This window comes from Heptranchias perlo, chromosome 24 (genome assembly GCF_035084215.1).
Source record: "Heptranchias perlo isolate sHepPer1 chromosome 24, sHepPer1.hap1, whole genome shotgun sequence".
In the NCBI taxonomy this organism is placed as follows: Eukaryota; Metazoa; Chordata; class Chondrichthyes; order Hexanchiformes; family Hexanchidae; genus Heptranchias; species Heptranchias perlo.
Window position 1 is genome coordinate 45,139,453 of NC_090348.1, and position 1,153,433 is coordinate 46,292,885.

The following is a 1,153,433-nucleotide window of genomic DNA, read 5'->3' on the forward strand; positions in this document are numbered from 1 at the left end:
TGAACATAACAAGAACCATTTAATGTGTTAACCAAGAAAAAATATTCAACGCACGACAAAAACAATTTGCAACCATCATCTCCACAGAATGTTCTAGGACTGTCCGACCATTAACTTATCAAAGTTAAAACAGAAATACACTGCAAGGATTACTGCACGGTGTAATTACAGCTCAAACTGCACTGGAATTTCAATCCAACTCTCATTCAGAGCTGGCTACCCGATATTATAAAGACAAATTCAAAAGATGGGAGCTCAGCCCAAGCTGGGGGGGAGGTGGGGTTTGCAGAAGAACGTCTAACCTCATCCCTAGCCACTGTCCCAGCCCCTCCGAGCACTCTGCCTGTGAAATCAATTGTTTGCAAGCCCATCTTTCAATAGGACAACCCAAGGCCATTGCTGTTATCTGAAGAAACACATTAAGCTCCCCCCATGCACTTGTATTTTGATGCTGTGTGTGCAAGCTGCCATAATCTGGATCACTCTCTCTCTCTCTCTGATACAGACAAGCAAAGACCCCCCCCTCTCTCTCTCTCTCTCACTCTCGCTCTTACTCGTACACACTCACACAGAGACGTGCAACGCCAAAAGGTTCCTATTACCTTATTACTGCGACCCCTCTGCCGCCCCCCCTCCTCTTGCAAAAGGCGATTTCTTCACCGGTACAGATTCTCTCGCCAAACTCGCAGAGCAGGAAGCGAAAAAAAAACCAAAACAGCACAAAGGTACGGGCTAGCTGAGCAGATTATCCAACAGCATCACACAGCTGTCAAAGCCGGCTGGCAGGATCCTGGGAAAAAGGAGGCAGGGGAAAAGGGAAAGGGTGGATGAAATACTCCAGCCCTTTTCATTGTGTGCGCACAAGGCAGGAGAGGGAGCACAGTGGAGAGGGTGGGGGGAGGTGGTCAGTTTGCATAATGGTCAGAGGGGAGGAAGTGTTACTGCAGGGGGACTCTGGCACCAGCTCTGCTGTCAACACCGGGTGTGTGCAGGAGGAAGAAAAAGAAAAGGGAACTGTCGGAGCGGGCAGAGGGCCGGGAGCTCGTCCACTGTTAGCAAGTCACCAATTCAGAGTGCACTGAACACATCCAATATTTATTTTGCTGCAGTCTCAGAATCAGTTTTAATGAACCGTGATTAAGTGGAGAGAAAGAACAGATTGTCTTTCATGCAGCGCCTTGTCACGTCATCGAAACCTGTCGAAGAATGTCACGCTCAACGGGTTCCTTTGGGAGTGCAGTGACTCTTGTTATGTAGGCGAATGTGGCAGCCATTTTGCGCACAGCAAGATCTCGCAAACAGCGATGAGATGAGCAGAGGCTCGTATTCATTTTTTTTTCGAATGGAATTTTTATTTTCCAATCAAGAAAGAAGCCACCTGCATTTATATAGTGCCTTTCACAATTCTGGACATCCCAAAGTACTTTTGAAGTGTAGTCACTGTTGTATTGTAGGAAATGATGTGCTGTGGATCATTGGGTCAATGTGTCAGATAGGAGCTGAACCACACAGGCCACAGAGGTCCCAGGGCTGAGCTCTCAGCTGGTCTCAGGCCTGCAGCAATAATACTGTTACAATTGGCCTTGGTGTCGCTGGGTGAGGGAGGGACAGAGTTCCCGCTCCTGATCATTGTCCAGTAACTGAGAGATGATCAGATTGGGGTTGGGGAGAGGGGAGAGGACGGGGTTTGTGATAGTCTGGGTGAGTCCGGGAGAGACTGGCACTAAAACATCTCACGCTTTGAAATACACTGACCGTTGTTATGGAGGCAACGGCAGCAGCCATTTTGCACACAGCAAGATCCCGCAAGTGGGTGTGCAGTGGTGCGAGTGTTTGCGAGTGTGCGATGGTGTGAGACTTTGTTAGTGTGCGACGATGTGAGTGTTTGTGAGTTTGCGATGGTGTGAGTGTTTGTAAATATGCGCTGGTGAGTGTGCGATGGTGTGAGTGTGCGATGGTGTGAGTGAGTGCGCGATGGTGTGAGTGTGCGATGGTGTGAGTGCGATGGTGTGAGTGTGCGATGGTGTGAGTGTGCGATGGTGTGAGTGCGATGGTGTGAGTGAGTGTGCGATGGTGTGAGTGCGATGGTGTGAGTGAGTGCGCGATGGTGTGAGTGTGCGATGGTGTGAGTGTGCGATGGTGTGAGTGCGATGGTGTGAGTGTGCGATGGTGTGAGTGCGATGGTGTGAGTGTGCGATGGTGTGAGTGCGATGGTGTGAGTGAGTGTGCGATGGTGTGAGTGCGATGGTGTGAGTGCGATGGTGTGAGTGTGCGATGGTGTGAGTGCGTGGTGTGAGTGAGTGTGCGATGGTGTGAGTGCGATGGTGTGAGTGAGTGCGCGATGGTGTGAGTGTGCGATGGTGTGAGTGTGCGATGGTGTGAGTGCGATGGTGTGAGTGTGCGATGGTGTGAGTGCGATGGTGTGAGTGCGATGGTGTGAGTGTGCGATGGTGTGAGTGTGCGATGGTGTGAGTGAGTGCGCGATGGTGTGAGTGCGATGGTGTGAGTGTCTGAATGTTTGAGTGTGTGTTTGTGAGTGTGTGTTAGGTAATTCTATGAAGCTCCACCCTCAGTCTGGATGGGAGTGCCGGATGGAGATAGGACAATAACACTATAGGGCTGATTCTGTGACTCGTGCGATCGGAGGTGTGTACATTAGCCAATTTCCCCCTCTCCCCTCCCCCCTCCCCCCCCACTCTAGCCCAGGGGTACTGAGCCTAAATGAAGCGCTGTTGCCCCCATCCCCCACCCCTGACCATTGTCCTGGCTGAGATCAACAAACTCACTGTGGGACCTCTGTGATCCGTACAGCTCAGTACCACCCTAGGTCGCACCAATGATTTTTAATGTGTTGCGATGGGTCGCACTGTGCCACCCACCGAGTTACCCACTCCGTCTCACCCGCTGAAGTGCTTTGGTGCATCGCGAGGAGGCACTATATAAACGCAAGCTCTTTCTCATCTGTATCTTTGTCGGGAGACATCTTCACACAAAGGGGAGTGGAAATCTGGAACTCTCTCTTCCCCCAAAAAGCTGTTGAGGCCAGGGGTTCAATTGAAAATGTCACAACCGAGGTTGATAGTTTTTTGTTAGGTGAGGACTTGGGAACCAAGGGGGGTGAATGGGAGCTAAGATACAGATCAGCCATGATCTAATTGAAGAGGCTCGAGGTACTGACACCCATGTTCCTACGTTCCTTCCAATGAGACACCAAATGAATCCCGGACACTGGGAGACAGAACCAGAGGCAGAATCAACCTACAGCCATGCTGCACATATCAATGAGACCAGTGGGGGGACCAAATCGGTGTTACCGGGGAAGCAAGCTGGCGGTGTCCTCAGAATGGAGCGTGAGGAGGAAGAACAAAAGATTATTTTATTAATGTAAATAAGGACCATTGTCAGGGGTTGTAAATCCATCCAGACATTAATCGGCGCGCTTATTTGATTTGTCGACTTTCTTTCTCTGTGGCTCTTGCCCAGTCCGATAGCGGCTCGGGGGTGAAACGTTTGATTGCGCTGCAGGCCTCCGTGTGGTGGTGTTCTGCGGACCTGCCTGTCTTCCCCCCCCGGGCGGTGAATACGAGGCGAGCTGCAGTCTATTGATTTACTGTTCCTTCTTGTTTAAATGTGTCCATGCAACCATGGCCACTGGGGAAAGAACTCAGGATATCAGAGGCTCCAGCTCCCGGACTGGAATTTCAATATTGATAAGTGAGGTGGTGTATTAAGGAGGCAGCATGCTGCTTGGATAATAAGTCTAAATGGGGCAGAGGAGCAAATGGATCTGGGGATACAGATACACGAGTCACCAAAAGTAGCAAAGCAGGTTAATAAGACCATAAAAAAAAAGCAAATCAAGCACTGCGGTTCATTTTTAGAAGGATAGAATTGAAAAGCAGAGAAGTTGCATTAAACTTGCATTGAAACCTGGTTAGACCGCACTTGGAGTATTGTGCACAGGGTCTCCATATTACAAAACGGATATACAGGCACTGGAGAAGGTGCAAAAAAAAAATTACTAGGATGATACCAGAACTGAGAGATTATAATTATCAGGAAAGGCTGAACAGGCTGGGGCTCTTTTCTCTAGAAAACTGTTGGACTATAACCTGGTGTTGTAAGATTCCTTACTCTAGAAATGAGAAGGCTGAAGGGTGAGCTGATAGAGGTCTTTAAGATAATGAAAGGGTTTGATAGGGTAGACGTAGAGAAGATGTTTCCACTTGTGGGGGAGACAAAAACTTAGGGGCCATAATATGAGATAGTCGCTAATAAATCCAATAGGGAATTCGGGAGAAACTTCTTTACCCAGAGAGTGGTGAGAATGTGGAACTCGCTCCCACAAGGAGTAGTTGAGGCGAATAGCATCGATGCATTTAAGGGGAAGCTAGATAAACACATGTGGGAGAAAGGAATAGAAGGGTATGCTGATTGGGTTAGATAAAGAGGGGAGGGAAGAGGCTCGTGTGGAGCATAAACACCAGAATGGACCAGATGGGCCGAGTGACCTGTTTCTGTGCTGTAGATGCCATGTAATTCTAGAGACATTGCCCTGCTCCAATGTAGATTAATGTGTTCGGAACGTTAGTGTCGGAACAGGGAACGCGGGCGTGCCGTGAAAGGGTTTGATTTTACACAGGCCAGTTAATTGGGAAACAAAGAAACACAGAAGATGCTGGAAATGGTCAGCGGGTCAGCCGGAGTCTGGGGAGAGGATGGAGGTGTTAAATTTTCAGGTTTGGACCCTTGGTCAAAATTGGAAGAAGTTACAGACGAACAGCATTTAAACAAAACAAAGAATAAAGGAGGGAAAAAGCACACATTGTAGGGCGGGTTCTGGGACCCCCTCTCCTGTCCAGTATGGACCCACACTGGGAGTGGCGATGGGACTATAACACTGCAGGGCCTATTCCGTGATGTATGTTGAGTTAGCTGCTCTCAACCAGGACAGTGATGGGACCACTGCCTTTTGGCCTCAGTGCCCCTGAGCTAGAGTTGGGTGGGGGTGGAATTGGCCACGGTGCACCCCCCCCAATCACTAATCACTAGTCAACCACTACTGCTGGAAGGTGTGTACAGACATTGGGTGTGGATAGGATCAGGGTCGTCTAAGAACATAGGAACAGGAGGAGGCCATTCAGCCCCTCGAGCCTTTTCCGCCATTCAATTAGATCATGGCTGCTCTGTATCTCAACTCCATTTACCCGCCTCAGTTCCATATCCCTTAATACCCCGTCTCCAACAAAAATCTATCAATCTCAGTTTTGAAATTTTCAATTGACCCCCAGCCTCAACAGCTTTTTGGGGGAGAGAGTTCCAGATTTCCACTCCCCTTTGTGTGAAGAAGTGTTTCCTGACATCACCCCTGAACGGCCCGGCTCTAATTTGAAGGTCCTTGTTCTGGACTCTCCCAACAGAGGGAATAGTTTCTCTCTATCAACCCTATTGAATCCTTTAATCATCTTAAACACCTCAATTAGATCACCCATTGATCTCCTATACTCGAGGGAGTACAAGTCTGGTCCATGTAACCTGGTCTCATGATTTAACCCTTTTAGCCCTGGTATCATTCTGGTGAATCAGCTGTGACGGTCAATCCTTTGCTGAAACTCACCGTCCAGGTGTGCCCTTGAAGCAAGATTTCCTCAGGTGAGGTACTGCAGGGCAGTCCATGGGACTCTACCCCAACACAGGTCAACAACAACAACCTGCATTTATATAGCGCCTTTAACGTAGTAAAACGTCCCAAGGCGCTTCACAGGAGCGATTATCCAACAAAATTTGACACCGAGCCACATTAGGAGATATTAGGACAGGTAGAGGCAGGGTTTTAAGGAGCTTCTTAAAGGATGAGAGAGAGGTAGAGAGGCGGAGAGGTTTAGGGAGGGAATTCCAGAGCTTAGGGCCCAGGCAGCTGAAGGCACGGCCGCCAATGGTGGAGCGATGGGAATCTGGGATGCGCAAGAGGCCGGAATTAGAGGAGCGCGGAGATCTCGGAGGGTTGTAGGTCTGGAGGAGGTTACAGAGAGAGGGAGGGGGCGAGGCCATGGAGGGATTTGAAAACAAGGTTGGAAATTTTCTGAGAACAACGTCAGAAGGAAGGGAAGGAATTTGGCAGAAACACGGCGAAGGAAAAGGGAATGAGGTACCGGGTGAAGTCTCAGCTGAGGCGTGAGGCGAATTAAACTGGAGGGTTACTTAAACCAAAGGGAGCAAATTCTTGCCCGAGGGCAGTGATTATTCTTTTTCACTCTGCTGCAGAACAATCTCTGCTGACATCGGAGTTTAAACATCAAACTCATCTACATATTAATGAGCTTCCTCACCAAAAACCTGCAGGGAGCTTCCCATCCCCCCACCCCCCTCACCCCCCCCACCCCCCCCCCTCACCCCCTCCCCTCTGCCCCATTACAACAGTTGTAAACAATTATACAACACCAAGTTATAGTCCAGGAAGGAGGAAGCCTCCGAAAGCTTGTGAATTTAAAATAAAATTGCTGGACTATAACTTGGTGTTGTAAAATTGTTTACAATTGTCAACCCCAGTCCATCACCGGCATCTCCACACCATTACAACAGGGTGAGACCCTGCATGAAAGAATCACATTGGATTAATCCCCCTGTGAACTGATGACAGGAAGCAGGTGAGAAACAAAACACAACACAATGGAAAGACTAAGGCCGGAGGAAAGATCTGACATCAGCCTACAGCCACTGGGAATATATTGTGTGTGTGTGTGGGCGTGTGCGCACCTGTGTGTGTGTGTGGCTGTGTGTGTGTGTTGGGCGCATGCACCTATGTGTGTGTGTGAATGCGAGCGACTGTGTGTGTGTGTGTGTGCGTGCATGTATCAACTGTGCATATGGGTGCGAGTGCGTATATGTTTCTGCACGTGTGCCAGCATTTTTATGGGGACATGTATGTGCACATGCGGTAGATTTTTGTCTTAACCATCTGGACTGTATAGAACTCGCCGGAGTTATTGGGGTGCGGGGTCGGTGGAGTTCGGGGTCGTTGGGGTGCGGGGTCGTTGGGGCGCGGGGTCGTTGGGGTGCGGGGTTGTTGGAGTGCGGGGTCCTTGGGGTTCAGGGTCGTTGGCTGCGGGGTCGCTGAGGTGCGGGGTCGTTGGGGTGTGGAGTCTTTGGGGTGTGGAGTCTTTGGGGTGCGGGGTCTTTGGGGTGCGGGGTCTTTGGGGTGCGGGGTCTTTGGGGTGTGGAGTCTTTGGGGTGCGGGGTCTTTGGGGTGCGGGGTCTTTGGGGTGTGGAGTCTTTGGGGTGCGGGGTCTTTGGGGTGCGGGGTCTTTGGGGTGCGGGGTCTTTGGGGTGCGGGGTCTTTGGGGTGCATGCTCAAAAAGAAGTTGAATTCCACCAATACATTGGCAGAGAAAGGGACAGTTGGGGCAGAGGGGTGCGGGGGGAGGGGTGCGGGGGGAGGGGTGCGGGGGGAGGGGTGCGGAGTTGTTGGGGTGCGGGGTTTTTGGGGTGCGGTGGGAGGGGGTGCTGGGATGCGAGAGGCAGGGTAGACCCTTGGGGGCAATGGTGCATCTTTGCTGGGGGAGGAATGGAGGAGCCGCTCGACGGTGTAATGTTTGAGGGAACATGCTGTCAACTGCAGGACCGTGACTGCAGTGTGAGTCAGCCTTCCCAGGAGAGCAGGGGAGAGAATTGGAGCTGGAGAATTATATTTTAAAATGCCATCTCCGCTTTATCACAAACTATCAGCTGAGGGTCAATTAATATTTGAGTGGTTGAGGTTCCATTGAGTCTTTACAGGCGGCTGTTTCTTAGCTCAGAGCCTGTGGGACACTTGCAATTCTGCGTAAATCACACAGCTCAGTGCGTCTCTTTTAACATCCGTGTCCTGACTTGTCGCTTGGGGCAAATCCTGCTAATTGTAATTTAAATAACAAATGACAGTCGGGGCTGGGCTCACTGACAGTGCACTCTCTAACCATCCAACATGGAGAGCGTGACCACAGAACTCGGGTTTCAAGTGCTCAGGCCTCTGGTGTAAACAGAGAGATCAGAGGAATGTTATGGAAGAAGCAATTCCTCACACACCCAGCTTGCTCCGTCACAAGTGTGTGTTTTGCCTTTGGCCCTCCAGACTTTGCTCCCAGCCCTCATCACCATCACAAAACCCCCAGAGCTCATCCCTCAGTCAGCTGCCAAATCAATCACTGGGAGACGTGGACTGGTTACTTAAATAACTGATGCTCCAACACAGACACACGCACACGCACACAGACAGACAGATACACGCACACAGACACAGACACACGTGCACAGACATAATCACAGACACGCACACAGATAGATACACACACACACACACACACACACACAGATACATGCGCACAGACATATTCACAGACACACACACAGACAGACAGATACACGCACACAGACACAGATACATGCGCACAGACATATTCACAGACACGCACATACACAGACAGTCACACACACAGACACACACACACACATACACACAGATCCATACACACACACAGACATGTACACAGACACACACACGCACACAGACAGACACATGCACACAAACACACACAGCACACAAACAGAAGCACACAGACACGCACAGAGACACACACACACAGACACACACACAGACACACAGGCACATGCACAGACACACATGTAGGCACACACACACACACACAGGCACACACACACACACACAGGCACACACACAGGCACACACACACACACACAGGCACACACACAGGCACACACACACAAACTGCAGACCCAGAGACAGTGTTACACTTTCACACACAGAGTTAAAACGTGGGTTTTTTTCCAGACTGCGATGGACACCCCCTCCAGTGACCAAGGGCAGTGCACAGACTGGGATGGATGTTCCCGGTCTATGATTTTTCTGAGATGGTTTTGAGTTTCAGTTTGGCTCAGTTGGTTTTATTTTTCCTTTGAGGCAGGAGGTCGTGGGTTTAAGCCCCAGTACAGAGCTAAGACCCTAACCTAGGTTGAAACACCAGTACAGAGGGAGCAATGCATTGTCCAGGGCATCATCTTTTGGATGAGCTTTTAAACCGGGGGCTTGTCTGCCCTCTCAGGTGGGTGTAAAGGACCCCGGGGCACGATCTGAAGGTGGATGTGGAAGAGCAGGAAGTTGTTCTGGGATCCCGGCCAACATTCTTCCCTCAATCAGCACCATTTCCCTCGAGGTTAGGAGATCGAGGGGTGATCTCATCGAGTTGTTTATAACGATAAAGGGATTTGATAGGGTAGATACGGAGAAACTATTTCCTCTGATGGAGGAATCAAGAACAAGGGGGCATAATCTTAAAATTAGAGCCGGGCTATTGAGGAGTGAGATCAGGAAGCATTTCTTCACACAAAAGGGAGTGGAAATCTGGAACTCTCTCCCCCAAAAGGCTGTGGATGCTGGGGGTCAATTGGAGCTTTCAAGACTGAGATCGATAGATTTTTGTTCGGTAAGGGATATGGAACAAAGGCGGGTAAATGGAGTTGAGGTGCAGATAGGCCAAGATCTAATTCAATGGCGCAACAGGCCCGAGGGGCTGAATGGCCTCCTCCTATTTTTAATGTTCCGAAGAACAGATTAACTTGTCATTCAGGTATTCACGGACTGCAGCGGTTCAAGGCGGCGGCTCACCACCACCTTCTCAAAGGGCAATTAGGGATGGGCAATAAATGCTGACGCCCGCATCCCATGAACGAATAAAAAAAAAAATCATTTATTTTCTCTTTGTGGTATCTTACTGCGTGCAAACTGGGTGCCGACATAACAACAGTGGCTGCTCTTCAAAAGTAATCCATTGGCTGTGAAATGCCTCGGGCTATCCTGCAGATGTGACAAGGTCCCGTTCGAAGGCGAGTTCCAATTCTTTGCAATTTTGCACGTGGAGCAGGTGAAACAACACTGATAAACTCTGCTTGGCATCCTCGCTGGGCGGGGACAGAGAGTCTGAGTTTTAAAGGTTATATTTTACAAGCGGTGCTCCCTGGAGGATTTGCAGCCTGGAACGACCGAAAAACCTGTCTCAATCTGCAAATTCCGGACATTTTCTCTTTCAGGCTCTTTGGGCTGGAGCCCATGACTCACCCTCTCCCCAACCCCTGAGTGGGGGCTCAGTGCTGGGTGGAGATTATTGTGAAACTGCTAAGACTTTGTATTGTCTCTTTTTTATGTCCCCTGTCTCAAAGGCACTGACCCATTGCCGTGGCATCTCTCACAGGTACAGATACCTACTTGCCCAAAATGACCATTAGTTATTGTCCAGAGGTTGTGAGTTCAAATCCCACTGTAGCAAAGCGTTGAGTTCAGTTCAATAGATCTGGTCATTTGTGGGTTGTTGGATTGTCAACAAAACCTAACTGGTTCATTAATGTGCTTCAGGCAAGGGAACCTGCCGTCCAACAAGGTTGAGTCTTAATATCCTCCGGGCATAAGAACATAAGAACATAATTGTAAACAATTTTACAACACCAAGTTATAGTCCAACAATTTTATTTTAAAATCCACAAGCTTTCGGAGGCTTCCTCCTTCCTCAGGTGAAGGAGAGGTTGAGTAGATTGGGACTCTACTCATTGGAGTTCAGAAGAATGAGAGGCGATCTTATTGAAACATATCAGATTGTGAAGGGGCTTGATCGGGTGGATGCGGTAAGGATGTTCCCAAGGATGGGTGAAACTAGAACTAGGGGGCATAATAAGAACATAAGAAATAGGAGCAGGAGTAGGCCAATCGGCCCCTCGAGCCTGCTCTGCCATTCAATAAGATCATGGCTGATCTGATCCTAACCTCAAATTTAAATTCATGTCCAATTTCCTGCCCGCTCCCCATAACCCCTAATTCCCTTTACTTCTAGGAAACTGTCTATTTCTGTTTTAAATTTATTTAATGATGTAGCTTCCACAGCTTCCTGGGGCAGCAAATTCCACAGACCTACTACCCTCTGAGTGAAGAAGTTTCTCCTCATCTTAGTTTTGAAAGAGCAGCCCCTTATTCTAAGATTATGCCCCCTAGTTCTAGTTTCACCCATCCTTGGGAACATCCTTACCGCATCCACCCGATCAAGCCCCTTCACAATTTTATATGATTCAATAAGATCGCCTCTCATTCTTCTGAACTCCAATGAGTAGAGTCCCAATCTACTCAACCTCTCCTCATATGTCCACCCCCTCATCCCCGGGATTAGCCGAGTGAACCTTCTTTGTACTGCCTCGAGAGCAAGTATGTCTTTTCTTAAGTATGGAGACCAAAACTGTATGCAGTATTCCAGGTGCGGTTTCACCAATACCTTATATAACTGCAGCAATACCTCCCTGTTTTTATATTCTATCCCCCTAGCAATAAAAGCCAACGTTCCGTTGGCCTTCTTGATCACCTGCTGCACCTGCATACTAACTTTTTGATTTTCTTGCACTAGGACCCCCAGATCCCTTTGTACTGCAGTACTTTCCAGTTTCTCGCCATTAAGATAACAACTTGCTCTCTGATTTTTCCTGCCAAAGTGCATAACCTCACATTTCCAATATTGTATTGCATCTGCCAAATCTCCGCCCACTCACCCAGCCTGTCTATATCCCCTTGTAGGTTTTTTATGTCCTCCTCACTCTCTACTTTCCCTCCCATCTTTGTATCATCTGCAAACTTTGATATGTTACACTCGGTCCCCTCCTCCAAATCATTAATATAGATTGTAAAGAGTTGGGGACCCAGCACCGACCCCTGTGGAACACCACTGGTTACTGGTTGCCAGTCCAAGAATGAACCATTTATCCCAACTCTCTGCTTCCTGTTAGATAACCAATCCTCCACCCATGCCAGAATATTACCCCCAATCCAGTGATTCTTTATCTTGAGCAATAATCTTTTATGTGGCACCTTGTCGAATGCCTTCTGGAAGTCTAAATACACTACGTCCACTGGTTCCCCTTTATCCACCCTGTACATTATGTCCTGAAAGAACTCAAGCAAATTTGTCAGACATGACTTCCCCTTCATAAAGTCATGCTGACTTTGTCCTATCAAATTATGTTTATCTAAATGTTCCGTTACTGTCTCCTTAATAACAGACTCCAAAATTTTACCCACCACAGATGTTAGGCTAACTGGTCTATAATTTCCAGCCTTCTGCCTACGACCCTTTTTAAATAACGGTGTTACATTAGCAGTTTTCCAATCTGCCGGGACCTTTGCTGAGTCCAGAGAATTTTGGAAAATTATTACCAAAGCATCCACAATCCCTACTGCCACTTCCCTCAAGACCCTAGGATGTAAGCCATCAGGTCCAGGGGATTTACCCGCCTTGAGTCCCATTAATTTACTGAGTACCAATTCCTTTGTGATTTTAATCGTATTTAGCTCCTCCCCCCCTAGAGCCCCCTATTTGTCCAGTGTTGGGATATTCTTAGTGTCCTCTACCGTAAAGACTGAAACAAAATATTTGTTCAGCATTTTTGCCATTCCATGTTTCCCACCATTAATTTCCCAGTCTCATCCTCTAAGGGACCTACGTTTGCCTTAGCCACCCTTTTTCTTTTTATATAACTGTAGAAACTCTTGCTATCTGTTTTTATATTTTTTGCTAATTTATTTTCATAATCTATCTTCCCTTTCTTAATCAATCCTTTCGTTAATATATATTTTTTGAAAGTTGTGAAATAACTCCTTAAATGAACACCACTGCTCATGTACCGTCTTACCCTTTAATCTATTTTCCCAGTCCACTTTAATCAATTCCGCTCTCATACCATCATAGTCTCCTTTATTCAAGCTCAGTACACTTGTTTGAGAACCAACCTTCTCACCCTCTAATTGGATATGGAATGCAACCATGTTATGGTCACTCATTCCAAGGGGATCCTTAACTAGGACATTATTAATTAATCCTGGCTCATTACACAGGACCAGTTCCGAGGTTGCTTGCCCCCTTGTAGGATCAGTTACATACTGCTCAAGAAATCCATCCCTAATACACTCAATAAACTCTTCCTCAAGGCTGCCCTGCCCAATTTGATTTGTCCAGTTAATATGATAGTTAAAATCCCCCATAATTATAGCTGTTCCCTTATTACATACCCTGACTATTTCCTGATTAATACTTCTTCCAGCAGAGTTGCAACTATTAGGAGGCCTATATACTACACCCACTAGTGTTTTTTTCCCCTTATTATTCCTTATCTCTATCCAAACTGTTTCATTATCCTGATCCTTTGTCCCAATATCATTTCTTTGTATTACAGTGATTCCTTCATTTATTAACATAGCCACCCCACCTCCCCTTCCTTCCTGCCTGTCCTTCCTGATTGTTAAATACCCTGGCATATGTAATTCCCAGTCGTTGTCACCCTGCAGCCATGTTCTGTAATGGCCACAAGATCATACCCATACGTAGTTATTTGTGCCGTTAACTCGTCCATTTTGTTACGAATGATACATGCATTCAGATAAAGAACTTTCAAATATGTTTTGTGACACTTAGTTCCTGCTTTTTCCTTTTTTAACACTTTGCCTTTTACTCCATACCTTCTGTCCCTTCCTGACACGCTTTCCTCTGTCACGCTTTCCTCTGTCTCCCTGCTCAGGTTCCCAACCCCCTGCCACTTTAGTTTAAACCCTCCCCAACAGCACTAGCAAACACTCCCCCGAGGACAGCGGTCCCGGCCCTGCCCACGTGCAGACATTCTGGTTTGTCCTGGTCCCACCTCCCCCAGAACCGGTTCCAATGCCCCAGGAATTTGAATCCCTCCCCCTTGCACCACTCCTCTTGCCATGTCGTCATTTGAAATATCCTCCTATTTCTACTCTGACTCGCACGTGGCACTGGCAGCAATCCTGAGATTACTACCTTTGAGGTCCTATTTTTTAATTTACCTCCTAACTCCCTATATTCTGCTTTTAGGACCTCATCCCCTTTTTTACCTATATCGTTGGTGCCTATGTGCACCATGACAGCTGGCTGTTCGCCCTCCCCCTCCAAAATGTTCTGTAGCCGCTCTGAGACGTCCTTGACCCTTGCACCAGGGAGGCAACACACCATCCTGGAGTCTCGGTTGCGGCCGCAGAAACGCCTGTCTATTCCCCTTACAATTGAGTCCCCTATCACTATAGCTCTTCCACTCTTTTTCCTCCCAGCCTGTGCAGCAGAGCCACCCCTGGTGCCAGGAAGTTGGCTGCTGCTGCCTTCCCCTGATAAGTCATCCCCCCCCCAACAGTATCCAAAGTGGTATATTTGTTTGAGAGGGGGACGGCCACAGGGGACCCCTGCACTGCCTGCCTGCTCCTCTTACTCTGCCTGGTGGTCACCCATTCACTTCCTGCCTGTACAACCTTTACCTGCGGTGTGACCAACTCGCTAAACGTGCTATCCACGTGGTTCTCAGCATCGTGAATGCACCAGTATGAATCCATCCGCAGCTCCAGTGCCGCAATGCGGTCTGTCAGTAGCTGCAGCTGGACACACTTCCCGCACACATGGTCGTCAGGGACACAGAAAGTGTCCCTGATTTCCCACGTAGACCAGGAGGAGCATGCCACGGGGCCGAGCTGTCCTGCCATGACTTACCCTTTAATTGATTTAAATTAAATTAAAATTAATTGGATCCCACCAATCAGACTGGAATTAAGTGATAAACTCAAGGGCCCCTGTTTAACAGTCGTCCCCACTACACAAAGAGACCGGAGTAACCACAAAATATATTCGATTAACTTAAACCAAGCAAAAAACAAATTAAGCCTCAAATACAGTTTAAGCTTTAATTTTAATTTCAATAAGATACCAGTAGTTTTATGCTTCTAGTTTTTAATTCAATTTTATCCAATTCCCTAACTGAGAGAAAACAAACTAATACTCACCGGCCAATCACCGACCTGCTGTCCTGTAACGTCACTCGTTGTTTTTTTTCACCGATTGCCTCTCTGCCGCTCCGAGTGCGGGTAGGCCCTCGAGCCTGGGCCTTTGGTAGTCTCCGAGTCCCGCGCTCTCTCCTAGGTCCGCTCCCGCCTGTAGCTCCGCTCCGAGTGCGGGTAGGCCCTCGAGCCTGGGCCTTTGGTAGTCTCCGAGTCCCGCGCTCTCTCCTAGGTCCGCTTCCGCCTGTAGTTCCGCTCCGAGTGCGGGTAGGCCCTCGAGCCTGGGCCTTTAGTAGTCTCCGAGTCCCGCGCTCTCTCCTAGGTCCGCTCCCGCCTGTAGCTCCGCTCCGAGGGCAACTAGGGCTTGGCGATGAATACTGCCGTAGCAGTGTCACTGGCATCCCCAGATCAAATAAAAAACGAGACAGTAACTGTCACAAGATATTCAATGGAGCGAAGCCCAATCCTGTCTGGCCTGACTGTGCCCACAGCTCTCCCCCAGTAATAAGTATCAGCCTTGGCTCAGTGGTAGCACTCTTGTTCCAGAGACTTGAGCACATAATCCAGGCTGACACTCCAGTGCAGTACTGAGGGAGTGCTGCACTGTTGGAGGCGCCATCTTTCGGATGAGACGTTAAGCAGAGTCTGCCCTCTCAGGTGGCTGTAAAAGATTCCATGGCACTATTTTGAAGAAGAGCAGGGGAGTTCTCCCCGGTGTCCTGGCCAATATTTATCCCTCAACCAACATCAGTAAAATAGATTACCTGGTCATCTCCTTATTGCTTTTTGTGGGATCTTGCTGTGCACAAATTGTCTGCCACGTTGCCTACATTACAACAGTAGTTGTAACAGGGCAGTGTCCTAGGTGCAACCAGCTGCTTCATCAATGACCTTCCCTCCATCATAAGGTCAGAAATGGGGATGTTCACTGATGATTGCAGAGTATTCAGTTCCATTCGTAACCCCTCAAATAATGAAGCAGTCCGTGCCCGCATGCAGCAAGACCTGGACAACATCCAGGCTTGGGCTCATAAGTGGCAAGTGACATTCGTGCCAGACAAGTGCCAGGCAATGACCATCTCCAACAACAGAGAGTCTAACCACCTCCCATTGACATTCAACAGCATTACCATCGCCGAATCCCCCACCATCAACATCCTGGGGGTCACCACTGACCAGAAACTTAACTGGACCAGCCATATAAATACTGTGGCTACAAGTGCAGGTCAGAGGCTGGGTATTCTGCGGCGAGTGACTCACCTCCTGACTCCCCAAAGCCTTTCCACCATCTACAAGGCACAAGTCAGGAGTGTGATGGAATACTCTCCACTTGCCTGAATGAGTGCAGCTCCAACAACACTCAAGAAGCTCCTCACCATCCAGAACAAAGCAGCCTACTTGATTGGCACTCCATCCACCACCCTAAACATTCACTCCCTTCACCACCGGCGCACCGTGGCTGCAGTGTGTACCATCCAAAGGATGCACTGCAGCAACTCGCCAAGGCTTCTTCAACAGCACCTCCCAAACCTGCGACCTCTACCACCAAGAAGGACAAGAGCAGCAGGCACATGGGAACACCGCCACCTGCACGTTCCCCTCCAAGTCACACACCATCCCGACTTGGAAATATATCGCCGTTCCTTCATTGTCGCTGGGTCAAAATCCTGGAACTCCCTTCCTAACAGCACTGTGGGAGAACCGTCACCACACGGACTGCAGCGGTTCAAGAAGGCGGCTCACCACCACCTTCTCAAGGGCAATTAGGGATGGGCAAAAAATGCTGGCCTTGCCAGCGACGCCCACATCCCGTGAACGAATATAAAAAAAAAAGTGACTGCACTTCAAAAGTACTCCATTGGCTGTGAATTGCTTTGAGATGTCCTGAGGTCGTGAAAGGCACGATATAAATCCAAGTTCTTTCTTTCTAGGAGGCCAATGGAAGGGAAACAGGAGTGGGAATGCTGGCCGACTCTCCCTTCCTGACCAGGGGTACTGAGACCAGTTATAGAATCCCTAATCGTCCCCCGGCCTGACATCTCAATGCAACCAGAACACTGGCTGCTGGCAGAAGCAGAAATCCCTCATTTTTGTTTTGTGTTTCAGACTCAGCAACTCAGATCCCCTCACACAGGCCTGCAAAGTGGTTTTGCGCTTCCCCCATATATTTTTAAAATTGATTTTTTTTTTGGATGCTGGCAAGTCTGGCATTTATTGCCCATCCCTCATTGCCCTTTGAGAAGGTGGTGGTGGGCCTGGAACTCCCTCCCTAACAGCACTGTGGGAGAACCTTCACCACACAGAACGCAGCAGTTCAAGAAGGCCCACCTTCAAAAAAAGTACTTCATTGTCTGTGAAATGCTTTTGGACGTCCTGAGGTCGTGAAAGGCACGATATAAATCCAAGCCTTTCTTTCTTCTTTCGTTCAAGGGCGACTAGGAATGGCCAATAAACGCTGGCCTTGCTAGCAACGCCCATAACCCCCACATTGATTAAAAAGAAAATCTCTTCTTGTGAACTCCAAAACTGGACGTGAAATGGAGGTTTAAATTCCAAAGTTCGCTTTGCGACTGTTAAAAGTTCATTGAACTGAGGAAAATTGACTCCTAATTTTCGAAAACCCAGACATTATCGTGTACATTTAAGACATTTCTGGACCGCCTATTTTAAAATCAGGGAGTGGGCAGCCCTGCCTGAGGCTGGTACCAGGGGCCTTGAAACACGTCTGCAAGATAAAAAAGCAGCGTCGGACAATTCCTTCCATCAAGGGTTCAACGAGTTTAATCCAATAAGTACCCGCATCAAAAAAAAACCAGCATAGGTTGAAGGGATTTCCAAAATTTCACATGTTCCCCCCCGCCCCACCCCCCGAAGATTTATTGGAGTTATTAAAGAAACCCTGGTGTGACTGTGTTTTAAAAAATCCAGGGTCTTTCAAAATGGCTGCGGTCAGACACATGGCCTAAAAGCCTGCAGCATTTCTCTAACAGCTCGGCAGGCTTCGTGTTTCAGACAGGTTTCTTTGAACAATGCAGTTGCATTCAAGCCCTGAGGCAAGCCATCAACATGGCCGGCCTACACGTCAAAATTCGAGCAGGAGAAATCCCAGGACAAAAGGTGAACCATCAAGGAACATTCGGAACAATGGAAAACAGTTATGGAACCGATCAGTACAGGAACCGGCCATTTATGTAAATGGGCCAGAGATCGGGACCCCTTTTGTCTTACGTTTTCAGCCCAAATCGGACAATGGAGCAAACTGATGAGGCACGAAAATAACCTGTTACCGGGAGGGTATAACTGGGGCTTCCCAGTATCTCTCTCTCTCTCTTCTCTTCGCCTCTTGGCCCGGTGTCCTGTCTGCTTGCTCGCAACTAAGAAGGAAGGCCATTCAGTAAACCTCGCAACCACATGTCGACGGCAGCAGCAGGTTAAAACAGGGGCCAGGCCTTTTCATCTGTTTCACCGGTGAGCATTAATTCTCTGGCCGCCACAAGACAATCTAGCTCGGTGTAAGGGTGGGAGTTAAAGGGGTATTGCTAAAATTGTGATTTTAGAATTTTCCCTCGATGTGTCCGTTTCTTCCACCCCGTTAAGTGTAAGACTGTATTGCATCCATAGCGATTTCTTTTCTTTTATCTTCTGTATAATACTGTTTACCTTGTAGTTTTTAGTTTTCTTATTAATAAACATTGGTTTTCCTTGTACCAATCCACTGGTCTGTTAGTCTGTCTTTGTTACCGCCCGATAAGTCCTCAGCTCAGAATCAGGAAGGGGAAAGCGATTCGCAACCGCACTGCGGGCAGGGCAGCTCAGGAAAAACATAACTGGCTGACCTATAATAAGCCCGAGAAACAGTAAAAACCCCTTACAAGGTCAATCCCTAATCTGGGTTGTACTGATCTCAGACAGGATAGCAGCAGAGTTGCAACAGTAAACCTGGGCTAGGCAGAAAAAAGAATCATAGAATTACAAGAAATGTACAGCACAGACCAGGCCATTCGGCCCAACTAGTCCATGCCAGTGTTTATGCTCCACACAAGCCTCCTCCCTCCATACTTCATATCTCACCCTATCAGCATGTCCTTCTATTCCTTTCTCCCTCATGTGTTTATCTAGATTCCCCTTAAATGCATCTACACTATTTGCCTCAACTACTGCCTGTGGGAACGAGTTCCACATTCTAGCCACTCTCTGGGTAAAGAAGTTTCTCCTGAATTCCTTCTTGGATTTATTAGTGACTATATTATATTTATGGCCCCTTGTTCTGGTCTCCCCCACAAGTGGAAACATCTTCTCAATGTCTATCCTATCAAACCCTTTCATAATCTTAAAGACCTCTATAAGGTCACCCCTTAGCCTTCTTTTTTTTAATGAGAAAAGAGTCCCAGCCTATTCAATCTTTCCTGATAGTTGTAAACTTCCAGATCTGGCTTCCAGCCACTCGTTGTTCTTCAGTGCTTTTCAGTGTAATGTACAACTGTGTGTGTGTGGTTTTATGTGGTGAGGTCAAGACTGGTCTAAATTGTCAAATATCCCGCCTGCCTCTCACTAGCAAGCTTCAGAACGATATAGCAAGTTCAGAGGGGAAGCGAAAAAGGAAACAAGAGGGGCAAAGAGAGAGTATGAGAATAGACTGGCAGCCAACATAAAAGAGAATCCAAAAATCTTCTATAGGCACGTAAACAGTAAATGGGTAGTAAGAGGAGGGGTGGGACCGATTAGGGACCAAAAAGGAGATCTGCACATGGAGGCAGAGGGCATGGCCGAGGTACTAAATGAGTACTTTGCATCTGTCTTTACCAAGGAAGAAGATGCTACCAAAATCACAGTAAGTGAAGAGGTAGTTGAGATACTGGATGGGCTAAAAATTGAGAAAAAGGAGGTACTAGAAAGTTTAGCTGTACTTAAACTAGATAAGTCACCAGGTCCGGATGGGATGCATCCTAGGTTGCTGAGGGAAGTAAAGGCAGAAATTGCAGAGGTACTGGCCATAATCTTCACTCAGAGGGTAGTAGGTCTGTGGAATTTGCTGCCCCAGGAAGCTGTGGAAGCTACATCATTAAATAAATTTAAAACAGAAATAGACAGTTTCCTAGAAGTAAAGGGAATTAGGGGTTACGGGGAGCGGGCAGGAAATTGGACATGAATTTAGATTTGAGGTTAGGATCAGATCAGCCATGATATTATTGAATGGTGGAGCAGGCTCGAGGGGCCGATTGGCCTACTCCTGCTCCTATTTCTTATGTTCTTATGTTCCAAACATCCTTAGATACGGGGGGTGGTGCCAGAGGACTGGAGAATTGCAAATGTTACACCCTTGTTCAAAAAAGGATAAACCCGGCAACTACAGGCCAATCAGTTTAACCTCGGTAGTGGGGAAACTTTTGGAAACAATAATCCGGGTCAGAATTAACAGTCACTTGGACAAGTATGGATTCCTAAAGGAAAGCCAGCATGGATTTGTTAAAGGCAAATTGTGTTTAACCAACTTGATTGAGTTTTTTGATGACGTAATAGAGAGGGTTGATGAGGGCAATGCGGTTGATGTGGTGTATATGGACTTCCAAAAGACGTTTGATAAGGTGCCGCATAATAGGCTTGTCATCAAAATTGAAGCCCATGGAATAAAGGAGGCAATGGCAGCATGGATACGAAATTGGCTAAGTGACTGGAAACAGGGAGTAGTGGTGAACGGTTGTTTTACAGACTGGAGGGAGGTGTACAGTGGTGTTCCCCAGGGGTCGGTGCTGGGACCATTGCTTTTTCTGATATATATTAATGATTTGGACTTGGGTGTACAGGGCACAATTTCAAAATTTGCATATAACACAAAACTTTGAAGTGTAGTGAACAGTGAGGAGGATAGTGATAGACTTCAAGAGGATTATAGACAGGCTGGTGGAATGGGCGGACACGTGGCAGATGAAATTCAATGCAAAAAAGTGTGAAGTGATACATTTCGGCAGGAAGAATGAGGAGAGGCAATATAAACCAAAGGATACAATTCTAAAAGGGGTACAGGAACAAAGAAATCTGGGGGTATATGTGCACAAATCGTTGAAGGTGACAGGGCAGTTTGAGAAAGCAATTAAGAAAGCATACAGGATCCTGGGCTTTATAAATAAAAGCAGAGAGTGCAAAAGCAAGGAAGTTATGTTGAATCTTTATAAAACACTGCTTCGGCCACAACTGGAGTATTGTGTCCAGTTCTGGGCACCGCACATTAGGAAAGATGTGAAGGCCTTAGAGAGGGTGCAGAAGAGATTTACTGGAATGATTCCATGGATGAGGGACTTCAGTTATGTGGATAGACTGGAGAAGCTGGGGTTGTTCTCCTTGGAACAGAGAAGGTTAAGAGGAGATTTGATAGAGGTATTCAAAATCATGAAGGGTCTAGACAGAGTAGATAGAGAGAAACTGTTGCCATTGGCGGAGGGATCAAGAACCGGAGGACATAGATTTAAGGTGATTGGCAAAAGAACCAAAGGTGGCATGAGGAAACATTTTTTTACACAGCGAGTGGTTAGGATCTGGAATGCACTGCCCGAGGGGGTGGTGGAGGCAGATTCAAACATGGCCTTCAAAAGAGAATTGGATAAGTACTTGAAAGGAAAAAATTTGCAGGGCTACGGGGATAGGGCGGGGGAGTGGGACTAGCTGGATTGCTCTTGCGTAGAGCCGGCACGGACTCGACGGGCCGAATGGCCTCCTTCCGCACTAACAATTCAATGATTCTAGGGCTTAAAAGGTTAAATTATGAGGACAGGTTGCATTAAATTGGTTGTATTCCATTGAGTTTAGGAGGTTGAGGGGTGATCTAATCGAGAGGTGTGTGTGTGTGTGTGTCCTTGCCTACTGTACCTGTATGTATGAGTGTGTCTCTCCCTGCTTGCTTTATCTGTGTATATGTGTGTGTGTCTCTCCCCGCTTGGGGTTTGTATGTGTGTGTGTCTCTCTCTCTCTCTCTCCCTCCCTCCCTGCTGGCTGTATCTGTGTGTCTCTCTCTCTCCCTGCTGGTTGTATCTGTGTACGTGTGTGTGTGTCTCTCTCTCTCTCCGTCCCTCCCTGCTGGCTGTATTTGTGTATGTGTGTGTGTCTCTCTCTCTCTCCCCCTCCCTGCTGGCTGTATCTGTGTGTGTGTGTGTCTCTCTCTCTCTCTCTCTCCCTCCCTGCTGGCTGTATCTGTGTGTGTCTCTCTCCCTGCTGGTTGTATCTGTGTACGTGTGTGTGTGTGTCTCTCTCTCTCTCTCCCTCCCTGCTGGCTGTATTTGTGTATGTGTGTGTGTCTCTCTCTCTCTCCCCCTCCCTGCTGGCTGTATCTGTGTGTGTGTGTGTGTCTCTCTCTCTCCCTCCCTGCTGGCTGTATTTGTGTATGTGTGTCTCTCTCTCTCTTCCTGCTGGCTGCATCTGTGTGTGTGTCTCTCTCTCTCCCTGCTGGCTGTATCTGTGTGTGTGTCTCTCTCTCTCTCTCTCTCTGCCAGCTGTATCTGTGTGTGTGTCTCTCTCTCTCTCTCTCTCTGCCAGCTGTATCTGTGTGTGTGTGTCTCTCTCTCTCTCTCCCTCCCTGCTGGCTGTATTTGTGTATGTGTATGTGTGTGTGTGTGTCTCTCTCTCTCTCTGCCAGCTGTATCTGTGTGTCTCTCTCTCCCTCCCTGCTGGCTGTATTTGTGTATGTGTGTGTGCGTGTCTCTCTCTCTCTCTCCCTCCCTGCTGGCTGTATTTGTGTATGTGTGTGTGTGTCTCTCTCTCTCTCTCTCCCTGCTGGTTGTATCTGTGTATGTGTGTGTGTGTGTGTGTCTCTCTCTGCCAGCTGTATCTGTGTGTGTCTCTCTCTCTCTCTCCCTCCCTGCTGGCTGTATTTGTGTATGTGTGTGTGTGTCTCTCTCTCTCTCTCTCTCCCTGCTGGTTGTATCTGTGTATGTGTGTGTGTGTGTCTCTCTCTCTCTGCCAGCTGTATCTGTGTGTGTCTCTCTCTCTCCCTCCCTGCTGGCTGTATTTGTGTATGTGTGTGTGTCTCTCTCTTCCTGCTGGCTGCATCTGTGTGTGTGTGTGTGTCTCTCTCTCTCCCTGCTGGTTGTATCTGTGTGTGTGTATGTGTGTCTCTCTCTCTCTCCCTGCTGGTTGTATCTGTGTGTGTGTGTCTCTCTCTCTCTCTCTCTCTCTCCCTGCTGGCTGTATCTGTGTGTGTGTGTGTGTGTGTGTCTCTCTCTCTCTGTCTGCTGGCTGTATCTGTGTGTGTGTATCTGTGTGTATGTGTGTGTGTGTGTATATGTGTGTGTGTGTGTATGTGTGTCTCCCTGCTTGCTGTCTCTTTCTTTCTCTAATGTTCACATTTTTGTTTCTATCCTTTAAAACAGCAGTGCCATCGAGATTGCCAGAATTGATGCTCTTCAGATAAGATCTAAAGATGAGTTAATGGACACAGGAGATGAGTCATGGGCTGATACCATCTGGTTGTGATTGTCCAGTTAGCCATGAAGTGTAGTTCTAGTGACGCATTTAGGTCAGAAAAGCTATTTTAACAGGGACCCTTTTTGCTTTTGGATGAGACATTAAACTGAGGTGGACGTAAAAGATTCCATGGCCACTATTCGAAGAAGAGCCAATATTTATCTCTCGACCAACATCACTAAAACAGATTATCTGGTCATTTATCTCATTGCTGTTTGTGGGATCTTGCTGTGCACAAATTGGCTGCTGCGTTTCCTACATCACAACAGTGACTACACTTAAAAAGTACTTCATTGGCTATAAAGTGTTTTGAGAAGTCCTGAGGTCATGAAAGGCGCTATATAAATGCAAGTCTTTCTTTATTAATCTAAAGCCCTAAATACACCCTATCTGGAGATCCTGCACATCCTGGAATTAGGGAACGACTGATCGAGCCAAGATCAGGGGCAGATGAACCAGTCCTCAGGCCAGCCTGTCGCCTGTATGTTCTCAGTTGCTTTCAAAGCATAATAATTCCAGTTGTTTTTTCTTCATCATTCGATTCTGGGTTATTAGGAATCTAAAAACAATTTAACATAAGACTCAAACACTCCAGATGAGTAAGTTGTAGATTTTGTAGACGCTCCCTAAGCTGCCTGCTTCAGCCTCCACCCTTATTACGTTTAACCCAATCAAAGTCATCGTGCTCTTCTTTCCAGTTCTGCTCTGTTTGCTGCCAAGTTCAGAGTGAGTGGCTACCTTTTCAATTCTCCTTATTACCTGTTGAACTTTTCTGTCCATCCTCACTCAGCCCCTCATCTCCCAGCATCAAGGTAACTCCTTCTCCAATTACTGCCTCATCTTATGGAGATGCCGGTGATGGACTGGGGTGGACAAATGTAAGGTGAGTGAAGGGGCTTTCCTCCTTCACTTCACCTGACGAAGGAGCAAAGCTCCGAAAGCTTGTGATTTTCAAATAAAGCTGGTGTTGTAAGACTCCTTACATTTGCCTCATCTTAGCTATCAGTGAATGGACTCTCTCTCTGCCTTTTCCTGGCTCTGTGTGACACTTACGTGTGTGTGTGCTTGTGTCACTGTCTGCGCACCTCTCTTTATCTCTGTATGTAACTCTTCCTATTTCTGTGTCCGTGCTTTGTCGTGCCTGCAGGCACAAGGGACCATTTCAATTGGTGAGGTTATTCCCTATGATTCATGGCTGTTGCAGGAACACTCATTGTTCTCAGTATTTGGGTGAAGTCAACGCATCTCGTTGATCTTCATTTTTATCCCCTGACTCATGCTGAGGTTCAGTTTTCTCCTTCCTAGCCCAGGAGCTTGGAGGCCTTCACCGTCATTGGTTGGCTGACTCAACACGGACCACAGATTAAAGCCGGGAGCAACTGGAATTGGCAGTTCCCCTTTTTTTTGGCTGAAACAAACCGCCCTGGCAATATTGGGAAACTGTGCGATTCTGGGCTGTGGCTGAGATCACTTACTTTCAGACGGTGATCCAGACTGTGCAGAAGCAGTGGTTCAACAAACAAAGCCAAACGTGGAATTGAGCTGTGGGAACAGAACCAGAAAACAGCCACTGGGTTTCAGGTAAACCTGGCATAAAGCAGGATTTGGGTGAGTATGAGCAAAGGAGGGTGCGCAATCAAGATATTGGAAGGACTATATACCTCTTAGGGAAAAGAGAGAGGTGCAAATGTGACTTAAAGGTCCGCCTACAGGTTGGAGGTGCTTCAAGATGCTGCGTGTTATGGAGCGTACTGAGATCAAGGAAGGAGACTAAGGTTTCGAATGATTGGTTTATCTTAAATCAAGGATGAAAGACTGACTTGCAGGAACTGCCCATGGTAGGTTGGAGGATTCACTCTTTTACAAGGACAGGGATGTTTGAACAACCAACACACAATGTACTACTGTTCTATCAAGATAGAGGTACATGCGTGCAGGCCTGTCCCTTTAAGGCCACAAGGGTTAATTGCTATTAACAGAGACATCCTCAGGGTCAATTGCTGCCTTTCTTTCTCTTTTTGTATACCTTGGGTTATGATTGGTCAATTGTAGTATTTTATACAGAGTGTGACGCCTGAAGTGTGACATCTGGAATGTGACGGACGTGACGTAAAATATTTATGTACTAGTGGATCTCCCAGGGTGTTGCTCACAATGAGGCAGAGGTTACAGAGTTTTATAACAACAGGAGTACCAGGCCATGTAGCACAATATATTACCATTGGTTTACAGTGACTGAATAAGGGCAATTCCATCTTACTCGGTATTCTGGGACTTTTACTGCTGTTTCGGGGGGACCAAATTCTGAAACTCTGTCCATTATTTTTCTTATGTGAGAAACGTTATTTGAGGACCCCTAATGCCAGACATCTCCCTCGCTCCCTCCAGTTCACCACTAGCAGATGCTTGTTCCTCCTCCTCTCCTCAAAACTTCCAACCCAGTTCCCTTCCCGTTTACAGCCTCAGTCCTTGTTTACATCAATCCCCACCAAAAAGAAAAACCCTTCTCTCCAACTGCTCTCCATCCCAGCTTTTCTTCTTTCCCTCCTTTCCCCATGCCCGAGTCCACCATATCCCTTTCTCGTTGACAGCCACGGCTCAGTGGGTAGCACTCTCACCTCTGAATCAGAAGGTTGTGGTTCACGTCCCACTCCAGAGACTTGAGCACAAAATCCAGGCCAACACCACCAAAAACAGATTATCTGGTCATTTATCTCATTGCTGTTAGTGGGATCTTGCTGTGTGCAAATTGCCTGCCGTGTTTCCTACATTACAACAGTGACAGTACTTCAACCAGGGAACAGGCTATTTTAGATCTTGTACTATGTAATGAGACAGGGTTAATTAGTAATCTCATAGTAAAGGATCCTCTGAGGAAGAGTGATCATAATATGATGAATTTCACATTGAGTTTGAGTGACGTACTTAAGTCCAAAACTAGAGTCTTAAATTTTAATAAAGCCAATTACATAGGTATGAAGGGCGAGTTAACTGAGGTAGATTGGGAAATTAAATTAAAGGATATGACGGTAGATAAGCAATGGCAAACATTTAAAGAAATATTTCAACATTCTCAACGAATATACATTCCATTGAGAAATAAAAACTCCACGGGAAAAGTGACCACCCGTGGCTAACTAAAGAATTTGAGGATTGTATTAGATTAAAAGAAGAGGCCTATAATGTTACAAAGAGGAGTAGTAAACCTGATGATACAAAGCTAGGTGGGAAAGTAAGCTGTGAGGAGGACACAGTTGGCAAAGGGATATTGACAGATTAAGTGAGTGGGCAAGAAGATGGCAGATGGAGTATAATGTGGGGAAATGTGAGGTCATTCACTTTGGTAGGAAGAATAGAAAAACAGAATATTTTTTAAATGGTGAAAAACTATTAAATGTTGGTGTCCAGAAAGAATTGGGTATCCTCATACAAGAAACAAAGTTAACATGCAGGTACAGCAAGCAATTAGGAAGGCAAATGGCATGTTGGCCTTTATTGCAAGGGGGTTAGAGTACAAGAGTAAGGAAGTCTTACTACAATTCTACAGGGCTTTGGTGAAACCACACCTGGAGTACTGCGAAAGTTTTGGTCTCCTTATCTAAGGAAGGATATACTTGTTTTAGAGGCAGTGCAATGGTTCACTAGATTGATTCCTGGGATGAGGGTTGTCCTATGAGGAGAAATTGAGTAGACTGGGCCTATACTCTCTCGAGTTTAGAAGAATGAGAGGTGATCTCATTGAAACATTTAAGATTCTGAGGGGGCTTGACAGGGTAGACGCTGAGAGGTTGTTTTCCCCTGGCTGGAGAGTCTAGAACTAGGGGGCACAGTCTCAGGATAAGGGGGTCGGCCATTTAAGACTGGAACGAGGAGGAATTTCTTCACTCAGAGGGTTGTGAATCTTTGGAATTCTCTACCCCAGAGGGCTGTGGATGCTGAGTCGTTGAATATGTTCACAGCTGAGATTGATGGATTTTTGGACTTTAGGGGAATCAAGGGTTTGGGGATCGGGCAGGAAAATGGAGTTGAGGTCGAAGATCAGCCATGATCTTATTAAATGGCGGAGCAGGCTCGAGGGGCCGAATGGCCTACTCCTGCTCCTATTTCTTATGTTCTCATGTTCATTGGCTGTAAAGTGCTTTGGGTCATGAAAGGCACTATAAAAATGTAAGTCTTTCTTTTCTCCTTATTGTAAAGTGCCGTGAGACATCTTCCTGCACGTGAGGAGTGTTGTAAAAATACAACGGTGTAGTTAACTTGAAGGCTTTCAGTTCATTTTCATCACCAGGAGAGACACCATCAGAAGATGAGCAATGATCTCTCTCGTCACTCTTCACCGTGCCCCTCCCCTGGGTTCAGCGGAAGGTGACAACCCTCCTCCCAGCTGGTATTTTTAATTTGGGAGAATGCCAGCCTCCAGAAACCCCTGTGGCAAATCCCTTAAGGGAACGCAGCTATGCTCTAAATTGGGAGACAATTTCAATAAAGTAATAAAGGGAATGTGTTTAAAATGTAGGGAGTCTTACAACACCAGGTTATAGTCCAACAGCTTTATTTGAAATCACAAGCTTTCGGAGCTTTGCTCCTTCGTCAGGTGAAGTGAAGAGATGCATATAGGCACAGCGTATATAGTCAGACAACAATGCCTGGTGATTACAGATAATCTTTCTAACTGCCCTTTATCACACCTCAGCAGAGAGATAATCACAGCAATCAAAGGAGTGGATGGTGTTCAGACAGGTTAGTCAGGGAAACATTACATCCAAGAATACCGAGGTGGGGTTACAAGGGGTCAAATGTAGCAGATGCTGGGGTTTGTATTAAAAACAGATAACTTTTTTTTTGCTGGAAATCGCAGCAGGTCCGGCCGCATCTGTGTATGGAGAACAAGCCAACTACGACTAGAGTCTGGATGACTCTACGTCAGGTGGGGTTACATGTAGCGTGACATGAACCCAAGATCCCGGTTGAGGCCGTCCTCATGGGTGCGGAACTTGGCTATCAATTTCTGCTCGACAATTTTGCGTTGTCGTGTGTCTCGAAGGCCGCCTTGGAGGACGCTTACCCGAAGATCGGTGGCTGAATGTCCTTGACTGCTAAAGTGTTCCCCGACTGGGAGGGAACCCTCCTGTCTGGCGATTGTTGCGCGGTGTCCGTTCATCCGTTGTCGCAGTGTCTGCATGGTCTCGCCAATGTACCATGCTCTGGGGCATCCTTTCCTGCAATGTATGAGGTAGACAACGTTGGCCGAGTCACAGGAGTATGAACCATGTACCTGGTGGGTGGTGTCCTCTCGTGTGATGGTGGTATTTGTGTCAATGATCTGGCATGTCTTGCAGAGGTTGCCGTGGCAGGGTTGTGTGGTGTCGTGGACGCTGTTCTCCTGAAAGCTGGGTAATTTGCTGCGAACGATGGTCTGTTTGAGGTTGGGTGGCTGTTTGAAGGCGAGTAGTGGAGGCGTGGGGATGGCCATAGCGAGGTGTTCGTCGTCATCGATGACATGTTGAAGGCTGCGGAGAACATGGTGTAGTTTCTCTGCTCCGGGGAAGTACTGGACCACGAGTATGGCTTGATCCCAAAATCAACCTATTTTATTCACTGAATGGAGTGTAATTTAATCACAGTTCCTTTCGGTTCTGAGACGACTGGTCGAATTGCACATCAGTAAGAGACATATTTGAAATTTGCCAAATCATTAGTTGGTTGCTAAATCTAGGGACCGTGGTTAAATCACTAGTTGGTTGCTAAATCTAGGGACTGTGGTCGAATCATTAGTTGGTTGCTAAATCTAGGGACCGTGGTCAAATCACTAGTTGATTGCTAAATCTAGGGACTGTGGTCGAATCACTAGTTGGTTGCTAAATCTCGGGACTGTGGTCGAATCATTAGTTGGTTGCTAAAACTAGGGACAGTGGTCAAATCACTAGGTGGTTGCTAAATCTAGGGACTGTGGTCGAATCATTAGTTGGTGAATTCACAATGGTGCTGTGTATGGCATCACAGGTACTGAGGGCTGTAGCACAGGTGTCAGCGAATGCCTCGCTTGACAGAAGTAACTAAATGAACAGAGCCGAGGATGATGAGTGAACCCCACTGAGCAGTTCTACAGTTAAGTGTCAGCTTGGCTCAGTGGGTAGCACTCTCACTTACTGTGTCAGAAGGTCGTGGGTTCCAGTCCCACTCCAGAGACTTGAGCTCAAAATCTAGGCTGACACTCCACTGCCAATACTGAGGGAGTGCTGCACTGTTGGAGGTGCCATCTTTCGGATGGGATGTTAAACCGAGGCTCCATCTGCTCTCTCAGGTTGTTGCTAAAGGATCCCACGGCCACTATTGGAAGAAGAGCAGGGGGAGTTCTCCCTGGTGTCCTGGCCAATATTTATCCCTCAACCAACATCACTTAAAGCAGATTTTCTCGTCATTATCACTTTGCTGTTTGTGGGATCTTGCTGTGTGCAAATTGGTTGCCATGTTTCCTGCATTACAACAGTGACCACACTTCCAAAGTACTTCCATTGGCTGTGACATCCTGAGGTCAAGAAAGGTGCTATATAATTGCAAGTTCTTTCTAGAATCAGAAGAGCCTAGGGTGGGAATTGGGATATTGACTGGAGCGGGTTACAGAGGCCTGGAGTGGATTACAGAGGCGGAGGTGGGAATGGGGATATTGGAGTGGAGCGGATTACAGAGGCGGGGGAGGGAATGGAGATATTGGAGTGGAGCGGATTACAGAGGCGGGGGAGGGAATGGAGATATTGGAGTGGAGCGGATTACAGAGGCGGGGGAGGGAATGGAGATATTGGAGTGGAGCGGATTACAGAGGCGGGGGTGGGAATGGAGATATTGGAGTGGAGCGGATTACAGAGGCGGGGGAGGGAATGGAGATATTGGAGTGGAGCGGATTACAGAGGCGGGGGTGGGAATGGAGATATTGGAGTGGAGCGGATTACAGAGGCGGGGGAGGGAATGGAGATATTGGAGTGGAGCGGATTACAGAGGCGGGGGTGGGAATGGAGATATTGGAGTGGAGTGGGTTACAGAGGCGGGGGAGGGAATGGAGATATTGGAGTGGAGCGGATTACAGAGGCGGGGGTGGGAATGGGAAATGCGGATTTCAGAGAGCTTAATTCACATGAATGCAACCCTGGGATTTTTAGATAGCGAATCCTGGGATTCCTGGGATCGCGGGACCTGAAATCCTTGGCAATACAAACCGGACTGAGTACCCTGCCGTCTGTTACTCAATGTGTTGGTGCAGGTGTAAAGAATGGCCACGTGGGTGATGGAGCAGAGGGGTGGGTTGCTGGTATCGTTGGAATTGCACTGCAGCGAGGCAGAGCATCCAGCAGAGGCTCGGGGGGAGCAATATGTGTGTGTGCGACTAACTTAGTCTTTTTTCTTTCTCCCCCTGCCCCCCCCCCCCCCCCCCCCCATCCATCCCGCCTCCAGCTGGCTGATTTGATCCCAATGTCTGAATCTGCTCCCCAGGACATTACGATGAACAGGCTCTCCAGCACCATCACGTTCTACCAAAACAGCACCAAAACCCTCGTTCCAAGACCACTCCTCCTACTCCTACCCTGGTTTGGAGCCAAGCCCCAGGCCGTGGAGCGGTACCGCCAGATTTACTACCCGTACGGCTTCGACATCCTGACGGTGGAAAGCAGCATCCTGCACTTCCTCTGGCCCCGGTACGGTATGTCCTACGCCACAAAGGTGCTGGACCTGCTCCACAGCGACCCCTTCGCCTCCCGCCCGCTCGTCATTCACGCATCCTCCATCGGCGGCTTCCTGTTTGCCCAAATGATCGTGAGGACACTGAGGGAAACGCCACGGTACGTGGACATCCAGGCGAGGATTACCGGCCAGGTCTTCGACAGTCTGGTGATAGGAAACATAGACCTGATGGCAAAAGGTGAGGCCCCCCCCCCCTTGCTTCGTCATTTCAAACGAAACCAATAACATAACGAGGTCCGAGCTTCTCGCTGGTTAAATCAGCGCAAATCCGGGTGCAATCGGCTGAACCAGCAGATTTTAAAAAAAGATAGTGGGAAATTTTAAGCGTAAGCAAGTTACGTCCAAAACCACTTCTGTTCACAGTGAGGGTTCACCAGATTGATTCCTGGGATGAGAGGGTTGTCCCATGAGGAGAGATTAACATAGAAACATAGAAAATAGGAGCCCTTCAAGCCTGCTCCGCCATTCAATATGATCATGGCTGATCCTCTATCTCAATACCATATTCCCGCTCTCTCTCCATACCCCTTGATGCCTTTTGTGTCTAGAAATCTATCTAGCTCCATCTTAAATATATTCATGATGTGGAGATGCCGGTGATGGACTGGGGTTGACAAATGCAAGAAATCTTACAACACCAGGTTATAGTCCAACTGTCACAAGCTTTCGGAGGCTTTCTCCTTCGTCAGGTGAGTGTGGGACACACTCATTGAATGTAAATACATAAAGGGCAAAAGAGTAACTAGGGAGAGAGTAGGGCCTCTTAAGGATCAACAAGGTCATCTATGTGCGGAACCACAAGAGATGGGTGAGATCCTGAATGAATATTTCACATCGGTATTTACGGTTGAGAAAGGCATGGATGTTAGGGAACTTGGGGAAATAAATAGTGATGTCTTGAGGAGTGTACATATTACAGAGAGGGAAGTGCTGGACGTCTTAACCCGCATCAAGGTAGATAAATCTCCGGGACCTGATGAAATGTATCCCAGGACGTTATGGGAGGTTAGGGAGGAAATTGCGGGTCCCCGAGCAGAGATATTTGAATCATCGACAGCTACAGAAGATTGGAGGGTAGCAAATGTTGTGCTTTTGTTTAAGAAGGGCGGCAGGGAAAAGCCTGGGAACTACAGACCGGTGAGCCTGACATCTGTAGTGGGTAAGTTGTTAGACGGTATTCTGAGAGACAGGATCTACAGGCATTTGGAGAGGCAGGGACTGATTAGGAACAGTCAGCATGGTTTTGTGAGAGGAAAATCATGTCTCACAAATTTGATTGAGTTTTTTGAAGGGGTAACCAAGAAGATAGATGAGGGCTGTGCAGTAGACGTGGTCTACATGGACTTTAGCAAAGCCTTGGACAAGGTACCGCATGGTAGGTTGTTATATAAGGTTAAATCTCATGGGATCCAAGGTGAGGTAACCAATTGGATACAAAATTGGATTGATGACAGAAGACAGAGGGTGGTTGTAGAGGGTTGTTTTTCAAACTCGAAGCCTGTGACCAGCGGTGTGCCTCAGGGATCGGTGCTGGGTCCGCTGTTATTTGTTATTTATATTAATGATTTGGATGAGAATTTAGGAGGCATGGTTAGTAAGTTTGCAGATGACACCAAGATTGGTGGCATTGTGGACAGTGAAGAAGGTTATCTAGGATTGCAACGGGATCTTGATCAATTGGGCCAGTGGGCCGATGAATGGCAGATGGAGTTTAATTTAGATAAATGTGAGGTGATGCATTTTGGTAGATTGAATCGGGCCAGGACCTACTCCGTTAATGGTAGGGCGTTGGGGAGAGTTAAAGAACAAAGAGATCTAGGTGTACAGGTTCATAGCTCCTTGAAAGTGGAGTCACAGGTGGATAGGGTGGTGAAGAAGGCATTCAGCATGCTTGGTTTCATTGGTCAGAACATTGAATACAGGAGTTGGGATGTCTTGTTGAAGTTGTACAAGACATTAGTAAGGCCACACTTGGAATACTGTGTACAGTTCTGGTCACCCTATTATAGAAAGGATATTATTAAACTAGAAAGAGTGCAGAAAAGATTTACTAGGATGCTACCGGGACTTGATGGTTTGACTTATAGGGAGAGGTTGGATAGACTGAGACTTTCTTCCCTGGAGAATAGGAGGTTTAGGGGTGATCTTATAGAAGTCTATAAAATAATGAGGGGCATAGATAAGGTAGATAGTCAAAATCTTTTCCCAAAGGTAGGGGAGTCTATAACGAGGGGGCATAGATTTAAGGTGAGAGGGGAGAGATACAAAAGGGTCCAGAGGGGCAATTTTTTCACTCAAAGGGTGGTGAGTGTCTGGAACGAGCTGCCAGAGGCAGTAGTAGAGGCGGGTACAATTTTGTCTTTTAAAAAGCATCTGGACAGTTACATGGGTAAGATGGGTATAGAGGGATATGGGCCAAGTGCAGGCAATTGGGACTAGCTTAGTGGTATAAACTGGGCGACATGGACATGTTGGGCCGAAGGGCCTGTTTCCATGTTGTGAACTTCTATGATTCTATGATTCTATGAATTTCTTAACTCAGAGGGTTGTGAATCTTTGGAATTCTCTACCCCAGGGGGCTGTGGATGCTCAGTCGTTGAGTATATTCAAAACTGAGAGCGATAGATTTTTGGACTCTAGGGGAATCAAGGGATGTGGGGATCGGGCTGGAAAGTGGAGTTGAGGCCGAAGATCAGCCATGACCTTACTGAATGGCGGAGCAGGGTCGAGGGGCCGTGTGGCCTACTCCTGTTTCTTATGTTCTTAACTTTAACGCTGGTTCAAGATTCAATCCACCCGGATCAGGCCCCGCCCATAAAACTGGCCACGCTCCCAGGTCGAAATTGAGAGATTCTGCTGATTCAGGAAGGCTCTTCAAATTACGCTCATTTTCTTAGGTACAGAGGCGCTTGTGGGCACCTTTTAAATGATTTTCCATATCAAAAAAAAAATTTACTAAGAAATTGACTAGTGTACACCAACAAAACGATTGAAAGGTTCAGTAAAGTTTTTTTTAAAAAGGAATGATTTTTCAGTGATTTTAAATCAGGTTTCTCACAGGTGGAGAACTGGACACTTATTAAAAAAAGCTTTATTTTTTGCTGATAAACCCATTTTCAGTTGTATTAATCAAATTGCACCAGCTTACCACCCTTAAATATATCAAGGAATACTCTTTAAATGAAAAGAAACAGTTACGTTGCCCGATTGCACTGGTTCGTAGAAGATTTTGCTTTTATGATTATGCAAATGAATTTTAGCAGAAACGTGAACTATGACCTAACCAGCCCGATTTCCCAATCGCGCCCAAAGCGGAAACTCTTTCCAAACATTTCCTTCCTCTCCTGAAGGCATCGACTCTCAGGGCTGCGAAGTTCCACAGGCGCTGATTATCCTCCGGTGCCTTCCCCCACCCGCCCGTTCTTCATGGGAGGAAGAGGGCATCACAGCCAAGCCCGATACTCTCCTCACCCCACTTCCACACATTCGCCTCAGGCCACTGGACAGTGATTAAGAACAGGGAGAGAAAGAAATACTTGCATTTATATCGCCTTTCACAACCTCAGGACCTCCTGATATATTATAACACTCACTGTACATTACTGGATATAACACGCACTGTACATTACTGGATATAACACTCACTGTACATTACTGGATATAACACTCACTGTACATTACTGGATATAACACTCACTGTACATTACTGGATATAACACGCACTGTACATTACTGGATATAACACTCACTGTACATTACTGGATATAACACTCACTGTACATTACTGGATATAACACTCACTATACATTACTGGATATAACACTCACTGTACATTACTGGATATAACACACTGTACATTACTGGATATAACACTCACTGTACATTACTGGATATAACACTCACTGTACATTACTGGATATAACACTCACTGTACATTACTGGATATAACACTCACTATACATTACTGGATATAACACTCACTGTACATTACTGGATATAACACTCACTGTACATTACTGGATATAACACTCACTATACATTACTGGATATAACACTCACTGTACATTACTGGATATAACACTCACTGTACATTACTGGATATAACACTCACTATACATTACTGGATATAACACTCACTGTACATTACTGGATATAACACTCACTGTACATTACTGGATATAACACTCACTGTACATTACTGGATATAACACTCACTGTACATTACTGGATATAACACTCACTGTACATTACTGGATATAACACTCACTGTATATTACTGGATATAACACTCACTGTATATTACTGGATATAACACTCACTATACATTACTGGATATAACACTCACTGTACATTACTGGATATAACACTCTGTACATTACTGGATATAACACTCACTGTACTTTACTGGATATAACACTCACTGTACATTACTGGATATAACACTCACTATACATTACTGGATATAACACTCACTATACATTACTGGATATAACACTCACTATACATTACTGGATATAACACGCACTGTACATTACTGGATATAACACTCACTATACATTACTGGATATAACACTCACTATACATTACTGGATATAACACTCACTGTACATTACTGGATATAACACTCACTGTATATTACTGGATATAACACTCACTATACATTACTGGATATAACACTCACTGTACATTACTGGATATAACACTCACTGTATATTACTGGATATAACACACTGTACATTTCTGGATATAACACACACTGTGCATTATTGGGTATAACACGCACTGTACATTTCTGGATATAACACACACTGTACATTATTGGGTATAGCATTCATTTGAACATTATATAGCACACCATGCATTACAGGATATATCTCTTCTGTGTACATTATATAGCACACTGCGCACTACTGGATATACCAGTTGTGTACATTATATAGCACACTGCACACTACTGGATATACCAGTCGTGTACATTATATAGCACACTGTGCACTACTGGATATACCACTCATCTATACAATAATATAGCACACTGGCAGGGGAGAAAACTAAAGAGGAAAAAAATTTCCACATTGAGGAATCTACCTTACATAGAATTATATAGAATGTAGCAAGAAACAGCCATTCGGCCCAACTGGTCTGTGCCAGTGTTTATGCTCCACACGAGCCTCCTCCCTCCCTACTTCATCTCACCCTATCAGCGTATCCTTCTATCCCTTTCTCCCTCGTGTGTTTATCTAGCTTCCCCTTAAATGCATCTATCCAATCGCCTCAACTACGAGTTCCACATTCTAACCACTCTCTGGGTAAAGAAATTTCTCCTGAATTTCTTATTGGATTTATTAGTGACTATCTTACATTTATGGCCCTTAGTCTTGGTCTCCCCCACATGTGAAAACCTCTGTTAGTTACTCACATACGGTGAGTGTAATTCTAATTTACTTGTTTTATATTCCAGGTGTTTCACAGATGCTGGCTCCTTCCTTCCTTCAGTCATTTCTCACAAGGGCCACACTCTTCTATTTCTGGCTTTTAAGTGGTTACACCGTCATTCACTACGAAACCGCCATCAAGACATTCTGGGAAATGCCGTGCCGTGCCCCCATTCTGATGTTCTACAGCGAGAACGACCCGCTGAGCGACTACGCGGAGGTGGAGGCCCTGCTGCGGGGCTGGCGGAGGAAGGGCATCCACGTACACGGGAAAAGCTGGGAGATATCCCGTCACGCCGGTCACCTGAGGCAGCACCCCCAGGAATACCAAGGCGCTCTACACAACTTCCTGCACTCCCTCGGCATGATGCCTTTACCGTCCAAATTATGAAGGACAAGAAAAGGGGCCCGTCCCTCAGGGAGAAAAGGGGAACCAGCCTGTCCGGGTGTTACAGATCTCGGCAGCCCAGCCCGTCCTGTTTTAGATCCTTCACACACCCCCCCCCCGTCGGACTTCCCAATCGGAAACTTCTGGGAGCCTGTTGGAGAAATTAATAAAAGAGAGCACATTGTTTACACACAGGTGGGCGTTTTTTGGGGGGGGAAATTTTATTTAAATTCCATATCAGACACAGCAAAAGTGTGTATTGCTGGTTTCGTTTACATACAGTACCAAAGTGGTTACCTTCATGATTGAATTAATGGCAGTCGTTCCTTTGATGTGAAAGAACTGGATTGATTCCAGTGAGTAGATTCTTATGTGATCGACACAGACCTGCAAGGTGGAGATACTTTCCAGGGTATATTTGGCGTTTATTTTCTATTGTTATGATGTACGTATGGGGTTTTTATTTTTGAGGGTGTCTGTACATCTCTACCTCAAAAGCATTTGACTGTGTTGTGTTTGGCACAGAAAGGGTTAAAAGCAGGAAGTTGAAGCTCTCCGCGAGGCTTTTCAAAAATGATTAGTTGAATCGGAAGAAAGAAAAGGTCATTTAAAGGTAAACCAAAATTTGAGCCGAGGAGGGTGAAAACAGTCTAAATTTGCTGTTAACTTTGTTCACTGAAAGTTAGAGGTTTCTGAACCAATACTGAAACTGTTCTTTTGAAGAGTAATTGAGCCATTTCTGACCTTTTTATATATCAGTGACTCTCCGACGGCCCTGCCCACAGTCAGTTGGGGAAATGACATGGCCTTTTTTGCTGCTTTTGTCCTAAGAGAGGTCACAGTGCCACATCCGGAGAACACAATTCTTGTCACTTATTTTAAAGAAGTAACAGCACCCCCACAGAGGAAGGAAGGATAGCAGCCATTACTGTCACCATTACTGCCTAACCTATTGATTTCAATGCACCAAGTGTTACAATCAAAGAGAGAACTTGCATTTATATAGCAATTTTCACAACCTCAGGACATCCCAAAATGCTTTACAGCCATTGAAGCACTTTTGTAGTGTGGTCACTGTTGTAATGTAGGAAATACAGCAGCCAATTTGCGCACAGCAAGATCCCACAAACAGCAATGTGAGAAATGACCAGTTAATCTGTTTTTTTTTAGTGATGTTGGTTGAGGGATAAATATTGGCCCCAGGACGCCGGGGAGAACTCCCCCGCTCTTTTTCAAATAGTGGCCGTTGGATCTTTTCCGTCCACCTGAGAGGGCAGTCGGGGCTTCGGTCGAATGTCTCACCTGAAAGACGGCACCTCTGACAGTGCAGCACTCCCTCAGTACTGCACTGAAGTGTCAGCCTGGATTATGTGATTAGGTCTTGGAGTGGGGCTCAGACCCACGACTGTCTGACTCAGAGATGAGAGTGTCACCACTGAGCCAAGTCAAGAGAAATTCAAAGATGCTGAATGATTTTAATATATTATACCTGTGTACTTTTGTAATTTTTGTCAATTACTGTGCTTCATATTTTTATTGCAAATAAAGATATTAGTTGCTTAAGTCTGTAAAACTCTGGCCTTTGTGGCAGTCTCTACCACAGAGAGTTTGATAATGTAAGATGAGACCATAGGACCAAGAATGTGCTCCAGGTTGAGTCGCTGACCTGGCAACATAATGCACAATCACCTCATTAATATATCATTGTGAAGAGCACAGGGCACAACACGCAAGGAGTCAAGGGTTGGGTCAGCTAGGTGCCAGCAGCTTTTAAAGGGCTGCTGGTCATCTTAAAACTGCTCATCTACTTCCCGACTGTGCAGGGATGGCCATGTTTTTTGCTGCCTACTCTATTCCTGCCATGCCATTGCGTTTGCCCTGCGGCTCAGGATGTGTGACAACATGCAAAGCACAAACATGTTGCTGCGCGTTCAAGGACCTGCTTACGGTAGAGGATGGGCTGCACACTTGTGTGACACACATTTCACCGTTTCAACACAAGTCCCCTTTATACCTACTTGTAGCAGCAGGTCATGCGTGTCCAGCAACATATGTACGCACGCCAAGCATAGGGCCCTTAACCCCTAACAGGATAGGACCCTGCAGATTGTGGATCTAATCAACAACAACAATTTGCATTTATATAGCGCCTTTAACGTATTAAGACATCCCAAGGTGCTTCACAGGAGTGATTTTCAAACAAAATTTGATACTGAGCCACGTAAGGAGATATTAGGACAGGTGACCAAAAGCTTGGTCAAAGAGATAAGTTTTAAGGAGCGTCTTAAAGGAGGAGAGAGAGGTAGAGAGGTTTAGGGAGGGAATTCCAGAGCTCAGGGCCCAGGCAGCTGAAGGCACGGCCGCCAATGGTGGAGCGATTAAAATCGGGGATGCGCAAGAGGCCAGAATTGGAGGAGCGCAGAGATCTCGGAGGGTTGTAGGGCTGGAGGAGGTTACGGAGATAGGGAGGGGGCGAGGCCATGGAGGGATTTGAAAACAAGGATGAGAATTTTAAAAGTGAGCTGTTCCCGGACCGGGAGCCAATGTAGGTCAGCGAACACAGGGGGTGATGGGAGAACGGGACTTGGTGCGAGTTAGGATACGGGCAGCAGAGCTTTGGATGAGCTCAAGTTTATGGAGAGTGGAAGGTGGGAGGCCGGCCAGAAGAGCATTGGAATTGTCAAGTCTAGAGGTAACAAAGGCATGGATGAGGGATTTAGAGAGGGTGATGTTGAAGGCCTTCCTCCTGTTCAAGACTAGTGCCATGCTGTGTTTTTTATTGTTTCTTCCCCTACTCACTCACTCCTCTCACTCGCTCACTCCTCTCACTCGCTCACTCCTCTCACTCGCTCACTCCTCTCACTCGCTCACTCCTCTCACTCCTCTCACTCACTCACTCCTCTCACTCGCTCACTCCGCTCACTCCTCTCACTCGCTCACTCCTCTCACTCGCTCACTCCTCTCACTCGCTCACTCCTCTCACTCGCTCACTCCTCTCACTCCTCTCACTCATCTCACTCGCTCACTCCTCTCACTCGCTCACTCCTCTCACTCGCTCACTCCTCTCACTCCTCTCACTCACTCACTCCTCTCACTCGCTCACTCCTCTCACTCGCTCACTCCTCTCACTCGCTCACTCCTCTCACTCCTCTCACTCACTCACTCACTCACTCCTCTCACTCGCTCACTCCTCTCACTCACTCACTCCTCTCACTCGCTCACTCCTCTCACTCGCTCACTCCTCTCACTCCTCTCACTCGCTCACTCCTCTCACTCGCTCACTCCTCTCACTCGCTCACTCCTCTCACTCGCTCACTCCTCTCACTCCTCTCGCGCGCTCTCTCCTTTCGCTCACTCATTCCTCTCGCTCACTCATCTTGCTCGCTCATCCCTCTCGTTCACTCGCTTCCCTCATTCCTCTTGCTGGTTCACTCGCTCCTCTCGCTCACTCACTTCTCTCACTCGCCTCACTCAATCACTCACTCACTCGCCTCGCTCACTCACTCATTCTCTCACAGGTATAGAGCGGCCTAAAGCAGCATAACTCACACTGGGGTAGATTTTCAACGTGCCCCACCCCCCCCCCCGGGCATTAAACTTGGCGTTGCAGATCGGCCGCTGAGGGGTGACCTGAGAGAGGTCTTTAAAATTACGAAGGGGTTCAATAGGGTAGATGTAGAGAAGATGTTTCCACTGGTGGAGATGTCCAGAACTAAATATAAGAGAGTCACTAATAAATCCAATAGGGAATTCAGGAGAAACTTCTTTACTCAGAGAGTGGTGAGAATGTGGAACTCGCTAACACAATGAGTAGTTGAGGCAAATAGTGTAGATGCATTTAAGGGGAAGCTAGATAAACACATGAAAGAAAGGAATATGCTGATAGGGTTAGATGAGGTAAGGTGAGAGGAGGCTCATTTGAAGCATAAACACTGGCACAGACCTGTTGGGCCGAATGGCCTGTTTTTTGCGCTGTAATGACTGTGTAATTCTATGTACTATGTATGTAAAGTGAAAATTGGGCAGTTTCTATAATGTGCAGCTGAAAACCTACCGCAATCTCTTGCCATGTAGATTGTGTTTGAAGTGGTACCTCAGTGACAAACATTATAAAATACCTTCTTCTGATCCTGCAGGTTCCCATGACAAGCAGACCAGAGGCCTCAGCCCCAGCACTTCACAGCACCCTGCATCACTAACACCGACAGATACATGAGCCCTAGGGTTCAACTAGTAAGTTGCAGGAGCTGGCACTTGAAGAATCATCGAGCAGGAGTGAAGACGAGCCAGTGCTGGTTGAATTGGAATACCTGCAACTTGCTGGCCAGAGGGGGAGGCTTGTGTGCAGATCAGCCATGATCTAATTGAAAGGTGGAACAGGCTCGAGGGGCTGAATGGCCTCCTCCTGTTTCTATGTTCCGTGACTCCTTACTTTAGCCAGTAATGGCCAATATAGGGACCTTGTCCAAAGCTTCTTGAGAATCCAAGTATATAATATATTAGCTGCACTTTCTCTGTCCACCGTAACAGTATGATCTGCATAAAATCCCAGCAGGTTAGTTAAACACAACCTCTTAGAGAATCATAGAATTATACAACACAAGGAGGCCATTCGGCCCATCGTGCCTGTGCCAGCACTTTGAAAGAGCTATCCAATTAGTCCCACTCCTCTTGGTCTTTCCCCATAGCCCTGCAAATGTCTCCTTTTCATGTATTTATCCAATTCCCTTTTGAAAGTTACTATTGAAACTGCTTCCATCACCCCTTTTCAGGCAGCGCGTTCCAGATCAGAACAACTCCTATCCCTGAGTGCATGCTGACTGTCTGTTAACAAATTGTACACTGCGAGGCTCAATACCACACCAGGCAGTCACTTACCAGCTGAGCCATCCCGGATCCGGCCTGTTGTGTGATTTTATACACCACCACACACCATGTTACCAAAACCCCTCCCTCCCTCCTTCTCCTTCCATCCCCTCCCCCAGCATACAGCCGCCGCCCATGACTGAATCACCATGGCATCACCTCCCCCCGCCCATTTATAACATCACCTCCCTCCCCTACCCATTTATAACATCACCTCCCTCCCCTACCTGTTTATGACATCACCTCCCTCCCCCTACCCATTTATGACATCACCTCCCCTGCCCATTTATGACATCACCTCCCTCCCCTACCTGTTTATGACATCACCTCCCTCCCCCTACCCATTTATGACATCACCTCCCTCCCCCTACCCATTTATGACATCACCTCCCTCCCCCTACCCGTTTATGACATCACCTCCCTCCCCCTACCCGTTTATGACATCACCTCCCTCCCCTACCCATTTATGACATCACCTCCCTCCCCTACCCATTTATGACATCACCTCCCTCCCCCTACCCGTTTATGACATCACCTCCCTCCCTCTACCCGTTTATGACATCACCTCCCTCCCCCCTACCCGTTTATGACATCACCTCCCTCCCTCTACCCGTTTATGACATCACCTCCCTCCCCCCTACCCGTTTATGACATCACCTCCCTCCCCTACCCATTTATGACATCACCTCCCTCCCCTACCCGTTTATGACATCACCTCCCTCCCCCTACCCGTTTATGACATCACCTCCCTCCCCCTACCCGTTTATGACATCACCTCCCTCCCCCTACCCGTTTATGACATCATGAAGGCAGCCTCAATCAAACTCAGCTGACTGCATCGCAGGATCCACACCAGGTGGTGGTGAGGGAGTCTCTGAGAGATGAACGGTTTCTTGTGGGGAGACTTTGCGGGCCCGTTATTTACGCGCAGAAAGTGTTTAGTGTTTTTTTGTGGTTCGCACCGCTGCTTGGCAACAGAGTGCAGTTAGCCGTTGCCATGGCAAACACTGACGTGGTTAAAGTCGGACTGATAACCAGTTGTGGCAAATACTTGACAGCAGAGCAATTTGGGAATATTGTATCACTGGTGACGACATCACTTGGTCCAAAACAGGTAGCTATTCAACACTGTTGGAGATATATGTACGCTGACCTAAGTATGCTCCACCTCACCACCACCTCACTCAACCCCTCCACTGTCTCTCATTTGTCACACTCCTTGTCCGGGGATGATCAAAAATTCCCTCAACTAAATATTGGGAAGACCGAAGCCATTGTGTTTGGTCCCTGCACAAACTCCGTTCCCTAGACACCGACTCCATCCCTCTCCCTGGCCACTGTCTGAGGATGAACCAGACCGTTCACAACCGTGGCGTCCTATTTGACCCAGAGATGAGCTTCCGACCCCATATCCGCTCTATCACCAAAACCGCCTACTTCCACCCCCGTAACATCGCCCGTCTCGGCCCCTGCCTCAGCTCATCTGCTGCTGAAACCCTCATCCTTACCTTTGTTACCTCCAGACTGGACTATTCCAATGCTCTCCTGGCCGGCCTCCCACCTTCCACCCTCAATAAACTTGAGCTCATCCAAAACTCTGCTGTCCGTATCCTAACTCGCACCAAGTCCCGTTCACCCATCACCCCTGTGCTCGCTGACCTACACTGGCTTCCGGTCCTTGATTTAAAAATTCTCATCCTTGTTTTCAAATCCCTCCACAGCCTCACCCCTCCCTATCCCTGTAGCCTCCTCCTCCAGCCCTACAACCCTCTGAGATCTCTGCGCTTCTCCAATTCTTGCCTCAGTGCATCCCCGATTTTAATCGCTCCACCATTGGCGGCCGTGCCTTTAGCTGCCTGGGCCCTAAGCTCTGGAATTCCCTCCCTAAACCTCTCCGTCTCTCTACCTCTCTCTCCTCCTTTAAGATGCTCCTTAAAACCTACCTCTTTGACCAAACTTTTGGTCACCTGTCCTAATATCTCCTTATATGGCTTGGTGTCAAATTTTCTTTGCTCCTGTGAAGCGCCTTGGGACGTTTTACTACATTAAAGGCGCTATATAAATGCAAATTGTTGTTGTTGTGCAGTCACTCATGTGTACTTCAATACAACTTACTTTAGAGCAGTTTACAGAGATCCCTCACTTGGCTCAGTTTGGTCATTGGAGTGTCTGGGGTGTCACCGAGCTGGATACATTGAGAAGGTCCTCAGCTTGACTTGTGTTGAGTTGGCTGATCTCAACCTTAACTCACCTTCAGTCCCTCTAAACTAGAGAGGGAAAGAGGGGAAATTAGCCCGAGACCCCCACCCCTCACCATTATCCAATGGCCCTCTAGTTGTGTTTGAGTAGGCAGGGGACGAAAGACATGACCATGCTCAGCTGTGATGTCCTCCACAGTTGAATAGCCTGCTCACACTCACTCCCTGGATGCAGATATGAAGAGTGACTTGGAACTGAAACCCAGAAACATGAGTCAGCACCTTCAGGAAAGGAGGGGAGGATAATGGAAAATCAGATCTGAGAGGTTATAAATGATCAGGAATGATTAAACAGGCTGGGGCTCTTTTCTCTAGAAAGGAGAAGGCTGAGGGGTGACCTGATAGAGGTCATTAAAATTATGAAGAGGTTTGATAGGGTAGACGTAGGGAAGATGTTTCTACTTGTTGGGGAGTCCAAAACTAGGGGCCATAAATATAAGATAGTCAGTAATAAATCCAATAGGGAATTCAGGTGAACCTTCTTTACCCAGAGAGTGGTGAGAATATGGAACTCGCTCCCACAAGGAGCAGTCGAGGCGAATAGTGTAGATGCATTTATGGGGCAGCTAGATAAACATATGAGGGAGAAAGGAATAGAAGGATATGTTGATAGGGTGAAATTAAGTAAGGTGGGAGGAGGCTCGTGTGGAGCATAAACACTGGCGCGGACCTGTTGGGCCGAATGGCCTGTTATGTGCTGTAAAATTCTATGTAATACCATGAAAAATAAAAACAAGTAAAACGATTTCCTGTCCGGGGCTATCCTGATGGCTCAGTGGATACCAAGCCAGGGAGATCTCAAGCTCGATTCCTGGTTTGTGCTGTGTTGGCTGATCTCAGTTGGGTTGGGGGACAATTGTGTCAGTGTCACCATGCTGAGAAGGCTGGTTCCGGGCCCGAGTGACCCCCTTTTTGCAAAACGCCCAGGTCTGGGCTGTTGGGTGAGAAGAGGATCGGGCTCAACTGTGATGGCTCCCAAAGCCAAATAGTATTTGGCCACTCTTTCTCCAGGCTGACATGATGAATAATGGCCACTTGGGCAAGTACTGAGGCACTTTCACTGCCTGGATGGGAGAGGAGGGGAAAACATTTATTTTGGGGTCGGTGGGGCTGGGGTGGGGGGGGGGGGATGGTAATTGGGTTGTAGCTGACTGTTGTACTTCTATTGGCAATGGTGGCCTCCAAAGGTGAAATCTGTCTCTCATTCTCTCTTGTGCAGATCTGGGAAGTGAGATTCAAGTCCAGTAAAGGGCTTCAGGTCCTCGTGGAACTGATAGGATCGAACGGGATGGCTCTGCAGACTAATGAAGATGGTTTAGTTAAATGTGCTCCCCCCAACGAGTCCAGTTTGTTTCTCTTAGAATACCAGTCTAACGGATCCTGGGTCTTCAGGTCCTTAATATTTGGAACTTACCTTGAGAAAAATACAGATAAGGTCCGTTGTGCACTGAAGGAGGCAACAAAATTCCAGCAATGGATCCCTCATCTCGCCATCCACCCCCAAATTGTATTATACCACCCCCAATCCAAGAACTATGTACGTGTGGACTGCAACCAGGGCAAAAGCTGGGCAGAAGCTCCAGCTCCCTTTTCCGAGGAATGCATCTTCTTAATTCACTTTGACAGTGGGAAGTACCATCTCCAAACAAGTGACCGTCGCTACCTGTCCGTTGAGAATCAGCTGCTGAGCACACGCTCGAAGCAGACAGGGTTCGTTCTTCACCTGAAGGCTGGCTACATGGTTTCCTTTTCCGCTGGAAGGCGGGGGGTCTTGTACCCTCACTCGAGAACCGGTCTTCTGTCCATTGGGACGCACCCATCAGACATGCAGGATATCTTCATCATCAAGAGAAGCAAGCCTTGGATCTCACTGAAGACCAAGTCAAAGAAATATGTGACAATTAATTATGGTGAGGAAACTGGAAGGTCCAACCTTCACTTCTGTGTGGAGTCGACTTTTTCTCTTTATCGTTCCAATTGCCAAACGTTGGCCCAGATTTTGCTGTAGCAGGCCAACTAATGGCGTTTGCCGTTAGTTAGACGTACCCTTGCATATTTAGGTTTTAAAAAATTTTTGGGTGGCAATTTGCAGACAGTGTGAGCTGATAAGGTCGCAGCGAGGGGAATAGGGTATCTAGGACCTGAGTGAACAGGGAAAGCAACTGGGTATCTCCTTAACCAATCATTGAAGAATTGTGAAATTAATAGCTCAAGGACTGAGAGGGAAGTGTAAATGAGAGTGGATGAATTCAATGTCAAATCAGGTACAGTAAGAAATAAAGAGAGGGAAAGAAAGATTGGATTGAGAGAGAGAGAAAGAGAAAATAAAGAGACAGAAAGGAAAAGTTAAAAACAAAGTTTTATTTAAAGTTTGACATTTTTTAAATCTCCAACAATTAAAACCTGAAGGAATGAGACTCTGCGCTTGTAATAGTTAATTTGCGGTGCCAGTAATTAACGCTTATCGTGTTGTTAAAGGGTTACTTAGACTGAAATGGAAAAGACTTAACTTCCTGTGGTGAGTTTAGTCCGTATCCACCGTGCAAATACGGCAACTTCACGCCGTTCGATGCATTTCAGCTGCGAGGCAGACGGCGAGATGCCACTTTCATGAAGCTAGCGGCAGAGCGATGCATCTCGGACAGCAAGCTCTGGATTTTTGAGCTTAACCCGCGCATCCTCTCCTCGCCTAAAGTTGCTGTAGAATTTGCGAATAAATAACGGTGAGCGCCACTAACCTCGCCGTTATTTTGACAGCAAAATCTGGGCCATTAGCTCGTCAGGATGCTTCCCTCCGAGCCAAAGGGTTATATGTTCAAGCCCCGCTCACAAGTGCACAATCCAGGTTCACACTCCAGTGTTGTATTGAGGGAGTGCTGCACTGTCAGAGATGATTACATAGAACGAATAGCACAGAAACGGGCCATTCGGCCCAACTGGTCCTTTCCAGTGTTTGCTCCACACGAGCCTCCTCCCACCCCCTTTTCATCTAACCCCATCTGCTGTTATTGATGTTAAACCAAAACCAATTCAGGTAGATGAAGTCCCCACTGCACTATTTGAAGAAGAACAAGGAGCTCCGCAGTGCCCTGGTCAACATTTCACCCTCAACTAATTCCAGTTTGGCTTTTTGTGTGTGCTTGCTGTGCACAAAATGGCGACCACATTTGCCGACATAACTAGTCACTGCACTTTGAGATGTCTCGGACTGCCCAACGCTGCGAAGCTGCTGGGGATAGTTCCCCAGAGATACCCATCGAACCAGATTCTAGCATGAGAGGGAAGCCCCAGAAGAGAACAGGGGTAGAAAATTGCACAGGTCAAGAGAAGGATACAGAAGGAGATTTGGTTTGAGGGAGAGGAATGAGCGACATGAATGGGTGAAAGGAATGAGGGAGAGTAACGAGGGGGAAGGATGAGGAAGAGGAAGAGTAAACTTGAGAACGATCTTTACAACAACAATGTCGTAAACAGCAGTCAACACAGATTCAGAAGGGGAGCATCCTACCTGGTTAACCTCCTCGACTTCTTTGAGGAAGTTACAAGTCAGGTGAACCCTATGTCATGGTGTATCCTGACCCTTCAATGGGCTGATGACAAACTTCCACATGAAAGGCTATTAGTTAAACTGAAAGCTATGGGGATCCAGACTAAACCCTGGGATTGGATAAGATAACCAATTGAAGGATAGGAAACAACGAGTACTCATTAGAGGAGATATGCAGGAATGGGAGTGGGGGGGGGGAAGGGGAGAGTAGCGAGTGGGGAGCCTCAGGGCTCACTGCTGGGACCACGACTGTTCCTAATTGTCATAAACAACCTGGATTCAGAAGCTCGACACAAAGTGGTCAAATTTACAGATGACAGCTAACAAGGAGGGGAAGAGGAATTGGAAGAGGGAGCTAAGGAATTACAGCATGAGTTGGACAAGATAAGCAAGTGGGCCGAACTACAGCAGAAGGAATTTAATGCAGACAAATGTAAAGTGCAACACCTTGGGAGGAATAGATGAAACACGTACTCCATGAATGGTGTTGAAACAGATAAGGATGTCTGCGAAAAAAATCCAGGAGTCTTAATGGACTCGACACTAAACGTGTCCAATCAATGGAGAGCACCAATTAACAAAGCCAATAGGATGTTGAACTACACAGGTAAAAATAATGGAATATAAGCCGGGGTGATAACAGTCAAACTGTACATGGCTCTGGTCAGACTGCACCTTGAACACCACGTCCCAGTTCTGGGAATGAGATATCAGAGCACTGGAGGCAGAGCAGAGAGAAGCCACGAGGCTTTTCTCCAGTGTCGGGAGTCTGAGTTACGAGAAAAGACTGGCGAAAATTGGCCTTTTCAGCCTTTGAAAGGAGGCACCTGAGAGGTGATCTTACAGAGGTGTACAAGATTGTTAAGGATATAGAAAAAGTTAACCCCCTCGGAATATTACTTCAAGTTAAACTGCAGCAGTAGAACTAAGGGGGCACAGGTTCAAACTAGTAAACGGTAATTTTAGGACTGATACCAAGAAATTCTTCTTCAAAGAAAGCCAGATCAACATGTGGAATGAACGTCCAGATAGAGGAGCGGAGACAAAAACCCTGGAATCATTTAAGAAATAGTTGGATGAGGCAATGAGGGGAATGTTTGGTACTCTCTGGATGGGTTTCTCCAGAACCACTCAGCTCCAGGCCTGGTCATAGCCTTCACCTAGACATGGCCGACAAGAGTCGCATACCAGAGGAGAGGAGAGAATAGACATCGTCGACATCAAAGGCAGCATTTGAGTGTTGGCACCAAGGAGCCCGAGCGAAAACAATGGAGGTCATTGGTGGGGTGGCGGGGGGGGGGGGTCACCAGACACAAAAGATGGTCGTGGTTGTCGGAGGTCAGTCATCGTAACCATGGTTGAAATGGTTCCCAAGCAACCCGCCCGATACTTTGCTCTGGCTGAACAATGCAGGTATATTTGATTGTTGTAGAAGAATACATAGAATTACGTAGAATGTACAGCACAGAAACAGGCCATTCGGCCCAACAGGTCTATGCCAGTGTTTGTGCTCCACAAGAGCCTCCTCCCTCCCTACTTCATCTCACCCTATCAGCATGTCCTTCTAGTCCTTTCTCCCTCGCGTGTTTATCCAGCTTCCCCTTAAATGCATCCACACTATTCGCCTCAACTGCTCCTTGTGGGAGCGAGTTCCACATTCTCACCACTCTCTGGGTAAAGAAGCTTCTCCTGAAATTCCTATTGGATTTGTTAGTGGCTATCTTATATTTATGGCCCCTAGTTCTGGTCTCCCCCAACAGGTGGAAATATCTTCTCCATGCCATCTGCCATAACATCATGGCAGTTTCCAGGGTTGCACGCATCCACATTCGTGGTGAGGTGGCTGACAACACCCACAAGCTGCACAATTCACAGAATGAAATCTCTTCCTGTTGATGAAATCTAGGGTGTTTTCAGTCCGGACCCTTAATGACACCCTATAGTTGGGGAAATCCCACCACTGAGTAAAACTCCCTTGCTCGCTACCTATGCTTTGGTGGGTTAATGGGGGAAGGAAATTAAACCTGTGGCCTGCCTGAACAGGGCATCGGTCACCTGTTTACTGCAGAGGTGCATTGCTGATTGACTAATGCCACCCGAGGCTGCCTGGAAAGATCCGATGGCATAAAAATTTAGAGCTTTTGTTATTTTTTTACACCCATTTGGCAAGGCTGTGTCCCTGGTAGAAAGTGGCAGCGGGACTCGTGCCAAGAGCTGGCATAACACAGAATTCTATATATAATCTCCATGGCCTGTAAACCCTCTAGCGTGGGCACTGACATGACAGGTTGTGCCTACGTACACTGACGCCAGATTCACTGAACTTCCTTCCTCACCGGGTTGAAGTGCCGAGTGGATGATCCTTCTCGGCCTCCTCCTGAGGTCCCCACCATCACAGATGCCAGTCTTCAGCCAATTCGATTCACTCCAAGTGCTACCAAGGAATGGCTGAGTGACACTGGACAGAGCAAAGGTTGCCGGTCCCAATAATAAAAAAACAACAACTTGCATTTATACAATGCCTTTAATAGAATCATAGAATCATAGAAAGGTTACAGCATGGAAGGAGGCCATTTGGCCCATCGAGCCCGTACCGGCTCTATGCAAGAGCAATCCAGCTAGTCCCACTCACCCACCCTATCCTTGTAGCCCTGCAAATTTTTTCCTTTCAAGTACTTATCCAGTTCCCTTTTGAAGGCCATGATTGAATCTGCCTCCACCACCCCCTCGGGCAGTGCATTCCAGATCCTAACCACTCGCTGTGTAAAAACGTTTTTCCTCATGTCACCTTTGGTTCTTTTGCCGAGAAGTAAAACGTCTCAAGGTGCTTCACAGGAGCGATTATCAAACAAAATTTGACACCGAGCCACATAAGGAGATATCAGGACAGGTTGATGAGAAAGGTAAGTTTTGAGGAGTGCCTTAAAAGAGGAGGAGAGAGGCAGAGAGGTTTAGGGAGGTAATTCCAGAGCTTTAGGGCCTAGGCAGCTGAAGGCACGGCCGCCAATAGTGGAGCGATTAAAATCGGGGAAGAGCAAGAGGTAAGAACTGGAGGAGCGCAGAGATCTCGGAGGGTTGTAGGGCTGGAGGAGGTTACAGAAATAGGGAGGGGCGAGGCCATGGAGGGATTTGAAAACAAGGAAGAGAATTTTCAAATCAAGGTGTTCCCAGACCGGGAGCCAATGCAGGTCAGTGAGCACAGGGGGTGATGGGTGAAGGGGACTTGGTGTGAGTTAGGATCCAGGCAGCAGAGTTCCCGACTAGTGCTGAAGTGCTCCAAAATTAGCCTTGTCCCTTTGCTAAGCTGTTCCAGTACATCACTGGCATCTACCCAACAATGTGGAAAATTGCCCAGTTATGTTCTGTCCACAAAAAGCAGAACAAATCTAACCTGGCTAATTACCGCCCATCAGCCTATTCCCAATCATCAGTAGAGTGATGGAAGGAGTCATCGACAGTGCTATCAAGCAGCATTTACTCACTAATAACCTGCTCACCGATGCTCAGTTTGAGTTCCGTCAGAACCATTCGGCTCCAGACCTCGTTACAGCCTTGATTCAAATGTGGACACTAGAGCTGAATTCCAGAGGTAAGTTGAGAGTAACTGCCCTTGACATCTGACCGAATGTAGCACAAAGGAGCCCTAGTAAAAGGGAAAACTCTCCAGTGGCTGGAGTCATACCTAGCACAAAGGAAGATGGTTGTGGTTGTTGGAGGCCAATCATCTCAGCCCCAGGACATCGCTGCAATAGTTCTTCAGGGTATCATCCTAGGTCCAACCATCTTCAGTATAATCACCTCCCCTTGACATTCAATTGCATCACCCTCGCCGAGACCTGCATCATCAACATCCTGGGGGTCACCAGTGACCAGAAACTGAACTGGAGCAGCCACATAAATGCTGTGGCTACAAGAGCAGGTCAGAGGCTGGGTATTCTGCGGTGAGTGGTTCATCTCCAACTACAAAGGCACAAGTCAGGTGTGTGATGGAATACTCTCCACTTTCTGGGATGGGGGAAGTTCCAACAACACTCAAGAATCTTGGCACTATCCAGGATAAAGCAGCCCGCTTGATTGGCACCCCATCCACCACCCTAAACATTCACTCCCTTCACCACCGGCGCACCGTGGCTGCAGTGTGTACCATCCACAGGATGCACTGCAGCAACTCGCCAAGGCTTCTTCGACAGCACCTCCCAAACCGGTAACTTCCACCATCTAGAAGGACAAGAGCAGCAGGTGCATAGGAACACCACCACCTCCAAGTGACACACCATCCCAATTTGGACATATCTTGCCGATCCTTCATCATCACTGGGTCAAAATCCTGGAATTCCCTACCTAACAGCACTGTGGGAGAACCTTCACCACACGGACTGCAGCGGTTCATGAAGAAGGCGGCTCACCACCACCTTCTCAAGGGTAACTAGGGATGGGCAATAAATGCCGACCTCGCCAGCGACGCCCACATCCCATGAATGGATAAAACCTCCTCCCTGTCCTCATCATCCTCTTCCTCAAAGCATGAAAAGAATGGAATTTCAAGAGGAAAACCCATTATTTATTTACAACACTATTCTCACTTTACATTCATTGGAAATAGCAGCAATTGCCGTTAGAGCCTAATCAGTCAGTTCTGAGGTCTAAGAGCAGTCACTCCCAATCTTCACAATCCTGATTGACCTCATTGACCTTTGGCCTTCACCCTGCTTTCACGCCTCTAGGACACTGTCCTGCCCTCCCCCCACCCCCCACCCCCTCACATTATCTTTACAGTGGAGGTGTTTCCAGGGGGACCCAGAAACTCACTGGAAAGAAGGGGAAAGATTGTCTTTATCTACATGTGGCGGGGCAGGCTCGGGGGGAGGGGGGACCGCAGGATACACATGGGCCATCCCAGGAAAATCATAATGGCCAATTTTTTGGGGCTGGGTGTCCTTTGCCAGACCCTGTCTACACCAGCGGAATTCTCGCGGGTTTGTCCAGGAAAATCTAGGAGAAGATTTCCTGGTAAATTCAAGCAGACATCTTTACACAACTTTATCGTTTAAGGAAATTGGCAATAAACTCAAGCCTATAATTTATATTCATTGTGCCTCCTAGTCTCAGGCCTTCTGCCCTTTAACCCTGAGTATCCGATTCCAGGTACCTGAGTTCTGAACTCCACATAAGTTGTCGCTTGTTTTTTTATAAGATTGAAAGTGAAAAAAAAAGTTCAAAAATCACCATTTTTAATAGAAAATTCCAAAAGGGAATGTTCCAGAACCCTTCCACGCTCCAAAGTGGGGGAGGGGGGACTTATAATGGGAAGAAGTGTGTGCAGTAGCTTCCTATATCTTTCTTTAGCAGGCCTGTTATCGTTCTGCTCAGCAAATTTGTCTCGCACGCACACCTCATAAAAAGACTTACATTTCTATAGCGCCTTTCATGACCTCAGGACGTCTCAAAGCGCTTTACAGCCAATGAAGTACTTTTTTTGAAGTGTAGTCACTGTTGTAATGTAGGAAAGGCAGCAGTAAATTTGCGCACAGCAAGATCCCACAAACAGCAATGTGATAATGACCAAATAATCTGTTTTTTAGTGATGTTGGTTGAGGGATAAATATTGGCCAGGACACCGGGGAGAACTCTCCTGCTCTTCTTCGAAATAGTGGCCATGAGATTTGAGAGGGAAGATGGGGCCTCGATTTAACGTCTCATTATCGCTGTACAATCATTAAAGTTCTCCTGTCCCATTCTGTGATTTACCTTTAATGGAATAAAACGTAAGAGTATCATGAGCTGACGATTATCGAACTCTCCTATGTGTTTTTTCTTTCTCCTAGGGGTGGAAGTTTATGCCCGTTTTGAGACTCTCAGTCAGCTCTCGCTGTTTCAGTTTGAAGTCAATCTGAATTCTGACCGTGTGAGGCTGAGAACGATCGATGGGCAGCTTCTGGCGCAGGTACGTCATGTGGTGTTGTCACACGGTGTTGTCACGCGGTCTAGTCATGTGGTGTTGTCACACGGTGTTGTCACGCGGCGTGTCATGTGGTGTTGTCACACGGTGTTGTCACGCAGTGTTGTCATGTGGTGTTGTCATGTGGTGTTGTCACGCAGTGTTGTCATGTGGTGTTGTCATGTGGTGGTGTCACGCAGTGTTGTCATGTGGTGTTGTCACGCAGTGTTGTCATGTGGTGGTGTCACGCGGTGTTGTCACGCAGTGTGTCATGTGGTGGTGTCACGCGGTGTTGTCACGCAGTGTGTCATGTGGTGGTGTCACGCGGTGTTGTCACGCAGTGTGTCATGTGGTGGTGTCACGCGGTGTTGTCACGCAGTGTTGTCATTTGGTGGTGTCACACATTGTTGTCACGCAGTGTTGTCATGTGGTGTTGTCACGCGGTGTTGTCACGCAGTGTGTCATGTGGTGGTGTCACACGGTGTTGTCACGCGGTGTGTCATGTGGTGGTGTCACGCGGTGTTGTCACGCAGTGTTGTCATGTGGTGTTGTCACGCGGTGTTGTCACGCGGTGTGTCATGTGGTGTTGTCACGCGGTGTGTCATGTGGTGTTGTCACGCGGTGTTGTCACACAATGAAAGCTCCAGGAATATGTCCAACCAGAGTTGGTAACCCCAGCCACAAACTACTGTGAAAAAAAAGGTCAATAACTTCTTGAGAAAGTGGTTAAAAAAGCATAGGGGATTCTGGGCTTTATAAATAGAGGCAGAGAGTACAAAAGCAAGGAGGTTATGATGAAACTTTATAAAACACTGGTTTGGCCACAACTGGAGTATTGTGTCCAGTTCTGGGCACCGCACTTTAGGAAAGATGTGAAGGCCTTAGAGAGGGTGCAGAGGAGATTTACTAGAATGATTCCAGGGATGAGGGACTTCAGTTACGTGGATAGACTGGAGAAGCTGGGGTTGTTCTCCTTGGAACAGAGAAGGTTGAGAGGAGACTTGATCGAGGTATTGAAAATCATGAAGGGTCTTGACAGAGTAGATAGAGAGAAACTGTTCCCATTGGTAGAAGGGTCAAGGACCAGAGGACATAGATTTAAGGCGATTGGCAAAAGAACCAAAGGTCACATGAGGAAAAACATTTTTATACACAGCGAGTGGTTAGGATCTGGAATGCACTGCCCGAGGGGGTGGTGGAGGCAGATTCAATTGTGGCCTTCAAAAGGGAACTGGATAAGTACTTGAAAGGAAAAAAATTGCAGGACTACGGGGAAAGGGCGGGGGAGTGGGACTAGCTGGATTGCCCTTGCATAGAGCCTGCGCTGACTCGATGGGCCAAATGGCCTCCTTCCGTGCTGTAACCTTTCTATGATTCTATGATTCTATGATTTTAAGAGGGAATTAGATAGTTTCTTGAAAAAGAGGAATACTGGGGAGCACGCAGCAGGGTGGGATTAGACTGTTACTCGTGTGGAGAAATCATAGAATCATAGAATCATAGAAGTTTACAACATGGAAACAGGCCCTTCGGCCCAACATGTCCATGTCGCCCAGTTTATACCACTAAGCTAGTCCCAATTGCCTGCACTTGGCCCATATCCCTCTATACCCATCTTACCCATGTAACTGTCCAAATGCTTTTTAAAAGACAAAATTGTACCCCCCTCCACTACTGCCTCTGGCAGCTCGTTCCAGACACTCACCACCCTTTGAGTGAAAAAATTGCCCCTCTGGACCCTTTTGTATCTCTCCCCTCTCACCTTAAATCTCTGTCCCCTCGTTATAGACTCCCCTACCTTTGGGAAAAGATTTTGACTATCTACCTTATCTATGTCCTCATTATTTTATAGACTTCTATAAGATCACCCCTAAACCTCCAGTGCAGGCTCGATAGGACAAGTGACCTGTTTCTGTGCTGTAACATTCTCTGATTCTGTTGATGTCTCGATAGATTCGGCATTAGGTCAAAGTCATTTAAAACTTCAATTTGCCATAAAATAAAATTATCCGAATTTAGTTGGGGAAGTCTGATTGATTGAATGGCCTCCCGGAGTCCATCAGATAGGTGAAAAAAAAAGTACAGTTAAAGAGAAACAAGGTTAAAGGGTCAGAGTGGAGATACCCTGATCAAGGTTAAAGAAAGGAAATCACAATCGAGAAACAAGCATTCAGCTCCTGCTGTGAAAACTCCCAGAAACAAAACTACAACAACAATTCATACAGTGTCTTGACTGTAACAAGAAATGTCCCAAAATGCTTTCCGGATGGAGGCTGACAAAGGAAAGAGAACTTGCATTTATGTAGCAACTGAGACAACTTTAGGACATCCCAAAGAGCTTTACAGCCAATGAAGTACTTTTGAAGTGTAGTCACTTGTTGTAATGTAGGAAACGCAGCAGCCAATTTGCGCACAGCAAGATCCCACAAACAGCAATGTGATAATGACCAGGTCATCTGTTTTATTGATGTTGGTTGAGGGATAAATATTGTGCAGGGCTCCAGGGAGAACTCCCCTGCTCTGCTTCGAAATAGTGGCCGTGGGATCTTATGCGTCCACCTGAGAGGACAGACGGGGCCTCAGTTTAACACCGCATCTGAAAGACGGCAGCTCCGACAGTGCAGCACTCCCTCAGTACTGCACTGGAGTGTCAGCCTGGATTTAGACCTTCTGACTCAGAGGCGAGACTCAGTTGGAGGGATTTGGAAAGGTTGTAAAGTTCAAAAATTTATAAAAAACGTCCGTTCAAGGTGATCAACTTTCTTTTAATCACATGCCTGGTAATCCTCTTTACTGGCACTATCTGTACTTAGCTGCAGAGCCAATCAGCTTTGCCTCATGCCATTTTGGTTCATGTTGATTTAATTTGTGCGCCTCTGTGTTAAGGCCGTCGCACCAAGTAATGGTGAGGTGAGTGAGGCACCGTCCCCCAGGGGAAGTGTACCCCAGCGAGAGAGAAGGGGAAAGGGAGAAAATGAGGGAGAATCAATCCATAAAATCTGGATGTTCCTGCTTTATGTGCCCCTGAATTCTCTCAGTGTTTCAGCTGGAGAGAATGGGCAGCAGAGTTTTGGCTGAGCTCAAGTTTACGGAGGGGGAGGAAGTTCGGCAGGAGCCTGGTTTAGGTGCCTAGACGGAGGTCTCCGTCAAACCCCAGGAGCAGCGGGAGGAACCCTGAGGGAGTTCAGCCCGGCCCTTGCCCATCCAATTGTTTTTTTAAATTGGCAATAAAAACTGACTTTACTGATCCTTAAATAACAAAAAGTTGCCTGACTTCTCTGATCTGACTTTCTGCGTAGCGGAGACAGGCCGCCATCCTGGCTGACGGGAAGGACACTGAGGAGGCCACTTACTTCACCGTGAGATGGTGCCAAGGCAAAGTAATGTTACAAGCCGCTAACAAACAGTACCTGACAATGAAACCCATTGGACAGATCGTAGCCAGTGCTCAGCAGGCAGGTAAGGGAGAGCTTAACGACACCTCACCTTAAAATCAGCACTAGGCCATTTAGGAGGGAAATCAGGAATAATCTTTTCACACGGAGGGTAGTGGAGACCTAGAACCCTCTCCCCCCAAAAGGCTGTGGACACGGGGGCGGGGGTGGACAACTGGGGCTTTCAAGACTAAGGTCGATAGATTTTTGTTGGGTGAGGGTATCACGGTGGAGCGAAGGCGGGAAAATGGAGCTGAGGTACAGATCAGCCATGATCTAATTGAATAACGGGAGGTGGGAGGGGCTGAATGGCAGACTCCTTTTCCTGACTGGTCTTTGTGCCAGTGAGCATAAAGGGCACGACAGAAGATATTTTACAGCACGGTGATTTAGACACTGGCTTCCCATCATCAAGTCTTGGAATGGGGATTAAACACATCCTGACTCAGAGGCAAGGGTGGTACCAACTGTGTCATGTAGGCCCAGTTTGTATAAGAACTAACAGCCCCTGTTCACATTATGGGAATAGCAGCCCCTGTGTATATTATAGAGACTAGCAGCCCCTGTGTATTTTTTTTATTCATTCATGGGATGTGGGCGTCGCTGGCGAGGTCGGCATTTATTGTCCATCCCGAATTGCCCTTGAGAAGGTGGTGGTGAGCCGCCTTCTTGAACCGCTGCAGTCCGTGTGGTGAAGGTTCTCCCACAGTGCTGTTAGGAAGGGAGTTCCAGGATTTTGACCCAGCGACGATGAAGGAACGGCGATATATTTCCAAGTCGGGATGGTGTGTGACTTGGAGGGGAACGTGCAGGTGGTGTTGTTCCCATGTGTCTGCTGCTCTTGTCCTTTTAGGTGGTAGAGGTCGCGGGTTTGGGAGGTGCTGTCGAAGAAGCCTTGGTGAGTTGCTGCAGTGCATCCTGTGGATGGTACACACTGCAGCCACAGTGCGCCGGTGGTGAAGGGAGTGAATGTTTAGGGTGGTGGATGGGGTGCCAATCAAGCGGGCTGCTTTGTCCTGGATGGTGTCGAGCTTCTTGAGTGTTGTTGGAGCTGCACTCATCCAGGCAAGTGGAGAGTATTCCATCACACTCCTGATTTGTGCCTTGTAGATGGTGGAAAGGCTTTGGGGAGTCAGGAGGTGAGTCACTCGCCGCAGAATACCCAGCCTCTGACCTGCTCTTGTAGCCACAGTATTTATATGGCTGGTCCAGTTAAGTTTCTGGTCAATGGTGACCCCCAGGATGTTGATGGTGGGGGATTCGGCGATGGTAATGCCGTTGAATGTCATGGGGAGGTGGTTGGACTCTCTCTTGTTGGAGATGGTCATTGCCTGGCATTTGTCTGGCACAAATGTTACTTGCCACTTATGAGCCCAAGCCTGGATGTTGTCCAGGTCTTGCTGCATGCGGGCTCGGACTGCTTCATTATCTGAGGGGTTGCGAACGGAACTGAACACTGTGCAATCATCAGCGAACATCCCCATTTCTGACCTTATGATGGAGGGAAGGTCATTGATGAAGCAGCTGAAGATGGTTGGGCCGAGGACACTGTTTATTATGGGGAATAGCAGCCCCTGTGTATATTATGGGGAATAGCAGCTCCTGTGTATATTATGGGGAATAGCAGTCCCTGTGTATATTATGGGGAATAGCAGCTCCTGTGTATATTATGGGGAATAGCAGCTCCTGTGTATATTATGGGGAATAGCAGCTCCTGTGTATATTACAAATAGCAGCCCCTGTGTATCTTATAGAGAATAGCAGTCCCTGTGTATATTACAGAGAATAGCAGTCCCTGTGTATATTATGGGGAATAGCAGCTCCTGTGTATATTATGGGGAATATCAGCCCCTGTGTATATTGTAGAGTTATAGAGAATAGCAGCTGCTGTGTATATTGTGCATGAAAATAGATCAATATACTTATGAAGAGAATGTAGACTGAGGTGAAGGAATTAAATCACCATGAGCCAAAATGGCATGAAGGCCTTATATTAAGTACAGAGAGGTCAGCGCAGAGTGACTATTGATTTACGGATTACCCAGAGTGTGATTAAAAAAAACTAATCACCTTAGCCTGGCTAAAAGTGATGTAATCCATTTTAATATTCATTTATACAGATTGCAAATGTTTTTAATTTACTAATGAAGTTGTACCACCTGACCCATGCTGACCAATTGGTTTTGTGCAAGATCAGGGCTCTCACCTGCATTGTTTTGTTGCACACAAGGTGTCCATTTATTGGATAGTACCTCTTTCTATTCATGTAAGGGGCACTGCTCTCTACAGGAGTGTGAAGCCCCCGCATAGGGCTCATGTATTACTCCCTGACCACTGGACGACCCGGGGAGTCATTAAAAGCCAAGGGCACATGTTTGCTGCTCCCCAGCATCCACAGGAAACACAGGAACATAGGAACAGGAGTAGGCCATTCAGCCCCTCGAGCCTGTACTGCCATTCAATGAGATCATGGCTGATCTGTGACCTAACTCCATGTACCCGCTTTAGCCCCATATCCCCCAAACACAATGGGGATACATTTCACCTTCACCCCCGGGCAGTAATCTGGCAGAGCGGATCGCCTGCCCATTGTAGAAACCGCCCGATTGTCATCCCATTGAAATCAACGGTGATGGTGAAAATTACCCCCAATGAATTGTCTCACACCGGTAAACACAACAGATCTGTTGTCTGCCGTATGGACTGATGGACACAACTCTCTGGCAGCCTCGCTACTGAACTGGAGCTTCCATAGGCACTTCGGTTCAAGAAAGCCCCTTTAGGATCACACACCCACACACCTCCCAGTTGGAGCTCTCCTCCTCTGGTGCTGACTGTTTGCTCGGGCATATTCTGCAGAGCTTCCTACTCACCCTCCTGCTCCAGAGAGCACGTGTACAGGCAGATCGGAAAAGGTCCACCTAATATACAACCCAGTAGGATCTCCTCACAGCTGCCCAAACACTCAGAGCACACGTCCAATATGGACTTGCACCCAAAGACCGTAAAGTTAGAGAAGGAATTGGATCTCTCAGCATCCAGGAACTGACCTGCAATCAGGAAAGGCTGAACAGGCTGGGGCTCTTATATCTGGAATAGAGAAGGCTGAGAGGTGACCTGATAGAGGTCTTTAAGATAATGATAGGGTTTGATAGGGTAGATGTAGACTTGTGGGGGAGTCCAAAACTAGAGGTCATAAATATAAGACAGTCGCTAATAAATCCAATAGGGAATTCAGGAGAAACTTCTTTACCCAGAGAGCGGTGAGAATGTGGAACTCGCTCCCACAAGGAGTAGTTGAGGCGAATAGTATAGATGCATTTAAGGGGAAGCTAGATAAACACGCGAGGGAGAAAGGAATAGAAGGATATGCTGATAGGGTGAGATGAAGTAGGGAGGGAGGAGGCTCGTGCAGAGCATAAACACCAGCATAGACCAGTTGGGCCGAATGGCCTGTTTCTGTGCTGTAGTTTCGATGTAACTTTTCAAATCTCTCTTTATAACAGTTATCCCATAACCATCCCAGGTAACATCCAGGTGAATCTACACTGCACTTTTTCCATTGCTTTTCCATTCCTCCTATAATGAGACGCCCATAACTGTGCACCGCACTCCAACTGTGACCTAAGGTTTTGTACGATTTCATTACCTCCTCGCTTTCGTATTCTATGTCTAGGATTCTCCTCTTCTAGGAGTAGTAATTCCCCACCTCCCACCTCTAAATGTGCCACAATTCATGGGGGACTCCCAGCGAGATTCCCACTGCCAAGAGGGAGCCCACCAATGTGAAGAGTGGTGACGCCATGATAGCACCAGAGCAGCCGGCCATGGATCCACCAGAACCAATGTTGGCCTCTTCCTCCCCACCTGCCGTATGTAAATGGCGATGGGGGTCCCGGGTACCGGGTAGACTTCCCTGCGGTACCTGCCACTTCCTGGGGAAGGTGGCAAAAGGCCCCTGGGAAGCAGTGGTAACGGCCCTGAGTTCACCATGTGGAGGGAGTGGTCCTTGCAACCACCTCCTGTCCCTCCTGTCTGGCCCCAACACTTACCGAGGCCTTCGATGGGACATGGTGAAACCTGGCCAGAGCTCTGTACAGTATCAGCATGATGGCCTGAGACTCAAGGTCTACTGGTTTAGAATCAGAGAATGATACAGCGCAGAGGGCGGCCATTCGGCCCATCGTGTCTGTGCTGGTTCTTTGGTAGAGTTATCCAATTAGCCCCACTCCCCCTGCTCTTCCCCCATAGCCCTGCAAATTTTTCTCCTTCAAGTGTTTTCCAATTCCCTTTTGAAAGTTACTATTGAATCTGCTTCCACCGCCCTTTCAGGCAGCGCGTTCCAGATCATCACAACTCACTGCGTAAAAAAATTCTCCTTATCTCCCCTCTGGTTCTTTTGCCAATCACCTTAAATCTGTGTCCTCTGGTTACCGACCCTCCTGCCACTGGAAACAGTTTCTCCTTATTTACTCTATCAAAACCGTTCATGATTTTGAACACCTCGATCAAATCTCCCCGTAACTTTCTCTGCTCTAAGGAGAACGTAGCTCAGCATTCAGTTTGTTAATGTTTGCTTTGCAATGACTGGACATGATCTCTGTTAAGTCTACTGCCACTCCCACATCACTTTCAGCCTCTCCCCCAGCCACTTCAATTAAAAGTACGTTTCCCCCATTTTCTTTCCCCAACATGTAAGACCTTGCACTTATTGCTACTGAATCCCATCCACTATAGTTTTGCCCACACGCAGATATTGTCCAGGTCCTTCTGTAATTCCTCATTTGCTTCGCCAGGTTCGACTGCCCCTCCTCCTCCAGCTTAGTGTCACCTGTCAATTTGACCACCTTACATTGCGTTTCCGAATCCAGGTCATTAACGTAGATCAGAAAAAGTCGTCTCTCCAGCACCGATCCCTGGGAGACTCCACTCTGTGCATCTCTCCAGCCCTGCGTCACTCCTTGTCCTGATGGTTTGACAGACAAGGTTCATTAAGCACAACCCAGTGTGCTGCACACAACGGAGCTACGTCTTGTAAACCTTTTCTCAAAGACTATCTCTGGGAGCTGTGTGGTTTTTTTTTTTCAGGGCCGAATGAGGAGTTTGTTATGAGGCTGGTGAACCGCCCGTTCCTGATCCTGCGTGGCAGGCACGGCTACATTGGCACCGACTGCCACTCAGACCAGCTACTGTGCAACAGAATCAACTATGAAATCATCCTGCTGACGCCCTGCAAACGAGGCTTCTATCACTTCCAAGGCAAGTGACTGGCTGTAACAACGTTGTAACGAAGGCTTTAAAGCAGTGACTTCGGTCCCCGCCACAAACTCCGTTACCCAGGCCACCCATTCCATCCCCCCCCCCACCTGTTAGGATACGGGCAGCAGGGTTTTGGATGAGCTGAAATTTATTGAGGGTGGGAAGGAGGCCGACCAGGAGAGCATTGGAATAGTCGAGTCTGGAGGTAACAAAGGCACTGATGAGGGTTTCAGCAGCAGATGAACTGAGGCAGGGGTGGAGGCGGGCGATGTTACGGAGGTGGAAGTAGGCGGTCTTGGTGATGGGAGAGGACGCAGGGGCAGAAGCTCAGCTTAGGGTCAAGTCAGACGCCTGAGGTTGAGAACAGTCTGGTTCAGCCCTGTGGCCAGGGAGGGGGATGGAGTCCATGGCGAGGGCCGGAGTCAATGGCATTGTCCAGCGTCCCCATCTGAACTTTCTCTGCCCCGCTGAGAATGCCATTCCTCCTTCACTGACTTGTTCTGCTGCCCGTATCCTAACTCACGCCAAGTCCCGTTCACCCATCACCCCTGTGCTCGCTGACCTACATTGGCTCCCGGGCCGGGAACACCTCGATTTTAAAATTCTCATCCTTGTTTTCAAATCCCTCCATGGCCCTCAACCCTCCCTATCCCTGTAACCTCCTCCAGCCCTACAACCGCCCGAGATCTCTGCGCTCCTCCGATTCTTGCCTCCTGGGCATCCCCGATTTTAATCGCTCCACCATTGGCGAACGAGCCTTCAGCTGCCTAGGCCCTAGGGAATTCCCTCCCGAAATCTCTCCACCTCTCTCTCCTCCTTTAAGACACTCCTTAAAACCTACCTCTCACCTGTCCTAATATCTCCTTATGTGGCTCGGTGTCAAATTTTGTTTGATAATCACTCCTGTGAAGCGCCTAGGGACGTTTTACTACGTTAAAGGCGCTATATAAATGCAAGTCGTAGTAGTAGTAGGTGTTGTTGTTGTTGTAGACCGTGCTCAGTCAATGTGTTTGAGTGACTGTGACCTTGCTACAAATCTCTGGCGTACTGCATTGTTTTTTTTTTTAACCTCTTGCTCTGTTTTATTATTTCTCTCACAAGGTAAAGACAAAGGGAAGACAGCCAGGCGGTGAGATGATCCTGTTCCGTTTGGCAGCACACGTCACGAGAACCCTCTTTCTGTTTCATTCCACAGGGAACAATAGGAAATTCTGGTGCACGGGAGCGAACGGTACTTTCTCCGTCTCGGGAGACGTGCCCCTGGATTTCTGCATCGAGATCCACGCAGACAACCTACTGGCAGTCCTGGCTCCCAACGGTTGCTACCTGTGCAGTGACCACAACGGTGTGCTGAGCGCATCCAGCACAGACATCAATAACAACAGCCTGTGGGAATTCTAGACCTCAGTCCCCACAGAGGTGAGCTTTGCCCCGCAACGAGGAGGGGGGTTGGGGGGGGGGGGCATTTCCCGGTCTTCTACCGATCAGCTTTTCGCAAAACCTTCCCAAAGATTTTTTTTGCTGCGTTTTATTAAATCTAGGGCAAAATCAGTTGAAAGACTGAGTGTGACATTGCTCTGGGGAAATATTCGCAGGAGTACGGCAGTGGGGGACGGAGGGCGGTTGATTTTTGTCCCCGTTTTCGGGCGGGAATGGGATGACATTGGAAGTGCGTCACTTACCATCCCGTTCCCGCCAACCTCTGACCTGCAGCCATTTTGGCGCAGGCCAGAAAACAGGTGAGCGGCGTCCTGTCCGAAACCCGTGGGAGTCCATTTATACATGCGACCGTGCGACTATACGATCACTGAGCCCACTCCCTATAATAAGGACCAGGGGTAGAATCATAGAATGAAACAGCACAGAAGGAGGCCATTCAGCCCATTGTGCCTGTGCTGGCTCTTTGAAAGAGCTGTCCAATTAGTCCCACTCCCCTGCTCTTACCCCATAGCCCTGCAAATTTTCCCTTTCCAAGTATTTATCCAATTCCTTTTTGAAACTTACTATTGAATCTGCTTCCACCACCATTTCAGGCAGTACATTCCAGATCATAACCACTTGCTGAGCACAAAAATTTCTCCTCATCTTCCCCCTGGCTTTTTTGCCAATTATCTTAAATCTGTGTCCTTTAGTTAATGACCCTCCTGTCGGTGGAAATAATTTCTCCACATTTATTCTATCAGAATCCCTCGTAATTTCGAACACCTCTATTAAATCTCCTCTTGATCTTCTCTGCTGTAAGGGGAACAGCCCCAGCTTCTCTAATCTCTCCACATAACTGAATTCCCTCATCCCTGGTACCCATTCTGGTAAATCGGGTAACCGTCAGCAAGGAAAAGTGGACGGAATCACGGGATACAATCCCTAAAAAACACCAGTGAAAACCCACAATTCCATCTAATAAAAACAGGATGTGACTTATTCAATCAGTGGGCCAGATTATCAACAGTTGGAAATGCCGAATGGGACGCCAAAGCCCAGGGTAAAAGTCCTGGGAAACTTTGTAATCCCATCTCGTAATAACTGAATTCGCCTCAGTCAGCCGGCGTGAAACAGAATCCCTGCTCACCAGAACTTTCTACTCAGCACCTCCCTTTTATTAAAATTCCAGTCTGTGGCAGGGCGGAGGTCGCAGATTATTCTAACTCAATTCTGCTTCGTTTATTCAGGTGAGACGGAGAGATTCAGAGCACTCGGTGACCAAAGGTCGGGGGTGCAGCTCGACAGACTGTGCCCCCTCTCGATGACGAAGAAGAAGGTTGAGGAAGTTGTGCTGTCTTATCTGAGAATTTCTGATCAATGTTAAGCCTGTATCTAAAGTGATTCCTATATCTCTTGGATAATGTGGGCTGAGCTTTCCCTTATTTTTAGTGAGTGAAATGTTGAGGGGAATGTATTTTCTTTTTTTAAGTTCTTTTTTTGCCTAATTTGGTCTTCATGAGTAACTGGTACAGCACCTTAGGGTGGAGGAGGAGATGGGGGTGGGGACAGGTGACCGGGGGGTGCTCCCAGACAACTGCCAATCCCACTCCAACACCAGCACAATCCGGGATGATACTTGCCTTGATTTCCCTCTCCTTCCCTGTGTTGGGAGAGCTGGACCCCCGCCCAGGATCTTACCTTTATTTTAATTTCAAGAGTGCGTGCACCAAGGTTGTCAGATGATGCACTAGAGGCCTTGGTGCAAGAGGTGGACAGAAGGAGGGACATCCTATATCCGCCGGGGGGGATGCTGGGCGAGAGGCCCTCCAGACATATGCCCAAAAGGCAGTGGAAGGCAGCAGGGCATGAAGTCAATGCCAGGTGCACAGCATCACGATGCAGTGCAGGAAGTAGTTCAGTGCTTTGACACGAGTGGTCAAGGTGAATGAGGTCAACTGTCAAGTGGAGTCTCCTACCAACTGCACCACTAGCCGCATCCACTGCTCCACGCACTGCACCCCCATCACCCACCTACCAACAAACTCTTTCCATCAGTACTCAACTCTTCCAATCAGATGCTTCCTCTCACCCTTACACATTACCACTGTTGCAAGCCGCCCACCCACAACTCACAGGCCACACACATTGGCAGCTGTTCAACCATGACAGGCACATTACCCAGACACATGACCCGCTTGCTTGCAGGAGAAAGTGGCGCATATCAGGAGGCAGCAAGTGGCAGTGGCCTTTAGCCCCACGAGCCTGTTCCACCATTCAATGAGATCATGGTGGACCTGTGAGCTAACTGCATATACCCGCCTTAGCCCCATATCCCTTAATACCCTTGGTTCACAGAAATATATCAATCTCAGATTTAGAATTCACAATTGAGCTAGCATCAACTGCCGTTTGCAGAAGAGCTTCCCAAACTTCTCCCAACCTTTTCATGTAGAAGCATTTCCTAACTTCACTCCTGCACGTCCTGCCTCTAACTGTTAGACTATGTCCCCGCGTCCTAGTATTCAAGTATAGGAGACCTCCAAAAACAGTTACAAATGTCTCGGCAGTCAGAAGCAATAATCCAGCCACTAACCTGTAAATCCTGCATGGTCCCTTTAAATAGCGCTGGTGGGGGGTCCTCCAGGCACTCTTAAGACACGTTCAGATGGTCATGGTTAAGACTGTGCGTTGAGTTGAGCATTAAGTTCCAAAATGGTGTCACTTTAAATCAGCGTTGCACACTGATTGTATCCATTTTCTCCTTACTTTACATGCTGCCAGCGTTCGGTATTTCCGCCTGCGCTAACTCCTTTACCAAGATGGTATCCGGCACACGTCACACTGGAAACGTGCGTGCGCATCCAAGATGCCATCTTGGCACTTTGGGAGGCCGCACAGCGTCAAAACAACGGACGCTAAGTGGCCGAATTTCTAGACAAGGTCCTTTGGTAAGTATATGCACCCGTTGTCAGCCATGGCTCAGTTGGTAGCACTCTTGCCTCTGAGTCAGAAGATTCAAGTCCCACTCCAAAGACTTGAGCACAAAATCTAGGCTGACACCTCAGCACAGTACTGAGAGAGTGCTGCACTGTCGGAGGGTCAGTACTGAGGGAGCGCTGCACTGTCGGAGGGTCAGTACTGAGGGAGCGCTGCACTGTCGGAGGGTCAGTACTGAGGGAGCGCTGCACTGTCGGAGGGTCAGTACTGAGGGAGCGCTGCACTGTCGGAGGGTCAGTACTGAGGGAGCGCTGCACTGTCGGAGGGTCAGTACTGAGGGAGCGCTGCACTGTCGGAGGGTCAGTACTGAGGGAGTGCTGCACTGTCGGAGGGTCAGTACTGAGGGAGTGCTGCACTGTCGGAGGGTCAGTACTGAGGGAGTGTTGCACTGTCGGAGGGTCAGTACTGAGGGAGTGCTGCACTGTCGGAGGGTCAGTACTGAGGGAGTGCTGCACTGTCGGAGGGTCAGTACTGAGGGAGTGCTGCACTGTCGGAGGGTCAGTACTGAGGGAATGCTGCACTGTCGGAGGGTCAGTACTGAGGGAGTGCTGCACTGTCGGAGGGTCAGTACTGAGGGAGTGCTGCACTGTCGGAGGGTCAGTACTGAGGAAGTGCTGCACTGTCGGAGGGTCAGTACTGAGGGAATGCTGCACTGTCGGAGGGTCAGTACTGAGGGAGCGCTGCACTGTCGGAGGGTCAGTACTGAGGGAGCGCTGCACTGTCGGAGGGTCAGTACTGAGGGAGCGCTGCACTGTCGGAGGGTCAGTACTGAGGGAGTGCTGCACTGTCGGAGGGTCAGTACTGAGGGAGTGCTGCACTGTCGGAGGGTCAGTACTGAGGGAGTGCTGCACTGTCGGAGGGTCAGTACTGAGGGAGTGTTGCACTGTCGGAGGGTCAGTACTGAGGGAGTGCTGCACTGTCGGAGGGTCAGTACTGAGGGAGTGCTGCACTGTCGGAGGGTCAGTACTGAGGGAGTGCTGCACTGTCGGAGGGTCAGTACTGAGGGAGTGCTGCACTGTCGGAGGGTCAGTACTGAGGGAGTGCTGCACTGTCGGAGGGTCAGTACTGAGGGAGTGCTGCACTGTCGGAGGGTCAGTACTGAGGAAGTGCTGCACTGTCGGAGGGTCAGTACTGAGGGAATGCTGCACTGTCGGAGGGTCAGTACTGAGGGAGTGCTGCACTGTCGGAGGGTCAGTACTGAGGGAATGCTGCACTGTCGGAGGGTCAGTACTGAGGGAATGCTGCACTGTCGGAGGGTCAGTACTGAGGAAGTGCTGCACTGTCGGAGGGTCAGTACTGAGGGAATGCTGCACTGTCTGAGGGTCATTACTGAGGGAGTGCTGCACTGTCGGAGGGTCAGTACTGAGGGAATGCTGCACTGTCTGAGGGTCAGTACTGAGGGAGTGCTGCACTGTCGGAGGTGCCCTCTTCCGGATGAGACGTTGAACCGAGGCCCCGTTTGCCTCTTAGGTGAACGTAAAAGATCCCACAGCCACTATTTTGAAGAAGAGCAGGGGAGTTCTCCCCGGTGTCCTGGGCCAATATTTATCCCTCAACCAACATCACTAAAACAGATTATCTGGTCATTATCACATTGCTGTTTGTGGGATCTTGCTGTGCGCAAATTGGCTGCCGCGTTTCCTACATTACAACAGTGACTACACTTCAAAAGTACTTCATTGGCTGTGGAGCACTTTGGGACATTCTGAGCTTGTGAAAGGCGCTATATAAATGCAGGTTCTTTCTTTCTTTCTTTAGTGTGGTACTGAGCCATGATGATCAGGAAGGTGCCAGGTTCAATGCCGGGTTAAATTAGCCCACCTCAGCACCATAACTGGCCTCTGTGTCACCGGGACAAGAAGGAGAAAATCAGCCAGCTTTCCCGCACCTGATTGTTATCCAGTGACTCCCCGCGTGTGTGAGTGGAAGGGGTCATGCTTGCCTGTGATGCCCTTCCCAGTGCAATAGCCTGCTGAACGTGCCCAGGCTCAAACATGAAACATGGCCACTCGGGGTGAGGTACCAGCGGGTGTCAGCACCTGCGGAAAGGTAACGAGTCACCGCCTTCGAGTGAGAAAACCGGGACGAGGAGCTGTCTTTGTAATCTTCCATTTCAGGGTAGAGCCTACCCTGCTGAGAAGGCAAATGGAGAACTTAATTTCACTTTCTGTGCTGCTGCCACAGCTGAATACCCAGTCAGGGTGAAGCACATGGAAGTAATCCTTCACCTCTTGGGCTGTCCCTATTCTGATGTGAAACATCCCACCTTGACTGTGCACCTCCCCCATTCACTCGATGCAGAATCATGGGTATGATTCCCATGGTCCATGGGAATATGGCGCGTGATGCAAGTATAGGTGCACCCGGTAGAATAGCCATAGTAAGCTTTTAAAATATATATCCACATATTAAAGACTCATTCTGCAATGACCATACAGGGTCAGGCCTGGAGAACAGAAGATATTACCTCATTAACCGTCCATGAAGAGAGATAAGAAATATAGCCAGAGAGTCAGGAGGCAGTAAAGGCGTAGCCTGGTATAAATAGGCTTGTGTTATGAATGTACCGGGAAGAGATAAGACTTTGAAGGTTACAGAGAACTAATGAGCACTCATGTGTGGACTGTCCGGAGTATAATAAACAACCTAAAACATTAATGGACATGCGCAACAAATAATCACAAGTAACCTTACCACTAAACGAGCTTATGTGTCAGCAGCATACACACAGGGCGTGATGACGTATTGTAGCCAAATTTGTCCTACGTCATTAAACCTATAAAAGATACAACATGCTGGAGCTCCTTGGGGACTTTGGCCTAGTCCTGCTGAGGCTAGTATTAGCAGTCAAGTTGACATGCTTGCGACCTCCTGAGGAGTCCTTGGTATGTGAGAATAATCTCACGTACACTGCATTTAAGGGATTGTGTTTTATTATCTCATTGACTTGATTAAATAAAGAGTATTAATCAGATGTTCCAATGTTTCCTAGTTCTCAAACTTATATCAGAGGTAAAAGATGTATGACAATATCCTATAATGCCTCCGCATACGTGCAATAGGGATATATGACAATATCCTGTATAAGCCCAATACGTGAGGCGAACTCCGTGTGGTGGTAATTTTGTTTTTCCTCACTGGGCCCGTTATAGAGACCTGACGATTTTCATTTCCATTGGATCTACCCTGCCAGTTCACCGCCCAAGCAGTAAAAATTAAAATTACCCCCCCCACCTCCGTGAGTCACAGCTTCACCTTCCCAATGGGCATTTTTAGCATGAGTGATATGTTATCACTGGAAAACAGTCTATGGCTCTGGGTATATCAGCGAATGGGTGCCATGATGCTCAGTGCTAAAAAGAATTAAAATATAGGTATGAATTGCATGAAAGAAATATGAATTATGTGAAATTATACATGCACTCAGAAATATTTACCCTCTGAAGATTGCACTAAAATGATAAACATAATATCAAAGTTTGGAAGTTTAATGCCAGAGAATTTAAGAACATAAGAAAGCATTTGGATGAAGAGAGGACATGGAGTCCACCAGATTGCACTGAGAATTGTACTTCCTCGGTACAATCTGCTCGCCATCCAACCTCACTCAGCTTCTCCAAAGTTTCTCCATCTTCCCAGAGGTCAATCAAGCGACACTCCAGGGTATTCTATCTCACCGTACACCCTTGGCCAGTCGCCTTCCTTGTCGTGTCATTTCCGTGGGAGGGGGGATGGGGTTCCCGGCCTCACAGGAACCCCCGCTTAAAAATTGTGAGTTAGAGGCACCATCAGCCCTGAGAGTGAAGCCGCGGGCGTTACTGTCTGAGGTGATCTTGATACAATCCCCACCATATTGTCTTCTTCAAAGATGTTCCTTGTGTGGCGGGGGACTCTGATCTGGTTATTGTGAGATTGAGGATATTCTGTCGTCGACCTTCACACTTACACCGGGTGGAGATTCAGACAAATAAACCAATAAACTTTGATATTATGTTTATCATTTTAGTGCAATCTTCAGAGGGTAAATATTTCTGAGTGCATGTATAATTTCACATAATTCATATTTCTTTCATGCAATTCATACCTAGATTTTAAAACAAAACCCCAACAGACCCCAGTGATGGCTCAGTGTGTAAGTGCACTGCCTAAACCATACAGACCAGCAAGGTTTGATTGCAGGTTTGTGCCGAGTTAATTGTCTTCAGTCAGTGTAACAGGATGGTTCATACAATTGCCATCAGTTACCAATTGCCCTGGGAAATTACCCGGGGTTCCCACTCTTGGCCGCTATCCAGTTATAGGAAAAATGAAGTACGAGAGCAATATTACCACAGCGTAACCCCAATGATTCCCGATTTGTACCACCGCTAGTTAGTAATACCATAGATTAATATTACCATAGGTTAGTATTACCATGGATTACAATTACACAGGTCAGCATCAATGGTTACTGGTCAATGGCATCATTTTCATTTTTTGCCTTTGTATGAGACCCTTGTTTACTGTCACTTCCTCTCCTCCATCATCCAACCAGCTAATGGATAATTTACACCAAATACCAAGGCCGTTCATACATGAAAAGTTTAATGAGGATTTGTGCTCTACATTCTGCATTGAACAATGCCTCTTAAACACACCTGGACTTTGTTTTGTGTCTGCATTCTACGTTTAACTTAAATTGCTACTAATGGACTTAGAAACGACTATTTGTGGAACTAGTGTTTGAACGCATTGTGTTGTGCATAATGTTCCTTCACTATTTTAACAGCGACATTAACTAGCAGACAGAGGAAAGTGACATGAACACGTTAAGTGCTGGCAGTAATTTCTAAGCTCCAATCTATTTATAAAAGCACAAGAGAGTCTCACTGTGCCACCTTTGGATTCTAAATCACCACTTTGGTTTTTACCACGATTGGTAATGGAGGTGTTTGGATGCTGGATGAGGGCCTCGATTGCGGTGAATAATCCTCCAACACTCACAGTCTGGACGTGCACAGGAAGAATGGCCGATTTGGACAAAGTGAAGGAGTTCTGCTGATGTCCTCAGAATCGCAGCACAGGGTCAGCGTCTTCCAGAGAGGGAGGGAGAAAAGGGAGGGGAGTACAATACGGTCCCAGGACAGTGCCTGTTATCACCAATCGGTGACAATCTCACTCATCTCACAGTCGGAAATTCCAGCGAATTATGTTGTCCGTTTGCAGGTACAGAATTACAAAAAGGGATCGATAGCGGGAGAGGAGGGATTGCTACAGTAAAGGATTGTAACTCGACGTATTAAAATACTGCTGCGGGTTATCCAACAAATATCCAGCAGTAGAGGCTGGGACGTTGTCCGTAACAGCCTGGGACAGTGACACGTGCGTCCCAACGGAAACAGGAAAGGATGTGCACTCTCTGGCAGGAAGATAAAGTGAAGTATAATCTGTGCCAGGGGCAGGAAGTGATATCGAAGTGCCAGAAGGAATAGCCACTGATGTATGATCCGGAAGTGGAATCCCAGTGTGAATCTGTCCTGGAAAAGCATTTTTAAAAAAAATATTGATAATTCCGAATGTTCCACCTGACTGATTGTGGAAATATGATGCAATAGACTCAAAATAACATCCAATATAAGAGCATTACAATGGGCCAAACCCCTTCCCACTCACACAGTGGTTATACTTACTTGGAGTCACATGGCTGTAGCCAGGGTTTAATTTTTAAGTTGACCAAGCCCACTCTTCCCCAATACCCTTGTCCCAGAAAAAAACAGCATGCACTGTTAATACCCGTATTTCCTAACCTGTAAAATCATAGCAACATAATGAGAAAAGGCCATTTGGTTTATCCAGCCTGTTCCCTCTATATAATTCTGCCCTTTCAAACTTCTGATGAGGGACAGTAACTATGGTTTCGTAAAACTCTGCAATAACTCCCTGCTTCCCAAGGTGATGGAGGGACACCTCAAGGTATCAATCGAACCTCCTGATCTGTCACTCAGTAACCATGTAAGAATAGGGATAGACCGGGTGTTAGGAATTTTCTTTTCCCAGAGAGTAGTGAGCCTCTGGAATATATTGCCGGCTAGTGTGGTGAGTGCTGACTCTCTGCCTTCAACAGGGAGCTGGACCGGTTACTGACTGAGGCAGAGATCGCATCATATTAGAAGGCAGATTAACACTTGGTCCGTGTGATCTCCTGGACTGGTTTCGATTGCCTGAGGGGGTCGGAGAGGAATTTTCCAGTGCATTTCTTTCCTTATTGCCCTGGTTTTTTGCCTCTCAGGAGATTACATTGCTGCGGAGGGCGAGGTGGGGGGGGGGGGGGGGGGAGGGAGATGTTGGTGGTGGGGGGTGGGATTAAGTGTTTAGTCATGATGCTCTGGCGCATAGCTAAACCGCCTAACATCCAGTCTGTTCCTACTCTTACATAGTTAACTGAGCGCTGTTTATGGGAGATAGCAAGTCTCGGAAGTGCTGCGACAGATCAGAACATAGGAACATAGGAACAGGAGTAGGCCATTCAGCCCCTCGTGCCTGCTCCGCCATTTGATAAGATCATGGCTGATCTGTGATCTAACTCCATATACCTGCCTTTGGCCCATATCCCTTAATACCTTTGGTTGCCAAAAAGCTATCTATCTCACATTTAAATTTAGCAATTGAGCTAGTATCAATTGTCGTTTGCAGAAGAGAGTTTCAAACTTCTACCACCCTTTGTGTGTAGAAATGTTTTCTAATCTCGCTCCTGAAAGGTCTGGCTCTAATTTTTAGAGTGTTCCCCCTACTCCTAGAATCCCCAACCCGGGGAAATAGTTTCTCTCTATCCACCTTATCTGTTCCCCTTAATATCTTATAAACTTCGATCAGATCACCCCTTAACCTTCGAAACTCCAGAGAATACAACCCCAATTTGTGTAATCTCTCCTCATGACTTAACCCTTGAAGTCCGGGTATCATTCTAGTAAACCTACGTTGCATTCCCTCCAAGGCCAATATGTCCTTCCGAAGGTTCGATTGATACCTTGTGGTGTCTCTCCATCCCCTTGGGGCAGGTTTGATGGACCAGCTGGTCTTTTCCTGCCCATCAATTTTGTATGTTCGTAGTTGGAGTAATATGAACTGGTCCATTTCTGATTAAGCACCAAGTCTCAACAGGCAGGATGCATCTACCTCAGTCAATTGGCCACTTATCAGATGTAAAGCTGGATGGTGGGTCTTGGCAGGCTATTTGACCAAGGGGACCATCACATTCTGCCCCGATCCTGCCCTCCGCTAAGGCCCAGACGGGCAAAGCTTCTACAATGAGCCAACGGTTAGGAACAGGAACCATGACAATTTTTCCTACCCTGGGCAAATTGAAGCCGATGATCCTGGTCTCTCACTTCCTCAGCTGCGATCAGAAACATAGCAGGGACCCAGGGATCAAATCTGGGATCTTCCCGGTCTGTATGTTTAAGCACTGTGCTGGGCAGTGCGTTTAGACATTGAGCCATTGAGGTCGCCTCCTGGGTCCATTGATCATGCCTGTCCTGGCCGTGCAGGATAGTCTTAACATTACACTGGACGCAGGGAAAGGTGTGCTGAACTAGCAGACCGTGCGAGCACATAAACCTTGGAGCAGGCTTAAAGCAGAGGAGAGACTGGAGAAACTGGGATTATTCTCCTTACAGCAGAGAAGGTTAAGGGGAGATTTGATAGAGGGGTTCAAAATCATGAGGGGTTTTGATAGAGTAAATAAGGAGAATCTGTTTCCGGTGGCAGAAGGGGCAGTAACCAGAGGACACAGATTTAAGGTCATTGGCAAAAGAACAAGAGGGGAGATGAGGAGAATTTTTTTTACGCAGTGAGTTGTGATGATCTGGAATGCACTGCCTGAAAGGGCGGTGGAAGCAGATTCAATAGTAACTTTCAAAAGGGAATTGGATAAATACTTGAAGGGGAAACATTTGCAGGGCTGTGGGGGAAGAGAAAGAGGAGTGGGACTAATTGGATGGCTCTTTCAAAGTGCTGGCACAGGCAGGATGGGCCAAATGGCCTCCTCCTGTGCTGTACGATTCTTTGATTCTAAGATTCATTCTACCTGACAGTGTCTCGGTTCCGACAGTATGCTTAATGAGCGAAGAGGGTACCCTGGATAAACATATACGTTTTAATTAAGAAGAAACTATCCATGGCAAACTATCACTGGCAACTTAGCAGCTGTGGCTGGCAAAGGCAAAATGTTAGGATTCAAAATTAAAACTGCTTTGCTTTTCAGAACTGCGATTTCTTCCATTAAATGCCACACCTGCCACCTGCTGGCACAAGCCATGCACAGCAATTGTACGGCATAGTGCACCCTTTCCAAAGCTCTGATGCCATCTGGTGCAAGGAATTACAGGCAGCAAATGTATAACAAGCAACACTTCGTCCAGAGCTGAACTCATTCCATTGAATGCCAATGGGTCAAGCCCCTTCCCATTCACTGCTGTGTATAGAGTCCCGATAGGACACGGAGGTCTAGGGAGGGAATTCCAGAGCTTAGGGCTCAGGCAGCTGAAGGCACGGCCGCCAATGGTGGAGCCCATCGCCCCTGTGCTCGCTCACCTACATTGGCTCCTGGCCCAGGAACGCCTCGATTTTAAAATTCTCATCCTTGTTTTTAAATCCCTCCATGGCCCTCAACCCCTCCCTATCCCTGTAACCTCCTCCAGCCCTACAACCCTCCGAGATCTTTGCGCTCCTCCAATTCTTGTCTTTTGCGCATCCCCGATTTTAATCGCTCCTCCATTGGCGGCCGTGCTTTCAGATGCCTGGGCCCCAAGCTCTGGAATTCCCTCTCTAAACCTCTCAGCCTCTCTCTCCTCCTTTAAGATGCTCCTTAAAACCTACCTTTTTGACCCAACTTTTGGCCACCTGTCTTAATACCTCCTTATGTAGCTTGGTGTCAAATTTTGTTTGATAATGCACCTGTGAAGCGCCTTGGGACGTTTTACTATGTTAATGGTGCTATATAAATGCAACTTCTTCTTGTTGTTGTTGTTGTTGAGGGGGTGGTGCATCCTTGAGAAGTTGAGTCGTCTGCCCTCTCAGGTGGGCGTAAAAGATCCCACGGCACTATTTGAAGAAGAGCGGGGGAGTTCTCAACTGTGTCCTGGCCAGTATTTATCCCTCATCCAACATCACTAAAATAGTATATCTGGCTATTTATCCCATTGCTGTTTGTGGGACCTTGCTGTGCGCAAATTAGCTGCCGCATTTGCCTACATTACAACGGTGACTACACTTCAAAAGTACTTCATTGGCTCTAAAGCGGTTTGGGACGTCCTGAGGTTGTGAAAGGTGCTAAAGAAATGCAAGTCTTTCCCTTGTTTCCATTTACCCCCTTTTTCCCCCTATGTAGATCTCACTGGGTGATGCACCTCCTGTGATGCTTCCAGGCTTCCCCCAGTGTCGATGTTCAGCTGACCCTCCCTCTGATTTTCCCGTCTCCTGTTGGGAAACGCCTGCACTCCACTTGGTGAAGGGAATGAAACCTCCATTCCTCCATTCTAAATGCCATCCACCAGCGCCATCCTGTGAAACTCAATCGTTAAAAGGGTCCCATTAAGGTTTTCTGTGCTTCAGTTTTGGATTGGAGATTCTGCATTACCTCCCCACTTGACTATAGAACAATGGCCCTCGTAATCCACTGGTGGTCCCATTCCCCTTCATCTGTGGCCCCGGCAGCCCGGCTGCTCTGGATGTCTCTAGGCTTCCATTGACAGCCCACCTGACCTGCGCTGAGATTATCGTGGTTCATCTGCCTTTCACTGTCCAGGGAGTGGAAGTGATGTGATTAGGAGACAGGGATGTCCCAGCACTTAAAGAACAAGGGAAAACTCACAGAACCTAAGTTGCAATAAAGAAGAAATAATCGAACTTGCATTTCTGTAGCACCTTTCATGACCTCAGAACATCCAATTTTACAGCCAATGAAGTACTTTTGAAGTAGAGTCACTGTTGGAATATGGGTAACGTGGCAGACAATTTACACACAGCAAGATCCCACAAAAAGCAATAAGATAATGACCAATTAATCTGTTTTTAGGGATAAATATTGGCCAGGACACCAGGAGAACTCTCCTGCTCATCTTCGAATAGTGGCCATGGGATCTTTTACATCCACCCGAGAGGGCAGACGGGGCCACAGTTTAACATCGCATCTGAAAGACGGCACCTCCAACAGTGCAGCACTCCCTCAGTATTGCACTGGAGTGTCAGCCGAGATCACGTGCTCAATTCTCTGGGGTGGGAATTAAACCCACAACCTCCTGACTCAGAGGTGAGAATGCTACCCGCTGAGCCACGGCCGACACTATTGCGCAAATAGTATTTTTCTTTTCTGTGTGGAGGTGCCTAACTCTAGCATCATGTCTAGAAATACAGGCACAGACCCATATCCCATGACTCTGTGTTTCAGTATCTTGGATCATTTGTGAGTGGCCTCTGAGTAAGAAACATTGTCATTTAATGAAGAATCGGTGAGTAACAGATAACATCCTTGACACGGCATAAACCCTTTCTGTGTGGAACCTGGCTTACCGCTAGAGACATCCGAAGCATATGTTGGCCCAGGGCCGAGGTATGGCGGTGACTCCAATGTCCTGTATAGATCAACGCCGTGTACCTTCCAAGCCTCTGCAGCGGTGTTCAGGCGTAGTCGCGATTCTGCCGCCCGGTACAGGCCATATCCATGTGGCTTCAGGGTCTCGGGCATCAGAAGGGCACGAGGTGAATGTGAAGGTTGATGAGGCTGCAATACACAGAAAAACCGACTCTGTCATCCACCCAATGGTGCAGTGAGTTGGCCAAATCTGCCAGAGTGTAGAGGATTGAGGGGAATCCCGGCCAACATTCTTCCCTCAATCAACACCGCTTCCCTCGAGTACAGGAGATTGAGGGGTGACCTGATCGAGGTCTTTCAAATGTTAAAATGATTTGATAGGTTAGATATGGAGAAACTATTTCCTCTGGTGGGGGAAATCAAGAACAAGGGGTCATAATCTTAAAATTAGAGTTAGGCCGCTCAGGATGAAATCAGGAAGCACCTTTTCACACAAAGGGTAGTGGAAATCTGGAACTCTCTCCCCCAAAAGGTTATAGGTGCTGGGGGTCAATTGGATCTTTCAGGCTGAGATCGATAGATTTACATTAGGTAAGGGATCAAGGAATATGGAGCAAAGGCTAAAAAATGGTTGAGATACAGATCAGCCGTGATCGAGTTGAATGGCAGAGGGCTTGAAGAGCTGAATGGCCTCCTCCTGTTCCTAATGTTTCCATGATCTTAAATTTGTCGGCAACTCTCTTTCCATAAAATTATATTTTTTCAATGAAGTTCTAGAACCAACAAGGTGAGAGACATGACATTGGGGAATGCAAAACTTTCTGCTTTGGACACCAAGAGTCAGAATTTAGCACTTCCAGCACTGTCTCATCAAAGACTCCCAGGACAGGTACAGCACGGGTTAGATACAGAGTAAAGCTCCCTCTACACTGTCCCATCAAACACTCCCAGGGCAGGTACAGCACGGGTTAGATACAGAGTAAAGCTCCCTCCACACTGTCCCAACAAACACTCCCAGGGCAGGTACAGCACGGGTTAGATACAGAGTAAAGCTCCCTCTACACTGTCCCATCAAACACTCCCGGGGCAGGTACAGCACGGGTTAGATACAGAGTAAAGCTCCCTCTACACTGTCCCATCAAACACTCCCAGGGCAGGTACAGCACGGGTTAGATACAGAGTAAAGCTCCCTCTACACTGTCCCATCAAACACTCCCAGGGCAGGTACAGCACACGTTAGATACAGAGTAAAGCTCCCTCTACACTGCGCCATTAAACACTCCCAGGAGAGGAGGGGAGAGAAATTTGGAGGAAAAAAATTTAGAACTTCACCTGCAAAGACAGACTGTCAGTCATTGTTGATGGGTGAAAAGTTGGAAAACCATGAGATGAGGCTTGTAATGGGTTCAACATCAAACCGCATGTGGTACCTATGTGAGACATGAAGAACATGTTCAACATTCTAAGACAAGCCAAACAAAGAATCGTCAAAAGGTAAGGGTAAGAGATGTTTACAGTTAGTAATTTATGGATCCCCTGTGTTCAATGAGACATCTAATTCATTAAGCAACTTAATTAGTCCTGCTGTGTCATTGTTGTTTTGCTATCTTCACATCTTCCCCTGGAGAATAGTGGAAGGATTTACAGACTGATTAACATGAACACTCCATCCTTAACTGTAACCATCTTTATACCAACCAATAGGGTGGTTAGTCCTATACAGGGGGGGGAGGAGTTTTTTCTGGGCTCCCACAGCCCATATGATGAGGAGGGGGTCCACCCACACCCACAGGGGACAAGTATCCCACTGGAAATCAACCCAGAATTCAGAGCCAGAGCTCTGGTCTCCACCCACCGGGACTGTGTGGAGTGGGGTTTGAACCCTGTACCTTCTGACTCAGAGGCAGGAATGCTACCGCTAAGCCAAAGGCTTGCTCCATGTGCTGCTGAATGGAGTGGTGAAAAATAACAACAGGCCTTGAGCTAAGGTTTAGGTAAAGCGGTAGAAAGGTGTGCAATGATACCAAACCCTGTCTAATCTCAGTTTATGACCGGTTCATTACACTCTCAGTTGTCTGTTTGTCCAAACGTGGGATTTTCCCTCTAATCTTGCTCCCCATCATGTCCTAAAGGCACTGGCGCTGGCTGGAATACAGTTCCACAGGTGTCAGCAGCCCTGTAGCACCTCGTCAAGTTACTATTTGTCATGTGTAAGCCTGGACAGCGAGTGTCTGATGGCTATTCTGTCATGAGGACACACACACATTCGAATAGCCTCAGACATGAAGGGCAGACACCTTAGCGAAGCACCAGAGATCTGCCAGCACCCAATGAATCACCACTTTCAGGAGTATCGGGAAGAATATCTGAGCGAGAACAGATCCTTGATAATAACCCTCACTCTTAAAGAGATTGCAGATAGTTATAGGGTGATGTTAAAAGGGTGAAACTGTAGGTGAGGTGGACTTACCATTTAAAAAGCCGGATCTGGTTTTCACCTTCTCCTCTCGTCTCCATTTTGCCCGTCGATTGGAAAACCAGACCTAGGTGAAGATGAAGTAATTGTGAATCAGTATCAGAGGCCTCAGTTTCACTTCACCCACCCCTAGACGTTTACATATCGCACACCATGGGGAGTAATATTGACTTTGGGCGAAAGTTTTCCAGATATCGGATCAGCCACCCCTTAAACCGTTCACTTGACCTTGGGCACACCTCTTTCCCAATGGCCCCTCACGTAAGGATCTGCATTAAGCAGTTGGTAGTGAGTAAACCTGGTACGTGACATTCAACGTGGGCATTTGGGAACAGAGGAACAGAAGGAGGCCATTCAGTCCCTCGAGCCCGTTCCACCATTTTATCTCATTATGGCTGATCTGTACCTCAACTCCAATTACCCACCTTTGCTCCGTATCACTTGATACTCTTAGCCAACAAAAATCTATTGATTTCAGTCTTGAAAATTTCCAATGACCCCCAGCATCTGTATTATCCCAATCCCCCTTCTCAATAGATATCAATCCAACTCCTTTTAACGGTACCAATTGACCCTCAATCTACTCCCTTCTCTGGTAGTCTCTTCTACATCCACTATCCTGTGGGAATTGTTCTTTCCTCATCTCTAACCTCGCTCGAGGCTTATGACTTGTTGCACTTGAGTCCTCTAGTCCTGTGTTCCACATATAACTTAAAATAGTTTGTTTATTTCAATTTTACCAGTACTTTGTCAGTATGCTACCAATAATTTACATTATGTTTCAGACCTGGACCACATCTCTCCTCAGTTTTCTTTCCTTCAATGAAAACAAGTTTAGTTGCTTAAGCCTTTTTTTTCCCAAAACTTAATCGCCATAGGGCTGAATTTATCCTGGTTTCTCCTCTCTGAACCCGTTCTAATGAATGTACATCCTTGTTAAGGTAGGATGACCAAAACTGTGTGTCATACTCCAGAATCGGCCCCATCATTGATTGGTACAGTGTAAGTAGAATTTGTTCTGATTTATAATCCGATGGCCATCATGTACATCCCACCTTGATTTCCCTTATTGATAAGTCTGTTGCACTGACCAGACACTATCAGGATATAATCAATGACTACTCTCAAATCCTTTTCCTTTTGAGGCTTTGTCAGTAGGGATCCTGTCATGTTGTTCACACATTTATTGTTACCTATATTTATTATCCTAGATTACCCTACACTTGTCCACATTAAAATCCATCTGCCAAATCTCGGCCCATCTATACAATTGCTCCAAGTCCCTCTGAAAACAATCAAACTCCTTTTTACTCATTATCTGCCCACATAGCTCTGTGCAATCAGCAACTTTATCATCAACAAAGGGTCCCAGAATGGATCCCTCTGGAACCATTGTTCTCCAATTATCAACTCCTCCTATGCCTCCCAGAGTCAAATAGCCTACTGACAAATGCTGTTTAGCCTCATAGAAAAGAAGTGGTCACTTGAGTGAGGGACCAGGTGGTCAGCCCACTCCTGTTGAACTGGACTCTAGTATCAATTACACGTCAATTGGAAGACAATTGGAAGATTGCTCGCTGGAAATAGAGATGAAACACTTACCTGGATTCTGGCCTCTGGAAGGGATATTTTTGAAGCCAATTTCTCACGCGCAAACACATCTGGATATTGTGCTCTACTAAATTCTGAAACCACAACAGAAACATCACACAAAAGCAACAAAAGCATTTTTAAAGTGTTTTATTAAACAGGGTTTCTCCATAACACGGCACCAGGGAGCAACAGGACCTGGGTTGAAATATTGAGTCCAATAATCTCGGACTAGTCACACTGGGAGGTGCCAGATAGAGTTCCACCACTGCCCACAGGAAAAATGGGGAGATAAATCTACAGAAGTCACATCCCCAGGAGGTTTCTACCATCTACAAGGCACAAGTCAGGAGTGTGATGGAATACTTTCCACTTGCCTGGATGAGTGCAGCTCCAACAACACTCAAGAAGCTCGACACCATCCAGGACAAAGCAGCCCACTTGATTGGCACCCCATCCACCACCCTAAACATTCACTCCCTTTACCACCGGCACACTGTGGCTGCAGTGTGTACCATTCATAGGATGCATTGCAGCAACTCGCCAAGGTTTCTTCGACAGTACCTCCCAAACCCACAACCTCAATCACCTAGAAGGACAAGAGCAGCAGCCACATGGGAACAACACCACTTGCACGTTCCCCTCCAAGTCACACACCATCTCGACTTGGAAATATATCGCCGTTCCTTCAATGTCGCTGGGTCAAAATCCTGGAACTCCCTTCCTAACAGCACTGTGGGAAAACCGTCACCACACGGACTGCAGCGGTTCAAGAAGGCGGCTCACCACCACCTTCTCAAGGGCAATTAGGGATGGGCAATAAATGCCGGCCTCGCCAGCGACACCCACATCCCATGAACGAATAATAAAAAAAGGTTCTCACCAACCTCCTGACTGCTAGCTCCAGAGTGAGATTGGTAGAGGTTTGGCACCAGCTACAATGGCCCACTCTCTTGGTCTGGGTCAGAATGTGGCACAGAGAAATGCATGACGTGGGAAGGGGGAAATTGAGTAAGAAAGGGAGAGTCTCTATAAAAAAAAGTACTGAAGTGCAGAGAACACATTTTGTATTCAATGCTGGAATCAAAAACTCCCAGGGCAGGTACAGCACAGAGTAAAGCTCCTTCTATAGTGTGGAGCACAATACTGTGCACAATACTCCAACTGAGGTCACATTAAGGTTTTACACAGGCTCATCGTTAACTCTTGGCTTTTATATTTTATACCTCTTGTGATAAAACCTAGAATTCCATTAGCTTTTCTCACAGCCTTATCAACCCGAGGTTTTGCCTTTAATGTCCTGTGAACTTGTCCCCTAAATTCCTCTGCCATTCCACTGTACCAATCCTACTTTCATTCAGTGCATAATTACTGCTATTATTTTTTAACAAATTGCATCACCTCACACTTACTGAGATTGAATTCCATCTGCCACTTTTTAGCCCGTTCCCCCATCTGATCAATTGCCCTTTGTAGCTTACTTTGGTCTTCTAGAACTAATTATACCTCCTAATTTGGTATCATCTGCAAATTTTAACACCACACCCTCTAGGAATATATCCAAAAATCAATGATATAGACACACTGAACAGAAACGGCCCCTTGAATGTGGGACACAACTTCCAACCACTCTGAAAAACTGCCCTTCACTCCTACTCTCTGTTATTTCCCTTCTAACCAATTCTTAATCCAGTTTGCTATCCTCTCCCTAATTCTAATCTTCACTAGTAATCTCCCATGTGCTGTACCTGCCCATGTGGTACCTTGTCAAAGGCTTTCCTAAACTACATCTACTGCATTCCCCCATCTACCTTTTGCTTTCCATGTGCTCATAAAATAATTTCCTGTTACTCTCTTTGTTGACTGCCTGTTTACTTTCAGACTCTCTTGATTCTTCTAATCTCCCTTTTTGCTTCTCTTCTCTGTTATTGGTCTATCCCCTAGTTTTCTCCAGTATCACTGGCCTTAATTTTATGATATGCCTCCTAGTTAGAATCTTAGAGGGTTAACATCCTTCAGGTTTCTCCTGCTCCCCTACGGTAATTTTAACATAAGTTCCATCAAAGTGGTAGCACTCTCACCTCTGAGTCAAAAGGTCATGGGTTCAAGCCCCACTCCAGAGACTTGAGCACATAATCTCGGCTGATACCTCAGTGCTGCACTGCCGGAGGTGCCGTCTTTCGTCTGAGATGTTAAACTGAGGCCCCGTCTGCCCTCTCAGGTGGACATGAAAGATCCCATGGAACGATTGGAAGGAGAGCAGGGAAGTTATCCTGGTGCCCTGGCCAATAGCTTTCCCCCAACCAACACCACCAAAGACAGATTATTCGGTCATTAATCTCATTGTTGATTGTGGGATCTCACTGTGCACACATTGGCTGCTGTATTTGCAAACATAACAACAGTACTTCATTGGCTGTGAAGGGCTTTGGGCTGTACTGAGGATGTGAAAGAGGTTATATAACACTTTCCTGTACAATCTGTGGGACTTTGGCTAACAGCTTGCTATTACTGCCCAGTCCTTTTTGGTCCCAGCCCATACCTTTCTCTAACTCCTCAGCCTGTTCGTGTGTGAAAACTGTTCGGTTCCTTTGCTGATAGTTTGGTTGAACCTCCTCGGCAAAGTCAGATACCAAGATGTTCGGAGTTTCACTTGTTTCCTGCTCTCCAAAATCTGAGAGGGGGACACACAAAGGGTAAGTAGAGGTCAGTGCTCGGAACAGAACACTTGATCTGGTATCAAGCAATCTCAGGGATGGTCCAGCACAGGTTTGATTCAGAGTAAAGCTCTTTCTACACTGTCGCAATAATCTTCCTCAATTCTAATCTCAAAAAACTTCTGTACCTCCATCTGCAGCAGCACAATTGTTTTCATTTGTCACACCAGCCGTCTTTATGACGAGTTAGAAGGTCATGGGTTCAAGTCCCACTCCAGAGACTTGAACACATAATCTAGGCTGACACTCCAGTGCAGTACTGGGGGAGTGCTGCACTGTTGGAAGTGCCATCTTTCGAATAAGCCATTGAACCAAGGCCTCTTGGGTGGATCTAAAAGGTCCCATGGCACTATTTCGAAGAAGAGCAGGGGAGTTCTCCCCGGTGTCCTCTCCAATACTTATCCCTCAACCAACATCACTAAAACAGATTACCTGGTCATTATCACATTGTTGTTTGTGGGATCTTGCTGTGTGCAAATTGACTGCTGCATTCCCTAAATTACAACAGTGACTACACTTCAAAAGTACTTCACTGGTTGTAAAGCCCTTTGGGACGTCCTGAGGTCGTAAAAGGGGCTAAATAAACACAAGTTTTTGTTTCTTTCTTAGTTCCAGTTTTGAATGGCCTACTCCTGTTCCTATGTTCACAATTAAAGCTGCTAACATGCAGAATAGACTACCAGCCCATACAGTGATTTTTTTTTTTAATATATGTTTGTTCTTGGGATGTGGGGAATGCTGGAAAAGCCATATTGATTGCCCATCCCTCGATGCCCTGAGAAGGTGACGGTGAGCCTTCTCCTCCAACCATTGCATCCGACTGCTGGTGGTGCTCCCATGATGGTGTTAGGTAGGAAGAAGAATTGGACCCATTACTGATTCAACAAGGAGCAGAGGGATCCAGATCCAGGTAGCAGGGAGATGACAATTGTCTGAACAACTCCTCGACATGGATATAAATAAACTGGGCGAGCTTAATGGACTGAATTGTCTAATCTTGTTCCTATGTCCTTATAATCTCAGCTTCTTAAAATATAAGTAAGGAGATAGCGGTCAGGCTGTAATTTAGGGTCTTACAGTCTTGTCCTTCGATCAAGCTGCTTGACCTCAGTTGCAATTTAGCATTCTACCTCGCTGATTACTAATTGCTTCCACATAAGAAGCAGCCTCACCTCCTGTCCATTGCTCTCTTGTGTTCTCAGATGCAGAGATTTGCAGGTCAGAATGTAGGTTCCGCAGGACTCGATTAATAGATGAAACCTAGAAAAGGTGCAAAGAATGTTTACAATTATCTGCATGGTTGACTCTTGCCAATGAATGTACTTTTTGTAGAGCCTATTGCCATTCATAACTGTGCGATCTGTCAATGTGAAACAGTATAAATGTAATGATTTGCTGATATACGTTTCAAAGCATGTTGATGCAACAACAACAAAACAACAACTTGCATTTATATAGCACCTTGAACTTAGAAAAATGTCCCAAAGTGCCTCACAGAAGGACAATCTAGCCTTGGTCAGATCCCAACTGGATTACTGTGCTCAGCTTTGGGCACCGAATCTCAAGAAGGATAGATTGTCTATGGAGATGGTGCAGTGCAGATTTACCAGAACAATACCGGAACTTAGAGGGTTAAATTATGAGGACAGGTTGCGGAAACTTGGTTTGTTTTGGAAGGTTGAGGGGTTGATCTGATCGAGGTGTTCCAAATGATAACGGCATTCGATTGGGAGATACCGAGAAATTATTTCCTCTGCTGGGGGAATCCAGTACAAAAGGGCATAATCTTAAAATTTGAGCGAGTCCATTTAGAAGGGAAATCAGGAAGCACGTTTTCACACAAAGGGTAGTAGAAATCTGGAATTCTCTCCTCCAAAAGGCTGTGGACGTTGGGTCAATTGAAAATTTCAATGATAGATTCAACTGACTGATAGATTTTTGTTAGGTAAACGTATCAAGGAATTTGGAGCCAGGACGGATAAATGGAGTTGAGGTACTGATCAGCTATGATCTAATAAGGATGGTGGGACAAGCTCGAGGGGCTGAATGGCCCACTCCTGTTCCCAATACAACTTTACCTTCAAAAATAAAAGTAAGAAAATCCTACCTTGGTGCAGTTAGGACTGACACAAGTACCTGTAAATCTAAAAAAAGCTGGCAGAGGATGCTAACATTTTAACTTGGGAAACAAAACACTTTTTCTTTTACTTTGTCTATCCCGGGCTGTGTCTGACCTTAAAGCACTCTACGGTCAGGTATAGCTCAGGTTAGACTAAGTAAAGTTCATTCTACTCTGCCCTAACAGTGTGTCTCAACCCAACCCAGAGACGGCCTTTTACTGTACCAATGACGGTTAAACTTACCACCCGAGTGAGATTGCCTTCTTAATGATAGGGGAAAAAATGCTTCTAATTTGGCACTGTGACCTCCTCGCCTTCTGTGAACCAGGCTGAAACTGCCCCGTTACATTGAGCCCTTACAACCGACAGACAGAGGAGACTTTCATCCGATCAATGTGGGTTACATTTCAACCAATTTAGAGGTGAAAATACACTGTGATAGCCATCTACCAGTCACGGGACCTTTTCTGAAGCTGGAGTTTATACGTATAAAAGAAGAATTAAACCAAAAACTCACACTAGGAATTTTGTCCCTGGTGCAGATTCCATCCGACAGTAGCTTCCCACGGATTTCCCAGGCAAACATCGATGGGTTGTTCCATTTAAACTGAGCGATCTTAGCCACCACCTCTGGAGTCGACAGCCGTGGTTTACTCCCACCAATAGCTTTTGGACCAACAGAGCCCGTCTGGTAGAATCGGCCCAGAATCTTACTCACACAACCATTGGAGACCTGCAGTGAAGAGATGAAGCAGTAAGGTGTCGTATGGTGAAATAAGGTACAGTCATCTCTGCTCAGGGGGCAATGATGATGGCTAAGTCATCAACCTGAATTTATATAGCACCTTTAAAGTAGTAAATGACCCAGGACACTACGTGGGGGCCAAACCAACGGCAAGTTGATAGCTGAAGAGATGGGAGAGCTAGCTGAAAGCATGGTCAAAGATACAGGTTTTGAGGAGGCTTTTAAAAGTGGGGAGGAAAGACAATAAAGGTTTAGGAAGGAAGTTCCAGAAAGTAGAGCCGAGACGGCTGAAGGCTCTGCCACTGATGGTGGAGCAAAGCGAGGGAGGAGACATGCTGGGAGGTAGGACTGGAGCACATTGTGGAGGCAGGGTGGGGGGTGGTGATGGAGGGATTTGCAAACTAGATTGAGGGTTTCAAATTTAATGTGGTGAATATGAGGAGTCAACAGTAGATTGAGGGGTGAGCAGGATAGGGTGTGGGCGCAGAGTTTTGGACAAGTTAGAGTTTGTGTTGGGTGGAGTTCAACAAACTGATGGGGAGGGCCAGGAGAAGTCGAGAGTGAAGTTAATGAAAACATGAACAAGGGTTTCAGCGGTGGGGAAGAGGTAATGGTGGGGGGAGCTGCACAGTGTTGTGGAGGTGGAAGTAAGTGGTCTTAGTAATGGACAGGATATGAGATTTAAAGCTTAGCTCAGGGTCGAACACAACATCAACGATGTGCACCTTCTGGTTCAGCTTGAGTGAAGTGTCAGGGATGGAGTCAGAGGAAGGCTATAGAATTTTTGGCAGGAGTCAAATAGGGTGGCTTTGGTCTTGCCAATGTTCAATTGAAGAAGATTCTGGCTTATCCATAACTTAAGGCAGTCGTCTGTAGCGTTCACTATGTAGGAGTCAGCCATGGCTCAGTAGGTAGCATGTTTGCCTGAGTCATGAAGGTTGTGGGTTCAAGTCCCACTCCAGAGACTTGAGCCCATAATCTGGGTATTAACTAACCAACATCACTAAAAAACACTATCTGGTCATTATCACATTGCTGTTTGTGGGACCTTGCTGTGAGCAAATTGGCTCCTACATTACAACAGTGATTACACTTCAAAAAGTACTTCATTGGCTTTAAAGTGCCTGGGGTCATGAAAGGCACTATATAAATGCAAGTCTTTCTTTAGGACTGCCTTCATTCCTCTCTGAGTATGATTACCAATTTGTCTTGAATTGTGGGCAGTTTTTTTTGAGATGGACTTGGCCTTAGCAATTCAGTTGTGAATAACCCAATTCATTTCACTTAGGACCTTTATATCCAGCAGACAGGGAAGGCTTTCATCACATTATTCTGGGCTGGATTAATACCTGGGCCCAGAAGCGAAAGAACAGGTCCTCCTGCTGTGTGTTTTGATAAACCCGAAGGAGCTCAGGCAAGATTTAAACCTTGTTTACCTGTAAAATCCTGGAGATGTCACATGCTCTGATGCCACCTGCTGCCATCTCGATGATCCTCTTTCGCTTACAGGTCGGCAAGGGGCGTCCGTTCACAAAGACCCCTCCCAGTTGGTTGACACAGCCCACACCTGCAAATACAGAAGCAGAGTAATCAATATAAGAAAAAGCAATTCTGTCCACCCAAGTTGTCAATTTTCATGCCTGAGGCCAGACAGTGAATACCCAGCAGCCCAATGACTATGGGGGGGGGGCACCCAATCCTGTTCTCACCCACTATTCACACTCACTTACAAGAAAAAAATCGTTGCCTAGTAGTCAGGAGCAGGAACCCTGGTCCCATCCTCAGCCCAATGGCACTGAGGACAACTGTACTGTCCCTGCCGCGGCCCCAGTTAAGACTGGCTAACTCGAACCTAGGACCTGGGCTCAGTCCCGCTCCACACTGCGCATTCACCCAGAGTATTACTGTACAGAACTATGGACAGCGCTCTCGGTGTAGAGCTTCGCACATCGAGATAGCGTATCGGAATTTCAGTTATGGTGGGGGGCGCAGCACGCCCAATTCACGGCCCAAATTATTGTAAAATCAACAGACGGAAAATTGCGTGCGTCCGCAATCGGCAGCGATAGCGGATTGATACAGGCTCTTTATACCATTTAATGCATTTCACGTGCCACTATATTATTTAGGGATTCAGTTCCTCCTGTGTTGAAATAATGCACACTGGAACTGAACTCGAAATGTAGTAACTGGTGCAGCTCACAGTCTCGTGTGCTGCAGTAATATTATTTGAGAATTTTCTCAACCTGATTGGTGGAGATGAAAAGTCCCATCCCAAACATTAACCTATCCTCCCTTTCAGATGCTGATCAACCTGACATGTATTTTTCCATCACTGTCTGCGTTAACTACAGGAAAAGGCAATTAATTAAGAAATACATTTGAACCATTGCACTTTTCCTGTCGCATGGAAGAATGAAATGGTTTCATAGAATCATAGAAGTTTACAACATGGAAACAGGCCCTTCGGCCCAACATGTCCATGTAGCCCAGTTTATACCACTAAGCTAGTCCCAATTGCCTGCACTTGGCCCATATCCCTCTATACCCATCTTACCCATGTAACTGTCCAAATGCTTTTTAAAAGACAAAATACCTTTATGTGACATTATTTCAGGTTCATGGACTCCAGCTTTTCACCGTTGTCATCACTGATCCCGGTTCTGTAAGAAAGTCAACAATCATGACAACTTCTTGTTAATATTTTTGTGTTGAATTTTTGAGTTCCTTCGGATGAGGAATGTCTGTGCTGGGGGAGTGGAGCTCTTTTCACAGAGGGACCACCTGCTCCCGGTTGAGGAATGACATGGGTGACTGGAAGGAGTGCATATAGGAAGAAATATACATTAAACTAAGCACTTCTTCAAAACGTACCAGGAAAGTAAAAGAGGTCACGGGTTCAAATTCGTGAAAGGCAAATTTAGGACCAAAGTCAGGAAGTTCTTCTCCATGCAAAAAGTAATTAACACCTGGGATAGGTGTATCGCCAATGCCACGTCCCATAGATGATGGGGGTGAATTCCGCAGGGTTTCTCCGGATCATCTACCGTAACTTCAGTGGAAGAGCCGCCGAATCCCCGGGAAACAGTGTAAACGGCATTCTGGGCTTCCGTGGTTCTTCCGCCGAAATTACGATAAACAATCTGGAGATCCCCCACGGAATTCATCCTCCATGTTTCTATGGATTTTGACGCTACTGTTCATCCAATGGACTCTTGTTTTCTGTCGATTCCCGTGTTCACAATGATAAGGAAGGTCACTTGGCCTGATTTAGGTCATTCATCTAGAAAGACACACCTCAAGAATTACTTTTTTTCCTCTGTTAAATTCATCACTATGACTGGGGATCAAGTATTCCCAATTTCCCGGTGCTAATAAATAATCTAATCAGACCTGAATGGTACTGGCGACTCTCTGTTAGAAGGAATTCTGGTCTGTCTAATTGCTAGTAAATGCCTACAGTCACTCTGCTAAAGTGCAAGAATGGCAGTGTAACTTCAGTCTTAGTTGATCCACGACAAATAGATTTCCAATAAGAGGGAAGGTCCTTCAAATAAGATTTCATAAACAGCGATTTCTGGGTTTCATTCCATTGGTTTATTTGGTGATTTCAAACATTGTAATGATTGGTCTTTACACAATCCAGCCATCAGTGTATGTGGCTAGTTTAATTGTTTCCAAAGCAAAGAGGTCGAATAATTACGTGCCTCGTGATTAAATAATATCGAGCAATGATAAAAAAAAAGTTGGTACTTGGCTCCTGCACAATTTTTATTTTGTCCTGGATAGGCGATAATTGGATAATACCAACTTTTACCTTCTTTCTCAGCCCCACTCCCAGTTTGTATTCCTCAAGGTTTCAAAGTCGCTCTTGTCTTTCCCTTTCTTCCCTCGATCACTTTGGAGATGATATTATTCAGCTCTTTCTGAGCCAATTCATTCTCCCCCCCCCCGGTTTGTCCTGTTAACTTTCGGTCCCACTTAGAGGCCTTTCTTAACCAACCCATCTCTGTTCCCACCTCTAGTATTTTTCCTGCCTGACTATAAACTTTTCGTGCCCAGTTTTTAGTTAATTCCGTCCGGCTTTCGGATATTTCTTGAGACCTGCCTCCATGTTCACTATCTTTCCGTCTCTTCTTTCAGGGTGCCCCTCGTCTCTTCCGTCACCTCTGCTTGGTTGGTCCTTCAGTCTGCACCTGGCTGGCCCTCAGATGCTTCTCCAGCTCCTTATTGGCTGATTCCCAAAAGGTTCAGTAAGCTATGTAGCATCGCAAGGTTCATCTCTCCCTTCTCCATTTCATCCTCTTCAAACAGCCAATTTCTGACAGCAGACATTATGGCTAAAACCAGCAAGAAGACAACTACTTTTCACCAAATTCCCTGCTAAAGATCCCCCAGCCTTTCTCCTGATGTGATTACAATGGATCTTTTACTAAATAATTCAAATTAAAGTACTAAGTATAACAATATTTAAAATGGTAAACTCCCGACTGTGGAAGAATCATGGCATTGTTGATATTGTAATGTTACCTCAGATCTTTGCAATGTAAGAAATAGGCAGAACGATGCAAAATGGCTCAGTTCTTTAAAGCAATGTCCTAATGCCAGTAGATATCCACAGTCACTCTGCTACAGTCTCAGTCACATGGCTTATCAACAAATCACTGAATAAACGACTAAGCACAATTCTGCTGATTGCAGGTGGGAATCTACTGGGCAAAGAGCTGACCTAGAACCTTCAGGATATGGAAACAAAGGAAGATACAAAAAACACAAACAGAAAAATCCGATTGATCCATCAAGCCTGTCCCATACTGTCATATTGGAACTTAACTTTATTAACACCGCCCCCCCCCATTGCTCCCCCAACTGCCTCGCCATCCCCTGGGAGAGGGGAAAAAGAGAAAAACGCTAGGCCCATTTAAGGGTAAAATCTTGGAAATTCCTCTCCAATCACCAAAGGCAAGTTCCCGCAGATCACTGTAACCGGGAGATACGTTATCTCGACTTTGTGGGACAGTCTAAAACAGGTGAAGATTATGGAAATAAAAATGAGGAGAGATGTAAAAGGGGCTGCCGACTGGCGGTTTTACACAATCGCACAAAGTCCAGATCTGCCCCACTGCTTTAAAGGATGGAGTCAAATCCGTCCATTAAAGTTTGAGACGGATGTGATCGTGGATTATCATTGTTAGTCCCCCGCGCGGGACGGACCCATCGTCTCTTCGAAAATGTTCCTTTTATACTAAATTCTGATTTGAGTTCACTCTAGAATTTCTGTCACTTTCCCCCGAATTTCGCGTGTTTTTATACAAAGAATCTAAATCTCAACGGTAATTCTAATCGATTTATAAAGTGTGTGGGACCCCCGTGTTTATGTTAGCGCGAAAACCGGGTCCTCCACCAAACTCCTAAATCGAGCTTATTCAAAGGAAGACGATCCGAAGCAAAATATCCAGCCGGACAAGGAAATAAAAGAGTGCGTCTCGGCATCCTGGGTGCAGCAGAACGGACCTTAGAAGATTTACATCCAATGAACTTTTATAAGAATGGACTCAATTCTAATCTTTCGTTAATAAAAAAAAACTTTTTTTTTCCTTTGACTTTAAATCATTTACGATGACTTTCCAAGTTAATTCTCTCACAACCCCAGGATCCTCCACTGAGGAACTTCAGGCCGATTTAAGGGTTCTCACTGTCACTGTCTCCTCTCCTCTCTCATGTATTTAACTACAAAGATAAAGAGAATTAGTTGTACCGCGAGTTCAGGATTGTTACCTTGTGTGGGATGAATTCAGCGCGTTATTCTCTCTCTCTCTCTCTCTCTCGGTGTAATCCTCCTGCGGGCTGGTCCTGAGTGTTAACACAGTCTTTTGTCCCTGCCTCCTGTTGTGTTTAACACTCAGCCAAGGAGACACTGATAGGAGAACGCAGGTTGGGAGGGAGGAGACTCCGGTCGGGGATTATTGACCAAGATTAAAGAGCTCGCCTGCCCCAGGGTTAAACCTCATCTCCCCAAACCTCCCCCCCCCCCCACTTCCAGCTAGTGCAGGGTCTGGAACCTGGGACCTCTCCCCCACCCTGAGAATAGGGGGTGCCCACTTGCAAGGACTGACTGCACCGGAGGGAGAGAAGGAAAATCATTATTGTAGAAAGAAAATTACTCTCACACTGTAACCGAAATCATGCAGAATTTGAAAACAAAATCAATAAGAATTCAAAGTGTTGCTCCCATCCTTTCACAGCTGGTCGGGATCATTTATCACAAACAATTTAACCAGATTGATCCCCGAGATCACACGATCGGAACGGTCGTTTTACAATTAGACTGGGAGAGGCCGGAATCCACCCCCAGTGAGCGGAGTGTGTACGGGGCAGTAACAGGAGGAACCCACTCCGGGTCCAGCAATCCCCAAATAGGCCCGGGATCGGATTGTCCTCGGGACTAAAATTTGGGGTGAATGTGATTGGACTGTATCAGGATCTAGGATCGTTACATTTTATGATGTGGAGATGCCGGTGATGGACTGGGGTTGAGCAACATTTACCTGAGGAAGGAGGAAGCCTCCGAAAGCTTGTGAATTTAAAATAAAATTGCTGGACTATAACTTGGTGTTGTAAATTCGTTACATTTTAGACTTTGATCTGGATCCAATGCGCAATTCTAGAAATGTTGCAAGCTTGTATATTATTAATGTAATTTATGAATTTCACACAGATTAAAATCTAATACACATAGTTATGTTTGAAAAAGCAAAACGTTTAATATTTAAACTGATAAATGATTTATAAATGTGTAGTTTCAATATTCATTTTCCCTGTTTAAAAGTAACCTTACTTTTTTGCTTTTGCATTTAGCCGATTTGGAGTTTCTTGCCTGATATAAAAAGTACATCATGGACTTAAACTTAAACCAGAAAAGTGCATTCTTCATCTCATCCCTGTTTCAAATGGACAGCACGCTTAGCCGAGCTCTTTCATTGCGGGACAGACTGAGAGAAGTCTTGCGTTTATTTTGCGCTTTGCCGGGTCCCTGGGAGCGCGTCACCTACAATGAATGAACAGGAATATCAGGAGGATCAGTGTGTGCGGCGCTTTCACCCACAGTAAAAACACCTAAATAAATCAGAATTGAACCAGATTAACGAAATAACCCGCACCCCTCTCCAAAGCAAAAAGTTTTCGTCTCAGTTAACTTTTTAAAACGAGAGGGGCGAACTTTGAATCGAAGTTTTATTCACAGTCGGTGCGTACTGTTCAAATACTATTATCCTCTATTAATAAATATACACTTCATTAATAGCAACACTACCGCCTTGAATTAAATGAGGAAGGAGGAAGCCTCCGAAAGCTTGTGAAATTTAAAATAAATTTGTTGGACTATAACTTGGTGTTGTAAAATTGTTTACAATTGTCAACCCCAGTCCATCACCGGCATCTCCACATCTTGAATTAAATGAGTGATCGGGGTCCATTTAGAAACCCAGACGGAGTGGGTTTAAAGAAGTGAAGCCGCTGGGAGTTCCCCAGATACCCCGGTCACCCTCTGCCGCCGGGAGATGCGCCGTTCAGACACTGCGTTTCTCCTGCGGTCTCTTTCTGTGCACAGATCCAGAAGTAAGGCGCGAGGAATGGATTGGCACTCGCCAAGATATTTGGCGCACGGTGAATTCGGGACACTTGCGCGTGTGGCAGATATCTCCAAGTGGGCAATAATAATGTTGCGCAGAATACTCAACACGTGGGGCTGGTTTGAGAGCGAGTTACTGCGGCGTCTTAATGGTCCGAATCCTGGCGGGGGGAGAGCGCACCGAACTAAAGAAGTGAGGTTAAAATTGGCCCTTCAAAGGGTGCCCAGCAACTCCGGCGTGTAACTTTCCCCCGTTCTGATCTGGGATTCAGGGAGCCGGAGGCGGCTTTCCAGGGGGGAGGGAAGCGCATCTGTCACTGGAGAAATTTGCTGCGTGTGCGTGGCGTTTCATTAGTGGCGCGCTCCCCTTATCCGCCGATGGAGAGGAGTGACTATAATCTGTATGATGTGTGAAATATTTCCCTACAATAGTTTGATATTTTTTCTAGATGATCACAGACAGAAGGGACAGTGAGCTGTTGTTCCAGAACCAATAAGGAATATTGGGTTTGTTATAAAATCATTCAAGAAATATCCAGCTCTTAGTTTGTATCCAAACGCGATGGAAGCGTTACCAGGATTTCACCTCAGGCAGTTTAACTTAGACTGAGGACAATATACTGTATCAGAAAGTGATACATTAAAGGAGAATAATTGTGCAAGAAATCTATGTTATTGCACAGGCCTGGACAGTACTGATACAACACAAGTATCCCAACAAATTGACTCGTTTTTTAAAAAAATTATCTATTAAGAGGCAGAACTTAGTATACCCGATGATGAATTGGATTTGTCGATGAACAGGAGTCGTTAGGACACAACTGACAGATTCCCCGGGAGGTGGTGTCCCAATAAAGAAGCCAGTTTAAATCAATAGAGAAACACAGGCTCCTTTTCAATTGTCTAGATGTCACAGCGACAACAAGCAGCTCGGTGCAAACCTCTCCAGTGGATAAGGTGCATGGAATCACATCTCCAGACAAATCGCACACAAAAACAAAACTGCCTCGATCACAAATCAAAAAAAAAAAGTTCACATGAGGAATAAGTGGGACCGAGTATTGAAGGGGCCTCTTTTAACGTGAAGAGTCCGGGGAGTTATTACCTCAACATCTCTGGTCCCAGTTTACAATTTGTCCCCATCATCCTGAAGTTGCACAGAAACCAGAGATGTTCAATTTCAGCCTGGGGTTGGGGGGATAGATATCTGTGCTGGCACGTGTTTGGGGGGCGTCTGTGGTGGGAATGAGAACACGGGTGGGGATTTTATACTTTGTGTTTTAAAGGGAATGATTCAGTTCGCATCACTTTATGCTCCTGCACGGACCTTGTCACGTGACTGATGTAGCCTTGCTGCAGAAGCTGATGTTGAGTGTTCTGACTCTCAGATCTGTTCCCCTCTCAAGTGAGCAGAGAACTTTCTCAAACAACGCCTGCCATATGTTCACGTGAACTTGCTCGGGATAAATCATAAATCTCTCCTATTATTCCGTTTTATTACGGGTTTTTTTTGTGTGTGTATGAGCAAATAGAGGCAAATATGGGCAATGGTGGATGGGCCATTCAGCTCTCTGTTAATAAAATGTTGCTGTGAAAACGATCACAGATGTTCTCGGCCGAGTCTGTAGATAAAATATGTTGTAAACGTTTCACAAAATATTTGAAGAGCAAATATTAGCAAATGAAAATCCATAGAGATCTGGTCTTGGAGACTGTTAATGAATAATTGGAGATCATTAGCGAGTCGTACACCGAGTTATCCTCTTCACAAAAGCATGGGTTGGATTTTAAAATACCATATGTTGCAAATTATACATTAACCAGGAGGATCTGGGTTTCATTTGCATCTTCAGAACTTCAGCATATCCATCTGCGTCCAATCTGCCAGTCTCACCAAGAAAAAATACAGCATCCTGTCATTATAACATCTAATTGTTTGGGGACTATTTCATTTATATTTCAACACCCATTTCATTAGATGTGTGCATGCCTATTTAGCACTTTCAACCATTTCCATTTCTAAAACATGCAATAGAATGTATAAAATTTCGATCTATTCTGATCCAGACAATTAACGAGCTGAGTGCGCAAATTTTAAACATTCTCCACATCACTTTTGTTTTTCCAAAATCGCAATGAAATCTGAGTTGATTTAAAAAATATATATATTTTGTCTTCTCCGAGTGTGTGATTGTTAGTTAAACTGTTGCTTTAACAAGTTTCTGCTGGTTAGATGTTCCATTATTGCGCGTCTGCTTCGCACTGATGTCGGTGTGCGGCCTGTGTGCAATGTGCAGGAGATGATTGCCCGGGTCTGTAGGACCGCGCGGAATTAGAAGAAACATACAGCCTCCTTTGGTACTCTGCTTGGGTACCAGAACCAGCATCGCGCTGCGGCTCCTTAAAGTGAGGCTGCACCCTCTCGCCCCTCCTCCGGAAAAAAAATACATTTGTTTCTTATATAAACCTTTGTATCAAGTTAAGACCATTTTTTCATTGCTTCCAATATGATTTAACAATTTGCAGGTTATTTGCATCAACTATTGCAAATACATGTTGGGAAAATCATTGTCCGAACATCTTTAAGGGCATGCGGCAGGAACAGCCAGTGATTCAAATACATTAAAGCGTTTTAAATTTATCTAAATATCAATAAAAATCTAACTAAATGATTCTGCTATGGGTGTTTCTCAAACCAGCCGCTGCTCACGGTGCAAACGTCAGTCCAGGGTTGCTGAGTGCTGGTGTGACAGTCACTGACAGGAGCGGAGTAGTGATATTCCTCATATTATTTAATGGTTTGTTATTATGGTAGTAAGAATACAGTTATCTCATGGTCACTGGTTTTTGTGGGATTCACCCTACCTTACAACAATCTTTCCCTGTGATTTGAATTTTCACATACCAAACTTCTAATGCTGTGACACACTCGGATAGATGTCACTCTGATCGTGTTGGGATTTAGTTTTCATGGGGTGATACCTGGTTTCGTGGATGTCATTTGATTTGACAATACGGTGCACTACCAACAAACCACCGTCAATGAAAATGCAACCCTTCATCTCCCCTCTCATTATCTCCTCTCCTCTCTGTGTCTCTCTTGTCTATTCGAACATCTCTCTTTTACACAATCTCTTTCAATGTCTGTCTCTCTGTTACATGGCCACTTAGTTATATGCTGTCATATACCCGTGATTTGGTTTTCTATCAAAAATACCTATTTCACACTTTACTACATCAGTATTCCACTCATTCCCACTTTTATGCATGTTCATAAACCCATGCTTCTCTCATTCTCTATTCCCCTTTCTCTTATTATCACTTCTATCCCTCTCGCACTTGTTCTTTTCCGACTCTCCCTCGCATTTTCTCTCTGTTGCCTCTTTGCCCATTCTCTCTCTCCATTCCCGTCTTGTTCACTCCATTCCCCTATTCTTTCACTCATTTACTCACCATTCCCCTTTGTCTCATTCACTCCCTCCTCTCTCTTTCATTCTCTTCCTCCTATTTACTTTCAGTTCCCCTTCCACTCGTTGACTTCCTATTTGCTCTCTCATTATTTCCATTTCCCCACGCTATCATTCATTCCCAATTCCCCTCTCACTCCCTGTGTCTTTTTCATTCACTCTCCTTTCCCCTCACTCAGGCACTGTCCATTCCCTCTCGCTCTTTCTCTCACACCTTAGTATTTATATGATCTTGCCTGCACCGCAAATGGAAATTTGAATTTTTGCCTACAGCCCAGAAAACAAAATATTCAGTGTTAGTGAATGTTGAATCAGGAGAATTAAGTTATTCTGTTGTAGTACAGATAATCACTCTTCTTCATCACCATTCTGCTCATAATTTGACTCTTTATAGGTAGGGACACTACAAATGAGTGAGTATTCAGAAAACCAGACACTGAATCGATAATTAGTACTTTTAATAAATAAATATGGCTGTTTAAAATAATTAATCACAGTTCCACTCGCATTCCTCTGACCAAAATCAACATAATATGTATTTTGGAACAGAAAAAAGTCAGTGAGACCATCAAGCTGATCCTTTTTTTGGGATAAATTTCAATTCCATTTACCCAACCTCTCACCATATCCCCGAATGCCTTCTCCAACAATACACCCAATTGCCTCTTCCATCCACTCATATTGTTCACTTCAATGGTTTAATCTGGTAATTTAATCCATGCATTATTACCCTTTGTGTAAAAGAAGAAATGCACTTTTGTTTTGCTCCAAACTCCCTAATTTTTAATGTGTGTCCTGTCCCCTCGGATTTAACCCTTCACCATAGTGAACAATTTGCCGAGATTAGCTTTGACTATCCTCTTTATCGTCCTGGAAAGCATTCAACCAGAACAAACTCAATTTCTTTCAACTTCTCCTCAAAACATAAATTCCTGATAGTTGGAATCATTCGTGCTGCTTACCCCCTGTACCTTTTCAAGGGCAGCAATATGCAGGAGGGTATAAGCAAATAATATGACGACATTTACTGATTACTTAATTTCTGTGGTCAGGTGATTACTGTAAGAAAGACAGATAATATTCAAAAAGATATGGACAAATTAAATGGATGATCAAGAAATAATAGATGGAAGTTAATCTTGAAAAATGTACGGTAATGCATATTGGTGACTGGAACATGTACATCATGGGATGGCTGCCCGTTTGCAAAGCCAGGAAAGGAAAGATGTGATTCTTGACCATTCACTGAATGCCTTTCAATAGACTACTGAATAATGTGAAAGCATCCTGAGGGTACATCATTCTAGCCACAATAGAGCATTGTAATGTCGTAAAATTCATTGATAGCCCATTTAAAGTAATGGATGCTTTACCTCCAAAGTCACAACAACAACTTGAAAGAGAGAGCAGGGTAATTCTGGAATTTAAAACAAAGTCATCAGAGGGGACATAATCCAGGTCTTTAAGGTGTTAAAAGGGGCACACAGTGCAGGTGTAAGCGAATTATTTAATTTACATTGTGATCACAGGACGAGAAGAAATGAACAGAAACATTAGGCTACAGGGTACAGTAGCAGTGGTTATATTACTGGACGAGCAGAGGCCTGGACTAATCAATCGGTGAGTCATGAGTTCAAATCCCACCATGGCAGCTAGGAATTCACTTAATTAAATTAAACCTGGAATTAAAAAAAACTAGTATCAATAATGATGGCCATGAAATTAGCAGATTGTCGTAAAAACCCATCTGGTTCACTAATGCCCTTTAGGGAAGGAAACCTGCCGTCCTTACCCGGTCTGGCCTAAATGTGACTCCAGCCCCACAGCAATGTGGTTGATTCTTAATTGCCCTCTGAAATGGCCTAGCATGTCACTCAGTTATACAATCTCACTTTAAAAAAAAGTCTTAATTATACTAAAACCAGACAGATCACTGGACATGACAAAGACAAACCAAGGCCAGTTGACCCTGCAAAGTCCTCCTCACTAACATCTGGGGACTTGTGCCAAAATTGGGAGATCTGTCCCACAGACTAGTCAAGCAATAGCCATACTCACAGAATCATACCTTTCAGCCAACATCCCAGACTCTTCCATCACCATCCCCAGGTACGTCCTGTCCCACCCGCAGGACAGACCCACCAGAGGTGGCGGTACAATGATATACAGTCAGGAAGGAGTGGCCCTCGGAGTCCTCAACATTGCCTCTGGACCCCATGACATCTCATGGCATCAGGTCAAACATGGGCAAGGAAACCTCCTGCTGATTACCACCGCCCTCCTTTAGCTGATGAATCAGTCCTCCTCCATGTTGAGAAGCACTGAGGGTAGCAAGGCCACAGAATGTACTCTGGTTGGGGGACTTCAATGTCCTTCACCAAGAGTGGCTCGGTAGCACCACTGCTGGCCGAGTCGTGAAGGACATAGCTGCCAGACTGAGCCTGCGGTAGGTGGTGAGGGAAAAACCAACTTGACCTTGTCCTCACCAATCTACCTGTGCGCACTTGCATCTGTCCATGACAGTATTGGTAGGAGTGGCTACCGCACAGTCCTCGTGGAGATGAAGTCCCGTCATCACACTGAGGACGCCTTCCAATGTGTTGTGTGACACCATCACCGTGCTAAATGGGATCGATTCAGAGCAGATCAAGCAACTCAAAACTGGGCAACCATGAGGCGCAGCAGAATTGTATTCCAGCACAATCTGTAACCTCATGGTCTGGCATATTCCTCACTCTACCATTACCAGCAAGTCAGGGGATCAACCCTGGCTCAATGAGGAGTGTAGAAGAGCATGCCAGGAGCAGCATTAGGCGTACCTAAAAATGAGGTGCCAACATGGTGAAGCTACAACTCAGGGCTACATGCATGCTAAACAGCGGAAGCAATATGCTAAGTGATTCCACAACCAACGGATCAGATCAAAACTCTGCAGTCCTGCCACATCCAGTCGTGAATGGTGGTGGACAATTAAACAACTAACAGGAGGAGGAGGCTCTGTAAACATCCCCATCCTCAATGATGGCGGAGTCCAGCACGTGAGTGCAAAAGACAAGGCTGAAGCATTTGCAACCATCTTCAGCCAGAAGTCCCGAGTGGATGATCCATCTCAGCCTCCTCCCGATATCCCCACCATCACAGAAGCCAGTCTTCAGCCAATTCGATTCACTCCACATGATATCAAGAAACGGCTGAGTGCACTGGGTACTGGGTACAGCAAAGGCTATGGGTCCCGACAACATCCCGACTGTAGTGCTGAAGACTTGTGCTCCAGAACTAGCTGCGCCTCTAGCCAAACTGTTCCAGTACAGCTACAACACTGGCATCTACCCGACAATGTGGAAAATTGCCCAGGTATGTCCTGTCCACAAAAAGCAGGACAAATCCAATCCGGCCAATTACCGCCCCATCAGTCTACTCTCAATCATCAGTCCAGTGATGGAAGGTGTCGTCGACAGTGCTATCAAGTGGCACTGACTCTCCAATAACCTGCTCAGCAATGCTCAGTTTAGGTTCCGCCAGGACCACTCGGCTCCAGACCTCATTACAACCTTGGTCCAAACATGGACAAAAGTGCTGAATTCCAGAGGTGAGGTGAGAGTGACTGCCCTTTACATCAAGGCAGCATTTGACCAAGTGTGGCACCAAGGAGCCCTAGTAAAATTGAAGTCAATGGGAATCAGGGGGAAAACTCTCCAGTGGCTGGAGTCATACCTAGCACAAAGGAAGATGATAGTGGTTGTTGGAGGCCAGTCATTTCAGCTCCAGGACATTGCTGCAGGAGTTCCTCAGGGCAATGTCCTAGTCCCAACCATCTTCAGCTGCTTCATCAATAACCTTCCCTCTATCATAAGGTCAGAAATGGGGATGTTCGCTGATGATTGCACAGTGCTCAGTTCCATTCGCAACCCCTCAGATAATGAAGCAGTCCGTGCCCGCATGCAGCAAGACCTGGACAACATCCAGGCTTGGGCTCATAAGTGGCAAGTAACATTCGCACCAGACAAGTGCCAGCAATGACCATCTCCAACAAGAGAGAGTCTAACCACCTCCCCTTGACATTTAACAGCATTACCATCGCCCAATCCCCCACCATCAACATCCTGGGGGTCACCATTGACCAGAAACTTAACTGGACCAGCCACATAAAAACTGTGGCTACAAGAGCAGGTCAGAGGCTGGGTATTTTGCGGCGAGAGACTCACCTCCTGACTCCCCAAAGCCTTTCCACCATCTACAAGGCACAAGTCAGGAGTGTGATGAAATACTCTCCACTTGCCTGGCTGAGTGCAGCTCCAACAACACTCAAGACACTTGACACCATCCAGGACAAAGCAGCCCGCTTGATTGGCACCCCATCCACCACCCTGAACATTCACTCCCTTCACCACTGGCGCACTGTGACTGCAGTGTGTACCATCCACAGGATGCATTGCAGCAACTCGCCAAGGCTTCTTCAACAGCACCTCCCAAACCTGAGACCTCAACCACCTAGAAGGACAAGAGCAGCAGGCACATGGGAACAACATCACCTGCACGTTCCCCTTCAAGTCACACACCATTCCGACTTGGAAATATATCACCGTTCTTTCATCGTTGCTGGGTCAAAATCCTGGAACTAACAGCACTGTGGAAGAACCTTCACCAAACAGACTGCAGCGGTTCAAGAAGGCGGTTCACCACCACCTCCTCAAGGGCAATTAGGGATGCGCAATAAATGCCGGCCTCGCCAGCGGCGCCCACATCCCATGAACAAACAAAAAAAAAGTGAGATTTGAAACAATTAAAATATGTCCGTAAGTCTGGCAGTCTGTCTATATGTCCATCTTCTATCTATTGGATTATATGTACATAACTATACATTGTGCTTTCTTTTCCCCATATAAACATGTTTCCATCTATACGTCTAGCCAACTACATTATATTATAAATAGATCTGTCTGCCAATATGCCCACTGGATCTATATGCATAGATAGCAACAATGTACGAATCCATTTTTTTCATAGGAGTTTCTTTGTATATCTTTTATGTCTATCCATAACATAAGAGTGGTGGGAGTGCGGAACGCGCTACCATAAGGAATAGTTGGGGTAAATAGCGCAGATGAATTTAAGGGGAAGCTAGATAAACATATGAGGCAGAAAGGAATAGAAGGGTATGTTGATAGAGCTAGATGGCGGGGTGGGAGGAGGCTCATATGGAGAATAAACCACGGCCAGTAGGGCCGAATGGCCTGTTTCTGTGCTGTACATTCTATTTAATTCTATGCAATATGTTTCTATATACTGCTAATTATCAAATTGTAATACCAAATGTCATATTTATGTTTTTACCTACTGATCTAACTGTGCCTGTCTATTGATCTAAATGGTTACCTGATTTTATCTATAGCCTATCTACTCATCCAGCTGTATAGGTTGATACAGCCAAATATAAAGAGTTACAGGTACATCATGGCCCAATCCGGCAGTGACAGGTTTCTGTAAGTGGGTGCCCAAGTGTCAATCCTGATAGTCATAGCATTTGAAAGAGAAACAGTATCTGTGCCACTTGCTCTGTGGTGTTCTGCATTTGAATAAATTCCTTACCCTTGACTGCAGTGATGTCAATGGTGCAATGGTTCATATTCTCCACCAGCCACTGTTGGCCGCTCATGGTGGAATCAAAAGGATGTAATGAAGCCCTTTTGTTTCTCCATTAATTCCCATCTGATGGCAGCCCAGTAGAATACCAATCTCTTGCCCATACAGCACAAAAATGCCTTGGGTTCTCAGTCTGGCTAGCTTTTCTCTATCTCTCCTGCTATCTCCACCTGCTCCTCCTTCCTTGTGCGTGATGCATCACATGGTGTTCCTTCCTCAACCTCACTACCTAAATTCCACGGGTTTCTAAAATCTATATTGGTTCTTGGGATAGGTGGAGTGTTTACATAGATTCATAGAATCATGCAGCAAAGAAGGAGGCCATTTGGCCCATCATGCCTGTACCAGCTCTCTGAAAGAACTATCTAATTAGTCCTACTCCCTTAGCCCTGCAAATGTTTCTTTTTTAAGTATATATCCGATTCCCTTTCGAAAATTACTATTGAATCTGCTTCCATCGCCCATTCAGGTAATGCATTCCAGAACTTATTTTATGCAAGTTTTTGTGACGGGCATGTTTCCATACTCACTTTGTCTTCTTTCAACATCTTGGGAAGAACCCATTGGAAGAGAAAAGGAATTAGAAAGGATCAAATGTTCTCAAAGGGAGTTAAGAGTACAAGACCTATAATGTGCATCATCTTCCAGCTGTGGTTATAATTGAGAAAGTGTTAGGCGACCATCTTGCTCTGAGCTACATCCTTTACAGATTCACACCCAAAAACAGACAGAGCCATTTCCTCAAATTGGGAAAGCTGTTTCAAGATAGCTGTCCCACCCGTCTGTCCTGGTCTCTCCCCATGGTTGTGGGCAGCCTTGGCCTGGAAGTGCACACAATGTATTAAGATGTTAGAGGCCACCTGAGCACTCCAAACACCACCCCTGTGTGCAGTAAAACATCACCCAGTGTGTGCAATAAAACACCACCCCAGTGTGCAATAAAACACCACCCTTGTGTGCAATAAAACACCACCCGTGTGCAATAAAACACCACCACTGTGTGCAATAAAACACCACCCCAGTGTGCAATAAAACACCACCCTTGTGTGCAATAAAACACCACCCGTGTGCAATAAAACACCACCACTGTGTGCAATAAAACACCACCCGTGTGCAATAAAACACCACCCTGTGTGCAATAAAACACCTTGTGTGCAATAAAATACCTCCCTGTGCGCAGTAAAACACCACCCTGTGTGCAATAAAACACCTTGTGTGCAATAAAATACCTCCCTGTGCGCAGTAAAACACCACCCCTGTTTGCAATAAAACACCACCCCTGTGTGCAATAAAACACCTTGTGTGCAATAAAATACCTCCCTGTTTGCAATAAAACACCACCCCTGTTTGCAATAAAACACCACCCCTGTGTGCAATAAAACACCTCCCAGAGTGCAATAAAACACCACCCCTGTGTGCAATAAAACACCTCCCAGAGTGCAATAAAACACCTCCCCTGTGTGCAATAAAACACCACCCACAGTGCAATAAAACACCACCCCTGTGTGCAATAAAACATCTCCCACAGTGCAATAAAACACCACCCCTTTTGCAATACATCTCCCTCCTTGTGCAAGGACATTGTAAAATGGCATGAATGCTGATTGCGATTGGTGGGCTCCTTCTCTTCCTTTACATACAAGGTTTTAGTGTGTTCAACAGAATTGTGTGTCCTACAGCTTTAGTACATTAATAGAATGGGCAGAAATGGCAAAATAAAGTAATCTTCATGCTATCTCCCTGTGGGGGCAGCAGCTGAACATTTACACTCCATGTCACAATAATGCAAGCAAATCTGGGTACACTCACCTTGGCATGATTCCTGATGTCAGTGAACTTTGTTTTGCATTCGCTCCCAAGTCCCACAGCCTGGTATACAGCGTTAACTTGCTGTGCTTCTCTCACCCATGCAGGGAGGTGGCCTCTGCTCCAAAGAGAGCCATTGTTCTTTGCTGAACCTCCTGTAGCAGGACATACAAACGATTCCTCTGAAAGTGAGGGAATTCTTCCCAATGGCTCCATTGCACACATTAAGCAAATCTGCGCACTCCCTGTCCTGACACTGCCTGTGCTTCTGCCGCCACATATTGCTAATAAAAAGTCTCCTTGTCTTTGCTGTATGGTAGCTCTTTAAGGGCTGGTACCTAGGTGGATTTTTTGACCGGCTCCCCCCACCTCACCCCCCCCTCCCCTCCCTCCCCAGTCAATCATGCTGCTTGCCAGCTCCTCTGAGCAGGGAGTGTGTGGCAATTAGAGAGAGGGACTAGCTTCACAAAAATTAGCACGGCCAGCCCTCCCTGTTGAGGGTCAGGGTGTGTCTATGCCACAAACAAGCACAGCCTAGATTTTGCTGGGCTCACAAAATCATAGATTATATCCATATCAATTCCAAAACTACAGGCCATAAATATGATAGTCACTGATAAATCCAATAGGGAATTCAGAGAAACTTTTTCACCCAGAGAGTGGTTAGAATGTGAAACATGGTGTAGTTGAGGCAAATAGCATAGATGCTTTGAAGGGGAAGCTACATAAGTACATGAGGGAGAAAGGAATAGAAGATATGCAGAGAGGGCGAGATCATACTTACTCCATTTGATATTATTCACTAACTGGAAGGCACTAGGAATAGCGGCCATCTCCTCCACTGGTTTCCCATCCAAATTAAGATTAACCAAAGTCTTTTTGGTTGAATTGAAGTTTTGTTAACTTGTTCAGATTGCTCATCACTGAAGTTAGACAAAGTTATCTCCTTATCCTTAATGTGGAGATGCCGGTGATGGACTGGGGTGGACAAATGTAAGGAATCTTACAACACCAGGTTATAGTCCAACAATTTTATTTTAAAATCACAAGCTTTCGGAGATTATCCCCTTCGTCAGGTGAGTGAGTGAATAAGAGGTTCTCAAATCGCATATCTTATATTAGGCTGGGACACCATCACACCAATCAAAAGGTGTCGTTGGTGTTCAGACAGGTTAGCCACGGAAAACAGTAGGTCCCAGTATACTGAATACACATTGTGTCAAATTACACAGACAGAGAGAAAGAGACCCAAAAGGCAGAGAGAGAGAGAGAGAGAAAATATTAAAAACAGATAACTTTTTTTCCCCCCTTGCTGGTGGGGTTACGTGTAGCGTGACATGAACCCAAGATCCCGGTTGAGGCTGTCCTCATGGGTGCGGAACTTGGCTATTAATTTCTGCTCGACGATTTTGCGTTGTCGTGTGCCTCAAAGGCCGCCTTGGAGAACGCTTACCCGAAGATCGGTGGCTGAATGTCCTTGACTGCTGAAGTGTTCCCCGACTGGGAGGGAACACTTTAGCAGTCAAGGACATTCAGCCACCAATCTTCGGGTAAGCGTTCTCCAATGTGGCCTTCGAGACACACGACAACGCAAAATCGTCGAGCAGAAATTGATAGCCAAGTTCCGCACCCATGAGGATGGCCTCAACCGGGATCTTGGGTTCATGTCACGCTACACGTAACCCCACCAGCAAGGGGAAAAAAAGGTTATCTGTTTTTAATATTCTCTCTCTCTCCCTCTCTGCCTTTTGGGTCTCTTTCTCTCTGTCTGTGTAATTTGACACAATGTGTATTCAGCATACTGGGACCTACTGTTTTCCGTGGCTAACCTGTCTGAACACCAACGACACCTTTTGATTGGTGTGATGGTGTCCCAGCCTAATATAAGATATGCGATTTGAGAACCTCTTATTCACTCACTCACCTGACGAAGGGGATAATCTCCGAAAGCTTGTGATTTTAAAATAAAATTGTTGGACTATAACCTGGTGTTGTAAGATTCCTTATCCTTATGCAGGGAGTTTTCAGGCAATTATAATTAACAGTCCATTATATTTATGAAATGAAACACTGAATGCTTGGCTTTCCAATTCAGCTGATTGCTGGGAATCCATTTTCAGCGAGAAATCTCCAACTAAAGACTCAACAATTTCAGTGCCTGTTGTGATGCTCACCAAATGAGGGAGGAGGGACGGTACCATCTCCATTAAGGTTGTGTCCAGACTAAGCTCCAGTTTTCTGCCTGGTGGAAATTCTGCTGAGAATTTACAAACATCTGGAAAACGACCCTAATGACTCACTCTACCCAACACTGAGTTTGCCAGCACAAGACTTCTCAGTTTGAAATGTGTTTTACCCTTTCATATTTTCAGCTAGAAACCATCATGAAACACAAATGGAGTTACTGCGGAGTCTGAGGTCAGCCATGGACCTCAACTTGCAGGAATTTTTTTTCATTATGCTACTGGTCCATGGCTCAGTACGTTGAAGCCCTGAGTTGCTCTGTCCTCTAATAGTTATATCAAATTGCTCTCATTGCTAACATTGACACAGTTGCTCACAGTTATTTTGAAGATGACTCTTGTTTACCCAGAACAAAAGTAACTGCACAGTGTAATTCATTGTATGAGAAGCACTGGGACATTTCTGAGAGATATAATAAACAAGCTCTTTATTTAATTTCTTCCCCAACCAGCTCGAACTCTCTATGCTACTGGAGGCTTTCAGGTGCCACCAGAGACATTACAAGTATCGGCCAGTCAGATGTCCATTGGTGCATGCAGCAGACAATAGATGTGTTGTTTGCCAAGGTGAACCAATACGAACATACGTGCGAACATATGAATTAAGAGCAGGAGTAGGCCATTCGGCCCCTCGAGCCTGCTCTGCCATTTGATAAGGCCATGGCTGATCTGATTGTGACCTCAACCCTAATTTCCCGTCTACCTACTATAACCTCCCTTGTTAATCAGGAATCTATCTAACTCAGCCTTAAAAATATTCAATCACCTCCACCGCTCTCTGGGGAAGGGAGTTCCACAGACTCACGACCCTCTCAGAGAAAAAATTTCTCCTCATCTCCTTACTTTTAAACTGTGTCCCCTAGTTCCAGTCTCTCCCGCAAGGGGAAACATCCTCTCAGTATCTACCCCTTCAAGTCCCCTCAGGATCTTATATGTTTCAATAAAATCACCTCTCATTCTTCCAAACTCCAGAGGAGACAGGCCCAACTTGTCCAACCTTTCCTCATAAGATAACCCCCCTCATCCCAGGAATCAGTCGAGTGAACCTTCTCTGAACCGCCTCTAAAGCAATTATGCCCTTTCTTAAATAAGGAGACCAAAACTGCACACAGTATTCTAGATGTGGTCTCACCAATGCCCTGTACAACTGTAGCAAAACATCTCTACTTTTATATTCCATTCCCCTTGTAATAAACAACAACATTCCATTCCATACATAGTAGGGTGGAAATTAGTCTCGGCCCATATTCGGGCACAGATTGAGATAGCGCCCGAACAGAGAAGCCTGAGGCCAGCCCGATATTGGGTCTCAGGCCTCATCTGAATAATTGGGGCAAGCTGCCAGCACTGGATCATGCTTCCACAGGCAGCTCGCTCAAAGGAAGTCTTCAATTTCGGCCTGCCTGCCTCACCAGCAGCGACCCGCAGCTGTCCTCGGAGAAGGGCTGGTTTGCGGGGATTTGAGCGGGGGGGGGGGGAGTTGTGATTCCTGTCGAGCACTCCTGCTCCTCCTGACTCCATAGGAAGGTGTTTTCTTTTCAATTTAAAGACTTACCTTTGGTTTGTGGCTGTGGGGGCCACTGAAGAATCCTACAGGTCCTATGCCGGCTCTGCTCATGAGGTGAACAATTTGTCAAAGGGGTCCTTTAACAGGCATTAGGCTGCTAATTTACATATTGAAGGGGCCTAATGCTTATTTTTGACTGTCTGCCAGGGATACAACACATACAAATTTCTACCCCAGTGTTTCCTATGGATGTTAGGGAGCAGCATACAAATGCCCTCGGCTTTTACTGACTTGCTGGGTTGCCCAGGGTTCAAGAAATGATAGATGGAACCCATGTGGGCCTTTGTGCTCCCACAGAAAGGAGTGCTCCTTACATGAATAGAAAGAGGTACAGCTCCATAAATGTGCACCTTGTGCTCAACCATCAGCAATAAAATAATGCAGGTAAAAAAAAGGTTCCCTGGCAGCTTGCCCAATTCCCAGCATTTAACCATTGCTGGAAGAAGGTCAACGATTGAAGGGTTGGCTGCTAGGGAGCCTTGGCTACCCACTGTTACCACGACTGATGACAGCACTGAAGTCATTTTCCAATTCAATTGAGCAACATTATGATGAAGCCCATGCACCCATGAGAGTAACCATTGAGAAAACCATTGGGACGCTTAGCAGAGGTTCTGATCCTTGGACCTTTCCAGGGGTGTCCCACAATATAATCTGGGGAAGTTTTCCCAAATAATTGTAGCATGTTGTGTGCTGCGTAATGTAGAAATTGATATCCAGCTGCATGATCAGGAGGTGGATGATCTGAAAAGGACGACTTACTGGAGGAGGAAATTAAGCTCTATAAAGACTCCAAGACAGTCAGGCACCAATTGGCAGAACTATCTGCAGAAACCTCATTCTGGGAACTTTCTCCTAAACCTGTGATACTGCCTTACACCATTGTTCTATCCCTCCTTCTACTGCAATAACAACATCCTGGAAACATTCAAAAAGGATCCTTCCACACTCGCTGGCACCACCATTCCTCCAAACCCAAAACCCTAACTTTGCTCAGGCTATAGCAATTCTTCCACAGGCCATCCCAAAGAAGCTATAAGCTGCCAAAGGCCTGCAGCTAACACTCTAATTTCCTGTTTGTCCATTTCAGAGGCCAATCATAACAAGTGGCACCTGCCCAAGGTATGCCAGCAATATTAACATTAGTCCCAACAGGAAATCGGGGTGATAGGCAAAGTGCATTTCTGGTGCTCCCCAGATCAGGCTACACGACAGATTGCTGCACTTCAATGCTGAATGGACGGAGTATTGACTGACATGGTGATTGGAGTCAAAATCTCAGTGATACATAGATGCAGCAATATAGGGAAATATTTCAGACTGCTCTGACTGTAACATTGTCTGACATGGGGTCAAATCTACAAGGGTAGGGCTTGCACGTAACGGACAAGGATTACAGCCATCTATAAAGGAACGTTTCTTTGAAGGCTTGGACTGTCATTTCAGTCTGGCATCTTAGTTGGGTGGATGAGGAACTTGAAATATGAAGCTTGGTATATCACAGATGTTGGTTTTCAGGTCACCTATTTGTCTATGCTGATAGTACTAGCAACATATCATTGGAAGTCCCAAAGGGACACTTTGAGCTTACTGTGGAGATGGCTCATCACATTCCTCACTCAATGCACAAGCATCTGACAGTGCTGCTGAACACTCTATCATTTTCATGCCATTACTTAATTGAAAATTCTTTCTCTTCTCTGGCTGCAGGAAAATAACTTCACAAAACAACACTTCAGAAAAGAATTTTGGAGATAAAGAGGAGACAGCTCCAGAAAATTAAGAGTGTGGATTATTACAATTTGTGAAGTCAGAGAGCTATTGAACTTCAATGCTTCTAAAGCAGCAAACTTTGAACTCCACTCGTGGAGTCAAGTAAAAGCAAAGAGCAGGGGATGGTATTGGAACTGAGAGGGAGGAAGCAGCAGAAATCAGCAGTGCAATCAGGAGCAGTTGGAACTAGCATTGGATTCAGGAAGGAGCAGCAGGAGCTGGCACTGGACTTGGGAGAGAGGGATCATGGACTTAGGGGGAGCAGTGAGAGTTGGCATTTGATTCGGAAGGAAAGGATGGAGTCGTGGTAGCCAGCAGTGAACTTTAGCTTCTGCTGATAGATCTGACTAAGGATAGGCTTCCGAGGGTAAAACGTACTGGCAATTTCCCAACAAAAGATGGGCAACGTTGTGGGTAAGTTGAAGGATATCTTCAGTGAATTATTTTGTTTTTTATCTGTTTCTTATGTCATAAGTTATATTTTTTAAAGCTTATATATCAGGTGACTAAGGAAGAAACATGGACACCAAAATAATTTGGAAAAATCTGTTTGAGCAATCTGGTTTTGTGGTATCTGCTGGTTCGTGAATGATTGCTTTGAAAAGAAAAGTATTGAGGAGTTTGATTACTGCTGGTTTCTTGTTCCTTGTTGGTACTTTTTGCTACTTTTGATTTGTTCATATTTAGTCAATCGGACATTTGATTGTAACTAAAAATCATTCCTATGCCATTCCAGCGCACGTGCCAAAAACAGGAGGGAAATTCACCCTCATTGTGAATTGAAATCACTGGCAATAGAGATTCTGTCAATTGATGAATTTTCCCTCTAATTTTCTCCCCATCAAGTTGTGAGCTGTGACCCGGCACCAACTTACCCCAAGTTATTTGTAACATGGGAACTTCTGAGTGTCAGCAGGCTATTCAACTGCGGGAATAAAAGCTGAACCCAATCCTGTCCTCACATGTCCTCCACATAACAACCCTTTCCAGCGCTAGCCACTGGATACCAATCAAGATCAGGAGCCCCAGTTTATTTGTCAGCTCCCTAGTCTGGAGCTCTGGGACCAATCATAGAGCGAAAACTGCCGTCCCATCTGAAATCAGCACAGACTTGGGATTGAACTGGTCATCTTCCAAGTCTGCATGGTTCAGTTCAACCCAGGCAACACACTTACTCGTTGGGTCAGGACATGGAGTCATGTCACCAACTTCTCTTTGTCAGTTTGGCACGATTGCCAGCACTCTTGCCTTTGAGTCAGAAGGTTGTGGGTTTAAATGCCGCTCCAAGGCTTGAGTCCGTAATCACGGCAGAGCTTCTGAGCGATACTAAGGAGGGCTGCGTCGTCAGACCGCTAAACTGAGGCCCGGTCTACTTGTTCAGGTGGATGTTAAAGACACTATTTGAAGAACAGGGAGTTCTCCTGGTGTCCTAGCCAATGTTCCCCCCTCAAGCAACACCACCCAAAAAAAACCAGATTAACTATTGATTCACCTCATTTACTGTTTGTGGGATCTTGATCTATGCAAACTGGCAGCCACATTGCCTATGTAACAAAATTGACTCCTCTTCAAAAAGTGATTAATTGCTTGTGAAGTGCTTTAAGATGTCCTGAAGGCATGATAAGGTGCTATATAAATGCAAGGTTTTTTTCTTTCTTTGTCTCTCTTTCTTTCATCAATGCTAAGGCATTAGTTCCTGGTACAGGCTGGTGTAGCCAGACGCTTATCTATTTTCCATTCTTGTCAATGTGAATACCCCTCTGAAGAATTAAGTTTTGCAGCATATAATTACCAACTAAGAAATGATGAACCACATATGACAAAGGACCACCAAGGATATGGGTTGCCAACCCTCCAGGACTGTCCTGGAGTCTCCAGGAATTAAAGATCAATCTTTCTGACAAGGCTGCAAATAAACATAGGGACATTAAAAAACCGTGCATTCATTTTTCATTTTCTTTGAACACTTTTGTTTGTTAGTTATCAAAATATTGCCAGTTAATAAAATAAGCACCAGTTTTATGCCTGGGTAGCAAATTGAAAACTCACTCCAGAATGTCTGAAGACTATAACACTCACAGTACTGTAAGCAATCCGACCCATTACCACCCTCAACCTGACAGCTCTCCTCCAACTATTCCCATCGCCCAATGCCTTGTGTTTTCCAAAGGATTGTAGAGCAGCCTCCTCACATTTACTCAGGTCCCGTGCTGTGCCGTTCCTCCACCCGTGGCATTCTTTTACCTTTGGTTGTGGATCCTTCTCCTTTGCAAAGAACACATCGATTTAGACAAGCTGCTAAATTAATTGCCAATTTCGTTGTAACCCTTGTTACAATGCTATCAGGTGTGAACAATGCACTTTTCACTCAAATACTGCAGGAAAAGAAAAAAAAGATACTTGCATTTATGTAGCGCCATTCATGATCTCAGGACGACCCAAAGCACTTTACAGCCGATGAACTACTTTTGAAGCATAGTCCCTGTTGTAATATAGGATACGCGGCAGCCAATTTGCACACAGCAAGATCCAACAAACAGCAATGAGATAATAACCAGATAATCTGTTTTAGTGATGTTAGTGGAAATGTGATACGGAAGGCTGGACTGGAATGGTAGGACAGGAGGTGTGGCCATCAGAGGTATGTGAGGGTATTTTGAGCTTAATAACTGTCTTACTCACCACTTCTGTGGTGAGTGAGATCATTGTGTGGTCCTGGATTGTGTGGAGGTGAGTCATGCTCCTGGCATTATTCCTGTGTCTGCATGGGCACTTGTGTCTTCATTTTACTCGACCAACCAGATCATTAAAACATTGCCATTCATGGGATGGTTGAGTTGGCACTGACCATCAGACTGCCTGAACCTTCTCTTTCTGGGGTTTCATTCCCTGGGTACCAAAGAGCCTTTGTCTTCTTGCCCTTATCTTGGCCAACGTGACTTCTGACTTGGGGCTTTGGCCATTGCAGAGCCTCCCAAATGTTGCTTCTCCTTCTGCCATTGCAATTATAACATAAGGTCCAGCTCTAGCTCTCTTTCTCTCCTTCTCATCCAACTCCTATGCTTCTGGCCCTTTAAGTTGCAGCAGCCTTTTAACTGCTGCAGCTAGACCAGACTTCACTCTCATCCTCCCAATGGCAGACAATCAGTCAGGAGTGTAATTCCTGCTGTAATTCTCCCCTGCATACTAAAGGCCTCCCAAGGAAAATGCTGCCAAGCATTAAGATGATGTGGGTGGGCGGAATTTCTGCCCAAACATTTCTCTGATGGGCTCGGGGAAATCTAGTCTTTTCTGTTTGCTTTCAAATTCAACACTGTGTGTGTGTGTGTGTGTGCGTGTGAGTGTGTCTCTGTCTCAATTTAATATGCGTTTTGAAGTTTATTGAGTATAATTTGAACACGAATGAAAGCTACAACAGAGGTGTAATCAGGACAGTCACATAGAATCATAGAAGGTTACGGCACAGAAGGAGGCCACTCGGCCCATCATGTCCGTGCCTGTCGAGAAAGAGCTATCCAGCTTCCTCCCACTCTCCAGCACTTGGTCTGTAGCCCTGTAGGTTACGGCACTTCGAGTGCACATCCAAATACCTTTTAAATTAGTTGAGGGTTTCTGCCTCGATCACCTTTTAAGGCAGTGAGTTCCAGACCCCCACCACCCTCTGGGTGAAAAAGATTCTCCTCAGCTCCCCTCTAATCCTTCTACCAATTACTTTAACTCTATGCCCCCCTGGTCATAGACCCCTCTGCTAATGGAAATAGGTCCTCCCTATCCACTCTATCTAGTCCCGTCATAATTTTGTATACCTCAATTAAATCTCCCCTCAGCCTCCTTTGTTCCAAAGAATACATCTCCAGCCTATCCAATCTTTTCTCATAGCTAAAATTCTCCAGCCCTGGCAACATCCTCATAAATCTCCTCTTTACCCTCTCTAGTGCAATCACATCTTTCCTGTAAAGTGGTGACCAGAACTGTACGCAGTACTCAAACTGTGGCCGAACCAATTTTTTATACAGTTCTAGCATAACCTCCCTGCTCTTATATTCTGTGCCTTGGCTAATAAAGGAAAGTATCCCGTATGCCTTTTTAACCACCTTATCTACCTTTATTCCACTTTATTCTTGTACTCTGCATCCTTATTTATAGAATCCAAAATGCTATCAGCCTTCTTTTTAATGGTATTATCTACCTGCACTCACACTTCCAGGAAATTATATTATTAGATATAACGTTTTCTCTCTGTCTCTCTCTCTCTTTCTCTCTCTCTCTCTCTCACACACACACACAGTCTGTCTGTTTTAAAAATAATATATGAATTTTAGCTGAGTAAAGATTTTGAAATTTGTCCTCTAACCTTTCCTCAAATAATTTTGAAAATTAACCAAATAGATTTTGTTACAGACTCAGAGAAGAGCATTGTATCATTTGGCTAGCTCAAATGCCACTGATGCATCCTGTGAAATGATGTACACTATACATGTTCAAACTGCAGGAACTGCTTTCAGGTAACAGAGTCTCTGCTCTGGTCAAAAATACCATGTCCAAGACGAGGCTTTTGAGAGAGGCTAAAGCCTTCAAGAGAAAACTTTAATGAAGGTATTTATTACCAGACACAAAAACAACTCAATAGTAAATGTAATCATGTTACTGTTTTTTAACAAAAATATTTTGTTTATAACTTAAAATAACAGGGTGCACCTAAGACTTTTCTAGCTATAAACAAAGCAGTGGGAGCAACTTAAGCATTCTCCAAATTAGGTGGCATTGTTTGGCATATCCCTGTCATTCCCTTCCTGGCTAACTGAACCTTTTTACATGCTATTCCTTATCCTTCATCTATACATCCTTTCACATGGTCATAGTCTCTCCCAAACTCCCTCCTCTGTGTGCTTATATTCTCTGTTCTTCCCGTTCCTCCTCAGATAGTACAATGGCTGCAACTACAGGAAAGAATTTTTTTCCCCAAATGGATGGAAAGATTTAAGGTGATTGGCAAAAGAACCAAAGGTCACACGAGGAAAAACCTTTTTACGCAGCGAGTGGTTAGGATCTGGAATGCACTGCCCGAGGGGGTGGTGGAGGCAGATTCAATCACGGCCTTCAAAAGGGATTCTATGATTACATTTGGTCCAACATTGGGAATAAAATGCACTTTAAGTGTTGGTTAAAATGTATATTCATTAAACCTTTAAGATACTAACTATGGTCAACTAACTAAAGTTAACAGTGCCTCCTCATAATTGGTTACGGTAGTGTATTTAGTTCAACAGCAGTAATTGTTTCAATGCTGTTAAACATGTATTGGGCAACCCAGAGGTCTCAGATCCACAGTCCGTGTTGAGTTAGCTCATTATGGCCAAGGTAGCAGTAGGGGCATTACAACTGGCCTCGGCATCCCTGAGGCAAGGAGGGAAAAAAAAATCAGTGAGGGCTTGTCCTCCTCAGTCACTATCCAGTGACACCTGCTGGAAAGCGCAGATGTTTGTATGCCTCGTGAGCACATAATTGGGCTATTAGTGGGTATATCACAGTGAGGCAGGAGAGAAGAGCCTGAGAGTGCAGAGCGCATAGGAGGTAACAACTTGTAGCAGGACTACATGTACTGCAACACAGTCAATGTATAGGCATGGTGGAGGAACTGAACACGAGGAGGTTAAGAGAGGCTGTGAATCAGGTGTGCCATTGTAGGGACAGCCATCCCAATGCATTGTTAATGGCACTGAAAGTCACCTCAGCTTCAATGTTACAGGGCTCATTTTCCCTAGGACAGATGTTAAGCTAACTGGCCTGTAGGTTCCTGCTTTCTGTCTCCCTCCTTTCTTGAATAGAGGAGTTACATTCATCATTTTCGAATTTGATGGGACCCTCTTGCAGAATCTAGGGAATTTTGGAAAATTAATACCAATGCATCTACTATCTCTGCAGCCACTTCTTTTAAGATCCTAGGATGAAGTCCGTCAGGACCTGGGGACTTGTCAGCTTTCAGTTCTAATATTTTTTTCAGAACCCTTTCCCTGGTGATTGTAAATGTTTTAAGCTCCTCCCTCCCTTTCACCTCTTGATTCACAATTATTTCTGGCATGTTATTTGTATCCTCCACAGTGAAGAAGGACTCAAAATATCTGTTCAATTCATCCGCCATTTCCTTATTCTCCATTATTAATTCCCCAGACTCACTCTCTAGAGGACCAACACTCACTTTACTTACTCTTTTCCTTTTTAAATACCTGTAGAAACTCTTACTATGTTTTTATATTTCTAGCTAGCTTTCTCTCATACTCTAATTTCTCCCTCCTTATTATTCTTTTAGTCATTCTTTCCTCTTTTTTTAAATTTTCTGTCCAATCTTCTGACCTGCCACTAATCTTCATGGAATTGTAGGCTTTTTCTTTCAATTTGATACTATCTTTAACTTCCTTAGTTAGCCCTGGATCGTACGTCCTTCCCCTAGAGTCTTTCTGTCTCACTGGAATGTATGTATGAAATAGTATTCTTGTTGCTCTAATGACTTTTGAATTGTCGTCTCAAGTCACTGACAGTCATGTTGTTCACAAAACAATCCACGCTTCTGTGAAATGGTCATACAATGGCTCAACTTCCAATGAAATAAACCACCTTCCATTCACTCTTCTTTTCCACAATTCCAATGGACGAGACCACTTTTGATTAATTTCTCATGAATAGAATTGTGATATAGTAATCCTTTTCCCAGTCATTTGTACATGTCACAAAGCTTGAATTACTAGTTTGATTTACAGAATGATCAGACTGTGCGTTTGTGATCAAAAGGTCAAATTGGTGCTTCCTTCAGTGAATTAGTATACTGCTTTTGATAGGAAGAAAATAAATAGTTTATTCTATCATCTAGATTTGTATATGGTGCAATGATGAAAATTGATCATGTCTATTAAGATACACTGTATTTAGCGACATTGGTTCATTTATTCTCAGTTGTAAACATGTACGAAATGTGATGAAAGTTGACTGAAAACTATAATTAAAAATATTTGCCGAGTGTGGAGGATTGACACCCAGTAGGTCAAATGCTGGAGTTGGAAACTGGACTGCAAATTTTGAATTTGGAGGCATTATCAGATGTACATCAGTTCCCGGTCCGGCAAAGCCTCGATTTTAAAATTCTCATCCTTTTTTTCAAATCCCTCCATGGCCTCAGCCTCCCTATCTCTGTAACCTCCTCCAGCCCTACAACTCTCTGAGATCTCTGCACTCCTCCAATTCTGGCCTCTTACGCATCCCCGATTTTAATTGCTCCACCATTGGAGGCCACGCCTTCAACTGCCTCGGCCCTAAGCTCAGGAATTCCCTCCCTAATCCTCTCCGCCTCTCCAGCACTCCTCCTTTAAGATGCTCCTTAAAATCTACCTCTTCGACCAAGCTTTTGGTCACACCCTAATATCTCCTCATGTGTCAAACTTTGTTTGATTACGCTCCTGTGAAGCACCTTTGGACGTTTTACTATGTTAAAGGCGTTATTTAAATGCAAGCTGTTGTTGTAAGGCTCCATTTCAATCTCTGCTTCAAATAATAAGTTACTTTGCAAAATAATACACTGTTACAGGGAGTTTAACCAAAAGACAAAATCTACTGAATTCACCAGCTTTGAAATGACAACTGTCTTCAGTGAATCCACACAAACTTTTATATTTGATCCAAAGAAGTTCTTAAAGGGGCAATTTACCCATTGTGGACTTTCTCATCTTGAGCTTCATATTTTTATTTAGTTGTAAATAAATACTTCAGTTACTTGAGTCTATACACTCTGGTCTGTGTGAGTAATATTCGCCGTTTTGAAAAGAATTTGGTAGCATGATGCCACATAACATTAAATCCAAGCAGACTGCAAGTGAGGTAACTTTTAATTGCTCTGTGAAGTCAGAATATAGAAAAGAAACACCATGAAGGACAAAGTATACTTAGGAGAAATGCTGTTAAACCATTGAGAGACAATGCAGTGCTACAAAAAAAAAAATCAAAATTGTAGCAGTATGTACAGAATTTTCTTTTATTCGTTCATGGGATGTGGGCGTCACTGGTGAGGCCAGCATTTATTGCCCATCCCTAATTGCCCTTGAGAAGGTGGTGGTGAGCCGCCTTCTTGAACCGCCTCAGTCCGTGTGGTGAAGGTTCTCCCACAGTGCCGTTAGGAAGGGAGTTCCAGGATTTTGACCCAGTGACAATGAAGGAACGGTCGATATATGTCCAAGTCGGGATGGTGTGTGACTTGCAGGGGAACGTGCAGGTGGTGTTGTTCCCATGTGCCTGTTGCTCTTGTCCTTCCAGGTGGTAGAGGTCGCGGGTTTGGGAGGAGCTGTCGAAGAAGCCTTGGCGAGTTGCTGCAGTGCATCCTGTTTCAACGCAACAATCCATATTCCAATTCACTCCCATTGGCCAGAATTCTAGTGAAGCAAACCTCATCTGTTCACTCCCATTGCACATAACTTTAGTGTACTAATCCATCTCCCATTGTACAGAATCCCAGTAAACCAAACCCAACCCATTCACTGTCACTGCGCAGAATCCCATTGGAGCATCCCCATCACTCCCATTATAAAGAATATCAGTGGACCAAACCCCATCCCATTTATATTCCCATTAAATTCAGATGACTTAAACCACCCATTTTCCATGCAACCCTACTGAATAGATATCCTGCCAATCCAATCTTGAAAATTACAGCATGCTTTAGAATTACAATCCCTTCTACCTAAAATATCTTTCTGTTCGGTGCTCTGTGCTACTTTTCTTTCGATTGAGTCCCTGCATTATTAATTAAATTGAATGCACTGCAAAAATATGCAAAATGGTATCTACAGTTATGGAAATTTTGATCACAGCTGAACAATTTTAAAACTAATCTTTGGTTGGAAAACCTAGACAAATGTATTTGCTTCATAACAATGAATCTTTTTGAAAAAAGACAGCTTAATCTGACAATAAGGAGCCAACCTTTAGATTCAAAAGATTCAACTTAATTGACTGCCCTGGATTATTTTATAATGTGGGTAGTGGGATATCTTCGAGTTCACCACAGGTGACTGCAATAGCCAAAGTAATAATGAATCACTTCTTCACATAATTTGTGGTAATCGTGGAGCTTCATTCTGCCTAGGCCAACATTTTGAGCCAGAAATATTAAGATACTGAAGATAAGCAACATCTTTAGAATCAGTAAGACTTGTACTATTCCACTGAGATCATAGTCTGACGGCATGGTAGAGTACTTCAATTGCATTGTTGAAACATAGCTTTCCATGTTTATTCACATAGCTCTCCTGCTTATATCCGCATGACTATTATGAACTAGGCTGCATTTACACTACAATTGTAATGCTAATGCAAAGTCTGACCTCACTCCAGAGTGATGTGGGGACTCCTTCCTCCAGCGATCTAAAGTTGCAGCCAAGGGCACTAAATAAATCCCAAGCCTCATCAGGTTTGGGTGTGAACTGCAGACCTCAGTCATTTACCTTCTGTCGACCCAAAGAGGAACGAATGGACTTGATCTATGAGGACAACATGGGAACCCTGTAGGCAAGGATGGAGGTGATGCATTAACTGGAGGTAGCAGTGACAGTCAGGTCCCACTTTCAAAGCAGAGAATGTTGCATTTTGAATGGGGGCAACCCGCTCCAAGAGGAATTCAACAGTAAGAGTTTTCACCCAATTATGAGCTTTATTGCTGGACCCTTTGACTGACATTCCGCTAGCTTGTTTGTTAACCAGCACTGATTAACTTTTGTGGATGTGCCCATGGTGGACACAGACATGTGTCTGTGGAAATAGAGGGGTAACAAGCAGCATGAGAAGGGAGCAATACGCTGTACAGATGCAACAATTGAAGATGCACAGACTTATTAGAACTTTCAAATACAAGGATAAGCAGCGAAGGGACAATGCATTGTTGACTCCATGGAAGAATTAAACATTATAGAGATAATCCCCAAAAAGACTTCGTTGAAATTGAAATATTATGAATTGAATTGTTCCATGGAACTTAGAACATTTTCTCAAAAAAGACTATTTGAAAATATGCTGTTGGTATTTTTGTCTTTTGTTCTCTAGTAGTTGTGATTTTGTCTATAATGTATCATGGTTAAAAACCAGGTTTCCTCACAGGAAATGGCCTGGCTTATTTTGATACAACTGCCCCAGAATATGGGCATTGTGTCTGGCCCAGATGTTAGAGGGAGGGACCAATTCAAATGCAAGCATCTTGTGGATTTTATTTGTATATATTTTGATTGGGAGCTCTTTTTGGGCTTAAGAAACACAGATCTAAACTTTTCTTGTAACTTTCCAGTAACTCTTGAAAGATATTTCTCAGCCTGTCTTGTGAAATTGAGCAACACCATAGTAAATCGACTAGTACATATTTTGTAACTAGAGCATTACAGACTCCCCACTGCATTGCTCTTGTGAAAATTAGGACATTAATAAATGGTCCCTCAGATAGGATAGACTATTTTTTTTGTTTAAACCACTAATGAGTTCCAAAAGTTTGCTTTCAGTTTAGGCTACGCAAGGAGCATGTTAGGTATCAGCTGGAAGAACAGAGTGACCAGCACTGAACTCATGAGCAGCCTGATTTACAGCCAGGAGATTGCAATGAGTGGAGCACATTTCAAGGATGAATGGAACTCACTGCATGATTTCTTGAAGCTAACTTTGACACATTTATCAGGCTTGACAAGGTCAGCTCTCATCCTATTTCTCTTGACCGTCCATGGATTCTTCATCATGGAGGACACTCTTTCCACTGGAGAGTTGCTTGTAGGCACAGTTAGCACATGCTCCACTAACTTTTGAAGAATTGGATACTTGCAGTAGGAGAAGAAATTTGGCCTACATGATGTACATGTTTCCAGAGAAGTTTTGTTAAACTTGTGTAGAACCTTGGTTAGACCACACTTGGAGTACTGGGCAGTGTTCTTGTCTCCGTATTATAAAAAGGATATAGAGGCATTGCAGGAGGTGCTAAAAAAATTTACAAGGATAATACTAGAATTGAGAGGTTATAACTCTCAGGAAAGATTGAACAGACTGGGGCTATTTTCTCTAGAAAAGAGAAGGCTGAGGGGTGACCTGATAAAGGTTTTTAAGATAATGAAAGGGTTGATAGGGTAAATGTAGAGATGTTTCCACTTGTGGGGGAAACAAAACTAGGGGCCATAAATATACGATAGTCATTAATAAATCCAATATGAAATTCAGGAGAAACTTCTTTACCCAGAGTGGTTAAAATATGGAACTTGCTACCACAAGTAGTTGAAGCGAATAGCATAGATGCATTTAAGGGGAAGCTAGATAAACATGTGAGGGAGGAAGGAAATGAAGGACATGTTGATAGGCTTAGATGAAGTAGTGAGGGAGGATGCTTGTGTGGAACATAAACACTGGCATGAACCAGTTGGGCCGAATGGCCTGTTTCCATGCTGTACATTCTTTGTAATTCTATGTCCTGGAGCTTTGGCATTACTTCACGGAGATCACAAAATTCATTGTACAGTGCTTCTCCATCTAGGTCTACAACGATTGCAGCCTTGGCGCAGTCTATCAGGTCCTCAAATGTGAATTGAGTGCAAAGACCAAGCACTGCAAAGTGTGTGAAAGGACTTCAAAGAAAGGATAGAATAGGTACCGTAATTTGGTTACTTGCAAGAATTAAATCCAAACATGGTGTTCCACACTTCCACAATTGTCTATTGATACCAGATATTTGCCAGAGAACATTCTAGTACCGGTGACACAGACAAATGACAAATGAATTGATATTGTTCCCTAGCAGCGCCTCTAGCGGCAAGAATGTGCGTGACTGGGTAGTGTTCGTGCGCCATCTTCAATCTTGTAAGAAGTGTCAAAAATACCACACTTTGGCCTGGAATTTCCTCCATGGGCACAGCCCGAAAGTTAGACCCAAAAATGCACCCATTCCCATGCCCATTCTGCCAATGTCAAGCTACACTCAGATTTCCTGCGAATCTCATTAGAATATGCCTGAATGTAAAATAGGCGAAAATCAACATAAACAATCTGGGCCCAAGGAAAGCGCAGATCTCACACCCCGTATATCTTCTTTAAGTAGAAAATTAAAGTTTCACTCGTTTAACTATCATTCATGCACATTAGGGACGGCATGTTCAAGAACCTGCAATTGGGGATGCTTTTCAAATTTCTAGTCTGACTTATACTGATGCCATAAAATGCATTCATAGAAACAGAACATACAGTGCAGATCTCTGTGAGGATAAAATTTTAAGAAGCGCTCAAAAATTGCAAGAAAATACCAGAAAAATGACTTTGCTGTCTGCTGCGCCATAAAATCTGGCTGCCCTTTGAAGGAAACTCACATTTGAAACTTGGGGGCATGGCCAGTTTTATGGGTGGAGATGCGTTTGGACAGAGGGATCAATAGACGGCCGTAAAAGTTTAGGAGACTTGGGAGTATTGTACTTATACTTAAAATTCCGCGATCTTTTAGGCTGAATATTTGATTTGCGTCCTGATTGTATGTGTCTCTGGGCGCAAATACGCATGAAATTCCAGGCTGTTATGTCGCCAAATCCATCAATTTCATCCAGGAAACCCCAAATGAAACTGAAAATCAGGACAAGGTTCAATCAGGACACAGGACTAAAGGGCCAAAATCAGGACTGTCCAAATGAAATCGGGTTGGGTGGCAAGCTTGCACATGGAAGAGGATCAGTACTGACAGAAAGTAACTGAATGGGTTCCAGGGTGGGAACAAAAACATGTGGAAGGTCAAAGTATGAGATAATTGCCCAATTCTCGCTGGTAAAATATCACGACGCACGCCGTTATTAATACGCAAATTGGCCAGCCAGTTCAGGCGAAGAGCAGATACGCTGTGAGTTGTGAATCGCCATAAATTGCTGGTCGATTTACGCTGCTCCACCTTTTGCCTCGCGCAAATGGCAATTTGCCCTCAACCTCCCCGTTATTTTTAAGAACTTGTAGCAGTTGCACATTAATTGCCCATTAAACTCACCGCAGAAAGTTAGAGCTGGTACTTAGCAGCGTAAATACCCTTTTTAATGTGATAATTGTTAATGCAATGCCAATCAACTACTCTGGCCCAGAAAGCGAACTATTTAAATTGTTGAATCTCATTCCTGCATGTAGTAAATTCTACTTCAATTTTTTTCTCACTTTTCCTTTCTTTTTTTCTCTCTTAATCCAATCTTTCTTTCTCTTTCTTTATTCCTCTTTCTGTACCTGATTTGATTCTAATTCACCCAATATAATTCACCCTCCTTCTCCGTTGTTCCTCTGTTACTTTCTCAATCCTTAAATCTTATCGGTTAAGGAGATAGGCTGTTGGTCCCGTAGTTCACTAAGGTCCCAGCACGCACTTCCAGCAAGTTTTGGTGTGAAAATTTTTCGAGCTGAAGGGTGCGGGGAAAAGTCCAACTAATGGCGCACCCCATGAGATGCCCCGCTCCAGCAAGATTTGCACCAGTGTAAGTGAAAGGCTGGAAATGGCCACCGAGCTACAAGTGAGGGAACACAATCATGGCAGAGCTTTGAGGGCACATACATTGAGGCTACAAAACAGAAACAGGCTCCACATGAGCCCCCTCCCTCCCTACTTCATCTAACCCTATCAGCATGCCGCTCCATTCCTTTCTCCTTCAAGTGCCTATCTAGCTTCCCTTTCACTGTATCTAAGCTATTTGCCTCATCTACTACTTGTGGTAGCGCCTTCCAGATTCTGACCACTCTTTGGGTAAAGAAGTTTCCATGGTTTCAACCCACTGAGTAGTGACTCTGATTTGGAACAAATTATGTTTTTTTTATTCATTCATGGGATGTGGGCGTCGCTGGCGAGGCCGGCATTTATTGTCCATCCCTAATTGCCCATGAGAAGGTGGTGATGAGCCGCCTTCTTGAACCGCTGCAGTCCGTGTGATGAAGGTTATCCCACAATGCTGTTAGGTAGGGAGTTCCATGATTTTGGCCCAGCGACGGCGATATATTTCCAAGTCGGGATGGTGTGTGACTTGGAGGGGAACGTGCAGGTGGTGGTGTTCCCTTGCGCCTGCTGCCCTTGTCCTTCTAGGTAGTCACGGGTTTGGGAGGTGCTGTCGAAGAAGCCTTGGCGAGTTGCTACAGTGCAACTTGTAGATGGTACACAGTGGGCCGGTGAAGGGAGTGAGCGTGGTGGATGGGGTGCCAAGCAAGTGGGCTGCTTTGTCCTGGATGGTGTCTAGCTTCTTGAGTGTGGTTGGAGCTGCACTCATCCAGGCAAGTGGAGAGTATTCCATCACAATCCTGACTTGTGCCTTGTAGATGGTGGAGAGGCTTTGGGGAGTCAGGAGGTGAGTCACTCGCCGCAGAATACCCAGCCTCTGACCTGCTCTTGCAGCCACAGTATTTATGTGGCTAGTCCAGTTAATTTTCTGGTCAACGGTGACCCCCAGGATGTTGATGGTGGGGGATTCGGTGGTAGTAATGCCCAAGTGTCAAGGGAAGTGGTTAGACTCTCTCTTGTTGGAGATGGTCATTGCTGGCACTTGTCTGGCGCGAAAGTTACTTGCCATTTATCAGCCCAAGCCTGGATGTTGTCCAGGTCTTGCTGCATGCAGGCTCGGACTGCTTCATTATCTGAGGGGTCGCAAAAGGAACTGAGCACTGTGCGATCATCAGCGAACATCCCCATTTCTGATGGAGGGAAGGTCATTGATGAAGCAGCTGAAGATGGTTGGGCCTAGGACACTGCCCTGAGGAACTCCTGCAGCAATGTCCTGGGGCTGAGATGATTGTCCTCCAACAACCACTACCATCTTCCTTTGTTGTGGAGATGCCGGTGATGGACTGGGGTGGACAAATGTAAGGAATCTTACAACACCAGGTTATAGTCCAACAGTTTTATTTGAAAATCACAAGCTTTCGGAGCTTAACTCCTTCGTCAGGTGTGTGAAGGTTTCCATCAAAGCACCGCATATATAGCCACAGAACAATGCCTGGTGATTACAGATAATCTTTCCAGCTGCCTGTTATCACACCTCTGCATGGATGGTGTTCAGACAAGGGAACATTACACCTAAGACCACTGAATACGCAAGCGGTCAGATTACAAAGACAGAAAGAGAGACAAAGAATGGCCAGTTATATTAAAAAGATAATTTATTTCCCCCCCCCCTGGTGGGGTTACATGTAGCGTGACATGAGCCCAAGATCCCGGTTGAGGCCGTCCTCTTGGCTATCAATTTCTGCTCGACGATTTTGCATTGTCGTGTGTCTCGAAGGCCTCCGATCTTCGGGTAAGCGTTCTCCAAGGCGGCCATCGAGACACACGACAACGCAAAATCATCGAGCAGAAATTGATAGCCAAGTTCCGCACCCATGAGGATGGCCTCAACCGGGATCTTGGGTTCATGTCACGCTACATGTAACCCCACCAGGGGGGAGGAAAAATAAGTTATCTGTTTTTAATACAACTGGCCATTCTTTGTCTCTCCCTCTCTGTCTTTGTAATCTGACCGCTTGCGTATTCAATGGCCTTAGGTGTAATGTTCCCCTGTCTGAACACCATCCATGCCGAGGTGTGATAACGGGCAGTTGGAAAGATCATCTGTAATCACCAGGCATTGTTCTGTGGCTATATATGCGGTGCTTCGATGGAAACCTTCACACACCTGACCAAGGAGGAAAGCTCCGAAAGCTTGTGATTTTCAAATAAAACTGTTGGGACTATAACCTTGAATGTGGAGATGCCGGTGATGGACTGTAACCTGGTGTTGTAAGATTCCTTACATCTTCCTCTGTGCCTTAGGTATGACTCCAGCCACCGGGAGAGTTTTTCCCCCTCCCGATTCCCACTGACTTCAATTTTACTCGGGGCTCCTTGGTGCCACACTCGGTCAAATGTCGAGGGGCAGTCGCTCTCACCTCACCTCAGGGATTCAGCTCTTTCGTCCATGAGCGGTTCCTGGTGGGAACCAGCCTGATGCGTCGACCCGCAGTCCGTGAAAGGAAAGCGGGGCCCTTATTCCCGCTCTTTCACACACAGACTGACAGCTCTCTCTCTCTCTCTCTCTTTGAGCTGACGTGTCCTACACCTCCCAACCCGTCAATCCAGAAACGGTTTCCTCGGTAACCATGACGTGTCCCTCCCCCCCCCCCCACCCACCACCTTCGCACTGGCTCCCGCCCCGGAAGCAGTCACTCGAGGAGGCGCGCGTTTTTGTATATATACAGCGCGCGGGGCCCCCGTTGGGTTTTCTCTTTCCGGTTCACGCACGGTTACGATCAGGCAACGATGGCGACGGCAGCAGCAGCAGCGGCTCCTTCTCAAAGCCAGGCAGCGGCTCCGGCCCTACCGCTCCAGCGAGGCATTGTCAAGCTGGTGAGACGCTGTCATTATGAGGGAGGGAGGGGGGAAAAAAATAAACGTGGTGCCATTGACTCGGGGGGGGGGGGTGACGAAGAGTGTTGAGGGAGAGGAGGAGGAGGGGGGGGGAAGAGGGAGACTTTAACCGCGCCTGAGCCCCGAGTGCTTAGTGAGCCCGAAAGTGATTTTTAAAGGAAAACACGGGGAAATTCGCTGACAAACCCGTCACCGGGAAAGTTCGGGGTTTGAATCTGAGGGATCGGAGGGCTGACAAGGAGTGTGGGGGGGGTGGGGAGAGGAGGGGGGGGGGCAAGAGAAGCCCTATAGAAGTAACTCTCTTTATCCTCCAAGCTCCGGAGGAGGTTAAGGGTGGTCATCAGTGGAGCTGGAGCACACCCCCGGGGGAGAGGAGGAAATCGTAGTGTGTTTGGATGTAGCAGGCTTTTTGTTTTGGTTGGGGGGGGGGGCGGTGGGGGGGTGTTAAACTCTGTTGTTTTCTAGTCTGTCAGGAGGGAAAGCGAGTAACAGGATGAGCCACGTAAGCTGTAGTGGGTGAGCGAAAGGTACAAGGAGCTGGGTCCATAACGATCAGATACAAAGTAGGGACTTGGAGACCGTCTGTTACGAAAACTACTGAGCAATTTGTTGCTGTATCTGTTCAAGTAACCCGTTACTTTTAAACCGGGTGGGAAAAGCTTCAATCACACATCACTCATTTTCAGCGATTTCGTCCCTCTTGGAAGAGGGCTCAGATTGATTTGTTTTTATAATCTTTTCTTAGTTAAAGCCAGCAGAGGTACAGTGCATTTGGTTTCACTTTACAAGCGCTGACCTTGGATTGTGCTTTTAGAAGTGTTTTTTTTAAATGTGAACCCTTTCCTTTCTCCCCCCCCCCTCCCCACTCCGAGGAATTTAATAGTAATTTTACTGCTTTTTTATGATGTGGAGATGCTGGTGATGGACTGGGGTTGACAATTGTAAACCATTTTACAACACCAAGTTATAGTCCAACAATTTTATTTTAAAATCCACAAGCTTTGGGAGGCTTCCTCCTTCCTCAGGTGAATGTGAACATTCACCTGAGGAAGGAGGAAGCCTCCAAAAGCTTGTTGCTTTTTTATGGGGGGGGGGGGGGTTGCAGAATGAACTAAAATATTCTGCATGAATGTGTAAAATGGTGTGGGTTAGCATCACCTTGTGATACAATGCAGTGAAGCTGGTTACAGAATGAGCTTTGTTGAAGTCTTTAGTACCATACACAGTAAACAATTCCCTGTGTATGTATTTTTGGGGAAAAAAAGTTGTATTTACATGGTTGCTCTGACTTTTTTTTTCTCCTGCAGTTTTCTTACCCCAAGGTTTTGACTCCTGTGGGGATATTGGTCCTACGTGTGATATGGTGCTACATATGTCAGCCGATACCTCGCCTAATTGCTTATTTGTCATATGTTACTCTAGACATCAAATATCAGCAGGCAATGCAGCTCAACTCAATGCTACCTTGCCCAACATTCACAAGTGCATTTTCTACAGGAGTCACGAGATATTGATTGAGGAAGAATGTTGGCTGATTTTCCTCCTTAGCTCAGGGGCTCTGATGCCAATTGTAAGAAAGACTGACTTGCATCATGTAGTGCCCCAACTGCAGATGTGACTCCGATGGACTCAGACTGGTGATTGAACCTGGAACACCCTGGTCTGTATGGCTTAGGAACTGCAGCGGACCAGTGCTCTGGGTTGTAATGTGAGGTCGTCAGCTGTTTGTTAAAAAGAAATTAGCAGATGTTTGTGCAAAATGGTTAGGAAAGATAACTCATGATTGTTTTTGGAAACTGTGATTCTGCTGATACTAATGTTGAACATATGCACTCCATGGGGATCCTGCTAAACTTTGGCATGCAAATGTGTGCTGAGTTCTTTGCCAAATGCGATGGAGGTTAGACATAAATCTAGAGAAGTCTAATTTTTGTTAAATAAAGTATCAGTGATCGATGAGTAGTAATGTGTGTAGTACTTGTTTGTTTAGCACAATAGGTGGTGTATTGAACCTTTGATAATGATTCAACACAGTCTCACCTGAGAGCAAAGTGTTCTTCCACTTCCACACAACTGTCCCAACATTTGGGATGGGTAGTATTGTGTAAATGTCTTTGACACTTAAAGAATGATTTTAAAGATAATTGAAGAGGTATTCTTGATAGCTTTATGAACCCACAGCCCGGCATCCCAGTCATTTCTGGAAGACTGTGACTTGAGCTAGGGTATGATTCAGTAGCTTTGTGGGATATTGCTGAAGGAATTTAAAAGTATTAACCTGGACACTGGGCTGTTTGATCACACTGACACCACAGTGAGCTCAAACGGGAGGAGAAGGCTCTGCAAACATCCCCATCCTCAATGATGGCGGAGTCCAGCACGTGAGTGCAAAAGACAAGGCTGAAGCGTTTGCAACCATCTTCAGCCGGAAGTGCTGAGTGGATGATCCATCTCTCCCTCTTCACAATATCTCTACCGTCACAGAAGCCAGTCTCAAGCCAATTCGATACACTCCACGTGATATCAAGAAATGGCTGAGTGCACTGGATACAGCAAAGGCTATGGGCCCCGACAACATCCCAGATGTAGTGCTGAAGACCTGCGACCTCTACCAGCTAGAAGGACAAGAGCAGCAGGCACATGGGAACACCACCACCTGCATGTTCCGCTCCAAGTCTCACACCATCCCGACTTGGAAATATATTGTTGCTTCATCGTTGCTGGGTCAAAATCCTTTAACTCCCTTCCCAACAGCACTGTGGGAGCACCTTCGCCACACTGACTGCAGCGGTTCAAGAAGGCGGCTCACCACCACCTTCTCAACGGCAATTAGGGATGGGCAATAAATGCCGGACTCGGCAGCGACACTCGCATCCCATGAACGAACAAAAAAAAATCGTGCCCTAGACTTGATGACGGTCTCTGCCCTAGACTTGATGACGGTCTCTGCCCTAGACTTGATGACGGTCTCTGCCCTAGACTTGATGACGGTCTCTGCCCTAGACTTGATGACGGTCTCTGCCCTAGACTTGATGACGGTCTCTGCCCTAGACTTGATGACGGTCTCTGCCCTAGACTTGATGACGGTCTCTGCCCTAGACTTGATGACGGTCTCTGCCCTAGACTTGATGACGGTCTCTGCCCTAGACTTGATGACGGTCTCTGCCCTAGACTTGATGACGGTCTCTGCCCTAGACTTGATGACGGTCTCTGCCCTAGACTTGATGACGGTCTCTGCCCTAGACTTGATGACGGTCTCTGCCCTAGACTTGATGACGGTCTCTGCCCTAGACTTGATGACGGTCTCTGCCCTAGACTTGATGACGGTCTCTGCCCTAGACTTGATGACGGTCTCTGCCCTAGACTTGATGACGGTCTCTGCCCTAGACTTGATGACGGTCTCTGCCCTAGACTTGATGACGGTCTCTGCCCTAGACTTGATGACGGTCTCTGCCCTAGACTTGATGACGGTCTCTGCCCTAGACTTGATGACGGTCTCTGCCCTAGACTTGATGACGGTCTCTGCCCTAGACTTGATGACGGTCTCTGCCCTAGACTTGATGACGGTCTCTGCCCTAGACTTGATGACGGTCTCTGCCCTAGACTTGATGACGGTCTCTGCCCTAGACTTGATGACGGTCTCTGCCCTAGACTTGATGACGGTCTCTGCCCTAGACTTGATGACGGTCTCTGCCCTAGACTTGATGACGGTCTCTGCCCTAGACTTGATGACGGTCTCTGCCCTAGACTTGATGACGGTCTCTGCCCTAGACTTGATGACGGTCTCTGCCCTAGACTTGATGACGGTCTCTGCCCTAGACTTGATGACGGTCTCTGCCCTAGACTTGATGACGGTCTCTGCCCTAGACTTGATGACGGTCTCTGCCCTAGACTTGATGACGGTCTCTGCCCTAGACTTGATGACGGTCTCTGCCCTAGACTTGATGACGGTCTCTGCCCTAGACTTGATGACGGTCTCTGCCCTAGACTTGATGACGGTCTCTGCCCTAGACTTGATGACGGTCTCTGCCCTAGACTTGATGACGGTCTCTGCCCTAGACTTGATGACGGTCTCTGCCCTAGACTTGATGACGGTCTCTGCCCTAGACTTGATGACGGTCTCTGCCCTAGACTTGATGACGGTCTCTGCCCTAGACTTGATGACGGTCTCTGCCCTAGACTTGATGACGGTCTCTGCCCTAGACTTGATGACGGTCTCTGCCCTAGACTTGATGACGGTCTCTGCCCTAGACTTGATGACGGTCTCTGCCCTAGACTTGATGACGGTCTCTGCCCTAGACTTGATGACGGTCTCTGCCCTAGACTTGATGACGGTCTCTGCCCTAGACTTGATGACGGTCTCTGCCCTAGACTTGATGACGGTCTCTGCCCTAGACTTGATGACGGTCTCTGCCCTAGACTTGATGACGGTCTCTGCCCTAGACTTGATGACGGTCTCTGCCCTAGACTTGATGACGGTCTCTGCCCTAGACTTGATGACGGTCTCTGCCCTAGACTTGATGACGGTCTCTGCCCTAGACTTGATGACGGTCTCTGCCCTAGACTTGATGACGGTCTCTGCCCTAGACTTGATGACGGTCTCTGCCCTAGACTTGATGACGGTCTCTGCCCTAGACTTGATGACGGTCTCTGCCCTAGACTTGATGACGGTCTCTGCCCTAGACTTGATGACGGTCTCTGCCCTAGACTTGATGACGGTCTCTGCCCTAGACTTGATGACGGTCTCTGCCCTAGACTTGATGACGGTCTCTGCCCTAGACTTGATGACGGTCTCTGCCCTAGACTTGATGACGGTCTCTGCCCTAGACTTGATGACGGTCTCTGCCCTAGACTTGATGACGGTCTCTGCCCTAGACTTGATGACGGTCTCTGCCCTAGACTTGATGACGGTCTCTGCCCTAGACTTGATGACGGTCTCTGCCCTAGACTTGATGACGGTCTCTGCCCTAGACTTGATGACGGTCTCTGCCCTAGACTTGATGACGGTCTCTGCCCTAGACTTGATGACGGTCTCTGCCCTAGACTTGATGACGGTCTCTGCCCTAGACTTGATGACGGTCTCTGCCCTAGACTTGATGACGGTCTCTGCCCTAGACTTGATGACGGTCTCTGCCCTAGACTTGATGACGGTCTCTGCCCTAGACTTGATGACGGTCTCTGCCCTAGACTTGATGACGGTCTCTGCCCTAGACTTGATGACGGTCTCTGCCCTAGACTTGATGACGGTCTCTGCCCTAGACTTGATGACGGTCTCTGCCCTAGACTTGATGACGGTCTCTGCCCTAGACTTGATGACGGTCTCTGCCCTAGACTTGATGACGGTCTCTGCCCTAGACTTGATGACGGTCTCTGCCCTAGACTTGATGACGGTCTCTGCCCTAGACTACCTTGCATTGGTATGGAATGCAGATCTGATTTTTAGTGTGTACAAGATCCAGCACTCCCACATTTAATTGAGATAATTCGTTAAGTTTGCCACACAAGACTTATTTTTTGGCAGCCACTGTCTTGCTGGTTCTGGTGCTTTGATGTCAGCCTTGGCACTCAGCACTCTTGTTGTTCATTGCTTTGTGACAGTGTGGGATTCAGGGAGCTGTCATTTTAATGTTCCAATCTCAAATGATAAAACAGTTCCCTTGAAGGCTTAGGTTCATGTACACTGATGTGGTACTGGTGCACATCGGCTAATGTCCCAGGTTCACTGTGGTCTTTGCTGAACCAGTCACGGTGAGCATGATAATTGATCTCTGGAGGGGAGTAACATAACTCTGGGTTTCTGCTTCTGATTGGACAATGGTTAAGGTCAGGATTGGGCTTCTCTGCATGATCCAATAGCTTAGTGACATCTGTTCAGGATCACAAGTGAAGACTGGCTGCCTGGGTGAAGTACCAAAGTGTTGCTGGTAACCATGGATTGAGGATGGGTGAAAACTGGAGTGAAAATGCTACCATTTTAAGTATGGGAGGTGTTTATTGTTTTTTTTTCCTTGTCAAGTTATAGAATGTTAGTGCAGAATGGAAAGCCTCCCATTTCAGGCATCCAGTGTCGATAGCAAGCACTGCTGGGCTGGTTAAAGCTCCCTCTACATGGGCTTAACCTCATAAGGGCAGCTGTCCTGCAGCAGTGAGACATTTTTTTCCATTTCTTATGTCCTGTGGCCTTTCTGAATGTGATTGCCAATTAGTGCTGAATGAGCATGAAGTCATTTCGAATAGAAGCTCTAAAGCTAGCAGATAAGACACTCCTTCTATCTGGACAGGATTTGAACCCAGCTCTGAGGTGAAAGGCCAGTCCCTAACTCTCTGTACTACTCAATTTTCCCCCAAACGATTGTATGTGGAATGATGCCGCACAGGTGGTCATTTGGCCCATTGTGCCTGTGACGGAATCTTTGTAGTAGTCTTTGAGGAGATCATTTCTTGATGTGTTCCTTTAAAGCAAAATTATCTTGGTTAGTAAATCTAAATTTGTGAGGTCAGAGTTAGGGGAAATGAGCATTTTTCCATTTGACACTTGGTTTGAGCGATTAGCAGTCCCAGGCCAAACATAGCATTGGGTTAAAAGCGAGTGAATGAAGTGCCCTTTATTGTGCCCCAATAATATGCAGGCTCCAGAGAATGTAACCTGATTACATCACTCAGCCTCTGAGTTGGTGCACTACATATGTAATTTGTGATCATTGTTTATAAGATGCCAAATCCCAAGTGTTCCTTCCCAGATTCCTGGAGATTTTTCCTTCTGTGAATTCTAACCTTGTTCAATTTAATAATTCATTAAAATGAAACTGCTAATTATCCCTAATGTGCAAACTAATGAAGAGGCACATAATATGGGGTATGTAGCTGTCAAATCACTTGTAAAATGTGTAATGGATCTTTTAAGGAATGTTTACGTTTGCATGATTGGTGCTGTAATTACCTAAAATCAGTATTTTATTTGACGAGGCTAGTATTTTTAATTACTGATACCTGAGGCTGAAAAGAGAAGGGGGTAAAATTGGATAGTTGGATAAATTGGAGGGATTAAACTTGTTTTTATTTTAATGCAATACAAGAGAATGACACAGAACAAGAGAGCTGATGCTGTGCTGGGTTTCAGGGTCTGAGGAAAGGCAGAGAAACTGAATATGGGAAGTGAAGTGTCTGCATGTAGTAAGTGTATAGGTTTGACATGATGCAGACAGGTGGTGGTTTGAGGGTGTGGATGAACTCCAGAAGATTGTAGATGGTCCCTTCCTATTGGGTCCTATTCTCTTACTGTTATGTTGTGCACCGGGGAAGATGGTGCAAGCCTACTGGTGAGAGTTGAGATCGGCCCATGTTGACTTTCTATTGTTTCTGTAGTCTCTAGGGAGAAGGGAGTTATTTAACACCACTTCTGTGATGAGACATGTGTCACTATGCTGTACCACTGCACTGGTAGACAGTAATTTTCCGGCTCAAATTATCGATTTGAGCAACTTGCAATTCAGTGTGGCATGTTTATGTGGGTGGTTGAGGCGCATAATTATAAAACTATTGTGACTCTTGCAAATAAATTTCAATGTCTTGCATGTAGATGCAAAGGGAGGGAGAACAAAATGATTTGATTTTCATCTAAAGAATATCCATACTGATATCCAGACCTGCACTATCATAAGTAACTAGTGGCACACTGTTGCTCCAACTTATCTAGCCATACCATAGGGCAGTGGAATGTAGACTGACACTTGATCACAGTTCTGTGTGGCTTGTGGGCAAGGGTAGGTTCCTTGTCTTGAGATGTGTGGTCAAAAATTCTGAGTGGTGTCCTGGCATTCCCTGGCCTATAAGGAGGAACAAGGAACCTGGGGACAGTGGTAGGAGTGGAGTGTTTCCTCGAGCTATATTTCTTGTGTCAAGATAGTGCTATTATCACAGACTGTGTACCTGCAATCTTGACCAGAGAATGGCATAGAGAAAATTATTGGGGTGTTGGGAATCTCCCCCTCCCTCCCAGCAGCTTTTTTTAGTAGGTTACTTTTCTATTGTCCTATGCCATGCACTGGCTTTGGTGTTGATATACGAACCTGCTCCGACTTCAGCTGACACTTTTTTATCGGCAGCTTCCAGGAGGCGTGCGAGGGTGGCCTGGATTGTGCGATGCACTTAAAAAAAAAAAAAAAAAAAAAAAATTATATTTATTTATTCCATCTTTTCCTGCAGGCATAGCTGCGACTGTGTCCTTGCTATGTGGGGAAATTGTGAGCTTGAAACCACGTCCTAGCAACAGTATCATAGTACACCAGCCTGATGCAACAAACTTAAGCCAAAGCAGGATTAGAACTGAGATCTTTCAGAGGAATGACTAAGTAAAATTATTCATTGGATCTGGTCAAGGAGTAGAACAACTTGACCTTCAGTGTTCTGAAGAACAGCAAGCTGCAAGTATGGCAAGAATGCAGACTTGCTTGAACAAATTGTTACTGAACATCTTAAAGCTTGGTTAGCCCTTTCTTTGGGGTGTTGTATTTCCTTGAGGTGTGCACAAGGTCTGAATTTGCTTTTGATATGCCACAGGAGCACTTAAAAGTAAAATCCCTTGGGGCACAATCAAGGGTGGGGAAGATAGTGCTATAATTGACTGGGGTAATTCCATTTTGAGCTTGGAGAAGATATTGGAAGCTACTTATTTTCCCCTCTCTGTATTCTGTGTGGCCTTTTGTGCTAATCAAGACAAAGATTGTCTAATAGAGAACTGAACAATTTCCCATTTATTGGTGACCAATGTTGGCATCAACTTCAAGATCAGATGCAGCATTGGAAGATGCAGAGTAAAACTTCCTTTCCCAGCAATATGCCTGAACACTCCTACAACCTGTCCCTTTTCCCCTAGCAGCTGTCCATATGGCTTCTTGAAGCGAGATTACCAGTTATTGTTGAATTGGGGCATCTTTGTGCTGCCTCCATTTCCAGGAGGAACTGGAATGGAACTGGGCTGAGACTGCCCAAACTCTTTCTGTAGGGCCTTCCAGTCATCAGAGTAAAGAAACTTTCATTCCACCAGTCAGTAATGGTTTTGAACCCAAGTCTGGGAGGTGAAAGGATTGTGTGCCAGACAAACTCTCAATCACTTGCTTAATTCTGGATGCTGCTGTTAGCTGATTGGACTGCTCAGTTTCCTCAATTTGCACTACTTTCTGCTCTAGGACTACTGGATTCTCCACTTTTATATAGTAGACATCTGGGTCTTGGTTGTATAATTTAGTAAGAAAATGTACTTTCTATACTCCTGTTTAATCTGTCTTCAAGTAATTATTCTGATTAGAGAATAAGATGACCTGCCAGGTTGTGCTGATGTTGCTCTGTAACTGGCCTCCAATAGGTATGCAGAGAATTGGTGTACTCATGTACTCCTTTCATACATTGGGGGTGGGGGGTTGGGTGTGAGGAGGAGAGAAAAAGTCTAATTGTATTAGTAGAACTGTGGGGTCTGCAGCCCCCACCTTTATGCTACCACCAAGAATGGGAAATATGAATTCCGTGGTCAACCTTAATACAAACTGCTTACAGCTCTTTGATTGCTTCAGCTGTTTGAGCAGTCTTCAGTTCCACATCCCCTTCAGCTCCAGCAAGTGAGTGCATGCAAATTGAGCAGTTTACTTACTGCTTACTTGATGGGGTTTGAATCCCAGAAGACTCCTAAACCATATTAGAACAGTTTTCTTCTCTAAAATGACAGGCAGTAAAATTGTCTCTAGATTTACTCCAGTCTGCAACTACAAATTCACAGCTGCTGGTTGTGGCAGATTTCAAAGCCTTTTTAAAAAAAAAACCCACTTGTTCCTTCTCCTCCCCTCGAAAGATGCTGTGCAGTCTGTCTTTTAACCAGACATTTAGGTCATACACTTGTGTTGCTTTTCATGAAGTCACTTAGAAATGTGATTCAAGTGATGTGTGACTGTTGCTTTTACTCTTCGCCCACCCCCACCTTTCTCTCATCCCATCCCCATTAAACACTAGATGTATTACTTCCACGTGTTTCATGAGATCGCTTGGCTGGAAAATTATAAATTTAAAGACGATGGGGCCAGCATGTTTGATGAATAGAAAGCAGCCATGATCTGCTTGAAGTTTCAACCTGCTTGAACTATTAGATTGTCGGTGTTTTCTTTCCATTTCTTCCCTCTCCCATGCGATTTATCTTTGTGCACATTTTCAGAATTGATGGGGCACCAGGAACCTGTTGGGAAGCCTCTGCAAATGTTGCCCAAGTCAACATACTACGAGGCATGTGAGAAGAGATGCCACTAAATTGCCCTTGTTTTTTCCCTCTTCTCCCTCAGGGGAAGTACCTCCCAATGATACCTGTTTGAAGTCTGGAACTTGCCTTATGGGGTATTGAGGCCATATGTGCAAACTGTAGTATAAATTTTGGTGCACCTGAATTGAGTTCATGTAGCAGTGGGTTCAGTTCATTTAGGTAGCATTTTTGTAGCATGTACCCTTGCAACAGTACTGCAACTCTGGTTTCCAATTAAAGCCACAGGACCCCAAACAAATCATTCTTGTAGCTACTGATCCTGCATGTACAATGTGGATCAATGTATTTTATTCCATTTCATGAATGTAAAAGATCTGATATGTCATTTGAATAAAGATTCTTCCAATTTTGCAAATGTGGTTTGAAGATGGGAACCTATGAGACTGATACAGGTTCGAAGTAGATTTACTGGTGACTTGATAACTGCCCTTATCTGCTGCATCCAGCTGCTATGAGTTTGATCTATCTAACATTATCTTTCTTTTTTCCCCCTTTTGGGTGTTCAGTGCAACTTATGTCTGAGGTATTTGGGTTGTGGTTTATCCTTGAGTGCTGTCAATGTCATGTTGTAAATTGCAGTGCGGATAGGGTGGGTCATATAATTGGGACTCAAAGGGAATGTTGTTAAGACGCTCATTGGTTTCATTGTGGAAGCAATAGCTTTTTTAACCTTTCCTTCTGGAGCTAATTTACATTCAACTCTTGATTTCTGTCTCAACCCCTTTTTTAAAAACAACTGTTAGAATGAAATGAGTCTACAGTAATTAAACTAAGACTTTGCAATGTACTGTACTAGTAAAACCACATAGCACTACTGTTTTGATCCACATCACACAAAAAACGTGTGTATTAGAAAGTGTACAAGATAGTTCATTCCTATTAAATTTGGGAACCATGAAGAAAGATTAGAGAAGGTTAAGTATTACAGCCTGGAAAGAATGTGGTTTGGGTATATAAATAAGGTGAACGCAGATTACTTCAAGGCAAGCAAAGAAAGTAGAACCAGAGGACGGGCAGGCAGGTTTTATAGGCAAAACACATTTGCGAAGGTTGGTGACCTGCATCTAGAACTCTACAGGTACTATGTGGAGAGCCATTAGGAGCTGGCCAAGAGCATGATTCTCTCTTCCCCTCCCCATTGAGTGTAGGGGAACAACTAGCTTCCATGTGGTTCCAATAATGATGCAGCTGAGGTTGGGAACTCTGCAAAGGCACGTTTCATGCTCCCTGGTGCTGCATGTTCCATTGATGAGATTTTAAAAATGGCATGCAGAGATTCTGACCTGGACCAATAAACTTAAACTACTGCAACCCATCTATTCTTAAAGATGTCTTCATAATGAGATAATTCTTGGATTTGTTCTGTTTCCTAGGCGCTTTCAGGTGGTGCAATCATTGTTCGCGGCCAGCCACGAGGAGGACCCCCGCCTGAACGGCAGATTAACCTCAGTAACATTCGCCCTGGGGCCTTGGCACGACGTGTTGCTCCGAATCAGCCTGAAGCCAAGGAAACTCCTGACGAGGTGAATTGTTTTTTTTAATGTGTGCCTGTTCAGGACAACGTTTACATTGTGGGGTTACTTTAAATGATAAGCAGAGCTGCACTAACAAAATGTCAGCGTGACTGATTTGACAGAACAAGGTCAAAGAAGTGGTTTTGGGGGTTGGGAAAGAAGGTGAAAGTTGGATCACCTCTGGTCCATTTAAAGGCCGTGTGTACATGCAATACCTTCCATAACTGGGAAATTAGCAAGCCTTTGATATGCTGAAGTGTTGGGCAGTTTGCAGGTGGGAGTTGGCCACTGCCAATTTACAGTAAGTAAAATCACTAAGATAGAAACTTTCTGGTTCATAAGTTGACCAGAATCATTGTGTTTTAATTGTAGTTTTGTTTTTATTGATTTTTTTGTATTTTAAAAAAAACTGGTAAAAGTTGGAAGGGATTAAAAAGTTGCCTATCTGGGGTAAAATTGGAGATTTTCAACATTAAAAATTTGTGTTTATTGGTTATGTTTTAAAGACTTGAATAATCCATCAAAAGGCAAGTGGGGAGGATCAAAGGAAAATATAGGAAACTGAATGCTGTGTCTGAAAGAGATTGTAGGAAATGTCTTGAGCTGTCATGTCTGCACTTTGTCATGAGAAGATGTAGAAACCGATTAGAATAATTTTAGCATCTGAGCATTTAAATGAAACTCACTGTTCTAACTTAAAACATCAAAATATCACAGCTTTGATTTTAGTGGTATTCATCAGGATCCAGTGCATTGAAACTGCCCTAATGCACTTATAAACAATTTTACAACACCAAGTTATAGTCCAGCAATTTTATTTTAAATTCACAAGCTTTCGGAGGCTTCCCCCTTCGTCAGGTGAACGATGTGAAATCTGACGAAGGGGGAAGCCTCCGAAAGCTTGTGAATTTAAAATAAAATTGCTGGACTATAACTTGGTGTTGTAAAATTGTTTACAATTGTCAACCCCAGTCCATCACCGGCATCTCCACATCCTAATGCACTTAAACACAGGTTAAAATGAGTTGCTGGTCCTGGCCAAGTGTGCATAGAAAAACACTTAGAGGTATCTAAGGTGCTAATCCAGATACTGTATTCAAGTGAAAACCTTACTTTGTTTTATGTTTTACTTTGTGGTTCCCCCCCCACCTCTATTCCCACTTCATAGATGCTGTTTCACACTCTTTCGCATCCTAAAAGCCTTTTCTCTTTTTAATCCCTTGCAAATGCTTCCATGACGGCATTGTCTGTGCTGTGGTACAAATATTAGGACAGCACAGGCCACCTGGTATTTTACTGAAGTCCATTGTTATGAGCGTCTGAATAATAAGTGCCAGCATGCTATTTGACCATAGATGCATAACAGCTGGATTCAATCCTGTCTGATCCATGACCAATTCCAGCAAGGGCCAGTGAATAGTGATCAGATACAAGAATTCTGTGGGATGTGAATATTTTGCCTCCTCTCCACCGTCTCTACCTCCTTAGGCCTGATGATGAAGCCAATTCTTTACATTGCCTGGATTTGGCTATCCCAATGCAAACTAGGGATTTTACTGGTACATATCACTGATATGTTGCCCACTCAGCCTTTGGGATGATTGGATCACTTTTAACTTACTATTCACTTGTTCTTGACCCTTTTCAAACGAGGATTGGAAGAAAATATCACTTCACAATTGGCTGGGGAGGGAGGGAGGAGGGCGAGGCAGGGGGGGAGAAAGAGGGAAGAAAGGGATGGGGGGGAAAGGGAGGTGCCGGCCTACTCATAACCTCTGCTAATACTGCTTGGTGCACAGACATGTGACCTTCTTACTTTTCCCTCTTTGTGTGGAGTTGCTTGACCCACCCACTTTGTGGCTGCCCACAGCATTGTAGCTGAAACTAGGACATGAGATGCTGTGTTGGTTTGCTGCACTATGCCACTGTTGCATCAGAAACTCTTGATAGGGTCAATGATGGAAGAGGAGGTTTTCAAAGCATGGTGTGGGTGTACAATGTTCTGACATGCCAATTGTTCTTTGTTCCTGTGACATTAGTGGAGGTTTATTTACCAGCTTCTGCCATGCCTGCATGATCCAGTTATCTTGACAATTCTGCCCGTCCTTCCAGTCAAAGTAGAAATCGGGTGGAGAGAAAAATCATGTATATATGAAGACCAATTAATGATGAATTGTGGGTGTTATGGCTCCCTGGTTGGTTTTAGGCTTGTAGCTGTGTTTCTGGTCTTGCATTAACTAGCTTAAATGCCACTCGGGAATATATCGATGTTTTAATTCACTCTGACCCTGTGCTTAAAGACTGCTGTGATTTGGTCAAAATTATAATTGCCTGTTTGAGGTTGACTTAGTTTTCCAGTGCAGTAGTAAATTAGTGTTTTGATTTTAATAGGAGGAGGAGAATAGAAAAGAACTAAAGAAGGAGTGGCATAGATTGATTTGTTCATGTTTGTTCTTAAAGCCCTGTAAAGATCATCCTGTGTTGATTAATTTACCATTTGGAAATGTTTAGGTGTTAAAATGTCAGTGATAGTTTATTGAAAAGGAGGAATCTTTTTCCACTGTTACAATGTTTTGCTGTTTGGATTATAGCCCTTGCTACTACTTCCTACCTGGTTTTCCCAAAGCTCCTTCCTGATTGGTCATTGCCGTCTTTATTTACACCAGTTTATTAGCAAGTTGGGAAGGTGTCTCCTGGTCATGAAACAGAAAATGCTGGCATTGCACTGCAGACTAGTTAGCATCTGAAAGAGAAAGACAGGTTAGTGTTTTGGGTGTGGGTCTTAATTACAACCACAGAAGCAATAGAGTTCTGCTGAGGGGTCCCATCTGAAACAATATATCATCTTTCCCTTTCAAATGCTGATTGACCTGTGTATTTCCAGCATTTTCTTTTTATCTGAATGTAGTTTATCCTTTTTTGCTAGACTGCTGCTGTTTTTGAGAAGTCATGCAGGAAGTGATGTGATGATTAGAAATAGTGGCATAAATCTATTCTAAAATTTGATCTGAGCAGCTGTCTAGAAATGCTATTAGACATTTCAATTTTTTTGCTGATGTATCTTTGGGAAGAGCCATTTTGTTCAGTTATATTTCATCGAGGTGGGCATGTTATAGCATCATGACTGACACATCAGTAGCTAAAAGGATGGTACCTAAAGGCTTTACCAGCTTTTCTGAGCCTCATTTGAAATGTTATGGTTAGAATTTTTGAGTAACCCTTCTTCATTGACCCTTATGTTGTAAGAGAGCCTTAATTTATTGTTTATATGGCAATGTAACTGATGCTTACACCTGAGGCTGTTAATGCTCAAGTGTTGGATCTTGCAGTCAAATGAAACTCATTGGGTTTGGGCAATGCATAACATAGGACCACTGTGATCATCGTTTTCCAAATTTCTTTTGCGGTTTCCTCTCCTTTTTCTCGTCTTTTCCACTCTTCCCTTGAGAAAACCTATGCTATCTAATATCCTCCGTGGTTAGAAGTGTAACATGGTGCCCTCAGTACCTCTTGTTTGAAGTACATTTGGTCACTGTAGGAAGGGTTTTCCTTGCTCGTTAATTTTTGTCCTGGCACCCAGAAGTTTTTTTGACACAGAAGTTGAAGTGCTAATGTTAGTTATGATTGGGATTTGGACTCAGTTTCTTAATTGAGAACAAGTACTTTTTTTATATTCGATCATGGGATGTGGGCATCGCTGGCGAGGCCGGCATTTATTGCCCATCCCTAATTGCCCTTGAAGGTGGTGGTGCTGAGCCGCCGCCTTGCACCACTGCAGTCCGTGTGGTGACTGTTCTCCCACTGTGCTGTTAGGAAGGGAGTTCTAGGATTTTGACCCAGCGACGATGAAGGAACGGCGATATATTTCCAAGTTGGGATGGTGTGTGACTTGGAGGGGAACGTGCAGGTGGTGGTGTTTCCATGTGCCTGCTGCTCTTGTCCTTCTAGGTGGTAGAGGCTGTGGGTTTGGGAGGTGCTGTCAAAGAAGCCTTGGTGAGTTGCTGCAGTGCATCCTGTGGATGGTACACACTGCAGCCACAGTGCGCCGGTGGTGAAGGGAGTGAATGTTTAGGGTGGTGGATGGGGTGCCAATCAAGTGGGCTGCTTTATCTTGGATGGTGTCGAGCTTTGAGTGTTGTTGGAGCTGCACTCATCCAAGCAAGTGGAGAGTATTCCATCACACTCCTGACTTGTGCCTTGTAGATGGTGGAAGATATTAATCTAGTTAGTCTACCTGTCTGGGTCATACTGTGAACGGGCCCCAGATAGTATCATAGTAAATACAGCATAGGAGGAGGCCATTTGGCCCATCATACCTGTGCCTGCTCTTTGAAAGAGCTATCCATTTAGTCCCATTCTCTTGCTTTTTACCCATAGCCCTGTAATTTTTTTCCCTTCCAGTATTTATCCAATTCCCTTTTGAAAATTACTATTGAATCTGCTTCCATCACCCTTTCAGGCAGTGCATTCCAGATCAATACAACTCGCTGTATATATTTTAAAAAAAATTACATGTCACCTCTGGCTCTTTTGTCAATCACCTTAAATCTCTGTCCTCTGGTTACTGACTCCACTGGAAACAGTTTCTCCTTATTTACTATCAAAACCATTCATTGTTTTGAATACCTCTATCAAATCTCCCCTTAACCTTCTCTGCTCTAAGGAGAACAAACCCAGTTTCTCCAATCTCCACACAACTGAAGTCCCTCACCCCTGGTACCATTCTAGTAAATCTCTTCTGCACGCTGAGGCCTTTCCATCCTTCCTAAAGTGTGGTGCCCAGAATTGAACACAATACTCCAGCTGAGGACTAACCAGTGTTTTATAAAGGGTTGGCATAACTTCCTTGCTTTTGTACTCTGCCTCTATTAATAAAGCCCAGAAACCCATATGCTTTTTTAAGTCTTCTCAACTTGTCTTGCCACCTTCAAGTATTTGTGTTTGCACACCCTCAGGTCTGTTCCTGCACCCCCTTTAAGATTGTTCCATTTAGTTTATATTGTCTCTCCTCATCCTACCAAAATGCATCACTTCACATGTTAAATTTTATCTGCCATGTCTGCCCATTTCACCAGTCGTTTTTTATTCATTCATGGTATGTGGGTGTCGCTGGCAAGGCCAGTGTTTATTGCCCATCCCTAATTGCCCTTGAGAAGGTGGTGGTGTGCTGCTGCCTTGAACCGCTGTAGTACATGGGGTGAAGGTTCTCCCACAGTGCTGTTAGGTAGGGAGTTCCTGGATTTTGACCCAATGACTATGAAGGAATGGCAATATATTTCCAAGTCGGGATGGTGTGTGACATGGGGAGTGTGCAGGCAGTGTTCCCATGTGCCTGCTGCCCTTGTCCTTCTAGGTAGTAGAGGTCGTGGGTTTGGGAGGTGCTGTTGAAGAAGCCTTGGTGCATTCCTGCAGTGCATCCTGTGGATGGTACACACTGTAGCCATGGTGTGCCGGTGGTGAAGGGAGTGAATGTTTAGGGTGGTGGATGGGGTGCCAATTAAGCGGGCTGCTTTGTTCTGGGTGGTGTCGAGCTTCTGGAGTGGTGTTGGAGCTGCACTTATCCAAACAAGTGGAGAGTATTCCATCACAGTCCTGATTTGTGCCTTGTAGACGGTGGAAAGGCTTTGTGGCGTCAGGAGGTTAGTCACTTGCGGCAGAATACCCAGCCTCTAACCTCTTGTAACCACATTATCTATGTGGCTATGTCCCTCTTAAAGTTTACTATCCTCCTTCATTTCTGCATTTCATGTCATCTGCAAACTTTGAAATGCCTTGCATTAATTTAAGGGGATACAACAAGAGTTTGTGCACTCTTTTGAAAAGTTACTGTTTTTGGGGGGGTGAGGGTAAGGGGGGTGGTGTTTAGTAATTCCAAGAATGCTATTAGCTAAGAGGCCAGTAATCTTCAGTCTTGGGGTGAGCCATTAAGGATGGAACATTGATTGCTAAATCACCCCAGTTAGTATTGGCATTGGAGTAGATCTTCACGCTGGGGGATTTCATGACCTAGCAAGGAAAAATACTTTTCAAATTTGCCATTGTGCTGACAGCACAATATGTAGTGTATTCCGATTGAATGCAGTGAGTTAGCATTATTTGGGTACTTGTTAAAGATCCCACGGCATGCTTTGAAGAGCAGGGGGTTCTTGCACTGCCCTAACAGCTCTCCCTCAACTGGTTATTCATCTCATTGCTGTTTGTGGGATTTACAATGTATAAAATGGCTGTTGTGATTACTACATAGCAGTCATTGCACTTTTGAAATAGTTCATTGTGCGTGCTGTCCTTTTGAATGAAAGCAGATGGCTTGGCTAGCAGGTAACAAAGGGCTGTGCTATCAGTACATTGGGACTTGCTGAATGCTATTGAGGAGGTACAGTGGAACCTGCTTATTGTGACCGTGTGGATATAATGCTCATGTTTATCAAGACCCATATATATTAAACTTCCTGCTAAAGTTCTAAAATACTGCAGGTAAATGAGAGAAACACAGCAATGCATCGGGGCTGTCTAGTTTACCAGTCAGTTTAAATTAGTGGTCAGTGCAGCATAGCAGCATTTTAAAGAGCTGCCCAAAGGAAGGGGTCATCGGATTATGACTTTTTGGATTTAGTTATCATTTTGTTGAGGCCGTTCAATTCCAAATCGATCACTGCAACTGGATTCTCAGTCTTTGTGTAGACTGTAAGTACTGGTATGTGTTTTGATTTCTTTACAATTGTCACTCAAAGTTGCACATGATTTGCTGTGGTAGAATAAAGTCTTGACATTCTCATCAAATGCATGTTGCAGTGGAGCCCTCCAACACTCAGTGCCACAGTAATAGAGGTGGGTTTTCGCTTGCAGTGCTTGACTTGCTGGATTACTGATCTCTGGTGTTGATTTGAGGACGTGCTGAGAAGAGGTCAGGTATTTCCTTCTGGAGAGGAAAATGGGATTGAGTCTGGCATTCTTTTGGTCTACTTCAGAGCAGCTTTGGCAGATGTTGAGTAATTTGCCCTTTTGGCTGGGAATGGCATCAGATGAGTGTAAAGGGGGTCAAAATGATGGTATTGGTGAGGAGATGTAAAATAAAATGTGCAGTAAGATGATGTGTGCTTTTGTTAAGTATTGGGTAATTCTTTTAGATGTTAACAAGTCACTGCTATATAATAGTCATGTGGCTTTTTCAATTTGTGGTCTGAGCAGATTATTTCTTTTGTGAGGAAGTATGGTTGTTACCTGAAGCCACATCAGTGACTTTTGAGACATGAAAGTATTGAATACGGTTTTAAAAACAAACCTTGCACTTATGTAGTGGTTTTTTAAAAAATCATGTTTCAAAGTGCTTTGCATGCAACCATGAAGTTTATGGAGGCAAAAGCAGCAGCCATTTTGCAAAAGTTCTCATGCAGCTGTGAGCTGATTGATGGTGCTGATCGGGTGAACGCCTGCCTCTGTTTTGAATAGCACCGGGGATCTTTAACATTCAGACGAACCACTGGAGTGGGCAACTGGGGCCCTGGTTAACATCTTTAACAATTGAATACTCCCTTAGTACTGAAATGTGTGCCAGCCAAGATTGTGCTCTGGTCCTGAACTTGAGCCCACCATCTTCTGATTTGAGGGGAAAGTGTGACTAAGTGAACCAAGTTGATGCTGATTGGCACTTTTGTTGTCTTTCAAGTCCAGAGATAGCTGCCGTGTCCTTTAATAGGTTACAGCACAGGAGGCCATTCGGCTTATCTAGTCCATGCCGGCTCTATGCAAGAGCAATCGAGCTAGACCCACTCCCCTGCCCTATCCCTGTAGCCCTGCAAATTTTTTCCTTTCAAGTACTTATCCAGTTCCCTTTTGAAAGCCACAATTGAATCTGCCTCTACCACCCCCCCCACCCCCCCACCGGCAGTGCATCATTCCAGATCCTAACCACTCGCAGTGTTTTTTAAAAAAAAAAAAAATTTTCCCTCCTGTTATCTTTGGTTCTTTTGCCAATCACCTTAAATTTATGTCCTCTGGTTCTTGACCCTTCTGCCAATAGGAACAATTTCTCTTGATCTATTCTGTCGAAACCCTTCATGATTTTGAATACCTCTATCAAATCTCTCAACCTTCTCTGTTCCAAGGAGAACAACCCCAGCTTCTCCAGTCTATCTGTAACTAAAGTCCCTATCCCTGGAATCATTCTAGTAAATCTCTTCTACACCCTCTCTAAGGACTTCACATCCTTCCTAAAGTTTCTAGTTGTCAATTGGACCTATTTATGCTATTTACCGTCCTTCATTGTTCCACAAGTCTGTTACTCATGTACAATATTTGTTGTGCTCTTCTACAGCCTTGGGCCTGGCCAGCTCGAGAGTATCTCAGGAAGAAACTGATTGGAAAAGAGGTGTGTTTCACTGTGGAGTACAAGACTCCCCAGGGTCGTGAATATGGAATGGTTTACCTGGGCAAAGGTTAGTGAAGTATTCTTCATACAAGCTGCAGGTGTCGAATGAACATCTAATTGTCTAGTCTCTCCATCTCAGCCACTGTATATTGTAAGGGAAGAAATTATTATCTGATGAATATATCTTCAAACTTTGTGTGGTCATAAAAATGGCATCTCCTTTTTCCTATTGAATAGGAATATCTCCATATCCAAAGAATTGATTGCCTCAATAAAAATATAAATATTAAACTTTGTCTTGTGTATCAGGAGTTCACCTTCACAAGTAACTTGTTGGTAACCTTGTCTTCATTAGATGATATTTTATTTATTTGTTATCCTCTAATTCTTGGGCCAGTTCCAGCAATTCTTTGATAAATGTAAATGATGAGTTGAGGTCCATAGGACAGGGTGTCATTAGGATTAAAGAGAGTAGTGATTGGCTGTATTTGTGTCTGAACAGTATTTGCACAGATTAACAGATGTTAGGCCATTTCTTCAGCTGGATTCTCACTGCCATACGTTCCACTGCTGCCAAATTATGGGCAGGCTGGGCTGTTTTGTGCTCCTTGTTCTTAATTACCCCTTTCAAAATGGACTAGTGGTCCCCACCTACTGCTGACTTGTGAAGTTAACGCTACTGAATAGATCACAAAATTACACTACTGAATAGATCACAAAAACGAGGAAGACACATCTTTTTGTCTATTCAAAAAGACCTGAAAATTCTCTTTTCTCCCCTGCTTTCCCCAAACACCAAAAAAAATGGAATCCAATTATTTTAGATTATTCTAAGGTTTTTGCCTCCACTCCTAGGCTGGAAATTCATTCCATGACTTTTCAGTCAAAAAGACAGACAAAATGAGTGGGGGGAGGTGCAGGGGGTAGCCCTGATAAAGGATGAGATAAAGGCAGCAGTGAGAGGGGATCTTGGCTCAGAAGATCAGGAAGTAGAATCAGTATGGGTGGAGATGAGAAATAACAAGGGGCAGAAAGCACTGGTGGGAGTAGTTTATAGGCCCCCTAATAGTAGTTACACTTGGACAGAGTATTAATCAAGAAATGAGAAGCTTGTAACAAAGGTAATGTAATCGTGGGGGACTTTAATCTTCATATAGACTGGGCAAATCAAATTGGCCAAAGTAGTTTGGAGGACGAGTTCATGGAATGCATTTGACAGTTTCCTAGAACAGTACATTGTGGAACTATCCAGTAAACAGGCTATTTTGATCTTGTATGTGTAATGAGACAGTTAATTAGTAATCTCATAGTAAGGGATCCTCTGTGGAAAAGTGATCATAATGATAGAATTTCACATTGAGTTTGAGTGATATACTTTAGTCCAAAACTGGAGTATTAAACTTAAACAAAACCAATTTCATAGATATGAAGGGCAAGTTGGATAAGGTTGATTGGGAAATTAGATTAAAAGATATTTCAGTAGATAAGCAATGGTGAATATTTAAAGAAATATTTCATAATTCTCAACGAATATGCATTCGATTGAGGACTTAAACTCCACGGGAAAAGTGATCTATCCACTGCCAGCTCACGAAGCCAAGGATAGTATTAGATTAAAAGAGGCTTATAATGTTGCCAAGAACAGTAGTAAGCCTGAGGATTGGGAAAGTTTTAGAAACCAGCAAAGGATGAGTTAAAAATTGATAGAGGGAGAAAATAGAATGAGTAAACTACCAAGAAATATAAAAACAGATTGCAAGAGCCTCAAAGTATATAAAAAGGAAGAGAGTAGTGAAAGTAAATGTGGATCCCTTAGAGGCTGAGACAGGAGACATTATAGAGAATAAGAACATTAAATTAATATTTTGTACCTGTCTTCACAGTAGAAATAGTGGGGATGCAAGAGTCTAATGAGTGAGGAACGTAAAGTAATTGATATTAGTAAAGAAAAAGTAGTGAAGTTAACAGGACTACAAACTGACATCTCCTGGACCTGATCGCCTACATCCAAGGGTTCTAAAAGAGGTGGCTGCAGAGATAGTGGATGCATTGGTTATGATCTTCCAAAATTCACTACATTCTAGAATGGTCCAGTGGATTGGAAGGTAGTAAATGTTACACTGCTATTCAAGAAAGGAGAGAGAAAACAGGCCAGTTAGCCTGACATCACTTGTTGGGAAAATGCTGGAATATATTAAGGACATAGTAATGGGCTACTTAGAAAATTGTATGACTAGGCAGAGTAAAGATGGTTTTATGAAAGGGAAATCGTGTTTGACCAATCTGCTGGAGGCTTTTGAGGATGTAACTAGCAGGAAAAAGGGGAACCAGTGGATGTATATTTGGATTTTCAAAAGGCATTCGATAAGGTGCCACACAAGGTTGTTACACAAGATAAGGGCTCATGGGGTTGGAGGTAATATATTTGCATGGATAGAGGATTGGATAACAGACAGAAAACAGAGTAGCAATGAACAGGTCATTTTCAGGTTGACAGGCTGTAACTGGTGGGGTGCCGCAAGGATCAGTGCTTGGGCCTCAGCTATTCACAATCTATATTAATGACTTAGATGATGGGACCAAGTGTAATATATCCAAATTTGCTGATACAAAGCTAGGTGGGAAAGTAAGCTGAGAGGACGCAAGGAGTCTGCAAAGGGATATACAGGTTAAGTGAGTGGGCAAGAAGGTGGCAGATGGAGTATAATGTGAGGTTATTCACTTTGATAGGAAGAATAGAAAAACAGAATTTTTTAAATGGTGAGACACTATTAAATGTTCAGAGATTTGGGTGCCCTTGTACATGAAACAAAGTTAACATGCAGGTACAGAAGCAATTGGGAAGACAAATGGAATGTTGGCCTTTATTACAAAAGGGATGGAGTACAAGAGTAAGGAAGTCTTGCTGCAATTGTGCAGTGTTTTGCTGAGACCACACCTGGAGTACTGTGTACAGTACTTCCTTACCTAAGGAAGGATATACTTACTTTAGAGGTGGTGCAACGAAGGTTCACTAGATTGATCCCTGGGATGAGGGGGCTCTCCTATTAGAGATTGAGTAGAATGGGCCTATACTCTCAAGCTTAGAAGGTGGTGAGAGGTGATCTCATTGAAACATACAAGATTGTGAGGGGGCTTGACAGGGTAGATGCTGAGAGGCTGTTTCCCCTGGCTGGACAGCAGAGAACTAGGGGGCATAGTCTTAGGATAAGGTGTCAACCATTTTTTTATTCGTTCATGGGATATGGGCATCGCTGGCAAGGCCAGCATTTGTTGCCCTTGAGAAGGTGGTGGAGAGCCGTGGCCTTTGAGCCACCGCAGCCCGTGTGGTGAAGGTGCTCCCACAGTGCTGTTAGGTAGGGAGTTCCAGGATTTTGACCCAGTGACAAAGGAACAGCGATATATTTCCAAGTCGGGATGGTGTGTGACTTGGAAGGGAATGTGCAGATAGTGTTGTTCCCATGTGCCTGCTGCCCTTGTCCTTCTAGGTGGTAGAGATGGTGAGTTAGGGAGGTGCTGTCGAAGAAGCCTTGGCGAGTTGCTGCAGTACGTCCTGTAGATGGTACACACTGTAGCCACTGTGCGCCGGTGGTGAAGGGAGTGAATGTTTAGAGTGGTGTGTGGGGTGCCAATCAAGTGGGCTGCTGTGTCCTGGATGGTGTCGATCTTCGTGTGTTGGAGCTGCACTGATCCAGGCAAGTAGAGAGTATTCATCACACTCCTGACTTGTGCCTTTATAGATGGTGGAAAGGCTTTGGGGAGTAAGGTGAGCCACTTGCAGAATATCCAGCCTCTGACCTGCTCTTGTAACCACAGTATTTGTGTGGTTGGTCCAGTTAAGTTTCTGGTCAATGGTGACCCCCAGGATGTTGATGGTGGGGGATTCAGCGATGGTAATGCCGTTGAATGTCAATGGGAGGTGGTTAGACTCTTGGAGATGGTGATTGCCTGACAGTTGTCTGGCACGAATGTTACTTGCCACTTATCAGCACAAGCCTGGACGTTGTCCACATCTTACTGATGTGGGCACAGACTGTGTCATTATCTGATAGGTTGCAAATGGAACTGAATGATGTGCAATCATCAGTGACCATCCCCATTTCTGACCTAATGATGGAGGGAAGGTCACTGATGAAGCAGCTGAAGATGGTTGGGCGTAGGACACTGCCCAGAGGAGCTCTTGCAGCAATGCCCTGGGGCTGAGATGATTGGCCTCCAACACCATTACCATCTTCCTTTGTGCTCTATGACTCCTGCTACTGGAGAGTTTTCCCCCTGATTCTCATTGACTTCAATTTTACTAGGGCTCCTTGGTGCTACACTGTCAAATGTTGCCTTGATGTCAAGGGCAGTCACTCTCACCTCACCTCTGAAATTCAGCTCTTGTCTATGTTTGGACCAAGGCTGTAATGAGGTCTGGAGCAGTGGTCCTGTCTGAACCCAAACTGAGCGTTGGTGAGTAAGTGCCGCTTGATAGCACTGTTGATGACACCTTCTGTCACTTGCTGATGATTGAGAGTAGACTGATGGGACAATAACTGGCTGGATTGGATTTGTCCTGCTTTTTATGGACAGGACATGCCTGGGCAATTTTCCACATTGTCTGGTAGATGCCAGTGTTGTAGCTGTACTGGAACAGCTTGGCTAGAAATGCGGCTAGTACTGAGATGGAAATTCTTCAGCGGGTTGTGAATCTTTGGAATTCTGTACCTCAAAGGGCTGTTGGTGCTGAGTTGTTGAGTATATGCAAGGCTGAGAGAGATTTTTGGACTCTAGGGGAATCATGGGGATCGGGCGGGAAAGTGGCGTTGAGGTAGATCAGCCATGATTTTATTGAATGGCGGAGCAGGCTCGAGGGGCCGAATGGCCTACTCCTATTTCTTATTTTATCAGGTTGGGAAGATATTGCTGATCACCATTTTGAAAGGAGCAGAACAAGAGAAAGCGCACTTTACTGGTCACTGTGCACATGTGTGTATTTGGAGGAAGTCATTCTGCCTCTTGAGCCTGTTACAAAGGAACAGGGGAAGGCCATTCAGCCCCCTTGAGCCTATTGCATAGGAACAGGAGGCCATTCAGCCCCCTTGAGCCTGTTACATCGGAACAGCAGGAGGCCAGTCAGTGCCTCGAGTGTTAATAGGAACAGAAGGAGGCTCTTCAGCCCCTCGAGCCTGTTATGCAGCAACTTGAGCAGGACGTTCTACCCCAGGAGCCTGTTACACAAGAACAGGAGGAGGCCACATTTTTGTGGTTTAAACCATGGTTTGGGAAAAGGCTGCTTGGTCCATTAATCCCAGTCCCTCCCACACACCATAACATCTATGCTGTTGTGGCCTTCAACTAATCCCACCCAATCCAGAAATTTCTAATCTTGACTACTTTATAAAACATATCTAGTTGCTGCTGGATGAATCTTCATACAAGGTTTCTAAATTGCTGTTTTATGTGGCATTGTTTTCTAAATCAATGGACTGTGAAATGTTTTTTTTAATGTTATGCTTCTGGTAATTCAGATACAACAGGGGAGAACATTGCAGAATCGTTGTTAACCGAGGGATTGGTTGCAGTTCGGAGAGAAGGAATTCGAGGAACAAAGTGAGTATATTTTTTTTTAAAAAAGGCCTTGAATTGGAAAACTGAAAGGACTTCCATAATCCATATGGTATAATTACACTTGCTAACTCAGCAGGGGCAAGGTAAAAGGGAAAGGTGTGTTGGCTTGAAATACCAACTGGTTTTTCCCCATTGATAGATTTTTTTTTTCTCTCTCCAGCAAATGTAAACTGGTTTTGGGATTGAGTATCTTGAATAAGATTTGATTGGAGAGTTTGGGATACGGGGGTAATGAAGAGGAACAGATTGTAGCATTGTTCCCTTTTTCATTGCTCCCCTCCCCATCCCAGTTGACGTCAATAATATATGATCCATTCCATGTGTCTGGACGAGGAGTCCAGCAGCAATGCACCCTCTCTGTCCCTGATGAGGCAGCCCTATAACTCCTGAACAACAGGGTTCAACTCTAAGATTTTTACCTTGAAGCTTGCTGAGATTCTTTCAAAGTGTGGGACAGAAGTAATAGAATCTGCATGCATTTATATGGGTGAAGATTGTTGTTTTGTGCCATTTTGCTGCTTTTCTACATTGAGGGGGTGAATTAAGGAAAACTCATTAGCTTTTTAAATTAAACACCTTGATGAAAGAACTGAAGTACTGCTGCAATTTGTCCCTCATTTTAGTTCTGTCCCCTCTAGCCTGCCACCCCCAATCTCCATCTGAGAACATAGTGATGTGCTATCATATGGTTGCATTGACCCAGTTTGACAGTCTGTGTTCAGATGGAGAGGTGACTGACTGACTTTCTCTCCCTGCTCCTGTGGGGATGTGCCATCTCCAGTGATTTGATTGAAATTGGAAACCTCATTGTGTGGGGAATTGGAGGATTGGGGTGGGAACCTGTTTATCATCCATCACAGGAGTGCACAGTATTAATTGACATTTTTCTTTCTTCCTTTTTCTCTGCCAATTTTCTCCCCTCCTGCTGAAGGCATCAACTGCTTATCGGGATATAGTTCTACAGATAGAGTGCCCTCTGGCCTTTTGTTGTGTGAGCCTAGGTAGTGGGTGTTGACAGGCTATTTGGCTACCAGGGTAACTTAGCCAAGGCAGAAGAATATATTTTTTCCAGCAGGGCTTTGAGTAGCATTTTGAAGTGGGCAGCCCTGGCATTTTGTCTTCTCTTCTCCCCCCTCCCCCCCTTCCCTCCCTGATCACCCCAGAGGTGTTGAGATCAATTGTTACACTCCTACTGTTTTGCTGGTTGAGATCAGCTAACTTCACTCAGACAGAAGCTTGAAACTGGGACCTGCCTACTGCATGTGCCTCTGTTGCTAACTGCTTGAGCCATTGATAGCCTAATCAGTAATTTCCAATGACCAAGTTTAAGACCATTGGAGAGGAGCAGGAGTAGGCTATTCAGCCTCTCGAGCCTGCTCTGCCATTTAGCGAAATTGTGGCTGATCTGATTTTTACCTCAACTCTACTTTCCTGCCCTTTCCTCATATCCTTTGACTCCCTTGCTGATCAAAAATTTGTCTAACTCAGCCTTGAATGTATTCAATGACTCAGCCGCCACAGCTTTTTGGGGTGAAGTCCAAAGATTCATGACCCTCCGGGAGAAATAAATTCCTCCTCATTTCAGTCTTAAATGGGCGACCCCTTATTCTGAGACTGTCCCCTAGTTTTAGATTCCCCCATGAGGGGTAACATCCTCTCAGCATCTACCCTATCGAGTCCCCTCAGAATCTTGTATGTTTCAATAAGGTCTCCTCTCATTCTTCTAAACTCCAATGAGTATAGACCCAACCTGTTCAATCTTTCCTCATAAGACAACCCTTCCATACACTGAATCAACCCAGTGAACCTTCTCTGAACTGCCTCCAATGCAAGTATGTCTTTCCTTAAATAAGGGCACCAGAACTGTACGCAGTACTCCAGGTGTGGTCTCACCAGCACCCTGTACAGTTGTAGCATGACTTCCCTACTTTTATACTCCATCCCCTTAGAAATAAAGGCCAATATTCCATTTGCCTTCCGGATTACCTGCTGCACCTGTATGTTGACTGTGTTTCATGTACGACGACACCCAGATCCCTCTGTACCGCAGCATTTTGTAGTATTTCTCAATTGAAATAATATTTTGCTTTTTTATTTTTTCCTCCCAAAGTGGATGACTTCACATTTTCCCACATTATATTCCATCTGCCAAATTTTTGCCCATTCACTTAACCTGTCAATATCCCTTTGCAGAAACTGTGTCCTCATCACAACTTGCTTTTCCACCTATCTTTATGAGCAAATTTGGCCACAAAATGCTCTGTTCCTTCATCCAAATCATTGATATATATTGTAAATAGTTGAGGCCCCAGCACTGAGCCCTGCGGCACCCCACTAGTTACAGATTGCCATTTTGAAAATGACCCTTTTATCCTGACTCTTTGTTTTCTGTTAGTTAGCCAATCCTCTCTCCATGCCACTATATTACCTCCAACACCATGAGCTCTTGTGCAGTAATCTTTTATGTGGCACCTTATCGAATGCCTTTTGGAAATCCAAATATACTGCATCCATTGGTTCCCCTTTATCCACCCTGCCTGTTACTTCCTCAAAGAACTCTAATAAATTTGTGAAACACGATTTCCCTTTCATAAAACCATGTTGACTCTCCTTGATTGTATTGAGTCTCCAAATGTTCTGCTGCTACTTCCTTAACAGATTCTAGCATTTTCCCAATGAGATGTTAGGCTAACTGGTCTATGGTTACCTGCTTTCTGTCTCGCTCCCTTCTTGAATAGGGGTGTTACATTTGGGGTTTTCCAATCCGCTGGGACCTTTCCAGAATCTATTGAATTCTGGAAGATTACAACCAATGCATCCATTATGTCTAGCCACTTCCTTTTAAGACCCTTGGATGCAAGCCATCAGGTCCAGGGGACTTGTCAGCCTTTAGATCTATTAGTTTACCTAGTAGTTTTTCTTTAGTGATAGTGATTGTTTTTAGTTCCTCCCTCCCCTTTGCCCCTTGATTTTCTACTATTATTGGTATATTAGTGTTTTCTACTGTGAAGACAGATACAAAATATCTGTTCAATTCCTCTGCCATTTCCTTGTTTTCCATTATTTCCCCAGTCTCATCTAAGGGACCAATGTTTACTTTAGCTACCCTCTTCCATTTTATATACTTGTAGAAGCTTTTACTCAGTTTTTATATTTCTTGCTAGTTTACTCTCCTAATTTATTTTCTCCCTCTTTATTATTCTTTCTATCATCCTTTGCTGGTTTTTAAAGTTTTCCCAATTTTCGGGCTTACCAGTAATCTCTACCATGTTGTATGCTTTTTCTTTTAACCTGATGCCATCCTTGACTTCCTTAGTGTTAGCCCTGGTCAGTTCACCCTGACTAACACAAGTTTAACTTGTAGTGACTACAACTTGGGGGAGGAAATGTGCTAAGCATTTAGGAAACAAGAACAGTTTGCTACTTTTATGCTGTGCACTGTTTGACACGATGAGAGTATGGTTAGTGATATTTAGTAGAATTTTGGTGCAACTGACTTGGAAAATCCTTGTGAAGAGAGTTTGAGGTAGGTGGTATAAAGCATCAGGGAACTATTTTGTGCCCTAGAATGGTGGGGTATGTGTTTGTGCCAGAGATTTCTCATAATGAAATCCCAATATCAGCCCATTATGTAGTGAAGACCAAGAGGTGTCAGAAAACCTCGGTCATGCAGATACTTCCTAGGCTCATATGGCAGGGGGAGCATGTTACCCACTTGGCTGAGGAATGGTGCACAGGATTTTGCCTGAAGTTCCATTCTTAAGCCCCCATTTGCTAATTGTGTTTTTTTCTTTTAGCCCTGAGCAAGCCAGACTTTGTGAACTTGAGGATCAAGCAAGAGCTGCTAAGAAAGGAATGTGGGGTGATGGAGGTGGTTTGCACACTATTCGAGATCTGAAATACACCATAGAGAATCCTCGCCATTTTGTGGACTCTAATCATCAAAAACCAGTTAACGGTTAGTGAGCCAGCTTAACCCTTCCTATCTACTATAACCTTTGATGCTTCATCTTTGAGTCCTCGATGTATTCAATTCTTGCTGTCTCTATTCTGTAAGTCATGGCTAACTGTGTCTCAAATACTGCCAATTCACCAATGTTTACAAAAGATGCCCCTCACAATGTCATAGGTGTGGTTAAATGACATGGACATCCCAAATGCTCACTACTTCACCGTTTTGGCTACAAGTGATGAGTGGTGCCAGGATACTGAGAGTTTTACTTTCTACAAGTACTTATATTGTGAAGCTTTGACTTTGGACTGTTTAGACTGTCACCCTCTTGTTAAAAGTGCCAAAGACTGAGCTTGGATAAAGTCTTACTGTTGCAGTGCACTCCCAATAAATTGCTAAGAATTGTGGTTGGTGTTAGCCATCCATTTATTCCATCTGACTGTAGTTTTATAGTGGCATGGGACTATTGGGCAACTAACATGACGTTACTGTGTTATAGGGATGAATTAAGAGATTTATGGAGCATTTACTCTGCACACAGCAACTGACCAATTAGTTCTCCAGCTTGGAGAATTTACATTGCAGTCAGCTATCTACATATGGGGTTTGAAACCAAACTGCTGAGATCACTTTCCATTTCTCTCAATGTATTGAATTTAAAATTCTCCATTTTCAAATCTCTCCATGACTTTGCCCACCCTACCTCTTCAACCTTCTGTAGGCTTATGTCCCTTTCATGTCCTCTGGCTATGCAATTCTGTCTGATGTTCAAGCCACTCTCCCTCTCCCTATTGATGGTAGAACCATCAACTCCCTTGGGATGCACACTCTGGAACTCACTCCTTGAATCCATCTGTTGCTTCAATTCTCACTTTTTAAAAAAAAACACCTAACTCTTGACTCAGGCCCTGTCAGTTGATTTTTTTTCTTTCCCCATTCTATAAAATATCTTTGTTTTCTACATTAAAGGTGCCACATTAATGCAAGTTTCTGCTATGCTATGTTCTATGGTTGTAGCCTGAATGTTTTTTTTTTACAGCTGTCATTGAGCATGTACGAGATGGAAGTGTGGTGAGAGCTTTGTTGCTGCCTGACTACTATTTGGTGACAGTTATGCTTTCTGGCATCAAGGTACATCTGTTGTACAAGATTTCTGTTGCATTTCATGTGTAATTGAAATTACCTGCCTTGTGAGCAAATTCAGACTGATTTCCATTCTGGACATGACTGAGGTTGTAAGCTTGTTGTTCTCACTGATTTTTTCCAACTGTGCCACACTTCTTAAAAGAAAAACCATAACAAAAATTCACCACACCCATGGTAATTGCCCAATCAGAACCCAAGTGTCCTTGAAGCCTAATATTCAAGGATAAGGGGACATTCTGTGGGCATTTAATTTTCTCCTTCATCCCCTCTTCTATTTCCAAAATCGGGACATCCCTATTAGTTATTTTGGTACTTTATTCATTGTTTTCTACTATGTTGAGTGGCCTTTTGTTGCTTTGAAAGGCCTAGATGGTAAATCAGTATTTCCCTTTCCAGAATTAGACTTTGCTGCTGCTGAAGTTTATGCTTTAAAGAGTGTCAGAGTGCATCTGTGCTCCTGTAACACTGCCATGACGAATGCATGTGAGCATCTGTAATCCTTTGAGTTTAAATTTTTGAGCAGTCTTGTTACCAGGGGTTGATGCCAACCAGAGGCTTTATGCTCCCCCTTCTCCCCTGCTGCCACCTGTGAGAGAGAATGTAACTTAATAAATCACCCCTCAACACATATGCTTTTAATCATTGGGGAGTTTTTTTGTTCTTTAAAATAAAATGCTCATGGGCAAATGCTCATCTGGTATTGCCAAAGATGCTGTGAAACCAGCTGGTGTGAGGTTAGCTTAGTAACCTGTCCTCCTTCTGGGAGAGTGCCTGACCTCTCCTTGGTATCTTCCCCCATGCACTTCATCTCTCCCCACCATTACTCTTTTCCCCACCCCCCCCCCCCCCCCTTTTTCCAGTGACATGCAGGCAGATCTGTTCAAAATACCATCTGAAAAATGGCACCTCCTGACAATACAACACTCCATCGTTTCTATACTGGAGTGCCTGCCTTGATAATATGCTCAAATAGCTTCTGACCCAGAAGCAAGAGTACTATCAACTGAGGCAAACTGACCATATCCAGTGGCTGTACTGTAGTCCACTTTTTCCACAGAATTTCTTTCTGGATCACTGAAGTTAAATCTTTTAGTCAAATCATTGTAGAATTTTTATTGCTACAGCTGCAGGTCTGCAAAGTCTTAAGAATGCAAGCACTAAGAACGGCTATGTATTGCTCTTTCTGCTGTGGGTAGTAATCCACTAGTATAAGTTCAGTTTCTTAATCTTGCCTCCTTTACCTGCGCAGTGCCCGTCATTTAAACGTGAAGCTGATGGGGCAGAAACACCAGAACCATTTGCCGCTGAAGCAAAGTTTTTCACAGAATCACGCCTTCTGCAAAGGGATGTCCAGATCATCTTGGAGAGTGTGCAGAATCAGGTCATTCTGGGCACCATCCTTCACCCGGTGAGTTTTTGAGATGGTCCGAATGATACCACATGATGCTCTTGCCGTGCCATTTGGAAACTATTGTGTGCGCACAGGTAGTAGAGAAATTTCTTCAAAGGAGGAACAATTCTGTATTCGTGCCAAGTGTTCTAAAGTCAGGGATAATATAGATTAGATAGTCAATCTCCCTTTGCGCTGCCCAACAAATTCTTCCAGGTCGGGAGCAGCATGGATTAGATGCAAGGTAAATTTTTCTACCCTGTCCCATTGACCATTCTCAGGTTTGTTATAATATGGATGACATGCATTTTCAAGAACCCTCGTGTGCCTGAACTTCTCTTGCATCTTATGACCTCTTCCTGAGATAATTAGATAGTTAATTGGGTGATGACAACTGATACCTCGTCACACTGGCCATTCGTGAGTGTGTGCCCCATGAGTTTAGCCGATGCTCAATAATCAGACTTTCCCAAAACTCTTCCCTGGACTATTTTTATGCTGTGTATACTGCCCAGTTCCTCTGGTACTGCAGATTTAATCATCCCAACAGATGAATGTGTGGATGCTAAATATTGGCATTTGTGCATCTGATGGAAGTAGTTTAGACTATGGTAGCCTGTAGATTTCACTATGCTCCCTTATTTCTGCCAACATCTGTGACAGGTGACCGTTGGGGCGATTTATCCTTTGTACCTTTATCTCTCTCCCACTTCCATCTTTTGAAAAACTTAAACTGCACTCGGTGGGTACCCTTGCCAGCCTCTAAGATTTGGGACCCTTCTGCGTGAAGAATTGTGGGAATTCCTTGGTGCACCATGTTAATGTGTAGGTGTGCTGTTAGACTGGCTGAGAAGCTGTTGCGTAGTATGCAGCAAGATTGGAACCAGCTGAAGCTACTCAATTCTGCCATCTGCTGGGAAAAGCTGCTGGCTGCAGCAAGAAAATATTCTGCTTCCACATGCTGGTGGTGCAGAAGAAAATAGGGGCTCGAAGAGACTCAAACACGACTCGCACAGCTTTATGGCACCGGCCTCACTAGAGGGCTAAACAAAATGTAAAAAGGAGCGTGCCTTGTACCCCGACTATTCCACTGGTTTGTGCTAGGAGTATGGACGGCATTGGGGTGTGCTGTTAAAAGGAGATGCACGGCAGTCTTCAACATTTACAGGCACAAGAAGGCACTGCCTGCCTTAAGCAATCTATCCAGTGATATGAAGTTTTATTATTTTTGACCTTTTTTCCCTCTTTGAATTTTGTTTCCATTGCTTTTCAATTTAAACTAACTTTCTCTTCCCCGCCCCCCCCCCACCCTCCCAAATCCCTCCCACTTTTTTTTAAATCAACTATCGGTCAGGAGAGTTTCACTTTGGTATGTAACTGCTCCTGCTCTTGGGATAGCCACTTTTGAAATTCCTCATCATTGGAGCTTGAGGGCGATTATCATTTCCAGAGGATTCATCAGAGGAAAGTCTGTGTCTGAGATGGGTTGCCCAGACCCACCACTACCCAGGGAGGCAGTTCTGCAGATTCTGTGGGAGCTCCTTGGGCATGTCAGATGTTCCTTTGGCACCCACCCTTGGCCAGGAAGAACTTTCTACAGTTTGAGCACTCAAGTGGCATCTGTTTGCACCAGCTGACAAGTTGTCTTCAAAGGTTGGCAGTTGACTGGGTATCAATAAGTGACTGTGGATCAGGCAGCTAGGTTATTTTAAAATTACTTGGTGTTGTGGCTGTGAAAAATGAGTGCAGGAAGGTCTTCAGTTCTGTAATACATCTTGAAGGTGTGCCCTCCTGAGGCTTTGATATGATCATAAAGAATTGTCTTTAGTTGTGATGGCTTGGCATGGTTGAGTATGTGTGGAATGGACAACACGTTGCTAGAAGCAATCTTTGGACTGTCGTAAGGTTCATGGTACTGCTGGGTACTATTTCCTTGCCAGAATCCATTTAAGTGTGTTGCCATCTTCTACCTCATTTGCAGATCCTGCAGGTATTGTATACAGTGAGCCTGTTTACCACCAGTTGCCAGAAATGTTGCACTGTTTTCCTCTGAGGAGGGTGCCCTGTATTGCCAAATTCTGCAACCCTCCCTGTACCCACCACTTGCAGCTGCATGTCTGTAAAGCCATCTATCAAACGGAGTTGGATGCTGTACCACTTGTACCACTCCGTCACAAGTCGACCATTCTGTTTCAGGTCTCCTTCATTGGGTTTCCTTTCACTTTGTTCATGCTTGGCATCATTCCCCTACCCCCTCCAAACCACTTCTGCCACCCCGCCCTTAGACCAGAGCTGACCTATCTGAAAATAATTTTGAAGCTTGATAAAGGCTGAAATGTTTGTCCGTACATGCAGGCACTTGCCTTTTAGGTGTGCACATCTCTTAATTTCAGCCTGCTGCTCAGAATTTCTGGTTTCTCAGGTGGGCTTGCTGCCTGCACAAGGGCAAAATGTTGCTGGCAAATAATTTGGGGCAGCCAGTTCACTGTTCTATTGGTGTGCGTTGCTCCAGCAGTGCGACATGCAAAAACCTCAATTGCGCAGATCATGGCAGTTTCAGGCCCATGGTGCTTTGTTGAGTCCCTACAATGTTATTACACAATGGAATGCTTTGAAGTGCAGCCGCTGGTATTTAGGTGAACATGCTGGCCATTTTGCAGACAGCAATATTCCCCAAACTTCAATGAAGTCAGTGACCTGTTAATCCGTCATTGGTTGCAGTTCTGTTCCTGTTCCTGTGAATAGTGCCACAGGATCTTTAATGTCCACTGGAGCAGGTAAAGTGGGATTGGTTAAACATCTCATCTGAAGCGCTCCTCACATGGAAGTGGCAGCCTAGATTGTGTTCAAATATTGGAAAGGGACTTGAACCCAAAACCTCGGAATTAATCTGGTCTGGCAAGTAACTGGAAATCAGGAGGCTTAATTGTGATATCTGTTCGCTAACAAATCCAGAAGAATTGTTTTGGTTTATTTGCATTTTAACAAAGTGCACACACTAGATTCCTCTTATTTCATCCACAGAATGGTAATATCACTGAGCTACTACTTCGTGAAGGATTTGCTCGCTGTGTTGACTGGTCAATGGCAGTTTACACCCAGGGCCCAGAAAAACTTCGAGCTGGTGAAAGGTAAATGGTATGACTGTGAATCGGGAAATAGAGAATATTTCTTGGAACTCAAAAGGTAGCCAGAAATATAATGCAGAATTTATTTGAGTATTTAATTCATTTGGGTAGACAGTAGCATATTTGATTGCTTTTCTCGCCTCACACGTTTTAATAGAGCAATTGCTTATACAGTGTGATCAGGTAAAATTAAGAGTAGAAGGAGGTGCCAAAATATCTTTGTGGGCTACTTGAGAAATTCTGCTCTGGATAAGGAAGCAATGTAACGGCAATAAGTGTTATGCCAGGGAGCATAAATATTACACTCCCAAACTACAAGTACACCAGGTTAAATGTGCCTTTCATTGTGTCTGGAGTGGTCGTATGGGTATCACAGGTGTTCCCTGCAATCCTAGGCTAGGGAGGGAATAATCCGCTGTGGTTGTTGCATGTGATAGTGGTATGAATGTACATTGGGTGAAGATTAGATCAAGCTCAGCTGTTTCTCTCTTTCTTCCCCCCCCCCCCCCCCCCCCACCACCACCAAATGAGCCTGCTGTGCCTCTCGGGTCAGATATGAATCAATTGGATGAGATGTTGGATGATGAGCAGTACCCATGGGACTCCTGCCAAAGGAGTTAATGCCCAGAGGGAAAAATGGGGAACCTCCCTTCTAATCTCCTCCCCTGCCAATCAGTGCTTTACTGATGGTGTTCATATACGTGCCGTAAAAGGGTTTTGTTTGCATTTCTCTTTATTCCCCCCCCCACCACCCCCAAATCCTCTGATTTTTCACTTTTGGAATGAATCATGAGTGTAAAATCTCCCCTGAATGTCAATATTGGGAGGAGGTGTTTGCTCAGTAAGTGGGAGGCATTGATGCTCTCTCGTGTGGTTAGGATGGGCAAACACCAGTGGATTATCTTCTGAAATCAGTGCCTGACTCTCATTTCATTACGACTAGAGTATGTTTTAAATTTTATGGTGCTGCTTTCAGGTGAACTTGGTGAGACTGTGGTGTGTTCTCAGGGCCAGGTCAAAAACTCATGTTTGGGAAGTGAACTTGCAGGACCAGGAAATATCTGATATGCAGTATTAAAATGTTCATATACATATGAAATATTCCTTTGAACTGTGCTCTGGTTTGTTCTGAACTAAATCTTCATTCTGGAGGTCACATAGTGGTTTTATGATGTGCAATCCAATAACTATGAATCACCAAGTAAAATACAGTGGAGTGGTGAACAAGCTGTGAGTGCTCGCCACCTAGTGGCAGTAGGCAGAGGTTTGGAGTGCTGCATTGTATGAATGGAATTAAAAGGTAGATGAAAAAGGAAACAACCTTGTAGTTGAATTGTTGCTCTGTTCAATCTACCTCTATGGGGCTGGTGTATGATCTTCATATAATAGTGTAGCCCACTTTAGAATCACCAAGCTCCTGAAATTTGATAGGAATAACTCAGCAACCTCTCCCAACCTCCCCTTCTCTTCCCACTTCACATTTCCGATTTAAAGCAGCTGCTTTTGGAGCAAGTTTGATAGATTATGCACTTTTGTTCTTTACTCCTTTGAACTTTCTCCACTGATTGCTCTTTGAAGATATTGACTTGAGGTGGACTAGAAAGAAATAACTTGCATTTATATAGAGCCTTTCATGACAGCGACATTCCAAAATGCTTTAAACCAAATTAAGTACTTTTGAAGTATAGTCACTGTTCAAGTCGAGTAGATGGCCCTCAGGTACTTGTCCAATTACCCGTTTCATTACTTTATTGGAGCTGAGAGTATTGGTGGGCCATTGTGGCTGAGCTTGGTCCTGTCCAAACAGCCTACTTCTGGAGCAGGAAGCTCATCCCCTCTCCCTAGCGTAGATTCTGTGGGCAACTGTTTCTCCCACTACTGTTCTGGCTGTTTGGGTCTGGAATCATCCTGTCCTGTATCCATGCTGTCTCGTTCAATGCATTAACCCACTGAGGAGCTACACAGCTTGTTAAAAACAAAATACAAAGTTATAGTTATAGCTATAGCTGTTTCTCATTCAGACATGCTGTCCCAGTGCCATTGCATTTGTGATTGATCAGCTCTCTTGTAACGAGCCTGTGTATGAGTTTTATTTTCCTGAGGTGCTACATCAACTTGTCACATATGACAAGGCCTCAGGAGTTTAAAATACACTTGCAATAAAGATGTGTGCGTTACACTCTGCTGTTTGCAGTGACTTGTTACATTGTCAGATTCCCAAACTCTTTGCTGAGCTGCCCTTTGGAGATTTGTCACATTCATCCCCCTCCTCTTCTAAGATGCAGTATTTTATGGTCCTCAAGAAGATGGCAGAGTTCAATCCTATTGGTTTTAAAAACTGAAATTGAAATGCTCACCCTGCTTTCAGTCATGTAAGGATTGTGTGCCTCAAATACTTCAAGGATCTCTACTTTTATGCAGCAATCGGATGCCACAGAAATGTATTTCTCTAACTGATGCAGCCTTGCATAGCCAGAGGTTGTACATTATGGGCTGCCCCAGCTGATTACTAGACGCGGACATTGGACTGATCGGAGTTGCATCTGGTGCCACAGTCATCGGTTACTATGCACCGGGAGTGGATCGGATAGGTCCAATGTCCGCCTCTAGAAATTGGCAGGGATTCAAATATCCCTGTGCTCCACTGAGATCATCCCATAATACCCCTCCCCTAGCTGTGCGGGGCTGCATTGAGGAGGATAGCCAGCCCATCCTCCTCAGGCCTCCCGATAACCTCGGTGTGTGCCCCCCCCCCCCCCACAAATTAGGGAGTCTGCATTCTTTGAAACAGCAATGCAGTTTTGCTGCACCGTACTTCCAGGTGAATACGTTGAGGTTGAGTAAGCTGGGAGCTGTCTTTTTTAAAACTGCTACCCCTGTACCTTTTTTAGGTTCGGGAGGTGTGGTTTCTGGTCTGGTGCTGCTGAGCGATCACCCCCTCGGCTGAGTTGGCAGGCCTGCTCTGTAGCTGAAGGTAAACCCTCGTACACTTAAAATACTCTCTTGTGTTGACAGATCTGCCAAAGAACGCAAAGTCCGGATATGGAAAGATTATGTGGCTCCAACAGCTAACATGGACCAAAAGGACAAGCATTTTGTGGCTAAGGTTGGTGTCCAGTACTGCAAATTAGTAGTCGGGAGTAGTTAGATGTACATTTTTTTTTAAAGTGTATATTCTCCTTGTTTTGAATTTCCTATATCATGTGCCATAGCCAGGTGGGTATCCTGCTCCCAAGCTTCACTGGTGCTGATTATAGATAATGAAATGTAGGTGTATGGCTTTGCAGAGTAGATGCATTCTGATATTTTCACCTTTACTCCATGTTTTGGGTGGTTGGGGTAGTACCTTCTGGTGACATGTGGCTGAGTACAGGAGCTTGGCGGTTGAGACTTGTAGCTTCAAACCCCTGCTGTGATGCGCTTCCTGTATGTAAACTTTATATTGGCCTAATTTTTGCCCTGTCACTCAAGTGCAGGGCTACCATTCTGTACTTTCTCTAAATGGGAATCCTTCATGAGCCTGAACAGTAAATTTTACCATGGAGGGCATCAGAAGCTGAACTCAATCTGGTTCTTGCCTATCAAGAATTTCCAACAAAAATCATTGATCAGCAATTGTGGACAGGAACAATGGCTGTTTTTAATCTCTCCATTCTGACCCAAAGGGGCTTCACAGGAGCATTGTCAAGCAAAATTTGACACCAAGCCACATAAGTAGATATTAGAACAGGTGAGGTAGGTTTTAAGGAGTGTCTTAAAGGCAGAAAGTGAGGCGGAGTGGTTTAGGGAGGGAATTCCAGAGCTTGGGGCCATGGCTGCCAATGGCGGAGTGATGAAAATTGGGATGTGCAAGAGGCCAGAATTGAAGGAGCGCAGAGATCTTGGAAGGTTAGAGATAGGAAGGAGCAAGGCCACGCATGGATTTGAAAGCAAGGATGAGAATTTTTAAATCGAGGCATTGCCAGTGTATATTTCAGTCACCTGGAAAGGTGGTCAGCTGTCGCTTGCGTAAGAAATTACTGTTCTTGCTCTTGTGAAGTGTTTTTTTAACCCTAAATCATGCAAGATTTTCAATGGGTCTTACTAGTTTGCTTGTTTAACCCTTTGAGAACTGGCCCTGGATGCCTGCTTTTGGGCTTGCTTGCTTCTGTAAAAACATTTGTGGAGTAAGCTGTTTAGTAGTTTGTTTAACTTGTTACATCTTGTGAAGTGAGGCACGGTGGAATTCCTACACCATTAGCAACAAAAAGGTTCACTGCTCATCCAACAAGAGTGTATCTAGTCCTGTGCTGCTAGGTGCTCACCACTTCACAGCTGCTGATGTGAGTTGGCAGGCCTGCTGTATAGCTCATGATATGCTCTTATACACTCTGCACTTGCAGTTCATGGGGAGCAAGGACTTGCCCTTACCAGTGAGCTTGTGATCTAAGTCATGCAATGCCATATCACTTCACCCATCCATGAGCAACCGGAAATAATTGGCACTGAGGGCTGATTCTGCACATTACTATTTTTTTATTTAACCAAACCATTTTTTTATAAATACATTAATTTCCAATCTAAGTCTTGATAGCTGCTTTTAACCAGTCTATTTTTCTTTAATTGTTGTAATGTATACAGCAAGTTTTCCTTTGACTATGTGGATTTGTATGGTTTTGGTGTAAGACCTGCTTATAATGTAGCTGGGAATCTGTGTATTTAAGATATACAGGCTGGCCCCTGTGAGCTGGCCATCAACAGAACTTGGTAGCTACGGAAGTTTGAATCTTGTGACCCAGTTATTTCTATCAGGATCCACTGCCTGTGGATTGAGAAATAGGTCTTGGAATCTTACCTGTTTTATAACTGAGACAGATGACCCCTGAATTCATGTCTGGGTAGATGTGCGTTCATACCCATCTTTCAAAAAGAAAGAAATGTGTTTACAGGAAACAAATGTACAATTTCAGGACAGAGGCGTCTGCTTGTTTGGGATTTCAAACTGCGCTGAGCTTGACCATAACTGAAAACTGTTGTGGTTAGCTGTCTTCATCCCCTAAACTCAGCATAGTGGAATTAGTGGATGCTGATCACCTAATAGGTGATGAGATGGATTAATTACTTTGGAGGAAGTGCTAAGCTTTTCTTGTGGAGCAGACTCTACAAATATTGACTCAGTTCTCTTCTCCCACCCCCCCCCCCCCCAAAATCACCACCACCATCCCAGTTTAAATTTAAAAAACACATGCAAATTGACTTAAGATGTATTCTCAATCCATGGACATTGAATCCTGACAGAAATTACAGGGTTGCAAGATTCAAACTTCGGTAGTTTGTGTTTTGATGGCCAACATACAGGAATCAGCCTGTATACTTTTAGTTTAGGTATGCAGATTCCCAATCCTATTATAAGCAGGTCCTGATCACCCCCTCTTCAAACATTGGCAGCCCTATTTCCAGAAGAGGCAGTGTCAGCTATTCAAAGGAAAGATGCTTGTCATTGCAGATGTTTGTAAAACACCAGAAGTAATGTTCTGTTAAGTCAACAAATACAGAAAATATGTAGAATATCGAATTCAAGACTCTGCTCATGATGCATGTTAGTCCACCCCAGGCAGATACCTTCATGGACCCTTGTTTAAAAGTTTGTGATACAAGGTAGCAGAGATATATCCTTGTGTGTTGGTGGCTTTGGTGCACTACATACTGTGAGCGGCCTGAGCAGGGAGCATGCAGCTGCTCACACTGCAGTTGGTGCGGAGGTGTTTATGGTACTCTGCGTTTAGATTTGTGCATGGATTGCAGATTTGGCTGTTTTGCTTTCTCTTGATTGAATGGAACTGACAGGAGAGATGACTTCGTTCAGAAAAAAATAATGGCAGCACAAGGCAGTGTGTGCATTTTGAGAACACTGGGTATATTTTGCTGGTATAAAGAAAATCAGCAAGACAATCTCTTGATACGCTTGGGTAGTATGAGTGCCATGCGGCATTTAGGGGGGCAAGCTCGAAAGAAATTCACTGCACAGACCCAAAAGTGCAATATTGCTGGGTTATTAACTTGTGTACTGAATCCATCTATGAAATTATATGGAACACACTTTTTAAAAAAAAGAATCACTTGTACTGATTGAGATGTTTAAAATGGTCAGCTTGGCTCAGTTGCTCGCACACTTGCATCAGAAGGATGTTGCTTCTAACCTCACACCAGAATGTGAACACATAATCTAGGCCAAATGCTGAGTAATGGGAGATGCCATTCTTTGCATAAGATGTTAAATCATTCTACTGCCTGTTCTACTGATTCAAGTGGATGTTAACCATCCTATGGCACTCTTTACAGAAGAACAGGGAGTTCTCCTGATGTCCTGACCAACATATCTTCCTCCTGCAACTCTACCAAATAAAAGATTAACTGGTTATTTGTCTCACTGTTGATGGGATCCTGGTGTATGCAAAATGGCTGTCAAGTTTGCCTACATAAGTTACTGTTCAAAACAATCAGTTGTATATAGAATGATACAGCACACAAGGAGGCCATTCAGCCCATCGTGCCTGTGCCAGCTCTTTGAAGGAGCTATCCAATTAGTCTCATCCCCTGCTCTTTCTCCATAGCCCTGTACATGCTTCAAGTATTTATCCAATTCCCTTAAAGTTATATACTTTTTTGATACTTTTGATGCCAGATGTTTTTCTTTTCCTTTCGGCTTCCATTCTTTGCAGAAGTGGCTACTTCCAGGTGCTTCACTGGTACTCTTGGTTCATTATAATATTTGGAGAATTATCTCAATTTAACAAATGGGGGGGGGGGGGAATCCTTTAAAGAAGGAAAAAAAAATTCCCCATATGTCAATGTGGTATCCTGGGGTGAATAGCAGATGGGTGACCTGCTGTGACACTGGCCGTTTACAATGCATGCATGTCGCTGGGGGGTGACTTTCTTTTCCTGGCCTGGTCCTGGGACGTTGCAGGCAGGAGCTGCTTTCCTAATGGCTGCGGCACTTTTGGTGGGACACCGTTGGCGGTGAAACACTTACGAGAATTTGTCTTACGTGCTGGTTTAGCTGTTTTGAGTGTGTTGGACCGAATCGGCAATGTCATAGCCTGAGATCAAGGGAAACAAAATAAAACACTACAATCTATGTAGCGAGGTTTAGATCAGGGGCTGCACCAGCAGACCTCAATACTGCAATTTTAGCGCAAGTAACTTTGGAATAAAGTAAAATAGATAGTATGACTCAGTGCTATCACTAGAGGGTGCTGTTGATTTAAATGTCAGCTGAAGGTAACTGCAAGATTTCCTCATTTTCCTGAATTGTTCTGCAGAGCTCCATTGTACAGTTATACCTCCTTTAAAGATGGTAAGTGCCGGAAATAGTACTGTCAAATATGACCCTACCATTTTTCCACTTCCAGTGGCACAGGCACGATGGGCCGAATGGCCGCCTTCTGTGCTGTATGATTCTATGTGGATGGTTGAAGGATTTGTCTGTCTAGCCCAGAATATGTCCATTTAATACAACTCACTGGTATTTATGCTCCTGCTCACTCTGCAAACAGTCCACCCACAGATTAATGTCTGGAATTGGGATGTACTCCAGAGGTAACCTTAGCTGATATGCGGGTGTAACAGGTCAGCTTAAATATCCCTCAGTGTGTTCAATGATGCAAGAACAGCTCGAGAGTGTTTTTCTCACCAGTTGTCTCCTTTATTTCTTCCCTCTTAAGGCACTGGCTAATATTTCACTCAAGTTGCCATTCTTTGTGTGAGCCTGGATGACCTGTTGGCATGGCTGTTTCACCGTAGAGGACCATGTATTTGAACTCGATCCTGTCCTCCTTGCCTGTTGTCCACAGGCATGCATTTTCCAGCAGGGGTCACTGGAGAGCATTTGGAAATGGGAATCCTGGCTGACTTGTGCTGAGGCTAATTGTAGTTCCTTGGGCTGAAATTGGGTAACTGCACAGACTAAGGAGCAAACTGTGGTCTGTGTGGTTTAATACCTCATCTGTGTGGAGGCACACTGAGCCACTGGAGGGAGTTGCAGCAAGTTTGTTGAAGCTGTTTTCTTAGAGATACAGCAGCTAGCACTTGTGCCTGGTGGTGGTGGCGGGGGATGAAAATCAGCCAGGGTTTTCACTCATTACTATCCAGCAAATGTTCTGTATGTCAACACTGGGCAAGGATAGGATCAAGCTTAGATCACTGGCCAAACAGCCTGCTGAAACTTGGGTGAATAATTGCTATTTGAGCCCCAGCAAGTAGGTGCAGGACTCTAGGGGAAGGGCAGTGGTAATTTAAGCAGCTTTTCCTTTGTTGGAGAGAGGGGGCAGCTGCTGGGGCCAGATAGATGTAGGTAGAGGGTATTGATTGTAGATTGAATGAGTGTCTGTGACCTGGTAGTGGATGGACTTGTGTGTGCACACAATAAAGATTTGGAGCTTCACTGATAACTTTTTAATCAATTAAAGGTTTTAATCAAGAAAATTAAAGCCATTCGTCAAGATTTTGAGTTAGGAAGTGAATGCAGGCTGTGATCTATTTCGTTGGCTGGACAACTGACATGGTTGGGTTCAGTGTGGTCGTATCTTGGCAGCCTTTTAAGGAGGAATGTTAGGAGGTGGAGGAGGCAATACTTTGCATTTTATATAGCACCTTGTACATGGAAAGCATCTCAAAATACATTGCGTTTTTAAATGCAGTGACATGTTGGCAGATGCTGTAGCCATTCTGTCCATAGCAAGACTCCACAAACATTAAATGAATGACCGTTTCATTTTTTGATGGTGATGGTTGAGGGAAGAATGTTGGCCAGGAAGAACTCCCCGCTCCTCTTCGTGCCATGGAATTTTTAACATCTGCAGACATGCCTTGGTTTAACAACTCATCTGAAGAGTGGCTGCTCTGACAGTGTGGCACACTGCCAGTTCTGTGCTGGAATGCCAGCTTTGGTTATGAGATGAAGTTCGGGAATGCATCTTGAAACCACAACCATCTTACTTCATCAAGAGGCTACCAACTGAGCCAAGCTGATCTGTTAAAAGCAATATTTCACCCCCCTTCCTCAAATGCTACATATTTTGCAAAGTTAAAACTGAGGTGGTGACAATATTTATTTCCTTTCCTAGCCAACGGTATTAGTGATGAAGCCCTTCAGTAGGTTTTCTGTGGGAGTCATGATCAATTAAATTCCTCAAGCGAATCAGATCAAACAATTGCTAGGGCAGCAGGAAGGAGTAGTCATCAGACCTCTGGTCACTTCCAGCCTTGAGATTTTCTATATTTCCATATTGGAGTCCGGGCTGCTCCTGGATGCTGACTGGCAAGTCGGACAGCAAAGTTCAGCAGTGGCAAGTACTGAACTTTTGTCATTGCTGCCTTCCAAGAGGTGCTGGTCACTGACCTAAGCAGAGTGGTTGTCTGCTTTATATATGGAGACACTCCACTGGGTAGGAAAGCTGGTTTTACAAGAATACACCACATATTGGCTAGCTGTTACTTTACTTGTTTCAGAATACCTAAGTTAGGGAGTACTTTATTCATGGCGGTGATACTATCTTTGCCCTATCTGTGGATAGCTGGTAAGTGCTCCACCTTGGGTAGATCTGATCCATTCTCACCCACTAAGCTCCTGTGTTCAATCTTTGGCCTGTGCGTTGTTATCTGATCTTAAGTAGGGTGGTCCGGACATTACAGTTGGCCTGGAATGTAGTCTGCCATCGCTCACTGCCGAGGCTCACTTGTAAAGGTGTTCTTGGATGAAGTAATGAAGTGGGGAACTATATTCCAGCACAAATCAGTGCCATAAGATGAGTAAAAAGCTCCCAGAATGCTGTATAACTTTATGGTACTTTTCTGTAATCCAGTGTTCAATAATTCTCGTCAATTGTGTTCTATTCATTTCCAGCAATAACAGGCACTGCTGTTGAGTAGGGCTAGGATGTGAGATTGTTAATTGTGGTTTTCTTTCTTGTTATCAATCATGTCTCGGCCCACAAGTTGTGAAATGGCAGCTGAGGGCAGTGGGTGTAAATGTGTAAATATTTAATCAGGCTGTTTTAATTTCCCCCTGCAATTTCACTTCAGAACTGTAAAATAATACCCTTGATGTACTTTCTGTGAAAGCAAGTGCAGCAGGATTCTGCACTTAATACTGTTGAGACTGGCTGTTGCAAAGTTATAGCATTGTTTTTGGACTATATAACCACCATTTTGCACCATAATGACTTGTGTAGCCGATCCATCAAAAGTAGTGAGTGCTATGTTATCATTCTTAAAAGGGGAGCTGGGTGAGTGTCTGGTTACAAAGCAACTGAAGGTTTATAGAGATGAGTAGCGACCTGCCAAATACTCCACTGGACAGTGTGGTTAATAACTTGGCTGTAATGTGAAACTGATACTACCTCCCTCTGGAAATTAAGTTGGTGTCAGTAGCTTTGAGTAAAGCAGGGGATAAATCAATCAGGGTATCTGTTCCTAATTGCCTTTCATTGATCTGTGGTGGAACATGGCCATGTGGATGTCTGGAGTACAAGATTGGGTTTGCCTGTGTGTGCTTCTGCCTCTTCGGTAAATAGTGTGCTGATACTCATTGTCTATATTCACACATTAAGAATGGCCACTTGGAAGACATACCAGAGGGTTGCTGGCACCTGTGGAGCTGCAATGAAGTTACCAGGAGAGGCAAAGAAAAAACCCTAGGCCAATTCAGGGAGAAAACAATCTAAGAAATTCCTTTCCAATCCCTGAAGTCAATCAAGCAATACCTAGGAGACCACACTTTCCTTTTGTGCGCTGTGATGTCTGCCACAGTTAGAATCTCGTCCGGCTTCCTTTTTGAACACTTCAAGAATCCACGCTCACTACATGAACCAGCAACTTGTTTCAGAGGTTGACCTCTGAACAGAAAAACCACCTGATATTTAACCTAGTTCTATGCTTGCATAACTTACATGTCCCCGGTCCTCCCTAACTTGCCTAAATAAAATAGCCTATCTGATAGATCTAATCGTTTCGTTATTTTAAAGACCTCAATCAAACCTCAAGTCTGTGCTTTGTTAGAGTAAAAAGACCCAGCGCTGTCATCCAATCATGGCAACTAAGGGCCTTTAAACTGGATATCAATCTTTTGGCCCATCTCTTGACCTTTTCCAGGGCCTTTATTACCTCCCATGTGAGGGGACCAAATCTGGATACAGTATTTTAGATGAGACCTAATCAAGATCTTACACAAGGACAGTTCAATGTCTTTTGTTTTGGATTGTCCTAGCAATGCATCCTAATACTCTATTTGCTTTTGCTTTAGCCTCGGGGCACTATATGAGCCTTAAGTGATTTATGTACTATAAACCTAGGTTTTTCTCCCTCAACAGTCTAAGTTGTGGAATACTGTACAATTTACACATGTTTGACATTATCCCTAGCCACATGCATAACACTACATTTATCTATATTAAATGATATCTGCCAGACTCTGGACCCTTTTCCCCCATTGCATCTAGATCTACTTGAAATCTATTTTTCTTTTTTTTGTATAATGTGCAAAATTGCTGATAGTTCCCCCAACACCTCCATCCAGTTCATTAATAAAGATTGTGAAGAACAGTGGCCCTAATACTGATGTCTGTGGGCCTCCACTAGTAACAGCGCAGAACCATGACCGTCGATAGCAACTGTCTGCCTATGAGAATGCAGCTAATTCCTTATCCAGCCCAAGATCTGCTCACCAGGGCTCTATCTTTATTAAGTAGTGTATTGTGTAGCGCCTTGTCAAAGCTTTTTCAAAATCCAGGTATATGATGTCAAACTTCCTTGAAAAATTCAATCAGGTTGGCAAGAGATAACCACCTTTTTCCAAAAGGCATGTTGAGTGTTGCTGATGTGCCCTTCTGTCAAGGTGGCCCTATAGTGCTCCTGATGCCCTCCAGTAACTTGCCTATAATCAAAGTTAAGTTAATGGGCTTATAATTTCTTGGTTCTGACTTGTGATGCCAGTATTCAAAGAGGGTAACGTGTTCCTGTGTTTGGTTGTCATACTGATCCAACATTGTGTCTTGTTAAATGCTTTTCAAAAACCCTAATCTGAACACAATGGCTGTTGGCAGCACTGAAGAGATGCTATCTCTATCTCCTTTCTACCTGGCTGCTGCAGCTTTCTGCTTGCTTGAGCAGCAGTATTTATCTTTTGCTGACATGAACCTGTCCGAACGTTTGGTCAGAGCATGCCCCGCAAGGCACCATAAACCTATATTTAGGTTTACTCTGCTGTCCTCTCTTCAGTTAATAAAATGTCACATTTCTGTGGAATTCTATAAATAAAGCAGTTTGCCCCCCACACCCCAAGAATTCTAGCTGATTTAATGCACAGCCCCAGCAGTTTCCTTGTAAAATGTACATTGCAGTTTCTTGCACCAAACTGCAGTCTGCACCACTTCAAATGTGTACTGTATGCCCCTGCACAGTTTTAAGCAGTGTGACTTCCTGGTTGGCGACTTGGAGAGAAGTGAGCTGAAAGCTGTGACTTCAGTAGCCTAGGTCCCATGCTCTGGAATACCCTTTCTTAATTCTGTCTGCTTGTCACCTCCCTCATCTCCTATCACGCTCCTTTAAACCCATTCTGTCATCTTTTCTTTAGCTCTTCCCATTTTTCCTTGTGCCTTTAGGATGTTTTATGTTAAAGGCACTATATAAATATGAAATGTAGTTTCTCAATCAACTGATCAGGAAAAGTCAGTGTTACCATTGGATTTATTTAGCTGCTTGTTGCAAATACTCCATGGGGGGAGGAGGGGAGAAATATCAGAATACTTGAATGTTGTGTGCTTCTATCCTTGTGATCTTTCTCTTACTGCCACTACTGATAGACCTGTAACCACCAGTTTTTCACCCTAGTATGATACAGCTCAAAAAGCTCTCCAGGCACAGTCCAAGTTTTGGAAGGACAAAGTTTGTAATTGTATTGCTCAGTGTTTCTCACAGTTGTGCTTCAGAGATCCTGGTGAATGCACTGCATAGTATTGACATTACCCATGGAGCAGGCTTCATGCAGATACACTCAAGCAAGCAAAGCAAAAGCCAAGCTGCTTAAAGGGCCGGTATCTATGCCCTCTGGACAGCAGCGACTGTTTTAATAAACTGTCAGTAACATGTTCCAGCACTCATCTGGTCCCCACGTGTTCTGTCTTTTTTTCTGTAGAGCCCCCTCCCCTGCATACTGGCAGCTTACATATACCATTTTGCCTTTCAAGTTCCTGGTCTCTATACTGAATTCCAGCCATTTCCAGCTTGAATGATTCAGAGGAAGGAGTTGTTCATCCCAACCAAACAACATCCTCCTGGCTTAATTAACACACTGCTGACACCTTCTGGAAGTCAGAAGTACCGAAGGCAGATGGTTATTTATGAGCTATCCTCAGCTGCCTTTACATTTATAGAGAGCATATTTATGTTCATACAGCTGATTTCTGCATCTCTGTATACAACAACAATACCACAGAAATTGTTACACATGCAGATATGGTCATTGCATGTAATGCTACTGTCAAGTCTTTTCATAGGAATATTTCAAGGAGCACCATGTTTTACTTGAGTTTGAAACCTATGCATTTTCAGTTGTTGGGTATTTTTTATTCGGTTGATTGCACGCTCACTTCTGTTGACGGCGACTGAAGACTAATTTCAAGAGCATCCCATGGCAGTGTGTACCGGTGCTAATCTAATGCTGTCAGTGGGAGTTAGTGCAGAACCAATTGCATAAAATACTTGTTTTTTTGAATTACTTCAAGTATACAGGGTGTTGTGTGCAGTAGGTTAGAACGAGCTAAAAGAGTATGAAGAGTGATTGCAGAGGTAATGCAAGTGGTAGGGCAGTTTCAGGGCACAATGCAGTCGAGGAGTTGTCCTTTTATTTAGACCAACATTTTCTCACCAACTTAATTAGCATATATAAATTTAACACTACTTGAATGCCATCTACTAAACACCCATCCGTCATTGTTTGGACGCAGAATGCACTGTTATGTATATTAAAACACTGATTCTGGAAAGATGATTTCACAAATTTGTTAGACCCTATTTGCAGTCTTTTTTTTGATCCAGTGACTTCAATTAGTCTATTCCTCAGCCTTTTCTTTAAAGTGAAAAATCAGAACCTACTTCATCAGTTAGATTTTTTTTGTTCCCTTGGACGTTTTTAGGCTTTTAAAGCAGGATTTTGGTGGGAAAATACTTAAATGCAAATAAGTCCCAAGTTTATATATAGGGGCATTGAATGCAACAGCAAGGGGAGGTAATGAACCTATACAAGGCATTGGTAAGGTTGCATGCAGTTTGAGTATTGTCTGTGGTTTTGGGTACCCCATTATAGAGAGAATATTAGAACCAGGTCAGAAATGGGGCTGTTTGCGCAATGATCAACTCCATTCGCAATTCCTCAGATAATGAAGCAGGTCATGCCTGCATGCAGTACGACCGGGACAACATCCAGCCTTGGGCTGATTAATAGCAAGTAACATTCATGCCACACAAGTCAGGCAATGATCCTCCCCAACAAAGAGCATTTCCCCATGATATTCAATGGCACTACCATTGCCGAATTCCCCCATCAACATCTTGGGGGTCACCATTGACCAGAACCTAAACTGAACCAGCCACATAAATGTCGTGGTTATAGTGCAGGTCAGAGGCTGGGTATTCTGCAGCGAGTGGCTCAGCCCCATAACTCCCCAAAGCCACACCATGTACAAGGCACAAGTCAGGCGCGTAATGGAATACTCTCCACTTGTCTGGATGGGCGTAGCTGCAAAATCATTCAAGCAGCTTGACACCGTCCAGGACAAAGCAGTCCACTTGATCGGCATCCCATCCACTCTGTCCACCGTTGGCGTACCGTGGCTGCAGTGTGTGCTATCTACAGGATGCATTGCAGCAACTCACCAAGGCTTTTTCGACAGCACCTCCCAAACCCACAACCTCTACCACCTAGAAAATGAGGGCAGCAGGTGCACGGTAACACCAACAAATTCCCATCCCAAGTCTCATACCATCCCGACTTGAACACGTGTTGGCCATTCCTTCAGTGTCACTGGGTCAAAATCCTGGAACTCCCTACCTAACAGCACTTTCACCACACAGACTGCAACGGTTCAAGAAGGCTCACCACCAACGCCAATTAGGCTAGGGCAATAAATGCCGGCCTTGCTTGGACACCCTTGGCCTGAATACATTTTTTAAAAAAATCATGGAAAGGATGTAACACAGATTTAATAGGCTGATGGTAGGGAGGAAAGATCACAGCTGAGAAAGCAAGTTTGAAAGGGAGCCTGGATAATTCTGTCTGGATTCTAGAACATTTTTTTTACTCCTGGAGTTATGATCTGGAATGCCTGAGGGTGGTGGAAGGAGATTTAATAACTTTTGAAAGGGAATTGAATAAATACTTGAAAAAGAAAATATTGCGGTGCTACGGGGAAAGAGCAGGGGCGTGGGACTAATTGGATAGCTGTTTCAAAGAGCCGGTACAGGTACGATGTGTTGAATGGCCACCTTTGGTGCTGTATGATTCTATGATGTGGCAAATTGAATCTCAAGTTCTGGTTAAGCATGTCCATCATGTTTGTATACTGTTCTCCTCCATAAACTGCTAGAATGGGATCCAGAAGCACTCACTCCTGTGATTGCGATTATGAGCTTTCCGGACAGCTGGCACTTGTTTGGGTTTCTAACTTTCTTCTGTTCAGTTGGCGTGAGCTTAATCTGTTGGTAGCCTGCATGGTGTAAGTTGTGTTGATCCAGTTTTCTAGTTTAAGCAAAAGCACTGCAGACAGCTGCTAAACTAGGGCAGGCAGTAGAATCTGAAGCAGCAATGTGACTCCAGAAGGACCTAGACAACTCTTGGGTAAAACTATGGTAGATGAAATTCAATACAGATAAGTGCACTGTTTAACACATTGGAAGGAGAAAAAAATGGGGCACATACTTAAGGAAATGGTTTTGAACTAGCTTGAAGAGCCTGAGCGAGATTGGGGAGTGATGGTGCCTGATAGTTAGATTCAACAATGTTCAGTCATTCAAGAATAGAATGCTGAACTATATTGGCAAATCAGAGTATGTCTGAGGTAGTCAGGCTGAAGCTGTTTAGTATACTTTGAAAGCTGAGGCCAGTTTTAACACTAAGGCACAAAGGAAATAAGCCCGAGAAGCAGTGTAGAGTAGGACCATGAGGCTGATCCCTAGTGAGGCTTGAGGAAAGGTTAGAACCGGCGGGGAGCGGACCTGGGAGGAGCACCAGAGCGTTGCCAAGTTTAAAAGTGGAGAGGCCCACGCGGAGGCCCACGCGGAGACCCAGAGGTGACATCACCAGTGAAAAAGTGATGCGGCGCAGGGGAGGCAGCTGATTGGTAAGTAGGTTCAGGTGAGTATTTCTACTATTCTACAGTGCAGCAACTAAAGTAAAAAGAAAAGTAAGTTCTGCAGGTCTTATAGCAAGTAGTGCCTTTTAGTGAATCAAGGTTAACACTCTCTAAATTAAGAGTAATTTTAAGGAGTAAACTCCTTAAAGGGAGTTTCTAAGGGGAATCTAAGGCGTATCATGGCAGCAGAGCTCACACCCGTGATATGCTCCTCCTGCGCATTGTGGGAAGCCATGGACACTACTGGTGTCCCTGGTGACCATGCGTGCAGGAAGTGTGTCCAACTAGAGCTACTAGCTAACTGCATTTCGGAGCTGGAGCTGCGGGTGGATTCACTGTGGAGCATCTGCGATGCTGAGATCGTGGATAGCACGTTCAGTGAGGTGGTCACACCGCAGTTAAAGATTACGCAGGCAGAAAGGAAATGGGTGACCGCCAGGCAGAGTAAAAGGACTAGGCAGGTACAGCAAGAGTCCCCTGGGGCCATCTCCCTCTCTGATATACCGCTTTGGATATTGGGGGAGATGGATTATCAGGGGAATGCAGCAAGAGCCAAGACCGTGGCACCACGAGTGACTCAGCTGTACAGGAGGGGAGGAAAAAGAATGGGAGAGTAATAGTGATAGGGGATTCCATCGTAAGGGGAACAGATGGGCGTTTCTGCTGCCGCAGACGTGACTCCAGGATGGTATGTTGCCTCCCTGGTGCTAGGGTCAAGGACGTCACGGAGCAGCTACAGGACATTCTGAAGGGGGAGGGTGAACAGCGAGAGGTCGTGGTCCATAGCGGTACCAACGACATTGGTTTAAAAAAAGGGATGAGGTCCTGCAAGCAGAATATTGGGAGTTAAGAAATAAATTAAAAAGCAGGACCTCTAAGGTAGTAATCTCAGGATTACTCCCAGTGCCACCTGCTAGCGAGAGCAGAAATAGGAGAATAGGAGATGAGTGCGTGGCTGGAGAGATGGTGTAGGAGGGATGGGTTTAATTTCCTGAGGCATTGGGACCGATTCTGGGAAGGCGGGACCTGTACAAGCTGGACAGGTTGCACCCAAGCAGAACCAGGACCAATATCATCGTGGAGGCATTTGCTAATTCTGTTGGGGAGGGTTTAAACTAGTATGGCAGGGGGATGGGAACCAAAGGGCAGGTACAGATAGGACAAATTCAGACCAGGAAACGGGAAGTAGAAAAGCAGTTAGTGACTTAGTTAGCGACTCAAAGGCAAAAGAAGCAAAAGTTAAATAGTGTTCAGCACAGGAATTTGATGGAGTTAAAGGGTATATACTTCAATGCAAGGAATATTACAAACAAAGCAGATGAGCTAAGGGCACAGATAGACACATGGCAGCATGATATCATTGCAATAACGGAAACCTGGCTTAAAGAGGGGGATAATTGGCAGCTCAATATCCCTGGATATAGTGTTTTCAGGCAGGATGGAGTGGGTGATTTAAAAAGGAGGGGGGGTAGCATTATTAGTTAAAGAATCAATTACAGTTGTGAGAAGGGATGATATGCTAAATGGATCATCAATCGAGGCCATATGGGTTGAGCTAAGAAATAAAAAAAGGGGCAGTCACACTACTGGGAGTGTACTATAGACCCCTGAATAGTGAAAGGGAGATTGAAGAACAAATATGTAGGCAAATTTCTGAATGCAAAAATAAGAGGGCAATAATAGGGGACTTCAACTACCCTAACATCAGTTGGGATTCAAACAGTGTGAGGGGCAGAGGGTGCAAAATTCTTGAACGGTGTCCAGAGAACTTTTTTAGCCAGTACGTGACAAGCCCAACGAGAGGGGATGCAATTCTGGATTTAGTCCTGGGAGATGAAGATGGGCTAGTGGGTGACCATATTGGGGATAGTGACCACAATTCAGTTAGTTTTAGCATTATTATGGAAAAGAGCAGAGTTAAATCAGGAGTAAATGTTTCAAATTGGGGGAAGGCAAATTTTACAGAACTAAGAGGTGATTTGGCAGAAGTGGACTGGACACAACTACTTGAGAAATCAGTGGCAAGCCAGTGGGAGGCACTAAAAAGTGAAATTCTATGGGTACAATGCAGACACGTCCCGTCAAAGAAAAAGGGTGGCACTGCCAAATTTAGAGCCCCCTGGTTGTCTAGAAGTATACGGGGCAAGATAAAGCAGAAAAAGAAAGCTTATGACTGTCACAGAAAACTAAATACTGCAGAAAGCTTAGAGGAGTATAGAAAGTACAGGGATGACGTAAATAAGGAAAGCAAAGAGAGGGCATGAAAAAATATTAGCTGGTAAGATTAAAGAAAACCCAAAGATGTTTTATCAGTACATTAAGAACAAGAGGATAGCTAAGGAAAAGGTGGGACCTACCAGGGACGATAAGGGTAACTTGTGTATAGAATCAGAGGATGTGGGTAGGGTTTTAAATTAATATTTTGTCTCCGTATTCACAGAGGAAAGGGATTGATCCAGATGTAGTAGTTAGAGGAGGTGTGTGATATGGATAAGGTAAACATAACGAGAGGAAGTACTAGAGGGACTGGAATCCTTGAAGGCTGATGAGTCACCAGGGCCGGATGGATTGTTTCCTAGGCTATTGAAGGAAGCCAGGGAGGAAATAGCAGATGCTCTGAGGATCATTTTCCAATCCTCAGTAGATACAGGGGAGGTACCGGAGGACTGGAAGATTGCAAACGTTAGTAACATTGTTTAAAGTAACGAGGGAAAGGCCGAATGATATAGGCTGGTCAGTCTTACCTCTGTGGTGGGCAAACTATTAGAATCAATACTGAGAGATAGGATAAACTGTCACTTGGAAAGGCATGGTTTAATCAGGGATAGTCAGCATGGATTTGTTCAGGGAAGGTCATGCTGTACAAATCTGATTAATTCTTTGAGGAAGTGACGAGGAGGATTGATGAGGGTAGTGCAGTGGATGTTGTCTACATGGATTTTAGTAAGGCATTTGACAAGGTCCCACGTGGCAAACTGGTCAGAAAGGTAAAAGCCCATGGGATACAGGGAAATGTGGTGAATTGGATCCAAAATTGGCTCAGTAACATGAAACAAAGGGTAAAAGTCGATGGATGTCTTTGCGAATGGAAATCCGTTTCCAGTGGTGTGCCACAGGGCTCAGCGTTGGGTCCCTTGCTGTTTGTGGTATATATTAATGATTTGGACTTGAATGTCGGGGGCATGATTGGCAAATTTGCAGACGACACAAAAATTGGCTGAGTAGTTGACAGTGAAGAGGATAGCTGTAGACTCCAAGAAGATATCAATGGGTTGGTGGAGTGGATGGAAAAGTGGCAAATGGAGTTCAACCCGGAGAAGTGTGAGGTAATTCACTTAGGGAAGGCAAACAGTAAAAGGGAATACGCAGTAAACGGGAATATATTGAGGGGTAGAGGAAATGAGACCTTGGAGTGCATGTGCACAGGTTCCTGAAGGTGGCAGTACAGGTAGATAAGGTTGTGAAGAAGGCATACGGAATGCTCTCCGTTATTAGCCGAGGTATAGAATACAAAAGCAGGGATGTAATGATGGAACTGTATAAAAAGCTGGTAAGGCCACAGCTGGAGTATTGTGCACAGTTCTGGTCACCACATTACAGGAAGGAAGTAATTGCTCTGGAGAGAGTGCAGAGAAGAATGTTGCCAGGGCATGAAAATTGCAGCTACGAGGAGAGATTGGATCGGCCGGCGTTGTTTTCATTGGAGCAGAGGAGGCTGAGGGGTGACTTGATTGAAGTGTATAAAATTATGAGGGGCGCAGAGAGTAGACAGAAAGTACCTGTTACCCCTAGTGGAGAGTTCAAGAACTCGAGGACATAGATTTAATCTGATTGGCGGAAGGATTAGAGGGGACATGAGGAAAAACCTTTTTACCCAGAGGGTGGTGGGTGAATGGGATTCGCTGCCTGAATTGGTGGTAGAGGCAGGGACCCTGAACTCTTTTTTTAAAAAAAAAAGTACCTGGACCTCCACCTAAAGTGCTGTAAGCTGCAGGGCTATGGACTGGATGCTGGAAGGTGGGATTAGAATGGGCACCTGGTTCTTCGAGCCGGTGCGGACATGATGGGCCGAATGGCCCCCTTCTGTGCTGTATCTTTTCTATGGTTCTATGGTAAAAACTTGGACTTCCAGCTTTGAAAGGTGATGAATGAAAGACCTTTAAAGTAGGATGTAAGATACTAAATGCAATAGCAAAGTTAATCTTAGGCATGATTTCAGATCAAATCATGACTTCGGAGGGGGTATAGTAGAAGATGGTAAAAAGCAAGTTGTGGGCTGATAGGAAGCACTTTACACAAAATTTAATACCTGGAATGGTCTTCTAGTTAGGCTAGTGGAAGTAAAAACACTTAGCAGTTGTCATTGGAGAAGAGAAGTTGGGGGGTCTCTGCTTTCAATGGAAGGAAGAACTACGTGTACTTGTCTTTGTAAAACTCCATTTAAAGGGCCATAGTGGGTTATGTCTTTAAGGTGCCCCTTGTTAACTACTGGGATTTTCAGATAGCCCGCTGTGATTACTGAGATCGTGGTTCATGTGGAGCAGTGGGGTGTTATCTTCCTTGCTTCTCCATTGATGTAATCATGAGAATTACAAGTGAAAATCTCGCACTTTGCCACTTGAAAGATTTTTTTAAAAAATCCAACGATACAATATAATTGTAGATTTTGTACTTCCAAATTTATATCTAGGGAGAACATTTTGAGTTGGGGTGAAGTACTGGTGGTTGCAGGTCTGTCACTGGCGCTGGGTGTAATTTGAGGTGATGAATTAAGAGCATTGGACAAGAGGTTTCTTAACACAACATTAAGGTTTATTGGCTTAAGTGTGACTAATTGGTGCCATTATGCTAAATAAGGCTAGGGACAATACTAGTAATATTTTGGGATATATTAAATATTACATTTTAAAAAGCTTTAATATACCACCTAATTTCCCTTTTTATATCATGAAAAGCTCTATTTAGTGCAGATTAGTTATAGCAGTGACTATGGAAATTCCTTCCTTGATTTATCACCATGTTTCAACTGCTGACATTGACAAAATCAGGAGGAGTTTTTTTTTGCATTTTAAGAGAATTACATGATTTTTCTGATGAGTCTTGACACCTCGAGTGTTTTTTGTTTTACTTTGCTTTGAAACATTCTGCATAGGGCAGAAATAAATCGCTGTCTGTCCAGATTACAATCAAAGAATGCATTAATTTCAGACCAATCTGTGAATTTTCCATGTTAAAAGCATTTCCTGTCGTTTCAACTGGAGTTGTTCCTGGCTTACATGCTTTGTAATGTCATTTTTGCTGAGTTGGGCTGTTCTGCACCTGCTGTTCAGAGAATGTTGAATCTTTCTAAGAAAAAATAGTTAGCCTTCAGAGAAGAAGAAAAACTGGTGAACTACTCAGGCAATGTTCGAGAAGTCAACTTGCCATCGTCAAACTTGTCATTCTTTACAGTGACTTTGGGAGGGATGGTCAGGGGATTTAGTAGCCAGTGGCACTGGTCTGCAACAGTGAAATTGTCTTTTCTATAGTTGGGGTGGTCTATTCCCAATAACTGGTGCAATGCATAGATAAAACTATAATCCTATGCAGTGTTGTCGCCATGGTATTTTCGGTACTGATATATGTTGGGAAAATTGCACTTGCGCATATGGATTTTAGTGCCTGTTAGGATTCTCGTGTGGTGCTTTTAATTGATTGCCTTAATTTGTTTTCATTTGCTACACCACCAGTGACAGACTGTAACCACCATTACTTCCCCCTAGTGTTCTATAAGCTCAAAATACCGTCACCAGCCACAATCCAAGTTTGGAAGTACATGGTCAGTAATTGTATTGGGTACTTTTTACATTGCAAGTGGACATGGTATGATATAACATGACTGCCACTATGCTTTACCGAAGTCCGAGTCAAAGTAACATTAAGAGCTGGATGTAGTTGCTCTTGAGAATTGTGGGCACCAGACCCTTGTGGCTCTCAAATAGGAAGCAGCAGTATGTATTGCTGTCTATCCATTTGGATGTTGTTTCTCTTGACCGTGTTGGTAGGCCTCCAATATGTAGTGGTGGAAAGGTAACATTGCTCAAGCACACTTGGGCTAATAAACAAATAGAATCAGCCATTTGCTTCCCAACAGGTGATGGCAGCATTGATTATTTACAGTGTAAAATTGGGTTTTGATATTTAATTGATTTTCTTCAACTGGAAAAAAGGGGTATTTGTGCTGCCATTAAATATCTCATTTGCTCCTATTTGTGTTAAATATATATTGTAAAAGTACTGCATACATCCTGACTACTGCAGTAAATGGTCAGTCCTGCTGAATTAATCCCACTGTTTAAAATCCTTTTGTTTCAGGTTATGCAAATTGTGAATGCAGACGCCATGGTGGCAAAGTTAAATTCAGGTGAACAGAAGACAATTCATCTGTCCAGCATCCGGCCTCCGAGGCTCGAAGGAGAGGTCAACCAGGTAAGCTGGCTGCAAAGGTTTGCAATGAAGGAGGTACTGGGTTTTGGAATGAGAGAGAACAACAAAACAACCATTTTTTTAAAAAAAAGCCAAAAGTAAACATGTTGGAAAGTTGTGGGTTGTTGGCTTGTCAACTCTGACTATTGGATTTGAACCAAACTTGCAATAATTGTGCTTAAGACCCCATGCTTTGCAGGTTAATGCAATGATCATTAATTCATTTTTGTCACATTTATATATAGCTATTATCTCTTCTCCAGCACAGTGAAATGGACAAATTGTATAATGCTGAATTTACCCTCTGTTTCTTATGCATGACATAGTATACAGAGTACACATTACTTCATGGAATCTTCTGTGGGGTTATTGTTACAAAGCACTGGTTGGCTGTGCTCTTGGGCTCTTTCTGTGCCACTAGCAATAGGGAACTAGTGTATCCGTAGAGAGAAGTAATTTCCTGACTACTCCATGTTTAAAAATAATTATATTATCTGTTGTAGCAGCCAATTGACATTTGGTTGTTGGATTGCAAAAGCTGATGGCACCTTATGTTGTGGCTTCAATGCTCTTCAAACCTATCTTTAATTAAAACTGAAAATGCTGGAAACGCTAAGTCAGGCAGCATCTGTGGTGAGAGGATGGTAGGGTTAACACTTTTTAGGTCGACCTTTCATTCTAAAGCATTTTCTGTTAATTTCAGATTTCCAGCATCTGCAGTATTTTGGGTTTTTTTCCTGCCTTTAAGGGTGCTTTAAACACTCTGCACTTCACTGTTAAAAGAAATTCATGTTTTTAACGTGCCTTTTTTTTCCAAATTTTCACCTGGTCCTAGTTGCACTATGCATTGATATCTAACTTGCAGTTGTGTCCTCTGCTGGTTTGGAGCATTGTGAAGAAATGACTAGATGAATGGATGAAATAAAAACACACAATGCTGGAAATACACAGCTGGTAAGTTAATACCTGTGAAGAGAAAAGACAAGTTGGTGTTATGGGTGTGTACCCTTTCATCAGAACTAAAGACTGGGAGATAAACAAGCACTTTAGGTTGGAAACAGAGTGCAAAAGGGGGGAGTGGGAGGAAAACCTACAGATTGCTCACTGAGAAGGGAGTTGATGTTAAATGACCTGCAGACTGCTTAATAGAAAACAGGGTACACATCCAAAACGACAATAACCTGTCATCTTTTTACAGATGCTGACTGTTTGTTTATTTCCAGCATCTTCTATTTTAGACTGCCAAAAATTTTCCCTGTTTTATTTGTATTCCATAAACAGAAGGAGTTTTACTAGTTATTTAATGTTCAATTTTTGTTTTTAAGGCATTTTTCACTTCTACTTCCATGGGTCTCCCTGTAATATGCTTGGCAAGAGAGGTTGGCTACTCTTGAGGTGCCTTTATACCTATTAAAACTCAACTCTTTTCCCCCCCCCCCCCTTATTACTTCATTGTTGTGTTGGGCTCCACTGAGGAAATCCGACTAATTAAAATTTAAGTGTAGGTGGCGTGACTCCCTGCATTTACTTCACAGGGACTAACCATTTACCTCAACAGATTCATAGACCCACACAGTCGTGGGTCAATAAGGCCGACAGTTCGATGTGTTGAGTTATTTATACTGACTTGCAGTCAAGGGGGAGAGCAGGGCATCGCTAATTGTCTGCACTTCCATAGCCAAAAAAGCCTTTACTGCTGCTCTGAAACCTGCCATTGGGTGAGTTGCTACTTTTTGCTTACGCTCTGGATCGGGAGCTCCTCAGATGGTGGATGGTTGATATCCTGGTGCTCTGCTGCAGTGTGTTGGAGTTTGATATGCTTATGCCACTATTTTACTAAGGCAATGGTGGCTAAGTGTATAATTTTTAGATTTCACAGCTATTTCCTCATTGAATTGATTTGCCCCTATTTAGAGAAAGCAGGGCAGGGTTTATCATAGTCCTATCTGACCACTGACTTACCATCATAACTTGGGTCAAACTCCAGGGATTTTTTAAAACCTGGCAAGTACTATTATTTACATTAAGAGCTGGTTCTTCCTCTTAAATGGTGTTCTCAGAATAGTTTGTTCTATTCTCACACTTTTTTTTAAAAAGTGGTGGAGAAATTGAAGTGACAAACCTTCCTTGAATTTGCACCAGACTGCAGAAAATTTCTCCCAAAATTGGTGTTTTTAAAAAAAAAAATACTTGAAAATACTGCATGGGACCATGGTATGATTTTAATAGTTAAGTTTCGGTTGCCTGTCTTTCCAACCTTGACTAAATTTATTGAGGAAGCAGCGAAACCCAGACTTGATGTTGAAGTGGATTCCGACGGTTAGTGCAATTCGTGTCTAAAATGTCAATTGCAAGAAGTTGATTGAGTGACTCTAATGCTCTGTTTGAAATATGGTATTTTTAACTTGTTCTATCTCTTTTAAAATATGCCAGCTTCCTGTTGCCAAAAACTCATGTATTGCAAATGAAGAAAAATCGCAATATAAAAATACATTTAACAGCAACCATTACGCTGTCAGCTTGTTAGTTAACATTTTAGACACCACTTGCTCCATATGTCAATCTGCTTCACTTATTACTTTGTTCTGGTTTTATTGTGGCTGTATCCTGGACCTCCCATTTTATTCCCAATGGCATTTTTCTGTCCCAGATTTGTAAACCAAGCAGTGCTCAGAAATATGCTTGCTACCATCCATTCTTCCCCAAAAACTTTGAAAAATTATTACAATTAATGTCTGGCTTGTTCTGTTTAATTTTGGGTGTTGTATTAAAATTCTGAGTAATGATATTGAGGCACTGGGCTGAAGAAGTTGCTGAGCCCTGTGATGCAAGAGCTGAATTAACACCAGTGGCAATGGTCATTAATCTAACTGCTTCTGCATTGACTAGACATGTTAATTCAGCTTCCTCATACTGTTGGGTTCAGTAAATTTTCCAAGTCAGTGGCCCTGATGGTGTAATTGTCACTTGCTGGTTTAAAGGAAAACAATGTTTCAACAAACTGAACAAAATAGAAGAATTTTAGAGTCAACGTCTCATTGTAACAAATTTGTATGTGAGTGTGAAGGGGAAGGTGGTGAGGGCACTGCAGAAACGTATACTAGTACAGGTTCTGTGGTATGCGCCATAGTGAGATCCATGCAGAAACCATCTGGTAATCAGCATGCCTAGTTTGAGCACTGTTTGCTGTGCAGGCTGCTGCAGGAGTTGAGCCTTCCTAAAATAGTTGAGTAATTTGGAACACTTTGCACTGTACTTCACACTTGCTGTTGCAGTAACGAGTTTAATTTCACTCAGTATTTCCCTGAAATAATTATTTCTAGATTGTTCTGCTGTTGAGCTTATGTTAATTCATTGGCTAAAGAGAGCTGGGCTGGGTATGCTCTGTTGAGCTGGCTACTGTAATAAGTCTTTGGAATAGCCACAACAGACCACCTTCTTATAAAGTGAAGGGCTCGGCTGGTAGAAGTAGGGAACCTTGGATGACTCGGGAGATTGAGGCACTAGTCAAAAAGAAGAAGGAGGCATATGACATGCATAGGCAGCTGGGATCAAGTGGATCCCTTGAAGAGTATAGAGATTGCCGGAGTAGAGTTAAGAGAGAAATCAGGAGGGCAAAAAGGGGATATGAGATTGCTTTGGCAGATAAGGCAAAGGAGAATCCAAAGAGCTTCTACAAATACATAAAGGGCAAAAGAGTAACTAGGGAGAGAGTAGGGCCTCTTAAGGATCAACAAGGTCATCTATGTGCGGAACCACAAGAGATGGGTGAGATCCTAAATGAATATTTCACATCGGTATTTACGGTTGAGAAAGGCATGGATGTTAGGGAACTTGGGGAAATAAATAGTGATGTCTTGAGGAGTGTACATATTACAGAGAGGGAGGTGCTGGAAGTCTTAACGCGCATCAAGGTAGATAAATCTCCGGGACCTGATGAAATGTATCCCAGGACGTTATGGGAGGTTAGGGAGGAAATTGCGGGTCCCCTAGCAGAGATATTTGAATCATCGACAGCTACAGGTGAGGTGCCTGAAGATTGGAGGGTAGCAAATGTTGTGCCTTTGTTTAAGAAGGGCGGCAGGGAAAAGCCTGGGAACTACAGACCAGTGAGCCTGACATCTGTAGTGGGTAAGTTGTTAGAGGGTATTCTGAGGGACAGGATCTACAGGCATTTGGAGAGGCAGGGACTGATTAGGAACAGTCAGCATGGTTTTGTGAGAGGAAAATCATGTCTCACGAATTTGATTGAGTTTTTTGAAGGGGTAACCAAGAAGATAGATGAGGGCTGTGCAGTAGACGTGGTCTACATGGACTTCAGCAAAGCATTTGACAAGGTACCGCATGGTAGGTTGTTACATAAGGTTAAATCTCACGGGATCCAAGGTGAGGTAGCCAATTGGATACAAAATTGGCTTGACGACTGAAGACAGAGGGTGGTTGTAGAGGGTTGTTTGTCAAACTGGAGGCCTGTGACCAGCGGTGTGCCTCAGGGATCGGTGCTGGGTCCGCTGTTATTTGTTATTTATATTAATGATTTGGATGAGAATTTAGGAGGCATGGTTAGTAAGTTTGCAGATGACACCAAGATTGGTGGCATTGTGGACAGTGAAGAAGGTTATCTAGGATTGCAACGGGATCTTGATAAATTGGGCCAGTGGGCCGATGAATGGCAGATGGAGTTTAATTTAGATAAATGTGAGGTGATGCATTTTGGTAGATCGAATCGGGCCAGGACCTACTCCGTTAATGGTAGGGTGTTGGGGAGAGTTATAGAACAAAGAGATCTGGGAGTGCAGATTCATAGCTCCTTGAAAGTGGAGTCACAGGTGGATAGAGTGGTGAAGGCGTTCAGCATGCTTGGTTTCATTGGTCAGAACATTGAATGCAGGAGTTGGGATGTCTTGTTGAAGTTGTACAGGGCATTGGTGAGGCCACACTTGGAGTACTGTGTACAGTTCTGGTCACCCTATTATAGAAAGGATATTATTAAACTAGAAAGAGTGCAGAAAAGATTTACTAGGATGCTACCGGGACTTGATGGTTTGACTTACAGGGAGAGGTTAGACAGACTGGGACTTTTTTCCCTGGAGAGTAGGAGGTTAAGGGGTGATCTTATAGAAGTCTATAAAATAATGAGGGGCATAGATAAGGTCGATAGTCAAAATCTTTTCCCAAAGGTAGGAGAGTCTATAACGAGGGGGCATAGATTTAAGGTGAGGGGAGAGATACAAAAGGGTCCAGAGGGGCAATTTTTTCACTCAAAGGGTGGTGAGTGTCTGGAACGAGCTGCCAGAGGCAGTAGTAGAGGCGGGTACAATTTTGTCTTTTAAAAAGCATTTGGACAGTTACATGGGTAAGATGGGTATAGAGGGATATGGGCCAAGTGCAGGCAATTGGGACTAGCTTAGTGGTATAAACTGGGCGACATGGACATGTTGGGCCGAAGGGCCTGTTTCCATGTTGTAACTTCTATGATTCTATGATACCTACTCAGTTGAGTTGGTATTAGAGGTCAGATTAACTACAAATAACACTTTTTATGTCCCAAGACTAACATTGGAAAATAAGATGTAGATCGCATTTAATTAGAAGCTAAATTTGAGTCCTTTATGGAGTCTCATTGGAGCTCCCATCAGGACCCCCTTTTAAGAAATGGTTGTAAAAGATTAACCACCTTGTTTTCTTCTGTTCATTGTCTTTTTAATTGCAAGTGCTGATAACATCAGTTGGGGGTAGTACCTTTGAAAAGTTAGAGCGTTACTGAGAGCTGAGCTGAATTAACAAGTTTTGCTCCATTATTGCTGGTTTCTGTGACCGTCTCTGTCACAACCCTATAACTTGTTCAAATACAGTCTACACCTCTTAATTCGTCATTTTTTGTGCTAAAGTTTAAATTGTCCAGCATTTGAAATGAAGGGACTAGGAATTAGCAGTAGATTTGTACCAATGTTGTTGGAAATACTTGGTACTGAAATAAAAATTACCAGATAACCCCAAAGTGTTAACTAGTATAAACTAGTATAGATTTGATTTTAAAATGGATGCTGATGAGTTTTAGAAATTATTTACATGAGTTTTAAGGGACTTTTACTCCATAAAGAATTAACTGCTGTAAGTTATTAAAATATTGAACTTAAATTGAGGCTGCAATGGGAAGTGCTGGAAGTGGAACAATTATGTTGACTTAGTAATGATGCTTTTTAGTTTTGGTGAGATGTTAACAAAACCATGTTTATTTCCCATCACTAGTTGCCCTGGAAAGGTGATGGTGGGCTGCCATCTTGAACTGCAATGATCCTTATGATGGTACTCCCACAATGGAGTAGAGCAGAGAAGGTGAAAGGGAGAGTTAACAGGTGTTCAAAATTGAGTTTTGATAGTTTCTCCATATTCACTCTATTTCCACTGGCAGGAGGGCTGGTAATCAGGACACAAATTTAAGGTAATTGGCAGAAAGGCTGGTGGGGGGCGATGAGAATTTTAAAAAAAAAACAGTTGTAATGATCTGGAATGAATTGCCTGAAAGGGTGGTGGAAGCAGATTCAACAGTAACTTTCAAAAGGGAATTGGATTGAATACTTGAAGGGGAAAAAATTGCAGGGCTACAGGGAAGAGCAGGGGAGTGGGAGTAATTGGATAGCTTTCAAAGTGCCAGTGCAGGCACAATGTGCCGAATGGCCGCCTTCTGTGCTGTATGATTCTATAATGGTGTTAGGTTGGAAATTCCAGGATTTTGATGAAGGAACAGTGATATATATGCCTCTTTGTTCTGTGACACCTGGATGATGGGGCAAAGGGATTAGCTCAGGACTTTTCCCTTCCACTTCCCCTTCTCCCCTAAAGCACCAAAGCATGCTCATAACCATTTGTAGATAACTGTTTCAGAAATGTGGGCATTTGCTGCACATTAGTGCCCTGTTAGTTTGGACAATTGCTTTTGCTTCCATTTATAATGAAGTACTTCCAGAGAACATTTTTAGGACTGACCAGGTAGCAGCTCTCAATGCAGTTTGAGTTTGAATTATGCCATTGTCATTGAGGGGAAAGAGGTGTTTAGGAAACAGACTGCTCTGTGCCCAACCTGGAGTATTTTTTCTCTCCATTGCAGTTTGAGTTGAGATTTTGGTGTTTATGAATAAGGGGTTTTGGAGTTCAATCTTTTTAAAAACAAAACAGCCTCCACAAGGCGCATTCTTGCTCATTCATTCAAATGAGTGCAGCTCCAACAACTCAAGAAGCTCGACACCATCCAGGAACAAGCAGTCCGCTTTATTGACACCCCATCCACCACCCTAAACATTCCACTCCCTTCACTGTGGTTGCAGTGTGTACCATCCACAGGATACACTGCAGCGACTCACCAAGGCTTCTTCGACAGGACCTTCCAAACCCACGACCTCTACCATCTAGAAGGACAAGGGCAGCTGGCACATGGGAACAGCACCACCTGCACGTTCCACTCCAAGTCACAAGCCATTCAGACTTGGAAATATATCGCTGTTTCTTCATCGTTGCTGGGTCAAAATCCTGGAACTCCCTACCTAACAATACTGTGGGAGAAACTTCACCATACGGACTGCAGTGGTTCAAGATGGCAGCTCACCACCACCTTCTCAAGGGCAATCAGGGATGGGCAATAAATGCTGGCCTTGCCAGCAACACCTACATCCCATGAATGAATTTAAAAAAATGCCGCGTGCAGATTGATATAGCCTGCAGTTTAATATAGGGGGAGGGAGAAGCAGCATTGGCTCATACTTCGAACCTTTTTTAATGCCACAAAGGTTGTATGACAGTAGGACTTTGTTCTGAATTGTACATCCTTTTGGACAGGATGTGGCAAAAGGAAGACTGAGTGAATGCAAAGAACTTTTAAATATACAAAGGCTCAGGTGTATGCTGGGTCTGATGGTTTTGGGAGGTAGTTTTGTATGTAGAGCTTGAACTGCATTCAAATGAGGAAGCTTAGAACTATGAAGGTAATGTCGAACAGTCTTGTGCTGTAATACTGAAGCCTGCAGTATTACATGCACTAGTGAGTATAGAAATAGAAGGATAGAGCAGATGAATGTGTGGCTGGAGAGATGGTGCAGGAGGGAGGGCTGGATTGATAGAGGTACTTGAAAAGCTAGCTGTACTTAAAGTAGATAAGTCACCTGGTCCGGATGGATGCATCCTAGGTTGCTGAGGGAAGTAAGGGGGTAGTGCCAGAGGACTGGAGAATTGCAAATGTTACACCCTTTTTTGAATAAGGATGTAACGATAAACCCAACAACTATAGGCCAGTCAGTTTAACCTCAGTGGTGGGGAACATTTTAGAAACGATAACCTGGGACAGAATTAAGTCACTTGGACAAGTGTGGATTGACTAGGAAAAGCCAGCATGGATTTATTAAAGGCAAATCATGTTTAACTAACCTGAGTTTTTTGATGAGGTAACAGAGAGGGTAGATGAGGGCAATGCAGTTGTTGTGGTTTATGTGGACTTTCAAAAGGCATTTGATAAAGTGCCACATGGTAGGCTTATCAAGATTGTGGTCCATGGAATTAAGGGGGCAGTAGAAACATGGATACAGAATTGGCTAAGGGACAGGAAACAGTAGTGGTGAATGGTTGTTTTTCGGACTGGAGGGAGGTGTACAGTGGTGGTCCCCAGGGGTCGGCGCTGGGACCACTGCTTTTCTTGTCATATTAATGACTTGGACTTGGGTGTACAGAGCACAATTTCAAAATTTGCAGATGACAAACTTGGAAGGCTAGTAAACAGTGAGGAGAATAGTGATAGACTTCAAGAGGCCATAGACAGGCTGGTGGCATGGGTGGACATGTGGTGGATGAAATTTAACGCAGAAAAATGCGAAGTGATAACATTTTGGTAGGAAGAACGAGTAGAGGCAATATAAACTAGAGCGCACAATTCTAAAAGGGGAACAGGAACAGAGATCTGGGGGTATATGTGCACAAATTGTTGAAGGTGGCAGGGCAGTTTGAGAAAGCTGTTTTTTAAAAAAAAAAGCACGCGGGATCCTGGGCTTTATAAATAGAGGCAGAGTACAAAAGTATGGAAGTCATGATGCACCTTTATAAAACACTGGGTCAGCCACAATTGGAGTATTATGTCTAGTTCTGGGCACTGCACTTCAGGAAAGATGTCAAGGCCTTAGAGAGGATGCAGAAGAGATTTACTAGAATGATTCTAGGGATGAGGGACTTTAGTTACGTGGATAGACTGGAGAAGCTGGGGCTGTTCTCCTTGAATCAGACAGTTGTGAGGAGATTTGATAGGTATTCAAAATCATAAGGGTCCAGATAGTAGGTAGAGAAACTGTTCCCATTGATGGGGTCAAGAACCAGAGGATGTACATTTAAGATGATTGGCAAAAGAACCAAAGGTGACATGAGGAAAAGCTTTTTTACAGTGGTTAGGATCTAGAATGCACTGCCTGAATGGGTGGTGGAGGTCAATCGTGGCCTTCAAAAGGACACTGAATATGTGCTTGAAAGGAAAAAATTTGCAGGGCGATGTGGATAGGGTGGGGGAGTGGGACTAGCTGGATTGCTCTTGCATAGAGCCAGCATGGATTCGATGGGTGGAATGGCCTCCTTTGGTGCTGTAACCTTTCTTTGATTCTAGGAGGAGGCAATTAAAATGTGCAAGTAGAGCATGGCCTTTAGTGTCAGTTAAGGCTCATTATGTTTAGACAGTTCAGAGAATTCTGATTCTTGGAAACCCTCTGTAATCATTGAAGTGTCTCCCCACTTAACGTGTTCAAAATAGATGGATGGGAGTTTAATGGACTTCAAATAATATCAATGCTTGATGGAACAAATCTGCTGCTTGCTCTTGGCCTAATCCATAATTTATAGGAATATGCTTTTGCATTCCATAATTTGCTTTGTTTTTTTTAGCAGAGCTCTGGCTGACCCTTTAACCCCTGAGTGTGCAAAGTCCTGCAGTTTAATTGGAAGTTGGTAGCATAGTCATAATGTCTTAACTGCACAAGCAAAATCCAGTGACGTAAAGCTATTGCAGAAGCATGAACTCTTAGCCTCCCTGAGGAAGGTGGAAGTTTAAAATTAATATAGATCTGCTGATAGTTGCTGCACAATGGAATAGATGGCAAGCATGTACATTAGCCACTCACGACCCATGTTTTACCCACTGTATGTAAAACTGACTTTTCTGTGCATCAGTGGTAGTCCGACTGCTTCCTTTAATGGATTTTTTTTAATGCTCTATGCAACTGTCAAGTTTTGGAATAGTGGTAAATTAAGCGAAGATATACTTGCAATATAAAGTTACGTTTAGAATTCTGAGCTTTAATTGTTTTAACTTGAAAAATAGTGGAACCACTGAAGCAATGAGGGACTGGGGTCTGAATGAGCTGACCCGAAAGTTAATGGACCAGCCGTCAAAGCTGTTATCCTTATTGGTTTAGGGCAACAGGTGAATCTTTATTGCACCAGCAGCTAAGATAAAGTGGTGATATGGAAGCCGTTGGAGCCTATTTGGTATAGTGATGGCATCTCCAAAGGAAGCTCAATTCCATTTGAAGGGACCACTCAGTGAAGAGTTCAACAATTCAATTAGATCTTTTATGGTGTTGATGTAGCCTGGTGCTGCATTATATTCTTTGTTTACCCCGACCCTTAATTGTGGTTGCTTACTCATGGTTAAGATATGAATTTGCATCTCCAGAGAGGATTGCCATTGTCGCAGTTAAGTAACACTGACTTCCGTCAGTTGTCTGAGAGCTTAATGGCTTTTAGCATACTATATCTCCAGTAAAGTAAAGAATGGAATTATAAGAGATGTAATGGAGGTAGAACAGTGAATTAAAAGGCAGTGATCCATTTGAGGGGTTCAAATATGTCCTTGAACAGCAGATGAATGTAATCTGAACCCAGAGATTGGATTAGTGCTCTAAATTTACATTTAATGCACTGGTTGAATTTTCACTCAAATTTTCTACCCAACCCCCCAAAGTGCGGTTTGTTTGGATACTTTCCAATAACTGAATTTGAAAGCAGTGAAACCTGACCCAGGTAGGGTTCCGTTTAATGCTGCAGGACCAGTAGCTGACATTATTCCATTTTGAAAAAAGAACGTGGGGTTACCAGCTTAATAGTGTGCTGGCTGTTTTCAGCTCATCTGCTGAAACCCTATCTATGTCTTTGGTACCTCTAGACTTGACTATTCTGGTGCTCTCCTGGCTGGCCACCCACCATGCACCCTTCCTAAACTTGAGGTCATCTAAAACTTTGCCCATCTCGTTCACACATCACCCCTGTGCTTGCTGACTTACATTGGCTTCCGGTCAGGCAATGCCTTGATTTTTAAAATTCTCATCCTTGTTTTCATGGTCTTGCCCTTGCCTATCTCTGTAACCTCCTACAACCCTCAGAACTCTGCGTTCCTCCAGTTTTGGCCTCTTGCACTTCCCCGATTTTCTTCACTCCACCTTCAGCTGCCTGGGCCCTAAGCTCTAGAATACCCTCCCTAAACCTCTCCGCCTCTCTACCTCTCCTCCTTCATAATGCTCCTTAAAACCTAATGCTTCGACCAAGCTTTTGATCACCTGTCCTCATCTCATGTGGCTTGGTGTCAAATTTTATTTGCCTTGGGACTTTTACTGAGTTAAAGGTGCTATGTAAATGCAAGTTGTTTGTTTAGTGCTGTTAGGACTGTCCACTATTTTAAAATCACTTATTTTGTCAAATTTTAGTCTTGACACATTTTGCACAACCCATTAACATAGAAGTGCATCTAGTGAACTTTCTGATCGGTTTTAATGGCAAACTTCTGTTACTTAAAAAAAAATTTGAAATGAAGTTTGCAAAGAATCCATGCAATTTGCACAGGCTGTGAGAATCATACAGCCTTTGCAATAATGTAGCAATTGAGGATTACTGGATGGTGTGATTGTTATACTGTCACTGGTTGGTTTATTTTATGAAAACTGGTGATGGTGTGATAATGATAGCTGCAGATTATGTATGCCACTTTTTGTGGAACACCAATCTATTTGTTTTCTGAAAGTGAAAAGGTGAAGGCCTAGAGAGCAAGCTTGGATGAATGGAAACATACAAGAATGGGTGGTCACTGTTGAGTCTGGCACTTTAAGATATGAGCAGAGACTTGCAGGGTTAATTCATAAGATTGCCTGTCTGCATGGAATACCAATAGTTGAATGTCATTCAGTGCTCCTGTTGTCTGTAACCTCTCCCTCGAACACTCTGCCTTGTATGTAGAAATCCAGGTGCAGCGTTTTAACCGTTGCATATTGAGCAATGGTTGCTGAAGTCCACATTATGCTGTAGGAAATTGTTGATTTGCCTGTTTGTACTCCAGTACAATTTTTCAACTCTCAAACAATCCATGAGTCACTACGGCCCACCCTAACAGTCATATCTTGTTTGACTGCACCGCTCTACAGCACCTAGAATGCAAAACATATTGGCCCACCTTTTGAAAATGCTGAAAGATTTAATTAGGTCAACCTAAACTGTTTTACAGAATTAGAGGACACCAATACTTAAAGTACCTAGCAGACCTTAGTGAGATTAGAAGGCATTTCTACTCTTTCTCTTCGCCCCCACCCCAACTGTATGGATGAATGCAGACAAAGCAGTTAATGCTATGTCCATTAACCAGTGAGACACCAGTTACAAAAGTGTATGATTCTCACACTCCAAGGAATGGTGGAAAACCAAATTATGGCCAACCTTACTGTCTGGAGAATAACAGTCATGTGCAATCAGCTCTGGATAAAATATGTTGAGCACCATATTTGCTAAAGTCATTTGAAGTTCAAGGACAGATACGAACAGAAGTGGAGAGGTTTAGGGAGGGAATTCGAGCTTAGGGCCTAGACAGCTGAAGGCACGGCCGCCAATGGTAGAGTGTTGAAAATCGGATGAGCAAGAGGCCAGAATGAGAGGAGCAGAGTGATCTGAGGGCTGTAGGGCTTAGGGAGAGGCAAGGCCATGGAGTGATTTGAAGACAAGGATGAGAATTTTAAAATTGAAACATTGCCGGCCGGGAGCCAATGTAGGTCAGCAAGCACAGGGTACAAGATAGCTGACCATCTCCATCAAAAAGTTTTTTCTAGAAAAGCTATGGAATAGTACATGATTTCTTGGATATGGCAGAGAACCCAATTGTACTTCAACATTTTATTACAGTTCAAAAGATTTGCACAGGATAGCAGTGGTGAAGCTTTACACATGTGCTCTGTTTGGAGCAGCCTCTGATGGTTTAATTGCCTTGAAATTTGTCCCTTGCATGCATTGGTTTGGATCCAGAGTTAATCAAAGGTTGTTAAATCAGGGTTGTTGCATCTTATGTTCACCTATGGGAAGTACTACTTGCCTGTTGGTGCCCCAGTACAATTTCACCAAGTTTTTTGTTGCAGACATTAGGGTCAAATTTGTGAAGCTTGCCTCCATATAGTTCTCGTTGCATCCTGCTGTGCTGTTACAACAAATATATAGCTTGTTTTTAAGGTTTTTTTTATTTATCTTTATAAAGGATGGGGTTGAAAGATAAGTGTAGACATAATTGATCAAATGTTCCATGGTCCTAATCCTGTTGAGATTCTGGAAATATCATTTGCTGAATATAATCTGTCCAGGTTGAATAAATGTAGACTCTAATATCAGATTGATGAAGTGTGTTTTTTTGCTCAATTACCTTTTGGAGGGGATCAGGTGGAAGTTTTGCTTGAGGTTATTCAACCTTCCAAGGAGAGCAAATTGAGGAGTTTGACTTAATTGTATTTTCAAGCATTTATGCTTTGTGCTCCTCCTAAGCCAACAATAGTGGCTCAACTCCATTGTTTGGGTAATATAACATGTTATTTATTAAGTTACCTGCCGCATTAGCCAGCTTGTCATTTCATATTGCTGTAGGATTGCAGTGACATGTTGAAAACAATGGCCCCTAATGGTGGTGTGGGTGTACTTAGCTTGCTGTGGGTGCTGCTCCATTTAAAAATTGGAAAATGGCTCCCATCTGCCCCCCCTGGAAACTCATTTGTGTAGAAATCAGCAACTGTTTTGTAGATTCTGAATTATACTATTAGGAATTCATCATTTAAAATATAACAAACTGATAAGCCCAGTTACACATTTATATTGAAAAATAAACATGAAAGTGTTGTTAATGTTAGATTAGCCATCCCAATATGCATGCTAGTAGAGTTGAGACTATCTGGATGTCAGTGAGGTGAGCTTTGGCACTTTAGGTTGCTGTCTTCATGAAAATTTCTGATCCATGGATCCTTTCACCTCATTTCCCTTTCCTGTATTTAAGTGGGGTATGCTTTTTGAGGCCAATTGAAAGTGTAAAATGTTTGATTTTAAAAACTTTAAGCTTTACAGATGCTGATAGCTTCAATGCATACCATTATAACTATCTGGCATTGGTCCAATTAAGCTTGCACTAAGCTTTGGGGTGCCTCTTTTTTTTGAATACGGTATGATTTGCAAGATGTGTGCGATGGCCCAAAGTAACACATCAAGTGGCAGCTAACCAGATTTGTTGGTGGGACTCTGACCCACGTTTGTCTCCAGCTGTTGTGCTACAACATTACAACAATACATGCTGTTCTCAGACTAGCTTGATATGAGAAGAGTTGGCTCAAGTGCCTCCAGTAATTTTCTCTCCTTCCAAAAAGGGCAAGGAAAGGGGGGAGAAGACTGCTTAGTGCTTAAGCCTTTGGGAGGTTGAGATGGATGTGAAAATTTGACTTGCAACTAATGGCTATTCTTTGAATAGTTCGAGGCTGATAGACTGATGGATGATATACACACAAGTGCTGTGGTGCATAATCAAATGTCAATTGAACTCTTCGAGAATCTTAGGCCAACAACCATTCTGCATTGCAAAGTCCAGTCTGAATAGATGAAAGACTTGAACACAGTGCCATGATCTGTTGAATAGCCGTATGCCTTTATGTTGATGCCTAGTGCCTAAGCAAACGGAAAGTGTGAAATTAAACCTATTGAAGGTTTGGTAGCAAGGGAAAGAAGTACTGAAGATCTGGATTTTGAACCCATTAGCTTGGACCTCTGCCAGCAGATGAAAGCAACACCAATAGAGGTGAATATAAATAGATTAGCTCTTGTCTTGCTGAATAAATAGAAATTCTGATTACACTGAGATACCCTTGCCCTGTGATTATGCCACAAATCAGTACTTTAAAATTTTGATGAGGCTTGTTGTGATTCTGTAGAATGTCAAATACTGAAATTAATGTTGGTCTGTCAGCACGTTTCAGTGGCATTTTCAACCAGATTTATTTTGTACGTAAATAACTACTTCAAATGTGTATGGTATTCTATCATGACTTGATAAGGTGGTTTTCAGGTTAATGCTTTTTATCTGTAGGTAAAATTATCAAGATTCGTAATTATTTATTCTGGATAGGCTTCTTGCAGTGTGTAAGTGGAATCTTCAGTTCTAACATTTCAAGGCACATGAATTTTTGAATTAATGTCCAATATCTCTTCAGTCTCTCTTTAAAATTAGTATACTTATAAAGCGCACCATGACTTCTTTAATAGTGGATTTCTTGATGCACAGAATTCTTAGCCTGCCCTCCCCTGTCGTGCAACCATACCAGAAAATGCCCAGATTTCAATGAAGGCGGTTACAATTTCAGTGTTTGAGCTTTATGAAGGAAAGTTCCGCTCTTACGACTTAGAAAGGCATAGTAAATGAATACAAAGCATGAAAGAGGGAAAACAAAGGGTTGAGCCAACTAGTTTATTCTGCTGTATTTGATTGCATGATTTTGGCAGAGTCTTGGGAGTCAGTTTCTTGCGGTAAGGGAAGATGATGGAAAGAGAGGTGGAAAGATATCTTGTCCTCCATTATTTTTCAGAATTTGGTCTCCACCCTCTTAACCCAAAAGCCTCAGCCAAGATTGACAAGGGGAGAACACCTTTGAGCTGCTGTTTAATGTACCCTTGAACATCAGGGGATGTTATGGTTTGGACAGCAAGGGCTATGATGAGCAGTAAGGTATAACTGGACACTTGAATTGTGAACTGCTAACCCCTTTAAGAAGGTATTGCACAAAAAGTTCCGACTTCCACAAAAATTGGAGACTTGGAAACATTTTGCCTTAGGGAGAGATATTAACTGGACAAAGTTACTGTGACTTGCATTGGAGTCCTTGAAACCAGTTTTTGTCAAATTGAAATGTACTGAACATCCATGTGTCAAAACCTTCTGAATATATTTAGCATTTACCTTGAAGGACCAATGGGATTTGGGATGTTGACCCAATTAAACCATATGAAAATGCTCAAGTCAAGGCTAATGTATTTTTAAAAAAAAATGTTGTCCAGTCCCATTATTGTGTTTGTAGCTGGGGTGGGGGGGAAATATGCTGGTCATGTACCCTTATACTAAAGCTAATTTCTTTCCTGTTCTGAATGCTTCAGTCTGTAGAGCGGAAGATTCTGCCTTTGGGTAAGTTACAGCTACTGGTTAACCGCCTGGAGGTCAGTGCAGCTGAAGTTAAATTCTCCCTCCTGTGATGAACAGTGAAATTGGCCTTAATCCAAAATTCCTTGCCCACTGAGCCGAAAGCTTGTATTGTACATGTTTACTTTTAATTGAATTGCTGGAAGTTTGAGGCTCCTACTGTTAGAATGAACTATTGACTTACCAGACTGCCTGGCATCTGTAGTCAAGCGTACAAGTAAACACTTGTATTAAAGTTGAAGTATTTCTTCTGTAACCTATTTTCTTCTGTGCTCGTCCATGGCTATATACCTTTCCCAGATGAGAAGACCCAGTGGAGGCTTGCTCTCAGGCCAGTGCTGTCTAGCAGGCTCTTGGGAAGTAAGAATGACCTGATGATTAGAGCTCTTTTTTATTCTTTCTCTACAAGCCCTAGCTGGTGCCCTGCCAAGGAAATTTGGGAAGTGCCTGGGAATGGCGGATTGAGTATAGAACTCCCTCTAAGAATTTATTGTAATGTTAATAGGGTTTAGCAAAAAAATGTTTGGTCTGAGCCCCACACTAATACTGAAAACACACTTTGATTGCTTCACTTTCTGAGCTGGAGGAGATTGAAACCAAAAAAACATAATTTTACGACCAGCACTAAATTGTTGATGCATTTGGTACTCATTTTCTTAGATTGATGTACTGTGCAGTGCATTGAGACCTACCTGAAGTTCCTTAAATGCTGTACAGCACAATAATGCTTTTATAATGCACCTTGACGGTTGGTGCTAATACTGTGGTTCAACATGCTGGAACTGGATGTAAGAAAAAAATAATCTGAGGCTTGATCTTAATAGCAATCTTAAGCTCTTTATTTTTATATTTTATGAATCAATATGCTATTTCAAGCCTATTGAACACATTTCAGAATCCACTTGATCTAATGGTCCTCAAATTACGGTTCTTTAAACTTGTAGATTTTTCTAAGGTCTGGTTTATATTCAGTTGGAATTGAAAATTAAAATGCATTTTTGCTTGTTTGGTCTTAATGTTAAACTTGTGTTCTAATTTTCATTGTGCATTTTAAGTTGAGTCTAAAGTTTTTGTGCTTGCTGTTAATTTTTTTGCAGCTCTTTTTCAGGACATTGTCTAAAGTTGCCCTTCTTGTCCCATCTTGTGTCGTGTTGTAATTTTTGTGCTGGTATTTCAGCTAATTAGAGTAGGTGGGCTGGGATTGGTGATCATGATGGACTTCTAGGTTTTGGCTGTAGGCCTATGACAAACAATGGAGCAAGTGGGAATGGAGTCTAACCAATGGATCAATGTTATGTAAAAGAATGAGGTGCACACCACATTCAGTATGTTGCTGCATCTGAAGTATTTTGCGTTGCTGTTTGATTTCTGTAACCAGTTGGAAGTTGAGGCCAAGGTTTTGAGGGGGTGGGGGGAAGAAATTGATTTACAGTTAATATATTTTAGTTTGGAAATGTTTTGAATACTATCTGCATAAGTGGTGTACTGTGGAGTAAATTGAAGTTAGTATGTTTGACGTGCAGTAGATAAACCTTTTGTACATGTTATATAGGATTTGATATTTGATCTCAAGGGTTCTGAGTGCTACTGAGTCCTTCAGTCCAAAACTAATTTAGTTTCAAGTGTTGATATGGCTTGTGTTCCTATTGCTGGTATCTGGAGTGCTTTCACATGGTTTGAACTGTATAGATTTAATTGTGAAGTTATGTTTATCACTCGTCATTAGCGACAAGCTTTTGGAGAAGAGTATTGCATTTTTCAGTAGAAGAGGTTTTGAATATAGCACCCAAAAGTTTGACAAGTGACTTTTGCTATCCTGAACCCTTTGAGTAACCTGAACAGATTATCTTTTGCTTTGTCCATTTCAGTAGCTACTTTTGACTACATTTAGAGAAGTGTAGACTTTGAACATACGTTTGGAAGTGTTATTGAACGATGGTACGAGGATGCTGAATTAATGCAGTTGCTGTCAAGTCATCCCTGGGTCACTGAGTTCTACTTTTAAACCAAGACGTTAATTTTCTTTGTGTATGTACACAGCTTCAATTCGCCTTTTTCTTACTTTGACCTTGTCCTAAGCCTAAAGTATTTTGAGCAAGCTCCACACACACTTCAGGAACAATGTTTCCTCTTCCTGGGTACTCTTAAACCCGCTGGTCTGAACATTAACCAGTACCTTCAAATGTTGATTCTCTTTTTTTGTTACTGCTGGATTTCTCTCATTCTTCTTTTCCTTCCACTTGGAGCCTTGTGTGTCTCACCTTTTTGTCTTTCTGATTTTTTTTTCATGTTATAAACACCACTTTGTACGTTCTTGCATTTTAAAATTTATTTTGCATGTTCTTGAGGTCTTCTTGTTTTTGGTCATCTGTTATCATAGAATCATACAGTGCAGTAGGAAGCTATTCAGCCCATCGAGCCTGTGCTGGTTCTTTGAAAGAGCTTTCCGATTAGTCCCACTCTCCATAGCCCTGCAAATTTTTCCTTTTCAAGTATATATCCAATTCCTTTTTAAAGTTACTATTGAATCTGTTTCCACCACTCTTTCAGGCAGTGCATTCCAGATCATCATAACTCACTGCAAAAAGATTTCTCCTAATCTCCCCTCTGGTTCTTTTGCCAATTACCGTAAATCTGTGTCCTCTGGTTATCAACCATCCTGCCAGTGAAAACAGTTTTTCCTTATTTACTCTATCAAAAACCTTCATAATTTTGAACACCTATTAAATCTCCCCAATTATAATCTGCCTCTCCGGCCTGACAATGCCAGTTCTGACAGAGGGTCTCACTTGAAATATTAACATTTTTCTCAGATGTTGCATGGCTTGCTCTGTATGTCCCGAATATTCTGCTTTTAACTCTAACTGAGGATTTCTGCAAGTCCCTTGTTTTAAGATGGGAATAAATAGGAGTCTGACATAAACTTAAAGTACATAAGGAATAGGAGTAGGCTATATGTCCCCCTGAGTCTGCTCCGCCATTCAATAAGATCATGGCTGATCTTCTACCTCAACTCCACTTTGCTGCCCGATCCCCATATCCCTTGATTTCCCCATGAGTCCAAAAATCTATCTCAGCCTTGAACATACTCAATGACTCAGCATCCACAGCCCTCTGGGGTAGAGCATTGCAAAGATTCACAGCCCTCGAGTGAAGAAATTCTTCCCATCTCAGTCTTAAATGGCAGACCCCTTATCCTGCGACCATGCCCCCTAGCTCTAGACACTCCAGCCAGGGGAAATAGCCTCTCAGCATCTTCCCTGTCAAGCCCCCTCAGAATCTTGTTGCAATGAGATCACCCCTCATTCTTCTAAACTCGAGAGTGTCGGCCCATTTTCCTCATAGGACAATGCTCTCATCCTAGGAATCAATTTAGTGAACCTTCGTTGCACTGCCTCTAAGGCAAGTATATCCTTGGATAAGGAGACCAAAACTGTACACAGTACTCCAGGTGGGGTCTCACCAAAGCCCTATACAATTGCAGCAAAACTTCTGTTCTGTTGTACTGCAACCCCCTTGCAATAAAGGCCAACATGCCATTTGCCGCCCTAATTGCTTGCTGTACCTTCATGCTAACTTTGTTTCTTGTACAAGGACATCCAATCTCTCTGGACACCAACATTTAATAGTTACTCACCATTTTTAAAAAAAATACTGTTTCTATTCTTCCTACCAAAGTGAATAACCTCACATTTCCCCACATTATACTCCATCTGCTGCCTTCTTGCCCACTCACTTAACCTGTTTATGTCCCTTTGCCATCTGTGTCCTCTTCACAGCTTACTTTCCCACCTAGCTTTGTATTATCAGATTTGGATACATTACACTCAGTCCCTTCATCTAAGTCACTAATATAGATTGTAAATAGCTGAGGCCCAAGCACTGATCCTTGCGGCACCCCACTACAGCTTGCCAACTTGAAGATGACCTGTTTATCGCTAATTTCTGTTTTCTATCTGTTAACCAATCCTCTATCCATGCTAATATATTACCCCCAACCCCATGAGCCCTTGTGTAGCAACCTTTCATACGGCACCTTATTGAATACCTTTTGAAAATCCAAATATACATCCACTCTGGACACTAACATTTAATAGTTTCTCACCATTTAAAAAAAAATTATCCCCTTTATCTACCCTGCTAGTTAATCCTCAAAAAACTCTAAATTTGTCAAACACGATTTCCCTTTCATAAACCATGTTGATTGATTCTGCCTAATCATGTTATGATTTTCTAAGTGCCCTGTTACCACTTCCTTAACAATGGATTCCAGCATTTTTTCGACAACTGATGTCAGGCTAACTGGCCTGTAGTTCACTTTGTAATCTCTTTGCCCCATCTGTGTCTAACTTGGATAATCCTCTAATTGGAACAGCTGCACTTGGGTTGCCATTGCATTAAATAAGCAGTGGTTGCAACATTTTGGAGGTTTTTTACTGCATGAGAACTGCAGGCTGGTCGTATACAATGAGTTTTTTCCATTTGAATGCTGCCTGTGTAAGCTGCAGAGTGTTCATATTAGTATTCTGGGCAGTAGAGATATGTCCACAGGAAACCTTGTTAAAATGGCATTTCAAATTTTAAAAAATTGGTTCTTGACCAGTGACGAATGGTGAAAATTTTTCATTCCTTGAATTTGATCAGCGAAAAGGCATCGAAAGTCTCACTTTGGTTTGCTGCAACTTAATCTGAAATTCAGTTTGTGCTCTCCAAGGAGCTAAAATAAATAACTTCCTATTTCTGCATTGGAAGGAGTTGGGTGGAGATATCTGGCTCAGTACTCGGTTGTCGCTGAATAAACTAACCAAGTAGCGGAATATGCGTTTCATAAATACAAACCTACGAGGATGACAGGAGAAAACCAGTTGGTACATCGAGCCTGATGCAACTGAGCCTCATGATCCCCAAAAGCCCCCTCACTCACGAGCAGCCACATAATCTCCAGGGAGAAGTAAGAAACCTTAGGCCAATTCAGGAAAGAAAATCTAGGAAAATACCTCTCCGACTCCCCTGGCGGCAATCAAGGAGAGTTCCAGCCTGCCACAGTGACTATGAAGTACATCACCCAATACCCCACCTTTCTTTTTGTATGTTGTGATATCAGCCCCAGCCAGAAACTGGTCCAGATCTTAAGATTCATGTAGTTAACCTTCTTTTCCTTTTAATGGTCTTTAGTTCGGAACCCTGCATGGGGTATACATGCTTGGCAGTAGCCCCATCCAAGTGCATTACACTACATTTATCTATTAAATAACATCTGCCAGATACGGGCCCATTGTACCTCAGTTTGCTTGTTTTTTCTCACCTAAGGCCCTAACACACACCTTTGTATCATGTGCTAACTGGCGGATAGATGTGCCAACACCTTCATCCAGATGATTAATAGGTTGTGAAGAACATCGATCCTGGTGACCTAGAGACTCCACTAGTGACCAGTCTCCATGCTGTTACTAACAAAGGTCTGCCTACAAGAAACAACCAATTCCTTAGCCAACCCAAGATCTGCCCACCAATCCCACAGGATTGTATTTTAAGTAGTCTATTGAGTGGCACCTTGTCGAAAGCTTTTGAAAATTCAACCAGGCTACTGTCATCCACCAACTTAGTAACTTCCTCAAAAAATTCAACTAAGTTATCACTCTTTCAAGTAGGCATGTTGAGAGTCTCTAATAATCCCTTCTCAACCAAAGTTAAGCTACTGGGTCTATATTTTCCCAGTTCTGACTTCTTGTCCTTTTTGAATAGTACAGTGACATGGCCTGTTTCTGTGCTGTACATTCTATTTGGCCCAATCCGTCCATACTGGTGTTTATGCTCCACACAAGCCTCCTCCCTCTCAACTTTGTTTAACCCGATCAGCATATCTTATTCCTTTCTCCCTCATGTGCTTATATAGCTTAACCTTAAATGCATCTATGCTAGTCACCTCAACTACTCCTTGTGGTAGCAAGTTCCACATTTTAATCACTCTCTGGGTAAAGAAGTTTCTCCTGAATTCCCTATTGGATTTATTAATGCCTATCTTATATTTATGGCCCCTAGTTCTGGTCTCCCCTGCAAGTGCAAACATCTTCTCTACATCAACCCTATCAAACCCTTTCATAATCCTAAAGACCTCTATCGGGTCACCCCTCAGTCGCCTTTTTCCTGGAGCAAAGATCCCCAGCCTGCTCAATTTTTCCTGATAAAGTATAACCGCTCAGTTCTGATATCATCGTAGTAAATCTTTTTTGCATCTTCTCCAGTGTCTCTATATCCTTTTTATAATATGGAGGCCAGAACTGTGCACAGTAATCCAAATGTGGTCTAACCAAGGTTCTATACAAGTTTAACATAACTTCTCTGCTTTTCAATTCTATCCCTCTAGAAATGAACCACAGTTCTTGGTTTTTTTTTATTGCCTTACTAACCTGCATTGTTACTTTGTGATTTGTGAATCTGTACCCCCAGATTCCTCTGCTCCTCTATCCCATTTAGACTTATTATCCAAGCAGTATGTAACCCTCTTATTCTGCCTACCAAAATGTAATACCTCACACTTATCTATATTGAAATTCATTTGCCAATTACATGTCCATTCTGCAAGTTTATTAATGTTTTCCTGTATTTTGTTGCAGTCCTCCTCAGTATTAACTATACCCCCAATTTGGTGTCATCCGCAAATTTTAAAATTGTACTTCTGATTCCCGAGTCCAAATCATTTATGTAAATGATGAACAACAGTAGTCCCAGCACCGATCCTTGTGGAACACCACTTCCCACCTTTTGCCAGTCTAAATAACTACCTTTAACTGCTACTGTTTTCTGTTTTGTAGTCAGCTTGCTATCCATTCTGCTACTTGTCCCCTGACTCCACATGCTCTGACATTAGTCGTGAGTCTATTATACGGTACCTTACCGAAGGCCTTTTGAAAATCCAAATATATTACATCTACTGCATTACCCTTGTCTACCCTTTCTGTAACTTCAAAGAATTCAATAAGGTTGCTCAAGCATGACCTCCCCTTTTTGAAATCCGTACTGACTTTTTCATTATATTTCCGGTTTCTAGATGTTTTTCTATTGCGTCTGAGTAGGGATTCCATTATCTTCCCTACCACCAACATTAAGATAATTGGTCTATAGTTCTCAGGACTGCATTAAGCTAATTGGTCTATAGTTCACGGAACTAGTTCCATCTCCCTTTTTAAATATAGGAATCACATTGGCTGTCCACCAGTTCTCTGGCACGATTTTCTTTTCTAATGAATTTTTGTATATATAATAGTGCCTCTGTTATCTCCAACTTTTAGCATGTGTGGATGCAATCCATCCAGACCATTGGTTTTATCCTTTCTAAGTTTGATAAGTTTATAAATTATCTCCCCCTTTCTATCTTAAATGTCTATCTTTTTTGATTTCTTCTAATGTCATGCCTGCCATGTTAGTCTCCCTGGTAAATACGGAGGCAAAGTATTTAATATTTATGCCATTTCGATTTCATTACCTATAAGTTTATCGTGTGTATCCCTTAGTGGCCCTATCCCTATCCTGATTTTTCTTTTATTTGTGTCTGTAGAATGCTTTTATCTTTTTTATATTCCTTGATTTAATTTCGTAGTTTCTCTTTGCCTTCCTAAGGCACATGGGCTTCCCTTCAGTCCGTGGGAACAATTCCAGATCCTAGCAAGGTGTTCTATTTATGAGCAAGTAGCTCGTTGAGCACGGTTCTCATTTCCTTGAGCCCCCTTGGGTGAATGCAGTCAAGACCAGCAGCCCGATCTGTTTTGAGACCCTTTATTCTATTCAGGACTATATGTGCATCCACTTTGACACTTAACAACTTTAGAGTCAACAGCCTGATGGAAAGTAACCATTTAAAACCTCTGCCATAAGCTGGGAGTCCAGGTGAACCTGCCCTGAGGAACTCTTCAATGGCCCTGTGCAGTCCTTAAGGACCTTCTGATTTCTAACATAGCTAAAAAGGATTTTACTTTTGCTGGTGCATGACTGCAATATCATCTTCAGTAACCTTTTGGCTACTCTGATAGCAGCTTCTGTTGCCTTTAGCTGAGCTCGATGCCTATGGGAATTGAGAGTTTACTGTATATGCTCTTGCATAAGCTGACCCAAATATAAGGTGATACCCCTCCTGCTCACTTTGCTGCCCAAAAATCTGACTTGTGCATTGGACCTTCCATCAGTCATGACTGCTCCCCAGAGCAATTTTTAACGTGTGCGACTGTTTCATGAACTGTCATTCCTGCGTGGAAGGAGGGGTAGGAGAGACGGGAAGCTTGGCAGTGGGGATAGGAGCAGGTGAGTGTGTGCCCCACTATGAGCTACAGTATTGGCCTCCACAATGACTTGTGTACAAGATGATCTCTAATTTCAGCAACAAAAATGGTCTACATTTCTAGTGAGTATATACAGTGGGTACTGTAATCATTTGATTATTGGAATGTGGGTGCTACAGTGACCCAAGGAAATTTGTTAGTAATTCAGACCATTTCTGACTGTACATTAGTTGGAATGGTGAACTTGGAACCATGATGGTGCTGGTAGGGTTGGAGAATTCGCAACTGAGAAACTTTTTTTTTTTCTTCCCCCCCCCCCCCCCCCCCCCCCCCCACCCCTCCCCTTTCCTTTCTTACAAATACTTATGCTTGATGCTAAAGTGACTGAATAAATGGGATGTAGCGAGTCAGAGACTTGACCAACTGGATGCATTAGTCATTTTAGGAACCAGGCAATTGAGCTTGTTCCACTATCTTGGCAGTAGCAGCTGCCCCTTGATCTCACTTCCTCATATCCCTTAATTCTCTTATTTTTCCACAAGTGCTTGTCACCCATTTAATCTTGCTTATCAGTGTTTCACTCAAAAAATATCTGTCCCCTATTTAATTCTTATCCATTCATAGCCAGAGAATCTCTAGCAATGGTATCTCTTCCACCCCTCCACTGTCACCTCTGGAATCCCCCAAGGATCTATCCTTGACCACCTCTTCCTCATCTACAAGCTTGTCCCTTGGTCACATCATCTTAGACATGGGGTCAGCTTACAAATGTACGGGGATGATGTACCTAATCACCATTTCTTGACCTGTGTGCTGTCAGACTATATATCCCATAGAGTCATAGTTATACAGCACGGATAGAGGCCCTTCGGCCCATCGTGTCCGCGCCGGCCATCAAGTCCTGTCTAATCTAATCCCATATTCCAGCATTTGGTCCATAGCCTTGTATGCTATGGCCTTTCAAGTGCTCATCCAAATGTTTCTTGAATGTTGAGGGTTCCTGCCTCCAGTGTCTTGGGTGGGCCCTAACCTCCTTCTCAAACATTGGAAAGACCGAAGCTTTTGTCTTTGACCCTTGCCACTGACTCCATGTCCATCCCTGGAACAGTCTCCTAAACCAGGCTGTTCGAACCTGAGCTAAGCTTGCAATCCTATATCCTCTCCATCACAAATACCACCTACCTTCACATCAGTAATGTCTGTCCCAATCTCAGTCCATCTGTTGCTGTAACAGTCATCCATGTGTATGTCAGCTCCAGACTTTATTTCATCTGGCTGGCCAACTTCCTATCCTCCATAAACTTCAGCTCATCAAAAACGCTTCTGTCCATATCTGATCATGCACCAAGTCCCACTAACCCATCACCCCTTTCCTTGCTAACCTGTATCTGTTTCCACTCCCCCAGTGTCTTCTCATCCTTGTATTGGACTCTCTTTTTAGGCCTCACCCCTCCCCTCCCCTCCCTAACACACTCCTCCTTTTCTTCAAACCCCTCTACCCGAAGTTTCTTCCTGACTCCAGACTTTTGTGCACCTCCATTTTCCATTTCTCCGCCCCCCCCCACCCATGCTTTCACCTACCTAAGCTGTATGCTCTAGAATTCCCTCTCCTGCCCCCACTTCCTTTAAGACTTCCCATAAACTCATCTTTTACCGAGCTTTTGCTCCCCCATCCTAATCTCTCCTCCTTTTGGTGCCTTTTCTTCCCCTATCTCACCCCTGAAGTACCTTGGGATGCTTTGCTACATTTAAGGCTTGATATAAATGCTAGCTGTTGCTGCTACTGCCTGAATTGATTCTATTTTTGAGGCAGTGCATTATATTGCCTTTTTCAGGGTGATTTAAAAAAAAATTTCAGTTGAAGAATTCCAATTGTTTGACAATATAGTCATGTCAAATGGTTAGAGGGAAGGTGTCCATTGCACTATGGCACTGAGGGCTGCTCGCTGGTGGACCTGCTGCATGCATTAACTGAACAGCGTTCTAATACTTTGCAGACTTGGGGAAGAAAGTAGGAATCTTGTTTGTAGAACCAGTTGGTGTCTTTTCCCTTAGCTGGTAAAGACACTGCCCAGTAAGGCATTCGAAGTTTGATTCCTAGTGTATGCTGGTGGAAGCAATTGGCATAATTCTAATCTGTTTGATCAGATTGTGCACCATTGATTTTTTGGCATTGAAAAGGTGAATCATTGAAAATTGTAGGCACAGTGGGTTGAGTATGGAACGTGAGATGCAAAAAAAAGTGTGAATTAAACAGTTCAGTGGGATTTTGCTATGAGCTGGCGCCAGTCCATCTTGTTCATATGGATGGTAGAATTCAGCTCGCAGAAGCAAATAAGCTACAGAAAGCAATCATGTCTATTGCCTCAACCTTTTTTAAAAAAAACTAAGTTGCCTATTTAGAGTGAGTGTTCTTTTCTCCCCTTCCTGACTCAAATTTACATCTGTGCAGAATCTTCATATTGTTTTAATCTGTAGTGTTACAATTTAAGGAATGAGAGAACAAGTTAACACTGACACATCAGTAGCTGTATGGTGGTCTGAATATAATGATTATGTGGAAATTGAGCTAAATGTGAATTCTAAAATATAACACTCTCTCCTTTCCCTTCCCCCTCTCCCTCTCTTTCCCCCCCCCCCCCCCTCCCAGCCAAAATCCCAGCTCAAATTGATTTCAGCAAAAGTACTGGAGCTGAGGATGTAGATCTGGGTTTCACCTTTTGTCATGTTTTCTGTATGAAGTCTCCCACCACCCCACCCCTGCCTCTAGTTTTGATCCCTGTATTTGAGGCAGGTAAAAGTGGGGGGTTGAGGGGGGGTGGTGCTTGCTCTCCAGCAGACATCTCTCACAGCAGCACAGCTAAGGTCAGAAGCTCAGCAGAGTTGGTTAATTGGACTGGTCCTTCACCATTGTGCATGGGCTCCCTCTAGTACCAGAACAGAGTTGAATTTACAAATTTAACCTTTTTGTTTTGTGGTGAATTTAACCTTCTTAAAATTAAGATTTGTGCTATTTACTGAATAATTGCTACTATTGCATTGTCTTTGATATCTAATGTGTGTACATGGAATATATCACTCTATGAAAATAATTATTTTAGTAATGTTTGCAAGATGAAATGTAGTGTTGTCATTCCTCATTACACAGCATTATATGCAGGAAAATGCTGTAACACATCTCTATCAATTTGAGCTTCTTCACTAATGCGGTAAAGCCTTATGAATTTTGGATCGCCCAGGTATAATTTACACTCCCCCTTGGAAGCTTTCTGTTTTACAATTTAGAAAGATTTATTTTTTTTAAACACTGTAATGAGATTTGATGTGAAGCGTGGGGAATATGCTGGAATGTGTACTCAGCCCCAGTTGGAACGCAGCTCCAGGGCATTGGGAGCAGTTTGTGCCAGCCTGTTAAAGTGGTAATAGCCGCTTTGTGCGCTCGATAAAAAAGATCATTCCATTTAACAGCTGTAAATCCGTTTAGCCGCCTTTGTAGTTGACCATATAACACAAAGCCTAAATGCTAAGCTTTTTACTGTACTGAGACCATCAGGAGGTACTTAAAGTGATTTCCTAAAAGTATCTTCTCAAAAAATTAGTGAAAAAGTTCAGACTTGTTTTCTCATTTAAATATGTTAATACTACAAGATGTTGGATGTAACAATGGACTTTTCTGGTACTGCAATAAATTGCTTTACTGCTGAAAATTTTTAATTATTTATATATTTTTAAAAAAAGTTTGTAAAGGATCATCCAACCAGTGATTGGAAGGTATTATGATTACCCCTCCCCCGGGCCTTTTTTAAATCAAGGTGAGGCTATCAGTGCTGAGGTAATGCTTTTGTCCTTTTGGTGCCCAGTGTCTACATTGGTCTCAGATCAAGTGTAGCCCCAAGATGATGGCAGAGTACCCACATGGCGCCTGTTTGCATAAACTGCAATGAAAAGTGGGAAAATGCAAAGTTGTGGACCGTTTTATGCAATGGGTCTTGTGTCCACTGGGAACTTTGGAGAGCTGTTCAAATTTCATTTCTCGGCCCTTTGCAGTCAGGCGAATTTCAGTCCCTGCTGAACTGTCCATCTCGTCTGGCTTTTAATTTCAACTTGAATTAACTTGAACTTCAGATTTGTATTAAATTCAATCAGATACACATCACTGTAACCATATCAGAAAGAGCCAGAGAGGACAAAAGGAAAATGAATTCAGTGCGTTGTTAGTTATTCAAAGTATTCGTACCATGGATATCAAAATTCTGATGTACTACATATAGAAGAATGTTATGGTTAATTAAAAAAAATCAGTTGAAGCTTTCCTTTACTGTTTGAGAGTTCAAGCTCGAGCTTCTGATTCCTTATCAGTATCTAAATGTTCTGCATTTCAGCCCATACGTATATATATTGTGCCTGTAATAAACTACAAAGAATGTTGCTGCACTGAAAGTCAGCTTACGCAAGTGAGTGTTTTATCTGAGGGCATGCTCCTGAATTTGATCTCTAATTTTCGGAGCTTTTGATTTAGTTGACATGAGAACTAAACTGTCTCAGAGGGTTGTTAACTCGTGGAATAAATTGCCATCTAGTAGATGAATGTTGAATCAGTTATTTAAATATTGTGGTTTAATACTGAAGAACCCAACTGGGCTTTCTGTTGTTGCTTGTTCTGAGAGATTAACTTTATCCTATGTTTAAAGCCATGTTCCAGAATAAAGCCCGATACCAAGCTTGGGTGTCGGTGATAGAACCCTGAGTCAGAAGGTCGTGGGTTCATCTCCCACTCCGGAAAACTTGAGCACATAACCTGGGCTGGCACTTCAGTGCAGGACTGAAGGAGGTGCTTTCAGCTGAGATGTGAAACTGAGGCCTTGTCTGCCTCCTCAGTAAAAGATCCCACCACACTATTCGAAGAGGAGCAGGGAGATCCTGGGTTTCCTGGATCAAAATTTATTCCTCAACCAACATCAAAATCAGATTGATCTGGTCATTTATTACATTGCTGTTTGTGGGACCTTGCTGAAATTTCACATGAAACTTTTTAGCTCCGCCAAGTACAGTCAGTGATAATGACAGAATCTGTTTTTAATGATGTTGGTTGAGGGATAAATATTGGCCAGGACACCAGGAAGAACTCCCCTGATCTTCGCGAAATAGATAGAAACATAGAAAATAGGAGCAGGAGTAGGCCATTCGGCCCTTTGAGCCTGCCCCGTCATTTAATATGATCATGGCTGATCCTCTATCTCAATACCGTATTCCAGCTCTCTTCCCCATACCCCTTGATGCCTTCTGCGTCTAGAAATCTTTGTCTCCTTCTTAAATATATTCAGTGACTTGGCCTCCACAGTGGTAGAGAATTCCACAGGTTCACCACCCTCCGAGTGAAGATCTTTTATGTCCACCCGAAAGTTTAGTGCCTAATCCAAAAGGCGGCACTTCTGGCAGTGCAGCGCTCCCTCAGTACTGTGATGGACTGTCCGCCTAGTTGGGGAGAGAACATATACGGTCCTGTCTTGTTACCACATACTAAATTGTAACATTCTCCCAGTTGTGAAACTTTGAATCCCCTTAGTAACATTTGAAGTATGGCTAACCAAAGGTTAAGTGAAGGACAATAATGGCTTTATTTGTAGATTCCTATCAGTGTCATAGAATGAGTTTACAGATGTTACAGCTAATGGCACCCCATTTTTAAAAAAAAAGGTGGCCAGGTGCACGTTGGCATTAGTAATTCCTGGCACATGCAGGTTCTGAGGGTCAGTGCTCATTTAAGATGGTTTGTGAGCATCTCCTGCCATTTGAGGTGGGCGAAGCTGTCTGGACCATGTTTATTTACTGCAGCCTTTCGCCATATTTTCAAGTGTTTATGCACATCAGTGAACATAGAACAACATAAAAATCTGCACAGGCAAAGTATGACTTTTCAGAATGAATGTTTACATCAATTGAATGGCATTTGGTTATTGGAGTACTTGTCAATTGCTGCCATTTTTACTGAGTCCTAATCTCAGCTGGTGACAAATACTGCTGCAAATGTTCTTTTGTTATGAAACTCCCAGTTTTTCTTGCTTCTTGTGGCAGAAAGGAAATCTCTCCTGTTTCTAGCCAGTGCTGCAGCACATGATGTCCGCGATCCCTACACATCAGCCCTCAGCAGTCCAGATTTTAGTTGGACAAAACACTGCAAACTGCACAATCATGGAGGGCTAGCAATTTCTGCATCTGTCAGAATTCGGCTCTATTTGAAGGAAAAGTCGGCTGTAAAATGATTTGCAGTATTCATAATTGGAGTTGTTCAAACAATTTGCTGTGCTTTTGTGCATAGTGAAGTCTGTCTTGTGCCTATTTATTTTTGGCCCTCAGGACAACAGACTCTGTTCTCTCAGATCATAAGCAGTGTCAATTAGCTTTGCCAATACAGACTGCGCCAATGCAAATCCTGTTAAAATGGTAAAATTCCAATTAAATGGAGGCAGCAGGGAGTAGAGTTCGATAATGAAGGTGATTAAGCGGGTTTTTGTATGAATGCTTGAGTGAGGCAGCTTGATTTTCTTTTTCTAATTGTACCTTACTAATGAGGTTCTAATAACTCCTGGGCTCTAATAATGTTGCTAATAAATAAGTCTATTAACGTTGTAATGTATATACAATCAGTGGTGCAAAGCCAAGCTGCTCCACTGCCTGCTAGGTGGTTGATTTCATCAACATAAAATTAAACCGGAACCAGATTCCCTATTTTTTTAAAACAGGAAGTCATTTGCAGCTTGATGTTTATTTGAAAACTTAAACTGCTTTTATATTGATGCTGTTTTAATTCAGATTCTGGGAGACCAACCTCTATGATCTTGGTTCTGCCATTTGTGCTACTAAACCTGGTTTCCTTATCCCAGTGGTAGACTCCACTTTTATGGGTTCACAAGAATTTGGGAGCTGGATTTAGTAACGTAAATGCTAGGAACCAGCTCACAGATGCAAGTTGTCCGGAATCTGAATTCAGGTGCAAGTTGATGCAAAAACAGATTTAATGTAACGTCTTGCTGGAGAGGGTAAACTTCTGTTAGAGAGGAAGCGTCACTTCGGCATATGAGTGTGCTTCTGTAGGCCCTTCTCGTGCATAATTTATCCCCAACTTAAAATTCCCTGGACTCTTGCATCTGTTCCGGAGGGGCTGGTGACCTGCTCTGACCTCTGCTGGTGGCAGTCTCTTGAGCTGGTTGTTCCGGAGTGCATCAGAGCTGCTAGGGATAAAACCTCAATTTGTTGTTTTTGAAGGGAAAAATGTTCCTTCTGATCCTGTACACAGCCTCTACATGGCATCCTACTGATGGCATGGCTGTTACCATGAATTTGTTTGCAGTGCAAAGTCTGCATCTTTCCATTTTTCTGACAGCACTAATACCAGGCGTTTTGGGAAAAGAAATAGTGCCAGTAGGGCTTGCAATGCCTGGGTACAGGTGCAGACTGTTTTAATTATTTCTGCTGCTGTATTTTTCTTCCAAGTTGCTTATCAGACATTTTTAAGTGAATGAGGCAGGCTGTGCCGCTGACTGTTATAGCTGCTGTTGGAAATTTTCTGAAAGGGGCAGAGGGATTGGAAGTGGGGTAGGAAAAGAGGGGAATTACTAATGCTGCCCAGCCTATCTCCTGCAGCACTCATCTGCCCTGTGCAACAATTCATCTGTGTTTTCCCTTCCATTGTAAGGAATCTTACAACACCAGGTTATAGTCCAACAATTTTATTTTAAAATCACAAGCTTTTGGAGATTACCTCCTTCGTCAGGTGAGTGAGGAAGGAGATAAGCTCCGAAAGCTTGTGATTTTAAAATAAAAATTGTTGGACTATAACCTGGTGTTGTAAGATTCCTTACATTTGTCCACCCCAGTCCATCATCGGCATCTCCACATCATCCTTCCCTTCCATTGGCAAAGGTAATTTTATGCAAATTATTTTTCCCAACAGTAGAGAAGGCACATTCTGCAGTCCACAGGGCAGTATATCTTTATGTATCTGCTGCTTTAAAAAAGACGTAAATTCTTATTGCTGCCTCTCTTTGCACCCCCCCCCCCCCCCCCGAAACTATATCACAAGGCCCCTGCTGTATTGCACGTTAAAACTATATTGTAAAGAGAAATTGCTGGCATTAATTTGGCCTCCAGGTCTGTTTTATTCCAAATTCGCTGACCATTTCTGATGTCATGTGGAGCACCTAATTGAAATATTGCTTCATAACTCAGCCCTCTATAATATATACTTCTCCTTGAAGAGTTCCTTCACATTTTACGTGGGAGCATCCCATAAGCATTACTGAACAATCAAATTCCTCCTCTTAGTGAAAATTATAACATAATAAAATTGTTGAGTGTTCTGAAGTCTTCAAAGGGTTATTGAAATTTTAGTTGGTGTGCAGTTACAGAATGAAGTATCAACATGGGAGCCCACATAAGGAGGAGGGCAAAAAAAACCGTCTCTTTGAATGAGGGTTATTTGATGTAACAAAACTGGGGAACCTTGGAGCCAGAGATGCTGCCTGTTACTGAAATCTCTTCTGACAGACAAAGTCAACCTCTGCAGCCTCTCTCTTTCTCCCCATCATCCTGCAGTCCCTTTCAGTGCACTAAAACATTAGATATGAGCACAGTTATGTTAGCTGCTGGGGACAGGAGCTTGAGATTGACGTTGCACGCATGGCCCATTGGTATGTTGCACTGTGTGACATCATTGGTACCTTGATGGTGTTGCCGATCTTTTTTTCTTTGGCTGGTGAAGAATGTGCTAAGGAGGTGCCGAGATTTACGTGATGCTAGGTCACCTGTGCATTCCGGCAAGAACTTCAGTACGGATTACTCACAACTGGGCTTTTGTTCTTTCAGTAAGGTCAAGGGAAGGTGACTTACACAACTGATTTTGCCATTTTCTTTCACCATCTGTTGTCTGTTGACTACCTGCTGTCAGTGGTGCTTGTGTGTTGATCTGACACATTTCTCCTCCCCCTATTATGAACCACCATTATCTTTTTGTGCGGTCCTCTTGGAGGACGTGAGGGTGGAGGAATGTCCTAGCTGAATCTGTGCTGCGAATAGGCGGCTTCCAGTGAAAAATCGCTCCATCATGGATGTCACATTCACCATGTAATCATTAATCATCCAGCAAGTAAGGAGACAAGCAGCTTTCTCTGAGCTGCTGGAAACAGTCGTACTCTAATGTTAGACTGTTATGTTCTTGGGGTAGGGTGAGGAAGAGAAGATGTAAGGAAAAGGATTGCAAGCTGCTTCAGGCTTTGTACACAAATGACTTGTCATTATTTCTCTCTTTACCCATTTACACCTTTTATCAAAATGTCAGGCAGAATTGCTGTAAATTATTTGAGCAAATATTTGGCACTCAATAAATAATGCAATTCATAGTTATCTTTGAACTTGCTTTTATGTGCCAACTACGATAAACATTCTGTGGCCCAAAAAATTAACAATTTCTTGCCATTTTTCATCCGTTCCCATGTTAAATACATATATAACATGGCTCATTAACTTTTTGTGGGGGATATTAGTGGTTTGGGAATGGAACTTTGTATTTCAGGCACCCAGTGTTAACATGAAGCACTCCCAGGTCATGTATGGCACAGCCAGAGTTAGAATAGAGCTCCCTCTACTTTGCCCCCGCAACATGCCTCAGCCCCAAACTCACAAGCACCCTGCTGTGCGTGTGACGTTTTTTCCACCCTTGGCCTCTGAGTGAGTGCGCCAATTATTGCCACATTGGTTAGTTTTATGCTGGAGGCCCATATCCACCAGGAATGCTATTGAGAATGGCCAAGCTTGTTTCACAGTTTCTTTTGTTGGTTGTAAGGGTCCTTTCAGTCTGGGCTGGATTTGAACATGGGGTCCCAGAGGTGAAAAACCAGTATACAATCCAGTGTGTCACGAGTTCTCTCTTACCCCTCAACATGCTCTTTTCCTGGGCACCTATGTTGAAATTAAAAGCATATGGGAAAAAAATTGGATAAGGGCTGTTTTTGGGCGTGGGTAGAGTGATGTGCCAACACTCTGCGCAGGCAGGACGCAAGTTTCGTCCGACAGGAGGACTCTCCTGCATTCAGCGTTCCATTCCGGGCCTTGAATGTGGAATCAATGCAATTTGCACCACCAGGGGGAGCTCAGTCTATTAAAGGGAGGATGCTTCTTAGAAATCTCTTAAAGGTAGCTGGTACCTGTTATTTGCTGAAAATAACAGTCTGCTGTCTGAACGGCGATCAGACATCGCACACGTAAAACACAGATGCAGGTCCTATCCTTGATCAATGCTAAAACATTGAATAAAGGTCGCACACTACTAAATCCCACATCCTCCAATCTGCACGCCAGACCTCGGCAATCTGCCGATCTGAGTTGGTACCAGGCCTGCGAGAGTGCGTGCACCAAATTTCTCTGCTGATGCACTAGAGACCTTGGTGCAAGAGGTAGACAGAAGGAAGGACATCCCGTATCTGTAGAGGTTGGGGGGGGGGGCGGAGAGTAATAAGAGGCCCACCAGACTTATTCAAAAGGCAGCAGGAGTCGGCGGGGGACAAAGTCAATGCCAGGCGCACAGCATCATGAACATGGAAGTAGTGCAGCAAGAAGTTCAATGCTTTGACATGAGTGGTCAAGTGGCGTCTCCTACCAACTGCACCACGCAATACACCCACCCCCCATCACCCAATGACCAACAAACTCTTTCCATCAATACTCAGCTCTTACAACCAGATGCTTCCTCTCATCCTTACACATTACCACTGTTTCAAGCCGCCCACTCACAGGCCACACACACTGGTTATTCAACCATGACAGGTATGTCACCCAGATACACGTCCTGCTTTCTTGCAGGAGAAGGAGGCGCATATCAGGAGGAAGCAAGTGGCATTTAGCCCCTCGAGCCTGTTCCACCATTCAGTGAGATCATGGTGGACCTGTGACCTAACTCCATATACCTGACTTAGCCACATATCCCTTAATACTCTTGGTTCACAGAAATCTATCAATCTCAGATTTAACGTTCACAAGTGATCTAGCATTAACTGCCATCTGCAGAAGTGTTCCAAACGTCTCCCACCCTTTGCGTGTAGAAGCAGTTCCTAACTTCACTCCTGCACATCCTGGCTCTAAATGTTAGGCTATGTCCCCGCATCCTGGTATTCAAGTTTAGGAGACCTCCAAAAGCATTACAAATGTCTCTGCAACCAGACGCAATAATCCAGCCATTAACCTGTAAATCCTGCATGGTCCCTTTTTAAATAGCGCAGGTTGGGGTCCTCCAGGTACTCTTAAGACACGTTCAGATGGTCGGCGTTAAGTCCCAAAATAGTTTCTCTCTCTTTAAATCAGCATTGTGCACTGAAGCCATTTTCTCCCTACTTTACATGATTCCAGCGTTTGTTATCTGCGCCTGTGCTAACTCCTGTACCAAGATGGCGTCAAGCTGGAAACGTGCGTACGCATCCAAGACACCATCTTGGATGTCAGAGCGGCTGTATAGCACCAAAACAACGGGCGCTACATGGCCCAATTTAGCGCCCGAAAACTTATTCACTAACCATTGGAGTTTCATGTCTGTGGTATAATGTATCCAAGGATTGAAGTTATTTCATTGTTTTTTTCCCTAGTGCTTCTGCAGAGACGCTACTCAATGGGAGTTTGGTGATTCACCAAAAAATACACTATTGAGCACCATCCGTTATATATGTATTGGAATAATTTGTTTACCAATGAATCTGTCTTGTTTATGCGAAGTGCTGACTGATTTCACAAGTAACTATTCAAAAATTGAGCGAATGTAACTGCTTTATTCTGTAGGTCTTAACATGGTGGGAATTATAGAATCATAGAATGGTTAAAGCACAGAAGGAGGCCATTTGGCCCATCGAGCCCGTGCCGGCTCTCCAAGAGCAATCCAGCTAGTCCCACTCCCCTGCCCTTTCCCTGTAGCCATGCAAATTCTTCCCCTTCAAGTACTTATCGAATTCCCTTTTGAAAGCCACTATTGAGTCTGCCTCCACCACCCTTTCAGGCAGTGCGTTCCAGATCATAACCACTTGCTGCGTTTAAAAAAATTTTTTTTTTTCTCATGTCGCCTTTGGTTCTTTTGCCAACCACCTTAAGTCTGTGTACTCTGGTTCTTGAGTACACCGAAGATGGGAACAGTTTCTTTCCATCTACTCTGCCGAGACCCCCTCATGATTTTGAACACCAAGCAAATCTCCTTGCAACCTTCTCCAAGAACAACTCCAGCTTATCCAGTCTATCCACGTAACTGAAGTCCTTCATCACAGGAACCATTGTAGTAAATCTTTTCTGCACCCTCTAAGGCCTTCACGTCCTTCCTAAAGTGCAGTGCCCAGAATTAGACGCAATACTCCAGTTTTGGCCGCACCAGTGTTTTATAAAGGTTCTTTATAACCACCTTGCTTTTGTACTCTATGCCTCTACGTATAAAGCCCAGGATCCTGTAAGCTTTTTTAACTGCTTTCTCAACCTGCCCTGCTACCTTCACTTTGTTCTTGCACCCCCTTCAGAATTAATTGTATCTTTCAGTTCGTATTGCCTCTCCTCGTTCATCCTACCAAAATGTATCACTTTGTACTTCTCTGCGTTTTGTTTCATTTGCCACATGACTGCCCATTCCACCAGCCTGTCCATGTCCTCTTGAAGTCTACCACTGTCCTCCTCACTGTTCACTACCCTTCCAAGTTTTGTCATCTGCAAATTTAGAGAAGGAAACCTGTCCTTACCCGGTCTGGCCTATATGTGACTCCAGATCCACAGCAATGTGGTTGATTCTTAATTGCCCTCTGAAATGGCCTAGCAAGCCACTCAGTTGTAAAATCTCGTTTTTAAAAAAAAAGTCATAAGAATAAAACCGGACGGACCACCTGGCATCGGACCACTAGGCACCGGACACGACAAAGGCAAACCAAGCCCAGTCGACCCTGCAAAGTCCTCCTCACTAACATCTGGGGACTTGTGTCAAAATTGGGAGAGTTGTCCCACAGACTAGTCAAGCAACAGCCTGACAGCCATACTCACAGAATCATACCTTTCAGCCAACATCCCAGACTCTTCCATTACCATCCCTGGGTATGTCCTGTCCCACTGGCAGGACAGACCGACCAGAGGTGGCGGTACAGTGATATGCAGTCAGGAGGGAGTGGCCCTGCAAGTCCTCAACATTGACTCTGGACCCCATGAAATCTCATGGCATCAGGTCAAACATGGGCAAGGAACCCTACTGCCCTCCCTCAGCTGATGAATCAGTCCTCCTCCATGTTGAGCACCACTTGGAGGAAGCACTGAGGGGAGCAAGGGCACAGAATGTACTCTGGGTGGGGGACTTCAATGTCCATCACCAACAGTGGCTCGGTAGCACCACCACTGGCTGAGTCTTGAAGGACATAGCTGCCAGACTAGGCCTGCAGCAGGTGGTGAGCAAACCAACACGAGGGAAAAACTTACTTGACCTCGTCCTCATCAATCTACCTGTCGCAAATGCATCTGCCCATGACCGTTTTGGTAGGAGTGACCACTGCACAGTCCTTGTGGAGACGAAGTCCCGTCTTCACACTGAGGATACCATCCAATGTGTTGTGTGGCACTACCACCGTGCTAAATGGGATAGATTCAGAACAGATCTAGCAGCTCAAAACTGGGCATCCATGAGGCGCTGTGGGCCATCAGCAGCAGCAGAATTGTATTCTAGCTCAATCTGTAACCTCATGGCCCGGCATATTCCTCACTCTACCATTACCAACAAGCCAGGGGGATCAACCCTGGTTCAATGAGGAGTGTAGAAGAGCATGCCAGGAGCAGCACCGGGCGTACCTAAAAATGAGGTGCCAACCTGGTGAAGCTACAACTCAGGACTAAATGCATGCTAAACAGCGGAAGCAATATGTTATAGACAGAGCTAAGCGATTCCATAACCAACGGATCAGATCAAAGCTCTGCAGTCCTGCCACATCCAGTCATGAATGGTGGTGGATAATTAAACAATTAACAGGAAGAAGAGGCTCCGTAAACATCCCCATCCTCAATGATGGCGGAGTCCAGCATGTGAGTGCAAAAGACGAGGCTGAAGTGTTTGCAACCATCTTCAGCCAGAAGGGCCGAGTGGATGATCCATCTCTGCCTCCTCCTGATGTCCCCACCATCTCAGAAGCCAGTCTTCAGCCAATTCGATTCACTCCACGTGATATCAAGAAACGGCTGAGTGCACTGGATATAGCAAAGGCTAAGGGCCCCGACAACATCCGGGCTGTGGTGCTAGCCACGCCTCGAGCCAAGCTGTTCCAATACAGCTACAACACTAGCATCTACTCGACAATGTGGAAAATTGCCCAAGTATGTCCTGTCTACAAAAAGCAGGACAAATCCAATCCGGCCAATTACCGCCCCATCAGCCTACTCTCAATCATCAGTCAAGCGATGGAAGGTGTCGTTGACCGTGCTATCAAGCGGCACTTACTTATCAATAACCTGCTCACCGATTCTCAGTTTGGGTTTCGCCAGGACCACTCTGCTCCAGACCTCATTACAGCTTTGGTCCAAACATGGACAAAAGAGTTGAATTCCAGCGGTGAGGTGAGAGTGACTGCCCTTGATATCAAGGCAGCATTTGACCGTGTGTGGCACCAAGGAGCCCCAGTAAAATTGAAGTCAATGGGAATCAGGGGGAAAACTCTCCAGTGGCTGGAGTCATACGTAGCACAAAGGAAGATGGTAGTGGTTGTTGCAGGCCAATCATCTCAGCCCCAGGGCTTTGCCCTGAGGAACTCCTGCAGCAATGTCCTAGGCCCAACCATCTTCAGCTGCTTCATCAATGACCTTCCCTCCATCATAAGGTCAGAAATGGGGATGTTCGCTGATGATTGCAGTATTCAGTTCCATTCGCAACCCCTCAGATAATGAAGCCGTTTGAGCCCACGTGCAGCAAGAACTGGACAACATCCAGGCTTGGGCTGATATGTGGCAAGTAACATTCGCACCAGACAAGTGCCAGGCAATGGCCATCTCCAACAAGAGTGAGTCTAACCATCTCCCCATGACATTCAATAGCATTACCGTCGCCGAATCCCTCACAATCAACATCCTGGGGGTCACCATTGACCAGAAACTTAACTGGACCAGCCATATAAATACTGTGGCTACGAGAGCAGGTCAGAGGCTGGGTATTCTGCTGCGAGTGACTCATCTCCTGACTCCCCAAAGCCTTTCCACCATCTACAAGGCACAAGTCAGGAGTGTGATGGGATACTCTCCACTTGCCTGGATGAGTGCAGCTCCAACAACACTCGAAGCTCGACACCATCCAGGACAAAGCAGCCCGCTTGATTGGCACCCCATCCACCACCCTAAACATTCACTCCCTTCACCACAGGGTGCACTGTGGCTGCAGTGTGCACCATCCATAGGGTGCACTGTGGCCGCAGTGTGTACCATCCTCAGGATGCACTGCAGCAACTCGCCAAGGCTTCTTCAATAGCACCTCCCAAACCCACTACCTCTACCATCTAGAAGGACAAGGGCAGCAGGTACATGGGAACAACACCACCTGCACGTTCCCCTCCAAGTCACACACCATCCCGACTTGGAAATATATCGCCGTTCCTTCATCGTCACTGGGTCAAAATCCTGGAACTCTCAACAGCACTGTGGGAGAACCTTCACCACACGAACTGCAGCGGTTCAAGAAGGTGGCTCATCACCACTTGAGGGCAATTAGGGATGGGCAATAAATGCTGGCCTCGTCAGCGACTCCCACATCCCGTGAACGAATTTAAAAAAAACACACCGAAGACCAAGTTATTAATATATATCAAGAAAAGCAGTGGTCCTAGTGGTGTGCATTGCTGGTCAGAATAATGTGTTTCCTGCACAGAGCGCACTATGAACACAAGTGTCAGCTTGACTCAGTGGATCTCACTCTGCTGAATCAGATGGTTGTGATTTAAGATTGGAACAGGATCCTGACCGGCCTCCCAGCTTGCACCCACGATAAATTTGAGCTCATCTAAAACTCGACTGCCCGTATCCTAACTCTCACCAAGTCCTGCTCATCCATCACCCCTGTGCTCGCTAATCTACATTGGCTCCTGGTCCGGTAATGCCTCGATTTTAAAATTCTCATCCTTGTTTTCAAATCGCTCCATGGCCTCGCCCCTCCCTATTTTTAACTACTTCCAGTCCGACAACCCTCCACGATCTCTGCGCTCCTTCAATTCTGGCCTCTTGTGCATCCCAGATTTTCATTGGTCCACCATTGGCTGCCGTGCCTTCAGCTGCCTCGGCTGTAAGCTCTGGAATTATCTCCCTAAACCTCTCCGCATCTCTACCTCTCCTCCTTTAAGACGCTCCTTAAAACCTACCTCTTTGACCAAGTTTTTTGTCACCTGTTCCAATATGTGGCTCGTGGGGTTGTGGATTTTTTTTAGACTTGCCTAATAAACAACTGGGGGAAGGAGAAAGAACAATGTGGTGGAATACAATAAGCAAACATGCTCCAACTACAAGTGAAGACGAGGGGGGTAGTGGAATCAGACTACAAAAATGAAAACTGCTAGTTGTTCAGCCAGAAAGACAATTATAGGATAATCTGCTAAGCAGTCACTGAGGACACTGTAATTGGTAGGCGATCCTTCCTACAACACAACCCCCCCACCAAAGGGTACAACTTCATCAAAAAATCTAATTGCCTGGATATAAACACTTTTTTTGTTTTATGTGATAGTTTAAACTCCTAATTGCAGGCCCTTTAATAAAATGTGGAGCTTTTGAAAGGACTTGTTACTAAGCAGCATGTTTTTGATTGGTCTGTATCACTGTGTCTGTTTGTATTAAATAACAATCTGGTTTTCACTGACTCCAATGAAATTCTGTGGCATGTTAGATTAAAACAAAGTGGAATTTGAACTTCAAGTAATTCTGAAGCTGGGAGTGTTTGTTGTGCATTTAACATTGATTTTTGCTCACTTCATTAGTGTAGCAAACTGTTAAACTTCCTAATTGTGCTGTTAAGACTCCTTTTATTTATAGTCTATAATTCCCTATGCTTTAAGGTTAGTGTACTTGGTGTCCCATGTAAATTTTTAATGCTGGACTTTCCCACTTCCTTGTACTAGCAGTTGGATGGCAGGGCTGGGACAGGTTAGATGCAAGTTAGAGCTCCTTCCATTCTGGCTAGCATTGCAACTCCAGCTTGATCGCAATCTCCAGAAGTGCAGTCCTTATTACACCAGTGCGACATCTCTGTTTCCTTGTACTGCCTTGGAGGTTGCCAATTTGTGCCAAATTCTGGACATTTTTTAGCTGTGAATTCTTGCCTGCCAATTTGAGGCTGCTCAAGTGCATTTTACATGAGCCTTTTAGTGAAACAGAGACTTTTATCATGTCAGTTTTGGGCAGGATTTGATCCCAAGTCCTCAGAAGCAAATGGTGGCACTCTAATCTGCTGAGGTATCCAGTGCATTAATTTAAATCTTTGTCCCCTTTTAAGGCATCCCCAATGGTATTGAACCAGTCATAGCTGTAATGGTTGTCTCGTTATCTGCAGCAGTTGTGCGCCCAGGCAGCTTGGAATTTTTTTAAGCCAGAGTTTTTTTTATTCGTTCATGGGATGTAGGCGCCGCTGGCGAGGCCGGCATATATTGCCCATCCCTATTTGCCCTTGAGGAGGTGGTGGTGAGCCGCCGCCTTGAACCGCTGCAGTCCATGTGGTGAAGGTTCTCCCACAGTGCTGTTAAGAAGGGAGTTCCAGGATTTTGACCCAGCGGCGATGAAGGAACGGCAATATATTTCCAAGTCGGGATGGTGTGTGACTTGGAGGGGAACGTGCAGATGGTGTTGTTCCCATGTGCCTGCTGCTCTTGTCCTTCTAGGTGGTAGAGGTCGCGGGTTTGGGAGGTGCTGTCGAAGAAGCCTTGGCGAGTTGCTGCAGTGTATCCTGTGGATTATACACACTGCAGCCACAGTGCACCGGTGGTGAAGGGAGTGAATGTTTAGGGTGGCGGATGGGGTGCCAATCAAGCGGGCTGCTTTGTCCTGGATGGTGTCGAGCTTCTTGAGTGTTGTTGGAGCTGCACTCATCCAGGCAAGTGGAGAGTATTCAATCACACTCCTGACTTGTGCCTTGCAGATGGTGGAAAGGCTTTGGGGAGTCAGGAGGTGAGTCACTCGCAGCAGAATACCCAGCCTCTGACCTGCTCTCGTAGCCACAGTATTTATATGGCTGGTCCAGTTTAGTTTCTGGTCAATGGTGACCCCCAGGATGTTGATTGTGGGGGATTTGGCGATGGTAATGCTGTTGAATGTCATGGGGAGAAGGTTAGACCCCCTCTCGTTGGAGATGGTCACTGTCTGGCGCGAATGTTACTTGCCACTCATGAGCCCAAGCCTTGATGTTGTCCAGGTCTTGCTGCATGCGGGCTCGGACTGCTTCATTATCTGAGGGGTTGCGAATGGAACTGAACACTGTGCAATAATCAGCGAACATCTCCATTTCTGACCTTATGATGGAGGGAAGGTCATTGATGAAGCAGCTGAAGATGGTTGGGCCTAGGACACTGCCCTGAGGAACTCCTGCAGCAAAGCCCTGGGGCTGAGATGATTGGCCTCCAACAACCACTACCATCTTCCTTTGTGCGAGCTATGACTCCAGCCACTGGAGAGTTTTCCCCCTGATTCCCATTGACTTCAATTTTACTCGGGCTCCTTGGTGCCACACTCGGTCAAATGCTGCCTTGATGTCAAGGGCAGTCACTCTCACCTTTGGAATTCAGCTCTTTTTTTGTCCATGATTGGACCAAGGCTGTTATGAGGTCTGGAGCTGAATGGTCCTGGCGGAACCCAAACTGAGCATCGGTGAGCAGGTTGGTGCCGCTTGATAGCACTGTCGACGACACCTTCCGTCACTTTGCTAATGATTGAGAGTAAACTGATGAGGCGGTAATTGGCTGGTTTGGATTTGTCGTGCATTTTGTGGAGAGGATATACCTGGGCAATTTTCCACATTGTCGGGTAGATGCCAGTGTTGTAGCTGTATGGAACAGCTTTGCTAGAGGCGCAGCTAGTTCTGGAGGACAAGTCTTCAGCACTACAGCCGGGATGTTGTCGGGGCCCATAGCCTTTGCTGTATCCAGTGCTGTAAGCCAGAGTATTTGAGCACCTGAACTGGTTTGCTGTAGGTGTGTGCCAGCTTTGTAAATGCCCCACCAGAAACGTTGCAAATTTCACTGAGGAATTTCTTTCTAATGGATTTGAGTTTTATTTTTTTAATTAAGTTTTGCATTGGGTCATCTACAGACAACAATCTAAAACCACTACCCATACACAACCCAATATGGCAGCGCAGTGGGGGTCCTTCACTTCTGTCGAGCATTGTAAAATGTGAACAAAAGTGCCGTGCAGCTAACTCTGTTGGAATGTTTTTAAAGGAGCACTCCAGACACCAAGCAATAGATGTATTTAATAAATGAAAGGCACTTTTAATGAGTGCTGGGAATTGGGTATTCATTTTTATAGTTTAATATTTTACAGAAGAAATATATCAAAGGGAATTTAGTTTCCACTCCATTTCCACCCTACTGTAGGAAGTCTGTAAATAGCCAAATCCCTTAAGAATGAGATTGTGTTGCTAGTTGATTAGGGCGAAGCAGTAAGGCAGTGATATCTCAGTCGGTGGTTTCTGAGAAGAAAAGGTTGATTGTGATCCTTGGAATTGGTGGCAGTCAAGCTGGACAAGTTGTTAATTTTTTCCTGTAGGTCACTACATGCTACTCTTTAATTGAAAAAAACGATTGATCTACTATCCCCAAACCTCTTGATGTTGTTCATGAAACTAGTCCCAGGGTATAGCATGGGGGTAACCTCTCCTTGATTTCATCTTGGGACACTCCTAACAACATGGTTCATCATGCCTTTTAAATGTTTCAAAGCACTTCACATTCAATGAATTAAGGTACAGTGCTTGTTATTGTGTAGGCAAACGCTGCAACCATTTTGTACACAGTGAGATGAGTTAAGACCAAAGCTATCGTCTTTGCCCCCCTCACCACTGATTCATTTCTCTTCCTGGCCACTGCCGTGCACTGAAGCAGACTGTTGACAATCTTGATGTCCTATTTGCCCTAAACTAAGCTTCCGACCACACAACTCTCCACCGCAAAGACTGCCTACTTCCACTTCTGTAACATTGCCCGTCTCCATCCCTAGTTCACCTGTCTGCCACTCAAGCCCCCATCTGTGCCTTCATAATGTCCAGACTCTAGTATTCCAATGCTCTCCTGGATGGCCATCCACCATCCAAAACTCTGCTGCCCGTATCCTATACTGCACCAAGTCACCCTTTCCCATTAGCCCTGTTCTTACTGATCTACATTGCCTCAAAAATAAAGTTCCTGTCCTAATCTTAAATTCCTCTATGCCCCCTCCCCCCACTTTGTTGAACTCTCCATTCCTCTGACTCTGGGCTCTTGTGCAAGTGGGTTAAGAATGGATCCTTGGGGAATTCTGGAGGTTTAGGTGCAGTTTCAACTGACTGGGGAGTTCCCTCCATGGGTGGATGCTGAATGAAGGTTGAAGGAGGGCTATAATAAGGCCATGGATGGTAAGGGTCTTGACCTTGAGTGAGCAATTATTCTGGAGGGGAAATAGGGAGAGGGATTGTTATTGTTGATTCACCAGCAGAAGCTAGGGAACAGTGGGGAAAGAGGGATGGGAAGGGTGACTGAGGTTATTTCCCAATGACCATGCTGGACAGGGAAGGTCATTGTGACTAGAGGATGGGGCAGTTGGGATTGCTGTCCTTGAGGCAACGATTGGTGTTTTGTTAAGAGTACCACGTTCTCCAGTTGCAATCTTTGGTTTATACTCTCAAGACAAGTCCCTATCTTAACGTTCATACTATGAATTTTCCTTCTTGTACGCAAGTATATACTGCAGTCTTTGATTTTTAAAGGCCGATGGGAGTCGTACTTTGAACAGTAAGTACTCTCCCAGACCATTGGTCTCAACTGTGGTTCCTGAACCCTGTCAATCTGGCCCTCAAAGCCCAGGCAACTAGTAGCTTATTTCTTTCTTGTCTGAATTTTGTGGACCTGGGGGTTTGGAAAGGCCTGCACTTGGGGTAGTTGTCTCGTTCTCAAATAAAGCCTAAAATAAAACCAAGTTGGAAGTTTGTGAAAATTAATGGGAACAGAAATTTAAACTTCATATGTGGCCCATGAGGACAGAGGTTGTTGCCCCGCCGTCAGATGGTCCTTCAAATGCTTTTATTAAAAATGCATTCTTTAAAAGAAATGGAGAGTAATAAAAAGATATTGTAACTAATTGAAATTCTTTTGCAACTGTTTGTTTTGAAATGGGATTTTGATGGTGAAAGTTCGCTTTCCATTACAGTCTGGATAAAAACTTGTTGGTTTCCAGAAACATGTCAATTGTGGCCTGTTGTTTCTCTGAATTGCCACACCAAAATCTGGCTCTGTAGAAATCAGCAGTGACATTTTTTTAGTGAGTTAAGTTTGATTTAGCTGCAAATAGAATTATAAATCAGTAATGTATACTAGCAGCCTTGAAAACGGAATGAGAACTCGTGGCATTTTTGGAAAATTAGTTAGTTGTCTTTTGTTTTGCAAGGATTGTTAGAGAATAAGTGTAGAAGTTTTTCAAATTTTTGGACTTCCAATTTTTTGCTGAGCTAGTCTCAATTCCCTCTTGATTAATGAGGTTGGCCGGGAAGAATTTCGCTGGGTTTCTGTGCAGGGAATTGTCTCAAGATTGCCACATATCTTCTAGAACTTTGTTGGGAAACTTGTTTAAACAATGATGGAATTGAAGCACTAGGTGCTCACATTGGAGCTTAAATAAAGCTCTTTAACATTGTTTTGGCACTAACTGCCAATATGAGGTTTGGTCTACCAAAGATAAATGTACCTGGTTTTGCAAATCAGGTGGCAGAGGAGAGCAGAATTTATCCAAATCTTGTGATTTGCTGTTGGTTCCCAGAGCTGCTGAATCCGCCCTGTAAACTCTGAGTCTGATTCAGAAAGCTGATGCTGTAATATCTTGCATTAAAGGTGTCACAATGTTAATAGTTAGCAGTGCGCGGTCTTCAAAATGACACACCCCACACGTGCGAGCAAGTGGTTTTCTGGCTTATCTACACAGGTGTCTGCTTCACTAAAGCACGAGAACAGAATGGTGCGCATAGGCCATTACGTCTGACCTAGAATGCAAGGAAAGGTAAAACACCTACATTTTGGTCCATTAAACTGGATCAGATCTTGCCCTTCCAAAATGTCTTCCACCTCATCCCACTTTGTTTCCTTTCACCTGTTCCAAAACTCAACTGTTGTCATGGTGTTCGGTTTTAAAAAGTTACAGCTTTCAAACTATTGTGTAGCACTTGGACAGGAGTCTTGTGGTTGAATCTAACTGGAGTTCAATAGATCTCAATGACCTCTCCTATGAAAGATTTTGTCTTTCCAGCCTTGCATATGGTGCTTTGTGAATCGAGCTTTTCTTTCCTGTCATGGTCGTCTCAATGATTCATTAATTGCACCAGTGGAGGGAAAGAAAAAGCCCCAAGGCCAAGCCCCACTCTGGCGAAGCAAAGCAAGCTCCACAGGGCCTCAAACAAGCTATGACATTCAGCACCTACATTAACCACAGTGGAACAAGAGGTACCTGTTAGTCTCTTAAGGACCTTTGGACCTAGACTTCAAGATAAGAAAGTTATTGATTGTGGCCCCATTTGCTGATGCACTTCAATCCATTGAAGATTCTCTTTCCTCCTTGGCTTTCAACATATCTAGATCTTTCTGTCTTTGAAATCTGTACATTGATCGTGCTGCCTATGCTTCCTCCATTTGGGTTAGTTTATCCAGTGAATAGCTGACCCATTAGACAACAAGGTCTTGGGTTCGTTCTCTGGACTGTTAGCTGACCGCAGCAAGATCAGTCTTAAGAGCACTCCAATTGGCTTCAACGCTTGATTAGAACATAAGAACATAAGAAATAGGAGCAGGAGTAGGCCTTATGACCCCTCGAGCCTGCTCCGCCATTCAATCAGATCATGGCTGATCTTCAACCTCAGCTCCACTTTCCTGCTTGATCCCCATGTCTCTTCCCCCAGAGTCCAAAAATCTACCTATCTCGGCCTCGAATATACTCAACGACTCAGCATCCACAGCCCTCTGGGGTAGAGAATTCCAAAGATTCACAATCCTGAGTGAAGAAATTCCTCCTCATCTCAGTCTTAAATGGCCGACTCCTTATCCTGCGACTACGGCCTCTAGTTCTAGACTCTCCAGCCAGGGAAACAACCCCTCAGCCTCGACCCTGTCAAGCCCCCTCAATCTTCTGTTTCAATGAGATCACCTCTCATTCTTCTAAACTCCATTCTACTCAACCTTTCCTCACAGGACAACCCTCTCACCCAAGGAATCAATCTGGTGAACCTTCGTTGCACTGCCTCTAAGGCAAGTATATCCTTCCTTTAGATAAGGAGACCAAAACTCTGCAGTACTCCAGGTGCGGTTTCACTAAAGCCTGTATAATTGTAGTAAGACTTCCTTACTCTTGTATGCCAACCTCCTTGCCATAAAGGCCAACATGTCCTTTGCCTTCCTAATCGCTTCCTACACCTGCATGCTAACTGAGTTTCTTGTACGAGGACTCTCTGGACACCAACATTTAATAGTTTCTCACCATTTTTTAAAAAAAATTGTTTTTCTGTTCTTCCTACCAAAGTGAATGACCTTACATTTCCCCACATTATACTTCATCTGCCACCTTCTTGCCCACTCACTTAACTTGTCGATATCCCTTTGCATTCTCCTTGCATCGTCCTCACAGCTTACTTTCCCACCTAGCTTTGTACAGTCAGCAAATTTGGATACATTACACTCTGTCCCTTCATCCACGTCATTAATATAGATTGTAAATAGCTGAGACCCAAGCACTGATCCTTGTGGTACCCCACGAGTTACAGCCTGCCAACCTGAAAATGACGTGTTTATCCCTACTGTTTGTTTTCTGTCTGTTATCCAATCCTCTCTCCATGCTAACATATTACCCCCAACCCCATGAGCCCGTACCTTGTGTAACAACCTTTTATGTGGCACCTTACCTAATGCCTTTTGAAAATCCAAATATACTACATTGACTGGTTTCCCTTTATCTACCCTGCTAGTTACATTCTCAAAAAAAACCTCTAAATTTGTCAAATGTGATTTCCCTTTCATAAAACCATGTTGACTCTGCCTAATCATATATTTTTTTTTTATTTGTTCACGGGATGTGGGCGTCGCTGGCGAGGCCAGCATTTATTGCCCATCCCGAATTGCCCTTGAGAAGGTGGTGGTGAGCCGCCTTCTTGAACCGCTGCAGTCCGTGTGGTGACGGTTCTCCCACAGTGCTGTTAGGAAGGGAGTTCCAGGATTTTGACCCAGCGACAATGAAGGAACGGCGATATATTTCCAAGTCGGGATGGTGTGTGACTTGGAGGGGAACGTGCAGGTGGTGTTGTTCCCATGTGCCTGCTGCTCTTGTCCTTCTAGGTGGTAGAGGTCGCGGGTTTGGGAGGTGCTGTCGGAGAAGCCTTGGCGAGTTGCTGCAGTGCATCCTGTGGATAGTGCACACTGCAGCCACGGTGCGCCAGTGGTGAAGGGAGTGAATGTTCAGGGTGGTGGATGGGGTGCCAATCAAGCGGGCTGCTTTATCTTGGATGGTGTCGAGCTTCTTGAGTGTTGTTGGAGCTGCACTCATCCAGGCAAGTGGGGAGTATTCCATCACACTCCTGACTTGTGCCTTGTAGATGGTGGAAAGGCTTTGTGGAGTCAGGAGGTGAGTCACTCTCCGCAGAATACCCAGCCTCTGACCTGCTCTTGCAGCCACAGTATTTATATGGCTGGTCCAGTTAAGTTTCTGGTCAATGGTGACCCCCAGGATGTTGATGGTGGGGGATTCGGCGATGGTAATGCTGTTGAATGTCAAGGGGAGGTGGTTAGACTCTCTCTTGTTGGAGATGGTCATTGCCTGGCACTTATCTGGCGCGAATGTTACTTGCCACTTGTGAGCCCAAGCCTGGATGTTGTCCAGGTCTTGCTGCATGCGGGCTCGGACTGCTTCATTATTTGAGGGGTTGCGAATGGAACTGAACGCTGTGCAGTCATCAGCAAACATCCCCATTTCTGACCTTATGATGGAGGGAAGGTCATTGATGAAGCAGCTGAAGATGGTTGGGCCTAGGACACTGCCCTGAGGAACTCCTGCAGCAATGTCCTGGGGCTGAGATGATTGGCCTCCAACAACCACTACCATCTTCCTTTGTGCTACGTATGACTCCAGCTACTGGAGAGTTTTTCCCCTGATTCCCATTGACTTCAATTTTACTAGGGCTCCTTGGTGCCACACTCGGTCAAATGCTGCCTTGATGTCAAGGGCAGTCACTCTCACCTCACCTCTGGAATTCAGCTCTTTTGTCCATGTTTGGACCAACGCTGTAATGAGGTCTGGAGCCGAGTGGTCCTGGCGGAACCCAAACTGAGCATCGGTGAGCAGGTTATTGGTGAGTAAGTGTCGCTTGATAGCACTGTCGACGACACCTTCCATCACTTTGCTGATGATTGAGAGTAGACTGATGGGGCGGTAGTTGGCCGGATTGGATTTGTCCTGCTTTTTGTGGACAGGACATACCTGGGCAATTTTCCACATTGTCGGGTAGATGCCAGTGTTGTAGCTGTACTGGAACAGCTTGGCGAGAGGCGCAGCTAGTTCTGGAGCACAAGTCTTCAGCATTACAGCTGGGATGTTGTCGGGGCCCATAGCCTTTGCTGTATCCAGTGCACTCAGCCGTTTCTTGATATCACGTGGAGTGAATCGAATTGGCTGAAGACTGGCTTCTGTGATGGTGGGGATATCGGGAGGAGGCTGAGATGGATCATCCACTCGGCACTTCTGGCTGAAGATGGTTGCAAACGCTTCAGCCTTGTCTTTTGCACTCACGTGCTGGACTCCGCCATCGTTGAGGATGATCTAAGTGCCCTGCTACCACATCCTTAATAATGGATTCCAGCATTTTTCCGACAACTGTCAAGCTAACTGGCCTGTAGTTCTCTGCTTTCTCTCTCCTTCCTTTCTTGAATAGCTGGGCTACATTTGCTGCCTTCCAATCTGCTGGGGCTGTTCTAGAATCTAGGGAATTTTGGAAGATCGCAACCAATGCATCCACTATCTCTGCAGCCACCTCTTTTAGTACCCTTGTATGTCGGCCATCAGGTCCAGGGGGTTTATCGGCTTTTAGTCCCATTCGTTTCTCAAGTACTTTTTCTCTACTGATATTAATTGTTTTAAGTTCCTCACTCTCATTAGCCCCTTGGTTCCCCACTATTTCTGGTATGCTTTTTGTGTCTCCTACTGTGAAGACAGATACAAAATATTTGTTTAATGCATCTGCCATTTCCTGATTTCCCATTATAATTTCTTCCGTCTCAGCCTCGAGGGGACCAATGTTTACTTTTGCTACGCTCCCTTTTTACATTCTTGTAGAAGCTCTTACAATCCATTTTTATATTTCTTGCTAGTTTACTTTCATATTCTATTTTCTCCCTTTTTTTTTTTTTGGTTGTCCTTTGGTTTCTAAAACTCTTCCAGTCCTCAGGCTTACTTCTTGGCAACATTATAGGCCTAGTCTTTTAATCTAATACTATCCTTAACTTAGAGTCATAGAGTTATACAGCACGGATAGAGGCCCTTCGGCCCATCGCGTCCGCGCCGGCCATCAAGCCCTGTCTAATCTAATCCCATATTCCAGCATTTGGTCCGTAGCCTTGTATGCTATGGCATTTCAAGTGCTCATCCAAATGCTTCTTGAATGTTGTGAGGGTTCCTGCCTCCACAACCCTTTCAGGCAGTGAGTTCCAGACTCCAACCACCCTCTGGGTGAAAAAGTTCTTTCTCAAATTCCCTCTAAACCTCCCGCCTTTTACCTTGAATCTATGCCCCCTTGTTATAGAACCCTCAACGAAGGGAAAAAGCTCCTTAGTATCCATCCTATCTGTGCCCCTCATAATTTTGTACACCTCAATCATGTCCCCCCTCAGCCTCCTCTGCTCCAAGGAAAACAAACCCAATCTTCCCAGTCTCTCTTCATAGCTGAAGCGCTCCAGCCCTGGTAACATCCTGGTGAATCTCCTCTGCACCCTCTCCAAAGCGATCACATCCTTCCTGTAGTGCGGCGACCAGAACTGCACACAGTACTCCAGCTGTGGCCTAACCAGTGTTTTATACAGCTCCATCATAACCTCCTTGCTCTTATATTCTATGCCTCGGCTAATGAAGGCAAGTATCCCATATGCCTTCTTTACCACCTTATCTACCTGTTCCGCCGCCTTCAGGGATCTGTGAACTTGCACACCAAGATCCCTCTGACCCTCTGTCTTGCCTAGGGTCCTCCCATTCATTGTGTATTCCCTTGCCTTGTTAGTCCCTCCAAAGTGCATCACCTCACACTTTTCCGGGTTAAATTCCATTTGCCACTGTTCCGCCCATCTGACCAAACCATCTATATCGTCCTGCAGACTGAGGCTATCCTCCTCGCTATTTACCACCCTACCAATTTTTGTATCATCAGCGAACTTACTGATCATACCTTTTACATTCATATCCAAGTCGTTAATGTAGACCACAAACAGCAAGGGACCCAGCACCGATCCCTGTGGTACCCCACTGGCCACAGGCTTCCAGTCACAAAAACAACCTTCGACCATCACCCTCTGCCTTCTGCCACTAAGCCAGTTTTGTATCCAAAGTGCCAAGGCACCCTGGAATCCATGGGCTCGTACCTTCTTGACCAGTCTCCTGTGCAGGACTTTATCGAAGGCCTTACTGAAATCCATGTATACCACATCCACTGCGTTACCCTCATCCACACGCCTAGTCACCCCCTCAAAAAATTCAATCAAATTAGTCAGACATGATCTTCCCTTGACAAAGCCATGTTGACTATCCCTGATTAATCCTTGCTTCTCCAAGTGGAGACTAATTTTGTCCTTCAGAATTTTTTCCAATAATTTTCCTACCACTGATGTTAGGCTCACTGGCCTGTAGTTCCCCGGTTTTTCCCTACTCCCCTTCTTGAATAATGGTACTACATTAGCGGTTCTCCAGTCCTCTGGCACATCCCCTGTGGCCAGAGAGGTTCTGAATATATGTGTTAGAGCCCCCGCAATCTCCTCCTCCTTTGCCTCACACAGTAGCCTGGGACACATTTCGTCCGGGCCTGGGGATTTATCCATTTTTAGGCCTGCTAAAACCGCCAATGCCTCCTCCCGCTCGATGTTAATATGTTCGAGTATATCACAGTCCCCCTGCCGTATTTCTATGTCTACATCGTCCTTCTCCATAGTGAAAACAGATGCAAAAAATTCATTTAGAACCCCTCCTACATCTGCCGGCTCCACACACACATTGCCATTTTTGTCCCTAATGGGCCCTATTTTTTCCCTAGTCATCCTCTTACCCTTAATATACTTATAAAACATCTTAGGATTTTCCTTTATTTTGCTCGCCAGTGTTATTTCATGGCCCCTCCTTGATCTCCTAATTTCTTTTTTAAGTATCCCCCTGCACTTTTTGTACTCCTCTAGGGCTTCCTCCGTCTTTAGCCTTTTGTATCTGCCAAAAGCCCTCCTTTTTTTCCTAATCCATTCTCGTATATCCCCTGACATCCAAGGTTCCCTGGAGTTCTTGGAACCACCCTTGACCTTTACGGGAACATGTTGCCATTGTATGGCCTCAATCTCCCTTCTGAAAGACTCCCATTGCTCCGATGCGGATTTTCCTACAAGCAGCTGATCCCAGTCCATTTTGGCCAGATCCTGCCGTATCCTATTAAAATCGGCCTTCCCCCAATTTAGAACCTTTATTTCCGGCCCCTCCCTATCCTTTTCCATGACCACCTTAAATCTCACCGAATTATGGTCACTGTCACCAAAGTGCTCACCTACTAGCACTTCTTCCACTTGGCCGGCCACATTCCCTAGAATTAGGTCCAGTACCGCCCCCTCTCTTGTAGGACTTTCTACATGCTGGCTCAAAAAGCTCTCCTGGATGCACGTTAAGAATTTTGTACCCTCTAAGCCTTTTACACTCTGAGTATCGCAGTTAATATTGGGGAAGTTGAAATCCCCCACTATTATTACCATATTATTTGCACAATTTTCTGAGATTTGCCTACATATCTGTTCCTCTATCTCCCCTTGACTGTTTGGGGGCCTATAGTACACTCCCATCAAAGTGCTTGCCCCCTTTTTGTTTTTAAGCTCCACCCATATGGCCTCATTAGAGGAACCTGCTAACATATCATCCCTCCTTAATGCAGTAATTGATTCTTTAATTAATATTGCGACCCCCCCCCTCCTCTTATACCTCCCCCTCTGTCTCGCCTGAAGATTCTGTACCCCGGAATATTGAGCTGCCAGTCTTGCCCCTCCCTCAACCATGTTTCTGTGACAGCAACAATATCATACTCCCATGTGTTTATCAACACCTTCAGTTCATCCACCTTATTTGCAAGACTCCTTGCATTAAAATAGATGCCATCCAGCCTTGCCCTTGTTTTATTTGCCCTGTCTTCCAAGCTGACTTTTTTTCTCTATATTTGGCTGCACATCACCCCCTATTGTAGCTCCACTCTGTATCCCATCCCCCTGCCAAGTTAGTTTAAACCCCCCCAAACAGTGCTAGCAAACCTCCCCGCAAGGATATTTGTCCCGCTCTGGTTCAGGTGCAACCTGTCCGACTTGTACAAGTCCCACCTTCCCCAGAAGCAGGCCCAGTGATCCAGGAAACTGAAACCCTCCCTCCTGCACCAACTCTTTAGCCACGCATTCATCTGTTCTATCCTCCTATTTCTATACTCACTAGCCCGTGGCACTGGGAGTAATCCAGAGATTACAACCTTTGAGGTCCTGCTCTTTAATCTGCTACCTAGCTCCCTAAATTCTTGATGCAGGACCTCATCTCCCTTCCTACCTATGTCGTTGGTCCCAATGTGGACCACGACCTCTGCCTGCTCACCCTCCCCCTTGAGAATGCCCTGAAGCCGCTCAGTGACATCCATGACCCTGGCACCAGGGAGGCAACAAACCCTCCTGGAGTCACGTTTACGGCCACAGAAACGCCTGTCTGTTCCCCTTACGATAGAATCCCCTACCACTATAGCTCTTCCACTCTTTTTCCTCCCAGCCTGTGCAGCAGAGCTACCCCTGGTGCCAGGAAGTTGGCTGTTGCTGCCTTCCCCTGATAAGTCATCCCCCTCAACAATATCCAAAGCGGTATATTTGTTTGAGAGGGGGACGGCCACAGGGGACCCCTGCACTGCCTGCCTGCTCCTCTTACTCTGCCTGGTGGTCACCCAATTACTTCCTGCCTGTACAACCTTTACCTGCGGTGTGACCACCTCACTAAACGTGCTATCCACGACGTTCTCAGCATCGCGAATGCTGCATAATGAATCCATCCGCAGCTCCAGTGCCGCAATGCGGTTTGTCAGTAGCTGCAGCTGGATACATTTCCCGCACACATGGTCGTCAGGGACACCGGAAGGGTCCCTGATTTCCCACACAGAGCAGGAAGAGCATAACACGGGGCTGGGCTGTCCTGACATGACTTACCCTTTAACTAATTAATTCAAATTAAATGAATCCCACCAATTTCACTTCAATTAAAAGGTATACTCAAGGGCCCTTGCTGAACAGCAGTCCCCCACTGCACAACAGAGACCCGAGAATCCACAAACTCTAACCTTAGACAAATTCAGCAGGAAAATACTCACCAGCCAATCACTTACCTCTTCCTTGGTGACGTCCCACTTGGATTACTTTTTGCTTCTTATTTATCTTAGGTCCAGGAGTTAAGGCCCTGAAAACAAAATATAAAATCGAACCTACCCTTTAAATTCCCTCTACCCCCCCCAAAAAGGTTAGAGGAGGTGGGAGGGTGGGAGTCACTCCTAGTGTAGTGTCTCGGGTTTAGCAACCGCTCCACCTATATACGGGTACCAATGAATTGGCCCCGCCCCCTGCCTTTGAAAAAGCCCGCAAAGCTCTTTCCCCGCTGGGGAAAAAGACTCACGTAGGTGAGTTTAATTACTCACCTCAGGCCTCCGCTGCTCCCTTTATCGACTCGCCGCCGCTCCAACCAGGTCCGCTCCTCCTTCCCCGCTGCCGACCGCTCTGTGGGGGAGAGAGAAAGAAAGGCTCCTCCTCCGCCGCTGTCGACGCTGGTCTGAGGCCTACCTGAGCCTCGGGGCTCCCTTTTATCGACTCCTTAGTATCCATCCTATCTGTGCCCCTCATAATTTTGTACACCTCAATCATGTCCCCCCTCAGCCTCCTCTGCTCCAAGGAAAACAAACCCAATCTTCCCAGTCTCTCTTCATAGCTGAAGCGCTCCAGCCCTGGTAACATCCAAACTTCTTTAGTTAGCCATGGGTGGATCACTTGTCCTGTGGAGTTATTATTTCTCAATGGAATGTATATTTGTTGAGAATATTGAAATATTTCTTTAAATGTTTGCCATTGCTTTTCAACCGTTATATCCTTTAATTTTCCAATCTACTGTAGCCAACTTGCCCCTCATACCTATGTGATTGGCTTTATTTAAGTTTAAAACTCTAGTTTCAGACTTAAGTATGTCACACTCAAACTCAAGGGGAGGGGAAAATTGACCAGAGTTGTTTTTGCTGATTTTCTGTCCAGCGTACTCTGCTGTAAGTGCTCTTGTATGGACATCAAATGAGGACAGGCTTGGGCGCTGCTCAAATAGCCCGCCCATACTTGCTGTCAAAGCTCAAGGGTGAAGAATGATCACGTGAGTGAAGTAGCAGAGGGTGCCCTGTGCCTGTATGACCACAACCCAACAAGGAGCTGAAAACTTGAGATGAAAGAAGGGGAGGCATCATATGAGGGATTAGTTTTGTACCCAGTGTTGAGGGCTTGCTGACAGATCAATAGAAAGGAGTGTCATTGAAATTCATCTTGGAACATAGTGATTGAGATTGTCCTTTTTTAAAAGGAGTGGCAGTTTCTTCGGTTTTTTTTTGCTTAAACCCACCCTAATGTCCTATACCATGCTGTTTTTTGACCAACAGAACAGCATGCGGCCTTTTCTTAGGCTTTTGGGCTTCTGAACTGACCATAAGTCTAGCATTGGTTGATTTCTCTTTGAAGTTATTAACTGGTCAAGCTAGTAGCCCTTAAATTGCTCTGAGTGGCAAATGAACGGCACTCGCCACTCCATAGATATATGCTCACCCACCAACTTACCGCGGTCTTTACTGTGGGAACTTCCTCCAGTAGGAAGCTGAGAAAAGCCCAGCGTTGACTCCAACTAAGCTAAGACCCACGGAAGAAGCGAGAGGAGGGATCTCTCCCCTCGACCAATCAGATTGCAGCATTCTTAAAGTCGCAATGTCAAAAGATTGAGCTAGAAGCTGCAATGTAAAAACCAGGAAGTGAAAGCCATAATATCATTTGTAAAATTATATACAGTGTAAAAGAGGGTAAGAAATATCAAATTAAATAAAAGACTGAAGGAAAAAGTAAAATAAACTTTTTGGTTATTAAAATAAGGAGTAATAAGACTCCACATTTTTAAAAGTTAACTTTTATTTGTTTGACAGCCATTAAGACTTACCGTGCTGTTAAAACTTAGTTGAGACCTGGTATATTTAAGTGTATCTGTTTTGTGGTTGTTGGTAGAAGAGCAAGTTAGCGCTGGTCTGTTGTTTGTAGCCTGCAATATCTCTTTAATGTGAACCTGTTAGGTTGCTGGCAAACCAGGAAGAGTAAGTTCCGGGTTTACGCATATACAGATGCTGGAATTTGCTCTTTCATGTGGTCATTAACAACGATGAGTACTGCTGAGCTCACTGTTCTTTTTTAAAACAATTTCCATCCCCATGTGTTGTACAGATATGATTACACCTGTTTGGTAGTTTATCTGTGATATCCAAGTAATTTGCATTAAAATTGCAAACATTGCTGTTGACCAAGGGTGTCCAAGCTTTTTGTTCTGTTTTGGGCTGCATCGGTATACTCTGAAAGTGTACCTGGTGCTCCTTTTGAAGCATCTTTTTGGGACTGTTGAAGATTTACCCTGCATCTGACCTGGACATGCCGATTGGGGCAGTATAAAGTGAACTTTATTTGTTACAGCTGACTTGGGAATGCATGATCAACTGCATAGCACCAACATCCCATTAATCATGGGAGAAAATACATCAAAACTCTTAACATTTTAAATGCATTGTAGGAAAGTATATTTTCCAAGCAATACACAGGACTGTATTAAAAGCTTATGTTGGGAACAGTTGGGTAGTGATGTTTTTTTAAAAGCAGAAATTTCTCACTCAGTAGCGAGACAGCAGTGTGAAATCTCCATGTTGTGCAAAGCTACGTCGCTGGCTAGAAACAGGGTCCAGCTGCAATTTGCCTTGCCTAGCCCACCCACCTAGAAAATAACAGCCCTTGTTGGGTAACAGGAATACGACACTGCTTGGAACTTCAATTCCAGATTGTTGGTGGAATTGTGATGCTGACTGATGCCAAATTAAAATATATGCCTGCTTTTTATATTTTTATTCTAAATGGGTTTGTGACTTTGTTAAAATAAATTTAGAAATGCTTTTTAAGGCTGGTGCTATGTTTGGAGGGAGGGATGGCAGCATGGTGCTGGGTCTTAAAATCAATTAGACTATTTCTATAACAGATTACTAAGTGCACAGCAGGCCAGGTTGCCATCTGAAAGAGAAAGATAACTATGCTGTTGCAAACACCCAAAATGTTGATTGATGTAGGCATTAATTTTGTTGAAAGGTTAACATATTAGCTGTGTCGACCAGCCTGTTCATTTTCTATTTTAATTGAAGATTTCCAGTTTTTGGGATCTAAATCTGTACTTGTTAATTTGAAGAAAGTCTTAAGTTATTGGGTTCAAGAACCTTTAGCCTTTTAAAGCCTCTCCTTAAATGGCTTATGGAAGTTCTGGTTACTTTACCCGTTTCTTATTAAATACATTCAAAGTCCACGTGTACAACATTTGCATTCCATTTAACTATACACAGAGTCTCTCAAAATAAAATTCAAATGTTAGTTGAGTGCTGTTTGCCGTTTACAAGTCTGTCAACCATCCCTGATTTAGCACATCTTAATTTCAAGTGTCAGTCTTCGCTGAATGATAGCACTGTTGCTTCCAAGTCAAAAGGCTGTGGGTCCAAGCCCCACATCAGAAGAGTAAAAGCATCGTTTAGGCAGATACTTCAGTGCAGTACTGAGGGAATGCTGCACTGTCTTGGGTGTTGTCTTTTTGCTGAGTTTAAACCGTCTGTCTGCAGTTTCCTTCATAAGATCCCATGGCACTATTTGGAGGAGGGGAGGGAGTTCCCTTGGTGTCCTTGACAACATATTTTCTCTCATCCACCATCACTAAAATAGACTATTTGGATAAATGTGATTAGGACTATTTGCTCACATGGAGAGTATATGCTGAGTCAGACTTGTTGGGCCAAATGGCCTGTTTTTGTGTTGTAACTCCGATGTATGGTCATCTATCTCATTGCTATTTGTGAGACTTTGTACGCAAATTGGATGCTGTGTTTGCCGACATTACAGCAGGAACTCCATTTCAGAAGTGCTTCATTGGTTATGAAGTGCTTTGGGATGTCCTGAGGACATGAAAGGTGCTGTACCAATCCATGCCTTCCCTCCACCCCAGAAGTTTACTCTTGGCCTACATAAGGCTTAACTGGCCTACAGTTTCCTGGCTTAATCCTTTTTTTAAAAAAAGATGGGTGTAATATTTTGCCACCTTCCAACCCTTTAGCACTACTCCCCTTTCAAAGTATTTTTGTAAAATTATAGTTAGTGTCTCTGGTATTTCCTCCCTAACTTCCTCCAGTGTTCTGGGATGGATACCATCTGAGACTGATGGTTTTTCTACTTCTGGTACCAATAACTTTGGAAGAGACCCTGTCTGTATTTATCTCCAGCAGTGACTGTTCCACATCCTGCTTAACTACTCCCACAGTCCCACTTAAACCTTCCCTAACATTGAAGTGAAATACTGATTCAGCATTTCTGCAGTTCCCACTCTCTCAAATACAAGATGGCTCTCCACCAGTTAAGTGGACTATTCCTTTTTTTTTCAGCTATCCATTGATGTGTTTATGAAAGCATTTGCTATTTGCCCTCATGTTGATCTTCTTTCATAGTCCTTAATATTCCCAATCTCCCTTTTTGCTTCCTTTCTTTCTAGTTTGTATATTTTTCATGTGCTATGCCATGATCTCCTTCCCAAAAGAATGCAGCTCATAAAGGTTTTGTACTTGTGCTGGGGGAAGAGCAGGGAAAACAAAGGTATCATTTGGACTTTGACATAGCATATCAATATAATTTTATTTTGTGATGTCTGACTCGAATAATCGTCAATAACAGCACTCAGTAGTCACAGTGCAAAGCAAATAATCACTGCTTGCTGTATGTGTTGAATAGCAATGGTTTTAATGCATGATGTTTTAACTAGATTTTTCTTTGCTTTTACTTTATCCTTAGGACCGAAGGAAACTACGACCACTCTACGACATTCCTTACATGTTCGAAGCCCGAGAATTTCTAAGGAAGAAGTTGATTGGCAAAAAGGTACGCTCAGATAAGACATGTCACAATCGATAACTAACTGTTGAAGTGCATATTGCTGTAGGTATTTATGGTTTGGCATTTTAGTCCAACCACACGAATGAAAACAGTGGGCTCTGGCCACTGATTCTCTCTTTTCCCCCTCCCCACAGTTTTAATTAACTTATCAATTGGACAGTGGCCAATAGAGTGAAGTATGAGTTCTACATAAACTGCTTGTGTTCTTTTACTTCCCCCTTACCTTGCATCTCTTGTATATGACTGTTGATTAGTTCCACAGGTATCGGGGATGGTTCTCTGATACTTACATATCTAAGTCTGGGTTAGGGATTCCTGGAAAGGGATAGGCTCTATCGTATGATGCATAGAACTTCATTGTTTCTCAAAATGTGAACTGTATAGTGTTACACAGAAACTCAGTTTGTATTTTTCATGTCCTAGTTGCAATAGGTGACACCACTGTGGCCAGGTCATGCTACATAATCTACTTGATCTTGACTTTTTAAAATGCAAGTCAAAGTTCTGTGCAATACTGCAACAAGAACTTTCATTTTTATAGCGTCTTCAATGTGGAAAAAGCGTCCCAAGGTGCTTCAGAGGCATAAGGAAAAAATGATTGCTGAACCAAGGGAGATTTTAGGAGGGGTGATCAAAAGCTTGGTCAAACAGGATCTTAAAGGAGCCGAGAGAGGCAGAGGGATTTAGGGAAGGATTTCTAGAGCATGGGGCCTAAGTGGCTGAAGGTGGGGGGTGGACTGGATGCACAAGAAGCTAGAGTCAGGAACAGAGAACGCTACGGATTGTAGGGCTGCAGGAAACTACAAAGATAAGGAGGGGAAAGAACATAGGAACAGGAGTAAGCCATTCAGCCCTTCAAGCCTTTTTTGCCATGAAGGGATTTAAACATGAAAATGCATGGCAGCTGAATGTCACTAAGGTTTTGACCATCCAGAGGTCCAGGCAGAGGAGAATAGCTCAGAACATAAGCTTGCCTATGGGATTGTAATCCAACTCCCTCTGTCTTGTTGGTTGGACAATCAGTCACCCCTGCAGGTGAAGGAATATAGTATCTTATGACATCCCTGTGGCTAGAAGTCCGTTATGTTCTGCGTTGGCAAACCCTTTTCCTGCAGGTGGCCTGCTTGAATGTACACCATGGATCCGTCTGGGCCATGTAAAAAGTTCAAAATGTTGTTCCCAGTTTCTTAATGTTGTGGATACTAACAAATCTTGTTTAGATTTAGCATTTATTCACCAGTGAGGCAACATCCAAAACCCCAGGTCCATAAAATTCAATCAGGACAAACCAGGAGTTAGAAATTTAAACTTGATTAGAATGGAATTACCTGGGCTTTTTGGGTTTCATTGCCAGAGTTCAGGAGCTCTGTGTGGCACATGGAGTGCAGTTTAAATGTCCCTGCCTGGATAATGAAGCATTAGACTTCTTCATAGTGTGATATTGTAGCGGCTTCAATTTCTCCACAGCAACAAGCGCATGTGTTTCAGGAAATTTGGCCAAAGGTGGTTTTGGATAAGCATTGAAATGGAATGCATTAAGCATTTAAATTAAATTACTGCCTCTAACGAGTGGCTAGGAAAACCTATTACTGGAATACAGGCACAAGCTTTTTATTCGAGCAGGATCCAAACAATAATGCTAAATGTGTACAACAGGGTTTGCCACCAATTGTAGTGGGTCTAGGCTCTTGTGGTGAAAATAAGCTGTTAGACCATAGCTTCCAGATCTGTATGTCAAGTTAGTCATTTACATTTTTGTTAGCACCTCCGTTTTGCTTCATATTGGAACATAAGCAACTTATGGGCTATCGAAATGGGCTACTTAATTCTTATAGGTTAAGTTTGCATAAGAGATGTGGGAGAAGGACATGATATCAGATGTGCTGCAGACAGTTCAGCTCAAATCGTGGTGCAGCCATCTTGGTAAGAGTTAAGTAGGTCTTAATGGCAGATAGTCTGGGAATGATTACATTTCTATAATTTTTGAGTGGGATGCAAAGTGTCAAAGAAAAGTAACTTGGAGTGCGCGCTCATACCTTTTTCTGTTCTTGAATAGGTGCAGAGTGGGCTGTTTTTTCTTTGTTTTCCACCCTTGGTTTAAATTTCTAGATCAGTTGTGTTTTGTGTTTTAAGTGTGTTCCCATAAATTATTTATCCTTGCTGGCGGTACATTTTCCAGTGAGGAGATGGACTCTATGACTCCGGAGAGATTGCATCTACCTTGATGACTGATCCTTTACTTGCTGCTGTTCTAGTGTCAATGTTGCAGTAACTCCTCAAAGCCATTTGCCTTGATGAGATCATCAACACCTACTGTTTAAACAAAAATATTCAGTGTCATCAGCTGCTTCAGTCTTGGCGAGGGAGCTATTTTATCCATTGAAGCAGCTGATGACACTGAATATTTTTGTTTAAACAGTAGGCGTTGATGATTTCATCATGGAAAATGGCTTGGAGCTACTAGGCTCGATCATGAGAGCTGAATTAACCTGTGAGATGGTGCTTCAGCAATCTGGTCCTTTCCAACTGCATGAATAAAATTACCCAATGCCCCCTCCCCAAGACACTGGTTCAGTAACTCACCCTGGGGTTGACTCTTCCCTTTTTTAAAAAAAACCACAAACTTGTTTAATTTTTTTACTGATTTTTAAAAAATAGTTTATTGTTTCTTGAAGCCATCATTATCAGCCCAAAGAAGAAAACAAACAAACATTTATCAGCTTTCACAGGCAGGCTGGTGCCAGATGGAAAACGGGCACAAGAAAATTAACCTACCCCAACAATGCCTCCTTAAAAAAAAAAACAGGATGGCCCTTGTCTGCCAGTGTGAGACTACCCCCTTCTGTGGCAGCCTGAAGCATGTAGAACTACTGTATAAATATGTACAGCTATGATGTGAATATGCTCTCCTGTAAATGCATTACATCTACTGAGTTTTTCAAATAAAAATCTGATTTGCCTTACAATTGGATGCTCAAAACCAATATTTTTTAGGAAACTGCCCTAATGTTCATTGGTGTTTAAGACCATGTGAAGTAAAACCAATTGAAGAAAAAATGGTGAGTTTAAATCTTAGTTTTTTTTTGTTCCTTAGACTCTAATGAAACCTTTTGCAGAAGTTGCAACCAGCTTAATGTTTAGATGGGAATAGGGAGTTATGAAGGGACATGCAGTCTAAGTGAGTGGGCAAAACTATGGCAGATGGAGTTCAATGTGGGGATGTATGAGGTCATCCACTTTGGATCCAAGAAAGATGAATTGAAATATTTTCTTAATGGAGAGACACTAGGAGCTGTGGAGGAGCAAAGATTTGGGTATCCACAAGCACAGATCACTAAAAGCTAGTGCACAGGTACAAAAAGTAAGCAAAAAGGCTAATGGAATGTTAGCCTTTATCTCATGGGGGCTGAAAGTGAGCAATGCATTGTTTTTGCACGTTGCCTTATGAGGAGGCGCACTAATTTGAAGTTTAATGCCCTATATCAAAAAGTCTTAGTAATAATGTCCAACTTTATAACCTTGTGATTGACCACCTGTGGTTGGCACAAGCTGATTATTGTGCTTGAAGTAAAGGGTAGGTTGCATCTTACTGTAATTCATTAACTGACACCCATTATGAAGTGTTGATTTGTGATGTTGATTTCAGTGATAAAAGTGAGACTTGGAATGATGGTGACGCACTTCTTTGAGCAAAAATTTAAGGATGTGTTTTCTATGTTGAAGTTCATTAGAAACTTGAATTGAACGTAAATGGTGAGACTGTGACTTTTCAGCTGCGGAGGAGTTATTCCTGAAAGCATGTCCTATTTGAGTGATGTCACGAGAATGTGAAATGGCTATCCTTTTGGTATCATTCACAGTGTAGAGGTATAGCAGAAATTGATGGTTCTGGGGAAATCACTCAGCATGGTGATGTTGATGGACTGTTGCAATGGGAGGTGTCATAGTGCTACTTTCCTACTTCTGCATTATATAAAAGTCCCAGGGCCTGTGCCACTGTCAGTTAATTTTGTCCCTCAGACAAAAGTTCTTTGCTTCTCACATTGGAACCGCTTGTTGCCAAAAGTTTGAGCTAAAGCCTCTGCAGGGGTAGGTTAGATTGATCAGACATTAATTTATCTGGCCCTTACGAGCTTTTGATTTTTTTTAGGATTCCCGGGAAACTGAAGTGTCTGCACTGGATGTGCAGAAAATAATATACCAGGTTGTCTTTTCAGGACAAGAATACAAAAGTAAAGTTGTGCTTTTTATATGGTGGCACCAATCCTTGTGTTCCTTAATGTCTGTATAAAGAGCAAACAAAGCTGGCAAAAACAAACCTCTATAAATGGAGAAGGGGATAAATCACAAATTAGAAGTTATACTCAGCACAATGTGTGCTCCCTAGTACATTGCCTGATGCAAATGAAGTGCCTCTACAGTTTGCCAAGCATTTGTTACAGCGTCTTCTAAAAAGTTTAAATATTGTGCAAAATGCACTGGTCTGTTCACAATCATTGTGTAAAATGTCTTTTACCTAAATGTCACACCACAACTTACTAAGTTGGCTCTGGTTGATGAAAGCCAACTGAAAGGAACATCTCCCCTCCATTATTCAGAACAAGATAAATAGGCATATGATAAGAAATGCAGTCATGCTCAATTGGGTATCACTCAACACAATGGCATCAGATGGTGCTGAGGACTCACAATTTCATTGGGTGCTGGAATTCATTGGCATCCTGTGGTGGTGCGATGGTGTTGACCAACACCCATAACCTTTTACTATCCTCATATCATTGGAACCAACTGGCCCTAAATGCTACGTGAACCTAGAGCAGCACTTGATCCCTCCAAAGAGGTATCTGTTGGTCCAATAATGCGGTGCTCCCTCAGAAAGGAACCCTTCAATTCAGAAGTCATGGTACCATAGCTGAAGTAAACCGTAGAACCAGTTAGCACATGGTGCCCTTAGGACTGTTCCTCAGGAATTGACGAAACAAGGTATAAATATCCTCCTTGGCAATGTTGGCTAGCCTTGTAGTCCATAACCCAAGAAAATATCTTGAAATGTGGGCAGCTTTGTACTGATGACCCATCATTGTGAGGTTAGGTAACTACTTTTACCTGTGCGCGCATTGACTAACGAGAATTTTTAAAAATGCTAATCTGTTCTCATAGCAGAAGATCTTCACCTCCTTTCCCACATTCTTAACTAACTTTTTTTGTGTTTCTTTATCTTTTTCTTGTGCTCTTTCCTTCATCCCCTGTTTGCGTGCTCTTCACCCTCCCTCTGTCTCGCTCCCTTTCTCTCTGACTGAGATCAGAAAAGCTCCTTCTCAGGCAAGAGCAGCATTGGTATTCCATCCACCTTCATGATGTTTGGCTTGGACTGTTGGAGCAGTGCAATGATGAAGCTAGAATTTAATAATTAGTACCTCCTTTTTCCTTGACGACTCGGGCATTTGCATCTGGTTTAGATGCAAATGCTTTCTAATTTTTCTTCCCTGCAATCTCCCAAAATGGAAGTATTTGAGCATATGTTTGATATTGAATTGCTAAAGGGGTTACTGTATCAAGAATGTAAAACAAATTGTGTGGCTATTAATTGTGGAATATTTAAATTCATCTCCACTTTTCATTGTCATCTAAATGCCACAAGATGGCAGAAACAGCTTTGTCTGTGTTTGCTGAACATGATGTTGAGGTGCCCGTGAATCAGAACATGAAGACCGTAGAGGTTTGCATACTTTTGCATTGACAAATTGGAATTTTTTTTAAATGGCCGTATGATTTCCATCTAGAGTATTAAAAGAAATGTGAGGAAATTGCAAATGTTAGTTATAATGCTCCAAAGTAGGGATACAGGAAATGCTCTCTGATTGGTGGGATGTGACAAGTGATAGTTTCCAGTGATTTGTACTGGTCTCTGCTTTTCACCATGTATATTGGTGAATTGATTGAAGGAATCCAAGTTTGCAGAGGCATAGTAGGTTAGAATCATAGAAAGATAGAAATTTATGGCACAGAAGGAGGCCATTCAGCTCACTCTGTCTGTTCCGGCCGAAAAAGAGCTATCCAGCCTAATCCCGCTATCCAGCCTAATCCCACTTTCTGGCTCTTAGCCTGTAGCCCTGTAGTTTACGGCACTTCAGGTGCACATCCAAGTACTTGATAAATGTGATGAGGGTTTCTACCTCTACCATCCTATCAGGCAGTGAGTGCCAGACTCCCCACACTCTGGGTGAAAAAAATTCTCCTCAGCTCCCCTCTAATCCTTCTACCAATTACTTTAAATTTATGCCCCCTGGTTATTGACCTCTCTAAGGGAAATAGGTCCTTCCTATCCACTCTATCGAGGCCCCTCATAATTTTATTCACCTCCAATTAAATCTCCCCTCAGCCTTCTCTGTTCCAAAGAAAACAACCCAAGCCTATCCTATCTTTCCTCATAGCTAAAGTTCTCCAGTCCTGGCAACATCTTCGTAAATCTCCTCTATACCCTCTAGTGCAAACACATCTTTCCTGTAATGTGGTGACCAGAACTGTATGCAGTACTCAAGCTGTGGTCTAATGTATAAAACTAGTGTTTTATACAGTTCTAGCACAACCTCCCTGCTCTTATTTTCAATGCCTCAGCTAATGAAAACTTATCCCATATGCCGCCTTAATCACCTTATCTACCCGTCCTGCTACCTTCAGGGTTCTGTGGACATGCACTCCAAGGTGCCTCTGTTCCTCTACACCTCTCAGTATCCTCTCATTTATTGTGTATTCCCTTGCCTTGTTTGCCCTCCCCAAATGCATTACCTCACACTTCTCCAGATTGAATTCCATTTGCCATTTTTCTGCCCACCTGACCAGTCCATTGATATCTTCCTGCAGTCTACAGCTTTCCTCCTCACTATCAACCACACGGCCCATTTTTGTATCATCTGCAAGCGGTCTTAATCATGTCCCCTACATTTAGGTCTAAATCTCTCACTCTCACACTCACACACCTGGAACCAGCCTTCCAGTGACGAACCCTTTGCTTCCTGCCACTGAGCCAATGTTGGATCCAGCGTGCCACTTTCCCTTGGATCCCATGGGCTTTTACGTCCCTGACCAGTCTGCCATGTGCGACTTTGCTAAAATCCACGTAGACTACATCAAATGCACTACCTCATCAACCCTCCTTGTCACCTCCTCAAATTCAAAGGGAATACTCAAATTCAATCAAGTTAGTCAGACACGACCTTCCCGTAACAAATCCATGCTGACTGTCCGTGATTAATCCGTGCCTTTCTAAATGACTATTAATACTGTCCCTCAGAATTGTTTCCAATAATTTGCCCACCACTGAGGTTAGGCTGACTGGTCTGTAATTACTCAGTCTATCTCTTTCTTCCTTTTTAAACAGTAGAATGTTAGCAGTCCTCTGGCCCCACAGCTCTGCTATTTCCTCCCTTGCTTCTGTGAACAGCCTGGGATACATTTCATCCAGGCCTGGCAATTTATCTACTTTCTAGATGCTAATTGCCTTAATACTGTTTATCCCATCCAATATTTCACACTCCTCCTTAACTATAATGTCTGCATCGTCTCCCTCTTTTGTGAAAACTGATGCGAAGTATTCATTAAGAACCATACTCACATCTTCCGCTTCCACACATAGGTTATCTTTTTGGTTTTGAATAGACCCTAATCTTTCCTTAGTTATCCTCTTGCTCTTTATGTATTTATAAAACATCTTTGGGTTTTCCTTAATTTTACTTGCCAATAGTTTTTCATGCCCTCTCTTTACTTTCCTAATTTCCTTTTTAATTTCACCCCTGCACTTTCTTTACTCCAGATTGTGTGGATGGGAGCAGGAATTAGAAAGGGACATAGTTTAGAAGAGTGAGGGGTGATCTAATTGAGGTGTTTAAAACAATAAAGGGAATAAATAAGGTAGATACAGAGAAACTATTTCCTCTAGTTGGAAAATCCAGCACAAGAGGGCATAATAAAATTACAGCTTGGCCATTCGGGTGAATCGGGAAGCAATTTTTGTGCACAACTGGTGGTGGAAATGTGGAATTCTCTTCCCTACAAGGCTGTGGATGCTGTGTTTGAAATTTTCAAGACTGCAATTGATCGATTTTTGTTGGGTAAGGTTTCAAGGGATATGGAGCAAAGGTGGGTAAATGGAGTCGAGGTACAGATCAGCCACAATATGACTGCATGACAGAACAGACTCGAGTGGCAGAATGGCCTCCTCCTGTTCCTTTGTAATGTTTTATTTAGTGCAGTCCAGGTGGGATGCTCTGACACACCATCTGTGCTGGTCTGTAATTGCGATGCATAAATGATTGCAAGAAGTTGGCAGGTGAATGTACCAAAAAAATTTTTTTCGAGCTCCTCATGTCAGCTAGGCTGTGGCAGCATGTTGGTACTATCTCAGAGGCAGAAGGAAACCAATAGAGCAGAGGGCACCCTTGGCAGAAGTTGAGTGGGCTATGAACCCCCAAATTAAAGAATTGGGTTGGGGTGGTGGGGAGGGAGCAAAATGAGCACTGCGTCATTACTTTGATAAGAGTGGACAAATACACAAAAGCTTTGCCTCTCGTTCCCAAACAAATTTTGTTCTGTGCATGAAAAGCTATTTAAACCAGTTGCTATAAATGTTGAGTTTGCTCTACTGCAGGGTGGCACAGCAGCTGCTATTGCAGACTTTGTTTTTAAAATAAGTGCTGTGCCAGGGTCAGGGTTTACAGTACAGTTTTGAGAATCTACATTCAGATCATGAAAATATCAACACTTCAGTTTTTCTTTCTGGAGTCTGGCAGCTATAAGAGTAATTGGTTTAAAATTCTGCACTGATGGAGTTTTTTTTGGAGCAGTTGTGTCCATTGACATACTGAACACTGCCTCGTGGATTACTGCGGTGACTTTTTTTTATTTGGCACCTTGTTTCCAAAACTATGATGCCACCGTATTGCAGGGAAGCTTCAGGATCCACATGAAAACACTACATATTAGAATTAATTTTCTGCTGAGTTTAAAACCTAGCTATTACTGAATGCATAAGTCACTGTTCCTTCTAAAAGCAGTTGCTGGCCAATTAAAGGTGTTGGAAGTTCTTTTTAAGTACGCAAAAGCAAATGCGAGCTAAGGCAAGTGGCCTGGCAGTACGCAGTGAAAAAGTTTATATACCAGGGTTGTGGGGGAGGGTGCAGTATTTGTATTTTGACCTATTCTTGAATCCAGCCTCAGTTGACACTTTGGTTACCTGCCACACCTGGTAACGTAATCCGACGCAGGCAAAATAGTTTAACATTGTCAGTGGTTCTTTCTGTTGAATTTGAATTCAATATGCAACTACTGACTTACCATATCAGATTGTTACACCTCATTCTCCAGGTTAAACATGTAAAGTCTAGAAGGTAAATTTCACCAGGCTCTGGTGCCCTCAGAGGAGGGAGAGGTCTTTTATGCTGCCTTTTGGTAGGCAATGATGAGCCACTCCAGAACAAGGCCTAAATTGACATGAAAGTTGGCATAATACCTCTTGAGATGATTTAGGGAACAGACTGGAGTTGCCTGATTCAGCAATTAGAAAAAAACATGCATTTTTATAGTGCCTTATGTCTCAAATATCTCAATGCTTCATATACTTTAAAGTGCAGTGTAATTAACCTTGTATATAATGCATGACTATAAATGTGGCTTTGCTGAATCAGAAAGTTGATGCACATTAGCCACCCCATTTGGTTTTGTGTGTTTTGAGGGAAAATGTTCAGATATGCCAGCTTATAGAATGTATGTGTGCCCTCCTCTTCCTGAGAGTCTAGCCTTACTCAGTTGCTATTACACATGTAACAGATGCCTCCAGCACCTCCAAATGGCCATTTGTCAGCCAAGACAGTGAATGTTAGAAGGCTATCCATAAGGTGGGCCAGATTGTCCTCAACCTATTTTTTTTTATACATGCAGAGGTCATTCCTATTAGCTATATGGGGAGACTGATTTGGCAGACCAAATGCTATAGTTGGTCTCTAACACCAGAGTGATGATTGTAGAGATTTCACTTTGAAAAATGGTTGAGCTGGAGTTTCTGAATAGGGGGTTTGTGAGTAATTTGAATATGCTGTCATATGTCCATATATAAATGAATGAACGAGTCTTGCAGTGGTAAAGTTCTCTGTCTGCAAGTACAAAATTTATCTTCAGCTTACACTAGTCGGTCATTGTTCCTATAATAGTTTATTTTAGTGCACATTGTTTATAGCTCTCTCAATAGTAGAAAACTCAGCCCAATAGCCTTCTAATAAACCCATTAAGGTTAATGCTCACTATCCAGTGGTATTGGTACATAGTATGTTGTCCAAGTCAAGAGTGCGATGGAATACATGCCCCTTTCCTGGATCAATGCAGTTGCAATAACACCTGGGAAGCTTGGTATCATGCAGGACAGAACAGTTCATTTGAGCTGCACCTTTGTCACTGGACTCGCTAACCAGTTGCTGCACCACCAGCACACTGGCTGCAGCATGTTTTATCTGCAGGATGCACTGCAGCAGCTCACCAAGCTTACTTGGACAGCACCTCCCTCTCCTATGACCTCTACCAACGAAAAGGACAACAGCAATGTAGTGGGAACACAATCACCTCAAGCCTTCCCTGCAAGTCATACACTATGCTGACTTGGACATGTGTGCTGTTCCTTAATAGTCAGTGGGTCAGTGTCCTGGAATTCCCTACCTAACACCATTTTGAGAGCTCCATCAACCCAAGGACTGCAACGGTTCAAGGGAGCAGGCTCACTGCTGACGTCTCAGGGCAACCATGGATGGGTAATAAATGTGTCCTTGCCAGTGTCTCCCACATCCTGAGAATTTTTTTTAAATTTTCTTTTTTGTATCTTTTAATGCCTTCATTGAAGGTTTTTAAACTTGAAGGCCCCAGCCTCTCCCAAAAGCCTGGGTTTGAAATTGATATTTTTGCCTAGAAAAGTCACCCTGCTATCTGAGACACAGATGCAGTATGTCGTCTCCATCTAATTTGAATGCTTTTTTTTGCAAAAAGTTGAATTTTGAAACCAGTCTCTGAGGGAAACATTAGGAGGGAAGGAGCCTCTTGCCACCCAACTTTGGGAACTGGGAGTTTAGGGGGGGTTGGATGGAAGGTTATAGGTGAGGTGAGTGACAGCGGAGCGAGGGGAAGATAAGGATATAGTGAGTGAATAATTCAAAGGAGAAGAGGTAAGAATAGTGGGAATGGGTGGGCCAGATGAAAGGTGATAGGAGGGGAAAGTATGTGTGATCAGTGGGAAAGAAGTTACTGAAGGCTGCTGGCTATAATTTTTGTGGAATCCCCACTGGAAATGCAGCACTTGGTGGCTCCTTTCAACACCATGCTTTGCCATCCACCAACTGAAAGGAAGCAAAGGGAGAAGCAAAAAGAGTTACGGAGAGAATCAGAAGAGAACAGAAAGAGAGCAAAACAGCAGCATGCAAACCACGAGACGATATTCTCTGATTTACCATGTGCAAAGCCATGAGAGATCCATTTGTAATGTATAAATATAGGAAAGAGTGACTGGTCCAACTATTTGGGCCAGAGGAAGTAGAAATTTGGCTATGTCTTACACCATTATATATAGTACCGGCTTCTGATGGTTTTTGGCTGATGCCAGTTTAAAATCCTTTCTTCACGGAAAGAAGTAGGCAATGCCTAGTGACCTTTTTGTTTGAGTTTGCTTTTAAGATGTTCAGCTGTCTTTGGTTAATAAACAAGTCCGCTTTGTGCTCCAGGACAGTTTTACCAACACTAGAAATGTGACCTGTGCTGGGATCCATTTACTACCGTGCCAGTATTACCAAGGTTTGGCGCTCACTATGTAGGTGTGGACATGAACCCCTGTTCATCACTTTAGGCGATGCAGTGGTGATCAGACGTTTCCAGTGGGAAAGATAGACCGGAGGTCCACTTGCAGGCTTTCGATCAGTGCTGTCGTATACTCCAGTCAGTCGGGTGGGGTGATTAATGCTAATTTTATTCTTCCTGCACGTTGGGGAGGTTCCTGGCCTCTGCATGCGACTACCGTGGTTGATCTCTAACTTAGCAGTGTTGGGAATATACCTCCTTCCTTGTTGATACTTTCACCACAATGATGTACTGTAGAAGCTGCACCAAGTTGAGCTGCAAAAGCAGGCTGTAAACACATCTGATGTGCAGCTCCAAAAGCTACCGCCCAGTGTTTGCAGGTCACTTAAAGCATTAATGTACAAGTTGTGCACTACATTTTATAGTTAGGGCGAGTGGTTTGTCATGGAGCTCCATCCCCTGCCACAGGTCCCCGGGCTTTCTACGCTTACTGGGTGCCGCAGGACTTGCTGTGAGTGCCATGGCGCTGCATATCTGATGGAGGCAGTGAAAATACTAGAGTCTGAACGATTGACAAATTACTTGCCCTATTTGTATTAATGCAGAAACAGAATCCTTCACCTCAGCGGCTGACTACTTCAGTTTAGTGTCAAGCTTAAAACACCTGCAGCCTAGTGACATCTCATTTAAAGAAAAAATAACTTTTATTTAAATAGCTTTGCTCGCCTCGCCATACAATAATGTATTACTTTGAAGTGCAGTTGCTGTTTTGTAAGTGAGCATAGAAGCCATTTTGTGCACAGTAAGGTATTTTCTACTGATTGTCATGGTGTTTGCCCATACTGTACAGGATTTGATGGTACATTGAAATGGTATGAAATAACTTAATTAGTTCATTTGTCAACTGGGGATTGGTCCATTTATTTTTAAATCCATTCTGTATTCAAACTGAAACTGAGTAAACAGCATTAACAAAAATTCCATTAGATTGCACAATCATCCATTTTGACATGGGACTGGTGTGCTATCAATTTTCAAATGCTTTTCAATTGCTCTCAATCCCTTTCCAACTTAATTTTTGAATTAGGTCACTCAATGACTGAGATGCCTGAAGGGACACTGCTGACTTTGGTCTTTTTGGAGACCTTGTTGTGGTTTAATTGAGGTGGAGGGGCCAGGATGACGAAGGTCATCGTCTTGTCATAAAGACAGAGTCAGAATTGCAATGAGTTCTGATTGTCTTAGTAAAGCCCCGGGCATCAAGCTTAATCTGCAGTGTCGGAAAGGGGAGTTTTGTATAGAATTATTTGAATTGTCCTCGACACAGACCAGCCAAAGAAGGATGATTACTGTAGAGTTAATAATGAACACAAGATTTTTTGGGAATGGGAAAAGTCTGCTAAAAACAAACTTTGTTTTCATAGATCACCCCTGCCTTCTAACCATATACATCTATCCCGCTTCTCCCTAGAAAGCATCTGATTACCTCTTGAGACCATTTTATGTTATCCATAATTTTATGTGCTATACTGGTCCACAGTTCATATGCCTTAATTGCTCTCTTCAACCCACTTTTTATTTATATTTTCTTCTGGGTCTCGTAAGACCATACTGAATATCAATGTTTGAGCAGGTTCCCTCGAGTTGCAAGGATGTGGCCTTGCAGCAGAATGTTCTCCCCGTCTTTACTCCACCCTCCCACCCACCCGGGAAATGTCTGGCTTTGGTAGTTCCTTTAGTACAGCAGAAATCAAACTCACTATGGAGAATCCTAAGTGGATTCTGTGTCTTAGTATTTTATGGTACAGTATTTTGGAGTGCCAATGCCCTACAGTAAAGCTTACCGCCAGCTGTAGTCCTGTGTAATCAAGTTGTAGTTTGGAGAAATTCCTTCAGCCTCTTAATGTGAACTTGAAATCCACCAATGGCTGCTATAAATGCCTGAAATGACAAAGGTACTTTTGACTGGCAATTCAAAGCTTTTCCCTAGCTGCATTAATTTTCAATACATGTGGTACTGATAAACTCTCCTACAGTTCTGAAACCTAAGCAACACAACATTCCCCTGTTCCTTCTCCAATCCAATGAAGTGGAGATGCCGGTGATGGACTGGGGTTGACAATTGTAAACAATTTTACAACACCAAGTTATAGTCCAACAATTTTATTTTTAATCCCACAAGCTTTCGGAGGCTTCTTCCTTCCTCACACCACCTGAGGAAGGAGGAAGCCTCCGAAAGCTTGTGGGATTAAAAATAAAATTGTTGGACTATAACTTGGTGTTGTAAAATTGTTTACAATCCATTGAAGGAAGCATTAACTACATTGTTGTCAGACCTGTAGAGCTGTGACCTCCATCACCATAATGTTAACCAAACTTGTGCAGATCCTTTAGTCTATGATGAAACCGAGGCAGTAGTGGTTGAGTGAACTAGAGGGCAAGACTGGTAACTACCCCAGAATACTGGAACATCCTTGAGGTTAAGTGCTAGAGAGGTGGAAGTGGTAACACCCAGGTGATCTAACTGCAAACTTCAATCCCACCTCACAAAACTCTTCTAACATGATGTGGGAAATAATTTGCATGATTTGTCTTCCTTCCTTTCACTAAGTTACAGATGCTTGTGAAACTTGAGTATTTTGCTTTGATATCAGTCTTTTCATGGATCATTCCTGTGCCATTAACCGCTTATATTTTATGTATAATTTAACGAGTTTTATTGAACTTTCTTTAGTGTGCTGTGGGATCCTACAGTTAACTGCATTAGACTTGTAATCGAGTATTTAGTGTGAGGCAGAGGTGCTGACATTGTAACACTGATGTATCTGGGGTAGGAGGTGTCCAGCTGTGATAATAAATGACTGCACTCTGCTACTTAAATCTCTAATGTCTTTCCAAAGTTATGCACTTCAACCAGACTGGCGCTCATAGAAATTAATTGGAACCAGTTGGGGCTTTGTAGAAAGCTGTACCCAAGCGATCTACACCAAAACACAGACACTATATAATCTATTGTGGGAGATGGTTTGGAAGATCCCAGCAGTTCGTTTTTTTCCCCTTCTTTCCCAGTTTCGGCTAATATTTTTAACCGTGTAATCTGCAAACTTTACGTGGTTGTCTTTGAAGGAATTCAGTGGTGGCTTTACTGTGTTTTGGAAGAAATTTTTTCAAAACTTTAAAAAAAAATGGCCTGGTTTCTGTTGACATTGGGTTTAAAGTTTAGTTCTTCATCTGTGTTGATGGACAGATTTGATATTTCCAACTAAGCAGTTTTGCCTTTAATGTTAGTATGTCTGAATATTAAGCTTCATAGTACTTTGAAAAGTTTTAAACTGATTAAATTTACCCTTGCAAGCAGATACAAGGTTCGCACAAAATAAGCCCCTTCCATCCCCGATGGTTTTTCTCTTTGTTCCTGTTCTTGTTGCGTTGAGGCAGCTGGTGTTGAAATGTGAGGTAACTGAAATAAGAGATCTGGTTAAACCAGGATATAGTCTGGGAAATCAGAGTACCAAAATATGTCTACAGAAGGTCCAGGTGCGATAAACCAGGTGGGAGGTGCTTGAATAAGGTGTGATGCAGCATATACAGAAATAAATCATGTACAACGCAATGTGTGGGTTGAAGCCAAGGAGAAAAACTTCTTAAATGGAAGAATGTTTTTGCAGGGGGAGGTGGCGAAAGAGAGAAGGGACCGAGAAGACTACATTAATATCGGCTTTAAATTGCCCATATATTGATTGTGAAAGTAGCAGAAGAAAAAATAAGCAGTGCCTTTTTCTGGAGGTGGTGCAATATTGCATTCTTCAGTTAGTTAAATAGTGGGAGGTCATTCTGGGTCTAATCTATTTTGACTCTGGTAATGACCAGGAAATAATGAGTAAGAGACTAAGATTCAGTAATCTTATTAGAATTGTGAAAAATAGCTGACACAAAATTACTGGACTTTTAAGAGCAGACTTCAATGAATTTTTGATGAGTTTAAAAAAATAAAGTACATTATCAGTTTGGAGATCCATAATAGAAAAGTGGGGTATGTTTAAGGAACTATTGGGTTACAAGCAAAATTCATTCCAGTAAAGAGCAACAGAGGCTAATGTGGGTAGGTAGGAATGTGAGTAGTAGTATTGGGAATAGGCAAAGGTTTCTTAAGAGTTTAAGGAATCTGGCTGGCAGGACGATTGGGTAAATTAAAGACCATCCGAAGTATTTTTTTAATTACAGAAACCAATGTTGAATGCAAGATTGCTGAGAACATCTCAAATAACATCAGGGTACCAAATATAGGCACAATAAACAGGGTGAAGGTATTGGCCCACTTAAAATTATAGCGGGAAGCTAGAATTCAGGGACCAATAGTTATTAAATCATTGCTTGAATCACTTAAGCCTTGATATGGCATTAAAGCTGGTGAATTCCAGCTTAAATTTCAATGGTTTTGGTTCTTGTATTGGTTGGTTACCAAGCTACAAGCTCATTGTAACAATGGGACACTTCAGACTGCAACATGTATAGCACTGTTACATCCCACTCCTCAGAAGCCCAACATGCTAGAGAGACCAAAGTTGTGCTGTATTCTCAGGTACAACTTTTGTGTATTTGTGCATAATATTGCTAGCAATTCTAATGTTCAGCTTTATTCACAATGCTCTGATAATGAAACAGCCACTCGAGTCTACAGCAGGATTTAGACAAATTCCAGGCTTGGCTGACATGGCAGGTAACAATCTTACTGCATTAAATGCCAGGCAGTCACCATCAACAAGAGAAGGGCCAAGCACTTCCCTCTGACCTTCAATGACTCTATCATTGCTGAGTCCCCCACCATCAACATCCTGGGGATCGCCATTAACCAGAAACGTAACTGTGCCAGCCATTGACTGGGCTCACTTCCTGACCCCCTCAATGCCTTTCAATCGTCTACAAAGCTCATCAGGAGTGTGTAGGAAAATTCATCACTCATCTGGATGAGCATAGCCGCAACAACACTCTTACGGTGGACACCATCTGGGACACAGTAATCCGCTTAACTAGTGCCCCTTCCATTGAACTGTCTGCTATCTCTACCACTGGTGCATCAGTATGCACCACCTACAGGATGCACTGCAGCGACTCAACCAAGCTTACTTCGACAGCACATCCTAGCTCTATGACCACTAACAAAGAAGAGCAAGAACTGCAGAGTTATCACCTCCAAGTGACAAAATCCCGACTTGGACATATACTGTCATTTCTTCACCGCTAGGCTGGAATTCCCTACATGATCGTTGGAGTACCATCTCAACAAGGACTGCAGTGGTTTAGGGAGAAGGCCCACAGCCATCTTGGGACACCTAGGGTAGGCAATTGATGCATCCATGCCAGCATTGTCCACATCCCTAGAACAAATGAGAAGTTATAATTGTTAGAGGTAGCTTAATGGTCATGGTAGAGGTCATGAGTTCAGATCCCACCATGGCGGTTTGTAAAATTGAAATTAAATGTAGTAATTTGTGGGCTAGCACCAGAAAAATAACCAATTAAGTATTTGGATTGTTGCAAAAACCCAGCAGGTTCACTAATATCCTTCAGGGAAGTATGCCTGTTGCCCCAACCTGGTCTGGCTTACACGTGACTCCATGGTTGATACAATTAGCAAGCCACACAGTTGTAAACAATCACGACCAAGTTCAACTACCGCAGTCCTTGTGATTAGAAGATGATGGCCCACCACCACCACCTCAGGGCAATTTGGACAATAAAAGCTGCCTTGCCAGTGTCGCTCATGTCCTGAGAACAAATATATTTGAAAAAAAAGAAATGCACGAGTCTCTTTCAGAGGTCCAGTGCAACACTAACTCGCAAGGTGCTCCAGTATTACTGGTCAGTATTCCAATCACGAGCTGTAATTTTGCCAGCACGGTTCCCTGCTTAATAACTGTGTACCAACCTTCCTTTTGTCATCTTGGTCGTAAGTGTCACTTTAATTCTGATTACTTTTGCTAATGGAACAGAGAACTTGCTATAGACTGACACAGCCTCTGGCAAGGTTTGTAGTAGAAATTTCAGTAGAGAGTAAATTGTGCTCTTTGGAGGGGAAAAGGAACTTTAATAGATTTAAGAAGGAACTTCAAGATTTTGTATGGAGCAACATGGCTTATACATGGTGGAGGAAGTATTGTTTTGGTTGAGAATATCATTTATAAAGAGAAATGGCAGAATCTTGCACACTTGAAGAGCAGATTCCAAGGAAGCTAATGAAGATACTTAGTGTTCATTAGTACAAGAGGTCATTTACACTTAGAATGATCTTTCAAAATTAATGTTCCATTTATTGTGCAATGTAACAAGTGCAGCATGCTAAAGTAAATGTCGAGTTTCTGAACAGAATGAGTAATGTTACTCTTGATGATGATGTTCCTACATACAGAAGAATGAGTAATGTTACTCTTGATGATTATGTTCCTACATACAGAAGAAGAAGCATATTACTTCTTTTAATACTGCCTAGCATGGAGCAACACAATACTTCATGTTACCTTGTGGTAGCAAAATATTGGTACCTGTTTAATTTAAAAAAAACACTTGAGCCCAACACTTGAAGCTGAAATTACCTTTAGCTTTCTGCTTTATAAGCTGTACATCTCAGTTGCTAAATTGATTTTTTTATAGTGTGTTAGTTGCTCTGCGAGCAGGGTTGCCACTGGTAAGTTGGGATGAGCTGTGTAACTGTCTTTCACACAGTGTGCACAAATATTTAAAGGCTTTACAGAATCTGACACATCCTGCAGTGTAGTTCTTTGTCTTCCAGTTGCGGTCAATGCAATTACATGTGACATGTCCTTGTCGTGCTGTGACCCAGATGACAGCATGTTGTAGATTTGAGTGTGTAGGGTACACGAACAAACAAGCATTCCAAATATTTAACCGGTGGAATGGAATGTATTGTAAATTCTAGTTGCAGACTGTGACAAAGTAACTGATAGTGTACTACATTGTGACATAGCAGCAAGGGAATCCTTGTGCTAACTACTGTCAGCTGCTTTGTGACTATCTTTATTGCTCTTTCACCCATCTTACCTCTCTTGTATATAACATTAAATTAAATGTTAAATTAGTTCTGACAAGGGGTCATTGACCTGAAACATTAACTCTGTTTCTTTCTCCACAGATGTTGCCTGACTTGCTGAATATTTCCAGCATTTTCTGTTTTTATTTGTTAAATTAGTGTTGGAGCAAAGAAGGAGTTTGAGTGTCAATTGTACCCATATCAATATTATTTCAATAAGTAAAATTCCCTACTTAGAGTATGTAGCTTTTGTTTTCCTTCTGTTAGATGCATAGTTCCTCAGGGCATGTCCTAGGCCCAACCACCTTCAGCTGCTTCAACAATGACATTCCCTCCATCATTAGGTCATAAATGGGGATGTTTGCTGCTGATTGCAGAGTGTTCAGTTCCATTCGCAACCCCTCATTCACTCCCTTCATCACTGGCGCACTGTGGCTGCAGTTTGTACCATCTACAGGATGCACTGCAGCAACTTGCCAAGGCTTCTTTGACAGCACCTCCCAAACCAGAGACCTCTACCACCTAGAAGGACAAGGGCAGCAGGCACATGGGAACACCACCACCTGCACGTTCCCCTCCAAGTCACACACCATCCCGACTTGGAAATATATCGCCGGTCATTCACCGTCGCTGGGTCAAAATCCTGGAACTCCCTTCCTAACAGCACTGTGGGAGAACCTTCACCACACGGACTGCAGCGGTTCAAGAAGGTGGCTCACCACCACCTTCTCGAGGGCTATTAGGGATGGGCAATAAATGCTGGCCTTGCCAGTGATGCCCACATCCCATGAACGAATTTAAAAAAACAGTTCAGCTCTTCTTCCGTGAGGGAGTGGCTCTGATCACGCACATTGTGGGTGAATCTGGCAGTGGCTCCAAAAAGTGTTTGAAGTATTACGTAGAATTGTTAATTACAACGTGAAACAGGCCATTCGGCCGAACCAGTCACTTTGGGTTTTATCCTCCACATGAGCAGTCGTCCTAAACCTATGTGCTTGTCCTGTTCCTGTATCCCTTTACCCCCCTTTCCTTCAACCACTTATCTAACCTGTTCTTAAATGTTGACATTGTCTCTGCTTCATCACTGAGTAACTCCAGTAGTGCATTCCAAAGCCTCAAAATCATGCTTAATTTAAAAAAAACTTTCTCTTGCTCGCTTACCTGTAAACTACTGGAAATGGTCTATTTCTAACTACTCTGCCTCTCCCTTCATAATTTTAAACACCTCTATCACATCACCTTGTAATCCCTGTTCTGATGAAAAGTAGCCTGGATGGTGATTCAGAAGGTATCTGAGAGGTGTATATACCTGCAAAGTCACTTACAATATATGGGTTCACTATGTCTTCTGTTGTGGTAGTTCAAGATGGAAATGTTTGTGGTAATGATTTATTGTTTCACAATTTGTGTGTATATTCAAATGTTTTGGGCAGTGAGTGGAGTGACGTAGAATCTGGTGTTGCAGCCTGCGATCTCAACACAGGTGGCTTGTAGGAAGGTGCTAGACATTTCTCTACAGAGAGAAAATGAACCCGCCAGTCACAACGGGAATACTTTTTGTTCAGGTCTTAGTGGCTGCTTTTAGAGTGATGTTGGCAGAGGTCATAGAGCAGATTCTGTGCTGGGGAAGTTATTGGGGAGGCTAGGAGACTTGAGAGGTGATAAAATAGCATGTTCTGGGGAGAAAATGTAATAAAGAAGTACTTGCATTTATATAGTACATTATCATTTCTCTCAAATGTCCCAAAACACATCACAAACAACGAATAGCTGAGGATGAAATTGAGAGACTTGAGTCTTAATAGACCAATGGTCAGCATGCCCAGCCAATGTAAAGCACCGATCAACAAAGTCAATAGAATGTTGAACTATGCAACCACAACAGTAGAATACAAGTCAGAGGCAGTTGTGAACAAACTGCTTCGTACTGTGGTCATACTGCACCTTGAGCACCATGTCCAGGCTATTAAGATATGAGATACATTCTAGTGATGGAGGCAGCACAGGGAGGAGCCACCAGGCTGATCCCTAGTGCCAGGGGTCTAAGCTATGAGGAAAGACTGGAGAAATTTGGGCTTCTTAGCCATGAAAGGCACCTGAGGTAATTGTAGAGATATACATGATAGAAAACAGTGGTAATCTGGAAAATTACAAACTAAACTTCAAGACTAGGACAAGACGACATGCGTTTAGACTAATAAAATGCAAATTTAGGAGTACTGTCAGGAAGTTCTTCAGACACACTGATCAATGCGTGGAATTGACTTCTGGATTGAGGTGAGGTGAAAACCATAGAATCACTTAAACAATTAGATACTACACTGGGGAACTCCAGGGACTTTCTGTGGATAAACTTAAGTTGGGCCAAGTGGTCTTCCACATCCATAATCTTGTGTGAATTACTATGAGATGTAGTGAGGTTTACATAGGCAGATGTGACAGCTAATTTTCAGACACCAAGTTCCCACTAATAGCAATTGGAGGAATGACCTGTTTTTGGTGGTGGTTAATGGAGAGGAGTGTTAGCTAGGTCACTGGGGAACTTCCTGCCCTTTGACGAGTGCTACTGTACAGTCATGACAGATTATGTGCTCAAATTCTGGAGTGGGGTTTAAGCTTCTAATCACTGAACTTAGTGGTGATACTGCTACCAACTGGACTTAGGTGTGGTACTGCTATCAACTAAGCCAACCTGGTGCTTGAAGTAGTGAAATTGCATGAAATCATTGCAATCTGGTGCAACACACATTTGACAATGAAAGATGCTGATTTTTTTTTCAGAAGCAATTATATAGACTGTTTTCTGGTTCAAAGATCACAAAAGACTTTTAAAAAATTTACTTTAAAATCCATCGTAGATTAATGGTGAAATTGGAGCAATACTTGGCGTGGTCCTTGGGGCATATTTTCTAAAATGAAGTATTTTTAAAAATGCTCATTAGCCTAATTGAATGTTGGTAAATTAGAGCTTCTTTAGTGCGTTTTAGTAGGGGCGTGGACAACAGATGGCTGTAATGGAAAGCAGAGAATAGGAGGGATGCTATTAAATGAAAATGAATTCTTGCACTGAACGAACAAATTAAGTTTCTGATTGTTCATCTATAACACACACTTCATTGAAGCCAGTGTTTTTGAGAAGTATCGAGGCTATTGTACCATTGAAGAGAATAAACTGATCAATATCTGATACTGTGGGATTTGATTCAGATTGCACTGAGTTAATGGGAGCATGTTACAATTAAATAGAATCATAGAATCATAGAATCTTAGAAGTTTATAACATGGAAACAGGCCCTTCGGCCCAACATGTCCATGTCGCCCAGTTTATACCACTAAGCTAGTCCCAATTGCCTGCACTTGGCCCATATCCCTCTATACCCATCTTACCCATGTAACTGTCCAAATGCTTTTTAAAAGACAAAATTGTACCCGCCTCTACTACTGCCTCTGGCAGCTCGTTCCAGACACTCACCACCCTTTGAGTGAAAAAATTGCCCCTCTGGACCCTTTTGTATCTCTCCCCTCTCACCTTAAATCTATGTCCCCTCGTTATAGACTCCCCTACCTTTGGGAAAAGATTTTGACTATCAACCTTATCTATGCCCCTCATTATTTTATAGACTTCTATAAGATCACCCCTTAACCTCCTACTCTCCAGGGAAAAAAGTCCCAGTCTATCTAATCTCTCCCTATAAGTCAAACGATCAAATCCCGGTAGCATCCTAGTAAATCTTTTCTGCACTCTTTCTAGTTTAATAATATCCTTTCTATAATAGGGTGACCAGAACTGTACACAGTATTCCAAGTGTGGCCGTACTAATGTCTTGTACAACTTCAACAAGACATCCCAACTCCTGTATTCAATGTTCTGACCAATGAAACCAAGCATGCCGAATGCCTTCTTCACCACCCTATCCACCTGTGACTCCACTTTCAAGGAGCTATGAACGTGTACTCCTAGATCACTTTGTTCTATAACTCTCCCCAACGTCCTACCATTAACGGAGTAGGTCCTGGCCCGATTCGATCTACCAAAATGCATCACCTCACATTTATCTAAATTAAACTCCATCTGCCATTCATCGGCCCACTGGCCCAATTTATCAAGATCCCGTTGCAATCCTAGATAACCTTCTTCACTGTCCACAATGCCACCAATCTTGGTGTCATCTGCAAACTTACTAACCATGCCTCCTAAATTCTCATCCAAATCATTAATATAAATAACAAATAACAGCAGACCCAGCACCGATCCCTGAGGCACACCGCTGGTCACAGGCCTCCAGTTTGACAAACAACCCTCTACAACCACCCTCTCTCTTCTGTCGTCAATCCAATTTTGTATCCAATTGGCTACCTCACCTTGGATCCCGTGAGATTTAACCTTATGTAACAACCTACCATGTGGTACCTTGTCCAAGGCTTTGCTAAAGTCCATGTAGATCACGTCGACTGCACAGCCCTCATCTATCTTCTTGGTTACCCCTTCAAAAAACTCAATCAAATTCGTGAGACATGATTTTCCTCTCACAAAACCATGCTGACTGTTCCTAATCAGTCCCTGCCTCTCCAAATGCCTGTAGATCCTGTCCCTCAGAATACCCTCCAACAACTTACCCACTACAGATGTCAGGCTCACCGGTCTGTAGTTCCCAGGCTTTTCCCTGCCGCCCTTTTTAAACAAAGGCACAACATTTGCTACCCTCCAATCTTCAGGCACCTCACCTGTAGCCGTCGATGATTCAAATATCTCTGCTAGGGGACCTGCAATTTCCTCCCTAACCTCCCATAATGTCCTGGGATACATTTCATCAGGTCCCGGAGATTTATCTACCTTGATGCGCGTTAAGACGTCCAGCACCTCCCTCTCTGTAATATGTACACTCCTCAAGACATCACTATTTATTTCCCCAAGTTCCCTAACATCCATGCCTTTCTCAACCGTAAATACCGATGTGAAATATTCATTCAGGATCTCACCCATCTCTTGTGGTTCCGCACATAGATGACCTTGTTGATCCTTAAGCGGCCCTACTCTCTCCCTAGTTACTCTTTTGCCCTTTATGTATTTGTAGAAGCTCTTTGGATTCTCCTTTGCCTTATCTGCCAAAGCAATCTCATATCCCCTTTTTGCCCTCCTGATTTCTCTCTTAACTCTATTCCGGCAATCTCTATACTCTTCGAGGGATCCACTTGATCCCAGCTGTCTATGCATGTCATATGCCGCCTCCTTTTTGACTAGGGCCTCAATCTCCCGAGTCATCCAAGGTTCCCTACTTCTACCAGCCTTGCCCTTCACTTTATAAGGAATGTGCTTACCCTGAACCCTGGTTAACACACTTTTGAAAGCCTCCCACTTACCAGACGTCCCTTTGCCTGCCAACAGACTCTCCCAATCAACTTCTGAAAGTTCCTGTCTAAACCATCAAGCAGTGAAAAGTGTGATGAGTGCTTTAATTGTATTCAGTAGATTTAATTTCTTATATAGATATGTTTGCCTTCAGCAGAATTACCATTACCACGATTTGTTCTAGACCACATTTATTGCAGCGTGATCGAGATTCAAATTTAGCACCAATTTGCTGTGTGGGTTTTAGGGATGATTGCCAAAAGTACTGTTTCACTTGGCTGTGATTCACAGTAACCTTATGGTTTGGGTTCAGATTTTAAGAGTTGGATGCTCCTAGTTTAAATACTCTATGTATGAGGAATGTACTGAGTGAATTGTATTAAACTAGCTAGGAGAGAGCCAGAGAGAGATCTGGAAGTGATGGCAGGTTCGACATCTGGCATGCCCAGTCATTGTAGAATAGCAATTAAAGCAGGCAGAATGCTGAGCAATATTGGTCTTATTGAAAGAAAACATAAACCGTTGCTCGTTTGTCTGTAGTCTATTATAGTTAACATTTATGTAGTTATTTTCTTATGGTCTTACCAACTGCATGAGCCACCTGGCCTAATCCAAGACTTTGACAGTTCCAAACTGACTGCATAATTTGAACAGTCCCCAATCTTAAATACTTTACTGCAGTTATGGATTTGAATAGCGGTTAATTAAATTCAAAATAAACATCAGTCATACATATAACTGAGCAATAACACAGCATGTGCTTGTTTGCATGTGGCTTGGCTCCTCCCTCTGACTTGTTGCCTTGACAGCTTGAAACAAAATCTTGCCACATTTGTATTAAAATGGAGACCTGTTTTTTTTTGAATGCCACTGGTCTTGAAACTTTTCTCAGCATTGTAATGAACTAAAGGGACCATACCAATTTAAAACTGGACTAAAATACTTTGTGTGGGTCTTTGTAAATGTGCTTCTGTTCACACTATTCGTAACTGATGTGGAGCTAGGGACCTCTTATAAACCGAAATTTGCTATTCGCACCAAGCTATGTAGGCAGGTGACTATTGGTATTGGCACCATCTTGCTGGATGGGATTGGAATATTAATTGATTTTAATTCAGAGGTGGGAATACTACTATTGAGCCACACTTCACTCCACCTTGTGTAGATTCATTGGTAAATTTTACAATTGTGAATAGAAATTTCAGCATGGGGGAGGGTGTTAATTGTGCCTGTGCTGGTTGTAGCTCTGAGCTTCCCATCTACTGTAATCCTGTTTACCTGCTTTTTCTCTGTGCCCTTTAATATTTTTCTTTAAGTCTTTACCTAATTCCCTCTTGAATCTCATGGTTGACTCTGCTTCAATGCTACTTGTGATAAATAATTTCATATTCTAATAATTCTTTGTGAAATCTCTTCTAACCTCACTATTCTGCTTCTGGTACTAATCTTAATACTAATTCACTGACCAGTTGAAATCTTATTTATCACCTCAAACCAGTTCAAAATTTTGAATACTTCTATTAGATTCCTTCACCTTGATCTTCTGTGCTCCAATGAGTACAGCCCTAGATTTTCCAACACTCTTATCATAACAATACTCTTTCTTCCCTGATATCCTGGCGCATCTACATTGTACTTTTTACATGGGAATGCCCAAAATTGCGGAGTACTCTAATGTCTTGTATAGATTCATCACCACCTCCTTGCAGGCCCCTATATATAAATGCAGAATCCATTTTGTGCTCTTAATGGCATTGATAAAGTCACATTTGGCATCTAGTATTAGATTTTTGGCAATAATTCAGTATACTGATTGGGGATGTGGGAGAGGCTAGAGGCCTGCATTCTTCATGGAAGAGAGTTAATGAATCGTTAGCTATGGCTGAATAACTTGAGTATTTTTCCTGTAACTTTAGAAATGTCAATATAGATTTTTTTTTCATGTAGTGGTAGTAGAAGCAATTAGTGAGACATCTGGTGACAAGAAAGATGACTAATGATCTCTTCAGTCATCAACTGCTTTCCTCTCAGTAAAGTGGGAAATGTTTTCTTTGAAACTACATTACAATGTGTGCATGAAATGATATAGAACAAGTTTATGCTAACTGCTAGGTATTTGAGAAGTATCCTATTAAATAGTGTGGCAGCTGAAGTTTATTAGTGGATTTTATTTTATATATTAAGTGGCATAATGGGGTGCAGTTGGTGCCAACTGTAATGAGGCTAGACACAACGTGAAATCAATCCTAGTGGCTGCTGAGAGCACAGGGACTCTGAGAAATTGCCAGAGATTTCCTGTGGCCCAAAGCATGCCCCAGTAACCTTGGATCAGCAAGTGACTGTTAACTGTGTACAAGCTGGGACAGAATTCACAGGCAGAAAAGGTGTGCAAAGCTTTGCCACTGTCACTTTTTTTTAGATTGTTGTAGTGGTGAAGTTTAGCTGCAGCAGCTCTTGTGTTCCTGGTGCAAACAAGAGGGTCTTGGGTTAAGCAGAAACAGGTGTCGTGGTGGTCCTGTTGTCGTCTGAGGAGTGTCAGCCAATTGCATAGCTCCAGTGTTTTATTGGGTGTACTTTGAAATGGAAAGTGCCATGCTCACAGAGTCCACTGGTTTGCATGCCGTAGATTGAGTACATAGAATTAACAACACAGAAACAGACCATTCGCCCCAACTGGTCCATGCCAGTGTTTATGGTCCACACAAGCTTTCTCCCAGTTCTTGTCTTCATCTAACCCTATCTGCATATCCTTTTATTCCTGTCTCACTTGTGTTTATCTAGTATCTTAAATGCAGCTATGCAATTCACCTCAACTATCCTTTGTGGTAGCAAGTTCCACATTCTAGTCACTCTGTAAAGAAGTGCAGGACCAAAGAATGAGTTTTCCCTGCAGCCTGGCCTGAAAGCTCCAGTGTTCAAACGCAGCACGTACTGGATCTGTAGAGTAGCGGAGTTGCTGATTATAATAGGTGCAGCTCAACATTCCTGAGCATACACATAATATCATCTTGACTTTGCGACCTGTTTGCCCCTACATGGCTCAGATAACTGAATGTTTGCAACTGAAGATGGCTTGATCATCTTTTAGTAAATCTATAGAAATGAGGTGACAGACCTGGCAGATAGGATTTGGAATATCTACCAGAGGTTAATTTGGAATATTTGTGTAGGGGTGTGTATATATAAAGTGGAGTCTCTCTCCAATCAAACGGGCAATCTGGTTGTTTGCCCTCAAGTTGTGATCTTGACTATGGACTGAAAACAGCCAGCAGAATGAACTATTCCCTTATTCATATGGAATTATTCATTTGTGCACAGTTACCGATCAGGCTGTTTAAACAAGTCTGCATGAAATGCCAGTGACAATACTTCACACACTGGTTATCCTGCTTGTGGAAAACTCTCCCAAACTTTACCATTACCTGAAACATTTACTTGTATGCAGCAGACCAAATGTACAGTTAACTCTTGCTGAACCGAGGTTGTTGTAGCGCTGCTTTAGCTTTTTTTTGTATTCGTTCATGGGTTGTGGGTGTTGCTGGCAAGGCCAGCATTTAGTGCCCTTGAGAAGGTGGTGGTGAGCTGCCGCCTTGAACCGCTGCAGTCTGTGTGGTGAAGGTTCTCCCACAGTGCTGTTAGGAAGGGAGTTCCAGGATTTTGATCCAGCGACGATGAAGGAACGGCGATATATTTCCAAGTCGGGATGGTGTGCAGGTGGCGTTGTTCCCATGTGCCTGCTGCTCTTGTCCTTCTAAGTGGTAAAGGTTGCGGGTTTGGGAGGTGCTGTCGAAGAAGCCTTGGCGAGTTGCTGCAGTGCATCCTGTCGATGGTACACACTGCAGCCACAGTGCGTTGGTGGTTAAGGGAGTGAATGTTTAGGGTGGTGGATGGGGTGCCAATCAAGCAGGCTGCTTTGTCCTGGATGGTGTCGAGCTTCTTGAGTGTTGTTGGAGCTGCACTCATCCAGGCAAGTGGAGAGTATTCCACCACTCTCCTGACTTTTGCCTTGTAGATGGTGGAAAGGCTTTGGGGAGTCAGGAGGTGAGTCACTCGCTGCAGAATACCCATCCTCTGACCTGCTCTTGTAGCCACAGTATTTGTGGCTGGTTCAGGTAAGTTTCTGGTCAATGGTGACCCCCAGGATGTTGATGGTGGGGGATTCGGCGATGGTAATGCCATTGAATGTCAAGAGGAGGTGGTTAGACTCTCTTGTTGGAGATGGTCATTGCCTGGCACTTGTCTGGTGCGAATGTTACTTGCCACTTGCCACTTGCCCAAGCCTGGATGTTGTCTAGGTCTTTCTGCATGCGGGCATGGACTGGTTCATTATCTGAGGGGTTGCGAATGGAACTGAACACTGTGCAATCATCAGCGAACATCCCCATTTCTGACCTTATGATGGAGGGAAGGACATTGATGAAGCAGCTGAAGATGGTTGTGTCTAGGACACTGCCCTGAGGAACTCCTGCAGCTCATGGCAAAATGTCTGGCTTTTTGTTTTAGCTCCCCAGTACAATTTCTCTCGTATTCCTGGGAAGTTCATCCAAATTTCAGGAATCCAGTGTTGGATTTGGAGAACAAATTGTTGCAGTAATGTACCCCGAGATGTCTTTAGCATGCTTTTTTGGAGTACCAAAAAAAATTAAGTTGTGTGGTGCAACAGTTTTTCACTGGCATATCTGGCTGTTTCAGATTGAAGTGGCGTAATGTAAATGCAGCATTAAATCTTCAAATCGCTGAACAAAAAGGTTAGATTTGGTAGACATGGCTATCTACGTTTTACTCCAATTATCATGTTTGGGCTGTGAAAATAATAGTACTGCATAGCAATTTTTTTACCCCACTGACAAATGGAGAGAATATTCAAATAGCATTAACATACAAAGTATTTTTAAAAAAAAAATTGCATGTTTTAATAAATTGTACAGCAAATTGCCAGGGAGTGTGGTTGGGTGAAAACCTGTATGAATGATTTGATCCTTGAAATTCAGCTGTTCAAGGTAAGTTAGTTGGCACTGAGGATATTTTTGATGCCTGTGTGGAATACGATAGTTCCTGAATTGCTGGGACCTTGGAAATGTTGCATGTTGCTTTGCGGATTAATGCTACCATCTGGTTATGTTGTCCTCTGTTGCCCTGACTCCCGTCTTTGGTCTTCAAATTGTACCATTTTCATAATGCTTTCCATGTGATTTGTTCTTAGAACTTGCATCTTGGGTGTCAGCTGTGGCTCAGTGGGTAGCACTCTCACCTCTGCGTCAGAAGGTTGTAGGTTCAAGTCCCATTCCAGAGACTTGAGCACAGACACGCCAGTGCAGTACTGAGGGAGTGCTGCACTGTCTGAGGTGCCAACTTTCAGACAAGGTGTTAAAACCGAGGCCCCATCTGCCCCCTCAAGTGGACGTAAAAGATCCCATGGCACTATTTCGAAGAAGAGCAGGGGAGTTCTTCCTGGTGTCCTGGCCAAAATTTATCCCTCAACCAACATCACTAGAACAGATTATCTGGTCATTTATCTCATTGCTGATTGGGACCTGGTTACAACAGTAACTGCAGTTCAAAAGTACTTTATTGGCTGTAAGGTGCTTTGGGACATCCTGAGGTCGTGAAAGATGCTATATAAATGCCAGTTCGTTCTTTTTTAGGCATTTTCCCTGTATTTGGTAAATCATTGCTCTTTATTTTCAGGGTCAAATTTAGCTTGAAGGTTTTGAAGCTGTTACCTGGGTAGATGGCTGCTGTATGTTTGGCCTCTTGCACTTCTCCCAGTTAAGGCTGAATCTGTGTACTCTAAATTATTCCCGATTTGAAGTGTCCAGGACTTTGTGTGGGCGCTTCCTTCAAGTGTTTGGTCTAGGTTGCCCAGTAAACTGGTGCTTTGTGTACATGTGGTCCCGGCTCAGTCCTGAACCTGCCAATTCTTTTTCATCTACTACCACCTGAATAGTTTCTAGAGGGCTCCGATGAAGTGATTTCCCAGTTGCTGGCCTGTGTGGACCTTCCCCAGCTATCCGGGATTGATGTCAACAGAGTGGTATTACATTCAGCTGCAGATATTACAGGACTACTAATGCAAGTGCAATACTAGGAAAACTGATTTGCTGTATTCAGCATCTCAAAGAACTGGTGTCAAGTTTCTTCAGTGTGCTTGGAACAAACAGAAATAAGATTGTATATGAAGTTGATGTCTGAATTAATGCACATTAATTACGACGGGCAGCAATCCTAGCAGTGTTAGTCAATAGTATGAAGGATATCTGCTGTAGACCTAGTCCATAAACCACTGCCAGCTTTTGATATAATTGACACAGAAAATAATACAAGTGCTTGTGTTTTTTTGGGGGGGGTGGGGAATGCCGTGTCTGGATTAATGAAGGTCAGCATGGTGAGTTGTCCTTGAAGTTCAGGTGAAGTGTAATGCAGATGGATGGATATAACCTCTTACTCAACACCTGGTATTTACTCTTTCTTTTTAAATAAAAATACATGTATGTGTATATAATCAATAACCTTTAAATGGGTCTAGAGTGTGGTGAGCTGGCTGTGTGGGTGACATTGAATTTCTAAGCTGTAAAAAGTCATAAACAATTTCCATGTTTTGTCATTCTTCCCTTGCCTGGTCTCCTGGGGCTGAGTTTCTGTTGCAGTGATTTAATTTAGAGTGACTATGACTGACCTTGTAAACTTGCCTGTAGATATTATAGCAGTCGTGCTGTACAAGATGAATGAAGCTGTTTTTTTTTCTTATTTTGAAGGAGGGGGAAAGGAAGAGTTTGAGGGAAGGAGGGGGAAAGGAAGAGTTTGAGGGAGGGAAAGGTTGCATTTAACCCCTCACCCTTCAATTCTTCAAGTTCAAAGTGCCTTTTCCTCCCTTGCTCACAAAGTAATGAGGATGAAGGAAGGCCATTCGGCCCCTCAAAGCTCACCTCCCTAGTACTCTAACTGTCCCAAAATAACCTCCAACTGAATAGCCTCAGTGTTTTTGGATAGTCAAAGTATTTGGTGCTTGTATGCATCCATTCATCACTGGAACCAGGTAGGTGGTGATTGAGAGCATTCGAGCAGGCATTATGAACTGTTAAATCTCTAACTAGTTCTGATGAAAGGTCATAAACCTGAAACGTTAACTCTTTCTTTCGCCACAGACGCTGCTTGACCTGCATATTATTGTACTTGTGTTTGTATAATGGCTCGTGCTAATGTTGAAGTGCTTCACATAATTTGCTGTTTCAAGTGCAGTGACTATTGTGTAAGCAAATGGTAGCATCAGTGACCTTCAGTATATCACTTGATACTTGTCTGTTGGTCTTTCCTGATCCTTAATCCTAGCAGTAATCCATGTTAAACTATCCAATCTGTTTTGGAAAGGGCTGGGTGTTGAATAACATTTTTTGACATGTCTGAATTTGTCCAGTTTTTCTCCTGACCTGGGCCTTTTAAACTTAAGGTTGGTTTGTATCAAGTCTGTCAATTGAATATATGCCCAATGGTGTATATGTGAATGCTGTCCTTGGGCTATCATGTTGTACTGGGGCAAGGTTAGTTAAGACAGCCTTTTGTGTTTAGTGCTGTAAATGGCAAAGATATTTTGAAGTATGGCCATCTGCTGCTATGAGCATAAGTGAGTAGGAACAAGGAAAGGCCATTCAGTCCATCTAACTTGCCCAGTGGTTTAAAATGCATGCCTGTGTTAAGCATTCACTTTGTCTGTTTCAGCTCTTGCTTCTATAGTGAGCTTATGATGCTTTTGTCCCAGGTGAATGAAGGCTCTTTCAATGTGGAATTATAACTCCGAAACGTAGTTGATATTTGTGCTGGCAGTGGGGAACCTCCTGTTTAGAAATCTGAATGCTGTTGTGAAAAAGGTATTTGGATATTTGTGCAAACTGTTTAAATTTGGTAACTTACCAATGAATACAGATTTACCAGGATAAATTTATCTTATTGCACAGTTGTTGTATAAATATTTTGGTTCCATTTACCCATGTTTTTTATCTACGTGATCTTTAATTGGCAGGCCAGGCAGTTGTGCTGAGTGAACCTTTTTATGGAGGGCATCATTGATGCAGGCATTGCTAGGGTAATATTGTGATGCTATGGGACTTAGAAAATCTTAAATTTGAAGTTCAGGTAAAGGCTTGGTTTTTAATGATCTCCAGAGTGACTTCAAGTTGCGTGTTGTTTTTTAATAGTATTTGTCTGGATAAGAGTTGCCATAAGTTTTATTTTGTTTATTTCCAAACCAACTTCAGTGACCGTTTTGTTTTGAGCTTTTATGTAGCTGCTTTTCCAAGAGAGCAACAAACTTGGCATAAGTCAGTCATGCCAAAACCTTTGCACGATACATCCTGAACGTTTTTGGGTGGACAAATGTAAGGAATCTTACAACACCAGGTTATAGTCCAACAGTTTAAAGATTCCTTACATTTGTCCACCCCAGTCCATCCCCGGCATCTCCACATCATGGTTTTTGGGTTGGGCATTGAACTATGATTTAATTTGGACTTGCGCAATGTCTAGCCACTTGCAGTGAATGGTGGAAAAACTAAGCAAAGATATTTCCCTGAAGAATTCCTGTATTTTGAGCTTTTATGGACATCCATTTTAAAGTATATAAAAGCTGCGAGTCATCGTACAATGTTTTGATGCCTCATGGCTCTTGGGGACTGCCATAGAATGTCATCAAATTAAAGGCCAAATGACTATTGGACAAATACCAGATAGTTACATTGGCTCAGGAGCCTGATGAGTATGTTATGAAGACATGTCTAAGACACCTGGACTAGATGGGGTGCCTTTTAGAATTTTGGGGAAATAAATGAGGAATTCAAGGCTCTGGCCAGTAATTTTAGGAGCTGCATTAATGAGAATTGTACCTGAGAACTGGAAGGTAGAGAATGTTACCCAGTATTCAAAACAAGATTGGCACTCTGAACCAGCAAACTTTTGCCTGGTTAAGCTTGCACTAGTACTAGGGAAAATTCTTGCGACATCTGCCACTGTGCTGTCTGTCTGTTTGATATCAATGAGCCAGATCGTATAACAGCTCGGCATTGGCAAGACTAAAGCCAGGAACTTTGTACCTAAGCTCGGATCATTTTCCCCTTCCTGGATGCCTGCTTAGTCTAAATCCAATGATTTGCAACCACCGTGTCCTGCAAGACCCAGAGCTGAGCTATAAACACCACATCCAGCCCACCATCACTGCCGAGTTCCACCTCTAATATTGCTCGTCTCCATCCTGCTTCACTACTGAAACTTTCATTCATGCCTGTATCCTCCAGATTAGACTTTTCCAACAACCTTCTCACTGACTTCCCAAGCCGTACCCTACATGAACTCTAGCTCATCCATATCTCTGCTATGTGTTATCCTAACCTACTTACAATCACAGTCACCTATCACGTCTGTTCTTCCTGACCTCCTTTGGCTCCTCACCCCTCATTACATCAAGTTCAATTTCATTGCCCTTGTCAACAAATCCTTTCATAGCCTCACCTCTCTTGCAACCTCTTCTAATCCTCTGGCTCTGCTTCCCATCTTTGCTCTTAGAATTCTGGTATACTGGACATTCCCATCCCATTCTCCTCCTCTTCCTCCTTATCATACCATTGATGCTACAGCTGTCTTGCCCCCACACTCTGGAACTTTCTCAGAAACCCTCTGCCTTAGTACATTTATTCTGCACCTTAAGGAGCGTCCTTTTAAAACCTACATCTTTGGGCTTTTGAGCACCTCACTTTTTAATCTCTTTCCCCCCCCCCCCAATTCCTATTGATTCCCAGTGTGGAGTGCTTTGATGTTTTTCTATGTATTAAAGATGCTACATAAATGTATGCTATTGATGAATACTGGAGTTTTTTACCCCCTGCCCACAAATGCTCTTCAGAAGCTACGTGGAAGAGATTATCGCTTATTACAAACCTTGCTAAGCACTTGTGTCTAAGTGACTAGCATAAGGAAAGTTGGCATTCAAAGGGATCTGGATCAATTAAGAATGTAGAATGGAATTAATAACGGACGAATGGATAGGCTTCAGTAATAGGTGGAGGAGGTCATTGATGAGCAGAAACAGTGTGAACGAGAGAGAAAATACAGCCCGAGCCAACAGTTTTTTTTTGCGACTGGTAAAAGGCTGGTCTCATTTATAGGCGACTGCCAAGTCTTCCTGTTATGTGGATATATTGAATTCTTTCAGATGTATTGGAAAATTGGAGGTAGTGGTTCAGTTCACCAATCAGAGGCTATCATATTGTGCTGACCTTTGGTACGCTAATTGGAGTAACATCTTCAGAAATGAAGATCCTTACAGTTAATCCCAGCTTCAACCCATTGCCTCTTCTGTTCAGCACAAGTCTGAAGATGCAGATTCTCTCTCCAAATTTCTCCTGTCTTCACCAGATGGTGCTGACTAATGCTGGAGTATGGTTCCACAGGCACTGGTTTCCATATGATATCTTTGAAGTGGCGGTTCATGTATGATCCCAGGCGGTGAATATTGACAGGTTGTTCATCTGTGGGGAGCTTCACGGCCAAGCCTAATCTAGCGTCCACAATGTCCTAATCTAATGTCCACACGCACACTAACTTATTAGGACGGTCATTAGGTAATCGGGAAAGGGATACCTGGATGACTTCCTTAGGGGTGCTTAATCCAATTGTAGTGCTCTCAGATCAGATAACAGGATAAACTGGGGGTTCACAGCTGGGATCTTTCTGTCTATGTTCCATTAGCAATTGGGCCACTAAATGAGGCCAGTGCTGATCTTTTAAATGAGTCCTTGTTTAAGCAAAAGTTGTCTTTGTGTTCTTGCACTTGTGGTTCTGTGGTAGCTATATTGATGGAGTGGAGAAAGCCAGCAGGATGAGCAGTGAAAACTCAAGTGAATAATAATTAGCAGTTCTGAACTATCTACAGATGCTCATTCTATATGCATGTGTGTCCATTGAAATACATTGTTAGCCTGAGCATACAGCACTTGGTTCCAGTGCACTCCTGAGCTTAAGAGGATTGGGAAACCTTTGACCCTAAGTGTGTCTTTTAAAATATTTATGTATTAGCTGTATCCCAAAGTAAAGCAGCAATTTGAAAACCATCTGGACTGAGCAAACAGAAAGAGGCCACATGTTGGTGGTATCTACCAAAATGTGATTCGGTCTGGATTCCTAATTGTATACTGAAAAGAAAATATAAAACTGCTACTTCCTCTTGTTTTCCCTTTTCACAACCCTATGAAAGATATTCTTTTAAATTTGAATCTCTAAGATTTATGGGATTAGTAAGCATGCTGTCCTGTGGCTTAGTGTCTTGTGTTGACTCTATAGTAGTACAATAGTAGGATGGTCCTGGAAAGTAGAGTTAACATTAGCCAAAGCTTTGAGCCAACTCTGCATTGATGCAAAAGGTCAAATTTTTAAAAACTCCAAAGGATCAGTCAAAGTTATCTGCCATGTCAACTGTTAAGTCCGTTGTGATGTGGATCCAAAAGTTTACAGTTTAGAAAATTATCAAAACAATTTATGAATAATGCAGCAGACTTGACCAGAATTCACTGGACTGAAGTTCACAAGTAACGATAACTTAAATTTTCTGATATTGGCATGTGTCCATTGGTCTCCAACGATCTGATCAGACTGTAATGTGCATTGACCAGCTAGTCATTCTGGCAGTCCATGCTCTGAAATTGTCTAATCCCCTCTACCGAACCCCTGCCTTTCCTCTAAGACTCTCCTTAAAACCCACCTCTTCGTCCAAGCTTTTGGTCACCCGTCATTATTTGGCTTGGTGTCCATTTATTATTCTCTGTTAAGCGCCTTCGGATGTTTTTCTACCTTTTTTTTAAAGGTGCTACATAAATGCAAGTTGTTTTATTGACTCTGCCACAATGCAGTATATCTTAGTGTATTTATTGTGTTCATTTTATCTGCTTTTAGTGACCTAGTTCCTTGTCATATCTTTGACTCAATGGAAAGTGTGCATTGTAACCTTCCCTTGGCATAATGTACAGTATGTCGTGAAGGTACTTGAATCCTGATAGTTTTGCAGAGGTTTTGTGTCTGACAATTTCCAAATGTTTTATCACAATGCCACAATGCATGTAAGAGTTGTCAGTGAGAATAACTTTCAAAACACTCTTGAATTGAATTTTCTACTAGTTTGGTTGACAATTCTAATGCACTTTTTTATGCGGGAGAATAAGCTGTATCCCTTTGAACACGTTAACCAGTTTTTTTTTCCCCCACCCCACAAAAAAGTACATATTCTGCGCTGAGTTTGCACATTAATTGGTTTGCCTTGTTACATATGAAGGAGACGTGTGTCCCATTTAAGATCCCCTTGAGATTGTTTCTTCTAACAGTTTTGTACACTCAATCTGCTTAAACTACTAATTGGTCAGACAGTTATTATCAGCAACTGCTTTTTAAAAAAAATTCTTTAAAGAGTATCATGATTTTTATTGAGATTCTTTCATTTAAACATTTTTTAATCATGGCATTTTGGCCGTAATCATGTGCACTTTGTCCTTGCTCGTTGTAGACCAGTTAATCGTTGACCTACTTAAAAGTTGGAAAATTTTAATTGGAAGTCGTTAGTCATGACTTGAAAAAGGATAGTTCTAATTTGGTTCCCTGTTGGATCCTGCCATTTACTGAGCTACAGTTTGACAGAATGGTGTTCATTTGTACGCATCGAGTTCCGTTGTGCAGGAAGGGGCACATCCACCTCCTCACTTCAAGGTGGAAGCCATAATATCTCTAATAAACCAACTCCCTGCTCAATAATTTAATATATTGTGGCAATCCAACACCATCAGAATCCCAATGGTTTGAAAATTTTGGCTCGGCCACATTTTTCCTCTTCAAAATAAAATGTGTAGTCCCCACCACTTGCAATGTCCATGCTTATCACGGGCAGCTGCCTGTATCTGGCAAATAGTGCTGACCATTTGCCATTGAGTCAATTAGAGGTGCCACTTATAATTTATTAAGTGCACCGGCTATTCCGGGCTCCTCGCACCTTGTTTATCCCAATTTACACACCGCTTCACAACACACCTCTGTGCGATGTTCACTTTTAATGCACTGGGAATTTCTGTGACAAACTGTTCAAAGTTAAACTGGAGTTGTATGGTCTCTGAAACGAAGATAATGGGGATTAAAATATCAAAGAATCACTAGAACTTTGCGCATTACAAAAGCTGGACCATATTTGTAGATGGGAGCACATATCCTGATGTTACTTGATCAGGCCATTATAGGATGCATGAAGATGAATAATACATTAATGTTTTAAGTTTTCTTGGTTTAAACTGGACATCACACTGGTAATCAATTGTTATATATTGAGATTGGTTTTACTGTCCACTGCTTACATGTATCACTTTTGCTAACTGAAGTGGGGGTGTGTGCATCTTTTAGGAAATTGAGTTTGAAGCTATTTAAAATTTAAATAAATCAGATTGGTGATGCTAGTACTGCATGTAAAAATGTCTGGGAGTGATTGAGAGGTTTAGATGTCCTAATAGACTCAACCCTCACTCACTTGTTTTTCCCAGGATCTTAAAACTGGAACTCCTTACCCTCATCCATTTTTTCTTCTACAAACTTTATGCTTTTAAAATGCAAGTTTTTTGTCATCTTATGTATCTTGTCGTTTATCCTAAATGTTTGAACCTTGTTGGTGTCCTGTACAATGGGTCTTCAGCCTAAGTTGCTCCGTTTCTATTTTTTAGAAAAAAAACAAGACTCAATCTGCGACTTTAGCTGGTGGTGGCAGAGGGTTGCCAGCTTTGGTCGGATGTGTTCCTGGAGGTTTGATCACATGACACTCTATCATGTGACATTAAAAAACACCACTGAAATTTCCAAATTTTGTTCACTTTGTCCAACAAAATGCACTTAACAGGGGATGAGTTTCCACCACATACCACTCAGGCTGGTTAGACAGGAGATGAGAGTTTCTCCATTGGAATTCGCAGAAAGCAATGATTGTAGGCATTGGGAATTTCCGCATGGCTGGTCCCGCAGGATGCTTTTTAGACACGCTTACTTCTGAATCATTCTCATTGCTGAGGCTGAACTGAGGTGATCGCTTTCAGCAGGTGCCCGCCCCCCCCCGGGCCTCCTTCGCTTTCTTATTTTTTAAGCCACCTTTTGTTCTGATCAGCGTGCAACAGGGGCCATTCGTTTGCATTACTAGACCGACAAGATGAACCCATTTTATATCCATTAATTTGTTTACCATTATGTGTGTGGCTTTTGATGTTTTCAAAAAATACCAAAAAAAAGCATGCTATTCCTGTCCAAGTGAAATTGTGGAAGGCAGAGGACGTATTACCCTCTGGCTATATGCAGTTTATGACCATATTTTTCCCTACCTTCCATGCACTCCTGAATATTCAGATAAAAGTCACCAGCTTTCCTTTTAAACCTTTTTGGATCCGAGAAATAGAAATCGAAATATTTTCTTTATGTAGAGAGAATAGGAACTGTGGAGGAGCAAAGGGTGTCCACGTACACACATCACTAAAAGCTAATGCACGGGTACAAAAAGTAATCAAAGGCTAATGGAACATTGACCTTTATCTCAAGGGGGTTGTAATATAAAGGGGAAGAAGTGATGCTTCAGTTGCACAGGTAGAGCCTTGGTCAGACCCCATCTGGAGTACTGTATTCAGTTTTGGGCACCAAAGGTGAAGTGAGTGGGCAAAAAGCTGGCAGATGGAGTATAATGTGGGGAAATGTGAGGTTATTCACTTTGGTAGGAAGACTAGAAAAACAGAATTTTTTTTAAATGGTGAGAAACTATTAAATGTTGGTGTTCAGAGAGACTTGGGTGTCCTCGTACAAGAAACGCAAAAGGTTAGTATGCAGGTACAGCAAGCAATTAGGATTTTTTTTTATTCGTTCATGGGATGTGGGCGCGCTGGCGAGGCCGGCATTTATTGCCCATCCCTAATTGCCCTTGAGAAGGTGGTGGTGAGCTGCCGCCTTGAACCGCTGCAGTCCGTGTGGTGACGGTTCTCCCACAGTGCTGTTAGGAAGGGAATTCCAGGATTTTGACCCAGCGAAGATGAAGGAACGGCGATATATTTCAAGTCGGGATGGTGTGTGACTTGGAGGGGAACATGCAGGTGGTGTTCTCATGTGCCTGCTGCTCTTCTAGGTGGTAGAGGTCGTGGGTTTGGCCCTTATTGCAAGGGGGTTGGAGTACAAGAGTAAGGGAGTCTTGCTACAGTTGTACAGGGCATTGGTGAGACCTCAACGGGAGTACTGTGTACAGTTTTGGTCTCCTTATCGAAGGAAGGATATACTCTCCTTAGAGGCGGTGCAACGAAGGTTCACTAGATTAATTCCAGGGATGAGAGGATTGTCCTATGAAGAGAGGTTGAGTAGAATGGGCCTATGCTCTCTGGAGTTTAGAAGAATGAGAGGTGATCTAATTGAAATATAAGATTCTGAGGGGGCTTGACAGAGTAGATGCTGAGAAGTTGTTTCCCATGGCTGGAGAGTCTAGAACTAGGGGGCATAGTCGCAGGATAAGGGGTCGGCCATTTAAGACAAATGAGAGAGAATTTCTTCACTCAGGGTTGTGAATCTTTGGAATTCTCTACCCCAGAGGGTTATGGATGCTGAGTCATTGAGTATATTCAAGGCTGAGATGGATAGATTTTTGGACTCTAGGGGAATGAAGGGATATGGGGATTGGGCGGGAAAGTGGAATTGAGGTTGAAGATCAGCCATGATCTTATTGAATGGCAGAGCAGGCTCAAGGGGCTGTATGGCCTACTCCTGCTCCTATTTCTTATGTTCTTATGTAAATATCAGAAATGATATATTGGCCTTGGAGGGGGTTCAACAAAGTCACCAGAATGATACTGGGGCTCAAAGGATTACATTATGAAGATTGGTTGCATAAACCTGGTTTGTATTCCCTTAAGTTTAGAAGGTTGAGGGATGATCTAATCCAGATGTTTAAAATGATAAAGCGATTTAATAAGGCAGATAGAGAAACTATTTCCTCTGTTCGCAGAGCAAGGGGGTATAAGAAAATTAGAGCTAGGCCATTTAGGAATGAAATCAAGAAATACTTTTCCACACAATGGGTAGTAGAAATCTGGAACTCTTCCCCGCCCCAAGACAGAATGCTGGGTCAGTTGGAATTTTCAAGGTCGAGATTGATAGACATTTGTTTGGTAAGGGTATTGAGATAAATGGAGTTTAGGTACAGTTCAACCATGACCTGATTGAATGATGGAACAGTCTCGAGGGGCTGAATGGCTGACCCCTGGTGCTGAGTTCCTATCTTGTCTTTCCTTCAGCAGCATCCCTTGGCCGTTGGTGCTAAATAGGTTTTTTTTTTTACATAGAATGGTAGAATTTTACAGATTGCTAACATCAATGAAATGATGGCAGTGAGGTTGATCAAAAAGAATGAGACTTATTGCAAACCCATTTAAATATATGCTTCTTAGAGGTACATCAATTAAAATGGGTAAAGTTTTTTAAGCCAAAATAATATCGCTCAAAGTGAAAGACCGTTTGCTCAGCTCAGAATCCTACACTGCTGGCAAAACTGTAGGCGTCCTCCTGACATTCACATCCTTCCCAGCTCAGGCTCATCTTGACTCCCTGATTCTTCGGAGTCCACCCAGAGCCCTCTCCCCAGCAGGCAACATGGGTTGTTACAAAGGAAGGTGTTTGCGATTATATTTTTTTTTTAAAAAGTGAAAATGAAATCTGCTAATTTAAAAAAAAAATCAGTGATCAACATAAACATTGCTACGGGGAAACATAAGCATAGCTACGGGGAAAGAGCAGGGTGTGGGACTAATTGGATAGCTCTTTCAAAGAGCCAGCACTGGTATGATGGGCCGAATGGCCTCCTTCTGTGCTGTATGATTCTATAATTTAAACAGAGCAAACAGGAAGGCAATGAGGTGATAAAAACAGGCAGAATACGAGGATGCCTATTAGTCAAATGCACGAGGACACAGAACTGCATAGGAACGGGCCGGTTGCCTTTGGTTACGGTCGATTGTGTTGCGATGTGCTGTGTTCCTCCCACTGTTTGAACCATGCGACATTCTCGTTAATAAGAGGAAGTGCACAGGGCAGGCATTGGTGCTGTGTCGAATATACTCTGCTACATTGGTGAATGGCACCTGCCAATGTTGGGGAAAATACCAGGAATGCCATTGCATGAAATGCTATTTTAATAGCAGGAGCTGTGGTTGTTTTAAAATTTTCCTCCAGTATTGCCAGTAGCAGCTCCTGCAAGATCAATCAATTCCCGGAGACTGCTGGGCAATCTGGGAGGCCTGGCAACTCTGGTGGCAGTGCCCTCGAGCTTTGATTTAAAACATTGAAGTCACTACTGGATAAATCAGTTTTTTGCAAACCTATGATTTTATGCTGCTTTGGTTTTCTCTCCTATTTTTGGTCTCTTCAAATCACTGGGAGAAGTTGGTATCACTCTATACTCATAAAAGACACTCAAACCTGATTATAACATGAATCAGGATAATTTCCATGGATGAAACATTGCACAAATGGAACATGGGGCGCACTTTACAGCAGCTGTTGCAGTACAGCTTGGGCTCAACACTGGCATCTACCCGACAATGTGGAAAATTGCCCAGGTATGTCCTGTCCACAAAAGCAGGACAAATCCAATCCTGCCAATTACCGCCGCATCAGTCTACTCTCAATCATCAGCAAAGTGATGGAAGGTGTCGTCGACAGTGCTATCAAGTGGCACTTACTCACCAATAACTGCTCACCGATGCTCAGTTTGGATTCCGCCAGGACCACTCAGCTCCAGGCCTCATTACAGCCTTGGTCCAAACATGGACAAAAGAGCTGAATTCCAGAGGTGAGGTGAGTGACTGCCATTGACATCAAGGCAGCATTTGACCGAGTGTGGCACCAAAGAGCCCGAGTAAAATTGAAGTCAGTGAGAATCAGGAGGAAAACTCTCCAGTGGCTGGAGTCATACTTAGCACAAAGGAAGATGGTAGTGGTTGTTGGAGGCCAATCATCCCAGCCCCAGGACATTGCTGCAGGAGTTCCTCAAGGCAGTGTCCTAGGCCCAACCATCTTCAACTGCTTTATCAATGACCTTCCCTCCATCATAAGGTCAGAAATGGGGATGTTCGCTGATGATTGCACATTGAGGAGTTGCGAATGGAACTGAACAAATAATGAAGCAGTCCGAGCCCACATGCCCCAAGACCTGGACAACATCCAGGCTTGGGCTCATAAGTGGCAAGTAACATTCGTGCCAGGCAATGACCATCTCCAACAAGAGTGAGTCTAACCACCTCCCCATGACATTCAATGGCATTACCATCGCCGAATCCCCCACCGTCAACATCCTGGAGGTCACCATTGACCAGAAACTTAACTGGACCAGCCATATAAATAACGTGGCTACAAGAGCAGGTCAGAGGTTGGGTATTCTGCGGAGAGTGACTCACCTCCTGACTTCCCAAAGCCTTTCCACCATCTGCAAGGCACAAGTCAGGAGTGTGATGAAATAATCTCCACTTGCCTGGATGAGTGCAGCTCCAACAACACTCAAGAAGCTCGACACCATCCAGGACAAAGCAGCCCGCTTGATTGGCACCCCATCCACCACCCTAAACATTCACTCCCTTCACCACCGACGCACAGTGGCTGCAGTGTGTACCATCGACAGGATGCGCTGCAGCAACTCACCAAGGCTTCTTCGACAGCACCTCCCAAACCCGCGACCTCTACCACCAAGAAGGACAAGAGCAGCAGGCACATGGGAACACCACCACCTGCACGTTCCCCTTCAAGTCACACACCATGCCGACTTGGAAATATATCGCTGTTCCTTCATCGTCGCTGGGTCAAAATCCTGGAACTCCCTTCCTAACAACGGGATCTTGATAAATTGGTCCAGTGGGCCGATGAATGGCAGATGGAGTTTAATTTAGATAAATGTGAGGTGATGCATTTTGGTAGATCGAATCGGGCCAGGACCTATTCCGTTAATGGTAGGGCGTTGGGGAGAGTTATAGAACAAAGAGATCTAGGAGTACAGGTTCATAGCTCCTTGAAAGTGGAGTCACAGGTGGATAGGGTGGTGAAGAAGGCATTCGGCATGCTTGGTTTCATTGGTCAGAACATTGAATGCAGGAGTTGGGATGTCTTGTTGAAGTTGTACAGGGCATTGGTGAGGCCACACTTGGGAGTACTGTGTACAGTTCTGGTCACCCTATTATAGAAAGGATATTATTAAACTAGAAAGAGTGCAGAAAAGATTTACTAGGATGCTACCGGGACTTGATCGTTTGACTTATCGGGAGAGGTTAGGGAGAGATTAGATAGACTGGGACTTTTTTCCCTGGAGAGTAGGAGGTTTAGGGGTGATCTTATAGAAGTCTATAAAATAATGAGGACATAGATAAGGTAGATAGTCAAAATCTTTTCCCAAAGGTAGGGGAGTCTATAACGAGGGGACATAGATTTAAGGTGAGAGGGGAGAGATACAAAAGGGTCCAGATGGGCAATTTTTTCACTCAAAGGGTGGTGAGTGTCTGGAACGAGCTGCCAGAGTCCGTAGTAGAGGCGGGTACAATTTTGTCTTTTAAAAAGCATTTGGACAGTTACATGGGTAAGATGGGTATAGAGGAATATGGGCCAAGTGCAGGCAATTGGGACTAGCTTCGTGGTATAAACTGGGCAACATGGACATGTTGGGCCTGTTTCCATGATGTAACTTCTATGATTCTATGATTCTAACAGCACTGAGAGAACCTTCACCACACGGACTGCAGCGGTTCAAGAAGACTGCTCGCCACTACCTTCTCGAGGGCAATTAGGGATGGGCAATAAATGCCGGCCTCGCCAGCGACGCCCACATCCCATGAACAAATTTTTTTTAAAAGCTGGCGATGAGGGAGACCATCTGAAAGGCAGTTCATGTCCATGGTTTTATTGAAAAGATTTGCGGTTGTTTCCAGTAAAGGGAAAATAAGGACCAAATCCTGTGTCTGCAACACAATGAAGTGTTGGCAGTTAAATTTCAGGTTGGCTATTTTGTGCAGCTGGTATTGTAGATTAAGAATTTTTTGATGTCTTTCTGCAGGACTATAGCTTTCTCAGTTAATATTTGTTGTGGACGAAATTGAATCCGATTTAATATTCTTCCCTACCTTTCTTGATTGTACCACTACCACTAGATAGCGTCCCTGCATACCAGAGTCTGCAAAGGTACAAGAACATAGATTTCTGAGTGGATTTTTCAACTCATCTCATAGTTTCACATTTGCTATAAGAGTAAAAGATTGGAGAAATTACTTTAAAAAAAAAAAAAATCTCAAGAATCATGCAAACGTGATTTGCCTGCTATATGCAATGGCTGGTATAACATGGCCAGGGTAGTCCCAGGTTACGATAAACCATGTCAAAGCAGTGATTGGATAATTAATCATAGAATCATAGAAAGATTACAGCAAGGAAGGAACCATTCGGCCCTTCGAGTCCGCACCAGTTCTATGCAAGAGCAATTCAACTAGTCCCATTCCCCCACACTATCCCTGTAGCCCTGCAAATTTTTTTCCTTTCAAGTACTTATCCAGTTTTCTTTTTTTGAAGGCGAGAATTGAATCTGCCTCCACCACCCCCTCGGCAGTGCATTCCAGATCCTAACCACTCGTAACCATTAGTTTGTTTTGCCTTAACTGAAAGTCACTTCAAGCTGGCTGTTTAACAGGAGCACTCTGCTTTACTTCACGACTTAACGGGCCAGATCTTGCTGGGAAAATACTGGGGCGTTAATTATGCAGAGTTATTAATAAGCAAATCGGCCAGCAATTTCAGGGGATTAAGAGCTATGCCATAAGTTGCGAATCTCCAGAACTTTCTGGTTGATTTATGCTACTCCGTCTTTTGCTTTGCACAAATGGCATCTCGTCATTAGTCTCCCCCTTATTTTTAAGAACTTGCTGGATTTGTACATTAATTGCCCCTTAAACTAGCCATAGAAAGTTAGGTCTGGTAATTAAGAGGGTAAGTACCCTTTTAAGTACGTGATAACTGTTAATGCAATGCCACTCAACCACTCTGGCCCAGAAAGGGAACAATTTAAATGGTTCAATATCACTCCTGCATGTAGTCGATTATTAGATTTTAAAAATGTCACATTTAAAATTTTAGAGCATTTTCTTACTATTCCTTTGTCTCTTTTTTTTCTCAATTCACTCTTTCTTTCCCTCTCTCTTTCTTTCTGTACCTGATTTGACTCTAATTCGCCCACTCTAATTCACCCTCCTTCTCTGTTGTTTCTTTCCCAATCCTTAAATCTCATTGGTTAAGGAGATACTGTTGGTCCACCATTCACTTTAGAAATTTTTTTTTATTTGTTCATGGGATGTCGGCGTCGCTGGTGGTGCCAGCATTTAATGGTCATCCCTAATTGCCCTTGAGAAGGTAGTGGTGAGCCGCCTTCTTGAACCGCTGCAGTCTGTGTGGTGAAGGTTCTCCCACAGTGCTATTAGGAAGGGAGTTCCAGGATTTTGACCCAGCGACGATGAAGGAACGGCGATATATTTCCAAGTCGGGATGGTGTGTGACTTGGAGGGGAACGTGCAGGTGGTGTTGTTCCCATGTGCCTGCTGCTCTTGTCCTTCTTGGTGGTAGAGGTCGCGGGTTTGGGAGGTGCTGTCGAAGAAGCCTTGACGAGTTGCTGCAGTGCATCCTGTGGATTATACACACTGCAGCCACAGTGTGCCAGTGGTGAAGGGAGTGAATGTTTAGGGTGGTGGATGGGGTGCCAATCAAGCAGGCTGCTTTGTCCTGGATGGTGTCGAGCTTCTTGAGTGTTGCCAGGATGAGTGCAGCTCCAACAAGTGGAGAGTATTCCATCACACTCCTGACTTGTGCCTTGCAGATGGTGGAAAGGCTTTGGGGAGTCAGGAGGTGAGTCATTCGCCGCAGAATACCCAGCCTCTGACCTGCTCTTGTGGCTGGTCCAGTTAAGTTTCTGGTCAATGGTGACCCCCAGGATGTTGATGGTGGGGTATTCGGCAATGGTAATGCCGTTGAATGTCAAGGGGAGGTGGTTAGACACTCTTGTTGGAGATGGTCATTGTCTGGCGCGAATGTTACTTGCCACTTATGAGCCCAAGCCTGGATGTTGTCCAGATCTTGCTGCACGCGGGCTTGAACTGCTTCATTATCTGAGGGGTTGCGAATGGAACTGAACAATGTGCAATCATCAGCGAACATCCCCATTTCTGACCTTATGATGGAGGGAAGGTTATTGATGAAGCAGCTGAAGATGGCTGGGCCTAGGACACTGCCCTGATGAACTTCTGGAGCTGAGATGATTGGCCTCCAACAACCACGACCATCTTCCTTTGTGCTACGTATGACTCCAGCCACTGGATAGTTTTCCCCTGATTCCCATTGACCTCAATTTTACTAGGGCTCCTTGGTGCCACACTCGGTCAAATGCTGCCTTGATGTCAAGGGCATTCACTCTCGCCTCACCTCTGGAATTCAGCTCTTTTGTCCATGTTTGGACCAAGGCTGTAATGAGGTCTGGAGCCGAGTGGTCCTGGCAGAACCCAAACTGAGCGTTGGTGAGTAAGTGCCCCTTAATAGCACTGTCGACGACACCCTCCATCACTTTGCTGATTGAGAGTGGACTGATGGGGTGGTAATTGGCCGGATTGGATTTGTCCTTTTTGTGGACAGGACATATCTGGGCAATTTTCCACATTGTCGGGTAGATGCCAGTGTTGTAGCTGTACAGGAATAGTTTGGCTAGAGGCGCCGCTAGTTCTGGAGCACAAGTCTTCAGCACTACAGCCGGGATGTTGTCGGGGCCCATAACCTTAGCTGTACCCAGTGCACTCAACTGTTTCTTGATATCATGTGGAGTGAATCGAATTGGCTGAAGACTGGCTTCTGTGATGGTGGGGATATCGGGAGGAGGCAGAGATGGATCATCCACTTGGCACTTCTGGTTGAAGATGGTTGCAAACGCTTCAGCCTTGCCTTTTGCACTCACGTGCTGGACTCTGCCATCATTGAGGAGGGAATGTTTACAGAGCAGCCTCCTCTTCCCGTTAGTTGTTTAATTGTCCACCACCATTCACGACTTGATGTGGCAGGACTGCAGAGCTTTGATCTGATCTGTTGGTTGTGGAATCGCTTAGCTCTGTCTATAGCATGTTGCTTCTGCTGTTTAGCATGCATGTAGTCCTGAGTTGTAGCTTCACCAGGTTGGCACCTCATTTTTAGGTACGCCTGGTGCTGCTCCTGGCATGATCTTCTACACTCCTCATTGAACCAGGGTTGATTCCCTGGCTTGTTGGTAATGGTAGAGTGAGTAATATGCCGGGCCATGTGGTTACAGATTGTGCTGGAATACAATTCTGCTGCAGCTGATGGCCCACAGCGCCTCATGGATGCCCAGTTTTGAGCTGCTGGATCTGTTCTGAATCTTTTCCATTTAGCATGGTGAAAGTGCCACACAACACGTTGGATGATGTCCTCAGTGTGACGACGGGACTTCGTCTCCACAAGGACTGTGCGGTGGTCACTCCTACCAATCACTAAGATCCCAGATGTCCTGTTGACTTCGCGCCATTATCAGTTCACAGTTCCAGCAAGTTATGGTGCGTAAGACTTTTGAGCTGAAGGGTGCAGCGAAAATCTAACAGCGTATGATGCGAGATCCTCTGCTCCAGCAAGATCCATTCTTGATAGAAATACATCTTTTCAAGACAAGTGCAGACGTAGAAGTATAACTAAGCAAAATTCTGAGTGAAAAGTCAACTGTTTAAGATATTCTTGCTTCTCTTCGCATGGTTAATTCTTAAAAATAAAAAAATTGTTCTTCCCCTTCAACAAGCACCAGACCCATAGAGACTGTCCGATTAAAGAACCACTACCAGAACAACAGCAACTGAGCTGAAGAAACTTAGCATCCTCCCAGGGTATCATTTTTTACCAAAGGCTGTCAGAACTTTACAGTTCAGACACTGTCCATCCGTTACAGCTTGGCATACCCAGTTCGTGCAGTGTAATGAGTAATTGTTAGACTCCAGAATTTGAAACAGTGCATGGGATGATAAGTTAGCTATATCTCAATTTAAAAAAAATAGATTGAAGACCTGGATCTGTGGAAGAGGTGGTCAGACTGTCATGTTAAAATTAACATGGAGCTGGAAGGAATCCAGCTCAGCAAGCCGGCAAGAAGGTCTCAGCAGTGGCAGGCGTTCTAGAGGCAACGGGGTTAGGACTTAATGACAGGTAATCGCACTCTAACAAAGTGCAAACAGCTGTTTGAACGTCCAAAATAGTCGCCATGCTTAATACGGTTTAAGCGGCACCTTTGTAATTGGCGCCTATGGCGCACTGACACCTGGTTAACACCATTTGCCTGATATAGGCGGCTGTCTAGTGTGAATGGTGGGGACTGTATGTGAAATGAGTTTGGGGCGTTATTGCTGCAGTTTCAATGGATGAGAGCCCATATACAACTCATAATGTGGAACAATTTGATGCTGGTTTAGTGATTTAATTCAATTGCAAGATGGCTGGTGTGGGAAATCTCCTACCAGTATAGTAGGAGATACTCTTTAGAATTGAGACATTGTATTAAAGGGAAAATGCTCAACTTAATTTCAGTCAACACTGCCTACCTTCACCTTGATGTTCAAATACTTCTAAAGATTAACTTTTAGGTGATACTACTATTAATTGCTGTAAGCATAAGTGTGCTATTGACACATCGATTTTAATGTAGTCATTAATTTATTTTGAAGTATGTGTTTGGTCTTAAGTTGCTGAGTTAGTGTATGTGCTGGCTTATAATGCATTCTAAAGCCTGTGTCGTCCCACACCACATTTAATTTGCAATCTCTGGGAGTCAACCTAACTTATTCACCTCCCTTCAGGGGGACCAAGTGACCATAGGGGTTACATTGCTGGAGAATGGTAGGTGCAACTCTACATCCTATCACTTGTCAGTGTATCCAGTTTCCAGTACACTGCACCATTCAGTGACTCCTAGCATGCTCACTAATGTTAAATTGGCTGGCAGTCTTGAATTTTATGTTTTTGAGGGTTATGTTGCAGAGCACATTCATCTGTAACATCTTATGATTTATTGGTGCTTCAGCAATCTGGAATTTACAGGATTAAAATAAGTTGCTCCTCATCACTTTAAAAAAAATCACCAGTGATGTTCACAAAATTGTAGGATCATGGAGTTTCACTGAATTACTATAAGTTTCAACTCATGAACAGACATTTGCTGTTGGAGTTGGTCCTGTAAAGCGTAACGGTCAATTGACCATGAAATGATTGTCGTTTCTATACTTCATTGAGTCGCTTGCTGATGCAGTCGCAATGACAAAGGACCAAATATAATTCTGCCCATGCCTTGCTAGTGGAGCAATGATCCAATCATGCATCGTCTGATAGTTAATCCAATATAAGCACATGGTGCAAGCTCCCTTTTTTTAGGAGCATTAATGGTTATAAATTTCTTCAATAAATTATTTTGAAAAGGGTCCCTAATGGTTTAGTAAACCTGTCCTTTTTTTAAGGCGGGGCTGCTTTGAGTTATACTGTTACCTCACTGATGAGCATGACTGCCATTTCACTTAACCACTGCAGTTAAACAAAGTGTGAAGCTGGCTGTCAGCTATCTAATGTAGAAGAAACTCAAATGTTTCAATTATGTTAAGTATGTGCCCTTTTCTATCTTTGTGTGTATAGTGTGTTATAGTAGTGGGACTAAGCAACTTTGTAAAGGAAGGCCCAATGGCAACCCTGCCCTCGAGTATTGTGCAAAATACACTTCCTACTTTTGCCCTCCATATTTTAAGAATTAATTTGTTTTTAGAGAAAATGTAACTATTCAGTGGTTGAGTATAGTGGCTGCCTTTGTGCTCTTTTGAAGACTGAGCATGAAACATGATGCATTACTTGTTCTTGATGCCCACTGCCACTCTGCTGTTCCTTTTTTTGTGACAGTAACTTTTTAAAAAAATGCATTGGGATGACACCATTATGTGGAGCATTAATTTTAAAATGAACTATTTGAAATGCATTCCCAAACTAAAATGATTCTGGAGATTAAAACGCAGGTTATTTGGTTAATGGAAAATCGGCTGCACAATTCACTCGTTACTGCAAGGATCCTTAACTTTTGGCTGAGAGCCACGGGTCTGTACAGTAATCTACTGGAGCCATTCTCTAATGCACACCGCAAATCTTATTTTTAATGGCGCAGTTGCAGGTACGCATCCATAAAGTACTAGCAGAAGCTGAAAATCAAATTGCATTTGTTTAACACGTCTACATCTATTTAAAAACAGTGCAACAAGTCACACTTATCTTCTCCTACTCCCCACCCCCCTCCCCAAAAGGAGGCCATTTGACTCTTAACTCTGCTTCCTTCCTTAAACACCCAGAAATATACTTGCTGTGACAAATGTGGACCATCAGTCAGGCCCACAGCAAGTTCTTGAATTGCCTCAGTTTTCTTACTAAACACACCGTTGATTTATAGTTCCGAACAATTGTGTGGATGCAGATGTGTCATGTATTGTAGGAACTAGATTTCTGTTTTTACCAAAGCTTCATATTCTTCCTGTATTTTTTTTCAGCGGTCTTTATTATTACCATTGAAACAAATCTGAATTTTGATGTCACATTGATAACAATCATTCATGTCTCTTTTGGATGTGAAAGATCACATGGCACTATTTCGAAGAACAGGGGGATTCTCCCCGGTGTCTTGGCCAATATTTATCCCTCAACCAACATCTCTATTTAAATAAATACAGATTATCTGGTTGTTATCTCATTGGTGTTTGCGGGACCTTGCTCTGCAAAAATTGTCTGCATTACATTACAACAGTGACTATACTTCAAAAGTACTTCATTGGCTGTAAAGCGCTTTGGGACGTCCAGAGGTTGTGAAAGGTGCTACATAAATGTACCAAGAAAGCTCAACTTCATGTTGGGAATCTGTAGTTCATCGTTCAATGCAAGTACTTTCCCCTTAAAGGGGAAAGAGTGTGTAGGGTTGCTTCTTTTTTCTCATTGTACTCCCCTTTTTATATGAATACCAGTTGCAGCCCTCAGTCGCACCTGCCACAGTTTAGTGATGCTACTCTAACATGTACAGGAATGCGCTCTCTAATGGATGTTACTGGAACAGCCTGCTAGGTGGGGGGTAGGGGTGGGGCAGAGAGCCTGTACCTACTTGAGGACATCCATGGTGATGTGATGAGAATTTCTCTTTTTTTAAATATTAGAAGGGTGAATGCTTTGAACAAGAAGTGCTCTTCCCCACCACACTTATACTTGCCATGTAAAGTTTGCCATGCTTATTTTTGACTAGCGCTGGAGTAAATAAGAGTGCAAGCTAGGGTGGCTAAGCTTTTTATTTTTGAGTCACCTAGATGTAGGCCACCTATTGTCTCTGGCAGAGGAGATTAGGAACCCTGATGGGGTGTGGCCACTGATCAGGATTCTGGTGTGTCTCTACTTGTCCCCTCTCTTGCTGAGTGTGCTGTGATTTTTGCCCTTTGAAATATTGGCCAAAATCATAAGTTGAAGGAAACAGAAATTATAAGTGCTGCAGTTGACTCATGCATTGTGTGATAAGTAGCCCTTGGTTAGTGGAATGAAAAAACAGAAAATGCTGCAAATGCATAGTGGATCAGCCAGAAAGAGAAAGACAGCTTGATGCTTTGTGTGGCAACTTGAAGTTTTTAATCCAGATACTAGCTCATGGGTAATCTGGAGCACAGTTGTGATCTTTAGCTAGTAACCTGGCCTGTTCTGCACCTTAAATTTGCTGCGCAGGTACTGCCTGTGGAGAAATAGTCCAAATAGGTCCTGAGGTCAATTAGAAGCTAATTGAGTTTCCATGGATTGGCATCAACTTGCTACCGTGAGATTAGAAAAATCTATCCAGAAATGCCTGGCATTCTTTGTTAAACTTTTTTTTAATATTACAAAGATTGTTTGCTTCTGATCTCAGTATTTTTTACGGTTTGTGTTGGCTGAAATATGATTAATTACTCTCAAAATATTTGGATGAAGTGTCCCGTTTCAGCATTAATCCATCTTTCTCTTTACCAGATGCTGACTGACCAGCGGATAGCCAACATTTTCTGTTCCAATTTCCAGCATTTGTGGTTTTCTTTTTCATCTTTACCGGCTATGTGTTCTTCAAATCTGGCCCTTTGTTTGCTGACAGAAATAAGATTAATTTGATATGCCCGAAGCTGATCTGAGTCTTCTCTCTTGTTCATTAGGTTAATGTAACAGTGGACTACATCAGACAAGCCACCCCATCTACGAACGTGACTCCGGCATTCCCTGAACGCACCTGTTCCACAGTTACTATTGGCGGAATGTGAGTAGATCAGAGCTGGGGCAGATCTTTTGGAGAAGCTGTTAGTGCTTTTTTTTGAAGAGAAGATAATTGGATCACAGGAGACTTAGCTGTGGGAAGTTGGGGGTGTAGAATTTGGCACATCTACGAGCATTCTGGCATCCACCTAATTGGTGCAATAATAGTAGTATTTTCTGGTTATTTAATTTGTTTTAACACAATGTAGTCTGGACAATTGCAAAAGAGGGTCTTTTGGGGCTTGAACGCATGCAATTTCCAAAATGTCAATTGCTGAAAATGTCAAAGCACTGAACGATTGTTCCTTACTCATTAGATTAGATGCCTGAAAGTGATATCTGTGGGGATTACAGGTGCCGCAGTGCTCATTTCTACGATGCAGTAAAGATTGCAAAAATTGGTTCCAATAATTCTGCTATTTTCCCAGCAAACGTAATGTTATAGAGCATCTGCGGGCAACGATGTACCGTGGATAGTAATCTTGTAAGTATGGATGTTGAATTTATTCCCCATATATGATTTAACAATCCATCCAGAGCTGCTATTCCATGAGCTTACTGGCAGTTTGATGGGGCTGGGGAAGAGCTGTGTGTTTGATGTCTGCACCAGTGACTGCCGGTTCCTATAACAAAACTGTTGCAGTCCAGGTCTCCTGTCCCAAGATAAGTGAATGGACATCACCTGTTCTTTACAGTGAATTCAATAAATAAAACAGAATACAAAGGTCCCTTTCCATGTTGTGACTACCCAGTGTATTTGCACTCCTCAGCTGTGTACATTTCCACGAGCATCAGTGTTGTACCATTATACATTTTCAAATGATGCTTCGGATTACTGTGCATTTAAAAAAAGACACCTGCTGGACTAAAACTACGCTGTTGAAACACACAGTTTAAGTTTAAAATCTGAAACTCAAGCACTCCTGTCCTATCAATACCACACACAGATCGAGTACGGTGTTGCTTTGTTGATATATTTCTCAATGCTAAAGGGATATGGGGAAAAAGCAGGAACAGGGTACTGAGTTAGATGATCAGCCATGATAATTTTGAATGGCGGAGCAGGCCCGAAGGGCCGAATGGCCTGCTCTTGATCCTATTTTCTATGTTTCTATGCTTCTGCTTACAGAGGAGATGGCGGGAGGAGAAAATTGGGAAGGGAGCATCTTCTAATCCCTACTATCACCTTGGAGCTTGTTTAAAATTTAAACCGTACACACTTTCTGCGCCCGTAATCTAAATATCCTGCTCGTATCTCCATAATCCCTTGGCATTTTGGATTGAATTTCGCATTGGTCTTTCAATGCAAACTAGTTTTGCTCATCTCAATGCAACTCCCTTTGCTCCTGTAAGAGTCAGTGCTTTAGACATGCTTGGAAGCCAATCTGAAGGCACCTCAGTAGAGAAAGTTCATTACTAACTGGGTACAGTTCTATACCCAGCCAGCACAAGCTTTTTCTGGCTCCGATTGTCCTTCAGGCAGGTCCGAAGCACCTTTACAAATAAATGGAGCAACTCTTGGGTGCATCCAGATCTTTCCATAAACCACATCACTGAAGTGATGAACAGGAAAATGCTGTGCTTTATTTTCTCCCAACAGCCAGGAAATATGTTGCTGGTTGGGAAAAATAATCAATAGAATAATTTTGTGTGGAAAGTACTTCCCCTTTTAACTAACTGATTGCAGAATTCAAGGGCAAGGGTGTTTCAAGTCAGACTAATGATACAGAAACTTTTCCTCAATACCATAGCAGAAACTTGAACAGAGTCCTATTAAAAGTAGTTGAAGGTAGGTTAATACCATTTTAAAAGTGAGCTGAATAAATGAGGTGGTTTGAACATAGTTATAGATGGTTAAGTGTCTTGTGGAGCACAATGGAACAAACAGAATTGTTCTCTGATAAATGCATTCAGACAATATTAGATGTTTGACACCATGGAGGTTTTCCTCGAGGATACCACCGTTTGTTGAGTCGGAGAAAAGTTTAACAAGTCTTGGAAGTTTCACCTTTTTATGTACCTCCTGAGGGTAGAATCTGTAATGGTGCAAATTGATCATTTTGTGGGTATAGTAAGCAATATAATTAGATGCAATTTGAGGCAAATTCAAGCAGGACTAAATTTCGAATGCATTTAACGTTGGTTAGAAGCTGAAACACTTGGAGAAATTGTGTTGGGGCGTAAAAAGGTTCATCTGGTCAAATTTTCTATAGTCTGAGATATGATGCAACAGCTCTGGTTCTGTAAGTGATGGGTAATTTGTTATTTGCATTAGTTACAGTTCCAAGGGGAAGACTTCCACAGAGAGGACAAGAGTTGTGAGGAGCGAACCGTCGCTCATTCCAAGATTACTGAACCCTTGCAAACCATCCCCATGTGTATAGAACCTTTCTAAAAGCAATCTTGTGTATCGAAGTTCTTTGTTACTGATGTCCGTTTTGGAATTTGACTTTCACAAACCATTTTAAAAAGGCAGACAACCATCAAGGCCTTTTTTGCTTCTTACCATCCTCAGAGTGCCTTACTCTACATAGGTTTCAAATATTGAATTGAACCAGCACAATAACTGTAAGCTGCTGAATAAAACTTACACAATTGGTAGAATTCAAGGATACCATCTGAAGATATGTAGGTGTTGCATGTAATTTCTCTGCTTAAGTATGTTCTAGCTATAATCCAATAGTACAGTTACATATACTATAGTATATTCCTTTTTGGAGAGGAAAATCTATTTCCTTTCGATGGGACGTTTGGGCTCACTGAACAACTTTTAGAATACATTTACAATTACCAAACTGTCAAATAACAAATGAACGGATTCTCAATTACAGGGCGACGCTAGTTATTGCTTTAGCTAGTGAGACCAGATAAATTAGACTTCTTTTCAGTAGACCAGTGAAGGCTAAGAGGAGATCTGATGGTTGTATTCAAAATTGAGAGGTTTAGATGAAGTAAATTAGGAAAACCATTTCCACAGATTGACAAGTGGGTGACTAGAAATGAAGCAAGGAGGTTAGGCAAAATATTTTTGCGCAGAGGGTTGTTAAGATATGGAATGCCCTACCTGAAACAATTACTGCAGTAGAAACCATAATACCTTTTCAAAAGGGAAGTGGATAAATATTTGAAAAAGAAAAATTTAAAGGATATGGAAAAAGGGCAGGGGAATGTGACTAAGTGGGTAGCTCTTTTAAAGAGCAATTGTGATGGGCTGAGTGAGCCTCTTGCAATGTTCAAATTTCCATTGTATGCTTAAAATAAGCTTGAGCAGAAGTGGGGCAAATACAGGCTTTATGGTGGGAGGGGAAATTCCATTGCATGCATCCCAAGGGGGTGCAGTAAGTTTTCCTTTTTCCTACTTAAAATTTTCCTTTGCCATTGATTTAGCATTTTGTCTCGAGGGTTGCTATGACTAGTGAAAGAACATTTTATATGATCTTGCTCTGGTGATCAGTGATAATTATCTAAGCAGCTGGAGAGTGCATTGTGCCAGCACCATGTTCTTTCTTCTCTGGGACCTAGGATCAGAGATGTGACTGTAAAGATCCAAAGTGAAGTGAGTTTGGGCAGTCTGAATACAGTTTTTTGTGCCTATAGGCTGGTAACACAAACTGCCCCTGATCAGGAATTAATTGACACTAACTTACCAATGTAACTCAGAGGCCACTGATTTCTGGTTTTGGAAATGAAAAATATCTCGCTGGTGCATTAATGGAGTGCTCTGATGTTGGGAATATGGCACTGTGTTGGATTTAAGTAGAAGAATCTTTATTTGGGATCTAACATACCATATATGACGTGGGAGTACTTGTTGCTGACACTGGATGCCTGCACTGCTCACTTCAAACACAAACATAATAACAGTAGAAAATCCAGGAGAAAAGGACGATTTGGCTCATTGAACTTGCCCCATCAAGAGCCCAAGTATGATTATTATCTTGGAATTCCCACCCATAGCCAATTGATGCACAATTTTAGGAAGAATCCCCAGGCATTTTGTGGTGGGGGGGAAATGAAGCTGTGGTAATATTTCTGTAAGGCTCAATGCCATTTTTCCATAGATACTGATCCAGCTCCTTTTATAGGCACCAATTGTTCCCAAGTCAATTACCTTCTCTGTTTATTCCATTTTTTTCCCCTAACCTTTCAGGTTGTGAGATTTTGTATTACATAGAATGAATGTACAGCACAGAAACAGGCTATTTGGCCCAACTGGTTCATGCCGGTGTTTATATGCTCCACACGAGCCTCCAACCACCCCTCTTCATCTAACCATATCAGCATAACCTTCTATTCCTTTTTCCATGTGTTCATCTAGCTTCTCAAATGTATCTGTGCTATTCGCCTCAACTATTCCCTGTGGTAGCAAGTTCCACATTCTAATTTGTGTCCTCTTGTCTCATGTTCAATGCCCAATATCCACCCACATGTTTTTATTTAATTGTCTAGACCAATGGGCCTGAGCCCTGATAGTCTGGTCTTCAAGGCCCAGGCAACTCTGATCTGCTTGCGCTTGTTTTTCTTAGTCACTGGTCTGTTCTATTTGAATTTTGGCCTGGGAGTTTGGAAAGGGTCACCATGGGTGGATAAATTCTAAATTGGAATGCTTGGATCTATCCTTAGCAGCTTGAGATAAAGGCAAATTAATCAAAACGTGGATTTTAATCTTGTGATCCAGAGGCTCATGGTACATTCTTAAGCAGCCCATGAAATGGCACTTCTGGTTGAGGCAGCGATTTTCTTTGCTCAGCTGTAGTGTTACTGTATGAAGCTCTGCCTGATATGTGGAAGAGACTGTAGATTAGTGTGAGGTGGTGCATTTTGGTAAGAGGATTAAGGAGGCCACATATTCATTGGAAAAAGTCTAAATGGGTTAGAGGAGCAAAGGGATCTAGGGGTACAGGTACACAAATCATTAAAAGTAACCGCAGGTTAATGAGGCGATTTTTAAAGAAAAGCACTGGGGTTCATTTCTAGAGGGATAGAATTGAAAAGCAGAAGTTATGTTAAACTTGTATCAACCTTGGTTGGACCACATTTGGCATACTGTGCACAGTTCTGGTCTCCATTATTACAAAAAGGATATAGAGGCACTGGAGAAGGTGCAAAAAAGATTTACTGGGATGATACCAGAACTGAGGGGTTATAACTATTAGGGAAGACTGAACAAACTGGGGGCTCTTCTCTAGAACAGAGAAGGCTGAAGGGTGTCCTGATAGAGGCCCTTAAAATTATGAAGGGGATTGATAGGGTAGACTTGAAGATGTTTCCACTTTTTAGTATCAATCAGTATGACTATGAATAGCAAGTATGAAAACTGCAAATTGGAATAAGTAAAACAAGAGGTTGGAACCTAATCTCTGGTTTGTTTATAAACCAAGTCCTTCAGATTTTTTGCTGGCAACATTGGATGCAATCTGAATGCCTTCATTTGGCTGCAACTGTACAAAAGGGGCCCCTGGGTACCATTATTATCTGTGGTATAATGTTAGGTTGCTGCATAGTAGTGTTTGATAGAAGCTAGATTGCAGGCTTTGGATCGAGTGTGTACGGAGTGCGGTGCAATCTTGCAGACAGGAGTAACAGAAATCAATTTTAAACTCTTGACAGGCAAATGTAAAATATGTGTCCTCCAGTAGTGAGGTATTGATTTCTACCATTCGAACCTATTAAAACAGGACCTGTCAGAGTCCCTGGTATTTCTTTGCAGGGACGGAGTGTCTGGGCCTGAGCACCTCTTCAGAGGTACAGAGGCCATCCAAAGAGGTGGGTTTTTGAGAGTGCTTTTGGAGTCTGTTCTAGCCATTTGTGTTGGCAAATAAAAATATCACCAGCAGAAAGAAAGGCACCAGCTTTTCTGGCTGAGCAATCAACCAATGGCAGAGGGACTTAGGTGCACGTCTCCAAACTGTCGCCTTGACTGGGGAAACATAGCTTGCCGAAAACCCAGGAAAGGGAGAAAATATCTCACGAGGGAGATTCGTCCTCAGCAGAAAGTAATGTTTCAAAGTTTTTCAACAATTTAAAAATAACTGTCATTCCCAATGTCTGTTTCCCAGCATTGCTGCATGAAGGCAGCTGTATTGTTGTACTAACAAATGTGAGTTCATCAGTTGTTTCTGTATTAATGCAGCAGTTTGAGACTGCCTTGTTTTAATGGCACAGGATTGAAGGGGAAAATGCTGCCCCTGTGCTTTTCATTGCAATTTATATTTCATAATTATCAAACCGTTTTTGTGTAAACTAATTCATCTTGTTAAAATTCCTGTGTTTATTTTAAATACCGTTGTAACTGGTGTTCTTTCACTGTTAAGGCACACTCTGTCTTTAGTTGTAGCTTGTTAAACTGACAAGCTCATTCTCTTTTACAAATTATTCCTTCATGCTCTGAATATGAAATGGGAGCATCACTGAATTCATCAGCATAGTAGAACTGGTAAATCAACATCCTGGGGATCACCACTGACCAGAAACTTAACTGGACCAGCCATATAAATACTGTGGCTACAAGTGACTCACCTCCTGACTCCCCAAAGCCTTTCCACCATCTACAAGGCACAAGTCAGGATTGTGATGGAATACTCTCCACTTGCCTGGATGAGTTGCAGCTCCAACAACGCAAGAAGCTTGACACCATCCAGGACAAAGCAGCCCACTTGATTGGCACCCCATCCACCACCTTAAACATTCACTCCCTCCAACACTGGTGCACCGTGATTGCAGTGTGTACCATCTACAAGATGCACTGCAGCAACTCGCCAAGGCTTCTTTGACAGCACCTCCCAAACCCGCGACCTCTACCACCTAGAAGGACAAGGGCAGCAGGCGTGTGGTAACAACACCTGCATGTTCCCCTCCAGGTCTCACACCATCCTGACTTGGAAATATATCGCCGTTCCTTCATCGTTGCTGGGTCAAAATCCTGGAACTCCCTTCCTAACAGCACTGTGGGAGTACCTTCACCACACGGACTGCAGCGGTTCAAGAAGACTGCTCATCACCACCTTCTCAAGGGCAATTAGGGATGGGCAATAAATGCTGGCCTTGCCAGCGACGCCCACGTCCCCATGAATGGAAAAAAAATGCTCATCTTTAAGCTGTTAATTGATATTGAAAAGGGGTGTGGTTTAAGGTTGCACAGCTGCTTTTGGTAACTGCTGATTTAACAAGTAGTGAGCCCACATGAGATTTTCCTGTAATTTTAATGTTTCCATTTTTTAATTAAATGGAGCTGTTTGACAAATTTGAGCAATACATTAACATTTTTTAAAAAAAGAAAGTGAGCGACTAGTGGTGTGGGACTATGTGGTTGGAGGGATATGGGTTTGAATCCTACTCCCACTATGTTGCTGTGGGGAGTGCTGGGTAGAGGCTGGGAAGAGTGTGGTAGTGTTGTCTTGGAGCCACATTTGTGCAGCTCCAAGTGGCTGGGTCAAAGCAGCACCTGCTGAGGTCTGAGGTATGTTGGCTGCAGGAGGGGGTGTGGATATTTCTCAGTGCTGCCATAAATGGAAGTTCTGCCTTTGCCAACTGTGCTGTAAACCAAATGAGACAACTGCCTGGAAAGGTATGGAGATCTACCCAAGGGTCACCTTTTTGAATTCAGCTGGGCTCAGCACTCACTCCGTATTTGGTTTCCTTTCTCCCTCTTGCTCCTCAAATTGTTGGTCTGTGTGGGCCTTCTCTGTGTTGGTCTGGGAGATGTGGGGCCAGATATGAAGGTGTCAACTGCGACTTTCAAACAATTGCAGTCTCAGTTTGCAGAATATGCTCGATGATATAAATATGATGGATTCCAAAGCTCCCAGTATAGGGCCATACAAAACCACTTCTCGGAAGTGATTTTCTAAGAAGAGACTAATGTCTGTTAGTAAAATAAAGGCCATGTGGCATGCTCCACATCAATGAAAGCACCTGGTTCAAATCCCACCTTGAAAACTTTTTTTTTCCCGGTTAGATATGGTTTCCTCTTTCACTAAGCATTTGTTGCAAGTTTGCTGGGCTGAGCACGTCAATCATAGTGACAGTCACCAGCACTTGATTGTAAGTGTGCTTGACATTACTTCTTCCTTGTCATCCTTAAACAGACAGCGATGTGTTTCTGCTGGGTTTTTTTCCATACTAACTGGGATTCATTTTTTTTTGGTAAACTCTTATCAGTTAGGTTTGGCTGTCACCAGCTGGAGTTCATGAAAAACTGAGGGGGCCTTCAGTTAACTGTTTGTTTGTGTAATACAAAAATCACAAAATAGTTTCCAAAATAAAATGCATCCAGTGTATTCAACTGTACAAACAGAAAATGCTTGAATATCACTTTTTTTGGCTCTGAATCACTGTGGTTCGTTTTCCTACATCGAAAGTGCTATATAAATACATGGAGCTACTGCTTGTCAACAATGACAACATCAGCATTTGAAAGAGAAAGATGGATTCATGTTTTGAGTGTACGATCATTCTGATGACTGGTCACACTTTGAAACATTAACCCATCTTTCTATTTCAGATGCTGATCAACCTGTTATAATTTGAAGCATCACGTGGAGAGGTGCATCATTTTACCATATGGGCAAAATGGTATTGGAACAACCTTCGATCATGGAGTGCCAGAATGCAAAAGGAAGACTTTTGCAAGATGCTACATCAGATTTTTGAGATTGATGGTGCAAGATGTGGAGTTCTCAGTGAAAGCCTGTTATAAATCTGTAATGAGGAACTCTCAGGCCTTGTGATAGTGAGAGGCTGCAGATGTTTACCACTGCAATGAGGGGTGTGGTAATTAGAGCATTACATCTGATTAGAAGTTCAGTTCCTACACCCATTGAGAATGGGAGCATTTCCTTGGTTTTGTCTGATCCATGTTTTCTTTGTGCTACCAGTGAAGTTTGCATTACCCAGATAATTGTTTTTCTCTATCTTAAAATGGGTACTGTTTTAGGGGACATCATCTCTATTTTTACGTAAATTGAAATAAGCATGGGGTGATGATGCTGTTGTATCTCGACCATGCTTGACATTAAGACTTTTAGCTTAGTTCAAACTTTTAACAGGTTATAACAGGTTGATCAGCATCTGAAATAGAAAGATGGGTTAATGTTTCAAAGTGTGACCAGTCATCAGAATGATCGTACACTCAAAACAAGAATCCATCTTTCTCTTTCAAATGCATTTCTCCCCTCCTTCTCCCCCTTCCCCTCCTATTTTCTATTCATCTCTCAGGCCTGGGGTACAGTTCCAGGCTTAGTCAAGTACCTCAATGAAGTGGCCATTCTTCTAGTATAATCATAGATAATGATGTCAATAGGGCATTCGACTAGTTGACATCACAGCTGAGCCTGACCTTGATCTATGTTCTAAAACAGAAAATGCTGGAAACACTCCAGTCAGGCACCATTTGTGGAGAAAGAAACAATTAACGTTTCAGGTTGATGACCCTTTGCAGGACTGGAAGAAGTTGAAGATTAAACAGTTTTTAAGCAAGTACAGAGCCAGGGAAAAGGGGGGGGGGAAGGAAAACAAAAGGGAAGGTCTGATAGGGTGGAGGGCAGGAATGATTAAATGACAAAAGGGATGATGCAAGGCAAGGAGGGTGGTAATGAGACAAGTAAAGAAACAAAAGGTGGGTCCAGAGGGGCTGAAATGGCAACATCAGAACCATTATCAGCACTTGTCTGTAAAAATGGGAGCAGTGGTTATGATCTGAAATTATTGAAATCAATGAGTCCAGAAAGTTGTAAATTGCCTAATCGAAAGATGAGGTGCTGTTTCTCAAGATTCTGTTGAGCTTCATTGGAACAGTGTAAGAGGCCGAGGTCAGAATGGGAGTGGGACGGGGATTAAAATGGCAAGCGACCGGCAGGTCAGGGTCATGCTTGCGGACTGAGCGGAGGTGTTCAGCAAAGCGATCACCCAATCTGCGTTTGGTCTCCCCAATGCAGAGGGGACCTCAATGTGAGCAGCGAATACAGTATACTAAATTGAAAGAAGTACAAGTAAATCGCAGTTTTACCTGGAAGGACTGTTTGGGGCCCTGGAAGATGGGAAGGAAGGAGGTGAAAGGGCAGGTGTTGCATCTTCTGCACTCGCACAGGAAGGTGCTGTGGGGAGGAGAGCGTGTGTTCAGGGTGATGGGTGTCGCGGAGGGAGCGGTCCCTTTGGAATACTGTGTTTGATAGCTGAGGATGATAGGTTGAATTTGAAGGCTGGTGGGGTGGAAGGTGAGGACAAGGGGGACCCTCATGGTTCTGGGAGGGCGGGGAAGGGGTGAGGGCAGAAGTGCACAAATAGGACTGACATGATCGAGGGCCCTGTCAACCACAGTGGAGGGGAATCCTTGGTTAAGGAAAAAGGAAGACATATCAGAAGCACTGGTGTGGAAGCTGGCATTGTCAGAACAGATGCGATGGAGAAACTGGGAGAAGGGAATAGAGTCCTCGCAGGAAGCGGGGTGGGAGGAAGTGTAATCAAGGTAGCTATGGGAGTCGGTGGGCTTTATAATAGATATTGGTTAATATTTTGTTCTCTATCTATGTTCACCTGAAGTCCACTTGAGAGTCTGGCTGGATGATAGATGATAACCCAGGCAGAGTTTTCTCTTGGCCATGGATGCTAAGATCAACTGTAGAGCCCTAATTAAATGGCTGAGATCAGCTAGCTAAGAACAGACCAGGATCCTTGCTAACTTCTGGTCTGTAAGCCATGCCACGGGCTACATTTTATCTCCAAAGGCGGTGGTGCCCAGAACACAGTCTACAAACTCCTTTCAACCAACCTGCAGTTCTGTTCTTTGCAAGCTGGTGCACCATGATGACTGTCTGTTTGAGTTGCTCTGAATCTTCCTGAACCTCGAGGATTAAAGGAATCAACTTCTTGACCTGTGCATTTAGACTAACTAAGTACAGCCTTTTGCACCAATTGGAAGTAGCAATTACCAGTCTTCAAGCTTGGGGCGTTTCAAGAGGCTGAAACTGCCACATTATACATCAAACAGGATGTGAGGAGTGGGTTACTGTTAGAACTAGTAAAGAGCAGAAGTTCCTGGATGTCACTTTCCAGAAGGATACGACTTTGATATGGCCAACACTGACATCTCTGACAGGGCATTAGCCATGCTGGGCCAGTTGTGAAACCTCTGTGGAAAGCCGCATGGAGTCAACCCCAGAGCTTTCCTCAGAGTGTAAAAAGCCTACATCTGTCCAATCCTGGGTGGTGACCATTCAGCTCGGTGCACTCTGAGTCAGTTTTAAGAGGCTACAAACAGTCAAGAACCAAGCATCAAGGGCAGCATATTGCCTCCCAGAGTTTCTGTGCAGCCTATCTGCAAAACATCTTTGGAGTCCAAACAATGGAAGCAAGGCGAGGCTAATCCATCATTGTCACTGTTGATAGAGAAAAAGGAGAGAGTGCATCACTGTTACATTTCAAGACAACAATGTCCTGTGAGGCTGCAGTAGGTGGCAGATCTTGACAACATTCAGTCAGGGAGGTTTCTGTTCCAGGGTCAGCTGAAATCCACGCACCTGTTACAAATCCCAGACTATCTGATATAAAATGGATGTGAAAAGGATAATAGCCTGGGCCATCTTTAATGGGCTTCCAGTGATGCTAATATAATGTTTGGGCACCTTGTGACTCCCCTCCCACATAGCGAAGGAAGGACACGCTGGTGGCGGATGCAACAGCAAAAGATGATATATAATTGGTAACTGCAGCAGGAACATCAATGGTGGTAAATACATTAAGGGTGAAGATGGCTGCATTGATGAGAGAAATGTCAAGGAAAGGCAACAAAGTTAACAGTAGGGGACAGGCCGTGGATAACAAGGCAGTTGTGGGGGGAGGGGGGAGAAACGGGGCCAGGCCAGGAAGCTGAGTAATAAGGTTAGTAAGGAGCAATGCCTTTATGTATGGAAGGGTGTTGAATTTTACTGCTTCAGGCATTAGATTCTCACTGTATGGTGGTATGGGATTTGTAGCATATTGGGGAGTCGATTGTTTGCAAATAGGAGGTTCAGGTTTTTGTGCAAGGTTGGGGGGGGGGGTGGTGGTGGGGGACTTGGATTTTTAATGTATGGGCATGGATTTTGCAGATGTTTAATAAATGTGCAAATGTTTTAGTCGAAAAGATGGAGATTGTGTGGGACATGGTACCTAATTGTGATTCTGCCCGGCACAAAAGTGTTTTAATTGTACTGGCCCACTCAGTGTGCTATGTGGATCCGGTTTACTGCTGTTAAAGGTTGGACACCACCTCACTGAAGTTTCAGAGCAGTCTACTTCATTCAAACTTAACACAAAAACCAGAGATCAGTAACAAATATTGTCTACAGCAGAAGAAATGTTTTTGGGCAGCCAATAATGAGGCCCCAAAATAGACTTTTCAGATCAGGTTATTCCAAGAACAGATCTAATCTGAAAACTACCTTTAGCATAGAGAAGGTAGCTGCTCCTAATTGAGCAATTGATTGGATTTTCCTACTTTAAATTAACAAGTATGTGATGGTGTCCATCACAGTGTGTGGCATCAGTTGGGGGTGGAATACTTTCTCTCATTTCACGTACTTATTGTTGGCTGCATATAGTCACACTATTGTACCCAACCAGAATGGTGCTGATTGGGTAATTCTCCCATCAATCACGCCTGGAGACGCACTGCTGTAAGTAACTGGGATTGATTTTACACACATAATTTGTATTATGTATCTATCCTCCACTCACTGCCTTTTGCTGGAGAAATCCCCCTGTTTTTATCGGGAGAAGCTGCTGCAGTTTTGGTTGAGTTCTATTTGCTGCAGTTCATAGAGACTCTCTTTAAATAGACTCTATAGACTGTTTGTTTGCTGTAATGTGCAGTTTAAACAGACTCTTTGAGTAAGTAGACTTCCATTTGTTTTAGAATACATTGTTTGCTGTGAATCCGGCCCAGCCTCCAACTCATTGGCTGACAGTGGTGTCAATAGACACTATGCTCATTGTCTGCATCAGGTACAGTGAAATGGAGAGTAAAACAACATATACTCTGCACCAACAAAATGCCTTAATTCCAATTTCTAGAGCAGCCCATGTGGCACCAGCGACCCTCATAGCTTCTCTGTGGAATTGAGTTTCTGCCTGATTATAACCGTTTTGTGATGTCAGCCTATGCCCATAAAACCTGAATTGAGCATTCCCCAGAATCAGTTCGTGCAACACCCTTACAGCAGAGAGACGGAATTCAGTCTATCTGTCCACGCCACCCAGTTCTCTGAACTGATTTGACTCCTAGTAAAGGAGCCAACAACACACTAATGTAGCTCAGCTGAATTCGGTGTAACCTCTCTGATGATGGATTTTAAAAATAATTATTGAAAATGGCTGAGGGCAATATTGAAAGTCACTTGCATGGAGGCATTTTTAATCATGGATCAGCTTGAGTTGTTGATTTGAATTTGTGCAGAAGCTTTGCAAAAAAGAGTGAACAGTAAAGCAGGCCTCACTGCTATTGCAGTGTGCCAGCTTTTGAATAAATTATCTTGTACATCCCATATTTTGCTGGTTTCAGAGTTTACTATTTACCTCAGATGATCCCTGATGTTCTCTTGAAGTAAAAACATCCAGTGGGCATGTTCCTCGAATTGGAGAGCAGGGAGGTTCTGTTGCATTTGTGTAGGACCTAAAAATACTGAAGGAACGGTGTGTGCTTTCAATTTTGTATGAATATTAACTTGAACTCTACTTGTTGTATTGTGAAAGTACCATTTTAAAACACTTGAGAATAAATTGGGTGTATGTATGATTGCATATAAGTGATAACCATGACGAGCAAAGCCTGAGTGCTTTACAGTGTTTGTGCCCTTGGAGTCTAAGTGCATTGGACATTTTCCTAAACAGTTCATTTTTATGCAGCATGTTAAGTTTTTGGTAATTTCCTGCAGGAGCTTCATCTTGTTGCTGCTATGATGAATGTCAAGTTTTCTTTAGTGGCTGGAAGGGGGCATGTTCTGGAAATTCTGACAGTAAACCATAGTGATATCTGGTGGAGGAAGACATGTCAGCTGACAGGCAGAGAAAGTCAACTAAGAAATTTACTGAGGCAAATTGCTCCTGTATATTTTGAAAAACTTGTTTGACTATTTGCAGTATAAATATTAATGATTATACTGCTAACAATGTCAAGCTATCACATACTGTTCTTTTAAAAGGGAGATGCTCAGCTGACTGTAACTGAAATGAACAAGAGCTTGTCTGAAGTGCACTCTTATTAAATTCAAGCTGGTTTCTTCACTATGTGTCTCTGCTACCTGCATAGATCATCAGTTGTGTTTTGCCTGTCTTCCTGTAGTTAAGTCTACATATTGATGGGTAAGTACTTGTGCAATTGAGACCTTCTGTTAGTGCACTTTCTCCTCTCTGCTCAGTACCGGCATTATTCCAGGCAGCAGGTTTATTGATTCGATGTGAAATTCTGCATATATTACATGGGATTCTGGGATTTTTGCTAGTGTTTTGGGAGTTGCTTTCTGCATTTCTGTTTATCTTTGAAAACCAAAAACCAGCAGCCTGTTGTTTTTAGCTTTTCTTGTTTTGCTAATGTTTTTGGTTGATCACTACTTAAAATAATAGTGAAGAGTGGGGAGGAGAGGAGGGTGAGGGATGCCCATGAGTGGTGTTAGTACCTTGAAACGGTATCCTTGATCAATTTCGAACACTGTACAACCAACTTATCCATCTTTAAAAGGATAGTCATTATTACAAAGATGGATCTTTGATCTCCCTAATGTTCATGAGTATAACTTTGTGTAGCTTACGGATGAAAGAAAACTTGCCGAATAAGTTTGGATGAAAGCGGCTTTTTGGTCCATGTGATGTATTCTAGAATATTAAGCCAACCATCTTCCAATTACAGCACCGAGGGAACTCATGTGTCCACTGTCCAAGACTCAGCCACCCTTACTGGCAATCTATTGAAGCTGTTAACCAGTTTCTGTGCATATTTTTTTTAAAAATCTGATTTTGTCCTAACCTTGCCGTTCACAACTTTTGTCCTGCTGCCCTGCTGTATCTCAAAGTAGTATTCCAGGATTGTATTATCTCATGTAGGTGTCAGTTGTGCCTTTTTGAGGATGAGGGTCCCCAGTTTATTTACTTGTTCCTTGTAACTCATTCCTCTAACATCAGAGATTAGTCTTGTAGCTTTGCTCTTTACGACCCTAGGGCTTGGATGTTGTGACCAGTACTGTGTGTAGTACTTAAGGTGTAACTTGACTGAATTGAGATTTATGGGGATATTCTTTGAATAGGATTCCCTTATCAAATGTCACTGTGTTCTCGTTCTATACCAGCTGTCTAATGTCACTCTGGCAAGCTCACTCAATACTAGCTATGCCAGGTATCCAAAATAAATGTTCATTTAATGCATGGATTATTGATTTAAGTGCAGTGGACATAGTTGATGAACAAGGTCCATAGTACAGGACACTAAGGTTGAGAAAAATAGAGAGGTTACAAATTGAGAAGTAATGATTTAGCTACCACTTGGATTTTAAAAACTTGAAGAAACATTGGCCCTGAATTTGTTGGAGTGGGGCATCTAACATGCCCGGTTAGACTTTTACCTATTTGGGTGTCCCCGTACAAGAAACACAAAAAGTTACCATGCAGGTACAGCAAGCAATTAGAAAGGCAAATGGCGTATTGGCCTTTATTGCAAGGGGCTTGGAGTACAAGGGTAAGGAGATCTTACTACGGTTGTACAGGGCTTTGATGAGACCTGACTCTGGAGTACTGTGTACAGTTTTGTCGTCTCATCTAAGGGCGGATATACTTGCCTTAGATGGTACTACCTTGGGTGCAACGAAGGTTCACCAGATTGCTTCCTGGGATGAGGGTTGTCCTATGAGGAGAGATTGAGTAGAATGGGCCTATACTCTCCAGAGTTTAGAAGAACATATAAGGTTATGAGGGGGCTTGACAGGGTAGATGTTGAGAGGTTGTTTCCCCTGGCTGGAGAGTCTAGAACTAGGGGGCAGAGCCTCAGGATAGGGGGTCGGCCATTTAAGACAGAGATGAGGTGAAATTTCTTAACTCAGGATTGTGATTCTTTGGAATTCTCTGCCCAGAGGGCTATGGATGCTGAGTCATTGAGTATATTCAAGGCTGAGATAGATATAGATTTTTGGACTCTCTGGGAATCAAGGGATATGGGGATCGGGCGGGAAAGTGGATTTGAGGTCGAAGATCAGCCATGATCTTATTGAACGGCAGAGCAGGCTCGAGGGGCTATATGGCCTACTCCTCCTATTTATGTTCACCCTTCAGCTCAAATTTTTTGCGCTGCAAATTGCTGGAAGTGCGAGCTGATAACGGCATGGTGAAGGCAACATGGCATCTTGGACCTTGGTGAACGATGGAATCCCCTTAACCAATGTGATTTAAAGATTGATGAATCCTTCAGAGGAACAACAAAGTAAATAGGGTGAATTAGAGTCAAATCATCGAATCATTATAGCACAGAAGGAGGCCATTCGGCCTAACGAGCCGGTGCTGGCTCTTTGTAAGACCAATCCAGTTAGTCCCATTCCCTTGCTTTTTCCCCGTAGCCCTGCAAATTTTTTCTCTTATATATTTATCCAATTTCATTTTGAAAGCCACGATTGAATCTGCTTCCACCACCCTTTCAGGCAGTGTATTTCAGATCATAACTACTCGCTACATTTAAAAAAAAAAGTTTTTCCTCACATTGTCTTTGGTTCTTTTGCCAATCATAAATCTATGTCCTCTGGTTCTTGACCCTTCCGCCAATAGGAAAGTTTTTCTTTATTTACTTTTATCTAAAGCAGTCATGATTTTGAACACTTCTATCAAATCGCCTCTCAACCTTCTCTGCTCTAAGAAGAACAACCCCAGCTTCTCCAGTCTATCCACGTAAGTGAAGTCCCTCATCCCTGGAACCTTTCTAGTAAATCTTTTCTGCACCCTCTCTAGACTTCAAATCCTTCCCTAAAGTGCAGTGCCCCAGAATTGAACACAATACTCCAGTTGTGGCCGAACCAGTGTTTTATAAAAGTTCAACATAACTTCCTTGCTTTTGCACTCTATGATTCTATGTATAAAACCCAGGATCCCATATGCTTTAACAGCTTTCTCAACCTGTCCTGCCACCTTCAAAGATTTGTGCACATATACTGCCCCCCCCCCCCCGCCCCCCGGTCTCTCTGTTCTTGCACCCCTTTAGAATTGTACCATTAGTTTCTATTGCCTCTCCTCATTCTTCCTGCCAAAATGTATCACTTCGCACTTCTCTGCGTTGATTTTCGTCTACCATGTGTCCGCCCATTCCATCAGCCTGTCTATGTTCTCTTGAAGTCTATTACTATCTTCCTCACTGTTTACTACCCTTCCAAGTATTGTCATATGCAAATTTTGAAATTGTGCCCTTTTGGACCCAAGTCTAAGTCATTAATACATATCAAGAAAAGCAGTGGTCTTAGTACCGACCCCTGGGGAACACCACTGCACACCTTCCTGCAGTCTGAAAAATAAACGTTCACCACTACTCTCTGTTTCCTGTCACTTAGCCAATTTTGTATCCATGCTGCCACTGCCCCTTTTATTCCATAGGCTTCAATTTTGCTGACAAGCCTATTAGGTGGTAATTTATCAAATGCCTTTTCAAAGTCTATATGCACATGAACCGTATTGCCCTCATCAACCCTCTCTGTTACCTTATCAAAAAACTCTCTCAAGTTAGTTAAACACGATTTGCCTTTAACAAATCTGTGCTGGCTTTCCTTTATTAATCCACACTTGTCCAAGTGACTCTTAATTTTGTCCCGGATTATCATTTCTAAAAGCTTCCCCACCACCGAGGTTAAACTGACTGGCTGACAATTGCTGGGTTTATCCTCTCACCCATTTTTGAACAAGGGTGTAACATTTGCAATTCTCCAGTCCTCTGGCACCACCCCTTTATCTAAGGATGATTGGAAGATTATGGCCAGCACCCCTGCAATTTCTGCCCATACTTCCCTCAGCAACCTAGGATGCATCACATCTGGACTGGGTGACTTACCTACTTTAAGTGCAGCCAGCCTTTCTAGTACTTCCTCTTTATCAATTTTCACCCCATCCAGTATCTTAACTTCCACTCCTTTTACTGTGACTTTGGCAGCATCTTCTTCCTTGGTAAAGACAGATGCAAAGTACTCATTTAGTACCTCAGCCAGGCCCACTGCCTCTATGCATAGATCTTTTTGGTCCCTAATTGGCCCTACTCCTCCTCTTGCTACCTGTTTACTATTTATATGCCTATAGAAGAATTTTGGATTCCCTTTTATGTTGGCCGCCGGTCTATTTTCATACTCCCTCTTTGTCCCTCTTATTTCCTTTTTCACTTGTGTTTTCTATATTCAGCCTGGTTCTCACTTGTATTATCAACCTGACATCTGTCAAAAGCCCCTCTTTCTGCTTCATCTTAAACTGTTTCAACATCCAGGGAGCTCTGACTTTGGTTGCCCTATCTTTATCCCTCGTGGGAATGTACCTAGACTGTACCCGAATCATCTCCTCTTTAAAGGCCGCCCATTGTTCGATTACAGTTTTGCCTGCCACCTTTTGATTCCAATTTACCTGGGTCAGATCTGTTCTCAACCCACTGAAATTGGCCCTCCTCCAATTAAGTATTTTTTTCTCTAGATTGTTCTTTGTCTTTTTCCATAACTAATCTAAACCTTATACTATGATCACTGTTCCTTAAATGTTCCCCCACTGACACTTGCTGCACCCGATCCCCCAGAACCAGATCTAGCAATGCCTCCTGGGCTGGAAACATACTGATCAAGAAGGTTCTCCTGAACGCACTTCAGAAATTCCTCCCCCTATTTGCCCCTTATATTATTACTATCCCAGTCTATATTAGGATAGTTTAAATCCCCTGTAACTCTAGCTTTTGCACCGCTCTGTGTAATTTCCCTGCAAGTTTGCTCCTCTATATCCTTTCCATTAGTTGGTGGCCTATTGAATACACCCAGTAGTGTAATGGTATCTCTATTGTTTCTTCACTCTAACCAAAAAGATTCTGTCCATGACCCCTCAAGGGCATCCACTCTCTCCAGCACTGCAATATTCTCCTTAATACTGCCTCTCCCCCCCCCCCCCCCCCCCTGCTTCACTATCTTCCTGAACACCTTGTATCTTGGAATATTTAGTACCCAATCCTTCCCCTTTTTGAGCCAGGTCTCTGCTATCGCCCCTACATCATAGTCCCTTGTGGCTATTTGCACCTGCAGTTCACCAACCTTTATTTACCATGGTTTGTGCATTTACACACATGCAATCTAAACCTATCTCCAACCTCCTCGTATTGTCTTAGTCTGATCCCACCTAAAACTGTTCTATTCCTTACTCCAGTGCTATCTGTCTCACTCAATCCTTTGTGCACCATGTTTCTCCTTTCCAATGCTGCATCCCGTGGCCACCCCCCTGCCAAATTCGTTTTTAAACCCCGCCCCCCCCTCCCCCACAGGGTACAGGTACAGAGAGGGAAAGAAAGATTGGATTGAGAGAGAGGAAAAAGACAAAGTAAAAGTAAGAAAAAAATCTCTAACAGTTTAGTACCTGTAGGAATGAGACTTCAGTTTCAATTATTCCCTTTTCTGGGCAGGGGAGGTTGAGTGGCATTGCAGGAACATAAATCTCATTTCAAAAAGGTACTTGCGCTGTTAAGTTCCAGCCCTAACTTTCTGCGGCGAGTTTAATTGGTAATTAATGTGCAAATGCAACAATTTCTTGAAACTCACGAGGAGGTTCAGGGTGAGCTGAGTTTTCGAGAAGCCAACGATGCAGCGGCTGAAATCCCCTAGCAACTTGTGATTCACAATTCACGGGGTATCTCTTCCTTGCCACAAGTCGCTGGACGATTTACATGTTAATAACAGCATATGCCATTAAACTCACTGTTATTTTGCCAGCATTATCTGGCCCAAAGACTCATTGTCTTAAGAGGAGGAGACAACTCTAATGGATAATAACTTCAGCTAGCTCCTTAAACTGAAGTTGCACAAATAGATCAAATAAAACCACAATAGCCATTCTCTGATTGTGGATCCTGGGCTGTGGTATCACAGGGTGTAGTGTCTTGGTTTGTGTCAGCTGCTGTCATGTTAGATGCTTCTGTTCGCTCAGTATGCTCTGCTCAGCTTGTCATGTAAATACTCCTATGTTGAAGGATTGTTCAGAGCATAATCATTGCTAGTTTAGCAAGTGGTCACTAGGTTGATTGCTGAGAAATAATAACTTTTTATATATATTACAGGATGTTAAATAATCATTCTGCTAATCTGTTTAATTTTTAAAAATGTGCGTACTGATGGATGAGATCTTTAATGGAATGAGGGTGAGGCCTGGTGCACTGTGATATTGATAGGTTGCTGCAAGAGCTTTAAGTGGTACAAGATTTACAGTTTGAAAGGCTTTTTAAACTCTCCCGCTTGTTCTGCATTTAAGATGTTTCCTCTGGAAAGCAATATGACATTTTGACAGCCATGTAGTTCTGTAAATAAGATGGAAGAAAAAAGTGAATGGGAATGCAGAGCTGAATGTTTTGCAACATTGGCTGTTGTGTACTGTTTCATCTTTGCACAGCAACCGTGGGCAATTGCATAGCAGATGTACAATTACAGTAATTTTGTTGCAGTAGTGATGACAACCTGCTGAGATTCAGGCCCCTGTTCATTCTTTCCTGAATTCCCCTTTCTCTTTATTTTCTTTGAAGTAGTTATCTTACCCGAGCACTGCCAAGAATCATTGTTCAGATAATATCTGAAGGAAAAGCATCCAAGATAAGGCATCAGCTTCAGTGTGACTGTGTGCAACAAAGAACCAGGCCCTGTGTGGCGAAATGCTGAGAATGAGAGTTTCCATATATCGTCTCAAATATTTTTACTCTAATGCTAATACTTAAAATACCACAGTTTTTGAGGTGTTGTAACACAGATAAGGCAGTACAGAAGCCATTGAAGCAGTTTTTGGCATGTGTTACAGGTCACGTATCTTATACTAATTTCAAGGTAACCTCATCATGGAAATGACAAAGATGATCCCCGAGAGCTCAGTAAATCCATTGCTTGCTGTGGTGCTGAGATGTACCACAACTTGCACTTATTTAGCACACTTAATGTAGATAGAACCCCGGTAAAGATGGGTTTTAAGAAGGCTTTTACAGGTGAGGCATAAAGTAGGTGTTCAGGGAGGGAGTTTCCTTTCTATTTATTCTCCCCCTCCATATGGAATAGTTAGCAACCGTTTTTATTTTGAGAGATTTCTACTGTAAAATCTGTTTTATGTCCATTAGTTTGCTTTTGTAAAATGCATATTAATTTAAACGTTTAAAACAAGGTCTTTAGTGCACGATAGATCACACCTTAAGACTAGAGGCAGATCCTGTGGACGCACGTATAATTTCACTAGTTAAATATAACAAAAGCGTTTGTTATCCTGGGTGCATTGCTGAAGGCTTACCTAGATATCAAGGTTAGTGACAATGCATACAAAGGCATAAGGAGTTAGGAGTCACTATGAGAAAGATACAAGGTATAACTGCTGAGAAGTCTAGTGTAAGGAGGGTATAAAAGTCCCCAAGTATAATGGTGGGTTTTGAAACTTAACTCAGTTGAACAGGACACCACAGTTTAGCATGGCCTGATTCAGCCTGAGTGGTTGGTGAGAGGGGTGGAATCACTGGCTGAAAATGATGGCTCAAGTCGTCATGGTGTCCAGTTGAAGGAAATTTTAACTCATCCACAAGCTAGTCAGTCAGGCAGTCTGACTGTACAGAGGTGGTCAAGGGAGATTTATAGTTGGGTGTTGCCAGTGTACATAAGGAAGGTTGACCCTGTGCCTTTGGATGATGACATCGAGGGGCTGAATGTAGATGAGGAAGAGAAAGGGAGTCCAGGATAGATATTTGGTGAGCTCCAGAGGTGACAGTGGGGGAGGGGTGGGAAGAGGAGGCACTGTTGAATTTGTATTGGGATTGGAAGAGTGAGATCTTGCAAGGGTAGTTTTGCAGAATTGAACATGTAGGAAAGGTGATGGAGGAAGATGGTGTCACTGACTATATCAAATGCAACAGATGTCAAGAAGGACATGGAAGGATAACTTACCATGAATGTAATTTGTGACTTGGTTAAGGCAGACTGAGGGAAATTGAACATGGAATTTTGGGCGAGGTGGGTCTGAAGTTGGCAGGTAATAGAATGTTCAAGGATCTTCAGGTGGAGGAGGAGGTAAGAGATGGGGTGGTTGTCAAAGATGGGTGAGTTAAAGCTGGATTTTTTAAGGAGGTCGGTGATTGTTTTAGAAGTGAAACGGGTGGTGCCTTTGCAGAAGGAGCTTTCTTTTTTATTTGGATGAGTGACACTGGCAAGGCTGCATTTATTGCACACCCCTAGTTGCTCTGAGAAGGTGGTGGCTTGCTTGGCTACTGCAGAGATCAATGAGGCAACCACAGTGTGGACTAGATTCACATGTAGACCTGCCTGGGTAGGGGTAGTAAGTTTCTTTCCCTGAAGGACATTAGTGTGCCAGTTGAACATTTAATGACAATCAGAAAACTTTCACGGCTATTTTACCTGCTGCTAACCCACAATTACCAAATTCATTGATTCAATTTTACATGGTGAGATTTGAACTCTGTCTCTGGGTTACTTGTCCAGTACCATAACTACTATACTGTACCCATAATGGTGGCAAGCATGGTGGTCAGAAGTTGGATAATCGTACAAAGAGCCAGGACTGAAGCTAGGACCTTACAGATCAAAGAATGTCCCAGCTTTAATCTGTTGGTGCTGTTACCTGATCCCAGGTATTGTGGTTGGGGGTGTCCTTAGACTGGAGAGGGTAAACAATTGTCAGGTTTCTTGCTGTTAGAAAGTGTGTGGATGGCTAGTGACAAAAGGATTGAACTTGCCTGTGATGTCTTTTCTCTTGGTGTCACACTCTCTCCTGCCACCCCCACCAGCATTTAATTTCCTTGTTTACACAAGAGGAATGGTAGCTTGGGTAGGATACTGGAAGACTGGTTCATTGGCACTGACATAGTTCATGATCAAGCCCCACCTTCCCTTTTGGTACACATCATACGCAGTGAGACGGAAGACAACCTACCATCAGGCGAGGGTGATTGCAATTGTCTTGCTGTTATTTTACCGTTTTCTGTGGGAGCAGCTTGAAGTGCGTATTCTTCCCCATAATGGCAGAGCTGTGTTGGGATTTGCAGTGCAAACCCATGTTAGTACAGTGCTTTACCACATGTACACTGATATGCTTATAAGTGATGTCTTGCAGAATGATTTACTAGAGTAGTAAACAGAGCATGATGATATGGTTGGCAGCACACTGATGCAAGTGTGCCACAAACTGTTAAGATTTTATATTTGGGATTTTAAGAGTTATTACCTTGTCAGCTTGGCTCAGTTGGCAGCAGTCTAGATTCTGAGTTATATTTGGGCTAAACTTATTTTTTTCCCTGACAAAAGCCTTGTTACCTCCCTATGAGGAACAGCCTAGCATTTTGGCACCTGTCCCCACTGATCAGGAACATGGAATTGTGCAGATTGAACCTGCAACCCTGCGCTCGTGCAGACTGAGCCAGTACCTTGCTTCAGTTTAATCTCCCATTTGAAAAACGGCACCTCAGACAGTGTAGGACTCCCTCAGTACTGAAGTGGAATGTCTGCCTAGATTATGTACACTCAAGTGCTGGAGTGGGGCTTGAACCCACAACTGTCTGAGTTGAGTGTTACCACTGAGTCAAAGTGACGTAAGATACTAAATCTTGAGATCCGTAGTCAAGCTATTTTTGGCTGCAGTATAAAATTGTCGATGTTGCAACCCCATATTGAAGAAAAATGGAGAGGAGGCTCTTGTTTCAGTAGGACTCAATGTATAACTTTCAATTTGTATATTTGTACAGAAAACCAGGCTTTATTTTTAAGCTTTGCAATGGAAGTGACTAGCAACATTACTTTCTCCATTTTCTCCTCCCCATCCCACCTCTCCAAACAAACAATAACTTGCATTTATACAGCGCCTTTAACGTAGTAAAACGTCCCATGGTGCTTGACAGGAGCATTATCAAACAAAATTTGACACCGAACCACAGATATTAGGATAGGTGACCAAAAGCTTGGTCAAAGAAGTTTTAAGGAGCGTCGTATAGGAGGAGAAAGAGGTTTAGAATGGGAATTCATGCACAATTCTGCAAAGGTCTGAAGGTCAGTGCGTAGTGTTCCCTCATTCTCCAGATTTTACTCCGGGAACTGAGCACGTGCATCATGGAAAATAATTTAAGGAACAAGCATGTGATTTTGAGAGCAAACACCAATGTGGTGTGTTCTGTAATGCAACAAATATTGTGTGTGAGAGAATCACTACATGGAAGGGAGCAAAAGAATTATTCTGTTCCTGAAAGATGATATTTGACAAGTGATTACGCTCATCAGATTATAAAACACGGAATGAGAAAAGGTAATTTAGTAGCTCATCCTTTACGGACAGTTTTCTCTGTTGTGCCCAACTTCATTTTATCTCCTATGGGGTGTTTCTGTATGGTTTCATGCTGCTTATCCCCGCCTCCTTTCCCCACAATTTTATTGAGAAAAACTTTAGGATCTCCATCTTGCACAGCAACCTTCATTATTCAATTTTGGTTGTTTTTCTATGACCTGACATTACTCTCCAATAAAATTGTCAGCACATCATTACAGTTCATTCACTGCTTATTAATGTACGTCGGTGTGGTCACCTGTTAATCACTTTCTTCCCTGAGCAAAGGGATTGACTTTTATTGATTGGGAGACAAACCTAATGGGGATGCCACAATGTATTTGTGAATGTGTTTTAACTTGAGAACAGAATGTAATTTGCTTTTGACTGTCACTTGCGGGGTTAGTGTCTTGGTTAACATGTAGAAAAGTTTTCATGTAGCACACGTTTTCTGTTCGCTGTATAGGTAACACCTCATATGCTTGAACATACAGAATCCCTGGGCCTGAACAGTTAAACTAACCTAGCAATAATTCGGTCCCTGGACACATTATCTTGATTTGTACTTAAAACGGTTTCCCTCAGAAATGTAAGTATTGTGAGTAACTCTTTCCCTGTTTTTTGCAGTAATATCGCAGAAGCTCTAGTGAGTAAAGGTCTCGCCACAGTGATCCGTTATCGGCAAGATGATGATCAGCGATCTTCTCACTACGATGAACTACTTGCTGCAGAGGCCAGGTAAGATGGCTATTGCAATTTTTAAAGTTATAAAATATGCTTTGATGGGAAGTGATAATGATGTTGGACGTGACATGAAAATTCAAATGTCATTTAAAATGTGTAATTGGAATTGAAGTACAAGTATTGACTTAATGAAGCAGTAATAGGAATGTAGGAGTGCAGTGGGCTAGAACAAGCTGCAGGTTTTTTATCTTAATCTGCTAGCTCAATATTGTGATTCATTTACAGTATTTATATTTTTTTAAATTCTAAAGATTTTAGTGATGTTTTCTTTCATGACTGAGATCCCATGAGATCGGAGCAGTTGTCAATAAGAGCAAAGTAATTTCTACTGAGTTTGTTACTTTGATTTCACACCACTGCCTCTTTGATCACTAAAGTTGTGGGTCACAAGCAGCAACAACAACTTGCATTTATATAGCGCCTTTAATGTAGTATAATGTCCCTAGGCGCTTCACAGGAAAATAAGCAAGACAAAAATTGACATTGAGCCAAAGGAGGAGATATTGGGACAGGTGAACAAAAGTTTGGACAAAGGTAAATTTTAAGCATTGTCTTAAAGGAGGAGAGGTGTAGAGAGGCAAAGAGGTTTGGGGAGGGAATTCCGAAGCTGGGGCCTAGATAGCTGAAGGCATGGCCACCAACAATGGGGCGAAGGTAGTGGAGACGCCAGAGTTGGAGGAATACAGAGTTCTCGGAGGTTTGTACAGCTGGAGGAAGTTAGAGATAGGAAGGGGCGAGGCCAGGGAGGGATTTTAACACTAGGATAAGAATTTTAAAATTGAGGTGTTGATAGACCGGGAGCCAGTGTAGGTCGGCGCGCACAGGGGTGATGGGTGAACTGGACTTGGTGCAAGTTAGAAAAGGGGCAGCAGAATTTTGGATGATCTCAAGCTTATGGAGGTTGCTTCTGTTTCCGACGGTGCTTCTGGTGGGGGGGGGGGGGGGAAGAAAACAATTTGAATGCTTAATATGTATAGGTACAACCTATTGGAGGTAGGTTTGAACCCACAGTTACTTCCCTTCCCACCTTGCCCCATGTACTGAGGCGTTTGCCTTAAAAAAAAAACGGCATGAGAGAAGGCTATACAACCAGTTGACATTCATCCCTTAGTGAGTTAACTGTCCCATCACATCATCTTGATTATCTGACGTAATGGTGGTGCCGTTATCCCTGTGCATGATGGGAATTTGAAATGACACGAACAAGGCAAGAGCTCTTCAGGATGAGTGAAAGAATATACAGATCACTTTCATTCTGTTTCTTCTCACATCTTTTGTTGACCTATTAAGCTGACAAGCGATTTAATAAGAGAACCTAAGGAGAGCCCTGGGCAACAGGGATTGGAGGGCGTGCCGTCAGTTGGGAGTGAATACTGGAAGAAAAGGACTTGAGCACCAGCAAAGGTACATGGGAAGCAGTTAGGATAAAGCTCTTGCATATAATGACACTACTGCTTCCAACACTGTACTCTGCTGGTCTTCTAACCCCTGCAAACATTTTTGCAGATAAGATGTCAAACCAATAATGAGAGTAAGGATAATTGAGGCTTCGTGGTGTTTGTATTTTGAATAACTTCAATGTTTCTTTTACTTGATAAATTATTCTAATATTCATCACTTTCTGATACCTGTCCTAAATTAATATTTAACTGGTTCCTCTTGATGTCCCCTCGTTCTGCTTGGTTTGAAGTAGGAATCTAGCTTTACCTTATCACAATATGTTGAATGCTTCAATGACCTCAGCTGTGGGGAGGTGCCAAATGGTGTGCCATAGGAAAGAATGAAAAATTGGAGGGAAATTTGTCTGGTTACTTATGCTCTTCACAACTAGTTAAGCATTGTTCCTGGTTTTGGGGTGGGGGGTGGGTGGTGGTGGGACTAGGAGCAGATTAGCAAGGTAAATGCATAGAATGGCTGTGGATGGTGACTTCTGTATGTATTTTCACAAGTTACTATCACTTTAATGGTTCCGTTGTCCCACTCGTCTGCTTCTATATGCTACTTGGTAGAGAGAATCTGGCTTTAATCGATGGCCTGCTTTCCCTCCCTTTGACATTTAGGTCAAAGTTGCAGGAGAAACGATCAACTAACATCAAACACAGGCTCAGCCAGCCGGTGAGTGACTCCACTGAATCGACAAGAGATTGACATCCTTTTATTGCGCCAAGTTGCTGATTCTAAAGTTGTCACTCATTTTGCAACTGTGCTGGCTGAGAACTCTGGTCACGTCCTGTTCTCAGTGAAAATCCAAGTGAAATTTTTCTGTTTGTTCCACTCGAGTCTTGCAATATTGACCCAAAGGCAGGATTTCAGCAAAAAGGCGCCAGCAGCGTATTGGGAAGGAGAGGATAGAGAAGTAAATGTGCCACAGGCAGGCACTTTATCAATAGGAAATTTTATTGAACATGGCACTAAAATTTCATCTTTAAACCAGCCCCAAGGGTGGCTAAAATTTAGTACCTAATTAAAGTTTTGCATTCTTGAGGTTAAGATAATGCACTGCTGTATGTTATTTGAAACCTTTTTTTGTATTTGTCCAGGGGATCCCTTACATTGGGAGTCTCGACATCAGCAAGATTGCCTTGTGCCCAATTAAGGTGCAAAATAATGGATGTTTGGTGTGAGTCTAATTGAGGGATTCCAATAGTTTATAGATGTAATAATAGATACCTGGCAGAAACTACAAGACTCCGTTCTCACCAGATGTGCCATAAACCAGCCCAGAAAGACTTTGATGGCTAATTATTTGTGCCCTAGCTTTATATATAAAAATATATACCTGCACTTCTAATTTAATGAGCATGGTTTTGTTCATTTGTTGTTTTTGCTGATCAGCAAATGTTGCTGTATCAATTCTACACAGAAGGATGATCATGCAAAGTTTGGGTATTTAATCAACAATTTACAACTAGGGAATGTGACTTGTGTATTTAACAAAACTCAAATTATAACAGCATTAGAAATGGGGGTTTTCTCCCCTGTCCTCTACTCTGAAGGTACTGATACTTGCTTTGTTCCATCAGTGTCAATAGCTCCCCAGCACTTTGCCAAATGGCCATTCTTCATATGGTGTCTTAAGTAGGTGTGCACTTGTTTTTTTTTGGCGGGGTGGTGGGTGTTTGGGTAGGGGTGCATTGCAGCTGAGCTTGTTTCCTTATGTATCCTTTTTAGCAGGTGTTACTGGATAGCCATTTAGGAATAGGAGCCCTGGCTGCCACTTTCTTTCTTCTCCCCTTCCCTATCCATAGCAGAATTCAAGTTAACTAGGGGGTCATTGTAACCCTTGTCCTACAAAGTCCTAATGTAACTCATGTCCTACAAAGCTAATGTGTTCGGAATACTCAGCAATCCAGGAGGCTATTGTTTGCTGAGCATCCCCTCCTAGCCCTTATACTGGGCAGAATGATGTCCCTAAAATGAATATACTATGTGGGGAGAACTGGTCAGTGGGATTAATTTTATATTGCTCTAACAGCATAGATATGATGGGCTGATTGGTCTTCTTTGCTATAGGCTTATATTTTATGTTTGCTTCCAATCGGCATTCCTCAGATGGTTTTTGCTGACTAGTGGGCATATTCGGTTATCTGGAAGGGCAGAATAAGCTACCCATCACAGGAGGGCTCACATTCCCAAACTGCTCTCACTACTGGTGGCACAAGCCCAGGCAAGAGTAGTATGGACAGAGGCCTCACCAGATCATCTGGGTGCTATGGGGCAAGAGAGCTGCTACCCCCCTCCCCATTGTGTTCTGAAATCCTCAGCAATGGGGGTCTCTGCATTCAAAATCTTGTGCAGTAGTGCACTGATGCCTTGTTAACTGGGTATTACCTTCACCAATGACACTTTGGCGGAAAATAAGTTGCGGGAAATTACTGGTTTTTCACTGAAGGAAGGGAATAGATTTCTAATTGCAGTTGAGGTGAACATCGTTGGAATAAAGTCTTGAGTGAAAAGGATCCTTCTCCCATTACAGGTTGTTGTGTATTCATTATCTTGCTTGTTGGAGTTGGAAACAAGGGTTATATCTAAGTCTAGCGATTACGACAATTATATTTGCACAACTCGTTACCGCTGTCTGTTTAACCCTATTATGGTAGGAAATGTCCCAAAAAAGAAATTGTTGGTTGCACTTAATTACCAGAGTGTTAAAATCAAACCTTTAATGTGCAGTTGATTCCAAAAAGTGTATAACTGGTATGAGTGAAATTCTTCCTGAAACTGTCTGTTGAAAATTTGACTGTACAGTCATGTACAGGATGAACATTTGGAATGACCTTACCGGGGAAGACAGTGAAATTAAAGGCATTAGGGTTGTTAGAGATGCATTTGTATGCTGAGCTGGGAGAGTTGGAATAAGAGAGTGAATGGCTTTTTGACTTTTATGTTCTTAATAACTGAGCACCTATCTGATCCAGGTTTAATTTGATGTGCTGAGCCATATTTCACTCATAGAATTCCTGTTCCTGAGGAATAACATCCCCCACACCCCTCTGAATTTTAGGTTAATAGTTCACGTGATCAGTTATTTGCCAAATCTGACAGGTTGGAAATCTAATTGCTTTTGAGCAATATTTTGATAGAATTTCAAGAACTAAAATTACTAAATTCTTGATTTTCTGATGTTTTTGGGTATATTGACTTGTTGAATGATTTGAGATCTATGGCTGAGGCTTGTAGACTTACAGAAAAAGCAAAATTTAAAAATTGGATTTGAAGAAATGATCTGGATTCATGACTGAAGATGCTCCAATCACTTGGTGAGTTAACCACCTCTAACATGAAGTCCAAAAGATGGCAGCTTCGACAGTGCAGTGCTCCCTCAGTACTGCACTGTAGTGTCAGCTGAGATTATGTGCTCAGGTCCTAGAGTGGGGATTTGAACCCACAAATGTCTGACTCAAAGGTTAGAATGCTATCCAGCGAGCCACAGCTAACAGCTGGAGAATTGGAGTTGAAATGCAGACTTTGGAGGAGCAGCAGCAATAACAGATATTGGGAATAAGTATACATGCCTAACAGTTGAAGTGCTACCAGGTACTACCTGTGCTTGACATCAAGAGGTGACGAAATTGTGATGTAAAGTATGTGACTCAAACAGGAGATGCAACACTGGAAGAAAATTTTTTAATAGATTACTAGCCAGTCTCCTATGGTGCTGCTCATGGTAAGTCACAATATACTGTCTTGTAACAGTAGGGGTTTATCAACAAAATGTGACAGGGAATTTGTTACAGGAAATATGTGCAACACAGAAAATTGCAGGCTGTACAAGGGACTTCAAAGGGTAGATTTTCCTGGTCCTGTACCTGGGGCTAATGGGCTGCCGATGAATGAGACGTTAAACTGAGGCCCCGTCTGCCCCCACGGGTGCACGTTAAAGATCCCATGGCACCATTTGAAGGAGGGCTGGGGAGTTCTCCCTGTGTCCTGGCCAATATTTATCATGTGATGAAATCTCCCAAAATATACCCAATCAGAGTTGGCAACCCTGGTCAGGTCTCTTCTCCGATCACGTGAAATTCAACAAGGCCCTAGCCAGATCCCTCCCTGCATCTACCACCTGGGCCAACCACACCAAAGTGGATCCACCCTGCAGTTAAAGACTGGGAACCAGTTGCAAAAACACTGAATTGAATGTTTACAGAGATCTTTCAGAAAGCTACAAACCAGTGTTGCCAGATCCACCCCTTCTCCCTCTCCACAGGCTATATCAGGCCCATGTCCTCCTGTTCTTCTCACTGAACAGTCCAAGAACCCAGCAGTGAGCCAATGCCTAAATTCCAGCTCCCAGTTCTACCAAATCTCAGGATGCCCCTCCAAAGTTGTCCCATATCACAAATTCCAGAACTCATCCACAGCCCACATGTTAGTAAAGCTCAGGGTGCTTCCAACCCTTCCCAAATGCAGCTAAACCCCTTCCCCTCACCAGAAATGCTAATTACCAGATACCCACCTCCAACTGGTATATCTTGCATACTATCTTGTGTATCCTCGGCTTTAAAATGGTAAGGAATAAAAATTAAATGCACACAAAGGAATATATATAGTATAAAGAACATTTTAACAGAATAATGGGCAGAGCAGTGGAATTCAATCTTCGCAGCACTGGCAAAAATCACAAAATATCATGCAACAAAAATGGAATTTCCGATATTCAATCACTACGTAAGTGGCCCTGATGTTATGCATAATACCCCTAATGTTATAGGCCCATCGCCACCTTCTCAAGGCAACTAGGGATGGGCAGCAAATGCTGGCCTTGCCAGCAACGCCCACATCCAGAGAACGAATTTTAAAAGTACAACAGCAAATCAGCAGACTCACCATGTGCATTGCCACATTGGTCTGCTAATTATTCCCCCCCTCTATGGCCTCTTACACCTTAACAGGCATCAATACTAAAAACAATAAAAAGCTTCTTGAAAGGTTCTGTTTGGTTCAGAACCATTCAAGCTGTGGTATGTAAGCAACTTTGAACCTTTTATTTACACATTGCCCGTAGAACTTCACAGAAAATAAAGCATCAGGAAAAGCTCAAGGGTGGAACTGGACATGTAGATCATAAGCATTTGACTTTGCAGCAAATTAACAGTTTTACTTTTTCATGAGAATTCATCTTATAAAACAAAAATCAAAACACTTAAGATGCTGAAACTGAAACCGAAAGCACTGAAGATGCTCAGCAGGCCAGGCAGCATTTGTCAAGAGAACACATCAGTCAATGTTTCGGGTGTAGAACCCTTCCTCACGACTGGAAGATATTACAGATGAACGCATTTAAAAAGGAACAGAACTGGTGGGGGTGGGGGGGGGGGGGGGTGAAAAAACACAATGACTGCACACACTGGAAAAGAAATAGACTGACCTGTAAAATGGCAAAACTGATCTGCGCAGGAGACTAAAGGAGACATGATGAAAGAAATCAAATAAAAAGACATTTGCAAGGCAAGGAGTGTGAGAACTGCTATGGGGGATAGGTATGTAGAATGGGAAGCATGAAGAACTGGCCAAGCAGAGCAGACTCCAATGATCCAGGAGTTTGGTGGAAGAAAAAAAGTTGATGCCGAGGGTACAGATTACCCCACCAACAGAGTGTTGGTACCTAGCCAAGCTCCAATCCATTCCCATCCCACATCCCCAGAGACACCGGCACACCAATGCTAACTGGTCTAATGAGGATTGGTCAGAGAAACATTCTCCTGATAATTTTTGTTAGTGCAAAGAATTTTAAATTTAAAATAATTTGAAGCAATGTAAATCACAGAGCAAAGAGAATTTGGAGTTAGAAACAATGAATTATTAGATAATATAAATTAAGCAACATTGAATTGGGAGTGGACTGTGGAGGACTTTCTGCTCAATGGAATCAGAATTATAAATCTCCACATCTCAAACGGCAAAACCCTGCCCATGTAGAGTTGAAGAGAATGTACACCACAATGTTAGTGACACGGGAGGTATTTCAGCTCTATTTCATGGGCACTCGCCTGAAATAATTTAACAATCACCCACTGATTTTTGTACCATTGAGACCAGTTCACTAACTCACTCCACATCTGTTAAATGAATACCCCTGCTAACTGCATAACTCGCTTTGTTAAATGAGGTATGAAAATGATATTAGTAAGGATACACAAGAATTAAATAATCCATCTAGTCTCTGTAAGGGGCATCTCAGTAGTGCAGTCCTGCTGAAGCTTTTGTTTTGTAAATATAAAGCACAGGCAGGAGGGGCACAATACATCTCCATCTATGATTAAGGATTGTTGGTTCTTTGCTAAGGATGGATTTTTGATTTAAGCTACACGTTTTAATATGAAGTCTCACTCATATTTTACAGGTTAATTTGCAAAGGTACATTTCTCATGCGCCCCCCCCCCCCCCCAAACCAAAAAAAATTATTTGAGAGTTTAAGCAATAGGGGGACCAGGTGTCTCAATGGGGCCTCATTAAAATAAACCATTGAAATTACTATCCATAACAGTCAGGGTCAATAGAAGAATCGTTACCACATTTTAGACACTTCCAATAAGTGTTAGTCAGTTGACTGGCAGCTCACCTGGGCTGTCTTAAGGACCCAGAAAGCTAGGAAGGATCAGAGGTTGAGCCCTTGACTTCCAATACAGAAAGGGAACAAAACAACAGAAACACTGGTTCAGGGTCAGTTGGTGATGTCTCAAGAGGGACAGGTAAAGGACTATCTTGAGAGCTGACCAGATCCATGATCTACATCCCAGGGTTTTGAAAGAGGTGGCATGGGGGTGGTGGGGTGGGGGGCTATAGAGATAGTGGATGCATTGGTTGTCATCTTCCAAAATTCTATAGATTCTGTAATGGTTCCTGCAGAGTCAACATGGATTTATGAAAGGGAAATCATGTTTGACAAACCTATTCGAGTTCTTTGAGGATGTAACTAGTAGAATAGATAAGGGGGAACCAGTGGACGTGGTGTATTTGGATAAGGTCCCACACAGGAGGTTGGTGAACAAAGTTAGAGCACATGGAATTGGGGGTAATATCCTGGCATGGATTGAGAATTGGTTAACAGACAGAAAACAGAGTAGGAATAAGCAGGTCTTTTTCAGGTTGGCAGACTGTGACTAGTGGGGTACCACAGGGATGGGTACTTGGGCCCCAATCTATATCAGCAATTTGGATGAGGGTACCAAATGTAATATTTCCAAGTTTGCTGATGACACAAAACTAGGTGGGGATGAGAGTTGTGAGGAGGATGCAAAGAGGCTTCAAGGGGATATAGACAGGCTCAGTGAGTGGGCAAGAACATGGCAGATGGAATATAATGTGGAAAAATGTGAAGTTATCCACTTTGGTAGGAAAAACAGAAATGCAGAGTATTTTTTAAATGATAAGATATTGGGAAATGTGGATGTACAAAGGGACCTGGATGTCCTCGTACATGAGTCACTGAAAGCTAACATGCAGGTGCAGCAAGCAATTAGGAAGGCACATGGTATGTTGGCCTTTATTACAAGAGGATTTGAGTACAGGAGTAAAGATGTCTTACTGCAATTTATATAGGGTCTTGGTGAGACCGCACCTGGAGTATTGTGTACAATTTTGGTCTCCTTACCTAAGAGAGGATATACTTGCCATAGTGGGAGTGCAACGACTGTTCACCAGAATGATTCCTGGGATGGCGGGATTGTCGTATAAGGAGAGATTGAGTAGACTAGGCCTGTAGGCCTGAGTTTAGAAGAATGAGAGATGATCTCATTTGAAACAAGGATCTCATTGGATCAACAAGGTCATCTATGTGCGGAACCACAAGAGATGGGTGAGATTCTGAATGAATATTTCACATCGGTATTTACGGTTGAGAAAGGCATGGATGTTAGGGAACTTGGGGGAAATAAATAGTGATGTCTTGAGGAGTGTACATATTACAGAGAGGGAGGTGCTGGAAGTCTTAACGCGCATCAAGGTAGATAAGTCTCCGGGACCTGATGAAATGTATCCCAGGACGTTATGGGAGGTTAGGGAGGAAATTGCGGGTCCCCGAGCAGAGATATTTGAATCATCGACAGCTACAGGTAAGGTGCCTGAAGATTCGAGGGTAGCAAATGTTGTGCCTTTGTTTAAGAAGGTCGGCAGGGAAAAGCCTGGGAACTACAGACCGGTGAGCCTGACATCTGTAGTGGGTAAGTTGTTAGAGGGTATTCTGAGGGACAGGATCTACAGGCATTTGGAGAGGCAGGGTCTGATTAGGAACAGTCAGCATGGTTTTGTGAGAGGAAAATCATGTCTCACGAATTTGATTGAGTTTTTTGAAGGGGTAACCAAGAAGATAGATGAGGGCTGTGCAGTAGACGTGGTCTACATGGACTTTAGCAAAGCCTTTGACAAGGTACCGCATGGTAGGTTGTTACATAAGGTTAAATCTCACGGGATCCAAGGTGAGGTAGCCAATTGGATACAAAATTGGATTGACGACAGAAGACAGAGGGTGGTTGTAGAGGGTTGTTTTTCAGACTGGAGGCCTGTGACCAGCGGTGTGCCTCAGGGATTTGTGCTGGGTCCGCTGTTATTTGTTATTTATATTAATGATTTGGATGAGAATTTAGGAGGAATGGTTCGTAAGTTTGCAGATGACACCAAGATTGGTGGCATTGTGGACAGTGAAGAAGGTTATCTAGGATTGCAACGGGATCTTGATAAATTGGGCCAGTGGAGTTTAATTTAATAAATGTGAGGTGATGCATTTTAGGTAGATCGAATCGGGCCAGGACCTACTCCATTAATGGTAGGGCTTTGGGGAGAGTTATAGAACAAAGAGATCTAGGAGTACAGGTTCATAGCTCCTTGAAAGTGGAGTCACAGGTGGATAGGGTGGTGAAGAAGGCATTCGGCATGCTTGGTTTCATTGGTCAGAACATTGAATACAGGAGTTGGGATGTCTTGTTGAAGTTGTACAAGACATTAGTAAGGCCACACTTGGAATACTGTGTACAGTTCTGGTCACCCTACTATAGAAAGGATATTATTAAACTAGAAAGAGTGCAGAAAAGATTTACTAGGATGCTACCGGGACTTGATGGTTTGACTTATAGGGAGAGGTTGGATAGGCTGAGACTTTTTTCCCTGGAGAGTAGGAGGTTAAGGGGTGATCTTATAGAAGTCTATAAAATAATGAGGGGCATAGATAAGGTAGATAGTCAAAATCTTTTCCCAAAGGTAGGGGAGTCTATAACGAGGGGGCATAGATTTAAGGTGAGAGGGGAGAGATACAAAAGGGTCCAGAGGGGCAATTTTTTCACTCAAAGGGTGGTGAGTGTCTGGAACGAGCTGCCAGAGTCCGTAGTAGAGGCGGGTACAATTTTGTCTTTTAAAAAGCATTTGGACAGTTACATGGGTAAGATGGGTATAGAGGGATATGGGCCAAGTGCAGGCAATTGGGACTAGCTTAGTGGTATAAACTGGGCGACATGGACATGTTGGGCCGAAGGGCCTGTTTCCATGTTGTAAACTTCTATGATTCTATGAAACATACAGAATTCTTACAGGGTAGATGCAGGGAGGATGTTTCCCCTGGCTGGAGAGTCTAGAACCAGGGATCACAGTCTCAGAATAAACGGTAGACCATTTAGGACCGAGATGAAGAGAAATTTCTTCTGAGGGTGGTGATCTTTAGAATTCACTACCCCAGAGGGCTGTGGAGGCTCAGTCATTGAGTACATTCAAAACAGAGATCGATAGATTTGTAGATATTAAAGGCATCAAGGGGTATGGGGATGGTGCAGGAAAATGGCATTGAGGTGGAAGATCAGCCATGATCTTGAATGGCGGAGCAGGCTCAAGGGGCCGGATGGCCTACTCCTGCTCCTCTCCTTGTATTCAGACTTGGAGCAAGCCTACGATCTGAGTCAGTGACAGTGTTCACTAAAAGAAAAAGTTTTACTTAGCCCACTAACAGGGATAGTGTAGCATATTTTCTTGAAATTAAGTTACAATGAGGTGCAATTTGTTGAAATGGTTACTCTATGTTCACCTAGCAGACAGTAAAATAAAGCCACTTAACAATACATATCTGGCCTCATAGAATCAGAGAGAGGTTACAGCTCAGAAGGAGGCCATTCGGCCCACCGAGTCTGTGCCGGCTCTATGCAAGAGCAATTCAGCTAGTCCCACTCCCCTGCCCTATCCCTGTCGCCCTGCAAATTTTTTCCTTTCAGGTACTTACCCACTTCCCTCTTGAAGGCCATGTTTGAATCTGTCTCCACCACCTCCTCGGGCAGTGCATTCCAGATCCTAACCACTTGCTGTGTTTAAAAAAATGTTTTTCCTCATGTCACCTTTGGTTCTTTTGCCAGTCATCTTAAATCTATGTCCTCTGGTTCTTGACCCTTCTGCCAATGGAAACAGGTTCTCTACCTACTCTGCCTAGACACTTCATTGATTTTGAATACCTCTATCAAATCTCCTCGCAACCGTCTGTTCCAAGGAGAACAACCCCAGTTTCTCCAGTCTATCCATGTAACTAAAGTCCCTCATCCCTGGAATCATTCTAGTAAATCTCTTCTGCACCCTTCACATCTTTCCTAAAGTGTGGTGCCCACAACGGGACACAATACTCCAGTTATGGCCGAACCAGTGTTTTATAAAGGTGGTTCATGATTTCCATACTTTTGTACTCTGTGCCTTTATTTATAAAGCCCAGGATCCTGAATGCTTTTTTAACTGCTTTCTCAACCTGTCCTGCCACCTTCAACGATTTGTGCACATATGCCCCCAGATCTCTGTTCCTGTACCCCTTTTCGAGTTGTGCTGTCTAGTTTATATTGCCTCTCCTTGTTCTTCCTACGGAAATGTATAACTTTGCATTTTTCTGCGTTAAATTTCATCTGCCATGTGTCCGCCCATGCCACCAGCCTGTCTATCCTCCTGAAGTCTATCACTATCCTGCTCACTGTTTACTACCCTTCCAAGTTTTGTATCATTTGCAAATTTTGAAATTGTGCCCTGTACACCCAAGTCCAAGTCATTAATATATATCAAGAAAAGCAGTGGTCCCAGCACCGACCCCTGGGGAGCACCACTGTACATTCTGGTGAATCTATGCTGCACTCCTTCCAAGGCCAATATATTGTTTAAGTACTCGATCCATCCTTTTTTTGGTCCACAATGTGTGATCTCACTTACCTACATTGAAATCTGTCTGCTACTGTTTTGCCCACTCACTTAATCTATCAATGTCTCTTTGTAATTTTATGCACCTGTCTAATTGCTTGCTATGCCACCAGTCTTTGTGTCATTGGCAAACTTGGACATATGGCTCTCTATTATGTTATCTAAGTCATGAATAAATATTGTGAATAGTTGAGGCTCCAGCACAGATCCTCGTGGGACACCACCAGTCACTGCCTTCCAATTTGAATACATATCCATTATCCCTGCTCTCTGGCTTCTACCACCTAACCAATCTCCTAACCATGTCAATAACTTGCTTTCAATTCCATGAGCTTTTGACTTTAGCTCTTATATGGAATTATATTAAATGCCTTCTGGAAGTACATACAAACTACATCCATAGCCATCCCCATGTCAACTACTTTAGTTACTTCCTCAAAAAATTCAATTATGTTTGTTAGACATGACCTACCCTTTACAAATCCATGTTGGCTGTCTCTAATCAGCTCAAATTTCTCTAAGTGCTCAGTCACTCTGTCCTTAATTATAGATTCTAATAACTGCCCCACAACAGATGTTCTAGATGAACAGGCCTAGAATTTCCTTCTCTCTCTTTCTCTCATAATGGAATTACATTTGCAATTTTCCAATCTAAAGGGACAGTGGCTGAATTGGAAGGTTATGGATAAAGCATCTTGGTAAGACCAGGAAAATCTACCGCCTTATATAATATTGCATATCTATATCTTATACTGTTTTCCAGGACCATGTGTTAGATGCATGTTCTCTGGCGCAGGCTTCCCAGCGATGCATATTCTGTTATGCATCCTTTTCACAAGATCTATGCTTTCTGTGTTGTCCTATTACTCCCCAGGTGTGAGAATTTTACTGGTGTTATCCCTTTGTTCCCCACATCATGATCAGCATCTGTACCAGCTAAATCAGTGTCTGTGGTCATGTTCAAGATTATGCCAAAAAAATTGGACTTGTTTTCTTTTGAGTTGGTGTGTTCCATCCTGTGAATTTACCTTTTTAATTTGGATATTTTCATAAACTTGTAAAATATATCCCGGCAGCTACTTCTAAATAATGTTGTCTGGTCTGCCTCCAGGTTTAATTGTGGTCTCAATTGCACAGGATTGCTATTTTCAGTGCAGGTGAATGAATGGATACTGACGTGCTTCATCGTATTTAATGAACAGACATGGAGAATGGTGCAGAAGATGTACTAGCGCACTGAGCCAGAGGGTGGCAGGATAAGGACTGGCACCTGCGAAACTAGATCTCTGAAATGCCGCTTCTTTTCTTTCTCATTCCTCCCCATTCCCCTTTCTTTTCTTCTCCTACCTTCCTTCCCCTCCACCCTTGCAAAATAGGAGTGTGTTTTACACAGTCTCACTGAAGTACACTTCCTAGCAGGAGGTTTGAAAGTGGCTTTAGCGGAGGCTGTTTCCCACCCTCTTGGTTGGACAGTTTGTAAAGAAAATGAAGTGGCGGAGAGAGACTATTTTTTTCGTGCTCATCAAGTGTGAGACATTAGTGCTGGGGACCTAAACACTTTACAGTTTGGAGACCAAATGTTAGCATTGAGCATTCCTAGGTCAGGTATAGATAGTACAGTTAGATGCAGACTAAAGCTGCCTCTGTACTACCCATCTAGCACTAAATATAGCACTGAGTACCTCTAATCTACTCCAACCATTCCCCATCCCAGAAAAGTGACTCCTGAAGGCGGGCTGTACTTAAAGTAGATAAGTCAGCCGGTACGGATGGGATGCATCCAAGGTTGCTGAGGAAAGTAAGGGTGGAAATTGTGGAGGTACTGGCCATAATCTTAGCATCCTAGATACAAGGATGGTGCCAGGGGACTGGAGAATTGCAAATGTTACACCCTTGTTCAAAAAAGGTGTAAGGATAAACTCAGTAATTACAGGCTAGTCAGTTTAACCTCGGTGGTGGGGAAACTTTTAGAAATGATAATCCGGGACAAAATTAAGTCATTTGGACAAGTGTGGGTTAATTAAGGAAAGCCAGCACGGATTTGTTAAAGGCAAACTGTGTTTAACTAACTTGATTGATTGATTTTTTTTGAAGAGGTAACAGAGGGTTGATGTGGTGTAAATGGACTTCCAAAAGGCATTTGATAAAGTGCCACATAAAAGGCTTGTCAGCAAAGTTGAAGCCCATGGAATAAAAAGGGCAGTGGCAGCATGGATATGAAATTAGTTAAATAGCAGGAAACAATAGTAGTGAACGGTTGTTTTTCGGACTGGAGGAATGTATGCAGTGGTGTTCCCCAGGGGTCAGTACTAGGAGCACTGCTTGATATGTATTAATGACTTGGACTTAGGTGTACAGGGCACAATTTCCAAATTTACAGATGACACAAAACTTGGAAGGGTAGTAAACAGTGAGGAGGATAGTGATAGACTTCAAGAGGACATAGACAGGCTGGTGAAATGGGCAGACAAGTGGCAGATGAAATTCAACGCAGAGAAGTGCAAAGTGATACATTTTGGTAGGAAGAATGAGGAGAGACAACATAAACCAAAGGATACAATTCTAAAGTGGGTGTAGGAACAGAGACCTGGAGGTATATGTGCACAAATCTTTGAAGGTGGTGGGATAGGTTGAGAAATCAGTTTAAAAAAGCATTCAGGATCCTGGACTTTATAAATAGAGGTGTAGAGTATAAAAGCCAAGGTAGTTATGATTAACCTTTTAGAAAACACTGGTTCGGCCACAACTGGAGTATTGTGCCCAATTCTGGGCACCACACTTTAGGAAGGATGTGAAGGCCTTAGAGAGGCTGCAGAAAAGATTTACTAGAATGGTTCCATGGATGAAGGACTTCAGTTACAGGGATAGACTGGAGAAGCTGGGGTTGTTCTCCTTGGAACAGAGACGGTTGAGAGGACATTTGTTCGAGGTATTCAAAATCATGAAGGGTGTCAGTAGAGAGAAATTGTTCCTATTGGCGGAAGGGTCAAGAACCAGAGGCCATAGATTTAAGGTGATTGGCAAAAGAACCAAAGGTAAAATGAGGAAAAACTTTTTTATGCAGTGAGTGGTTATGATCTGGAATGCACTGCCTGAAAGGGTGGTGGAGGTGGATTCAATCGTGGCTTTCAAAAGGGAATTGGATAAGTATTTGAAGGAAAAAAATTTGCAGGGCTACGGGGAAAGAGCAGCGGAATGGGACTAGCTGGATTGCTCTTGCAGAGGGAGCTGGCATGGGCTCGATGGGCCGAATTTCAGCCTCCTATGCTGTAACCATTCTATGGTTCTATTGTACCGATGTATGTCTCCATTTTTTCATACCAGCCATCTTGTGGTCTGACTTGTTTTCTTTCTGGTGCTTAATTCATCCTGAAGGTGAGTGAATAGTAACTTACAATAACTGAATCGCCAGGTTGCATATTCTTCTGTGTAGCTGAGGAGTTTAAACTATGTTGATGTGTGGAGTCTAGTGTCCATCTTATTACACAGAATAAAAGTGCCCGCATGAAGTAAACAAACAAATTGAAATATTTTAAAACACTCAGGAGGCTGGCTTTGAAATCTCAAAGATGCATCTCAGTGGGAAAAGGCAGTTATAAAAGTGATCCTTTTCATTAACCCCTTGAGTGCTAGCAGCATTTCTGCACCAGAATGAAAAATGAGGTTATAAATTTAGTCTGTGAAAGGTGGATTTAAAACGTTGCCTGAGTTTATTAATCGCACTGCTTCCTGTTCTGTTTTAGTGGTTATTGATATATATATACCACTCTCCCTGTCGGATAGGACAGGAGCAGAATGCGGTTTACGTGAACTGAAAGCCACAAGATAGCAGATTTGCACGGTTCTTTGTTGCAGATATCCTTGCATTTCTGTTCCCCAGTTGAGTCATTTGCAACTTTTATGGCTGAATCTTTTTGCGAAGGCAAGGTGCCTGATTGTACCCCTGTCTAACATTTCATTACTTACAGTGCAGTCAACTTGTGTTTGTGTCCAATGTTTTCACATTGCCACAGAATTGCATGTCCTCATTAATGAGGACTTAAAGCTCCAATTTAAATATTGCAAGAAGCTTGTTAAAGCCCCACCCTGTTCTCCCTCTGGTGATTGGTGAGAACAACTATTGAACATGGTCACCAGGTGACAATCTAAGCACTTCAGTTAAAACTGCGGAGTAAAGAGTCGAAGATTGATAGCTCATCAATGCGGTGGTTGTAGTAATGGTGCTGAATTTGGAATTGGGCGGATTGGTCAAAACTGTTTCGGCATGAATGCCATGGGTAAGAATTTACTTGCAGTGTATTGCTGTCTCTATTTAAAGGGCTTTTTTTAAAGTTTAAGGGGTGTATTCGGTTGAAGTAATGTCAGCTAATCAGAATCCACATGCAGTTTTTATACTCCATAAGTGGTCAATGGATTTTTTTTTTGTCAACTGTACTTTTTATGTGTTGATGCACAGGACCCATGCTCTGTTTTCAGTCCAGTGCACGGGGATTACACTGAAGAATGTTATTCATCACTGTCGCTGCTCTGAAGATTGTTTGGAGTATTATTGTTATAATGGACCCAGGTTTACCATGGGGAGGCAGCACTACCAACAGGAGGGGTCTGGCAGGAACAGGTAGCATGTAACAACAGCAACAACAATCGGGACTCCAAGGAGACACAACTGGAAATCTATCAAAAACTCTGAATATTGATGCTCATTTTAGATAGCACTAACGACATACTCCAAACAATCTTCAGAGTAGTGACTGTGATGAACATTCTGCACTGAAATCAAAGAACGCGGCTCCTGTGCATCAACACATAACAAAAGTACAGTTGATCTGTTGCCAACAGAAACTAAATGTTTTGTTTAAGCCATTGATGACAAATGGAACAAATTTAGAAATAATGGAATATTGTGCAGTTACCAGTAACTGAAATTTACCCTTATGCATGCTCTGCACTGCCTAAATTAGCCTCCAAGACATGCATATTTCATTATTCCATTAAACTGAACTACTGTAAAAGATGCCAATAACAATGCTAATATACTGTAATTTAGGTCTCTACCAATCGCTCAGATTCATCCAGTGAGACCAGGAGGATGACTGTTTGATCCCGGGGGGTGGGGGGGTGGGGACTTGTACAGAGTTAGCTGAACTCAGTCAGGTTGGGGTAGGACTACAATTGGCTTCAGTGCCCCGGGGCTGGGGAGTGGAAAATAGCCTGGATACTGAGAGGATCATTATATGGTAAAGAAACTGATGATTTGAATGTTTTGTTTTAACTCTTGCAGTGAAGCATCACTGATTGCAACCACTTAACACAATGAAAAGTGCTGGCCGTAAAGGTGCCTTCCACTGTGCAGGTGCAGTGGCTGTCATCAGACATACAAGGTTCTGGATAAGAACAGTAAGATTCGGAACTTCAAAGATCAATATCTTGATGAGATTTAGCAAACAAACTTGTTCTTCCTACCAACAGGGTCCTATTAGTAGGACTCTAATGAACCTAGGTTTACCATGGGGAGGCAGCAGCAGCAACAGGAAGGACTCTGGCAGGAACAGGTAGCATGTAACGTCAGCAACCAGAAGTTGTTTGCCTGCTCTGTTTTAAACTTTTTTTTAAAACTTTGTTCAGCAGTAATTAGCTGCTCTTCTGTTGCTGAGGGAACTTTTTTGGGGAAAAAAAAAGTAATCCTGGTGTTTTACATAATGTCAATTGTTAGTGCTTTGGTCCAAGTCAGAAAGTTGTGAATTGAAGTCCCACTCCTGGGTTTTGAATTCGTAATCTAAGATGATACTGCGTTGCTGTTTGGAAACCACCTATGTGAATTAGTCATTGCATCCTTTTAGTGATGGCACTGCAGTGTCTCCACTGGGGAAGAGGTGTAATTACACTGACTCGTTTACATAGGTAGTCTCCATTTTAAATGTGGATACAGGATTTATTAATGGAAGTTGGTTGGAAGCATGTGCAGATGTAAGTTTTTCATATACTATGGACAGTAAATAGATATAACTGCCTTGTTTTGACCTGATGTAGTTGGAGAGTTTTGCATGGGTGCATTGTTGAGGTTTTCTGTAGAATAGGTGTCTGTTTAAAAACTGCTCTACTGGCTTGGTTGAGGGTCAGTCAGGGAACCTGTTCCATTGCAGCTGATTGACGTGGTTGATGGTGACATGACTCTACCTCTACTCAGACAGCTGTTGGTTAAGAGGCAAGCTGTCTCTAGCTTTTGTATTGAAAATATACCTCCTATGTTTTTGTGATTTGTAGGCAAGCTGATTGAACTGGAAAGATGGTTCAGTAAAGCAATGATCTGAGTCATGGCTATTTTGGCTCTTAACACTGCAATGCTGTAGGGGGACTAGGTAACAAAGATGGCATTCATTCATTTTCGTTTTATACTAATGTTGGTCAAACCTTTGAGTGCATGCCTCCAGCAAAAGAAATGATAGTTGCTTTCATCTTCTCTTCTTGAGCAATAGCTTCTTTCAGGTAGATTTGTAAGTGCTGCACGATCAGCTGGGGATGGGGGACAGAAGAGAGAACACCCACTACTTAATAATCATTGGGATATGAAGGATGGCCGAAAACCACTTTAGTCTATCTGACTCGTCTCCGAATTTTAAAAAAATTACCATACTCGTCTGTACTCGCTCGCTTTTTTAAGCAAAGAACCTCTCTCCTCCCTCTTGCATTTGCTGACACTATCGGAAGTAGTTAAATCTGAACTGTTAGTTCACTATCGCTCTTCTAAGTTTGAGTACATGCCCTGGGTTAAAGGGTTTGTGGTTATGTCGCACAAAATTTATTCGGATTCAGTTTAGAATTTCGAAAACTTTAAAGGTCATATTTTTAAAGTTGGAGGCCACTCAGATCACCTGTTCAAGAGTCATATGTTTTTATTCTCATTGTCACTTCTGGAATTTTTGATCATTTTTACTGAAAAGATCTAGATATGAGTTACTTAGAAATGTGCTATTTAAGTTTAAACTTGCTTTACAATAGGTCAAGTTCACAGGACAGCAGGGCTGGCAGGTGTGTATTAGGTTTAGATTACACGCCTTCCCCCACCCCCAAGGCTGAAAACTAACATCCTAGAGACAATGAAAGAGAAATCTACAGTTGTGGCAACTTTGGCAGCACTCTTTCCTCTGAGTGAGAAGATCTTTGGTTCAAGTTGCACTGCGGGACTTGAGCACATAATCTAGGCTGTTGTATTTCGGATGAGGCGGTGAGTCGAGGTTCTGTGTGCCTGCTTAGGTGGATGTCAAAGATCCCATGGCGCTATTCGAAGACCTCGGAATGTCCCAAAGCTCTTCAGTCAAAAAAGAGCGGTGGTGGTCAAAATCCTGGAACTCCCTTCCTAACAGCACTGTGGGAGAACCTTCACACTGACTGCAGCGGTTCAAGAAGGCGGCTCACCACCACCGTCTCCAGGGCAATGAGGGATGGACAATAAATGCTCGCCTTGCCAGTGACGCCTACATCCCATGAACGAATAATAATAAAAAAAATCACGTGTTCTATATTTTGTATTAGTATGCAAATATATATAATCATTCTCTGGATGTGGACATTGCTGGCAAGGCCGACATTTGTTGCCCACCCCTAGTTGCCCTCAGTTTGACACGGCTGAGTGGCTTACTAGGCTGTTTCAGAGGGCAGTCAAGAGTCAACCATGTTGGTGTGGGACTGGAGTCACATATAACCAGACCAGGTAAGGATGGCAGCTTTCCTTTGCTAAAGGACATTAATGAACCAGTTGGGTTTTTACAACACTTTTTATCTATATAGCTTTTTGAACCAAGCATTTTTGATACTTATTTGGTTGTACATTTCACATTACTGTGGAATAAAGCGGCTTAATCATTCGCACCAAGCTTCGCTTTACTTTCTTTAACTTGGTCCACCTTCAGAGAGATTGAAGAAGTACAGACCACACAGACTGCAGCGGTTCAAGAAGGCAGCTCACCACCACCTTCTCAAGGGCAATTAGGGATGGGCAATAAATGCTGGCCTTGCCAAATATGCCCACATCCCATGAACGAATAATTAAAAAATGCAAAAGACATGGATATCTGGTCCATATTACAAGGAGGGACCCTGTTGTTGCTCTAGGTCTCCCTTTAGGGCATTGCGAGTAAACTCCCATAAAAGTAAGAAGCTGAGACCAGTTAGAGGAGTGGACTGTTGCCACTGAACACTAGAAAATATCTACGGCAAACCAGAATTTGTAACACTTGTTGCACCCACTGGAAAAATCGGCTTTACATGTTGCTGCACCATTGTACATAGGGTGTGCCTTTCTGATCTTCCCCTGTCCCCTACAGAGTTCCAGAGAGTTCATCAATCAGTTTAGCAGCTCAAAGGAGCTGGAGGGGAAATAGTATTTTCAGTTTACAGGAACATAAAAATGTGTTTTTCAAAAAAAAAGACAGGAAGAGTCATTAGGCCCAATAAACCTGTCAATGTTAATGGATTTAAACCCACTTGCTGACCATATCCTTCAATTCCATCTTGATCCAGCAGCTCACCTAATTCTCTCAATCTTATTTGTGATTTGCTTCATGTGGCCTTCCCTGTCAACTTAAGTCCTTTGTAGCTTTACCTGCTTTTTGTTCTTAAATTATAAGTTTAATTGTGTTACATAGGCCATAGGAGTAGGCCATTCAGTCCCACGAGCCTGTTCAGTCATTGTTAGATCATGGCTGATCTGTATCTTAACTCCATCTACCTGTCTTGGTTCTGAAACTCCATCTACCCACTTTGGTTCCAAAATCCTTAATACCCATGCCTAACAAAAATAGGCCTGTTATTTGAACCTTTCCTTATAATGGACACTTTGCTTGGTTCAACATTTTGTTGCAGATAATTAGTTTGCGCCTTGGGTGTTTCCTGCACAGCAATTAGCTTCATTCAAAGACAAACACTGCAGCATCAGCCTCAAAGCATTAAAATGATGTGCTGGAACACCATTCTTTTTGTTTCTGGGACCTATGTTTTAATTCAATCCAGATTGAGACCAGTTGCATGAATATTTTCTTTGCTAGCTGCTGGGTTCCTGGGTTTGCTAGCTGCTTGGGGCAATCTCAATCTAATTCCTGGAGGATGGAGTTCGTAGATTGGCACTAAAATGCCAGGCATAAACAGACAACAAGGAGAGCTGATATGGGCAAATGGAAATGTTGCTTTGGTGGTCAGGGCTCATTGATGGGGAAGAGTACAGGACCTTTTAAACTGTGACTTGATTGTGTTTAAGCTGTAGTGCATGATCGCTACACAGTGCTAAAGGTTGCAATCCTCTGCAAAAACATCCCCCACCCCACCCCACCCCACCCCACCCCACCCCACCCCACCCCACCCCGGGCCCGGATGGGACACCAGCTCCTCAGTACATGAGCGAGAGGAGAGAGTACGAGCTGAGTAGACCCGATTAGTAAATCCAACACTTAGATGGTTGCCTAGTGAATTGAGGGTATCTGATATTCACCAGAGGAAGCAGCAGATAAATTTAACATGTTTGGCTGTTCCCAAATGAATATAATATCTACAAGGTCAATCAATAAAAATCGAGGGGTTTTAATCTCATAGATGGATACAATGGAACATTCTTCTCCTTCGAAATTCCTTATCTTTGTTTTTCGTACTCGAGAAAGCCCCTCTGCATTCTGATTGATTCTTAATTGAGTCCTCTGTTGTAGTGCATCTGAACTCCCTTAAAAATAACTGCACTGAGTTTCTATTCATAATGTACATGTATGGATGTTGGCACTGCAATGTACTTCAATATATTGTCATGTTGAGGTGTGCTGGAACTTTATTGCTCCCCCTTGGCTTCAAGCATATTGAGAATGCAAGGTTAGATATTTTTGTGTATAGGAGCTTACAGTGCTTATTGTATTCCATTAGTTATCTCTTTGGTTAGGTTACACAGTGCTAAGGATTAAATTGGTGACAAGGGGGCAATAAGGGAAATATTAGCAATCATGAATAGTATTGTAGTTAAGTGAACAAGTATGCATCTTTTGAGTCCATTGTTGAAAATGTGAGCGTATTATATCAAGTTAATGTGGCAGAAAGTTCAGTTTTTGGGAATCATGTTAAAGGGAGATGCTACATTTCATTCTGATATTATGAGTGCACTACTAAGAGTAATAAAATTGACACTACTCGTGGCCCTAGGCCTTGTAAAATTGCGGTTTTCAAACTTTTCTGTGTGGGAAATCGGCAAATATTGACCTACTTCTGGGGATCTGCTGTCCTAACTTTCAAAAGATTGCTGTATACCTAGAGGAAAAATGGTGCTAGATTGCACAAAACATGTTGGCTTACAGCAACAAATATATAAGCTAGTATGTAAACAAATACAAAAAAATTCAGAAACCGGATGACTGGACAGAAATTTGATCTTTTGAACTCCTGAGATAACTTCATGGATCTTCTGGGGTCCAGGGAGTTTAATATGAAAACTGTTGCCATATGATGAAGCACAGTGAATAGTTGTAGAATACACGACACTCCTTCAACCCCTTGAATGCAAAGTCATTTTTGTAATCCAGCTACTAGCACCTGGATGAATTTGTTTGAAGTTGTCAGGTGTGCTACCATATGCCCTGCAAGAGGACAAGGCGGCAGCTGTTTTCGAGACTTGTCAACACTGCGCTATATGTATTTTATAGCAGGTTGCTGGGGAGTTATGTTTGAGTGACTTGAGTATTATACCTTTCCCTCCCTCCTCTTTCCCCCCCCACCCCCCCATTTTTCTTTTGTACTAAGAGCTTGACTGTAATGAAGGTACAAATGCAAGAGACTAGATTCTTTTTGATGTGCTTTGAGAGACAGATGCTGGCTATCAGCCAGGAGGAATGAGTGACTAATGCTGATGTAATGAGGGTGAACAGCGTGATCAGAATAACCTGCATTATGGTAAGAAGGTTGTGATGAGTAGGGCATCTTGTATATCTGAGGACTGATGCTCAGAGGAGAATGGAGTAGAAGGAAAGACTATGTTTACAGTATCAGCCTTGGCTTAATGGTAGCACTTGCCTGTGACTCAGATGGTAGTAGTTTCAAGGCCCATTCTAGAAACATGAGCATATAATGTCTGCTGACATTTCAGTGTAGTACTGAGGGACTGCTATACTATAGGCAAAGCAGTCTTTTGGCTAAGATGTTAAACCAAGGCTCCCATCTATCTTCTTGGGTAGACATAAAATATTCCATGCCACTATTCAAAGAGGAGCAAGGGAGTTCTGTGTGCCCTGGCCAACATTAATCCCTCAAGCAAAACCAATTATCTGATTGATTATCTAATTGTTTGTGACTAGTACAAAGATTATAGTTGTATTATGCAGTATTACTGATCAGCTTCTCCATTGTGGTATTTGACTATATTAATTGCTAGTTTTATGTAGGAGTAGATTGGTCAGAAGAGGGATTAGTAAATGGGGCAGTCACTAAATTGAGGAAGAATTATGCTTTGGGCTACATGAAGTTATTGTTTTAGGACTGCATTATTTGGTGGGGCTTAGCCATATGGTTCTTTTTTAGGGGGGGGAGGGGCGAGAGGGTGCAAGAAAGTATGGTGTGAAGTAGAGAAAATGTCATCAAGAAGTGGAGGAAGTTGCTGGTTTGACTCAGCTCATCTGTTGTCTTCCCTAGTTCATCGTTGGATGCTTCTAGCTTCAAACCCCTTTATACTAGCATCATTTCCTGTCAGGTTTTTCTGAACTCTTATCTTCTACATTCGTACTAATCACGTGTAGACATTTTGGAAGAAAGGATATTCAGAGACAGGAAATAAAAGCATCTTCACCTCCCAACCTCAAGTATTTCTGTGCCATTATTAAGCATTCTGTTATTCAGAAAATAGATAAGATAATCAGGCAGAATTAATGAATTTCCAGCAGGTACAAATAATACAACCACAACTGAAAAGAACACAACAGCAAACTTCCTCTATCAGTTTGTTGCAGCAAGGGGGGAAATCAGGGTTCAGGAGAAGAAGTCAAAACGTCAATGCCAAAATCCTCATAATGACGACTGCAATTGTTCCAGAATGCCATGTAAGATATTGTATTCATTGTATGGCATAAGGAGTCAGTTACTCTGTAGAAATATCAATTCTGACATTTTTGTGATTTAAAAAAAAATGTAGTGTTATTGTAGGGTCCCAATATAAATTCTGAGTAATGTGGAGGAAGATATTCTTGTAATCCAATTAGGATCAGCTGTTCTTTCTAATTTCAGTTTGGCAAGAGTAAGGAGCAACACATTACCACTCTTCCTATAAAAGAAGGTGCATTTAAATTATCTTTAACTCTTGGGTCAACAACTCAGTTGAGAGTAAATGCATTTTTCAGACCTATTTCCTCCATCTAGTGACTAAGCTAGGCAAGAGGGGTTGGGAGAGAAAAAATATTTTCCATGTCTCCAATGAGCAAGGTTTGATGCTAGGGTGCAGTTATATGTTGAAAGAGCTTATACAACTTGTATAAGTGACAAATGACTGGATATGTAGCAATGTAATCAGTAAATGCAATCATTGGAATGATTCCTGGTGGTTATCGAATCTTTAGCAAGTATTTTTTCAGCTAAAGTGAAGACTTTGGGTAATTTAGTTGGTTAGATCCTGTACCCACAAAGCGGAGTTGAGCTGTGTAAGATGTGAGGAAGAAATATTCTGATTCTGACCTGGATTGGGCAGTCCGAGGCAGCAAAGGTGTTCTGATGTAGAATGCAGAAATATACTTAAAGTAAAACAGAAAAAAGACTTGCTGAGGTATTCCTAAATTAGGTGAGAACTAGAAAAATGTCAGTGTGCTGTTACTTGTCTCAATCTAGTTTGGTTTACAAAGTTTAGTGTTAAATGTCTTGGCTAGTTTTATTATTGATTGGATTTACCTTTCCTTAGGGCTGAATGGACACTGGATTGTGTTTGAACTTAGCTCAGACTGATGGGATGAAAGTTCCTTTTTTGACACCCATATGGACCCATGGTGGAAATAAGCTAGGGCAGTTGCTACCCAATTTCAGGTGGTAGGGGTGCATGCCCATTGTACAAATTTACAATTTTTTTTGTCTGTCTTGCCGCAAGGATGGATTGGGCAAGAAATGGATGTAACATTTGAGCTACACTGGGGTACTTTTCTGAGTCAGGGGTGGCAAGCTTTCTTTGTAGCTAAACTGGGGGTGCTTGATTAGTTGATGCAGAGGGAAATTTACTTTGAACCAAACCCCTGCATGTTTTACTTGCCCTGTGCTGAGCTTAAAGCCAGGTGGAGAAAAGAGAGACTTTTGTTCTCCAGCATTGAGTCGCCTCACCGTGAACCTGGAATTTAGAGACTGTGTTTTTCTATAGAATGTTTTGTATTGTAGTTTTCATTGAACTTTGGAAATGAGCACCATGAAGAAAATTTGCTGAATGCAGTTTAAATTCCTGATAAATTTGAGTTTACTGAGACCATCCCTACCCCCTCAAGTGGAATTTGAGTGTTTCTTGATTCTGGGAGGTATCTGTAAAAGTCAAATCTGCCAGATTATTCAGATACCCAGTGGTGTGAATGAACAACAGAAGAGCCAAGGAGTTCTAGATATTACAAACCAAAATTATCCAGTGTTTCTAATTTAACAGTACAGAATTTAAAGTAATTGGTAGAAAGATTAAAGGGGAGTTGAGGAGAATCTTTTTCATCCAGAGGGTGGTGGGGGTCTGGAACTCGCTGCCTGATAGGGTGGTAGAGGCAGAAACCCTTATTGCATTTAAAAAGTACTTGGATGTACACTTGAAGCGCTGTAACCTACAGGGCTACGGACCAAGAGCTGGAAAGTGGGATTCGACTTGAAGCTCTTTTTCGGTTGGCACAGACACGATGGGCCGAATGGCGGCCTCCTGTGCCGTAAATGTCTGATTTCTATTTCCTACCTAACCCCAGTGACTCTTTGAGTAATACATTTAATATTCCATTAAATATAACAAGCAGCTTTGACACACATTCTGCAAATTTGCTGTCCAGAATTTTTTTTATATTCCTACTTTTTACATTTTATTTCTCCCTTTAGTCTCATGTTCCATTCACTGCTTCCTGCCAAAAATGGAGAGGCTTTGGGTAATGGTGCTCTTGAGCCAATAGCTGTGGAAGGCGAGGATGGGGTGGGGAGAGAGAAGAGAGGGGGGGTGTCTGAGTGACCTTCATTGAGGTGCTCTCATTCTTTACTAACTGGTGTGATTGGGGGAGGGGCGAGCAGGGGAAAAGCACATGAGCTCTGTTCACCATCACCTGATGAAACCAATTTTTAAAACTGCCAGCTGTTACAGGTTGCATTTTCAGACTGTTCTTAAAGCTGTTATTTTTGGTAAATTAGGTGCTAAGATTGTCATTGATTTCATTTTCCAAAATTCATTGGGGTTAGATAGGAAATACTGCACTGTTAAATGAGAAACACTGAATCATTTTGATTTGTAATACCTAGAACTCCTTGGCTCCTATGTTATTTGTAGCAGTTCACTTTGAATAATTAAAGGTTCATTCACACCACTGGAGAGAAAACAAACTTCCCCAAAATTTTCATCAATCTCTTCCAATGCTTTTTGCTTTTCACAGCCTAATCTTGGCAGACACTGTTCTTTCCTTGGTATTATAGGTAGTGTTATTGAATCATAGAATGATACAGCACAGAAAGAAACTATTTGGCCCATCGTGCCTCTGTCGGCTCTTTGAAAGAGCTATCTAAATAGACCCATTCCCCTGACCTTTCCTCATAGCCCTGCAACTTTTTCCCCTTCAAGTATTTATCCAATTCCCTTTTGAAAGTTATTATTGAATCTGTTTCCACCACCCTTTCAGGCAGTGCATTCCAGATCATCATAACTTGCTGCGTAAAAAATTTCTCCTCAACTTGCCTCTGGTTCTTTTGCCAATCACCTTAAATCTGTGTCCTCTGGGTACTGACCCTTCTGCCACTGGAAACAGATTCTCCTTATTTACTCTATCAAATCTCCCCTTAACCTTCTCTGCTCTAAGGGGAACAATCCTAGCTTTTCTAGTCTCTCCGTGTACCTGAAGTCCTGCATCCCTGGTACCGTTCGAGTGAATCTGCTCTGCACCCTCTCTAAGGCCGTGACATCTTTCCTAAGGTGTGGTGCCCAGTATTAGACATAATATTCCAGCTGGGGCCTAACCAGTGATTTATAAAGGTTTAGCATAACTTCCTTGCTTTTGTACTCTTTGCCTCTGTTTATAAAGCCAAGCATCCCATATGCTTTAACAGCCTTTTCAACTTGTCCTGTCACCTTCAAAGAGTTGTGTATGTGAACCGCCAGGCCTCTGTCCCTGCACCCCCTTTAATATTGTACCATTTAGTTTATATTGCCTCTCCTCATTCTTCCTATCAAAATGCATCACCTTCTCTGCGTTAAATTGCATCTGTCATCTTATGGTGAAGGAGCGCATTAAAGTAGTCATGCAGTCAGGCACTTGTAGATCCACTGCTGTTTGTCGGATGCTGATCATTTTTTAAAACAGGTGGCCAATTGGTAGAACAGTTTAGTACATAGGGAGGCCGTCTGCTCCTGAATTGCCCCCTCCTGTCTTTTCTCTTCTCCCTCTGAGCCACACTTGTAACTGGGACAAGTAATTCCAAGCTGTTCCAAGTGTGCATGGGTTGGAAGAGGTTTTGAAATGGGCTGCCTTTGTAGCCTCTCATTGGGGATTTGTATGTGGTGCCAAAGTACTTCATGGCAGGTGTGTGAAGAGCAGGCGAAGAATGGAATGGGAGAGCAGTATAAATATGGATCAGATACTCTTTGCAAAATGGTGCTTCTGTAATCAGGGGAATGGCATCATGAAATTTTGACCTAGAGATTTTCATGAATGACTTTAAGGTGGAGAAATTTTAGTGTTCTTTTGTAAATTTTACTTGTTCCAGAGATTGAATCTGGAAGAGTTCACAGTGGTGCAGATCATTCTTAGTGTGTTACACTGAGTGAACTTTGCTTCTATAAAGATTGACAGCCCTGCCTATAATAGAGTTGATTAAGATGCCTTTGGGTTAGACAGGGTACCTTGTGTTTCCAACATCTGTGGTTTTCTTTTTACCATCAGCTTATGTTTCTACGTGCATTATTTATTTTCATCGAACGCATTGCATCTGTGTGACATTCTGTGATTAAAATGGATGTAGTTCAATAGAGATTTTATTTGATGATTTGAGTAAATCCGTCAAATAAGGGAATGAAGACTGCAGCTATCACATTGCATCACTCAGAACTGAGTGCCTGAGAGCTTTTCAGTAAATACGATGTGCCACTGACGGGGTTAGGTCAGACTGAAGTACAAAATTCATTGTAGAAAGCAATTTCTTAATCCTAATATGTTTCATGTAGTTAGAATCTTGTGGAGCCTTTTCGTATTGAAACTGCTGACACAATCAGAAACTTCCTGCGGCTGCAGTCAACTACAAGTGCCTAGAGTTGAGAGTGAGGCCTACTTGGTGGTAGGCTGCGGTGGATGCCCAGAGCTGGTAGGATCAGTTCTGGATGAAGCACTCCAGGCCCACGTGTAGTGTCTCAGTTCTGGCGGAGGGGGTGGGGTCAGACTCCTATGCTTGCCTAGCAGTGGTAGACTTAGTTCTGGGGTAAGGCTGTGGGTGCGCACAGTTCTTGGGATAAGGCTCACTGGCTTCAGGCTATTATAGCAAATGTAGTGTTAAAGTGAAGTGTTTTGCTCTGTGATTCTGCAATTGTCACGCTTCCTAAAGAATACAGATTGCACTTCACTCTAACTGTAGTTAGAGGAGATGCATAGACGTCAATTCTGGCAACAGTGGTCTGCAGCGAAGTGTAGTCTCAAACCATTGTTTTGAGCAATTGGGGGGAACTTACTGCATTTTCACTCCCCCCCCCCCCCCCCCCCCCAGAATTTTTGTGGTGGGGAATTTTGTGCACTAAAAGGCACTATATAAATGCAAGTTGTTGGTTAGCAACCTGCTGTAGACCCTGTCAGAGCCACATTAACGAGCTGCTAAAATGTGTGAGAAAAGTGCAAGTTGGCTACATTCTGAATGTTTGTTTGTTTTTTATTTACAATCTCTCTGCCTCCCCAACAAACCAGACAAAACTAGGAATTCAACAACAACTTGCATTCACAGTGGTTCGGGATCTGGGAAAGTGGGAACGTGAACAGGATTTGTCATACTCCTTTGTTTAGCAAAAGGAGACTGCCTGAAACAATGTCTTGCAATTCGAGCTTTCGCCCAACGTTTTTAATTTGTTTTCATTGCAAAAGGCATTTTTGATGAGTAGGTGGAGCCTCCTGTTAACTGAAATTTATAGACTTTCGGATTGGGTGCCCAGGATTAACAATTGCCCACTATTCTGCTCAACACACCAGAGATCAGGTGGGCTGCATACCATGCCCTCCTGTCTATCAGGTGGTAAAGGAAAGCACAGCAAGTTACTGATGGTACAAGTTATTAGAAAACAATAGACTGGATCAGACATCAAGGATTTAAAATATCAGCTTCAGACATATTTCTTCCATGGTCCTTAACCTGCAAGACTGTTGGAGATTCAGTTTTCTGTAGACTTCACACAAGAGATGATTGTGCATGGATGAGGTGATATTTCTGCTCCTCTCCATTACTTTAGACTCAATGAAAACTGAACTAAAGATAATAGGGAAAACGTTCAGCTCTTGTACAATTTTCTGGAGCTTGGCAGACATCAAAGACACTATACAAAGGATGTGCATGGTATACTAATGGACAATTTATCACGTGTTGTCTGGGCCTCAATGATGAGGCCCAATACAATGCACTATTGAATTGCCAGCAGAAATTCTCTCTCTCTCTCCCCTCTTCCCTTTCTCTTCTCCCCCCCCCCCCCCCCCCCCCCAAATCTGTCCTTTTGATGTTTAGAATGAAACTGGACAGAAGGCGGCCAATCGGCCCATCGTGCCTGTGCCGGCTCTTTGGAAGAGCAACCCAATTAGTCCCACTCCCCCTGCTCTTTCCCCATAGCCCTGCAAATTTTTCCTTTTCAAATAAGAAAAGATAGATCCATCTTAACTCTTAGTTATTTCTAATACACATTTGCCCTATACATCTGAAGTCATAGGAAAACTTCTGTTTTTTTAAAAATATAATTTGAGGCAGAATGAAAGCCCACCCCATATGATACCCTGGCACTGTAGCTCAAGTGTTCCTTGCTGTGGCCTGAAACACCAGGTCTTGCAAACTGTTTTTGTACTTTCACTGGTTTTAGAATGGCCGTATTGTAATGTCTGGTAGACACTGTGCCAGAAGGCAAGTTATGGTCCTATATTAAGGCGATGTATTAAATTCCACATTACATAAGTAACTCACATTCACTTGGAAAGATTGGAATTCTTTTTTCACCTCAATTTTATACTTCTTATGGTCTGTTTTACTCCAAGCTGTTGTAAAAATTAGCCAGGGAAAGAGGGGCTTTCACTACTACTCCCACTCTTTAAATTTTCTTTCTCTTCCGCCCCCCTCCCCACAACCTCATTTAATTCTTCTGTAGACACTGACTGTCCCTGAGTTACATTCCACAGGTATGATGCATATGCCCAAATGTATGAGCGTTGACAGGTTATTTGACAGTGGGGGTTGTTGCGGCTAAGCCTGACCGTTCGTTCGTTCGTTCGTTCATGCACATATTCCAGCTGGGGTCTTTTTGATGGCATTTAGGCGTGCAAAATCTGTCGATCTTGCCCCCCCCCCCCCCCCCAAATAAAAGCTAACTGTAGCTGCTGCCTATGCTAAGATTTGCTAAGCCAGAACAGACCAATGGAACAGACCGGCTCCAGACCTCGTTACAGCCTTGGTCCAAACATGGACAAAAGAGCCGAATTCCAGAGGTGAGGTGAGAGTGACTGCCCTTGACATCAAGGCAGCATTTGACCGAGTGTGGCACCAAGGAGCCCGAGTAAAATTGAAGTCAATGGGAATCGGGGGGGGGGGGGAAACTCTCCAGTGGCTGGAGTTATACCTAGCACAAAGGAAGATGGTAGTGGTTGTTGGAGACCAATCATCTCAGCCCCAGGACATTGCTGCAGGAGTTCCTCAGGGCAGTGTCTTAGGCCCAACCATCTTCTGCTGCTTCATCAATGACCTTCCCTCCATCATAAGGTCAGAAATGGGGATGTTTGCTGATGATTGCACAGTGTTCAGTTCCATTCGCAACCCCTCAGATAATGAAGCAGTCCGAGCCCACATGCAGCACGACCTGGACAACATCCAGGCTTGGGCTGATAAGTGGCAAGTAACATTCGTGCCAGACAAGTGCCAGGCTATGACCATCTCCAACGAGAGAGAGAGTCTAACCACCATCCCTTGACATTCAACGGCATTACCATTGCTGAATCCCCCACCATCAACATCCTGGGGGTCACCATTGACCAGAAATTTAACTGGACCAGCCATATAAACACTGTGGCTGCAAGAGCAGGTCAGAGGCTGGGCATTCTGTGGCAAGTGACTCACCTCCTGACTCCCCAAAGCCTTTCCACCATCTACAAGGCACAAGTCAGGAGGGAGATGGAATACTCTCCTCTTGCCTGGATGAGTGCAGCTCCAACAACACTCAAGAAGCTCGACACCATCCAGGACAAAGCAGCCCGCTTGATTGGCACCCCATTTTCCACCCTAAACATTCACTCCCTTCACCACCGGCGCACTGTGGCTGCAGTGTGTATCATCCACAGGATGCACTGCAGCAACTCGCCAAGGCTTCTTCGACAGCACCTCCCCAACCCACGACCTCCACCACCTAGTAGGACAAGAGCAGCAGGCACATGGGAACAACACCATTTGCATGTTCCCCTCCACGTCACACACCATCCCGACTTGGAAATATATCGCTGTTCCTTCATCGTTGCTGGGTCAAAATCCTGGAACTCCCTTCCTAACAGCACTGTGGGAGAACCTTTACTACACGGACTGCAGCGGTTCAAGAAGACGGCTCACCACCACCTTCTCTAGGGCAATTGGGGATGGGCAATAAATGCTGGTCTCGCCAGCGACGCCCACATCCCATGAACGAATAAAAAAAAACAATCAAATTTGGGATGATCTTGGTCTCTGAGGCTGTAACTTTACCTCTTCCATTGCTGGGCCCTAAATGGTGTTCTGTATTGAAATGGAACAACCCTCTAACAAGGCAGCTTCCTGTTTCTATTGCATTGGGTTTCTCGAGAGTGGGAAGTTTTCTTATTTCAAGGACAGCATTTCTTCAATCTTGGGTGTGGATCAGCTGATCATGCTATTGGTTCCTTTTTAGAAGGCTGTATATACCATCTGTATGCATATTCAAACATGCACGCATCTTATGCTGGAACTGTTTTAACAAAAAGAATTAGAGGGGAGATGATTTTTTTACGCAGCAAGTTATGATCTGGAATGCATAGCCTGAAAGGGTGCCGATCGCAGATTCAATCGTAACTTTCAAAAGGGAATTGGATTTATACTTGAAAAGGAAAAATTTCCTGTATGATTCCACGAAAAAGCTGCGTGTGGGCTTCATTGAATACTTTGGGTGGCACTTAAAACTCCAGTTTCTATTTGAAAGGTTCAGATGAGAGGAGAGAAAGTTTTACATTTTGCTGCAACACATTCTTCAGCTTTAATGATTGCACTTTGGTTTTGTTGAAATCCAGCACTCTTGATGCCTTCGGCTGCCTAGGCCCTAAGCCCTGGGATCCCATCCCTAAACCTCTCTATCTCTCTCTCTCTCATCCTTTAAGATGCAACTTAAAACCTACCTCTTTGACTGAGCTTTTGGTCACCTGTCCTAATATCTCCTTATGTGGCTTGGTGTCAAATCTTGTTTGATAATGCTCCTGTGAAGCGCCTTGGGACGTTTTACTACAATAAAAGTGCTATTTAAATGCAAGTAGGAGTAGGATCCCGAGAATGATAGAGGTACGGACAACCAAATGCTTCTATCCTATTGGCTAACCAGGGGCCAACAGTATACTCAAAAGGGGAGATGGTAATTGGAGGTTGAGTCTCCCCTTGAATACCTTGCTCCTGAAGCCTAGCACTTAAACTCCTGCAGACGTTAGTTTTTGATGATTACTCCAAAGGATTAATTAACCACTAACTTCCAAAAGGCTTCCAGGCTGCAGAGCATCATAGCTGAACTGATTTTGTCCCACACTTGGACATTTAGCAGTGGTTGTTGGATAATGGTGTTGAGGTTTGCACTGAATTTATCTTCTCCCCCTACCGCTCCCCCAAAAGCCTGTGTAGTTATAGTGTCCCTAGTGTTATTCTGACCAAGATTCACTAATAATGACTGACAATTCATAATATCCATTTCCAGGAGAGAAAAAAATCATAAACTGGCTACGATCAAGGGATTGGATTGTGAAAAGCTTAATTATCTACGTAGTGACAACTGTACATCTGTATGCGAGATGAAGCTGCATAGATGAACCAAAATTAAATGTGACCACTAATAAGAGGGCATTATGGGTGAAATTGTCAAAGAAATGAGTGGAGATGTGATAGGGATTTGGCCTGTTTAATATAACATTTCTGCTATGTTTTCATATGAAATTTTAGCTTGGCCAAGTATGACAAATTTAAACTGGTTTCTGTCAACTGCTTTCTGGAATGGGCTTACTTTGTGTGAGTGGAGGATGGGGGACACTGAGCAAATATAAGATTCTGCTGGAGTTCTCTACCGGTGAAATTGCAAAACATTTTTTTTTATCCTGGTTATGGAACTTTGGATGCCCCTACAAGTTTTCAACTGTAGCTAACCAAATTCAGGAGATCCATTGAAGAATAATCAAGCTTGAAGATGTAGGAACTTTTAATGGCTGGGCCATCCAAAATAACCTTTGCTTTATAAAAGCTGACCAGTTGTACATTGTTAGTTCCCAGATAATGCAGATGCTAGGTGTTGGTGCGCATCACTGAATGCGAGCACCTTCTTCCATTATCTCTTGATCTGTCTCAAACAACTGTTCTGTATCCAAGGGCTTCTCAGACTGAGGTGTACATAGTACAGCTGTTTGCAATATTTTTAGTTCATATGCTTTAACTGGTTCACTCTCTATGTTGCAGCAGGGAGATGGGACTCCATAATGCTTGATGCCCAATCTGTGTGTGTCTCCAAACTTCAGTTAAAGGACATGCAGAAAACAGTTTTAAGTACCAGTGAATGTGTTTGTTCTTGTTGCTCCTCGCTATTACATGCCAGTGAATGCCTGAATTATCTGGTTTGTCATTGTGGTGTTTTTCTACTTATTGGAGGGGTAAGGAGTGCATATTCCAGCAGTAAGAGGGTAGATTGCTAATCCTAATTCACACTATTCTAGTCACTTCATATGTAAAACTAAGTTTTGTTCATGGAAAGACATGCAGGATGCCTCAAAGCACTGCATATCCAGTGAATTACTTTTTGAAGTGTAGTCACTTATATAGGCAAATGTAGTAGCCAATTTGCACATGGCAAAATCCCACAAACTGAATGAGATCAATGACTGTTTGAACTATTTTTGATGGTGCTTGGAAGGGGAGGAATGTTGGGCCAGAATACCAGGAGAACACTGCTCTTCTTTTGATAGTGCCTTGGGATCTTTTATACCCACATAATAAAGACAAACCAGCAAGTCACAGCAAGGAACTGATTTATAAGTGAGCTCAGTGAAAAGATTACTAGATTGGAACGACTGAAGGAGGATGGAAAATAAGGTTGTGGAAAAGATTGTCACCTTTCAAGTGTTTTGAATATGGAGATGGAGTTGAGACTATGGTTCCCATTAGGGAGAGAAAAGTGGAGTTAACCATACCACTGGCTCAGTTAACAAGACTGGGGAATAAGTGACATTGGAGATGGAACAAGCATAAAGCTTGAGGAAAGAGGAAACTTTTTGGGCACATATATAGGAATTACTTGCTGGAGTACTTGGAACAGCGTAACATGAGATGATAGAACTTCAGAATGTCATTCAAACAGTCTGTAGAACAGCAAATGTACCTAGGGTTTGGAAAGTAGCAGCAGTAATTCAATTGGAGGAGGAGAATGAATGAGCGCTTCAGAGGCATTAATCTAGAGTCCCTGGGAAGGCATTTGCTGGCGTTCTTAAGATAGGATTGAAGGATACCTATGTGGAAGGGCGTATGTATATCCTTGAATCCTATTTAAGACAATTCCAGTTGCTTTCAGAGAGTTGGTCAGGTTGAAGAAAAATATGTTGGACAATTTTGATGCTGAGCCTGGAATGAGAGAGCACTGGGGGAATGTCCTATTTTATGCCTCAGTCTCTTAAATGTAGACACATAGGGCCCTAATCAGAAGGCTAGCCTTTTTTTGAAGTTTTAAATGTATATTAAAGCTAAAATCTTGAGAGCCTGGATTTGTCGAACTTTATTCTTGACAAGTAATTGTTTCTTTCTCACCATCCTTCTGAGAATATAATACTCAAGCACCAGAGGTTGGGTTTCCATACTGCACCCTGACTGAATTATCCGTGTTAGTAGTTGATTTTAAGGCTGCTGGTTTTGTATTGGAGTTTAATGCTAGCTCTGTACTCTCTTGTATTTAAACCTAGCCTTTCTTTTGTTTTTGTTACTCAAATGATATTTTTGTTGTCTTAGGGCTATAAAGAATGCCAAAGGGTTGCACAGTAAGAAGGAGGTGCCAATCCACCGTGTTGCTGATATCTCTGGGGTAAGTTGTGTGCCAGTGTTGCACAATTGCATCTTTATAAAGTGGGTAAAGCTTCATTTTATTGTTTGACTGCTGAATTCCCAAAATGTTTAAAGTCTGATAAATTCTTATAATACAAGTGAGCACAGTCTCCCTGCTATTGTGTTGAAAATATGCAGACCCGGTGTTAAACTTTGGTAGTTCAGTGCTTGTTTTAAGTTAGATATTTGTTCTGTTGTGAATTAAAAACCACTGATGCACAATTGTAGATATATTTTCTACATCTTTTCTAAATGCAAGTACATCTTTGTGCTTGGTGATCTAAACTGATTTTGGTGCAACCAGTACATTTTAAAGTCTGAATATAACTTCTGCCTATGTAGTGAAATCATCAGCAGAAGTGTGACTAGGTAACGAGGGGGAGAGTTCACTGATACGGAGAAGGAAGACTGGAAAAGATAACAACTTTAGAGAGCTCCTTAAGTTAATAGAAAAATTGAGAGGATGATCCTACTACAGCACAAGTAGAGCAATGGGAGAGAACCGAGCTTTGGTGAAATATCAAATGATGGCTTATTTGGAAATGCATGGTACTAGTCCCTGTTAAAGGCTTTGGAGCTATCTAAGGCAGAGACAATTCAATTTCTCAGGAAATAAGTAGCCCTAATGAAGGCAACAAGAGTCCCAGTGTAATGGCCATTTTGAAATCCATACTAATCATGAATTGCAGAGTGATCTGCCCCATTTACAACTCCACCAATAATGAAGCAGGGTATGCCAGCCTACAGCAGGACCTAGACTGGCATTCATGTTTGGGCTGACAAGTGGCAGGTTACATTCATGTCAAAAGTACTTGGTAATAACCATCTCGAACAAGTGCAAGTCCAACCATCTCCCTGACCTTCAGTTTTCCCCCCCCAAAATCAACATCCTGGACCACCATTGATCAGAAGCTTTACATGAACCAGCATGGTAACACCATGGTAACAAGAACACATCAGAAGTTGAATGTGATGGGATAATTACCACTTGCCTGGATGGGTGCAGCCGCAACAACACTCCAGTAACTTGACGCCATGCAGGACAGAACAGTTACTTGATCCGCACCCCTACCTTTTGGATTTATTATCCCATCCCTCAATCACTGGCAAATTGTGCCTGTAGTATTTAATATCAACAGATTCATTGCAGCAACTCACCAAAGTTATTTCAACAGCATCTCCCTCCTCTACCACTGAGAAGGACAAAAGGCCTATGTTATGGGAACGCTTTTACCTCCTAGTCAGACACCAGCTTGACTTGTACATGTATCACTGTTTCTTTACCGTTGCTGGGTTAACCCTCACCTAACTCCATTGTGGGAGTACCAACACCACAATCATTGCAGTGGTTCAAGGAGAAGGCCCACCACTGTTGGGAATGTGAATTTTCTAATAATATAGACAAGACTGCAGTCCTGTGCCTATATGCCAAAGATGAATTCAACACAGTCACACACTAGAAGGTTTATTAAAAGTTAAATGAACCTGAACATACCCATGATCAACACCTGAAGTTACAAAGGTGTTCTTCTCCGGATAACTAGGGATGGGCAATAAATGTGGCCTTGCCAGCATCTCCCAGATCCGGAGAATGCATTTATTTTTTTAAAAAGCAGAGAAAATGGAGCAGCTGGAAGGGTAGGAGGGAATAGTATGACCATGAACAAATTTCCAAGATGATAAAAAGGTAGACTGGGAATAAGATATTGAAGAAATGGCGTAGCACGGGGATAAGTAAGATGGACGAGAGGAATGTGTCGGAATCAGATCTTTTCGGAGTCCAGCGATTGGGGACGTGTCAGAAATAAAATGTAGTCATTGAGATGAGTAGTGGAAAAGGCAACCACAAAGGACAACTTTATCTTATTGAAGACTGGCATTTTTCCAACGTTGAGGCTGAAATTTGGTATTGAAAAGCCATCCACCTCTTTCGTTAAAGCCAACAAAATAGGGTTGGTGCACAACATCATTTCAAATACAATTTATTTTTAAGTAAATATTGAACAGAATTACAGTTTGTGCTGACATGACTCTCCTTGCCTTTAATTCTTCCCTCCCTTTCTTCTCCTCTTTCTCCTCTCTTCTGCCCCTCCATAAATTTAATTAGCAATTACATAGATGGGCATTGCTGCTTAATGTTGAGTCTGCTTGAGGGTATTGACTTAGTTGGGCTCTGTGTGCACTGATCAAAATCTATTTGTAGCTCAATAATTGAGGTATGTGGTGTAAATTTGTGCACCTGAGGTTTTATCCAACAGTGAGTATTGACACCACTGTCAGCCACTGAGCTGGGGGCAGAACTTAGGATGGGACTTACAGCAAACCGAGTCTATTTTACAGCAGAGTCTATTTACTCAGTCTCTACAAACTACAGTAAACAGAACATATGACTGAAACTGCAGCAGAGTCTCGAGTCTCCCGATTAAAAGCAGGATTATTTCTCCAGCAAAAAGTAGTGATTGGAGGATAGTTACACGCTACAAATTATGTGCGTAAAATTAATCTGTCAATCACAGCAGTGCAGTCTCCAGGTGTGATTGATGGGGGAAATTCCCCAGTCATCTCCATTCTGGCTGGGACTTGAGTCACTATGCAGCCTTTTCCCTCCTTTCCTCAGGTGGCTCACAGCAGTGGCAGGGAAAGATCAAACTTGTATCCTTCCACTCTACTGCATAGTGCATTGGTGCTCAAACACATTGCGCCATCTTCAATACAGTACTGTTAAAATTTCAAACTTCCATCTCTGACCAGATAGGGTGGAAGGATAAAGTTTGATTCTTTTTTTTCCCCCCTGCCATTGCCGTGAGCCGCCCGAGGAAAGGAAGGAAAATTGGAGATTAGCTGCCACCAGGCTGAAGTAGCATTTGGTTGCAGTAGTATTGGTGAGATTGCAGAGAAAGTTGGATGCAGCTGTTGTGCGGCTTGAGACGCGTTTGTTTCGGTCTTCATTTATACAACCCTTTAGCCGTCCTTATAAATTGTAAATTGTAGCCTTCCCTTCAAGACTAGAAGTTATTGGCCACACTGCTGAATGTTCTTTGTTTGTCTGCCTAGCAGCTGTGCAACTGTTCAGTGTTTGCTGTTTGTAAGTGGGAGTCAATCCACTTTTCATTTAGGCTGGCTGCTCAGGGAATATGGGGGTGGGGGAATGAAGAAGAGGAAGGCTGTCTTGTACCTGAAAGCTCAGGAAAAAGACAATCTGACACTATCTACCTCGCCTTAGTGCTACACAGATTAAACGTGACACTCCTGTGGCCTGATGCTGCTGCACTCTTAAGTAATGGAATTTAAAGAATGCCTTTGAAATAATTGGAATTTTGGTGGGTTTGGGGTAGATTCAAAATGCAGTTTAAACAGATTGGACAGAGTTCAATTGGTTGAAGTGGAAGAGTTATGGTGTATGATTCATTAGCATGTAGTTTTGGATTGCTATGTGGCCCTAGCTGCAAGTGCGATTACGTGAACTTCGGATAAGGGCAAGATTGGGATGGCTGACATGTCCTCTGCAGTCAAATACCCAGCTTGCACTCCAGTGAAGCTTATATATGACTAATCACAACTTGGAGGTGCTGAAGGAAAAATGCTGCCTGTGAAACTATACGCTGCACGGAAATGAGAGAGTAGAGGGAATAACAAATGTGGTACCGACATTTAAAATTGTACTTTGAGTAGCACAGTGTACCAGTGCATGTGGCATTGGTGTCGGACTTGGCTTAGTGGTAATGCATTCTCCTGAGTCAGAAGGTTGTGGGTTCAAGTGCTACGACATAGACTTGGGCATCTAATCTAGCCTGTCATCTCAGTGCAGTACTGAGGGAGTGTTGCACTGTCGGAGGTTCCATCTTCTGGATAAATCGTGACCCTGTTTGCCCCCTCAGGTGGATGTAAAAGATCCCATGACACCATTTGAAGTGTGGTGTCCTGGCTAATAATTATCCTTCAACCAATGCCAAGAACAGATTATCTGGTCAGTTATCTCATTGCTGTTTGTAGGACCTTGCTGTGTGCACGTCTGTTAGCGTTTCCCTACATTACGTTTTGGGACATCCCGAAGCGAAAGGCGCTTCATCGATCCAAATTCGTTGTTCTTTGCACTCATGATCTCTACCATGAAGTGGAGTTCGTTCAAAGGAAAGTCAACCTGGTTACACTTGTGCATCTCCTGGCTGCTGGTTTCAGAGCAGTTTTGACAGAAGTCCTGGTAACAGATTCTTTGCCCGTCTTCATTTCCTCCCCAGCCCCTTAAAAATGGCGGGAATTGCCCAAGAAATGGGTTGGAGAAATTTCCTTAAAAAGAGGGACCTGCCTTTTTGTTTTCCTAAAAAAAAAAATAAGTCCTCCCTGCAGTGATTTTAAAATTGAGGGGAAAAGATGCCCCATAATGCTTCAGCTTTGTTAAAACCTGATGAGAACTAGATATTGAGGTTATTGATAAAGTCTCCATCCAGAGAGAGGGGAGAGGAAAAGATGAAAGACTTATTGAGATGTGTGTGCAAAGTAACATTGCCACCTGCACTAGGCCATTTTGGGGAGGGGGAATATCTGAATTGTTGCTACCCCTTTTCAGAGCACTGAATGTATGTCTCGAGCCTCGTTTGCTGTCTGTAGAATTTATGCACTACTCGGCTACAAGATAGGAAAAACAATCCATTACATATAAACTTGATTATGCAAGTGAAAAGGGAATGGGTTCAAGAAGAGGAAGTAGCTACCTACCATTTGTTGCAAGACCTGCTTATTGGCCACATAAGATTTCAAAGCAATGCTCTTTGAGCTTCACTGGGATCTGTTTTGCAAGAAAATGGAAGAATACAAGACATTAAATAGTAGACTTATTGCAAAATCTGCATGCACATTTAGTATATACATATTTTCACCTGCTTGAGCTTGTAATATTGAACGTGTATATTGATTAGTATCCTGAAAGGTTAGGGAGGTTTTACTAATCTAGCGATTTGTATCCCGGCCGTCAGCAGATGCGTCAGTGTAGAATGTGCGCTGGTGACTGGTCTTTACACAGAGTGGTGAGAATATGGAACTCGCTGCCACACGGAGTGGTTGAAGCAGATAGCACTGACTCATTTAAGAGGAGGCTTGGTGCATACATGAGGGAGAAAGGAATAGACTGATATGGGGGCAGGGTGGGAAGAGGTAATTAGAGTGGGAGGAGGCCCATGTGGAATGTAAAGAACAGCTTGGACCATTTGGGCCGAATGGCCTGTTTCTGTACTGTAGATCCTATGTGATTCTGTCTCCAGCAAGCTGCATTCAGGCCAACAAAATTATCGACATTGCCACAGCTCTGATAAAATGCTTAGCACTGCCCAGGATAGAGCTCCTGATTTACAGCCCCTCTGCTCATGGCTCAGGTTGAATTTAATCCTAGTCTCTGTTCTCCGCCCCCCTGTCCTTTCAAACCAGGCTATAATTGTCCTTTTAAGGACAATTGAACCTATGTGCCTCTGGTACTAGAATTTTGTAATTACCATAAAAATAATTCTTCCCTCACAGCCAAATATGAGCCTGTTATTATCACACTCGACCTTGGAACATCCATTTATCTTTTTTATTTAATAAGGTTACTTGCTGCTGTTGTTTACCCCTCCTTGGATTGTCTGGCTGTTTAAACCAGTCAGCAGAATTTGATGATTTATGTGTCTGATGGAGATAATAAATGTATGTATATGCATGTTGGTAAACTTCTATGGCATGGAAATTGCTGAGCACAGTTCTTGCATTAAACTAACATTCTCTGCACTGTGGCTAATGGAAGGATATCAGCACAACAGCATGTTCAGTCCATTTATTAACCAATTTTCTCTCTGCATTCATGCATCGTGTTTGAGCTTTCCAGGAAGCTACTCGTCCGATCTGGGCAACAAAATTGAACCTGTGTGAGTGGATTTGAGTTGCAACTGCTCTTATGCTGTGTGTGTGTGTGTGTGTGTGTGTGTGTGTGTGAGAAAATGAACATGCTTGCATTGCAAATATTACAGCTTCTGATCTGACCCGGACTTATAAACAATTGCATTGACGTCCCTGTTATGGCCAAGAGCAGCATACCTTGGTAAAAATGTTTGAGTGACTGTGCTGCCTTCTCTTTCACTTCTTCTCCCCTCCCAACTGTGCAAAAGGAAATCTGTCTTGCTTATGTACATTGCTGTCACTGAGTGATTAAGTGGTTTATATTGAGAAATGTAGGTGAAGGGAAATTTACCTGAAAATCATTGCATATTTGGGAAAAATTGTGCCGAGTGAAAGAATAGCTGATGGCTGTTAAATTGCTCCCCAGCTCCAGCAGAAAGCTAGCATAACTATTCTAATGGGAATTGAAAACCTGCTGCTATCAACAAATTTGGTTTTTAAATTGTGCCTTTTGAGACAAAAGTTAAACTTGTGCAGTAACAGTGGCTAGAAGATCAGTAATACTGTACTATACTGTGTGAGCTGGAATGTGGCTGTGCACCAAGCTACAGCTGAAACTAATCCTGACACTCAGTTTTTAACTTTCCAGTATCAAAAGCACAATTTAACTAACATTTCTAGTAGCAATTTCTTTTTTTAAAAGAAAAATACTAGTTGAAAGTTTTTAAGCTGGTGGTACTTGGGCAAAATTACCCTCGTCATGGTTTTAAAAAAAACACACCAAGATTTGTCTATCACTCTCTAGTAAATCACTACCAGCACAGCAAACAGTAGAATTGAAGGTGCATACCCAACAAACCAGGAAATGCGCAACTTCATTTTCTAAAATTTTGGGGTACAGGTAGGATACATGATTCCCAACTGTGTAAAATCCACAAAATATTCCACACTGACCCTATCGTGTGTTTATCGGAATGGGATTCTGTTGCGGCCCATTAATTCAGGGATATTTTAGGTGCTCCACTGTTTCCAATTGCACATCATGGTTCATTTTTAGCGTCATTTGATTTTAGGAATTTTTTTTTAGATGCCCTCAGTCAATATTTAAGTAGTAGTATCTGGTTTATGCAGATGCTAAATGTATGATGAATTTAGAAGTACTGTTACATTCGAACTAAATGGATGTGGGAGATCATGTATTCTATTTATGATGACATAAATGAGATGTGTGTAGAAAGGCCTGCTTGAAAAATTTACTGCAACTCTAGGAAGAATTTTATGTTGTAACCTTTTTGATCAACCATTTTTTTTTGGAAGTATATACTACTTTCCCCCTCTCCTCTTGAAGTTGACTGCCTGGTAGGGTATGGCGTTACAGGCACCTGCTATCCTACGATACCTTGGCATATGTCGTCCTTGCTCTGTTGCTCTACCTCTGAAAATAGTGTTTCATAATCATTTAAATTGCTGTGACTTTTCAGAGTTACCAAGATCTTAGGCTGTGACATTGAATTGGAATGTGTTTAACACAGACCAGAGTTTTAAACCGGTTAAAGCAACAAAAAATATTTACAATTAAATGGAAATATGAAGCTCAAAGGAATTCAAAAGAAAACAGTGGGCAAATGTTTAATGAGTTAACTGTCCTTTTTAGTTGCTGCTGAAGTTTAATTCTCTCTTGCTTTGAGAAACAAAATCCTTGATGCACTGCAACTGCAGCATCCTTCCTTGCCTGCCCCTGCTTTGTGATTAAGAAGTTTACGAACTGACCCAAATTTTAGAACTCTTTGTTCTTAGTTTTGTGGTTTCAACCTGTTTGGCGCTGATGTCGTCTGTCCTGGTAATTGGCATATGCGACACAAGCAAATAATTGGTTATCCGAATAATCCAATTGCTTTTGGCAGGGGAGTTCTCCCCAGTCTCCTGGCCAGGAGCGTTCTCCCCAGTGTCCTTCAACAATCATCACGAAAATCAGTAATTCTAATCACATTGCTGTTTGTGGAACCTCGCTGTGCACAAATTGGCTGCTGCCTTTCCTAAATTACATCAATGACTACACTTCAAAAGTACTTCATTGGCTGTTTCTTTTGTTTTTTCCTTCCTTTCTACAAGTGACTTGGGACATTTTCTATATTAAAGGCTCTATATAAATGTAAGTTTAAAAAAAAATTCTCAGAATCTGGCTGACACTGGCAAACTACATTTATTGTTCATCCCTGAATGCATTGAGTCAACCACATAGTTTTGGCTGGGTAGCAGCTTCACTTTCCAGGAAGGAATGAGTGAATCATTGGGTTTTTACAACAATCCGATAGCTTTCATGGTCACTTATTCTGTTGTTAGCCCACAAATTACCAGATTTGTTGGTGGGATTTGAACTCTGTTTGGGTCTTCAGTGCAGTACCATATCCACTACACTACTGAACCATAATTATTGCAATAAAAATGGAATTTGACTTATTCAGTCACCACATATCAGTGGCTTTGAGAGTGGCTTACTCATTATCCATGGCTGCGTAGATGTAAATAGCATTGGTGTCCTGAATGGGATAATCAAGACCACAGAAACTGTTTGTGAACCTCACTTATAAACTGCAGCGAGCAAATCCATGCTGGTTGAGTGAGATGAGTTCATTTCAGACTGTCAACTTCATTCAGAGACGATTGGCAGTTAATTGGATAATACATTATGAACGCCTCAACTGCTGCTTTACTCGTGTTTTTAAATATGAAAATAGATTTTGGTGCCATAATCAGTGAAACTCTTCTGAAACTGTTATATTTATTTCTGGGACAAAACCATACATGAATAGACTGAGAAAAATTGGTTACAATCTCTGATCTTGTTGCAGGGAGAGAACATGTCAAGAACATATCACTTGCTTCAGTCTCCACCCAAAGGTGCTATGTTTGAATTATGCAGTTTGAGAGTAGTGTCTCAAAAGTTGATTTCTTGTTACTATTCAGTTGTGCCAAAGCAGTACATGCAACAGGGATACTGCCCTCAGTTCATCACTGACAGATTTCTTGATGGGGTCCTTCAACAGGCATTGGGTTCCTAATTTACATACTAAGGGGTCGAACGCCTGTTTTAGGTGTCTGCCCAGGATGCTTTAAAAAAGCCCCATGAATTGAGCAGATTGAGCACAGGCTGACACGTTGCTAAATTGGTTTGCTTTGTGTCTATTTTACGCCCTGAGTGGTTAGAATGTGGAACTTGCTACCACATGGAGTAGTTGTGGCAAATAGCAATAATGCAGTTAAGGGGAAAACAAGATTAGTACACGAGGGAGAAAGGAATAGAAGGATATACTAATGGGGTTGGATGATGTAGGGTGGGAGGAGCATAGACCTGCTGGGCCGAATGGCCTGTTTCTGTGCTGTATGTAACACAATGGGCCTGATATTAGGAGGGCGGCGGGTTTGCAGTGGGGGGTCGACTGGGCTCGTGGGTAACGCGCCAAGTGAAATCGGGGTGCTCTGCACGCAATCGCAGGCTAATTGGAGCCACTTACCTGTGCTTCCGGGTTTTGCGCTGGTGAGCTGCGCAGCGGGCGGATTGCGCATGCGCAGCATTGGCTGTCAGCTGGAGGAGCCCTATTTAAAGGGGTAGTCCTCCACTGACATGCTGCAGAAAATAGGAAAAATTACAGCATGGAGCAGCCCAGGGAAAAGGCTGCTCCCAGGTTTAATGGTGCCTCACTCCAGGTATTATTTGATGGGGTGAGAAGGAGGGGGAGGACAGAGATCTTCTCCCCGTTGGGCGGGAGGAAGCGGCCTGGCTCGAGGTGGCAGAGGAGGTCACTTGCACCACCAACATATCGCGCACCTGCATACAATGCAGGAGGCGCTTCAATGACCTAAGTAGGTCAGCCGAAGTGAGTACACTTACTCATTCCCCTACACTCCGCCTGCCACATTACTGCCCCCACCCCACATTTCCTTCTGCGCTGCCAACGCTATCACATCACTCCTCACACCCACTCAAAGCTCATCCTCATCTTACCTGCACTTACTCACCTCGCCAGTACTCATCCCACCACTACCACTTAACCCAATCCTCTTACAATCTCATGGCTCTATCTCATACTCACCCTCTCATGCATCTCTTTCACGGTCAGCCTCACTCAACCTGTTACTACCTGTGCTGCAGCCACAGGGCATGCATCATATATGTGCAGTAGGCAGCGTAAGGCAAACGTGTCATGAGCATGAATCATAGAATCATAGAAGTTACAACATGGAAACAGGCCCTTCGGCCCAACATGTCCATGTTGCCCAGTTTATACCACTAAGCTAGTCCCAATTTCCTGCACTTGGCCCATATCCCTTTATACCCATCTTACCCATGTAACTGTCCAAATGCTTTTTAAAAGACAAAATTGTACCCGCCTCTACTACGGACTCTATGGCAGCTCGTTCCAGACACTCACCACCCTTTGAGTGAAAAAATTGCCCCTCTGGACCCTTTTGTATCCTCCCCTCTCACCTTAAATCTATGCCCCCTTGTTATAGACTTCCCGACCTTTGGGAAAAGATTTTGACTATCTACCTTATCTATGCCCCTCATTATTTTATAGACTTCTATAAGATCACCCCTTAACCTCCTACTCTCCAGGGAAAAAAGTCCCAGTCTGTCTAACCTCTCCCGATAAGTCAAACGATCAAGTCCCGGTAGCATCCTAGTAAATCTTTTCTGCACTCTTTCTAGTTTAATAATATCCTTTCTATAGTAGGGTGACCAGAACTGTACACAGTATTCCAAGTGTGGCCTCACCAATGCCCTGTACAACTTCAACAAGACATCCCAACTCCTGCATTCAATGTTCTGACCAATGAAACCAAGCATGCTGAATGCCTTCTTCACCACCCTATCCACCTGTGACTCCACTTTCAAGGAGCTATGAACCTGTACTCCTAGATCTCTTTGTTCTATAACTCTCCCCAACGCCCTACCATTAACGGAGTAGGTCCTGGCCCGACTCGATCTACCAAAATGCATCACCTCACATTTATCTAAATTAAACTCCGTCTGCCATTCATCGGCCCACTGGCCCAATTTATCAAGATCCCTTTGCAATCCTAGATAACCTTCTTCACTGTCCACAATGCCACCAATCTTGGTGTCATCTGCAAACTTACTAACCATGCCTCCTAAATTCTCATCCAAATCATTAATATAAATAACAAATAACAGCGGACCCAGCACCGATCCCTGAGGCACACCGCTGGACACAGGCCTCCAGTTTGAAAAACAACCCTCTACAACCACCCTCTGTCTTCTGTCGTCAAGCCAATTTTGTATCCTATTGGCTACCTCACCTTGGATCCCGTGAGATTTAACCTTATGTAACAACCTACCATGCGGTACCTTGTCAAAGGCTTTGCTGAAGTCCATGTAGACCACGTCTACTGCACAGCCCTCATCTATCTTCTTGGTTACCCCTTCAAAAAACTCAATCAAATTCGTGAGACATGATTTTCCTCTCACAAAACCATGCTGACTGTTCCTAATCAGTCCCTGCCTCTCCAAATGCCTGTAGATCCTGTCCCTCAGAATACCCTCTAACAACTTACCCACTACAGATGTCAGGCTCACCGGTCTGTAGTTCCCAGGCTTTTCCCTGCCGCCCTTCTTAAACAAAGGCACAACATTTGCTACCCTCGAATCTTCAGGCACCTCACCTGTAGCGGTGGATGATTCAAATATCTCTGCTAGGGGACCAGCAATTTCCTCCCTAACCTCCCATAACGTCCTGGAATACATTTCATCAGGTCCCGGAGATTTATCTACCTTGATGCGCGTTAAGACTTCCAGCACCTCCCTCTCTGTAATATGTACACTCCTCAAGACATCACTATTTATTTCCCCAAGTTCCCTAACATCCATGCCTTTCTCAACCGTAAATACCGATGTGAAATATTCATTCAGGATCTCACCCATCTCTTGTGGTTCCGCACATAGATGACCTTGATGAAGGAGATGCACAAGGGTGTTTGAGGGTTTGTCATGGTTTTTACTTATTTAATTTCTGATCAACTCACATAACATATTGTCACCACTACTGCCACATCTTTGCGAATCTTGTCTGGTTTGTGCAATAATGCCTTTTCCTGAGGATCACTATGAAGACCCACAACTGATGCCACCCACTGTGTCACTGCCGAGTGGGTGTAGGTGTATTTGCAGGGCTCTTTTGTGCAGACGACTGAGACACGTCGGCGATGTCCCTGGTGGCACCCTGGAAGGATGCAGAGGAGAAGTTGTTGAGGGCAGTGGTGACTTTGACAGCGACAGGTAAGAAGATGGTGCTCGGGCCAGCCGGGAGCAGCTCGGCATCAAGGAGGCTGCAGATGTCTATGACTACATGTCTAGTGACTCTGAGCCTCCGTGCGCACTGCTGCTCAGAGAGGTCCAGGCAGCTGAGCCTCTGTCTGTCGACCCTGTGGCGAGGGTAGTGCCTTCTGCGACGCCTCTCTCTCTGCAGTTGCCCTCCCTCCTGCTGTGCAGGTGGATGTGTCACAGCACTGTGTTGTGGGGCTCCATGCGTCAGAGGTGGACGGGGTGGCCGGTGAGGCTGGTGATGTTGTTTGTCCTCTGAGGAGGTCGTGACTGCAGCCACGGCGGCCCCCATCCGGAAGATGTACATTTGAGGAGGTCCACAAGGTAGGTACATGAGTCTGGACACCGGGGTAAGTGTGCAAGTTGGTGAATTTTATTGTTAGGAGGAGGGTGGTGGAGGCCAAACTTTGTCCAAAGTAACAGAGTGGCCTCCTGCAATGAGTGAGAGTCTCTCTCTTTTCCCCCCACTCCAAACCTGTCAAATGGACCTTTGCAGCTGCCACAGGCTGATGGCTGCAACACGTCCATTTGAACTGGGAGTGTTTCCCCCAGTACGGGAAACAGTCCCAGTTTGCAAAATCCCACCCCTCCTAAAATATCATGTTAATCAGGTCTCTAAATGACCTGAAATACCTAAATAATTACTTTAAGTGGCACCCCGCCGGCTTTAATTGCCAGCGGGAGTCCCACATGCGGGGGCTGCACGCGCATGTCAGCCCGTCACTGGGGAACCCGGAAGTGGGCGGGTTGGAGCCAGGCTCTGGATCCGCCCCGGGAATCCCCGATTTTCGCAGCCCCCCCCCCTCCCGCCACGAACGCACCCGCTCGGGTGCGAAAATCGAGCCCTATGTAACACTTCCATACAGTTACCTCAATTGTTATAAAAACATTCAGGTTTACAATACAGAAGGCGGCCATTCAACACATCGAATCTGTACCTGCTCTTCGCTTGAATAATTCAGAACCAATGCCACACGGCCCTGCTGTCGACCCATATCCCTGTAGTTTCCTCTTCTTCAAATATTTATCTGCTTTTTCCTTAAAAGATGCAATGATCTCTGCCGTAACTACTCACTGAAGCAAAGCATTGCATGCTCTTAAAAACTCTGTATAAGTAAATTTCTTTCTCTTCAATCTTCTAGTGACCATTTTAAATTAGTGACCCCTCATAACTGATTCCTCAACCAGAGGAAATAATGTTTTCCTTTCACCTTATTGAAACCCATCATAATTTTAAAAGCTCTATTAAATTTCCTCACGGCCCTCTCTGTTCCATTGGAAATAATTGCAGTATCTCAAGCCGCTTTTTATAATCAAAGTTTCAGACCTCTGTTATCATCTTGGTGAATCTATGCTCCATGGTTTTATGGCTTTAATAATCTTTGCTATAATGGGGCACCTGAAACTGCGCACAATACTCCTGTGGCCTAACCATTTTCTTGTACAAATTGATTACCTCGTACTCTTAAATTCTATGCACCTATTTATAAAATATAAAATAATTGACTGTTTTGGCTTTATTCCTTGAACTTTTAAGGAATTATGTATATGAACCCCAAAGTGTCTCAGTTTAACCATACCCTTCATCTTTCCATTGAATATATACTCCTATTCTTAGTTTTGCCTTCTGTAGTGCATTACTTCACACTTGTCTGCATTAAATTCAATCTGCCACCTACCTGTCTGCCCATTTTTGGTAGCTTGTTCATGTCCTTGTGAAATCTTCAACAGTCCTTGCTGTTTGCTAAACTGCTTCCTTTTGTGTTGTCAGCAACTTTTGATATCGTGCTCCCCTATATCCAAAGCATGCAAAGCCATTTCCAAGAGTTCCAATTAGTTTTATATCTCATCTTTGAGCATCAATCTGTGTGATTATTGGTTATCTCAGGTGTTCACATGCTGATGAAGTAGTGGAGCTAAATGTTTACTGTATTCCTGACTATACTTTTGATCAGTGGAGGTTTAAGGGTTTTAAGAGTGATGAAAAAATGAACCAAAAAAAAAGCTGCAATTGTTAGATATCTGAAATAAAAACAGCAAATGCACATAAGCTTGATCAGCATCTGAAAGATAGATTGATGTTTGAGGTGTAACCTTTCATTTGAGCTGCTATGCTTTTCCAACTTTTTTGAGTATGTTGATGGGTTGAGACATACTTTCTATTAATTCATATTAAAATCTAATAGATAACAGTAAACTCGTGTAATATGAAGGGGTTGCGACTAGTGAAAAATAAGAATTGGGAGTAATCATACCTTGAACTAAGGGGCTGTTATCAGCAATGTAAATCATGCACTGGGGCATTGGACTAGTAATCAAAACAGGTTATATTGAAATACACATTAAAGGTGAAGTCAGTTCTGAATATGATGTGCCGGTTTAGTCACAGTACCTTAGAAAGAATTAAGATGCATTTGAAGAGTTCAGATGAGTAATTAGGATGACTGCAGGCGGTAGGGAACTCGGTTAAGAAGAAAGGCTTGACTAAGTATTTTTCTGGAGAAAAGACTGAGTGGAGATATAAGACCGGTATTTAAAGTAATGAAGAGTATAGATAAGGTTGAAGAAAGCAAGCTATTTAACTTGGACATTGAGCATTAACTTGCAAAATGAGCATTGCATGAGAAAAAGAAAAAGGCTTGCATTTATAATGTCTTGTGTGTCAAACATTCCAAAGTGCTTCACTGTGAACTACTTTGAAGTGCAGTGACTAATGTAGACTAACATGGCAATTGTTTTGCACTCAACGAAGTCCCACAAACAGCAATGTAACAAATGACCAATTTAATCTTTTTTGTGATGGTTGAAGGAGAAATACTGCCTGAACCCCAAGAAATTTCCCTCCTTCTCTTAGAATAGTGCCACAGGACCTTGACTATCCAGCGGAACAGGCAGGAAGAGCTCAGTGTAACGTCCCATCCAAAGTACAGATTGGAGGACAAAATTATACTCAACAGCTTTTGAGCAAGATTTAAAAAAAATATTTGCCCATAGGGGGATGCAGCGGTTCAAGAAGGCAGCTCGCCACCACCTTCTCAAGGGCAATTAGGGATGGGCAATAAATGCCGGCCTCGCCAGCGACGCCCACGTCCCATGAACGAATAAAAATGTTAAAAAATGAAGGAACAGGCTTTGTGAAGGTGGCTTTTTTCGTGGTCAATTAACATCTTTGAAAAGAGTTGGAATGATATAGGAACAGGAGCAGGCCATTCAGCCCCTTGAGCCTGTTCTACCATTCAGTTAGATCATGGCTGATCTGTATCTTAGCTCCATCTACCTGTCTTGGTTCCGCAACCCTTGATACTCTAATATCTGTTGAGATATTTTGTTTTCATTCTAAGGGGAGATAGGGAAGGGATGTGGTGTTCCTTAAATCCAGAGAATCAGCAAGTATCTGCTTTGGGGAAGGGAGGCCCATGATGGATGGCATTGGCTTGATGGGCTGAATGGCCTTTTCTTGCTTAAGACTTTTCTATGTGTTTTACAGGATAAAAATAACCTGAGTGGCACAGTGGAGGCAGACAATGAGGAGATGGGGGAAACCTGTGAACAAATGCTTGTTTTATGATAGCTTCATGTGTACAGAAAGACGATTGACGGAGCTCTGTTCACCTGTTAGCAGGCTGTTAATCCTTGTCATATACAGACTAGAACATGATCTTCACTAAATCCTAATGCACTGTCGAGAACTGCCAGCAAAATCTATCTTCATAGCTTTTAGGAAATGAATGCAATTTCCATCACAGATGTGTATAAAACAATACTTGCAAATGGGATAAGGAGCAGACTGGAGCTATATATTAGATCATAAATATCACTTTTCATTTTCAGTGAATAAAATGGATTCTGACCAAGCTTTTATAAAAGTAGTGCAAAAATTGTTGATGCCTTTTTATTTAACATCACTCTTTGCAAAACAGAATTAAGATTTTGAGGTAATCTAGTATTCTCAGGAGCTGTAAACTTGATCAGTTGTATGGAACATGGAGCATAGAAGCATGAAAGGATAGTTTGTTGTAATTACAAAAATGCTAACTTCAATTCAGTAGGAAGGTATATACATTAAATATTATTTAAAAAATAGTCTGTTGCTAAATAAATACTTTTCAATGTGGAGAGTGAATTGACAACTCCCGTTGTGTGTACATTGGTATCGTTGCTGTTTGCAGCTATCTGATTATGGGGATGGGCCTGCCAGTAATTAATCAGTTGGCGACAGGCTCAATACTGGGCAAAACATTCAAGATGTAGCCTGGCTAATTTTTTTTGGGGGGTGTGGTGAGGACGTGTATTTTAGAGCATTAGATTTTTAAAATGATAACTTTGCTTCAACATTTTAGGTGATTTTTAAAATAATTTTTAGGGTAAGGTTAGAGCACCCGCCATTGAGATGTTCAAACGTCCGTGTTTTGGCTGTAGGCCAACTGGAGTAATGGTCACTATGGTGAGTTTATGCCATGCCTTTCCCCCGCTCCTGTAGATAATTACCTCGTGTCAACTGTCCAGCATGTCTGTGTGTATTAGTTATTGAACCAACTGCTTTAAGTGAATTATGTGATCCTATGGCTATAGCGAACGAGTATAAAAATCGAGCCTTGCTTTTGGGTGCCTTTCCCTTCCCTTACTACACAAAGAAGTCAGGAACACAGGGACAGTAATGCTATATATAAGGTAGCAGCTATATTTGAGATGTTGCAGTAGTACTGATTTACATAAAAGCCTAATATGGGCTCCAAATGGCTGTTGGTACATAGAAACTAGGAGTAGGCCATTCGGCCCTTCGAGCCTGCTCTGCCATTCAATATGATCGTGGCTGATCCTCTATCTCAATACCATATTCTTGCTCTCTCTCCATACCCCTTGATGCCTTGTGTGTCTAGAAATCTATATAGCTCCTTCTTAAATATATTCAGTGACTTGGCCTCCACAGCCTTCTGTGGTAGAGAATTCCACAGGTTCACCACCCTCTGAGTGAAGACATTTCTCCTTATCTCAGTCCTAAATGTCCTACCCTGTATCCTGAGACTGTGACCCCTCAATCTGGACCCCCCCCCCCACCCCAAGCCAGAGGAAACATCTCCCTGCATCCAGTCTGTCTAGCCCTGTCAGAATTTATATGTTTCAATGAGGTCCCCTCTCATTTTTCTAAATTCGAGTGAATACAGGCCGAGTCGAGCCAATCTCTCCTCATACAACAGTCCTGCCATCCCAGGAATCAGTCTGGTGAACCTTTGCTGCACTCCCTCTATGGCAAGTATATCCTTTCTTAGATAAGGAGACCAAAACTGCATACAATACTCCAGCTGTGGTCTCACCAAGGCCCTGTATAACTGCAGTAAGATATCCGTGCTCCTGTACTCAAATCCTCATGCAATGAAGGTCAACATACCATTTGCCTTCCTAACTGCTTGCTGCACCTGCATGTTTGCTTTCAGTGACCTGGTGTACAAGGACACCCAGGTCCCTTTGTACATCAACATTTCCCAATCTATCACCATTTAAATAATACTCTGCCTTTCTGTTTTTCCTTCTGAAGTGGATAACTTCACATTTATCCACATTATACTGCATCTGCCATGTACTTGCCCACTCACTCAATTTGTCTAAATTGCCTTGAAGCCCCTTTGCATCCTCCTCACAACTCACGATCCCACCTAGTTTTGTGTTGTCAGCAAACTTGGAAATATTACATTTGGTTCCCTCATTCAAATCATTGATATATATTGATAGCTGGGGCCGAAGCACTGATCCCTGCAATACCCCACTAGTCACTGCCTGCCACCCTGAAAAGGACCCATTTATTCCTACTGTTGTCTGTCAACCAATTTTCAATCCATGTCAGTATATTACCACCAATCCCACGTGCTTTAGTTTTGCACACTAACCTCTTATGTGGGACCTTATCAGTGGCCTTCTGAAAATTCAAATAAACCACCTCCACTGGATCTCCCTCATCCATTCTACCAGTTACATCCTCAAAAATCTCCAGTAGGTTTCTCAAACACTATTTCCCTTTCATAAATCCATGTTGACTTTGTCTAATCCTGTTGATATTTTCTAAGTGTCCTGTTATCACATCCTTTATAATAGACTAGCATTTTCCCTACTACTGATGTTGGGCTTACCGGACTGTAGCTCCCTGTTTTCTCTCTCCCATTTTTAAATAGTGGGGGTTACATTTGCCACCCTCCAATCTGCAGGAACTGTTCCATAATCTGTAGAATTTTGGAAGATGACAACTAATGCATCCACTATTTCCATGGCTCCTCTTTTAGTGCTCTGGGATGCAGATTATCAGACCCTGGGGATTTATCAGCTTTCAGTCCCATTAATTTCTCCAGCACTTTTTTTTACTAATACTAATTTCCTTTAATTCCTCCTTCTCACTGGTCCCTTGGTTCCCTAGCATTTCTGGGAAGTTATTTGTGTCCTCTTCCGTGAAGACAGAACCAAAGTATTTGTTTAATTGCTCTCCAATTTCCTTGTTCCCCATTATAAATTCTCCTGTTCTGACTAAGGGACCTACATTTGTCTTCACTAATCCTTTTTCTTTTTACATACTTGTAGAAGCTTTTACAGTCTACTTTTATGTTCCTTGCAAGTTTACACTCATACTCCCCCCCCCCCCCCCCCCCCCTCTTAATCAATCTCTTGATCCTTTTTTGCTGAATCCTAAACTGCCCCAATCCTCAGGCTTGCTACTTTTTCTGGCAACTTTATATGACTCTTTGGATCGAATGCTATCCTTAATTTCTTTTGTTAGCCAAGGTTGGGCCACTTTTCCATTTGTGTTTTTGCGCCAGAAAGAAATGTATAATTGTTGTAATTCATGCATTTATTCCTTAAATGTTAGCCATTGCCTATCCATCGTCATGCCTTTTAATGAAGCTTCCCAATCTATCATAGCCCACTCACTCCTCATACCTTCATAGTTTCCTTGTTTAGATTTAGGACCCTAATTTCGGATTGGATGACTTCACTTTCCATCTTAATGAAGAATTCTATCATGTTATGGTCACTCTTCCCTAAAGGACCCCGCACAAGATTATTAATGAACCCCTTCTCATTGCACAATACCCAATCTAGGATAGCCTGTTCCCTGGTTGGCTCCTTAACGTACTGGTCTAAAAAAAACATTTCTTACATGCTCCAGGAATTCATCCTCCACAGTTTTCTGGTACAGACCATAAGTTCTGGATTTGATCTGATTTTTGCTGAATTAGCTGGTTTAAACTGGGCTGTTGTTAGCAGTCCTGCAGTCAGCCTCTGTGGCTCTGTTAGGGAAGTGGAAAATCAACCAGGGTTTCCACTTTGGAATGCCATGTAAGGGCTGCCAGCTTGCGTGTGTGCGTGGGCTTGGCTATAACGCTTCCACAGTTGAATAGCCAGAATTTGAAACATGGGTACTTGGGTGATGTACTGGAGGACGCCTGGCAGCTGGAGAGATGGAGGGAAGGAAAATGGGCACAAAAGTTAATATTGGCAGCTGTTCTTGAAAACTATTGGGATACAGTCATGACATAGTTAATTTACCCAGTGAGTAGCTTAGCCATAGAGCAGGAAGCTTCCCTATTCTTTCCCATTCTGAGTTAGCTGATTTTTAGCTTGGGTATGCAATATCACCTCTGGCATCCACCAACAACTACTTGCATTTATATTGTGCCTATTAACGTAGTAAAGTCCCAAGGCACTTCACAGGAGCTTTATCAAACAAAATTTGACACTGAGCCACAAGGAGATATTAGGGCAGGTGTCCAACTGTTTGGACAAAGAGGTAGGTTTTAAGGAGCATCTTACAGGAGGAGAGAGGGGTTTAGGGAGGGAATTCCAGAGCTTGGGGCCTAAGTGGCTGAAGGCATGGCCGCCAGTGGTGGAGTGATTTTAAAATTGGGGATGCCCAAGAGGCAAGAATTGGAGGAGTGCAGAGATCGGAGGGTTGTAGGCTGGAGAAGGTTACAAAGATAGGGAGGGGTGAGGCCATTGAGGGATTTGAAAACAAGTATGAGAATCTTAAAATTGAGGCATTCCCTGACCGGGCACCAATGTAGGTCAGCAAGCACAGGGGTGATGGGTGAATGGGACTAGGTGCGAGTTGGGATTCGGCAGCAGAATTTTGAACGAACTCAAGTTTATGGAGGGTGGAAGATGGGAGCCCGGCCAGGAGAGCATTGGAACAGTCAAGTACAGAGGTATCAATAGCATGAATGAGGGAAAAAGTTTTGCCAATATGAATCAACTAGCAGTTGAGTTGGGACGGGTGGCTTCAGACCCAAATGTCTTTCTGTACACAGGTGTCTGTTGCTGCCAGAGGTGCTACTTGGGTACACTGCTTCCAGCTTCCTTCATACCATAAGGGTTGGGGGTACAAAGTGACCTATGTGTTCTGTTGACTGGCGCTGTATTTTGATGCAAGGAGTGCTCAGTGATGGAACATATCCTTGGGTTAAAGGAAGTTCTGCTCGAGAATCAGTATTGTAGGCCAATAAGGAAATAAAGGTGCATCTGGCTACATTACAACATGTCTGAATGCAATCATTTGTCATTTTCCTGAGTAAATGGAAAGACTGAGGCAATGTGTTGTTGCGGCAAGCAGAATCGTTTGAAAGTTGATTAGGTAATGTAATGGAGTTTGGATCAAAGCAGACCCTGACCCCGAGCATCAGATCCAAATATGCCACCTTGTTCACGCCTATTTGATATAAATCCTCATCTTACAAACAGTCCTGATTGTCAAATTAGTTGTGCGTTTATTTAGATCTGATTGGTCCGATCTAGCCCTGATTTTATTATTTTATGTGCATTTATAATTCTGCAGTAAATCTGTGGAACTAATCAGGGAGGTGGCGCATATAAAATGTTTTTTGAAGCGAATTGGATTAGACCAGTTTCTTATCGAGGCAATGCAATTTTCTCTCTGTCAAGAGTGCTTGCTTGGTTTTATTTTTATATAATATACAAAAATAGAAAAACAATATTTTCTCTGGTTCAGGTAACCAATGCGGCTTCCATTGGAACAAGCCAAGATTGAAAGGAGTTACTGAATAATTTTAGAATAAAGAAATTTATTGAGAAGGGTTGATGAAAGATCAAGACAAGTCTCTTCTATTCACCCCCCCCCCCCCCCCCAACTCTAGAACACACAGCTGGTCAACAAAATACCTGGCATATATTTTTCTTTGTCGTTTCCATTTTCTTCCCTCCGAAAAACACTTGTATTTTAGAATCTCAATTGAGGAATGTGAGACAAAATGAGAATATATTACAAAGCAACTGAAAACTGGATTAATAAATCTGCCTTTAAAGAACTCCTCCACTCCCAGCTCTGCATTGAGCTGTTACAGTGGCTACATTTTAGGATGTGACTGTCCCGCTTGCTTTCTGATTGGAATTCTGGAGGTCAGAGATGCCCCAGGTGCTCCAGATTGCATGTAATGATCACAAATAACATGGATTTACTGCTGCACCAGAAATATGGGGGACTATGGATAAAACCTTAAAACCCTCGCATGCTGGAAATCTGGTCTAGCAGTAGTTTCATCCTTTAAGGCGTTTATCTCTGCAGCGGTGCTGGTAAACATTCAGATAAAGGCTATGAACACTGTTGCATATCTGCAAGTGAATCATCTTTGAGTACCATAGCTCAGCATGAAATAATGGGAATTCCCGTGTGCCTGGAAACACTTAGTTTTAATTGGGTGACATCAATTTTTGTTTTGCTTAATTCCTCCATGTCTGTGCCAACAATACTTGGATCATAATTTTTGGAAGATGTAAATATTAAAAAACGCCAATTCCTTTTAGTTTGCAGTATCAGTGGTTTCTGATCGTTAGAGAGGCCTTTATCCATACATGCTTCACGTTAGTAGTACTTCTTGTTTTGTATTCAAACAGAAAATGATTATCGTGAATTCTTCATAATGTTGAGGATAGAGCGTTTTTGCACCCATCTCATGTACAGAATGGTTATATATAGTCTTCCAATTAACCTGAACTAATGCTGCCTGTTACACTATTTGAGACATTTCCATATCTTGCACCAACATCTTTGTGGCTTCTTGTGAGTGCGATTGCTATGTTCTAGGGTGTTTAGTGGTGTGGAGTTGCATTGGGAGCTGGATTGAGACAGTTCATTTCTGTTTGGGTCTGCTTTATGGCTAAGAGTCTTGTCCAATCCTGGGTTGGATTTGACCTGAGTCCCAAAGGTGAACAATTAGTGTTCTTATTATGCCATGCAGTCCAATTAAAAAGATTCAGTTCGCAAGCAAAATAATTTTAAATTTTCTTCAGCAATAAGAGGTTGAAGGTGAAAGTATTGATGGTCTACATTATAAGGTTCCAAATAAAGGGGTTGTGAGGTCTTCCCATAAGGGAGCCATTATTTAAAAAGTCAAATTGTTGGAAAGAATTCCTGTAATGTGCGCTTAGTTTGTCCAGTTTCACCATATCTGTATCCCCCAGGAATGCATCCCAAAAAATGAAAAATAAGCTTGTAACTGCTAATTAATCCTCATAAATATGCAAATTAATGTTTCAAGTGTCAAACCCGGGCTTGCAGTGCTGAAGTTGAAATATGTAGTCCCTGAAGTATCTGGTAACAGATGTTGCTTTTTGGAGACTTTATAAAATTTCAGTATGAATGACTTTGAAGGCAGATAATGCCACAATTTGTGTGCTAGAAATTACTAGTGAATTTGTGGAGGAGAAAGCGTGCCTGAAGTCAACACTGAGTACTCCAACATAGAACTGTTGAAGTTTACAGCACAGAAATCAGCTATTCAGCCCATCGTGCCTGTGCTGGCCCTTGGCAAAAGCAATCCAAATCTAATTCCACTGTCATAGCTTCAAATATTTATCCGATTTTCCTTAAAGTGCAGTGGTTTCTGCTTCAACCATTCCCAATGTCAAAGCATTCCATGTTCTAACAACCCTCTCTGTAAAGACATTTCTCCTAATCCCTCTCTCCTTACTCTCAAAAGAGTAGGTAAGTAGAGTCTGCTTGTGCCAGTCTGCGACTATGGCACCAGGAGATGTGTGGCTCCAGCATGACCCTTCTAGGTTACCTTCCTTCCCCTTTGAGGTGAATCGAAGAAGCCTTTTTGAGAATCATGTAGTTTGAGTTGATTTTGTATCTCTGCTGAACTAATGACCAGGGTGTTTTAATACTGGGAAATGAAGTAGAGATTGACTGAAAAGGAAGCAAGGCTCATTGCCCCTTAAAACAAATAAGGCAACAGTATCTTGCAGGTGATGGCTGTTGAGATTTCAGATTTCAAATCTTTTAGAAATCACCAATAAAAATGGTATTTAGGCTTTTTTAATGGTGGGAATTTTGTGTCTACTGATGGATCTGCCCTGGCACTGCTCTTAGTGAATTGAAAGTTATGTTGGTGTTTCTCAAGTTTTTTCCCTCTGTCATCTACTTGCTTGTATTTTTTTTGTTCTCATTTCAGGTTGGTGGGGTGTAAAGTGCTTACAATGCTACCTCTGGCACTCTTCAGACCATCACTGCCGCTGCCCCGCTGCCCCATTCCACAAATTTGCCTTTTCTAACTCTGCATACAGGCCAGTGACACTGGGACAAGCTGGAGTATGAGAAACACAGAAATAAAAATTGATTGCATCCAATTAAGTTCAATAAATGTTTTCCATGTTAAAGGCAGACTCACAATCAAACGCTTATTCCTGTTGTAAATTCACCTTGGATTGAATGAATTTTTCCTCTTTTTTTAAAAAACGTCCAGTTTTATCATTGACTCTGTTCTTAACCACCATTGTCCTTTATTGCGATTCTCGAAACTGCACTCAAAATAACTTTTTTTGCCCCTTCCTGTAACTTCACACAGCTTTACTACCATTTTTAAAAAATGGTAGTAATGAGGAGAAAGAGAGGTGTACTGTAGTTCATCCGATTCTGTCTTTGCACAATGTGTATATACATAATGCACGCATACTGCCAGCTTAGCACAGACTGGGAATCAAATCTAGGACTATAGCACTATAACCTAGCAGTGACTTTGCCCACTAGGTCATTGAGAGAGCTGGGAATATTATTGTAATCTGTTGTTTGAAGAATTAACTGGGGATCCATTTCACATTCATAGCTGAACTTGGATTTTTAAAACTTTTTTTGCATTTTAAACATATACAAATTGGTACAAATGTGAACAATCAAAGAAACAGGATTACAAGTAACTGACCAATTCATCAGTATTCAAGATGTGTAATTGAAAAACAAAGGTCATGCATTGTGGACAGATGCAGTGTAATTCACCTATGGTTCAAGACATTCTGAAGCAGAATAAACAGCTCAATAAATCAATATGCTGAGATTTTTAGATTACCATTGGCCTATGAAGAAGATGGAGAAAATACAACACGTGCCCTCCAGAACATCATTGAGCCAGTGTTTCATGAGACTTTTGGTTATTATGTGCTGTGCCACACGACCAGGTTTCAAACAGCTGTTGTCACGTGGTTCAGTTGGTAGCATTCTTGCCTCTTTGAGTGAGAAGTTTGAATTTGAGCCTTACTCCAGTCCTCGAGCATATAGTCTAGTCTGAACTTCAATGTATCACGGAGGGAGAGATACATTGTTGGAAGTGCTGTCCTTCAGATGGGATGTTAAAACAAAGCTCCATCTGCTTCTTCCACTAGTTGCATGTTAAAGATCCCATACATAGTATTATGATAAGAGGACCAGGGAGTTTCTGTGTCCTGGACAACATTCTCCCTCAGCTGATAACTGACATTATCATTGCTGTTTGTGGGATCCTGTAGTGTGCAAAATGGCTGCAATCCAAAGTAATTTATTATGTATGAATTGATAGATGTTTGAGACACACAAGATGCTATAGGAAGCAAATCTGTTTTTCTTTCTTCCATCACCCTCGAGTCAAATTTCAATTTACCCAAAAAAAACACACATTCCAGTACGAGCTTAAATTTAACACGTGTTTAAATTTATCCTTGCAGTAACAGACTGCAGTTTCAGAAATATCCCTGCACAAGGACATGACACCTAATACTGACTAGATCATTGCCTGCTACGATAACCCTTTTGTGAATCAGTACCTAACAGTAAGGGATACAATAGTTATAGAATCATGCAGCACAGAAGGAGGCCATTTGGCCCATTATGCCTGTGCTGGCTCTTTGAAAGACCAATCCAATTATGCCCATTCCCCTGCTCTTCCCACAGCCCTGCAAATCTATCTTTTTCAAGTAGATAGCCAATTCCCTTTTGAAAGTCACTATTGAATCTGCTTCCACCACCCTTTCAAGCCGTGCAGATCATAGAAAATTTATGGCACAGAAGGAGGCCATTTGGCCTATCGTGTCCGCGTCGGCTGAAAATAACTCTCTGCATAAAAAAAATTTCTTCCCTTCTCTTTCTTCCCCTGCCAAAACCCCAGTTCTTTTGCCAATTATTTTAAATCTGTGCCCTCTGGCTACTGACTTCCCCCACCAGTGGGGGAAGTCAGTAGCCACCAGTGGGGGAAGAGAGGGATTCTAGGGCAATGTGGGTTAGGGATGTAGGCTTGGAGGAGAAAGGCAGACTATGGAATGGGGGATTGGAGATTGGGGCTTGGACAAGGGGGGAGCGGGTTGGTGTGGAGCCCAGCATTTTCTGCAGAACTGGGAGAAGCAGCAGCAACGTGGTGAATGGGAGTGGTGTTGAGAGAGGAACAGCTAGGAAAGGGGTGAATGAAACCTTGGACGCCTTACTGTGGGTAAAACAGAAAGATTGTTTCCACTGGTGAGCAAATGGGGAACAAGCGGACGGAGATGGAGGATTCTCGCTGTGAGGGGGCATCACAAGCTCCAGTACATGGAGACGTAGAAGAGCTGAGTACAGCTGGCAGTGACCCATAGCAGTGTTGTGGAGTTGGGAGGAGCTCTCCTGCTCCTATACACTCAATGGAAGTGGAAGTAAAAAAAAAAAAATTCCCTATGATTTCTTTAGTAGCTTCCAGCTGTCTCATTAAGGACTTATGTTTAGGCCGCTGTAGAACTGGGAAAACTAGTTGGGGCTTGCACGATCCCCCCTGTTTAGAATAACTTCCTTTTGTACTCTAACTGTAGTGTAGCAGTTATATTACTGGACTATCAACCCAGTGGTTGTGTTCAAATCCCACCATGGCAAGTTGTTGAAACTCACGCCAGACAAGTGCCAGGCAATGACCATCTCCAACAGGAGAGCATTCAACGGCATTACCATCGCCGAATCCCCCACCATCAGCATCCTGGGGGTCACCATTGACCAGAAACTTAACTGGACCATCCACATAAATACTGTGGCTAAGAGCAGGTCAGAGGCTGGTTATTCTGCAGCGAGTGACTCACCTCCTGACTCCCCAAAGCCTTTCCTCCATCTACAAGGCACAAGTCAGGAGTGTGCATCAGGTGGCAAATAATCCTTTTACATATTTGAAAAGTGTCTAATTCAAATGGATTTTTGTTCTGAGATGGGATTGCCTCAATAGAATGCATGTCTGCACTGCTATATTGTTTTTTAACGCAAGTTCTCTAATGTAACACAAGTTTAGCCTCAAGTTTGATCTATGTAATTTAAAAAGCAAAATTGTGCATGAGATTAGCCTGCTGCGCTTCAGGACTTTCTCCCTGGAGGCTTTTTCTTCTTTTCCTCTTTATTGGCAGATTGTTAACCACACTGCATGAAAGATCACTATATTGAACCCTGTTGTTTTTTTTGTGCAGGTCTATTTTGCAGGTTAAGAAAGAAGGCAGTTACATATTTTTAATTAAATGCTACCCAAAGCATGTCTTTTTAAACAAAATAAAATTCTCTCCTCCTTCCTCTCCCCCTCCACCAAATAAATAGACCTGTTCCCGTGATGTCTGTGTGTCTATTTATTCATTTAATCGATGTGGATGGATGAGAGTGGGGCTGATGTGATTTGGCAGGCTTGGGAACATTCTGTTTTCGCTGCCACTGCAGTGCCAGCTTCAGTAGTTGCAGATAAAGTGTGATTTTTTTTTATCCGATTACCACAAATGTTTTACTGAGCAACATATTGACTTTTTGCTTACAGTTCATTAATAAAATGCTCCACCTGCAGCTGCAGATAATGAGCCCTGAGGAGTTGCTCTCATTTTTCACCATATCCTGCTTTTCATCTTAAGTGTAGCCAACTTCAGAGATGTGCTGTTTTGTACCATGAAAGTAACCCAATTCCCCAGGGTGCACGGATGATGTAATGCGGTTGTTTGAGGCCATAATGATTCTTGGTGGGGCGGGGGGGGGGTCCCATGTTGCACTCAGATACTTGGATACTGTTCCCCTCTATACTGTCAAATTAGCTAGCAGTAATGTTAAATACCATGGACGCCATTTCCCTTGATGGTTCAGGGCAGGAATCTCCAAGGGTTTTTGTCTTGTCGGCCACACCAATTTCAGTGTTGACGTTGATTTGTGTACACCTCAAGCAATCCATGCCAACAGCTCTTGATGTTTTGATTAGGATTTACCCACCAATGAGGCAACAGTGCTGAGAACAAGCCATTTATGAACCTTCAAGCTCACAAAATTTAAATGGGACAAACCATTCAGTAATACAGTGTAAATACAACAGAGTTGCCAGGGTTTTGTAGGCCAGACCAGAGTGGAATTTGTCGGTCACATTGTCTGCGGGCTCTAGTTTGGACACCCCTGCCTTAGTGGGTAAATCCATGGTTTGGTGTGATACCCTCTACTGATACGAGTCAGTGCTTAGAGGGTAAGAAAATTGGAGGTGGGGGGGGGGGGTGGGAAAGAGAATAAAAGTTGTTCTCACTTCCAGCCTACTGCTACATTGCAAACAGAAGAAAGCAATCATTGGGCTGTTTCAACAGTTTTCCAATAATGATCTTGCTGCTCTCACATTATTTTAGTGAAACCAGTGTACTAAAATGTTCTGCTAATTCTGTGATCCAGAAGTCTCCCAGGTGATGAGGGAGAGGATGGAAAATAGTTTCAATCCCATGTACCTCCTCGCTTGCTTTCTTCCTTGGTCTTTCTCCTCTTTCCCTTCTCTCCCACCCCCCCCATTCCTAATTTAAAAAGAAATTATTCCTACATTTTAGGATTAATTTGAAAGGTAAATTGTTATGGAGCAATCTGCTGTGTTAGTGCTCTCACCTGGAAGAGAGCTGCTTTATTGATGTGTGTGTTGGGCCTCTAGATTGGCTATCATGAGTAAGAAATTGCATCCTTACCAGTTCTAATGCTGTTCCAGGAACTGAAGCAGCATTAAAAGATCCAATACAGTTTGATCTTGATGATTGGGAAGGATGCCAACTGTCTGATCAGCAAAGAGCAAATGTGCTAAAGGGGATCTCCTGGCTGATGTCATCTCTGTGCCTCCACGCCACATAACCTGCCCGAGATGGGGTTGAAGATGAATACATTGACATGCCCGAATTGATGTATTGTGGATCAGCTCCATTTGCTCAATCTCTCATCATATTTACCTAAGGAGAATTGCTGTCATTAATTGAAAGGAGTTGCAGAATAACAGATAACTGCGAGTGAGTCGCTGCCTACCTTTTCAGTCAGTGTTTGGCTGACTTTGTAGATGAAGAGAGTAATGTTTGAATGGAATTCATATGCTACCTGAGCCCCTTGATTCAGTTGAGAAATTCAGGTGACCTGAGCCTTGGGATGATAGCGTTCTGTCTGATCATGGACAGAAAGACAAGACAATCATTTACTATATAGGTATGGCATCTTTACCCCAGGTGTGAATGTTAAAGAGGCATAAGTGTTATTTCTACCTATAGTAGCATGCTTGTTCTTTGGTATTACCAGGTAACTTTTAGCAGGAGGTAACCAGCTTATTTTAATACATATTCATATTACTTGCTGGAATAAATGTCGTTTAATATGTATAGTACATACAAAATAACTTCACTTGTGCAAATGAATCTCTATTCAACATTGATGAGGCACCACCACTTGACAGAATATTATCTTGAAATAGCAATCAGCTACTCCAAAATATCTGTCCAGTTGCCTCAGAAAAGCAGCTGCGTTCAGTTTACCTGGATGCCACTGAAATGTCCACAGTGTAACAAAATTCTGAATTCAGCTGATTTGTGATTTATAAATGGGAAGCTATTCCCGGTATTTGGTCATGTTCAGTACAATATGTCTAAGCATTCCAAAAAGCATTTAAAATACTTTTGCATTTTTTTTGTAGTTATCAGGTATTTTTTTGTGTTTTGGGACTTGCCGACATAGAACTGGAGTGGTAGCTGCTGAGTTTGTCATTTATGGCCATTTACTAGTTTTTTTTAACGTACCAATTTTCTTCATTTCCCTCCTGAAGGTGTTGACTCTTTGCTGGAGTATGGTTTTGGCAAATCACAACAAGCTTTTAGGCTGTCGGAGCACAATTCAGTCCATGTATAATTCAAGTGGGATTGCCGGATAACCTTTAGGAGCAGGAATTCTTTTCCCTCCCACTCCATGGCTCAGCTATTCACTGAATAGACTTGAGGCATCAGGGGAGCATCATTTGATTGTTTAAAACAAAACAAAAAAATCAGCGGTCCATTTAAATCTATGTCTGAGATGAAAGCCGAGTGTTGTAATGGATTGTGCCATACACAATTTAAGAAATTGAAATGTTGCAAGCTGCATCCAGCTATTGATGTGTGGTAATTTAGACTTGTGGTTTTTTTGTATACTTGTCTCACTGTTTCAGATATCAATTGCTTTAATTTTATGCTACATGATTCTGGCAGCAGCTTTGTAAGGTAAATGAAGTTCTACTGCCAGGGGAGTCTCTAAGACCCACCAATAAGGTGGTTTCCACTGGAACCTCTAGGGGTAGCAGTGCCCATTACTGCAATATACTGTAAATACTGCACTACAATCTTTCTGTCCATAAGTGTGCTGAGCAGCTCACCAGTGTGATTGCACTGGCCAATGGTAAAGCTTTATTTTGCTTACTGACCTGCAAGGATGTTTCCCAATCACTAGAATCATAGAACCATAGAAGTTTACAACATGGAAACAGGCCCTTCGGCCCAACATGTCCATGTCGCCCAGTTTATACCACTAAGCTAGTCCCAATTGCCTGCACTTGGCCCATATCCCTCTATACCCATCTTACCCATGTAACTGTCCAAATGCTTTTTAAAAGACAAAATTGTACCCGCCTCTACTACAGACTCTGGCAGCTCGTTCCAGACACTCACCACCCTTTGAGTGAAAAAATTGCCCCTCTGGACCCTTTTGTATCTCTCCCCTCTCACCTTAAATCTATGCCCCCTCGTTATAGACTCCCCTACCTTTGGGAAAAGATTTTGACTATCTACCTTATCTATGCCCCTCATTATTTTATAGACTTCTATAAGATCACCCCTAAACCTCCTACTCTCAGTCTATCCAACCTCTCCCTATAAGTCAAACGATCAAGTCCCGGTAGCATCCTAGTAAATCTTTTCTGCACTCTTTCTAGTTTAATAATATCCTTTCTATAATAGGGTGACCAGAACTGCACACAGTATTCCAAGTGTGGCCTTACTAATGTCTTGTACAACTTCAACAAGACATCCCAACTCCTGCATTCAATGTTCTGACCAATGAAACCAAGCATGCTGAATGCCTTCTTCACCACCCTATCCACCTGTGACTCCACTTTCAAGGAGCTATGAACCTGTACTCCCAGATCTCTTTGTTCTATAACTCTCCCCAAAGCCCTACCATTAATGGAGTAGGTCCTGGCCCGACTCGATCTACCAAAATGCATCACCTCACATTTATCTAAATTAAACTCCATCTGCCATTCATCGGCCCACTGGCCCAATTTATCAAGATCCCGTTGCAATCCTAGATAACCTTCTTCACTGTCCACAATGCCACCAATCTTGGTGTCATCTGCAAACTTACTAACCATGCCTCCTAAATTCTCATCCAAATCATTAATATAAATAACAAATAACAGCGGACCCAGCACCGATCCCTGAGGCACACCGCTGGTCACAGGCCTCCAGTTTGAAAAACAACCCTCTACAACCACCCTCTGTCTTCTGTCGTCAATCCAATTTTGTATCCAATTGGCTACCTCACCTTGGATCCCGTGAGATTTAACCTTATGTAACAACCTACAATGCGGTACCTTGTCAAAGGCTTTGCTAAAGTCCATGTAGACCACGTCTACTGCACAGCCCTCATCTATCTTCTTTGTTACCCCTTCAAAAAACTCAATCAAATTCGTGAGACATGTTTTTCCTCTCACAAAACCATGCTGACTGTTCCTAATCAGTCCCTGCCTCTCCAAATGCCTGTAGATCCTGTCTCTCAGAATACCCTCTAACAACTTACCCACTACAGATGTCAGGCTCACCGGTCTGCAGTTCCCAGGCTTTTCCCTGCTGCCCTTCTTAAACAAAGGCACAACATTTGCTACCCTCGAATCTTCAGGCACCTTACCTGTAGCGGTGGATGATTCAAATATCTCTGCTAGGGGACCCGCAATTTCCTCCCTAAACTCCCATAACGTCCTGGGATACATTTCATCAGGTCCCGGAGATTTATCTACCTTGATGCGCGTTAAGACTTCCAGCACCTCCCTCTCTGTAATATGTACACTCCTCAAGACATCACTATTTATTTCCCCAAGTTCCCTAACATCCATGCCTTTCTCAACCGTAAATACCGATGTGAAATATTCATATAGGATCTCACCCATCTCTTGTGGTTCCGCACATAGATGACCTTGTTGATCCTTAAGAGGCCCTACTCTCTCCCTAGTTACTCTTTTGCCCTTTATGTATTTGTAGAAGCTCTTTGGATTCTCCTTTGCCTTATCTGCCAAAGCAATCTCATGTCCCCTTTTTGCTCTCCTGATTTCTCTCTTAACCCTACTCCGGCAATCTCTATACTCTTCAAGGGATCCACTTGATCCCAGCTGTCTATGCATGTCATATGCCGCCTCCTTCTTTTTGACTAGGGCCTCAATCTCCCGAGTCATCCAAGGTTCCCTACTTCTACCAGCCTTGCCCTTCACTTTATAACGAATGTGCTTACCCTGAACCCTGGTTAACACACTTTTGAAAGCCTCCCACTTACCAGACGTCCCTTTGCCTGCCAACAGACTCTCCCAGTCAACTTCTGAAAGTTCCTGTCTAATACCATCAAAATTGGCCTTTCCCCAATTTAGAATTTTAACTTTTGGGCCAGACCTATCATTCTCCATAGCTATCTTAAAACTAATGGAATTATGATCACTGGTCCCAACGTGATCCCTCACTAACACATCTGTCACCTGCCCTTCCTTATTTCCCAAGAGGAGGTCAAGTTTTGCCCCCTCTCTAGTCGGGCCATCCACATACTGAATGAGAAATTCCTCCTGAATACACTCAACAAATTTCTCTCCATCCAAGCCCCTAATGCTATGGCTGTCCCAGTCAATGTTGGGAAAGTTAAAGTCCCCTACTATTACCACCCTATTTTTCTTGCAGCTGTCTGTAATCTTCTTACATATTTGCTCCTCAATTTCCCGTTTACTATTTGGAGGTCTGTAGTACAATCCTATCAAAGTGATCTCTCCCTTATTTTTCAGTTCTACCCATATAGACTCCGTGGGCGAACCCTCGGATATATCCCCTCTCACTGCTGCCGTGATGTTCTCCCTAATCAAGAACGCAACTCCCCCTCCTCTCTTACCTCCTGCTCTATCTTTCCTATAGCATCTGTACCCTGGAACATTGAGCTGCCAGTCCTGCCCCTCCCTTAGCCATGTTTCAGTAATAGCTATAACATCCCAGGTATGAAGTCTGGAAAATAAAGTTACGAATCATAACTTAAAAACAACTGCACACGTAGAAGCTTATTAACATGGAGTTTCTGTGCGATGGTTGTATGGAGATAGTCTCCCAGTTTCAAGGGGATGGATTCCGCAGTATCGGGCACTTCTGACTGCTGCATCAAATGAACTGCCTTGAAATTGTTCTGGGATTGCTGACATTGGCTGCCTGAATGCTCCATGTCACTGATGCATAATAATGCTGTTGTTCACACTCCAGGACTATCAGCTGTTATTACTGCAGGTTCATTGGGAAATTTGCAGTCGGTTACTGGAATTTTGATACCAGCGTGTTATGTTACAAAAGAATTATCGCAATTAATTTTGTTCAAGCTGTATTGGCGAAACCGGTTTTAATAGGAAGTCGATGTAAATTTTATTCAAACATTATTGTAGGTATATGTCTGTCCTAAGTAAAGATGGGACAAATTTTTAATCCACTCTGGATTCATATACCTATGCTCCAGTGACTTTATTTTGGGGCATTGGGAGAGAAGAGAATGTATAATTTTTTTCACTTGCTCACTGACTCATGCTAAAAAAGTGCAGTGAAATTGAGGTTGTAAAGCATAGGAGAGTGACAGTAATGAACCCAAAGGTGTGAGATAATTGGTAATAAATGAAGCTGAGGATTGGTCCAGCTTGATGGCCAGGCACATCCTGCCATGCATAATTGATAATTAATGTGCTTTCTTTTTATTGCTTTCTGCTCAATTATAAAGCCATGGGTAGGAGTGGGTGGAAGAGGAAAGGGGAATGGCTCTGTGGCCATACTAAAATTCTATTCATGCTAAAGATGTATTAGTGATCATGTGGCAGAGTGATAGGATATGTCTCAAAGCAATCCTGTGGTCACCTTCGCCTTTGTGAGTGAGTTACTGGGGAGGAGGGAGGGAAGAAATTAGAGTGACTGAACCAGATCATTGGCAGAGGTATTTTTTATTGCCTGATATGCTCCAAACCATGCTACTGAGAAATCCACAGTAAGAATTTTTTGTTTGTCCAATATGGAATATGCGCCATATCCCTGTAGAGATGCATCATGTTTGGTCAAATTCAGAGCTTTGGTGGAGGTTAGCTTTGGAATTCCCCCCAGGAATGCACAATACAGGTGTATCACTAGAGTTCAACTGAACTAATGAGCTTCCCATTGCTCGTCCAGCCAGGGTCACCCTACCCGTTCAGATATTGGCTTGCAGGGTTATCTGAACTGAATTGGGGGGGGGGGGGGTTCCTGCAGAGGATTTTCTCTAACTATGAATCAACAATCGGAGTTGATACCCTTTGTATTTTCCAATCAGTACCTTTAGGGATCCCTCCTTGATCTGTGTAATGCCATTATACTGCATTTAGGAGCAGCCGCCTTCATATTCCACGACTAGTTAATTGTTTAATATGGCAAGTAGCGTGTGCTAGATCCTTGGATGAGTCTGTCAGCAAACCATATCATTTGCCGTGATTCTTTCAGAAAAGAACTGGAACTGTGAGGCCATTCTTTATGATTCCATCCAACACAACACTGATAAAGATGTTGAATAGGATGGTGACTGAGTGTGTTCCCTCACTCCTCTTTTGAGGTAGAGCTGTTCAGTAAGTTGCCCATCTACCTGTACACTGATCTTGGAGCTGGAGTCCATTTTCTGGATAAAATCCAATATTCAGCCGTGTACTTTCGTACTTTTAGCTTCTTTGAGGGTCAAGTGAAGCAATAGGTCGGCTGGCCTCCCATCCTCCACCCACCATTAACTTGAGCTCATCCAAAACTCTGCTGCTCTTATCCTAACCTGTACCAAATCCCATTCACCTATCACCCCTGTGCTCGCTGACCTACATTAGCTCCCGGTCCACTGATACCTCAAATTTAAAATTCTCATCCGTGTGTTCAAATCCCTTCGTGGCCTTACCCCTCCTTATCTCTGTAACCTCCTCTAGCCGTACAACCCTCCGAGATCCCTGTTCCTCGTACACATCCCCCACTTTCTTTACCCAAACACTGGCGGCCACCTCTTCAGCCGTCTAGACTGAAGCTCTGGCATTACCTCCATAAACTTCTCCGCCTCATTTGCCTTCTTTTAAGAACCTCCTTAATGCCTACCTCTTCGACCAAGCTTTTAGTCACCCTCCTAATATCTCCTTATTTGGCTCAGTGTCAATTTCTGTGAAGTGCCTTGGGACCTTTTCCTACATTAAAGGCACTATATGAAAGCAAATTGTTGGTCAAAAACATTGAAAATTAGTGAAAGCAGTGGTTTCCCCTTGAGTCTTGAAGTTTTGCAATCTTCTATGAAGCTATAAACCTTGCATATCCCTGTTGACAAAGGTGCAGTCTGTCCCTTTCTGATAACTGCATGCCTTTTAAAGCATTCAATCTTCATGCAGCAGCAACTCGAAAAAACACCTCAAGAGTCCGTGATAACCGCCAAGGAATCTTGCTGCTATCGGTTACACAAGGAAAATGACACCTTGTGGCTAGAAACCACAACTATGCCATGGAAAGCCATGGGTAGGCATGCGTCAGAAGGGCACCAGTCACCAAGACCATTGTTCATCCATATCGAATTGAATGGTGGTACAGGCTTGAGGGGCCTGCTGCTGTTCCTATGTTCCATTATGACCAGCTTTTAGAAATTCACTATGAATACTGTCAATATCTGCTGATGGCTATGTGGGGCCGTGTGAAGTCCACTTTCTCCCAACCTTCTAACTGCAGAGCATTCCACCGATTTAACCTAAGGTTGCCTGCTTTCTGAGCCCTATGAATCAGCATTTGAAAATTTTTTCTTTTCCTTTCTGTTAGAGCCATTCTTTAAGCTGTCAAATTTATCCAGGAGAGTTGCATGCAGTGTTGCCTATTTGATAGATGCTAATCTTTTTTATTATTTTTATGGGATGTGGGCATCTCTGGCAAGGCCAGCATTTATTGCCCATCCCTAATTGCCCTTGGTGGTGAGCTGCCACCTTGAACCGCTGCAGTCTGTGTGGTGAAGGTTCTCCCATAGTGCTATTAGGTAGGGACTTCCAGGATTTTGACCCAGCAATGAAGGAACGGTGATATATTTCCAAGTCGGGATGGTGTGTGACTTGGAGGGGAACGTGCAGGTGGTGTTGTTCCCACGTGCCTGCTGCCCTTGTCCTTCTAGGTGACAGATGTCGCGGTTTGGGAGGTGCTGTCTAAGAAGCCTTGGCGAGTTGCTGCAGTGCATCCTGTGGATGGTACACACTGCAGCCACAATGCGCCGGTGGTGAAGGGAGTGAATGTTTAGGGTGGTGGATGGGATGCCTATCAAGCGGGCTGCTTTGTCCTGGATGGTGTTGAGCTTCTTGCGTGTTGTTGGAGCTGCACTCATCCAGGCAAGTGGAGAGTATTCCATCACACTCCTGACTTGTGCCTTGTAGATGGTGGAAAGGCTTTGGGGAGTCAGGAGGTGAGTCACTCGCCACAGAATACCCAGCCTCTCGCCTTCTCTTGTGGCAACAGTATTTGTGGCTGGTCCAGTTTAGTTTCTGGTTAGTGGTGACCCCCAGGATGTTGATAGTGGGGGATTCGGCGATGGTAATGTTGTTGAACGTCAAGGGGAGGTGGTTAGACTCTCTCGTTGGAGATGGTCATTGCCTGGCGTGAATGTTACTTGCCACTTAGCAGCCTGAGCCTGGATGTAAAAAGTTTTATTCTATAACCAATTTACTTGTGCATTTGTATAGCAAGTTAACGCAACTCAAAGGGACAGTGGCAGCGTGGATGCAAAATTGGCTAAGGGACAGAAAGCAGAGAGCAGTGGTGAAGGGTTGTTTTTCAGACTGGAGGGAAGTATATAGTGGTGTTCCCCAGGGTTCGGTATTAGAACTACTGCTCTTTTTGATATATATCTCTCTCGCACACTATAATTTCAAAGTGTGCAGATGACCCTAAACTTGAGAATGTAGTAAACAATGCAAAGGATAGTAACAGACTTCAGCAGGACATAGACAGTTTGGTGAAATGGGCAGACACACGGCAGAGGACATTTATTGCTGAGAAGTATGAAGTGATACATTTTGGTAGCAAGAATGAGGAGAGGCAATGTAAACTAAATGGTACAATTTTATAGGGAGTGCAGGAACAGGGAGACCTGGGGGTGAATGCACACAAATTTTTGAAGGTGGCAGGACTAGTTGAGAAGGCTGTTTTTTTTTTTAAAAAAAGCATATGGGATCCTTGGCTTTATTAATAGGCATAAATTACAAAAGCAAGCAAGTTATGCTAAACCTGTTATATAACACTGGTTAGGCCTCAGCTGGAATATTGTGTTCAATTCTGGGCATCATACATTGGGAAGGATGTCACGGCTTTAGAGAGGGTGCAGAAGAGATTTGCTAGAATGGGACCAGGGATGAGGGATTTCAGTTAATGTGGAGAGACTGGAGAAACTGTGGCCCTCTAGAGCAGAGAAGGTCAAGAGGCGATTTTGATAGAGATGTTCAAATTAGGAATGGTTTTGATAGAATAAATAAGGAAGAACTGTTTCCAGTGGCAGAAGGGTCGGTAACCAGAGGACACAGGTTTAAGGTGATTGGCAAAAGAACCAGAGGTGACATGAGGAAACTTTTTTTTACGTAGCGAGTTGTAATGATCTGAATGCAATGTCTGAAAGGGTGGTGGAAACAGGTTCAGTTGTAACTTTCAAAAGGGAATTGGATAAATGTTTGGGAAAACATTTACAGGGCTATGAGGAAAGAGCAGGGGAGTGGGGCTAATAGGGCAGCTCTTTCAAACAGCTGGCACAGGCACGATGGGCTGAATGGCCTCCCCCAGTGCTGTACCATACTATGATAATATTAACTGTGCATTTCTCCCAGTGAAATTTGTCTGTTTTTGACTTACAAGATTCCCAGAACAACTGATGGTTGTTCTGGGAAAACTAGTATTTTCCTTGCAGCTAAGTATTGTTAGCTGAATGTAGCTTCTATGTTGCAGATGTTTATATGGCTATTGCAAAACCCTTAATTTAAGGTTTTATAAGCCTTATGTAGTCAATTTAGGGGGCAGATGGCCAGTAACTGGGAGTCTTGAAGCTGAAATCACTGGATATGATCTGGCAGTTGTAAAATAGTCAAGTTTTTTAAAGCTCTGTAGTGTGGACCTTGTGACCAGATCCACAACATTACCGTACAAAAAAAACAAATGAAAAGTACACTAGTTCTTTAGTTTGAATCTATGGTTCTGCTGCCAAAAGGGAGCTTTTATTAGCCAAATAATTGTGAGGATGCTACATGCTTCAGATCTGAACTGAATGAACTATTTAAAAATATCTTTAAAGCTGGCTGCACAATGTGAACAACCTTGGTGGCAAATCAAAGGTGCTCCATATTAGCTGATGGCTACTTGCTGTAAGGTGAGCTCATGTTTCCTTGTTATGTTTGGAGAGCTATTCAACTCAAAATATCAATGCTATTGCTCTTCAAGGTTAAGACCTCTCAGTAGGTTGGCTCCTCTGGTTACTAAATGGCTCGCATTGATATATTAGTATCTTAAACATCTCAGAGCTTCATTGAGATTGAACTACTTTTGAAGTGTGGTGAGTATAGGAATATTCAGTGGCTAAATGCGCAGTGTGGTCTAGTACTAAACTGCACTGGTGGAGAAACTCTCTGGTTTGATCTCAGTCTGGTTGTCTCCACCAGGGCTCGAGTTGCCTCAGTGCCCCTGGACTAGGGAGAGAAACTCAGCCAGGGTTCTGAACCCTGATTGACAACCAGTGCTCCCTCCCCATATGTTTTGCTGGCGGTGCTCAGTCTACACACAGATTCCCAAGTAAGTTCGTGTCTTATTGTTTACAGGACACCCAGAAAGCCAAGCAGTTCCTGCCGTTCCTGCAGAGAGCCGGACGTTCAGAGGCTGTGGTTGAATATGTCTTCAGTGGTTCCCGCCTGAAGCTGTACATGCCAAAAGAGACTTGTCTGATTACCTTCCTACTGGCCGGTAAGTGGTTAAATATTGACTTGAACTTGGTACCAACTATACCACATTGACAGTATTGGAGGAAAACTATGTGGGAGGTTGTTTTGATTTTTCTTAAAGCAAACTGTTGAAACAGCTGCATGTTCTGAAGGTAAACTATGGGCCTTAACTACTGAACATTACTGCACTACATAGTGACCAGAAGTTGGAGACACTGGTAGCAAAGTAAGTAACTTTTATCTTATGGCCTGGCATTGAATGTGTTGCCGTATTTTGTTTGAATGGAAATAGTCCTTCACACACAGACCAACATTTGGAATGAACTGCCGGGTAGGGTGATAGAGGAAGAAACCGAGGAATCATTTAATGAACAGACCATTGAATTGGAATAAGTGGTCATCTAGAAATGATAGAGAGCAGATTGTGGGGATTTTGTAACATGAGAGGCAAGAAGCAAATCCCAGTATTAATAATCCTAACATTTCTGAATAATTTGAGGTGGTTTCAGCCACTGCCTTCAGACAATGTGACTTGTGTGTCTATTATAATCTTCCACTGATCAGTGTCGCACCAGTTACGCAGTGCTCTGACCTTGCTTCCGAGCATTATGACTTGGTGCATCTTTTCTATAACCCTTCTTTCTGGTCGTTATTACCTTTTTAGAAGCTACCAATATTTGACTACAGACTAAAAGATAACTCCACTCTGATCTTACTCAGGGGTTGATTCACTTTGGTCCCCAGAGTGGTACTCCTTTGGAAAGATACTTGGAATTGAAAGAACAGTGTCACACATCAGATTCAGAATCTCAAATAGTTTGTGTTTATTTAGGATTTTGTCTTGAGTTGCAGGCAAGAGTAGTCATGTTTGCAGATGGATTTGAAAAATGAATGTCTGTTTGTTGTTTTGATGCACTCATTCTAAAAGGTATTTGTCTTTTTATAGCAGAAGTGTTGGGGGGTACATTTTAATCTCATCATTCTCTTTCTGAATGGTATCTTCACAGTTCCAGTAAATTATTTTCTTAATCTCTTTCAAGTCCATCCAAATCAAATGTTTTATTATCTGTGTTAATATGTGGTTTTACATATTGTGAATCTGTCAGTTCGCTCATTTGTTTTAAGACTAAATATGAATTTTACATTAAAAATACATCCAATTGCTCATTAAGAAATTCGTGGATCAAAAATTTGGTGTATAAATGGCTTTTGGATGGAGGAGCAGTTGTTAAAGGCAGAGCCTTATCATTCAGACCTTGTTTCATACTGGGGGGGAAAAGAAAAGGTATCTCATTATAACACCCGGTGGTTTTTTTTGACTCTTCTGTTTTTTTGGGAAAGCTAAAATCACCATTATTAGACCAGCTTGGTTACTGAGTCTGTTGACTCAAGGGAGCTGAATTAAGCGTCCTTCAACTGATGCCTTGCTGCCTCTCTGATTCAAAGTGTACACAATCAGTGTAAAATTGGCACCAAATGAATAGTGTAACGGCATAATTGGTATTTCATATTTGGGAAACGTGCCCCTTGATGTGATCCCTGTCCGACCCTCATGGCGTGAGATGCAGTGCATACTTGCATCGCCAGTTACAGCTGGCACAGTCTCCCCAAAACTGATGCCTGTGGAAAGCCAACGTTCTTACATGAAGAATGGCCAGGAGTCCGATCATGAGCTGAATTAGCATTAGTAAATATCATTATTTCATGGGGCTTCTTTCAACTCTTGTGAATTCAGCTTGCCTTGTTGGGCTGAATACTGTTAACGAGATGGTTCTACAAATGAGGTTTTCGGTATTTCGTACATTTTTGAAAGCACCCGCTGAAAATCTGATACCATTAATTCGTAAGATTTTAAACTGTGTTTGTAATACTGGTGCTGTTCCCACCCCAGTCAGCAGAATCAGTATTTTCTAAGTGGAGACACAGTTTATATGGAAGGATGGGGAGTTACAAGCTAAGGAAGCCATAATGTGTACGTTACTTAAGGAGCAATGGTATCATATACACTTATCTTGGTGAATGCTAATTCTGCAGAAGCATTCAAAAAGGAAATGGACAGAATGTTTGGGTTTCTCTTTTGTTGTCTAAAATTATTTAATTGTAAATTTTAAGACTTGATATTTCACACATTTATACTTTTGGCTCCTAGAAATTACATTCATTATGGAGTACAATATTGTAATGGTTATATTACTGGACTAGTAATCCGGAGAACCCGAGTTCATATCTGACCATGGCAGTTTGAGAATTTGAATTCAGTTTAAAAACGAAATCTGGAAATAAAAAGGTGATGTGATATTTTGTCATAAAAACACAACTGGGAAAGAAACCTGCCATCCTTCCCCTATATGTGACACCAGTCCCACACCAACATGGTTGACTCTTAACTTCCCTCTGAAGTGGGCCAACAAGCCACTCAATTGTTTCAAACTGCTACAAAGAATATCACACTGACTACAGAGGTTCATGGAGGCCCACCACCACTACCATCGACTTCTCAGGGCAACTAGGAATGGGCAATAAATGCCAGTGATGCCCATATCCAGAGAACGAATTACGTAAAATAATCCAGGACAAATTTAGCTGGATGTGATTGCCTCTTTTCTATCCATTCACCTTGGCTCGGAGTCTGTTTTGGTGCCTGGGTGGGTTAAAATTATCTGCTAGGATTAGGAGATTTATGTTATACTAGTTTGACACTGATCTCTGACCTTTTGTGGATCACATCTACACCCCAAGGGGCAAGAACGTGTCTGGGTTTTATAAATAATTCAAGCTGTATTTACTGGGCTCCTGTGCATTGGCTGCAAAGTTGCTGCTTATGCGACAGCAGTTAGTGTATGAGCATAATCTTAATATGTCCCTTTTCTCCTGGTCATTCTCAATGGAATGCTGAAAATGCATGAATTTCAGAGTATGTTGCAAGTGTAGATGGTGGGGTGGTATTGAGCCATGCTTTGAGTTCTCCTTTTCTCTATCTCTCTTCTCTTCCCCACCCACCTTTTTATATAAAAGAAAAAAAAATCTCCATCTCCTGCTTGATGCCATCTACATCCCCTATGTAAACCGCTGAGACATTCTTTCAGATATAGGTAAATGCGGGTGGTTGCTGCATTGCCTTCAACATATAACTAATGTGGATTTTTGTAGAATTGGCAGAGTAGCGGCAACTAATTGGAGCACCAAATAGTTGTTGGGACATGTGGTTGTGTGTGCGATGCCTCACATAGTGAGATCCCAATCTTTGCCATGTAGCCCTAGGGGAGGCATTTCCCCACAGAATGGAGGAAAGGTTAGAATTATGCACAGGTTGCTGTTGTTCACCGTTTTCCCCCCCCCCCCCCCCCCCAAATCTGTCTTTTTTTAGAATAGTGCTGGAGCAGACCTGGGAGCAGGTAGCCCTATCAACCAGGGATTGTGGGCAATGTAAAGCGGTACAAGAAGAAAATAATTGAAGTCTCACACTTGACAAAACAGAAGCGGGAAAAGATGCTCGAGTGTCGTTGCACTGTGACAGATGTGTATAGCCAGCTGACACATTTAGTGATTCAAGCGCTCATGTGTAGTCTTATCGATGAAGAGAACACTCCAACTGTGAACAGTGAGACTCAGAGAAGGAGGAGGTATGCACCTGATGGTGACAGTGCTGATCTTATCATGTGAGTGATCGGCCGTGCTGTCGAAACAAACTTGACACATCAGCCTGTTCAAGGGATTTTTAGAGAATAAGCTATTCGTACATTCTCTGAGGCTTTTTGTTGTTAAGTCTGGGTCATTAATTGGTGATTAATGGGATGGCCCACAGGATTGCAAGGTCACCTTAGATCAGTGGAGTGCACTGCAGCTCAGTGGTGTTGGAAATCAGCCTGCTTGCAACTCACATAAAGGTACAGTGCAAGAGATCCAAGCTGTCATGATTTATTCAATTTAACTGGTATCCACTAAATCTAGGAATAGTGACTGTCAGTGGACAACCCCCCCCCCCCATAACTACTATTCTGTATCTTTTTTATATAAAAATGATTTTACAATCGAAGAATGGCATCGCTGACAATGCAGCACTGTCAGTGCTGAGTGTCTGTTTGAATTATGAGCTCAAACTACTAGAAGGTGCTCCAACTCACCATCTAACCCAGTGGTAGAGAGCTATCAACTGAAATCATGAGGTCTGAGTAAATTTACAGCAACATTTTCTGCTATTGATTTGCTATCTAATAATATACACAAATTCTAGTGTATAATTTGCTTCTCATAACTGTCTTATGCCCTGTGAATGTTCTAATTGGAGAGCGGTAGGTTAACATTGCAAGGAAAAAATGAAATTGCAGAGAGGCAGGAAGGAGTTGATTCCAGTTAAGGCTTTGTTCCATTTTATTTTTCCTTGAAGTTCAAGTAATTTTGGGAAGTGCTCACAAATCTGTTTTGGGACCTACAGTTTGAATTTGATTAAAAGTTCAAGGTAGTGTGTAAATCTGCAAGTACTGCAATGGGTGAAATATAGCTACATGTAGTATGTGCATATTTACACACCAACATATAAATGTTCTAGAAGCAAATGTAAGATTATATAATGTGTGTATCAGTATGTATATTCCTATGTATATTAGGTGGGCAGGACTGTGTGTGTGTGTCATTGTGTAAATACACAAGTACACTAGGTGGGTAGGGAGTGTTTCTGGCCAGCCATTTCGACTACAACTAGTTACATGGGTTTCTCTTTTTAGGAGCAGCTGATCCAGAATTATTTCCTGTTTGTTTATCTCATATGACACAACTTTTTTTTTCTGTGAATCTTTGTGCTTCTAAAAGTGAAGGATCTTACTCAGAGAATGGAACAATTTCTGTTTTGGGCACCCAGTTCATTGAACACTCCCGGGTCATATATTGCATGAGTAAAGCTTCACCCTACCCTGAGAACGTGCCTCAGCCCCAATCTCCAGGGCACCACCTATTTGTACCAATGTGACATTTCTTAAATTTCCCATATCAATTATCCTGTGGCTCTCTTTTGAATGTGATTGCTAAGTTAGTGCCCAGTTAGTGGTGGTTATGTGCATACAACCACTAGAAACTGGATTAAGGCTGCCCCCAAACTCATTTCCTACACAACCTTAGTAGCCAGTGTACAGTGGAGACTTTCATCCATCAGTCTGTGTGTAATCAGTGTGTAAATCTGCAGGTAAAGTAGATGGTTAGAGTATAGCCCTTCTGTCCTTTTGTAACCCAGGGTTAGAGGTGAAGGGCTGTAAGCCACCATGCCACCCAATGCACTTTTGTTTCCTTTTGTTTCTGGAGCTATAAGTGTGTAGTAGCACGTTCACTTGCTGCCTAAAAACATCATCTTGGACGAAGGCAGCCTTTGAATTTAATGCTTAATCCCTACTGATTTTTTTTTTTAAGACGTTGTCCAGTCATCCTAAGTGGTTTATTGAGCTACATTAAATGGCCTGCCTCCTTGTGCTAATCCTCATTGAAATTAAAATGCAGCTGAATTTAAATTTTTCTTTTTCTTTCTTTCCACATAGCTGGCGTGGGACTACTGCTGCTGCACAGTGAGCACAGATAATCCTCGCGTTTACACAAAACACACATTTTGGAATGGTAGAATACTTGATCTCACTTACAAAGAAGCCCTTTTGTAATTTGACTTGTTCCCTGTCTTGTATCCACTCTGTATCCTGTACAAATGAAGAATGGTGCTGCCCTTTTTCTTGGACATCTTGTCTCGGGGGCCCTTGTGTGCAGTTTGTGAAAGTTTAGGATTGACACGGTTCTGAGAATATTATGTTCTTGAAACCAATGGTTTTAATACCTGAAGGTTCAGACTTTTCTGGTAGCTTTGCAGTGCTGACAGACACCAATGGTTGAAAGTTGTTATATGCTGTAACAGACCTTAATATTGAGCAAATAGAGTGAGGTGCTTCTGTGATTAATATAAATCTGCTTTTGCCTGTTGACTTTTTCTTTGCAGAGCTCCTGTTGCGATGAAATCCAATCACTATTAATAGTAACTCAAAAGATCACTTTCCAACTTCCACTTACTGTCCTGTTCAAGGAAAAAAATGTGGCAATGCAACCCAAGACAGGTTTCACTGAAAGTATTTAAAATGCTTACAATGTTCCTGGAAATGTTGATTTTTTTTTTTCCTCTGACTTCTCCCTCTCTCCCTACACCTTGATTTAAAATGAGTGATTAAAGTCTTTTGTCAAATTTGTCAAAACTTGTCCCCTTTTGTCTTTTTGGTTTTCTCACTTCATCTGTGGCTGAGAAGGTCTTTGGTACTTCAGGGAAAACAACTTCCTTCCTTGCAATTTTATTGGCACCAGTCTACAGGTGAAATAAAACAAGTGACAAGTTACAATATACTGTAATATATCGAGTAATGTCTATCTAAGTGAGCTGCAGGCAGACTCCGAGGTCTTTGCAAAGAACTTTCATTTATATAGCATATTATCACAGTTCCCAAAGCACTTTACTTCTAACATAACTTTTTTGATGTGAATCACCTTGTGTGCACAAATGCAGCTGAAAGACGGCACCTCCCACAGTGCAGCACGCCCTTGAGTACTGCACTGAAGTTTTAACCTAGATTTTGTGCTCAAGTCTCTGGAGTGGGACTTGAACACAGAACCTTCTGACTCCGAGGTGAGCACGCTAGCCACTAAGCCATGGCTGATATCTAATATCTAATTATGTGCTACGTAATGAGTGGGGTGCATTTATACCCGTTCCTAATGAGTGTAAAGGGACTGCCTTGGGGAAAGCTGTCTGCTGCTTATGTTATGTTCTGCCTCAGCAGAACATCTCGCCTGTCCCTTTAAGGCAACAAAGTCTAACTGGGCCAGAGCAGAAATCTGATTTACCTGATCAACTGCCCCCTGTAGAAGCCCAGGTCCAGTGAGGGCGGTCTCTGGGACCAGGGGCATTGGGGGTGGTCTTGGGAATGGGAGCTCTGGGAGTGCAGTCGATGGGTTTTGAGCAATGCAAGAATGTCCTGGGTGCGGGGGTAGGGTGGAGAGGCGATTGTGGCTGGGGTCTCCTGGGATCTAGCATAACGCGATGGGGGCTTTGACGAGGGATGGAACCTTGGCATTTTTTGGAGTTGCTGGAATCTGCCAGTATTGTAGGAGAGCAGGTTCTAGCAGTCTTGTGGGGGGAGGGCAAATCGCCAAGATAATGGGACCCAATCTGCCCTCCTTCCATTTTGGACCATCAGGCACCAACCTCCTCCCAACCACATTCTGCACATTGGCCTCTTTCCCTGACCTTTGTGCAGCCCATTGGTTCGCCTCTCTTTCTCTTTCCCCCCCCCCCCGGCCCATTGTTTTCCCTATCATTGGCCAGTTCCTGTCTTTACATTCCTGCTGTAAACCATTTAGGGGTAGATTTTCAGCTTCTGTGCTCCAGGTGCACATTGAAGTGAAAAAAGTTACCCTTTATTGCACTGAGTTTGCCGGCTTGGACAGTCTTTAATAAACAAATGTTCATGAACAACAATAATCTCAAGACACTCAAATTCATTTATACAGTTTGTTTTTAATAAAAATAAAAATATTCAGAAATTATTCAGAAGAAAGATTTTTTAAACTGAATTTTCAGCTGCAATAGAGGGAGATGGCTTAAAATTGAATCCATCCTCGATAAATATTTTTGTTTTCTGTCAACAAGGAAACCAAAGCCACACTAATTATAGGTGTTTCCTGGCTTTGCGCAGTTAATAATAGAAAGCAGTATGCCATAATTTAAATATCAGTTACCTGAAATAAAGCTTTGAAAATTCAATCTCCAGTTTCTTTCAAAAGTTTTTTTTGTAAAAAGCAAGCAAACTTAAATCCTTTAAGGATAAAGGACACACCCTTCAACAGCGTCTCATGAGTCGCAAATTGCTGGGAATTTCTGCAAACTGCATGCAGTGAGCACTCAGTAGTGGTTGGAAGCTCTCACCAACTGTTGAGGTATAAATGTCTAGTTGAAGCCCAGGCTTTTGAGACAGGCTGAGGCCTTGAAGCAAAAAGGAAGGCCTTTAAAAGAGACAAAAGATAATTCAGTAGGCAAATTTAATCATATCTTTGTGAAGTATGTAAACTTTTGAATTTTCATTTTGCTTAAAACCTTCGTTTGGGCATGAGAAATTTCAGTTACTGAGGGAGAAAGAATGGTGGATACAATTTTTTCTAAAAACACTGATTCAGTTGGTTCATCAACACACTGATGGCAATGTTTATATTTAAATAGTATTGTCCCAATATAAATATTTACATGGGTTTTTCCTTTGACCTATTTATGGATTTTCTAATTTGTATAAAAATGCATGCGCAGGAAGGTTAGCATGTACATAAAACACATACCATACACTAGACTTAACAGATATAAAGATAAGTTATTTTTTTTCTCTGCAGAAAACAGTACACTTTTACACGGGGTTGTAGAATGGTATGCTGATACTTAACTGACGTTCATTCAAATATGTATCTCTGGTACAATGATCACTCCAGATTGGTCAGGATAGATGTAATAATTCGGAATAAAACTTCAGTTTTACAGTTCAAATCAGTCAATCTTTCACCTCTGATGCCAAATGTGAGTCATTATAATCGGGTAAATACTAGATGGCAGTTTGTTAAAATCCATCATTTTGTAATGTCGGCAGAAATCCAGTATATATGATGTGGAGCACTGAGCTATAGCCTTAATCTCTTGTGTTGAATGAGCAGTTACCCTGTAGTTTTGCATCAGTAACCCTTACCCTGCTGAATAAACAAAATTGTGGTTGCACAATGCTGGCATTAGTCTTTAAACGACCAGTTAATTTCAGATTTTCACTCTGATTTGACCATTCCCAATAAGTGCAAAAACCCCGTCCGTAGACTGGATTGTGACATCATACTTCTTTATAGAAACTGGAATTGGTCAAAGTTTATTCAGTAATCCTGTGATGGGTTGTCATTTTGTTCATGCTGCATGTTATGTGATACTGTGATATATTTGACAAGTTAGTGCGCATTAGTATGTGCTGGGAAGTTTAGGTTGCTGATGTTTGGGCATATTGCAAACCTGCAGAACGGCAGTGATTGAGGCGAGAAAGAAAAGACCAAGTACGTTAGGGAGAGCTGTAGTCTGAAGTGAGATAGCTGACCAATGGCTAACGGGTACACGCACTGCATTGGGCTAAGCCATACAGGCCCCGAGTTCCCTCCAGGTTCCATATCTGGGCTCTGCTTAGTTAGCTGATCTCACTGGGACAGCAGTTGTGTGCTGCACGTTGGTTCAATGTATTTTAAAACTTGTTCTCTGGATACGAGTGATGCCAGCAAGGCCACATTTATTGCTCATCCCCAGCTCCCTGGAGAAGGTGGGGGATTTTTCTTGAGCCACTGCAATCCTGTTGGTGATCCTGCTAGGTTAGGAATTCCTGGATTATATGGCCAAGTCAGGATGTGTGTGACTTAAAAGGGAACTTGGATGGATGGGGGGGGGGGGTGGGGGTGGGGGTGGAGAAGTAAAGGATGCCAGCTACTGTTGCCATCCAGTAACCCCAGCTGGAAGGTGCATGTGCCTGAACTTCAGGCAAGGGCAGGATCAGGATTGGGCTTGGCTGTGATGCCCTCCATGGATAAATAGCTGTACTTAATTCACATATGTATGAGAAGTACACCAACGCTACATGTTCACCAGAATTATAGCATAGTTGAGAAGTCGTTCCTTTTTGCACCAAGTGAAACTTTACCCCCTGGTAGTCTCATTTCAGAGTCAAGTTGGTCCTTGAGTCAGCATTTGTACTGTAACTTCAGCCTTGGTACAAACCAAAACCGCTTCTCATTAATGTTGAGTTGTAGTGCAAACGCAGCCCAAAATCTACCTTGTCTAATGAATAGTGACAGTTAGCCACCTTGCCCTCCACCCCCCCCCCCCCCCCCCCAACTTCAAAAAGGAATTCCTGTGGGCTGAGAGTAATTGCATGTTGGGAAGTAAAAACTTAATCTAGCGCTGCATTTGCATCCTGATAATCATGAGAAGGATGTAGCAATTTAGACCACAGTTATACAATCGGAGATCAGTATTTGCCAGGTGCGAGATCCTTTCAAGATGTAGACCCGAGCCTGACTGGCAACAAGCTGGAGCTCTGCATAAGTATTTCACAAATTTCCCCAGCCACTAATTTTAAATGTTTGGAGAGTGTGGGCAGAAGTATCCACTTTCTCCTCATATAAGGTTTCTATTTAACCTTTGGTGGTGGGGGGTTCAGCGTATGCTGAGTGCTTTTGGAATGCAGTTTTGCGACTGGATTGGAGTTGTATTGCTGCTGGTGCAAACTTGAGTGATGAGCTGTGATATCTGGGAGGTGATCTTATACTGCTTGTCCTTCATGTCTGCGGGTATCAGATCAGGACCTGGCACTCAAACCCACTTCTCATTGGCACAAAAGTGACTGCACCCTTGTAAAACTGGATAAGGTGAGAAGTGTTTAATTTTGACCTTTGATGAAAGAAAGAACTTGCATTCACAACGCTTTTCACGACCTCAGGATGTCCCAAAGTGCTTTGCAGCCAATGTAGTACTTTTGAAGTGTAGTCATTGTTGTAATGTAGGAAATTGCAATGTCGATACTAAGGAAGCAAATTGCTGCAGGGGTTTCCCCTCAGTACCTTATAGGAAAGGGTTTCTCTGGCACTTCGGTAGAAGTTATGGTAGACGACCGGGAGAACCCCTGTGGAAATCCACCTCCTAAATCTCTTAGACCTGGAGATAGCTGTGAATGTACTACGAATAGTCCCTAATACCTGATTCCCAACAAAAAGCTTGATTTTGCTGTCTCTAATTAGGGCGGACTTTCTTCTGTTAACTCCCCATGATACGCTCTTCAATAGTTTAATATCCAGCCACCCCGCCCCCACCGCAGAGTGTTGTTCTTTAGTTATGAAACAAATAGATGAAATTTTGCTGTTTCTCCAACCTCTGGCTTTTTTATTTAGAGAATTTCAATAATGACCTTGACTGGAAAAGGGGAAAGAGAAGAGCTGTCAGATTGTATGATAACCTTATTTCGGTATGCTAGCTGTGTGTGGTGGCGACAGCATTTTAAATGATTAACAAGGCTTCAAATATGTTTGGACATGACAATGCTGTTTTAATAAGAGAATGAGCGTGGCTCCAATGTATCCGAATGTTGCATTTTGAGTTACATATTTAAATTGGTTCTGTTTCATGAATTAATTTAATGTGCTCTGTTGGCTGACATGAAAGAATTTGCTTGCTAGCCACTGCTGACTTTTGTTTTTAACTCTTAGTTTTTCTGTTGCAAAATGCTGCCAAATTGTTTTGGGTTTGCAGTTGTAAAATTTTGGAGTCTATTATTAAGGAGACAGTAGCAGAACATTTGGACAAACATAATTTAATAGGACAAAGTCAGTACAGCTTTACGAAGGGGAAGTCACGTCTGACAAATTTGCTTGAGTTCTTTGAGGACATAACGTACAGGGTGGATAAAGGGGAACCAGTGGACGTAGTGTATTTAGACTTCCAGAAGGCATTCGACAAGGTGCCACATAAAAGATTATTGCTCAAGATAAAGAATCACTGGATTGGGGGTAATATTCTGGCATGGGTGGAGGATTGGTTATCTAACAGGAAGCAGAGCGTTGGGATAAATGGTTCATTCTCGGACTGGCAACCAGTAGCCAGTGGTGTTCCGCAGGGGTCAGTGCTGGGTCCCCAACTCTTACGATTTGGAGGAGGGGACCGAGTGCAACATATCGAAGTTTGCAGATGATACAAAGATGGGAGGGAAAGTAGAGAGTGAGGAGGACATAAAAAACCTGCAGGGGGATATAGACAGGCTGGGTGAGTGGGCGGAGATTTGGCAGATGAAATACAATGTTGGAAAATGTGAGGTTATGTACTTTGGCAGGAAAAACCAGAGAGCAGGTTATTTTCTTGATGGCAAGAGACTGGAAAGTACTGCAGTACAAAGGGATCTGGGGGTCCTAGTGCAAGAAAATCAAAAAGTTGGTATTCAGGTGCAGCAGGTGATCAAGAAGGCCAACGGAATGTTGGCGTTTATCGCTAGGGGGATAGAATATAAAAACAGGGAGGTATTGCTGCAGTTATATAAGGTATTGGTGAGATCGCACCTGGAATACTGCATACAGTTTTGGTGTCCATACTTAAGAAAAGACATACTTGCTCTCGAGGCAGTACAAAGAAGGTTCACTCGGTTAATCCCGGGGATGAGGGGGTGGACATATGAGGAGAGGTTGAGTAGATTGGGACTCTACTCATTGGAGTTCAGAAGAATGAGAGGCGATCATATTGAAACATATAAGATTGTGAAGGGGCTTGATTAGGTGGATGCGGTGAGGATGTTCCCAAGGTTGGGTGAAACTAGAACGAGGGGGCATAATCTTAGAATAAGGGGCTGCTCCTTCAAAACTGAGATGAGGGGAAACTTCTTCACTCAGAGGGTAGTAGGTCTGTGGAATTTGCTGCCCCAGGAAGCTGTGGAAGCTACATCATTGAATAAATTCAAAGCAGAAATAGACAGTTTCCTAGAAGTAAAGGGAATCAGGGGTTACGGGGAGCGGGCAGGAAATTGGACATGAATTTAGATTTGAGGTTAGGATCAGATCAGCCATGATCTTATTAAATGGCGGAGCAGGCTCGAAGGGCCGATTGGCCTACTCCTGCTCCTATTTCTTATGTTCCTTCAGTTGATGTACCTTGAGAAAAATCACTTGTTAAAGGCCGGTGGATTCATTTTATATTTAAAAAAAACATAATCCTCGGTCTGCTCCTTACAAAGGCTTCTGGATTCTTTGCATTTCCAGATTGCCAAAGAAAATTACTACATTAATGGGAAGATTCACTCTTAACAGAGACATCTAATGAGCCAGCATCTTGCTAAGCGAGAGAAGAATTGTGCAGAGGTTGCAGGCTGTCTTATTAACTGTGCGCTTTAAAGTAAAATGATTTTAAAACTGTGGAGCTGTTTGTGTATTCAACTATAATGTAGACTGAGCTAATGTCAGTGGTGAATCAGAAGTGTTATTTTGACTCTGGGCAGGAGGCTGGTAGTTAATAGTATTTAATTCAGTTGATATGAAATTGTAACCTCGTTCTCCTCACCTTGAAAAACACATTCCTACTTCACTGCAGAATGTTTTTTATATTGCTGAGAATATGCATTTCATGTAACTACTGTGGTTTCACAGAAACATTGAAGTAAATAGATATATTGAAATGCAGACAGGTTACATAGTTGCAGCATGTTTACCACAGTGACGGTCAAACACAAGGGAATACAAGAGATACGCAATCTCTTGTAAAACCTCAGCACTATACATTGATTCTGATGAGAAAAAGAACTAGTGACATCACCTTAGCTTCAGAATATAGAGTAGCTGACCATAAAAGTAATGGCAGATATGGACCACCAATTCATTTTTGCACTCTGCAGTCTTCCCTTGCATAGCCCTCGCGCTTGGACATTGGTTTGCATTGCGGCGCCACAATAACACTATTGTAAAGAACCACGCAACTTTTGGTGTGTTTCAAGGCTGTAATGTGCCTTGGGTTCAGATGATGAAATACAACCCCAGTGTTGCTCTTGCCATCTGAACCTCTCATGTGCTGGCTTTTATTTGTTTACTGGAATAATCTGAGGTTTTGCACAATGAGAGGGGGAGGGAGTTCTGATGCATCCATGTAGGCAGTAATACTACTTTGTTGTCCATGATGGCTGGATTTATAAAAAGTGGGTTATATGTGACCAATTCATAGTCTGCATGAAGTCTGGTAAAGTTCTGAAGCAGCAACTGAACTACACGCATAATTTAATTACTGGGCTTGCTTCTGTGTTGCAAAAGTATGAGAGCAAGTCTTTTAACGGAAAAGTACAGAAGAGCGGGCAAACAAAAAGATATTGTGGAGACACTGAGAAGCTGGGATTGTTAAAATCATAGAATTGTAGAAAATTTATGGCACAGAAGGCGGCCACTCAGCCCATCGTGTCCACGCCGGCTGAGAAACGAGCCATCCAGTCTAATCCCACTTTCCCGCATTTGGTCCGTAGCCCTGCAGGTTGCGGCTCTTCAGGTGCACATCCAGGTATTTTTTAAATGAGTTGAGGGTTTCTGCCTCTACCGCCCTCTCAGGCAATGAGTTCCAGACCCCCACCAACCTCTGGATGAAAAGATTTTTCCTCTTTTCCACTCGTAACACTTCAACCAATCATTTTAAATCTATGCCCCCTGGTTATTGACTCCTCCACTAAGGGAAATAGGACCCTCCTATCCACTCTATCTCGGCCCCTCATAATTTTGTACACCTCAGTCAAATCACCCCTCAGCCTCCTCTGTTCCAAGGAAAATAACCCCAGCCTATCCAATCTGTCATCATAGCTAAAATTCTCCAGTCCTGGCAACATCCTCGTAAATCTCCTTCGCACCCTCTCTAGTGCAATTACGTCCTTCCTGTAATGTGGTGACCAGAACTATGTGCAGTACTCAAGCTGTGGCCTAACTAGTGTTCTATACAGTTCCGGCGTAACATCCCTGCTTTTATATTCTATGCCTCGGCTAATAAAGGAAAGCATTCCATATGCCTTCTTAACCACCTTATTTACCTGTCCTGCTTCCATCAGGGATCTGTGGACATGCACACCAAGGTCCCTCATTTCCTCTACACCTCTCAGTATCTTCCCATTTATTGTGTATTCCCTTTCCTTGTTTGCTCTCCCCAAATGCATTACCTCACACTTCTCTGGATTGAACTCCATCTGCCACTTTTTTGCTCAACTGACCAGTCTATTGATATCTTCCTGCAGTCTACAGCTTTCCTCCTCACTATCAACCACACGACCTATCTTTGTGTCATCCGCAAATTTCTTAATCATGCCCCCTGCGTTTAAGTCCAAATTGTTAATGTACACCACAAAAAGCAAAGGACCTAGTACCGAGCCTTGTGGCACCCCACTGGAAAGAGCCTTCCAGTCGCAAAAGCACCCGTCGACCATTACCCTTTACTTCCTGCCACTGAGCCAATTTTGGATCCAATTTGCCACATTCCCTTGGATCCCATGGGCCTTTACTTTTTTGACCAATTTGCCATGTGGGACCTTGTCAAAAGCCTTGTTAAAATCCATGTAGACTACATCAGTTGTACTACCCTCATTGATCCTCCTTGTCACCTCCAAAAATTTAATCAAGTTAGTCAGACGCTACCTCCCCTTGACAAATCCGTGCTGACTGTCCTTGATTAGTCTGTGCCTTTCTAAATGACAGTTTAACCTGTCCCTCAGAATTGATTCCAATAATTTTCCCACCACAGAGGTTAGGCTGACTGGCTTGTAATTACTCGGTCTATCCTTCGCTCCCTTTTTAAACAACGGTACAATGTTAGCAGTCCTCCACTCCTCCAGCACTACGCCTGTATCCAGTGAAGTTTGGAAAATGATAGTTAAAGCCTCTACTATTTCCTCCCTGGTTTCTTTTAACAGCCTGGGATACATTTCATCCGGCCCTGGTGATATATCCACTTTCAAAGATGCTCATCCCCATAATACTTCCTCTCTCACTATGTTTATCCCATCCAATATTTCACACTCCTCCTCCTTAACTTCAATCCCTGCATCATCCCTCTCCTTTTGTGAAGACAGATGCAAAGTATTCATTAAGAACCATACCCACATCTTCTGCCTCCACACATAGTTTACCTTTTTGGTCTCTAATAGGCCCTACTCTTTCTTCAGTTATCCTCTTGCTCTTAATGTATTTATAAAACATCTTTGGGTTTTCTTTCATTTTACCTGCTAATATCTTTGCTTTCCTAATTTCCTTTTTAATTCACCCCTGCACTTTGTATACTCCTCTAAGCATTCCGTAGTATTGAGTTCCTGGTGTCTATCATAGGCTTTCTTTTCCTGCCTTATCTTACCCTGAATGCTTCTTGACATCTAGATTTGGCAGTCCCTCCCTCTTTCTTTGTGGAAACATGTTTACCCTGAACCCCTTGAATCACCCCTTTGAATGTCTCCCACTGCTCTGACACTGATTTACTTTCAAGTAGCTGTTTCCAGTTTACTTCTGCTAAATTGCTTCTCAGTTTAGTAAAATTGGCCTTTCCCCAATTGAAAACTTTAACTCCTGCTCTGACTTTGTCCTTTTCCATCACTATGCTAAAACTAATTATATTATGATCTCTACCACCAAAATGCTCTCCCACTGCTACTTCTTCCACCTGCCCCTCTTCATTTCCTAGAACTAAATCCAGAACTGCAGCCCCCCCCCACCCCCCCAAATTGGGCTTGCTGTATACTGGCTAAAAAAATTCTCCTGTATGCAATTTAAGAATTCTGTGCCCTCTATACCATTCACATTGTTTGTATCCCAGTTAATATTAGGGTAGTTGAACTCCCCTACTATTACTGCCCTATTGTTTTTGCACTTCTCAGAAATTTGCCTACATACTTGCTCCTCTATCTCTCTCTGACTGGGGGTCTATAGTACAATCCCAGTAGTGTGACTGCCCCTTTTTGTTCTGTAGCTCAACCCATAAGGCCTCATTTGATGCTCCTTCTAAAATATCATCCCTCCTCACAACTGTAATTGTTTCCTTAACCAAAATTGCAACCCCCCTCCTTTTTATCCCCCTCTATCGCGCCTGAAAACCCTGTAACCAGGGACATTGAGCTGCCAGTCCTGCCCCTCTAAGCCATATTTCTGTAATAGGTAAGATATCATACTGCCATGTGTCTATCTGTGCCCTCAGATCATCCGCCTTATTTCCGATACTCCTTGCATTGAGGTCAATGCATTTAAAGACTGCCAAACTCCTCTGTTTAGTTTCTAACCTTCGTTCCCTCTGTCTTCCAGACTTGCTCACTAATTTTCTGCCTTCCATTTCCAGTTCCGACTTTATCCCATCTGAATCCACACTCTGGTTCCCATCCCCCTGCCAAGCTAGTTTAAACCTTCCCCGACAGCACTAGCAAACCTCCCCGCAAGGATATTGGCCCTGGCCCTGTTGAGGTGCAATCCATCCGGCTTGTACAGGTCTCACCTTTCCCAGAACTGGTCCCATTGCCCCAGGAATCTAAAGCTCTCCCTCTTGCACCACCTTTGCAGCCACTCATTCATCTGCTCGATCCTCCTATTTCTATTCTCACTAGCGCCTGGCATGAGTAATCCGGAGATTACTACCTTTTGAGGTCCTGCTTTTTAATCTTTTTCCTAACTCCTTAAAACTCTGCCTGCAGGATCTCATCCCTCTTCCTACCCATGTTGTTGGTTCCGATATGGACCGCGACCTCTGGCTGTTCACCACCCCCCCAGAATGTTCTCAGAGCAGAGATGGTTGAGGGGAGATTTAATAGAGGTGTTGAAAATCATGAACGGTTTTGATAGAGTAAATAGGGAGAAACTGTTTTCGAGGGTGGGTTGGGAACCAGAGGACACAGATTTAAGAAAATTGGCAAAAGAGCCAGAGGGGAGATGAGAATTTTTTTTAACGCAGCGCATCTGGAATGTGCTGCCAGAATGGGTGGTGGGAGAAGATTCAATAATAACTTTCAAGAGAATTGGATGTATACTTAAAAAGGAAAAAATGTGCAGGGCTCTGGGGAAAGATCAGGGGAGTGGGACTAATTGGATTGCTCTTACAAAGAGCCGGCACAGGCACAAAGGGCTGAATGGCAGCCTGCTGTGCTGTAAGATTCTATGTTGTAATTCAGCAGCACATCTGCAACGAATACTAAGTAGAGCAGAGTGGTGGAGTGTGTTGATATACCAATATGCCACAGGGCATAGGATAGCAATTTGAGTCTGTGATTCCCCTTGTGATATGTTTACAGTTTAAGGTGAAGTGGGAAAGGGGTTGACTGCCTGCTTTCTAGGTATAGGCAGTGATTGATACCTTGAGGAAAGGAAAACGTGCAGATAGAGTTAAGATATTGTGTTACCTCATCTATTCCAATGCTCTTCTGGCTGGCCTCCCATCTTCCACCCTCCATAAACTGCAGCTCATTCAAAACTCTGCTGCCCGTATCCTAACCCATGCAAGTCCCATTCACCCGTTGCCCATATACTCACTGACCTACATTGGCTCTCGGTCCGGCAAAGCATTAATTTTAAAATGTGTCCTCATGTTCAAATCCCTCCCTATCTCTGTAACCATCTCTAGCCCCTCAAACTCCTTCGTCCCACCATTGACGGCCGTATCTTCAGCCGTATAGGCCTTAAGCTGTGTAATTTTCTCCCTAAACCCCTCCACCTCTCCTTTTAAGACCCTCCTTAATGCCTAGCTCTTTAATCAATCTTTTTAGTCACCCATCTCAATATCTCATTCTTTGGTTCGTGTCAAGTTTTGTCTGATTACTCTCCTGTGAAGGGCTTTGGGATGTTTTCCTATGTTAAAGGCACTATATAAATGTAAGTTGTTGTGGGGGAGGTGAGTCAGTGGTGTATGTGGCCACATCATTTCTCGATGGTGTGGGCTTGATGAAACGGATGATCTTTCCTCTCTATGTAAGTTTTGTACATATTTTAAATTTTTACAAAATTGCGACCAGTTATTGAGACTCCATCTGATTTGGTTTGTAACCAGCTGTCTCACTATTGTGTTCATGATTAGCAGGGATTAACTGTGCAACTATATTATGAATCTGGAAAATGCTTACACTTTTGTGCTTTTATTCTTGGATTGGCAATTGTGTGTATTATAATAGAGCCAGGACCAATAAGAGTGCAGGGTTTTTGTGCTATTGTGTTTGAAACGCCAATTTAACATTCTTTTTGTAAGTGGGTGGGCTCTGTGTTTACTGATAGACTCTGATATCCTAAAGCAACGGATTTCAAGAAAATAACGCATTCCTATGGGGAGGGAGTTGACGAAAAATTGGAATGCTGATTTGTGCAGTTGATTTCCTGGGTCCCCTGATGGGAGAGTGAAGAGGTGCTGTAGAGAATAGCAGCCGCACATTCTGTTCAGCTGGTGTATTGAGATAATAGCATTAATGTAATCACAGAATCAAGCTCTGACTTGTGTTATAAATCACTGTAGCTAAACAGTGCCCTTCTCAAGTAGCATTGAAGCTGCATTGTGAGAGCAGTTTTGCCTATGCTTATCAATGCTTGTGGTCGGCATGGAAACTGCAAATCTATTGCTTCTGACGCTAAAACTTGAATACTAAATTTCAAAAATTTTGAACTTGAGCAATCAGCGGTTGATATTACTTCAGTTTGCAGCTTCTGGTATGAAATGTGCAGATCAAAATGTATGTCCCGTTTGGTGTGGCACAAAGCTATGCAGACCAGAACTTCTCCAATCTAATTCCACTCTAAGGCTTAACTGATCTTAGACGGGGCAGTGGTATGGGTGCTGCAACTTGCCTCGGTGTCGCTGGGGCTAGAAAGGAGGAAAATCAGCCACTGTTCCCACTCCTGATAGCAATCCCTGGCCCTTCCAGGCTGGAGGTCGTGCATGGATATGGATAGGACTGAATTCAGCTTTGCTGCTTCATTAGCTTGCTGAACTTCACTGAGGCTTCTATATGAAAAATGTCCACTTGGCAGAGATGCTGCCAAAGACCCATGGAACTGTACCTCCAAGAGTTGAAAATTAGCAACAAAAAAAAAATTTGTCAAGTGACTTAACCAAAATGGTCGAGCTGATTGGATAAAACCGTTCTTCTTGCACCAGAGAATTAATGTTTAACTTTGTGTTTCCAGGCCTCCTGAAAATGTGCCATTTTGTGCTGCTCATCTGATGGCAGTAAGGCCAGTCAGAGCACAGCTTCATAGAGTCCACTGTGACAGTGATTGGAATGTGTTTGTCCCCCTCTAATATACCTAGTTTGAGAGTTGTACGAGCATGACTTACCCATTAGACTCTGGAACGGTGCACGATGTGAAGAGTCTAAACAAGTGGGAATTAAATAAGGGAGCGTGATCTTGTTCAGTGTTGCATGTATCCTCTGGTTAACTGTCTATTGGATGGTTGAAGTTGTAATTTGATAGGAAAAGTCCAATTCATCTCAGTTTAATAAAATATTTTGTATTGCAAACAAATTGTGTGTGAGGGGAAAAACTGGATGTTAAAAGCTTTAAGTAGCACGCTGCTTTGATGAATTCCCCCTGAACGTGTTCTCAGTAAAGTAGTAAGGCAAGTCATTGGATCCAAGGACGATGCTGATTATGAAGTGAATCCATTTATAGAAGTTATGGACCTGTCACAGATTTGAAAGAATGGTGCTTGTGAACAGGCTAAAGACCAAAGGGTTGAGTGAGATGGCAGTGGATGGATGATGTGAGCAGGTGGACTGGGAAGTTGCTTAATGACAAGCAGTCAATCTGTGGCAATTAACTATCAAGAGGCGTAGCAGAGGTGGAGCCCCTTATGACCAGGCAATAGCTAAAGGACAACATATATAATTGTAATTTGGTGCAGTACTTCTGCGCTAGTATTTAACGATTATTACCAAATGGAAAGGTATCTAGGACTGGATGTTCGTTCATGAAATATGGCCTATTTTTGATTCTGGATTGCATCTTCGACTCATCACTATTTATAACAGGGCAGGCTGTGTGCACTTTCCTATTTTAACAGATCCTGGATCAATGTGTTTTCACCCCACAATTGTATTTATTTCTACCCTTTAGGAATTGCACGATCCCTTGCTGATGATGGTTGATGAATCCCCCAAGTTAAATTTAGTGTAGATAGCGAATGAGAATCTACGAAGAAAAATGGCCCGCAAATATGGAGCTTCGTAACAATGAGGGGGTTCATTCTTCTAGTAGGCATCCAGAAAATAATTTACATTTTTAAAAATAGCTGTTTTTAAAAAAAAAAAATTCTTCTTGGCCTTTCTGCACTGTTTGTTAAAGGGGTAGTGTCAATTTGCTTGAACACTCTGTCCAGTTCAGAGCAGCAGGGGCAGTGGGAACTGTGTTAACGTCACCTAGGATTGCCTCTCCTAGCCACTTGCCTACAGTGGTATCAGTTGAGAATTGTAGCTTCGCATGGTAGGGGTTGTTGGGGGGTGGGTTCAGATTGAAGCTTAATGAAATTGTAGGCTGGGGCCCACTCTGGCGTTCAATTGTCCTTCTACCCACTATGCCAGTTCTGTTCAAATTGGTTGGAGAGTGAACCTTAAACAAATCGATACCTTTGTCCAGGCCATATGGATACTTAGCATTAGAATAGAAATGGCGCACTGATCCAGCAGTGGGGCATTTGACTGAGATAAGTAATGCAAGTGCAGCTTTACATCCCATCAGACAACAAGATGGTTGAGTTGTTATCAAAAAACATGGGTGCTGAGCCAAAGGAAGGAATATTAGGAGGGGTAACCAAATGTTTGGTCTGGGAGGTGGGTTTTAAAGAGGATCTTAATGAAGGAGAGCGAAGTGAAGAAGCATAGCAGTTTAGGTAGGAAATTCTAGAATGTGGGGCTTGGGCAGCTGAAGGCATGGCCACCAGTTTGGTGGGGGGGTGGGGGGGGTGCAGGGGGATACACAAGAAGCTTGAGTTAGAGGAATGGAGAGTTCCGGGGTTGGGGGTGGGGGAGGGAGGAATTGTAGAGCTTCAGTGGGGTTACAGAGATGGGGAAGGACGAGGCTGAGAATTTTAAATTTGAGGTGTTGGGGACTGGGAACCAATGCAAGTCAGCAAAGACAGGGGTGAATGAGGCTTGGTGCAAGTTAGAATACTGTCAGCAGAATTTTGGATGAAGTTTATGGTAGGTGGAGAATGGGAGGCTGGCCAGGAAAGCATTGGAATAGTAGATTCTGAGGATGGCAAAGGCTTGGATGAGAGATTCAATAGCAGATGGGCTGAAGTAGGGGTGGATGCAGGCGATATAGCAAAAGTGGAAGTAGGCGGTCTTTGAGATGGAGAAAATATAGGAGCAGAAGCTCACATTGGATTTGAATATGAAATAGAGCTTGTGAATAGTCTAGTTCAGCCTGAGATGGTGGCGGGGAGGGGGATGGAATTGGTGGCAAGGGAATGGAGATTATGGCGGGGGGCGCGAAGACTATGGCTTTTGTTTTCACAATGTTTAACTGGAGGAAATTATCGTTCATCCAAGAGTGGATGTCAGACAAGCAGTGGTGGGGTCGAGGGAGGTGGAGCTGGATGTCATTTGTGTGCATGTGGAAGCTGACCCTATACCTGCGGATGATGTTGCCAAGAGGTAGCATGCAGATGAGGAAAAGGGGGGAATCAAAGTTCAGTGAGGTAACCATACGGGAAGAGAAGCCAGTGCTGGACATGCGCTGTAATGACTGGATAGGTAAGATTGGAATCAATAGAGGGCAGTCCCACTGAACTGGACAACGCACGAGATGTGTTGGAAGAATATGGTGTTGGAGATGGGATGGTAAGTTTGCACGGTTAGAGAGGTTGGATGAATTTTTTGAGGAGGAGGATGATAGTTTTGGAAGGTAGGGGGACAGTTAAGTAACCCATGAGTTCATTGGTGCTTTTGCTGGGTACAGAGTTCAAACCAAGCTGACGTTACTTTAATCTGTGCACTAGTTAATACCCCTTCTCTCTTCGCCCCCCCCCCCCCCCACCCACCCCAAATTAAAAGTAAAAAACTTGATTACAGCTTTATTCATACATTCTTTGGTTTTAAAATCCTTGTAATTATTTACAATCTCTTCATGGCTGCGTCCCACCATACCTCTGCCCTCTATCTCCTCTGGTCCCCTTGCTCTTGCCTTCTGTGCACCCTTCAATCCACTATTTGTGGCAGAGCCTTCAGCTGTGTCTGCATATTGTCTAACTTGCTAATTCTCTCCCTCAAAATCCATCTCTTTGACTAAGCCATCATTTACCTTTCAAGTCTTCTGCAAAAAGCTTGACATTCATTCCTTTCTTCGTTCATGAAGCACCCTGAAGTATTTTTCTACATTGCATGCACTATATAAGTGAAAATTGTTACTGGTAATATCCTGTTCTCCTCCTTACTGTTTCCAAAAAGACCCACTTTTGATGAAATTAATTAGTGATGTGCACATTTTTTGCAGTGGTTGCTTTACAAGTCTGGTCATTTTGCTCTTTGAAGCGTGCATACATTATTGCTGGGACATTGTTTTATTAAGTTTTTATGCAGAGCCAGCATGTGCCTATTTCTTATAAGAAAACAACAATAAATAAAATAGGTTCTGCATTATTCATTTAAGGTGGAATTTAGGACTTAAATTGACTGAGTGTAGAAGGTGGGGGGTAGTTCTTGAGTTCATTTGTGGGGTAGTGTTTTAAATTCCATGCCCTCAATTCAGTGTTCGCAAGCGTTGGACATCAGTACTTCAATTTGTGGCCCAGTAATTCACTGTTGAATTAATATTTTCATGTGTTTTCTCTCCATCTCTTCTGGAGTTGACTCCTTGCTAAGTTATAGTTCTAAATGTGCCTGTCACCCGCTGGTGCCTTGTGCAAATGTGAGCCTAGATGGCGAGTAGAAGGGCTGGGATAGTATATTATGCCGTCCGGCGGCATGCACACATATACATGCACGCACACTTGGCTCAGCGGTTGCTTAATTGTGATCAAGAACACGGACCCAGGACAGTTATGGCACTCTTACCATTTAACTGGCTGAGATCAGCTAACGCAGCACAGGACTAGAGATCAAATCTGAGAGATTTGTTTTTGTCTTTGTCTCAGCTACTTCTCTGCCATAACCAGCCGAATCATTGTGGGAGCCAGTTTCATATAGTTTGAGTTGAAAAGTGTTATTATGGAATTCTGACTTTGTCTCAGCAGAACAGATGAGGGGTTGGCGGGTGGGTGGGAAATGTTAGCAATTCAGGAAAATGAATACAATTGTCAGCATGTTTGTAATTCATTGTCACTTTTTCGCCAGGAAACAGTCAATAAAAAAAGTAATGCAGAGCTGAAAAGCCTGTGGAGTCGCAAGACTAGCAGAGTCTCCAGCAGAGCAGGATTTTAAATCCACTTGATGACTGTAGTCATATCAAACCACTCAGACTTGACCCAATTTCAATATTGGGGAATTAATTGATTGGCACCCCATCCACCACCCTAAACATTCACTCCCTTCACCACCGGCGCACTGTGGCTGCAGTGTGTACCATCCATAGGATGCACTGCAGCAACTCGCCAAGGCTTCTTCGACAGCACCTCCCAAACCCGCGACCTCTACCACCTAGAAGGACAAGGGCAGCAGGCACATGGGAACAACACCACCTGCACGTTCCCCTCCAAGTCACACACCATCCCGACTTGGAAATATATCGCCGTTCCTTCATTGTCGCTGGGTCAAAATCCTGGAACTCCCTTCCTAACAGCACTGTGGGAGAACCGTCACCACACGGACTGCAGCGGTTCAAGAAGGCGGCTCACCACCACCTCTAGGGCAATTAGGGATGGGCAATAAATGCCGGCCTCGCCAGCGACACCCACACCCCGTGAACGAATAAAAAAAAAATCTGTGAAGAATACTGGTAATGCTTTGTTTTACTTCATTTGTATTCTTGGGTGAATTTCTGTGCTTGGACAATGGACAGTGCTGGAATGTATTAAATTTTCAATATTTTGTCCCCGTTTCGGCGTCAAGTTTGGTCGGGCCGACCATAAGCATCAGCTAGATGCTGAGTGAAGCTTCCTCTGTGCTGGTCTGACTGCAGAGCACGTTTCCCTAGTGCACAACTATGACGTGTTGATTTTCCGCATCAGCCACTCCCTGTAGCCTGAGTGAGATTTGGCACTAAATTTGCAATGTTGTCTGAGCGCTCTGGATTGATGGCTGTTTGGAATTGGGTTGTCACAAACAAACTTGCTGCATTTCAGCCACTATGTTGAGGGATATTTGGCGCCAAAATGTGTACGCGTATTCTTGGAGGTGAAAGTACTTATGATTATGATTGTAAGTGATTATGCTGCCCATGATATTTGAAGAGTATCTGACTTTTTTTAAATAGAAGCTAGCATTCAATTACACTACATCCACACTATTGAAAAATAAAAGCTGCACGTTTGAGGTGGGACGATGCAGGCCCACACTGCTGAGTTACCCCATTGTGGGAAGCTGACAAGGCTCTGCTCCTATTTTGGGAGGGAGGCCAACAGGAGAGAGAAGCAGCTTTGTGACGCCAGCTGGTGCAAATCGTTTGACCGTTTGCTTTCAGAGCTGTGTGGCCTGGCAATACGTGTGTGCTGGGCGTAGAAGTATGATTCCCTTTTTTTAAAAAATAACTGTTAATATTGCACCTGTTTAAGGTGGATGAAGGCGTTAAGCTTGCTGTTAAATGCTGTGCAGTTGTCATGCCATGCTAACATACTAATGAATCTATAACACTGCTTGCTATAATGCTTTCTTTTGTACCATTTTCCCTGTTTGATGACCACAGATAGCTGCTAAATTAGTGGAGGTCCTGTTGTATTCAACTCTCAATAGACCCATCATTGTATGCTTTTTGCAAGATTTACCCAAGATCAAGTGTTGCAGAAAGTTACTTTAAAAGGTTTCTTAAAGAGCTTACATTTGCAGCTTATGATTTTGAGGATTGCTGTGCCTTCTAAGCATCTTATAGTCTAGTTTTTTTTGCTGTGTTTGGATTCTCAATCAACTTGGCTGTCAGTTGTTCAATCGGACTAATATTTTAAACTGATGGCAAGGCTGAGCGAGTTCCTGGAAAGACTCGTGTCTTCCTTGTAATGGTAATTGAAACTCGACTATTGATTTACCTTAAAACGGAGAACTGTTTGTGGTAGAGCTCCATATTTAGTTTATAAATTATTGATGTAATTTTCCTGGTTTTCTGATTCACACTATTGTGTATGTGGAATTGCCTGCTTTAAGAAATCAAAATCATCTGTTGCACATCTCTGACCATTGGGGCAGGAAATGAATCTACCCGAGGACCCCACAGTAAGGGGATGTTGTTCCTTAGATATAGCAGTGATAAATAAGTAGCTTTTCACTGTCTATTTCCCTCTTCTTTCTCCCCCCCCCCCCCCCCCCCCCCCCCCCCAAAAAAATGTCTGTATGCAAATGTGAGATGACCATCAATTTTCTGAATCTTCCCTCATTACTCAGTAGTGATTCTGTTGCAAAATACACACTTAACATCTTGGTCACTTGTACTGGTGTTCTGAGCAATAATTGCAAACACAGATCCAATAGTTGAATAAGATGGACAGTAAAATGTCACCATCCATTCATGTCGGTAGTACCCAGCTTTGTGCACGTCTGCTACTTTGCTATACAGCAGGTGCACGGGAATACAGTCAACGCCAAGTTCCCCTCCAAGTCACACACCATCCTGACTTGAACCTATCTCGCCGATCCTGCATTGCCACTGAGTCAAAATCCTGGAACTCCCTCCCGACAGCACTGCGGGAGCAGCGTCACCACTTGGACTGCAGCGGTTCAAGAGGAAGCCTCACTACCACCTTTTCAAGTGTAACTAGGGATGGGCAATAAATGCTGGCCTTGCCAGCGACGCCCATATCCCAAGAACGAATTTTTAAAAAAATCTCTTGTCTCTGCATGTACTGTGTACGCATGTTTTGTTTCCCGATCCCGACACACGCGTAACCCAAATGAGTTGTAAGCCCACCATAATGTAGGACTTGCTGAGGGAGCAGCGCATGCTATGCTAAGTCCAGCAATTTGACGAATGTTTCTAAGTGCTGTACAAAGGGCAACGTCTCCAGTATAGACAGTGTGCATCTCCTATAAAAATAGCTCTCATAAGTGAAAGGTGCAGCTTTATTAAGAGGCCCCACTTGGACTGATGATTATCTGGCTTGGATCCCTAATTTAGGATTCTGGTTTCCCTGCTTAAGATTGTAATTTATTGTGGTTTATGTTTACACTCTTGCGATGTGCTTCCTCTGGATGCCGCAAGTAAACTTGTTCCAGAAATATGCTAGTGACTTAAACTCTAAGTGCTTAGCCTGGCAGGATTCACTATCACGATAATTGGAATTTTCTTTTCTGTGCTCGCTGTCTGATTGAAGGGGCATTGGCACCTCGTGTTTTGTATAATTTACTATGTGGCAATACTGGTTTCATTAAGCATGGCCTGCACTAACCTCTTAGCCTTCATTGTTTCATTGCTGAAGGATGATATTTATGTAATTTTTTTTTAAAAAAGCAAAAACCAAAAGGTGAGGGGTGGGGCGAGAGTAACAATTGGAGTTGAGTGATTATTCGTATTTGCTGGAGTGCAAGATTTCCTGGGCAGAGTATGTGGCGTAAGCAGGAATTTAAATGTACATGTAAGCTCCCCAATGAGATGCTAATCCTTTAAACTGTAAAGCATGTAGTGAAAGGAAATGGTTCTTCTCCCAGGTGGTCTAGGGCTTCAGTAGTCATGGGTGTAATTATTTATATATTTTGCACCTCTTTGCTCATACCTTCATTGACTTATTAAAAAAAAAACTTCATACAACTCTGCACAGGCACGTGGAACAGAGTCTGCTTGGATAAGGTGTCAAAATGCTACTGCAGACCTTAAAGGTTAATTGCATCTCTGTTTGCTTCATTTCACTCAGCAAATTCTACAGCGATGCGCGAGGCTTTCAGTTTGTAACGGAGTGCAACAGGATTGCATCACAGGCAATTAGCCTATTTCATTTTTTTGAAAAAATGCTGCCTAACCATCTTGACGAGTGCATAATTTTTTTTGATGCATCTACTTCTGTTCCAAACCTCTCTGATACTTGAGGTTGTTGCTCTCTTGTTATGAATTATTATTTTATTCATAACTTCTGTCCTATATGGATTGGATTTGCTGACTATTTCAAGGATGTGGCTGGAAATTCTCTTCTCCCTCTCCATTCACCACTCCCCCCAAACTAGGACGCTGACTGCCACTAGGGAATGATTCTAGGAGCACTGGCAGCCCTCTGGTGCCTTGTCCAAGTGGCAGTTCTTCATGTGTAAGCCTGGGCAGTATGAGTGTGCCAGATATTTGACTGTGGTACCATCCACAGTCAAGCAAGACCTTGTCCTCGCCTGACATCCATAGACTGACACTTTCCAGCATGAGTCATTGGATAGTGATCAGGAGCAGGAACCTTGATGTCTTTCTCACCAGTCCAGGTGTGCTGCGGCTAACTGTGGCATCTCAACAAAATGAGCATCAAACCTTGACCGTCAAGTTTTAAAATTCAATCCTGGCTGGACTGGGTTCTTTTTCCCTCTTTTCTGGGTGAGCAGCAATGCCCAGTTTATTTCCCCATCTCTGTTCTTTGACCAAGATGCTGGAAATCATCATGGCATTTTCATATCCACAAGAGTTCCTGTTAAGAAAAAAACATTTCCAGATTATATAGCACCATCCAAATCCTCAGGATGTTCCAAAGCGCTTCATAGCCAATTAGTTACTTTTTGAAGTGTAGCCACTTATGTGGGCAAAATGCAGCAGGCAATTTTGCATACAAAGTTCCATAAACAGCATTGAGGTAAATGACTGATTTATTTTTGGCGCTGTTGATTCAGGGATGAATGTTGGCCAGAACACCAGGGGAACTCTCTGCCTTTTCGGGTAGACATAAAGCCAGGTGGGGCCTCGGTTTAACGTCTCATCTGAAAGACAGCACCTTCGACAATATAGCACTCCTTCAAAACCTTACATTGATATAGCGCCTTTAATGTAGCTTCACAGGAGAGTAATCAGACAAAATTTGACACCGAGCCTCAAGGAGATATTAGGACAGGTGACCAGAAGCTTGGCTAAATAGGTAGGTTTTAAGGAGGGTCTTAAAGGAGGAGAGCGAGGTAGAGATATTTATGAAGGGAATTTCAGAACTTGGGGCCTAGGCAGCTGAAGGTACGGCCACAAATGGTAGGGTGATGGAAATCGGGGATGCGCAAGAGACCAGAATTGGAGGAGCGCAGAGATCTCTGAAGGTTGTAGGGCTGGAGGAAGTATAGTAGATACAGCACAGGAGGAGGCCATTCGGCCCATCGTGCCTGTGCCGGCTCTGACAGGAGCTGTCCAATTAGTCCAATTCTCCTGCTCTTTCCTCACAGCCCTGTAAATTTTTTCCCTTCAAGTATTTATCCAGTTCAGTTTTGAAAGTTACTATTGAATCTGCTTCCACCGCCCTTTCAGACAGTGCATTCCAGACCATTACAACCCACTGTGTTTTTAAAAAAAAAAGTTTCCTGGTGTCGCCTCTGGCTCTTTTGCTGATCATCTTAAATCCGTGTCCTCTGGTTACCGACCCGTCTACCAATGGAGACAGATTAGAGATAGTTCAGTACTGCACTGCAGCGTCATCTTAGATTGTGCTCAAGTTCTAGATTGGGGTTTGACGCTACAGCCTCCTTGCTCAGGAGAGTGCAACCAACCGAACTAAAGTGACAGTTTAAAAAGAGTAAAATGCTAACCCACTCTGCCACCAGTCACCATTTTCTTTTAAAAATTCAATTTCAATTTTTAAAACTAGCTGCATTTTAGCAAAACTAATCCAAAAGTAACATGAAGACTGTTTTGTAATTGAGCTTTGGACATGGTAGCTCATATGTTATCAAGGGAAAAATGGTACTCACTTAACAGGAATTTATGGCCAAAATGATTCAGTTTGCAGGACTGAATGGAAGGGCTGCAGACTGAAAATGGTTTTGATTTTTCAATTTCCATTCAAGGATTAGATCCACACTGAAGCGTAACAAGTGTGTTTCAGGTTATTGTATACAGAAACTAAATGACACTGCAGACGTGTGCTGCGCACGGTGCCAACCCACTCACTTTACCGACAAATCAATTTCTTTAAATTGTCAGGTTGGCTCACTGGTGGCGCACTCGCCTCTAAAGGTCTTGGGTTCGTGCCCCACGGCACCATTTGCAGATGAGCAGAGAAGTTCTTCCAGTGTTCTGAGCAGCAACACCACCAAAAATAGAACTACTGGCTGTTTATCTCATTGCTATTTGTGGGACCTTGCTCCGTGCAAAATTGGCTGCTGCATTTGCCTACATAAGTGGCTCCACTTCAAAAAGTAATTTATTGGCTGTGAAGTGCTTTGGAACATCCTGAGGATGGTGCTATATAAATGGAAATTCTTGCGTTCTTTTGTTCAGTTTTGGGATCTGGGATTAAATCCAATTTAGGTATGGAATTAGTGGCCTTCCTTTGCCGGTGTGAAATTTGTTTGAAAGATCGCAATCTATTCCTAATTGGTGCAGTACCCTACCATCAGTCTGCCCACATTTGTTATGTTGGCAATCTTGGGAAAGCCAAGGATGGTTAATATAGGAGATGGGGAAAAGTCACATTGGGTTGTGCTCATGAGGCTTAATTGTACAATTTCTGCCAAGTACCTCATAAAACCATTCATGTTGCCAGTTACTTAGATTTGTGCTTTGCACAAGTTAACTTCCATTAACTGAGGTCATAATAGTTAAGCTGATTTTAAAATTGCTTCCGTTCAAGAATATGATGGTAGTGTTCAAATTTGATGTAAAAAAAATTGTATATTAAATACATGACTGAGCTCAAAACATTCGGGCACTTTTCTGTTCTTGTTTGCCAGGTTATATGAACCCCTTCACTATTATTACATTTGTCTTGCTAACTATAAAGATAATTAGTTTGTGAACAATTGGAACACTTCCATTTCTTGCATCTATATTATTTTGGCACTGTTAAATTACAGAGTTCTGATCCCTGATTTCCTTCGCCCCACCATTGGTGGCCGTGTCTACAGCTGTCCAGGCCCCAAGCTCTGGAATTCCCTCCCTAAACCTGCTACTTTTAAGACCCCCCTTAAAACCTACCTCTGACCGAGCTTTTGGCCAGCCGTCCTTGTATCTCCTTGTGGCTTGGTGTCAAATTTTGTCTGATAGCGCTCCTGTGAAGTGCCTTGGGACTTTACTATGTTCAAGATGCTATATAAATGCAAGTTGTTGTTTATGATTCTGGAAACAAACTCGGGAACTGCAAATCCCTGTTTTTGATAGATCAGCTCCATTTACCTGCCTTCTCAATGTATTCCTTCTCTCTCCAGAAACTCTGTCTAATTGTTTCACGATGCCACGCTCCATTATTCTTTGCTGGTAACTTATTCCACAGGTCACGTTTGGTCTCCCAAGTTTGGCATTCAATTATTTTTCTTTTCCCCTTGAGCTGTGTTTTTATACACAAGGTTTCCTTGACAGCACTAGAAACTCAAAACAAAAGCAACTGCCTGGCAGTTTTACACGACTTTTAAGTCTCCTTGTTACTGTTATGGTAGAGCACTTGCACTGGGCTTACGACTGTTACATCATTTGAGAATTCTGCTTTGCTAGACCAAGTGCTTAGAGAACATTATGGAACCCCCAATTTATTTCTTGGTTCTCATCAAGGTGAGTATTGTTGGTGTTTGAGAATAGAGCTTTTTCTATTTCGGGCAACTAGTGTCAGCATAAAGGACTCCTGGATCAAGTAATAAATGCCGAATGAAACACCTTCTGTTTTGTTGCTCCATAACCATTTGAACCTGCATTGAGACTGCCCCCAACTCATTCCATGATCTTATCAAATGGCGGAGCAGGCTCAAGGGGCTAAATGGACTACTCCTGTTCCTATATTCCTATGATCCTTACAGCCAGCAGAAAACTGCATTTCCTCCCATCAGTCTAGGTTGGGTTTGAGCCTAGGCTCCAGAGGTGGTGTCCTTTTTTAAAAAAAAAATTAACAAAAAACACTTATGGGTAGATTGAATGGCTCAATAGGTTAGTACATTGTCCTTTCAGCTCTGACACCCCTAGTTTGGATCAAGCACAGAATGGTAAGAGGAAAGTCTCCCCTCACTCTAAGGGTCTGACCTACTGCAAAGGTAGAATTATGATCCAGTTGTTGCTTAGTTGCAAGCCCACAGCATAGACTTGTCTGAAAATTGGTAATGTTACTCCAATGACAGATGCTTGGGATAATTAATGGAACTCCTGTTCTATCGAGAGAGAAAATTAGTGTTTCACATAGGGAGCCTGCTCCACATTTAATTTTTCTTCTGCAGAAAGTAGAGCATTATATTTTATTAGTGTGGTAGATATTGATTTTACTGCTATCTGAACTTGTAAATCTGATACGGTTTGCCTGGAAGTGGGACAATGTATGCTGAAGTAGATACAGGAACTTGCACTTTTAAAGTAGAAAATATTCCAAGATGCTTCACCAAGGACTAATGGAAGGATTAGGAGAAGTGACCAAAAGATTGGTTTGAGGCTGTTAAAACTGGGGAGAGAGGTAGCAAGGCAAAGGGGATTTAGAGAGGGTGTCCCAGAGAACCAGGCTGTTGAAGGCTGTGTATCCAATTGTTGTGTGGAGTGAGAGGGTGGGGGATGCACAGAGCCAGAGCCCTGAAGAGTATGGGGTTTGGACAGATGGCTGGAGACAGGGTTGGATGAGGCCATGGAGGGATTTGTAGATGAGAATTTTGAATTTGTGTTGAATTTGAGGATATTAGAGTGCAAAACTTCTCATTACATTTTGGCACCTGACAAATTAACTTCCTGTTTTTTTGAAAAAAGATGTACATACATGGAGCTTCACAAAAGGGGGAAAAAAACACATTTTGCAAAATAGAGGGTTTATTCCTGCCCAATTATGTGTGCCTTGTTTAGGGACTAAAGGTGTAATTGCAAGCAAGAGATCATAAATTGCTTCCGTTGTGCAGCTGAAGATATTATTTTCTTAAATTCATTCTGTAAATTAAACCCAACTCTCTCTAGGCAACACCTGCAACAATTACAGGAATGTTTCCTTTGAATGGAGTTTGGGGAAGCATTTGTCATGAAGCCATACCTGCTGATTATTTGGAAATGTTTTTGCTTGTACGTGATGTTTGAACTCCCTCTTTGATTGCGTTTCTATCGCGCCTAACAATTCAGAATGGACTTTAAATTTGTGAATTTTTTTTGTTTAGGTTGTTTTTGAATGTGCCTCGTTTCCATGGATAAAGTTGCTTTGTGGGGTATCACTTAAGTCATACAGACCTCACATTGGATCCCTAATAAGTGCAGCATTGATTAATATTGACTGCTGTTCTTCAGTGCCCCTGTGCTAGGGAGGGGAAATTAACCAGGATTCCTGCTCCTGATTGCTATCTAATGCCTCAACCCTGCCATCTTTCCCCCCGCCCCCCCAATAGAAAATGCATGAGCAGACATCTTGAAAATAATATGGTCAGGCTTACTCGCAGCCTACAAGAATGAGGTACTGTACAGCTGCTGGTGCCTGTGGATCTGTACCCCAGGTGAAAAGGAGGCAAGGTTTGGGATGGAGAGAGAAGTTCTTCAATAGAAGAGTGACCCGAGTATATGGGCATCTACTTTCGAAAGCATTTCAAGTGTGAGTGGATCGTATGTAAGTTAGGTAGGAACTGATACTTTCTTCACTTATATGTGACTATCTACTGCCACTTGATCTGATGGCACCACAGAAGTGGAGCTGAGGTATGTCCATGTTGTGGAATGGAATATTGTTACATTTTGGGTACCCCTTGTAAGCAGTAAGCGCTCTTGCATCAGGTATAACCTGGGTTAGATCTAAAGTATGATTCTGCTCATACTGTCCAAAAATGAGGCTACCCAAGTTCATTTCTGTAGTTCGTACAGAGAGAAGATACATTATCTGTAATTTGAGAAATCGGTTTCCTTTCCTTTTTGAGTGATGGTAATGTTTTTGATGTTGATGTTTTTCTATTCTACACAACAGTTGAATATTTATACTTGGATGGAATCCATTGAAGAATGTGCCAGATTGCTAATTTTGGTTGCAGGGCAGTGGGGGTGGAGGAAGGAAAGAAAAAAGTCTACTAATTGCTAGAAATCCAGTTTGTAATTGTATGGTCACTGCTGAGTTTGTTTATGGGAATAGTGTCAGGAATCTGAAAGCACTCGAGGGAATTTTTATGAGGATAATGTGCTGGTTAGTGTCCTGTTGCAACCACAGCAATGTTATGAAAGAACTGGGGTGGGAGATGGGGTGGTGGAAAGAAACGTGTGTACTGGAAAGTGTACAACTGCCATGTTAATGGCAGGCGTACTGCTAATAGTGACACTGACTCAGCCACATGAATGGAAATAAGTCTTTGGTGCCAGCCACTGGTGAAGTGAAACACAGAAGAAATTTACAACAGTTTAAAAAAAAACTCCAAGGGAATATTGTTGTAGATATTTCTGCTCTTTTGTGTTGCTCCAAGTAACAGTGGGTAGTCTTGAGCTCCAAAAAAAAAAACCTATTGTCATGAGCAGTAAGCACCGAAAATGGAAAAGAAAAAGCTCAATTCTTATGTTCTGGTCAGTAACCGTGACTCAGTTGGTAAATGGACTGTAACGTGCTATTGAGCCATATGGAACGGATAAATTCCAGGTGCTGTCCCTCTTGGTCCCAGGGAAGAGAAAAATCGGTCAGGTTTCTGCTCCTGATTACTGTACAGTGACCATTACTGGTAAGGACAGAGTTAGGCTTGGCTGTGTCTTCTCTCCTCTTAATCCCCCCCCCCCCCCCGCAATAGTCTTCAAGCTCAATGATATCAAGAATGGTCACTTGGGTAAGGTACTGTTGAGTTACTGTTTTTCAGAAGAGGAGGTGCCAGACTGGAGACTGGGAAATTGTAACAAAAGCTTTGCTGGTAATTGAGATCCTAATGCTCATTTGATAAAACAGACTTGCATTTATATAATGCCTCTCATGTCCTCGGGACTTGCTAAAGTAATTCACAGCCAATAAGTTACTTTTGAAGTATAGTCACTGTCGGTTGGTAGGCAAACACAGCAGCTAATTTTAGCAAGCAAGCAATGAGATTTGAATGACTAGTTGATCAGATGTTGACGATGTTTGGTTTAATGTCTTATCCAAAAGGTGGCACCGACAATGCAGCACTCACTCAGTACTGCACTGAAGTATTGGCCTAGTTTGTATTACATGTATCCATGTGATTTATATCAATTAGTGTTAATTGTATTCAGGTGGTGCATATCAATTGGGAGCTCTCTTGTATCATAGGAAATAGGAACATAGGAACAGGAGTAGGCCATTCAGCCCCTCATGCCTGCTCCACCATTTGATAAGATCATGGCTGATCTGTGATCTAACTCCATATACCTGCCTTTGGCCCATATCCCTTAATACCTTTGATTGCCAAAAAGCTATCTATCTCACATTTAAATTTAGCAATTGAGCTGGCATCAATTGCCGTTTGCGGAAGAGAGTTCCAAACTTCTACCACCCTTTGTGTGTAGAAATGTTTTCTAATCTCACTCCTGAAAGGTCTGGCTCTAATTTTTAGACTGTGCCCCCTACTCCTAGAATCCCCAACCAGCAGAAAGAGTTTCTCTCTATCCACCCTATCTGTTTCCCTTAATATCTTATAAACTTCGATCAGATCACCCCATAACCTTCGAAACTCCAGAGAATACAACCCCAATTTGTGTAATCTCTCGTAACTTAACCCTTGAAGTCCGGGTATCATTCTAGTAAAATAAGCTGCACTCCCTCCAAGGCCAATTTGTCCTTCCGAAGGTGCGGTGCCCAGAACTGCTCACAGTCCTCCAGGTGCGGACTAACCAGGGTTTTGTATCGCTGCAGCATAACTTCTGCCCCCTTGTACTCTAGTCCTCCAGATATAAAGGCCAGCATTCCATTAGCCGCCTTGATTATTTTCTGCACCTGTTCATGACACTTCAATGATCTATGTACCTGAACCCCTAAGTCCCTTTGAACATCCACTGTTTTTAACTTTTTACCATTTAGAAAGTACCCTGATCTATCCTTTTTTGATCCAAAGTGGATGACCTCACATTTGTGAATTCCATTTGCCACAGTTTTGCCCATTCACCTAATCTTATCAATATCGCTTTGTAATTTTATGTTTTCATCTGCACTGCTTACAATGCCACCAATCTTTGTGTCATCGGCAAACTTAGATATGAGACTTTCTGTGTCTTCATCTAAGTCGTTAATAAATATTGTGAATAATTGAGGCCCTAAGGTAGATCCCTGTGGGACTCCATTAGTCACATCCTGCCAATGTGAGTACCTACCCATTATTCCTACTCTCTGTCGCCTTTCGCTCAGCCAACTTCCTAACCAAGTCTGTAATTTTCCCTCTATTCCATGGGCTTCTATCTTAGCTAATAGTCTCTTATGTGGGACCTTATCAAATGCCTTCTGGAAGGCCATATAAATAACATCCATTGACATTCCCCTGTCAACTATTTTAGTCACCTCTTCAAAAAATTCAGTCAGGTTTGTCAGGCACAACCTACCTTTCACACATCCATGCTGGCTCTCTCTGATTAACTGAAAATTTTCGAGTTGTTCAGTCACCCTATCCTTAATTATAGACTCCAGCATTTTCCCCACAACAGATGTTAGGCTAACTGGTCTATAATTCCCTGGTTTCCCTCTCTCTCCTTTCTTAAAAAGCGGAGTGACATGTGCAATTTTCCAATCCAGAGGGACAGTTCCTGAATCTAGAGAACTTTAAAAGATTATACTTAGGGCATCTGCAATGTGCTCACCTACTTCCTTTAAAATCCTGGGATGGAAGCCATCTGGTCCTGGGGATTTGTCACTCTTTAGTGCTATTATTTTCTTCATTACTGTTGCTTTACTTATGTTAATTTTATCGAGTCCCTGTCCCCGATTAAATATAAGTTTTCTTGGGATTTCCGGCATGCTGTCCTCTCTTTCGACTGTAAATACTGACGCAAAGTAATTGTTTCCCCATTGTCAATGACAATATCCCCACTTTCAGTTTTTAAGGGGCCAACACTGCTCCTGACCACCCTCTTTTTCCTAATGTAACTATAAAAGTTATTCGTATTGGTTTTGATATCCCTTGCAAATTTCTTTTCATACACTCTTTTTGTAGCTCTTACTATCTGTTTTGTGACCCTTTGTTGATCTTTGTATCTTTCCCATTCGCCAGGATCTGTGCCATTTTTTGCCTTTTTGTATGCCCTTTCGTTATGTCTTATACTGTCCCTTACCTCTTCAGTTGTCCATGGCTGTTTTTTGGCAAGTAGAGTTCTTGCCCCTCAGGGGTATAAACCGATTCTGTATCACGTTAATTGTTTCTTTAAACATTTCCCACTGATCATCAGTCGTTTCACCCATTAACAGATTTGCCCAGTTTACTGTGGACAGTCTCTGTCTCATCCCTTTGAAGTCGGCCTTACCCAAGTCTAGAGTCTTAACAGCTGACTCACTTTTTTCCCTTTCAAACACTGCATTGAACTCGATCATGTTATGATCGCTATTGGATAGATGTTTGCATACAGTTAAGCCGTTAACTAAATCTGGTTCATTACTCATTACTAAATCTAGTATGGCTTGCCCCCTTGTTGCCTCCAGGGCATACTGCCATAGAAAACTATCCCGAACACACTCAAGAAATTCACTACCTTTCTGACGGTTGCTCGTCTGCTTTTCCCAATCTATGTGAAGGTTAAAGTCCCCATTAAGACCACTATGCCTTTCTTACACACTTGTCTAATCTCTGCATTTATACAATCTAGCAACTCCCACTATAGTCTTAGATCCTTTCCTATTTCTCATTTATAAGAGAGCTGATCTAGGGTGTGGTGTGGATGTAATGTTGGTCTGTGAATAAAGGTTTGGAAACAACTGAAGACCATGCTCTAGTATTCTATCCTTCACCATCTGGCTATCCAGTTTATAACAGTTTGTGCTCAAGTCCTAGAGTGGAGCTTCAACCCACAATCTTCTGGTTCAGTTGAGTGTTACCACTGAGCTTAGATGACATTTTAGCTCGATACAAGGCAAGTTTTGCATTCGACTGTTGCTAAAACCTGCTTATAGCAAGTTTTAAAGCTTAGGTACTTTGGGCACCCATTATAAGCAAGTCACTGGGATCAGTTGCTCCCTGTGCTCTGCCCTAATAATGTCTTCACCCCATTCTTAGCAGAGCAAAATGAAAACATAAAATGCGGAAATACTCAGCAAATCAGGCAGCATCTGTGGAGGAAGAAACAGAGTTAATGTTTCAGGTTGATGATCTGTGGTCAGAACTGGAAGAAGTTGAAGATTTAACAGTTTTTAAGCAAGTGCTGAGCCAGGCAAAGGTGGGGTGGGGGGGGGGGGGGGTGTCGCAGAGGGAGGGGAAGAAAGAACAACAATTTCTGACAGCAGCCATCCCAGTGTCCTGTGATTTCATATTAAGAGATATCAGACTTTTATCAATCTGGGCTGTTTTTTAGTCTGCTTATTCTAGAATGTAAGTTAGAAGAGAGGTTATAACGGTTTGTGGAATTAACGTGCCAATCTGATGGATCTAAAGCCACAAGGTAACTCTAGTGATTGTGTAGGGGGAGAATTTTTGAATTGGTGAGAATCATGATTAATCATTTGACTTTTGGCCTTATAATAAGGTGGTATTATGTGTAAGTACCGACAAAAATGAAGCATTATTTATTGCATTCTTGCTTGTCACAGCACGCACAGGGTTAAATTGTTTACCTTTAGCTGAATCCAAGGAGAAGATCTAGTGTAAAAAATTAACTCTCATAGTGGTTTGGTGTGATTGAGTGCCACTCAGATCTAAGATATAAATGTTTTAAAAGTTGAAGAAAATTGTACAATAGCAATCGTTTTTAAATGTCTACAAGGTCTCACAAAGACTTAGACAGAAAACTAGAATTAGTTACAGAGGAAAGAGATGAAGAGCAGGTGTACCAATTGAAAGTGCTGAAACGAGGCAGAGAAGGAACAAGAATGCTTTTTTTTAAAAAAAAGTCGAGACTGACTAGAATCAGCAGTCCAGATTTGAGGCAGAAACGATTGAAATGCAAACAAAAGGCATATTGGGTAAGTTTGGGTATCATTGATCGAGCTCATAGCTGTGTGTCAGATAACTTCGTTAAATTCAGTCTGTTATCAAATTTTAAAAAGAAAGGTGCCGTGATTGATTTTCATGAGCTTTTGAATTATTAGTGCAACCAGTAAAATTAGAATACAAGTTTGAATAGGATAGCTTATATTGTGTGGGCTACGAAATTGTAATGCATACTATTATTGAAATGCCATTTTGACTCAGTTGGTAGCACTCTTGACTTAGTCAGAAAGCCCACTCGAGGACTTGAATGCACAATCGAAACTGATCCTTCAGTGCAGTACTATCAGTGCTGCATTGTCAGAACTGCAGCCTTTTTAATGCAGAGCAGTGTTATATAGATACTAGATATTAGACAGGGATATATCTGGTTATAAGGGATTAAGTCAATTGATGATGGGATCAGTTTCTGGGAGCAGTTTGATAATCTGAGAGGTGTTGCTTGATCAGGAGTCACTCGAGCAGTTGGGTAAATGTGCTGATCCTTCCCATGGCCTTTAGTGCCGGGGAAATATTTGCCCAGGTGGGCGGTCAGATGCTCCATGCCATCTATCTACCAGGTGGGCTTGCACATGTTCTTAAATTTTGCGACCTGGAACGTTCGGCAGCTCATTGTGACTGGCCAATCACAGTGCATACGTTCCTCACAAGTGAGGCATTGAACTCTTACACGATGGACCTTTTCGAAAGGAGAATGAGTGATTTGACAAAGATGAAACTTTAGTGTCTGATAAATTATTTATTGGATTTTGTTTTGCTGGTAACCACACGCATAGTGTTATTATTTACCAGTAAGTATTTCTCAGGCTGCAGAGAATACATGTCCCAGACTGGCTGATACACATGCCTCAATGAGTCAAGTGGTTCCATTCAATTGCAAACATTCTGCTGGGCTGTTTACAGTACATGTTTGGCAACTGTATTTACCCTGTTTGGAATCCTGTGACTGCCTGTCATAACTACTTTAAGTGGCCAAACACCTGTTTTTTGAATTCCCTTTGGCTTGGATATCTTCAAAGGCATTAGAGCTATATTTTGCCAAATTGCACAAAGATATCGGTCAGTCTAAGGCTGCCGGGTACAAGCCTATTGTATAGAAAGTAGCAGCCATGTTTCAAGGGTCAAATTTAAGTTGGTGGTTAGTGCAGGAGATGTTTGTTTTGGCATTTTTAGGCAAATTGTAAAGTTTGTAATTACTGTACCTATACTATTTGTATTGAGTACTGTTCATTCACCTGTTTAATGTTCAATAAATGTGTCTTGTTTGTTTGATGCCTGAACTATAGTTTGATGGAATGTATGTTTAAAAAGTGTCAGCTTGGCTCAGTGGGTAGCACACTCACCTGAGTCAGGAAGTTGTGCGTTCAAGCTCCACTCCAGAGACTTCACACAATCTAGACTGACACTTCAGTCCAGTACTAAAGGAATGATGCACTATCTAAGGCACTCGAGTGTCTGTTCAAGTGGATATAAAAGATTCCATAACACTATTCGAGCAAGAGATGGGGAGTTCTCCCGATGTCCTGGCCAACAAGTAGATTAACTGGTCATTCAGCTCATCGCTGATTGTGGGGAAATGATTATAAAGTGTTACCGGCACAGGCACGATGGGCCGAATGGCCGCCTCCTGTGCTGTATCCTTCTATGATTCTAAAATTTCACCTTCTGAAACAGAGGAGTATATTCTAGTAAGCCATAGCATAATGAGAAGAGTTGTCTGTTCCACCCTGGCTCTTGCTGCATTTACTTAGACTTTGTGCAGGAAGAGGTTTGTAGGGTATGTGAGGTCCACTTAAGAGTCTTTGGTGGCAGGTCAAGTTAGTAAGGGTGTTTAAAAAAGCATATGGGATCCTTGGCTTTATGAAGAGAGGCATTAGAGTACAAAACCAAGGAAGTTATGCTAAACCTTTATAAATCATTGAATAGGCTTCAGCTGAAGTGTTGTGTCCAATTCTGGGCACCACACTTTAGGAAGGATGTCAAGGCCTTGGAGAGGATGCAGGGGAAATCTACCAGAATGGCACCAGGGATTTCAGTTACGTGGAAAGACTGGAGAAGCTGGGATTGTTCTCATTAATGCAGCGAAGGTTAAGGGGTGATTTTAATAGAGGTGTTCAAAATTGAGGGGTTATCATAAAGTAAATAAGGAGAAACTATTCCCATTGACGGGTGGGTTGGTAACTAGAGGAGACAGATTTAAGGTAATTGGCAAAGGAACCAGAGGACAGATGAGAAGTTTTTTTTTAACAGTGAGTTGTTATGATCTGGAATGCACTGCCTGAAATGATGGTGGAAACAGATTCAGTAGTAATTTTCAAAAGGGAATTAGATAAATACTGGAAAAGGAGAAATTTACAGGGTGATGGGCAAAGGGACTAATTGGATAGCTCTTTCAAAGAGCCGGCACAGGCACAATGAACTGAATGGCCTCCTTCTGTGCTGTATGATTCTATAGAGTGGGTTCAGCGTCACTGACCAGGGAGAATATTTAGCATAAAAACCCAAAATGATAACGAGGACACATTTATTGTACTGGTCAGTCGCCTGTGGCATTGCACATGGAGAACCAAGGAAATTAGGTGAAGCATGGCTAGAGGCCGAAGGTAATTGGACCAGGCCGTGCAGATGCAATTCAGCCCCCATCTAAAAATTTTATTATTTTTATATTACCATTATAAATTCCTATATCCGCATTTCTAATAGAAACTGCCGAGGTAAATGTGTTGCACCGTAATTACATCCTCCTGCCAGTGGTGGTGCTGCAGTACCTCCAGTGGAGGGTATTAATTACAGGATGATTGCTTTACGTAGGCAGCTGCCATTATAAGTGCTGACATAAGAATTTATAATAGGAAAAGTTGTCAGGCAGTTAATGCAGATGTAAGATTTTCAATACATGGATTATGGTATATGTGAGGGGAAGAAAATACATTGATATTTTTATTCCATTCGATTAAACTTATCCCCATGAAGAACGATATAGAAATGTGGACTTCAAATTATTTTAAAGGTTCTCAAGTTATTCCATCACCCATCGGAGGGATGGATTCTCTTTTTATTAAAGCAAAGGGCTGTCTATTTTCCAGATAAGTAACTTCTTTAAACAGGTATTTTCTGTTGGCTATGTTAAGAGGTATTATGTAATCTTGAATCTTTTTGGAGTTGAGTATTTCACCTAATTCTGCCCGAAACATTTTTGAAGTGCTCCATACTATGATAACAGGATCCTGTGTAACCACCAACTCAACATACTGAGAACGTGTTTATTTTTTTATGTACGTGAAAAGATTTTTAAACTCGACGTATTGGTTCCTTTGAACTCCATTCCATCCTCCTCGTATTTCATTCATTGCTGTATTTCCATTCTGCTTTCTTTTCCCCATACTAATTAATTCGTATGCCCATTTAAGTGTACCTGCTACCTAATAACAGTTATCTGAAGAGTCTGAACCCTTCTCAGGAACACCCCAGCCACCACACCAACCTTTGGTTCTTTTTCCATTGGATCTTTTGTGTGGGTGTCGTTTTTTTTCCCTCCTATGCTGGCCACCAACTCCCTATCTAGACCAACAATAATGACCCAGATTTTGCTGTAGCAGGGCCTCTAACGACATCTGCTGTTAATTAGACTTGCCCTTGCACATTTAGATTTTTTAATTTTTTGCATGGCAAGTTGCTGAAAGTGCAAGCTGATAACGTCGCAGCAGGGGAAACCAGGCTAGCAATTGTGTATCTCCTTAACCAATGAGATTGAAGGATTGTGAAATAAACAGTTCAAAGACTGAGAAGGAAGTGTAAATTTAGAGTGGGTAAATTCAATGTCAAATCAGGTACGGAAAGAGAAATAGAGAGAGAACGAAAGATTGGATTGAGAGAGAGAAAAGACACATGGGAAAAGTTTTTTAAAAATTTAAATTAAAATTTTACATTTTTAAAATCTCCAGCAACAATTAATATCTGAAGGAATGAGACTCCACATTTGTAATAGTTAATTTTCAGTGCCAGAGAGGTTGACTGTCAATAATTAGCACTTGTGTCACTAAAAAGGTACGTTGGCTTAATGCCAAGACTTAACTTGTTTAGTTCAGGTCTACCATGCAAATTCAGCAAGTTAGCTTCGCGAAAATAGTATCTCGCTGTCTGCCTCGCCATTTCAATGGTGAGGCAGACAGCGAGATACTATTTTTGCGAAGCTAATGGCGGAGCGGTGCAACTCAGACAGCAACTTTTGGATTTTTGAGCTTAACCCACGCGTTTGTCCTTCACTTGAAGATGCTGTCGCATTTGCGCAAAAATAATGGCGACGCCATCAGCTTCACCGTTACTTTGACAGCAAAATCTGTCCCATTCTCGTGAAGATTAATTTTCTCTGGTAAACATTCTCCCAGCTCTAATAATCTTTTGATTGGCAGGAAAAGTATTGAAACCAAAGAAGTTTTTTGGGGTGGGGATAAAACTGTTTATAGCTGCAATTTTTATTGGTTTTCAGAAAACCATGCCAGAATTTATTCGAAACTCATTCCCATCTACCCTAGGAGAGAACTTAGCTCAATCCTTCAAACTGCAGAGTGCAGATGGAATTCTTAAATCTCAAGTGAATTCAGGCAGCAGGGGACCTAATCTTAGTTGCAAGTCTGTTTGAATGGAAGATTGTATTTTTCTCTGGTAAATAGAATGGCAGATGGATAAGTTTGTGGCCTTAGCTATCAAGCTTATTCTGCACAGGACTTGACAATACAATTAACTTATCGAGATGTTAGTGTTTTCTTCATTGGTCTGTTACACATGCCTTTATCTTTCTACTATTGCTGGTTTTTTTTTGCAAAGAAAACAATGCATCTGCTCCACTTTCAGACATAAGTACTGTTTTCTCACTTCATGGTCTAGCAGCAGTGTGCAATTTTGGGGGTCTTGCCTTAGATATTCGCTCAGGTACAGCAGTGCTAGTCGCTCGTATAAGTGGTCTGAGCACCTTACGCTTAGGGGTGTGTCCATATCTAACTATACGATAACATTAGCCAGAGGTGTAACCTTTTGATTGGAAACGGATATTTATGTCTTTTGCGCGGGTGTTTCTTCAGTCTTTTCGTCAGCAGACTGAGAAAACATTTGGTATGGCAAGCTTAATGAATCATTTAAGCTGCTTTATTTCTCAGTGAATGAACATATGGAGCACAAGATATGATGAGATTCACTTAGTTTAATCAACACAATGGCCTTCGGACAATACAAAATAATTGACACGTTATGCTTACCCGCATCAGTGGGTCGTCTTGCTTGACTTAAATATTGCAACTTCCAATTACTGTCCTGCATTCTAACCTTCTCATAATCTTTGCTGGACTGATTGTCTTTCCAGCATTCAATTTTTAAAAAAACAACTGATTTCCTGTACCTCTGCCTTTTTATTTCTCTGTCTGTTCACAGCTAAAGGGATCAGAGACTTCCCAATAGAATGGATGCGAGGTATTTATCAATGGCCAAGGCAGGCTAACATCAAGCTCATTAGCTTTTTAACTACCCCTATCATTGCAAAGCCGCCTTTTTAAACTTGTATGAATTACTATGCTTTTTAAACACATTTATAGTCCTTTCTGTGGGGAAAATAGCTAAATGACCTGAAAGGTGGTGAGCAGTGCCTATAAAACATGAATCCCTGCATTCCAGTTTGGCTTAGTTGGTGCCACTTTCACAGAGTTGTACTGATGTCCTGCCAACATTCTTCCCTCAATTACACCACCAAAAACAGAGATATCAGTGGCCATTCATTTACATGCTGTTTATGGGACCATGCTGGGTCTAATGTGGTTGCAGCATTTACCTACATAACAGTGACTACACTTTGAAATAATTAATTGATTGTAAATTGCTTTGAGACCTCCTGAGGACAGGAAAGGTGCTATATAAATGCAAGTTCTTTCATTGTACCACTTGCGTAAATTGTTCATTGGATTTAATGATGATTTGCATACACTACCTAATTCTCTTTAAATGGCAAATGTTACCACAGACTAGAGATTTACAGACTGAAGCATTTACTCAAAAATATATAGTAATATGAAGGACAGCAGTCATCAAATACAATTCCATGTAAGCACAAGTACAATACAAAATACACAATATTGTTTTTATATAGTGTACTATCATGTCAACTCCTGAAAGTGCTACACACACTTACTTTTGAAGTGCATATTGTGTATTCAGATGCTATAGTTACTTGGCATAAGAAAAATCCTACAAATGGCAACAAGATGACTGACTGACTAATTTGTTTTTTGGTGTTGGTTGAAGGAGGAATGTTGGTCAGAACATTGAGAGAACTCTCTTCTCCTCTAGAATAGTGCCATGTGATCTTTAATGTTCACTTAGATTAACAGAACAAGCAGCTGGGAAATCGGTTCAACGTCTCATCCGAAGAACAATGTAGCACTCCGTCAGTACTGCACTGGAAGGTCCTCAAATTCTGATAGAGCTCAAACCAAAAATCTTTTGATCTAGCAGTGCATGTGCTACTAACTGAGCCAACCTTATACACAAGAAGTTTGTAATGAGCTACTTGCCCTTTATAAGACCATCTGTTTGAGTTTGACTCTTGTCAATTTGATGAATAAAGTTCCTGCTTCTGGACAACAACATTCATCGCACTTCTTACACAACTTTTAGCTTGTCCATGAAGCAGGGAAACTCCTGGTATGCAAACTCCTGTTCTGATCAAACACCAACTTTTTGAAAGAACTTGTTATTTCAAGCTCCCTGGTTTTAGCCCTTTGGGTAACAAAACCAGAATTCAAACTCCTTGATGTAGGGATTGTCACATAACTCAAGAATTTGTATATCATTTCAACAATAGGAAACGGATGACATGAATGCTGCGGTGTATGTCCAGGATGTTCGCTGGGATGTGTGAACACTGCATCTATGCGTGGAACATATACACATCTTCACAAATTATGGTAGCAGAAACGAGCATCGCTGCTATTTAAGCAAACAATCCAATTTGTTCTTTTAATCAAAGACACAACCTAATCTTTGTGAAAATTAAACCAACTTATAGTGGCATTTATAACTCTTGTGACTCTTGGAAATAATGTTTAAAGTTGGCGAAAAGGGGTCTTGTTTAATTTTTCTTAATTTTGAAGTGGCATTGATAGGAATAATATAGGACTAAAGAATCTGACGTTCTGCAGCTTAGAATTTCCTGAGTTTCCCTCCTTCCGGTTTGTTCCCTTGCTTTTCCAAAGATGCTGACTGATGCTGGGTTATGATTTAATGGGTGCTGGGCACACTCCACACATTGGCCCCGATATTACCAGGGAGGCGGGTTGGCAGCGGGGGGGGGGGGGCAGCGACTGGACGCTTGGGTAACCCGCCCAGTAAAATCGGTGGGTTCCCCACGCGATCGCGGGTAAATTGAAGCCACTTACCTTGGCTTCTGGGTTTCCCATTGGAAACCTGCGCAGCAGGCGGACTGTGCACCCGCATCACAGGCTGTCAGCTGGAGGAGCCCTATTTAAAGGGGCAGTCCTCCAATGCTGCTCCTGCAGCAAACAACCAAAAGAGCAGCATGGAGCAGCCCAGGGGAAAGACTGCTCTCAGGTTTAATGATACCTCACTCCAGGTGTTACTGGATGGGGTGAGGAGGAGGAGAAGAGAGATATTCTACCTGGCAGACGGGAGGAAGTGGCCTGCCTCTGCCACCAAGGAGGCGTGACTCGAGGTGGCAGAGGAGGTCACCAGCAGCAGCAACGTATCCCGCAGCGGGATCCAGCACAGGAAGCGCTTCAATGACCTAACTAGGTCAGCCAAAGTGCGTACACTTACTCATTCTCCTACACTCCGTCTTCCACGTCACCGCCCCCACCCCACAACTCAATCACATCACTCCTCACACCCACTCAAACCTCATCCTCAACTTACCTGCACTTCCTCACCTCCCCACTACTCATCCCACCACTACCACTCAACCCAATCCTCATACAATGTCATGGCTCTGTCTCATACTCACCCTCTGATGCATCTCTTTCACGGTCAGCCTCACCCAAACCAATGCATTCAGCGGTTGGCCACGTCACCATCCCTCACTCACACCTCTCTACTTTATCCCCTTATAGGAGAAGCATGGGAGAGGGCGAAGACCGGAGGGGGGCCGCAACATCAGTTCGTCCTCGTGGACGAGGCGCAGGAGGCCCTCGAATTGAGCTGCACCCCCCGAGTGCCTGTCCGTGGGGGACACTGAGACTGCCACCCAACAAACAGCTGGTGACAGAACTTTAACATTCAGCGCTCACAATTGCAAATTATGTTAACATGCCGTGCCATCTTCAGCACCTCAACATCTGTCATCATGCTTAATATTGCCTTCTGTTCTCTTAGAGTCTTCAGCGACTGCCATGACGGCGGAGGGCGGTTCCCCAGAGGACCTGTTGGCCTCTAAGGGGGCACTGTCACATCTGAGCGAGCCATCCACCAGCGCAGATACACACACCTCGGTGCGTCCCCGTTGTCACTTAGTTGGGGTTCCACATGGTGAGACACCACACACGTGCGCACGAGCAGACACTGGTGGAAGTGGCAGCTGTGGAGAGTCTGCGTCGGTGGGAGCATTATTCTCCAGGCTTCGCTCAGCTGGACACAGATGCTGAACCCTGGGGGCCATCCATGAAAAGGAGAATGATCGAGGGGCAGCAGCACATTTGCGAGGTGCTGAAACAGGTGCCACGAGCACACTCCCAGTCGCGCAGAGGATGGAGGAGTTCAACTCCTGCATGAGTGGAATACCGTCACAGGGACATGAGGGCATCTCTGAGATAGTGTCATGGGTGAGTGCGGGAATGTCTGCGATGGAGGGAAGGCTAGCCTCCATCGAGCTTCAAGCACGGTTCAACATTGAGGCCCTGACGACGGCCGTTTGGACTCGGTGAGCAACTTTCTGCCGCCTTAGGCAGGCAGATACACTAACACTGGCCTTACAAGGCTTCACACATGTCCTCCAAACTGTCGTCCAGCAGAGTGGTGGGAGTGATGTGGGCCTGGCCTAGTAGAGGGATGATGGCGAAAGGGGACATGGAAGTGGGGACGCCACTCAAAGTGCTTCCACGTCTCACCCGTTGCCCCCCTCTCAACCAGTACTCGCAATGCTACCTCCTCTCCAGGTGGTCGAGTCTGCCCCTGCACAGGTGCAGGTGGAGCAGTCTTTGGAGGGGCCCTCATGGGCACCGAACCCAGAGGGCGTTGGCCCAAAGCATCTAATTGGTCAGGGCATGAACAAGAGCAACCTACCACTACCTCTGCTGCAGCCACAGGAGAAGCACCACGTAGGAGTAGTCGGAAGCGTCAGGCAATGGTTTTGTGAGCACAAAGGGATGCACAAGTGTGTTTGATGCTTTGTCGTGTTTTTCTTATTTATATTTGATTTTTTTCCACTCACAAATCTTATTATCACCACCACTACTGCCACATCTTGCCCATTCTTGACTGGCTTGTGCAATAAGTCCCTTTCATGAGGCTCACCATGAACACCCACACTTGATGCCACCCATTGGGTCACTCTACAGTGGGTGTAGGTGTAGTTGCACGACTATTTTGTGCAGGGGGAGGGGGCTGGTGTGGCCACTTCTCTGTCCAGGCGGTGAGGACTGGACCCTTCACACTGTCTGACGTTAGGAGAACTGTTCACATATCAGTGACTCCCTGGCCTCACGAGCAGCCAGGTGAGCCGCTGTTCTGCTCATGGGTTGCTCCTCCTCGGCCGCCTCCTCCTCCTCAATCTGGGTGGCAGATGTGGATGGGGCCTCCTCCAGCAGCACCCCTCTCTTGTGCCATGTTGTGCAGGGCACAATAGACGACTATAATGCGTTCCACTCTGGCGTGTATTGAACTGCTCCCCCAGAACGATCAAGGCACCTGAAGCGCATCTTGAGCAGCCCCATAGCATGTTCAATTGTAGACCTGGTAGCAATGTAGCTGTCATTATATCGATGCTGTTGCTCAGTGGTGGGGTTCCTCAGGTGCCATGAGCCACTTGTGCAGGGGGTATCCCTTGTCCCCGAGGAGCCAGCCCTTGCAGGTGTTGGGCGCGTGGAAGAGGGGCGGGACGTTGGACTCCCTGAGGATGAAGGAATCGTGGCAGTTGCCAGGGTATCTGGCGCACGAGTGAAGGAATCTGTTGCGGTGGTCACAGGTGAGCTGAGTGTTGATGGAGTGATAGCCCTTCTTGTTGATGAACAGTCCTGGCTCGTGTGGAGGTGCTCTTATTGCTAGATGGGTGCAATCGATTACACCCTGCACCCGTGGGAAGCCAGCCACAGCATGGAATCCGACTGCCCTCTCCGTCTGGCTGAGGTCATCCATGGGGAAGTTGATATAGTGCGAGGCTCTGCAAAACAAGCCGTCGGTGACCTGCCTTATGCACTTGTGTGCAGATGACTGAGACCCCGGTGGCACCCTGGAAGGATCCGGAGGCAAAGAAGCTGAGGGCATTGGTGACTTTGACAGCGATAGGTAAGAAGATGCGAGCAGCTCGGCATGAAGGAGGCTGCAGATGTCCACGACTACCTGACGACTGAGTCTGAGCCTCTGTATGAACGGCTGCAGAGAGAGGCCCAGGAAGCTGAGCCTCGATCTGTAGACCCTGTGGTAAGGGTAGTGCCTCCTGCGACGCCGCTCTCTGTTGTTGCCCTCCGTGCTGTTGTGCAGGTGCGTGTGGCACCGCACCGTGTTATGGAGCTCCACGTGGCAGAGGTGGACGGCGTGTCTGGCGAGGCTGGGGATGTTGCTCGTCCTCGGATGAAGTGATGAAAGCAGCTATGGCGCCCCCCCCCCCCCCCCACCCCCATCCGGACGGTGAGAGTTTGAGGGAGTCTGCGAAGTAGGTAAATGTGTTTGCACAGCAGAGTTTAGGTTATAAATTAATGATTTTGAGTGGAAAGACAAAAGTGTTGCAGCCAAAACTTTGTCTGAAGTGACTGAGTGCCCTGCTGCAATAAATGAGGTTTTCCCCCCACCTGTCAAAGAATCCTTTGCACCTCCCACTGGCTGCTGGCTGAAACACGTCAATTCCAACAGGGAGTGTTTCCCACAGCACGGGAAACACGCTGAGGATACTTGAAAATTGCACCCCTGCCAAAATCTCCTGTCAATGAGGTCTGTTGAGGATCTCAACTATCTAAATAAGTATGTGAATTGTCATCCCACGGGCTTTAATTGCCGGTGGGAGTCCCGCATGCGGGAGCTGCGCACGCAGCCAAACACGTCATTGGGGAATCCGGAAGTGGGCGGGTTAGAGCCGGGCTCCGGACCCGCTCCGGGATTCCCCCATTCTACGAGCCCCAACGCACCAGCTCGGCCATCCAAAACTCGGCCCCATTGTGTTTAACTTTAGACATTGAGTATTGGGATTCTATTTTTCCACGAGGGATATTACAGCTGAGCCCGATTGTGCATGTGCATGTTACTAGATAGTAATTGAGAGTAGGAACTTTTTTTTTCCCCTTGCCTCCCCAAGTACTAGGGGACAATGAGGCAAACTGTAGACTACCTAACCCTACTGCTGCTCAAGCAGAGACCAGCTACCACAGCACAGACTGGGGATAAAATATAGTCTGTGTGGTTTGGTTTTACGCCAGACAGTACTTTGTCAACTGAACAATTGTGCGCTTTTTTATATACTCAAGTATTCTTCATACGTTAACTTACATGTTAGGTTTAAAATATTAAAAGGTGGGTTCTGATCAGGAGCAGTTTCTTGGGAAAAAAATACATGCTGTCCCAGAATAAGCTGCATCATGGTTACAAGAGGAAGTAGATAAGAACAAGCCTATGATCTAATAGCAGTAAACTAATCAGCACATTTTATCTAAGTTACAATAACTTGATCCAGGGAAAAAGAATTCCAACAAGCTGATCTGGCCAACCGATGCTGTCTAAATCCTGGGTTAGTATCATAGAATACTGCTGCACGTATCCTTGGAATGGAACTCTGTCATTCTGCTCATAGAATTTCTGCTGTTCCCATCTTAACTTGTAATAAATTTATACCTCTTTTGTCCTCATTGTTTTGAGCTGAGAAAATACGCACTGCCAATCAGACACTGGCCTATTTCAATCTGAATTCGCTGACTTACATCATAAAGTCAAAAGTAATATAAATAGTTAAATAGGAATGTAGGAAATTTTATAAGATCAGAAAAAAGGAAGTTTGGTTCACAACCCTACTCCTTTTTTGTGCTCAGTCCCACCATCGTGCCTTCTCACCAAATCCCTTTCTCCAGAAATGTACCTAGTTTCCTTTTTGATCCTATCTATAGTGTTTGCTTTGATGGCCTGTTCCATCTGACAATTATCATTTGTGTTGCAGAAAGAAGAATTCCCTCTTCTCACTTTTAAAGTTGTCACTCCTGGTTTTCAAACTTTTTTTGAACAATTGGTCCAAATTAACATCTATCAACCCTCTTCATAATCTTAAAAAGTATATTGGGTCACTTTGAAGTCTCCTGCTTTCCAATGAGACGTTACATTTAAAAAAAAATACTATCTACTCCCTTTCTCTGGTATTGTTGCTTAGTCAAAAGGCAACTTGGACACAGGCCTATGGCAGTGCCATTCAGTGACTGGCCTCTGTGACTTAACCCACCCCCCCCCCACTCATGCACACCATTCCCCACCCCTCCATCTTGGGGAGGGCACGAGTTATCCTTTTGGTTTGTCTTTTTCTTTTCTGGCAGCTCTTTGTCCTTTGCTTACTGCTGCACACTTGGCAAGGCAAGAATTGAAAACCTGCATATAATTGATTCTTGGCACAAATTGCTGCAATAATGCAGCACACCACCACCCACCAATTGGCTTGTTTTTGGAGGGTTTTTTGTTTCTTTGGTCTGAATATTTCTCCTTCGCGTTGCTGTAACACCTATGAACCATTTGTGTTTGGTCGGAAGGTTGAGCGAGCGATGTCCTGATCTCTCACTTTGCCACTGGCTGTGAGAAGGTGAGTCTAATGGTGACTCTTGCTCCAAATTTTCCGCTTCTTGGGCAGGGCTTTATTTGCCTTTGCATGTTTACTTTGATCTTTCCAGGATACTCTGACTAGATTCCCACTTCCTATATTTGCTTGGATTACTTTTCTCTTGCATATTGTATAACTAAACTAGAAAGTATGAAATGGAGTAAGACAATGGAATAGATCTGAGGTAATGAAGGAAATGGGAAAAGAGGGAGTAGAAAAAGAAAGGCACATCCTTATGACTGCAATCTTGTTTTGGAAACTGATGCCAGTAGAAAATTGGGGAAAGGACTGATATTTAGGATGTGGCAGGAGGACAGCCGTGGGAACTTCAGACCCAATAGCTTGACATCAGTCGCTGGAAAAAGTGGACTCTGTTACAAATGAAGTAATTCGGCACCATTTATTGACTGTGGGTGACGACAAAAGCTAACATGGATTCATGAAAAGAAAGTTGAAAAAGAAATACACTTAAATGTTTTTTTTTTAAGATATAACTGAGCTGATGATTCTGAAAAATCAGCAGATACTAAATAACTTGACTTTCAAAAAGCATTTGACAAGGTCCCTTACAAAAGGCAACTGAAGTGAAAGCTCGGGGGATTCTGGCAGAGGTTGTAAGTTGGATAGAAAATTGGTCTGACAATAGGAAGCAGAATGTGGTTATAAATGATAATTATTCGAGTTGAGTAACAGTGACTAGTGAGATCCCATAGGGAAATATGCAAGGCCCTCTGCCGTTCAGAGTATTTATTAATAACCTTGACAAAGAGACTAAGCAGAATGAATACATTTGCTGATGGTACAAAATAGCTTGGGATGGCAAATTGTGCAAAGGAATTTGGATATATAGGGACGGTGCCTGGGCAAGATGGTAAATATAAAGCAAAATATGTAAGTGCTTTTTATACCTATCTAATGTAGGATGTAATCTTGTAATGTGCAGCTGGAGAAAGATATGGGTCAAGTTGACCAATTAGTTGCCAGTCTTGCTGCCATGCAACCCTGTGATTGGCAAGGTCTACAGAATGTGTAGATCAATAGGGACCAGTCTTAGGAAGTGATATTGACATTCTATTAGTGCATTAGTGAGATACTTTTGGAGTATTATGTAGTTCTGATCACTGTACTTCAAGAAGATGGAGTTTGGAGCCAGGTTTGGCCAGGCTATCTATGGGACAAGCCCTTTCTTTCCAAGAGGGAGGAAAGAGGTAGGTTGCTTTGATGTGGATGAACTCCACTGTGGGGAGGGTGCTTATTGACTGCTTTTCTAAGTACGGATTTTTTGATGTTTTATTTCCTTCCTTCCTTTCTCCCCCCTCCCTCCCCTGTGGTCTCCATGTACCATGTAACTTTTTCTGGCCCAATGGAAGGTTTGAAGACCTTCTTCACTCTGGCAATTTTGCCTCTAAGAAGTGTGCAAGGCCAGACTGGGATGATTGACCCCCTGCTTTCTTCTTGCCTCTGCCGTTGAGAAGTCCCTATTCTCCGTTCTGTCGTGTCCCACAGTAACACAGTTGAAATTAATTTATTCCCGGAATTCCCTATTGCTCACCCGTGTTTAACTTTTACTGCAGTACTTTGCAGCGCCAAGGCCCTGTGCCACAAAGGTGTGCTGAAACCTCTCTGGAAGGAGCAGAGGAATTGCCAACATTGCAAGCTGCCTATTTCAGTATGGTTTTGTTGAGGGCCACACTGAAGCAATGTCTTACTTGAGGTTTGTTTTTGGGAATACTTGATCATGTTGGACCATGGACTAATGGGATGCATCCTAATTTCAATGGTGTTGCAGTGAGAGGTCGATCTATGGATGCTGGATCATCCCACCCCTTTTTGGAAAAGGAAAGGAACAGCACTAAATCCCAGTTCCAGCCAAGTAGGCCACGACTGGAGATGCGTGGAGTAGCAAGTCAGCCAAGGGCTACAGATAATAAGATGGGCTGCAACTTGCGTGGACAATATTTAAGAATCCCCTTCTGTAGCATGAGACTAAACTGGCTTCTTGTAGCAGGAGAAAGAAGTGCCATTGCTCTAAACTTCTGTGATGTAACTCAACTCTTAGCAAACTTGGAGTTCTTAATGTTATTAGGACCAACCTATTAATGAACTATGATGAACAGACCTGATTTAGTATGTGTGCAAATTGGGTTAATTAGGAAATATTCATTTCCCCAAGAACTGAGACAGGAGGAGCATCGTTACAAGTCTGCGGAGTATAATCATACTGTTGGGAATAACCTATTAATGAAATATGCTAATAAGACCTAATTTGCATATCCAAGTTGGGTTCATTAAGAAAAATGTTTTGTCTTTATGTTGGAAATTCTAAGCATGCTGTCTTTCTGCTTTGTCTGTCTTGGGTGTGGGGGTTAGGGGAGGGTAGTATTGGAATAGTCTAGGCTTAAGTTTTCACATTCTGGTTAGCTCCAGCTCCAATCTCGTTAACTTTGAATTGGAGTTAAACATATCCGTAAAGATGTCAATGGTCTGTAAGAAAATAGCTCTTGTATAATTTTTTTGTAAAAAAATAACATTGACGCAACATGTTGGGAGAGCAACACTTATCGATTTTTTTTTTGGCATGGTCCTTTTATAAGCTGAGGTATTGCAGCAATTTGAATGATGCGGTGCTGGATAGCTATCTGGTGTCACCAACCCCTTCTCTGCACACATGGGGAACAATACTGGCAGGAAAGCCATGCCAGTCAGCCTCTTCAGCACCTTAGGGGTTTTGCCCTCAAAAAAAATAAAACTCTTGCATATGTCAAACAAGAATAATGCTGGGCCAAAATGACATTTATACTGAGTGTTGTACTGTAATAAATAATTGATGGGATATAGTGTACGCTTCCCTGGTGTTAGAGGGCTCTGTTGAAAGTTGAACATTCAGTACTCTGACGTGCCCAAAGGTGCCCCTCAATTCAATAGGATAAGTTGGGTTTTAGAAATGATGCTATTCCTTTGTGAAAACACGACTTAGAACAAGGTTCAGGACTTAATAAAAGCAAATATCCGGGAAATCATCTGCACACACACTCAAACCCAGATCTCACTTTTCTGCTCAAATGCTAACACCACACAGGTTATATACAAGGCATTTTCTAAGCTTTGTTGTTGTATTCCAATATTGACTTACCTATGGGAGATAGTATTCAACCATTAACCCTCCCAGGAATATTGCAGCATTTCTGCACCAAGGTTATAATATTTTTAAGTTCATTATTGTTCTAATATAACACAGAATAGGTTTTGAATTGGTGCAATATGATGGTGCATTAAGGATTCTTGACTCAGTTTCACTCTTGCTCTGAACATTTTAATTTTGCCTACTGTCGCCTACTTCTGACCCTTTACTAAGTTTGCTTTCCTGATGGTTAAGGTTTGAAATTGCCTCTGAAAATAATTGCCACTGTTTCAGTGGACTGTGTACATCTGTATAGTTTAGCTATTGCACTGGGAGCTAAATGATTCTGCCAATGAAAATAACAGATATATATTGCAATGTAACTAATGCTCAATACTTTGCCAAGCACTAGTATTCCTACCATGAGGTTCAGGTGCATCCTTAAGTGCAAAAATAAAGCTAGAGTGATCTACGAAAGTAATGTGAGATTGGATTAATGCTTTAGATTTATTGAGAACAATTGATACGACTATTTTCTGAGCAAGTTTGGTACATTTGTTTGTGGAGCTTTTATTCGAAGATGAAGGAAATAATTGAGCATTGGCTTTGACACAATGCTGTGTGATGTAAGAGAAAAGATATTGTAGATTTTAAAATGCGGGAGGACTTTGAAGGTGCATTTAATGTTGGATTTTGCATTGGGTTTTTCCTTCTCTGTACAGCTTTTACTGAATTACGTATTTCCCTGGCCTGTACCAATGTTGTTTAGCCAGAGACTAGAAGGCTTAAAACAGTAGCTCCCTGGTGACTAGTCCTTGGATTCTTCCCCCCCTCGCAGAAGCACGGCTGAGATTTGGAACTCTGTAGGATGGAGGGGGAACGGGATAAGTCTAGACTTTGCGGTGCTCTGGGACCATGCAGCTAATGTGGATTGGCTTTGTACTTCAAGTAATCTTTTTTTAAAACGTTGAAGCATGTTTTCGGCCATCTGTAATTCTCTATATTCATCCTTTAGTGATTACATAATCTCTCCATCCTCAACTTAATTGCAGCAGTAACGTTAAATGTTATGTTGCTTGCACTTTACTGAGTCCACTATTTAGACAGCCAAATATTGCAATGTTATTGTGGGCTAATCTGAAGCCTATAAACCATTTATTGCACACAGGTTATGATTGTTGGTTATAAGTTGGGAGTGTCAGTTTAATTAAGTTGGCTAGCACTTTTGCCTCTGAGTCCAAAGGTTCTGGGTTCACTCCAATTCGTGAGTGCACAATCTAGTAGGCTCACACTTCAGTGCAGTAAAGAAGGGAGTGCTTCACTGGCAAAGGAGCTGTCCTTCAGATGAAATGTCAAACCTGTGAAAGTGTGCTTGTTCTGAAGGTTCATAATTCCATTGAACTCTGACTGAAGGACACTGGGAGAACTGTTCTTCAATCAGCATATCCCCCAAAAAATACTAATTCATCTCATTTGTCAGATCTTGCTGTGCGCAGAATGGATGCTGCATTAATTAGTTCATTAAATGTGATGAGCTTAGAGATGAGTGGATAGTTATTTCAAATAGCCGGCAGAGGCATGGTGGGCCAAATGTGCTGTATGATTCCCTGAGTGATGAAGTGCTAAGTAAATAGAAGTCTTTCTTTCAGATTGAACCCCTCGATTTCACTTACTCAGTCCCAACTGTTTAATTCCATGCAGTGTTCAAAATATTTTGTATATACAGTCTGTGCCCGCATGCAGTAAGACCTGGACAACATCCAGGCTTTGGCTGATAAGTGGCAAGTAACATTCGTGCCAACAATGACCATCTCCAACAAGAGAGAGTCTAACCATCTCCCATTGACATTCAATGGCATTGACCAGAAACTTAACTGGACCAACCACATAAATACTGTGGCTACAAGAGCAGATCAGAGGCTGGGTATTCTGCGGCGAGTGACTCACCACCTGACTCCCCAAATCCTTTCCACCATCTAGAAGGCACAAGTCAGGAGTGTGATGGAATACGGTCCACTTGCCTGGATGAGTGCAGCTCCAACAACACTCAAGAAGCTCAACACCAATTAGGACAAAGCAGCCTGCTTGATTGGCACCCCATCCACCACCCTAAACATTCACTCCCTTCACCGGCGCACTGTGGTTGCAGTGTGTACCATCTACAGGATGCACTGCAGCAACTCGCCAAGGCTTCTTCGACAGCACCTCCCAAACCCGCAACCTCCACCACCCAGAAGGACAAGAGCAGCAGGCGCATGGTAACAACACCACCTGCACGTTCCCCTCCAAGTCACACACCATCCCGACTTGGAAATATATCGCTGTTCCTTCATCGTCGCTGGGTCAAAATCCTGGAAGTCCCTACCTAAAAGCGCTGTGGGATAACCTTCGCCACACGGACTGCAGCAGTTCAAGAAGGTGGCTCACCACCACCTTCTCAAGGGCAATTAGGAATGGGCAATAAATGCTGGCCCTGCCAATGATGCCCACATCCCATGAATGAATGAATTAAAAAAAAAAAAATCCTGCAGCATTACTTATCCTGAGCTTGAATCTGTCAAGTACTTGATTATTGTGTAAATGATAGAAAATAACAACTCCAGGCAGGATTTGATAAGCATGTGTGACTTTGGTGGAAGTTAAATATCTCTGCCATTTTTTGGTCATCTGCACATTGACAATCCTTTCCTCTTAAGGATCCTACCTCGCTTTTAACAATTTTCTTTTTAAACTGATACACTTGTAAATTACTTTACTGTTCCTTTTGATTTTAATTTTTTTCATCAGAATCCCTCTTAGTTTTCCTTATCTCGCCCTTAACCCCTGTCCTTATTTTCTCACATTCTTCGTCAGTTTTTTTCATTATTATTCTCATGAGCCTACTTTAATTTTAATTGGTTTCTAATATTTATTTAACCATGGTATCCTAAAACTACTAGTAGTTTCCTTTTTTAATGGCATATACTAATTCTTTACTGTTGCAATCTCTTTTTTTAAAAAAAACCTCAGACTGTTCTCCTGTGTGCCAAAATCTCCAGCTAGCTCACTCCCCATCTTTCCTAAATCTGTGTTCTGGCCGTTTGTGTATTCGGTGGTCTTGTAGGTAACATCACTCTGTCTTAACGCTTTGATTGCCTAGACAACGGGCAGTTGGAAAGATTATCTGTTATCACCAGGTATTGTTCTCTGAATATAAATGCGATAAGCTTCCATGGAATCCCACACTCGCTCACCTGACGAAGGAGAAAGCCTCCGAAAGCTTGTGATTTTCAAATAAAACAGTTGGACTATAACCTGGTGTTGTAAGATTCCTTACATTCCTAAATCTGGTGTTAGAGTTCTTGTACTGACTTTTCTAGTTGGATCTTAAACCGTATCATATTGCGGTTACCTCTTCCAAGGTGCTCGTCCAGGGTGCTAAGTTAGCTCACCTACCTAATCTATTTCGTTACTCGTAACCGGATGCAGAAACACCTCTGCCTTTAGATCCCAGTAACATACTACTTGAGGGAGGAGTCCTGCACACATTTTAAGAATTCAATTCTTTTCTCCGTTCACTCTCTTTGTCTCAATCTATAAGTGGATAATTAAAATCTCCCAGAACAATATTTTTTTATTCCCACTCCTTTCTCTAATCTGACCTCTTCCATTTCCGTCCCACAGTTTGGAGACCTGCAGTGCACCTCTACAAATGTAATGAGCCTTTTTTTAATCTTTGAGCCCCAACCATATTGAACCTGCCTGTACCCCTTCCTTGTCGACATCAATCCTTCACAGTATGCATTCCCTCTTTCACCTCTTAAACTGGGCCTGCGGAAGGTGGTGAGTGAACCAACACGAGGGAAAAACCTACTTGACCTCGTCCTCACCAATCTACCTGTCGTAGATGCATTTGTCCATGACAGTATTGGTAGGAGTGACCACCGCCCCATCCTCGTGGAGTTAAAATCCCGTCTTCACACTGAGGACACCATCCAACGTGTTGTGTGGCACTATCACCGTGCTAAATGGGATAGATTCAGAACAGATCTAGCAGCTCAAAACTGGGCATCCATGAAGCGCTGTGGGCCATCAGCAGCAGCAGAATTGTATTCCAGCACAATCTGTAACCTCATGGCCTGGCATATTCCTCACTCTACCATTACCAACAAGCCAGGGGGATCAACCCTGGTTCAATGAGGAGTGTAGAAGAGCATGCCAGGAGCAGCACCAGGTGTACCTAAAAATGAGTTGCCAACCTGATTAAGCTACATCTCCGGACTATATGCATGCTATAGACAGAGCTCAGCGATTCCACAACCAACGGATCAGATCAAAGCTCTGCAGTCCTGCCACATCCATGGTGGTGGACAATTAAACAACTAATGGGAGGAGGAGGCTCTGCAAACATCCCCATCCTCAATGATGGTGGAGTCCAGCACGTGAGTGCAAAAGACAAGGCTGAAGCGTTTGCAACCATCCTCAGCCAGAAGTGCCGAGTGGGTGATCCATCTCGATCTCCAACAGATATCCCCACCATCACAGAAGCCAGTCTTCAGCCAACTCGATTCACTCCACGTGATATCAAGAAACGGCTGAATGCACTGGATACAGCAAAGGCAATGGGCCCCGACAACATCCCGGCTGTCGTGCCGAAGACTTGTGCTCCAGAACTAGCCGAACCTCTGGCCAAACTGTTCCAGTACAGCTACAACACTGGCATCTACCTGACGATGTGGAAAATTGCCCAGGTATGTCCTGTCCACAAAAAGCAGGACAAATCCAATCCGGCCAATTACCGCCCCATCAGTCTAGTCTCGATCATCAGCAAAGTGATGGAAGGTGTCGTCGGCAGTGCTATCAAGTGGCATTTACTCACCAATAACCTGCTCACTGATGCTCAGTTTGGGTTCCGCCAGGACCACTCTGCTCCAGATCTCATTACAGCCTTGGTCCAAACATGGACAAAAGAGCTGAATTCCAGAGGTGAGAGTGACTGTCCTTGACATCAAGGCAGCATTTGACAGAGTGTGGCACCAAGGAGCCCTTGTATAATTAAAGTCAATGGGAATCGGGGTGAAAACTCTCCTGTGGCTGGAGTCATACCTGGCACAAAGGAAGATGGTAGTGGTTGTTGGAGGCCAATCATCTCAGCCCCAGGACATTGCTGCAGGAGTTCCTCAGGGCAGTGTCCGAGGTCCAACCCATCTTCAGCTGCTTCATCAATGACCTTCCCTCCATCATAAGGTCAGAAATGGGGATGTTCGATGATGATTGCAGAGTGTTCAGTTGCATTCGCAACCCCTTAGATAATGAAACAGTCCAAGCCCGCATGCAGCAAGACCTGGACAACATCCAGGCTTGGGCTGATAAGTGGCAAGTAACATTCACACCAGACAAGTGCCAGACAATAACCATCTCCAACAAGAGAGAGTCTAACCACCTCCCCTTAACCTTCAACGGCATTACCATCACTGAATCCCCCACGATCAACATCCTGGGGGTCACCATTGACCAGAAACATAACTGGACCAGCCACATAAATACTGTGGCTACAAGAGCAGGTCAGAGGCTGGGTATTCTGCAGCGAGTGACTCACCTCCTGACTCCCCAAAGCCTTTCCACCATCTACAAGGCACAAGTCAGGAGTGTGATGGAATACGGTCCACTTGCCTGGATGAGTGCAGCTCCAACAACACTCAAGAAGCTCGACACCATTCAGGACAAAGCAGCCTGCTTGATTGGCACCCCATCCACCACCCTAAACATTCACTCCCTTCACCACTGGCGCACTGTGGCTACAGTGTGTACCATCCACAGGATGCACTGCAGCAACTCACCAAGGCTTCTTCGACAGCACCTCCCAAACCCGCGACCTCTACCACCTCGAAGGACAAGGGCAGCAGGCACATGGGAACAACACCACCTGCACGTTCCCCTCCAAGTCACACACCATCCCAACTTGGAAATAATCACCATTCCTTCATCGTCACTGGGTCAAAATCCTGGAACTCCCTTCCTAACAGTACTGTGGAGAACCTTCACCACATGGACTGCAGTGGTTCAAGAAGGCGGCTCACCACCACCTTCTCAAGGACAATTAGGAATGGGCAATAAATGCTGGCCTTGCCAGCGACGCCCACATCCCATGAACAAATTTTTAAAAAATATTGCCACTCTGCCTCCTTTCTTATATTTTCTGTCCCTCCTAAATTTATTACATCCCGATATATTTATTTTGCATTCTTGTTAAGTGGTAGCTGGATTTCTGTTAATGATATTAAGTCTATATCTTTGTCATAATTGCTTCAAGGTCCCTGGTCTATTTTCCACACTTGTGCTTTGCAATACATGCGGTTGAACCTTTTTTGCTTCTTTTAAACACTGCTTCTTTCCCTGATTTTTTTTGCCTAAGCTACCACCATCTTTACATAAGTCTTTTTCCCCATTTAACTTTATTGCTTTACTCCCTATTCCTCTTGCTAAATGACTTTGAGCATGAATATTATCCTCATCTATTTGTCCCTTTGCTATTAGTTGATCCTACCTCACTTCCCCATTTAACAGTTTTACAGTATATTAGCACCCTTCCTGTCAGATGTAGCCCATCCTTGCATAGTAGCTCCCATCTGGCCTGGAGTTGATGGAAAGTCCAACAAAGTGGAATTCTCCCTGTTACCACATATTTAGCCATGCACTGATTTCCCTAATCGTCCTGTCATTCGCTATTCCAGCATTTGGCTGGGGAAGTTATTCTGAGATTACCACCTGTGAATTCCTGCTTGTAAATTTATTTCCTAATCTCCTAAATTAACTTTGCAGGACTTCAGACTTTCTTTACTACATTGGCTCTCACATAACTGGTTGCTCTCTCTCCTCTTGCAAAATCTTTTTCAATCCATGATTTATGTACTTTACCCTTGGATCTGGGAGGCAGTTGAGTATCCAGGACTGTCAGTCTGGACTGCAAAAGATAGCCCCTCTGACTATTGAATCCCCTATGACTGCTACATTTCTAGCTGTTTTGTTAATCTCTTCCCCCCCCCCTCCCCCAGCCCCAAAGCCATTTCTTTTGTTGGTACCATTGATATTTGATGACTCTGCCCAGAGTCCTCATTTTCCCCATAGGAAGCTAGAGCTTCAAATCAGTTTGAGAGTATAAGTTGCGCTGGATATTTCTGTTCTAACGTTTCCTTCCTGCCTCTACCCACCTCTCAGTTGGTCACCCATCTTTCCTCCTCCACTGTCTGCTTCTTATCTCATCGGAGTGACTACCTCCTCCAAACCCTCGCTCGAAAAGCTACTGTCCCTCCTTGATGTTTTGGATTGTTCCCATCTCCGTCTCAAGTTCTGAGATTTTGAGTTTGGGCAATGTGAGGTGGTGACACCTCCCAAAGACCTGTTCATCCCAAGTCAACACCTGGTGCACAAAACCCCTACATCTTCAGGAATGACATATCACTGTTCCTTCCTGTGCTGACATTTATTGATGAATTGTTGGATTATAAAATTAACACTGCTTTGAATTTATAAAGTGCTTATCATGAATTATGCAGCACTCTCAGCAACTGGCCCTTTTACAAATGTGTTAATTGTGTTTAAAAACCAGAAAATACAAGAGTGTTTACACTATCAGATGTGCAGTAATATAAAATGTCTCCAGTATTATAAGCCCTTTCATAAAAATCAACTGCAGACATTGCATTGGCCAAAGAATGTATAACTTGGAATATCTTCCAAGTTGGAAACTTTTAAAGGTTACAGAACATTGCCCAGGGGTTGCACATAGTTGGAGTTACTATTTTCCTTTGGGGATGGTGTCTCTACATACTGCAATATATCTCTGCATTGTTAAGTTGGGACCAATGTGGCATCAGTTTCCTGATGTGATTGACCGTGCTGTCACGTATAAGAATATACGTATACAGATTAACACCACCAACAGCTGTATTTTTGAAATTAGGATTTCTGTTTTGAAACTGGTTTAGTGTTAATGTTGTTTTGGATTTGGAAAGTAGCTCCAGGTGCATTTCATTCTGCAACACCAGTTGCCTTTAATTTGAGAGCAGGAAAGTGGTGGTGTTTGTTACCAATTAAAGGGAACTGTCTTGAATTTCCACATAATCCTAAATATTACAATGGGACAGATCTGTGCATTTACTGGAGGGCTTGGCGCTCCCTATTCCCATGCTGTCTGCTTTAATTGTGGTGATCAGAGATATCTTGGTAAATAGATGTCTTTGTGAAGAATTCTCTTTGTAGTGGTGTCCTATGCAGTTCCAGTGACTGACATGGATAGCACCACCCAAAGCATATGGTCTCTTGATGAATTCTGCAAGAGGACTGCTGCACAAAATGTCCTGAATATTGAAAGCATTTGTTTTTTAACGTAGCAAGGCGTCCTCCAATTGTGTAGCTAGTTAAGGCCGTCAGTAGTTAGGCTTAACAGACCAAGGATGTCACTGGTTTGATCCCAGGGATGTGCTGGATTAGCTGATCTTAGCTGCGGTGGTGACAGAGATGTTGCAGTTGGCCTCGGCATCCCCGAGTTAGGTAGGGTTTCACTCTTGATTACATTTCAGAGACCCCACAGAATATGCAGGGACATTAGGAAAGGAAAGTATGGGACTCTGCTACAAACTCTGTTCCCTAGCCACTGACTCCACCCCTCTCCCTGGCCACTGTTTGAAGCTGAACCAGACCGTTTGCAACCTTGGCGTCCTATTTGGCCTTGAGATGAGCTTCCGACCACATATCCGCTCCATCACCAAAACGGCCGACTTCCACCTCTGTAACATCGCCTGTCTCCGCCCCTGCTTCAGCTCATCTGAAGCTGAAACTCTCATCCATGCCTTTGTTACCTCTAGGCTTGACCATTCCAATGCTCTCCTGGCCGGCCTCCCATCTTCCACCCTGTATAAACTTGAGCTCATCCAAAACACTGCTGCCCGTATCCTAACTCGCACTGAGTCCCGTTCACCCATCACCCCTGTGCTTGCTGACCTATGTGGCTCTTGGTCCAGGAACACCTTGATTTTTAAAATTCTCATCCTTGTTTTCAAATCCCTCCATGGCCCCACCCCTCCCTATCTCTGTAACCTCCTCCAGTCCGACAACCCTCCGAGATTTCTACACTCCTCCAATTCTTGCCTCTTGCGCATCCCCGGTGTAAACGCTCCACCATTGGCGGCCATACCTTCAGCTGCCTGGGCCCTAAGCTCTGGAATTCCCTCCGTAAACCTCTCTGCCTCTTTCTCTTCCTTTGATACGCTCCTTAAAACCTACCTCTTTGACCAAGCTTTTGGTCACCTGTCCTAATATCTCCCCTTTGTGGCTGAGTGTCAGATTTTGCTTGATAACACTCCTGGAAAGCGCCTAGACGTTTTACTACGTTAAAGGCACTATATAAATGCAAGTTATTGTTCATGGCTCCCACCCCCAGTGAGTGGCAAATTTACCTATTTATCTGTGGGCTAAACCATATAATCTGATCAAGGAATGGTTTGGACATTGTGCAGCAGCTTCCTGCCCTAAACAGCTCCCTTGTATATAATTTGTGGATTAATTACAGTCTCCTATCTGTACATTTGCTGTTACTAAAAGAAAATGTGGCTTTATTAAGAAACCTAATTATATGACGACAAGCATTATTCTAAGATGTAAGTAAGCTCCTTCTATACTTAAAAGGGGTTGGTGGACGATAATAGAAGTTTGTTTTCTGTGATTTAGATACTTGACAGTTTCATGCGACGAAAGGCAATCAGTGGCCTTAATTTTTTAAAGAACATAAAAAGACTTGCATTCGTACAGCACCTTTCGTGACCCCCAATGTCTCAGAGCTCTGCAGCCAATGAAGTACTTTTGAAATATATTTGCTGTTGTAATGTAGGAAACGCGGCAGCCAATTTTCCCACGAACAGCAATGTGACGATGACCACATAATCTGTTTTTAGTGATATTGGTTGAGGGATAAATATTAACCAGGACACTGGGAGAACTCCCCTACTCTTCGGAATAGTGCTATGGGATTTTTTATGTCCACTGAAGAGGGCAGACGGGTCCTTGGTTTAACAAATCCTCCGAAAGACGCCATCTCCGACAATGCAGCACTCTGTGTTACCCCCTCCTATAGTGCAGCACTCCCTCAGTACTGCACTGGAGTGTCAGCCGCGATTTTGTTGTTAGAGGTTTTTTTGCCATTTTATGTTTCTTTTGGTAAAAGGTGTGCTCATTCATACTGTGTATTCTAGGTAAATTACATCAGTGTGAATCTCATTCCTTTTTCTGCTCATTTTCTTTCCCCCTCGAAGGCACTGATTTCCTGGGGTACAGTGCCATATGTGCCAGTTTCCGTCTTGCTAGCGTGGCAATTATGGGTCTTGATTATCCGCTGGGAACCCCAGGAAAGGTTGCAGCAGATCCTAGTCTTACCTGACATCCACATGGCACTTCCAGCAAGGGTCACTGAATAGTAATCGAGAGCGGGATTTTTCTTGTCCTTAACCCAGAGGCACGGTGATGCCTTACTGGCTTATTCAGCACAGACCTGAGATTGAAATCCCGGGACCATCTTACTGTATGGTCTAGATGCTTGCAATGAAATTGCTGAGCTATTGTTGACCTTTCATTGTCTATTTTAAGGCTTTTGTGTGATGAGTTTTGGCCAACTTTGTTTATGTTCCAACTTGACAGCTCAAAATGGCCCAGATTTCAGGACACTGGGGACATAAGGATGACAGATGCAAAATAAAATGTCACCCTGGTGCAATCGGAGTGCTCTTTGGCTGTGATTTGTGCCTGTTGCTAGGGTAGAGTGGAGTGGAGGAAGCTTTATCCTGCTGCTTGCACATGCTGTACGCGACTTGGAAGTGCTTGATGCCGAGACTGCAGCTGTAAGACATTTCAATTTTCCAGCTCAAAATGGTTGGGGGGTGGGTGGTGAAAGATAAGAGAATGACCTTCACACAGGAACTGCAAATCCTGAATTTATTATTTACCCATAGTTTTACCTTTGCTTTACAAAAGCCCACTAAATAAATGAGCTTAGTTTGTTCTGTCTCAGGAATTCCTTCTCAGCAGTTTTCTAACAACTTAATCTTAATGGTAAGGGTAGGCATGATGAAGTCCTCGACAGGGTCCAATGTTTCTAGTCCTGTAGTAACCATGGGATGTAATTGGCTGGGGCTCAATAATGTTGACGACAAAAGGTGGTCTTGAAACCCTGGAATTATCTTCCGGAATTGGGGAAAATGTTAAGTTTCCTGTACCTGGAAATGTTACCTGTGGATGTTGCTTCCTGTTTAGAGATTAGATAAATTGGAGCGAATTCAACTGTGCAAATTGCACCAGGTCTTTTTGGAAGATGCAGGTATGATGGACTGAATGATTAGTTCTTGTTCCCCTACTTCTGTGTGCTCATAATTCTTCCCATGTAATTAATCTAATGAAAGTCTTGGCTTTACCATTGGGATTTAGTTCTCTTAGTTTTCTTCCATCCAGAAATACTGTAAGTTTGATGAGCCTAGTGTTTTCCCATCTTGGGATATAAGCACGAGAGAGCTTTTCAATATTGGCTGACAATACAAATTCCATTTGAGGGGAGAAAGTACAAGAAAAGTAACTGCAGCCTTTTGGTACTGGAACAAAACATTAAAGTTTTGACCACTAAGAAAGTGTTCTATCATTTCATTGGGCCGGATGGGTTGCACCTCAATTGAGCAGGGACCAATGTCCTTGCGGGGTGGTTCACTAGTGCCGTGGGGCAGGTTTAAACTAATTTAGCAGGGGGATGGGCACTGGGAAATAGCATTGGAAAGGAGAACCAAGGTACACAAAGGATTGGGAGAGAATAAGAAATAGTACGGTAACAGGTGGATCAGACTGAGGGAGTACAAGAAAGTCTAAGATTGGTTTACAGGGTTTTTTTTTAAAATTCGTTCATGGGATGTGGGTGTCGCTGGCGAGGCCGGCATTTATTGTCCATCCCTAATTGCCCTTGAGAAGGTGGTGGTGAGCCGCCGCCTTGAACCGCTGCAGTCCGTGTGGTGACTGTTCTCCCTCAGTGCTGTTAGGAAGGGAGTTCCAGGATTTTGACCCAGCGACGATGAAGGAACGACGATATATTTCCAAGTCGGGATGGTGTATGACTTGGAGGGGAACGTGCAGGGTGTGGTGTTCCCATGTGCCTGCTGCTCTTGTCCTTCTGGGTGGTAGAGGTCGCGGGTTTGGGAGGTGCTGTTGAAGAAGCCTTGGCGAGTTGCTGCAGTGCATCCTGTGGACGGTGCACACTGCAGCCACTGTGTGCTGGTGGTGAAGGGAGTGAATGTTTAGGGTGGTGGATGGGGTGCCAATCAAGCAGGCTGCTTTGTCCTAGATGGTGTCGAGCTTCTTGAGTGTTGTTGGAACTGCACTTATCCAAGCAAGTGGAGAGTATTCCATCACACTCCTGACTTGTGCCTTGTAGATGGTAGAAAGGCTTTGGGGAGACAGGAGATAAGTCACTCGCCGCAGAATACCTAGTCTCTGACCTGCTCTTGTAGCCACAGTATTTGTGGCTGGTCCAGTTTAATTTCTGGTTAGTGGTGACCCCCAGGGTGTTGATGGTGGGGGATTTGGCAATGGTAATTCTGTTGAATGTCAATGGGGAGGTGGTTGGACTCTCTTGTTGGAGATGGTCATTGCCTGGCACTTGTCTGGTGCGAATGTTCCTTGCCACTTATGAGCCCAAGCCTGGATGTTGTCCAGGTCTTGCTGCATGCGGGCTCGGACTGCTTCATTATTTGAGGGATAACGAATGGAACTGAACACTGCAATCATCAGCGAACATCCCCATTTCTGACCTTATGATGGAGGGAAGGCCATTGATGAAGCAGCTGAAGATGGTTGGACCCAGGACACTGCCCTGAGGAACTCCTGCAGCAATGTCCTGGGGCTGAGATGATTGGCCTCCAACAACCACTACCATCTTCCTTTGTGCTAGGTACGACTCCAGCCACTGGAGAGTTTTCCCCCGATTCCCATTGACTTCAATTTTACTAGGGCTCCTTGGTGCCACACTCTGTCAAATGCTGCCTTGATGTCAAGGGCAGTCACTCTCACCTCACCTCTGGAATTCAGCTCTCTTGTCCATGTTTGGACCAAGGCTGTAATGAGGTCTGGAGCCGAGTGGTCCTGGCGGAACCCAAACTGAGCATCAGTGAGCAGGTTATTGGTGAGTAAGTGCCGCTTGATAGCACTGTCGACGAGACCTTCCATCACTTTGCTGATGATTGAGAGTAGACTGATGGGGCGGTAATTGGCCGGATTGGATTTGTGCTGCTTTTTGTGGACAGGACATACCTGGGCAATTTTCCACATTGTCTGGTAGATGCCAGTGTTGTAGCTGTACTGGAACAGTTTGGCTAGAGGCACAGCTCGTTCTGGAGCACAGGTCTTCAGCACTACAGCCGGCATGTTGTCGGGGCCCATAGCTTTTGCTGTATCCAGTGCACTCAGCCGTTTCTTGATATCGCGTGGAGTGAATCGAAATGGCTGAAGACTGGCTTCTGTGATGGAGGGGATATCGGGAGGAGGCCGAGATGGATCATCCACTCTGCACTTCTGGCTGAAGATGGTTGCAAACGCTTCAGCCTTGTCTTTTGCACTCACGTGCTGGACTCCGCCATCATTGAGGATGGGGATGTTTGCAGAGCTGCCTCCTCCCGTTAGTTGTTTAATTGTCTACCACCATTCACGACTGGATGTGGCAGGACTGCAGAGCTTTGATCTGATCTGTTGGTTGTGGAATCACGTAGCTCTGTCTATAGCATGTTGCTTCCGCTGTTTAGCATGCATGTCGTACTGAGTTGTAGCTTCACCAGGTTGGCACTTCATTTTTAGGTACGCCTGGTGCTGCTCCTGGCATGGTCTTCTACACTCCTCATTGAACCAGGGTTGATCCCCTGGCTTATTGGTAATGATAGAGTGAGGAATATGCCAGGCCATGGGGTTACAGATTGTGCTGGAATACATTTCTGCTGCTGCTGATAGCCCACAGCGCCTCATGGATGCCCAGTTTTGAGCTGCTCGATCTAGGAACAGGAGTTGGCCATTAAGCCACTCGTGCCTGCTCTGCTATTTGATAAGATCACGACTGATCTGTGATCTAACTCCATATACCTGCCTTTGGTTGCCAAAAAACTATCTATCTCAGATTTAAATTTAGCAATTGAGCTAGTATCAATTGCCGTTTGTGGAAAAGAGTTCCGAACTTCTACAACCTGTTCTGAATCTATCCCATTGAGCACGGTGGTAGTGCCACACAACATGTTGGATGGTGCCCTCAGTGCGAAGATGGGACTTCGTCTCCACGAGGACTGTGCGGTGGTCACTCCTACCAATACTGTCATGGACAGATGCATTTGCGACAGGTAGATTGGTGAGGACGAGGTCAAGTAAGTTTTTCTCTTGTGTTGGTTCGCTCACCACTTGCCGCAGGCCCATTCTGGCAGCTGTGTCCTTCAGGACTCGGCCAGCTCGGTCAGTAATGGTGCTACCGAGCCACTGTTGGTGATGGACATTGAAGCCCCCCACCCAGAGTACATTTTGTGCCCTTGCTACCTTCAGTGCTTCCTCCAAGTGGTGCTCAATATGGAGGAGGACTGATTCATCAGCTGAGGGAGGGTGATAGGTGGTAATCAGCAGGAAGTTTCCTTGCCCATGTTTGACCTGATGCCATGAGATTTCATGGGGTCCAGAGTCAATGTTGAGGACTCCCAGGGCCACTCCCTCCTGACTGTATATCACTGTACCGCCACCTCTGGTCAGTCTGTCCTGCCGGTGGGACAGGACATACCCAGGGATGGTGATGGAAGAGTCTGGGACATTGGCTGAAAGGTATGATTCTGTGAGTATGGCAATGTCAGGCTGTTGCTTGACTAGTCTGTGGGACAGCTCTCCCAATTTTGGCACAAGTCCCCAGATGTTAGTGAGGAGGACTTTGCAGGGTCGACTGGGCTTGGTTTGCCGTTGTCGTGTTCCGATGCCGGGTAGTCCATCTGGTTTTATTCTTATGACTTTTTTGAGCGAGATTTTACAACTGTGTGGCTTGCTCGGCCATTCCAGAGGGCAATTAAGAATCAACCACATTGCTGTGGGTCTGGAGTCACATGTGGGCCAGACCGGGTAAGGACGGCAGGTTTCCTCCCCTAAAGGACATTAGTGAACCAGATGGGTTTTTACGACAATCCAGTAGTTTCATGGCCACCATTACTGATACAAGTATTTTAATTCCAGATTTTTATTTAATTAATTGAATTTAATTAATTGAATTTAAATTCCCCAGCTGCCGTGGCAGGATTTGAACTCATGACTCCGGATTATTAGTCCAGGCCTCTGGATTACTAGTCCAGTAATATAACCACTGTGCTGCTGTGTAAACGCACAAAGCGTATTAAATAAGGTTGGAGAGCTGCAGGCGTAATTAGTCACATGGGAATGCGATGTCATGGCGATAATGGAAACCTGGCTCAAAAAAGGGCAGGATTGGATATTAAATATTCCTGGATGCAAGGTGTTCAGAAAACATAGGGAAGGAAAGAAAGGAGGGGGGTGGTGGCAGTATTGATTTAAGGAGAATATTGCAGTGCCTGAGAGAGAGGATGTCCTGGAGGGGTCAAGGACAGAATCTATTTGGTTAGAGTCAAGAAACAATAGAACTGCCATTACACTACTGGATGTATTCTATAGGCCACCAACTATTGGGAAGGATATAGAGGAGCAAATTTGCAGGGAAATTAGAGGGGTGCAAAAGCCATAGAGTAGTGATAATGGGGGACTTCAACTATCCTAATATAGACTGGGATAGTAATATAAGGGGCAAAGAGAGGGAGGAATTTTTGAAGTGTGTTCAGGAGAACTTTCTTGACCAGTACGTTTCCGGCCCAACGAGGAAGGAGGCATTGCTGGATTTGGTTCTGGGGAATGAGGTGGGCCAAGTGGATCAAGTGTCAGTGTGGGAACATTTAGGGAACAGCGATCATAGGGTTTAGAATAGCTATGGAAAAGGACATTGACCACTCAAGTAAAAATACTCAATTGGAGGGGGGCCAATTTCAGTGGGATGAGAACAGATCTAGCCCAGGTAAATTGGGATCAAAGATTGGCAGGCAAAACTGTAATTAAACAGTGGGTGGCCTTTAAGGAGGAGATGGTTTGGGTACAGCCTAGATACATTCCCACGAGGGAGAAAGGTAGGGCAACTGAAGCCAGAGCTCCCTGGATGACAAAAGAGATAGAGAGGAAGATGAAGCAGAAAAAAGGGGCGTATGACAGATGTCGGGTCGATAACACAAGTGAGAACCAGGCTGAATATAGAAAGTTAAGAGGGGAAGTAAAAAAGGAAATGAGGGCAAAGAGAGAGTATGCGAATAGACTGGCGGTCAACATAAAAGGGAATCCAAAAGTCTTCAGCAGGCACGTAAGCGGGTAGTAAGAGGAGGGGTGGGGCCGATTAGGGACCAAAAAGATCTACTCATGGAGGCAGAGGGCATGGCTGAGGTACAAAATGAGTATTTTGCATTTGTCTTTGCCAAGGAAGAAGATGCTACCAGAGTCTCAGTAAAGGAAGATGTAGTTGAGATACTGGATGGGCTAAAAATTGATAGAGGCGCTACTAGAATTGCTGGCTGTACTTAAAGTAGATAAGTCACCCGGTCCAGATGGGATGCATCCTCGGTCGCTGAGGGAAGTAAGGGTGAAAATTGCCTAGGTACCGGCCATAATCTTCCAAACATCTATGGATACGGGGGTGGTGCCATAGGACTGGAGAATTGCAAATGTTACACCCTTGTTCAAAAAAGGGTGTAAGGATAAACCCAGCAACTGCAGCCCAGTCAGTTTAACCTCGATGGTGGGGAAACTTTAAGAACGATAATCCAGGACAGAATTAGCAGTCACTTGAACGAGTGTGGATTGATTAGGGAAAACCAGCACAGATTTGTTAAAGGCAAATCATGTTTAACTAACTTGATTGAGTTTTTTCATGCGGTAACAGAGAGGGTCAATGAGGGCAATGCAGTTGATGTGTATATGGACTTTCAAAAGGAGTTTGATGAAGTGCCGCATTATAGGCTTGTCAACAAGATTGAAGGCCATGGAATAGCTAATTCTGCAGCATGGATGCAGAATTAGCTAAATAACAGAGTAGTGGTGAACGGCTGTTTCGGACTGGAGGGAGGAGTACAGTGGTGTTACCCAGGGGTCGGTGCTGGGACCACTGCTTTTCTTGATATATATTAATGACTTGGACTTGGGTGTACAGAGCACAATTTCACAATTTGCAGATGCGACAAAAGTGAGGAGGATAGTGATAGACTTCAAGAGGAGATAGACCGGCTGGTGGCATGGGCGGACACGTGGCAGTTGAAATTTAATGCAGAAAAATGCGATATGAACTAAAGGGCACAATTCTAAAAGGGGTACAGGAACAGAGAGATCTGGGGGAATATGTGCACAAATTGTTGAAGGTGGCAGGACAGGTTGAGAAAGCGGTTTTAAAAAAAGGACATGGGATCCTGGGCTTTATAAATATCATTTATAAATAGAGGCATAGAGTACAAAAGCAAGGAAGTCATGATGAACCTTTATAAAAAACTGGTTCGGCCACAACTGGAGTATTGTATCCAGTTCTGGGCACCACACTTTAGGATAGATGAGAAGCCCTTAGAGTGCAGGAGAGATTTACTAGAATGATTCCAGGGATGAGGAACTTCAGTTACATGGATAGACTGGAGGAGCCAGGGTTGTTCTCCTTGAAACATAAGGTTGAGAGGAGATTTGATGGAGGTGTTCAAAACCATGAAGGGTCTAGACAGAGTAGATAGAGAGAAACTGTTCCCATTAGCGTAAGGGTCAAGAACCAGAGGCCATAGATTTAAGGTGATTGGCAAAAGAACCAAAGGTGGCATGAGGAAAAGCTTTTTCACACAGTGAGTGGTTAGGATCTGGAATGCACTGCCTGAGGGGATGGTGGAGGCAGATTCAATCATGGCTTTCAAAAGGGAACTGGATAAGTACTTGAAAGTAAAACATTTACAGGGATAGGGCAGGGGAGTGAGACTAATTGGATTGCTCTTGCTTAGAGCCGACATGGATTCGATGGGCCTAATGGCCTCCTTTCGTGCTGTAACCTTTCTATGACTCTACTGCCTATCACCTTGCCCTCTTCCAGCCCCATTCTTAAAAAAAAACTCCATCAATCTCTGCGGCATTTGTCTCATATTACTGGCGTCTCACGGGAGACTCGGGCTGTCAAACATGACCATCTGATTTCAGCAGGTTTTTTTTCTTTTGATTTGATTATTAGTTTCTGAAATATTGCCTAAGAAAGCCTGCCATATATTTAAGCGTCCTACAAAATTCTGGTCAATTTGAACTACTTTGCGTTCTTTTAACTCTGGTGAAGCAAGCATGCGGGTGTGTGCACGCAGCATGTGACTGATGTTTTGTACTGCACTCAGTACCAGTTTGACTGGGCACTGCAAACACAATTAATTTTTCACCCTCAACAGGATTCTCCAAAGGATTACGCCAAGAAGATTTTAAGCAGTGCTCCCTTTGAGTAATTTCAGTCAATTCAGAAGGCCAAGCAGTGGAATATTAAGGAATATTCAATGGAAAGATACTTGGGTGTCTCGTTTTTTTCCCATTTGAATTTTTGTGCTCATGAAGGTGAAAAATACTCATGATGGGAATGTAATACTTTGCATTTGTTATGCAGGGCCAGCATTGAGCACTCCCAGGTCAGTTGTAGCGTTAGTTAGAAGCAGAGTAAAAAGCCTTCTGTTTACTCCGGCAATGTGCTTTGGCTTGCACCCCCAAATTTAGTATGGTAATTACTGGGCTAGTATTTCTATTTCAGACAACAGTCATTAGTTTCTTTCCCCCCCCTTCAGTTGTTTTATATCTAGTTTCGGAAGTCCTGTGTGCAATCCCATCGATCAGTTGATGCCCATGTACAGTACTTAGAACCAGTGCTCATCCTGTGCATTTATCAGTTTGGTGTTTGACCAACTTTATGGAAGCCCTGTTCAGGTTAATGGTTGAGGTACAGTTGTTGTGCTAAATGCCTTGTGTTTTCCAGCAGGCTAAGAGTTAATACTGTATATAAGCTTTGTGAAGGTGCAGAATGCTATACAACCAGTAAACCTAGTTAACCTTGAGACTTTTTTTAATGTAGCAATTGATTCCTATTCGTGTGTCGTAGTCACATGGGTTTCTTTTGTCTGTGTCTGTCCTTGTGGTGCACTCCTGGGGCTTTCTCATTTGAAATAGATGTATGAGAAGAGGGACATCTGCCGCTGTCCTTCAAAAACAAAGTACACGCGCACCAGATCCCCATCTCCTGTTCTTTACAGCATCGACCTATAGAAGAGTCTTGTTCAACATACCTAATCCGAACACTAGTATTTTTACAAAAAGAGAGAGAGGGGTAATGTCCAATAAATGTAAACTCAATGAATTTTTGAAACCAGAGTCACGCGAGAGCAATCGGGGATATGAAAAAACAAATTGGGAGAGAGAAAAGTTCAGTCTTGTAAAATAAACAATGAAATGGACAACAAGACCGAACTTCCTCTCCCTCAATTTGTTTTTTCATATCCCCGATTGCTCTCTCGTGACTCTGGTTTCAAAAATTAATCAAATTTACATTTATTGAACATTACCCCTCAGTCTTTTTGTAAAAATACTACGGTTTGGGTTCAGGTGCTACCATATCTGGAGAAAGGGAAACAGCAACAACTTGCATTTATGTAGTGCCGCTAACATACAAAAACATCCCAAGGCATTTCATAGAGGTGTAATCAGACAAATAATGGACTCTGAGCCAAAGGAGGAGATATTTAAAGGAGTGACCAAAAGCTTGGTTGAAGTGGGCTTTAAGGAGGATCTTGAAGGAGAAGAAGGAGGTGGAGAGGCAGAGTGGTTTAGGGAGGGAATGCCAGAGTGTGGGGACTAGGTTGCTCAAAGCATGGCCTCCCATGGTGCTATGAAAGGAGGGATCACAAGAGGCCAGAGCCACAGGAACCGTAAGACTGGTGGAGGTTAGAGATAGGGATGTAAACACAACAATGAGAATTTTGAAGCGGAGGTGTTGGAGAACTGGGAGCCAATATAGGTCAGCAAGACCAGATTGATGGGTGAATGGGACTTGACAAGAGAGGATACAGGCAGCAGAGTTTTGGATGAGCTGAAGTTTAGAGGGTGGATAATGGGAGGCTGGCCAGGAGACTATTGGAGTAGTTGAGTTTTGAGTTGAGGTTACAAAGACATGAATGGGGGTATTGGAAGCAGATGAGCTAGGGCAGGGCATAGGTGGGCGATGTTGTGGAGGTGGAAATAGGTGGTCTTTATGTTGGAGATGGTGTGTTGTATTTTGAACAGTCCTAATAGTTTTCTTCTCCTACCTTGCTGGCCAAATTATCACCAACATTTATCCACTCTGAGTGAAGCATTCCTCGTGGCATCTGTCCTAAATCTATTATTTTTGCTCTTTGGCCCTACTTTTCTGCCTTACTTTGATGTAATCTGGGTGTAACTTAATTGGTACCAATTAATATTTTATATGCTTCATGACGTTCTCACTTTTTCCTACCAGCTCATTCCCGTTACCCTCTGGATCATCTTGTTGCTCTTTCCTGAACCTGCTTAACGCAGATATATATTTTTGTTTTGTAGTGTGGTGATCGGAACTGAACCAAGTAATCCAGATCTGACCTGAGTAGTGCATTGCAAAGCTTCTGTAGACTTGTACAGTTCTGGCTTATATCCTAAAATTCTGCTAGTTTTTAATTGTTTCCCAACCTTGTCTGGACATGGAAAGTGACATGACTCCTCTTCGGCAATGTCCCTTTTTGTGTCTCCCTGTATTAATTCAATTCCATTCATCGTATAATTATGATCTGTGCTTTTTTGGGCCAATATGCAATTTTTTTTTGTGTTGAATTTGTCTGTCTAATTGCTTTAAAGACCCAAGTCTTTTTGCAAATCTTTACGTCTGTTTAAAATTTGTATATAAAGCACAGATTTAAATTTTTGACGTGCTTGGCAGTGTTGGTCACGCGTTTTATTTTTCATTCTCAGCATGTGGGTGTCATTGGCAAGGCCAGCATTCATCATCCATCTCTAGTTGGCCTGAGATAGTGGTGGATCGTCTTCTTGAACCACTGCAATTCGTGTGCTGAAAGTCTTGATGTTCTTGTAGTGGTTTCATGCAACTGAGAGGCTTGCTAGGCTATTTGAGGGTTGTTGAGAATAAACCACGTTGGTGTGTGACTGGCCTCACATATAAACCAGACCAGAGGATATGGGGATTGGGTGGGAAAGTAGAGTTGAGGTTGAAGATCAGCCATGATCTGATTGAATGGCAGAGCAGGCTCGAGGGGCCATATGGACTACTCCTGCTCCTGTTTGTTCTTATGACCAGGTTTCCTTCCCTAAAGGACATTATTGAACCAGTTGGGTTTTTACTGCTGTCCGACAACTTCATGATCACTTACTTTTGCCGAAAACAGCTTTTCATTTCCAGATTTTTTTAAAAACTGAATTCAAATTCTCAAACTGCCATGGTGAGATTTGAACTCTCATTCTCTAGATTACTGGTCCAGTAACACAAACACTATACCTGTGTAAATATATTGAACCGCCTCAGTTGAGAATGTGCTCCCCAGGGTATCTCGAGTTGTATGGCCTTCTGTACCACTTGCATGTCTCCTGTCACACAATGAAGGCTCTGCATTTGTTTACATGAAAAGATTGTAACAGGGTCTCGGACAGCATTTCTCGAGGATCCGAAGCAGCTCAGAGTTGGGAATTTACAATGTCTGTTAATGAAACAATGACATATATAAATCAGCCCTTCACTGGGATGAATGCCTGCTTAAGATTTGTTTGCCTACTTACTGTTAAAATGTAAGACTTCAGGGATACTAGGTTGGTGCAGTGGGCAAGAAACTGTCCAACTAAGATTAATAAGATGAAAATCTCCACTGCTAATCCCCTGCAAAGGTCTTATGCAAAATGATGGTAATGCTTCTGCTGTTGCCATTTATGACTCCTCTAGACCCATCTTTTTGTTTCTTTACTTGTCCCACTACCATCCTCCTTGCCTTGCACCATCACCCCCTTTGTCATTTAATCACTCCTGCCCTCCACCCTATCACAGACCTTCCCTTTTGCTCTTTCCTCCCCCCCCCCCCCCCACCCCTTGACTTGGCTCTGTAGTTGCTTAAAAACTGTTAAATCTTCACCTCCTTCCAGTTCTCGCGAAAGGTCATTGACCTGAAACGTTAACTCTGTTTCTTTTTCCACAGATGCTGCCTGACTTGCTGAGTATTTCCAGCATTTTCTGTTTTTATTTATGCAAAATGAGTTTGGTTAGCCTCAATGCAGTTCCTAATTGACAAGGGCCCTTGGCACAACATTGGTGATCTCACTCGGCACTCCATGGCTGGTGTAGGGAAATGAAAATGCCACATCGTAAGGGTTGCTCTTCTGAACTTGGGTCTAAAATGCCTTGTGGAGGCAGAGTCGGAGGAACGCTTTAATCTCCATTTAATAATGTTGTACTTGATCTAAGTGCAGAGTGCTGCAGAGTACACATGATTGAAAGCATTCAATTTCCCAGAAAAATATCCCTCACCTAGATTAATACAAAAAAAAGTTTTGGGGGAAAAATGTAATTGATATGGTTTAAATTTTTATACCTGAGTAGTAATGAAATTTCCTTTCCATATACTTTTAATTTTGGAGGAATTTTGAGGGGGTGAAATGCCTTTTGTCTCAATCATCCTTGTAGCAAGTACAGGATATACTGTTCATGTGGCTCTCAGTAGGGAGTGGGTAGATAGGAAGCCAAAATCTTTTTTCCGTCATTCATTATTACCTCAGATTGTAAATGTATTGCCCAAAGTTTTGACACATACAGAAACTGCTATAAGTTTAAACCAGCCATGCAATGTAAGGTGCCAAACCCATGCAGCCAGTGTCCTTGGTGTTTGAAGGGATAATAGCTACCCAGTCAGAAAATGAGATTCCTGGCAGGGTGTAACTAAATCTAAAATATCCTGTTAATTGATATTTAAGTAGTTCTGTCATTCCAAATCTATTTTGACACACCTTTAATGCAATGGAACCCCAGATGGCCCATTTGCAAAGTCCCTGTGGTGAGCCCAGATCCTGGATAGAGTTTTGCGTGCTCCACCTGCTCTAATGTATGTCACGTATCATCCCTATTCTGTGTTATGTTTGGTCAAGTAGACTATTAGACAGTACACCTCAAGGAATTGCCACCGATGAAGTAGAGCTTATCGTCAGAAAATAACGCCGCTGTCCAGAAGTTGAGTGATGTCTGTAATTGACAATAGGTGTGTGGCCCGTGTGGACGACCTTGAAATCTACAAGGCATCACAGATTTCGCCTGGAGTTCAAACATTTATCTAAAATATATTTATTCATTTTTAGTAATAAAATCAGTAGTGACCACTTTTGAAAGATGTCAATTTTTGAATGTCGATAACAATTATACACACACACACACACACACACACACACACACACACACACACACACACACACACACAAGTCTGCCTGGGGCATGGAGAGGAGAACAGTTGAGGTCTTGAAGGGCAGGACTGCACATTTTTATTTTATCTCTCGACATTTGATTTATTCTGTATAGATTGGGGTAAAGCTTTGTACTGATTTTTAAAATTTTGCTGGGCTGTTTAATCTCTGGTAAGGCACCAAGCAAATGCTTATCACTTCCTCACAAGCTGGGAGACTGGACTCGAGTCCCTGTTGTGCCGTGTCTCGCAGCAGGTCGTGGAGCAAGGCTGTGGATAGTCTACAAAGAAATGGGAAGAGAAGTTTGACTTGGTTCCCACCACCCCTGTGATAGGGAAAGAAAATTGGCCAGGTTTCTTATGGATATTCACTATATTCATCGACTCATGCTAGGCAATGTATGTGTTTGGACATCGGGTGAGGACAGGATTGGATTCAGCTGTAATGGTCTCCTCCACCAACACTGTCAAGGTCTCTGTTTGGCAATATTACTTTCTCCCCTTTTTTTTTCTCCCTGCACTCCACTTTGGCCCCAGGTAATTGGGAGTTTTGCTTGTCATATATCTCCGTACGAACCCCCGTTGTTACACCAAGTCGAGTGCCATGTTTGTTTCACTTTCAGAAATGTTTATGAAATATTAAAAGGCAATTCACTTTAAAATGTCTAGGTTACTACTAGGCTGTATTTCATTTTTAAGTGTGCATCGATTTTTGTTATAAGCTATGAAATTAATGTTTGTAATGAAATTTGATGACCAACGACGTGTTTCTGCCTCTTATATAAATTTCTTACACCCTTTGGCTTCACTGTCAAACACTGAAAAATATCACCAGGCAATAATTGGACCCCGTCGTCCTCGATACACTTCGAGCAGTTGTAAATCGGAGGTCATGAACTCTTTTGGGGGGGGGGGTGGAGAAAGAAAATCAGTATTCAGCATCTCTCTGATCAGAAAATGCTGAAAGGATAACATATGTTGTTTTCCTCTAAGAATCTATCAACATTATGTTAGAACAGTGTCTTCAGTGCAAAAACTGTGTGTAACAATAACACAAATAAATCAGTAGCATGCATATACATCTATACTTGTCAAATGACACCAACCGCTCGCTGGGGATAGGCAGATAGCAAGTTAAACAGTTGCATAGATTAATGTTAATGCAGATCTTGATGGATGGGCCAAGGATTTTGAAGCACAGATCAGAATTTTAAATTTTACTGAGTGCATGTTGTTCTATCCCATTTCTGTACCTTTTCCTTGGTAATTGGTGAAATGTGGTTGGTGATGAACTGCCTTGGAAGTCATTTATAGCGGAAGTGGAGTTCTGGTTCAGGAGTGTGAGAGAGAAGGGGGAGGGGACGATGGATGGCATCGTTTGACAGTAAGTTGGCTGCAGGCAGTCTGTGCTAACTCTGGGGTGGGGGGGGATGGGTAGGAAAATAACCAAATGTGGATGTTGGAAATACTTGTAGGGGATACGTTTCGTTTAAAGTACTACTTTATGGAAAAGATAATATACTAGTTATCTCTTGTTAAGTCAGAAAATACGGCCCCTCTCTTTTTCCTTTGGTATATTTTTTTTCTCTCTTTCTTTCTCCCCCCACCCCCCCCCCCCAAAAAAAAGTTAGTGAAGGCATTGAGAGGCACAAAAGACCATTTAATGGATAAATTTACTTGTTATTATGAGAGATGTATTTTTGATCTTTTTTTTCATTGTTTTATTTGAACTCTTATTTAGGACATTAGAAATTCCAGTTACTAGAAGGAAAAACGGCGGATGAAGAATTCATTAAAAAAAAAATTTCACTAATCATTTTCAGCAATTTGTGGGGCAAAGATAGCACAGTATCACCTCATGGCTAGATTGCAAATACTGGGTGACAAGTTTACCTAGGCGGTTTCTGTGTAAAATTTGGGCATAGGAATTTATAATGGGGGGGGGGGTGGGAGTTTACAGAAGTGGAACAGGAAGTAAAGATTTGTAGACAAGAAGTGTATGTGGGTGTTAAGCTTTTTAATGAGTTGTAGGCTTCTTAACCAGGGTTTTTAAAAAAAAAAAAATCAAAATTGTCACTAGTTGCGATCTGATATTTAGGGTTTCTTTGTTTGGAGAGCCCTCTGCTGATGTGACGGATGGGAAGGAGCCACCTGGGGTCACCGTTTTGGATAGGCCTGGGAAGTGGAACCATCAGGGAACCAAAAGGGAAATACTACCGAAATGTAGGGTCTCTGCTGGGGTGGGGAAATTTGAAAAATTATGCAAGTATTCCTTACTTTTATATGTAAACATGGGAGGAACAGCACTTCGAACAAGATGAATTCCTTCAATTAACTCGAGTTGAAATTCAGTAAAATGACATTGGCTGCATTGTTTTTCCGTAATTCTGCTCAGAAATTGAAAGTCTACTTTTGTGGGGGAAAGATGTTATTGGTTTGTACTTTCAACTCCTGCACCTCCTGTGTCTTTGCTGCTTTTTGGAGATTGACTTAATCAGGAAAGGAACTCTTGTTCTTGACCAATATTGAACTTGTTTCCCACCAATTTAACCGCGTTCCTCTTTGAAGGCGCTGCATATTTCCTAGAGTACAGTTCAATGGGCATTCAGGCATTTTGTTGCTCAAGTCGCTATTAGTTGTTGGCTTTGACCATGAGTGTCAGTAGACTGTTTACCCATGGGGAGATTGTACCAAACTTGATTCTCCTCTCACCCAATGTCTAAATATCTAGCAGGGGTAGTCATGTCAGTCCTCTTACTTCTGAGTCAGAAGATTGTGGGTTCCAGAGACTTGAGCACAAAATCTAGGCTAACACTTCAGTGCGGCGCTGTCGATGTTAAAATGAGGTCCCGTCTACCCTCTCAGGTGGACATAAGTAATCCCATGGCACTATTCAAAGAGCAGTGGAATTCTCCCCTGTGTCCTGTCAAACAACATCACTATTTTAAAAAAAAATCATTTGGCCATTATCACATTGCTGTTTATGGGACCTTGCTGTGTGTAAATTGGCTGCTACGTTTCCTACATTAAAGCAGTGATTACACATCAAACGCACTGTAAAGCGCTTTGGGACATCCTGAGGGCGTCTTTCTTTTTTCAAGTAGTAATCAAGAGTAGGAACCTTAGCTGACTTTCCCCCTCCCCCCTCGAATCCAGGGTCACCTCATCTGCTGCCCTGACCGACTTCACTTAACTTAGCACAGACCATGGGTCAAACCTACCTGAGATCTGCCTGGTCCGTATCACTTAGGTACACACTGCATGACCAGGGGAGTTTGTGCTCAACTAATTGAATGGAATTGACAGAGTGGCCACTCTTCTAATGATAACTGCTGAAGGAGATCTTCTGAGTTGGTTGTTTCCATAGGAATAGGAGGAAGGCCACTCAGCCTCTCAAGCCTCCTCCTCCATTCAATTAGATCATGTACCTCAACTTTCTTTACCCACCGAAGCTCCATATTACTTGATACCCTTACCTAACAAAAATCTATTGATCTCAGTCTTGAAAGCTCCAGTTGTCCTCAGCATCCACAGCCTTTTGGGGGAAGAGTGTTCCAGATTTCTACTACCCTTTGCGTGAAAAAGTGATTCTGAATTCCCTCCTAAATGATTTAGCTCTAATTTTTAGATTGTCTCCTCGTTCTTGATTTCCCCCCATCACAGGAAATATCTGTATCTGCCCTATCGAATCCTTACATATTAAGCACCTCGATCAGATTACTCCTCAAGCCAAGTTTATGCAACCTGTCCTCGTAATTTAACCCTCAATGCCCCGGTTTCCAGGCGTAAGATCCAACCTAGTAGATCTTTGGTAACTTGGCTTAATTTTTTTTTAAAAGATAAATTTCCTCCAGGGGATACATTTCTGGAAGGAATGCCTCACTTCTGCCAACCTGAGTATACCTTTTAATGAGAATAATATTGCTACAGAGTGCTTACTGCAGCAAAATATTTGGTGTAAAATCACTCGCCACTATTATCTGATCCACTGGTGACTTCTGTCCCTGATGCATAAGGTTAGAGAGTTATATCATTAAAGTGGAACAGGAAAGATCTAGGTGTGCAAGTTGATCAAATATTGAGTCTTGTTGCATTTTTTGGCACTAATCCAAAGCAAATTGAATATTTTGATATAAGTGCAGCATTGAAACTGTACGAGAAAAAGGAGGGAGAGAGGAAACAGGGAACTATAGGACAGTTAACCTGACATCAGTAGTAGGGAAAATGCTAGAAACTATTAAGGACTTGTAACAGGACACGTATAGAATCATATGATTAGGCAGAGTCAACACGGTTTTATGAAAGGGAAATAGTGTTTGATAAATCCATTAGTTTTTGAGGGTGTAACTAGCAGGGGAAACCAGTGGGTGTAGTATATTTGAATGTTCAAAAGGCATTCAATAAGGTGCCACACAAAAGGCTGTTACATATGATTAAGGCTCATGGGATTGGGGCTAATATATTAGCATGGATAGAGGATTGATTACCGGACAGAAAACAGAGTAGGAATAAATGGGTCATTTTCAGGTTGGCAGGCTGTAACTAGTGGGGTGTCGCAGGGATCGGTGCTTGGGCCTCAGCTATTTACAATCTATATTAATGACTTAGATGAAGGGACCATGTGTAATGTATCCAGGTTTGCTGACGATACAAAGCTAGGTGGGAAAGTAAGCTGTGAGGAGGACACAGTCTGCAAAGGGATATAGACAACAGGATAAGTGAGTGGGCAAGAACATAAGAAATAGGAGCAGGAGTAGGCTAATCGGCCCCTCGAGCCTGCTCCGCCATTCAATAAGATCATGGCTGATCTGATCCTAACCTCAAATCTAAATTCATGTCCAATTTCCTGCCCGCTCCCTGTAACCCCTAATTCCCTTTACTTCTAGGAAACTGTCTATTTCAGTTTTAAATTTATTTAATGATGTAGCTTCCACAGCTTCCTGGGGCAGCAAATTCCACAGACCTACTACCCTCTGAGTGAAGAAGTTTCTCCTCATCTCAGTTTTGAAAGAGCAGCCCCTTATTCTAAGATTATGCCCCCTAGAAGGTGGCAGATGGTGTATAATGTGGGGCTTATTCACTTTGATCGGAAGAATAGAAAAACAGAATATTTTTTAAATGGTGAGAAACTATGAAATGTTGGTGTTCAGAGGGATTTGGATGTTCTTGTACATGAAACACAGAAAGTTAACATGCAGGTACAGCAAGCAATTAGGAAGGCAAATGATATGTTGGCCTTTATTGCAAGGGGGTTGGAGTACAAAAGTAAGGAAGTCTTGCTGCAATTGTACAGGGCTTTGGTGAGAATACTGTGTACAGTTTAGGTCTCGTTACTTAAGGAAGGATATACTTGCCTTAGAGGCAGTGCAATGAAGGTTCACTAGATTGGTTCCTGGGATGAGAGGGTTGTCCTATGAGGAAAGATTGAGTCGAATGGGCCTAAACTCTCGAGTTTAGAAGGATGAGCGGTGATCTCATGGAAACATATAAGATTCTAAGAGGACTTGATGGGATAGATACTGAGAGGCTGGCTGGAGAGTCCAGAACTAGGGGGTATAGTCTCAGGATAAGGGATTGGCCATTTAGGACTGAGATGAGGAGGAATTCCTTCACTGAGGGTGGTGAATATTTGGAATTCTCTATCCCAGAGGGCTGTGGGTGCTTAGTTGTTGAGTATATTCAAGACTGAGATTGATTAGATTTTTGGACTCATGGGGAATCAAGGGATATGGGGATTGGGCGGGAAAGTGGACTTAAAGTTGAAGATCAGCTATGATCTGATTGAATGGCAGAGCAGGCTCCAGGGGCTGTATGGCCTACTCCTCCTATTTCTTATGTTCTTAATTACAACAGGGATTGTATCTGACCTTCAACCAATGAGCTCGGGTAAGAGACTAAAGGAGCAATGGGATAAAGATATCAATGGCCCAGTTGAGTTTGAGTTCTGTTGCACTCCCAATGTGAGCCTGACTGAGTACGGGAGGGAAAAACTGAGTTACAACACGTTCGGCCCAGCTTGTCCGTGTTGGTGTTTACCCCCCATGTAAACAAATAGACCTGATCCCATTTACCTGTCTTGTTCCCGCAATCCTTCAAAGCCTTTTTCTTCCACTTATGCAATCTAATCTTGAAATGTAGGTAATATTTCTGCCACAACCACTAACCCTGAAAGTGAATCCAGTCTCAAATCTCTCTGCGCAAAGAAGTTTCTCCTGCCCTCTGTTCTACATCACTTGCATTTAACCTTCTATGTATTCCTGTCAACTACTGGAAATAGTCTGCTTTAATCTACCCTGCCCTATCCTTTCATAATTTAAACACTTCTATCATATCTCAGCATAATCTGTGTTGCCTTAATGGTGGCAAAAGGCCCAATTTTCAAGTCTGTCTTTGTATTTGTATTTCCTCATACCAGGCAGTATCCTAGTAAATCTGCACTGAACCCTTTCTAAAGCCTCATTATTCCTTCCGATAGTGTGAAGCCCAATAGTGTGCATAGTACCCTGATACCTTCAGGTTTTATATAGGCTCATTATTACACCTTGGCTTTTGTATTCCATACAAACTTGTGATAAAACCTAGAATAGAATTCCATTGCTTTCTTTTTCTTTTTACAGCCTTTAATGTCCTGTGAACTTGCACCCCCAAATCCCACTGCTCTTCCACAGCACCAAGCCTACTCCCATTCAGAATAGAATTACTGCTGTTATTTTTACAAAATGCATCTCACAGACATTGAATTCCACCTGCCACTTTTTAGCCCATTGTCCCATCTTATCAGTATCCTTTTGCAGAATTAACTATTACCAATGAAGCATCTTGAAGAATTGGCCATGGATGTTAAATGTTTTGTTTATAAACAATCAGATTGTTTATGAAGAAACAATCTTTCCCAAAGAAAAAAGATCTGCATTTAGCAAAGTCAGTTAAACGGGGCAATTCTCAGAGCCAAGTCACGTTTGCAGGCCAATTTTCGGAGCCGAGCCGTGTATGCAGGTCAATTTTCGTAGCCGCGCCATGTATACAGGCCAATTCTCTATGCGGTTGGAGGATCGAGATCATCTCTTGACAGTCCAATCCGCGATACCTTTTGACAGGCAGCTACAGGGAAGTAAGGAGCAGGCTATTTGCCTGCCTACCTTGGCAGGCCAGGCAGAGGGAAGAGGAAACTTGTAAGTGTCCTCCTCCCCAAATGGCAGAAAAATTGAAGACCAAAGGAGGCATGTAATTCAAGTTTTTGATATCCTGAAAGGACTCTCAAGTGAATATGAACAAGTTTTGTATTGTACCAGGGAAAGGTGTATAATTCCACAGGTGCTGAGGCCTTTTGGTTCTTCACTGAAGTGGCAATTTATTCAGGAGACATTACTTAAATCATTGGATATAGTGTCACCTGTTGCAGTGGACGTGGAACTTGCTTGCAGCATCCAATAACAATTCCTGATTCAACAGATCTAGGGCATTGAAGCCAGAGGGAGCTGCAAATGATCTGTTTGAGTCCTAAATATCTGACCAGTCTGATCTCCTTGTGTGCCATTATTTTTACTTCTGTATATGATTTGCAGAAGAGATCTGTTTTGTAAAATAATGTAGGTTACCTGGGAAGTTAAAAGGTTTAATTCCTTTCACCTTGGAAGTATCTTTGAAAGTTGTTTTGAGAAAGCTGTATTAGGATGAATGATTTGTATGTGATTTCTGGGCACTTGAAGGAGGTAAATGATTGGAATCCTGTTGCAGCTGTAAGGAATAAATAAGCTCTTCATCTCATTTTGAAGAGCTTTTCAGTAAATGCTCATATTTTACATTGAGTGCTGACTTCTGACAGAATTTGTTCTAATATTGCAGTTCATTTAAACTTTGCTGTAGTACTTTTATTGAATTCACATGAAATTTGAGTTATGGAAAAATGAAGGAATGGCCCAGGGTTTGACTTAACCAAGACCCTCCCCACCGATGGCTCAAACTAGTGTAGATGAGGCATAACTGAACTGTGCAGATTCCCAGGCTGTGTTGGGACTAGGTTGCAACAGGACGCAGTCCAGGGAAGATAAAATCAGTCAGGGTTCCTGCTTTTGACTGGTATCCAATATCTTACTGAAAAGTTCATGAGTGGACATCAAATGAGGACAAGATTATTATGCCCCTCGTTGCGCTCCCTGCCGTTGCGCGCGCGCGCCCCCCCTCCCCCTCGTTGCGCTCCCTGCCGTTGCACGCACGTGACCCCCCCGGCCCGGCCCGGCCCGGCCCAGTTGATTGTATCCATGTGATTTATATAAATTAGTGTTAATTGTATTCAGCTGGTGCGTATCAATTATAAACTCTTGTATAAGATAGCTAATCTAGGATGTGGTGTGAATGGGTAATGTTGATCTCTCTGAATAAAGGCTTGGAAGCAACTGAAGACCAGGCTTTAGTATTCTATCCTTCACTGGGCTTTCTAACTTGTAACACCCACTCCCCTCATTTCTCTTCACCGCCCCCACCCCCCACTCTCCTCATAAAGGGCGTGAGGATAAACCCTGCAACTATAGGCCAGTCAGTTTAACCTCAGTGGTTTGAGAAACTTATAGGAACAATAATGCGGGTTAGAATTAACTGTCACTTGGATGAGTGTGGGTTGTTTAGGGAAAGCCAGCACGGATTTGTTAAAGGCAAATCATGTTTAACTAACTTGATAGAGTTTTTTGATGAAGTAACAGAGAGAGTAGATGAGGGCAATGCAGTTGATGTGGTGTATATGGACTTTCAAAAAGTGTTTGATAAAGTGCCGCACGGTAGGCTTATCAAGATTGCGGCCCATGGAATAAAGGGGGCAGTAGCAACATGGATACCGAATTGGCTAAGGGACAGGAAACAAGAGTAGTGGTGACCGGTTGTTTTTCAGACTGGAGGGAGGTGTACAGTGGTGGTCCCCAAGGGGCGGTTTCCTGGACCACTGCTTTTTTTGATATATTTTAATGACTTGGACTTGGGTGTACAGGGCACAATTTCAAAATTTGCAGATGACACAAAACTTGGAAGTCTAGTAAACAGTGAGGAGGATAGTGATAGACTTGAAGGGGATATAGACAGGCTGGTGGACATGTGGCAGATGAAGTTTAACCCAGAAAAATGAGAAGTTTTACTTTTCGGTAGGAAGAACGAGGAGGGACAATATAAATTGGAGGGCACAACACTATAAAAGGGGTAGAGGAACAGAGAGATCTGTGGGTACATGTGCACAAATCATTGAAGGTGGCAGGGCAAGTTGAGAAAGTGGTTAAAAAATCATTCCCAAAAAGGATCCTGGGCTTTATAAATAGAGGCATAGAATTAAGGAAGTCATGATGATCCTTTATAAAACATTGGTTCGACCACAACTGGAGTGTTGTGTTCAGTTCTGGGCACCGCACTTCAGGAAAGATGTGAAGGCCTTACAAAGGGTGCAGAAGAGATTTACTGGAATGATTCCAGGGATGAGGGACTTTAGTTCCATGGATAGATTGGAGAAGCTGGGGTTGTTCTTGAAACAGAGATGGTTGTGAGGAGATTTGATAGAGGTATTCAAAATCATGAAGGGTCTAGACAGAATAGATAGAGAAACTGTTCCCATTGGTAGAAGGATCAAGAACCAGAGGACATAGATTTAAGGTGATTGGCAAAAGAACCAAAAGTGACATGAGGAAAAACTTTTCTTACACAGCGAGTGGTTAGGATCTGGAATGCACTGCCCGAGGGGGTGGTGGAGGCAGATTGAATCATGGCCTTCAAAAGGGAACTGGATAAGTACTTGAAAGGAAAAGATTTCCAGGGCTACGGGGAAAGGGCGGGGGAGTGGGACTAGCTGGATTTCTCTTGCATAAAGCTAGTGCGGACTTGATGGACTGGCCTCCTTCCGTGCTGTAACCTTTCTATGATTCTATGATTTCCCTCCATTTTCCCCCCTACTCTCCTCATTTCCCTCCCCCTTTGCTTGCTCCCACTTTTATTTATATATAGTGGCGCTGGAGAGTTCTGAGCAGCAGTGCAGCACACATTGTAAATCACGGGATCAGCAGTACAGAGCTTGCTACTGTCTGAGGCACTGACCAGTCTGTTATAGTTGGTTATATCTTTTGGGCTGTTGGCCAAATAGATCACTAGCAGGATTCCTGTGTGTTTTTATTAATTTGCTTTAACTCTTCTATAATAAAAAAAAACACAAACAATGGTGAGGGCTATTGTGGAAGCTGCCCCAGTTATCAGATTTATTCCATTAAACAAAATCAGGTTATGTAACCGGGAGCTTTTTATTCTTTTAGTGCCTGTTTCTACAGTTAGGTCAGGTATTGCTTGCGTCTGAAGCAATATCAACATTCCTTCCCTACGGCTTCCAGGCACTAAAGAACTCACTCTAGCAGGGTGCATTCCTAATGTTTAAATTTTTCCTTTTGAGAACAAGCCCTGTTTGCCTCACACATGTTTCCATCAATCCCCCCCCTGTAGCTGTGGACAGATCTTTGCTCTTCACATTGAACTTACTGAACTGTTGAAAACTGTAGAATAATGAATTTTCTGCACCAGGTATAGCTGCTATGTTTATGATTAGATCCCTTTATGTTCTCATTTTGAATCTATCCCAGCTGATCCCACGAGCATGTGCACAGCATCTTGTGTGTGGATTGATGTATGTATTTTTGTTTTTAACGTCCTGACAAACCTTGCTACTAAATGTTCTCTCTGCAAAGATAAAGGGAATCTGCTTGCTTATTCTATCGCTGACACTGAATAAAATCAGTACCCTGTTGCCGATACCCCCGGGGCACTTGTGGAATGGACTTTCTGTCCAAGCTGGGTTTTCCTGAATTTTGGTTTAATGCTGCGGTGGCCCATAAGTGCCCTAATTTTTTCTTTAAATTTCGCCCATTAGAGATAGAAGCTTAAGATATTGGACTTCTTTTTAATATACTGGTTGACCTCTTGTGGCGCTGTACATTGATAAATAAATAACTCTCATTTCTATAGCGTCTTTCACGACTTCAGGATGTCCCAAAGCGCTTTGCAGCCAGTGAAATACTTTTGAAGTATAGTTATTGTTGTGATGTAGGAAACGGGGCAGCCAATTTGCGTACAGCAAGATCCCACAAACAACTGTGATGACGACCAGATAAATTTTTTTGTGATGTTGGTTGAGGGATAAATGTTGACCAGAATACTGGGGAGAACGCCCCTGCTCTGCTTCGAAATAGTGCCATGGGATCTTTTACGTCCATCTGAGAGGGCAGACTGGACCTCTGTTTAGCGTCTCATCTCAAAGATGGCACCTCCGACAGTGCAGCACTCCCTCAGTACTACACAAGTGCCAACCTAGATTTTGTGCTCAAGTCTCTGAAGTGGGACTTGAACCCATGACCTTCTGACTCAGAGGCTAGAGTGTTTCCAACTGAGTGCCACTGCTGACAACTGGGTAGTGCGGGACAGCGACTGTGTGTGGAAATGGTGTGGGGTGGGAGGTTTCCACAGCGTAGGTAAGATCTGGGGTGAAATATTGACTAAATAGGGAATGAATTGGGTGGATTGGGGAATGTTGTATGTGGAATGGGAGCCATGTTTTGGCCAGGTGGCGGATTACAATTTAGTGAGACCGGGCTGGAGACTGCAATATATCAAGTTTTGGTCAGTGTGGGGGTGGGGTTTGGACCACGTTACAGTTACAATGGTAAGTATTGCAATTAGTTAACAACCAGAGTTATGCATAGAAAGAACAAGCTTGGGTTTATAATGTCTTTCATGTCACCAGGATGTCTCCAAGCCCTTCACAGCCAGTGAATTACTTTTGAAATGTAGTCACTCTTGTAATGTAGGTAAACACGGCAGCCAATTTGTACACAGCAAGGCCCCAGGCACACCAAATGAGATAAATGGATCAGTTCATCTATTTTCGTTGCTGGTTGAAGGAGGAATGTTGGCCAGCACTCCTGAAGAACATTCTCCTCCTCTTTGAATGCTGTGGGGTCTTCTACATCCACTTGAACAGGCCGACAGACACCTAATGTAAATAAATCTCTGCCAGTAATGTGCAGGTGGCAGCTGTTCACTGATCATATGTTTATACAAACAATCATTGTTTTTGAGTCCAGCGTAAACAAAACAAAACAACTGTGTTCAACCGTTTAGAATATATGGTAAAATATGAAGATTTCCTTTAAAATTGGACAGTTTAACTTGTCACATACTGTAAATAATTTCTGGTTATTTTCCTTGCCCTAAAAATGGTTTCCATGAGTTTTCTTAGTTTTCCACTGGCGAGTTTGGGCCATCTGCAAATGGCCAGTCTTACTGTTGTACACCAGTGTGTGCTGGAAGCTGTAGCCCTCCAGCTTGAATCTGCTCATCTGACTGTGATGGTTCTGGGAACCCACATGAACCCAAAGGCTCAATCTTCTCGTAGGCACAGGCCTCTTAACAGAAAACATTGTTACACGCATTTCAGACACAGCAAATACTATTATGTGACTGAGTTTGATCATTTTCTTGCAAATGTTCTATTTATTTTTTTTAATGTCTTTATTTTACAGACTTTATTTCTAGTCATAAATCCTCAGCATGACGGAGAAAGCAAGATGGCAACCAAAAAGATTTAAAAAAAATACTTGGAACAATATTATTGAAGGATTATTTTTCTTCACTGCTCGTGCTTGATTAATGACTTCTATTCACATTTAGTAGCTACTTTTTGTCAAGTTTGCTTGCTTTTGACTTGTATATTCCTTACCTGTTGTTCTGATTGGTGCAGATTTCAATATTCAGAAATATCAGTGTCACACGATGAACAGGAAATGTGGACAATCGTACAGTTTTAAATGATAGGATTTTTAAAAATGACTCTTCCCTGTACTGAGTTTTTATAGCAGAAGTCAGTTTGATGCAATTGTGCTGTCTGCTCATGTCATTGGCCTCCGCTGTAACATACTGTCCAGTCCCTTTGTGCGTAAATGTTGTTTTCAAACACTAATAATCCCACAACTGGGATGCTTCCCTTGCTGCTTTTATTTTTAGTATTTCTCAAGTGCCTCGTTTATTGTTTCAGGTATCGAGTGCCCTCGTGGATCTCGGAACACGCCTGCAGGAATCCAGGAAGGAGAACCGTTCAGTGAAGATGCCACTCAGTTTACCAAGGAGCTGGTGCTGCAGCGTGAGGTAGGGGAGTGGCTCACCTGGGGTCTGCATTTTTGCCCGAATCTGTTGGTTATTTGACACAAAAAGAACTAAACATGAAATTATTTCCACACGTATAAAGATATTAAATTAATTTGAGCTTTTGTTGAAATGGCAAATCCCATTGTACGCTTGAAAGCTGAATTTCACAGTGAAACCTGGATGTAAGATTCGGCTGTACTCACTGTAATGAGTTCATCTAAGGTGACACTAGTTTGTGGTTTTTTTGGTTTTCCTGTGCGGCACACCATTGCTGCCAGAAGAGGTCACAGCTGACTTAATCTGTAAGTATATGAGGTACATGAGAGTAATGCAACTTTTATTTTTCTTAGTCTTTTCTATTGCTACAAAAGCCCCATCTTGACCCTGGTACCGCAATGGGCAAGATCTCCTAAACATGTTGTTCTCCTTCAAACCCCACCCCCCCCTCCCCAAAATGTATATCTCAGCTTAGTTGAGATCCCAAGGTCAAAAAACTTGCTGTATGTGGAAATCACAGATGTAAATCAAACATTCTCTGATTCTGTGAGACACTGAGTTACTAACACAAACCTAATTCTGTTGATTTCACCAGATTTTTAAGTCTATTCAATCGACTCCTTTCTGTTAATTTAACAGTTGTGTTTAAGTGTTTCAGCAATACTTGTAAATCTTGCCCAGTTTGCTGCTTACCTCACTGCCTAGTACTGGTGGTCCTGACTTTATTGACGAGGAAGTCTCTCCCTCTACAACATGAAATATATTTTGGAGTGTGCAGATGCCATCTTCAAGGAGCAGTTACTGACTGTAAAATGATGTAATGGATGCTGTCAGAGAGCACTGTAATGAGGGCAGATGTTTCACAAATTTGGTTGCCTGGAGCGTAGAAGGATTGGGAAAGATTTGTACTTTGTAACCGACAAGTCATAAATTTCCCATAGTACATGATTCAGCAACCCTAGCTCACCATCTCATTAATGAATGGGCTTCAGCATTCAGGATGTTCAGCTGTGTGTTGGGTTAAGGAAGCTATCTTGGGTGCACCATTTAAATGACTGGAGTTTGGAAACACATTAGGTTAATGTCATCCGAGCACGATATTTAAACACACATTCTTCCCCATATGTGCACAGACATATTCATCTGGTTTTTACCATTTGAATTTGAAGTGGGTGGGGAGGAGGGGAACCTGAGGGAGAAAATCCTCTTTGCAAAAATATGCTTTTTGTTTTGAATGATTGTGGCATGTGAAAAGGTGGTTTTTAACAAATTGACTGAAGTGAAACTAAGTATAGGGTGACTACATTTTTGGTTTTGGCTAATTAATTTAGTTTACAATTCATCATATTGCCATATATCAGCTTCTATGTATTTGGCTTGGTTTTATGACCTGATGTACTGTGTGATGTTGGCCTTGTCCTTGGTGCTGAAAGCTCTATGGCAATTAAAAGAAGCCTTTCTAATTCATGTTTGCAGTGTGTGCTGTTCTGGTGTTTTTAAAGTGCAATAAATTTTGTTGGTACGAAGGAACAAAGCTGTTGTACACAGGCTGTATTAGGAACACTGACGAATCTTCAGGTTCTAAATATCAGAAGGCTTCTTCAGAACTGCATTCCTGCCGTGATTTTGGGTGCAATGTACCAAGCAATGTCCTCTAGTTGCGTGGATTCCTTTTTTCATAACATTATTGTAAATTCCCTGGTTAATTTGGGGAGATGAGGGACAGAAAATCAGTAAACTCATGTAGTAGTCTGCACTAATGCAGTCGGGCGTCTGAAATGTTGGGGAGGAGATAGAGGGGATTTGGATAGGGTTCACAGCGGGGCCAGCTGTCTATGCTAATAATCTTTCCATAATGTATATTATTTATATATCAACAGAAAGCCAAACAGTGATTTCATGGTTAGCTTGAAATCTGTGTTTATGCCTAAACCTCCATGGGTGGTAATTATTTCATTGTGATTTGTTGCCATCTGGTAGTCTGCCAGTTTGACACTTGTGCAGAGGATTGCTTAGAATGATGAGGTAGTGGCAATTTGGATAGTGGTTTCTTGGACGAAGCCATGGTTTTGAGAGTCCATTATTTATGAACCATGTCCGCTTTATTTTAAGGTTTTCCTGGTGGGCTTATGATATTGCAACTTAACTTTTTGTTTGGGAGGATACTGAATGGGATCAGGGTAACACACATGCGCAGCCTTTCTCTTCTGCCCAGCTCATTTGATTGTCAGCCTTGTTGTGACTATTAGGTGTTGTTAGTGGCCGGTGTCAGTGCTATCATGACAGAAGCTGATTAAGGCAGCACTGCAGTCCATTGGAGGCATGTTCGTCACTGATGCATCTGAGGTTTTATTTTCTGTTGGTCTAGAACCAAAGTGGGCAGGTCCTAGATCTCGAGCATTTTTCAGCCTACTTCGATTCAGCGCTTTTCAGGGATATGATTTGCGTTTATGGTTGACCCCCGTGCTGGTATTTGCACTAACCTAGTTAGATTTTTAAAACTGCTATAAGTTCATTTTAATCGGCATTATAGTCGCCCTTTATTAATATTTGCTTCAGCATACAATATTTAACATTTGGCACTATTGGTTTTGATTTTCATTTAAATATATGTGGCATGTGTAAATCTCCCGATAGATGGGTGCACTACTGCGCAGTCATGTTTTTCTCTTGAATCTGATTACTTGGATGTGAGCTGTCTGCTCTCCATTGCTCAGGCATCTTCTCTGGCCCATTGGGTGTTCAATCTGTTGGTGAGCTCAAATGACTTCCTTGTTTATCTAGTAAATGTTTACACAGTGCATGCTAACACTAATGGTCCTAGTCACTGAGAGCAACATATTGGTCCTTTTAAGGGGGATGTCAGCAGTAAGGTTCAGATTTTTCAGAGGCTTGTTCTGTCTGGGGTGCTGGCTCTTGTGACTGAAACATTCTAAAGGAGCCCTGAAATCCCTAACAAAAAGGCAGTAAGAGTGTAAGGTCTGCGAGCACAAGAGCTGAAATATTACATCTGGGGAACCCCTGTAGTGTTTTATTAAGTGAAAAACATTTTGAAGAGTGTTTTAAAAGCCTGAACTGCTGTGTTGCCCCCAGCTTACTGTGTAGTCTGAGAAGTTCGCAGTTTGCCTTTTTTTAGTATTGAATTATTAAAGTCTAATTTAGAAATGTGATTTGTAGGGCTTTGTGCGTATAATTGAGAAACACCTGACTTTAAATTGACTTTTGTTGATATAAAGAAATGCTCAGATTTAAACATTTACAAGGGGAGGGGTTTGAAATTGTTATGGAGCCAGGTTTAACACAGCAGCAGATTGTGATCGAGTTCTGCTTCGAGTTTTAAAAAAAAAATTGTGATGCGAATTCACCTGGTTTAAAGAGCTGAATACAAAGAAATAACGTTAAATCTTTGGTGCGTTTAACGCCAGTGATTTTGAAATTTCCAGCCAAGTTTTACTTGATGTTACGAATAGCCAGTTTCTTCAGCGAGGAATAGAATGATATTTCTTTCTCTCTTTTTCCCTGTGAACCCCAAAGAAGTTGACATACCCATCCTCCCAGCTGGAGTGGATCTGTGACCTGCCCCACGAGTGATGCTCTGAAGTCACCCACTAGGAGCTGGAAGTGATAAGTCGCAGGATGACTCTACCTCCTATTTTAATAACCCCTCTCACCCCTTTTATCTGTGATTTCTCTACCCAGTGAAACACAGCTGCTTGTGCTGGTTTTTGAGTTTTTATTATGTCTCTGGTCCCTATTTCAAATGCCGTATTTTTAATATTCCCACAGCTTTCAATTCAAGATCCTTTCTTGAACCTTTTGGATTGCCCCCCATATCCACTCCAGATATTGTTTGAATAACGGATAACAAAGCCGCATTTCTCCACTAGTAGCAGATTCCTGTATTCTTTTAATAGGAGGGTGAGGGAGGAAGTCACTGTGCCTCACTGCCCAAGAAAGTTATTTCAGGTCACAACTGCAGATCTTTTTCTCTTCTGTTAATAAGCTGTGTAATTTTATTTCATAATTTGAAGTTTGCGGTGACTCCCAACAGAGTGTGCAACATGGCAATTTCACCCAGCAGTTGTGGCTAGATTTAAAATAAAGTAAAATATTTGGAATTGTCCTTCCGCTCGATCTGTTCCTCACCCCATCCCTACCCAGTGGCTTTGTCGTTTCCCAAGAATACAATGCTCTCCCATTGAATTTGGTCGATCGTGTCTGTGCCAGATCTGTGAAAGGACTGAACACTTAGTCGCAATCCCCTGCCCCTTCATCATACCCTTTTAAAATGTCTATTTTTCAAATATTCCCCTTTAAAAGCTATTATGGATTCTGCTTCCGCTCCTGTTGTTGATCAGGTGTTCCATGTCCTATCAACCCTATGTGTTTTTAAAAGAGAAATTCTCCTAACCTACCGTGGTTCTTTTGATCTTCAATTTATGCCCTTGTTACGAACTCATTGGTGGAAATAGTGTTTTTTTTCCCCAATTTACTTGATCAAAGCCCCTCTCAGTTTGACCTCTGTCAGATTGCCTCTTAACCTTCTTTGTTTTTGTGAAAAGAGCCCTAGTTTCTCTGGTCTTTGTTCTAACTAAAGCTTCTCATCCCATCATTTACCCCAGCAATACAGAATTCCATTTTAAAAAACGTGCGCACATGCACACTCTTATTGGCCAGTGAGGTGGTGGTTTTTCTAGAAATGTCAGTGCAGGAAGAGGCCTTTTGGTGTATCCTGCTGCCAGCTCCTCCACAGGACCTATTCACTCCAATCCCACCTCCCTGTTTTGCCCTTGTTATGCGCAGGTTTGGAAAATGCAAGAGTGTGGGTGACTTATGTTTTCTGACAACCTGGTCAGACAAGTAGACCATTACTGCAGGTTTGGGCATGCAGTGTAAAATTAGTTTATTGATAAACTCATTCAGTGATGCCTGCCTCCCAGTAGAAAATGTCACCATATAACATTTAAACTGATGCAAGATTCTTGCAGGGATTAGTACTCACTATTTCTTGTAGAAACCAAATAAACCACAAATTCTTTTTATCTTTTTTTAAATGGAAAAATGATCTGATTCTTAAAATGTATGAAAATGTGGGCCAAGGCATTTCAGCTACATAGCTCAGCCTTTGCAAGACCACTAAGCCACTTGTCATTTAGCATTTATATAGATCTTGTTGAACACATTCTGTAAAATTACTCTGCCTTGCTATCTAGTGCTGATCACATGAGAAAATGAAATCCATGGGACTGTTGAGAGCTCAGGCACATTGGTCTTTTTGTGGTAGAGGTTGGCAATTAGTACAAAAATTACAGACCTATCAAGAACATCCCTGTGGTTTATTTTAAACAAAAATGAGCATGTACATCACACTTGGTTTGATTTTTGTTGGCGTTCCAGTCCTGCCCCTCACAAGAAAACACCAGGCGTGTGATAAGTAATCTTGTGGTTTGCTATTAATGCTAATGTAATATTATAAGTCATGTTTATCTTGATTATGATGTTGCTTTCTTGTTTTAAGTTCTGATACCAGGTTTTGGAAGGAACTGTGCTGGTAAATTACAGTCAGTCCTGAGTTAACCAGTCACTGCCTGCATGGAAGTAGCCATGATGTGGAGATGCCGGTGATGGACTGGGGTGGACAAATGTAAGGAATCTTACAACACCAGGTTATAGTCCAACAAATTTATTTTAAAATCACAAGCTTTTGGAGATTATCCCCTTCGTCAGGTGAATGAGTGAAAAGGTTCTCATTCACCTGACGAAGGGGATAATCTCCGAAAGCTTGTAAGATTCCTTGCATGGATGTAGGAATACTGCAATTGCCCCCACTGTCCATGGGCTAGTGTGGAACGAACCATCCAGGGTTTTCCTCCCAATCACTATCCAGCAACTCCTGGAAAGTGGGTGGGAATCGATGTTGGTTGTCGAAAAGATCGGGCTTGATGGACCCACCACCCACTCCTGCCACTCCAAAGATCAAATAATTGGCTGATACTTGTCCATTTAGATTCGCATGAAGAATCACCACTTGGTCAAGGTGCTGGGCGGTGCCTGATGCCTTGAGAAGAGGGAAGAGGTTTGGCAGCATAATCACCATCTTGTACCTGTGAACCACTGAAGTTTACTCTTTAAAGTAGAACTTCTGATTGGCGAAGCTTACACAGGCTTAACATGCTTGAACTAAATACCTCCTTGTTTTTATGCAGACATCAACCCATTGAAAATAAATAGGTTAACACATACATGAGAATAGAGTGCATGGCTATGTAGGACAATAAACGTTTGTATGTAAACGTTGCCATTTGGAAATTCTACCCTGATGTCTCTGTATTCAGGGTGGGGGGGGTGCTAGAATGGGGAGAAGGATCACATTGAAGAGTGAGAAATCTGCAATCAGGTTCGCCAATCGTAGACTGAATGTTACTATGAAGTTGGCCCTCTATGGTCTGTGTTTTCCACATTTACTTGTAACAAAGAAGTTTTCTACATCGTTGGTTAATTTTAGAGACTTAATGATTTAACTCCACCATTCATTAGAAAAAAAGTTCCATGAGATCTCTAGTCGCCTTAACGAAAGTTCATAATACAAATAGACATGCAGGGAAGCTGCGAATCATTACTGTGCTGACTTAAGTAATTCTCAATAGATCCTTGCAAGTGCTCATTAAAAGTAGACAGTTGCAAGTTCTTAAGAATTGCAAGTGTTAAAGGATTATCTGCCCTCAACCAGTTTAAGGCAATTTCATTATCACTTGACCCTCAAGGCTTTCAGTAGAGTTTCTGCATTAAATTTATGTGGGAGCTGTAGATCTGGTTTCAAATCAGTTGGGATGATAATTTCCCCTTTCTGCTAATGAGTTTGGCGGTCTCAACCCAGTTCCTAGTGGACATTGTTCACTGTATAAAACCGGCACTAAATAGATAAGTGTGAGGTGGTATAGTTTGGTAGGATCAATGAGGCCACATACTCCTTGGAAAATAAGAGTCTAAACACGTAGAGGAGCAGAGGGATTTAGGGGTACAGAAACACAAATCACCAATAGTAGCGATGCAGGTTAAAAAGACCATTTAAAAAAAAAAGTAAACCAAGCACGGGTTAATTTCCAGAGGGATAGAATCGAAAAGCAGAGAAGTTATGCTAAACTTGTATAGAACCTTGGTTAGACCACACTTGGAGTACTGTGAACAGTTTTGGTCTGCACACTATAAAAAGGACATAGAGGCACTGGAGAAGGTGCAAAAAAGATTTGCTAGGATGATACCAGAACTGAGAGGTTATACCTATCAGGAAAGATTGAATAGGCTGGGGCTCGTTTCTCTAGAAAAGAGAGGACTGAGGGGTGAGCTGATAGAGGTCTTTGAGATTATGAAAGGGTTTGATAGGGTAGATGTAGAGAAGATGTTTCCACTTATGGGGGAGACAAAAACTTTGGGGCCATAAGTATAATATAGTCACTAATAAATCCAATAGGGAATTCTGGAGAAACTTCTTCACCCAGAGAGTGGTTAGAATGTAGAACTTGCTACCACAAGGAGTAGTTGAGACAAATAGCATAGATGCATTTAAGGGGGAACTAGATAAACACATGATGGAGATGGGAATAAAAGGTTATGTTGATAGGGTGGGAGGAGGCTCACGTGGAACATAAACACCGGCATGGATCTGTTGGGCCGAATGGCCTGTTTCTGTGCTGTGCATTCTATGTAATTGTAATTCTATAGTCAGTACAGCTCAGAGGTTCCAAGAATGATTGGTTTGAGAAATGGAGAAGTCACACTGGTGTATTGGAGGTTATTCTGCGATTGAGGTTATGCACCCTATTGGGGCAGGAATTGCATGCTACGTCTAACACATTCTTAATTAATCTGGAAATATTCAACAGTACATTGTCAAAGAAGCTGCACTCTGCTTAGGACCTGTATTATCCTGTACTGGACTCTGTTGCTGGGTGCCCAAATATCATTCCTAAGTGCTGGCTGACTTGGAGCACACAGATTTGTGTGTGCGAAGTGAAACAAACATTCTCTACTGTGATGAACCACGGAGTATTTGGGTTTGCATTATTCTCTCTAGTATTGCCTTTTTTAAGATTGACAGTTTGGGCAGTCTGCCTAGTGAATGCTCAATATGAGCAGATTGTTGATCAAAGGTACAAATCTAGAGGAGGGGGAAGGGAACGTGTTATGCTTCCCAGAGGCTGGATCATGGAGCAATTTTAGAAGCTTGCGAACAGATTGTGTGGCTCCCCCTGATTCATGGAGCAGCAGTGGCACAGAGACCTGAAGAGTAGGCTGCAGTGTAATAAAATAAAGGAAAATACAAACCATTAAAAAAAAAGGACACTTCATTGTCATGGGCAATGTTGTGCACATCTTTTGCTTTCTGCCTTTTGAAAGCTTACAAGGTTTTACGACACTCTTAAGGTTAATAGTCAGAAAGGAACTGCCTGCTGCTGCAGCATTCAGTGAAAATGGTGCTGAACTGCCAATGAGCATTGAGCAATAGCTGATCAGAAGGGGCGACTTGTGAGCACAATGCCTGAAAAAGGGAATGATGTGGAAACGAAGGAGGAAGCCTCCGAAAGCTTGTGAATTTAAAATAAAATTGCTGGACTATAACTTGGTGTTGTAAAATTGTTTACAATTGAAAAAGGGAAGAGAGCTTTCCTGACAAAGGAAGCCCGATAAATTAACATAGTCCTGCCATGCTGGTCACCCCTTTAAGTTCGTGATGCAGCAGATCTTTTTGGATGCAACCTGAAACCTTTCCATGTTAGATTTTCAGTTTAAACTTAAAAGAATTGGATAGTTTCGATTCAACGTCCAATGCTTTCATCTAGCCACTGATTGTTTAATTTCATGCTGGTAGATTTCCTAATTTGGTAAAGTGCCTTGCAAGATGTTAATACCCCTTTCATCCATTACCCTTGAGATTTTCATCAAAATTTTTACTTCATAATTAAGGTCCATTCATCCATCCATCCATCTCCATCCTTCACTCTTGTCCTCGTGCTCGCTCTCTGGCTAAGGTACAGCACGCAATTGTCTTGATGGGAATGAACAAGAAGAAGCTGACTGATTTTTGTTGAGCAGCAGTCTCAGCTGCCCTTTATGTATTGTGTAATGAAGTTTCCTGATTCAGCTCTGGGTGCACTGAAAGGAATATGTGTGAAGATTGCAGTATTTGATCACTGAATAATTATCAGAATTTATAGATGTTACCATGTGACAGCACTGATAGTTACCTCATGAAAGGGTATAGTTCATGCAAGTCAAGTGTGATTTAGTTAGGTCGGTGCTTTTGGCTGTTTAATTGCAAGAAAATTACTTTTAAGTGTGTATTTTCAACTTTTCCCCACAGAACCTTCCCCTGCACCCCCCCCCCCCCCCCTCCAAAACCTTAATTGCAAATCTCTTCAGCCAAGAGGCTATAAAGTCCAGTGAACTGGTCTCTGCCCATCACTGTTTTGTCTGAGTGAAGGAACTATGCAAGAGTGCAACTTGAGTAACCCTTTTGTATGAAGCACCTAGTGACCTTTTCTCCTCCTCTTTCCTTCCTGCTCTCTGCACCAGTTGGTTTGGCCAACTTCAGGAGCCTGCTTCATAGGAATTGTGAATGCAGGCCTGCGGCACAGTACGGTAATACAACAGTGTACTGTTTCCTTTCAAGCCTGCTTCCACTTACAGTACTGTGAGGGCGGTGAAAGCACATTCTATAGTAACTTTCAAAAGGGAATTGGATAAATACTTGAAAAGCAATAAATTGCAGGGCTATGGGGAAAGAACAGGGAAGTGGAACTAATTGGTAGCTCTTTCAAAGAGCCGGCACGATGGGCCGAATGGCCTCTTTCTGTGCTGGATGATTCTTATGAGTGTTCCTTTTGGTCAGAAGCCCCATGAGTCTCGCACAGTATCTTGTCACTTATTACAGTGGGTTGGTGCATGAGCCAGTAACTCCAAATTTGCTCTTGTGTAACTGAAGATGTAATGCATTAACACACCACATTATAGTTTCTTCAGACTCTGCTCTTCAAGTGACTCCGAGCTGTAAAATGTCTTCAGGTTGTCGTGAGATTCTTCAGTATTTCTCCATGGTGTACAATTTATTTAAAAATAAACTATAACCTCTAGCTTGCAATCCTAGAATATGAAGCTTCAAGTGATTCCTGTGTCTGATTAATGGCTGAAATCAGGATTCCCTAAGACTGCAAGAAGTTGATGGTTACCTGACACAACTGGGGCATTAGCTTATTCTATATTTGGCAAAACCATAAATCAGATCTATCTGCATTTGATTACAGTTCCATCTTGTATTTTTTTTAATGGAAAAACAATTTGCTGCAGCTTGTTTGAAAGTCTTTCTGGATGGGACTAATCTGTAACTGTACCCGTGACTGGGTGGAACAGTGGTGAGTGCAGGTGTATTTGGATGCAAATTCCATGCAAAATACAGTGGCTTCTCCGTTTGTATTCCTTGCAGAGTGCTCCATTTCTTGGTAACCTGATGCCAGGCCCCTCTGACACTGGTTGCCGGAACGTTAAACAGCAGTCACCTTCATCTTTTCCCCTACCCCTGATACTGTGTTTGTTCCTTTCTCCGTATGTGGGAGGAGAAATGCCTGCAGAATTTCTTTCCTTATCTACCTGTTCAGCCGGTTTGGTTCATCTTTTGACCAGTTGCTCTTGCCAATTCCCTACATTACAACAGTGACTACACTTCAAAGGTACTTCATTGGCTTTAAAAAGTGCTTTGGGACGTATTGAGTTCGTGAAAGGTGCTATATAAATGCAAGTCTTTTTTTCTTTTTCTTCTTTGCCCGTGCTTTTGGTTACCTCCAATAACTTGACTCTTTCCTGCTTGATCTCCCTGTAAAGTGTCTTAGGATGTTTCATTTTGTGAAGCCACTATATCAGTGTTACTGTATATGTTCCTCTGTCATCATGGAAAGCAACAGCAACTCTGATCTCTGGAACCATTGTGTTGCATTGGATACTTGATCTCTCTGTATTTACTCTAGTAATCTTCATTTCACTTCATTGTTATTTATCCAATATTGACACAGTATTACCTTTTCTTGTTTGGAGTCTGTTCTACATATTCAGTATTTTTCAGATGGGGAGAAGAGGAGGGAAGATCTTCCCTGTTCTTACTTGTGGGTTTTTAATGTTATACTCCCGTTGTGCCTCTCACTCTCTCCAAACCAAATAACATGCTTGTGTCTACATTAACTGCAGCGCTCAGCATTTTAAAAAAAATTGGATCATGTGTCCTCTGGCCTTCCTCAAATGAAAAAAGTTCAGTTCGGTGAGTCTGTCCTCATTAAGCTAGTTCCAGAATCATCATGTCCTCTTGAAGTTAGGCTGCCCAAAACTACCCTCTTTCTTAGTTGGAATGACAGATTCAATAAGTTTACCAATTCATCCACATTCCTGTTAGACATGCTGTCTACTGAGCGGGGTCAGAATGTAGACGTGCGGCAATAAGGACTCACGATGTTTTCAGCGATCTGTTCTACATATTCAGTTCTTTTCAGATGGGGAAAGGAGGAGGAAAGATCTTCCCAGTACTCCAAGTGTGGCATGACCGTGATCTGCACAAGTGTAGATTAATCTCCTTTGACTTGTAATCAGATGTCCTTGAGGTACATCCTAGAACTTTATTGGTTCTTGTTGATAGCTGAACACTGACTACTTGCAATGAATGGCCAATAATCACAGTAGCAAAATTGCTAATATTGCAACTACAACATGCATAAAGCAATCTTTTACAATTTAGAACCAAGAACTTTTACACTAAAAAAAATACTCAGACCAACTCTTCCATTAGTCATTTTGAAATTCAGATCGCTGAGAATAATGAGTCCTTGTTGCTGCACTTCTACATTCTGACATCACATAATAGACAGCATGTCTAACATGGATGAGGATGAATTAGTAAACCTATTGAATCTGTCATTCCAACCAAGACGGAGGGTGAAGTGGTTCAAATAAAGTTCTCTTCATTGTAAGGGCCTAATTTTTGTTTTCAAGTCGTTGTTAAACTGGTTCGCATAAGGACTTCATCCCTTGTTTCCTACTCCTGCTCTACATCATAGAACAATAGAAGTTGACAGCACAGACGGAGGCCATTCGGCCCATCATATCGGTGCTGGCTCTTTGCAAGAAAATCCGAAACTAATCCCACTGTCTTGCGCTCTCATACCCTTGTGTCTTTCTCTGCTTTATATTTTAATCCACCGTTCCCTTAAAAGCTACAATGGTCTCTGCCATCCTTCGTAACCCATCTTTTAATTATAATGTATCTTACAGGGCTAAATCATAAATGTTAATGGTAGTCCCCTAGATACTTCGATCAGTATGTTAAGACTATTCAATATGAAGCTGATGTGACAATGGCAAGATTATGTAATGAAGTGGCCAGACTATGTAACCTGCAAGTAAAGTTGGGGATAGGGGTGTTTAATAGTTGTGCTGCCATATATTCTGTGTGAGAATGTGGAAATTTTAAGATAAAAATGTTAGTGTGGATTCCAAGTAAAAAAAGTAATGTGGTCAGAGACTTGGGTTTCGAATTGGAGCACTGCTTGATTTCTGTGGTTACTTGTCTTGTTCATCAATTCTGCAACCAAATATAAACAAAATACTCCAACGGAAGGAACTTGTGCACACCAAGTTCGTGAAGAGGTGCCACTGTTGCAGGAAAGATGCGCCATCAACTCGTTTGTTTAGGTAAAGTTATTGGGCAAGACAGCAATGATATTTAAGGGTTGAATGCAGGTAACTAGGCGGTGGGGGAAGAGAATCTTCTGCAGATGTACGCTGAGAATGTCGAGGTGATGTGTTTCTGTTTAATGTCAAATATATAGATTATTCTTTTCACCGCAAGACATTCGCTCCCTCTCCATCTTTGTGTACTGGTGATGCAACATTTGTGAAATCAGTTTTTTTTTAAGAAGAAAACACTGGAACACGTTCAAATGAAAGTGAAGTGTTGCTGTATATATATGATAGCAAAATTGCTAACATTTAAGTTTTTATAATGTGTGTACGAGGTCTGGTATTTTCCTAAAACATAGATACACTATTATACTGTGACAATGAAATGACATTCTAATGTCACTACAGCTCAAAATCCTGTATTTCAGTCACGAACAGGTCGATCTTTGTCTGGCCTGAATAATATTTTTTTTAAATAGCTGTAAGTGAAATGAGACTGCACCCATTGATCCCTGTTTTGTATATTACGTCACATAGACTGGAATGGGTTTCAAGGATATCATGGGTCCAAGTCCTGATGACAGCCTTGCTTCTGTGCTTTGATATTACATCATGATGTTTGTGCCTTTATAACAGCCAATGCATTATCGAATGTTTATCACCTTGAGGCAGGCTAGTGTGACTTTCTCAATGAGGGGAAAAATGTACAGAGCTACGAGGAAAGGGCAGGGGAATGAGACAAATTGGATAGCTCTTTCAAAGAGCCGGCACAAGCGCGATGGGTCAAACGGCCTCTTTCTGTGTTGTATGATTCTATGATTCTATGAACCCTGTAATCCAAAATGCATCACCTTAAATTTCTTAACACTTTTGCAAAAGCCTCTCTTTCCCCCACTCCTAGTTATTTGCATTCAGCGTGTTAAATACCATCACTGTCTTATCCAATAATTTTACCTCAACAATCATGTTGGTGCATCTCCTCGCAGCTGTGACGGGTCTCCTTGTCCACTTCAAATTCCTTCCATTAAAATATTTTGTGTGGTATTTATTTATATTTGTATCCATTCTGCGCCCAATGGGCAGAGGGGCAACACTTTTACGAGCAAGTTTTTAAAAAACTAGTAAATAGCCCGTAGCATTGCCCAAGGGCAGTTGATTTTTTTTCATATGCAAGGTGGTAACGGAGTTGGGAGCGACACTCCAGAATCTTGTTCCACTGAGCCGCCTGGTGCCCAGGACCCGTGACTACATTGTGACAGTTGATGTAACAAAATTGAATGTAAGTTTGGTACATCAACATTTCCCAATGATTTATGTGGCTGCAAAAGCCTGATCAAAAATTATAACTGGAAGGACAGTTTCTGAACAGGAAAAATGCATCCGACAAAAGATTTGTTATAGTCCGCCTCACACGTGTAATAAAAGTTGATATCAAATACTTTTGCATTTGCTTTCTCTCACTCTTGACATTAACTTGTCCAGTGGCCATCCGTACCGATTTGGCAGGTTCTCGCATGCCAAAGGTTGAACAGGTTGCATCATACAGTTTTCATACTTTTGCCATTTGGTTGACGGTAAGGCCAGCCTTTGAGCTGAAAACCAGTATTTAGGAAAATATTCCCACCTTTAGAATGGGTGGCGGGAGCCAAGAGGCTGTTCCAGTACAGCTACGACACTGGCATCTACCTGACAATGTGGAAAATTGCCCAGGTATGTCCTGTCCACAAAAAGCAGGACAAATCCAATCCGACCAATTACCGCCCCATCAGTCTACTCTCAATCACAAGCAAAGTGATGGAAGGTGTCGTCGACAGTGCTGTCAAGCGGCACTCACTCACCAATAACCTGCTCACCGATGCTCAGTTTGGGTTCCGCCAGGGCCACTCAGCTCCAGTCCTCATTACTGCCCTGGTCCAAACATGGACAAAAGAGCTGATTTCCAGAGGTGAGGTGAGAGTGACTGCCCATGACATCAAGGCAGCATTTGACCGAGTGTGGCACCAAGGAGCCCGAGTAAAATTGAAGTCAATGGGAATCGGGGAAAACTCTCCAGTGGCTGGAGTCATACCTCGCACAAAGGAAGATGGTAGTGGTTGTTGGAGGCCAATCATCTCAGCCCCAGGACATTACTGCAGGAGTTCCTCAGGGCAGTGTCCTGGGCCCAACCATCTTCAGCTGCTTCATCGATGACCTTCCCTCCATCATAAGGTCAGAAATGGGGATGTTCGCTGATGATTGCATAGTGTTCAGTTCCAGTCGCAACCCCTCAGATAATGAAGCAGTCCGTGTCCGCATGCAGCAATACCTGGACAAATCCAGGCTTGGGCTGATAAATGGCAAATAACATTCGCGCCAGGCAATGACCATCTCCAACAAGAGAGAGTCAAACCACCTCCCCTTGACATTCAACGTCATTACCATCGCCGAATCCCCCACCATCAACATCCTGGGGGTCAGCATTGACCAGAAACTTAACTGGACCAGCCACATAAATACTGTGGCTACAAGAGCAGGTCAGAGGCTGGGTATTCTCCGGCGAGTGACTCACCTACCGACTCCCCAAAGCCTTTCCACCATCTACAAGGCACAAGTCAGGAGTGTGATGGAATACTCTCCACTTGCCTGGATGAGTGCAGCTCCAACAACACTCAAGAAGCTCGACACCATCCAGGACAAAGCAGCCCGCTTGATTGGCACACCATCCACCACCCTAAACGTTCACTCCCTTCACCACCGGCACACCATGGCTGCAGTGTGTACCATCGACAGGAAGCACTGCAGCAACTTACCCAGGCTTCTTCCACAGCACATCCCAAACCCGCGACCTCTACCACCTAGAAGGACAAGGGCAGCAAGCACATGGGAACAACACCACCTGCACGTTCCCCTCCAAGTCACACACCATCCTGACTTGGAAATATATTGCCGTTCCTTCATCGTCGCTGGGTCAAAATCCTGGAAGTTGCTACCTAACAGCACTGTGGGCAAACATTCACCACACGGACTGCAGCAGTTCAAGAAGGTGACTCACCACCACCGTTAGCAATTAGGGATGGGCAATAAATGTTGGCCATGCCAGTGACGTCCACATCCCATGAATGAATTTAAAAAAGTGAAGGAAAATGTTTTGAAGATTTTATTTTCCAAAGCAGAGTTAAAATAGAGCAGGTTAGATTATAAAGAAAAAAAATTAAAATTAAAAATGGGTGTAATGGATAGGCAGGGGTTAAATGATCCAAAATAGTGTTTTTTTGCAATTTTAAGTGGCTTTGTAGTTTGATATTTCTGTATTAAAGTCACTTCTGATGAGTTCAATTTTATTACTGTAGTAGCACTTTTTTCAGTGCCATAGTATGAGCTGAAAGATGGACAGCTCAGGGCGACTGTCATTTCCTAGGACCTTTTGGCAGTCCTTTTGGTTAAGCCAATTGTATTTACAATACAAGAGGTTTAGAATTGATTAATGTTAGCCGTCTTTCTCGTAGCCGTGAGGACAGGAGTTGAAAATGACAGGGTTTGTGAAGGAATGTTTCCAAGTGATTCAGCAATGTTGGAAATGTCAAATAGCTTGTGACATTTCGATTTAAAATAGTCTTATTATTCAGTTTAGATTTACAGGTGCTGCAGAAATGCATTAGAGGAACTTCTTGAAATCTGGATGTACATAATATGCACAATGCAGCCTAAGACTTGCCAATGTATCTGCATGCACACAAGTGCCTAAAGAGTTCACTGATCAAATCAAGACTCATTAATTTGTGGCCATTTCGAGTTGATGTGTTGAGGGAATGGATATTTAAACAAAACTTTAAGGTTGTGGGAGGGGGCAAATAACCCATGTAAGAGTTACTGTATCTCCTGCAATTTCAAAACTAAAAGTTTTAATCTATGGAAAGTAGCAGAAGGAACAGAATACGAGAACTTCATATCTTATCCACAAACCAACTTAATGGCAGCGCGGGGTAAGGGGCTCTACCCAGTCTGCCCCACTGTAGGATGAACATGGAATAGGCGCTGCTGTGAAATAAAGTGGAGTGATGAACAGCACCCATAAACTTTTATGATTGATAAAAGATTTTTTTTGTGGGGGTGGAATTATTTTATATGGGGAACTGGTGAAAGGAATTTTTTTTTTTGGGCAGGGTGCATGGGTGAGGGAGCTGAATCAGAGTTGAAACTATTGAACTTAAAGTCACCTGGATTAATGACTTAATTAGTGATTAATTCAGCTTCCTCATAATTTAGGGCTCAGGTCTGTTGGTGACATTTGCTTTAATTTTCTTACCACCTCAGCCCAAGATGTGTTTTTTTTTGTATACATCCAAGGGGCTATTATGGCTTTTTCTGGATGTGACTGATGGGAGAGAGCTGGATTTCAGCTAATTCTTCATAAACCTCCTGAATTAATTATTAAACGCCCTAGGGAATGACCATGTTTTGCACCTTGATATGTCGCAAAACACCACTAATGTAAAGCAATTACTGGTGGAAATGAGTGTTGGTTCATACAATTCGTTTTTTTGGGTTCTTTTTAAAAATGCAATATTCAGTGTTCTGATTCTTGTTTTGTAGCATCCACCTTGAAGTACTGGAAGTGCTGAACTGGAGCTTTCAAAATATTTATTATCCTAAGTCACTGAAGTGTGTATCTGCAAATTTGAAACCATAATTAGGGAAGTGACCACCTCTGACCTATCGTGCTTCATTGTGTACAGTAATGCAAGTTGCAGGAAATGTTTTGTTGGGGATGGACACTTAACTTCTGATTGCAGCATTGACTGTAATTCCACATCACTCAATTTTTGTGTCTTTTTGGGCAAGTTTTTGCTTTGCTTGTCTTGCTAAGCTTCTAGCTGGGGTTCTCTGAGAAGGATTGTGACAGTGGTCCATCATGTCATGTTGGCAGGGATTGTGAAATTGTGTATTCTGGAGCTTCCTGGCTCTTTATGAATTGACAAACCTCATATGGAGGACCAAGGCCTAACGTGCAGGATACGACCAAGGCAAAACCGAGCAGAACAGGAGAAAAGACCAAGTGAATGGACAAGTAGTATTAGGGTGACTACAAGGTTGGGTTTTAAAAGCCTGTACATTATAGAAATAATGGAAGATTATTGGAGGAGATGAGAAAGGAGTTGCACAGATTTGAATGAGACGGAGAGAACTTGATAACGAGTAGAATCTGCATTTATGTAGCGCCTTTAATGTTGCAGAATGTCCTCTGGTGCTTCAGAGTTGTAAGAAATAAAATTGGACACCGAGCCAAAGGAGGAGATATTAGGACCAGTGCTGAGGTGGGTTTTAAGGGTCTTGAAGGAACTAGAGGGGTTAGGGAGAGAATTCCAGTGTGGTGGCTGAAGGCACACTGCCAGTGGTGGGGTGAAGGGGCGAGGGTGCCCAACAGGCCAGAGCCAGAGGAATGGAGAGTTGTTCTGGGGTTTGGGGGTGGGAGGGTGGTTGGTGGGTGTTGTTGGGCTGGAGGAAGTTAGAGATGAGAAGGGATTTCAACACACAGATTAATATTTTACATTTGAGTCTGGGAGACTGGGAACCAATATAGGTCAGCAAGGAATGGGATGATAGGCAAACAGGACTTGGTGCAAGATAGGATGTGGGCAGCAAAGTTTTGGATGAGCTGGAATTTATGGAGGGTGGAAGATGGGAGGCCGGCGAGGAGAGCGTTGAAATTGTCGAGCCTTGAAGTGGGGTGGAGGTGGCGATGTTATGGAGGTGAAAGTAGGTGGTCTTTGAGATGGAGAGGATAGGAGGTTGGAATATTTTTTACACTTCTGTTTGTAATTAATAATTCAGTTCTGCTCTACATGTCAGCATATATCATGACTCATGGTTGAATCAGTGCTTTAGGTGAGATTTTGTAGTATTCAATTCATAAGAATTGGCTTGATCTGTAAATTAAGTTGAAATTGCCTGCGTCAGGAATCAGGGTCACTGGGCTGGGCCAAGTTTATGTACATTTAGGTACTTGTTTGCTTTTGCTTCCTGCTGAGCTTTCAGAAGTTCCTGAGCGGAGACATTCATAGAAACAGATGGGTAGAGTTGTAGATTAAACATTGGCTAGCTCCAAAATAGAATGTTTTGAAGCTTGCAGAGTGTAGCTGAGCATTATAGATTTGGTAAAGGTTTATTTGTAAATTTCACCTCTTGGAGCAATTGCTAAGATACTTTTTTTGCATTTTTTTTCCTTCCAATTCTTTCCCAATTGAAGCAATAGATTCACAATGTTTTATTGTATTTTTAATCTTTGCCCCTCGCCTTTTCCTTATGTTTCCCTGAACTGCAGTTCTAGCTCAGAGGACTTTCAATAGCAGAGCTCAGTGGCATGAAGATATTGACAGTGAAATTCGACCTTGGCAGCATCCAAAGCGGGCAACAGAGAATTGGCAGCCTGTTTTACACCTAGCCCGATTGTCAATGGAAAGACTTCAATGAGATGAAGTTTTGCCCATTTTACGTGACTGCTGAAGGCAAATTTCACCCCCATTAAACGTAGTGTGCTTCTGAAGTTGGCCTCTGCTAAAACTCTTAAAAAGCCATTTTGTAAGGTGCAGTCAGGACATCAGCGACAAAACTGGGTGCTATAGTGGACAAGCATTCTGACGCATCACCTCTTGGACCTGGAGCTGAATCTAGCCCAGACTAACGGGCTGGAAATTTCTCCTTTCTGCCAGATGGACTTCCTAGTTTTGGATAAAGTGAGGCTGGAGAGTTTCAACTCTGTTCCTAAAAGGTGCAAGACTACAGCACAAAGCTTGTCCCTTTTTTTGGTAATAAACTCATAACTTTACTTAAGGAACATAAAGATAGTCGAAGTGGGAAACGGACATATTACTGGTGCAGTTGTTCAGTTGTCTTAAATTGTGTTTAAGGTGCAGTGTTCAACTGTAAAAGATTTAACATGCCTCTACTCGGTGCTACACCTAATCTCAGCATGCTTGAACATGGTTGGTCCTACCTCTGCTCTGTGTTTGAACAGAGTTGGCCCTCTGTCTGATCTGGGAGTGTTTGTTGCTGACACTGGATATAAAAAGAATGAATACGGTTTCTGTTTGGCTCAGGGGTTTTTCAGCTGGTCACAAAAAATAATTGAAATTGTATCTTAGATGTTTCGAGGATTTGTGCAGCTTTAAGATCAGGTTGGTAGGAATTGGCTGTTGACCTACAAATGCAAGAGTTTTTGCTGAAGTAAGTATAATTATATGGGGTTAAAATGCCAAGTTTCATTTCATGTAAGGTTTGTTAGATCAGTGTTAAATAATTGAAGAATCAGGCTTGTACTTTGTGAAAGTTGATGCATGATAAAGGGCACTTTCTGTTGCTTTGATTTTAAGACATTTGGAAATACAAAGTAGGCAGGTTGACAAAACGAAGCAGTACTTGAAAGAAATCCACCACTGATTCTCATTTCCTGCAAGGCCTGTGGCCCATTTGTGATACCTTTGACAGTCAGGTTTTATTAAAGTAGTGCAGATTCTTTCAAAAAAAAATACCAAAGCTGATGTATGACCCTTCATGAAAGAAATATGGAATGTTTGAGGAGTGGGGCAAAATTTAAGCCCAAGCAGCCTTTTGTTATTTTTTTAATGTATTTTTCTCTCTATGACAGCTAAGATGCAGAGTAGGACAAATTTCCCTCTACGTTGTCCCATCAAGGTTAGTCGTAGTGCAGGTTAGACATTGAACAAACCTCCCATTACAGTGCCTTAAGCCTTGCCCTGCAAAGACCATGCCCTGTGTCACCACCGTAACATTTCCATTTTTCACACTGACTATCCTTATGAATATTAAGAGTGCCAATTCAATCTCAAATTTAGGGCACTGTGCATTTGTCGTCACCAGGAATTGCTGAGACTGCCCAAAATCATTTTATTTAGGAACTTCACAGCTGGCTGAATGAAGGGACTTCACTCCATTGGGTCTGGGCTGGGCTGAAACATCTGCCTGTGGTTGGGTTTGAAGGGGTGAAGGGGTTTCTAGAATACTGTACTGCCTCAGATTTTAAAAATCAGTTTTGGTCTTGTCCTCCCTCCTCCAAGAAAGCTGGGTAGATAATCTGACAAAGTGTCATGCATGTTGATTCAGCCTTAATTTTCCTTCTCATTGTGGAGAACTGCTTGGTATTTTCTTCCCTCTGGGACAATAATATGTTTAAATGCCATTCTCAAATTAATATTTTAATGTGATATAAAATGAAATCTCATGTTTCTTGTATGCAAGGCCCCAACTATTTGAACCCTTTCTGAATCACTTCAATCAGGTAATCTATTATGAAGTTTGTTCCTTTTTTGAAGTTCACATTTTGGAGCCTTTCGTAACAAGTTTCAATATCAGTTTTAAAGAACAGAGCATTAAAAAAAATAACCTTTGCATAAAATTCCTATGGGTTTAATAAGTCTTTGAAATTTGAATTAAAATAAAAGGGCAAGTTGTGTACGTTGAGGTAATGTCTGCCTGAACTTCAATAATTACAATGTAAACCTTGTTTCAAAGAAATCTAATTTGAACATTTGTAAAGGAGCTCCTCAAAAATTGCAGCAAATACACAGCAGTTTTGTAGACTCAAACTGGGGCTAGTGGAGGAGAGTGTCTGTTTTGGATTGCTGGGTGTGGAAAACTTTTACTCCCCATTCTCTCTCATTTCCCTGTCCCACCCCAATGTACTGTAGTAAGATTTCGCAGGTATCGTGTGTTACCTTGCCTAAATGGCTATTGTTTATTTGTGAGCCTAGATGGGCAGCATCATAGTTGAACCAGTAATCACCTAACGTCCACACTCATACACTGTCCAACCTGGGCAATGGAGACTGTAACATTTCAATTGGCATCTCGGTTGAGATCAACTAACTCAGCGCAGACTGGGATTGAAGCTGGGACCTTCTCATCAATAAAGCTTAGTTACAAGTTGACTTGAACAGTCAGTGACACTTATAGGTCCCCTTTAACATAAATGTATCCAGGTATTTACCCAACAGTGTTGTTAATTGGTTTTAGTGTGATTTAAAAAAAAATTCAAAGTACTTGTATAGATTAGTTTATTGCCTGAAACATGAAGAACAAAGGTTTTATGCACCTTCAAGTGTCCATTGCTCACGTCCCTTTAATATGGTATTTTTCAATTGATCTCTGGATGTACATACCATTTTCTGTAATAATCTGTGTTGTGCAACTGGCAGTAATGTCAGCAGCTTTTAAAACTTTCCTTTTCAAGAATTTTTTTGGGTTCAGTTGGGAATTCAGTGTTAGTAGAAAAAGCTTAAAGTCAGACCTTAGCTGAAGCTTTTATGTTCACTCTTAATGTATCCTAGAGGCAATAATTGGAAGAAAAAAATTCTAATTTATTTCAAGCTCAAGGGTGCACTCTGATGAAATTGTGTTTGTGTCAGTTTTGACCAGAAATCACTTGCTAACAAAATACAACGTTATTAGTAGTCTGTGAATGTGGCTGTCTTTAAGGGTTTTGCACGAAATTTTAAATATTTTACACTAGAATTTATTTAGATATGCATGCCTGTGTGTACACACATACAGATGTTTATTTTCTCTGGTGTAAGGTGACCATCTGTCCAGATTTTGCACATGGTTTTAGGAGTAGAAGCTTAAAGGTTGAGAGAGGGGCAGAAAAACTCTCTGCAGTTTGCATTCTTCTGGACTCATTTGAAGCTTCCCAGATAAAAGCGTGAAGAAAAAAAGACTTATAATGCCTGACTACATCTCAAAAACACCTTCAATCGTTGGGACAGTGAATTTAACATTGAAGTGCAGTGGCTGTTGTTATCCAGGGTACATCATTCCTGATAATGCTTCTCCCATGTATTAGAATTAAGAGTATATTCTTTACTCTTGATTTATGCATGACACCATGAGCAGCTGTTGCCCTGAATTATCTTCTCCATAAATAGCTATTTGTTCTTGCTGTTTCCTTGATCCTGGTATTGTGTTCCATTCTTCATGTCAGTGTTGGGCCTGCTGTTTTGAATGAATATTTTCCCAAGCCACCCTGCAGAAGGAATGTTCTCAACATTGCCCATGTTTCTAGTTAAATCAGTTTGAGGAGGAGGGGCTATTGCTTTCATTTGCAAAGAGATAAAATTGACCAGATACACGGAAATGATGACAAAAGTCCGTGGGGGTGGGGGGGCAGGGGCGGGTGCGGGTGAGGAGAATTTTTTTTACGCAGCGTTAAGATCTGGAATGCGCTGCCTGATGGGGTGGTGAAAGCAGATTCAGTAGTAACTTTCAGAAAGCAATTTGATATATTCTTGAAAAGGAAAAATTTGTAGGGCTATGGGGAAAGAGCAGGAGAAGTAAGACTAATGGGATAGCTCTTTCAAAGAGCCGGCACAGGCTCATTGGGCCGAATGGCGGCCTCCGTGCTAACAAGAAACTTGTTCTTGTCTTTGAGTTTTAAATAATCCGAAGTGCAAATTCTGACTTTTTTTATTTTTAACCTTTGTCTCTCACTTCCACCCTCATCATTGTTGCGGTGCTGGTATGGCTCCATTAGATGCCTGCTGGTTCTCTTAGACTAGAGTGATTTACCCATTGTAACTAATTTGGATCCTTTGTTACAAGATCAATGTTCAGCTGCCTCACATTTTTTTAAACTTTCAAAATGTTCTCTGTCATTCCTGAATGACATTCTGTGGTACACAAGAATGCCACTAGTTGTTGAATCATCTGTCTGAGTAAAGCTTTTTTTTGTATCTACCGAAACAAGGAAATTAAACGTCTGGAATAAAGAGCATAGAATTATGTGAAATAACTTATTTTGTTGAGAGAGTATGCAGAATGGGCTTGGGGAAGGACCATTTCTGCTCTGGCTTTACAGAGTGGGCTGAGCTGGGAGGGATTTCCAGGATTTTGACCCAGCGACAATGATGGAAATTCGATATATGTCCAAATCAGGATGGTGTGTGAATTGGAGTGGAACTTGGAGGTGATGGTGTTGCCATAACATTGCTGCTCTTGCACTTCTCGACAGTAGAGGTTGAAGGGGAGGGTGCTGTCAAAATGAGTTTGGTGAGTTGCTGCTGCATATGTTCTGTGGATTGTACATATTGCAGCCACAGTATACCGGTGATGGATGAGGTGGATATTGAGTCCAGTGGTAAGGATACAGATCAAGCCAACTTCTCTGTCCTTGATGGTGTTGAGTTTCTTGAGTGTTGCGGCTGCACCCATCCAGGCGAGTGATGAGTGTTCCATCACACTCTTGACTTGAACCGTGTCGATTTTGGAGAGGCTTTGAGGGGTCAGAGTTGAACCACTTGTCACAGAGTACACAGCCTCTGCCCTGGTTTTGTAACCACGGTGTTGGTATGGCTGGCCCAGTTAAACTTCTGGTCATTGGTTGCTGATAATGGTGGTGGACTTGGCAATGGTAATATCCTTGAAGGACAAGGAGGGATGACCATGCTTTCTCTTGTTCAGCATGGTCATTACCCAAAGGTTAGGTGGCACGAATGGTACCTGTAGTAGGCTGGCATGGGCTGCTTCATAATGGAAGAATTTGTGAATGGAACTGAACACTGGAATCATCAGCGACCAACCCCACTCCTGACCCTGTGCAAGGAAAGCCATTGATGAAGCAGTTGAAGACAACGTCTAGGACCCTTCCCTGACTGCAGTGATGTTTCGGCCTACCACATCCACAATCATCATCCTTTGCAGGTATGACTCCAACCACTAGAAAGTTTTCCCTTTAACCCTCGTTGACTTCAGTTTTGCTAGGCCATTTTGGCGATGTACTCTGTTGAATGCTGTCTTGATGTTGAGGGCAGCAACACTCATCTCTCCTAAATTGCACTTTAAGACGGTTCCACTTTAAGATCTGTCTCTACCAGAAATCTGTACATTGTGGTAAGTATAGGAATTTGTCCGCACCAACTCATAATACTACTTAACCCTTTGGTCCAGTGCTTGTAGTTGACACGGAGAAAGGGATGTTTGGAGTCAATACTTGCTCGCCTTTCCCCCGATTGAACAAAGTGACACCAAGAAAAATGGCAAGGCTGAAACAAACATGAAATATTTAATTGTTGGAGCCATTATATCCTACCTTTTCATATGGATAATGGCAGGGCAGAGGTCCCAAACTTCAGTCCTGCAGCTCTTGCAGTTATTGATAAATGGAGTCTGAAGAGTGTGAACAAATCCTGTTCACATTTAGGTAATGACATTGGAGAGTCCTGCAAGGCTTTGGCTGACAAAACAAACTGTTGTAGGATTATATTTTGTTAAATTATTGATCTGTTATTGTAGCCTGTTTGTTAATCGTTTAGGTTTTAATTAGAACTCTTAAGTCTAAATGTCAGATCAAGGAGGAGAGGAAGTAATGACGACGGAATGCCTCTCCAAAGGGGGTAAAGAGAGGAGGGAGCAGGAGAGAATAAATCGTGGAGAATCTGCTGATGCATAGGACAGTTGAAGTGCCATTTTCTAGGAAGAATAGAGTTGCTTCTAGTCCCATTTACTTGGCTTAACGGTCAAACTATTGAAATTATTTTAACCATGCCCTGACTTGTGTTTTGGAATTGGATGATATTAGTGGTAAAGTTTAAACCTTCAAATAAAAGCAGAAAATGCTGAAAAACACTCAGCCGGTCAGGTAGCATCAGTGGAGAGAGAAACAGAGTTAACGTTTCCGATCGATGACCTTTCATCAGAACAGGAAGATGCTAAGAGATTAACAGGTTTTAAGCAAGTAGAAGAGCAGAAATTCTTCAAGGTGGGCATTCCTGGAAGAGAAGTAACAGTGAATTAAACACTAAAACAAAAGCAAAATACTGCGGATGCTGGAAATCTGAAATCCTCAAGAAATGTCAACTGAAGGAATATTCCAGGAAAAAGTCTTGCAGCTGCCTTATCCCAGAGTATTCATAATGAGGGAGATCTTTTTTTCATTCATGTAGTTCTGATGTCTCAGAGCTTAACCTTGCTTCTCAGCACTCCTGCAGCTGCTTGTTACTACTTGTTTTGGAGGGGCAGGGTTTGGGGAGCACAGCTGACTACTGACATATTGCTATTTTAGTGGCATTAGCTGTCAAAATGGGAGGGTCTGTTCTGTTTGCTTGAATACTGAAAGGTAAGAACCATTGTAAGTCTTCAATATTCCAATTTGTTTTCTTTCCCTTCCTCCTTTTCCGAACGTAGTGATTTATTCTGGATGTACAGTTCTGTAGATGCTGGTAGCCCTAACATGCCATTCTTCACGTGAGAGTCTGGACAGTGAGCTTTCTGGTGGGGTGGGGGGAAGGGTAGAGAGAGGGAGTGGGGGGTGAAGAGGAGGATAGATGCTGTATAACCATGGGTGCATCACAGCTGAGCTGAATGCTTTTCTCAGCACTGCATGGTGCTACGTGTTGGTCCTGTAATATGCTGTGCCACTGAAATCCTACCGCAGATAGGAATTCACTAAATTATACCAAACTAACACTCACTGTGTTAATAAATGGATTCACACATATCCTAATTAGTCCATTTAGCTGTTAAATGTTAGCTTACAATGGGTCTCCGTAATGAGATCAGGGCTATTACAAGCTTGGAAATGTTAAATTAGATAAAATAACAAGGCTGATTTTAAACAAAACTATTACATAAAAATTGAATGCAAGGATTCAATTAGTACTGGTCAACTGTGCTGATCCCAGTATATTAAGCAACAGTGTGGGAGTTTGATGGCCCAATGAATAATTTCACTATTCATGAATGCTTACTGCACCTTGCTTCCTCATTGTGCATCCTACTTGTTGAAGCTTTTTTCAAACATTAACCACTAACCTTGGTCTGTGCTGTGTTAGGGCATCAGTCAGTTCACTGGAGTTGGCCTCTGCAATCAAAGGCTTGATTGGTAGGGGAGAAAGAGAAAACTGCCAGTATTCCTGCTCCTGATCAGAATCCAGCGAAACCCCTATTTAAGTGCCTTGGGTGAGGACAGGATCAGGCTGAGTTGTGGTGCCTTTCTTGGTTGATTAGCCAGTTGATGCCATCACTTTCATCATAAACACTCCTGTGCTGCATAAAGTATAGTCAATACATTTCTAGTCTTTGGTGGACAATTGACTTCTGAGAGCTACTGGTTCTGTTGCCTAATTTGCATTAAAGAGCAAGTTTCTCAGTACACTGTCCTTTCACCTCTGTACCTTGAAATTCAATCCACCCTAGACTAATGAGATCAAAAGCTACTTTAATATTGCATAAAATCTATGTTAATACTGCTGACTCCAGTCACACTAGCATTGCACAACCAATGGTCACTCCAAGGTAAACTTGCCGGGTTTGCTAAGATAGACGCGTTTTTCCAAAAAAAGTAATTTTCTTGCTGAATCACCTGAATAAATCTGGCAAGTTTATTTTGGAGATGCTACTGGATGAATGAGACCTGTGTCTCGGGATTTGCTCGTATCAGCACAGCACTTAACCCACCATTGTGGGGGGAGGTTCAGATAACTCTGATAAACTATGTTAATGACAGCTCTTCCCCTCTAAGATTTCGTTCTTGTAATCATTCCCAGCCATCTGTAATCCAGCTGCCTCCTTCAAAGGAGGGCACAGCCAACAGTCATCTTGGTCGTGCTCTCTGGAATTCCTCTTTTAAATTCCTTAACTTTGTCACTTCTCTCATTGCATTCGAAAACCTCCTCTTGACTACTTTTGGTCAACTCTCAACCATCACTGTCCATTTCTCCTCTGAAACACCTTGGGATGTTATGTTAAGGATGCTACATAAATGCAAGCTGGTGTAATCCTTCTCTCCTTGTGTGGTATCTTTCACTTGTGTTACTTACTCAGTGCTCAAATGTATCAAAAAAAACCCTCGATTTTAAAATTCTTGTCCTCGTTTCCAAATTGCTTCATGGCCTTGCCGCCTCCCTATTTTGTAACCTCCTACATCCCTCAGATCTCTGTGCTCCTCCAATTCTGGCCTCTTACAGATGCACGGTTTCCATCCCTCCACCATTGGCCCTAAACTCTGGAATTCCCTCTCTAAACCTCTCCGCCTTTCTCTCCTTTAAGACGCTCCTTAAAACCTACCTCTTTGACCAAGCTTTTGGTCATCTGTCCCAATATGCCCTTTTGTGGCTCAGTGTCATATTTTGTTTCATAACACTCCTGTAAAGCACCGTGGGATGTTTCACTACCTTAAAGACGCTATATAAATGCAAGTTGTTAAGACAAGTAATGGGCAAGATAAGGCGTCTCTTAGTACTCTAATTTTCCCAGTCCAGCATGCAACTGCATTTTGAGTGACCACAATGTTTTTGCCTCTACTGGTCTGGCAGGCAGATTATTCTAAAAGTGTATCAATTCTGAGATTTAAAAAAAAAATAATTATTGGTTTTAAATCTGCTTTCACTTATTTCCATTTTTGTCTTCTGGCTAAATTTTCCTGGCTCACTTTGAACTAATATACCTTAAGACTTGATCAGTTGGTTGTGGTAGTATGCAATTCGACAATTAGAAAAAATTCACTCAAGCAGGGCTAAAAAAAAATTATTGCACAAGTGACCTTGGTACATCCCTGTAAAGTCCATGTTACTGGCTTTGCAGAGGGTTTCTGAACTGATACCATGGATTGGACAGCTGCACTAACCAGAAAAACTAAGGAAGCAGGAGTGATGGATCGTTAACGTGAAGCAGACGGTTGGGGGAGGGGTGGAGGATGGTGAACGCGTGAAGCTGGGGGGTGGAGCTGGTGAACACGTGAAGCAGATGGTTAGGGGAGGGGGGGGTTGGCAGATGGTGAACATGTGAAGCAGATGGTCCGGGGGTGGTGAACTAGTGATGCTGTGTGCTGCTGAGCTACGCAGATGAGGGAGAACCCAGGTCAGGCTCGTCCAAAGTGACGACTCCAGGGGAGCGGCTATTGGACATGAGATGCCCTGTATCCCAACTCATTGGGGCAGGTCATGAGAGCAGCAGAGTCCTGAACTGGTCTGTCTTTGCTAAGATGAAAATATGCTATGAAAATGAATAAGTCCCCCTTTCACCATTGGCTGGTAGCTGGTGAGCATTTCTTTTTCTGTTGTTTTTTTTTAAGAATTTATTTTTGTTAAGTTTAGTAAACATGTAATAAATCGAGGCATGGCAGGGCAGCTCACACCCATCGAATGCACGGCCTGTACATATGGGAACTCCAGGATGCTTCCCGTATCCTGGACAACCACAGGTGCAGGAAGTGTCGTCAGCTGGAGGAGCTCGAGCTCCGGATTTCAGACCTTGAGCAGCAGCTGGCGTCACTGCAGTGTATCCGAGAGGCTGAGAGCTACGTGGATAACACCTTTCAGAAGATGGTCACCCCCCCAGCTTGAGAGTGTGCAGGCAGAGAGGGACTGGGTGACCGCCAGACAGACTAGTGCAGTGCAGCCAGAGCCAAGTCCACAGCATCATGGGTGGCTCAGCTCTACAAGGGGGGAGGAGAAAGGTCAGGACAGCAATAGTGATAGGGGATTCTATAGTTAGGGGAGCAGACAGGCGTTTCTGCGGCCGCAGACGTGATTCCAGGATGATATATTGCCTTCCTGGTGCCAGGGTCAAGGATGTCACTGAGCGGCTGCAGAACATTCTGGGGGGGAGGGTGAACAGCCAGAGGTTGTGTCCATATCAGTACCAACGACACAGGTAGAAAGAGGGATGAGGTCCTGCAGGCAGATTTTAAGGAGTTAGGAGAGAGATTAAGAAGCAGGACCTCAAAGGTAGTAATCTCTGGATTACTGCCATGTGCTAGTGAGTATAGAAATAGGAGGATAGAGCAGATGAATGCATGGCTGGAAAGATGGTGCAGGAGGGAGGGCTTTAGATTCCTGGGGTATTGGGACCAGTTCTGGGGAAGTTGGGATCTGCACAGGCCGGACGGGTGGCACCTCAAGGGAGCTGGGACCAATGTCCTTGCGGGGAGGTTTGCTAGTGCTATGGGGGCTTTAAACTAATTTGGCAGGGGGATGGGCACCAGGATGTAGCAATGGAAAGGAGCAACAAGGGGCACCAAGGATCGGGGGAGAAAGATAACACTAGAGCAAGTAATAGTACAGTATTAGGTGGGATCAGACTAAGAGCACAAGAAAGTCGAAGACTGGTTTGCAGTGCATGTGTGTAAATGCACGAAGTGAGGTAAACAAGGTCGGTGAGCTGCAGGCCCCATTAGCCACATGGGAATATGATGTTGTGGCGATAATGGAGACCTGGGTCAAAAAAGGGCAGGATTGGGTACTAAATATTCCTGGATACAAGGTGTTCAGGAAAGATAGGGAAGGAAAGAAAGGAGAGGTGGGGGTGGCAACATTGATTAAGGAGAATATTGCAGTACTGGAGAGAGAGGATGTCCTGGAGGGGTCAAGGCAGAATCTATTTGGTTAAAGTTAAGAAATAAGAGGTGCCATTACATACTGTGGGTGTATTCTGTAGGCCACCAACTAGTGGGAAGAATATAGAGGAGCAAATTTGCAGGGAAATTATCGAGGTGCAAAAGCTATACAGTAGTGATAACTGGGGACTTCAACTATCCTAATATAGACTGGGATAACAATAATAATAAGGGACAAAGAGGGGGAGGAATTTTTGAAATGTGTTAAGGAGAACTTTATTAATCAGTATGTTTCCGGCCCAATGAGGCAGAAGGCGTTACTGGACTTGGTTCTAGGGAATGAGGCGGGCCAAGTGCAGCAAGTGTTAGTGGGGGAGCATTTCGGGAGCAGTGATCATAGTATCATAAGGTTTAGAGTAGCTATGGAAAAGGACAGGGACCATTCTAAAGTAAAAATACTCAATTGGAGGAAGGCCAATTTCAATGAGATGAGAACTGATTTGGCCCACGTAAATTGGAATCATAGATTGGCAGGCAAAACTGTAATTGAACAGTGGGCGGCCTTTAAGGAGGAGATGGTTCGGGTACAGTCTAGGCACATTCCCACGAGGCGGAAAGGTAGGGCAACTAAAGCCAGAGCTGCCTGGTTGACAAAAGAGATAGTGAGTAAGATGAAACGGAAAAAAAGGGCGTATGATAGATGTCAAGTTGATAACAAAAGTGAGAACCAGGCAGAATATAGAAAGTTCAGAGGGGAAGTGAAAAAGGAAATGAGGGGCAAAGAGAGAGTATGCGAATAGACTGGTGGCCAACATGAAAGGGAATCCAAAAGTCTTCTACAGGCATGTAAACAGTAAACGGGTAGTAAGAGGAGGGGTGGAGCCGATTAGGGGCCATAAAGGAGATCTATTCATGGAGGCAGAGGGGATGGCCGAGGTACTAAATGAGTACATTGCATCTGTCTTTACCAAGATGTTGCCAGTCTCAGTAAAGGAAGATATAGTTGAGATACTGGATGGGCTAAAAATTGATGAAGAAGAGGTACTAGAAAGGCTAGCTGAACTTAAAGTAGATAAGTCATCCGGTCCCAGATGGGATGCATCCTAGGTTGCTGAGGGAAGTAAGGGGGGAAATTGCGGAGGTACTGGCCATAATCTTCCAAACATCTGTAGATAGCGGGGTGGAGCCAGAGGACTGGAGAATTGCAAATGTTACACCCTTGTTCAAAAAAGGGTGTAAAGATAAACCTAGCAACTATAGGCCAGTCAGTTTAACGTCAGTGGTGGGGGAACTTTTAGAATCGATAACCCGGGACAGAATTAACAGTCACTTGGACGAGTGTGGATTGATTAGGGAAAGCCAGCACGCATTTGTTAAAGGCAAATCATGTTTAACTAACTTGATAGAGTTTTTTGATGAGGTAACAGAGAGGGTAGATGAGGGCAATGCAGTTGATGTGTTGTACATGGACTTTCAAAAGGCGTTTGAAGTGCTGCATGGTAGGATTGCGGCCCATGGAACAAAGGGAGCAGTAGCAACATGGATACAGAATTGGCGAAAGGACAGGAAACAGAGTAGTGGTGAATGGTTGTTTTTTGGACTGGAGGGGAGGTGTTCCTCAGGGTTCAGCGCTGGGACCACTGCTTTTCTTGATATATATTGATGACTTGGGCGTACAGGGCACAGTTTCACAATTTGCAGATGACACAAAACTTGGAAAGGTAGTGAACAGTGAGGAGGATAGTGATAGACTTCAAGAGGATATTGACAGGCTGGTGGCATGGGCGGACACATGGCAGATGAAATTTAATATAGAAAAATGCGAAATGATACATTTTGGTAGGAAGAACGAGGAGAGGCAATATAAACTAGAGGGCACAACTTTAAAAAGGGTACAGGAACAGGGAGATCTGGGGGTATTTTTGCACAAATCGTTGAAGGTGGCAGGGCAGGTTGAGAAAGCGGTTAAAAAAGCATACAGGAACAGAGAAGGTTGCAAGGAGATTTGATAGAGGTATTCAAAATCATGAAGGGTCTAGACAGAGTAGATAGAGAAAAACTGTTCCCATTGGCGGAGGGGTCAAGAACCGGAGGACATAGATTTAAGGTGATTAGCAAAAGAACCAAAGGTGACATGAGGAAAAACTTTTTTACACGAGTGGTTAGGAACTGGAATGCACTGCTCAAGGGGGTGGTGGAGGCAGATTCAATCATGGCCTTCAAAAGGGAACTGGATAAGTACTTGAAAGGAAAAAATTTGCAGGGCTACGGGGATAGGGCAGGGGAGTGGGACTAGCTGGATTGCTCTTGCATAGAGCCGGCACGGACGCGACGGGCCGAACGGCTTCCTTTCGTGCTATAACCTTTCTATGATCCTATGATTCCTCCTTTTGAAGAGGAGAAAGGAAGTCATGTCTCTATTGATCCTCCAGTTACCTGCATCATATACCGTTCCTCACCGAGAGATACGGCAAGAAAGCTTCTCCTGTGACATTGCCTCTGTTGTGTTAGCTGTGCTACTGGTTGAAGTGCCCTGTCTCTGATATATGGGGCACTTTGTCAGCCCAGCTGGGATTGAGAATTTGCCCTTGATACCAGTTGTGTAATGCAAAGCAGCTTCTGACCAAAACGCCACACCAAGCCAATGAGAAATAACCTATCTCTGTTGAATTGATGCGTTTTAATTTTTGTGTTCACAATGGTGACTTGCTTGAGTTGGAACAATGGGGTTCAATTGACAAAGTTAAATTTTATTGCAATACTTTGTGGAGGTAGAGGTAAGCCTATGCTCATGTCAATATTGCAGTGAACGTTTGTTTTACTTTTGAGATGTTTTTTAAAAAAATGATTGCGTTAATTTTGATTTTAAATTTGATGAGCAGATATCATAAATTTCAAGCTCATCTCCTAAAAGAGTGTGCACATAAAACTTCTAATCATCGAATGTGCCTTTTTTTATTAAAAAGGCATCATATGTAAATCAAGCAATGGATTTTCCCCCCCTATTCTTTGCGGATTAAGGAGATTAGGACAAGACAAAAGCAGAGGGTATGATTCGCAGAATACTAATGGTGTTTTTGATGAGGGTGCAAGTGAGTTTACTGAGCTGTGACTGGATTATATTTTATTTTAGGAAGACTCTGGTGTGAGCTCGGCTCTTTCTGCAGATTTGCTGTGGTGCAGTCTTGAGAGGTTTGCATCGCATGCCGGGTAAAACTTGCCCAAGCCGAGCACCGTTTCAGCTGCTGAGGTATTCTGTACATGTGCGAGCAGGTTGCAGGGTCTACCAGTTTCAAACCACTTTGCAAATGTGTTAGAAGCTGCAAGCAGTGCAAGCCAACATCTTTCCAGTCACCTTGCTCAAACAGCTCCTGTCCTTCTATGGCTCAACAAGTTTCTAATTTATTCAAAACCAGGTTAAAACAACACTTCAGTAATGCAGCAGCCCCCTTTCACTGTGTGTGGAGTAATAGAACCTGTGCACCTTGGAGATAGGTGATTTGTTTGAGAGCTGCACAATGTCCTGAACTGAAAGCAGTTTGTTGAAGATCGATTTGAAATCCTGTCGTCTTTGAGGAATATCTAGGATGTCCGCTCTGGCTTGGCTAGGGTTGGATGCAATTAAGTCCATCATCCTAAGAATATTGCAGCTTTGTTTCTGGTGTATTTAATGAGGGGTTAAAACTCTGACGTGTTTAAACCCCTCCCTTCATCAATTTCTGAAGGCTGATGTTATAATGAGATAGGAAGTGCCAGTGATGCAGAATATTATTAATGCTATGATACTTTGAATCTATGGCCGCTGTGTGGTGGGGGCTGGATGTGTTGCACTACCCAGCGTGTAGTGTTTGGAAGAGGGATCTGCGTGACCTCAAGCCTGCAATTAGAAGAATGCTTTATTGACTAATAACTGATGCCATATTTCAGTCTGGAAATTATATGGTTGAGCTCCTTCGATTGCTCAGTCAGTACACTGTGTTGTTATGGAGCCATACAGTTGAAGGGGATCAGAGGTTGGATCCTTTACCTGTGAGTTTGCTGATTTCAGATATGCCCGTGGTATGAGGCCCTACCATCAGGAGAAGAGGGGTGAATAGCAAAAGCTAATTATGATGCTGTGATCCATCATCGTTCTCTGCGATTGAGATCCCACATAACGTGCTCCTCGATTTACAAAATGCGATTTGGCTTGTATCTCATACTGAAAGCTGTAGTTTATTAGTATATAGAAAACTATCCAAGATCATACAATAATTAAAGGTTTTTCAAAGAATGCGGTTACTGTAGTAACACAAAGTTGTTGTCGACATTTACCTCTTGAATCTCTTTCCAATGCTCAACGTTCACACAGACTTCTTCACACTGAGGTTAGCACCAGAAAAACAAATCTGTTAATTGAGACAAGTGTTAATGGACTGTTACTTATCTGATGTGTTGCACTTCTTGTGTACAAAGATGAGTCTACACAATGTGCGTGTGCCACTTGGTGTAATGCAAGCGGCATCAGTGCCGTTTAACCAGAAGGTCCCAGGTTCTAGACCTGGCCTGTGCTGAGGTAAGATGATTGAAAGTGTTTTCAAGCAGGAGCCCACTCTTGTTAGGCACACAGTCAGCTCTTAAAATATTTCACTGAATAGAACAGAAATGCTTTTTCAAAAATTTGAAACATTCAGTTTTAACAATCACCTGTGTAAATTGAGAAACTTGTAATCATGTATCTTTGGACTTTGTTCTCTTTTAGGTTCATTTAAGTTGTCCAAAGGAGCCCAAATGGTTCTCTGCAAATTGATAGCCTGGGTTCAGCATTTTTCAGCCTATAGTTGCTCTAGCTGCAATCCTCTACTTCAGCACAGGCCAGATCTAGAACTTGGCACCTTCTGGTTTATATGGCTCAGTACTAGACCATACAATGCTAATTATCCACCGTGCCATCAAGGGATCCTCGTGATGGGTGTCTTTGAGTAACCCATATGCTCTTCTGCACCCCCCCCCCCCCTCCAAAACTGCATCCACTATAGATGGTTGTCCTGATCTCTGGGCTTATATTCTAATCTCTTGGATTGTCACAAGCCATGTTCACTGTACTGCTCGCATAGACTTCTGTTTTTTGCGCGGTAGTAATGAACCCAGATTAGTATCGCTGATGAAAATTGTGCTACCACGGGAAGTGGCATTTAGTGACTTAATGTTTGTTTGAATCTCTTCCTCCTCTTCCCCAGACCCTGTGTCCCCAGGTCAAATTGGCAGGAATTTATTGCAGACAGTTTTATATTTAATCTTAGCCTTCCCCTCTGTTTCCTTTATATTAAAACAAAGGTGGCAGTAAGGGCCAAATTGCTGTGGTGAAGTATGCCCCGAGTACCGGGGGAGCTATGGCCTTACCTTTCAGATTGCATGAGTCATGTCTGTGGTGATTCTTGGCACTGCCTGCACGCTTCTCTTCAAAAATTTAAACATTTACAAGTCTCTGCCTGATTACGTTTAGCGGAAGCATTCCTCACAAAAACAAATAGAGCATCACCAAGCAGTCATTGAGATGTGGCCCCAGGGGTTCTCAGCTATTTATCCAGTGAGTTTTGGATCTACTTATTTTTTTATTCTTAATATGATTTAATAAGTTGATGCATTGATGCATTAATGCTAATGTGCTGCATTGTTTCATTGTGCAGCTATTTTTCTGTGTTGACCGAGAGATTGCTGCGTTAAGAGCATAAGAAATAGGAGCAGGAGTAGGCCATATGGCCCCTCGAGCCTGCTCCGCCATTCAATAAGATCATGGCTGATCTTCTACCTCATTTAATATGTATCCAGAATATTAAACTCCAGCCCAGTTCTAGGGGTTATTAACATCAAAAACAAACCCCAACATGGTTCAGTCCTGGATGTGATTAACAGCAGAATCCAACCCCTGCAGTCACAGGTGAACTCGCTGGTGTCTCCGCAGGTTGGATGAATGAGTGAACCCCTTCCCACACATGGAGCAGGGGAATGGCCTCTCCCCAGTGTGAACTCGCTGGTGTGTCAGAAGGTGGGATGAACGAGTGAATCCCTTTTCACACATGGAGCAGGTGAACGGCCTCTCCTCAGTGTGAGTGCGTTGATGATATATCAGCAGTTCCCATTTGCTCTTAAAGCTCTTCTCACAGTCAGAACATTTAAAAGGTCTCCTATCAGTGTGAACAAATTGGTGTCTCAGTAGGTGCTGTGACTGAATGAATCCCTTTCCACACACGGAGCAGGAATAGAATTTTCCATGCTCCACCCACTGTTGCTGTTGGGTATGTTTTTAGGTTAGGGTGATCAGGTCAGTGTAGGACCTCTCCCCACGTTCTACCCTCATCCAAACCACCTCCTTGTCCCAAAGATGACGAGATCTCTGCGCTCTTGCAATTCTGGCCTCTTGCGTATTCCCGATTTTCATCGTTCCACCGTTGGTGGCTGTGTCTTCAGCTGCTAGGACCCTAAGCTCTGGAATTCCCTCCCAAAACCTTTCCACCTCTCTCCCCCTTTTAAGAAGTTCCGTAAAACCTACCTCTGACCAAACTTTTGATCACCTATCCTAATATCTCCTTACTTGGCTCGGTGTCAAAATTTTGTTTGTTAACACTCCTATGAAGTGCCTTGGGATGTTTTACTTCGTTAAAAGCGCTATATAAATGCAATTCGTCATTGATCTATCTAACAATAGCTTCTCTTCCTTTGCCTGCATAGTCACCACGGTTCCACCCTTGGTCCCCTCTTCTTCACCATCTATATGCTGTCCTTTGGTAACATCACCTGGACAGGAGATCAGTTCCATTATATGTGCTGATGACATCCAGCTTTACCTTTCTGCTGCCTATTCTGATTTCAGAGCAATTCATTGGCTCCAACTTGCCGCCCAACGTCAAATCGTGAATGGGTCAAAACTTCCTCCAACTCAACGTAAGCAAAACTTGAAGCAGTTCTGGTTGGCTCTGTCAACCCTCCTCTTAACTACAACACCCTCCCTGATTGGCAGCTCAGGTGTGGTATGGCAGCATGGAACCTTAGTGAGTTGTTTGTTGTGAAGCTTAGTTGTCTTAACAGTAGCACTAGCTACCTCCACTCCACCTGCCCACAGCTACTGCGACTCTAATCTGAGCCTTTATCGCCTCCGGGCTCGAGTTCTCTTGTGCTGTCCTAGTCAAACTCCCCAATTCCATCCTCTTTAGAAGGTCACATTCTGTGTCCTTACTGCTCAAAGCCCTGCACTTCCATCACCCTGGTTCATGTCAGGCTCCACTCACAGCTGTGTACATCCACATCAGTTTTTAAATCCTCATCATTCAACTGTGTCTGCTCCTTTACCCCACCCTATATATGAATACCCTCACACCCCTCACTCTCTGACACAGGACTGCTGTTTGTTCCCTGTTCTCTTCAGTCCACCACTCGTAGATACTCTTTCGGCCACTGTGACCCTGCTCTCTAGAACCCGCCCTCCTAATCCCTCTCCCATACCTCCTCGGTTCCTGGTTTCAAAACCTTTTTTCGAAGCATTTTTCTTTGTAAAAGAGTGGACATCGAGTCTACCACACTGAAACAGGCCATTCGGCTCAAATGGTCTATGCTAGCATTTATGCTCCACATGAGCCTCTTCTCTCCCTACTTCATCTAACCCTATCAGTGTAACCTTCTATTCCTTTCTCCTTTCTCCTTTGAGTGCTTATCTAGCTTCCCCTTAAACACATCTATGCTATTTGCCTCAACTACTCCTTGTGGTAGCGCGTTCCACATTCTTACCACTCTTTGGATAAAGAAGTTTCTCCTGAATTCCCTATTGGATTTATTAGTGACTGTCTTACATTGATGACCTCTAGTTTTGAACTCCCTCACAAGTGGAAACATTTTCTCAATATCCACCCGATCAAACCCTTTCATTATTTTAAAGACCTCTATCAGGTCATCTCTTAGCCTTCTCTTTTCTCGAGAAAAGAGCCCCAGCCTTTGTGGTCTTTCCTGATGGGTATATCCTCAGTTTTAGTATCATCCTTATGAATCTTTTTTGCACCTCCTCCAATGTCGCTACATCCTTTTTATAATAGTGAGACCAGGATCTATACAAGTTCAACATAACTTCTCTGCTTTTCAATTCTATTCCTCTAGAAATGAACCTCACTGCTTGGTTTGCCTTTTTTATGGCCTTATTAACCTGCATTGCTATATTTAGTGATTTGTGTATCTGTACCCTGAGATCCCATTGCTCTTCTAGCCCATTTCGACTCTTTTTGGGCCTCCCCTCTAATTCCATTTGCCTGTTCTCTCCTTTCTACTGCATATCCATGTTTTTATTTTCCATCTATTTCAAGTTGTTCTGACTGAGACGTCTTTCTGATGTGAAGGATGCTACATAAGTGAGTTCTTAAAAAAAACTTTTAAAAATAATTGCTGGGTATGGCATTTTCTCTGAGTTCTGACTTATGCTGGGGTTCAGTTCCACAAGAACTGGCAACCCTCTGGTACCTCACCCAAGAGGCCACTCTTCATGCGTGAGCCTTGGGTGTCATCTGGTGATTAGACCATGGGAGCGTTTTGTCCTGTGTTCTCTTGAACATGCATACCTTCTAGCAGGAATCACTGAATAGCAATCAGGAGCAGGAACTCTGGCTAATTTTTCCCACTTCCTTTTCTCAAGGCGGCTGTGGCCAATGTAGCACCTTCAACTGATGCACTGGATGAGGATGAGATTAGCTAACTTGGTCTGTATGGCTCAGCAGATGGTGCACTTCCCTACTAAGCCATTGGGGGAAATCAGTGATGTATTCCATATTTTCCCTCCCTTGTCTCTCAGCTCTACACGAGTCCTCCCCCCAACTGACAAAGGCAGAAAGATGTTGCTCTGTAACTAACTGGTGGTCACTTACTTAACCTTCCTCTGCAGACATTCAGCTGGTTTTTTCCATCCTTCCCCCAAAATCCACACTGTGGGCTCCTATGAATGAAAGAAACTTGCTTTTATATTGTGCTGATCACATCCCCAGGATGCCCCAAAGTGCTTTACAGCCAATTAAGTACTTTTTGAAGTGTAGTAACTGATGTAATGTAGGAAATGCTGCAGCCAATTTGCATGCAGCAAGCTCCCACAAACAGCGATGTGATAACGACCAGATAATCTGTTTGTGATGTTGGTTGAGGGATAAATATTGGCCACTGTTCTACTTTGAAATAGTGCTGTGGGATCTTTTACATCCACCTGGGAGGGCAGGTTTAATGCCTCATCCAAAAGATGGCATCTTCGACCGTGCAGCCCACCCTTAGTACTGTCAGCCTGGATTTTGTACATCAAGTCTCTGGAGTGGGGCTTGAACCCACAACCTTCTGACTCAGAGCGAGAGCACTACCTCCTGAGCCATGGCTGACACATCAGGAAGCTAATTGCTCTGCTGTGCCACCTGCAGTCCCAGCTCTACACACTCTGCTTTTCAGGTGACTTTTCGTTTGCAAAAAGATCAGCGCCAAGAAAATAAACACTGCAGTTTTACAATTTGATATCTCTGATACTGTTGGTAGTATAATCATGGGTACAGCTTTAGCAGGGCCAGCACTAAGCATTCGGATAGATTATCAACTGAAGTAGAATCAGCCCCCGAATAACTTGATGTGTGTCCCAGCACTTTTTAAGGTTGGTGGGGGGGGGGGGGGGGGGGTGGGAGAGAGAGGGATGCAGAGGAAAGTGGGAGTTGAAAGTATTGAATGTTGAAATAACTTCAAAGAATGTTACTGTTGTACAGTGAGCCAGTCTGTTCAAGGGAAATAAAGCATCATGTCAGAAAAGGCAAGATTTCTATTTATTATTTATTTACTCCTTGCTTCTCTTCCCCCCGGTCCTGTACCATGCCTTTTGCTTTGATGTGTTGAATCATGCAGTGAAAAGTATTATTTTAACATGCAGCCTTGGCTCGCCTAATGCACTAGGTTTTTTTTGTAAAGAGTTCTGTGTGGTTTGCATTCTGTAACAGACCTTAAATTTAAGGATGTAAATGTTAAACAGAAATCATTTGCTTGAGGGTGGGGGGCGGGGGGGAGAAACACATGCATTATTTTGTCGTTTTGTGAGACATTTTCCCATATAAAGAGATAATTGCTTGTAACCCGTTTTATTTGCCTCGTTCGTGTTCCCTATTGAAAGGAATCTAAAAGTGGGAGGTGAGGACACAAAGGAAGGTGGGAATTTAACCCTCTGAGTACTGAGAAGTGATCCACTATCACTGGGTGAACTTAGACCCTGTTGTGAATTGTGCTTGCTGATGAATCTCTGAAAATACTGCTTCATCCAAGGCCTGGCAGAAGGCCTCAGAATAGTGATGAGCCGCATGGACCTGCAAGCATGTTTAAGCACAGATTCTACCCTTAGTTCAGAAACTGATGCTGCAGCAATTTTTGTTGCCCAGTTTTCTGGTTTTAGGTCACCTCTAAACAGCCTCCATCACCCACACCTGTTGAGTTTTCTCATTGCTTCTGTGTAAAATGTGTTGCGTGCAGAGTGTAAAATACTCACTTGTCCTTAATACTGGAATCTTTTCCAAAGTTTATTTTTAAAAATGGATCACTTCCTGCAAAAGCTTCATTTGCAATAGCAGACAATGTCCTTCCCAGAAAGCAGTAGCATCCCTTTTAGTATTTAAGTTTCCAGGTCTAGTCATGGGTAGTCTACGGGTGAAATTGTTCTCTTCCCCCAGACCCCAACTCCATTGCTGAGAGTAAAACTGCTTGGTCCATCCCCATATCACTGGCTGATATCTGCAACCAGTAGAATTTGGAAATCAAACCCAGATTTGAACACTTGTTACTTTTCCTCCATTTTCTCTCCTCCTCTGTCCTTTTCTGAAGGCATTTACTCTCCCCATGGATGGTGGCAGGCCTTTGGTGCCTTTCTTAAGTGAAAGTTCTTGAGACCCTGGACAATAAGTGTCATCTGGCTACTTGGTCATGGGAGGACCACAGCCAAACTTGACCCTGCCCTAATGTGATGTGTATGCACAAGTACACTTTGTAGTAGGGGTGACTGGGATATTCATCAAGAGTGGATATTCTGTGGGTATCCTGGCTGAGCACCCCATCCCCCCAAGCTTCCATCAGCCAGAGGTGCAGAGACCAATCATAGCTCTACTGTTAAACCAGTTGAGAACATTTAACTTGGTACACTTTTCCCTTTCTCACAAGCTGTCTCTATTCACTGGTTAAGAGGCCAGGTAGGTGACTCACTACAAGAAAAACGACAACTTGCATTTATATAGCGCCTTTTAATGTAGTGAAACATCCCAAGGCGCTTCACGAGAGCGTTACCAAACAAAATTTGACACTGAGCCACATAAGGAGACATTAGGACAGCTGACCAAAAGCTTGGTCTGAAGGAGGAGAGGTTTAGGGAGGAAATTCTAGAGCTTAAGGCCTAAACAGCTGAAGACATGGCCACCAGTGGTGGAATGATGAAACAAAAAATACTAATACTGCTCAGCTGTGCGCTGGGAGATAGTTGAGATGAACCATGGGTGATTTTTCCTCTGCGTGTCCCCAGCACCTTCCCTGTGTCTAATTGCTCCATGGCAAAAACTGTTGGGTACCTGAGGCGGTTGGGGTTTCTTAGTTATTATGTCACTGACAACTCGACCTGGTATGACTCTAATTAGAAATAACTCCTACTGCATCACACTTGTTAACTTGAAAACTATTAAAAGCAATTTTGTTGTCATGAAATACAATTTTCTTTTGTGTTGTAATAACTTTGCTGTAAACACCTTTTAACTGCCTTCAGCTGCTTCGATGTGATTGAGAGCAGAACTAACCTGCTCATTACTTTGTGATAGTTAATGAGTCCCTTATCAAAGCTCAAATTCCAAATCTGCACCATATGGTTAATGGCTCCCTTTCTTTCAATATACACCTTTCCAGGTTGAACAGATTACCTGAGGTTTAACTCTCGATGTCAGTGAAACACTATCATTGAACACTCTCATTTTGGCAATAAAATTAAAGGTTATCATTGACTTTTACACATTGTAACTGAAGTATTTTTGGCTGAGCTCCTTTGTGACTTTCTGAATAAATGTATTGCTCTGTGCAGTGACATACAGACAAAAGGTCCCAGATTGATTCCCAATCTGTGCTTTTGGCTAATCTCAGCCAACATGAGGTGGCATAGAGGTGCTTCAGCACCTCTAGATTAGGGAGGGGTAAAATCAGACTGGATAACCGTCCAGCGACCACTATTGGAAAGGCACGTGCGAATTGTTAGTGAGAACAGGATTGGATACCTTCCAGGATGAAATAGCTTGCTGGCACTTGCTGTATAAGCATGTGAGTGAAGTAGTGGTGCGCTAGTTACTCCCTCGGAACTGTACCCTAATGTGAGGTAGCACCTTCAGGAGAAGAGGGGAGAGAACAACAATCTTCATGGTTGTTCTGTAACAATCAAGGTGTGATGCTTAGGAATGGAGCACTTTTCTAAATTGTGCCCAGTTCCAACATCAAATGTTGCCAGGTCAAATATTGAATGGTCAGATACCGAGTGGAGCTCATTTTATAATTATCCACCAATATCTTTAATTGCAATTTCACCCTCTACTGCAACACTGAATTTTTCTATTTCCCACAGCAATGTCGTTAGAACAGTGCTTGTCCACTGCACCACCTTGTTCCACTTGAGGGATGCTTGCTTGTATTTTTAAAAATATATTTTAATAGATTATATCCATGTACATATGCAGTCAGCTCCACTTTATTTATTGTCTGATGAGGGTCCTCTTGAGTAAAAGGAAATGTGGTCAGGGAGAGATTCCACTAACTGCAAAATATTAGCACTGTACAATGTTAGCTTCTCCCCTGTTTTAAGTTTCCTATTTTGGCAAAGACCCTATTAAAAACTCACATTTCATGGCATGAAAACCCACATCTTGTAGCTTAAACAGCAAGTTTGACAGTGATGGGCCCCATCGCATTCTGTTCTGATAAATGGACCGTACAGCTAACATTCAGTTATCTGAATACTGCCTTCAAGAGTGCAGTTCCCATAATTGTAACCTGTTGCATTCTGTATATATTTTTTAAAAAAAACCTGTTGCATTCTGTATATATTTTAGCAAAAGAAAAAAAAATGCAAATACTAGAAATCTGAAACCATGATTAAAAATGCTGGAAATGCACAGCAGGTCAGTCAGCATCTGTAGAGAAAACTTAGTGTTTCGAATACAGCTCTTCAGAACTGAAGACTGAAAGATAAACATTTTGCAGAAGTGAGGGGGGAACAAAAACACAAGTTCTCAGTGAGGAAGTTAGTGGGTTCAATAATCTACACCACCTTTAAAAGAAAAGCAGCAAATTGTTATATAATATAAAACATCATCTCAGTGAGGCAATGGAAAGACATTTAAAAGAACTTGCAACTAGCTAGAGCGGTGAGGGATCCAATCAAGGAGTGAGGCGAGAAAATGGAACCGTGGAAGTGTTCAGCATAGGCGGCCATTCGGCCCGTCGTGTCTGTGGAAGCTGTTTGCTAAAGTAATCCGAAACCAATCCCACAGCCTCTCACTCTCCCCATATCCCTGTATCTTCCTCTGCTTCAAATGTTTATCCCCTCTACCCCTAAAATATGAAATGGTTTCTGCCTCAACTGCGGCCCATGACAAAGCATTCCATTCTTAGTCAACTTTCTGTGTAAAGAAATTTCTCCTGACCTCTCTCCTCGTTCTCCGACTATTTTAAATTGGTGACCCTTTGTAACTGATTCCACAGCCAGAGGACATAGTCTAAACCCTTCATCATTTTAAATATCTATGTTAAATCTCCTTTTAAGTCTCTTTTCCAGTATCAGTTGGTCCAGTATCTCAAGTCTCTGCTCAAAACTATAGTTTTTCATCCCTAGCAAAGTAGGAAATTGAAGGAGAAAAAAGCACCCAGAAAACCCATGGATGCTGGTCTAAAATGAAAATTGAAATGCTGGATACAGATAATAGGTTCGTCGACCCCAGAAGGAGAATGAAAAGAGAAGACCAAGGTGACCTGATGGAGGTCTTTGAAATTATGAAGGGGTTATATGTAGAGAGGATGTTTCCACTTGTGGGGAGTCCAAAACTAGGGTTATAAATGTAAGATAGTCACTAATAAATCCAATAGGGAATTCAAGAGAAATTTCTTTACCCAGAGAGTGGTGAGAATGTGGAACTCTCTGCCACAAGGAGTAGTTGAGGCGAATAGCAGAGATACATTTAAGAGGAAGCTCTAAGTACACGAGGGAGAAAAGAGTAGAGGAATATGTTGATCAGGTGAGATGAGGGAAGGTGGGAGGAGCCTCGTGTGGAGCATAAACTCCAGCATAAATCTTTTGGGCTGAATAGCCTATTTCTGCACTGTAAAATTCATTTCACATTTATTGGCAAATACTAATTTTAAAGCAAATTAGTAAATTAGTAAATGGACTGTGCCCTTTGGAAAAATTTGCCTAAAAGTATGTCAGAAATTGTGCAACAGAACCTTTTTAATTGGATAGCTGGGAAACTGGGGTGGTAAATGGGTGATTCACAGAACAATCAATGCAGTATATGAATAGAAAACACTTGTGGGGAAATGGTGCTTTTTTAGTTATTGGGTCAGCCTGCTCCTGGCTTTATCCCATGAGTCTTCATGATGTATTCTGTTTACACCACAAGTTTAAAAAATTAAATGACGTTAATTAGGTAAGAGGTAGAATCGATGGAAATAATGGTGTACCATATTCCTTTGCTTAATGGCTCCAGCACAGCTGCAGGCAGTGCAAGTCCTAATTACTCGCGTGTTGAGGATTTTTGAACGTAAATTTGTTTTGAACTGAATGTTCAAAGTATATATCTTAAAGAAATTCTCCCTTCTGTCGGCGATAGGAAAATGTCATTGCGTCTGCTGCTGGTTTAGTTGGGATTGTGGGGGAGCTGTGTGAGACGTGCAGACTCAGACTTTTAAGGGCCTGCGATTGTACGATCAGGATAAGAGAGCCACTTTTAGCAATGTAAACATGGGAAGCGAGCACCTGGCCACTCTCCTGACGACGCAAACTAAACAAGCTCTAATGTAGAAGTGCCTTTTGAAACATTAAAGAGAGAATGGAGATGAATGGACCTTTTCCATATTCTAATTTATTTTGTTTTTCAGTGGTTCTGATATCATCCTTTTTTAATATTGGAGTAGCTTAAAAAAAATCAAAGTACAATATCAAAGTCAGGAATTCTATTGGCATTCTCATCTGCTTGGACCTCTAAATGGAGTAGTACCTTTAGTAAAAGCATTCTATTTCAGCATTTACCTTGGATGCTTTATACTTTACTCTGAATTCTAAAGAAGAACTTTTATTTTCAAACTTTCCGCTGTTTGGAGGAGTAGTGGTAGGGGAAATTGAAAATGATGTCTCACGTGTTTCAGTTAAAGGAAGTTGACAGGTGTGTAAAATGCCTGTAATTATATTAAAATGTACCTTTTGGGCTTTACTTGAGTTGCTCAAAAGGGACCTTTTTTAATTTAATCTGCCTGATATTAAAATTGCAGTACTATGATCTGGTGTCATAGAGTCATAGAGTTATACAGCACGGATAGAGGCCCTTCGGCCCATCGTGTCCGCGCCGGCCATCAAGCCCTGTCTACTCTAATCCCATATTCCAGCATTTGGTCCGTAGCCTTGTATGCTATGGCATTTCAAGTGCTCATCCAAATGCTTCTTGAATGTTGTGAGGGTTCCTGCCTCCACAACCCTTTCAGGCAGTGAGTTCCAGACTCCAACCACCCTCTGGGTGAAAAAGTTCTTTCTCAAATCCCCTCTAAACCTCCCGCCTTTTACCTTGAATCTATGTCCCCTTGTTATAGAACCCTCAACGAAGGGAAAAAGCTCCTCTGGGGAAAATTATGATATTGTAGAGGAACTCAATTACTGTTGCCCAACTTGCCCAGTATATTGAAAATCGAGCAGTTTCATAAAAGTTGGAAGAGTTTGCATTGGATACTAGGTTTTAGCAGTAAAACTGAGATCTGTTCAATTTTTGCATGTTAATTATATGATTTATATCAATTAGTGTTAATTGTATTCAGGTGGTGGGTTATCAATTTGGGCCTCCCTTGAATCCTTTTTATAAGAGAGCTTAGCTAGGGTGTGGTGTGTGTAAGGGGAATCTCTGAATAAAGGCTTGGAAGCTACTCAAGACCACGCTCAAGTATTCTGTCCTTCACCGGGCTATCCAATTTTAACATTGCATGCCCATTTATCAGTCTTTTTTCAAAAAATTTGATCTGCATTCAATATTTAAAATTAAACAGGGTACTAAATCTTCGAGAAAAAGCTCAAATGATGTATTTTTTCCCCTTTTTGGTCTTTGCATCCCATGTATTATCCACTGGCCTAAAGGGTAAGAAGCCAGTCTACTCTCTGACCTCTTCATTAGAACTGTTCACTATAACTATAACAACATCCTGTATTTATGTTGTGCCTTTAACATAGTAAAACGTCCCAAGGTGCTTCACAGGAGCGATTATCAAACAAAATTTGACACTGAGCCACATAAGGAGATATTAGGACAGGTGACCAAAAGCTTGGTCAAAGAGGTACATTTTAAGGAGCGTCTTAAAGAAGGGGGAGAGGTTTAGGGAGGGAATTCTATAGCTCAGGGGCCTCGGCAGCTGAAAGCACGGCTGCCAATAGTGTAGTGATTTAAAATCGGGGATGCGAAAGAGGCCAGAATTGAAGAGCTTAGAGATCGTGGAGAGCTGGAAGAGGTTACGGAGATAGGGAGGGGCGAGGCCATGGAGAGATTTGAAAACAAGGATGTGAATTTTAAAATTGAGGCGTTGCTGGACTGGAAGCCAATGTAGATCAGCGAGCACAGGGGTGAAAGGTGTGTGGAGAGTGACTTTGATCGCTTGGCTTTTTAATAAAAGAATCCAATCCTCAAGGCACTGACTCTGACTGACTGGGGTTCGGTCCCACAGGTTCTGGTGAACCTGTGGATCTTCCTCCCAAGTGACCATTCCTAATGTATGAGCCTAGACAGTAAGTTTTACCAGGCTATTTGACTGCAAGGGAATGCACCACAGCCTGATCCTAACATCACCTGAAGTAAATGCACATTTTTTGGCAGGGCTCACTATATAATATTCAGATGTCAGAACCCTGTCTTTTTTTTTCCTTTGCTAATCCAAGTCTCTGGAGTGGGGCCTGAACCCATGGCCATCTGACTCAAATGTGAGAGCGCTACCAATGAGCCAAGGCTGATGCCTTATAAATAAATGCAAGTGTGTTGAAAGATTGGAGAGACTTGGGCTTTTCAGCCTGGAAAGGAGGTGTCTGAGATGTGACCTTTTGGAGGTTTATAAGATAGTCAAGGGACTGGGAAAGGGAAATATGTAATAGTACTTAACATGGTAAGAATAGGACAGGTGGGCATAGATCCAATCTAGTAAAAGGTAAATTGAGGACTGATACCAGGAATTGTTTCTTCAGGCATAGTGATCAATGTGTGGTATAAACTTCCAGGAAGAGCAGTGAGCTGAAAACACTGAAATCTTTTAGATACTGAAATTGGAGGGTGGGGCTTTAGATCTTTGTGTGAATGAATTAGGATGGAAAGATTGGCTTTCCTCATCTGTAATTATCTTGTGATCATGCAATGAGGAATAGGTGCAAAGTGTTGAATGTTTCTGCACAATCTGGGCCCTCCTCCAGAATTGTAATTACTGTGTAATCGGAGGGTGGGCTTTGTGCTCTTTAAAAGTGTACCGCAAATCTTGGACGTTTTATTTTTATTCTCATTGCTGTCCTTGATTATAGGACTGGGTCAATTTGCAGTCCGCACAAACAGACTACAGGCACTGGTTACCTTGAGCTAACCTGCATTTAGCCCTCCTCTGACTTTCTCCTCCTTCCCCCACCACCAGTGATTTTGTGGAATTGTAGATTCTGTTGTATGACCTGGAGTTCGTGATAAGTGCTTGACCAGAGTACACATTGCTCCCATTGCACAGAGAATGAGCATGCTGCATCATAAAAGCAAGCTTGATGTGGTCACAGGTAGTGTATGAAATCTGGTGAGGTATGAACCTCCTCATTGTGTAGATGGTGATGGGAATATTATAAAAGGCATTGAGATAAACATTTATCGATTAATCTTATTACAGAATTGAGTCTTTCCTTTTCAATGGACAGTGACCACATTTTATGGAATGTTTCTGTTCTGTTCTGATTGTTGCATTTATTTGTTGGACGTTAAGGGGGAAAGTGGAGCTACTTGGTAGCTCAGTGATCAAATGCGTTGTCACTTGGTGCTGAGCTATGAGAAGATCTTGGGTTTGGTCCCTGTTCTGCGCTGAGTTAACTGACCTCAGCAGTGGTGGCAATGAGGCTAATTGCATTTATAATTAACCCTCATATTATAAGACTTGAGAGAGGGAAAAGTTAACTAATGCTGTTTGCTGTCCAGTGGTTCCTGTTGGGGACTGGTGACTTGTGCCAAAATTGGGAGAGTTGTCCCACAGACTAGTCAAGCAACAGCCTGACATAGCCATGCTCACAGAATCATACCTTTCAGCCAATGTCCCAGACTCTTCCATCACCATCCCTGGGCATGTCCTGTCCCAGTGACAGGACAGACCCACCAGAGGTGGGGGTACAATGATATATACAGTCAGGAGGGAGTGGCCCTGGGAGTCCTCAACATTGACTCTGGACCCCATGAAATCTCATGGCATCAGGTCAAACATGGGCAAGGAAACCTCCTGCTGATTACCACCTATCACCCTCCCTCAGCTGATGAATCCGTCCTCCTCCATATTGAGCACCACTTGGAGGAAGCACTGAGGGTAGCAAGGGCACAGAATGTACTCTGGGTGGGGGACTTCAATGTCCATCACCATGAGTGGTTCGGTAGCACCACTACTGACAGAGCTGGCCGAGTCCTGAAGGACATAGCTGCCAGACTGGGCCTGCGACAGGTGGTGAGCGAACCAACACATGGGAGAAACCTACTTGACCTCGTCCTCACCAATCTATCTGTCCATGATAGTATTGGTAGGAGTGACCATCGCACGGTCCTTGTGGAGACAAAGTCCCGTCTTCACACTGAGGACACCACCCAAAGCCTTTCCACCATCTACAAGGCACAAGTCAGGAGTGTGATGGAATACTCTCCACTTGCCTGGATGAGTGCAGCTCCAACAACACAAGCAGCTCGACACCATTCAGGACAAAGCAGCCCGCTTGATTGGCACCCCATCCTCCACCCTAAACATTCACTCCCTTCACCACCGGCGCACTGTGGCTGCAGTGCGTACCATCCACAGGATGCATTGCAGCAACTCGTCAAGACTTCTTCGACAGCACCTCCCAAACCTGCGACGTCTATCACCTAGAAGGACAAGGGCAGCAGGTACATGGGAACAACACCACCTGCAAGTTCCCCTCCAAGTCACACATCACCCCGACTTGGAAATATATCGCCGTTCCTTCATCGTCGCTGGGTCAAAATCCTGGAACTCCCTCCCTAACAGCACTGGGAGAACCGTCACCACACGGACTGCAGCGGTTCAAGAAGGCGGATCACCACCACCTTCTCTAGGGCAATTAGGGATGGGCATTAAATGCTGGCCTTGCCAGCGCCGCCCACATCCCATGAAAGAATAAAAAAAAGTTTCCATGTGGATGTTGGGTAAGGATTGAGTTGGACTTGACTGTGATGGGCTTTGAGATTGAATTATCCACAAATGTTTATCTGGGCTACGACCTGAAGAATGGCACTTTGGGTGAGGCGAAGTAAGGTTACTGCCTATAGAGTTGAATCCATGTGAGTCACCTCCTTCCAGAGGAGTAGAAATCAAACGCTTTTACTATTCCTTTCAGTGCATCTGTGCCTCTTTTTTGTGATGCATCGGAAATGCATAGGGAGCGCGCCATACTAATGTTATGCTTAACACCGTGGGACTGTGTTGGTGGGATTTCATCTCTACGGAAGGCAAGCCACCAATCTAAACTAAATGAACGGTTTAACAAAAATTATAGTCTCTTCTACCCCATTTACATTGGAACTGTTTCAGGAAGGGAACAGTTCTCCTGGTCGGGCTTCTGGTCCTGCCACTTTTGAACCCGTCCTCTTTACATATGCTGTGCTGTTGGTGACAGGTGGACATCATAAGTGGACAATAAAATCGTTTGCATTTCTGAACGTGTTGGCTCTATAAATAGTATAGATTCCACAGCAGCCCGAGGTGAGAGGCAGACTCGAGTGTGTTTCAGACAGCACAGCTTCAAATTGCAATAAGTTGTGCGTGGGTTTTTATTTTGTTGATAATATTGTAAAGGTGCTCCTAAAACTCATCAAGAGGAGACCATTCTGAACAGACCTGTGGTTGGAATCTACGTCTTTTTAAAGTAAAAATTCTATTAAGGACTGGACGTGTGGAGGAGAAAGAATCTGCTCCTGACTTGATTACTCGTTCATTCTGTGATGGGGTCACTTGTTAAATGTATTTGGTATGCAGTAAAGCTGCTGCAGCACATCCTCTTGTGACAATGCTTCCTCTGGTTGTCGGAGCTTTCTTGCAGCATAGAAATGTGAAAAATGCCCCTTTTTGGTGGGTTTTAAAAATTATACATGTGTGTATTTCTGTATCAATGTGTGTTTGTTCCCACTTGCCCCGCCCCCCCCCCCACCCCATGATGTAATAAATCCCAAATTAAGCTACCAGTGTTTTTTTTTTGCTTCAGGTCCCCTTGTGTATAGTGACAAAGATGGTTGTCATGTATGGCTCATATCCTGGAATATTTGATTTCTGAGTTTCTATGGATGAAGGGGAAATCTTAAATGGGAAAACAATTCCCTGGTGAAATATTTTTTAAAAAATGGACAGGGTTTTATCGACAGTGCTTGTTTGCTCATTTTTACTCCTTGAAATATTAATCTGATGCCCTGGAATTGATCGAGTGCTGCACTTGTATCCTTCACTTGGAAGAGCTGCTGTGGTTAATATAGTGACTCCCATAAACCTACCTGATTTTTTTTTGTTGGCTTCATCTCATTATTATAAAGGAAGGTGAAAGACGTCTTTGATACTGGATGATATTCAATTACTCTGGTTCTATCTGACAAAAGTTAAAGCAAATCAGCATCTCGTTATCTTTTTCATTGCAAGCCAAACAGCTTTATCCCATGCTTGCCCCCTTAAAAGACCAAGCATGTTGGTTTGTGCATTTTAAACAGGGAGTTTCTCTTTGTGTATCAGTTGCATAAAAGTAACGAGGTGGATAAAAATGCACAATGACTTAACATCCTTTTTTTAAAATTTATGAAGCTTTGGACTTTGGTCCCCTTTTTAAAAGGGGAATTCAGTTGCCCTTCAAAAATTTATGTCTTATACATTCAGTAACACAGCTCATGGGGAGGAAGTTTTGAAAAACAGCTTGCAACAAATGGTCTATACTTTTTGTAATCTCAAATATCCTGTTTCTAGCCTCTTTTGTTTTATAAGGCTGGGTTAGAATTTAATTTACTAAAATATTTGCTTAAAGTTTTAGCTTTACTTAAAGCCGTGTGCTTTAACTTGGACCTTTTTAAAGATGTAGCTGCAGTGTTTACCCTGGGAAAGTTCCAGCCATGCCTTCCATTTTCCTGCCACGTGACTAGATTATTTATAATAAAATTACTGTGGTGGGGTAACTGCATGGTGAAGTACCCTCACTGGTTGGAATCCTAAATTGAAAATGACACGTTCACAATGTTGAGACGCTAGTTTTAATTGTGCTAACTTTCGCTCCCTATTCTCCCTCCTTTTTCTCCTGCGGGTTATTGACTGATGTACAGTTCCACTGGCCCCGCATGACCTCCATGACCTGGGCAGAGTAGTCATTCTTCACCAGAGCCTCGAAGCTGATTGTTGGCAGGCTATTCAATTGTTTAGGAATGGGGTTGGGTGGGGGAAGAGGCATCACAGTTAAACTCAGTCTTGCTCTTGCCCACCATTAACAGCAGGGGCCACTGGATATTAATGAGGAGCCCTGGATGATTTACCGTCCCTATTGCTGAGACCAATCATAGCTCCTTTACATTCATCCCAGCAGCGATCAGCTAAATCAGCACAGACTGCAAACAACAACAGCTTGCATTTATAGAGCACCTTGAACAAAGTAAATCGTCCCAAGGCGCTTCCGAACCGAGCCAAGACCTTCCTGGTTTACCAAGTGAGCAATTGGGGCATGAGACCACACGTTTAAAATTAAAAATAGAATGCTATTTGGTTACATGGGGTCTGGTCGTTAAATGTTTTAGTGACTTTTTACTTACAGTATTGAGCCATTTTAATGACTCGTGGAAAAAAAAATCAAATCCAGTACCGATCACGGAAGTGATTATAGAGCAACTGAAGACTTTGTATGTTGCAGGTATTAGTAAAAAAAACTGAATTAGGAGTGCCTGACACTGGGTGCCAATAACAGTAAGGTGTACAGTTATCTCTCTCAGAAATATAATCTAGATCATTGGTTTACTTTGGATACCTGAAATTGACTTGATTAGATTGATACACCTTATAGACATAGTAAAGAATCGAAGTGGAATAAAAAAATTAATCCTGAGTACTTGTTCAAGTTAAACCAGTTATGTAAGGAGAAGTAAGTAAAACTGGTAAAAGATAAGTTCGGGACCGATGTCAGAAAGTACTTCCTTGCACAGAGTGATCAATACCTGGAGTGGTCTCGGGGAAGGAGATTACAGGCAAAAATTCCGGCAGTACTCAAAAGGCAATTAGATGCTGAGATTGGGGAGAGGTTGAACCTGAGCCAAATAGCATCTCTTTATCTTTGCAAGTCATTTTTCCTAAATCTTTCTTTGTTTAATTTCAGAGGAAATAGAAATGGATGTATGGTCTCATATTCATTATCGTTTAGCTGTTTTTTGTGCCTCTTAATTAAATTGTTTTTGTTACTGTAGCTGATTAGAATTGGCCGTTGAACTACAGCAGAAATATTACCTGCACAGCTATGTTTGAGAGCAGGATTTAGTTGGATTCAGCATAGGTTAGATACTCTGAGATTCCAAGAAATTACAATGGTTAAGCATTTCTCCAATGCTCCTTTCGTATAGAAAGACATCTCTGAGCACTTTATAGGGTAGCGGGAGGAAAAATTAGCCAAATCAGCATTTTGTGGTACAAGACTGGCTTCTGGATCATTCTTTACAATGAACATCAAATTGCAAAGTAAACTATCAGTGAGAGAGAACGACAGGATAACATAGCAGGGTTTTGGAAAACTTCATTAATTGATAAAAATCTTAAGTGTCTGTCTACACAAGTTGCAGGTCTGTTGATGAACACAAGGAAGATAGAGGAAAGCTGCTGAAGCTTGGTTTTCTATGTGTGTTTAGACCAAAATCCTGAAGCTTTGCCATGAATCATGGAGCTTGGGGGGTAAACTAGATCCCAGCAATAGCGGATTTGAAATTAAGACCGTTAGAGGTCTCTGGTGGTATGTACCTACTATCCCTCCTCGCACAACGTGTATCTACCATTCTTTCTCTCCCAAAGTATGCACCTACCACCACCCCCACCCCCCCCCCCCCCCCCACCCCAATAATAAAAATGTCATCTGCCTGAAAGTAGCTTTGGAGATTTGCTGCTATGTTTCTGTGATTTAGGTGAATCAGTAGTGAACCTCCATTTTACATAACCAGTTCTCGGGCAGTTTCTGCACTGTTGGTATCTGGGTTCTTGTTGCCATTGTAAACACCGCACTCTTCACTGAGATTCCAACTCTAATGTGCTTATTTACGGCACCCTCCATCACAGTCCAATTTTCTATACTACTCCTGAAAGTACTGGCTGGTGCTTGGATGCAATTCCTCAGGTGCTGGGCACCTTCCAGCACATTGCTAAAGTGTCTATTCCTCAGAATGATATAGCACAGAAGGAGGCCATTCGGCCCCTCGTGCCTGTATTAAATTTTGGGCTGACCGAAGCCATTCTCTTCAGCCTCTGCCACAAACTCCATTCCCTAACCACTGATTTCTTCCCTCTCCCTGACCACTTTGAGGCTGAACCAGCCTGTTTATTTCCACATCTTTGGGGAATTTGCTATATAGACAAAACATTATTTAAACTTTAAAAAAAAGTGCATTGCGTTACAAAGAATTACCAAGAATGTACAGCACAGAAACAGGCCATTCGGCCCAACAGGTCCATGCTGGTGTTTATGTTGCACGTGAGCCTCCTCCTGCCCTTCTTCATCTAACCCTATCAACATATCCTTCTATTCCTTTCTCCATCATGTGTATATCTAGCTTCCCCTTAAATATATCTGTGCTAGTCGCCTCAACTACTCCCCATGGTAGCAAGTTCCACATTTTTACCCCTCTCTGGATGAAGTTTCTCCAGAATTCCCTATTGGATTTGTTAGTGACTATCTTATATTTATGGCCCCTAGTTCTGGTCTCCCCCACAAGTGGAAACATCTTCTCTGTCTATCCTATCAAACCCTTTCATAATCTTAAAGACCTCTATCAGCTCACCCCTTAGTCTTCTCCTTTTCTAGAGAAAAGAGCCCCAGCCTATTCAATCTTTCCTCAGAAGTATAACCTCTCATTTCTGGTATCATCCTAGTAAATCTTTTTTGCACCTTGTCCAGTACCTCTATATCCTTTTTATAATGTGGAGACCAGAACTGTTCGCAGTACTCCGTGTGGTCTAACCATGTTTCTGCACAAGTTTAACATAACTTCTCTGCTTTTCAGTTCTATCCCTCTAGAATTGAACCCCGGTGCTTGGTTTGCTTTTTTTAAAAATGGTCTTATTAACCTGCGTCGCTACTTTGTGATTTGTGTATCTGTACCTGTATCTGTATCCCAAATTCCTCTGCTCCTCTACCTCGTTTAGACTCACATTTTGGTAGGAATAATTGAGGCCACATACCCCTTGGAAAATGAATCACCTCATACTTATCTATATGGAAATTTATTTGCCAATTACACGCTCATTCTGCAAGTTTATTAATGTCTTCCTGTACTTTGTCGTAGCCCTTCTCAGTATTAACTATACCCCCCAATTTGGTGTCGTCTGCAAATTTTGAAATTGTACTTCTGATTCCTGAATCCAAATTGTTTATGTATATGGTGAACAACAGTTGTCCCAGCACCGATCCTTGTGGAGCACCACCTCCCACCTTTTGCCAGTTTGAGTAACTATCTTTACTCTCTGTTTTCTGTTTTGTAGCCAGCTCGCTATCCATTCTGCTTCTTGTCCCCTGATTCCAACCTTAGTCATGAGTTTACTATGTGGTACCTTATCGAAGGCCTTTTGAAAATCCAAATGTATTACATCTACTGCATTGCTCTTGTCTCTGCTTTCTGTTACTTCTTCAAAGAATTCCATAAGGTTGGTAAAGCATGACCTTCCCTTTTGAAATCCATGCTGACTATTCTTTTATTGTATTTTTGGTTTCTAGATGTTTCTCTATTACATCTTTGAGCGCGGATTCATTATCTGTCCTACCACCGACGTTAAACTGATTGAACAAGTCCAGGGAACTATAGACCAATCTCCCTTTTTAAATACAGGAATCACATTAGCTGTCCGCCAGTCCTCCGGCACTACTACTAACTTCTTTTTAGTAGGCGCGGATGCAATCCATCTGGACCTGGGGTCTTATCCTCTAAGTTTGGTTAGTTTATCAATTATCTTCCCCCTTTCTATCTTGAATGTCTTTACATCTTTTTTGATCTCTTATGTCATATCCACCATATTAGTCTTCCTGGTAAGTACTGAAGCAAAGTAATTATTTAATATTTCTGCTATTTCACCGTCATTGCAAATGAGTTTATTGTGTGTATTCCTAGTGGCCCTATTCTGATTTTTCTTTTGTTATTTCTGAGTCTGTAGAATACTTCACTCTTTTTTTGATATTCTTTGATAATTTAATTTTGTGGTTTCTTTTTGTCTTCCTAATTGTTTTTTTGACTTCTCTTCTAATCTTTTTGCATTTCCTTTTGTCATCCTCTCCTTTGTTATCTACGTACTTACTGGATGCCTATTTCTTTAGTTTCAGTTTTGCCCGTAGTTCTTTATTCATCCATGGTGTGTCATTACTGGCTAGTTTGTTCTTGCTTTTTAGTGGGATATATTTCTCCTGGACTCTCTTGATCGCTGTTTTAAATGTTTCCCACTGTTGTTCTATTTCTTTCTTTATCAGTAAATTTTTCCAGTTTATTTTCCCTAGTTAGATGAAGTAGAGTGAGAGTAGGTTTGTGTGGAGCATAGACACTGGCATAGACCATTTGGGCCCCTTGGCCTGTTTCTGTGCTGTCCATTCTATATAATTCTGTAGGCTCTTTGACCTGGAGGGAAGGGTGTGAGGGTGAATCAAACTGACCTCAACCTATCCTTGCTACACATCCCCTTTCCAGGATGAGCTGCAATAGATGGGGCATAAGAATGGAGAACCCATACCCCCAATCTAAGCCCATGGGGCACTCAGGCCAATTGTTGTATAGATTTAGAGGGCATGAGAGTTTGAAACCGACCTTTTGGCTTGTATAGATCTGTTATGTGCTAACCTGAATAATCAGGGAGCTCTAACTTAATAACCTCTCTTACATCAGGAGTCTTACTCAGTAGATTTATCAATACCTGAAAGTCTCTTTCCTACATTAAAACAATGACTACACTTCTAAACTACTTCATTGACTGTAAAGCGGTTTGGGATGTCCTGAGGTCGTGAAAGGCACAATGTAAATGCAAGTCTTTTCTTATGCAACATTGAACGACCTCAAGATTTTCAAGGACATTAGTGTGATGGCAAATATGGTAACCCCCTTTCTGAGTGGGGTCATTCGCTAGAAATACAAACCATACTCGTAACATTGGGGTTATTATGTAAACCACCTGACTCTCTGGACTGAAGAGGCTAGGCAATTACATCACTCGTTTGGAATGTTACTGTTATATATCTGCAGCTTAACAGTGTACTCTCGAGAATTGAAGTTTTCAGCAATAGGAAGAGGGAAGAGGCCAGTAGGTGCAACAAGCTTGTTTCATTTTAACAGATTCATGGTACTGGTATTAGGAGGTGAGGGAATACATAGGATCAATGTATGAACATTGGTACCAGCAAAGGTCAAAGGAATTCTTGTGATCTTTCATGCCAGTTACTCAATGCTCTTTACCTTCAAATTTGACATAGTTATTAGTAATAATGCTTCGATATCGCCGCATCTCTACTTTGCAAGCCTGTAGATTAATAACAAAACGACATTTAAAGATGTAGCTACAAATAAAAATAAAACCCTGAATATATTGTGTACGGTATTAGGGAAAAGAAAAGCGAGAACTTGATTACAAGCCTTGGGGTTTACGTAGAGTTACATAGAATTTACAGCATAGAAACAGGCCATTCAGCCCAACTGGTCCGTGCCGGTGTTTATGCTCCACATGAGCCTCCTCCCTCCCTACTTCATCTAATCCTTTCCAGCATATCCATCTATTCCTTTCTCCCTCATGTGTTTATCTAGCTTCCTCTTAAAGGCATCTATGCTATTCACCTCAACTAGTTCCACATTCTAACCACTCTCTGGGTAAAGAAGTTTCTCCTGAATTCTTCACTGGATTTATTAGTGACTATCTTGTATTTATGGCCCCTAGTTTTAGACTTCCTCATAAGTGGAAACATCTTCTGTACGTCTACCCTATCAAACACTTTCATAATTTTAAAGACCTCTATTAGGTCACCCCTCAGCCTTCTCTTTTCTAGAGAAAAGAGCCTCAGCCTGTTTAGTCTTTTGTAATAGTTATAACCTCACAGTTCTGGTATCATCCTTGTAAATCTTTTTTGCACCTTCTCCAGTGCCTCTATATCCTTTTCGTAATTTGGAGACCAGAACTATACACCGTACTCCCAAGTGTGGTCGAACTAAGGTTCTATACAAGTTTAACATAACTTCCCTACTTTTCAATTCCTCTAGAACAGTTTAAAAGTGCTCGAACTTTGCTCTTGTAATATATATCAGTTGAACCTCTTGATTGACTTTCTAAGTCATCCATATGTATCTTTTTTAAAATTTTTATATATATCTGGTGGGTCATGTCTCAAGAATATTTTCCTGTTCTCTCTCTTTCCCTCCTCCCACCCACTCATGCCAATTTCCTCATCTCCTGAAGGCATTCACTCCTTTCTAGGGTGTGGTTCATTGGGCACTGTACTCTCTAGTGCCTCTGCCAAGTACCTATTCTTCATGTGGAAGCTTAAACAGCAAGTGGTGGAGGACATCACAGTTGAGCCTTTTCCTGTCTCGTTACTTTCACACTTATGCAAGTGATCGGGAATGGGAGCCCTGGCTTTTTTTCTTTCTTCTCCCCTGCCTCCCCCGTCAATCACGCTGTAAGTGACTGGGATTGATTTTACACACATAATTTGTATTATGTAACTATCCTCCACTCGCTGCATTATGCTGGAGAAATAATCCTGCAGTACTCGGGAAATGCTGTTTGCTGTAGTTTCGGTTATGAGTTTGGAGACTGTTTTTAAAACCACAAGTTCCCACCCGCCTCCAACTCATTGGCTGACACAGCGGTGTCAATATTCTCTCCGTTTAGAGTATGGGTTGCAGGGGAAAGGGGAGTGTGATATGATAAATATCTGTACTGTTAACATTCCAGATAACTCACTGGTGCTTAGCCTCAATATTGGAGAGATGAATGCTGGCTCTGAAGGTCTTATTAAAATCACACACTTAGTTATTTTCACCTCTAGTGTGGAGAATTGAAAGCCCCCTCAACAGAATCAATGTGAATTTAAGGTATTATTAAGATGAGGTATGGGGGGATGAATTATGTCAGAGATGGGCTTATCATCCTAATCACTCATGAGTTAATGTTGAACAGCATGAAAAGAATATAGATCATATCACCTTTTATGCTCTGTACCAGATAAGAAATGGAGACAGTACCAGATGTAAAATACTGACCTGTGCATTGCGCAGGTGTTCTGATGATGGTAAGTTGTTTACTTTCTTTCATTGAGGGAAGACATCACATGAATAAAGTGTGAAAATTATTTGATGGAGAATGTGGTATAAGCTTAAAACATTGAGTTTCTAAACTTTGCTATAAAAGGGTTAAACCCTCTTTATGGCACTGTAATGAGTCCATTCTTTCATTACCTGAATGTACTAAGCATAGCTCACGGCACAGTTAGGAAAACCTTCCAGGAGAACTTAAATCCTCCCCTCAATCAGCTTCACCATACACCCCTGCAGAAAAAGAAACTAACATGAAAGGGAAAATGGAAGTACACCACCTCCTGCTTTGGGCAATACAGAAATATTCTTCCACTTCTCCCCTCCTGTTCTGCCTCCTTCCCTTCCCACCCCCCAAAATATGGCCAAGCCTACACCTGAACAATGTAACACTATTATATCAGTGTACACAATTACGCTGGCACTCACTGCATCAATGTAAATTCTATGTTAAAATAGCTCTACATCAGCATCAATCTGTAAGCCAGTGTATGATATTTTTATCTGATAAACAGACAGGTTGGCAATAAAAAAGCATTACAAACAAATACACATTTGAGCAGATTATCAGCAAAAATAAATTTTAAAAATCACATTTCAAAATCCTTGAGGGAAGTCAACAAATGTATTTGTTTTCCAAAATAAAAATCATGTGGGTGGCTAACAAATCAAATAACTAGACACTGTAGATTCTCTGCAACTGAATGTCAGGCTAATCTGTACAGACCCCTGGACACGGGAAGGAATCAGTTGAAATGAAATGGAAGAAAAAGCCCAGCAAATGGCTTCCTGTGTCTGGTCTGACAGAACGTGATGCTGCAGCATAGTCCAGTGCTGGCAAAGCTGGAACAGCAGGAGAACGTGCAGAGTCTACTTCAAGCCATTTAAAAAAAAAATAATAATTTTCAGTATCCAAAATTACGAAGCGTTGATTCCAAAGGATGGGGTGGAAACCACCCCAAAAAAATCGAGGAAGTCATTTGTTGAGGTTAAGTCCAAACTCATTAATGTGCATTGCACATACTTAAATGGGTTATAATTGTTTTGAAGTGTCCTTATTGTTCAGGAGCCTTTCTGTAGAAATCCATTGATTGGAACAACAAAACATCTGTTGTATGTATTTTGAAGATCTGAATGAAATTTGACAAACTTTTTTTGCAAACACACAAAGTGGTGCTGAATTTCCTCAGGTCTTGCTTTCAAAATACATCGATGGTGTTTGTCACTGAATCTATTGAACACAAAAACAAATTGACAAGGGCAGTCAGAGGTCCTTAGCTATCAATCTCCCTTTTCTCTCTTTCTCAGTGTCTCCTCCCTATCCCTTCCAAACTAAGACTAGAATTGGACATTCTGAAACATAGTTCGTAATAGAGACTATTCACCCGACGAAGGAGATAATCTCCGAAAGCTTGTGATTTAAAAAAATAATTGTTGGACTATAACCTGGTGTTGTAAGATTCCTTACATTTGTCCACCCCAGTCCATCACCGGCATCTCCACATCAAAGATTGAGGTAGGTACAATACACTGCACCTAACCATTAATATGTAATTTGGGGGATTACTTTTGTTTCCATCAAGGAATAATCAAGATTGAAAGCACACAATACTCTTGTTAAATATTACAATGTGTCTCTACTTTTCTAAACCACTTAAAACCAGCATTCTGGATAAGATTTTAATTGCCCTTGTAGGATCCATGTAACCTATAACTGATGGGTCCCATTACCCCTGTGCTCACTAACCTACAATAGCTTCTGGTCCCCCAGTGTCTCCCAATTTAAAATTCTCATCCACATCTTCAGATCACTTCATAACCTCATCCCTCCCTATCTCTGTAACCTCATCCAGCCCTACAACCCTCTGAGAACTCTACATTCCTGTGACTCTGACCTCCTGCACATTCTCTTTGCCCCACCATTGGTGGCCGTGCATTCAGCCGTCTAGGCCCTAAACTCTGGGACTCCCTCCCTAATTGTTTTTTCTCACTTCTACCTCTCTCTCCTTTTAAGATACTCTTTAAAAACCACCTCTTTAACTAAGCTTTTAGTCACCTGTCCTGATATCTCCCCCTTTTGGCATGGTGTCAATTTTTTTTGTCAGATTATGCTTCTGAGAAGTGCCTTGGGACATTTTTCCTACATTAAAGGTGCTGTATAAATGCAAGTTGTTATATGTGGCATTGCCTCGAAGCCTGTTTCATAGGTAAAATTGGTTAATCTGCAAAAAGTATTGTTTTTTTAGCATTCTGAAATTAAGAGACCAAAGTCTAAACAGATTAAGAACATCTCAACTGTCCTTAGTCTCACTCTGGTGTGCTGCATTTCTACTGTTCTTTCACTGTTTTATCCGTTTCTATTACTATTACCACCACCCCCCCCCCCCCCCCAAAAATAAAGACAACTGTGCAATGGGTAGTGTATTCCTGCAGTGCATTTGAAGGTTGCCAGGGTGATGGGGGCACACAGACAAATATATAGATGTCTGTTCTTTATGCACTCTTTTCAAACGCATACTTTCATTCATTCTTCCCTGAATGTCATCATTGATCAGATGTGGCAACGTGATTGATAATCCATTGTAAATTAAAAGCAGCAATGAGCATTAATACACAGTAAAGGCCAGCATTGCTTAAGCGCTAGAACAGCTATCAGCTGCTTATGTTAGCGATGAATGTTCTAGTGTGTGCTGTGCTGGAGTAGCAGACCTTGAGCTGATTAGAGTGCTTGGTGCATCAGCTCTCGGTAACCCACCTCCCGGTCTCAGCATAAAACACAGTGGCACGTTCATGGTTACAATGCAGGACCAAGCATTGCTTAATCAACACCGTTCTTGAGGACCTAATTTAATAGTTTAACATGATGCATTTTTTTTTTGATGCCGGTCTACTGCCCAGGCCGCTTGCGGGTTTATGCAACTGCAATTCCGTTTCAATCTATTCTGTCGACATTTAGAAAATTCTAAATTAGCCAGCCAGTGTTCTATGCATGCTAATGCTGGGCTAGAACCAGCACAGTCAGCAGATGGATTATGGCAGTAAAATTCAAATAACTTTTACAAGAACAAGATTGGTATTCATACATTACAGCAATTGGAGCAAGCAGTGGAGTTTTCAGTTTCTGTTTCCAATGCAGACTTGAGCTGCGTTTGAAACAGAACACCATTTAAACCATTGGTGCGTCCCCCCAGTTTTAAGCCCAAATCTTCTAATCTTTGTCGTGCAGGAATGCTATTCATAATTTTCTTTTGTGGATTTCATATTTTAAATGACAGAAATCCGGCAGGTTCCCCCCTCCCCCCCCTTCCCCCCCCCCCCCCCCCATTTTTCCTGGTACTCAAGGCATTGAGTCATGTTTTAAAATAAATCACTAGCAATGACAGATGATCAATACAAGAATTTAATATACTGTCTGTTAACCCTTTCGATGCTGAATGTCCTTTACAACCTTCAGTCGACACACTGCAGCTGGACTCTGCCAACAATAAAGCAAAGTACTTCTAATGCTGAAGATTAGAACGCAGGGTTTGAGAAACAGCCAACATTACGCAATGTTTTATAAATCACTAGCCTTGACAAATACATTCTATTCTTCGTGCAGAAGTTCTGAAAGGGTTACTGGTTCATAATGCACCCTGATTCTCTCCTCCTTTCTCCCCTATTTTGGGTTTGCTGCAGATATTTTTGAAATTCTGTGGCAGCAGTGGTTTCTCAGGAAGTTCCACTGCATATTGCCTTTCAGATCAAGTAACGTTCCTCCCTGTTCTCTTCTCTTTTCCCTTCCATTCATTCTCTCTTTTCTCTCTCTCTCTTTCTTTCTCTCTTGCACTCTCTCTCCCTTTTTTCTTTCTCTTTCTTTCTCTCTCTTTCACATAATTTTGCATCTCAAAGCAAGGTTGTGTTTTACAGTAATTAGCAGACTCATCCATACTTCCACCATTTTATAGAATTCACAGTATCACTGCATGCAGGAAAGAGTGTGTTTATATATAAACAGAAAATATTGTCTTGTAGTGGAACGAACCCTCGCTGGTTTCACTCGGATGAAAAGGTTGTCTGGCGATTTTTCTTCCATTATAAATTAAATCAACTCTTCTCAAAACAAAAATCCCTTTTTTATTGCCTTTTTTTGTTAACATTTTGGCACAGTACAAATTGGTGCTTTTACAAGATAAACCTGTAAAGTCTGATATTGGGCTTAGAAAGAATTTCCGTATAAATATGTTTTACTGCATCCTCATAGCACTGGCTTTAAAAATTACAGAATGCCCTTTTTAAACTGGTTCGGCCCCATTTCTTTTTTTTTCTCCAAAGTCATGAAAGCATCTTGAACAGCTTTGTCTCTTCTTAAACATAAGTTACAGGTTAGAAAATAGTTTTTTTTATATATATATATATATATAATCACTTTTTTAATCAGCCATGGTTGCTTTGATATAAGCATATACAAGAAAACAGTCTGAGTTTTGCACTTTTTACAAAATTCTGACAACTTGTGCATTCTATTGCATTTTATATATAATATATAATATATATTATATATATATGTGTGTACAGAAGTCAGATCTGAGTCTCCTGAACTTTCTCCTTGGTATGTGTCGGTATACTAAAGGGTTCGGGTATTGTAATGTGGGACGAGTTACCCAGGCTGTTCTCTGTCCAGTGAGCCCCATGTGCTGGTTTGTACGTATTATAGTTCATGTGGTCGTGGACCGAGGGCAGTACGACGGCTCCCTCTGACGGCGTGATGTCCTCGTCCACGTTAATGATCTCTATAGTCCTGGATGCCGCCACCGTGCTCCGTTGTTGGTGCCGCTTGCGGAGTTTGTAAAACACGATAAGCATGGCGGCTGCCAGCAGCGTCACTGCCACAAAACAGCCGATGATGATTTTCGTGGTTTTCATCACCTCGTCCAGGCTGGTGCGGGTCGTGTCTATGGCAGCCAAAGTCGGGACCACCACCACTTTTTTTGGACTCCTCGTGCTCTGCAGCAGCACTGTGGGAGTGGAGATGAACGCTGGCTTGTAAGTGGGCGGCGTCGACAGAAACGGCGGCACTTTAGTCCTGACGGTGTCTGGCGTTGTTTCCACGGTAACGGTGGAAAAGTAGGTGTAATTTGACGTGTTGATCTCCGCCATGCTAACTCTCAGGAAGGCTGATGCATCAGCATTCCCTGCCACGTTGGTAACCATACATTTGTAGGTGCCAGCATCTGTTGTTAAAACGTGCAGGAAGTATAGGGTTCCATTGTTAAATACAGATATGCGGGGATGTGTCGAGCCGTGACTCAATACCGTGCTATTGGGCAACAACCACCTAACGGATGACATGGAGGACGTTCGACATTTCAGTTTGGCCGTTCTCCCTTCGGAGATGTTTAGGTTCTGCGGCGGCTCCAGTATAACTGGCTGTGAGCACTGGAAAGAGCCCTGCTCCACCTCGGTCAAGTATTTCCCCCTCATGTGAGGTGGGGAGTGGCAGCGGCCGCAGCAAGTAGAGTTTGTAGGGATGTACTCTCGCAGCCACCAGGTGAGCCAGAGGATGTCACAGTCGCAATTCCACGGGTTGTGGTGCAGGTGCAACTCCACAAGATACCTCAGCGGTGCGAACAGATCATGTGGCAGCGAAGTGAGGTTATTGTGGGCCAGATTTAGTTCCACCAGTGCAGTGAGGTCATCAAAGGCATTCCGCTCAATCAGATTGACTTGCGAGTTCATAAGCCAGAGCTTTTTTAATGATTTTAGCCCCTGAAATGATCCCGGTTTAATTTCCGGGAAGTGGTTGCTAGACATTTCCAACTCCTCCAACCTCACCAGTGGTGTGAGATTTGGTATATCGCTCAAGTTACACATCCATAGGTTAAGGTATTTTAAGTTAATTAAGCCCTCAAAAGCACCATCCAAGATGTACTCCAGTTTTCTAAGTTCCCCCAGGTCCAGACGCAGCAGAGATGGCACTCTATTAAAAGCGTATGATGGGATGCTTTCGATGGGGTTGTTCCTGAGCCACAATTCACGCAGTTTTGAAAAGGACTCAAATGCGCCACTTGGTATCACAGTCAGTCTGTTCTCAAACAATTCCAGTGTGTTAAGGCTAGTCAGTCCATTAAATGCACCAACCTCTATTTGCCGAATGGAATTCCGGCCGAGCTGCAAGACCTCCATGTGGTACAGGTGTCTGAAGGTGTCTGCCTTGATAAGCTGGATGTTGTTCTCCATGAGGTTGAGGTACCGGGTATTGGAAGGGATCCCTTGAGGAACCTCTTTGAGTCCACGGCGAGTGCAGACGACTTTGCTGAAGTGATTACTGCAGGAGCAGATAACTGGACAACTCTGTTCTCTGTTTGACGCTTCGCACACACTCCACATCCGTACCGTGAGGTAGACAAGAAGAACCAGGGCAGCATTCCAGGTGTGATGCACAGTTACCTGCCACAAGAGATTCATGATGTGGCACATTCATAATTCACCATAGTCTGGGATCGGCACTGATTTGAAAATCGTCTCTACCCCGGCACAGCAGGCTATCAATGCCTTTAGCGATCGACAGTGGAAGGGAGGGGGGGAGGGGTGGAGAGAGAGAGAGAGAGAGTGAGGAGAGAGATGCAATGAGGACGGCCTGTCACACCTACCTCTACAAGAGTGCAGTCCCTGGTTTTCAGCACTAGATACCAGTGCTATTCTCCTCTCTTCCTCAATAAAAAAAAGGATGCACAAAATGGCTCCTAGTAAATCCAAAGCAATAGAAAGGACCAGCAGAGGTGAGGCCCAATCGGCTATGCAGGTGCATGCATCCTCTCTACCCCAGAGGGTAGCGCCATCAACAGTCGTGGGGTTTGTCCTCTGAGTTGAGAAAGCTGTCGAATGAGCTCCATTGCTGATGTAGAAACCAGGCAGTCCGCTTTAGTGTGTGGGTTTTTTTTGTTTGTTTGTTTTTTCCCCACCCTTCTGCTGCTGTTGTCGGTCTCGCTTTCTCTGTGTACCCCCGCGCTCTCTAATCTGTTTCACTCTCTTCCTCTTTGCCAGGGTCGGCTGATTTTATAAAAACAGCTACGAGCAGCACATTGTAGTCAGCAGCTTAACTAGCCAGTTCTCCACCAGTAGACGCAGCAGCTGCAGGCTGCCTCCCTCCCGCACAGTTAGCAATAATCCGTTGATTGCTCCAAGGGGAGGGGGGTGGGGGGGAGCGATTGGAGGAGGAAAAGATTGCTGGAGAGCGCTCTTTCTCTCACTGATGAAATGGATATCTTCAGTGATGAGCCTTTTTTTAAATTTTGGCAGAATCAGCATCACAACAGAAGGAAAGAAAGTCTCTCTTCTCTTCTCTTCCCTCTGTATTTCTTGTGGTATCCTTTTTTTTTGTTTTGAGGTAGTGAGTTTTTGGCAGTTTTTTTTCTTTTAGCCTTTTGTCCTGTTAATAAGGTCTTTGTTAGCCAGTAGCTGCAATAGAAACCTCTGTCCTCCGGACCATTTTCCTTCTTTTTCTCCCTTTCTCGCTTCTTCCTTTGACAGTGTTGCAGACAGCCACACAGGCTGCGCTCTCATCTCTTTGTCCTTCACTCTGAACGTGAATGTATTGCTGACGCATGTCGTAATGAGCAGTACATTGGTGTGATGCAGTGCTCTTGTATGTATTAACAAACCCTCCCTCCCCCACACTCTTCTCCTCTAGGGGTTAATGATAAATGCTTCCAGCAATGTTGCATTGATTCTGTGAAAGATTTTTAGATGCATATATAAACTACGGAAGGGACTGTCAATTCAGACACTGTAGCTCCAATACTATTTTTGGTCTGTTGCTGAGTGTATGTGATGTGGTGGATGATTCTGTGAAGTAGCCCAAATGTGTTGCAGTGATTTAAGCTAGTTTACTGTCCTCGGTCCCTGTTGGGATAAACACAAATTGATGTTTCAGCTGCTGGGGGGGCCAATGAGCTGCAATTGGTCAGCTGGCCGCCAGTGTTACGTCATCCCCTTGTAGTGCTGAGTTGGCTGCTCTGTGACGGCAGGGCAATCTGTTGGGAGCGGAGAGAAATGCTCCTGCATAGCAATGCACGGCAGAAGGGGGGGGAAAGAGAAGGAGAGAAGCAAAATGGAGTCTTCACTTTTAACGATTAAAATGCAAACACCTCCCTCGAGTTTTGAATGGTCAACCTCTGCATCTTTCATTTTCTTAACTGAAAGGAAGGTCAAGCCACTCTCTACAACCATTGGGCTCCTGTGATTTTAAATGTTGCATTGAGATAAATTACTTGTGTACTGGCTATTCCATGTCAGATCCTGGTTTTACTGAAAAGTATAGTAGCAACAGACCTGTTTCTACTTGTGCATGTAGGATTGAAGATATGGTTGTTGATTATGTGCAACCCTATATACATCCTACACAGGATGAGATTGATTTAAATTTCGGAGGGGAGTGAAAGTGCCATCCAAAAGATCTCCTGTACTGGGGGCTGAACTTTATATTAGCATGATATCTCTTCACTGGTGAATTGTTGCTACACCTCTGTGTTTTGGGGGGGTGGTGGTTGGTTAGAGAAGTATCAAGATATTGTGGTGATATTACATTGTGCAAGTTCTGAATTCGATTTACACTGGTTCAAACTCTGTGGCAACAGGTTATTAGCTGCATGCTCAGTTCTGTCAAAATCTTAACTGGTTCGTTTTCCTCCAGTGGTGTAGATACTAGCTGTTCAACTTTTAGATATTAGAACTGTCATGTAGGAAATGGCAGCATGTGCCGATGAATGATAAAGAAGCCTTGCACCGGCATTGCTTGTTCAGCTTTGGCTCACAGCTATCGGAAGGAGAGAAGACTCCAGCTGATTAAACTAGTTTGAATAAGCTTGGAGTTTTAAAGAGACTATTTTCCCTTTTGTAGAATGAAAGAAAGAAAGACTTGTATTTATATAGCAGCTTTCATGACTTCAAGGTGTCCCAAAATGCTTTACAGCCAATGGAATACTTTTGAAGTGGAGTCACTGTTGTACTGTAGGAAACGCAGCAACCAATTTGTGTACAGCAAGATCCCACAAACAGCAATGAGATAATGACCAGATAATTCTTTTTTAAGTGATGTTGATTGAGGGATAAATATTAGCCAACTCCTCTGCTCTTCTTCAAAATAGTGCCATGGGATCTTTTACGTCCACCTGAGAGGTTAGACGGGGCCTCGGTTTAACGTCTCATCTGAAAGACAGCACCTCCCCTCAGTAATGCACTGGAGTGTCAGCCTAGATTATGTGCTCGAGTCTCTGGAGTGGGACTTGAACACACAACCTTCTAACTCGGGTGAGAGTGCTGCCACTGATGACACCATTCCATTAACACCAGTTAGATTCAACCTGCATGACAATGGAATATTGTACAACATGTCTCGAGTTTTAAAGTGAGAGCATTCCCTTATTTTCTGAACCTTAACACCACATAAATTCATTCTGCACCGCAATGGGCTATTATAACCATGTTCTAGTAAAGGAAGTCTCTTCACTCTCACATTTACATTGAACTGCAATAGGGGACCTTTGTTGTGCAGCACTCAAGTCGATGCATGCGTATAGATTTCTTTGCACTAGAAACAAAAGGATTTGGGAGCAGTTTGGTGTCGTTGCATGGATGTCAACTCCCAAGTGTGCAGAAAGTGACAATCCTCAGTATTTATTCTCTGCGAGTGGGATGCTCATTCACAATGGGCGTGTGGAACTTGTTGCATGTTCTGCCCTCCCATCACAGCATTTTACGGTTTGGCCATTTTGTGTCTGGAGTCTGAGCTCAAAGCCAACCCAATCTTCTGGTTGCAGGGTACCAGTGTAAAATAAATTGTGGCAGTCCTAGTCCAATTCATAGTGAACACAAAACAGTCCATGCTTTGATACTTTACACTCATAATCTTGCCCGAGGATACAAAATGACTGCTGTGAGAAATAGAAAGAATGCCCCTGTTGCAGTAAGGAGTGGGGCCATGGAGAAGGGTGTACTCTAAATCTAGCCTTGCTACATCTTACCTGAGAGTGCTTGATGCTGACATTGGGTGCCCAAAATGGAACGCGTTCCACTCTTGACGAACACAAAATTCCTCACAAAAACAGCCTTTGAAATATGTTTCGAGAGAAGCCAATCCAAGCAGAATATTCACTGCCCGTGTTGGTTGCCTTGAGGAAGAAATGTGTCGGAGATGAAATTTCAGTACATTTTTGAAGTCTTTATCCAACAACATAAGCCATGAGTGGAAAAAGAAAAGGAAGTTTCTCCCAATAAAGAAAATAGTTATTTCCCCCCCCCTAGATGAGCAGATTTGTCAGTGTGGGAGTGGACACTATTGGTATTAAGATTTTTGTTTGGGGTCTGATGTCTCTGACTCGTGCCTTAGGAAAGATGAGAGTATACTGAGGCGAGCTCTGGAAATCCGTTGAATGGTGCTGGCTGCTATCAAGTTAGTTCTCAGCTGGTATTGCAGTTTTGAGCTGCTTATGTATTTCACTGGTGCTTCCAGCTCCCGATATGAGAGTTTCACGAAGACTGGTGTCTGGGATTCTCAGGTGCTCGCCTTGGTGAATTGGTTGTGAATCTGGCCAGTTTGACCATGGTGAATCTGGCCAGTTTACTTGAGCCAAACATCCTAGCCAGTGGCCTCAGATGTTGCTATCGACACCGTGATACGCAGCACTAGCATGGTTTAATGCAATGTAAAAGCAGCTTTGAAATATCTCCGACCCAATTTGCAGAGTTATGGGGAAAAAGCTGAGGTGCGGGACTAAATTGGATAGCTCTGTCAAAGAGCCGGCACAGGCACAATGGGACGAATGGCCGCCTTCTGTGCTGTAAGATTGTATGATTCTAATCTGTAGAAAGAAGAGACTAAGTTGGAGATTATCTGATCTTTATCGCTCATTTCTGCCCCCCCCCCCCCACCCCACACACAGCTGAGAACTCTGGCTTTTTTTAAAAATCCCTTCCAATTCTAGAAGTCTTCCTGAAGTGACTTGTAGTTTGAAAGTGCCAATAAATGTTCGTTTGTGTTTTTTCACCCTCACTATGAAATAATAGAGAATTTTAGACGGGAAGGAATTTCTGCTTGCTTGTCAAAACCTGGGGATACACGTTCCTAGTTAGGAGGGATAGTATTGAGTCTGCTATGAAGATGTGGCACATTCCTCGCAGGAATTTGACTATCCAGCTATATTTGCAGTGCTGCACTAACTGCTCCCGTGGGAGAAGTGGCTGCAATGTTTATTTGTACACAAATTTCTGTTGTCTCAGTATTTCTGAATCCTTGATGTGTAGCATTGTGGTGGTACGGAACATCGGCACTGTAATTTAGAGCTCTGTCATAGATTGCTGCGATGCAGGATTGTGCAGCTAATTTCTATTCTTCTCTCCCCCCCCCCCCCCCCCCCCCCCCCCTCAATTGATCCACCAGTCTAAATTTTCAAACTCGACTGCACCACTGGGAAAGCACTGAGCTGAGGTGAGGCGCAACCCCTATCAGCAGAGATGATCACCCTGCGCTGCATTCACCCGCCTCTTTTGAGTCCAGCTGAAGAGCAGGATTGCTGGCTGTTTCCAAAGCAGTTTGGGAAGGTGGTTAACTTGTGGAGAGAGTAATAGGAAGGGAAAGGAAGAAAATAAACATTTCACAATAAAATCTGTCTGTTGCCGAATTGCAGAAACGTGAGTGAGATGATTGGCGAGATATTTGTTTGTTTGCTGACATTCTTTTCTCCCCCTCCTCTCCTGAAGGTGCACTGGCAGCTGTTCTGCTGGGGTACAGGATCAAATCTGGAACTTTGATATGTACAGCATAGTACCTCGCCTGGCTGTGCCTTAATCTACTGGGAAGTTGGAGCAGCTTCCCCCTTTTTTTTTTCTCTTCCCTTTTACACTTCCACAAAGTATAGAAACAGTCAACTGTTCAACAGTGAACTGCTTTTAAAGTGTCAGTTGTGGCTCAGTGGGTAGCACTCGCCTCCGAGTCAGGAAGTTGTGGGATCAATCCCCACTCCCAGGATTTGAGCACACAATCTGGACGGATACTTTAGTCCAGTACTAAAGGAATAATGCACTGCCTGAGCCACCTGTCTGTTCAAGTGGATATAAAAGATTCCATGATGCTATTCGTGCAAGAGTTCTCCCCGAACTAGTTATTCATCTCATTGCTGTTTGTGTGGAAATTACTGCAAAGTGTTTTGGGTAATTCTGAGGATGTTGAAGGCACTGAATAAATTTCTTGCTAGAATTTATTATTCTGACAAATGTGATGAGGTGGCAAAATACAGTTCAAGATTATAATGTTTAACCTCAGTGTTCCTGGTGAGGGTGAGAATTTTCCTGTGTGCACGTTTCTATTTGTTGGATTTCATATGTGCCCTTGAGTGAAAACACTGCAAAAAAAAAAAAATGAATTCTGAAATTGTGACATTTTGCTAAATAGTAAATGCAATAATTCTCCCTGGTTGAGATTGATGCTGCTCATTAACTCAGGAGTGCTGCTGCCGCACAAGTGTCGTTCGTTGAAAATTGTAGGTTTGGTGGTGTTTGGACATGTCCCAGTGGAGCCGGCATGTCCATTTGCTTTTCACATCCTGTAATGTCTGAATGTTTTAACATTGCTACAACTTTCCAGTAGATACATAATTTGCTAGACTTCTTTTGATTATCGGATTTCCTTATTTGCATACTAGGATCTATATGTGCTTTATTGTTATATGCATACAGCTTAATTTTTGCCCGAATTGCCTGGATTATGAGATTGTGAGCAGTTAGTCTGGTTACAGGATAGCCAAGGAATTCCACTGTTAAGAGGTGACCTTTCAACCCAAGGGAGATTTTGAAAATGGGGCCTCAAGCAAGTGCTGAAAGCAGATTTACTGCGGATTCAGAAGCTTTGGGTTATCTCAAACTCTTCGTTTAGTCTGACACAAAATGTACCAGTAAATTAACTAATGATATAAATGCCTGTACCTTTTTAAACACGAGTGATCTGAAATGCGGATGTGTTGGAAGGTCCAAGTGCTAAATGTCTCCTTGTATTACTTCTGTACTCTTGTCTCTGAGTCAGAAGGTCGTGGGATCAAGCCCCACTCCTGAGTCTTGAGCAGGTGAACATAACTCAGGTGAACGTTTTTTTAAAAAAAAATCCCTTGGGAAGAAGAGCAGAGTAGTTCTCCTGGCAAATATTTAATCCTCAACCAACATCACTAAAATAGATTATCTGGTCATTTATCTCATTGCTATTTTGGGGATCTTGCTCTGTGCAAATTGGCTGCCGCATTTGCCTACATAACAGTAACTGCACTTCAAAAGTACTTCATTGTCTGTAAAGCACTTTGGACATCCTGAGGCACTATATAAATGCAAGTCTGTTCTTCCTTCATAAATAGCAGTTTCTGAATTAAGGAATTGTCCCCGGCTTACCATTTTCCAAGCTGAGAGAGAATGAAAGTGTCCAAAGGTGTGAGGATGCGCCAGTCTGCGATGTACTTTGCGTGTTAATGAAATATTTGTTGAAATTTCAAATTGAGATAATGAGATCCCCTCCAGGGTCAGGATTACACTATGGAGGTGGAGTCTTCGGGATTTGGTCTGTTGCTTTCAGTCACTTGCCGCCCTGTAATCGAGCGTTGAGTAGTTTAAAGTTTATTGGAGGTCGTTGATGTTTGCATGTCTGCACTGACATTCCACTTAACTCCAAACGTTTTCCGATATGACTGAGTTTTAAAAATAAAACTCCAGGCCGTCAATGAGTTTGTTAAATGACTTTTGTAGCTTGTGGTAATTTACTGGTTTCATTTCTGTAAAAATGTTCCGAGAGGCTCTTTTTCAAGTGGATTAGAATTGCAAACGGTTCAGCAACGGAACTGTCTGTTACTCAAACTTTGGCAGCTCCTTTCCTTAGAAAGGGCAAAGCTGGAGAATTGCCTTAAAACGGTTTGACATTTCAAACAGGCCAGATATGAGCAGTGTATAAAAATGCTGCTTCCGTCTATTTACCACTTCCCTCAAATATTTCTCTTCGTGGACCTCTTGCCTATTTCCATCTGATTTGAATGTAATTTTTGACCCCACGCTTAGTAAAGCAGGTTTTTATAGCTCTCCAGCCCTTCTTTCGAGGGTTTAGCAAATTACCATGGCTAATATTGCGTGCTTTTAGCACCTTTCCTTCACAAGACCAAGCACACAAGCCTCTACTGAAGGGCATAATCATAGGTCAAGCTTTGTTTGTTTTAAAAAAAAACACTTTGGTTTAATGCAAGGGTGTAGCTACCAACATCAAGTTTGTATATACTCCCATTCATTCCAGCCTTGCACCCTTGGGATTGAAGCTTAAGCATGTGTACATGGCCATACGTACTATTTCCTGTTCTCTGGGTCATTGTAAACAAAATGGCGATTTTCGGGCAACATTGCAAATCCCTTCCTGCCATTGCAGAGGGACGCTGAAATAAATTATATGTAATTGTGTCTAGTTCTAAGCTTATGGCTTAAAATGACATTTTCTTCAGACTCATTTTAAGCTTTCCTACTCCAATACTTATAGCTTAAAAGACACTCTTTTATAGTGCCGCTGTTTTAGTTTGGATTCCAGGGGCTGACTGTTGAAGTTTACACTGCTGAATCTGTACCCCTTATTCCAATGGCAGATGAAAAGTTGTTGTTTCTGCTCCCAGGATAAGCAAACTAGATTTGTAATGTTGATGCCAGTCTCCCAGAATGGTGGCAGTTCATACAGTTGATGTAGATATTGAAAGGGGAAACTGTGGATTGTTTTTGAGCAGTGATTGTCATATGAACAGGAAAAGGCCATTCAGCCCCTCGAGCTTGTTCCGCTTAGTGGAATCACAAGGGTAAATTTTACTAATATGTACTCCCGGCATAAGAATTTTGCCCACTGAGAGCACTCATCAGGAGTTTGGGTATGGAGATTTTCCAGGACTGTTATATCCAAGAGGATTTTCTGACCTCAGTCCCTGAATATTTGATGCAGGTTAAGGTCACCGTTGGGAGCACAAATTCCTTATGTCCCCATCGGTGTTGGTGCGAGTGAGTATTATGTTATAGGGGTGACTTTCTTTATAATATACTGGTTCCAATATTGTCATGAGATGTTTGATAGCTCTGCATGGAGTAGCAGTCTCATTGAATGGATTTATGTTTGTGCAGCGTAAAGTGAAATAACTATCCAGAGAAAGTGGCCATCATGTCCAATTTTCAATAATTAAATATTGGATTCAGGGAGTCACGATAGCTAACCCTACTTGTACTTAACAGGTTTCATAAATATTTACAACGTGTGCTTGCGAAGTCTGGCGGAAGATCATCGATAACATTATTATTGACAGAAAAATCAGCGTAAACAATCTGGGCCCAAGGAAAACACCGAACTCGCATCATATGTTTCTTCTTTAAATATGAAAATTAAAGTTTCAACTCATTTAACCATCATTCACGCACATCAGGCACAGCACGTTTAAGAACCTACAATCGGGGGAAGCGTTTCAATTTTTAATGTGACTTCTACTAATGCCATAAAAATGCTTTCAAAGAAACTGGAAATACAGTGCAGGTCTCAGTGAGGATAATTTTTTAAAAATGTACAACAAATTGCAATAAAGCATCAGAAAAATGACTGTTTCCTGCTGCACCTGAAAATTTAGTTGTTGTTTGAGGAGAACCTCTGAACAGGTGCAGTTGCAGGGAGCCTGCTTATACAACTCTGTTACTTGGGAGCAGGGCCATTATTTTGGCCGCAGGTGCGTTCAGGAAAAGGGATCGATAGACTACCGTAAAGGTTCAAGGAAATTTGGGCGTTTTGTACTTGCGCGCTTAACTCGCCCATAATTCCACAATCTTTTAGGCCACGTATTTTATTTGTGCTCCGATTGTGCGTGTCTCTGGACGCGACTATACAGGAAATTCCAGGCCCAGACTGACTGTAAAGTGCTTGTTTGAAGAACAGGAGCTGGTTAAGTGGCTGAAGTGATATTAGCATGAGACAATACGAAGCAATAATAGAGCAATCAAAGAAATAGAGATAAATGAGACACAGGCAGTGTGTGAATAGATTATAAAGAGGTGGGGCAGACAGGTAGATAGGGGAGCACGAAAAACTGGCTGAGCGGAGCATGCTGTAGTGGCCCCAAGAGCCTGGTAGAAGAAAAAAGCAATTTGACACCAAAGCTGCAAACCACCTCACCAGCACAGTGCTCAGATGGGGGGTCCCCATTCCCAAGTAAAAGCTGATGTCATCTTAACTTTTTAGTGCATCATATCCTATATACATTGTTTGTCAGTCAGTTTTATTGCTGCATGTGGTAACTTCTAACAAAGGAAAGTTTGTTTAAACCTGTTTATTCTGACAAAAGAAAATCCCCATCTGCCTTGGGCGACCAAAAAAAAGCGAAAGAAAGAACTTCCATTTTTCTAGCGTCTTATCACATCCCTTTTGAGGCTTTAGATATCTGTTTCCATGGTAACTCGTCATGTTCATGTGTTTCACCTGGAGAGTCTATAACAATTACAGTACCAATAATCAGCCCTGCCCATGAGCCAGGTCCACTTGGACCCAGTTAGCCTCAACTTCAGCTATGGTTGTGTTGGAGTTGGGACTTGGTAGAGAAAGGAAGAAATCATGAGCAACATCAAAGAGGAGAAGGAAGAAGGAGGAGAAAGACTATCACGTCCCAAGGTATTTCAGTCAGTTAATTACCTTTTGAAGTGCAGTCATTACTGTTATGCAGTCAATTTTTGCACAGCAAGGTCCCACAAACAGTAGATGTCCAGATTTTTGGAGGTGCGTCGTGAGGGACAGCAAGTCTGGCCTCTGTACGTAGCATCATGGCATCGTTTATGTCCACCCGAGTAGACTCCATCAGTACTGCAATGAAATGTCGGCTTCTATATATATATATATATATATTTGTGTGCATCATACGTATCCAGATTTAAGGTGGAGCCTGTTCTCCTGTCCTTCAACTGAAAATGGCATCAGTTGTCGAGAGATTGGCTGGAATGTTACTAAAAAGTTTCCCGTTGATCTGTTTCACTTAAATTCTGGATTGCTAACTGCTATTTTCTCCAGTGTAAATAGCTATTGTCACTGTTGGATTGACTTAAGTACACTTTCGATAGATAGGCAGAGTGCTTTGTCAGTTGAACTTGTGTAACTTTGTCAAAGTTTCTGTTACAAGTGTGAACACTGTCAGAAAATGTAACCAGGCTCTGTAAAGGGCATTTTAATATGCTTTTTGTTCCATCCATCACTGGCCATTCAATTTCAATATTGGTTAATCAGGCTTGATTGATTTCAAAGGAAAAAAACATTTTTAAAAGACGCTTGATTTAGATACTGAAATCATGTTTGTGGAACATTATCTTGGAGAAACTTTTTTTTAACAGCCCTATCGAAGACTTGTTTTCTGCTGCAGGGGATTAATGCTGACATGGACTTTAAAACAATATTACCTCACTAGTATTTTGTCTAGTTAAACTTCTGTATGTTTAACTTGTAATTAAGTACTGCGTCTGTACCAGTATGATCCTGCGAGTAGTGTTTCTGAATCGACTGAAACATTTTGGGAATCCTTTGTAAATTCAGCGTGCAGTTTACCCTATTTGGATCAGTCATTACACCCAGGCCACATTGACTTCTGGCAAGTGTACAACTCAAACGCTCTGGATGCTGCATCTCGTGAGCAGAACGCATGGTAAGTATTGTTTAAAGGGATAATTTGCACACAGCAAGATCCCACAGATAGCAATGAGATAATGACCAGATAATCTCTTAGTGCTGTTGATTGAGAGATAAATATTGGCCAGGGCAACAGGGAAAACTCCTTTTGCTCCTCTTCCAAATAGTGCCGTGGGATGTTTTGCATCCACCTGAGGGGGCAGACGGGGCCTCTCAACTGAAAGACTGTACCTCCGACAGTGTAGTACTCCCTCAGAACTCCGTTAAAGTGTTAGCTTGGATTACGTGCTCAGCTCTCTGGAGTGCGACTTGAACCCACGACTGTCTGACTCAGGCAAGTCAAGGTTGACACCTAGGTAGGAACAGGCTTAGATTTGTTATCACCAGATTTCCTAGAAGTCATTCTTGGCCAGGTTGACTTGAAATGTTGGTTTGGTTCATTGAGTTAGATTATCAAGCGGGTGATTAGTCGCTGAGTCTACTGCAGCTCTGATGTAGATGTTTTCCAAGCCAGGTATTTTGGCAGGGATGGGCATTGTAACTTGAGAAACCCTGCCAGTTTTTTTAAAAAAAAATTTGGAAGTGAGAACCACAGAAAAGCGTGTCTTTTATTTTTAAAAAAAGCTATTCATGAAACAATTTAGGATGCTGCTCAAAACATACATCATGGCCTGGTATGCAGAGTTTATACCCCCATGCTCCAATTGAGAATAAAACCTTTAAGCCTTGAAATTATTATTCAGGGTTATTAGCAGACAATAGCTTGATGCATTCATAAAACATTCTTCAGTCTGCTATTTTAAACTATTCACTTTAAATGGGTTAACACATCTGCCAAAATAGCTGAGGAATGAAGCAGTTGTCTAATGATAATTACTAGGCTTTTGTTTCTCCATGGTCCCTGGGGTTAAGATAACAGGTGACATCTCTGTCACCAGATCCACCAATGCAACTATGAATTGCTACCTCCGAGTTGACGAGAATGACTGATGGCCGAGATAGTTGTGGGTCACGCTCACTGCATTCCCACTCCCACTACTCTTGCATTGCTGCCCCTGGTGGTTGCAGCATCTATATTATTGACTCTTCATTTCCTCCTCAAAAGACATTTTCATGAGCATAGGACTGGGGGAGGTGGGTATAAGACTTGAACATAAGTGCTGCTTGCTCTTTGTAGAATTGTATTGGACAATTTAATTTATAAGATTCTCTGCATCAGCGCTTAACCTTTCAGGTTAACCAATTACATAATGCATTCTGTTGACCTGACGAATTTAAATGTGTTCCTACTTCATATAACAATGCGCCTTGTTCACTGTGCAACCATCCTGAGCTCCAAGGATCCCATCAACTCAATATACTAAGCAGCTCACTTACACTTTACTCCTCTTCCCCCCCCCCCCCCCCCCCCCCCCCGGTGCTTAGGTGCTTAACGGTTGCATTTATCGTTCTTTTTAAAGCACAAACCAAGTGCTTGTTCCCAGCTGTATATCCCACTGGTTTTCTTAATAGTGGGCATCCTTCGTAGAGATCCAAACTAGCATGCACTGAAAGTACACTAAAGGGTTCATGTTGAAGTCCAGAAGAGCTGGGCACCATCAAGGGGAGTGATTCCCAAAGCTGGACTCAATAACTCCCCACTGGGAAGAAACAAAATGAAGGTCAAAGTTGATCTTCACTGGGTGTGCATGTTCTTCTTGGGTAGTACAAATTAGTGTGTAGGTCACCGCAGCAGGTACTGATGCATTTTATTCACTTCTTTATACTGGATCCAATTGGATTGTGTGTGTAGCGGTGTCGGTATTTGCTGAGTATTAGAAAAGTTCTTTTTTTATTTTTTAAAAAAAAAGCACACTCCATTAACTCCACTGGATTATCTCCACTATACAGGAATCAATAGTCCTTCATTGTAGACATCGTGACACGGAAACTCGAGTGGACGCACTAGCTGTCTCTCAGCCATGACACCAGCTGTCAGCTGACCCTAGAAAGCACCTAAACTCAATATGATAGCCCTTATAAAAGCTCCATTTGTAGATAACTGATGCTAAGTGATCTATTTAGTTTTTATTTCAGGGTTCTGGAGATCTTTACAAACTACTTGAGCTTCATTCTGGTATTGTGTGTTACCACGAGATTGCTCTAGTTATGCTCTCATACATCCTGCCTTTTTTTCATTCTGCACTCTCTAGGTCCTTCTGAAACTTTCTATAGCTAAGAGTACCAGCTGGTAATCTGTAGCCTAGCTTCCAGACTTTTATCAGATGCCACTCTTAAGCTGGCCGGCCAGGATGCTTGTGTGCTGCTGAACCTTTGCTGATGATACTTTGGCCCCGATATTTGCTGGCAGGGAATGTGTTTGCGGGGGTGGGGGGGGAATCCCGGGAACGCAGTGGCCGTGCCGAATTTATCGGTAGGAACTCATTATCGTTATTAAAATTCCGTTTCCTGCGTGGCAGCCGGCCAGATTGACAGGCTGGCCGGCTGCCGGACGGGAAAGCCAGCAGCAGGAGGCTGCAGTTGGGGACAGTTCCTAGCAATCGGGAAAGATCGAGGCGGGGGTGGGGGGGGGGGGGGGAGGAGGAGGAGGAGGAGGAGGAGGAGGAGGAGGAGGGTCGGAACATGATAATCTGGAGGGAGGGAAAGATCGTGGGGGGTGTTGGAAAACGGCAATCGGGGGGGAGGGAGGGAAAGATCGGGGCTTCGTTGTGGGGGGTCGGAACACGGCAATCGGAAGGGAGGGAAAGAATCGGGGCTTGGTGGGGAGGGGGTTGGAACATGGCAATCAGGAGGGAAAGTTCAGGGCTTGGTGGGTGGGGGGGGACGGTGGTTGGAACATGGCAATCAGGAGGTTTGAAACTTGTCATGAAGAGGCTGACTAGAGCGGTGACTGGAAATGTCTGCTGAATAGTCACTCGTTCCCACACACTTCCGTAGAGTGGTAACAGTCTAGGAGAGATGGTGGATATTGATCTGAGCACCAAAATGCATGGTTTTCCAGTACACCTGTTGATCTATTTTGAAAGTGACTTCAACCAACGTGAACATTACTCACAGTGTTTACATTATCACGACATTTCTTGCAGTGCAAAAAAAGCAAGTAGCATTAAAGTGACAATGAAGCTGTTGGATTGTTGTAAAAACCCAACTGGTTCACTAATGTCCTTTAGGGAAGGAAACCTGCTGTCCTTACCTGTGTCTGGTCTGTATGTGACTCCAGTCCCACACGAACGTGGTTGACTCTTAATTGCCCTCTGAAGTGGCCGAGCAAGCCACTCAGTTGTATCAAAATCACTCAGGAATTCAAGGTAGCCCACCACCACCTTCTCAGGGCACCTAGGGGTGGGCAACAAATGCCGGCCTTGGCAGCGACGCTGGCATCCCAAGAATTTTTAAAAAATCGACTCCTGCTAAGCACAGCTGGTAACGTGCAAAAAAAAAGGTCAAAACTGTATTCGCCACCTGCTCAGACTGCTTTGTTGCAGTGTTACACCACACGCTATACACCAGTTACTTAGGCAATACAGCGCTCAGTATAAAAGTCAGAATGCAACTGATGTGCTCTGGAAAGGGGAGGGGACTGTCCGGGGAGAGTGATTGTGTGGAGATTTCCCTTAAAAAAAAATGAATCTAAACAGATTTCTTACAACTTTGGCAGTTCCAGGCGAATGATGTGGCTACAAGAGGCAAGTCTCCTAGCTTCATCCTTTTTAAAAATGCCATTCAGCAGGAGTTGGCGATTAATACCTGTATCAAAGTGCCGAATGAGTTAGCTGAAAATTTCACTTTCTTCCTTCCCTGGGGGCTGCTAGAGACTTTTTTTTAGTGCACAGCTTAAGTTCTAGCCCTGAAATTCATTGTGCAAGTAGCCAACCGTGGCATAATAAAAGTGAGATTCTGCCTGCTGAAAAGATGAATTTTCAAACGGAAAAATTGAACTAATGGTCCATTTGCTGCCATGTGTTGTTCTGTTTGTGCCGAAGTATGAAATTCTTGAAGTCCTAAGCCACCTTTGAATGCTGTGAAATTGGTTGAAGTAAATCAACGTTCCATTTGTACATCTTGTCTCATTATACACTCTCACCCTTGTTCCCTCACACTTTGCCACGGATCAGATTCCTAGGAGTAGAGACAGACCGTTGAGTTGGTCGCAAATCTCCACCAATGCTACTCCTGGGTTGGTTGAGTGAAGCAGTCTTGATTGCCTTGCCCTCAGGCTTCCTCCAATCTTTGAGGGGAAAAAGTCTCGATTTTACTCTGACCCTTGCATTACGTGAGGGAGCAATAACTAAGCCCACCTTCTTGTGATCCTCGAAAGGATGAGATCGAATGGACCAAAGAGCTTTGACTTTGTGATCCTAATACTCCCTTGACCACAGCAAACCACTGCATCACCCAGTGCCCAATTTTATTAATAAACTTATTTAAAATCTCTAAATAGGTAAGGAGTAGAATCCTATAACTAGTTAGTGCATCTCTGCACCTTGTGCTCACTGTTATCAACTTCACACAGTCTGAATGATGACTTCATACCTTTGAACTTCTGTAAATCAGTGGTTTTTGGGCAGGTGGAGGCGTTAAATGTATGAGAAACTCCACTGTAGAAAAGTACAATGTCTGGGATATACTTTCAGTGTTGGAAAATCTGTCCATGCCCAAGACTGGCAACCAGATCAACTTTTAAAAAATATATATATTCTAGTTGCACTAGGTGGCTAAATTTCTCAATCCTGCTTCTTGAATCATTGTGGACTCCATCTTCATTGAGCGATACTTTCTGCTTTGAATCTAATAGTCGTACTACTAAATGTGTTTTTATTAATTTTTTTATTAAATTAATTAAAAATGGAGGAATTTCCCCCTCCAGTTTAACTTTTGCTCCTCAGTAACTTCCCCGTTTGGATGTCCTTCATGTGAATAAAATGCCTACAAAACAAAGTGCTATGTAGAATTAATAAAGTTTGATCATAAAATTTGGTGACCTATTTTTTATTACCTTTTTGTTTCACTATGCCAAATACAGATTATTTTAATTACAATTATGTATGTGTATATGTGTGTTTGTGTGTAATATATATATATATATATATATATATATAGCAGATTTAAGAGAATGAATTTGCATTTATATGGTGCCTTTTGTAACCTCAGGATGTCCCAAAGCGCTTTACAGCCAATGAAGTACTTTTGAAGTGTAATATAGGAAACGCGGCAGCCGATGTGCTCACAGCAAGGTCCCACAATCTGTAATATGATAATGACCTGTTATTCTGTATGTGATGTTGGTTGAGGGATAAATATTGACCAGGATACTGGGGAGAACTCCCTAGCTCTTCATCGGTATAGTGCCATGGGGTCTTTTATGTCCACGTGAGAGGGCAGGCGTGGCCTTGGTTCAACATCTCATCTGAAAGACAGCACCTCTGATTGTGCAGTTCTCCCTCCACTGACGTGTCAGCCGAGATCTTGTGCTCAAGTCTCTGGAGTGCGCCTTGAACCCACCACCTCTGACTCAAGCGAGAGTGCTACCAGTTGAGCCACGGCTGACACCATGCTCAAATTTGCATTTATATAAGACCTTATCACAACTCTTTAAATGTCTTAAAACATTTCACTCAGAATTATGTACTTAAGTGTAGTAACTGTAGCCAAATGGATTGGGCATTTTGATTACAAGATCACATAAACAACAGTGAAATGAATGATCAGATCATCGGTTTTTGGTGTTGATTAAGGGAAGGGAAAGCTCATCGATCCTGTCTGAATAGTGCCATTGGATCTTTTTCATCCACAGGCAGTTGGCATTTGAAGCATTCTTTTCAAAGTAAGTTGCCCTTAATTAAAAATCTGGAAATGTATGCCTGCTCTCATGAGATGCATGCCATCATCCAGTAGTGGTCATGTCGTGTGAGGATAGAGGTGGATCTCGAGACACATACCATATTGGTACATGTTCGAACAGACTCTGAACTTGTGGCACAGGAGTCATTAGTATAGTGCTGTATTTATTATATTTAAGGTGCTTTCACACCATTTGTGCAGCCAAAGTTGGATGATCCGGTCATCCTCTGTTAGCTACATTCCAAAGTGCGGATAATCCTGGCAGTCATCCTGACAGCATCGTAGATCCACTTAAAATGAGGATTTACTGTTCCATCATTGGGATAAGGGTTAGGGTTGTAGTAATGTGAAGTCATGGATGGAATTAATATAAAATCATGGATGTCAGACTCCTGCAAACTGAGCGAAAGTGACAAAAAAAATAAAAGCCCTTTTGGTCAAGTTGTTGATCTGGCCAGATGGAACAAGCCTTTTGACTCTGCTCTGTACTGAGGTGAGTTCTACTTAAGGTTCAACTTTTGAATGGCATCTGAGCACCATTAATGATTTTGGGAATTTCTCAACATTAATAAAAATCATGAAGACATTGTTGTCTTGGGTGCTGTCAATTCTGTTACTGTTTCTCTCTTTTCCTTGCTCCTTTATATTCCCCCTCCTCCCCTCAAAGAAACAACGCTGGGATTATTTCAGTTTTCAAGTGTGATTGGAGCTAGACTTGCTGTATACTCCTAGATGCCATTGTTTCTTTTAAATATTTTAACAGCTATTGGAGAGGCTGGGAAGCTGCTCAGATGAAAGTCTTTGCAAGGTCCAAAATTTTTAATTCTCTCTTCTTTGAATCCCGTGCTCCCTCCCTCCCTCCCGAGACACTGATGTGGCTCAATTCTTTCAAACTAACATTAATTAGATGTTGTGGTCATTTTCTCCATCTTAGGGACCCTCAGTTTGATTTGAAATACTTCAAATTCTTGCCCTGACCAAGATTGATGAAACCTTAATCACTGAGCTGTCTTTGGCTCCAAATGGTTAATGTAGAATGCCATCTCAAGGGGGCAGGGGATTAAGCAGAGATTTGTCAGCAACTGTGAGAAATGCAAACTAGTGGAGGATATTTTATTGGTGCAATGCAGGCATGCTCTTTCAGTGCTGCATGTTATGCAGTTAATAAACAGTAAAATGTTAATAGTGTCATCTAATGATGTGCAAAAATGTTCTTTCATTGCTCAGTGTCAGTAGTATTCTGTCAGCAAACTGAAAAATGCTAACCTCACTCTTGCTGACATGTTAATGTAAACCCTTGTGGGATTCAGACATGAGAGCCCACAAACATTTCTCAATATACCCCCCCCCCCCAACCCCAACCAACCCGCCTCTGCTAAACCCAGCAAAGAATCAAAGGGCCTGGACATGAATAATTAACATTTACTGTACACCTCGCATTTTTAGAATAAACACAGAGCAGGTGAACATGGTACACAAGGCAGAATCCCAAATTTTGCAAGATAAAAAGGAAAGCTGCATTGAATCATAGTGTTACAGTGCAGAACCAGGCCATTCGGCCCATCAAGTATGAACATACGAATTAAGAGCAGGAGTAGGTCATTTGGCCCCTCAAGCCTGCTCTGCCACTTGATACGATCATAGCTGATCTGATTGTGAGCTCAACCCTACTTTGCCATTTACCCTACTATAACCTTTGACTCCTTGTTAATCAGGAATCTATCCAACTCAGCCTTAAAAATATTCATGATGTGGAGATGCCGGTGATGGACTGGGGTTGACAATTGTAAACAATTTTACAACACCAAGTTATAGTCCAGCAATTTTATTTTAAATTCACAAGCTTTCGGAGATTTTCTCCTTCCTCAGGCAAATGTTTCAAGAGCTTGAAACATTTGCCTGAGGAAGGAGAAAATCTCCGAAAGCTTGTGAATTTAAAATAAAATTGCTGGACTATAACTTGGTGTTGTAAAATTGTTTACAATTAAAAATATTCAATGACCCTGCCTCCACTGCTTTCTGGGGAAGGGAGTTCCACAGACTCGCGACTCTCTGAGAAAATGTCTCCTCATCTCCGTCTTAAATGGGAGACCCCTTATTTTTAAACTGTGGTCCCTAGTTCTAGTCTCTCCCACAAGGGAAACATCCTCTCGGCATCTACCCCTTCTAGTCCCCTCAGGATCTTTTATGTTTCAATAAGATCACCTCTCATTCTTCTAAACTCCAGTTTATACAGGCCCAACTTGTCCAACCTTTCCTCATAAGATAACCCCCTCATCCCAGGAATCAGCCAAGTGAACCTTCTCTGAACCGCCTCTATAGCAATTATGTCCTTTCTTAAATAAGGAGACCAAAATTGCACGCAGTATTCTAGATGTGGTCTCACCAATGCCCTGTACAACTGTAGCAAAACATCTCTACTTTTATACTCCATTCCCCTTGCAATAAACAACAACATTCCATTTGCCTTTCTAATCACTTGCTCTACCTGCATACTAACTTTTTGTGATTCATGTACTGGGACACCCAGATCCCTCTGTACCTCAGAGTTCTGCAATCTCTCTCCATTTTAATAATATACTGCTTTTCTATTCCTCCTGCCAAAGTGGACAAGTTCACATTTTCCCACATTATACTCCATCTGTCAAATTTTTGCCCACTCACTTAACCTATCTATATCCCTTTGCAGACTCCTTATGTCTTCTTCACAATTTAATTTCCTACCTACCTTTGTGTCATCAGCAAATTTAGCAACCATACATTCAGCCCCTTCATCCAAGTCATTGATATAGATTGTAAATAGTTGAGGCCCAAGCACTGATCGCTGTGGCACTCCACTCGTTACATCTTGCCAACCTGAAAATAACCCATTTATGCCTACTCTCTCTCTCTTTCCTATTAGCTAATCAATCCTTTATCCATGCTAATATGTTACCCCCTACACCATGAGCTCTTATTTTGTGTAGTAGCCTTTGATGTGGTACCTTGTCAAAAGCCTTCTGGAAATCCAAGTACACCACATCCACAGGATCCCCTTTATCCACATTGCTTGTTACTTCCTCAAAGAACTCTAATAAATTAGTCAAACGCTATTTTCCTTTCGCAAAGCCGTGACTCTGCCTGATTGCATTGAGATTTTCTAAGTGCCCTTCTATAACCTCCTTAATAATAGATTCTAGCATTTTCCCTATGACAAATGTTAAGCTAACTGGCCTTTAGTTAACTGCTTTCTGTCTCCCTCCTTTCTTGAATAGAGGAGTTACATTTGCTATTTTCCAATCTGATGGGACCCTTCCAGAATCTAGGGAATTTTGGAAAATTGATACCAATGCATCTACTATCTCTGCAGCCACTTCTTTTAAGACCCTAGGATGAAGTCCGTCAGGACCTGGGGACTTGTCAGCTTTTAGTTCTAATAATTAGAAGTCTGTATTTTTCTCCACAAGAGCTACCTGGTCTCATCCTATTCTCCAGCTCACTTCCCACACCTTTTTGCTACTTTTTTTTCAAGCATTTATTTCATTCCCTGTTAAAAGAAATTATATCTCTGCTTCAACAACGGTTTATGTACAAGTTCACAATTACTACCTTGCTATTGCATTTTATACAATGGGGATAGTGCGAGTAAGTGGAGTTGAGACAGATCAGCCATGATCTTATTGAATGACGAAGCAGGTTCAAGGGGCCCTATGGTTTACTCATGCTTCTATTTCTTATGTTTTTATAACTGTAGGGCACTGTAGCCTAGTGGTTATGTCACCGGACTAGCAATCTAGCAATTTGTGGTTCAAATCCCACCATGCCCATCCAGGGAAGGGAACTTGCCACCCATACCTGATCTAGCTTACATATGATTCCAGTCCCATACCATGCAGTTGACTCTTAACGCCAGCAGGTCAACTCGGGATGGGCAATAAATGCTGGCTTGCTAGTGTCACCCACATCCCAAGAACAAATAATTAAAAAAAAATTTAAAGCTGAGGATCCTATTTACATTTTTATGGCCTTATCTACTTGCACTGATGTGTTTTAATGACCTGTGTATCTGTACATCAATGTCCATCTCCTTCTCTACTCCATTTAAAAGCTTACCATTTAAGATATAGTTTCTTCTGCTATTCTCACTTCCAAAATTTATTACTTCACGTTTGACTGCATCTGCTGCTAATCTACCCATCCTGCTAGCCTATCTATATCCTCCCAAAGGCAAAGAGGGGAAGGAATTCCTGAAATGTATACAAGAGAACTTTCTTGATCAGTGGAAGGAAGGAAGCAGTGCTTCTAGTTCTAGATCTAGTTCTGGGGAATGAAGTGGGGCAAGTGGAGCATGTATCAGTGGGGGAGCATTTGGAGAATAGTGATCATAATAGCATCAGGTTTAGAATAGTTATGGAAAAGGACACAAAACAATCAAATGTGAAAATGCTTAACTGGAGGAGGGCTAATTTCAGTGAATTAGAAAGGGATCTTGTCCTGGTGGATTGGAATCAAAAAATTGTTAGGTAAAACAATGGGAGGCCTTCAAAGAGGAGCTGGTTTGGGTACAGAGTGGACACATTCCCATGAGGGGGAAAGGAAGGGCATCCAAAGCTGGAGCTCCCTGGATGACTATAGATATAGAGATTAAAATGAAACAGAAAAAGGAGGCTTATGACAAATGTAAGGTTTATAATACAGTAGAGACCAGGCTGAATACAGAAAGTACAGAGGAGATCTAAAAAAGGAATAAACGGGGCAAAGAGTGTATGAGAATAGATTAGTGGCTAACAAAAGGGAACCCAAAAGTCTTTTATAAACTTGTGGGTAGTCAAAGGAAGGGTGGGGCTGATTTAGGGGCAAAAAAAGATCTTGTGGAGGCAGAGGGCATGACTGAGGTACTAAATGAATACTCCGCGCCGCTCGACACTAAAGAAGAGCGTGCTGCCAATGTTGTAGCAAAAGGAATAGGTAGTAGCGATTATTTTTATCCTATTCAATAAAGAGGAAGTACTCAATAGGTTGGTAGTAGAAAAGTCACCCAATCCAGATTTTGATACATCCTCTGTTGCTGAGGGAAGTAAGGGTAGAAATTGTGGAGGCTCTGGCCACAATCTTCCTTAGGTATGGGACAGTGTCAGAAGACTGGAGGATTGCAAATGTTACACTCCTGTTCAAAAAAGGGGAGAGGGATAAACCCGGCAATTACACACCAATCAGCCTAACATCGGTGGTGGGGAAACTTTTAGATTCAGTAATCTGGGACAAAATGAATTGGCACTTGGAAAAGTCTGGGCTAATAAATGAAAGTCAGCACAGATTTGTTAAAGGAGAATTGTTTTGACTAACTGGATTGAGTTCTTTGAAGTAATAGAGAGATCTGATAAGGATAGTGCGGTTGATGTGTATATGGACTTTCAAAAGGCATTTGATAAAGTACCACATATTGGATTTGGAAGCAAAATTAAAGCCCATGGGATTAAACGGACAGTAGTATTGTCAAATTAGCCAAGGGACAGAAAGCAGAGAGTAGTGGTGAACTACTGGAGGGAAGTATACAGTGGTGTTCCCCAGGGGTCGGTATTAGGACCACTGCTCTTTTTGACATATATTAATGATCTAGACTTGGGTATACAGGGTATAATTTCAAAGTTTGCAGATGACACAAAACTGGAAAAATGGTAAACAATGTAGATGATAGTAGCACACCAAGAGGACATAGACAGATTGGTGAAATGGGCAGTCACATGGCAGATGAAATTTAATGCAGAGAAGTGTGAAGTGATACATTTTGGTAGAAAGAATGGGGAGAGGCAATATGAGGTATTCAAAATCATGAAGGGTTTTGATAGAGTAAATAAGGAGAAACTGTTTTCACTGGCAGAAGGGTTGATTACCAGAGGACACAAATTTAAGGTGGTTGGCAAAAGAGCCAGAGATGAGGAGAAAGTGTGTGTGTGTGTGTGTGTGTGTGTGTGTGTGTGTGTGCCCACAACAGGTCTGTCAGCATCTGAAAAAAAAGAAAGTAAGTTTATGGCAGACACCTTCGTCAGAACTATAAATTGAAGGATTTCTACCTAAAATGAGAACCTGTCTGTTTGCTCTTTTCCAGCTGTTGGTAGACCTGCTCTGTTCTACCCAGCATTTTCTGTTTTATCTGAAACCTGGTGATTAAGTCTACAAAATTGTGGTATAATTTCTGCATGTACAGGTTTTGAACGTGGTGATATTTCTAAATATGTACATGGGGGGCGGGGAGCAAAAAATAATTCTGGGAGCACTTAGCAAGTCAGGCAGCATGTGTGCAGGAGAGAACTGACAAGTTAGCATTTTAGTTATGGACAAGTTCTGATGGGGGCGTGGGTAGCACTCTCAACTATGAGCTAGAAGGCTGTAGGTTCAAGTCCCATTCCAGAGATTTAAGCAAAAAACTTAGGCTGACACTCCAGTGTAGTACTGAGGGAGTACTGCACTGTCAGAGGTGCTGTCTTTCGGGAGATACGTTAAACCAAGACCCTGTCTGTCCTCTCAAGTAGATTTAATAGATCTTATGGCCACTATTTCGAAGAACAGGGGAGTTCTCCGGGTGTCCTGGCCAAAATTTATCCCTCAACCAAGATCACTAAAACAGATTTATCTCATTGTTTGTGGGATCTTGCTCTGCGCAAATTGGCTGCCGCATTTCCTACATTACAACAGTGACTACACGTCAAAAGCATTTCATTGGCAGTAAAATGCTTTGTGAATTCCCGACGTTGTGAAAGGCGCTATATAAATATAACTTCTTCTTCAAGTCTGAGAAGTTACTGTCTCATGACACCGCCTTCCCCAAACAGTATCTGCAAATTATTTGGCATAGCTCTCAAGCCTGGGATGCTCGTTAGTGGAAATTGTATGTTGCCTGTAGCCGCTCATTTGTTTTCCTGTTTTAGATTGGGTTCTGTGTCTGTCCAGCACTTACACAGATAAGCTCATTTATTACCACAAATGCTGCCCCGAGCACGGATCGGGTCGTGGATCAGTTATGAACAGAACGCTGACGATGAATCACCAACAAACAGCAGCTGGAAATGCTTATTTCATTCTTAATAGACCATATGGCAGATTTTTTTTCCTCTTCTTCTTGAACATTATTTTGAATCAAGTGAGGATGATTGTTGTGTGAATGCTTGCCAGATCCAGGCAGGCACTAGTGTGCTGTCGTATACAATGTTGAATGAACGTATTACCTGAGACTGAGTGACAAGTGACATGTCTCTTTTTAAATTTATATAGTTGATGTTAACTTTGCTGTGAAGAGTTGTAATTTTCTTCATTCACCTGTTGCCTTTTCCAGGATGAAGTGCATCTTCAGCCACCCCAGCCTCAGTACAGAATTTGCAGGCTGCGCCAAACATCGGTGCAAATCTTCCATGTGACGTTATGATGATTGTGGAACCAGCCTTATGTCACTGCTGAGATTGCCCAGTCTTTGTTTAACTAAGCGCTTTGTTGTGTTTTGGCCAATTTCTCCTCCTGAGCACGCTGACTCGCTAGAGTACTGATGGGTGTCCCTTGGCACTGATTACTGTAATGCACTGTTTTATAAGAAACACTGTACTGCATAATGTAGTGTAGTAGTCTGCCGCCAACTCTACTTCTCTCCCTAGCCACTGTCGAAAGTTGACCGTGACTGTTCGCAACCTGTTTGATCCCGAGATGAGCTCCTGACCACTTTTCCGGTCTGTCATCAAGACCGTCTCCTTCTACCTCTGTAACATCACCTGTCTCTGCCCATGCCTCAGCTCATCTGCTGAAGTCCTCATCCATGCCTAGGTTACCTTTGGACTCGACTATTCCAATGCTCTCCTGGCCGGCCTCCCATCCTCCACCCTCCATAAACTTGAGCTCATCCAAAACTTTGCTGCCCGTATCCTAACTCGCATCAAGTCCCATTCACCCATTGCCCCTGTGCTTGCTGTCCTAAATTTGGCTCCCAGTCCGGAAATGCTTCGATTTTAAAAATTCTCATCCTTATTTTCAAATCCCTCCATGGCCTCGCCCCTCCCTATCTGTAACCTCCTACAGCCCTCAGATCTCTGCACTCCTCCAATACTGGCCTCTTGCACATCCCCGATTTTCATCACCCCACCATTGGCGGCCGTGCCCTAAGCTCTGGAATTCCCTCCCTAAACCTGTCTGCCTCTCTACCTCTCTCTCCTCCTTTAAGATGCTCCTTAAAACTTACCTCTTTGACCAAGCTTTTGGTCACCTGTCTTAATACCTCCTTATGTGGCTTGGTGTCAAATTTTGTTTGATATTCACTCCTGTGAAGCGCCATAGGATGTTTTACTACATTAAAGGAGCTATATGAATGTATGTTGTTGCTGAGGGGGATCTTTGTAACCTATCCTTTAAGGTTACAAGGTCTCACTGCTCTTGGTAGGTATATTTTGCTGTTATTTAGAGAGTGATATCTGTTGCTGGAGAAGCTTTTCCTGAATTCATTGAATCATAGAGCACAGAAGGAGACTATTCAGCCCATCGTGCCTGTGCCGGCTCTTCGAAAGAGCTATCCAATTAGTCCCACTCCCCTGCTCTTTCCCCATAGCCCTGCAGTTTTTCCAGAATTCAGCAGAAAGTTATTTTTGTGTGTGACAATGAAATTGGTGATGCCTGAAGTGTGATAATCGTCACAAAGTTTTACATGGTTCCACTAGTGACTGCATCCCTCCAGTACGTTACTCAAGTGGCCGTTAATCACATTAGCCAAGCTCTTATCCGTCAGCAGGCTATTCAACCACTACCAGTGTTAACCTCCTCATCCTCACTTTAATGCACGTTAATTTTTAAATAGGTGTCATTGTATTGTGAGCAGGAGATCTAAGCTGATTATTTTTCCTCCTTGTCCAGGATGCTATGGTCAGCTTTGGTGTCCCTACTAAGATCTGCTAATTCAGCATGCATCAGGGAGTCAAACCTAGGGCCACCTGGTCTGAAAGGCTTAGTACTACACTGGGCAGTGCCTTTATCCACTAAGAACTGGGGAGCACCCAGATTAGTCCGAAGCACCGATTTCTGGGTTAGTCTGTGGAGTGGATCCCTTGCACAGCTATAACCTGTGCCGTAAAATGGAGCTCCCACAACAATAATGTGCTCCATGCTCCTTCATGGGCAGAATCAGACACTGAGCAGAAGTGGGATAAAGTTAAGGGAGATGAGCAATGGGATGGGAATAGATAAAAATGATCATATCTTTTACCATTTAAAAAAAAAAATTTTCCCTTTAATATAAATACTATTATTCTGGAAGTACACCTACACATATGTACGCTTTAAGTGACTAGAAATTGAAAACCCTTTTCGAGGTACATTCATTATAGTCACGCCTTCTACACTGAGAAATTCTAGTTTACTCTTACAAATGAGCACATTTTACATATTTGCTGCACACAGTACACACAGTCTCTTGTGTTGGTCCTGTTACTTTTACAATCTAATAGAAACTGTGTAAAATCATTTACAATTTTCCATTAGAACATTAACCTCCATAAAAACGATGCAATGAAAAATTCTTAGACTCACTGCCAACATAACAGGAATGTGTTGGTATTCAAGCAAAGTATGGTGGTGATCTATTTTCAGTGCAGAAATTTTTTTTGTGCTTTGAAGCCTTTATGGTTGCACCTTAGCTGTTTGTTCCTTGTGTCAGACATAGGGGAAGAACTTCACCAACTGGTGCAAATTTCTGCCTTTCGTTAAATGAGAAAGATAGGGAAGCAATTTACATGTGCCACAATTTATAATCAGTGGTGCGGCTTTCTTGGGCGGATGTAAAAGATCCTGCGGCACTATTCGAAGAAGAGTAGGGGCCAATATTTATCCCTCGACCAACATCACTTTTTAAAAAAAAAATATCTAGTCATTATCTCGTTTGTGGGACCTTGCTGTGTGCAAATTGGCTGCCGTGTTTCCTACATTAAAAGAATGACTACACTTCAAAAGCACTTAATTGGCTGTAAGGTGCTTTGAGATGTCCTGAAGTTGTGAAAGACGCAATATAAGTGCAAGTTCCATCTTTGCGTTTTTATTGCTTTTCAGTTGGAGGTGAGAGTGGTGGTTGTTTGGAAGTATGGTTAATGGTGGGGTGAGGATATAGTAAGGTGTGAAAAGTAACTGAACGGTTGTCGTGAGGGGTGCAGGCAGGATTTGGGGTGGTGGCATTAGAGAGCTACAGGATTGTAGCAGAAAGTAATATAAAGGAGACCAAGGGTGTGGAGGTAGACGGGTAGCAGTGGTGAGGGAAAGATGGCAGAGGCCGTGACAGCGGGAGAGCAAGATCAGAGGAGTGAGTATGTAGAAAGAGAGGCCGTGGAAATGGGCTGGGAGAGGACACATAGGCCAGATGGGAGCCGAAAGACGTGAAACAAGGGTCACGAGGTAGATTTGGCTAGTTCTCTTCCCTCCACCCTTTGCTCAGGGGCACTGCTGCATTAATTCAGTTTGAAAGATTACCCCTCAAAGCCTTCCATTTAAAAGCCGAGCAAAACTAACCTTTTGGGAGGTGGAGACTCAAAATATGATGGCCACTGAGAAAGCTGAGGAGAACAAATTGAAGGAAATTTGATGATGTAATTCCACTGTGATTCCTGCTAATGTGGTCAGATTTGTTGCAAATGTTTTCTGATAAATCCATTTGAATGTAATCTTAGCCAGGATTATTGGATTAGAACAGATTTTGTAGGCTGCATTGCCGTACTCATAAACTACATCCAATCAAGGAGCAGAGGTTTTATCAGTACACAGTCTGCTATCAGATACACAGCATTAAATAGCTAGTTTATGTTTTGCTACAGTTGTGGGAGTTTAAACACTATTAACTGCAAACAAAATTAATTTGAAAGATCTCTAATGTTTATTTAGGTTTAAACAGCTTTATATGATTGCAGCTGCAGTGACCAGTTTTGGGACTGCTCTCATATCTTTGACAAAAGCTGCTGGTTATGGTTTTCATAGACATCAGGACTGAAGCACTGAATTCTATCCCAAAAATCCTGGAACACGCTGCTCAGTTACAATAATACAGTAGCCGTGTTTATAACAACAACTTGCATTTTTATAATTCATTTAACGTAGAAAAGAAAACCCAAGGCACTTGAGGAAGAGAAACAGGGGCCAAAATTTTGGATGCGCTGAAGTTGAGAGAGGGTGGGGAATGATAGGCTAGCCCTTCGGGGAGATTAGAATAATCAAGTCTGGAAGTAACAAAAGTATGAAAGAAAGCTTCACTGGTAAATGGGCTTAGGTAGGGGCAGAGGCAGGTGATGGGCCGAATGGCCGCCTCCTGTGCTGTATCATTCTATGATTCTATGCTATAGAGGGGAAGTTGGCAATCTTTCTGATGGAAATATGAGATTGGAATAAAAACAGAAACTGTTGGAAACGCTCGGTGGGTCAGGCTGGTCTATGGAGAGAGCATAGTACTGGGGGTGGAGGGGGTTAATGTTTCAGTCGATGACCTTTCATCAGAACCCTTGAGGTTGGAAGTTCAGCTTGGAGTTGAACAGACTGATGACGTTGCAAACAGTCTGGCTCAGCCTGAGACAGTTGGCTGGAAGTGGGTTGAATTTCGTAGCAAGGGTGTGAAATTTGTGATGGGGGACCGAAGATGACATCGGTCTTCCCAATGTTTAGCTGAAGGAATTTGCAGCTCATCTAAGAACAAATTTCAGATTACATAGAATGTACAGCATGGAAACAGGCCATTGGGCCCAACAGGTCCATGCCAGTGTTTATGCTCCAGATGTGTCTTTTCCCTCCCTACTTCATCTAACCCTATCAGCACATCCTTCTATTCCTTTCTCCCTCATGTGTTTATCGAGCTTCCCCTTAAATGCATCTATGCTAGCCGCCTCAACTACATGTGGTAGCGAGTTCCGCATTCTAACAAGTCTCTGGGTAAAGAGGTTTCTCCTGAATTCCCTATTGGATTTATTAGTGACCATCTTTTGTTTGTGGACCCTAATTCTGGTTCTCCTGCAAGTGGAAATGTCTTCTCCATCTACCCTATCAAACGTATAATCTTAAAGACCTCTATCAGGTCATCCCTCAGTCTTTTTTCCAGAGAAAAGCACCCCAGCATGCTCAATCTTTCCTGATGGGTATAACCTGTCAGTCCTGTTATCATAAGAACATAAGAAGTAGGAGTAGGCCACATGGCCCCTCGAGCCTGCTCCACCATTCAGTTAGATCATGGCTGATCTTCGACCTCAACTCCACTTTACTGCCCGATCCCCATATCCCTTGATTCCCCTAGAGTCTAGAAATCTGTCTGTCTCTGCCTTGAATATATTCAACGAATCAGCATCCACAGCCCTCTGGGGTAGAGAATTGCAAAGATTCACAACCCTCTGAGTGAAGAAATTCTTCCTTATCTCTGTCTTAAAAGGCCAACCCCTTACCCTATGCCCCCTAGTTCTAGACTCTCCAGCCATGGAAAACAACCTCTCAGCATCAACCCTGTCAAGCCCCGTCAAAATCTTATGCGTTTCAGTTAGGTCACCTCTCATTCTTCTAAACTCCAGAGAGTATAGGCCCATTCTACTCAACCTCGTCTCATAGGACAACCCTCTCATCCCAGGAATTAATCTGGTGAACCTTCATTGCACCCCCTCTAAGGCAAGTATATCCTTCCTTAGATAAGGAGACCAAAACTGTAGGTAGTATTCCATGTGAGGTCTTACCAAAGCCCTGTACAACTGTAGTAAGACTTCCTTACTCTTGTACTCCAACCCCCTTGCAATAAAGACCAACATTCCATTTGCTTTCCTAATTGCTTGCTGTACCTGCATGCTAACTTTTTGTGTTTCTTGTACGAGGACACCCAAGTGTCTCTGAACACCAACATTTAATAGTTTCTCACCATTTAAAAAAAATATTCTGTTTTTCTATTCTTCCTAGCAAAATGAATATCCTCACATTGTCCCACATTATACTCCATCTGCCACTTTGCCCACTCACTGTCTATATCCCTTTGCAGACACTGTGTCCTCCTCACAGCTTACTTTCCCATCTGACTTTGTATCATCAGCAAATTTGGATACATTACACTCTTGTCCTTTCATCTAAGTCATCAATGTAGATTGTAAATAGCTGAGGCTCAAGCACTGATCCTTGTGGCACCCCACTAGTTACAGCCTGCCAGCCTGAGAATGACCTGTTTAGCCCTACTCTGTTTTCTGTCTATTAACTATCCATGCTAATATGTTACCCCCCAACCCCATGAGCCCTTACCTTGTGTAACAACTTTTTATGTGGCACCTTATCGAATGCCTTTTGAAAATCATCCTAGTAAATATTTTTTTGCACCTTCTCCAGTGCCTCTATATCCTTTTTATAATATGGAGATCAGAATTGTGCACAGTACTCTGTGTGGTCTAACTAAGGTTCTATACAAGTTTAACATAACTTCTGCTTTTCAATTCTGTCCCTCTAGAAATGAACCCCAGTGCTTGGTTTGTGGTTTTTATGGCCTTATTAACCTGTGTCATTACTTTTAGTGATTTGTGTATCTGTGCCCCCAGATCCCTCTGCTCCTCTACCCCATTTAGACTCATTACCTAAGCAGTATGTGGCCCCCTGATTCTTCCTATCAAAATGTAATACCTCACACTTACCTATATTGAAATTCATTTGCCAATTGCTTCTGCAAGTTTATTAATGTCTTCCTATATTTTGTCACACTGTTCCTTTGTATTAACTATACCCCCCAGTTTGGTGTCATCTGCAAATTTTGAAATTGTACTTACGGTCCCTGAGTCCAAATTGTTTATGTAAATGGTGAACAACAGTGGTCCCAGCACTGATCCTTGTGGAACATGGGGACAAGCAGTCTGACAGCACTGAGGCAGTGGATGGGGTCAAGTGAGGTGGTTGAGAGGTAGAGCTGGTCGTCGTCAGCGTGCATGTGGAAACTGACTCCGTGTCTGCGGATGATATTGCCAAGGGGGCGGCATGATGATGAGGAGGAGGAGGAGGAGGAGGAGAAGGTGGCCAAGGATAGGTCCTTGGGAGACTCCAGAGGTGATGGTGCGGGGGTAGGGAGAGAAGCCATTGCTAGAGATGCTCTTAATACATTGGATAGGTAAGAGTGGAACCAAGCAAGGGCAGCTGGACAACGGAAGAGCAGCATTGGAGGATACTGGTGTGATTGACTTCAGAGGTGGTTGGGGAGGCAAGGGGGATTAATGCATCATGATCACATCAAGGAGAATGTTGCTTGTGACCTTGGTTAGGGCTGTTTTGGTGCCATCGCGGGGATGAAAACCTGACTGGAGGGATTCAAACTGGGAGTTAAGAAAGGTAGGTATTGAAGTGGGAAGTTACAACACATTTAAAGAGCTTAGAGAGGTAAGAAAGATTGAAGATGGAACTGTAGTTGTCAAGAAGAGAGGGGCTGAGGGTGGGTTTTGTGAGCAGGACTTATGACTATGGTTTTGACAGGACTTGGGAAGAGGTTCAGCTTAGGAAGCATGGTGGGGAAAGCAGGAGATGCATGCTAAATGCAAGGTCTCTATCTTGGAGACGAAGAAATCCACGAGCGCCTTGCGCTCGTTGTTCGAGGTGAGGGTGGAGGGGAAGGAGAGAGGGACTTAAGGAACCAGTTGACAGCATAAAAAAGAAACATGGGATCATCTTTGGTTTCTAAGATGGTCCTAGAGTAGTAGACCATTTTGGCAGAGAAGCCCAGTAGAGTTTGATGTGATCAAGCCAGATCTGGCAATTGATGACTAAGCCATTGGTGCACCCATGGTTGTGCCTTGGCCTTTGTATATTCAATCACAGTAATGCAGTAGCCCTATTTATAACCAATTTTAGATTGACTAAAAGGCGGTCTCCCTTCATTTGGGATCTTGATTGGGGGTAGAAGCGGAAGAAAGAAAGCATAAACAAAATCTATGAAGTACAATACAATTGGTGATCATCCTGTTTTGTAATAAAGTGGAAATTCTGCTCTGCTAATTACAAGGTCTACTCCAAAAGCATTCTATAATCATGTATAAATTTTCTTTTCAGGACTGTCTTCTAGTGAAATTCTAGAAGCATCGATGTTTACAGCACAGAATGAGGCCATTCGGCCCATCGTGTCTGTGCTGTCTCTGTACTGCTCAAGCGATCCAAAATTAATCTCATTGACCTACTTTCTCTCCACAGTCCAGTATCTCCCTCTGCTTTAAATATTTATGCAATTTTATTTTAAAAGATGCAGTGTTTTCTGCCTCAACCACTCCTTGTGGCAACTTATTCCATTGCTCCAACAACCTCCTGTGTAAAGAAACTTCCCCGATGCTTCTTTTGACTGTGTTAGCGATAATTTTAAATTGATCACCCCTTGTTACTGATAACCCAACCAGAGGATATTTCCCTAGGTATCCGATGCAACCTCTTAAGCATTTAAAAAAAAATCTCCTCTTACCCTCCTTTGCTCCAGTGTAAATAGTCTCAGTATTTTAAGTCTTTTTTCATAACTAGTTTCTCATCCCTGGCATCATCCTGGTGAATGTGCTCTCTGACATTAATGCTGTCTTTACAGTGGTGATCAAAACTGCACACTACTCTAAAACTGTGGCCTAATCAGTGTCTTGTACAATTTTTTTTTACTTTTGTACTCTCTGCCCCATTTATAAAACCCAGAATGCCTTTTTTATGGTTTTGCCCTCCTGTACTGCACTTTCAGGAAATTATATATTCGAATCCTAAGGTGTCTCTGTTCAGACACCCTTTTCATTTTCCTGTTTACTCCCATTCCTTGTTTTTTTCCTCCCAGAATGTATTGCCTCGCGCTTCTCCACGTTAAACTGCATCTGCCTCCAGTCTGCTAACCTGTTCGTGTCCTCCTGAATTCCGTTCCAGTCCTCTTCACTATTTGCCAGACCTACTTACCCTTGTCATCCCTGTGAACAAGTCCAAATCATTAATGGGAACAAAAGTGGACCCGGCACTGCCCACTGGGGTTGCGCTACTTCCAATCCTTCTCCAATCTGTGCAACACCATTAACACTGATCTTTTGTTCCTTGTTCATCAACCAACTTTCCATCCATGCATTATATCACCTAGCAGAACTTCTGGCTGACTCAGTGAGTGCTGTGACTCCACAACATTTGGTTACACAGTGAGGAGTTCACACACATTGCCAACAGAGCCTGGAAGAAGGGGAAGAAGTAGCAGAAACCAGCAGCGTTAATGAATGTTATAACATCTTAGTGGCTTCCTAATCTCTTTGGTGAAATTTTTTTCAAACTTCTTCCCGTGCAACGAAAATATCAACTTTTTGAATTTTAAGTTTCTCTGAAAGCATTTGGAAAGATACTCTCCAGTAATAAAAATAAATATTTTGTCCCTCTAAGAATGGCCACTAACAAAACTCATGGATTTGATACTCTGTAATTGGATGGCCTACCTCACAAACTGTAGGGCAACCAATGTGGTTTTTATTTCTTGTATTAACCTTGAAGCAGGGTGATTCTGCCCTGTACTGACAGCTCAATTTAGACGAGAATTCTCGGGCTTGCCTCGAGGCTTGGACAGATCTATAGATGCGATGGTTGGATCAAGCGCAAGCATTAGGAAAGCTGATGGACAAATTCAGTCAGTCTCATTACTAACAATTCTGATGGTGTGCCTACTATCTTGCATGGGCTTGTTTATCTTTCTGGGCTACTTCTCTAGTTCTAACACTGGTTTGCATAAATTTTTTAATTTATGAAAATAATATTGAACAGAGGTGTGTTTTTTAATTGGTTTCTTTGTGTCAGTTTTGTGCTTGTCAAAATGGTGAATACCATCCATTTTGAGTGCATGGTGTCAGCATCAGGCACTCCTGGATAAGGTAGAGCATGGGTTAGAGAGTAAAACTCACTCGACACTGTCCCATCAAATACTCCTAGGTCAGATATAGAGTAAAGCTCCCTCTGTCCTGCCCCAGCAATGCGCCTCAGCCCTAACATTAATGGATCAGTGTAACTCTTTTTTTATTTTCCATCTTGGTTTGGCCGCAATTGGAGTATTGTGTCCAATTCTGGGCACCGCACTTTAGGAAGGATGTGAAGGCCTTAGAGAGGGTGCAGAAAAGATTTACTAGAATGGTTCGAGGGTTGAAGGACCTCAGTTACATGGATAGACTGGGAAAGCTGGAATTGTTCTCCTTAGAGCAGAGAAGGTTGAGAGGAGATTTGACAGAGGTGTTCAAAATCATGAAGGGTCTAGACGAAGTAAATAAAGAACTGTTCCCACTGGCGGAAGGGTCACGAACCAGAGGACACAGGTTTAAGTTGATTGGCAAAAGAACCAAAGGCGACATGAGGAAAAGGCTTTTTTACACAGCGAGTGGTTAGGATCTGGAATGCACTGCCTGAAAGGGTGTTGGAGGCAGGGTCAATTGTGGCTTTCAAAAGGGATTTGGATAAGTACTTGAAGAGAACAAATTTGCAGGGCTACAGGGAAAGGGCGGGGGAGTGGGACTAGCTGGAATGCTTTTGCAGAGAGCCGGCGCAGGCTCGATGGGCTGAATGGCGGCCTCCTGTGCTGTAACCATTCTTTGATCTTCTACTTCATTCATTTTGTGACCTCTTCAAATGTCACTTTAGTGTTGAAATATGGGCAGGTTTGTGCAGTTTCTTTTTAACAAAAATAAATTGGACTGTTCAATTATTAAAAGGTTCCAGGCAATATGAAGCATCAAGTAATGTCTTTTTGAAAACTAATGCTTCAGTACATTCCTGTTGTTCTGCTACATGGACTATCCATAATCACAATAGAAAACTCCATAAATTACTAATTTGCCACAGACATTATTCCGGAGATGTGGAATTGAGCTATGTAGGACTTATGGCTACACGGTTGATGACAATGTTAAGACAGTGTATGTTGAAGGTATGTGCTACATTGCCCACCTAAACATGCTTTCTCCAGTTTTCTTGGCCATTCACTTGAAGAGGGAGTTGAGGGACTCCACTGGAGCCACACCAGACACTTGTGGACTGGACAGAAGAGCGTGGTTCCCTGTATGATGGCTTTAGAATGATGGGCTGCCATTGTAAAGGAGGCAAGCTCCAAGTGTCTGACACCATCCCAAACCTGAATTTTCATGGGTTCTGAAAGAAACAACTTGCATTTATATAGTACCTTTCACAACCGCAACATACCCCAAAGGGCTTTACAGCCAATAAAGCATTTTGAAATGCAGTCACTGTTATAATGTAGGAAACGCAGCAGCCAATTTGCACACAGCAAGGTCCCACAAACAGCAATGTGATAATGACCAGATGATCTGATTTAGCAATGTTGGTTGAGGGATAAATATTGGCCAGGACACCGTGGAGAACTCCTCTGCTCTTCTTCGAAATAGTGCCCATGGAATCTTTTATGTTTACCTGAAAGGGCAGACGGGGCCTCGGTTTAATGTGTCATCCGAAGGACAGCACCTCAGACAGTGCAGCACTGCACTGAAGTATCAGCCTAGATTTTGTGCTCAAGTCTCTGGAACATAAGAACATAAGAAGTAGGAGCAGGAGTAGGCCATACAACCCCTCGAGCCTGCTTCGCCATTCAGTAAGATCATGGCTGATCGTCTACCTCAACTCTACTTTCCTGTCCTATCCCCATATCCCTTGATTCCCTAAGTGTCCAAAAATCTATCAATCTCTGTCTTGAATGTACTCAACAACTGAGCAGCCACAGCCCTCTGGGGTAGTGAATTCTGGAGTAGGGGTTGAACCCACAACCTTCTGACTCGGAGGCGAGAGTGTTACCAACTGAGCCATGGCTGACTGGTTCACGATCCCCAATGGGCCCAATAAGGACTGGTAGCCAACTGCAAAAGGGTGATGTTTGTGGGTCTCAGGCCTTCACTTGACAGCTACTCTCCTAGTGCCTGAGCATTAACCTAAAAGCATTTTTTAAAGTAGTTAATTTGGAGTCCTGAATGGAAATGTACTGTACCTGCCTCTGATGTTTATTCTGTAGTAGTCCTGCTGTTCTCCTCCTCCCCTCATCATATTTTGTCAATTTGCAATTAAGTGGCATGTATAATTCAGATCAATGGTTCAATTGTTGGTGGCTTTCAGAACAGTTGCTGTAGTGTCATGACTTCCAGCGGAAATCCGATACAGAGCTTTTCGCAAAACCTTTTATTTTGATTGCGTGGGAACCACGTTTGGTAATTGAAAGCAAATCCTCCTCCTCCTCCCACCTCATTTCACGTGTATACTGTGCTACACATGTGAGTTTTTGCCAGCCTTTTCCTGTTTACTATCTTAGATGCCTTGTCCCATATCAGTGACCTTTTCTGTAGCAGTAACTGAAGTGAGATTTATTTCGAAACCATCAATCTTGGGTCCTCATCAGCTGCAGTAAAATTTGAAATGATAGGTTTGTATTGTCTTGTATCAATGGATTGCAGAGAGGCAAGGTGAGAGTTGCAAGCCTTCAATTGATGGACTGAGGTGTTCTCTTTGCAATAATGGCCTGTACTTTGTGGCTGGTTGTCTTCTTCAATGGTTGTAATCTCTGAGTCACAATTTTCTTCTGTGGTCTAACTGGCCAAACATTATCTTTTGTAGTGATCATTATTTCTGTATTTTGTGTTGGAGGTGGATGTGTACATCTTTTTCTGCCAACTTTCTCTCCTGATGACTGCTTACCGGGGTACAGTTGCACTGGTGCTATTGTCCTCGGAGACTTCTCCCAATGGCCATTCTTTGTGTGTGGGCCTGAACAGAGTGTGTTGGCAGGTTATTCGTTCACAGAAAAGCATCTCCGTTGACCCTCCTATCTTGTCCTCACTTGACATCCATGGATGCATAGTTCCCAGAAAGGGTTGCTAGATTGCTTTCAGAAGTGGGAAACTTGCCTAACTTCCCTCTTCCTTAACCCAGACCACAGACACCAGTTGTCGCACTCCTGCCAGGTAACTCAGCACAAAACAGATATTGAACCTAGGAGATGTTTGTATTTTCTTTGTCTCTCTCTTTTCCTCTCCCTCTCCCTTTTCTCAAACTTATACCATATACTTTCCAGGTGTCATCAGCTCCCTTTTCTTCCATATTATTCTACTACCTCTACCACACACAACACACAGCCTGCACCTGCCACATAAATAAGGAGTTTTGTTTTCTCTAAAGCACATGTTGTATCAAATAGCAGATGGCTGTGAACTGGAGATAATTCAGCGTCTGTGTTATGTTCATCATAGAACACTTGAGCTCTGCTCTCGGTTGACGTTATCAGAAGTCATTCATTGAAGTACTGCCTTATAACTCACTGCCAGCTCAATTATCCTACATCAGGTGGAGAGTAAAAGATGGGTGGTGGTGCGTTTTGCAAGCCTAGCACGTGCCTGAGGGATTTGGATGACCTTGTAAACTGCATTTTCAGACCAAGAGTTGAGAACTGGTTACAGCTTTGAACCTTCTCCTGGCCACCTTGTATTCTTACCAGATTTTTTTTTGTCGCTGAGCGTTTCCATTGGAAATTTGTTGGTGGACTTTCTTCAGTTTCAGCCAATTTGTCTCAGTGTAGAAGACTGGATGATTAGGTTTGACACAAACTCAATCCTTCCCAAGGCCTCAAACTCTGGAACCCCACACGTCCTTCACAAGGTCTTCTCTATCTGTTACAATGTCAGGTTTTTAAACTAAAGCTTGGCTTCGCCTAACCACTTCTAGTTACTTGATCTAGTGCAGACCACCGTCAAGGTTGAAAGGAGTACGAGGGAAGATGAGGTCATTCAAAATCTACCTCATGTTTGGTTCCCTCTCCTTTTTGTTTCCCTACCAGGGGTCGTTATTAAGACCACTGCTCTTTTGATATATATTAACAACCTGGACTTGGGTACACGGCATAATTTCAAAGTTTGCAGATGGCCTGAAACTCAAAAGTAGTAAACAGTAAGGAGGATAATAGCAGACTTTAGGAGAACACGGACAGTCTGGAGAAATGGGCAAGCGCTTGGCAGATGAAATTTAACGCAGAGAAGTCTGGAGTGATGCATTTTGGAAGGAAGAATGAGGAGAGGCAATATAAACTAATGGTACAATTTTAAAGGGGGTGCAGGAACAGAGACCTGGGGGTTTACGTACAAAAATCTTTGAAGGTGTCAGGACAAGTTGACAAGGCTGTTACAAAAGCATACAGGGTCCTTGGCTTTATAAATAGAGGCAAAGAGTACAAAAGCAAGGAAGTTATGCTAAATCTTTATAAATCACTGGTTCGGCCTCAGCTGGAGTATTGTGTCCAATTCTGGACACCACACTTTAGGAAGGATGTCAAGTCGTTGGAGAGGGTGCAGAAGAAATTAACTATAATGGTACCAAGGATGAGGGTCTTTAGTTAATGTGGAGACACTAGCGAAACTGGGATTGTTTTCCTTAGAACAGAGAATGTTAAGGGGAGATTTAATAAAGGCGTTCAAAATCATGAAGGATTTTGAAAGAGTAAATAAGGGGAAACTTTCCAGTGGCACAAGGGTCGATAACCAGAGGACACAGATTTAAGGTAATTGTCAAAAGAGCCAGAGGTGAGATGAGGAGAATATTTTTTACACAGCGAGTTATGATTTGGAATGCACTGCCTGATGGTGGGAACAGATTCAACAGTAGCTTTGAAAGGGAAATTGAATAAACACTTGAAGGGGAGAAAATTGCACGGCTATGGGGAAAGAGCAGGGGAGTGGGACTAGTTGGATAACTCTTTCAAAGAGCTATCCAAAGATGGAAAAACCTAGATGAAGGGCCAAGGTCTTTACTGCAGATTACCAACAGGGTAAAATCATAGAATCGTACAGCATAGAAAGAGGCCATCCGGCCTGTGCATGATGGGCCAAATGGTTGCCTTCGGTGCGATAAGATTCAATGATTCTACCATGTTGGTAATCTGCAGTAAAGACTATAGCCCTTCATCTAGGTTTTTTCCATCTTAAAAAAATAGGCTCTGTGTCGTGTAGGGGTGGGGTTAAAAAGATTGATACCAAACTGGAACTGAGATATTGTCAGCAGAAAATAGAACAGGATTTAATGAAGAAGAATGCTTGCAGTGATTTATATTTTTCCTGTGTGCATATAATTTGTGCGTGAGAGATCTGTGTTTCCCAGTATAAGTAAATATGATCACTTTCTCTCTCCGTGTTGCTGTAGTAATGCAAATGACTCGGCCACAATACAGCCTGTTGGACACCAGGTAAAAGGGTTATCGCTTATTCCTTTTGAGATATAGTCAACTACAGTCCAGGTACACTGATTTCCAAATTGTTGCCAATCTGACTTTTTTAGCCAAATAAAACTTTTGTAGTGTTGAATCTTGACCTTTGTGTTCTATATCGATATACCAGAAATCTGAATTGTTTTATACCTGCTGAACCTGAAGCTATTGATGCCACTCTTGCCCTCTGTGAGCAGATATTCTTTTAACCAGGCTTCAGCACTCAGGATGATTTGAGGATGTTACTAAACATTGCTGTAAGTGCAAGGGCATCTATATACTGTGACAATTTATACAACCCTGCAGTTTCCTGGTGTACATTGAGATGGTAATAAATGATGTTTTTGTTTTAATTAACAAATAATTTTGTTTCATGACTGCCCCATCCTTCAGATGGTATATTAAACACAGGTCCTGTTTAAGTGGATGTTAAAAGATCTTGTGTCACTATTTGAAGTGCAGTGAGTTACCTTGGCCTTGTGACTAACATTTCTCCCTCAACCAGCACCACCGCAAAGCAATCATTTATCTCATTGCCGTTTGTGGAATGTTGCTGGTGCAGACTGGCTGCCATATAATTTGACCACTTAACCTTGTACTACCAGAAATAAATTCAGGTGTGAAGTACTTAGATATTTTGATGATGTGATATGGTGTTATACCAATGCAAGAATTTTGCAATGCAAGATGGTATATTCTTAAATTATAACAAAACTGTTGCTAGGAATTGGGGATTTTTGCCATATTTCAGGTTTGCGTAACAGTTTGAGAAAGATCAGGTTGCCATCATTTTTTAGTCATTTTCTTTAATCGCTAAGTTAAAGAGAAGGAGTGATAAGAATGTGGAACTCGCTACTACATGGAATGGTTGAGACGAATAGCGTAGAGCCATTTAAGTACATGAGGGAGAATGGAATAGAAGGTTATGTTGATAGTGAGATGAAGTAAATAGAGTGGGAGGGGGCTTGTGTGGAGCATCAACACTGGCCTGGTTCTGTGCTGTTAATTCTATATAATTCTATGCGAGTGTTCTTTTCTCCTTTCCTCCCTCTCATTTTCGCCCCATTGACCCCCATATTCTGCAACACATGCAGATGTACAATTTGTCAGGCACTGGCAGCCCAAGTGGCTGCTTTTCATATGTGAGTACAGACCAAGTATTGGAAGGCTAATTGACTAGAGAGCACCACAGCTGAGGCTGATTCTGCCCTCAGCCAACATCTGCTCAGATGGGATTTCCATCAGTTGTCATTGGAGTTCAGGTGAAGAACTCTGAGGTCAACTGATGGAGCATAGGCACAGGATATAATCTAGGACTTCCTGGTCTGGGTGGCTCAGCGCCACAATGTATTGATATGTGTTTATTTTAAGAGGAGTTCAATGTCTGTGCTGGAAGAGTATGTATGGCCTCAGCAAGCAGTCGACAAGTAAGTTTGTGAGGGGGATAAGGAGGAAAGAGAAAGTAGCCAGTGTAGACCAATAAAATGCCTATATCTTTTTTTTAGATATCTTCCCAAATGAAATTTTCTGTAAATGATGCATTAGTTCAGAGAGACGATATCGTTTTGCTGAATTGGCATCATTAAAATTTAACTCTAGTATCTACAAATGTCATATTAACAGAGTGTAGCTTTGGAGCTGTAAGTGGGGCACTGGCAAACTACAGGATTACTTTGTTGCGTTTTCTGTTCATGAATTTACTTAAACATGCCAATGAAAGTGTCCTTACTTGTAACTTGATATGCCTTGGTCAACAAGTTGAGATTCTCTTCTTCTAATGAGGCGTTTTGCAAGAACAAAGTAGAATGCGCCTGAGCTTTTGTTTTACGGATGACTTCAAAGCAAAGTTAGACTGCTGCACCTATGTCCATTGAAGAAATTGAAAAGACAAAAGCTAGGGAATTTTCTGCTCCATTGTTTAAGGATATGATTCCTGTTCCTTGCTATTCGATTTATGTTTAAAGTTTGCCTCATATGGTGGGAAGAAGAGAGTGGCAAATTCTGTGCTGATCATGTCAATGGATGTCATTGTTGGCAGTGGAAAATGTGGTGGTTTCATGCAGATTAAAGCTCCCTCTATACTGCTCCCAACAATATCTCTTAACAGTGTACCCTTCTGAGCTGTTGTAGCACTTTTGTTGCAACATCAGTCATTCTCCAAATGAGGAAGTTAATTTGGTGCTAAATTATGGATAGCTTTACGCTGAATCTTTTGACCTGTAGAAAAAGAGATTTCTGATAGGCTGGAGTCAAACTCAGCTCCCAGAGGTGAAAGACAAGAGTCGTCACCTTATCACCTAATAGAAATGAGTAGAATATCGCAGCTGAAAGTTAGTCTGTTTTTACAAGGCAAAATTGGCCCAACAGTGACCATCAAATATGGTGCCACATCTTTGAGGGTGTACATGATCAGTGTGTGTTAGTGCCTTTTGACTGTTTAGTGTACCTCCACAGGAGCAAGTACCCACGCAATAACTGCGATTGAAAAAATTGACTAAAAGCATCTCTTGCAGAGTGGAAACACCGACTTTGCAGTACTGGGTTTGTACAAGTAGAGAGATGAATTGCGATCTGGTAGAATTGGCAATTGTTGGCATGTGGTAATAGGGATACGTTGAAATGGTTAGAGTTGAGCTGTTCAGGTGACATAGTCTGGACAAAGCAACCCAGCGTAAATAATGCAATATCCACACAAAAAAAATTAAATGAACAAACTGGCCATTTTTGCAAATTAGTGATGGTTCCACTCCAGTGAAATTGCTGTTACTGAAATCCAGGTTCTAGAAATAACTACATTTTGTAGCAATTATCTCACCTATGAACAAATGCTGTAGTGACAGCTCTAATCGCAGCCCAGCAAGGTTTTCTACTTAAAGCCACTGCGTCAAGTAAAATTACAGTGAGCTGGTTCTGTGTAAATGAGAATTTATTGCAAGAGAACAAAGTTAAATTGGAGTTGCAACTGTGCAAGGTAAGTGCTCAAGGTGTCTGCTAAACAGACTATACTTTAGTAAGTGTGTCAGTACAGGGAGTAGAAGGTGGGGGTATGCCTCCCCATGTACATTTAGGAGGCTTATTTTTTTCTGATGGGGAACTATTTTCTTGATGTGGGAATTGAAGCATTGCATAAAGGTAAGCATCTATAAACTCTTTCTGAAGGATATAAAATAGTTGCTTCAAAAGGAGGAATAATAAAAGTGGAGTGGAGTGAGCAGGAGAGGATTAGACGAGGTGGTTTACATGGAGAAACAAACTTGATGGATCAAATGGCCTGTTTCTTCGATGTAATGTTTCATAAGAAAGAACTTGCATTTATGTAGCTCCTTTCATGACTTCTGGGCGTCCTAAAGTGTAATCACTGTGGTAATGTAGGAAACAAGACAGCCAATTTGTGCACAGCAAGATCCTACAGCAATATGATAAAGACCAGATAATCTGTTTTACTGACTGTTTCCTTCAAAATTAATTGTACTGTGACTAGTTGATTTTTTAAAAAAGCCTTTTATCCTCCCGAGATTAAACACTGAAGGTTATTGGTACAGTAGTACATATCAGTGATCAATACTCTATTGAAAGTTAGTTCCAATGCTGTTGCGTCCATGGGGATGCCATCTGTTGAGTGGAACTGGTCAGGGTTGAATAAAGTACATTGTAATCTTAGTTTGAGATCATAGAGTTTCTACCCATGTTCCAGGGTCAGTGATCAGTTCCATGGAAATGTACTTCTGTTTTTTCATCTCCCTCAGGAGATTAAGTTGGGGAAAGTTCATAACAGCACTGTTTTTGGTTTGGTGGAAGGAGGCTAGATTTGATGGCCAAATAGTTTTTCTTTCATAGTAACTTCCTTGGTATGTTCTGTGTTTCTCAATTGGGTGAATCCATGGAGCCAGACGTACAAGAAAGGTCAAAAGCTTGATCCCTGGCCTCTTTAGTTAGCTAATCTCAGCCAAGAGGGCATGACTGTTGATTTCAGTATTGCTGGACTGAGGGGAATTGGTCAAGCATCCCAATCCTAATTGCTGCCCAGCGCACCCCTGCTGGAGGTTAATGAGTGGACAGGGAGTGAAGACCACATTGGGGTTGGCTGTGAAAGGCTCCATGCATGAGTTGGTGACTGACCAGCTCATGTGAAGAATTACAGTTCTGAAGACCTGCTGGCACCCACTAGCATGAATCATTGGCTTCAAGGGGAGAGCAAAGTGGAGAAAATTGGAGGGGGGTGATTCTGGAGGCACATTCTGAGCTGGGTATATGAGCAAGGTCATACTTTTGAGTTAGTCAGTTGTAGCATTGAGTTTTTGAAGGCCATGATTGAATCTTCCTCCACCACTCCCTCATGCAGTGCATTCCAGATCCTAACCAATTGCTGTGTTTAAAAAAAAAAATAACGTTTTTCCTCATGTCACCTTTGGTTCCTTTGCCAATCACTTCAAATCTCTGTGTCCTCTGGTTCTTAACTCTTCTGCCATTGGGAACAGTTTCTCTCTATCTTCTCTGTCCAGACCCTTAATGATTTTGAATACCTCTATCAAATCTCCTCTCAACCTTCTCTGTTCTAAGGAGAACAATCCCAGCTTCTCCAGTCTATCCATGTAATTTAAGTCCCTCATCTCTGGCATCATTCTAGTAAATGTCCTCTGCACCCTCTCTAAGGCTTTCACATCCTTCCTAAAAGTGCGGTGCCCAGAAATGGGCACAATACTCCAGTTGTGGCCGAACCAGTGTTTTACGAAGATTCATCATGACTTCCTTTCTTTTGTGCTCTGCCTCTATTTATAAAGCCCAGGACCCCATATGCTTTTTTAACCACTTCCTCAACCTGCCCTGCCACCTTCATCGATTTGTGCACATATACCCCCAGATCCCTCTGTTCCTCTACGCCTTTTAGAATTGTGTCCTCTAGTTTATATTGCTTCTCCTCATTTTTCCTACCGAAATGCATCACTTCGCTTTTTTCTGCTTTAAACTTCATCTGCCACATGTCTGCCCATGCCACAAAGTGTCTATATCCTCTTGAAGTCTATCACTATCTTCCTCACTTTTTACTACCCATCCAAGTTTTGTGTCATCTGCAAATTGTGAAATTGTGCCCTGTACTCCCAAGTCCAAGTCATTAATATATATCAAGAAAAGCAGTGGTCCCAGCACCGACCCCTGGGCAACACCACTGCACACCTCACTCCAGAACGAAAAACAACCGTTCACCACTACTCTCTGTTTCCTGTCATTTAGCGAATTCTGTATCCATGTTGCTATTGCCCCCTTTATTCCATGGGCCGCAATCTTAATAGCAAGCCTACCATGTGGCACTTTATCAAATGCTTTTTGAAAATCCATATACACCACATCAACTGCATTGCTCTCATCTACCTTCTCTGTTACCTCGTCAAAAAACTCTATCAAGTTGGTTAAATATGATTTGCCTTTAACAAATCCGTGCTGGCTTTCCCTAATCAATCCGCACTCGTCCAAGTCACTGTTAATTCTGTGCCAGATTATAGTTTCTGAAAGTTTTCCCACCACTAAGAAACTGACTGGTCTATAGTTGCTGGGTTTATTCTTACACCCTTCTTTGAACAAGGGTGCAACATTTGCAATCCTCCAGTCCTCTGGCACCACTCCCGTATCTGAGAATGTTTGGAAGATTATGGCCAGTACCTCCGCAATTTTCCCTCCTTACTTCCCTCAGCATTCCATCCGGACCAGGTGACTTATCTATTTTAAGTACAGCTAGCCTTTCTAGTACCCCTCTCAATTTTTAGCCCATCCAGTATCTTAACTATGTCTTCCTTTACCGAGACTCTGGCAGCATCTTCTTCCTTGGTAAAGACCGATGCAAAGTGCTCATTTAGTACTCTGCCATGCCCACTGCCTCCATGAGTAGACCTCCTTTATGGTCCCTAATCAGCCCCACTGCTCCTCTTACTGCCTGTTTACTGTTAACATGTCTGTAGAAGACTTTTTTGGTTTCCCTTTTATGTTGGTCGCTGGCCTATTCTCATACTCTCTCTTTGCCCCTCTTATTTCCTTTTTCACTTCCCCTCTGAACCTTCTATATTCTGCCTGGTTCTCACTTGTATTATCAATCTGACACCTGTCATACGTTGCTTTTTTCCGCTTCATCTTACTCTCTATCTCCTTTGTCGTTCAGGGAGCTCTGGCTTTAGTTGCCCTACCTTTCTCCCTCGTTGGAATGTACCTAGTCTGTACCTGAATCATCTCCTCTTTAAAGGTCGCCCACTGTTCAATTATAGTTTTGCCTGCCAATCTTTGATTCCAATTTACCTGAGCCAGATCTGTTCTCATCCCACTTAAATTGGCCCTCCTCCAATTGAGTATTTTTACTTCAGCGTGGTCCATGCACTTTTCCATAGCTATTCTAAACCTTATGATACTATGATCGCTGCTCCCTAAATGCTCCCCCACTGACACTTGCTCCACTTGGCCCGTCTCATTCCCTAGAACCAAGTCCAACAATGCCTCCTTCCTCATTGGACCAGAAATGTACTGGTCGAGAAAGTTATCCTGAATACATTTCAAAAATTCTTCCCCTTCTTTGCCCCTTATTATTGTTATCCCAGACTATATTAGGATAGTTTAAATCCCCTGTTTTCACTACTCTATAGCTTTTGCACCTCTCTGTAATTTCCCTGAAAATTTGCTCTTCTATATCCTTCCCACTAGCTGGTGGCCTTTAGAATACACCCAGTAGTGTAATGGCACTTCTATTATTCCTTAACTCTAAATAGATTCTGTCCCCTCCAGGACATCCTCTCTCTCCAGTCCTGCAATATTCTCCTTAATCAATACTGCCACCCCCCCCCCCCAACTTTCTTTCCTTCTCTCTCTTTCCTGAACATCTTGTATCCAGGAATATTTAGTACCCAATCCTGCCCTTTTTTGAGCCAGGTCTCCATTATCGCCACAGCATCATATTCCCATGTGATTATTTGCGCCTGCAGCTCACCAACCTTGTTTACCTCACTTCGTGCGTTCACACACATGCACCGTAAACCCGTCTTAGACTTTCTTGTACTCTCTCTTGGTCTGACCCCACCTAATACCTTACTATTTCTTACTCTAGGGTTATCCTTCTCTCCTGATCCTTTGTGCCCCTTGTTTCCCCTTTCCAATGCTACATCCTGGTGCCCACCCCCTGCCAAATTAGTTTAAACCCCCGCTACAGTACCAGCGAAGCAACTCAACTCATATATGTAAACCTCCAAGAGCTCAATAAGAAAAAGGACAGTGAGGCAATTACTTCTGTGACCTTGCAGGGCTGTTTGGAGAAAAATATTTATAGAACTGATATAGTGCAGAAGCCTGTTAAGAATGTAATAATATATTGTTGAATTAATGCAATGTGCAATGAACCTGATTTCTTTTCCAGCTACAAGTTGAATAGTTGTTACCTTTCACCCCATATACATGTTAATTATTTTGATTGTTGGGAAGGGAGAACCTCATCTGAGCTAAAAGAGTACATGATTGTGACAGCCAAAAGACATGCAGAAACTATCACTAATTGCAATCTTGCACTAGCTTAGCATCCCCAATAAATTTGAAGCATCATTGGGTGAACACATTACAAGGTGGCGGAGTGATGAGGGAGCGGGATTCACCATTACAGGTCATGGAATTTGTGATACTGTTCATTGAAACAATATGACATGCTGCTGAGCAATTTGCCAAGTATTAACCAACAATTGCTTTTCATTCAGGCAGCTCATGGCAAACTGCCTTCTCAGTAACAGCTTAACCCCTTCTGGTTACAGAGAAGCTTTCCCTACTAGCAGTGTTTTTCTTGATGGCAGATATCTCTGAATGTGGTTTGTTCATTTTTGTTGGTCACCTTTTTGTACATTTAAAAATAAAGGGATTTCAGTATCAGGAAATACAATCCCCTTTTTTTTCCATCCAGATCCAGCAGCAAGTATTCTCAGTGCAGGCATAAAAAAGCTCAGATATAAGACACACATTCCCCCATTCTGCAGCAAAACCAGCCTGTGAAGGCTGAAGTGGGGGTTGTTTTCACTTCAGCTAATGATGAAAAGAGGGAACAAGTTGTGTTACCGGTGCACTAAGTCAGTCAATAGTCATAACCAGGTTTGCGTAGACAGCACAAGAGCCCACCATTGCACTCTTCCCCTCCGCCAGGTCTTGCACCTACCTCCCTATTGTCGTTTTCCCTTCAGATCTTCTATCCCATTTTGGCCTTACAACATGGTCTTTTCCCCAGATGGAACCATTCTCACATCTTCCAAAAGTGGCCGCCTTCAATCTTATAGTGCACAAACCTTGCCCGTTGCAATCTTCTCACCATAGCACATTCTATTACTGTATACAGACTGCCACTCAATACTTCAGCTTTGGTCCCTCCATCCTTCCAGTTATCGCTGAACATCCTTCCTTACACAGTACATTACAAGCACCCAGTTTCTGCCAAGAACTGAAGGTGATTCTTGACGATTTACCAATGGCTTTTTTATTTTCTTTCTTTCTGCTAGGGATTAAATCCGTGACCTTAGTGTTCTATCTTCACCCTATCTTCACTTCTACAGCTGGATAGCGATGAGGTGTGCAAAATGATGTTTTCTCCTCTCTAACCTAGTGATACTGAGGCTAATTGTAACATCCCTCCTGCCCCATTACCTAGTTAACTCACCATATACCAGGAAGCAAACCTGACACCTGCCTAGTCTCTATGGCTCACCACCTGACTGGATCAGCAAGTTTATTCAATGAGAATTCTCCCACGCCCCTTATTAATCTTTTTAATGAATCTATTCTCTGATGTCTAGAGAATAAACTCTCTTCTAGTCTCTTAATAATAGGACATTTTTTCTTATGGCAATAACTGCATCTGTGAGTTGGCTGAACAGTGGAATTCAACCTATCATTGTGAAATGGGTTCCATTATATGATTCCAAAGACTGAGATGGTCGTGTTGAATTTCATCTGCTATGCGTCTACCCATTTCACCGGATGCTTATTATGTTCCAGCATATTTGAGAATGTTCTACAGTCCTTGGTTTTCTCGTTATCCTTAATAATGGCCACATAAAATGGAGCCAATGTGTTCTGTCTAGGGAATTGAAGACAAGCAGTGAGAAGAAGCTAGTTGAGGTGTACAATACCAATGTAAAGTGGGAAATAATCCAATGGTAGCTGAATTCAAATTAAGATATGTGCAAGCAATGTAAATATGCATGCCAATGTGTGATAGTGTCTGTCTACTCGAACTACAGAAAAACTACCAGCTGCATAATTGTAGATTTAGTCCTTCCAAAGTTGGGTTAAGTCCAGTGTTTTGAGATGTATAACATGAGGTAGAGTGCTGGTAGTTAAAGGTCTCTCAATGGTGCAGGGAGCAATTTGAGGTGTTCTTCCTGCTAGTTCCCCAGGCTGGAAACACAGCTTTAGAGCTGCTTGGATAGCCAGTTCTACCAGGAACTGGACATCCAGATAACAACGACTTATCCTGCTCGATCAAGAACCCAGCCTATGGAAAAGTCAATTAAAAACGTTTAATTGCATTTTAGCTCATTTATGCAAAATTACGCCCCAGCTCCCTCAAATATTCTTGCAGACAATTGAGCGTGGATAATGCAGGTTAACGCTGCATCCTTTTTTTTTCTGCTCTAACACAAACTCTTGGGAAATTACAGTTTATCCTACCCTACAGCACAGCATTTTGAACATCAATTCATTAGAGGTTCTTTTTGAGTAAGTTTAAAACTTAAGTCAGTAGGAGAATGGTGTAAACAATTGCACTCAAGCTGGTCCAGCCTTCCCTTTCTACAGGCACCTGGCGAGCTGAAATGAAAGATTCTTTAAGTAAAGATGTCTGGAGTTTCCAGCCGGCTTCACTCTACGCACCTCACCTCACTGGAGAACATCGTCATAATTTTCAAAGTTGGGTGCTCTGAGGCATTGCAAAATGAACTCATAAGTGTGTGGGGGTAATTAGTGATTAATGTATTTTAGAATCAGTTCAGGCACTCTTGGAAATTAGTCTTGGCGTATATTGATGACTAATTAACGCACACCTCCTCTGTTTAATAGCGCTGTTTTCTTTGCCATTAGTATTAAGTGTGAATTATTACCACAAAACCCAGTTTGCCAATTGCCGCATATCAGCTTCGTGGAAAATTGCAGCAGAAATAAGAGAAATGTTTAAAGATCTTTGTTTTGTCAGATCAGCCACCTACATAAATAAAAATACACGTTCCTCTTCTGCCTTGTGACAAAATAATAGTATAAACACGGTTGACACAGACTGTTGAACAGTCATCTCCCAACCATGTGGCCATGGTTTGCTAGTCACTTTAGCCCACCTGTGTTCCTTGGAAGCTAGCTCGTACATTCTGTATAGGGGCGGGCTAAATAGAATGCTGTGTTGAGTGCAGAGTCTCTCATTTCCTGGGATGGGTTAGAGGGTTTGGAGACCACTGTTGATGAGTTTGCCCTGGGCTCAGACTGTCTTGTCTACCCAGCACAAGAAAATTACTTGTAGGGAAGTTGTGAGAGGGAGCTGGAGGGAAGGATCATGGGAGTTGAGAAGGCAGTGGTGCTAAAGTTTTATACAAAGATTTGATAGAGGTATTCAAGATCATGAACGGTTTTGATAGAGTAAATAAGGAGAAACTGTTTCCAGTGGCAGAAGGGTCAGTAACCAGAGGACACAGATTTAAGGTGATCTTCAAAAGAGCCAGAGGCGACATGAGGAATCGTTTTTTTTTTAACGCAGTGAGTTGTAATGATCTGGAATGCGCTGCCTGAAAGGGTAGTGGAAGCAGATTCAATAGTAACTTTCAAAAGAGAATTAGATAAATACTTGAAGGGAAAAAAATTACAGGGCTATGGAGAACAAACAGGGGAATGGGACTAATTGGATAGCTCTTTCAAAGAGCTGGCATTGGCATGATGGGCCAAATGGCCGTCTCCTGCACTGTACCTGCTTTGATGCTATGACTATGATATACTGTCCCTGCCTTTGGTGACTCAGATGTAGCAGCTGAGGACCTGAAATGCTGAAGATGTGAACTACATTAGGTTCCTGTAAACAAATTTAGCTCCACTGATGCTGCATCACTTTGTTTATATTACAGAACGGATTTGGCAACAGTGGGGCAACTGGCTAGTGCATGTATAGCTGTTTCAATGTTGACTGTATGTACAGACTAGCAATGATAATTCTTTGTTAGCCTATACAGGCTGGCTCAACATCCATGTTGCCTGTGGCCAGACCCAAGGTGCCTAACCCAACAGCCAGAGTCGCTGCAGGAGCCGTTATCTTTGTCACTGCCTTCATCGGTGAAGCCCCTTACTCAAGATTTTCAGTGCCTTCAATGGCTTTAGCATTGAGCCTTTTTTACATTACATGTCTGTCTCTGGCAGCATGCTTACAAAGGAAGCACTGCTGGTAAATGTTCTCTAAACTCATACAGGAGTGACTCCAGGCTGAATACAGTGAAAAAGAGACATGCAACATGCATAGGCTTTGCTGAGCAGCTTCTATTAACATGGAAATCAGAATGACCTTGCTAGTTTGTTTACATTTATTATTCATAATGCAGTTCTTCTTATCTCATCTCCCATTTTTTTTTGTTAGAAACTGAAAAGATTGCAGTGGAATTGTTTTTACTTTGAGCATTAAAAAATGGTAGCTATTGTGTTAAAACATTATTTTAAAATAATACTGTTAGCTTTTTGTCCTCTTAGTCAAGGCATTTAATAATTATAATAGCTACATTAAAAAAATTAACACTGGTCTCAGTATAAGCCTGCTTAACTGGCAGCCATTTAATAATAATCCTTTGTAGTTGCCACAGTATTGTGGTGGGGGAATGACAATGTCACTTTATTCCAAGGAAGTAGCAGGGAACCATATAGCATCTTTGATGTTACCTGTTACCCAGAACAGATGTGTGTCCTGTACCTGGTATTGCCGGCTCACGAGTGACAAATGCACTGCCCCCGCAAAGCATGCCCTTTCCTTTCTGTATTTACTGACTCACTGATGGTGTCTGACAGTGCATAGTCTTGCTGTGATGCCTTGAGAATCCGGGATCACTGCTGGTGAATGGCTGCTTATTTACAATTAGTGCTGAGCAATGCAAACCAAATAGCCTGAAACACATCAAGAGCCACCCGCTCAGCACAGAATGGTGGGTGAATTCTGGAACTTCTCTTCACAGGGCTGAGTAGCGCACTGGGCAGTGCTTGGGCATACTAACCAAGTTTACTGACCGATGTCAGAGTTTCACTGGATGTGTATAGATGTTGAGAACAGAATTTGACTTGCCTGTGATGCTTTCCACTGTTGAACAGGCTAGCAACACTCTGGGTGCACTTGAAAGATGCCCATTTGAACACTTAACGGTGGCTGTGGGACCACACCTACTATAAGATGGCAACTTCAGCAGAGGTGGGAAGAACAGTAGGCTGGGAGGGGGGCAAACAGATTTGTTATATTGTCCTCCATCTTCTTTCATCTCTCCTGTAAAGTGCCTTGAGACGTTTTATTGCGTCAACAGCGCTATATAAATGCAAGTTGTTTATGTGCAAACATTTCAGTGTTCATATCTGGCGTGCTTGCACTGTTACTGATTGTCACAGTTAAATAAATATTAAGGATTTTTTCGATGGGGAAGGGAGAGTTGTATTGTGTGGATGTAGGTGTTTATATGAGAGTTCATTAATTTTTTTTGTATGTGGGCAAGAGGCCCAAATATCAGATGAATTCCAGTCCTGACACCTTTCTGTATAATGGTGTTCAGATTGCCGCACGAGCAGTTCTCGATGAACTAGCAGCTATCAGTAGCACCATTAGATGTGTAATGGTGTTTAATACAGAAATAATCAATGATAGGTTGCTATCGTCATGTCTCCTATACAGACCACTAACCAAAGTAAGCATAATTGGATTAGTGATTTTGCTGCTTTCTCGAACCTCTTGTGCAAATCTTTAGATGCTGTTGCTTGTTATTGTAATGCACAGGCCAGTTTACAATGGCAGGAAGGTTACTGCTAGTTGTTTGATGGTATTGGTTCCACGATCTAAGTGACCAGCAAAATCACTAGATGATGTAAGTTTTACTGGTCAGTTGGATAGCCAGTTGCTTTAACCAGCTATCAGGAGTAGCCCAAATTGGAAGCTACAGAGCTGCATCATTATCATCTCATCTTTCAGTTTGATGAGATGCTCACGTGTGTGGGTGGGGGAAAGGAGCATTAAGAGGAGAGAGAATCAAACACAGTTGAGAGGAGGTGTCCAAAATCTGACTGGTTGAAGAGGTAGCTTTTGAGGATGCTTTTAAAGGTTGGAGTGATTATAGCAAGGGTGGTTGGGGGGGGGGGGGGGGGGGGCGGGTGTGGAGTTTAGGAAATTAGTCAAGTGTGTGATAGCTTTGATTTTGATGGTGCAGCAGAGATTCCAATTTGTTGGGTGAGTAGGACGAAGGAAAAAAGAGATGTCTTTACTTGAATGGTGCCTGCTGTTTTGAGTGTACGTTGGATGTGAAGAAATGCATGGTCTAGCATAATGGACCTGCTCTCCTACCATGTGCCATGTAGTTGTGTGCTGCAAGGAATCTGCTATGAAAGAGATCCATCCCCATCTCTCCTGGAGATGCTGACTTGTGGTGAAATTCCATGGAACGCAGCAGCCCTCCAGTACTTCCTGCAAGAGGCAGTACTTTACATGTGAGCCTAGATCCTGATTATTATGTTATTTAGGGGCTAGGGACTATCATGGTCAACTATGTTCTGAGCCTTGGCCAATGTCCCTATCTGCATTTTTTTATTGGGGGCCACTTGATAGTGATAAGTAGTGGGAAACTTGGCTGATTCTGCCCCGTCTATCCCAAGCCCCCCTGGGACCTGGATTGAGACTGCCCATCTGGTTTCATATATAGAGTTTACAGCCAGTAGAGCCACTTCTATGCCATTATTCTGGACTGGATTAAAATGCAGGCTTTGATGGGGTGGGGGGTGGGGGGAGAAACATGTTAACCCACTGCACCGTCCAGAAAAAGAAATGCTATTTGGTAAGATTTAGAGCCAGTTAAAGAAAACAGAAAATTTACAGTGGACCTTTTGACACGAAAGAGAAAAGATTAACGATTCAAGTGGGATCTATTCCAAATCTATCCTTTTTTGGAATACTGTGTGCTCTTCTAGTCACCAAATTTCAAAAGTGACATGGCATGCATTGGAAAGAGTGCAGAGAAGAGAAGCAATAATGATCCCAGATGTAAAGGGGTTGAACTAGGAGGTAAAGTCTACAGTCAAGGGCGATGAAGGTTAAAAGGAGGTGCCACTGATGTTTGTATATAGCATTAAATGACATGGCTAGGGTGAACCTATAATATTGTGGTCAGTCGGAGTAAAACGAGAGGTTATAAATTAATGAAAAGTAAAATCGGGACCAAGGTAGTGGAATTGGACATTGTAGAAGTTCAACATGTAGTTAGATACTAGGCTGGATGAGTTGAAATACTTAGAAGGAAGAGCTTGATGCCTTTTTCTTGTCTTTTGACTTGTTCTTATGTCCTGTTGGCTTGTTGGGGAGAGACCGGGCAAGAAAGTTAATGGGACCCACGGAGATGGACTTCAGGTTTCATCCAGCTAAGTGGCTTCAATTGTGAGAATACTTTTATTAAATTGCCGCCTGCCCTTGCATATAATGATGCTGTAAGTGGTTCAGTCAATGTCCCAAACCATCTGAACCCTTACTGAGATGTTAATACCTTATTCTCTTTCCATCTGTTATTGATGCATCAGCAAGTGTCTCTTAATTTTATTGAATATGAATTATTGAATCTGTGGTTGAGACAAGGTTAATGAGGCTATGTTTGCGTGCTTTGTAATTAGGCAAATTTCAATGCACTCTACAATGGCCTCTTGATTGAAAACTCTCTCTGGTGTCAAGCAAGTCATTCCCTTTATCGGAGGAGAACTCTTAGCAACCAAATACTATTTTAAAAGTGCATGTATGCATGCTGGCAGCAATGTAACCTGCAAATGTCCAAGAAGTGAATTTGTTAAGACACTCTCAAGACACTCTCACAAGAGCTTTCTTCAAACAACAATGAATGATAGGGCGGTGATACTGTTTATAATATCTCCCCATACAGACATTGACATGGCTTATAATAGCCCTACATGCTTCAAGTGATATAGTGACAAGCTACCCAACATATATATAATTACCTCAACAATAACAAGGGAACATAATCTTAGAATTCAAGCTAAGCCATTTAAAAGGAACGCCCAGGGGAAAATCAACTTCTTCACAAAAAAAGGTTGCTAGAATATGGACTGAAATGCCCCAGAATACATGAATGCAAAGCCAACTGAGATTGTAAAAGGGATTTATATACTTGGCAATTAGGAGGGATGTAGAAAAAGGGCAAGGAATTGGGGGGAAAAGTAGGGCTCTCATTTACTTGAGGTTCTCGATAGAGGCTGTTTATCTTGGACTCACCCTTGATGTAGATGTGGCAATCAATTGGTCAGTTTTATCAACCATACTGCCCCCAACAGAAAAAAAGAACCAGCCTCTCTCAAACAAACTACATCGTTGAATAGACAGAATTTGTCACTTGGTTCTTGTTACCCTCGTCCACCCCTCCCTCCAGCTTGATACCCTATCTCCTGCCGCCAGTGTTGGACAAGCTACAAGAGAGTTACTTCAGAGTAACTACTTTGTGCTGCAGGTTCCTCATGAATTCATAATTATTTTCAATCTCTGGCACCTAATGCTGGAATTTAAATTAATGAAATAAAACTATCCCACTTGTGAGAGGAAGGAAAGGAGGGTCAGTTTAGATCTTTTAAGATCAATCTTGAAAGATTTGAATTTACACAACATCTTATCACATCTCAAATTCCCAGTGCTTCACATGCAGTAAGATACTTTGTGAAGTGTATGCTTCATTATGTAGGCAAACGTAGCAGCCATTTTGGGCACAGCAAGATCCCACAAACATTAATGAGATCAACGACCAGTTAATCAGGTTTTGGCATTATCTCACCCCAAGGACAGGACCTCCGACAATACAGTGTTCCCACAGTACTGCACTGGAGTGTTAGCTGAGATTGTGTGTTCACATCAAAGTCAAGCGTACTACTAGCAGAGCATGGTCGACCACTAATCTTGGATATTAGGGACCCTGGAGGCAAATTCAGCAGTCATCTGTAGGCAGCTGCCAGCACTTACATCCGTAGCACTGGATCGCTGCAGTTATTGTAAATTGTGTTGGTATTTTCCATGCCATATTGAAAGTGGTTGTATTAATATTTAATAGCCATTCTTTTTATTTGAGTAAATTCATATTCATAGACATACCTGAGGATCCATTTAGTTTAAACTGCCTGGTGGAACCCAATAGAAGAGATAACCGTAACTATTTATTCTTCGCAATGAAAACGCTCAACAGTGAGTGCAGTGTCATCAAACTTGGTAACTAATTTTAATATTTGTCAACTCTTGCCCCCTTCCCTCCCCTACGACCCCACATATGTTTGGTGAGTCTGAAAGTAAACTGTATTCTCTGATTCTGGGTGCAGTTAGAGGATTACAATGGTGACCTTTTTTTGATATTCGCATGAGAAAATAAGCATTGTTTGAACAGTGCAGTGTCTTTCTTCTCACCAGTTAAGCAGGCTTTGTGATAGAACCATAGAAAGGTTATAGCATGAAAGGAGGCCATTCGGCCCATCGACTCCATGCTGGCTCTATGCAAGAGCAATCCAGCTAGTCCCACTCACCCGCTCTATTCCCGTAACCCTGCAAATGTTTTCCTTTCAAGTACTTATCCCGTTCCCTTTTGAAGGCCACGATTCAATCTGCCTCCTCCACCCCCTCGGGCAGTGCATTGCAGATCCTAACCACTCGCTGTGTAAAAAAGATTTTCCTCATGTCACCTTTGGTTCTTTTGCCAATCGCCTTAAATCTGTGTCCTCTGGTGTTGACCCTTCCGTCAATGGGAACAGTTTTTCTCTATCTACTCTGTCTAGACCCTTCATTATTTTGAATACCTCTATCAAATCTCCTCGCAACCGTCTCTGTTCCAAGGAGAACAACCCCAGCTTCTCCAGTCTATCCATGTAACTAAAGTCCTTCATCCCTGGAATCATTCTAGTAAATCTCTTGTCCACCCTCTTTGCATCTTTCCTGAAGTGCGGTGCCCAGAACTGCACACAATACTCCAGTTGTGGCTGAACCAGTGTTCTATAAATGTTCATCATGACTTCCATACTTTTGTACTCTGTGCCTTTATTTATAAAGCCCAGGATCCTGTATGCCTTTTTAATTGCTTTCTTAACCTGCCCTGCCACCTTCAACGATTTGTGCACATATACCCCCAGATCTCTGTTCCTGTACCTTTTTTAGAATTTGCCCTCTAGTTTATATTGCCTCTCCTCATTTTTCCTACCAAAATGTATCATTTTGCATTTTGCTGCATTAAATTTCATCTACCATGTGTCCGCCCATATCCTCTTGAAGTCTATCTATATCCCCCTCACTGTTTACTACCCTTCCAAATTTGGTGTCATCTGCAAATTGTGAAATTGTGCCTGTACACCCAAGTCCAAGTCACAATATATATCAAGAAAAGCAGTGGTGCCAGCACCGAACCCTGAGGAAACCACTGTACACCTCCCTCCAGTCTGAAAAACAACTGTTCACCACTATTCTTGTTTCCTGTCCCTTAGCCAATTCTGTATCCATGTTGCTACTGCTCCCTTTGTTCCATGGGCCGCAATCTTGATGATAAGCCAACCATGCGGCACTTCATCAAAGACCTTTTGAAAGGCCATGTACAACACATCAACTGCATTGCCCTCATCTACCCTCTCTGTTACCTCATCAAAAAACTCTATCAGGTTAGTTAAACATGATTTGCCTTTAACAAATCCGTGCTGGCTTTCCCTAATCAATCCACACTCGTCCAAGTGACTGTTAATTCTGTCCTGGATTATCATTTCTAAAAGTTACCCACCACTGAGGTTAAACTGACTGGCCTATAGTTGCTGTGTTTATCCTTACACCCTTTTTTGAACAAGGGTGTAACATTTGCAATTCTCCAGTCCTCTGGCACCACCCCCGTATCCATAGATGTTTGGAAGATTATGGCCAGTACTTCTGCAATTTCCCCCCTTACTTCCCTCAGCAACCTAGGATGCATCCCATCTGGACTGGATATCTTATTTACTTTAAGATAGTATCTCTTCTTTATCAATTTTTAGCCCATCCAGTATCTCAACTATATCTTCCTTTACTGAGACTCTGGCAGTATCTTCTTCCTTGGTAAAGACAGATGCAAAGTACTCATTTAGTACCTCGGCCATCCCCTCTTCCTCCATGAATAGATCTCCTTTATGGTCCCTAATCGGCCCCACCCCTTCTCTTACTACCTGTTTACTGTTTACGTGTCTGTGGAAGACTTTTGGATTCCCTTTTACATTGGCCGCTAGTCTATTCGCATACTCTCTCTTTGCCCCTCTTATTTCCTTTTTCACTTCCCCTCTGAACTTTCTATATTCTGCCTGGTTCTCACTTTTGTTATCAACCTGACATCTGTCATATGCCCCTTTTTCCCGTTTCATCTTACTCACTATCTCTTTTGTCATCCAGGGAGCTCTGGCTTTAGTTGCCCTCCTTTTCTGCCTCATGGGAATGTGCCTAGACTGTACCCGAACCATCTCCTCCTTAAAGGCCACTCTGTTCAATTACAGTTTTGCCTGCCAATCTTTGATTCCAATTTACCCGGGCCAATCTGTTCTCCTCCCATTGAAATTGGCCCTCCTCCAATTGAGTATTTTTACTTTAGAATGGTCAGTGTCCTTTTCCATAGCCATTCTAAACCTTATGATACAATGATCGCTGCTCCTGAAATGCTCCCCCACTGACACTTGCTGCACTTGGCCTGCCTCATTCCCTAGAACTAAGTCCAGTAATGCCTCCTTCCCCCTTGGGCCGGAAATGTACTGGTTAAGAAAGTTCTCCTGAACATATTTCAAAAATTCCTCCCCCTCTTTGCCCCTTATTATTGTCATCCAAGTCTATATTAGGATAGTTGAAGTCCCCAGTTATCACTACTCAATAGCTTTTGCACCTCGATAATTTCCCTGCAAATTTGCAACTCTATCTCCTTCCGACTAGTTGGTGGCCTATAGAATGCACCCAGAAGTGTAATAGCACCTCTTTTATTTCTTAACTCTATCCGAATAGATTCTGTCCTTGACCCCTCCAGGACATCCCCTCTCTCCAGTACTGCAATATTCTCCTTAATCAATACTGCCACCCCCGCCCTGCCCCTCCTTTCTTTCCTTCCCTATCTTTCCTGAACACTTTGTATCCAGGAATATTTAGTACCCGATCCTGCCCTTTTTTGAGCCAGGTCTCCATTATCGCCACGACATCGTATTCCCATTTGGCTATTTGCACCTGCAGCTCACCGACCTTGTTTACCACGCTTCCTGTGTTTACACACATGCACTGCAAACCAGTCTTCGACTTTCTTGTACTTTCTCTTAGTCTGATCCCACCTAATACTGTACTATTACTTGCTCTAGTGATATCTTTCTACCCCCATCCTTTGTGCCCCTTGTTGCTCCTTTCCATTGCTACGTCCTGGTGCCCATTGCCCTGCCAAATTAGTTTAACCTTCACAGCACTAGCAAACCTCCCCGTCCGGCCTGTACAGGTCCCACCTTCCCCAGAACTGGTCTCAATGCCCCAGGAATCTAAAGCCCTCCCCCCTGCACCATTTTTCCAGCCGCGCATTCATCTGCTCTATCCTCCTATTTCTATACTTAATAGCACATGGCACTGGGAGCAATCCGGTGATGAGAATGAGTTCCTAATACCTTGCTTACTGTGCATTCACGTGGTCAAAAATGAAAAGAGTGCAAAAGTGCTTAAGTGTAAGGGGTTTTACATTTGGAAAGAGATAATCTTGCATTTATATGGCATCTATCGTGTCTCAAATGTCTCAAAAAAAAAACATTTGATGTACATTAAATGACTTTGAAGTGACTATTGTTACGTAGGCCTATGTGGCATCCACTTTGCCCATAACGTCCCACAAACAGCAATGAGATGAATAACCAATTTATCGTTTTTTGATATTGGTTGAGAAAGGAATGTTGGACAGGATGCTGGGAGAATCCCTGCTCTTCCCTAAATAATGCCATGGGATCTTAAGAGCATCACCCTCAACAATGCATTACTGCCTCAGCACTGAGTATCGGCCTCGATTTTTGTGCTCATGTGAAGCTTGAACAACTGAAAAATACTTATTCGCAGGGTTGTAGCACGCCTGTGTATATTTTTCGAATGTAAGGAGTCGCACAACACCAGGTTATAGTCCAACAGCATTATTTGAAAATAAAGCTGTTGGACTATAACCTGGTGTTGTGCAACTTCTTACATTTGTCCACTCCAGTCCATCACCGGCATCTCCACATCATGGCATATATTTTTCTAGTATGTTCTGTTACGCGGGCAGAGCTTTACTGTAAATATAATGAAAAACAGTTATACAGCAATGACTTATCAATGCATTAATACCATTCCACTAGTGTCACTTCGGATGAAGGTCAGTCAGCTGTCCCTTCTTCAAACTGACTTAAATAAAAATCCCCTAAAATTTGCCAATTCACAATTCTATTTCTGTTAGCAATTGCTGTCTAGCAAATCCTCTATTCTTTTTCCACTGAGTTTCCATGTTTAAACCATCATGTTTAAACCATCATGTTTAAACCATCATGTTTAAACCATCATGTTTAAACCATCATGTTTAAACCATCATGTTTAAACCATCATGTTTAAACCATCATGTTTAAACCATCATGTTTAAACCATCATGTTTAAACCATCATGTTTAAACCATCATGTTTAAACCATCATGTTTAAACCATCATGTTTAAACCATCATGTTTAAACCATCATGTTTAAACCATCATGTTTAAACCATCATGTTTAAACCATCATGTTTAAACCAAGCAGCCCTTCCTACATGAACTTCCAATGCAAAAATTGAGATCTTTTATCCAAGTTGCTCTCGTTCTCTCTCAAGCGCTTGTTCTCTCGCCTACTCCTCTCTCTCTCTCTCTCTCTCTCTCTCTCTCTCTCATTATATATTATCCACTCTCTATTTCCATCTTTCTCTATCTGTCTTTCTTCCCCCCCCCCCCCCCCCCCCCACTTTCTGTCATCTTCTTCCTCCTCCTCGCCCCCCCCCAACTTTCTGTCGCCTTTCTCCCCCCCCCCCCCCCCCCCCCCAGCAACTTTCTGTTGTCTTTCTCCCCCTCCCCTCCCCAAAATGGTAGTGGGATTGGTTGGTAGCACTTTCACCTGATCAAACGGTTGTGAATTCAAGCACTACCTCAGGACTTGAAGGTGTAATCCGAGCTTCAGTGGAGTATGGAAGTGCAGTCCTTCAGATGAGACTTTAAAACATAGGAGGAAAGAGTTGTCATAGCTGAGCCTGATCCTGTCATCATGTGATGTCCATTGGTGGCAGCCATGTGATACTAGTCACACTGTCAGCATTATCCAGGCAAGCTCTGCCTTCCTTTGCCAATTGGGACCCACTTTTTTCGCATTCGTGAAATGGTTCTTGAAGCAAGACAAGCTTCCTTCCTCTTAGCTCTTTCACAGGCTGTTAGAGGCCATCAGAGAGTGGGGGGTTGTAGGTTTGTACTTGAGTGTGCTCTTGCATCCCAGCATAAAAAGTGTTTGGGGAAAAATATAACAAGATGGTCACTAAAGAACCCATTTTGCAGCCCTGAATAATTTAAAATAGTTTTGTTTACCTGCCTCAGGTGTGCATTTGAAGAAATAATGGATTATGTATCAAGTTGTAGTATATTTTTTAATATTGTGTATTTTGTTACTGAATTTACTTTTTATATTATTTTGCCCATAGGGTATGGAAAAATTCAGTAAAATAACTTTTATTTTTTTAAAAATTCCCATAGCCTTGAAAGTGCAAATGTGAAACCTTGTTCAGTTTTTGAAGTTAGCATGATGTCTCATCAGATTTAAACCCACTCCTACAAAATTGATCAAACCTGCTTCCAATCATCTTAGCCGAACGTGACAAAGATCTATAGAGATTAGAGCCAGAGTACTGAGGGAGTTCATATTTCTATTTAAATATTTGGCTTTCTACCGACTGTTAACCTTAAAATCTTTAACGCTGGAGATGAAAAATAATTCTGATACTGATAGCTTTCTTCTTTGCTTTTAATGAAAATCCATTATTTAAACGGAATGTAAATGGTTTGATTTATGATATTAGCCAGACAGATGATGGGATGAGTGCTGCGATCCTCTCCCTTTTGGTTGTACTTTATCAGGTAAAGAATCATAGAAAGTTACGGTACAGAAGGAGGCCATTCAGCCCATCATGTCCATGCCAGCCAAAAAAGGAGTATCCAGCTTAATCCCACTTTCCAGCACTTGGTCCATAGCCCCGTAAGTTACGGCATTTCAAATGCACATCCAAGTTCTTTTTAAATGAGATGAGGGTTTTTGCCTCTACCACCCTTTCAGGCAGTGAGTTCCAGACCCCTGCTACCCACTGGGTGAAAACATTTCTCCTCAGCTCCCACCTAATCCTTCTACCAATTACTTTAAATCTAGGCCCCCTGGTCACTGACCCCTCTGCTAAGGGAAATAGGTTCTCCCTATCCACTCTATCTAGTACAGTCATAATTTTATATATCGCAATTAAATTTCCCCTTCGGCTGCCTTTGTTCCAAAGAAAACATCCCCAGCCTATCCAATCCTTTCTCTTAGCTAAAATTCTCCAGCCCTGGCAACATCCTCATAAATCTCCTCTGTACCCTCTCTAGTGCAATCACATCTTTCCTGTAATGTGGTGACCAGAACTGTATGCAGTCCTCAAGCTGTGGCCTAACCAATGTTTTATACAGTTTTTGCATAAGCTCCCTGCTCTTACATTCTATGCCTCTGCTAATAAAGGAAAGTATCCCATATGCCTTCTTAACCACCTTATCCACCTGTCCTGCTACCTTCAGGGATCTGTGGACATGCACTCCAAGGTCCCTTTGTCCCTCTCCACCTCTCTGTATCCTCCCATTTATTGTGTGCTCCCTTGCCTTGTTTGCCCCCCCCAAATGCATTACCTCACATTTCTATAGATTGAATTCCATTTGCCACTTTTCTGCTCACCTGACCAGTCCATTGATATCTTCCTGCACAAAGAGGACCAAGGCTATTTTTAACCTGTTACTTTTAATAAAGAACAGATTCATTTGACCGCTCCTCCTATTAGAGACTCGAGTGTCAATTGCTGAGCGTAGAGGCTGTCGTGGTTTGGTCTTTCTCCCAAGACTTTTCAGTTGTGTGCATAGCTCAAAAGGCAATTTTCATAATCAAACAGTCAATTATGAGCTGACACATGGCCCTTATGTGTGCCCTTTATGGGATAGTCTTCAATGGGGCTAATAATTAACTACAGTATATAGATTGAAGACCATGTGAAAAGCCATCATGTTTTCCTGCCCATTCTGAAAGACAGCAAATACCTCACTCAGACCATTACGTTTAGGCTAAAGCTATTGTCTGATTTATTTATGGGTAAGATAATTACACAGAAGCAGAAAGACCCACCAAATTACAGTTACTTAGAAAACTGTAAACATAGAATCAATCCACAAGGAATATTTTATTTAGAGCCTATTTCTTGCAGTCTGGTAATCTAAGAAACTTTTGAACAAAATGATCTTTCATGGTACAATTTTAAAGGGGATGCAGGAACAGGAACTCCTGGGGGTTCACAAACAAATGTTTGCAGGTGGCAGGGCAAGTTGATAAGGCTGTTTTTTAAAAAAGGCATACAGGATCCTGGTCTTTATAAATAGAACCATAGAGTACAAAAGCAAGGAAATTTTGTTAAACCTTTATAAATCACTGGTTAGGCCTCAGCTGGAGTTGTGTATCCAATCCTGGGCACCATGCTTTAGGAAGGATGTCACGGCCTTGTAGAGGGTGCAGAAAAGATTTACTAGAATGATACTAGGGATGAGGGACTTCAGTTATGTGGAGAGACTAGAGAAGCAGGGATTTCTCCTTGGAGCAGAAAAGGTTCAGGGGGAATTTAATAGAGGCGTTCAAAATTACGAAGGGTTTTGACACAGCAAGTAGGTGAAACTGTTTCCACTGGCGGGAGGGTCGGTAACCAGAGGACACAGATTTAAGTTAATTGTCAAAACCATGGGGGGAGGTGAGTTTTTTTACGCAGCAAGTTATTATGATCTGGGATGCACTGCCTGAAAGGGTGATGGAAGCAGATTCAATAATAACTTTCAAAAGGGAATTGGATAAATACTTGAAAAGGAAAAAAAAATGCAGGTTTCTGGGGAAAAAGCATGTGAGTGGGACTAATAGGATAGCTCTTTCAAAGAGCCGGCACAGTCATGATGGGTTGAATGGCCTCCTGTGATGTATGATTCTATGATAGACTTCCTGTTGCATCGCCCATGTAAAGAAATTGCATTATTCCTGCCCACTACAGAGTCCATCTGTTTATTAAACTGAACTGAAAACTAAAAAATGTGACATCTCCAGCATTGAACCCAGTCCTATAGCCCCTGAATAAAATGCTGTTAATCAAGTTCAAAGACAGGCAGCGTCCTATGCATAGAAACAGTTGATAAGTCAGATGTCCACAGCCCACCAATGCCTTGTGTGTCTATTAATGCTTTGGCCAGGTGTAATTTGCTTAGGACCTCAGACAAAGATTTTGCATCTTGGTGAATTTACAGCTCACCCAACCAACCCTGGTCCTGTAGCCAGTTTATCAGGCCTCCCTTTTGAAGTTGTGTCAGGGAATTTGCCCACCATTTTAACACTAGTTATTTGGGAGCTATATAACATAAAATGCAGAAATGTTCCCTATCTAATAATGGACGAAACTGCTTTTGTCACAGAAGTTTCCTTTGCTGGGCAGATTGAAATAGATTGCTTCATTTAAAGATCACTTATTTTTAATCCCCTTGTCAGAGAATGGGGATGTAGGGTAATTGAATTACAAGTCAAATGTCAGATTTTTTTTCTTTAAGCTAATAAAACATTTCTACCCCATTTAAAAAAAAAATTATCAGTTTTTTTTTCATTGCTCGCTCACAAATATTGACTCTTTACTTGGATAAGTATGTTGGGGAAAAAGCAGAGGGAGTTTTGCACCATAGAATACTCTAAGAGCTAGGCGCTTATCCACCCAGGGCAGCAGTTGCAGAACTACACTTAGCGGTGGTGCTCCTGGGTTAGTAAGGGGAAAAGTCAGCCTACCCCTAATGACTATCCAGCGATCCCTGCTGCAGAGTGTGTGTGAGGACATTGGGCAAGGGCACGATCACTCTCTACTCTGATGCCCTCCCTCGTCAACTGTCTTGCTGACTTTTCCTGCCTCAGGTCACCGTATGAATGGCATTTGCAAGAGGGATCAGAGAATAGCCAGTGCCTGTGAAATCCTAGCCCAACAAAGAAACAAAACCTTCAGTATAAGAGGAGAGAATACTGGGGAAAGCAGGTGGGTTCTTTGTGAAAAAGAGGTCTTGGAGTTGTGTTATATAGAGTCGGAGGTTGCTCAGAAGTGTCGTAGGCTCCTCATTCAACATACAATCTTCATGCCTGTGCCAGCTGCTGTTAGTAGATTTGTACAGTTGAAATTTCTGCAAACACGTGACTGTTGTCTACTAATTTATTGTAATTAATGCATTTTCATTCTTAATGCTGCTTAAAGGTCAGTTTTATATGAGAAATCACAGTACAATTTATTAATGTTTGGCTGTGAGCGATTTAGTAATGTGTTGGTAGCTTTTCATGTTTTTTGAAGGGGGTGAATCCCTTGAAAACCCAGCTGTTGAAACATGGACCGTGAAATGCTGCAAGCCAAGAACGTACGGCGGCTCTACTGAACCTGGGCCCCACACAGTTACCATTTGATGAGCAATTCCTCTGTGCAGTTCACAGATTTGCAAGTAAAGTAAATCCCCCTCCCTTTGGGGAAAAGATCTATGTCTCAGGACCTGCTCTTCCAAGTGTGTGTTACTTGTGAGTAGGGCTGTGTGTTCTGCATTTTTGTCAAAGAGCATAGAAGTGTTCTGCAGTCTATATTTTACTTTGGGTCCATTCAACTTTCCTGAGTTGCAGCAATTCAGTGCAAAACATGTATCTCTTGCTCTGTTTTGGAAAGGAGGCGTTCGTGATAGATTCAAATGGAACAAAACCAGCCTTTGTAAAATGTAACAAATAGAAGCTCGGTTGCTGAACTGTCTTGTTCTTCTCTTCCTTGCGCACGTACATATTGACATGCAGCAGATTGCGGAGTGCAGTCTGTTCAATGAACTTCATTCCCTGTTGAACCTGGGACCTTCTGGTCAATATGTAACTGTGTTGGAGCCCATTGCCAGAAATAATAGTCCAGGAAGGGAAGAGCCAGAGATAGACCATGCAATGATAGAAATGGGAGACATGGTTAACAAGATTCTCTCAGAGCAAAAGCAAGAACCATGACCCACGTAGCAGTCAGTGTAACAGAAAGAGGGGTCTGAGTAGGACTTGAACAAAGTATTGATCGTAACCTGCACAAAAACGGATATAACTGGGACCCATGCAGGTTCCCGTGGCAACATATTTTATCTGGAGGAGGTGACTGGAGTTAAGAGAAGTTATTTAAAATGAGAACAAGTTCAACCAGGTAGAGGTGAGTGAACTGCAGGTCATCCTGGTGAGGGATGGAGATGTAGAGGGATTGTACATCCATAGTGAAAACATGACAATTTGGAAAGTATAATGTGACATTTTTAAAGTAACTAAGGGCATCAGAGGAGTCACAGATTTAGTTGGGTGAGAGGGAAAAGAGAGTGTCAAGATAGTAAGAAATTAGTTCATTTCATGTTCAGTAATGGAGATGATATCCTTGAGTAATTACAAGGTAGTCTTACTGGACATCATAAGTGCTCCCAAAGTTTAAAAGGGTTACCTGAGTGACCTGGGAAGACTGTGGAGAAAGTGAGACTGTCAGCTTAAAAAAAACCTAATCAATGATTAATGGGCAAAAGAGAGAGAACCTTACAACATGCAGAAGTTTTGCACACTTTTTGAAAGCTACTTTGGGATTTGAGCCATCTTTCATATGCACAGGAGTTGAAATAAAACTGAAGTATTAGGATCTGGAATGCACTGCCAAAGAGCGTGGTGGAGGCAGATTTAAACATGGCCTTCCAAAGAGAATTGGATAAGTACTTGAAAGGAAAAAAAAATTTGGAGGGCTACGGGGATAGGGCAGGGGAGTGGAACCAGTTGGATTGCTCTTGCATAGAGCCGGCACGGACTCAGTGGGCCGAATGGCCTCCTTCCGTGCTGTAACCTTTCTATGATTCTATGTCCTCTGGTCAGGTTGTGTCAACTGTTTGACTTGAGCTGTAATCTGTCATGTGGATTTTGTTTTTCCAAAGTGAATTTACAGATCTTTAACAGCCTAAGGATGTGAAGTGCAAGATAGGTGGCAGGGGCTGGTGTTACAATTATTTCTTCAACAGCCACTGATCCAACTGCATGAAACTAAACTAATACATTATTTAATAAGTCGGGTTACCATGGGGAGGGGGAGCAAATCAGTATCGAATTCATCAGCTACCCTATTTATAGTGAGAAATATTGGTGGTATATCTATCGCATTAACACAACAGAAATGTCAGTACTTTAGGATGTAACATCCCATGATTATTATTGGGAGTCCATGCTCCAAGAGGCATGGTAAAGGGCATCCATGAGTTCCAATGTTGCCACATTGTTTTGGTGTATTTTCAGTACCAAGTGAAACATGGCATCTCATCAATAACGCGACCCATCTCGACGTAATTGTTCTTTCAATGTTAATCACAGATGGACTAATACCATGGCCTCTTGCTTATATTTTTTGTTTCTTCAAAGAGGTGGAAAATAAGTTATTTTAACCCCTCTGTTTTAAAAAGACTCCAACTTGATGACTAAGACATCCAGCTATGTTCCTACTTTGTCATGCAGAAGTGATTAAGTGCCATGTGACTGTCTTCTCTCTCCAGACTAATTGGGTTTGTCAGATACTACTTTATGAAGTCAATTTTGTTTTAATAGACATAGAATTAGTGGAAGAGGCTGCAAATGAGAAGTAATTGGTCATAACTTGGTGACAGCGGATAGTATTTTAATTTCCCCTCTGTACGTTGTATTGTTCATGGAGACCTATCTTAGAGAAATAACAATAGGACCGATGGTGGCTTCAGCTATTGGCTTAGAACAAGTCTGCTGTTTTTAATGGGGGATTTGTTTTAAACCACTTCTGCTGCCAATATGGAACTGCAATGAGGGGGAGAAAGACTATAGTATTTTAGGAGGAGCTTTTTTTATGCAGCGAGTTGTTATGATCTGGAATGCGCTGCTTGAAAGGGCGGTGGAAGCAGATTCGATAGTAACTTTCAAAAGGGAATTGGATATATACTTGAAAAGGAAAAATTTGCAGGACGACAGGGAAAGAGCAGGGGAGTGGAACTAATTGAATAGCTCTTTCAAAGAGCCAGCACAGATACGATGGGCTGTATGGCCTCCTTCTGTGCTCTGTGATTCTGTCTTAGGAAATAGCACGAGGTTCAGCCAAGCAACGTATATGTTGGTTCAAAGCAATGCTAACTTCATGGGAAAAACTATTAGTAAATGATAAGCGGTTTGGCATACACGTGAATTCATATAAATTGTATTGAAACACATCTTTGCATTACCTATGCCAACAGTGGTGGAATAGCCTGCTATATCTCATTGTTCAGGTGCTCTCTCGAGTGAGGTACCAGATGACAGCTGATGCCAGTGAACTGCCCCAAACAGGAGTCAATCCTTTGGGACAGGAGGTGGGGCGAACTGGGGAATAAGAGTGATATTTAATGCAGCTTCATCATGAGCGCTAAACAGTACATAAATAGCCAGTGAAGTGCAACAGTAACTGAGGGTGTCACATCTCCTAATAGGCCAGTATGTCATGATGTGTGCGGCCTGCATTAATTGTACCTTCTACCAGTGTGTAATAATGGGGTTGAAGTTTGACAACTGGATATCCCAGAATGATTGTGGTATCTTGAAACCCACTGGACCTGCTGCTTTCGAAGTGATAAGCCTGTACTGTGTATTATCAATATTGATTTTGTTTTTTAATCCACAAGTTCTGGCATCCAAAAGCTAATATTTGAAACCTTATTAAAGTTGTAATTTAATATGTATTGATTTCTAACTTTATAAGTTGCAGTATAAAGAAGGATGGAGGTTATTGCTATTGATTTCAGTATTGTAGCTGGTTTAAATTATTGCAGTCTTTTCTCTGTGTTGGTGTCGTTTCGCTGTTTTGTTTTGGTGGGAAGGGGAGGGAGAAAAGATATAATCGCGATTGTTAATACTGGAGCTAAATGTATGATAAATACTGGGTCTGGCTGCAGGACAATTCCGGTTGCAGTCAGGATTTGATGAGATTACTTGCCGGACTTTGGCAGCGTAGGGCCATTCTTGCTTTCTCCAGCTTTAAAAGTATTTTTTTACGAGATGGCTGGGACTCCTCGTCTGCAGGCATACTTGGTAGTTATGAATCAGCAAGCAAATCTGTGCGGGACACGCTGCATTTGGGGGACTTGGCTTCAAGTTTAAGATGCACTGCTTGACAAGAGGCAGGCTCGCTGACGCAAGGTACACTGATGGAACACATCGATGTCAGGAAGAACAACTTCATATAAATGAATCAACATTTGGAATAGTCTTTTGGATAGGGAAGCAGAAGGGAAAGCCTTGGGGCTGTTGGATGACCTGATGAGGGATGGATGGGTCAAAAAGCATTCCTTATCTATATTTATTTTGTGACAAGTTGATTTTTAAAAAGAAGTGGAGGTGTAGTTCTCTCCAGTGGCTCCATTGTGGAAGACGGTGTCATCATATAGACTTGAAGGTCCCAGGTTTCATTTCCATCTGTAATTTGTTAGCTGATCTCAGCCAAGGTGATAAGGGCCACTATAATTGGTCTTGGAAAATCAGCCCGTGTTCTTTCTCTCGATTGTTATGCAGTGTTATACAGCGATCCCTGATGGAACGTGTCAGGTGTGGATAATGTTGCCCTCTGCTATCAAATAGCCTCTTGTACTCATTGACTATGCTTAACACAAGAAGATAAGTCACTTCAAGGAGAGTATTGTTGAACCCCAGGATAAGAATGAAGACTCTGCAACAAAATGGAGCGGAAAGAAGAAAATGAAATCTGGAAGGAGGAGATATGATTAAAGGGAGCATTCACCAGATTCCCCTGATGGATAATTGTGTTATGTAGTGTATCCCAAATGATACAGACCAGAAGATCCCCGATTTGGCTTACAGACTTGTTAGCTGATCTAAGGAGGGGTGTTACAATTGATTTCAGCTCTGACTTCCTGATAACTGCTCCATGACTCGTGCTGGAAGCTAACCATTTTGGATGAGGACAGGATCAAGATCCTAACTGCTTCTGAAAATTCCTGTGTATAAACATCGGGGAGGACAAGATCAAATATACTGCTGGCACCTGTGTCTAGACTCACACATGAAGAACGACGACTCGAGTAAGACACCAGGAGCAACCATCACCCATGAAATCGTATGTCAGCAAGGCGTCAGTGCCTTCAAGTGGAAATTTTTCTACAGCTTGAGAAAATACTTTTGTCATGTGAATATGCCACATGGAGCAAAGTTTCAGTAGTTGCTGTGTCGTCTGAACCTTGAAATTGGAAGCATTTTTGAATTCAGTCGGATGGTAGCTTTTTTAAAGATTTGTACTGATTTTGATATTATATAATAACAGGGTGTAAATCATATGCAACTAAAATCACAAAACATATAGTCAACATTGTGATACCTCACCTTTCAAAATTAGAAATTGTTACCTTTAAACGGCTTGAAGGGGAGAACCAATGCACAGCTATATTCAGGCACCTTTCTCAGTAACTTTATCTCCTTCATATAAAAGGATGGATTTTCTTTCACTGGTTTCTTGCCACAGAAGGCTATTTCATGAAAATTTCTTATGCCCTTTTGAAGATAAAAGGTCAACGGGTATTACCAGTTTTTGTGAGTTGGACCTTGACTGTTTGATTTGTGACATAAATGGCCCCAAAGCACCATTGACAGATCCTTGTACAATGCATCATTATCATCTGTGTAAGGAATTATGAATTCTTTATTGTGAAACCTGGCTAGGGAGTTAAAGCCCATAGTCCAGGACAGCAGCCACGAGCAGAGTAAAGTGCAGGTAAATCGCAGAGTCATATTTAGGTTGCATCAACCTTGGTTTTTAAAAGCCACTAGATTGTACAAAAGAAAGACAAAGAAGTATGGAGCACTGCAGTTTTGAGGTCCTGGGAAAGTTAGAGTAGAAAACTTTGCTAGTCTACATTCGAACACAGTGAGGATGCAGGGAGGTGGAAGTGTGTTCAGGATGATGTATTTTTACATTAGAAAGGAGAGGCAGTCAGGTTCTAAACAGCACAGAATAAAATGGAGGCAAGAAAGGTTGTGTTGAGAGGAGAGGGAGCTTTGAGGTAAGGGTAGGATCACCTATCAGACTGAGCTATTCTTGAGTGTGAGAGGGGTTTTTGAGCCTCCCTACTATTCAAGTCTAGGATGGAATTGGGCTTTATAGACTTGTATAGGTAGAGGAGTGTTTGGCGTGGAAGTGGAATGCAATCTTCTCAGACCTAAGAATATGTTGTAAAGCAGTAATGCATCAAGGGGTGCAGCTGATTCTAGAGCTAAGCTTGAATGGCTCAACTTGGCTGCCGGAACCCCTCTGCTTACTGTCAAGCACAAACTGTCTTCTGTACTATACAGATTCATGGTCATTTGATTCATTTGCTAAATAAGGGTGCTTTTTATTTCCCCTGAATTTGGTACCTAAAAATCTGTTGTGTCCTCCATATGCTACTGACTCAATAGTGAAACACTAGTGTGTCAGCAGGCAAATCAAGGACATTCAATTGAACCCCAATGTTGGATTAGTGCCTCCACTTGACTGATGTGGACTGTTCTGTTTTAACAAAGACTACCATTTTGTCAATGGCTATTGCACCAACATTGCAGTGGTAGTTGCCAGTTTATTCAATGTGGTACTACATGGCATAGAAGGATGTTATGCAATGCCAATGTTTTACCAACAAATTATGCAAAAAAAACCACTGTCCTCAAAATATCTAAATTGTCATCGATATTTCTTCATAATGAACGATGATATTATCAAGTCAGCACTTAATGGTTTCAGAAACAGTTCCATCAAAGTTTACATTTCCTCGAGTCTCCATTGCTTATGATGTTACAGGTTGTACTCCTGGTCTTTGTGTTAACTTCACTCACATCCCCATTGTTTCTCGGGCTTTGATCTCCACATCATCAAGGTTACCTCGGATCAAAATTTCTCTTCGGGCGATTAACCCTTTGGACAGTGGTGCTGATATACCAGCTTAAAAAAATATCAATTTTCTAACTCCTGGGGTGGCAGTAGCAACACAACAGGTGGCCTCAATGTCTCTAGGCAATTAGGGGATGGGGTAATCAGCCAGGGTTCTTGATCCCAGTTCTCTCCATAAACATGAGCTCATCCAAAACTCTGCTACCCGTCACCTAACTCGCTCCAAGTCCCGTTCACTCATCACCCCTGTGCTAGCTGACCTATATTGGTTCCGAGATTGGCAACGCCTCGATTTTAACATTCTAATCCTTGTTTACAAATCCCTCCATGGCCTCATCTCTCCCCATCTCTCTAACCTTCTCCAGCCCTACAATCCTCTGAAATCTTTGCACTCCTCCAATTCTGGCCTCTTGCGCAGCTCCGATTTTAATTACTCCACCATTGGCGGCCACGCCTTCAGCTGCCTAAGCCGTAAGCTCTGGAATTCCCTCCTTAAACCCCTCTGCCACTCTAGGGCGCACTCCTCCTTTAAGACGCTCTTTGACCAACCTTTAGTCACCTGCCCTAATAACCCCTTATGTGGCTCAGTGTCACATTTTGTTTGATAACGCTCCTGTGCAGCGCTTTGGGATGTTTTTACTACGTTAAAGGCGCTATATAAATACAAATTGTAATTTGTGTGTGTGTGTGTGTGTGTGTGTGTATGTATGTGTGTATATATATATATATATATGAGGTAGACATTTGGTTAGAACAGGATCAAACTTGGCTGTCACACCCTACACAGTTGAATATTCTGTTGTTACTCCCTATCTTAGTTGACATGAAGAATGTCCACTTTGAAAATAGCAAAAGGTTGCCATTGCCACTAGAACAGTCCTCCACCATGAGTCAGTGCCTTCAGGAGAAGCTCAAAAAGAAGAAAATGAAAGTGTTGGAGGGGGAAATTAATCACATCCACCAGTATTGTAGCCAGAATCCAGCTTCACTTCTATGTATAAAGTTGCGTACATTGGGCATACATTGTCATGAACTATTTTAGTTCACAAAATCAAAGATAACTATAGATGAGGGAGGCCATTCAGTCCATCTGGCACACTTTTCCTGGACATAGCTAGTCTGTCTAGTATTTTCTGTTGTAATTCACACTCATACATCGGAACTATGTTTAAGGTTACCCAAAATGACAAAACTCTATAGAGAATCCAACATAAGTGTACCAGTGAATCCAACATAAGTGTACCAGTGAAATGTTCAAATATTAACAATTGGTCATGAATCGATGAATTTCTTGTGGAGAGGAATGCCACAATGCAGAGCCAGGGGCCATCATTTGAGCAGAGCATAGTCTTGTGATGTAGAAGAGGTTGGCAATTTCCACAGATGCTATCTGCCTGTTGATCATGCTCCGAGCTGAGCAGGGTGATAGACAGGAGAGTGTGGTTCTGATTAGCAACTCTTTTTATTCGTGTGGAAATGGGAAGGCAGGAGAGACAAATGCACACAGACTGTCGTTGTAGATGTCGGACTGTAAACACTGCGCCACCCCCACTCAGTGCCGGTTGCTGCTATATGAGGTTGTTAGTACTGTGCATGTGGGGAGGGAGGCGTGTTGCCTTTGGTGGTGAGGAATTCTGTAGGAGGCTTGTGTGTGATGTGAATATGGTGCAGTGCCGAGTCAACTCGGCTGCTGGAGGAGACTGGCTTTGAGTGAAGCCAGGAATACTGATGCAGTAATCATCTCTTGGCATTCTACAGCATTACTGTATCTGGCCCCTGCTGAATGACATGATGTTTTATGAGCATGCATGTTTGCTTGCATCATGGGTGCCGATCATCTGAAAGAAATTTTAACAGGAGAGTGTCTAGGGGTTTGCAATGCAGATAAGATAATGCCATTAGCCCATAACTTTTACAGTGCAGTGTGCCAATGCAGATTTATATCCTGTTTCTCCTAGGCAGGCACTTTTTAAAACTGTTAAACTGAGCATTCTCTTGATTTTAAGGCAGTAATGCAGACCAGTAAGGGTCTAGGTTTGGCCCCTGGTCTGTGCTAAGTTAGCTAATTTCAGTTGAGCAGTAGCTAGGTTGCTATAATTAACCAAAGCACTCCTGGGTTACAGAAAGGGGGAAGGGGGTGGGGGGTGGGGGGTGGAATTCAGCCACGGTTCCTTTTGCTGATTGCTATCCAGTGACCTCAGTTGGACATTGCACCTGTGAATATCAATTTAAGACGGGATTAGGCTTGGCTGTGCTGCCGTGCATGGTTCAATAGCCTGTTGACATTCGCTGTTCCAAGTATGAAGAATGGCCAATTTGATGAGGTACTGGAGAGCTGCAGGTACCCGTGCTGCATACCTCTAAGAATCAGCACCTTGAGAGTGAATTTTTTAAAATTCTGAATTGCTAGCTTTCCCCTCTTGGAAAAAGACTGTATGCGTGTCTCGGAAATGTCTACGTTGCTTCTTGTGTCCACAAGCGTGCATTAAGGGCCTTGAAAAGTACCCAACTGTGTGGAATGGGAGGTGCTGCTGGACTGTGTGTTTTGAAAATGTTGAGCTGAAATCTATTTATGTTCTTTATAGCTGATAAATGAATTTGTGATCTGTTTGGAAACTTGAAGGTTTAATTATGATTGCTATTTGTAGTCTCTCTGCTTAAAATATATAAAATAGATTGTAGTGAGGTGCAATTAAATCAAAGGGTGTTCCAGTCATGTCAAACAAAGAGGTTTCAGTCCAGGTTCTTTTATGGCTCTGTATCACTGGAAACTACTTCTCCTCTTCCACAACGTTGCTGTTTACTTATTTTCTCCTCTTCAGCACCCCCCGCCCCCGGAAATTATTTTTCCTGAAGGCCCTGATTTGTACTGGAGTCCGTTTCCACAGGTGCAGTTATTCTCAAGTTATCATTCTTCATGTGTGCGAAGGTGGTAGATGGAGTATAATGTGGAAAAATGTGAAATTACCCACTTTGGTAGGAAGAATAGAAAAACAGAATATTTTTTAAAAGGTGAGAGACTAAGAAATGTTGGTAGTCAGAGGGATTTGGGTGTCCTTATACACAAATCACAGTTTACATGTAGGTACAGCAAGCAGTTAGGAAGGCAAATGGAATGTTATACTCCAACCCTCTAGCAAAAGGCTAGGAGTAAAGAGGTATTGCTGCAATTATATAGGGCTCTGGTGAGACCTCACCTGGAGTACTGTGGACAGTTTTGGTCTCCTTACCTAAGGAAGGATATATTTCCCTTAGAGGGGGTGCAATGACGGTTCATTAGATTGATTCCTGGGGTTGTCCTATGAGGAGAGTTTGAGTAGAATGGGCCTATACTCGAGTTTATAAGAATGAGAGGTGATCTCATTGAAACATGTAAGATTTTGAGGAGGCTTGACAGGGTAGATGCTGAGAGGCTGTTTACCCTGGCTGGAGAGTCTAGAACTAGGGGTCATAGTCTCAAGATAAGGGGTCGGCCATTTAGGATTGAGATGAGGACAAATTTCTTAACTCAGAGGGTTATGAATCTTTGGAATCCTCTACCCCAGAGAGCTGTGGATGCTGAGTCATTGAGTATATTCAAGACTGAGATTAATAGATTTTTAGACACTAGGGGAATCGAGGGATTTGGGGATAGAGCGGAAAAGTGGAGTTGAGGTCGAAGATCAGCCATGATATCGAATGGCAGAGCAGGCTTTTGGGGCCACGTGGCCTACTCCTGCTCCTATTTCTTATGTTCTTATGTTATTTAATTGCAATCAATGGGATGAAAATCTGTCTGATTCTACATGGGGGCGGGGGGGGGGGGGCAAGCTACTTGGCCAGGTTATCGTCAGGGGGTGAAGTTGAAGATTGCCCCGTGCCCCCCCCCCCGACCCAGTGTCAGCATTGTCAGTGTTGGCCTTCTCTTCACGGTGGAGAGAAGGCCAACACAGCTCAGCCTGACCCATGCCTTGCCTGATTTCCACATGTGCAACTTTCAGCAGGGTTCAGGAATATCTTGATTGCTGCTCATGTCCCCAGATGCGTTTTGTGTGCATTAAGGGGTCACTGGATCGTGTTTGGGAGCAAGAACCCTGGCTGATTTCCCCCCCCCCCCCCTCCCTAGTCCAGGCCAATTGCAGCATCCCAAATGCTACATCAACCGAGGTGCGTTAACTCAGTACAAACAAGTCAAGTTTCTACAGGGCTATTCACATAGAAACTATGATCTGCAGAGTGGGGGAGGGGGGGGAAGAAATAGAAGGTGGACGCGGGAGGGGAGGGGTGGAGAGAATCAAAAGCAGAGTCAAATAAACAAGTCTTAAGGAGTCCACTAAAGCAAGGAGAGAGATGAAGGGGTTTTGGGTGTTAGTTTCAGACGATGGGAATAGTGGCTTAACGAACAGCTGACAAAAACAAAGTAGCGGGAACGGAGAACAAGGAGTAATGGGTGTTGGAGGAACATAGGGTCTGTGCACGTGGGAGAATGGCTGGGCATCACTGAGGCAGAGTGGGGTGAGACCATGGGGTGCGGTGGGGTGGCATTTGACAATTAGGGTGGGGAGTCTTATCAATCCAGTGGAGTTGGCTAGGATGGGGTGATGGCGTTGTGGGACTTTGTGCAGAAGACCAGGGATTTGACTGAAAGGTGGCTTGTATTGTACTTTCTGAATAACTTTGGCCCTGATGGTGTGTGTAGGCTGTGTAGCAAGCTATACTGTAAGTTTGTAATACAATATTGCAGGCTTTAACCAATATGTCGAACCAGTTTTATATGCAAATACATTTGCATCAGAAAGACTTGCGGACTTTTGTTTAGCTAATTTTGAAATGCAATTACATTATTCAGAACAATTTACAATTTAAATGTGAGAAATAGATTTTAATATTTTCCGTTTTCTTCAGCGACGCTGCTGAAACTTCAATGAGAGCATAGCTTTGTTTTGTTCTGTTTTTTAATATTATGCTGAGTGATTTACAATCCATTCATTACAAGTTTCTTTTATTGCTTCACCAGTATGGGGTCTGTTAAATCCCTGTCTGTAATCTTATGGAGTATTGTTTGAAATCCGATATTAAATGCTCGTTTCCTATTTGGAATCGGAAATGGCACATTAATGTTTCCTAAACTCCTGCAGGCAACAGAAAATGTTTATGTTCATACTTGACAATCATCTATTCCTAAAATCAATGCATTTCTGTGGTGTTACACTGTGACAGGAAGTAAGTCTGCTTAAATTCTTCCTGTTCAGCCTTTTGGTTAGACGGTTGTCTACTGGGAGAGGAGGAGAAGGCATGTGGACAAATAAACTCAGTAGGTGGAAAGGAAAGACAAAATGCCAACCATTTATTTTTAACTAATTTTCTTCTGATGTGTAAAGTTCAATTAAAATCATGTCTTGGTGTTTTCTACAGCCAGCAGCCAGCGTTTGTCTGAGCAGCTTGGCTAAGTACCAGAATCCCTCAATCGTGGAGTTTTCTGCCCTGGGGAGAGGGTTGACATTGACCATTGCCAATTGGATACAAAGCACATTTCCGTAGTTAGAGAGCGCCCATTCCCCTAGCGTAGAAAGGATTCAGTAATCCCAGACTGCACTTTCCTACCAGTTGGATTAAAGCTCGAGGCAAATTGGAGGCAAACGGAAGATCTGGGTGTGTTATCTTTCTTCAATTTTGTAGTAAACCCAAAACTTACATATGAGAGGCGATCTTATTGAAACATATAAGATTATGAAGGGGCTTGATCGGGTGGATGCGGTAAGGATGTTCCCAAGGATGGGTGAAACTAAAACTAGGGGACATAATCTTAGAATAAGGGGCTGCTCTTTCAAAACTGAGATGAGGAGAAACTTCTTCACTCAGAGGGTAGTAGGTCTGTGGAATTTGCTGCCCCAGGAAGCTGTGGAAGCTACATCATTGAATAAATTCAAAACAGAAATAGACAGTTTCCTAGAGTAAAGGGAATTAGGGGTTACGGGGAGCGGGCAGGAAATTGGACATGAATTCAGATTTGAGGTTAGGATCAGATCAGCCATGATCTTATTGAATGGCGGAGCAGGCTCGAGGGGCCGATTGGCCTACTCCTGCTCCTATTTCTTATGTTCTTATAAGGTATTAAAAACACAAAGTAAGTTGAAGTAATTTTGAAAAAATAAATGATGGCTGAGGAGTTACGGCAATGTTCCAATCACGCCGACCAGAAGGTCCCAGGATTGACTCGTGGTATGTTTCAAATTAACAAACCTCAATCAAGGCGTAAGTGGGGCGATGCAGTTGGCTTTAGAGCCCCTGGCTAGGTTGGAGGGGAAAATCAGCTATGTTCGCACTCCTGGTTGCTGTGCAGTGACTGCTACTGTGAAGTGAGCAAGAGGACCCTGGGTGAGCACAGAGTTGGGTTTGGCTGTTATGCCACCATTAACAAATAGCTTACCAACACTTGCCATCTAGGCTCACACATGAAGGATGGGCATCTGGATGAGGGATCGAAGGGCACCCTTGGAACCATGCCGGAGGAAGTGCTCTCTATGGGCAGGAGTTCTTTTTTAAATTTCTAAACAACTTTGCTCACTTGTTGGATGAGACTTTGAAACTGACGTCCTTGAGAATGGCTTGAATTGGACAGCCATTACATTAGCAGCCTTCTGTCTGGAAGGGAATTTTTGTTTTCCTAAACTGGTCTTTGACAATGAGAGCGTGGGGGGAATAACCTGCTTCAGGCCATTGCGTCACTCTGGACCCTGTGGTGATGTGTCTGGCAATGGGACTCAGATTGGGAACTCCAGTGTTTGGAAGATGGTGGATGTGTAACTTCACTCAACCCACCATATTGCCAAATGTTTTCTTGAATTTACTAATACACCAAAGCATAACATGATTCCATAGCTATGTAATTCTGAATGATGTGCTTGTCACGGTATGTGATTTTATGCATAGTCACCATGGGATTGAGGAATAGAGCTTGTAGCCCAGGTGTCTAGAGAAAACGGAAGTTGCATTTTGTGAAAAATGTGCATTTTCCAGCTCTACCAGGTTAAACCATTTAAAATGTTGATTTTTTTTCTTTTCCCCCGAAGGTATTGATTTATGATAAAATGTTTCTTGGCAAACAGGTTCCATTTTGTGCTTGGATTAGCTGCGTGTTTGCAGTTTATAACCGTCTTAATGCAGATTTTCAAAACTCTGTTGGGAAATCTCTACCACACCCCACTTAATTAGCAGCCCCAGCCCTCCTTTTCTAATCAGTGGAATTACTGTCCGTGCGAATCACTCATGTGAAACAAAGATGTGGTTGTTCGTGATGTTATGAAACTGCTAATGAAACTCAGGATCTGCATTGTTTTAAATTGACAGAATACAACACTTAATTAGATGCTATATAACCCTTAATTTTTAAGTAAAGCTGATTTTTGAGTTCCCCTGATAGCTGTTGCTATTGTACCTGAGCCATAAAGGCGAAGCAATCTGAAGTTTGATCCCTGATCCCTGGTCTGTGCTGAGTTGTCTGATCTCAGCTGAAGCAGCAGTGTGGATAATGTAGTTGGCCTCACTGCTCTACCTGGGCTGGAGAAGGGGAAAAAATCAGTCTGTCTTTCTACGTTATAATATGTTGGGCGAGAACAAGAATGGGCTGTGCTGTGCTGGCCGCTATCATCAGCTGGCCTGCCAATAACTTGCTGCCTGGACTCATGCAGAATAGTCACTTCGACAAGGTACAGGAGGAACCATAACCCAGCAAGGAGTTCTCTTGAGGAAAGCACGAGAAGGAAATTGACACAAGCAGAAAATTTTGATTTGTTTTTGTCTGTGGAAGGGGAAAAAACATTTTTAAACCACATTTTACTGTATCTGCAACCTGAGTTAATTAAGGTTCAAGCACATATTTTGCAAAGATAAAACAGAAATGGTTAGTGTCTTAACATCATGCAAGGAATGTTAAAATAACACTGCATTTTAAAAACTGAGTAAAAACCCAGCAGTATAACATTATCTAAACAAACCTGTCATATGATAAATGATAGCTTGTGTCCCCACTTAATAAATTGCATACAACACAGAACTATATTCATTGGAAAGTACTTGGATGTCTAGCTATTATGTGTCATCCATAACTGCATTCTGATTTTCTCCGAAGTAGTTGTCACAAATGATGAGGTTTAAAAATTTGAGTCATTCAAAAAATACCAAAATAATCCAGAGAGGAAATAGTTGTTGTACAACCTAATGTCACCATGTTCAAATCACTGATTATTAATTTAAACCTTCAGCAATAAAATAAAACACTTTACTTTCATGTGTAAATACGTGTTGACTTCTAAAATGTATTCTTCCTCGAGCTGGCATTCAACAGTGAGTTGGTTGTATTTAACATCCTGAGCATTTAAAAGCAAACATACGTTTATACAGCATCTTTCAGGTCCTCTGTGCTCCCTATAGCGCTTCACAGCCATTGAATTACTTGTGAAGTTTTTGCATTTGCACAGGAAGATCCAACAAACAGCATTGAGTTAAATGACCAGTTAATCTGTTTTGATGGTGCTGGTCAAAGGAGAAATGTTGACCAGGACACTGGGAGAATTTTCCTGCTCTTCGAATGGTGCAGTGGGAACTTTTCTGTCTAGATGAACAGATAGATGGGGACTCCGTTTAATGCCTCATCCGAAAGACAGCGTCTCCAACAATGCAGCACACCATCAGAACTGTACTAGATTATGTGAAGTGGGGCTTGAACCTACAAGTTTCTGAATTATTGGCAAAAGTGCTACCAACTGAGCCAAACTGATACAAAGGAGGAAAAGTGGACATATCTTCAATATTTTATGCTTCGGTATAAATACAGTGCCAGCAAATGGGAAAGGGGTTGGTCTGTTGGCATTCCATTTAATGACAATGAAGGGGTAGGATTGTCACAGTTGAGGTTCTATGCAGTGACAATGAGTTGGGAAGGGTTTGGTTTACTGGGGTTCTATTACAGTGAGCTGGGAAGGGTTTGGTCTGTTGGGGTTCTATTACAGTGAGCTGGGAAGGGTTTGGTCTACTGGGGTTCTATACAATGACAGTAGGGACGGGTTTGGTCTAATGGGGTTGTATACAATGAGTAGGGAAGGGTTTGGTCTATTAGGGTTCTGTTAAAATAAGTTGGGAAGGGTTTGATCTGTTGGGGTTCTGTACAATAAGATGGGGGTGGAGTTTTGCTCGACTACACATGGAATTATATTTATTAATGTGTTTGGACTGTTAATTGTGGGGATTCCTGTTGTTTATCTGAAAGGTGAAATTTTTCCATCTGACTTCTACAAACTGCTCAATTTGCTGCCTAGTTTCCACCCATCTGTCAGGTTAATACTGCTGAACTTTCCAGGAGGAAATTGGAGGGTTTTTTTAATTTATTGACCATGCCATGCTAAAAATCACTTTTACAAGGTTTTTGAACTTCAGCCATATTGATATGTAATGGATATTGGATACAAGCAGAAATGGTAACGATTGTACACTTCGCAAGCAAAAGGATCATTTCCCAGAGAGGCACTGAATAGTTGAATCAGTAAGAAATGTGATGGTACTATAGGTGATTGTGGACAAAGTTGGGGACCTAGATTAACATTGTCATGATACCACAGAATGTTTCTCTACTTTCCATTTGGAAAAATGAACAACCTTGATTTCTTATCCATTTCCATATGGGAGCTGTATTTGACTAAAGGAGTTGATAGCGTTGATAAGGAGAAACTATTTTCTCGTGGGAGAGTCCAGAACAAGGGAGCATAACCTTAAAATTAGAGCTAGGCCATTCAGGGGTTATGTCAGGAAGCACTTCTTCACAACAAAGGGGAGTGGAAGTCTGGAACACTCTCTTTCCCCCCCCCCCCCCAATAAAGCTGTTGAGCCTTGGGATCAATTAAAAATTTCAAAACTGAGATTGATGGATTTTTGCTAGATAAGGGTTATGGAACCAAGGCAGGTAAATGAAGTTATGATGCATATCAGCCGTGATCTAATTGAATGGCAGAACAGGCTTGAAAGGCAGAATGGCCCAGTTCTGTTCCTATTTGGTGAAAAACCCACTAGTAGTTTGTGCCTTGCCTCTCCCCACTAGTAATACCTCTAGATCTTGCAGACAAGTGGGAGTGAAAAGAGGCAATGGCGAAACATGTAGGAATACATCATAGGGGTTGTGGGACAAAATCCCTGATGCACACCGTGTGCCAAAAAACCTAGGGGACAAGGAAGGGGAATATCTGATGTAACCTTGTTAAGTAAGGGTTGAATGATGAAAGCGAGAGTCTGAATCAGGAGCTTGGCAGTTCTGGTTGGGAAAAGATAATGCTCTCGAATGATGCCAATTTGGTGCAATACCGGCTGTGTTCGATGGGTTATCCCACTGAATGGCAATGATGCCATTTGGATTACATCACTGGACCTGTTGGCCACCATGCAGAAGAGAGTGCACACAGCAAAATTTGCACTTGTGAAATCAGTAGTGGTCAGAATTCTTCTATATACCCAATGGCCTGGGACCATCGGAATGAATGTACCTATGGCTTTATAGCATGTCGTGCAGTTGTCTCCTATCAAGTATGTATCACATCGGAAAAGACACTGTGCTTCTTGTAGTTCAGACATTGAGCCTGTCTGGTTGTACTCAATTGTGTCGAAGGTTTAACAGGGGTCTTTAAATAGAACAAGAGCTAAATCATTTATTGTTGCTATACGGGTTTGATGAGAACAGATGGGAGAGTCACCTTTTCCCATTAATGCTAGCAATGCAGCTCATTGCTGTAAAAAGAAATTAAAAATAATTTCAAGTTCAGGGATTGTGAAGCTTTCAGTTCCGTTTCCACAGCACCATTATTAACATCAGTGACGTGGGCACACTATCTCTAATCAATGGATCTCAGTAAATTTGGACAAGCTATTAATGGCCTGAGGGAAAGAAAAGAGCTGATGGTTTTTGTTTGATCAGAGTGAATTGCATTTCTTCCTGTAAAATAATTTATGTAATCAGCTATTTTGAGTTCAGTTTTTTTTGATCCCCTCCTACTTATGTTGACCGATATGCTCCCTATCTGGAATGTGGAATTGTGCCAGTGCAATATGAGTTAAATTTAATGGCCTGCTCTTAATATTAATGGAAGGGAAATCCTTCTGGTATATTCTGTCCAACAAAAATAAAATGTATTTTTGAATGACGTTTTCTTTATTCAGTTCCAGGAACAGGAGGAGGCCATTCAGCGCCTCGAGCCTGTTCCGCCAATCAGTTAGATCATGGCTGATCTGCATCTTGTCTCCATCTACCCGGATAGAGATAAGGTACAGATCAGCCAATATAATCCTTGCTCAACAAAAATCGATCAACCTCAGTTTTGACATTTTCAATTGACCCCCAGCCTCAACAGCTTTTTAGGGGAGAGTTCCAGATTTCCACTACCCTTTTTGGGAAGAGGTGCTTCCTGACATCACCCCTGAACGACCTAGCTCTAAATTTAAGGTTATGCCCCCTTATTCTGGACTCTCCCACCAGAGGAAATAGTTTCTCTCTCTATCAAACCCTTGAATAATCTTGAACACCTCAATTAGACCATCCCATAATCTTCTAAATTCAAGGGAATACAAGCCTAGTCTGTGTGACCTGTACTCATAATTTAACCCTGTTATCCCCGGTATCATTCTGGAGCTCTCCTCCTCTCTACGAAGGTTTTCTCTTTTGCTAGGGGTAGGGAAGGAGGAGAGATGAAGGATATACAAGGTAATTGGTAAAAATGCAGATGGTTACATATTGCAGTAATATCCACCAAATTTTATGTCTGGACAATTTAAATAGTAAGCTTTATTCCTCTCACATTTCTCCCCTTCCCTTTTCTGATGGTGCTGACTTTGGCTGGGGTATGGCTCCAGAGGTACCAGCAGTTCTCCAGTACCCCCATTCAAGGTTGATATTAATGTGTGATCCAGTTAGTGTTAGCTGACTCTCTTACTGTGGGGGATTTCGCAGTCCTGTCCTCATGAGTTGGAGACGTGCATATTCTAGTGGGGAATTACTAAATCGTAATCAAGAGTGGAAATCCTGGTTTACTTTTTCTCCCCCCATCCTCCCCTCTACGCCAGGCGTACTAAGGCCAATGGTAGCATCCCAGCTGAGATCCGCTAACACCGCACAGACCGAGGATTGAACCTGATCTGTACTGAGCTCAGCTCAGGTCAGTGCAGATCAGGAAAGGCCAATGTAAATGCTTTCAATTTTATGCTAGTCACCTTTTCAAAGTTCTGTTTGGTCAGAGCAAAATTGTAATGGAAGAGGGAAATTGCATTATGGCGGGCTGAAGACATAGAAAACACCTGCAGTAGGACCCGAGGAGTGTGGAGTTCAATACAAAGGAGTCTGCAAAGAAAATAAAATGTGATGAGTGGCTAGCCTTGGGGTGATGTTTATAGTTGCTAATGAGCCCTGAGGGAGCAGCCAGCGCTGCAATTGAGATGACCACCTCCATGCAACGCTCTGCTCCTGTTTGTTTTTCCTGAGCTACTGCTCCTATTGGAAGCCAGAGCCTTTGGTATTTCCATCCATACAAGTGGAGCAAATCTGGCTCCACCCTTTTTATTTTTAAATGGACACCCGGCAGCAGCTCATGCAGAACCATCGAAACAGTGCAGGTCGGGTCCTTTTATACTTGTAAGTGTCGTCGGAGGCGGAGAGAGCTATGCATTTACTCTTGGCTGCACTTTTTCCAACACAAAAGTGCCTTTAGTTCTGCCAGGAAAGGTTCACTGCCTATAGATTATTATGATGTGGAGATGCCGGTGATGGACTGGGGTTGACAATTGTAAACAATTTTACAACACCAAGTTATAGTCCAGCAATTTTATTTTAAATTCACAAGCTTTCGGAGATTTTCTCCTTCCTCAGGTAAATGTTCAGGATCTCCTTGAAGCCTACGCATTTATACATATTGAATAATACATGGTGTTTACAGACTGCCCCTGCAACTGCCCGTTGCCAAGGCAATCACCGTGTTCAGACAGAGAGGTGTCATCTGCAGAACCCCCGAATACACATTCAACAAAAAAACATGTCACCCGAGCACAACGCAACGCCATCAACGCTCTCAAGACCAACCGCAACATCGTCATCAAACCAGCGGACAAAGGAGGAGCCATAGTCATACAGAACAGAACAGACTATTGCAAAGAAGCATACCGACAACTGGACAACCAGGAACACTACAGACGGTTACCCGCAGATCCGACCAAAGAACACACCCACCAGCTCAACAAACTGATCAAGACCTTCGATCCAGACCTTCAAAGCATCCTACGCATTCTCATCCCACGTAATCCCCGCGTGGGAGACTTCTACTGCCTCCCAAAGATACACAAAGCCAACACACCCGGACGTCCCATCGTATCAGGCAACGGAACCCTGTGTGAGAACCTCTCTGGATACATCGAGGGCATCCTGAAACCCATCGTACAGGGAACCCCCAGCTTCTGTCGCGACACTACAGACTTCCTACAAAAACTCAGTACCCACGGACCAGTTGAACCAGGAACACTTCTCACCACGATGGACGTCTCGGCACTATACACCAGTATCCCCCACGATGACGGCATCGCTGCGACAGCATCAATACTCAACACCAACAACAGCCAATCTCCGGAAGCCATCCTACAACTCATCCGCTTCATCCTGGATCACAATGTCTTCACCTTCGATAACCAGTTCTTTACCCAAACACACGGAACAGCCATGGGGACCAAATTCGCACCCCAATACGCCAACATTTTCATGCACAAGTTCGAGCAGGACTTCTTCACTGCACAAGACCTCCAACCAACACTATACACCAGATACATCGACGACATTTTCTTTCTATGGACCCACGGCAAGGAATCACTAAAGAGACTACACGATAACATCAACAAGTTCCATCCCACCATCAAGCTCACCATGGACTACTCCTCAGAATCAGTTTCTTTCTTGGACACACGAATCTCCATCAAAGACGGGCACCTCAGCACCTCACTCTACCGCAAGCCCACGGACAACCTCACGATGCTCCACTTTTCCAGCTTCCACCCTAACCACGTCAAAGAGGCCATCCCCTATGGACAGGCCCTGCGAATACACAGGGTCTGCTCAGACGAGGAGGAACGCGATGGACACCTACAGACGCTGAAAGACGCCCTAGTAAGAACGGGATATGACGCTCGACTCATCGATCGACAGTTCCGACGGGCCACAGCAAAAAATCGCATAGACCTCCTCAGGAGACTAACACGGGACGCAACCAACAGAGTACCCTTTGTCGTCCAGTACTTCCCCGGAGCGGAGAAACTACGCCATGTTCTCCGCAGCCTTCAACATGTCATCAATGAGGACAAACACCTCGCTATGGCCATCCCCACACCTCCACTACTCGCCTTTAAACAGCCACCCAACCTCAAACAGACCATCGTTCGCAGCAAACTACCCAGCTTTCAAGAGAACAGCGTCCACGACGCCACACAACCCTGCCACGGTAACCTCTGCAAGACATGCCAGATCATCGACACAGATACCACCATCACACGAGATGACACCACCCACCAGGTGCATGGTTCATACTCCTGTGACTCGGCCAACGTTGTCTACCTCATACGTTGCAGGAAAGGATGCCCCAGAGCATGGTACATTGGCGAGACCATGCAGACGCTGCGACAACGGATGAACGGACACCGCGCAACAATCGCCAAACAGGAGGGTTCCCTCCCAGTCGGGGAACACTTCAGCAGTCATGGACATTCATCCACCGACCTTCGGGTAAGCGTACTCCAAGGCGGCCTTCGAGACACACGACAACGCAAAATCGTCGAGCAGAAATTGATAGCCAAGTTCCGCACCCATGAGGACGGCCTCAACCGGGATCTTGGGTTCATGTCACGCTACACGTTACCCCACCAGCGAACAAATGTTATCTGTTTTTAATATAATGGGTCATTTGCTGGCTCTCTCTGCCTTCCGGATGTTTCTGTCTCTCTCTGTTTTTTTTCTCTGTTTTTTTTCCCTGTTTGTTTTTTTGTTGAATGTGTATTCGGGGGTTCTGCAGATGACACCTCTCTGTCTGAACACGGTGATTGCCTTGGCAACGGGCAGTTGCAGGGGCAGTCTGTAAACACCATGTATTATTCAATATGTATAAATGCGTAGGCTTCAAGGAGATCCTGAACATTTACCTGAGGAAGGAGAAAATCTCCGAAAGCTTGTGAATTTAAAATAAAATTGCTGGACTATAACTTGGTGTTGTAAAATTGTTTACAATTATAGATTATTAAAGCAGCTTGGAGGTAGGAACCTCTCATGTTGGGACGGTTCACCTCAAAGAAGATGCCAAGTTGGTGGGGAGGACTGAATCCCTGATCCATTTGCAGCTGTGCTTCATTGTCTTTAGGCTACTGTAAGTGCCTATGGCAGGACACCATATCGTTCTGAGGGAAATTGTCCAACTGAAAGCTGCTATCATTGTGTGATGGACAGCCTTTTCATTCTTACATGGTGTGCCAGAAATGGGAGAGTTGGAGATGTGTCGACAAGAAATGTACGTGCAATAGTCTCTGGCTATATCACTGTGATTTACCATGTTATTCAGCGCTGGAGAATGGAACATTTTCCATTTCAAATTCATAAGCCTCCTCTTCCCTCTGCCATCCAACAGGATAGTGAACATATGGAACAGACCTCCAGAGAAGGTGGTTTGGAATCAATTTAAAACTGAGCTGAGTCGATGGCTGTTGAGAAACAAGATTGAAGTTAGATATTTAACAGCATTGCTTGATTTTGGGTTTTTTTTAGGAGAGGTAGGGGAAGAAGGTTAATGTTCCCTAAAGTAGGAGATCGGAGAGTGCTGAGTGAGGGACATCTATAGTTAAACAATCATGCGTGGACTCTGGATGGAATGGGCTTGATGGGAAAAATGGCCTTTTCTTGCTCTGGATTTTCTAAAATGTATGTTCAGGCACCTAATGTTGGCAGGTTTGGCTTTAGCACAGTTAGATGCAGAGTAAAGCTCCCTCTACTCTGTGCCAAACACACAAGAGCCACCTTACTTCACCAGTGTGACGCTTTTCCATTTTGCTCACCAGCTTCTGATGAGAGAGATCCTCAATTCATGCCAAATTGGGGCAGTTTTGTGCTGTGGACCCATGTGCTGGGTTGAGACAGCCCAAACTCGCAAATAGGATCCGTACAGTAAGGAGCCGAGGGTACATTCATTCCATCAACGTGGGCTGGAATGAAGGGCGGTATCTAACCCACTGCATTTCCAATTCCCCATGATTTACTTGCACCAATTTGAGTATCTTCTGGGGAAAGAGAAGAGGCAAAAGATGCTTTGTTGACTTGCAGCATGGTACAATCATGCATCCCAGTACTGAATGCCTATTGGTAATCTGTGCATTACTACTGGTGTGTTGTGCTGAATACTTTAAACTGCCTCACAAGAAAAATTTGGGCAGCAGAGTTATCTAACTAAAATCAGACATGAAGTTTGAAATTGGTTTCGCTTTAACAAAATTTCTGTGCCGCAGTATTAGAATTGCTGACCTATAATAGATATAACGTGTATATAATCTTCTGGAGCTTTAGTCTGTACTTGAGTCTGTTGAAAAACATTAAGTATCTTGAGTAATGCATTTGCCATTTTGTAGAACTGTCAGTTATGCTGAACAGAGGGAGCATTCCTATATCAGATCAGTCATTACAGCAAATCTGTTTATGTGACTAAATGTTTGGTGACAAAACTCTAATGACAGCTGTGCGAACTATAAAATTAATGATGGAAACTATTCTGCAGCTCTTTTAAAAACTCATGGGCATTGCAGCTATCTTGGTAAGTAATGTGTTGGTTTTATTTTTGCCTGAGGTGTGAATGGCAAACGCTATTTTTGTTTTGTCCTCTCCACTCTCAAATGCACTTGTTCTTGTTGGGATTGAGTTTAACAGGCGCTCCCAGCCCTCTGAAATTTCATCCAAGGGACAATTCTTCACACTTGACGGTGAGCATCGGCAGGACGATCAACCAAATAGGGGATTGCAGCTGAGTCTGTCCCTGACCTCACCCAACGTCCACCAAGTGCATCTTCTAGCAGGATCAGTAGCGATGATGAGGAATCCTGGGTGATTTACTTTCTCCTTTCTACCCCTCTCCTCTCCCCTCTCCCAGTTGAGAGGAACTAAGTGCAACAGTTGCACCTCAACAGTTACCTTAGCTGAAGATTGGCTAATTCAGCTCAGATCCAGGGATCAAATCTGGGGTTTTCCTGATCCGTAAAGCTCAGCGTCACACGTGAGTGCACTAAAATCAGAACTTATGTCGGGATTTGGGGACAAAACCACGTCCTACAATTCCATGGGGAAGCATGCTGGAGGACCAATTGGTTGCCTTCAGGTCAAAAAATGTCCCTTGACTATTATGTTTCAAACTTGATCCTTTTAAAGAGGTTTTCTTTCTAAATGCACTGAAAGGTTAACACAGCTGTAGTTTTGTTTCACGTGTGCAGGCCTCTACTCTCAATCCCCTTTCCTCCCTAGGGTGGAGTAAAAGTCATTGCTGTGAATTAGAGGAATGGTATTTTACTGAATTACTCCCAAATTGCTGGATGTTTTAAAGGGTGTTTCTGGTTTCTCCCTTGTTATTCTGTTGTTCTGTTGATTAGAGTCAACCAAAGCTGATGCGGCATCATGCTGGCAACTCTTATAATGGAGTCTGGGTCAAGATGTTTATTGTCCAGGAGGCTAGCAATTGGTACCTCTGTCCCAGGAAGTGGTAGGATATGAGTTTGGCACCAAATCCCAGCATGAATTCTTACTTTCTAGAGTGATGTATTGTTGGATTTATACACAGAATGCATGCCTTAGAGAAGAGAATGGGCTTTGTTGAGTGTGGGCATTGGCAAGTTGATCAGAAATTTTGATATTGTCTCAGCTACTCATTAAAAATAAACAGTGACGGTAAATGAACATAGATGTTAGCATTTGATTTTAAAATTTCACACACAGCCCGGGTTGTCAGCCTTGGTTCAGTGGCTGTCTGTGAGTCAAAGTCATGGGTTCAAACCCTATACCAGAGATTTGAGCACGTAATCTAGGCTGACACTTCAGTGCAGTACCCAGGGACAGCTGCATAGTCTCAGGTGCCACTTTTTGGATTCAGGTCGACATAAATGAATCCCATGGCATTTTTCAAAGAAGAGCAGAGGCGGTCCCTTGATGTCTTGGTCAGCATTTATTCCTTAACCAAAACAGATCTGGTCATTTGCATAGAAATGCATAGAAGTTACAAAACGGAAATAGACCATTCGGCCCAACCAGTCCATGTCAGCGTTTACCCTACCTGCAAGCAAATAGTTTTAATCACATTTACCAATTCTATTCCTATATCTTTTCAATCCCTTTCCTTCTTCCACCTGTCCAACCTAATAGAAATACACAGAATTTATCTTGCAGCTGTTTGTGGGACCTTGCTGTGCACAAATAGGCTGCCACAGTTGCCTACATTACAACAGTGACTGCACTCCAAAAGCACTTCATTGGCTGTGAAGAACTTGAGGCTGTTCTATGGTCTAGGGGATGCCCCTCGGCGACATCATCCAAAAATATGACGTCAGGTTCTACATGTACACTGACGACACCCAGCTCTACCTCACCACCAGCTCTCTCGGCCCCTCCACTGTCTCTTGTTTGTCACACTGCTTGTCCAATATCCAGTACTGGATGAGCAAAAATTTCCTCTGACTAAATATTAGGAAGACTGAAACTATTGTCTTTGGTCCCCGCCGCAAACTCTGCCTGGCCACACTCTGAGCCTGAACTAGATCGTTTGCAACCTTGGCATCCTACTTGACCCTGAGATGAGCTTCCGACCACATTATCCACTCCATCACCAAGCCCGCCTACTTCCACCTCTGTAACATCGCCCGTCTCCGCCCTTGCCTCAGCTCATCTGCTACTGAAACCCTCATCCATGCCTTTTGTTATCTCTAGACTCGACTATTCCAATGCTCTCCTGGCTAGCCTCCCATCTTCCACCCTCCATGAACTTGAGCTTATGCAAAACTCTGCTGCCCGTATCCTAACTCGCACCAAGTCCTGTTCATCTATCACCCCTGTGCTCGCTGACCTACACTGGCTTCTAGTCCAGGAACACCTCAGTTTTAAAATTCGCATCCTTGTTCTCAAATCCCTCCATGGCCTCACCACTCCCTATCTCTGACCTCCTCCAGCCTTACAACCCTCCGAGATCCTGCGCTCATCCAATTATTGCCTCTTGCGCATCCCCAATTTTAATCTCTCCACCATTGGCGACCTTCAGCCGCCTAGGCCCTAAGCTCTGGAATTTTCTCCCTGAACCTCACTACCTCTCCTCCTTTAAGATGCTGCTTGCAATCTACCTCTTTGACCAAGTTTTTGGTCATCTGTCCTAATATCTCCTTATGTGGCTTGTCAAATTTTGTTTGATAATCGCTACTGTGAAGCGCCTTGGGATGTTTTACTACTTTAAAGGTGCTATATAAATGCAAGTTGTTGTTGTGAAAGGCGCTATAGAAAAGAGAGTCTTTTTTTTAAGGTACAGCACGATGCTGAGCTCTGGAGCATTGAGTGATACATCAAACAGCTGAAACAAAAGTAACATTTCAGTAAAATCTAAAAATGCAGAGACTGATTTTTTAGTCCTGACAACAATTGGGGAAAGCTGACACAGCAGGTTCTGATCAAAGTGTCTCCTCTACCAAGAACCAAACTACACAGGCGAAAAACACAGCAGCAGGATGATTGCAGCGAGGGCCGTGATGATGAATCAGACGCTCTATGACAAAGAGCCATCAGCAGGCAGATTAACACCTCCACCTGTCTATCATGGAATTTATTCATACTTTGCAGCAGCACGATTGCAGTTCATAGAATCGCAGAGAGGTTATGCCTGTGCTGATGCTAGCTCCACATCAACTATCGACTGTAATCCAGTTCCTTTAATATTTTTCTTTAACTCTTAAATGTTGTGATTGGCTTGGTTTCAATAGCCATTGAGGTTTTATATTCTAAAAACCTTTTGCATAAAAATCTAGATCTCTCACAACTCCATTGATTATTTTACCATTTAGATTATATTTCCACTTGTCACATAGCTGAGAAAGATAGAGATCTATCGATCTATCGATCTATCTATATATATATATATATATATATATATATATATATAGACCCCTGGGGCATACCACCAGCTACATCTTTCTAATCTGCAAAACGCCTTGTTCCTAACCTTTGCTTTTTAATGCTGCAACCACCTCTCCTATCCTTCCACCATTTGCACAGTAATACCTTAATTTACCAGTGGTCCTTAATTGTCACAAGTCTTTCACATGGGACATTATCAAACACTTGAAAATACACTGCATCTACTGCATTCCCTTTGTATGCTCGTTAACTTCCTCAAAGACTTTGATTAAATTATTCAAGCGTGACCTGCCCTTACACATCTGGGTTGACTGTCGCTCATTTGCTCATAATCTTTAGTGTTTGCTAAAATTGCTTTTTCTTATTGTCTCTGGCTTTCCTACAGGTTAACTGTTCTATAGTTCATCCCCTTCTCATTTCTGTAATGTTTGCTGTCTGCCCGACCTTAAGTATTTTGGAAACTATTACTTACTCTGCTATTTCATCACTAACTAATTTCCTTCAGTATTCCAGAGTGTACCATTTGAGTCTGGTGACTTGTCAGCTTTAAGCCCCATTAACCCTTTTAATACAGTTTTTTTAATATTTGTATTAGTTGCTCCACATCCTCCTCTGGTATCCTTATGCTGCTTCCTTTAGTCTCATATGTAAATACCAAGGCAAAATACTTCATTAGCTCTGCCATTTCTTTATTGTCTGAGCTTGTTGCCTTTATCCCTTAGTGGCCCCACTTTTTAACAATTCTCTTGCTTTTGATGTGCTTCATGTTCCCTGATAGTCCTTTTTCATACTTTCTTTTGGCCTCTCTCTGCTTTGTGTTTGTTATATCTGCTGGTTTCCTTCAGTATTATTGACCTTACTTTTATCATATACCCCTACGTAGACTTTATTTTGACCTAATCCCTGTACCCATACATGGATGTCTGGTCTTCTTTGCAACTCCTATTTTTAGTCTATTTTGGACTATTTTTAGCCAGTTCAGCTTGGTTTATTTGGCAGTACTCTTTGCCTCTGAGTCAGATTATGGGTTCAAGCCCCGTTAAAGACTTAAGCACATAATCTGGGCTGACATTTCAATACAGTGGTGATAGAGTACTGCATTGCCAGACACCTACTCAGGTGGACTAATGTCACAATTCAAAGAAGAGTAGTGTCCTTGTTAACCTACAGCACTTAAAAAAAAAAGTTACCTGATGATTCATTTCATTTGCTATTTGCATGCAATTTGCCTGTCACATTTGCCAACATAACAGTCACTGCACTTCATAGAAATTCATTGCCTGTGAAGTACTTTGGGATGTTCTGGGCTTGTGATTCAGCAATATATAAATGCAACTTAATTCTTTCTTACTGATTTAGAAATAGTCCAGAATTAATTCTGAGAGTCCTTCCCTACCCTGGCCACCTTTGTTGTATTATATCAAGCTTGCTCAGAATTGTTAAAGTCCCCCATTAGTACAGCCACATTACCACCACAAAGATCTTTGAGTTGCCTACAAATATCTTCTACTGTCTCACTATTTGGCACTTTAGAATCACAATTATTGTTGCGCGACCTTAAGTATTTTGGAATAGAGTCCTTAATATTTCTCTCTTTAATTCAGAGAGACTCACTGTATACCACCTTCAACAATATCCTCTTGTGCTGTAACTGTCTCCTTAATTAGTAATGCCATCCCTCCTTTTTTCCCCCTACTTTTTCTATCTTTCATGAAAATTTTATAGCCCACAGTGTCATTCCAGTTCTGTCCTGGCTGAAACCATGTTTCTGTCAAAGTTGAGACATCATATTCCCCATGATAATCAGTGCTTCTATTTCACTGATTGATTGATTGTATTCATATATAGACACTCAACCCTGTCGCATTACTACTCTTTTCCCCCTTATTTCTCCCTCATTCTTTCCTCTGCTGTACATGTTTGTAAACACTCTCCCATCTTCCATAAGATAAGTCTCCACCATTCTGCCTCCCTGATCTTACTAGTTTGAACTGACTCCCTCAGTGCCAGGATATTGGTGACAATTCGAGTTCTTCTGTCCTGTGCAGCATCTCCCGTTCCAAGTTGGTCCCAGTGTCTCTCAGACTTGAAACCTTTTGAAATCACTCCAACCATGTATTCCGTGGCATAATCTTCCTCTACTTGGCTTAGCAGGAAGCACAGTAGCGTTCTCAAGAATACTAACTTTGAGATCTTGCGGGTTACCTTTCTTCCTTTGTTCTTTGTTGCCCCTGTACGAGGCTCCTTCTTCAGTCCAACCAGTGTCGTTGGTTCCCACTTGACTGCAGGCACTGATTGCTACCTATCAAAGTCTGTCTGAACACTCATGATGTCCTTCACCCTGGTAACAGGGAGGCAACATACTCCAGAATGGTACATTTTTCCCTTTTTCTTTTTCCTCACTAACTTGTCTCCTTCCCATCTCTCCGCCTGAACGAGAGTGCAGTTCCAAAGGTTCCAGTTTCTGCCAGCACCTTGTCCAATTGCCCGCTAATCATACATGAGCCTAGATGTTGTCTATTCCATTCGTGGAGGGCATCACAGACGAGCCTTATCTATCTCTATTGCCATCCTGGCTGAGATCAGCTAACTCAGCACAGGCCAAGGATAGAGTCTGGACCCCTTCTTGGGTTCAGCAGCTCACTGATTGTCCCTGGGCCACCAGGGGAATTCAAGGGTACACACTTCCCTTGGGCCTGACATTAACACGGGTTCCTCCAGCTGAGGGGCAATAAAGTCTAAACCTGCTCACGTTGTGCTTGATTAACACCAAGTCGAGGCTGAAACCCTCAACTCATTTTAAAAAGTGCCTGGATGCGCACCTGAAGTGCCATGACCTACAAGGCTATGGTCCAAGTGCTAGAAAGTGGGATTCGGCTGGGTGGCTAATTTTCGGCTGGCATGGACATGATATCCGAATGGCCTCCTTCTGTGCCGCAAATTTTCTGTGATTTCTATGATATTACCTCCCCCAAAATAATGAGATTTATAGTTTTGGTACACAGCATAATGCTACAATTGAGACAGTAAATTGGCCTCATGGGAAAACAGTATTTTGAGTATTAGTGTGTTGCACAGTTCAGTTTGGATCTCTCATTACCATTTATATATCGCAGCACTGCAGTATAAATGAGGTAGTACGTATGTCTGCTATGGTAGGTGATGCAAAGCACTGTTGCAGCAAAGGTGGTACTTGCCAACAAGGTTACCGTTTGATTCTGGCTGCAGGCAGGCTTGGACTTCATTGGGTTAGGGCAGCGGCTGGAAAGGGAAAGTCATGAATGTTGCACAAGATAGGTTTGTATTGCGGAAGTATTTCATTTCCTCTCCCCCAGTCCACCTCTTGGAATCAATGTAAGTGATTATGTAGAAACTTGGCTTCAGATTTTTGTTCTTAGCTCCTGATCCAACCCTGATGGGTTCAATCCTTGAATGCTGTAGGGTTGTGAACTTAATGAATAGCAACTTGTAGCATTTGCATGTGTAAATAATTTTATCACCCCATGTACAGTTAAAAAGCAAAGTTATGTTAAAAATTTAATGAGTTCCAGGTTGGTGCGAATATTTTGATTGGATTCGGGAGTGGCGGGGCAGCTATTTTTTTTTCAGCCTGCAAATTTGACCATACTTCAGTTTTTTTGATGAAGGCATGCGGACCTATCTTTCTCTCGTTCTGCCAGGACGCACTCGACCAAGCATCAAATGCAGGCAAGGTGGTGATAGTGTGACCTCTTCCTGGAACTTCCGCTTGAACAATTCATGAGCCTGCAGCTAGGAAAGACTAGAGTGGCCCAATGATAGCACTTCATGTGACTTGCTCCTCCAAGAAGTAGTGCCGAATGCACTCGACACCTTGCAACTGGACGTGGAATTGACTGTGGACATGAAACCATGTCCTGTCATTCCTTGGTAGTAGACATGTGTGCTCTAATGATCTACGCAACTACTCCCTCAAATTTACATTCTTCCACCCCCCCCCCCCCCCCAACCCTCATTAACCTTTTCCATTTACATTTATGTCCTCCATATAGCTACCTCTGTTTCATGTGGCACTAGATGACAAAGAATGAAGTTTTCAATATCAGTCACTTGTGTCAGCTTGGCTCAGTAGATAGCATTCTTGCATCTGAGTCAGAAATACTTGAGCAAATGATTTAGGATGAGACTCCAGTGCAGTGCTGAGGGAGTACTGCATTGCCAGACATCTACTCAGTGCTGCATTGTCAGAGTGCCGTTCTTTGAATTAGCCATCCAGGCCCCATCTACCTGTTCAAGTGGGCATTAAGGATCCGGTTATTCACAGTTGTCCAGGAAGCTCTTGAATTGCCCTATTCAGCATTTTTCCCTTAGCCAAAAACATAGTAGCTGGTCATTCACCTCAATGTTGTTTGTGAGACCTTGTGCGTAAAATGGTTGGCAAGTCTCCCTGCATAACAGCAGTGACTGCGCTTCAAAGTAATTTGTTGCACATGAAGTGCTTTGGGATGTTTGTAAGATAGAATGAGACACTATACAAATGCAAGTTCTTCCTTGGGTATAATTTACAATCATATCAGCTAATTGTGTAGGAAAGTCAGGCCTTACAAGAAAAGTAATATTTGCAGTGGGTTCTAATGCTGTTGTATGTATTGTGCCACTGTCACACAAAGGAAAGGCAATGTGATATTTTTAGACGACAAGAATGCTTCTGTAGTTCTCAAGGTTAAGAAAGCAGTTAATCCTTTGAGGGCTGCTATGCTGCACCAAAATCAAACGCGCTCAGATTGCAGCGCTCCCAAGAACAGAGAGAATTAAACATTTCCACGCTTTAATGAATCGGACCCATAATCCTGGCTTTGATTATCATCTATTTTGATTGCGGTGTGTTTGATGGTGGGGGGGGAGACAGCATTTAAAAGCATTGGAGGTCATTCAGTGCTGAAAATGTTAAAGGCACAAAGAGATGGAGGGGATTTGATGTGAAATGTCAGCCTGGCAGGATGGCTGCTACTGAACCAGCTAGAACGGTGGCAGCACCTCCACTAGGTTTTCCCAAAATACTGCCTTACAAGCGTTTTAAAACCCTGCAGAGGATGAGCCCTGTCACGGATTCCGCCTGCTCCACTGATTATACGACTTTCTCAGCACACTCAGCCGAACTGGTCTAGCATTGCCTTTGCTCGACCAGGCAACGTCAGGTCACAAGTTCCTTGCATGTGCACGTTCGGCTGTGATTTTTACACTTGTACATACACCGTAATGACGCTACAAATATCGGTGTGTTACGAAGGAGCAGGGAATGTCCTGAAAATGCAGCGACAGTGAGCTCGAACAGTCCCTAGCAGGAATTTTTTTTCCTTAAGTGGTGGTATGGTGAAGAAAAAAAATGCCTCGAGGTTTCTTAAAATAAAATATGTCCTTTAAGTATTTCTGGAAAATTAATGAGATTTTGAAACGACTTGAGTTTTGCAGTTCCCTTCAGCAGACTTTCATAATAGCCTAGCAACTGCATCAATCTTAAAGCCACTTAATGGAGTGCAGCTAATCGTGTAGCTTTTACCTTCCATTGAAATCGTAAAACTGGATTTAAATGCTTTTCTCTTTATCTGAGTGGGCGCGTGCAATTTTGGGGGCGGTGGGGGGGGGAGTGGGCATGTTTAAAAATACAGCAGATACGTTTGTGTGCACACAGGGTAGGTTAGATATTGAGATGAGATCCCAATATTACTGAGCCACACAGATGAGAAGGTCCCACTGAGTCCCAGTCTGCTGAGTTAACTGATCTTGGTTGGGATGTCAGTCAAGGTGCCACAAGTGATCTCTGTGCCCCTGGTTTAGAGAAGGGAAAGTCAGTAAGGGTTCTGTCTTCTAGTCGCAATCCAGTGATCCCTGCTAGAAAGTGCACGTGTTGGGTGTCATTTCAAGTCAGGATCAGGTTTGTTCAGAGACATCTGTACCTTCAGATGGTATCTGCTCATATGAGTTTCGATTGAGAACCCAAAATATCCTGGAGTAGAGTATTCCTTTTCTTCCCCTCCCCTGATTTAAAAACTAGGAGTACCAAGGCCAATTACAACACTTCTACTGCCCCTCCAACTGACACTAACTTGGCATAGTCCGGGTGTCAAACCTGAGACCTTCTGCTTATGGTTTAGACCTATGGCTTAGTACCTTGCTACCTGTTAGCAATTGAGCAATCAGGAGAGCATAAACTCTCTTAAAAGGGAGTCGGATAGTGGTTTGAAAAAGGAATATTAGAGTATGGAGAGTTGGGTATAGGTGGGTCACGTGGGCAAAAACACCAGCACAAACCTGATGGGCCAAATAGCCCTTTTTGTGCTGGATAAACCAGCTTTGGGTCTGATCAAGTGTGGGCTTAGCAGATGCTTTGGGAGAAAATCGCCAGCCCATATAGGCTGGGAAATGGTGCCTAGTCATGACTGAAGGGGAAAGAGGGAACAATGCATATACTGGCTTTTTCCTTCCTGAATTTATGTGGACCTTGAGAATCTGTCCAAACCAGTGGGCCAATTCCCAGTTTTTAAAAAAAAAATCATACTTTCCAGAAAAATGTTCCATGTGGAACTGTTGAGATCCTCAGCTACAGAACACTGCAGAAGTTGACAAGCAAAGTTTTGTTTGTGTTTTTTTAAAATAAAACCTCCTGCCAGATGCTTTACTGCAGCTGTCAGATACTTTTGTTTCGTCCTTAGATAGATTTGAAGGTTTCCTACCTTTTTTGGAGGTGACCAGCTGTTCATGACTCGTTTCTTGGAGGCCTTGAGGTGCACTGATTTAAAAATTGTGAGCCTAAAATATGATTGTTTCGAAGGCATTTGGATAGTTTGAATATCTTTAATAGGATAGCCTCGAGCAGAAATCTTCCTGACAACTTCTGTACACCAGAACATTGTGCTTTGATGCAATGAAAATTTACAAATACCATCCAAAAAATAAATTAAGGCTGTGTTCATAGATCATTTGATTAATGTCCAACAGTGGCAGTGTTCTTTTCCTTCCCTCCCTCCCTTTCTTTCTCTTTCAACCGCCCACCCCCGGGAGGTGTTGATATATGCACGTTTATGATTCTGCAGTTACTGGCCCAGTTCCAATCTCTCGCTCAAACACCCATTTTGAAACAAAATGGTGAGTCCTGGCAGTCTGTTGGACCATGATGGGACACACAATGCAGCCCAGTCCTGTTCTCGATAACGCAGGCAAAAATTCCATGAATTATTTAAGAAACCGTTTGATGCTGTTTTTTTTTCCATGGAACAGCTAAGCCGGTGAAATGCCTTTCTCATCTGTATTTATCTTATGATACCACTGCTGGAAAGTGTATTAATGTGGGTCACTGAATACTGATCAGAAGAAGGATCCTTAAGCTGGTTGGCTTTCTTCCCAGCCCAAGGGTATCCAGGTCCATTGTCGCAGCTCCAGCCCTTGCTTAAGTGCAGCTAATTTGACACAGAGCCGGGATGGAACCTAGCAACTTTACATAGAGGTACACAGAATCTACAGCACAGAAACAGGCCATTTGGCCCAACTGGCCTATGCCGGCATTTATGCTCCACACAAGCCACCTGCCACCCCTCTTCGTCTAACCCTATCAGCATACCCTTCTATACCTTTCTTCTCATGTGTTTATCCAGCTTCCCCGTAAATGCATCTATGATTTACGTTCTGTATAGCTCGGTAGCATTCTGGGTGATCTTGACTTCTCCTTAGAGCAGAGAAGGTTGAGAGGAGATTTGATAGAAGTGTTCAAAATAATTAAAGGTTTAGATAGAGTAAATAAAGAGAAATTGTTCCCATTGGTGAATTAGGGTGAGAACTGGAGGACACAGATTTAAGGTGATTGGCAAAAGAACCAAAGGCGAAGTGAGGAAAAACTTTTCTACCCAGCGAGTTATGATCTGGAATGCATTGCCTGAAAGGTCGGTGGATGCCGATTCAATCGTGGCTTTCAAAAACAAATTGGATAAATATTTGAAGGGAAAGAGCGGGGGAATGGAACTAACTGGATTGCTCTTACAAAGAGACCGCACAGGCTCAATGGGCCGAATGGCCTCCTTCTGTGCTGTAACTATTCTATGATTCTTTTAAACAGCCATGGGGGGGTGGGGGGTGAGTTAATTTTGCATCAAATAGTATAATAGAAACTGAATATGTACTTGTGACAGGTCTTGGAAGGTCACGGATGTCTGTGGCCCTTGAGAGGTTCAGACTGAATGTCAGTTGGTGATTTTGAGTTTCTTGACCACAAAATCTTAAGACCTGCGCTCTGCTCTATTTAGTCCAGCTTGTTCGACATATCAGAAACCCAACATCAATGTACCGATGGTATTTATTCTGTAGAATGCATCGGAAGTAGGTCAAACAATTTCGTTTTTTTTTCCCATATTGCACTTTGGTATTGTTGACTGAATTATGAAGTTTTTTTTCTAATTTGAGGTTTCATTAAATCACCAGTTTACTCAAGAGACTGAGTCACAACTGACAATCCAAACCTGTTCATCTCTGCTTCTCATTTAATGCTTTAAAAAGAAAACGCATCAGACTTCGCAAAAAATGAAATCTGTGCAAAGTTTTTGAAGACGGACCTGGCGACGTTGATTGAATGGGTCAGTGGGGACAGCAACATCCTGGGTCAAAAAATATTCAGATTTAGCCGTACAACCTTTAAAGGAACTGGGGCCGGCGGGGCGACTATTCTGAATTTCCACATAATTTTTGTATACTTGTTTACAATAGATTTTCAAACTGCAGTCTGTGGGATCAGATTCTGAGTGTAGTATGTGCAGAGTATTTCGAGGATTTAATATTCTATTTTTCTGCCTTTTATTGATTTACTAGTGTGTTGTTTCTGTTGCTGCACAATATACTGTCTGCAATAAAAGCAAGGAGATCCTTTAGATAGCTGACCCTTTTAGAAGTTGGGACAGAGTTCCCTAGGAGTATGTCAATATTTGCAGTGGTTTCCCCAACAAAAACATTTGAAATCTGCTGACTTAGGTCCTCTTCTGTTCCTACAGGGGTTTGTTTGTTTCTTTTTGCTTTTTTCGTCAGAAGCAATCTGAGAGCAGCCATTTTGTGCAGAAATCTCCTCTCCAGTGACAAATTAAGTGAGCCATCACATTGCTGTCCTGCCACTCGTGATATTGCTGCAGAGGGGAAATCGGTTATTGCTTTGTGAGGGGAGGGAGTGTGGAGGAGGTGCTAGTGTAAGACAGAGTATGCTAGTATAAATCCCTCATTGGGACTGATCAGTGTATTCTGAAGGAGTGTCAAGACTGGAAAATTATGGTGCTGTTTAATTGCCTGATTGGTAGCCTGCAGGGCAGACTGAAATCCGTATCGTGGCAATTAGGCTTAGTGCTTTAAATGGCGTGGTGGTGACCTGGCCTCTGCCTTTCTCTGAACCTCTGCTTTTGAAACCTTTGACTTATTGCCCTGGAGATCACCCAAGCTTTTAGGCAAGGTCCACTATACTGCTGGCCACCCAACTTCCTTTCCTTGTTCACATGCTAGCTGACATTATAAATGGTTGCCACTCCAAATGTGCTGTCCCCCTCCTTTTCAAAGCCGCCATCATAAATCCCCACGCTCGAATGCATACAAGCAGGATGACAATTGTAAACAATTTTACAACACCAAGTTATAGTCCAACAAATTTATTTTAAATTTCACAAGCTTTCGGAGGCTTCCTCCTTCCTCAGGTGAATGTTGTGGAAATGAAATCTTCGAATCCTTCGCATTTATAAGTCACAGAACAATGCCTGGTGATTACTGCCCGTTGCCAAGGCAATCACAGTGAGCAGACAGAGAGGTGTCACCTACAAGGCCACCGAATATACAAACCCCCCCCCAAAAAAAGAGAAAGCAGGAAAGCAGGATGACGACAGAGACAGCGAAGGGGTCAGGAGAGGTAGGGCTGGGTGTCATCGGCGTACATGTAGAACCTAATGCTATGTCTTTGGACAATGTCGCCGAGAAGCAGCGCACAGATGAGTAAAAGGAGGAGGCCAAGGACAGATCTTTGGGGGACTCCAGGGCTAATGGTGCTGGGGCAGGAAGAGAAGCCATTTCAGTGTATAAAAACAGAAAGCTCTCTGTGTTGTCATCCTGCTTGTATAGCATCCAATCCTGGATGAGCGAAATTTCCTCCGGTTGAAGATTGGGAAGACCAAAGCCATCATCTTCGGCCCCTGTCACAAACTCTATACCTTCACCATCGATTCCACTCCTCTCACTGGCCACTGTTTCAGGTTGAAACCAAATGTTCGCAACCTCAGCGTCCTATTTGACCCTGAGCGAAGCTTCTGACCCCATATCCTCTCCGTCTCAAAAAACGCCCCTGCTTCAGCCCATTTACTTCCGAAACCCTCATCCATGCCTTTGTCACCTCCACACTCAACAATTGTACTGCTTTCCTGACTGGCCTCCCATCCTGCACCCTCTGTAAATTTAAGCTCATCCAAAACTCTGCTGTCCATATCCTAACTCGCACCGTCTCCCTCACCTACATTGGTTCCCAGTCCAAAACACCCCCAGTTTAAAAATTATTCTTCTCGTGTTCAAATCCCTTCATAGCCTCTCCCCACCTTACCTCTGTTCCTCCTCCAGCCCTACAATCCTCTGAGAACTCTGTATTCCTCCAACTCTGGCCTCTTGTGCATCCGCTCCCTTCACCCCACCATTGGCGGCTGTACCTTCAGCCATCTAGGCCCTAGGCTCTCGAATTCCATCCATTAATCCTCTGTCTCACCACCTTGCTCTCCTTCTTTAAGACCATCCTTAAAACTAACCTCTTTGACCAAGCTTTCGGTACGCCCTCCAAATATTTTCTTCTTTGGCTCGGTGTCAATTTTTGTCTGATTGTGATTCTGTGAAGCGCTTGGAGATGTTTTTCTACGTTAAAGGCGCTATATAAATGCAAGTTGTTGGTACCGTGCATTGCTAAACAAGTTACCACTACCTGGTCTTGCACGAAAGTTCTGATTATAGCCAACCAGTTTCCCCTCAAATCGCTCTATCTCTGCTGTAGTAGTTAGTTCATTTTCTTGGCATCCTCCCCTACCCCCTCACCACCACCCCCAGCATCTCAGGAATTCCCTGGGTTCTGTTTCCTTTCACTCTGCCTTTCATTTTTTTCTTCTCCATCTCAATGACCCCTCCCCCTTCCACCATTTGTAACCGTGCCTATCTATTTTCTTGCTAATGCATTCATCAATTTCCTTCAGATCATGTGCTCAGTTGGCCTTCATTCCTCACAGTGCAGTGTCTGAATCTTTACATTTTGATCTCTTTCAAGCCCTTTGGGGCAATGGAAATCTCACCTCATTCTTTGAAGAAACACTTTCTTCATGTCTTCCTAACTCTAAACAACAAGCATCACTTTGTTTCCTGTGATTGCATTCTACGCTCCCTTCATCCATTGTCATTTGTGGCCTCATTATATCCTCTGAATTCAAATTGATCTCCCACATCTGTTCCAATGCTAATCACATATATCGTTCCAAATTTAGTATATGTGCTACCAGTGCTAATGCCTCCAAGGAACTTGGTTTCTTCTTTTTGTACTAAATATTTATTTTCCCTTCAACAGCTGTGAGCTCTCTATAAAATACAAGTTTATCCAAGATTGAATACTGCCCTTATATCTGGGTAGCCCTTCTAATATTTTTCTAGCCCTTCTGAACAGGTTACAAGCAACAACTTAGGATCCTCCCCTCATCTCTAACATACATCCATAGAATTACAGAGAACTTACAATACAGAAACAGGAGCTCAGCACAATTTCAACAGAATGAAAATCAGGCGGGTTCTATAAGGAACGTGCGATCTCTCCTGCCGCACTACTGCTCAAAAGCTAAAAAACTCCTATTTCTGTAGCGCCTTTCATGACCTCAGAACGTCCCAAAGCGCTTTACAGCCAATTAGTGCTTTTGAAGTGTAGTCACTGTTGTAATGTAGGAAACTCAGCAGCCAGTTTGCACACAGCAAGGTCCCACAAGCAGCAATGTGATAATGACCAGATAATTTTTTTAGTGATGTTGGTTTAGGGATAAATATTGGCCAGGCCACCCTAGAGCACTCCCCTGCTCTTCTTCGAAATAGTGGCATGGGAGCGTTTGCGTCCACCCGAGAGGGCAGATGGGGCCTTGGTTTAACATCTTGTCTGAAAGATGGCACCTCTGACAGTACAGCATTCCCTCAGTACTGAACTGGAGTGTCAGCCTAGATTATGTGCTTAAGTCTCCTGAAGTGGGACTTGAATCCACAACCTACTGACTGAGCCAAGGCTGACACCTTATGCAGGAGATGGAGCTGGTCTGGTTAGGTTAATCAATTCAACAAAATTATACCAGTTTGTCCTTAAAAGCATAAGTGCGTATTTTAATAGTGCCTACAGAAAACATCTACATTAGTGTAGATGAGGATGAATCCTTACTAACCAGAGAATATACTTGGACTATGTAAATACAGCTTTGCTTTCCTCTTTGGTCTGGTCTGTGCTGATCGCTATTTGCTACTATCCTGTAACTGAGCCCGGTTGCGTGTACCAGTTTACATTTCTGTTAAGTTCTGAATTCAAGTCACATTATCTGTGGTGAGGAAATACCAGCAGAGCCTTTTGGTGAAGAAGTTTATGTGCCTGCTGCCGGTTTGAGCAGCTTCAGTCTGTCTGAGTGGATAGCTGCAGTTTTCTGTTGTAGCCCCCTATCAGGTATTCACAATCTGATGTCACAGGATGGCTGCTGTCATGGAAGATGTCTCACTGGTACATTTGAGGATGCTGTTATGTTGGGGCAGAACGGAGGGACCTGCATTGTATACCTGACGAGGAGTGCTTGATGCTGTTGCCAAGTGCCTGAAATGGGAAATGTTACATATGCTGGTCTTGGCATCAAATGTGCACAAAGTTTACTGGGGGTCAAAGGTTTTTTTAAACTAAAAGCTTTTGATGGCATTGTGGTTTTACGGCATTCAAGGGATAACTAACGTGGTAAAAAGCATATTACATTTTAATCATATTTGTGTCATGCTGGAATGTCGGTTAAGGGACCAATTTAATGTGTCTCATACAAGTGCTGCATGTGGAATTGTCACTTAAAGGACAGTTATGTTATTGTGAGATGAATGTTATGGTAATGGGTAATACTATACATTCAATTTCTGTCTTTGGAAGGATAAATATGTGCTGGACCCACATGAGATTAAAATGTCTGCTTATGCAAACATAATTAATACAGTACCTGTGACAGGCCAATGGGAATCTGTTGTCACTCATTCACTTAAAAAGTGCATGGGAGGGCTGTATGGTACAAACTAAGTGCATGTTTACAAGTGTTTTCCCCCGATCTCGCCCACCCCACTGCTGCTTTGCAGTATGTGGGTAACATTGAAAAGACATGATCTTCTCTGTCATTGTAATAACTTGAGTTTATCACAATTTAGATTTGTCTGCCCTGCAGCCTACCACACGTCAGGCACTTAAACAAAATGGAATTGCACATTGTTTTCTAGGGTTTACACTTGACGGGTATACTTTGATGGAGTCCCAATTGAGTTTTCATGCCGACGTGTTCTTGCCTCTGTTCAACCCACAACTCATCTCACCACTTCATAGATGTTTACAACTTTTTGGGGGCAGTGGCAGAACGGTCTAAACAGTAGTAAGAGGTATTTACAGTTTGGCTTAATGCCGCCTGAGTCCTCAGGGAGCAGTGCCAAAAAATACCTCCCTACATCACCCTCCTGTTCTTGCGTTTGAAGTCTGCCATTAGTCTCCTGGAGACCAGTTGGATCCATTGAGCAGTCAAGAACCATGATAAAATTGTCCTTCACCAGCGCCGGAAGTAGGTAGGCCAGACAGTTTACACGAGGCTGTACTGTCAACTGCTTGAAAAAGTACATCTCCTCCTTTTTCCATACCTCCACCTCTTTCAACCATTGGGCATTGGCAGCATCACAGTTAATGTAACAGCACCTATTAAGAATCTGGTGGTGTTTCTGAACATTACAAGGCTGACTTGTAAAGTGATTAGTATAATGGCCACTTTGTTCAAAGTAAAAGCTGTTCATACATTTAGTGCGTTTCCAATGATGACGCACAAGAAAAAACCTTGAATATTTTTTTGATGAGTGATATTTAGTTCCTGTTACAACTTACCTCTTCCCCCCCGCAACCCCACTCTAAATTTTGGATTTGAAATCTATGTAGGTCACTCTCGCAGTTTGCAACTGATTGAAGGACTGTATTTTCCCTGAGTCATGGAAAATAAGGATTTAAGAGTCACACATCTGTGCCTTCCATTTGCCAATAATTTGTATTTTTATATACCTTGCAGTGGGGGGAGGGATAGAAGAGACTGAATTCGGTCACTTTGCCTTTGAACTATACGTGCACTTTTGTTGAATAACGCACTGTTATTTCTTGTTGTCAGTCCATGGTGCACCAATTAAAATTCAAACCTTTGTGCAATTGACACATTTTTAACCCCATAGTATTGAAAGTCCTCAAATGACAGCACTTTTTGTTGTAAATGTGGAAAGCTGAATATTAATGAAGTAGAATTACAGAAATCGAACGACCCTTAGAACATGCAGTCACTCTCCGATACCCCGACTAAAGTTTCAAACCTTAGTAATCCCCTAAAAATAAATATAATCCATAAACTATTACAATTAACTATTTGAAAGAGCCTAATGTCTAAGTTATTTTGCAACATTACTCAGCAGCAGAGACATGGCAGAGGTTTTAAAAAGAATATTTAAAGCAAACACTGGATAGTAATTCAAAGACAGGATTCAGATGACAAACAATTCAAGATTATATGACATTTAAGCACCTTTGGTTCGGTTTCTGCCTATCCACTCCTAGCCATTCAGTTGTCTCAATATAACACAGGTCACAGTTAATTTTGCAAATTCTGACTTTGCATGGATTAAATCCTAAACAAGAAAAGATTATTCAGTCCTTCAATCCCACTTCTAATCCAGAATCTATGTATATTTGCCCTATCATGGACTCCCCACCCCATCTGTTGATCATCTACTTCAGAGACACAAGTCCCTTCCCTTAGCTTCCCTGAAAAAAAAATCATGCATTGTTAATATCTGTATAGCTTTCAATTCCTCTTCTCAACAGATTATAGATCCAGCTCCTTTTTAAAGGTGGCAGTTGACCATGAATCAACTCCCTTCTCTGGAAGCATGCTCTATCTGGATATGTTATCTCAGGAGGTGGGGTAGAGGGGAAGAATTTTTTCCTAATCTCCGACCTTGCTCTCAAGATTTTGGATTTTGTTATTGAAAATAAGTAGATAGTCTACTTCAATATTATTTATAGCTTTTCATTAGTCTCAAGACTGGTATTATGTTCTCCCTCCTTCCCTCAATTGTCCTTTTTTCAATAAAATCAACTTTTAGTTGTTTGAGCCTTTCTTGACAATTTAGTCTTCCGAGGCCTGGCATCATTCTGCTCACAGTTCTAATGTGTGCTTTTTGATGTAGTATGACCAAGACTGCATGCTTTACTCCAGAACTGGCCCCATCGTTCTATATACTGTCAATATAATAACATCAACGTGCGCTTATGTAGCGTCTTTAACATAAAAGTATCCCATGGTGCTTCACAGATAGACACAGGGAAAACTGGTGTTAAACCAGCAAAGGAGAGGATCGAAAGACTGATCAGAGATGGGTTTTGAGATGGTTTTTAAAAAGGAAGAGGGAAGCTGAAGTGTTTGGAGGGAGGATCTCAGAGGAGGACTCAGGCAGCTTAGCCTATGATGGGACGAAGGGAGAGGGCAAATGCGCAAAATGCCAGAGTCACGCAACGCAGTGTTCAGGTGGGGGGGTCTAATAGGGTTGGAGGAGACCACAGAGATCGGGGTGGGGTGAGGCAATGGAGGGATTGATGTACAAGGATTTTAAATTAAATGTATTGGAGGTTGGGGAACCAATGTCGGTCAGGGGTGATGGCAAGTGGGATTTGGTGTGGAGCAGGATGAATTCTGATCCGTAATCCAATACTGTCCAGATACACTCCAGTATCTGATTTATATTTATTAATAACTGCTTCTTTTGATTGGATGCTTTCACGATTTGTTCGGTCATTGTCCCCAAATCCTTATTTTTATTGCCCTTTGCTTGTGGATTATTGTCTGGAGTGCCAGAGATGAAGATCTGGGAATCTCCTGGTGAGTCTGGCAAAGTCAGCCTACCATCAGAACGGGGTGCATTGTATTGCCAGGACGGTGGTTTGGGCACAAGTACTCAATCTGCTGCAACGTGTGCTGTGCCACCCGGAAATATGGCAATTGTGCAATGGAGCTTTCGGAGTTTGCTGTTCAGGAACCAAGCCTGCCCAAAAGGAGAACTATACTGGTTGAGATGAGTTGAAAAAATAAATAATTATTATTTTCCCCCAAGAGTTATTTTCTTTAAACAGCTTCTACATGTATTACTGTGTTTCTGCTGCATGGTCTTTAGGGAAGCAGGAAGGAGTTGGGGTTATGTGTGGGGGAGTTCTCCCTGGTGTCCTGGCCAATATTTACCACTCAACTAACATTACTAAAACAGATTATCTGGTCATTATCACATTGCCGTTTGTGGGACCTTGCTGTGCACATATTGGCTGCCACATTATTTACATTACGACAGTGACTATGCTTCAAAGTACTTCATCGTCTGTAAAGCGCTTCGGGACGTACTGAGGGCGTGTGAGGTGCTATGTAAATGCAAGTCTGTCTTTATGTTGGGTCACAATGGGAGAACCCGGAGCTTGCAACGAGAGCTGAAATTCCATAAATACAAATTAATCATCAACCCAAAACCTGAAGGTATTTCTTCCCTCTCTCTCCCTCCCAAGTTTAGGGGAGGGGCCCTCTTGGCAGACATGTGCCACTGCTGCTGTCTGGGCAGCTACTAGGAGAGGAGGTGCATGAGAACATTACTGGGTCAGTCACCTTTTGCCTGACAGTCACCTTGAATGGATTGCTGAGACTCTGGTTTGTGTAGAGTCTGAGGAACAGGCACAAGGTGTGCCCTACCAATCCTCTTGGTGTATTTAAGCATTGCAACGCTACTTAATTTTGAGCCTTGACCCACAGTAAATATAATGACAGACTTGATCCATTGTAAACAACACTTTCTATTGAAGAACACCACCTGCACGGCTTATAAAAATGCACCTGTAAGCAAATGTATAACTTAGAAAATAATTGAACTGTGAAAACTAACAAATTGCTTCTATCCCAAGCCCTACTTTGAAATCCTGATCATCTTTCAGGAATATATATATGATACAGTTTGCTGATTTATTTTTTTTCCTCCCCAAAGTTAACAGATTGCAGCTGTTCATCCTCCTTTTGAACAGCGTGAATATTACCTAGTCAGCAATTCTCTCAGCTCAGACAGACGGGCTGGATCTGCCTGAGAATACAGGCATGTTTGTGTATACATAACTATTCCAGCTCGCAAAGTAAAAATCAAAAAAACCACAGCTAAACATATGTTGTAGTCGAAGCCCAGATAAACAACCCTAAAATATACAGACCGTGCAATCAAAGTCAGTGGAGAAGTTTCCTTTGTCCTGTTTATAGTAGACATAAGAAATGAGAGGGTGGGTCAGTGGTGTGTAAACCAACATTATAAAGCCAAATAACCTTGTACATATTCATCTACTTGCATTGTACCTTCTTGTGGTCCTTGGGTGAGATGTTCTTCATGATTGTGATTTAGGTGGAGGGGTCCGTGGTGGAAACCAGTTTGAAGCTAACTCTGCCAAGAAAAGGAAGGATGAATGGTTTATGCTCCATTGCCCCCACTAAAGAGAAATGGGATGCAGGTTAAGTGCTCCACTATGCTAGCCAGGTGCTGCTTCTAGGAAGGGAGGGAAAATACAAGCGAGCATTACCCTAGCTGTGTTCAAAGCCTTCTTCAAGCAAACAATCTAAAGTGACATTGATATAAACTTGGGAGCTCATTGCTTACCTGCTCACTGGCTGGGTGAGATATGGTGAGTGGCACAGAGATGAAAAAATCAAATTAAAAAGTGTTTTAATATTCCATTAGTAAAGCATGTTGCCCATTGGCCTTCTGTGATGTGAGAGAAAAATGGTGCATCATCTTAGTCTGTGATCTTTTATGAACCACCTGTTGATGTGTTTTGAGGCTTCTGTTGCATGATTTGTATTTTTAGTAATGCTAATGAGCTTTCATCAGGGCAGGCAGGACAACAGGATTCAAAGTAATTTTCTGGTACTCGGCCAGCAGCTTTTTTTAAAAAAAAAACTAAGCATAAGAAAACATGAAGAATCCAGCCCATTAGCCTCACTCCTTCTACAAATCATGCTCCTCTCCACTTCTCCTCCTTTACAAAGCTCCTTAAAACCTACCTCTTTGACCAAGATATGTCCTGATATCTCCTTATGTGGCTCGGTGTCAAATTTTGTTTGATAACGCTCCTGTGAAGTGCCTTGGGATGTATTTACTACACTAAAGGCGCTATAGAAATGCAAGTAATTGTTGCTGACTCGACCGAACCCATTTAATCACCTGAGGGAAAGTTATTTTTGAATGCTTCCTGATCCTTGAGGGTAATCCTGCAGAACTCCAGTGGTATTCATCATCCTCACCCCGCCACCATTTCAACGCTATCTTGCTGCCCTCCAGAGACAGCATTATCTAACCCCACCCCAGCCCAGCAACAGTGAACCGTCTTGTTTTCTGAAGCACAGCCCGCACCGTGTTCAGATGGTGTGGACACGATTTGCCTGCTATATGCAGTGGCTGGTGTAACGAACAAATGATGGTGTGTGTGTGGAGGCATAAAAGACCTCAGGATAATTCTGCTCAGCACATGTAGGGCAATTCAGAAGCCTGTACTGACAACCAATCAATCTGTCTACTTTGCTGAGATTGAAGCCCTGAAACCATTAGCTTCCCGTAGGAGAGCGAGTTAAATGAGATGGGTGCCCGCTATCCCATCTTAAAATGGAGCTGGAATGTGTCACCTCAATTCTTTATATTTTCAAGCTGGATCATACTTAACCTCAATTTTTTTCATTGAGAAAAAAAATTGGCCTATGTAACTTCTTTCCAAAGTTTAAAACTGAGCCGGAAGATGTTCAGCTCAGCAAGCCGGCAAAAAGAGCTTGTGGCAGGAATTCTAGAGGCCACGATGGGTTAGGACCTACTGACAGGTAATCATGCTTTAACTGCCCGAAATAGCCGGCTGCTTAATACAGTTTAAGCGCTGCCTTTATAATTGATGCCTATGGCAAATGGCTTGCGCGATTTGCCCGATATAAGCAAATGTCCGGAATAATCAGGGACAGTGAGAATGGTGAATAATCAGGGACAGTGAGAATGGTGGGGACTGTATTTGATCATTTCGGCATAGGAATGTAATTTAATCACATTTGGGGTAGAGATTTGTTCCAGCTCTTATAGTCCTCATTTCCATCCTGCCCCAGTGCCTGTCCCCTCCCTCCCTAACCAGTTATCCATTTTCCTTCTCGGGAATAAATGTCCTGGTTTATGAATTGGTTTGAACCCACACATCCTCAAGATGAAATGACTGCATTGTAACTCACCGTTCTACCTAGTTCTCCATGAGAGACGGGGAACAGTCATCCCATTCCAGTTCCAGAACTTTCCCACCCAGTCTTTATTTCTGTACATATGTTAAGTGTAATTTAAGTGTTAACTCTAATTTTCCTGGCAATGTGCTGAGACAGGAGATGAAGGAAATATTTTGATCAGCGTTCAGTGGGAAGAGCTTATATCAGTCTGTGTTCTCTTTTCACAAACCTGAAGTATATTATTAAATAGCAGATTGCAATAGGATTAGCAGCTTCAAATGCAAATGGTAATTTAATACATTTTCTGCTTGTAACCTTGTTTTGCCTGTGGCATTCCTGGCATTTGGATATATTTCTTGGTCCCTTCCCTCCCTCTACTTACCAATTGTTGTTCTCCTTTCTGCTTTGTCCCTTTCTCACACTCTCTACTCTTTCCCTTTCTGTCGGTGTCTCTCCATTGGGAGGGGAGGGAGGAAAGAGGTAAATTCTCTGCTTTGGAAGAGGTTTGGTAAATTTGTGACCACTTCACAACCAGAGAGACTTCCCCTATTCCCCTGAAGTGGTGACATGTGAAGCACAGTCCATATGTGCCGTCCTTCCCCTGATGCGCTGGTTATTTTTCAGCTGTCAGCGACCTATTCAACACGAGGGCATCATAGCTAAGCCTGCTCCTGCCCTCGCACAATGTCTACACACTGGTATACTTTGGACAGTGATCAGGAACTGAAACTCTGACTGATGTTTCTTCCCCAGACCAACTAAAAGAGTAGCAGTGGAGCACTGTGTCCACTTATTCTGATTTTTATTTCACTTGTGATTCTGAAATCTTTGAAGTATTGCAATGACAAACCAAAAATTAGAGTCATAGAATTATATAGCACAAAAGGAGGCCATTCAGCCCATCATGTCTATGCTGGCTCTTTGAAAGAACTATTCAATTAGTCCCATTCCCATGCTCTTTCCCCATAGCCCTGCAAGTTTTTCCCCTTCAAGTATTTATCCAATTCCCTTTTGAAAGTTATTATTGAATCTTTTTTTATTCGTTCATAGGATGTGGGCGTTGCTGACAAGGCCAGCATTTATTGCCCATCCCTAATTGCCCTTGAGAAGGTGGTGGTGAGCTGCCATCTTGAACCGCTGCAGTCCGTGTAGTGAAGGTTCTCCCACAGTGCTGTTAAGTAGCCACAGTATTTATGTGGTGGGTCCAGTTAAGTTTCTGGTCAATGGTGACCCCCAGGATGTTGATGGTGGGGGATTCGGCGATGGTAGTGCCGTTGAATGTCAAGGGGAGGTGGTTAGACTGTCTCTTGTTGGAGATGGTCATTGCCTGGCACTTGTCTGGCACGAATGTTACTTGCCACTTATGAGCCCAAGCCTGGATGTTGTCCAGGTCTTGCTGCATGTGGGCACGGACTGCTTCATTATCTAAGGGGTTGCGAATGGAACTGAACACTGCAATCATCAGCAAACATCCCCATTTCTGACCTTATGATGGGGGGAAGGTCATTGATGAAGCAGCTGAAGATGGTTGGGCCTAGGATACTGTCCTGAGGAACTCCTGCAGCAATGTCCTGGGGCTGAGATGATTGGCCTCCAACAACCACTACCATCTTCCTTTGTGCTAGGTATGACTCCAACCACTGGAGAGTTTTCCCCCCGATTCCCATTGACTTCAATTTTATTAGGGCTCCTTGGTGCCGCACTCGGTCAAATACTGCCTTGATATCGAGGGCAGTCACTCTCGCCTCACCTCTGGAATTCAGCTCTTTTGTCCATTTTTGGACCAAGGCTCTAATGCGGCCTGGAGCCGAGTGGTCCTGGCGGAACCCAAACTGAACATCAGTGAGCAGGTTATTGGTGAGTAAGTGCCGCTTGATAGCACTGTCGACGAGACCTTCCATCACTTTGCTGATGATTGAGAGTAGACTGATGGGGCGGTAATTGGCCGGATTGGATTTGTCCTGCTTTTTATGGACAGGACATGCATGGGCAATTTTCCACATTGTCGGGTAGATGCCAGTGTTGTAGCTGTACTGGAACAGCTTGGCTAGAGGCGCAGCTAGTTCTTGAATCTGCTTCCACCACCCTTTCATGCAGTGCATTCCAGATCATAACACTTGAGGTGTGCATTAATAATAGACACTGCAATGGAAGTGAAAATGATTATCTATTACAACAGAATAGGTTTTATACTTGTTTAATTTTTTGGGTTGGGTGGGTGGGTTTAAATTTGTCTAATTATAGATATGATACTAAAAATGAGACCTATCAAATTCCTTTCTAAATCCAGAATTCTGGCATGCTGCAACCTGCATTTCTCAGCAGTAAGGTCTATTTTTTAACAACTTTATAAATCCTGATTTTTCGATCAGAATATACATATGGTGCTTTGTAATGCCTGCTCAGATAGTCTAGCTGCCTAGAGATCTGAATATGACTCTGAAGTGGCTGCCTTGACAATGTAACAGAATAATGTTATTTTTGCATATGTAACTGTCGGCATCCCTGATGACCTAAGTCCTTTTCAAAGATTCAGACTATCCAGTTTTGCAAAAGGAGAAAGGAGGGGAGAAAAAGCTTTTATCACTGAATTCTCTGGTCACAATTCTTGGCTCTGATCAATCTCATACAAACATCTTGCAATCCTGCACAGATTGACCTTACTATTGAATGAGCCCACACAGCACACAGCTTCAGATAACGAGCCCCACAGAACCCGGGTACTAATTTGCGTGGATTACTGACTAGTATAAACAGGAGGGGACATCGTGTGTGAAAATGAGTACATTTTTAATTAACATCCAGAGTCTGTAATGACGAGAATGCAACTTAAAATAAACTCTACCATGTTTATAATCTCGGTACAGAACATCTAGTACAATGCCAAAGGTTTACACTGTGAATTAATCACCATCTTATGTTCTGACAAAGCAGAGTATTTTTGAATTAATTCTCGGGATGTGGGCGTCGCTGGCGAGGCTGGCATTAATTGCCCATCTCTAATTGCCCCGAGAAGGTGGTGGTGGGTCCTTTGTAGCATTTTTGATACAACTGAGTGTCTTGCTGGGTCATTTCAGAGGGGAGTTAAGAATCAACTATGTTGGTGTGGGACTGGAGTCGCACGTAGGCCAGACCAGGTAAGGATGGCAGCTTTCCTTCCCTAAAGGACATTAAGTGAACCAATTGGATTTTGCAGATTTTGTGACACCGGGCTACGAATTTACTGACAAACTATCTAGGAAGTTGCACTGGTTAGTGATAAGGAGTGACTGGTATTCGATTTCTCCTTAGATCAAGGAGGCAATCAATCAGCCAATGGCTTAGAGCAGGCATCAAACCTGCAACCTTTTGGTCTGTAGTTCTGAACTCATTTTCAACACCTGGTGCATTGTGGTCTATTTCATCTTGGCCACAAATTATGTCTTGTCAATTTTCTTCTTCCTCATGAGATAAAGTCTGTTTCCTTTCTAAGTCATTATTTTCCACTTCTATTATTCGTCAGTCGTATGGACCAAAATCCTGCTCCCCAATTTCAGTTTTGTCCAGAATCAGATTCCAGTGGAGAAAAAACTGTCACGGTCACCATGACAATTTCTCACCGACCCCCATAATATACCCCTAATGAACACAATAAATGTCTCAAACTTACCTCGTACATTTGTTTCAAGCCTCCTCTGCCTCCTTTAATAAACAACCACAATATACATCTCCGGGCCCCTGTGTTTCACAACCCCATCCTGCCAGCTGAATGCTCACATTCAGACACTCAAAGTAATAGTCTTGATGTTAAGCGGGTTGTGGGGGTGGGGGGAGAAAGGAGATGGGCAGTGAGAAACCCTGCTTTGGAGGAGTGGGAGAGGCATGAGGGGCTCTGTTATTGTTGGGGCCTAAGAGGCCCATGTCAAAAAAAGTGTATCCTTCACCTCAGCTTGAGCAACAGCCTAAGAAATCCACTAAAATTTTATTAAATATTTGAACAATGTAAGCATTTTCAAGAAAGCCTACAAAATCATTGGTCTAAAATTGGCTTGTTTGCAACAGGAGCCGGTGTTGTGAATTAATCTTTAGTGCAAACCTCAGATGTCTTGGTGAGCCCACATCAACTTTGCAAAGGCATGTTTTGCATGGATCAAGATTACTATAATCTCCAGATAAGAACAACCACCAATTTGAAATCTCCCCATCCCATTCAATCATTCAGCAATTCAAGATAAAAGAAAACAGAAAGCGCTAACAGGTGAGGGGTTTTCAATGTCCTGTTGTATTTCTGTGAAGCTTGTGCGTGGACTGTTAAACATAAGACTGAAATACTGATTTTTTTTTAAAAAACTTGGTGTTAGAAACTCTGTACAGTGGGAGTAAATGGAAAGCGCTTTCTCTATGGGAATTCTGTACAGTGGGAGTAAATGGAAGGAGTTTGTCTATTGGGATTCTATACAGTGGGAGTAAATGGAAGGAGTTTGTCTATTGGGATTCTATACAATAGGGGTGCATGGGAAGGGGATTTGATCTAGGAGGGGAGTGTTTTAAAAACCTCTCTTTAATCCCTTTGGTAGGTTTGAATTTTGTTTTGAGTGAATTGCTGAATGATTTGCAAATTGACTGTTTAATTTTCAGTTTATTGAAGTCCTGATTCAGATATGTTCCCAGTTTAACCAAAATGTGACTGAGTTCTACCAGCCTATTCGTATTCTAGGCGGTGAGAGCAGCTGAGACTGGCAGGCTGGCCGGTAGTTTCTGCTCCCTGGGAGCTGTGTCTCGGCGAGCGCAGGATGGCAGTTAACACGTCTTCTGTTTAATTACCAGCACAATCCTGTTCTGTGTTGGTATTTGCGTTTCCCTATGTACTTTAGCCAGCAGCAGCAAGTGGTATGGCATCACCATCTGCTACCGCACAATAAATGGAAAACACTTGCTTTGAAATTTCTTTTTATTCATCATTTGAAATGATTAAAAAAAAATGAAGGCTAATGCTCAAGAGCTAGATGCGCAGAGTGATCCACATTGAATATTCATCGTTATGTTCCCTATTGGCTAGAGGCACCGTCTGTGTTGTACTATGTAACACCAACGATAATGTGGCAGGTTCATTTCCTGGTCTGTGTTAGCGGGTGGCAGATGGGGCTCTACAGTTGGCCTCCGCAGGCCTGGGCTAAGGAGGAGGGAAAAAAAATCAGCCAGTATTGGCCTTCTGCTTACTATCCAGCGACTACTTCTGTGGAAAGAATGCACGTATGTTTGAAAATTTTATTTGATGCCTCCTATGGGTGAACAGCCCACCAACACATTCAGATGAAGATTGGCCACTTGGGTGAGAGTTCTGGTGCTTGTGGAACTGTACCCTAGGAAGAGACCATGGGGGATAATTTTGACTCTGTGCAATAGCGTAAAACGGGTGATAGCGAGTCACCTGCCCATTTCACATCTCCCGATTTTGTTTTTAAATTTCCATTGAAGTCAATCGGGAGAGGTATAAAACGGGCTGCTGTCTCTCTATCACACACAGTCAAAATTACCCCCCATGACTTCAGAAGAGTAGAAAATTGGACAGAAATTTTTAATTAAAAAAAAAAAATTGACATGGTCATGATGGGCATTGAGGGCTCTGCAGTTTGCACTACCCAATAGCGGTGTGTTTGAATTCTCTTCTCAGCAGAAGTTGTTTGCAACTTAGAATTTGCCCTTTCAGATCAGTCTAGCAAATGGTCTTTGAAAGGGTCAATTTTTTTTTTCATCATCTAAATTTTCTTCCCCCCAGCAGTAACCTGTGCTAAAGTACCTCATCTATATGGCCAACCTTATGAGTCAGGACAGTGAATGTAGGGCAGGCTGTTCACGCAGGCATGGAGGAGTCACAGCCAAGCTGAATCTGAATCTGTTCTCTCCCAACATACACACACGATGCACTTGCCATAGAGTGTGCAGCATCGTTTGAGGAGCTGTGCTTCTGACAAACCCAAGGCTCTATCTGCCTGTTCCAGTGGTTTAAGTGGATGTTATAAAACCCATGCCACTATTTGAATAACTGGACGCTCATTTTGTTGCTGTTTGTGGTATTTTGCAATGTGCAAAATGGACACTGTCTCCCTATACAAGCCACAGTAATTTCAACGTAAAAATTTTTATAGGAAGTGTGATGAAGTGCTTTCATATTTCCGTCTCCCTTCCCCCCCACTTTCCTCCCTCTGTCACATCGTGATGCTTCCTTTGTTGGGTTCCCCTCCCCCCACAAATCTAGGGTCCCTCAAGGCCAATTTTAATGCCATCTCCACTCTACCTTAGATGATCTAATACATCTATAACCTAAGACCCTTGCAATCTTTCCAGCTCTAAGAAAACGTGGAGCATTTACCGAATGAGCTTCGATATTCCTCTTTATAAGAGAATGAAAATAATTCATTGTGCAGACTACCTGATTGAATTTGTGTACAAAATAAATCGGCTGAAATCCTGGCATATAATGTGAGGAATCAACAATTCACTGCGTCGCAGACCGCAACACTTTGAGAGGCCCATTGAAAAAATTCACAATAGCTGGAGGATGTCTTGTCATGGAGGGGTGGCAGAGTGAAATTACTAGGATGATATCCGGCATTAAATGGTCCATTTTACTGTGAGACTTTTTTTAAGGAAAAAAAACTAGAGATGTAATTAAATTTAGAATTTGTTCTAGAAGTATAAAGGGGGGGGGAGGATAGAAGATTTTTTTTCATAAATGGTTAATAGAATGGAATGCATTTGCACAAATGACGTGGTCGTCAATCATGGCATTTATGGGTGAATTAGATAAACACCAAGAAAAATGTTAAAAGATGCAGGGAAATGAGATTGGAGGAGATGGCTGCGACGGGGAAGTTAGCACAGGCATGGGTCAAAAGGCAGAAAATTCTATGAATTACAGTACAGAAAAAGGCCAGGAGTCATGAAAATTTAACATTCAGAAATGGCACCTGATTCAGGCTTTTGTTTGTTTGCGGTGGAAACAATGCTGTTTGCAAGGGGCTCCTCATTTCAGCTGAGCATTTACAGCAGGATGATGGAGGACGAGATTGTTCTCTTGTAATATGGCCATTCCTGTATCTTTGATGTCTGTGAAATTGCTGTGCAGATCATTTTGACTACAGTTTTCCTTTGAGTTTCTCTATGTCCATTCTTTTAAGTACTTTTTTCATCTTGCCGTTCCTTGCATGGCAGCCCTGCAATAAATACACCTGCTTCAGTGGCCTTAATCTTCAACACAATACAGAATATTGCAGTTGGAACCTTCAGCTCAGTCCCTACAATTAGCTCCTCTTATGAAGCTACCCATGTATTCCAACTGTGTTGTACAGACGCAAGACAAGGCATTTATAAAAATCATTCCTGACACCTAGGGAGATGCCCTCGATTATTTATACAGGCACTTTCATTAGAAGCAGGTGCTTAGAGAATATTCCACACTCCTGCGCGCACACACAAACAGATGGTTAGTCGAGAGGTCAGCCTTCATGCAGTGGTTAACTTCAGATTTCAGCAAAATGTCCCACTTGTGCCCCTTCCACACATGGCTTATCTGTGACTTTATTCCTACTACCACTATCAAAAACAACCCCTCCAGCCCGAATGTAAAGAGTGTTTACCTGCAGAAGTTGTCAACTTGAATCAATACTGGCTTCCCTGGCAAATAAGTACTCTGGAAATCTTCATTGTTGCTTAAGATGCTAGTGAGTACTAGTCAGCTCTTTTTTCCAGTTTTCATATGTTTGTCTTGTATCAGATTTTGTTGACAAGAACATGAGAAACTCATGCCATGTGTGATGATTCTGTCGTGTACTCCCTTCCCACCCCACCTGTTAGGGTTTTTAAAGTAGGGAACTAAGTTCCTCCCCTGAAATAAAATCAAGATGTGTTGTTAATATATCTCTAGCCCTCCTCACACACTATGCCCCCAGCCGACCACTTCTTGATGGATTTTGACCCAGCTCCTTAAAGGTGTCAGTTAACCCGGAATTAAGCCCTTTCTCTGGGATAAAAGCAGTAAATGCTGGAAACGCTCAGCAGGTCAGGCAGCAACTGTGGCGAGAGGAACAGAGTTAACGGTTCAGGTTGATGACCTTCCATCAGAACTCCACCTTCTCCGGGAGTTTGTTCCATATGCCCATAATTCAGTGGTGACATTTTTTCCTCACATTTTTAGAGACTGATGAACTTTGTGTTAGTATCCTCTTGTTCTACGCTCAGTTGTCCAAATTAAATAGTTTGTTCACTTCAAACTTTCATTATTTTGACTTGTATCATGCCTCCCATCAGTTTTATGTTTATTGTTTAGTTGCTTGAGCCATTCTCCGTAACTTGGTCTCCTACAGCCTGGAATCATCTGTTTCCTTTCTTGAGTAGGCTGCGTAACAATTCATAAATTTGCCAGTTGAGGCCATTTAGTATGCAGTGATTTCTAATTTATATTCATATGAGCCGTGATGAGTGCTGGCATTGTATCTTGACGTGGTGCCACGTGTCAGATTACCTCTGGTCTCCTTATTCCATTGAGAAATCTTTTGGGTGGCTATTCGAGGTTTTACTGGTCTTTGCTAACTGCGACCCGATTTATTGCTGTCAGCATTGAATTGGAAAGACAAAACATAAAGGGGTTCCCTCGATAACACAAGTGTAGTAATGAAGCACAAAAACCTGAAGTCTCGAGTTCAATCCTGTCTGTAATAACCGGGCTGATCTTCACTTGGGCACCAGTTCATGCAAGAGACCAACTGACTCATCTAGCTCATCCTTCCATAAAGGCCTATGTTTTCATTATATTATCCAAATGCCTCTTCAGAGTTGTGATTCTAAAACTGGCCTCAATGTCCTGAGGCTAAGGAGGAGAAAAATCAGCCAGGGATCCTGGTCCTCAACCAACATCATTTTTTAAAAAACAGATGATCTGGTCATTATCTCATTGCTGTGTGGGACCTTGCTGTGTGCAAATTGGTTTTCTACATTACAACACTTCAAAAGTATTTCATTGGCTGTAAAGTGCTTCATGAAAAGTGTTATATAAATGCCAGTCTTTTTTTTTCTCATCACTGTCCAGTGACCCCTACAGAAAGTGCTTTTATGTGGATGTTGGGTTAGGACCTCCTTGTTGACTAGGCTCACGTATGGGTGAGGTACCAAAGAACAGCTGATGCCTGTAGAAATATACCTGGATAGGAGTTGGTGCCTTTTCGAAGAAGGAGCAAAGAGACTTTTTGGTAGGGTGGGGGTGGTGGTAGTGGAGAAGTTTTGTCTGATTGTTTCTCCCGTCCTCTATGTTTGGGCTGGACTATACCAAAGATTTTTGGTGCAGTTACCGGCTGCTTGAAAACTGTTGTAAATAAAATCTGAAATCAAATAGGAAATGCAATTGGACAGCAGTATCCGTAGAGAGAGAAGATGGGTTAACATTTCAGGTAGAGACCCCTCAGAACTTCAAAATAGATAGGCAGGCCAAAACACTGAGAGAACAATGGGGGAAGGTTGCAGGTTAAATACCGGTAGAGAGCAGCACTGAGGTTTAACGGCCTGTGAATAGGATTTTAGCTTTAAAAGCTGGGGAAGGAATGAAAGGTGCTGGATGATGGCCAAAGATCATCATCTCGTCTGGCTGTGAAAAGACACTGGACAGACTGCTGAATAGAAAGGGAAAAACTGGCAAAACAGTGGGGGAGATAGCTACCATCAGTAGTTGCTAAAATCATTGTTCAGACCAGAAGGTTGAACGTGCCCAGGTGGAAGGTTACACACAGTTCCTGATCTTGTTTGGAATAGTGTAAGAGGCTGGCCAGAGTGGGAATGGGGCAGGAAGGTCAGGATCGTGCCTGTGGATGGAGTGGAAATATTCAGCAAAGCAGCTACCCACCTCAACCACTTGAGATTTATCAGCGTTAAGTACTGTATACTCACTGAGAAAGTGATCTCATTTAGATGTTCTTGAACTGGTTCCCAGACTTTTCCCAGACAATGGAGGGAAAACATCAGCCACTGTTCCCAATATTCATCCCTATCCAGCCATTTCTGCTTGAAATTGAGTGTGGATGTTCGGTGAGGGTGCGATCAAGTTGAGCTGTGATGACTTCCAAAGTTGAATTGTCTGACAATACTGTCTAGAGTCACGTATGCAAATTGGCTGTGTGGGCAAGGTTGCCTATGCCAGCATGAGTCTGTGCTTTCAGGAGAGATGCTGATGTGGGGGGGGGGGGGAGGGGAGGGAAGGGAGGGGTGGATGGGTGAAGGAGAGTTTGTAGTTACCCAATGCGTCTATTGAAAAAGTGGTCTCTCAACACAGCTCACATCCTTTCACAATGAGAGAAAGTTTCTCTGAACAGTAAGATGCTTAGAGCCCTAAAGGCTGGCTGTCAGACCTGCCCTGCAGTAAGTGTGTACATGTTTTCCCAAGAGTGCTTTTAGGGAGTCAGTCTCGCAATATGTCCCATAACTTCACATATCAAATCTGCTCTGCAATGTAAGTACAAGAAGAATTCCACAGGGGTGATTTTCTTCCTTTGCCATTTTAGTAATGGGCTTTGTTGCATATCACAGTGTTACATTATTGGCACATATGAACGGCAAGCTCCATTTCTATCTAACCTCTCAGCGCAATAAAGAGGGAGGAACAAGCTGCAAGCATAGCCACAGGGCTAGTTGCTCTGTCTTTGTAAGACCAATGACTACACTTCAAAATTAAATAATTGGCTGTGAAGTGCTTTGAGGCATCCTGAGGATGTGAAAGGCACTATAAATGCAGCTGCTATCAATTTAAGTTCTTTCTTCCTCTCATTTAAATGGAGTGGTACATGTTAAGTTATTGTTTCTAAATCCATGTTGACTTATGATCCATGTTCCCCGTAGATGACAAGTGATAGCATCCTGTGTAATGAACTCAATTCTGCCCCCGTGCAGATATTCAGTGAACTGGTCTGCAATTTCAGGTACACATCTGCCTTCCCACACCTCCTCCTTTCAAAAGCTCCTCAAAACCTCCCTTTGTTTGACTGTGCCTACAGTCACCTTTCTAACTCCCCCTGTGCCTGGTGGCCACTGCTTCCCACTCGGTTCTTTGAAATGTTTTATTGTGTGAAAGTGCTATGCAAATGCAACTTGGCACAGTTGGCTAAATCTCTAGCACGTTCAATAATCGCCATGTATTATGCCTTGTAAAATGGTTTTTTTACTCTTAGCCCTCTTTGCCTTCAATCTCCACATCTCCCCCAAAAGCTGACTTTGTTCATTTCTAGTCAGCCCCACTTATAGGGGTCAAAACTGGTATTTGACATGGAAATGTTATCTGGTTAGCTGAAATGAAGCATAATAATAAAAAAAACATATTTTATGAGCAGATGTTCAGTATCCCTGTGTATTGCAATGGGAATCTGTTTTGTCACAGCGGTGCGATAACATTTGCCAAATCCTTATCTATCAGTGGGAGTGAGGGGAAGTGAGTTCCTGAATTGCCATTGTTCCTGTGGCATTTTCTTCTATTAACTGAATGCTTATTGCTGTATAATAATTACTCAGGACTGTCCGGAGAGGGGAGATTTGTTTGAAGCTGAGTAGGCAGCTTTGCACAGATGAAGGTAATTGCAAAATTTTTCACCATCACAAACCTCATCTGGAAAGTTAAATGACTCGGTGCGGTGGCTGAGAGGCGAGAGCAGTTCCTTTGACGTGCCTGGTTATTACTGAAGTGAGTGAAAGATGAAGGGCACAGCAAAACCCTTTGTAGAAGGGGGTTCCAGGGCTACAACACTTCAGAGAGCTTTAACCCTCCAAGGGCTGCATCGATGAATAGTTCAAGACCTAACCAAGCTTGCATCCTAACTATTCGTGTATTCAGAGAAGACCGTTACTAAAAAAAAACATGATTTGTGTTCTTTTGATTAATGGAATATCCAGGAGTGAGTTGCAGGCTGAAATCTAATCAAGGGGTTTGGATTTATGAGCCACTCCTGCTTTACACTCGAGGTATCTGACTATGTTTGAAGCCCGCAATTAGATTCCAGCCTGTAACTCACTCCCGGGATTATCTTTATCTCCTAATATTCTGTAATACAAGGTTACTTCACTCAAACTGAACAGGGGTTTCTAATCAGCATGGCTCTTGGCGAGCTTGTTTTGTGTACAAATTTTAATGGCATTTATTTCAGTGGGACCAGATTCCTGCTGAGAGCTAGCTGTTCTTCATAGCAAGTGTAGAAACGTTGGTATCATTATAAACAGATAGGCAGATACCTGGGGAACATTAGAGAAAGTAGCACAACGGTAACACGGCTGACTCAAGATCAGAAGGCTGCATATTGAAATCATACTGTGCCACACCACTCTGAAAATGTCCAATTTCAGAAGCTGAGCAAGGTCAGGCCTGGTTAGTACTTAAATGAGAGACAACCTGGCAATGCCAGATGATGTATTTTGGGTGGTGAGGTATTTAGGTTTCCCTGGATGGCTCAAGGAATAAGCATTTAGGTTTGCGTGCTCTTGACCTAAAGAGTGAGAAAATCAAAATTCATTCCCAGGTATTGTGCTCGTAATTAGTAGCCACTGTTAGAAATTCAACTGAAGGCTTTAATTTCAGAATTGGATAGAACCAGTTCTGAGTCACATTGTTTTAGGTTGTGCTTTTCATTTGAAAAGAGACACTCAAACAGTGAAGAAGTGTGCGCTGTTAGTAAGAGAGATGATTACAGCGGGTATTCTTCAGGTCATTGCAAAAACCTTGATGAAAAAGAAAAAAAGAACTTGTATTTACATAGCACCTTTCACGAGCTCAGGATGTCCCAAAGTGCTTTACAGTCAATGAAATACTTTGGAAGTGTACTCACTGTTGTATTGTAGGGCAACTGTGGTGTTCCCCAGGGTCGGTGCTGGGACCTCTGCGTTTTTGATATATATTAATGACTTGGACTTGGGTGTACAGGGCACAATTTCAAAATTTGCAGATGACACAAAACTTGGGCATGTAGTAAACAGTGAGGAAGATAGTAATAGACTTGAGGAGGACATAGACAGGCTGGTGGAATGAGCAGACACATGGCAGATGAAATTTAATGCAGAGAAGTGCAAAGTGATTCATTTTAGCAGGAAGAATGATGAGAGGCAATATAAACTAAATGGCACAATTCTAAAGGGGGTGCAGGAACAGAGAGACCTGGGGGTATATGTGTACAAATCTTTGAAGGTGGCAAGACAGGTTGAGAAAGTGGTTTAAAAAAGCATATGGGATCCTGGGCTTTATAAATAGAGGTATAGAGTACAAAAGCAAGGAAGTTATGTTGAACCTTTGTAAAACACTGGTTCGGCCACAATTGGAGTATTGTGTCCAGTTCTGGGCACCACACTTCAGGAAGGATGTGAAGGCTTTAGAAAGGGTGCAGAAAAGATTTACTAGAATGATTGCAGGGATGAGGGACTTCAGTTACGTGGATAGACTGCAGAAGCTGGGGTTGCTCTCCTTAGAGCAGAGAAGATTGAGAGGAGATTTAATAGAAGTGTTCAAAATCATGAAAGGGTTTAAATAAAGTAAATAGAGAAACTGTTGCCATTGGTGGAAGGGTCAAGAACCAGAGGACACAGATTTAAGGCGATTGGCAAAAGAACCAAAGGTGACATGAGGAAAAACTTTTTTACGCAGCGGGTAGTTATGATTTGGAATGCACTGCCTGAAAGGGTGGTGGAGGCAGATTCAATCATGGCTTTAAAAAAGAATTGGATAAATAGTTGAAGGGAAAAAATTTGCACAGCTACGGGGCAAGAGCAGGGGAATGGGCGGAATGGCCTTCTGTGCTGTACTGATTCTGTGAACGCGGCAGCCAATTTGCGCACAGCAAGGTCCCACAAACAGCAATGAGATAAAAGGAAACTATTGCAGTCTAACTCAAAAATCTAATTGCCAATGAACCAGTGTTTCTGTGGCTGTTGATAAGTTACTTTGAGCTTTTATAGGTTCCTTCTGTGATGGCTTTGATGGATAAAAGGATCGACTGGTGAACCAAGTCCCAAGGTCCAGGAAGGTCCCGGCTTCTGTCTATGATCTGTGCTGGGTCGGCTGATCTCCGGCAAACTGTAGGGTGTTATAAATTGGCCTAAGCACCCTAGACTTAGGAGAGTTTTTTTAAAAAACTAATCCTAATCACTGCCCAGATGATGCTTGCTAAATGTGTGTGTATGTATGTGTGGACATAGTGAGGTCCAGATCCGGTTTGACTGTGATGCCTCCCAAGGTAAAATAATTTTCTCACATCCACTGTCTATGTGCAAGCATGAAGAATGGCCACGTAAGGTACTGGTTGGTGGATAATGCGTGTGGAAATATACCACAGCATGAGTCAGTACCTTCAGAAAAGGGGAGAGAAAACTTTAGGAGCAGGAACCTGACGAGTTTAAAGCAATTTATTCTCATTTATCAGGGCCTGAATTAGTTTGTAATAGATGAGGTGTCACAACACTGGTACCCAAGTGAGTACAGTGGAATGGCAGTGCTGGACTCTTATTTGCAGCTATCTTGTGGGGTGGGGGAAAGAAAATCTAATTCCATTCTTTCTGGAGGCCACAAGTAAAGGAAAGAGGAGAAGGAGAAAATACCTGTAAAGAGGAAGTCCAGACCTCAAAATAAACATCCTGCCACGAGGCTAAGATGAATCCCTTATGAACTTTACTTGCTCCCAACAGCAATTGTCTGTTTGTTGCCTTTTAATATTAAGTCAGAAACACCATTGATAGATGGATAAATATCACTGTAAATGGATGTGCCACGGCAAAGTATTGCTTTAGTAGCTTTGTAGAAGCTCCTTTTATATCACAACCTCGTTATCAAATTGCACCGACATTAGTGCTGGGAATAGAACATTTTCCATTTCAGATAGCCAATGCCTGCAGTAAGATGCACACGAAAACTTCCTCTGCTTTAACTGCACAGCATCATGCCTCGTCTAACTTCAGAAGAGCACTTCTGCACAAGGACAGGAAGACATAAACGGGCTTGCAGAGTGGGCGGGTAAATGACAAATGACATTCAATATAGCGAAGTGTGAGGTGGTTCAATTTGGTAGGACTAATGAGAGCCATTTATTCCTTGGAAGGTAAGAAACTAAATAGGGTAGAGGAGCAGAGCCATCTGGGAGTACAGATACATAAATTGCTAAAAGTAGCAACAAAATAGTGTGCAAACAAAGTACTGGAGTTCATTTCTAGAGGAATAGATTACTAAAGCAGGGAGGTAATGTAAATTTATGTAAAACCTTAGACCTCACTTAGAGTACTGTGTGCAGTTCTGGTCTCCATACTACAAGAAGGATATTGAACCACTGGAGAAAGTGCAGAAAAGAATATACAAGCAAAATACTGTGGATGCTGCAAATCTGAAATAAAAACAGAAAATGCTGGAAACACTCAGCAGGTCAGGAAACAAAGAATATACAAGGAAATTACCAGAATTGAAAGGATCCAACTAACAGGAAAGATCGAGCAGGCTGAAATTCTATTCTCTGAAAATGAAGGTCTTCAGAATTATATTCTCTGAAAATAAAGGTCTTCAGAATTATGAAGGGGTTCGATAGGGTGGACGTGGAGAAACTATTTCCACTTGTGGGGGATTCCAGAACTCGGCATAAATGCAACAAGAAGCAGCATACTGCGAATGCTCGAAATCTGGAATAAAAACAGAAAATGCTGGGAACACATCTGTGGAGAGAGGCAAATAGGGTTAACGTTTCAAGATGATTACCTTTTGTCCGAACCAGGAGACGTTACAGATGAACAGCTCATAAGAAGGCACAGAACCATGGAAAAGGGGGCGGGGTACAAAAAAGATGTTCTGCAATTCGGTAGAGAACGGGAGACGACAAAATGACAAGTGATGGTGTAAGACAAAAGGAGGCAATAATGAGAGAAATTAGAGAAACAAAAGATGTATCCAAGACTCGGAGGATGTGAATGGTTACAGCAGAAGAGCAGAGGGGGAGGGAAGCATGGAAAACCTGGCAGAGCAGAGAAGGTTCCAGAGGTCTGGGAGTGGAGGTGGAAGAAAAAGGCAGGTGACATCAGGTGTGTGGACCACTGGCTGTGTACCAATAGGGGATCACCAGCCCACTCCCTCCCCCATTCCCAGAAGTGCTGGTGTGCCCATCCTACATAACCATTTTCTCTCGGGCAGCAGATGCTGGTAATGGTCTGTGCTTGTTAATGTTAAGGCCTGAGGGCTGTAAAGTGCCTGATAGAAAGATGAGGTGCTGTTCCTTGAGCTTGTGGCTTCATTGTAACAACGTAGAGGGCCGTCAGAGAGGGAGTGGGGATGGAGAAAGTGACAGGAAACTCAGGGTTGCACTTGCAGATGGAAGGGAGGAGTTCAGCAAAGCGGTCATCCAATCAGCACTCTCTGAGGAGATCATATGAGCAGTGAATACTGCATAAATATAAGATAGCCACTAAAGGATCAAATAAAGAATTTAGAGGTATTCCTTTACACAGAGTGGTGAGAATGTGGAACTCGCTGCCACATGAAGACGTTGAAGCCGATAGTGGAATGGGCTGCCCACCCAAGAGGACAGACGGGGTCTCGGTGTAACGTCTCATCCGAGAAATGGCACCTCAGACAGTGCAGCACTCGAGTGGCCGACACTGCAGCACTCGAGTGGGAGTGCTACCCTTGGGTGTCAAGGTTGACACCCAAGGGCAGGCTTGATCCATACGTGAGGGAGAAGGGGATAAAGCAATAGGGTGGGTAAAGGTAATGAGAGTGGGAGGAGACTTTTGTGGAATATAAAGACCAACATAGGCCAATTGGGTTAAATGGCCAGTTTCTGTGCTGTAGATTATATGTAAGCTGGCCATCTACTGCTTCTCCAAATGCCACACAGTGCTAAATTAGGGGCAGTTTTCTAGTCAGCAGATAGAGGTGAGTGTCATCCCAGAGGTGAAAGTCCATAAACGAACCCATTGTGCCTAGTGCCCAAGATGAAAGGACTGGTATGCCCAAAGTCCCAAATCAAAAGGCAAAGCAATCTTTTTGATGCAATTTTTTTATTTCCATTTTCTTCTGTCCTGAAGGTGCAGACTCCTACTGGCGTACAATTCCATGGTAACTGCCCATTTGGCCATTCTTCATGTGTCAACGGGCTATCCAACTTGCACTCCAGCAGGAATTGATGAATACAATCAGGAGTAGGAACCATGGCTGTTCCTACCTCTCTAGCCTAGAAGGGCTGAGTCAAATTGTCGGCAGGCCCACTCCTACTGTTGAGTCAGCACGTACTGGGAATCAAACCTGGGCTCTTTTGATCAAAGCTGCACCAGGTGATGCCTTCCACTCACTACATCATCATAGTTTCTGATGACACCTAAATTCATTAAGTTACCGCCCTGTAATCATTCCGGTGTATTGGTCCTCTGAATAACTGCAGGTGCAGATGTTCACGGACGCTGTCCAATGGGCTTAGCTCCAGGATAACCCAGTGCTCTGCTACACGGACCAGCTGCTGCAAAGGCTATTCTTCCGCCAGTTGTCCCCCGTCTTTCCCCACCCCCCCCCCCACCTGAAAATATCAATATTTATGAAACTCTGTTCAGCACAATAACCCAGCTAAGTAGTGATATTTTTATAATAAAAGTAAATGACTTTGCTTCTGTTGACGTTGACGATGCGTGTTCCTTTTTAAGTAATATTATGTCTACATTCTTATGAATAATGAATTAGACTCTCCAGTGCCTCTGGTTTTTCACTCTCCTTAGCCTTGCTTATTAAATTGGGGGAATGATTCGATGTGAATTATTCAGCAGTTGTGACATTTTGCTTAAATTACTGAAGTTGCAGAATCATTGAAAGAGCATGCATCAGTTTATATACATGGGGATATCTCTCTTTATGTGTACTGTAAATTCATGCAAAGTCCTTTTCATTCCCCCAACTCCCCCACACCTCTCCTCTCTAGTAGCTGTTGATTCATGCTGGGTTATGGTTCCATAGCCAGTGGTTACTCTCTGGTTCCTTGCCCAAGTGGCCATTTTGCATATGCGAGCCGAGGTACTGAGTGCTGCAGACTATTTAAATATGGAAGGCATAACACCAAGCCTGATCCTCTTCTGAGCAGCTTTTTTAGCAGCCAGACTACTGCCTTGGCTGAGATTAACCTAACTCAGCATCGGGCAGAGGTCAAACTCAGGAACTTACTGGTCTCCGTACCTCAATCACAATGGACATTGCATTTATCAACTGAGCCATCCGGAATATGTAATTATCCTCAATTACAAGTTTGTGTTTGAGAATTCAAGAAAATCTTCACACAATTCTGATATCTGTTGTTGTCCAAACCTTGAGATGAGGGCTTGGAGTGAGATTTATAATGAACATTGAATTGAATGCATTGCTGCATGCTGCTTTTAGTAGGAGGGTGGTTGTTTGTTAGGTGTGGTTGTCATGGTCAGTACTATGTTCAGCTGTCACAGGATAACCTTGCTGAAAAGTCCATTTATTTTTGTGCATTTTCTGCAAGGAGATGATTGGGTAATAAGATAAACGTTGCCTATATATTATAAAAGTAACACTGCATGTGTTCTATAATATCATGGCTAGAAATCTGCATTTATTGTTCCAGTGTCTGCATACTCCTACACCAGCCAACCTATGTACCACCTATTAAATGTCTTTATGCGGGGACTTGGTTTTAGGTAGTTCTAGGCTCACGGCACGCTTGGTTACTGAAAACTTGAGTGTCTCCTATTTAAACATTCCATGCAGTCTCCAGTACAATATACTGATAAGGGGTAATGGTTAGTCCCATAGCATACTATCCTACTTGCTGCATTCATGAGGGTGCAGGTTTTGATCGGTATGAGCCGCAGTCAGCTTGTGCTGTGAATACTGGTTAAGAGTTGGGAAAAATCTAATTGCATTTTGAATTACCTGAATTATTTTTGCTTCTGTTCATTTGCTTGATAGCATTCATTCAAAATTGTTTTGGAAAAAATCTATCAACTTTAAAAATTTTTTTACTAATTGTCATTTATATCCTCTGGTCTTTCTTGGCTGGCTTGAAAGTTATACCTTATCTATCCTATTTTATATAGTTTGATGACCATTCTCTTCCCAGCCACCTCCTTTACCTCAAAACAGAACAGCAGAATCCATAACTTTATCATCACGGTCCCGGTGTTCTGTTCCATAGGTGCCTAAAGTGTAAAATTTCAGCTAACTAAGATGCAGACAGACATACTAGAATATCCTCCACCCCCACTTCCCTCAAAGTTGGATCATACCGTGAGTTATCTTTTGTTGCAGGGTGTGGTTGCTAGAATCCACCATTTCCTAAAACAGCAATGTGCCTGTTTGTTTACCGCAGTTATGAAGTTGAAATTAATAACAACCAAAGTAGCTGTCGTGCATGTGTGTGCATACATATAACTTTTAATATCTTCCTTCTCTGCCATCCCATTTAACCCTCAGTGGCCTGATCCAGCTCTTTTCTACTTCACTGTCAATCTCCACATTTGTAAACAATTTTACAACACCAAGTTATAGTCCAGCAATTTTATTTTAAATTCACATGCTTTCGGAGGCTTCCTCCTTCCTCAGGTGAACGATGTTCACCTGAGGAAGGAGGAAGCCTCCGAAAGCTTGTGAATTTAAAATAAAATTGCTGGACTATAACTTGGTGTTGTAAAATTGTTTACAATTGTCAACCCCAGTCCATCACCGGCATCTCCACATCATAATCTCCACATTGACAGCAGTGCCTGCATTGTTCTGTTTTAGGATTTATTTCCTTTGTTTAAAGTTAAAGTAACATTTCCTGGAAAATGTAGAAGCGTATTTTGGGTGATTTTTTTTCTTTATTAGCCACCAGATGTGTATAAACCCTGTTTTAGTCTGTCATTATCCACAATGTCTGTCTGTTTACATTTGATTTGATTACCTCTGTTGCAGTGTGTGTGGGTGAGACAACTCCCTGGCCTCTACTCTTGCACTAGTTCAGACTACTCTGTGATATTACGGGGTACCTGGCAATCATAAGCACAGTAAATTGATGCTATGAATACTGCACAATAATTTCTAATTTCACTCTTAATTTTTGATTGTGTTTAACATTTTCATCCAGGCAGAAGAGAGGGTATGTGTCAGTTTATTACAAGATGGTTAATGCCGGTATTCCATGTCTGTGTCCTCTTGACTGCTTTCGATACTGGAATAATGCAGTATTTTAATAAAACCCCAGACTCTGAAAGGTTATGAAGTACCTGCCAATTATTTCAGCAAAACTGAAGAGCAGAGAAGGAAGATTGGCAGCTTTAATTTTACTGTTCTTTCAAATATATTTTTCGCTCCTGCTTTGTTCTCATTTCCGCCTCCTCTGCCACCCTTCCCTTTCCCCCCCCCCCCCCACAAATCAATATTCTCTGACCAACAGGGCTGACTGGTGACTTTCTTGTGCCCTCCACGTGTCCGTTTGTAGGGGAGGGGTTGGTTTTGGGGTCAGTAAGAAAGGGGGAGCAATTTCTTTAAAACATTACTGCTCACTGTTCTCTCCTCCCTGCACATGATGCAGATGGAGTTTTTTTTTTAGTCTAATCGATGTCCTAACATTTTGTACATGCATGTTGGAGCACTGGCCTCAGTGACACTTGCACGGTGCTGGAATGAATGCACTTGTGAGCCTCATACAATGCTTATTGACATTTTGACTCTTCAAATCGGGTCCAGCCCAGCCCAGTTCAGACTGATAGCACCAAAATATTTACAGTCTTCAAAACTGCAGGGGGCCTAAATTAATTTGGGTAGTCTCAACCCAGTTGAAGTGCGCACAAATCCATGATGTAGAGTTATCTGTAATTTGAGTGTGTAGTTCGACTGTTTGAGAGAGAATCAAACTCTCATTTTAATAGTGCCTTATCATGTCTCTCAAAGCACTTCACTTAGAATGAATTACTTTGAAATAAGACTCTGATGTAGGCAAGCGCAACAACCATTTTACGCACAGCAAGATCCCACAAACCGCATTGAGCCACATGACCAATGAATCTGTTTTTTTGGCATTGGTTCAAGAGAAGAATATTGGGAGACACCAGAAGAGATCCCTGTCCTTTTGAATACTGCTGTGGGATATTTAATGTCCACCAGAACAGAGAATTGGAGGCTTGGTTTAACATCTCTCCTAAAAAAAAATAGCAGCTCTCACAATGGAGCTCTCCCTCAGGACTGCAGACTAGAATGTAGACTAGATCATGTCCTCAAGGCCTGGAGCGGGGTTTGAACCCACAAACAAGACACAAAGGGGAGAGAGCTACCAGCTGAGCCAAGTTGATTGAGCAGCTTCATGCTGTTGCTTTTCTCTCCAACTTTTGGAAAGATTTAAATTCAATGTAATCACTGTCCTGAAATCCTTATTTTCCTTTGCCTGTTGCTTTTGTGGGGTTTTTACTCCTGTGTATTCTTCAACCCCGCACCCCCCCCCCCCAAAACCCCAAGTCAAGGCAATCTTCGTGTCCTATACAGAGAAGAGTACAAGTCTGAAACATTTATTCAGATGATCTGCCAGTTCCATGATGGGCATAGTCATGGAAGATGGTGACATTTCCAACCCCTTTCCTTTCTCCAATGGAGTGAACCAGGGTTGTGTTCTAGCTCCCACCTTGTTTGCTTCTAGGCTTACTTACGCCTTCAGAGTGTATATTCGCTTCTGGACGGATGGCAAATTGTATAATCTCTGCCTCCTGCAGTCTACAACTAAGACCGCTGGAGAACTTGTTTGGGTGCTCTTATTTGCTGATGGCTGTGCCCTTGGTGCCCACACAGAAGAGGACCTCCAACTCATCATGAACCATTTATCAGATGCTTGTTAGAAATTTGGTCTCACTATCAGCCTGAAGAAGATGGCACTTACATACCCGACTTCCCCTGGAAAATCTTTTGCGCCACCCAATATTAATGGTATGTATGTGATAGATAGACCATTTCCAACCGCCACATCAGATAACTCAATCACTTCCATCTAGGTTGCCTCAGAATGATCATGAAAATTCAACGGGGGCACAAGATTCTGGACACTGAGGTCTTCGAGCAAATATGCCAGACATGGAGGCAATGATTGTAAAGCCGCAACTAAGGTTGGCTGGCCTCTTGGTCCGAATACCCGATACTAGACCACCCAAAAAGGCAATCAACAGTGAGCTGAAGCTTGGTAAATACTCTCGTGGTGGTCAGTTCAAAAGATACAAGGATCGCCTACAGACCAATCTGAAAAAAAAAATGTGGCATCTCAACTGACACATGGGAGCATGATGCTTGTGACAGGAAAAAGTGGCAAAAGATGATTCACGTTGGCACGGAAAAGCCTGAAGCAAGTTGTATCTAGCTAGCCAAAGAAAAGCGAGCCCAAAGGAAATCAAGGAAAGATCAGCCCTCGAGTCAGTTTGACGTCCAATGTGCGTGGGGAAACATTCCTCGCAAAAAATCAGACTTGACAATCGTATGAGAATCCACAACCTGTTTTAATTGGAGATGAATCATAGGCTGTCGTCATATTCAATGATGGACAAACCATCATCATACAGAGAAGAAAGAGCAAGAGAAAAAAGAGCAAGAGTAGAGACAAGATATGAAATCCTTTTCCTGTCACGGAGTGCTGCTTCAGTTAGATGTTGAGAGTGACTGCAGTGGATTATAATTGTGGATAAGGTCACTCCCCTTTAGAGTTTTCTGTTAGCGTTCTCTCCAACCTGAGGTGATTACAGCAGAGATCAGCACTAGAGATCAGAGGCTGAAAAGGAATGTCAAATTTCGGGCAACTCTATTGATTTCATACCCTCGTAATTCTGCGTGTGTGTAATAAAAAGCATTCTCCACTAAGGGATTTAGTGACTGGTCAGATTGTGGACACTGCTCTATAAGACAAAAAGAACTATTTTTAAATGTACTTACTTCTAGCACCAGTTAACAATCCCCACTTCTGCCCTGCCGTTTAAGTGCATTTTATTAATAGCTGAATTACTGAGTGTAAGTAGAAGTGAAAGTGTTGTATTTCTTAACATGTTTCTTGGTACAGCCTATTGGTTTAGATTTAACTACTTCACACAGAGGGTGATGAAGGAGTGGAACAGGGTGCCCAGGGCGAGCGAGGAAGTGGACAGTGTCAACAATTCAAGAGAAACTGGGTAGTTTGTTTTGGTGACACATGATTGAGGGATTATAGGAGTATATAGTATGGTATTTTTGGACTTTCGAACAGGCCAGATGTGGTCTCTTGTCTTGCACGTTGCCATGAGCTTCAAGTGATGATGAACTTCTCAGCGTATTGATGCAGGATGCTGGGTCAGCGGAATTCAGTTGCACCGAATTCTATCTCTTTACAGCAATACTGTGTGAGAGAAATTTCATGTGTCAAGCACGGTGCTATCCTGATGGTTCATTTGGTAAAGTCCGTGTGTACCTGAGCCTTGCAGACCGGAAGGTTCCAGGTTCCTTTCTTGAGTTAGCTGATCTCAGCTGGGTAATAGTTACAATAGAATTCGCTGTCCATGGGCAAGAGAGGGAAATTTCAACCAAGATTCCAAGCTCCTGCTGGAAGTATGTGTGCGGTGCGCGCACAGGCGGGGCGAGGACGATTTGGCTCAGCATTGAAGGCCCCCACCCCCACTTTCAAAGAGTCTAACGGCATTCATTGTCTAGGCTCTTACGCACTGGGTGAAGTACGTTATGAGTGGCTGCCATCTGTGGCGACAGTGCCATCTGTGGAGACAGCACCATCAGAACAAGAGGGCAGAAGTTAATGTGTGGAACATTCCCTATGCAAATTTGTTTTCTTTCAGCAAGATGAGGGTGTTGATTCAAACGCTACCCTTGCTACATCTGTAGAATCCTAGAATTTTACAGCACAGAAGGAGGCTATTCAGCCCATCGTGCCTGTGCGTGCTCATTGAAAGAGCTACCCACTTAGTCACGGTCCCCTGCCTCTTCCCAGTACACTTTTAAAATTTCCCTTTTCAAATTTTTATCCACTTCCCTTTCGAAAGCTACTCTGGGTCCTGCTTCCATCACTGTTTCTGGGAAAGCGTTCCACGTCCTTGCAACTCTGCATGAAAAAAATTCTCCGAACACCTTCGTTCTTTCTCTTGGTGATCTTGAATTTAAACTTTCTGGCACCAACTCACCTGGTGCAAATAGTTTTTCCCAATTAATCTCTTCAAAACCCTTCGTCATTTTGAACACCACCAATCAGATCGCCTCTTGACTTTCTGTGCTCTAGTGAAACGAGCCTCAGTTTCTCATCCCTAAGGCCATCTTAGTAAATTCTCTTTATTTTTAACCTTTTAATGGCTTTGGCATTCTTCCTAAAATAAGGTGTCTAATGGATACCATATTCTAACTGCAGCCTAAACAATGACCCTAGTCTGCAAAATAGAAGAAGTCCCTTGCTATTCATTATTATCAGCTGCAGAGGGAGTAAGAGTGACCAAGGAGTTGAACCTCCTTCACTATCAGTGATTTTAAATTACTGTCAAAATACTATGTGCACAATCTCAGAGCCACTATCCCTTCTTTCTCCAGCTCGAACCTTACTTCCAGATCACAGTAGTCCAATAGTATTACACGGGAGTGAAGGAGGTGTTGGGGGGGATTAGCTGCACCTGCAAGCAATCTGCAAAAGCAGTTTGAGTTTTGAGTGTGATTAAAGGTTAAGGCTCACTGTAGCAAGGATTGCCATTTATAACATCAGCCTTTTCTGAATTGAAGCTTGATATTTAACCCACACTGTTTATAAACAACTTGGTAATAGAGTAATTATATTGTACATTATTGGGGCATCTTGCAGTAGATTGAGATATGGACAGAGCACAGATCTTGCACATGATGCCTTTTTATGACCTCTCTTCTGTGTGTCTCCACTAAACCAAAATTTGTATTGGGGGGTGGGGGGAGGGAGGGAGGAGACATTGCTCATGTTTGAATTTTCTTCGGTGAAAGTTGACCTCATGTGAGAGCATTAGACCTTAGGCAACAGCCCCAACCCATCCCACACCACAAGTTCTTTTGCACTTGCATCAGTATAGTGAAATGGGTTTGAACAAGTAATCTGTGGTCTTGCTTCGTCTGGTAGATTGCATTTTTTGGCTGGTTTCTGAATAAGTAACAACACAAACAACTCAGAATGGGTGTCAGAGTTTTGAAAGCACAGCAAGCTTTCCATCTCCCAATAGCTGAAGAGGATGTGAGTGAAGCATTGTACAGGTACATCAAGGTATTTATTCCTAAATTATCCCCTAAGCAGTACTTGTATCAGAGGGGGTGAATGTTAATTGGTACAGTAGTTCTTAAAGGACATCCTACCTGATTACAAAATCCTTAATAATTTCTCAAGCCCCATGAGGGAAAGAGTTGTGCACAGCTTAGATTTGATAAAATCAGTAAATATCCCTGTTTTTATGTGACATGGGACAAACTAGAAAATTATTGTCGCTGGTTTACTTGCAAATAATGACTTCTAGCTGCTGATTCAGGGGACTCTGATACTCAAAGTAAACTGTCTATGGAAGAGGTTGGTTGGATTATAATGAATTCCCTTTGCTCTGGAGCCAGACCTTTTCGTTGTCTTTTGAAGATTGTGCTTTGGAGATACGATGAAGGAGAAGGGCTTTGTTCACAATGTGAAGAGGCTTTGAGTCCTTCCTCAGGACTTTAACGCCATCCACACTGCACTTTCCTACCTATTTAGCTGGTTTACATAGCATTCCTGCACCAAAATGGACATTTCAGTTCCACTTTTTCAGGCGCTGTACACAAGCCGACAATTATAAACAATCACTGTCGATGTTGCCAGTCCACTGGAAAGTTGATATTTTTACGCTCACTGTCCAGAATGCAGGAGAAACAATGGCACTTGAAAACCACTGAGAAGGAGAACTCGTTGAGTGGACCATCAGATGCACAATCACATTTGCAATTTTGTCAATGATGTACCAACCTACGCAGTTCCTCATTTTAAAAAAAAAAATTCCCCTAGTTTTCTCTGTTCCTCTTGAATGCCCTGATTAATTCTGGGGTCATAAGGGTCCTCGTCGTCATCCCATACATTGTCCGAAAGACCATTCGTCACATATGAGACTAAGACAGTTGAGTGTCATCAGATATTCAATCTTGGGGGACATCACAAATTGAACCTGATATTCACACTTGTATAATTTGCAACAAGGGTCACAGGATAGTGATCAGGAATGGGAACTCAGGCTGATATTTTTTCCGTTCTCTAGGCCAAGGGCACTGAAGGCAATTGTGATACTCCCACCATTACCTTGGCAAAAATAGGCTAACTCAATACAGACAAGGTACCTGATCTCCATGACTGAAGTCAACACTGGCCAATGTATTTAGCAACTGAGCCATCAGGAGAGATGCACTTAACTTTGTTAAGGAACTTGAAATTTGCCAAGACACATTATAAAAAGGATAAGAGGCACTGAAGAAGGTGCAAACATTTTTGCATGGATACCAGAACTGAGAGGTGATAACTGTCAGGAAAGACTGAACCGGCTGGGCTTCTAGAAAAGAGAAGTCTGAAGAGTGACCTAATAGAGGTCTTTAAAATTATGAATGGGTTTGATAGTGTAGATGTAGAGATGATGTTTCCACTTTTGGGGGAGTCCAAAACTAGGGGTCATAAATATAAGATAATCATTAATAAATACAATGAGGAATTCAGAAGAAACTTCTTTATCCACAGAGTGGTTAGAATGTGGAACTTGCTACTATATGGAGTAGTTGAGGCAAATAGCATAGATGCATTTAAGGGGAAGCTAGATATATACATGAGGGAGAAAGGAATAGAAGGTTAGGTGTGAGGGTGGTGAACCTGTGGAATTCTCTACCACAGAAGGCTGTGGAGGCCAAATCACTGAATATATTTAAGAAGGAGCTATATAGATTTCTAGACACACAAGGCATCAAGGGGTATGGGGAGAGAGCGGGAATATGGTATTGAGAGAGAGGCTCAGCCATGATCATATTGAATGGTGGAGCAGGCTCGAAGGGCCAAATGGCCTACTCCTGCTCCTATTTTCTATGTTTCTATGTTATGCTGATGGGGTTGGATGAAGTAAGGTGGGAGGTGATTAGTGTGGAGCATAAACACCAGCATGAACAAGTTGGACCGAATGGCCTGTTTACGTGCTGTAAATTCAATTAAAAAGACCTTCAACATGATATTCCAGAACAAGTTGTTAACATGATGACGTGAGAGGTTTGGACAGAGGTGTCTCGGGCAACTTGGTCTCATCCTTCAAGAATCCTTCAACGTCTTCCCATTATGGGATCTAGCCACTCTTAATAGGGTTTGGTCTGAACCACCCTTCCTGGAACCCCATTCCAGCCGTTCGCCACCCTGTTTAGAAAGAAGTGCTTCCTGGTTTCTGTTCTGAACTTGCCCTTCAGGAGGCTATTCCATGAACTAAAGTTCCCAATGAGGTGAGACCATCCCTTTTAATGACGTGCATTTCTCCCAAACCTCCCCCCTTGCAAAGTCAGGGTTGCTTTGTGTGCATTCAAACATCCATTTGCCATCATGAGAACAAAAATCAGTATGAAAAGGATTAATTCAATAGTGACTCTTAATGAAATTGTTTGTATTTGGTACGAAGGCATCAAAGGCAGCTTCACATTAGAGCACACTGATGTGCTGAAACAGAGACAATGCACTCAGATTGAAAGGGGTCAGTGTGAGGTGCGTTCTGTCTTTTCATTCACTGGCTTTTGATTTGTTCCCCTCCATTGAAACATCTCATTTTCATCCCAGAGAATGCGGCAGAAAAGGCCCTACAGCCAAGTTCATTGCCATCTAGACGTGCATGTGTTGTAGGTATGTTGGCCACTGTAGTAAACAATTTAAGAACAGGAAATATTTGAGAGGGGATGGGCGAGATCTTTCCAGAGACCTTTAGTTCTGGGAACACCATTGTCTAGAATTACTCAGAGCTCACACTGTTAGCTGGAAGGATGAATGTGCACTCGCTGCAACACATGCAGCAAACTTCTTGGCAGTTTTGAGCAATTTTATTGAAACTCAATAAATGGGAAACCTATGGACTTGACCAGTGACGGTGAGGTGGTATATTATGTTGTTTACAAGCCACTTAGGCAGGAAGGTACGAATGGGAATCCTGCTGCTCCCACTGGAGACTGCCAATAATTTGGGAGCCGAATTACAGCTCTCTGAGGCGACAAAATATAATCCAATAGAAACTGTTTTGTCATTTAATGTTTATTGGACTGGTGGAACTTACAACCAATGGTGTCAATGTTTTGCTCTTAAAGCGTCCTGAAAAGCAGAAGAGGCTTGCTGTGATGGTAATGGTGGCTTTTGATCGTGGGACAATTTCAGCGTTCTGAGCTACTCAAGGTGCACCCTCTCTCGTCCTGTTGTTCCTTGGAACTTATCCACGGTGTTGGAGTAATTGGGTTAGGATTGGTATTTCATGAGCTGTGTGGAAACAGCACAGAATATGTTTGGGGATGGGGGGAAAAGGAGGGGGAACTCAACACTGCAGCTGGATTATTTTCAGCTAGAGACCTAGGTGAAGAACATACAGCACAGGACACCACCAAGGTTGAAAGAATAAGAGATGAGGTAAGTTGAGAAATAGTGGCTAGATGATGCCGAGCTTGGGTTTTAAAAGCTTGAAGATTGTAGGAGGAAGAAAAGACTGAGGTAGGTAAGGAATTCAGCACTTTTGAGGTCCTGAGAAAAAATTAGTTAAAATGTAGGCGTTGATACAAGAAGTCTTAGTTTCGGTGGCAAGAATGGAAGGAGGAGAACATGAAGGATAAATAGCATGATTGATAATTCTAGAGATGTACCCACTAATCAGCACCTCAATTGAAGGTCATGACCTTATAGGTGAATGATCTAATCCTCTACAATAGAATCATACAGCACAGGAGGAGGCCATTTGGCCCATCGTGCCTATGCCAGCTCTTAGTCTCAGTCCCCTGCCCCTTCCCTGTATTCTTCTAAATTTTCCCTTTTCAAACTTATCCACGTCCCTTTCGAAAGCTACTCTGGATCCTGCTTCCACTGCTGTTTCAGGTAAGGCATTCCACGTCCTCGCAACTCTGCATGAAAAAAATTCTCCGAACACCTTCGCTCTTTTAGAGAGCTATCCAATTAATCCCACTCCCCTGTTCTTTCCCCATAGCCCTGCAAATTTATAGAATCAAAGGACATTGTCCTTTCGGTCTGATCCAGCTGGAGGTGGCTTGATTTGGGGACTGGGGCGAGGAGGGTGGAAAAGAGAACAAGTACCAACAGACCACAAAAGATGGGAGTAGCTATTGTGTGGTTAAATTGAAGTGGAATTTGTGCTTGGTCTTGAGTGGCAGCCAGTGCATTTTGTCGCACAGAATAGTGTTTGTCCTTCGCTTCACCTCAGCAGCTTCTGTTGTGTTTAGCCAGGTGCTGAGTACCCACCACCCTGGTCATTACTGCCTTGGCGTAGTACTGGTCGAATCTGTCCATGTTTGATGGAGCCAGATTTTTACCTTATTAACAAGCCTGCTGGATTACGGCTGAGCCAAAAAAGACCAACTGTACTGGAATATTTATAACATCATAAAAAGAGCCAATCTAATTTTTCACTATAATTGGTTATTAGGCTGTTTTATACATCCAGTGTTTTACATCAGCAATATTGCTGTCTTGTCACAGATGATAGTTATTGTGATTTCCTTTGCTAAATATATTTCTAATGTCCTTTTGTGCAGATTTGTAAGTGCATAATGTCCTGGCATGTATGTAATTGGGAATAGTGGCTTTGTTTAAAGTCGGTTTCATTAAGATGTTATAGCGATGTGTATCTGCTCGATGCCAGTCCCTTCCAGCAGCCACTATTGGTTTTTTTGTAAAGTAAATTAAACCAGATTCATAGAGCAATTTTTCTGTGGAATTTTCCCCTTGTGGCAAATACTCATGGTAAGTGGCCATTCCACATGCTGTTCCTGCTCCCTGTGTCCTCACTCTGTTGAAATAGAGCATGGCATGTTTTGCCACAGGAAATGGCTGAGACAGAGAGAACTGCATCTTTTAAGAGAACATTGGATAAATATTTGAAGCAGTGGAAAATACAAGGTTATGGGGAGGGAGCAAGCTATTGAGATTAGTTTTGAATTGCTTTAGCAAAGAGCTGGAACAGGCATGGTGGGTTGAATCCTTCTGTGTTGTGAACCTTTGTGTTTCTATGGCCTCCTACTCTTGTGCTTTCTCAGGACATCAAAACCTTTGAATCCCATACTTCCCTCAGTCTTTCCTTCCTCTTATGTAATCTAAGTAAAACCGAAGCTTGGCATCACTAACCATAACTTATATATTTATCTGATCATCATTTCGCCGACACTTTTCAACCTTGTTCGGGTCCCTGCTCTCCGAGCCTGGGCCTGTAACCCAAGTTTTTTTGGTGTAAAAATGTTGACTCACTTTAGCAGGTGCTTTAAGAGTGACTTAAGCAGAGGCCTGAGAGGGTCAAGGGTCACTAGTATTGACCAGGGAAGGTACAGGTTAAACTTTCACTTGGAAGGAATTGTTCCTGTCCCTTTTCTTTTGAGGAATTTGGCTTGGGAGGAACTTGAGGGGTAGAACTCTTTCAATTATGCTTATATCACTGAATCACAATTGCAGGTTGCTCTCACTTGCTTCTGCAGGCGGACAAGGTGGTGAGGAGGAGATGCTGCTGGTCTGGGTAGGTTTGAATCAGTTCAACAGCGCCAAATTTAAAAATAAATTCCTACCAATCCCCCACCCCCTTCTCCATTCCCCTCCTTTCTGAAGGCTCTGACTTCTTGCTTGGGCACATGCTGTCCTCTGGTACCTTACCAAAGTGATCATTATTTACATGAGTGTCAGCAGGCTAACGGGGGGAGGGATACGCAGCACAGCCCAATCCAGACTGTGCTTGATGTCCACACGTGTGCACTTTGTAGCAGGGGTCACCGAAATAAAGATCAGGAGGAGAAAGCTGACTAACTGAAAGCTGCTTCGTAACCCAGGGCATGGAGGAGAGTTTGTCGTGCTCCTATCACAGCACCATTGGAAATCGGCAAACTGAGACGTTCTTGATTTGTATGGCTTACTTACTATATGAACTTGGAGCTATCGGAGGAGCCAAGTTAGAATTATTTTCAGCAGTAACTTAAATGATTGTCTTTTGAATTGGTCACAGGACTGATGTTGGTACAGCCCTTGGCCACTGTTGGAACTGTATTGATGACGTGGAGATGCCGGAGATGGACTAGGGTGGACAAATGTAATAGGGTGGACAAATGTAAGGAATCTTACAACATCAGGTTATAGTCCAACAGTTTTATTTGAAAATCACAAGCTTTCGGAGCTTACCTCTTTCGTCAGGTGAGTGAGAGGTTCTAAAAACGCATAGCATATATTAGGCTGGGAGACGATCACAGCAATCAAAGGTGTCGTTGGTGTTCAGACAGGTTAGCCACGGGAAACATTACATCCCAGTATACTGAATACACAATGGGTCAGATTACACAGACAGAGAGAGAAAGAGAATGTCCAGTTGTATTAAAAACAGATAACTTTTTTTTCCCCGCTGGTGGGGTTACGTGTAGCGTGACATGAACCCAAGATCCCGGTTGAGGCCATCCTCATGGGTGTGGAACTTGGCTATCAATTTCTGCTCGACGATTTTGCGTTGTGTGTCTCGAAGGCCGCCTCGGAGAACGCTTGCCCGAAGATCGGTGGCTGAATGTCCTTGACTGCTGAAGTGTTCCCCGTCTGGGAGGGAACCCTCCTGTCTGGCGATTGTTGCGCGGTGTCCGTTCATCCGTTGTCGCAGTGTCTGCATGGTCTCGCCAATGTACCATGCTCCGGGGCATCCTTTCCTGCAACGTATGAGGTAGACAACGTTGGCTGAGTCACAGGAGTATGAACCATGTACCCGGTGGGTGGTGTCCTCTCGTGTGATGGTGGTATCTGTGTCAATGATCTGGCATGTCTTGCAAAGGTTGCCGTGGCTGGGTTGTGTGGTGTTGTGGTCACTGTTCTCCTGAAAGCTGGGTAATTTGCTGCGAACCGGGATCTTGGGTTCATGTCACGCTACACGTAACCCCACCAGCGGAGAAAAAAATGTTATCTGTTTTTAATACAACTGGACATTCTCTCACACTCTCTCTCTCTCTCTCTCTCTCTCTCTCTCTCTCTCTGCCTTTCGGGTCTCTTTCTCTCTCTGTCTTTGTAACCTGACCCATTGTGTATTCAGTATACTGGGATGTAATGTTTCCCGTGGCTAACCTGTCTGAACACCAACAACACCTTTGATTGCTGTGATCGTCTCCCAGCCTAATATATGCTATGCATTTTTAGAACCTCTCACTCACCTGACGAAAGAGGTAAGCTCCGAAAGCTTGTGATTTTCAAATAAAACTGTTGGACTATAACCTGGTGTTGTAAGATTCCTTACAGGAACTGTGTTGCACAGGGGTGAGGTTATTGCAGGCACAGGGCCCACTACAAAACCACTGAATCCTAATCCACAGTCTTCAACTCTCACCCACTGTTCAGATTCATCCAGGGGCGCATATTGTAAGCCACGAGCTCATCACGTCAACTGGTGGGTTTAGATTGAATTCCCTTCGTAGCAGTAAACAAGTTGTGCCATTTTTTAAAAAAAATCCAACCATTTCATTCCCGGTTTACAACAGGAAATATAATGAAAATACTCTGAGAAATGTGAGGAAGTAATGATTCGTGATGGAAGCTATGGTGAGCCTGCAGGATGTAACTGGTGGGTTTCGAAGTGTATCAACAAACACCTGCGGCAGTTCAGGAAAGATACAAAAGTGAGAGAGTGTGTGTGTGTAAAAAATTGAGTGCATGAATAACGTAAAAGTGGTGGATTTCAAAAGCCATTTAATATGGTGTTGTATAGGAGGCTTGTTAAAATTCAGGCGCTCACTGTTAAAGGGAACATGGCAGCACTGATGGGAATTTGACTGAAGGACTGAAAATAGTAGTGGTCAATGGATGTTTTTAGCACAATTATGTCAACTGCATATTATTGTGACTTTACATCCCATGTAAGGGAGGTGCCCAGAGTTGTACTGGAAAAGGGAGAGGGGGGGGAACCCTTCTTGCTAGTGTTCCTGGTGTATAAAGTCTAGCATAATAGATGCCCCTTCTTGAAATAATAGTACAAATCATTTTAAAAACTCAGGGCTTTTGTTCATCTAACTCGTTTTATTGGAACCCTGAGATTGTTTGCTGTCTCAAGGATCTTGTATATTGATTGAATTCCATGAACAGCAGACATTAGGTTTTCTTGCTGTTGACTGCACACTCTGCTATGTACCTCATGTCTTTCAGTGACCTAGCAGCACTAGAGACAACGTTTTCACGGCTTCCATGAGTTTGCCTGGCCTCCACTTATCTTTCTAATGGTAATAAAGTTTTTATTTCAGGACTGGCAGCAGGGAGATTGGCGCACACATATATACTGCATATATATTAAATATAAAAGTGTCATGAGCTTGTCAGAGATGCAGGAAAGAAAAACTCCAAATACTGGAAATGCACAGTATGTCAGTCAAAGCCTGAAAAGAGAAAAGATTAACATTTTAGATGTGGACCGTTCATCAGTATAGGAACAGGAGTAAACCATTCAGCCCCACCAGCCTGTTGGATGATGGCTGATCTGTAACTCAACTCCCTTTACCTGCCTTAGCTCCATATTCCTTGATGTCCTTATCTAATAACAATCTGTTGATCTCGGTCTTGAAAATTTCAATTGATCCCCAGCATCCACAGCCTTTTGGGAGAGCTAGTTCCAGTTTTCCACTACCCTTTTTTTGTGAAAAATTGCTTCCTGATTTCACTCCTGAATGGCCTAGCTCTAATTTCAAGATTTTGCCCCATTCTGGATTCCCCTACCAGAGGAAATGGTTTCTCTGTATCTACTCTATCGAATCCTTTTATCATTTTAAACCCTTCAATTAAGATCAACCTTCTAAATTCAAGGGAATACAAGCTAAGTTTATGCAACCTGACCTCATACTTCCCTACATTGAACTCCATCTGCCACAGTTTTGCCTACTCACTTAGTCTGTCTATGACCTTTTTAAAACTTTCTGCTCCCATCTACATAACTTAGTGTGCCTCCTAACTTTGTGTCATTTGCAAACTTGGATACACAACTCTCTATTCCTTCATTATGTTATTGATATATATGATAAGCTGAGGCCCCAGTGCAGATACCTGGAGACCACCACTCGTCACATCTCACCGATCAGAGAACATTCCCTTTATCCCTACTCTGTCTCCTACTTCCCAACCAATTGACAACCCAGGTGCTTTTATTTTTGTTAATCTCTTGTGCAGAACCTTATCGAATGCCTTCTGCAAGTCCATATAAATAACATCCATAGACACCATGTTAGTAACCGCCTCAAAATCCAACTAGATTAATTAGACATGATCTATCTTTCACACATCCATGCTAACCCTCTTTGATCAGCTCATACTTGTTCAAATGCTCAGTCACTGTTTCTGTTGATAGATTCCAGTAACCGCCCCACAACTGACGTTAAACTGACAAGTCCGTAGTTACCTGGTTTCTCCGTCCCTCCCTTCTTAAATAGTGCAGTGCCATTTGCAATTTTCCAATCCAAGGACACAATTCCTGAATCCATCTGCAACTTCCTCACCCATTTCTTGTAATGCCCAGAATGAGCCCGCACAATGTGTTTATACCTGAAACATTTGCCTGTCATTACTCTTCACAGATGCGCTTGGACTTGTGGTGTATTTCCAGTGTTTACTGTTTTTAATCTGTTGAGATTTATGTTTTTTGTTTTACTGCTGCATGCTGCGTTGCTGTTTTACAATCTCTTTCTCCCCCCGCCCCCCCCCCCTCTCTAGTCTAGGGTCATTGAGGCCAATTGTAGCATCACAACTATTGAGATAGGACCTAAGACGATGCTTGTATTCTCTGCAAGCACGAGCAAGCTGTAATATAAAGCACAAAACCATCTCATTCCCAAGTTATTTAAAATGTATTACAATAATCATTGTTTTTGTGATCTGGCAGAGAAGTAAAATAATAGAACGTTGTGTGAGGGCCTGCAGGGACTTGACTTGTAGTTTTTTTTTAAAAATGATTTGTAAAAAGTCTCTCCCTTGGAAAGAAAAGAGATGAGGAATAAATTCACGTAAGTAAAATTAAATCAGAAACGTAATTCATTTTTATAAGCGATATTGTGCAACCCTCAAGTGTTTGGGGAGGTTAGAATGGAACTGTTTTCACATCGAGCATTAAAATGTAGATTGGCAGCAATACAGTTTCTCGGACAAGCTTGGTTGGTGGAATAGTCGGCTGTTTCGGATGTGCCGTCATCACCTTCAGGGAAATACGCACAATAGCGAGTGCTCCAGTGCATACGGCTGTGATGTGGCTTGTGTGATTTCCCGAATCTGCTTCCAAAGATGGCGAATGTTTTTACTGGATAGGCCAGATCGCCAAACCTCTTCCAATGAAGTGCAAGATGGTTTGTTTTCTTCCCTGATTGCTTGATGTGTGCTGTGGGTGTGGTTCATGGGTGTACGCAGCAATCTGATCCCTTACCCAAGTGATCGTCGCTCAGCGGTCAAGTCGAGGTAATAGTGTCGTCTGGCTGTTTTACCATGCTGGCGATGGGGGCATCCCACTCGAGCCTGATCCTGTCCTCTCCTAATGTCCACACGGGTGCATTCTCTAGCGGAAGTTGCAAGACGTCAATCTAGAGTGGGAAACCTGCCTGAATTGAACACTCCTGCCATTCTAGCCCAGGGTTCCTAGCCACACCAACTCAGTTCAATTAAGTCAACATGACAGAATGCCCCACAGTTCATGAACCAGGATCAAACCTAGTACCACCCTGGTCTGTGTGGCTCAGAACTGCACAGGGCTGTTGGTTCAAACTTATTAATCCTTGGGGGAGAGGGATGTGTGTATTCCCAAAACGGTCCTTATTGCTTATATTTAGATTTTTCTTCCTCCAATATCCTACCATTCCATGGCGGTATTTGTAGAGGAAAAATAACTGCACAGGTTGGATCACAGCATGCTCCATGAGGCTGGGAAAGGGATTGAGTTATTTGTTTTAAGAAGTTATGATTAATGCCCACAGTTCACTAACCAAAAAGGAAGGGATAAAAAAGAATCGTAAACTAGCCCCTTCAAAGAATATAATAAAAAATGTCAACATAAAATAAAATGTGGTTATAATTGCAAAGCATTTAGGCATTGCACGGCCCAGGAAATTTGCAGTTTTTCGCAGCCACTTTCATGCTTCCGTTTGTTTCGTTGGAGCAAGAGACAGAAGAAGGGTTATAAAAACTGGGTGAGCATGGGCAGATCAAAACCACAGGAGCACGAGTAGATCAAAACCAAACCACGGGAGCACAGAGAGCCAGCCTGCAAGAGCACGGGGAGAGCAGAACTAATGAATTTAAAAATTGGCTGCAGACTTTTTGTGGCATTTACTGACTGCATGTAATGCCTTTGTGAAGTTAAGGGGAGAGTGAGTTTTCACACTTATAACAGACCATGTGACTCTTTAGGAACAGAAAAGAGCCATTAAGTCCATTAACCCAGTGTTACCTCATCTTTTCTTACCCTCTCCTTCCCACCTTTCCTTCATTTACTTCCGTCCCTTCTCCCTCCAGAAGCATGTATCGTTTTCTTTTTAACCCGTTTATACGGTCCACTTCAGTGCCTTGCCTGGTAACTTAGTCTACCAGTGTACTATCCTCTCAGTGAACAGGGCTCTGAGGAGACCACACCTGCAGTACTGTTTACAGTTTTGGTCTCCTTTCCTAAGGAAGGGTATACATGCCTTAGAGGGGGTGCAATGAAGGTTCACTAGATTGATTCCTGGGATGAGAAGGCTGTCCTATGAGGAGAGATTTTTTTTTTATTTGTTCATAGGATGTGGGCGTCGCTGGCAAGGCCAGCATTTATTGCCCATCCCTAATTGCTCTTGAGAAGGTGATGGTGAGCTGCCGTCTTGAACTGCTGCGGTCCGTGTGGTGAAGGTTCTCCCCTGTTAGGAACAATGCTGTTAGGAAGGGAGTTCCAGGATTTTGAACCAGTGATGATGAAGGAACGGCAATATATTTCCAAGTCGGGATGGTGTATGACTTGGAGGGGAACGTGCAGGTGGTGTTGTTCCCATGTGCCTGCTGACCTTGTCCTTCCAGGTGGTAGAGGTCGCTGGTTTGGGAGGTGCTGTGGAAGAAGCCTTGGCAAGTTGCTGCAGTGCATCCTGTGGATGGTACACACTGCAGCCACTGTGCGCTGGTGGTGAAGGGAGTGAATGTTTAGGGTGGTGGATGGGATGCCAATCAAGCAGGCTGCTTTGTTCGGGATGGTGTTGAGCTTCTTGTGTTGTTGGAGCTGCACTCATCCAGGCAAGTGGAAAGTATTCCATCACACTCCTGACTTGTGCCTTGTAGATGGTGGAAAGGCTCTGGGGAGTCAGGAGGTGAGTCACACGCCGCAGAATACCCAGCTTCTGACCTGCTCTTGTAGCCACAGTATTTATATGGCTGGTCCAGTTAAGTTTCTGGTCAATGGTGACCCCCAGGATGTTGATGGTGGGGGATTCGGCGATGGTAATGCCGTTCAATGTCAAGGGGAGGTGGTTAGATTCTCTCTTGTTGGAGATGGTCATTGCCTGGCACTTGTCTGGCACGAATGTTACTTGCCACTTATCAGCCCAAGCCTGGATGTTGTCCAGGTCTTGCTGCATGTGGGCTCGGACTGCTTCGTTATCTGAGGGTTTTGAGTAGAATGGGCCTCTATTCTCTGCAGTTCAGATGAATGAGAGGTGATCTTGTTGAAACATATAAGATTCTGAGGGGGCTTGACAGGGTAGATGCTGAGGCTGTTTCCCCTCGCTGGAGAGTCTAGAAATAGGGGTCATAATCTCAAGATAAGTCATTTAGAACCAAGATGAGGAAAAATTTCTTCACTTGTGAATCTTTGGAATTCTCTACCCTAGGGGACTGTGGATGCTCACTTGTTGACTATATTCAAGACTGAACTCAATAGATTTTTAGACACTAAGGGAATCAAAGGATATGGGGATAGAGCAGGAAAGTGGAGCTGAGATAGAAGATCAGCCATGATCTTATTGGATGGCTGAGCAGGCTTGAGGGGCCGTATGGCCTACTTCTGCTCCTATTTCTTATGTTCATATGTAAAAGTAGTCAGCCTGACTCCCCTTCTCACTCTGAATTGCCTTTCTCTTGGACCCTGGCGGAGTGTGAACACCAAGTCACTGACCACCTTGACCATAATAAATCACATTCCAGTCTTGTAGTACTGTACCCTGAGACAATATTGATTGAATAGTTTGAATGTGAAAGGGGAGTTCTCTGCTTTTAGGTGAAGGTTTTTAAGATAGACACAAAGGGGGTCATTTTAACCCCCAAGAGTGGGTGGGAGGTTAAAATAACAGCTTTTTGAAGCAGGACCGCATCCTGGCTCCAACCCCCCCCCCACTTCTGGATTTAACCCAGACAGCTTTGTGCGCATGTGCTCAACAGACACCTGGAAGTCCCGCCCCCACTTAAAGCCGGCAGGCCGATCCTTAAAGGGGTAATGTACCTCATTGAAATACTTGAGGTACTTAATTCTTTGTATATTTGGAAAACAAATTAATTTAACCTTACCTGTTCGGATTTCCCATCGCTTCCGATTCACGTCAGGTGAAAGTAGGTGGGAAGGGCCAAAACCCATCAGTTTAACCCATTGTGAACTGCACTATAAGTTGTGAGCTTTTTGTCAAAAAGAATTCTGTTTGTGAAACAGTATCAATTTGTATGTTTCCCAAATCCTGTTTATAATCAAATCCATAGAAAGTGTGACCAGAGATGAACATTTTGTTTTGTCAATTTTGAGCTGACCAAGGTGAAGGATGTTGATGCTGGGGAATAAAACAGCACAGGTTAAATCAAGAGTAAAGCTTCATCTACACTGTCCCATCAGTTAGATTGAGAGTAAAGCTCCCTCAACACTGACCCATCAAATATTCCTAGGTCTGGTACTGTGCAGAAAGATGGAAATTACACCTCCCTCCACACTACTGCATCAAACATTCCCAGTACAGCACAATTAGATGGAGAATAAAGTTCTTTTCTACACTGACCCAACAAACATTCTCCGGTCTGGTACAGCAGTTAGATTTAGAGTAAAGCTCCCTCAACTCTCCCTCCAATAATATGCCTTAACCCCGAGATTTGTCTTCTATCATTTTCTGTTTTTCACAGCCGCCATTCTGTGGCCTCTCCAAGCCAACTTTGTGCCTGCTATGTACTGTGGACTCATGCTCACCAAAGACTTGATTGGCACTGTCACAATTTCATTTCATGTAGGATCCTTACAGCCAGTCGACAAGAGTCCTTATTGTCTGTCTGACCCATGTTACTCTTTAATGTAAGGACACCAGATTTAAAAACTCTTAAATCCATTTCAGATTTCCTTTCAAGGAATGGGGGTCTGCTTTTCATTGGAGTGCAAGTGAGCTTGAAAGGAAAGATAGGGAGTGAAAACAAGATTCAGAAATGCTGCCCTTTTTTTTGGAGGGCAGATTGAGGGAAAAGAGAGAATTTGTAATTATGCACAGCTGGGACTGCATGAACATGAAGAGCGTGTCAGTCGATTCACTGAAAATGTGTTTGAGCTGTTTCTCCAGTCACTGCCAATACGCACAAAATTCTCTTGGATTCTTGGTTGTTGTCTGTTTCAAAAAAATTGCAACGAGTCCCAGAAGTATTAAAAGCAGCAAATTGTTTACAGGAAGGCTTTTTTTTTTAACAACTTCAGAGTATTCCCCCTTGTATTGTCCACTTATTTGCTGCTTGCATTGAGCTTGAGCTGTACAGCAAATGGCATTCGCTCATGCTCTCATGTCATTTCTCAGCATTGCCTCATTAGTGCCTCAGGCAAGTTATATTGTACCAAGAAAAAAAACTGCTGACTTTGCATGTTTTTTTTCCACTTCCGTTTCATTTTTATCCTGCTTGCAATTCTACTATTAGTTAACAAACAGAGTCTTGGGATCTATCTGTGTTTTGTTTAGGACCAGCGTTTTGCACTAAAAGCAAAAACCTCATTAAACTACAGAGAATGTACCTTGTGGTCAATTATTTAATTTTCTACAGAGCCTCTGGCAAAGCTGCTACATCATCTGTTCTTGTTCTTCTCTTCTGTTTTCTCTCCTCTCCTCACCCTCTACGTATGTCTTATTTTCCCCTCTTCCCTTTCTCCCTCCGTTGTTTCTCAGAACGTTAAATCCTTTGTTCCTTAATAAAAAGAAAGACTTGCATTTCTATAGTGTCTTTCACGAATTCAGGAAATCCCAAAGTGCTTTACAGCCAGTGAAGTGATTTTGAAGTGCACTCACTGTTGTGATCTGCTGAGTGTTTTGCAGCGTTTTCTGTTTTTATTACATATGATGCGCATGGTTCTAACTACATTAAAGTTGGCATCAAGTTTTTCTCTCTCTTCCCCACCCTTCCTAATTATACCCTCTTTTATAGCTTCTCCACTGCCCCCCCCCCACCTTGACTAGAATACGACTTGCCATTTGATTTGCCCTACGAACTGACCAAGTACCTTTTTTTATTCGTTCACGGGATGTGGGCGTCGCTGGCAAGGCCGGCATTTATTGCCCATCCCTAATTGCCCTTGAGCCGCCTTCTTGAACCGCTGCAGTCCGTGTGGTGACGGTTCTCCCACAGTGCTGTTAGGAAGGGAGTTCCAGGATTTTGACCCAGCGACAATGAAGGAACGGCGATATATTTCCAAGTCGGGATGGTGTGTGACTTGGAGGGGAACGTGCAGGTGGTGTTGTTCCCATGCGCCTGCTGCCCTTGTCCTTCTAGGTGGTAGAGGTCGCGGGTTTGGGAGGTGCTGTCGAAGAAGCCTTGGCGAGTTGCTGCAGTGCATCCTGTGGATGGTGCACACTGCAGCCACAGTGCGCCGGTGGTGAAGGGAGTGAATGTTTAGGGTGGTGGATGGGGTGCCAATCAAGCGGGCTGCTTTATCTTGGATGGTGTCGAGCTTCTTGAGTGTTGTTGGAGCTGCACTCATCCAGGCAAGTGGAGAGTATTCCATCACACTCCTGACTTGTGCCTTGTAGATGGTGAAAAGGCTTTGGGGAGTCAGGAGGTGAGTCACTCGCCGCAGAATACTCAGCCTCTGACCTGCTCTCGTAGCCACAGTATTTATATGGCTGGTCCAGTTAAGTTTCTGGTCAATGGTGACCCCCAGGATGTTGATGGTGGGAGATTCGGCGATGGTAATGCCGTTGAATGTCAAGGGGAGGTGGTTAGACTCTCTCTTGTTGGAGATGGTCATTGCCTGGCACTTATCTGGCGCGAATGTTACTTGCCACTTATCAGCCCAAGCCTGGATGTTGTCCAGGTCTTGCTGCATGCGGGCTCGGACTGCTTCATTATCTGAGGGGTTGCGAATGGAACTGAACACTGTGCAGTCATCAGCGAACATCCCCATTTCTGACCTTATGATGGAGGGAAGGTCATTGATGAAGCAGCTGAAGATGGTTGGGCCTAGGATACTGTCCTGAGGAACTCCTGCAGCAATGCCCTGGGGCTGAGATGCTTGGCCTCCAACAACCACTACCATCTTCCTTTGTGCTAAGTATGACTCCAGCCACTGGAGAGTCTTCCCCCTGATTCCCATGGACTTCAATTTTACTAGGGCTCCTTGGTGCCACACTCGGTCAAATGCTGCCTTGATGTCATGGGCAGTCACTCTCACCTCACCTCTGGAATTCAGCTCTTTTGTCCATGTTTGGACCAAGGCTGTAATGAGGTCTGGAGCCGAGTGGTCCTGGCGGAAGCCAAACTGAGCATCGGTGAGCAGGTTATTGGTGAGTAAGTGCCGCTTGATAGCACTGTCGATGACACCTTCCATCACTTTGCTGATGATTGAGAGTAGACTGATGGGGCGGTAATTGGCCGGATTGGATTTGTCCTGCTTTTTGTGGACAGGACATACCTGGGCAATTTTTCACATTGTCGGGTAGATGCCAGTGTTGTAGCTGTGCTGGAACAGCTTGGCTAGAGGCGCAGCTAGTTCTGGAGCACAAGTCTTCAGCACTACAGCTGGGATGTTGTCGGGGCCCATAGCCTTTGCTGTATCCAGTGCACTCAGCCGTTTCTTGATATCATGTGGAGTGAATCGAATTGGCCGAAGACTGGCTTCCGTGATGGTGGGGATATCGGGAGGAGGCTGAGATGGATCATCCACTCGGCACTTCCGGCTGAAGATGGTTGCTTATGGTCAGGTGAGCAGGCTAATTCCATGAACTTGACCGTTTGTGGAAATCAGAGATGGGAGAATTTCCAACCACCTCGAACCTCTCACCACTTCCCTTCCCCCCCGCCCCCCCCCCCCCCCCACACCATCTCAAACTGTCATGTCTTCATCAACGCTACTATTGTTTTCCCCTTTCGTTGCACTTATGCTCCAAATATACCTTTCCACGTGTTAATGTAATACTACAGAAGTGGTTCCATTGATGCCTTTATCGCCTCGTGAAACAGGAAAGAGAAACAGCATGTGGCAAGATCGTATTAGGAAACGGAGACTGAGGGAAGTAAATCATTCCACAGTCTTCGGAAATAATGAGTCAGAGTCGGAGGCAGTATGGGGTGTCTTGATTTCAGCACAATGTGGATGTAGGGAGGAAGAGTGTGTATGACTGTCATAATAGCAGTGAGGCATTGTACTTCCACAGGTGGAAAGCTGTACAAACAGCACAGTATTTGAGGTCTCTATAATTAGTAAAAACATTGAGCTGAAATCACAGTCCTTGTGGTAGGATTGGGAAAGAATGAACTAAAGTCAGAGACGGTGCGATGTGTCTCATTTAACATGATGAGGATGCGTAGAGGAGGAAAGTCACGTGGAAAGGTATATTTGGAGCTGAGGAGGGCCGAGACAGGAAAACAACAGTGTTGATGAAGACATGATGGTTTGAGATGGAGGGGGAGGTGAAAGAGAGGTTGGAGGAGAACAACCTCAACTTCTCCAGTCCCTCCACACAACTGAAGTCCCCCATTCCTGGTACCATTTCTAGTAAGTCTCCTCTGCACACCCTCTCCAAGGCCTTGCCATCCTTCCTAAAGTGTGGTCCCAGAATTCGATACACTACTCCAGCTGAGGCCTAACCAATGATTTAGCAAAAGGTTTAGCAAAACTTCCTTGCTTTTGTACTCTATGCCTCTATTTATAAAGCCCAGGATCCTTTATGCTTTTTTTAACATCTTTCTCAACTTGTCCTGTCACCTTCAAAGATTTGTGTACGTGCACCCCCAGGTGTCTCTGTTCCTGCACTCCCTTTAAAATTGTACCATTTAGTTTATATTGCCTCTTCTCATTCTTCCTACCAAAATGCTGAAAGTTCTGAAAATGATTGCCATACATTTTAATCACCTTCAGCTTGTCCCAATCAAATTATAATTCTTGACTGATGGAGACACTAGCAGTCTGTTGCTTATGGGATGATTTGCATTGTGTAGGTTCCCTGAAGGGGAGATGTTGAACTGGGGGATTGAAATCTGCAGCTTAGAACAAAATTGCTAGGACCCTGTGAATTGGACCAGAAATACGGGAAGGAATGTTTCAGCAAGGGCATCGTGACGTGCCTGGATTGTGCAGGAAGTGTTTTTTGCACCAAGCTGAACAGATGTTACCATATTTAAGCTTATTCTCAGCTGTTCAAGAGTGCTTAAGTTAATGAAGGGGGTGTATTGGAGGCAGTGTGTTGTATCAGTGCAGTATTAGTGAGGGAGCCATAAGCAGATAAGTTGTGTTGTAGAGTGTTTGTTTGATTTATCCCTCCCCTCCCCCAAAAGAAATGGAGCAGTGATGGTTTCATAGGCATAATTAGCCCCCCAGTGCACCACCTCAGTAACTGCCCATCATGTATAACCCTAACTAATGAATAGTGGCAAGCTATTTAACTGATTTTTGTTGGGTGGGAGGGTGGTATTGCAGCTAAACTTTATTCTGCCCTTGCTTGATGCCCACAATGTGGTGTGGGGGTGGTCACTGGATAGCAGTCAGAAGTGGAAACACTTCTGACTTTTCTTCCCACCTAGCTTAAGGGCACTGGGATCGACTGTAGCTGAGATAAGCTAACTCAACACAGACACAGGATTGTGTTCGATCAACCGAGTAGATTAGCCCAAATTATACAGGTTCGAATGCCAGTGATAAATCAACTTGTTGGTATTAATATCGACAGAAAGTACAAGCAAGTTATATGTCTATACATTTACTAGCAGGATTTCCCTCAGGATCTGCGAACTATTAACCAATCCAGGCAAGTTCTCAGCACAGAATACCAAAGAATTGCTGAAAGTGAGCCTATTTATACACCTGGATGGATAATGCCAGAAGGCTTTGCTCTAAACCTATCAATTCTGAGATTGTCATGTGATCTATCTGTCATGTGCTAGTACACCAGTAGATGGCAAGGTGGCACCACATGCACTCCATTCCCACTGCAATGTGGTTGGCTTTCATTTCTTATCAGAAGAAGATAAGACAATTTTCCATGGTTATAAACAAGACGCCTTAACAGAACGGTAACAGCTGAAACATAGACATGTTAGCTCCAAACTAGCTATAATTCTTGCACAAACTCTTTGTATCTTAAATTACATTAACCTGATATCTCCTACTTAACATTCCCTGCGGAATCCCAACCACCTAATCTAAACCATGTGTTAGCCTCTATCACACGGAATACATTCTCATAATAAAAAGATATTAATATTGACTTCTGTATTGATGTGCTATATTTCCTATTGTATTATACACTGTCCTACAGATTGAACTCGGGATCAACCCCTAGTGTAACATATTGGGCAGTACATTACCCACTCATAGGGGTAACGTTGTATATTTAAATAGGCTAGTGGTGATGGATTTGTACACCAAGTGCGCTTGTCTCTGGGGTTCGTGAATTTTTCCTTTTGTAATGTGCATTTGGTGCTGAGATGTTCCTGGGTTAGGGAGCAGAATAATCAGCCTTTGTTGCAACTAATGACCATTGTCCAGTGACTGCCCGATGGGGCGGGCTGACTGGTGGGAGCAGACTCAAATGCAGCTGCAATGCCACCCATGGTTGAATGACCTGCCAGCACTAACGGTTCAGGCCACCCTGTGAAGAATGTTGCGAGGCCTTTGGTGCCTGTGGAACCAGACTCCAGCAGGAGAGGGGGGAATTAATTATAATTTTTTTAAAATAAATAGAATTTCTCTTTTTTTAAAAAAAAGGTATTGAATTAAAAAGAAAATGTAGTTTATTTTTCTTTTGTTTGAAACCCTCAAGTCTTTAAGTACTAAAGGAAATATAAGTTAAATCAAACCTTGTGGCCTTTCCCACAGTTGAGCTGCAGGATTCCATGGAAACTGAACCTTCTTTGATCTGGTCTTTTTAGAAGGAATTATCATAATGAATGTGTGCGTGTTGGTTGGGACAGGCACAATGATGGAAGAGTAGGGGTGGGGTGGGGTGGGGTGGTGTGGGGTGGATGGATGCAGATCTTCATGGCCGATTGCTGTGCTTAGTGACCCGTCAGGGCCCAGTATCAAAACTGGATGATGTCAGGAAATGAAAAAGAATTATTTTTTTTAAAAAATCAAATCCTGCCATTCCTCCCGCCCCCCAATGCCCTTTCTCCACAACCCAGGCACTTCTGATCCCTAATGCCAGCTGTCAGTGAGATGAGAAAGCAGCCATTAGAGAATGTTATTAAAACAGGAGAGGCTTCGGATACTGTTTGCTAAATATATGATCAGATTGATAGATTATTTAGCTAATAATGCAGCACTGTGGAGAATGCGATGGGAGTGATGCTGTTCAGGTAACCTCGAGGGAATTTTATTTGAAGAGAACAGTAGGATTCCTATCTGTCCAATGCTGTCTGCATGGTAAATTGAGAAGAGGGATTGTTAGAATGCAATGTGGTGTGCAATGAAGCTGCTTCTTTCTATTTTACTGCTTTTTCAAGTTTAAGTGGAATAGACTGACCCAACTTGAATCTTCCTGCTCGGGGAAGAGAAGTGTCCTATGGTTTTTTTTTGAAAAAGATAAAACACTTTTTTGAAAGCTGTTTGTATTTCGGTTTCTGCTAACTTAAGGAAGAGCAAGGAGGAGGAATATTTTGTCCTGAGTGTTTTGCAGTGAAAGTTGGGCTTTCTGCATCGTATACTTTCAGGTTAGATGTCCTGTACAGAACTGGACAGGGTATGTGCTTAGACGTGATCCTCATTGACATTTTAGTTTGTCGACTTTTTTCTCACATATCCCCTTTCCTTTTTTTTTACTTCCTCCTTCTCAATCTCTCTTTCAACCACCTTGCTTCTTCTCCCTCTTGCCACTCACTTGCCCTCTCCCTCTGTCTGCACTTTGGCTGCTCGCTTGCCCTCCCTACCTCTCCTGCTATTCGCTCTCTCCCTACTCGCTTGCCCTCTCGCCCCTTCCTACTTGCTTGCCCTCTTCCTACTTGCCCCTCCTCCTCCTCACCCTTTTATTTCCTCCCTCCTCACCCTTTTATTCCCTCTCCTCCTCACCCTTTTATTTCCCCCCTCTCCTCCTCCTCCTCACCCCCTCTCCTCCTCCTCACCCCCTCTCCTCCTCCTCACCCCCTCTCCTCCTCCTCACCCCCTCTCCTCCTCCTCACCCCCTCTCCTCCTCCTCACCCCCTCTCCTGTAAGCAGTTCATTTTGACTTTACACCAAATTGTGCAATTTAGGTCTTAGTGAGATTGGAACAGGAGGACTGGAGGCTTCAGTATATTTCATTTTCTTTTAGCATTTTACTCATTCCTTAAGTGATGCTGCAAGGGACATGAAATAATCCATGCAAACACAGAAATGAAAGGATTGCTGACGCACCCAGGTTAACGACCATCTCTCTTGGTGTTAATTCCATCTCCTTATGCCGTCAAACTCATTAACTCCTCCTTGCCATTTCTCTGTTGCTGATTTTGTCAGTACAGAACCAATTAAGCAAATGTATATATTTAAAAATATATATTTAGGGCATGGGTTGTGCAGCATATTGGAACACGCTCATCTCTAGAGCCAATACTGAAGGGATTCAAGTCTCTCTGCTGGCTGAGAGGATGTACAATATCAATTTGAGGCAGTTTTAACCCAGTTCTTACTGGACACAGTTCCACTGCAAAAAAACTGCCCATAATTTACCAAAAACACAATTTATCATTTTTGAAATGCTACCAAAAAGAAAGACTTGCACCTAATCATTTCTCTCAAAGTGAGTCAAATGCAATGAATTACTTTTAAAGTGCCGTGACTGTTTTGTAGGCAGCCACTCAGTGACATCGCGGCCCCACAAACAGCAGTCAAGTGAAGGGCCAATGAATCCGTTTGAATTCACATCTCACCATGGCGAGTTGTGAAATTGAACTCAGTAAATCAGGCACCAGATAAAATGACCATGAAAGCCTCTCCATTGTCATAACAACCCAGCTGGTTCGCTGATGTCCTTCAGGGAGGAGCTGTCAGTCTGGCCTACATGCTGACTCCAATCCCACACTACGTGGTTGACTGCTAATACCCTCAAGGCAACAAGGGATGGGCAATAAATACTGTCTTGCCAGTGTCGCCCACGTTCTAAGAACAAACAAAAACCTGTCTTTAGGCATGAACGGTTCTGATTTATATTCTAGTGGTTATGCGTTAGACATTCTAAAAATGACTGGGCTTTGGATTAAGAACAAGCCTCTACAGGCCTGTGAGTTGGGAAGTTTCTGTGAGTCGGATCAATAAAATGGTCAATTTCTCTTTTTCAGGTGGAGGTAGAGGTGGAAAGCATGGACAAGGCTGGTAATTTCATTGGCTGGCTGCACATAGATGGGGTCAACCTTTCTGTCGCACTCGTGGAGCACTCTCTGTCGAAGGTCCACTTCACCGCAGAGCGAAGTCCCTACTACAAAGCACTGTTGTCAGTCGAGGAGCCAGCCAAGCTGAGACGAGAAAAGGTACGAACTGAATGGGAGTGCTTGTTTCTTTGCAAAGCAGTTTACCTTTTCTAAAATACTACAGATAAGTGATTTTCACTATACCCGTGGTACAAATAGGTGTGTAATTTGTGGGTGCTGATACACAATCTGTTAATTGTATCCATAATCATTAGTGTTAGTTGTATTCAGGTGGTGTGTAACAATTGGGGACTCTTGTATCCATTTATATGAGGGCTTATCTAGGGTGTGGACCATGTGGATCTCTGTGAATAAAGGCTTGGAAGCAACTGAAGACCAGGGTCTAGTATTCTATCCTTCACTACCTGGCTATTCAGTCTGTGACACAATCGACCCTTAGTATAATACTCCCAGATATAGCTGGCCATCTAATCTAACCTAATCGTTTGGGGGCACTGTATGAATGCAAGTTTTTTTTTACACATTCTTTAAAGTTCTGGACAACTGTTGAAAAGTTTCTTTTCATTTCAAAAAAATTGAGTTCAGAAAATGTGATCATTCTTACCCTATACTGATCAAATATGGACAGTGTCCTGGGTGTCTGAAGATCCTCTGATTAATAAGTGAAACCTTTTGCTGGGCTTTCTGGTAGGACTAAGCGAAACATTTCAATATCCATCACTTGAGTGTTTCCTGACTCCAAATAGCAACGGCAGCTGTTCACATGCACCTGACCTTTACAGCCTCTCATGATACAAATCCCGTTCCCCAGCAAGCTCACTTTACCTAAAGCTGATGTCTGCTACAGTTCACAAGAAGCCAAGTTTACCTATCCTCGTATTCCTTTTTAAGAGTTAGCAGGGAATTGTGAAGGAGAGGCAGAGGTCATGAATATATTTGAGTGCGTCTTCTATCTTCATTCCCTTCCCTGCGGGGCTCCAAATCAAGAAATCCATTTCATTTCAGGCTGACCACACTTCAGCCAGAAAACATTTTGATTTGTTCCTTTCCCAGCCAGACTTCTTCCTTCCTTGTTAATCAAGGTAAGTTATGTTAGTACACTTCTCCATTTTGGCCACATGCTGTCTGCTTCAAGCATTCCCAACATAGCCAGATGCAGAATCAAGTTCCCTTTACTCTGACCCCAACTTCAGAAGAGTGCTCCTCTGGTACACCAGTGTTAATTTTCCTCTTCCTGTACCAATATGTCTTCTGCGAGAATGCCAATCTGTACAGTATTGTGGGCACTGGTTTAAAGCTGATAAGTAGTTACAGAACATTAAGGATTTTTGTTGCATAAATGGATTCAACGCTTCCAGGAAGGGAGCAGAGAATCTAGGAAAAATACTGCTTTTGTTACATGTAGAGTGACACACTGACGACAGGGTGACGCATGAAGAGGTTTGGGTGTCTTGAGCTACGACCGTGAAGCTCGAACAGCTTATCAATGTCATCTTAGACCTTGAATGTTGCATCCTTGAAACACACTCTTGCCTGTTAAATTCAATAATGTGTATCAAGAATTTTATCCACTGATGTTATGTAGATTGCAGGCTTCCTTAATCGAATTATGTGTTGAACTGAAGTGTCACCACTTAATTTTAGTTGCAGGGATTTGGGGTTTTATTTGTGTTACAGGGAAAATTTTACTTTGTATATTTTATGAGTTTATAGTAATGATGCAAGGAAGCTCATTGAAAGTGTAATCTTCCAGCACCCTGAAAGGGGACAATAGGGTTCCCTTGTGATCTGAACTGAATATCATGGGATGGAAATTGGACCTCGTGCCCGTTTCATGGGTGTGAAATGGGGGCAACAAGGCCCATATTGGGGACCAATGTCCTGCACCCCAAGAACGCCTGAAAAACATCCCCCCCAAAATTGGGTCAGGCCATTTTTCAGGTGTTCCTGGCAGCTGCCTATCACAGACATTAGGCCTCTTGTGTACGTAATGAGAGCCTAATGCCAGCTTTAGGCCCCTGGCTAAAATTGACCTGGGATGAGCAGGGACAGACCTGGGGTTAAGGGTTGCTGCCGAAAGGCCTGTGGAGGCGCTGGCAGCTCGTCCAGATCATTTGGATAAGGCCTGCGGCCCAATTTCGTGCCGGTCTGGAGCCTCCCGGTTCAGGCACAGGTCGCGGCCGCATTCGCGCCTGAAAACTGGCACTGACTAATTTCTACCCCCATGGCTTTCACACGTGCAGTAACGTGCGCTTTGCCAATCTTTCCGCAGGTGGACTTCAGTGAGACAAGGCCATGATACAAATCATTATGCTGCATTAGTTTACAGACAGCAAGTGAAGGAACAGAGTAACGGTTTAGTCAAATCTCACCTTGATAAAACTAACTACAGAACTCTCTTGAGAACGGAAAGAATAACAATACACCACACTAATCCTATTAACAAGCTTGCTTGACTTTCTCCTCATCCTGACTGGCGCTGGGCTTGAAGAGTGAGATTCCCTTGAGGTCCAGGTTCCTCTCCAGATGTAGCTGGCTGGCTGACTGCTCAAGTATGTCTTTGTCCTTTTCCTCTCTGCGTTCCCAGCAAGTGAGAGTTGTCCCTCTAACTTTCTTCCCATTTAGTGATTTGTGAGCAGGCCTGTCCACCAAACCGATTACCTCTCCTCCCCGCCTCCCATGAGGTGTAAGCCTCAAGTCACCATTGTAACTTAATGAGTCTGGGTTGATTCAGTTGACTCTCATTGTCTCTGTTTGAAGTAAATGGTGAGTCATGACATTCCACAAACTGGCTTGTCTGGCTTTAATACACCTCTTCAACACTTGCAGCCTGTGACTTTTGTAAAACCTGTACTTCAAAAGGTAGCTCGTTGTGTGTAAAGTGCTTTGAGATGTGAAATGAATCATAAATACAATTGTTATAATATATAAATGCTATCACATTCACTCACTCCCATTGTATAGAATGACAGTGAGAGGAAGGTTTCACACATTCCCACTGTATAGATTGCTGATCAAAGAATATCACACAAATGCATTCGTAACCCTTTCCCAGTTTTTCAGTGATAATTTAGCAAATGCTCAACAAAGATTAGTAGAAAAAGAAAGTCAATAATCTGACTTTAAGTACTGACACAGTAATGAGCAAATATGCTGATTGAGGTACAAAGAATTACATAGAATGGTACAGCACAGAAACAGGCCATTCGGCCCAATAGGTCCATGCCGGTGCTTATGCTCCACACGAACCTCCTCCCTCTCTACTTCATGTAACCCTATCAGTATGTCCTTCTATTCCTTTCTCCCTCATGTGTTTATCTAGCTTCCCCATAAATGCACCTATGCTATTCGTCTCAACTACTCCTGGTGGTAGTGAATTCCACATTCTAACTACTCTCTGGATAAGGAGATTTCTCCTGAATTCCCTATTGGATTTATTAGTGACTGTCTTATATTTATGGCCTCTAGTTCTGGACTCACCCACAAGTGGAAACATCTTCTCTACGTCTACCCCATCGAATCCCTTCATAATTTAAAAGACCTCTATCAGGTCACTTCTCTTTTCTAGAGAAAAGAGCCCCAGCCTGTTCAGTCTTGATGGTTGCACCCTCTCAGTCCTGGTATCATCCCAGTAAATCTTTTTTGCACCTTCTCCAGTGCCTCTATGTCCTTTTTATAATACGGAGACCAGAACGGTTCACAGTACTCCAGTGTTAGGTAGAGGTGTCTACCAAGGATCAGTGCAAAATAAGAATGTTTTGTAAGTTGTATATAATTAAAGATTATATTGGAGTGATTTGTCGAGAAACACCTGGCTTCATTTCTCCTCCCTTTTTAAGGTAGGATTGTGCGCATTCTCAATTAAGGGTCTCTTGCCCTTCCCTCCTGCCTCCTTCCCAACCTGTCACAGTTTTGGAAGTGATTAACCTGGGCTCACTATCTTTCCACTGAGAGCATGGGTAAGATCACAGTGCTCTGGGGCAGGACCTCATCCTTCCACTCTGTGCTGCACTATGTTGGAACTGTGCCCTTTCACAAGTATTTTATATTTTCCTTTACATCCAAAGATTTAGGGTTTTTTTTTAGTTGGTGTATATCTTCAATCAATACAGTTCCAGATTACATAGAATTTACAGCACAGAAACAGGTAATTCAGCCCAACTGGTCTAAACCGGTGTTTATGCTCCATGAGCCTCTTCCCATCCTACTTCATCTAACCCTATCAACATAACCTTCTATTGCTGCATTTCAATCAGATGAAGGCATTAATCAGGATTTTAATAATTCTTGCAACTAATTATGCAAATGGCATGCTGCATTGTGAATTAGGCCTATTCACCTGTACCAGTGGTAGTATTCTGATTGAGTGGGATTTGTTGCTTCATTGCGAGTTAGGGGGAAAACTCCTGGAATAACAGTACTAACAATCCCAGCCTGCCTGGGACTGGCGGACACAGAAATAGTGAGTGTGGGTTTGAAGACAGCGTCATACCCTTGTCTTCCATCTGTTTCCTCCCTCCTCCACCCCTCCCAAAAAATACTTAATAAAGCTACCATTTCATTTACGAGCAGCTTCCAGAAATGACCCGCTTGTCCCACTCTCGCATGTGTCTCAATCTCTGGGTCGACAAATTTCAAAGCAGTCATTGAGCAACAGCGGAAAGTGATGAGGGATTGTCACTATTACTCAGACTGTGAAAGCCAGAGAGGGTCATCCGAGGCCAATGGCACCCAAGGGGGTGCCTGCGATTTCAGTTCTACCCTGGAATTATTGCAGTTGTGTTTTATAATTCACCTCTGGAGCTCTTGAATATATCGTCATTTTTTGTCATTTCGTTTTTTTTTAAAATTAGTTGACTGCCAGTTTTTTTTTAAAAATCATTCCTGATTAACTTTGCTGCTGAGACTGGGTTAATCGCAGTGGCAAAGATTCCTTTGTCTACAGTATCTCAGAAGTACTGCGTGCTTGTAATGTAGAGTGGAAAAGCACCAGCTCTCATCACTGCTACATGGGGAATATTCTGCAATGTGCAGGTCAGAGGCAAAACGCTTACTTTGCTCAATTTTTGTACATTGTGATTTTTTTTTCTCCTCCTTTCAAAGTCAGTCATGTAAATCACGAAGTGTAAGTAATTATAGTAAATGATTACCTCCAAGTGCTCTCATAACACATGGTATAGAGAATTGTGGAGCGATCAGATTTTTAACACTGACTTGCTTGGGCCTAATTCACTCGTGCACTTACCAGCTCCAGAACTACCGAGGACTCTGTGTGGCAAATGAGTGACCTTGAAATTCCCGAGTAATGATTGTTAGTACTGTTATTCCAGGACTTTTCCCCCTAACTCGCAATGAAGCAACAACTTGCATTGATACCGCACCTTTAACACAGGAAAAATGTCTCCAAGCTCTTCAGTGGTGTTCGGAGCCGACCCCACACCATGTCCCACTCGCCCATCACTCCTGTCCTCAATGACCTACATTGGCTCCCAGTGCTCCCAACGGTTCAGATTTAAAACTCTCATCCTTGTGTTTAAATCCCATCAGGGCCTCGCTGCTCCCCATCTCTGTAACCATCTCCAGTTCTACAACCCCCCTTCCCCAAACTCCCCATTCCTCTGACTCTGGCCCCTTGTGCATCGGCCCACCATTGGCGGTTGTGACTTCAGGTGTCTAGGCCCTATGTTCTGGAATTCCTTCCCTCCGCCCCTCCACTTCTACACCTCCCTCTCTTCCTCTAAGATCTGCCTTAAAACCCACCTTTCTGACCAAGCTTTTGGTCACCCCTCCCAATATTGCTGCCTTTGGCTCGGTGTCTGTTTTTTCTGATTACGCCTCTGAAGAGCTTTGAGATATTTTCCTATATTATAAGACCATAAGAGATAGGAGCAGGAGTAGGCCATTCGGCCCTTTGAGCCTGCTCTGCCATTTAATGAGATCATGGCTAATCTGATTTTTACCTCAACTCCACTTTCCCGCCCTTTCCCCATATCCTTTGACTCCCTTGCTGATCAAAAATTTGTCTAACTCAGCCTTGAATGTATTCAATGACTCAGCCTCCACAGCTTTTTGGGATCAAGAATTCCAAAGATTCACGACCCTCTGGGAGAAGAAATTTCTCCTCAGTTCCGTCTTAAACGGGCGACCCCCTTATTCTGAGACTATGCCCCCTAGTTTTAGATTCCTCCATGAGGGGTGACATCCACTCAGCATCTACCCTATCGAGTCCCCTCAGAATCTTGTATGTTTCAATAAGGTCTCCTCTCATTCTTCTAAACTCCAATGAGCATAGACCCAACCTGTTCAATCTTTCCTCATAAGACAACCCTTCCATACCTGGAATCAACCTAGTGAACCTTCTCTAAACTGCCTCCAATGCAAGTATGTCCTTCCTTAAATAAGGGCACCAGAACTGTACGCAGTACTCCAGGTGTGGTCTCACCAGCACTGTACAGTTGTAGCATGACTTCCCTGCTTTTATACTCCATCCCCCTAGAAATAAAGGCCAAGGCACTATATCATGTTAAAGGCACTCTATCAATCCAAGTGTTGTTGTGAACCTAATAGGACTAACACAATTGAACTACAGCTTTTTAGCATTTTCTAGTCATATATTCCATATCTTTACTATCTTAATTAGTGGCCTACTGTTGCAATGTCCTGCACAGTGGTAGAGAAGGAGCAGTCATTTTTCTCACATTTTTAAAAAAATGTTCAACGGATTTTTGCACATATGAACATCAACAGATGGATAACAAGAATTAAATTGAACTACAGAACATGGCAGGGATTTGAGCACATCAATTACACAGCAGGTATATGATACAAAAAACAAGTATAGCAAATACATACCGGTGTAAGTGAGACAGCCAGATAAGGAAATGGGAACATACAAACAATGACGGACAGGAAAAGACCCTCCGGTCCATCCAGCCTGTCCCACACAATTGTGATACTTGTGTATCACAATATATACACTCTCCACCCCACCCAAAACTATGCGGAGAGGTGAAAAGCCAGTTTAAAAACCCAGGCCAATTTGGGGGAAGAAAATCTAGGAAATTCCTCTCTGACCGCTGTCGGCCCCCCCCCCCCCCAAAAGGTGATTTAAACTCGTCCAGGAGATCACTCTGGCCCTGATAATTCTATGCAGTACCTACCTCCAAAGCTAAATTGGCAAGCAATTTTTAAAAATGTTTATATCCTCTCTTGTCAATGCAAGTTGCCATTTAATGAGAAAATGTTAGAGGGCTGGATGGCTCAGTGGGTTAATACACTCCAATTGATGGGCTGGATCTCGTTATTGGTTGTATTGCTTCTTTGTGAGTTGAGCCTGAGGCTTTCTTAAACTAGTTCCTAAGTCAGTGAGTTCACAGTAGTAAATGCCATGCATAATGAAGATTGGTGCGGAATCCTAGTGTTGGAGGGATCTTTACCCTGCCCTGATCTGTGTTGCGCCTGAGGGAGCACTTGATACAAACATCTGCACAAAAAGAAACGATGAGCTACAAAGGCACCCAAAAAATATTGCCAAACAGTTTAAAGAGCAGAAGACTGGGATGAAGCCACGGAGGGATGTATAAGTGACGACGAGGACTTTGAATTTGATGCGTTGCAGCATAGTGAGCGGGTGGACGTCGGGTTACAGGCAGACCCAATATAATGTGGGACAAGGTGCCAGTGGTGGTGGTTGGAGTGGAGCCTGGAAGGAGGGCAAGTTGGAGTTGCCTCCCAGCATGAGAGGAGAAATTGGAAGGGAAAATTACTTGAAGTTGGCTGACTTTTTTAAATAATGGAACTCCTATGATGTTGCTCACCATAAATTGGAGGATGGAGTGGGTTGGCAAGGAAAGGAATTGAGGTTTAGATAGGGAAGGATTAGAAGTGGAAAGGGGAATATATAGCCAGGAGGGGGTAGGGGAAACAGAACGAGCAGGGACGGAGCCAGGAGGAGATTGGGGGGGGGGGGTGGTGGGAAATGTACGGAGTGGAGGTGAGAGCCGAGTGGCAGAATAAGGGGTGGGAATGGGGACCAGGGTATGAGTGTAAGCGGGGATGTGGACAGGATGAGAGTGTAAGGAGTGGGGAATGGGGACACGGTGAGAGAGTAAGGAGTGGAATGGGGACAGGGTGACAGAGTAACGAGGGAAAGTAGGACAACAGAAATATGACCGAGACCCAACAGTTGAAATGCTGAAGGGCACAGAGGGGACAATAAGGGCAACATTCAAAATTTTGCTTATAAGCTGCATGGCTGATATTGAAATTTCTGTGCGATGGGGACGTAAGACTGAAAAAAAAAGCTCAAGGAGTGGGGCATTCAAATATTGAACCCTTAACCAACTATAGAACGTTATCTGGTCATTTATCTCATTGCTGTTTGTGGAATCTTGCTGTGCGCAAATTGGCTGCTGAGCTTCCTACATTACAACAGTGACTACACTTCAAAAGTACTTTGGGACATCCCGAGGTCGTGAAGAGCGCTATATAAATATGCGATTTGAAATCAGGCCTTTTGATCTTATTACCATATTTTCACCCTTAATTATTAGCTCTTTATCCTCCTACAATGCCTGCTCCTGCCATGCAGCCATATTTTAATCCTGGAAGCAGTAGAAAATATTTATTTAGAAATGAGGGTCAAACTGCAATGGCAGGGGTGAAAGGGTATAAAGAACTAAATCGAAATATGGAAAAATACCTCAAGGAAGTTGGAATCTTTAAACAGACTGAGAGCTTACGGTAATGGCGGTCAGAAGAGCTTGAGAGGTGTTCAGGGATTGCAGGCATGCCTCGTCAGTGTGACTACCCCATTGAAATTAATGCACAATTGTGACTGATAGAGTTTATAGGAGTGATTGAAGCAATACCAAGTGTTGCAATCATAAACCAAAAAACCCAAGGATTTGAATATAAGGGGCCCGAATTTAGCAGGCCTGCGGGTTCCCAGCGGGTGGTCCTCCGGGAGCGTGGTCAACACGCTCGGCGAAATTAGTGGGTTGCCCATGCGATCGTAGCAGGCAACCCACTAATAGGAATCAATTACCTGCTCCTCCGGGGTCCACGGCGCTGGCCTGCGCGTCGGTCGGGCTGCGCATGCGCAGTACGATCTGTCAGCTGGAGGCTCTCTCGTTAAAGGGGCAGTCCTCCACTGACAGATGCTGCAACCAATGGGACAAATTGCAGCATGGAGCAGCCCAGGGGGAAGGCTGCTCCCAGTTTAATGATGCCTCACCCCAGGTATCATCAGATGGGGTGAGGAGGAGGGGGAGGACACAGATCTTCCACCCGGCGGGCGGGAGGAAGCGGCCTGCCTCTGCCACCAAGAAGGCCTGGCTCGAGGTGGCAGAGGGGGTCACCTGCACCACCAACATATCGCCCACCTGCATACAGTGCAGGAGGCGCTGCAATGACCGCAGTAGGTCAGCCGCAGTGAGAACACGAAGTCTTTCCCCTACACTCCGTCTGCCACAACACTGCCCCCACCCCACATCTCCTTCGGCACCGCCAACACTATTCTGTCACATCACCCTTCATACCCACTCACACCCCATCCTCATCTTACCTCCACCTACTCACCTCGCCAGTACTCACCCTGCCACTAACACGCAACCCACTCCTCATACAATCTCATTGCTCCATACCATACTCACCCTCTTGTGCATCTCCCTCACGGCCAGCCTCACTCAACCTGCCACCACCTGTGCTGCAGCCACAGGGCATGCATCACATATGTGCAGTAGGCAGCGTAAGGCAAACGTCTCGTCAGCATGAAGGGGGTGCACAAGGGTGTCTGAGGGTTTGTCATGGGTGTTACCCATATTGAATTTCAGAGCAACAAACAGCACACATTATATTGACACCACCACTGCCATGTCTCCGCGAATCCTGTCCGTTGTGTCCAATAATGCCCGCTCCTGGGTATCACTATGAGGACCCACCACTGATGCCACCCATCGTGTTACTGCAGAGTAGGTGCAGGTGTATTTGCAGGGCTCGTCCGCGCAGACGACTGAGAGACATCGGCGGTGTAGCCGGCTGCACCCTGGAAGGATGCGGAGGAGAAGGTGTGGAGGGCAGTGGTGACTTTGGCAGCGACAGGTAAGCAGTTGGTGCTGGGGCCAGCCAGGAGCAGCTCGGCATGAAAGAGGCTGCAGATCTCCACGACTACATGTCGAGCGAATCTGCGCCTCCCTGTGCACTGCTGCTCGGAGAGGTCCGGGGAGCTGCGCCTCGGTCTGTGGACCCTGTGGCGAGGGTAGTGCCCTCTGCGACGCGTCTCTCTCTGCGGTAGCCCTCCCTCCTGCTGTGCAGGTGGGCGTGCAACAACACCGTGTTGGGGGGATCCACGTCTCTGCGGCGGACGGCGTGGACTGCGAGGCTGCTGGTGCTGGTCATGCCCTTCGTCCTCCGAGGGTCTCCACACACCACCCAACTGGCAGGTGTTGGTCTGAGGGGTTGTGCAGGGTAGGTGTGTGGTTCCTCGGACTGGGGCTGCGGTTTCGTGTCGGTCTGTCCTCTGGCTTGGCGGGGGGTGGTGGAGGGCAGGGGTTGCCCTATGTGACGCGGTGGCCTCCTGCGTGGGTGAGGGCTCTCCCCCGTGGAGCGCACCTTGGCACCTGCCACAGGCTGCTGGCTGCAACACGCCTGGTTGGAGGGAGACTGTTTTCCCCCAGTGTGGGAAACTCACTGCCTTGAACCGAAAATCCCACACTTCCTCTTTTGACAGCTGCTTCAGCTCATTAACTGACCACAACGAGCAAGGTAAGTACTCTCAAGTGGAACCCCGCTGGCTTTAATTGCCTGCGGGATTCCCACCAGCGGGGCTAGCGTGCGCAGCCCCGCACGTCAGCGCGGTACCCGGAAGTGGCCGGGATTTCGTCGCGATCCGGTCACGTGACCGGAGATCGGGATTTTCGGGGCCACCCCGCTGGGAACCCGCCGGAAACACGATCCTAAAATTGAGCCCAAGATAGATGAATGATCATTCTCTTTTAAATTAGAGTATTCTATTACAGTATCCACATGAATTCGAATGACAGCATCACCTTGCGTTGACCTAAACCACAAGAATAGTTTATCTAGTTGTCTGAACTCCTTAAATTGCAGCAATTATTCTTCACGGGTAGTTTTATATCATGCAAACGGAGATGTTCAGTAGTTGCTGTCTGAGTGAAATGCTGTTACTGTTGCCTTGTTTTGTTTTCTAGCCTTTTCCTAAAGCTGGCGTGAATTTTGCCACGTGGTTAAAGTAGACAGTTTGAGCCTCTGTGAGTGGGAGAAAAACAAACACCTTTATGTGTTGTCAACACCTCCCCTCCCAATGCTCCGTCCTGTGCTTTAAGGCTGCAAAGGCAATCTGCTTCCAGCTCTCTGGCGGTGCCATTTTATAACTGGCAATCTCTTGCATTCTCACCCTAACCTGCCCTGTGGGGGGTGATGTACCCCACTCTTCTGCTCTTTGCAATAGCACCGCTCACATTGTGAACCCATCGCAAGTATGGGCTCACGTCCTACCACTCCAAGCAACCTGTTGCAGCCATAAAGTGCTGTGTCACCCATTCCAAAAGTATCTTGTTAGTGCTTTATATTTATTTGCTAATCAGAATTGAAATAAAAATAAAGTTTTGGGGGGGGTGGTTGCTTCATGGGTTTAGGAGAAAGGGTATAACAGGGCAGAATAACAGTGTAACTGTAAGCTAATCCTGATTGTATGACAACTCTTGCACAATGGCTGTTTTCTGCTAGAGATTATCGCCAAGGTATACTATAAAATAATTAGTTTCAAAGATGGGGAAGTATTTGTCAAGGGAAGAGATTGTAAAACTTCAAGTGTCCAGAGTGTTAACCAAAAGTCTCTGCCATGTGTCTCTATATAATTTGGGTCCAGACCTGTACAAGCAGATATGATCATGACCGTAGCAGTAAGAGGATGATGTACTACAATCCCGGGAAACCTTGCCAACAGGACACGGTGATTATCTCTTTCCTGGGAACTACGCAATTAGAATTTAACACTAACTGTTCTCTTCAGAGAATCAGTCAGACCCGCTGCAGTATCTCTGCTGTTATCCTGATTCACCCTTTTCATCCCTGTCTCTGACATTCACCAAAAGTTGTTATCCAACAAGGGGAAGTTGTGATCTTTCCAGAACCTGAGCAACAGGGTTTTCATTCCCTTAAGTCTAAATTTACTTTTTAAATTTTATTTCATAACTTGGGTCCAATTATAATGGTGATGCTAATGGGCATAAATTATTAACATTCATTAATAAGATTAATTCATAATTAGTCGTCTTCCATCATCATCATCCCCAACTAAATAAAGAACTTCTTCCATAACTCTAACCTGAGAGTTCTATTTTGCTGAAACTTGGAGTTTAAAGGGAAGGATTTGATCTGATTCACTGTCTGGTTCCTTTATTTTATTTCCCTAGCTTTTTTCCTTTTCTGAAGGTAACATCTCTTGCTGTGGGCACCGGTGGTCTCTTGTACCTCAACCAAGTGACTATTCTTCATGCATGAGCCTCGTTGGTGTTGGTGGACTATTCATCTTCAGCTGTGTAGTCCTCTTCTCATCTAACATGTACACACATTCCAGAAGTAGTCAATAGACGGCGATCTGGAGAGGAATGATTTTGTTTTTTCCCTCTTCTTAATCCAGGGGCTCTGATAGTATTATCCCAACTTAGATCAGCTTCCTCTGCACGGAGCAAGGGTCAAACCCAGTACCTTCTGGTTTACGTGGCTCAGTACTGCACCAGCTGATGCTTTTACTGATGGATCATTTGGTGAGCTGGGATCTTCAAATAAAACTTAAACAATTACAAAGCATATTCATTGAGCTCTTTTTTAAATGTTTTTTCTGGGGAAAGGAAAACACCATTGCATTGTATCTTCCAGGGAGTTAGATGGTACAGTACTTTGTTGTACCAACATTCTGTGCCACTGATTGGCAGAATGCGAATACCCTTGGCACATTGAGTTTCTGATCTTCGCTGGCCGTTACATGGATCTTTCAGATGAGACATTAAACCGAGGCCACGTCGGATGTAAAAAATCCCATGACACTATTTCTAAGAGCAGGGGAGTTCTCCCCGATGTCCTGGGCCAATATTTATCCCTCAACCAACATCACTAAAACAGATTATCTGGTCATTATTGTGTTGCTGTTTGTGGGATCTTGCTGTATGCAAATTGGCTGCCGTGTTTCTTACATTACAACAGTGAATACACTTCAAAAGTACTTCATTGGTTGTAAAGCGCTTTGGGACGTCATGAGGCCGTGAAAGACGCTATATAAATGCAAGGCTTTCTTTTTTTCTGAGGTGATTTTTCTCTCTGTGGAGGGAAGTGGTAATTGGAAGCTATCCAATTACCTGTGCTGGTAAAAGTACCATTGGCAGAGAGGCTTTGGTCAGACTGTTTGCCCATCAGGCTTTCATTTGGAGAATGGTGAAGGAGGAATGAAGATGGACACTATAATGCATGCCGTAGCAAGAGCTGTAACTCAAACCACCCTGACATTTGTACCATTGGTCCCTGACCTTCATTGCAGATCTTGTCCAGACACGCTCAGTACTTCTGCACCTGCTGATATAACAGGCTTTCTTCCAGTGAAACAAGCCCACATTAGCGCGTCAGTAACCAGATGGACACTTCTTGACTTTCACTGTTGTGGCATACGTCAGTGATGAAGGTTAATAGCCTTTGGAGGATTGGATTAAGGGTCAATGTTCTTACATTGATGGAGTCAGTGTACAGTAATCTGCAGGTGTTTGCCGTTTGACCCCTCTTGCTGCGGTCTGATTCTGTTTGAGGTCATAAAGTTAATCAATTTCATTCCAATTTAATCCTGAAAAGAGGGAAGGACAAGTTGAGCTGACTTTATATTGTTTAATTTAAAAGTTTTAAAATAATCATTTCATTCCTTTCAACTTTGATTTTTTTTTCTCTCAGTGATAGCTTTTCCATTTCAATTTGTAATTTAAGTGTAGAATAGCCCAGTGGTGCACTGTATTGTATTGACAAGTTACCCTGCCGGCTCTATATCTCCTAACCTTGAGTTAGGGAGTGGTATTGGCCATCCTACCAGTTGGAAATGATGATTTGCTTGGGATGGGGCTGGGGATACCTTATATAGGGTGCTATTAAAGCTTTTCACATTCAAAGTATTACTTTTTATATAAGTGCAATGAGATCCCAGAAGTGCCAGCAAGATGAATGATCTGTTCTTCTGTTTTTGGTCCAGAGAGAACCATTGACCATGTGCAGTGAGAACCCACCCCCCCATCACCCCCCCCCCCCCCCCCCAACTCTCTTTCAATAGCCATGGGATCTTTAATAGCCAGAGGAACAAGAAGAAGGGACTTTGCTTTATTGTCTCATCTAAAAGACAGCACCTCTGACAATCCAGCACTGATTCAATTTTGGAGTGGATCACATCATTTGGACTGACCCTCTGGTCCAGGTGTAAGACTTGAATCTACAAAAATCTTGACTCTGTGTAAGGGATGACTTTTGGTTTCATCAATTAAATTCAAGCAGCAGTTTTTACGTTTGCTTTCTATTTTTGTTCCAATATGGTGGGAGATTTAGTGCTGGAGAGAACATTTGTGTTCAGTGTCTGGGTTAGGCGCTCCCAGATTGGGTATATACCTGGTTAGGTGCAGAGCAAAAGTTACTAAAACACTGCCCTGTAAAGCTCTCTCCACATTGCCCATCCAGCATTCCCAACTCGTGCAAAGTAAAGCTCCCCCCATTACCCTAACAGAGTGCTTTTGGTCCCACCTGAAGAACTGTACTTCCTCAAGTCGACAAAACCCGTTTATACTTGTATCTATGACTTTGCCAAAACGGCTGAAAATATTCCCATGTTTTCTAACTCATTCCATTAGCCAGTTGTCCCTACTTTTGTGGAAAGGTGGGCATGTAGGGGTACGGTAGAGTAGATGCCTGGCCTAATTTTATAGAAGGGTCACAGAAAGTAACCTGGGTAAAATGCTCCTATTTAGATGAGTGTAGTTCTCTGATCCTTGGACCTGTGCTGAATTAGCTGGTCTCTTGCAGGTGGGCTACAATTAGCCTCACTGTTTCTGGGCTAGGATGGGTAGGGAGGGGGTGGTGGAAATCGGCTCGGACTCTCACACCTGATCACTTTCCAATGACCCCTGTGGGAATTTGTGATATTGCTGGATGACTGACACCCAAGAAAGGAGTCTCTGCCGCCTTGGCAGACTCTTAACACACATTCTGATTTTTTTTTTTTGCTTGTTCCTGACTTTCCGAAAAGCAAATGATTTAGTAATGCATGTCCTTCTGGTTCTTTGCTTGTTTTCCTTCAACAGCAAGTAATTGATCTGAGAGGATAGTCCTGGCACTTGCAGATTTTGGAACGCTTGGAAACGGGCTTCGCCTGCAGCTATGGTTGTAATTTGGAAAGTCCGTGTAGTCAGCACAATGCAGAGAACATTTCTCTATCTTGATTTTAATAGTCTGAATGCTGACAGCTTTACATCTGAGATACTGACAGAACAATTTTGCTGCAATTTTTTAAAATTTTGCAATAGAGTGGAAGGTTCCAAAGCCACTGATTTCTGTAGGTAGCAATATCTTTACGTATCACCAGCAACTTCTGCTTGCCCTAAATATAACTACTGTCAGAAATGAAAGCAGCAGTTAAGTGATGTTTTGCACGAGTTTTGCAAAACATCTGGTTGGGGTTTTTTTGACCATCGTATATATCTGGAAGATTGGGAAGGAGTTGTTCCCAGTAGATTCTTTCTCGATCGCAATTCAGTCAAGCTCTGCAGTTGTCGAGCCCATAGGATATCCCGCAGGGATAGTATACTCAACACCAAGCTAAGAGTACCTGCTTGTGATGACTAATTTCCTTGAGTAATGTGCTACTTTTTTCAGTTCAGGAATGCAAACAATCCATCATGCAATTCCTTGACATCAGGTGCATTAACTGACATTGATTTCATTAGCCCCTTGACGAATCATTTTGCTTCTATTCCTGTGCTTGGATGCAGACCTCTTCCCATGCACTTTCCTCGTATGGTTGCAACTTTTTTTTTTCAAGCACCACTCCAGGACTCCAGCATATAATCTAGGCTGGCGCCCTCCATTGTAGTGCTGGGGGGAGATTTGCATTGTCACATTTGCTGTCATTCAGGTGAAGTGTTAAGTCAAGGCCCCTGTCTGGCTGGTCCAGGTGAATTCTCCAGATGTCCAAGGCGACATTCCTCCCTTAGCCAACACCACCAAAAATAGATTCACTGGTGTACATAATGGCTGCAGCATTTGCCAACTTGGGCCACTGTCCTTCAAGGTAATTCATTGTAGATGAAGCACTTCAGAACTAATGAGGCCATTTATAAATGCAAGTTCATCCTTAATCTTTTTGAATATTAGCACAATGTCAGTATTGGCAAAGACCTCTTCATGGTGATGGCTGAGAAATGAATAAAATTAAACTCTGTGATTAATGGCTTTTTACTTGTCGGAAGAACACTTATAAAGTTTGTAATAAGGCAAGTCCCTCTCCTTCTGATAACAGAGAGCTAATTCAGAATTGTGCAGTAAATGTATACCGCACAACTAATTCATCAGCCCACTTGACATGATGTCGTTCAATGCAAGTGCTCATTAGATTATATTTCTATCTACCACTCAAAGTCCCCATCATGCAAGATCCCAGGTGTCCAACATACCTACTCCTGAGTTTTATTTCCTCTTCCCCAGTTTCCCTTCCTCTCCTGAAACTATGGCCTCTTGCTGGCATATGGATCTACAGATTCTCTTCTGTCTGTGCCCAAGGTGGGTATTCTTTATTGCGAGCATTGTGCCCTTCTACCATCAAGCAGACGAGCCCAATCCTGACCTCATTCCCCCTCCCCTCCACATACATGTCTAACAGGGAATCAGCAATGGGAGGCATGACTGATTTTTTTCTTTTCCCCCCGCCCAGCTAGTGGCACTGAGGCCAACTGTAGCGCTGACACTTCTGCTAGCTGAGACCAGCTAATTCGGCACAGAACTGAAATGAAATCTTGTACCTGCTGGTCTCTGTGGCTTCATACTACACCAGGCTCTAACATTTAGCCAGTGAATCTATTGGGTGAGCTCCCCTAGCGGTCTCGCTGTGCAGCTCTTGAACCAACCACGACATGCAGTGCGAGACCAGTCTAGGACGGCGGCCTGGGTACTGACCAGGAACAATGTCCTTGCTGGGAGGGGCAGAAAAAAAATAGGGTGTTGGTACTTAATACCCCAGTCTCACCAGCCAGGAGGACTGAAATGCAAATAGATGTAAAGCCCAGTGAATTTGGTATGATAACTTTGTGCATGCTCTTTTCCTCTCTCTTTTTCCCTTCACTCTCTGAAGGAGTGACTTGTGCTTGACGTGTGATTCTATTGGCACTGGTAGCACACCAGTAGCTCACCACATTGTCATTCTTCAAGGGTGAGCCTAAACGGGTGGGCATCTGCAGGCTTATTCCATCATGAGAGGCATCTCCCCCTGACCCAACAGTCATGTGGGCAGGGCTCACTTGATGGCATTCAGCAATTAAACCCCTGACTGACTTCCTGCTCCCCCAACCCGGGGCTCTGAAACCAATTTTATAATATCCTATTGCCACTCTTCCCGAAATCAGCTAGCAGCATGGATCAGGAAACGAGCGTGGAACCTTCCTGATCTGTATGACCGTTCCACACCAGGCCGTGCATTTGCCAACCGTGTATCGGTGGAGAATAAGCCGACACGATATTCAGTTCGATAGGGTGGACATAGAGAAGATGTTTTCACTTGTGGGGGAAGTCCAAAACCAGCGGCCATGAATACAAGATAGTCGCGAAAGAATTCAAGAGAAACTTCTTTATCCAGAGTGGTGAGAATGTGGAATTCACTACCACATGGTGTAGTTGAGGCGAATAGCATAGATGCATTTAAGGAGAAGCTAGATAAACACATGAGGGAGAAAGGAATAGAAGGATATGCTGATAGGGTGAGATGAATATAGCCTAACATCAGTAGTGGGGAAAATGCTAGAGTCTGTTATAAAAGATGTGATAACAGAACACTTGGAGGGCATTAATGGGATTGGACAAAGTCAGCATGGGTTTATGAAAGGGAAATCATGCTTAACAAATCTACTGGAGTTTTTTGAGGAGGTAACTAGTAGAATAGATAGGGGAGAACTAGTGGATGTGGTGTATTTGGATTTTCAGAAGGCTTTTGATAAGGTCCCACACAAGAGGTTAGTGTGCAAAATTAAAGCACATGGGATTGGGGGGAATATACTGGCATGGATTGAGAATTGGTTGACAGACAGGAAACAGAGAGTAGGAATAAACGGGTCTTTTTCCAGGTGGCAGGCAGTGACTAGTGGGGTACCGCAGGGATCAGTGCCTGGGCCCCAGCTATTCACAATATATATCAATGATTTGGATGAGGGAACTAAATGTAACATTTCCAAGTTTGTAGACGACACAAAGCTGGGGTGGAATGTGAGCTGTGAGGAGGATGCAAAGAGGCTCCAATGTGATTTAGACAAGTTGGGTGAGTGGGCAAGAACATGGCAGATGCATTATAACGTGGATAAATGTGAGGTTATCCACTTTGGTTGTAAAAACAGAAAGGCAGATTATTATCTGATTGGTGATAGATTGGGAAAAGGGGAGGTGCAACGAGACCTGGGTGACCTTGTACACCAGTCGCTGAAAGTGAGCATTCAGGTGCAGCAAGCAGTTAGGAAGGCGAATGGTATGTTGGCCTTGATTGCAAGAGGATTTGAGTACAGGAGCAGGGATGACTTACTGCAGTTATACAGGGCCTTGGTAAGACCACATCTGGAGTATTGTATGCAGTTTTGGTCTCCTTATCTGAGGAAGGATGTCCTTGCCATGGAGGGAGTGCAACGAAGGTTTACCAGACTGATTCCTGGGATGGCAAGACTGACGTATGAGGAGAGATTGGGTTGACTAGGCCTATATTCACTAGAGTTTAGAAGAAGGAGAGGTGATCTCATCGAAACATATAAAATTCTAACAGGACTAGACAGACTAGATGCAGGGAGGATGTTCCCGATGGCTGGGGAGTCCAGAACCAGGGGTCACAGTCTCAGGATACGGGGTATGCCATTTAGAACCGAGATGAGGAGAAATTTCTTCACTCAGAGGGTGGTGAACCTGTGGAATTCTCTACCACAGAAGGCAGTGGAGGCCAAGTCATTAGATGTATTCAAGAAGGAGATAGATAAATTTCTTAATGCTAAAGGGATCAAGGGATATGGGGGAAAAGCGGGAACAGGATACTGAGTTAGACGATCAGCCATGATCATTTTGAATGGCGGAGCAGGCCCGAAGGGCCCAATGGCCTACTCTTGCTCCTATTTTCTATGTTTCAGTGAAGTAAAGTGGGCGGAGGCTCGTGTGGAGCATAAGCACCGGCATGGACCAGTCAGGCCGAATGACCTGTTTGTGCTGTAAATTCTGTGAGATAGATAAAAGTCAGGGCAGTTTTACTTTATTTGCACCCCATGCTGTACTCCATTGATGATATACAAGAGGAAAACTCCGCACCTGAATTCTGAGAGCTACCGTGAGAAGCAGCAGAAAATGTATATTTCTAACGGGCTCCAATAGGGGTCGGTGTGGTACTGTGGAGGAGTAATTGGGAGAGCAGCAGTCGCCCGTCGGCACCGCGCTCTCAGCATCCTACCAACAACTTCAAAAATGGTACTGCAGGATTGAAATGGCAATCTTAAAATAGAGCAGTGACTCACCTCCTTGCAAATCATACCCTGGATTATGCTGCAAATAGAATTAACAAAATGCAGCTCTTTCCAAAGTACATCTTTCACTTGCGTTTGGAAGATATTTTAGGCTTCTACAGAACTTAAAGAAGCAGCAGTTTAAAAAATGACACCAGTGCGGGCACTGTTATGTCAGCCAATGTGACAGTCGTTTGTGGGATCTTGCTGTGCGCAAACAGCAATTAATGACCGATGAATCTGTCTTTGATGTTGGGAGGGAGAAATGATTGGCCAAGAGGCCAGAGAACATTCCCTCCTCTCCTAATGAAGGGGCAGTGTCTCTTAGTTTGGCACTGGAGTGTCCGTATAGATTATGTGTTCAAGTCTTGGGATTGTGCCTTGAACCCACAGCCTTCTGGCGCAGAGGCAAGAATGGTATAAGCAAAGCCCCCGATGTGCGTTGGGCACCATGAGAAGAGACTGTGCTGGTGTTTGCATTTTTAAATAAACTGGGTTGATATCAAGGATCCCAGGAATGCAAGTAACTGCCAGTCTGTCAGCAACCTCTTTGTCGGCAGTCTAGAAGTTATCAATGGTCTGGACCCTGAAGGTTGGAGATGGGGGTGGGGGGCAAAGAGGAAGGGTTATGTCATTGCTAGACAGTGCACATGATGCAGCTAGTGTATCGGCACTTAACGTAGTCATTCATGGTGAAGACTAACGAGATCTGACACCATGCATTACATTACAACTAATTAATCCACACTCCACCACACAGCCAGCTGGCAGCCACTCAAACCTTTTTATTTTCGTGTTTGTGTGTATGCAAGTGCATGTAGGGTATAGGTGGCAGGATCAGTAGCAATGAATGCACATCGTATCCTGTTATCAAAAGCAGCATGATAGAGCTCCCCCGACGGCCTACTGTATAAAAGCATCGCACACTGAACCACTGAGCTCCAATGTTCAATTCCCCATCTATGCTGAGTTAGCTGGCGCAGCCGGGACAGCAGTTAACTGTCTGGGCTCCTGTGAAGAATGCTCACGTGGAACTAGATTCTGGAGGGCGGCTGGTGTCTGTGAAACCTTCAGGAATGGTGGAGGAAAGAAATATGTGGCTGGGAAAGGAGAACATTTAGTGCAATCCAATTTACACATTTACTAATGTCTTCGAATCATCGAGTATTGACACCGTTTTACACCCTGTGTGAAGAGTGCAATTGAATCTCCAAGTAGTGTAATCCCAGGGCCCCTCTTTACTGGGTTTACTGACATAGGGTCATGCACAGAGTCCTGGTTCAGTAAATGTTAACTATATGTTTCCAGGGAATTTTAGCCATGCCTGAGCCTGAAGTAAATGACTAGATATGTTTTTCAGTGAAGAGAAGAGGGAGAGGAATCTTTCTACTGGCATAAACCACAATAAACTCTTTCAGGTGACATGAGTGACGAGCAGACGTGCAAAACAGAGGCCGTCTTACGTTGGCCAGACAAATCAATCAATATTTGTCCATTTCTCTCTCTCTCTCCTATGTCTCCTAGTGCTCTGTCATACACAGTCTCGCCATCTGTGTTCTCTTTCATTCATTCTTGCTCTCCTAGTTCCTCTACCCCCCCCCCCAAATCTCTTGGCAGCCCTCTTGCATTTGGTGCAGGTTTTGGGTGACCAAGGCCAAACTGCCCTCTGTGCATTCGTACTCTTCCACTCTTTGAGAGGCCATGATGTGGAGATGCCGATGATGGACTGGGGTTGACAATTGTAAACAATTTTACAACACCAAGTTATAGTCCAACAAGTTTATTTTTAATCCCACAAGCTTTCGGGGGCTTTCCCCTTCCTCAGGCGGTGTGGAAGGGGAAAGCCCCCGAAAGCTTGTGGGATTAAAAATAAACTTGTTGGACTATAACTTGGTGTTGTAAAATTGTTTACTCTTTGAGAGGGCAGTCTACCAGGATAATGCTTTTTGGGGCTGAGGCTGATTAGAAAAGGGATGGGCTTGTTGACCCTTGATGATCATTTATCTTCCCAAAAATAATTCTCCAGTTTGTGGAGGAAAGGGGGGGCACTCTTTCTTATCTTCTCCCCCCCCCCCCCCCCCCCCATTCCCTTCCTTATCTCCCTTCACTCCTTTATACAGAGTTGGGATATTAGGGAGAAGAAACTCCTTCGAGTGGCTGCCACAACACACCACACTCGGACCCCATCTAAAAATAGCAAAAGGAGGGAAGAGATACCACCACATCCTTAACTGTTGGCCATGTGTAATCTGCACTGGATTTGTAAAAAAAAAATTCCTTTTTTTGAGGAATAAATAACAGATTTTCTTCTGCTTTTTGCTAATTTTCTTCCTTCTTTCAACAAAACTTGCATTTATATAGTGCCTTTAACATAGTAAAACATCCCAAGGCACTGTTATAAATTGGATAGCCAGGTGCTGAAGGATGAATACCAGAGCCTAATCTTCAGTTGCTTCCAAGCCTTTATTCACAGAGATCCACATTACACCCACACCACACCCTAGATAAGCTCTTATAAATGGATATGAGAGTTCCCAATTGATACGCACCACATGAATACAATTAACACTAATTGATATAAATCACATGGCTACAATTAACAGGTACTTCACAGGAGCGTAATCAGACAAAAATTGTCATCAAGCCGCATGAGATATGTAACCAAAAGCTTGGTCAAAGAGGTGGGTTTTAAGGGGCTTCTTAAAGAAGAGGGCGGTGGAAAGGTTTAAGGAGGAAATTCCGGAGCTTAGGACCTAGGCAGTTGAAGGCACAGCTGCCAGTGGTGGAGTGATTAAAATCAGGGATGCGCAAGAGGTCAGAATTGGAGGAGTGCAGAGATCTCAGAGGGTTGTAGGGCTGGAGAACGTTAGAGAGATAGGGGGGGACGAGGCCATGGAGGGATTTGAACACGAGAAGAATTTTAAAATCGAGACATTGCCGGACAGGGAGCCAATGTCGGTCAGAGAGCACAGGGGTGATGGGCAAGTGGGACTTGGTGCGAGTTAGGATACGGGCAGCAGAGTTTTGGATGAGCTAAAGTTTACAGAGAGTGGTAGGTGCTGACTCTTGCTGGGATATGGGGTCTCAGATGCTCTCAGTATGTCATCCAACCAAACATTCTTCATGTATGGGTCAATAGACAGTGAGTGTCAGCAAGCTCCTCGACCTGTAAAGGGTGTCAGAGCTGAGCCTGATCCTGCCGTCACCCAATGTCCCTAGGTGCGCACTTCTACCAGGGGTCGATGGATAGAGAGCTGGAGTCCTGACTGATGCTTTCCCTTCTTGTCCCTTCCACTCCCTGTCGCTGCTGTGCAGGTGAGGTCTGTTAACAGTACAACCTGTGAGTCCAAGCTGGGAGCTTCTGGACTTTGTGGCTGAGTACTAAGGGGTTATTTTCTACTTTCTTACTATGTGACTTGCACTGTGGAGGTGGCATAATAGAAATGTGATGAGGGCTTGCATTAACAAAGGGCCCGAGGGTAGGGGCTGTAACTAAGTCCCTGTGTCCTGTCAGTTTCATTATATTTTCTTTTTGGAGAGTTTTAATGGGCGAACGGTCTGCAGGTGAATTGAGGCAGTAAAACCCCCGCCAGCTAGATGTCAACCTGAGCCAATCGTGGCAGAATACCAGGGTGATGCCATAATTCACTTGTTAAACCTTGTTCAGTGATTCTGCGTTCAGGCAATCCAGGCAGGGCGCACGTGGCACGATTGCAAGAGTTGACACACGCAACCCTTCAAAAGCCTCTGTCTTTAAAATGAATACTCTTGTTTTGCGCCCTCCATCCCATTCCATCGCCACGCACCATAGGAAATGCGACTTCAAGCATTACTCAAATGTATTGATTTCAAAATGGTTCCTAAATTTCACTCCATTTGTCAAACCTGTGTTTATAACATCTGACAAAATCAATGGAGTTCATTTAAAGTCATCTGGAGCAAAGCACTCCCCACGACTACTTTCCATCTTAATGCGGTCGACCGCTGTAATTATAATTCCAAATGTACTGGCATAAACCAGAAATCGATGGTATCTTTATTTGGGGAAATGGCAGAACAAAACGTTTTTACATTTTGAACAAGCATTGCCTGTAGGGTTCGGAGGAATGTGTCAATCCTCACTAGTGGTCTTTGTGTGGGAAACTTCGCTGGATCTACTGTATTTTTGCCTCTTCCAAAACCACACTCAGACAGGAGGAGGGAATTCTTTTTTAAGAACGGTGTGACTTCAGGAAGTGTCTCCTCTCATGGGGTGCAAATCGTGTTCTTAAAAGGAAGCGATTGGAAGTTGGATTTTTCCGTTCTAGTTTCTGATTTAAAAAAAAAAGGCCCCTGGGCATCTGGCCCATAATCAGGCTGTCCATTTCCAAACAGATTTGTGGCGTTGTGCTCGGGTAATCATTTACTCATTATTACACTGTGTTCAGATGATCAAGCACGGGACTTCGGTCACAGTTACAGGAACTGTCGCAGAGATGTGTGGCCTCTTGTTAATCTCTAAAGTCTCCTTAACTACAGCGAGGGCATTTAATGCATCAGGAGGCACCCACCCCTCACAAAGCGATGACCTTCCGTACGTCAACACTGTCATGTCTACCAGATGTACGGTGTTTTGACCTTTTGAGTATTTTGATTTAAGAGGCTGTTACAGTTGTATGTCATTCTGTTGACCTTTTCAAAATGGATATATCTGGAGCTGTGCTGGCAGGTCCCATGTTGCTTTATAATGCCTAATTTACACAGACTCTGTACCAGTGTCACTCCGCTATCATTTAACAAGCTACCTTTGTAAACGTTTTGTGAAACTCATTTTATGTTTCTCCCTTCTCCTCTCTCTAATTCTACGTGTTCCATATCATGGGCAGAAAGTGCAGTTCTCTAACCTGTTCCTACACAAGTGACTGAACTCCCAAACATAAACTGTGTGAAGCTTCAATAATTTCTGACAAATTGATGAGGCATTAAATAAATTCTTTCTTCCTCCTTCCTTGTCCTTTATCAGTGAATCCCAATATTTAGCTACTGGCCAGTGTTTTGTTCTCCACCCCCACCACTATTTTTTCCCTTTGTAACTCCTTTCATTGCATTTACCTTGCCTTTTGGGGGGCTCTGATCCCCAAAATCGCTCCCCAGCATTGGAATCAAGCTCTTGCCTCCTCGATCCCCATCCCACAATTGTCTACCTTTTGAGGCAAAGCTAAAACCCAAACATTTGTGCTCATTCATTTTCACTTTTTTTTGGTAATGGTTAGCGCCCAAAACACAAACATTACTGGAAAAAGTCAGGCCTCCTCTTACCTTATTCAAAGTGATTATCAACATTGGAACTTATCCATAGAAAGAGTGTGATAATACACTCTGAGATAGTTCTACAGCACAGGAATCATTACTGAAACTTTACTGCTGGGGTAACTAATTTTTATTTGGTTTTATTTCTGCTGATCTTTTTCTTATGACTCTGAATTTACTTACTATACGTCCATTCCAAACTTGCTTCATTTTTTATGGCCACTTTTTTTGCACCCTATCCTGAGAGCGTGAACTCCTACCTGGGGTAAGGTTTCAGGGGTGGCAATTGCGCACCAACACCTTGCCATTCTCACTGTAGGAATCTAAATGGTGAGCATTGACCAGGCATTCATCCATATGGGGCATCATGGCAAGCCTGATTCTATCCCCTCTCTCAACTTCTGCAGTCATGCGGCACGTAAGTGTGTTTAAAAAATGCTGATTGAAATCTTCCAAGACACACTAAACCATATGATGCACTGCTCATAAATTCCTGATGCATCTTACACAGTTAGAACTGAGAGAGAAGCAAGAATGACTCACACCCCAGGCATTGAAGCCCGGTACAATTATGCCGTCCGATGGGACGAGGGAGCTGAATCATGATTGCTGCATCGCCTCAGGTTAATGATTCTGTGTAGCTTTCCTTACCTTTCAGCTCCTTGCCCCTTCCTCCCACCTGTAGCAAGATCATCAGTTATCAGTTTTTAAACATAACTTTTTTTTGTGGCGGTGGAAGAGAGCAACAGTGTTGAAAATGAGCCGTACTGTGTGGGTGTGCCGATGCACTGTGCCTCTGCAATTGCTGCCTGTGTGATGGGGAGTAGGACTGCTCTCTGTCACTCAGCCTAATTCAACACTCTACTGCCATCATCACCACCCTCACAAAAACAAATGGATATGCTTTCTAAAAACAAAAAAACAAAATTGCTGGAAACACTCAGCAGGTCATTCGAGATCTGCAGAGAGAAACCGATGAGTTAATGTTTTAGGTGTAGACTGTCGGTCAGATATGCTTTCTGACTGAGTTTCCCAGTTGCAGCAGCTTGAGGCTATTTAATTTTAATTGAGAGTTTGTGATACTCTGTTTCTGTTGTTTTTATAATATGTCATAGCACTGTTCCTCTTTTTTTTTTGGCATTGGTTAATCTCTGTGACGTTCGATTTACATGCCCCCCATCTCTTGAAATCTTTGCTGATTTCCATTTTAAGGCTTGACATTCAATTCTCATCTCTGGTGGTTTTGCACATCTCTGACTTAGGCGGTTGGGAAAGATTCTGTTCTGCGTGTTACTAGGGTGACGGCCATAAAACTGTTTCGAAGTGTCACTGCACAAATGGGATTGGCGAGCTCCCCTTCAACAGGGGGATCCTTCATATGGCTGAAGACGTACTGTTCTTAGCTGCAGAGAGAAAAGAGAAAGGGAATAAAAACAGGACATGCTGGAAATACTCAGCAAGTCAGGCAGCATCTGTGGAGAAAGAAACATTTAACTTTTCAGGTGGATGAACTTTCAGCCAGTTCTGAAGAAAGGTCATCGATCTGAAACATTAACTCTGTTACTTTCGCCACAGATGATGCCTGACTTGCTGAGTGTTTCCAGCATTTTCTGTTTCTTTTTCAGATTTCCAGCATTCGCACTATTTTGCTTTTGAAAGAAAAAGGGAACTGGTTCACGAGCCCCGAATCTACCTATAGTTTCCCGACTGACCCGCAGCTCAACTTTCCAAACCTGTTGCAATTTGTGTGTTTTTTTTTTCTATTGCCAACTTTCCTCTTCTAAAAATGGCAACTATTTCTGGAATGCATTTCCACAGGTACCAGTCACTCTCCATTACCTTGCCCAATGGGACATCCTTAATTTGCAAGTTTAGACTTGAGTGTCAAGTGCCTGTTCCATCTTGGCGGTGGAAGGAATCACGGCTGAGCCCAACATCCACACGGGCACACACGCACTTTCCAGCAGGAGTGATTTCCCCCGCACCCCCTTCCCAACCCAGGGGTGCCGAGTACAGATATAGTGCTGCAGTTCCAACACTAGCTGAAATGACCTAACGAAGGTGGATGTCAGTTTGTTCTCCACTTAAGCGAACCAGCTGTACAAAAATGAGGTTGTGTGCACAAAGAAACAATCCTGGCAACTAACACTCCTTAAAAGTGTTCCAAATATCTGTAGAAACACCAGAGGCATACAGAACAGGTTGAATAGCACCGGCAGGAGCATGTGATGGGTTTCAGATTGTCTTGTTATCACAGCTCTGAAAGTTGAGTGTCTGAATTCAGAATAGAAACAAGATATCGAAGTATGTAATATATTAAATAAGACAAATAGGGTAAACCAGGAATATTACTTCAAGTTAAGCCAAGTCGGACCAAATGGAAATTAGTAAAAAAAATCTCTGCTTCAAACAGATATCGAGAAAAGTTTCTTTATTCAGTGATAAATATTCAGAATTACCTACCAAGCATGGCAACAAGGCCAGGGTCATTCAAAATACAACTAAGGGCCATGATGAGAGAGTTAATGTAGAGAGATGAGCTTCGATAGGCAGAATGGCCTTTTCTCATCCCTGACGTGTCTCGTGTTAAGTAGTCTGATGTTTTAGGCGCTGCTACAAGATGACTTCTAGTGGTGGGAGATGGTAGTGGAGGATGGAGTCCAAATTGCCTGATTTTGGCTAAATGTCCCTGAATGTTGGCAGCAATTATCAGGGCATGTTGTATTTTAGTAAGTACACGCATTTTAACTGCAGCTGTTAATTGAGCTTTAACACTGAAGTCTCTCTCTCAAATCTCCTTAAAAACTTGTACCTCATTAAAGTAATCCAATTGAACTGAACAGGAGGTAAAGCCATGGGGAGTGTGCTGATAGCAGCAAAAAGAGAGAAATGATTCTCTCGCAGTATCCCAGTGACCACATCCCCTGCCATTCACTCCCATTACATCAAAGTATTTGTCATTAAATTGATCCAAACCTACAATGATTCCTGAAGACAAGTTGCCACCTTGCTGTCTCCTTCTCTCCCTCTCCTGCAGGTGCTGACTGGGTACCGGTTTTCCTGTGCCATCCAATAACTCAACCAGACAGCCAATGCCATCCTTGCAATAATACAGTGCCTTTTACAACCTCAGGATGTCCTTTACAGCCAATGAAGTACTTTTGAAATGTAGTCATTGTTGTAATATAGAAACCGTGGCAGCCAATTTGCGCACAGCAAGGTCCCACAAACAGCAATGTGATAATGGCCTGAAACTTTTTAGTGATGTTGGTTGAGGGATAAATATTGGCCAGGACACCGGGGAGAACTCCGCTACTCTTCTTTGAAATAGGGCCATGAGATCTTTTGCGTCCACCTGAGAGGGCAGACGGGGCCTGGGTTTAACGTCTCATCCGAAAGACAGCACCTCCGACAGTGCAGCACTCCTTCAGCACTGGAGCGTCAGCCTGGATTATGTGCTTGTTCTCTGGAGTCGGGCTCAAACCCGTGACCTTCTGACTCAGGCGAGAGAGAGCTACCCACTAAGTGAGAGTCGACCGTACAGGCATCGCAGCCGGGTCCGATCCAGTGTTCACCCCAGTGTCCACGGTAGGGGTTCGCTGGATAGTGATCGGAAGCAGGGAACTGGCTGGTTTTGGTTTTCCTTCTCCCGCCCCATACCTTTAATGCTCACCTAGTCCAGGGGCCCCAAGGTCAATTGCAGCTACCTGATGTCAGCTGGTTCAGCACAGAGCCAGAATTCAACCTGGGACATACTGGTTTTCATGGCATAATACTACGCTCTGGGTCACCAGAGGATCTGCTTTTAATTATCAGCTCACTAAAGACAGTCGATTCATTTCCAAATTTCACGCAGAAACTCATTTTAGAAGTCTGTGCGGTTTTCATATAACCCAGGTCAGGAGTTTTTCTTCGGTATTAAGCGTTTGATCGGAATAGGAAGATTTGCACATATTTCTATTTTTTTCAGAATTTTTATAAAGCCTAATGCATGCACAAAATATCTTGGCACACTGGATGTGTGTTTTATCTGATTTTGCTGTATTGATGTTTTAGGGCTCTTCTCATTGAAATGAATGAGTGATGTGAAGTCTCAGCCAATATATACAGTGAGAAGATAATAAAAAATAATAGGCTGGTTACTCGTGTTCAACGATAGGATCATTATAGTCTCAAAGATGTGCTCCGGCCCTGTAATTTCCCCGGTGTGCTCCAGCTGTGCACTTGTTTTGGTCTCTGTTGTTGTGTTTTTTATGAGAATTGTGACTCCTATTTTTAAGACATTTTCCTTTCCTTTTCCCCATTATTCACCTCCACCTGGGGAAGACAAGTGACCCATTCATGGGACTCTTCAAAATGGCATTCTGAAACAGGCTGCTACGCTGTGGGTGAGGAGCAACCTGGGGGCTGGCTGTCTGCCCTGGTTCCTTCCTCACCAAGAGAAGTGCCTGGCTTCCACTCCACGGAGGCACAGTTGAGGTTAGGAATGCTAAGCATGTTGGATCTCGGATGTAAAGTCTTTTGTCGCCATTCCAGTTTGTTGCAATAAGTTACTGAGATTACTCATTTAGTTACTTTAACATTTTGGGTGTGTAACCTTTCATCAGACAGAAAGATGAACAGACATTCAAATGAGGCTGGAATCTTTTTTTCCAGCCATGCTAAAATGCCTGTTTATCTTGTTCTTCAGTTCCGATTAAGGGTGCACACCTGAAAGGTCACAATCGCTCTTCTCTCTTTACAGATGCTGACTGATTGCATAGAATTTTACAGCACAGAAACAGGCCATTCAGCCCAACAGGCCTGTGCCGGTGTTTATGTTCCTCACGAGCCTCCTCCCACCCCACTTCATCTCACCTTATCAATATTACTATGATACATCATTGATTTTACTTTAAAAGCACCAAAGAGGAGATATTTCTGCCCCCGTTTTCTGACAGTGCAAGTGTGTGGTGGGCTTGGTGAATTGGTGGCAAAGACAGAACATCCAAAATGAGCCAGTAGTATACTGTTTGGTATTTTCTCACTGCACAGTGCCATGTATTTCCAATATATATTTCAGAATTCCAGCATTTGCAGTTTTCTCATTTTGTAAATTTTGCTTTGGTCTTATTACTTGCAGCATAAAGTTGAGATGGTGATGACTTTAATTTTTTTTAAACTGAACTTGTAAGTTCATGGAATTATAGAAGTTCCAGCACAGAAAGAGGCCATTCAGCCCATTGTGCCTGTTAAGAGTGCCAGTAACCCCCATTGGAACTATCTACTTTAATTTCATTTCCCTGCCCTTTCTTCATACCCTTTAATATTCTTCTTCAAGTGTTTATCTCATTCTCTCTTAAATGTCATGATTTAATTGGCTTAAATAGCCACTTATAGTAATGTATTCCGTATTCTAATAATCCTTTGTGTGGGAAAAAAATTCCTTCTAACCTTCCCCTTTATGTTTCTAATACTAATTGTAAATTTATGCCCCCTCATAACCGATTCACCAATCAGTGGAAATAATCTTTCACTATTTACTCTCAAACGCTTTCATAATTTTAAACACTCCAATTACATCTCTCCTTAACCTTCTCTGCTTCAATGAACATAGCCCTATTTTTTTCAAGTCTCTCATAACTATATCCTCTCCTCCCTAATACCATCCTAATGAATTTATGATGCACTCTTTTAGTGGCTCCAACACCCTTTGTATGAACTGCACACAGTACTTCATCTGGAGCCTGACCAGTGTCTTGTTTTGATTCATCATCACCCCTTTGGTTTTGTGCTCAAAGACCGAAAGGGTTGTGGAGGCAGGAACCCTCACAACATTCAAGAAGCATTTGGATGAGCACTTGAAATGCCATAGCATACAAGGCTACGGACCAAATGCTGGAATATGGGATTAGAGTAGACGGCTGATGGCCGGCGCGGACACGATGGGCCGAAGGGCCTCTATCCGTGCTGTATAACTCTATGACTCTATAAAACTGACAAACTCTTTTGCCTTTTTTCATGGATTTTATTTTTCCACTTGTAATCCTGCATTTAAAGATCAATGTATCTACAACTGCTAAATCTGTGTATCTGCACCCTTAGATCACTCTCTTCCTGTGCTGTACTAGGAATTTTACCATACATGGTAGGGATATCCAACCTTTTGAAGCTGAGGGGCTGCATACATTTGGCAAACCCAGTGAGTGATGCTTATGATTATGTAATAATGTGAGACCACCTTCACACACTCACAAATGAAGACCCCCAGATGCAGGGCTTCCAGTTCTGCATTCTCGCCTTCCTGCAAAGCCTGAAAGTTTGGAAAATGCAGTTCTTAAATTTCCTGGGTCTGGAGGATTGGAAAAGACTGCTTCTGAATTGGGATCAGCATTTTCCAGCACCCCACCCCCAGCCCCCAATCCAGGAGCTTTAAGGAGCAGTGCAAAGCAGTTTTGTCCAAATGCACAAAGAAGATGGGGTCAGGTCGAAGGAGCTTGCAAGCCGCATTTCGCCCACAGCCTGCCCCTTGAACATCCCGAATTTAGCGTCTCTTTGCATTCCCTATTCCTTTTTACAAAATGTGCCGAGTTACATTTATCTACATTGAAATACGTTAGCCACCTATCTCGCCAACTCCGCCTAACCCGAACGTGTCCTCCTGCAGCCTCCCATGTTCTTTCTCACAGCTTATCACAGCACCCAATTTGGTATCATATGCAAATTTTGATATTCCCTCATCCAAATCGTTTATGTATATGCAGATCAGTGCCAGAAACTCGAGCTGCGGAGCAGTGAATGGGAATCGAGCCAGAGTGGGCCCGTAGTTGGGTGCCACATATTTTATTTTTAAAATTGCTTGACTTTTCAGACTAAACCAAGCTGAGAAATGGGTATAATCACGTCCCCCTGGACCTCCACAGTGCCACTCTATTAAAGGTCAAACTTGCATACGAATGGTTTACGACAATTTGTTGCTATTTTGATTTTTTTTTTATATTTCTATATCTATCTCCTCCCTCTTTTCCCCTCTCTCTTCCTGAGGAGATTCAGGGTCTATTTACATTGTCTTCCCTCACCCATCTCCCGAAAATGATGGGATAAGCTACATTGCACGTAGGAGGAAGTAGCTGTCCACATTATTCCTAGTACCGCTCGTCAGTTGTCCTGTGGACTCCAGGTGCAGAGCTGCCCCCGGCTGGGCTCGGCATCTTAAAAAAAAAATCGGGGACAAAATGTGAGTGCAGCTGCAGTCCTTCTGGCTGCTCTCTTTAGATCTTCGTTGTGGGGGGTGCTCATCAAAAATTCTTCACCTTACCTCAGAAGTTTTTAAACCTGCCACAGAGGCCTCTGATGTGTGGAGTTCCTAGTTGGCTAGTCCCTTGTGCCAGCTTCCTAGAGGCAATCTTGTAATGGGATGCCCAACAGTTGCAGCCTGAGGTGGAAGGCGGGGAAACCCCCTCCCCGCCTCATTAAACTAGCAATATTGAGCCTGTGCTGGTTGGGGAAGCTCCAAGAAATTCCGGGGTAAGTGTAAGCAGGACAGATACCTAATGTCACAGATCTCTGTCCCTTTTTCCTCATCCCTGTACCAGGGAAATGCTGATTCCCAGATGCAGTGATGAGCAAAATCTGCCTTACTAACGGTTTGCTGGGCTGTGGTTCCACAGGTGCTGGGTGCTCGCTAACCCTCACTCTAATAGGCATTCTCTGCAATGCGTGTCGATGGGCTATGCGACCATGGGGTTGTCACAACCAAACCTGATGGTTACAAGGCAGGCACTTCCAGCAGGAGCCATCAAATAGCAATCCGAAGCAAGGACCCTTGCAGCTATTTTTCCCTCCCTAGTCTAGGGGCTCCTGGGCCAATTGTAACACCCACTGCTGCCACAGCAGATAACTCAACATAGGCTGGGAATCAAACCAGGTACATTTTGGTCTGTGTGATATGGATTTACCCACTGTGCTGATAGGGGGAGAGTCTATTTATACATTCTTCTTAAAACCATTTGTTTTTTGCAGCAGTTATGCAAAGGCTCACTGAACAGATGGAGGCGATGGGTCTCCACTAACCAGGTGGTTTATAACATCATGAGATTGACACTGTACTATTAAAATCTCTTGTAGCGAACAATCAGTAAACTAAGTCTTAAATCTGTTGTTAAATATTTTAATTGTTTTTTGGCACAGAATTCTCTTTGGACACAGTTGTACGTCAGCGACCCACTTTCACCAGTCCCAGGTTGGCCTGGAGGTGATGGGCCTGTTTCAAAGAGCTCTCGTTCAGGCTAATGTGCGACGAATGAGGCCCCAATTGTTTCACGTAGAGCCGTGTTTCCAAGCTGAGTGACCCGCATGATTCCTGTTCTCGCTGTTGGGTGCACTCATTAAAAATAATGAGCTTTGGAGGAGGAGGAGGAGGAGGAAGAATATTCTGTTAGGTTTTTATAGATCTGTTAATTTAAAGTAAAATTCTAGTTTATTACCAGTGCCCAGCAGGTGAGATTGAGTCTGCCCATTAGCCCCGCTGATCTAATTTTGCTGATGTGAATTTTTGAATATGACGATTATGATTTCTACCAACCATCTTTTATTTAAAACAATTGTTCTCTCCTCTTCTGAGGATGATGACACTAACTGGGGTGCAGGTATGGTCTTACAGGCTTCGGTGGGCTGCTGATACCTTATCCAAGTGGCCATTCTTCACATGTGCCTAGATGGTGGGCATTGACGGGCTATTCAACTGTATAGGGCTTCACATCCCTGATCTGTCCTCACCCATTGCCCATATGTGGACTTTCCAGTCGGGGTCACTGGAAGATGGGCTCACTTCTCTTTTTTTTTCCCCTCCCCCCCCCCCCCCCCCCCCCCCCTCTCGCTCAGGAACACTGAGGCCAATCGAGTGTCACAGAAGCTGCCTCGACTGAGTTAAGCTCACTTGGCACAGATCGGGGATCAAACCCAGGACCTTCCTAGTCTTTACGGCTCACTACTGCACCATGCGGACATATTCCAAATAAGCCATGTGGGAAGTGTTCTCTCTATTTCAGATAAGCATATACTGGTCTCTGGACCAGTGGTTTATATTAGACAGCTGCATGTGAGTGGTCACTGGAACCTTTCTAGATGTATTAGTGTCAAACAATAACACGTGGCGTTATTGAATGTGCATCACCTGAACTCTAAATGTGTGCCAAAAAGACAATAGATTTTAAAAAGATGTATAAATACACAGTGAGCAACCACTCTTACAACTAACAATTCACTCACGTCTGCATAACTGAACTGTTAGCCACACCCTGCCCCACCATATAATACTGAGACTTAGAATCAACAGCACCATGATTGGGTGCAAGCAGGGTCAAAGGACTGTTCAGCCTCTCTATGCCCTTCTGCAGGCCATAGGGCTAACAATCCAACTCATCAATTCCTCCTTGGGTTATCATGAAAGACAAACTCACTCACACTCACACATGAAAGTAGAGTGCTGGCCAGGATACCAGGAGAACTTACCGCTCCTCTTTGAATAGTGCAGAGGGACCTATTGTTCCCAAAGCTCTCCAACACTGGGGTTTTTCCTCTCCTCATGTCTGGCTTTGTTGTGGACGAATTGATAGAGATTGATTGCTATGATCAGTCAACAGCTCCATTATCATTACATCATGCAACTACCAGGGTGGTAGAAGATGAACTAGATGGACCTTGGTCTTTTTTTCATTTAGCTGTTCCTCTGTTTTACGTCCACCAGAGCAGGCAGGCAAGGAATTGAAAAATCTTAGAAATGCAAAACTTCCAGTTCTGAATTCACCTTTTCATCCTCTTCCTAACTGTACCTTTAATCAGAAGGTCATGGTACCAAACCCAGTAGCAGAGCTTGAGCTGCACTTCCAACAATGCAGCACTCCCTCACCACTGTACTGAATTGTCAGTCTAGATTACATGCATACATTCTAGAGTGGACAGCCTGTTCAGAATGAGTTACAGCCCTCCTATAATTTGGGGGAGGGGGTACTACTATACCACATTCTGGCCAGGAGCACTGACACACTGGCAGGAGATTGTGGGGAAGATGATCTTCCCCACGCTGTTTTCCCCTCTTCCCATCCCTAGCTCAGAGGTGTACATACTAAGCATGCCTTACTGCCCCAGGGACAAGATACACTAGGGTCTGAAGTGCCTCCCTGCCGCGTGCAAGAGCAGAGTTTGAATTGAGAGAATCACAAGATGATGAGAGATTTTGCAGACACCTGTGGCAAATTCCTGTTGGAAACTCAGCACTGAACGAAGAGGGTGGGGATAGGGAACTAACAGAATGGATAGTGGGAAAGGGAAGTTTTAGGTTGAGGATCTCGGTTGCCGTTAATTGTTACTGCTTTATAGCCGGAAGGATGTGGAATCAGATGGAATGTCAATAGTTTGGATGGCGCTGTTTCAGAAACAAGAATTGGATATCACTCCACTTGACATTAGCTTACAAACGCCTTACCGGCATCATCTGAAGTTCCTCCCATTACTGTTTGAGCAGATGTGTTATTCCGTTTCTTCTGAATAGGTTAATATTCTACGTCCAAAACATGACTTTGTTGAGTCCCCACCTCTGAATCAGCTGAATCACTTCATCTGCACAAGACAAATAGTTTGAATGTGGACGCCTGGCACTGACTTGAGATCACCCTTTCTTTGCTTGGGGGCGATGGTTAGTGAGCAGCCTGTAGATGCTGTACTGTTGGCTCAGATTACATCTCGGAGCTTTGTACACTCCTGAGAATTACCTCCCCCTCCCAACCCCGGCCATCCTCCTTTTAACAGAGTGCAGGATGTTATTTTACCAATAAACCTCTTAAATCACCACCCAAGTTTAAATCTCTATGATTTTAGAAGCAGCTTTTAGTCCTGTTTTGATGTTTACACTACTATATACAGCTCCCTTATCCCAGCAGATGATTCGTCAACCCAGTTTCTCATGGATCTGTGAAGTTGCCGCTGGGATAAGGGAGCTGGATTCAGTTGCATAAATCCCAGGAACTCGCTCTCAGATCCAGGAATCTGAATTAAAATGGCACCAGTGTAAAAACAGGATAACACTTTACCTCTTTTCTCTCCGCCGACCCCCCCCCCCCCCCCCCCCGGACCTCTACCCTCACTGCCTTGCCCAATATGGGGGAATAGAATGGGGCCCACTTCCCTGGGCTCTGCCAGCGCATTCTGCGGCCAGCTGCCCAAGTATGCACATATGCTCCAGACTGACTAACCCTCTCGGTTTCCACCTGCCTGCCTTCCTGTGGGGGCATATCTGGGCTTCCATTTAGCACCTCTAAGCTGCTGTCAACTGTGCTGCTGAAATTAACTCCTTGTGGAGTCATGGATATCATCCCACGTCCCAAGTCCCACTTCCTTGGTGTCTCTTGCAGTGTGGTTCCTGGACACCACCCTTAACTTGGGTGGGGGGTTTTTTGTGATTGCTTTATGGTGCCCGAAATGCCCCATACTTCATTTGAATGGATGTATTTAAGCCACCAGCAGAAACCAAGCACTGAGGGTAGCAAGGGCACAGAATGTACTCTGGGTGGGGGACTTCAATATCCATCACCAAGAGTGGCTCGGCAGCACCACTACTGACCGAGCCGGCTGAGTCTTGAAGGACATAGCTGCCAGACTGGGCCTGCGGCAGGTGGTGAGCGAACCAACACGAGGGAAAAACCTACTTGACCTCGTCCTTACCAATCTACTTGTCGCAGATGCATCTGTCCATGACAGTATTGGTAGGAGTGACCACCACACAGTCCTTGTGGAGACGAAGTCCCGTCTTCGCACTGAGGACACCATCCAATGTGTTGTGTGACACTATCACAGTGCTAAATGGGATAGATTCAGAACAGATCTAGCAGCTCAAAACTGGGCATCCATGAGGCGTTGTGGGCCATTAGCAGCAGCAGAATTGTATTCCAGCACAATCTGTAACCTCATGGCCCGGCATATTCCTCACTTTACCATTACCAACAAGCCAGGGGATCAACCCTCGTTCAATGAGGAGTGTAGAAGAGCATGCCAGGAGCAGCACCAGGCATACCTGAAAATGAGGTCCCAACCTGGTGAAGCTACAACTCAGGACTAAATGCATGCTAAACAGCGGAAGCAACATGTTATAGACAGAGCTAAGCGATTCCACAACCAACGGATCAGATCAAAGCTCTGCAGTCCTGCCACATCCAGTCGTGAATGGTGGTGGACAATTAAACAACTAACGGGAGGAGGAGGCTCTGCAAACATCCTCATCCTCAATGATGGCGGAGTCCAGCACGTGAATGCAAAAGACAAGGCTGAAGCGTTTGCAACCATCTTCAGCCAGAAGTGCCAAGTGGATGATCCATCTCGGCCTCCTCCCGATATCCCCACCATCACAGAAGCCAGTCTTCAGCCAATTCGATTCACTCCACGTGATATCAAGCAACGGCCGAATGCACTGGGTACAGCAAAGGCCATAGGGCCCCTACAACATCCCGGCTGTAGCGCTGAAGACTTGTGCTCCAGAACTAGCTGCACCTCGAGCCAAACTGTTCCAGTACAGCTACAACACTGGCATCTACCCGACAATGTGGAAAATTGCCCAGGTATGTCCTGTCCACAAAATCAGGACAAATCCAATCCAGCCAATTGCCGCCCCATCAGTCTACTCTCAATCATCTGCAAAGTGATGGAAGGTGTCATCGACAGTGTTATCAAGCGGCACTTACTCACCAATAACCTGCTCACTGATGCTCAGTTTGGGTTCTGCCAGGACCGTTCAGCTCCAGACCTCATTACAGCCTTGGTCCAAACATGGTCAGATGAGCTGAATTCCAGAAGTGAGAGTGACTGCCCTTGACATCAAGACAGCATTTGACCGAGTGTGGCACCAAGGAGCCCTAGTAAAATTGAAGTCAATGAGAATCAGGTGGAAAACTCTCCAGTGGCTGGAGTCAAACCTAGCACAAAGGAAGATGGTAGTGGCTGTTGGAGGCCAGGACATTGCTGCAGGAGTTCCTCAGGGCAGTGTCCTAGGCCCAGCTATCTTCAGCTGCTTCATCAATGACCTGCCCTCCATCATAAGGTCAGAACTGGGAATGTTCACTGATGATTGCAGTGTTCAGTTCCATTCGCAACCCTCTCAGATCATGAAGCAGTCCGTGCCCACATGCAGCAAGACCTGGACAACATCCAGGCTTGGGCTCATAAGTGGCAAGTAACATTCGCGCCAGACAAGTTCCAGGCAATGACCATCTCCCCTTGACATTCAACTGCATTACCATCACCGAATCCCCCACCAGAAACTTAACTGGACCAGCCACATAAATACTGTGGCTACAAGAGCAGGTCAGAGGCTGGATATTCTGCGGCGAGTGACTCACCTCCTGACTCCCCAAAGCCTTTCCACCATCTACAAGGCACAAGTCAGGAGTGTGATGGAATACTCTCCACTTGCCTGGATGAGTGCAGCTCCAACAACACTCAAGAAGCTCGACACCATCCAGGACAAAGCAGCCCGCTTGATTGGCATCCCATCCACCACCCTAAACATTCACTCCCTTCACCACCGGCACACAGTGGCTGCAGTGTGTACCATCCACAGGATGCACTGCAGCAACTCGCCAAGGCTCCTTCGACAACTCCTCCCAAACCCGCGACTTCTACCGCCTAGAAGGACAAGGGCAGCAGGCACATGGAAACAACACCACCTGCACGTTCCCCTCTGAGTCACATACCATCCCGACTTGGAAATATGTCGCCGTTCCTTCATCGTCGCTGGGTCAAAATCCTGGAACTCCCTTCCTAACAGTACTGTGGGAGAACCTTCACCAAACAGACTGCAGTGGTTCAAGAAGGCGGCTCACCACCACCTTCTCAAGGGCAATTAGCGATGGGCAATAAATGCTGGCCTCGCCAGCGACGCCCACTTCCCATGAACGAATAAAAAATAATGTCCCCTCAAGTGACAAAAGGCTGGAAACAATCGCTCAGCAGCGAATGGCTGTTCTCAGTTAATGAGAAATCAGTTCAAGTTGAAACTTGTTTTTCCTGTGTAGATAAAATGATTAAAATGTTAGTTCTGGATAATTGAAGGGAGAGATATACTATGTATTAAAGAGGAGTCAGTTGTAGCTTGGAGTCAGACTTTTTTCACTTCATTCTATTTTTCCTCTTCTTTCATGCTCCTTTTTTTCTCCCTCCTTTTTCCACCTCACTGTCATTTCCCCCTCACTCTCGCTCCGTTGTTCCCCACCCCCCCTCGCTCTCGCTCCGTTGTTCCCCACCCCCCCTCGCTCTCGCTCCATCGTTCCCCACCCCCCTCGCTCTCGCTCCGTCGTCCCCCACCCCCCCTCGCTCTCGCTCCGTCGTCCCCCACCCCCCCTCGCTCTCGCTCCGTCGTCCCCCACCCCCCCTCGCTCTCGCTCCGTCGTCCCCCACCCCCCCTCGCTCTCGCTCCGTCGTCCCCCACCCCCCCTCGCTCTCGCTCCGTCGTTCCCCACCCCCCCCCCTTCGCTCTCGCTCCGTCGTTCCCCACCCCCCCCCCTTCGCTCTCGCTCCGTCGTCCCCCACCCCCCCTCGCTCTCGCTCCGTCGTCCCCCACCCCCCCTCGCTCTCGCTCCGTCGTTCCCCACCCCCCCTCGCTCTCGCTCCGTCGTCCCCCACCCCCCCTCGCTCTCGCTCCGTCGTCCCTCACCCCCCCTCGCTCTCGCTCCGTCGTCCCTCACCCCCCCTCGCTCTCGCTCCGTCGTCCCCCACCCCCCTCGCTCTCGCTCCGTCGTCCCCCACCCCCCCTCGCTCTCGCTCCGTCGTCCCCCACCCACCCTCGCTCTCGCTCCGTCATTCCCCACCCCCCCCCCTTCGCTCTCGCTCCGTCGTCCCCCACCCCCCCTCGCTCTCGCTCCGTCGTCCCCCACCCCCCCTCGCTCTCGCTCCGTCGTCCCCCACCCCCCTCGCTCTCGCTCCGTCGTCCCCCACCCCCCCTCGTTCTCGCTCCGTCGTCCCCCACCCCCCCTCGCTCTCGCTCCGTCGTTCCACCCCACCCCCCCCCCTCGCTCTCGCTCCGTCGTTCCCCACCCCCCCTCGCTCTCGCTCCGTCGTTCCCCACCCCCCCTCGCTCTCGCTCCGTCGTTCCCCACCCCCCCTCGCTCTCGCTCCGTCGTTCCCCACCCCCCCTCGCTCTCGCTCCGTCGTCCCCCACCCCCCCTCGCTCTCGCTCCGTCGTCCCCCACCCACCCTCGCTCTCGCTCCGTCATTCCCCACCCCCCCCCCCCCTTCGCTCTCGCTCCGTCGTCCCCCACCCCCCCTCGCTCTCGCTCCGTCGTCCCCCACCCCCCCTCGCTCTCGCTCCGTCGTCCCCCACCCCCCTCGCTCTCGCTCCGTCGTCCCCCACCCCCCTCGCTCTCGCTCCGTCGTCCCCCACCCCCCCTCGTTCTCGCTCCGTCGTCCCCCACCCCCCCTCGCTCTCGCTCCGTCGTTCCACCCCACCCCCCCCCCTCGCTCTCGCTCCGTCGTTCCCCACCCCCCCTCGCTCTCGCTCCGTCGTTCCCCACCCCACCCCCCCCCGCTCTCGCTCCGTTGTTCCCCACCCCCCCTCGCTCTCGCTCCGTCGTCCCCCACCCCACCCCCACCCCCGCTCTCGCTCCGTCGTCCCCCACCCCCCCTCGCTCTCGCTCCGTCGTCCCCCACCCCACCCCCCCCCCCCCCCGCTCTCGCTCCGTCGTTCCCCACCACCCCCCTCGCTCTCGCTCCGTCGTTCCCCACCCCCCCCCTCGCTCTCGCTCCGTCGTTCCCCACCACCCCCCTCGCTCTCGCTCCGTCGTTCCCCACCCCCCCCCCCCCCCGCTCTCGCTCCGTCGTTCCCCACCACCCCCCTCGCTCTCGCTCCGTCGTTCCCCACCCCACCCCCCCCCCCCCCCCCCCGCTCTCGCTCCGTCGTTCCCCACCCCACCCCCCTCGCTCTCGCTCCGTCGTTCCACCCCACCACCCCCCTCGCTCCCGCTCCGTCGTTCCACCCCACCCCCCCCCCCCCCCCCCCCGCTCTCGCTCCGTTGTTCCCCACCCCACCCCACCCGCTCTCGCTCCGTCGTTCCCCACCCCACCCCCCTCGCTCTCGCTCCGTCGTTCCCCACCCCACCCCCCTCGCTCTCGCTCCGTCGTTCCACCCCACCACCCCCCTCGCTCCCGCTCCGTCGTTCCACCCCACCCCCCCCCCCGCTCTCGCTCCGTCGTTCCCCACCCCACCCCACCCCCCGCTCTCGCTCCGTCGTTCCCCACCCCACCCCCCTCGCTCTCGCTCCGTCGTTCCACCCCACCACCCCCCTCGCTCCCGCTCCGTCGTTCCAACCCCCCCCCCCCCGGTTGCTTTTCTCAAAATAGTTTGGAATTGTTAGTAGCACTGAGACACCACTTATTTGCATGAGTAAGTAAGAAAGATTGAAGTTCAGAAGATGTGGCATCAAAGTCAGTGAACAGTATCACTAGTGAATTCGTTATAGTGCCATTTGTATTAATTTATTCATAGTTGTGTCAGGTCATCATGTGCTCCATCAGTGACCACTACAAAAACAAAGGGATGTTTTGAAATTCAATTTCGGATTTTTAAAAATATTTTATTTCATTTATATATTCCCTCCTCTTCTGATGGCATTGACTCTTGCTGAACTACAGTTCTGTAGATGCTACCAGCCCTCGTTATGCTGGACAGTGAATGTTGGTTGATTATTTGACTGGGATGGGGTGGGATGAGGAGACATCAGAGCCCTGACCTTCCCCTACATCAGCATAAAGGCTTTCCAGGAGGAGCCACTGGGTAGTGCTACCCTCCCTAGCCCAGGAGCACTGAGCCCAGCTGTCTCTGCGCTTTGGGATGTTTTACTACATTAAAGGCACTACATAAAATGCAAGTTGTTCTTGTTGCTGTTGCCCCGGCTCAGATCAGATCGATATGGAATTTTTAAGCCCCTGATGTGTAGATGGGTAGGCAGCAACGGCAAGATATGAGGAAGGGACTGGAGTCTGGCCCTGCCTATGATTAGCTGCTCCTGTATGTTTTTCCCCTGGAGATGTGCCAAACGTAGCATTGAGGATTAAAATAATGCGGCGGAGTTGACTGCTGACATTTTCAACCGCTCTCCTGTGAGAAACAGCAATTCTTTTCCACAAGAAAAAAATTGTCGACAGATCTGGAATTAGTGGATAATTGAGCAGGAAAACCAGCTCAGTAAGGGAGATGATTATTTCTTTCCTCAAATATCAGCTCAGTGTCGCACGCACGATTTCTGATTGTATTTGCGATGGTTACAATTGAAAGGAATATTTTGAGGAATTAAAACACCTCTTATGTAGTTCTGTTTGACTAGTGCAATATGTTAAATGATTTGAGCCAGGGAAGGTTCATGCACATCTTATTCAGTTGTTTCTTCGCCAGATCTGTGGCATTTTACAGCCAATCTTTTCGATCATAAGCAGGCAGCAGAGAATTTCACCAGCCGGCTGTAATTTAATCTCCAGCTGTGCCCTGTGACAGGTTAACCTGCCATTAAAATTGTCAATTCCCTTTGCACAGATCCCTTTTCAGCTACAGATGCTGCTTCCCACATCACTTCTGGAAACCATCTATAGATTCATACATAACATTTCGGACCAGAATACTTTCCAGTGGCAACTAAAAATGGGAATTCACACCTCCTTTTGGCTCAGGGTGCACTGTGTCACATTATTGCCTTAGGGCGCCACCCGATGCATTTGACCTGTCGCTATCTTTTTTGCCAGTTTGCTCCCTGTTTCTTTTCTCTCTCGAAGGCGCAGGTCCTTGCTGGGAGGGTGGTGGGGGTGGGGGGTTTTTTGGCTCCACGGTTACCAGTCACCCTCCAGTAGCTCAGCGAAGTGGTCATTCTTCATCAGTGAGCCCAGACAATGATTGTTGATGTTGAACCGTGGAAAACATGTGCAGCAGAGCTCAATTCTGTTCTCCTCTGGCATCCGCATAGGTGCATTTTCCAGCAGGAGTCACTGGTGACGATCAGGAGCAGAAACTCCTAATACCCCCCCCCCCCCCAACTCTAGGACATGCCGAATGTTTGTATAATTCCAACTGCGGCCCATAGGAGATCAGCTTACTCAGCACAGACTGGTTTATCAAATGTGGGATCTTCTAGTTTGTTTCTGGGTCTATTATACAAAATTCTTAGGAAACATGCTTTTGGGTCTCGCTCAGTGGTTTTTTTTACTGGATACTATTTCTCATTCTGCCTTTTCCCAGACAGTAACTATCTACACATTGTATAGAATAATGGCCCCGTTTTATTTTTGGAGACTTGTGCCATTGGAATGACGCGTCTACGACATTGGGTTCATTTTACACCGTAGAAGTCACCAGGAAATTATGCTGCAAATGAGTTATGCCATCATGCATACTTTCCTGGAGCTTTTGTGCTGCTCCACCAATATCCTCGCCGCAACCGTGCAAAATTGATTATCTTAGCTCCAGCCCCAGTCCAGTCAATGGCGATCGCGAATTTCCTGGATCTACGCCGATTTCTTTCGCCACAGCCACTTGGACTGAAATATAATTGCTCAGATGAATGTATCTAATTCATGAGTTCAAGTAAATTCATTAAAGTAAAATAAAATCTCTGCTCTTTCGTGATATTTTTCATTCGAAGCTAAAACCTATCAAAACGCCTCCTCTTCATCATTGTATGTTAGGTTTAGTGCATATAGTGAACACTGTGTAAGACACACTATAAACACTAAACCTAAAATGAAGGACACTGAAGTGCCTGCGTATGTCATTGATGAGAATGAGAGTGGGGGAGAAATTCATTCAGGCCCAATTTCAGACCCAAAATGGTCGCCCTGTTTGCAGTGCCCTCCAGTGGCTTGAGACTCATTCAAGATTGAGCCTCGGGTCTCATCTGAATAATTCCAACAAGCTGCTGAGTGTGTCCAGAACTCCTACAATGTTCTGCAAGTGATTAAGTTCAGTGTGGTGAAAGGATCAGAATTCTATGCCTCTGGTCATGTCATTATTGATCTGCTCAATGAGTTAATTGATGAAGTTGAGTCAGCTGTTGGTTGCGCCGCTTCTAAGGTCCCTGATTCTTTTTTGGAGTAAGTTCACAAAGGGAAGATCGGGACCACGAAACGTGTAATTTGAAATGCAAGTCACAGATCCCGTCATTCTAGGAAAATCTGGGCCAGTGGATTCCTAAAAATGAGTTATGGAACAATATCTGGGATTCGGATGGATTTTATATATAAAATAACATAACCGGTAGTGAGTTAGAGGCTGGAATCTAATTGAGGGGTTTCTATGATTTATACATAGAATGACATTGCCCCTGAATAAGTTGCAGGCTGATAACTATCAAAGGGTTCAAATGGTTTTAAAAGAATAGTGACTTCCCGGGAGTGAGTTACAGGCTGGAATCTAATCGAGGGGCTTTGGGGGGGGGGGTTATATATAGAAATCAGATACCCAGGAGTGAGTTACAGGCTGGAATCTAATCGAGGAGCTTGGGTGGGGGGGGTTTATATATAGAAATCAGATACCCAGGAGTGAGTTACAGGCTGGAATCTAATTGCAGGATTTCAGTATGTTCAAGCAGCACACTGGATTGAAGCAAGGAAGAAGAAATGAGAAATTGAGGTTTCACTTCCATTTTTGCTGTGTGTTACATGCACAACTACAGTTCCTGGGCTGTTGAGGGGAGAGGGGAAAATCTGGGTCTGTTTGTTGGCATCACTGGTGCAAAACCTTAAACACGCACCAGTCGGTTGGGTGGGTGAGGTGTAAGTGTGAAACTTAAAGTAATTAATATCAGTAAAGAGAAAGTAATGGAGAAACTAATGGGACTAAAAGCCGACAAATCCCCTGGACCTGATGGCCTACGTCCTAGGGTTCTAAAAGAGGTGGCTGCAGAGATAGTGGATGCATTGGTTAGGATCTTCCAAAATTCCCTAGATTCTAGAACAGTCCCAGCGGATTGGAAGGTAGCAAATGTAACACCACTATTCAAGAAAGGGGGGAGAGAAAAAACACAGAACTACAGGCTAGTTAGCCTGACATCAGTTGTCGGAAAAATGCTGGAATCCATTATTAAGAAAGTGGTAACGGCACCTAGAAAATCATAACATGATTAGGCAGAGTCAACACAGTTTTATGAAAGGGAAATCATGTTTGACAAATTTTAGTTTTTTGAGGGTGTAACTAGCAGGGTAGATAAAGGGGAACCAGTGGATGTAGTATATTTGGATTTTCAAAAGGCATTCAATAAGATGCCACATAAAAGGTTGTCACACAAGATAAGGGGGTAATATATTAGCATGGATAGAGGATTGATTAACAGACAGAAAACAGAGTAGGGATAAACGGGTCATTTTCAGGTTGGCAGGCTGTGACTAGTGGGTGCTGCAAGGATCAGTGCTTGGGCCTCAGCTATTTACAATCTATATTAATGGCTTAGATAAAGAGACTGAGTGTAATGTATCCAAGTTTGCTGATGATACAAGGCTATGTGGGAAAGTAAGCTGTGAGGAGGATACAGAGTCCGCAAAGGGATATAGATATGTTAAGTGAGTGAGCAAGAAGGTGACAGATGGAGTATAATGTGGGGAAATGTGAGGTTATTCACTTTGGTAGGAAGAATAGAAAAGCAGAATATTCTTAAAATGGTGAGCCCCATTAAATGTTGGTGTTAAGAGAGATTTAGGTGTCTTCGTACAAGAAACACAAAGTCAGCATGCAGGTACAGCAAGCAATTAGGAAGGCAAATGGTATATTGGCCTTTATTGCAAGGGGGTTGGAGTACAAGAGTAAAGAAGTTTTCCTCCAATTGTGCAGGGCTTTGGTGAGATCTCACCTGAAGTACTGTGTACAGTTTTGGTCTCCTTATTTAAGGAAGGATATATTTGCCTTAAGAGGCATTGCAACAGAGGTTCACTAGATTGATTCCTGGGATGAGAGGGTTGTCCTATGAGGAGAGATTGAGTAGAATGGGCCTATACTCTCTGGAGTTTAGAAGAATGAGAGGTGATCTCATTGAAACATATAAGATTCTGAGGGGGCTCGAAAGGGTAGATGCTGAGAGGTTGTTTCCCATGGCTGGAGAGTCTAGAACTAGGGGGCATAGTCTCAGGATAAGGGGTTGGCCATTTAGGACTGAGATGAGGAATTTCTTCACTCAGAGAGTTGTGAATCTTTGGAATTCTCTGCCCCAGAGGGCTGTGGATGCTGAGTTGTTGAGTATCCATCGCCCATCGGTGCAGTTGCTGCCGTGAAACCTTTTCCCTTTGTAATTGCGTCACTCCTCCGAACAGCAAGTCCCATTTTCTCATCGCTGAGCAGCGAGTCCCATTTTCTCATCGCTGCAACAGCTCCTGTGGACCAATTTAGAACAACTTCCAGCAGTGGAAATGGAGAATGCTCATGAGGACAGATTTTGTTAGAAGTAATTATACATCCTACTCAATCCCAAAAGGACTGGACTGTTTTTAATTTATAATTTATAACTACATTCAAAAGACTCCTCTCTCAGCTTTGTTTTAAGCTTGACGTGGGTTCTGATTAAAGAGAATTGCTTTTTCAAAAAAAAATTAACTGGATGATGCAATTCAAGAATGAAATTTTTTCGTCTTGCTACACCAAGCATATAAAAAGCCAGCAGTTAAGGGTCAGGACCCCAACCCTGAACAACTAGCTCTAATTTCCGTCCCCACCCACCCCCCCAAAACAAAAAAAAATTATCAGAGCAGCGTCAGAATTTTAAAAAAATATCTATTTATTCTGAGTGAGGTTGATATATCAGTGCTGACTTGTGATCGGTTTGGGCTGGGTTCACAGCCAACTCCCTGAGGTGAGAGGGCAATCAAAAGGAAAGCAGCAGAACCTTAATTCAGCTAAATGTCCAGATTTAAAACCAAGGCAGGAGGAAAATGAAATGTTCTCCCTGCAGGCCAGAGCAACAGAGGAAGGGATGGGGTGAATGTAGGATCAGTGCAGAAACACTGAAAATTACCAGGCAGATGTTGCTTTGATCGTAGAATGTTTTTTTTATATATATCCTAGCATTTACATCTGGGAGCAGGAGCCACAGTCTGGCGAGAGATCATATGGTCCGCGTTCTCAGTAACATCTGGCAACTGAATGAACTGGATCGCATGACAAGTTGGGATCTGAAAGTTTGTTTGCTGGCTTTTCTCTCTTCTCTTTCTTTCTCCCCCCCCCCCCCCCACCAACAACCTCCCCATGGCCCGGTGCATAAATGCATCCATTTGCACATCCCAAACCCGCAATCTCCTCCACCTAGAAGGACAAGGACAGCAGATGCATGGGAACACCATCACCTCCAAGGTCCCCTCCAAGTCTCTCACCATCCCGACTTGGAAATATATCGGTCGTTCCTTCATCGTCGCTGGGTCAAAATCCTGGAACTCCCTTCCTAAAAGCACTGTGCGAGCACCTTCACCACACGGACTGCAGCGATTCAAGAAGGCTGCCCGCCCACCACCACCACCTCAAGGGCAACTGGGGATGGGCAATAAAAGCCGGCCTTTCCAGCAAAGCCCACATCCCGAGAATGAATTTTTAAAAAAATCTGGTGTAGTAATGAGCTATACAGACCAGAAAAGTCTGTTTTCTTGTAGCCAGCTTGCTATCCATTCTGCTACTTGTCCCCCGACTCCACATGCTTTGATCTTAGTCATGAGTCTACTATGCGCTACCCTATCGAAGGCCATTTGAAAATCCAAATATATTACATTTGCTACATTACCCCAGTCTGCTCTTGCCGTAATAGAAAAACATCTAGAAACCGAAAATATATTAGTCAACATGAATTTCAAAAGGGAAGGTCATGCTTGACCAACCTTATTGAATTCTTTGAAGAAGTAACAGAGGTTTGATAGTTGCACATTTGGGTTCAGCATGCTTGGACAAAGGGAGCATGGGGCAAAAAAAAAATCAGGGTTCCTGCTCCTGGTGGCTTTCCAAAGATCCCTGCCTGGAAAGTGCGTGTGTGCGGACAGGGTGAGCGCAGGAAGTAGCACGCAATCACTCACTGGGCTCGTGCAGGAAGAAGGAACACTGGAGAAGATCCTGAAGGGTAGGGGGAAAATATATAAAATGCTGCATAACTGCTGGAAAGATTAAAGTCTGGTAGAAATGTGGAAGATGGATGTTAAGGCAGTTCTTTTATTGCTACCTAAGCAGTAGGTGCATGATTCCTATAATAAACTCATTAATCAGTGGGTATATATCACTTATTCCTTTTTGGTGGTTGGTGGGGTTTGGCTGCTTTAACAAATCTGATGAATTGATGAGACAAGTTATTCTCTCGCAAGTCCTCAGCCGAGTGAAGGAAATGAAAAGCAAGAGATCACAAAAGAGCTTCTGCACTATTTATTGTCAGAAAGCTCTTACCATAAAGCACCACACAAAGGCCTGTCGGGGCTTCTCCTATTTATATGGTGTCTGTTAACTGCTTTTTAAACAGGTAGTTTAGATGCCCTCTTAGAAACATAGAAAATAGGAACAAGAGTAGGCCATTCAGTCCTTCAGGCCTGCTCCGCCATTCAAAATGATCATGGCTGATCGTCTAACTCAGTACCCTGTTCCTGCTTTTTCCCCATATTCCTCGATCCCTTTAGCATTAAGAAATATATCTATCTCCTTCTTGAATACATCGAATGACTTGGCCTCCACTGCCTACTGCCAACATTTACCTGAGGAAGGAGGAAGTCTCCGAAAGCTTGTGAATTTAAAATAAAATTGCTGGACTATAACTTGGTGTTGTAAAATTGTTTACAATTGTCAACCCCAGTCCATCACCGGCATCTCCACATCATGCCTTCTGTGGTAGAGAATTCCACAGGTTCACCACCCTCTGAGTGAAGAAATTTCTCCTCATCTCTGTTCTAAATGGCATACCCCATATCCTGAGACTGTGACCCCTGATTCTGGACTCCCCATCCATGGGGAACATCCTCCCTGCATCTTAAGTGATGTTGCAATGTGACCAGTGAAGATTGACGGTTATCAGCATTTGACTGCTCTTCAAAGCATTCACCCGGAGTCCTTTTTTATTTTGCATAAACTGTGCAGAAATATAACTTATTGAACCTCTGCAATTTTTTTTGGGGGGTGGAATGGTGAGTTGAGCAGGGATTGTCCATTTTGTGCTCATCACAGTGAGGGATGTTGGTGCTGGGGAACACTTCAGGCACCTAATGTCTGCATCAAGAACTCCTAGAGCAAGTAAAGCACAGGCTAGATGCAGGGTAAGGTTCCAACAGCATGCCTCAACCTCACAAAAGCAACCTCCTGCGCATAATGTGACATTTCTCCGTTTCTCACAATGACCATCCTGTGACCCCCTTGGAGTGTGACTGGTAGTTAATGGCTTTTTCATAGAATACAGCAGAGAAGAAGGCCATTCAGCTCATCATACCTCTTCGAAAGAGCTATCCAATTAGTCCCACTCCCTTGCTCTTTCCCCATGGCCCTGCAAATTTTGCCCCTTCAAACATTTATCTAGTTCTATTTTGAAAGTTATTGAATCTGTTTCCTTCACCCTTTCAGGCAGTGCATTCTAGATCATAACAATTCGCTGTGTAAAATAACATTTCCTCATGTCACCTCTGGTTCTTTTGCCAATTACCTTAAATCCTGTCTTCTGGTTATTGACCCTTGTGCCAGTGGAAAGAGCTTTTCCTTATTTACTCTTTCAAAACACTTAATGATTTTGAACACCTCGATCAAATCTCCCCTTCTCCTTCTTTGCTCTAAGGAGAACAACCCCAGTTTCTCTCGTAGTTACAGGTAGTTTTGTGCTGTTACAGACTACCAAAGCTCATTTCATGTAGGACTGTTGCAGCCAGAAGAGGAGACAGTGGGCCAGATTTTGCTGTAAGAAGTGACGTTGAGGTTAACAGCGCTCACCATTATTCATGTGCAAATCAGACAGTTACTTCCGGCGACCGCACCTGCGCAGCTAAACGAGGAAATCTGGACGTTGCTGGCCGAGATGCAATGCTCCTCCAAAAGCTGCAGAAAAATGGCATCTCACCGTCTGGCTCCCCATGAACGGCGTGAAGTTCCTGTACTTACCTCATAGACACGGACTAAAGGCGCCAAAAAAAGATAATTCAAGTCATTACAATCCTAAGTACCCTTTTAGTGGCGTGGTACGTCTTAATTACTGCCAAACAACCTCTCTGGCACTGAAAATTAACTTTTACAAGTGTGGGGTCTCATTCCTTCAGATTTTAATTATTGTTGGAGATTTTTTTTAAATTAATTTTTTTTTAACTTTTTCTTTCTATCTTTTAATTCAATCTTTCTCACCCTCTCTTTTGTTTTCTGTACCTGATTTGACATTGAATTCACGAATCAAACTTCCTGGTTCAGACTCTGCGCTGCTCATTAACGATTCTGCAATTTGATTGGTTAGATGCTCGCCTTGTTCACACAGGTCCCAGATGCCCTGTAGAGAGCGCCACGCTGTTTGGATCTCTAATTTACAGGAACAGGCCGTGCAAAAGCTCAGAGAGTCTCTGGGCAGGTGTAAGTCTAACAAACGACAGGCACCATTTGTTCACCGCTCGGAGCAAAGTCTGGCCCATTAATTCCACCAGAGGTGAAAGGTATTGTATAGTATTACATAGAAATGACAACATGGAAATAGGCATATTAGCCCAACCAGTCTGTTGGTGTTTATCTTCCACATGAGCAGTAGACCTAATCCCATGTGCCTGCTCTGAATTATATCCCTATATTCCCCTTACTTTTAACCACCTATCTAACCTAGTCTTAAATGTTGACATGGTCTCTGCTTCAATCACTAACTCTGCTAGTATTGTCCTCAGCCTCATGACATTTTATATAAACAAAAAGAAGAGATTCTCCTGCTCACTGTTCTAAACCTTTTGTAAACTGCAATCTATGTTCCCTTATTCTAAACCCTTCAATCACTGGGAATAGTCTCTTTCTATCCACTGTGCCCCATTTCTCCATAATTTTAAACACTTCTATCAAATCACCCTTCATCTCCTCTGTTCTAACAAAGATAGCCCTGGTTCACCCATCAGCTCCCCCCACTCCCCAAAACCACTGGGATTTTAATCAGACTGGAACAGCCAGGTGAGTAATCAGTTGGAACATCAACCAGTTGTGAAGGTTTATGTCGTCGCCACGTCTTTTACAAGGTGTTCTCACTTCATTTGCTTCAAACTGAAAGTATATAAATTCACAGGGCACTGCGTGGATTAGTGCCAATCATCCCCTCAGCTGTGTTGGTATGAGGAGGGACTGACCAGGAGCCAGGTGTCTGACGCACCCGTGCGCGTGCACAGGCACGACAGAGGGAGGACGTATCTGAGGCCTCTGCCTTGGCTCAAGTTGGTCGTTTGCTCCTCCGGTGCAGATGAAAAGGGAAAAGGCGTTTTTGGCGGCGGGGGGGAGGGGGGTGCGGTGAAAGTCTTTCTTTCATCAAATATCAGTAAATGACTAGAGGGTAGTGATGTCAGCCTCAATCTGTGCTCCAGTCACGTCATTGCAGCGATTTCTCGCAATGTGGCAATTACCTTGCAAGGTTTATTTTTAACCATTCTTTACCTCCACCCCTTTAGCACTGCATCAGTTCTGTTTGTTACGCGTTGCACGGAAATTATTTTTGGAGCAAATTGGTCAATCAACTCCTGTAATCAGAAGCAGATTAACTTGTTTCAAGTTGCTGTGGAAAGAATTTAATCTTCAGAAACTGCTGTCAGGTGATAACGTTCTCCCAGTGGTTTTTTTAAGCTGAGCTGCTCCCTGTGCATCCAGCTCGAGTTCACGTGTTCTGAATGCCTTTGTTGTCACTGCTGCCGCCCGCTGATTTAGATGACAGACTGGCACTTGACTTGGCATGTCTCTATAATCTGTTGTCTGTTTTATTACATGCATTTTTTGAGGTTTACTTTGACCCAGAATTAAATTGAGGTCTTATAAATGAAAATTAAATAAAATCCAGTTAATTAAACCATAAACACTTCATTATTTTTTGGCTGTTTTCCTCCCCTTCTGAAGGTACTGGCTCTCGAGTGCAATTTCACAGGCACAAGCAGCACTTCAGTAACTCCACGCAGTGACCAACCTCCATGCGCGACCCTCAATCATCGGCCGGCTATTTGACTGTGGAGGGAAATTCAGCCAAGCCCAATCAGTACGTTTTCCAGCAGGAGTGACTAAATGGTGCAGAGTAGTTGTGAACCCTGTCTAATTTCTGACCCCTCCCTAACTCGGTGGCCCCGAGGCCAGTTGTAGTCCTATTTGACCCTGAGATGAGCTTCCGACCACATGTCCACTCCATCACCAAGACCGCCGACTTCCACCTCTGTAACATCGCCCGTCTGCACCCGTGCCTCAGCTCATCTGCTACTGAAACCCTCATCCATGCCTTTCTTACCTCTAGACTTGACTATACCATGTTCCATAAACTTGAGCTTATCCAAAACTCTGCTGCCCCTATCCTAACTCGCACCAAGTCCCGTTCGCCCATCATTCCTGAAGGCTTTATTTTAAAATTTTCATCCTTGTTTTCAAATCCCTCCATTCCCTCGCCTCTCCCTATCTCTGTAACCTCCTCTAGCCCTACAACCCTCTGAGATCTCTGCGCTCCTCCAATTCTAGTCTCTTGCACATCCCTGATTTTAATCGCTCCACCATCGACGGCATGCCTTCAGCTGCCTAGGCCCTAAGCTCTGGAATTTCCTCCCTAAACCTCTCCGCCTCTCCCTCATCCTTTAAGATGCTCCTTAAAACCTATCTCTTTGACCAAGCTTTTGGTCACCTGTCCTAATATCTCCTTATGTGGCTCCATGTCAAATTTTGCTGGATAATCACTCCTGTGAAGTACCTTGGGATGTTTTACTACGTTGAAGGTGCTATATAAACGCAAGTCGTTGTTTGTTGTAGTGTTCCTGATGCCACTGTAGTACAGATTGAGGCTTGAACCTAGCATTTCCTAGTCTGTTTCATGTCTTTGCCCATAACCGCCATTGGGGCTGCTGGAACTTAAATCAGTGTTGTTACATTCACATCGCACAGATACTTACCGGCATTGTCATTCTTTTGTGTACGTGTATGTCTGTCTTGAGTATATGATCTAATTGAGGTGTTTAAGATGATGAAAGGATTCAATAGGGTAGATACAGAGAAACTATTTCCTCTGCTGGGGGGAGTCCAGAACAAAGGCGCATAATCTTAAAATTAGAGCTAGGCCGTTCAGGAATGATGTCAGGAAGCACTTCTTCACATAAAGAGGAGTGGAAATCTGGAACTCCCCCTAAAAAGCTGTTGACACGAGATCAGTTGAAAATTTCAAAATTGAGATTAATAGATTTTTGTTAGGTGAGGGTATTAAGGGATATGGAGTTAAGATATGGATCAGTCATGATCTAATTGAATGGCGAACAGGCTCGAGGGTCTGAATGGCCTACTCCTGTTCCTATGTTTTCTCTCTCTCTCTCTCTCTCTCTCTCTCTCTCTCTCTCTCTTTCTTCCCCCCCCCCCCCCCCCCGGTCAGGCTGGCGCTCTCGCACTCCGTCCGTCCAGCTCGCGCACTCTGTTGGACACTGATGATTAAATATTTTGCAAAAATGTTATATGTAGTTGCAGTATTAAAACTTTGAAATCCATACAAAAAAAAAAAAATTCTGTTTTCAGATACGTGGTACCTGGTGTGGTTTCCATGTGCCTGGCAAGTTACAACACCTCTGAGTCTCAGACTGCTGTCATCTGAAGAACCTTTACAGCTCTTGGCTGCGTATCAACCCTCGTTAACCGAATGTTGAAATCTTTTTCTCTGAACTCCTCTGTCCTTTCAAACTCAAGCTGCAGCCAGGGTCTGTCCCTCGCAATCCCGCAAACATTCTTTCCCCCCCCCCTTGTTAATTTTGACCTCAGGCAACAAGAGGGGCAGATGTCTGACCCCTTCCTCAGGCAGGGATGTGAACCAAACTGACTACCTTCTCTCCCAAGAGTATATTCTCAGCGGACACCTTATGCTGTGCCCATGGAATAGAATCATCACCAAGGTTGGCTGCGAGCATTCGTTGGGTATCTGAGATGAGACAACTAGTTGTTTGACGTCCTTAGTCATTGTGGAGGTTTCTCTGATACCTACCTCATACCCGGTAGCATAGTGGTTATGTTACTGGGCTAGTAATCCAGAGGCCTGGACTAAAATCCAGAGTCATGAGTTCAAATCCCGCCACGGCAGCTGGCGAATTTAAATTCAATTAATTAATTAAATTCAATTAATTAAATAAAAAATCTGGAATTAAAATACTAGTATCAGTAATGATGGCCATGAAACTACCGGATTGTCGTAAAAACCCATCTGGTTCACTGATGTCCTTTAGGTAAGGAAACCTGCCATCCTTACCTGGTCTGGCCCATATGTGACTCCAGACCCACAGCAATGTGGTTGATTCTTAATTGTCCTCTGAAATGGCCTAGCAAGCCACTCAGTTGTAAAATCTCGCTACGAAAAGTCATAATAAGAATAAAACCGGACGGACCACCCGGCATCGGACCACTAGGCACCGGACACGACAACGGCAAAACACCAAGCCCAGTCGACCCTGCAAGGTCCTCCTTACTAACATCTGGGGACTTGTGCCAAAATTGGGAGAGCTGTCCCACAGACCAGTCAAGCAACAGCCTGACATAGCCATACTTACAGAATCATATCTTTCAGCCAACGTCCCAGACTCTTCCTTCACCATCCCTGGGTATGTCCTGTCCCACCGGCAGGACAGACCCACCAGAGGTGGCGGTACAGTGATATACAGTCAGGAGGGCGTGGCCCTGGGAGTCCTCAACATTGACTCTGGACCCCATGAAATCTCATGGCATCAGGTCAAACATGGGCAAGGAAACCTCCTGCTGATTACCACCTACCGTCCTCCCTCAGCTGATGAATCAGTCCTCCTCCATGTTGAGCACCACTTGGAGGAAGCACTGAGGGTAGCAAGGGCACAAAATGTACTCTGGGTGGGGGACTTCAATGTCCATCACCAAGAGTGGCTCGGTAGCACCACTACTGACCGAGCTGGCCGAGTCCTGAAGGACATAGCTGCTAGACTGGGCCTGCGGCAGGTGGTGAGCGAACCAACATGAGGGAAAAACTTACTTGACCTCGTCCTCACCAATCTACCTGTCGCAAATGCATCTGTCCATGACAGTATTGGTAGGAGTGACCACCGCACAGTCCTCGTGGAGATGAAGTCCCATCTTCGCACTGAGGACACCATCCAACGTGTTGTGTGGCACTACCACCGTGCTAAATGGGATAGATTCAGAACGGATCTAGCAGCTCAAAATTGGGCATCCATGAGGCGCTGTGGGCCATCAGCAACAGCAGAATTGTATTCCAGCACAATCTGTAACCTCATGGCCCGGCATATTCCTCACTCTACCATTACCAACAAGCCAGGGGATCAACCCTGGTTCAATGAGGAGTGTAGAAGAGCATGCCAGGAGCAGCACCAGGCGTACCTAAAAATGAGGTACCAACCTGCTGAAGCTACAACTCAGGACTACATGCATGCTAAACAGCGGAAGCAACATGCTATAGACAGAGCTAAGCGATTCCACAGCCAACGGATCAGATCAAAGCTCTGCAGTCCTGCCACATCCAGTCGTGAATGGTGGTGGACAATTAAACAACTAACGGGAGGAGGAGGCTCTGCAAACATCCCCATTCTCAATGATGGCGGAGTCCAGCACGTGAGTGCAAAAGACAAGGCTGAAGCGTTTGCAACCATCTTCAGCCAGAAGTGCCGAGTGGATGATCCATCTCAGCCTCCTCCCAATATCCCCACCATCACGGAAGCCAGTCTTCGGCCAATTCGATTCACTCCACGTGATATCAAGAAACGGCTGAGTGCACTGGATACAGCAAAGGCTATGGGCCCCGACAACATCCCAGCTGTAGTGCTGAAGACTTGTGCTCCAGAACTAGCTGCGCCTCTAGCCAAGCTGTTCCAGTACAGCGACAACACTGGCATCGACCCGACAATGTGGAAAATTGCCCAGGTATGTCCTGTCCACAAAAAGCAGGACAAATCCAATCCGGCCAATTACCGCCCCATCAGTCTACTCTCAATCATCAGCAAAGTGATGGAAGGTGTCATCGATAGTGCTATCAAGCGGCACTTACTCACCAATAACCTGCTCACCGATGCTCAGTTTGGGTTCCGCCAGGACCACTCGGCTCCAGACCTCATTACAGCCTTGGTCCAAACATGGACAAAAGAGCTGAATTCCAGAGGTGAGGTGAGAGTGACTGCCCTTGACATCAAGGCAGCATTTGACCGAGTGTGGCACCAAGGAGCCCTAGTAAAATTGAAGTCCATGGGAATCAGGGGGAAGACTCTCCAGTGGCTGGAGTCATACCTAGCACAAAGGAAGATGGTAGTGGTTGTTGGAGGCCAATCATCTCAGCCCCAGGGCATTGCTGCAGAAGATCCTCAGGGCAGTGTCCTCGGCCCAACCATCTTCAGCTGCTTCATCAATGACCTTCCCTCCATCATAAGGTCAGAAATGGGGATGTTCGCTGATGACTGCACAGTGTTCAGTACCATTCGCAACCCCTCAGATAATGAAGCAGTCCGAGCCCGCATGCAGCAAGACCTGGACAACATCCAGGCTTGGGCTCATAAGTGGCAAGTAACATTCGCGCCAGATAAGTGCCAGGCAATGACCATCTCCAACAAGAGAGAGTCCAACCACCTCCCCTTGACATTCAACGGCATTACCATCGCCGAATCCCCCACCATCAACATCCTGGGGGTCACCATTGACCAGAAACTTAACTGGACCAGCCATATAAATACTGTGGCTACGAGAGCAGGTCGGAGGCTGGGTATTCTGCGGCGAGTGACTCACCTCCTGACTCCCCAAAGCCTTTCCACCATCTACAAGGCACAAGTCAGGAGTGTGATGGAATACTCTCCACTTGCCTGGATGAGTGCAGCTCCAACAACACTCAAGAAGCTCGACACCATCCAAGATAAAGCAGCCCGCTTGATTGGCACCCCATCCACCACCCTAAACATTCACTCCCTTCACCACCAGCGCACTGTGGCTGCAGTGTGTACCATCCACAGGATGCACTGCAGCAACTCGCCAAGGCTTCTTCGACAGCACCTCCCAAACCCGCGACCTCTACCACCTAGAAGGACAAGAGCAGCAGGCACATGGGAACAACACCACCTGCACGTTCCCCTCCAAGTCACACACCATCCCGACTTGGAAATATATCGCCGTTCCTTCATTGTCGCTGGGTCAAAATCCTGGAACTCCCTTCCTAACAGCACTGTGGGAGAACCGTCACCACACGGGCTGCAGCGGTTCAAGAAGGCGGCTCACCACCACCTTCTCGAGGGCAATTAGGGATGGGCAATAAATGCTGGCCTCGCCAGCGATGCCCACATCCCGTGAATGAATGAATAAAAAAAAACACCTCAAGCTCCCGTCTGCCTCAATGCTGTAATCCATGGCTTTTTAAACCTGTGCAAATATACTTTTTTAAAAAAAATTGACGTAGTATTTAAATATAACTCATTACGAAATCTATTCGGAGGGGGAAAATGGTCAAAAAATCCCCTTTCTTTCCTTACCTCCTGTGTGTTTTTCACCAGTTTCTCTATCTCTCTTTGTATAGCTCTTTCTCTTGTCCTCGGTCTCGCGTGCACTCTGTCTCTCCCTCTCGGTTTCGCCCCCCCCCCCCCCCCCAGTCCTCTCTGTCTCTCCCTCTCGGTCTCGCCGCCCCCCCCGCCCTCTCTGTCTCTCCCTCTCGGTCTGTTTCTTTCTCTTGCCTTTTCTCTTTCTCAGGAAAAGGAGGAGGCCATTCAGACCCTCAAGCCTGTTCTGCCATCCTGTTAGATCATGATGTGGAAATGCCGGTGATGGACTGGGGTGGACAAATGTAAGGAATCTTACAACACCAGGTTATAGTCCAACAAATTTATTTTAAAATCACAAGCTTTCGGAGATTATCCCCTTCGTCAGGTGAATGAGTGGAAGGTTCTCAAATCGCATATCTTATATTAGGCTGGGACAGCATCACACCAATCAAAAGGTGTCGTTGTTCAAACAGGCCAGTCACGGAGAACAGCACGTCCCAGTACACTGGACATACATTGTGTCAATTACATAGACAGAAAGAAAGACCCTAATGGCAGAGAGAGAGAGAATATTAAAACACATAATTTTTTTTTTCCCCTTTTTGCTGGTGGGGTTACGTGTAGCGTGACATGAACCCAAGATCCCGGTTGAGGCCATCCTCATGGGTGCGGAACTTGGCTATCAACTTCTGCTCGACGATTTTGCGTTGTCGTGTGTCTCGAAGGCCGCCTTGGAGAACGCTGACCCGCAGATCGGTGGCTGAATGTCCTTGACTGCTAAAGTGTTCCCCGACTGGGAGGGAACCCTCCTGTCTGGCGATTGTTGCGTGGTGTCCGTTCATCCGTTGTCGCAGTGTCTGCATGGTCTCGCCAATGTACCATGCTCCGGGGCATCCTTTCCTGCAACGTATGAGGTAGACAACGTTGGCCAAGTCACAGGAGTATGAACCATGTACCTGGTGGGTGATGTCCTCTCGTGTGATGGTGGTATCCGTGTTGATGATCTGGCATGTCTTAGAGGTTGCCGTGGCAGGGTTGTGTGGTGTCGTGGACGCTGTTCTCCTGAAAGCTGGGTAATTTGCTGCGAACGATGGTCTGTTTGAGGTTGGGTGGCTGTTTAAAGGCGAGTAGTGGAGGCGTGGGGATGGCCTTAGCGAGGTGTTCGTCGTCATCGATGACATGTTGAAGGCTGCAGAGAACATGGCGTAGTTTCTCCGCTCCGGGGAAGTACTGGACGACGAAGGGTACTCTGTTGGTTGCGTCCCGTGTTAGTCTCCTGAGGAGGTCTATGCGATTCTTCGCTGTGGCCCGTCGGAACTGTCGAGCGTCATATCCCGTTCTTACGAGGGCGTCTTTCAGCGTCTGTAGGTGTCCATCACATTCCACCTCGTCTGAGCAGATCCTGTGTATTCGTAGGGCCTGTCCATAGGGGATGGCCTCTTTGACGTGGTTGGGGTGGAAGCTGGAAAAGTGGAGCATCGTGAGGTTGTCCGTGAGCTTGCGGTAGAGTGAGGTGCTGAGGCGCCCGTCTTTGATGGAGATTTGTGTGTCCAAGAAAGAAACCGATTCTGAGGAGTAGTCCATGGTGAGTTTGATGGTGGGATGGAACTTGTTGATGTTATCGTGTAGTCTCTTCAGTGATTCTTCGCCGTGGGTCCATAGGAAGAAAATGTCATCGATGTGTCTGGTGTATAGCTTTGGTTGGAGATCCTGTGCAGTGAAGAAGTCGTGCTCGAACTTGTGCATGAAAATGTTGGCGTATTGGGGTGCGAATTTGGTCCCCATGGCTGTTCCGTGTGTTTGGGTAAAGAACTGGTTATCGAAGGTGAAGACATTGTGATCCAGGATGAAGCGGATGAGTTGTAGGATGGCGTTTGGAGATTGGCTATTGTTGGTGTTGAGTACTGAGGCTGTTGCAGCGATGCCGTCATCGTGGGGGATACTGGTGTAGAGTGCCGAGATGTCCATCGTGGTGAGAAGTGTTCCTGGTTCAACTGGTCCGTGGGTGCTGAGTTTTTGTAGGAAGTCTGTAGTGTCGCGACAGAAGCTGGGGGTTCCCTGTACGATGGGTTTCAGGATGCCCTCGACGTATCCAGAGAGGTTCTCACACAGGGTTCCGTTGCCTGATACGATAGGACGTCCGGGTGTGTTGGCTTTGTGTATCTTTGGGAGGCAGTCGAAGTCTCCCACGCGGGGAGTACGTGGGATGAGAGCACGTAGGATGCTTTGAAGGTCTGGATCGACGGTCTTGATCAGTTTGTTGAGCTGGTGGGTGTGTTCTTTGGTCGGATCTGCGGGGTAATTGTCTGTAGTGTTCCTGGTTGTCCAGTTGTCGGTATGCTTCTTTGCAATAGTCCGTTCTGTTCTGTATGACAATGGCTCCTCCTTTGTCCGCTGGTTTGATGACAATGTTGCGGTTGGTTGACACTGCGACAACGGATGAACGGACACCGCGCAACGATCGCCAGACAGGAGGGTTCCCTCCCAGTCGGGGAACACTTTAGCAGTCAAGGACATTCAGCCACCGATCTGCGGGTCAGCGTTCTCCAAGGCGGCCTTCGAGACACACGACAACGCAAAATCGTCGAGCAGAAGTTGATAGCCAAGTTCCGCACCCATGAGGACGGCCTCAACCGGGATCTTGGGTTCATGTCACGCTACACGTAACCCCACCAGCAAAAAGGGGGAAAAAAAATTGTGTTTTAATATTCTCTCTCTCTCTGCCATTAGGGTCTCTTTCTGTCTGTGTAATTGACACAATGTATATCCAGTGTACTGGGACGTGCTGTTCTCCGTGACTGGCCTGTTTGAACAACAACGACACCTTTTGATTGGTGTGATGCTGTCCCAGCCTAATATAAGATATGCGATTTGAGAACCTTCCACTCATTCACCTGATGAAGGGGATAATCTCCGAAAGCTGTGATTTTAAAATAAAATTGTTGGACTATAACCTGGTGTTGTAAGATTCCTTACATCTGTCAGATCATGGCTGGTCTGTGACCTAACTCCATATCCCTTAATACCTTTGATTAACAAAAACCTATCAATGTCAGATTTAAAATTAACAATTGAACTATCATCAACTGCCGTTCGCAGAAGGGAGTTCCAATCTACCATCAAAGATGTGATTGCACTGGAGAGGGTATAAGGGAGAATTACAAGTATGTTGCCAGAGCTGGAGAATTTTAGCTATGAGAAACGATTGGATAGGCTGAGGATGTTTTCTTTGGAACAAAGGAGTCTGAGGGGAGACTTAATTGAAGTATATAAAATTCTGACAGGGCTAGATAGAGTGGATAGGGAGGACCTATTTCCCTTAGCAGAGGGGTCAGTGACCAGGGGGCATAGATTTAAAGTAATTGGTGGAAGGATTAGAGGGGAGCTGAGGAGAAATTTTTTCACCCAGAGGGTGGTGGGGGTCTGGAACTCACTGCCTGAAAGGGTGGTAGAAGCAGAAAAACTCATTTTAAAAAGTACGTGGATGTGCACTTGAAGTGCCGTAACCTACAGGGCTACGAACCAAGTGCTGGAAAGTGGGATTAAACTGGATAGCTCTTTTTCAGCTGGCATGGACACGATGGGCCAAATGGCCTCCTTCTGTACCGTAACTTGCTATGAATTCCATGAGCTTCAACTTTAGCTAACAGTCTCTTATGAGGAACATTATCAAATGCCTTCTGGAAGTCCATATAAACAACATTCCTTTATCCACTACTTTAGTCACCTCTTCAAAAAAAAAATTGATCAGGTTTGTCAGCCATGACCTACCCTTTACAAATCCATTTTCTCCATAATCCCTTGATACCCTTACCAAACAAAAATCTATCGCTCATAGTCCTGAAAATTTCAATTGACCCCCCAACATCCACAGCCTTTTTGGGGGAAGAGAGTTCCAAATTTCCACTACCCTTTGAGTGAAAAAAGCTTCCTGATTTCACTGCTAAGCTCTGAATTTAAGATTATGCCCTCTTGTTCTGATTCCACGTTGGAGAAAATAATTTCTGCGTATCTACCATATCAAATTCCTTTACTATTTTAAACACCTGGATTAGATCACCCTCTAAACTCAGGGGAACACAAACCAAGTTTATGCAACTTGTCATATTTTTAACCCTTTAAGCCCTGCTTTCATTCTGGTGAATCTGTGTTGTCCCACTTCCCAGACCAATATATTTTTCCTGAGGTGCCCAAAACTGAACGCAGTCCTCCAGATGGGGCCTGACTGAGACTCTGGACACCTAAATCTCTTTGCTCCTCCACAGCAACTAATCCCTCCTCATTAAAAAAAAAATTCTGATTTGTCTTTCTCAGATCCAAAGTGGATGACCTCACACTACCCACATTGAACTCCATCTGCCATATTTTTCCCACTTGTTTGCTCTCTCTCTCTGTCTCTCTTTTTTCTCTCTCTCTTCCCCCCCCCCCCCCCCTCTTTCCTACACAAGAGTGGGCAGCTATCCCATTGATTTTTCCCTCCCGTTCCGCCTTCCCCCTGACCTCTGCTCCTCGTCAGTAACTTAGAAGATCGGAGGGTTTCTGAGCAATACTCCAGCTATTTTCCTGAGGCAGTCAGCTGAGGATATTTTCTGATTGAGAAATGAGATGAAGGGCCATGGGCCATTGTGCAGGCCACCATCCAGGGTTGGGAGGAGTAAGACAGAAGTCGAGGTGAATTAAGTAGAAATGTTTTAAAAACCTGAAGGATGTAGGAGGAAGGGAAGGTAGAGAGAGGTGAAGAGTTCCACAGTTAAGAACATAAGAAATTGGAGCAGGAGTAGGCCAATCGGCCCCTCGAGCCTGCTCCGCCATTCAATAAGATCATGGCTGATCTGATCCCAACCACAAATCTAAAGAACACAAGAAGTCGGAGCAGGACCCGGCCACATAGCCCCTGGGCCCTCTCCGCCACCCACAGGGCATTGACCGATCCGAACTCAGCTTCATGTCCAATTTCCTGCCCGCTCCCCATAACCCCTAATTCCCTTTACTTCTAGGAAACTGTCTATTTCTGTTTTAAATTTATCTAATGATGTAGCTTCCACAGCTTCCTGGGGCAGCAAATTCCACAGACCGACCACCCTCTGAGTGAAGAAGTTTCTCCTCATCTCAGTTTTGAAAGAGCAGCCCCTTATTCTAAGATTATGCCCCCTAGTTCTAGTGAAAAGTTAATCACACTGCTAGCAGAGAATGGTTTCGATCCATTGACCTCTGGGTTATGGGCCCAGCACGCTGCCGCTGCGCCACTCTGCTCCGATCTTAAGAGAACCCAAGAAGAATTACATAGAATTTACAGCACAGAAACAAGCCGTTCAACCCAACTGCTCTATGCTGGTGTTTCTGCTCCACACGAGCCTCCTCCCACCCTACTTCATCCAACCCTATCAGCATTTCCTTCTATTCCTTTCTCTCTCATGTCACCCCTCAGCCTTCTCTTTTCTAGAGAAAAGAGCCCCAGCCTGTTCAGTCTTTCCTGATAGTTATAACCTCTCAGTTCTGGTATCATTCTTGTAAATCTTTTTTGCACCTTCTCCAGTGCCTGTATATCCTTTTTGTAATTTGGAGACCAGAACTGTGCACAGTATTGTACAGGATTGAATTAGAGTAGGATACTGGGCATTGAATGCCCCAATGGACCTATTGTTATATATTGTTGAACCTTTTTAAAAAAAAAATAAAGTCTGATGTTTTTTTTCCCCCCCTCCCACCTGCCTTAAACGCTGGTTATTTCTTAAGCACAAATGAACTCATTGCCTAAGATTATATCCAGAGCGACACTACCTCATAATGCTAAGCACAGCTATACTTAACTATTGTTGCAGAGAATGGTTTGAAGTACTTGATTTAGTATAAGGGTTGAGGAATGTTTCACCACAGGACCTGGAGGACTCGTTTTGTCTCGTGACTTGCACAGTTTGTCTGAACAGCGACAGCAGTTGATAGCTCACTTCCTTTGGTATCCTCTGTGATCATCACCACAAGGTGCATGTTGAACACTCGGAAAGACCTTGCCAAACTGTTGCTTTGAGTGTATTGATTGCTGCGAGTCTGCTATGAGCAGGCAGGGATAAAAGTTCTCGATTGGTCTGTTCTAAAGAGATGGCACCATCAGATTGCGTTATATTTTTTGTGGCTCCTTCTCAAGTGTAACTAAAGAATTGAAAACATGTATGCATCTTTATATTAATTTTGCTGAATTTTATTTATGAAATATCCCTTTTTTCCATTGGGGACGACACCAGCATCTCACCAAGCAATAACACAATCCCTGGTCGAGGAAAGAATGAAAGCAAACTGCTCTAGTGCAGTGACTCAACTTTCAGTAAAGTGTATGGTGGGTATGGGAAAAGTCCACTTGAACTGTGAGAAACACCAAACAATACATTTATAGATTTTAGCCTCCCTTGTTTGGTGTCGAGAGTGTGTATTTGGAGTGGTGTAACACTAGGGTGAAATACTGGTCGTTTCCGTTCTGGATGGTGGGAGAAATTTGAGGTGATGAGTAGGAACATTGCATGTATTGATTTGGGCTCAATTTTTCCTATAATGTATTGGCACCAATTCACCAACAAGCCCAGTGAAAGCTCGACAATCCCCCCTCCGCAGCCCACACCCACCAAGAGGACAATGCCTAACTTTTTATTGGTACTTCCCCAACACATTGACCGAGATTGGGGACTTATTTTTCAACCTGAATTTATAAGTGTGCATTGTAGTAATTGATGGTTCTAAAGGAGTAGATTTTAAACATTTTTGTGGGGAATCCTCTAAATTGTAGCATACTCCTGGGGACACCTCACAAATATTGGCACACTCCCAAGATCCCTCTGTAAATATTGGCACACTCCCATGGTCTCCCTTTCTTAACTTCCAACAGATAGTGTCAACTGTCCAAAGAAAAACATTACAGCAAATATTCATTGGTATATACAGCAGCATTGATCATTTGCTAATAAATCAAAATATGGAAAAATATAGAATACAGAATTATTGAGACTAAAGTCATGGCACACGGTATCCCAGACCCCCCCACGGACTGAAATCTGATGACCTTGCAGACTCAGCTTGAAAGTCCATATGGTCATAGTCAGCAACAGTTGGAGGTATTAATAGGGCCCACATTGGCCACAGCACCATGAGTGAGGGAGAGGAAAAATCAGTGGGGTTCCCACTACTGACCATGTTAGTTCGGCCCTTACCAAAAGTGAACATGTGGACGTCAAGTGAGGACAAGATTGAACTCGGCTGTGGTACGCATGGTTTAAAAAGTTGGTAATAGGAGACAGCCAGTGTCTGGAAATGTGACCTGCAAGATTGGCACCTTCAGGAGAAATGGGGAGGAAGGTTTGTGTTCACTTTTTTTTTCTCCCTCCCTCCCTGCTCTCTTTCTTGGACTTTCTCTGGCTTCTCTCCCTCCTCTCAGCAGAGTTCAACCCCTCCCAGCTTTGAGTTTATTTCTCTTTTTGTGAACTTATTTGTATGAATCATAGAAAGGTTACAGCACAAAAAGAGGCCATTCGGCCCATCGAGTCCGTGGCAGCTCTATGCAAGAGCAATCCAGCTAGTCCCACTCCCCTGCCCTTTCCCTGGAGCCCTGCAAGTTTTTTTTCCTTTCAAGTACTTACCCAGTTCCCTTTTGAAAGCCACAATTGAATCTGCCTCCACCACCCCCTCGGGCAGTGCATTCCAGATCCTAACCACTCGCTGCTTAAAAAAGTTTTTCCTCATGTCACCTTTGGTTCTTTTGCAAATCACCTTAAATTTATGTCCTCTGCTTCTTGACCCTTCTGCCAATGGGAACAGTTTCTCTCTATCTACTCTGTCTAGACCCTTCATGATTTTAAATACTTCTATCAAACCTCCTCGCAACCATCTCTGTTCCAAGGAGAACAACCCCAGCTTCTCCATCTACGTAACTAAATTCCCTACATCCCTGGAATCATTCTCATAAATCTTTTCTGCACCCTCTCTAAGGCCTTCACATCTTTCCTAAAGTGCGGTGCCCAGAACTGGACACACTACTCCAGTTGTGGTCGAACCAGTGTTTTATAAAGGTTCATCATGACTGACTTGCTTTTGTACTCTATGCTTCTATTTATAAAGCCCAATATCCCATATGCTTTTTTAACCGCTTTCTCAACCTGCCCTGCCACCTTCAACGATTTGTGCACATATACCCCCAGATCTCTGTTCCTGTACCCCTTTTAGAATTGTGCTCTCTAGTTTATATTGCCACTCCTCGTTCTTCCTACCAAAATGTGTCACTATAAATTAAACTTAAGCGCTTAACTCCTTTAATTTCTAAGATTTTCACAAGGAAGTGCATTTACATTGCACCATTGCAACCCATATACCTGACGGTCACTGTGTAAACTGTAGCTCCGGGACATGTTGCTTGAAAGCAAGCAATGGTACTCCAATGAGTCTACAGCAACCTTGGCTAGGTAGAGTAAAATTCAGCTAGAGCTCTTGCTTTCTCCTGATCTCTATTCACTGACCCCAGTTGGTAAATGCATATGTTGATGTTGGTTGAGAACAAGGTCAGTATGATCCCTCCCTCTGTCAAATAGCTTATAAATACTCGCCGTCCATGCTTGGACATGTAGAATGGCCTCCTGGGCATGGTATTAGAGGAGAACCAGCACCATGGGAATTGTACCCTATGACACAGGACAGGAAGGGAGAAAAGTGAGACAGAAAATTTCCCTTGTACCTGTGCGTGCACAAAGGAGAGCAAAGAGGATGAACATATCCCAATTTGAGTAATGTGACCTGTCACATTGGCTGGAGTGGTACAGGTCAATCTGTACTCAAGACAGATTAATCAGCAGCCAATAATTACTTAAAAGCCTATTTTGGCACGTCAGTGTCTTGTTAGCAGATCGGCAGCAACTTGTCTTATAGCTGAATGTTTCTGAATGAGTGTAATAATTGAACTGTTCCCTTCCATAATTGGTGCTGCTCTCTCACTTTCTATATGACACAGAAGGTATTCAACCAGCTGAATAGTACAGTGCTCTTCCTTGAGGGCATCTGTAATCTCTTCTTCCCTCTCTGTTTCTTCCTCTTCCCTCCCCATTTCCTCCAAAAACAACTGCATCGTAGCAGGAGACGCTGTGTGGTATCCATAAACACCATGCATCCCTTTTCAGCCAAACTGAGCACACTGCCTCCTAGGTCGGCCCATGGTGACCCATCCCCACCCCCACCCCCAACTCAGGAATTCTAACTACAGTCCACTGGTGCCTCCCACTGAGATGGTGGCAAGAGGGCTCCCAGCCCTAGTCACTGTGGATTGAGGTACTATGGAAGATAGCCCAGTCTGAGAAAAAAACATGTACTCCCTGAGACTGAACCAGAAGAAATTCTTCAAAATCTGGTCCTTCTCCCTGATCCACTGCCAGTGTCAATGGGGGACGCTGCATATCTAAACAATTAAAAAGGGTCCTGGGCTCCACTCATGGGTATGAGCCCTAGTCAGTGTAGTGCTTAGTGAGACACAGCCGGAAGGTCTTGGACTTGATCCCCAGTGTTGACTTCGCCCAGGGCAGCTGATGGGCACAATTGGTCTTGGCATCCTTGGGCTGGAATGAGGAAAGCTCAGTTAGGGTCCCTGCTTCTGATTGACATTGAGTGACCTCTGTTGATATTGGACAAGCACAGGAATCGGCCTGGCCAGGGTTGCATTGCCTGCCAACCCTCCCTATTTAGGATAGTCATTTGGTGGAGATACTGGAAGACTTCCCACACCAATGGAGCCAATCCCTCCCCACCAGAATAGATGGTGTATCTTTTGAGATAATGACAAGATATGGGCACGTCTGATTCTCAGTCTTCAGTGAAATGTTTTAATTATTGCTGAATTACTTGGAATTTACTGCAACTTCAGATGTGTATATAAAAACTCCCATTTCCAGACATTGCTTTAAAATTGATTTCAAATACTGATTTGAATCCGTGGTTAACATGCAGCCAAATATGGATTCTCTGCTCGTCTCCTTCTGGCTTGATGTACAAAAGAAAAAATTGGACAGGTAGTATTCATCAAAGGCATTGTTTGTACAGGTATCACCTGGGAGTTGTACTTGTACTTGTACAAGAGACCTGTGGGAGAAGTTATGCCACTTATTCAGTGAGTGTACCTTTCTCAAACACCGGGCCAATGAGTTCCAACTCCTTCATCACCAGCAATAGCTTGTCCTTTTAAATGTTGCATGCTCTGCTACATTGGGCAAGAAATGTAGAGCATAAACATACAGGGGTCATGCATTACCAAATGGGTGAATACCTTTTACCCAGTATGTATTCAATATATACAGGAGTCAACACTGAGGCTTTTTTAAAATTGAGAATCCTAGAATAAAATCGGGCTGGAGGGAAAATGCAGATCAGCACTTTGGGTGAGTTCTGATGAAGCATCGCTGCCTAATACATTATCTCTTTGCTTTTCTCTCTTCTAGGCACTAATAGACCTGCTGTGTTTTTCCACCATTTTCTGTTTATTTGTAGAAACCGGATGGCGCAATTCTGATTTTATTCATCAACTTTTTTTCCACTTTGTAAAGGATTTTTTTTTTTGCAGGCTGTTGGTTAAGGAATGCTCAGTTAAGAAAGAAAGAACGTGCACTTCTACAGCACCTTTCGCAATCTCAGGAGGTTCCAAATGGTTTCACAGCCAGTGAAATACTTTTGAAGTGTAGTCACTGTGGTAATGTAGGAAACGCAGTAGCCAATTTGTGCACAGCAAGGTCCCACAAACAGCAATGTGATGATGACCAGATAATCTGTTTTGGTGATGTTGAGTGAGGGATAAATATTGACCTGGACACCAGGGAGAACTCCCCTGCTGCTCTTCCAATAGTGCCATGGGATCTTTTACATCCACCTGAGAGGGAACCTCGGTTTAACGTCTCATCTGACAGTGCAGCATTCACTCAGTATTACACAGAACAAACCTTTCACCATCCATATTTATAGGCCAGCTATATTCAAGTCCTGATGAATCATATGAATCTTGTCATATCTTAATGTGATGTTTGGTTTGACCCCACAAGGCCACTACCTCCCGATTATTTGATCCCCGTTAAGGTGCTGGGGTGGGCGGGGAGCTAAATTTTTGATCTAATATTCTGTATTTTATAAAGTTCTGGATTATTTAAGATAAACAGAGATTTTAAAGAGTTTGGAAAGTTGGACCTTGTGATTTGGAGCGAACAATTCATAGCTCCCCACCCACCACCAGAACCTTAACAGGAGGATCAGATAATTAGGAGGTAGCAGCCTTGGGGGGGGGGGGGGGGGTCAAACCAATCATCACATTAAGATCTGACAAGTCATATGATTCATCAGGTCCTTGAATATAAGTGGCCTATGAATGTGGAATTTGGTTTGAGCTTCCTGTCTGCAAAACTTCCCCTTCTACTACGCAAAGTTAAGTTGTTCGCTTCAAATCACATGGTCCAACTTTCCAAACTCTTCAAAATCTCTGTTTATCTTAAATAATCCAGAACTTTATAAAATACAGAATATTAGGTCAAAAATATAGCTCCCCGCCCACCCCAGCACCTTAACGGGGATCAAATAATCAGGAGGTAGTGGCCTTGTGGGGTCAAACCAAACATCACATTAAGATATGACAAGATTCATATGATTCATCAGGACTTGAATATAGCTGGCCTATAAATATGGATGGTGAAAGGTTTGTTCTGTGTAATACTGAGTGAATGCTGCACTGTCAGATGAGACGTTAAACCGAGGTTCCCTCTCAGGTGGATGTAAAAGATCCCATGGCACTATTGGAAGAGCAGCAGGAGAGTTCTCCCTGGTGTCCTGGTCAATATTTATCCCTCACTCAACATCACCAAAACAGATTATCTGGTCATCATCACATTGCTGTTTGTGGGACCTTGCTGTGCACAAATTGGCTACTGCGTTTCCTACATTACCACAGTGACTACACTTCAAAAGTATTTCACTGGCTGTGAAACCATTTGGAACCTCCTGAGATTGCGAAAGGTGCTGTAGAAGTGCACGTTCTTTCTTTCTTAACTGAGCATTCCTTAACCAACAGCCTGCAAAAAAAAAAAAATCCTTTACAAAGTGGAAAAAAAGTTGATGAATAAAATCAGAATTGCGCCATCCGGTTTCTACAAATAAACAGAAAATGGTGGAAAAACACAGCAGGTCTATTAGTGCTTAGAAGAGAGAAAAGCCAAAAGATAATGTATTAGCTCCCCGCCCAACTCCAGCACCTTAACAGGGATCAGATAATCAGGAGGCAGCGGCCTTGTGGGGTTAATCAGCATAGCTTTCTAAATGACCCCAAATTCTTCTATCCTGCTGCCCAACCCCACTCATTTCTATAGAAAGCTATGAGTGAGTATTTTCACAATGGTTGTTATCCCTTCATTGGAAGTTTTACACTCATGGTCGCCAGAATTTCAGCTGTTGTGCTATTATGTTGTCTGTTGGGAACCATTTTTGCTGCAGCACCTGCTGTCTTCATTATACTCAAACTTTTACACAGCATTTCATTCTTCCAGTTTTTCTCCAGTACCTCAACTATGTGGTCCTTTATCATATGTGGAACTAGACCATGTCAGTCAGGTATTACTCAGGTATTATTAGGTGTGAGCCGTGGTTCAGTGGGTAGCGCACTCGCCTCTGACTCCGAAGGTCATGGGATCAAGTCCCACTCCAGCGACTTGAGCACATAATCCAGGCTTATGCTTCAGTGCAGTATTGAGGGAACGTTGCTCCAATGGAGGTGCCATCTTTCAGATGAGACGTTAAACCGGGGGGCCCGTCTGCCCTCTCGTGGGCGTAAAAGATCCCATGGCACTATTCAAAGAAGAGCAGGGGAGTTCTCCCCAGTGTCCTGGCCAATATTTATCCCTCAACCAACATAAATTAAACAGATTATCTGGTCACTTATCACCTTGCTGTTTGAGGTGTTCGTCGTCATCGATGACATGTTGAAGGCTGCGGAGAACATGGTGTAGTTTCTCCGCTCCAGGGAAGTACTGGACGACGAAGGGTACTCTGTTGGTTGCGTCCCGTGTTTGTCTTCTGAGGAGGTCTATGCGATTCTTCGCTGTGGCCCGTCGGAACTGTCGATCGACAAGTCGAGCGGCATATCCCGTTCTTACGAGGGCGTCTTTCAGCGTCTGTAGGTGTCCATCGCGTTCCTCCTCGTCTGAGCAGATCCTGTGTATTCGTAGGGCCTGTCCATAGGGGACGGCCTCTTTGACGTGGTTGGGGTGGAAGCTGGAAAAGTGGAGCATCGTGAGGTTGTCCGTGGGCTTGCGGTAGAGTGAGGTGCTGAGGTGCCCGTCTTTGATGGAGATTTGTGTGTCCACGAAAGAAACCGATTCTGAGAAGTAGTCCATGGTGAGTTTGATGGTGGGATGGAACTTGTTGATGTTATCGTGTAGTCTCTTCAGTGATTCTTCGCCGTGGGTCCATAGGAAGAAAATGTCGTCGATGTATCTGGTGTATAGCGTTGGTTGGAGGTCCTGTGCAGTGAAGAAGTCGAGCAGAAGTTGATAGCCAAGTTCCGCACCCATGAGGACGGCCTCAACCGGGATCTTGGGTTCATGTCACGCTACACGTAACCCCACCAGCAAAAAGGGGGAAAAAATTTATATGTTTTTTAAAATTCTCTCTCTCTCTCTGCCATTTTGAGTTTCTTTCTGCCTGCCTGTGTAATAGACACAATGTATATCTAGTGTACTGGGACGTGCTGTTCTCCGTGACTGGCCTGTTTGAATTGGTGTGATGCTGTCCCAACATAGTATAAGATATGCGATTTGAGAACCTTTTCATTCATTCATCTGACGAAGGAGATAATCTCCGAAAGCTTGTGATTTTAAAATAAATTTGTTGGACTATAACCTGGTGTTGTAAGATTCCTTTCAGTTGATCAAGGCAGTGTATAACTGAGGTCCCAGGTTTGCTGCCTAGTCTGTGCTGAGTTAGCCCATTTTAGCCGGGGCGGTGGTAGGAGTATTCCTGGCACCTTTCCTTGCCCTGGAGACAAACACAACTGTCCACGTTTCCTGCTGCTAATTATTATCCAGTGACTCCTGTTGAGAAGTGTGTGTGTGTGTGTACGGATAGGATCGGGCTTGGCTTTTGTCAATGCTTATTATCCAGACTCAGGACCGAATGACTAGTGGAACTGTAAGTTAAGGCTTGTCAACATTCCATGGAATTTTACAGCACAGAAACAGGCCATTCGGCCCAACTGGTCTGTGTTAGTTTTTATGCACTACATGAGCCTCCTCCCACCTTATTTCATCTCACCCTATCAACATATCCTTCTATTCCTTTCTCCCCTATGTGTTTATCAAGCTTCCCCTTAAATGCATCTCTGCTATTTGCCTCAACTACTCCATGTGGTAGCGAATTCCACATTTCCACCACTCTGAGTAAAGAAGTTTGTCCTGAGTTCTCTGTTGGATTTATTAGTGACTGTCTTATATTTATGATCCCTATTTTTGGTCTCACCCACAAGTGGAAACATCTGCTCTACATCGACCCTATTGAACCCCTTCATAGTTTAAAAGACCTCTATCAGGTCACTTCTTGGTCTTTTTTCTAGAGAAAAGAACCCCAGCCTGTTCAGTCTTTATAGTTGTACCCACTCAGTTCTGGTATCATCCTTGTAAATTATTTTTGCACTTTCTCCAGTGCTTCTATATCCTTTTTGTAATATGGAGACCAGAACTGTGCACAGTACTCCCAAGTGTGGTCTAACCACAGTTCTATACAAGTTTAACACAAGTTCTCTGCTTTTGAATTCTATTCCTCCAGAAATGAACCCCTGTGCTTTGTTTCCACTTTTTATGTGCTTGTCCGACATCCAGTACTGGATGAGCAAAAATTTCCTCCAACTAAATATTGTGAAGACCGAAAACGTTGTCTTCGGTCCCCACCGCAAACTCCATTCCTCTCCCTGGCCACTGTCTGAGGCTGAACCAGACTGTTTGCAACCTTGGCGTCCTATTTGACCCAGAGATGAGCTTCTGACCACATATCCGCTCCATCACCAAGACAGCCTACTTCCACCTCTAACATCGTCCATCTCCACCCCTGCTTCAGCTCATCTGCTGAAACCCTCATCCATGCCTTTGTTACCTCCAGACTGGACAATCCAATGGTCTCCTGGTTGGCTTCCCATCTTCCACCCTCCATAAACTTAAGCTCAACCAAAACTCTGCTGCCCGTATCCTAACTCACACCAAGTCCAGATCTCCTATCACCCCTTTGCTTGCTGACCTACATTGGCTCCCGGTCCGGGAACGCCTGTATTTTAAAATTCTCATCCTTGTTTTCAAATCCATCCATGGCCTCGCTCCTCCCTATCTCTGTAACCTCCTCCAGCCCTACAACACTCCGAGATCTCTGCGCTCCTCCAATTCTGGCCTCTTTCGCATCCCCGGTTTTAATCGCTGCGCCATTGGCGGCCGTGCCTTCAGCTGCCTCGGCCCTAAGCTCTAGAATTCCCTCCCTAAGCCCCTCTGCCCATCTACCTCTCTCTCAGAAGAATATAAGAAATAGGAGCCGAAGTAGGCCATACAGCCCCCTGATTCTGCTCCGCCATTCAATCAGATCATGGCTGATCTTCGATCTCAACTCCACTTTCCTGCCTGATCCCCACATCCCTTGATTCCCCTAGAGTCCAAAAATCTGTCTATCTCAGCCTTGAATATACTCAACAACTGAGCATCCACAGCCCTCTGGGGTAGATTCACAAGCCTCTGCGTGAAGAAATTCCTCCTCATCTCAGTCTTAAATGGCTGACCCCTTTTATCCTATGACTATGCCCCCTAGTTCTAGACTCTCTAGCCGGGGAAACAACCTCTCAGCATCTACCCTGTCAAGTTCCCTCAGAATCTTATGTTTCAATTAGTTCACCTCATTCTTCTAAATTCCAGAGAGTATAGGCCCATTCTACTCAACCTCTCTTCATAGGACAACCCTCTCATCTCAGGAATTAATCCAGTGAACCTTCGTTGCACCGCCTCCAAGACAAGTATACCCTTCCTTAGATATGATGTGGAGATGCCGGTGACGGACTGGGGTTGACAATTGTAAACAATTTTACAACACCAAGTCATAGTCCAACAAATTTATTTTAAATTCCACAAGCTTTTGGAGGCTTCCTCCTTCCTCAGGTGAACGGTGTGGAAATGTCCACACAGTTCACCTGAGGAAGGAGGAAGCCTCCGAAAGCTTCCTTAGATAAGGAGACCAAAACTATATGCAGTACTCCAGGTGAGGTCTCACTAAAGCCCTGTACAACTGTAGTAAGACTTCCTTACTCTTGTACTCCAACCCCCTAGCAAGAAAGGCCAACATGCCCTTTGCTTTCCTAATTGCCTGCTGTACCTGCATACTAACTTTTTATGTTTCTTGTACGAGGACACCCAAGTCTCTCTCAACACCAACATTTAATAATTTCTCACCATTTAAAAAATAGTCTGTTTTTCTATTCTTCCTACCAAAGTGAATAACCTCACATTTCCCCACATTATACTCCATCTGCCACCTTCTTGCCCACTCACTTAACCTGTTTATGTCCCTTTGCAGACTCTTTGTGTCCTCCTCACAGCTTACTTTCCCACCTAGCTTTGTATTGTCAGACAAACTTGGATACATTACATTTGGTCCCTTCATTTAAGTCATTAATATAGATTATAAATAGCTGAGGCCCAAGCACCGATCCTTGCAGCACCCCACTAGTTACAGCCTGCCAACCTGAAAATGACCCGTTTATCCCTACTCTCTTTTCTGTCCTTTAACCAATCCTCTATCCATGCAAATATATTTCCCCCAACCCCATGAGCCCTTACCTTGTCTCACAACCTTTTATGTGCCACCTTATCGAATGGCTTTTGAAAATCCAAATATACTACATCCACTGGTTCCCCTTTATCTACCCTGTTAGTTAAATCCTCAAAATACCCTAATAAATTTGTCAAACACAGTTTCCCTTTCATAAAACTATGTTGACTCAGCCTAATCATGTTATGATTTTCTAAGTGCCCTGTTACCACTTCCTTAATAATGGATTCCAGCATTTTCCTGATGACCGACGTCAGGCTAACTGGCCTGTGGTTCCCTGATTACTCTCTTCCCTCCCTTCTTGAATAGTAGGGTAACATTTGCTACCTTCCAGTACACTGAGACCGTTCTAGAATCTAGGGAATTTTGGAAGATCATAACCAATGCATCCACTAGTTCTGCAGCCACCTCTTTTAGAACCCTCGGATGTAGGCCATCAGGTCCAGAGGATTTGTCGGCTTTTAGTCCCATTAGTTTGTCGAGCACTTTTTCTCTAGCGATATTAATTGTTTTAAGTTCCTCTCTCTCATTTACCCCGTGGTTCCCCAGTATTTTTAGTATGCTTTTTGGATCTTCTACTGTGAAGACAGATGCAAAATATTTGTTTAACGCATCTGCCATTTCCTGATTCCCTATTATAATTTCTCCTTTCTCAGCCTCTAAGGGGCCAACGTTTACTTTTGCTACTCTCTTCCTTTTTGCATACTTGTAGAAGCTCTTATAATCAGTTTTCATATTTCTTGCTAGTTTACTTTCATATTCTATTTTCTCCCTTTTTAGCAATTTTTTGGTCATTCTTTGTAGGTTTCTAAAACTCTCCCATCTCAAGGCTTATTACTCTTGGCAACGTTATAGGTCTCTTCTTTCAATCTAATACTCTCCTTAACTCCTTTAGCTAGCCACGGTGGGTATAAAGTGGTGCGTTTTGATAGGAGGAATAAGGAAATGGGTAGAGGCACAAAGGAATCTAGGGGTACACATTCACAAGGCACTAAAAGTAGCAACACAGGTTAACAAACCTCCCCCTTTAAGGCGCTCCTTAAATCCTATCTCTTTGACCAAGCTTTTGGTCATCTGTCCTAATATCTTCTTATGTGGCTCAGTGTGAAATTTTGTTTGATAATCGCGTCTGTGAAGCGCCTTGGGACGTTTTACTAAGTTAAAGGCGCTACATAAATTCAAGTTGTTGTTTGTTAACCTGCGTTGCTACTTTTAATGATTTGTGAATGTGTGCTCCTAGATCCCTTCGCGCCTCTACCCATTTCCTTATTCCTCCTACCAAAACGCTCCACCTTATACTTATCTATGTTGAAATTCATTTGCCATTTACATGCCCATTCTGCAAGTTCATTAATGTCACGGTCTTCCTCAGTGTTAATTATAATCCCCAATTTGGTGTCATCTGTAAATTTTGATATTGTACTTCCGATTCCCCAGTGCAAATCATTGATGTAAATGGTGAACAGCAGTGGTCCCAGCACTGATCCCTGTGGAATACCATTATCGGAAGCAGAGAAAATTGGAGACACAAAAGCTAAAACAGCTAAACTTGTAGCTCCAGTAGGGTTTGGACATGGTGCGGTCCTGCACTCCTGTGTCTTTCGCTGGGAAGGCTGGCCTGTGTTTAGTCCATTCTTTATACACGAGGCACATTTAAACAGCAGATTAATGAGAGGTTAATTGTTCATTTGAACAGGTCAGATTAGCAGCTCATTATTATTCCTTGTCTGTTCAGTTCCATCCAGTGTAAATGTCATACTCTGCTCTCTTTAAACAGTGATAAATTCTTCTATTACTGTAAATATAAAACCGCATTTCTCCACACAAATTGGTTTTTCTACCACATTGAATTTCACATCTGCTAGTAAACACAATGCCCTGAATAAGTGTCAAGCAAATTAGCTACAGCATGTTGAATTCCCAGTGCAAGTGAATGCTGGAGTACAAGTTTCTGCTTGGGGAAGGTGTACTTTCGGCCCCTTTGTTTTTCATGACTACGATTCTGGTACATCCAGCTCAGATGCAGAAGAAACCTGGGCCTCTTAAGAATGGCCTGTGTTTGGGGTTTGAACTTGTTAATTTTTAATTGATGTGCTGTCAGCTGCATGTTAGAAGGAAAGAAAGGCTTGCATTTATATCGTGCCTTTCATAACCTCAGGACGTCCCAAAGTGTTTTATAGCAATGAAGTACTTTTTAAAGTACAGTCACTGTTATAATGTAGGATACGTGGTAGCCAATTTGCACACAGCAAGTGATAATGACCAGATAATCTGTTTTAGTGATGTTGGTTGAGAAATAAATATCGGCCACGGCACGACGGAGAACTCCCCTGCTTTTCTTCGAAATAATGCCATGGGATCTTCTACATTTGCCTGAGAAGACGGACGGGGCCTCAGTTTAACGTCTCATCTGAAAGATGACACCTCCGATCGTGCAGTGCTCCCTCAGTACTGCACTGGAGTGTCAGCCAAAATTTTGTGTTCAAGCTCCTGGAATGGGACTTGAACCCACAACCTTCTGACTCAGAGTCGAGAGTGCTACCAACTGATGTGGAGATGCCGGTGATGGACTGGGGTTGACAATTGTAAACAATTTTACAACACCAAGTTATAGTCCAGCAATTTTATTTTAAATTCACAAGCTTTCGGAGGCTTCCTCCTTCGTCAGGTGAACGATGTGAAAACGATTTTCACATCGTTCACCTGACGAAGGAGGAAGCCTCCGAAAGCTTGTGAATTTAAAATAAAATTGCTGGACTATAACTTGGTGTTGTAAAATTGTTTACAGCTACCAACTGAGGCACAGCTGACACTAACTGAGTTAGTGTTACTCCAGTTGGTGCCCAGTAATATAAAGGAGGTAAACTCCGTAATGCTATCTGCATCCTGGCCCTGACTTTTCTTGGATTGGAGAGGCTGCTGGCGGCAATGAGAAATATGGGCCCCCATTCTATGAATGAAATCTCTTCTTGGCCGTCTCCTCCAAATACAACAAAATAAAATCCACGCGGCAGCTTTGCAGCAGAATGCTAGTCACCCCCCCCCCAGTTGGAGGTTCAAATCTTAATCTTATATTTCTCTTGTATTGGTACTGGGATAACTTTCCAATGAGCCCCATAGGGGTTGGTGACCCACTCCAAATTAAATACTGGGTGAGTGGCACCCAGATGCATGATTCTCTGTCCAGTACCCCATGATAAATATAAGAGCACCACAAGACAAGGATTTTAACCTCAAACTGGAGGGTCTAGCATTCTGCTGCAAAGCTGCCATGTGGATTTTATTTTGCTGCATTTGAAGATGATGGCCAAGATGAGATTCCATTCAAGCTCCTGTTCTTTTTTCTCTTCCCCCACCCCCAACAATAGATACGGTGAGCCAGTTATTTTACAATAAAGCACTTACTGCAATATTGCCACTGACAGCAAGGGAGATCTTTACTCAAAGGTTTTCGTGCGAGCAACAGAATTGATGTTTTGAAAAAAAAATGTCAAATACAAAGTAGTTTTAGCTGAATTAATGAGTACTTGCTTCTCACCCTTCCTTCCCCTTTAAAGAAAAGGAATTTTAAGTTTGAAGAATATTTTACGGTTGAGAAAAGTTTGTAAATACGTTTAGACCTGGGCCTCAGCTGCTCCAGGAAATGGAAGCTGAAATGAGAACTATGGCCTGTGTACACTGTGATACGTATACAGTCGTCAGAGCTGAGGAGATCAGACAGGGCTATTGTCGCAAACATTGTTTGGTGATTAAGAAGCTGAAGGAGGGGATAGTGGATTTGGAGAGTAGGCTCCATGTACTTATGGACTTGGTGAGTTTGAAAGATTCACACATGCAATACGGCAGGTGCGGCACTGAATAGGAAGACAGCTGAGTGTGAGGACAACTAGAAGAGGTGAACTCAGAGTATGTGGAGAAGAGGTAGAAAAAGGCTGTCCGAGGAGGCAGAGATTAGGCTGCGTTAAGGAAAGACAACAATAACTTGCATTTATATAGCACCTTTTAAAGAGGCATTGAAAGGGCAGCATTACAAAAAGGGCAATACCAAAAGTGAGAACAGCAATGGAGTAGTCCAGCAACCAACAGTGAAACGGGTTTCAGGCACTGAGTAGCACTGAGGGTGCCACTCGGGAAGAGAGAGAAGGAACTGAGGAAGAATCGGAGCAGCTTAATGGAACAGGGGATGAGGTTGTGGTGTGAGAATAGACATTGTAGCAGTAGATGACTCAGTGGTGCAATTGGACAGTTACTTTTGTCATAATAGTTAATAGGGCTGTGATTAGTCATCAAGCGCTGAGATTGCGGATCTTGAGATGGTGGATGAGCCAATGTAGGAGAGGCGACAGTGGTTGGAGTCCATATGGGAATTAATGACCATGGGAAGAAGTGCTCCAAGATAGGTTTACGCATATTGTCAGGAACCGAGAGGAGAGGTTCTGTAAAGCTGGGCTAATACTGATCTTTGGAAAACGAAGAGTTCAGGAATAGAGGTGTGGAAGTAAATTAGCAACTAGCCAGTTGGCGCAAGTCAAGTCTTGGTGGATTTATAAATAACTGGAATTGTTCAGGGGGTAAATTGGATTCCTGTGCAAGAGATGGACTGCACGCAAACAGGGCACAATCAGAGAGATCAACTATTAAAGTAGGGGAAGGTTCATTTAACTAGATATCAAGGTTGAGGGGCGAAGACTTTAATTATAGATAACCAAAACTGGGAGAATGGTCAGGAGAGGGAGAATAACAAAGTAAAGTAAATCCAGGTAATGTAAACAGAAATTTAACAATTAAAGAAAAAAGGAAAGTCATCATTAAGTGCCTATTTACCTAATGTAGAAGCATTAGGACTAAGATGCTTGAGTTAGAGGCATTTACAGCAGCAAGGCATTATATGTTAGAGGTTAGAGAAACAAAGCTCAAGGCTTTCCTAATGGCACAGCAAGCTTACCCAAAGAGTAGCTGGTCATACAGACAAGGAAGGAACCGTTTGATCTCTGGTCTGTACTGAGTTAGCTGATCTCAGCTAGGGCAGTGCCTCCACAACCCTAAGGGCGGAAAAAACAGCCAGGATCCCACTGCTGATAATTGCCCACATACTCCAGCTGGAAAATGTCAGTGTGCACTAGAGGAGATTTACGATGATGTTGCCAGGGCTGGAGAATTTTAGCTATGAGAAAAGATTGGAATGGCTGGAGCTGTTTTCTTTGGAACAAAGGAGGCTGAGGGGAGATTTAATTGAGGCATATAAAATTATGACGGGACTAGATAGATTGGATAGGGAGGACCTATTTCTCTTAGCAGAGGAGTCAGTAACCAGGGGGCATAGATTTAAAGTAATTGGTAGAAGGATTAGACGGGAGCTGAGGAGAAATTTTTTCCTCCAGAGGGTGGTGGGAGTCTGGAACTCACAGCCGGAAAGAGTGGTAGAGGCAGAAACCCTCAACTCATTTAAAAAGTACTTGGATGTGCACTTGAAGTGCCGTAACCTACAGGGCTACGGACCAAGTGCTGGAAAGTGGGATTAAGCGGGATAGCTATTTTTCGGCCGACGCAGACACAATGGGCCGAATGGCTGCCTGTGCCGTAACTTTGTGATTTTATGAAGTCAGGATTGGGCTTGACTAAAATGGGGACCTTCCACCCTTGTTCTTTCGCCTGGTTATATGTAGTGTCAAGACTTGCATATGAATAATGGCAATTTGGGTGAGGTACAGGAGAATGGCCAGTAACCATGGAGCTGTATGTCAGCAAGGAGTCGAAGCCTTCAGTAGAGGGAGCAAATTGGTAATATGGGAATGAATTCAATATGTAGGAGTGTAGGATGTTTAGGAAGGATTGAAAGATGGGGGAGTAGGATAGCAAACCTGGTCAGGATCATTTGGAAATTAAGGAAGTTGGTTTTGTATCCCCAGGGGAAGAGAAAAAATGATATAGTCTGGCTTGAGTTAACAATAGGGATCTGTTAACAGGCTTCTGGGCAGGATAAAGATGATGGCATTATGAGAGATAATATGTACAGACAATAACGCTGTAATATCAGATAACTTCAACTCATTAAAAATTGGTGATACCTGAAGTGAGTCAACAGAATATGGTACAAAGTGTCAAGGACCTCACTAGAGGTAGTTCACATCTAGACCTAGTCTTTACAAGTGATATAGAAGCATTGGATCCTCTGGGGAACAGTCACGACAATATACCTCAATTTCATATTGGCAATGACTAGTCAACAACTCCATTATCATTGTATCACGCGACTACCAGGATAGTAGAAGGTGAACTAGATGGATTTTGGTCTTTTTTCGTCTAGCAATTCCTATGTTCCAATGATCCACCAATACCATAGCATTGAGATGTTTAGACCTTACAAAATTTACCAAGTTTACAGCACAAAGACCCACTTGCATTTTTATAGCACTTTATCATGTCCCTAAAGATGTACAATGAATTATTTTGAATTGAATTGAATTATCTTGCTGCATAGGTAAATGTAGCAGCCATTTTGCACATAGCAAAACCCCACAAACAACAAGAATAGACCACTTAATCTGTTTTTGGTGGTATTGTTCGAGGGAGAAATGTTGGCCAGGTCACTAGTAGATCTTCTTGTTCCTTTTTGAATAGTTTTGTGGAATCTTTAACGCCCACCTCAACATGCTTCTGTTTCATGTCTCATTCAAAGGACAGTCACCTCTGACAATGCAGCACCAGTTCTACATGGAGATGTCGAGCTAGATTATGTGGCACTTGAACTCTGAGGCAAGAGTGCAACCAACTGAGCCAAGGCTGAACAAGGAGGGGGTGCATCATAGGAATTTACTAAAGCAGGTTAAATAGTAAAGCTGTAAATAGGCCCTAGGAATGATTATAGTTAACAGTGTTAAGCACTTTCCCCAATATCAGAGCGGGAAAAGTGTGGTTAGGATAGAAATAAGAACTCAAAGATACAACTGATGGAAAAACTGAAGAAGATAAAGTAGTTAAAATATTAAATGAATATTTTTCTACAAATATTCAACAGAGAATAACACTAAAATAAGAACAGAAAATGCTGAAAACACACAGCAGGCCAGGCAGCGTCTGTGGAGAGAGAAACAGTTAGTGTTTCAGGTCGATGACCTTTCATCAGAACACTAAATTGCTTTTCATTCATTGTGGTAGATCCTGTGGATTTTTAATCAATGTATTATAGATTGCAAGGCACGAATAAATGTTGTTATTATCAATTTTTTTGCTCCCCTCCTTTATTTAACAGGGATACTAATTTATTTCAAATAAACAGACTTAGTCTTTGTTACGAGTGGACAAAGGAATTTCCTACAAAGGCGTTAAGGATTCGCACATCAATGTTCAAATGATCCAATTTCACGGCAGGAAAGCTATTGTATTCTTCCCCAAAAAGATTACTTTTAGTGTAACTCCCAAAGAGAGGGTTGTAAGAGAGGTCCACTCCATACTTCAGATTGTCCCTTTGGAGTAAATGACCCCCTTGCCCTGTTAGGTTTACATGTCTGATTGTGAGTTATTCTGATCACACCCACAATACTGAGAAACATGGTGATGTGTGTATATCATTTGTGACCAGAATGTTTTCATTTTATGTATTGTTCTGTCACTATATTATTGCTGCTGTTATAATGTACAGTGTCTTTTGTAATTGGTGACATTCCATTCATAGATCAGAGAGGGGCAAGGCTGGAAATAAAACCTTTATCTAGCTTGCATGTTGAAGGTGCATGTGTTGGGACTCCACCACTATGATCTTCACGACGCACCTTGGGATCTTTGTTTCTTTCTCTATTTTCTTACTGCCTTACATTCTTTGTGACCTGTTCTGCTTCTTCCTCTGTACTATTTCTGCAAATCAAAAATAGCTAGCTTTTGCTCATCAAGCAACAAATATGACATTTTTCTGCATTTCTTGAAACCTTCCATATGGCAGCTGTTAATATGAAGAACTCAGTAGGCCTGAGACCAGCCAACTCTGTACAATCTGGGAAGGTCCTTCCAGGTCCTAACCCCTCCGTCTCTCCAGTGTGGGGGTAAGTGCCTTAACCTCCAAGTTATGGTGCTTCTCTCCTCTTCGCTTCCCACCCCCAGTGGCACTGATGAGATTTAAAAGTCCACTTCAGGTCTGAACCAGCCTTCTGCCACTCTCGAGCTGCCAAGTTCTACATCTTAAGAGTTCAAATCAAGTCACCTGCATCTAGTAGCAATGTAAGTTTTTCATCGCAGCACACATCCAGTGACTGAGGAGAGGCCTGCACATCCCCTTCAATAGGATGCTGTAAAATTTCCTTGGTTAGCTTGCTGTACACTGTTTTCATAGTGCGAATCAGAATTATTGGCATTTGTAAACAAGGCCCATTAATCTGAGTGTGAAATGGATATGAAGGTTGCAATTTTTTTTTCCGGTGCTCTAATTTTGATATTGGACGAAGAAAGGATAATGCGTTTTAATCCTCAAAGGGACAACAGTTTTTAATGAATATGTAATGACTTGTAATTTGCCATGTCGTGAAGAATACAGCATTAATTTGTCTCAAATTAAAAATGCAATGTAACAGATTCACGCTTTGACAAATAATTCATTGAGCAAAGAAAGGGAATTGCCTAATGGAATTTTTGATATATAGAATTAATTATGCAGTTAGCTAATAGTGTGAAAGGGTTTGTTTTGAGTAATGTCTGTGTATAAATCACAATAGAAATAACAAAATGCTTACATTTTTGTGTTCCCACAAACACATCATGTCTTGCAAAATCCAGAAATAAAAAGTAAGATTTAAATGTTGATGCCCAGCTTCCTCTTAAATAACTGGGACACACTATACCACCTGGAGGGATAAGGGCAATAGGTGCATGGGAACACCATCACCTCCAAGTCACACACACCATCCCAACTTGGACATACATCGGCCATTCCTTCATTGTCCCTGGGTTAAAATCCTGGAACTCCCTACCTAACAGCATTGTGAGAGCACCTTCACCACACGGACTGCAGCAGTTCAAGAATAAGGCCCACCATCACCACCTCAGCGGGCAACGAGGGATGGGCAATAAATGCCAGCCTTGTCAGCGATGAACATATCCCGAGAATGAATTTTAAAAAAGGGATTGGGGAGGGTGCAGAGAAGAGTAATAAGACTGCTTTTAGATGTAAGGGGTTGAGTTATCAGGAAACGTTAAAATAGCTCAATCTCCACAGCCCAGCAAGGAACAGTTAAGGGGAGACCTTGACGTTTATAAAATATTAAATTGCTTAGATAAGGTAAATCCAGAATATATTCCTTTAAAGTAAGCCAGGTTAGTAGGACCAGGGGGCATGAGGATAAACAAATGAAAAGGTAAATTTAGATCAGATATCAGAAAGATGATCTTCATGCAAAGGATGTTAAATGTGTGGAATAAGGCAGGGTAATAGAGAATCAGACATCACGGGCATTTAAAATTCAATTGAAAGCTAGGCTAGGAGATTGAGAGAGAGGTGAGCTTCAGTAGGCCAAATAGCCTTTTTGCATTTTTGACTTTTCTTATGTAGAAGCAGCAAATTGAGGGATATGGGATGATCCCTGAGTTATTTGCCTGTTGGATGTGCATCAAGGCCAATAACCTGTTTCAGTGGATGAGAACTGGGTAACACCAGGCCTGCCCCAATAACCAAGCCGCGAGCACTGTTACTGTTGGGTGGTGTTCTGCCTAGAGAACCATCAATATTCTGTGCTTCATGGGCATCAAGTTAACTTTTAAAAGTTTTCTTAATGTAATTATGGCCCATCTATCTCATTTTATAATCCAGAGGAGAGAGGGTTTAAACTAGAGTAGCAGGGAGATGGGAACCTGAGCAGGGAGTCAGAAGAGAGTAAAGTTGAAATCAGCAAGAGAGGGGAGGACCCAGGGGAAATTTACAATACAAATAGTTGTTCAAGAACAAGTGAAAGGGAAAAGCGTAGAGCAGCAGAAAGAAAGTGTACTTTAGGCACTACAGATAAAGTGAAAACTAGAAGCTGTAAAGCGATTAACCCAGCATCAAAGCTGAAGGTCAGGCTAGGGTGTGTGGCCCAACTAAGAGTTCTATATACAAACGCATGGAGCATAAGGAATAAATTAAATGAACTACAGGCACAAATTCAAATTGGAGGGTATGACATGATAGCTGTTACTGAGACATGGCTGCAGGATGGTCAGGATTGGGAACTAAATATACCAGGTGAAAAGGTCTACATGAGAGATGGGGAAAATGGAAGAGGGGGAGGAGTAGCCTTAGTGATTAGAGGTGAAATCACTTCAATGATAAAGGAGGATATAATGAGAGGTAAGCAGCCAACAGAGACCTTATGGGTTGAATTGAGAAATAGGAAAGGACCTTACACTATAGTGGGAGTTGTGTATAGGGCCCCTAGCAGCAGCTCTGAAGTGCTAGATTGTATAAATGCAAAGATTAGACAAGTGTGTAAGAAAGGCATAGTGGTCTTAATGGGGGACTTTAACTTTCACGTAGATTGGGAAAAGCAGACTAGCAACTGTCAGAAAGGTAGTGAATTTTTTGAGTGTGTCCGGGATAGTTTTCTACAGCAGTATGTCCTAGAGGCAACAAGGGGGCAAGCCATACTAGATTTAGTAATGAGTAATGAACCAGATTTAGTTAACAGCTTAACTGTGCGTGAACATCTATCCAATAGCGATCATAACATGATCAAGTTCAAGGTAGTGTTTGAAAGGGAAAAAAGTGAATCAGCTGCTAAAATTCTAGACTTGGGTAAGGCTGACTTCAATGGGATGAGACAAAGACTGTCCACAGTAAACTGGGCAAATCTGTTAATGGCTAAAACGACTGATGATCAGTGGGAAATGTTTAAAGAAACATTTAACGTGATACAGAATCGGTTTATACCCCTGAGGGGCAAGAACTCTACTTGCCAAAAAGAACAGCCATGGACAACTAAAGAGGTACGGGACAGTATAAGACAAGGAAATGGCATGCAAAAATGGCACAGATCCTGGCAAATGGGAAAGATACAAAGATCAACAAAGGGTCACAAAACAGATAGTAAGAGCTACAAAAAGAGAGTATGAAAAGAAACTTGCAAGAGATACCAAAACCAATACGAAGAATTTTTATAGTTATATTAGGAAAAAGAGGGTGGTCAGGAGCAGTGTTGGCCCCTTAAAAACTGAAAGTGGGGATATTGTCATTGACAATGGGGAAATGGTGGACATGTTGAATAATTACTTTGCGTCAGTATTTACAGTAGAAAAAGAGGATAGCATGCTGGAAATCCCAAGAAAACTAATATTGAATCGGGGACAGGGACTCAATAAAATTAACAAGTAAAACAACAATGATGAAGAAAATAATAGCAGGAAAGAGTGACATATCCCCAGGACCAGATGGTTTCCATCTCGGGGTTTTAAAGGAAGTAAGTGAGCACATTGCAGATGCCCAAACTGTGATCTTTCAAAGTTCTCTAGATTCAGGAACTGTCCCTCTAGATTGGAAAATTGCACATGTTACTCTGCTTTTTAAGAAAGGAGAGAGGGGGAAACCAGGGAATTATAGACCAGTTAGCCTAACATCTATTGTGAGGAAAATGCTGGAGTCTATAACTAGGGATAGGGTGACTGAACACTCTGAACATTTTCAGTTAATCAGAGAGAACCAGCATGGATTTGTGAAAGGTAGGTCGTGCCTGACAAACCTGATTGAATTTTTTGAAGAGGTGACTAAAGTAGTGGACAGGGGAATGTCAATGGATGTTATTTATATGGACTTCCAGAAGACATTTGTTGAAGTCCCACATAAGAGACTGTTAGCTAAGATAGAAGCCCATAGAATCAAGGGAAAATGTGAGGTCATCCACTTTGGACCAAAAAGGATAGAACAGGGTACTTTCTAAATGGTAAAAAATTAAAAACAGTGGATGTCCAAAGGGACTTAGGGGTTCAGGTACATAGATCGTTGAAGAGTCATGAATAGGTGCAGAAAATAATCAAGATGGCTAATGGAATGCTGGCCTTTATATCTAGAGGACTACAGTACAAGGGGGCAGAAGTTATGCTGCAGCTATACAAAACCCTGGTCAGACCGCACCTGGAGTACTGTGAGCAGTTCTGGGCACCGCACCTTCGGAAGGACATATTGGCCTTGGAGGGAATGCAGCGTAGGTTTACTGGAATGATACCCGGACTTCAAGGGTTAAGTTACGAGGAGAGATTACACAAATTGGGGTTGTATTCTCTCGAGTTTCGAAGGTTAAGGGGTGATCTGATCGAAGTTTATAAGATATTAAGGGGAACAGATAGGGTGGATAGAGAGAAACTATTTCCGCTTTTTGGGGATTCTAGGACTAGGGGGGCACAGTCTAAAAATTAGAGCCAGGAGCGAGATTAGAAAACACTTCTACACACAAAGGGCGGTAGAAGTTTAGAACTCTCTTCCAGCTCAATTGCTAATTTTAAATCTGAGAGAGTTTTTTGCCAACCAAAGGTATTAAGGGATATGGGCCAAAGGCAGGTCTATGGAGTTAGATCACAGATCAGCCATGATCTTATTAAATGGCGGAGCAGGCTCGAGGGGCTAAATGGCCTGCTCCTGTTCCTATGTTCCTAGATCTCCGAGTCAGTTTTAATCCCATCGTTTCTGTTCTACCCTGTCCTATCCGTCCTCATATCTCTTTTAACCTTGGCTTCTGCTACTTAGCCCTACTCCTTGGAGCTTAACCAAATGGTTTAGTGAATGTATTCACCCTCAGCATAGTACTAAGTCATACATACCAGGAATCTCCCATGTTTGATTTCCAATCTGTACCAAGTTAGATGAATTCAGGCAAGGTATTAGGAGAGCTACACTTGGCCCTGGCACCTCAGGACTAGAGGGGGGCAAAAATCAGATGCTGTTTCCTCTCCTGATCACTGTTCAGTGGCCCCTTTAGCACAGTTGTACTGTGGACATCAGAAGAGGACAGGATTGGGCTTGGCTATGCTACCTCCCTATAGTTGAATAGCCAGCCAACAGCTGTCTGGGTTTACAGATGAAGAATGCCACTTGGGTAAGCATCAGGTGTCACCTTAGCTTAGTTAATGCGCTTGCCTCTGAGTTAGACGTTTGTAGGTTCATAGTTTAGGCTGACACTTTAATGAAGTACTGAGGAAGTGTTACGTTTTCAGGTATGTCATCTTTCAGATGAGATGTTAAACTGACACCCTGCTTCCTGTTCAGATGGACATAAAAGACCCCATGGCACTATTTGAAGAGCATGAATTCTCCCAGTATCCCAGCCAACATTTCTCCCCAACCAGCACCATCAATTAACTGGTAATTGACCTCGGTTGCTGTTGTGGGACCTTGCTGTGCCATGTTTATCTACAAAAGAACAATGACTTGCCCTTCAAAAGTAATTCATTGGATGTGAAGAACTTTGGGATTTCTCCAGACTGTTATAGAAACACAAGTTCTCTTTCTTCAGAAGGGAAGGGGGAGAAAATTATGAGGAGAATAATCCACATGGGAAAGAGTTTGTTGATTTATATTGGCTTTTTTTAAAAAGTCACTGCTGCAATATGTGATTTTCAATAAAATGGCAGATTTTGATGTACAGTAATGATATAGGAGCAAAAAACATATCCGCAATGAATGGATCATATTTATTTATTTATTAGCAAAGAAAAGGGTTTGAATGTGATTAGCAACCAATCACTGAAGTTGACATGTTAGAATGTATCTAGAGTTTGATTATAGGCTGAAACAGGTTAATTAAACTCTGATTTATTGATATGGCCAAGTTTAGAATATGGCCTGATAATCTGAGCTCCCTTCCTTCAAAGTGACATTGTTGCATTAAAAAGGAAAGTGACTGGGATTATTCTGCAATTTAAGGCTCCAATTTATTACGAGAACAGAAAATGGCCATTAGACCCAATAACCCTGTCCCTTTTCTCAGATCAATTATACCTACTCATCTCACCATCTCTCTCCATCCCTGCAGAACAGGCTTGAGGGGCTGAATGGCCTACTCCTGTTGCTATATTCCTTCTCTCCGAAAACGCAACTCATTGTCTCTTGGAACCCATTTATGCTGTCCAGATCAGTCACTGTCCCCGGTAACTTAGTCCATTATTTGTCAACCTTTGGGTGAAAAGTACTACCTGACTTCTCTTTACACCTGACTTCCTGATTTTTAACTTGTACCACTCGTGTTTGAGCAGCAACTTGCAATTATATAATGTCTAATGTAGAAACACACCCCAAGGCACCTCAGAGGTCATGGGAAAAGAAAAAATGGACACTGTGCTAGAGGCGGAGACTTTAGGAAGGAATAACTAAGTTTGGACAAAGAAATGTGATTTGAGGAGAGAGGGTAAGGTGGAGAGACAGAGGGATTTAGTGAGGGAACTTCCCGAGTGTGGGGCCGAGTTAGCCGAAGACACAGCGGCCAATGTTGGGGCAAAGGAAGTGAGCATTTCGAACTATCAGGTTCAGAGGAGCGATGATCAAAGTAGTATCATTAAAGTCGACAAGAAAGGCTGCAGGAGAGAGAAATGTTGGACTTCGAATTGAGAGGATTCTCTTGATTGATTTCGCTCAGTCTTCCTATTCTACCCTCATTAATTCTTAATGTTTTTGGTACCATACTCTGGGAGTACTTAAATACAGTTGCATTTTGAAAAGGATTTCTTTCTTGGTCAACCTTCATTTTCTTTTTTTGGTTTTCTTCTCCAAGTACCCCTCTCTGCCTCACTCCCCAATTTCCCACATTGCCATTACCCCTCCCGCCCCCAGGCCCCTGCAATACTTTGTCATCGATCACTAGGATGTACAAGGAAGGAGCTGTGGATAACTTGCCATTTATCTGCTTTAAAAGGTAGCATTGACCAAGGTCAATGGAGTAGTGCATCAATCTACCCAATACCTAACCACATGGTGTCAAGAACTTTAAATAGTAAAATAAAAACTTACAAAATGGCATTGCATTGAATTGAATGCTGATAAATTTGGTAACCTCGTGTGGAGATGACATTAACTTGTAATGCCCCTGATACTTAAGTGGTCTATGCTACTGGCACATAACATACTCCTTTCAAACATGACAGCTAAGCTTGATGCAGCCTTTTGTTAGTTATTAATATTAGCCATCTACAGGAGCGATGCCAATGTTAGATAATCGGCTGGGAAGCTTCAAAATAGATTTTTAGATAGATGGGAGGTGGGATTGATATACAAGTGATGTAATCTTGCCAACCCATCACATTTACCCCCCTCAACCATTAATGGATGATTCTCTGCTGCTTCAGGTAGCTAACGAGCTGTGGTTAGTAGAACACGCCACATATATTCAATTTTACATCTAAGCTTTGTATCACATTTGTTGATTCCAAAAAAAGTGCAATACTGCAGAGAATGGCCAGGATTTTGAGACTTTCTACATCAAAACTACAGCACAGAAACAGGCCTTTCGGCCCAACTGGTCTATGCCAGTGTTTATGCTCCACACGAGCCTCCTCCCTCCCTACTTCATCTAATCCTATCAGAATACCCTTCTCCCCCATGTGCTTATCTAGCTTCCCCTTAAATGCATCTATGCTGTTTGCCTCACCTACTCCCTGTGGTAGCGTGTTCCACATTCTTACCATCATTTGGGTAAAGCGATTTCTCCTGAATTCCCTATTGGATTTATTCGCGACTATTTTATGTTTATGACATCTAGTTTTGGACTCCCACATAAGTGGAAACATTTCCTCTACATCTACCCTATCATTATCTTAAAGACCTCTATCAGGTCAACCCTCAGCCTTTTTTCTAGGGAAAAGAGCCCCAGTCTGTTTAGCCTTTCCTGATAAGGATATCCTCTCAGTTCTGGTATCATCCTTGTGAATCTTTTTTGCACCCTCTCCAATCCTTTCTATCCTACATCCTTTCTATAATATGGAGTCCAGAACTGTGCACAGTTACTCCCAAGTGTGGTCCAACCAGAGTTCTATACAAATTTAACTCAACTTTTTTGCTTTTCAATTCTATCCCTCTAGAAATGCACCCTCATGCTGGATTTGCCTTTTTATGGCCTTATTAACCTGTGTTGCTACTTTTAGTGATGTGTATCTGTACCTCTAGGTGGCTTTGCTCCTCTATTTAGACTCCAAGCAGTAAGTGGCCTCCTTATTCTTCCTATCAAAATGCATCTCCTGTTTTATTCTGAAACAGGAACTGAGACTTAGATAAGTTCTGGAATCTAGTAAAATCTGCTGTCTTTGTTCTTCTGTCCAATTACACTTAATAACTATGACTTGTAGTTTGTAGCCTGAGATCTACAGTCTACAGAGTGTTAGCTGCTCAGTCAGAGGCCTCGAGTTTATGGGAAGCATGGGCTTGCTTGTGGAAGCATATTTAGAGATAGCCCAAATATCTAACCTTGTCATACAGCATGTTCTAATCAGGGACAACATTACAGTGTGTGTGCATGTGGAGCCTTTTCTATCGAGATTAGTCTAAATCAAGAGAGAGAATATCGTTTTCTTGTGAGATCTGACACATCTTACTTGTCCTGGTAATTCTTAGTGGACTGAGAGGTTTATGAATTGGGGGTCACTCAATGCAGAGGCTAAGTGAGGATATATCGGTGAGAAAGAACTTGCATTTATACAGCGCCTTTCGCAACCTAAGGACATCCCATATCGCTTTACATCCAATGAAGTTTAGTCACTGTGGTAATGAAGAACGTCGGTGTGGGGTTGGGGTGGGCTGGCGACGACAAAGATTTTAAAAGAGAGGCGAGAGGGATACACAAAGGATAAGGTGTCAGTGGAGAGACCAAGATGTGACTTGGTAATGAGGGCCACACTGCCACTGTGGTAGTTTGGATGGGGCAGGTGGAGGAATGTATAGGCTGGTGGGGAGGCTTTGGTAAGGGGCAAGGTGTTGTCACCCATGAGTCAAGTTTCCATCAAAGGCAGGATGCCAATGTAATCATGGACAATAAGGTCATGGATGGCAAGGGCCTTGATCGCGAGTGAATGGACATTCTGGAAGGAAATATGGAGAGGGCGGTGATTATTGACCCGCTGACCAGTCCAAGGGGGCAGCAGTGGGTGAGGTGAGCAGGATGGAAATGAGGTTGACAAAGCTTGCCCCCAGGAGATGTACTGGGCAGGAAAGTTGGCAAGAGAGAATGACAGGGTGGTTGGGGTTGCTGCTGATGAGGGAGTGATTGGTGCTTCTATCGGCCTTTCAGAGACTGCCAAGAGGGGCACAGAGGGAATCAGTGGACTTATCCAAGGAAGATTCAAGCCTGGGGAGTAGGAAGGCAGAGGAGTAGTGATGGGTTGGGGTAGAAACGGGGGGCAGTAAAGGCTTTTCTCTTGACAGGAATAAATCCAGACTGTTCTGTGCCAGTAAAGTTAAGAAAATTCCAGGATAGATGGGACCTGTGTCCCTTTCTTTCCTCCCTCCTCCGACTCTCTCTCTTTTCCTTCGCCCCCACCCCCCCCACCTCAGAAATTTGATCCTCTCTTAACTGCCTATTATCCCTCTCCCACCTGCGCACACGAATTGCCTCGTTAAACATGAAGTCTCAACCATCACCATTCGCTCAAGGACGGACTTACTGACCAGAAAGGGAAGGTGCGTGGGTTTAAAAAGTGAAGAGTGTCACCTTCCCACAATATTTGGAAACTTTGTTCCATAAACATACCCTGCAGGCTTCATTTTTATAAAATTACAGTAGATTTAAAAAGAAGCAGAAAAGGAAAGAGCAGTTCATGGGAAGTATCTCTGGGGAGCCCCCTTTCAGTAATGCACAACCACATCACTGATATGTGAAAAGGAAATTCACTGAGTTCACCTCTGAGAGACCTTGCTTTATTTGCACCGCAGGGCAAGTTTGACGGCAGCAGATGACAGTTTGCTTAAAGTCAGCTCTGGGGAAACGCGGCTGCGTGTACACCAAGGGGAAGTGGGCTTGAGCTATCTAGGGACAGTATCTTGCTGAAGGAATCTCTGGGGAAGTCCTGTTGAATGTGCCCTGCAGTTTTGGGTGTATGTTGTGATGGAGCTTCTCGCTGTGCACCCAGCTGTGGGAAATTCTTGCAATATATCCACTATATTGAAGAACACAATTCAAAAGGAGGATAGTTCCCATTTTTCCTTAGGGTCTCATTAACAAGGACATTGTATTAAAGTGGATCTGAAGCAGTGGCTGTAAGGGGAGCGGTATGCTGTCACTTTTGAAATTTGAAGCAGCTGTTCTCTGTTCTTTCATACAGTCTGAAAAAATAATTGAAAATTAATATCACACAATCAGTTTGTGGAAAAGGTTGTATGGATCATGCACTCATGGCCAGTCTTACCTACCTCCAGACAGCCCCTCCCAACGAGCGTCAATGTCTGTACCCCTGCAGTAACCGTAGCCTGGATGATAGAAAATCAGACGCTGGCAGAAATGTTGCACAACTTTTCATAAAAATATAAGTTGCATTTTTTTGTGGCTTTTTTTTGTTACAAGTTTTTTCCTTTCCCATTTTCTCCAAAGGTACTGACTGCTACTGGGGTACGGTTCCATAGGCACTCACTGCCAATCAGTGCCTTATCCACGAACCTAGACTGAGTGCGTCAGCAGGCTATTGGAGGGTACTTCAGGCAAATCCAGTCCTGCCCCAAACCCCAGTCGTACTCACATTTACACCCGTACTGCAACGTGCACACTTTCCAGCAGGGAACATCGGAACCCTGACTGATTTTTTTCACAACTCCCTTCCATTCCCCCCCTCCCACCCCCCACACAGACTTGGGTACTGAAACCAATCGTGAAATCGCTGCTGCTGCGCTCCAATCCAATAACCCAGTACAGACTGGCGATATAAATGTTTGTTTTAAATAAAAATGCTTTTTAGATTATTAGCGATAGAATAATCATAAGTAATTCTACTGCCAAGAATGCCACATTAAGACCTGCTGCTCCGGAGCTGATATCTGCTCATTCGTGCTGAAATTCATGAACTTGGCAATTTTAGGAGCAATACTTCACTGGATATATCTGGATGTTGTAGTCTTGGTTGGCAGGTTATTGATGCTGAAAAGCAATAGTATTTCTGATGCCGACAGTACCACTTATGGAATTACACAGCTTTAAAAAAATATAAATTTTTAATCGTGTTATTTCTGTACAAATCAGTACATTTGCCAAACCTCTATCAACGTTCAGAGATTTCCAGCAGGTTATTTGTCTCTCAAAATCTTAATCCTCCCATCTTGCACTCCAGTCCTCCATGTAAGGAGATGGGTTCCTCCTCTCCAGGACTGAGCACATAAACTAACTGGGAGTCCAGTCCAGTGCAGTACTGAGGGAGTGATGCCCTGTCGGAGGTATCCTTCACAGAAGATGTTAAGGCAAAGCTCCATCTACCTTCAGGTAGATGTAAAAGATCCCATGGCACTATTCAAAGAAGAGCGGGGAGTTCATCACCAAAACAGATTTTGCTATCACTGTCTCCCCTCTCTCTCACTCACTCTCTCAGCTGTATGAGTGCTATATAAGTACACTGGCACTTAAATGTCAGTTTAGCTTAGTTGTCAGCTTTCTTGCCTCTGTATCAGTATGTTGTGAGTTCAAGCCCCGCTCCAGTACTTCAGACAAAATATAGCCTGAGTGAATGATACGTTGTCCAAGGTGTCATCCTTTGGATGAAGCATTAAACCTTGCTAGTTCAGTGCTTCAAATGAACATAAAAGATTGCAAGTCATTATTTGAAGAAGGGCAGTGAGTTCTCCTAGTGTCCCAGCTAACATTCCTCCCTCAACTAAATGCACCAGTAATAGGTTCACTAATCGTTCATCTCATTTCTACTTGTGCAACATGGCTGTGTGCAAACTGGCTACTGCTCTGTCTACAAACTACAATGCAAAGTGCTTTGGACATTTGAGAGATGTGATGAGGTGCATTAAGTATAAATGCAAGTTGTTTCCTCTTGCTTTGAGTGTTTGTTACTGGGGTAGGAGGGTTCCTGCATCCTACCAGCTAGGTGACCACTGCTGTACATCACTATGCCCTATGACACATCCAATCCTAATTTTCTGTAAATAAACATGCACTTCCTTAAATGTGAGTGCAGACAGCTAATATCCATCTTTCTGGGTTTCAGTAAGAAAGATATCCATATAACTTAAGACAAAAAAGAAAGCGGGAATATTGGGACATCTGACGAAGGGCCCCACCCGAAACAACCTGGCTTTCTCTTTCAGATGCTGGTTGACCTGCTGTGCATTTCTAGCATTTTCTCTTCGCAAAGGGACGGTAATAGTGTTACTGTAAGTTCCCCACACTTTGTACTGAGTCGCTACTCACTACCTCCGTGTTATTCTATTGTAGGTCTGGTCCAATTACGAGGAGCAACCAACGGAAGAAGCAGTGCTGCAGGTTGCAGAGGAGAAGGAGCGCACGACCAACTACAAGCCTGTCTTCGTAACAGAGATTACAGACGAGCTCCACTTCTATGTCCAGGATGTTGAGACTGGTCAGTACCCAGTACCCTCCAACTGTGGGTAGTGTGCATTATTGAGTGCACAATTGCCTTTCCATTGTTACCTGCTTGGCTTAAAGAGACTGAAGCTAACTGTGGTAATAAGGGTACTAACCCTTGGCTAAGCTGAACCTGTGTTAGCCCTGTAAGAACTGTGGTACTGTTTATGCACCAGAGGCAAACATACACAGTATAGCAATATTTACTTCCTTCAGTATATCCAGGTACAATAGAAGAACAAAGTTGACTGTGAGTGTAGTTGAAGGCTGTAATGCATTTGAAGTTTGTGATGTATTGGAGCTGTTTCTATAGTCATCAAGCCTGTCAAGTGGGGAAACAACATATTGTAGTTCTCAATAACGGGTGCAGTTTTCCTTTAGTTTAGGATTTTCTCATTTTAAAGTTTAGGCTTGCTATTTCATTTCAATGACAGAGTTCCTAACTGCAGCTGTCAGACTGACAGAATTTGCCAACTGGTTTCATGTAATGTACAGAAAGCGATGTGGCTGAGCACTGTAGTGATGGTCCCGAGGAAAAGAATGTTTCACTGTAACGAGGGGGGAAATCCTTCACTGACTTACAACACCAATTTTCGTTTTGTTCTGCAGTAATACACTGTTGCTGGGTGTTATGTGAATGAGGAAAAACAATTATATTTTAAAGGATTTAAATACGTACTGCACTTCATAGGCAAAACAGTCGAGCATAACTGGGAGGATGTCCTACTGTGGTCAGACTACACATTGCATTCAATGCTGAAGACTGTGCAGGACGAGCCATGAGGCTGATCCCTAGCATCAGAGAACGGACTTCATAGCAGTTACAGCACAGGAGGAGGCCGTTCAGCCCATTGGCCTGTGCCGGCTCTTTGAAAGAGCTATCAATTAGTCCCATTCCCCTGCTCTTTCCCCATAGCCCTGTAAATTTTTTCCCTTCAAGTATTTTATCTAATTCCCTTTTGAAAGTTACTAATTAATCTGTTTCGACCACCCTTGCAAGCATTGCATTCCAGATCATACTGAAACAGAAAAAGGAGGCTTATGACGAATGTAAGGTTCATAATACAGTAGAGAACTAAGCTGAATGTGAACTTGTCCACTTTGGCAGGAGGAATAGAATAGCAGTATATTATTTAAATGGAGAGAGATTGCAGAACTCTGAGGTACGGAGGGATCTGGGTGTCCCAGTACATGAATCACAAAAAGTTAGTATGCAGGTACAGCAAGTAATTAGGAAGGCAAATAGGATGTTGTCATTTATTGCAAGGGAAATGGAATATAAAAATAGAGATGTTTTGCCAAAGTTGTACAGGGCATTGGTGAGACCACATCTAGAATACTGAGTGCAGTTTTGATCTCTTTATTTAAGAAGGGACATAATTGCTTTGGAGGCAGTTCAGAGAAGGTTCACTTGACTGATTCCTGGGATGAGAGGGTTATTTTATGAGTAAAGGTTGGACAAGTTGGGCCTGTATACACTGGAGTTTAGAAGAATGAGAGGTGATCTTATTGAAACATATAAGATCCTGAGGGGACTAGAAGGGGTAGATGCTGAGAGGATGTTTCCCCTTGTGGGAGAGACTAGAACTAGGGGCCACAATTTAAAAATAAGGGGTCTCCCATTTAAGACTGAGATGAGGAGAATTTTTTTCTCTGAGGGTCATGAGTCTGTGGAACTCCCTTCCCCAGAGAGCGGTGGAGGCAGGGTCATTGAATATTTTTAAGTCTGAGTTAGATAGATTCCTGATTAACAAGGGAGTCAATGGTTATAGTAGGTAGACGGGAAAGTAGGGTTGAGCTCAATCAGATCAGCCATGATTTTATCAAATGGCAGAGCTGGCTCGAGGGGCCGAATGGCCTACTCCTGCTCTTAATTCATATGTTTGTAATACAGAGGAGTCCTAAAAAAGGGAATAAGAGGGGCAAGGAGAGAGTAAGAATACATTAGCAGCTAACATAAAAGGGAACCCAAAAGTCTTTTATAAACATATAAATAGTAAAAGGTTAGTCAAAGGAATGGTGGGCCTGTTTAGGGACAAAAAAGATCATCTTGTGGAGGCAGAGGGCATGGCTGAGGTACTAAATGAATACTTTGCATCGGTCTTCACTAGAGAAGAGGATGCTGTTATTGTAGCAGTAAAGGAGGAGGTAGTAGCGATATTGGGTAGGATAAAAATAGATTAAGAGGAGGTAATTAAAAGATTGGCAGTACTCAAAGTAGAAAAATCACCCGGTCCAGATAGGATGCATCATAGATTACTGAGGGAAGTACGGGTGGAAATTGCGGAGGCTCTGGCCACAATCTTCCAATCCTCCTTAGTTATGGGGACAGTACCAGAGAACTGGAGGATTGCAAATGTCTTCATATAGTCTGGACAAACCAAATTGGCAAAAGTAGTTTGGAAGACTAGTTCATGGAATGCATTCGAGACAGTTTTCCAGAACAATATGTCGAGGAGCCAACTATGGAACAGGCTATTTTAGATCTAGTATTGTGTAATGAGACAGCGTTAATTAGTAATACAGTTAAGGATCCTCTGGGGGAGAGTGATCATATGATGATAGAATTTCATATTGAGTTGGAGAATGATGTAGTTAAGTCCGAAACTAGGGTCTTAACTTTAAACGAAGCCAATTACGTAGGTATGGGGGGTAAGTTGGCCAAGATTGGGAAATTAGATTAAAAGATATGAAGGTAGATAAGTAATGGCGAACATTGAAAGAAATTATTCATAATTCTCATTGAATATACATTCCCTTGAAGAATAAGAACTACACGGGAAAAGTGATTCAACCATGGCTAACTAGAGAAGTTAAGTATTAGATTAAAAAGATGTGCTTACATTGTTGCCAAGAGAGAGGTAAACCTGAGGATTGGGAGAGTATTAGAAATCAGCAAAGGATGACCAAGAAATTGATAGAGGAAGAAAATTGAATGAGAATAAACTAGCAAGAAATATAAAAACAGATTGTATGAGCTTCTACAAGTATGTAAAAACGAAGAGAGTAGCGAAAGTAAACATGGGTTCCATAGAGGCAGAGGCAGGAGAAATTATAATGGGGAATAAGAAGATGGCAGAGATGTTAAACAAATATTTTGTATCTGTGGAAGACAAAAAAAATACCAGAAATAGTAGGGAACCAAGGGTCTAATGAGAGTGAGGAACTTAAAGTAATAAAGATTAGTAAAGAAAAAGTACTGGAGAAATAAATGGGTCTAAAAAGCCAACAAATCCCCTGGACCTGATGGCCTACATTCTAGGGTTTTAAAAGAGGTGGCTACAGAGATAGTGGTTGCATTGGTTTTGATCTTCCAGAATTCCCTGGATTCTAGAACGGAAGGTAGCAGATGAAACCCTGCTATTCAAGAAAGGAGGGAGAGAGAAAACAGGTAACAATAGGCTAGTTAGCCTGACATCAGTAGTAGGGAAAATGCTAGAATCTTTTATTAAGGACGAAGTAACAGGGCACTTAAAAAATCATATGATTAGGCAGAGTCAACAATTTTATGAAAGGGAAATCGTGTTTGACAAATCTATTAGTTTTTTGAAGGTGTAACTAGCAGGGTAGATAAGGGGGAAACCAGTGGATGTAGTATATTTGGATTTTCAAAAGGCATTCGATAAGGTGCCACATAAGATTAGGGCTCAAGGGATTGGGGGTAATACATTAGCATGGATAGAGGATTGGTTAATGGACAAAAAACAGAGCAGGAATAAATGGGCCATTTTTTGGGTTGGCAGGCTGTAACTAATGGGCTGCCACAAGGATCAGTGCTTGGGCCTCAGCTGTTTACAGTATATCAGCTGTTTACAGTATATATCAATGATTTAGATGAGGGGACCGAGTGTCCAAGTTTGCTGGCAATACAAAGCTAGGTGGGAAAGTAATCTGTGAGGAGGACACAGAGTCTGCAAAGGGATATAGACAGGTTATGTGAGTGGGCGAGAAGATGGTAGATGGATTTTAATGTGGGAAGATGTGAAATTACCCACTTTGGTAGGAAGAATAGAAAAGAGGAATATTTTTTGAAAGGTGAGAGACTAAAAAATATTGGTACTCTGAGGGATTTGGGTGTCCTTGTACACGAATCACAAAGTTAACATGCAGTTAGGAAGGCAAATGGTATGTTAGCCTTTATTGCAAGGGGTTAATAGAGGCATAGAGTACAAAAGCAAGTGAGTTATGCTAATCCTTTATAAAACACTGGTTAGGCCTCAGCTGAAGTATTGTGTTCACTTCTGGGCACCACACTTTAGGAAGGATGTCAAGGCCTTAGAGAGAGTGCAGAAGAGATTTACTAGAATGGTACCAGGGATGAGGGACTTCAGTTATGTGGAGAGACTGGAGAAGCTGGGGTTGTTCTCCTTTAGAATAGAGAAGGTTAAGGGGCGATTTGATAGAAGTGTTCAAAATCATCAACGATTTTGATAGAGTAAATAAGGAGAAACTTTCCAGTGGCAGAAGGGTACAGATTTAAGGTGATCGGCAAAAGAGCCAGAGGCAAAATGAGGAAACATTTTTTTACGCAGTGAGTATGAGGAAAGAATGGAGAGATTTGGGCTGTTAATAAGAGGGGACATTTTACAGAAAAGGCAAGCCATGGAATAATAATTTAAGTTAAACCATGACAGTAGAACAAGGATGCACAGATTTAAATTGGTCAATGGCAGATTTAGGATTGATGTTAAGAAGCTTTTCAGAGACAGAGTGATTGACACACCGAATAGACTTCTGGGTAGGCTAGTGGAGGCAGAAACCCTGGAATCTTTCAAGGAACAGTTGGATTCTGTAAATTCTTTTCTGGTTGGATGGGCTGAATGGCCTCCTGCGTCTTTATCTCATGATCTTATGAAGCTGTGAAAGAGGAAGTCTAGAAGATGCAAAGTAAGAAATACTGATACAAAGTCGGTGAAAATGAGAACAAGAGATTTTTCAAGTACATTGCTGGTGTAAAAGACGTGGACCCCTATAATAGCAACAACAACTACTTGCATTTATATAGCGCCTTTTAACATAGAATATCATCCCAAGGCACTTCGTGGGTGTGAGGGAAAAAAATGGATGCCTATCCGAAGAAGAATGGTTGGCCAAAAGGCTGACCAAAGAGGTGGGTTTTGAGGAGGAAAAGGAATTTCAGAGCAGAGGCAACTGAAGGCGAGGCAGTCAATGGTGGGGTGAAAGGAGGAGGCATGCAGAAGAAGCCAGAATCAGAGGAATGGAGAGTTTGGGATGGTTGTAAGGATGATGGAGGAGTTTATAGGGTTAGAGAGGGGCGAGGACATGGGGGATTTAAGCACAAGGATGAGAATTTTAAATTTGAGTCTTTGGGGAACAGAGAGCCAATTGGTCAGGGAGGGCAGGGGTGATGGGCAAGTGGGACTTGATATGAGATAGGATGTGGACAGCAGTTTTAAATGCACTAAAGTTTATAAAGGATGAAAGATTGGCCAGGAGAGCATTGGGATAGTCGAGTCTGGAGGTGACAAAGGCACGGGCTGAGGGTTTCAGCAGCAGATGGGCAGAAGTAGTCGAGGTTATAGAGGTGGAAGTAGGCAGTCTTTTTTGTGGATGTAGGCAGTCTTAATTGTGGAGAAGATATGGATGGGGTCAGAAGCACAGGTTGAATAGGATGCTGAGGTTGCAACCAGTTTGGTTCTCTTCACCCCCACCCCCACCCCCGCCACCCCCACCCCCGCCCCCGCCCCCGCCGCCCCCCGCCCCCGCCACCCCCACCCCGCCACCTCAGCCACCTCATTTTTCAGTTGTTACATGAACTGCCCTGTTGAAGTGAGCAATGCATAAAAGGAAGTTCCCAGATAAGATACCCAGTCTGTGCTCAGCTGGTCGATCTCAACTAGGATGGCATTAGGGATTTTGCAATTGGCTCGGGAACAGAAAATCATATTCCCCATTCCCTATCCAATGACTTCTGTTGGAAAATGCTCAAGTGTGGAAGTTGGGGAGGACAGGATTGGGGTTGGTTTTGATAATTCTCTTTCTCCCTTCTGCCCCCCTCTCCAAAGGTCAAATTTCCTGTCAACACTCATTGAGCTCACACTTGAAAAGGCTTACCAGTTGGGGTAGATACCCTGTGCAGGCTCTTTTGGAGCATTTCCCAGATCCTTTTCTGAATATCTCTGAATGTTATCCATGTGCTTTGCCTTCGCCTCGGAATGTCTGTAATTGCAAGCTCTAATTACCAGCATTTGGCATCTGAAGATAATGGTGTCTTCAGCGGGGCACATTTAGTTGGAAGATTCCAGCATTAGTTCATTAGCACCAAATATAATAAAAAGTTAACAGAATTAGATAATATCGTGGCTTCTATCCAAATATCTGGCTGAGCACTGACAAGACTCTGTGGGGAAATGCTGATTTCCCCCTGAGTACTCTGGGATTTTTATAGGTCTTTAGCTTAATTGCTCATCCAACCACAGCCAGAATAATTGTGTTGTGACAGAAAACCAGTGCAGTGTCCTTTGGAGTTCTTTCTTTAACTCTTTCTTGTCAGAAATTGAGCCACTGCCTTTTCACATTCCCCCAAAGTTAACTAGGTTTCCATCCTTAAAACGAGCATGTTTTTTTTGTACCAAGAAAACCACCCAAGGCCTGCTGAAGAAAATACAGTATACAATATAGCACATCATATCGAAACATCTCAGTGCTTCATACCATGAATAACTTCAAAATGTAGTAATTGTTATGTCGGCAAATATGAAGAAGCATCTTAAGGAAGAGCAAAATGCACTGCCCAGAAAGCCCACCCCATTGTCAGAGTCCATTCCATCTTTTGACCATATCCCTCAAATCCTCCTCTCTCCAACAACAACTTGCACTTATATCGCGTCTGTAATGTAGTAAAACGTTCCAAGCCACTTCACAGGAGCGATTATCAAACAAAATTTGACACCGAGCCACGAGATAGTAAGACAGGTGAGCGAAAGCTCGGTCAAAGAGGTAGGTTTTAAGGAGCATCTTAAAGGAGGAGAGAGAGGCGGAGAGGTTTAGGGAGGGAATTCCAGAACTTAGGACCTAGGCAGCTGAAAGCAAGGCTGCCAATGGTGGAGCGATTAAAATCGGGGATGCACAAGAGACAATAGCGTGGCTTCTATCTAAATATCTGGTTGAGCACTGACGAGACTCTGTGGGGAAATGCTGATTTCCCCCTGAGTACTCTGGGATTTTTCTAGGTCTTTAACTTAATTGCTTATCCAACCACAGTCGAGAATTGGATGTGCACAGAGATCTCGGAAGGTTGTAGGGCTGTTGGAGGTTACAGAGATAGGGAGGGGCGAGGCCATGGAGGGATTTGAAAACAAGGATGAGAATTTTAAAATCAGTGATCCCAGACCGGGGGCCAATATAGGTCAGCGAGCACGGGGGTGATGGGAGAACGGGACTTGGTGCGAATTAGGATATGGGCAGCAGAGCTCAAGCTTATCGCGGGTGGAAGATGGGAGTCTAGCCAGGAAAGCATTGGAATAGTCAAGTCTAGAGGTAACAAAGGCCTGGATGAGGGTTTCAGCACCAGATGAGCTGAGGCGGGGCGGAGACGGGCAATGTGACGGAGGTGGAAGTAGGTCTTAGTGATGGAGCGGATATGTGGTTGGAAGGTCAAATAGGACGCCAAGATTGCGAACAGTCTGGTTCAACCTCAAACAATGGCCAGCCTGATCAAAAAAACTCTCTCAAATTAGTTAAACACGGTTTGCCTTTAACAAATCCGTGCTGGCTTTCCTTAATCAATCCACACATGTCCAGATGACTGCTGATTCTGTCCAGGATTATCGTTTCTAAAAGTTTTCCCACCACCGAGGTTAAACTAACTGGCCTGTAGTTGCTGGGTTTATCCTTACACCCTTTTTTGAACAAGGGTGTAACGTTTGCAATTCTCCAGTCCTCTGGCACCACCCCTGTATCTAAGGATGTTTGGAAGATTATGGCCAGCAATTTTCACCCTCATCCGGACTGGGTGACTTATCCACTTTAAGTACAGCTAGCCTTTCCACTTCCTCCTCTTCATCAATTTTTAGCCCATCCATTATCTCATCTACATCTTCCTTTACTGAAACTCTGGCAGCATCTTCTTCCTTGGCAAAGACAGATGCAAAGTACTCATTTAGTACCTCGGCCATGCCCTCTACCTCCATGAGTAGATCTCCTTTTTGGTCCCTAATCGGCCCCACCCCTCCTCTTACTACCCGTTTACTGTTTACATGCCTACAGAAGACTTTTGGATTCCCTTTTATGTTGGTCGCTAGTCTATTCTCATTATCTCTCTTTGCCCCTCTTATTTCCCTTTTCACTTCCCCTATGAACTTTCTATATTCAGCCTGGTTCACACATGTATATCAACCTGACACCTGTCATACGTTCCTTTTTCTGCTTCATCTTCCTCTCTATCTCTTTTGTCATCCAGGGAGCTCTGGCTTTAGTTGCCCTACCTTTCTCCCTCGTGAGAATGTGCCTAGACTGTACCTGAACCATCTCCTCTTTAAAGGCCGCCCACTGTTCAATTACAGTTTTGCCTGCCAATCTTTGATTCCTATTTACTCGGGTCAGATCTGTTCTCGTCCCACTGAAATTGGCCCCCCTCCAATTGAATATTTTTACTTCAGAGTGGTCCATGTACTTTTCCATAACTATTCTAAACCTTGTGATACTATGATCGCTGCTCCCTAAATGTTCCCCCACTGACACATTGCTCCTCTTGGCCCTCCTCATTCCCCAGAACCAAATCCAGCAATGCCTCCTTCCTCGTTGGGCTGGAAACGTACTGGTCAAGAAAGTTCTCCTGAACACACTTCAAAAATTCTCTCCAGGACCCTCCCGGAATGACTGGGAGTTTCCCGAAATTGGGAGTTCCGATCCTGAGCGCTGCCTCCAGCAGCCCGGAGATCAGCAGATGAAATTTAACGCAGAAAAATGCGAGGTGATACATTTCGGTAGGAAGAATGAGGAGAGGCAATATAAACTAAAGGACACAATTCTAAAAGGGGTACAGGAACAGAGCGACCTGGAGGGTATATATACACAAATTGTTGAAAATGGCAGGACAGGTTGAGAAAGTGATTAAAAAAGCATACAGGATTCTGGGCTTTATAAATAGAAGCACAGTGTACAAAAGCAAGGAAGTCATGATGAACCTTTATAAAACACTGGTTCGGTCACAACTGGAGTATTGTGTCTAGTTCTGGGCACCGCATTTCAGGAGAGATGTGAAGGCTTTAGAGAGGGTGCAGAAGAGATTTACTAGAATGATTCCGGGGATGAGGGACTTCAGTTACGTGGATCAACTGGAGAAGCTGGGGTTGTTCTCCTTGAAATAGAAGGTTGAGAGGAGATTTGATAGAGGTATTCAAATTCATGAAGGGTCGAGACAGAGTAGATAGAAAGAAACTGTTCCCATTGGCGGAGGACATAGATTTAAGGTGATTGGCAAAAGAACCAAAGGTGACATGAGGAAATATTTTTTTTACACAGCGAGTGGTTAGGATCCGGAATGCACTGCCCGAGGGGATGGTGGAGGCAGATTCAATCATGGCCTTCAAAAGGGTACTGGATAAGTACTTGAAAGGAAAAAAATTGCTGGGCTACGGGGATAGGGCAGAGTGGGACCAGCTGGATTGCTCTTACATAGAGCCAGCACAGACTTGATGCACCGACTGGCCTCCTTCCATGCTGTAACTTTTCTATGATTCTATGGTTGAGCACCCTATAGATTGTGGTCAATCCGAAAGCTGCTTAAAAAAAATCTGCGCATTCTGCAGCTCACAGTAGGTTATTAATTCGGGTGAAAGTCCTCATCACATGGCTGCTCATATTATTGAACTTCACTGGAATCCCACAAGAACCTCACAACGAAAATGTTCAACTGTCTCCTGAAAGAAAGGTTGCTTTGTATGGGGAGCTTGTGCTGCTGTGGCTCCCTTTCCAATTGGCATTCCCGATGATCAGAACACAATTTAGTAACAGATCCTCTTGTAGCCTCAACAAAAGAAAAGAATCAATAAGGTGCAATCTAGTGGGCCACAGGCCACCAGAGTTACTCGATATAAGAACATAAGAACATAAGAAATAGGAGCAGGAGTAGGCCAATCGGCCCCTCGAGCCTGCTCCGCCATTCAATAAGATCATGGCTGATCTGATCCTAATCTCAAATCTAAATTCATGTCCAATTTCCTGCCCGCTCCCCGTAACCCCTAATTCCCTTTACTTCTAGGAAACTGTCTATTTCTGTTTTAAATTTATTTAATGATGTAGCTTCCACAGCTTCCTGGGGCAGCAAATTCCACAGACCTACTACCCTCTGAGTGAAGAAGTTTCTCCTCATCTCAGTTTTGAAAGAGCAGCCCCTTATTCTAAGATTATGCCCCCTAGTTCTAGTTTCACCCATCCTTGGGAACATCCTTACCGCATCCACCCGATCAAGCCCCTTCACAATCTTATATGTTTCAATAAGATCGCCTCTCATTCTTCTGAACTCCAATGAGTAGAGTCCCAATCTACTCAACCTCTCCTCATATGTCCGCCCCCTCATCCCCAGGATTAACCGAGTGAACCTTCTTTGTACTGCCTCGAGAGCAAGTATGTCTTTTCTGAAGTATGGACACCAAAACTGTATGCAGTATTCCAGGTGCGGTCTCACCAATACCTTATATAACTGCAGCAGTACCTCCCTCTTTATATTCTATCCCCCGAGCAATAAAAGCCAACATTCCGTTGGCCTTCTTGATCACCTGCTGCACCTGCATACTAACTTTTTGATTTTCTTGCACTAGGACCCCCAGATCCCTTTGTACTGCAGTACTTTCCAGTTTCTCGCCTTTAAGATATTAACTTGCTCTCTGATTTTTCCTGCCAAAGTGCATAACCTCACATTTTCCAATGGTCACTGAGTTCTTCTAGGGCCACAGGAATTGAACACTATATGAGTACACTGTTACCATCCAGCTGAGTGCAACAATGGTGGAGAAGGGGGGGGGGGGGGAGTAGGGAATGTCTGAATGGTTTTTAAACTCATTAAAGACCAGCACAAATTTAAACAGAAATGAATCAAACGCTGCTTTCATATTGCAAGCCGGGTTTTAGGGGAACGTGCTAACTGTGCACGGCTGTATGACAGTTACTGGTATATAGTGCAGGAAACTGACTGTACTGTGGGGCACATTATTTTGTACATGCGGAGACTGGCATTGACATTTGGGCCAGTGTGCATGTGTGACTGTTAGTATCTTGGTCAGCCTGCTTACTGGCCCCAGAAGGACTGGCCTCAGACCAGTAAAAGCAACTTCCTGGCTGCCCATCTTAAAAAATCTGCCAAGTTTACCATCACCATGTGAGGGACCCCTGCTATGGGACTGGGGAGGAACTGGCCCTACCCTAGAGGGTGACTCAAGTACCTGTAACCCTCTGGCAGGGCGTCCGGGTGGCCATTTTTCATATGATCCTAGGAAATGAGTATCAACAGACTGTTACACTGTGGGGGCGTCACAGCTCAGCCCAACCTGGCTGATGTTTCCTCTTCCTAGTCCAGAAGCCACTCCTAACTGCTGCCCTGGCTGAGACTAGCTAACTCAACAGGATTGAACCCAGAACCTTCCTGGTATGGCTCACTAGCAGGTAGTGTATTTATCTAATGTATTTACCAGGGAGTTTCACAAATTTAAGACTCAACAGTTCGTTAAAACTCGTTAAAGAATCTCATCTCATTCAAGTGTACAAAATTTCTCTCCATACTCATTCAGCTAGCCTCAGCTGGTTTAGAATAAGCTCCCTTCTTGTTAAGTATCCATGGCAACAAATGCCACAGCCAGTCTCTGCTCCAGTGAAATATATAACTCACTGACCTGGCACATCAATATTTATCCCTCAACCAATATCACTGAATCAGATTATCTGGTCATTATCTCATTGCAGTTTGTGGGTCCTTGCTGTACGTAATTTGGTTGCCGCATTTCCTACATTATAACAGCGGCTACACTTCAAAAAGTACATCATTGGCTGTAAAGCACTGAGACGTCCTGAGTTTGTGAAAGGCGCTATAGGAATGCAAGTTTTTTTTTGTGCTGAAGTCTGGGTCCTTGAGTTACTATCCTGACAGTAAATCAACATTCTGTAACACTGTCTTGATATAGTATTTTGAAAACTGAATACTGATACTCTGCTCCTCGTGTGTAGGTTTGCCACTTCTCCGGTTTTGGATCGGTGGTCGATAATCGGGGGTGGGGGGGGGTGGTGGTGGTGAGGCTTGAGAGTGAAGGGTGAAGAGAGAGAGACTGGGAAATGGGGGCTTGGGGGGGGAAAGCTGGGGACTGGGGAAGAGGGGAATGGGGGCTTGGGGAGAGAGATAGAGTTTGGGGAATGGGGTGGGGCAGGGCCCAGCATTTCCTGCAGAGCAGCAGCAGCAAGTTGGTGAGTGGGAGCAACACTGAGAGGGGAGCAGCCAGTAAACGGGTAAATGACACCTGGATTCCTAACTGTTGGTAAACAGTGAAAGATTATTTCCACTGGTGGGTGAATGGGGAACAAGGGAATGGAAACCAAGGATTCTCACTGGAAGAAACAAGGGGTAAGGGAGGAGGAAAGTTCTTGACCTGAGGGCTATCAGACCATGGGATCCTTCACCACGTGTGGCTATTGAAGTAGAGATTAAAACCTCCGATGTCATGTGGTCAGAATGTCATGTGATCAAACCTCCAGGAATGCTTCCAACCAGAGTTGGCAACCCTACACAAGCAGCAAACTGCAGCAGATTTTCGAAAATATGGAATGAAATCAGCAATTGCAAAAATCCCAATCCAACCAACTGACTGTGCTGAAAACCATGACCAACCTATAGTCTCACTTCAATCAGATCTTCTGTTAATTCTTAATAGCATAATTTCTTCCAATTCTATGGGGGGGGGGGGAGGAGGAGAGTGTGTTGCTATTATTCATTAATCACAGAGGGAGTGAGAGTGACTCTCCAGTTTAGTTTCAGATATGTTAATAGTAAATCCATTCACTGCACCGTCCTCTGGCTCCCTGCCTCCGCCAGTACTAAACTGGGCTGCCCTTTAGAAAGCGAAGGTGAGTTGTTTCAGCTGTCATTGAGGGTGGGAGCAACTTGAACTGTGTGAAACCAGACAGGAGTGAGTTGTTCCCCTTTATCCGATGTGTACTGTACCCAGACAGGAGCTGATGCTGAGACGCCTACAAGTTGAATAGTACCAAATGCGAGTGAATTGTTCCCTTTTACACACACATTTCCAGGAGCAGCAGTCTTGACAAGTTCTGCTCCCTCCCAAGCCCAGGTGTACTGAGGCCAATTATAGCCACCCAATCACTGCGCCAGGGGCATTCAGCTAACTGATAGACAAAGGTTTGAATGTCGGGCTTTCCTGGTCTGCGTGTTTCAGTGGACGAGCTCTCGCTGGGCTATCATGGGAATATGATGACTTCAGTGACATTTTGTCTATTTTTAGCATGCAGGAGTCTCCTGTCCGTACACTACAGGAGGTAAATCACAACAAGCTGCTATTAAATATTTAATGTGATGTTTTTTGTCGCAGTTGGAGGATTGTGACATTGTCATCTAATTTATAAACTTCAGACAACATTGTTTTACGTCTGCATTAACTAGGTAGAAGAAAGCCCAGTATATTACTAAATTCCTATTTTTAATTTGTTTGAAAATACCATTTTTGTGCTTCTGTTAGTTCTGTACACTTTATTAAACCAACAACCATGGTTTTAATTTATCTCGTGCTCATTGGTTCAGCTGCATTTAGAATATGGTCTAGTTCTGGGCGTCTTACTTTAGGAAGGATGCCAAGACCACGGAACAGGTGCAGAAGAGATTCACCAAGCTGATACCACAGGTGAGAGACTAGTACTCTTTTCATTATAAGAGAGAAGATTCAAAGGAGGTATGAAAGAAGTGTTCGAAATGATGAGGAGTTTTGATGAGGTAAATCAGGAAGAACTATTTCCACTGATAGGTAACTAAAGGGCATAAATTTAACATCACCAAAATAAAAAGAGAGATTAGGAGTTTCATTTTCTGCAGAGAGATGTTAGGACATGGAATTCTGTAACAGCAACAGTGGTGGAAGCACCATCTAGCAGGGAAGTGGATAAATATTTTAAAAAGTAAATTCTTTTGGTGCTTTATGCCCCCTCGTTTCTGATTTACGAACTAATAGGATTCGTTTTTTTCCTATTTACCTTATCAAAGCCTTTCAAACTTTTCAACACTCCTATCAGATCTCATCTTAACTGTCTCTGTTCTAGTGAAAAGAACACTAGTTTCTTTAGTCTCTCCTCATAACTAAGACCTTTCATCATTGATGTCATCTACTGCATCCTTTCCGTGGCCTTGACAAACTTCCTGAAGTAGTCCCTGGTGTCCCGCAGGGATCGGTGTTAGGACCTTTTGCTATTTACTATTTTCGTTCATGATCTAGATGTGGGTGTTGGGGGAATGATCCACAAGTTTGCAGACAATACCAAGATATGTTCGAGGGTTTGGACTGTAGAGGATGTTCACTACTGCAAGAAGATCTAGATGTACTGGGCGATCAGCAAATTATGTTTAATTTAGAAAAGTGCAGTGTTATTCACGCGGGCAGATCAAATGCTAAATGTACAAATATCCTACAGGGAAAATAATTAAAACCAGTGGTGAAAGAAAGAGATCTGGGTGTTTTAGTGCATCAATCTCTCAGGGTTTGTGACCAATGCTGTGAAGCTATAGCTAGATCAAATAGGGTGATAGCGTGTGTTCACAGGACAATTAACTATAAAACAAATTTTGACCTTGTACAAGACCTTGGTTAGTCCTCATTTAGAATACAGTTTTGGTCGTCTCAAATGGGTGATATTGAGGCTGTGGAAAGGGTGCAGAGGAGACCTACAAGATTAATTCCCAGCTTAAAACACCTTAGTTACCCAGATAGGCTTAACAAGGTGGGTCCTAAACTTTAGAGAAGCGTAGACTTGGGTTGGGGGGGGGGGGTGATTTGATCGAGGTTTGTAATTAATGAAGGGGCTACATTGCATTTATGTAGACCAAATATTTCAACTGGATAGGTTAAGGTGGACCAGGGGTTATGCTTATATAAGTTATGTAAGGGCACAACAAGGTTGGATGGTAGGCAGTTCTTCTTTTCCAAGGGAATAGTGGATCTGTGGAACAGGCTATTGGCTTGTGCGGCCAATGCTGATTTGCAGTATTCCTTCAAGCAAGAGCTGGACCTGTTTCTGGCTGGTGCGGAGATCATCTCATACAAAAAGTAGGTATTGTGTAACGTAAAGTAGGGCCAATGTGATCTCCTGAACGAGTTTCGATCGCCTAAGTAGGTCGGAGAGGAATTTTCCAATTTTTTTCCTAATCGGCCTGGGTACTTTTTATCTGGTTTTTCGCCTCGCCCAGGAGATTACAAAGCTCTGGATAGGTGGGGAGTCAATGTATCGTGATGCATAAGGCACCACAACTGTGTGTGACAGGCTGGATGGACCAGTAGGTCTTTTCCTGTCTGTCATTTTCAGATGTTCCTAGGGTACCCAAAACTATGCATAATGTTTTAACTGCAGACCGATCATTGATTTTCCTAGATTTAGCATTACCTTTTTGCCCTTGCACCCTATGCCCCTATTTTTAAAACCTGCTATCCCATCTGCTTTTTCCAGCTTTATCAAATTGTCCTCCCACTTTTAAAGAACGCTGGTAGGGTGAACAGAAACTGGTTGTGGGACATCCACAGTGGTGAAGGCAGTGCCTACCTCGGTGCCATACAGACTAGATTCAATTCCCAGTCTGTCTTAAGTTATCCATTACTGGTCTCCGTAGGGGTACCATATCCCCTGGTGGGGGGGGTGACAAAATCAGCCATAGTTTCTACTCCTGATCATTATCTACAACTCTTGTTGCAAACTGTTTGTGTATGGGCAGTATTGGGCCGAGCTCTGACTCTGGACAGTTGAATGAGCCGCCAACTTTCACTGCCTAAGCGCATGAATTAAGAATGAGGCTAAGTTTTTTTTTTGACTTGTTTGTTCCATTATTTTTTCGCCCAAGTACAAATATTTGCCTGTTGGCCAGGTAATAAACAGAGGACCAAAAATAGATGCGTGTCATTGTGACGCTGTCAGCAGTCTCCTTCAAAATAGGAGCTGAATGACACCGTCTGACCCACTTTCTGTGGTGAGCCCAGATGCAGTCAAGTCAGAAGTTGAATCATCGATCCCTTGCTTTTTCTAATTAGTGAATTAATTAGCATAGCCTTGCTCTCCAGTTCACAATCAGGCTCCATGCCAAGTGAGCGGTTTGACAGAGTGACATCTTCGTAAACCCCAGGTGCCTGCGGCTTCCGCCATAAGGGATGAGAAGTTTGCTGATATGTCAGCTATCTCAATTCTCTGGCCTGTTTCCCCTCCCTCACCACCCCCCCACCCCCGTTCCTTGCTGCTGGACCAACAGAGACATGGAGAGGAGAACCTCTTCACTGATTGTACAGATACTGAGTAATTCTGCCTGCATTCTGCAGTGCTTACTTAATGCTGATAATTGAATAAAGGGAGCTGAGAGTCAAGGAGAAAGTGCCCTTTTTAATTAGAGTAAGGTTGGCAGCCGTGTGGTTTTTGTGCTGGTTACTTGGGGAATTTGTGCTTAATGATGGTTTCCCTGATTTTTTTTTTCTGTTTTCTTTTCACATCTTTATTTTAGCTGTTTTATGGTTGTACCAAAATCCATTTTCTATCTGCTTTCCTCACACCCGAACAGTTACGCTCCAGAAATCTAATACCACAAGCGTCCGCCCAATCATTGAGCTTACAGGAGCAAGCAATGACCTTGATGTGTTTAGTGACTGCCACAGTGACAAGATGGCTCACTCTCCCGTCAGTCTGAGAAGCAGATCCAGTGACAAACAGCAGGGGAATTGGGCACTAGGAAGGGGAGCTGATGCTTTTCCCATTTTGACCCTGTTGCTGTCTCTGAGAAAGAACAAATACAAGTTTTGTTAGGGATTTTAGGTGTCCATCAGTCCATGGACCCCAGTATTAAAAGTTTTCAATCAATGGATGGAATTCTAATTGTGCCTTAATTATTTGTTCTCAAGATGTGGGTGAAGCTGGCCAAGCTGCATTTATTACCCATCTCAGGTGGTGGTGAGCCTTCTCTTTGAACCAGTGTGATCCTTGTGCCAATGGTGCTCCCCCAGTGGCGTTAGGAGACAGTATAGGTGCTTTATGTCCATAGAAAGGTGGTGAGTGACTTGGAGGTGATGGTGTTCCCACGATATTGCTGCACTTCCCCTTCGCAGTGGCAGAGGTTGTGGGGAGAGAGGTGCTGTCGGAAGCATCTTTAGCAAGTTGCTTTAGATGTACATACTGCAGCCAGAGCGCACTGGAGATGGAGGTGGTCAATATCGAGTCCAGTACCAGAGGCACATGGAAGAAAACTGCTCTGCCCTGGATGGTATCGAGCTTTTTGTGTTATTGCAGCTGCACCTAACTGGAAAGCCTACTTTCAGTGTGAAGTTATTAGTAATTGGAGCAATTCGAGATGTCATGCAAAAAAAAATCACCCCATTCTTGAAACGTATCCTGTTAAAAGTGAAACTTAAGAGTTGCATAAGGAAAAAAAAACCTTGAGATCATTAAGTTAAGTTGTTTTTTATATCCGTATCAGTGGAGCGTTTGGACCATCAGTTCCAAAAGTTTGGTACCTCTCAGCTGGTTCCACAGTGTATACTTGCTGGCTCTGCCAAATGCAGCCGCCAGGAACACTGGCACAAGGTGGGTCTTCCCAACAGCTGGATTTGGTGAATATGGTGGGTTTGCCAGCGGGCGGATTTGGTGAATATGGTTGGTTTACACTGGGTTTGCCAGTGGGCGGATTTGGTGAATATGGTGGGTTTATACTAGGTTGCTAGCGGCCTTGCAAGACCCACATTTCAGAAACTGTTGGCAGAACCCTTGCACGGACACCAATCTAAAGGGGCACTTAGGGCATGGGATGCGGGGGAACTGTAGGTTCCTTTTGTGTCAATGAGCTTAAGTTGGGCCGAATGGCTTTCCTCACCCCTATCTACCTTCTGATTTATTTTACCTAAAGTGTATTGGTTCTGATGCATTAAGTAAGTCCAGTGACATTAAAGTTAAGTTTTATGATTAATTTTCATAAGTAGCAACCCATGATCCCAGTCTCTATGCTGCCTCTATCATATCCCATGTTCAGTTTTGAAATTGTACAGAAAAAATAAAAGCCTATCTTTAAAGAGGCACCATCCTTCTGTTCTATTTTAGAAGCCATGGCTGTGCTGAAGGTGATAAGTAACTCTTCCTGCTATTCTATCTCACTGAAAATTCCCTTACAGATCAGCCAATTAAATGGTGGAATAGGCTTGAGGGGCTGAATTGCCAAATATGAAGACAGGACCCCTTTAAGAGTCTGCTACAGTATCATAGGGGGATTAGTAGTGTGTTCAGCAGGGCTTCTATTTAATGTACAATCGATTTAGTAACTACCAGCAGTTTTAGATTACAATACTAGTATCCTAGCAATCAAATCATCAGCAGTGGACTTTGTGTTCGCTGTCTTGCCAAGAGGGAGGCCTACTGAACAACTGGAGAACGGGCTCAATCTTCCTACCCTCCTTCCATTTTAGAAAGCAGCAAAGTCCACTGGCAAACAGCACCATCTTGGCATGTGCAGCCATAGACTGTTCTTGTTTAGATGGGGTATGTACATTTTTCGTGAATTGTTCATTCAGATTAAATCATTTGCGGGGGGGAGGGGGCATGTGAAGCTTCCCCGATAGCTCAGTTGGTGGTCACGGCCGCAATGTAGGACATTACTAAGGTTGAGTATAGAGGTCAGAGGTAAACCACAAGGTTTAGAGGTCAAGCCTATAGATTGTAGGAGGAAGCGAAGACCAAGACTGGTATGGTTACGATTTCTTCCCTATAATTAGACAACAGACAAAAACTTGCATTTATGTAGCATTCTTCACATCAGGAAAACATCTCCGAATGCTTTACAGCCCCAGCTGGTTAAGTATGGTATCTGCAGGCCAGTGTGCAGTAAAACTGGAGTAGTACCGGATTTCTGCAACTTGGATATCAGTGGTGGAGTTATCCAGGACCATTGCTAACATCAGCGGAACGCCTCCCAGCTGTGGGACTCAACGCAGGGTCTTTGAGGGGGCAAGAAAGGGAAAATAAAAAATGAAGCATTTATTGGGAGCGTGCTCATGTTATTAGTATTGCCTGACATGGAGGAGTGAAGTACTTGCAGCCACTTTCATACTGGCCCCGTTTTAGTTAGATTCGGAGAGGCTGGCAAACCATGGGTTTAGTTTACACTAAATCCAGCTCTGCCGTCCTAGTGGCAAACTTGTCGCTTTTCATGGGGTACGATTCTGCCACCCGAGAGGAGACAGACAGATTTAATAGTGTAAACTGGCTCGCAGATGCAGGTCTTGCAGGATCTGAAATAAAACCTCAGCCGTATTAGAGCATCTTTTATATTAAACGTTATCTCCCCATCCCCTTCCCCCAACCCCATTGACCTCTGATCATTGCCCCCTGCCCCAGGATAAATCCTGTATGCATCGAGCCGCTGTTAAGACACTGAGGTATCCATGACAATTGAAGACACTGCAGTGACTCGGGTTGCAGTGCTCTGAAGAGATGTGATTAAATGTAAATTGCAGAGCCCAGGGCTCCGTATAAACTCGGCTCTGCATCCTCTCCATATCCAGCTTCATGCACGCGGAAAGGGAAAAATAAAAGCAATCAGTTGGCGCAAATGCCAACAGGCAGAAAAGACTTCATTTATTTTTTTCCTCTGCCATTTTTTCCAGTTGCCTCTAATCCAACTTGGACATTCTTCAAGCGAGAGGTTATACCTATTGGGAAAGATTGAACAGGCTGGGGCTCTTTCCTTTGGAAAAGAGAAGGCTGAGGGCTGACCTGATAGAGATCTTTAATATATGCAAGACCAATATTTGTGGACTCTCTTATCTGAGAGTTTCCATCATGCAACAAGGAAGTGAGGAGAACATCCCCTCCATTATGGCAGATAATCGCATTGGTTGCGCCTCTTTAAGATTATGAAAGGGTTCGATAGGGTAGATGTAAAGATGATGTTTCTACTTGTGGGGGAGACAAAAACTAGAGGCCATAAATATAAAAGAATGTGGAACTCGTTACCACAAGGAGCAGTTGAGGCGAATAGCATAGATGCATTTAAGGGGAAGCTGGATAAACCCATGAGGGAGAAAGGAATAGAAGGATATGCTGATAGGGTGAGATGAAGAGGGGTGCGAGGAGGCTCGTGTAGAGCATAAACACTGGCATAGACCAGTTGGGCCGAATGGCCTGTTTCTGTGCTGTACAGTCTTTGTAGCCTGGTCAGCAGTTGCTTTTCTATTACGCCGTACCTGTGGTAGTGCTGGCAGCTTTTGACCCGTACCTCTCGCGCATTCAGCGCCAACCCCAACGTGGATTTGTTGGATCCGCTAAGGCCAACCACTGAGAACACTCCGCTTAAAAAAAAAAAGCACAGTTTTCCTGTCTGCCATCCTTAGCAAATCCGGCAGATTTACTTTGGGGTTGCCACATGGATCTTGCTCTGGAATGGCACTTAATTCACCATGGAGACAGCGAGTGAGGGTATTCCGCAGTGGGAGGGCCCTGTTGCCTGTATTCTGACCGTGCAAACAGTACCACTCTTGTTCCACAAATTTTGCTTTCCATTGAATTTAAGTCATCAGAATAAGAGAGACCTGACTGTCTCGATGAAGAAGGCAGCCAATGGGTGCGGTGGGAGAGCCTTTTCTGGGAATGGGAAACCACTGGTTCATTTTACAGCACTTGGCGATTGGCAGTGCTCGATGAGCACATTTGGAAAGGCAGACCAGAAACATTCCAAGAATAATGATGATTCTTTAAAGATACTCCTCTTTTAGCCCTTATTTTATCTGAGCTTGCATATATTGTCGTTCCTGAACTCTGTGGCTTTGCTAATCACTGCTTTACCCAGCTAAGCCATAGTGGGAGCCCTGTATAAATTATTCTTTGTTATCTTCAGTAAGCGCACTGTGGAGCTTGGGAGTTTGATGTTACAATAATCATGTTTTTTTTTATGGTACCTTTTTAAGATCTTGCATTTTACCACTGGTGAATTTAGTAGACGTTGCTGAAATAAAAGTGCTTAACATTTTTTAAATACAGTGGACATGATTTATTCAGACAGTTGGCTAGGAACAGGAGGTGGCCATTCAGCCCCTCTAACCAGTTTCGCCATTCAATTAGATCACAGCTGATCTATATCTTAACTCCATCTACCCACCTTGGTTCCGTAACCCTTCACACCCTTGCCTAACAAAAAAAAATCTATCAACCTCAGTTTTGAAATTTTCAAGTGACCCCCAGCCTCAACAGCTTTCTGGGGGAGAGAGTGCCAGATTTCATTGAATGGATGAACGGGACAAACTGCACCTGCCTGACTCCGATACATTAACGTATGGCAGTTTCTCTACACATTCTGATTGTGAGCTTCCTCAGACCTCCCAATATGCATTTGGCATACAGTAATGCTCCTGGTGATACGTCAGGCAGCTCTGTGCAGCAAACAAAATAGTGCTGCACAGATTAGTCTGTTATAAATGGCTGGCACTGTACAAGGTTAGCGATGACTAAGATATATTGCATCTTTGTTTTCCCAGCTACATTGGATCTTGCAAGGGCAGAGTTCAATGCATTTTTCGGAGAGAGTGATTTCTCTTGCACCACACTCCTCAGTAAGCTAGTCACAGTCTTGGCCTGTAGCTATTTGCATCACCTGTTGATTGGAATTACCAATAATGCCCCTCTAATGTATGTGTATATTGACTGAAATTTCAAGACAAGTAAACAGTTGCCCAGAGTGTTGCATAATGTGTGTTTGTAGTGCACGAAGCCAAGTGAGACAGAACTGTAACCGTCAGGCAATCATTTACCAATTACAGCCCCAAAACAAGAGTCATTCATCTTTTATTCCCTTCCTTTCTCATCCATTTTCTACCCTGTCTTCTCCTTCCGAAAGCATTGACTCCTTGCTGAGATATGCTGCCATAGGCACTGGTTGCCCAGGCCTCCCCTTGGCACCTCATCAAAGTGGCCACTTGTCATGCGCGAGTCTAGACAATGTGTGTTTGACTGCGGTGGCATCATAGCCAAGTCCAATCCTGTCCTTGCCACATATACTTTGCATTTATATAGTGCCTTTAATGTAGAAAAACTGCACCAAAGCGCTTTACAGAGGTGTAATTGAAAAATGGGCACCGAGTCAAAGAAGGAGAAATTAGGAGGGATGCCTAAAAGCTTGGTCAAAGAGGTGGGCTTTAAGGAGGGTCTTAAGGGTGGAGAGGTGCGGGAGGCAATTCCGTACCGTAGAGCCTAGATGGCTGAAGACACAGCCGCTAATGATGGGGCGAAGGGGAGGGAATGCATAAGTCAGTGGAAAATAGAGTTAGTGGAGGTTAGAGATTGAAGGGCAAGGTCATGAATCGATCCAAACGTGAGGATGAAAATTTTAAATTTGAGGCATTGGGGGGGACCAAGAGCCCAATGTAGTTCAGCAAGGACAAGGCTGATGGGTGAGTGGGACTTGGTGCAAGTTAGGATCCAGGCAACAGAGCTTTGGATAAGCTGAAGTTTACTGGTGGGAGTGGGGGTGGAGGATGGGAGTCCAACCAAGGGAGCATTGGAGCAGTCGAGTCTGGAGGTGATGAACGCATGGATAAAGTTTTCAGCAACAGACGGGCCGAGGTGGAAGTAGGTAGTCTTTTGATTCTGCCATCCTTGCTCTTGTAACCCAGAGAACAGTTGTCATGTCCCTACTGCCATCCTGCAGGAGATCAGCTAACTCAACACAGGCCCGGGATAGGATCCGGATCCTCCTTGATAAATGTGGCTCAGTTCCACATTAGGCAATGTACATACCAACTGAGACATCAGGGTGGGGTGGGGGGGTATCATACCTTCCACAAGAGACCTTATACTTCATGTGCCTTAATTCAGCAGTAGTGACAGGACATCACACAAATTAGGCAGCCCCAACACAAGTAACTGGCACCTTTTTAGAACAATGTCCTCTCAAGTTCTGGGATCAGGATTTAGGCTCATTCCCAGCCATTGAGGGTGAAAGTTCCCCTTAACCACTGTGCACCACAAAAAAGGAGACACAAGCAGAGGTGATTATAATCACTAACACCAAACGAGATGAACTAGGAATAAATTACAACAGAAGCAGCTTGGATTTATAAAGCGGCTTCACAAAAGCATAATCAGACCAAAATGGACACTTAGCCAAAGGAGGAGATCTTCGGTCGGGTGACTAAAAGTTTGATCAAAGCGATGGATTTCAAGGACCTTTTACTAACCCTTCCAGCTCCAGAGGCATCAAAATCCTACACCCCGTTGATCCTTAGTGAGAGTTCCGCCAGTATGTCCTGATTCCTGAAGCTGAAGTGATTTATTTCGTTAATAAGCTTGAGGTGAGTGAGGAGCAATAAACATGGTTTCTCAACACTCCCACACTAGCTACAGGCAGCAGTCCTCCAAAGCCCAGATTGCCACTCTGTGCATAAGGTGTCAGCCTTGGCTCAGTGATAGCACTCTCGCCTCTGAGACGGAAGGTCGTGGGTTAAAGTTCCACTCCAGAGACTGGAACACACAATCCAGGCTGACATTTCAGTGCAATGCTGAGGGAACGCTGCACTGTCAGAGGTGTCATCTTACGGATGAGATGTTAAACCAAGGCCCCATCCCTCTCAGGTGGACGTAAAAGATCCCATAGCACTATTTCGAAGCAGAGCAGGGGGGTTTTCCCGGTGTAATAAAAACAGAAAATGCTGGAGAAGCTCAGCAAGTCAGGCAGCATCTGTGGAGAAAGAAACAGAGGTAAAGTTTCAGGTCGAAGAAATTTGGCGATCTAACGACAGGTCTTCGACCTGAAACGTTAACTCTGTTTCTTTCTCCACAGATGGTGCCTCAATTGCTGAGCTTCTCCAGCATTTTCTGTTCTTATTTCAGATTTCCAGCATCCACAGTATTTTGCTTTTGATTTAGAGTTTTCCCGGTGTCCTGGCCAATATTTATCTCTCAACCAACATCAAAAAAACAGATTGTCTGGTCATTATCTCATTACTGTTCGTGGGACCTTGCTGTGTACAAATTGACTGCTGTGTTTCCTACTTTACAACAGTGACTACACTTCAGAAAATGTATTTCATTGTTGTAAAGCGCTTTGGGACATCCAGTGGTCGTGAAAGGTGTTATATTTGCACGTCTGTCTTTTCTTTTTCTCAAAGCCCAGGCAGTTGTCAGATTTGAGCTTATTTTTCACATTTACTGGTTTGCCCTGGTTTGATTTTTGTGAGCCTGCAAATTTGGTAAGGACTGTTTTTGATACTGTTGCCTCACTGGTAGATAAATTATGAATCAGGCCACCAAGTTATGTCAGTAACTTGAGTATGCAAATTAATGGCAACATGGAAACTTCACATGTGGCCCCAATACTTCATGGGCCACACCAATGTGCCCCATGAAGACAAAAGTTTGACAACCTTACTTTACAGCACCAGTGTGACATTTACATTCCCCACTCCACCTGTCAGTTTATAGTCTTCCTAAATGTGATTTGGAATTATGCATTGTTTGTGAACCTGTACCTGCTCGTATGGGTAGCAGTCCCTGTTAGGCAAGGGCATTATGGGTTACAGAACCAAGGCAGGTAGCTGGAGTTAAGATACAGATCAGCCATGATCTAATTGAATGGCGGAACAAGCTCAAGGGGCTGAATGGCCTATTCCTGTTGCTATGTTTCAGTCACCTGAGAAGGGAGACTTTATCCCATCAGACTGGACTAGATTCAAGGCTAGGATAAGGAGTATTGTGTGATCTCACCAAGCCTTCCTGTTCTCTCAACCCATTTTATTTAATTTTTTAAATCAACCTGGATGCACAAAATAATTCATTGGACACGGGCTTTGGGCTAAGCACGGATAGCGAAATCTTTGGGGAATGAAAAACATTTAGTTAAAAGGGGGACGCTTTCTCTGAGCTCAGGTATTGAAACAGTATAAATGGTTCATGATTTCATTCCACCTAGTGCTACAAGAAGAGGCCACAATGTGTACTTTTACATAAAGATCCTACAGAGAATGGGCTTCGGATTGCAAATAGAACTTTGTCTGCCTGCTCTGGGAGTATTGCCAGTATGATTGTGCCTGGGGTGATTGGAAAGTGGAATAAATATGGTGCAAACATTTGCAATGTTTATTTTTGCTGCTTAATAAATAGGTACAATTTCTTTTAAGTAGTTATTGACAGAAGTTGAGATAAACTGCTTCTTGTGGTAAAACTAGCAGAGAGAGTAGTAGTGAGAGGGAAAGAAGGGAAGAGAATATCTTAAATGCATGAACTGGACTGGCCCAAAGCTGTAGGGAAGTTTTAAATTTAATCCCAAACCATTTCCATGTTGGTTAAGTAAACGAGAAACCATCCATGGGTTCACGAGGAGGATTTAATAGTAAGATTCCCTCTTTTTACGGTATTTTTCTCCTGTGCTCCCTTATCGTTCACCACATACAATCTCTGGTCAAGGGGACAGATGTGCATCCTGCTCTCAGGCCTAGATCAAGGCTGAGACTGCTTTGAAGCTAACTGGAACTCATTCTTAGGAATTGCACAGGAGACAGCTAGACAGAGGCTGACATTCCCCTCCCTCATGGGTTTGTCTTAGCGTCAGCTCAACCCCACCCAATGACAGCACAGCTGAGAGCAGTGACTCAGCCTGTGAAGCTGACCACCAGTCATTGCAATGGAGAAAGGCAGTAAGTAGCCAGCCTATCTCTGTTAGTGGAGGGGTAAAGATGTGCGTTCTTACTTATAATTTACTCCTCAAATCAATAGGGTTCACAACATTGAATGTCACATGTCACAGATTTATTAAGTGAACAAAAATTAAACATACACTTAATGGCAGTACTTATGACACAAACCTTGCGAGTTTAGTCGCAGCTCCAAGCTCGGTATACAGGCTGCAGACCCTCCAATCCTAAGACTCTGTTCCAACATCCGCTTTTTATACCTTTTTCTTACCCCTTCTACGTGACAATCCACACATTATCTAATACAACTGGAAATAAGGTGAATGTTAATGAGCTTGTCCCCTTGTCAGTTATCAATAATTTTAGTTTTAACAAGTTTTTTTTTCCCCTACTTCAGTAGTTTCACTCTTGTTACTGCTATTCCAAGTGAAACTTCTAATTATAAGTCTGTACCATTCCATAGCCTCTAAAAAGGATGATGTATTCGCAGATGTTTCCTTACTGCAGAACTAATTTGTTATCAACTGATTAAAGTTCTCTGCAGTATGCAGTAGAATGTTTTTTAATTAGGTTGATTGTCTAAACTGACAATTGCTTTTAGGTCAGTCAGTTCAGTGGTTACTGCTTCCAAATTGACCCACATTTCCTCACCTAATAGGCAGAGGCCAAAGGTCACTACCACCACAATATAAAGAGAAATCAACAGCAGTGCAACATGAGCAGACCTCGGGACAGTTTGATGAACCCCTTCCTTAAGATCTGCCTCTCAATTTGGAAACAGTACATTCTGTAAGGCAGAAAGGAAATGACTGTGGATGTTTTGGGAGAATGCCTTGCTTCTCACATTGGTATTTTGTATTCTTAAAAAAAAAACAAACCTGCAGTGCATCAGGTGGCAGACTGAAACGCGAGAGACTTGACAACCGCGGAGTGTGTGACGTTAAGGAGCTGCTGAGACCAGATGCTTCACTGGATGTTAGACCTTGTTCTATCACTGACTTTATTTCAAAACAAAACCCTCACCCGAAAGATTGCTGCTCTCCATTGAATCCATAACATAGTGTGAGGGGCGGGGGAGTCTTTTAATGTATTCAGAGATTTTGTTGTAGCAGTAATACGTTGTACTAATATCTAGTTAGGTTCAGCGTTGAATTTGTTCAGAGGTGATCAGGAGAACACCTGCCTGTGAAACTCCGGATGTGGATCAGTTTAAATTAAAAGTGTGTTTTTAAAAAACATACAATTTTTTTTTGCCTGATTCAGACTCCTGCACAGCATATACCAAGGGTAAGGTATCTATACAGTGTCAGCCTATTAATGCCACCACATTAACCTGTACTGTTGGCACAGTGCCTGCCTGTTAACCTTTCACAGGCACAAAATCTATATTTAGGTTGGAACAAACTGGTCTCCAGATGGCACTAACCTCAATCGCTGTTCGTACTGCTGGCTTTATCCTACTCTGAAGGTGAGGTTCTTGAACAAAGTTTCATAGCTATCCATCATATTTCAGCAAGTAGTTCTGCCTCCTCTCTTTCCCCCCTCCCCCCACCACTTTCTTGAAGGCACGGACTCCTTGCTGGATACAATTTCACAGGTACCATCAGCCCTCTGGTACCTGGCCCACATCATCTGGATGGTGAGTGCCAGCAGGCTACATGACTGAGGGGCATCACTAGGGAGCCTCATCTCGCCCTCAGTTTGCAGCAGGAGTCACTGGAAAGCAATCGGGGGGGAAACCCAGACTCATTTTGTCCCCTTCATAGTCTTAGGGAACAGTGGCCAATTGTAGGTCTAACTCAGCTGAGAGTTAACTTGCAATAGGCTGATAATCAAACGTGGAGCTTTCCTAATCTGTGTGGCTCAGTTCCACGTTCACCATTGCCATTCACTCTGTAGCAAGGAAATTAACTTTATTCTATTCTGTGCTTTTCAGGGAGAGTCTTAAGGGAACAGAGGGGAAATGGAGAGGCGGAGGTGTTTAGGGAGGGAATTCCGTGCTCTGGAATTCCCTCCCAATTACCTGCGCCTCTCCACCTTTCCCTTCTCCTTTAAGACCCTCCTTAGAACCATCTCTCTTTTACCACGCTTTTGGACCCCTCCCCCCAGATATTTCATCCTTTATCTCGGTGTCCATTTTTGTCTGATTACATTTCTGTGAAGCGCATTGGCATGTTTTTCTACATTAAGGTGCTATATAAATGTAACTGTTGTTTATAGGATGACTAAGCAGGAAGGTGCCAGCTACAATACCCGGTCTGTACTGAGTTCGTTGATCTAAATTTTATTTTTAATTCACTCTCGGGATGTCAGCATGGTCTTTATTACCCATCCCTAGTTGCCTTGAGGTGGTGCGCTGCCTTCTTGAGTTGCTGCAAGACATTCTTGATCTTTGCAGCAGTTTGATGTAACTGAGAGGCTTGCTAGACCACTTCAGAGGGCATTTAAGAGTGTACCATGTTGGTGTGGGACTGGAGTCACATATAGGCCAGACCAGATAGGGACATTAGTGAACCAGTTGGGTTTTAACAACAATCCAACAGCTTCATGGTCACTTTTACTGGTGCGAGTACGATTGGCACTAGTGTCACCACAATTGGCCTCAACACCTGTAGGTTAAGGGGGGGTGAAATCAACCAAGGTTCTCCCCTCCTGACTGCTATACAGCAACTCCTGCTGTAAAGTGGGTGTCTGGTGAAAACAAGATTGAGTTCAGCTGTAATGCCATCCACACTTGAATAGCAATGATGCAACTTGGTGCCTAGGCTAACACATTAAAATTGTCTGCTTGAGCAAGCTAGCAGAGGGCAAGCGGTGCCTATGAAACCATACTGCAGTAAGGAAGGAAAACATTGGCAAAATGAAGGAGGATGAAAGAGTTTTTGAGTATAGAATTCGTCCATTAAACGTGGAAGCTGGTTTAATTTGATTTCTACGAGTGACAGTGAGCAGCCATGGGCCATGGAAAGAACACAGTGTGGGTGCCCAATGAGGCATAACGCAAGCACGGCACCACTGACAGTGGAGCTCAGTCATAATTCTCGATGATTCAATGCTGCTGTCCTTTTGTAATGACACCTCGTGTATTGTTTCAAAACATGTGCACCTGGGTGCTGATTGTGCATCAATGGGGAACAAATTCCGTAATATGCCTGACAGCTCCACCGGAGTCACATCTCCTGCAGCATCTCCTGCTTCCTTATGGAATGATGGTGTGGGGGGGGGGTGGGGAAGCAGAGCACTCACACTGAGCTCAGCAAATGAAACCTTTCTATTCTACAACTGGATGCTGGCTGGTGACACACGCGTGTGTGTGTATCACAGCAGCAGGATGCCAGTTTTTTCCGGCTGACAGAAGGAGCCACTTGAACTTGCAGAACGGGCATGTAATTGGCAAATAAATTTCAATGCAGATAAGTGTGAGGTATTACATTTTGGTAGGACGAATAAGGAGGCCACATACTGCTTGGATAATAAGAGTCTCAATGGGGTAGAGGAGCAGAGGGATCTGGGGGTACAGATTCACAAATCATTAAAAGTAGCGATGCAGGTTAATAAGGCCATAAAAAAGCAAACCAAACACTGGGGTTCATTTCTAGAGGGATGGAATTGAAAAGCAAAAAAGTTATGTTAAACTTGTATAGAACCTTGGTTAGACAACACTTGGAGTACTGTCAATAGTTCTGGTCTCCAAATTATAAAAAGGATATAGAGACACTGAAGGTGCAAAATAGATTTACTAGGATGGTACCACAACTGAAAGGTTATACCTATCAGGAGAGATTGAGCAGGCTTGGGGCTCTTTTCTCAATCCCTGGGTGGGGCAGTCAGAACCCGAGTTAGGTTTCTGTAGCATGTGACGATCCAAGCCAGCTCTGCATTCCGGGTACAGATCAGAGCTATGACACTGTCTCCACTGGGAGCTGGGATAAGATCACCCAAACAAGTAATCACTTAGCACTTCGATGTACACTGGGGAAAGAGGGAGACCCCCATTCAATACAGACCGATTACCTAATTCAGCACTAAATTGACAAGCTCACTCCAAGGCCACCTGGGGTGGGATATGGAAAACTGTCGCAATGCAACAGAAAGGCACTTTTTGTCTGAAGTTAGAGTTGAGGAATATTGGAGCGGTGTAAATGGAGTTTTACTGTGCAACTAGCCCATGCTGTACCTGACCTGGGAGTACTTGATGCTGACACTAGCTGCCTGAAATGTAAATCACTCTTCCATGTGAGTCTGTTACAGTTCAGCTCATCTGTTTTTGCTGATTTTTGATTGGCCAGCTCCTGGTAGGTTTGAGAGTTCCCTTCGGTTCTCTCATCAAAATAAAAGCTCGAGCAAATATTTTTAACTTTACTTATCTCACTAGACCAGCTATCTTTGGGATTTGTTTCTCTTATCGTGGAGGGAAATCAAAACATCATCTGGCACTATTTCAACACTGTTCAATCAGTTTGGGGGTGGAGTAATCAATTTAATCCGAGAAGCAGAAAGCCTGCTTATTGTAGTAACTAAGGGTTGGTGATACCCAGCAAGCTACTCAGCATCTGTGCAGATGAAGGCAGGTTAATGTTTCAGGTACAGAACTGTTATGGTTGGGCTACAATACAGATCTTTCAAAACTGGGAGGAAAAAAATTGATTGCAATGACCTCAAAAGATCCTTTTTACAGTAAAACTAGTATTAAATCTCTTTTTTTCGCTGTGAGATCAGTTACTTAATTTCTTCCCTGCAGCACCTGTATTCATCAAAGGTTCTCACAACAGAGATACCTACCTGTGTTACCGCGATGAATCTCTCTGTACCTTGCAGCAGGAGTGTCTTGAGCTTTTTTTTGTCTTCGTGGGTGCCTCGGGCCACATCAAACTATAAATCCCTGTTCCCATTATTTCCCGTATATCTCAACTGCTGGTACTAATAGAATTTGGTGTTCTGATTTAAAATTTATCTTGAGGCAACAGCGTTATGAACAGCTCCTTACAGCCATCCAGGCGCACAATATTCAAACCGGACAAACCAGCAAATAAGAAATATAAACGCAAATAGGACAGAGTCGCTTGGGCTTCATGGGTGGAATTCTGGAGCTCGATGGGGCCGTATATGGCCCAGGGGTGGTAGTTTGGACACACCCGCTTTATGGGAAACATGTCTTCTAACTTGCGGCAACAATCCCCTTATTCCACTGGCATTTTTAATGTACATGCCCTGATTTTATTACTTATCAGCCGTGGCTCAGATGGTATGACTCTCGCCTCTTGAGTCAGAAAGTTGTGGGTTCAGGCTCCACTCCAGGGACTTGAGCACATAATCCAGGCTGACATTTCAGTGCTGCACTGTCGGAGGTGCCGTCTTTTGGATGATACGTTAAACCAAGGTCCCGTCTGCCCTCTCAATGGACATAAAAGATCCCGCGGCACTATTCAAAGAAGAGCAGGGGAGTTCTCCCCCGGTGTCCTGGCCAATATTTATCCCTCAACCAACGTCACTAAAAACGGATTATTTGGTCTTTATCACATTGCTGTTTGTGGGACCTTGCTGTGGCTGCTGAATTTCCTACATTACAACAGTAACTACACTTCAAAAGTACTTCATTGGCTGTAAAGCGTTTTAGGACGTCCTGAAAGGCAAGATCTTTCTTTTGCTTGGGTCACTGGTATATTTTCTACCAAGTAGAATAAGTGATGGATTTGAGACAACCAAAAGCTTCTGGGGGCCTAAAGCAGTCCTAGAATCCCCAGCAAATCTGGTGGCACCTCTAGCCTTGAGTGCTTGGATGAGTCTTCACCTTTTGAAAATTCTGCTCAGGCTAGAAAGCCTGCACATTACCCATTGTCCTAATACAGGAAAGGAAATAGGGCCTCTAATCTGAAGGGAAACGAGCGAATGTGCTCGTGCCGGATCCCCATTAACAACCCATTACAAAGGCATTACAGGGTGCATCGAACAGAACAGGCTGGATGTGTGCATCCCCTGTGGTGATGTAGCCAGGCATCACCAAACCAGCGATTGTTGGTACACGAGGACTGCCACTCGTGGGGTAATGAGCCAAGACTTCCATTCTCTCCATACTCTGTGTTTGCTTTAGTGGGGCACCAGGAATAAAGCTAGGAAGGCCATCATAGAGGCAGTGCAGGGAAAAAAAGTATACGGTCTACAGGAGAAGTCTGCTGGACATTTGGGATACTGGGATTGTGGCTGAAGGGAAGGGGTTGGTGCTTTAAGTCAATGTTCTCCCCTTCCTAGGTTTCCCTCCGGGGAAGAAGCCTGGTGTGGAACCTGCCACCAGGCCTATGCATGAACTGAACTAGCAGTAGGAAATGACCTGGCAATGATTAATTATATTTGTTTTGCTGTCATCCTATCGAAGGTGTGCTAGGCTGGTGACCAATCCTGGTTTCAAATGAACTGTGCAGAAATTTCTAAGAGCTAAAATAAACATCAAAATTTTTTTTTATTAAAATGAAGATCCATTTTGTCCGCCACTTACTTCTATGTTTCATGATGTGCAGACAGACGTTACTGGAGCTTGTACGGTTTCTGAATGAATTTTTATCATTGGCAAAAGGGAATCCTAGACCCCAAACCATGATCCTGCCCCTTGGCAAAAGGTTATAACCCTTAGGTGATGCCTTCCTGCAATGGCACAGCTCTGCTGAGTGACTCAGCAAGCAGAGGCTGCAGATTGAGTCCCTGTCGCACCGCTGAATGGCCCAGACCATTAATGTCCCAATATGCTCCAGCACAGTCACCCTGGTAATCTCTGTACTTAAAGGAGCCATGAACCTTGTGCATTTTGCTTTGGTTTATCTAAGTGAGAGTAATAAAGTTGAAGCACCTTGGGACGTTTTACTACGATAAAGGCGTTCTACAATTGCGAATTGTTGTAATGTCCTCTTTACGGTACAGAGCAACTTCAGGTAGAAGTGCTTCTGATGCAATGCAATACTTAAAGTGTGGGGCAGATTTCTCGTCATCAGAACAACAAACAGCTGTACGTGCGCTATTGTTGGAAAGTTGAGTTACACAACTTTGTTTTATACCCCCCCCCCCCCCCCCCGCACCTCCTCCCCCCGCCCCCCCCCCCACATGTTTCCTTGAGGCTGTGGGATGTCTGTACAGATCAGCATTGAGCAGAAGCATCTCTAACCTGGACCGGATGAGATGGGGAGGGGGTTGAACACTCAGAAGCAATGACAGCAGCATTGACATTTGCCGTTTTTGCTTCCAGAGGCGCCAGGAAAACAACCTTTTTAAGTGTTTCTCTGCACTACTGCCATCAATATTGATCCCTGTGCAAGGCTCCCAATTGTTTGATTGCTTTCTTCTAATTCAAGTCGGGCCGTTGACTCGGTCCTGCTTCCTTGCACTCCTGTCTTCAGGTCCGCTGGGTTGGCCACTGTAAAAGTGAGCTCCTGTCATCCAGTTACTGCTCCGGATGCTGCGTGCAAACCCAGACACGGCCCAGCTTTTAAATTTACAGGAAGCAGTGGCTCTTGGCTTGAAGTGAAAGCATTTGTATTATTTTTTTTTTTGGATATATTCTTTGCAGTTGGTGCAAAATGGTAAGAACTTCAGATACGGAGAAAACTGTAATTGCTCAATGTGAATTGTTCTGCCAGCATTTTTATTGTCAATGCCAGTTTTGGTTAATATAATTTTCTAATGGTTTAAAAGGAAATTCTGTGTTCAGAACAACTTCATTTAGTTCATGAATCACAGGCTCCCCTGATGGTTCGATGAGTACGGGCACTGTGTGCTACCAAGCCTTACAAACCAGAGGGTCCCGAGTGCGATCAATGATTTATTTTGAGTCAGCTGATCTCCACTGGGGCAGCAATTGGGACTCTACAGTTACCCTCAGCACCCTTGGAGAAGGGAAGGGGAAAATCAGACTAGGATATCTGACTGGGAAGAGGGGAATCATAGTCCAGCCTGATCCTGTCCAGCAGTGAACCGTGATCAGGAACAGGAGTTTCAGGGCACTCGGGCGGATTTGCAGTACGTAGAATGCCCATTTGGCTCAGTTCCACATTGGGCAGTGGCTTTACCTGAGCTATAGGAACTGGAGTAGGCCATTCAGCCCCTCGAGCAATTAGATCATGGCTGATCTGTGTCTTAACTCCATCTACCCGCCTTTCTGCCATCATTTCCATTTGTGAATTCCAGTTTCCTTCTCCTTCCCTTCCCCAACTAATCATGCTTTCAGCCCCATTGAGATTGCATGCATTTATTTTGAATTCAAAATCAGCAGGAGTTAAAAACACGCAGAGTCCAAAACATGCAAACTGATTTGGAGTCTGGGTGCTTTTTCCCTTGTGTTGATTTTGATTTCAAAATACATAAACTCTGAAGTTTTCCAATTTCCAAAAAAAGAAATAAATTGAAATATAATTTTTAGTGAGATGTTTTTACCAGTGAGCCCATTTGTGTGGTATGGACAGCAGGATTGCTCCTTACTTTTTCCTCAAGGTGAACCACATTTCATTTACTGAGCATTCCTCGCTGTTACTTTTACCCTGTGCGAAACTCTCGCTGGAATGCTGTACGATTGTGGCAAGGTGTTAATTAAGATGCCAGTTGTGAAAATCTAAATCTAATTATCCTTTGCCCTGTTCTCGCTTGCAGGCACTCAACTGGAGAAATTGATGGAGAGCATGAGGAGTGAGATAGCGGCTCATCCACCTGTGGAGGGCTCCTACGCACCCCGCCGCGGAGACTTCTGCATCGCCAAGTTTGTTGACGGAGAATGGTAAGGAGCAAATTGCACCAAGGTCACTTCTTTGTTCTTGTGCAAAAGAGCAAAGCGGACAATTTCTTCTGCCAGACTCTATTATTGTGAGAGCGAGATAGATTAGACTCGTCAGCAACCCCCATCACCAGGAGCTGTGAAAAAGTTGGTTAATTCAAGTCTGTCGAGCCATGTCTGGTGGGCTAGAGCTGCCCCTATAGTGCAGCCCACAGGTCTTAGGAGTGTGAGCTAACTGCACCACTTTCCTACATTTACCTTTGTGATGTGCAGCGAGTTTTCCTGTAGACCCAGCGGCAACGTGTGACCTGCACGTATACAGACTAACTGAGACACTTTGGCTAGCTTGCGTGCCCAGGGTGGTAACGTGACGACCGTAATGCAGAGAATAGTAGTGTGCATGCGTCAGAATGTTGCCATCAGAACGCACTGCTTCCACGGAGTAGCACTTTACTGGCGCCCAGGATGACCCACTTTTTTTTTTAAAGTCTTAATGGCTGACTGTCATAAAGAAGAAATCAGTAGATTTATTCTCTGGCTGCATGAAGCCTGTGTTACCGGAGCCAGCAGCCGAAGACAAATACAAAGTAGTTTCACTTGTTTCATCTCCTGCTTACTGTATACATCCAAGAAGATATCAGGAAGACTCTATCCACTAAACATTTACATTGCGCCTTATCACATCTCTTGAACATCTCCGATGAATCACTTTGAAAATACAGTCACTGTTATTAAGAAAGCAAAATGCAGCAACAATTTTCTCACAGCAAGATTCCATGAACAGCAATAATACAAAAGAAAGAAAGAACTTGCATTTATATAACATTTTTCACAACCAGAGAATGTCCCAACACTAAGACAAAAGACAAGTTAATAGAAGTATAGAAATGTACAGCACAGAAAGGAGGCTAATGGCTGACAGGAGCAAGAAGGCAAGAATAGATTAGCCTGACATCCACTCAAATTGCTCCATGTCAGAGCAGAGTTATCCAGAATGCTTTTACTATTTTCAAATGCCTGTTTGAAGCACTGAAATTAGAGTATTATTTCATTGTAAATTTTTCAATACAGTACGTGCATCTTACTGAATAAGGTCTAATTGTTACAAAAGAGAGGTAGTTGTGCATTTACTGGATTCTCAGTCACTCCTTGTCACCATCTTTTATTCTTTAGGAGCATAAGAATTGCTAGTTGAAAAAGACCACGGTCCATCTAGTTCACCTCCTATAGATCCTGGTAGTGGCATAATACAACAATACTGGAGCTGTTGACTGATCATAGCAACCAATCTCTATTAACGAGTCTACAACGGACCCAGACATGAGGCGAGGAAGACCCCCAGTGGTGGAGAGCTTTGGGAACCATAAGTCCAAAGTCACCTGCTCCCCTCGAGCTTGCCACACTTACCATAGAACTACGAGGCAGCAGGGCTCAGTGTGTTAAACTCCTTCCCTGCCTTCACCACCACCCGCCCCCCCCCCCCCCACTCCAAACGATCCATGACATCTTCAATTTCATGGTGTAACTGAGACAGGAAGTTCACAACGTTATGGTAGCGGAGAGGCAGGAGTTCTCCACAATGGAGGTCCCTTGCCCTGCCAGTGGATTCACCTGCTATCGGGGAATCGCTGCTGCATTTTATTTTAACGGACAAAAAATTGTGCTTAGACCTCCCACAATTTCCCGAATTGCCCTGCTGGCAGTTACAGCTACTTACTGGCAGCGCAATATTGTAAAATCGGTCCTAATATGCCTGCTCTCAGGATGCCTGTAACCAACACGGTAACCAAGAGATGCCATCAAACATGTCTGTTTCCCCCCCTTTATACTGTTGGAAATTACAGTGCACTCCCAAAAATACGGTTCCCTTTTTGTAGACTGGAGGCATCTTTTCCAACTGGACCTCGTAGTTTTTATACAACCTCCATGCCAAAGTGCTGCATAAATGTCATTTAATCTGATATACCGTCCAAGCATCCCAACCTCCTCACCAAACCTGTGTTGTAGATTAATATGGTTGCATGCAATTAAACGTTTCCATATGAAGAAGCTAGTTCATGCCTTGACTATGTGCATCCAAGTTTGCCTTCTGTTTCCGAGAAGTCAATAACATGCTCTTTCTTCAACTCCCCTACTGGCTCAATTGGTCAATGTACAATGTGACAAGCACTAAGCCATACCAGCTGGATGGTCCCAGTTTCAATTCTCAACCTGTACTGAGTCAAGCAATCCCAGTTGGGACTCAACAATTGGCCTCGAGGCTACAGAAGTGGAAAATCAGTACACTGTTCCCACCCCTGATGACTATCCATTGCGGACAGAATGGGGTTAAGTTTTGATGCTGTACAGTTGAAGAGGCTGCCAACGCTGTCCAGACTCAGACATGGGCAAGGTACCAGAGAGCACCAATGGAGCAGCAACCCAGCAGGACTCTGCTCCTTCAAGAGAGGCAGACAGTGGTTAGAATGTGGAACTCACTACCACAAGGAGTAGTTGAGGTGACTAGCATAGATGCATTAAAGGAGAAGCTAGATAAACATGAGGGCGAAAGAAATAGAAGGATATGTTGATGCGGTTAGTTGAAGATGAATGGGAAGAGGTTCGTGTGGAGCATAAACACCGGCATGGACCTGTTGGGCCGAATGGCCTGTAAATTCTATGTAACTCTATGAAATGGGGAGAAATCTTTAAGGACTGAAAACACTGTAATGACATGGGAAAAGAGTCTGTGATTAGATTTTAATTGAGACTGGCATGGAAACACTGCTCTTGTGGCATAATTGGGACTACTGGAAAAAGGCCAACTGCACCACTGCCATCTGTGTCCCATCTCCAGCCTGAAGTTTTGTTAACCTCTGCCTGGCGCTCCCAGCCCTATGTAGTCTAGGAAGACTAAGCTGATTTTTCAACACACAGACCATACATGTGTTGCTTCTCATGTTGAGGATACGCAAGTTGATTTGCAAAGGTGCCCTTGATCCCATAGTGCTGTTAGTGGGGGAGGCCACACAGGAACAGGAGTAGATCATTTAGCCCCTCGAGCCTGTTCTGCCATTCAATGAGATCATGGCTGATCTGTAACCTGACTCCATATAGCCGCCTTAGCCCCATATCCTTTAATACCTTTGGTTAACAAAAATCTCAGATTTAAACATAACGACTGAGCTAGCACCGACTGCCTGCAGAAGAGAGTTCCAAACTTCTACCACCCTTTGTGTGGTAGCAGGAGAGAGGAGAGTAAAACGCACCCAAATCTGCTCCATCACATTAGCACAATTTTGAAATTGTATATTTGTTGATGGAAACGTGCATACTTTATCACCTTTGTCATTTTTTGTTGGCATTTAAGCAGGGCATGGTATAGGCCCTAGCATTGCATAGGCCTCCTTCCTTTCACTGTCCCACATTAGTCTAGATTTTTTTCATTGCCAGCAACCCCCTCCCCAGTTCTCTCCTCCTGAAGATGCTGCCTCATGCCAAGATATTGTTCCATGGGTATCAGCAGCTCAATGGTCACTTCGTCGAGGGACTGTTCATCATGTGCGAACCTGGACAGTGAGCGTCAACAGTCATCACAGCTGAGCCCAAACTTCTTCTCACCCGAATCCCACTTTCCAGGAGAGGTTGCTGGAAAGCAATCCGGAATGGGAACCCTTGCAGATTTTCCCCTCCTCACGTCATGAGCATTGAGGCCATTTGCAGTGCATGTACTGACACCCACCCCCGCTGAGATCACTTATCTCCACACAGACCTGGGATCATATCTGAGAGCCAAGTGTTAGCTTGGCTCAGTTGGTATCACTCATGCCTCTGAGTTAGAAGGTTGTGGGTTCATACCCCATGTCAGGACTTGAGCTTGTAATCTAGGCCGGCACTTCAGCGCAATACTGTGGGATTGTTTCACTGTCAGAGGTGCCTACTTTTGGATGAGACATTAAATCAAGGCACCATCTGCCTTCTCAGCTGGACATAAAAGATCCCATTGCACCAATCGTAGAAGAGCAAGGGAATTTTCCCCTTCAACGACCATTACGAAAACACATCATCTGGTCATTATCTCATTGCTGTTTGTGGGACCTTGCTGTGCGCAACTTGACTGCTATGTTTCCCTATACTACAACAGTAATTAGACTTCATAAGCATCAATGTGTGTGTCTGAATGTTGTTTCTGTGGAACAAAGGGTGGTTTAATATGCTAATATCTGAATGCAGAGCCATTCGTGTCATCCCTGATTAGCTGTCGGGGCAAGTGTTAGTTTCCTGCAATCGCAGGTTGGTCATGGCACTTGGAACAAATCAGTGGCTTTCTTGAGTTATCCCATTCAATTTGAAGCACCCTTTAGGGCTGTTTGCATGTTTGGTAGCTGTATTTGCGTGAACAAACACTGTTTGGAATCCTGTTCCTGTGAAGCACCTTGGGACATTTTATTACATCAAAGGCACTATATAAATGCAAGTTATTGTTGTTGAATGTAGTTAATCCACCTAATGTAGTTATGAGAAATACCTGTTTGTAGTTTCCTTTGGCTGGACCTATAGTCTGTCAAATTGCAGCAAGATGTCGGTCAGTCTGAGGCTGTCGGGTACAAAGCTAATCAGAGGTCTCTGTGGTATTGTATGACCATGTAAGAAGTAGTGACCATACATCAAGGGTGGATTTTATCTTGATGGTCAGTGCAGGAGGAGTGTTTTATTGTTTTGACATTTAAGAATAGTAAAGTTTGTTAATATATGTTTGTACCGAGTACTGTTCATTTACCTGTTTAATGTTCAATAAATTTGTCTGTGGGTTTGTTGCCTGAACTATGGTTTGATAAAATGTATGTTCTTCCAGTTTCTGAAATCGAAGAGATGATGAGATCATGTGGCGACGCATGATATATTCTAGTCAGCCACAGCACAGTGAGAATGCTTCTTTGTTTAACCCCTGGGTCTCGCATGTTTACTTAGACATTGGGCAGGAAAAGGCACACTCCGGTTTGCAAGGGATGCAAGGTCCACCTGCAAGTCCACAATGACACTGAACCCAAGGAGAAGTATCTAGCATAAAAACCCAAAAACGTAACAGCAACAGATTGCCTTGTTCATCTCATTTGCTGTTCGTGTGATCTTGTGGTGCTCAAAATGGCTGCTGCATTTGACTGCACTACAAAGTAACATGTTTGAAATGCTTTGGGAAATCCTGAGATGCTTGATGAGGTCCTATGTAAATGCAAGTTTGTTCTCCTGCTCTGGATGTCAGTGCTTTTAGTCCAAAATGCAAAAGGACAGGGGTTCATCCCTCTTGGTGCTTACAACTTTCAGGGATAAGAGTGTGCAGAACACTGCAGGAAACTATCATTTCCTGACAACGGAACGTAGTTAATGATTTTGGGTGGCTGTCAGTGAGGATAGTTTGTTAGATAAGCCATGACATCAAGATTAAGTGGCATTCTTCGATGCTTGTACTACAGTTGAATCTTGAAGTTATAGCACTTGTGATCTGAATGTTTTAAGAACACGGTTACTGGAACATTTTACATTCCATAGCTAGTAGCTTGTTTAATGAGAAATACGTAAACTGTTGTGTTTATTGCTCAAAGTGAAAATCCATTTTATTTTCTGTCAGCGAATGGATGTTGTTATTTCCTTAGGCATAAATTTATTGTAATTTGCCAATTTTCTCTCTCCCTTCTTTCCTGAAGGCATCGAGTCCTACAGGGTGAAATTTTATCAGCATCCTCCAGTACCTTGCCTAAAAGGCCAGGCTTACAGTGTGAGCAGAGTCAGACTGTTGGCAAACTACTTGACCATGCTTACTTGAACCAGATAGCGGGAAAAATTTCTTTACTCAGTGATAAATATTCAGAATTATCTACCAAGCATGGTACTAGAAGCAAATCGGCTGGCGTCATTTAAAATACAATTAATGGCCATGTTGGGAGAGTTAATGTAGTAGAGAGATGAGCTTCGATGGGCAGAATGGCCTATTTTCATCCCTCACTTCTCTCGTGAGTCTGAGCCTATTATTATCAGCTGCACACATACAACTTCTAGCAGGGGTCACTGGTTAGAGGTCAGAAGACCTTTTTACCCACCTCCCTAGCCCAGGTTGATTGTAGCACTACTCTTTTCCCCATGGAAATGCATTTTTTCAACTTCTCAACCCCCAAGTAAGATTATCCTTCTCCCATTTTGTTTATGCCCTTACTATGCCACACACCGCAGCTGCCTGAGTCAGAGCAGGCAGCCTCTGCCCAGTGCTTCGCTTATACGCTTCTCAAACCTGCTGCCAGGAGGTAGCTGATGTGAGCTTGGGGTATTGGGCGTGACACGCCTTCCTTGTACAGGAGCAACTGGTGTTTACTTGGTTCTCCCACTTGACACGATGACTGAGTGTGGTAATTTGCACTGCGGGGAATTGCATGCAAGACCTGTCTCTTACCACTTCCTGGCTGAGTGCCACTTTTCCTTACGCCTATCTGCGAAATGCCTTGAAACTTTTTTTTTTCCGTTAACCGCACTTTATAAATGTACGTTGTTAGTTTTACGATTTTCCCCTTGTCTTGAAGGTGCATTGGGCTATCTTCCATGGCCACTGCCTGTCTCCAGTATCTCATCCAAGTATCTCCATGCATATGCTTAGAGGGTGTAAGCCATGGCTCATACTATTGCGTCTGAGTCAGAAGGTCATGTGTTTGAGCCCCACTTGAGCACCTAATCTAGGCTGACACTCCAATGCAGTACTGAGGGAATGCTGCATTTTCGGAGGTGCCGATGAGACGTTAAACCGAAGGCCCGTCTGGGCTCTCAGGTGGACGTAAAACATCCCATGGTATTATTTCAAAAAAGAGTAGGGAAGCTCTCCCCGGTGTCCTGGCCAATATTTATCCCTCAACCAGCATCAATGAAACAGATTATCTGGTTATTATCTCATTGCTGTTGGACCTTGTACGCAAATTGGCTGCCGCGTTTCCTATGTTACAGTAGTGACTACACTTCGAAAGTTCTAATTGGCTGTAAAGCGATTTGGGATGTCCTGAAGTCATGAAAGGCGCTATATAAATGCACGTTTTTTTTACTAGGAACTTTCATACCCAAGCTCAATCCCGCCTCCCTTCGCATTAACACACGTGCCCATTCTAGCAGAGATCTCTGGATACCAATTGGGAGTGGGAACCCTGGCTGACGTTTCTCTTCCTGCCAAGTTTGCCCACCTCCTTACCACCTCACTCACCCCATCCACCACTGCCCCCTTGGATTCTGCCGGTAAAGCTTCTGTCACAAAGACCGTCTGCTTCCCCTCCAAAACATTGCCTGCTTCCATTCCTGCCTCAGCTCATCTGCTTCTGAAACCCTCATCTGTGCCTTTGTCACCTCTAGATTGACTCTTCCAATGCACTCTCGGCTGGCCTCCCATCCTCTGTAAACATCAGCTCATCCAAAATTCTGTTGCCCATATCTTGTACCGATCACCCCTAGCATTGCTTAGCTACATTGGCTCCCGGTCCCTTAGTACACCTCTAATTTAAAATTCTCATCCTCATGTTTAAATCTATTTATGGCCTCGCCCCTCTATCTCTGTAACCTCCTTCAGTTTTACAACTTCCTACCCCCGAACTCTCCATTGCCCCACTCTGGACTTCAGCTGCCTAGGCCCAATGGTCTCAAATTCCTTGCCTAATCCTTTCCATCTCCCTCTCCCTCGGGTAAGATTTCGCAAGAACAAAAAAAATACAACTTATTTTTATGGTTTTCTTTTGAGTATATTGTATTATGAATTTTGAATCTCTTTTAAGACCCTCCTTAAAACCCATCTCTTTGACCAGGTTTTTGGTTACCCCTCCAAATAAAGCTCCTCCTTTGGCTCACAATCCATTTATGTCTGATTAAACTAAACCTCTGTGAAGCACCTTGGGACAGTACTCCACACTGAAGATGTGATGGAAATGCAAGTTTTTGTTCTCCTCTTGTCTCCCCTATCCCCTTTTTCACAAGATCACACAATAATCACAGTTGAAAAAGGCCTTTCGGCCCACGTTAGTTGATCCATTCAGAAGGACCCTGCATTGCGATATTCAAATGTCCCTTAAATAAAATAATTCGAAGGTTTCACCTCTGCTCCTAGTTAACTATGGCACAGATTCCAAACAACTTCAGGAAGACATAGACAAATTAGTAGATTAGACAGATAGATATCAGATGCAATTTAATGCGATGATATGCGAGGAGGTATATTTTCATACAATGAATAAGAAGGATATGTTCACACTAAATGATAACATTTTTAAAGGAGCACAGGGCAGAGAAATTTAGGGATTCAGAGACATCTTTATCAACTCCAGTGGTGGCAGAAAAAAAAACATGTATACATTTATGGTACAATTTGATACTGCAATAAGAGTGGCGGGATGGGGGGGTGGTGGTTACAGGGTGTTTATGGATGAATGAACTGATATGGACTGAATGGCGGTCCTCATCTGTGAAGTAATACCTCTTTCAGAGAGCCAGCACAAGCACAGTGGGCCAAATGGCCCCTTCCTGTGCTGAAAAAAATCTATACTCCACCCTGAAGCCCATTCCATGTGTTGACTTTCACTGTGTGAAGAGGAAATTGCTGACATAAGCTTGGACTGGCAGGTGTCCCACAAGTGATATTTTTTTGGTCCAAGGGTTTGACACACGTGGAAACCCATCATTGCACTCAAGCAGATGGGTTGAAGAATTTTGGAGGCATTTTACGTAGATGAGCATATGGTAATGCAGATTAAATTCTCAGCAAGTATGAAAGATAGACATGGTGAATGAGAGGGAAAGATGAAAAAAGAAATGATTTGAGTGTGATCTCAGCCATTAAATGTCCACAATGGTATCACCAAGTTCTAGGGTGCATTTGACTGCAAAAACAAATCAGCTTATTTTAATTCTGTATTGGTACATCACATTTGAAAAACTGTTTTCATAAGGACATTGGATGCATTGGAACGGACTAAGAAAGTCCCAGAATCAAAATGCTGTAAATAGACCAATAGAATTGAACTTCTTTTCGTTGAAAAGATTGAGGAGGGACATCCTCTACATCTTTAAAGGCTGAAAAAAAATGTGGTTGTGCCAAGTTTAATGTAAAGTGAAACTGTAGGACTAGAGGTCATGAGTTCAAATCTTGTCCGGTTCAAGTGAGGTTTTTTTTCTAAAACCTCATAGTGATACCTGTGTGAAAGAGACTCCCACCAAGAGTAGTTAATAAGTTACTCATTTATAAAGGAACTAGATGATTTATCTGTCTAGCTATGAATGGGCATCAGTACAGACACACGCTGGGACACCGATTCCAATCCTATTGGAACAACGGGAACATTGTCAGTGGAATGCACTGGTCAGGATTGACTAGTAATTATAATATTTGTCCTGGAGCTTACCTTCCAATGCCCTAGCTTTCTCCTGAAAGTCTTTGGCTGTATTTATTCACCTTCCTCGGGAAATTAATTAGGAAAGTCTGCTGACTGATGGAATGAATGTTCTTTGCTCACTTCATACTTTGTTACCCGTGGGGCTGACCTTTTTGTGACTTTTCCCACTACTTTTGCCTGCTGTCCAAAGTAGCTTTGCTTTTACCATCGTGGCTTAGATGATGATGTTATGCCAAATAACAGAGAAGTTAATTCAGCACCGTTACAGAAGAGAGGTGAATGGACAATGTCGAGGCAAAGCTTTCTCAACAGAGTTACCTGCTTGGTCTTGTTAACGTTTCCGCTAACTTGCCACTGTCAGCCCAATGTCCAATTCTCTCTGTACCCCGCTGCAATCATTCAGTTGCAGTTTACCTTCTGGATAGATGATCGGCCACTTCCTGGTTTACCAAGCATCCTATTCTACTCTCTACAGTCTCGGTGTCCTGAACTAGAAGTCTTGGCCCTACACACAGGTTTCTTAATAATACAAAAGAAAGAAAGACTTGCATTTATATAGTGCCTTTCACAACCTCAGGATGTCCCAACGGCTTTGCAGCCAATGAAGCACTTTTGAAGTATATTCACTGTTGTAATGTAGGAAACGCAGCAGCCAAATTGCACACAGCAAGATCCCACAAACAGCAATGTGATAAAGATTAGATAATCTGTTTTAGTGATGTTGGTTGAGGAATAAATATTGGCCAGGATATCGGGCAGAACTCCTCTGCTCTTCCTTGAAATAATGCCATGGGATCTTTTACATCCACATGAGAGGGCAGAAGGGACCTCAGTGCAACGTTTCATCTCAAAGACGGCAAGTCTGACAGTGTAGCACTCCCTCAGTACTTCACTGGAGTGTCAGCCTGGATTATGTATTCTAGTCTCTGGAACCCATGAACTTCTGACCCAGAGGCAAGAGTGCTACCACTGAGCCATGGCTGACACCTGTATGTATGTGAATTTTGATAACATCCCAAGTTTTTGGGGTAGGCCAGGGAGCCATGCTTCCTTGAAAAGCTCCTGCAGTGGTGCTATAAGTTCAACGTTCATTTATTGTCCGTGATCCAGTGTTTATGCCCTCCCTGAGCATGGTGCACATTCAATGCAACAGCTAACCAGATGTATCAAAGAAATTAATGTGGCTTCATATTAAGGCCAGGTTTCTGCAAATTATCAAGTCCTATGATAATGTTGAGGCGGTTGCTGTGACTTTGTATTGGATTCCCAGGAGATTGCCACATTTCTGGATCGTAGGACTGAAGGGATTGCAAGCTTGGCTGTCTTCCTCAAGTCAAGTTAACGAGCGAAGAACAGGTTATTGTGATGAGATGGTTCAAAAGTTGCTCATTCACTGGTATTCCTGAACTTTGGAGCAATTACAAATAGGAATATTGACCTGAAGTGATCAGGATCTGGCTTTGGATCCCTTCTTGTGGGCTGTTTTCCATTCAGTTGCAGCCAACTGCAGGAATTAGTGTAAAGGGAAAGGAAGGCAGGCAGCTGAAAGTAAATAATTCTGATACTAGGAGCACATCTTGCATGACTGGTCATGGTAGGCGGACTATCACACTGGAAATGTTTTAATGTGGTAGGATTTCCACGAGATTTCAAACTAACTAGATCGAAAGCCTTCATCATTTTGTAGCTCTTTTCCACAGAAGCGCATAGGTGTGCGGTTAGCTAACCTACAGTACACACAGGAAAGAGATTGACTGCAAACCAAGCTAAACTCAGGAGGTTGTTGGGGTTCAAGTGTGTTTGGCTGTGCTTCAGATTCCTCATCCTAAATGTGTATTGTTCCACCTCTCCAAAAATCTTATCAAATGTTGGATAATAACCTTTTGAAAGGAACAAAGAACTGATATTTGTTTTGGATCAATTGTTAACTGATAGCAATTGTTAGAATCATCTTTTCAGTTACAGCCAGATCCTCCAAAAAAACACTAGATTTTGACAAATGTTGACTTAGAGTGCTTCTGTGTGATGCTGGATTACTCATAGCAATACATCGCCACTGAGGACACAGAGCAAGAACAGGTTGCTCAATGCGTCTGGTTCTCACCCTACCCTTCGGAGATCAAACCCATTTCCCTCTACTGATCTGGTAATCCGGCCATTTCCTTTCATGAACGTATTGACTGATTCTGCTTTAACTGTGCCAGCTGGACAGTCCAGTCCATCAGTTAACAAATAATAAGCTCTTCTTTTCGATTCCCAGTTTGTGCTGAATTAGCAGGATATCTGCCAGGGCACAGTCCAGATGCTGCTATTGACCTCGGCACCCCAGGCTACATAGAGGAAAAATCAAACAGCGTAACCACTTGGGGCCACTAATCAGTGTCCTGTTGTCGTTTTCCTCCCCCCCCCCCCCCCCAACCTGCTGCTGGAATGTGTGTAGATGCTGAGTGAGTGCAGAATGAAACTTGGATGTGATGCTCCCCGTGGTCAAACAGTTGGAGGCATACTAACATATGAACATAAGAAATAGGAGCAGGAGTAGGCCATACAGCCCCTCAAGCCTGCTGCGCCATTCAATAAGATCAAGGCTGACCTTCTACCTCAACTCCACTTTCTTGTTCCATCCCCACATCCCTTGATTCCCTTAGTGTCCAAATGTCCATCGATCTCAATCTTGAATATACTCAACAACTGAGCATCCACAGCCCACTCAAGGAACTTAAACACATAATATTGGCTGACACTTCAATGCAGTACTGACGGAGTGAGATGAGATATTAAAGCCAGGCCCTGCTTGCCTGTTCAGTTGACAAAATATCCCATGATACAGTTCAGGGGAGGCTTTCTGGAGTCCTGGCTAACATTTATCCCGAACCAATACCACTAAAACAGATTAACTGGTGATTTGTCTCGTTGCTGCTTGTGCATAAATAGACTGCCACGTTTGCCAACAAAACAGTAGTGATAACACTTCAAAATAATTCTTTCCTGTGAAGCTTCTTCCTTAAAATGCCTAGCTCGGTTAGTAAATGCACAAGTTGTGTGGCACTGAGCCATATAGCAAGGAAGTTCTCTGGTTCTCTCCCAAATTTGATTCTCTGTGTTGAGTTCATTCATCCCAGCCTGGAGGGGTGGTGGCAGGATTAATGCTACATTCAGTCCCAGTGCCCCTGAGGAAAAATCAGCCAGGATTCACTTCCCTCACGTCCAGTGACTTCTGCTGAAAGGTGCACATGTATGAATATTGGGTGAGAGCAGATCAGGTTATCCTGTGTTGCCTTACCCACCCCTTCCCCACCCCTTCCCCTGCAGTCGAATAGTCTGCCAACTCTCACTGTCTAGTCTCGCACTTAAAGAATGGCAATTGGATGAGGAGAAACCATAACCCAGCAGGAGTCAGCATCTTCAGGAGAGATGGGGAGAAAATTAAAAGGCTCATTTGCAAGTTTAAATTCCTGTTATTAGACTTGTGTGTAAGTACAACCACATGGAGCGTTCAGTGTAAAACAAACTGCTATGTGTTGTTTTAAGGACTTATTTGATAAGCAGTTTGTTCAAGAAACATTTCCCACCATTCTCTGCAAACTCCAAATACATGAAAAATCAATGAGAAAGCTGATACCCCCTCGGGGCGGAGTATGGGATAGTTACCCCCTCGGGGCGGAGTATGGGATAGTTACCCCCTCGGGGCGGAGTATGGGATAGTTACCCCCTCGGGGCGGAGTATGGGATAGTTACCCCCTCGGGGCGGAGTATGGGATAGTTACCCCCTCGGGGCGGAGTATGGGATAGTTACCCCCTCGGGGCGGAGTATGGGATAGTTACCCCCTCGGGGCGGAGTATGGGATAGTTACCCCCTCGGGGCGGAGTATGGGATAGTTACCCCCTCTGGGCGGAGTATGGGATAGTTACCCCCTCTGGGCGGAGTATGGGATAGTTACCCCCTCGGGGCGGAGTATGGGAAAGTTACCCTCTAGGCGCAGATTATCAGGCTGATTTCTGGTCAGAACAACACAGAGCTGGTTACTGGATCCATGAGAAATGTCGCCCACGGTGTGGGAAAGCTTAAAGCTGGTGGTTTTTAATGTCACAGTTCTTCGCTTTCATAAGGTGGGCAGAAATATCAGGCAAGAGGTGGGGAAGTTTACTGTTTACTGCTGTATACAGATCAGAGAGCTAGAAACCTGGAAATGCTGAAGCCAGGATATCATTGCTCATTGCTCTACAGCAGCTGCAGGAGAGCCTGTCTGCTGCACTGATACAGGAGTGCAGGGCTCTGCCTGGGACCTCTGGAACTGCAGATAGTGAAATAATTTAGCTCTACCAATAGCATTTTGTGGTGTGGTGCTGAGCCGTACAGATCCCTAAGCTTACAGGTTCGATCCCTGGCCTGTGCTGTTAGTTGAGGCAGCCATTAAGAGTGCTGTCGTTGCCCTCAAGTGACCCTCGGCAGTGGAGAGAACAAGTCAGCCGGGGTTCCCACTCCTGATCACTATTTACTTAGCCACTGCTGAAAGCGGATGTGGATGTCGGGTGAGAAGAGTCCTGAGGCCCGTCATGATCAAATAGGTTGTCAACGCTCATTGTTGAGGCTCACATCGGAACATAGGAACAGGAGTAGGCGTCATTCAGCCCCTCGTGCCTGCTCCGCCATTTGATAAGATCATGGCTGATCTGTGATCTAACTCCATATACCTGCCTTTGGCCCATATCCCTTAATACCTTTGGTTGCCAAAAAGCTATCTATCTCAGATTTAAATTTAGCAATTGAGCTACTATCAATTGCCGTTTGCGGAAGAGAGTTCCAAACTTCTACAACCCTTTGTGTGTAGAAATGTTTTCTAATCTCACTCCTGAAAGGTCTGGCTCTAATTTTTTGACTGTGCCCCCTACACCTAGAATCCTCAACCAGCGGAAATAGTTTCTCTCTATCCACCCTACCCGTTCCCCTTAATATCTTATAAACTTCGATCAGATCACATCTTAACCTTCGAAACTCCAGAGAATACAACCCCAATTTGTATAATCACTCCTCATAACTTAACCCTTGAAGTCCGGGTATCATTCTAGTAAACCTACGCTGCACTCCCTCCAAGGCTAATATGTCCTTCTGAAGGTGCGGTGCCCAGAACTGCTCACAGTACTCCAGGTGCGGTCTAACCAGGGTTTTGTATAGCTGCAGCATAATTGTGAGGAGTGAGCTCTGGGGTGAAGCATTGGAAGGCTGCCAGCATCTGATGATGAGGTATGATGCTGATAAGGTTAGATGAAGAGGGGTGGGAGGAGGCTCGTATGGAGCATAAACACCGACATAGACCAGTTGGGGCCGAATGGCCTATTTCTGTGCTGTACATTCTATGTGATGCATCACGTTTCTCACTGCTCCAGTACCATGAGCCTGCACCTTTTGAGAATGATGGCGAATAAGAAAGGAAATGAGGCAGGGAGAAACAGCATGCAGAAAAACCGCCAGAGCTGACACTGGGTTGAATGCACATCCTTCATTGTGTTTACTGCTGCACTAAATTTCCCTGCTACCAACATCAAAAGCCTGGTCCTCTTGCTGTCAACTGCAGTTAGAAATACAAACGGCCTGATTTCACCTTATTACAGCGGCAGCAGAGATTCACTTTCTCGTGGATCTTTCGAGCTGTGATCAGGTTTGCTGGCTGTGCTTCTGCCTGATATCTGATGGAAAACCTTGGTATACCCCTACCTCACCCCCACCCCCCCCTAGCCGGGCTTCCTTCCTCACATCCAATCCATTACCAACACTGCCTTTTTCCCCCTCCCAAACATTGTGGTGGGGGGGGGTGGTAATTTTAACCAAACTCACTGGGTGGGAAACTCAAGGGATCAGGTGGAACGCTGGTTTTACACCAATAATACCTTCCGTTAACTTCAATAGAGAGTAAAATCGAACAGGGTGTAAAACCAGAATTGCGCCCAATCGCGTTGGTTTCCCAACTGGCTGGTTAGGTTTAAATTGTCCCCCAGGTGTCTCTGATCCCACCCCTCTTCCCCCTTTTACCAAAGCTCTAACCTATGCCTCTGCTACCTCTAGTCTTGATGTCTCCAATGCTCTTCTTGCCTCTACCACCATACGACTCACTCAGAATGCTGCAGCCCACATCCTCATCGCAGCTCCCACCCCTGCCCTAATACCCCACCGATCTCCTCCAGTCACACGCCCTGCACTCACCATCCACTGCTCTGATACCAGCTTACTCTGATACTAGCTGCTCCCCCATCGATGACCAATACTTCAACCACTATACCCCTGCCCTTTGAATTTCCTCCTTCATCACCTCCACATTGCAGTCAGACAGACAGAATTTGCATTTCTATAACACCTTTCACAACCTCAGGACATCCCAAATTTCTTTACAGCCAATTAAGTACTTTTGAAGTGTTGTCACTGTTGTAATGTAGGAAACACGGCAGCGATTTGCACACAAGGTCCCACAAACAGCATTGTGATAATGACCAGATCATTTGTTTTTAATGATGTTGGTTGAGTGATAATGAATGGTCAGGACATCAGGAGAACTCCCCTTGTTCTTTGAAATAGTCCCACTACGTTCCTGCCTTCAAAAGCCTCCTTGATACCTTTCTACTCCATCATGCTTTCACTGGCCCTTTCTTTTCCCTTCCTCTCTCCTGTTCAGTGTCTATTCTTTGTCCACTGCCCTGTGAAGGACTCAGACAACTTGCACATGATTGCTGTACAAATGTAACATGTTGAGAATGGCAAAAATGTAAATGGGAAAGTAGTGCTTGGGGGGGCCAGGTTAAGGCAAGACAAGAGCTGCAGTGTAAAAACAGCTATATCAAAGCCAGACAGCACCATTTAACCAGCCGTCACGGTTCTGCCTCCTCTACTTATATTATTTGCTTGGCAGCAGGGACTGAACACAAAGGCAAGATCTCAGCAGCAGGCCTCGCTGTAAACTGGCCCCAGCCCAACTCATTGTCTCTCTAATCACACTGTTTTGTTTTCAAAACAGGTACAGAGCCCGAGTGGAAAAGATTGAGTCTCCTGCCAAAGTCCACGTCTTCTACATTGATTACGGCAACGTAAGTACCCAAAGTCCGTCAGCTCCTTCACCAAGCAAAGCGGTAAGAGTATAGAGATGGTCAGTGCAGGGAATTGAATCTTTTAAGACTGTTAGTTGCATCGATAAAGAAAAGGAGAGAAAAATTAAAATAGACAACCCCTTGATACTGCTGCTGTTAAAAGCATCGTTTCCCCTCTCGTGATGGAATGGGGTCATTTGCAACTAATGAGCCTCGCGTTTGGTGCCCATGTTGTGTCTGCCACAGACCATAGTTGCATAAATTTTCTCCTCTTTGAATTTGAATTAAAAATTTATTTCTATTTGGTTGTGATTCTCCTTCCAACAGGCATACTTATTAAAAATGTTTCCAATCTGTCAAATGTAGCCTCAACCCAGTCATATAGTGGTGTGTTAATTGTCTCCCTCCAAAAAGAAGGGACCACATTGCACCTTGCTGCTTTGGCAAAAGAGTGATCAAACAATCGCTTCCAGTTAGTGTGCTTGGCTGATCTAATCCCTGCAGATAAGAGGCAGCCATCTCTGGGAATAGCCAACATTTTAGCTAATTCCTTTTCCAAATTGCACAGGTAATTACTGAGACAAGTGTGTTATCTACTCAGAAACCTGACATTTTCATCACTCACAGGAATCTTAGGCAACACTGGTACTCGGAGGGGATTCGTATTGCGTTACATGCAGCATGTGGGATGTCTTCGCACGACAGATCGTTTCCCCCCCTAATGATTTTAGGAGGGAATCAGCATCCCCTCTCCGTCTCTCCTTCTCTTATTGTTTTTGAAAGGAAAAAGGACCCCACATGTCTGATTTTGGACCAAACAATCTTTTTTTGAGACAGCTGACTAGAAATTTCTGAAAAGAAAATGGGACATCAAGATCTTCAGTTTCATGGAAATCCATTTTGCCTCTCTAATTCTGTCACTCATGACGTGGACACATCAGTTACCATGATGTTCAATTAACTTTGATCAGCAGTAATGCGAGCATCATAACTAGAGCCATGACCCAAGCCCTTGCTCTGCATTAGGGATGGGCAATAAATGCCGGCCTCACCAGCGACGCCCACATCCCATGCACAAATAATAAAAAAAAAAGGTCTAACAAGCGACGCACACTGCCAGATGCCCCACTCCAGCCCCGTTGTTATATTAGTATATCTCCCATAGGGAGTTCAGACCCATGTATGGTCTTTAGGTGAAGCCAGATTAGTGGGCGGTGGATAACAGCGACAGGGCACATAGAGGAGAGGTGACATCAAGACAGCATTTGACCAAATATGGCATCAATGATGCACTAGCAAAACTAAGGTTAATGGGGGTCAAAGGGAAAATCCTCTAGTGACTAGAGTTAAACCTGACATAAAGGAAGGTGGTCATGGTAATTGGAGAAGGATTGTCATCGCATTACAGGAGCTTCTCAAGGACGTGTCCTCGGCCCAACCATATTCAGCTGCTTCATCAATGACCTTACCTCCATCATAAGATCAGGATGTTTACTGATGATTGCACAGTGTTCAGCTTTGTTTACAAATCCTCCAATAATGAAGCAGCCCACAGCAGGATCTGGATAACATCCAGGCTTGAGCTGGTAGGCAGTAGATAATATTCGTGACACAAGTGCCAGGTAATGATCATATCATACAAAAGAAAGTCTAATCATCTCCCCATGACCGTTGACAGCAGCAATGTCACCAACCATGCACATTTTGGGGGAGGGTCACTATTTACCATAAGCTCACTGGATCAGCCATATCAACATTGGGGTTACAAGAGCAGGCCAGAATGTGGGTATACTGTGATGAGTAGCTTGCCTCCTGACCCCTCAAAGCCCCTCCATCGTGTACAAGGCTTAAGTCAGGAGTGTGATGGAATACTCAACACCTCGATGGGTGCAGCTGCAACAACACTTAAGAAGCTCAACACCATCCAGGGCAGAGCAATTTCCTTGATTGCTGTCTCTGGCAATGGACTCGCTCTCTACCCCTTCCACCACCAACACAGTGTGGCTGCAGTGTGTACGATCTACAGGATGCACTGCAACAATTCACCAAAAGTAACTTTTAAGAACATAAGAAATATAGGAAATAGGAGCAGGAGTAGGCCATATGGCCTCTCGAGCCTGCTCCGCCGTTTATTAAGATCCTGGCTGATCTTCGACCTCAAATCCACTTTCCCGCCCGATCCCCATATCCCTTGATTCCCCCAGAGTCCAAAAATCTAACAGTCTCGGCCTTGAATATACTCAACGACTGAGCCTCCACAGCCTTCTGGGATAGAGAATTCCTAAGATTCACAACCCTCTGAATGCAGAAATTCCTCCTCATCTCATTCTTAAATGGCCGACCCCTTATCCTGTGACTATGCCCGCTGGTTCTGGACTCTCCAGCCAGGGGAAACAACCTCTCAGCATCTACCCTGTCACGCCCCCTCAGAATCTTTTATGTTTCAATGATATCACTTCTCATTCTTCTAAACCCCGGAGAATATAGGCCCATTCTACTCGATCTCTACTCATAGGACAACCCTCTCATCCCAGGAATCAATCTAGTTTGATAGAAGCTCATTCCCCGGCGACCTCTACCACAGAAAAGGACAAGAACAGTAATGCCATGGAAACAACATCACCTCCAAGCTCCTCTCCCAAGTCGCACACCATCCTGACTTGGATATATATCTCCATTCCTTCATCATCACTGGATCAGTATCCTGGAATTCCCTACCGAACACCATTGTTGGAGCACCATCAGCACAAGGACTCCGGTTCATGGAGAAGGTCCACCTCTTCCTTCTCAGGTCTACTAGGGATGGCAATAAATGTGGCCTTGCCAGCATCGCCCACATAAAAAAGAATTATCCCAACTGTGCCTGGATAAGAGGGGAAAATCAGCCATGGTTCCCGCTGATAATCTCTATCTACTAACCGCCACTGGAAAGTGCGTGCATGCAGTTAGGTGAGGACGGGATCAGGCTCAGCTGTGATGACAACTGACACACTCAGTCTTGACTCACACAGGAAGAATCAGCCAGAGGCAGCCAGTTCCTGTCAATCCATGACCCCAGCCAATTTCTCCTTCAGTCAAGGAAGGGAGAGGGACAAATTATTTTTTTTTTAAAATTCTGACACTCAATTCTGACAGGCAGCCAGCTTGGGTGAATACAAGAGGCAAACAGACATTCTCAAAGATCTGTACAGATATTGCTAACCCCCAATCACTCTGAAACTGTCAAAAATTGCAAATGGCTTATAATCTGCCCACATGTTGCTCTAAACCGCGAGGATTACGTGGCACATTCGATTGGAATATTGTCCTTTCACATGGGGGACCTGCGATTCAATCCTGCTCCTGTCAGTTCTAAATGTGCTGAACAAAATGAGGTGGAGGCAGCCACAGCCTGGTTCCTAATAACTGTGCCTCTACAATATAACTCTGCCCATAATTTACAATCTCATTAACCAAAGCCACAAGGACGATGTGGGAAATACAAATGTCACACCAGTGTGGCAGAGCAGAACCGTCAAAAGCATTTTATCATCGTGCGCCACTTGGCTACATATTATGGAGCCTTGCAACCCACATGGAAAGTTTTAATCCATGTTCCATTAATCTCCGTTTATCTCAAGCTCCAAATGGTAACAAATATTGGCGTTTGATCAAGGTTTTCCATCTATGAATCAGCAGCACTAATAACAGGCCTTTTCCAGGCCCACGAAAATCAAACGGGTCAAACCCAGCAGTGGTTGTAGTTTGGGCCCCCCTGTGGTTGCTGAAGTTGATGGAGGGGATAATGAACTTTGAACAGAGTTGAGAATGCTGTACTCTGTATTTATCTCGGAAGTAACTGGGCTAACACTGGATCTCAAAACTCCAGCAATGTTCAGTTCCGAACACTAGCATTCTCTGTCCAATAAATACAAAAGTTCACCTAAAAAAAAACTGTAGCAATAGGGTGGAATAAATAAGACTAAGCTCAGCAATTGAGGATTGCTCTCACCTCTACTTGTCCCGAACATGACTGAGTCTCCTCTGTCCGGGAAGCGAGGACACCTTAAGCCCCTGACCTCTCCGCAATCACCTTGCCAGACTCCATTGAGAGGGCGACAATAGCAATCTTCCACCCTTCTGTTGTCAACCGTGTCTCAGTTGGTAAAACATAAGAAATTGGAGCAGGAGTAGGCCAAACGGCCCCTCAAGCCTACTGTGCCATTCAATAAGATCATGGCTGATCTTTGACCTCAACTCCACTTTCCCGCCTGATCACCATATCCCTTGATTCCCCTAGAGTTCAGAAATCTATCGATCTCAGCCTTGAATATACTCGTGATGTGGAGATGCAGGTGATGGACTGGGGTGGACAAATGTAAGGAATCTTACAACACCAGGTTATAGTCCAACAGTTTTATTTGAAAATCACAAGCTTTCGGAGTTTACCTCCTGACTCACTCACTCACTTGACAAAGGAGGTAAACTCCGAAAGCTTGTGATTTTCAAATAAAACTGTTGGACTATAACCTGATTCCTTACATTTGAATATACTCCATGTCTCAGCATCCACAACTCTGGGGTAGAGAATTCCAAAGATTCACAATCCTTTGAATGCAGAAATTCCTCCTCATCTCAGTCTTAAATTGCCCACCCCTTATCCTGAGACTATGCCCCCTAGTTCTAGACTCTCCAGCCAGAGGAAACAACCTCTCAGCATCTACCCTGTCAAGCCCCCTCAGAATCTTTATGTTTCAATGATATCACCTCTCATTCTTCTAAACCCCTGTGAGTGTGGGCCCATTCTACTCAATCTCTACTCATAGGACAGGGCTGATGGCCGGCGCGGACACGATGGGCCGAAGGGCCTCTATCCGTGCTGTATGACTCTATGACAACCTTCTCATCCCAGGAATCAAACTAGTTTGATAGAAGCTCCCTCCCCTCTATCATGACCTCTACCACGGAAAAGGACAAGAACAGTAATGCCATGAAAACAACATCACCTCCAAGCTCCTCTCCCAAGTCGCACACCATCCTGACTTGGATATATATCTCCATTCCTTCATCATCACTGGATCAGTATCCTGGAATTCCCTACCGAACACCATTGTTGGAGCACCATCAGCACAAGGACTCCGGTTCATGGAGAAGGTCCACCTCTTCCTTCTCAGGTCTACTAGGGATGGCAATAAATGTGGCCTTGCCAGCATCGCCCACATAAAAAAGAATTATCCCAACTGTGCCTGGATAAGAGGGGAAAATCAGCCATGGTTCCCGCTGCTAATCTCTATCTACTAACCGCCACTGGAAAGTGCGTGCATGCAGTTAGGTGAGGACGGGATCAGGCTCAGCTGTGATGACAACTGACACACTCAGTCTTGACTCACACAGGAAGAGGCAGCCAGTTCCTGTCAATCCATGACCCCAGCCAATTTCTCCTTCAGGCAAGGAAGGGAGAGGGACAAATTATTTTTTTTAAAAACTCTAAAAATTCTGACACTCAATTCTGACAGGCAGCCAGCTTGGGTGAATACAAGAGACAAACAGACATTCTCAAAGATCTGTACAGATATTGCTAACCCCCAATCACTCTGAAACTATCAAAAACTGCAAATGGCTTATAATCTGCCCACATGTTGCTCTAAACCGCGAGGATTGCGTGGCACATTCGATTGGAATATTGTCCTTTCACATGGGGGACCTGCGATTCAATCCTGCTCCTGTCAGTTCTAAATGTGCTGAACAAAATGAGGTGGAGGCAGCATTGAATATACTCAATGACTCAGCATCCACAGCCCTCTGGGGTAGAGAATTCCAAAGATTCACAATCCTCTGAGTGAAGAAATTCCTCCTCATCTCAGTCCTAAATGTCTGACCCCTTATCCTGAGTCTGTGCCCTCTAATTGTAGACTGTCCAGCCAAGGGAAACAGCATCTACCCTGTCAAGCTCTCTCAGAATCTTATATGTTTCAATGAGATCACCCCTCATTCTTCTAAACTCCAGAAAGTATAGGCCCATTCTACCCAATATCTCCTCTTACAACAACCCTCTCATCCCAGGAATCAATCTAGTGAACTTTTGTTGCACTGCCTCCAAAGCAAGTAGATCCTTCCTTAGGTAAGGAGACCAAAACTGTACACAGTACTCCAGGTACCAAAGCCCTGTACAATTACAGCAAGACTTCCTTACTCTTGTACTCGAACCCCCTTGCAATAAAGGTCAGCATGCCATTTGCCTTCCTAATTGCTTGCTGTTCCTGCTTGTTAACTTTCTGTGTTTCGTGAATCCCACTGAACACAAACATTTAATATTTTCTCACTATTTAAAAAATATTCTGTTTTTCTATTCTTCATCTAGTGATCTGGTTCACTGATGTCCTTCAGGGAAGGAAACCTGCCGTCCTTACCCGGTCTGGCCTATATGTGACTCCAGACCCACAGCAATGTGGTTGATTCTTAATTGCCCTCTGAAATGGCCGAGCAAGCCACTCAGTTGTACAATCTCACTACAGAAAGTCATAAGAATAAAACCGGACAGACCACCCGGCATCAGACCACTAGGCACCGGACACGACAAAGACAAACCAAGCCCAGTCGACCCTGCAAAGTCCTCCTCACTAACATCTGGGGACTTGTGCCAAAACTGGGAGTGCTGTCCCACAGACTAGTCAAGCAACAGCCTGACATAGCCATACTCACAGAATCGTACCTTTCAGCCAACGTCCCATACTCTTCCATCACCATCCCTGGGTATGTCCTGTCCCACCGGCAGGACAGACCCACCAGAGGTGGCGGTACAGTGATATTCAGTCAGGAGGGAGTGGCCCTGGGAGTCCTCAACATTGACTCTGGACCCCATGAAATCTCATGGCATCAGGTCAAACATGGAAAGGAAGGCAAGGAAACCTCCTGCTGATTACCACCTACCGCCTTCCCTCAGCTGATGAATCAGTCCTCCTCCATGGAGGAAGCACTGAGGGTAGCAAGGGCACAGAATGTACTCTGGGTGGGGGACTTCAATGTCCATCACCAAGAGTGGCTCGGTAGCACCACTACTGACCGAGCTGGCCGAGTCCTGAAGGACATAGCTGCCAGAGTGGGCCTGCGGCAGGTGGTGAGCGAACCAACACGAGGGAAAAACCTACTTGACCTCATCCTCACCAATCTACCTGTCGCAGATGCATCTGTCCATGACAGTATTGGTAGGAGTGACCACCGCACAGTCCTCGTGGAGACGAAGTCCCGTCTTCGCACTGAGGACACCATCCAATGTGTTGTGTGGCACTACCACCGTGCTAAATGGGATAGATTCAGAACAGATCTAGCAGCTCAAAACTGGGCATCCATGAGGTGCTGTGGGCCATCAGCAGCAGCAGATTTGTATTCAGCACAATCTGTAACCTCATGGCCCGGCATATTCCTCACTGTACCATTACCAACAAGCCAGGGATCAACCCTGGTTCAATGAGGAGTGTAGAAGAGCATGCCAGGAGCAGCACCAGGAGCACCTAAAAATGAGGTGCCAACCTGGTGAAGCTACAACACAGGACTACATGCATGCTAAACAGCAGAAGCAACATGCTATAGACAGAGCTAAGCAATTCCACAACCAACGGATCAAATCAAAGCTCTGCAGTCCTGCCACATCCAGTCGTGAATTGCAGTGGACAATTAAACAGGCTTTGTAAACATCCCCATCCCCAATGATGGCAGAGTCCAGCAAGTGAGTGCAAAAGACGAGGCTGAAGTGTTTACAACCATCTTCAGCCAGAAGTGCCGAGTGGATGATCCATCTCGGCCTCCTCCTGAGATCCCCACCATCACAGAAGCCAGTCTTCAGCCAATTCGATTCGTTCCACGTGATATTAAGAAATGGCTGAGTGCACTGGATACAACAAAGGCTATGGGCTCCGACAACATCCCGGCTGTAGTTCTGAAGACTTGTGCTCCAGAACTAGCCGTACCTCTAGCCAAACTGTTCCAGTACAGCTCCAACACTGGCATCTCCCCGACAATGTGGAAAATTGCCCAGGTATGTCCTGTCCACAAAAAGCACGACAAATCCAATCCGGCTAATTACCACCCCATCAGTCTACTCTCAATCATCAGCAAAGTGATGGAAGGTATTGTCGACAGTGCTATCAAGCGGCACTTACTCCCCAATAACCTGCTCACCAATGCTCAGTTTCGGTTCCGTCAGGATCCACTCTGCTCCAGACCTCATTACAGCCATGGTCCAAACATGGACAAAAGAGCTGAATTCCAGAGGTGAGGTGAGAGTAACTGCACTTGACATCAAGGCAGCATTTGACTGAATGTGGCACCAAGGAGCCCCAGTAAAATTGAAGTCAATGGGAATCAGGGGGAAAACTCCAGTGGCTGGAGTCATACCTAGCACAAAGGAAGATGGTAGTGGTTGCAGGAGGCCAATCATCTCAGACCCAGGACATTGCTGCAGGAGTTCCTCAGGGCAGTGTCCTAGGCCCAACCATCTTCAGCTGCTTCATCAATGACCTTCCCTCCATCATAAGGTCAGAAATGGGGATGTTCACTGATGATTGCACAGTGTTCAGTTCCAGTCGCAACCCCTCAGATAATGAAGCAGTCCATGCCCACATGCAGCAAGACCTGGACAACATCCAGGCTTGGGCTCATAAGTAACATTCGTGCCAGGCAATGACCATCTCCAACAAGATAGAGTCTAACCACCTCCCCTTGACATTCAACGGCATTACCATTGCCGAATCCCCCACCATCAACATCCTGGGGGTCACCATTGACCAGAAACTTAACTGGACCAGCCACATAAATACTGTGGCTACAAGAGCAGGTCAGAGGCTGGGTATTCTGCGGCGAGTGACTCACCTCCTGACTCCCCAAAGCCTTTCCACCATCTACAAGGCACAAGTCAGGAGTGTGATGGAATATTCTCCACTTGCCTGGATGCGTGCAGCTCCAACAACACTCAAGAAGCTCGACACCATCCAGGACAAAGCAGCCTGCTTGATTGGCACCCCATCCACCACCCTAAACATTCACTCCCTTCACCACCGGCGCACTGTGGCTGCAGTGTGGACCGTCCACAGGATGCATTGCAGCAACTCGCCAAGGCTTCTTCGACAGCACCTCCCAAACCTGCGACCTCTACCGCCTAGAAGGACAAGGGCAGCAGGCACATGGGAACAACATCACCTGCCCACGTTCCCCTCCAAGTCACACACCATCCTGACTTGGAAATATATCGCCATTCCTTCATCGTCGCTGGGTCAAAATCCTGGAACTCCCTTCCTAACAGCACTGTGGGAGAACCGTCACCACACGGACTGCAGCGGTTCAAGAAGGCGGCTCACCACCACCTTCTCAAGGGCAGTTAGGATTGGGCAATAAATGCCGGCCTTGCCGGCGCCACATCCCATGAACGAATAATAAAAAAAATAATGGATTCCAGTATTTTCCTGACCACTGATGTCAGGCTAACTGGCCTGTAGTTCCCTGTTTTCTCTCTCCTTTTCTTGAATAGCAGTGTTACATTTGCTTCCTTCCAATCCACTGGGACTGTTCTAGAATCAGTTTGGAAGGTCATATCCAATGCACCCACTATCTCTGCAGCCACCTATTTTAGAATCCTAGGATGTAGGCCATCACATCCAGGGGATTTGTCGGCTTTTTGTCCCATTAATTTCTCTAGTACTTTCTCTCTACTGATTTTAACTACTTTAAGTTCTTCACTCTCATTAGACCCTTGGTTCCCCACTATTTCCGGTATGTTTTTTGTGTCTTCTATTGTGAAGACAGATAAAAAAATATTTGTTTAACGTCTCTGCCATTTCCTTGTTCCCCATTATAATTTCTCCTGTCTCAGCCTCTAAGGGACCCACGTTTACTTTCGCTACTCTCTTCCTTTTTACATACTTGTAGAAGCTCTTACAATCTGTTTTTACATTTCTTGCTGGTTTACTCTCATATTCTATTTTCTCCCTCTTTATCAATTTTTTGGACATCCTTTGCTGGTTTCTGAAGCTCTCCCAATCCTCAGGCTTACTTCTTCGCAACATTATAGGCCTTTTATTAATCTAATATTATCCTTAACTTCTTTCGTTAGCGGTGGTTGGATCACTTTTCCCGTGGGTTTTTATTCCTCAATGGAAAGTATATTCATTGAGAATTATGAAATATTTCTTTAAATGTTCGCCATTGCTTATCTACCGTCATATCTTTTAATCTAATTTCCCAATCAACTTTGGCTGACTCTCCCCTCATGCCTACGTAATTGGCTTTGTTTAAGTTTAAGACTCTAGTAGCACTCTCGCCTCTGAGTCAGTCGGTTGTGGGTTCAAGTCCCACTCCAGGGACTTGAGCACATAATCTAAGCTGAGGCAGTGCTACACTGTCAGAGGTGCCGTCTTTCGAATGATTCGTTAAACCGAGGCCTCATCAGCCCTCTCACGTGGACATAAAGGATCCAATGGCATTATTCGAATAACAGCTGGGGAGTTCTCCTGGCCAATATTTATTCCTCCGCCAACATCACTAAAATAGATTATCTGGTCATTATCACATTGCTGTTTGTGGGATCTTGCTGTGTGCAAATTGACTGCCGCATTTCCTACATTACAACAGTGACTACAGTTAAAAAGTGTTTCTTTGGCTGTAAAGCACTTAGGGATATCCTGAGATGGTGAAAGGCACTTAATAATTGCAAGTTCGTTCTTTCTGCCCCCACCCGCCCCAACTAGACTTTCTGGCTGGGCACCATTGTTACTGCAGCTGGCACCAAATTCGGGTGACGAGATTGCTCTGGCACTCAGACCCCGCCGCCATCTGCTTCGCAAGTCAAAGACTGCGTGCCTTCTCGGAGAGTTGGCATGCATCCCCAGCTCCATTCAGATAGCAGTCCCCACGACCATAAAACAAAAAGAGGCTTTCTTAAGGCGAACAGCCAGTGATATGTCTTCAGGTTGCTCAGTGGCAGTTACTGAGAGCTTTGCATCGGTTGCCTGATGCACAGATTGCCACCGCTCTATCAAATCTCCTCTGCAACTCTGAAGTGCTCCCTCATCGCAGCAACAAAAAAAATCCTCTTCAACTCACGGGTCTCTGAACACAGCTGTCCAAATCTACATCAAATGGAAGGGCAGCTGTTGGTCGTACAGGTTCAGAGGTAGAAATATGATCAGATAGGGCTCCCGCTAAACATACAACCACCCACCCCAGTTCATCCTGTTCATTTGAGGGTGGGCGGGGGACATGTTGAAGCACCACCTCCACATTTCTTTGTATGTAACAAGTCGAAGATGCCTTTAAATTTATGTTACCACTGCGATTCGTATATAAGGGAGTCAAATGCTTTTCTCACAGCAATGAACAATCATTAACGGCCCCCCCTGCCACCTCCTTCCTTGCAATAAATGCTGCTTCCATCTAGTGTCACTACCTTCCATCAATTTGTATCTTACCTGCTGTGAAGCCAAGAGAATTGGAGCCAACAATAGGGAAAGGAATTAAATTATAATTAGCAACAATACTGAGCATCGTTTTCTACACACTGACAGACCAGAGTGACTTGTTTTGTTTCTTTTTTTAAAAAAATCATTTTATAAAGTGCAACTTTGCATTAATGCGTGGTAACTGCACATCATGGAATATTACAGCACAGAAGGAGGCGATTCGGTCCATCGAGCCTGTGCTGGCTCTTTGAAAGAGCTATCCAATTAGTCCCACTCCCCCTGCTCTTTCTCTATGGCCCTGCAAATTTTTCTTTTTCAAGTATTTATCCAATTCCCTTTGGAAAGTTACTATTGAATCTGCTTCCACCGCCCTTTCAGGCAGCGCGTTCCATTGTTTAAAAAACAGGCAGCTTTGGGACTCGTGCCTGATTTTCAGGAGTCCAATATTGTGATTGAGGACTGAAAGTGGGAGGAAGGTGCGTGTGATAAGTTCTGTGGTAAGATGTATCTGGCACTCTTGGTTACAGTATTTACTAGTTACTCTAATGGTGTAACATGTCCACCATTTGTCTCCCTGTTAGATATGCTGGAGGTACAAGCTTGGAGCCGTCGTCTCTTGTGCCAGGAATCAGAGTGCTAGACTCAGTCTTTCACTTAAGAGATTTATTATGGGAAATGATACTCACGGGCAACACACGTGATGATGGGAAGGCTGTGGGAGAGCTCGCTTTACAGTTGCTGAACTCAGTAGCAGGGTGGCCAACCCTCAGCCTTCCTCTCGATCGCCCAAACTTCGTGTTTCTGCAGAAACTGTCTTTTAACCGCAAAATGGAATCCGAATGCAATCTCACCTCGCATAGCTTCTCTAACGCTTTCCATACTCAGACTCTCCAGTTTAGACACTTTTGATCCTTTCTGTGGGGTCTGACTGGAATCTAAATCTATTAGACATGCATCTTTTATGCTAAGCCATACAGATTAGACAATCCCAGGTTCTATCCCCACCAGTACCAAGTTAACTGAGCTAAGTTAGCTGCTGCTCCTGGAAGTGGAAAAATGAAGCCTGGGTTCCTGCTCCCCATTATTGCCCAGTGACCACCCCCCACCCTTGCTGCAAGTGTGCTCTGGGTATGCACAGAGTAAGGCTTGGCTGTAGTGCTCTACACAGCTGAATAGCTTGCAGACCTGGCACGCATATGAACAATAGCTGACATTCTGGAGGGCTGATGCCCGTGGAAGGTCCCTTGGGAGAGGGGAAAGAAGATTGGGGGGAGGGGGGACAAAATTCTTTGAACACCTGAAAATATGTATAATTTGATCTTAAAAGCACTGCTCTCAAACTGTCTTTAATACGTCTCTATTCCGCTTGCATTTGTTTTACTGCTTTGTGATCAGCACATTACAGACTTGTTACTTGCGATCTTAAAAATTGTTTAATACTTAAAATTCAGATACAAGTGTCATTCTGCAGAGTATTTCAGTGCTCTCCTGGCTGGTCTCCCACCTACTATCCTCCGTAAACTTGGGCTCATCCAAAACTCAGCCCGTATCAACTCGCACCATGTCCCGTTCACCCATCACCCCTGTGCTCGCTGACTTACATTAGCTTCCAGTTCGGGAATGCCTCGATTTTAAAAATTCTCATCCTTGTTTTCAAATCCCTCCATGGCACCCCCCCCCCCCCCCCCATCTCTGTAACCTCCTCCAGTCCTACAACCCTCCAAGATCTCTGCGCTCCTCCAATTCTGGCCTTTTGCATACCCCTGATTTCCATCACTCCACCATTGGTGGCAATGCCTTCAGCTGCCCAGGCCCTAAGCTCCGGAATTCCCTCCCTAAACCTCTCCGCCTCGCTACCTCTCCTCCTTTAAGTCGCTCCTTAAAACCTACTTCTTTGACCAAGCTTTTGGTTACCTGTCCTACTATCTCCTTATGTGGCTCGTTGTCAAATTTTGTTTGATTACGCTCCTGTGGAGCGCTTTAGGACATTTTACTACATTAAAGGTGCTATATAAATACAAGTTTCTGTTGTATTCACCGAGTGATGAGGCACGTGCTTATTGTTGTTCTTTTCCTCAGAAAGAGAACGTGGCGTCCGGTCGTCTCGGTGTGCTGCCGCCTGCCTTCAGCACACGAATCCTGCCACCTCAGGCCACAGAGTACACTTTCGCATATATCCAGGTGCCACAAGATGTAAGTGAGATTGCAGCAGAGTAACTCGCTCCAACGTGTGCAAGAGTTCTTTTTCAATGTTCATCGATCAGTCGGGTTTGTGATTGCTATAATCCAATGTACAAGTGTAGACAAAATTGCAGCTGATGTAGTTATCCTGATGTTAGAGGTGTTGCCACTAAACATATTTAGCTTATTGGTACTGGTACCCTAAGGAAAAATAGACAAGCCAATACCGTTCAGTGTTGTAAAATGGGCTTCTTGTGTAATGCTCTCAATTCATCCCCTCATATTGCTCTCAGCATCAGTGACCGACCTGTAGGTACCAGTACTTCACCTGGTGTTGTACAGCTCAGATTGATCTCGCTAGGCACCGTGCAGGTCTAAGAGGAGAGAAACTATGGGTTTATTCCCCCACAGTTCAAGTGGAAGTGGTATCAAAATGCTCCCCACCTCAGCTACACTTCGCTGAAATTGTAATGGCATTGCTGTGAAGTATCTGGATATGCCAGCACTGCATTTTTAGAGGACAAGTCAACTAATTGGTTTTCAGTAGTTACACAACCATGGTAGGGGTACCATTCCACATCAGGAACATGGAGGGCATGCTTACATCTGCAGTTGGCAAAAATAGGGATATGATGAACAAGATCACTTTGCACTCTATGTAGATCATCTGAACCACTTATTCTTGCCTTGTAATGACTCTTGAGTGTTCCGGGGATGCAAGCTTAAAAATGAGGAAGTTATTGAGCAACAAGAGAGATTACACTGAGTTTGTTCACCCAAGGGATAATCAAGTTGTGGAATGAGTCACCGGGGATGGACATTGAAGTAAACAGTATAAGAGACGATTGGATGTATTCCTGGAGAGGGAGAGGGTTGAGGGACATGGTGACGAGGTGGGCAGATAGAATTGATCTATGAAAAAGGAACAAACTTGCTTTGGTCAGTTCTTAAAAGCCCTCGTGTTGAAAGTCTGCTACTTTGGTGTGTGTGCACAGGATGTCTTTTATAAAGTGAATGCCAGTGACCTCACCTGAAGCAACGTTTGGGACGGGATCCTGAGCCACAGCTAAATCAACCAAAGTAGATCTGTAGTCACCTGACCCTTGCAGGGTCAGATATAGGAACTCTTCAATGATCTCATCAGCGCTTAACAAATACCTTCAAAATAGCCCAAGATAAAGTTTACATTGCATTTATTATAGTTGATTTTGTTTTTTGGTCAGTCGATGAGATATTAAGCCACAGCCCTGTCTGCCTGTGCTGGAGGTTCAGTTGAGTGTTAAGTATCCCAGGGCACTATATGAAGAAGCAGAGCGTTTTCCTGATGTCCTAGTCAGCATTCCTCACTCAATCAACACACCAAAAACACATTCGTTAAATTGTTCATCTGATTGCTGTGTGCATAATGATCGCAGCATTTGCCTACATAAAAGTCACTGCACTCATTGTATGAAAAAGCTTCAAGACCTTTTGAGACGTGATCAGCTGTATTATCAATGCAGGTCTGTCTAAACGGGGTCCTGAAGAGACTGACTGGCACTTTTAATTCTAGACTCTGAGTTCGACTCCAGCCCAGGGTGCTAGAATGAACATTCTTCTCTCTCCTGGCTGTTAAGAATGTGAAGTAAAATGAGTTTTGACTCTGTTTTTATTGTGCATAAGTTAACAGCAGTGAACTGCCCTATAATTGGGAACTAAATTGGCATTCCCTCTGAAGCCAAGCCTGATATAAGATGTCACATTCATGCGGTAAAGGCTGAAGTTAAGAAACACCAATGGAATAAACAAGGAAGATTTACGGTGTGCCTGACTGCTGTCCCAGAAATAAAAACAAAGGCTGTAAAATACTGTTATTATTTCAGGTTTCCAGCATTCACAATTTTCTTTTTATTTCTACTGTGCTATACCTGACCTTGAAATGATCCTGGAAGGCAGAGGAGCAACAGCTTTACTCTGCAGCTACCCATGCCGTACCTGCCCTGGGAATGCTTGATGCCGACTGGCACCATGTGCCAAAATGGAATGTACCCGTTCCCCAGCATTAACATCTCTTACCCCGAGCAATGAGGGGGTAATGAGTGAAACCAGATACTGGTTGTGCCCCACGTTACTGCTGCAGGATAGTATTTTGTGGGGAGGAGATAAGATACCTTCCTCGCAGTGAGAAAATATTGGCCGGTGAAAAATTTAACATTTTGGTTATACCTAAAATGTTAAACTGTCTTCTCTCTTTACCAATGCTGACTGACGTTTATTTCCAGCATTTTCTGTTGGTAGTAATTAGATGACACCAAGCGTAGAGTTTTAAAAGACTGTAAAAGGGTCCCAGAAAAGGAAGGGTTATATAGATTAGGACACAGTGTGAGGAGTCTCGATACCAATGTCGTGAGGATGGAGAGACGAGTGTTTTGGATGCCATATTTGGAAGTCATCATGTTGGAATTGTGTTGTAAATTATCAAGCTTCTGGCCGCTCAGGAACATTGCAAACTTCAAAGCGCCACTTATCAAATGTCCTACAGCACGCTCTCTCAAGTAAAGAGTGTTCGGTTCCCTAGCAACCCTCTGTCGATTCCATTAGTCCCTCTTTTTTTTATAATTTGCAAGTATAATGAATGTGTACTTCCTCGGGTAATTGCTAATTGATATATGTAATTCAGTTCATAACAGTAAATAGTTAATTAAACTGGGCTCCTTTTGGTTTAAGGCATTTCTTTCTCCCCTGCCCCTTTTTTCCTGGGAAATAATAGATTGCAGAAATTGAATTAAGATTCACATCTTTTAGTTCGTAGAAATATTTATACCACATCGAGTTCAGAGTGTCTTTACTCAGCTCCTACACACACAAGCCTGACTCCTTGCAGTGGTTGACAAGCAACGGCATTCTCACTGAGGAGGTGAGGGCAGGGAACAGCTAAAAATATTTCTGAAAATCCCAGGTTGGATATTAGACATTTCTTTGCTCCCTCCCCTTCCCTTGCAAGCATAGGCTTGATCCTGCTTTACAGTTCCACAGATGCCAAGCATTCTTATCTTATCCAAGTGGCCATTATTCATTCATGAGTCCCGACGGAGAGTATGTGCAGGCTATTTGATCACAGCACGCATCCCAGCCCACAGTGCCCATACCTGCGCGCTATCTAACAGGACTCACCCTTTAGTAATTAGGAGAGGGAACCCTGAATGGCTTTTCCCTCCAGGTCACTTGTAGCTTTCACTAGCCACCCTAGCTGAGATCAGAACACTCGGCACAGACGAGGAATTGACCTGAGCCCTTCCGATCTGCAGCCTTCACTGTATGTAGGGTTGGTGGTGTTACCTGCTGGGCATAGGGTAGCTGGACATTGAGATTTGTTTTTAAAAAAAAGAGATGCATTTTTTTGTCTCAATATTCCGACATTATGTATTGTTTCAAATCAAGGTAGCTGTTCTGTCACTGACTGTGAAGAGGATTGTAAGAGCCATCTCTGGGCTTCACACCAGATTTTCTCCTCCCCTTTCCTCCTGAAACACCCGATCTCTCTGTTCTCTGCCTTCCCAAACACCTTGACCCCCAACCCACCAAACTGGATGGCTGTTGAGTTCTGGAAATGGACATATGGGGAATAATAGTGGAGAACCTTCTCTTAACTCCTCACTGGAGTGCAGCATCACACTGGCTATCAATTTAGTCTTAGCTTTAGTTACTTTTATCCTGGCTCAGTTTTAATTTGGCTTCTGAGTGACGAGCATCTGTGAACTGGCTCCCGGCATTTACTCTGCAAAATCTGGCTCCCTTTTCCGGGTGGGACTCATAGACTTGAGAAAAAGTAGGACTTCACGTCTGCTGCCAGGGTAAGTAAAGCCGGTTGTGGAAGAGTACACACCAGGAGCCGAATCACTGCTGCGCTCTCAGAACCCAAATTAAAACAGCGCAAATATAAAAACAGCTTAAAGTCTCAGTGTTGATGGGACTGTCACGACTGTAGCTCCCCCAGTGAGTTAATGCATCCTTGCTGTGCGGCAACAATACGTTCATGAACCATTAGAGAAAGAAGGGAGGTTAGAGAAAAGGAGACGGGGAGAAAGAGACATAAAACTGCAAAATAGAGTGGCAGTTGGACGTGGTATTTAAGTGTGATTTTCCCAACTCTGAAGTTATTTAATCATATGTGCGGGCCCCCTGTCTACTTGTGATACATTGATCCAGCCAATGTTTGCCCTGCTCTGCACTACCCCAACAATGTGCCTCAGCAGCAACCTCAGAAGAACACTGCTTACTGTAGCAATGTGATCCTCAGGAACAAGTAGAGGAGACCTCGGTTTAACATCCCATCCTCAGGATGGTGCCACTAACAGTGCATCACCCCTTCAATGCTGCATTGGAATATGTTCAAGTTCTGAAGTGGAACCTGAATCCACAATTCTAGGAGTGTTAACAACTGAGCCAAGCTGACAGCTCAAACTTGATGAGTTGTTGTTTTTGGAGTCTTCCCTTGGAGAAAAGTGTGAAGTGGTGGAAAGATTCGCAGGCTGATTAAGTGTCTGACAGGCCGCGACGTGAACACTCTTTCCATGGCTGTAACCATCTTTATACCAGCCCGTAGGGGAGTTAATCCTACACCGGTGGTGGGAAGGTGGTGTTCTGGGCTCTTACAACCCAAATCATGAGAGTGGTCCACCCACACCCGCCGGACCGGAGTATCCCACTGGACCCAGAATTCAGAGCCGAAGCTGCTGTCTCCACTTGCCGGGACAGTATGGAGTAGGGTTCGAACCGTGCACCCTCTGACTCTGAGGTGGAAACGCTACCACTCAGCCAAAGGCTGGCACCTGATGAGTTGTTGCGACTGATTATAATCTACCGCTAATAATCAGTGTGGATTCTCTACAGTCCTGATCATCATCTTGTTCTTCTACCCTACAGGAAGATGCTAAAGCCGATGCAGTCGACAGTGTTGTTCGGGACATTCAGAACACCCAGTGCCTGCTGAACGTTGAATTCGGGGGACCCAGCTGCTCGTTCGTTACGCTGCAGTTTTCTGACTCTAAGGATGACGTGGGTCTCGGCCTGGTCAAGGAGGGGCTCGTGATGGTGGACGTGCGGAAGGAGAAACACTTGCAGAAAGTGGTAAGTAATCGTTTAATGCTTCCATCAGCCTGGAGCAGCGATTGAAGTGCTGATAGTTGATGTGCTGATAGTTGATGTGCTGTTTCTTATGGGGACTGTTTTTCCTGATGGAACACCCTACCTATTAAAAAGGCAGGTACATTTTAACAGGGTAAAGAGCATTCGGAGAAGACTAGAAATTAATGTCTCTGGGGCTAAAAGAGGAGAATGATTTTGTTATATAAAGAAAGATCTTGCATTTATATAGTGCCTTTCACAACCTCAGGTCGCCCCAAAGCGCTTTACAGCCAATGTAGTACTTTTGAAGTGTAGACACTTGTAGGAAACACAGCAGCCAATTTGCACACAGCAAGCTCCCAGAAACAGCAATGTGGTAATGACCAGATAATCTGCTTTTAGTGATTTTGGTTGAGGATAAATATTGGCCAGGACACCAGGGCGAACTCTCCTGCTGTTCTTCAAAGTAGTGCCATGGGATCTTTTACGTCCACCTGAGAAGGTTTAACGTCTCATCTGAAGGACGGTACCTCTGACGGTGCAGCACTCCCTCAGTACTGCACTGGAGTGTCAGCCTGGATTTTGTGCTCATGTCACTGGAGTGGGACTATGAACCTTTGACCTTCTGACTCAGAGGCAAGAGCACTACCCACCGAGCCATGGCTGACGCAGGTCTTATCCTCCCTTAGGTTTTCAGCCTGGTCAAGCAATTTTGCCCGATGGACCCAGCAGCAGGACTGTATTAGTGCAGTCCCATCAGCTGTCACTCTGGAGCTGTAGTGACCCTCCTTCCTGACTTCAGTCCCAGCTCCTACTGCCGATCTAAAGCCAAACACTGCCCAGCAGGATAAATACAGGGAGAGGAGACTTAAAATCAACAGAGGGAATGTTGCCATTTAAATATTGCAGCACCAGAGGAACAGAGCAACGGCTGATGGCAATACACTGGTTGAAATGAGGAAGAAAGAGAATTTATCTGTGGATGTCAGCTGATAACCAAGATGAGATTGTTTTGTAACATCCGCCTTCACCTCCTGCACGACCAGCTTCTTTCAGTTTGTTGGATGGACTCATGGCAGCTTGCTTTACACACTAGTATGGTAGTTGCAGACTGATTCCGCCATGTGTTTGGAATTGTTAGTTGTACATCTGAAACTGGAATACACTGCCTGAAAGGGCGGTGGAAGCAGATTCAAAAGTAACTTTCAAAAGGGAATTGGATCAGACACACGGGAAAAAATTTGCAGGGCTATGGGGAAAGAGCAGGGGGAGTGGGACTAATTGGATAGCTCTTTCAAAGAGCCGGCACAGACACAATGGGCCGAATGGCCTCCTTCTGTGCTGTATCATTGTATGAGGCTCAGGTAGAAAGTTGTTGCTTCCTTTTCTTGGAGTGTATTCTGGGTAAGATGTCATTGCTGTTCAATTTTTTTTATCCCTTTATGGGACGTGGGAGCTGCTGGCGAGGCCAGCATTTATTGCCCATCCCTAATCGCCCTTGAGAAGGTGGTGGTGAGCCGCCTTCTTGAACCGCTGCAGTCCATGTGGTGAAAGTTCTCCCACAGTGCTGTAAGGTAGGGAGTTCCAGGATTTTGACCCAGCGACGATGAAGGAACGGCGATATATTTCCAAGTCGGGGTGGTGTGCGACTTGGAGGGGAACGTGCAGGTGGTGTTGTTCCCATGTGCCTGCTGCCCTTGTCCTTCCAGGTGGTAGAGGTCGTGGGTTTCGGAGGTGCTGTTGAAGAAGCCTTGGCGAGTTGTTGCAATGCATCCTGTGGATGGTACACACTGCAGCCACAGTGTGCCGTTGATGAAGGGAGTGAATGTTTAGGGTGGTGGATGGGGTTGCCAATCAGGCGGGCTGCTTTGTCCTGGGTGGTGTCAAGCTTCTTGAGTGTTGAGGCTTCTGGAACTGCACTCATCCAGGCAAGTGGAGAATATTCCATCACACTCCTGACTTGTGCCTTGTAGATGGTTGAAAGGCTTTGGGAAGTCAGGAGGTGAGTCGCTCACCGCAGAATACCCAGCCTCTGACCTACTCTTGTAGCCACAGTATTTATGTGGTTGGTCCAGTTAAGTTTCTGGTCAATGGTAACCCCCAGGATGTTGATGGTGGGGGATTCGGCAATGGTAATGCCGTTGAATGTCATGGGGAGGTGGTTAGACTCTTGTTGGAGATGGTCATTGCCTGGCACTTATCTGGTGCGAATGTTACTTGCCACTTATCAGCCCAAGCCTGGATGTTGTCCAGGTCTTGGGGCATGTGGGCTCGGACTGCTTCATTATTTGTTCAGTTCCATTCGCAACTCCTCAATGTGCAATCATCAGCGAACATCCCCATTTCTGACCTTATGATGGAGGGAAGGTCATTGATGAAGCAGCTGAAGATGGTTGGGCTTAGGACACTGCCCTGAGGAACTCCTGCAGCAGTGTCCTGAGGCTGAGATGATTGGCCTTCAACAACCACTATCATTTTCCTTTGTGCTAGGTATGACTCCAGCCACTGGAGAGTTTTCCCCCTGATTCCCATTGACTTCAATTTTACTAAGGCTCCTTGGTGCCACACTCGGTCAAATGCTGCCTTGATGTCAAGGGCAGTCACTCTCACCTCACCTCTGGAATTCAGCTCTTTTGTCCATGTTTGGACCAAGGCTGTAATGAGGTCTGGAGCCGAGTGGTCCTGGCGGAACCCAAACTGAGCATCAGTGAGCAGGTTATTGGTGAGTAAGTGCCGCTTGATAGCACTGTCGACGACACCTTCCATCACTTTGCTGATGATTGAGAGTGGACTGAGGGGGTGGTAATTGGCCGGATTGGATTTGTCCTGCTTTTGTGGACAGGACATACCTGGGCAATTTTCCACATTGTCGGGTAAATGCCAGTGATGTAGCTGTACTGGAACAGCTTGGCTAGAGGCGCGATTGAAACTGCCGCATTGACTCCCAAAATAATGCTGCAAATATAGGAGGTTTCTACACAACGCAGAACACATCTTTAACCCATCACACTAACTGTTCTTTTGGGTTAGGTGGCCTTTCCTGTGACATCTATGTCCTTTACCCAATAGGGTTGCCTCCAAAGGCAAGGGCGTTGTCAGAGATATCCTGGCCATGTTAACTAACCCAATGCCAGTGCTTTTAGAGGCACTGGGCACAGTCTCCCAGAAGCAGTTTCAGTGTTTGCCTACGACTGATGGGGAATTGCTGCAGCTCTTGCATTTTGATTCTGGCCTCAGGCCACCTGAACCCACAGTGCTCCCAACGTGGGAACAGTTACAAACACAACTGTGTGCAAAGTTCTGGTATTGTTGTGTCTGCAACAAGGGGCCCAGCGCAAACATACAAGAGGAAAGAGAGCATTTGTTTGGCAATATAAGGTCAGGTTCTGAGCTGCTTTTTGAATTGTTCAGTGTTCAACTCTAAATTAGGGTTTGTTGGCACCATTCGGTAATTGCACAGAATTACATTGAATCTACAGCACAGAAACAGACCAACTTGGCCCAACTGGTCTGTGCTCCAGTTCGTACTCTTCCACACAAACCTCCTCCAACCCTGCCCCCATATCCATCTATTCCCTTCTCCCTCACGTATGCATCAAGCCCTCCCCTTAAATGTATCGATGGTCTCTGCTTCAACCGCTCCATGTGGCAGCAAGTTCCACATTCTTGTCACACTGTGTGAAGGAATTCCTCCTAAGTTCTTTGTTGAATCTGTTAGTGACTATCTTATATTTATGCCCTTGTAGAGTTCTAGACTCACCCACAAGTGGAAATAGTTTCTCCACATCCACCCTATTGAACTCCTCCATAATTCTATCAGGTCTCTCTTCGTCTTTTTTCCAGAGAAAAGAGCCCCAGCCTGATCAATCTTTCCTGATAGTTGCATCGTCTCAATTCTGGTAACAGTTTGTAAATATTTTCCGTATTTTCTCCAGTGCTTCAATATCCCTTTCGCAGTATAGAGACCAGACTGCACACGGTACTCCAAGTGACTGTGTATCTGTATTCCCAGATCTTTCTGCTCCTCCATCCCATTTAGGTTCTCACCTTCCAAGTAATAAGTGGCCTCCTTATTCCTCCGACCAAAATGAACCACCTCACAGTTCACTATATTAAATTTAATTTGCCATTTATCCACCAACTCTGCAAGCGTGTCTATATCATCCTGTATTTTGGTGCAATCCTCCACATTATTAGCTATACCCCCCCAATTTGATGATATCTGCAAACTTAATGTGACCCCAAAAAGCAAAACAGATGCAATCTCCAGAAAAAGCTGGAAATACACAGCAAGTCTAGCAGCACCTGTAAAAATGGAAGATGGGTCAATGTTCTGGGTGGAAACCTTTCATCAGAACTGGATCCTGGAAGATAAGTGACCTCCTTTTTGGGCTGAACACAGTGGGGATAGTCTGGTGGTTGTTACCACACTTGCGCTACCCTAAGGGTTACCTAGAAAAATAAAGTGGCATTCAGACCAATAAGGAGTACTACTGAGCCCTCCAAACCCCCCCCCCCTCCCCCCCCAATCCAGCTGGTCTATTTTACAATGAGAGCGCATCACAGTCAAACGCAATCCTGTCGTTCCATCCAGTCGTTTGCACTGGATAGCAATAATGAATGGAAACTCTTCTCCTTCCTTAGCCCAGGCCCACTGTCTCTGCTGTGGTTGAGATCAACTCAGCAGAGAGGGGGAGGGATAAGAGTCTTTGTCCCAATTTTATAGTGAATAAAGTCCAGAGATGATCGGACTGGAACTGCCGACCACCCATTAGACAAGTCATTCCGCACACGAGTGAAGGTGCAAGTGTGGTTTTTTTTTTTGCAAGATTACCTAAAGTGAGCTGGATTCTGAATAATCAGTGACAGTTGTGACTTGCAAAGTACATTATTTATTCACAAACCCTGGCAGAGTCTCATAAAGCGGATTGATTGCAGAGAGACCTGGCTGACATTACTACACTGTAATCTCTACTGCCTTGATAACATAAAACTGTGAAAGAACTCTTATTATGGGGTGAAATATGGCAGCAATCGGGAGTGTTTTTACCGCAGAGCAGATGATTTATACCACTGTAAAGTAGTAGCAGTGAGAAGAGGGAGCGAGAGAGAAGAAAGCAAGACAGACCGGAGTTATAAATCTGCAAATAGCAGCCAAAGCATCCCGTGTCCTCGTGACAAACGGAGGATTGTTAGAGTTGATTATGAGGTTCAGCGTCAATAAATAAATTCAATTTTAAAAAAAAATGTTGAAAATGTAAACGGCATAAATAAATTGGGGCCAAAATACTACACAAAAAAATGAATTGGATGTTAAACATGTTTCTGGCTTCTGTGAGGAGGGGGTGAATCCTACTGAGCTCCTGCATTTGTGCTAATAAACCCATTTAATTAGCGTTTGTAGAGCTCGTGTTCCAAAGGACAAGCATACATCTCATTCCAAACTTAGCTAATTATTGTGTGTAGTAATTAAATATTCAATGAGTGCTGTACTAGTGCAATAACAATAATGGGGAAAATGTATTTCTGCTTATAATTGTAATTGATAACTTTCCAAAATACCAGCTTATCCTTTAGACTGTAATAAAGTATAATTGATATTTCATTTTAGATTCTCAACTTTGATTGCAGTTAACTGTTTGTCTACCTTTATAAACTTTCCTGTCCTCCTCCCACTCCCCATTTTCTCCCCTCCTCTCCTGAAGACACAGGCTCTTGCTGGGGTACAATTCCATGAGCACCAGCCGCCTTTCAGTACCTCGCCCAATTGGCCATTCGTCACGAGTGTTGCCTGGCTGTTCAACTCTGGAAAGTATCACAGCCAATTCGAACCTGCCCTCAGCCAACATCCACACACGTGCGCTCTCCCAACAAGTGTGGTCAGACAGTGGTCAGGAGCAGGGCCCCAGGCTTATTTTATTTTTATCCTTCCTCTCTGGGCCTGGGATGCACGAGACCAATTGTAGTGTCCCCTACTCCTGCTGCACTGAGACCACCTCATTCAGCGCAGACTGAGAGTCTTAAGCTGGGACCGGGTACTACACCTGCTGATGCCTTTACCCACTGAGTCATCAAGAGAGCACAATGGAGATAAATAGTGCCAAGTGTATGGCCAATTCTGTGCCATAGTCGTGGGCACTTGAGCTGGGTCAAATGTGTTTGATGAGCATTGAATTCTGTTTGAGGGGGAGATCCTCAAGTCCCTCGAAGGAGTTGAAATCCTCTTCCTGGCTTTTGAATCCCTGCCTCAGGCCTCGCCTTGCCCCATTTGCGTAATGTTCTCCAGTCATGTCGCAGCTCATACCCTCTGATTTCCGATTACTTTGACTGCTTCGCTTCCACCTTCACTGTTGGAAAGAACTTGTATTTATAGAGAACCTTATCATGTGCTTAGAATACCCCAAAGCATTTTGCATTCATTGGATTTTTTATGAATTGCAGCCACTGTTGTCTTCTGGCAAATGCAGCAGCCAGTTTGCACACAGCAAGATCCGACAAATAGCAAATAGATGATTGGCCAGATTATCTAGTTTTGGTGGTATTGGTTGAGGGTTGAATGTTGGCCCAGGACACTTCCAGTGAAATCTTTCACATCCATTTGAGCAGACAGATAAGATCTTGGTTTAACATCTAATCCAAAAGATTGTACATCAGACGATGAGCACTCCCTCAGCACTGCACTGAAGTATCGGCCTAGATTATGTGCTCAAGTCCGTAGTGGAACTTGAACTGACAACCCTCTGACTCAGGCAAGAGTGCTATCATTTGAGCCAAGTCGACACTTTAAAGGCTGAAGGATCAGCTACTACAGTCCTGCCTTTCAGAACTCTTCAAAAATCACTTTGCTTTGCTGTCATTCTCCCTGCCTTCAAAGGCCTCTTAAAACTTAGCTCCCCTTGACTCTGCCTTTGCTCTCCTTCCTGTCCAGTATCCACATCTCCCTCTTATAAAGCATTCCTTTACTTGAGAGTTGTTGAAGTGCAAGTTGATGCTCAGGCAGTGCTCCTGTGAGCTAATGGGCCTTTACTCTCTGTGAGCGACACTTAAATTTGGTTCTCAACATGGCAGGTTTCAGCCAGGTCCCAAAAAGAGATGCGTTTGGGTACCCCAGTGCTTCACTGATCAGTGCGCCACATAGTGTTCTACTGAGACGTACGGACCACAGCACATCCAGTTTAGTCTTTGGTCTGTGTTGAGTTTACTGATCTCAGCCAAGGCAATAAAATCAGCAGCTCCTGATTGCTCTGACTGGAAAGTAAACTTACGCATGGCAGGTACGGGCAGCATTGCGCTTAGCTGTGAGTCCCTCCAATTTCAAATAGCCTGCTGACTCTCGCTTGGGTGAGGGACCAGAATGCTGCTAGTGGAACCATATCATCTTCAGGAGAGGTAGAAAGTTGAGAGCGGGGAAACGCATCTCCTGTTTATTGAAAGATTCAACTGCTTATAAACCAAGTAAGAGATCCCGAATTATCACACTTTCCTGCTGAAAAAATGGAACATGTTTAAAGCACAAGCATGCACAGATGCACACACCACCGTGCTCAATCGCCCGCGGGTGCCGTCTCGCTCGCTCGCTGGCTGGCGCCCGCGCTCTCGCTCGCTCGCTGGCTGGCGCCCGCGCTCTCTCGCTCGCTCGCTGGCTGGCGCCCGCGCTCTCGCTCGCTCGCTCGCTGGCTGGCGCCCGCGCTCTCTCGCTCTCTCTCTCGCTCGCTGGCTGGCGCTCGCTCGCTCGCTCGCTGGCTGGCGCCCGCGCTCTCTCGCTCTCTCTCTCGCTCGCTGGCTGGCGCCCGCGCTCTCTCTCTCGCTCGCTGGCTGGCGCCCGCGCTCTCTCGCTCTCTCGCTCGCTGGCTGGCGCCCGCGCTGTCTTTCTCGCTCGCTCGCTCGCTGGCTGGCGCCTGCACTGTCTCTCTCGCTCGTTCGCTCTTGTTCTCCCACTCGTCCGTGTCTCATGTCTATGGCTGAAATGTTCGAATCAGATTGGAAGCCACTTTGCTACCTAGCCATGTATTATATCCCTATTATGCAGCTCCTATAAATCTTTTTGCAGCGGAGCCTAGCGACCCTTGGTCTCCATCCTGAGCAGCCCGTGGAACATAACTAATGAAATTAACTAATTTTTCACCAGTTCATCTGTGCTATCACATGAAGGGGACAATGTGGTACCTGATAAAGAAAAATAATATACTTATTATGAGGCCTAACCTCCTTATAGCACACTCGCTGTTGCATCCCTCCCTCATTATAAGGCTTCCATTTCCAAGTGCCTTTCACGGCATGGATTATTGGCAAGGACCACAGAAAAAATACCCTACTCCTTTTCCAATAGCGCCATGGGATCTTTTACATCCACCTGTGTGCAGACTAGGCCTTGATTCTACTTTTCACATGAAAGACGTCAGATCTGACTGCAGTGCTCCCTCAGTCCTGTAGTGCTCAAGTCCTGTAGTGAGATTGAACCTACAAATGTCTGAGTCAAGCGAGAGCACTACCTCTAGGCCAAGCTAACCCTCTCTTGCACCCTTCCTCGTTATAAATGTTTTCGTTCAACAATCTATGTTACAGCCTTCCCTTATTATTAAGGTCTCCATTCTAACACAATCTGTAACATCCCTTCCTCATTATACGGTTCTCAGTTATGGTATAATGTTTCAAAGATTCACCTCCAGAAGCACATGGCGATTGGGGACTGGAGATTGGTATGGGATTATTTCACTCTGTCTCCTGTTTTATTTTGGGGGGGTTTTCTCAGCCTCTGCCTGTCGGCCGCTCTTGACCCCTTTGTTTCTAGAGAACTGGGGAAAATAGCCCTGAACTCGCATCTTTCTCTAGTTTCTCTTCTATCTCCCCTCATGCCCACTCCGAGCTCATCTTGTCCACAAGACCCATTTTCTGCTCCCTCGACCCTATTCCCACTGATATGCTGACCATCCAACTTCCCTTCCTGGCCCCCCTGCTAGCTGATATTGTAAATGGTTCCCTCTGCTCAGCTATTGTCCCCTCCCCTTCAAATCTGCCATCATGACCCACCTCAAAAAAAAACCCTCCTTTGACCCCTCTGTCCTTGCAAACTACCGCCCCATCTCAAGAACATAAGAGATAAGAGCAGGACTAGGCCATTCACCCCTCGAGCCTGCTCCACCATTCAATCAGATTATGGCTGATCTTCGACCTCAACTCCACTTTCCTGCCCAATCCCTACATCCTTTGATTCCCCTAGAGTCCAAAAATCTATCGATCTCGGCCTTGAATATACTCAACAGCTGAGCATCCACAGGCATCTGGGGTAGAGAATTCCAAAGATTCACAACCCTCTGAGTGAAGAAATTCCTCCTCATCTCAGTCTTAAATGGCCGACCCCTTATACTGTGACTATCCCCCTAGTTCTAGACTCCAGCCAGGGGAAACAACCTCTCAGCATCTACCCTGTCAAGCCCCCTCAGAATCTTAAATGTTTCAATGAGATCATCTCACATTCTTCTAAACTCCAGAGAGTAAAGGCCCATTCTACTCAATCTCTCCGCATAGGACAACCCTCATCCCAGGAATCAATCTAGTGATTGCATTGCCTCTAAGGCAAGTATATCTGTCCTTAGATAAGGAGACCAAAACGGTACACAGTACTCCAGGTTAGGCCTCACCAAAGCCCTGTACAAATTGTAGCAAGACTTCCTTAGTCTTGTACTCCAGCCCCCTTGCAATAAAGGCCAACATGCCATTTTCTTTCCTAATTGCCTGCTGTACCTGCATGCTAACATTTAATAGCTTTTCACCATTTAAAAAATATTCTGTTTTTCTATTCTTCCTAGCAAAATGAATAACCTCACATTTCCCCACATTATACTCCATCTGCCACCTTCTTGCCTACTCACTTAAACTGTCTAAATCCCTTTGCAGATTCTTTGTGTCCTCCTCACTGCTTACTTTCCCACCTCGCTTTGTATCGTCAGCAAATTTGGATATGTTACAATCAGTCCCTTCATCCAAGTCATTAATATAGATTGTAAATAGCTGAGGCCCAAGCACCAACCCTTGCGGCACCCCACTAGTTACAGCCTGCCGACCTGAAAATGACCCATTTATCTCTACTTTCTGTTTTCTGTCCGTTAACCAATCCTCTATCCATGCTAATATGTTACCCCCAACCCCATGAGCCCTTATCTTGCGTAACGACCTTTTATGTGGCACCTTTTCGAATGCCTTTTGAAAATTCAAATATACTACATCCACTGGTTCCCCTTTATCTATCCTGCTAGTTACATCCTCAAAAAAAACTCTAATAAATTTGTCAAACACGATTTCCCTTTCATAAAACCATGTTGACTCTGCCTAATCATATTATGAGGTTCTAAGTGCCCTGTTACCACTTCCTTAAGAATGGATTCCAGCATTTTCCCGATGACTGATGTCAGGCTAACTGGCCTGTAGTTCCCTATTTTCTCTCTCTCCTTTCCTGAAAGCGGGGTCACATTTACTACCTTCCAATCCGCTGGGAACGTTCTAGAATCTAGGGAATTTTGGAACATCAGTCTCATTCGTTGCTCGAGTACTTTTTCTCTACTGATATTAATTACTTTAAGTTCCTCACTCTCATTAGCCCCTTGGTTCCCCACTATTTTTGGTATGCTTTATGTGTCTTCTATTGTGAAGATAGATACAAATTATTTGTTTAACGCATCTGCCATTTCCTTATTCCCCATTATAATTTCTCCTTTCTCAGCCTCTAAGGGACCAGCGTTTACTTTTGCTACTCTCTTCCTTTTTACATACTTGTATAAGCTCTTACAATCCATTTTTATATTTCTTGCTAGTTTACTTTCATATTCTATTTTCTCCCTTTTTATCAATTTTTGGTCGTCCTTTGCTGTTTTCTAAAACTCTCCCAGTCCTCAGGCTTATTATTCTTCTTGGCAGTATTATAAGCCTCTTTTAATCTAATACTCTCCTTAACTTCATTAGTTAGCCACGGGTGGATCACTTTTCCCGTGGCGTTTTTATTTCTCAATGGAATGTATATTTGTTGAGAATATTGAAATATTTCTTTAAATGTTTGCCATTGCTTTTCATCTCCAACCTCCCTATCCTCTCCAAAGTCCTTGAACGTGTTGTCGCCTCCCAAATCCATGCCTGTCTTTCCCGCAACTCCAAGTTTTAACCCCTCCAATCAGGTTTCCACCTCTACCACAGCATTGAAATGGCCCTAATCAAAGTCACTAATGCAGTCCTCTGACTGTGACCAATGTGCACTATCCCTCCTCATCCCTCCTCATCCTTCTCGACCTATCTGCAACCTTTGACACGGTTGACCACACCATCCTCCTCCAAACCTCTCCGCTGTCCAGCTGAGTGGGACTGCCCTCGCCTGGTTCCGCTCTTACCTATTCAGTCCTAGTCAGAGAATCTCCTGCAATGGCTTTACTTCCCGCCCCCACACCGTTACCTCTGGAGTCCCCCAAGGAACTATCCTTGGCCCCCTCCTATTTCTCATCTACATGCTGCCCCTCGGCGACATCATCTGAAGACACAACGTCAGGTTCCACGGGTATGCTGATGACACCCAACTTTACCTCACCACCACTCTCTTGACCCCTCCACTGCCTCTGATTTGCCAGGCTGCTTGTCCGACATCCGGTACCAGATGAGCCGCATTTTCGTCCAATTAAATATTAGGAAGGCCGAAGCCATTGCCTTTAGTCCCCTCCACAAACTCCATTCCTTCGCCACTAATTCCATTCCCCTCCTTGGCCACTGTCTCGGGCTGAACCACACTATTTGCAGCCTCAGCTTCCTCTTTGACCCCGTGCTGAGTTTCCGACCCCCTATCCTCTCCATCACAAAGATCGTATACTTCCACCTACGTAACATTGCCCGTCTCCGCTCCTGCCTCAGCTTATCTGCTGCTATAATTCACATCCATGCCTTTGTTACCTCCCGAATCGACTATTCCAATGCTCTCCCGGCCAGCCTCCCACCTTCCACCCTCGATAAACTTCAGCTCATCCAAAACTCTGCTGCCCATATCCTAACTCGCACAAAGTCCCACTCACCCATCACCCCTGTGCTTGCTGACCTACATTGGCTCCCGGTCCAGCAACACCTCGATGTTAAAATTCTTATCCTCGTGTTCAAATCCCTCCATAGCCTCGCCCCTCCCTATATCTGCAACCTTCTCCAGTTCCTCAATCCTCCAAGAATTTTGCGTTCCTCCAACTCTGGCCTCTTGAGCATTTCCCACTTCCTTCGACCCACCATTGGCGGCCGTGCCTTCAGCTGCCTAGGCCCTAAGCTCTAGAATTCCCTCTCTAAACCTCTCCAGCTCTCCTCCTTTAAGATGCTCCTTAAAACCTACCTCTTTGACCAAGCTTTAGGTCACATGTTCTAACGCCTCCTTCTTTGGCTCGGTGTCAGTTTTTGTCTGATTAACGCTCCTTTGAAGCACCTTGGGAAGTTTTACTGGGTTGAAGGTGCTATATAAATGCAGGTTGTCATGGCTGTTACTTGCTGCCTTTACCTACCTGGGCTTTGGGCTAGCTGGCTCATCTAATTCATTCTAACTGTGTGGGGGTTATGGGAAATGTAACATTGTTTAAATATTTGATTTTAAGAGCAAGAGCCTATAATTATTAAAAAATGTTCTCTGCACTCATAATTTAATTGTGCCCTGCTAAAATTCAGTGTCAGTTTTACAGGCCATGCTTTATAAATGTTTTATGTGAATTTAAAAGATGTGTGTATATTATAAACTCAATAGAGCAGTCAGTATTCCAGGCACAAGTGTAAATGATCAGGCAGCAAGGGCCAGATCGAGTGTACTTAAAGGAGCCTGGCAATAACCATGCTAGCAACTGAAGAGGGGCCAAGATCTCTCGGCAATGATCGGCTGTGTCATAACAATCAGGGATTCACTAACATCCAACGAAGACTCAACCTTCTGTGGTTCCATCCTCAGTCTGTGCTGAGTTGGCTGATCTCACAGGGGAGCAGTGAGTGCGCTACAATCGTCCTCAGCGCCCCTGCTTTAAGAAGCAGCGGGAAATTAGCCAAGGTCACTGCTGTTTGTCGCCCCTTGCTGGAAAGTGCATGTGTGCGGATGTTGTCCCCTCACCTCCTGAAGTTGGTGATTTTTGTCCACATTCCTCCTGCACCTCACCAAAGTGACCATCCCAGACCTCCCAGGCAAACACCAATGCAGCCCACAAAAACAAACTGTTTGAACACCCCATGCTAGACCATTAGGACGAGCTTTTAATCTGTCGTGATTACATTGTATCTCTGTACTGTGTGCAAAAGAAAATCCTTTCTCCTTGAATTTTATAGCTTTCTAGGTGCCACATTCTGATTAATTCTCAGTGTGCCGCGATCACAGATTGGTTGATTTTTAATTAATTACAGTCATTAAAATTAATTAGCCATATGAATTAAATTAATATGTAAATCACAGAGAAAAGGAAGGCTTCAAAGTATGGGCTGATGTGGAGGTGAGAACGATCAGTGGACCCTTTTCAATCCTATCCAAAGGATAATGATCCACGGGGAAGGGAATGGCTCTAATTCTTCAATGCAATTGTTCTTTCATTTGACATATTGCAGTGAATGTTGAAAAGTAATGTACTAATTGAAAGTCTTTTATATCTCCGTTGCTTCAGAGTCTCATTAATGTTAACAACAAATAGCTTAAACCTTTGGGGCTCGATTTTAGGGTCGGGTTTCCAGCGGGGGGGCCCCGAAAATCCCGATATGAGGTCACGTGACCGGGTCGTGCCGCGATCCCGACCACTTCCGGGTTCCCCGACGACGTGCGGGGCTGCGTGCGTGGCCCCCGCTGGTGGGAATCCCGCAGGCAATTAAAGCCAGCGGGGTTCCACTTGAGAGTACTTACCTTGCTTGTTGAGGTCAGTTAATGAGCTGAATCAGCTGTCAAAAGAGGAAGTGTGGGATTTCACCTGCATCGCAGCGTGTTTCCCACACTGGGGGAAACAGTCTCTCTCCAACCAGGCGTGTTGCAGCCAGCAGCCTGTGGCAGCTGCCAAGGTGCACTCCACGGGGGAGAGCCCTCACCCACGCAGGAGGCCACCGCGTCACATAGGGCAACCCCTGGCCCCCACCACCCCCCGCCAAGCCAGAGGACAGACCGACACGAAACTGCAGCCCCAGTCCGAGGAACCACCCACCTACCCTGCACAACCCCTCAGACCAACACCTGCCAGATGGGTGGTGCGTGGACACCCTCGGAGGACGAACAGCATGACCAGCCCCAGCAGCCTCGCAGTCCACGCCGTCCGCCGCAGAGACGTGGAGCCCCCCAACACGGGGTTGTTGCACGCCCACCTGCACAGCAGGAGGGAGGGCTACCGCAGAGAGAGACGCATCGCAGAGGGCACTACCCTCGCCACAGGGTCCACAGACCGAGGCGCAGCTCCCCGGACCTCTCCGAGCAGCAGTGCACACGGAGGCGCAGATTCGCTCGACATGTAGTCGTGGAGATCTGCAGCATCTTTCATGCCGAGCGGCTCCTGGCTGGCCCCAGCACCAACTGCTTACCTGTCGCTGTCAAAGTCACCACTGCCCTCCACAACTTCTCCTCCGCATCCTTCCAGGGTGCAGCCGGCTACACCTCGGATGTCTCTCAGTCGTCTGAGCGGAAGAGCCCTGCAAAAACACCTGCACCTACTCTGCAGTAACACGATGGGTGGCATCAGTGGTGGGTCCTCATAGTGATACCCAGGAGCGGGCATTATTGGACACAACAGACAGGATTCGCGGAGACATGGCAGTGGTGGTGCCAATATAATGTGTGCTGTTTGTTGCTCTGAAATTCAATATAGGTAACACCCATGGCAAACCCTCCGACACCCTTGTGCACCCCCTTCATGCTCACGAAACATTTGCCTTACGCTGCCTACTGCACATATGTGATGCATGCCCTGTGGCTGCAGCACAGGTGGTGGCAGGTTGAGTGAGGCTGGCCGTGAGGGAGATGCACGAGAGGGTGAGTATGGGATAGAGCCATGAGATTGTATGAGGATTGGGTCGCGTGTTAGTGGCAGGATGAGTACTGGCGAGGTGAGTAGGTGGAGGTAAGATGAGGATGGGGTTTGAGTGGGTATGAAGGGTGATGTGACAGAGTAGTGTTGGCGGTGCCGAAGGAGATGTGGGGTTGGGGCAGTGTTGTGGCAGATGGAGTGTAGGGGAAAGACTTCGTGTTCTCACTGTGGCTAACCTACTGAGGTCATTGCAGCGCCTCCTGCACTGTATGCAGGTGGGCGATATGTTGGTTGCGCAGGTGACCCCTTCTGCCACCTCGAGCCAGGCCTTCTTGGTGGCAGAGGCTGGCCGCTTCCTCCCGCCCGCCGGGTGGAAGATCTCTGTCTTCGCCCTCCTCCTCACCCCATCTGATGATACCTGGGGTGAGGCATCATTAAACTGGGAGCAGCCTTCCCCCTGGGCTGCTCCATGCTGAAATTTGTTCCATTGGTTGCAGCATCTGTCAGTGGAGGACTGCCCCTTTAACTAGAGAGCCTCCAGCTGACAGATCGTACTGCGCATGCGCAGCCCGCCCGACGCGCAGACCAGCAGCGTGGACCCCGGAGGAGCAGGTAATTGATTCCTATTAGTGTGTTGCCTGCTACGATCGCGCGGGCAACACACTAATTTCACCGAGCGTGTTGACCACGCTCCCGAAACCCAACCCGCCGGAAACCCGCAGGCCTGGTAAAATCGAGCCCTTGGTGTCTGTTTTCAAAAAGAAAGAACAGCCTCCAGATTTGTACGGGGTCCCACTAACTGGTGCAGTGGTTTGTGGGACCTTGCTGTGCGTAAATTGGCTGCCACGTTTCCTACACTACAACAGTGACTACACTTCAAAAGTACTTCATTGGCCGTGAAGTGTTTTGAGACGTCCTGAGGTCGTGAAAGGCGTTATATAAATGCAAGTCTTTTTTTCTTTTTATCAGGTAGGGAATTACGTGAGTGGAAAATTTCTCGGGCTCTACACGTAGCTACATTGTAAATGCATTATGAAGATTTCATAAGGGGCAGTAAACAATTTACGATCATTTGTGATGTTGTTACACACGCAACAAGCAGAAGAGCTCTTCTTTCTATTCATTTCCCCCCCCCCCCCCCAATGGAGATTGATAAATGGTCCTGTTACATTGTTGGTTTTTACTCTTAAATATTTTGCTGTGCTTTAGCATCTCAGACCAGTCCCACTAGTCCTCACTCCATATGAGCTGAAGTGTGCATTTTCCTCCCCAGTATCTAGACACTTGTATTGAGCCCAGGGATCAAATAGAAAACTTTTGTTACTGCATTTTGTCTACTGGTTATAATCCGTGCCCTGACGTGATCTACCTCAATTCTGGAAAGTGATACGCTAAACAGATGTATTAACCAGTAAATGGATGAGAACAGGAGCAATCTCACACTGTGCAGTACTTACAGGCTTAACAATCCCTCCACAGCAGATAAAAAAATAACAGTCACATTTGATCCACTAAACTTCAGTGTAAACTGGACCGAGCACAAGGTCCCTGAATGTCAACCTATACGTAATGGTTTGGTGCTGACCATCCACAGTGTCTCTCTCTCTCTCTCTCTCATGGTTTCAGATAGATTGTTCCATTTGAATAAGGCAGGCTGAGAAATACCTTTCAAAAAATGACTGTGGTAAACTCTTGCATTTGAAATTGAACTTTGGTTCCTGACATCTATTCTGAGGCTATTGTATCAAAATACACTGCGTCATTTCCTGTGAATGAAACTGGTTTTTAAATCAGAGAATTTTACAGCACAGACGGCGGCCATTCAACCTATTATGTCTCTGTTGACTCTCTGAAAGAGCTACCCACTTAATCCCAGTCCTCTGCCCTTTCCTTTCAAATTTTCCTTTTACGTTTATCCATTTGCCTTTTAAAAGCTATTGTGGATTTACATTCTACTAGTCTTTCTGATGGGATAGTTGATGTCCTAGAAACCCTCTGCACTAATTTCTCTTAACCTAATCCTTCCACGGCCTCGGCCCTGCCTATCTCTGTCACCTCCTCCAGCCCTACAACCCTCCGAGATCTCTGCACTCCTCCAATTCTTGCCTTTTGCGCATCCCCGATTTTCATCGCTCCACCATTGACGGCCTTGCCTTCAGCTGCCTGGGCCCTAAACTCTGAAATTCCCTCCCTAACCTTCTCCGCCCCTCTCTCCTCTTTTAAGACGTTCCTTAAAACCTGCCTCCTTGACCAAGCTTTTGGTCACCTGTCCTAATATCTCCTAATGTGGCTCAGTGTCAAATGTTGTTTGATAACGCTCCCGTGAAGCACTTTGGGACATTTTACTATGTTAAAGGCGCTATATAAATGCAAGTTGCTGTTTTCATGATAACCTTAAACATATGATCTCTAGTTACGGACTCACCGGCCAGTGGAAATAGTTTTTCCCAATTTACCTCATCAAAACACCTCATTATTTTGAACACTTCTGTCTGATCTCTTAATCACCTTTGTTCTAATGAAGAAAGTCCCCGTTTGTCGTAACTAAGGCCTCTCATCCATGGTATCATCTTAATGAATCTCTTCCATGCCGTCACCATGGCCTTGACATATTTCCTAAAGTAGGGCTGCCAAAACTGTTCACAATATTTGAGCTGCAGCCTAACCAATGATTTGTATAGGTTTAGCATTACCTCTGCTTTTACACCATTTGCCTTTATTTTTAAACCTACGATGTATACTTTTTTTTAAAACAGCTTTATAAATGTGTCCTCCCGCTTTTAAAGATTAGTGTATCTGAGCCCTAAATCTCTCTGATCCTCTACTCCTTTTGAAGTTTTATTATTTAGTGCCTTATTTCCTCTCCTTCCTCCCAAAATGCATCTCCTCACATTTCTACTTATTAAATTTCATCTGACAACTATCTGGCCAATCCACCGAAAATCACTTTGTCCTTTCAACAGTTATCCATCCTCCCTATTTACTTACAAATTGGTATTGTGCCCTCAATACCCATTATTTATTTGTCTATTGATATATTTTACATAACTGTTTGCATCCCTCCACTCATCGACATTCCTTTATCGTCGTTGAGTCAAAATCCTGGAACTCCCGGCCTAACAGCACTGTGGGAGAACCTTCACCACACAGACTGCAGTGGTTCAAGAAGGCGGCTCACCATCACCTTCTCGAGGGCAACTAGGGATGGGCAACATAGGCCGGCCTTGCCAGCGAGGCCCACATCCCAAGAATGAATTTTTTTTAAATCCCTCCACTCCAAAAATCACTGCTCTCTATTGTCTGTGCTGCCATTTCCCCCTCCCTTCCCCCCCCCCCCCCGCCGTAATTTCATCAACAAATTTGGCACCTTATCAAGCATTTTATTTTTTGTTGAAAATCTTTGTCCACATCCTCCTGTATTTCCTTTATCAATACAATTTCCTCAAAGAATTCTATTAAATTTGCCAGACTTGATTTGCCTTTTTGAAAGTCCATGCTGGCTGTCCCATTGTTATCCCATGTTAAGACCTCTCGAAACTACCCACTACTGATGTCAGACTCACTAGTCTGCAGTTACCTGGTTTACCTCTCTCTCCCTTTTTGAGCAGAGATGTTACATTGATAACTCCCCAGCTCTCCTGACACAACTTTCATTTGTACATAGATCATTGAAGTGTCATGAACAGGTGCAGAAAATAATCAAGAAGGCTAATGGAATGCTGGCCTTTATATCTAGAGGACTAGAGTACAAGGGGGCAGAAGTTATGCTGCAGCTATACAAAACCCTGGTTAGACCGCACCTGGAGTACTGTGAGCAGTTCTGGGCACCGCACCTTCGGAAGGACATATTGGCCTTGGAGGGAGTGCAGCGTAGGTTTACTAGAATGATACCCGGACTTCAAGGGTTAAGTTACGAGGAGAGATTACACAAATTGGGGTTATATTCTCTGGAGTTTTGAAGGTTAAGGGGTGATCTGATCGAAGTTTATAAGGTATTAAGGGGAACAGATAGAGTGGATAGAGAGAAACTATTTCCGCTGGTTGGGGATTCTAGGAGTAGGGGGCAGAGTCTAAAAATTAGAGCCAGGCCTTTCAGGAGCGAGATTAGAAAACATTTCTACACACAAAGGGTGGTAGAAGTTTGGAACTCTCTTCCGCAAATGGCAATTGATACTAGCTCAATTGTTAAATTTAAATGTGAGATAGATAGCTTTTTGGCAATCAAAGGTATTAAGGGATATGGGCCAAAGGCAGGTATATGGAGTTAGATCACAGATCAGCCATGATCTTATCAAATGGCGGAGCAGGCACGAGAGGCTGAATGGCCTACTCCTGTTCCTTTCGTGACACATGGAAAGAAAGAAGCCAATTATGGACCAAAAAATCCTACATTTGCAAAAGTGTCCACTCTCCTTTCAGTTGTCCTTGGGGGCTGATTGATTTGTTTTTGGAGAGGGCACAGCAACTTGTGCTGATGGTAGTGTAGAACCTGGTGTCTGGAGATTCGCTCATGCCTGCGCACCTTGGACTTGAGCAAGCGAAGGTGGGGGCCATTACCAGGGGGAGCGCCTAGAGTGAAGGTTTTGCTGGGGACAAGGGCGTCAGAGGTGGAAAGGAGGGAGTGGTTGAGCAAATCCACAGCTCTAGAAGTATAGAAGTTACAACATGGAAACAGGCCCTTCAGCCCAACATGTCCATGTCGCCCAGTTTATACCACTAAGCTAGTCCCAATTGCCTGCACTTGGCCCATATCCCTCTATACCCATCTTACCCATGTAACTGTCAATACAGGTTAAATACAGAGTAAAGCTGTCTCTACACTGTCCCATCAAACACTCACAGGTCAGCTACAGAACCATGTTAGATACGGAGTAAAGCTTCCTCTACACTGTCCCATTAAATACTCTCAGGGCAGGTACAGCACAGCTATATTCAAAGTAAAGGCCTCTCTACACTGTCTCAACAAAGTCCCTCAGTTCCAAGTTAAGAAGAGCTCCTCCTCCCCCCCCCCCCCCCCCCCCCGAGTGTAATAGCTAATTTAGTGCTGAACGAGAGCAGTTTTTGTGCTGTGGACCCGTGCCCACTACAATCTGGGTTTCAGCTGCCCAAAGTGACCCTCACAGACACAGATGACCTTCATTTCACCAGCAGGAACTGGATCCCAGCTCCCTGAGGTGAAAGGGCAGTTTCTAACTCACTGCACCTCCCAGACTTGTGGGGGTTCATCCACCCCCCCCCCCTTCCCAATAATTTGTTCATAAAGGAATTGAAAACACAAAACTGATTTATGTAACACACTTTGTATGTAAACCGGAAACGTAAGAATGACTTGCATCCACGGAGCACCATCTCACACTTCTCAAATATCTCAAAGCACTTCACATGCAATGGTTTACTGTGAAGAGCAGTGACTTTAGGCAGATATGGCAGCCAATTTGCACACCACAATATCTGCAAGCTGTAGTGAATCACGAGGAACAAAAATCCAAAGGAAATCTATTACTTAAGAAATAATTAAGCAGAGCTTTCTGTGTCTAAAAGGTTCAGTAACAGGTCAGACCTGGTGAAAGTCTGAGTAAAGGAGTAAAACTCTCGCCTATTAAAAAGAAAATGAGCAATCTATTCTCGAGGGGGAGTGATCCAAATTTCTACCAATTGGATCTTTTGCTTATCTCTCTGACAAACGATGTAGTGGGAGGCTTACACCACTGGTGAGATTTTAGTCACGTATCAGTTTAACCTTGGATTGATCAGTCTAAAAGAAACAGTTCCATGAACAGCACAGGAAAGGTCAGTGTGTGGTATTTACAGTCCTGCTCAGAAGGAGACGTGTCGAATATACCATCAATTTCTAAAATGCTGAGTAGGAGAAGCAGTACTTTAACAAAGGCCTTTCTGAAGATTTAGCAGCATACATTTATATGGTGCTTACACATAACAAATGATTCTCAGATCATTTACAGGGAGAGCAGTGGACACTGAGCAGGAAATAGAAGAGAAGCTGGGTGGATGATTGAGAGCGCCATCAAAGAGATCAGTATCAAGGAATCTTTTGAAGATTGAGACCGAGGGAGCAAAGTGGAAAGGTTAGGGAGAGAAATTCTAAAGGAAACAGCTTCAGCCCCAGCTTGAGATACTACTGTTGGCCTCAGTGCCCCTGAGGTATGGGGGGGATTACTAACCTCCCTTTATTTCCCTCCATCTCGCTTTCCTTCCCTCCCCCTCTCATTCCCCCTTCTTCTTTCTTGCCCTCCCTCCCTCTTTCTTGCCCTCTCTCCCTCCCTCTTTCTCGCCCTCTCTCCCTCCCTCTTTCTCGCCCTCTCTCCCTCCCTCTTTCTCGCCCTCTCTCCCTCCCTCTTTCTCGCCCTCTCTCCCACCCTCTTTCTCGCCCTCTCTCCCTCCCTCTTTCTCGCCCTCTCTCCCTCCCTCTTTCTCGCCCTCTCTCCCTCCCTCTTTCTCGCCCTCCCCTCTCTCCTTTCTTTCTCGCCCTCCCCTCTCTCCTTTCTTTCTCGCCCTCCCCTCTCTCCTTTCTTTCTCGCCCTCCCCTCTCTCCCTTCTTTCTCGCCCTCCCCTCTCTCCCTCCCTCCCCCCTTGCCGAAGCCAATTATAGCAGTCCTACTTCTGCCCAGCTGAGATCACCAGAGACTGGAGGTCATACTTTGGATCTTCTGCTCTGAGTGACTCACCTATGTACAGACCTTACCGTCAAGGGAACTGAGAGTTTTCGTGTGAAGGGAGATTGTGCATTTTGGGAGTCAGTACAGATTTGAGTGAGTTTGTGAATTCCATGGGGCCCTACGCTTGATTCCTTTTCATACCTACGCTGCAGCAGTTCATATTTAACATTCCTGGTGAGGTTTGTGCTCACAGAGGTTAAAACACAAACGTGTTGAGGAATGGAACACTTTTCTGATGCTGAGGATAATCCAAATCGATCACTCCCAGGTCAGCTTTCACTGCGAAAGAAACATACAGCACCATGGAAAGATTTTTTTATTGATATCATTAGTCAGTCTCTGTGACATTGCACATGGGGAGTCAAGGTCAATGGGGTATTCATGTAAAGGAGGGTTAGAGGGTGGGGGGGATGGGGATACTTCTTCCAAGGCAGTGAAGAGGGGTTCGTGGGGGAGAGGAAGAGATGGGAATGGAGAGGGAGGGGCGATTGGAAGAGAGAGGAGTAGGGGTAAGGGGTTGTATTCAGTGAGCTGTGTCTCCACCTGGGATATCCTCTCGTTCAGGATGGGGAGGGCAATGGCTACAAAATTCACATCGGACGAAGCTTGAAAAATTCTGGAGGAGGATGTGGGGGTGGGAGGGAGGGAGGAGGGGAGTGGGACCATGGCACATAAAACTGAGCTCAGGGGAGATGGGACCCTGAAAATTCAACTAGTGGGAAGGGAGGGAGGGTTGTTTCAGTGTCGCTCTCCAGTTCACATTGGGATGTTGGAGAGTATTTTCGGGCTTTATAGTTTTGAGCTGAATGCATTTATATAGCGCCTTTCATGTCCTCAGCACCTCCCAAAGCGATTCACAGCCAATGAAGTACTTTTAAAATGTAGTCACTGCTGTAATGTCGGGAAATGTGCCAGCAAGGTTATTTATCTCTTTGTATGGCACTACTCATGGTTAGTGGGAAGAGGCACTGTTTCATAAGGACAGGAAGACTATACCATGTAAACATGCATTATTCTGCTGCTAAAGTGTATGTGTGTGTCCCTTTAAGGCTACAATATCTAATTGACATTTAAACACTGGGTGAGTTCCTACACGGGCCAATTAAGAGATTGTGGCTATTGTATTTTCTGTTACTGGAGAGTTTGTTCATTCCATATGACTGCCTCTGTTTTCTTATACTTTTTCCCCACAAGTATGAGTCAGAAATTTGCTTTAGACAGTCTGAAGTATGATGGACAGGAAGTGCATATATATTTTTTAAAATGGTGGAAAATGAGATATATCTCAAATGAGGACCGACGATGCTCAAAATAACCTGAAGCAGATATTTTAGAGCAAAAAAGTAGTCCTGAATAATTTCTAGAATCTCAGTCCAGCCAGCTCTTTGTAGGGACAAGTTTACAGCAGAAATTGCCCAGGGTAAAGCCTCCTCAAACCCCCTGTAACAACATGCCTCAACCCCATCTTAAAACAGTATGCTGTATGGAACAGTGTGACATTTCCATTTCCCACTGCAGTAATCCCCACAGTCTGCCTGAGTGATGCTGACAATTTAATGTCAATCTACTTCTAAATTATGGGCACTTCTGTACTGTGGGTTTGTGCCAATTGGGAGCTGTGCTGAAACTGTCCAGATTCATTTTGTGTCTGACCCTTATAGTTGGCAGAGAGAGGAGATTTTCATCCCATCAATCTGAATCAAATGTAGATTCAAACTTAACGCTCGTAGCCGAAAGGGCCATGTTTCACTCACTGAGTCACCCAGTTCCCCATAAAGCTGTTTGTTAAGCTGGGAAATGCAGAACTCAAAAACTGATCAATTTCTTTTCCTGTTTTTTTTTCTTTTTCTCTCCTACCATTGCTGGTTCTTGTGGATCATCGGCCCTCATTGGCAACCGTGCCTTTAGCTGCCTAGGTCCTAATCTCTCGAATTCCCTCCCTAAACCTCTTTGCTTCTCCACCTCTCTCTCCTCCCTTAAGATGCTCCTTAAAACCTATCTCTTTGACCAAGCTTTTGGTCACCTGTCCTAATATCTCCTTAGGTGGCACGGTGTTTGATAATCGCTCCTGTGAAGCGACTTGGGACATTTTACTGCATTAAAGGCACTATATAAATGCAAGTTGTTGTTGTATAGTTCCACAGGCACTGGGTACCCTCTATTACCTCACCATCACCCGTGCTTCATGTGAGCCTAGACAGTGAAGCCAGGATTTAAAATAAATGAGTTGACACCAGCATTAAAATAAAGCGGATAGAGCAATCCAGAAGGTTATGTGACCATGTAGGGTTATCACATAAAACCTAATCCTGTCGCTTAGTGGCTATTGGCTGGACAATTCCGCCCCCCCGCTCCCGGCCCCTTTCGTACTCTTGCGTTGCCAAAGCCAATTGTAACTGCCCAACTGCAGACTTGGCTGGGATCAGCTTAAGTAAATGATACCTTTAACATGTGTTATATTTTGTTTTCATCACAGTGAATTATTGTCACACTTAGTGCAGAAAGACCTGTATTTATATAGTACCTTATCGCGTTCTCAGAAACACCTCATATTGCTTCCCCTGTAATGAATGAATGAAGTGCAGTGACTGTCATGTAATCAAACACAGCAGACCTCCACTTAGGGATCCCTGAGAGAAACGAGTGAAAGATCAAAGAGTGTCTTTAGCAAACTTACTGCATTGTCAACTGTAAACCACAAAATCAGGATTACATTTTAGGCTCCATGTCACAGCTTAAGCAGAAGGAATTTTTTTTTTTGGTTTGTAAATTGAAAGCCCAGTTGTGATTTAAAATTCTGTACACATCCAAATGGTAATTTTTTTTTAAAAGGCTGATTGTCTGTGTAGGAAAAGCACACTTATACTGTGGACTAACCTCAGGATCAAAAAACAAACAGGAAGACTAAATCTTAAGTAACAACAATAGGGCATGAAGACCGGGCAGTCGTGGGTTTGATCCCCAGCCTGTGCCGAGTTGGCTGATTGCAGTCAGCACAGCAGTAGGACGGGTGGGGGGGTGTTGTTGAGAAACCAGCTGCAGCTTCTGTTCCTGACCATTATTTTAGTATTTTTAAAATTTTCGTCTTTGTTTTCAAATCCATCCATGGCCTCGCCTCCTCCCTATCTCTGTAACTTCCTCCAGGCCTACAACCCTCCGAGATCTCTGCACTCCTCCAATTCTGGCCTCTTGCGCATCTCTGATTTTCATTGGCGGCCTTGCCTTCAGCTGCCTCGGCCCTGAGCTCTGGAATTCCCTCCCTAAACCTCTCTACCTCTCTCTCCTCCTTTAACACGCTCCTTAAAACCTACCTCTTTGACCAAGCTTTTGGTCACCTCTCCTAATATCTCCTTATGTGGCTCGGTGTCAAATTTTGTTAATCGCTCCTGTGAAGCACCTTGGGGCATTTTACTACATTAAAGGCGCTATATAAATGCACTAGCCTTTGTTAGAAAGCATACAGGGATCAGGCTAGACTGTGATGCTGTCCAGGGTTGACTAGGCTGTTGACGCTCACTGTACAGGATCACACATGAAGTGTAGCCACTTGGACAAGGTACTGGTGGCTGCAGGAGCCCATAGAACCGTGCCTGGCCTGAGGCAATTCTTTTCAGGAGGGACGAGGCGGGTGTATTTGGGACAAGGTAGGACAAAGATGCTTGCAAGCTGCTTCTGAAAGGAACCTGAGCATACAGTCACCTTCAGACCTAAGTCATGCCAATGTTTGCCAGTCTACCCGTTCCCTGGACCACATTTACCCACCAGAGCAGTACAAAGACTCTTCGGGCCTTGTTGATAGTTCAATTCAAAAGATTCTCTCAGCTGCCCGAGCAGACAAAGTCAGACTTTTTTTTGGATTCAGCCTTTGATCAAACATTGCTGACAGGGATGGTGTTTTGAAGGGAACTTGGAGCAGATTTAATTTACACTTCAGAAGCTGCAGATGTGGAATTGGAGGTCATTTTACATTAATAAGCCGATGGTTTAAGTGTGCGTCCCAGAGCTGTGAGAGACGCACCATTTGCTGTGGGTTCCTTGACTAGATGAAAATTATAAACCATGAGACTTAACAGCAGTTAACCCTGCGAGTACTTAATCTTCTTTACAAGATTCACAAACACCAAATGTTTATTTTATTTTGGTTGGTGATGTTGGTGCAGCTAGTGTGGACACATTTTGTGAATGGTGAGTTGAGCAGATCACAATGGGAACTTGTTAATAGTCTCCTTGCAGCGTGCCAACATTGCATCGGGAGGGTCAGACATTACTGTCGTCTCCCCTGTGGTCAAATAGCTTGATGGCGCTTGCCATTTAGGCTCAGGGGTGATTATTTGAGGTTGGCTAGTGCTGGATAGAACTGTACTCGGGCATGGGATAGAATTCAGTAACTGCTTTGGGCATGGCCAATCGTGGCAACAAGAGAGGAGCAGGAGATCAAGGTGTGTGTGGGGATGTACAGCTGGAGAAGACCCCTCAGATAAGGTTGGGCAGGATTTAAAAGCATGGGCAAGGAATCTAAAATACTTGCTGGGGTCCAGGGAGGTTAATTGAAAATGGAGCCCATATTAAAGCAGATTATACATGGTGCAAGGAAGGAAGAAGCTTGATGGGCTGCATGGCCTTTTCTCGTTCCAAATTTATGAAACACTTTTAATTAATTATTTTCTTTACACTGTTAATGGGGAGAGGATGGGTAGGTGGTGAGGAGGTGCTTGAGTCCTTTTTATTGGGGGGCGGGGGCGAGGAGGTGGGTGAATCTTTCTCCCTTTCCCACCAAACCATTATTGTTCATGAGTTTAAAGTGACACCAGTGTGTGTGAATGCCACACTCACACAGCAGCAGTGGGGTTCTTTCTGAGGAAGTAATCTGTGCTGGCCAGTCTTAGCACTGATCCCGATTTCATCAGGGACCTGACGCTATGACTTCTACACCACGAGTGAGAGTTGGTGAATTTTATTATCTCCTGGTAACTTGGTCTGAGCTGGGGCACTGACCATCGAACCAGGTTTTAACTTCACCAATTTGTTCACCACTCTCGCTACTATAAGCAGACGGGAGATAAATGGGTCTGAGTGTCCCGTGTGTTGTGCAGCATTTCACTGACATACTTGCATTGAAATGTTTTCACATTGCAACTGGTAGCAACCATTCTCCCTCCAACCCCTCTACTTCATAGTGTAAATGGGCGCTCTCGCCTGGAACAGCTGGTATTGTAGGCCCACTCCATCATCTCTCTCCCCCGCCCCCCCCCCCAACTCCACTTGTGTTTCCACTCCACTGTACACAATGGAACGCAGCAGCATTACACAGACAGGTACCCAACGGAATGTGTAAAAAAGGGGAGAGTATTGCACAGAACACACTCTCTGGACACTGGAACAGTAAGGAAATGTAAAATCTCCTTTGAGATACTTGGATCCAGACTGTGTTGCATTTGCAATCTTTGCCCCCACCGTAGATTTAATAATTTTTGTTCGTTGAGTGTCTTTCTCAACCCCAAGCTTTTTATTTTATTTTGAGAAAGAGGCAAGGCCCGTCAGTGTAGGGCAGCATTGAGGCTGAGGCAGGATTTAGGAAAAAAGATGGGGTCAATCATCTGATCAGGTGACATCAAACCGTTAAAGATCTGTGGTTTGTGAGATGAAGGGAAGACCAAGGGAGGTGGGGTGTTCCAGTGAAAGAATGAGTAGGAAACTGTGATAACTTCAACTCTGTGAGGAAGGGGGTAGAAGGAGCCTGTTTACAATTGATGACTGTGCACAGTTCGCCCATTGACTAAGGAAAATTGGTGACCAGCTCCAAATCTTTGCTTTACAATTCTGCTACAGAAGGGACAATATAAGCCTTTTGTTTTACATTCTGCCCCCTTTCCCTTGAATGACCTCCTCTCCAACTGATTCTCCAGAGGAATAAACTCCATACATCCTGTGTGCTGTGTAACTGCCTATGTTGCAGGCTTTTTTCTTGTTTGTTCTCAAAAAAAACTGCTTTTGTCGTCATCAAGGTGAGGACTGTCTGCTGGGAAATGGAAGACTTTCCATTTTGTTCACTCAATGTCAGATCAAACAGTCCCAGGGCAGGTACAGCACAGGTTAGATACAGAGTAAAGCTCCCTCTACACTGTCCCATCAAACACTCCCAGGGCAGGTACATCATGGGTTAGATACAGAGTAAAGCTCCCTCTACACTGTCCCATCAAACACTCCCAGGGCAGGTACAGCACGGGTTAGATACAGAGTAAAGCTCCCTCTACACTGTCCCATCAAACACTCCCAGGGCAGGTACAGCACGGGTTAGATACAGAGTAAAGCTCCCTCTACACCGTGCTCTGCAATGTGCTTCAGAAGTGGACCCCTTGCTTCACAAACATTACATTTTCCCATTCCCACATCTGCCGTCCTGCAGCTTGTCCACTTGTGTAGATTTTTAATTTTGGGCGCATGTCCACTAGAAACTGGATTAACATTGCCCGCATTCATTTTCCAGAGGACACTTACAGCCACCAGAGAGGGGTAATTCATGTCTGGGCTGGATTTGAACCCAACTCCCAAAGGCTCAGATTTCTTTAAGTGGAGTATTTAACTCTATTTTGGTTACTTTACAGAGACAGGACAGTTGGGTTGTGTTCGAAGCTGAAAGGTCTAGTTAGATCCCCCACCACCACACCATCCCTTTCAGGAGAAATAGAGGCAAGAAGTACCCTGTTAGGCATCAAGTTAGGCAGCAGAAACTGATTTCAAACAGCACATGCATTATTGTAGCAGAATTGGGCTTTTTATCTCTGAATAACACTCCTGCCTTGTCCTTTCATTCCTCCTGTTAATATGTTCAAATGCCACTTCAGAGGACCATAAAGAGAGAAAATCATTGAAGTTTGAAGCTACATTTCTGCATAACAAAAGTCCATGAATTGGCCTATTTGAATAAAATTTCCCTTCTTCTGCCTTATTTTTAAATAACCACCTTCAATCCCAGCTTGTACTGAACCATTCCTCACTCACTGGTGACATTTTTCCACTGCTTCCTGCCCATGGGCATGCACGTGCACCAGGGACTGCAGGTGAAACATTGATATGGTAATACCCGTTTAATTGGCTGAGCTAGTCACACTGGCAAGGGATTGCACCAGCGCTGAGTCAATGGACAAAGGCCAACAGAACATGGCCCAGGTCCAGTAACAGAAACACACCAGGAGGCCCAGGTACAGCTGACAGACGTCAGCCTTACAGTCTCCACACTGACATTTCCATTTATTAGTTTGTACATCCATGAAAGACCGCATTGTCGGATTTGCAGTTTTATTTTTTAAATCACTCTCCAGACTGGCCCCTCTTGATTTTTTTTTTTCTGTTCGTTGTCTATAATGAGTGAGGTTTTCAGAATACTGGGCGGTAGGCTGTAGATCAGCAATTTTTATTTTGTTGAAAGTGAGTTTAGTCACTGCCCACCTCTCCTGAAGGCACTGGCTCACAATGGGGTACAGTGTCACTGGCTGCCCTTTGCTGTCTAGCTCAAGCGGCTTAAACTGTTGAGTGTCACCAAGATATTTGAACCATGGGGCGGAGGGATTATCACCACCAAGCTCGATCCTGCCCTCATTCATTGTAACCATTCCAGCAGCAGTCACGGGATGGTGATCTGGAGTGGGAGCCCTGGATCATTTTTCGACTGTTTCCTTCTATTTTCCCCATTCCCACCACCCCCCACCCCCCACCCCCATTCTTAGCCCGGGGTACTTGGGCCAAGGAAGATTTTGTTCCAAAGAAGTACTTTTTATTTTTCTCCCACTTGCCTTGTTATGAGTCTCCATGTACAATGGCCCATATCAAGATCTGGATAGGAGGATCTGCAAATCAGGCCCCCTCACCATTGTCCAAACAACCAATGATTTTTCTGTTTTGTTTTAATCTTTTCCCTTCCTCTCGTATGGGGAAAAATGTTGGGGGGGAGGGGGGGAATGAGGAACCAGGATGGCATTGGGCTCCTGTTACAGCTGGGGCTGAGAGGGACATTGATAGAGGGACTCTGGGAGCATGCCATGTGACTTGAGAGGACCTGAACAAGGAGGGGGAGTAAATACTGTACTAATATACAAATAGAGGCACTACCCAAACTAGAGCTTTTATATCCCGGTGGGGGGGGGCACATTAATGTAGGCTACACACCCACACTCCCTGCAATTAAAACTGATTTTACTTTCATTTAAAGAGTGAAGTGCAGCTTTCACACAAGTTAATATAGTACAGGAGCATGCGTAAAAGACAGGGGAGATTTAATTATTATTCTTCTCTTCAGAATGTGAAGAATATTCCCAGAAGTCGGACGCAGAAGCGCCTGGTGTCTTTGTAGATTGATGCATGTGGAATCTGTGGACTAATTCTTTGCATATCTCCTTCCCCCATGTGCGGAGAGCGGCTGCTGATTATGCAGTCACAAAGCCGTGACGACCAGGGATGGCTTGTGAAGTAAAGTCAGAGGTTCATTTTTTTTTCATTTTAAATTTTCAGCGTTGATTTGATTTGATGTGATTTGCAAAGAATAGCAAAGTACTGCTATCTGTCAGACAGTTTAACTGGTGCTGGAAGAGGGAGCAGGTGCCCGAGAGATATCTCATTCAATTCTTGTTTTGAGCACATTTGTCAGTGCTGTTTTCTTTTTAGTTCTGTACATGGACACGAACGACATCTTGAATACTTAGGGGTGAAGTAATTAATTTATTGGTTGATAGATAAGTACAAAGAGAGAAAGGAACAGAAGGTTATGCTGATTGGGTTGGATGAAGTCGAGTAGGAGGAGGCTCGTGTGGAGCACAGACTAGTTGGACCAAATGGCCTGTTTCTGTGCTATAATTTTCCTCTTCCCCTCCACTCCCCCTATTTCCTACAGAAAGGATAGTTGATGGTTGGCAAGCAGATAAGTGAAAGCATGTTGGTAGGGTGTGTCTTTATAAAGCTCTCACCAACTCTCCAATGGCTTGTTTTTTGTAAAAAAACAGCCATATAGTCTGGAAACGTCATCGGTTCAATTCTCGGGTTATGCTGAGATTAGCCGATCTCAGTCGAGTGGCTACAGTTGGACTTGATCCCTAGGATAGGGAGGGGGAAAATCAGCCAGGTTTCCTCTCCTGACTGCTATCCAGTGACTCCCCCCGCTGTAATTGGGGGGAGGGGGTGGGTGTTTGCGTGTTGGGTTTGGATGGGCTTTGGTTTGGCTATGGTCAATCACTTGTGGAGAATGACTGCTTGTGGTAGCCACTGCCTGTGGATCAGGCAGGGCCTTGAGGAGAATGCAGAAGAAAAGATAAATAAAAGATAGTGCCAGGCACAGCCCCACTCCTACCCATTAAAGATGTGAACATCAAGTCTCTGATATTTTATACCAACAACAATAACAACTTGCATGTATATAGTGTGTCTCTGTCTGTCTATGTGTGTGTCTCTGTCTGTCTATGTGTGTGTCTCTGTCTGTCTCTGTGTGTGTCTGTCTGTCTCTGTGTGTGTCTGTCTGTCTCTGTGTGTGTCTGTCTGTCTCTGTGTGTGTCTGTCTGTCTCTGTGTGTGTCTGTCTGTCTCTGTGTGTGTCTGTCTGTCTGTCTCTCTGTGTCTGTCTGTCTCTCTGTGTCTGTCTGTCTCTCTGTGTCTGTCTGTCTCTCTGTGTCTGTCTGTCTCTCTGTCTGTCTGTCTCTGTGTGTGTGTGTCTGTCTGTCTCTGTGTGTGTGTGCATCTGTGTGTGTGTGTGTGTGTGTGCGTCTGTCTCTGTGTGTCTGTCTCTGTGTCTGTCTGTATTTGTGTGTTGTACAAGATGAGTTGGGTTTCCCAGTCCTCTTGGTTTTCTGTATTGTGTGAAAGTTCTTCATGGTGACTCACTCATTGCTGCCTAACCATCTTCAGTACTGGGCTAAGTTTCAGCGTGGCTCGGGATTGAGCTTATTGAATGGGTGTCCCTCTTCATGTTAGTTTTTCTGATTAATGATGGTAAATTTCTGGTTTACATTTGACATTTAGTTTCACCGTAGTTCTGTTGCAAATTACTGGTTCTAGGTGAAAGTGTTAAGATTCAATGAGATGGGAAGAATGCTGAAATTGTAGAGCATTCTCAATGTATGAAGAAACGCTCCCCTATTATCTGAATGCACAGTGCATAAAAGCTGACACTGGTTTGGATATTGTATGGTTCACACTAGAGATATACACGGGGAGAGATACACAGTGTATGGCCGAGACATGAGGCAAATTAATTCTCATCCAGCTTGCTCTGCTCTCAAGTATCAGCTCCAGATTGAGCTCTTGTGGGCACACAAGTCTAGGTTGCAGTAAGGCATCTGCAGAAGGTTTACACAAGCCATCAATTATTTGTTGGGAGCTGATTGCCAGCTCATTATCTGGCATGTACCGAGCCAGACCGAATGGGTGTCCCTTTTTTTTGTGCGTATGCTTTCTTCCCTCCTTTCCTGAAGGTGCTGAGTCGTGTTGGGATATGGTTGCATGGGCACTCTCTGGCACCTCACTTCATGTGTGAGCCTAGAGAATATGTGTTGACAGGTTATTCAGCCTTGGGGCATCACTGCCAAGGCAGATCCTGTCCCTTATGTGATGACCACTCTGGACTTCCCAGCAGGGATTGCTGGATAGCGATCTGGACTGGAACCCACACAGAATTACATAGAATTCGGCCCAACTATGGGTTTATATTCCGAGTTTATACTCCATGTGAGCCTCCTCCCACTCTAATTACCTCTTGTATGAACCTGGTTGAGGTTTGTTACTCTCCCTTGGCTGAAGTCAATTGTAGTGCCCCAAGATGGCAGCTCAATGTTCCAGGGTACAGATGCTATAGGAAAGATAGAGCAGGAGGTAAGAGAGGAGGGGGAGTTGCGTTCTTGATTAGGGAGAACATCACGGCAGTAGTGAGAGGGGATATATCCGAGGGTTCGCCCACTGAGTCTATATGGGTAGAACTGAAAAATAAGAAGGGAGAGATCACTTTGATAGGATTGTACTACAGACCCCCAAATAGTCAACGGGAAATTGAGGAGCAAATATGTAAGGAGATTACAGACAGCTGCAAGAAAAATAGGGTGGTAATAGTAGGGGACTTTAACTTTCCCAACATTGACTGGGACAGCCATAGCATTAGGGGCTTGGATGGAAAGAAATTTGTTGAGTGTATTCAGGAGGAATTTCTCATTCAGTATGTGGATGGCCCGACTAGAGAGGGGGCAAAACTTGACCTCCTCTTGGGAAATAAGGAAGGGCAGGTGACAGAAGTGTTAGTGAGGGATCACTTTGGGACCAGTGATCATAATTCCATTAGTTTTAAGATAGCTATGGAGAATGATAGGTCTGGTCCAAAAGTTAAAATTCTAAATTGGGGAAAGGCCAATTTTGATGGTATTAGACAGGAACTTTCAGAAGTTGATTGGCAGGCAAAGGGACGTCTGGTAAGTGGGAGGCTTTCAAAAATGTGTTAACCAGGGTTCAGGGTAAGCACATTCCTTATAAAGTGAAGGGCAAGGCTGGTAGAAGTAGGGAACCTTGGATGACTCAGGAGATTGTGGCCCTAGTCAAAAAGAAGAAGGAGGCATATGACATGCGTAGGCAGCTGGGATCAAGTAGATCCCTTGAAGTGTATAGAGATTGCCGGAGTAGAGTTAAGAGAGAAATCAGGAGGGCAAAAAGGGGACATGAGATTGCTTTGGCAGATAAGGCAAAGGAGAATCCAAAGAGCTTCTACAAATACATAAAGGGCAAAAGAGTAACTAGGGAGAGAGTAGGGCCTCTTAAGGATCAACAAGGTCATCTATGTGCGGAACCACAAGAGATGGGTGAGATCCTAAATGAATATTTCACATCGGTATTTACGGTTGAGAAAGGCATGGATGTTAGGGAACTTGGGGAAATAAATAGTGATGTCTTGAGGAGTGTACATATTACAGAAAGGGAGGTGCTGGAAGTCTTAACGCGCATCAAGGTAGATAAATCTCCGGGACCTGATGAAATGTATCCCAGGACGTTATGGGAGGTTAGGGAGGAAATTGCGGGTCCCCTAGCAGAGATATTTGAATCATCGACGGCTACAGGTGAGGTGCCTGAAGATTGGAGGGTAGCAAATCATAGAAGTTTACAACATGGAAACAGGCCCTTCGGCCCAACATGTCCATGTCGCCCAGTTTATACCACTAAGCTAGTCCCAATTGCCTGCACTTGGCCCATATCCCTCTATACCCAAATGTTGTGCCTTTGTTTAAGAAGGGCGGCAGGGAAAAGCCTGGGAACTCCAGACCGGTGAGCCTGACATCTGTAGTGGGTAAGTTGTTAGAGGGTATTCTGAGAGACAGGATCTACAGGCATTTGGAAAGGCAGGGACTGATTAGGAACAGTCAGCATGGTTTTGTGAGTGGAAAATCATGTCTCACGAATTTGATTGAGTTTTTTGAAGGGGTAACAAAGAAGATAGATGAGGGCTTGCAGTAGACGTGGTCTACATGGACTTTAGCAAAGCCTTTGACAAGATACCGCATGGTAGGTTGTTACATAGGGTTAAATCTCACGGGATCCAAGGTGAGGTAGCCAATTGGATACAAAATTGGATTGACGACAGAAGACAGAGGGTGGTTGTCGAGGGTTGTTTTTCAAACTGGAGGCCTGTGACCAGCGGTGTGCCTCAGGGATCGGTGCTGGGTCCGCTGTTATTTGTTATTTATATTAATGATTTGGATGAGAATTTAGGAGGCATGGTTAGTAAGTTTGCAGATGACACCAAGATTGGTGGCATTGTGGACAGTGAAGAAGGTTATCTGGGATTGCAACGGGATCTTGATAAATTGGGCCAGTGGGCCGATGAATGGCAGACGGAGTTTAATTTAGATAAATGTGAGGTGATGCATTTTGGTTGATCGAATCGGGCCAGGACCTACTCCATTAATGGTAGGGCGTTGGGGAGAGTTATAGAACAAAGAGATCTAGGAGTACAGGTTCATAGCTCCTTGAAAGTGGAGTCACAGGTGGATAGGGTGGTGAAGAAGGCATTCAGCATGCTTGGTTTCATTGGTCAGGACATTGAATACAGGAGTTGGGATATCTTGTTGAAGTTGTACAAGACATTAGTAAGGCCACACTTGGAATACTGTGTACAGTTCTGGTCACTATTATAGAAAGGATATTATTAAACTAGAAAGAGTGCCGAAAAGATTTACTAGGATGCTACCAGGACTTGATGGTTTGACTTATAGGGAGAGGTTGGATAGACTGAGACTTTTTTCCCTGGAGAGTAGGAGGTTTCGGGGTGATCTTATAGAAGTCTATAAAATAATGAGGGGCATAGATAAGGTAAATAGTCAAAATCTTTTCCCAAAGGTAGGGGAGTCTAGAACGAAGGGGCATAGATTTAAGGTGAGAGGGGAGAGATACAAAAGGGTCCAGAGGGGCAATTTTTTCACTCAAAGGGTGGTGAGTGTCTGGAACGAGCTGCCAGAGGCAGTAGTAGAGGCGGGTACAATTTTGTCTTTTAAAAAGCATTTGGACAGTTACATGGGTAAGATGGGTATAGAGGGATATGGGCCAAGTGCAGGCAATTGGGACTAGCTTAGTGGTATAAACTGGGCGACATGGACATGTTGGGCCGAAGGGCCTGTTTCCATGTTGTAAACTTCTATGATTCTGAGATTGGCTAACTCAACATTGAACAGGAATTGGCCCAGGTCTGTTTGGCTTGACTTCATGTTGTCTCTACCAACCGAAACATGGGGAACGCACTTCCTATGTTTAGTGCTGTGAGGAAATTGTTCCAGAATATTTCCAGTTCACTGCTTCAAGTGTCTTCAGTTCAAGTGAATGAGCTGAAAGATGCAGAAAGATATTCCTTCAACCACTGATGTTTGATCTCTTGACGCCACATTTTATAAATGATGGGAGTGGTGTGTTGAAGCTTGTTGTAGCATGTGGTGTCGGGACATGGGTTCATCTCTATGATTCCTCCACAAGCTGAGATCTTAATCTCACCATAGCACAGAGTAGAGGCCAAATACACCCCAACAAAGGAGGGTAATGAGAGTGAAAATGGTGGGAAGAGTCACAGTGAGATCCACTCCTGCACCCTTCCCAGTGACTGTTTTATAACATCATAAAGGCAAGGTTTGGCATTTGATCCCCTGCAGATGGTGTGCAACATGCAGAGAACGATAGAATGGGGAGAATATAAATTTAAAAACACACAAGCGATAAAGGAGATGAGACGCAGTGTCTCCCAGGTGGGTTATTCAGTAGAGGCTCCACCTAATCAGCACAGACTAGGAGGTGCCAGTTCCATACCTGATCTGTGTTGAGTCAGTTAATCACAACCAGAATGGCAGTTAGGAGAGTGCATTTATTCTCAGTATCCCTTGACCTGGGAGGGCTATAAATCAGCCAGAATTCCCACTCCTATCCAGAAATGTATACCAGTTGGCTCAGAATAGGATCCGGTGCAGCTATGGACTTCCCCATGGTCAAATAACCTACTGACCCTCAAGCCTGGATTTTGTAACCATCCAATTAATGGGTATAAATCAAACGGATGAGATTGGAAAATCGGGCAGAGTTCCTTAATGCACAAATCACTCCCCACTTTTGTGCCACTCTTTTTGGGTGGTTCCATGTAAATGAGCCAAAATTCCATCTTAAGTCCCATTTTCCTTCAGTTCTGTCTCTTTTGCACCAGTTGCTCTTCTCACTTGTTTGAAATCAATGTCCTGGGTTGCTAAGCACTAGAATGAGGGGGAAGAGAATTTGAAGAGCCCAACATCAACAATGATGGCATCAGTTTATTTGTGACTTGTCTTCAATTTTTTTTTGCTGTTATCAATCTGTCTCTCTGCTATTTGCTGTGGTGCTGCTATTCACCCCAACATTCCAGATTGGGAACAATAAGTTTCCCATTGGAAATTCCCGTGCATCCTTGCCTTTTAAAAGAAGAGCAAAGGATAGATGCCAGGCTATTCAGGCAGCACCGGAAGTGCATAGCACCCATTTGCCCATACCCCACCCTAGAATATTCAAGCAGAGACAAACATCCCTGCATTGTCAGAGGAGCATTGCTTGCAGAGGCTTTGCTTTGCCAAGGAAGCTGTTGGTGGGCAATGCCACAAGTTGCAAAAGGACCTATAAGCCCACCGCCAATGGCTATTAAGGTCACTAACACCCTTAACTTTTCTGCAAAGAGGTTATTTCATGCTGCCACTCAGAACCTCACTAGCATTTGCCAGGTGCATTAAGCAAGTCACGGACCCATTATGTTCTGAAGCAAGTCATTTCATCTTCCCAATGGACAATTAGAGGTAGCATGACAGGGCATGGTCATTTTACAATGGTAGGATTCCCAAAGATCCAAAGAGTAACAGAGCTCACCCACGTGGCTCTGCATGCTCCCTTGTTACTGCTTCCATCAATAGGAAAGTATTCCACTCTCTCAACCAGCAGCACACCATAATGCAAGTGAATGCTCACTTCTCTGGGAGCTTCTACAATACTTTGATTTTAAGGTAACCCACCATGCCACCACTCTGAGCCAGAAAGTCAAGTCTGAAAGGTTTGGGCTTGACTCGATTGTGCACATGTCTTCATCTCTCCCCCACTGTCCTGTGGTCTCCATTTCCTATAATCTTTTGGCTTTTGCTCTCTCTTCTGTTGGGTAATGATGTCTGCATCCCTGACCTGCTATCTTCCATGTTCTGTCACTTATTTGCTGCTGTTTTCATCTTCTCTATGCCCTCCCATCCCCTCCTGTCATCAACTTTAGCAGACGATCATTCCCTACCTGCAGTCAATACACATCCACAACAAATGTCTGCTCCCTGACTAGTTGAAGAATCACACGGTGACAGCCCTCACTATTGTTCTGCTTTCCTTGGGGAGGCAAAAAATTGCTTTCTCATTTTCTTTTTAAAATTTTAGTGAAGTTGGCCGTCGTACTGTGTATGGTTTGCATCGGAGTTGTAAAGTGTCTGAAACCTGCCCGGAGCAGATTTACTGCAGTTAATTTAGGAATGGGTCGTAAGCAATCTAACCAACCTGCTCTACCCAAATTTGTGGGATTGGTTATATGCAAATCAATTGCAATTAGGACCCTTAAATGAGATCGGGACCAAATGCCAGGCTCTTCCCTCCTCTGGCTCGGAGGGTAAATGCCGCATATATGTTTCTGAGTCATACTGTTCGGGGAGGTCCCAGGTTCAATGTTTGGTCTGTGCAGAGTCAGCGGACCTCGACCCAGGCAGCTACAAATTGATCCGGGGAGGGGAAAATCGTATGAGCTCAGGGTTAAGTATCCCATTTATCTCCCCGGAATAGCTTTTTAAAAGAATTCTTACCTCATTGGAGAGATCCTGAGTTCAGCCATTGCCTTTGTATCCAGGGGAGAGATTTTTGTGCTTCGGTAGGGATCATAAGACTCTCTCCACTAGTGGGGCTGTTCGAGAGGCATCAGCACCGAGAGAGCAGGGCACTGGTGTCCTTTTAGTTCACAAATGCCTACCTGGCTCAGTACATAGGTGGACTGTGTATGTCACTAAGCTATGCTCTATTCCTAAACACTCAGCCTCTTGAATGATCACTTTGCCCACTGCATCATCTCTCATTACATCACGATCTGCACGACTTTCCTCTCACCTTATGCTCAATCACATAGGAATAACCTCAAACAATTAGTCAATATTTAATTCTCTTTTCATTGACCCAGGGCATAGCTGCTTAATATGCAGGATTGTTTTATGAGTATTACTGGATAATTGTGGTGGATTCTTCCAAGAGATGATAATAATTAACATATGTTTGCTGTGACTCCCTCCCTTTGACAGCAGAAACAGTTTTAAAATTAATGGGTTGGTCTAGGGAGGGGTGTTTTTTTTTGCTTTTCTTATCAATCCAGAATTCAGAGCCGGAGCTCCGGGCCTCCGCTCGCCGGGACCGCCCGCAGCTCCGGGCCTCCGCTCGCCGGGACCGCCCGCAGCTCCGGGCCTCCGCTCGCCGGGACCGCCCGCAGCTCCGGGCCTCCGCTCGCCGGGACCGCCCGCAGCTCCGGGCCTCCGCTCGCCGGGACCGCCCGCAGCTCCGGGCCTCCGCTCGCCGGGACCGCCCGCAGCTCCGGGCCTCCGCTCGCCGGGACCGCCCGCAGCTCCGGGCCTCCGCTCGCCGGGACCGCCCGCAGCTCCGGGCCTCCGCTCGCCGGGACCGCCCGCAGCTCCGGGCCTCCGCTCGCCGGGACCGCCCGCAGCTCCGGGCCTCCGCTCGCCGGGACCGCCCGCAGCTCCGGGCCTCCGCTCGCCGGGACCGCCCGCAGCTCCGGGCCTCCGCTCGCCGGGACCGCCCGCAGCTCCGGGCCTCCGCTCGCCGGGACCGCCCGGAGCTCCGGGCCTCCGCTCGCCGGGACCGCCCGCAGCTCCGGGCCTCCGCTCGCCGGGACCGCCCGCAGCTCCGGGCCTCCGCTCGCCGGGACCGCCCGGAGCGGGGTTCGAACCCTGCACCTTCTGGCTCCGAGGGACGGGCGGTGACCAGTTGTAATCTACCACTAATAAGCAAACTGTGGATTCGTTACAGTGCTGATCTTCTTGGGCGGGTGGTGAGGGGGCGGAGGAAAAGCAGTCTCCCTGTTCTCCTGGAGGTGCTGCCTGTTGCTGGGGTACAGTTCCATGGCTGCTGGCACTTCACTTAAGTCTGAGTTCAGACAGTGGGTATTACTAGCCATTTAGCTCTGGCGGGTACCTCCGTCAAGCCTGGTCCTGGCCTCACCCAAAGTATACATGTATGCAGTTTCTAGCAGAAGTCACTGGATAGCTATTAGGAGCAGAATCCCTTTGTGGCTTTTGTTTCCCCTCTCGAGCCCAGGAGACTGAAGCTAATAGTGACCTCTGTTACTAACCCGTCGGAGGTCGGGGAACTCCACACACAATACGTTCAGCAACCAAGCCATCGGGCAGCAGACAGTAACTTTTAAACACCATAACATTCCATGCAAAGCAGTGGGTGTCCCCCAATAAGGAAAGGCAACATCCAAGGTAAAGCAGTTATGTGTGGGGATGAAGTTCCATCCCCAGCAAATAGCCTGTGATTTAAAGGAAATTCAGATGGTGCAGAACAAAAGATGCTCTGCCCCCACCACCCCCCCCCCCACCACCCTATTCTGGCTCTGGCTCTGCACCCCCCCCCCCCACCCCGGTCTGGCTCGGCCCCCCTCCCCCACCCCGGTCTGGCTCGGCCCCCCCCCCCCCACCCCGGTCTGGCTCGGCCCCCCTCCCCCACCCCGGTCTGGCTCTGCCCCCCCCCCCCCCCACCCCGGTCTGGCTCTGCCCCCCCCCCCCCCCACCCCGGTCTGGCTCTGCCCCCCCCCCACCCCGGTCTGGCTCTGCCCCCCCCCCCCCCACCCCGGTCTGGCTCTGCCCCCCCCCCCACCCCGGTCTGGCTCTGCCCCCCTCCCCCACCCCGGTCTGGCTCTGCCTGCCCCCCCCACCCCGGTCTGGCTCTGCCTGCCCCCCCCACCCCGGTCTGGCTCTGCCCCCCCCCCCCCACCCCGGTCTGGCTCTGCCCCCCCCCCCCCCACCCCGGTCTGGCTCTGCCCCCCCCCCCCCACCCTGGTCTGGCTCTGCCCCCCTCCCCCACCCCGGTCTGGCTCTGCCCCCCTCCCCCACCCCGGTCTGGCTCTGCCCCCCTCCCCCACCCCGGTCTGGCTCTGCCCCCCTCCCCCACCCCGGTCTGGCTCTGCCCCCCTCCCCCACCCCGGTCTGGCTCTGCCGCCCTCCCCCACCCCGGTCTGGCTCTGCCCCCCTCCCCCACCCCGGTCTGGCTCTGCCCCCCTCCCCCACCCCGGTCTGGCTCTGCCCCCCTCCCCCACCCCGGTCTGGCTCTGCCCCCCTCCCCCACCCCGGTCTGGCTCTGCCCCCCCCCCCCCACCCCGGTCTGGCTCTGCCCCCCCCCCCCCCCCACCCCGGTCTGGCTCTGCCCCCCCCCCCCACCCCGGTCTGGCTCTGCCCCCCCCCCACCCCGGTCTGGCTCTGCCCCCCCCCCCCCCACCCCGGTCTGGCTCTGCCCCCCCCCCCCCCACCCCGGTCTGGCTCTGCCCCCCCCCCCACCCCGGTCTGGCTCTGCCCCCCCCCCACCCCGGTCTGGCTCTGCCCCCCCCCCCACCCCGGTCTGGCTCTGCCCCCCCCCCACCCCACCCCGGTCTGGCTCTGCCCCCCCCGCCCCCCCATCTCGCTCTTTCTGAAGATTTCTTCTTTCTTTGTTGATGCTGCGTTGTGCTGTCACAGTGTGGTACAATACATCAGTCCAGTCTACGGCAAATACCTGATCCTGGCCATTCAGTCGTTGGTATTTGCCCTCGAAGAGGGAAAATTGGATCACAAATTATTCCCCATCTCCACCCTCCCCATGGTCTCCTGGCTCTGCTCTCAGTTTAATTGAGATTTGGGGGGTGGGGGGGATGTCTACAAGGTCATCGAACCATGGCCTTATCCTGGAGTTTCCATCTGTAAGGTCTGTTTCTATTAATCGGTTTAAGTTCAAACTTGGCATAAACTTGTCATTTGTTGCACCAGTCTTGCGTGGCATTGTTTCTCTTTAGGAATTTTTTTTAGACTAGTTCGGCTGGCGGGCAATGTACAGATCTCCCTGGATCGACCTCCTGTCCATAGTATGATCGGACCCGCATGGTTGGAGTAAGGAAACTGGTTTCACAAAAGTAAGTGCAGGGACCCACTCCCCCTATTTCCACTGGGTCTTTGCATTGCACAGTGGAGCTCAGCACCGGACTGAGTCAAAGGGCAAAGGGGAGCACAGCGCTTATGCTATCAGTCATGAGTTTACGGGAACGAAACAAACTGAACACGGCTCCAAGAGCACTGAGCCCACATTTAACACAGTAAAAAATCCCGTAAGTACTATGTGATATAGTTTGTCATGTGTATTTGACCATGTGAGCTGCTGATGCTGGTGCCCAGTAAATGCAGCAATTCTCCAGTTTGCTGTTTGTCAAGTCTAATTAGATTCTAAAATGATTAGGATGCGTGTGGCTTTTGGCTACTTCCAGCTCTTGCTGGTTCTGCTCGCTACTTCACTACCACTCAGCACAAAGCCTGTGCCTCCTTACCCGGAACGCTCTGGCCCACGGTTACCTGCCTGGTGCTGAAGTGGGGATTCTGTCCCTGCACCGTGGGAGATACCATGTGTGCCCGTCGCAGTGCGAAGGCTCCGATGGCCTTGTTAGATCCGAAGGTTGGGCGAGGTTGCGTCAGAAGGAATCAAAGAAGGAAACAAAAGCACCCGCGCTCGTCAAGTGCAGCCCAGAATAAACAGAGCTGGAAATGGGAACGAGGTGACTCAGGTTGCTCTGAATGGAAGACCTTGTGGAGGTCGTCTTTAATGCATGCTCGGGAGTGTAGAAACATTACGGGCAACAGTCAGTCTGCATTAGTATTAGAGATGAAAGGTATTCCTTGGTACCTGAATCTCCACGAGCCCGTCTGCAAAAGAGTGAAGTGCAATCATTTTCACGCGGTGACGTGCTGTCGTCTGTACTTTATTGATTTGAATTGACAGTTCTGGCTTTGTATTTTCTGGTCCTTAAAGAGAATCCAGTGTTCCAAAAAAAAGTGTTTTGTGGATTTTTTTTTTTAAAAAGTACACTGTGCAGAACTGTAAGTTGAAACATTTTTTGTATCATTGCCACGTCATATCACTGTGGGTTCCTCAGGCTCTTCTCCCTCACCAGAGAAACAGGCTTGAAGACAGATTTAACATTGATGTCAGTATTCCTACATTACAACAGTGACTACACTTCAAAAGTACTTCATTGGCTGTAAAGCACTTTAGGAAGTCCTGAGGTCGTGAAAGGTGCTATATAAATGCAAGTCTTTTTTCTTTTTACCTCTTCCTGCAAGGATTGATGAACGTGGAATGGACTTGCGGAGAGGATAGTAGAGGAAAAAATCCTGGGATCATTTAACAGGCAGATGTTCTCGTGGGCAGACTATAGTTTATTTCTGCATGGATGTGCCCTGTGGCCTTTTTCATCTGTAATCTACACCTTGTCATGGAGAGGATGCCCTTTATTTTGTTAATTTTCTCCCTTCCCCTCGCCTGCAGGTGTTGACTGTTGCTGAGCTGTGGTTCATAGGCACTGGTCCCATTTTGCTACCTTATCTGTGCTGCCATTCTGCCTGTGTGAGCCTAGATAGCACGTACTGGCGGGCCGTTTGCGAAGGGCATCACAACTGAACTCGATCTTGCCCGTACGCACCCACTTTCCAGTAACATGATTTCCTTCTGCACCCCCCCGCCCCCTTTAGCCTGGGATGCAGGACCAATTGTAGTGCCCTCCCTGCCACCCTTAGATCAGCCACTCGGCATAGACCAGAAATCAAACCTGGAAAACATAGAATTACATTGGCTTGTTTCTGTGCTATAAAATCTTTCGGCCCAATTGCTCCACACGAGCCTCCTCCCACCCTACTTAATCTCACCCTATCAGCATAACCTTCTATTCCTTTCTCTCACATGCACTTATCTAGCTTCCCCTTAAATGCATCTATATTATTCGCTTCAACTACTCGATGTGGTAGTGAGTTCCACATTCTCACCACTCTCTGGGTAAAGACCTGGATTGTATGTCCTAATATTACATGATGTGTGGTCATTAATTCACTGAGCCATCGGAGGAGCCGATGGTTTCTGTGGAGGCTGGCCTGCCTATATATCAACGGGAGTTAACATAATGCGGCATGCTGCTTGTGTGCAAACCCTATGAGGTCTGCTTGGGGAGTGTTTGCAACCTGTCACACTTCACAGCAGATTACTGCATAGAATGTTAATTTCCAGATTTCTATCAATGTAACTGAGAATGTTGGAATAATTAACACACTCGGTGTCTCTTCATGACAGTTCCTTCAGAGCTGGCTCTTCATGTGTGTGAACTCTCTGTCGCGGCCTCTTTTATAAGTAGTCATTTCGCCTAGTTTAAAAGGGCTGTTTCTGCAGTCTGTAATGAATCTTTTAGCCTCTCTACATTACGCCCATATGAAACCTAAACAAAGGGCCCACGGTTCATGCACCACCACGATTGAGAAGATAGAGGCAAATGAGCAAGTATGAGATGCCAGTCTTGGGTCTGAAAAGCCAGTAGGAGGAACGAAAGTCTGAAGAAGGAGATCCAGTTTTGAAGTCCTGGAAAAGATGGAGTTAGAGACTTGAGGATACAGGGAGAAGGAAGAGCGGGTAGGACGGAGGTTTGCAATTTAGCAGGAGCAATATTTCCAGCATTTAATTTGATCTGAAATGGGTGCTATCAGCATGTAAGTGTTGATGGCACATGAAACATAATTAAACACATGAAAGTGATAGTCCATGGCAGCTCCAACATGCCAATCCGTGCCGTTTGAGACCCTGGGTTGTGCCCCCTCCACCTCTCCCTTTGTCCACACAATGAGTGCCCAGTCTCTAATGCTGCAGTGGGAAGGCGTTAAGTGTAGGCCCTAATGAGGGAGAATCTGCCTAGACATCTCGTCCGCCTTCTATGCCCAACTTAGGGCAGTATGTGTGGATCCCTGCGTGAAATTTTCGTGCAGGGTTTCTTGGTTGTGCAATAACATAACCAGAACATATTGGGGTGGTGGGAGGGAGAGAGAGGGTGAAATGGTTTTGGTGTAATAACCCAGAAGGGACTAATATATAAATGAAAAGAGAATAATGTGCATGGAAAATGAAAGAGATCTGGAGGTCCTGATTGACAATAAATTAAAGCTATCGCAAACAATTTTACAACACCAAGTTATAGTCCAGCAATTTTATTTTAAATTCACAAGCTTTCGGAGACTTCCTCCTTCCTCAGGTAAATGTTTCAGGAGCTCCTTGAAGCCTACGCATTTATACATATAGAACAATACATGAACAAAACACCATGTATTGTTCTATATGTATAAATGCGTAGGCTTCAAGGAGCTCCTGAAACATTTACCTGAGGAAGGAGGAAGTCTCCGAAAGCTTGTGAATTTAAAATAAAATTGCTGGACTATAACTTGGTGTTGTAAAATTGTTTACAATTGTCAACCCCAGTCCATCACCGGCATCTCCACATCATTAAAGCTATCGCAACAATGCTCAGTGGCAGTGAGTAAAGCAAATGAGATGTTGGGATGGATTTGAAGGTCAATAATGAGCCAAAATAGTGAGGTAATCCTGCCTCTTTACAAATCATTGGTGCGACCGCACTTAGAATAATGTGTACAATTCTGGTCGCTACAGTACAAAAAGGATATTGCAGCTATTGAAAGGATACAGAAGAGAGCAACCAGAATGATGGAGGGATTGGATTATGAAGAGCAATTATTTAAATTGGGCATGTTCTCACTGGAAAAGAGAAGGTTGAGAAGTGATATGATTTCTGTTTTTGGGATTCTAAAGGAACTAGGTAATGTAGAGCTTGACAAGCTGTTTCACCTTGTCCAAAACAGTGTAACCAGAGGACACTGCCTCAGCTTGAAGGGGGTAAATTCAAAACCAATCTGCAAAAACATTATTTCAGTGAGCGAGTGGCCAATCTATGGAACAGGCTCCCTAGGGAGGCGGTGGAAACAGTTAGTATTGATTCATTCAAATGCAAATCGGATAGATTACTTTCAGACAATAACATTTTGGGATAAGGTATGCGAGTAATTTGAGACTTGACATGTGCTAAGTGCTTGGGACACAAAGGTGACTTTTTGAACCTATGGTTCCCAAAGCTCTCCACCGATGGGGGTTTTCCTCGCCTCATGTCTGGATCTGTTGTATAGAGATTGATTGCTATGATTAGTCAACAACGCCATTATCGTTGTATCATGTGACTACCAGGATGGTAGACGGCGAATTAGATGGACCTTAGTCTTCATCTAGCAATTCCTATGATAATTTCATTTTGGTGGCTTTGATCATACGGTTTGCTGATCAGTGAATTAGAAAATTAGTAATAGCCTGCTTTCTTGCGTAAAAGCCTGCACACTTCAATTCTGCATGTTGGGAGAGATTTTCATGATGGCCCATTAAACCCAAAGGCGTGTTTACCATCTGTTCTGCCTGTGAGGGGTTCTTCCATTAAACAGAAAGCGGGAATGGAAGCCGAGGGCCACAGAAGCAGCCCTCACCAGATTTTTAAAAAGAGAAAAGACCTGTTTTTACGTTTTGTCCTTTTTTTTTGATCTGAGGGAAAACAGTGCAAGAGAGAGACTCATTATTCCCTGCACAGCTCAGTGAGCTCAATCTACACCCCCAGCTTGTGCATATGGTAGTTTGATGTGGAGCCATTTTGGTCTGTTCTCAGAAAGGAAGAGAGAAATAGCAAGGATGCTGGTCAAATTTTGTTTGATAACGCTCCTGTGAAGCACCTTGGGACATTTTACTACGTTAAAGGCACTATGTAGATGTACGTTGTTGTTGTAAACACAATGGGCCCGATATTAGGAGGGTGGGGGGTCGACTGGGCACATGGGTAACGTGCCCAGTGAAATCGGGGTGCTCCCCACGCGACTGCAGGCTAATTGGAGCCACTTACCTGTGCTTCCGGGTTTCACGCTGGAAAGCTGCGCGGCGGGCGGACTGCGCATGCACAGCATAGGCTGTCAGCTGGAGGAGCCCTATTTAAAGGGGCAGTCCTCCACTGACTGATGCTGCAGGAAATAGGAAAAATTACAGCATGGAGCAGCCCAGGAGGAAGACTGCTCCCAAGTTTAATGATGCCTCACTCCAGGTCTTATTGGATGGGGTGAGGAGGAGGGGGAGGACAGAGATCTTCCCCCCGGCGGGCGGGAGGAAGTGGCCTGCCTCTGCCACCAAGAAGGCCTGGCTCGAGGTGGCAGAGGAGGTCACCTGCACCACCAACATATCGCACACCTGCATACAGTGCAGGAGGCGCTCCAATGACCTAAGTAGGTCAGCCGAAGTGAGTACGCTTACTCATTCCCCTACACTCCGTCTGCCACATCACTGCCCCCACCCCACATCTCCTTCTGCACTGCCAACACTACTCTATCACGTCACTCCTCACACCCACTCAAAGCTCATCCTCATCATACCTGCACTTACTCACCTCACCAGTACTCATCCCACCACTACCACTCAACCCAATCCTCATACAATCTTATGGCTCCGTCTCATACTCACCCTCTCATGCATCTCTTTCACGGTCAGCCTCACTCAACCTGCCACTACCTGTGCTGCAGCCACAGGGCATGCATCACAAAGTGCAGTAGGAAGCGTAAGGCAAACGTGTCGTGAGCATGAAGGGGATGCACAAGGGTGTTTGAGGGTTTGTCATGGTTTTTACCCATATTTAATTTCTGATCAACTCACATAACATATTATATTGGCACCACTACTGCCACGTCTTTGCGAATCTTGTCTGGTTTGTGCAATAATGCCCTTTCCTGAGGATCATCATGAAGACCCACACCTGATGCCACCCATTGTGTCACTGCAGAGTGGGTGTAGGTGTATTTGCAGGGCTCTTTTGTGCAGACGACTGAGAGACGTCGGTGTTGTCCCCAGTGGCACCCTAGAAGGATGCGGAGGAGAAGTTGTTGAGGGCAGTGGTGACTTTGACAGTGACAGGTAAGAAGATGGTGCTCGGGCCAGCCAGGAGCAGCTCGGCATGAAGGAGGCTGCAGATGTCCACGACTACATGTCTAGTGACTCTGCTCCGTGTGCACTGCTGCTCAGAGAGGTCCAGGAAGCTGACCCTCGGTCTGTCGACCCTGTGGCGAGGGTAGTGCCTTCTGCAACGCATCTCTCTCTGCGGTTGCCCTCCCTCCTGCTGTGCAGGTGGATGTGTCACAGCACTCTGTTGTGGGGCTCCAAGTGTCAGAGGTGGCCGGTGAGGCTGGTGATGTTGCTCGTCCTCCGAGGAGGTCATGACTGCAGCCACGGCGGCCCCCATCCGGAAGATGTACATTTGAGGGGATCCGCAAGGTAGGTACATGTGTCTGGACACCGGGGTAAGTGTGCAAGTTGGTGAATTTTATTGTTAGGAGGAGGGTGGTGCAGGCCAAACTTTGTCCAAAGTGACAGAGTGGCCTCCTGCAATGAGTGAGGGTCTCCTCCCGCCCCCCGCCCCCCAACCTGTCAAATGGATCTTTGCAGCTGCCACAGGCTGGTGGCTGCAGCACGTCCATTTGAACTGGGAGTGTTTCCCCCAGTACGGGAAACAGTCCCAGTTGTTTGCAAAATCCCACCCCTCCTAAAATGTCATGTTAATCAGGTCTCTAAATGACCTGAAATACCTTAATGATTACTTTAAGTGGCACCCCGCCGGCTTCAATTGCCGGCGGGAGTCCCACGTCAGCGCGTCACTGGGGAACCTGGAAGTGGGCGGGTTGGAGCCGGGCTCCAGACCCGCCCTGGGAATCCCCGATTTTCGCAGCCCCCCCCCCACCGCGACGAACGCACCCGATTGGGGGTGCGAAAATCGAGCCCAATGGGTCTCCCCTCCTCCATTTTCTGCCCTCCTCTCTTGAAGGTCTCTTGCTGGGGTACAATTCCACAGGTGCCAGCAACCCTCTGGTATCTTGTCCAGCCCACTTCATGCCTATTCTGCCATCACAGCCAAGCCTGATTCCACCCTCACATGATATCCACACACATGTACTTTCCAGGAGAGGTTACTGGATAGAAATCAAAATAGGAATACTTGGCCAATTCTCTCCTCCTCCCCCAGGAACACTAAGGCCAACTGTAGCACACCAATCCCTTCTGGTCTGTGTGTCTTGGCAGCACAGCAGGTGATGACTTTATCCTTTAAGCCAGAGATGGCTTGTGTTTGAAAGCTCAAGAGGCAGAAACAGATGGTATCTAACCAAGAGCCGTGAGTGTTGAAACCCTTTCACTGTACTATTCAACTCCTAGGACAGTAACACCAAAAGTGGGTCTTTACTGCTATTGGCGCTACAAAGGTCAGATCCTTTTTGCAGGAGTGGCTATCAGCGTGCGCACCACCCATGTGTAGTCCACGGCACTTCAGTACAGTAAAAGTAACTTAAACTACATTATTGCGTGTACCAGGACAGATATTTTCTGTGTAATTTAGAACCTTTTTTTTGGTTGAGTGGAGCTGTAGCAATTCCAGCTGTCATTTTTTTTAAATTAAAGGTTATTAGTTTCGTGAAATCTCAGCAACTAACCAGAGTTAACAATAAAAAATGAACTCAATACTTTATGATGAATAATGAAAGCTCAGTCCAATTAGTAATGCCAGTATGCTCAGTGATATTTTCACTGTGACTACAGCCAAATATATTGTATGGCTCCAGAATCCATGTGACTTTTGGCATGTGCTTCCTTATTGCTGTTTTCTAAGCAGTTGTGGGCTGAATGTAAAAAATCTGAAACACAAGCGTCAATCAGAACAGACCGTGCCTCGATTTCAGAATTTTGAAGGGTAGAAAGACAATCTTGCACCACCAACGGTGAAACTGGGCACAGACAGAGGGCAGTAAACTTGATGTTTCGATACTACCCGCGTGGCAAAGACCCATCCTCAAAAACTCCCACATTTTTAGAACGCTTTTTGGCACAGCTTTAGCCTCGGACTCTGTAAAGAGAGACTTCAACTCTGCACCAACTATTAAAACACTCGGGTGGCACACCCTGCCTCCCTGCCCATTTGTCGCCTTCACTCACCTCTTCCACTTTTGCATTATATTGGGACAGTTCAAAGCTTGGGCATTTTTTTATTTTTTTTTTAAATTAAAAAAATATTCCACAGCAGGTTTCCCTTTGCTCCCCAATAAGAATCCAAATAAAGTGCACTTGACATCTCAAAGTTTCAGGATTATTAAGTCTGCAACTCCACTATCCATTACCAGAAGCTAAAATCATCTTGACCTTGAAACATTGTCAAGTCCCCAGCTTTCACTCATCACTTCACCTAGTGCCTCTCTCAGCACCACAGCTCTCTTGGTGCTGCTGACTGCTCGCCACATTGTTTGCTCTTCTTCACCCTGTGTAAAACGTCCCTCTCACTCTCTGCTAAAGGAAGAAAGACTTGCATTTATATAGCGCCTTTCACGTCCTCGGAGCGTCCCAAAGCGCTTTACAGCCAGTGAAGTACTTTTAAAGTGTAGTCACTGTTGTAATGTAGGAAACGCGGCAGCCAGGTTGCACACAGCAAGATCCCACATCAAGCAACGAGATAATGACCAGATACTCCGTTTTAGTGATGTTGGTTGAGGGATAAATATTGGCCAGGACACTAGGGAGAATTCTCCTGCTCTTCTTCAAAAAGTGCCATGGGATCTTTTACGTCCACCTGAGAGGGCAGACGGGTCCTCAGTTTAATGTCTCAATCGAAAGACGGCACCTCCAACAATGCAGCACTTCCTCAGTACTGCACTGGAGCGTCAGCCTGGATTATGTGCTCAGGTCTCTGGAGTGGGACTCGAACTCACAGCTTCTGACTCAGAGGCAAGAGTGATACCAACTGAGCCGTGGCTGACATAACTGGCCACCCTCCAGCACCTCCTACACATCATCGTTCATGTGTGAGCTAACCAGCAAATGGAAGTGGACAGTTTGATGACGGGATCAAAATTACGCCCATGAACACGTTTGCGTTGGGGGCGGGGGGGCGCCAATGGTGGAGCGATGAAAATCGGGGATGATCAAGAGGCCAGAATCGGAGGAGCGCAGAGATCTCGGAGGGTTGTAGGGCTGCAGGAGATTGTTACTACACTCGTACATGAAGAACGGACACTTGGACCTGATACCAGAGGCTTGCCCGTGCTCACAGAACTATATCCCAGCAAGAATCGGTGTCTTTGGGGTTGGGGAGCATGGAAATAGCTCATACCCTGGCAACACAGCAGCAAGACTTCATCAGAATGCTACCCCAGGAATCATGCCTGGCCGAGAATTTCTGTAAGGAGCTACTCGCTGCTATTGGCTTTTGTTTTGTGCCTGTAGCCCAGTTACATTGTTGGGTTTCATTGCAGCTACATCACAGAACTTGTTGGAGACTTCACTCGGGTTCCAGAGATCATTCATCGAGACCTCTCGCAAACTTTGTTTCCTCTGCTCTGTTACTCTGATAGATAAATCGTCCTTATCTAATACATGACTGATGGGGCACTTTTGGGTGAATATTCCAGTACTAACAGACACACTTGCATGTCATTCGTCAAATCACAGCTGAGAAGAGACAGCTCTGAAGGTCAAGTCTGCCAATCATTCAGCTCAGCCCATTCTGTCAAAAGAATGATCCTCTCTTCCCTCACCTTTTCTCCCTTCTTCCCCCATCCTTCTTTATTCCCCTTTGTAGATAACTGGGGGGTGAGTAACAGGCTGGCGGCTAATCGAGAGGTACAGATGATTTATATATAGAGAAACGGCTACCCGGGAGTAACAGAATGGAATCTAATTGAGGGGTTTAGGTGGTTTACTTATAGAATAATGGATATTTGGGTGTGAATTACAGGCTGGAATCTAATTAAGGGGTACGGATGGTTTTAATAGAATAAGCAGCATTTTGACGATGATAGTGTGATAATAGCATGGTGCTGAGAAAGTTCTGGCCGCTCAAACTATTACTTTGATCGCTGTAAGTGGAATGCTTAGTGCTTTGGTGGCAGGTTTTCCAGCATTCTGCCCTCTTGGTGATTTGTGTGCTGTGCCAAGCTCCAGCATATCATCAGTAAAGGGATTACTGCAGTAACACCCAATAATCTTTCCATAATTCGAGAGATGCAGTGGGAGAGAGAAATCAGTGCAGGAGTTTAATACTTCCTGTAGCCTACTTCTTGTGGAAGTGTGCTCAGAAAATTGTGCAGGAGCTCCCTTTAACTGTCATCTAACAGATACGTAAATGCACTGAGTAGATAGTGGGCGCGTTGCGTAATTGATTTTTAAAAATTAATTCACGGGATGTGGGCATCAGTGGCATTTATTGCCCATCCCTAATTGCCCTTGAGAAGGTGATGGTGGACCTCCTTGAACCGCTGCAGTCCGTGTGGTGAAGGTTCTCCCACAGTTCTCTTAGGTAGGAACTGTAGCAGTTTGATACGACCGCATATCTTGCTGGGCCACTCCAGAGAGCAGTTAAGAGTCAACCACATTGGTGTGGGACTGGAGTCGCATGTAGGCCAGACCAGGTAAGGTCACTAGGTTTCCTTCCCTTAAGGACATTAGCCAACCGGTCGGGTTTTTATGACAATCCGACAGCTTCGTTACTGGAACTAATCCAATCGTTCTCTGGATTACTAGTCCAAAAGGGAAAACTTTGAGCTTGAAAAGTAGCTGCTCCCCAATAGCTCAGTGACTATAGGTGTCGCCCGGTACTGCAGTGAGCCATTCTGACTAGGAGGTCCCAGGTTTGATCCTTGACCTGTGTTGAGTTGTGTGAGGTCACTGGACCAGAAACATGGAAAGCAGCCAGGGTTCCTGCCCCTGCGTATGTGGATGTCTGGTGAGCACAGGATCTGACTGAGCTGTGATACCACCATGATGGCATAACCGTTCTTTACTCAAACACTAAGGAAAGCCATTTGGGTGAGATACAGGAGGTCGGGGGGGGGTGGTGCTGTTTATGCTGCTGGAACTGTACCCCAACAAACGTTGGAACGTTTGGGAGAGGAAGAAAGAAAGGTGGGTGGGAGTCGGTGGCAAACCTCAAAGTCCAAATGGGCACTGAGCCAAAGAATGAGAGATGGGGAGAGGTAATAAAAAACTTGGTCAAAGAGGTGGATTTAAAGGAGGAGAGGCAGAGTAATTCAGCGAGAGAATTACAGAGCATGGGGGCCTAGGCAGCTGAAGGCAAAGGTGGCAATGGTGGGGTAAGGAAACAAAGGATTTTTAAAAATTTGTTCTTAAGATGTGGGAACACTGACAAAGCAGCATTTATTGCTATCCCTGGTTACCCCAAGGGTATTAACACTCAACTGTGTAGTGTGGGATTGGAGTCACATGTAGGTAAGAACAGGTAAGGGTGACAAGCTCCATTCCCTGAGGAACAGTAGTGAAACCGGTTGGGTTTTACGACAATCTGGCAGCTTTTCATGGTCATTTTCTGGTGTCAGCCAACAAATGGCCAGATGTAGCTGATACACTCACAGTGGAACTAACCGTACTGTATCCTACTACACGGATAACACAGCATTGTGACTCACTTACCTCGCTAATAGTGCTGCCCTGTTAAATGTCTTGGAGACACCCAACTGGCTGTTTCCCACAGTGGGGAATCTCCTGCTGACTCTCCTTCTGGGACACATAATCTTTTGTTTCTTGTGCATGTGCATGAGGTGCATCTCAGCCCAGGCTATTGCTGAGCATGCAGTTAAAATAAAGCATCATATGCCAGCCAATGTGGTATTTTATTTTTGTAGATTGTAATATAGCTCCATAAAAGTCCAATAAAAGAATTACGACAGCTTTATTGATGGGTAAAGGGCAGTGCCTGAGTGCTCCAGAGAGCCACTCTCTGAGCTGAGCTATATTATATTGTATAAAGATGATGTATCTGCTTTCTAGTTTTGTTTCTTTTCACACTAATTTTCTCGACCAAGTTTTCAGCCTGCTCCCTGCTCCTTGCCCTCTTGAAGCCGTTGACTCCTTGCTGGAGTATCGATCGACAAGAATCCTCTGGTAGCTCGCCCAAGTAACCATTCTTCATGTGTCAGCCTAGAGTTAGGGTTGCCAACCCTCCAGGATTGTCCTGGAGTCTCCAGGAATTGAAGATTAATCTCCAGGACACTGCTGCGAGCAAAACACCCGGGAGAAAAATCATCAGGACATTAAAAAGAGTGATTTTTTTTTTCATTTTAGTCATAAAAATATTGGAGACGGGACAAAAAAAAGACTGTTTGACAGTCAAGCATCGTCCAATCGTGTAATTAAGAGCCTGTTTCCTTTCCGATTGGCGTGGGAAGGCAGTGCGCTGCAAGGACGCTGTCGGGCGACCAATAGCGGGACCGTGGAGGCGGGACGTCGTGTGATGAAATCTCCAGAAAGACCAGAGTTGGTAACCTTACCGAGAGTGTATGTTTGTGTTGGCAGGCTATTTGATCAAGGAGGAAATCAAAGTCAAGCCCTGTCCTGCCCTTCCCTGCCCTCATATCTAGCCACTTCCAGAGATCGTGAGTTCAAATCCCACCAGAGCAAGTTACGAAATTGAGTTCAGTAAATCTGATCGTTCGTGGGCTGGCACCAGAAAGAAATGACCATCACAGCTGCAGGATTGTTATAAAATCTCAACTGGTTCACCGATGTCCTTCAAGGAAGGGAACCTGCCACCCCTTTCCCAGTCTAGCCTGCACTTAACTCTACTTCCGCACCGTGTGGTCGACTCTTAACGCCCTCTCAAGTGGGTCCAGCAAGCCACTCAGTTGTAAATGAAACCACTCAAGAAGAAAAGTCCACCACCGTCACCTAAATGTAGCCTTGCCAATGTCGCCTGCATCCCGAGAACACATTTAAAATAGAGGCCACGTCCGGCGTAGGTTGCTGGATGGTGACATTCTTCTCTAACCCAGGGCCGTCATGGCCAGTTTTGGTGCCCATCACCGTTTTGGCCTGAGATGAGTTGACTTGGTACGCAACAGGGATCAAACCCAAGTCCATCTCGTCTGCACGGCTTACACCGGGTGGTACCCTCGTCAGCGGGGCCGCTGCTGTATATTACTCTGTATGAAGCACTCCAAATAAGGAGACAAATGATCAGTTAATCTGTTTTGGGTAGTGGCGGTTGAGGGAGAAACGTTGACCGGGAGAACTCTTCTGCTCTTCTTTGAATAGTGCCCTGAGATCATGTCCACATGAACGGGTAAAGGAGACTTATCCAAAAAGCAGCACCTCCAGCAAGGCAGCACTAAAGTGTCAGCTTAAATTGTGTGTACAAGTCCTGCAATTCAGCTTGAACTATGATATTCTGGTCCAGAGATGAGAGCTACCACTGAACCAAGCTGACCAGTAATGACCGTTCTGGCCGTATGACTTTTTAAGCTATACCATGTGAGTTTTAACTTTAAACAGTTAAACTAAATGTTGGCCTTTTTCTTCCACAGATTACAGAATACCTGAATGCTCAGGAGGCAGCCAAAACTGCCCGGGTAAGTGAAATGCAGAGTAAGAACTCCCCACTCCATCTCTCTCCCTCTTCACCTCTCTCTTGCCGTTCACTCCCTCTCTCCCTCCGTTCACTCCCTCTCTCCCTCTCTCTCGCCGTTCACTCCCTCGGTCCCTCTCTCTCGCCGTTCACTCCCTCGCTCCCTCTCTCTCGCCGTTCACTCCCTCGCTCCCTCTCTCGCCGTTCACTCCCTCGCTCCCTCTCTCTCGCCGTTCACTCCCTCGCTCCCTCTCTCTCGCCGTTCACTCCCTCGCTCCCTCTCTCGCCGTTCACTCCCTCCCTCCCGCTCTCGCCGTTCACTCCCTCCCTCCCTCTCTCTCGCCGTTAAAATCCCTACCTCCCTCCCTCCCTCCCTCCCCGCCCCTCCCTCCCTCCCTCCCCCTCTCTCGCGCCCCGCCCCTCCCTCCCTCCCCCTCTCTCGCGCCCCGCCCCTCCCTCCCTCCCTCCCCCTCTCTCGCGCCCCGCCCCTCCCTTCCTCCCCCTCTCTCGCGCCCCGCCCCTCCCTCCCTCCCTCCCCCTCTCTCGCGCCCCGCCCCTCCCTCCCTCTCGCGCCCCGCCCCTCCCTCCCTCTCGCGCCCCGCCCCTCCCTCCCTCCCCTCCCCGCCCCTCCCTCCCTCCCCCTCTCTCGCGCCCCGCCCCCCCCTCTCTCGCGCCCCGCCCCTCCCTCCCTCCCCCTCTCTCGCGCCCCGCCCCTCCCTCCCTCCCCCTCTCTCGCGCCCCGCCCCTCCCTCCCTCCCCCTCTCTCGCGCCCCGCCCCTCCCTCCCTCCTCTCTCGTGCCCCGTCCCTCCCTCCCTCCCCCTCTCTCGCGCCCCGCCCCTCCCTCCCTCCTCTCTCGTGCCCCGTCCCTCCCTCCCTCCCCCTCTCTCGTGCCCCGTCCCTCCCTCCCTCCCCCTCTCTCGTGCCCCGTCCCTCCCACCCTCCCCCTCTCTCGCGCCCCTCCCTCCCTCCCCCTCTCTCGCGCCCCTCCCTCCCTCCCCCTCTCTCGCGCCCCTCCCTCCCTCCCCCTCCCTCGCGCCCCTCCCACCCTCCCCCTCTCTCGCGCCCCTCCCACCCTCCCCCTCTCTCGCGCCCCTCCCTCCCTCCCCCTCTCTCGTGCCCCGCCCCTCCCTCCCCCTCTCTCGCGCCCCGCCCCTCCCTCCCTCCCCCTCTCTCGCGCCCCGCCCCTCCCTCCCCCCCTCTCGCGCCCCGCCCCTCCCTCCCTCCCCGCCCCTCCCTCCCTCCCCCTCTCTCGCGCCCCGCCCCCCCTCTCTCGCGCCCCGCCCCTCCCTCCCTCCCCCTCTCTCGCGCCCCGCCCCTCCCTCCCTCCCCCTCTCTCGCGCCCCGCCCCTCCCTCCCTCCCCCTCTCTCGCGCCCCGCCCCTCCCTCCCTCCTCTCTCGTGCCCCGTCCCTCCCTCCCTCCCCCTCTCTCGTGCCCCGTCCCTCCCTCCCTCCCCCTCTCTCGTGTCCCTCCCTCCCTCCCCCTCTCTCGCGCCCCTCCCACCCTCCCCCTCTCTCGCGCCCCTCCCTCCCTCCCCCTCTCTCGCGCCCCTCCCTCCCTCCCCCTCCCTCGCGCCCCTCCCACCCTCCCCCTCTCTCGCGCCCCGCCCCTCCCTCCCTCCCCCTCTCTCGCGCCCCGCCCCTCCCTCCCTCCCCCTCTCTCGCACCCCGCCCCTCCCTCCCCCTCTCTCGCGCCCCGCCCCTCCCTCCCCCTCTCTCGCGCCCCGCCCCTCCCTCGCCCTCTCTCGCGCCCCGCCCCTCCCTCCCTCCCCCCTCTCCCTCGCGCCCCGCCCCTCCCTCCCCCTCTCTCGCGCCCCGCCCCTCCCTCTCTCCCCCTCTCTCTCGCGCCCCGCCCCTCCCTCCCTCTCTCTCGCGCCCCGCCCCTCCCTCCCTCTCTCTCGCGCCCCGCCCCTCCCTCCCTCTCTCTCGCGCCCCGCCCCTCCCTCCCTCTCTCTCGCGCCCCGCCCCTCCCTCCCTCTCTCTCGCGCCCCGCCCCTCCCTCCCTCTCTCTCGCGCCCCGCCCCTCCCTCCCTCCCTCCCCTCGCACCCCGCCCCTCCCTCCCTCCCTCTCTCTCGCGCCCCGCCCCTCCCTCCCTCCCTCTCTCTCGCTCCCCGCCCCTCCCTCCCTCCCTCTCTCTCGCGCCCCGCCCCTCCCTCCCTCCCTCCCCCTCTCTCGCTCCCCGCCCCTCCCTCCCTCCCCCTCTCTCTCGCGCCCCGCCCCTCCCTCCCTCTCTCTCGCGCCCCGCCCCTCCCTCCCTCTCTCTCGCGCCCCGCCCCTCCCTCCCTCCCTCCCCCTCTCTCGCGCCCCGCCCCTCCCCCTCTCTCTCGCGCCCCGCCCCTCCCTCCCTCCCCCTCTCTCTCGCGCCCCGCCCCTCCCTCCCTCCCTCTCTCTCGTGCCCCCTCCCTCCCTCTCTCTCGCGCCCCGCCCCTCCCTCCCTCTCTCTCGCGCCCCTCCCTCCCTCCCCCTCTCTCGCACCCCGCCCCTCCCTCCCCCTCTCTCGCACCCCGCCCCTCCCTCCCCCTCTCTCGCGCCACGCCCCTCCCTCCCCCCCTCTCTCGCGCCCCGCCCCTCCCTCGCGCCCCGCCCCTCCCTCCCTCTCTCTCACGCCCCGCCCCTCCCTCCCTCTCTCTCACGCCCCGCCCCTCCCTCTCTCCCCCTCTCTCTCGCGCCCCGCCCCTCCCTCCCTCTCTCTCGCGCCCCGCCCCTCCCTCCCTCTCTCTCGCGCCCCGCCCCTCCCTCCCTCTCTCTCGCGCCCCGCCCCTCCCTCCCTCTCTCTCGCGCCCCGCCCCTCCCTCCCTCTCTCTCGCACCCCGCCCCTCCCTCCCTCCCTCTCTCTCGCGCCCCGCCCCTCCCTCCCTCCCTCTCTCTCGCGCCCCGCCCCTCCCTCTCTCTCGCGCCCCGCCCCTCCCTCCCTCCCTCTCTCTCGCGCCCCGCCCCTCCCTCCCTCCCTCCCCCTCTCTCTCGCGCCCCGCCCCTCCCTCCCTCTCTCTCGCGCCCCGCCCCTCCCTCCCTCTCTCTCGCGCCCCGCCCCTCCCTCCCTCCCTCCCTCTCTCTCGCGCCCCGTCCCTCCCTCCCTCTCTCTCGCGCCCCGCCCCTCCCTCCCTCTCTCTCGCGCCCCGCCCCTCCCTCCCTCCCCTTCTCTCGCGCCCCGCCCCTCCCTCCCTCCCTCTCTCTCGCGCCCCGCCCCTCCCTCCCTCCCTCTCTCTCGCGCCCCGCCCCTCCCTCCCTCCCTCTCTCTCGCGCCCCGCCCCTCCCTCCCTCCCTCCCTCTCTCTCGCGCCCCGCCCCTCCCTCCCTCCCTCTCTCTCGCGCCCCGCCCCTCCCTCCCTCCCTCTCTCTCGCGCCCTGCCCCTCCCTCCTCACAATATGTAGGGTGCCTCAGTGCTGCAACCCTTGCCTGCGCTCATTGCTGTGCTGACACTGCCATCTTTCCTTTGTAGCTGAACCTCTGGCGTTACGGCGACTTCCGAGCTGATGATGCTGACGAATTTGGTTACCGACGCTAAAGGATCCAGACGTGAAGACGGGCGACACACTAACCTTCCCTCTGCCCCTCCTCTCTCTTACTGCCCTCCCCAACCGCAAAAAGAGAGACTTCTGCTACTTCTTTCTCAGTTTCCTCCCCTCGGGCTTTCAGAGTCTCATGAACTCGCCCTCTGCACCTTCAGACGAGCAGTTAGGCAGTGGCCAGGGGGCTGAGATACTAATCATGATTGGACAATGATTTTTAATTTGTGAAATGAACTGGAAACGACTTGCCTGCTTTGACCTGAAATTCTATTTTTTTCCTCCTTTAAATTCCTTCTGAAATGCAGAATAAACCAACACATTTAACTTGGTGATTTTTTTTTCGTTCTTGTTGGTTTTTAATTTAAAAAATATATATATAGTTATATATATTTTTATCTATATATATATATTACTTTGTTAAACTTTTTAAGTTAGCAATCACGCAAGACAGGAACCAAGTTGATCTCGAATGGGATCCGGTAACACAGCGAGGCTGCCGACACAACGCAGTCATACCTGACAGCCCGGCGTTTGATTGACAGGTAGTTAAAGCAAGCCCTGTGCAAGAAAAACTCAGGAGCAGATGTCCCAGGTCGGGACAGATGGAGTCTTAAAGGGGAATTGCCAGTGAGACTTGTAAATGTTTCTAAATTTCAGAACCGTACATATTGCATCACTTTTTTTGATGGTTTAATTTTTTTTTCTCTGTTGTGTTCTGACAAAGGGGAATGAAATCCTCCGTGTAGCTCGGTACTGAGCCCGTTTATAAAAGCAGATTTCGGATTTTGTAACACATGGGGCTCCCCCCACCACCCCCCAAAAGTTGGTTAGCCATGGACAGAATGGGAAGTGGAGATACCTGACATCTTTTTAATGTCTTAAATATATTAACCAATATAAGTGTTGAGTCCTGTGTCTGCTCAAGCTTGGACCATATACAGATCTGATACAAAGTGCCATCAAAAGTCCTCTCTCAGGTTCATGCCCAGTCTGTGTAGCAGTCAGTCACTTATGTTGAGCAGAACGTGTGGATACAGATAGCTGATGCAGAGGAGTGTACATTAGGAAGCAGTGCCTGCCTCTCTCTTTTCTCTCTCTCTCTCTCTCTCTCTTACCTTTTTTTTATTTTGCTTGTGATTTGATTACAAGTAATTCTTTTCATTTGTAATTCTGTATCAAACGGTTTATGATTTCACCCCGCCTCCTCACCTGACATTGTCTCTTGTCATTATATTTAATGCTTACAGTCTCAATAAAAGTAGCATTGGCAACGTGCAATGTCCTCGTCGCTATGATATCCTCACTTACTGTTGCTGCAACACTTGTCTAGTTAAGTGCTGGGGGGGGTGGTCTGGGAATGGTGCCCAGCCCAGGATCTAGCTCCCACCACGGAGACGTACCCTGTTAAGGAGGCTTTCCACCTTGGCCATGTGTCGTGCCAAGAGGATAACTGCCCCCACCCTCTGAGCGTGGCTGGCTGAGCTTCTGCCCTAAGGGTACGTCACACAACAGATATCAACCCCAAACACCAATGCAGTCCGGGTTTGAGATGATACATGGAACAGCAAGCACAGAGCTTGGGCAGTTTTAAATGGCCACTGGATACAAGGCAGTTCACAATTTCCTGCCTATTTAGTCTTCAATGTAGATAACATTTAAAAGATTGGCACAGCTGGCAAGTGAAATATAAAACGGCATAAATAGCAAATAAGAGGAATTAAACTGATCTGAGATTTAATTTCATGGTTTGTTACTGTTAAATAACCTGGCTCGTAGGTATTTGGTGTTCCCTAGTGTTAATTTTACAGTCCTTAGCAGTAATCTTTCACAACAGTGAAATTAAAAGTAATGCACACATGTGAAAATATCAGACCCTGCTCCTCCGATGGCCCAATTATTAAATGCACTGCCTAGTGTGGTACTGAGCCAATATAGACAGAAGGCCCGAGGTATCATTCCTGGCCTGTGCTCAAGTACCTGGTCGCAGTAAGGGCCAGTAGTCTGGGAGCTCCGGTTGGCTTGGGTGCTCCTGGGATCAGGTGGGGGAGGAGAGGAGCTACACTTCCTGCTCCTGATCACGGTCCATGAGCCCTGCTGGAAAGTGCACGTGATTGGACATTGGTGGAGGACAGGATCTGACTTGGTTCTTGTGGTCTCTACCCACTGACAAATGGCGAGCTGACACTTACTGTCTAGGCTCAAGAGAAGGAATAGTGACCAGGATGAGGTGCCAGGCGAGGGCCTGCGGGCCATTGCCCCAGTGAGCGTCCACTCCCTTCAGGAGAGGAGAGAATGAAACTGGCAAAAGAAAGGGGCTGCGGTGAGCCAAGAAACAGCTGCAAACATCCTCAAAGGATCCAAACCAGCAAGAAAGTCAAGAGAGATCTAATTATACAAGACGAGAGACAAATGGATTGAAGATGGAGAGATCAGTATTTGCAAGCTGGTGAGTTCCTTTGTTTGTCAGCCCTGGAAAGTAACCTGCCCCTGGCTAGAAGAGGGGGAGAGCAGGCAGGCTCTGTCGGTAATGAGAGTTTGAAAGCAGGACCGTGACAGAATTCAGCCTATGGAGGGCTGGAGCAGCTGCTGTAACCGTTCAGTTCAACAGCAAGTCGCATGGCAGTGCAGTTTGCTGTGTGATTTGTATTATTCATACAGCAGGGTAAAGCCCTCTTGGCTGCTCTTCTCCTTTCTCTGGGGCTCCTGCATATATCAAACGGGGAAACCAGGAAATAAAACAGCCAGCAGCATTGGAGTATGGCATGGAACCCATCAGAGGGGATAGCACACAAAATAGAATTGTCATTTTGAATGTTACTAGGTTTTCATGGAATGTCCCGGGATAGAGACTCCAATGAAGCTTTGCATCTGCTGGAAGGAAAAAAAAGACCCTCTGCTTTTGTAGTTTTTCCTCCACTTCCATCTCTTTCCCTCTTCCCCCCCCCCCCCCCCCCATCTTTTCCTCCACTTCCATCTCTTTCCCTCTTCACCCCCGTCATCTCTTTTTCCCCCCCCCCATCTCTTCCTCCACTTCCATCTCTTCCACCCCCCCCCATCTCTTCCTCCACTTCCATCTCTTCCACCCCCTCTCATCTCTTCCTGCACTGCCATCTCTTCTCCCCCCTCTTCTCTTCCCCCCCCCATCTCTTCCCACCCTCATCTCTTCCTCCACTTCCATCCCTTCCCCCCGTCATCTCTTCCTCCACTTCCATCTCTTCTTGCCCCCCCATCATCCCTTCCACCCTCTCCCCCACCCCCCATCATCCCTTCCTCCCTCTCCCCCACCCCCCATCATCCCTTCCTCCCTCTCCCCCACCCCCCCATCATCCCTTCCTCCCTCTCCCCCATCATCCCTTCCTCCCTCTCCCCCATCATCCCTTCCTCCCTCTCCCCCATCATCCCTTCCTCCCTCTCCCCCATCATCCCTTCCTCCCTCTCCCCCATCATCCCTTCCTCCCTCTCCCCCACCCCCCATCATCCCTTCCTCCCTCTCCCCCACCCCCCATCATCCCTTCCTCCCTCTCCCCCATCATCCCTTCCTCCCTCTCCCCCATCATCCCTTCCTCCCTCTCCCCCATCATCCCTTCCTCCCTCTCCCCCATCATCCCTTCCTCCCTCTCCCCCACCCCCCATCATCCCTTCCTCCCTCTCCCCCATCATCCCTTCCTCCCTCTCCCCCATCATCCCTTCCTCCCTCTCCCCCATCATCCCTTCCTCCCTCCCTCCCACCCCCCATCATCCCTTCCTCCCCTCATCATATCCAACTCTTCTGAGGCCAGTGGCTCATGCTGAGTTGCAGCTCCACAATCTGGAAGCTTGCCCAAGTGAGAGCACGGCAGATTGTTGCGGTGCCTGTATTTGCCTGTCAGAAATACCATGGCCAGTCCTTGTTCTGTCCTGAACTGACATCCATCCACACACCCGCATGTGTATTTAGGCTGAGAACAAGAGCAGCAATAACGGGACATGTAATTTTTTTTTTTTTTTGCTGATGCCAATTACAATGCAAGTCCCGCCGCCCGGCTGAGATCAGGACGGATCACGGATCAAACCTTGGAGCTTTCCTGCTCCGTGTGGCCAAGCACTGCTTTAGGCAGAGCAATTACCAACTGGGTTATTGGATCTCTAATTTAAAGCACAATTTCAAGTTACCTGCGGAGGTGCATTCCAATGAGGCAGTGTTCCAAACTTCTGTGTGTGGCTGGCACCCTGCAAATATTGGCTCAGTCCCAGGGGAGATCCCTGCAAATATTGGCACAGTCCCAGGGGAGATCCCTGCAAATATTGGCACAGTCCCAGGGGAGATCCCTGCAAATATTGGCACAGTCCCAGGGGAGATCCCTGCAAATATTGGCACAGCCCCAGGGGAGATCCCTGCAAATATTGGCACAGCCCCAGGGGAGATCCCTGCAAATATTGGCACAGCCCCAGGGGAGATCCCTGCAAATATTGGTACAGCCCCAAGGGAGATCCCTGCAAATATTGGCACAGCCCCAGGGGAGATCCCTGCACTGCAGCAACTCGCCAAGGCTTCTTCGACAGCACCTCCCAAACCCACGACCTCTACCACCTAGAAGGACAAGAGCAGCAGGCACATGGGAACAACACCACCTGCACGTTCCCCTCCAAGTCACACACCATCCCGACTTGGAAATATATCGCCGTTCCTTCATTGTCGCTTGGTCAAAATCCTGGAACTCCCTTCCTAACAGCACTGTGGGAGAACCGTCACCACACGGACTGCAGCGGTTCAAGAAGGCGGCTCACCACCACCTTCTCGAGGGCAATTAGGGATGTGCAATAAATGCTGGCCTCGCCAGCGACGCCCACATCCCGTGAACGAATAATAAAAAAAAATATTGGCACAGTCCCAGGGGAGATCCCTGCAAATATTGGCACAGTCCCAAAAACAACAACTTGCATTTATATAGCGCCTTTAAAGTAGTAAAACGTCCCAAGACGCTTCACAGGAGCGATTTTCAAACAAAATTTGACACCGAGCCACATGAGATATTAGGACAGGAGGACAATGAGTTATGTTTTAAGGAGCGACTTAAAGGAGTAGAGAGAGGCGGAGAGGTTTAGGGAAGGAATTCCAGAGCTTAGGGCCAAGGTAGTTGAAGGCACGGCCGCCAAAAGTGGAGTGATTAAAATCAGGGATGCACAAGAGGCAAGAATTGGAGGAGCGCAGAGATCTCAAGAGGGTTGTAGAGCTGGAGGAGGTTACAGAGATAGGGAGGGGCGAAACCATGGAGGGATTTGGAAACAAAGATGAGAATTTTAAAATCGAGGCGTTCCCGGACCGGGAGCCAATGTAGGTCAGCAAACACGGGTGATGGGAGAACGGGACTTGGTGCGAGTTAGGATACGGGCAGCAGAGTTTTGGATGAGCTCAAGTTTATGGAGGGTGGAAGATGGGAAGCCGGCCAGGAGAGCATTGGACTTGTCAAGTCTAGAGGTAATAAAGGCATGGATGAGGGTTTCAGCTTCAGATGAGCTGAGGCACGGGCAGAGATGGGTGATATTACGGAGGTAAAAGTAGGCGGTCTTGGTGATGGAGCGGATATGTGGTCAGAAGCTCATCTCAGGGTCAAATAGGACACCATGGTTGCGATCTCTCAGAGGAGATCCCCTGCAAATATTGGTGCGATCCCAGAGGAAATACCCAGCAAATAATGGCACGCTCGCAAGGTTCCACTGCTAACAGCCTGTGATCACATAACAGCACAGACCAGCAATTATATCCAAGGTAATTCTCGCATAGCATTGCATCATATTACTGCACCTCAACATAAATGAGGAAAAATATCTTCACTCAGAGGGTTGTGAATCTTTGGAATTCCCTACCCCAGGGGGCTGTGGATGCTCAGTCGTTGAGTATATTCAAGGCCGAGATTGATGGATTTTTGGGCACCAGGGGATTCAAGGGATATGGGGATCAGGCAGGAAAGTGGAGTTGAGATCGAAGATCAGCCATGATCTAGTTGAATGGCGGAGCAGGCTCGAGGGGCCGAATGGCCTACTCCTGCTCGTTGTTCTTATGCTTTGACTCAGGTTAAGTAGAATATCGGTTGGAAGATTTCTGCTTATAATTGAATAACATTTATTATTCACAATGTAAATGGCGGTGATGAAAGCATCCCCAGCCATGTTTTATTTTTTGTTCTTCCAAGCGTTTGTTCTGTATAAAATTTACAAGTTTTGTCAGATGACATGGGCTATGTACCTCAGGTGTCCCACAAACTAATCCCCTCCCAGGTTTCTCTCCTGCGAGCACTGAATATTACGGGGTGCAGTTTCACTGGCACCGGTAGCCGTCTGATACCTCACCTTCATGCCTGATTGTTGCCAGGTCCGTTTGACTTTGGGGGCATTGTAGCCTGGCCTGACCCCACCCTTACCTGGGAGCCGCACGCGTACACGCACGCCCCCATACACAACCCCCGCACACCCCCGTACACAACCCCCGCACACCCCATACACAACCCCCCCCCGCACACCCCCATACACAACCCCCACACCCCCCCGTACACAACCCCCGCACACCCCATACACAACCCCGGCACACCCCCGTACACAACCACACCCCCATACACAACCCCCGTACACAACCCCCGTACACAACCCCCGCACACCCCCGTACACAACCCCCGCACGCCCCCGTACACAACCCCCCGCACGCCCCCGTACACAACCCCCGCACGCCCCCGTACACAACCCCCGCACGCCCCCGTACACAACCCCCGCAAGCCCCCGTACACAACCCCCGCACGCCCCCGTACACAACCCCCGCACACCTCCATGCACAACTTTCCAGCTGGGGTCAGGGGCAGAAGTTTGGGATTGTTTTCCACTCCCTAGCCCAGGACACAGAGGACATTGCAGCTGCTGCCCTGACTTAGATCAGCTAATTCAGTGCAGACCCGGGCAATCCCTTTACCCATCAGGGAGCTGTTTGAATGGCATTACTTACTGTGGTGGGTGGCAATGGCAGATTGTTGTGTAGTAAGTCAGAAGGACATGAGTTCGATCCCCACTCCAGAGACTTGAGCCCAAAATCTAGGCTGACACTCCAGTGCAGTACTGAGGGAGTGCTGCACTGTCAGAAGTGTTGTCTTTCAGATGAGACATTAAACCAAGGCCTCGTCTGCCCCCTCAGGTGGACGTAAGAGATCCCATGGCAACATTTCGAAGAAGAGCCGGGGAGATCTCCCCGGTGTCCTGTCCAATGTTTATCCCTCAACCAACATCACTAAAATAGAATATCTGGTCATTATCACATTGCTGTTTGTGGGATCTTGCTGTGCGCAAGTCGGCTGCAGCGTTTCCTACATTGTAACATTTCAAAAATACTTCATTGTCTGTAAAGAGCTTTGGAACATCCTGAGGTCATGAAAGGAGCTATTTAAATACAAGTCTTTTAGTGTATGATCCCTGTGAGTCATTAGAAGGACAGTTGGGTGGAAGGGCCCTAGAAACTCCATTTGGTCATTGGCCTCAGGCTGTGTCTATGGAGAGAGGGATCTGAAGCAGAAAGCCCACCCCAGAACCAGAATGTGCCCTGTAACAAGACAACAGCAGCTCACTCACCTGGGCACAGCTGGATGCTCAAGTGAGCACATTAGGTAATGGAATCTCTTGAATCACCCCCCACCTCTCAAACTGTGCCCAGTCCCATGTGGGTGTTGAGTGAGCTAAGGTGGATTACCAGAGCCTCTCTTCACTGTCTTCTCCCTCCCTCTCTCTCTCACACATCTAAACACCACTCCCTGATTGACGTTGTCTTTCATTTAACTCTCCCACCCTGGTGGTGCCTTTCATCTAGGTTTCCCCTCAAAAAAAAAACCTGACTCCCCCCCCCCCCCCCCCCCACCACCCGGGAAAGCTAACTTTCTAAATTCACAGATGACACAAAGATTCACAGAAAAACAGGATGCTCGGAGATTGACAACCTCTTAGCGACGGGGGAGATGAATGGTAAATGGCATTTAATACAGAGTGAGGTAAGCTAATGCATACTGATGAAAAAGCAATATGATTACTGTACAGGCTACATCATTACATACAGTGCGGTAGGAAAAGGATTTAGTTCTGCTTGTTAATTAGACACTAAAAATGTCAAATTATAGGACTGTAATTGCCAAGAAGTATCAAATATTGGTATATAAATAGGTACACACAGTACAGGTGAACAAAGGCTATATTAGCACAGGAACGGGAGTATACATGTAGTTGGCCATTCGGCCCCTCAAGCATGTTCCACCATTCAATTAGATTATGGCTGATCTGTATCTTAACTTCATCCACCTGCCTTGGTTCCGTAACCCATAATACCCTTGCCTAACAAAAATCTTATCAATTTCCGCTCTGAAATTTTCAATTGACACCGCGGCCTCAACAGTTTTTTTTTTACTAACGCTATATAAAGGATAAAGGACCCCTTTCATAATTTTAGGATGGGGATCACTAGTTATAATAGTTAATACTAGTGACATACTCGATATGATGAGCAGATTAAGGAGGCATCGATAGCATTCGGGAGCTGGACAAATGACATGGAGATGGGGCTAGGCAATGGCAGGTGGAGTTGAATGTGGATAAATGGCACATGGAACAGGGAACATCTGCACAGTGCACGGGAGTCCACCAGCAAAGATGTGATCACTGATTATTGATTGAAAGTTTCCAGTCAATGCAAAACTGTTGTCAACAAAAGCTAATCGTCTATCACAGTGATCAAACTGCCTGCATCTATTTTGCTGTCAACTTCAGAATGTTGAAAGTTTCTACCACGTCATTCGCGCAGTCTACTTATCTATATTGGGTCCTCTCAAGGGATTTGGATGTGTTGGTTTATACTGGGACCTCTATGAGCACTCCACTGCCGGATATCCTCGATCCCCATGTGGAGGTCCAACACTCTGTTGCTGGATGTACCACATATCCGCCCCATCACAAAGGCCGCCTACTTCCACCTCCATAACATCGCCCGTCTCCGCCCCTGCCTCAGCTCATCTGCTGAAACCCTCATCCATGCCTTTGTTACTTCCAGACTGGACTATTCCAATGTCTCCTGGCCGGCCTCCCATCTTCCACCCTCCATAAACTTGAGCGCATCCAAAACTCTGCTGCCCGTATCCCAACTCACTCCAAGTCCCATTCTCCCATCACCCCCTGTGCTCACTGACCTACATTGGCTCCCAGTCCAGGAACACCTTGATTTTAAAATTCTCATCCTTGTTTTCAAATCCGTCCATGGCCTCTCCCCTCCCTATCTCTGTAAGCTCCTACAGCCCTCTGAGATCTCTGCGCTCCTCCAATTCTAGCCTCTCGTGCATCCCCGATTTTAATCACTCCACCATTGGCGGCCGTGCCTTCAGCTGCCTAGGCCCTAACTCCGGAATTCTCTCCTTAAACCTCTCCGCCTCTCTACCCTTAAGACGCTCCTTAAAACCTACCTCTTTGACCAAACTTGTGTGGCTCAATGTGAAATTTTGTTTGATAATCACTCCTGTGAAGCGCCTTGGGACGTTTTACTCTGTTAAAGGCACGATATAAATGCAAGTTGTTGTTGTTGTATACTGGGTTCACTAAGGATGTCCAGCACTTTACTGCTATATGCATTACCTATACTGGAAATAACACGCTATTGTTGGCTATACTTGATCCAATACCCTGCTGCTAGATTTATTGAACTATAATAGGTTCCCTATGGGAATCCGGGACACTACTGCTGGATGTATTGGTGTGTACTGGAGTCCCCTGTGAGAATCCGGGACACTACTGCTGGATGTATTGGTGTGTACTGGAGTCCCCTGTGAGAATCCGGGACACTACTGCTGGATGTATTGGTGTGTACTGGAGTCCCCTGTGATGTACTGGGATTTGAACCCGAGTTTCTTCCACTTGAGTTTCGTACAGCCAACGTTTTCCCTCCCGAGACTAGATGAGAGAGAATGGTTTAAATCCATGTCCACCTGATATTCCCCCTCTCCCGTGTGCCCCCTTGTGATCTCCTTCTAACACCTGCTGCAGTGACCATTAGTCACGAGGCCGGGCTCCCTGCTGTAGAGTAAAAAAGACCATTTCGATAATTTCGCCCACGCATCTGTCGTCGAGTCCCGTCCCTCGAATCAGACCTCTCCTGCGAATTGGTGGTGGCGTCTTTTTGTTCCAGTTATATCTTTGTTTAGTAGCACACATTGATGACTGCTGCTTCATATTTCCAAGCTGGGTGGAGTTATTGCTCCTGCTGTGAGAGAAAGCCGAATTAAAATGCACAGTTGAAGCCCCTTAGATTAATGACTGTAACTCGAGTGATGTTAATTCGGCTCCATCGCACTCCGCCTACACAGCTAGGCAGCAATCAAACCTGCATCCCCATGGTCGCTGTGGTGAGCTGGCTCTCGTTTTAGTCAGCCTGAGAATCATCCGCCTCCTTTAAACTGAGGCACTGTGACTCAGCAGTCGAATCACTGATGCTGTCTACTGCTGGCCAGCTGGGAATCTAAAAAAGAATAGTTTTGCTCTGTTCAATGGCTCAGTGAATAAATACACTTGTTTATCACATTTAAGTGAGCACCAGGAAGGTCCCAGTAACCAGCCTTTGACGTTACAACAACTTGTATTTATGTATTACCTTTAACATAATAAAACGTCCCAAGGCGCTTCACAGGAGCGATTATCAAACAAAATTTGACACCGAGCCACATTAGGAGATATTAGGACAGGTGAGCAAAAGCTTGGTCAAAGAGGTAGGTTTTAAAGAGAGTCTTAAAGGAGGAGAGAGAGGCGGAGAGGTTTAGGGAGGGAATTCCAGAGCTTAGGGCCTAGTAGTTGAAGGCCCGGCCGCCAATGGTGTAGCAATTAAAATCGGGGATGCACAAGAGCAGAATTGGCATCAGGGACCCTGAATTAGAGAGGGGGGGAAAACGCCATCTAGATTTTACGCTCCCGATCGCTGCCCAGTGACTTCTACTGTAAAGTGCATGTGTTTGGGCATTTGGTCGATTACTCAGCCAACACTCGCTGCCAAGCCTCACACATGAAGTCTGGTCGATTGGCTGAAGTATTGGAGGGCAGCAAGGCTCAAAGAGCTGCATCTCACCAATCGTCACAGCCTTTAGGTGCATGGACAAATATTATGTGCGCCTACAGTCAGGACAAAGTAGTACACTTGACCAGCCACTGGACTCGATATCCACCTCCCCTTAAGCACCAGTGCACTGCAGCAACTCATCCAATGTCATTTGACAGTAGTAGAGATCGCAGGGGCAGGAGGTGCTAAAAAGGACGAGCAGCATTATCTCCGAGTCCACCTCCAAGTCACATAGCATCCTGACTTGGACACACATCCTTCATGGTGCTGGGCCAACCTTCACTACCTAACACCATTATGGGAGCACCAACACTACAAGGAGGACGAGAATTAAATGCTGCCCAAGATACTTTGAGAATTCCCCTATTCTTCTTCCCATCGTGCCATGCATCTTTTACCTCCATTTGAACAGGCTGATGGGGTCTCCAATTAATGTCTCATCCAAAAGACAGCACCTCCAATAATGCAACACTCCCTCAGTAATGCACTGGAGTGTCAGCCTAGATGATATGTTCAGTCCATACTGGGGCTCGAACCCACAGCCCACAACCTTCTGACTTGTGAGGAGGGGGAGGGGGTGGGGAGGGGGGAGGGCTTACCATTGCCAAGCTGACACTTTAAGTTCTGTTTGCATCAATTATCTGAACTCACTCCAATGCACCAATGTCCTTTTGAAAGCTGTTGACCCAAAATTACACACACTGCTCCAAATTTGGCCTCAGCAGTGGAAGATTGAAATACGTCTCTGTCAGATGCATCTAATGGGTACAAATTGCTAAAAGGCAAGTGTACCTTCAATTCAGCTTCAATTAAAAAAAATCAGAACCACTACCCAAGGTCCAGGTTTGCAAGATCATGTGCTTTTGCACCTCTGCATCTCCAGCCCCGCCCCCCTTAGCTGCAACACGCCCTCCCCAACCTTCATTGGACTAATTGCTTCCACCTGCTCCCTCAATCTCATTCCAAATCACCTCCTGACTTACCAACCTCCCCTTTTCAGCCCCATTCTTGGCATTATCCGCAGCTTCTACCGTCCTTACACCTTTCAAAACCACTGTCATTGCCCCTTCCTGAAAAAGTCCACCCTTGATTCCTCTATCTTTATAAATTATCACTCTAGGTCTAATATGCCCTTTCTTTCCTGCCAATGAACTATATGGTCACTCTTCCCACCGCTCTGTTTGAATCCCCTGCGTTGGGTTGGGAACGGGATTGAAGGGAGAGATTGAGGAACACTAGTAGGCAGCTACAATTATCAGGCCAGTGTTCCCAGGTGCTAAATAAGGTAAACAAAATGTTGGGCAGAATAGAAGTGAAAGAGGTCATTTCAAAATTGGTGAGACCGCCTATCGAGTATTGTGTCCAATTCTGGGCACTGCATTTTAGGAAAGATGTGAAGGCCTTAGAGATGGAATAAATTTAAAACAGAAATAGACAGTTTCCAAGAAGTAATGGGAATTAGGGGTTACGGGGAGCGGGCAGGAAATTGGACATGAATTTAGATTTGAGGTTAGGATCAGATCAGCCATGATCTTATTGAATGGCGGAGCAGGCTCGAGGGGCCGATTGGCCTACTCCTGCTCCTATTTCTTATGTTCTTATGGTGCAGAAAAGATTTACTAGAATGATTCCGGGGATGAGAGACTTTAGTTACGTGGATAGACTGGAGAAGCTGGGGTTGTTCTCCTTCGAGCAGAGAAGAATAAGAGGAGATTTAATAGAAGTGTTCAAAATCATGAAGGGTTTGGATAAAGTAAATAAAGAGAAACTGTTCCCATTGGCGGACGGGTCAAGAACCAGAGGACATAGATTTAAGGTGATTGGCAAAAGAACCAAAGGTGGCATGAGGAAAAACTTTTTTACGCAGTGAGTAATTATGATCTGGAATGGGTGGTGGAGGCAGATTCAATCATGGCTTTCAAAAAGGAATGGGATAAACGAAGGGAAAAAATTTGTAAGTGAAATTTACAGTGAAAGAGCGGGGGAATGGGACTAACTGCATTGTTCTTACAAAGAGCCGGCATGGGTTTGATGGGCTGAATGGCCTCCTTCTGTGCTGTAACCATTCTATGACTCTATGACACATCTGGAGTAATGTGCCCAGTTTTGGTCCCTCTGCTTCAAAAGGGATGTCAAGTTATTGGAGAAGGTTCATTGAGGCCAACAAGGTTAATACTTAGAGACCAAATTATAAGGCTGGGCTGGGGCTTTTCTCTTGAGAAGACTAAGGGGATACTTGACAGAAGCTTTTAAGATTATAAAGGAATTGGAAACGTGTTCTTTGGCCACATAAAGAATTCCAAAACGAGAAGACATAGATTCAAGATAAAGAAAATGAAAGTAAATGGGTACTTTGGAAAAATGGTGATCAACATATGGAACAAACTGGCAGGGTAGGAGGGCCACAGGACACAGGGACCTGAAGAAGATAATGAAGAATCCCTTCAGATGTAGGAACTTAAGTGTTAAAAATGATAGCGATTTCTCTCAGGAAAGGGTAAATTGGATGAGCAGTCTGGGAACATAGGAACAGGAGTAGGCCATTCAGCCCCTCGAGCCTGTTCCGCCATTCAATTAAATTATGGCTGATCTGTATCTTAATACAGATCCTACCCTGCCAGTTTGTTCCATATGTTGATCACCATTTTTCCAAAGTACCCATTTACTTTCATTTTCTTTATCTTGAATCTATGTCTTCTCGTTTTGGAATTCTTTATGTGGCCAAAGAACACGTTTCCAATTCCTTTATAATCTTAAAAGCTTCTGTCAAGTATCCCCTTAGTCTTCTCAAGAGAAAAGCCCCAGCCCAGCCTTATAATTTGGTCTCTAAGTATTAACCTTGTTGGCCTCAATGAACCTTCTCCAATAACTTGACATCCCTTTTGAAGCAGAGGGACCAAAACTGGGCACATTACTCCAGATGTGTCATAGAGTCATAGAATGGTTACAGCACAGAAGGAGGCCATTCAGCCCATCAAACCCATGCCGGCCTAACAAAAATCTATCAATCTGAGTTTTGACATTTTCAATTGACCCCCAGCCTCATCAGCTTTTTGGGGGAGAGAGTTCCAGATTTCCACTCCCCTTTGTGTGAAGAAGTGCTTCCTGACATCACCCCTGAATGGCCGAGCTCTAATTTTAAAATTATGCCCCCTTGTTCTGGTCTCCCCCACCAGAAGAAATAGTTTCTCTCTCTCTAGCCCACCGAATCCTTTAAACATCTTAAACACTTCAATTGGATCACCCCTTAATCTTCTAAACTCAAGGGATTACAAGCCTAGTCTATACAACCTGTCCTCATAATTTAATCCTTCTAGCCCCAGTATCATTCTGATGGACGAATGGTCTTTCCCCAAAATAAGTTACTATTTTATCCTTGTCGTGAGGATAAAATAGTAAGGAAATAATGAGGGAGAGAGAAAACAGGGAACTACAGACCTGTTAGCCTGACATCAGTAGTAGGGAAAATACTAGAATCTATTATAAAGGAGGTGATAACAGGACACTTAGAAAATAATAATAGGATTTGGCAGATAACATGGATTTATGAAAGGGAGATCATGTTTGACAAACCTATTGGAGTTCTTTGAGGATGTAACTGGTAGAATAGATAAGGGAGAACCAGTGGATGTGAAGTATTTGGATTTTCAGAAGACTTTCGATAAGGCCACACACAGGAGGTTGGTGAACAAAGTTAGAGCACATGGAATTGGGGGTAATATACTGGCATGGATTGAGGATTGGTTAACAGACAGAAAACAGAGAGTAGGAATAAACGGGGTTTTTTCAGGTTGGCAGACTGTGACTAGTGGGGTGCCACAGGGATCGGTGCTTGGGCCCCAGCTATTCATAATCTATATCAATGTTTTGGATGAGGGGACCAAATGTAATATTTCCAAGTTTGCTGATGACACAAAACTAGGTGGGAATGTGAGTTGTGAGGAGGATGCAAAGAGGCTTCAAGGGGATATAGACAGGTTAAGTGAGTGGGAAAGAACATGGCAGATGGAATATAATGTGGAAAAATGTGAAGTTATCCACTTTGGTAGGAAAAACAGAAATGCAGAGTATTTTTTAAATGGTGAGAGATTGGGAAATGTGGATGCACAAAGGGACCTGGATGTCCTTGTACATGAGTCTCTGAAAGCTAACATGCAGGTGAAGCAAGCAATTAGGAGGGCACATGGTATGTTGGCCTTTATTACAAGAGGATTTGAGTACAGGAGTAAAGATGTCTTACTGCAATTATATAGAGCCTTGGTGAGACCGCACCTGGAGTATTGTGTACAATTTTGGTCTCCTTACCTAAGAAAGGATACACTTGCCATAGAGGGAGTGCAATGAAGGTTCACCAGACTCCTGGGATGGCGGGATTGTTGTATGAGGAGAGATTGAGTAGACTAGGCCTGTATTCTCTGGAGTTTAGAAGAATGAGAGGTAATCTCATTGAAACATACAAAATTCTTACAGGGTTCGACAGGGTAGATGCAGGAAGGATGTTTCCCCTGGCTGGAGAGTCTAGAACCAGGGGTCACAGTCTCAGAATAAAGGGTAAGCCATTTAGGACTCAGAGAGTGGTGAATCTTTAGTGGGCTGTGGAGGCTCAGTCATTGAGTACATTTAAAACAGAGACTGATAGATTTCTAGATATTAAAGGCATCAAGGGATGTGGGGATGATGCAGGAAAATGGTGTTGAGGTAGATGATCAGCCATGATCTTATTGAATGGCGGAGCAGGATCGAGGGGCCGGATGGCCTACTCCTGCTCCTATTTCTTACGTGTTAAAAAAAAAACAGACTCTCCCTGCATTGTCGCCTATTCTAACTCATTTCTTTTGAGTATCTCAAAACTGTGGGATCCCTTACCTCACCGAGTCCTACACCCTACCCGGCTTTTAAAAACTCCCAAGCTTGACATTGACTGTCCACCATAACTTGATTTAACTCACCTTATCTTCTCTCCTTTTTCAACCTCGGTGCTGTGCTTCATTATGGGCCTTTTGCCCTTCACTTACGATTATTATAAAGAAGAAATCGCTGGTACCTCCTCCCTCTCCAATGATCACGAAGGCTGCACCCTCCGTCTCCACAGCGTAAACGGTCGAAAGGCGGAATGGAATCCAGTGAAATAGACGACGGCCTTGATTCCTCATGTACCTCATGATTGACACATTGGAGTGCTAGAAACACTAGATAAAAAGTGATCACACTTAAATTGCCTTCGGCAAACATTCCATCTTGATACTGAAAGTTAAATAGATTTAAATTGCGGTTTTCTGAAGAACTATGTATTTTGCCAAGTGCTATTGATTTTAATACAAAAAATAATTGAGAATGAATATCGCTATAAAGGTCACCCTGTACCAAGGAGTGATGTCTGCTGGGATATTGATTAACACTGTCTGAATTAGTTATGTTGATTAAGAAGTCATAACAGCCATCAAAGAGCAGAAACCATCATCTTCTCCTGTCTCGACTACATTCAAATCTAGGTCTCGAGGGCGAAAGGGCAGTGTTTGTTTCGACTCACTGCATTGCTCGGACACGCGATGACCTTCAGACTCTGAGCTGGCCTTGGACCTAGGTCATTTCTAACGTATGACAACACCCATCAGGAAGAGTCGACCTTTAGTCCTTGTGTTCAAACCGAGGCCCAAGACCTGGTTGGACAATATTCGAATACACGGTTCCAACCAGCCTCCACCAGGGAGAGTGAGTCCACGTATGAAAAATGCGATTCCCTCATTCTGCACTTAATTCCCTGCTAATACTTTCTCTGAATTACTGAGGCAGTTTGTGAAGATCAATTAGGTTTATTAGGAATATTTTTTTCCATGTTCAGATGGGACCAGAAAGCTTAACAGTTCGACCGTGTTTGAGGGCGGGAAAAAAAGGATTTTTTGCAAGCGGAAGAAACCCGAGGCCTTGAGTTTACGATGTAAATCTTCACTGTTGCAAAGGTTAACCTTCAAGGGAGGCAACAAGAGATTGGAAAAGAGAGAAAAGAGAATTTATTTAACCTAATGAGCAGCGAGAAGAAAATTCTCATCACCAGCCCCAGGGGAATCAGTTGACATTCACTTCCGGTTCTGTCAAGTCTCAAAGAACTGGGGACCACCACAATCAAATTATTGAATATCGGAACTGATGGGTTTGTTCTTCTGGTCCAGCAAAATCCCAGGAAGGTACAAACTACATCAGCAAGAATATCTCAACTATTTCTGAAATTATTAGTCATTTTTTGGGAGAGGGGGCGCAAGGACTTCATGCTTATCAAATTGGAGCCTGTCAGTGCTGCTTTCACCAGTGTCAGCATCAAACACTCCTAAATCAGGTACAGGGTTAGATACAGAGTAAAGCTCCCTTTGCACAGTCCCATCAAACACTCCCAGGGCAGGTACAGCACGGGTTAGATACAGAGTAAAGCTCCCTCTACACTGTCCCATCAAACACTCCCAGGGCAGGTACAGCACGGGTTAGATACAGAGTAAAGCTCCCTCTACACTGTCCCATCAAACACTCCCAGGGCAGGTACAGCACGGGTTAGATACAGAGTAAAGCTCCCTCTACACTGTCCCATCAAACACTCCCAGGGCAGGTACAGCACGGGTTAGATACAGAGTAAAGCTCCCTCTACACTGTCCCATCAAACACTCCCAGGTACAGGTACAGCATGGGTTAGATACAGAGTAAAGCTCCCTCTACACTGTCCCATCAAACACTCCCAGGGCAGGTACAGCACGGGTTAGATACAGAGTAAAGCTCCCTCTACACTGTCCCATCAATCACTCCCAGGTACAGGTACAGCATGGGTTAGATACAGAGTAAAGCTCCCTCTACACTGTCCCATCAAACACTCCCAGGGCAGGTACAGCACGGGTTAGATACAGAGTAAAGCTCCCTCTACACTGTCCCATCAAACACTCCCAGGGCAGGTACAGCACGGGTTAGATACAGAGTAAAGCTCCCTCTACACTGTCCCATCAATCACTCCCAGGGCAGGTACAGCACGGGTTAGATACAGAGTAAAGCTCCCTCTACACTGTCCCATCAAACACTCCCAGGGCAGGTACAGGGTTAGATACAGAGTAAAGCTCCCTCTACACTGTCCCATCAAACACTCCCAGGGCAGGTACAGCACGGGTTAGTTACAGAGTAAGGGTTCCCACCACTCAAACCCTCTGTCCTTGCAAACTATTGCAGCTTCTCCAACCTCCCTTTCCTCTTCTAAATCCTGGAACATGCCGCCTCCCAAATCCGTACCCGTCTTTCCCGCAACTCCACATTTGAATTTCTGCAAACGGGTTTCTGCCATTGCCCTGCAATTTCTTCCAGTTAAACACTGGAAAGACCAAAGCCATCGTCTTTGCCAGCCCCACCGTACTCTTGCCACTGATTCCGATTCCATCCCCCTCCCCGGCCACCAACTCTGGCTGGCTGAACCAGACTGTTCTCGACCTCGGCGTCCTGTTCAACTCCAAGATGAGTTTCCGACCCCATATCCAGAACATCACAAAATCCGCCTATTTCTACATTGATGACCTCGCCCATCTCCACCCTCGCCTCAGCCCATCTGTTGCCGAAACCCTCCTCCGTGCTTTTGTCACCTCCAGTTGGGATGTTAGCTCAGCCCTCTCCTGGCCAGCCTCCCATTCCTCCAACCTCCGTAAATTTCAGCTCAACCAAAACAGTGCTGCCCGTATCCTGTCACACACCAAGTTCTGCTCACCCATCACCCCTGTCTCTTGCTGACCAACATTGACTTCCAGTCCCCCAATTCCTCCAATTTAAAATTCTCATCCTTGTATTTAAATCTCTATATGACCTTGCCCCTCCCTATCTCCATACCTCATCCAGACGCACAAATCCTCCCCAAACTCTCTGCCCCTCTGACCTCGGCCTCTTGTGCATCCCATCGCCCCACTATTGGTGGCTGTAACATCAGCTGTCTAAGTCCCACATTCTGGAATTCCCTCCCCAAAACACTCCACTCGTCCCTCCTCCTTTAAGACCCTCCTTAAAACCCACCTCTTTGACCATCTTCCTGATTGCTCCTTCTTTGGCTCGGTGTCCATTTTTGATTTGGGATGTTTTTTTACATTGGAGGCGCTATATAAATGCAAGTTATTGAGACAGTTTGACAATGCAAAAACGGCAGTAAATAAGAAAACAGCCCCTTGTTTTTATGGAGACAGGCCAGAAAATCCCCAGTCCGATGCCCTGTTACCTGATCTCGGTCAGGGTGATGACTGGGGCGGGGGGATGGAGGGGGAATGGGGGGATGGGGGGGGGGGGGTTCAGTCGGTCTCAGTGCCCCCTTGGTCATGAAGGTGAAATATCAGCCCGTGTTCTCTGCTCCTGATGCTGCTGGAAGTCTCGGGGGGGGGGTGGACGTTGGTAGAGAGGTTTGGACTGTGATGTTTTCCCCATGTTGGCCAGTCTCACAGTCAACCATGAAGAATGGGCACTTGTGTAAAGCACTGTCGAGCTGCCAGTGTTTGCGGCACCCTACGCGACCTTCAGGGAAGTGCGGGAGGTACACCCACAGGAAACAGAGAGGTACATCTTGATCAGCTTCTGACCTCATATCCAGAACATCACGAAGACCGCCTATTTCTACATCGGTTAACCTCACCCGTCTGCACCCTCGCCTCAGCGATAGTGTAAAACGGGTGATAGAGAGTCGGCAGCCCGTTTTACACCTTGCCTGATGATTATTTCCATTGAAGGCGATGGAACTGAGTGTTGGGGAGTTGGTCCTCCCGGTCGCTTATAGTCACCGGATTTTCCCCATTCACTTTAGGCTCTCTGTTGCAGGATATTTACACACAGCTGTTCACCACAGCTGGGGTTCAGTGTAGTGGGGGGGTGAAGGGTGGGGTTCAGTGTAGTGGGGGGGTGAAGGGTGGGGTTCAGTGTAGTGGGGGGGTGAAGGGTGGGGTTCAGTGTAGTGGGGGGTGAAGGGTGGGGTTCAGTGTAGTGGGGGGGTGAAGGGTGGGGTTCAGTGTAGTGGGGGGGTGAAGGGTGGGGTTCAGTGTAGTGGGGGGGTGAAGGGTGGGGTTCAGTGTAGTGGGGGGGTGAAGGGTGGGGTTCAGTGTAGTGGGGGGGTGAAGGGTGGGGTTCAGTGTAGTGGGGGGTGAAGGGTGGGGTTCAGTGTAGTGGGGGGGTGAAGGGTGGGGTTCAGTGTAGTGGGGGGGGTGAAGGGTGGGGTTCAGTGTAGTGGGGGGGTGAAGGGTGGGGTTCAGTGTAGTGGGGGGGGGGGGTGAAGGGTGGGGTTCAGTGTAGTGGGGGGGTGAAGGGTGGGGTTCAGTGTAGTGGGGGGGGGGGGTGAAGGGTGGGGTTCAGTGTAGTGGGGGGGTGAAGGGTGGGGTTCAGTGTAGTGGGGGGTGAAGGGTGGGGTTCAGTGTAGTGGGGGGGTGAAGGGTGGGGTTCAGTGTAGTGGGGGGGGTGAAGGGTGGGGTTCAGTGTAGTGGGGGGGTGAAGGGTGGGGTTCAGTGTAGTGGGGGGGGTGAAGGGTGGGGTTCAGTGTAGTGGGGGGGTGAAGGGTGGGGTTCACTGTAGTGGGGGGTGAAGGGTGGGGTTCACTGTAGTGGGGGGTGAAGGGTGGGGTTCACTGTAGTGGGGGGTGAAGGGTGGGGTTCAGTGTAGTGGGGGGGTGAAGGGTGGGGTTCACTGTAGTGGGGGGTGAAGGGTGGGGTTCACTGTAGTGGGGGGTGAAGGGTGGGGTTCACTGTAGTGGGGGGGTGAAGGGTGGGGTTCACTGTAGTGGGGGGTGAAGGGTGGGGTTCACTGTAGTGGGGGGGTGAAGGGTGGGGTTCACTGTAGTGGGGGGTGAAGGGTGGGGTTCACTGTAGTGGGGGGTGAAGGGTGGGGTTCACTGTAGTGGGGGGGTGAAGGGTGGGGTTCACTGTAGTGGGGGGTGAAGGGTGGGGTTCAGTGTAGTGGGGGGGTGAAGGGTGGGGTTCAGTGTAGTGGGGGGGTGAAGGGTGGGGTTCACTGTAGTGGGGGGTGAAGGGTGGGGTTCAGTGTAGTGGGGGGGTGAAGGGTGGGGTTCAGTGTAGTGGGGGGTGGAGGGTGGGGTTCAGTGTAGTGGGGGGTGGAGGGTGGGGTTCAGTGTAGTGGGGGGTGAAGGGTGGGGTTCAGTGTAGTGGGGGGGTGAAGGGTGGGGTTCAGTGTAGTGGGGGGGTGAAGGGTGGGGTTCAGTGTAGTGGGGGGTGAAGGGTGGGGTTCACTGTAGTGGGGGGTGAAGGGTGGGGTTCAGTGTAGTGGGGGGGTGAAGGGTGGGGTTCAGTGTAGTGGGGGGTGGAGGGTGGGGTTCAGTGTAGTGGGGGGTGAAGGGTGGGGTTCAGTGTAGTGGGGGGGTGAAGGGTGGGGTTCAGTGTAGTGGGGGGGTGAAGGGTGGGGTTCAGTGTAGTGGGGGGTGAAGGGTGGGGTTCACTGTAGTGGGGGGTGAAGGGTGGGGTTCAGTGTAGTGGGGGGGTGAAGGGTGGGGTTCAGTGTAGTGGGGGGGTGAAGGGTGGGGTTCAGTGTAGTGGGGGGTGAAGGGTGGGGTTCAGTGTAGTGGGGGGTGAAGGGTGGGGTTCAGTGTAGTGGGGGGTGAAGGGTGGGGTTCAGTGTAGTGGGGGGGTGAAGGGTGGGGTTCAGTGTAGTGGGGGGGTGAAGGGTGGGGTTCAGTGTAGTGGGGGGGTGAAGGGTGGGGTTCAGTGTAGTGGGGGGGTGAAGGGTGGGGTTCAGTGTAGTGGGGGGTGAAGGGTGGGGTTCAGTGTAGTGGGGGGTGAAGGGTGGGGTTCAGTGTAGTGGGGGGTGAAGGGTGGGGTTCAGTGTAGTGGGGGGTGAAGGGTGGGGTTCAGTGTAGTGGGGGGTGAAGGGTGGGGTTCAGTGTAGTGGGGGGTGAAGGGTGGGGTTCAGTGTAGTGGGGGGTGAAGGGTGGGGTTCAGTGTAGTGGGGGGGTGAAGGGTGGGGTTCAGTGTAGCACTCGGCCCAAAGGAAATACCTTCTTTTACTTTTCTAGGTGAGACCTGATATTGCCAGAAAATTGAACACTTTCCATTTCAGCTCCCTGGGGTCAGCAGCAAGTTTTCATAAAACACACGGACAGAAGGACTTGCATTTATACAGAGGCTTATTATGGGTGAAGGCTGGAGGGGAGCGGAGGGGGAGGGGGTGGAGTGGGGAGGAGTGTGGAGGGGAGCGGAGGGGGAGGGGGTGGAGTGGGGAGGAGTGTGGAGGGGAGCGGAGGGGACTGGGGGGGTGGAGTGCGGAGGGGACTGGGGGGAGCGCCAATTGTAACTCTCGTGTGGGTAGAAATCACAGGAACTAACCTCCGTGTGTGGCGACTCATTTTCTGTATGAAGACCAGTGACAGGTGTAGTGGCTTTTAACGACATTGTGTAGAGACGTTAATCACCCAAACGACCAGCAGTTATTGATCGTTAGTGATTTAAAAAAATCTTTTCCAATCCAAGGGTATTCCACTGAATAAACAATGTAATGGGATTTGCCTCCATGATGCCAAGATTCATTCTTTACTGCAATCTCTTGAGATATGAAGAATCTGCTGAATCTCAATTGTTGCCATCAATTCCTGGCCTGTCTGCCCTGTGCTGTTAGAATGTGCCACCTCCCCCCTATCTCTGCCACCTCCCCCTATCTCTGCCACCTCCCCCTATCTCTGCCACCTCCCCCTATCTCTGCCACCTCCCCCCTATCTCTGCCACCTCCCCCCTATCTCTGCCACCTCCCCCCTATCTCTGCCACCTCCCCCTATCTCTGCCACCTCCCCCTATCTCTGCCACCTCCCCCTATCTCTGCCACCTCCCCCTATCTCTGCCACCTCCCCCTATCTCTGCCACCTCCCCCCATCTCTGCCACCTCCCCCCTATCTCTGCCACCTCCCCCTATCTCTGCCACCTCCCCCTATCTCTGCCACCTCCCCCCTATCTCTGCCACCTCCCCCCTATCTCTGCCACCTCCCCCCTATCTCTGCCACCTCCCCCCTATCTCTGCCACCTCCCCCTATCTCTGCCACCTCCCCCTATCTCTGCCACCTCCCCCTATCTCTGCCACCTCCCCCTATCTCTGCCACCTCCCCCTATCTCTGCCACCTCCCCCTATCTCTGCCACCTCCCCCTATCTCTGCCACCTCCCCCCTATCTCTGCCACCTCCCCCTATCTCTGCCACCTCCCCCCTATCTCTGCCACCTCCCCCTATCTCTGCCACCTCCCCCCTATCTCTGCCACCTCCCCCTATCTCTGCCACCTCCCCCTATCTCTGCCACCTCCCCCTATCTCTGCCACCTCCCCCTATCTCTGCCACCTCCCCCCTATCTCTGCCACCTCCCCCCTATCTCTGCCACCTCCCCCTATCTCTGCCACCTCCCTCTATCTCTGCCACCTCCCCCCTATCTCTGCCACCTCCCCCCTATCTCTGCCACCTCCCCCCTATCTCTGCCACCTCCCCCTATCTCTGCCACCTCCCCCCTATCTCTGCCACCTCCCCCTATCTCTGCCACCTCCCCCCTATCTCTGCCACCTCCCCCTATCTCTGCCACCTCCCCCTATCTCTGCCACCTTCCTAACTCCAGTCTATTATAATTTTTGTTATATTGATTCTCAGGGTGTGGGCGTCGTTGGCAAGGCTGGCATTTATTGCCCATCCCTAGTTCCCAGGTTTGATACAACTGAGTGTCTCACTAGACCACTTTAGAGGGCAGACAAGAGTCGACCACGTTGGTGTGGGGCCTGGAGTCACATATAGCCCCAGACCGGGTAAGGACGGCAGGTTTCCTTCCCTGAAGGACATTAATGAACCAGATGGGTTTTTACGACAATCCGACAGCTTCATGGTCACTTTTATTGAGACCAGCTTTCTATTTCCAGATTTTTAAAACTGAATTCAAAGAGATGTGGAAGTGGTTGGGAGGGAGGGGGCGAACGGGAGGGCGGGGGGTGGGGGATGCGATTGGGAGGGACCGGGTGACGGGAGCGGGGGCACGATCAGGAGGAGAGGGAGGGGACCGAGGGGGGCCAACAACGGCCTTCGGGGCCGCGGCGGAGCCGGGGAATCTCTCCTTCACCTCCCGGCTCCATGTTCAGGTAAGTATTTTTTTTAAACTTAGCTTTTTGGTGGCGACCTCCAGCGGTCCCTTTAAGGACCCCCAGTTGGACTGTACGTAAGCCACGTTTTTCTGAACAAAGTTGGCTCAGTTCAGAGCAGCCCGATTTTGCATAGAGGGCCTCAAACAGGCCCTAAACCTCCATTAACGGGTGTTTCGATTGAAGTTTTTAAGATATTAAGCGGAACCGATAGGGTAGATGGAGAGAAACTATTTCCACTGATTGGGGAGTTTAGGACCAGGGGACAGAACCTAAAAATTAGAGCCAGGACTTTCAGGAGTGAAGTTTGGAAACACTTCTACACACAAAGGGTGGTAGAAGTTTGGAATTCTCTTCTGCAAACGGCAGTTGATGCTCGCTCAATTATTAATTTTAAATCTGAGATTGATATATTATCGTCAACCAAAGGTATTCAGGGGTATGGGGCTAAGGCGGGTATATGGAGTTAGGTCACAGGTCAGCCATGATCTCATTGAATGGCGGAACAGGCTCGAGGGGCTGAATGGCCTCCTCCTGTTCCTATGTTCCCATTTGTATATGGAAAGGGCCCCGGACGCCTCTTTTTCTGCCTTTACCAGTGTGGTGGTAACGCACTTCCCGTGTATGATGATCACGGGCGCCCCGCCCGCCATATTGGATGCTTAGGCACCTGTTTCGCGCCTTAAAAACCGACACGGTGCCATTGAATTTCTAGGCCTAGGTATTTGTTTTCTGATTAGATTATCAGTAACATCAGGCATTGCTCCCTGCTCCCGTTTCACTAAAATAGGTACAACAGTAAACGCACTCTTGTGAAGAGCTCCAGTCCCTCAGCACCTTCCACTTGCATTAAGAACCCCTCATTGACGAACACAGAGTCAATAACACACCCAACCATCTCACTATATCGATGACTCAATGCCAAACTGCACTAGACAACACAGAAAGTCAGAAAATCTCCCTCCTGAAGGTGCAGGCGACTTGCCTACTTCACCCGTTCTTTACACAAGAGCCTGGGCGATGAGTGGTAGCAGCCTATTCAACTGTGGCAGGCATCACAGGTGAGTCCGATCCCACCCTTAACGGGCACACATCCAGCGGGAGTTGCTGGTTGTGATGAGAGACCCTGGTTCATCTTTCTCTGCCATGGCGTTGACTGAGACTGGCAATCGACTTCCTGGTTTATCTACTGACTGGATAAACTTGCTGAGCCATCGGGAGAGTCTAGACTATTTATAAATGATTAAGGGGAGCACACTGCTTCCTATATTATAAAAGTTGCTGATGATACCAAGCTGTGTGACAGGTATAAGAGAGATAAACAGCATTCAGAGAGATGTGAACCAATTAAGCAGATGGATGTTAATGTAGATAAATGTACAGTAATGGAGATGGGACCAGGACGTGAAATATATTCGCAATGAATGGGTATCCATTAGCAAAGGTGGAAAAGGATTTGGGCCTGATTATTAATCACTCACTGAAAGTTTCCAGTCAATGGGAAGCTGTCGTCAAGGAAGCTGAGCGAATACCAGCATGGATCTCGAACACGTCTGAGTCAAAAGAAGTTACCCTAGTCTTGTATAGACCATTGGTGAGGCCACATTGGGAGCACTGCCTGCAGTTTGACCACATGACGTCGCACTTCAAAGTTATCCATCACAAGTGAGCTGGTGTTTGAGGAACGTGGTAAGGAGTTATGTCAACGTAAATCTTTACTTTTTGATTTTTGGACACTCTTCCCTTCAAAGCTACAGTGATATGTTGAAGAGGAGCAAGATGGGTAATTCTGGATCTTGGGGCTGAAGAGAGACTCAGAACTGAACGGGAGAAGATTGATGGGGGGCAATCCGGCTCTTCAAAATGCTGATAATACTAATGTGGGCAGGTGATTGAGCACAGAACGTAAAGACACGGGTCAAAAGTAACAGTCCTCGGGTGAGATTTGGGCCCAGAGATTAGGAGAGGTCATTAGAGACGGCTTTAAAAAGAAAAAAGATGAAGAGCTTCAAATGATGGGCGGCCACCTTGAAAACAGGTTTGAGAGAAGGGTTGGGTTGGTGAAACAGTGTGTTAGATTCCCAATAGGGTGCCTGAGGCCATGCGATGGCTGCTTTTACTTCAGACCCTATGGAATATTCTCTCAAAGATATAACAAACAGTACAATACAATAGGCAAGTACAACACGTTGGCTAATGTCCAGATGCTGACTGCTGACATCCAGTACTGGATGAGCAAAAATTTCCTCCAACTAAATATTTGGAAGATTGAAGCCATTGTCTTCAGTCCCTGCCACAAGTATTTAGTCACGAGGCTCCAGTCATTATGGAGTGTGGGGCAGGCTTGATGGACCAGCTGGTCTTTTCCTGCCTGTTAATTTCATATGTTCATAACAGGGAGGCACAGCAGAGAGATCGGGGCAGCCGTTGTTGATATGTGTTGTACTTGCCTATTGTAAATCAGGGCCCCCTGATGGGAGTAAGCATCCTGTAACAATTACACTCCAGGGTCTCCTCTCGTACTGTTTGTTATATCTTTGAGAGAATATTCCATAGGGTCTGAAGTAAAAGCTGCCATTGCATGACCACACCAACTTGAATGTTTATTTGGCCATAACACTTGCCTGTTTTTTTTTGGACAAATTTTCTCCCTTCATTTTAGCACGTGATCCCTCCATTACCTTGTCGCAGGGGCCATTCTTGATGTGTGAACCTAGTCAATGAGTGTTCATGGACTGTTCAACCTTGGGGAGCTTCACAGCTAAACCTGTGCTGTCCCTCACCTGGCCACAATCACACGCACGCATTTTCCAGTGGGAGTCACTGGATAATGATCAGGAGCAGGAATCCTGGCAGTTTTTTTCTCTTCCCCTCTCTGACCAGAGACTTAATTATAGGGCCTGAAATGTTCTCCCGACTGAGATCGGTTGACTCAATACAGACCCGGGACTTTCTGGTCTGTACGTCTCGTTGCCGCAGTGAATGGTGTGTCTTCACACTGAGGCACCGGGAGAGCCTGTGCACTGGTTCTACCTGCTAACGGACTGAATCCCAAATACCGTTCGTCACCGGGATTGAATCCTGACACATCCCAAAGCACCGGGAACAGTTGGAATGATGTGCGGCCACAGGTGGTTGCATTGATGCTTGAAATTCCCAGAGCTGGCAGAGGGGCCCAGGAAGAGATTAGAATTTAACTGGGAATGAATGACAGGGAGTTGCCTCAGAGATTGATGGTTGCATTTCTCAGTTACACATCCTTTACTGAGCAAATCATAAGTGAGATAGTGACAGTGGAAAAATTCATCTCCATTCTGTGCTACTTAGTGGTTTCAGATCACCTGCTGCTACGGGAGCAGAGATAGGAAGAGCTAAGAGGGCCAGAACCTCAGTAATTAACTACATTTATCACATTCACATCCTACTCCGTGAACTGTCTCTCCATAATCGAGAGGGACAGCTGCCTCCCTCTGTTCCGAGCAGCCGACAGTGAGCCTCCCAGTGTCCCTGAGCAGACCGGAGCCTGAGAGGCTCCTGCCTCCGGGCACCCTCGACAACCATCGGTGGCAAACCTCCCCTCCCTCCCCCTCCCCACCCTCACCCCCAGGACTGAGCGCCGTTGTTCCCAGGCTCCCTGAGAAAGCCCAAGGCGGACGTACAATAAAAAAGTGCCTTCAGAGTCACAAGTGGGACGCTGATTGTGGAAACTGTGCAATCCGCTAAATGCTAACTCAGGCTTTCATAGTGAAAGGAGCTTTGATTTATTTGCTTGATTTTAAAGGTTAAAGGAAACATGAAATGGTAAAAGTTTAACAGCACTGGCGGGTAAGTGAGTCCCTGAAGACACATTCGATCGTTTGGGACGATTCTGACTGCATATCAATTAGAATAATGTGACAAACGGCCCGGAGAGAGAGAGTCTAATGGAATTCACTCATTGTGGAGGATTCACTGTACCACACGTGACATGCAGACTGGTACTCCCTGCGATCATTAAAAGAGCAGGGAGACGCAGAATAACCAGAGGCAGCAAACAATCTATACAGGTTTGGGCATTGGATCCAGACGCTGCCATTGATTTTTTTCAGTTTAAAGGGACTGACCGAGGGAAGTGAGGTGAGCAGGTGTTTGCTCCAGTCCGTCACTCCAGGCAGCGGGGAGAGGACAGGACAATCCGGGAACGTTGGAAATCTGCGGCGGCTGCATCGAGGTGGGAGCGAAACGAGACCGAAGGCAGCACCTCCGAAAGTTATAATCTGGAGCTGCCGATCTCACCGTCCCATTGCCAGCATTTCCTGTTTAATTCCACGTGATTTAATTTGAATCAATACGCAGAGCAGGGGCCACAGGCTCGATTATCCCCTAACACTCCCTCCCCACTCCAGAGTTACACATCCCCACTGTCTCTATCAGTGGTTAAGAGGTGTCACGGCTTTCAGTTCTGCCTTAGATAGTCCCTTGGGTACGGTCACTCCGGTAAGCGGCCTGAGGGTCTTGCATTCAGGAGCGCGCCCGTAATCCACAATACATAGAGTTGGCCCTTTGGCCCAACTGGTCTGTGCTGTATTTATGCTCCACACGAGCCTCCTCCCTCCCTATCAGCATATCCTTCTATTCCTTTCTTCCTCACGTACATATCTAGCTTCCCCTCAAATGCATACCGAGGGTATTTGGCTAACCTTCTAAACATCACTTTGCAAACACACTGGTCTCCCGTGTGCTTTAAATATCACTGAGGGAAGGTTTCAGATGCACAGACTTAAATGAAATCAGCTCAAAGCAGAAGGAAAGGTGCCTTGAGTCGGCCGAGTTTATCAAACCTGAAGAGGCCTTTAGTAAAGTGAATCTGGAAGGTCACCAGGGTCAACCCTGAGAACAGAACCTGTTTCACGTCACATAATGGACACAATTTGTGACCAAACCCATCGAATCCAGTTCCCAGTTATCTGTTGCTGCTTGTCGAAGTTGAGGTGCTCCCATATCGTCCCATAGAGACGGATTAATGGGGGATGTGTAAGCCAGAGGTGTGACAGTAAGACACCCCTTGTGATCTGAACTGGATATCATGGGAATCATTTTCACCTTCACTGCCCGAGCAGTGACCTGGTGGAACGGATTGTACAACCTGCCCAATTTCCAACCCATTGATATCCCATTGATGAGTGGATGAAAGTTGGGTTGGGTCCTACAACAGGCAGACGATCTGGTCCACCAGATTAACACCCAGGGGAGGGAGCGGTAGCTGAGTGGAGACCCCTCTGGGGGCCATTCTTTATAGCAGTTAGTTCAAGAGCTCCCATCGGCAGAGCGAAATAGGGGACCTCTTGAAAAAACCACCCTCTCAACAGGAATAATGGAAAGGGGGAGTAATTAACAATGTACACAGCTTCCAACAGAGGCATGGGATTGGTTCAGTGAGGGGAAGAATCAGTGAAGGCACCAATTTGTCCAGTTTGGGTTCCTTCAGTCTCCATTTGGTGGAAAAAGTGACGATTAATCAATTTAAATGTTGATGAATTAAGAGCAGGTTTTATTTTGCTTTTTACTCTCTTAACTTCCCGCAAGCAGACAATCACAGAGACAAGCAACTGGGGAATGGCCCTCAGTACATCTGCAGACGGTATTGTCACTTATTTGATCAGATAGGTGATAAAGTGTAAAGAACTTTTTATATTTATATTTTTTTTGCGTAGTGTCTTTCATGGCTTCAGAGCGACTCTTTGAACTGTAATCATTTGTTGTAATGTAGCAAATGCAGCAGCTAATTTACACACAGCAAGATCCCCCCCTCAGCAAGATCCCCCCCTCAGCAAGATCCCCCACACAGCAAGATCCCACCCTCAGCAAGATCCCCCTCAGCAAGATCCCCCCCTCAGCAAGATCCCCCCCTCAGCAAGATCCCCCACACAGCAAGATCCCACCCTCAGCAAGATCCCCCCACAGCAAGATCCCCCTCAGCAAGATCCCCCCCTCAGCAAGATCCCCCCCTCAGCAAGATCCCCCCCTCAGCAAGATCCCCCCCTCAGCAAGATCCCCCCCTCAGCAAGATCCCCCACACAGCAAGATCCCACCCTCAGCAAGATCCCCCCACAGCAAGATCCCCCTCAGCAAGATCCCCCCTCAGCAAGATCCCACCCTCAGCAAGATCCCCCCTCAGCAAGATCCCCCTCAGCAAGATCCCCCCCTCAGCAAGATCCCCCACACAGCAAGATCCCCCCTCAGCAAGATCCCCCCCACAGCAAGATCCCCCACACAGCAAGATCCCCCACACAGCAAGATCCCACACACAGCAAGATCCCCCCTCAGCAAGATCCCCCCCACAGCAAGATCCCCCACACAGCAAGATCCCCACACACAGCAAGATCCCACACACAGCAAGATCCCCCCTCAGCAAGATCCCCCACACAGCAAGATCCCCCACACAGCAAGATCCCCCACACAGCAAGATCCCCCACACAGCAAGATCCCCCACACAGCAAGATCCCCCCTCAGCAACGTGATAAATGACCAGATCACCTGTTTTAGTGATGTTGGTTGAGGGATATATATTGGCCCAGAACATCGTACCATGAAATCTTTTACATCCACCTGAGAGGGCAGAAGGGGCCTCAATTTAACGTCTCATCTGAAAGACTGCACCTTCGACAGTGCAGCACTCCCTCCGTACCTCACTGGAAATGGTAGATTTTGTGCTCAACTGGGACTTGAACCCACAGCCTTCTGAGTCAGAGGCGAGAGTGGCCGGCGCGGACACGATGGGCCGAAGGGCCTCTATCCATGCTGTATAACTCTATGACTCTATGAGAGTGCTATCCACTGAGCCATGCCATGGGTAGGTGGGTTGAGGGATATAGTGAGACAGTTGGTGGGTGGGGTTGAAGGATATGGGGAGAAGGTGGGTAGATGACACAGATCTCACTAACGGCAGACGATTCAGTGAGGAGTCTCGTACAGTGATACCCATGGCTTGGTATGGACTCTGGGGGAAGCAGCATGTGTGGTTCTGCACAATGGTGATAAACGCTTATTAATCCATTCAGGGCTGTGAGCCTTGGGTCGGGCCTTCTACAGTATGTTTCATGGGGTGTCTCTGCCCACTTGAAGCCATGCATCCCCAGTGTGTCTCACCTCCTGCAGCTCTGACAGAACTGGGCACGTGTATGCACAGCCAGGCACATGGGCAGCGCGGGTTAGATACAGAGTAAAGCTCCCTCTACACTGTCCCATCAATCACTCCCAGGGCAGGTACAGCACGGGTTAGATACAGAGTAAAGCTCCCTCTACACTGTCCCATCAATCACTCCCAGGGCAGGTACAGGGTTAGATACAGAGTAAAGCTCCCTCTACACTGTCCCATCAAACACTCCCAGGGCAGGTACAGCACGGGTTAGATACAGACTAAAGCTCCCTCTACACTGTCCCATCAATCACTCCCAGGGCAGGTACAGGGTTAGATACAGAGTAAAGCTCCCTCTACACTGTCCCATCAATCACTCCCAGGGCAGGTACAGGGTTAGATACAGAGTAAAGCTCCCTCTACACTGTCCCATCAAACACTCCCAGGGCAGGTACAGTACAGATTAACTGTGGGGTTTTAACCAGCGGTACCTCTGCCCATAATGGAAGTCTCTGAGCCTTGTCTTTAGCTAAATGAGGTGTGTTCCCACTGGGAGCAGTATGGGATCCGTATCAGGAAAACAGAAACTAGCTGTGTGGATTTCGTAGTTTGGTTTGGAAAACCTTCAAACACGGGGATGGGGTCTCTGTGCGCGTTACCGAACTGACCAAAAAAATCCCCACCCAGGACCAGAGGTGAGAGGACAATTATCTCAATCCACAACAACACCCAGTCCCCATCAACTGAGCTGAAATCTTCATCCCTCCGTCCTGCCTGGGTTTAAACCCAAATCCTGGAGGTGACGAGAAGGTAAAGCAATGGTTAAATCGAACTGTTCTCTCACTTCCTTCTGTATCAGTCCCGGTCCCTGTTGCTATTTTACTGCTCATTCAAAGCCCGAGAGCTGCTCGTTGAAGTGGAGCTCTGACCATCTCGATGGCTGCGGTATCTTTGCCTGGCAGATGATAGTAATCACGTACGTGTTACTGACGAGGCCTGAGCCAAGTGAAGACAGAGCACAAAGGCCGAGTGTGCCTGAACAATGGTTTGCAGATGTACGGGGGTGGGGAGCTGGGATCAGTCCAGCTCACTGCCCTCATAAATCAACACTGACAGCCCCCCTGTACCTCTCCTCCTAAACTAATAAATGGAAACAATGGAAGGGACCGAGAGACTGAGGCTGAATTCTGACTTTGCAGCTTAGATTTCCCACCACTCGGGCTGAGTGAACATCGGTTAACGAGAGGTGGAGAATGGCTGCTCACCTTCCCAACCTTTGGACACATCAGTCGATATCTTCTTACTGAACAAGGAACGTCCTTTGTAGCAAAAAAAAAGAAATTTGAACACAATGTTTTGGTGATTTTGGTCTGAGTGGAGGCCGGAGGTTGTGTTGGGTCCGGTGCTGGGCCTTAGACAAGACCTTTTGTTGACCCTCCTCTCCCCATCCGTCAGAATTGATTGCTTGCTTTGGAAGTGGTGGATAATTCACAGTGCCCCCCCCGCCCCCCCCATACAATGCAAACACAAGGGAGGCCATTCAGCCCATCACTGGATCCAACTGCACCCCTCCATCTACCCCCTCCATTCCCCACGCCCTCCGTCCTAACCCACTCCCCCGTCCTAATCCCCCCACTCTGTCCTAACCCCCCCCTCTGTCCTAACCCCCCCCTCTGTCCTAACCTCCCCCTCCGTCCTAACCCCCCACCTCTGTCCTAACCCCCCCCTCTGTCCTAACCCCCCCCTCTGTCCTAACCTCCCCCTCCGTCCTAACCCCCCCCCCTCTGTCCTAACCCCCCCCTCTGTCCTAACCCCCCCCTCTGTCCTAACCCCCCCCTCCGTCCTAACCCCCCCCTCCGTCCTAACCCCCTCCTCTGTCCTAACCCCCTCCTCTGTCCTAACCCCCCCCTCTGTCCTAACCTCCCCCTCCGTCCTAACCTCCCCCTCCGTCCTAACCCCCCCCTCTGTCCTAACCCCCTCCTCTGTCCTAACCCCCTCCTCTGTCCTAACCCCCCCCTCCGTCCTAACCTCCCCCTCCGTCCTAACCCCCTCCTCTGTCCTAACCCCCTCCTCTGTCCTAACCCCCCCCCTCTGTCCTAACCTCCCCCTCCGTCCTAACCTCCCCCTCCGTCCTAACCCCCCCCTCTGTCCTAACCCCCTCCTCTGTCCTAACCCCCTCCTCTGTCCTAACCCCCCCCTCTGTCCTAACCCCCCCCCTGTCCTAAACCCCCCCCCCCTCTGTCCTAAACCCCCCCCCTCTGTCCTAACCCCCCCCCCTCTGTCCTAACCCCCCCCTCTGTCCTAAACCCCCCCCCTCTGTCCTAACCCCCCCCCCTCTGTCCTAACCCTCCCTCTGTCCTAACCCCCCCCCTCTGTCCTAACCCCCCCCCTCTGTCCTATCCCACTCCCCCGTCCTAACCCCCCCCCCCTCTGTCCTAACCCCCCCCCTCTGTCCTAACCCCCCCCCCCTCTGTCCTAACCCCCCCCCCCTCTGTCCTAACCCCCCCCTCCTTTCTGCACCCCCCCGTCCTCTACTCTTCCCCCCTCCCCCCTCCCCCGGTCCTCCCCCGGTCCCTCCCCCCCCTCCCCCGGTCCCTCCCCCCCCTCCCCCGCTCCCTCAACCCCCCCCCCCCCCCGGCTCCCTCCCCTCCCCCCCCCCTCCCCCCCCCCCCCCGGTCTCAGTCACTTCCACTCCGTCGATCGAGTTTCTGATACACACTGATTTAAACCCCCTGCGATATCAGTTACTGACTGAGTCTGTATTTTCCTCCCGGGTGAATACTTGTAGATATTATTTTAATATTTTCCCTCTTCCTTCAATTACCTGATCTGTGTCATTGTGACAGAAAAGTGTAACAGTCTCTTAGATTTTATTAATGCAAAATTTCCATCTCAACTCCGTAACAATGACAGATTCTCACATCATTTCTGAAATGTTAACAACATGAATATTCATTTCTCAGACTCAAATAATCTGATTATCTCCACAGTACGTGTGACAGATCCATTTAATTTATCTTCAAAAAAAAATCAAATATTTCATTAATGAAAAATAAAATTAGCAGAGTGTCGGATTGATCTGTTCAATTCATCAGCAGGGACTTGTTAGACATCAAATCCAGCTTTACAAAAACACAAATACTTGGGTTACCATCAGCTGCAGGACAGGACAGCGGAGGGGGTGATCACACCGACCTCTCACCTCTGCAGCTGCAATTCAAACCCACATCTTCTGACTTCCGTGTGTTTGTTCCAGTCGATTCTAACTGTTCCCACCAGAAGGCAAATGTGTAGAGGCTGCAGTTACAGTCACACACAAACACAGGCACACATACACAATCTCACACACACAAACACAGGCACACATACACAATCTCACACACACAAACACAGGCACACATACACAATCTCACACACACAAACACAGGCACACATACACAATCTCACACACACAAGCACAGGCACACATACACAATCTCACACACACAAACACAGGCACACATACACAATCTCACACACACAAGCACAGGCACACATACACAATCTCACACACACAAGCACAGGCACACATACACAATCTCACACACACAAACACAGGCACACATACACAATCTCACACACACAAGCACAGGCACACATACACAATCTCACACACACAAACACAGGCACACATACACAATCACACACACAAGCACAGGCACACATACACAATCACACACACAAGCACAGGCACACATACACAATCTCACACACAAGCACAGGCACACATACACAATCACACACACAAACACAGGCACACATACACAATCTCACACACAAACACAGGCACACATACACAATCACACACACAAACACAGGCACACATACACAATCTCACACAAACACAGGCACACATACACAATCTCACACACACAAACACAGGCACACATACACAATCTCACACACACAAACACAGGCACACATACACAATCTCACACACAAACACAGGCACACATACACAATCACACACAAACACAGGCACACATACACAATCTCACACACACAAACACAGGCACACATACACAATCTCACACACACAAACACAGGCACACATACACAATCACACACACAAGCACAGGCACACATACACAATCTCACACACACAAGCACAGGCACACATACACAATCTCACACACACAAACACAGGCACACATACACAATCACACACACAAGCACAGGCACACATACACAATCACACACACAAGCACAGGCACACATACACAATCTCACACACAAGCACAGGCACACATACACAATCACACACACAAACACAGGCACACATACACAATCTCACACACAAACACAGGCACACATACACAATCACACACACAAACACAGGCACACATACACAATCACACACAGGCACACATACACAATCACACACAAACACAGGCACACATACACAATCACACACAGGCACACATACACAATCACACACAAACACAGGCACACATACACAATCTCACACACACAAACACAGGCACACATACACAATCTCACACACACAAACACAGGCACACATACACAATCTCACACACACAAGCACAGGCACACATACACAATCTCACACACACAAGCACAGGCACACATACACAATCTCACACACACAAACACAGGCACACATACACAATCACACACACAAGCACAGGCACACATACACAATCACACACACAAACACAGGCACACATACACAATCTCACACACAAACACAGGCACACATACACAATCACACACACAAACACAGGCAAACATACACAATCACACACAGGCACACATACACAATCACACACAAACACAGGCACACAAACACAGGCACACATACACAATCTCACACACAAACACAGGCACACATACACAATCTCACACACAAACACAGGCACACATACACAATCTCACACACAAACACAGGCACACATACACAATCTCACACACAAACACAGGCACACATACACAATCTCACACACAAACACAGGCAAACATACACAATCACACACAGGCACACATACACAATCACACACAAACACAGGCACACATACACAATCACACACAAACACAGGCACACATACACAATCTCACACACAAACACAGGCACACATACACAATCACACACAGGCACACATATACAATCACACAGGCACACATACACAATCACGCATGGCAACACGTGCACAGACACAATCATACACACAAAAACCAGGCCATATACATAGTCACACATAGAAACACAAACACACATAGGCACACATACACAGTCATACATTGAAACACAGGTACACATACAGTCACACAGAGAACAACAGGCATACATACACAAACACACAGAACAGACACACATACACAAACACACATAGAAACACAGACTCACATACACAGATATAGACATACAAAGATACAAACGCAAGATGATCCATCTCGGCCTCCTCCCGATATCCCCACCATCACAGAAGCCAGTCTTCAGCCAATTCGATTCACTCCACACTAAAGGCTATGGGCCCCGACAACATCCCGGCTGTAGTGCTGAAGACTTGTGCTCCAGAACTAGCTGCGCCTCTAGCCAAACTGTTCCAGTACAGCTACAACACTGGCATCTACCCGACAATGTGGAAAATTGCCCAGGTATGTCCTGTCCACAAAAAGCAGGACAAATCCAATCCGGCCAATTACCGCCCCATCAGTCTACTCTCAATCATCAGTCAAGTGATGGAAGGTCTCGTCGACAGTGCTATCAAGCGACACTTACTCACCACTGCTCACCGATGCTCAGTTTGGCTTCCGCCAGGACCACTCGGCTCCAGACCTCATTAAAGCCTTGGTTCAAACATGGACAAAAGAGCTGAATTCCAGAGGTGAGGTGAGAGTGACTGCCCTTGACATCAAGGCAGCATTTGACCTAGTGTGGCACCAAGGAGCCCTAGTAAAATTGAAGTCCATGGGAATCAGGGGGAAAACTCTCCAGTGGCTGGAGTCATACCTAGCACAAAGGAAGATGGTAGTGGTTGTTGGAGGCCAATCATCTCAGCCCCAGGACATTGCTGCAGGAGTTCCTCAGGGCAGTGTCCTAGGCCCAACCATCTTCAGCTGCTTCATCAATGACCTTCCCTCCATCATAAGGTCAGAAATGGGGATGTTCGCTGATGATTGCACAGTGTTCAATTCCATTCGCAACCCCTCAGATAATGAAACAGTCTGTGCCCGCTGCAGCAAGAACTGGACAACATCCAGGCTTGGGCTGATAAGTGGCAAGTAACATTCGTGCCAGACAAGTGCCAGGCAATGACCATCTCCAACAAGAGAGAGTCTAACCACCTCCCCTTGACATTCAACGGCATTACCATCGCCGAATCCCCCACCATCAACATCCTGGGGGTCACCATTGACCAGAAACTTAACTGGACCAGCCACATAAATACTGTGGCTACAAGAGCAGGTCAGAGGCTGGGTATTCTGCGGCGAGTGACTCACCTCCTGACTCCCCAAAGCCTTTCCACCATCTACAAGGCACAAGTCAGGAGTGTGATGGAATACTCTCCACTTGCCTGGATGAGTGCAGCTCCAACAATACTCAAGAAGCTCGACACCATCCAGGACAAAGCAGCCCGCTTGATTGGCACCCCATCCACCACCCTAAACATTCACTCCCTTCACCACCGGCGCACTGTGGCTGCAGTGTGTACCATCCACAGGATGCACTGCAGCAACTCGCCAAGGCTTCTTCGACAGCACCTCCCAAACCCGCGACCTCTACCACCATGAAGGACAAGGGCAGCAGGCACATGGGAACAACACCACCTGCACATTCCCCTCCAAGTCACACACCATCCTGACTTGGAAATATATCGCCGTTCCTTCATCGTTGCTGGGTCAAAATCCTGGCACTCCCTTCCTAACAGCACTGTGGGAGAACCTTCACCACACGGACTGCAGTGGTTCAAGAAGGCGGCTCACCACCACCTTCTCAAGGGCAATAAAAGCCGGCCTCGCCAGCGACGCCCACATCCCATGAACGAATTTTTTTAAAAAGCACCTGCACAGGAACATGCAGGCACATAAACGTGCAGACACACGCACGCACACACACACACACACACACGTACACATGTACACACACTCGCACAAATATGGACAAGATACATAGATACGGACACGGACACTGGGACACTGGGACACGGAGACTGGGACATGGACACGGACACGGATACTGGGACTGGGACTGGGACATGGACACGGATACTGGGACATGGACACGGATACTGGGACATGGACACTGGGACTGGGACTGGGACATGGACACGGATACTGGGACTGGGACTGGGACACGGAGTCTGCGAAAGCCCACAACAAATGCCATGATGCTGGAATGATGCACAGAGGCAGTACCAGACTGTGGGATATTGTTCTGACTAGAAGCTTGTGAAGGGATCAGATGCTCCATCACAGCATTCAGACAGCTTTAATGCAAAAAAAATCAAGTTAACAAATCCAGGCAGATAAAACAATCGGCAGCACTGGGAGAGGGTAAATGAATCTAATCTAAAAAATGAAGGATAGTCTCAACAAAATGAAATAAATCACGGCGAGGAGAGGGAACAGGAGGCAATCCCAGTGGATCAGTGGAGCCAGCCATTCAATCCTGATCAAGGCTCAGTCCGCTGGGAAACTCCGCGGATTGTATTTATAAATCTGCCTGAGCCTCTCGGGTCCTGTGAAAAGCAGATCAGCAAATGCAGCCTGACGTGTCCCGGGAGAGCCTGAAATCGGACTCAATCCCCTCCCCCACTGCCAGCTCAGGAATTCTCTTTTTTTAACCAAAAATACAAAAAATAATCAGAAATTTCTCTGTCAGACCCAAATAAATTGATATTAATATTTTTTCTCTTTCTCCCCCGGGCTCCTGAAGTTTCAGACTCCACGGTAAAGAAAGTTTAAAGTGAACTAAAAGATAAAGGTGCTGATTCTCACCTGGGGCAGGTACACATAAACCCCCACCCCACCCGCCATCGCCCCCACCCCACCCGCCATCGCCCCCACCCCACCCGCCATCGCCCCCACCCCACCCGCCATCGCCCCCACCCCACCCGCCATCGCCCCCACCCCACCCGCCATCGCCCCCACCCACCATCGCCCCCACCCCTCCCCCCACCCGCCATCGCCCCCACCCCCCGCCCCACCCGCCATCGCCCCCACCCCCCTCCCCACCCGCCATCGCCCCCACCCCCCTCCCCACCCGCCATCGCCCCCACCCCCCTCCCCACCCGCCATCGCCCCCACCCCCCTCCCCACCCGCCATCGCCCCCACCCCCCCGCCCCACCCGCCATCGCCCCCACTCCCCACCCCACCCGCCATCGCCCCCACCTGCCATCGCCCCCACCCCCCACCCCTCCCCCACCCGCCATCGCCCCCACCCCTCGCCCCACCCGCCATCGCCCCCACCCCTCGCCCCACCCGCCATCGCCCCCACCCCCCACCCCACCCGCCATCGCCCCCACCCGCCATCGCCCCCACCCCTCCCCCCACCCGCCATCGCCCCCACCCCTCGCCCCACCCGCCATCGCCCCCACCCCTCGCCCCACCCGCCATCGCCCCCACCCCCCACCCCACCCGCCATCGCCCCCACCCCTCGCCCCACCCGCCATCGCCCCACCCCCCTCCCCACCCGCCATCGCCCCCACCCCCCACCCCACCCGCCATCGCCCCCACCCCTCGCCCCACCCGCCATCACCCTCACCCCTCGCCCCACCCGCCATCACCCTCACCCCTCGCCCCACCCGCTATCACCCCCACCCCTCACCTCACCCCCACCAGCCATCCTGCTGATCCGTGGGGCCATGGATTATGGGCAATGGCTGGAATCACCTGCTGTCTCTCAGGGCCATGAGGCCAAAGCACCAGGATGTAGGAGGTGTTACCAGGCTGCCCAGGAGTGAACTCCGGAGATGATGCTGGCAGGGACTCCATGCCCAGGAGCGAGCTGCCCTGAGAGGAAGGTCACCTCGAGTGCCGGGAAGATTTTGTAGACCGTGAGGAGTCAAACACCTCCCATGATGCTGGTCCTCAGATGGTACCTGGGAGAAGCACGAGAATAGGCTAAAAATAAAAGGCAGGTGTGGACAACCTGGGAAGCACAGTGTGACAGTCAACTGACTTAGCTCATGGAGGTTGGAGTCACACGGGAAAGAGGGCACTTCATTGGAGCTGAGGTCTTCACTCAGTTGATGATTATCATCGTAGGTCCAGCACAGAAGGAGGCCAATCGGCCCATCGTGCCTGTGCTGGTCGTCATTGACATGTTCAGGAAGGGGCGAAGGCGGCCGATGTGTTGTCATGTGGTAGGATGGATAGTGCTTTGAGGGAACGTCCCTTCAATAGAAAGTGGGGGAGGGGAAGGTAAGGATGTGGTGCCAACGGTAGAGTGTGGTCCACAGAAGAGAAGGTTTGGTGATGAGCTGAGCTGTGCTGTGATATGTCTTACAGTAAATGCTGCCTGAGTCTACTTTGCTCTATCATGTTTTGCCCCTCCTCTTCCTCCTTGATAGTGGCATGAAAGGGTGTGCCTTTACCACACGTGGTGCACTGTGCACAGTTCTGGCCTCCATATTACAAAAAATAATATAGAGGCAGTAAAGAAAGTGCAAGAACGATTTACTAGGACGATACCAGAACTGAGAGGTTTTAACTATCAGGAAAGATTGAACAGGCTGGGGCTCTTTTCTCCAGAAAAATGATGACTGAGGGGTGACCTGATAGCGGTCTTTAAAATTATGAAAGGGTTTGATGGGGTAGACGTAGAGAAGATGTTTCCACTTGTGGGGGGAGTCCAAAACTAGAGGCCATAAATATAAAATAGTCAGTAATAAATCCAATAGGGAATTCAGGAGAAACTTCTTTACCCAGAGAGTGGTGAGAATGTGGAACTCGCTCCCACAAGAAGTAGTTGAGGCGAATAACATAAATCAACACATGAGGGAGAAAGGAACAAAAGGTTATGCTGATAGGGTGAGATGAAGAGGGGAGGGAGGAGGCTCGTGTGGAGCATAGACCAGTTGGGCCGAACGACCTGTTTCTGTGCTGTACATTCTATGTAATTATAGGGAACACCATACTATCTCCTGAGTTGCTGACTGCGGGCGGGGTGAGGAGGGGTGGGGGTTGTGTTGGGGGGTCCGAGAACCCGCTGGTGGTCTGACCCTGTCAGAAACAAGTGTGGGTGTCTGAGGACAGAACGACAACAAAAAAAATTGTGAGGAAAGTTGTTCCCCAGGTGCAGAAATCGCTCGGCAAACTCTACTTGCTCAGAAAGTCCTCACTTCCACCTGACCCAGTTGATTGCTGGCGGTAACTGGACCTCGTGATCCGCAGTCTAAGTTACTCCCAGTGCACCGTGAGTGTGGATCCAGAGCTCCCGTGTCTCTGGCCCTCATTGAGGTGGGGACTGGGTGGGGGGATCGCGGGGAAGGTTCACAATGCGCACCACTGAGCTTGGGTGTTATGCCGGGTACTTGCATATCATTAACTCAACACTAGATGGCCCCCCGATGGGAGTAAGCACATTGTAGCAATTACACCCCAACGTCTTCTCTCGTTTTTGCTTCGTTATTCTTTGACGGAATATTTTCGAGGTTCTGGGAAGTAAAAGCAGCTGGTTGTTACCACACTGATTTGAGTGTTTATTCAGACATATCATTGGGGGAAGTGTTTTAATGGTGGAAGTTAGGTGAAAAAGGCTTCCTGCTCTGTAAACAGCGAGGGAATTCACCCTCATTCTGTTCTATTTAACCTTTCTCGGGTATTTTTGGACGATATGACCAAATGCTACATAATTGTTGTTCAAAATTTAACTAGGCTCAGATGAAGACGCCTTTGAGTCCATTTGATTTGATCCTTTCAGATTAGCAATCCAACCGTGTTACATAAGAACATAAGAAATAGGAGCAGGAGTAGGCCAATCGGCCCCTCGAGCCTGCTCTGCCATTCAATAAGATCATGGCTGATCTGATCCTAACCTCAAATCTAAATTCATGTCCAATTTCCTGCCCGCTCCCCGTAACCCCTAATTCCCTTTACTTCTAGGAAACTGTCTATTTCTGTTTTAAATGTATTTAATGATGTAGCTTCCACAGCTTCCTGGGGCAGCAAATTCCACAGACCTACTACCCTCTGAGTGAAGAAGTTTCTCCTCATCTCAGTTTTGAAAGAGCAGCCCCTTATTCTAAGATTATGCCCCCTCGTTCTAGTTTCACCCATCCTTGGGAACATCCTCACCGCATCCACCCGATCAAGCCCCTTCACAATCTTATATGTTTCAATAAGATCGCCTCTCATTCTTCTGAACTCCAATGAGTAGAGTCCCAATCTACTCAACCTCTCCTCATATGTCCGCCCCCTCATCCCCGGGATTAACCGAGTGAACCTTCTTTGTACTGCCTCGAGAGCAAGTATGTCTTTTCTTAAGTATGGAGACCAAAACTGTATGCAGTATTCCAGGTGCGGTCTCACCAATACCTTATATAACTGCAGCAATACCTCCCTGTTTTTATATTCTATCCCCCTAGCAATAAACACCAACATTCCGTTGGCCTTCTTGATCACCTGCTGCACCTGCATACTAACTTTTTGATTTTCTTGCACTAGGACCCCCAGATCCCTTTGTACTGCAGTACTTTCCAGTTTCTCGCCTTTAAGATATTAACTTGCCCTAGAACAACCTCAGCCTCCGTCTACCTGGCAGGATAGGACCTCAGCTTGACGTCTCATCCTAAGGTGGGCACGTCCAGGAGGAGGAGGTGGCACTCCCTCAGCACTGCACTGAACTGTCTGCCCACTCGATGTGCCCTTTCCCTTCGTTCCTTTGTCAATTACCTATCTGGTTCCCTCTTGAACTTGGCCAGTCTAATCCGTCCTTGGGATATCAAGTATCCCGATCAAACCAAGCATTGCTAAGGTGATGAAATAGCCCAGGGCGGTGAGTCTGTTCATTCTGGCTGGGCATCACATGCGATTTCAAACCAATCACTGGTGCGATTTCGTCTCAGCGACGCACGCCTGAAAATGGTGGCCGAAGTATCACTTGCACCCCGAATAAATTTACATATCATTAAAAATGGAAGCTCGTGCCCTGAGCTGAAGATGTCACATTAACGAGAACAGGGACCAAAGCTAATTTAAGTGTGGGTTTAACCTCGTGTGTCTGCATTTTGAGACATCCCAGCTCAAGTTGTCAACAAACAAAGCTGCTTCTCAATCTAATTAGATATTACTCCTGAACATTGAATCCTTGACTGATAGAATGACAGCAAATATTTTAGACTCTGCTCCCGTCCCCTCTGACGGACATCGTTTTGTCCCTTTTAACATTTTCCCAGTGCCAATTTATGGGTGAAGTGGAGGAGTGGGAGCGACTAGCAGGACTCCTCCTGATCAACGGGCTCCTCCTGATCAACGGGCTCTTCCTGGTCAACGGGCTCCTCCTGGTCATCGGGGTCCTCCTGATCATCGGGCTCCTCCTGAACAACGGGCTCCTCCTGATCAACGGGCTCCTCCTGAACAACGGGCTCCTCCTGATCAACGGGCTCCTCCTGGTCAACGGGCTCCTCCTGGTCATCGGGCTCCTCCTGGTCAACGGGCTCCTCCTGGTCATCGGGCTCTTCCTGGTCATCGGGCTCCTCCTGATCATCGGGCTCCTCCTGGTCATCGGGCTCCTCCTGGTCAACGGGCTCCTCCTGGTCATCGGGCTCTTCCTGATCATCGGGCTCCTCCTGGTCAATGGGCTCCTCCTGGTCATCGGGCTCTTCCTGAACAACGGGCTCCTCCTGATCAATGGGCTCCTCCTGATCAACGGGCTCCTCCTGGTCAACGGGCTCCTCCTGGTCATCGGGCTCTTCCTGATCAATGGGCTCCTCCTGATCAACGGGCTCCTCCTGGTCATCGGGCTCTTCCTGAACAACGGGCTCCTCCTGATCAACGGGCTCCTCCTGGTCATCGGGCTCCTCCTGAACAACGGGCTCCTCCTGATCAACGGGCTCCTCCTGAACATCAGGCTCCTCCTGAACAACGGGCTCCTCCTGATCAACGGGCTCCTCCTGGTCAACGGGCTCCTCCTGATCAACGGGCTCTTAAATTTCACAGCCCTCTCTCACAGGCTGCTAAGTACATGTTGGCCTCACTAAAACCCTCTCCTTATGTAACGTTCCCCACTGGATCGGAGCCTCCTACTTCCAAATCCACGCCAGTCTTCGAATGAAGAGGAGGGCAGTCAGTCCTGCCTTGCTGCCGTCGTTTCACTTATTAGCCAAAGACCCCTTGCATTAACCTGCGAGTGAGCAATCTTTTCTATTAGTCTGAGACGGTATGAAATTATTGCAATTTTTCTTCATGTAGGTACTCATAAAAATGATGGACGAGTGTGCTGGGGAGCAGAGCAATTTTATTGGCTGTGATTAGTGTAACATTTCCATTCCCCACACTGATAATCGCCTCGTTGAGAAAATCAGTAGAATTTGAGGGTACTTCATGGCTTTTGGAAGATTCCCACCGGGATGCGAGCTGGTTCCCGTCTCAGAGAGAAGCCTTTCATTTCCTTTGTTTGGATTGGATTCAAATTCAGACCCTCTGGGACGAGAGGGCAGTGTTTATAACCCCCGCACAGAAATGAAACTATCACTTCCATCCCAGACTCTCAGAATTTAGAGGCTGCGTCCATAACACGATGTACCAGCTGAGCCCCCCCTCACTCCCTCCCTCCGGCCCCCCCTTACACCAGCTGACCCCCCACTCCCTCCCTCCCTCTGGCCCCCCCTTACACCAGCTGACCCCACCCTACCCTCCCTCCGGCCCCCCCCCCTTAAACCAACTGACCCCTCACTCCTTCCCTCCGGCCACCTCTTACACCAGCTGACCAGCTCCCCCCCCTCCCTCCGGCCCCCCCTTACAACAGCTGACCCCACCTTACCCTCCCTCCGGCCCCCCCCTTTACACCAACTAACCCCTTCCTCCCTCCCTCCGGCCCCCCCTTACACCAACTGACCCCCTCCCTCCCTCCCTCCGGCCCCCCCCTTACACCAGCTGACCCCCTCCCTCCCTCCCTCCGGCCCCCCCCTTACACCAACTGACCCCTCACTACCTCCCTCCGGCCCCCCCTTACACCAACTGACCCCACCCTACCCTCCCTCCGGCCCCCCCCTTACACCAGCTGACCAGCACCCCCCCTCCCTCCCTCCCTCCGGCCCCCCCTTACACCAACTGACCCCCCACTCCCTCCCTCCGGCCCCCCCTTACACCAACTGACCCCTCACTACCCTCCCTCCGGCCCTCCCCCAGTGACGGAGCGGATATGTGGTCGGAAGCTCATCTCAGGGTCAAATAGGACGCCAGGGTTGTGAACGGCCTGGTTCAGCCTCAGACAGTGGCCTGGGAGAAGGATGGAGTCGGTGGCCTAGGGAACGGAGTTTGTGGCGGGGACCAAAGACAATGACAAGCAAATCTCAGAACTCAAATCTTCAATGGGAGAGGATGCCTGGTGCCAGTTCCAGCTCCACAACACTCAGGCCATAAGGAGCCTCCAGCATGGATTTAGTAGCTATAGGCCATGCCTTACTAATCAACTGGAATTCTTCGAGGAGGGAAATAAGTGGTTGAAGGTTATCTGGTGGATATAATTTAATTGGACTCTCAGAAGGCATTTGATGAAGTTCCACGTGTGAGGCTTTTAAAGACGATTGAGGCTGATGGAACTCATGGCAAATTAGCTGGTTAGATTGAAAACTGATTGGCCAGGAGGAACAAGCAGGTGATCTGTGTCCAGGGACCAGCAGAAGGAAGATAAATGATACTTAAAGAGATTGTAATCAATCAATCAGATGGACTACGGAACGGGAGATGAGTTTTAATATAAGGTAATGTATCATGGAATTGGAAACAGCAAAAGTAACACATTGTGTCCATCAGCAAAGGTAGAAACGATTCTGTGTCTGATCTATGATCACTGACTGAAAACACTCAGTCACTGTCAATGAAATCACTGTCAATGAAATGAAATAAATACCAGAAGAATCTTGTGTGAATTTGATAATAATCCCACTAATTTACCCCAACTCTGTACAGATCAGAGATAAACCCACCTGGGGGTATTGGGTGTATTTGGGCACCTGACTTTCTAAAGGACTTTGAAGCACCAGAGAGGGTGATAGAGAGAGGAGAAAACGGATGATTCTGGGCAACAGATGATCATGGGGGATGAGTCCATGATAAGATCATCTGGATGGTGGATGGAGGGGAAGGGGGGATGGAGGGCGAGGGTGGATGGAGGGCGGGGGGGATCGAGGGTGAGGGGCGATGGAGGGCGAGGGGGGATGGAGGGCGAGGGGGGGTGGGGCGGGGGAATGGAGGGCGAGGGGGGATGGAGGGCGGGGGGATGGAGGGCGAGGGGGGGTGGAGGGCGGGGGTGATGGAGGGCGAGGGGTGGATGGAGGACGAGGGGGTGATCGAGGACGAGGGGGGATGGAGGGCGGGGTGGATCGAGGGCGAGGGGGGATGGAGGGCAGGGGGGGGATGGAGGGCAGGGGGTGGATGGAGGGTGGGGGTGATCGAGGGCGGGGGGGATGGAGGGCGGGGGGGGGATGGAGGGCGGGGGTGATGGAGGGCTGGGGGTGATGGAGGGCTGGGGGTGATGGAGGGCTGGGGGTGATGGAGGGCTGGGGGTGATGGAGGGCTGGGGGTGATCGAGGGCGGGGGTGATCGAGGGCGGGGTGATGGAGGGCTGGGGGTGATCGAGGGCTGGGGGTGATCGAGGGCTGGGGGTGATGGAGGGCGGAGGGAGGGATGGAGGGTGGGGCCTGATCTGGCGAGTCTGGTGCGAGTTGAGACACTCAGTGGCCTCTTGGGTGAACTCTAAGTGCCGCTCGCAATCCTGGGTAAAAACCTAGAAGCTTCCCTAAAATGTCTGATAAAGTCACGGCAGAATTCCAAACTTTGTGAAAGGGAAAATATGCAAAGTTTTCCATTGACTGGTGGTGGATGTTTGTTAAATAAATACACACGTGAGGTCCATTGACCAGATTGTGTGAAAAGTGTTTTCTACTAAAATTAATGCATGCGGGTGAAACAGTTGCCGTGACCACACCAACAATTTCGATTGGTCGACACTTCGCTAAACAAACAAAGACCGAGCCCTTTTCAATCACAACCCATTTCTGAATTGTTACACTATTTGGGCCAAGCTGAAATGGGTATAGAAAGATAAATGATCGAATTAGTTATCATCTAAAACATGATGGATCCCTCGGCCCCATGCCAATTATCAATATCAAATATTAAGCTTGTCTGTAATTCCCCCAGGTGGTGAAGCCGGGGTGAAGGGAAGTTTAGTTAATCTCGGCCACCTGCAGCTCTGCCTGACACCGACTGCCAGTGTTTAATTCCTCTTCAAACTGCTTTGACTGATTGATAAACACTGTTTTGCCTCTTCAATTCTAGACACAAAGAGCTCTGTGAGTGATCCATCACATCTTTACAGGGCTACATGTGGACCAGGCCTCACTATAATACTTAGTGTATTGTCTGCAGTTACTACACAGACTTACAAAAGAAAGAAGAAAAAAAAGAAAGATTTGCAGTTCTACAGCATCATTCATGACCTCAGGACGGCCCAAAGTGCTTTACAGCCAATGAAGTACTTTTGAAGTGTAGTCACTGTTGTAATGTGGGAAACGCGGCAGCCAATTTTGCGCACAGCAAGATCCCACAAACAGCAATGAGATAATGACCAGATAATCTGTTTTAGTGATGTTGGTTGAGGGATAAAAATTGGCCCCAGGACACCGGGGAGAACCTCCCTACTCTCCTTTGAAATAGTGCCCATGGGATCATTTAGGTCCACCTGAGAGGGCAGACGGGGCTTCGGTTTAACTTCTCATCCGAATGACGGCACCTCTGACAGTGCAGCACTCCCTCCGTACTGCACTTGGAGCGTCAGCATAGATTTTGTCTCTGGAGTGGGACTTGAACCCACGAGCTGCTGACTCAGCGAGTGCTGCCAACTGAGCACCTACCCAGTAATGACGGAGAGCAGTTCACTTGGCGTTTGAAGTCCTACCTTACTGGAATTCCTGAGGAGGTAACTAGCTTGTTGGGGGGGTTGGTAACCGAGTAGATACCTGGATTTTCAAAAGGCAATCAATGAATATTGCTGCGAGGTGGGTGGGAAGGAGTGCAGGAGGTGGGAAGAAGTGTTGGCCATCATGGTCTGGCCATCATGGTGTTGGGGCAGGCTCAATGGACCGGCTGCTCTTTTCTCGCCCATCAATTTTGTAGGTTTGTACGAGAGTTGGTGAGAATGTGGAACTCACTACCACGTGGAGTGGTTGAATAGCAGAGATGCATTTAAGGGGAGGCTAGATAAGTACATGAGGGAGAAAAGAATGGAAGAATATGTTGATAGGGTGAGATAAAGTAGGGAGGGAGGAGGCTCCTGTGGAGTATAAACTCCAGCATAGACCAGTTGGGCCGAATGGCCTGTTTCTGTGCTGTGAATTCTATGTAAAGTCCCGATTTTTTGACTTTCCAGCAACTGCAGGTGGAATTGTTTTGGGAAAACTGTCGGGGAAATATCGAAGCGCATTGAGTTACTATCAAAACGAGAGTACAATTAATGGGCAATTCTTAATTACAAACTTGTATCAATTAACACTAATAATTACCACAATATAAAACGATCATTCAATGATCACAGGAATCCAATCAGTAAGTTCGTAGCTCAGAGAAAGTTCATTGGAAGAAAGAGACAAGAGTTTGCGAGGTACTGCAGCTGTCATGTTTTATTGTTACGTTCCCCTATGCGATCCATGCAGCACTGAGATGGAGCTAACGCCAGCTCCTGATGGACTAGTTTCTGCAAACACAGATAACTGATCCCCGTGCAATTCCTCACTTTCTACTGCAGTTGCAATGGGCAGAAACTGCATTAAATCCCAAGCTTTGTTAAAAAACACTTTCATCTAAATGAGCTTGGAGTGCCAGGACTAATTTGAGTTCGTCTGTTATCTCTGGAAGCCTTCAGGCTGGATGGAATAACTTGGCTTAAAGTCTGCCTGGTCCCTCTAGAAGGAGCTCCCGAACAATTCCCTCCCCCACATCAACACCTCCGACAGGGACAAATAGCCTTCAGACAATTCTCACGTAACAGGAAGGCGGTGAGTTCGGGGCCAGAAAAGGTGGATATTTGGGTGGAGAAAGAGACTGATCAAAAAGAAGCACTTTTAGAAAATCTCTTGAAGGCAAGAGAGAGGTGAGGAAATGGTTTTGGGAGCGAGTTCCAGAGAGTGACTGAATGGGTTAATGTATCATTGCCTTGACTGTAAGGTGAATGAACTGGGAGAAGTCCCTTGTAGAAATTTGAGGGGAAAGGAAGTTCAAAGGCCAACCTGATTAGTTTAAAGCGATTAGTCGATTTTGTGTATTAAGCAAAGGAGAGCGGATGAAAGAAATCTGACAGTTTAAAGTATTATTTCTTTGGCTCATGGATCATATAATTTTTTTGCAATTAATCTGACAGATTTTTGATACATCTTTTAATATATTAAAAACCTTGTATCTGCAAACATTTCGTGTCAACTTTCTCCAATATAAATTCCCAGGTCCACATTTATAATAGGAGCTGCCTATGTAAACGTGATGCTGCAGCGCCTCCACTGGCAGGAGTGTGCAATTACAGTGTGACAAGTTTACATAGGTAGTTCCCATTATAAATATGGAGGTTGCAATTTATAATAGAAATAATAAAAAATTAAGGGCAGGCAACGTGAATTTAAAATGAACACTGAATTTTGTTTGTTCACCATGTCCAATTATCTCCTGCCCCCTACCCCAGTTTCACCCATAGGCTACATTGGTCTTGACTCCCTGTGTGCAGGCCATGAGAGATTAACTAAACATTTTTGATTTAAAAATGTTTCTTTCATCAAAGCATTCAAAAGTTTTGAAAAATTATTTTCTTCCTTTGAAACAAGGTCCCCCTCCCTGGATTTTCTTCCCTCCTTAGGCACTGACCCTGATGGGATACATAAGAACATAAGAAATAGGAGCAGGAGCTGGAGTAGGCCATTCAGCCCCTCGAGCCTGCTCCGTCATTCAATAAGATCATGGCTGATCTTCGACCTCAACTCCATTTTCCTGCCCGATCCCCATATCCCTTGATTCCCCCAAAGTCCAAAAATCTATCAATCTCAGCCTTGAATATACTCAACAACTCAGCATCCACAGCCCGCTGGGGTAAAGAATTCCAAAGATTCACAACCCTCTGAGTGAAGAAATTCCTCCTCATCTCAGTCCTAAATGGCCGACCCCCTTTATCCTGAGACTATGCCCCTTGGTTCTAAACTCTCTAGCCAGGGAAAACAACCTCTCAGCATCTACCCTGTCAAGCCCCCTCAGAATCTTATATGTTTCAATGAGATCACCCCTCATTCTTCTAAACTCCAGAGAATATAGGCCCATTCTACTCAATCCTCATAGGATGACCCTCTCATCCCAGGAATTAATCTAGTGAACCTTCGTTGCACTGCCTCCAAGGCAAGTATATCCTTCCTTAGATAAGGAGACCAAAACTGTACGCAGTACTCCAGGTGAGGTCTCACCAATGCTCTGTACAACTGTAGTAAGACTTCCTTACTCTTGTACTCCAACCCGCATGCAATAAAGGCCAACATGCCATTTGCCTTCCTAATTGGCTGCTGTACCTGCATGTTAACTTTTTGTGTTTCTTGTACAAGGACACCCAAATCTCTCTGAACACCAACATTTAATAGTTTCTCACCATTTAAAAAATATTCTGTTTTTCTATTCTTCCTACCAAAATGAATAACCTCACATTTCCCCACATTATACTCCATCTGCCACCTTCTTGCCCACTCACTTAACCTGTCAGGCTGCACTCTACGACCTCACCCAAGAGGTCGTTCTTCACACGTGAGTGTTGACAGGCTATTCTACCACAGATAGCATCACAGCTGATCCCGATCCTATCCTTACCTGATGACTGTCCGTGCACAGTAGGGCTCATCGGGTAGCAATCAGCTGGCTGATTTTATTTCCCTCCCTGCCTCACTCAGGAGTCCTGAACTCAGCCGTCACACCCTCAGCACCACTCTGACTCAGCACGAACCAAGGATTGAACTCTGGACCTTCCCGCTGTGTGCGACTCAGTCCGACCAGGTACTGTGCACTGAGGAGACTCCTTCAATTCCATTCATAAACAGAGAAAGAAACAACTTCCATTTATCTAGCACATTTCACAACCTCAGCACGTCCCAAAGTGTAGTCACTGTTGTGATGTAGGAAACGCGGCAGCCAATTTGCGCACAGCAAGATCCCACAAAGAGCAAGGTGGTAATGATCAGATAATCTGTTTTAGTGATGTTGATTGAGGGATAAATATTAGCCCCAGGACACGACTCGTTTTTTTTTAACAAATAGACAGACAGTTTAACAGCTTTTGTTGGGAGCTCACTTCAGACGGTCAGAGAAAAAGAAATCTCATTTCTAATCTTGTTTGAGACTCATTAATTTTGTATCATGGCCTCTGGCTTTGTGATTTTAATTAAAGTCTACCTATATCTGCACAATAAATATTTCTCCATGTTCAAGACCTGGATCAATTCAGCCCTCAATCAACTCTCCCCAACGCGCCGATGTCTTTTTAAAGGTCGGGAGCCCAAGAGTGGGTTTTAATAAGTTAAATCTCTCGGTTCGGGGCTTCACTTGAGGGGGGTGTGAATCGGGGAATTTGGGTGTGGAGGTGAGCAGACAAAGTGGAGTCTCTGAAAATTGACTCTAATATTCCAGTCGTGGCCTCACCAGTGACTCTCCAAGGTCCAAATATTCACCGTCAAATACGCCTCAGATGTAACCACGATTAGGCAGGTTAGTAACGGAGAAGGTACAAAAAAAGATTTACTAGGACGACACCAGAACTGAGAGGTTATAATTATCAGGAAAGATTGAACAGGCTGGGGCTCTTTTCTCTAGAAAAGAGAAGACTGAGGGGTGACCTGATAGAGGTCTTTAAGATTATGAAAGGGTTCGATAGGGTAGACAGAGAGAGTTTCCACTTGCAGGAGAGACAAGAATTAGGGGCCATAAATATAAGATAATCACTAATAAATCCAACAGGAAATTCAGGAGAAACTTCTTTACTCAGAGAGTGGTGAGAATGTGGAACTCACTCCCACAAGGAGTAGCTGAGGCGAATAACAAAGATGCATTTAAGGGGAAGGTACATAAACACATGAAGGAGAAAGGAATAGAAGGATATGTTGATAGGGTGAGATGAAGTAGGGAGGGAGGAGGTTGTGTGGAGCATAAACACCAGCATGGACCGGTTGGGCCGAATGGCCTGTTTCTGTGCTGTACATTCTATGTAACGGCTTCACACTAACTGGAAGCTTTGAGCCAATGATCAGTGATCAGCCTCACGTCATTTTCCTTTCCCCCACTTTGTGGATCGATACCCACTGGCCCATTTAACAAAAGAGCCCGCCCATTGGGTGGATATTTAGGGTCATCATTCACACCCGGGTGACCCTTGTGCTCTGACTGGTGATGTTGGCTAGCTCACCGTGGACCTCCCCCGCCACCCAATCCAACAATTTCCGCTCAGCCAATTTAAGATAGGCCCCAGCCCTTTGAGTCTATACTTTGAGCTTTGGTTCATACCCGGGTGGCCCTTCGGACCCTGGCTCATGGTCTGCTGGCTCATTTGATAGCCGGTGATGTTGATGTCACTCTGCGTGGGCCAAGCCTCCTGACTTTCTCGCGGTTTCCTCCCTGTGAGTGGAGACACCTGATGATGTCATGGGCTTTGCTCAATCCCTCAATCCACCGGCCTACTGCAGTCATTGGCTGCACCTTTCCTCTCGCAATGCTTTATCCAAATCCCTCTGCCATTGCTTAATATATCCATGTAATGGGAGCATAGGAACAGGAGGAGGCCATTCAGCCCCTCGAGCCTGTTCTGCCATTCAATTAGATCGTGGCTGATCTGTATCTTAACTCCATTTACGCTCCTTGGTTCCATAACCCTTAAAAACCTTTCTAACAAAAATCTATCAATCTCAGTTTTGACATTTTCAATTGACCCCCAGCCTCAACAGCTTTTTGGGGGAGAGAGTTCCAGATTTCCACCCCCCTTTGTGTGAAGAAGTGCTTCCTGACATCACCCCTGGCTCTAATTTTAAGATTATGCCCCCCTCGTTCTGGACTCCCCCCACCAGAGGAAAGAGTTTCTCTGTATCTACCCTATCAAATCCTTAAACACCTCAACTAGATCCCCCTTTAATCTTCTATATTCAAGGGAATACAAGAAGAGTCTGTGCAAACTCTCCTCATAACTTAACCCTTTTAGCCCCAATATCCAAATCTAATGGATTCTAATCTCTTTTTTAAATGGATTGTAGGTGACACTGGTAAGGTCGCATTAATTTGCTGTCCCCAGTTGCCCTGAAGGTATTTAAGAGTCAACCACAGAGTGTGGGACTGGAGTCACATGTAGGCCTGACCGGGTAAGGACAGCAGGATCTCCTCCCCTGAAGAATATTAGTGAACCACATGGGTTTTTACGACAATCCGGCTGCTTTTCATGATCATTTTACTGTTGCCAGCCCATAAATGACCAGATTTTATTGAATTCAATTTCAGAACTTGCCCTGGTGGGACTTGAACTCATGACCTTTGGGTTGCTGGCCTACCGTAACCTGGGCTATGATCACCTGGTCTCAAACCCTGGGGGTCATTGGCAAATATTATAATATATATACTGGTCAGTGTGGGATCAGTGGCTCATGGAGGTCAACATAGACCTGCTCTGATCACCCCTGTGCTCGCTGACCTACATTGGCTCCCGGTCCGGGAACGCCTCGATTTAAAAATTCTCATCCTTGTGTTCAAATCCCTCCACGGCCTCACCCCTCCCTATCTCCGTAACCTCCTCCAGCCCTACAACCCTCCGAGATCTCTGCGCTCCTCCAATTCTGGCCTCTTGCGCGTCCCTGATTTTAATCGCTCCACCATTGGCGGCCGTGCCTTCAGCTGCCTAGGCCCTAAGCTCTGGAATTTCCTCCCTAAACCTCTCCGCCTCTCTCTCTCCTCCTTTAAGACGCTCCTTAAAACCTACCTCTTTGACCAAGCTTTTGATCACCTGTCCTAATATCTCCTTATGTGGCTCGGTGTCAAATTTTGTTTGATAATTGCTCCTGTGAAGCGCCTTGGGACGTTTTACTACAGTAAGGGCGCTATATAAATGCAAATTGTTGTTTTTGTTGCCTTTTTATCACCACCTGCTTCCTGCTGCCCAGCTGTTTGCAGTCCAGTGGCGATTCCACAAGCCTCATCTTTATTTAAAACTCTGCAGAATTTTCTCACAGCCTCCTGATGAGCTAGTGTTGGTGCATGTGGTGCTCTTTAATCTGCTGCCTCCCCCTGTCGCTCATATATTCCCGGGGGGTGGAGTCAGGCAGCGACACTGTGTGAAGAGTTAATCGAGGCTGAGCTTCTCGGTGCTTTCCCCTTTTGGGGGGGATTTTGCTGTTTTTTAAAAAAAAATAATATTTGCCTTTTATTTGTTGTATTTGTTTTTCACATTCACTAACCCTGGAGTTTTATTTGTGCTTTTAGATGTTTCGCCATTTGAAACAAAAAGTTAAAAGTCAGAGCAGAATGGGGAACAGAAATATCAGCGCAGAGGCTTGTCTCTCAGATATGATCGATGAAAACCTGTCTCTCATTGGTTCAATACCCGTTTGATAGGCCAATTTTTTGGTGCTGTGAGGAGACAAATCTTCAGTTTGATTGACTTCCCAATATCAAGTGATACTGAGCAAGGGAAAGTATGATGTGCACTCTCGAGTGGGACAAGTCGATGATCTGAATCACGTGCACTAAACACAAGACTTTAGTGTGTGTATATATATTACATCTAAAGAAAGGAGGGAGAACTTGGATCCATAAAACTTTCCACAACCTCAGGACGTCCCAAAGCACTTTACGGCCAATGAAGTACTTTTGAAGTGTAGTCACTGTTGTAACGTAGGAAACGGGGCCTCGGTTTAACGTCTCGTCCAAAAGACGGCATCTCCGACAGTGCAGCACTCCCTCCGTACTGGCACTGGGAGTGTCGGCCTGGAGTCTCTGGATTGGGCTTTGACCCCACAACCTTCTGACTCAGACACATTGAACATATGATGTGAATATAATTCAGTGCAACAAAGTTCACGTTCTTTTTTATTTTGAAGTGGGTGAGAACAAAGAGGGTGGAGATGGTTAATAAAGTTTATTCTGCTCTGTTTTTATATATTTTGGTTTTTTCATAGGTGGGATCGATAAAGAGCTGTCCCTCATTGGTTCAGTAGTAAAAGGTCATTTCTTTTGGCGCAGTGATGAGACAGATCTTTAGTTTGATTGACTGCTCAGCGTGCCCACTCCTTTTCAATGTCAAGTGATATTTGACAAATGCAACTACACATCCTCACCTTCGTTCAGATTTTCCCCCTTTATTTGTTGCACTCCTGATTAATAAATAATTTGACGCTGCTGGCTGTGTGGGTTGGAGCCTCGGTGGAGGCTGAAAATAGATTTTATGCTGTTTTCTTCTGCTCAGAATTGGTGAACCAAGCTTCCTCAGATTGTCCTGATTTTAAATTTAATGCTTTGTACCACCATTGGCGGCCGTGACTTCAGCTGCCTTGGTCCTAAGCAAGTATCAACAACAACAACTTGCATTTATATAGCGCCTTTAACATAGTAAAACGTCCCAAGGTGCTTCACAGGTGCGATTATCAAACAAATATTTAACACCAAGTCACATAAGGAGATATTAAGACGGGTGAACAAAAGCTTGGTCAAAGGTCTTAAGGAGCATCTTAAAATAGGAGCATCAGAAAGCGAGGCGGAGAGGTTTAGGGAGGGAATTCCAGAGCTTAGGGCCCAGGCAGCTGAAGGCACGGCCGCCAACGATGGAGTGAAGAAAATCGGGGATGTGCAAGAGGCCAGAATTGGAGGAGCGCAGAGATCTCGGAGGGTTGTAGGGCTGGAGGAGGTTACAGAGATAGGGAGGGGTTGAGGGCCATGGAGGGATTTGAACATGAGGATCAGAATTTTAAAATTGAGGCGTTCCTGGACCGGGAGCCAATGTAGGTCAGCGAGCACAGGGGGTGATGGGTGAACGGGACTTGGTGCGAGTTAGGATACGGGGCAGCAGATGTTTTGGATGAGCTGAAGTTTACAGATGAGGAGGCCAGCCAGAAGAGCTTAAAATGGGAGGCTGAGCTTTCCCTCCACCCCCCCCCCTCCCCCACGTCACCGGACCTACCTTCCTCCTGGGTCAGCCTCTGGTCCCCCCAATATTGGACTGGCCCGCAGTAGAAATCTGGAACACTCTCCTCCAAAAGTCTGTGGATGTTGGAGGTCAATTGGAATTTTCAAGACTGAGATCGATAGATTTCCATTGGGTGAGGGCGTCAGGGGTCATGGGTCAAAGGCAGGTAAATGGGGTTGAGGTAAAGATAAACCAATGTCTGACTGAATGGCGGAACGGGGTCGAGGGGCTGAATGGCCTCCTCCTGTTCCTATGTATCTAGACTGACACTCCAGTGCAGGACGGAGGGAGGGCAGCATTGTTTGGATGGGACTTTAAGCTGAGGTCTTGTCTATCAGTGAGTTATTGAAACTCCAGTAAGTCCAATCAAAAAACAGCATTGGCTCCTCCTGGTGATCTGCCACTATTTGCCCCACAACCAATGGAAAAGGGTCACGATTTTAGCGAAATAGCAGCAATCACTGCCCTTCAAAGTATGTGGAGGGTTTTAAGATGAATCGCAGCGATATGATAAATGTAAATCTTTGATCTTTAAGAGCTGAATACTCTGTCACTCTCAGACTTAATGTGTCAGGTAATAGTTCCCAAGTAATGCAAACCTTTCAGATGGGCGATGCTTCTTAAAAAGTATTTTTTTTAACGATTATCATTAAGATGTAACGTCCCATTAATTCAGGAAACTTGCCATTTCACATAAAAGGGGCAAAGGAGTTAAATATTCAATCAAGCAAGTACAGCAGAACGTTTGAACAAATGAATAATGATATTAAAAAGGACTACACAAGCAGGAATGATCAACATTGAGCAGAGAATGAAAAATGCAGAAAGATTAAAGGCAAAATACAATTCAATGGGGGCGGGGGGGAGCAGATTCTGTCCCTGTGTGGTTTCGGATTGGAGGAAGAGGGGAATTAAACACTAAAAATTAATGATAAAACATTCACATTTTTCACTGAGAGGATTGGAAATGGAAATGGGGGATTCCTTCGAATGTAGCGGTTACCTGACCCCGGAGTGTTTGATGGGACAGTGTAGAGGGAGCTTTACTCTGTATCTAACCCATGCTGTACCTGCCCTGGGAGTGTTTGATGGGACAGTGTAGAGGGAGCTTTACTCTGTATCTAACCCATGCTGTACCTGCCCTGGGAGTGTTTGATGGGACAGTGTAGAGGGAGCTTTACTCTGTATCTAACCCGTGCTGTACCTGACCCGGGAGTGTTTGATGGGACAGTGTAGAGGGAGCTTTACTCTGTATCTAACCCGTGCTGTACCTGCCCTGGGAGTGTTTGATGGGACAGTGTAGAGGGAGCTTTACTCTGTATCTAACCCGTGCTGTACCTGACCCGGGAGTGTTTGATGGGACAGTGTAGAGGGAGCTTTACTCTGTATCTAACCTGTGCTGTACCTGCCCTGGGAGTGTTTGATGGGACAGTGTAGAGGGAGCTTTACTCTGTATCTAACCCTGTACCTGCCCTGGGAGTGTTTGATGGGACAGTGTAGAGGGAGCTTTACTCTGTATCTAACCTGTGCTGTACCTGCCCTGGGAGTGTTTGATAGGATAGTGTGGAGGGAGCTTTACTCTGTATCTAACCCGTGCTGTACCTGACCCGGAAGTGTTTGATGGGACAGTGTAGAGGGAGCTTTACTCTGTATCTGTGGACTCTGTATCCCTCACACTGTCTCTGACACGCCTTATGGTCAATTAGTGATCCTTTCTTCTGCTGCTCCTGTAACACACTGTAGATACTTTTTGGTTTTACTTCTTGCTTTATATTTTTAAAAATTAGCCAGATGCAGAAGCAATTCTTGTCAAAGGACACACAGCCCTCTCGCGGACTTTCATTTCTTCCTCCTCCTCCCTTTCCTCCTGTTGTTGCTTCCCCCAAACATGGAACGTACATATTTCCACAGGTTATTCTTGTGTATCACATCTGGCCTGAAGTCAGATTCCCCACGGTCACTAACAAAGTTTAGTCTGTCCTCTCACAACTCATTCTGCCGACACATTCACCAGGCAATGATATGGAAACCAAGTTTCAGATTATCAGGTCATTCAGCTCATCCAAAACTCTGCTGCCCCTATCCTAACTCGCACCAAGTCCCACTCACCTGTCCTTGCTGCCCTACATTGGCTCCCTGTCCCCTCAACATCTCTGCAACCTCCTCCAGCCCTACAAGCCCCTTCCCCATCCCTCACTTCCTCTGACTGGCCTTTAATGTATCTCCCTCCTTTCCCCCCGTGCTCTGGAATTCCCTCCCTCAACCTCTCCGCCTCTCCTCCTCCATCTCTGCCTTCAAGACCCTCCTTAAAATCCACCCCTTTCATGAAGTTTTTGGTTACCCTTCCTAACATCTCCTCCTTTGACTCAGTGTCCAATTTCCCTCATGCCTTGTGAGGTTTTTTCTATATTAAAGGAGCTATGTAAATACGTGTTCGTCTCACTGTTTTACTGTTGGCTGGTTCTGTCAGTGCACCGCGGCTAATTCAACCAAATTACTGGTATCCTGTTTAATTTCAAATCAAGGATTAAAATAGGGCAGCTGTAACTAAAACATTAATTAAAGTCATTATTAAGGGCAACCTTGACTAAAACAAACAGGAAGTCCTATCCACTTTAAGTAATCTGGGACTCTGTCTACGATGTTTGGTCTGAGTTGAAGCAGTTTTAGGAGCTGTTACACTCAGAATTCTCCTCAGCTCTGCAGATTCATGAGTGGAATGTCTGTTTTGGTTACTGCCACTCTGTAGCAACAACAACTTGCATTTATATAGAGCCTTTAACGCAGCAAAACATTCCTAGACGCTTCACAGGAGTGTATATCGGCATAATTTGATACCGAGCCACGTAAGGAGATATTGGGACAGGTGACCAAAAGCTCGGTCAAAGAGGTGGGTTTTAAGGAGTTTCTCAAAGGAGGAGAGAGAGGCGGAGAGGTTTAGGGAGGGAATTCCAGAGCTCAGGGCCCAGGCAGCTGAAGGCACGGCCGCCAATGGTGGAGCGAAGAAAATCGGGGATGTGCAAGAGGCCAGAATTGGAGGGGCGCAGAGATCTCGGAGGGTTGTCGGGCTGGAGGAGGTTACAGAGATAGGGAGGGGGCGAGGGCCATGGAGGGAATTGAAAACAAGGATGAGAATTTGAAAATCGAGGCGTTCCCGGACCGGGATCCGATGTAGGTCAGCGAACACAGGGGTGATGGGTGAACGGGACTTGGTGCGAGTTAGGATACGGGCAGCAGAGTTTTGGATGAGCTCAAGTTTATGGAGGGTGGAAGGTGGGAGGCCGGCCAGGGGAGCACTGGACTAGTCGATAGAGTGACTGCACTAACCTCCTCGGTGAAGGTGACTGCAGCTATTAGTTACCTCGGGTGAAGGGCAGGGACTTTATGTCCAACATAACTCGGGTTCCACCGAATCAGAGGGACCTTTAATCTGCGTCTGGCAATACCTGACCTTGGAGTGTTTGATGCCAGCACTGGTTGGCTATGGTGAGAAAGTGTTCCCTTCCCCAGGACTCACATCTCTTGCCACGATGAGTGTCCAAATAAGGCGTGGGTGGGGACAAATACTTTGCATTTAATGTTGTTCCCCTTGAAAAAAATGCATCCTGCTGCCCGATGTCAGCATTGCAGTGATCCTTTCAGTTAACTGGGCCCTGGGGGGTGTCCTTTAAACACTACCATGGTCAACACTGGACAAGTTCTGGGGTGATGGGCTCTCCATTCGCCAATCTACTGCATAATCTAAAAGTTCACTTCGTGTCTCAAAGGTAGGTTCAGATGGAGGCGACCATTTGGCCCATCCACCTCATCCTTCTATTAGAAATCTACAATCCTCCCACCACAAATTCTAAAAGCCTCGCGAATGGCTCCAGAATTGTTTGCCTGTAATCTCCCTCGCCAAGACCGCTCCAGGTATCGATCACTGTGTGAGGAAGAACTTTCTAACATCAGTCCTGAACTTAGCTTTTACCAGTTACTTACACCTCCTTACCCTGCAATCATGGATTAACTTGAAAAACTGCTCACTGATTACATAGAATTACATAGAATGCACAGCATAGAAACAGGCCATTCGGCCCAACTGATCCATGCCAGTGTTTATGCTCCACAGCAGCCTCCTCCCTCCCTTCTCCATCTCACTCTATCAGCATGACCTTCTATTCCTTTCTCCCTCATGTGTTTATCTAGCTCACCCATAAATGCATCTATGCTATTCGTCTCAACTACTCCTTGTGGGAGCGAGTTCCACATTCTAACTATTCTCTGGGTAAAGAAGTTTCTCCTGAATTCCCGATTTTTTTTTATTCGTTCATGGGATGTGGGCGTCGCTGGCGAGGCCGGCATTTATTGCCCACCCCTAATTAACCTTGAGAAGGTGGTGGTGAGCCGCCTTCTTGAACCGCTGCAGTCCATGTGGTGAAGGTTCTCCCACAGTGCTGTTAGGAAGGGAGTTCCAGGATTTTGACCCAGCGACGATGAAGGAACGGCGATATATTTCCAAGTCGGGATGGTGTGTGACTTGGAGGGGAACGTGCAGGTGGTGTTGTTCCCATGTGCCTGCTGCTCTTGTCCTTCTAGGTGGTAGAGGTCGCGGGTTTGGGAGGTGCTGTCGAAGAAGCCTTGGCGAGTTGCTGCAGTGCATCCTGTGGATGGTACACACTGCAGCCACGGTGCGCCGGTGGTGAAGGGAGTGAATGTTTAGGGTGGTGGATGGGGTGCCAATCAAGCGGGCTGCTTTGTCCTGGATGGTGTCGAGCTTCTTGAGTGTTGTTGGAGCTGCACTCATCCACTCCTGACTTGTACCTTGCAGATAGTGGAAAGGCTTTGGGGAGTCAGGAGGTGAGTCACTCGCTGCAGAATACCCAGCCTCTGACCTGCTCTTGTAGCCACAGTATTTATATTCTGGTCCAGTTAAGTTTCTGGTCAATGGTGACCCCCAGGATGTTGATGGTGGGGGATTCGGCGATGGTAATGCCGTTGAATGTCAAGGGGAGGTGATTAGACTCTCTCTTGTTGGAGATGGTCATTGCCTGGCACTTGTCTGGCACGAATGTTACTTGCCACTTATCAGCCCAAGCCTGGATGTTGTCCAGGTCTTGCTGCATTCGGGCTCGGACTGCTTCATTATCTGAGGGGTTGCGAATGGAACTGAACACTGTGCAATCATCAGCGAACATCCCCATTTCTGACCTTATGATGGAGGGAAGGTCATGGATGAAGCAGCTGACGATGGTTGGGCCTAGGACACTGCCCTGAGGAACTCCTGCAGCAATGTCCTGGGGCTGAGATGATTGGCCTCCAACAACCACTACCATCTTCCTTTGTGCTAGGTATGACTCCAGCCACTGGAGAGTTTTCCCCTGATTCCCATTGACTTCAATTTTACTAGGGCTCCTTGGTGCCACACTCGGTCAAATGCTGCCTTGATGTCAAGGGCAGTCGCTCTCACCTCACCTCTGGAATTCAGCTCTTTTGTCCATGTTTGGACCAAGGCTGTAATGAGGTCTGGAGCCGAGTGGTCCTGGCGGAATCCAAACTGAGCATCGGTGAGCAGGTTATTGGTGAGTAAGTGCCGCTTGATAGCACTGTCGACGACACCTTCCATCACTTTGCTGATGATTGAGAGTAGACTGATGGGGCGGTAATTGGCCGGATTGGATTTGTCCTGCTTTTTGTGGACAGGACATACCTGGGCAATTTTCCACATTGTCGGGTAGATGCCAGTGTTGTAGCTGTACTGGAACAGCTTGGCTGGAGGCGCAGCTAGTTCTGGAGCACAAGTCTTCAGCACTACAGCTGGGATGTTGTCGGGGCCCATAGCCTTTGCTGTGTCCAGTGCACTCAGCCGTTTCTTGATATCACATGGAGTGAATCGAATTGGCTGAAGACTGGCTTCTGTGATCGTGGGGATATTGGGAGGAGGCCGAGATGGATCATCCACTCGGCACTTCTGGCTGAAGATGGTTGCAAACGCTTCAGCCTTGTCTGTTGCACTCACGTGCTGGACTCTGCCATCATTGAGGATGGGGATGTTTGCAGAGCCTCCTCCTCCCGTTAATTGTTTAATTGTCCACCACCATTCACGACTGGATGTGGCAGGACTGCAGAGCTTTGATCTGATCCGTTGGTTGTGGAATCGCTTAGCTCTGTCTATAGCATGTTGCTTCCGCTGTTTAGCATGCATGTAGTCCTGAGTTGTAGCTTCACCAGGTTGGCACCTCATTTTTAGGTACGCCTGGTGCTGCTCCTGGCATGATCTTCTACACTCCTCATTGAACCAGGGTTGATCCCCCTGGCTTGTTGGTAATGGTAGAGTGAGGAATATGCCAGGCCATGAGGTTACAGATTGTGCTGGAATACAATTCTGCTGCTGCTAATGGCCCACAGCGCCTCATGGATGCCCAGTTTTGAGCTGCTAGATCTGTTCTGAATCTATCCCATTTAGCACGGTGGTAGTGTCACACAACACGTTGGATGGTGTCCTCAGTGTGAAGACGGGACTTCGTCTCCACGAGGACTGTACGGTGGTCACTCCTACCAATACTGTCATGGACAGATGCATTTGCGACAGGTAGATTGGTGAGGACGAGGTCAAGTAAGTTTCTCCCTCATGTTGGTTCGCTCACCACCTGCCGCAGGCCCAGTCTGGCAGCTATGTCCTTCAGGACTCGGCCAGCTCAGTCAGTCGTGGTGCTGCCGAGCCACTCTTGGTGATGGACATTGAAGTCCCCCACCCAGAGTACATTCTGTGCCCTTGCTACCCTCAGTGCTTCCTCCAAGTGGTGTTCAACATGGAGGAGGACTGATTCATCAGCTGAGAGAGGGCAGTAGGTGGTAATCAGCAGGAGGTTTCCTTGCCCATGTTTGACCTGATGCCATGAGATTTCATGGGGTCCAGAGTCAGTGTTGAGGACTCCCAGGACCACTCCCTCCTGACTGTATATCACTGTACCGCCACCTCTGGTGGGTCTGTCCTGCCGGTGGGACAGGACATACCCAGAGATAGTGATGGAAGAGTCTGGGACGTTGGCTGAAAGGTATGATTCTGTGAGTATGGCTTTGTCAGGCTGTTGCTTGACTAGTCTATGGGACAGCTCTCCGAATTTTGGCACAATTCCCCAGATGTTAGTGAGGAGGACTTTGCAGGGTCGACTGGGCTTGGTTTGCCTTTGTCGTGTCTGGTGCCTAGTGGTCCAATGCCAGGTGGTCCGTCCGGTTTTATTCTTATTGTGACTTTTTTTAGTGAGATTGTACAACTGAGTGACTTGCTAGGCCATTTCAGAGGGCAATTAAGAGTCAACCACATTGCTGTGGGTCTGGAGTCACAAATAGGCCAGACCGGGTAAGGACGGCAGGTTTCCTTCCCTAAAGGACAATAGTGAACCAGATGGGTTTTTACGACAACCCGGTAGTTTCATGGCCACCATTACTGATACTAGTATTTTAATTCCAGATGTTTTATTTAATTAATTGAATTTAAATTCCCCAGCTGCTGTGGCGGGATTTGAACTCATGACTCCGGATTATTAGTCCAGGATTATTGGATTTATTCGTGACTATCTCATATTTCTGGCCCCTGGTTCTGGTTTCCCCCACAACTGGAAACATCTTCTCCACGTCTACCCTATCAAACCCTTTCATAATTTTAAAGACCTCTATCAGGTCACCCCTCAGCCTTCTCTTTTCTAGAGAAAAGAGCCCCAGCCTGTTCAGTCTTTCCTGATAGTTATAATCTCTCAGTTCTGGTATCATTCTTGTAAACCTTTTTTTTGCACCTTCTCCAGCGCCTCTATATCCTTTTTTGACTTTTTATTCCAATTAGTATCTTATTTCACTCTTTAAGGCCTCTTCTCAATCTCCTCTCAAGGCTGAAGTGTTGGGTTGGATGTAGGCCTGGAGATTTCATCACATGACCATGGAAATGCTCCTGGAGCAGGAGGTTACGATGCCCTGCTGGTTACGAGAGAGTTGACAGCATCGTAAGCCATACAGAGTCCAAGTGAAGGAATTGGTAGGAGGGACGATGTGACCCTTTCTCATCCCGCACTCCTGGTATTTAGAGGCACCCAGACCCTGTAATATAACCCACCCCCTGGTCCCAACACTGGATGAACATTGATGAACACTGGACTCACAAACCATTTCTTCAAACCAAATCCTGAATTACTGCGAACAAAGGAAGCAATTCCTAACCCAATGAAATATTACCATGACTCAACCTGCAACAGCAAATTTGGCCAGTGCTCAGCAATAAATTAATTTGCAAGTAAAACATATACAAAAGGAGATTAGTGGATGATCTGCACCTGATGAATGAGTGTGTCTCTACCCGGAGAATTACTCCCACCCCTAAACTGTTCAATACTGCAGCCATCAAACCACACAGGCTGGATTGATGGTTTTCTAAATCACCCCAGATACCTGCTGTGGAACAATAATGGGGAGAAATGGATGGGCTGAGTCAAGTGTAGAATTACAGAGCCATCTCCTGTAGGTACCTGCGATTGACAGTAACAGTATTATGATATTTAATTTAGATATTTCAATTTCTTTTAATGGAGGAGGTTTTATGCTCATGGAGCTGAAAAGAAATCCGTACTGGGGAATGAGGCTATTATCTACACTGTCCCATCACACACTCCCAGGGCAGGTACAGCACGGGTTAGATACAGAGTAAAGCTCCCTCTACACCGTCCCATCAAACACTCCCAGGGCAGGTACAGCACGGGTTAGATACAGAGTAAAGCTCCCTCTACACCGTCCCATCAAACACTCCCAGGGCAGGTACAGCACGGGTTAGATACAGAGTAAAGCTCCCTCTACACTGTCCCATCATACACTCCCAGGGCAGGTACAGCACGGGTTAGATACAGAGTAAAGCTCCCTCTAAACTGTCCCATCATACACTCCCAGGGCAGGTACAGCACGGGTTAGATACAGAGTAAAGCTCCCTCTACACTGTCCCATCAAACACTCCCAGGGCAGGTACAGCACGGGTTAGATACAGAGTAAAGCTCCCTCTACACTGTCCCATCAAACACTCCCAGGGCAGGAACAGCACGGGTTAGATACAGAGTAAAGCTCCCTCTACACTGTCCCATCAAACACTCCCAGGGCAAGTACAGCATGGGTTAGATACAGAGTAAAGCTCCCTCTACACTGTCCCATCATACACTCCCAGGGCAGGTACAGCACGGGTTAGATACAGAGTAAAGCTCCCTCTACACTGTCCCATCAAACACTCCCAGGGCAGGTACAGCACGGGTTAGATACAGAGTAAAGCTCCCTCTACACTGTCCCATCACACACTCCCAGGGCAGGTACAGCACAGGTTAGATACAGAGTAAAGCTCCCTCTACACTGTCCCATCACACACTCCCAGGGCAGGTACAGCACAGGTTAGATACAGAGTAAAGCTCCCTCTACACTGTCCCATCACACACTCCCAGGGCAGGTACAGCACAGGTTAGATACAGAGTAAAGCTCCCTCTACACTGTCCCATCAAACACTCCCAGGGCAGGTACAGCACGGGTTAGATACAGAGTAAAGCTCCCTCTACACTGTCCCATCAAACACTCCCAGGGCAGGTACAGCACGGGTTAGATACAGAGTAAAGCTCCCTCTACACTGTCCCATCACACACTCCCAGGGCAGGTACAGCACGGGTTAGATACAGAGTAAAGCTCCCTCTACACTGTCCCATCAAACACTCCCAGGGCAAGTACAGCATGGGTTAGATACAGAGTAAAGCTCCCTCTACACTGTCCCATCATACACTCCCAGGGCAGGTACAGCACGGGTTAGATACAGAGTAAAGCTCCCTCTACACTGTCCCATCAAACACTCCCATGGCAGGTACAGCACGGGTTAGATACAGAGTAAAGCTCCCTCTACACTGTCCCATCACACACTCCCAGGGCAGGTACAGCACAGGTTAGATACAGAGTAAAGCTCCCTCTACACTGTCCCATCACACACTCCCAGGGCAGGTACAGCACGGGTTAGATACAGAGTAAAGCTCCCTCTACACTGTCCCATCAAACACTCCCAGGGCAGGTACAGCACGGGTTAGATACAGAGTAAAGCTCCCTCTACACTGTCCCATCAAACACTCCCAGGGCAGGTACAGCACGGGTTAGATACAGAGTAAAGCTCCCTCTACACTGTCCCATCAAACACTCCCAGGGCAGGTACAGCACAGGTTAGATACAGAGTAAAGCTCCCTCTACACGGTCCCATCAAACACTCCCAGGGCAGGTACAGCACGGGTTAGATACAGAGTAAAGCTCCCTCTACACTGTCCCATCAAACACTCCCAGGGCAGGTACAGCACGGGTTAGATACAGAGTAAAGCTCCCTCTACACTGTCCCATCAAACACTCCCAGGGCAGGTACAGCACGGGTTAGATACAGAGTAAAGCTCCCTCTACACTGTCCCATCAAACACTCCCAGGGCAGGTACAGCACGGGTTAGATACAGAGTAAAGCTCCCTCTACACTGTCCCATCAAACACTCCCAGGGCAGGTACAGCACGGGTTAGATACAGAGTAAAGCTCCCTCTACACTGTCCCATCAAACACTCCCAGGGCAGGTACAGCACGGGTTAGATATAGAGTAAAGCTCCCTCTACACTGTCCCATCAAACACTCCCAGGGCAGGTACAGCACGGGTTAGATACAGAGTAAAGCTCCCTCTACACTGTCCCATCAAACACTCCCAGGGCAGGAACAGCACGGGTTAGATACAGAGTAAAGCTCCCTCTACACTGTCCCATCAAACACTCCCAGGGCAGGTACAGGGTTAGATATAGAGTAAAGCTCCCTCTACACTGTCCCATCAAACACTCCCAGGGCAGGAACAGCACGGGTTAGATACAGAGTAAAGCTCCCTCTACACTGTCCCATCAAACACTCCCAGGGCAGGAACAGCACGGGTTAGATACAGAGTAAAGCTCCCTCTACACTGTCCCATCAAACACTCCCAGGGCAGGTACAGGGTTAGATACAGAGTAAAGCTCCCTCTACACTGTCCCATAAAACAGCTCGAGAGCGATGTGGAGGTCCAGACGAATGGTCAGCGAGGTCACCCTGTACCAGAGGCAGGCTCCACCATCACTCAGCGACATTGGTCCACAGAGCCACTTTGGGCATGTCAGAGGAGATGTGCCTTTGCCACGTATCTTTCGCCAGGGAGGCCTTTCTCCCAGTGGGGTGGTGCCCGCTCTGCCATCTTGTCGTACAAGCAGGAGTCTTGAGGAGGAAGTTGAAGGGGTGAATGCAGCAAACCAGTTCCACACCAAACTGGCTGCCAGTAATTGTCTGGGCAACATGCAGCCAGCTTGTTTGACCATGGCTATGTCCTTGGTAGATGTGTTTTTGGCAAGGTTTTCCGTCGTACCCTGCACCTTGGAGCTGTGCCCTCCTGAGGACTGGCTGGGCACGAGAGATAATGAAACAGCTGGAAGGTTGTGTGAGGGCATAGCATGGGCGAGAGGTAAATGGGGAACAGTCGAATACAATCTTGGACTGATAAGTTTTTTTTAATTCATCCTCAGGATGTGGGCGACGCTGGCAAGAGCGGCATTTATTGCCCATCCCTAGTTGCCCTGAGAAGATGATGGTGGGCAATTGAATCACTGCAATTCTTCATAGAAGTTTAGATGCAACTGAGGGGCTTGCTGGACCACTTCAGCGGGCAGTTAAGAGTCAACCACATTGGGTGTGGGACTGGAGTCACATATGGGCCAGACCGGGTAAGGACGGCAGGTTTCCTTCCCTAAAGGACATTAGTGAACCAGTTGGGTTTTTATGACAATCCGACAGCTTCATGGTCACTTTTATTGAGGCTTTAGTGAGGGTCAGTTAGGACCCACCACCTAGTAAATAAGCTCCATGAACCAGTAAAAACCCCAGCACACCATGTAATAATTATCTGATTTGAATGATTCAATCTCTGTAAATCAGCAGCCCTGATAATACATTGTGTGTTACACAATATAATACCCCTGTTATTATAAAGCACCATATCCCCAACTCACTGTCAGCAACAGATGGAGATCCACTAGTGATTGTTTTTAAGTTTTTGTGTCTACCCTACGTTCGTGACACACCAGGTGTCGCACTTGGTCGCAGATACAAAATAATCTTTAAAAAGAAGAGAAATTGACCTGCAGCCTGAAACTTACAAGAGCCACACCTACCTGGCGAGAGATCTCAACAGGTTCCCATCACTTGGATTTTCTTGTTTGGAGGACTGAGCTTAAAAGTAACAGAACATGTTGCCAGTGATTTATCACATCCGTCCTCCACACTACCTGTGAGCAATGCCAGGGGAGATCTACTAATAGTGTTGGAAACTTCAATTAACTTGCCCACGAGGTCTCCTCTGTCCCAAAGAAACAAACCCAACTCTTCTTCAACCTTTCCTCATAGGTGGAATTTGTGGTAGTGGGCATTGCATATTGGCTGCGTCCCTCTTGAGATGTAACGTCCTTAAGAAGGACCAGGTGAGCAGAGCTCCATGCGGTATCCCGATGGCATCTAATCAGTGCATTGCACAGCAGCAGTATAATCTCTTTTAATTTGTCCTCAGTCGCTCAAACCATATCAGTCCTGCCAGGGGTGAGGGGAGGGAGTGTTTGCTTTCCACAGGAGAGGCTGTCAGACGTTGAACACTTGTCGGGCTGAGTTGATGAACGAGATGTGAAAAAACTCATGATCTGTTCAGCCTCCTCCTGCCGCTGGATTCGCTGGAAATGATCTGGGTCAAGGTTTGACCGACAGTCCTCGTATGGTTCCAGTCGGTTTTCGGTGCTTTGGAGGCTGCAGCCTGACTGGCAGCAAGATCAAGAATAATGGCTCAGGGTCCAGAGGGCCTGTTACAACCCCACTTAAAAATAAAACAATCAAGTTGCTCAGCCATCATAAACTGTGTGCGCTGAGCTCGAGTGACTCGAAAAGTCATCCATCCCCTCAGGATTGTGTAATTGCCGCCTATCAAATGGTCCAGGCCAGCTGTTTCGGATTGTTTTCTGCATTAGGTGACGCAGCGACAGAATACAGGGAGCGAGGACAGATGCCAAACGGCTTTGACCTTGACGGACGCTGGAAGAACCGAACTGATCTGGAGAGGTTGTCTCAAGTGCCAGCGGGCAGATCCAGGGGGGCCTTGCCAAGACCCAACGCGTGTCGGGGGTCGCCAACCCTCCAGGGTTGTCCTGGAGTCTCCAGGGATTGAAGATTGATCTCCGGGGACATTACTGCGAGCAAAAAAACCCAGGAGAAAAATCGTAGGAACCCTAAACAAAATTGTGTGATTTTTTTTTTGAACACTTTCATTTATTAGTTATAAAAAATATAAGAGTTGGGGGAAAAGATTGTCTGTTTGACAGGCAAGGATCATCCAATTGAGTCAGGAAGAGTCTGTTCGCTTTCCAATTGGCCGTGGGAAGATGGTGTGCCACAAGGATGGCGGGAGCGTTGGGGGATGGGCAGTGGGAGACAGGACATCACGCGATGAAACCTCCAGGAAAGCACCCACCCAGAGTTGGCAACCCCTAAACGCATGGCACATCAACACTTGCCCCTGTAAGCGATGGTTAACTTTGCATTTCAAATCCCTGGTGCAAAGGTCAGAGTGCCCAGGTCACCACACCAGCTCCACAGGTCGGAGAAGGTGTCCACTGGTGTTCCCTGCACAGTCCTGGGACTGATGCAGCAAGTCAGGGTGTCGGCTGGAGCACCCAAGAGCTGAAAAGAGCACAAGAGAAGGTGAGGCAAATCAAGGCATTGGGTAGACAACAGCAAACCGGGATTCCGAAACCTTGAAGATTGAAGGAGGTGCAGGGGAAGACTAAGGGAGGTGAAGAACTCCAGCATTTGTAGGCCCCCAGCAAAGAATGAGGAGGAGGACGAGTGTGTACGATGATTTATTTAGAGTTTTGGAGAAACAAAATGGGACAGTTCAGAGGTGTAATGGCCTCAATTATATCAGTAAAATAGGGACAAGAAAAGTTAGGACAGACGGAGATGTTAGAGGTAGATTCCTCCGAAGGGATCAGATGATGAGCTTTTACTTGTATCTGTCGAGGACCGTGAGAGAGCTGCAGGAGAGACTCCCAGATGTGGACGAAGGATTCAAGTGGAGAGACTGGAGAAGCTGGGAGTGTTCTCCTTGGAGCTGAGAAGATTAAAGGGAGATTTGATAGAGGTGTTCAAAATTATGAAGGGTTTTGATAGAGTAAATAAGGAGAAACTGTTTCTACTGGCAGACGGGTCGGTAACCAGAGGACACAGATTTAAGGTAATTTTCAAAAGAACAAGAGGGGGGAGGATTTTTTTACGCAGCGAGTTGTTCTGATCTGGAATGCGCTGCCTGAAAGGGCGGTGGAAGCAGATTGAGTAGTAACTTTCAAAAGGGAATTGGATAAATACTTGAAGGGGAAAAGTTTGCAGGGCTATGGGGAAAGGTCAGGGGAGTGGGGCTAATTGGATAGTTCTTTCAAAGTGCCGGCACAGGCACAATGGGCCGAATGGCCTCCTTCTGTGCTGCATCATTCTATGATTCTTGGGCTCAGATTTGGTCTTTACGGTACTAAGTGTTGTCCAAGGGGAAATTATTTGGCACAAGATAGGAAACTAAGTTTCTCGGAAGTAGCTTTTGTTACGGAGTGCAACGGCAGAAGTTTGAAGCATAGAAGGAGGCCATTTGGCCCATTGTGTCTGTGTTGTCTCTTTGCTAGGGCAATCCAAAACTAATCTCACTGCTCTCCCTTTAGCCCTGTATCATCTGCTAGAAATATTTATCCAATTTTCCCTTAAAAGGTGTAATGGTCTCCGTCTCCACTACCACCGGTGACAAAGAAATCTGGGCTCCGACAACCCACTGTCAAGAAATCTCTCTTAACGCCTCTCCTCATTCTCAGTGACAATTTTAAATTGATGACCCCTCCCCCTCCCTCAGTCAAAGAACATTCCCTATTCAACCAACCAAAACCTTCACCATTCTTAAAAACCTCTATTAAATCTCCCCTTAGCCTTCTCTGCCCCAGTGGAAAGTAGTCCTGGTACCTCAAGCCTCTCCTTGTAACTATCGTTTTCCACCCCTGACATTGTCCACTCTTCCCCTTTGATGGCTGCACCGTGTCGGGTGTCTGGGAGTTATATTTGAGATCAGGGCGGAAAGCGAAGGCTGAGAATTGGTGATTAATCTCAGGGAGGAGCCTTGAAAGGGAACAGATGAGAGCCAACTACTGGTTTCACTTCGCAAAAAGCATAAAGAAAAATCTGCCTGTTCGGGATTTGAAAGGAACAAGAGGAGATGAAGATGCAGCAAATCAGTGATTGCACTGTGGGAGACCCAGAGGGTGAGGGCAATCTGAAGGAAAGTTGATAATCACAACAGACCATCAGCATAAGTGATAATATTACCAACAGAGAGGAGGAGGTGATTGAAACAGAGTGGGAGAGAGAACAGAGCCCAGGAAAATATCAAACCCCAGTGAGTGAGAAACCGAGAGAGAAAGAGTGAGAAATTTACCCAGAGTGAGTGAGGAAGTGAGAAAGAGATTTACAGAAAGAGAGAGAGAGAGACAAAAAAATAAAGGGACTTAACAGAAAGAGAGAGAGAATGAGGGATTTACAGAAAGAGAGGAAATACGAGAATGAGAGACAGAGAGAGAGAAATAGAGAATGAAGGGACTTCCAGAGAGCAAGAAAGAGTCACAGACGTATATAGAGATGACAATGAGAGCAAGTGTGCAAGAGTCAGAGAGAGAGAGAAAGACGGAGAGAATGAGAGAGAACAGAAATAAGTGAACAGCTGTGCTGTCACAGGCTGCCCCACTCAGGAATGGGATCAGGGCCATGCCATCTGGCTGAGGACTGGGCAGCTCCTCCCTCCCCTCCTTCCTTCCTTCCTCCCTCCCCTCCTCAATTTCTTCCTTCCTTCCTTCCCTCCTCCCCTGCTCCTTCCTTCCTCCCCTCCCTTCCCTCCCTCCTCCCTTGCTCCTCCCTCCCCTCCTCTCCATTTCTCCCTTCCTCCCTCCCCTCCTCAATTTCTTCCTTCCTTCCTCCCCTCCTCCCCTGCTCCTTCCTTCCTCCCCTCCCTTCCCTCCCTCCTCCCTTGCTCCTTCCTTCCTCCCTTCCCTTCCTTCCCTCCTCCCCTGCTCCTTCCTTCCTCCCCTCTTCCCTTCCTTCCCTCCTCCCTTGCTCCTTCCTTCCTCCCCTCCTTTCCTTCCCTCCCTCCTCCCCTGCTCCTTGCTTCCTCCCCTCTTCCCTTCCTTCCTCCCCTCCTTTCCGCCCCTCCTCCCCTGCTCCTCCCTCCCTCCCCTGCTCCTCCCTCCCTCCTCTATCTCTCTTCCTTCCTCTGCCCCAGAGAGAATGTGACAGACTGATTGTTTCCACACTGTGGTTGGATGTGGTTCAGAATATAAACGAAGGGAACCACGATTCAACCTTTAAACAGTATTCAGCCATAAATCCTTCAGGAGTGAAGCTCCTTTGATGGTGAACTACAGAGGTCAGCCTGTGAGAGGCTTCTGTGTGGACTCTATCAGGGAGTTTCAGTGGCCTTATAAAGTTGGTAAAGACTCCCGAGACTCAGGCCCGAGCTTTTTAAACTTTTGTACGTTTTAACAAAACAGAAGCTCTGACACTCATCATTAACACTTCATTTTTATTGATTTTACTGCCTTATGTGTATAAATATTGCACAGCTTCAAAAAAATCAGTGTTGATTTAGCTGTCAGTCCTCAGTATCAGGCTTTGTTATCATTGTAGGGTGTAGACTCTATTAGCACAAACGACCATGGAAACCAAGTCAATCACAGCATTTCAGAGGGAATTGGATAAAACATCAGAAGAAGAAAAAAAATTCAAAGGGAGGAGAGAAGGAGCTGGAGAATGGAACTGGGAGTAGACAGCACTCTGTGGCACTGGAGGAATTTCAGCACGAGTGGCTGGACAGGGACCGAGGGCAGGGACCGTGGGGTTATCCAGCTCCGACTGTTATGGAATTTATGATGAACCTTTTGTAAAACACTGGTTCGGCCACAACTGGAGTATTGTGTCCAGTTCTGGGCACCGCACTTCAGGAAGGATGTGAAGGCCTTAGAGAGGGTGCAGAAGAGATTTACTAGAATGGTAGCAGGGATGAGGGACTTCAGTTACGTGGATAGACTGCAGAAGCTGGGGTTGTTCTCCTTAGAACAGAGAAGATTGAGAGGAGATTTGATAGAGGTGTTCAAAATCATGACGGGTTTAAATAAAGTAAATAAAGAGAAACTGTTGCCATTGGTGGAAGGGTCAAGAACCAGAGGACATAGATTTAAGGTGATTGGCAAAAGAACCAAAGGTGACATGAGGAGAAACTTTTTTACACAGCGAGTGGTTAGGATCTGGAATGCACTGCCCGAGGGATTGGTGGAGGCAGATTCAATTGTGGCTTTCAAAAGGGAATTGGATATTTACTTGAAGGGAAAAAATTTGCAGGGCTACGGGGAAAGAACTGGGGAATGGGACTAACTGGATTGTTCGTACAAAGAGCCGGCACGGGCTCGATGGGTCAAATGGCCTCCTTCTGTGCTGTAACCATTCTATCATGCGACGTATCCTAACTCACACCAAGTCCCATTCTCCCATCACCCCTGTGCTCGCTGACCGACATTGGCTCCCGGTCCGGGAACGCCTCGATTTTAAAATTCTCATCCTTGTTTTCAAATCCCTCCATGGCCTCACCCCTCCCTATCCCTGTAACCTCCTCCAGCCCTACAACCCTCCGAGATCTCTGCGCTCCTCCAATTCTGGCCTCTTGAGCATCCCCGATTTTAATCGCTCCACCATTGGCGGCCGTGCCTTCGGCTGCCTGGGCCCTGAGCTCTGGAATTCCCTCCCTAAACCTCTCCGACCCTCTCTCTCCTCCTTTAAGACGCTCCTTAAAACCTACCTCTTTGACCAAGCTTTTGGTCACCTGTCCTAATATCTCCTTATGTGGCTTGGTATTAACTTTTGTTTGATAATCGCTCCTGTGAAGCGCCTTGGGACGTTTTACTATGTTAAAGGCGCTATATAAATGCAAGTTGTTGTTGTTGGAGGGTTATTCTCATACAGATTGTTATTATTGTGCTGGTTCAGGGGTCAGAGAGAGGCTGCCTCCTTCAGCCAGTAGGGATGTAGGAGCAGACCACATGGCACTGCACAGGCACATAATACGTCCGTAAACCCAGGCCCCGTCTGCCCTCTCAGTTGGACGTGAAAGATCCCCTGGCCACTAATTGAAGAAGAGCAGGGGAGTTCTCCCCAGTGTCCTGGGGCCAATATTTATCCCTCAACCAACATCACTAAAAACAGATGACCTGGTCATTATCACATTGCTGTTTGTGGGATCTTGCTGTGCGCAAATTGGCTGCTGCGTTTCCCACATTACAACAGCGACTACACTTCAAAAGTACTTCATTGGCTGTAAAGCACTTTGGGACGTCCTGAGGTTGTGAAAGGCGCTATATAAATGCAGGTTCTTTCTTTCGCTCTCTCTCTCTCTCCGCTCTACCATCGGGGTCTGAGTCTTCAGCCATCTCACCCCCTCCCCCCAACCCTGCCCCTCCCCCCCCCCCGTCCCCCCATCACCATACGGTGGAATTCTCCTCAACCCCCCTCCTCCAGCACCCCCCCCCACCTCTCCCACCTTCAAACAGCACCTCTGGAAAGTAAAATGCTGCAGGGTTTAAAAGGGCCCATTCCGAACCAGTCGGTTCTCCGCCGGTCAGGTTAGGTTCAAATTCCCCTCTCGGTGTCACATGAAGAAAACGGAGAGGCCCAGGAGGGCTGCTCCTCCCCACCCCCCCCCCCCCCCACTGGGTCAGCACCTTAGGGAGAGGAGGGGGATGGCAAAAAAGCTCCCATCAGTGGAGGAGAGGAAGGTCACTCACCTCTCGCTGTTAAAGAGTGAGCCGGATTGTTACTCCACGATAAAATGAAGCATCTCTTGTGTCGGGCACTCTGAGCCCACAGGATGGGCCAACATGACAAGTGTGTACTTTAGTACAGTTTGTGCTGACTGGGCTGAAGAAACATTAATGGGAGCATGTCATGTTCATCGACCAATGTCGATAATCCTCTTTCAGACAGAAACTAGAGTGTGGAGATGAAAGTGTCAGGGGAAGTGCCTCTCTCCTCATCACTGGTTAATAAATGCTGACTGGCCAGGACATGCAATCGACCGGTGCACACTTCCTGCACCGCGATCGGGGACTCTGTTGACATTTCCAGTTGGGTTTTTCTTTTTTTGCTTCCAAACGGAAGGGGGAGTGGGCCTGGTCTCGGAGGGGAGGGTGGGCCTGGTCTCGGAGTGGGGGGGGTGGGCCTGGTCTCGGAGTGGGGGGTGGGCCTGGTCTCGGAGTGGGGGGGGTGGGCCTGGTCTCGGAGTGGGGGGGGTGGGCCTGGTCTCGGAGTGGGGGTGGGCCAGGTCTCGGAGGGGAGTGGGCCTGGTCTCGGAGGGGAGGGTGGGCCTGGTCTCGGAGGGGAGGGTGGGCCTGGTCTCGGAGTGGGGGGTGGGCCTGGTCTCGGAGTGGGGGGTGGGCCTGGTCTCGGAGGGGAGGGTGGGCCTGGTCTCGGAGTGGGGGGTGGGCCTAGTCTCGGAGGGGAGTGGGCCTGGTCTCGGAGGTGGGGTGGGCCTGGTCTCGGAATGGGGGTGGGGTGGACCTGGTCTCTGAGGGGGGGTGGGCCTGGCCTCGGAGTGGGGGTGGGCCTGGTCTCGGAGGGGAGTGGGCCTAGTCTCGGAGGGGAGTGGGCCTGGTCTCGGAGGGGAGGGTGGGCCTGGTCTCGGAGTGGGGGGTGGGCCTGGTCTCGGAGGGGAGGGTGGGCCTGGTCTCGGAGGGGAGGGTGGGCCTGGTCTCGGAGGGGAGGGTGGGCCTGGTCTCGGAGTGGGGGGTGGGCCTAGTCTCGGAGGGGAGTGGGCCTGGTCTCGGAGGTGGGGTGGGCCTGGTCTCGGAATGGGGGTGGGGTGGACCTGGTCTCTGAGGGGGGGTGGGCCTGGCCTCGGAGTGGGGGGTGGGCCTGGTCTCGGAGGGGAGTGGGCCTGGTCTCGGAGGGGAGTGGGCCTGGTCTCGGAATGGGGGTGGGGTGGACCTGGTCTCTGAGTGGGGGTGGGCCTGGTCTCGGAGGGGAGTGGGCCTGGTCTCGGACGGGAGTGGGGTTAGGGAGCTTGTTCTGCCTCCCAGTCGTGCTGTGCTACACCCAGAAGTGCTGCCAACCCTGATTGGACATTTGATGACCTTACCGTCCCACCCCCACACTCCTGCCATTGGTCGTTCAACACGTCCAATCATCCTACGGCCAATCAGAAAGCAAACAGACTCTTTGTTACCTGATTCGATGATTCTTGACTAAAGTCAAACAACATTTTTTGTCCCAGCGCTAATATTTTTATAACTAAGAAACAAAATGTTCAAGAGAAAATTAGAAAGCCTTACATTTCTACAGCGCCTTTCACTACCTCAGGACGTCCCAAAACTTTTTACAGCCAATGAAGTACTTTTGAAGTGTAGTCACTGTTGTGATGTAGGAAACGCGGCAGCCAATTTGTGCACAGCAAGATCCCACAAACAGCAATGTGATAATGACCAGATAATCTGTTGTAGTGATGTTGGTCAACCTCCCGGATTATCCTGAAGTCTCCAGGAACTAAAGATTAATCTCCCAGTCACTGATGCGAGCAAATCCCGGGAGAAAAATCATTGGGACGTTAAATAATCATTTGTGTTTTTTTAAAAAAATTATCCTTGGCCAATATTTATCCCTCCACACACCCAGGCACCCTGTGGAAACATTTAAGGGGAAGCTAGATAAGCACATGAAGGAGAAAGAAATAGAAGGATATGCTGATAGGGTGAGATGAAGTAGGGAGGGAGGAGGCTCGTGTGGAGCATAAACACCAGCATAGACCAGATGGGCCAAATGGCCAGATTCTGTGCTGTAGACTCTATGTAATTCTATGTAACAGCTCCGCCTCCAGATCAGGCTCCCTCTCTCTGCGGGAAACCTACCCAGCTGATGCTCAAGCCCTCCCAAAGGTGATAACAGGATTTATCGGGTGGATGAGCAATGTGCTGATGACCTTGAGGATTGAGGATTAACAGATGGAGATGGTCCAACACGATGCGGGACATGACAGTCCCCAAGCTGATGGGGCCATGGAGATGTCTTGTCAAGGAGAGCAATTGATCAAGGATGATTAATACACGACGAGAGATTCTAGAGACTGCACAGAACGTTCCCTCAGGTCATGCAGTGCCTTGTGGTGGAGTTTATGACAGAGTTGATTGTACTCAACCAGTGGGAGGAGTGGGATTGATGGGCCCAATGGACTTTTCTCATTCCGGGCTTCCTTGTGAAAATTTCCTTCAAATGGATTAATTTTCCTTTAATCACCTTTTAAATGATGGCATGTCACTTCCTGTGTAAACAGGATGTAGATGCTGAGGAGCCCTGCACAACACAGATGGCCATTTTGATGTGAGTTCCAGCAAGTTTTGAAAGTGAAAACATTCAGGGGTTAATTTGTGACGGGTGAACGGGACTTGGTGCGAGTTAGGATACGGGCAGCAGAGTTTTGGGTGAGCTCAAGTTTATGGAGCGTGGAATATGGGAGGCCGACCAGGGGGAGCATTGGAATAGCTGAGTCTGGAGGTAACAAAGGCATGGAGGAGGGTTTCAGCAGCAGATGGGCTGAGGCAGGGGCGGAGACGGATGATATTACTGAGGTGGAAGAAGACAGCCTTGGTGATAGAAAGGATATGGGGTCAGAAGTTCAGCTCGGGGTCAACTCGGACGCCAAGATTGTGAACGGTCTGTTTCAGCTTTAGACAGTGGCCAGGGAGAGGGATGGGGTCAATGGCCAGAGAATGGAGTTTGTGGCGGGGGCTGAGACAATGGCTTCGGTCTTCCCAATATTTAATTGGAGGAAATTTCTGCTCATCCAATAGTGGATGTTGGACAAGCAGGGTGACAAATCAGAGGCAGTGGAGGGGATGAGAGAGGTAATGGTGAGGGAGAGAGACAGAGACAGGGAGGCACTGAGAGAATCTATCCTTGATTTTTCTTTTGATTTTGTAGCTATCCTTGGTTCTGTATCTACATACGTACATACGAACTAAGAGCAGGAGTAGGCCATTTGGCCCCTCAAGCCCACTCTGCCATATGATAAGGTCATGGCTGATCTGATTGTGACCTCAACCCTACTTTCCCGTCTACCTACTATAACTCCCTTGTTAATCAGGAATCTATCTAACTCAGCCTTCAAAATATTCAATGACCCTGCCTCCACTGCTTTCTGGGGAAGGGAGTTCCACAGACTCGCGACTCTCTGAGAGAAAAAATTTCTCCTTATCTCCGTCTTAAATGGGAGACCCCTTATTTTTAAACTGTGGTCCCTAGTTCTAGTCTCTCCCACAAGGGAAACATTCTCTCAGCATCTACCCCTTCTAGTCCCCTCAGGATCTTTTATGTTTCAATAAGATCACCTCTCATTCTTCTAAACTCCAGTTTATACAGGCCCAACTTGTCCAACCTTTCCTCATAAGATAACCCCCTCATCCCAGGAATCAGCCAAGTGAACCTTCTCTGAACCGCCTCTATAGCAATTATGTCCTTTCTTAAATAAGGAGACCAAAATTGCACGCAGTATTCTAGATGTGGTCTCACCAATGCCCTGTACAACTGTAGCAAAACATCTCTACTTTTATATTCCATTCCCCTTGCAATAAATGACAACATCCTATTTGCCTTTCTAATCACTTGCTCTACCTGCATACTAACTTTTTGTGATTCATGTACTGGGACACCCAGATCCCTCTGTACCTCAGAGTTCTGCAATCTCTCTCCATTTAAATAATATACTGCTTTTCTATTCCTCCTGCCAAAGTGGACAAGTTCACATTTTCCCACATTAAAGTCTATCTGTCAAATTTTTGCCCACTCACTTAACCTATCTATATCCCTTTGCAGACTCCTTATGTCTTCTTCACAACTTACTTTCCTACCTACCTTTGTGTCATCAGCAAATTTAGCAACCATACATTCAGCCCCTTCATCCAAGTCATTGATATAGATTGTAAATAGTTGAGGCCCAAGCACTGATCCCTGTGGCACTCCACTCGTTACATCTTGCCAACCTGAAAATAACCCATTTATGCCTACTCTCTCTCTCTTTCCTATTAGCTAATCAATCCTTTATCCATGCTAATATGTTACCCCCTACACCATGAGCTCTTATTTTGTGTAGTAGCCTTTGATGTGGCACCTTGTCAAAAGCCTTCTGGAAATCCAAGTACACCACATCCACAGGATCCCCTTTATCCACGTTGCTTGTTACTTCCTCAAAGAACTCTAATAAATTAGTCAAACACGATTTCCCTTTCACAAAGCCGTGACTCTGCCTGATCGCATTGAGATTTTCTAAGTGCCCTGCTATAACCTCCTTAATAATAGATTCTAGCATTTTCCCTAGGACAGATGTTAAGCTAACTGGCCTTTAGTTAACTGCTTTCTGTCTCCCTCCTTTCTTGAATAGAGGAGTTACATTTGCCATTTTCCAATCTGATGGGACCCTTCCAGAATCTAGGGAATTTTGGAAAATTAATACCAATGCATCTACTATCTCTGCAGCCACTTCTTTTAAGATCCTAGGATGAAGTCCGTCAGGACCTGGGCACTTGTCAGCTTTCAGTTCTAATATTTTTTTCAGAACCCTTTCCCTGGTGATTGTAAATGTTTTAAGCTCCTCCCTCCCTTTCACCTCTTGATTCACAATTATTTCTGGCATGTTATTTGTATCCTCTACAGTGAAGAAGGACTCAAAATATCTGTTCAATTCATCCGCCATTTCCTTATTCTCCATTATTAATTCCCCAGACTCACTCTCTAGAGGACCAACACTCACTTTACTTACTCTTTTCCTTTTTAAATACCTGTAGAAACTCTTACTATGTTTTTATATTTCTAGCTAGCTTTCTCTCGTACTCTAATTTCTCCCTCCTTATTATTCTTTTAGTCATTCTTTGCTGTTTTTTATATTCTGTCCAATCTTCTGACCTGCCACTAATCTTTGTGGAATTGTAGGCTTTTTCTTTCAATTTGATACTATCTTTAACTTCCTTAGTTAGCCCTGGATCGTACGTCCTTCCCCAGAGGCTTTCTTTCTCACTGGAATGTATCTTGCTGAGTGTTATGAAATATCTCATTAAATGTCTGCCACTGCATCTCTACTGACATCTCCCCTAACCTAATTTCCCAGTTCACTTTAGCCAGCTCTGTCTTCATATCCTGATAATTGCCCTTATTTAAGTTTAGAACACTAGTCTTAGACTTACTCTTCTCTCCCTCAAACTGAATGCAAAATTCAATCATATTGTGATCACTGCTACCTAGAGGCTCCTTTACAATGAGGTCATTAATTAATCCTGTCTCATTACACATGACCAGTCTAGAATATCCTGCTCTCTGGTTGGCTCTAGAACGTGCTGCTCTAAGAAACAGTCCTGAAAGCACTCTATGAACTCATCTTCCAGGCTACTTTTGCCAATCAGATTCTTCCAATCTATATGTAGATTAAAGTCACCCATGATTATCGCTGTTCCTTTCTCACAAGCCCCCATTATTTCTTCCTGTATACCCTGTCCTACAGTGTGGTTACTGTTAGGGGGCCTATAAACTACTCGCACAAGTGACTTCTTGCCTTTACTATTTCTTATCTCTCCCCAAACTGATTCTACATCTTGGTCTTCAGAAATAAGGTCATTTCTCTCTATTGTACTCATGTCATCCTTAATTAACAGAGCGACCCCTCCACCTTTTCCCAGCTTCCTGTCCTTCTGAAATGTCAAGTACCCTTGAATATTCAGGTTCCAGTCTTTGTCATCTTGCAGCCATGTCTCTAATGGCTCTCAGATCGTACATATTTATTTCTATTTGAGCTGTCAATTCATCCATTTTGTTACGAATGCTACACGCATTCAGATACAAAGCCTTTAGTGCTGTCTTTTTACTATTTTTGCAACCTCTACCCTTATCTGCTGGTGCACTCTTAAGTTTGCATGCTCTGTCCCTTCCTGCAACTCTCTGATTATCATTTCCCTTATTTCTACCTTGCTGTCTTGCCTTGTCTTCTTTCTTTATCACATCTTCCCTTATTTGATCCCTTGCCCCCATTATTTAGTTTAAAGCTTTCTTTACCGCCCTAGTTATACGATTCACCAGAACACCGGTCCCAGCACGGTTGAGATGAAGCCCGTCCCAATGGTTCAGCTCCCACTTTCCCCAGTACTGGTGCCAGTGCCCCATGAATCGAAACCCATTTCTCCCACACCAATCTTTAAGCCACGAATTTAACTCTCTAATCTGATTTACCCCATGCCAATTTGCTCGTGGCTTAGGTAATAATCCAGAGATTATTTCCTTTGAGGTTCTGCTTTTTGATTTAGCCCCTAGCTGCTCATACTCCCTAAACAGAACCTCTTCCCTCGTCCTACCTATGTCGTTGGTACCTACGTGGACCACAACAACTGGATCCTCCCCCTCCCACTGCAAGTTCCTCTCCAGCCCAGAGCAGATGTCCCGAACCTGGGCACCAGGCAGGCATCACAGCCTTCTGGACTCTTGTTCCCAGCTGCAGAGAACTGTGTCTATCCCCCTGACTATACTGTCCCCTTCTACCACTACATTCCTGCTAACTCCCCTTGCTTGAATGGTTCTATCCAGGGATAGAAGATTAAGGGATGATCTAATTGAGGTGTTTAAGATGACTAAAGGAGTTGATAGTTTCTCTCTATCTATCTATCCATCCTATTTCCTCTGGTGGGGGGAGTGCAGAACAAGGGGGCATAACCTTAAAATTAGAGCTAGGCCGTTCAGGGTGATGTCAGGAATCACTTCTTCACATAAAGGGGAGTGGAAATCTGAAACTCTCCCCCCCAAAAAGCTGTTGACCCTGGGGGTCAATTGAAAATGTCAAAACTGAGATTGTTAGATTTTTGTTAGTCAAGGATATTAAGGTTTGTGGAACCAATGTGGGTAGATGGAGTTAAGATACACATCAGCCGTGATCTAATTGAATGATGGACCAAGCTCGAGGGGCTGAATGGCCTCCTATTACTATGTTCCTATTCCTGGTTCTGTGCCTATCCTTCACGAGGTCATAGACAGACTGGTGAAATGGGCAGACACGTGGGAGATGCAATTTAATGTGGATAAGTGTGAAGTGATGCACTTTGGGGGGACCAACATGGAGAGGCAGTATAATCTAAATGGCACTATTTTGAGGGGGGTGGAAGAGCAGAGGGACCTGGGGGGGGGGGCATAGTCACAAATCTTTGAAGGTGACAGGGCAAGTTGATAAGGCAGTTAAGCGTATGGGATAATTGGCTTTATAAATAGGGACATTGAATGCAAAAACAAGGAAGTCAAACCTTCACAAATCACTGGTTAGGCCTCAGCCGGAGTATTGTGTACAATTCTGGGCACCACATTTAAGGAAGGATATCAAGGCCTTGGAGAGGGTACGGAGGAGGTTTACCAGGATGATACCAGGGATAAGGGACTTCAGTTATATGGAGAGACTGGAGAAGCTGGGATTGTTCTCTTTAGAGCAGAGAAGGTTAAGGGAAGATCGAATAGAGGTATTCAAAATTATGAGGGGGGTTTCATATAGCAAATAGGGAGAAACTGTTTCCTCTGGCAAGTGGGTCGATAATCAAAGGTCACAGATTTAAAATAATTGGAAAAAGAACTAGAGGGGAAATAAGGAGAAATTTTTTCACACAGAAAGTTAAGATCTGGAACGCACTACCTGAAATGTGGTGGAAGCAGATTCCAGAGGAACTTTCAAAAGGCAACTGGACATGTACTTGAAGAGGACTAATTTGAAGGGTTATGGGGAAAAAGCTGGGGTGTGGGACTAAATCGGACAGCTCTTTCAAAGAGCCGGCACAGGCACGACGGGCCGAATGGCCTCTTTCTGTGCTCTATGATTCTATCCCTAGTTCTGTACCTATCCTGGTTCTATCCCTAGTTCTGTACCTATCCCTGTAACCTTCAGACTGTGTTTTGCTCCCGTTTATCTATCTAACTCTTCTCTGAAGGACACGGTGTCTGGTGCTTTGCTGAGCGTCTGTTCCACAGATTCACCGGTCTGTGGGGAGAAACATTCTCAATCTCCAGTCTTGCTTGAAGCCTGTTAATTCTGAAGCTGCGTCCTCCCGCTCTCTGCTCACAGTCTGAATCCAACACTGTGCTCCCTGAGTGTCTATCTTGGTGCTTACCAAACATCAAAGGATACAAGAATTCATCAAATCATAGAAAATAAAGCACAAAGGAGGCCATTCAGCCCATCATTCCTATACTGGCGTCACCTGTTTAACTGGAGCTAGTTACTATCATCCGAGTTCCTTGCCCTTTCCCTCTATTCTTTTATGTTCTTCTTTTTGTAAATTCTTATCGAATTTTCTTTTAAATGATGCTATCATCTCTGGCCCAATAACTCCTTGTAGTAAAGCAATCCCTGTTCTAATAATCCTCTCTGTGAAAACATTTCTTCTAACTCCTTTCTTCAATCTTCTCGTGATAACCCTCAGTCTATGGTCCCCTTGTTACTGAATCATCAACCAATGCAAACAATCTTTCACTATTTACCCTCTCCAGATCTGTCCTCATTTTGAATTTCTCCGTTAGATGCCTCCTAACCCTTTTTGTCCCAGCGGAAGAAAAACACAATTTTTTGAATTTGTCTCTAATTCTCGCCTCTCATTCTACTGATCTTCACTGCACCCTGGCCCTAATGTCCTTCTATGACGGGTTTCCCAATACTGCAGTCTTCCAACTCTCTACAAATCGAGCATTACTTCCTTGCTTTTATATTCAACACCCAAATGTACAAATCCCATTTGCTTATTTCATGGCCTATTCTCTCTGCACTCCCACCATTCAGGTTTTACTTTCTTTCACTGTTTCATAGGAACAGGAGTAGGCCATTCAGCCCCTCGTGCCTGCTCCGCCATTTGATAAGATCATGGCTGATCTGTGATCTAACTCCATAGACCTGCCTTTGGCCCATATCCCTTAATACATTTGATTGCCAAAAAGCTATCTATCTCAGATTTAAATTTAACAATTGAGCTAGTATCAATTGCCGTTTACGGAAGAGAGTTCCAAACTTCTACCACCCTTTGTGTGTAGAAATGTTTTCTAATCTCGCTCCTGAAAGGTCTGGCTCTAATTTTTAGACTGTGCCCCCTACTCCTAGAATCCCCAACCAGCGGAAATAGTTTATCTCTATCCACCCTACCCGTTCCCCTTAATATCTTATAAACTTTGATCAGATCACATCTTAACCTTCTAAATTCGAGAGTATACAACCCCAATTTGTGTAATCTCTCCTCGTAACTTAACCCTTGAAGTCCGGGTATCATTCTAGTAAACCTACGCTGCACTCCCTCCAAGGCCAATACGTCCTTCCGAAGGTGCGGTGCCCAGAACTGCTCACAGTACTCCAGGTGCAGTCTAACCAGGGTTTCTTTCCCCAAAGTGCACGACTTCCCTTTCTCTGCATCCAGACAGGGGAATTCCCATTGGGAAACCCATTGGTGCGAGGGATAGTGCTGAGGGCGAAAACATCGATTTTTCTTTTTTAAACAATTGGCACAAAGGATTGTGGGAACCTACGTGCCAGCAAGAGAAGAAGCAACCCGCAAAAATTAAAAGTCGAATGGACCTTCGTACCAGCCCTTTAAATTTTCTTCTGTGTGCTGATCAACATTGAGAAACCCTGAAAGTCCATTTTAAATAAACGGGAATTAGAAATGGCAAATGCCCAGCATAATGGCCACAAAATGATATTTAGAGGCTTCACTGCATCATTCCTGTGCCATGACTACATGCCATGACTGCCCACTCACCCACACGAAGTACGCAGAAGGGGTAGGATGGGGGGGGGTGGGGGGTTATATTTTCGGACCCCTCTTTGTTGTGCTGTGCCCCGTGAACTGGTGCACACACCGTGTGGTGACAGCAAGAAAATCGACCGCAACCTGTCTCGGTGGATTCACTCAAGCTTTGTTTGAACCCTGTGAAGCAGATCACTTCTAACTGTTAGTAAAGCAATTAACATTTATTAATGTCCAGCCTCTATCCCATGTGGAGCCATCTGATCCGTACATAACTGCAGTGTGAGCAGGACCTGGCTCCAGGTGCCCCCCGGGTGCGCCTATCACCTGATTAGTCTGTCCGCTCCTCGATTCCCTGTGGACTAGAAAGGCCTGTCAGCCTCCGATCCCACCAGCCCGCAGTCAGCGTTTTCTGAAGCACAGAGTTAACCTCATCAGCCATCCAACCGAGACAATGACCTTTATTTCCCGTCTGTAGTGGGTATCTCCATTTATTCAACCTCTCTCTGTGTTGAAGTCTCCGAGAAATAATAGGAATGGGGGAGGCCATTCAATCAGATTGTGGCTGATTGGTACCTCAGTCCCATTTACCCCCCATTTCTCCACATCCCTTGCTACCCTTACCCGAAAAAAAATCTATCAATCTCAGGCTTGAAAATTTCAATTGATGTGCAGCCTTTAGGGGGAGAGAGTTCCTGATTTCCCTCCTAATTGGCCTGGCTCTAATTTTAAGATTATTCCCCCTTGTCCTGGACTCTCCCCAATAGAGGAAATAGTTTCTCTGTATTTACCCTATCAAATCCCTTTATCATTTTAAACACTTTGATGAGATTGCACTTCAGCCTCATAAACTCAGGGGAATACAAGCCGAGTTTATGCAACTTGTCCTCGCAATGTAACCCGTTAAACCCAATATTATTCTGGTAAATCCACCCTTTTGAATCTTGGTGTCCTTCATTGTGGCCTTGGGCCTTCACTTGAGCTTTTCAAATCCTTGTTGCTGATCCAACGTTCTTTCCCTGAGATGCTCCACCAATCCCCGTCCTCCACAGGCACCTCCGAGCCCAAACACCTCTGGCCTGAAGCCGCTCTCTCCAATTTGCCTTGAAAGCGTGTGTTGGCGATACAGTAAAGCTCGACTCACCGCCTCGCTGGGGTTTTACATCTTGTGGCAAGGTCGTAAACCGTTCCATTCAGTCAGCAACTAAAATACCTGCCAGGATACAAGCTGCCCTGTATTTTCCCTCAGCTCTGAGTGATTCATCATTCTCATAAAAAGATATCTCCAGCTGTCCAACATCATTAAAAAGAAACAAAATAAAACTGTAGTAGGATTTCTCCAATGTGTTATTAATATCTGATAAGTTCATGAACCCTCTGTTAAATAGTAACAATAAAAATACACTAAAAGTTGACAGGACAAAGGGGCATAGTATTAAAATTAGCACTGGGCCATTTAAGAGTAAAATCAGGAAGCATTTTTTCACACAAAGGGGAGTGGAAATCTGGAACTCTCTCTCCCCTAAAGGCTGTCGATGCTGGGGGCCAATTGAAATTTTCAAGACCGAGATTGATAGATTTTTGTTGGGTGAGGGGATCACGGGATACGGAGCAAAGGCGGGTCAAAAGAGTTGAGGTACAGATCAGCCATGATCTAATTGAATGGTGGAACAGGCTCGAGGGGCTGAATGGCCTCCTCCTGTTCCTATGAGTAGGAGAGAAGGTGGGGAACACATCAAGGCGTAGTGGGTAAGTGAAACCAAACTTGGGTTCTAAGAACCTGAAGAGATGAGGAGGAAGGAAAGGATGAAGGTGGTTGGAGAGTATTCATGGCTCTGCCTCGAAGATTCTGGGCCATAGACTGGCCGCACTCCAACCCACTACAGAGGGAACATCAACTGGAATAACAGCTGGAATCAAACTCTCGGCCGATTCACGACCATTTCACCCACTCTGACTGTAACTCTGTTTGAGATTGCATTTAACTCCAGGCAATTCCCACTGTCAAACCCCACCATGCTGTGCCCAACTGAGATAACACAAACTTTCCTGACCCCCTTTCAAGTGATTTACACAGAATTAAAAAAAAATACCCATGATTTAGATGTGTGGCAGTTTTCCAATTGTTTCTACAATATACTTTCCGATATTTACAGGGTCTTCAACACTATTTTTAATGGGTTTTGTTCGTAATTTTTTTCTTGTGATTTGGATCAATAAATTAATTATTCATTCTCTGTCCTCTTGAAAAGTTTTATTGCAAACCGACATTTCAAGGTCTGTTCAAAGCCAATCAGCCAAAAAAAACCAGCTGTTTGTTTATATCGCCACAGAAGTGAGCTTGGAGAGCTGGAGCCCTTTCGGCGGAGGAGAGTGAAGGTGATGAGGGGTCTCAGTGAAGAGGTGTAGCCCTTGAACTAATCACCAAATGTTGGCCCAAAGTCTCCCTGGCTCGACTATACAGTCACTTTCTCCCTCTCTCCCTGGGGGGTGATGCCAGGTTTCTGCTCCGTGCAGTGGTACAATTGGAGACTGTCAGCCATCGTATCTTCCTCACTCACCCTCACACTCGATAATGGCCCAGATTTTGCTGGTAAAATAATGGTGAGTTTAGTGGCACTCACTGTTATTGATGTATAAATCAAATAGGTTCCAGCCTGTAACTCACTCCCGGGTATCTGTTATTCTATATATAAACCCCCCGAACCCCTCGATTAGATTCCAGCCTGTAACTCACTCCCAGGTATCTGTTATTCTATATATAAACCCCCCGAACCCCTCGATTAGGTTCCAGCCTGTAACTCACTCCCGGGTATCTGTTATTCTATATATAAACCCCCCGAACCCCTCGATTAGATTCCAGTCTGTAACTCACCCCCGGGTATCTGTTATTCTATATATAAACCCCCCGAACCCCTCGATTAGATTCCAGCCTGTAACTCACTCCCAGGTATCTGTTATTCTATATATAAACCCCCCGAACCCCTCGATTAGGTTCCAGCCTGTAACTTACTCCCAGGTATCTGTTATTCTATATATAAACGCCTCGATTAGATTCCAGCCTGTAACTCACTCCCGGGTATCTGTTATTCTATATATAAACCCCCCGAACCCCTCGATTAGATCCCAGTCTGTAACTCACTCCCGGGTATCTGTTATTCTATATATAAACCCCCCGAACCCCTCGATTAGATCCCAGTCTGTAACTCACTCCCGGGTATCTGTTATTCTATATATAAACACCCCGAACCCCTCGATTAGATCCCAGCCTGTATCTCACTCCCGGGTATCTGTTATTCTATATATAAACCCCCCGATCCCCTCGATTAGATTCCAGCCTGTAACTCACTCCCGGGTATCTGTTATTCTATATATAAACCCCCCAAACCCCTCGATTAGATTCCAGCCTGTAACTCACTCCCGGGTATCTGTTATTCTATATATAAACCCCCCGAACCCCTCGATTAGATTCCAGTCTGTAACTCACTCCCGGGTATCTGTTATTCTATATATAAACCCCCCAAACCCCTCGATTAGATTCCAGCTTGTAACTCACTCCCGGGTATCTGTTATTCTATATATAAACCCCCCGAACCCCTCGATTAGATTCCAGTCTGTAACTCACTCCTGGGTATCTGTTATTCTATATATAAACCCCCCAAACCCCTCGATTAGATTCCAGCTTGTAACTCACTCCCGGGTATCTGTTGTTTTATATATAAACCCCCCTCTAAGCTACGAGTCACAATTAGGTACCCATTAATGTATATAGAACTTGTCTGAAACATTCGGTTGGATTCCAGCCGGTCAGTCCTGGGTTCCTATTACTCTGGGTGTAAGCTGTGATTATTGTAGGTCTGTGCTATTTCAGAGGTTGTACAGCAGTTAGTTCACTGCTCACTTGTCTCAGTGGTGTTGACTGTCCCACTGGCAGTGTATTGGAACTGTCTCAGGAGACCCTATGCTGGAGGAATCTTATTTTGAATTTCTCTCATGGTTTGTGTGGAATTTTTATTTCGCAAGACATTTTTCCCCGAGGGGAGACATGCAGACAGAAGCAAGCAAGAAAGGCATGGAGAGCAGTCTGGGATGAGGAGAAGCTCTAATGTGTGTCTCCTGCCTCCCTCTGGCAAGCAGCACGTACTGCAGCCTTCAGTACTCAGATTGAAAGGCTTTTTATGACAATGGAGATAGTTTTTTTCCCTGTAAAATCATAAGGAAAATGTTGGGTGTAGAACAGGTGACAAATTGGAGGTCAGGTCACAAATTGGCCAGAAATGTTTGGACATAATTCCAGACATGTAGATCCTGGGTTCAGACATTGACGCAGGGGTACAGATATATTGAGGGGAACTCCTTATTTCCTGTGATTCTTGGACACTAGACGAATAGTCAAGCAAAGAAAGTCCCCCTCACTCACGGTAGTTTCATTAATCTAAAGTAATTATTTAATGATGTTATAATTCATGAATCAAAATCAAACCATAGATATGATTTTCCTTTATACGATCCTGTTATACACTTAATAATTCACAATGTTATGATGTAATGACTTAACAATTCATACACATGTCAGGCAAATCATTAATACACATACAACCTTCAAACCAAGGCTTTTGCTCATCGGGCCTGAAGGGTGATCAGCTCTTCAGAACTTGAGGTCCTCTTCGTGCGTGATGTTCGACTGCAGTGTGCGTTCCTTGTGCCTGCCGAGTGAAGAGCCTGTTCTTCTCTCAAAGTCTTCCTTTTATATTGTTCTTTTTACCAATAGGATGTAGGATTGAGGTCATTCTTTCTGTCCAATCACTCCCTGTTGCTCTGCCTCGATCATTAACATACCTCAATGATTGACAGTTTAGGCTTTGATCATGTGACTGGAGACCCTTTGATGCAGGAAAGACCCTGTGTTCGAACCCTGGGTTGTAAAAGGCCCCTTTACTCTCTCTGTTTATGGCCTTTCATCTAGAGATAGCTCCTTACATTTCTACGCTCAGACATTCTTAATGGTCCTTGTGTCTCTAATTTTGATTGCTTCAAATCCATCCCTTACACCATTTGACCATGTGCTGGGTGCAATACTAGTTGATGTTTTACAAATTCCAGTTCTTTGAACAGATTCCCAGACAGGAATGAGAGGCCCCTGCTTTTCCCACCTATCATCACTTTCCTGATCCGAAGCCTTTGACCGATGCCCTTGCTGCCTTTTCTTACATTACCCCCTGCTGTGTCGAAAAGCTTGTGTTTCCAAGAGCCCGTGTGTTTTGAAAGCCTGACAAAGTTCTAAGCTCAATGTTATCCATCGAGCTTATTTATTTAATAATCGAGATATCTTTCCACAGGACATTGTCTCCGATCCCTAAACTCATTATTCTCCAATGAAATCAGCCTCAGTGAGGCAAAAGCAGGATTTGTGAGAACAGAGTTTACCCACATTACTGAGTTTACAGGGTTTCAAACATCTTTGTTTAAAAGGGGCCACAGTTAACCCTTCCCTTCAAATGTCTTTTGTTAAAGGGGTTTTGAAGCCCACAATAGGGGTATAGACATAGATACGGGGGGTACAGATACACACATATAGGGGAACAGATACACACATACAGGGGTACGGATACACACATACAGGGGTACAGATACACACATGTAGGGGAACAGATACACAGATGCATAGATACAGGGGCACAGATACAGGGGTGCAGATACACAGATACAGATACAGGGGTACAGATACATAGATACAGATACAGGGGTACGGATACACATATATAGGGGTACAGATACATAGACACAGATAAAGGGATACAGATACACAGATACAGGGGTGCAGATGCAAAGATATAGGGGTACAATAGATACAGATATAGGGGTACAGATACATAGATACAGGGGTGCAGATGCAAAGATATAGGGGTACAGATACACAGATATAGGGGTACAGATACATAGATACAGATACAGGGATACAGATACACAGATACAGGGGTGCAGATGCAAAGATATAGGGGTACAGATACACAGATATAGGGGTACAGATACATAGATACGGAGTACAGATGCACAGATACAGATACAGGGTACAGATACAGATACAGGGGTACAAATACATAGATCCAGGGGTACAAATACATAGATACAGGGGTACAGATACATTGATATAGGGGTACAGATACAAAGATATAGGGGTACAGATACATAGATACAGGGGTACAGATGCATAGATACAGGGGTACAGATACATAGATACGGGGTACAGATACATAGATACGGGGTACAGATACATAGATACAGGGGTACAGATACAAAGATATAGGGGTACAGATACAGGGGTACAGATACATAGATACAGGGCGGGATGATTGGAGGTGGGAGGTCATGCGACGAAATCTCCAGGAATATGTCCGACTAGAGTTGGCAACCTCAGGGGAGAGGTGGGGCAAATCCTGAGTAGGGAGTGGGACAGAACCAAGGATTCCTCGTGGGATCCGGAGACGTTCCTCCCGGCTCACAAGGAAACAAAAAAAATAACTCAGCTCCCAGCAGGCCTCTACTGGCCCTCGATCCAATTCCCAGCAGGCCTCTACTGGTCCTCGATCCAATTCCCAGCAGGCCTCTACTGGCCCTCGATCCAGCTCCCAGCAGGCCGCTACAGGCCCTCGATCCAGCTCCCAGCAGGCCTCTACTGGCCATCAATCCAGCTCCCAGCAGGCCGCTACTGGCCATCAATCCAGCTCCCAGCAGGCCTCTACTGGCCCTCGATCCAGCTCCCAGCAGGCCTCTACTGGCCATCAATCCAGCTCCCAGCAGGCCTCTACAGGCCCTCGATCCAGCTCCCAGCTGGCCGCTACTGGCCCTCGATCCAGCTCCCAGCAGGCCGCTACAGGCCCTCGATCCAGCTCCCAGCAGGCCTCTACTGGCCACCAATCCAGCTCCCAGCAGGCCTCTACTGGCCTTCGATCCAGCTCCCAGCTGGCCTCAGGTTAAAATTTCAGGCTAAGCCCCGACCTGCATATTTAAAGGGGGCCCTGCTGGCTCGGGTTAGGTACGGTCCTTGTGCTGCCTGCGATGTAAAATTGTGGTGGGTCAGATCAGGGGGTGTGGAAAGGAGGGGATAAGACCCCCCCCCCCCCACTCCAATTTTAACTGCCATCACCCCCTCACCCCCAACTCCTTGAGCTTCCGCCAGTTAATACAAGGGGAAGGATAAGGATTTCAACAGGGAGAATATGGAATGATGCGGGGAAATGGGACTCGCTCCCTCAGTCCCGAGTTGAGGCCTTGTCCAACTCCCAAAGACCAGATAACAGATGAGGAAAATCTTGAATAACCTCGGGAAATAGGCCTCGGTAAAACTGGTCAGCCTTCCCCAACACCATAAAATAATGGCTACGGTTAACTCGTGGTCACGGTTCTGGACTAGGCCAACCGTGGTTATGAGTTCTAATCCCACCGAGGCAAGTTTGTGAAATTGAATTTTAAAAATCTGCTAATTTGTGGGGCTGGTACCAGAAAAATGACCACTCAAAGCTTCTGGATTATGATAAAAACCCAACTGGTTCACTCATGTCCTTCAGGGAGGGGATCCTGCCGTCCTTTCCCAGTCTGGGCCTACATGTGACTCCAGTCCCACACCAATGTGGTTGGCTCTTCGTGCCCTTGGCATGAGCAGTAAACGTTGCCGTGCCCGTCACCCACATTGCGGGAACAAATTTGTAGAAAGGTGCGAGGTATATGTGGCACAAAGAGGTTCCCCTCACCCCGTTTCACAAAGACTGTGGCTGCGTGTTAGGCCCCTCACAACAACAATTTGGATTTATACAGTGCCTTTAACGTAGTAAAACGTCCCAAGGCCCTTCAGAGGAGCGATTGTCAAACAAAAAATGACACTGAACCAAAGAACTAGCTAGGTGAGCAAAAGTTGAGGGATATGGGGAGAAGGTGGGAGGTGGGGTTGAGGGATATGGGGAGAAGGTGGGAGGTGGGGTTCGGGGATATGGGGAGAAGGTGGGAGGTGGGGTTCGGGGATATGGGGAGAAGGTGGGAGGTGGGGTTCGGGGATATGGGGAGAAGGTGGGAGGTGGGGTTGAGGGATATGGGGAGAAGGTGGGAGGTGGGGTTGAGGGATATGGGGAGAAGGTGGGAGGTGGGGTTGAGGGATATGGGGAGAAGGTGGGAGGTGGGGTTCGGGGATATGGGGAGAAGGTGGGAGGTGGGGTTCGGGGATATGGGGAGAAGGTGGGAGGTGGGGTTCGGGGATATGGGGAGAAGGTGGGAGGTGGGGTTGAGGGATATGGGGAGAAGGTGGGAGGTGGGATTCGGGGATATGGGGAGAAGGTGGGAGGTGGGGTTGAGGGATATGGGGAGAAGGTGGGAGGTGGGGTTCGGGGATATGGGGAGAAGGTGGGCGGTGGGGTTGAGGGATATGGGGAGGAGGTGGGAGGTGGGGTTGAGGGATATGGGGAGGAGGTGGGCGGTGGGGTTGAGGGATATGGGGAGGAGGTGGGAGGTGGGGTTGAGGGATATGGGGAGCCTCTACATAAACACAATCTAGTCCCTTCTTCATTATTCATGATACCAACACCTGTATCTAGATCATTAATGATAATAGTAAATAGCAATGGTCCTGACTCCGATCCCTGTGAGACACTGCTGGTGATGCGTCTCCAAGCAGCTCCGAATCCATCTCCAACCACTTTCTGCCTACAGGCCTGCACTGAATGAGATGGATTGATGAGCAAGCTGTGCGCTGGCTGTGTCTCGCTGCTGCTCGGTGCAGGGATCGCTGTCTGCGATTTGATTTTTGAAATTCAATTCCCATTTGCCCAAAGGCCAGTCTATCCTTTCACTTTAACTCGACAGCTCCATCCCACTCGCCCAGTGCACTGCCTGCTCCCGCTCACTCGCTCGCTGTCCGCATCATCATAACCGTTACCAGCCTGTGAGATTGCTGCAATATATTAAACACAAACAGCAATAATGAGGAATCAATACCAGTTGGATGCTCTCAATAGCTCCTCACTCCCATTAAAATGACTCGGTGAATGCGGAGGGCAGCTTGGGACCTGGTGTCAGGTCCACTCCCCCTCTCCACCACCTGCAACTCAATCATTCCCACCAGCAGAGCCTCAACTTTCAAAGATTTGTAATGTGTGCAACAGACAGGAATAGTAGGAGAAGAGAGAGAGAGAGAGAGAGAAAGAAAGAGAAAGAGAAAGTAAGTGGAGAGGGAGAAAGGAGAGAGAAAAAGAGAGAAACAGAGAGAGAATGATCTTTCTTGATTTCCTTCTATATTGTCCGTGGGTGTGTGTGTAGTACTCTCTACCTCTCTCTCCTCCTTTAAGACGCTCCTTAAAACCTGCCTCTTTGACCAAGCTTTTGGTCATCTGTCCTAATATCTCTTTATGTGGCTCAGTGTCAAAATTTTGTTCGATAATCGCTCTTGTGAAGCACCTTGGGACGTTTTACTACATTAAAGACGCTATATAAATGCAAGTAGTTTTGTTGTTGTTGTATATTCAGCTTGATTCTCTATTTTATTATTAGCCAGGTGGGCACAATGGGCCGAATGGCCCCTTTCTTTGCTATATCTTTTCCATGGTTCTATTTGCCTCTTTTTTTTTTGAAGTCTGTAGAAACAGACAGTTTCTCATCTGCTCTTTTCCCAGTCCACATCCGGGTCACTGAATTCCCCTGAGATGAAAGTTCTGCCCTTTTCATGATCCCCCGTGTTATATACGAGCGTTTCCCCGTCTCATCTCCTCCTCTTGGAGGAGTCTTTCCATTACCACCCTTGACCCACACTGTCCCATGTTGTATCACCCAAGTTTCTTTCTTTGGGTGCAACATCCTTTTCTCATAGTGTCATAGTGAGGTACAGCACTGCAGGAGGCCATTCAGCCCATTTAAAAAGAGCTATCCAATTACTCCCGTACTCTTTCCCCAGAGCCCTGCAAGTTTTTTCCCTTCAACTATTTATCCAATTCCCTTTTGAAAGTTATTATTGAATCTGCTTCCACCGCCCTTTCAGGCAGCGTATTCCAGATCATCACAACTCGCTGCGTAAAAAAATGTTTCCTCATGTCGCCTCTGGCTCTTTTGCAAATCTGTGTCCTCTGGTTACCGACCCTTCTGCCACTGGAAACAGTTTCTTCTTATTTACTCTATCAAAACCCTTCATGGTCTTGAACACCTCTATTAAATCTCCCCTTAATCTTCTCTGTTCTAAGGAAGTCAACCCCAGCTTCTCCAGTCTCTCCACATAACTGAAGTCCCTCATCCCTGGTACCATTCTAGTAAATCTCTTCTGCACCCTCTCCAAGGCCTTGACATCCTTCCTAAAGTGTGGTGCCCAGAATTGAACACAATACTCCAGCTGAGGCCTAACCAGTGATTTATAAAGGTTTAGCATAACTTCCTTGCTTTTGATCCCATATGCTTTTTTAACAGCCTTCTCAACTTGTCCTGTCACCTTCAAAGATTTATGTACATTCACCCCCAGGTCTCTGTTCCTGCACCCCCTTTAAAATTGTACCATTTAGTTTATTTTGCCTCTCCTCATTCTTCCTATCAAAATGCATCACTTCACACTTCTCTGCTTTAAATTTCATCTGCCATGTGTCTGCCCATTTCACCAGTCTCTCTCTGTCCTCCTGAAGTCTGTTACTATCCTTCACATTGTTTACTACATTTCCGAGTTTAGTGTCATTTGCAAACTTATACCCAAGTCCAGATCATTAATATATATCAAAAAGAGCAATGGTCCTCATACTGACCCCTGGGGAATACCACTGTATACTTCTCTCCAGTCTGAAAAACAACCGTTCACCACTACTCTCTCCTTTCTGTCCCTTAGCCAATTTTGTATCCTCACTGCCACTGTCCCTTTAATCCCATGGGCTTTAATTTTGCTAACAAGTCTATTACGTGGAACTTTATCAAACGCCTTTTGAAAGTCCATATACACCACATCAACCACACTGCCCTCATCAACCCTCTCCGTTACTTCATCAAAGAACTCAATCAAATTAGTCAAACATGATTTTCCCTTAACAAATCCGTACTGACTTTCATTTATTAGCCCAGACTTTTCCAAGTGCCAATTAATTTTGTCCCCCATTCTTGTCCTAAAAGTTTCCCCACCACCAATGTTAGACTGACTGGCCTGTAATTACCGGGTTTATCCCTCTCCCCCTTTTTGAACAGGGGTGTAACATTTGCAATTCTCCAGTCCTCTGGCACCACTCCCCATATCTAAGGAGGATTGGAAGGTTGTGGCCAGAGTCTCTGCAATTTCCAACCTCTATCCCCAGCCATCCTTTCGTTGCTATGCCTACCCCGTCCCGTTGACTCCACACTCTGGGATTTTACATTCCTGGAAAATGTCCTGGCTTATCCTTGTACCTTGCACTACTCCATCTATACTCCCATTTTAAACTCTGCAGACTTGTCGCTGCTAACTTACTGTTAACATAAGATGTCGCATAAATTTTAAGGAGTTTAGCAATCTGATAAAAGTCAAATACGTAATTTCCACATGGTGCTAATTGTTTCAATCTGGTAATAAAACAGTGAGAATGAGATTGCAATCCAGAACCCTCATATTTTACGATGGATGAGTCCAGATTTTGTTTGACTCGAGTCATCAGACTTTTCAAAACTTATCAGCAAAAAGCTCATGAAATCATTTCATTCTAAACGGAGCTGTCGACCAAATGTCCCACTGCCATTGATTAGCCCCAGTCCTCGGCTGGGTGGAACCTGATGTTCACCCACTGCAGGCGCTCCACCAGACTGCACGGCTGTGGAGTGTTCTCATGACAAAAACCACAAGGAACAGACGAATGCTCAATGAAGGTTCTCCCTTTAATAGTCTGGTGGCAAATGTGCATTGTGGGCTTGTTACTGAGAACCCGCAGAGCTGGAATCCACAGGCAAGTGGATTGGGAACCAAGTGATAATTCCAAGGGGAAGGGAATGGGGAGGGTGCCATCTCCACATTGGATCCATTCAAACCAAGGTTGCTCCCCTCCCCCACAACCAACTGGGTATAGGCACCGCCTCCCGAGGCCATTCAGGACAGGGAGTCCAGGATTTGATCCCTGTTCTGTGCCGTTAGCCGATGCCAGGTGGGGCAAAGAGTGGAGGTGACACAATCAGTCTCAATGCTCCTGGGCCATGGAAGGGATCAGCCGGGGTTTTCTGTCCCGACCGCAGTCTACTGACCCTCACTGGGAACAGCACATGTGTGAAGGTTGGGCAAGAACATGAGGTTCAGCTGTGGTGCCCTGCAGGGTCAAAGAGCTGGCCCACACTCACCAGTGTGCGAGGCATTGAACACCATGATATCCTGGCACTGTGTACATTACACATGGGGTACAATGCCAGTGTATTGCCACGTTTCACAGACTGGCACCCTGGCACTATACGCAGTAAGATAGGCATTTAAACATTATTATACCCTGGCAACGCACTAGTCCCACAGGATGGATTAGTTGGATGGGTTGGTTCGGTAGAAGGAACCGAACAGATGGAATTGGTTGGATGCGTGGGATGGGATGAAGGAGTTGCAGTTTTCTAGCAATACCCTGGGTGTTGCAGCATTATGGAGCCAAGTGGCAGTGCCATTGGGAATTGGGCAGTGCCCTGGGGAATGGGGCAGTGCCCTGGGGAATGGGGCAGTGCCCTGGGAAATGATGCAGTGCCCTGGGGAATGGGGCAGTGCCATGGGGAATGGGGCAGTGCCCTGGGGAATGATTCAGTATCCTGGGGAATGGGGCAGTGCCCTGGGGAATGGGGCAGTGCCCTGGGGAATGGCTCAGTATCCTGGGGAATGGGGCAGTGCCCTGGGGAATGGGGCAGTATCCTGGGGAATGATGCAGTATCCTGGGGAATGGGGCAGTATCCTGGGGAATGATGCAGTATCCTGGGGAATGGGGCAGTGCCATGGAGAATGATGCAGTGCCCTGGGGAATGGGGCAGTGCCCTGGGGAATGGGGCAGTATCCTGGGGAATGATGCAGTATCCTGGGGAATGGGGCAGTGCCCTGGGGAATGGGGCAGTATCCTGGGGAATGATGCAGTATCCTAGGGAATGGGGCAGTGCCCTGGGGAATGGGGCAGTATCCTGGGGAATGATGCAGTATCCTGGGGAATGGGGCAGTGCCCTGGGGAATGGGGCAGTATCCTGGGGAATGATGCAGTATCCTGGGGAATGGGGCAGTGCCCTGGGGAATGGGGCAATATCCTGGGGAATGGGGCAGTGCCATGGGGAATGATGCAGTGCCCTGGGGAATGGGGCAGTGCCCTGGGGAATGGGGCAGTGCCATAGGGAATGATGCAGTATCCTGGGGAATGGGGCAGTGCCCTGGGGAACGGGGCAGTATCCTGGGGAATGATGCAGTGCCCTGGGGAATGGGGCAGTGCCCTGGGGAATGGGGCAGTGCCCTGGGGAACGGGGCAGTGCCCTGGGGAATGGGGCAGTATCCTGGGGAATGATGCAGTATCCTAGGGAATGGGGCAGTGCCCTGGGGAATGGGGCAGTGCCCTGGGGAATGGGGCAGTGCCCTGGGAAATGATGCAGTGCCCTGGGGAATGGGGCAGTGCCCTGGGGAACGGGGCAGTGCCCTGGGGAATGGGGCAGTATCCTGGGGAATGATGCAGTATCCTAGGGAATGGGGCAGTGCCCTGGGGAATGGGGCAGTGCCATGGGGAATGATGCAGTGCCCTGGGGAATGGGGCAGTGCCCTGGGGAACGGGGCAGTGCCCTGGGGAATGATGCAGTATCCTGGGGAATGGGGCAGTGCCCTGGGAAATGATGCAGTGCCCTGGGAATGGGGCAGTGCCCTGGGGGACGGGGCAGTGCCCTGGGGAATGGGGCAGTGCCCTGGGGAATGATGCAGTATCCTGGGGAATGGGGCAGTGCCCTGGGGAATGATGCAGTGCCCTGGGGAATGTGGCAGTGCCCTGGGGGTTTGAACACTCTGGGCTGGTATCCTGGGTATTCTCATAGCTGATTCAGAAATGGAACAGGCCACTTGCAGGCGTATTGGAACAAAGGCCGTGCGACTTCTGAGGACGAGGGACAGGAGAAAACTGAGGCTCACACATAAACTCAAATAAAACTAAAGAAATTAGCAGAAGATTGGCCAGAATCTGCAGATTCAGTGGGGAGACTTCAGGCAGTGCTGTTTGACTCTCAGTCTTTTACCTGAAGCAATGTTTTTGTCAGTCTCTGCAGACTATTAAGATGATAATTTAATATTCATATATTTAATGTAATATTCATATGTTTAATATCTCTATTGATTTTGAGAGCTATTTTTACAGGTAAATATTGAAATTAATACATTTTAAGAAGGCGGAATTGATGCAAACAATGAGTTTATAAAACAGACTCATGTCACTGTCACCAGAAGACTTTCATCGTACAAAAATCCAAATAAGAAAAGTTTTCTTTTTTAAATAACCGACTTTTCTCTTGGCCCTGACCCTCAGTGAGTGTAGATTCACGTTTGAGTCCTAGTCCACTGCGGTTTGAGAATTAGTTTCTCGTTGCTGTTTGTGAGATCTTGCTGTGCGTAAATTGGCCGCCTCCATATCGACAGTGACTGCACTTCATTGGCCGTGAAGCACTTTGGGACATCCTGAGGCGGTGAAAGGTGCTATATAAATGCAAGTTCTTCCTGGTATCAGGGTACAGATATTTATAATCCAATATTGGATGCTGTTTAAAGTCCTCTGGTTTCTCCTCGGGGCTGTGGAGGGATGAGTTTGAAGACGGGACGTTCAGCTCCACAGCAGAATACGAGCATCTCCACCGACCGCAGAAACCATTGGGCCAATCGTCAATTCACAGTCCAATATTCCCCTCTGGTGGCAGAAATATCATGCTGCACCCAGAGAAAGAAAAGCTTTTTGCTAAATCGGGGGGGGCGGGGGGGGAGATCAGTGTGTGTGCGCAGCGTGGAGGTCAGCACGTTGCAATTGGCTTCCTGCCTGCTCAGCCGATGCACTTGAAGTGCCCCCGTTGCTTGTCCGCTGACACTAAGTGTCCTCGCACGGAACAGAAAGACTTTCGGACTCATTCTACCACTAAGGCCAAAGGCTCTACATAAATGCAAGTTCTTTATTTTCCTTTTAGAGAGAAGCATGTATTTTAAACAGTCGATTCTCAGGATGTGGGCACCGCTGGCAAGGCCGGCATTTGTTGACCCATCCCTCTGAAGGATGAAAGAATTTGCATTTCTACAGCGCCTGTCACAACCTCAGCACATCCCAAAGGGCTTTACGGCCAATGAAGTACTTTTAAACGATAGACACTGTTGTAATGTTGGAAACGCAACAGCTAATTTTTGCACAGCAAGATCCCACAAACAGCAATGTTACAATGACCGGATAATCTGGTTTTTTTTAGTGATATTAGTTGAGGGATAAATATTGGTCAGGACACCGAGGAGAACTCCCCTGCTCTTCTTTGAAATATTGCAATATCTCCACTAGCAGGTTGTTTGCTGCAGAGTCCAGCTTCCTGTAAAGGTGGGGGGGACTGGGGGAGGGCTGAAGATTGAGGGGTGATCTAATTGAGGTGTTTAAGATGATTAAAGGAGTTGATAGGGTCGATAGAGAGAAACTATTTCCTCTGGTTGGGGGGGGGAGTCCAGAACCAGGGGACATAACCTTAAAATTAGAGCTCGGCCGTTCAGGGGTGATGTCAGGAAGCACTTCTTCACACAAAGGGGAGTGGAAATCTGGAACTCTCTCCCCCAAAAACTGTTGAGGCTGGGGGTCAATTGAAAATGTCAAAACTGAGATTGATAAGTTTTAGTTAGGAAAGGTTATTAAGGGATATGGAACCAAGGAGGGTAAATGGAGTTAAGATACAGATCAGCCGTGATCTGATTGAATGACGGAACAGGCTCGATGGGCTGAATGGCCTCCTCCTGTTCGCATGTCCCTATGGTTGTGCCCGGCAGCAGATGGTACAGTTGTACAACTGGTTATCTGATGATAGGTCCTCACGGTCACTGCCAGGACAGATGTGCCAGGGTCTGCAGATATGGTTGGTAGTAAGTTGGGTATTGCTTACCCTGGCCTGCATTCTTTCATCCAGTGATTCGAATACTTCTTTATTCCCAAGGTCTCAGTGAACACAACCAGGGTTAGCCATTGAGAATTCCAATAGGCACTTGGGTGGAGTGTAAAAGGTACAAAAGTAAATTTAAGGACATTGCAGAACCTCGGCCAAAGCCGGGCTCTCTTGATTAGGGGCCTGTAACGTTATGCATGGAAGGAGTGACCATGTCACGGCCTGTCAGACGGTTAATCAGCCTTCGAATCCTCCTGCCACCTCACCCTGTTCCGCGTGCGAAGCTGTGACAACAAGCGCTGCAATAAAAAAATCATTAAACACGGTCTTGTGGTGAATGGGTGCTTTTCTGACCGGAGAGAAGTAGGGTCACCCAGTGGTCGGTATAAGGACCATTGCTTTTCCTGTTAAATACAAATGACCTGGACTTGGGTTTAGGGAGTACAAGTTTGAAGTTTGAGGATGATACAAAACTTGGCAACACAGTAAATAGTGAGGAGGATAGTCGCAGATTTCAGGAGGACAGACAGACTGGTGAAACAGGCAGACACGTGGGAGATGCAATTTAATGCAGTTAACTGCGAAGTGATGCACTTTGGGAGGACCAACATGGAGAGGCAGTATAATCTAAATGGCACTATTTTGAGGGGGGTGGAAGAGCAGAGGGACCTGGGGGGGGGGGGGGCATAGTCACAAATCTTTGAAGGTGACAGGGCAAGTTGATAAGGCAGTTAAGCGTATGGGATAATTGGCTTTATAAATAGGGACATTGAATGCAAAAACAAGGAAATCAAACCTTCACAAATCACTGGTTAGGCCTCAGCCGGAGTATTGTGTACAATTCTGGGCACCACATTTAAGGAAGGATATCAAGGTCTTGGAGAGGGTACGGAGGAGGTTTACCAGGATGATACCAGGGATAAGGGACTTCAGTTATATGGAGAGACTGGAGAAGCTGGGATTGTTTTCCTTAGAGCAGAGAGGGTTAAGGGAAGATTTGATAAAATCATGAGGGGTTTTAATAGAGCAAATAGGGAGAAACCGTTTCCCCCACCAAGTGGGTCGGTAACCGGAGGTCACAGATTTACAATAATTGGCAAAAGAGCTAGAGTTGAAATGAATAGAAACATTTTCACCGAGCGTTGTTAAGATCTGGAACGCACTGCCTGAAATGTGGTGGAAGCAGATTCCAGAGGAACTTTCAAAAGGCAACTGGACATGTACTTGAAGAGGACTAATTTGAAGGGTTATGGGGAAAAAGCTGGGGTGTGGGACTAAATCGGACAGCTCTTTCAAAGAGCCGGCACAGGCACGATGGGCCGAATGGCCTCTTTCTGTGCTCTATGATTCTATGATTTTCGATTCTGTGAGGGCTGGGGCTCCTTTCAAGGCCTTGGGAGTTTTTTTTTTAAGGGTCTGTTGGTAATCTGAGTGAATGGCGTCCCCAAAGACTCCTCATCCACTGGATCAGATGCCTCTTCAAGGAAATCATTAGACTAGTGAGGCGTGACAGATTGCTTTCCAATGCTCCTTCTGGGTTCCCTGCTCTTTAGATGAACAGCTGAGAGGAGCCGAGCCGAGCGGAGGGAGCGTCCGATAAAAGGCGGGATTTCAGAGCGCTGAGAACAGCTGAGAGGAGCCGAGCCGAGCGGAGGGAGCGTCCGATAAAAGGCGGGATTTCAGAGCGCTGAGAGGAGCCGAGCGGAGGGAGCGTCCGATAAAAGGCGGGATTTCAGAGCGCTGAGAACAGCTGAGAGGAGCCGAGCCGAGCGGAGGGAGCGTCCGATAAAAGGCGGGATTTCAGAGCGCTGAGAACAGCTGAGAGGAGCCGAGCGGAGCGGAGGGAGCGTCCGATAAAAGGCGGGATTTCAGAGCGCTGAGAGGAGCCGAGCCGAGCGGAGGGAGCGTCCGATAAAAGGCGGGATTTCAGAGCGCTGAGAACAGCTGAGAGGAGCCGAGCCGAGCGGAGGGAGCGTCCGATAAAAGGCGGGATTTCAGAGCGCTGAGAGGAGCCGAGCCGAGCGGAGCTGCGACCGAGTTCGAAGTGACGTCAGGAATCAGATCGGGACGCGACACAGGGGAGGCACCTGATTGGTGAGTAGGTTCAGGTGAGTATTTCTCCTTATCTGCAGTAACTGAAGTAAAAGGAAAGGGAAGGTCTGCAGGTCTTATAGGAAGTAGCGTTTATTTTTTAGTGAATCAAGGTCCCTAGTGTAGTTAACATTCTCTAAATTGAGAACAATTTAAAGGAGTAAACTCCTTAAAGGGAGTGGTAAGTAGTTTTTCTTTCCTTTTTTTTTCTCTTGACATTGTAGTTGTTCTTAAGCTAATTTAAGGGTTAAGTCATGGCAGGAGATCCCAGCGCCGTGTCATGTTCCTCTTGTGAGATGTGGGAATTCAGGGCTCCTTCCTGTATCCCTGATTCCTTCACCTGCGGGAAGTGTGTCCAGCTGCAGCTATTGTTTGACCGCTTGACGGCTCTGGAGCTGCGGATGGACTCACTTTGGAGCATCCGCGATGCTGAGAAAGTCGTGGATAGCACGTTCAGTGAGTTGGTCACACCGCAGATAAAAATTACTGAGGGAGATAGTGAATGGGTGACCAACAGACAGAGGAAGAGTAGGAAGGCAGTGCAGGGGTCCCCTGCGGTCATCTCCCTCCAAAACAGGTATACCGTTTTGGATACTGTTGGCGGAGATGGCTCACCAGGGGAAGGTGGCAGTGGCCAGGTTCATGGCACCGTGGCTGGCTCTGCTGCACAGGAGGGCAGGAAAAAGAGTGGCAGAGCTATAGTGATAGGGGACTCGATTGTAAGGGGAATAGACAGGCGTTTCTGCGGACGCAACCGAGACTCCAGGATGGTATGTTGCCTCCCTGGTGCAAGGGTCAAGGATGTCTCGGAGCGGCTGCAGGACATTCTGGAGGGGGAGGGTGAACAGCCAGTTGTCGTGGTGCATATAGGCACCAACGATATAGGTAAAAAACAGGATGAGGTCCTACAAGCTGAATTTAGGGAGTTAGGAGTTAAACTAAAGAGTAGGACCTCAAAGGTAGTAATCTCAGGATTGCTACCAGTGCCACGGGTTAGTCAGAGTAGGAATGACAGGATAGCTAAGATGAATACGTGGCTTGAGAGATGGTGCAAGAGGGAGGGATTCAAATTCCTGGGCCATTGGAACCGGTTCTGGGGGAGGTGGGACCAGTACAAATTGGACGGTCTGCATCTGGGCAGGACTGGAACCAATGTCCTAGGGGGAGTGTTTGCTAGTGCTGTTGGGGAGGGTTTAAACTAATGTGGCAGGGGGATGGGAACCGATGCAGGAAGTCAGTGGGAAATAAAGTGGTGACAGAAACAAAAGGCAGTAAGGGAGAGTGTACAGAACATGACCGGACAGATGGTCTGAGAAAGCAGGGCAAAGACCAAGGGAAGTCTAGATTAAACTGCATTTATTTCAATGCAAGAAGTCTGATGGGCAAGGCAGATGAACTCAGGGCATGGATGGGTACATGGGACTGGGATGTTATAGCTATTACTGAAACATGGCTAAGGGAGGGGCAGGACTGGCAGCTCAATGTTCCAGGGTACAGATGCTATAGGAAAGATAGAGCAGGAGGTAAGAGAGGAGGGGGAGTTGCGTTCTTGATTAGGGAGAACATCACGGCAGTAGTGAGAGGGGATATATCCGAGGGTTCGCCCACTGAGTCCATATGGGTAGAACTGAAAAATAAGAAGGGAGAGATCACTTTGATAGGATTGTACTACAGACCCCCAAATAGTCAACGGGAAATTGAGGAGCAAATATGTAAGGAGATTACAGACAGCTGCAAGAAAAATAGGGTGGTAATAGTAGGGGACTTTAACTTTCCCAACATTGACTGGGACAGCCATAGCATTAGGGGCTTGGATGGAGAGAAATTTGTTGAGTGTATTCAGGAGGAATTTCTCATTCAGTATGTGGATGGCCCGACTAGAGAGGGGGCAAAACTTGACCTCCTCTTGGGAAATAAGGAAGGGCAGGTGACAGAAGTGTTAGTGAGGGATCACTTTGGGACCAGTGATCATAATTCCATTAGTTTTAAGATAGCTATGGAGAAGGATAGGTCTGGCCCAAAAGTTAAAATTCTAAATTGGGGAAAGGCCAATTTTGATGGTATTAGACAGGAACTTTCAGAAGTTGATTGGGAGAGTCTGTTGGCAGGCAAAGGGACGTCTGGTAAGTGGGAGGCTTTCAAAAGTGTGTTAACCAGGGTTCAGTGTAAGCACATTCCTTATAAAGTGAAGGGCAAGGCTGGTAGAAGTAGGGAACCTTGGATGACTCGGGAGATTGAGGCACTAGTCAAAAATAAGAAGGAGGCATATGACATGCATAGGCAGCTGGGATCAAGTGGATCCCTTGAAGAGTATAGAGATTGCCGGAGTAGAGTTAAGAGAGAAATCAGGAGGGCAAAAAGGGGATATGAGATTGCTTTGGCAGATCAGGCAAAGGTGAATCCAAAGAGCTTCTACAAATACATAAAGGGCAAAAGGGTAACTAGGGAGAGAGTAGGGCCTCTTAAGGATCAACAAGGTCATCTATGTGCGGAACCACAAGAGATGGGTGAGATCCTGAATGAATATTTCACATCGGTATTTACGGTTGAGAAAGGCATGGATGTTAGGGAACTTGGGGAAATAAATAGTGATGTCTTGAGGAGTGTACATATTACAGAGAGGGAGGTGCTGGAAGTCTTAACGCGCATCAAGGTAGATAAATCTCCGGGACCTGATGAAATGTATCCCAGGACGTTATGGGAGGTTAGGGAGGAAATTGCGGGTCCCCTAGCAGAGATATTTGAATCATCCACCGCTACAGGTGAGGTGCCTGAAGATTGGAGGGTAGCAAATGTTGTGCCTTTGTTTAAGAAGGGCGGCAGGGAAAAGCCTGGGAACTACAGACCAGTGAGCCTGACATCTGTAGTGGGTAAGTTGTTAGAGGGTATTCTGAGGGACAGGATCTACAGGCATTTGGAGAGGCAGGGACTAATTAGGAACAGTCAGCATGGTTTTGTGAGAGGAAAATCATGTCTCACGAATTTGATTGAGTTTTTTGAAGGGGTAACCAAGAAGATAGATGAGGGCTGTGCAGTAGACGTGGTCTACATGGACTTCAGCAAAGCATTTGACAAGGTACCGCATGGTAGGTTGTTACATAAGGTTAAATCTCATGGGATCCAAGGTGAGGTAGCCAATTGGATACAAAATTGGCTTGACGACAGAAGACAGAGGGTGGTTGTAGAGGGTTGTTTTTCAGACTGGAGGCCTGTGACCAGCGGTGTGCCTCAGGGATCGGTGCTGGGTCCGCTGTTATTTGTTATTTATATTAATGATTTGGATGAGAATTTAGGAGGCATGGTTAGTAAGTTTGCAGATGACACCAAGATTGGTGGCATTGTGGACAGTGAAGAAGGTTATCTAGGATTGCAACGGGATCTTGATAAATTGGGCCAGTGGGCCGATGAATGGCAGATGGAGTTTAATTTAGATAAATGTGAGGTGATGCATTTTGGTAGATCGAATCGGGCCAGGACCTACTCCGTTAATGGTAGGGCGTTGGGGAGAGTTATAGAACAAAGAGATCTAGGAGTACAGATTCATAGCTCCTTGAAAGTGGAGTCACAGGTGGATAGGGTGGTGAAGAAGGCATTCAGCATGCTTGGTTTCATTGGTCAGAACATTGAATGCAGGAGTTGGGATGTCTTGTTGAAGTTGTACAGGGCATTGGTGAGGCCACACTTGGAGTACTGTGTACAGTTCTGGTCACCCTATTATAGAAAGGATATTATTAAACTAGAAAGAGTGCAGAAAAGATTTACTAGGATGCTACCGGGACTTGATGGTTTGACTTACAGGGAGAGGTTAGACAGACTGGGACTTTATTCCCTGGAGAGTAGGAGGTTAAGGGGTGATCTTATAGAAGTCTATAAAATAATGAGGGGCATAGATAAGGTCGATAGTCAAAATCTTTTCCCAAAGGTAGGGGAGTCTATAACGAGGGGGCACAGATTTAAGGTGAGAGGGGAGAGATACAAAAGGATCCAGAGGGGCAATTTTTTCACTCAAAGGGTGGTGAGTGTCTGGAACGAGCTGCCAGAGGCAGTAGTAGAGGCGGGTACAATTTTGTCTTTTAAAAAGCATTTGGACAGTTACATGGGGAAGATGGGTATCGAGGGATATGGGCCAAGTGCAGGCAATTGGGACTAGTTTAGTGGTATAAACTGGGCGACATGGACATGTTGGGCCGAAGGGCCTGTTTCCATGTTGTAACTTCTATGATTCTATGATTGAGAGCATGTCTTAAAACTCTCTGGAGCATTTTTCACACAGTCACCGTTGAATTAATAGCTCTATAATTCTCTGATTCATGTCTCCTTACCTTTGAAGCACATTCTCGATTCTCAGCCAGATGCTGAGAGGTTGTTTCCCATGGCTGGAGAGTCTAGAACTAGGGGTCATAAGGTAAGGGGTCGGCCATTTAAGACTGAGATGAGGAGGAATTTCTTCACTCAGAGGATTGTGAATCTTTGGAATTCTCTACCCCAGAGGGCTGTGGATGCTGAGTCATTGAATATATTCAAGACTGAGATGGATAGATTTCTGGATTCTAGGGGAATGAAGGGATGTGGGGATCAGGCAGGAAAGTGGAGTTGAGGTTGAAGATCAGCCATGATCTTATTGAATGGCGGAGCAGGCTCGAGGGGCCGAATGGCCGACTCCTGCTCCTATCTCTTATGTTCTTATGTATTAGTTCCTAGGTTAGATAGAGTAGACAGGAAGTACCTGTTTCCCCAAGCGGAGAGTTCAAGAACTAGAGGACATAGATTTAAGCTGATTGGCGGAAGGATTAGAGGGGACATGAGGAAAAACTTTTTTACTCTGAGGGTGGTGGCTGTATGGAATTCGCTGCCCAAATTGGTGGTAGAGGAAGGGACCCTCAACTCTTTTCAAAAGTACCTGGACCTGCACCTAAAGTGCTCTCAGCTGCAGGGCTACAGACTGGGTGCTGGAAGGTGGGATTATAATGGGCACCTGGTTGTTCTTCGAGCTGGTGAGGTCACGATGGGCCGAATGGCCCCTTTCTGTGCTGTGTCTTTTCTATGGTGCTTCAATGGTTCTATCTATTAACCTCTTATTTCTATAGGGATCCTCGGGTGTATCCTATCTGGTCGAGGTGCCTTATAGATATTTAGGGGTTCTAGTGTATCCTATATGATCCAGGTACCTAATAGTTAGGGGTAGATTTTGCACCCATCTGTAATTCCACGACCAAACTTACCAGTCTCCAGAAGGTGCAGTTACCAAGCGAACAGCCCGAATTAGGAATTGTGAATATTGGTTCATATTGTGATCTGGGTTTAAAATCACAGTTTTATGCTAATGGGTCGGGAACAGCAATTCCAGCCATTATCAGGTGGGCAGGTCCGATTGGCACGCTGCATTGGGACGCCCGATTGGTGCCCGCAGACCACTGGTTTCATTCAAATGAGACCTGATGCCAAATTGGGCTCAGGCCGATGTGTAATCCCCACGTGTGACGATGCGCTATGTGTAACGATGCGCTATGTGTAACCCCCACATGTAACGATGCGCTATGTGTAACCCCACATGTAACGATGCGCTATGTGTAACGATGCGCTATGTGTAACCCCTAGGTGTAACGATGCGCTATGTGTAACGATGCGCTATGTGTAACCCCCACATGTAACGACGTGCTATGTGTAACGATGTGCTATGTGTAACCCCCACATGTAACGATGTGCTATGTGTAACGATGTGCTATGTGTAACGATGCGTTATGTGTAACCCCCACATGTAACGATGTGCTATGTGTAACGATGCGTTATGTGTAACCCCCACATGTAACGATGTGCTATGTGTAACCCCTAGGTGTAACGATGCGCTATGTGTAACGATGCACTATGTGTAACCCCCAAATGTAACGATGCGCTATGTGTAACGATGCGCTATGTGTAACCCCTAGGTGTAACGATGCGCTATGTGTAATGATGCGCTATGTGTAACCCCCACGTGTAACGATGCGCTATGTGTAACCCCCACATGTAGCGATGCGCTATGTGTAACCCCCACATGTAATGATGCGCTATGTGTAACGATGCGCTATGTGTAACCCCCACGTGTAACGATGCGCTATGTGTAACCCCCACATGTAACGATGCGCTATGTGTAACCCCAACGTGTAACGATGTGCTATGTGTAACCCCACATGTAACGATGCGCGATGTGTAACCCCCACGTGTAACGATGCGCTATGTGTAACCCCACATGTAACGATGCGCTATGTGTAACCCCCACGTGTAACGATGCGCTATATGTAACCCCCACATGTAACGATGCGCGATGTGTAACCCCCACGTGTAACGATGCGCTATATGTAACCCCCACATGTAACGATGCGCTATATGTAACCCCCACATGTAACGATGCGCTATGTGTAACCCCCACGTGTAACGATGCGCTATGTGTAACCCCCACATGTAACAATGCGCTATGTGTAACCCCCACGTGTAACGATGCGCGATGTGTAACCCCCACATTTAACGATGCGCTATGTGTAACCCACACGTGTAACGATGCGCTATGTGTAACCCCCACGTGTAACGATGCGCTATGTGTAACCCCCACATGTAATGATGCGCTATGTGTAACCCCCACGTGTAACGATGCGCTATGTGTAACGATGCGCTATGTGTAACCCTCACGTGTAACGATGCGCTATGTGTAACCCCTGGGTGTAACGATGCGCTATGTGTAACCCCCACATGTAACGATGCGCTATGTGTAACTTTGAGCTACATGTAACGATGCGCTATGTGTAATCCCACGTGTAACGATGCGCTATGTGTAATCCCACGTGTAACGATGCGCTATGTGTAATCCCACGTGTAACGATGCGCTATGTGTAATCCCACGTTTAACGGTGCGCTATGTGTAATCCCACGTGTAACGATGCGCTATGTGTAATCCCACGTTTAACGATGCGCTATGTGTAATCCCACGTTTAACGATGCGCTATGTGTAATCCCACGTGTAACGATGCGCTATGTGTAATCCCACGTGTAACGATGCGCTATGTGTAATCCCACGTTTAACGGTGCGCTATGTGTAATCCCACGTGTAACGATGCGCTATGTGTATCCCCCATGTGTACCGATGCGCTATGTGTAACCCCCACGTGTAACAACGCGCAAGGTGTAACCCCCATGTGTAACGATGCGCTATGTGTAACCCCAACATGTAACGATGCGCTATGTGTAACGATGCGCTATGTGTAACCCCCACGTGTAACGATGCGCTATGTGTAACCCCCACGTGTAACGATGCGCTATGTGTAACCCCCACATGTAACGATGCGCTAGGTGTAACGATGCGCTATGTGTAGCCCCCACGTGTAACGATGCGCTATGTGTAACCCCCACATGTAACGATGCGCTATGTGTAACCCCCACATGTAACGATGCGCTATGTGTAACCCCCACATGTAACGATGCGCTATGTGTAACCCCCACATGTAACGCTGCACTATGTGTAACCCCACGTGTAACGATGCGCTATGTGTAACTTTGAGCTACATGTAACGATGCGCTATGTGTAATCCCACGTGTAACGGTGCGCTATGTGTAATCCCACGTGTAATGATGCGCTATGTGTAATCCCACGTGTAACGATGCGCTATGTGTAATCCCACATGTAACAATGCACTACGTGTAATCCCACGTGTAACGATGCTCTATGTGTAACTGCTACGTGTAACGATGCTCTATGTGTAACCCCCACATGTAACAACGCGCAATGTGTAACCCCCACGTGTAATGATGTGCTATGTGTAACCCCCATGTGTAATGATGCGCTATGTGTAACCCCCACATGTAACAACGCGCAATGTGTAACCCCCACGTGTAATGATGCGCTATGTGTAACCCCCACATGTAACAACGCGCAATGTGTAACCCCCATGTGTAACGATGCGCTATGTGTAACCCCCATGTGTAACGATGCGCTATGCGTAACGATGCGCTATGTGTAACCCCCATGTGTAACGATGCGCTATGTGTAACCCCCACATGTAACAACGCGCAATGTGTAACCCCCATGTGTAACGATGCGCTATGTGTAACCCCCATGTGTAACGATGCGCTATGCGTAACGATGCGCTATGTGTAACGATGCACTATGTGTAACCCCCACGTGTAATGATGCGCTATGTGTAACCCCCACGTGTAACGATGCGCTACGTGTAACTCCCACGTGTAACGATGCACTATGTGTAACCCCCACGTGTAACGATGCGCTACGTGTAACTCCCACGTGTAACGATGTGCTATGTGTAACCCCCACGTGTAACGATGCGCTACGTGTAACCCCCACGTATAATGATGATCTGTGTGTAACCCCAATGTGTAACGAAGCTCTACGTGTAACCCCCACATATAACGATGTTTTGCGTGTAACCCCCACATGTAACGATGCTCTGCGTGTAGCCCCCATGTGTAACGATGCGCTATGTGTAACCCCCACGTGTAATGATGCGCTATGTGTAAACCCACGTGTAACGACATGCTACGTGTACCCCCCACGTGCAACGATGCTCTGCGTGTAACCCCCACATGTAACGATGCGCTATGTGTAACCCTTAAGTGCAACAAAGCCCTATGTGTAATGATGCCCTAGTTGTAACGATGAGCTGCGTGTAATGATGCATTAAGTATAACGATGCCCTATTTGTAACGATGCCCTACACGTAACGATGCCCTACGTGTAACAATGCCCTAGTTGTAACGATGCCCTAGTTGTAACGACTCCCTAGTTGTAACAATGCACTAGTTGTAATGATATGCTACGTTACACAGTTAGGGAACCATGAGCAGTTTTGGGCAGCCCATTCCAGAAAGGACTTTAATATGGGTGAGGTACAGCGTAGATTCACCAGGGTGATGCCAGGGATGGGGAACTATAGTGATGAGAAGAGACTTGAGATACTGGGACTGATTCCATTGGAGCAGCGAAGGGTAAGAGGAGGTTTATAAAGTTATGAAAGGATTTGATAGACTGAACGGGGAAGACCATTTCAGGGAGTAGGTGACAAACTCAGAAATTTAAGATTCTCACCATGAAAGTGAGAAGAGAGATCAGGAGAAATAACTTTACACAGAAGGTTATTGGAGCACAGAATACTTCCACCACAGGGAATGGTTGAGGCAAAGATCACTGCATCTCTTAAGGGAAAATTGGATAAATGTTTTGGAGTAGAACGAGATACTAGCGAGAGGCTAAATAAGTGAACTTCAGGAGCTAATTTAATTCAGAGGTTCTGTAAATTAAGGAGATGCACCTGAGGATTGTAAGATAAAGAAAAAAAAAGAAAAGGCTTCATCCAGCACCTTAACATGTCTCTCCGAAATACCTCAAAGCATTTCACATGTCATTAATTACTCTATGGGGAGAGCAGTGGGATTGGATTTAGATTTTGTTTTTATTAATAAAGCAAAATATGAACAGAGTTCACTCTGTACGTTGGACAGGTAATAGTCACAGTTCAAAGGTATTTTGAGGTATTTTACTCCAGGTAATGTTCTGGATCGCCCCAACACAGACCCATCACAGACACAATGGACTGAATGGCCTCCTTCTGTGCTGCTTCATTCTATGTTACTTTATCCACTAAAATAACCAGAATGTGGGCAGTGGACAGATTTTACACCATCACACCATAAACTACAGACAATGATAAGATTCCCACTCAATGCAGTCGGCCCAGAAAGAGGGACAACAGGTTGAGGACTTAAAATCAAATTTACTCGAATTCCCTTTTCCCCAAACTGCTGCTATACTCACAGCTTCCATCAGAGGGAGGTACAGCATACAGAATGACCACAGTGAATATTCGACTGTAAATAACGTCAGCCTCACAAAGAGACTCGGTGAATCGGGGTAAAGAGACTCGGTGAATCCGGTAAAGAGACTCGGTAAATCTGGTAAAGTGACTCGGTAAATCCGGTAAAGTGACTCGGTAAATCGGGGTAAAGAGACTCGGTGAATCGGGGTAAAGAGACTCGGTGAATCCGGTAAAGAGACTCGGTAAATCCGGTAAAGTGACTCGGTAAATCGGGGTAAAGAGACTCGGTGAATCGGGGTAAAGAGACTCGGTGAATCCGGTAAAGAGACTCGGTAAATCCGGTAAAGTGACTCGGTAAATCGGGTAAAGAGACTCGGTAAATCCGGTAAAGTGACTCGGTAAATCGGGGTAAAGGGACTCGGTAAATCTCGGTAAAGGGACTCGGTAAATCGGGGTAAAGAGACTCGGTAAATCTCGGTAAAGGGACTCGGCAAATCGGGGTAAAGAGACTCGGTAAATTGGGTAAAGAGACTTGGCAAATCGGGGTAAACAGACTCGGTAAATCGGGTAAAGAGACTCGGCAAATCGGGGTAAAGAGATTCGGTAAGTCGGGTAAAGAGACTCGGTAAATCGGGGTAAACAGACTCGGTAAATCGGAGAAAGAGACTCGGTAAATCAGGTAAAGAGACTCGGTAAGTCGGAGAAAGAGACTCGGTAAATCAGGTAAAGAGACTCGGTAAGTCGGAGAAAGGGACTCGGTAAATCAGGTAAAGAGACTCGGTAAATCGGAGAAAGAGACTCGGTAAATCAGGTAAAGAGACTCGGTAAATCGGAGAAAGAGACTCGGTAAATCCGGTAAAGAGACTCGGCAAATCGGGGTAAAGAGACTCGGTAAATCGGGTAAAGAGACTCGGTAAATCGGGGTAAAGAGACTCGGTAAATCGGGGTAAAGAGACTCGGCAAATCGGGGAAAGAGACTCGGTAAATCCGGTAAAGAGACTCGGTAAATCGGGGTAAAGAGACTCAGTAAATCCGGTAAAGAGACTCAGTAAATCCGGTAAAGAGATGAGGTCAGTCCGGATTAGGTGCCGTGGTCGGTCTGGATGAGGGGGCCATTTTGTTACTTATTCTGTGAAGCAACAAAACTTGCAGAGTACCCGATCTGGCACGTGTAGAGGGAGCTTTACTCTGTATCTAACCCGTGCTGTACCTGCCCTGGGAGTGTTTGATGGGACAGTGTAGAGGGAGCTTTACTCTGTATCTAACCTGTGCTGTCCCTGCCCTGGGAGTGTTTGATGGGACAGTGTAGAGGGAGCTTTACTCTGTATCTAACCTGTGCTGTCCCTGCCCTGGGAGTGTTTGATGGGACAGTGTAGAGGGAGCTTTACTCTGTATCTAACCCGTGCTGTACCTGCCCTGGGAGTGTTTGATGGGACAGTGTAGAGGGAGCTTTACTCTGTATCTAACCCGTGCTGTACCTGCCCTAGGAGTGTTTGATGGGACAGTGTAGAGGGAGCTTTGCTCTGTATCTAACCCGTGCTGTACCTGCCCTGGGAGTGTTTGATGGGACAGTGTAGAGGGAGCTTTACTCTGTATCTAACCCGTGCTGTACCTGCCCCGGGAGTGTTTGATGGGACAGTGTAGAGGGAGCTTTACTCCGTATCTAACCCGTCCTGTACCTGCCCTGGGAGTGTTTGATGGGACAGTGTAGAGTGAGCTTTACTCTGTATCTAACCCGTGCTGTACCTGCCCTGGGAGTGTTTGATGGGACAGTGTAGAGGGAGCTTTACTCTGTATCTAACCCGTGCTGTACCTGCCCCGGGAGTGTTTGATGGGACAGTGTAGAGGGAGCTTTACTGAGTCTCTACACAGAGGGGGACAACGGGTGAGACATGGGGGCACTTTGACTGGTATTCCCACTTCCATGTCCCCTTTCGCCATCATCCCTCCCCTGGGCCAGGCCCACATCACTCCTATCACTGCTGGACGACAGTTTGGAGGACATGTGTGAAGCCTCATAAGGCCAGTGCTGGTGTATGTGCCTGCCTGTTTAGGGCGGCAGAATGTTGCTCACCCTGAGTCCGAACGGCCGTTGTCAGGGCCTGAATGGACTCATTTTGAGCCGTGCTTGAAGCTCGATGGAGGCTAGCCTTCCCTCCATCGCAGACATTCCCGCACTTACCCGCGACACTATCTCAGAGATGCCCTCACATCCCTGTGACACTATCTCAGAGATTCCCTCCTGTCCCTGTGCCACCATTCCCCTCATGCAGGAGTTGAACTCCTCCATCCTCTGCCCGATTGTGGAGTGTGCTCGTGGCACCTGTTCCAGCACCTCGCAAATGTGCTGCTGCCCCTCGATCATTCTCCTTTTAAAGGATGGCCCCCAGGGTTCAGCATCTGTGTCCAGCTGAGCAGAGCCTGGAGAAGAGTGCTCCCACTGACTCGGACTCTCCACAGCTGCCCCTGCCACCAATGTCTTTTCGTGCTCACATGTGTATGGTGACTCACCATGTGCGACCCCAACTAACTGCGGACTGGGACCCACCGAGGTGTGTGTATCTGCGCTGGTGAATGGCTCGCTCAGATGTGACGGTGCCCCCTCAGAGGCCGGCAGGCCCTCTGGGGAACCGCCCTCTCCTGTCACAGCAGTCGCTGAAGGCCCTGTAAGAGAACAGAAGGCAATATTAAGCATGATTACGGATGTGTCATGTAGCGATGAGCATACTGAGGTGCTGAAGATGGCGAGGCATGTTAATATCAATTCATATTGTGAGTGCTGAATGTTAAAGTTCTGTCACCAGTTTTGGTGTCCCCGAGGGACAGGCACTCGAGGGTGCGGCTCAGGTCCAGAGCCTCCTGCTCCGCGTCTGTGAGGACGACGATCTGTTGTGGCCCCCCCTCCGGTCTTCGCCCTCTCCTGTGCATTCTGGGCTCTCTTCTCCTATAAGGGGAGAATGTACAGATGTGTGAGTGAGGGATGGTGACGTGGCCAACCGCTGAATGCATTGGTTTGGGTGAGGCTGACTGTGAAAGAGATGCATCAGAGGGTGAGTATGAGACAGAGCCATGACATTGGATGAGGATTGGGTTGAGTGGTAGTGATGGGGTGAGTACTGGGGAGGTGAGTAAGTGCAAGTAAGTTGAGGATGAGGTTTGAGTGGTGTGAGGAGTGATGTGATAGAGTAGTGTTGGAAGTGCAGAAGGAGTTGTGGGGTGGGGGTGGTGATGTGGAAGACGGAGTGTAGGAGAATGAGTAAGTTACTCACTTTTGCTGACCTAATTAGGTCATTGAAGCACTTCCTGCACTGGATCCATGTGCGGGAGATGTTGCTGCTGCTGGTGACCTCCTCTGCCACCTCGAGCCAGGCCTTCTTGGTGGCAGAGGCAGGCCACTTCCTCCCGTCCGCTGGGTCGAAAATATCCCTCCTCCTCCTCACCCCGTCCAGTAGGACCTGGAGTGAGGCATCGCTGAATCTAGGAGCAGCCTTGCCCCTGGGCTGCTCCATTGTGCTGTGTGGGTGTTTGCTCCAGGAGCAGCCATTGGAGGACTGCCCCTTTAAATAGGGCTCCTCCAGCTGACAGCCTGTGAGGCGGGTGCGCAGTCCGCCCGCTGCGCAGGTTGACAACGCCAAACCCGGAAGCCACGTTGAGTGGCTCCAATTGATCCACGATCGCGTGGGGAACGGACAGATTTTATTGGGCACGTTACCCAACCGCCCAATCGCCCACCCCCCCGCTGCCATCCCACTACTCCGCTAATTGCCAAAAAGCTATCTATCTCAGATTTAAATTTAGCAATTGAGCTAGTATCAATTGCCATTTGCGGAAGAGAGTTCCAAACTTCTACCGCCCTTTGTGTGTAGAAATCTTTTCTAATCTCACTCCTGAAAGGTCTGGCTCTAATTTTTAGACTGTGCCCCCTACTCCTAGAATCCCCAACCAGCGGAAATAGTTTCTCTCTATCCACCCTACCCGTTCCCCTTAATATCTTATAAACTTCGATCAGATCACCCCTTAACCTTCGAAACTCCAGAGAATACAACCCCAATTTGTGTAATCTCTCCTCGTAACTTAACCCTTGATGTCCAGGTTTCATTCTAGTAGACCCACGCTGCACTCCCTCCAAGGCCAATATGTCCTTCCGAAGGTGCGGTGCCCAGAACTGCTCACAGTACTCCAGGTGCGGTCTAACCAGGGTTTTGTATAGCTGCAGCAAAACTTCTGCCCCCTTGTACTCGAGTCCTCTAGATATAAAGGCCAGCATTCCATTAGCCTTATTGATTATTTTCTGCACCTGTTCATGACACTGCAATGATCTATGCACCTGAACCCCTAAGTCCCTTTGGACATCCACTGTTTTTAACTTTTTACCATTTAGAAAGTACCCTGTTCTATCCTTTTTTAATCCAAAGTGGATGACCTCACATTTGTCTGAATTCCATTTGCCACAGTTTTGCCCATTCACCTAATCTATCAATATCGCTTTGTAATTTTATGTTTTCATCTACACTGCTTACAATGCCACCAATCTTTGTGTCATCGGCAAACTTAGATATGCGACTTTCTATGCCTTCATCTAAGTTGTTAATAAATATTGTGAATAATTAAGGCCCCAAGACAGATCCCTGCGGGACTCCACTAGTCACATCCTGCCAATGTGAGTACCTTCCCATTATCCCTACTCTCTGTCGCCTTTCGCTCAGCCAACTTCCCAACCAAGTCCGTACTTTTCCCTCGATTCCATGGGCTTCTATCTTAACTAACAGACTCTTATGTGGGACCATATCAAATGCCTTCTGGAAGTCCATATAAATAACATCCATTGACATTCCCCTGTCCACTACTTTAGTCACCTCTGCAATCAGGTTTAGCTTTTGTACTCTATGCCTCTATTAATCCATAAGGATGGTAGAAGTTTGGAACTCTTTTCTGCAAACGGCAGTTGATGCTAGCTCAATAGTTAATTTAAGATCTGAGATTGATAGATTTTTGTTAACCAAAGGTATTATGGGATATGGGGCTAAGGTGGGTATATGGAGTTAGGTCACAGATCAGCCATGATCTTATTGAATGGCATAACAGGCTGGAGGGGCGAAATGACCTCCTCCTGTTCCAATGATCCTGAATGCTTTTTAACAGCCTTCTCAACTTGTCCTGCCACCTTTAAAGATTTGTGTATGTGAATCCCCAGGTCTCTCTGTTCCTGCACCCCCTTTAAAATTGTACCATTTAGTTTATATTGCCTCTCCTCATTCTTCCCACCAAAATGTATCACTTGACATTTCTCTCCGTTAAATTTCATCTCCCATGTGTCTGCCCATTTCACCAGCCTGTCTATCTCCTCCTGAAGTCTAATACTATCCTCCACATTGTTTACTATATTCCGAGTTTCATGTCATCAGCAAACTTTGAAATTATACCCTCTATACCCAAGTGCAGGTCATTAATATATATCAAAAAGAGCAGTGGTCCTAATACTGACCCCTGGGGGACACCGTTGTATTTTTAAAAAATTCATTCATGGGATGTGGGCGTCGCTGGCGAGGCCGGCATTTATTGCCCATCCCTAATTGCCCTTGAGAAGGTGGTGGTGAGCCGCCTTCTTGAACCGCTGCAGTCCGTGTGGTGAAGGTTCTCCCACAGTGCTGTTAGGAAGGGAGTTCCAGGATTTTGACCCAGCGACGATGAAGGAACGGCGATATATTTCCAAGTCGGGATGGTGTGTGACTTGGAGGGGAACGTGCAGGTGGTGTTGTTCCCATGCACCTTGTCCTTCTAGGTGGTAGAGGTCACGGGTTTGGGAGGTGCTGTCGAAGAAGCCTTGGTGAGTTGCTGCAGTGCATCCTGTGGATGGTACACACTGCAGCCACAGTGCGCCGGTGGTGAAGGGAGTGAATGTTTAGGGTGGTGGATGGGGTGCCAATCAAGCGGGCTGCTTTGTCTGGATGGTGTCGAGCTTCTTGAGTGTTGTTGGAGCTGCACTCATCCAGGCAAGTGGAGAGTATTCCATCACACTCCTGACTTGTGCCTTGTAGATGGTGGAAAGGCTTTGGGGAGTCAGGAGGTGAGTCACTCGCCGCAGAATACCCAGCCTCTGACCTGCTCTTGTAGCCAAAGTATTTATATGGCTGGTCCAGTTAAGTTTCTGGTCAATGGTGACCCCCCTGGATGTTGATGGTGGGGGATTCGGCGATGGTAATGCCGTTGAATGTGAAGGGGAGGTGGTTAGACTCTCTCTTGTTGGAGATGGTCATTGCCTGGCACTTGTCTGGCGCGAATGTTACTTGCCACTTATGAGCCCAAGCCTGGATGTTGTCCAGGTCTTGCTGCATGCGGGCTCGGACTGCTTCATTATCTGAGGGGTTGCGAATGGAACTGAACACTGTGCAATCATCAGCGAACATCCCCATTTCTGACCTTATGATGGAGGGAAGGTCATTGATGAAGCAGCTGAAGATGGTTGGGCCTAGGACACTACCCTGAGGAACTCCTGCAGCAATGCCCTGGGGCTGAGATGATTGGCCTCCAACAACCACTACCATCTTCCTTTGTGCTAGGTATGACTCCAGCCACTGGAGAGTTTTCCCTCTGATTCCCATTGACTTCAATTTTACTAGGGCTCCTTGGTGCCACACTCGGTCAAATGCTGCCTTGATGTCAAGGGCAGTCACTCTCACCTCACCTCTGGAATTCAGCTCTTTTGTCCATGTTTGGACCAAGGCTGTAATGAGGTCTGGAGCCGAGTGGTCCTGGCGGAAGCCAAACTGAGCATCGGTGAGCAGGTGTCACTTGATAGCACTGTCGATGACACCTTCTATCACTTTGCTGATGATTGAGAGTAGACTGATGGGGCGGTAATTGGTCGGATTGGATTTGTCCTGCTTTTCGTGGACAGGACATACCTGGGCAATTTTCCACATTGTCGGATAAATGCCAGTGTTGTAGCTGTACTGGAACAGTTTGGCTAGAGACGCATCTAACTCTGGAGCACAAGTCTTCAGGACTACAGCTGGGATGTTTTCGGGGCCCAAAGCCTTTGCTGTATCCAGTGCACTCAGCCGTTTCTTGATATCACGTGGAGTGAATCGAATTGGCTGAAGACTGGCTTCTGTGATGGTGGGGATCTCAGGAGGAGGCCGAGATGGATCATCCACTCGGCACTTCTGGCTGAAGATAGTTGCAAACGCTTCAGCCTTGTCTTTTTCACTCACGTACTGGACTCCACCATCATTGAGGATGGGGATGTTTGCAGAGCCTCCTCTTCCCGTTAGTTGTTTAATTGTCCACCACCATTCACGACTGGATGTGGCAGGACTGCAGAACTTTGATCTGATCCGTTGGTTGTGGAATCGCTTAGCTCTGTCTATAGCATATTGCTTCCGCTGTTTAGCATGCATGTAGTCCTGAGTTGTAGCTTCACCAGGTTGGCACCTCATTTTTAGGTATGCCTGGTGCTGCTCCTGGCATGTTCTTCTACACTCCTCATTGAACTAGGGTTGATCCCCTGGCTTGTTGGTAATGATAGAGTGAGGAATATGCCGGGCCATGAGGTTACAGATTATGCTGGAATACAATTCTGCTGCTGCTGATGGCCCACAGCGCCTCATGGATGCCCAGTTTTGAGCTGCTAGATCTGTTCTGAATCTATCCCATTTAGCACTGTGATAGTGTCACACAACACGTTGGATGGTGTCCTCAGTGCGAAGAGGGGACTTCATCTCCACGAGGACTGTGCGGTGGTCACTCCTACCAATACTGTCATGGACAGATGCATCTGTGACAGGTAGATTGGTAAGGACGAGGTCAAGTACGTTTTGCCCTCGTGTTGGTTCGCTCACCACCTGCCGCAGGCCCAGTCTGGCAGCTATGTCCTTCAGGACTCGGCCAGCTCAGTCAGTCGTGGTGCTGCCGAGCCACTCTTGGTGATGGACATTGAAGTCCCCCACCCAGAGTACATTCTGTGCCCTTGCTACCCTCAGTGCTTCCTCCAAGTGGTGCTCAACATGGAGGAGGACTGATTCATCAGCTGAGGGAGGACGGTAGGTGGTAATCAGCAGGAGGTTTCCTTGCCCATGTTTGACCTGATGTCATGAAATTTCATGGGGTCCAGAGTCAATGTTGAGGACTCCCAGGGCCACTCCCTCCTGACTGTATATCACTGTACTGCCACCTCTGGTGGGTCTGTCATGCCGGTGGGACAGGACATACCCAGGGATGGTGATGAAAGAGTCTGGGACATTGGCTGAAAGGTATGATTCTGTGAGTATGGCAATGTCAGGCTGTTGCTTGACTCGTCTGTGGGACAGCTCTCCCAATTTTGGCACAAGTCCCCAGATGTTAGTGAGGAGGACTCTGCAGGATCGACTGGGCTTGGTTTGCCTTTGTCGTGTCCGCTGCCTAGTGGTCTGATGCCGGGTGGTCTGTCCGGTTTTATTCTTATTATGACTTTTTGTAGCGAGATTGTACAACTGAGTGACTTGCTAGGCCATTTCAGAGGGCAATTAAGAATCAACCACTTTGCTGTGGGTCTGGAGTCACATATAGGCCAGACCGGGTAAGGACGGCAGGTTTCCTTCCCTAAAGGGCATTAGTGAACCAGATGGGTTTTTACGACAATCCGGTAGTTTCATGGCCACCATTACTGATACTATCCTAGATTTTATTTAATTAATTGAATTTAAATTCCCCAGCTGCCGTGGCGGGATTCAAACTCATGACTCTGGATTATTAGTCCAGGCCTCTGGATTACTCGTCCAGTAACATAACCACTATGCTACCGTACCCTCCGAATACTTCCCTTCAGTCTGAAATGCAACCATTCACCACTACTCTCTATTTTCTGTCCCTTGGCCAATTTTGTATCCAGGCTGCCACTGTCCCTTTAATCCCATGGGCTTTAATTTTGCTAACAAGTCTATTATGTGGTACTTTATCAAATACCTTTTGAAAGTCCATATACACAACATCAACCACACTACCCTCATCAACCCTCTTCGTTACTTCATCAAAGAACTCAATTAAGTTAGTCAAACATGATTTTCCTTTAATAAATCCGTTCTGATTTTCATTTATTAGCCCAGACTTTTCCAAGTGCCAATTAATTTTGTCCCGGATTATTGTCTCTAAAAGTTTCCCCACCACCGATGTTAGGCTGACTGGCCTGTAATTGCCGGGTTTATCCCTCTCCCCTTTTTTGAACAGGGATGTAACATTTGCAATTCTCCAGTTCTCTGGCACTGTCCCCATATCTAAGGAGGATTGGAAGATTGTGGCCAGAGTCTCTGCAATTTCCACCCTTACTTCCCTCAGTAACCGAGGACGCATCCCATCTGGACTGAGTGTCTTTTCTACTTTGAGTACTGCCAACCTTTTAAGTGCCTCCTCTTTATCTATTTTTATCCTCTCCAATATCACTACTACCTCTTACTGCTGCATTGGCAGCATCCTCTTCTCTAGTGAAGACCAATGCGATGTATTCATTTAGTCCCTCAGCCATGCCCTCTGCCTCAATAAGAAGATCTCTTTTTTTGGCCCTAATCGGTCCCACCCTTCCTTTGACTAACCTTTTACACTTATATGTTTATAAATGACTTTTGGGTTCCCTTTATGTTAGCCACTAATTTATTCTCATACTCTCTCTTTGCCTCTCTTATTCCCTTTTTTAGATCCTCTCTGTACTTTCTGTATTCAGCCTGGTCTCTACTGTATTATAAACCTTACATTCATCATAAACCTCTTTTTTCTGTTTCATTTTAATCTCTATATCTATAGTCATCCAGGGAACTCCAGCTTTGGATGCCCTTCCTTTCCCCCTCATGGGAATGTGTCCACTCTGTACCTGAACCAGCTCCTCTTTGAAGGCCTCCCATTGTTTAATTACTGTTTTACCTAACAATTTCTGATCCCAATCCACCAGGGCAAGATCACTTGTTAACTCACTGAAATAAGCCCTTCTCCATTTTCACATTTGATTGTTCCTTGTCCTTTTCCATAACTATTCTAAACCTAATAATATTATGATCACTGTTCCCCAAATGCTCCTCCACCAAAACATGCTCCACCTGCCCCACTTCATTCCCCATAATTCCAACACTGTCTCCTTCCTGTTCTCTTGAACACATTTCAGGAATTCCTCCCTCTCTTTGCCCTTAACACTGTTATTATCCCAGTCTATCTTGAGATAATTGGGAAAATCTTTCTGTAATTTGCCTGCAAATGTTCTCTTCTATCTCCTTCCCACTATTTGGTTGCCTATAGTATACACCCAGTAGTGTAATAACTCCTCTATTGTTCCTTAATTCTAACCAAATAGATTCTGTCTTTGACCGCTCAACTACATCATCCCTTTCCAGTGCTATAATAGTTTCTTTGATCAATACTGCCACCCATCCCTTTCTTTCCTTCCCTATCTTTCCTGAATACCTTGTAGTCAGGAATATTAAGTACCCAATCCTCCTTTTCTTTGAGCCAGGTCTCTGTTATTGCCACTATTTCATAGTCCCATGTGGTGACTTGTGCCTGCAGATCACCAACCTTATTTACCACGCTCCGTGCATTCACACACATGCACTCCAAACTCATCTTAGACTGCCTCGCATTTGCCCCCTGTCTGATCCCTCCTATTTCTGAACTATTCTTTACTGTAGTGCTACTTATATCTCCCAGCCCTCTGTACACCTTGTTTCTCCTCTCTAATGTTTCATCCTGGTGCCCAACCCCCTGCCAAATTAGTTTAAACCCTCCCCCACAGCACTCGTTAACCTCCCCACGAGGACATTGGTTGAGGTACAACCCGTCCATCTTGGACAGATCCCTCCTGCCCCAGAACTGGTCCCAATGCCCCAGGAATCTGAAGCTCTCCCTCCTGCACCATTGCTCCAGCCACACATTTACCTGACTTATCCTACTGTTCCTATATTCACTAGCACGTGGCACTGGGAGTAATCCAGATATTACTACCTTTGAGGTCCTGCTTTTCAACTTCCTCCCTAGCTCCTGAATTTCTGACTGCAGGATCTTGACCCTTTTCCTTCCTGCGTCATTGGTTCCCACATGGACCACGACTTCTGGTTGTTCCCCTTCCCCCCTCAAAATGTTTTGCACCCCCTCGTTGATGTCCTTTACCCTGGCACCAGGGAGGCAACACACCACGTGGACACACGTCGATGGTCACAGGAAGGCATGTCTATCCCCCTATCGAATCCCCTGTAACAACTGCATTTCTTGTGCCCCCCTGTGAAGCCGAGTCTCCCACGGTGCCGTGGATTTGCTTCTGACTGCACTCCCCCGAGGTGGCAGCACCCTCACTGGGATTCAACGCTCAATACCGGTTAGTGAGTGCCACACTCCCAGGGGACGCCTGCATTGCCTGCCTGTTCCTCCTGGTCTGTCTGGTGATCACCCACTCCCTCTCCACCTGACCTCTCTGTAGCTGTGGGGTGACCACCTCCTGAAACTTGCTATCCACGAAAACTCTCAGTTTCCTGTATGCACTGTAGTGACACCAGCCGCCCCTCAAGCTCAGAAACCCTGAGCTCGAGCAGTTGGCGGCACTTCCTGCGCGTGTGGTTTTCCAGGACGCACAAAGTGTTCAGGAGTTCCCACACCGCACAGGATGTGCATGCGATGGGCCCCAGCTGACCCGCCATGTTACCTAACAGTTATTTAAACTGTTTGTTTAACTTGAAGGTGCTTTACTGTTTATCTGACACTAAAACACTAACTAACCACTAAAAAACACTGACCAATGAACTAAACACTTACTGACTCACCTTCGATGCTCCTTGTCTTGTGACGTCACTTTTTGAATTTATTTTTGTGCGGTTCCCTTTATGCTCCGTTCAGTTTTAGTCTTTAGTTCCTTGGGTTAAATCACTGAGCACCTCCTTCCCCCTCTGCACCTAATTCCCACACTCACCAAATTCCCAGTTGAAAGCCCTCACTCTGTTAGAGCGTCACTCTCTGTCTTTCCCAACCTCTGTGCTCAAGCCCAGTGTTGATCTCTCTGTATTTCCATGTCTGTGCATATTTCTGTACATCTCTTGTATTTGCGTGTTTGTGTATATTTCTGAAGAGGTCTCTGTATTTCTATCTCTGTGTATACTTTGGTAGATCTCTCTGTATTTTGATATCTGTGTATATTTCCATAGATATCTCTGTATTTCATGTCTGTGTATATTTTTGTTGTAAACAATTTTACAACACCAAGTTATAGTCCAGCAATTTTATTTTAAATTCACAAGCTTTCGGAGATTTTCTCCTTCCTCAGGCAAATGTTTTATATTTTTGTTGATCTCTCTGTATTTGCATGTTTGTGTATATTTCCATAGATATCTCTGTATTTCCATGTCTGTGTATATTTTTGTTGATCTCTCTGTATTTGCATGTTTGTGTATATTTCTGTAGAGATCTTTGTATTTCCATGTCTGTGTATATTTTTGTAGAACTCTCTGTATTTTGATGTCCCTGTGTATATTTCTGTAGATATCTCTGTATTTCCATGTCTGTGTATATTTCTGCAGATCGCTCCATGCCATTTCTTGTTGTTTAAAATGGGAGAAAGAGATAGACTGAGTAATTATAGGCCAATCAGTCTAACCTCGGTGGTGGGCAAATTATTGGAATCAATTCTGAGGGACAGAATAAACCATCATTTAGAAAGGCACGGAGTAATCAAGGACAGTCAGCATGGATTTGTTATGGGAAGGTTGTGTCTGACTAACTTGATTGAATTTTTTGAGGAGGTAACAAGGAGGGTCGATGAGGGTAGTGCATTTGATGTCGTCTACATGGATTTTAGCAAAGCTTTTAACAAGATCCCACATGGCAGAATGGTCAAAAAAGTAAAAGCCCATGGGATCCAAAGGAAATTGGCAAATTGGATCCAAAACTGGCTCAGTGGCAGGAAGCAAAGGGTAATGGTTGATGGGTGTTTTTGTGACTGGAAGGCTGTTTCCAGTGGGGTTCTGCAAGGCTCAGTACTGGGTCCCTTGCTTTTTGTGGTTTGGACTTAAATGTAGGGGGCATGATTAAGAAGTTTGCTGATGATACAAAAATTGGCCGTGTGGTTGACAGTGAGGAGGAAAGCTGTAGGCTGCAGGAAGATATCAATGGACTGGTCAGGTGGGCAGAAAAGTGGCAAATGGAATTCAATCCGGAGAAGTGTGAGGTAATGCATTTGGGGAGGGCAAACAAGGCAAGGGAATACATAATAAATGGGAGGATACTGAGAGGTATAGAGGAAGTGAGGGACCTTGGAGTGCATGTCCACAGATCCCTGAAGGTAGCAGAACAGGTGGATTAGGTGGTTAAGAAGGCATACGGGATACTTTCCTTTATTAGCCGAGGCATAGAATACAAGAACAGGGAGGTTATGCTAGAACTGTATAAAACATTGGTTCGGCCACAGCTAGAGTACTGCGTACAGTTCTGGTCACCACATTACAGGAAGGATGTAATTGCACTAGAGAGGATACAGAGGAGATTTATGAGGATGTTGCCAGGGCTGGAGAATTTTAGCAATGAGGAAAGATTGGATAGGCTGGGGATGTTTTCTTTGGAACAGGGAGTGATTTAATTGAGGTGAGGGGTGATTTAATTGAGGTGTATAAAATTATGAGGGGCCTCGATAGAGTGGATGGGGAGACCCATTTCCCTTAACAGAAAGGTTAATAACAAGGGGGCATAGATTTAAAGTGATTGGTAGAGGGATTAGAGGAGAGTTGAGGAGAATTTTTTTCACCCAGAGGGTGGTGGGGGATCTGGAACTCACTGCCTGAAAGGGTGGTAGAGGCAGAAACTCTCATCGCATTTAAAAAGTACCTGGATGTGCACTTGAAGTGCCGTAACCTACAGGGCTACGGACCAAGTGCTGGAAAGTGGGATTAGGCTGGGTGGCTCATTTTCGGCCAGCGCGGACATGATGGGCCGAATGGCCTCCTTCCGTGCCGTAAATTTTCTATGGTCTCTGTATTTCTGTCTGTGTATATTTTATTGATCTCTCTGTATTTCCATGTCTGTGTTTTTTTCGGTGGACCTCGGTGCATTTCCATGCCTGTGTATATTTCTGTAGATCCATCTGTACATTGATATCTCGGTATATTCCTGTAGATGTCTCAGTATTTCAATATCTGTGTATATTTCTGCAGATCTCTCTCTATTTCCATATGTGTGTATATTTCTGTAGAGATCTGTGTTTCTATGTTTGTGTATATTTTTGTTGATCTCTGTATTTCCACGTCAGTGTATATTTCTGAAGAGCTCTCTGTATTTTCATGTCTGTGTATATTTCTGAAGGCTCTCTGTATTTTCATGTCTGTGTATATTTCTGAAGAGCTCTCTGTATTTTCATGTCTGTGTATATTTCTGAAGGCTCTCTGTATTTTCATGTCTGTGTATATTTCTGCAGATCTCTTTTATTTCCATGTCTGTGTATATTTCTGTAGATCTCTCTCTATTTCCATGTCTGTGTATATTTCTGTAGATCTCTCTCTATTTCCATGTTTGTGTCTGTGTATATTTCTGTGTAAGGAGTCGTACAACACCAGGTTATAGTCCAACAGCTTTATTTGAAATCACAAGCTTTCGGAGCTTTGCTCCTTCGTCAGGTGAAGTGAAGAGATGCATATAGGCACAGCATATATAGTCAGAGAACAATGCCTGGTGATTACAGATAATCTTTCTAACTGCCCTTTATCACATCTGCCCTTTATCTGTAATCACCAGGCATTGTTCTCTGACTATATACGCTGTGCCTATATGCATCTCTTCACTTCACCTGACGAAGGAGCAAAGCTCCGAAAGCTTGTGATTTCAAATAAAGACTATAACCTGGTGTTGTGCGACTCCCTACATTTGTCCACCCCAGTCCATCACCGGCATCTCCACATCATATATTTCTGTGGATATTTGTCTCTGTATCTCTCTCCCTCTGTACATATCCCTCTCTCTGTATATCAGTATCTCTCTCCCTCTCTCTACATCCCTGTCACTCCCTCTATCTCCCTCTCTGGATATCCGTATCACTCCCTCTCTGTATATCTGCATCACTCTGTCTCGCTCTGTGCATCTGTATCTCTTTCACTCTGTGTATATCTGCATCATTCTCTCCCTCTCTTTCTGCACACCTCTGTATCTCTCTCCTTCTCTCTCTCTCTGTATCTCTGTATTACTCTCCCTCTCTGTGTATATCTGTATCATACTCTTCCTCAATGATTATATCTCTATCACTCTCCGTATATATCTCTACACTCTCTGTGTATATCTCTATCACTCTCTGTGTATATCTCTATCACTCTCTGTGTATATCTCTACACTCTGTGTATATCTCTATCACTCTCTGAGTCTATCTCTATCACTCTCTGAGTCTATCTCTATCACTCTCTGTGTATATCTCTACACTCTGTGTATATCTCTATCACTCTCTGTGTATATCTCTACACTCTGTGTCTATCTCTATCACTCTCTGTGTCTATCTCTATCACTCTCTGTGTCTATCTCTATCACTCTCTGTGTATATCTCTACACTCTGTGTATATCTCTACACTCTGTGTATATCTCTACACTCGGTGTATATCTCTATCACTCTCCGTGTATATCTCTATCACTCTCCGTGTATATCTCTATCACTCTTTGTGTATATCTCCATCACTCTCCGTGTATATCTCTATCACTCTCTGTGTCTATCTCCATCACTCTCCGTGTATATCTCTATCACTCTCTGTGTCTATCTCTATCACTCTCTGTGTATATCTCTACACTCTGTGTATATCTCTATCACTCTCCGTGTATATCTCTATCACTCTCCGTGTATATCTCTATCACTCTCTGTGTATATCTCTACACTCTGTGTATATCTCTATCACTCTCCGTGTATATCTCTATCACTCTCCGTGTATATCTCTATCACTCTTTGTGTATATCTCCATCACTCTCCGTGTATATCTCTATCACTCTCCGTGTATATCTCTATCACTCTCCCTCACTCTCACGAAAGCAAAATACTGCTGATCCTGGAAATCTGAAATAAAAACAGAAAATGCTGGAATCATTGAGCAGGTCAGGCAGCATCTGTGGAGCGAGAAACAGAGTTAATGTTTCAGGCCAATGGCCTTTCATCTGAACTGGAAGAAGTTAGAGATTTAATAGTTTAAAGGCAAGTACAGAGAGGGCGGGGAAAGTGTGGTGGGGGGAGGGGGGGTTTGTGGAGGAAAGAACAAAAGGGAAGGTCTGTGATAGGGAAGGGGGCAGGAATGATCAAATAACAAAAGGGATAGTGGTGCGAGGCAAGAGGGGGTGGTAATGGGACAATAAAGAAACAAAAGATGGGTCTAGAGGAGCTGTAAATGGTTACAGCAGAACCATTACCAGCACCTGCTGTCCGAGGAAATGGGAGCAGTGGTTCTGATCTGAAGTTATTGAAATCAATGTTGAGTCCAGAATGTTGTAAAGTGCCTGATCGAAAGATGAGCTGCTGTTCCTCGAGCTTCCATTGAGCTTCATTGGAACAGTGTAAGAGGCCGAGGACAGAGAGGTCAGAGTGGGAGTGGGACGGGGAATTAAAATGGAAAGCGACCGGAAGCTCAGGGTCACGCTTGTGGACAGGGCGGAGGTGTTCAGCAAAGTGATCACCCAATCTGCGTTTGGTCTCCCCAGTGCAAAGGAGACTGCGTTGTGTGCAGTGGATACAGTATAGTAAATTGAGAGAAGTACAAGTAAATCACTGCTTCGCCTGGAACAATGTTTGGGGCCCTGAACAGTGGGAAGGAAGGAGGTGAAAGGGCAGGTGTTGCATCTCCTGCACTCACACAGGAAGGTGGTGTGGGGAGGAGAGCGGGTGTTCAGGGTGATGGAAGAGTGGACCAGGGTGTCGCGGAGGGAGTGGTCCCTTCGGAATGCTGAAAGTGGAGGGGAGGGGAAGATCTCTCTCTGTATATTTGTATCCCTCTTTCTCTATATCTGTATCACTCTCTCTGTCTCTCTCTCTCTGTGTATCACTCTCCCTCTTTCTCTGTATCTCTCTCTCTCTCTCTGTGTATCACTCTCCCTCTTTCTCTGTATCTCTCTCTCTGTGTATCACTCTCCCTCTTTCTCTGTATCTCCCTCTCTCTCTCTCTGTATCACTCTCCCTCTTTCTCTGTCTCTCTCTCTCTGTGTATCACTCTCCCTCTTTCTCTGTATCTCCCTCTCTCTCTCTCTGTATCACTCTCCCTCTTTCTCTGTATCTCCCTCTCTCTCTCTGTGTATCACTCTCCCTCTTTCTCTGTATCTCCCTCTCTCTCTGTATCACTCTCCCTCTTTCTCTGTATCTCCCTCTCTCTCTCTGTGTATCACTCTCCCTCTTTCTCTGTATCTCTCTCTCTCTCTCTGTGTATCACTCTCCCTCTTTCTCTGTATCTCTCTCTCTCTGTGTATCACTCTCCCTCTTTCTCTGTATCTCTCTCTCTGTGTATCACTCTCCCTCTTTCTCTGTATCTCCCTCTCTCTGTGTATCACTCTCCCTCTTTCTCTGTATCTCCCTCTCTCTCTCTGTGTATCACTCTCCCTCTTTCTCTGTATCTCTCTCTCTCTGTGTATCACTCTCCCTCTTTCTCTGTATCTCTCTCTCTGTGTATCACTCTCCCTCTTTCTCTGTATCTCCCTCTCTCTCTGTATCACTCTCCCTCTTTCTCTGTATCTCCCTCTCTCTCTCTGTATCACTCTCCCTCTTTCTCTGTATCTCTCTCTCTCTGTATCACTCTCCCTCTTTCTCTGTATCTCTCTCTCTCTCTGTATCACTCTCCCTCTTTCTCTGTATCTCTCTCTCTGTGTATCACTCTCCCTCTTTCTCTGTATCTCCCTCTCTCTGTGTATCACTCTCCCTCTTTCTCTGTATCTCCCTCTCTCTGTGTATCACTCTCCCTCTTTCTCTGTATCTCCCTCTCTCTGTGTATCACTCTCCCTCTTTCTCTGTATCTCCCTCTCTCTGTGTATCACTCTCCCTCTTTCTCTGTATCTCCCTCTCTCTGTGTATCACTCTCCCTCTTTCTCTGTATCTCTCTCTCTCTGTGTATCACTCTCCCTCTTTCTCTGTATCTCTCTCTCTCTGTATCACTCTCCCTCTTTCTCTGTATCTCCCTCTCTCTGTGTATCACTCTCCCTCTTTCTCTGTATCTCCCTCTCTCTGTGTATCACTCTCCCTCTTTCTCTGTATCTCCCTCTCTCTGTGTATCACTCTCCCTTTCTCTGTATCTCCCTCTCTCTGTGTATCACTCTCCCTCTTTCTCTGTATCTCTCTCTCTGTGTATCACTCTCCCTCTTTCTCTGTATCTCTCTCTCTCTGTGTATCACTCTCCCTCTTTCTCTGTATCTCTCTCTCTCTCTGTATCACTCTCCCTCTTTCTCTGTATCTCTCTGTGTATCACTCTCCCTCTTTCTCTGTATCTCTCTCTCTCTGTGTATCACTCTCCCTCTTTCTCTGTATCTCTCTCTCTCTCTCTGTATCTCTCTCTGTATCACTCTCCCTCTTTCTCTCTCTCTGTATATCTCTCTTCATCTATTTCTCGTCATTTTACTACATACTGCAGGAGCGCCCTGACAGCTGGCGTTAAGCAGGTTCTATTTTTAACCCAGTGGCGCTGTTTCTGTCTTCTGTTGTGAATCACTTGTGAAACATACATAAAAAAATATTTCCTTCTATTTATATATATATATATATATATGTAAGAATTTAGCATTTGTTAAAAAGTTCTGCCCTATAATAGGTTCTATAAATAGCCAAGGCTGGATGTCCTTGGGCGACTGAAACACTTGTCCATCTCTGCAGCCTGTAACCATCCAAAAAAGCCCCACTAGCTGGAGAAAGGCAGAGATACAAATAGTCTCCTTGGCTTTGAACTGATTTAATGTGTTACTATTTATAAACCCGCGCGTTTCTAGGGGAAACCTAATGACGCAATGACGTCAATGCAGGTCAATTTGGAGCCTGGAGATTTGAGAGTTTCTGCCGGAGTGGAGGTTTGCAGCAGATTCTGAGGCACAGGCTCGGCCAGTGAGTGCAAGGGAAGGACAGAGGTGGGTGCATTCAATTCACAACCCAATGATAATTTTTTTTTAAAAACCTAATAAACATTCTCTAAAGGAATATTTCTGATTTATAAAATATTTTTTTTTAATGGAAAACATTCTGTTATTTCAAACTGTGTTGGAGATCATTTTTTTTTTATTAGCCATTAGTTGCAATGTAATCGCTGCTCTAACAGTGCTGTTTATATATCGTTATCTATGAGGAATTTGCAATGGCAAATTTCCCAACTTCAGAATAAACAAGGTTTTTTTTCACAGGTATGTGGAGTGCAGCGAGAAAAAAAAATTGGGACGGGGTTTATTTAATATTCTGATTGGGAAAATTCATAATCTCTTTCTTGCCACTTGCATGCTCAAAAATGCACGAATTTCATTTCAGCAGCACCGGGTAAGTGGAAGGAGTAATGTTGCTTTTAACTCCCTTGTTTGGGCTGGATGGAGCGATTTGTCTGTGTGTAAGTGTGTGTGTGTTTGTGATGGGTTGGGGGTCTGTGTGGGTGGGTTGGGGGGGGTTTAGCTGCTAAAATTGCTGATCCTTCACAATTGGTCTCGGTGCCCAGCGATCCCTAGAAGTCACGCAAAGAAGCAATAAAATGCAATGTACAATTTCATCTCACCTGTCACAGCCAGTCCCACCTCACATTAACAGCACGATTACACTCATCAACATCCAACTCATCCCATTTTATTCCAGCTTCCATGATAGGGGCAATTGGGAGGGAGGGAAATAAAATAAATAAACATTTATAAAACAAAACACCACAGCCTGAAAAATGCACCCTTCGGAGCCGAGCCTCGGGCTCATGACACTCTCAGTGTATAAATCTTCAGAAAGATTCCTGTTGGCAAGTCAAATTTATTTAGACAAAAATTTAAGAGGTTGGGAATGAACAATGAACGATTGGATACTCAATAAACAATTGGGTTATTTATACTTTGCATCTAATTCACTACAAATGATTTTAGAGATAAATATATCTACGCCATAGCATTATTAGTCAGCAATGGTGTTAAATTATTCTCAATTAAGGGGTTAAATTTATTTTGACTATCTAACTTTGTGCAAATATGTGATGTATTTATATTTTGTATAATGTGCAAAACGAGGATGTGCAATCAGTGCCTGGTTAGTGAATCAAAATGATGGATTTCGTCCAAATATCGTCGTATTTTTCTGTAACCTGGAGATTACTCGCAGTTTTTGCATCGCACCAAATATATCAACGGATAATTTGATATTTTTTTACATTTGACTGAATGTTGGTGGCAGATCTGGCGGCGTCGTGTAAAAGAGAACATCACGACTTTTTTTTTTAACACAAGCAGGGTTGAATTTGGTGAGAAACGGGTTCCAGTTTTGGTGCCTCGAATGGAATTGTAGAAAACAGAGAGCTGCTCCCGTCTCCCTCCAAATCTGGGCTCGAACCTGCACAGCACAGGCTGGGGTTACCCCGAATCATTGGATAGGGAGCAGTCACTGAGCAGGGGCAAGGGCGGGGGTGCTGGAGAGGATTCGGCCAGTGGTCAGACTGTTGTTTTGTGGAGGGTCTCACAGACTGATCCTGATCTATCCCCCAGTTGTAAGACTGGGGTTCAATATTTAAAGTCCCCCATTCAGGAACAAGTGGCGAACCTCCCCGTCGCCTTATTCACGCCGTTGCCAGTTGCGCCGGTGCCTGCGCCGCACCCTCACCCGTTTCCTTCTCAATTGCGCCCGATGGTCTGAGCAGCTTTTACAACACACTGCGGTCTTCGATCTGTGTCGCCTCAAGGTCAGGACTCAATGCATTGCATCACCTCCAATGCAGATGGGGTACTGGGATGTCAGACACACATCCTTACCTCAGGAGCAGGAATTTTGAGGTCGCTCTCTGTACACTAGCACTCACCATCTGCCAATAAAGGTCCATTTCAAAGCCCTCCTCCCTCCCACATTGGCTCAGTGGGTAAATGCACAGCCCGGTGTGATACTGAGCCCAGGCAGACCAGGATGAGCCCAGGCCCATGTTGAGTTAGTTCCCCTCTGCCAAGGCGCTTAAAATATTTCCCATTGGGCTGAGGGAGGGTGCAAGTGGGCCAGGGTTCCTGCTCCTGGTCACTGCCTCATGATTGCAGTTTGCAAGTGAGCGCGTGTGGACCTCGAGTGAGGCGCTCCCCATGGCCAAATAGCCCCCTGACACTCAATGTCTAGGCTCACGTATGAAGAATAACCAGTCGGGTGAGGTGCCTGACGGTTGACAGGGGTTTGGGAATCGTTCCCCTCCGGCATGTGTCAGCACTTTCAGGCGAGGAGGGGCTGTTCTCATTTCACACTGTGCACTAACATGGTTGAAATTCCTGTTTCTCATTGCTGGCCATAGGAGGGTACCGACTGCACGGATACTTGCAACGTGAGCTTCTATTGCCTGGGTTTTGGACACAATGATGGTTTATGTCTCCACTGAACTGCCTCCATAATCCCATCATTCCGCCATTCCCCCCATAGATGGGTCCCATCAGACCTTGGTGTAAAACCAATCCTGTGAGCATGATGACAGGACACTCGTGAATCAGCAACACTAACTGCAAAGCTGCGGGGAATCACCCCCCTCAACACCCCTACCCCAACACCCCTACCTCAACACCCCTACCTCAAAACCCCTACCTCAATACCCCTACCCCAAAACCCCTACCTCAATACCCCTACCCCAAAACCCCTACCTCAATACCCCTACCCCAAAACCCCTACCTCAATACCCCTACCTCAACACCCTTACCCAACACCCCTACCTCAATACCCCTACCTCAAAACCCCTACCTCAATACCCCTACCCCAAAACCCCTACCTCAATACCCCTACCCCAAAACCCCTACTTCAATACCCCTACCTCAAAACCCCTACCTCAACACCACTACCTCAATACCCCTACCTCAATACCCCTACCTCAATACCCCTACCTCAACACCCCTACCTCAACACCACTACCTCAATACCCCTACCTCAATACCCCTACCTCAAAACCCCTACCTCAATACCCCTACCTCAAAACCCCTACCTCAACACCCCTACCTCAATACCCCTACCTCAAAACCACTACCTCAATACCCCTACCTCAATACCCCTACCTCAACACCCCTACCTCAACACCACTACCTCAATACCCCTACCTCAATACCCCTACCTCAAAACCCCTACCTCAATACCCCTACCTCAATACCCCTACCTCAACACCACTACCTCAACACCACTACCTCAATATCCCTACCTCAACACCCCTACCTCAATACCCCTACCTCAAAACCCCTACCTCAACACCACTACCTCAATACCCCTACCTCAACACCACTACCTCAAAACCCCTACCCCAACACCCCTACCTCAACATCCATACCCAACACCCCTACCTCAACACCCCTACCTCAACACCCCTACCTCAATACCCCTACCTCAATACCCCTACCTCAAAACCACTACCTCAATACCCCTACCTCAATACCCCTACCTCAATACCCCTACCTCAACACCCCTACCTCAAAACCACTACCTCAATACCCCTACCTCAATACCCCTACCTCAAAACCCCTACCTCAACACCCCTACCTCAACACCACTACCTCAATACCCCTACCTCAATACCCCTACCTCAAAACCCCTACCTCAATACCCCTACCTCAATACCCCTACCTCAACACCACTACCTCAACACCACTACCTCAATACCCCTACCTCAACACCCCTACCTCAATACCCCTACCTCAATACCCCTACCTCAACACCACTACCTCAACATCCATACCCAACACCCCTAACCCTACACCACACCCCAACACCACACCCCAACACCCACACCCCAATACCCCTACCTCAACACCCACACCCCAACACCCCTACTCCAACTCCCCTATCCCAACACCCATACCCAGTTCCAGTACAGCTACAACACTGGCATCTACCCGACAATGTGGAAAATTGCCCAGGTATGTCCTGTCCACAAAAAGCAGGACAAATCCAATCCGGCCAATTACCGCCCCATCAGTCTACTCTCAATCATCAGCAAAGTGATGGAAGGTGTCGTCGACAGTGCTATCAAGCGGCACTTACTCACCAATAACCTGCTCACCGATGCTCAGTTTGGGTTCCGCCAGGACCACTCGGCTCCAGATCTCATTACAGCCTTGGTCCAAACATGGACAAAAGAGCTGAATTCCAGAGGTGAGGTGAGAGTGACTGCCCTTGACATCAAGGCAGCATTTGACCGAGTGTGGCACCAAGGAGCCCTAGTAAAATTGAAGTCAATGGGAATCAGGGGGAAAACTCTCCAGTGGCTGGAGTCATACCGAGCACAAAGGAAGATGGTAGTGGTTGTTGGAGGCCAATCATCTCAGCCCCAGGACATTGCTGCAGGAGTTCTAGGCCCAACTATCTTCAGCTGCTTCATCATAAGGTCAGAAATGGGGATGTTCGCTGATGATTGCACAGTGTTCAGTTCCATTCGCGACCCCTCAAATAATGAAGCAGTCCGAGCCCGCATGCAGCAAGACCTGGAAAACATCTAGGTTTGGGCTCATTAGTGGCAAGACAAGTGCCAGGCAATGACCATCTCCAACAAGAGAGAGTCTAACCACCTCCCCTTCACATTCAATGGCATTACCATCACCGAATCCCCCACCATCAACATCCTGGGGATCACCATTGACCAGAAACTTAACTGGACCAGCCACATAAATACTGTGGCTACAAGAGCAGGTCAGAGGCTGGGTATTCTGTGGCGAGTGACTCACCTCCTGACTCCCCAAAGCCTTTCCACCATCTACAAGGCACAAGTCAGGAGTGTGATGGAATACTCTCCACTTGCCTGGATGAGTGCAGCTCCAACAACACTCAAGAAGCTCGACACCATCCAGGACAAAGCAGCCCGCTTGATTGGCACCCCATCCACCACCCTAAACATTCACTCCCTTCACCACCGGCGCACTGTGGCTGCAGTGTGTACCATCCACAGGATGCACTGCAGCAACTCGCCAAGGCTTCTTTGACAGCACCTCCCAAACCCGTGACCTCTACCACCTAGAAGGACAAGGGCAGCAGGCACATGGGAACAACACCACCTGCACGTTCCCCTCCAAGTCACACACCATCCCGACTTGGAAATATATCGCCGTTCCTTCATTGTTGCTGGGTCAAAATCTTGGAACTCCCTTCCTAACAGCACAGTGGGAGAACCGTCACCACACGGACTGCAGCGGTTCAAGGCGGCGGCTCACCACCACCTTCTCAAGGGCAATTAGGGATGGGCAATAAATGCCGGCCTCGCCAGCGACGCCCACATCCCATGAACGAATAAAAAAAAATACCCCAACACCCCTACTCCAACACCCAAACCCCCACCCAACACCCCTGCTCCAACACCCCTACCCCAACACCCCTACCCCAACATCCACTGATTGAGCATCGTTGTTCAGCTTGAATGGTAAGCGCACCCAAAAAAACACAGAAGGTGCTAACAATAAAACCCTCTCCCCTCTGCATCTGCATCCCCTCCTCGTGAAAACGCCAACTCCTTGCTGGGGTATGGTTCCACGGGCACCTCACCCAAGTCGCTATTCCTACATGTATGAAGCCAGAGGGTAAACTGTGCCGAGCTCCTCAACCGGGGGAGACGTCATCGCCAAGCTCGATCCCGTCCTCACCCAAAGCTGACATATTCATACTTTCCAGCAGGGGGCAGTGGATAGCCATCAGGAGCAGGAACCTTGGCCGATTTTCCCTTCACTGTGACCGTTTTTGCCACCCAGTGCCTCAGCCATTCTTCTTATGTGAGCCTAGGTCACTGAGGGTCAACAGGCTATTCTACCAAGGGAGCTATCACAGCCGAGCCCAATCCTGCTCTCACCTGGTGTGCGCACACATTGGATGCATGAGCAGGGACCCTGCCATAGCCCAGCGGGGCTGACAACCAGCTGTATGGCCCCAGCTACTCCCGGTTCAGGAGTTGAACCCGGTACCTTCTGGTCTGTGTGGTTCATCACCACGGGATGAAGTGAGATGAGAGGACCTAAAACTCTTCACTTGATGCTTGAAATACCCACTCGCTGTTTGTTGGCTAAAGAACTGCAGTGAAATTCACCTCTGTGTACATTTCAGAATTGCGTGTGTTTCTCAGGAATAATTCTATTGCATTCTTAATGGGGGGTGGGGGAGGGGGGAATGATTAAGGGGAAAATAATTCAGCGTTTTAAATTAACGAAGGGTGTGACTGAGGAAAAAGTACAAATACTCGGATTTATAAAGCAACCTTATCACTTCATCAAAATGTCTCAAAGCAACTCCCGCAGAGTGAATCACTTTGAAATGTAATGATGTATGTTGGAAACCAAGGCAGCCATTTTTGCACACAGGTTCCTGCAAATAGCAATGAGATGAATGACCAATGAATGTTTTTGGTTGAGGGGGGAGAATGCTGGCCAGGATGCCGGGAAAACTCTCCTGCTCGTCTTCAAACATTGGGATCTTTAATATCCACCTGACGGGGCCTTGGTTTAATGTCTCAACCTGAAAGACGGCACCTCTGACAGTGCAGAACCCCCTCAGTACTGCAGTGGAGTGGCAGCTTCGAGTTGAGTGCTCGAGTACTGATTTGGGACTCTTACCCAGAATCTGCAGTCCCAAAGGGGAGTGTGCCAGCAGGCATGCCCAGCGAATGCATAAGTGGATAATGAGAAGTATTCAGTACAAAACTAGGTTCAGAGACCCAGAGAAACATAGAGCATTGTGGGGACAGCAAATGGCAATTACGCCCAAGAAACCCACCCATTGTTAAAAGACCACCCAACCTTCTCACCATACCCCCCAATCCCTTCTCTGTCTAAAAACTCTGCTGTCAACATTTTGAGCTTTTGTCCTAGATACAAAGCACAGCCCAGAATTTCTTTCGATGTGTTCACGGGATGTGGGCGTCGCTGGTAAGGCCGGCATTTATTGCTCATCCCCAGTTGCCCTTGACAAGGTTCTTCTTGAACCGCTGCAGTCCGTGTGGTGAAGGTTCTCCCACAGTGCTGTTAGGAAGGGAGTTCCAGGATTTTGACCCAGCGACGATGAAGGAACGGTGATATATTTCCAGGTCAGGATGGTGTGTGACTTGAAGGGGAACGTGCAGGTGGTGTTGTTCCCATGTGCCTGATGCTCTTGTCCTTCCAGGTGGTGAAGGTCACAGGTTTGGGAGCTGCTGTCGAGGAAGCCCTCTACTGCTCAATATCTAATTAAATTAGTGCCTGACCCAGAGATTGAAACCTAGAATCCTTGTTGCAGATACAGGCTAACATAATATTGCCTGTGCTGTCACGTACGCTCTCCTGTCTTTGCAGAAGGCAGACTGAAAAGCACTCTGTCGAGATGAGGCATGACTGGAACCCAACAAACGGCCGTATTTTACATAAAACGCATGAATGAACAGAATACAGTTCTCACTGAGCAATCCCTCAATTCTTTATCTCCCAGTTCTATTACATTACATTACATTGAGTTACATTACACTGAGTCTACAGCACAGAAAAAGGCCATTCGGCCCAACTGGTCTATGCTGGCATTTATGCACCACACGAGTCTCCTCCCTCCCTACTTCATCTCACCCTATCAGGATACCCTTCGATTCCTTTCTCTCATGAGTGTTTATCTAGTTTCCTCTTAAATGTATCTATATTATTCGCCTCAACTACTCCATGTGGTAGCAAGTTCCACATTCTCACCACTCTCTGGGTAAAGAAGTTTTCCCTGAATTCCCAATTGGATTTATTAGTGATTATCTCATGTTGATGACCTCTAATTTTGGACCCCCCGCAAGTGGAAACATTTTCTCTATGTCTACCTTATCAAACCCTTTAATTACCTTAAAGACCTCTATCAGGACTTCATTTCTAGAGAAAAGAGCCCCAGCTGTTTAGCCTTTGATGATAAAAGCTCAGAAACAACTGAGAATCCTCTCAGTTCTGGTATCATCCTTGTGAATCTTTTTGCACCTTTTCCAATGTCTCTATATCCTTTTTATAATACGGAGACCAGAACTGTGCACAGTACTCCGAGTGTGGTCTAACCAAGGTTCTCTACAAGTTTAACATAACTTCTCTGCTTTTCAATTCTATCCCTCTAGAAATGAACCCCAGTGCTTGGTTTGCATTTTTATGGCCTTATTAACCTGCGTCGCTACTTTTAGTGATTTGTGTATCTGTACCTCCAGATCCCTCTGCTCCTCTATCCCATTTAGACTCTTATTATCCAAGCAATATGTGGCCTCCTTATTCTTCCTAGCAAAATGCACCACCTCAATCTTATTAAAAGTAATAATAATGCCGCCTTACTGATGGTCGAGGCAAAAGCATACTTTCAAGAAGAAAAGAAAAAGAACTTGGATTTATACAGTGCCTTTCATGACCTCGGGATGTCCCAAATCCAATGGTACTCTTTTATTTGAAGTACTGCACTGAAGTATCAAGATAGATACAGAGATAGAACTAACTTCATTGCCCATTCCCATTTCCCCCTTGAGAAGGTGGTGATGAACCTTCTTCTGGAACCGCTGCAGTCCGTGTGGTGAAGGTTCTCCCACTGTGCTGTTAGGCCGGGAGTTCCAGGATTTTGATCCAGCAACGATGAAGGAACGGCGATATATTTCCAAGTCGGGATGGTGTGTGACTTGAAGGGGAATGTGCAGGTGGTGATGTTCCCATGCACCTGCTGCCCTTGTACTTCCAGGTGGTGGAGGTCATCGGTTTGGGAGGTACTGACGAAGAAGCCTTGATGAGTTGCTGTAGTGCATCCTGTAGATAGTACACACTGCAGCCACAGTGTATTGATGGAGGGAGTGGATATTTAAGCTAGTAGATGGGGTACCGATCAAATGGACTGCTTTGTCCTGGATAGTGTCAAGATTCTTGAGTGTTGGAACTGTTCCCATCCAGGCAAGTGGAGAGTATTCCATCACACTCCTGACTTGTGCCTTGTAAGTGGTAGGGAGGGTTAGGGGAGTCAGAAGGTGAGCCACTCACCGCTGAATACCCAGCCTCTGACCTGCTCTTGTAGCCACACTATTTATGTGGCTGGTCCGGTTTAGTTTCTGGTCAATGGTGACCCCCAGGAGGTTGATGGTGGGGGATTCGGTGATGGTAATGTCATTGAATGTCATGGGGAGGTGGTTAGACTCTCTTTTGTTGGAGATGGCTGTTACCTGATGCTTATGTGGCACAAATGTTATTTGCCACTTATCAGTTCAAGCCTGGATGTTGTCCAGATCTTTCTGCAGGCAGGCATGGACTGCTTCATTATCTGAGAAATTGCAAACGGAGGTCAACCCTATGCAATCGTCAGCCAACAGTCCCATTTCTGACCTTATGGTGGAGGGAAGGTCATTGATGAAGCAACTGAAGATGGTTGGGCCTAGGACACTGCCCTGAGGAACTCCTGCAGCAATGTCCTTGGGCTGAGATAATTGGCTTCCAACGATCACAACCATCTTCCTTTGTGCCAGGAAAGACTCCGGCCACTGGAGAGTTTTCCCCTGATCCCCAATGACCAATTTTACTAGGGCTCCTTGGTGTCACATTCAGTCAGATGTGAAGGCTAGTTACTCTCACATCATCAATGGATTTCAGCTTTTGTGTCCATGTTTGGACCAAGGCTGTAATGAGGTCTGGAGCCGAGTGGTTCTGGCAGAACAGAAACTGAGCATTGGTGAGTAAGTGCCGCTTGATAGCACTGTTGATGACTCCTTCCATCACTTTACTGATGATTCAGGTTCAGGTCCAGGCAAAAATATTAGTAGAAAAAATAAAATAAGAGTAATAAAAGGGATCAGAGTAAAGTCCAGGCCAGTGTTTGAGAAACCATAAATACTCCAGGTCTGGGAAACAATAAAATAACTGAAATAAACTCAGCGGGAGTGATAAATAAGAAAAACGATGAGGTAAAAAGTGTAAAAGTAAAATGAACAACTACTAAAGACGATTTAAACTGCCGACAGCAATGTAAATAACTTCCGAAATAAAATGGGGGATCTGAAGGCAATAATCCGTAACGAGGAACCAGATGGAATAGGAGTAACTGAAACATGGCTACATAAAGGACAGGACTGGCAACTAAATATTGCAGGTTATACCATAATCAGAAAGGATAGGGAAGGAAAGGGGAGGGGATGGAGTAGCTGGACTAATTAGGGATAACATAATGGCAGTAGAAAAAAGGACAACTAACAGAAGGAGAGAAACAGAATCCATATGGATTGAAATAAAAGACAAGAAGGGATCGATCACACTAATAGGGGTATACTACAGACCACCTAATAGTGGTATACTACAGACCACCTAATAGTGGTATACTACAGACCACCTAATAGGGGTATACTACAGACCACCTAATAGTGGTATACTACAGACCACCTAATAGTGGTATACTACAGACCACCTAATAGGGGTATACTACAGACCACCTAATAGGGGTATACTACAGACCACCTAATAGTGGTATACTACAGACCACCTCACAGGGTATACTACAGACCACCTAATAGGGGTATACTACAGACCACCTCACAGGGTATACTACAGACCACCTCACAGGGTATACTACAGACCACCTAATAGTGGTATACTACAGACCACCTCACAGGGTATACTACAGACCACCTAATAGTGGTATACTACAGACCACCTCACAGGGTATACTACAGACCACCTAATAGGGGTATACTACAGACCACCTAATAGTGGAAAGGAGGTCGAGGAAGTAATATGTAAGCAAATATGTGAAATGAGTAAAGGACATAGAATAATATTTTAGCTACCCCCAATTAAACTGGCAAGAAGAGGTGGGTAAAGAGGTACAGGGAATGGAGTTTTTACAATGTGTGCAGGACTCATTTCTCACTCAGTATGTAAAAAGCCCAAGAGAGGAACACTGCTGGTAATGGGAAATGAACCAGAACAGATAAGAGAGGTAAGGGTAGGGGAACATCTAGGCAATAGCGATCACAACATAATAAGGTTTAAGATAAAGATTGAGAAGGACATAAGTAAGACAAAGAGCAAAGTAATAAATTGGAAAAAAGCTGATTTTGAGGGGATGAGAATGGAACTAGGAAAAATAAACTGGAGAAATTTACAGATAGACAAAGAAATAGAACAGCAGTGGGAAACATTTAAAACGGCGATCAAGAGAGTCCAGGAGAAATATATCCCACTAAAAAGCAAGAACAAACTAGCCAGTAATGACACACCATGGATGAATAAAGAACTACGGGCAAAACTGAAACTAAAGAAATAGGCATCCAGTAAGTACGTAGATAACAAAGGAGAGGATGACAAAAGGAAATGCAAAAAGATTAGAAGAGAAGTCAAAAAAACAATTAGGAAGACAAAAAGAAACCACAAAATTAAATTATCAAAGAATATCAAAAAAAATAAAGTAACCTACAGACACAGAAATAACAAAAGAAAAATCAGGATAGGGATAGGGCCACGAGCAATACACAAGATAAACTCACACGCAATGACAGTGAAATAGCAGAAATATTAAATAATTACTGTTTCAGTACTTACCAGGAAGACTAATATGGTGGATATGACATAAGAAGAAGAGATAAAAAAAATGTAAATATGTTTAAGATACAAAGGAGAGAGATAATTGATAAACTAATCAAACTTAGAGAGGGTAAGACCCCAGGTCCGGATGGATTATATCCGTGCCTACTAAAATAAGTCAGGGAAGAGATAGCAGAGGCACTATTACATATATATGAAAATTCATTAGAAAAGGGAATGGTGCCAGAGGACTGGCAGACAGCTAATGTGATTCCTATATTTAAAAAGGGAGATTGAACAAGTCCAGGGAACTAGAGACCAATCTATAGACCAGCTTAACATCGGTGGTAGGAAAGATAATGGAATCTATACTCAAAGATGTAATAGAGAAACATCTAGAGATTGAAAATACAATAAAGAATAGTCAGTACGGATTTCAGAAGGGAAGGTCATGCTTGAGCAACCTTATTGAATTCTTTGAAGTTACAGAAAAGGTAGACGAGGGCAATGCAGTAGATGTAATATATTTGGATTTTCAAAAGACCTTTGATAAGGTACCACATAGTAGACTAATGTCAGAGCATGTGGAGTTAGGGGACAAGTAGCAAGCTGGCTACAAAACAGAAAACAGAGTGGGGGTTAAAAATTGTTTCTCAAACTGGTAAAAGGTGGGAGGTGGTGTTCCACAAGGATCGGTGCTGGGACCACTCTTCACCATACACATAAGTGATTTGGACTTGAGAAACGGAAGTACAATTTCAAAATTTGCGGACGACACCAAATTGGGGGGTACAGTTAATACCGAGGAGGACTGCGACAAAATACAGGAAGACATTAATAAACTTGCAGAATGAGCGTGTAATTGGCAAATGAATTTCAATATAGATAAGTGTGAGGTGGTGCATTTTGGTGGGAAGAATAAGGAGGCCAGATAATAAGAGTCTAAACGGGGTAGAGGAGAAGAGGGATTTGGGATACAAATACAGATACCCAAATCACGAAAACTAGTGACGCAGGTTAATAAGACCATTAAAAAAAGCAAACCAAGCACTGAGGTTCATAATCTAAAGGGATAGAATTGAAAAGCAGAGAAGTTATGCTAAACTTGTATAGAACCTTGGTTAGACCACATGGAGTACTGCGAACAGTTCTGGTCTCCACATTATAAAAAGGATATGGAGGCACTGGAGAAGGTGCAAAAAAGATTTATCAGGATGATACCAGAAATGAGAGGTTATGCCTGTCAGGAAAGAGCTGAGGCTATTTTAAGACTGAGGGATGACCTGATAGAGGTCTTTAAGATTATGAAAGGGTTTGATAGGGAAGACGTAGAGAAGATCTTTCCAGTTGCAGGGAGACCAGAGCTAGGAGCCATAAATATAAGATGGTTACTAATAAATCCAGTAGGGAATTCAGGAGAAACCTCTTCACCCAGAATGTGCAACTCACTAGCACAGGGAGTAGTTGAGGTGACTAGCATAGATGCATTTAAGGGGAAACTAGATAAACACATGAGGGAGAAGGGAATGGTAGACTATGTTGATGGGGTTACATGAAAAAGGGCAGGAGGAGGCTCACGTGGAGCTAAAACACTGGCTTGGACCCGTTGGGCCGAATGGCCTGTTTCTGTGCTGTACATTCTTTGTAGTTCTTTGATTGAGAGTAGGCTTTTTTTATTCGTTCATGGGATGTGGGCGTCGCTGGCGAGGTCAGCATTTATTGCCCATCCCTAATTGCCCTTGAGAAGGTGGTGGTGAGCCACCTTCTTGAACCGCTGCAGTCCGTGTGGTGAAGGTTCTCCCACAGTGCTGTTAGGAAGGGAGTTCCAGGATTTTGACCCAGCGACGATGAAGGAACAGCGATATATTTCCAAGTCGGGATGGTGTGTGACTTGGAGGGGAACGTGCAGGTGGTGTTGTTCCCATGTACCTGCTGCCCTTGTCCTTCTAGGTGGTAGAGGTCGTGGGTTTGGGAGGTGCTGTTGAAGAAGCCTTGGCGAGTTGCTGCAGTACATCCTGTGGATGGTACACACTGCAGCCACGGTGCGCTGGTGGTGAAGGGAGTGAATGTTTAGGGTGGTGGATGGGGTGCCAATTAAGCGGGCTGCTTTGTCCTGGATGGTGTCGAGCTTCTTGAATGTTGTTGGAGCTGCACTCATCCAGGCAAGTGGAGAGTATTCCATCACATTCCTGACTTGTGCCTTGTAGATGGTGGAAAGGCTTTGGGGAGTCAGGAGCTGAGTCACTCGCCACAGAATACCCAGCCTCTGACCTGCTATTGTAGCCACAGTATTTATGTGGCTGGTCCAGTTAAGTTTCTGGTCAATGGTGACCCCCAGGATGTTGATGGTGGGGGATTTGGCGATGGTAATGCCGTTGAATGTGAAGGGGAGGTGGTTAGACTCTCTCTTGTTGGAGATGGTCATTGCCTGGCACTTGTCTGGCATGAATGTTACTTGCCACTTATGAGCCCAAGCCTGGATGTTGTCCAGGTCTTGCTGCATGCGGGCTCAGACTGCTTCATTATCTGAGGGGTTGCGAATGGAACTGAACACTTGCAATCATCAGCGAACATCCACATTTCTGACCTTATGATGGAGAGAAGGTCAAGGATGTCTCGGAGCGGCTGCAGGACATTCTGGAGGGGGAGGGTGAACAGCCAGTTGTCGTGGTGCATATAGGCACCAACGATATAGGTAAAAAACAGGATGAGGTCCTACAAGCTGAATTTAGGGAGTTAGGAGTTAAACTAAAGAGCAGGACCTCAAAGGTAGTAATCTCAGGATTGCTACCAGTGCCACGGGTTAGTCAGAGTAGGAATGACAGGATAGCTAAGATGAATACGTGGCTTGAGAGATGGTGCAAGCTGGAGGGATTCAAATTCCTGGGCCATTGGAACCGGTTCTGGGGGAGGTGGGACCAGTACAAATTGGACGGTCTGCATCTGGGCAGGACTGGAACCAATGTCCTAGGGGGAGTGTTTGCCAGTGCTGTTGGGGAGGGTTTAAACTAATGTGGCAGGGGGATGGGAACCGATGCAGGAAGTCAGTGGGAAATAAAGTGGTGACAGAAACAAAAGGCAGTAAGGGAGAGTGTACAGAACATGACCGGACAGATGGTCTGAGAAAGCAGGGCAAAGACCAAGGGAAGTCTAGATTAAACTGCATTTATTTCAATGCAAGAAGTCTGATGGGCAAGGCAGATGAACTCAGGGCATGGATGGGTACATGGGACTGGGATGTTATAGCTATTACTGAAACATGGCTAAGGGAGGGGCAGGACTGGCAGCTCAATGTTCCAGGGTACAGATGCTATAGGAAAGATAGAGCAGGAGGTAAGAGAGGAGGGGGAGTTGCGTTCTTGATTAGGGAGAACATCACGGCAGTAGTGAGAGGGGATATATCCGAGGGTTCGCCCACTGAGTCCATATGGGTAGAACTGAAAAATAAGAAGGGAGAGATCACTTTGATAGGATTGTACTACAGACCCCCAAATAGTCAACGGGAAATTGAGGAGCAAATATGTAAGGAGATTACAGACAGCTGCAAGAAAAATAGGGTGGTAATAGTAGGGGACTTTAACTTTCCCAACATTGACTGGGACAGCCATAGCATTAGGGGCTTGGATGGAGAGAAATTTGTTGAGTGTATTCAGGAGGAATTTCTCATTCAGTATGTGGATGGCCCGACTAGAGAGGGGGCAAAACTTGACCTCCTCTTGGGAAATAAGGAAGGGACCAGTGATCATAATTCCATTAGTTTTAAGATAGCTATGGAGAAGGATAGGTCTGGCCCAAAAGTTAAAATTCTAAATTGGGGAAAGGCCAATTTTGATGGTATTAGACAGGAACTTTCAGAAGTTGATTGGGAGAGTCTGTTGGCAGGCAAAGGGACGTCTGGTAAGTGGGAGGCTTTCAAAAGTGTGTTAACCAGGGTTCAGGGTAAGCACATTCCTTATAAAGTGAAGGGCAAGGCTGGTAGAAGTAGGGAACCTTGGATGACTCGGGAGATTGAGGCACTAGTCAAAAATAAGAAGGAGGCATATGACATGCATAGGCAGCTGGGATCAAGTGGATCCCTTGAAGAGTATAGAGATTGCCGGAGTAGAGTTAAGAGAGAAATCAGGAGGGCAAAAAGGGGATATGAGATTGCTTTGGCAGATCAGGCAAAGGTGAATCCAAAGAGCTTCTACAAATACATAAAGGGCAAAAGGGTAACTAGGGAGAGAGTAGGGCCTCTTAAGGATCAACAAGGTCATCTAAGTGCGGAACCACAAGAGATGGGTGAGATCCTGAATGAATATTTCACATCGGTATTTACGGTTGAGAAAGGCATGGATGTTAGGGAACTTGGGGAAATAAATAGTGATGTCTTGAGGAGTGTACATATTACAGAGAGGGAGGTGCTGGAAGTCTTAACGCGCATCAAGGTAGATAAATCTCCGGGACCTGATGAAATGTATCCCAGGACGTTATGGGAGGTTAGGGAGGAAATTGCGGGTCCCCTAGCAGAGATATTTGAATCATCCACCGCTACAGGTGAGGTGCCTGAAGATTGGAGGGTAGCAAATGTTGTGCCTTTGTTTAAGAAGGGCGGCAGGGAAAAGCCTGGGAACTACAGACCAGTGAGCCTGACATCTGTAGTGGGTAAGTTGTTAGAGGGTATTCTGAGGGACAGGATCTACAGGCATTTGGAGAGGCAGGGACTAATTAGGAACAGTCAGCATGGTTTTGTGAGAGGAAAATCATGTCTCACGAATTTGATTGAGTTTTTTGAAGGGGTAACCAAGAAGATAGATGAGGGCTGTGCAGTAGACGTGGTCTACATGGACTTCAGCAAAGCATTTGACAAGGTACCGCATGGTAGGTTGTTACATAAGGTTAAATCTCATGGGATCCAAGGTGAGGTAGCCAATTGGATACAAAATTGGCTTGACGACAGAAGACAGAGGGTGGTTGTCGAGGGTTGTTTTTCAAACTGGATGCCTATGTCCAGCGGTGTGCCTCAGGGATCGGTGCTGGGTCCGCTGTTATTTGTTATTTATATTAATGATTTGGATGAGAATTTAGGAGGCATGGTTAGTAAGTTTGCAGATGACACCAAGATTGGTGGCATTGTGGACAGTGAAGAAGGTTATCTAGGATTGCAACGGGATCTTGATAAATTGGGCCAGTGGGCCGATGAATGGCAGATGGAGTTTAATTTAGATAAATGTGAGGTGATGCATTTTGGTAGATCGAATCGGGCCAGGACCTACTCCGTTAATGGTAGGGCGTTGGGGAGAGTTATAGAACAAAGAGATCTGGGAGTACAGATTCATAGCTCCTTGAAAGTGGAGTCACAGGTGGATAGGGTGGTGAAGAAGGCATTCAGCATGCTTGGTTTCATTGGTCAGAACATTGAATGCAGGAGTTGGGATGTCTTGTTGAAGTTGTACAGGGCATTGGTGAGGCCACACTTGGAATACTGTGTACAGTTCTGGTCACCCTATTATAGAAAGGATATTATTAAACTAGAAAGAGTGCAGAAAAGATTTACTAGGATGCTACCGGGACTTGATGGTTTGACTTACAGGGAGAGGTTAGACAGACTGGGACTTTATTCCCTGGAGAGTAGGAGGTTAAGGGGTGATCTTATAGAAGTCTATAAAATAATGAGGGGCATAGATAAGGTCGATAGTCAAAATCTTTTCCCAAAGGTAGGGGAGTCTATAACGAGGGGGCACAGATTTAAGGTGAGAGGGGAGAGATACAAAAGGATCCAGAGGGGCAATTTTTTCACTCAAAGGGTGGTGAGTGTCTGGAACGAGCTGCCAGAGGCAGTAGTAGAGGCGGGTACAATTTTGTCTTTTAAAAAGCATTTGGACAGTTACATGGGGAAGATGGGTATCGAGGGATATGGGCCAAGTGCAGGCAATTGGGACTAGCTTAGTGGTATAAACTGGGCGACATGGACATGTTGGGCCGAAGGGCCTGTTTCCATGTTGTAACTTCTATGATTCTATGATTCTATGATTCTAAGGTCATTGATGAAGCAGCTAAAGATTGTTGGGCCTAGGACACTGCCCTGAGGAACTCCTGCAGCAATGTCCTGGGGCTGAGATGATTGGCCTTCAACAACCACTATCATCTTCCTTTGTGCTAGGTATGACTCCAACCACTGGAGAGTTTTCCCTCTAATTCCCATTGACTTCAATTTTACTAGGGCTCCTTGGTGCCACACTTGGTCAAATGCTGCCTTGATGTCAAGGGCAGTCACTCTCACCTCACCTCTGGAATTCAGCTCTTTTGTCCACGTTTGGACCAAGGCTGTAATGAGCCGAGTGGTCCTGGCGGAACCCAAACTGAGCATCGGTGAGCAGGTTATTGATGAGTAAGTGCTGCTTGATAGCACTGTAGACGACACCTTCCATCACTTTGCTGATGATTGAGAGTAGACTGATGGGGCGGTAATTGGCTGGATTGGATTTGTCCTGCTTTTTGTGGACATGACATACCTGGGCAATTTTACACATTGTCGGGTAGATGCCAGTGTTGTAGCTGTACTGGAACAGCTTGGCTAGAGGCACGGCTAGTTCTGGAGCACTGGGCTGATGGGGTGCTAATTAGTCAGGTTTGATTTAAGAAGATAAGAAATAGGAGCAGGAGTCGGCCATATGGCCCCTCAGGTCTGCTCCGCCATTCAATAAGATCATGGCTGATCTTCGACCTCAATTCCACTTTCCCGCCCGATCCCCATATCCTGTGATTCCCCTAGAGTCCGAAAATCTATCGATCTCAGCCTTGAATATACTCAACGACTCAGCAGCCACAGCCCTCTGGAACAGATAATTCCAAAGATTCACAAAGCTGAGTGAAGAAATTTCTCTTCATCTCAGTCCTAAATGGCCGACCCCTTATCCTGAGACTATGCCTCCTTGTTCTAGACTCTCCGGCCAGGGGAAACAGCCTCTTAGCACCTAATCTGTCAAGCCCTCTCAGGGTCTTATATGTTTCAATGAGATCACCTCTCATTCTTCTAAACTCCAGAGAGTATAGACCCATTTTACTCAATCTCTGCTCAGAGGACAACCCTCTCATCCCAGGAATCAATCTCGTGAACCTTCATTGCACTGCCTCCGAGGCAAATATGTCTTTCCTTAGATAAGGAGATCAAAACTGTACACTATACTCCAGGTGTGGCCTCAGCAAAACCCTGTACAATTGCAGCAAGACTTCCTTACTCTTGTACTCCAACCTCCTTGCAATAAAGGCCAACATACCATTTGCTTCCTAATTGCTTGCTGTACCAGCATATTAACTTTCTGTGTTTCTTGTACGAGGACACCCAAGTCTCTCTGAACACCAAAATTTAATAGTTTCTCACCATTTCAAAAAATTCTGTTTCTCTATTCTTCCTACCAAAGTGAATAACTTCACATTTCCCCACATTATACTCCATCTGCCCCCTTCTTGCCCACTCACTTAACCTGTCTATATCCCTTTGCAGACTCTTTAAGTTCTCCTCATAGGTTACTTTCCCAACTAGCTTTGTATCGTCAGCAAACTTGGACACATTACACTCGGTCCCTTCATCTAAGTCATTAATATAGATTGTAAATAGCTGAGGCCCAAGCACCGATCCTTGCAGCACCCCACTAGTTACAGCCTGCCAACCTGAAAATGACCCATTTATTCCTACTCTCTGTTTTCTGTCCTTTAACCAATCCTCTATCCATGCTAATATATTACCCCAACCCCATGAGCCCTTACCTCATGTGGCACCTTATCTAATGCCTTTTGAAAATCCAAATATACTACATCCACTGGTTCCCCTTTATCTACCCTGCTGGTTACACCCTCAAAAAACTCTAATCAATTTGTTAAACATGATTTCCCTTTCATAAAACCATGTTGACTCTGCCTAATCATATTATGATTTTCTAAGTGCCCCGTTACTACTTCCTTAATAATGGATTCCAGCATTTTCCCGATGACTGATATCAGGCTAACTGGCCTGTAGTTCCCTGTTTTTTTCGCTCTCCTTCCTTTCTTGAATAGCGGGGTAACATTTGCTGCCTTCCAATCCACCAGAACCGTTCTAGATTCTAGGGAATTCTGGAAGATCACAACCAATGCATCCATTATTTCTGCAGCCACCTCTTTTACAACCCTAGGATGTAGGCCATCAGGTCCAGGGAATGTTGGCTTTTAGTCCCATTAATTTCTCCAGTACTTTTTCTTTACTAACTTCTTTAGTTTAAGTTCCTCACTCTCATTAGACCCTTGGTTCCCCACTATTACTGGTATGTTTTTTGTGTCTTCTACAGTGAAGACAGATACAAAATATTTGTTTAATGTCTCTGCCATTTCCTTATTCCCCATTATAATTTCTCCTGTCTCAGCCTCTAAGGGACCCACGTTTACTTTCGCTACTCTCTTCCTTTTTACATACTTGTAGAAGCTCTTACAATCTGTTTTTACATTTCTTGCTGGTTTACTCTCATATTCTATTTTCTCCCTCTTTATCAATTTTTTGGACATCCTTTGCTGGTTTCTAAAGCTCTCCCAATCCTCAGGCTTACTTCTTCGCAACATTATAGGCCTCTTCTTTTGTTCCAATACTTTCCTTAACTTCTTTAGTTAGCGGTGGATGGATCACTTTTCCCGTGGAGTTTTTATTCCGAATGGAAAGTATATTCTTTGAGAATTATGAAATATTTCTTTAAATGTTCGCCATTGCTTATCTACCGTCATATCTTTTAATCTAATTTCCCAATCAACCTTCGCCAACTCGCCCTTCATATCTATGTAATTGGCTTTGTTTAAGTTTAAAACTCGAGTCTTGGACTTAAGTACGTCACTCTCAAACTCAATGTGAAGTTCTATCATATTATGATCACTCTTCCCCAGAGGATCCCTTACTATGAGATTACTAATTAACTGTCTCATTACACATACAAGATCAAAATAGCCTGTTTACTGGATAGTTCCACAATGTACTGTTCTAGGAAACTGTCTCAAATGCATTCCATGAACTCGTCCTCCAAACTACTTTGGCCAATTTGATTTGCCCAGTCTATATGAAGATTGAAGTCCCCCACGATTACATTACCTTTGTTACACGCTTCTCATTTCTTGATTAATACTCTGTCCAAGTGTAACTACTATTAGGGGGCCTATAAACTACTCCCACCAGTGCTTTCTGCCCCTTGTTATTTCTCATCTCCACCCATACTGATTCTACTTCCTGATCTTCTGAGCCAAGATCCCCTCTCACTGCTGCCTTTATCTCATCCTTTATCAGGTCTACCCCCCTCTCCTTCTCCACTTTGCCTATCTTTTCGAAAAGTCAAGTACCCTGGAATATTTAGTTTCCAACCTTGGTCACCCTGCAACCACGTCTCAGTAATGGCTACTAGACCAAACCCATTTATCTCTATTTGTGCCATTAATTCACTATCTTATTATGAATGCTTTGTGCATTCAGATAAAGTGCCTTTAATTTTAACTTTTTACTATTTTTCCCTGATTTGACCTTATTCACTGATACACTATTACCGTTAAACTCTTTCCCTTCCTGTCACCCTCTTCTTATCTTTACACTGCTCTATGGCCTTGACTTTTCCCTTTAGATTTATAATTTCTCCTCACCTGAACCTTCCCCCCTCCCCCTTTTAGTTTAAAGCCCTATCTACCGCCTAGTTATTCGATTCGCCAGGACACCGGTCCCAGCCCGGTTTAAGTGGAGCCCGTCCCAGCGGAACAGCTCCCTCTATTCCCCAGTACTGGTGCCAGTGCCCCATGAATTGAAACCCCTGTCTCCCACATCACTCTGAGTCACGCATTTAACTCTCTGATCTGTTTGACCCAATGCCAATTTGCACGTGGCTCAGGCAGTAATCCAGAGATTTTGAGGTCCTGTTTATTAATTTAGACCCTAGTTCCTCAAACTCCCTCAGCAGAACCTCATTCTTAGTTCTGACTATGACGTTGATTCCTACGTGGACCACGAGAATTGGGTCCTCCCCCTCCTGCTCCAAGTTCTTCTCCAGCCGCGAGGAGATGTCCTTAACCCTGGCACCAGGCAGGCAACACAGCCTTCGGGACTCTGGGTCGCGGCTGCAGAGAGCGGTGTCTATCCCCCTGACTATACTATCCCCTACCACTACCACATTCCTTTTTACTCAGCGCCTGAATGGCCTCCTGTACCACGGTGCCGTGGTCAGTTTGCCCAACCTCCCTGTCTTTATTCTCATAATAAGTACCTCGTACCTGTTGGACGAGATCAAAGGCCGAGGCTCCTCCATCACTGCATCCTGGGACCCCATGGTTCCTGTCCCTGATCACTGACCAAATCTAAACTACCACTGAATCTAATGGGTGTGACTACCTCCTGGATCAAAGTGTCAAGATAACACTTTCCCTGCCTGAAGCATCTTGCTTTTTGTGGACAGGACATACCTGGGCAATTTTCCACATTGTCGGGTAGATGCCAGTGTTGTAGCTGCACTGGAACAGTTTGGCTAGAGGCGCAGCTAGTTCTGGAGCACAAGTCTTCAGCACTACAGCCGGGATGTTGTCGGGGCCCATAGCCTTTGCTGTATCCAGTGCACTCAGCCGTTTTTCGATATCACGTGGAGTGAATCGAATTGGCTGAAGACTGGCTTCTGTGATGGCGGAGATATCAGGAGGAGGCCGAGATGGATCATCCACTCGGCACTTCTGGCTGAAGATGGTCGCAAACGCTTCAGCCTTGTCTTTTGCACTCACGTGCTGGACTCCGCCATCATTGAGGATTTTTTTTTATTCGTTCACGGGATGTGGGCGTCACTGGCGAGGCCGGCATTTATTGCCCATCCCTAATTGCCCTTGAGAAGGTGGTGGTGAGCCGCCTTCTTGAACCGCTGCAGTCCGTGTGGTGACGGTTCTCCCACAGTGCTGTTAGGAAGGGAGTTCCAGGATTTTGACCCAGCGACAATGAAGGAACGGCGATATATTTCCAAGGATGGGGATATTTACAGAGCCTCCTCCTCCCATTAGTTGTTTAATTGTCCACCACCATCCAGGACTGGATGGGGCAGGACTGCAGAGCTTTGATCTGATCCGTTGGTTGTGGAATCGCTTAGCTCTGTCTGTAGCATGTTGCTTCCGCTGTTTAGCATGCATGTAGTCCTGAGTTGTAGCTTCACCAGTTTGGCACCTCATTTTTAGGTACGCCTGGTGCTGCTCCTGGCATGCTCTTTTTTTTTTCATTCGTTCATGGGATGTGGGCGTCGCTGGCAAGGCCAGCATTTATTGCCCTTGAGAAGGTGGTGGTGATGAGCCACCTTCTTAAACAACTGAGTGACTTGCTGGGCCATTTCAGAGGGCAATTAAGAATCAACCACATTGCTGTGGGTCTGGAATCACATGTGGGCCAGACCAGGTAAGGACGGCAGGTTTCCTTCCCTAAAACAACAATCCAGTAGTTTCATGGCCACCATTACAGGCACTATTTTTTTTATTCTAGATTTTATTTAATTAATTGAATTTAAATCCTCAGCTGCCATAGTGGGATTTGAACTCATAGACTCTGGAATATTATTCCAGGCCTCTGGATTGCTAGTCCAGTAACATAATCACTATGCTACCGTACCCACTTCACTCCTCATTGAACCAGGGTTGATCCCCCTGGCTTGTTGGTAATGGTAGAGTGAGGAATATGCCGGGCCATGAGGTTACAGATTGTGCTGGAATACAATTCTGCTGCTGCTAATGGCCCACAGCGCCTCATGGATGCCCAGTTTTGAGCTGCTAGATCTGTTCTGAATCGATCCCATTTAGCACGGTGATAGTGCCACACAACACGTTGGATGGTGTCCTCAGTGATGGGACTTCGTCTCCACGAGGACCGTGCGGTGGCCACTCCTACAAATACTGTCATGGACAGATGCATCTGCGACAGGTAGATTGGTGAGAATGAGGTCAAATAGGTTTTTCCCTCGTGTTGGTTCATACACCACCTGCTGCAGGCCCAGTCTGGCAGCTATTTCCTTCAGGACTCGGCCAGCTCGGTCAGTAGTGTGACTCTCTCGGTCAGTGTGACTCTCTCTGTCAGCGTGACTCTCTCTGTCAGTGTGCCTATCTCTCTCTGTCTGTCAGTGTGCCTCTCTCTCTCTGTCTGTCAGTGTGCGTCTCTCTCTCTGTCTGTCAGTGTGCCTCTCTCTCTCTGTCTGTCAGTGTGCCTCTCTCTCTCTGTCTGTCAGTGTGCCTCTCTCTCTGTCTGTCTGTCTGTCTGTCAATGTGCCTCTCTCTCTGTCTGTCTGTCAGTGTGCCTCTCTCTCTCGCTCTCTCTGTCTCTGTCTGTCAGTGTGCCTCTCTCTCTCTGTCTCTGTCTGTCAGTGTGCCTCTCTCTCTCTCTCTGTCAGTGTGCCTCTCTCTCTCTCTCTCTCTGTCTCTGTCTGTCAGTGTGCCTCTCTCTCTCTCTCTCTCTCTGTCTGTCAGTGTGCCTCTCTCTCTCTCTCTCTCTGTCTGTCAGTGTGCCTCTCTCTCTCTCTCTCTCTGTCTGTCAGTGTGCCTCTCTCTCTCTCTCTCTCTGTCTGTCAGTGTGCCTCTCTCTCTCTCTCTCTCTGTCTGTCAGTGTGCCTCTCTCTCTCTCTCTCTCTCTGTCTGTCAGTGTGCCTCTCTCTCTCTCTCTCTGCCTCTGTCTGTCAGTGTGCCTCTCTCTCTCTCTCTCTGTCTGTCAGTGTGCCTCTCTCTCTCTCTCTCTCTGTCTCTGTCTGTCAGTGTGCCTCTCTCTCTCTCTGACTCTGTCTGTCAGTGTGCCTCTCTCTCTCTCTGCCTCTGTCTGTCAGTGTGCCTCTCTCTCTCTCTCTGTCTGTCAGTGTGCCTCTCCCTCTCTCTGTCTCTGTCTGTCAGTGTGCCTCTCTCTCTCTCTCTCTGTCTCTGTCTGTCAGTGTGCCTCTCTCTCTCTCTCTCTCTCTGTCTCTGTCTGTCAGTGTGCCTCTCTCTCTCTCTCTCTGTCTCAGTGTGCCTCTCTCTCTGTCTCAGTGTGCCTCTCTCTCTCTCTCTCTCTCTCTCTCTGTCTCTCTCTCTCTGTCTCAGTGTGCTTCTCTCTCTCTCTCTCTCTCTGTCTCAGTGTGCCTCTCTCTCTCTGTCTCAGTGTGCCTCTCTCTCTCTCTCTCTCTGTCTCTCTCTCTCTGTCTCAGTGTGCTTCTCTCTCTCTCTCTCTCTCTCTCTCTGTCTCAGTGTGCCTCTCTCTCTCTGTCTCAGTGTGCCTCTCTCTCTCTCTCTCTCTCTCTGTCTCTCTCTCTCTGTCTCAGTGTGCTTCTCTCTCTCTCTCTCTCTCTGTCTCAGTGTGCCTCTCTCTCTCTCTCTCTGTCTCTCTCTCTCTCTGTCTCAGTGCCTCTCTCTCTCTCTGTCTCTCTCTCTCTCTGTCTGTCAGTGTGCCTCTCTCTCTCTCTCTCTCGCTCTCTGTCTGTCTGTCAGTGTGCCTCTCTGTCTGTTTGCCTCTCTCTGTCAGTGTGAGCAGAAATCCTTTGCAATTTCCAGGCCCTTGTTTTTTATTTCACGTTTTCCCTCACCTTGTGCCCTGTACGTTAGTTTTTCCTCCTCACAAACTTTCACTCACTGTTCGTGGTTGCTGCTGTTATTGATAATCGCACCGTGCAATGTGAGGAGGACGGTGAATGATTTGGGGTTTCGGAACACGCTGCCTGATTTAGATGAGTTAGGCGAGTTCAGGAGAGGCCAACAAATAGAGGTGCAAAGACCTGGGCCTCTCACTGGAGACCTGCCCCTGTGGTCTCCATTACACGAGAGCTGTCGCAGAGTTTTACACCCTGTAACAATCGAGTGACGAACATTGGGTTTGTAAGTACTGACGCCTCATCACATTCCCTGAGGACAGGAGGCACCATCCCTACAGGGCACAGAGCTTTCACCTTTTCTGCAAGATGTCACAGATAGCATGCACCTGGGCATCAGTGGTCCTCATTATCCAACCCTCGTGGCCTACTTGAACAGCTGGCCTGCGGGTGGTGTCTGCCCACTCTGCAGCTTAGTGGCTGTTCTGGGGGAAGCAGCCAAGGGGCCTTCTCTAGGCCGCAGTCCAGAGCACCCCAGTATTTTAGAAAGAGACCTGGGCTAAACTCTGACTTCACTGGCTGGTGACCCGACTGAAAAGTCCCCTCACAGCACAGGCCTCAGCGTCTGTTTGTTGTTTCACATCTGCCACCTTCAACTTCAAGGAAACATGTAGTGTCCATCTTTGGTGCAAAGAAAGAGTGTGTGAAAAGGACAGTGGTTGTGTACAATCTGTGTGAGAAGGACAGTGGTTGTGCACAATAGGTGTGAAAAGGACAGTGGTTGTGCACAATAGGTGTGAAAAGGACAGTGGTTGTGTACAATCTGTGTGAGAAGGACAGTGGTTGTGCACAATAGGTGTGAAAAGGGCAGTGGTTGTGTACAATAGGTGTGAAAAGGGCAGTGGTTGTGCACAATAGGTGTGAAAAGGGCAGTGGTTGTGTCCAATAGGTGTGAAAAGGGCAGTGGTTGTGCACAATAGGTGTGAAAAGGACAGTGGTTGTGTACAATAGGTGTGAAAAGGGCAGTGGTTGTGTACAATAGGTGTGAAAAGGGCAGTGGTTGTGCACAATAGGTGTGAAAAGGACAGTGGTTGTGTACAATAGGTGTGAAAAGGGCAGTGGTTGTGTACAATCTGTGTGAGAAGGACAGTGGTTGTGCACAATAGGTGTGAAAAGGGCAATGGTTGTGCACAATCTGTGTGAAAAGAGCAGTGGTTGTGTCCAATCTGTGTGAAAAGGACAGTGGTTGTGCACAATAGGTGTGAAAAGGGCAATGGTTGTGCACAATCTGTGTGAAAAGAGCAGTGGTTGTATACAATCTGTGTGAAAAGGGCAGTGGTTGTGCACAATAGGTGTGAAAAGGGCAGTGGTTGTGTACAATCTGTGTGAAAAGGGCAGTGGTTGTGTACAATCTGTTTGAAAAGGACAGTGGTTGTGTACAATCTGTGTGAAAAGGGCAGTGGTTGTGCACAATAGGTGTGAAAAGGGCAGTGGTTGTGCACAATAGGTGTGGAAAGGGCAGTGGTTGTATCCAATAGGTGTGGAAAGGGCAGTGGTTGTGTACAATCTGTGTGAAAAGGGCAGTGGTTGTGCACAATAGGTGTGAAAAGGACAGTGGTGGTGCACAATAGGTGTGAAAAGGGCAGTGGTTGTGTACAATCTGTGTGAAAAGGACAGTGGTTGTGTACAATCTGTGTGAAAAGGATGGTGGTTGTGTACAATCTGTGTGAAAAGAGCAGTGGTTGTGTGCAATCTGTGTGAAAAGGACAGTGGTTGTGCACAATAGGTGTGAAAAGGGCAGTGGTTGTGCACAATAGGTGTGGAAAGGGCAGTGGTTGTGTCCAATAGGTGTGGAAAGGGCAGTGGTTGTGTACAATCTGTGTGAAAAGGGCAGTGGTTGTGCACAATAGGTGTGAAAAGGACAGTGGTGGTGCACAATAGGTGTGAAAAGGGCAGTGGTTGTGTACAATCTGTGTGAAAAGGACAGTGGTTGTGTACAATCTGTTTGAAAAGGATGGTGGTTGTGTACAATCTGTGTGAAAAGAGCAGTGGTTGTGTACAATCTGTGTGAAAAGGACAGTGGTTGTGCACAATAGGTGTGAAAAGGACAGTGGTTGTGTACAATAGGTGTGAAAAGGACAGTGGTTGTGTACAATCTGTGTGAAAAGAGCAGTGGTTGTGTACAATCTGTGTGAAAAGGACAGTGGTTGTGCACAATAGGTGTGAAAAGGACAGTGGTTGTGTACAATAGGTGTGAAAAGGACAGTGGTTGTGCACAATCTGTGTGAAAAGGGCAGTGGTTGTGTACAATCTGTGTGAAAAGGACAGTGGTTGTGCACAATAGGTGTGAAAAGGACAGTGGTTGTGTACAATAGGTGTGAAAAGGACAGTGGTTGTGCACAATCTGTGTGAAAAGGACAGTGGTTGTGCACAATAGGTGTGAAAAGGACAGTGGTTGTGTACAATAGGTGTGAAAAGGACAGTGGTTGTGCACAATCTGTGTGAAAAGGGCAGTGGTTGTGTACAATCTGTGTGAAAAGGACAGTGGTTGTGCACAATAGGTGTGAAAAGGACAGTGGTTGTGTACAATAGGTGTGAAAAGGACAGTGGTTGTGCACAATCTGTGTGAAAAGGACAGTGGTTGTGCACAATAGGTGTGAAAAGGACAGTGGTTGTGTACAATAGGTGTGAAAAGGACAGTGGTTGTGTACAATAGGTGTGCAAAAGGGCAATGCTTGTGTACAATGCATGAAATGGCAGCTCCCAAGATGTGTCGGGGGTTACCAACTTAAGTTTGAGCCATGCTTGACAGTGAGCAGGTCTCTTACCATCGCACAAGAAAATTAAATAAAAACCTTAAGCCTGGGACTGGGATATGTGCAGATAAAGGTATGGGTGTGGCATGGGGCTCCTTAAATCAAGTCCCAGGCTTGTGAAGGCCCAGGCCTCCCTTCATCGGGGTGCTGGAAATGGGGTTGTAGCTTTTTGTGGATAATCTCTCTCTCATTTTATTGTGAGGCACGTATAATAATCCACTTCCCTCAGAGTCCGTAACACTGAAAGTAACACTTTAATCAAAACTTTCCCCTTAGTCTGGTTTGGGGGATGGGGCAACAAAAGTGTCATTGTGACTGTATCACATTTTTTTGTTATTCTAATGTGATGGGTGAAATTTGGGAAGGACATTAAAATTGGGGAAAGAGACTTAAAGCAGAAAGTAAGACTTGCATTTATATAGTGCCTTTCACATCAAGACATCCTAAAGAGCTTTACAGCCAGTGAAGTACTTTTGAAGTGTAGTCACTGTTGTAATGTAGAAAACACGACAGCCAATTTGTGCACAGCAAGATCCCACAAACAGCAATGTGATAAATGACCAGATTATCTGTTTTAGTGATGTTGGTTGAGGGATAAATATTGGCCCCAGGACATTGGGGAGAACTCCTCCGCTCTTCTTCGAAATAGTGGCTGTGGGATCTTTTACGTTGGATAAACGTCTCATCTGAATGACGGCACCTCCGACAGTGCAGCACTCCCTCAACACTGCACTGGAGTGTCGGCAAAGATTAATATTGATTAGTGAATAACAAAAATAGAAAATAAGCAAAATAACCAATTAGAAAAACATAGAAACCTAAAAAATGATAAAGATGTAAATTGACACAGAGACCTGTAAGTCCTGACACAATTGACAGACAAGGTATTTTATTGTAAAAATTAATTGACTTTAATATCCTCATAGTCTGAGGCTCTTTTCTCTAGAAAAGAGAAAGTTGAGGGATGACATAATAGAGGTCTTTAAAATTATGAAAGGGTTTGATAGGGTAGACATGGAGAGGACGTCCCCACTTGTGGGGGATACCAGAACTAGGGGCCACAAGTATAAATTAATCACTAATAAATCCAATAAAAAATTCTGAAGAATTCTTTACCCAGAGAGTGCTTAGAATGTGGAACTCGCAGCACATGGTGAGGTGAGAGTGACTGCCCTTGACATCAAGGCAGCATTTGACCGAGTGTGACACCAAGGAGCCCGAGTAAAATTGAAGTCAATGGGAATCAGGGGGAAAACTCTCCAGTGGCTGGAGTCATACCTAGCACAAAGGAAGATGGTAGTGGTTGTTGGAGGCCAAACATCTCAGTCCCAGGGCATTGCTGCAGGAGTTCCTCAGGGCAGTGTCCTAGGCCCAACCATCTTCAGCTGCCTCATCAATGACCTTCCCTCCATCATAAGGTCAGAAATGGGGATGTTCGCTGATGACTGCACAGTGTTCAGTTCCATTTGCAACCCCTCAGATAATGAAGCAGTCCGTGCCCACATGCAGCAAAAACTGGACAACATCCAGGCTTGGGCTGATAAGTGGCAAGTAACATTCGCACCAGACAAGTGCCAGGCAATGACCAAATCCAACAAGAGAGAGTCTAACCACCTCCCCTTGACATTCAACAGCATTACCATCGCCGAAACCCCCACCATCAACATCCTGGGGGTCACCATTGACCAGAAACTTAACTGGACCAGCCATATAAATACTGTAGCACCAAGAGCAGGTCAGAGGCTGGGTATTCTGTGGTGAGTGACTCACCTCCTGACTCCCCAAAACCTTTCCACCATCTACAAGGCATAAGTCAGGAGTGTGATGGAATACTCCTTACTTGCCTGGATGAGTGCAGCTCCAACACTCGAAGCTCGACACTATTCAGGACAAAGCAGCCCGCCTGATTGGCACCCCATCCACCACCCTAAACATTCACTCCCTTCACCACCAGCGCACAGTGGCTGCAGTGTGTACCATCCACAGGATGCACTGCAGCAACTCACCAAGGCTTCTTCGACAGCACCTCCCAAACCCATGACCTCCACCACCTAGAAGGACAAGGGCAGCAGGTGCATGGGAACAACACCACCTGCACGTTCCCCTCCAAGTCACACACCATCCCGACTTGGAAATATATCACCGTTCCTTCATTGTCACTGGGTCAAAATCCTGGAACTCCCTTCCTAACAGCACTGTGGGAGAACCTTCATCACACAGACTGCAGCGGTTCAAGAAGGCGGCTCACCACCACCTTCTCAAGGGCAATTAGGGACAGACAATAAATGCTGGTCTTGCCAGCGACGCCCACATCCCATGAACGAATAAAACAAAATGGAGTAGTTAAGGTCAATAGCATAGACGCATTTAAGGGGAAGCTGGATAAGTACATGAGGGAGAAAGGAATAGAAGGATATAAGAACATAAGAATTAGGAGCAGGGGCAGGCCATACGGCCCCTCGAGCCTGCTCCACCACCCAATCAGATCATGGCTGATCTTCAACCTCAACTCCACCTTCCTGCCTGACCCGAGGCCAGTCAGCCCCTCGAGCCTGTTCCGCCATTCAATTAGATCATGGCTGCCATAGGATTAGATGTAGTAGGGAGGGAGGAGGCTTGTGTGGAGCATAAATACCGGCATAGACCTGTTGGGCCGAATTGCCTGTTTCTGTGCTGTAAATTCTATGTAATTCGCTGGTGGCGAGATCATTGCTGCCACAGGAGGTTAGACAATGGCCTTTGCATCGTGGGATTGGGGCTCAAATCCAGTCAAAAGGAATGGGCTGAATGTCTCCTCTGTCTATTGGCTGTAAGGGTCCTACGTCAAATGAATTTCAATCCAGTTCCTGGTCATCATCAATTCCATGACATTAAATGCCCCAATCTGGCACTATTTATACCCATTATTACTCAGAGAGTCCAAGATGGTTGTAGTGGAAAATGGAAAGATATCGCACGAGAGCAATAGTGCACTCGTTCTTCTTAATTTGTAGCTGAGACACATTGTTGAAGCAGAGGGGAACATAGGAACAGGAGGAGGCCATTCAGCCCCTCGAGCCTGTTCCGCCATTCAATTAGATCATGGCTGCTCTGTACCTTAACTCCATTTACCTGCCTTGGTTCCCTAACCCTTAATAACCTTTCCCAACAAAAATCTATCAATCTCAGTTATGAAAATTTCAATTGACCCCCAGCCTCAACAGCTTTTTGGGGGAGAAAGTTCCAGATTTCCACTCCCCTTTGTGTGAAAGAAGTGCTTCCTGACATCACCCCTGAACGACCGAGCTCTAATTTAAAGGTCGTGCCCTCTTGTTCTGGACTCCCCCCACCTGAGGAAGTAATTCCCCTCTATCTACCTCATCAGATTCTTTAATCATCTTAAACACCTCAATTAGATCACCCCCTCATACCCTCATAGAATCATAGAATGATTACAGCACAGGAGGAGGCCATTCAGCCTGTCGACCCGTACCGGCTCTCTGCAAGAGCAGTCCAGCTAGTCCCACTCCCCTGCCCTTTCCCCATAGCCCTGCAAATTTCCTTTTGAAAGCCACGACTGAATCTGCCTCCACCACCCCCTCGGGCAGTGCATTCCAGATCATAACCACTCGCTGTGTAAAAATGTTTTCCTCATTTCACCTTTGGTCCTTTTGCCAATCAACTTAAATCTACGTCCTCTGATTCTTGACCCTTCCGCCAATGGGAACAGTTTCTCTCTATCTACTCTGTCTAGACCCTTCTATCCTCTATCAGTGGATGACCTCACACTTCCCCATATTAAACTCCATCTGTCACAGTTTTGCCCACTCACTTCACCTCTCAATGTTCTTTTGCAACTTTCTGCCCCCATCTACATTATTTACAGTGCCACCTAACTTAGTGTCATGAGCTACCTTAGATATACAACTCATCCAAGTCATTTATAAATATAATGAAAAGCTGAGACCCCAGTACAGATCCCTGGGGGACACCACTTGTCACACTCTGCCAATTGGAGTACATCCCCATTATCCCTACTCTCTGCCTCCTACCTCCTAACATCCAGAGACACTCCATTTCCTACCACACTAGTAACCTCCTCCAAAAATTCAATTAGGTTAGTTAGACATGACTTGCCCTTCACAAACCCATGGTGGCTCTCTCTGATCAATTCATATCAGTAGAGAGAACTTTATTCTGTAGCTAACCCGTGCGGTACCTGTCCTTGGAGTGTTTGATGGGACGGTATAGAGGGAGCTTTACTCTGTATCTAACCCGTGCTGTCCCTGCCCTGAGAGTGTTTGATGGGACAGTGTAGAGGGAGCTTTACTCTGTATCTAACCCGTGCTGTACCTGCCCTGGGAGTGTTTGATGGGACGGTATAGAGGGAGCTTTACTCTGTATCTAAACCATGCTGTACCTGCCCTGGGAGTGTTTGATGGGACAGTGTAGAAGGAGCTTTACTCTGTATCTAACCCGTGCTGTACCTGCCCTGGGAGTGTTTGATGGGACGGTATAGAGGGAGCTTTACTCTGTATCTAAACCATGCTGTACCTGCCCTGGGAGTGTTTGATGGGACAGTGTAGAAGGAGCTTTACTCTGTATCTAACCCGTGCTGTACCTGCCCTGGGAGTGTTTGATGGGACAGTGTAGAGGGAGCTTTACTCTGTATCTAACCCATGCTGTACCTGCCCTGGGAGTGTTTGATGGGACAGTGTAGAGGGAGCTTTACTCTGTATCTAACCCGTCCTGTACCTGCCCTGGGAGTGTTTGATGGGACAGTGTAGAGGGAGCTTTACTCTGTATCTAACCCGTGCTGTACCTGCCCTGGGAATGTTTGATGGGACAGTGTCGAAGGAGCTTTACTCTGTATCTAACCCATGCTGTACCTGCCCTGGGAGTGTTTGATGGGACAGTGTCGAAGGAGCTTTACTCTGTATCTAACCCGCGCTGTACCTGCCCTGGGAGTGTTTGATGGGACAGTGTAGAGGGAGCTTTACTCTGTATCTAACCTATGCTGTACCTGCCCTGGGAGTGTTTGATCATTCATGATGATGAACATTAAGAATATTAATGAAATTCGGTGAACTGCAAAACCCCCCAAAAAAACGGTCATGTTTTTGTGGAAATAATGTGATACTTTCACTGCGTTATGTGTTTGCAAACAAGGATAAAAATGAAGGCAGTGCCCCTTTAATTAGGGACCTTTGACGATGTCATCAGTATAATTGAGTCACAGGAACCAATGAATTGGGCCCTACTGCCGACCTTCTTTTTAAAGCAAGACACCCAGCTCCAACCAGATCCATTTAATACACAGAAGACTGGTGCAACAGGGTGCCTGGCCATAACCCACACTTATCATTTCATGCACGCAGGAGAAACCAAGATCCAGAGGGAATCATTTGCACTGACTTGAGAGCAGCCATTAACTGCTCAGAGAGAGACTGTATTGGCTGCCTTTTAGACACCTGATCCTGATGTCACCATACTGCTGGCTAAAATACCTGGAAGATCAGAGATTCCGAAAAGCAACGAGTTGTTAGAAGGACCTTGCCAGCCTTTCGTTTCAAAAAGAAAATGTCAGTTTAACCCTTAGTGAACCACGAGCGAGCGTACCCGTCTCGAACTGTTCTCTTGCAACCTATCAGCGAGCCTGCTTGCCTCTCCTCTCATGCTATGAGGTGCTTTTGATGGACTAGGGGACTGACCTGGATGCTATTGGGCGCAGCCGCCTCAAACTTCATTCTTCTGCTTTGCCATCGGCTGATGTTGGGAGTCAGTTTTCAGCCAATGAGAGTTGGGATTTTCAGATCATCGCACTGAACTGGAGTGTGGGAGCCAGGGGGAACGTTGGGTAGGAGGTAAGTAAAAGCTCAAAATGATCCTCACAGGTATTAAATTATAGATTGGGCTTTATTGGTTAGAATTTTAAAACAAAATTTTTTTCTTAGTTGTGTGAGATTTAAAGGAAAGAACTTGCATTTCTAGAGTGCCTTTCACGAGCTCAGGACGTCCCACCACAGCCAGTGAAGTACTTTTGAAGCGTAGTCACTGTTGTAATCATAGAATCATTGAAAGTTACGGCACAGAAGGAGGCCATTCGGCCCATCGTGTCCGTGCCGGCTGAAACAGAGCTATCCAGTTTAATCCCACTATCCAGCACTTGGTCCGTAGCCCTGTAGGTTATGGCACTTCAAGTGCACATCCAAGTACCTTTTAAATGAGTTGAGGGTTTCTGCCTCTACCACCCTTTCAGGCAGTGAGTTCTAGACCCCCACCACCCTCTGGGTGAAAACATTTCTCCTCAGCTCCCCTCTAATCCTTCTACCAATTACTTTAAATCTATGCCCTCTGGTCACTGACCCCTCTGCTAAGGGAAATAGGTCCTCCCTATCCACTCTATCTAGTCCCCTCTTAATTTTATATACCTCAGTTAAATCTCAGCCTCCTTTGTTCCAAAGAAAACAAGCCCAGCCAATCCACACTTGTCCAAGTGACTGTTAATTTTGTCCCAGATTATTGTTTCTAAAAGTTTTCCCACCACCGAGGTTAAACTGACTGGCCTATAGTTGCTGTGTTTATCCTTACACCCTTTTTTGAACAAGGGTGTAACATTTGCAATTCTCCAGTCCTCTGGCACCATCCCTGTATCTAAGGAGGATTGGAAGATTATGACCAGCACCTCTGCAATTTCCACCCTTACTTCCCTCAGCAACCTAGGATGCATCCCATCCAGACCGGGTGACTTATCTACTTTAAGTACAGCCAGCCTTTCTAGTATCCAGTAGTGTAATGGCACCTCCTTTTTCTTAACTCTAATCAAATAGATTCTGTCCTTGACCCCTCCAGGACATCCTCTCTCTCCAGCACTGCAATATTTTCCTTAAATCAACACTGCCACCCCCCTCCTTTCTTTCCTGAACACCTTGCATCCAGGAATATTTAGTACACAATCCTGTCCTTTTTTGAGCCAGGTCTCCGTTATCGTCACGACATTGTATTCCCGTGTGGTTAATGGGGCCTGCAGCTCACCAACCTTGTTTACCTCACTTTGTGCATTTACACACATGCACCGTAAACCTATCTTAAACCTTCTTTTATTCTCTCTTAGTCTGATCCCCCCTAATACTGTACTATTACTTGCTCTAGTGTTATCTTTCTCCCCCCATCCTTGGTGCCCCTTGTTGCTCCTTTCCATTGCTACATCCTGGTGCCCATCCCCCTGCCAAATTAGTTTTAACCCCCCCCCCACAGAACTAGCGAACCCCACCCCCCCCCGCGAGGACATTGGTCCCAGCTCCCTTGAGGTGCCACCCATCTGGCCTGTACAGGTCCCACCTTCCCCAGAACTGGTCCCAATGCCCCAGGAATCTAAAGCCCTCCCCCCTGCACCATCTTTCCAGCCGCGCATTCATCTGCTCTATCCTCCTATTTCTATACTCACTAGCACATGGCAGTAATCCAGAGATTACTACCTTTGAGGTCCTGCTTCTTAATCTCTCTCCTAACTCCTGCAGGACCTCATCCCTCTTTCTACCTATGACATTGGTACCGATATAGACCACAACCTCTGGCTGTTCAACCTCCCCCTTCAGAATGTTCTGCAGTCGCTCAGTGACATCCTTGACCCTGGCACCAGGGAGGCAACATACCATCCTGGAATCACGTCTGTGGCCGCAGAAAACATCTGTCTGCTCCCCTAACTATAGAACCCCCTATCACTATTGCTCTCCTGACCTTTCTCCTCCCCCTTGTACAGCTGAGCCATCCATGGTGCTGTGGACTTGGCTCTGGCTGCACTCCCCAGAGGAACCCTCTCCCCCTCCAGTATTCAGAACTGAATACTGGTTAGAGAGTGAGATGCACTCAGTGGACTCCTGCACTACCTGCCTGGTCCTCCTTGTCTGCCTGGTGGTCACCCAGTCCCTCTCTGCCTGCACTCTCTTAAGCTGGGGGGGGGTGGGTGTGACCACCTCCTGAAACGTGCTATCCACGTAGCTCTCAGCCTCGCGGATGCACTGCAGTGACGCCAGCTGTCAATAGGCAAAAGGATGTTTAAAGGGGATGCATCAAGTAATTTGTAAAGTCCTCTGGAATCCTTTCCATTATAACCATTCTGCTTCGTACTTTCTGAGGTTTTTTTCCATTCCATCTTCGTTTCCCTTTGCCGCCTCTTACTGTGGGCCTTCCCATGTTTATCCCTTCACCCAATCTTTGTCAGCTTGGCTCAGTGGGTAGCACTCTTACCTCTAAGTCAGAAGGTTGTGGGTTCAAGTCCCCACTCCGGTGACTTGAGCACATAATCCAGGCTGATATTTCAGTGCTGTACTGAGGGAGTGCCGCACTGTCGGAGGTGCCGCCTCTTGGATGAGATGTTAAACTGAGGCCCCATCTGCCCTCTCAGGTGGATGTAAAAGATCCCTTGGCCACTATTCAGAGAAGAGCAGGGGAGTTCTCCCTGGTGTCCCTCACTAAAAAAACAGATCATCTGGTCATTATCACATTGCTGTTTGTGGGATCTTGCTGTGCGCAAATTGACTGCCGCGTTTCCTACATTAAAACAGTGACTACACTTCAAAAGTACTTCATTGGTTGTAAAGTGCTTTGGTATGTCCCAAGGTCGTGAAAGGTGCTATATAAATGCAAGTCTTTCTTTATTCGCAGAGGCCCGTACTCTCTGGGGTTCAGAAGAATGAGAGATGATCTCATTGAAACATATAAGATTCTGAGGGGGCTTGACAGAGTAGATGCTGAGGATGTTTCCCCTGGCTGGAGAGTCTAGAACTAGGGGGCATAGTCTCAGGATAAGGGGTCGGACATTTAAGACTGAGATGAGGAGAAATTTCTTCATTCAGAGGGTTGTGAATCTTTGAAATTCTTTACCCCAGAGGGCTGTGGATGCTGAGTTGTTGAGTATATTCAAGGCTGAGATTGATAGATTTTTGGACTCTAAGGGAATCAAGGGATATGGGGATCGGGCAGGAAAGTGGAGATGAGGTCAAAGATCAGCCATGAACTTATTGACTGGCGGAGCAGGCTCGAGGGCCGTGTGGGCTACTCCTGCTCCAATTCCTTATTTTTTTTTATTCGTTCATGGGATGTGGGCGTCGCTGGCGAGGCCGGCATTTATTGCCCATCCCTAATTGCCCTTGAGAAGGTGGTGGTGAGCCGCCATCTTGAACCGTTGCAGTCCGTGTGGTGAAGGTTCTCCCACAGTGCTGTTAGGAAGGGAGTTCCAGGATTTTGACCCAGCGACAATGAAGGAACGGCGATATATTTCCAAGTCGGGAGGGTGTGTGACTTGGAGGGGAACGTGCAGGTGGTGTTGTTCCCATGTGCCTGCTGCCCTTGTCCTTCTAGGTGGTAGAGGTCATGGGTTTGGGAGGTGCTGTCGAAGAAGCCTTGGCGAGTTGCTGCAGTGCATCCTGTGGATGGTCCACACTGCAGCCACTGTGCGCCGGTGGTGAAGGGAGTGAATGTTTAGGGTGGTGGATGGGGTGCCAATCAAGCGGGCTGCTTTGTCCTGGATGGTGTCGAGCTTCTTGAGTGTTGTTGGAGCTGCACTCATCCAGGCAAGTGGAGAGTATTCCATCACACTCCTGACTTGTGCCTTGTAGATGGTGGAAAGGCTTTGGGAAGTCAGGAGCTGAGTCACTCGCCGCAGAATACCCAGCCTCTGACCTGCTCTTGTAGCCACAGTATTTATGTGGCTGGTCCAGTTAAGTTTCTGGTCAATGGTGACCCCCAGGATGTTGATGGTGGGGGATTCGGCGATGGTAATGCCATTGAATGTGAAGGGGAGGTGGTTAGACTCTCTCTTGTTGGAGATGGTCATTGCCTGGCACTTGTCTGGCATGAATGTTACTTGCCACTTATGAGCCCAAGCCTGGATGTTGTCCAGGTCTTGCTGCATGCGGGCTCGGACTGCTTCATTATTTGAGGGGTTGCGAATGGAACTGAACACTGTGCAATCATCAGTGAACATCCCCATTTCTGACCTTATGATGGAGGGAAGGTCATTGATGAAGCAGCTGAAGATGGTTGGGCCTAGGACACTGCCCTGAGGAACTCCTGCAGCAATGCCCTGGGGCTGAGATGATTGGCCTCCAACAACCACTACCATCTTCCTTTGTGCCAGGTATGACTCCAGCCACTGGAGAGTTTTCCCCCTGATTCCCATTGACTTCAATTTTACTAGGGCTCCTTGGTGCCACACTTGGTCAAATGCTGCCTTGATGTCAAGGGCAGTCACTCTCACCTCACCTCTGGAATTCAGCTCTTTTGTCCATGTTTGGACCAAGGCTGTAATGAGGTCTGGAGCCGAGTGGTCCTGGCGGAACCCAAACAGGGGCGGCTAGTTCTGGAGCACAAGCCTTCAGCACTACAGCCGGGATGTTGTCAGGGCCCATAGTCTTTGTTGTATCCAGTGATCTCCGCCGTTTCTTGATATCACGTGGAGTGAATCGAATTGGCTGAAGACTGGCTTCTATGATGGTGGGGATATCGGGAGGAGGCCGAGATGGATCGTCCACTCGGCACCTCTGGCTGAAGATGGTTCTTAGGTAGGCTGCTATGGGATTTCCTTTGGGCATTACCCCTTGCATTCGAGTTTCTGGCAGGGGTAAACAGGAAGTGGAACATAGCGAGGCCAAGCTGGTGAAGCTCCTCAGGAGGTGTGGCTACCCGCCTGTCGGTACCCTCATGCCACAATTTACAGACCATGAAATTCTTACCTCCACCTGGCTGGGGAACAGTTCTTCAGGAGGCTGCACTTCACAAGGGAGACCCTCAAGGGGCTGTGCCGCCTGGTGCAAGCTGACCCGCAGCCCACCTCCGCACTGCCACTGGCTAGCAAGGTCACCACAGTTTTTATGCACCAGAATCTTTCCAGGCTATTTCTGGAGACATTAGTGATATTTGTCAATCGGTTGTGCACATATGGATTAAGCGGGTCACTGATGCATTGTTTTATCAAGCAAGCTGGTTCGTCAGCTTCCCGGTGGACCAGTGGGGGTGCGGGCTAGTTTTACAGGGTGTGTCAGAAGGCATCCACATGGACCAACGTGTTCCCTTTATCGATTTAGATGAAGTGGAAAGGCTCCCTCTCCCTCTGTGTCCAGCTTCTCTGTGACCAGCAGCAATGCATCATGCATGGATGCTCACTTTCCCAGCAGCTGTCACAGTGCCTTGTCTTTTAAGACAATCTGCCATAAACCGCGCTCCTCCAACCAGAAAGGCGGGTGCCTGGATGGATGCTAGGAGACCAACCAGAAGTTAAGTTGAGGTAGGAGTGGTGCTCCCTGAAGACCCTCTGTGGATATGGCCTCCTCTTCAGTGCCCTCCTCCTCCTCCTCCTCCCTGCTTCTCCTGCTATGTGGTGCCTTCCTTGCTGCTCCCCCTTGTCCTCCAGCACCTATGAGACCACCTTTGTCTGCAGCCAGACTATTTCTGAGGCAACGAACCGCATCAGTACGGGAGCAGCAAACCTCTCTCCGTGGAGACAATGTCAACTTTCCAAACAGACCAAAAAACGCCCAGAAGTCATACTTAAGAAGGAAAAATTTTCAGAGCCATGGGGAAAGAGCAGGGGGAGTGGGGACTAATTGGACAGTTCTTTCAGAGAGCCAACACAGGCACGATGGGCTGAATGGCCTCCTTCTGTGCTATAAGATTCTATGATTCTAAGTCAAGCAGCAACCTGAAATCAGAAACCAGCAACTAACCTGTAAGTGCTGGATGATCCCTTTAAATATCGCAGGTGAGGAGACCCTTCCTGCTGGTTGGTGTCAGGTTGTGCTGGGCGAGGTCAGCAGGCAGGGAGTGAAACTCTGGGACGATCGGAAATCGGAAACAGTTCCCGCTGGTCCCTAATTTACATCAATTATTCTGCACTTAAAAATGTTGCCGAAATACTCCTCCTGCAGCCAGCTCCTCCGCCTCATCCAATATGGCGGGCAGTACACTCTCGTACACGTGCTTCCTGTCCCCCCACCCATACTGGGGACTTGGTAAAGGAAGAACTTCCCTTTATATAACACTTTTCACACCCTCAGGATGGCCCAAAGCACTTTACAGCTTTGTAGTACTTTTGAAGTGTAGTCACTGTTGTAATGTAGGAAATGTGGCAGCCAATTTTGCGCACAGCAAGATCCCACAAACAGCAATGCGATAAATGACCAGATAATCTGTTTCAGTGAGGTTGGTTGAGGGATAAATGTTGTTCAGGACACCGGGGAGAACTCCGCTGCTTTTCTTCGAATAGTGGCCATGGAATCTTTTACATCCACCCGAGAGGGCAGACGGGGCCTCGGTTTAACATCTCATCTGAAAGACGGCACCTCCGACAGTGCTGCACTCCCTCAGTACCGGCATTGGGAGCTGTCAGCCTGGATTTTGTGCTCAAATCTCTGGAGCGGGACTTGAACCCACGACCTTGTGACTCAGAGATGAGAGAGCACTACCCACTGAGCCATGGTGATAAACATGACTGAATTTCTAGGCCACTGAGTCTGGTGAATACCGCCTCGGTAAATCTCCCCAGGACATGCCAGCTCAATGTGCCCGCTTATTGTCTCAACAAACCTACACAGCAGCCAGCCAGTTACGTAATGCCATCACTGAGCCTGCCCAGTACCCACTGCTTACACGCTGCCTCAATAAGCCTCCACTGTCCCCTGCTATTTATTGTCCCAATGACCCTATCTCATATCCAACAGAAGCTAAGATCCAGCAAATGATTTGATTTTGTTTCTTTTCTTAAATTTAATTGAAATGATTAATCTGAGTGAAGGATGTGTGAGCACAGAGAGTTAAACAACAACCTGCATTTATATAGCGCCTTTAACATAGTAAAACGTCCCAAAGCGCTTCACAGGTGCGATTATCAAACAAATTTTGACACCAAGCCATATAAGGAGATATATGGACAGGTGATCAAAAGCTTGGTCAAAGAGGTAGGTTTTAAGGAGTTTCTTAAAGGAGCAGAGAGAGAGGCGGAGAGGTTTAGGGAGGGAATTCCAGATTTAGAGCCTAGGAAGCTGAAGGCACGGCTGCCAATGGTAGAACGATTAAATTCAGGGATGCGGAAGAGGCCAGAATTGGAGGAGTGCAGAGATCTCGGAGGGTTGTAGGGCTGGAGGAGGTTACAGAGATAGGGAGGGTTTTGAACACAAATTGCTGCTAGAACAAGGCCTAGCCCCAAAGCATAGTCAAGATAAAGAAAGAAACTCCCTTTTTTTTAAGGAAATTTCCCTCTATTGGATGTTCACATGACTGGCACAGTCGCTGGATATTGGCAGCAGAGTGAGTGGGTAACCAGTTTGTGGGTTTCTGCCATCGCTGCCCTGGTACAGGCTGCGTGGTCCGCAGGGGCAGTCCCAATGACAACTCTCCCTCCGGCTTTACCAAGTCCTCTGTAGGTAGGTGCCCAAGCTGCCCTGATGGCGATTGGCAATCTACCATTAGGAGGATCAGGGACAAACCCACTTTCAACTCTCCCAGGGTGTTGTGTTAAAGCCCAGTGCACTGTGTCAGCATCCTGTTCCCTACATTACAACAGTCACTACACTTCAAAAGTACTTCATTGGCCGTAAAGCGCTTGGGGACGTCCTGAGGTCGTGAAAGGCGCAAAATAAATGCAAGTTCTTCTCCTTCAACTGACCTTGTCTCTTGTCTAGAGTGACATTATAGCGATGATTGGCCTAAACTTGAGCACAGAATCTTGGCTAACTACTCCAGTGCAGTACTTTAGAAGTACGGGTCCTTTTTCTCTTGCCTATTACCTACGCACTATTTATGATATCTGACTGGGGCTGATGTCTGGCTCTGCTGCCCGTATCCTAACTCGCACCAAGTCCCGTTCTCCCATCACCCCCTGTGCTCGCTGACCTACATCGGCTCCCGATCTGGCAACACCTCGATTTTAAAATTCTCATCCTTGTTTTCAAATCTCTCCATGGCCTCGCCCCCCTCTGTAGTCTCCTCCAGCCCTACAACCCTCCGAGATCTCTGCGCTCCTCCAATTCTTGCCTCTTGCGCATCCCTGATTTCAATCGCTCCACCATTGGCGGCCGTGCCTTCAGCTGCCTGGGCCCTGAGCTCTGGAATTCCCTCCCTAAACCTCTCCGCCTCTCTCTCTCCTCCTTTAAGACCCTCCTTAAAACCTACCTCTTTGACCAAGCTTTTGATCACCAGTCCTAATATCTCCTTATGTGGCTCGGTGTCAAATTTTGTTTGATAATCGCTCCTGTGAAGCGCCTTGGGACGTTTTACTCCGTTAAAGGCGCTATATAAATGCAAGTTTGTTGTTGATATCTATTTCAAGTGATTCCCAGAGGAAAACGCCCAGAGGAAAGTGGTCAGTTATTCGGTCATTCTCTTTATCCATTCCACTTTGTCAATGTTCCTCTTGGGCCCAGAGTTTCCTTGAGAACCGCTTCCCGCTCCTTGGGTGTAACTTTACCGGAAGTGACAGCGGGAGCAGCTCTGAGGAAAACTCCAATGGAGTCACCTCAAAGGCTCCTCTTTTCCTAGGAAATCAAGCCCAAGTTTTAAAGGGCCGTTAAATTCATGGAGAAGTGTTTGGGAAGTGAAAGAATCGAAGGGTCAGGGGTCATTGTCAGCAAAGTGCCATCAGGAACAAGCGACTTCTTGACACGTCAGAACAATTAACGTCATTACATAAAGGCAGAGAGGAGGTTTTTGGCAAACGCGGTTGTAGGCCTTTCAATGAGGAGATAGAGTGCCAAAAACAAGCAGGAAAATATGTTCAGTTTTAATTTAATTTCACTTTTTTTTGTGTGTGTGTTTAGGGGAAGCTGGACTTGAATATGTGGAGTGAAATAACAAAAAAACATCCAAAGACCACAGACTGGCAGAATCTGTCACCGTGCAGTGAAGGAGATTATTGGGGCAGGACTGAGAGACCTCCAGGTTCAGGCTGGTGCCTTTCTGCGGATCCCAAGACAACTGACACCTGACATCAGGTAACAGCAGGGTGGGAATGGCAAAATCGATAGACTCTGATCCATGTCGTCATCACCTCAAGTCTTGACATCCGAATACCTCCAGAGCTGGATTACCTGCCTCAACTCTCCAGACATTTCAACTCATGCAAAACGTGGCAGCCTATGACCTTACCCACACTCAGTCCCCCACTCCCCATCACCCCATCCTCACCCCCATCACCCCATCCTCACCCCCACTCCCCATCCTCACCCCCACTCCCCATCCTCACCCCCACTCCCCATCCTCACCCCCACTCCCCATCCTCACCCCCACTCCCCATCCTCACCCCCACTCCCCATCTCCCCATCCTCACCCCCACTCCCCATCTCCCCATCCTCACCCCCACTCCCCATCACCCCATCCTCACCCCCACTCCCCATTACCCCATCCTCACCCCCCCTCCCCATCACCCCATCCTCACCCCCACTCCCCATCTCCCCATCCTCACCCCCCTCCCCATCACCCCATCCTCACCCCCCCTCCCCATCACCCCATCCTCACCCCCACTCCCCATCTCCCCATCCTCACCCCCACTCCCCATCATCCCATCCTCACCCCCCCTCCCCATCACCCCATCCTCACCCCCCATCCCCATCACCCCATCCTCGCCCCCACTCCCCATCTCCCCATCCCTGCCCCCACTCCCCATCTCCCCATCCTCACCCCCCCTCCCCATTACCCCATCCTCACCCCCACTCCCCATCTCCCCATCCCTGCCCCCACTCCCCATCTCCCCATCCTCACCCCCACTCCCCATCTCCCCATCCTCACCCCCACTCCCCATCACCCAATCCTCACCCCCACTCCCCATTACCCCATCCTCACCCCCCCTCCCCATCACCCCATCCTCACCCCCACTCCCCATCTCCCCATCCTCACCCCCACTCCCCATCTCCCCATCCTCACCCCCACTCCCCATCTCCCCATCCTCACCCCCACTCCCCATCACCCCATCCTCACCCCCCCTCCCCATCACCCCATCCTCACCCCCACTCCCCATCTCCCCATCCTCACCCCCACTCCCCATCATCCCATCCTCACCCCCCCTCCCCATCACCCCATCCTCACCCCCCCTCCCCATCACCCCATCCTCGCCCCCACTCCCCATCTCCCCATCCCTGCCCCCACTCCCCATCTCCCCATCCTCACCCCCCCTCCCCATTACCCCATCCTCACCCCCACTCCCCATCTCCCCATCCCTGCCCCCACTCCCCATCTCCCCATCCTCACCCCCACTCCCCATCATCCCATCCTCATCCCCCCTCCCCATCTCCCCATCCTCACCCCCACTCCCCATCATCCCATCCTCATCCCCCCTCCCCATCTCCCCATCCTCACCCCCACTCCCCATCATCCCATCCTCACCCACACTCCCCATCTCCCCATCCTCACCCACACTCCCCATCATCCCATCCTCACCCACACTCCCCATCTCCCCATCCTCACCCCCACTCCCCATCTCCCCATCCTCACCCCCACTCCCCATCATCCCATCCTCACCCACACTCCCCATCTCCCCATCCTCACCCCACTCCCCATCCTCACCCCCACTCCCCATCTCCCCGTCCTCACCCCCACTCCCCATCATCCCATCCTCACCCACACTCCCCATCTCCCCATCCTCACCCCCACTCCCCATCCTCACCCCCACTCCCCATCACCCCATCTTCACCCCCTCCCCATCACCCCATCCTCACCCCCACTCCCCATCTCCCCATCCTCACCCCCACTCCCCATCTCCCCATCCTCACCCCCACTCCCCATCACCCCATCCTCACCCCCCCTTCCCATCTCCCCATCCTCACCCCCACTCCCCATCACCCCATCCTCACCCCCCTCCCCATCACCCCATCCTCACCCCCACTCCCCATCTCCCCATCCCTGCCCCCACTCCCCATCTCCCCATCCTCACCCCCCCTCCCCATCACCATATCCTCACCCCCCCTCCCCATCTCCCCATCCCTGCCCCCACTCCCCATCTCCCCATCCTTACCCCCACTCCCCATCTCCCCATCCTCACCCCCACTCCTCATCATCCCATCCTCATCCCCCCTCCCCATCTCCCCATCCTCACCCCCACTCCCCATCATCCCATCCTCACCCACACTCCCCATCTCCCCATCCTCACCCCCACTCCCCATCTCCCCATCCTCACCCCCACTCCCCATCATCCCATCCTCACCCACACTCCCCATCATCCCATCCTCACCCACACTCCCCATCTCCCCATCCTCACCCCCACTCCCCATCTCCCCATCCTCACCCCCACTCCCCATCTCCCCATCCTCACCCCCACTCCCCATCATCCCATCCTCACCCACACTCCCCATCTCCCCATCCTCACCCCCACTCCCCATCCTCACCCCCACTCCCCATCACCCCATCTTCACCACCCCTCCCCATCACCCCATCTTAACCCCCCCTCCCCATCACCCCATCCTCACCCCCACTCCCCATCTCCCCATCCTCACCCCCACTCCCCATCTCCCCATCCTCACCCCCACTCCCCATCCTCACCCCCACTCCCCATCTCCCCATCCTCACCCCCCCTCCCCATCACCCATCCTCACCCACACTCCCCATCTCCCCATCCTCACTCTCACTCCCCATCCTCACCCCCACTCCCCATCTCCCCATCCTCACCCCCACTCCCCATCATCCCAACCTCACCCACACTCCCCATCTCCCCATCCTCACCCCCACTCCCCATCCTCACCCCCACTCCCCATCACCCCATCTTCACCACCCCTCCCCATCACCCTATCTTCATCCCCCTCCCCATCACCCCATCCTCACCCCCACTCCCCATCTCCCCATCCTCACCCCCACTCCCCATCTCCCCATCCTCACCCCCCCTCCCCATCTCCCCATCCTCACCCCCACTCCCCATCTCCCCATCCCTGCCCCCACTCCCCATCTCCCCATCCTCACCCCCCCTCCTCATCACCATATCCTCACCCCCCCTCCCCATCACCCCATCCTCACCCCCACTCCCCATCTCCCCATCCCTGCCCCCACTCCCCATCTCCCCATCCCTGCCCCCACTCCCCATCTCCCCATCCTTACCCCCACTCCCCATCTCCCCATCCTCACCCCCACTCCCCATCATCCCATCCTCATCCCCCCTCCCCATCTCCCCATCCTCACCCCCACTCCCCATCTCCCCATCCTCACCCCCACTCCCCATCATCCCATCCTCACCCACACTCCCCATCTCCCCATCCTCACCCCCACTCCCCATCCTCATCCCCCCTCCCCATCTCCCCATCCTCACCCCCACTCCCCATCTCCCCATCCTCACCCCCACTCCCCATCATCCCATCCTCACCCACACTCCCCATCTCCCCATCCTCACCCCCACTCCCCATCCTCACCCCCACTCCCCATCACCCCATCCTCACTCCCACTCCCCATCTCCCCATCCCTGCCCCCACTCCCCATCACCCCATCCTCGCCCCCCCTCCCCATCACCCTATCCTCACCCCCACTCCCCATCACCCCATCCTCACCCCACTCCCCATCACCCCATCCTCACCCCACTCCCCATCACCCCATCCTCAGCTACACTCAGTCTCCCATCCGCCATCATCCCATCCTCACCCCAATCCCCATCTCCCCATCCTCACCCCCACTCCCCATCACCCCATCCTCACCCCAATCCCCATCACTCCATCCTCACCCTCACTCCACATCATCCCATCCTCACCCCCACTCCCCAAGCTCAACTACACTCGGGCACAAGTCAGGAGTGTGATGGAATACTCTCCACTTGCCTGGATGAGTGAAGCTCCAACAACACTCAAGAAGCTCGACACCATCCAGGACAAAGCAGCCTGCTTGATTGGCACCCCATCCACCACCCTAAACATTCACTCCCTTCACCACCAGCGCACAGTGGCTGCAGTGTGTACCATCCACAGGATGCACTGCAGCAACTCGCCAAGGCTTCTTTGACAGCACCTCCCAAACCCACAACCTCTACCACCTAGAAGGACAAGGGCAGCAGGCACATGGGAACAACACCACCTGCACGTTCCCCACATCTGGAGTATTGTGTGCAGTTTTGGTCTCCTTATCTGAGGAAGGATGTCCTTGCCATGGAGGGAGTGCAACAAAGGTTTACCAGACTGATTCCTGGGATGGCAGGACTGACGTATGAGGAGAGATTGGGTCGACTAGGCCTATATTCACTAGAGTTTAGAAGAATGAGAGGTGATCTCATCGAAACATATAAAATTCTAACAGGGCTAGACAGACTAGATGCAGGGAGGATGTTCCCGATGGCTGGGGAGTCCAGAACCAGGGGTCACAGTCTCAGGATACGGGGTATGTCATTTAGAACCGAGATGAGGAGAAATGTCTTCACTCAGAGGGTGGTGAACCTGTGGAATTCTGTACCACAGAAGGCAGTGGAGGCCAAGTCATTAGATGTATTCAAGAAGGAGATAGATATATTTCTTAATGCTAAAGGGATCAAGGGATATGGGGAAAAAGCGGGAACAGGGTACTGAGTTAGACGATCAGTCATGATCATTTTTAAAGGTGGAGCAGGCCCGAAGGGCCGAATGGCCTACTCTTGCTCCTATTTCCTATGTTTCTATGTTTCCCCTCCAAGTCACACACCATCCCGACTTGGAAATATATCGGCCGTTCCTTCATCGTCGCTGGGTCAAAATCCTGGAACTCCCTTCCTAACAGCACTGTGGGAGAACCTTCACCACACGGACTGCAGCGGTTCAAGAAGGCGGCTCACCACCACCTTCTCAAGGGCAATTAGGGATGGGCAATAAATGCCGGCCTCGCCAGCGACGCCCACATCCCATCCTCACCCACACTCAGTCCCCCACTCCCACACTCCCCATCCTCACCCACACTCAGTCCCCCACTCCCACACTCCCCATCCTCACCCACACTCAGTCCCCCACTCCCACACTCCCCATCCTCACCCACACTCAGTCCCCCACTCCCACACTCCCCATCCTCACCCACACTCAGTCCCCCACTCCCACACTCCCCATCCTCACCCACACTCAGTCCCCCACTCCCACACTCCTCATCCTCACCCACACTCAGTCCCCCACTCCCCATCACCACCATCCTCATCCCCACACTCAGTCCCCCACTCCCCATCACCACCATCCTCATCCCCACACTCCATCGCCCCATCCCTTCCCACACTCTTTGGTCCCCACCACAAACACCGTACCATTGACCAACCACTATCTTAGGCAGAACCAGGCTATTCGCAACCCTCAGCATCCGGATCGGCTCTGAGCTGAGCTTCTGACCTCGTGTCCTCTCCATCAGAGAAAGCCCCTCCATGAGATTGCCCTCCTCCGTCCCAGCTTCAATCCATCGGCCGTTCATACCAGTCCTCTCCAAGCATGGCTGGCCTCCTATTCTACACCTTCTGTAAACTTAAACTCATTCAAAATTCTGCTGCCCGTATCCTATCCCACACCAAGCCCTGTTTGCCCATCACTCCTGTCCTCGTTGACCTACATTGATTCCTGCTTTCCCAACAAATCACATTTCAAAATCTTCTCCTTGAGTTTAAACCCCTACATGGTCTTGTTCCCCACTCCCTCCTTTCTCTGTAATCTCCTCCAGCCCAACAAACCTCTCCCTAATTACTCCATTCCTCTGACTTTGGCCTCTTGTACATCCCCCTTCCCTTCACCCACTATCTTTAATCATCTAGCCCCCAATCTTTGGAAATCCCTCTCTGAACCCCTCCACCTTCCACACCCACCCTCTCCTCCTTTAAGACCCTCCTTAAAACCCACCTCTGACCAGGTTGATTGCCCCTCCTAATATCTCCTTCTTTGCCCTTGACACCGAGGGACATTTTTCTACATTAAAGGTCCTTTATAAACGTAAGTTAATGTTGCTGTTCACTTCAGTGGGTAATTCCATGACCCCACTCTTCCAGTGGGGAAACCACACTCAGGGAACATGGGGTAGGGGGTAGGACACTGTAGTTCTGATTATCCAGTCCATCCTCCCTGGGATCCTCTCCCCACTGGGAGTGTGGGATCCCAGAATCATCAATATTATCTCTTCACAATCTGCCTAACTGTGGAATTTGAAAACTGTTTTCTCCTGCTTTTTATCACTGGAAAGTGAGAAGCCTCCATGGAGTTGGGGCTATCCCAGCATTCATAGCAGTAGTGAAGGCCCTGCATTAAAATGACAGTTGCCATAGTTTAAATAGAGGCCTTTCACTACAGCTGTGAATGCTGGGATAACCCAACCTCCATAACATTCTCCTGCCGTCTCTCATTCTCCAGCAACAGAAAGCGGGAGAGTTGCCTGAATTTACTGGCACAGCATGTACACTTGTGCGATGGTGATCCCAAGGTTAGGAGAGCCACCCACTGAGCCAAGGCCAACAAATGAGCATTATAACTGGCCTTAGTGCTCCTGGCTGGGAAGGGGACAAATCAGCCAGCATTCCCACTCCTGATCACTGATTGGTAACACTTGCTGCAAAGGGTGGGTGTTGGGTGAGGACAGCCTTGGGGTTGGTTGTGATGCCCCGATGGTTGAACAGCCCACTGTGTAGGTTCACACTTGAAGAATGACCAACTGGACGAGGGATGGGAGGGTCTTCAGTGTCCCTGCCTCTACACTCCCAGAATGTCAACACTTCCAGCACAGAACAGAAGGCGAAGGGGGAACGAGGGAATGAAGGTGGAATGAGGGGGGAATGAAGGGGAGGCAATTCATGTTGTTTCTTTCTTGTTCTCCACAGGCTGATGAATGGATCTTTCCTGACTAAGGAGTTCAAAATGAAGCCATCTGATCTTTTCTCTCTTGAATCTTTTTGCGGTCTGGGCTTGCTGTACCTTTGTCTGACAATCAGGAAGCCCTTACCCCAAAAAGTATTTGCGTGGGATACAGTCTGCGGTGGGGCATCGCTTAAAACAGCCAGCGGATCCCGGGCTGCCATTCAGAAGAGGCGGAAAGTCAATACCCATCCAGAGCAGAAGAAAACAGATCTTATTCCACATGTGGGTTATCCCTATTGAGGGAAAGGAGGGTGGCGGAGTGGGGGGAGAATTAAGAGGGGAGTGAGGTGGAGAGTGAAGTGGTGAGATGAAAAATGAGCAGCCAATGTGATGGGAGGAGAGACAAAGATGGAGAGAGATACTTTCTAACGGGAGACCTAATCGCACGTACTGTACATGTACACGGGTACATAGGTAAAGAAGGAGAATCACAGAGAGACATTTCCTTTCCATGAGACCTCTTCAGTCTTCCATGTGTTCGTTATGTGATATAATGGTCCCTATCACCATAAAAACACTATTCCGAGGTTTCCAGAAGAACGTTGCCAGCCCTATGGAGGATGGTCCTCTTGATGATTCACAGTTGTCTTCACCCTCCTGAGATCCCCGGTGTTGTGTTTTATGGGATACTCTCCTAGACTCCGACATGGGCTTCCCTCGTGATGAGCCCACAGTGGGAGGCTGTAATTGACTTCCCAGATTTGTGGAAATCACTTGGTTCCAATGTGGAAGCTCCCCAGCTCACTCACCAAAAGGCAATGGCAAGTCTGCTAATCTTAGAAGAACTCCAGGCCTTGTCAGGGGTGGAATTGGTCAAGTAATATGGATGAGTTAAAATAAAAAAGTTTGTAGCTGGTTCGATTGGGTGGCAGAGTTGACTGGCACATCACCCTCTCACTCCTGGGGCTTTGGTTCCAATCCAGCCCAGACCTCTCCTTCCTCTACTGGTTGTAATGGCCCTACAAGAAAATGACTGTGGTCCTATCTTAACCAAGTGTTGTCCACAGCACAAGCCTGCTCGAGATTTGGCGCAATTGCCATTGAGTTGGCAGTCTAACTCAGACAGACCACAAGGACGGTTGGCACAGGAAATGGAAATGTTACACTGGTGTAGTAATGGGTGCCCTTCTGAAGTTTGAGGTTAAGGGGCATTGATGGGGAAGAATCATAGAATCAAAGAAGGTTACAGCACGGAAGGAGGCCACTCAGCCCATCGAGTCCGCGCCGGCTCCATGCAAGAGCAATCCAACTAGTCCCACTCCCCTGCCCTATCCCCGTGGCCCTGCAAATTTTTTCCTTTCAAGTACTTATCCAGTTCCCTTTTGAAGGCCATGATTGAATCTGCCTCCACCACCCCCTCGGGCAGTGCATTCCAGATCCTAACCACTCGCTGTGTTAAAAAGTTTTTCCTCATGTGACCTTTGGTTCTTTTGCCAATCACCCTAAATCTATGTCCTCTGGTTCTTGACCCTTCCACCAATGGGAACATTTTCTCTCTATCTACTCTGTCTAGACCCTTCATGATTTTGAACACCTCTATCAAATCTCCTCGCAACCATCTCTGTTCAAGGAGAACAATCCCAGTTTCTCCAGTCTATCCACGTAACTAAAGTCCCTCATCCTTGGAATCATTCTAGTAAATCTCCTCTGCACCATCTCTAAGGCTTTCACATCTTTCCTGAAGTGCGGTGCCCAGAAATGGACACAATACTCCAGTTGAGCAGAGGGAGCATAACCGTGCATTAACCTTGGCTAGGGAGAGGAGCAGTGGAGAGGGAGCTTTACTCTGCAATTAACCTGTGGTGTACTCGACTTGGAAGTGCTTGATGAGACAGCACATAGAGCGCTCTACTTTGCATTTAAAACTCATTGAATTTGATGCTGACAGTAGCTGCCAAAAAGTGTAGCTGTTCTGCTCGCCAAGTCTGACATCCCTTACCTTAACAAGCACAACTTATCAGCCGAATATAAATACATTTTTTTTTAAGTCAACCAGGCAGCCATGTCATGTTCGGCCGGAGCTGACAGCCTCTGTCGCTATATTTTATAATATATTTTCTTCATCAATGTTTATCATTATGAGGACTGTCAATACCAGGAATGGGTTTCACTTTTTACACTAAGAGCCAGGAAAAGTCTAAGTGTTGAACAGAACCCAATCGAAAGAAACCTCTGGATTTATCACTCCTCAGCAATCAGTAACAATCATTGAGCTGGACACTTACCGTGGGCGACAAGCATGGAATTCGAAGGGTTGCCCAGAGACACACTGTGGGAATAAACGCAATATCATGGAATAAAAACTATGGACACTTAACTGGGGGCTTCATGAAAAATCTCACCGTTATATTCTAGGAATGCATGGAAGATTCCAGGAAGTTTCATGCTATCTCATGGAGTGTAATATCAGTGGAAGATCTCGAGAAGTCCAGAATGGTACGAGATCTGAGAAAGGATGGTAGCAAGCGGCTGCCATGCATCCAATGTGCTGTTGACCAAGGTTCAGATCCCCTTATGTACGAGCTGCCTCGTCATGAATCAATCCCTGTGTCACAGTGATCCCTAACGGTCACCAATTTACAATTTCTTCATCAGTTATTTATCCAAAGGTTACGAATGGGGTCAAGAGCCAGTTTTGATGTGAGACAACAGACTAAGGAATATGTTGGGAAGGTGGGTTTGAGATTCTAAAGGGACAAGTATTTGGGCCTAATGTCTGTTTCGTGTTCCTAAGCAGTTGGTTGAGATGGTGTTTTTGATGGTTGTCTATCCCATACGCCCTATCTAGGGCCTTATCCTGGCTATTCCCAAATGTGGTAATGTTGGGGGAAGGTTTTCTCTGCACACTATGAAATGGTCAGCCTGGGTTGGTACGAACAAATGTTCGGCCCGATTATAAAGATGAGGTTTGCGATTTCACCACACACGGAGAATAATCTCTCCCTGCCATAGACTCAGTGCCAGGAGACCTATTGGTGCAAGTGGATGATATTGTCATATCTGCAGTCTAGATCTGATTTGAATCAGGGTGAATTGTGGAATAAAAGGTGTTGATGCATCCTTGAATATTCCTCCTAAAATCTCCCCCCATCCTCATCCCACAACAGGTATAAACAGGACACAAGGAGTTTGCTCAGATTTGCAGTTTCCACCCTCCCCTGTGGTAGGTGAGCTTGGTGCACACAGTGCGGTGTGAGGTCTGGGTGGGGTCGGGCCTATCGTGTCTACTCACTGCCTCAGGGCCAGATTAAGACTATTAATACTAAACGTCCAATCAAGGTGTTTTTACCTGCTGCTTTTATGGCGTATCTCTCCTGCACCATAGAACTGCATTGGACTCAACCAACAGCGATGGCGGCGGGGAGGGGGAGTGACAGGGGACTTTGAAATGCTTCAGAAATTGTCTGCAGGGAGCTCAGCAATAAAGCTGAGCGGATATCACTTCTGTTTGAATTGGAGTGATGTATCGAGAAGAGTGGGAAGAGTGTTCAATTATTTTGTAACAGAACGTCGTGTGTTAATAGATTTCATGGTGAAATGGGTTACAGAACATCGAGGGACAGTAAAGGACTCGCAGCAAGCTGTGAGCAAAAACTAGACATCTTTTTGTGTGATCTTCTTTTCCCAGTTATTTATGGTCTGTGTGTCCACACTCATCCAATCTCTCTCTCTCTCACTCTATCCAATCTCTATCACCCTCACTCTATCACTTTCCACCTAGTTGGAGGAGATATCAGGGGAAATGTAGGGTTTGGAAAGCAGGAGATGTAATTTACACTAAAAAAAAAGACATTGATGGGAGGGAGCACACCTTCCCCCACCTTCCACCCTCCCCCTCTCCCCACACCCCCACCCTTGCTTGTATTTGTGCTTTTTCTCATTATCTCCCTATCTATTGACACACCATCTCACTGTAGCCCCGACATTGCGAGACTCTGCTCTCGCGGGGCAGGGAGTCTCGATTAACTAGGCCAGTAGAACCAACTCACCCACTTCCAACAGGGTTGCCAACTCTGGATGGACGGATTCCTGGAGGTTTCATCACATGACCTCCCATCTCCAACCGGCTCGCCCGGTCAAAGAGCCTTTTCTCCTCATCAATATATAACTAGTAAGGACAGGAAAGGACTTGCATTTATATAGCGCCTTTTACAACCTCAGGATGTCCCAAAGTGCTTTACACCAATGAAGTACTTTCAAAGTGTAGTCACTGTTGTAATGTAGGGAAATAAACAAAAGTGTTCTAAGAATCTTTTTAAAAAACGCACAATATTTTTTTAATGCCCTGATGATTTTTCTCCCGGGTGTTTTGCTCGCAGCAGTGTCCTGGAGATTAATCTTCAATTCCTGGAGACTCCAGGACAATCCTGGAAGGTTGGCAACCCTATCTTCGGATTATGGGTCTAAGATTGGGAACGCCATGGATTGGATGTACTGACCTCCAACACCTGATTATCTGATTGACACTCCGTCACATGAGGCTCAGGTCTGTCACAGTCTCCCATATCCAGTGCCTGTATGGATCGGTCCGGATACGGTGTCCGTCCGTCTTTGTGAGATGCGATCCATATAACTCCTTTACCAGCCTCCCTTTCGCTCACTCTCTTTGTCTGTTTCAACAACCTCTGTTATCTTCAACAGTAAATGAAGTTATGCACACAAGATTTGGGATAAACAAATAGAATTAATGATTATGCACCAGGCAAATGAGGATTAAAGACAATGAGACTGGCATTCAATGCATTGGGACTGTGGTTAAAAACATAGGAACTGGAATTGAACACATTGAAGTGAGGATTCTACATAACAAGTGCAAACTTAAATATACTGAGAATAGAATTTAACACATCGGGACTTGGATTATACACACTGTGAATATATTTAAACACACTAGGGATAGTCTTAATCAAGCTGGGAATGGGGCTAAACATAGTCCTAAAGATATTGTAAATGGGATTATGCAGAAGGAGGGGGAGGAACAGGATTAAACACACTGGGAAATAGGATGAAAAACACTGGGAATGGGATTAAACACACTGGGAATGGGATTAAAAACACTGGGAATGGGATTAAAAACACTGACCATAAGAGATAGGAGCAGGAGTAGGCCATTCGGCCCCTCAAGCCTGCTCCGCCATTCAGTGAGATCATGGCTGATCTGATTTTTACCTCAACTCCACTTTCCCGCCCTTTCCCCATATCTTTTGACTCCCTTACTGATCAAAAATTTGTCTAACTCAGCCTTGAATGTATTCAATGACTCAGCCTCCACAGCTTTTTGGGGTAAAGAATTCCAAAGAATCACGACCCTCTAGGAGAAGAAATTCCTCCTCAGTTCCGTCTTAAACGGGCGACCCCTTATTCTGAGACTATGACCCCTAGTTTTAGATTCCCCCATGAGGGGTAACATCCTCTCAGCATCTACCCTATCGAGTCCCCTCAGAATCTTGTATGTTTCAATAAGATCTCCTCTCATTCTTCTAAACTCCAATGAGTATAGACCCAACCTGTTCAATCTTTCCTCATAAGACAACCCTTCCATACCTGGAATCAACCTAGTGAACCTAGGGCACCAGAACTGTACGCAGTACTCCAGGTGTGGTCTCACCAGCACCCTGTACAGTTGTAGCATGACTTCCCTGCTTTTATACTCCATCCCCCTAGATATAAAGGCCAATATTCCATTTGCCTTCCCGATTACCTGCTGCACCTGTATGTTGACTTTTTGTGTTTCATGTATGAGGACACCCAGATCCCTCTGTACCGCAGCATTTTGTAGTATTTCTCCATTCAAATAATATTTTGCTTTTTTATTTTTCCTCCCAAAGTGGATGACTTCACATTTTCCCACATTATATTCCATCTGCCAAATTTTTGCCCATTCTCTTAACCTGTCAATATCCCTTTGCAGAAACTTTGTGTCCTCATCACAACTTGCTTTTCCACCTATCTTTGTATCATCAGCAAATTTGGCCACAAGACACTCTGTTCCTTCATCCAAGTCATTGATATATACTGTAAATAGTTGAGGCCCCAGCACTGAGCCCTGCAGCACCCCACAAGTTACAGATTGCCATTTTGAAAATGACCCTTTTATCCCGACTTTGTTTTCTGTTAGTTAGCCAATCCTCTCTCCATGCCACTATATTACCCCCAACACCATGAGCTCTTGTGCAGTAATCTTTTATGTGGCACCTTATTGAATGTCTTTTGGAAATCCAAATATACTGCATCCATTGGTTCCCCTTTATCCACCCTGCCCGTTACTTCCTCAAAGAACTCCAATAAATTTGTCAGACACGATTTCCCTTTCATAAAACCATGTTGACTCTCCTTGATTGTATTGAATCTCCAAATGTCCTGCTACTACTTCCTTAATAATGGATTCCAGCCTTTTCCCAATGACAGATGTTAGGCTAACTGGTCTATGGTTACCTGCTTTCTGTCTCACTCCCTTCTTGAATAGAGGTGTTACATTTGTGGTTTTCCAATCCGCTGGGACCTTTCCAGAATCTAGTGAATTCTGGAAGATGACAACCAATGCATCCACTATCTCTGTAGCCACTTCCTTTAAGACCCTCGGATGCAAGCCATCAGGTCCAGGGGACTTGTCAGCCTTTAGACCCATTAGTTTACCTAGTACTTTTTCTCTAGTGATAGTGATTGTTTTTAGTTCCTCCCTCCCTTTTGCCCATTGATTTTCTACTATTATTGGTATGTTCTTAGTGTCTTCTACTGTGAAGACAGATACAAAATATCTGTTCAATTCCTCTGCCATTTCCTTGTTTTCCATTATTTTTTCCCCAGTCTCATCCTCTAAGGGACCAATGTTTACTTTAGCTACCCTCTTCCTTTTTATATACTTATAGAAGCTTTTACTGTCAGTTTTTATATTTCTTGCTAGTTTACCCTCATAATTTATTTTCTCCCTCTTTATTATTCTTTTAGTCATCCTTTACTGGTTTTTAAAGTTTTCCCAATCTTTGGGCTTACCAGTAATCTTTGCCATGTTGTATGCTTTTTCTTTTAACCTGATACCATCCTTGACTTCCTTAGTTAGCCATGTTTGGTTCACCCTTTTTGTGAAGTCTTTCCTCCTCACAGGGATATATTTTTGTTGCGAGTCATAAAATATCTTTTAAAATGTTTGCCACTGTTTATCCACCATCATACCATCTAATCTGTTTACCCAGTCCACTTTAGCCAACTCCGCCCTCATTCCTTTATAATTGCCCTTATTTAAGTTTAATACAGTAGTTTCAGACCCAAGATCATCGCTCTCAAACTGGATGTGAAATTCTATCATGTTATGATCACTGCTTCCCAAGGGATCCTTTACTTTGAGATCATTAATTAATCCTGTTTCGTTACCCATTACCAGATCCAAAATGGCCTGTTCCCTGGTTGGTTCCCCGACGTATTGGTCTAAGAAACAGTCCCTAATACACTCTATGAACTCCTCCTCAGGGCTATTCTTGGCAATTTGATTTGTCCATTCTGTGTGAAAGTTAAAATCGCCCATGATTATTGCATTACCTTTTTTACAAGCCCCCCTTATTTCCTGATTAATATTTTGCCCGACAGTGTAGCTACTGTTAGGGGGCCTATATACTTTCCCTTGCTATTTCTTACCTCCACTGAAATTGATTCGACATCTTGATCTTCTGAGCCAAGATCATTTCTCACTATTATACCAATTTCATCCTTTATTAACAGAGCTACCCTTTACCTTTTTTTCCTATCCTTCCGAAATGTTAAATCACCCTGAATATTTAGCTCCCAACCTTGGTCACCCTGCAACCACGTCTCTGTAATGGTCACGAGATCATTCCCATTTGTTTCTATTTGTGCCGTCAATTCATCTAATTACGAATGCTGTGCACATTCAGATAAAGAACCTTTAATTTTGTCTTTTTACCATCCTTTCCTACCCTGGCCCCACTGGGAATGGGATTAAACACACTGGGAATGGGATTAAATACACTGGGAATGGGATTAAACACATTGGGAATGGGATTAAACACACTCGGATGAAAAACATGAGAAATATGGAATTAAACACATAAAATGTGATTCAACAGATACAAAACGGAATTAAACAGATAGGAAATTTGGAATTAAACAAACTAGGAATGGGATTTGACACACATGAAATGGGATTGAGCACATAGAAAACATGGAATTAAACACAAGTAAAATGGGAACAAATGTACAGAAAATGGAGTTAAATGTACAGAAAATGGCTGGATTAATATTCCAGAGATCATGAGTTTAAATCATACCACAGCAGTTTGAGAATTTGAATTGAACTAAAAAAAATAAGGAAATAAAAAGCTGGGATCGGTTAAAGTGACCATGAAGCTGTCGGATTGTCATAAAAACCCATCTGGTTCACTAATGTCCTTTAGGGAAGGAAACCTGCCGTCCTTACCCGGTCTGGCCTATACGTGACTCCAGACCCACAGCAATGTGGTTGACTCTTAACTGCCCTCTGAAGTGGCCTAGTGAGTGAACCCCTCAGTTGTATCAAACCGCTATCAGCGGTTCAAGAAGAAGGCCCACCGCCACCATCTCAGGGCAACTAGGGATGGGCAATAAATGCCAGCGATGCCCACGTCCCAAGAATTAATAAAGAAAATACTTGAACTGCTCAGCCTTGTGAGGAGGATGAATGAGACTGGTCTGTATAGAGATCTATAAGATATGAAGTGGATTAGAAAAGATTACTCAAGAGTTGCAGAACAAGAGGACGTTGGTACAAACTAGAAATAGGCAAGTTCAGGACTGACATCAGGAGGCACTTCATACAAAGGGTGATTAGTACCTGGAAATGGTGTCTCAGCAGTGGAGTGGGGACAAAAATTGTAACGTCATTTCAAACATAGTTAGATGCTGTGAAGTGGGGAATTGTAATGAAAGGATGAGTTAGATGGGCTGAACGGCCTCCCTCATCTGTATCTATCTTTGGTGTCAGCTGTGGCTCATTGGTAGCATTACCGCCTCTGACTCAGAAGGCTGTGGGTTCAAGCCCCACTCCAGAGGCTTAAGCACGTAATCCAGGCCGACACTCCAGTGCAGTACTGAGGGAGTGCTGCACTGTCGGAGGTGCCGTCTTTCAGATGAGACGTTAAACCGAGGCCCCATCTGCCCTCTCAGGCAGATGTAAAAGATCCCATAACACTATTCAAAGAAGAGCAGGGGCGTTCTCCCCGGTGTCCTGGCCAACATTTATTCCTTAACCAACACCTAAAACGTATTATCTGGTCATTATCACATTGCTGTTTGTGGGATCTTGCTGCCTGTAAATTGACTGCTGCATTTCCTACATTACAACAGTGACTACACTTCAAAAAGTACTTCATTGACTGTAAAAGCATTTTGGGATATCCTAAGGTCATGAAAGATGCTATATAAATGCAAGTCTATTATTAACATGAGAGGGGTTGTAATGTCTGAGAAAGTGCACATAAAGGGAGGGGTCGATAGCTTGCAAGATGGGTAGGAAAGATCTTTCACAGATCCTGGTCTTCAGTAATGGTACCTCACTGGACTGGAGCGAATTATCCCCTTTTACGCGTTGGGTACTGTACAATGTACAGAAGCTGAGAGACACACATGAACCATAAAGTAACAGACAGAAATAAATCATTCGGTAGAGGAGCTGACACTGAGACACACACGAACCATACAGTGCCAGACAGGAGTGAATCACTCCCCTTTACATAGCGTATACTTTACACGTAGAGGAGCTGACACTGAGACATACACAAGCCGTACCGTACCAGACAGGAGTGAATTGTTCCCTTTTACCCGGTGTGTACTGTACACATAGAGGGGCTGACACTGAGACACACACAGGCCATACCATACCAGACAGGAGTGAATTGTTCCCTTTTATCTCATGCATGCTTTAGTTGCAGAGGAGCTGACGCTGAGGCACAAATGAGCCATACAGCACCAGATAGGAGTGAATCATTACCTTTTACATGGTGCATACTCCAAGAATCAGAGGGCCTAAGACCAGTGCTAGCCTCCACCTGGCCCTGCTAAAAGCAGAGGGGTGAAATTGAGTTGGCTGTACGAGTTGGGGAATGTGCAAAAGTGACTTAACTAAGAAAACATCTGCTTTCTCTGAGCGTTCCTTTGAAATTTGTGACCACTTTTCCTGTTGCAGCCACTGCTGAGAGTCGATGAGTGGAACATCGGAGTAATTCACGTACACGCCAACCACAAAGGGGAGATGTGGGAGCCAGGGCTAGACAGACAGACCACAGAAAAGGAGGCATTCAGCTGGGGAGTGGGGGGGCGCTCAGAGCAATACTCCTGGAGATTGTTGAACAAATCAAAGGCAACACTTTACAAGACCTAACTTTGGAGGAACGCAGTGGGTTTAGACACCGGCCTTTCATCTCTTAGGCCTTGGTTCAAATCGAGCCCAAACCGATGGGACGAAAGTCTCCTCAATCTGTCAGGGTTCAACTTTGTGTAGGTTCAGTCAGGTGCCTTAGTGTGCCCCACAACTAACACCGAATGGCAGTCTCACACATAGGAACATAGGAACAGGAGGAGGCCATTCAGCCCCTCAAGCCTGTTCCGCCATTCAATTAGATCGTGGCTGATCTGTATCTTAACTCCATTTACCCTCCTTGGTTCCATAACCCTTAATCCCCTCGCCTAACAAAAATCTATCAACCTTAGTTTTGAAATTTTCAATTGACCCCCAGCCTCAACAGTTTTTTGGGGGAGAGAGTTCCAAATTTCCACTCCCCTTTGTGTGAAGAGGTGCTTCCTGACATCACCCCTGAATGGCCTAGCTCTAATTTTAAGGTTATGCCCCCTTGTCCTGGACTCCCCTCAAGAGGGGATGGGATGGCTGAGATAGGACATAATAAAAATGTCACTCTGATGCCATGTAGTTTGGTGCTGAGATATACTTCAATGGGTTTGATAGTGCGGTGGTTTTGCTACTAGACTAATAATCCAGCAAAACATGAGTTCAAATCCCACCGGATCAGCTCGAGAATTTGAATTCAGTTTAAAAGAAAATCTGGAAATGATTTTTTTTTTAATTTAAAAGTAAAACACCTGATATTGATACTGGTATCAGTAAAAGTGACCATGAAGCTGTTGGATTGTCGTAAAAACCCAACTGGATCACTGCATCGCTGGCAAGGCCGACACTTATTGCCCACCTCGAGTTGCCCTTGTACAACGGAGTCACTTACTAGGCCATTTCAGAGGGCAGTCAAGAGTAAACCACATTGGTGTGGGACTGGAGTCACATTTTGGCCCAGACCGGGTAAGGACGGCAGGTTTCCTTCCCTAAAGGACATTCGTGAGCCAGATGGGTTTTTACAACAATCCGACAGCTTCATGGTCACTTTTACTGAGACCAGTTTATTCTCCATTTTTTTCCCCCTCAGACTACCATAGTGGGATTTAAACTCACGGTATCTGGATTACTAAATCCAGTAACATAACCACCATACCACCGTGCCCAGCTGGAGCACCATGTCTCAATTATGGGCCCTGGGCTGGATATGGGATTGTGCGTTGCTCGCACTCACACTGCTCCAACAAGACTGAGTGAATTTGGAAGAGAATTGTAAAAACAAAATGTTTCTTTTGGACTGTAGTTTGGAGTGAGTACTCACTGCTCAAGGACTCCTTCTCCTTAAATGCCCCTTGCTTGTATTCTCTCGCTGCTTTAGGAACACGAAAGCACAGACCTCATTCCTTGGACGCCTCGAAATTTACGGCCTTGACCTGAAACTGAGAAACAATATCCTCTGCCCAGGACACTGGCTGGGCCATTGTGACTCACTGGCCGTCAGCTGAGCTCAATGAAACCCACTTTCTTTTGTCTTTGCAAAGAGACAAGGCTTAGATTTCAACACGAGGCTCTCCGAACTCCTTTCAGGAGAAGGTAAATTCTTTGCATCCCCAGCAAGTATGTCTTGTCAACGGCCGTGCCGTTAGCTTCTGGGAAATGAGACTATGGAGGACAGGTCAGCTCCATTGTCAGTCTCTCCAGACAAGGCTGAGAAAGAATTTCCAAACTGCATCATTAAAGGTAATAAATTTCAAAAAGGAGCAGAGAACCTTGTCCTTTTTGTACGTTTTTATTCCCAGTTTTCTCCACTTGCTCTCCGGAAGGTGTTGACTCTTTGCTGACTGATGGCTCCACCAGCTCTGCACAACAACAACAACTTGCATTTATATAGCGCCTTTAACGTAGTAAAACATCCCAAGGCGCTTCACAGACGCGATTATCAAACAAAATTTGACACCGAGCCACATAAGGAGCTATTAGGACAGGTGACCAAAAGCTTGGTCAAAGAGGTAGGTTTTAAGAGGTGTCTTAAAGGAGGAGAGAGAGGGGGAGAGGTTTAGGGAGGGAATTTCAGAGCTTAGGGCCCAGACAGGTGAAGGCACAGCCACCAATGGTAGCGCGATTAAAATCAGGGATGTGCAAGAGGCCAGAATTGGAGGAGTGCAGAGATCTCGGAGGGTTGTGGGGCTGGAGGAGGTTACAGAGATAGGGAGGGGGCGAGGCCATGGAGGGATTTGAAAACAAGGATGAGAGTTTTAAAAAGGAGGCGTGGCCAGACAGGGGGCCAATGTAGGTCAGAGAGCACAGGGGCCTTCAGTGCCCTGTCCAAAGGACCAGTCTTCATGTGTGTGAGCCTAGATAGCGAGTGTTTCTGGGGTTCTTGACAGCAGGGGGACATCACAGCCCAACCTGGTAAAGTCCTTTCACAATTTCCCTGCACACTCACTTTCCAGCAGAGTCACTGGACATCAGCCAGCTCTGGGGCCCTGGCTGATTTCTTTTATATGAACATAGGAAATCGACGGGCAGCTGGTCCATCAAGACCATCCCATAAAACATTGTCCTTACCCAGCCCGGGATCTCACAGTGATGCCCCTACCAAATGAGGAATCAGTGGTAGCAGGTCAATCATTTAATGTAATTTTAAAGACCTGGGTCATGTCCCCTCTCTTTCCTCCATTGAAAGCAAAGTCTTCTCTGGGAGTCTCTCTTCATAATTCAAGAGCCTGAAGTTTCAGAATCCTCCTCATTTCCCTTCTCTCTGAATTCTCACCAATGAACTAATAACCTTTAGAAGGTTGTGGGCCCTATGTTGCTCAAAATATCCTAAATGAGCCTTCACTACTGAATAATAGATGATTAAAGGGTATGGTTAAAGGGTATGATTAAAGGGTATGATTAAAGGGTATGGTTATGTTACCGGACTAATAATCCAGAAATTCAAATCTCACCACGACAGTTTGAGAACTTGAATTAATTTTTTTTAAAGCCGGTCTCAGTAAAGTGACCATGAAGCTGTCGGATTGTCGTAAAAACCCAACTGGTTCACTAATGTCCTTTGGAGAAGGAAACCTGCCGTCCTTACCCGGTCTGGGCCTACACTTGACTCCAGTCCCACACCAACATTGTTGACTCTTGACTGTCCGCTGTAGTGGCCTAGTGAGACACTCAGTTGTATCAAACCTGGGAACTAGGGATGGGCAATAAATGCCAGTCTTGCCAGCGACACCCACACCCTGAGAATGAAATTAAGATAACCTGCGTTTCATTTATAAATTTTCCTGAAATGCATCTCAGTATTTGTTGATAACAATTCCCCACTGATTGAACCCTTACCATTGCTAGTTGGCAATCCAACCCAAACCCCTCCTTTCCCCTTTGTTAATGGATCGGCCGGGTCCCCTTGTTTGCAGTTTCCTGACTATGTTCAGTTACATTCCTCAGCCCATCCCATCAACTAGTTCAGATCTCTTTGAATGTTAGCAGTCTCCCTCACACAGCTGACACAGATAGGTGTCATCAGCGAAATAAGTAAACTCCTCCTTATCATTTTTGAACACTGAACACAGAGACAGAGGTGTCAGCGTCTTAAACCGGGTCAGATCTGACATGGGACAGTGACAGTATAAAGAAGTAAAGAGGGCAATACAATCTGAACAAAGAGTTACAGGAAAAGATGAGAACCAGAACTTTACTCTGTATCTAATCCGTGCTGGACCTGCCCTGGGAGTGTTTGATGGGACAGTGTAGAGGGAGCTTTACTCTGTATCTAACCCATGCTGTACCTGCCCTGGGAGTGTTTGATGGGACAGTGTAGAGGGAGCTTTACTCTGTATCTAACCCGTGCTGTACCTGCCCTGGGAGTGTTTGATGGGACAGTGTAGAGGGAGCTTTACTCTGTATCTAACCCTGTACCTGCCCTGGGAGTGTTTGATGGGACAGTGTAGAGGGAGCTTTGCTCTGTATCTAATCCGTGCTGTACCTGCCTGGGAGTGTTTGATGGGACAGTGTAGAGGGAGCTTTACTCTGTATCTAATCCGTGCTGTACCTGCCTGGGAGTGTTTGATGGGACAGTGTAGAGGGAGCTTTACTCTGTATCTAACCCGTGCTGTACCTGCCCTGGGAGTGTTTGATGGGACAGTGTAGAGGGAGCTTTACTCTGTATCTAACCCGTGCTGTACCTGCCCTGGGAGTGTTTGATGGGACAGTGTAGAGGGAGCTTTACTCTGTATCTAATCCGTGCTGTACCTGCCTGGGAGTGTTTGATGGGACAGTGTAGAGGGAGCTTTACTCTGTATCTAACCCGTGCTGTACCTGCCCTGGGAGTGTTTGATGGGACAGTGTAGAGGGAGCTTTACTCTGTATCTAACCCGTGCTGTACCTGCCCTGGGAGTGTTTGATGGGACAGTGTAGAGGGAGCTTTACTCTGTATCTAACCCGTGCTGTACCTGCCCTGGGAGTGTTTGATGGGACAGTGTAGAGGGAGCTTTACTCTGTATCTAACCCGTGCTGTACCTGCCCTGGGAGTGTTTGATGGGACAGTGTAGAGGGAGCTTTACTCTGTATCTAACCCGTGCTGTACCTGCCCTGGGAGTGTTTGATGGGACAGTGTAGAGGGAGCTTTACTCTGTATCTAACCCGTGCTGTACCTGCCCTGGGAGTGTTTGATGGGACAGTGTAGAGGGAGCTTTACTCTGTATCTAACCCGTGCTGTACCTGCCCTGGGAGTGTTTGATGGGACAGTGTAGAGGGAGCTTTACTCTGTATCTAACCCGTGCTGTACCTGCCCTGGGAGTGTTTGATGGGACAGTGTAGAGGGAGCTTTACTCTGTATCTAACCCGTGCTGTACCTGCCCTGGGAGTGTTTGATGGGACAGTGTAGAGGGAGCTTTACTCTGTATCTAACCCTGTACCTGCCCTGGGAGTGTTTGATGGGACAGTGTAGAGGGAGCTTTACTCTGTATCTAACCCTGTACCTGCCCTGGGAGTGTTTGATGGGACAGTGTAGAGGGAGCTGTGTGTTCCTAAGAGCTGTCTCCTTTGGAACTCACGCACAAGGAGGAGAATGGACCTCAGGTATAAAGACAGAATAAGCAATGTTATAACACCTTCAGGTGAGATACTAAACCAAGGCCCCATCTGCCTGTCCATGGGGATGTTAAAGATCCTGTGGCACTGTGCGAGTTTCCCCAGTGATCCCTCCACCAAACACCGGCAATATCCGATTAAATGGTCATTCATCTCATTGATGGTAGTTTTAACCTAACCCGCCTTGTGAGGAACTGATTTTACTGACTTCAGTGGAAAGTAAAATCGGATGGGAGTAAATCGGGCGGGAGTAAATCGGACGGGAGTAAATCGGACGGGAGTAAATCGGGAGGGAGTAAATCGGACGGGAGTAAATCGGACGGGAGTAAATCGGGAGGGAGCAAATCGGACGGGAGTAAATCGGGCGGGAGTAAATCGGACGGGAGTAAATCGGGCGGGAGTAAATCGGGCGGGAGTAAATCGGGCGGGAGTTAATCGGGCGGGAGTTAATCGGGCGGGAGTAAATCGGGCGGGAGTTAATCGGGCGGTGGATCTGATCCTGTCGGTTTCCCGTCAGGCAGGTTAGTTTAAAATTACCCCCGTTGCTTTTCTTGGGACGAGGCTGGCACAGAACAGCTGCCATATTTGCCTATAAAACAATCACTGCACTTCAAAAACAGCTTAATGTGTGAAGCACTTTGGGACATTTCAAGCTGCGGCTCTCCGTGGGCAGCGCACTTGCTTCAGTCAGAAGGTCATGGGTTCAAGTCCCACTCCAGAGAGTTGAGCACATAATCCAGGCTGACACTCCAGTGCAGTACTGAGGGAGAGCTGCGCTGTCGGAGGTGCCGTCTTTCGGATGAGACATTAAATCGAGGTGCTGTCTGACTTCTTGGGTGGAAGCAAAAGATCCCATGGCCCTATTCCAAGAAGAGCAGGGGAGTTCTCCTGTTGTCTAGGCCAATGTTTATCCCTCAACCAACAAGCATCGCTAAACAGATTATCTGGTCATTATCACATTGCTGTTTGTGGGAAAATTGGCTGCCACGTTTCCTACATTACAACAGTGACTACACTTCGAAAGTATTTCTTTGGTTATAAAGTGTTTTGTGACATCCTGAGGTTGTGACAGGCGCTATATAATTGCAAGCTATTTATTTATAAGGAACTATATAAATACAAATATTATTTTATTCATGAGAAAGAAGGGCTGGGTGCAGTGACAGAGAGTGTTACAGTGAGGGGAAAAAGAGTCTCAGGGACTTTTCCCAGTCGGTAGGTGAGCCATTCAGACCAGGAAGGTGTGAGGCTTCAATCCTTAGTCTGTGACTGAGTTGGCTGATCTCAGATGGGGCAACAGAAATGTGCTACAATTGGTCTGTGCCCCTGGGTTAGGGAGCATAAAATGGGCCACAGTTCCAGCTCCTCACCAATATCCAGTAACCCACGGTGAAAAGTGTGCCTGGGAGGCTGGCGGGCGAGGACAGACTCAGATATCAATCAGACTCTGACTCCATGTGGTGCCCCACATGGTCCGATGGCCAGGTGCCAATCACTGTCACGGCTCACACACGGAGAATGGCCATTACGAAGAGGGGTCAGAGGGTAACCAGCAGCCTTTGACCTCTACCTCAGCATGGGCCAAGGCCTCCAGGAAAGAAAAGGAAAAGCTGGGAGGAAAAATAGTGCTGGAATTATCACCCTCACCAAAGAAACTGAATGCATGGTTTTCTTCCTGTGACTACTCACCATAATCTGTGATTATCTGGAACCTGATTAAAACATTTAAAACACAGATTTAAGGTAATTGGTAAAAGAACCAGAGAGGGGATGGGGAGAATTGTTTTTTACGCAGTGAGTTGTGATGATCTGGAATGCGCTGCCTGAAAGGGCGGTGGAAGCAGATTCAATAATAACTTTCAAAAGGGAATTGGATAAATACTTGAAGGGAAAATTTTACAGGGCTCTGGGGAAAGGGCAGGGGGAGTGGGACTAATTGGATAGCTCTTTCAAAGAGCAGGAGCAGGCACGATGGGCTGAATGGCCTCCCTCCCCCACCCCCCTGTGCTGTAAGATTCTACGTAAGGAATCTTACAACACCTGGTTACAGTCCAACTGTTTTATTTGAAAATCACAAGCTTTCGGAGGCTTTCGCCTTCCTCAGGTGAGTGTGGGATTTGGATTCCATGGAAGGTGACCGCATTGATAGTCAGAGAACAATACCTGGTGATTACAGATAATCTTTCCAACTGCCCGTTGTCAAGGCAATGCAAGTGTTTAGATTCTATGATTAGGAAACTTGCAAAAAGGATTTTAATCAAATTTTCGCTGCGATTATATATTGTAAGTGTTTTTTTTTAAGAAAAAAAGAACAAGAATTGGAAAAGAGATCTTTACCATTTTAATCGCTGCAGCGGCAGGCGGTGATTGACAGCGGCCTCTCCCGGGATCAGTGGGGACCCGCCCCCTTGTCTATTACGGACGCTGGCCCGGAGTCTCCATGGTGACAGCCTGCATGACGTCAGGGATTCCCCTTGCCTGCGGCTTTGAGTGAGTGATTGAAGAGGGAGAGCGGCTCCAGCCCGAGTCCTTCCCAATTGTGCTTCAGATTTATCTCCACCACTTTTTACACCGGAGCAATCCAGAGACTATCGGACGTCATGGTCGACAGACTGACCAGTTACCCCCTTTGCAAAACAATGGAGAAAGGGAGAGCGTTTCAAACTCCCATTGTCTCCAGTCAAAGAGAGATGTTCCAATCTGTAGGTTATTCTCTGAAACAAACCATTATTTTTTCTTTAATGCAAATAGTTCAAAAAAAAAAGTGCGTCAAAGAAATTGACGCCAGGGCAATAAATCCGCCTGCTTCCACCACCCCTGTTCATGCAGAGCATTCCAGGTCATAGGAACTCGCCGCCTTTAAAAAACAATTCTCCTCATCTCCCCTCGGCTTCTTTTGCTGTCCTCAAATTGGGTTCAATTTACAGAGCGAAGATTTACTATTGCAATTGTGGATTTCCTGTACTGGAGTTCAGACTAGGGAGGGGCTCAAATCTGCAACCGGGATTCACTCGCATTTTACAGTCTGACTAATTTTACTGTGGCAAGTCTTACAATGTTGTCATAGAATCATAGAAAGGTTACAGCACGGAAGGCGGCCGTTCGGCCCATCGAGTCCATGCCGGCTCAATGCAAGAGCAATCCAGCCAGTCCCACTCCCCCACCCTTTCCCCGTCGTCCTGCATTTTTTTTTCCTTTCAAGTACTTATCCAGTTCCCTTTTGAAGGCCATGATTGAATCTGCCTCCACCACCCCCTCGGGCAGTGCATTCCAGATCCTAACCACTTGCTGTGTAAAAAAGTTTTTCCTCATGTCACCTTTGGTTCTTTTGCCATTCACCTTAAATGTATGTCCTCTGGTTCTTGACCCTTCCGCCAATGGGAACAGTTTCTCTCTATCTACTCTGTCTAGACCCTTCATGATTTTGAACACCTCGATCAAATCTCCTCGCAACTGTCTCTGTTCCAAGGAGAACAATCCCAGCTTCTCCAGTCCATGCACGGAACTAAAGTCCCTCATCCCAGGAATCAATTGTATTGAAGTTGTGTTCCTTGAGATGCCAGGATTGTGCTGGAGTCTCTAGGAATTAAAGATCAACCTTCTGGACACCACTGTGAGCAACACGGGAGAAAAAGCATCTGGGCATTAAAAAAATTGTGTGTTTTCTTTCATTTTCTTTGGACACTTTTGTTTATTAATTATAAAAATGTTGGAGATGGGGGGGGCGAAAAGGCTGTTTGACTGACAGTCTAGATTCATCCAATCAGGTGTCCACTTTCCAATTGAGACGGGAAGGTGGTGCGCAGTGAGGGTGGACGTGTCGGGTGACCAATGGCGGGAGCGTGGGGGCAGGAGCTTGGAGGGCAGAGGTCATGTGATGAAACCTCCAGGAATAAATCGAACTAGAGTTGGCAACCCCTAGGTGGCGAGGTCAGTCACCTGATTCATGAACCAGACCAATTTTGTTCATTCATTTTAAAAAGGTGAAAAATCATGGACCATGAATCAGTTGCACGAACCCCGTGCCTGAATTCCTGAAATCGGTTCCTTTGTGTGTTAGCTGTGGCGCAGTGGGCAGCACTCTCACCTCTCAGCAGAAGGTAGTGGGTTCGAGCCCCACTCCAGAAACTTTAAGCACAAAATCTAGGCCTACATTCCAGCTCAGTACTGAGGGAGTGCTTCACTGTCTCTCAGATGAGGCATTAAACTGACGCCCCTTCTGCCCTCTCAGCTGGATGTGAAAGATCCCATGGCATTATTTCGAAGAAGAGCAGGGGAGTTCTCCCCGGTGTCCTGGCCAATGTTTATCCCTCAACCAACATCACTAAAACAGATTGTCTGGTCATTATCTCTTTGCTGTTTGTGGGATCTTGCTGTGTGCAAATTGGCTGCCGCGTTTCCTACATTACAACAGTGACTACACTTCAAGAGTACTCCTTTGGCTGTAAAGTGCTTTGGGACGTCCTGAGGTTGTGAAAGGTGATGTAGAAAGGCAAGTTCTTTCCCTTCACACGGAGCTGTGCACTGGGAGCGTTAACCCTTCATATTTACTCCCATATCTCTGGCTGTGCAATGGCTGAAACACTGCATTCTGATCTCTGTGCTTCAAGCAATGAAAATCGTTCAATTCCTCAAAGACACAAAGAGTAGTTTTAAGATTGGGGGCACCAGGCACATGTTTTCACGATTGTTGGGTTAATCCTGGGAGCAGACCTTGGACCTACTGGTATTAGGATCGTATAGTCCCGTCTTTTACAGCCTGTTTGTGTTGGGATTTCCCAGCTGGGCTGGCCCGGGATTATGCCTGAGCTGGTCTAGCACTTGATGGCCTGGTTGTCCTGAGATTTTACAGCTGAACTGGAGGCTTTAGCTGTTAGGCAAGAAAGTGTCAGCAAAATTAAAAATATTATTGAAATCCAGCTGGCCGTTGATTGTTCCTCAGATTTCTCTTTGTTTTTTCACATTTTGTTTTTGACCTTTATTTTACATTTTTAAAAAAAAATCTTTTAGAATTGCTTGTTCTTTCAAAGCAAAGCATTCCGGAGTGTTTACGCACCTTAAAGTGTTCGGAGGGGCATTCCATTGGGAGTTCTTCTTGCATCAGGGAGCGTGAGGATGAGGAGTTGTCAAGATATAACCAAAGGAGCATCTGTCTACATTTACAGCAGACTCCGTAGACTTTGTTACCCTAGTATACAGGTTTGTACAATTCCTGATACTTCTTTCTTTTCGCTCTCTCCCCTTCTAACCGTGGAAAACTCTCCCAGAAGGGTTCAAACACATTCTCAGCCTTTCTGAAGGATTTATGAATTTTTGCGCCCACCCCATACTTCTCTTTAAGCGGCTTCTTCCCTTTAAATTGCAGCTGGAGCATGATTTTTCAGTGCCCCCCCCCCCACCCCCACCCATTAAGCTAGCTCCCTGCACAAGGCCGAAACCACGCAAGCAGCTTGGAATAATTAGGCAAGCCGGCTGACCCTGTAAAATTGCCGTTCACTATCTTTGCACCAGACCTAGCCTAGAGCATAAGATCAACCCTACAGTTTCTTAATGTCCCTTGCAAGTACAACCAACAGTGCCCACCTCTTCCCTTTGAGGACTCCATCTTTGGTCCTTTTCTATCTGTTGACCTTCTTGGTCTCAGCATCTCCTGATATGAACTGGAATTCCTGCATCATCTCCACTATAAAACTCCCCCCAACTTTCTGTAAAGTCCTTCCAAGACTTGAATACTGCTCCCATATCTGAAAGTTCAATAACATGGAATCACTTCACTGTTTATTTATTAATAATTACACTTGTGTTTTATTTTTCAGGATAATCTACAGTAGGACGGTGAGGATCTCAGTGTGAGATACACCGGGTACAGTAAGTTGTGAATGGACCTCAGTGTGAGATACATCGGGTACAGTAAGTTGTGAATGGACCTCAGTATGAGATACATCAGGTACAGTAAGTTGTGAATGGACCTCAGTATGAGATACATCAGGTACAGTAAGTTGTGACTGGACCTCAGTGTGAGATACATCGGGTACAGTAAGTTGTGAATGGACCTCAGTGTGAGATACATCGGGTACAGTAAGTTGTGAATGGATCTTGGTGTGAGTTGTACCCAGGTATGGTATCTGGCTATCTACCTACCCCCCTTCTCACCATATTGTTCAACCCCACTGAGTCCAGGATCGGGCAGGAAAGTGGAGTTGAGGTAGAAGATCGGCCATGATCTTATTGAATGGCGGAGCAGGCTCGAGGGGCCGTATGGCCGACTCCTGCACCTATTTCTTATGTTCTTATGAACCTTGTCTCCAATGTTGAAAAAGACATATACATAGCACCAACTGCATATATAAATATAATGCACAGGGTGGGTTATAATACAAACCCACGACCTCTACCACCTAGAAGGACAAGAGCAGCAGGCACATGAGAACAACACCACCTGCACGTTCCCCTCCAAGTCACACACTATCCCGACTTGGAAATATATATATATATATATATATATATCACCAATAGATATACCTGGAAGTTACAGAACAGAATCACAGCACTGGGCTCAACCAGTCCCTTGTTTACCCTCCATCGAGCAAATAGTCCCAATCACATTTACCCGCCCCGTTCCCACACCCCTTCAGCCCCTTTTCTGTCATCCACCTCTCCAATCTAATCTTGAATGTTGCCCTAGTTTCTGCCTCAACCACTAACCCTGGGAGTGAATTCTGCAACCTCACAGCTCTCTCTTTCTTCTGCCCTCTCTTCTAAATCTATTACATTTAATCTTGTATCGATGGCCCTTCTTTCTTTATCTCCCTTGACTAACTATTGGAAACACTCTGTTTCTATCTACCCTGTCCCATCCTTTCAGAATTTTATACATTTCTAACATATTGCCCCATAATCTGTGTTGTTTGAATGAAGAAAGACCCAATTTTTCAAGTCTATCTTTGTATTTGTATTTCCTCATACCGAGCAGCATCCGAGTGAAACTGCGTTGAACACTCCAGAGACCTGAGAGAGTGCTGCACTGTCAGAGCTGCCATCTTTCAGATGAGATGTTAATCCAAGGTCCCGTCTGCCCTCTCAGTTGAACGTAAAAGATCCCATGACACTATTTTGAAGAGGAACAGGAGAGTTCTCCCCCGGTGTCCTGGCCAATATTTATCCTTCAACCAACATCACTAAAAACAGATGATCTGGTCATTATCACATTGCTGTTTGTGGGATCTTGCTGTGCACAAATTAGCTGCTGAATTTCCTACATTACAACAGAGAAAACACTTCAAAAGTACTTCATTGGTTGTAAAGTGCGTTAGGACGTCCTGAGGTTGTGAAAGGCGATATATAAAATGGGAGCTCTTTCCTTTCTCGCTTTTGATGTTTTATGAAGTTCTTTCCTCATAATCCCTCTTTAGCTTTCCTTATCCTGCTCTTAAACTCTTATTTTCTCATCTTCTCCCAGACAGTGCAGCACTCCCTCAGTACTACCCTGGATTATGTGCTCAAGTCTCTGGAGTGGGACTTAAACCCACAACTTTCTAACTCAGAGGTGAGACCAAGTGAGCCAGGCTATTAAACTCGCTCTTTAAAAATTAGTCGCAAATAAACAAAACAACATAAAAATCTGGTCAAATGAGACAAGAAATCAACTGTAAAAAGTTTAATAAGCGAAAGTTCCATCAAGATAAACCTCTGTGAAACATCCTTTTGATTTTCACCGTTCAGTGTTTCTTTTTCCTGTTTAATCTTTGAAAACTCATGTTACTTGAAGCGGTTCCACGGACGGTCCTGCGTAACCCCAGAATTTGGTTGTAACTTTCTCTCTCGTAATAGGAATCGACTCCAAAACCCCTAACATTGCTCATCCAATTTTTAAAGATGAGTTTGGCAGGTCGGGAAATACTGGGGTCAGGCTGAAATCCCGGTGAATCACTCACAAATTGTGCAATGGAACTCAAAGAACATTGTATAAAAAGACCGGCTCCTGGTGAGCAGAGAGAGGAGCCGGGCGCCCAGCCAGTCCACAGGTAAGGAGACTCCCAGAGTGGGAAGAGGAGGCGGGCGAGTTAGGAATGGGGCTTTGAACAGTTTGGTATTCGGAAATGAGGCGTGAGATGCAGAGAGGGTTTTTTAAAAAACTGTTAATTATTAATTTAACTGTTAATATTCATTTTCATAAATAGGATTTATTCAAAACAGCACGTGAATCTTGATACAGAATATCCTGCTCCACTTTAAACTGGAATGAGTTTCCTGTCCCATCGGTGGATTCTGAGACCTCGGCTCGGGCTGGGACTGTCACTGAGAGAGGGAATTGAAAACATAGTTTTAAAGTATTTTATTGGCAGAGAAGGTTCTCTGTTTGTATCTCTGCTCCCCTCACTCACTTTCCTTTTCTGTCTCATTCCCCCTTTCACTCAATCTCCCCCTTTCACTCAACCTCCCCCTTCACTCAATCTCCCCCTTTCACTCAATCTCCCCCTTTCACTCAATCTCCCCCTTTCACTCAACCTCCCCCTTTCACTCAACCTCCCCTTCACTCAACCTCCCCTTCACTCAACCTCCCCTTCACTCAACCTCCCCTTCACTGTCTCCTTTTCTGTTTCTATTTATGTTTTTTTCTTTCATTGTCTCCCCCTTTCTGTCATTTTTTTCACTATTTCTGTCTCCTTCCCAATTCTGTCTCATTCTCCTCTCTTATTTCTCCCCATCTCTCTTTTCCATCCTTCACTGTCTCATTCATTCTCTTTCCCTCACTTGCTCTTTCTCTGTTTCCATCCATCTTCTCCATGTGTCGCTCTCTAAATCTCCCTCTCTATCTACCACCCTCTCTCTCTCCCTCAGATTAACTCATCCTTCCTACTTTTTGATCCTCTCCCTTATTGATAATATATTTTTTCTGTGAAGCTGTAATAATTCAAAAAAAGTTCGACTGTAACTCAATGAGCCGCTGACAGACTCGCAGAGGGCTGGTGGGAGATGTCAGGACAGTAAAGGGACCCTCTCTCCGGGTGTAGCAGAAATCAGGACCCCCGCCCCCCGGTAGAATCTAACCTTTAATTCCATCTCCTCCCGATTTGTGATTCAAGCCCCGTCACACACACAGTAACGTGATGGGAAATAGGATGTTTTACTGGGCACGATTCCACTCTGAGCAACCGAGCCTGGGGGTCAGGGGCTGTAACCCGGCCCGACCCGGGGACTACCCCGTCTTCAAGCCGTTCTCAGGGACCGGTGAGGCGCAGAACGGCGCTGGGGCTTTTAATACAGCGAGTTGCGTGGAGAAGAGAGAAGGGTCCCTTTAAGAAAAGAATGGTCCCTTTAAGTAAATAACTCTCTGGGAGAGGGGAGAATCTTGTCCTGGAGCGATAGGGATTCGTGTGGCCATCTCTCCAATAAAGCACAATGTTTGAAACTATCAATGGATAACCCGGTGACCCTGGACTATTTTTCTGATTCACTTCATCTTCAGCTCATTATTTGGACAATTGTTCATCTCAAGTTCTCAAGATGAGAAGTTTCGCCCTGCCTGTTTGCACCGTTCTGTGGATCGTGGCCCCGCTCAGTTCGGGACATCCCACCGCCGCAGAGAGAACCATCCGAGACACCCGGATACTGACCCAGACCGCCATCATCCGCATCCAACAGCTCAGCAACCAGGTAAGGCAGCACTCCGTCACTCCGAGCAACATCCAGCTGTGGAGCGGGAGTGAGGGGAGCAACATCCAGCTGTGGAGCGGGAGTGAGGGGAGCAACAGCCAGCTGTGGAGTGGGAGTGAGGGGAGCAACAGCCAGCTGTGGAGTGGGAGTGAGGGGAGCAACAGCCAGCTGTGGAGTGGGAGTGAGGGGAGCAACAGCCAGCTGTGGAGTGGGAGTGAGGGGAGCAACAGCCAGCTGTGGAGTGGGAGTGAGGGGAGGAGGCAGTTTGTAATTGGGTTGGGAACACAGTGAGTTCGGGACAGTGGGATGGGGGTGGGGGAGGGTTGAAATAGAGGGAGTTGGGACGACCTTGCACCTTTATTACATCTCTCAAATGTCGAATCACTTCACGTGTGGTGACCGTTGTGTAGGGGGCAGCCCGTGGTCTTCAGGTAACAATAAGATGAATTAACAGGTCGTCTACTTTTGGTGATGTTGGTTGAGGGAGGAATGTTGGCCCCGGGACAATGGGAGAACTCCCTACTCTTCAAATACTGCCCTGGGATCTTTACTGTCCACCTGAACCACAGGATCAGAGATGGCGAGAGAAAGGAGGAAATAAATAGATAGATGGGGATCGGTTTATTTATCCTAGTTATAAATTACTGGGTCGTTTCGGCCTTGGGACCTATCGATTTCACTCGGACAAATTTAGTTTCATTTTAAACATAATTTGCTAAAACCTTTGGAAATAAAAAATTTCTTCAACGAACAAAAGAAAAACCCTGAACGCTTCAGAAATGTAAGTTCACAAGAGCTGAACGATTCAGATGATAAACAATGTTCCGGGTTTTAACATCTCAACTATTTCTAGATATAAATCATATAAATCAACATGTTTAAAGATGGAATAACGGAGTAAAAATTAACAATTGTAAACAATTTTACAACACCAAGTTATAGTCCAGCAATTTTATTTTAAATTCACAAGCTTTCGGAGACTTCCTCCTTCGTCAGGTGAATGTGAAGCCTCCGAAAGCTTGTGAATTTAAAATAAAATTGCTGGACTATAACTTGGTGTTGTAAAATTGTTTACAATTGTCAACCCCAGTCCATCACCGGCATCTCCACATCATGAAAATGAACAGGTAGAGAAAGAATTTTTTTTTAAAAAAAGAAAGTGAAAAGGAAGAGGAGGAGGGGGGAGTAAGAGAGTATCGGGGGGAATATAGAGGGAGGATTCGGTTGTGAATATTAGTTCAATGGGCTTAAGTTTGAAACATTTCGTTGTCGATATCAAAGCAATTCCACTGTAATTTCACCGGGATGTTATTGCTGTAATTGTGCAAGTCTATCGATTACAGATAAATTGTACTCCTCACTGTAACAATCTTTAAATAAAATTAATAGAAGCAGCTAATTGTCGACAAGGCTGATAAGAAAAATCCTTAAAGAAATCACTTCCTGAATTTTTGTCCTTTCCAAACCCGCCCGGTTATAAAACAAGCTCCAGAGGAAAAATTAAACTTCAACTCTCGGCCCGATCGGCGAATCGAAATTAAAAGCGACACATCGTTTAGTGGAGGTGTAAACAGGAAAAACAGAAAGAAAAAAAATCTTCAAATCACAACCGAGCGAGAGTAGGAAATGAAAGTGGAATTTCGGCAGGAATCGTAAACGAAATTTTAAGTGAGAGCAAAAAAGAAAATGATTTAAGGAATAATTGGAGAGAGAGGGGGGGTAAACACCCCCACACCCGGGGGGAGAGAGAGGGGGTAAACACCCCCCACACCCGGGGGGAGAGAGAGGGGGGGGTAAACACCCCCACACCCGGGGGGAGAGAGAGGGGGTAAACACCCCCACACCCGGGGGGAGAGAGAGGGGGTAAACACCCCCACACCCGGGGGGAGAGAGGGGGTAAACACCCCCACACCCGGGAGAGAGAGAGAGAGGGGGTAAACACCCCCACACCCGGGGGGAGAGAGAGGGGGGTAAACACCCCCACACCCGGGGGGAGAGAGAGGGGGTAAACACCCCCACACCCGGGGGGAGAGAGAGGGGGTAAACACCCCCACACCCGGGGGGAGAGAGGGGGGGGTAAACACCCCCACACCCGGGGGGAGAGAGAGGGGGTAAACACCCCCACACCCGGGGGGAGAGAGGGGGGGGGTAAACACCCCCACACCCGTGGGGGGGAGAGAGGGGGTAAACACCCCCCACACCCGGGGGGGGGGAAGAGAGAGGGGGTAAACACCCCCCACACCCGGGGGGAGAGAGGGGGGGGGGTAAACACCCCCCACACCCGGGGGGAGAGAGAGGGGGTAAACACACCCCACACCCGGGGGGAGAGAGAGGGAGGGGGGGTAAACACCCCCCACACCCGGGGAGAGAGAGAGGGGAGAGAGAGAGAGAGGGGGGGTAAACACCCCCCACACCCGGGGAGAGAGAGAGAGAGAGAGGGTAAACACACCCCACACCCGGGGGGGGGGGGAAGAGAGAGAGAGAGGGGGTAAACACCCCCCACACCCGGGGGGAGAGAGAGAGGGGGGGGGGTAAACACCCCCCACACCCAGGGGGAGAGAGGGTAACTGGAGCTTTCATTGTGATCGAAGAAAGTACATTTCATATAAAAAGTCAAGCCGGACTACCTGATAACTCGTTTTTCTGAGAGATCCGGGACAGTGTGATCGAAAAGCAATCGGAATATATTTAAAAGTTGATTTAAACTGAGGGGTTTCGTTTCCTCTGCTGGGACACTGCTCAACATGTTGGCATCAGGTCCCTTTGAGTCCCGTTTTCACACAGTCCTTCCCCTGTGTCTTCCAAATTGGTTAACAGCTGGTTAAAATAGCACAAACTAGTTCTCCAGAGGAGGTCATTAAATCGCTGAGTTCTCTTTTAACCGAGTGGGTAATTGCTGAGGCTCCCAGACCAGGAAGTTCCCACCTTTGATTCTCTGGTCTTTGCTGCGTTAGGTGATCTCAGTCGGCTGTTGCTGCTCTAGGCGAGGGAGGGGGGAGTCCTGATCCTCAGCACTGGTTGGTGACTACTGCCTGTGTGTATTTTGGGTGAAGGATTGAGTGACAGTTGATGAACACAATATGAAGGTTGTAAAACACCTCATGAGGTCCTGTTCCTTGAGTTTGCGTTGAGTCCAGGAGGCCGAGGACAAGAGAGGTCACAGTGGGAGTGGGAGGAGGAATTAAAGTGGCAAAAGACCGGAAGCTCAGGCTCAGGCTTGTGGAGTGAACACCCAATGGAGAGGAGACCACAATGTGAGCAGCGAATACAACAACAGCAGCCTGCATTTATATAGCGCCTTTAACGTAGTAAAACGTCCCCAAGGCGTTTCACAGGAGCGATTATCAGACAAAATTTGACACCGAGCCACGAAAGGAGAGATTAGGACAGGAGAGGTGGGTTTTAAGGAGCGTCTTAAAGGAGGGGAGAGAGAGGCGGAGAGGTTTAGGGAGGGAATTCCAGAGCTCAGGGCCCAGGCAGCCGAAGGCACGGCCAATGGTGGAGCGATTAAAATCGGGGATGCGCAAGAGGCCGGAATTGGAGGAGCGCAGAGATCTCGGGGTGGGGTGGGGGGGGTTACAGAGATAGGGAGGGGCGAGGCCACGGAGGATGAGAATTTTAAAATTGAGTAGTAAGTTGGAAGAAGTACAAGTAAATCACTGTTTTACCCAGAAGGAGTGTTTGGAGCTCTGGATGGTGGGAAGGGAGGCAGTGAACAGGCCAGTGCTGGGCCGAGCTGTCGTGATATCTCCCTCCTTACCAACCCTCACTGTCCACTCCAACTGGTACAAGGAAGAATGGTCACTTGAGTGAACGACTGGGGTTTGACCCACACCAGGGAACTGTACCCCAACAATCTGCATGTCCATGAGGGGAGCAAATTAACAGGGAAAAAAATATGAAAATAGAACAAGTTAGTTAATTTTAATCCTTGCAGGGGGTAATGGCTGTTAATGTGTCTGTGTGCTAATATCACACAGTGTAATTTTGCCTTGATTACAATGATCAGGAACTATTTTTCCCTTTGGGGAAAAAGTTCAAACCTTAAACAACCAGAACCCACATCACACAAGGCAGGGCAGCAGCTTTATAATATGATCATCCCTAACACCCTTTTTGTACCTGTGAACTTTATCTAATTCATTAGCAGATTAATTTTGACATGAATCGGCTGTGGGAATAAGAGACGGATATAAGGGGAACTCTAAACAGCTGGAAATGTGAAATAAAAACAGAGATTTCTGATTCCTTGTTCAAGTGACGTAAATAGCAGATGTAGCAAGTGTCAGCTTGGCTCAGTCGGTTTCACTCTCCCCTCTGACTCAGGAGATTATGGATTCAAATTCACTCCTGAGCAAGTAATCTAGGGTGGTGACACTTCAGTACAGCACCGTGGGAATGCACTGGGGGAGAGCTGCACTGGGGGAGTGCAGCACTGGGGGAGTGCTGCACTGGGGGAGTGCTGCACTGGGGGAGAGCAGCACTGGGGGAGAGCTGCACTGGGGGAGAGCTGCACTGGGGGAGTGCTGCACTGGGGGAGAGCAGCACTGGGGGAGTGCTGCACTGGGGGAGAGCAGCACTGGGGGAGAGCTGCACTGGGGGAGTGCTGCACTGGGGGAGTGCTGCACTGTCGGAGGTGCCGTCTTTTTGCCAGTAAGGCAACAAGTACTGAAATTTGATTATATTATGGGCCTCTTGGAATCCAGAGCCCCCAGTATAAGAACGTAAAACCTGTTGCACCAGTGTCATTGGCAACTTAACCCACCCTTGTAACCTCCTTAACCTAGAATGCAAAGGTATGGCAGTCATTACCTGGTAGACAATGGATAGGCAAGTAGATGGATGGATGATATTGGTAGAGAGGTATCTCCATAAATTGATGATATGGATGAATAGATATAAATATGTGTGTTGTATATTTTTTCTTTCAGTTCAAGCCGTCCCCAAGCCTAGTCTTCAGTGGACTTGATCTGATTCCGGAGCCGCTGAAAGAGAATAACCTGGAGAACCTGAGCACTGTCGATAAGGCACTGGGCTGTTTCATCGAGATTCTCTCCACTCTCCAGATAAACAACACTATGCAGGTCCAAGCTGATGTGAAGAACCTCAAAGTTCTGGTCAGGACCTTGGCCACTTTGTACGGCTGCTCCATCTCCAGGTGTGAGAAGTCTCATCACCTGAAGAGTTTTCTCCGGAGGAACTCTGCTTTTGTTTTCACCATCAGGCACGTGACTCTGGATCGGCTCCACAAATACCTCAACAGGCTGCTCAAGACTTTGGACAACCCCAAGAGCTGCAGGGCTTCTTAATCCGTGGGCAGGTCCATTTGCTCCATATCTTGATCATTTGGGAAATGCACCAGCAACAGAATGGTGTTCATTAAAGAGACATTACTCATTCTTAGCTGCATATAGTTTAACACCACAGCCCTTAGCTGGCAATAGTAGCGTTATAATTGGCTTCAGAGTCCCTGGGCTAGGGAGGGAGAAACCAGCCAGAGTTTCTGCACCGGATTGCCAACGTGTGACTCATGCTGGAAAGTATATCCACATGAACGCTGGGTGAGGACACGATTGGGTCCCCCCTGCACATCACCTAGACCCACAGATCAGGTGATGCATTAGTGGACCAGTGGGACCGTACCCCAGCATGAGTTACTGCCTTCAGGTCCGGAGGGGAAGATGTTGGAGGGATATCTATCTGTCCAGGGATAATTATGTGGACACATGAGATTCTCAAGATAACCAATAGACACGAGTGTGTTCCAAGGAGGTAACATAACTCAGGTCATATCCACGGGTTATCTGAAACATCTGTTCTCAGAGGTACATTAATCTCATTAAACACAGCCAGAAATATTTGTTATTATTTTATATAAATACTCAGCAGAAACTAAGACATGCAGTTGCAGAGCAAAGTGACAAGTTCCTGAATATCCCAATTTGCACCAACAAAACACACTTACAAGAGTGCCAACTCACACAGAAGTGATGTGGTAACTCATATTGTTTCAAAGTATTTTCATGCCCTATCATTGACCGTGCCTGCAGCTGCCTAGGCCCTAATATCTGGAATTCCCTCCCTGAACCTCTCCACCTCCCTCTTCTCCTTTAAGTCACTCCTTAAAATCCATCTCTTTGACCAAGCTTTTGTGACGTGCCTTGGGATGTTTTTACTACATTAAAAGCCCTGTATCAATGCAAGTAGTTGTTGTTGCAAGTGAAAGAAAAAGACAAACTTGCATCTATATAGTGCCTTTCACAATCTCAGGATGTCCCAAAGTGCTTTACAGCCAATGAAATACTTTTGAAATGTAGTCACTGTTGTAAAGTAGTGCAGAGTAATATCACAACGACATCGTAAAGTGAGTCCCTGCTAAACTGGAATTGTGCAGCTACAGGAAAGGATTAATGTCTCTTTAATGTTTAAAACACCAGGTTTGGTAACTTATTTATTTATTTACTGCAAGTAGATTTTACAAGATAGAAAAGACCTAGAAGCAATGCCATTTCTTTGTCAGAGAATCCTTTACCCGTCAATGGATAATGTTCCCACTTTGAGCACACACGGTCAGTATCGAGCACGCACGGTCAGTATCGAGCACGCACGGTCAGTATCGAGCACGCACGGTCAGTATCGAGCACGCACGGTCAGTATCGAGCACCCACCGTCAGTATCGAGCACGCACGGTCAGTATCGAGCACGCACGGTCAGTATCGAGCACCCACCGTCAGTATCGAGCACCCACGGTCAGTATCGAGCACGCACGGTCAGTATCGAGCACGCACGGTCAGTATCGAGCACC

At 44.7% G+C, this 1,153,433-nt stretch overlaps 5 protein-coding genes and 1 non-coding gene across 6 annotated transcripts; 3 read left to right on the forward strand and 3 right to left on the reverse strand.

Moving 5' to 3' along the window:
* Positions 1–24,820: 24,820 nt before the first annotated feature.
* On the forward strand, positions 24,821–38,397 carry si:dkey-5i3.5 (uncharacterized protein LOC565091 homolog). Its single transcript, XM_068005393.1, has 3 exons — positions 24,821–24,925; positions 30,767–31,232; positions 36,516–38,397. Exons 2-3 carry the CDS (start codon positions 30,785–30,787, stop codon positions 36,878–36,880), a joined length of 813 nt encoding a protein of 270 aa, XP_067861494.1. The 5' UTR covers positions 24,821–24,925; positions 30,767–30,784; the 3' UTR covers positions 36,881–38,397.
* A 4,343-nt stretch (positions 38,398–42,740) lies between these two features.
* Positions 42,741–63,580, forward strand: LOC137341796 (fascin-3-like). Its single transcript, XM_068005298.1, has 6 exons — positions 42,741–42,857; positions 45,221–45,911; positions 53,374–53,492; positions 56,786–56,945; positions 62,009–62,179; positions 63,375–63,580. The coding sequence occupies exons 1-6, from the start codon at positions 42,741–42,743 to the stop codon at positions 63,578–63,580; spliced, it is 1,464 nt and encodes a 487-aa protein (XP_067861399.1).
* An 8,268-nt stretch (positions 63,581–71,848) lies between these two features.
* On the reverse strand, positions 71,849–89,425 carry LOC137341886 (paired box protein Pax-4-like). The gene is made up of 10 exons (XM_068005394.1): positions 89,413–89,425; positions 88,253–88,383; positions 86,589–86,804; positions 85,124–85,211; positions 83,777–83,908; positions 81,247–81,329; positions 79,639–79,711; positions 78,501–78,598; positions 77,147–77,357; positions 71,849–72,114 (listed from the first exon to the last, which is right to left on the reverse strand). The coding sequence occupies exons 1-10, from the start codon at positions 89,423–89,425 to the stop codon at positions 71,849–71,851; spliced, it is 1,311 nt and encodes a 436-aa protein (XP_067861495.1).
* A 37,797-nt stretch (positions 89,426–127,222) lies between these two features.
* On the forward strand, positions 127,223–940,470 carry snd1 (staphylococcal nuclease and tudor domain containing 1). The gene is made up of 24 exons (XM_068005235.1): positions 127,223–127,332; positions 139,030–139,179; positions 147,485–147,605; positions 153,052–153,133; positions 156,949–157,109; positions 158,143–158,234; positions 159,499–159,657; positions 162,664–162,770; positions 165,783–165,873; positions 185,510–185,623; positions 246,025–246,111; positions 298,676–298,776; positions 323,919–324,029; positions 360,309–360,381; positions 399,240–399,381; positions 490,930–491,039; positions 715,974–716,162; positions 810,991–811,135; positions 845,640–845,763; positions 862,157–862,226; positions 875,735–875,848; positions 880,742–880,945; positions 935,644–935,688; positions 939,123–940,470. The coding sequence occupies exons 1-24, from the start codon at positions 127,246–127,248 to the stop codon at positions 939,186–939,188; spliced, it is 2,745 nt and encodes a 914-aa protein (XP_067861336.1). The 5' UTR covers positions 127,223–127,245; the 3' UTR covers positions 939,189–940,470.
* On the reverse strand, positions 554,211–557,095 carry LOC137341887 (leucine-rich repeat-containing protein 4-like). Its single transcript, XM_068005395.1, has one exon. The coding sequence runs from the start codon at positions 556,551–556,553 to the stop codon at positions 554,655–554,657; it is 1,899 nt and encodes a 632-aa protein (XP_067861496.1). The 5' UTR covers positions 556,554–557,095; the 3' UTR covers positions 554,211–554,654.
* Positions 778,970–779,041, reverse strand: trnam-cau (transfer RNA methionine (anticodon CAU)). The gene has a single exon. It is a non-coding gene; the product is annotated as a tRNA-Met (tRNA).
* Positions 940,471–1,153,433: the final 212,963 nt, after the last annotated feature.

Coding starts and splice junctions, on each gene's coding strand:
- si:dkey-5i3.5 (XM_068005393.1), top strand. CDS start 30,785: ATGTCTGAATCTGCTCCCCAGGACATTACGATGAACAGGCTCTCCAGC. Junction 31,233..36,515: donor CATAGACCTGATGGCAAAAG/GTGAGGCCCCCC, acceptor TTTATATTCCAG/GTGTTTCACAGATGCTGGCT.
- LOC137341796 (XM_068005298.1), top strand. CDS start 42,741: ATGGCAAACACTGACGTGGTTAAAGTCGGACTGATAACCAGTTGTGGC. Junction 42,858..45,220: donor CATCACTTGGTCCAAAACAG/GTAGCTATTCAA, acceptor TCTCTTGTGCAG/ATCTGGGAAGTGAGATTCAA. Junction 53,493..56,785: donor ATGGGCAGCTTCTGGCGCAG/GTACGTCATGTG, acceptor CTTTCTGCGTAG/CGGAGACAGGCCGCCATCCT.
- LOC137341886 (XM_068005394.1), bottom strand. Junction 78,599..79,638: donor CAGATCCGGCTTTTTAAATG/GTAAGTCCACCT, acceptor TGTCTCACATAG/GTACCACATGCGGTTTGATG. Junction 72,115..77,146: donor TGCTTCGGATGTCTCTAGCG/GTAAGCCAGGTT, acceptor ATGCTTTTCCAG/GACAGATTCACACTGGGATT.
- snd1 (XM_068005235.1), top strand. CDS start 127,246: ATGGCGACGGCAGCAGCAGCAGCGGCTCCTTCTCAAAGCCAGGCAGCG. Junction 147,606..153,051: donor AATGGTTTACCTGGGCAAAG/GTTAGTGAAGTA, acceptor CTGGTAATTCAG/ATACAACAGGGGAGAACATT. Junction 153,134..156,948: donor GAAGGAATTCGAGGAACAAA/GTGAGTATATTT, acceptor TTTTTCTTTTAG/CCCTGAGCAAGCCAGACTTT.
- LOC137341887 (XM_068005395.1), bottom strand. CDS start 556,553: ATGTGCCACATCATGAATCTCTTGTGGCAGGTAACTGTGCATCACACC.